The following is a 1,153,433-nucleotide window of genomic DNA, read 5'->3' on the forward strand; positions in this document are numbered from 1 at the left end:
TGCTACTTTAAATTGATTAATTCCTACAGCGACACCTTCGATTCTTAGACACGATTTCAATTTTACCTGGTCTTTGTTTTGGGATTTTGCAAAGCATTTAAGCATTAATCAATGCTTGTTGGTTCTGGAAGAACAATAAAGCTTTATTGAGGATATAACTCTTTGTTATAAATCTATGTCTTCGTGATTGTTTACGATATGACTACTATGATTCTTTACACGATGAAAATATGGGTCCATTATATTTTGTCTTTGACTATTAAGCTGTTTGTCGTATAAAATTAATACATAATAGTATACAAGAGTCCTTATATCCTATAATGATTCATTTTACTTGGATTCAATATTTAACATAATAAAGGAACAGGCACAAGAAAGCCGAGATTTAACATATATAAAATATTCAATAGAATATATTGGGTACACAGATGAACATCAACAAAACCACGCGCTTGTGAAAGCGCCCTAAAGAGAGTTTTCCACAACTCACTAACACCGACTCACGGTTGTAAGCACGCAACTTTTCACGCACACACGCAGCGGCAGCAAAATAAGCGCCTGAAACTAGAAGCAGCATCCCGAAATGTACCTACATCTCATTCCCGCACAGTATCCCGTCCTATTTCAACAGGTTTCGCCTTTCAGCAATTGCAGTGTGGAAAGCGTGCCTCTAGTAACCGAGCACAAACAGTACGAAGAACACACGTCGCATCGGAAAACTGAAAACACAGTTTCACTGACAGCTTCGAAATCACCTGACATTCACCGCTGTCCCACGTAGTGCACCACGTTTAATAGTAGTGAAATGGGCCGACACAGACACATATAGTTATTTATAAATACATAATCTGTAGCGGCGTGTGTTCAGTGAACGGCTCGGCGAGCTTGTTGAATTCTCGCGTCCCGCGTTTCAGTTACGAGTTCACGTGTTAAATATGAGATCCGTCAAACATTTGACTGTACCACAAACAATAAAATAAAACTTGTGCACGATGATCTTAGTACCATAGACGCTAGATTTAAGTGATGTAAGAGTGAATTGAGATGGAATTTTTAGTGTTTACTCCAAGAGACACAAAAGTTAACACGATGTAAATTTTATGTTATCAATGCTTACCTCTTCAGTGTTGTGACTTTTAATATAATTAATTAGATATACTATTGTAAGGGATGCAGCATGTAGGCTACGTATACAACAGAAAGGATAGCCTTTCTATGTAGAAGACTATTTAGAAAGATCAACAATGGTTGTGATAATATACAAACAAATATGCGGTTTGCGTTTAATTCTGTCCCAACTCAGCTCACATAAAAACTTATCAATAAAATCTGGTTGTAAATTTCTCATACGTTGTGATTAAATAATAGGATGCACTTATTTATCTATTGTCAATGGATAATTGTGTTAATCTAAATATTAAGTATCTGTTCCATGTTCACGTTTTCCATTATACTCGTTGACATAAATGTTGTCTCCGTTACGTTTGGAACTAACTTTGCCTCTATAATTTCCCTTGAGGTTGTGAATACTACAATAAAAGAACTGAAAGCAAAAACTTCGAGTTTCTATTATCATTGAGATGTGGATTCGCCACATAATGGTGGTTGTTTACATATAAAGTGATAGTGAATATATCTGGACACATTCGAATGGTGGTTAGTGTTTCAATGCGAAGAAGACTAGTTTCTGATTGGCAAGGTACGTAACAATCTATAAGAATATTTATACAGATATGTCTTGTCGTATATTTTATTAATGATCTTTGTTTGGACTTTATTTTTATTTTGAAATTGTTACTCAGTTCAAATTTAAAATATCTACTTGAATCATTCTAAACTTTTTACGAAAGTGTAAAAGTTTGTTGCAGGTATTTTATTACTGATGAAAATTTAGGAGAATTTATTCTATTAAATTAAAATTCTGTAGTTACTGATCTTTATAAAATTAATTATTATTATATATACAATTACACATAGCTTATAAACTCCTTTTTTTAGTTTCTCAAAGATGATATCTTGATAACAAAGAGATATACAGTCTTTACATCAGAGATTAGTTAATCTAAAAACAGATTATAAAATGTAACATATTGTTAGATACTATTAGTTAAGTAGAATAAGTAAGTACTTAGTCAACTTAACGTAAGTAAGTGTACTTAGTCTACTTAACTAATAGTATCTAACGATACGTTACTATAGATAATCTAGAAAAACATAACTAGATATCTACTCGGAACTAATATAGCTATATGAGCACGATTCCATTGTCTTTTTTATTGGGTAAATAGAACAAGAAAGAATAAAAGTAAAAGTCTCTAAAACTACATTCGCACCCAAAGCAATAAGAATGAAATTAATTGACAAATAATTAATTATCTTAATTTTTTATGAATTTAAATAATTATGTTGTAATAAAATATTTAGTAATTAAAGAATATTTGGGTAATTCAACATTAAGTAAGATCTATGAATTTATCTTCGGACATCAATTATTTTATTAATGAAAATTTCTAACTTACAAACTAAAACCTAAAAAACAATCTAACAGTTATAATTTCTATCAGTGTTTTATCACTATCTTTCATATAAAAAAAAACAGCTGAAAAAAGATAAAGTAGTTACCACTCTAATATTGAGAAATCAGATTTATTACACTATTGGTGCTTTAAAGACCTACTACAAACTAAATATAAGTAGGCAATATATGAATTTAATTATAATTATTTGAATAAATAAAAAAACAATATGATACAAACATTTACGAGAAGATAAATTATAAGAAAATAAATAATATAAGAAAATAAATTCCAATCCATTTTCTTTAACAAGATATTGTTTCACTGTTCATCTTGGTCACTTGTATAAAAGAATAATAGTTTTAACTCTATTCTAAATGCAAAGCTAAATTATTGTAGTTACTAGTTCTAGTCTAGATGATACTCACAATTGGCACAATTTAAACACTTTAAATACAGTTACAAACTCTATTATTGAAAATAATTTTGTTTATTTTTTACGATAGGTCAATGTCTATAATTTTTTATTAATGTATTGTATTGTATTCCTAATATTACAATTTTTGCATTATGATATAACGAAGTAGGTATGCAGTTTACAATTAATAAATTATCCAGTATTGCAATTTCAATAATTGTAATAACAAATTAAGTTAAATTAAGCGAGAAAAAAATACAAATAACAACATTTATTTTTGTTCTTTTCTCTGCTTTAAAACAGGTATTAGTATAGGAATCGACAGCAAAACTATTCCTAATATATAATAGTTTTACACTAATATAACAATTAATTGATATGACTAAAATACCATAGTATATTCGTAAGGAAGATCCCGTAGAGTTTCCGTCTACAGTCAGTGTGATTTTATATTAATTTTATTATATGAATATTTCATACTTAAGAAGTAACATTAATTTTATCTGTTGATATTATAGGTAGATGGAATCATAACACAAACGATATCAGATCTTCTCTTCTGTGTACTAACTCCCTAAACTAATTAGTCCCAACTCCCCTTTCTCTTTTATTAAGAGTACACTTCGTTTATGTGGCAGAGTTATTCAGATCAAAATGATAAAATCAAAAGAACTACCAGGTATTTAGTTCTAGATTATTTATTACTTCTTACCTAAGGCCGCGTCTACGCAGCCGTAGAACTTTTTTGTTTTTAAACCGATTCTAATATATGTAAAATTTATGGTGTAGCATACTGCAATATATTAGTAAAAACAGAATCTATATCGAAAAAAAAAAAAATTATTTACATACTAATATGCATAATAAACGCAGTTTGATATCTAGCAGGTACATATATATAGTTTTTACTAAAGATAACATTAATATACAAAATTTTCATTCATAACATTTTTTATGCTGTAATAATTCTAATAATAGAAAACCAAAGAATTATCTACACTTTGTATAACTGTTGCTCGATTGCCAAGTGGTAGGTGCTGGAATGTTAACGTAATTGTCAACAATGAATTATCTAAACATACTACCAAATATTATGTGCGTCGAAATTTTGCAATCATTGACCCTTATCCGATTTAGAAGTTATTTTTAAATCGGTTAATGTGTTTTTTTAAACAGTATAATGAGAACATTATACTGTTTAAAAAAACACATTAACCGAAATATATATTTAAAAGGATATAACTTCTCTCGTGCTTACGGGTTATGTCCCTCAGATGATATCGTGAGTCATAAGGCCCGTATAATTTCGTCCTATCTCTACATTTAAAATTTTACACAATTATTTTTCATCAAATTGAATATTCATTTCGTTGTGATTCCACCTATTATATTATCTCATATGTAATTTATGAGGGACTTAATAATTACTTATTATACTACTTTTATATTACTTTTTAATTATATAATATTGTAATTTATAATTAATAGTCGATTACGTATGTACCTATTTTGGTAATAAGAATAGAAGCTGACGTCACTTAATAATCTCTACTTGTCCTCCAAAATGCAGTGTATACACAAAGATTGAAAAGCCACAATGCCGTGAGAGTGAACGAAGTAAATCTAATTCTTTGTAATGGGCCAAGATAATATTTTGAATTGTTTAGCGTTTTTTATTCGAATTTAATTTTTAGAACGTATTTAATCTCTCCTAGTCCAGGAAACGTTGATTTTGGTAAAGTTATAATCAGTTTTTTATCTCCAATGTTGACTGATGTTTTTACCAAAATGATGACTATGTATCGCACATGTGCATTAAATAAATTCCTCTGCGATTATGCACGCTCTGCCTACGTAGATTTAACTAGTATAAAGTGTATAAACACAAAAAATATAAGGCATAGTTTTATTGAGGTATTCGCAAAAGCTTTTTTACCCTTCATCCATTTTGAAAACCAATTAAAATTCTGGTTTAAATTTTAGCAATTTGTTCGAGTTACAAACTTTTTCTCCATAAACACAATAGAACATAATAGAATCCTGATTGATTGACTGGTCTGTCAATGCCTAAATATAAAAAAGAAACCTATATTCAAATAGGTTAGTTTTTAACTGAATTAGTTAAAAATCAAACAATTCGAATATAGCTTTCTATGTATTAGTCAGGAATTCGTAAAGAAGGTTTGCCTGAAACTCCAGTGATCGCAGAGTATAACGCTTTGCGCAAATTAGTTATTACGACAATATCTGTAACATAATATTTATAAAATTTCATAAATAAAAGATATTTTTATGTTTGAAATAACAATTGAATCGTTTAAAACGATAACAAGATACATATGTATATTACAATATATTTATATATTCTAATACACAAATGTATTTTTATATCATGATTAGCTGAATGTATACATATAGTTGTAATAAAAAGTTAGAAATAGCAATTTTATTGAGTCAAAGCTCTTAATTTGGAGACCAACGATCCGTTAAGGCATTTTAAGATCTTGTAATGAGGAGCTCTATATTTTGTAAAACTATTTTTTTATACACTTGAGAATTAACGTTATTATGATCTAATTTGAAACAAAGATTGTCATAGTCTAGCGGTTTGTAATTTGGAATTAGACAGGAAGATTATGGGCTCATATCAGTCCGACATCAAAAGTTCTGTGTGTCAATTTATATTTCTGATTAATTTTCCGGTATTGGAAATATCGTTAATAAAGCAAAAATCTAAGAGACGGCGGTAGCCTCGACTTCGGCCAGGATGTTTTCGATATACCCAGAGAAATTACGGAATTTAAATATTGTGTTCATCACAATGGCAACAGTTGATGCCTCTGACTATACCAATGTGTAATAATACTAAGGGTATAGGTAATTATTTATGTGAAGTGAATCATGGAAATTAAACAATTTACATCACCTCTGATGTAATTATTTTGACCAACGAACTTTGTACTAGATATTCTGATCTGAAAATTGTAAGAGAGTCTAATAACAAAGCTTGTTACTATATATTTGTTCAATTCAGTACGAACAAACGATGAAACTAGACTTCGTACTAAATCATAACGAAATTTATGTAACACGGCAATAAGTTTAAATAATTGGTCTTAATTAATAGTTTCATGGGGACTTCGCGGTACAGGAGATGACGAACAGAAGAAGACGTTCTAAACTTAGATAGAATGAGCAATATTCCGTCTCAGTATTTGTGCGTACAACTGTGCGCGCTATGTTTGTCACTCACTACAAATAACGTCACTCTACTGACGTTTGCTGTGACGTAGACAGTCAGTTAACTTCTATTCCATGGGTTTACTTTCACGCACTATATGTGAGTTATAAATACCACTATGAATACAAAATGTATGTCATGATTAATGGACGTGGATGTTTTAAAATGTTTCCGAGAAGAAACGGCGTGGTATTTTAGGTAAATAATTGTTATTATGTATGTTTTATATTATGCGTCATTATGTCAGAACTACGAGTATATGTGGGAATTGTTACCAAATCTTCCTCATTGGTATTCGTGTGAGACCTTGATTATCGAATTGACGAACATTTGGTTCTCATGTTATTAAATGTTCCGTATTTTAAATGCCTTAAAAAATTATATGTATTACAATAATTTCTTGTGTGTATATTTTTTTGCGCAAGCGATCTGTTTATTAATTTTGTCGAGATCGGTAGCTTGCTTCAAAGATATTTGTGAACATTTATTGACATTATACTTACATAATATAAATATAAGTGTAATGATAAGTATTCCATTCATGATGAACTGGTCTGATGCTGTAGTATAAGTTGTGGAATAAAATAACAATTACTCATTCTTGGACACTACTATAATGCTCTTAGTTTTTAAGTCCAGTGTAGATGTTTTTACCAAAATGATGACTAATATCAGAAATAATAATATTATCATTTTTGAATTTAGACACATTTGTTTTTCTCGAAGATGAGTTAACCAATTATCATTCATCTGGCTCTGATATACACTGTAGACAATAAAGCTTTAAAAAAGTATTATAAAAAACAAAAGTAGTATCATTTGATAATATCACTTGTTTAAATAATGGGTTAACGCTGTCGTTAGTCAATATCATTGTGAATTACTAAACTGATTTGTGACCAGTGAATCGGTTAATTGTCGTGCATTCGGTTTGCATAATAGATTAAATTAGAAATATAGATCTATGATGTACAATATATCTTTCAGTACAGTTACGAGCTTCGTTTGTACTGATTATTCTTTTCGTGTATAATATTAACGGAAATATTAAATTAACTTTTGTAATGCCCATGGGCATACGTAATTTTAGGTTTAGGGAAGGGAAGATTTCTATAGGGAGGGGAGGGGGCCGTAACAGATTTTTATACCGGAAAGTATATTTTTTTCAAAAAGTTATGTATTACAACAATTTGGTGCGAAGGCAGCTACCCTGTCCTCTGCCCCTGGGTACACCCATGCCGACCTACCTACCTATAGGTAGTAATACTTTCTTCTATAGTCAGGTAAATTGCATACTGAAGTCATCAATAGACTTAATAAGTAAAGTACACACTACATGTAATTACACATATAGTCGCTACAGATTGTACATAGTTTCATTCCATTTAGTGAGTTCTTGACTATATTTTCCTCGTCTCTAACGAGGTCACGTAGGGTATGATTATTAAGATTGGACACAAAATCACAGAATGGAACATCCTCGGCTAAATATGAGGTAATTGCGGTAAGGATAAAGAAAGTTTTCTATTTAACTGCAAAATGATAACAACTGCAATACCAAAACATTTTAACGTGTAAAGTTAATATTAATATAAGTTATTAAATAGTTACGAATTATAAAATGTAATTATATTCTGACTATCAATAACTATCAACCATTAAAATGTTATGTCACATAGAAAAAAATAAATTGAATATTACTCCTTTTAAAAATAACCTTATCACCCCTGACTCACATTTACATTGTACATACATATAATGATAATACATAAAAATTGTTTAGTTTATAAATTATTCATAATATGGTGAATTCTTGGACTAAATAATCATCTGACATTTATTGCTTATAAATTTACAATTATACATTATTTCCTGTAATAAGTGTGTGTAGTAATAAATTAAAATGAAAAATGATTAAATTCAATGTAATATGACAAACCTTGTTATAATAACAACTTTTCAACAGTAGTAGGTAATCCAATAAAGAATTGTGTTACAGTATAATTTTACTCGTTTCTAATAATAAATTATTTATTATATTAAAACTTGAAATGAGTACAAAAACTTTACTAAGATTGAAGCATTTGAATACAGAATTTTACGAGTGTACAATTGATAATATTTAGTTAGTAATTTATTAAAATTTCAAGTATCTTATTTTCTTCAAATACAAAAAATATATATTTAATCACTAATTCAGTTATCAATGTAAACATTCTTTTATTTAATTTCTTTCCAAGATTTTTATAGTCACTTAGTTATTGATGGTCGTACACCTTGTTTCTCACATTCTTATTTATTTTTCATAATACTTTGTGTATAAGTAAAAACAAATAATATTAAAATACTTTTGTTATTTATATCTAGTATGTTAGTAACAACTGTTATTTGGACGGTTATTTGAGGACCAGTTAGTCATTGTAGTAAATATATCAGTTTGTCATCGGAAAGTAGTTTAATTGTCTCGAACTTTTGGCACATGGTCTGGTACGTTCATATAGAGTTGTTTCGGCATTGTTGTAGCGAATGTAAATAAGTAGTTTAGACTTGCTAATACCCGCGCATTGGTCTACTTTTTTGTGATAAAAGATAGCCTATGTCCGTCCTCGTGGTAGACTTTACTTTCATTTTCATATTTCATTGTGACTCATTCAGCAGTTTGGTTCTATAAATGGATATAACAGACAGACATATATAATTATGTTGATACTAGCCATTTCCTGCGACTTTGTCTGCTTTTTTATATATCTACGCATTATGTTTAATTAAGATTCGTTTAACCGTTTAGTTGTAATAAGGTAATATCTACATAAATATGCAGAAAGATAAAGTTTCATAATTACAATACTAGGTGATTCCCGCAACTGTTTTTTAAGATACATTTTATATTTAGTTCCGTCTTAATACTCATTATACTCGATTAAAATCGGTTTAAAAGTTAGGTTATGAAAATGTAACAGATGGACAGACAGACGCACTTTCATTTTTATTATATTATTATGCGGCTACTTTGTGTTGGAATGTAATGTAAGGATACAACGAGACCCATATGAGTTATCCCTTTACGCATCTATGACCCCTATGTAAGTGTAGTATTCTATTTATAACATCTATAAGCATCACCAAGGACGTAACACAACTTAATCATGTTACACATTAACATATAATAATATATTTGTATCTTCTAATATGAAGATTTAGTAGTTTCCTATTCATAAAGTGTATAATAAATATTATTGTTATATTCTGTATAGCACTGTTCAAACAGCCGCTTATTTACGTCGATTCTCGGCAGTCGATCGCTAGTTTTACTGTTGTCTCGGAGCCAAATCTCCGCAAAATAATGTACGACCAACTGCCAAGGCGAATTCTATCGCTATGATACAACGTGACCTTCTATTGTCTCTTACACTGGGATATTTCTCTAGTATAATTATGTATATGAAAAAATGTCTAGAAACTTTTTTGTTTGATAAATTTACCAAAAATCTATAGCGTTTATATATCTTTCAAATGATTTACTGGTTTCTATTATATGAAGATTTTGTAACCTTCATTTCAAAATAAATATGAATTTATTAATTTGTCAAAATTCTGAATAAAGTCATGATATATTATAACACAGTGTTTTAAAGATGGAGATTACAATTACTAACTATAATTTTATTTACTGATACAAGACTTAACGCAGACAAATAAAATTGCAGGATACAGCTGGTTTACTTAATAAAACTCTAACATTAACAGTCAGACAATGCACTCAAACGATGGATCACAGAGCATGTAATTTTACTCAGAATATGAGGTACTAATGATACTAATTATAACGGGATGAAAGACGTACGACATAATACGAATATAACGTGACGGATAAGACGAGACATTAAGAAATGATCTTTGCAATTTTTCCTCTGCGATGACAGCTTGTAATGTATATAATTATTGAATGATTTTATATATATTGAAATTTTTTTATTGATATAATAATGAAACATTTTATATATACAAAATGAATGATTTATATAGATTTCATATTTTTTGACATAATACTTTTTTAATTATTTTACAGTTTGTGTAAATCTGGGAAAAATCTAAATTGGTTTTTAAATAAATGTTGTACAACTTCACATTTATTAATTTTGTGTGCATAATACAAACATCCAAATAATATGAATTACTAATAATCAAATGTCTAAAAAATACTTAATATTTTGTTACTAAGGCTCTTCCTTAGTAACAAAATATTAAGTATTTTTTTTTATTAACAAAATTATTTGAAAAGAATACTAGCTCTTGAGGTTCTTGTCAGTTCTTCTCATCTCGATATCATTCGAACTGACGTTAGATTTGACATAGCATAGAAGTCTGTAATAGACCTATATGACTAAAGATATTTTGAAGTGAATTTGAATTGAATTGAACAAAATAAAAGTGTCACAGTGATCAGAGCAAGCAAATAGTTATAGATAATATTTGTCTTCTAGATTCGATCTTCGTGGCCACTACAATACCTTTTCTAAGTACCTACCAGTAACTGCCCAAATATTTTGTTTGTGGGTTTATCTCGAGTTAGAAGTTTAATCTTCAGCATCCATAATTTGAGTGTATAAATCACAATGATGACAAAGACTAATCACGAGACCAAAGCTTGTCGTAACTTTTATCTCCAAGGAAGTAATTAAGGAAACAAATTAATGATGTTTTAATCACTTTTTAATACTTTCATCTAAAATTATTTTTTTTCATCAAAGTAATGCATCTATATTAATTGCTTTTGTTGGATTTAGATATGTTTATAACAACAGTATTGAGTTATATTGAAATATTGTTTACATTCCGTGTAAACAACTATAGTAATACAGAGAAATTGAATATATTTTCGTATTTAGGTCAGACAGTATAAATCTTATATAAATTCGTAATCAAATAACATGATCTCTTATGTATACGAAAGATTGTATACCTTTATATTATGAAATTACTTTCGATACATGTATATGATTCTCATTCAATATTGTATAATACAAATAGTTCTATCTATATTTATAATACATGTAATATGTATTTTAGACGTATCTAATTATAATCTATTTATTTCTTGTCTAAGTATATACCTTACCGCTTATGTTAATAATTTACTTAACTTTAAACTAAGGAACTGAAAAATGTTCATAATTCTACTGTAGGTTACATATCTATGGTCCAGTTCTTCAAGCAACAATGGTCAAAACTATGGTACTGCGGTTGCCAGAGGAAAACTTTGAACAAATTCTGCATTACTACCTTTGTGTCATGTATTTGTATGTTCAAGGAGTTCTCTTTATTGTGTTCCACATCGAATATTAACCCATACTATAGAAATGCTGCCCTTAGAAACGTTAACGTATCCCTCATACGTTAACGTTTCTAAGGGCAGCAATAAATAAATATTTCTAAGGGCAGGCTATAAATTACAAATAATTATTGTACATATAATAGTTATATACCTAGTTATATATTTTCCTCTTTAAAGTCAGCTTAAATTTAAATATAAAACATTTTGTTAAATTTCTATTAAGGAGAAGCTTTAATTCTATATTAAGCATATAAGTCAAGGTCGGTATGTTAAAAAAACTGTTTCATATCGAAAATAGACCAGTGACAGTTCTATTCGTCACACACGCTTTGCAAATGTCATGCAGTCTCTTGTCACCTCGCACGCAGCGGAACAAATAAGGATTTCAGTTGCACGAAGTTACTAAATAATATTTAGAGTATTTTATACGATAGTTGTTGACAACGAAAAATTTAATTGATCTCCGTCATTATTTCGAAATAGATCGAATCTAAAAACACAGAGAAGATACAGGCTCTTTAATTTTTTTTTATACTACGATGGTGGCAATCCAATAGACCTGTTGAAATATTTGCATCTTTTTTCCTCAGCAAAAAGGATATTAATATCTCTTTTTCCAAAATATTGGTAAATGTATATGTATTTATAAAACAAGAGTGGATATATTGCTACAACCACAGATAACATAATATTACATACTACAATTGAGTGCTGTCTTTTTTTGAAGGAAGATTGAGACTAATGGCGAGACTCTTTAATAGTATCTAATGATGATTTACATATTATGTAACATAAGTCTAAAATATATCTTAAGGATATTAGCATTTTACTGTAAAGTATATAATGTTACGTTATTACTAAGTTATTACCTACAATAATACAGTACAACTGTGCACTTTAGATTTCACCAGGATTGTGAGGTCTATTGTGCTGTCTCAGGTTAAAGATGTTTGTTAACAGATTCATAACTTATATGTAGCAATGAAATCTCTTTATTGTTCCTCTAACAAAAATATGGGAAGAACAATCAATAAAAAGAAAACTATTTTTAGTTGAATACTCAATACTAGTTTCATATAGGATCTATCATAGGATATATCCCAACCTTTAATAATGTTCAAAGTATTTATCCATAGATTTTTTAAAATGAAAATTATCATCCTACGTATATTTAAACAAACGTTTGAAAAAGTAGCTTCGTATAATTACAATATCTTACAAAAAATATTTTATACATCAGTCACATAGATCATCATCATACAGCAATAAAATATCTACATCTATGCATTAGTTACGACTAAAACAAACACTTGTCTCAATTAGCTGAGCCTTTATTATTCAAGACATCAGCTAAGGGAGCCCCAATTTATTAACAGATACCTTTCATGTGCTTTAGGTAAAGCTAAACAAATTATGTTCGTATAATTTGCTTATAGCTGGGGTATGCAGTCTCAAAGTATGTTCGTAATTTGAATAGATATTTGTCGACATATATGCAGTTCTACGTTTCTATTGAAGCGCTAATTGGTGTGCTTGGTTTGCTTAGAAATTCGCGTCTCTTGGTTGCTTTTGTGAAGAAGGAGCTATAGTGATCTATTAATATATGCAGGAATGTTATTAGTATGTATGTATACATTTGTTACGATGTTAGGTTCTGTTGAAAAAAATAACTAATTTGTAAGTATTATGTTACGAAATCTTGTCGTGGTATATTTATATATATAATATTTAATGTATCTTTCATACTTGGTTTTTAATACATTCCTTACTATTACGTATTTTTATCGTGGACTAATAACAGTGTTGTTACTTTTCACTATAATACATAAACCCGAAAAATAAAGGTATTCACAATTCGGTTCCTTTTATTACTCTTCTCTCTCATTCAACTTTTCCAAAAATAGTTGATGTTGTTGAAATTATCGATGGACTACCAAAATAATGACGCGTATATTTTTGTGTACTTGGTGTATTTGCTTAGATAATCGTACAATATCTTCGTTACAAGTACATATTAGTTCTGTAATAGATAACTCTTATAGAAGGATTTATTTCCGCTTTGTTCATATGGTCTTATGATTGATATATTGTAATAAATATTTTGATACTTGCTCTATGCGTAGGATTTCCTTGAAAAGTAAACAATGAAAGTCTAGACAATGTGATATGTCACTTTGAGTGTTCCATGGCTTACCGCACTGCGGTATGAATAAAATTTAACATTTTCTTCCTCCTCGTATAAAGCGTGAGACGTTTGTAATACGTAACTAGATTTGAACCTCGTAAACTATTTTATAGCTTACGGTGGAAATTTGCGATGAGTTAGCGCGTTTTATTGCTTTTTCTAAATTATCTAAAGATTTTTAGTAACGTGATCAGTTTTGTAGTTCACTATTTGTAATCTATACTACAGGCCACACTGGAATATGTGTTTATTCTATAATTATCCACTGATAAGATTTTTCAATATTTCGATTTAACGCGTTCAATGCCACGACCAGCAGCTAGCAAGTATTTATAAAATAAATAGGTATTCCGTTCTATTTTAGTCTATTAAATACGTGTATTGGATTCTGAAAAAAAAAAATTTTAATATGTCATAAAGAGTAAAATTAAAATATGGTAGGTAAATAGTATAAATATTATAATATGTATTTTATTGCGACTCAGCTCAAATTCACACAGTTATATAGTGTTTGTGTCGGAGGTAGGTATAGTAATATATATGTACTTACATATTACATATTATAGCTGCTGTAAAACGTTAAACTTTATCAAAGATCCATAGAGTAGTTTGTAAGAAATACATGGAGAAACAAACGACGACTTGCTTTAGACTACTTATAGATTTTACTATGAGCTATTATTTATATGGCGTATATATTGAGATGTCTATAGTAAAAATTAGTTTTTCTCCATTGTAAAGGAGAACAGGCCACCGCAGTCAGCAACAGTAATTTATATCTCAGTTCGACGCAGTTTGACAAGCGTCTGATTTATCGACGTAAACTTTTGCTTCGTAAACTCAAGGGATTATATTAGCTATGTCCAACTATTTAAAGATGTATGTAGTCTACAATTTCACACTGGACTTTAGGTGATTTACTTTATAAGAATGATTTTGTCAATCATAATAAAACATAATTTTATAAATGTATATATATTATATTTTAAATCATCATTAAAAATATGTTTAATCTTAATAATATTATAAACGCGAAAGTATGGACTATGGATGGATATTTGTTACTCTTTCACCCAAATATTACTAAACAGATTGTGATGAAACTTTACAGTAATATAGCTTATATATCAGAATAATACATAGCTATAATTTTAAAAGATATTGTGTAAATTGGCAGACATATAATAAATGTCATGTAAGAGTGATGCAGACGAAGTTGCGCGGGTCAGCTCTAGCTGAACATTGAAAATTATGTTATCTATAACATAATTTTCAATTCAGTTTTTCTGTTCAGTTGAAACTTATTCTTTTCAGCAAAATTTTGATTTCAAATAAAGTATGTAATCCTCTAACTATTCTACCTACTTATAACATCATTGGATTTGAGTCGAGTTTATTATGTATAAAATCATTACAATTTAACTCTATCGTTGGGTTCAATTCCTGCACTATACAGACATTTGTATTCATGAGTATGTCGGGTTGTATTGGTGTGATTGTACTACCTATTATATGTTCTCATTTATAAGTTCAGTTATAGTTTTTAATGTATGTATGTATATACTAGTACTTGCGGTACTAATATTTATATATAGCTCATACCGAAATTTCATTGTTAATGCTATTTATGAGTTCTAGAAATATACTTTTAAGAAGTTGTAGTCTACCGAAACCGTAAATTCTAAACCATTTTATAAGAAAAATGATCACGAAAACATTTTCGCGTGTACTCTTAATCATGATCCAATCATAAATGAATCTGTGGAAAAAATATGACAAGTAAATTCTTTGTGCCCATATAACTTGAAACGTTGCGGAAGGTACAAAAAACACAACAATGGACTGAAGAGATTTTAAGGGAGATCCCTGTTGGCCCACTTTTCTCCGCTGCGCTTTCTTTCCCCGTCGCTTAATGACGCCATGGTCGGGGAAAGTTGGAAATATTAAAATGAGCAAGCACTTGTTTCGCCCGTAAAACGGCTATTGCTCAAGGCTTCGCGCCTCCGCTTCGTCCCGTCTTTTTAGGATTCCATATTTAAATGTGAAACACGGAATTGTGCCATGATGTTTCTAATGAAAAGAGTATTCCATTGAGGAGAGACGTTATAGGTAGTGATGTAATATTCTGTATAAAAAAGTCGGTCAATTGTAGATGCTTGTTATTGATTATTTATAGATGATTTTTGCTATGAAAATATTCAACTAAAAATCAATTATTTTGATTATTTATAACATAATATTATTTCGTCTCTTAGGTCTTGGACGTTTTTGTTTGGTATTGTTTTTTGTCAGGGATGAAAACTTGGATGACTAAAGTGGTCTGCAAAAAAGTTATTAACTAATTTATGTTTGGATATTTATTTTATTTGAATAAATTATGTAATAATATATCCTGACATTCCTTGTTTTGTTCTATTATGCTGATAAAGTTTCCCAATAATAGTTTTGTTTATATAATTACCGTTTATTTATGGATAAATGGCCAAAAAACTTTCAATCTTTCTATTGTATATGGTATTACATTTCATACAAGTTTTTATACCTTATTTTCTTTTTTTGTGGATATATGACACAATCAACTTTGTTGAGTATTTCAGACGCCATAATTGATAATGTAATGTAATTTCTAATGAAAGAGAATAGTTAATCCCGGTCAGAATGCGCCCTAATGCGACCCAATTAGGACTAATGAACTCTTTGGATTGATTGCGTGTCATTCTCTCTGTGGATCGGCATTTAGAAAAACAGATTGGTTCATCAATGATTTTCTATAGCGGGCAAAAATGCTTACATAGAAGATAATATTGTACGTTTCTTTTTGCAATTGAGTTATTTTCGGAAACTGTCTTAGTTCACAACAATTAACACTACATTTTATAAGTACCGGTATCGCTCCTATAGTGCCAATATAGTCGTATTCCATTCATACACACTAATGACAATTAAATGAAAATTTATTTACCCACCTGTAATAGTTTATAAAAAAGCCTGTATTGTTTCTTACTAAAATTATTATGTTATAATTGACGGGATCTTAAATCTTCGCATGTTAAATATAAAATTAAATTTATTGTTAATTTAACCACTGCCACAAATACTCAAAAAAATGAATAAGTATTATTCCTTTAAGATATATATATATAGTATATCCCTACAGCAGGTAATAAACGATAACTTTTGAAACTCCTAAATAAATCTTCAGAAATTGTAGGTAAGACCAATTTCGACCACGTCATCTTTCAAATAAAAAATACATCATAATCGGTCAATTCGTTTACGAAATATATATATGAAGTATGAAGTCACAGACAGGCAGATACACGGATACCCAGGAATAATTTATTGCAATGTGGTGTTATAAAGAATTGGTTACACAGTTTCATTCAACTTTATTTCGTTTTAAGTGCCGGAAGCCTGGTTCCTAGTATACGCGTTTACTTTTTAAATCAACGATTCGAACATTGGTTCATGAGTCACGTAGTTTTTTCATTAATCACAATGGTTTTATTCCTTTGAATGTTGAATGAAACGTTGAATTTTGCATTGTAAAATTCAGGTACGAATAACATTAAGGAAAAAGAAAGAACACAGGATCGTTCCGGGCATGTCCCCAATGAGTAATGCCTTTTGCGATTGAGTTGGCAGGCCAGATAGAAGACGTTCGGCACCAATGATTTATATTGGGTCACTGCATCGCTATAAGCACTTGAAGATATAATATCGTTTAAGTTTTTACTGGTATACAGTTTTAACTAAGCAAAGGCGTTAAAAAATATTTGGACTAATAACTTACCTACCAATAAAAAGGTATCTATAAAATTGACCAAAAATAGTTCTTGACTGTTTGTTCTATTATTTATGTGTAGTTGAAAATGATAATGAGACCGAAAAATGTAAACAAACAAACGTCATCGTCAAGGGACTTCGTAAGTTTAGTCAACATTTCCATATGTATTTCCATATGTTATTATTAACCCCATATTAAATCATTTAACTATAATAATACCAACTATGTCATACGCGTGCTAAGAATATTTATTGTATGTACTTCATTGTATTGCAATAAATTAATTGATTGTTGAATAGTAATCTTTCAATTTACCTTAACCTTATTTTTTCTATTAAATTTAATGTATTCAGGCATTTCTGTTCCTATATGTAAGTAACTTACAAGTTTATATGTGACTAAAATAGCAGAAATATAATATTATAGTAATTCGTATTTCCAAGAATTGTTCTTACAAGAAAATGAGACAGTGATTAGGATTTCCGATTTGGAAGGAACGAGACAATAAATCAGCGTTCATTTTATAACAGCTATTGTGTTAAAATTTTCAATAATGGAATGACAGTTGACGGCAGCAAGATAAATATGCAGCCGGGCTTGGGTCGGTCATAAGGACCGTTACTAAATCTTGCATGGGTATCGGTACCCTCATCACGAGAGACTGCGGATGATGCGGGCCAAACCTGAAAATACGGACTTTATGCTGATGAGCCATTATTGTGATGAAATACTGTTTGTAACCTTTAAAAAGCACTTTCTTAGCTTGAACGTATTTTTGAATGAACTCCAAAAAAGAGTAAATTATCAATGCGACTATTCTCCAATCACATATAGGTATTTTAATTTAGGTAACTTCGTACTGAATATATTTTTATGCGAAACTATTTAGTTCGTTTAAATTAATTTTCAGTTCTTTTTTATAAAGTATGTAATTTATGTACTAGTTCATATATATCATCGTGTCGATAAATTATATGTGACTGTAGGTATTTATCTTATTATGTTTTTTATTACGCATATTCTTTTGAATGATAATAGAATGATGCACCTGCTTACGTTGACGGGGCACCAGTGGAGGAAAATAAGTAGAGCATGAGGTCAGGTCAGTTAGTTCAACGCCGTAAATTCACCATGATTTTATCACAATAGTTTCCAGAGGGGAAACCCCACGTGGGGTTATTTAGTCCTTATTACTAACAATCCCCTTTCCCCTATCGCATACTATACGTCATTATCTTGCATAACATTCTCAACTAATTTAGTAACATCTTGTATAATAATATGCTTGAGTTGCGATTTATTTGGCAAAGAATTTAAAATAAGTATGACATTATTTTGTATAATATTATCTGTAAAACATCTGGAATAGTAGTTGCACAATATCAGCTTTTGTAATAGTCATGCGCTTCACTTTCTCGCTTGAACTCTATACGACCTGCCCAAAGGGCACCTTTATCAATTCGGATGTCGACCCTATAATTCACTTTTAAACAACTTCTATTAATTATTATTTAATATGACTTACTTATAACTTTGTATGCATTTATAAAATAGTATAAACAATATATGTATACACATAGTATTAACGATTATCAGCACTTAATGAAATCATTATAGTAATATGTATGCCGTAGAAACTTGAATGCAAATAAGGTGACATTCCAAAGTCGGTTACTGCCACAAATAAAATTTGGTCCGAATAGTCCGAAGTAGGTAGGTACCTAAGTTATTTAAATATCTTGTTATACCTAAGTGATAAAAATTCAGGCCAAATCTAATTCGGGCTGAACAACTCGACAACAATTTAAACGTAACTGTACTTTATTTTTTATTTATCGAAATACTTTTGGAATTGGAAGGGTTTTCTCGTATATAACAAAAATACGGTGCACTTAATTAATAGAACAAAATGAGCCTTTATCCTAAAAGAGAATTAATGTTACGTAAAACGGAACACATAATGCGTTGTTTTTTTAATGTCTGTTCCTAAATCGTTCGCCTGCGATGGGCTGATGAATCAGAGAGTGGTGGCGGGCGCGGCTGAATGCTAATGATTTATGTTGTAGCTCGGAGAGACGGTCGTTTCGTTTCATCCACCACCATGATAAATGTTTGTTACACAACTGTGCACGGCGCACGATTTAGATCAAGCTATTTCACGAAAGCCAACCTATGGTCAATGAGCAAACTTTACAGTGGGCTTTACTCACGAACACATAGGTACTAATGTAGAATGCTAATTGGTGCTATTTTTAAATGCATATACATTTTATAAACTGTTTCTCGAGTCATTTTAATATAAAATATAGTCTACGTCCATCTTCGTGGGACCATCTCACTTCAGGTTGAATATAATTAAGATCTACCGTTTAGTAATAAAAGGGTAACAAATTGCCAGATTTCGAATTCATAATATAAGTATGGATATGATAGTTACAAAGTCTGTCTGTTTGTTTTATACGACTAAACGGATCTTTAGTGTGGAAATAGTATGTATCGCGAGAACGATAAATTATCGCGTATTTTTTTTAAAGCAGACGATATTTGTAAATTTCTATTACTCCCATTGTGGCGTATTGAAACCTGTCATATATTTGTGTACTTTTTTCGTTTGGTGGATGTATGTATTTTAATCTTGTCTATGATAAATACATACATGTTAGCTATATTGTTACGTAAGTAATAATGTATTTGTATAAATAAGTTATTAATCTATAAATAATAATGTTAGGATTTCGCATTCGCAGATTTCATTTCGCAGATTAAACTCAACGTATTCTATTTAACACAAAATTTAATGTTTCTTCAGAATATCAGCGTTGTAGCACCGGCACGGTACCGCATCGTCATGGCATATTCTGAGCGTAGTCCTATGTATTTGAGACAATATATTAAAAAAAAATCATTAAAGTTGTTTTTAAATCAACATTAATTCTTTCTAGCAAATAAAAATAAGTAATAATATTAACTGTATTAGTTTATTTTTTCAAAAAACAATATGGAAGCAAGTGAAATCTGAGATAAACGTTTATTAAAGCAAACTGAGTCATGGTAAGTGTGCGTAGGTATATTCTATACTCGATTAAAATATGTATGAATTATGAGCCATTTTGCTAGTACTTATATTACATTTACTATTTGATATACGCATGGCATTATTCATATAAGAATTTTCGTAGCCATATCATGTAGGTAAGTTGATTTGACGCTTATATAGTTAATAGGTGGCTATTTACATATCAATAATTCTCATGCAATATACCTAATTGCTTTTCCATTATCCTTCTTAGATATTTTGTGCAAGAATATAATGCAATTGCGGTTAAACCATGATGTCTATTACCATATCGTCATTGTGAATGAATCATTCACGTCTACAGTGATATGTACATAATAATATAACATTTCAAAGGCACATAATTACTTGTATATTCTTATGTCATAATATGTACCTATTATTCATTCGATTCTTACTATAAAAGGAAATAAATATTCGTTGAATAAGATTCAATCGGGATGTATTTAACTAGTACGTAATTTAATTACCAATGTAAATTCCCCGTATTGCTAATTATATTTACATCATAATTCATCACATCGGCCTAGTATAATGTTTTTAGTTTCGCTCGCAATTATCAGCAGTATTATATTAAGGTTAGGAAGCTTAATTTTTGAATAGTTTTGCCTAAAACCTTTAAAGTGGTTAGGGGTAATAGCATTTACAAAGAAAAAATATGTATACATAATTAAATTATATTATTGGCTATTAAGGGAATTACGAATGATTGTATATTTATTAAAGTATGACACAGTTTTATTACACTTAATATTGCATAATATATGATGTGATACTGACAACTGAATATACAGAACCATTTTGGAGAAATATAAAAACAAATATTTTCTGTTGCCTACTGCTTATGCATTACATCTAACGTTATTCACGCCGCGTGACCAAGACATATTGATTGTTTATTGGATTGGATTGGGGTTAACTGTTTAGATAGAGTTTATAACATAATTATATTACATATAATAATACCTAGATAATCTTTTGTTCCATGGTATTAAAAAGAAAAAAAAAAAATGACTAGTAAGCAATTGAAACAATGAAATTAATGAAATTAAAGGTTTATCAAAAATTGACAACATGAAGATTTGTAAAGCTGTATATTTAAGGGACAGGTACCTACTTACATATTATTTTCTTGTTTCAGGTAAAAGGCAAAAACAACATAATATAGGAAAGGAATCGTAACAATACATTGGCTTCTATATCTATATTTATGTCTCTGCATTACGTAATATACAATGGAAAGAGATTAGTTTTTACAACATTTATAAGACCCTTTGTCGCGTTTATTTGACTTTAAAGCCCTCTTGGGTGATATTTTGTTGCGTCTGTTTCAACTTGATGTAAAGACATAAATATATGAAAGAACCAAATAAAAATAATGATAATAGAAGTTATAAAATATATTTGAACGTAAGTACAATAAAGATTATTATATATGTATGATATTTATTTACCTGTAGTTATTTGATTTTAAGTACATGATGTAATAGAATGAATATTTATATGAAAGCTATTATCTTTCGGAAGAAGTTTTCGCTGACAATTATAATGTATTGATATACCGGCGTATATTCTGTTTTTAACAGAAAAAGGTTTAGTCCATTTTTCTCAAGCAACGCAGCCGGCACGACATAGTTTCTTTCAAGTATTATTTCTCTCGGACGTCACTGCCGACACCTTTCAAATGAAATGAAAAATAATATTCTTTAAAAAATGTATTTGGTCACTTGAAAATTATCTTTTTTTACAACCGCTGTAAATGTACAGAAATACTGTAGACCGCAACTTTTAGTATTGAACTCGTTAACAATTTAATATCATAAAAGCGTAAACGTGCAATATTTATGGCGCATATAAAAATACGATTGTTAGTAACAGGCCCATTACGTTTTACCGTAAACCCGGTAAGCCGAAAGCGTGGCATCGACGTGAATGAATTATGAACACGTATAACACCGCATTAGGTGAACCAAATGCTATCAGGTGTATTGACTTGCGCGAGACGACACAATTGTCGGAAAGTCCCCGCCAGAAATGTTTAAACGCAAAATATTTACTTACATTTAATATATACTTATATATACCCACAAAAGTGCCATATCTATATAATGCAAATATGAATCTGTACATCGATACATCGGTATATTTACAGAACTCCCCATGACAGTGGCATCCCTTATATGTTTAATACTCCTGAGGACTAAACTGGTTTATTTAACGTACATAGAACTCATAAAAATACAAGTTCGTGCAGATATTTTATTAACTTTCATAACCATCCTTTTTTTAAATCGACGAAGATATTTATATCGTAGTAAACTTTGTATAAAGTCGTCTCTATAATACCTATATTTTAGCTGAACAGCTTACGTTGTAAGATATGGTTCAGAGTATAATAAATAAAAATATATAAACGGAGACAATTTTATACTCAGAAACCAACACTCGAGTGGTAGGAATGCCTATAGGCATTCCTGATGCTGTTCGTATGTATATAGGCGAGGATTAGTACTTACCATCAGACAGGCCGTCGCAGCTTGGCATTAAAGTTACGAAAAAAAAATTCTTGAAATTGCACGTTTTATTTCTATTATTGTATTTATACACAATAGGCTAATATGCTATCAGTCGCATACACATTTTCTTATGACAGCAGGTTTTTTTTTGTGAAAGAATCACATAAACTACAGATATAACGTGCTTTATATTTTTTGTCTGTCTTCAACATACCTTAACTGGTAACACTACAGTAACCACAACACGTTCGCTGGCTGGATTTACTAAAAAGAAATCGGTTATTATTGCTAGGAGAGATTTATTAGTTGCACGGGGCGGGCAGCTGGCGTTCATATCGGCAATTTTTTGCACAGTACTGTCAATAAAACGACGGATGCGGTCCTGGCAAAATCGCGAGCGATTACTCTTCCGGTCACGTGCGCTGTAGGTAAGGATTCGGTGTGCGATTTTCTTCCTTTAAGCAGTAATTACTACACTAAATAACGGAATATCTATGTATGAAGAATATTTTCTATTAATTAAACTAACTAATGGCATGTAGGATTTTAAAGAAAGAAATGCATATTGTAACACTTTGATAAAATATATGGGCTGTATTTTAAAAAGAAAGATATTAGTTTATTTATGTTAATCATAAAACTTGTTTTTGATATTTTAATTACAACTTGCACTGCTTTTATCCACAGACACTCCTATGCTATATTTATTAGGTATATTTATGCTAGGTTTACTGGAATACCACTCTTTTAGAGGTGTTATTGTATTTTTGAGTGCAATAAATAACATAAACAACGGAAGTAGGTAATTTATTTCAACAAAAACCTACAAAAGATTAAAATTTATAGTTTAATTTGGTTGTTTTCACGGGGAGATAATTTGCCTTATTTTCTATAATTCACTGTTTTAGTATAAAAACTAATTTTATATGAAGAATAAATTACTGTTGGGGCTATTCGTAGATTTAATATAATTCCGCCGTCGTTTTGATATAAAACAAATGTATATTTTTCCAAATACCCAACAAGTAGGCACTCTCATGGAGATTGGGTGGTTGACCACTCGTGCGTACGACATCACGCCGCCCAGCTCCCGTCAATATAATGCCAGTTACCCTTTATTACTTATATTATGTAAATATAATAATGGGTCTCTTGTATGGCCCAGGGTGAGGAAAATGTTATTCGAAAGTCGTAGAAAAAGTACTGCCTTGAGGCAACAGGGCTTTGTCGCTTGGGCCTTTCTGTAGTCGCCTACTTTCAACGGTCTAATGCAAAAAGACATGGGTACAATGATGTTTATTTGGAATTAATTTGTTCAAAGGAAATGAAACAACGCGTTCAGCCTTGGTGGTCTAGTTTAGTATACTGCCGGTGGTCATGGGTTCAATTCGGCTCATATGCACTATAGGCACACATACTTGTACGATTGTTCGTATTAGTTTGAGACCTTTCTATGTATGTTATGTATGTATTTATGTAAAAAAGTATACATGGTACAAGCTTAGCTTACTTCATCTCAGATAGCGCTATGTGAAATATTCTGGTTTATTTTTATATATCAGTGGTGAAAGAAGCGTTAACAATTTTATAAATGGGAGACAAGATCTCCGTTCAAGTATCGTTAAGGATACATATGACAACATTCAGTTCCATACTCAGGATATCGTTACAGGTAACTAGTAAACAAAGCAACAAGTCAGTGGCAGAGATTTTTTTAATATAATATACTATATTGGTAACAATAGAATCTTATCTTTCTCGTGAAAAACTGGTAGTGAAACGTTCATAACCTCTGGAATTCGTTTATAATTGTGGCTATAAACAAAATCTCTTGATTATGTAATAGAATTTACGAATTTCGATTCGAGCAGTCAACAATGATTATGAGATAATGTATGATTCACGTGGTTATATAAAGATATATAATTCCTTATATTAGTTGTAGATTATATTACTTATACATTTACTTATAGAGATGAAAACTCCGCAATATATTTTTTTCTTAGAAATACGATAACAAAAATATTTTTTTTTAAAGAGAGGACATACGTATTCTCTTAACTGTGAACGCAAAAGAACAGTGTTATAAGTTTGTCTATATGTGACATCGTAACTTCAAAACAAAAGGGCCGATTATGTCGCTACTTTTGTTTATAAGAAAGCTAACGTGATCTAGAAGGATCAAGCTACAATTTATTAGAAGTTTTTATTTGATTCGGATGTCACTTAAAATTTTTGCTTTGTAATAGTTTCGTTCTAGTATTCACAATATCTATATATTTTGATATTCAAATAAAGGAGCATACGGAAACTAGATCAGTTTACGATAATATATACTTATAATATACTTACTGTACCATTAATTTAACTTAAATACCTTTGTGCGTAATTGTAAAATTTAATTTTACTGGTCTTCACACGTGTCACGTTTATATTGTTTGGCAATTAAAGTATTTTAGTACCTAAAGCTAATGAAATCACATAACATGCACTGTATCTAAATTGAAAGTATAACTCGGCTAAAATGACCATAAGAATGTGGAAGCCGGCGAAATCTATAGCTCGGCCGCCCTTCGTGAAATTATTGCACGCCCGCCGAAAATGGGTCAATTGCGTCCTACGTGCGAGCGAGGAATCCCGTGCGAAAGAGATGGAAGTCTTAATTCGTTCAGGTGACGTCACGGCGGTTTTAACAGGATCGTTTGTTTTCCTTTTGTGAATTATTATTTTTTGAGTCTGAAACTCATGTGAAAGTGTACCACTCCTCCAGTGTACAACTCCATTTATACAATAATAACAATATAACTTCAAGCTTTTTACCCCATATAGGGTAGTTATTATTAATTGACTACATCGGGCTTAACATGTGCAATTTAACTTAGCAAGGTATAACTTAATGTCTCGAGTCTACTGCGGTCTGTTATGTTAATTGTCGTTTTTTATTCGTTTTTTTATTACTGGGAAGTCTACTCTTACTAGGAATTCATGTACAAAGTTTTTTGTTTTCAGCCCGATTAGAATTCACGACCTTTAACGTCTAAATCAGAATAGCAATCCACTAGGTCACGACGATCTTTATCTAAATAGATATTCAGTCACTGTGCTGAATCAGTAATGCGTCGCACCCATTACGTTTATCGGTCGGCGCTTTGTTTTTCATTTGTGTTTTTTTGTCGACGGGCCCGTTAAGGCTCGCGGGAGAACTTGCGAAGGAAATGGGAGAGATGAAACAAATGAGCCCACTTTGATCGCGGCGTTCCTGTTTATTTTGTTATAATCAGCGGAAGACGCTCTATGTGCCTGACGAGCTCTTTGTGTTACATTCGTCTTCATAGTGATTTGCGCACACAATAGTGCGCAGCTGTTTTCTATCAACCCACACATATTGGTTTAATTATCGCCCGTGTATTGTTTAGTTATATTCTAATGTCATTATTTTATAAGATTGTTTCAATAAAGCATTTTTTATACAATATAGATAAAATTATAGAGAGCGTCGTAGGCAAATAGATTACTAAATTAGACACTCCTATGGTTATAACTGTCTAGCAATAAACACTGAGAACTAACCAAATTAAACCGAAAAACAGCAGTTGACTCGCCACCTGTCATGTTAAATTAAAAAATACTAGTACTTAGCTAAATATGAAGTGTTGCGTATATGTTTAAAATGCACTAAATTGCAACGTTTTCGATACAGGTGGAAGGTTGTCTTTTACTCTATATTGTTATCCTAATAACCATAGAAATTTACTGAACACTATAATCTTATGTAGGTACAGTGTTTTGAAGTAATGTATTATTAACCAATACTTGTGTCCGAATTAATAACAGACTTTTCTGAATTAATTCAAGGGCTTGCGGCAAATAATTATTTGCTCTAATTAAACATTCGTAGACGGCGGTATCCGAGTTTTCTGGGTGCCTTTGCCTCTTTTGAGAGTCAACCGGGTGTGTGATTAGGGAGTGACGAAGGCTGGTTACACTAAAGCTATATAACAAGACGCTTGTTTAGTCGTTTGGCGTGTCTTGAATAATTTGGAGTAGGCAACTCGTTTTAGAACAATTACAACTAATGTTGTTGAATGTTGTCCGGAACGGTCGCTTAATTACACGCAGTTTGGTATTAAATCGGTTTTGTTAGACTCGGAGCAATGCACATTGTTACGTATGGTATGAGACTAATATCTTCCGTAATAACAAGACCCCACGGAAACGAACATGTTTAAGTTAAAGAGCTTTTAACAGGATTCTCTTGGAAAGTTTTATGGCATGGAATATTAACTCTGTTAAAACTCGTTATCTTCGCGACTTTAGATTAAAAGACTTGCGTTTATTTGGCTGCAAAATTCCTTAATCATTTGGTGTATGTTGTTTTGTTGTTACAAAACATAGAAATGTGATTATTACGTACAGTTAGTTGAAAAGCGACTAGATGTTATTTACGCTTATAGTGAGGAATTTGTAGTTTATGTAGAGTTTACATTATGAATATGGATGCATTATGTTTGACGTAGGTATTCTACTATATATAAAACGATTTCTGACTAATCTCATGAGAACCGAGAGTATGGGGCGGAAAAGGGGAAGCGTCGTAAAGGGTACTACAGCAGTCATCAAACAAAACTCCCAAAGTTTAATATGAAAAGTTCATTTTTTCAGACTTTAACTATGTTTTCTACGAAAGGTTATATAGGTATAGTCAGTTACGCTACTATATATTATGATATAAGTGTCAAGGTAATAAAGCAAATATAATTTTTCGTAAGTACTTACGGTGTCGATCACATTGTTTTAAATTGCACTAGTAAATTTGAATACCTTAGTGATCCATATTCCAATTACAAATAAGAAATTAATATTGTAATAAAGAAACTTATATTGCTTGTATGGACGATGCACCTTTTTTATAATTATGGTTTCGTGAATGCCTTCTCCATTTTTTTTGTTGTATCCTATTTATTAAAACCGTTTTATTATAACGACTAATTCAGTATCATATAGTTTGTTTGTATTATTTGTAATTTTTTTATAGAACATTTATTACTGCAGTTACTTTAGTCGGCCAAAATATGTTTGTCTATTCATTTAATATAAATGTAACTAATCGCTATCTGTATATGGAGAATATACGAGAAAAAATATTATTGGAAGAATATATCAACATAATTTGTAGAACCCAAAATAATATTTTTGACTGATTTATCTGTGCTTTTATGCGTGCTGCGGGTATAACGGCGGGTGCGGTATTCAGTAATGTATTGTGTTAAGATTTACTTAAAATTAATTGTTTTATTCCAATCAGTTTACAAATCAAAAAGTTGGTACAATATATACTGGCTTAGCCAGTTACTTCATCATCATCTGCTTCTTCCATATGCCATTTATTTGTGGTCGGCGTAATATGTCCAGTTACTAAATATACATATAAATATAAAACCGTATGTAACGTGATTCTGGATTACTTAATGTCTCGAGTCTACTGCGGTCTGTTATGTTAATTGTCGTTTTTTATTCGTTTTTTTATTACTGGGAAGTCTACTCTTACTAGGAATTCATGTACAAAGTTTTTTGTTTTCAGCCCGATTAGAATTCACGACCTTTAACGTCTAAATCAGAATAGCAATCCACTAGGTCACGACGATCTTTATCTAAATAGATATTCAGACTGTGCTGAATGTAATGCGTGCACCCATTACGTTTATCGGTCGGCGCTTTGTTTTTCATTTGTGTTTTTTTGTCGACGGGCCCGGTAAGGCTCGCGGGAGAACTTGCGAAGGAAATGGGAGAGATGAAACAAATGAGCCCACTTTGATCGCGGCGTTCCTGTTTATTTTGTTATAATCAGCGGAAGACGCTCTATGTGCCTGACGAGCTCTTTGTGTTACATTCGTCTTAAGTGATTTGCACACAATAGTCTGTTTTCTATCAACCCACACATATTGGTTTAATTATCGCCCGTGTATTGTTTAGTTATATTCTAATGTCATTATTTTATAAGATTGTTTCAATAAAGCATTTTTTATACAATATAGATAAAATTATAGCGAGCGTCGTAGGCAAATAGATTACTAAATTAGACACTCCTATGGTTATAACTGTCTAGCAATAAACACTGAGAACTAACCAAATTAAACCGAAAAACAGCAGTTGACTCGCCACCTGTCATGTTAAATTAAAAAATACTAGTACTTAGCTAAATATGAACTGTTGCGTATATGTTTAAAATTTGCAACGTTTTCGATTTATAAGCGTTACTGAACACTATAATCTTAAATGTATTATTAACCAATACTTGTGTCCGAATTAATAACAGACTTTTCTTAACGGCAAATAATTATTTGCTCTAATTAAACAGAGACGGCGGAATTTTGCCTCTTTTGAGAGTATAATGTAAAGCTATATAACAAGACGCTTGAGTCGTTTGGCGTGTCTTGAATAATTTTGATGATGCTTAATTACACGCAGTTTGGTATTAAATCGGTTTTGTTTCGGAGCAATACATTGTTACGTTTTGAGACTAATATCTTCCGTAATAACAAGACCCCACGGAAACGAACATGTTTAAGTTAAAGAGCTTTTAACAGGATTCTCTTGGAAAGTTTTATGGCATGGAATATTAACTCTGTTAAAACTCGTTATCTTCGCGACTTTAGATTAAAAGACTTGCGTTTATTTGGCTGCAAAATTCCTTAATCATTTGGTGTATGTTGTTTTGTTGTTACAAAACATAGAAATGTGATTATTACGTACAGTTAGTTGAAAAGCGACTAGATGTTATTTACGCTTATAGTGAGGAATTTGTAGTTTATGTAGAGTTTACATTATGAAATGGATGCATTATGTTTAATATTCTACTATATATAAAACGATTTCTGACTAATCTCATGAGAAAATATATACAGCAGTCATCAAACAAAAAAATAATTGTTATTTAGCTTTACTATGTTTTCTACAAATATATTATAGAACTACTATATATTATTTTTGTCAAGGTAATAAAGCAAATATAATTTTTCAAATAACAGATAAATAAAAGTTTTATTTGTTACAAACCTTCAAATATTTTTTTTACATTTACGGTGTCGATCACATTGTTTTAAATTGCACTAGTAAATTTGAATACCTTAGTGATCCATATTCCAATTACAAATAAGAAATTAATATTGTAATAAAGAAACTTATATTGCTTGTATGGACGATGCACCTTTTTTATAATTATGGTTTCGTGAATGCCTTCTCCATTTTTTTTGTTGTATCCTATTTATTAAAACCGTTTTATTATAACGAATTCAGTATCATATAGTTTGTTTGTGTAATTTTTTTATAGAACATTTATTACTGCAGTTACTTTAGTCGGCCAAAATATGTTTGTCTATTCATTTAATATAAATGTAACTAATCGCTATCTGTATATGGAGAATATACGAGAAAAAATAATAAAATATATCTAATTTGTCGAATTTATCAGATCATAATGTATTCATAATGTATTGTGTTAAGATTTACTTAAAATTAATTGTTTTATTCCAATCAGTTTACAAATCAAAAAGTGGTACAATATATACTGGCTTAGCCAGTTACTTCATCATCATCTGCTTCTTCCATATGCCATTTATTTGTGGTCGGCGTAATATGTCCAGTTACTAAATATACATATAAATATAAAACCGTATGTAACGTGATTCTGGATTATATTATCAATGACTGTAAATCTTAATCGGATCTCTAGAGGATGTTCAGTTAAGTCTCTTGATTGTTGCATTTTGTTTGATTGGAGATTAATGGAGACGTTACAATCTGTTTGCTATATAATATGTTATAACGCATGTTTAAGCAGTACAGTTTACGTAAATGGTTTTGTGATGCTCGAAACTACGTTTAATTACTTTATAAGCGTTATTCTATACAAATATTACCTTTTAACAGACAGAGAGCGAATTTTGTTGTATAATGTTTGATGTTTGATGATGGTAAGAATTTTATTTTTTGCTCTTGATAACAAAATACATTTAATATTACTTCATAAAAATATATAAAGGCTCAAAAATTTGTTATTTAGCTAATAAATTTCTGATCGAAGACGAATCGGGCTAGATACTTCAAAATTACGAATCCGAATGATATTCGACTCTAATATGCATTACTTTGTCAAATGAAATTTTTTTATCCAATCAAAACTGTTTGTCGGAGAGTGGCGATACACTTTTGTCGGATCGAATAAGTAATGAAAATAAAATAAAGTTCGTAGCAGAAAACGTCCAAATTCTCAAAACAAGTTTAGCCAAAAAGGCTAAACTTGATTTGTCATTTCATAGTATAGTTCCAGGATTCGAGGAATGGATTAATTCATTAAGTTTCGGATATTTTTTTAACGTGTATATTAGTTGACCGAAGAAGACAGAAGTCTTTTCATACTCGTAGGGCAGTTTAATTATTAATAATAGAAACCGATGATTTTTTAAAATTGGTTTTTTATAAAGTTATAAATCCTCGTTATGTCTCCGTTTAATTCAAATGATTGAGTGATTATCAACTAGTGAACACAACATTTGACATACGTTTTTCATTTTGCTTTGATTCATTTGGTTTGTTATCGGTATTTTCATCACTTAAAATTTAGTCTGAAATATAATTTGATACAAATATATATCATTTGGTTTAGATAATAGAAATTCATGTGGTTCAGATTTGAACTCAAAAACGATTCCATGACAGTTTTCATCATTAATTTATATTTGCATAAAATAAAATGTAATAAACGTATATCTATCGTATATATATCGTTGGGCATAGTTCCGCATAGGAGAAGATTTGGTACACGAATTATATTTTTATGTCCTGGTACTTCTCTTGCACTAGTATGATGTGCTATATTTAGCACAATACTTCTTTTTTAACATATATTTAAAAAAAATGATGCAAAAATAGAAGTAATGTTTGGAGATATTAACAAGTTGAGTCGAAAAAACTTCCTACTCGCAGTCCGTAAAATCGAAACAGATATTTTTCTCGCATGATACTTATTTATTATGTAATTGGATCTATCTCTATGGGTTTTCGTTTGTTGAATTCAAATAAGTACTTACCAAGGAAGTTGGAACCTCCCGGGGGTGAGTTCCCACGACACTGCAAAGGAAATGGAACTTTCAGCTTTGATAAAGTTTTAATATATTCTTCGGCAAGTTGTCCAACTTGTCTCGCCGGGGCAGGTTATGATGGATCCTGTGCCAGATTCTTTGCAAATATGCTTTTAACAGTTTTACCAACGTTTAATTGGACAGGCGTTCAAAAAGTCCACCTAATTGTAAAAATTTGAAAAGTATACATTTTTTCATATTTTTTCTACATTTTTTATTTTTTATTAAATTTACATATCCTACCTAAATTAGAAATAAAAAAAATATAAACCTTTTAACCTTTATATTGTAAAGTTTATAAATTACAGTTGTTAAAATATCTTTTTACAAAATGTCTAAGAAATAGTTACCCGAATATTTGTTGAGATTAAAAAGAAATTAATACAATTGAACATAAATACATACGGCTTGAAAAATACAATAATATTATACATATGCCATTCAAAATTCTCATTCATCATTCGTAGTCGAGCAAACCACACAAATATTCGAAATAAGTAAATTTACACTATGAAATGCTTTACGATAGCATGATAACCTAATACATTTGAGTGAATGTACTAGAAATAACTAGTATTATATTTAACTCTATAGCTATTGCATGAAGGTACAAAGTCAAATATCGACTGAATGCAAAAGCTTAGCCGCACTCGCTATATTTCTAACCTTGCCTATTCCGGTCCACATAAATTTTATTTCTATCTCAGATATAAATACCGTAACCCACCAAATATATACGACGGATATATTGTAGCTCTCGAAACTTTCATTTTTACGATTTAAAGCACGCCTGTGAAGTTTTCACGGTTGGGTGCAGAGTTATTTTAGAAAAGTCTTTTAGTATTTTTGAACAAGTCTCTCGATGTTGATGCTTTATAACTATGTAACTTAGGTATGAAGGGATTATACTATACTATACTGTACTATTATACTGTATGTGTTGGCCTATTGCCCTGATTATATTCAAGGGAGGCCAAAATCTGGCAATAAAACTTTGTGACAATCTATATTTCTGAATGACTCTCCGGAAAGAAAACAGCATATTTAATGAAAGGCAATACTTTCTTTTATTATTATAACGATTAAATAATGTTCTATGGTGACAACAATCGAACACAATGTTAATTTTTTAATTACATTGCTCCAATATAAATTATTACAAATGAAACCGACGAAAGTGTATAAAGTTGATTACGAATATTGCAACAATGGTAGGTCTGATTGCGACAGTTGGGATTTTATTATTTAAAATGTTCCATAAGTTGGTCGACAAGCGTTGGAAATCCATTCAAGAAAATAATTAACCTTTATCCCTGCTGCCAAACGCATTGAACTGTGAACGTGGCTTTACTTTTTGATTTTTGACGTCTGTCGGTTAGAATTCGGTTTCATTATTGCAGTGCTATTTTATGCTACATTTTGCTTTTATTCTGGAAGCTAATTCAATTAGCTCGATGTTTGTATTTTATTTGCTTTTCACACAGACAGGATAATTTTGCATTCGTTCTTCGGATTCAGTGTGTTGTTTGTATGCAATTAGATACTGTATTTGGCTTATTGTAGTAGTAATATTCAGATTTCATCTATTTTCAAATAGACATTATATAATTTTATTCACATTATGTATAATATAATATTTACGTTAAATACAGATATATTTTTTTGATAAAGCCGTTGTTCTGTTCATAAATCCAACGTCATCTAAGTGGTTTAAGTATGTTTTTGAATCATCCATGAACTTATATAAAATTTCATCCAAATCAACCTTTTCAAACATACAAAAGAATTATATGTAGTATCGGATATAATATATACCTTGATTATCTTAATATTAATCATATATTATCTATATATATTATGTATTTACATATGTATATTTATATGTATATTTAAGAAATTAAATATATAAATAAATAATAGAAGTAATTGAAAAAGTCTCAACTTGAGATGGGTCAAGTATTCGGGCTTCAAAGATGCGATGGAAACTGTTATGGACGTTATCAAATCCGAAAGCCTTTCTCATATTTATCCGTCTAACATTTCAAACCCGTAGAGCCTTCAGATTTTGTTGCTAGACACAAGTACCTATCCTGTTTACACATGTAAATCTTCAATTGAAACGCAATTTCCATAGTATTATTTACCTGCTAAAATTATAATGCTAAGATTAAAAAAAGTTAAACTTGATTTTATTTAGAGACTAGTCAAATTTTGTTTAACAAATCGTTACATATTTTACGTTTCCGACTTACTTTGTTCCGAAGATTCTTTGTATATATTTAATCATCAGATTAAGTATGTTTATAAGATTATAAATTTTGTTTCATGTTTGTAGATAATTGATAATTTTATACAAATATATATATATTTTTTTAAATACCGCTTAGAATCATATTTGTATGAGTCATCTATATTTATATCTACATGGCATAAGTGTTCGTAATTGCTTGCGTGACCAGAGTTACGATATAAGAATATATAAATATAGACATCCTTAATCCGTCCTTGGTCTGACCCTAATCAAATAGTGCAGGACGGAGGTATTCATAAAGTACCCCACTTTGAAATCAGTTGTTGATACACGGCAAAATAACGCTCCGATAAATAGGAAATTCGATGTTCGAAATATTAGATTTATAATATTTTCAAGCAATTATTTCTAAAAGTCGAGTTAAAACTCGAGGCATAACACATATTTTAAAATTTATCCTTTACATGTATTTAAAAGTTTTGTAAATTTTGTCTTTTAACGTTACACTATATTAAGTACTCCATTTTATTATTATTTGCCATTATTAAAGTATTTCTTTACTCATAAATTGAAAAATAGGACAGGGATATAATTTCCATAATTTTTCCTCTCAAAGCAATAATGAGAGCTTTGAGCCTTGTTAACAAAGTAAAAATAGCTGGCCTTCTGAGTGGGTGTAGTAAAAACATGTATATAAAAATTTTTGTATAGTAACAAATCATTTTTTGTCAAAATGTATATAAATACATGCACTACAGTAATTATACAAAATTTAGTTAGAATAGTTAGTCAATTCGAATCACACGTAACTATAACTGCGATAGTCATTTTTGTTAATGTCCCATCAATAAGTAAAAAGAAATATCCTACATGAATACTTAGTACTTAGTTTTATACCTACCTATATTGGATTTTATCGCGAGTATACTTATTATTATAGGTATGTTCCGCAATTTATTCGTGTGATGAGAATGTTAGATTTCTGACAAAATACTAATATTAACACTATCTATTTACCATTGAAGTAGAGTGCATTTCTATACTTGTAAAAATATTATTAACTTACAAAAAAGTATTTAATTATGTATATGTTGTCTAGTACTTAAAGTATAAACTCTGTTTAACCAAAGCATCCGGTATTATCTGTTGCGTTAAAACACGCAACGTGATACGGTGACAAACAATACTTTGACACCTTCAAAACGAGGGCAATCCCTACATCTGTCTCTGTCACTCTGTCGCAAAATAACCCCCCCTCTCATACTCACGCTCGACCTGCAATCACTCCCGACTGCTGTCCCAATGATATTTGGGTTCGATTATAATTAAACGCATGCCCTCTTTCTTTGAAATGTCAAGCTGTTTTTAATTAAAGACCGTCGTTTAATAATAGATCGGTCCCTTTCTGACGTCAAACTCTTAGAGTCAAAACGAAAACTTGAGATGTCCATTATAAATATTTATTCTATGGCTCAAGTATTAACCTTTTGTGTAATATTCATTTCCCGCCACTTTGGAAGATGTCGCCTTTATGTCTTCTAGAAGCTAACCAAACTTATATCTACATTGAAGAGTTAGATCCGTAAATAAAATTATGTATTTTTACATTATTAACATTTACTAAGTAACCAAATCTCAAGAATCTTTGTACAGAATTGTCTGCATTGGTGTATCTGACTTACTTATTTTGGCATAAGTACCTTACTTTGTTACTATTGTACCTACTATAGAGTGAATGAGTGGCATTACTGTGAAATTATTACATAGGTAATTGCCGTTATATGTGAATTTCTTTTACTTCAATAAACCTTCATCCCATATTTCACTTCCTTCCAGATAATTTTTGATAAAAAAATAGGCTATGACAGTTTTGTATTTATCATATTTATTTGCATCACGGAATAGCATACACATACACGAAAAGAATGAAATAAAATACAACACAATATAAACTACTAGGTAGAATAATGTATTACATTGCAGTGAAACAAGTCATTCCACAAGACAATATTTTGTTAAATATGTTGTTTTATATCAAACGTAAATATTTCTCTATGAAATTCTAAAATTCTCTAACTGCTCTATTAGATTTTAACCATTATGTAAATTCTGATAACTGCGTACTTTACGTGAGGATTATATTATGTGCATTGCCTTCTCAGAATTGGACAATGCATAAAGCACAAACTAATATATTGAAAGGATTGCTAATAAAATATTATATTTGAACCTCACATAAGGTTGCTTTGTTTCGAAATTATGTCGAAAATTTCTGAGTTTCGGCGAAATATTCGGCCAAGGAAGCAGGGCAACCCACAGATTAAATGAAACAATGTTCTTGTATAGGCGCGCGTGTGAAAGGTTATTTATGAAATTCATTACAGGCCCAAACACCAAACTTGTTCATGGAACATGACGTGAATAAAGTTACGTTTACATGTAACATCTAGACGATTATATGAAGTACCGGAAGATTTAGTATATTTTTTTATTTATATATAATTATTATAATAACCCACAAGAGGTGGATATGGAAAGGTATTGGGAATATAATAATACATACACAGGTACGATGTAGAATATCATATTGAGAGATTTGAGTTTCTTCTCATGTAAGGAGAAAATTAGCCTAGTGTTAACAAGTTTAAGTGCCTTGATTCTGTTTTTTAACTATTCTTTGTCCCACTATATAATGGCCTTGCGAGAAAAGGAATATGTAATATTCATTATTACAAGAACTTTAGTGTATATATACCTAGTGAATAATAATTTTATTGTTGTAAACAAAAATTATTATTAGAATATCTGTTCACATAATCTAAATTGAGATCTTTGATGTTTATTCCAGCAGAACTGTCATCAACATGTGACAAAGCGCTCACAAACAAAAGCCGGCGCGTATTGCTTGTTTGAACAACCCTGTTTTTACGTTAGCATCTATTTCTAATGGGCTTATTCAAAGGAAATCTAACCATGACCGCTGGAACAAACAACATTTGCTTGGCGAAAACAAAACAATTTATCAAGAGGATCAAGAGCAAAGATATCGGCAACTCTTTTCGGGAAACTCCGGCAATAAAACCAAAACCGCGCAGGGATTCCATATTCCAATATGGCGGATCGTCGTGTCGACGGCGGCCAATTCACTTATGCGAGACTCATGGTCGTGGAAAGTAGTGAACCGCAAGTTTTCAGACCAAGACAATATAACAAAACTTTGCAGCGATTTTTATCATAGTTAGTGGTGTTTCTCTCATGAGGGATTTAGGTATAATCAACAGTTTAAATTAAATATTATTTGTTTAAGTTGATTTCTGTGTATATAAGCACTTTTAAATCTTAAAAATTGTATCTAGTTACCGTTAGATATTAGTTTCATTTGACTGATCATAACATAATGCTATAAGTACAGTTGATGGTCACTACACGGTCTCTCGAAAACTTATAACCCTCATCATCATAACTTTTAAAACTTATATTGAAGAAAAGCATATAGACAAAGGTATAAATTATAACATCTCTCTTTTAATTTGACAGAGATTAATAATATTGTTTGGTGCTCATAAGATGCGTGTGTCATTCTTGAAATGTCAACAAAGACGTTTTATTTCCCAACTCTATTATTTTAGTGTAAGAGATTTAAGTCAAGTTCTGCTCGGAATATGGGACGATCTGGTTGATGGAATGTTCTTGGGATGTCTGAAGAATATAAAGAGACTTATTACCACGACTTTGTTGTGAGTGGCATATAACGTCGGATACAAACTTCTTAGTGGTGCTTCTCGTTTTTTCAATTAAATTTGTTTCACAGTAGTGATAATATCTGAATAAACTTGCACCTTCTAGGTTTTTTGAGATAAAATGTAGGTTATGTCTGTCCTCGTAATACCTGTCATATCAAATTTCATAAATGTCCATCAATTGTTTATTTGTAGAAAGATAAAAATAGACAGTCAGAACTTTTTCATACGTATAATATATTATCGAACAGTTATTTTCGGTACTTAGGTATAAAGCAATCATTCAAGTCACGCCATAGTCTTGTCTTGTTATACAAATAACATTATACAATACATTTGCATATAACGATAAAACAATCTCATTAATTTGTCATGATATTTTTAAGAATTAATTACATTAATATCAGACAAAATTTCCGATTAATTAAGCACTCAGAGAATCAGTTTAATTCAATTTGTTTAACAAATTAATTCACAAATTTCATTTTGATAGCCGAAGTGGCTGTAGATGATCAACTGAAGTGAATATGGAATTCAAATATACATCATGTTTGCAAATTTAAATCATGCGGTTCACAATATACCTCTCCAGCATATCACATGTAATGTAAACCACATTATTTAATTTGAAATTGAAACTGAACCCCACAGAAAGGTTAATATGTAAATAATATTTTAAATAACAGGTTGCAGAATTAATTTACAAGCGTTGCAAATAATTATTGCTCATACGTATTGTGGTTGTTATTGGTTGATTCAGTTGAACGGATTTCGCTTCATTCTGACTGACCAAGATTACACTTAACATATCAATTATTAAGGGATTCTGCCTAATCCATTGTGTATTCAATATTTTAATGTGTATATGTATTGCTAGATTCAATATTACAAGAAGTAACGATAAAAAAGTATACCAGTTTTAAATTCTAATTTTGTTAAATTGGTCTAAGAAAAGAACCCCTGAAACACCATCTCGAAATTGTATAAATTATTTATCTAACAAAGACAACTCAAATGTTTGGTATAAATATTGATGTAGATGGGTATCTACTAAACTTTTGAATACAACTTCTTTTGACAATTTTAATATTTTAGATCTGAATTAAATGAATCTAAACAAATGAATTATTTTTTGAATGAATTATTTTTTAATCGCCGTCGCTTTGTACTCATGGATTTTTGTAAATTTTCATCTATTAATGATAATCGTACTACAACTACATTGTACATCGATTTAAATACAGCATCTATATAACGGTATGTACTATATTTCAGTAAGTTAATTAATAACAAATTCTCCGTATGGTTTTATTATTTTAAATACGTATTTTCGTAATTTTATAGTATATATTAATTGGTACATTTGTATTGTATAATGACCTACTCGTAGTGCTAATTTATGTATATAGGCGACGGTTACCAATTAGGTGGACTGTCTGCTCGATTGTCATTCCAATTACATGAAAAAATAGGACTTTTCCTAGTGTACCTGGAACCTCTGTGCTATGTCTGCCAGTTCATGTCGCATAAACTGCCACATCGGAAAGGTCATTACCATAATTTTATCAAGAGAAAAGAACAAAAAGCTTGCAATGCTTGCTTATAATAAAAACAATGGGGTAACCGTCCCACGCGTGCGTGAATGTTTTAGTGGCCGGAACCCTTTCGCACGCGCCAAACATTTTTACTTTACTTTTTATACAAGTTGCGCTTTAAAAATTACCAAGCAAACTTCAGACACGTAGGGACGTTCCCACAAGTGCGGATCGCGGGTGTGTAAGTATTTATGTAATGGTTTTACATCTAACCTAGTACGTGGGCTTTATATTTTATTGTAATCTTTCTCGAGAATTAACGAGTATTTGCTAATCATATAAGTACTAGTTCTGTTTTGAAGTTAAAGAAAAGGAAGAATTGTGTACAAGTATTTCTGCTTAGTCCGTAAGGATCTAGTGTGAAGATAGATAGAGATATACCTATTTTTACCAAGTACCAAACGTTAAGTATTGGAAGTATTGGATGAATATTATTATTATTATTATTATTCCGTATTCTATTTACAAGAAAGCAAGTTCTTATCCAAAAATAAGCTTATGATCTATCGATCTATAATATATGAAAGTGATGGTCGTCGCCACGGATATCATAATGTTTGTGATTCATTATGTACCACCTCTGATTTTATTTATATCTTTAGGTACTATCTAATACAATGTGATAATATGTATATTGATACAGAAATGATCATTAAACCAAAACACAAAAATTGGTGGCAGAAATAAGCGAGAGAGAGGACCTTTTAGACGATCATATAAATTTTTAATTGTATGTAGACAGATTAAATGAACTTTAAATTTATTAAGTATATATTTCTCTGACAGCTTGTTACCAGACTCGTTAAAAGAAAAATATTAAATATGTAAATAACTCTGATGATATTAAATACTGCTTTTTTGAACAGAATAACCTATTTGCTGAGTTATAATTGAAATGAGTTTCCTTTAGTATTATTTTTATATAAATATCTAATTAAAAATTAAATGGTTTATGTTCCATTTATGAATATTTTCGATATTTTTTTATTACCTTCACATTGTATTCGTCACAAGTGGATGTCTGTGACTCTGCATGAGCGGTGTTGTTAAGTAGATATTTTTATTATTTCTTTATATCGGAATATAAAATAATCCCATATTGCAAATATCTAGACTTTATACTTTTGGCTATCCGTCGGTAGTCTGTACTACAAATATATTTATAAGTAGGTATGGATTAGCAACGTTTAGAGTCATGCATATTATGAATTTCGGCAATGTAATTTTTCTTTATATGCAAACGCTAGCTCTATATAAAAATAACGAATTACCAGAATAATTATTAATTTACTGACGAAAACTATTCAGCATATTCTAGAATATCCAAATATACGCTGTCTGTAATAACTATACAAAGAAGTATGATAAATGAGGTGCAATTAAAGTAAATGAATTGGAGTCGGTTACGTGTTTAAGTATTTGGGATAAAATTAGAAAATTACATCGCCGGCCATGCAATTACAGGTGGCTTAGAAGTTATGATCCCAGATCCAATGGGAGACGCGGATTTATCTCTTTTGGTTTCGATTAGTTATATTCTGTACGTACTCTAAATTGGATACATTAATTTAAGAAAGTTTGTCGTGACCTAATTACAAATGAGTGCTCATTCCGCGACGTAATTTGACTGGTAACGTCTCTCTCATTTGCTGGTAAATTAATCAATACAAATGTTTTGGTTTGTTCATATTAATTAACAAGAAGTCTGAGGGAAATAGTAAAAAAGGTAAAAATTCTTGTTATTATTTAATTGGCTTACAACGAAGAGTTGAACCAAAAGGTGGTTAAAATAATCGGTCAAGTACGAATCCGATTCTCAAATTGTGGACTTCAAATAAATAAAGTTAACAAACAAATCTGCGCAAACAATAGGTAAAATTTGTTTTACCATTCTTTTTTTAGATAAATGGAAAATGATAGACTTATAAAGTTTTATTTTTCTAAAACCTATTTTTCCCTGAAATTGACTCCTTATGCAATGTACTACACATACATATGATCATTGTTCATATAATAGCTCACTTAAGCTGAGTCGAATTACACGCAAAAGGGGGCCACCCTTTTGCGTGTAATTCGTCTACTGCAATGTGGTCCATTCAGGAACGTTCAAATTATCTTATTTTTATTATTATTAATCAGCACTAACTAATAATATTCTAAATTTTAAATCGATCACATCTCAGTAAATCTTCATCAATTTTCAGAAATTTACCGCTACAACTAATGGACATTGTTAGATCGAAAACTTGAAAATAATTTAAATTAAGAAATTATACTATATAAGAGACGAGATCATTAGTCCTCCGTAATGGATTAATCATGGATCAATAAATCAATGCATGAATCATGGGTAAAACATGACGACGTGTTGTTCATTTTATAGGTTACAACCACATGTTTTACAGGACACCTTAATATTTAGTCGTTACTTGTTTGCCATTCTAATTTTAAAAATATAATGTCACATATAATAATTTAGATATCTATTGTTCCTCACGACTGTACCAATGTAATATATGAATAATTTTCTTTTACTCTACTATTTACTGGCTCACGGCGCCATTTAACTGCGCTGTAGTAATTGGTCGAACATCCCTGGCTCTTTGCGTTACTAGCCCGCATTTGTAGCACAATCACGTGTGCGCTGTTACGTGACGTCACCGCGATTAGGGTTGGCACGTTTTTGTAAAATGTCGACTGGTTTATTTCAATGATTCTAGTGTAGAAAATCAGATAATGGAAAATATTGAACATATCTCCGTGGTAGAAAGTAAATTTTAAAAAGAATTTTTTTATCTAAATGTAAATTGGGACTTAATTTAAATACCTTTTAGGAACCGTATCTCTTCAGTGTAAATAATCTTTTCTGTAATATATATAAATGTAGAAATTATATAGCATAATTTGTTGTAAAACAAAGCTTTATGAATATTTCTTATACTTTTAATATTAAGTACATACTTAAATGTCAAAAAACTTCTGTCCTAAATGATTCAACTGATTGACGGCTCATTTCTATAATGGTGTAATCTTAAAGATATCTAAATATTTTTATTTCAACTTAAACTTTTTTATATAATGTGATCTGACATAATAAAAATTATATTAAGAACGTGTCCAATTATATTGAAAACTTTTTAATACATGAATAACACAGATAGGTGCAATCATAGCAAGCACAAAATACAACTCATATTGTTACAGACACAAGGCACAATCTAACGGTTTTAAAAAAATCTAAATAGGAACTGATGTTGAATTAAATAGGTATAATTTATTCTGTAATGTGAGAAATTGACTTTAGTTTGTGAGAATACAAGTAGTTAATAGAAAAAACAAACAAATAACTCTATTTAGAAATTATTTGCTTCATTGATTGAACATCATGTGCAGTTTTATTTTATGTAATTGGAATGACAAACTAGTTGACTGATCCTTGATGGTAAATGATAACCATCGCCTATATATAAACGTCGCCTACCGTCGTAATGTGATAACAACAGCACCCCTTATTTTTTCCCTCACCTCTTTAACCAATACATATCTTGTAACGCTAGTTGCTTAGCGGCAGAATTAGACGAGATAAAGGTACCCACTCAGCCGACATGTTTTATCCATCACTAATTAACTGCCTGAAGATATTCGAATACTTCCTACATAGTATAGTTTTGAAAAAAGAGGCAACACTTATCTTTTAAATCATCTCTCGTAGAACTGTAATAATGTTCATCATCGTCATCATCTTATTTATATGTATGTAGATTGTTTATAATATATATTTATATAAATGTATGTACTCTTATATGTATTTAATACATTAAATTCAAATTCAAAATATCTTTATTCATGTAATATAGGTCTATTACATACTCTTATGATATGTCAAATCTACCGTCAGTTCGGAATGATTTCGAGATGAGAAGAACTCACAAAAAACCCAGCTCGTATTTATTTAAATGTTGTACATATTTACAATAATACAGATTAATTTAAATTCAAATTTGGGGGAATAGAGTGACCACCAGCATATGCTATTAAAAAAAAAATCAAAAAATCTAATCAGTGTTCGCAACCTGGACAGACCAGTCCCCACAAGCAGCACATGTTCACGAGTATGACGGATGAGCCAGCCATCATTGCACTCAACTGTATTGAGGGAGCACATCGATTTGACCCACCAGGCCGCCACAAGTTTGAACTTTATAGCGAGCATGACTGTTTCAAGTTACTCCACTACGTCATTTATAGAAGATACTATAATATTCATTTATATGTTGTGTTTATATGCGTAATTATTCTATTTTTTTATAAACTAATGACCCTTCCCGGCTTCGTGAAGGTGGTTGTGAGTTTTGTAGAAATTGTCATAATATTGCTACTAATTTATCATAATAAGCCTAGTCCTCCGGAATAATGTATTTTTAAAATGTTAACAAATTTATTTTAGCCCTGGCTTTCGGTTTAAGTAAACCAGTACCATGAAAGCTAACTTCCTAAAACATACTACAAACATATTAATAACATTTGTAGATAGCTGAGTACATGTAAATACAAAAGAAACAAATGTATAAAAACACTCTATTCAACAACGTAATTAAACATTAAATGAAACTGTCTTTTCGGAATTTATCTATTTTAGTACATGAACTGTCAACCCTAGATGAACTACTTGGTTTGGCATGTCAAAATTCCAGTGATGCATTAGTATGTAAAAGAGATATTTCGGATCACGCGATCGCACTAAATTGGTGTTTATTTCCACCACAGTTGGATTGCTTTTATTTGTCAAATCACTGTAGCTTTTGAAGAATATTATTAAGTATGTAATTTAAGAACGAATTAGGACAAATTAACAAACGTTCTAATTCGTTCATATTACTAAAATTGCATACGAAGAATCTTGTTGTTAAGCAGGACAAACCAAGTAATTTTACGCAGTAACAGGAAAAATCAAAATATCACTGCAACGACCTATAAAAGGTAGGAAAAAATATTCTTGAGTGGGTAAAGGCAAAAAATGCGTCTTATTTGTTAAAAACGTATTAAAATAATGTTATTATATTATTATCAGAAGTTTTTAACTGAAGAATTACATTTTAGAATGAAATTAAGAATTATATTTTGAAGACTTATAATTAAAAGAGATAATAATAAATACAGATTGCCTGTTAGAATTTTGTAATACTTATGTTAATGTTTGATATACCAAAGCATCTATTTTGAGGTTTTCCTTATATTTCAAAGATATATTTTCGTAAGTTTCCTCTTGTAAGTAAGTTATTTATTTCTATTAAACATGTAGGTATTAGGTATAATAAAATGAACATTAATTAATTTAATACTATTTGTCTTATAAGCCGTGAACTGTACATATATACAGTATATACTCATATGAAGTACAATATAGAATTCTATTAAAGTAGAAGCCAGCATGCGCTTTTATCACTTTTTTTACAGCGAAATTTTTTCACACTTAACGTAATCTGAAGAATCGTTAAGTCAACTATTTATTGCTTTTGATATGTTTTGCAGAGATCTAATTTCGGAACGTAACGATGAAACAATATTCTAAACCTCAACTATAAATTGTCGACATTAAACAAAATAGGATCAATAATATTCTTATTCGAATTTGGAAGGATTAGCCTAGTAGCAATAGCTGTGTAGATCTCATTGAACATAATATATAATATATAAAAATATAATATCAAATTGTTTTATGTTTATGTGTTGTTTTTTTAAACGCAAATTTAAGAATTTTATTCTGTACCTATGGGTCTCTCATAAGTATTTGCTACATGGCCCACCCACCCATGCTGAAATTTCCACCTTCGGTAATGGAATATTAGGGTATCACTAAGCGTTTTACAGTGAAAATCTAGACAATTTAATATATTTTATTGTAATATAAATAGACGAAACTAAATCTTGTCCACAAGAATGGTTCAAATACATTCACACAAAAAATACTTTTGAAACAAGTGTTAACTTGTTTTTGCCTGTCTGGTTAGAAAGTTGTGTTTTATATATACCTGGTAGATCTTTATACCTTATTTGAAATGTTCGATAAAAATTTAATTCCTTTCATTTCAAGGAGTTTCGTAGAAGAAGTTCGTAACAGAACTTTCCCGTCTGTATTGGTATTTTTTATACCACTTATTTGTTCCACGAGGCGAAGCACCAATAGTTGAAACCCGACAATACACTCGTATTTATTGCCGGCTTTTATACCTTACTCGCGGACACTCTTGTATTGAATGTTAAAGAATTATTATATAGCGGATTCTATATCTATATTAATATTATAAAAAGCAAAGTTTCATATTATATTCATTAGTGTTTGTTTATTTCTTTTTATTTTTATTTATTAGAATGGCAACCAAGCTGACTATCCACCTGATTGTAAGAAGTAATCATCGCTTATATATACAAGTACATGAACAGCACTACGAACATCATGTCATAGCACTTGTACGTTTCTATTCCAGAGGATTAAGGTTGTCATGCCACTTATCCTGTCATTTTACTGCCTTATCTCACCTTACAACGGAATACAGTTTACAAATCAAGCTGCTAGGCGGCTGACACAGGAGACTGAGATACCTATATAAACGAGGTTTTACAAAGTCTGTATCAGGTGAAACTTCACTATATATAGCTACATTTTCAGCGTGTAACAGAAGCTGTATTCCACGTAGACAGAGCGACGGGATAAATATTGTATAATATAAACATACAAATATGTGTGAAATATTTTGAGTTAAGGTTGTGTCTTTTATTTTTGAAAGAATTCAAATCGCTGTTTATGTACATTTTTAATAGCGTCGTGGCCAAGTGGTTAACCCTACCCTACCCGACTAAAGGTCATGAGTTCAAATTTGGGTGACATAAAAATGAAAAAAAGTTCTTGACACTCGACTGACACTCCTGTGAAGTAACCAAAAATGTCTGTACTGACTACGGAGGAACGGCGGCGCTAAGCTCGCCACCTATCAGTTTATCACCATGATATCGACTATCGACAACTATTACTATGAGTTATGAGAAAAGCAAATTTATGAAACTATTGAATAAAATAATAATTTAATAACACACAAATAGACAGATTATTGGCAACAGATCGATGACGATGATTCATATTGTTGTTTACGTTGCTACTCTGTCATTATATTAATCGTATGTGTCAAGTTTTACATTTCATTTCGATTGCACAACCTTCGACGTATTGGGTTTATTAACCAGTGCATCTATTAAGGGGCAGAATACGCCTGATTAAATTATATGTTAATAATATTTTTCAACGAAATCAGTTCAGTTTTGTCGGAGAGGTCGAGTAATAAAAATACCGTTCAATTTAAAAACTTCCTTTTGACACTTAATTAAATGCAAAACAAAATCTTTTAGAATAATAGACTGTATTTTGCCTTATCTGGGGGTAGTTATTATTATATAAATTAAGTAATAAGAGATACGTTACTGTATGTTGGATTGAATTACATAATACAGTTTTTAAAACATGTGGTTTTTAAAGCATAAAGTGCTTGAAAGTGGAATCTGCAGTGACCCTTATAAGGTGCATCATAGTAGTGATAAATTTGCCATGTGTGATTGCCATGAAACTTATTGGTTATTTTGTTCGTATACAAATATCGCGCACACATAGTAGTGAAGCAGTTATAACAAAAATATTAAATAAAATTATGCCGGATACGCCACGATAATGCCAATATCCGAGTATAATTATGCTGCCATGATACGAGTTGATTTTAACTTTATAATGAAAGCAAAACAAAACTTTTTGATCTACCAAATATTATTATGTTTTCAATAGGATATGCCTCATTGATTTTGTGGCCAGTTCGGGATTGTGCGATCCATAACCCGTACGTAGTACATGGCCAACAGAATAGTCTTAAAACATATTTCTGTGTTTTTGTTCATAAATCTGCTTTATCAAGCATATGAGACTGCAAACATTTATAAAGACATAAAACAAATCCTTTTCATTCATTATAGTCTTAATATAATTAATGTAACAACCATGAAGCTAGAGTTGTTATTATATTTTATTATATTATTATTTGTTATTATGTTGTTAGACGTTGTATTTTACTTTTGATATTAGGATGTTTGTCAAGTTGATGGTTTATCCGGGCTTGGGAACGGTAACTTTGAAGCAGCTAATCGACACTAGTACTAGTATATTGCGGAGATAAAAATCATCGCTCCTAAGAATATCCTTCAATTCTTGTCTCCTGATGGGCCTAGGCAGCAAACTCTAAAAAAAGGGCGAATATACTAGATCTACGCATGTCACAGTGCTCGCAGTGCAGATTCTCTTTAGAACTGAATAATCGAATAATCTGTAGATAATTAATGATGGTGTATTCTGGGGTTATATAGGTTTAATTCCATCAGATAAGCCATCATCTTTTTGGCATCAAGCTAAATAAAAATGAAAGTTAGGTACTTGTAGGAATTACCAGATTTCAAGAGAAATGTCAATTATTCAAGATAGTCTTCAGGTCGCATTGGCTACACCCCAAGGTTGTTAAGGTCACTTGCATGTACAAACTTAAAAATACTTGGCGTGCTTCAAGCTACCTCTTAAGAGGATTGCTCATAGCTCCGCATTCGTTCTGGCACCCGTCCAGGGTAGGAGACACTACAAACGGAACACAATAGTTCGACGCCCACCGACTTTGCTGTCACGAATGTACAAGTTCGAATGTCGTGCAGTCTACGATAATACCAACGTGTGTAATTACCGCTTTTTAATGGTTGTTTTGTTGGCTAGTCTTGTGCAGACATTGAACTGTGATGCTCCGTCGGACTCGTTAACGTGAATTGTTATTTGTCATATCTACTTTCATGAATTGGGAATGACGCTGTTAACTTTATTATAAGTTTAATCCTCAAACTCTTATCGTCATATATCCAAACAAGCCACTGACGTCATCGGTTTCTCTATAATATTACCCCTCTCGGAGACTAAACGCGAAAGTTTTTTAAAAAGGATATAAATCATTGTAAATACTAGATAGAGGATTTATTTTCGAGTTTTCGTTCTCTTACGCCAGAATAATGTACTTTGTTCCCCTAATCGGGTCTTATATTATGGGTTTGAAAATTAATGGTGATACTAGTACTTATACTGCAGCCAACTGATGTATGAATATATTAATTGTCTATAAATCACTGATTAATGAGCTGTATGTTTTGTACATACATTGATTTTACGAAATTTTGTTTTACTGGAAAACTTTGTCCAGACTACTAAATCTTACGCACATTAAAAAAAACTATTAAATCTTGAACAAATCTCTGGGATTTAGTGATGCTTTGAAAAGAAAATATCCAATTAGAGTACTAATGATTTCGTTTAACGACTATTGACTACATCTGTAACGATAATAACGGAATCAGCGGCATAACTTATAATATTAAAATTGACAATTGTCAGCACGCCATAAAACCTTAATCAAAGAATTTGATATTAATGAAACCTTTTAAGAAACCTCGAATTCTATTTTACATCAACTTACACTACCGTATTTATCAGTCTAAGATTACTATATCATCGTAACTTCTAAATCCACCCAATCTATTCCAATTAAAGTTTCTGACTCTATACAAAATAAACTATTAACTAGTAACAGTAAAGCCAAGAAATAATTACTTTACCCTAGGTATTGGGTGGGTTTGGCCACACTCTACGTTATCACTATTAGCACTTAGGTCTCGTGATACCGAGACCAGGCCTGAATAGAAATGGGCTGAAAGGGGTCTGCCCGAGGGCAGGCTTCTACGTTCATGCATGTCACGATTCAACCCACCCAAAATAAACGGGGATTGGGCTGCATTTGTGTAAGTAATCGTTTGTTTTATTATTTCTCTTTGCCGAATTCTTATCTCTTCGTATTGGCTACGTCTCTATCTACTTGCTTATTTTACAACATGTGTATATATAAATATGTAAGCGCTATATGCGTGTGTATGTGTTGTATACATATTTAAATAGATAAAATGTTGGTTGTAAATGTAATAGTAGCTGAAATGTAGTATTTATATAATATTTACCTATGATAAATATTATATAAATACTACATTTCAATAATAGATGGCGCTGTATAAATTTATGAATTATTATTTACAACTAATCCTGACTTGACTTGACTCCTCTTTACCAAAATTATTGAATTAATTATTTTCCTAATTAAAGTACTTCTAATAAATTTCGTGCTATTCACGATTATCGTAAAGCCACAGACCCTTTTAAAATCGATTAGCATCGCTTTATAAGGTTGATTTAGAGCTAAAATGTGAAAGAAGAGTAATTAATAGACGCAATAAATACTATTCGCTAAATCTTCCGTTTGTTTTGAAATAAACTGATAATCATAAAAGATAACATTTAATTAATATTTATTTAATCTCTTTAGTGATGTAGTATGAAGAGGTTTGTCTAAACGTTACGTTACGTTCATGTACCTATTCAAGGATTCTTCTATGAATATTAAATGTAATTTGTTAGCTTCCTTATTTCATTATACTGCCTTAAAAGCAAAATACATATTGACCTCAACAACACTTCTGAAAATGAAGTTATTATACCTATGTATATAATTAATGAAACTCTCAAAGAAAGAAGTACCCACTTAAGATCTTTTAATTTGTCCAACAAACAGTACTTTTTGTAAACAACTTGTTTTTTTTTTCAGCCAAATAGCGAAGTATGTAATAGTTGGTCTATTTAGTAGTTACAAGATACATTCATATACTCAATTAAATTAATATGGTAAATAACATAAAAAATACTATGGTTAATACAATATCATTCTTTCTCTTCAACAAGTGAGGAACTTGTTTGTCAAATAATAATCTTAAAAAATTCTTCGATCTTTTGATAAATTTATATTTTTATCTAATTATTACATAAAATATTCCAGTTCTAAATCATGGCCAAATAGATTTTAATATTGAAAGGAAAATATAAAATACGCACAAGAAAATTATAATTCGAGTTTTTATTTCAATTTAATAATGCTCTGAGCTAAACAACTTAATTTATTTTGTATACAGCTTTATATTTCATGAATCAAATTTCGTCTGAAATAAGACGTGTCGTAAAATGCCGACTGTTTTAGGATTAATGTCATGCTGATTTCGCAATGTCACGTCGGGAGATGTATAAATCTAACAGCCTGACGTGAAATATAAAAAGTGATCCTACTAGGATTTGTATGACGTCTTATGATGTATAAGAAGAAAGGGCGTGAATGGCAACTAAAGTATGTTAGAAATATCTATAAGTGACGCGATTTGACTGTAGGGTCTATCGAAACCACCTGGTTTGTGATCAAACATACAACTCAACTTCAATTCAGTTATTTTGATTATTCTATTATTAGCTCGATACGGATATGTCAAGATATAATATGTAATTAAAAATATTTTTTAACTAAAAATGTCAATATTACTTATTTTATATATATATATATATTACTTTATCAGGGTGATACTCCTCTATTTGGCAACAATCCCTTGGAAAACAATATATACTGACTCGAAAAGTGCCCTAATTATATAACCTTGCTAAGGTTCTATATCTTTCACATTTAACTTTATGTACAGCGTTCTAAATAATTTTGAATTCATCTAATTAACAGGATGAAAAGGAGCAAAATAAACAAAAAACATTCAGATCCTTGACCTAGATACTGTAGCACGGCCTTTAAAAAATCACTTCTGCCGTATTAGGATCGACGGCTCACACAGTGACTTGCTCGGTGACACATTCTGTTATTTTCGTTTCTGTTTCAAATGCTATCGCATTATATTTTATTTTCAGTGCGTACCCGTGTTTATTCGTAGATGACGCGACCTAACGCTTCGAGTGACTCGGATATTTGGAACAATCCGCGACATGATTACATTTGCTCTATCTAAACGACAGTACATATGGTACAGTTACATTCGGTACTTCCTTGTCTTGAAATTATGTTTAGACATTTCTCCGCTATTACTTTGTTTTATTGTAGAGGCGATAGTGTATATATATTGTAATCTACATATTCATACCTGTTTAGAATTATATTATAATATATACTAATAAAATGTATTTTACTTTTTAGAAATATTATGGTCATATATAATATTTTTCTATTTTGTTTCAGGTAAAGCAATATTTCGGAAGAGATTTAATATCATCCGTAGCCTACTTAAATATTGAGTTAAGTAATATAAAACAAATTTAATAATTTACGCAAATCGATTCGGCTGTCGATTGTGAAACAAATTAATAAAAATTGTGAATTGAAAAGTTCACAACTGGCTGTAATTTTTAGTCAGTGAACGAAATGAAGCTATCGGAGTGTAGGAATTGAATCGACTCACGCTCAGCCGAGCGGAAAGACAAGGATGTATTTAAATTAATTTCGACGAGTCGGCCGCCGGTATCAACAAGGAAACGATGTAGCACTGTATAATGTGGGCCGCTCGATAAGAGAACAATGCGAGGAGAACAATGTAGCTGTTTCGCGATTTGTCCATCCCAATGGTCAATGTTAAAGGTGACGGGGCAGAAATGTAGACAATTGTAGAGAAATTCTAGACAGTCGTAATATTTATTATTACCAGTATTTTTATGTTTCTATTTTAATTTAATTTTATACTTCTGAAACATATACGATACGTTATGGACTACCTTACCTTCACAAGGTAGTAAATAATACCTTATTGCTGAATTGTGAATATATATATATATGTATAGAACAATATACTGTCACGACTGTTATCCCGTGTAATGCCGTGGTAAACTAAATATTTGACAGCCCATATTTCGCTCGATATATTTGAATTCAATATAGATGGGATAATTCAAATACCATGTCAACTGTCATTTCTTGCCTTAATTCGGTTTATTATAAGTGTTTTTAGTATTGGAGAGTCAGTCAGAAATATTCTTCTGCGTTTTTGTATTGGAAACTTATTATTAAAGTAGACAAGAAATTCAATTTATGACATCACCAACCTTTCTTGAAGCATTTAACGGAAAATAATTTCTTTGAAAACTATTAACTGCTTTTAAATTAGTAGTAAGACGGAGTTTGGAGAAGGAATAAAAATCTAATTTATAATACAACCAACGATGAGAATGCACCGTAATGAAGCCTTTCATATTCTCGTTAAAATGAATGAGTCTCTAGACCACCACAAAAATGCGGAAAAAACTACAAAAATCCCCGCGGCTACGAATGTGATTTGTCTTTGGACCTTTCGAATAATTCAATTTCTAGAAAAAATATTCATTCCAATGTTAAATAAATAAGTTATGTTTTGAAAAATTATTACTTTATACTATTTTAGCTACTAACACAAAACTAAATGAGATGTCTAGTTTTGTGTCCTCTTAAACTCCCATTATTTCTTTGCTTATTCTCTTTACTATATATAAAGAACAAAGTCTTAATGGAAATATTTGTTTCGTACAGAATATAATATACGACCATCCATTATTACATAATATAAAACAAAGTCGCTATCGCTGTCTGTCCCTGTGTATGCTTAAATCTTTAAAACTACGCAACGGATTTTTTGTGTGCTATAATATATTATAGCATACAATGTTAGATTATATTATATAAAAAAAAAATTAAAAAAGCTTTCAACATCTTTTAACCTTAGTCTTTAGCTTATGTAAGCACTTTTTTTAGTATTTTGGGATATTCCTACAGACAAGGATAAAATACTTATTATTATTCTCATAAGTATATTTCAATATTTATATTTATTCTCATAAGTATACTTCAAATATTTATACATATTTAATGTACCTAATTTTTAATAGAAATAATCTTTATTCAAATAATAAAAATTTAAAAATAATAAAAATTAAAAAGATTTCAATACGTTGACGTTATAAGATACCTAAGAAATATAAATTAACTTCGAGATTATATGAGCGTCTATTGAGACAAAGCAGTAAATTTTAACTATGTGTACGATACATTTTTTGGTTAAACTCAGACTTGAAGTTTCCGTTTCTAAATATTGTGTCTAGATGATGAACAAACAAAACAGACGGCTGAAATGTTTAAAACCCATAAGTTCGTAGATAAACGTCTATATATACAATATAAAAGTTCACGGGCAATATAGTCTCTCAGTTCAATTAGCTTTTTAATTAAGTTTTTCAAATTGAATAAACAATTTTAATTAAAGTATCCTTTTATTTTTATCTATAGTTTTGGGTTTATTTATATCTAATACGAACAGACATATAAGTATTTATTAGGTAACAACGTTTATTAACATCATTCAATTACATTATAATCTTGCCTGGAGTAGTCAATAAAGCTAGCAAAAAAATTCGAAAATTCGTTTAAATACAATAACTTTTTAGTTATAAGGATATATAATTCTGTTTTTAAATAGAATGTGATAATTATAACCATATCGACCTATTTCTATTATTAATGAAAATTGTTTCATTATTCTTTAAAATTTTACATACCTTTTATGTCAAAATGTATTTATACTAGACCTTGTAACACAATATTAAACACACTGTATTGTAAAAACTGTATTTATTTTGTTTCACATTTTTGTATTATGATGAAAGTGTTTCTCTTTTGTAACGTCTGTCAGATGTTATTGTCAAGATTACGTTGATAAATGCAAGGTCGTATGTTTAGTGTACTGAAACCGTAATACTTTATAAAAATACATCCACTATTTATTGGCTACACTGAGCTACTATGTACATGTCATGTATTTTTAAGAAAATGCGTTGACAAATAATGTACAAAACTTTTTTACGTTTACGCTAGTTCCCCGTAGTGATCCGTTTGGTTATGGAGTAAGACAACAGAATATAGGTACAATAAGAATACATAATATCATCATTAGAGCCACAAGTCTTCAATATTAATATCTTCCCCTCACGATACGTTCATACGTATTACCTCCCTCCGACTGATACACCTGAACTCAAAAACCAATATGTGAAATGTAAATTTATAGAAATCTATATAACAAGCGAAAGTTAAACGTAAATAAATCTGAACATGGAAGTGTTTGCTAGCTTCAATTAATAATTGCCAACGAAGTCAATAAATAACAATAACAATTATGTAAATCAAACGGTTTCCACGAGATAAATAAGTTCTTAGTGAATGAAATACGCACGCTTCGGAAGATATTTCAATTGAGATATAAAATATTCTGTCTAATACGGTTTGTTATCGGAATTGAAGTTTATAAATTTGATTTTAATTACCGATTCTTGTTCTTGTATTATTTATGGAAGATATTAGTGATATTTATGAACACCATTCTCAATCTAAGTCACTTGTATAAATAATTATAATGATTATCGCAACTAATTGTTAATCAAGAAATCAGTAACTTTTTACTGAAGAATCTTAAGTGGGAAAGATTTATGTTGTATGTAGGATGGGTTTGTAATGTTATATAAACAAACATTTCAAAGTTTCAGATGAAAGCTATACGTTTAGTATTGCAACTGTGTCTGCAACAAATAGTTACAAAATTGGACATTTTAATCCATTTGTAATGAGTATGTTTAATTCTAATTAGGCTTCTAAGCCGTTGAAAATAAAAAGAAAACTCAAATCAATATGTAGCATTTTGTAACAATGTTGTACAAGTCGAATGTGTATTATATTTCCTATTACTTGATAATACTTTTAATGTTATTGTATAATTCTAGAAACCGAGTTACATTTACAGCCGCAATGTAACTTACAAATGAGATATAGAAAATATATAAGGATACAAAATATAATGTAAATTAATAAAGATTAGGGTAAGGTGAGGTAATACGATCCCTGGAGGTTAAATGATCCCCCGCTGTAAATCAGAAACAGTTAGTGCCATCTATCCAAATTCGCAAAATAAAATATGTTACCAACGCCCCTTTTTTTTTTAATCTTTATTTTTTTGGTGTGTGGGACTCGTACCCACTAAAACCACACGATATACCGGGTGCCGTGGGCCGAAGTCCGGGGTTCGTACTTGGTTCGCACGCGCCTCCAGGGGCCTGGTTGTGGGGTGGTGCCTATGTTACCACCACCCCTGCCAGTTACCTATCCAAATATCATAGCGGTGAGAGCGTTTGGCGCGATCTTATTATACAATAATAAACAAATGCGACTTTGATCTAAAGTAAGCCTGTTTCTGAACTTTCATTACTTTTTACATGTTCGTGTTTATAGAAATGTTGTTTTATTTACGGGTATTAATAATAGTTAACTAATGTTTATGCATGTTCTATCACTGCACCCGATATTTGAAGATTAATATTTTGATCGATATCTTGGAGTTTAATGTTTGGGGTGAAATGATCCCTGGAATCATTTTATTCCATTAGTATTTGTTGTTTTTACCAATCATGCCGAGAATTTATATACGCAAAATGAGTGGATTAGGTGCATTGTATATCTTAAATGCTGACATGGGGAAGCTTGTGCGGGACTAGATAGTGACGATGAAGGCGACTTTACTTGCGATATCTGCCTTTCAAGTAATCAATTTATAGTATGAATAAAAAAATTAAGGCTTTTAGATCAGATTTCTTAGCAGGAACTTTCAAATAGATAGGTCTATTTCTAAATTCTTGATAAGAATTTTTTTTTTAATTAATTGTTGAAATTTCTATTGCGCTTTGACATTAATAATGACTAAAAAGATCTCTAATGAAATATGAAGACTGCAAAAGGTTTGTGTAACTTTCTTACATACTTAAATTGTTATGAACAATACATATGTTAAAAATAAAAAGCTGAGTGTTTTATTTCACAGCTATTTATTAACTTATGAAAAATAATCCCAGGTATCATTTTATACATAGGTGTGTATAAAATGATCCATTACTAAACTTTAATAAAAATCTCTAATACAAAAAAACTACATACATATCAAGAAAAATAAGTATGCCGTTACAAAGTTAAGTAAATTCACTACCTCTATCAACAGAAATCTTGCGATTTTGCCTTCAACTTTAGCCACAGTTAAGTTTTCCCCTTAAAGGGATCATTATACCTCACGTTCCACTACTATATATTAAAAAATATATATCAGATTTAGTTATGTTTATTCCGTACCTAAATGATATAAATATCAAAACCTGTTTAGCGTTCATTTTCAAATGTTTAATATTAATGTTTCTGTCTTCATTTGAATTCGTCATAGTTTAGATGTAATCGTGCAACATTGTAGCGGACACTAATTTGTTATATTTTGATGCAACTTCTATTTCAATCTGTTTATCGTCTATTTATATAATTTTATATCTGTTTATTTATAAGCCTTTCAGAATTTATTAAGAGCACGCACCTTGCGTGCTCTTAATAAAGTTTGTTTGGTTTGTGTGTGTGTGTGTTTTTGTTTGGTTGTCGTTAGACGTTTATAGATATAGTATGTTTGAATGTGGATTTGTTTATCTCTTTCTAATTTATAATTTGAAATTTCTTATTAGAAATATTTCATTCAGTTCTTATACCAAACTCTTTAGACACTGAGGAAGATTAAGGAAGTAAAACAAAAGATGTTCTCAAAAATAATTTACTGAATTTTGTAAACAAAACAATTGCTATCAAATATATACCTACATAAATAAAATAATTTCAAACAGTTATATTTACTGCAAAACTGTGAACAGACTTATTTTTCCATTGAAAATAGATAAACAGAATAAATTTAATTTGTTCATGAAATTGTCTCTAAAAATTAACGATTCCCTGTTTTCGTAAAAGCTGATACAGTGCAGTAGGAATGAAATCTTAATATATTTACCTTAATCCTAACCAAATATTAGATTCAGCGTACATACAAACGCCTACATTTTATTAGATTGCATCATGAGTTGCCATCCGCTTTAAATTTTCTATTCTTTAATCGCATATCATTTAATGAACTTATAAATAGTTGTCTCATCACAAGTCTAGCAAGGTGTTTTACAAATTTCAACTTTACGTTTGACGAAATAATGTATAGAATTGTAAAGATAATTTGACATAGTTCTTGTTGGCGCCTCTTCAAATACTTACGAATCATTAACAGGATAGTTGATTGATTGATACTATTAAATACTAAAATAAATAAATATTTTTTTTTAAAACATTAACCTAACTAAATTATTTCACACATTTTAATGTTTTTATACCTCTACTACTTACTACCTTTGCGCTTTAAATTGATATTAAGTACTATACACGGTAACTTATATATAAAAACACAAAACTTAGAATTAAATTGTTGGTGGAAGTTACTACATTGATTTTTGAAATTATCTATTGTTATATATACTATATATAACAATAGTCGTCTGTATCGATGTAAAAATATGACAGAAAGTAAAAACAATAGAGAACTTTATTATCTGTATATACACAAGAGATGTAAAAGTAATACACATCATTTAGAACGAAATTTCGACGTTTATTTTACTTATGCTATAATATATAACTAAAGCATATAGTAAAGTAACAAAAAGTAATTTAGGAAACATAATTATATTATCATAAATTAGTTACAATGGATAACATACAGGAGCACACAATGTAAATACTATTAACGAAACCACGTTATGACAATGTCCATCAAAAAGTTAATGGCATCGTTACTATGATCAATAAAGTTATTTAGAGTACCTACTGTGGGAGTGTGACTTTATGATCCCATAGGAATGAGAATGATGGTTGAGCAAACAAGCCATTACACCAGTAGGTCAGTTGTAGTAACATCAAAATAGCAGTAGTCTAAGATCACTGCCAAAATAGGTGCATATAAATATATTCTGTTATCTTTTGCTATTGGCCTTAATATTGGGTCAATGATTTGGGACTAATTAAGATACCATTTTACATACCATAGGTTTCATAACAATCTATTTTATCCTACACATATATAGGATAGAATTATACTTCTATGACATTTCCTATCTCTTCTTTTCAACTGATTACAAAATAAAGTTCCTGTTTTTCTATGTAGTTGGGTTAATATTATTCAAACCGAAAAGCCAATCGTATCTTACTACAAATTTTAATTCATTGCCAATTTATTTATAAAGGTAATCAATTAACGTTTCATTATATATATCTATAACTAGCTGACCCACGCAACTTCCTCTGCATCACACTTGACTTTTATATATATGAATAATTTTCATGTGGGCTGGTCATATCTGTCGCAGAACCGATGCTCGCTGGAGTAGGCGTGTTCTAGAGTGGAGACCGCGAATTGGCAAACGTAGTGTAGGACGCTCCGCAGCTAGGTGGAGCGACGACATACGTAGGGTTGCGGGTAGTAACTGGATGAGAAGGGCTGAAGATCGTGCCCAGTGGCGTGACTTGGGAGAGGCTTATGTCCAGCAGTGGACTGCAGTGGCCTGATGATGATGATGAATAATTTTCCTCGTTTTTGCAACATTTTTGATTGAGCTTCGCTTCTATTGGTTGTGACGTAATATTATATAGCTTAAAGCCTCGACAGATGGACTAACCAACACAAAACAAAATTTTCAATTCGAACCAGTAGTTGCTGCTATTAACTCTTTCAAACAAATAAACAGACATACTCTTCAGTTAATATTAGTATAATATTAGATTTGTCGATGATGATGGGCCTACTGGTATAGTAGGCCTATCATCATCATCCGCGTGTTCTGGATTGTTATTTTATTAGTTACAACAGTTTCTGGTAGCGAATATTCTTCTACTTTGCATACTTCATCATTATCATCACATCAGTATACATTTTAATATATAAGAAAGCAAAAAAAAGTTTGTTCTGTCATATTTTATGAGTTCTCTTCTAAATAGTTTCTTTTGCAATGGAAAATAGACGCTGAATATAAATTTAGATTAATATTCCTGTTTATGTGACTCAAGCTTTATTAAATTGATGTTAGTCTTAGATACGTGAAAAAAAGAGTGCAATGTCCCGTATATTAGCCGTCATTAACGATTGTTTTTTTTATGTTGAATCCGGGATATATGGCTAGTCTCTAGACATGAATTAGTGCGCGACAGATGTTTTCTGAACGCATACCAAATAGACGTTTCGTACCGGAATAGAAATCTGTTAAAATGATACTCACGCACTTTTTGTGACGTAATCGTAATATTAGGTAAATGGTCTGAACAGTTTATCAATGTCAGTCTTAATGATTAATATCAGAAAAAAATAGTCGCTTCATAAATTTTATAAATGGTTTACGTATCGAAATGAAACTTTCAGCTTTTAGAAATTCATATATTTTTATTTCGTTTAAAAACTTTATAGAAAATCAGCCTAAGAAGGAATATCGTATTTTCACGGTATATCTGTGTTCGCTAGTCCTTTTTTATAGACTCATAAATCACAAATGCGAATCAATACACACAAATTATAATAACTCAAGTACAAGAAAAGTAGAAATATATATAGAGGAATGTAAACATGGTGACCCTAAAACAACCTTATGAGGAAATAGAATTTTTTTTATGGAAAAAAAATAAGATACGAATCTTATCATATTTTAACAGAGTTCAAAAAGAAAGAAGTAGTACTGTGTTCGATTATAATTTTCTTTTCTATTAAAATATTATAGATATACATATATGTACGTGCCTACAGGTAACTAGGTATTTAAAAATCTTTAACTGAATTATTAAAAATATGTATGATCGCTCTTTTGCAATTTGCAGAGCTCCTGACAGGGTGTCACTCATCTTATGTACTGGGGTATACTTAGTATTGACAATAACTTAGTATTTACAGTCATAAATGTATGTACATAGTCATTTTAAAGGCACAGAGGTGTGATACCACCCAATCCTCTCAAATGGTGCGCATTGAGGGTACTACGGTTCACTTGACAGTCTGTTAGCCGTGGTGCTGTTCATATAACATTATATAGGCGATGGTTCCCACTTACCGAATAACCTTTTTGCCTTAAAAATATACATACTCACATATACTGTAATAACTATATGGAAATACACATGTATAAATAAAAAACACATTACGCTTGTAGAAATTTAAATTCATTCAGCAATAAATATAAATATTTTATTAATAAACGAAACGCTGATTATTTCTGAATATCCTACCAACTCTAAATACTTCCTCGCGGTCGCCATTTTTAACTCTCTAATAATAATGTGTAGTGTAGAATGTAACACTGACTGTACATATGACGACAATGTTTTAGTCACAGTTTGGCAGATCTCCCAATGTTTGACGGAAGAAACAGAGCTAGAAGCTATGTCGTGTAATTGGAGCAATAATGTTGTATCGTCACGGAATGTTTTATTATACTTTTATAACTTTGTTTACGTATGAGTGACATTACGCTGATAGCATTTATGGCGAAGGGTTAGAAATACATAGGTAAGTGTTTTGGGCCATTTATTTCAATTTTTTTTTATGTAATTGATATACAAACATGCTAAAGATCCACCTGATGGTAAGTGGCAACCATCACTCATATATATGTGAATAGCATTACCTATGTTACGGTATTATGTGACGCTCGTGATGCTTATAATTTGCAGAGATTTAGGATGTCATGTCTCTTATCCTGTAATTTGATTATCTAATCTTAGCTTTCAACTGAAACACATCTCATAAAGCTGCAATGGCGGTTATTTTAATGACACTGAGCTCCACTTTTTTCAAAGTTATAATGACCTTTTTACAATGTCTACCACTTTGATGCTACTGTTAGATATTAATTTTGAAGATATAAGAACCTGCGCTGAAATTTTATAATGATATTGAAATAAAACAAAATAGGGACTGTTAATAAGCGGTAATTATAATATATCATTAATAAAGTAAAGTTTTAACGTGATTTTTATAATCAAAATTTTAATTTAGTATATATAGTATAGTATATCCTAAAACTATTCTTGGAAAGAGATTTTATTTTTTATTTTTTATTAAACAGTAAGCCAACTCCATTACTCAGTTGGGTTTTCGTGTAGGATTACAAGACATAATACCTAGTAAATTCCTAATAAGAATAAAAGAATGTCAGTGCGCGACATCAGTGAAGATAACCTGTAAAACGATGAAAAGCAGTGAAAATGAGAAAGTACTTACTTACTACTTTTTTTGAAGTCAATTAAATATTAAAATATGGGTACTACAAAGAAAGATTATATCTAAGAGAATTTAGTATATTACCAACAAAATTATTTCTTTGAAGTTAAAGTATATATCTTAGGCAGTTTGTGTAATATTTATCGCTCTATCTTCTGAATAAAAAAATGCGTCTATTTGTATTTCAAAATAGACGTTCCAGAATAGAAATCAGAAATTATACACTCGCAAATTTTGTGTTGAATGAACTGGCAGTTTAATAATAGTTATTTATATTTAAATATACGCTTATGTGAGGTAATTGTTGAAGTAATTTTGTTCATTGCTACCGTAATGCTGACTGAAGTAACGATAGATGGTGATGATTAGAAGAAATTAATGAACCAAATAACAGACTTACCGAATTAAATCGCACTAGATGTACCGCGGAAGCTGAGAGTAGCGGAACGTCAGTAATGGGGACGACTCGTATTAACGCCATTGTTAGCAATGTATCGTGTCAGGGCGACCTCCATGGAAAACTTCAATACATTCGCCACGATTTATGACCTGACTAACCTGACTTCATCCTATCAGCCTTCACTGATACCCCGTTAGTACCATTAGCGCAACCTAGTAGCGCACTATTCCATCATTCCATCATACTATACATAAAAAGAAACTAAAGTTTTAAATTCTGATCATTGCTCTTTATAACATTTATTATAAATAATATATAGTCTTTATAATATTTAATATTATTCTTTATTGTACATAATAATTATTTTAAATGTTAATTTAATACTGATATCGACCTGAGTAAATTTGCTTGTAGCCACAGAACAGAGAATAGATACTTTTCTGTTCGATCTGACGCATAGCAGTGTAATTTTTCCAAACTTATTCTTGCCCATGTGTAAATATAGTTCTAGTATAATACCAAAATAAAACTAACTATTACAACACCAAAAATTCGCAATCTATAATTCACGCCTGGAAATAGTGAGATGTCGAGATTTCTTTGTAATTCTATATTTTCTTTATATTTCTCGAGAAAAAATAAGTAAACTGATATAATATAGCGTCGTAAATAATTCCAGAGAATAAAGACCGACAGGCCCGTGCACTCCGCTCTCAACAAATTCCAGTGCGGAACCCTTTATCCAATCACAAGCGTTACGGATCACTGGCTTTGCGTCCCTAACACCGAGCAAAAATCAAATGGAGAAAGCTTCTCTGCTGGAATGTGTATCGAATTTGTAGCTGACTTGTTTTAGGGATGCTTTAATTTACTCTCCTAAAATATTAATAAACTAGCTCTGCCCGCGACTGCGGCGAGTGTACAGAAAATAAAAAAAATGAAATGTCTGTATAACGTCATCCTATATTAGGTATATAAGTGGCGTATTAAGAGTATATACAAATATAATTATTTTATCATTTTATGGATTCGTTCTCTCAGTTTTTATTTAATATGCTGATCCATATTTTACAACATATTCTGTGAAAATTTCATTCCAATTCCAATGTACAGCAGTTGTAAAAATGAAACCTTATTGCTAGCTATTTATCATAACATATCAACGTTCACGCGGTCCTTTCTAAAAAGTACTCTCGTTAATTCTTGAACTTATCATCCTTTATAAGTGCTCCAACCAGCGTTTTCTCTTAGCCCAACGTTTGCCCAAAATTGGATGCGCTATTCTATTATTATTAAAAAAAACTCACACAATGAGACCATTTTAATATTGTCTCTATGTTATTATATATATAGATAGAGCCAGTTTCTCTCGTTATCATGTAAATGACAGTACGTAGCGTTCGTAAAACATAGTAATATTAAGTTTTATAACAAGTATTCAATTTATAAATATCACATTTTTTTCTGTTAGTTTGGTGGCAAGCATTGGTCACAGAATCGACAGGCTTTCAGGTTTCAATAGGTTAATTGCTTGATGAAGCCTCTTTTGAAGGCGATACACGTGTCGTGTTATGAAAGTCATGAATTGATTGGTAATAAGAAAAGTAGAAAGGACCTCAAATCTAGTGGTCAATTTATAACACATAACAGACAATATTTACAGTGTAAATAATTCCAATCATACTGATTTTTAATTATTTAGACCAGAATACTACTAGAACATAGCTATCTGTGTAAGTATTTATTAATTGTAACTTATTACACACACAGACAAGAAAAAATAGACGAAGTCTCTATTAATAATGTAATAATTGCCTAAATTATTACATTATTAATACAGAATATATTATTATTAATAATAATCTAATAATCTCAGGACAATTCATACAGCGCCATCTAGACCCAAGTTAAGCTAGCTAAAGCTTGTGTTATGAGTACTAGATTACTGATACAAGTACATAGATTTTTTTTCGTAAATACATACATATTATACATAGAAAATACCCAGACCGATACAAACAATCATACTCATGAATACAAATGTTTGTGCCGTGCGAGGAATCGAACCCGCGACTATCGGACGTAAAGCGGTGTGCTAAACCGCTTGATCACCGAGGTCGTCATTATTGTAATATTTACTTTATTATGTCTTTTTCAGATAAAAGATACCGATTTCGGTCCGTTATGACAGAATCTATTTTCATGTCAATTTTCATTCACATTATTTCAGACAATGTATCTTGAAAAAGTAATAAGCAGACAGTTAAGAGACATTTAGACTAGTTAGAGAGATCAACTGTAATTAGAACAGTCTATCTCCACTTCAAATCATATTAATCCATACATTAGTTTAGTAATGAAAAGGTAACAAATGGACGGACTGGTTGATATTTTCTTTTATAGATGATAATAGAATGGTGCACGCGTCTGCACTAAAGGTTTACGCTGGCGGGGCACCAATAGAGGATGATAAGATGAACATGAGGTCACGTTAGTCAGCCCATCGTGATCAATTCACTACGAATTTATCACGACAGTTTCCAGGGCGATCTGCGTGGAAGTCAACCTGACATAGTATATTGCTATGAGTCCACATTACTAATAATTACCTTCCTTCCCTACTGGATAGTTACACGTACGCTCGATATCGTCCGGTGAAACTGTAAGGACCAGCTGCGGCCAACAGCATTAGAGTAGTCCGGAAAAAAAACAGACGCATGTTAATTAGTATGGCTAACACATACGTCTATTATACATAATCTATTATTATTTCTATAAATATAGGCCAAAAATTCAAATTAAGGTTAAACAAAAAAAAATTCTCATTGCCAAAAGAAATGCGTCCTCAATCATGATGTACCCTGAAAATTTGCTGACGGCCGCCGCTTTGTAAGTTAGTCTTTGCTACCTTTTGTTTCTAACTAACTCGCCCCCGGGCTACTTCCCTGTTTGTTCTTCGTTTTGCTTAATTTGGATCATTGTACGAAGTAAGTTTTCTCTTCAAACTGCTTTTGTACTAAACTTCTGTAATGTTATGCCATCGTGGTTACAATAACGCGGTTTCCTTATATGCTAAATGAAATCATTATCTACGTTAACATTTTGTTTCAGAAAGTTTAATTAAAAGCAGGTACTAATTGATATAAATACTATTAACTAATCAAATTAATTTTAATAAATGATTAATGAAACAAAATGTAGCACAATTTAGTGCTACAGGATTGTCCACTATGAAGGCAAATGTAAATTGTTTAATATTCTTTACTCACTTAGTATAAGAAGATTGACGGCTTTTAATGAAATTTAATATACAGATGGAGCATGTCTTGTAGTGCACTAGATACACAGTTTTAGTACTGTTATTAGGAACCTCTGTATATAATAATGTATGTTTATAAAATGTTTCAATATTTGCAAGATTGTTACTCATTTACATTTAAATAGACTTGGTAGACACAGCACTACACAGTAGGCATCTAAATTAATAAAAAGCATACTATTAATTGTGTATGACCAAAATAAGTTTTAGATTTTACGAAAGTTAATGTTATTAAGCAAACTTTACATACACTATAAATAACATACATATACCATATTACATACATATATCAAAGGCCTGGGTGGGCTTGCGGTTTAACACACCGCTTTAGCTGATCCCCCAGTTGGTCCCGAGTTCGATTCCGCGCACGGTACAAACGTTTGTATTCATGATTATTATTGTTTGTTTTGGCCTGGGTATTGTCTATGTATTTTACGTATGTATTTACAGAAAAAAATGCATTTCAACATCCATCAGTTGTCCAGTGTCCATGACACGAGCTCTGGTTAGCTTGAATAGATTGTTCATTGTTATTATTATTATTATTACAATATTATATTACATCTTAATACACATTACTAGTTGTTACCTGTGGCTTCGTTTGATTTTTTAAGATAAAAGATTTCATTAAGATTTGTTCGAACACACATACTATCTCATTTACGTTATTAGTAATGTGTGTATTTTATCTATGTATAAATAAGTATGCTTGTCCAAGCCATTCATAGATTCACGTACAAGCGGTTCGGGTCGAAATCCTCTCGTGTATTCACTTAAATTATCTATTTTGTCCGTACTATTTGAAAGCCTCGGGGTTTATCTGCTCAGAGCTAACTTTATGAACATTTATTTCGCATTAAGTCCAGCCGGCGGCTCTGCTCGTGGACACAATCCATTTATGAAACATAGCATAAAGAAAAATAAACGTAATCTTATCTGGATCGTTTGCAAATGAAGTGTCCGAAGCATTGAAGCGCGACATTTTATTACAAGACAAGACAGTTTTTGTTGAATCTTTTGTTATTTCAGTAATTCATGAAAATATCATTAGTATAAAAAATAACCATTAAAATAGCACAAACATATAACCATATTGTAAAACATCTGTAATATTTATTCAAAACTATATAATATAAATTGGAGTTTGTTTTATAATCGACAATCTACAGATAACCGTAGACATCTGCGTCTTGATGGTTTGAAAACCTTTCATAACTTATGTTGATGACAACAATGTGAGTACGAGCACTTCTCACTCTACGCTTTCTTGGTTTGAATACTAGACATCCCTTTCAGAGAGAAGTCTATGTTTGCTGGTTTTCAATAGTATTTAATTTTTTTTCTATATATGTTTAGGTGTGTATTTATTTATAATCCACAATAACTTATTCTTAGTTGCTTCTTATTTTGGAATAATATAAATACAAATTTAATTTCCAATAATGTATTAATCAAATTCCGAACATAATACAACAATACTATCGTAATGATATAGAACTTAATATTCTTATATTATTTACTAGCTATTCCCCCGGGCTTCGCACGGGTGTACACGTATTATATATACCTATAAATCATCCTCTTGAATGAATCTATCTATTAAAAAAACTGCTTCAAAATCCGTTGCGTAGTTTAAAGACTTAAGCATACATAGGGACAGACGGGGACAGCGACTTTGTTTTATACTATGTAATGATGTCATAGTAAATTGTTTATGGCGTATACAAATCATTAACCTATATGTCGTTTTTCAGCAATATCCACAGATGATAAGTCACTCGTATAAAATTGTATTAATTGTTGCACACTCGTGAATATTCTATGTAAACGAATCAAGCTTGTCACTTGACAATAGTTGGTCCGATGCCAAACAAGCATTCGCGACATTGTCGCTTGTATTATCGCTTTTTGTGTAATAAAATTATTAGCGTGACATGGTAATAGCTGGCTATTTTTACTAACAAACTAGCAGAGCTCACGGCTTCGTACACTAGTTACTGGAAAACAATCTTTTATGTTTTTTTTTGTTTATAAGCAGATTGGAATAATACAAACACACAATGTGAAGTGAAGCTATTATACAAGGCATTAGTAGAACGTGAAACCCAAAATGGTTAGGGAAACCATTTTAAAAATTTGCGTGCACACACAGTCATACAATAATCTAATAATCATTGTTTTTGGTTCTGTTATGTTGACAAAGTCCTCTGATAATATTATACGTATATATAAACAGTACATATACATGTACTGTTTATATAATGAAATATGTTAAAAATTTATTAATTTTAGAAACGAGTTTAATTAGTGTAATGTAACACATATTAGTGTTTAAAAAATTGCAAAGTAAATACTTTTAATATTAAGCTATCACTATCTTGAAAATTACTGTAACTTTGCTTAGATATCATAAAGAGCTGACACTAAAAATCCTTTAATGAATTCAGTAATTGTAACATAAAATAGTACCCATTTTGTTTAGTACAAGCGGCGGCTCCTATTTCTAAAGGCTCTAAGCCGTGCCGTAATTTATGCGATACACATCTACATTACTCAAAGAGACAAGGAGGTCGCATGAAAAATTATTTATAATACAGGGTCTGTTTGGTGTAAAATGGTCGCCATGTTGGATTCAAGTGAGACAAGTGAATTGAAGTGAAGCGAAAGTTTTACACACCTTCAGGCGTTTGACTAGTCTATCTGAGATTGTAAACAGCACATTTTGATTTTATTTATGCATATCTTATTTTATTTTATACTTTACATTAGACTTAGTACAATATCGTCTGTGTATATATATCTATCTTATATATTTCAGCTACTAAGCAGCTTACTTTCTACAATGTGTTTGTTTATGAGATAGGTGTACAATGTAGGGAAGCAACATTTTAATTCTCCATAATGGCAACATATGAAAAGTAGCCACGGCTGTTGCTGATAATACTTATTATTAGGTGTTCCGACCATTTGTTTTGTTTCAGTTACATGAAAAAATCGATATAAAAATAATTTATTATATTTTGGAACACACATATATGTAAAGTATACTTTCGTATTAGCTCCGTCGCTACGTTCATACGAGTTAGGGATCCTTTTACAACTAAAACCGAACTCATGTATTACTGGCAGGTTGTAATGAAAACGGAACTTTTCCAGCGGATTAGTGGATTAGTTCAGTCATGTCCAATTTTTTTACATGCGGGTTGTGGTGTAAAATATTATATAATATTTATTTTTACCCGACTCGGAAACACGCACACGTGTTTCTCCCACATATCTTAAAGGAATTTAGTAGGAATATATTTAGTAGCTTTTATACATTGGCAATGAATAGATCGTATATCTACATGAACAACGATCCACACAACACCCTGACATAATAATAATGTTATTTAAAACAGGTGAATTTTTGTGCGACTTTGTTTATACTTTAACAGATAAAGCAACTGATCATTCAATTGATTTAAAGTTTCGAATGTTGTTAGCGAAATCTTAATGTTATAAAATGGGCTTTAAAATTCAAATCATATAAATAGTTACTTTTGTATAATCTATTTCGACTTTATCTTATTGTGTAATGTGAATTAATAATATTATGATATACAATTGTATAAATGAATAATTTTTCCAGTCCTTCGTGCAATAGGATGAAGTGGAAGATAACAACGTATTGAATATCTGTTGACATAGTTTATGAAATGTAAATTGTCGTTTAAGTATAGAGATTTTGCAATATCCCTTACCGCAGGCAACTAGGGAGACATTGATGCTGCGAACCGTTGGTTGAGCACGGCTGGATTAGTTGGCAGTTGGTCCGCAAGCCAGGTGATCCCGGTCAAGTCCTCGTTCCCAGTAGTTTCAGAACTTTCCACCCAAATAAACGAACCTTACATTAAACCATAGATTAAACGAGTTATTGACTATTAAAACTGCTTTTGACTTCGTTATACGAGTAGTAACTATACCTAATCTGTTATCTTTATTAATGAATGGTGATTACACAACTTACTATCTAATTAGAATAGATTTATAATTCTTTTTATATTAAGATAATAAATAGAAAGGTGGATAATGCTTTAAATATAACTGTAACTCAAATTGTTTTTTAAATCTCATGTAAACTTTTTTTAAATATAAAATAAATATCAATTTATCTTCCAATAGAAAATTGAGATCATGCACATTTTGAAAACGTAACAATACCGATTACATATTCAACTGAAAATTTTCAATACATACATACGTATTCATATTATTAGTGAGAAGAGTGTAAATGTACAAATACACACGATGAATATTAAACGATAGGTTTATAGAACGATAGTTTAACATAAACTCTACACTACAATACAAGCTTTACTTTACTAAAGCTACTCAAATATTGAATTTGTAACCGCGCTGCACTAAATACACAAGACATAACGGATGATATCAAAGCAGACCTAAAACATTGAAACCAACACGAATAGTACAGATCAGCTATCTGAAAGTTATTTGTCGGTATCGTGATTAAGAGCTTCTAAGCAAGAGAGCAAACTAAATGTCTAACATTAGAAATTCTATTTGCCAAGTTACAAATTAATGTATTGATAGTTTTTTTCTTTAATTTCTAATGTTATGAGCCGTAGTGGTGTTGACAATTTAACTGGACAAAATTGATTACAAGTCCAAAGGTGCAGAACGACTTATGGAGCGGTTAAGCCACTACTTGCCTATTCTTGGATACATCATTATTTATTCTGATGGCACTGCTAGAGATTCAAATCTTGACTTAGGGAGCCGTAATTTCCATCCCCATATGAATAGGACACCTTATCGATCAGAGAGAACTATTGACAGATGCACTATCCCACATATAAACAACAATTACGGACAAATTCCAATGCACGGACAAATTCCAATGCACGGTTGTATGAGTGCGTAATAATTATGTTACACCGTAAATAAAAGTATTACCTACAGAGTCCTTACCCTACGGCGTTTGGTCTTTATTTCATAAAATATAATGGAAAACGTATAAACTGCGCAAAATACGTGTACGAGTATATTCTATTTTAGTTCCTTTTTGTATCTTTCTGAATTGTTCGATGTAAATATTTACATTATTGTAGGTTGAGAGTTTCTCTTAGTATGGATACAATCCAGGGCTGGTAATATAATTATTCATTACTACTGATATAAAGTTTGTATTTAATATGTTGTATTAAATTTGTACCTATAAAATTATATGAATATCCCAATCTGTGTATGTTAGCCATATTAAATCATTCTTAAGTTTCTTCTATGTTGAACAATGAATTAAGGAATGTCGGAAAAAATTATCTCCCTCTCATATAATACTATCGTATGTATACGTAGATAGTAATATATTACATACCTATGTAGACGTCGCGGTACGGCGCCATTTCATCTTATATATTGTCAGAATATTATAATTCTAAGGAAAAATATGTACATATGTATAGTATTAGATAAGTTGGTTTTTTATATAGTTAGTTATAAATCACAGATACGTACTATAGATAATATTTCAATACTATAATTATTAAAAAAATATTGAATTTACTGTAAGGCTGTCCTTTGTGTCTTGAACCAATAGTTATTTACGATTAGGAGTTTTAGTAAATCCAAGATGTTCTGAAAATGACAGTCTAATTTCAATTTGAAACTAATTTAACAGATGGCGTCAGTGGGTGTAGTATGTAGGTACTTCGTTACTGTGTTGAATAATCTACTGCTATTTCCATAGCTTTCAGGATTTTATAATCAAAAACCGCTAGACGAGAAAACTTGAAAATTTACTGCTCTATAACTGTATTCATAGTAAAAAGGTTCCTTCAAAGATAAGACGGACAAATGAAAGAGTCGCTTCCAATTATCCGGCTTTGCTGGAAATATGAAATTATATCTAGTAAAAGACGGCCATATAATAGTGATAGATACCTCATATACAACGAGCCTATTATATTTAACTCTACTTATTCTGTTCGCCATTACACTTTTATTTTACCTATAAGTAGTTAAAATGGTAGAAAACCAAATAAATAATGGATAATCTAAATATTGACCTAATGATTTTGTATAGTATCTTTTTAAACAAGCATCCTAAAATTTGGTTGGCTCCTTGTAAGGCCATATGTATGTTCATAATTGGGCATGGAACGTCATGCTCCCTTGCATTGTCTTCCTTGATCTACTCACCTTATTTTTTAAAAATTGGCAGTAAAAAGAGCTTGATTTTGCATGGTCTACCCACTTAAAGTAGGATTTAAGTTGCAGAAGAATATGCACTACTTTTTACTCGGTCACTTGTGGTCACGCAGATTAAGTTTTGGTTAGATATTTGTTGACAATAGAAAACGTAAAAATTACCCATATGCCTAATTACTGATATATATAACAAATTGCCAAATGTTACATGATTAATCTCTTTTCAGTATATACGTTGGTTTATTTACAAGCACATATAATACCACCGTTCATGAATAATTAGAGCGGACAATAATTTGGCGAGTCGCGCCAACATAATGAGTGCCAATTTAGAGTAACGATACTTGAACAATGCATCGGTATAATTATTAACGACTTTATTGACAAATATAAACTACTGAATATACGCATAAGTGTATCGTAACGAAATAGTGGATTCCAATTCTGATGTTCAAAACTAGTTGTGCTCGCGACTGCTATCAATAGTTTACAAATTAATGTATCCGTATAATATACATTTGTAGACGTCATCACATGATAACGTGATGTCCGTAATGCTGGTCATATATATATAGGCGACAGGTTATCAGGTACCATCAAGTTGGCGGGCTGTCAGCTTAATTGCAATTCCAATGTTAAAAGAAATCACTGAAAAAAATTTCCCATTACAACCTGAAGAACTAAATTCCGCCCCTTTCAATCGAAAACTGTCACTGCAATATTGCTTTTGAATTATAACTTTAAACGTAATAGGTGTACTGGAAAATTTTAGCGTTAGTATCCAAAAAGCTCAATGAGCCTTTCACCTCCAGACATCACGTTTTGTAGGAGGTGGGGAGGTAAGGAGTAGCCGTCTCCACCCACTGTCATAGTAAACCTTCACCCGTCAACCTTATGAATTTTATAATAAACTTGTGAAGTTTTGATTATTTTTTTAACAGAAGACCTATTTACTACATATGATATCATATAATCGAATTATATATAATTTTTCTACGTACCTTCTATATAGACACGCACCGAGAATCTGTCTATAGGTTCTTCAAAGGATGGAAAAAAAGGACTACAAAATTAGTTTTAAGGAAACTTAATAATAATAACTAAGATCGAGATACCCATGTAATTGACGAATAGCTTTATATCGGAAGGTAGTTTTATTTCTGGATATATTCTGATTTATAATATGGATAAATAAGGATATTGTTTTTAATATATGCTCCTATTAAGATATCGGATTGCCTATTAACAGATTAATTGATGGTTGAATAATTCGTGAAAATGTCGCTTAATATTTTGTACGTTAAAAATACAAATGTACTGAAAGCCCTCAACATTATTATTTTCAGTACACACAAACATGACAAAATGTACCTACGTGGCTAATTAATTAAAATTAAATCTTTTACCAACATTTAATTAGCTCGACGTTCGTGCGATTCACGTATGCTCTTTGAACTAACTCGTAATAGTTACCTGAAGTTACACAAGTTGTAGACATTCATTCAGCTTGTTGTACGAGTTATACCTACTTCAAAATGCACGAGTATTTTGATTAAAATACTAATTCTATGGTCGTCTAATCATGTAGTATGGTTGTATATAGAACTAGTAGTTAAACGCGACGTTCGTTTGCTTTTTTGAGATAAAAGGTAGCATATCCTTTCTTATAATACAATTATATGCACATAAATGTTCATCAAGATTCATAAAGCCGTAATGAAGTAACAAACAGATAAAAAGACACACTTTCACATAATACTCGTAATATTAGTGCGTATACCCTTGCATCTTCCTGTATTGACAGCTTCTATACTAATAACACAAGCACTGCTTAGTTTGGGACTAGATGACGCTGCGTGAATTTTCCGCACATATTATTACTATTATTTTAGTATGCTCCTTTAATGGGATGGGTGATAGATTTATCCCAGCGGGTGAAAATGACCTAACAATTACACTCACAAAAAATTATGGTGATGAAAATTTTTATTACTATTTATTTTCGGGGCTTTTACTGTAACTACATTAGAAAATCACTATAAGCATATTGCTCTTGAAGGAATCAGCAACATGATTGCTGATTGCAAACAATATTATAACTAATGAAAACAATATTTTCATTATTTGTCTACCTACTGTATGTTATAAGTCTCATTTTTTAAGAGAAAATGTAGCTATATCCGTTTTCCTAGATGTCTTCAGATCAAATCAAATTAAGCTTCGTACAGCCATTTAGCCATGGAAAGTTAACAAACAAAAATACAGACATACTTCAAATTTATAAACCACTAAAATAATGGAGAGATGAAAATATCTTTGAGAGAGAAGGAATGCGTGACTTATAATTTTCAATTTAAATGAACAACTATTAATGTAACATTTTCATAGACATCCTGAAACGAAACTAATTTCGGGATTACCGTGTTGGGTAATTGAAAGCCTATTTACTGATGGTCTATTACAAACCCGTCTAAACACCAGCGCGATAATTAGAAACAACTCTATCTAGTTTGCTTAATTAAAAATTTATTCAGCAACCGTGCAGATACGAATTACAAATATAATATATATTTATGTATATAGGGCGAAATTTCTTATCTTACTTTACATATTAGTAAAATTTATACAATTATTAGTTTTATTTTTGGCACAATTACCCGAATTTACCAGGGGAACAGATTCAAGGTTGGGATACATGAATATTAACTTAAACATTTGCCAAATAATATTCTTTTATTGTATAAAGTAATTATTTATAGTATGCTATCATTTGAGTAAAATAAAGTAGTTTCAGTGCAGGAAATCAGCAAAATAACTAAGTACCTTCTTCTAGACATCATAAAGAGTTATCATAATGTTAAGATTAAGAAGAGGAGATGAAAAAGGAGATGAATAGTTAGACAGAGAATGAGCCTGCATGTAAAACGATGATGATAAAGAAGTGAATGAACGCGTGGTAGAAAATAATAGGAATAATTAACTAATTTATATTTTTCTTAGAAATTTGTGTATACAATCTTTTATAACTTTTCGAAGGTAAATACAAGAGTATCTCAAATCAAAGACTTTGTAACTTAATTATAATTCATTGTACATAAAGTAGACTGAAACTTTCAAGTGGAAGTACTTTATTATTACTCGAAAATTCACTTGTTAATGAATGGATAATAGAGAAACTTGTGTAAGTCGCTACCTATATTTTACGTATTGTAGACTGAATGTTTGTAATATTTACCAGTTTATTAAAAGCATTATTTTGTATTAAATAATGTTTTTAATAAACTGGTAAATATTGTTAATAAACTGGTTGTCACCTGCGACTTGTCTGTACAAATTTACCCACGTCTAAAGTAATCTTAGTTTTTGAGATAGAATATTGCTTATGCCAGTTCACAAGAGTCCAGAAGTCGTGAAAACGTTGCAAACAAAAAGGGTATGCCTTTTTATTTTAGAGAATTTGTCACATTTATAATATTAGTATAAATAAAGAATTCGATTGAACCATTGAATTTTCTATTGCAGCACCACATGTTGTTTTAAGAGCCCCGTACAGAGGAATTACGCATCCCGTACGCTACAGAATGGCGGAACGTTCCTCGTAAAACTGTTTTATTGTGAAATAAACAGTCCTCTAGTAGACTCCCATTGACGCGGCGTCGACGGCCGACCTTACGCCTCGTAATGAGAACTTTTATGCCGGTACCTACATATGAGTATGTAAAGTTACCATTTCAACCGTATTTTCCCGGACGTCCCATATTACTTTACCCTGAAACTGTAGTTATTTGGGACGATGCGGAGGCTAATTATTAACGTGTTATTAAGATGTAGGCTGTATAATTATTTAATGTACACATGTTATGTAGCAAATACACGTATAATTATATATTAGGTATGTTATATTGACGTTGATACATATAACTTCATACATTAAATACATAATCAAATATTTTTAAACGTGGTGCTTTCATGTGTGATTATATCGGCATCCAACAATTGTATGCGACTTTATTTTAGATGCTATGACCATTAATTAGTAATAGGAGTATAACCTACTGCAGGTTTTTTAAAATGGCTGTCCTATGTCTTTCTGCTCTCTCTCTCTCAACTTCGATTTAATTATAATATGTATGTTCTTCCACTGTGTTATTTCTACCTTATAATAAAGATACACTAGTATCTATTTGTCGTATACTGATATGCTTGCAAATAGGTTGCAACATAACAATGAGTAACAATATATACTTGAGATAAAAACATACAGAGACTTAATGTGTTCAATAGAGACTAATATTGAACATATTTGCGATTGAAAACAATAAAAATATTCAATATAATGATATATAATATCGTAATATTTACATTCTCACGTTGTCTTTAAAAGAGCTAAAAATGTAGCGACCCGAGTACAAAGTAAACCGAACGCCGCGCCGGCGGTACGCCGGAAAATTGGAAAACAATGTTTGCTTAAAAGAACATACATAAAAGTGGAGGTAATTTGTTACGTATTGTTATGAGAGCCTCTTTAAGCAAGGATGGAAGGTGAATATTATTAAAATTTCAGTAATGCACTGAAGAGACATTTTATTACACTTTTTATGTGAAATCAATTATATAATAATGGGCTCACCCCCTGTCACATCATCATTGCCTTGCCATTATCCCATTACTTGGAGTTGGCGCCGTATATCACCTTCTTCCACTGATATCTATTGGTCGTCATATTCGAGTATACTCTCCTTTTATACATATCATCTTTCACACAATCCATCTTTTTTTCGGTGGTCATCTCCCTTTGGATCCATAAAGGATGAGATGGTTCATGTTAAATACTTTCTTTTAAACTTGATCCTCGCTCATCCCCTTTCACATTAAATTAAAAATCTAAGCGAAATGTGGGCATGTTAAGTGTTGCGTTCACTACGACATCGACTACCTTATCTGGGCTAACAGTGATGGCATATTCGAGTAAATTAAATGTATTATAAAATAGGTCATTATTTTCGTGTTTTTATCTTACATAATACAAAAAAATATAAGCATAATTTAGTGTTAAAAGATGACATAAAAATCAGGGTTCGCATATCTCTGCCAATAATTGACATTATCTATGAATCGATTTAATAAATGTTTATTTATATTACTCTAAATTAATAGTAAATAATCGAATCTTTATTTATACAGTATATCGATCGTATAACAACACACGAAAAGAATAACCATTCTCTTTAAAATTCAATTAAAAATAAAGGCTTGTTTAGCAAAAAGGTATTTTCATCAGTTGTCAAAAGGCACTTAACAATACTGAAATTAAAATAGACAAGTAATCTTAGCACCGCATTCATTAGAAACAAAGTCTACGGCACCTGTAATGTTGAAATAGGTATTACAAATGAAAAAGGGGCCTCTCGCTCCTTTCTTTTTGTGGACATAAAGCTTTGTACGCTACTGAAGCGCTATTGTCATCCAATATCGTTCACTAAATCAATTTTATTAATGGCTGCCCATTTGCTTCAAAGCTCCTGTTTGGATGTCAGCCGTGTTTGTTTTCGAAGGTATTTTTTGGTATCTTACAACAGTTTGATACGCATACAGTACTTACTATTCGGTGCAGTTGACGGATCTAGTCAATAGGATGATATAAAGGAAGAGGGTATAGTAGTCTAATTTGTTTTGTGTGTGTAGACCACGTTGATCCGTATTACACTGCCTCACTATCTAAAGGTTATCTACTTCATTCTCGCTGAATACATACATTAGAATTTATTCTTATGTTTGTACCTATATTAACATTATATAGTAATATATAATTGTATTTAAGTATGTTTATCAGTTGTGTATAATTACAGAATAGTTCTGATATGTTTACAACCTCTCTAGTTCTCTTAGATTTGCTTGTTTCTAGCCTTGTTGCCTATTATTATTATGTATGTATGTGTGTGTACAGTATTATGTGCCCTTATTTTGTGTCATTTTGTGTGTATCCCATTATTAGTTATATTATTAACAACAATACTAAACATAAGCCTGAAACAATGACAACAGATTGAAATATCGCATGGGAATAGAGGCACAGAATTGCTTTTCATCGAATAAAATGAAGTTTTTCTCCTGGGAATGCACTTACATTATACTACCAGTTGTTTCTGTAATATAGTCATCAAGTAGGTACACTCGATGACTATATTACAGAAACAAACGAATGTTTTAGTATATACTGATTATAATAAATAAATAGAATATTATGAATATACACATCTATATACAGATAACAAAAAAAAAATAATTCCATGTTAAATAAACAAACCGTTTTATATTTAAATTACGTACAGCTTATTTAGATAATGGAAAAATTTGAATAAAAAATCGAAACGTTTTATAATTAGTCAGACCATTATATTATATCTATATCAAAAAATAGTAAAAATTTTCACTACTCTTAATACTGAATGATAAAACATAATAACAAAAATGTACATAGATATTTTTGAGACTTCTTATATTCTAGAAAATATAATTCTTAGTATTCCTACAAATATGAGAGAAAGGTTGTTAGTTTGTTTATTTTTAATACCTTTACAAAGATTCCAGCATCATAAATTTCCGGTCAGTCATATCCTTGAGACAAAGTCACAAGTAGAAGCTAGCCTTACATTCAAATAAGATGATTTATGGTTAGCGCCATTATTTCACCTTCAAAAAGAGGTATCGACTAAAGTGACGGCTTACCTCTACAAGCGCGAGGGTAGCTCTCGTTGGCACTTCAGCAAACTGAATTAAATCAAGTGCCTGAATTAATTCGGTCATGTCACGAGTTTTTCATACTAGCTGTTCCATATCACGTCTTCGTCTGCTTTTTTAGATAAAAAACGTAAACGTCAAATCGCGCCTTTAATATCTGTTCAGCCGTCATAAATTGGTGTGAGATAGACGGACTTTTGCATTTATAATATTATTAGTAGTTTGACAAATGACATAGTTTATAACCTAAAGTTGACTTTCATGCGCATAGTTCCATCTAGTTTATGGTTTTATATAGTCAACACTAATAATATTGCAATTAGGTTCCTATTTCTATACAATTTTGTGAAAGTAGCAGCTTAAAATGTAATAAAGAATGCGAGTACAATTTAATTTTGTCATACGAGAAAAATATGCTGTTACAGGATAAAAAGATTCAGTAATTTCTACTTCCCTATAAAAATCCTCTACAATATACTAGATGCAACTACCTCGCGTCATGACTAAATTAAAAAGCACCTGTGCATAAAAATGTAATATCTCACCTGGGCTGCTATGTCGCTGGGTTTATTAAAGTCTCCAAGAAAAGTGATAAAAATGATGAGCCCGCCGCCTCCGTTGAGATGCTTTGTCTTTATTTTGTTATCATTTTTAAAACAGCGACCTCGTTTTATTTACAGTAAAGCATCTTGAATACGTTTCGAAACTGGAGGGAGACAAGATTAAACTGTGTTCATTTGTTTCAATTTGTATTATGACGTTCAGGCGTGATAAGGGTGTCCAGAGATTGCAAGCCCCTTTGTTTTGTATATGGATTAGTTCAGCATTAACTCATATTTTACGTAGTAAACCTCAGTACGTACGATAAGCTCTTTTGATAAATATGGCCGCACTTAACTAAATTTGTCTATTTTAAATAAAGTTGTTCTAAGTTTGTTTTGCGCGAAATAAACATTTATTTTTCTATTCATATTTTAGGTATCCATTTTTTTAATAGTATTCAAACAATAAGTCATTAAGTAATCATGCTGGATAAAGATAATTAATAAAAGTAGGTAATACGTACGTTTAACTGTATATTAAAATCAATCTAATTATTGTATTTATTGCTTTAAACAATCTCAATATTAGGAAGAAACATGAATAATCAGTAAAATTATGAGTAAATAATTATTAAAGCACAATCTCTTTAGAAAAAAATATTTTAGATTAATATATGTATATAGAATTGTACTTCACAAATATTTACAACGTAATATACAACGTGACGTTTTATGTTACACAGAAAATATTTATTTATATAAGTATTATCATACCATACTTAGGTAGTATAAGCCACTTGGAATACCAAAAGAATACTGCATTGTTTAAATATATTTAAAGATGCAACACATTTTGATACATCCAACGTTTCTGGAGTATTTTGCGCAAATATCCATAAATACATATTTTAATGCGCAACATAAAAATAATATATAGTAATTTTATTTTTACAGTTATACATTATTTAAATAATTATACTAAACCTTCGTCAGGAATTACCCTAATGATGGATGAAAACAATATTAAATCCACTTACTAGTTTTTTAAAATCATTAGATTCGGCGGGGGACTTCTAAACTCTATAGATATTGACGTAATATACGTATTTATATGTAATAAAACTCTAAAAGAATATTACCTAATACTATCACCTGAAACATAATACAAAGTGTTATTTTTCTGAAGTTGTACCCTGCACTACATGACAGCCCATCAATCTTTCTTCACTCAGTCCTTGGCACCGGCTCTCGAGCTTATTATAAATGAATTTTTAACCCCACCACCCCGCTACCCACCAAACCTTTGTCAAAGCTTTTTTAAGCTAAAAACGGAATAAGAATTACAAAAAATGTAACATACAGCGTGATGGTGAAATTGTTAATTATGCTGAAAGGATAATATTTATTGATTATATTTTATTGATATTGGGGACTAGCGTTTCCCCCGGACCATCATAGTTAACACCTGGTAAATTTATAAGTTGTGTTTTGGTTGTTGGGTGCAGATTAAGAAATAAAATTACAGATAAAATGTATGACATCTCAGTCCTCCGTAACAGTAACGCATGAGTGGCATAACAGCGGTCACATGATAACGTGATTTCTGTATTACTATTCATGTATATAATTGTTGGTTTCTATTTACCTACTATTAGGTGGGTCGTCAGCTTGTATGCTATTAAATAAAAAAAGACAGATAATTTATATCATGCTCTTCTATCATTTTATTCAGGTCGTCGATTAAAACTATGTGTGAATAAAAAAATCAGACTAACTATCCGGCGATGGAAAACACAAAAACCGCATAGTTTATAATAATAATATAACCAGATAAAAGGAGAGTAAGCCTAAGTGCACATAAACTTTAAAATCAACACGACAAAACAACAACGAATTAAAAGTATCACATCCGTATAGATGAAAACATCAAAAGGACAAAAATCAAATCAGACACTTCTGCTTGGAAAAGCGTGGTAATTAGTAAGCTAATCCTCCCCTTATAGAGAGAGAATCATATGCATAAATACGATACCTACCTGAAGTAGAGGTATCGAGTTCGAAAGGTAAAATAGGGAGATAATTAAATAATAACTCTAATAGAGCAGCGATATATTACAGATTATAATAAAAGAGTATATCGAAAAATAAAATTAGAAATGTAATATGTATGTATGTAAATAGGAGTCTACCTTATTGTAAGATACAATTTTTTGTAATTGTAATGTTGAAAATTACGATTTTTAAGAGCGCATTAAAAGAGAATATCACGGGACACTGGAGCTGTTTCATTACTACAATATTAGAAATATGAAAGTGCATCTATGTGTGTTTATGAAAAGGTATTTCATGATTAAACGGCTTATGAGTAATAAAATAACGTGAGCATAGATTACATCATAACGACGGACATTTCTATTACAAAGTATTATAAATAATACGAATTCGGTAGGTAGGTATTTCTAAATAATACCTATCCTTTAAATTGTAGTGGGTACACGGTTCTAGAATATTATATGTATACGTTTTGTAGCAGCAAAGTAAACTGCTTAGCGTCTGAAATAGGTGAGACAGAGGTACTCATGTAGACAATTTCGTACAAAATATACCAAAACTGTGAAATTTTTGGGAAACAGAACTCGAATAACTAGAAATTGTATTTTTTTTTACAATCATATTTAAAGTACATTTTAAATGCTTTGCACACGTATGTACATTGTTTGCAATTTTATTTATATATTAGTATAGTACCTGCTATAGTAATATATTTATTAAGTTATTTTTACTCTGATTTTGTTTCGTTTACTCAAATCATCTTTCAACAGACTTCCTTTTTTCTATAGTATAGTTAAACTCTTGATTTTATTTATTCCCACACGTGTACATATTATGCTTTGGAATGTCCGCCTGATTCAATTTTATTAATGGACTTGGACGTTTGCCCTACTGACTGTGAACGCGGCTATTCTGTTTGTCGCAAGACGTATCTTATAGCAGCCTATGTTGATGAACTTTGTGACTTATCGCCTAGTCATTAGGTATTCATTTGTTTGACTTGAACGTTATTTTCTAAGATATTCTGTAAGGCGAAACGTCAAGTCGTGGTCGGAGACTGCATTGAGTCAGAATTCATACACGAGATGTCAACAAGGCCGACCCGCTTTCAGAGGCATTTACGATATTGCTTTTGGACTAATTTACTTTACGGTTGACATTAATATCCACGTTCGACGTATTTGACATTAAATGAACTAGCATTTTTCTGGAACACGACATTACAATATACATGTATATTTTGTGTGGCAATGAGAGTAATTAATTAACTGATTTATGTCACCATTTGTTTCAGAATGAGCTGGTAACCAGATTGGTGTAGAGGGAAAACGCCCATGTTGTGATGGCTGCAGTTAATTCGGTAAGCTTTACATTACAATACACATTGTGAAAAAGCATTACAAAATGTTTACCATAATTTTGTCAGGGTTGCGGAGCATTCATGAAATAATTTTATGCGAAATGAAACAGGCTCCGTATAAACTGGCTCGAACATTAATAGCGTATAATTCAATGTTATTAGGGGAAGCTACAGTCTCATTAGCAGAATTCAATCTTTCGTGAAAATCGGGTTCATTATGTACTGTGCTAATTGGCTTCATTTCTGCTTAGTCTTCTAAAGTGAGTTTGAACTAATAGTCGTGTATCACGCAACTATTAGACGCATTGGCGTGAATCTGCTAATGTTTATAAGAGAAGGATGCCGTATTATCTTTTGTAATCATTGCCTAAATAGTATTTTGAATACACTGTATTGAATAGAATATACTATGGAATATTTGACATTAAGGACTAACTTTTAGACATAAAATATGATTATATATTGAAAATAATTTATATACTAATATATTTTTTATAACTTTATTCCGCAAATTCATGTAAAAAAGTACCTTACTACCTATATACTTATATACCTAATTTAATTTGAATCTGTTCATTAGTTTTAATGTTAAACAATACCTCAGAAAGTTTGGATTCTTTCTTTTTTGCTATGACCTCAGCTTAAACATTACTAGTAGAAATTGTAGTTTAATGGGTCACGTCACGTCATCTGCCTTACTTTAATACTGTCAGAAGTTGAAAAACCAACCTCAAACTCAAACCTATTTCAGACAAAATAGAGCTTCAATGATCGCTGTGATCGAATCAGCTCAATTTTACTACTCTTCGAACTACCACTCGTTGTTTTATCTACTATACGCCTTTTTTCTCCGCCATAAGCCGCGTTTAGAACTTAACAGCCTCCCATTGAGGTACGTAACTGCGGGTTGGCTCATCACTGCTCTCAGGCAGGTAAAGTGCCCAGTTTACCTAGATCCATGTAGTTTTATCCACTTTCAGATTTTTTGAAGCTTTAACGGAGGCAATCGTGTCTACTTATATTGGTCGTAATATAATGGCGCTAGAGCGTATTGGACGTTCCACCATGGACGTCTTCCAAATCACATTGCATTTGAATAGTAACTGCAGCTAGGTAGTAGTCGGCTAATGACTAATATCAGTCTACTATTGTGAATTTTTTATTACTATAATAACATTTTGTTTTAAAATTGTTTTATAAAATCACGAAAGAAGTCATCAAATAGATATTTTACCATAGAAATAAAGTATCAGAGATTAGCGAGTGAGTAATTTGACTGTAATTTCCTTGAAATAAATACTTCTATAATGAAGGCTTTAATAATAACTATAGACAGAAATAATAAATTAATTGAACATAATTATTCTTTTCTAAATTTCTAAATCAGTAACTATCAGAAAAACACGAACAATAAGTCATCCATAGAACAAAATCGCGACTAATTTTAACTTTCCCATACCAGCTGTCTGGCCTTGTAACTTCTGAAGGTAAAGTCAAGAACTTTTTTCATGTTACCGAATTTGGACAGAAGTTCTTTTGTTTTGTGCTGTGACCATTAAGAGAATTAGGTGTAATTAGTTATATACAAGAATATAAGTGCATTATTAAGGTGATGCTACATTAACGATTACTATTAAATAACCTGGTTAGACATTGTAAAAAGTTGTTTGTGTGTCGGGCAACTTTATTAATTCCAGTCTCTAAGAAGTATGCTGAGTTGAATGTAGTAAAATTAAGGACAGGATAGGAGGCATGATATCTTAGTATTCTAGAATGGTAACATACAAGTGGTATCATGGGCATCACATGACAATGTGATGTCTGTACTCTTCGTAAGGCTATAGTTACCACTTACCATCAGGTGGATGATGAGCTATTCCGATACAAATATGTTATAATTACAAAAACAGAAACGAATTAGAAAATAGCCGCTGCCCACCTAAAAATGGGTTAACATCATTTACAAATCATTCAGCGTTTCACGTGCTAAGCTAATGTTTCATGTTCGGAAGCAATGATCATTAACGTCACTCAGATGGAATAGCTGGTATTCAACCGATTACTCTGGACATCCATCGTCTTGTGTCTCCAAAGATTAATTATATTGTCAGCATCAGTCACTGTAATTGATTTAATTATTATGTTAAACTAACACCAGTTTAACGATCTTTGAAAGTAGTTTTTAAATTTTGATATTTTAACACTATTGCAATAGTAGTTTTTTTATTATAAAATTATTTCAAATGGAAGTAAATAGTGTTGACTTTTATTATTTTATTCTATGTATAGTATTCATATTATTTATCTCAAAAGAAGTTTAGCTGGAATAGCCAAGTTTCTTATCTACTCTTCTCAGATGAAACTGAAAATCAAGCATTACGATCAAATAAAAAAAATCTATTTAAAAGTGATAAAAATAAGTTTATTTGTTAGTATGTACAAACTTAACTTTTATTTGCAATATTTCTTGAATTCAACATTTATTTATAACATTCAAGTGATTTTTATGTTAATAATCCCCTAATCTAAATAACATATTCTGATTACATACATGGATAACTCTAAAATAGAGAAACGGATCTGTATTAAAACTGCCAGACCGGATTTTGTTGACAACTGTACCGTAAATTTAAATTAGACTTAGAGACACCGACGCAAGTTTGTTTAAAAATCCCAAAATGAAATTGCTGTACTTTATATGTTTTAATTATATTAGACTAGTGTCCCTAGGATTTAGTCTGTTTTTTTTTCTTAATAAAGTGTAGGGTATGACCGTACGTAATCTGTCTTCGCATCTTTCATTAGGATTCGTTTGGTCGTTTTAGCAATTATGTTATCTGTGGTATTAGCATTGATGCTATATATCATATGTATACATATATAGAATCGATAATATATATCATATATATGACAATCACAAATTGCCTGCTCCTTTCATCTATTTTCCGCCACCAATTCACAGTTTTGACAGCATGTGACATTAACCCTATAAAGATTACGTCACGAATTCGCGCCGTGGCAACCCCACTGAGATCTCACGTAGCCCCGTTCCAATTTCGAGGAAATTCACTCTCTTGCTGTCTTTTATTGCATTAGTTTCCAGTCCAGACGTTCCGGAATCGATGACGTGTACGTTTAACGTTTCACGAAACGTTTAATTTTATCTCCCACTGTAGATATACCTAGTACGTATGTATATCTACTACGAAAGTAGAACAAATGTTAATGTTAGCACGAATAATAATATTTTGTAATATTTATTTTTACTTCTGTTAGTTAATGTGCAACTATTTAGTTCTTCGTCAATATTTACATAGATACCCATTTCCGCCAGCAAGTAGCTTGCTTTGTTAGCTGTATTTTGGTTGAATAGTGATATGGCAGTGAAATTACAGGCATCATCATTACGGCTACCACATGATGACATAATGTGTTGGTGTTGTTCATGTATATAGACGGCGGTTGTCACCTCTATCTCTTGGACCATTAGGATGTAAGCCATATAAGTTATATATTTAATTACATACTTAGAACGTTTACAAAAATTCATTACATTATTTAACGTAGCATCTTATAGGTTTTTGTTATAACAAAAATAATCTACGCCAAAAATAAAGTAATATATCCGATTAAAATAAAAATTACAGATACATAACAATAATTGTAATGTATTACAATGGAATGCTTTACTGTGACCTAATAAAGCGTTTAGTGGCTGTTCACGGGCGTTAGCAGGTCCCAAAATAACATTGTCGTGTGTAACAGCCTCGTTTGTCCGTAGATATTGCTTAACTCGCGCAATAAAACGAGCTTGCAAGATATCCTTACGAATCCGTGGCTGACATGAAAATAATAATGTCGAATTATTTCCAATTTAAGGAAGGTATCGAAATTAAGGTTGCATTACGTTTATTTTATTGTGTATTTTAGTGAATGAATATCAAAATTGTTTGTTTGTCCGTTGTTTCAACCATAGTCTATTAAAATTTAATTGAAAAGTATACCTCTGTAATTGTAATGATAATACAATAATATAATTAATACATTAATAAGACAAGTTATTATTTTTTTAGTTTAAGTAATGGTCATACATTTTTATATTTAACGTGTTATATCTGTATGATCACAAATATAAAAAAACTCCATGCATTTTAAACAAACATTATGAAAATTAAAGAAACGTATATTTTTTATATAGGTACAAAAATAATAAAATCATAGCAAATTGGATCAGTTGCAACAGTTTTTTTATTATTATATTTATTTTATATTATAATTTATAATATCATTTTATGATATTATAAATTTGCAGTGTACGTAAAAGTATAAACTTTTACGTTTTCATTTATTACGTAGTGGTAATTTATATATACATGTATATTACTGGATTACAGATCTAGTAATGTATATATGTATATATAAACTGCCTAAACTATTGAAAATCTATTGCAATTCTATTTGTACTCAGTTCTATTCAAGTCTCAGTATCCAAATAATATGAACTACATCCCCGCAAAGTAGACAAAATAAACCAAAAAGGAAATGAATGAGAGGGGATTCTATAATATTCTAGTTGTGGAGCATTGGAGCCTTTTGTAACGGGGTAATAAAGGGCATTCTAGGGCTGAAGTGGACCCGCCGGAAATTTAATCTGAAGCCCTTTGTACGCGGAATTTTGTCCTTAGACAAATGTCCGTAAGTAGACGTAAGAATGAATATTTCAATTTAATTAAAAAATGGCAGGGAAATGTTTGTTCGGTCGCCTTCAGCGGCTCTCTTGTTAAGTCTTAATAAATCATTAGGGATCGTGGCGACGAATAAAGATGTTGGAGACTTGGAGAATTTAATATTTTTTCTTTGCGCCTCCTGATACAGGTAACGTTTTCTTTTATATGTAATAATTAATTTATAATAATATAAATAATATTTATATGTACAGACTAGTGGTCATCCAGTGATCGAATTTAAAACACTGGACGACCACTAATATGTAACTAAAATAAAACTCTGAATAAAAAATACAAAAGGATATTTGAACTAGCAATATCAATTAAACAATAGAGTATATATGCTAATGCGTGTCCAATACATGGTCGTGTGTTATAATGTTTTTAATTCATTTAATGTACTTTTATGAATAATTTTCAAAATTATGAATAATTTTAAAAAAATTAGTATTCTGCAAAGAGTGCAGTATATAAACTATGTATACAAAAGAGCGGATTTCATACTACTCTGTCTCAGAAATTTTCATAAAAACGGGTACAAACTTTTTGCTTCACGTAGCAATATAATAATACTTCTTATATTATCAGTATTATTTCACATGACCATGGATTATTTAATATAAGTCCTTCCACTTATTAACACAGAATTTAGTACAGATATATGAGAAACAGTGAAACTTAGCTATGTCTTACTGTTATGAGATCAAGACACTAATCCTAACAAAATACGCTTGTAATTATTAATACGTAAAATACAAAATATACCTAATATGTAAATAAAATCAAAATTTACCTTTAACTCGTTTTATATATAAAATATTTTTTTTCATACTCGTACATTCTTTTCCTTGCCCATAAAATTATTGTAGTCTAGCTTCTGTTTACAACTACCTCATACTTATAATGAGGATGGACATAGCAACTTATGTCCTCTTTTTATCTCAAATGCTAACTTATATACACCTATGCCAAATTTCGTAAAGATCATCTAAGTCGTTAGAGACAAAATATAGTTTACCTACAAATATACTGTGGCATTTATAGTGTAAGGATAATCACTATTTTGTTCTTATTCGTTTGTCTATTCTTTTTATCTTTTCATTTTGTAGGAATTAATTTTTCAAGCATGTTCTGCTATCTGTCTGCATAACCACAGAAACTTCGGTGACAATACAATTGTTACTATGGAAATGTAACACTTAAATAGAAACATTAAGTTAAAATAAAACTATTTGTTAATATAAAAAAAATACAAATATCAATCCCGCTCTTTGAAATCTTGTATAAAAAAATCAATTCCTTTAACCATTAGGTCAATCGTCATAATTATAGTTATATTATGGGGTCTTAAATAAATTATTATAACTTAATATTTGACTTTTTTATTTGCACGTTTATTATAAATACAAACTTTGAACACTAAACGTATAAGTTGCATACAAAGTCGTTCTTGAAAGACGATTGTATATATACATATATATATGGTATACATATGTTAATTCTAATACATTATTCTTTCTGAAACCTAAGATATTGTTCCTGTAAATGCACTGCCATATCTCACCCTTCACTAACCTGCTTGCTGGTAGATATAGAGTCTATCACGTAGACGAAGCAGTACGAAGGAAAGCTCGTTTAAATAAATAAGAATAAGTAAGAATCTGTTATTATCCATCATAGTATAAATTTCTCGTGAATCAGTTTTAAATTAATACAGTCTATTTTAATAATTTTATTTTAAAACACGTCACAAAGGCTCTAAGTGCTTTTATAAGTGCTCTTTTGTATGACACAAAGTTGGCCGCAACAACGCTTAACCGCAAGGCTCCCCAAACTCCAGTTAGTCTATCAAACTACACACGCAATAGCGTCAGAAATCCACCACTAAAAGGCCCTTTATATTGCGAGCCAAGAACGTTTAGCCAAAGATAAAATGTATAGGTTTTATCGCTGCATCTTCGTCACGGAGAATGTCCAAAGAAGCACCACTGATAATGACCCAACTGGCCTCTAGAGTAAAGTGTGCTCGATTTGGACACTCTATCTAGATATATATAAATACATCTAGATATATACATCACATCAAACGAGCCAGTTTGTTTATATAAGAGTATTTCAACGCTTCAATTCAATCACATTTTTAAAGTAACACCTTTGGTTAAATTCTTATTCCAGAGTGTTGTAATGATATTATGTACGGTTAGTACATACAGTTTTATAAAATATTAAATTTTATTAGCTATTCGTAATTTAAATTATACTACTGTTGAAAATAGATTTTGTATGAGTAGTTCTGGAAAAGGTTATTTTTTAACCACATCTCTTTAAACCTAATAAAAGTATTTCTGTTTATTATGTTTTTAGTATTTAAAGATAATTCTAAAATTATGACATTTAAGCAAAACAAACAAATATTTTGGTAGGTTTACCTGTTAATTTAAAGATATGTTTCCGACTACACGCACACTACGTTTCCCCAAAGTAACTTTTAAAACCCGATTTAATATTCTATAACAAACCTAAAATAGACATGCCAACTATTTCGAGGGTCTCTTAAACCCTTCGTGTAGGCGTTGGGGTCCTTTTCACCCTTTTAGCGAGCGAGTGGATCGCAATCGCAGATCGACGCTCGACCGCCGGATTCAAAGCCTTGGAACACCGCCAGAGATGTGTTTGCCTAACTTTAAATGAGATTATCCTGTTTTCAAACGGTTTCAAATTCATACCGACATGTCAAAACTGATTATTATAATAATTTAATGAATGGTATGGATACTGGTGCAAAATTATTTCATCTATGCCTGCAGAGAAGAAATTAGAATTAAAGTGTTATACATAGACACTTTAGTTCTAATTTCTTCTAGGTTCTGTAATATCTCTTTTCTTGTCTTTAGATGATGCCTATGTTTTTGTACCAATTACTCCATTATCTTGTTTACCACTGCTAACAAATTCTCTCAATGTAATATGTATGAATCATATATTATAAAACTTTAAGTTTGTGACGTAATTAATATAAATGGGGGATAATTAATCTCTATATTAGTCTCTCTAAAGCGATTTTGAAATTTCTTTTAGTGTTGAATGGATTGTAACAAAAACGGCGGAAATGTAACCAAACGAAGTCGCGTAGTTCAGGTAGTATACAATAGTAATTTATGTTGTTACAGTATGTAAAAGTACCTACAATTGGCGATAGTTACCTGTAACACAAATATTTTGTTTTCTAAATATCACGCTTATCGAGTTTTATTTGGATGTTAATCCGATTAGCTTAATCGATTTTTTTAAATATCACGAAACTTTCGCAGAACAAACACACTCGACTTAAAAGCTTCCTCCTTTTAAAAGTTGTTTCAAATAGAACCAAGGATTGTAACATATTAACCTAATTGTCTTTCAACAATGTAAATTGGTCAGAAGGACGTCAGTAAACTAATCCCAAACATCTGTCATAAAAGTGGACCGCTTACTGCATCGATTTGGGTATACGACCGTTCCGCTCACTAAACTACGTTTGCAACAAAACAACAGACGTAAAGCTGACTGCCGCGTGCCGTCCAGCACTTTATAGCAAATTGAAGTCATACCAAGTTGACACGGAGACGGCATGGAATTGTCCCATGTGACGGGACAACAATATCCGACGGGATGTAGGCAATGCTGGGACAGCGGGCTACCGACAGGTTGGAATCGAGCCAGAATTGTGTCCGGTCGCATCATTTAACACGATTTAACGGGATACCTAGCTTATGTGTAGCTTATTCAGATAACTGAGTCACGCTTGAACCATATTCGCTTTAATGGATTGTTTGTTACGGTAAAAGTGTTATCATTTTTTTTCTATTAAAACAATTTTAATGTTTCACCTAATGTATGAATTTCTACTTAATATATCAGTACATACGTTATAATTATAGTAATACCGTGTTACTAAAGCCCTCATTAGGGTCTCTAAAGTGTAGAACTTGTTTTTCGTTTAGTTTTCGAGCGGAGTAATAAATATAAAAGAAAATTACCGTATCTAATATCAGATATTTCGTATTATTTAACTCTAAAACTTTCATATTTTCATTTCATTGGTATCAGATTCTTGAAACAAACAATTTTTTTTTAAATTATTCTTTAATCGTTACCAATAAGTAACTTAAAACCTAACTTAACCAGACAATCAGTACAATGAGATGGAATATTCTGCATATCATTGTAAACATCACCATTTTAGAGAAGACGGACTTTGCCTGCCTTTACAATATCAAGTGGAAACGAGTCGTAACAGCTACCTAAGGTAGGTAACTTTCTTTATTTTCTTTTCAACTTTTAGCTATTGAGATCAACAGCGGCGGCTACGTCAGCGCTGAAATGCAAATCTTTGTCCCATCTCCAGGGAAATCTTGCCTCGCTGAGAAATGTGAATTTAATTATAAGTACAGTTGAAATAACAGGTAACCAGTGCGAAAAGTATGAGACAGGCAAACTGGAGAATTACTGTAGGAAAAGTAAAAGGTAGATAGCAAAATAGCATAACAGAAATGACCTTATTACTGGTGTTGATACCAATTTCCAAATTATAGAAGTTTTAACGTGACTAAAAACTCTTGCTACTACAAAGCAATCAGATGTATAATTTACTATTATTCATATACTGCAAAACACGTGATACTAAAATTATACGTCCTTATGAAGAGAGAACAAGTATTTTGTCAATATAAAACTGTAGTAGACACTAACGAATTGAAGTCATTCCTATAGAAATAGTTACCAGACAACTCTTTGAAAAGTTGGTAACAAAGTAAATTCTCAATGGCGACCGTCCGTCCTGGAAACGAGATATGAAGTAACTGCAAACTGTAGGGACCATTGAAAACACTCGATATCTCGAAAAAGTTTGATTAAAGTAAACAATGAGATTCAAAGGCGTTCTAATCGATTTCATTACCTCCTTTCAATTTATGTTGCAATTTGTTACTAAAGAAAATAAATAATCGTAATACAACTTTAGTATATCTTTGCTTATGATCTAATTTCAAATAAGCCTCAGACTATTTCCCAATTCTGGATATATATTTGATGACATTTTCAGACTAATAAAATGCTAAAGAAGTAATATAGCTTAGTGTAAATACGTATATAGCTTAATATAAACAATTTGACATTAAAAAGTTCCTTAACAAACAAACACATTTAACAGAAATGGATGAGTATTATGTATAGATAAATCAGTGGTAACAAGAATCTTTAACCATTACATCTAATAACGATATATTTATACCATTGTTAATAAAACATCAAATATAAAAAACAATCCTCAGCTAACTTGATTTAATAGCTGACTAACCCAAAGCTAAATTATTTCTTTTTTTTCGCTAAATTATTTTCTCTCGTAGATTTATTTTCTGCCAATAATATTGTTAAATGTGAGATAATATGGTGAGAATGGGATTGTTAGTAATGTGGACTAAAAACTACATTGCTAGTAATGTACTATCACTATCACGTTGACTTCCACGTGATTCAGTCTGGATATCATCGTGATAAATTTCTGATGAATTTACCATTATGGGCTAACTGACCTGATCTCATCCTCTTCTGGTGCCCCGCTAGTGTAAACCGTTAGCGCAGTCGGGTGTACCATTCCATTATTAATACTAAAGAAAAAACTTGTTAAATGTGTAAAATACTGCATTAACTCGACAACCATCGATTGTCCTCCGAACGGTCCAAACCCCGTGAGCACGTCATATACATAAATTGAGCGCACGTGACATGGCCTCGAATCGAGATGTCACGTCAACGGTGTTAAACCACAGTGGGGTTATTCCATTAATAATATATTATAAATTGTTTGTGTAAGGCCACAGACCTTTTTCATTCAGTTCTTTTTCCTATCTATCCACCCAGTAGGAAAGGTATTTTATAGTAAAATTTATCGATAGTAGATCGTTTGTTATGGTACGCATATGTATAAAATCAGATAACTACGTTCTTTCTCTTAGTCTTTCGATTCACTAATGATAATTACGTTCGTCGCTAATAGTTACAGAAGGTAAATACACAATTACACAAATAGAGTTACACAATTTAAATCCATTTTATTTTAATTTATATATGCATATGTTAACATTGAACTTTGAACTCATTTGCATGCTCGAAATTTAGCTAGATTTGGAACTATAAACATAACAACATACATATTTATTATTATTAACTGTTAAATAAATGCTATAATAATTTATGAGTGAACTTTCATTGAGCAACAGATTTTATAAGAAATTTAATGATATTTTATTTGATATTATTATCAAATTTTAATTAAAAAAAAATATATTCACTTTGCTTAATTGGTTTATTGGAACACACAACGTCATTATGTAGCATCCCTAACTTTATCGGTAACTGTTTTACCATTATATCTAAATAGGATTAATTAATACTTTGATGATCGCTAAATATCAGCTCATAGCTTCTAGCTACTGCACAGCGCAGTACCAGAGTACTTTATGACTCCACGTGTATACGGGAATCGTTACAATTAAACGATTCATGAGAACGGTTACAGCTCAAAGGAACGAGCGCTCGTTCCGTATGATTCAAACAGATTTTTCTTTTATACATTTTTAATTTAAGTGAGGTATTTTGTAAAGAAAGTATTTTAAAAAGTATGAATGTTTCTACAACCAATTATAATACAATTTAATGTAACATAATTTTCAACTAGCAACCAACCCATAAACACAATACTCGGTCCTTGCTAGACATTTGCCTCGAGAAATGCAACTGATCTTGGTTGTACTTACAACTGTTATTAACTTTTTCTACAAGTTTTATTTATTCATAGAATTATTTTCAATATACAATTAAAGGTACAGGGTTTTTGACCTTGTGCGACCAATTCAATGTTAAAGGTTATCATAGTTCTGCTATGAGCATTAAGGGAATACTTTCATTGTAAAAGCTTACTAATCAAGCCGAAGTACCTATATCTAAATAATTGATAAAAATCCGGCCTAATTATATATTTAGGATGACACGTAAGTTTATTTTTACCAACTCAGGTAACATTAGCACTGATTGCCTATGAATAAGTTTAGTTGAGTCGCTCCAAATGCTTTAATTTCAATATATTTACTCTTCGTTTGTATGCACTTATCATCAAAATCACTTACGAGTATTGACTACCATACCAGAAGAGTATTTAGTAAAAGCCCCAACTTCATTTAGGTAAGGCACCGAAAACATAATATTACAGTACCTAAGTACGCTTCCCATAGTAGAGATTACCCACCGTTATTACGCATCGTTAATTAAAGTATATTCCTGAATATATTACAAGATAATTATGAAACAAGAAAACATACCCTATGTTTTATTTAGATTTAATATTGCCAACATGGCTGGAGGGAGTTTATCGAACAAATAATTAAAGATTTCTCGCATCATACTAATTGATTTTATCTATGTTTTTCTCATAACCAGACTATTCATATGTTTAGCTAAATGCTTATTAAATTCTTAGAATATCAAATTTAAAATATTTCATAGGATATCAATTTGTTGAAACACATTGAGGTAACAAAACCACAAAGCAATAAATCTGAATATATACACTACGTCTTAAATTGTATTGCTTTGCGTTCATATTGTTATTGATTCTATAACACTATTAATTTATAACTTTAGGAAAGACATTTTTCTCAGCCCTCCCGTCTCATATTTATAATTATATGTATGTATTACCTTTACATATATAAAGAAAAGATAAGACAATGTCGTATTATTGAGTTCAATTTAATCTATTAATATGCCTCGTATCTTCTGTAAGGAACCCCGTTTTCTAGATAAAAGGTGGTTTCAAATCTTAATGACAGAATTCAAGCTCAGCCTCACCATTAGCGAAATGGCTCAATGTCAAAATCTTTTATCATTACAACTCCAAAGAAAAATTCAATGATGAGCGTCTTGGAAAACTTTGATCCCTCTCGCCCAAATTAGTTATAGATAAGGCAGCTTAATTCTAACTTTAGTGTCTTTAAAATATAATGTTAAATATTATATAGTATACTATATTATATACTGCATCCTATTTTTGGTGCCTTTTTATATATTTGCCAACTGTTATTATTTGTCTTTAATTAAATGTTGTTCTATTTTAGTAACATGTTTTTAATTTAAATGTTATAATTTCAAATATGAGAGAATCGTTTCAATCACAAATTGAATCTGTATGTTGACATTATTTTATGTTATACTTATTTGGATGAACTTAACAAAAAGCTAGACCTGTTTTAACTTAAATACAGTCTGACGTCCAACTTAAATCTAGAATTAAAATTCATGCCATAGTAATTTAAATAACGAATTTTTAAAATTAGTCGAATAATTAATTTGAACTACAATCTAAAATTTATTGAATGTGCAATTTTTTGTATAAAAACTATATATAGCCAAAGTAGGTACTGTTGAAAATCATCGTTATTTGATGCTTTGTATAAAGAATTTAATTAGCGCCCTCAACTCCCGGAATCATGTGAAACGAGATATCTACTTATCAAGGGAACTCTGTAGTAATTAAATTGAGAAGGTGGATGAAACAGGTGGAAGCTACACAAAATGAATCAAAATTAATCTGGAGCAATTTGACAGCACCGTGTCGTCGGCTTCAGGATTAATTTCAACTTTAATTAAATAATATTTCTCAATACATACTGTTTATACGGTTAAAAGTTTTCGGGTTATCGGTTATCGTTCTATTATTAAGAGGTGTTAGGTGAAATTTTAGTTTAAAATTACAAACTACTAATATATATATTTATTAGTAGTTTGTAATGTATTTTATATATTTATTATATGAAATATTTTATTATATAAAATATTTTTTAAAATAGATCATATACTTTTTGGCCATATTCATTACATACATAAAATTCAATTATCCTTTCTTTTGCTGGGGGAAATATTAATATGCTTACTGATGGTTTTGCTTTTGTATTTTACTACGACTATATAAATCAAGATCGATTTTTTTTAATGACAGAATAATAGATAATTAATCTCTATATTTAAAAAAGATATTCTTTAAATATATTTTTTTTTTCTGTATGCTATAATTCTTCATATTTTGTAAAAATATTCTTACTAATACTTTTATTATGCAAAACAAAAACACGCATGTCAGCGTATACAGATGTCGTCATGCAGTCATAGACAGCTGTAACATAGGTATAAGCATCTATTACATAAAAAACCTTACACACTTCTACTTCATTTGAACTTTTTATAAAAAGACCAAGTGACACCATCAAGTACTAGAATCTAAAACTAAAACTACAATCTAACGTATACCTGGAAACGTGCGTGGAAATTTTCAAGATATTTTTGGAGCTATGCCAACCAAGTTAATATTATATAACATCGGAAAAACTGATTATAATAACTTAAGTCATTGCAATTTATTTTTCATTATTGTAGAGCATGCTCTTTTCAGGATTATTATGTGCCCAACTCCTAATTTTACTAATTTAACTTAGATTTAAAATTTGTAGTTTTATAAATAATAAAAAAAAATTGTATCAATATAAAAGATATTGTTACAATTTTTTTTTTCATTTCATATTATGAAATTAATCAAATAAATTCAAATAAATATGGTCACAATTGTCCCAGAGGAATTCTTTAGAGATATTTGTCAAGGCTACTGCTCTCTAGAGAGATAGACGTTTTCAATTCATTTAGTTTATAATGGGTAATTATACACAAGTCTATTAGTATTGTCCAGAATTGAATATGGGTTCAATTCTAGATAATTATTGTCTACAAAATTAAGTATAGACTCTTTCTGTTCATACAATGATGTAATTGTTTTTATTATATACTCTTTTCTGGCTTTCATAATTCAGTAGGTACTTACGTGGATTACATACAAAGTCGGGTACAGACGACCTTCGTACCTGGGTCAACCGAAGGACTTATCCTCTCATTATTATCTGTCCCTAGTATACCAATAAAATAGTTGTTAAGGTACGATAGAACTGAATGAACATTATTCAATTTTACCTCACTAGAGACAGACAGAACCAATATATGTACCTACTCGTTTGGTGAAAATATTTTGATAGTAGGAGCATCGGAAAAATGTAAGCAAATATTTCAATTTGGGCATTGTATTAACTCCAATAAAGTTAGTTATTATTTTCAAATTTTACTTTTTTTTAAACAATTTTACGGGAAAATATTTTGACAGAAGTTAAGCTTATCTTAAAAACGAACCAATTATCACTTTTAAACTTTTCAAAGAAGATACTCGTGTATTTCATAGTAACAGTGTAGTTTTTTAGCTTATTAAAGAAAGGTAGGCGTTCACTAGTGATGGTGCTTTTCTAATCATTATTATATAGTATAAAACACGAATTAAGATAATGATGATTCTCATTTAATTTTAATATAATAATTTTGAATAATTTATTACCAGATATTTTTGTAAAATTTTAGAAACAAATAGATCAAATAACACCATATAACATAACCTGGAATAATACAGGACGTTTAGACCTCAATTTATACAAGCAAACAATTAGTCAGTATATAAATAATGTCATAGTCTACTACACAGTGTGGTGCAGTGCCAACTAGAGAACGTTAAAAACAATCAACTAAACGATTTGAATTAATATAGAACGGTAATAAAGAAGTTTGCTATATACTCGTATATTCATTCTATTGAACACATGGCGTGGTAAGCAGAAATTTTTGGCACGCACCCAGCCACAGCGAGGGACAAACAAGTAGCACCCAATAGTCTTTATGGGCTTCCAAGGACGAAACTTTGCTTGTTATCGAAGAAATATCACAACACATCCCCCTACTCGTTTATGGAGTAAGTTTGGAGTACACACGCTCGAGTATTGAATCATTTACCCTACAGTTTTGATTCTAAACTTATCTTATGAAATGTTAATTATAAACATTTTAATCGAAGACTAGTTCCTGTTTTTCGGGCTCTGTATAGAAAGATATATAATAATAAAAACTTTATTAGCCAATAAAACACTTTGCAATTAAAAAATATTTCGGCGAACCACACACTAGACATGCAAGTCTGTATCGTGTGGTTCAGAGGATACCATCAGACATAATAGATACGTTAGGTGCTCGGCTGACTTTAATGAAACTACTTAACAATATCATGCATTTACAATTAGTATAATGAGGTAATTTTACAAAAGTATATTTATAATAAATAAATATCTATAATCTCTATAAATAAACAATAAACCTACAAAGATACAGAATATTTTTACAGACCGTGAAATCTCGTCGTTTTATAATTGTAGTGAAATTTTAAAAGATATGTACGTATACTACAATATAAACAATAATCTCAGGACAATACACACAGCGCCATCTAGATCCAATATAAGATAACTAAAGCTTGTGTTATAAGTACTGGATAACTGATACTAATACATGCATTTTTACATTTATTACGATACAATGTATATATCGGATGTAAGGCGGTGTGCTATACCACTAGACCACCGAGGATGTGAAACTATAAATCTATATATATAATAAAATGTAATTGATCGATGTCTGTACATGAAGGTATATGAGAAAACCTATAATTGCAGGAACATAACGGAAATTACCATTCCATTATTCCAATGATTATTGGAACTTTAGTCTGTAAGTTTGAATATAGTTTCCACAAATGTATTGTGGTAAGCTTCACTTAAAATTTCGTAATTATTATATTCCATTTCGTTTTATAAAAATAATTTGTTATAAACAATATTTATATTATTATACGAAGTCGCGAACTAGTGCATCACAATACTTAACAGTTTTAAAATACAAATCTTCGTATGTGTTTACTTAAATTATTTATTCAACGAGTCTCCAACCATCGTTATTATTTTATAATTAGAGCTAAACGGGTCATATTATACCAACAAGACGCGTATCTGCAGAGATAAAGTACCACACTGTAAACATTGTTAAATGTTGTAATACTGAAATACTATATGGCTTGTGCAATATTGGAACAGTACACTTAATAATAGCAGTGTACCATCCATTGGCATGATTATGCAACTATCCAACGAATCTTGTTACTTATTTGTAACAGCTTGGATCGAGCAGTTTTGTGAATAAGTAACAAGTATTAACATTTGTGTAACTATCATCTCGTGCGCAGTAAATAGCTGTGATGCGCCGTACTCACCATGAAAAAGTCTTTCGGATAAAATTTAGCACACCGCTTTACTTCCGATATTCCAACATTTGTATTCACGATATGATATGATTGTGTGTATCATTTTAGGCGTTTTTTATGTATATTATGTATGTATTTACAAAATAAAGTATCTATTTATTTATATCAGTTGTCTAGTACGTATAACATAAGCTCAGAACTAGATGGCGCTGTGTGAAATTGTAGGTATCATATTATTATTATTATAACGTAGCAAGTAAATAACAATTTCAAGTACAAACAGTGTTAAGCCACTGTCCAAACTGCTTGAACACTTGTAGCTCTTGTTCTGTTTTTAATATTTCTTTGAATCATACATTATTTTAAGTGTTTAATAGTATTAGTAGAAATAGTAGTTTATAGGTCTTCAAATATATTAAAGTAATATATTCAAAAAAATTGTATACCAAAATACCTCACGATTATCACAACTACCATAACTGTGACTGGCAAATATATAAAATCTAATAATTGAATAATATATAGCTAGATATAGGTAGGTAAAAGAAATATGCATTCAATATTATATGAAGTACATTATATAGATACACCTACAACATAAATAATAAAATATCTGTCTACCATATAATATAATAATAATAAAATAAAACTATCAGTTTAAATCTACGCTGAATTGTTACCAAACTAAAATATATACCGAATAACATTCAGGTAAACATTTAAATATATATACTACATATAGTATGTGCTCAGAAGTTACAATACTACGCTCGCCATATCTCCTTCAAACGTCTCCTGTATCTTGGCAACGAGTCAGAGATATGTGTAGTGTGAGATTTTGTAGGAGTGCTATACTGTCTACAAAGCTTTGGCGCCTTGGGTAATAACTTAGAATTGTTTTAGATAACGCTACAAGGAACTAACTCTAAAAACATTTCCCGGGAAACCAGATGGAACGTGGATTTGTTAAGCATTGATTTTCTTCTTTTATGGAAGATATTATTTGTTGATCATTCTCTGTTTTCGTATATGTAATACTTTTGGACAGATACATAATAAATAAAATCTCAAAATAGATAATTTACATGTAAAAATAAGAAAATCATACGATCTTACCACGTTTAAGATAAATAGATAGTATATACTCATATTTGCACTATATAGTTGAAAAGAAAAATTAAACTTAAATATACATTAATAAATACATCTGTATAAATACTACAAGGCGGCATTATTGCTAAAAGAATATTTTATCTATTAGGAAGGCAATTTTTTCAATAAATGTGAAACATATGAATGATATGCAAATAAAGAATTACTTTATATTTCTTCTATCAATAATAGCAACCAAAGAAATAAAATGTAGTAAGATTAATTTTACATGCAAATAATTACCGCGTCAAATTTAAAAAGATGTATTTCTAAACAGTGATATGATTATCTTTTAAACTATAGTAATCTTCTATCTGTTTATAAGAGGCACGATTTCTTTCTTTGTTTTCTAATTAATGTAGGATAATACTATACCGATCCTTAAAAAAATCTTCCTCCTATAATAAGTTACATTATTAACGAGTAACTAACAAGGACGATGGTACAAGCGGGCACCGTCGTGGGATATATGTTATATATAAAATTCTCGTGTCACAGTTTTCGTTCCCATACTCCTCCGAAACGGCTTGACCGATTCTCTTGAAATTTTGTGAGCGTATTGAGTAGGTCTGAGAATCGACCAACATCTATTTTTCATCCCCCTAAATGTTAGTCCACGCCCAAATATTTTTTTTTTATTTTAAGTTAAAACAACGTTTGCCGGGACAGCTAGTACCATATACAACTACAAATATTAGAAATTTAAACACACTTGAAATAGCAACACTTAACATAGACTTCATTATTGCAGTTAAAATTATTTAAACATTTTATACCAAAATATTTGGTCATAATTTTATTGAACTATTTTATATTGAGGTATTCCTCCATTATGTTTTATTACACAAATACATCTTACCATAAACAGTGCTACAAAAAATCAGCTTGATTGTTTAATGGTTTAGCCGCATTAAATTTAAAAAGCATTTTAAGTAACTAACGAGTCCCAAAAATAATTACACGAATTCGCCCATTAATTTTGGGGTAAAGTTTAGACAACTGCACTATATAATTTGAAGTTACCCCGCGAATTTCAAGCGTAGTCACTTAAAAAGGGATCGAGTTTAATTACGAGATTTGTCAAATAATAAATAAAGGAGTTGGTACTGTCGCGAGAGCCGGCCTGATTCAAAGCTGAAGCCAGATACGCTAAGATTTATACGCGACGGCAACTACGAGTTCCGTTCCCTCTTTTATTTAACTTATCCGGTACCTAAGACTGGCGCTCGCTGACAATGGCAATGCAAGATATTTTTAAGGTAAAATAATTTTAAACCTTCTTATTATACTTGTACATATTTGGCTATCTTTTATCCTTGTTTAACTGTTAACTTTAAATAAGGTGGTTCATTATTTTGATTCCAATTCCACTCTTATATAATAAATATAATAAACTAAAGCTGATGGACTCATTCAACAATGTGGCACTGTATCAATATGACAAAATTAATATTGCAGATACCTTATTAAATCATTCTAAAGGCAGACTATATATGTATAGAAAGTCATCTAGAATTGAAAGAACATATAGGATAATTAATATTTTTACATCATAAACTAATACATACCTGACAGTGTAATTATAAGCGTATAAATAAATAATCTTTAACAATTTATGTAACATATAATCTTCAATCTCAACAGGGCTTATTATGCCAGTACCAGCAAAGTGATAGACATATTTAAATATTACATTAGCTGTAGTAAACATCCAAAATCATATTAGTAGATTTATTCAATAATACAAGTATTTGTCAATACAAGTATTAAGTATTTGTTAGTAGTTAGTAGTTATTTTAAATAGTTGTATTTGTCAGCACAATTGCTGGAACTTAAAAATGGAACCCGCGACCATCAGAAGTAAAGGTTATATCTATAGACCACCGAAGTCTAACGAGTTAGAGTAGGCACACGTCAGACCTAACAGCACGTGCCAACAATGCCTTGTACTAACTAGTACTATGTAATATTATGTTATCTGTGCTTGTGCGAAAGCCCTGAGGGTTTTGTTAATCATATATTATGTTTTTCTTATATACTAACATCATTTTCGCTCAATCACGACTCACATTTTTCTTATCATATATCGCATCTGGTAATTGTAATCTTGGGTTCGCCTCATTTATTTGTTTGTTTCATTCAAATCTTCCGTTTGATGTTTCAAAGAAAATGTCTTCGAATATCATTGTATCATATGAGAATTATTTTTGAAGGAGTGTGGCACAACAATACGAAAAATACAGAAACTCGGGAAAAATATATATGATGAATTTGCGTCGTATAGGAAATGTACGAGTATGTGAATTTATTGTAATTTTTAGGATACCGTAGTCAAATGTTATCGGTATATTTATGCGTATATACAATATCAAAACTACTGAAGCTATAATTCGATATTCATGCAACTATTTATAAAAGACAAATCTATATGAAATCTTTGAAAAAAAAGCCATTTCAAATAAATATTTTCCATTCCAAAAAATGAAAGAGATTTGACAGTAATAACTGTTGACAATAGTAAATACTATTAATTTTAATGTATTTTAAATTAGTGAAGTCTCGCTAAATTCTGCGGTATTGTTTACGCGAATTAGAGTAAAAACTATCTTTGTATATCCGATTCCATCCAGTAGGTTTTTGTGTATAATTAACATACATCCATCCTCATATTTATATATCTTAGCAGGATTACAACTGTATTACATTACATAATGTAGCCGTTGGTTACAGAGATTTTCATGTCGAGTCTGTTTCATTGACGAGCTTCACTAATGAAGAGGCCGACACTGCAACCGCAATTACTGAATAAATTAAACATTCACGGCTCGGGAGCTGCACTTCAGCCAGTAATTATTGTCACAAATTTAACTGTGTCGATCGCAAAATAAATGTTTTATCACTATTGTGAACAATTACAATTTATTATTTTGTAAACATATAAATTGTACACTCTGTTCAGATAACACGACCTTACTAATATCATAAATGCCAAAATGAAAGTTGGCATAACTACAAGTGGCAAATGGAATAATAGCAATTATAAGTTTTATGTAACTTATAAGTTAAATATAAGTTACGGACAAAAGCTAGTATTTAACAAGAATTAAATACTGCATATCACACATTATTGGTTGTTACACATGTTACAATTTCTTTTATCGTCATAATATACATGATAATAATATTATTACATAAGTTTTTTAATATAAATGTTTTAATTTGCAAATACTACTTTAGTAAGAAACTCCTATTTTTTTTTATTTTATTTATAAATTCTTATCATGTACAAATAATCGTAAAGTACAAGTCTAATTTTGTATGCTCATCCTTTAGAAATAAGTAATCGGTTTAGTTAATCGGAATCAAAAATACGAAAGGAATAATCTAAAAGAATACAAATGCCCGCCAATAGGACATCATAGATTAATTAATAATAAATAAATCATACAATTAATAAATTTAAATTCTAATCTTTAAATTAAACCAGGATTATATTGTGTAAAATATTAACGATCCTACTATAGTTAACTAAAACTTATCGCGTAATGACCAAACTCGTATTTCACTTGTAAGTTTGATAGTATGAAACTTATAAGTGAAATACGAGTTTAGTATCAAGTTGATACTAGTTCTGGAATCTCAAATCAAGCTTCTATTTAATAGAGCCTATGAATTTTGAAGGGGTGACTACTGAATCTGAAATCCCTACGTGACTGAAACTAAATAGAGGCAATGATGACTATATCATTCACGTACGTACGTGCAACTTACATATTGTATGTAGGTATTTTTTGAATAGTGTTATCTTTAACTCTACATTTTTTATTAATAATGAAGTCGTAAAATCGGCACGATACGAAACTGTATGTTTTATCAGTATGCGTCTTAAAAAAAAATTCAATATAAGTTGATAAATCTGGTTCAACATACTATATACATGTTTAATAATATAAATAGTAATATAATAATGTAATCGCGTTGTGTAAATGCTTCATTTATCTTTATCGTTTGATTATCGTCAATAAATGGTATTTTCAAATGTACACAGGCGAAATCAAATTCTCCAGATTTATTTATATCACAAAAACTGGTTGCTTTATGTATATATGCCAATTTTGACTCTATTTCGATTAATTTTACAAATAGTTTTCCTTTTTTTGGAATAAATTATAAGATTTTAAATTATACCTACTCATTTACTGTGAAATATATATTTGTTTCGAACTCAGTCACAATACATGTTCTTTATATTCTCTTAGAAAGTATCACATCTCATGATCTTGTGCACGACCGCAACTCAATAATTGGATCAATAGAGCTTAAATTCTATAAGAACCCAACAGCGCGGGTTTTCTCACATAAGAGACGGATTATACCACGTTCACCAGGTGGCTTTGTATAGAATATGTATTGTGTTTTTTTACCCATAAAAATGGTGTTTTATTTAAATATTAGGAAAGTAATTCTGACAATTCAATACTCTTTATTCAGGCACAAAAAAAAATTGCGAGCATTGTTATTTTGAACTAAACTGAGAAACCGTTTTGATCGGTAGCATGTATGTTGGGTGCCCTTATTCACAGACATTCCATCCCTAATTTCAAAATCTAAAGTGGTTACCTTCTTTGTGAGTGAAATAAAAAGAATACAACATATGTATATATCCTTTACTAACGACTCTGCTTAAGTTTTCAAATGATAATAAATCAAATTCAATATTAACATTGATAAAGTCAAAACATACGATACTAAAATTACATAACAAACTACCTTCAACATGAAATTATGTTCAGTACAGAACTGATGCGAGAGTTGTACACGTATACATCAGCTCCGAGTAGATAAGTACATATATGAAGTTAGTTTATAATTTGAAACTAACAAACTGCGTCCTCATGAAATAGACTGCCAGTGAAGGGATTACAAGTACTTACATAGTCGAACCGGAGAATGTTGATCATTACTCATCTCGGTTATACGCGGCGCACATAGACATTAGATTTAAATAGACGCTACGTACACATATTTCATAGAAATGTTACCTAAATAGGTAGCAAAATTTTATGGAAACCAAGTGTAACATATTTAGGTACATTACAATTACAAGAGTTAGCTCTTACTAGTGGTATATTAGGTATTATAACTAGTTATAGTACCTAACATACTCGTACCACTAGTATGTGTAATTTATCAAACAAGACATATCGAATTACAAGTTATTATTTTAATATTACATTTAATTCTTAAACCTCATTTGGAATTGTTCAGAATTTGGTGACTGTCATATTCTGGGCTCTCTCTATTTATATTCTTCTTCGATCTTTTAATATTCTACGACTCGTCAGTTGAAATAAGGTAAATAATGTTTTTCTGACGTATATCCGGAGATGTTAAATCCGTCTTGATTATAACTAAACATAAACAATGCATAATAATAAATCCATATTAAATAAAACAATAATCGTAGCCAAAGAATAATAACTACTAGTTATTAGATGCTAGTAATAAACTGTCAAAAACTATATTTTAGGGTCGATTATTTTTTATTTTGACGTATCTATTTTAGTCTGTATCTATGGCGACTTCAGTACGTGTACGAAAACAAAGGGATACATTTTCACGTAACCAAGTAACTTGACGCTTGTAGCATACGGAATGAAGTAAAACCAACAAACCAAATTGGTGCCGGCGTACGTAACGTTAAGTGAAATTTTATGCCGCCTCGTAAAAACCACGTGGCAGAAGTGAAGCTCCGCGGCTCATAGAAGGTGGTACCAATAAAACTGAGGTTGTTTCGAGCCATTAACCACGCGAGTACCACCAAACCACCGACTTTTAGAGATATACCTACTTTGTTTCTATTAGTTACAATGCAATATTTTAAGGTACATTACTTTCTTTTTTGAAGTAATTGTAATTGCAAACAAGGTTGACCTATAATGGAAAATGAAAAAAAAAACGGTAGCCATCCCTTGCAGACTTAAACAGGTGTACGTATTTTTTTCCGAGACAAACTGTAAAAAGTCAGCTGCATCAGGTCTCCGCTAATACTGTTGCCATAGCGCAGGCGGGTGCACCATTCCATTATCATCCACAAAAATAAAATACTGTTGCCAAACAACTTGCAACACATATTACATATGTGTTTTGGTCGAGGGTGAGTTAAGGCAGTGAAATCACAAGACCCCGAGAACTAAGATCTCCTACATCTTAAGATTTTAGTCCTAGGTATCTTCAACACATATAAGTATTTCAACACATATAAGTAGTATCACGGATATCGCGTGATAACGTGATACCCCTAATTCTGCTCAAGTATATAGGCGATGTTTCACTTATAAAACTTGCCCATCTTTTATTTACCATCTTTACATACATAAAACTATGTATGTAAACATGGTAAATAAAATATCCCAGAAGTTAATGTCTGCGGTACCATTTATCTGGTAGACAATTTGTTATCTTTGCAAAATATATAACTAGCCGTTACTTGAATATTTGCTTGCTATTTTAAGATAGCCTATGTTCGTCCTCTTGATATCTGTGTGTAGGTGAAAATATATAATCCTTTCGACCGATAAGTCTGGAATAAGTAATAAATAATCAGGCAAACAAACTGAAAGACTTGCATTTATGTCAGTAGTATATTCTTAGAAGTTTTGTATTCTTTAATAAATTAATACGATAATTGAGAATTAAAAGCAGCGGTAATGTTACCTACATTCTTAACTTTTCTACAAAGAGATTTATTTATTAAACAACATGAATTCGATGTACATTTTTCAAGGTATATAGATAGGTATTATATGGAAACTGAAAGGCGATTTTCTAAAGCTACGGTCGAACTCGACTGGACAATGATGGATTAATGAATACAAGGCGTACCACTACGGCTACAATTTATACTGCTCGTGTAGATAGCAAAAACTTTTAAATGTACTGCATTCTCTCACCTGCATAGATTCACTTCTGTATAGTACTACCATAATAATGTGATATTCAGGATTTCTATTATAATTTATTATGCGCTCCACACAATATATTTACACAAAACCTTAACTTTTTATATATCTAAACCTTCTTAAAATCACTCTTTTAATCGATGAAAACCGTATTAAATTTCGTTTAGTAGTTTTTGAGATTATATCAAATATATAAGGCATTTAAATATTTATCTATACAATAGATACTCTTACTTTATGACAAATTTCGTTTATTTTTTTATTTATTTTTATTTCAGGATGTTGTTTATTTGAGAAAATGTAACGAACAGTTTTTTTTATATTGTACCTGTTGAGTTTCATGTCAGTTATTTTGTACTGAAGCAATTAGTAGAAATTATGACGTCTCTAAATGACAAAAAATATCCAAATTTATTTTGAATCGAAATGTCCTGAAAAATATTACTTGCCTGGCCGCTCTACATAAGGTACTTACGTACGCAAATGTAACATGGAGTTGGGGAAGTTTGTGTAAACGTTGTAACGTAATGGACTTTTTGGATTGTTTGTAGCTTTTGTGAACTCTGAGTACATTTATATTAAAATACTATGTAATTATAATTGGTGAATCTGCTGCTTTTAAAATATTATTCTTATTCTTATGCAGTTTTAAGTTCTAGTACACATCTTAGTAACAACACAAAGTTTGTATAAATACGTTTTTAACCTCTTTCACGAAAAAAGGACAAGACGGATTCGAATTTAGTACATGAGTGGACCATATGATTTACTTTTTTATACATACATACCATATGGTACATGCCGCAGAATAGCATGGCAGATTGTAGTTAACTAGAGTTTAGCTACATAGTATTACAGCATTTTCCAGTTTAACATTTTTATAGTTTTAAGTCCTGTACGTACTAACCTTACTTAATTAATTTAGTATAATTGTTATCATCGTATACTTAAATTTAAAATTTAATTAAATGAATAACAATTGACGAGTCATCTGCTGTTCCATTGTTTGTTTATTTGATTAAAAACATCGACCGGCAATAAAATCAGTACGCATGAAATTGCAAAATAAAATAATTTTACGAGTTTTGCAAATGAGGCGAGATTTTCAAGATTTTTCTTGAATAATTAATGGCCTAAATTCGTTCGCGTTTCTCTTTGAAATTGTAAAGTTTTATATAGAATGTACTTAAGCGTAAAATCGAATGAGAATCGAAGTAATTTTGTATAACTTTTGAAAGTCAAGAAAAATTATATTTTCCTCTTTGATTTAGTGCCTAATACTCCTTCCGCGATAATGGTTTTTGATGTCGTAGCTAAATTGAATTGCTTTTTTTTTCAGGTAAGTAAATTTCCGCATTCAACCATCGGAGCTTGATTTGGTTTGGTAAGTGGATTCCTTTTTAAAATGTAAATGGAAATAGTAATTACAACACAGAAACATTAGGTAAGTTAAAATTTTAAACGACGTTAATATTTCAAAATTGTTGCTGTTATTTAAAATTAGCAGTCGTTGTCAACCTACAATTAAAAAAAGGGAAATAAAACAATGTGTAATAAATATATTTAATAAAAATAAACTATTAAGTTACAGTTTATTTTATTAAATTCTAATAGTACTATAGCTTTATTAAATACTAAACATATTTAATTAAAAAATAATAATGAACCCTTTAATATCAATTTCTACTATTACTGTATAACGTTATAAAAAATCACCGGAGGCAGATAATAAAATTGTTAATGAAAACCTCTCCCACAATATGACTAACCGAAGTTGAAAAAGTGTACGCTGTAAAAACAGTATATATACATAAACTTTCTCGACCTATTTCCGTCTAGAGCAGAAACTCGTTGGAGAAATAATTTCCAACGACCGTTCGATAGCGGCCACCCTTCCGTGTGAATGGCGGGGAAATTTGTCGTCTTTGTAGTGGAGTCGAAGCCGGCTTTTGAGTTCTCCTTTCACTGATTTTCTGATTTCAAGATGTTTTTTAATCTAATATTATGTAGACGCTCCATTACTGCGTACTTTGTGTACAATTAATTATTATTTGTTTCTTCCTAATTTTCATTTCCGTTGACATAGGAAGTGGTAATGGTCAACTATTTATTATATCATCATGTGATGCCAGTGGTATCACGCGTTGTCATTTCATGGAACTGAGTCGTCACCCCTGCGAATCTTGTATTATAATTTTACTGCTTTATCTCTCTCTACACTCGTCGGAATAAATGTCTATAGAATAGAATGTAAGAAAATTAGATTTATTGTCATTATCTATCTATCCTAATTTATTTAATTTTGAACACCATTTTTTTATTATTTTAGGTTTATTTAGTGACTTTTATCATAATATGATAATGCCAGTCACAGTAATTTTAAATACTTTTGAGTAATCATTTTTCATTTCTATAGCCGATTCATTCATCTTTTATGACGTAGTGCTGGATTTAAGCAGTGAATGTCATGTAATAAATAACTTTAGTTTATCTTGTTGGTCTACATTCGTGACGTAACGTAGGAACCTGGCAGATTACCAATACTGCTGTGATATGTATCACGATTATATATGCTGGGACAGCCATCCATTGTCTTACAGATTAGTTGGAACCACAATTGTATCACAGTTATCACAGTTGGTATTATTTTATATACATGGCAAACTAACTATGTATCTTGCATATCTATCAGCACATATTCTAGTAAAAAATATCATATGTGTTAATCCATAATGTGATCAGTAAATGCAGATGGTTTTCCAAATTTAATTTATTCCTTCTAAGAACCTAACCTTTTGCGTCATAGAGTAGCTACCTTTTAGTATAACTTATTATATTAATAGGATATATACGTTTACATTTTATCGAGCTCCAAGTATTTTACACTGTTTATTAGTACACGGAATGCTTTTGAGTATCTATACCTACATATGTAAATAAAATTGGAGCGTCTGTTTATAATAATGAAATAACCGTTTTTTATTACATGCATATGAATATAAATACGGTACATATACAAATCTAACATTTTTTACAATTTTATCTGTCTGTCTGTCTGTCTGTTTGTTCCGGCTAATGTCTGAAATGACTGGACCTATTTTGACGGGACTTTTATACAGGTAGCTGATGTAATAAGGAGTAACTTAAGCTACCTTTATTTTAGAAAAATAAAGCTGCATTCCACACGGACGAAGTCGTGAGTACAGCTAATTTTATATATAACAGGTATTTTCGACTATACCGGAATAGTGATAAAGTTAAATTCCACGCGGACGAAGTCTCGTTTACAGCTAGTATTTAATATATATGTAGAAAGAATGTAACAGTGCAATAACTGTAAGGTCGGTTAACCGCAGTTTGTAGACATTGTCCTTACGTCGTATGCAATGCATTGTATCAAATACTCGTAGCAACAGCAAATAGCATGCCACTGTGTATAATATTATAGAATGAAGATAGTTTTATTATAGACCCTTGGTCCCTGGGGTCCTAGCGCTATAAGACTTTTCAAAGAAATAACGAAAAGGTTAGTCGACATCACAGAAGACCGAAGAGCTGGCAGCTACCTTGGACAAAGAATTAGTCTAGCTATTCAAAGAGGGAACGCTGCCAGTATCTTCGGAACGTTGCCTAAAGGGACCCCTATTAATAATATATTTTAGTCCTCATATATAATTATTTTTTCTCATATTATATATTTTTTTAAGCTTTTTAATTTTAGGTTCTTAGTTTTATTATTATATAATATTCAACAACTCGATAACACTAACTATTGACTATCTAATACTAACCAACTATTATATAGTTTGTAATTTTCTCATGTAAGTGATAAGTGTAAATTTAATGAGAAATATAGGTCTTAAACCGTATTTTGACATATTTAGCTGAACTAACGTTTTTTTCTATTTAAAGATTTAAATATCTACCAATTTACCTACCTATTAATAATTTAAATGCACCTCTTTTGAAGAAAGGCAGGTATTAAAACAGTAATGGATTGTTATACTAATAATGACGAACCTGCAAACATTTTTCAAATTGTAATATAAAAAGATTTGAAATAATCTTGATGTTCATCAATTATTCCATTAGTACTTAGAATTTACGCTGTTTGTTTTCCTTATCAATTTCCTTCAGTTATCATTATCGCGTTCAATCTTCATTCACATAAAGCCTCCTTCAGAAACCCCATCCCAGCTTTCTATAACTCCGTCTTCTATTAACTCGCTCAAGATTTTTCTTTCACAACGTTTCTAACAACACCTTCGTTTTATTTATAAAACCTTTGCCAATCCTAATAAAATACTCTAAATTATTTTACAACGATCTAAATTCTAGAATTTACTATTCAGATATATTTAATAGGTCCGAAATGTCCAACCCTTCATGAAGCGCTATCACACAGCAACACGCATAATTATCATAATACCAGTCTGAAATTATTACAGTCAGCTATTTGTTACTCGTCCAAAAATATTTAACACTAGTCGATTGTATTTTTCGATCAACATACATATATAATATACATATGAAACAGAAAACACTCGGACCAATGCAAACAATCATACTCATGAATACACATGTTTGTACCGTGCGAGGATTCGCACCCACGACTATAGGAAATAAGGCAGTGTGTAAACCGCTAGACCGCCGAGACAGTTACGTAGTTTAAAATAAGTAAATAGCGAAACAGATACGAACAGCAACTTTTTTATACTAAAAATATTTGTTATTTTCTAATAATAACAAATATTTTTAAGCATTGATTGCAAGATTTCTTCATTTCAATATATTTCTATGTGTACCTAGTTTAAATTAAAAGTTCCTCTAAAATACGTAAGATATGTATTTCGTTTTGGTAAACAATCGCTTTTTATTAATGTAAACAAACATGGACTATCGACTTTAATTAATTGACTTAAACATTGATTATCGAGACTTCTACCAAATATTTTTTTATATACTATAGTATAAAAAGCTTAATACTTTTATAACCTTATACTTTCGTTGTATAACGCTTTTTAAACTTAACCCTATAGGAGTAAACCCATATCAAACATAAATAGAATATTTGAGATTCACATTGATACATTCATTTTTGGTAAATATGTACTCGTATATTGCGCACATAAAAATATACTATGAAATTAATTGGCTTATTTTGCCACTTATTTGAACGAATTTTTACTTTCAATATTATATCATTAATTGTAGCTTATAAATGGTATTTTGCATATGTATATAATATATTAGAGCACATTTTGTATAACACAATTATAGCGTCAATCTCTTATTGCAAAACAAGTCTCTCAACCAAATAATCACAAGTCCACTCTAACCGTTAGTGTCCAAAACACGCATACTTACCTTAAAATTCCCTATAGGTCGGTACACCGATATTCCATCATCTATCCTCAATGATTCGGAGCTTGTCAACCGGGCGTGAAGGGTCTCCCTTTCATTCCCACGGGGCGTCTTAAAACCAGAGATCGCTATTCATTTGCGTATCTTCATAGGCTGTTGTAATTGAACGCATTGAGTGTACCCAGTCGTCTGGAATAGATAGCGTTGTGTATAGACATATTCAATTTGCGCTCCATAAAAATGTCAATACTTGGAACCATTAGGCAGAAAAGGTGTGAGCAAAAGTGTGTTTTATTGGTATTCTGTTACACACTAATACATACATACATGTGCGTGTGCGTATGACAAGTTTTATTTAAAATTTTACATATGACATTTGGCATTTTATTTTAAAAAATACATCTTTTAAATTCAAATTAATATATCGCTACAAATTAGTATACTAAATTTAGAAACTATAAATAACAAAATTTACAGTTTGTTTGTATTTGTGTATTTTTATTAAAATATGAAATAAAAATATTATTTGATCTCAAATACATGTTTCCCACGTTTATTCTTCATTCCCGAATGTCCCTTAAACCTTCAAATAAAAGTAGCGAGCTAAGTTACTTCCTTCAGAGTATCGTTTCGTGTGTTAAATGTAGCGTTACAAGCATGCTGGACCAGTTAACTTGAGTAACACACGCCAACTTGCCTCTTTAGCTAAGAAATAACGGAGTAAACTGCAATATTTATTGCGGACAAGTTAATAGAATACTTTAAAGAAAATATTTCTACCTATTATGTTTACACGCATATTACAGTTTACTCATATTAATATATGACTATTAAACGCTCTATTTTGTCTTTATGTATATAATAATATTAATAATAACCCTGCACAATGCACACATTCATCTATAATCCAAGCTAAGTTGTAGAAGAACTTGTAATACCTACTTAAATTCATTTTTAGAATTGTAAGTATATACAAACATAGTATAGGTACTTATACATAGAAAAACACCGCGTCTTGTTCTATATATAGAATTTTTCTATGTAAAAGTCTATATTTTAACGCAGACAATGCGAATATCAAATACGCGATCTTCGAAAATTTTCGTATTAGATGTTTCAACTTTATCATGTCATATAAACCTATACTTCAGTAGTTTATATTCGGTATCTTCATACAAATTCAAGTATTATTTTATTATTAACTTCAATACATTAACAATGTTTATATTATATAGTACACGCAAGCAAAGTTGCACTGGTCAGCTAGTAGCTGCTATGTACTTACCATCTCGCTAAGACTGACTTTTTCGACGCCTTCGCGATATGCCTTCATCGATACATAGTAAAATAGTTTTAAAAACAGAGAGAGTACCGGAGATTACCCCCTACATGGATGTTCAGATTAATCAACTCGCTAACCTCGTTATAATATTGTTATAGATTGACATGAACAATATCCGGCATGTATGTATATACATATAAATCCACGTATATTTGTAATTAATATCTACTTATATTATTAACTGTTTCGGTGGTCTAGCGGTTTAGCACACCGATTTACTTTCCGATGATCATAGGTGCGATTCCTCGCTCAGTACAAACATTGAATATTTGTATCTATTATTGAGTATGGTTGTTAACCCATACCCATAACACAAGCTCTGCTTACTGTAAGACTAGATGGCGCTGTGTTAATGTTCCAGGGTTATGTATTATTTATTTATTAGTAATATATGTTCCTCGTCACGTATATCGCAACGATCAAACTACAAATCCGATATGGTCAACATTTATATAGTCTGTATTTGTAAAAGTTATTTCGCAGTACTATTCTCGACAGAATCGTTGTATAAACATGCAAATTCCCTTTTGACGCATAATGTTTGCATTTGCAGATGGCAAATGCAAACTTTATATGTTTATAACACGAGAAATCCCACAAGTATGATGTAAAGTTAATCGAATGACACAAGTACATCTTTTATACAATGCAGTAAAATAGTACAATTGTCTAAAATAAAATATACATAACAATGTAATTTTTAGAATTATTAATGATGAAAACTATTTTTTTTTATTTTCTCACTTTTTGTCGAATTACGAAAATACGTTGATAGATGAGAAAACTCACCTGAAATTAACATGATTGTTTTAAAGAAGGACTATATATATCTAATTGGAAACAAAGTTATATATTTCATTTTGCATGTTAGACGGATGTGTCTTTTCTTATACCATTCTTTTCTCATAGCAAGAAGTTCATTGAACTTGATTTATCGAAAACACAAATATATTATAATGATATTAATAAAGTTAATAAGATTAAATAAAATTATAAGGAAGGATTTAGGATATTGTTAGATATTTCTTATTTATTAGTTATAGAATTACGAAGTGCTTTTATTTTGATAAATATATTACCATTGATATATATTTCCATCTATCTTCCGTGTAAGCCTTTCACAGAGAGCTGATTTTATAAAAGCTTTGAATCTTCTTTCAGGCATCTTCTTTCAGCGTAACTCTAATATAGATAGACATTTATATTAAACCTACGCTTGCTACGCTAGCACAATAAATTTTATGTAATCTCCTATACTTACGATGTAATATAGTTATTGTAAATAGTAAAGTATATTCACTACCAACATAAACCTCTTAAGCATGATTTTATCTCAGAGAAAATGTATGAAAGAAAACATTTCAATATACATAGAGATTTCATATACAATCAGTAAGATAACACGAGGGTAAGATAAATTGCTTCTTTAACGATAAGGGTTACAGGTTTCAATTTGAAACTTGTGAAAATCAGGATTATTAAATTTAGAGTTTTTTATTATTATTAGCTTCGTAACAATAATCGAAATTAGATTCTTATTCTGATAAATCTTTCAATTCAAGCTTTTAAAAGGTATCCTTCCATACCAATATTATATATTAAATACAAAAGAATAAGAAAGTATATAGGTCTGTCTGGCCAAAGTGTTTTAAGACCAAATGCTACAGCCATTATTTGGTCTTACAAAGAACAGACTAAAGACAGGATAAACGAATCCTAATAGAAGACATGCAATTTATTGCATGTAATAAAAGCATGCGACGTTGTGGCTAATCATTGATAAATCTAAAAATAAAATGTATACGAATATTATATTTATATCTTCATGTAATTTAATTATAGTATTATTTATTATATTATTATTAATGAAAACCTTTTTATATTTTCTGATTATGGCGTGAAAACTCTGCCTCGTACCCATAAAGGTTTACCTACATATAAATAGATTTTTCTCGAAAAATGTAAACACACCTCGCTCTCCCGGCGGGATGTAGGAGAAGAAACAGGGTAGTCATCGATCTTTTAGAGAGGAGTTTAATCGCTAAGCAACTGTGCCTCGTGCCCGACAAGATTAAACGCCACAAAAACATACAATTTTCCCTCACACTTTAATGGTTCTTTTGAAACAGAGTGAATTGGAAAAGTGTGCTAGTGTCATTTTCCGCTCGCCTCGCCTGTTTACTTGAGTAACGCCATTGCCTAATTGCTTTTGGTAAAATTAAACAATTCAACTAAGAACTTCCATGCGGCACCAGATGCATCATCTATATAGTATTATTATATTAGTGACCCGCCCCGACAACGCAGTGGTTAAATTATTATAACGATCTTTAGGAATTCAAAAAAGTCTACACACACACAGTCTGCGTATATTCTAACAAATGCAGTATTCTTAAAGATTTTTTAAATAGCTTATGTTACATTACGTTTTTCATTTATTTACAAATAAATATTATATTATAATATTATTTATTGTATTTAGATATCATTGAATGCTATGTATACATATTATACGTAAACTAATCTATTTACTTAAATTTGTAACACTAACGTAAATTACTCAAATTAATATGTTTGGATCATGAACAGAATTTGTTATGTGATACTACTGGTCAATATAATAATAATGATTGAAATTAAATAATTACAATATGAATAGAATACAATATAACATTACATTGTTAATCTTCCTAAAGTTTATTAGAAGCTTCATATATTCCCCTTAGTTTTAGAAAAAAACACACTAAAATATTCGACAGTGCGTTAGTTTCATACATTCTCTGTTGTAGAAAAAGCATTAAAAAATGTCCGCAGTTCAAATCGGCTTTGACCGTTCAATTTTTAGTGTTACGAAACAAAAAATAATCTCTATAGTCATACACACTACGTGTAAGAACTCTGAGATAATTTACAGTTAATAATAGCATATTATGTAGATACGAGTATTACATGAAAAAATATAATATGATTCCTATTAAGTACAATTTTAGAGAACTTCTTAAAATATTATACACAATCATATTTGACATGTCCTCTTGTTAAATAGTTCATCGAAATTGTATATTTATGTGAATCTTCTTGCATTGTTACTTATACAAATTTAAATAAACAATCATAATAAAATAAACATATTTAAAATATCTGGTCTGAACCCTTTGTGTATGATTCCGGTAGTCAATTTATTGGTATTTTTACTGTGTATCCATCAATACAAATACGGTCAGATAAATAAATATTCAGTGAAACAGTCTACCATTTTATGGAGGGATTCATTACATAGATGCGTATGTGCCTTTCAGTTATCATGGTCACATACACACATATTGATACATTGCAGTTCCGCTGCAAACAAGACATCCCTTTGACGTTTGTAATATGAATGTTTGTCGAAACGTTCATTTGTCTAGTTATTTAAACGAAACTTTCCACCGCTGTTTGAATACGAAAATCAAATAGCGAACATATTAATTTCATATCAAGCATATTTTACTTTATATTAATGCAAATATTTGATCAACTCATTCATTGTACGAGTGGAGTGTAGAGATATTACTTCGTATTTTATATACATGCATTATTATAGGTACCAACATAATTACTAGGTTTACCGAAACCACCAGTAGTCTAGGGGTTTAACATATCGCCTTACTTTTTACGGTTGCGGGTTAGATATTCCTCACACAATACAAGTATTTGTATTCATGAGTCTGTTTGTATTGGTTTGGATGCTGTCTATATATGTTATACATAAAATATTTACAAAAATATATTATTAACAAAATTTTTTAGGTGCTCTCTATCGGGTGTCTGTAGTAAAAGTTTTATGTAGTCACATAATCAACGAGTATACAGTTAGTTTAAAAATTATTTCATTATCTGCCCACTATAGTTTACTGTTCGACATACATCATATCGTCTGACTGCAGGGCCGGTCTAGCTTACCAGCAAGATTCTCCTTTCATGATGAGACTATTTGCTATAACATTTTATTTCAACTTACCCTGCTCCTTTACCGATGTCATTGGCGTGATCTCATTAGTCCTACGACACCCTTGGGAGGAAAAGGAGTAACAAATTGTATTGTTAAGTACTGTATCATTCATTTTACAGATAATCGAAATTATATAAAAATTATAGCAAAAATGTTGTATATAAATACAATATAATAACTAAAATATATTATTAAAAGGAGTCCCTTTATATTATATTATTATATATTCAACAAAAACCTAAAGATATATTATAGATAGATAGAGAGATAAGATATTAAAAGACCGGCAACGCAACACACTCGCAATTCCCCTGGTGTTGCAGTGCTCATGGGCGGCGGCAATCACTTCCCATCAGATGCGCCGCAAACTCGTTTGTCCCTGTACTATAAAAGAAAATACTTATAAATATACTACTAATAATACTAATAACTATAAACAGATTGTGAATAATGTAGTTGCGATACCGAGGAAATATATATATATATGTTTGTGCGTTTAAGTCCCGTTAATTTTATAAACATACCCCTTAATGAAACTATTATTATTTGTTTTATTATGATCAGTGTAGGAACAAACAAACAAAACAGTTACCTTTTATTATTCCGAATACCAATGAAATCACAGCCACAGTGAGTTTGTAATATAAATATAGTTGAAACATGAAAGACTAAGAAAGAATGCGAATAAAGCCATTTTTCCATTTCTGGGTCATCAATACGCCTGTTCTAGTCGATTCAGTATCAATGGCAAGAGGATATTAAAGTTCCTGTTGTCGTTACTCCGACGCGACGCCGGGGTTGATTTATTTACCAGTCAATATAGGGGTTATAAATAATACAAGTGGCTTAAAAATAAGCCCATTTGAAAGCACACTTGATTTTGCAATATCAACCTTATTGAACATTAAAGAAAATACATTTTAAAATGGAAGATGCAACCTACAACTGAACAGGATATAACAGAATTGAACATGAATAAAATTTTAATAATGATTTCGTTAACATAAAGGTTACCAAAAAGTATGCTATTATTTTTTTTATTATAGGTACTATTTAAAACATGGCATATTCATATGAACACGTAAATACATATATCAATAAATTTATGAAGTTTAAAAATCATTGTAGGTAAGTATATAAACTTATATTAATTCAAAAGTTATTTTTACTGGAATTCGCATTGTTTAGCTATTTTTTTTGGAATTACTAACTATTTTAAAATAAAATTATATATTAACTTACTTCATGTAACTTATTTATGCAAAGCAACAAAATGATAACAATTTTAAATTATTTTGCACAAAATTAAACCAATTTTACATTTAATAAAATTGCTTAATACTTGCAAAAGTATCATAATATTACTTGACAACTGTCTTGTCCTGATTATATATTATTAGAATATGTAGCTTTTTCCTGTATAAGATCGATTTATAAATTTAATAATCAATATCATATTTCGTACCACATACTGAAATTGAAAACTGTCTATCGAGTTTCCATTGAAACAAAACCATCCCATTCATAATATATTTTGGGCAACCGTCCCAAGGTTACAAAGTCGATTATAGACACTAATCCGTCTGAAATCCACTCTGATTTCGTAGACTGTAATTGGGTACTAACGCGGATTCCAACTGAGATATAAGGGGATATCAGGCGCATAATTCTGAGACTATAGTGGATTTTAGTTTATGCTATTATAGAATTTATATTTTAATTATGTATTGAATCTATTCGCAGTGTTTATTATGTGTTATTTTTTAAACGCAAGAGGAGTGAAGCACTCGCCTGCGATAATATCGATATAAGTTGGCGGAGGACCAGTGAAAGGATTAGCATAAAGTCAACTAGTCCACAGTAGCAAATTTATCAGGAATTAACCACGATGATTTTCAGGGAGACCACATGGATGTAGACCTGACATAGTACATTACTAGCAATAACGGTAGTAGTCCTCAACAGTAAAATCCTCTACCTCCAACGTTTATAATTATGTATGGCAACTGCGGTCATTATCTACATCTCTTCATCTGTATGAGATTTATTGTCTAGGATAAAAAGTAGACTATTCTTTAGCCCAAATGCTATAATACTATATCCCCGATTTCAGGATGATTGATTAAGATACCATATATATATAGATATTGGTATTATATAGTAAACTCTTTATAATATGTTGATAATATTTGCGAATACGAGTAAGTACATATTATAAATTCAAAACAATATGACTCCACTCAAAACACACATCACCTTTGGGATAACCTTGTTAGACCAAATACTGTTACACATAAATAGCTATTATGCAAATATAATTTACTTCGCATCAAAATAAATCAAATTTACGACTCAAATTTCAACCGTACAATATACTGATGCGTTGCTACGTTCCGTTGCCACCAATAAAGTTGATTGAATGATCACATCAATCTCTAAATGCTAGCTAATCAACCGAGAGCGATGTTTTGTCAGCCGTGCAAGCCCTGTGGTTTCAATAAGCTTCTAAGCCAATCTATTGTTGTATTGCCGTATACATAGTATCAACATGTCTATGTCGTTTGTCATTTCAAATCCGGATTATTAATTTGATGAACTCTTTGAGGTATATAGTGAACATATTATCTAATTCTATCCCGGTTTAGACAATTTAAGAAGCGCATTATGTCAATTGACATGGTTCGATTTTCTTCATCTTGTTTGGCAATAAGTATGATTTGGGCCTTTATTGCCTACATGTCATAGCTTTGTAGGCTAAAATTAAGAAAAAAAAATTGAATATCAATCATAAATTAATATTTATGCTGGATTTAATTTACACCATTTCCCTACATACATACATTCATATTTAATTACAATACAGTACTTTTCACACGAAAAATTTAGTTAAAAAGAACTTTTTTCCATTTAAAATCAATCTCCTAACAGTATTTCTCGTATAGCAATAGCTGATTTCAGATACCTAATGTTTATAGAATACATAGTAATCATTACAATTTACGTTGCTTCTTTTCATTTTTCCATTCATTATATTTCATACTATTTTCAAGCTCATTGTATAGGATTTTCCCATCGCTTACTTTGTGGCAATATTCCAATAAAAACTGGCCTAGAACATATCAGATATGAATGAAATACGTTCTGTAATATTAGCTTCAATATTTTGCAATGTTATATAAAACAAGTGAAAAATTAAACAAAATATATTGTCTAACACCTAGGTTCCTTACATCCGCTTCATTGGCCTTTATGTCTTTCAAAATGTAAATAAATTTCCAATTGTATTGTTTTTTAATAACTCGCTGACCTGGGAAACTGTATTTTCCATGTAAATTATTTCTGACGGCCACACTTTTCATCTCGGGGCTTAAAAAATAGAACAACACCTATTTTATAAATTCTTTATTGTATTTTTAAATACAAAATAAAAATAAATACCAAAACTTCATAAAAAATTATCATACCGTTTCGGAGAAATTCAGTAACAAATGAGTAATGCGCTCCAATTACCTGTTTCGTCGTTCATACATTAATAGGCATATATATGTATGTATGGATAAGTTCTCAGAAAGTAAAATTCGTCTAACGCTTCTTTATAGTATGTTATAAAAGCACGTGTGGTATTTGTAATATTATTTACAAATACCACACGTACGTTTCCATGAGTTAGTTTCATTTGGCCGCCTTAGACTTTGTTAAAAGTCGTCTGCGTAAGTATCTGTCTATCTATTTCAGCTTGCATTAGAAAAAAGCGACGTCCAAGCAAATAGCTTTTTATAAGATATGTTTTGGTTTAATAATGAGATCAGTGACTTTACGGGATATAATGGAATAACATCTTAGTCCTCAGGAATAGCAACACATGAGCCTTATCTTGGGCATTACGTGATGCCATGGTGTGTAGAGTAATATATGTTTGTTTTTTTTATTTTATAGATGACTGTTACTACTGATCCCCAGCTAGTTAACCTTTACAATTATAAATAATACTATGGAGCTCTAAATAATCGGTACAAAAATCACTTTACTTGAATGCAACGTTCATATATCGCATTTAGGGTGAGAAAGTCTCAACAAGCAAAACAAGACATTTTTCATTGTTGTAAGTGGATTGAAAAAGATATATACGTAGCTGAAGAGAAGTGCCAACGTGATATTTTCAGCTAAAAGAGAGGGGAGGATGAGTAATGGTGGAATAACATCATAATAATGATTGAAAGATATTTTACAACTTATAACTATGCTTCTTTTATTTGCCTTTTATAATTTTAATGGATAGTTACTAATTAAATGCAATGTTTGTACTATTATACTTTTAGTATTCCTATTGGTTTATTTTTCTTAATTCTCTCTTTATCTTCTTTCTAGATTTTTATTACTTCCGTATAATTTAATTAAACTTTTATCATATTTTTTGAAACATAACTACATATATAAGTACCTACTCCTATCTAAACTGCATTAAAATCAACAAGAAAAATATAAAAATCTTTCTAAAATGACTATTGTGTTATTAAAACCATACCACAGATTATTTACATACGATATACTTATATTCACAATACACATACGAAATCAAAGGAATCTGTCATATTATTATATTAGGTATATTTATTTTGTAACGTAAACATTAATCAAATTTCATTACATACTTAAACGAATAAATTACAAATTCAATAAAACTGTTCGACATTTTCTGATTTTTTTACTGATACTTCAGAGACTCCATTTGCCCAATATTAAAACCTTTATTTTCAATCCAAAGCGACCTTATATTCGTTGATTATGTAAAAAGTCCATTGGCTCAGCGCAACGATCCAATATAGCGCGAGGCTGTCTGTAGTCTCTAGTCTATAGGGGTCCCCATCCCTGCTTATGGCGTTTAAAGCCTGTCTCACCCCGTCCCAGTTCTAATTGCCTCGCTGGCTATTCACGGGCACTTTTGAAAGCGAATTGTATTGCCATTTCCGTGTTCCGAACAACAAGGTGACTTTGGAAAAGGCCCGTTGTACTTCTCTCGCATTTCTATTCACGTACAAGAGTATATTTCAATGGATGTTTGACTTTATGACTTGGGTACGAGTTTATTAGAGAGTATTGTGCTTTTCAAAATGTACAATCCAACCCTTTATGAGGAAAAAATAATTGTCCTTTACGTAAAGCTAAAAAACCAAAAATAAACCTTTAATCTCAGAATCCAACATAAATATTTTCCATGATTATGTAATCTAGAAAGAAAAGTAAAATCACAGTACACCTTAGATACTATTGTTTTTATTTAACTACATACAATCAAAGAGAAAATCTTCCATAACTTCTTACGATGTCAACATATTTTATTATTTTCCCAACCGTCCAATCCGAACCATAAATATTACGAAGTATACTAGTAACAGAAGTCATAAATCACAGCTAAAAAAATTAAGTAATGATTCTATACTTTTATTATGCGAATACCACAGGGATCAACAGTCAGTCGGCTTACTTTACCTTGAACTTTGTGCTGGACAAGGACAGGAATAAGAAAGAAATTGCGTGATATTAATCACAATAGCTTTTTACATTAGAATTTGTAAATATCTTGTATTTAGTAGCACACCGTCACTGCGCTGTAATTCATGGAATATATACTATATATGTACTGTGTTGCTTTGCTTTAGTTTCAGATTTTAGTAGTTCTTTTTATTTAAGAGCTACACAAAACATGATTCCGTTAGTAAAATAAATACGACAGTAAGATCTATCAATTGCAGAGTTATAAAAAAAATAATGTCTAATTGCAAACTTCCTTTAGGCGGTCGGTTAGACAGGAACTATTCGAAAACAAAACGGAGGTTCTAAATACAATAGTAATTAAGTAGGTACAAAAGACGGCAAGTTGATCTTTGCCTACTTCGACAGATAGATATATTAGGTTTGTGTAGGAAACGGAAGTCGGGACAGTCCCTTTGGCATGATTAATGGCGCCCTACGTTTAGCAAAGGACTGGGATATGCTGGTGATTACAAGAATAAATTATAGCTGTAATATATAACCATTGCCATGGCTGTATAGGTTTATTGAAATGATACACATAGCAAACAGGTTTTTATAAAGTTTCCATACTATATTAATCCAAACTATAGACTAACACATATGTATATAGACTAACATAGGAATAATTATATAATAAATAAATAGGAACAATTCACACGGCGCCATCTAGTCCCAAGTAAAGCAAAGCTTCTGTTATGGGTACTAACCAACTGATATAAATCAATATATTTATACATAATTTTATAAATACTTGCATAGAAAACACTACTCATGAATACAAACGTTTGGACTACAATACACACGATAAATAAAACCCGCAACCAGCAGAGATAAGACGGTATACTAAACCAGATTAATAATTATTTTAACCGATTATCATGAAGACGATATTTTCTATTTATGAACATTTCATGTATGTATAATATATAGTACTTATCGTCGCCAAAACTGAAAGAATTCCGATAATTCTTTTTACAATCGATGTCATTAACAATTGTTGGCAAACGAAGTTAGTACACTTTTCAATAAGTATATATATATGTTTTTATGTAGGTATTTATGTACCTGTATGTACACGAATTAGAATTTCGAAGAATATTATACATAAACATATTATTCACGGATAAACGGAATACGCATACTTGCAGTCGATAACGTTGATATCCTTTTACAGATTTACTTTATAATTATATATCACAGGTTTTGTTTTGTAAAATAATACATATAGCAAAAATAATAGATACTCGAAATGGATATAATAAAAAATATTGCAACTCGGTATCACAATTTTTCGTAAATCGCTCGAAGCGTTTCAATTTATTGCGTACAACCTGATTCTGTATTTCAAATATTTGTCTACTATTTTTCACATATCCATTATTTATTTAATCAATGTAAACTTGTTCATCTGTATCTACCCATACTCGCTTCCCCTAACCCATCCCCTTCTCTTTGTGTATACCTATTTGTTTAGTAAAAACATTGCGTAATTTTAAAAATATTGTTAGTAATTAAATCTGTCCGATAGAATCTATTCAAAATGGACGACATATACAAGTTATGATATACCACTCATTTTTATTAATTTTAAATATATATGTAATCCTAATAGGTATAAGCTATGTACCCTACGTTTTTACTTTCGCTACGACTTATAATTTAAAGAGATATCTGTAAATATAACTTTAATCGTCATTTATTTCCTAAATAATTTTAGACATAATAAACTGCCAGAGAGCACAAACTAGCTTTCGCTAATAATGTTAGTACAATTTCGTATTTATATTGGAAGAGTTTGATCAAGATGTTGATGTTTTGATCAGTAAATATAAATATAATTTTCAGTTATAGTGAGAATTTACGCTCCACAAAACAAGGGAATCCGTCTGCGCGCATTCGATAACTCGAAGCGTTCACAATTAAAGGGCAATTATATTGAGCCGAAGCTGAAATTCCTGAAGGTGACGAGATGATGAGACGCTCGTAATTAGTTAGATATTCACTGACTCTCGTATTATTTACCCTGCTTAGTTAGGGTTGCTTTTTGTTGTTAACCCACGACGCAAAAAGAGGGATGTTATAAGTTTGACGTGTCTCTGTGTTTGTCTGTAGCATCTAAACTCCTAAACGGACAGACCGGTTAAGATTAAAAATAGATTTTTCAAAGTTCACAACAAGTTATGCGGAGAAAAGTTTTGTAGAAGTGTTAGTTTTTTTTATTACGGAACACTATTTTAACATTGTAGTGTGTCCATTCTGTAATTTACAATGAAAATAACGTTAACGAATTATAGTGCTTAACAATTTATAAACCGTGCACATATTAAATGACAGTATGATTTTGAATTACACAGATCATTTTAACAACACAATTGTTTGTGTAGACATGAATGTACATAAGAAAATGACAGATCATACAATATTTATGTATGCATGGCTATAAATTTAGGGTGATTTTGAAATTAAAATAACGTAAATAAATTTATAATAACATTAATTTAATTTATTAAAAAAAAATAGTCTCCGCAATTACGTGAATAATTTTATTTTTAAAATAACTATTGCCAACCCTATTCACGTTATTACTGCCTGATTGACTTTGCAGATATTTGCAGGGAATTGCTAAGATGCCTCCACTGTATTAACTTTGATTATCGGAGGAATTTTATCTGTGATAAAGTCGACGTGTAGTTGGTATTCAATTAAGCATTTTCATAATCAAATACGCCAGTAATAAGGTTCACATAATATATTGACTTGCACATATTTTATATACATAATTATATTTGTGTAATATCATAAAGAGAGACAGCAGATTTTGTTATGGGATAGTAAACTCTGAAGCTACTACATTAATTTGGAAATACTTTTACTATTTGAAAGATACATTATTCTAGAATGATTATATACAAAACTTAGAATGTTATGGGCGCCTGAGCAAAACCGACGCGAGCTACTAGTCTGTTAAATGTTCGAATTCCATGTAAACAAAAATAAATGATGCCAGTCATCCACTGTAAGTCTTACATCAAAAACTTAGCGTCTTACTCCAAAATAGCATTTGATAAGTGGAAATCTTTAAAAAACAAACAGCAAAATACCCTTCTCGTATGGGGGGACTTACATCAAACTACCTACTTAGAGTGATATTTCAAAAGCTACTTACCTAAATACTTTTTATACCTACTTTGGCATGTTTTGACAATTTTTTTCTTATTATGAAGATTTTTATGCAGGATCTAATCAACTAAACAAAATAATCAAACTTTCAAATATGTGTCTTTTAATTTTTACTACCATAATATCTATTCTCAATTAGACGATAACTGATATTGAATAGTTAACGTCCCACCTGATGGAAATTTGTGACCTACATCTCTATGTGAACATCAACTAATAAGATATGACATCGATCAAGTAGCTACTACTAGCCTAATACTAATTAGAATTATTCTTCTATTAGAATAATTCTACTCTGCCTATGTATTAAAGATTGAATTCAATAATGTGCTTCACACATATACTGAGATGAATGATTAGTATTAAAAATAAATAACATTTACAGACATACATTAATATATATATATAGTCATAAACCTACGTCTTTATAGAACCTAAGGCAAAGGAAAGCTTTCAATGTAAAATGCAGGCGTGCTTCAAAGGGTATTTTGCTTAAAAAGATTTAACAGCAGTTTGCTTAAATCGTCGATTTGTTGCAATAAGTAGCTCCTATAGGAGCAAGAGGCGTGGTTGGGGCAAAACGATGTAATATTTATGAGTGAGTCTCTCAAGGGTAGGGCTGGAACATCAGGAAAGTGTTATGCAGAGTGAATCGCGCCCTCTACTCGACAAGATTGTGTAATTTATTTTTTCAACTCTCAGCTTAACTGACTAGCGTCTGGAATTTATGATGATGGAAAATGAAGCAAATATCGTTCTATGATTGTTTCTGCTATTTTTATGGTACGTCTGCTGTTTAGATTTACGAAAGTGGGTAAATACTTTGACGCTGTATATTATGCATGCAGCAGTCGCCTACTTCTGCATCAAAAAAGTGAAGCATAGTTTGTTTCGTTCGGATTTTTTATATTCTTGGCAACATTTTCTGCATTCCTACAAAGATAAAAAGAACATATTATTATGTAATAGTAGTATTATTATTAAACTTTGCATTGAAATTGGTAACTGTTGACTGTCATCTACTATACTAGGTTTGCCAGAATATACTGTACTTTCTACAATACGTTTTTTTACTACATTACGAGCAATACTGCTTTGAATATCTTGTAAATATTTTACAGAAATTCTGCAATTATTTGATTATTATTTTTGAAGTCAATAGCTACTATACTATTGATGTTACTCGCTCGCAACCGTACTATACTGAATATATTGTAAGTTATATACTATAATATTTAAATATTTATATATATTATTATAAATCTTTCACTCAAATTCATATTACGAGAGAATTTTTGGATTAGTTTTTTTTTTGACCGACTATACTATTGCCTGACGTCAACCGTACTTACTGAATATAGGATGTTATATATTATAATGCTATCTTTATATATATTATTATAAATATGAGTATATTTTTTATTTAAATAGTAAAAGGCTTGAAGCTTTGTCTAAAATGTCAGTTGTTGTAAATACAAGTCATATTCGTGTTTCGAGTTTTCAACACGTACTGAAAGTCGGAACGTGGCTGTACTATAAAGCTGTAAGCTGACATTACTCGTGCAAAGTTAGACAATGACTGTTCCCCATATTATTTGAACAATGAATTCTGTGGCAGATGACATAGCATGAAATTGCGGACAAATTGTTGCTGCAGGGAAAATTAACACCCCAATCACACACAAGGCCATTAGCCGCTTAAAACTTTTTTATATGTTATACAATGACAAACAAGCTGACAACGTACCTGATGCATGATAAATGATAGAATTGGTTCAGTTAAACATGAAATATACACACTTATACTTATATGACCATAACTGTTACTTTTAATTGTAAATTAAAATATATGATAGTAATATTATGTTGATAAAATTATGTTATTAGTATGAATACTTCACTGATATTAGGTCAGATTTAGGAGCGATTTCTTTCAAAAATTGGCGAGGGGTACTTTATTTACGGTTTACAACTGCACGTTATCATTTGAAGAGTTTTTGAAATTCATTTTAATTAGTTCAAATTACGCAATGATACATTTCTTACATTATTACTATACGCGTGTCACGTTATTTTATAATCGCAGTTGTGCGATAAATGCACAAAAAGTATAAGAACAAACAAAAAGAATGCATAGTCATTCTTTAATAAAATAAACCAACTTTACTTTCTTTACTTTTGGAAAAACAATAGGAGTCTTCTAGGTGAGCTGATTGTTAAAATAAGCAATAAATATAACTACATGTAAACAAAAAATATTATGAAAACTAAAAAGAAATATCTCCAATTAAAATTATTCGTACATTTATATTCTTTAGCGAAAATTGTTTTGATTTCATCCAGAAGTCTTACTCAGGGTGAGTACGGCGCGTCCGTTACAGCGTCTCGCCTCGCGTATATTCTCTTTATCGTAAATCGTTACGTCCAACAGGATTGCCCTCGTTATTATTATGCCTATTATGGAATGCAAAATAAAGGTAAGAAGATTACTCCAAAATATGTACAGGGTAAATTTATTTCAACGAATCTAATTTATAATGAAACACATGATTGGAGATTTTGTGAAGCAATCGTAAAACTAAGTCGGTTTCGATTGCGAAAACTTTGTAAGGCATAACGGAAGTCGTAAAAGTGAGATATTATTTACGAGCGGTACCCGTGCGTCGCGGTTGCCTACACCTGCAACTCCGTGTCGATACACACAAAGTAATATTTTTATATATGTTTACAATGGATTTAAAAAGTCTATATAAAAGCTATATATTACTACATACGATTTTTGTCTTGATTTATACAAGTCGAGTAATCAAATCAAACGTGGGCGACTCTAAACATCTTTGTGTCATTTTATATTTCTATCTGACACTCTGGCGAAGGAACCATAGATATTAAACTAAAAATTAATCCGTGAGGCGGCGGTAGCTCGCCTTAACACGTTGGATACCAATTATTATTCGTTGGAATATATCCAGCGAAATGTGGCATTATCCTGTGTGTGGACTGTTGGCAATGCCTCAGACCACCCCATCTTACATAATAGTCGTGATAGTATAGATACATACATTATACTATACTTTTACTTAACAATATGCATACATGTTTATTTTGCTTCCTCGATGTCAATAAACCTATTCATACTAATTCAACGGTTACGTGTTTTATTTGACTCTTTTGCAATACATCGCCAATCTGGTTAACGTAAATCCGTCTGCCGCGTCCCCTCCTGGAAATTTTCAACATTCAAACACGTTTCAATTAAGAACCAAAACAACTTAACGTGTATTATCAATATGTGATTATTTATTAGTTAATACAAATTGAAAATTGTAAAATATCAAAATAGGAACTTCACATCCCCTTCTCAACCAATCTGAATTACATTTATCTCAACTTTCTTACCAAACTTCTAAAGCAGCCGTCTCACAAACGGTACCTCAGTCTTAGCTATTTAAGCCGCCAAGCAGCTTGTTTTGTAAGCTGTATTTCGATTTAAGGCTGAAGATAAGGCAGTCAAATTACAGGATAAGAGGCGTAATAATCTTAGTCTTCCAGAATGGTAACATGATGGTCGCGCTGTAACATGTTTTATAATACTGTTCAATTGACCACATACCACGGTGTTGCTGTGGAAAGTGGTTTCCACAGCACAGCTGGGCCGCCAGCTTGTTTGCCATTCCAATTACAAAAATAAATTGTCTAGTGTATATTACACGCTCGTATTTTCACTTTACATGTACATGTAACTCTATCCTTACTAATATCATAAATTCCAAAGTATGTTTGTCTGCCTGTTTGTTACTTTACACTCCGAAACGACTGAAAGGATCGTAATGAAATTTAATATTAATATTGTTTCACGAGAGCATATATTTGAAAAAAACATCACGAAGTTGCGAATAACATATAGTACTGTATAGTCTTAACATTTTGTTATATTATACTGTATATAGTAGTACGATTGGTCCGCGTTTAATACTCCTATTTTTCTCTTTTCGTTCAACGTTCAATTTTATTCTCACAGCTAATGTCAGCCTTCATAACATCTACATTGATCGATTGAACTGAACGAAATAATATCATGTTGGAGAATAACATGTTTGCACGCCTCGAAGCGTGAATCTTTAGAATATTGACAACATAAACTGAAACTTTAATATATTACTTTTACAACTACGAATCCGAGAAAGAAATATATGTAGTTTTAATATATTTTGTATTTTAAATTATTATTGTTAGTAGTGCCATTAGTACACGAAAAAAATATGAACAAGCATGTTTTGCACATGTAATAATAATATTGTCATTATAAACTAACAGTGATCTGCAATTTATCACTTTATTTAAAATATAGTCCATTTTATTTTAATCTTTTTAGCCGTTTCGTATTCATTCAATTCAATCTTTATAATATTCAATAGGTGTACAAATGGTTAGATTAGATTATATAGATCTTTGGGGGAGGCCAGCAGTGGACGTCTTCCGGGCTGAGATAAGGATGATGATGATGTACACAGTGTAGTGTAGTGTTTAGTTAAAATAGCTTCAAGTCATAGATTCCTATATTTTAGATAGTTTGTGCTTTACAAATAATAGAAAAATAGAATTAACCTTGTAAATTTAGTTTATTTGTTACCATATATCATATACTGTATTTACATATTTAGTACAATTATTTATAAAGTAATACTGTAATCATAATGATTGTTGCTTCCCATAATAAAGAAATAACTAAATAATTACAAAACCCATTTCGTTTAAACTACGACAGTACGAGTATATAGTGTCCTATAATTCATACGAAGTCCCATTTTTCTGATTTATTCACCCAACAAACTCCACACATACGCCATAAAGTACAAAATTCAATTCCCACGCCGAAATTGTTGCCCATTTGCATGATGCTAGGTAGGAAACATAAAAACTCGTAGCGCTTTTTATCAGGCTCTAAAGCAAGTTGCTCGACTTTAGGGAGGAACTAGGGGCAACTTGCCTTAGTCATGATTAAATTTCCTGAGTTATGGTCAACTAAGTTGAACACTTTTTTGGTCGACTCCCACCAGCCGTACATTATTTATTGGGCCGATATGAAATATGAATTAATCATTTTGAAGGGCCCGTATAAACAAGTTTCTCAAGAAAGCCAATAAAGCGTTATGTTTTTTAAACATGTACCGTTTTTTGACACAACTTCGCAAATGTAAAAGTTGCTTCTAAAAGTATGTCGGAAGGGTGGCAGAATATGCACATATCTATCCCACAAATAAGCAAGATCTGGCACGAGGGGCTATGAAATAACATACGTACTTCTTTTATGTACCTATCTGTCTTTTCCCATTTCATTTATACACGCTTTCATGGCTCTAACTGTCAATCAAAATGTAATATAAAAATTGTGCTACTTTTCATACGACGTTCATTAAATATCTTGTAATATAAATTAAAATAATTGATGAAAAATACTGTTTCAAAGACACCTTGAGTTCAATTTACGTCAAATTTAAATCTCATCATTCAATTTGAATAATTAAAATCCGGACCATGAGGATGAATTCAAGAACAATTTAATAACAAAATAGTACTTGTAATAAGTATTAGGTTTTAATACTGATTCATTACTGTTTTGAAAGCAACAATATACATTTTACGTTATGACTATTTTATATAATAACATGCGATATATATTTATATATGTACATAACTAGTTTTATAACCATAATATATATTTTTATATGGATATATCTTGTTAAATAATTTATAAATAAAGATATTACAGAATATTTAATTGAAATCACTGTATGTTGTTGTTGTTCCGAATTTTGTATAAATAGGAATTTAAAACGATCTATTTATTATGTAGCGTTTAATTAATAATGTCAAATTATGTTCAATAGGTGTATGTATATCTGAACCTTACTTGTATGTATGGAAAATGGTGCTATAAATCATTAGACTAAGAGTAAATAGTTTGAGTTTAGGGTTCGCATGACGTTCCGAGGTCTACAATAGTGTCAAAATAGTTCTAAAGTTATGAGAGTCGCCCTTCACAAAATACTTCATGGTTCAGTTTTCATGACAGAATAAAAAGGCATTTTAAAATATACGAAACAATTTTTCAATTCAAATGTGTCTACATAATATAACATAATGTTACTATAACTATACCCATAGCCTATAGAAATATCACGTTCAAATCAGCATCTCGGAAACTTTAAGGTTTCGGGTATAACCAACGACCTTTTCTCACATTAGGTACATTCAAAACTACGGTCAACTAATCCGTCTTCACTGTCATATTATAAGGGACCTTGTAAACAGGAGACGTACAATCAATATCCAGTTTTGACCGGAAACATAACATACAATAGTTGTTACCCGCGACTTCGTCTGGAAGTAATACATTTACCTTCAGCGAATGTATTAAGTTCTGTTCAGCCGTTTAGTCAGACTAAACAGACTAACAGTTTCCACATATATAATATTATTGTTAAGACTAAAAAAACCTATAGAGTATACAAATATTTGTATAACAATCCCATTTTAATTGCAATATTACTGAATTGTCTGTAAGATCACAGTAAGATATAGCTTTTAACAATAAGACCGCCTTTTTGTAAGCATATTCATACAAAGTGTTCAATATGTATTTTTTTAAAAGAATGTATTTTTATATGATTTACTATTTCAACAAGACAAGATATCAGTAAGATAAGTTAAAGTCGGAAATAACCTACGACCTGTCAGTAAATAAATGGAATGATTAACTTTCCTCTTGGAAACATGTGCCAGAGTTGTAAAATGAAAATATTTTTTTTACCTTTCGTTACTAAGATGTAAGTACTTATGTAGGAAAGTTTCAAAAGATACTTTTATATTCGGTGCTTCCTACTCATATTTCTTGGAAAAATTATTCACGTTATTACTTTCAGTGAATTTGGGCTTGTTAAGCGTTTCCTTTATAATCTAGCATAGTAATTATAATTCAGCAACAAGTTCCAGCTATTTATATTACTGAACAATTATTCCTCGTATTCCAGAAATTGTTCACTTTCATGAAAACGTCTGAAGCAATGATTCGGCTGCTTAAGTACTACACAACAAATATTTTAATGAGAAAGAGCATGCATATCATATCATATTCTTTCTCATTAAATATTTAGATGTAGGCCAAAGTACAATACTGTTGTTATATTTAATAAAGAAATCTTGGTGTATTACGAGCAGGATCTATTCATAATATGATTAACAATCACTGTGTGGATTTTAAAAAGTCTCGTCTACAATATTTACCTGTAAAACTCCTTCTGTTCGGCCAATAACATCATTATGATTACAATCACTACCTATATATCTGAAAAAATCACAAAGATCTTTTATACCCGCAATTCTTTTATCTATGATAATTTATAATCTAACTCTACGCAGAAAAAGCGTCCTTAGCGAATAACTACCTGTAGTACATTACATGCAAGCGCTTTCTAAATAATGTATTGTAGACATACGGTAATGTTGCATCCATAACTAAGACAATTCTTTCCCTTCCAAAGGAAATCGGTAACGAATCACTCCATCGGGAGCCCTGATTGACAGATGGCCTGTCTGAGTAATTGAGACAAATGCGAATCTGCCTGTCTTGCTCGATAAATCTCCGACAGAGTTTTTTTAACGATATTTTACCGCCTTATTATATTCCGTAAGACTAAAATTGCCGACGCAGAAATATACTGGTTATTGAATGTTACGGGTTCATACGCTCTAAAGGTTATTTCTAACATTACTATTTTTAACAGTACTTCAAATTTTTATATATTTAACACTTACAGAATCATATTTTTTAAATTTATATTATTACAATATATAATGCTACTTACGGAAAGCTATAACCATCTGCTATATATTTGATTGTTAACTGATATACTACTAGATAGCATGATATATATATGTGCTTAACTTCCTACAACAAGTAATAATATTTCTGTAAGAAACAAACAAAAAATTACAATAGAATTTAGATTAATATACAAAAATTCTTATACATACATCACACTATAGATACGTAGTCTAGAGTCCTACACTGCTAAATTAAAGCTCTAGAATATACTATCATTTCTGGATGCTTAGCTTACTTTGAATAATACTATATTATTTGAACCAACTAAGTGTATATATTAAATACTGGCAGTATTCATTACATACATTACATTACACACAATTTTACAATTTGTTTATATTATCTAACCAGATATCGTTTACAAATCAAAATAACTGAATAATATTACGTATCTTCCAATCTCATTGTCTTCTATCTTACCTAAATCTTGATTACAAAGTAAATATATCCTATCAGGAAAACGTGAATCAGTCCCAGTTAATTATACATCAGGCTTATTAAACCCCTGAGGTTAAACAGATTATAAAATGAAGAAAATAACGAAATAGAGGAGCGGAAGTTGTGTTTTATGACTATTTGTACAAGCTTTTGTTTTGCATTATATATATTTCTTATATGTATATATATTTTGATCAATCACGCTCTTTCAATGCGACGCGCCACCATGAGACTTATCTTCAAATAACATCGAAAAAAATATATATTGCAAGTTACTTATCACATTTTCTTCTGGATATATAGTGACTGTGTTTGTTAAATAATGACCTGGTGATAATTCGTGTGATTGAAAATAAAATATCTATAAAAAGTAGGCATTGTGTTCTTTAAATATATATATTTTATTTATTTTTTTATATAAAGGGCTCTGCAGGCAAGATGGGGTACTATGAGAATAACGGTTCTAGTTTGTTTTCCAAAAAATGAGTTCGTACAAAATTTATTTAATTCTACGATTAACGTCGTCGGTCGTGATAAAAATAATAAGAATTCAAGCGGTTTTGGATGAAAAAATGGGTTATAGAGAGAAAAGTTAAGGCTTTAAGGAAATTCTCTAGGTTTGTTGCTAAAAAGTCAGTGGATACACAGAATTATAATTACAAAAAAAAATTAGAAGTCATATTTAACAAACCTGAACAGAAAAACTATAGAAAATAGAAACAAAAAAGAGAAAAGATGAATATAAAAAAAAAAAAAAAACAGAAGAACACTACTACAAAAGATAAAAGAAAAAATTAAATAGCCGATATGAAGAGTTTTCTTTGAATATGAAAGTGAAGATGGGGGAACACACCATGTATGTAAATGATGAAGTTTGTTCCGTTTCCATGAAGGGTGGATATATTCATTGTTGGACTCATAACGTCTTTATGAATAAGATGATGATGATGATGAAGTCATTTATGTCTACGTGTTCTGCCAGCTCGAATAATCATTGTTATACAGAGATCATAGGATCATTCTATCACCCCATCTTACCTCATGGGGGTACCCCATCTTACCAGCACCATGGGGCAAGACGGGGCAAAACACCTTTTTTTTATTTTATTTTTTTTCTCTCAAATGTGTTACCTAAAGTTCCTAATGACACCAAATATAAGAATAATAATAATTAGTTGTTATTTAAAAATATATGAACATGTAATTCTTTATATTACAGACCTTTACAGCTTAAGTACCCCATCTTGCCACCACCTCCCCTACATATATTTCTGCAGACTCCTGATTTTCCTTAAATAACATGAATTAATATATATGATGCATACATTTCTATTATTGGATATATAGTCATCTTGTCGGTAAAAGTAATGACTATAATTCGTTATTATAAGAAAATAAAAATATGTAAAAAGTTGACATACATATATATATTATTATTACGTACACTTATATTAAACCTAAAATGGTAGTTAACCAAATTACTACAAAATTTATTTAATTCATGATTATTATAAAAATGTGTAATAAGAATACTTTTTAAATTTTATTAGGTTTAGGGTGCTATACTCAGTCAGTAACATCAAGAAATAATTAGAATAAAATTATACATCTATTTAATTAGTTGGGCAATAACCTTCGAAGTAAAAGAAGGTGATAATTAAATATTTATGGGAAAATTTTCTTTGACTTTACTTAAATAGATCAGTACTAAATAAGAAATGAAGGATATTCAATGTTTTGTCGTAACGTCTTTATGTTCTAAGCTAGAGAGATTCTATTTAAATAATACGTTGAGGGCAAATAAATTCATTATATAATTTATTCGAAATTATAACCACATATATTTATTCAGGAAGACGATACAAATCTGTTGGTAATATTAAAAATAAAACATTAGCGTTAAAAAATTAATATTACAAAAGAAATGAATAAATGATATAAAAATTAGTTCGTAATATGATCTCATTAATGAATAACTTATGAAAATGCAATAGATAGATAGATAGATAGATAGATAGATAAAAATCTTTATTCGTATCCCGATAACAAAGATAGTATAAACAAAATTCAAATAACACATAAGAATAGTAAATAATTATAAAAAAAAAACAACACAATACTTTAACTTCCACATAAAATAAACATTAAAACACATATTAGGTGCCACAGCGATACGAAAGGGTTGAGCTACTCAGTGAACAATTTGCTCAGCGAGCAAAACACTGATTTTCAGTAGCAGCCCAGTGGTGGTGCGATCGCGTGCAGCGACATATTCACTCAACAATCTTAATGTTACCAAAATTTAATTAAACTCATTCTTAATAAAAATAATAGAAGAAAAAAAATAATAAAATAAATAAATCAAAATGTATATCAATATAAATTCAAATACAAATAACTGTTGACGCAGACTATCACCTAAGCGACCAAAGGCTATCAAAAAATAATAATAATATATAAATGCTAGGAATTGTCTAGGAATTATTTTCAGATTGGCTGTATATATTTAAAAATATTTATTGTACAGAAAAATGATGATAGATCAGTAACTTATTCTCTAAATTAAGCTCTTAGTAATACAATATTTTATAAAATATACTTCCATTACTGTTGAAATTTAATAAATAAAATATAATATTGGTATTATATTATAAAACAAAATCTCAAACTAGAATATATAACAACGAGTCAAAGAAATGTTAGAAAAATCATCACGTGTCAGTCTTTTAGCGTCATAAGCAATCTCTTAAAACTTATATTGAACTGTATTTTATCAAGGCAGACTTGTTACTAGCATTATATGAATATTAATATACATCTAGTATTAATCATGTAATTTTATTATATTACAAGTAATCGAAACATCGATCGATGCCTCCGGGCAATTGCTTAGTGTAGACTAATGAACAAGTAAGTGACTCATTGAAACTACTGACATTACACTTTAATATAACGTAGGCATCTTCATAATAATCGGTCGGGCACGGATATTAAGCCGCCTTTCCATTGATGTTCACGAACACAATTAATTCTACGAATAAAGAACGCTTGATGAACGATGACTGCGCAAATCTGTAATCAGATTTAATAAGTCCCGGCAGCTCTAGAGGTATAGGAGAGTCTGCAAGTAACTTTATTTAAAAGTAGGTGTAATCACTGATAGATATAGGTTTTTAAAATTTAGGCGATCTACGTAAGAAGAATAGTTCTTACTAATTCTGCCAACTTTTATTTATTTTGAAACAACACTAAGTAGGTAAAGAGCAAGTAGTAAGTTATGTTAATGCATAAAAATAGTTTAATTTTAATTTAAATGGATACATACAAATTGCTTCAATGTAAGTTTATTTGAATAAATGATTTTCTATTCTTTACTATTCTATTCTACAATAAACATAATTAAAGAAATTTTTCTTTACAAAAAGTATAAAAAACTCTTATAAAATACAATAGATCATTTTTTTAAGGATGTCCATTCCGTTGTCTACTGCGATCAATATACGCTGGCAGAGCACCAGTGAAGGATAGTAAGTTGGAATGGAAATCGACCTACGGCCACCTTGTGGAGATTACCACTTAGTAATCGTCGCCTATATACACGACATTATTATGTAGCGCCCATAAGACTGCACATGCAATACCACTCCCGAGGACTAAAATTTCATGATTTTTATCTTGTAATTTCACTGAACCTCATATATCTCATCAACCAAAACATAGTAAGCAAGTTGCTGAACAGTATTGATTATTTTTATAAAACAAATTCTTAATTTACGACACTTCGTAGTTTAAATATGTTTAATGTCTGTACCTATTTCATTACTCTGTTCGAAAAACTATAATATTCGGAAACTAATGTATAAGTCCCTTTACAGTTTCAAATGTTGCCAAACTTAGATTCGGATCTACACAAGTTTCAGTTGCGACTAGAAATAATAGCCCCCGGGAGATGTATCTCAATGGGGAATATGGTTGGATTGCTTTGAACAAAATAACGTTATGCACCTTGATATAACTACTCAACATGACCCAGTTTACCTAATATTACAAGTTACAATATATGAGAGCATATTATATTTCAAATGTTGTAATATTATTGTATATAATAGTATATGATAGCGGAACCAGATTAAGTTTCAGTTAAGTCAGAGTAGTTAGTGACCACATAGTAGTAAATCATTTCACATCTCTACTACATACAAAGTAATTTTAATTAAGTAAAAAGAAAATGTAAAGTAAATTTTGTTATTAAGATCACAGAAAATAGAAGTAAGAAAATTTACACTTTCCTTTGTATTAGTACATCACTATCTTTGTCGAAATTACACAGAAAAATAACACAATCTCAATAATCAATCACATCAGAATAACCTCCATTGATCCACATATTAGAATATTTCGTGTTTACATATTAGTTTACAAATAGTCTGATGTTATGATAAATTGGCAATATGATAGCATTAATAAGTAAAGCAAACACACCGAGATAGGACCAAAACCCTGCGGCGTTGCCTGTCAAAGTACGATATTACGATAACAAAGAGTCATTGATACAAATATTGTGTCGATCCCTAAACTACGAAATTAGCCAGTTGCTATTAGGAATAGCAAGAGAAGTTAGCAGTTTCTACTAAGTTATAAATATTATCGACACCAATAGCACCATACTGCCAGTTATGGCGTTTTGATTTATTAATATCACAATAAAGTAAAGAAACATCATTGCATTGCAATGTATTTTTCTATGCCGCGAATGTACTCGACTTTTTTTTTACATAGAACTTGATTTTTAGTTATATCACCTATATACTTAATTTGTACATATTAGTTATTTAATATTCTGCATAACTGGCATTATATAATACTGAAGCATGTTTTAAGGTTTGCAACAACTTTAAGCGTCAGAAGCACTTAAACTAATCGCATTGAAACTAACTTCGCCTGTGCATTTGGCGAATTATGGCCTATCGGCCTTTATTTGCTAAGTTTGCAAGTGACAGCGCCTTTGTCTTACTTTATGCCATTGTAACAAGATCGTGTGAATACTCGACATTTACGGGTTAACAAACACTAAAATAGCAATTGTCTTATTACCGTGTTACGTAATAGAAAACCGTCTATTTCAGGAATTGTATATTTGCACCATTTAATAGTCTCTACAATAGAGACTATTAGCTTAACTCTATTAGCAGCGTAAGAAGTCATATTGTTGATAAGTATGATTCCAAATTCATTAATTGTATTTTAGGAAAAGGTTAGAATTATATAAATCACGTTTGAGCTAAAGGTTTGACATCACGTAGACGCATATTTCTACAAAATATATCATTTATGGTTTAAAAAATTTTAGGTTTTATTAACTCTGTTAAAATTATTGAAATATTAAAATATTTTTACTCTACGCCAATTTTAATTATATATCTTATTGTAATAACTATAATCTTAGAGATATAAATGAAATGAAAATGCAATTACAGAAATAATTGAGAAATAAAGCAAAAAATATAAATAAATATAAAAAAATAAATAAATTGTAGCAGCGGTGATATACAATAAAATGTAATAAAACAGATCTGCTTTTGATGCGAGCGTGCAATATGAAATTTTAATATACAGCCTCGGATTGCATTTAAATGGAATTTTGATATTGGAAAGTGTAGGACAAATAGGCATGTTTGGTACGTACTTCTGGCAAAGTGAGATTGTTAATTAGTTGTGCATTATGAACATAAAATAAAACAGTTATTTTCATTTTTCATAAAGCGAACCAGCGCTATTTTAGTCTGATGGAAAAAAAAATCTATGGGCATTATCATACAACTAAAGGAGGAGGAGCTCGAGCTGATAAGATGATTATTACAGGCAGATTCTGAACCGACGATCTACGAGAAACAAAAAGTTAATTATAAGTATAAGTTTTAAAATTTAAAAACGTTTATTTATCTTAAAACACTTAAATTCACTAGATTCTAAAACAAAAGAAGTAATTAATACAAAATGTAAACTAAAAGTCTGTTTAAATTTTTTATTATGATCTAACTGATCTTAAACTAATTAAGCAACGGTATTTTGAAGTAACACAAGACAGGATATTGTTTACATCGGAGTACGCTATATCTGCTTTCAAAGTGTGCTCCAATCTCTGGGATTTGCCTTTAATAAAAATTTTATGTCGACACGAAGCCGTTATGGAGTTGCAAATTAATTTAGGCCGGTTTTAGAGACTCAATTTTCGGTATATTTTATCCGCCAATATTTACTGAATATCAATTATCTGGCGCCTACTCGTAGCTGGCCAGGATTTCGTACCTACGAGTATCAATCTATGTAATCTCCCATGTGCTATAAATATTAAACATTTTAATACGTTCATATTTTTCACTATTTGAGGCCGTGATTTCGTTCACGATTTACTTTTTTTTTATAAACCGATTAATATATTAGTAGTTTCTTTTTTTAATAATTCGCATTCCGTAAACGTAGCTTCGGAAGTATAGTGTTGTAGCAATGATTAGTATTGAAAGAGGAGTAAAATATAATACGCACGGTAGAGGTTAACTTAAAATGGCTCTGTTTGGATATCGTAACAAGTAAAGCAGTTTAACTAAAAGCACCCAAGTTAGAAAGTAAAACGAGTTACGGCTTGCATCCATAAATTAATCTAGTTTGACTGAATAAGGGTAATGTTTCCTTACAGAAAACTGACAACTTATACTTTATTCTTTGAAATTGTAAGAAGTTATAGTTGTAGTAGGTATTTATTTTTTTATTGATGACTGTTAGATATCTATAAAATCTTATAAAAGATTATCGGTTACTTATCATTCCGTAATTTTGATTCAGTGCATATCTAAAATCATTATAAAATTAACTAGAATCAGTTTTGTCAAAATGCTCCAGATATTGATAAAAGTTTTATTAATAAAAAAAACGTCAAACTGTATTCGTTATTTATTATTATATTAGTAAGCATTTTAAGTTTATATATATAACTCAAAGGTAAACTTTTACAGCATGACATATAAAATATATTATGATAGGCATAATAAAATAGGTATATTATTGCAAGACAAGATACAAATAAGATTATATAAGATTACTTACTCACAATATGATTAACTCGTGGTCCATTAATTGCCCATAGTATCTATATTAAGAATCATTAGTCGAACCACGAGGAACAAATAATAGATATAACACAGACAAAAATTACTTTAGGACAATGTACCGAACCCCAGCACTGGGAATTGACGTAATGCAATTATAATTAACTTAATATTCAAATTACTTTTGTTGCAAGTATTAGGTATACCGACCCTTTCCTAATTAATAAAGTTTGAATTTCAAATTTGTTTTTGTACCATCAACGAAATAAGGATGCTCTCAAATCGATTCTATTTGTATGATTTAAAATAGTTTGGGAGTTGTATGATACTTTCTGCAATGTAGATAGATTGATTATAGAGCAATTAACACTAGGCTTTATAAGAGTTAGCACCGCCCTCGTGAAAACTGATCCATAATTGAGTCTATGTACATATGTAAGTAATTGAAATTGTTCTAAAATGGAAAGTATTCAGACAAAATCAGATTTCTTTTAATTATAAAGAACTTGCATGTAATGAGAAAACCTAAATACATTTTTGCAAACAGTTATTTGCAAATATGTTGGCTAAAAAATTGCCCGAAATTTTCATACAATACTTATTTTGGTCCTAATACCGTAAGTCTTCATACCACATTCTTTTACGAGATTGTCAAGAATTTTTTTTTTTATTGCATGATGAAAGACACATGTGTATATACATATGTATATATATATCCTGTACTCTATCAGTATTACTATTTTTAGTCAACAATGTCTTTGAATTGATATGATTTAATCAATATTTATTTTAGTTGATTACTTATTTAAATATTTTTTTATGATCTTAACTAATGAAAATGATGTAGCCGAACAAAAAATTTGTTAAAAAGAATGAGTTTAATTTTCCGTTGCGCAATATTTAGCACAATATATAATTGATGTTTATTTTTTATTAATAAATTTTATTAAGGCCTCGAGGAAGTAAGCTTGCTCTCAATTAACGAGCTGCTGTAGGTTGTTTTACTAGATACAGAATATTATATCATTTATCTATGAATTGAAATAAATTTTATGTTTGTATTAGATATTAATATGTAAAATAAATAGTTATAAGTTTTATGCATGCCTTAAAAATATCTTACATATGTTACTATATATTGTTACATGCTACGTGGTACTTACTATTTACAAATTAATTTTATAAGTATCACATACTATACAATTTTACTACAACTTGAAATTATGCATTATAAAGATTTATATGCATTATAATGTACAATGCGAATAGCCAATTCGCATTGCACATTCAAATCTTAAATATGACAAAGATACACAACGTACTCTTAAAAGAATGAAACAAGTATCGACATTTTAAAAGTGGATTTTTACCATGTTAATATTGTTTAGGAATATTCGATATTACGACACTGTTACAAACGTCCCTGGTCTCGGAACTTTTGTATAATGTTTGTACAATTGTAAAATATGCAAGTGTGTACAATTTCTTTACAACAATGTGACTTTTACAGTAAAGGATATATATAGAGAATAAGGTGGTGGAATAAGAAGGCATTCTTCTTATTCCACCACCTTATTCTCTAAAAACTAGGGCTATTGTCCTGCTTTGCCTTTTTCTTTAAAGCTTTTTTACATTTAAATGTGTTAAGAGTTGTGATCTCCATCAAAAAGGAAACTGAGATAGTAGCTCAATAACCGTGATAAAATATAAGGTTATTTAAGAAATTATACATCAAATATCAAAGTCTCGTTTTATATATAGGTTTGACAGATAGATATATGTAATCTGTCAAACCTAGGTATTTTATTGAAAATTCTATGAATTTCATTGTTAATTAAAGACGTGCTAAATATCATCGAGTTGTTCAGGCATTTCAAAATACTCACATTTCGGCGAATCAAACCGTAGCATGCATTGAGGCGAAGTGCCTATTATGGAAGGATAATATTATTTATATACGTACTTATTCCGGAGTAGGAGAAATAAGCATCGTTTGTGGTTTTCGAACCCCACACTTGACGTCTTAAATGAGACAAGTGAAGCGAAATGCGTAAACCCGTCAACGTCGCCGTGTCACGGCTTGACGCGGAAATGATACGAGCGAGAACTCGCTGCCGGCACAAACTCCGGATATGAGATACAGAGAGATATTGAGATTTGGATGAACTCGCACAATTAATTTGTGTGGAACAATAGTGAATCAATGGAGCGTACACTTTGTGTAGCTTACAAACATTTTTAATGGGAAATGTTTAGTTTACAACAGTAAGTCAATGGTGAGTGCCAAATTTTATACATATATATATATTACAAATATTCCTGACGAGAAATGTTTAATTTATGTAGTGAGTTATTTTACGAATATTTACCTTTTTTACTTAAAACGACTAGTAATAAGAATATTACGAGACATACTCTTTGTGTTATTAATTTATACTTATTAAGACACGATAACAAGAGCCATTTAGTCATGAAAAGGTAACGTAAATACTTTCGGGATTTAACAGGAACAATTGGACATGTGCGCAGGGTGTTTATGTACCCACATAATTTACAAATATTCTTAATAGGAAATCTTTGGTTTACAATTCCAGGATAGGTTATATAAGCAATCATCACATAAACAAATACATTTTGATAAACAAATATACACAATGATTATCAGTACAAAAAATATATCTCGGACTATTTGTAATTGGTTTCAGTTAAACTCTATATTTAGAATACTTATATGTAATATACTTTCCTCCACTATATCGGTAGATATGGCCCACGTAAATACAACAAATTTCAATATATCTTTTACCTATCATAGACGACGTAAATTTGAAGAGAAACCATAGTTATTTCTATTATAGGATGCTTTCATGAATATTAAATATTTTTATAGAACATCACAGAAAATATGTCGCATAAACTACACAGGCTCAATAGATTGCTTGTGGTGCTTCATTTTAATCTCGATATACATAATAAAATGCAAGAAATAAATTATTCTAGAACATTCTAATAAATTTTGTACCTACTCGTAATCAATCAACATTGATTAAATTTATTTCTATCGAATCATCCAATCATAAGCCTAAATCAACATTTACCTAATCCTTCGTTCCATTAGATATTTGAGCGAAGACTATATACATATAGGTACTTATATTTTGTTGCAGTTTCATTAAAGCATCCTAATGTGGTTAACATTAAATCGCCAATATTGTAATAACTATAACGATCAGAAATATAAATGAACACGTTTAAATAATCAAATAGTTTTCATCGGAGTTGGGTAATATCGGCCGGGTCGGGCACTGAATCAACAATGGGCAAACTTTCGATATTAGTGGAACACCAACGAAACAAAGATGGACGGTAACAAGTTTGAAAACAATACACATCCATTAGAAATTATTAGACAACTGCCAGTTATTATTGTTGGTTCAAATCACTTCATAATAACTTCCCATCCATAATTTTCTATATACTTACATGTAGCTCCGCAGCCGATCTACATGGGTCTACATCTCTTGCATTGTCAGAAAAAAACACAAAAATATTTTGATTAAATAAAATGATACAATATTAAACAACCATATCATGTTTTACAAAAGAAGTATCATGGTGTGTGACAAATTACTCATAATAGGGGAACAATCTGGGAATAAAAGAGTAAAATATGAGAATAAAAACAAAACATGTCAGTACTAAATTATTTGTTTTCATAGTATAAAAACCATCTCATAATTGCGAATATCTTCTGTGCTTTTTATCCGTCTTCGAAACATCTAGTTTTATATAGTCAACGCACAAATTGAATTAGATTTTATCACTAGCACGTAACCCTACACTGTATTTTTAGCATCTATTGGCATTTGAAAAAAAATTATCTTGATTTATTGACTCAATAAAATAAAAGCACATATTGTATAAAATATCTACTAATAGCTCCTATCTAGATATGACTAAAACATACAACACGAATGAAATAAAAACGAACACTACACTTCCAATTTCTTAGAAGTTACCCTAATAATGGTACTCCAATATTAAGAAACCAGAATTTCAGAGTGAATTTCCGTGTTTCTTTCTGGCTGTCACTTAAAAAAATGACCTGTACCCCGCGAGGTGGGCGTAAAATATAAAAGTTGTGTCCTGATGCACTTAATTATTCATAAGGTTTGCCTGTAATCCCTCTTGCTGGGAACTTTTCACGCGGCCTGTCACGGTCCTAAGTGACAAATTATAGGCGAAAATCGAACCAATTTTTCATAAAAACGCGATTATGACAGCTGTGCTTTTCTTAAACTTTTTAACTTTTTTGCTCACATAAACGTTAATATTTGGAGATTTGATAGAAACGATTCAAAGTATATATACTAGATAAATACTGATACGAAAATTATTAAGTGGTATTAGTTTCAATAAAAACTGCTGCAACATTTTTTATTGAAACTAATACTACCCATATTCTAGTATTTTATAGATACATAGATAGTCGATAAATTTTATTTCATCTATCATCCTTTATTGTTTGGTGTCCAAAAAATATACTTACAGACTTGAAAAGAAAATAGTAATGAAAATAGAAATTTAGGTACGACTTAAATATTGTTTATGTTTATTGTCTCATTCACTGTGTTAGAAGAAAACACATGCCATTATTTATATGTATAAAGAATGGGAGTTATACATTGCAAATAAAATCTAACAAACAAGAAAAGCGTCATGGTTGCTGTAAATAAAAAAAAACAAATCGCAAAATAAAAAAGGCTTTGTGTTTGGAAAAGGGATTTAGCGTGACATGGCTCTGAGGCAGGCGGGCTTATCATCATATTGGCGAAGGTAGATACCACGTACACAATGACACGACAATCTATTCTTTACCCGTATTGTATACGGCCACCATATTTTTTAATATGAAAGATATTTTTCATCGAATCCAACACAATACACATGGAAAAAGGCTTAAATGTTTAGTTACGAAATTGAAAGTGTATACAGATTTTATACAAAGACTCTCAAACTTAGGTTAGGTACTATAGGTAGATATTATTAGATATACCTACATATGTAGGTAGATGGATATATTCGGCAACTGATATATCAAATGAACGTTCAATTTTTTACATAAATTTTATGATATTATATAAAGAATAGTGTACATAATGAATACTATTTCCAAAACTATACGCAACAATGGCACGAGTTTTATAACATAAACATTTGTAATTATAAAAAAACCGTAACTTAGCAATAATTACATAATTTTAATCATTCAAACTATTTGCTAAAACTACAATACAGAATAAGTCTAAATTGTTCATTACATATACATATCTAAAAGTTGGGCTTGGTTTTCTAATTTTCTGATGTCTTATTCGCTGTTTCTTAACACTCCAGCACTAGATTTGAAAGTTTTATTGGCCTGTGCAGTATCCTGTTTGCCATCTTTTCAATATCGCTTTACTATAATTTTGACACCCTTTAATATGTCATCTACATTATGTCTGGCTGCTTTACTTAACTTAAACGAATGTTTTAACAATTCTAAACGTCATTATAAAAAGAACCAAATGATATATAAAATAGTTTCCAATAATTGTATTGTACGTATCACTTTAATACTCTACGAGTAACAATTTTCTAATAATGGTACCTATTCCATGTAATGATATTCTACTACACCCAAATTTGCCTGTGGTCATACTTTAATGTTGTTTTCATCAGAAGTGCTGTGTCAGGGCAAAATCTTTTGTTGTCCCGATTTAACGTCCACTGGAAGGACGTTGTCATGTAACAAAGTTTCTTGGATACCCTCCAGTAACGCCTTCGGATAAAAGTGATTTGGAATTCAGCCACGGACATAAAATATTAAAAATACATGGCTTAGACACGACGATAGTAAATAGATATATAGAACTGTGTAATTAGGTCTGTTGATACCTTTATTATGTCGTTGGTGAAATCGAAATGTTTAAAAACGGAACGAAATGTATATATTAATTAGTATACTGAAATATTTCATATCCACGCAGGATATGAAATATTTATATATTATTATTTTATGAGATCATGTAAAAAGTCATTTGCGTGGGGTACCTTGGTCTAACTTGTTCCAGCCGCCAAGCAACTTGCTTGATAAGCTGTATGTTGGTTATAAGGTGAGATTAGGTAGTGAAATTACACGGTAAGAAACATGACAATTAAATCCTATGAAATTACAATACATGGGCGCTACAAGCTCGTCACATTGCACATCAATGTGTTTATGAATATTACTTACACAGCTGTATCTTGTTTGTCATTGTAATTACATAAAAAAGTCACAATGTAGCCTTTTTAAAAAACATCAATTTGTATAAAATAACAATTTTTGCCTGCAAAATCATTGCTTCAATTATCTATATTTAACTACATTGAATTTGTCCTTAGATTGATAAAATATATTATGTAGAAACTGGTATTTCGACAACATTAAATACACGGAGATGATATTGACATGTCTTCTCAGAAGTTGATTAAGCAGGATATTAAAGTTGCATCGTTTGACTGTGGCAGACTGCTGGAGCTTGAAACATGAAATCTGTATGATACTTATAGCACAGCTTTTTTTTAATTTATGGAATGAATGGAAATGTTGAGTTAAAATTTAATTAAACTCAGGTTATAGTCACCATGAAGCTCTTCAAAATTAAAGGTAATAATAAAAATGCAGCCGTTTATGGACAAAAACGTATATTTCTTGAACATCATAAGCTATGCTATTAGTTTATTTATTAACTGATAGCATAGCTTATGATTCCTGTAACAGCAATAATGTCACATGCCCAGCGCCATAGTTAAGTCCCATCCTAACTAAAAGTCCTAAGTACACATTGTAGTTATACAATGCACCGAAGTAACTTTATTCTGCTGGAATACAGTACTCTTTTAAATTAATATGTAATGCGGAATTACAAATTGATGTGATCGCATACAAAATATTAATAATAATAAAGTGTAACAAAAAACAATAGATTCTTCACTAATGTCTCATCACTTATCTTTTCGAATTCTATTAACACGATTAATTAAAAGTACAAACAGTGCATTTACTTTTACTATATTCCTTCTTTAGTCATTTTAATTATAAATCTATAATGAAGAAACATTACACATACATCTATGTAATGTTTGTATATTTTTTTCTGCAGTTTCATATTTTTCTTTCATATAATGAAAACATTTTAAAACATCTGCTTGGTTACCAGACGTACTTAGGGTCGGTTTAATCGACCAATTTATTATAATGAATGCGGTCTACTACCACTAGACATAGACGTCAGATGATGATAACCTTTGGATCCTCGTTAAAAAATGTGTCCTTAGATACAAATAGTAATATTTTTTAAATATTTTAATTAAATAAATATTTATAGAGAGGTATGCGTTATAATTTATATAAAATGAGTACTACGAATTATTACATTTATTAAGTAAAGTACTTAGAATTATTACATTTTGAAACCAGCAAAGAAATGAAAATAATCACGCTAATGTAAGTGTGAATGTGATGCTTAATTTCTCTTGGGAGTAGAGAATCCACATTAATTATATAAATAGTACAAGTTTTTATGTCTATCTGTATGTCTATTTGTTTGTTACCTTTACATAACTAAGTGGATCGACGGATTTTAAAAAGACATGATTATTTTTTGTGAAATTATGTCATAAGTATAGTTTGTCTTCCTACTATGTCCAAAACGCAGATGAAGTCGCGGGTAATAGGTAATAGGCAATAAAAAATTAATCATGCAAAGTAAGTCAGAGGCATAGCTAGTGCAACAGTACAGCAGACGCTTCCGTATTATACTTGTATATTAAATACAATATATTACAACAAAGACCGAACTGAAATAATGTCTAATGCTAATTTTTATGCGAACCATTTCTTTGCCCACTTTTTTGCATTTCCAACCAAAAAGCACATAATGGGGGAGAGTTTAAATCTGCGCTGGCCATAGCTCGCTTTAATCGTGCAATTTATAATGAGTAATATGGACCGTTATTTCCCTCTCGCCTCCACTCAGTATGCTCTACTACGCGCCATTCCAACAATTTCGGCTATAGTCCTAATGCAAGCGATTTACATTTTTTTCTCAACAGATGTTAAGTCTAAAATTAAAAATTTAGAATTTAGTATCCATTGGTTAATTGTATTGATCTACTAATCAGCTTTACTAACTTAACAAGCCTCTAATATCAGTAAATTTTATGTACTCGCCATTTTAATATTATCAATTATATCATAGTATTAACGTAAGCACTTTACTTTTTTTCTATGTAAATAATATAAAGCTAACATTTTTAAAGTTATATCCCAACATTTACAGCTGCTACTACTAGTACCCATTTTTGCTTTGAAATAATATGTATCAATAACTATAAACTATTTTCTCACTTTCACCTTTATTTTAATAAAATGAACTATTATTAGCAAAGTACCTAGTCAGGTTGATCTCCACGCTGTTCCCCCTGGAAACCATCATGATAAATTTCTGGGGAATTTGTCACGATGGTCTAACTGGCGTGACTTTATACTAATTTTATTATCCTCCACTGGGGGCACCAGTGGAGGATAATAAAATCACGTCAGCGTAAACAGCGCAGACGGGTGCATCATTTCATTAGGCTCGGGTGCGCACCATCATGCTGTCCACCTACATGAAGGAGGACTACTGGTCAAAGTGGGTGGTGTATCAGCGCTACCATGGCAGATTGCCGTTGTTAATGTCGTGACCACAGAGACGATATATATTTATAATAGTATTACACATATATGTTAGTCTATAAGTTATTTATAATATGGGTCATTAGTTGCCGGAGATAAATAAATAAATTATCACCCTCAAAAATATGAAATATAAATCTGCTAAATGCCACTTCTTGAGATCGCGCTCCGCAGTATGTTGCACCACGACCAAAGCCTCTTGTCGTTTTAAAGTAAATCATTTGAAATTATAATGGTCCCGTCCTGCACTTACCGTGATGGATACTACGCTCACCTCAGTTCCCCCGACGCCGACGCTAATGATAAATGGCCATGACCGAGCCTGTTCCAATATATTATAGACATAGAAACAAGCGTTATGTTCTACAATTTGTAATTTTTAGTGATTTCCTTAAAAAATAAAAGGTTTTCAGTTCGATTGTATTATTTTGTTTGTTTATAATTACTATGTTTCATACCATCTGAAATTAATTTTAGTATAAAGGTTGCCTTTATTTGTCTTTTTTATTTATAAAGCAGTAACATTTTATTACCTAATTTACCTGTTTCTTTTACCAAAGTTTATATTACTTTGTCAATGTGACATTACTAATTATAGTAGGCCACTTTCTTTAAACGTTAAAAATAGTTAGTTTAGTTTTTAAAATTATTAAAAGTAAAGTTCCTATTCGTAATATAAAGAGTAAGAACTTTCGACTTTAAAAACTTGGGACGAAACCCTAAATATCTTATCATAGTAGATCCCAGTTTCCTGCAATCTAAAGAAATATATGTGTTTATTTTAAAGATAAGGTGTTCAATACAATACTTGGGTATACATTACATAATACAGGAGAAAGTATTTACAGGAAAAAATGTAATGTCTTATCTATTATACATCTCGTAACTATGTATATACAATCAACTACCAGACGCATCACCTTAATTATGTCGACAAACAGATCAATTCACCATAAAATTTGTATAAGTTGGCAAGAGTTACGAGAAGGTAATATGCTCTCCAATGGCACATAGCTCAATATAACGAGGCTTTACTGCCCTCCCTGGCCCGTAAATTTAGGCACACTATTCTTTTCCCAATAGATTTTCGCAAATTTATTCGCTCCAATGGTGAATTCACTCGCATTTATTTCAGTTTCAAGTAATAAACCTGTTTAAATTGTAGTTTAAGTGTAGTGTAATGCACCAGGGTTTACTTTTTGTTTATCTTCAGTGTCATAGTTGTACAGTACACACAGAGTTACAGTTTGAAATACTGTAAAATATGACAACACACACGAAAAAGGTAATAAAAAAAATCTTGAATGTTAAGCTGCAAGAACAAAAGAGCAAAAATTCTTATCTTAGAGTCTTGGAGAGTCTGAAGTATAAATAAGTTTACTATTTATAGTCACTGTTTTACTTTATTCAGCGGCTTACGCGTGAATGAGTGACAAATTTTGAAACTACAATGTCTTTCAAACTTACATAATATATTTTCAAGTATTGTTCTATAAAATATACCTAAATAAGAACACACCCCTACACTATAGATAATCAGAGAATTAGTAGTAGAGCAGAGTATATATATATACATTTCAAATAAATATACGGAATCGCGGATAATTACTCAACTACGCTAAATCTAACTGCCAATAATTGTTTACATAAAAGCATCCAAGTCAATCAATCTAGCAGCCGATATATTTAAAATTATAATATGTTTAATTTTCAAACTAAAAATAACTTATTTTGACAGTTATATTGTTATTATAGAAAACATTAAAAGAAAACGTAATAACATGTTACAATATAACATGAATATTTGTTTGATCAACCAAATGGGAAACAGGAAACGAGTTTTTCAATATAGGAACAAAGATAACATACATCTTCCGTCTTTCCAATGTATGTACGAGTATATGGAATATTTTATTTGTCATTCACAATGTTACCTAAAATACAGTTAATATAAATATACTTGTATGATAACACATTTGTATTTTTAAAGGTTATTTTAGATCTCATTGTTTTACGTACCCTTGTTTACGAACAAAACCAATCCCTGTATTACTGCAAATATTTTATTAAAAATACAAAGTATTTTAATACAGTTGTTACATTTTCTGTCTTGTTTGTTTCAATACGATCCACCACAAATACTCAAAATATTGTAATAGGATATCACTAGTATTTAGAGCTCCGTTTTTTGTTTGTATCAGAGATAAAAATAATTGTTTCGTCAAAGCACTAAAATTTTGAAAGTTGTTAAGAGATTAAATTATAATTCCGCGTCAACTACGGTCAGCGTCAATTACCACATTATGTAATAAATGGCCGCATTGCCCATAGCATATTTAACCCTATAATATTATTATTAAAATATTCCTATTTTTTTTTAAACATAAACCAAAATTTTGTAATATTGACTAGATAACTTTATTTATATCATATCAACTACCAGCTACTCGGCGTCGCACGGCTGTACATGTATTATATATATAAACCTTCCTCTAGAATCACTCTATCTATTAAAAAACCTCTTCAATATCCATTGCATAGTTTTAAAGATTTAAGCACACATATGGACAGACAGCGACAGCGACTTTGTTTTATACTATGTAATATATAATAGTTAGAAATAACGGAAAAGTTACGGGTTCCCTGAGTAATAAATACCTCACTATTAATATTTAAATATAATTATATCACAAAATGATACATGTATAGTACAGGTTCATGAAATAATTATTGTTGGTGAGTACCAAGTTTTATATAAGTATACAATTTATAGCAAATTATGGTACGCATGTACCATACATACTTCTTTATTTATATTTTTCCTCAAATTAGAAACGTAAGTCAGTACAAAGTATGAAATGTAAGGCACAATTCTCTTTTGCTCGATAAACACAGTCTCTTCTTTGAACTTAATAAAGTTAACAAATAACGCGTTAATATTTGTTTTACTATGTCAATGGAAATTCTTCGGACAATAACGGAACATTGTAAAAGTTACAAAAGTCTTGTTCATGTTTTATTTGTAGGACCCGTAATAAATTTCGTTACTTCCTTTCACCGATTTTCTTTACTGAAATTCCATTCTACGCCATAGGAAACATTTCGTTTATGAAGATGTCTCATGTCAAGAGGGCAATCAGAGAAAATAGAATCATTTTAGGGTGTTTCCATACATACACATACGAACATTCTATCAAAATTAGCATAAATTTCGTATTATAGCAATTTATTGTGTGTATAATAGTTACAAAAATTAAGTATACACGTAAAAATTAAGGAGAACTATTGAATATTATTAGAACAATGACACCGGAAGTACCATTTGTGTATATATAAATATATACTGTATTCATAAACGTATTCGTTAATACAATTTATTTTTAGCAATACACACTTTAAAACTGTACAACAGTAGGGTCAAATTATTATTTTATTATTCTTTGTTTAATTAAAATGACTCATCAATTGTAAACGATATGGTATACATAAATAATCACACCGACAAACGGAGTACATGAAGTACTCTAAATCTCCATGAAGGCAACACGGGAAATGTGTTTAAAAACAATTAAATTAAAAATTCAGTAAGCCCCTGGCACCCGCGGTCGGATAATACAGACAATACGAGGTATAAATCGGGCATTATCACTGGTCTCCCGTCAGGAGAGCCGTTTGATTCAATTCCTGTCCTGGATTTACTGGCGACCGCCTTCCACCGTGCAATCGTGCCGTAAGTGTGCCCCAGCAGTTACCTTTACCGTGAAATACCTTTTACGAGGAAACAGCGGCTAAAATTGGGACCAGTAGCTGAAATTGCGAATATTTTTTTATTAATGTTATGAAATGAAATATAGTTTTCGGCTTTTATGTTATCCGTACATTTAAATATTGTTTCTATGTGTACATATTACATATAATGTAAATATTATGCATGTCCTTAAATCATACAATGTAATCAAATAGAGGTATAATATTGAATACATTCTAAACTAGTTTTGACTTAAAGTTTATGGTCAGTAAGTAGTTCAAGTCAATCTTATATACCTAGAGAGTTAGGTATTAATAAAAAAAAATATCAAAGCTTTCAAACATCAAAAATTTTTGATAAAATTTTAAATAAAAAGATTGTATTAATGAACAAAAAATGCACTCCATTTTAAGTAATTGAATTGATATGAGAAGTTTTTTTTTTATTTTATATTTTAAACGGTAATATTATATTTCACCATTAGCTTAATTACTTTTTAGTGAATTTCTTTCATTCCATATTAAAAGAAATGTCGTGCAAAATCGCAGTCAATTGTGATAGTCGGGACACCCTAGTCGGTCTTAGATTCAGTCTATTACGATCGGCAATATCAATAAAGAAGCGGACAAAAATAAGAACGTAATACGGCAACTGTTACTGTGTAATGTAGGTAGGTAGGTATCTTACAAAAATATCGTAAGAATGGCACGGCCAACGAGACTGTACAAAAACATCATATTACCGAATGCGTGAATCATCCGGACAATGTTTGCGACAGTTATGGCGACGTCCCCATGAGTTATTGTGTTCCAGGCTCAAATTTACTGTGATTTAGCGTTCGCCGGTCGTTATTTTTCTTACGATTTTCCTTGTGGTGCCACGGTCGTTTTATATAGGTTATAGGTTAGATACAGACCTGTGATGTATCTTAACGATGCAGAACCAGCTTGCAGCGTAGTCCATATAGAATACCCCACGTGTTCAATAGAATGAGAGTGTTGGGAAGAGTATTTCAATGAATGCATCCATACCAATGTTATAAATTCGAAAGACTGTCTGTTTATTACCTCTTCACATCTAAATAGCTGATTACATCTGAATATGAAGATGGATTATAGATAATATTATGACGGGCAATTGGCAATTCGAGTCTATTTCAAATGAGAACCAAGTATGATAGTACTACGTTATCAAGCTATAGATGTCTTTTAGAATATTCTCATACAAAATACAAATGACTAATATTCCTTCGGAACCTTTGAGAGAAGAGGAGTAGTAATTGTATTATCTCTTATCGAAGCATAGATCTTCATTTTACTTATCTCTGTACCTAAATATAAAAGATACTAAAGAGTAACATTTTTTAATCTTACACAGTAACTAAATTAATGCAACTTAGAATTGTTATCATAGCAGGTGAATGAGTTTTATTTAGTTAGTCTAGTACATATTTCCTATTTTAGGCGCTAAGTAGATTGCTTTGTAAGTATTTCGGTAGAAGGGTATAAGATAAGGCAGAATAATTACAGAATAGCAACTCATAACTAGTGACACATGATGGCATGATGTACGTTGTACTGTCCTGTTGTACGTCAATTTGGTTGATATTCCAATTCTATAATAAAGGTAACCAAAGTGAGCATTATTTTAATCTTTTATCTTTCTCTGAACTTTATTCTAATCATAAACGTAAACACACAGGCACCCGCGTTTATTACTAACAAGTTTCAATTGAAAATTACGCCAAATACTAACATTCAACACTACAAACACAATAAAAGACAATTACTTGAAACTTCAACTATGTCAAGCACTGAAACAATTGCAACAGGGCCATTAGGAATACGCTACCATGAAACCATTACACCAATGGCCGCGATTCCAAATGACATTTACGATTGACTTCTCAAACAAAACGTTGCATTAAAATTCTATCGCTAGCCAAATCCATGTTAGACATTCAGTCGGTGAAATGAAGCATCAAATCCACAAAAATTAGACAAGCGAACAATTTAGCTTGAATTCCGTTCGCACGAGCCATTTAACCCAATAAATTTAGACCATTATCCATGTCCGAACTGTGACGCAATAAAGAGTTTTGGCCTGTGCCGCTTTGAAAACTCGTTACATTTTTTTTTGTGAAGAAGCAATGAAATTCATTTTGTTTAATTGGGATATTAGACTCAATTGTGTCAAGGATTTAATAATCTGTTTATTATATTTAATTGCATAAATAAATGTGTTTTGTCATATACCTACACAGTACAGTACGTTTATAAGAAATTCTAGAATTACTATGATGCGAAAACTTAAATCTGGTTTCGCATCATAGTAATTCTAGAATACCTAATTAGCGCTTCTACTTCGTTTTAATATCTAGAGGAATTAGTAAATTTATAATGACAGCAGTACATACACATTGGAATGTCCCTTAATTAAAACAAAATAGAAATAAATTATGTAATCTAAACCTACAGAGATTTATCCTACCAAACAGACTTATTGATCTCGCAATGCAGAACCTAAAAAAAAGGAGCTTAAAAATTGAAGATTCAAATATAGCTCCGTTTATAACGTAGGCGGCACTAAGAAAGTGCTTTCTGAAAATCTCATAGAATAGAGTATCCATAATCTCGGATCATCGCAGGCAAAGTCGGTGTAAGGTACTAGTAAAGTAAAACTCGTTAATTAATACAAAAGATAATAATCTATCTACTTTAGTGTAATCAGTCAGTTATTTGTCGTACAAATCGTGTAAATTATACACAAGATAGTAAAAAAATTATTTATTTCATGTCTATATACTATTAAATATAGGTAGGTATAATAATAAATATAAAATAAAATTAAGGATAAATATGTAGCAAACAATATCATTTTCAAATACTAACACTGAATCAATGAAAACTAACAAGACAACGTGTTATAACAAAACCTCGAATCTATACTGCAAGCGTTGTAAAAATCAGAAATCCAGCACTACAATTGCTACGAATACTAAAATACTTATTTATTGCTATTGAGAAAATCAGAAGGATACATATGTAAATTTACTGCACAACAGTCGATATTATTCGAAGAGAGGAGCACTAGAACCTTCTATGTTAACATTAATTTAATTACCTATACTTATAAGGTATGTTTTACGTACGAAAGGGATTAAAACCCACCCCATGTACCATCCACAAAGTGCGGTAGAAACAATAAATAATCCATTCTCTCAAAATAGCCGGAAAAATTTTCCGCTGCTCAAATAATGGAAAATGGATTACGTGACGCGTACAAAGGTACAAAGCGCATAAATATCACATCAGACAGCATGTCGAATATTGGTCAGTATATATTCAAATACGAAAATAAACTAAATAATTGTATTCTATTTCTCATTATAAATTTCCAAATGATTCGAAACCACAACAAATTCACTGAATATTTGAATTATAAAGCACCGTAAATACTCATTATTTAATCATTTATATTTTTGGGAATAATGTTGGAATAATGCTTGTGCAGGCTAAAGTATTTTTGCATTAAATTTATGCACATAACACTACTTGTCGATGGAACATATTTTTCAACTAGCCTAAGTAGCCACATCACTTGCCAATTAGTCAGAATAGGACCGATCGTCTCAAACGATCGAGTGCGATTAATTTTAATACATGATAGCATTAAGGTTTTTAGTGCAGTCAATTTGTGATTGGCAACAATTGAACAACAAAATCAATTTATCCAAAAGTACTCAGTGCAACTAGCAATAAACTAAAATTTTAGCCTATTACTCTTTCTCTGCACTAGTTACAAAGTACTATAAATCCATAGTCATATAATGTAACATAGATAAATATATGACATGTCGCCGAGCGACATTACATTTGAAGGCTGTCTCCGTGATCAGTAGGTGAGTGGTCACGTACGAAACTTCCCTAGTCACTCCTATTGAGTGATAAATGTAACAATAGAGCGAAATTGCGAAGTGCATTGTCAAGTAGTGAGCATTTCAACTGACTTCAGAAATGTCGACGTTCTGAGTTCGATTGTATTTTTTGTTACGAGCTAGCTTCAATAATTTAAAGAGATATGATGTTTTTTTGTTTTATTTTTATTACTAATTAACGGAACCTCATTTTCCAGGGTATATACAAATATAGTAAATATTTCAGAAACCCATCGTTATCTTTTTGATTATTTTCGTTTATTTTGGTGATGGTAATCATCACTGGAGAGAGGTTTATAAATATAAATTGATCCAAAATTTTTATTATACCGACGAGATTCGCTCACATCTCGTTGGGATCTAAGTCGAGTTAGTAATCACTGGGACCTAGTGATTACCAACTCGGTCTCAAATTCAAAATAGATAAATTGCAATTTCAAATACAATTTAAAACAAAATGACATAAATAAATGCCAGCCAGTGCAACTATATCTAATGTCGGCAAGTTCTATAGGTTTAATGTAATACAAAATCAATACAGTAAGCCGCAATTAATCGCAACATAAAGCTCAGTCGAGTGTAGGTACTTACATCAATTCACTCGCCAGTCGCCACACACTGAAATAGGTTTTACTAGGTAATGGACGTTATTTATTCATAAATATCGAAGTATAGAGCGAAATCCGAACTGATGAAGGTACACGGCTTGCTTTGTTTATATTCAAATGTAACTTCCATTTGCAGTACTTTTCGCTGAAATAAAACTATGCATATTTTTGAAAAAGATACAATTCTTATATTACGTCTAATTCTTTAACAAAGGTAACATTTATACTTTGTAAATGGGTAATATTGTAAAAGTAGGTAATTTCAGTGTGAGTTAAATAACCGTATTTTTTGTATAAGTAACCTAGTTACTGACTAAATAAACTTACATATCGATTTAATAATAAACATTAAATTAAAAATTTATACCATATTAGTAGATTCAAAATATTCTTATAGTAGTAAATTGTAATGCAAGTAATAAGTAGCAATATAAAATTTCATAGTTATTTTTACAATTTCAAGAAAAAAAGAGTAACTAAAAACACATGAAATAAATGTTTAAGTGAAATTTTACAATATAGAATCTTACAGCTTTAGTTAGTATTAGAATATACTTTTTAGATTTTAGAGATTTTTTTTACCAACATGAATATTAGTTATAATATTTATAATTAAACTGGGGTTACCAAGATAAATTCTGTTAGACTTTGAGAATTAGGCTCAGTACTGTTTACCGTTCGTAGTTGCTTATGTAAATTGTGGATTATATAATTTCACAGTAATTAATTCATAATATATACATACATAAGCATGCGCCGACAGCTTCGCTTGTGCGGATTACGCTTACCAGTCTCAAATACATACATTCACCGGTTATAGTAGTTATTAACCATCTCGAAACAATTCAATTTCCCGTTACACTACTTTAGTTTGTATTGACTTGATAATAAGTATCAAGATATATTATGAATAATTTTGTTACTATGTTGTACGATACTTACCAAAAGCAAAACGATTTATATTTATATATACCGATTTGTATACCGATATACAGTAAAAAGTTATCATTATGTTTCCAATTCCTTTCGTTATAGAATATTTAAATAAAAATATTCAAATTTACCTTTTTTTATTCTACTATAAGAGGCATTTGTCAAGTAAAAAAAAATGTTATACTTATTCAAGCATTACAAGTTTTATTTAAAATTGAAATGAAAAACTAAAAAACAAATAATAAAGGAATCAAGTGTAGTCCCGTAGAATAAAATGTACCAAATGACTGGTATGAATGCAATACGACTTTAAACAACATTTTTTCCAAAAGAGCTAAAAGTAAGATTTTTAAATATCTCAACCACTTAAAGAAAAGAGGTTTTTAATTAAATAATCATTTTTATTTGCGCAACAAACACCATCTTAAATGAGGTTTTAGTTTTGATGAATATTTCATTCATAAGGACTATATGAACGAAATGTATATAAATATTTTGGTATATTACCTACTATTTATTACTGAAATTTTTGGAATCATTACGAGTGGTACCTGTGATATTAAAATATAATTGCAATTATTTCCCACATCAGACTACATGATGTTGATCGTCGAAAATACATGTGTACAATAATTTACTTATTTCATTTTAATGTGCATTGTTGAAAACTATATTGAAAACGAATGAAAATATATGGTTTCATCAACAAAGTTATATTCATAAATACACTGATACATAAAAAGTAAACGGCAAATTAAACCGCCACATTTTTTTATACGCTCACTATAGTTTATATTCAAAGTTTATTTAACAGACCGCTGGTAAGCTACTAAATACGATATTTCAATTTGAAAATATGTATATCTATTTGGTTAAAGATAGGATATGCGACAATATGCAACTGTCGTGTTTTTTTTTTGGAATCGAGGCATTCTGACATTTTTGGAAAAGTAGTAGTATTATTAATAATATTAATAAAAACATGTTGTTTGTAGTTGGTATAAACTACAAAAAACCTTTTTTTATATATATGTAATTATAAAACCTAACGTATGTAGGTGCTTTCAGCTCTTTGAAACTCACTAAAATAAAACTGATTCGAATCTTATTCCATCGAAAAACTGTTGTCTCTTAATACTAAAAATTATTCAATTTTAATTTTACTAGAATGTTATGACAATATACAAAATATATAATTTTATACACACACATGTTACGTTATTATTCAGTTGTCATAATAAATTATACCTCTCAAATAAAATACCCTTTATACCTCTGTTATAGGCAAACGGAAGTAATACAAAATCAATACTGCTGTAAGCTCCAATTAGTCGGAAATACTGGTTTTGCTTTTTCCATATAAACTACTGCAGGAAATATTTATTCAATGAATTCATTCAATAATTCCACTTTAATATTTGAATTATTTAATCCTTTTCGGTTATTATAAATATTTTGATTTCAGGATACAATGCAACAGAAAGGTGTGGAATTACGGAGAGGGAAAGATGAAACATTCCATTATTGAATAAATTTAACTGACAACAATGTAGTTGATTGATAAATAACAAATAACGCAAACAAAAATCCTATTTACAATAATTGAAAGTGAAAATATTGCATATATTTTAGATATAACAGTTAGCAACAGTATTAAGTTGTTATTTTACTCCTGTACCTACCTACTTACCTTCAAATAACTTTCTGGATCACATAGATATAAGAAATATTGTCATAAGAACTTATGACAACTTGTCGAGGTTATATTTAGTGGTGTTAACAATTTAAATTAACTTTAATTCAACTAATTACTACAACCGAAGTTGTACTAAAGTTTGTTAAAAATTTATTGCAGTTTTTTCTGGAAAAATGTATATGAATATTGTATTTCAGATTCGATGATGACCATGAAAAATGATAGAGTTGAATCATATATACAGTAATAAATAATGATTAATTCAAATGAATTATTTTTAGAGCTCCTGATACAACCAATCACTCAATCAATATTTGCTTAAAAATCACGATTCGTAGATGTTATACAAGATGTCAAAAATAAATCTTTTATATAGAACATGCAAAAAACGTCATCCCTAGAGAATTGTTCCGTCAACCCACCGACGGTACCATCGTCAGTTGATCGCGTATTCTCTTCGCTCACAGGGATGAAACGTTGTCACGCACAAAAACTAACGGGTACACATTCAAAATTTACTGCCCATAAAAATAACTGCGTCTCTTTTGCAATTCAAAGATTCTGTTTTAGAAGCCTCGGCTCCACCGCGTATGGCCATAAATCACAGTATCGCCACTACTTTTTTAAATGCAATAAATAAAATTTAATATAAAAATATATATGACTGGAAATTCAGTTCTGTAATTTAGGATAGTAAAACATATTGCAATAATACCTAATAGGCTAGAGAATATAACAACGAGAAAATATACGAGATCAATGAAAAATGTTTAAAAAAAAAAAATGTCACGCAGATGCAGGAATAAGTAAATTATACGTAAACCTAAATTTGTCTCAGAAATTTTACTGTATAAAAATTAGTTGTATGCATTTTAAGATTTTCCGCGAACAAACAGAGGCGGAGGAGGACTTTGTTATAAATATACTAAGTATAGATATTACATCGTATCTTTGTCTCCAAATACACCCATAGAAAACAATGGTAAACTATATTTATTTCATTTTATTTATAGACATGAGACTCGGTATGAATACAACAAATAGAGCACAAATAATTAAATAAAAACAACCATTCAATAACAATTTGAAAAACGAATACTAAAGAAAAAAGCATAACAAAAAGGTATCAGGTAAACGTACATATACAACGCATTGTCGAAAGCGCGTTGACTAGGGTTACCAATCTCCTGGAAAGTTATGTACATAATATTTATTTATTATTTACGTAACTTTAATGTACGTAATACAGAGATAAAAATTGACATATTGTAGTATTTATATTATCATTCATGTATTATTACTTGATATATTATTAAAATACAATTGAAAAATCTTTATTCAATTAAATTTAATTTAAATACTTTTTAATTGTCATAGTTCTTTCATTCATTCATAATTTTAGAGCCGTTCTCTTTTCGTTAGAACGATTGCCATTTTCCACAATCTTCCATCAATCTCTTCAGTCGTTGATACTCTTATGACGACCGACGCCGCGACGTGACTCTCCAATTTTTTTTTCTATCGCTAATTCGGAATTCTGTCTCATCACAAAAAGAACGAGCAAGAAACTTGTATGTTGCTGTTTTAAATAATTGACGTTATATTTTTTAATTGAAATGTGTGAATACAAACTTACACTTTAACTAAATTAATTTGATTTTTTTTGGTTTACTGAGAAAAAACTATTTATTTACCGAGATAAAGTATGTAAAATGATTCCACTGTCTCACCTAAAAAAGGCGAGAAAACAGTAAGTACACAGTAAATCTTAATAGAAATGTTAAAAAAAATGTACATTGAAAAGCGTATTTTTTGTTAGTCGCATCTATATCTTTCAGATGTGTTGGTAACCCTACTATTACCATTTATACACAATACAAGCCTTAATCACTCACGCGATGCCGTAATATCATGCCTTAACACGTAATATGAACAAATGAGCGAAGTCGTCTGTAATCATCGCAAGAACACGAATATCTGGAGAACTGGAGCGAGATTAGAACCCACTTTTGACCTGGTTCGAAGATAATTACTTTCTTTGAACGTTAGGGGAATGATTCCTTACATGCTTGCTTTTGATAATCACGATAGGTGATATAAGCCGTGCTCTTATAAATTAGCAACTACATCTAACTATTTTTATAGATATAATATTAGATAACACCGAGAGTCTATATATGTACATTGTACATATATGAAATATCTGATCTAAATTTATCGCAAGTTAATTAGGTAGGTTTAACTTACGTACTGAAATTTGCAAGGCTATACCAAACATCCTTTGTACATTCATAGATAATACATAAACAATATAATATAGAAACAAATAAAAGACAGCTATCTATTTATGATTCGTTTCTGAGAGCATATATAACTTTAGCAATATGGCCGGCTTGTTGTAACGATACCTGTGTCCTTTGTTATATTGTTTGTGCTTCTTCTTTGCTGTATGTTGCAAATAAAGTATATTCCATCTATCTTTACTTACGGTTTGCTTTTAACCGTCTTGGTTAAAAACAAAATGTACGTTAATTATATTTACAACGCACGTAAATATAATTTATATTTATTCGTATAATCGAATCATAAATACGAATACAAAACAATGCGATCTGCGTTCAAACAAACGAGTAGCATCAGTGTAAAATATCTACTCCGGGTGGCTATTACGTGCTTATTTGCCGGTCAACGGGGGATAATTGTGGTGTAATCAGCAACATGGCGAGCCCACGGGACGTAGCGTAATAGCTCCCCTCATCAACGCTCACCTAGCTTTATTTCTGTTCGTAATTTTATGTATCGAAACCATTGCTTTCCGAATGGGCCAATTTAGGATGAGCTGATTATATCTCCTTACCTATTCAACATTATCTAGTCAATAATTTTAATAATATATACATTATTATTATCTGAATATTACGAACTTCTATAACAGCATACTGCCTTGCATATAATATGATATCGTGTAACTAAAAAATTGAAATAAACAGATAGTTTTATAAAATAAGACTATCATTTTTTATTTAAAAGGACAAAGTCAAGGACTAGACGAATAATAAAATTATATTTTAAGGAGCTTTTTTTTCTTGTATTTACAACCGATTTAGATTTCAATATCCCTAACGTATATGTACTGCACCATTTATCTCTGCCTAAAACTACATCCGTATACAACTTTGTGTGTCATATAATAATTTCCTATTTTTCTTCCGTCTATTTTTTCTTGTAGGATATTTTTAAAAATATATCTATATTTTATAATTATTGTTCATTAATTAGTTATTCTCTATTAGTCACTTTCTTTTCTTAGTACCTCATATATTATTTTTTCTCTCCAACTTTACATTCTCCTCCATTCTCCCAAATATGATATGACTCAAACGAAATATTTTTTCTTTTTAAATTTCTGTCTGTGTTTCACACCCACATAATTCACTTCAAATACTTATGATCCTACAATATTTTTACAGAAAATATCAAAGACCGCCCCTTTTATATTTTTGATATGTAGTTTTTTGTTATTATACGCCTTTTTAAGATTATTATTTTTAATTTTAACTTAACCTATTATAATATAATATTAAACAAACTCATGGACGTGATATGGTCAGCCATACTTGTGCATTCCATCAGGAATGCAGAAGTATGGCTGACCATTCCATCATAATCGAATTAGGAATAAACTATGCTGGGATCCATAAAGGGCGTACTCTCCGCTGCAATTAAACTTTATCAAAGCTATTCAACTATCAAAGCTACTTGCTGCAGCATCAGCTGCAAACTTTAATGGCGTTGTCGCTAACTTTAGATAATCCATTTACGATATTTTTAATATAAATTACATATCAAATAAGCTCATGAACTCTCTGATGGTGAATGGTAACCGTCACCTATATACTAGTGTAGCACCATGAACTACGCGTTATCATATGACACATGTAGTTGCAAATCCGGATGACTAAGCCCTATAAAGTCATTGATAATTTCAAGTTCACAATTAGGAATACAATTCTATAGATTAGCTATATAATCTCATACCTACCATCTTAAGACAAACATAAAAACTCCTATTAGAACTGCCTTATAACCATAAACTTCGATGACGGCGGACTGGAAATCGGAACGTGAGAACCACCTACAAGGTGGACTGACGATCTGGTCAGGATTGCTAGCAAGCGTAGGATAGGAGCAGTGCGGAGCTGGCCGTCATGGAGATTTTTGGAGAAGGTGTTTGTTCCGCTATGGACGGCTTCCGAGATGAAATGATAATGATGATGTTAACCGTAAACTTGATCCTCCCACTACACATATAATTTTTTGTATAGGTCTCTCTAATATCCATTGTACATATTTACAAATACATTTTTAAAAGTGTCTGTCTGTAGTTTAGTGTTTACATATAATTCAAGATCTGTTTAATTTAGTATCAACCATATTGACATTTTCATATGTTCAGAAATATCACTCATAAAGAAATTGTTTCATACTCATATTATTTCTAATCCGTAAGTTTATAATTTTCCTAAAGACAAATACAGCTTTTAAATGTCATTCCAGTATATTAATAGATTAATTATAATATAAAACATATGTTTAGACATTATGCTTTTTACGGGCATTTTCCTACAGAAGTACTTAAAAACTCAAAGGTTGAGGGTGTTAAGGTTACAATATATAAAGCTGGCACAATATCTTGTTTACGTATAAATAGAATATTTAGTTTTCTGATAACATTCGCAATTTCAATTAACTCCAACTTCAATAGAAACTTAATTTAGAATAATTTACACAATATTTGATGAGAAATATTTCAATTTCAGTGAACGAAAATTGTAATGAATCATAAATGTTTAGAACAGCACTTGAGATTGTAAAGAGTTATCGTTTATACATAATATATAACATTGTAAACAAATATTAATTTAACATTTTACTCTTTTTCTAGTAATATTTCATAATGTTTTGATTAAGCTGTGAAGGTGTGAAACCGTAACAAAGTAATAACTTTGTTACTGTCTATAAATGGGAAAGTTCCTATTTATAAAAGTACTTATGATAGAAACTACATATATTAGCATATAGTTGAAGGTATATTGTACAAAGGCAGCTGCGTGGTTACCTTATTCTCGCCTACTCGCATTTCAGCTGCCAAGTACCTAGCTTTTTAGTTGTATTTCGTCGTAAAGTGCGATTAAGTCGTGAAATTACAGGATAAAAGGCAAAACATCTTACTCCTCTGAAATGGCATCATGGGTGTCCGTGATAACGTGATATCCATAGTACTGTTCATGTATATAGGGCAACGGTTACCGCTTGTCAGTCATCATCATTCCAAATAAATGCAAGCACAAACAGATACACCTTAACATACAAGTACCTAAAATATAATACATATATAGTTGTAAACCTCAAAACAAAACCCGAAACTTCTCATCTCAACGCAAGCAAACGTCGCAAATACATCAATGTGGTCGCAACTTTACCCCGCGATATTCCATTAACTCGGTTTTAATCGCGTTATAATCTACGTCCTCGTTACACGACGCCTACGAACAATGCTTGCCGATAATTACTCACAAGCAACTATTTATTTATGCTTCTCTCCAACTTGGCGTGTGTGTGACAACGTACCTTAATGGGCTCCAATTATGTGTTTTACATTATGACGGATAGTGCTGTTCGTAACGTAATTTATAAAGAGAATAGAATAACAATTTTGGATAGAAGATGTGAGCGTAACACTACTAACCATGGCACAAATAATCATATTTAACTTTCATAATTCAATAACTACATTACTATTTGTAAACCGTTCGCACTGCACATTACTGCTCAAGTCAATGACACGAGTGCCGCACAATGACGACATGAGGGTCGGTAAATACTTTTACAATATTTTTTAATGTTTTTTTGGCACAAACCGCCAATACAATGATAATTACAAGTTAGTATATGTATATATAGCAGATAGACAACGAGACAAAGATTTGTTACAATTATAAATAAAAATATTAATGTTGATATAATGTCAAGAATGCAATATGATTTAATATACAAAACCTTCCGACTTTGTACAAAGCTAATATATGTTGATACTAATAAAGCTAACAAATATAGACCAATAGTGCCGGTATTTACAATTCACATCTAACATTCAAAACATCAAAATAGGTTCTCTCAGTGAAACACCCACAACCCTAAGAAAGCTGAATTTAATATGTTAATAGCAAAGAATAATGTCAGTCAAATAAATATGGGTGAAAAAAATAGTATATATATATATATATATGAAATAGCACTATTTTAAGAGATCCATTATTGCTCCAGGTGCAGTCGACGCGGCTACCGCTGCCAACATTCTCACCGCGCGCGGTGCTGATGTACAGCGCAGCGGTGGGCGGCGAGGGCGCTGTTGCTCTACAGCTGCGTGAGGCAGCACCTGGAGAACTGGAAGCGGCTCGATTGCACGATGACCGGCTTGCTATCACCTGCACTGAGCCTGAACTACTCGCTGACTTGCTTCATGCCGCTGCTGAGATGGGTGAGTCTATTTTTTTTTTGTGTAACAGGAATAACAAACATGCTGACAGTCCATGTGATGGAAAGTTTCTAGGGCAGGTGAGATTCATCTGATAATGTGACACTCGTAGATTGCAATGCAGTTTCTCAGAATTAAGGGGACCATATCTTCTATATCCCAGTATATGATCCGAAAAACAACTTGAAAAGATAGCTTATTAGAAATACATTAGATAGTGATGGCGATCGCTTTTAATTTTAAAGCCATTTTATCAATAAAAGAAAAACTTGAGTTTATACTTAATTATCCAGGTTATATCTGTTATCTACGCTATCTGCTCTATCACATAGCGCGCTTGGTTTGCTACGTCCTGGTTTAAAACGTGATATATCATAGTTAAATTACTTGGGTATTTTCACAAACAACATAATAGGAATAAAAAAAGTTATATTCTTTAAATGTTTTCATATAATTATAGCATGAAATAGTTACGCTCTTTTTGTCCTTTTATATAGAACCACAAATAATAAAAATGCGAGAACGTCGTTGTCGTCGTGCCACGTCCAACATGAATTCAAATATTTTTTTTAAATAGAACAATGCGATCTTTTTTTAAACTGTTTTGGTAATTCTAAAATTTTTATTAGTGGCCAGACACATTAAGAATTTAGCTTAAGATTAATATTCAAAATAAAAAGAAACAATTCTTGATAATTTGCTATTTAAGCAAAAAAAACTTTAAAATACCTATATAAGTATTGTTTGATTACAAATAAGTCAAGTGCCGTTTAAATTATCATTCAAATAGAACTGTAGTATGTTCTCAGCTTATTTGACTATTAAGAGAAGAGTTAAGAGCAGAATATATACTGCGACTGTCAAGAAGGTATTTTGAAATTCAAATATCGAATTTTGCATTTCGAATCGAACAGCGCTCTTGTTTGACGGACATAATGTTACCCTACCGTTAAAGTTACCCTGTGAGTCATTTTGAATGTTAGTATTTATTACATTTGCTCTAAGCCATAAATAGTGGGCAGGCATATTAAAACATTTATAGTGTCTGTGGTTTTTTGTCACATTTGTTCACTTAGGTATTATTTAAATACAAAAATCTATTTGGTCTTATATTTTGCTAGTTTATCCGATTCTTTCGTGCCTAAATACAGTTGTTAGTGATAATAGCTGTAATATATGTTTATGTACTAGTGAAACACTTTCCTTATAATCATGACGTGATTTATATGATTTACAAAAATTGTCTGTTACTATCATAACTTTACTGAATTAATTAGACAAAATCTAAACAAAGCTTGAACTAAACAACTGATAGTAATACTTAAATACTATTTTTATGTACAAAACTTACTCATGTATACAAATATTAGTACAGTGAGAATCGAATCCGCGAACATCAGAAGTAAAAATTATCTGCTAACCTGCCAGACCGTGCTATCGACTTAAATTATTTTTATCTTTATCATTGTGCTAGAAGTAATTGAATATTACATTTACATATTATATATTTTGTACAAAGTTTAAAAACAAAAAGTTATTTTTATTTTAAGGTCGACCTTTCATCGAGTAATTGAACTCAAATACTAACATTACTAGACATGCAATTAAACAAAATTGGTAGTCCAGCCGGATAACAAAACTTCTTTTGTCCGCTTTCAAAGTCAACTTCCTCAAAAGATTATGAATATTAAAAATAAATTCACAAAGGCGTTGGTTGCTATGAAAAAAAAACACTCATTCTAACACAATACTTTAATCCGCTTTATAACAATGAAAATGATTTAACAGCTTACTTTTCTAGTTATATTGTTTTTATATTTGATTTTTATAAAGTAAAATATTTTATTTTATAAATAAAAATTAATAATCTCGTTATGAATCTATGACAATTTGAAGATTTTAACATAATATATAATAAAGATTTTTATTATTACAAATTACATACAAATGTTAATAACGGGACTAAATATATTATATTTTTCCTACATATACATTTATTGGAACTTTCTACAATATGGAAATCAATATCACGCAAATCATTTCGTATTTAACCAAATATATTCAAATTAATTCGGAATAAATTCAATTAAGTAATAAATATTTTTCTGATCTCGGGGGCTATCAATATAAACGTAAAAATATGATTCAGGTGCAATCGATAATAATGGAATGACGATATACACTGATAAGACCCTAGTGGGGAATGATGGAGTGAGAATGGAGTGAGGTCAGTTAGCCAATCGTGATTATTCACTTAGAATTAATTAGAGAGGCCGCGTGAATGTCGACCTGATATTTGGTATATTACTAGCTATTAAACTACTTTTCTATACAACCTCCTTGAACTAGGTCCTACCACAGATAACATAATATTACATAGTCCTATTTAGTAACGTAAAGGATTCAGACAAAATACAAGTGATGACGTAAATACAATCATACAGGAACTTAAAGTGCAAACAAGACCTTCTACTATATGAAAAATAAAAAAACAAACTAGTTCAATTTGATGATAATGGAATGGTGTACCAGCCTGCGCTAACGGTTTACGCGGGCGGGGCACCAGTGGAGGATGATAAAATGAGCATGAGGTCAGGTCACTTAGTCCATCATGACATACTCACCAGGAATTTATCACGATGGCATCCAGGGAGAAACGGGAGGAGGGCAACCTGACATGGTACATTGCTAGCAATAGTGTTTATTAGTCCACATAACTAACTCCTTCCCCCAATATACACTAGTTATTATCTTGCAACCTAAATAGCCAACCATACCCAAATATATAATAAATTGCTAATGATACGAGTAATTTATTAGATTACTGAAATATTGAAGATAAAAATTGTTTGACATATTTTAAGTTATAAAATATGTCAAACAATTTTTATTTTTCGAAATGTACGTATAAAACATGTTTTCTGAATAGCATTCTAAATTAATATAGTAACATTTTTTCCAAATTACAGTGCGCCGTTTAGTTAGTAAAAGTTGTACGTTAGCCCCCAGGGGTAGCAGAGTGTTGCAGGACATCAACTTGTCAAAATTTACTTGGAGCGCGGCTCGATTATGCTTAAAAATGCAAACTCATGCAAACGAGCTCTGAAGGCCCCTAATTGAATTAGATCTCCTTAGATGAACAATGAAAATTCCTCTTCTATTATTGGGTGCGTAGGTAATTGAAAAGATCCAACTGTTGTGCATTTCAATTACGAACTTTTCATTCAATTCCGAAACGAGAATATAATAATATTGACAAGTCAGGAAATATGAATATTGTTGTTGTCAAAATACTTTATTGCTTGCTAATCATTTTGACAACAAAAGCTTGGAGTGGATTTATTAATAATTTGTGTCGTTACAAAGGCAATGAGTTTTATATCACGTAACGCCTATAGACAGGTAATTACTGTAATCGAATTTCATGAAATTATTGGGGTCAATGGGTTATTTCTCAGAAATTTAGGTATAAAGTCATAAATATTCTGGCTACTATAATGCAAAACCCGCAGATCTACTAAATATGATACTTAGCATGCTAATATTTTACTAGGCAATTTAAATCCAACATGTCAGAAAGCGAACTCATCGCCTTTCACCAAACTTTCTCCTGTTAATTTAGTTTATTATCGATAATTTTCATTTACTAGTAAGTTAAATCAGAAATTTAAGTAGACGTATAATGTACCTACTTTGACCTTCATAAATTAGGGTACTAAGGTATAACGCTGAAATGGCTATAACACTGTTATGCCCTAACATTATGTCCCTCGGATTTGTGCTCATGAAAATATTCCAATCAAAAATCTAACCCTTATTTCTTCAATTTTATAAATGAATGAGAAGTATTTCTATTCTATATAAAGGCTATGAATATAATATGTTTTTACAATAATATGATAAATATAAAAAAATAATAACACGGATACTATTTTCAAAATATAGCTTGTTGTTAATATGACATTGATAAATTAAAATAATTTACGTCTAATAACTTGGAGGGAACAAAGTTGACTTTCCATTCATTCGATCATTTTCATTCACAAATTAAAAAATAATACAAATGTTTACACTGTTCGCCATACAACAGTACGGACTTGTAAACAGTCAACACCACGCTCAGACACCCGTGACTCGGGCGACCCGCCGTGTCTTTATAAATAAAATTTTACACACCCACAACTCATGTTGGCAAATATTCCAGAATTCCATTAACCAAAACCCTTCGGGAGTATTTAATTAACATATGCTAAACAAGTTCATTATCCCTTTTGTGCCAACTTTTCAGATGTCTGCAACTTTGCTCGGGTTGTAAATACACTACGAGTTAGTAACGTAATCCTAGGGTTTAGGAGTTCATAAATTCCTTTGATTATACTAGTTATCATTAATTCATAACTAGTTTCAACTGACTTTCAATTTTACTATATTTTATATACGCAATAATTTCAATTAATTTATTATGTCAAACATTAGCCGCCACTAAGTCTAATTTAAAGCTGAGAATTGACACACAAAGTATTCAAAATTACATACAATATTTCATGTGGCATATAAGGCTTGTGTAAAATATACTGATAAATATAGAGGAAATGAAAAAAGTCTATATGAACTGGAACACATTGTATTTCGTTTTTCTGCGAGTGGAAACGTGAAGTGTATCTATCTATCCGTGAAACTGGAACGCATTTTGGTGATTTTTTAATAAACGATCGTGTTGACGCTGGTCTCATTCTAATAATCTTTACAAAAATAGCGTTAACTTTTGAAATATAATATTAAAATATACACTTACTCGATATACAATTTCTATTGTTTATTTTAAAAATATAAACAGTAAGACTAAAGAAATATAAAGCTTTTTGATGTCTTTCAAATAAGATAAACAAGAGTTTTCATAAGTAGGGACACAATAAAACGGCTGAGTCACAGCAACGGTACACAATAACGGCTAGTTTTGCATATTTTATTCTGTATCAGAGAAACAAGCACTTAGAGAGATGAATTGTCACTTCTGCGATTGTATGGGCCGGAACCGAGCAGTCCCGGTGAAATATAGAAGCAGACACGGCAGGAGTGAAATGATAACTTTAAGCGCATTTTTATTTACTTCATACTCATATATGTTCTTCAAGTTAAACTTATAGTCAACTAACTGTTACCCGCAATATCGTCTGCTTTTTTGAGGTAGAACATAGAACAATCATTCTCCGTGTAAAATTTCAAACACTTTGTTACCTATTCATGGCAACACCGCTTAGTCATGAAAAGGTAACTATCAAATACTTAGCATTCAAATTCAAAGTAAAATATTTTATTACTTTTAAAACATCTTCAGTCAAGCAAACGTCAATATTTCAATACTATCTCTAGTATCTTGTTCGGCTAACTATAATCTTAGTATGGATATTTAAATAATAAATAATCACTGAAACTGAAATTATTAAAGATATGATACTATTGTAAACTGTTTCGGGTTCAGTAATAAAGTATTTAAAAATACTTTATATTATACTATAGTCCAATGCTTTAAGAATATTATAAGTTACATAGTAATACAGTGCAATAATAATTTCACTACACCGGTTAGAAGTCGAAAACAAATGACTAACTAACTAATAGCTAACCGAAAACGAAATATTAGTACGGTGGAGATATTATGTAAGGCGAAAGGGAGGGGAAAAAATATTCCAAATTCTTTTAAATTAGAGAACTGGTTAATTCCCCTGACGACAGATTTAGTTATATAATTCTTCATTAGGTTTCATAAAGTTACTTCTGTCTAACATAAAGAAAAACTAATACCTCGGCAACAAACTTCTTGTGTTTTAACATAGTTTTTTTAATCTGCACATACTCTATATGTAAACTAAATAATTGAATACTGAAAATAAAATCCAGTGTATAAACGATTCAGCCAAAATTGACTGCCAAATAATCATACTAGATAAAAGGTTTTATTCAGCGATGTTTTTTAATAAAACTTTTAAATTGATTTTTATATTTCATGTTATGGTTTGTTAAAGTTTGTGTAGAATAAAATACGAGTAATAGAAATGCAAAATTGATTTAATAAGATTTCTTTACAAGACTTGCGGTATAGTATTTTTTTAATTGAAGATGAGTATGAGGTCAGTTAGCCCATCATGAATTTATCACGAAATTTTCCAGGGGTACCGTATGGAGGTCAATCCGACATGGTACATGGCTGGCAATAGGTTCAATAGTCCACATTACTAACAATCCTTTTCATAGCAGAGCATAGATGAGTTGTAAATAGGTAATCATTCTTTAACACCGCATTTTCAGTTATCTTGTTCTTATTGGCCTAAACTAAGCAAAATCTCGCAAAATCTAAGTCGTGTTTCAATATTTCTCTGACCTAATAATCATTTGTACATGCGGCTCAGATATACTTCCGTAATCTTTGTTCATATATCAATCCTAGTCACTGAATATTATTTGTTACAACAGATCAGTAATGTAGGTAGTTCCTGTTGAAATTTGTTTTTGTATACCAACAATTTCTCTAGTGACATACGTAAACCTATCATTATGGCATGCTCGCACTGACATTACGTAATAAAAATTAAAGTCCTTTGAATTGAAATGTACACACACCAGGTGTGTCTAAAAATGTGAATATACTCTATGAACGTGTGTCAAGGCCATCGGAGCAACCAACGTACTTTATTTAAATCACATCATAGTATACTAGCTACGCCCGTGATTTCACCCGTGTGAAATTTATAGCCTATGTGTTATTCTGTATAAGCTATATTATTGCAAAGTTTCATTAAAATCCATATATGCGTTTATAATATTAGTAAGATTCCCTAAAATCGTCAATTTAAAAAAGGTAATAGTATAGTAATAATACCAGTATCTCAACACTACGAATACAGTATGCAGTTTTCATCACTACCTTTGCGGACAAGTGCTCAAATCCATATAGGATGGTAAATCATATGTATATCTTAGAAATTTTCCTTCAAAGTGAGTGGTGAGAACATTTATTAATATTATGCCATATTTCAAATATCCAATAAGATTAGTTGATGTATGCCACGCAATTACATCGACATAACTCACTGAACTTGTTTACTTCAAGCATAGTCCCTTGTATAACTTTGTTAATAACGAATACCATATGTTCGTGACAGACCTTAGCTCTACCAATAGGATTTGTACTATTTAATTTGATGATAGACTTGATACTTAACTTCAACTATAAGCTACGATTTGTAAGTATATAACAAAAGTAAGTACTAGAACAGTTAGTTATTAACTATACTAACTTATTTAAATAGTTAACGAGTTAGGTATCATAATATAAATAAAAATACCCCTTTTATACTGTAATTACGTGAGTTGCAATTTAATTCTAAAGAATTATATGAATTATATTATTACTGTTGGTCGCCCAGTAGTCGAAATTCAAATATTCTCAAGTATATATATAGTAAACTTAAAGCCAAATAATAATCCATTATCGTTTTGACCACAGACTTTAACAATAAACAAAAAAGTAGATGTATATGCAAATACTAATATGATAATTCATTATTATTTATTTATTCATCGCTATTAGAACGAATAAACAATACAATAAATATTACTAATACCGTAGTTACCGTATTACATTAAAAATATAAACATAATAAATAATTTTATATTTATGTAACACACTCGTAATTTGATCTCATAAATATTACCGCATATATGCTTAGTATTAGAATAATACAAAGTAGTTCAGAAACACTGTATTTAATATTTCTATTATATTCTAAATGCACGAATTGTAGGTGGTAAGGAGCGTGCATGTCGACCTTTCTGACATGTGACAGTCACATTATCTGAAGCATAGATCTACATGTAGATATTATTGGCCTCAATATATTTGATAGAAATAACAAAATGTTTCAATATTTATATTGGAATAGCTGCTATATCTGTACCGTTAAGAAAAATGTAATTGAAATTTCAGGTTCATATTTTTCTGAATTATCGATAATGCTTTTACAAATGTCAGTGCATTATAAATTATTCAAATTAAATAATCCGTACTAACATTATATACTATTTCTTATCTGTAATAAAGTATATCTATCTGTTTGTTATCTTGTCTCATGAGGACGAACACAGGCTATCTTTTAAATCAAAAAAGCAAACGATATTCCCGATAAACTTTACTATTATTATATCTGTACCTATTTTATTTAGGCATACTATCATAATACAAAACCACAAAATAAATACTGTACTAAAACTTAATGTAAAACATCGTAAGTGGACCGTCAGTAATTACTCTTATATAATAATAAAATAAACCTGGGGAGCACTCTCTTTATTAATCTATAAAATAATTATCTTAACGTGCCTACTTACCTTCCTACTTAAACTCCTGTAGGGACTTCAAAGCTATCAAATGTCATAATTGTCCCCGTGGATTACAAGGAAAAGCAGGGAGGGAAACATCCTACAGGGGCCAGAGGTCAACAACTCATTTGTTAAATTTTAATGTAAACGCAGCACCGTAATTACTTTCCGACTATTAATACGACTATAATAATTTTAGTGTAATACAGTTTCACTATAATTATATATTCGTATATGCTAATATCGCTAAGAACCTATTTTGTTTAATCTAATACATAAATTAAGGTGACATTGGTAAATTAGTGACATTTAAGTTAATCAATTATAGTTTATAATTCATTAATTTACTTTATATTTTATCAAAGTAACGAATAGACACAACACGAGACAAGAAGTTAGATTTTGGGGAAGTCCGTCATATTATTTATTGGATTTGTATTATTTTGTTTAATTCCGGTATCATTAGCATGTCACTGTCACGCTCACACATGAATAAACTGCGTATCCAAACCATATACGAACTCTTAGAACCTTTTACGAACCTTTAGTGCCTTTTACCATTTCCCATTCCAGTCACTTATAAAAGTAAAGAGTTAAGTTTATATATGTGATGAGTTATAGTAAAAAATGAAACAAAACTTAAAAGGTACCTTGTTACTCTCTGCTGATCTCGTAAGTAACTTAGGTTGTATAAATAAGACCATCGCTCTACTAGTTTAAACGTTCAATTAATCTTAATTAAGCTAGCAAGAAGACTGTTGGTCTATGCTACTTTATTGAAAAGTAAGCGAAAGAAGGAAATACCTGCAATTTCTCACGTTTAAAGCAAAGCTACTAAGGCTAACTACTAAAGTAAACTTAGATTTTCATAGAACAGCTGACGTTAAACAAGGTTTGGAAAGTTTGACGTAGCGGTGTACCCTTCGTGAACAGCTATGCTTGTTGGCTAATAAGTTGTTAGAAAACTGCAAGTAGTACATGTAGTACAATCTATATAACAACATAACGTACCCGCCCGACTTCGAACATAATAATTAATAGGTGTGAATACATTTTTTTTAATAATATAAACCAGTAACAAATCTTTGTTACTCATTGATGAAGCTTTTTTTATAGCTGGATCTGACCACGTCTTATTTATTATTAGGAAACAAAGTATCTTAAGGATCTTTTAATACTTAACTCTTTGTAACCTTTGATTTCAATCATTACTTCAAACAAATTTGCAACAATTACTAAACACTAATCTCTAAATTGGATCTAGTAAGTCTAAAGATTTTATAACAACGTCACTTTATCATCATTAGAATAAATTACGCCAAACGCCATTAGCGAGACTGTCTCGGAACAAAAACAAAGTTGACCTTTCTACAGCATAAAGCAAGAACTGAAGAAGCATCGCTAATTAAATATAACGTCAGCATTTAATTTGACGAAAGCATAACAGGGACCACTCATTCGTGAACGACCTATTTTTTCCCCACTATATCTGGAACAAAGGCCCGATGCCGCTTCTCGGTATAATAATTTTAAGAAAACTGCCTGAGAGTTTCTTTTTTCATAAAATAACGTAGCGAGGAGAGGAGGGTATGCCGACCGCCGAAGGGAAATGCGGGCCCATAAAGTTGCAAATGAAGTAATATCGTACTCGGCTTGACTCACCGAGTCAAAACTTAGTGGAAACAGCTCATACAGTCGCCACAATAAGTTGCCTACAATTTTCAGTCACTATTTACACAGCGTCATTTAATTACGCTGTGTAAATTGCAGGAGACTTCTCGCACCTCGCTTTAAACTATACTGTTGGCTTGCTCTTTAATTAATATTGACCATTCCCTCCAAAATATCGTGTCTGCGAGCCAGCTGGAGTCAGTCTTTGAATTTTAGTTAGTAAACTAAATTTGGAATTAAATCAACAGGATACCGCGTTGTTTATATACTCATACAAATTTAACTCAGTCTTCATTAAAGCGGCATAAAAATTATTTCAAGTCAACGAGATATGAAAAAATACACTTACAATATTATATAAAGTCTTTATTAAATGAATATAATATATTAAGACTTTATTTAATTTTAGACCTCTAAATGGAGTATGAGTGCTCCCATTTAAATAAAACACAATAACAAAATATAATGTTTTAATACTTTGTTTCTTATTTCGAGTTTTCTTTCTCTGTATAGTGCTGTACTCTAGTGTACTTCTGTATTTTATATATCGTTATTTGATACTGGATCACAATTAAACACCCGTATTAGCCATACAAATAAACCTATCCTAAATTAACACATACGATACTTATTACCCGAATTCGGGCGAACAAATCTGCCGAGTACCTACTACTAGTACTAACATATTTACTTGGTGAAGAATTATTAATAAATTAAAATTAAATCTACTGCTAACTACGAAGCATTCAATTAAACAAATTCCTGTTAATAGCAAGTCAAGGATCACATTGAGTGGGGCTACTCAAATCTTACATAATTAGGGAAGAGCGGCGGCGATGGGGAATAAGGAAATTGCTCAAATGCCATAAATAATTTATAGGGATTCGAAGCTGCACAAGTTTTGAGAGCTCTTTGGTATTTCTACAACGAGACTTTCCCCGAGCAGTCTCTGCAAAAGCAATTATGTTGTCAGATACTTTATTTGGGATAATTCTGCGTAACAAAAGTTACAAACCTTTATATAAGTAATAATGTTTTATGATAAATGCTCTGTTTATTAAGTAAATGGCTTGAAATATAAATCTTGTGTAATCATTAAACGTTCACAATAACATTCTGTATAATGGTCTGATTACGCCCAGTTGAAAAGTTTTATTCTTATAATATAAAACTTGAAACGAAAGAATGTCGTGTGTTGTCTGAGCTCTAAGTAAAATATTTGTTACAGTCTAAGTAAGTATTATTAATCAATAAATGAACGGATATTAATTAAAATAATTTCAATTTAAATTAAAAAATAGGACAATTTAATCGTTTATAACACTACATCTTGTGGCAGAGTAACCTATGCTCTTAGAAATAAATATAATATTATTTTTACAAGCTTTTTGTAATATAGTACCTAATGCTCATTGCCAAGTAGTATGCGATTAAGTACTTAGTTTTTATTGTAAAGTATAAAAATAAATACGATTTACACAAACACAAACTCATTATTTTCTAAAAAGTTTTCATACATTAATTTTCAACTCCAAGCTTTATAGATTAATATAATAGTAACATAAATTTAGTTCCCAAAGGACCAAAACAAATTGTGTTTGTAAACTGTACTTCAAAATCTCCAGTGTTTGCAGAAATGGGTTTATTTACTACAATTGTGTGGGTGTTTTATTTTGAAGTTCTAGTAAATAGGACGTAAATAATATTGTATTAGTGCCGCTATTCTCTATTCAATAATTTCCAAAGCAATTCTTGACTAATATTTATCCGCGACTTCGCCTACTAATTTATTGATATACTTAAAAACTAAATTAATTACTACGGGTACGGTATATGTATACTAAATTTATATAAATAAGTAAGCCGTTAAGCTGCCAAGAGATAAAAAAACTCACTATTTTAAAAACAGATCTACGAAATTAACAACATACAATTTATACCTAAAATTGAATAAGGGATACTATATCAAGTTAGGTGATACTATATACTACAATATACTGTGTTACCATACATGTGATGATTGCGGGATCAAACCCCACACAATACGAACAATTATAACATTGTATTGTAATTGCATTTACATACGTATGCAAAACTTCATCCCTACAGGACACCAGAAAAATGGCTTACTAATGAACCGTGCAAAATGACAATACACACACTTATTATAAAGCAATTTAAATAATTTGATGAGTAATTGTTTATTTAAATTTATTTAAGAACTATCATCTACCTAATATTAAAATATTAACCCTGTATAATTCATACAACGCCATCTAGTTCTAACCTGAGTAGAGTTTGTGTCATAGGAGCTAAACAACTGATAGAAATACTTCAATATAGTTTATTTCTAAATACATATTATACGAGTACATATAAAAGGCAACATATAAAACAAACTTGTGAGGAATCAAATCCGCGACTGTCGGAAGTAAGGCATTGCTAAACCGCTGTACCACCGAGCCCGTCATAGTATACATGATGCTTCATATTAATTATCTTGTCTCACTATATGTCTTTAATCTTTAATGAGCTAAACATTATTGGCAGATGGTGAACATGACGGGCTGACAGCACTGCTCGGGGCTGCCTCTCCGGATCTCGCGCTAGCGTCTGATGCTTCTGACAGCCTTTCAATGCCTGATCCTGATATTGGTTCGTAATAATTTACCTGTTAGAATTTAGTACTTTAATGTACAAGAATTTCACAGTTTAAATACATTAATAATTCTTCACATATCATACAGCATCTACTCACAAATTCAACTAAATTTTGCGTATTACATACATACTAAAAAAGTATCAGAAATATTGAATGTTTTTTTGGAAATATATTCACAAATGTAAAATATACTATGCAAAGATAGAACCCGCTACCATCGCAACTTGAGACAATGCTAAAACAACTTTATATACCCCTTGTATTTATATATCCCTTTGGTCCCTAATGAATCTTGATGGAGTCTGATTGATTTTGAATAAGTTTTTCAAAATGTATAAAAAATGTTTCAAATACTTTAGAAAAATTTACAAAAACAGTAAGTGATATTTTATTGTACGAGAGGAGTTGCTAATGAATGTAACCGTGGCACGTTTAATTTCTTATTAATTATAGCATTTACATTGTATGTATCTGTTGCGTATGGATAGATTCCTACTTTTAGCATAATGAAAAATAATAACCACAATTTCTTAGTATACTGTACCGGCCAAATGTACCATAAAATTAAATAAACGTAACATTCTATTGTCTTCTGAGCAAGATTTCAGGTTAGTCGAATATCGATGATTCGGTTGTCATGTTTCGCCTCCACATAATATAATAACAATATATGAGCATATACGTTAACCTAACATATATAAGATGTGTCGAATATCGTAGAAATCTGTAAGGTTATTAAATTATGCGTGATTAAATATCACTAAAATTATGTTACTAAGGATCATTATTTATATACATATAGTAACGTAATAAAGATAGATACCTAATTTTGGTATAAGGTAAGTGAAGTCCAGACCCACTGAATCGTTTTAAGACTTTTTTTGCAATACTCGAAAATTACTTAATTCGCGTATATTATATACGCGAATTAAGTAATTTTCAGTTAGTCTGTATACACAATACTCACAAGGTATATATATAAGTACCCGGGTGAAGCCGCGGCAGGCCACTAATAACAAATACTTAATTACAAAAATCGTATTCATAGTTTTTCATTACTATTTTCTTTATTATGTTTAATATCTGTGAATGTGAAATATGTTGTATGTTAGAGACACAGAGACATAGTCAGAAATTCAGTTATATTACGTCATCTATTAACTCAAAGTATTCTGCTTCAACGTATGTAAAGACCGAACCAAGTGTACATACTTGGACGGTATGTTCTCTTTGACTTATTTGGTTTGCGTACCTATACGAAATTAAACATACGAACTGAGAACGAGCTCGAACGCTGAATGTTTCTTTGACATTATACATAACTGAAATGAAATATAGTAATTTCGTTTCACATATACTTTTATTTGCTTTTAATATTTCTATAAAGTAACACACATCTAATAAATGTGCATTGGAATGTAAAGTAAAATAATATTAAGTACCTACTGACCGAATTACATAATAACAAGGTCTACGTAGACCCACGCAATGACATTTACTTGTTAATTTAGTATAATTTAATTATTTTCTCCAATAGTATACATATGAATTTACGCTATGTTTATCGGTTTCATATTTTGTTAAAAATATGACTGTTTACTTCTAGTTTATTATTAAATTATCATTATTAAAACTTGCATCTATCCCAATTATTGACAAACACTGATAAATGAACTACTAAATTATATATTATAGATTTGTCTCCTTGCCACTCAAATGTGTACGACGATTTCTTATATTTCTTTACTAAGGAAACTATTTACACTACTTTTTGCATATATTTTTTTATATTCAAGTTTAAGCTAAATCAATTTTGAGAGCATATTTCTTTAGAACATTTTGAGCCATCAGTTACCAGTAGCTAGCTGATTCAGTGATTAAGAAGAATTAGCAAGAACAGGATATTACAATTTGCATATTTCAATGTGCTTAAGTTGGTTTCAAAATATTAATGCGAATAGGTTATCCGTGTCAACTCACCCCACTCAAAGTTTAGAGATTGATGTATTTCGCGGAATGACATCTTCCCAAGTTCCCCGCTTTCTGAGATAAGGGTGAAACTTCACAGTTTTATGGCTGAGGAGACATGAAATATATAGAAATGTGTTACGTGAATCTTATGAAGTATGGCAAGCGCCGTGACATTGTTAGCGACACACGTTGAAGCGGTACATAACAACTTTTCGAAAATTTAAAACTCATTTCTAGTTGTTAATGGTTAATGTACAAATATTATTGCATACAGGAAATATTGTACATTAATACCAAATGGGGTAGACAGAGGTATTGTCGACTGTCGATGTTGTGGTGAATGCAAACATCCGACATGCCCGTATTTGTTTGGTGTATTATATTTTGAATCCAACGTGGAAGGTTGCAGCCTACCACCGTCTTTCGGATTATTTTGGTTCGATATCGGTATCTCCTTTATCGGAGAGATAATCTAAAATATAAATTGATACACAAAATTTCTTTTTAGTCTGTCGGATAAACTAACTATGTCTTTTTGGGCGTAATTTAGGATAAGTTTATTACGTCGTAGGCCAGCTAGTATTGTTCTAATCAATGATGTATATTAAACTTTATTCCAAACAAATTAAAATCATTTTACAATGTTGCCCATATTTTAACAACAACAGGAAAGGTGATTTATTTAAATAATATTACTGTGAACGGATTTCCCATTCTCTTTTCACGTTGTCTAGAAATTGAACTGATTTTAAATGATAGAAAAAGTATAATCACAAATTAGAACTCGTAATAGGAAAGTCAAGATTTAAATTTAATTGTTCATCTGAAGTTTTCAATTACAATATTGGACTTTGACATTTCCAGAGAATTTAATTTATTCTTGAAAACTTTTGCTTTACGCGTAGTAAATAATTATTATGGAATCTATACCTACTATAATTATACAGAGAAAAGTATTGTGACAGTTAGTCATAATACTTTTCTCTATATAATTAAATTATATCCATATTATTTAAAGTATATTGTTTTTTTACAAACAATTCCTATAAATAAGCGCAGTCCCGATATTTTACGTGAGGAGAAACGTTCAATGCCTGTCATCCGCCATATTTGTCACCTATATATCTCATGTCTTCGCGGAATTTATGTCCTAAAATGAAACATACATGTGAAACCCACACCGAGGTGTACAATCCGAAACTTTTCTAGTTATAAACGACGCCTATCAACAAGAACACGTTTTAAACATTACATTGTAAATCAATTTTAACCTACCAATTTTACATGCCTTTATTATTTTTCTTAATTAAAATATTGTTTAATACAGACTATTATCCGAAAATTAAAAATATAAATTCTATACATTAATCCTGGATTAGAATCATTTCGCGCTAAATCCTTTCCATAGTTTGAGCAATTAAATAGCAAATGTAGCCAGAATAAGAAAAAGTCAAAGTAAAGTATACTAATTTTAACAGGTGATTATGAATATATATGAAAATCTTTTATATATCACTATGTACAACAATTACCTTTTTGATTTTTTACTGTCTCTTAACGCTTTGAAAGCATTGAAATTAAATTGTAATTGTCAAGTAAGTGTACAAAGATGTAAAAAATATATTTTAAGTAGGTAAGATGAATAAAAAATCGATCACGTCATTTTCACACAAAAAACACATCAAAGTAGGTGCATTCGTTTAGAAGGTACGATGGCACAAACGTCATATATATATTAATATATATCTATTAGTAACTACATTAAATACCTCCAATACAAACACGATCAATTTTTATAACATAAAAAATTACACACTTACCCAGTTATAGGTACTATGAAGAAGAATGATAAAAAATACAACTTATTGTCAGTACGAAACAGTCTAGTATCTTGGAACCACAGTAAAAAAATTACTTACTTTATAATTATCAGATTTAACATTTATCTGAAAATAATATAACATCCTAAACAAAGAGGTTTTTAGCTTCGCTAACGTAATTAACAAAGTTACACGGTTTTATGCTTTAAATTATAAAGGAGGTTTCAATAAATGGAATTTTTAATTTTACCCAAGTTTATTTTTCTAAGCGTTATACAAGTTTACTCTATAGCGCTTTTCCGGTTCTGTTTACAGTCCGATTTTGATATTTTATGTAATAAAATTGATATAAACAGCGCTACGGACGTTATCATGTAATGCTCGTGATACGGCATACAAATGTAAGGAAAACCAGGGCAATAATATTTCTGCATGCGGCTTATTCTGTAATTTTACTGCCTAATTCACCCTGCAATCGAAACATAACACACATAGAACACATTTACCTGAAAATTCTTGGACAGCGCCAGAGAATAAAAAAGTCTCTTGTAGACAACCTGACAAACCTTTAAAATAATATATAATTTCTAAAATAATATCTTTTTAATGTCATTTTCAAAGTTACACGATCTAATATTCAGCGAACAATATATCTTGAACTTTCGGTATAACTGCAGACATATGTATGCCACATATAGAGACAATTTAAAAAGAAATGCTTGTTCAAAGCCTGTCAGAACACAATTTGTTATATCCCGATACTCACCTGGGAGCGTTCTGGTCAGACGTTATTTCTTATTGGCCGATGTAACTGACCGTTAAGACGGAAGACAAACGATACCGCAACTCGTGCACTTACTAACAAACAACCTATAATCCTTCGACATCTGAACCACCTAGTATTGAAAGCATTCAATTTCACAGTAACTATATATGTGTCTACGTAGGTGTGTTAGATAGGATATATATTTGCATGCTCGGTCGTCTCGGATAAATTTACGTTAGAATGTAACTGAAGAATAAAAACTGTATTCGAAACAGCTTAAATTAAATTTATTTATACAAATTTTATTTCTATATCACATAGTTGCTATGAGTATATACTACAAAAGAAAAATTAAAACTTTTAAAACAAGATACTTATCTTGTAGAAATTATGGCAATAAATTGGAAGTGATTGGGTTTATCTTTTGACTTTAAAAAATTGTTTACATTAAATCATCTTAACTAGAACGCATAAACAACTTTACAGTACAACTTTGTCTACGACATGTAATTCTAGAGTTTTCTTGCATTAAACAAGTATAAAGTATACTGTCAATTGAAGTTTTTTGTCTTTACGGGGCATTTTGAGAAAGTTTTGATGTGTAATAAGGGACGGCTTTTAGAACAACGCCTCGGGAACTTTTAATGTTTTATTGAAGATTGGTAGAAAAGTTGTGTCGGGGACGGCGCGGCGACGCAGCGACGGCTGTGAGATTGCGTCTAAATCGCTTTAATGCCGTACGCAACTCTTAGTTTTTTTTTTTACGAAAGAAGGTCGCATCTTTGGGATCGGCAAATTTACATATGTAATACTTTGGATACTACCCACGTAATATCGTTAAAGAAATCTTGAATTACTGAAATATTATTGCATTTTTATATTGCTAATCTTAAAAGGCAAAAAATTAAGAATACCGTAATTTTTCTCTATGAGTCTCATATTATAATTACATTTCATTAGGCTTGTACGTCGTATTTAGAGTTTTCAAGAAATTATTTATCTTTTTTTTTAAATATACTTTTACTTTGTTTTTGTGGTTTAGATATTTACATTTTATCTAATTTAAAGGAGATTTATCTGACTAACTGATCTGTACTGAAACACAATTTGAATTACATGTTTTGTATATATTTTAAATGAAAATTCCCTTACAATAGAACAATTTCCGAGCAAGTAAAATCACGGTATACAGCTTACGGTATAAAGATTACCATGATATGATAGGATTAGATGCTATTCTGTTCTACATAAAGAGAATTATTGCTGTAATTGCAAAAAGAAACAGAAATCTATGCACATATAACAAACACATACAATATCAGACTCAAAACTTCCTCTGTTTAAAGTTGCTTAGAAATATAGATTTTAAGAATTATTTTTGTATTGTTTGATTCACACTACACGTGACGTAGAGACACGTGTCGTGTCATAATCATTATGGCATGGCGTACGCTTAATAACAGATACACGCGAGTTTCAAAGTTAGAAAGTACGTAATTCGCTTAAAGACGTATAAAAAGTCCTCAAGTTATTTGCCGTAACAAACAGCCAAGTACCTAGTTATAACTTCGTTGTATTTTATTTCCCAGACATATCATTAGATATAATGTCAAAGTTGTTTACCAGACAGAAGTAAATAATGTTTATTTCCGTCTGCGGAAATAAACCAAAAATGTAATTGATATGTATTGTGTAGTAAATACTGATCTCTTTTAATAATATTGTACCTACATAGGGAATGAAAATATTTCTGACGTGCATGATTAGCTAAAAATATCGGTAGATTTATTGTATTCTAATACTTTATTTCTACACGCGATACCCGGCTATGCTGAGATACAATGAGCACAAAGTCTGATTAGTTGGCGAATAGGAACCAATTCATCAGGAATAACCACGATTGTTTCCAGGGAGAATGCAAGGTGAGGTTGGCCATTACGTGATATGACATATTGTTAGCACTGATCCCCGTCATTTATAATTCGTTACGTTGTTGTAACTATTATAGATTTTAGAATAAAATGTCAGAATAAGCGGTGAATACAATATAGCCCCTGAACATTGGTTATGTAACTTGATATTATCACACATATTTTTCTATACATTCACGGATTATTATCGCTAAAATATGCCCTACTCATCTTAACTGGTCCACTAAACATAAATAGAAAACGAAATTAAATTTATTTCAAAATACAAATGTTATTTTCCGCTATAAATCATAAAATTAAAGCTATAATATTCTGCAGTTGATATTTCGTTAACTTAGTGAATTTGCATAATACAGAATATAGCAACAATTTTTATCTCATCATACTTTACGAATAAACATGCACTTATGACTTTATCACTTAATAATGTGATCTGGCAGGGCCGACCTACGTAGTCATATTACTTGAACACCCTTGAGCCACGTAATCACTCTTCATCCTCCCCTGTGGCTCATTTTCGCTACGGATTAATGCAGAAAATACTACAAAGCCATACATTATTAGGTTAAAATAATGTATTTTCGCGATATCTACGTCTTAATATACATATTTATATTTTATCTGTGTACACACGCGTAAAGGAATTCAAGCGTAAACCATTTTCCGCGGAACGTGTCTGTTGGATCTGATGTGGTTTGTATCCTGAAAGGTATTAAGCCAATTGAATGTGTCACAATATTATATTACGTATATGTATATTTTAGAGATATTCATTTTGTTATAAACTACTAAGAAAATACTATAGCTAACTCATATTTTTTATCTCGTTACTACACAGGACTGGCATATCATGCCCCCGTAACCTGTCAGTACATTTCTCTGTCACAGGTCATGTAAAATGCCGGAACATAGCTTACATAGCAAGCTGTTTGACGATACAAAATTGTGAGACAGACCCACTCAGACAACTTTGTACAAAATCTTCCATTGGTATAAAAAAAAGTGTTGAATGTATTTTACAGTTCTACAGTCCTATTTGAACTGGTAATTCAGACCAGACTTTACCAAGTGACTACTAGCTATTGCCAATTCATATTTTGCACTGCACTTTAAAACATTTCTATATCAATATAAAAGTATAACATTGAAAGGGTTCAAAGTAGAAAGCTGTCCAGCATAACACAGCTTTGCTTTAGAATTCCCTTTTTGAAGTTTTGATATTCGGTTTTGGAGATAGAACCACAATTATAAATGTAAAATTTTATAGATTTGATATAGGTTAGGTACTTAGTCGTATTATTAATTCATGTAAGATTACTAAAACCCTAATGTCAAGGCATTATCTTTTTATGTTACCAACGAGTTTAGACACCAAATATTTACACGTAGGTTTAAGTATAAATTTAAAGTCAATTTAACTTAAATCTAATTAATAGATGTTTCATCGTCTGGCGTGGATATTCAAGTGTTTACTGCCTGGCAGAAATAAAATAAATACAATAATCAAATTAGATATTGAAATTCACTGTTCCAGTACTGCGTAAATAAGAAAATTTGAAAGAAGACACTATTAAAGTTAAAAATAATATACAAAACGTATTATACTACATCGTACTGAACTTCCCATATTACTATACAACGACATGTATATTGTAAGTAAAAATATTAAATATATTTTAAAATAACTGAAGACTGTTTCTCCTAATAAAACTATTTTATCTAAACAAAATTGATTGAATTTAATAATAATTAATTACAGACACATTTTTAAACAGCTCGAAAAAATATTAGCAATAACATTATAGTTATAACAATATATTTAGAAGTTTTTGTGATATTATTATATCACAAAACTTCTAAGTTTTAATTTTTAATTTTTATAAAACATATAAATTATATATGTCAATCATTACATAGTATAAAATAAAGTCGCTGTCGCTGTCTGTCCCTATGTATGCTTAAATCTTTAAAACTACGCAACGGATTTTGAAGCGGTTTTTTATAATAGACAGAGTGATTAAAGAGGAAAGTTAATATGTATAATACTTATATACCCGGGTAAAGACAGCGCTAGTAGCTAGTTATATATATAAATAATTGTATTAATGCAAGAAGGTGTTATATTAATTTGTAATTTTGACATGATATGTTACTTCTTTGTATTAATTGAAAAAAATAACAACAATAGCGGAACGGAAAACGATAGAGATATAAATACTTCCTTAAAATGTGCATTAATCACTACAATCGCTAGAATAAACCACTACCGTAAAAATAAACCACTGTTTACTCGGATTAACATAACTGAAAAGAGAAATAAACCAATTCCAGCCAACTCCGGTGATTTAGACCAGGCTTCTTACTGGCAAAATGGCCCATTTGTATTCATGCTAGCGTCTCCGCTAAGGTTTGGAGGTGCGTCGACATAGTCGATACGCAATTTTCCTTGATTCCCAGGTGAAAACCTTGATTTCGTGCGGTTATTATGATCTACTTGTCTTGATTTCGCCTATTTATCTACGATAATCGGCTATCTTTAACAATTAATGAAATAGCATTACAACAAATAGAGTTTAATGAAACAGAGGTAAATTCTATTCTGTTGTTGTAATGCATGAAAACTTTTTTAATTTGCCATATTTATCCAGGCTATTAAATACGGTAATTCTCTCTTAAGATTGAATTTTTGTGTGTGTCAATTTAATTAATAATAAATATCTTTGCCAAAATTGAAAGTAGTTTGAAGTTATTAAAATTATAAAAGTATAATGTGACTTTTAAAGACAGCAGCAATTATATGCCTCAAACAACATACTGTATATGTGTCGCTACTATACTTACCTACTTGTACTATATTACAAAAGAATTATTAATTATTAATAATAATACAGGCTGTGTTAAACCGGTCATTGACCCGTCTGTCTTCTACGGCAACATTAATTAAGATTACTGTATGTAGATAATCGTATTTAAATATGTAATGCTAAGTTTTAGACAATTACTCTGGGCTCAAACTTGAATTCCCCGAACGATAATTCAATCAAATTTCCACTTCAAGCAAAATTTTAAGGGCTTGTTTAATAACAATGTAATAGTTAGGATATCGTACTTACTAAAATTATTTCCACACAATACTTCAAAGTAAATAAAATACAATCATAACAGTTTAAATTTTGAATTACAGTTTCCAGGCAAAAAAAACATCACACATATGAGGTTGAAATATTTTTTAATTAAATTGAAGTGACGTGTTTTATTTATTTATTAAGTGATTTATTATATTAAGTGATTTATTTACGTTTCTTTCCTCCCCTATTTTAATTTACCCCCTTAAGGGTAAAATTTTTTCAAACTTTGTATGTCATATTTGTTTATAGTTAAACAATACACTAAATCATAAATTTCAAACTTCTAGCTTTAAAAATTACGATAGGTACTTCCATACAACCTTTCGTCTCCTTTTAACCTAACCCCTTAGAACTCTTATATTACTTAAAAAAGTAGTCCTTTCTCAGGGTCTAGACTATCTTTTGTTCCAAATTTCATTTAAATCGGTTCACTGTTTTTGGAGTTAAAGCGAGACAGACAGACAGAATTACTTTCGCATTTATATATTAGTAAGGATGAATTAAATAATACTAACTATGTTCTTCTAATTCGCAAAAACATATATACAAAAAGATAGCGAATACGTTTAACATGTCTACGTTCTAATTAAATTAGCAATTGTACGTATCCCATCATTCTACATAAAATCTGTTCCCGCGGCTTTTATATACCTACCATGAATCCTGTCTTGTTCCAGTCTGAACTTAACTTCCAGCGAAATGCGATAAATTTAACACAAACACACGTGACAAGCTTGATAAACGACCTGGCAAGGTTTAGCGCACATTTTCACCTACCGGTTATAATATTAGTAGTTATTATGTCACATACTGAAGTTACATTTCCGGTACAAATCTTACTTCTGACTAAATGTATATAAATGTGAGAATTCATAAAGTGTAGTCGCTTTCTCTATTACTGTTGAAGTGATGGGTTACTTCCTTACAAATATTGTAAATGCGAAAGTGTGTCTGTATAATTGTTACCTTTTGACGACTAAACGGCTGAATCTATCTTAATAATATTTTGTTTGAAGATAGATTGTGTTATAATGATTAGACATAAATAATACTTTACTTTCAAGTAAACTTGTAGTGTGGTCATTCAAGTAGTCTAATGTTTATATGCCTGAGTAAGCCATTTTTACATTTACACTAAGGAACTGGTTAAGTAACTATTGACGTCTCTGAGTGCGACGGTAAGTTTAAAAATATATTATTTATATAATTATTGAAGTATAGTTCTGCTCAGTGACATAGTTTGAAGTTGTTCCCTCAATATGTCAGAAGAACGAATTTCGAACTTTCCGTTCTACGATAGCACATTCATCATTTATATGAATATAAGCCGAGAACGTAGTACGTATTCATATCACAATATTTTACCTACATAAACACATTTCTTGTTAAATATTTGACTATTGTATTTTGCTTGAATATGTATCAAATTATCATAACAACTTTAAAAGGCTGTATTGTATAGTAACAATTTGAATACAAAATCACTTTAAGAATTATTATTATATTATCTACAGTAGAAAATACTGATTTATTTATTTATTTTTATTACTATATATACTTACATTTTATATATTATACACAAAACAGATTACAATCAGTATAAAAATGTTTATTAGGAGACAGACCAACACTATGTATACCTAAAAGCAAAGTTATATAAATGCATGCAATATACGCTAGATCAAGCTAGCGTATATTGCATGCATTTGTTTTAAATCACCGTAATATATTGTTTTATATAATAGCCTTAGCTAGCCTTATCCGTAATATATACATAGATTTTTTTTAATAAAATTTTTTGGTGTTAAAGTTGTTTTATCTTATTAAATTAGTCATTATCATTCTAATCATATCGTACATATAATTTAATAAATACACACACAAGTTTATATCTTAGTAATTCACTAATTTGCTTAAAGAATATATATTTTATATAACATGTTTGCCATGTTTTAATAGTTTCTTCCTGAATCCACAACATTGTCACGAAAGAACAAAAGAAACAAAACATATCAGGCACATATCATCGGGAAATTGGTTCAACGATCCGTAACGTACATGATGAAATATTACGTCTATTTCCGTTTTCGATCTAAGAAGAATTTCATTCTGTTAGCGAAATCATATATTTACAGTGTTTAGATACAAAATTAACAATAGGTGTGAGTGCGTGCTGATGATGAGTCGATTATGATATTAACAACGATCAAAAAAACTATTTTTAACCTGATTAACATGCAAAAAATATTAATTATATAGAATTAAAAAAAATAACGAAATTAATTAATAATTTAATAAACAAATGAAAAAAAACATTATAATCAATATATATATCTATAAATATTATAATCCTTTTAACTATCACATGCTGTTCTCCAAGATTTTCCCGAATAGGTTTTTTTTAAATAGCATTTAGATATATTTAAATTAGCGTAATTATCTAATATATTTAAAATGGCATTTATGCTTTCTATCATTAAAACTTATTTACATAAGACCGTAAATAGTTGTCATACTATGCCGCAATTAGTATACGCATGTATTTATTGTCAGATTTGCATCTATTAATAATGGATATATTATCCATGAATTATCCATTGTTATTCGTGGTCTACCAAATAAGTGACCCACTTAATGTTTTAAGCTTTTTCTCCTGGGAGTGTCAATATAGTAATATATTTTATTATTCGTTATATTGTATACTATCGTTATACGTATACCTTCAGTCATGTACACTGAGCTGTAAACTACGATTTTCACATCAACTATATCTATCGCACACATTCAATCCCTGTGGAATTCATTATCGTAGCACACCAGCACTAGAAACCCTCTTTTGTCATATACACCTTTGGCAAATGTTTCCTGGGAGTTGTCACGCCCAGGGTACACTTACGGTAACTTGCTAAAGCTTCCAACTCTCAACTGCTAATGTGATTAAAATTTCCCATTCCGCTAACTGACTTTCTGAAACTCATGATAGATGTTGTATACGTTTGTATGCGCACCATATTGAGGGTTGTTAATAATTAACCTTATTATTCACATACTTACATCCATATATATAATTGTACCTGCCTATTGTAATTATGTCAATAACTTTAGACTACAGAGTGAGCGCCCTAAGTACGCTCTCAAGGAGTGTTTTAATTAATCTAAATCTGAGACGATGTCTTCGAGTGAAACATATCCAATTTCCCAAGTTCTCTTCTCTAAATATATCTGTTTACATATTTGCACTGTCGAAATACAACTTAGCGTGTTTCTATTACACTCAGCCGTCGGCGTTTTATGTGTCAGAAAATGTTACTCTCGCACAACAATGACAGACTGCGCCGCTATATAAAAGTTGTTGTAAAGAGATCTAAGTGAGTACACTGTTTTCCAATACATTTGCGATATGTTGCCTTCTAAGAGAGCTTACAAACTAGTCAAAATGTCTAACATTGCAATGCAAACAAAGGAAATGTCTACTAGTTAAATGACTATAAATACGTTTATGTTTAAAGGTACAAAGATTTACATAGTAAATACACCAGAGACTGCACAGAATTTGTACCAAGTTATCTGTACTGTTACAAATTGTCTCTATCTAGTCCACTTATGTCTCGCTTATTTATAGCACTATGGAACTATTTACGAGTTGTATTTAATGGCTAAGGCAATAAACCAACAGGTTATAGATCTATAGTGCCTAACAGTTCTCAGGAATAGCACATACGTCAATATACGACAGTTACCACTTTCTACATACAATTGTAGAAATATCCATCAGTTTGCAAATGTACATAATAAGATGTCGATGCCGTAGAGGACCCGAAACGTGGGCTCGCGAACCGACGCGACCCGGTCACGAATATGAATAATTTTCCAATCCCACCGTTTATTCACTCCTTTGTCTGCCGTTTTTGGCTCAGAGACAATTTTATGACGACTCGTAAATGCCTTATTTGACGCAGCGTTTTCTCCTAACTCGTGATAATATGATCCGCAATAGGCTCGTGTCTGAATAAAAAAAAATTAAATACAATAGTAATACTTGACTAGACTACATGTCTGTTATACAAAAATAATCAGCACTGTTAATTATTACAAAACGACATTTAATTAATTGTTATTAAAAGTAATATTGCAATGTTTAATTTCAAATAAAGTTTTGGTCTACCAAATGGATAAGAAATTCGTGTTGTGGATTATCTACTATATGCTATTTAATTAGTTTAATCAGTTAAAACCATGAACACGTAAAAGATAAGCTAAAGAGAACGTTAAACGCACGGATTAACACTCTTTACAATGACTCATTATACAGCGTATTTTACGAACTAAGTATAAGCTAAGGAAAGACTCGTAACTTTCCAGGTACTTTATATTTTAATTTATTTACATACCGCGAGCTGAATCTTTATTACATACAAGAATCTAATGTTTTTAAGTACGTTTTTAACTAAGTTCCAAAGTAATATATTTCCGAATAAATTTCATCGAATAGTCCAAAACAAGTATAGACTCAACTTGGCTCGAAATACATCAAGTATTATCAGATACAGTCAAGATGGAAATAACGTACCATTTTCTATGTTATTACATACAGCTCACTCTTGCACAAGTGCAGCATTTTTCGTGACAAGTATACATTCTATCTTAAGGAAATATACAACATCTCTAATGTAAATATTTTTAAAACTTCTCTCGATAATATAGACGAATACAATAGATATTCGCTACGTTGGGCTGTTAGTTAGACCTGACTATATATTAGTGTAGACTTTTAGAGTAGGTGGGCCCCCGATACTATTGTCATCCACTAAAAAAATACACTAGATATCATAAGATCGTAGTGGTTGATCTAATATCATAAAAGGTGGATAAAATTCTTTATTATAACGATAAAATTCTTTATAAAAACGTAGGTATGATAACTGTACTGGCTATAAATGCCGTATCGCTGCCGACGGCTATATAAAAGCATCTAAATAACGAAAACAATTTTCAATATATCTATTCGTTGAAAAAGAAATAATAAGTAGTGTAATAATGTGGATTGAAAAGTAGGTCATGTCAATATTTATTTATTTATATAATATCAATGCATAAAACACCAAGGTACATATAGCGGACTTAACGCATTTCTTACCAGTGAACAACAGGTTTTGCAGAGAATAAGATATGCAAAAAAGATAATATAAAAAAAATAAAAGCTTTAGGCAATAAAAGATAAATTAGCAATATAATCAATTAGCCCTGATACTTCGACTGAAACACAGAGCAAGCTACTTGGGGCTGAAATAGGTTAAACTGACGCCTTTTCACAAAGTCTACGTCGGTAAAAATAGATGGATGGCACGCGATCGACAGCAGTCAATATGTAGTAGTCGTAGCACAGGCGCGTAGGCACGTAGCATGTAGCACTCGTAGCGTAGACGTGACGTGATACCGCGCCGACACGCGGCGAATGTGGTGAGTCAAATCACTATTCAAGGGGCACAATGTTATAGTTGAACTTACATATAGTAAGTAGTATTCAGAACTCATTACGACACTCAATAAAATATCTGCTACAATTCATGTCCTTGCATTCATACAAGAATCCACGAAGTTATCGTAATCTGTTTTACAGTACTATTATTATACTAAATTGTAATATACTGTCTTCAGTTTGACGCGGTCATTATTTATACGTATAGAATATAATAGAATAGAAAATCATTTATTCAAATAAACTTAATTTAAGCACTTTTGAATAGTCATAGGTATCATTCTTTTAATCTACCACTCATTCGGAAAGCTGTCTTATCACAAGAAGAACGAGCAAGACACTTGCGTGTTGCTCTTTTAAATCATAATCACCAACTAGCATTAATTTATTAACTTCAGATATTAAGTACAGAATAGGATTAAAACAGTCGTAGTGATTAGCGCAGATCAGTCCGTACAAGCAGCACTTGTTCACGAGTATAACGTATATAATTAGGAAAATCAAGGGATCTTACTACGTTTTATTTATTTTTATTGAGTTTCCGTGATTTTTCCTAGTATGTATAAATTATAATAAATGTACAAGTATTCATATCATATAGAAATTATTACCTATTCGCAAATATAATGATCTAAGTAGGCGTTCTGATTAATTATTAATTGCTTCGATATAAGATACCTTATAAGGTATATAATTAGAATACGTAAAAAGACTCCTGTTAGAAGTAGATATTTGTCTACTTAATGAAATGTATGTACTTTATGAAGAAATAATTAGTTGAATACATTTGGTAATTTATTACTGTTGCATGTTACTTATATATGCTATGTACGCGTAATTTATGGCCCTTGTATATATCAATAATAATAAGGAAATAAATATAAGTACCTATTACTGAATTAATGAACATATAACAAATGAGACATATAATGTAAATTCATAAGACACCAATGCCTTCTATAAACACTGATATATAATAGTAAAATCACCAAGTAAAACGAATACTGGAACGGAATAATTAAATATTGCAACATATTATGTAGGTACCTATAGCCTATATAATGCCTCACTGTTAATGTTGTCGTCCCGGGAACTCATCCGAGCAGTCTAAGCGGCGGTCTCCAGAGGGTCCTCTCATTAACTCATCCAACTTTAACAGCCTCATAAAATAACTGAAAAGGAAACTCCGCCAGGGAAGTAAGCTGACGGAATAAAATAAAGATACAAATGCCGACAAAGTTTCATTGTCACTATATTTTGTTATCAAACCACTGCGACAAGCAGGTTTTCAATTCAACTCATTTTTTTGTTGTGCGTTTGTTTTATGTTACGCAATGTATTTGCCAAAAGTTAGAGGAGTTTAGAATCTTTTAGTTCATAACGAACGAATTTTCTTTAATAAAATATAGAGCTGATTGGTAATCTATACATATAAATAACATTGGAGTGTCTGTTTGTAATATTGAAATAACCGTTTTAACTACATGCATACGAATGTAAATACGGTATACATACTCGTACACCAAAATAACATTTTTTACTATTTTTGTCTGTCTGTCTGTTTGTTCCGGCTAATCTCTGAAATGACTGGACCGATTTTGATAGGACTTTTTTTGGCAGGTACCTGATGTAATAAGGAGTAACATTACCTTTTTTTTTAAATAAATGAAGTTCAATACCACGCGGGCGAAGGAAAAATAAGGAAATGTACAGCTAGTATTTAAAAAAATTGAAGAGTAAGTAAACATGGTAGATAATTTTTATATACAACACTATATCACTATATATATTATGAATACCTACGAATTGTAGTTTAGTGATGTATAACGTTATTAAATTATGAAGTTAATACATCTAACATGATAATAAATTGTTGAGATTAATTGTTTCAAGTCATTAAGGTACATTTCTATTTATATAAACAAATAAATCTGTTTTCTAGCACAATATATCTTTAAATTTCTTTGCACATTACAATATAAAAAAATATAATACATTAATACGTTTCTTATATAACCTAAATGTCCATTGTCTATTCAGCTTAGGGTTCTAACCTTAAAACACTTATCCTGATATGAAGAAATTAAAAATCTCGTATAGTACACTAAATTGGCTGTTTATCGATCGTTACAATATTTCACCAATTTTTGTAAATCAAAACCCATAGAAACTTGTACCACCATGAAAATTTCCTAGAAAAAACACTAACTCGTATTTATACAGTGATCCTCGTAGGGTTGGCATTCCTCATTCAGCTGCCCTTCAATATTCTCCACAAGCACTTCGGTCCCTATAACACTAGACGTCAGTCGTAACTCAAGTCCCGAGGTTACGTAACGACTTTGGAATTCTAATGATGTAAACCTGACCACAAGCAATCCATCAAACCACAGACTAGGCCAGGAATTACATGAGTAGAATCCATCATCTTATCCAAGATAAGAAGTAACCGATGTTCTAGAGAATGTCTAACATATGCATATTAGACAATGTCTAAGACACATAACGTTCTCAATAATCCTAAATACACAATTTTAAATATTAAAAAATAATTATAGATTATTAATTAATTATTTCTTGTTGTATAGCTATAATTGAATTTTAACCATTTTTAAATCATACATACCCTTACAGAACAATGCCCAATAAGTGTTATTCTCTATAAATTAATATACTCAGACTTAACTTTGTGTGCTTTGTTTATTTAGAAAGCATCTCCTCAATATCTTCATTCAATAAATACATAAAAAACCGTTAAGATTAATTCAGAGATATTGACAAACAAACACACACAAATTTATAATAATAGTACAGATCCTCTGGGTTTACAATTTAGTATTTACTTATGTATTATAAGTATAAGAAATCTTATTACTATCTTTTGTCACAACTTTTTTTAATTAATTATAGTGGAAGGACTGCCATGTTACTACCATAAAACTTACCAAGTGCCGCCCACATCTTTTCTCCGTCTACGACATTACCTATTCATCACTACGCACGTTGAAAAGCATTCGCTACGTTCACATATATCTCCCTCTTCATAGGTCCCTCAAAGAGATCGGACATCATTTTTCTCCGGCGCCATTAGAAGCAATCGGTCAGCCGAGATAGATATGCGGTCCGCACAAACATAAACAAACTAATGGCTCCCATCTAGTGACAAAGAACTTTACATCACGGCCCAAAGCCGGCGAATCAATACAGATCGCTATGAACCGATCAGCCTTATCCCCTGTTTGATTTGCCGCCACCAATTCGGCCTACGTCATTGCAAGATAGTTATCTTAGGATTCATCTTCTGAAGTGTTCGCCATATATATGACTCCCTTTGTGAATTGGAGCAGATTGTTCTTAATGCATGCATTGAAACTAATCTCGTCAGAATGTATAATGCATGTCTATTGAGGAACCACAATTACTGCCTGTTACAATTACCTGTGATGTTAATTCACGCGACTAACAAGCATGCCGTGAATTGCGTGAAATTAGTTCAGGCACGCGTATATAGAGAAGGTATTCAAAATTAAAAAAAAATACATTAATTGCCTGCTGACTAATAGAGGAAATAAAACAATATGGAGCGAAAGTAATTTCATGATATATTGGACATAGAAAATTATAATACATATAATTTTGTTAAAATACTTCTCTATTTTAGGTCATATTTATGTATAATAAATGATTATAAGAACAACGCTATTATCGTGATTTGGTTTTGTAATAATCAAGTTATTGTGGCAAATATTGTTTTATTAAAAATGCATTGAAATTTTAAAATTTTCGCCATTTAAATAATAATTAACACGTCCATAACACAATAAAAGCCATCTCTTTTGAATGGTCGCTCGCGATTAATCTGTACCAAAATTCGTTTATAGCGCAATAACTGAACAATTTGAGTTTTCACAAAATTGATACATTATCCAAACAATCTTTACTTTCGCCTAATTCAACAGTTTTTCCTGAATCAAAAAAGGAAGTATAGACTCAGAATTCCGCTTTGCGTACACTTTCAACCTGCTCTTGTTTAAATTTGGTCTGTTCTAAATTAATATCGAACATCGGAAATTAAGGACAGAGAAATTATGTTCCAATAATGCTGATACTGGACGCCGGAACTGATGGTCCAATTTATTTCGGAAGGGTTCGGCCGGGCTATTTGCATAAAGCAAAACTTTATTAATACAATAGACTATGCGGTAATGCAATGCTCATTATATCAGTACTAGACGTACACAAATAGCTTTGATTTCATTCAATAAAATGTTCAGAATTTATAATAATGTTGCTTTGTAAACGTGCCCAATTAAATTCATTTGAAATATTATTTATACTAATATTGGAGTTCTCTTTCAATTCATTTTATAATATGTATAACATTGAGGAAGTGCATTGTTAGTAATGTGAATTAGTAACCAAAGGGGTTACTGCTAGCAATATCATGTCAGGTTTACTTGCTAGCGATCACTCTGGAAACCGTTCTGGTTAATTCCTGGTGAAATGACCATGAAAGGCTGACGGACCTGACTTCATACTCATCCTATCATCTTCAAATGGCCAGCGAATACCATTAGCGTAGATAGACGTACCATAGGATCTATCACAAGATAAACTATATAAAACTTATTGTTAATGATACTACAGTTATTTAGAATTCAAAGAAATTACTACAATGACGTTTTCGTGTAAAAAGCCTTGATTTAATCAAATTTATTACAATCAATGCAATCCATTTTTCACACGATTCTACTTATTACAACTATAATTATAATTACACATGGAAAGAAACATGATTTCACTATAAACAAAATGATAGTAGTAGTAACATTCTACCAAAAATACGAGTAGTAGTGGTCATGCCACTACATATTATAGTCGGTGATAAAATCAATGACATTTCTAGTAATCTATTTCCATTATTTTTTCACAGATTGCACAACATCATCATCGTCTAATGGCTTATTAAGCGGCATCACTCGAGTCTCGGTAGCTGTGACCGGTCTAGACACACGACCTGTGCTATCCGCCAAGAAAGTGAGGCCCAAACCTGCCTCTCCAAACCGACAGGGCCCGCAACAATGTCAAGTAAGTAATGGCTACAATCATCACATGACTCTCATTCGCAATACTTAGTGTATATATACATAGATCTCAACATCTATTAGTCTACTACTAGACGTATGCCTCTCGCATAATTTTCCACTTTGTTCGATCTGTGGCGCGTAGTATAAGTAACTATACTGCAATTAAAAGAAAGCAATATACAATTTTACTTTCCCTGTCAAATGGAAATCTGAACATCTTTTTCATTTGATTTGATAATCTTCATTGATATTGTTGTTGTCAATCATAAATATAGTAAACTAGACCAGGCAATCCAATTTTAATGAAGATAAAGAGTTTGGACTCACGATAGTAAGATTTAACTAGGAAACCGTTAAGTGTTGTATATTCAATATCGCGCAATATTAGTCGTAACTAAAAATAAATAAATAAAAACGAAAGCCTCCTACCATGATAATCGATTAATTTATTTATACTGTTTATTTATGAATCCAAGAAAACAAATTCGACAATAAAAGTTGCACTGTAAATACATTAATATGTATTGTTGTTGATGATATGACGTCACGTGGTACTAAGATTATGTACAATATATTTATTAGTCATGTCTATACTTACATCAGCTATAAATATACATACATATATAATACATACATATTATATATGTAGTCTATTTATTTCTTAGTATATTTTTTTTCTCCAAAAGGACAATCCGACACGATTTACACTGTTACAATCAAACATGTCAAATTAAGAAAAAAATATTCGTTTGTGTAGAACTAGTGCATGTATTAGCTATCTTGGTATTATACCCATTAAATTCTAGTATCTCATTGAATAAAATGAGATCGTTCGCACACAGTTACGTTAGCTTCGTAAATATTTACCAATGAGTGCTCCGTAAACAGCCTAATTGGCACTTACTGCGCCCTACGCGCAACTAATCACAACTACACACAACTACAACAGGTACATTCGCAACGTGTCCTTGCTCCTCTATATATGTTTATGTATATGAATGAAAATATATATAAATGAGAATGAAATCAGATATCATATCATTATATACTCAATATAATGATATGATATCTGATTTCCTTTTCGTTCATAAACTAACAAATAAATCCATACAAATGCTTTAAATACGAAAGCAATTAAAACTAAACGATAGATTTGAGTGCAACTAAATTTCACGAGGATGAATATAGGATATCTTTTATATAGCACATACGTTTAATTTGCTATTACATCAAAGAGACAGAAAATACCTTCCTTCTCGCAAAATAAGTTAAATAGATACGGTGGTTCATATTCGTCCAATATAACCAAAGGGAATTTTACATTATCCGTCTGGCCATATTCATTTTTGTCTTTTTTTAAAGTCATTAAAAGCTCTGCTAGGGTACGAGTAGAGACCACGCCGACTTGGTTTTCTCTTTTTGGTAGCATTTCCCTTTTCGGTTTGCCGACGGCGACAATTCGACCTCAGACCAATCTCATTTATAAATGTCAACCCCACTCTAAATATATACAATAGAAGTGCCCGATAGTTGAATTGACATTTCTACGTTAACATTTCTTTGAACATTAAACTTATTACTAGATGTATTAAAACTTTAAAATATTATTTTACCGATTTAATTCTTTCTTTCTTTTTTAAAGTACGATTTCATGCACACTAACAGCAGGAGATACTTATAGTAGCGTTGTCTCATGCTCTAAATGTTCTTCATAAAACTGCATACAATGCTGACATCTCATATGTCGGCGTCTACCGTCTCGTGTCGCAGTCGCGTTCTAAAGTTGTACTTTCAGTTCTAACATGTGTAATTTTACACAACTTATATTACTTTAGTTGGTGACAAAGATATAAACTTTATAAAGGCATAAAATAGCGATAATACTTATATGAAATGCATATGCACACGATTTTTTATAAATTACACCTCCAATGTGTACTTGAAGGCATTTTGGAAATAATTCTGACTTTACTCTAATCTTAACACCATAAGGGTTCTAATGACAGCCATCTTAGATACACAGTTGATTACGACCTCTCCCAAGGTAGTCCTGTCATTGTACTAATAATTAATATAGGTAGTTGATCGGGTCTTAACACATATAATTTTATAGTTTATAGTTATTTACCTCTCCCAACGTCTCGACAAGATCCCAGTAGTCATGGTCACTGGTTGACTAAGAGTATACTGACGTCGGTAGGATATAGAATTTTGTTCAAATACCGTCATTAGATTGTTCAATGAAAGATCGCGACATACAACACTCATGTAGTAACTATATTGATAATATGTATTTACAATAGTGTGTTACAAGAACGTTTAAAAATAGCTATTGTACTAATAAGTCAGCCAACAAAAGAATATTATAGGAAAACAAAATTGTGGGTGTTTCACACAATAATAGCTTGTATTACACATACAACCAATAAAACTATATCGAATGATAGGGGCACGGAGACTCGTAAAACTGGAGAAAGGTAATACAAATACTAAAAGGCTCTGAGTGTTTCATTTCCGATCTTTTTCGTATCGGGTCACGCGACTATGTGAATTTTGCTATGCCAATGGTAAAATAAATTGCCTATAGAATGCTTACTAAATATTTTCCTTTTTTGGCGCAAACCCAATCTTGAGAAGACGTACAGGCGTGTCCATCCATTTTTCTATAAGGGAAACATTTTAACGTCGTAGTGTAATTTATAATGCTTCGCAAAGTCGAAATAATAATAACAATAAATTTAATATCATTTTAATACAAAGAACTAATAGATAAGCCAGTTAAGATAACTAACAGAAAAAGCGTAATGTTTTATTGCACTAATTAACTTTAAACCTTACCTGAACATTATTATTAACCAACATATTAACATTTTGTGCATAGATCTCATAAGAAAACATTATTTTGCCATGTTGACCGAACAAAATAGCATATAAAATACAATATACTTTAAAATTTTCTATATCCTATCACTTATTTGTTATATTTTGTGTGTTTGTTTGCTCTTAGGTTGTCTTAGTTATAGAATTACTTAGCTTTTTATTCTTTACCGTTAACACAGTAATATTATATACACATAAAATTAATAATATTTTTCGTAAAAATTATGAATAAATATTCATAATAAATTAGGCTCAATCTGGAGTTTCCTTGGTTACGATCATCCACAACTCAGCAAAATATTTTGCGGCTTCAACTCGCTCGACTGTAAATAAGATTGTCATTCACTCATTTTATTCCTTATTTACCACAATATGCTTAGTCGTATTTCAGAAGCTGTCAGTTAATTCATATTCAAGCTCTCATGAATGAACATTAAATCTCACAAATCGTCGACCCAAAAATAATTAGAAATGTACTTTACAACCCTATTTTCTATATAAGTCTAAACATAACTAACAGAATCGTTAAATACGTACCCTCTTAAAGATGGGATCGGAAACTGTGTTTGTAGGTCAGCCGAATATCAACAAAGGGATAAGGGACATCCCGCAAAGGGCGCACCCCCTCCTATACGAAATACTTAATTGCCTTTCTTTGTGTTCCCATAAATGAACTAAATGTGGATGTTATAATAGCGTATATTTTTGGAAGCTTGTTTGTTGTTCAGGTATGTCCTAGGGCTACCGAATTAATGACTGTCTAAATGAATATAATAAAGAGATTTTTTTTATTATGCTTTTTTTTTATCAGCTAAATAAAATAACATTACGTCTACTTTTTGAAATGGAGATCACTATAACAGTAATGAAGCAAATAAATGAAACATTTTGTTAACTATTCATACTAAAGGTCAGTAAATAGTTTTAGACCATTTCATATATATCGCAAGATTATTATCAAAAGAACATTTTTTTTACCCAAATATGATTTTGATTTTGTTTCTTTATAATTATTATCAACTTCATTTACTGTCAACGTCATTTTAATGCAATACATTTAAATACATTGTGAGCAACTCACACTTTATGTACTCCGAATAAAATTTATTCAGATGTAATATGATAGATAAATAAAGGGATGAGGGTGTTTGTTACAATGCGAAAGGGGACACAGTAAGAGCATGATGTGCTTATATTGTTATGACCAAATGTCACTATTGATTTCTATTGTACACATAGATAATTTGTGAAATGTAATTTAATTAGTATTTAGGATATACATGATAAGAAATCAGATTCTATTGTTCTTTAGGCGATTTAGATGTCTTGACACCAACAAATATTATAGATGTAACCTTCCGTGAAATAATTAGATCACATACTTCACAAGTTTCTAAAGATATTTTTTGCAAATTATAACAAAAAAATCTAAATCTATGTATCGTTATTTATGTAGTTCTATGACCCTTATATCATATGTCAAATGTACCGTCAGTTCGGAGTACTTTCGATCTAAGGAGAACTAACAAGAAACTCAATTCTCAAAAATACAGATTCATTTTTAATTCAATTGTAGAGATTGTAGTGACCACCAAGATATGCTATTGTAGGAAAGTAGTAGAAAGTAGGAAATAACATAATCAGTGAAAATAGACCAATCTCTACAAAAAGCAATTATTTATAATACAAAATATAAAATGCTATTTAATATAAATGTATATGTAATGACATATAATGTATTGTATGATATGGGAATTTATATACTTGCAACTTCATATATATGTACATATAATAGCAATAATTATAATTGTTTCATTATAATCTGTTTTTTTTTTATTTTAAGAGACTATCGTTACACTAGTTAGTAATTACAAAAGAATTTCGGTAAATAATTGTTATTTACCTTAAGACACATTTTCGAATCATAAGTTGATTTTAACGAACGCGATTTCCACTGATATTACTAATTGGACCGAGCTAATAGCCTGATGGTCCTTGCCAATTAAAGCTTATTGATGTCGCTTGCCGTAGATCTTCGGGCGACCCTCGTCTCGTTTTAACCCCATCTCGGTTCGCTGCTAATAATTAATCAAGCAATTAAGATGATCCGCGAAACGTTACAGATATTTTCGTTACAATTCCTTAGAAGCGGGTCACATTTACTGTTAAGGTTGTACCATCTGATATAATTCAGGCCGAATAATACATACAAAATACAGTAAGTAAAGTAATTTTAATCTAGTTTCGAAACGGAAAGCGTTACACAGAAAATTGTCTATGCCAATTCGATAAAATAAAATAATTTGATGAATATTTCTTTGTTGTGAACTACTTTCCCTACATAATATGATTAAATGTTAAGAGATATAATACCACATGTATGAAACATGTGGTATTATGCATCCTAGAAATAGGAATTATTTTCCTCTAATTTAACATATGATGATGTCTACAAAATATTATAAAATACGTTGTAACAAATAAAGTTATCTGTTTTAGTATGATTCATAGTTTTCTAGTACAACATTTTTTAAATTCTATTATGTACCATACCAATACATAAATTTGCGATAATAACCTGCCAAAGGACTTATTTATTACAGAATGCGTGAACTTATACATACTTAATCAAATTAATATTATAAGTAGATAAAACAAAATCTAACTAAGATTTCTTAAAGACGTTAATTTGGAGATTTAACGCTGAGGAAAAATGAAAATAGTTTCAATGTTTAGTACGAATTGCCAACCTTACTAGTAACGAAGAGAACTTGCGACACCAGAGCCCACATTACTCCCGCCAGATGAACTTCAAGCACATCTAAATTAATTACATCTCCGAATAATATCCATTATGGCGTCAATCTCTTAAAATTTCATTCACTCTGCTACCCCCCATTTTATCGGAACAAATTATGACGGATTCTTATTTCATTTAACGATCCGTGACTTGAAAACTGAAAGCCCGAAACGCGCTGCGAATGCCTAATGTTATTTAACTTCTTACAACTTTATTGTTTACGATGTACTGGAGATGTTTGTTCGAGATGTTCCACGGGAGAGAGACGCGAATAATTTGAAAAGATCATTCATGTCGCGCATTCGAACTTTCGTTAAATTTTACATAAATTAAATTGCGACATGTACAGGCCGTTCACATTGCAATGCATTTTACAACAGATTTCAATCAAAACTTTAAACTTAGGAATTACTCGTAGTATAATTATGTTATCTGTGATTAGTACTGTACTATTATTGTCATTTTAAGATAGACTGGTGTAATGAGTTTTGTGGCCGTGTCATATTTATTATCCATTGTCAAAATTGATCTATTAATAGCAGTAGAATTTTTAGTAAATTATAACCATTTATTTAGTAATATGCGGTTTTATCTTATCAGCAGGATTCCTACTAGCTTTCATTCCACGATATGAAAGTTAAAAATAAGAAATTTGATTATGAAATGAAAATTAAAGATAAGATAAAGATAAGAAACTTGATTTAATGATAAGAAAGTTTTTCTAACTAGAGTAGTTAGAAAAAGCTAAAATATATGTTGATGAAAACCGTCGAATGTATGTTTTTATTTTCTGAATGCCTTATTACAACAAATTGTTGTTAATAAATATAAATTAATACACAAATTCTATTTACTGTGAAATAATATTGATTAAGATTTAAAATCAACACAATATTCTACGGGATTAAATATGTTGGAATCAATACTATTTACCACTAATTATACAAGCCAGCAAATTGAAATAGTTATTAGAATAAACTGATTGACTATTATAAAAATAAAATACGTAAAACATAATAACAATTCAATTCAAGAACATACTGATTCCACTATTTGTATGTGTACAATATAAAATTGCTCAAAATTGTAATTTTGTAGTGTATATAGAATATTTTAAATTATATTGTAAAAAGACAACAAAGACTTCAAATATTGTATTATATATTATATAATAATATATTACTTATATAGTACTTTGTTTCAAAGTACGATATTATATATAATATGAGTATTATGCAGATGAAAACTTACTAATATATGTAAGATTAAGATAAGATTGTCGATTGCTCTAATAATAAACAATAATTATATTATAATTACAAAGACCCACTCGTTATAGTAATTCATTTGCATTTATCTGTGGTAGAGATCAGGTAGTACTGTTATCAAATTAAAATCCGAAATATACCATACATATAGAATTATACTGCAGACAAAGACACAGACATATATTATGTAGTTAGCAAATAAATCTAAATTACCTCGATAGGAATTAATTTCAATTTACGTCCAGTAAAGTGATTTTGACAGAGCAGCGATAGATAATATCGCAATAATTGGAAATACGGTTTAATTATGTATTTAGTGGAGACCAAATCGATTATAGTGAAATGTAATAAACACAGATCACGTGTTATTTGCTGCAGAATCCCATTATAGTATTTACGTATACATAAGCTTTTATATATATAATATTAAATGTCATCATTTAACTGTTAAGTTTCGTAGAACATAATCCACAAAAAAAAACTACGATACTGCCACTGGACTAACACCTAGAAAAAATCATCTAAATGCGTTTAGATAACACCGTCAAACCTGAGAACCTCTTTAATTTTGTAGTCGATAAATTATTTTTCAATTTCGTATAATTCGTATATTTTTTGTAATACAACAATGAAACTGACTTATCAATTGGTACACAACCGACATCACAATGTCTAGGATTATATAATTATGCACTTACTTATAAACATAAGTGTGCACTTAATTTTTTTAAATTATAGGTATACCTAAAGGAACAAAATATACGAGTTTGTGCGGATCAGGCTACCGGACAGTTTATTAGGCATATATTATGATACCATGAAAGGCCAAATGACAACATACGTTATTATTATCTTTGGGCACAGTAGTAAAAGTATACTCAAATACAAAATGTAACTGTACCTTAGGGTATTAAACTTGAGCCACGGTAGAAGTGTAGCCGACGTGCGCCAGTGCTGTTGGGAGCCTGCCAGTCGCCGATAAGCCACCCTAAACATATATAATTTTGAATCTGTGTATCTATAGATATATCCATTTAACAGGTATACAGATTATTTGACTTTATGCTATTTCTAATTAATTGATTGTGGTAATTCTTAAGCAGTTAATTTTTGTAATAACTGCTTATGGATGGTATGGAATAGGTTTATATTTCTGAAGAAATTTCCTAAGGCATTCTTAAGAGTAAAATGTAGTTAATCGACTGTAAGTAGATTGTTAAAAAGGAAATTACTGCATATTACATTAAATATATCATTGGAGTGGCAACGAGTTGACGGCCCACTTTATCGTAAGCGATAACCGTCATCTATAGACATAAATGAAGGTGCCAGGTGATTTTTTACTGTCTACCTCTGGTTACTTACTTCCTCGAACCAAGAGGCAATTCAATTATATAATTTTACTAGCTACTCGCCTCGGCTTCGCACGGATGTACATATATTATATATATAAACTAGAACTTCCTCTAGAATCACTCTATCTATTAAAAAAAACCGCTTCAAAATCAGTTGCGTAGTTTTAAAGATTTAAGCATACATAGGGACAGACAGCGACAGCGACTTTATTTTATACTATGTAATGATGATGATTGTATGTCATGCAGGCATCTTTGTCGGGCAGTAAATTTCTATGATGATGTATAATATATTATATATATTGGCTAGCACACCTGACACCTTTTCAATACCTGAATAAGTATATGAATTAGACTAAAAATATTGAACTACGTATTAATCTAAAAAGATCGAATTCATCTAGCACTACATTTTTCATAATAGAGTAACAAAGTTTACTGAAAGAAATCCCAAATTTATAATATTTCATAAGATCATTGTCCTTTTAATAGCGATCATAATTTTAGATTAAAAAGTCGTGTCTTAAACAGTAATTACATTTGAAGTAGGTCTAATTAGTTTGCGAATTTACAAAATATTTTATGTAATTATCGTGGAAACCGAATCATGGTGTCATTAAAGAGCCATAATAGTTTGGATGGTTGCCAAACCACCGCAGGTAATCCTACCACGGACTGTGGCTATGTCCCCGAGCCCGATCGCTAGTTCTGTGGTAAAAACGTATAGTAGTAAAATACATATACGAATTGGTTAACCAATTTTGCCGGACAGTTCTTAAATTTAATATTTATCACATATACCATTTATAACAACTGAATGGCAAACTAGCTGATTATCTTATGGTAAGTGGTAACCGTCGCCTATGTCATGAAGATCACATGTGTCAGTGATCAAGTGTCGTGTATATCCATACACTGTAAATTCACTACCATATCTCAGCTTTCTATATATGTAACAATATGTTAACATAAAACTTTAAACTACCAAATTAAAATAGTGCTAATTTTATTTATTTTTTTACTATAACAGTGATTGAATATTGAATCCGGAATAGCATTAATCATAATTGTAAGAACTTGCAATGAAAACGAAAATGAACTCGAACTAGATCTTTAAATACTTATAACTCCCAGTGTGGAGTTTATATGCACGAAATATATCTAAACTATCTTATTACTAATATTTTTTGTACTTAATTAGACCTATATGGTTGGACAGATAAATTTGATACAAAGATAGCCTAAGTCACCATGTAGGATTAGTTTTATTCTAATTTACGCGTCCAAAACCATAGGATACAGTAGATTTTGGTTTTAAAATCAAATATAAGAGCATTTATATTTAGTGAGGTTTGCATTAGAATACAGCTACTTTATTGTGGTATTTTAGTTCTAAACTCAATCATAAGAGCATTTATATTTACTAAGATTTGTTTTAAAAATAAGTTGTCTTTTAGAATTCTCTTACGCTTGGATGCCAAATGTTTGGTCAAGTTTGCCCGTCAATCAATCAAGCACCGCTATCAAAGACAAGATATAAACGTCAATGTGGTAATTGCCGTGGCTTTGAGGAAGAAATAATCCTTTACGATACTGAAAATAATGTATCTACTTAATAAGATATAATCTTACAGTAGAAGATACAACAATAAAAAATGGACATATTTTGTGATTTCTTTTATCGTAAATATTATATATACTTATATGATTGGATAGTATATGATCTTGTGTTCAAGGTCAGACTGTCGGATAGGACCCAGACATCTATTTAACTTCTGCTCAATAAAATCCTAAATATAGATATATACTAAATCTGACAGAAACGCGCCGTTCTTGATTTTTTCTGGATAGTAGTATTATATAAAACATGATAAATATACCATACCATGAATATCGTGACTAAATTAATTCATTTGAATACGTCGGTGGTCTAGTGGTTAAGCATATGCCTTACGATGATCGCGAGTTTGATTCCTCGCACAGTTTTATTCATGAGGATGATTGTTTGTATTGGTCTGGGAATTTTCTATGCATAATAAGTATGTATTAACAAAAAAACAAGAAAGGTACTGGTATCAGTTGTCTATTACCCATAACGCAAGCTCTTAGCATAGGATAGGTGTGTAAATTGCCCTGAGATTCTATTCTCATTAACACTAATGTTATTAGTGCTAAAATGAACATTACAACTAACAATAGTGTTTATTTTATGTCCAGGCGTAGCTTTGAATGTTTCAAATGTCATTCTATATTATAGATTACTTGAATGGTTTTCTTTCTTAAATTTTTAAAATGATATCTTAGAAATAAACAGTATGTTGTCGCGAAGTACGATAATATTTACCTTATACGATATTCAATTATTGTATGCAAAATACCAAAAAAAACAAGATTAATAAATAAACACACGTTTGAAAGGACCTTCGTCACATTAACAATGCGTATTTATGGCTTGACATAGATGAAATCACCTGTTAACTCGACGCTCCGATCCCCACTCCCGTGTGATTGATGACGGTGAAAGAACAAATCCGAAAAAGATGGATGCCGAAAAGGACATCCAAGGTAAACTTTTTATATAGAGTGGAGTTTTATTGTAAAGCTTAGCATGGATCCCGTTTATCCTGCCAGAAGAGTAGAACACACGAACGTGGGCAGACTATGCGCCTACATGTAATCCCAACCCACCCTCGGGATATAGTTGTTTTCTTAAAAAGGTAAACTTGATCCAATACGCGAGGTGTTGGATTTTCTTGACAAATTCACATTATATTTCTCCGATTGTCCGTGCGACCGTAAAATAAAAAGGTCAGTTTTATTACACGGAGAAAGAAATGTGCTTCGGTTAGTTAAACAAAGAAAATTGACGTCTCGCTATAAAAATTATGCCCCTCTGTATCGGCTGTTTAATAAAAAACGAATTTCCCGGTGCAAGGGATGCGAAAAATAAACGATCGTCAGAGCGTACGGAATTCATTTGTTGAACGATTTTCTTTAAAATTTAAGAGTTATTTCCATTATCAGAATTCTTTTATAAAGCAATAATGACATTTTAATTGAATTAAAGTTAATAAGACAAGAGCTTTATTTAAAAATACGTTTCTATAGAAATGGAAAAGCAACGCTTCAATTTTTTATCGGCTAACATAAATATCGGAGAACTCTTTGCATCACTGAAGAATTTAGCAGGCGTGCAACGGCTGGGGTACACAGCTAACAATAACGCGGCTAAATAATGAACTGCTTTCAGTTTCCCCGAAGATAAATATCTGGGAAACGAAAAGACAAAAGCCGTAGCAGCAATGACAAATAGCGGGCCACCAATTTTCAAAAGCAACCCGAACAAAAACAACGCTGGAAAAGAGCCGCCACCCCTCGCATTGAAAAAAATGAGGTGTAAAATAATTACATTGTATAACATAATATAATATATATGCACTGTAGGAGGACTTGAATACTATAAATTAATACATAAAGGTTTTATTTTCATTATTTTCGTGTACTTTATTTTATAGTATATTTTGTTTAACATTACAAGATTTCATAATATATAAAAGAATGCAAAAAGTGGGTAATCGTTGTAAATGCAAATTAGTTTAGTTTATTAACAATTAAGTTTGTTACTAAACCATAGTCTCTATCGAGCACAAATAAATTTCTAATAAACAAATAAGTTTTTTATGAAACCAAACTATTACATTTAGCTCTGCTTATAAACAATTTGTGTTCGGTAGCTTATACAATAACAGGCCAAAAAGTATCGATGCAGCGCTTCGCATGAAACCCCTACGACAAAACGACAAAAACAGAATAGAACTACTACCCGGAAACAACAATAGACCGCCTCGTCAGAGGTTTTTCAAATGGAAACATAAAAGAAAATTCCGACATACGAATTCCCCGGATTATTTGGCGAGGACGGCCGACTGACCTGTAACTATTCTTTTTGTTGAGACTATCCAAATTCTGTTATTTTACAAATAGAATACGTCTTATTTTATTTTACTACTGTGTAAGGTTAACAAGAGATAAGTATATTATTAATAAAGAGTCATAAGTGGATATTCTGACATACATATTTTAAATAACTACGTTTAAAACTTGGTAAATTATGAGGATGAATAGATAAGAAATTAAGATTCACTAAAAACTCTTATGTCATATATATTACATACCTATTTGTACAATTCGAACCCCAACAATGTAATATATTGTTAGCATTATGTATAGAATATTAATTCAATAAGAATACAAATAAGAGTATTTAATAAGGACGTTTATATAATTGACAGAATAAAGCAACACCATCTCTTTTGTTCACAATGTAGAATATTATAAAAATAAATACGAAGTTAATCAAATGTTAATTATGAAAGAAATCAATGCAGTAACATTATGTTGCCACTAAATACGAGAACTTATTACTGTAGGACATATTTAAAAAGCAAATATTAAGCACCGCCACCGAAACACTGTTACGGTGGCGGTGTACGATTTCTTGTCATTTTTACACTAGCTGCGTACACCCGTACGATCCTCTGTACGTGACTGCTTTACCAGGTTAGAACACAAAGCTCCTGCACTCGTTGAATGAATTACTCTTAATCATTACGATTGAGCGATCTCATTCACATTCCGTCAGCGTCAAGCCTACGTTACCTCCACACCATATCGTGGATACAACTTACGTATCTACTCAATGACATAGAAATATTGCCAAAAAATATTATCAAACTTTAATTCCCAATTATTTACCTAATATTTACTATTCAACTATCTTTTGCCTCCATTTCTAAGTATATTATTGTGGAAGTCTCCAAGAACTGCACCTATTTGAATTTCTTTCAGCATGTAAAAGATACACTCATTAACAAAATTAAAAATGGTATTTTGTGTATTATTCTAATCAAGCATAATGGGGACTGGTCAATTGTGTGAAATAAAATTAAGTCAATTCTCGAAAAGTATTTTAAATTAAACTTTAAAAAAAACATCTATTCAATGACAATAACATTTAATGAAAGCATCGGTATTCAATACACATCATTGGCAACTCAGCCCTACCTCCAGATGTATCTGAACGTAACTGGTTTCCACCCCAAATTTACAGAAATTAGATTTGTTTTGCATCTACTTGCCCATTCAAAACAAAGTTACAAAAATGGGAGGGCGGTATCAATACCGCTTAATTGGCGAAGCGACCGTAGACCCTAGATAGAAGTCGGGACGTCATCCAATTAGCAACGTATCGGGGAAACTATGGAAACGTGAGTCGCACCGCGATGGTATAGATCGATATCGGAGGCTATTACTCGCATCACGCTGCTTCTAATGTTACATCGAATGATGCGATTTGACGAATACGTTTCACCAGACACATTATTTGTATATTTCATTTTCATATAGTCTCGTTACACAATACCAAGTTATTAGTTATTACAATTATACAATTAAATCATGTCACAATTGCAATTTACTATAATTAAACGAATTACTTATTGATATGTTATAAAAGTAAAAAATATATACTAGTCATATTAATTTATGTTATAAAAGACAATATATTAAAATATATAATCCATTGTAGTTATATATTTTGTTGAAAGCGCTAAAAGCAATAATTAAAAATATTTCTGAGGAAGTAATTATAAATTATAAATTTGGTTCATATATACACATTGTTTAAGTAAATGATTACTATATTCCTGAAACCTGTATGCAATTTTTTTTTGTAAAGCAGTAAAATTTTCGCACTTTATATTACTTTCGACGATTTATATCGAAGTGTAAAAACTTGGCAGCTAATTCATTTAGACTATTTCTATGATTAAATGAATACGCATTAGCAAAGATATATTCAATTTCTAGTAAACGTATAACTTCCAATTTTGTTAAAAAAACAGTTATACACTAACTGCTTTTTTTTTAATGCCTTCAAGGGGACGTATATGTCAGGATTAATTTGTGAACGAGTACGAAACAACATGTGTTCGTTCAACATCATTTTTATTTTTGATTCAAAACATATTACATACAAAGAAGAATAGTAATATTTATTTTCATTTCGAAAACAGAATCTATAAATAAAAAATGGGCTCATCCCGCCTTTCAATTCAATTCACGGAAAAGCAAAGCCGCCACGATCGGGACACGAAAACATTGGGAGATTACGCTAAGGACAAGTTGACCTACTTTGTTTAGCGGCATATTTTATTTTCTTCGTTTAAATATATTTTTCTGGTATTCACTGATTTGTAAGTGTAATAAAATTTATAATTTACTAAGTGGTGTAGTTCGCGATTTACGGGCGCCATATTTATTTAATAGGGATCTGTATCCACTATCATAGTATATGCAACAACATCTTTACGATAGGAATAACTTTTTTATTATATGCATTTCAACAAGAGTTTCTGCAATATAACCCTGGATATTCTAGTCTAATGATAGCAGAGAATACATCTGTCATCAATCACACTTTTGTCTATATTCACATACCTATGTCGTGAGAAGGGTGGGTGGGTATCAGTATGTCATCATTTGGTTTTTCTTTCTTAATCAAAGTTAATATGTTTTTTTTATAATATATTTATATTGTATAAAACTACGACGCTACCGCTGTCTGTACCCTGAGATATTTTAAATTACGGAACGAATTTTCATGTAGATTCAGATTTCAGTAATAGATGATTGAATCCAGAAGAAGGTGGGATATGTATATACATATAATATATTTAATAGATGCTTATTAGGAATAGTACAGAAAAGCTGAGTAATTCAGAGACTTGTCATGCCACTGTACGAAGCTTGGGCGGATTTATAAATCAATAAATCACACCCAAAAATATATTATAATAAGGTTTCTTAAGTGCTTTTCAAAAAGATAACCTTCTTACCGTATATAAATTTATATATCGGAAATGTTCTGCTTAATTAAAAAACTTATTACTCGGTAGTAATAAGTTTTTTAATTAAGCAGAACCTGAACATAAAACCTGCCACAAATACGTGTCAATTATGTTTCATTTATTAGGTAATATATATATTTTTTGTAATTTAATTAACCGTTTGAAATTAGATTCCATTGAAAATATTAATTACCAACAGCGTTGCCCACGTGAATTGAAATTAAAAGTATTGTGCGTTATTCCCAGATACTTTTTGTATAATAATTTATGCATTATGATTTTATTTTAATTATATACAGTTAATAGGGTAGACATTTCAATCTTACAAAAGACATTGATGTTCCTTGAATAAAACCAAGGGAAACAGCCAGTTACAGATGCTAATGTCCCTGTAACAAGAACACAATGCAGTACCTATTACTATAGAGATATGTATCACTGTAATTTATGTATAAATTATAGTAGTATATATCATATAGTGACAATTATCTTTTATAAATAAATAAATATTATAATCAAGAATATAATAGTTGAGACGATATAATTTTTATTATTAATAACGAAAACAATATACAAATGATGTAAACAATCATAATTAATCTTTGCCGTTAGAAAAATATGTACATTTAAAAAATAAACGACGTTCGAAATTTGAAATCATGAAATATTACTGCAGCGCTACATGGTATTATTGGAGACATATTGGGACGGAACATGTACACAAGACCCCGTAGTCAGAATTCAGCAGTGTTCATTAAGCCAACTAAACGATTTCCACATCACAAATTTTCCCTTTTACCATCCCTCATCTTCCCAAAACTAAATTTACTTTCTGTCGAAGGTCTTTCTCTTTCATTGAGAGGCGAGTCACGTTTAGGTATAGAACAAATCCAAAAGATTAAGTCATCGAAAAATTTGATGCGTGCATGTTACCCGCCCTAGAGGCTTTAGAGTTTAGCGTCAGAGTCCCACAGTAATACCTTCGCCAGTACATGTTGACAGCTTGCCGTTAAAAAAATGGATTTAACGTCGGCTTCTGTTGTAAATCTGCAATACAAATAAATATTATTAATGCGAAAGTGTGTATTCCTGGATATATATTTGTCTGGTTCTGATTCTAATTTTATAAAGACTAGACGGATGAACCGATCTTAATGAAGTTTTAAGACAGATTTATTTAAACTTTTTGACTCTTTTACAATTAGCAAATAAATGATAAATAGAACAAACAATGGAATAAAATTAATACCAATAATTGCACAGACTTGACCCGATTTTTTTTACACAAATTACAATCTAGGTCACGGTTCAAACGTAACGAGGTCGTCCCCAACAATTGCGAACTGAGAGTGTAGGTAAGGGCCATTGCTACGAATATGTATGATTTGCCACAATTTTATCATTAAGTTTGCACGAGTATATTAAATTAAAAGATTTCCTAAATCCATTCCATAAGGTCCAAAGGCACTGTCACACAGTCGTTTGCCTCATGAATTGTCATTTTGAGGGAGATAATTTTGCGTTTGTGTATTAGGTTTGCAATTGATACCATCAATTAATGCATACATAAATGTAACACTATTTTAATCAAATTGAAACTAAAAAAAATTGCACCTATCTTATTTTACTACTTGTAAAATAAGATAGGTGCATTTTTTTAATTGACACGATTTTTATTATTTCATAATTATTTTAAGAATTTATTTTCTGAAAACAATGAGCGTTTTGTAATAGTCACAGGGTTATTATTGGATAACACTCAACTATCTCTTGCTCTTAATTAAGTTAATCCGGTCATTAATCAAAAAAAATTTTATTATCAACAATTATGACTAAAATGGATTTTTTTTTTAGCTTTAATAGTCTCGTTCTATTTACTGTCTGTTATGCGTTGCAATGAGTAAAAATATAGGGTTATATTATTTATATTAATTTCTTTTGAATAAATATAACTATAATATATCTATAACTTTAATAAAAGCTTGCATATTGATTAATGTTTTACGCCATAGTGTATCCATAAAGTAGACAATCCAGACAATGCCAAATATCGCAGTCTGTCATAAAAATGCCATTAATTCTACCAATTTATATCGAAATCCCGATTCATATTGAGCAAAGTATCGATAGTCACAACAACCTCATAGGCCCCACTTTATTTCCCAATAAAAGCATAATATTCTATGCCATAAACATAGATCCGCCCAATAGATATCTGCACTACTTCAACCAAAATACATTACATATTTTTAGATGTCTTATAAATTCTGTGGATATCTGAAACAGTTTTAAATTTATGTAATATATGACTTTGATATTCAAAAAAATTAAACATGTAGCGAAGGTTTAAACTATATAGCGTTTTGCGGATTCTTTCTCTGTGTTTATAATCAATAATATACTGTGGCATCTATGACACCATTAATGCATTGCTTTTTTTGGAGACTAAAATTATTACACTTGTAATTTCACTGTCATTAGCTCCATAAAACAAATTATAACTTGCAAACTAAGCTACTTATCGGAATACATATTTGTATCTGTATATAACCCATTTAAACAAAATCTCCCTCTGGTATATCAGTTACTTCAATATTGTAACGAAATAACTAGACATAAAATTGATAATATCAAGTCATCACGCTTCAGAACTCTGTTAAGTTGAGGCTAATACAATATCGGGGTCCTGAAACAAATCCCTAGGGGAGCACCGTTGGCCGCTACAATGTTGGAGTTGGTTAAAGGACGATTGTATTACATTATGACCCTTCGACGGCAATCGATATAGTAATTTGCCTACTACTACATAGTGGAAGCAATATGCTTAACTAAGTAGATTATATCAGGCAGAATTTTTAATTTTTCGTTTTAAAGGCAATGCTGGACTCTTCGATCTTGTCAATTATATATATTATTAACATACCGCCAAAATGAAAAGTTTCTTGTTTCTATAGTTTTGTGTATAAAAAGAATGACAAAAAAATGATCCACCTGATGGGTACTGGATTTATAACGCAACCGACACCACTTAGTTGAGAATCATATTTGCTTGGAAACAAGTGAATGTAACGTGATCTTCGCTAAAAATCAATAAATTTACATAATACTTTTTACAATATGTCAAATAAACCACGCTGTTTTTATAGAATCTATTTAGTGTAATAGTTATTAAAAATGTATGTATTTTGTTTTTGAACTATGATTATATTATAGCTGTATGTTACCATATTATTTACGACTATACCTTAACGTACTGAAAAGTAAAAGGCCTTTCATTACATGTGCAATATACACACGAGTAGGCATAAACCCATGGGGCAGTCGTAAAATATTCAGACGTCCTCGGGATCAGGGTCAGCAGTATCGAACATGTACGAATATATATTACATCACCTATGTATTGTTAATTCGTACTAATCTTGTGTAGTTAGTATTAACACAGAGTCAATACGACACAATATACGAGGTCAGGGTCGTGATGAAATTATAGGGTACGTACACCTTTTTCTTTAGAAACAGCAAGGCATGAATATTATATGTAATGGGTATCACATGCGTCATACAGTATTTTAGATATTCGTGATGCTGATCATGTCTATAGAATACGATTACCACTTTCCATCATAATAGTTGATGATAAGTATACAGTAACTATTAAAAAGACCGTAATAATAATAAAAATTGTACCTTGTAAATAAAAAAATGCTCTATTTTTTTACATTTGCGAGAAGTTCATCTATGAACATATAGTAGTATACTCTAAAATCTAAAGAGAAGAAAATCATGAAGGCATCTTCTAGCGTATTACATGTATCTACTCTTTGTGAATATATTATTGTATATAACATATAAACTATGTGAGTTAGGAAACAATAGGCGCTCATCGATAAGTAGACCCGAGAGAGGGTCGCGTAGATCCGAAATAAAAACAGGATAAGGAGACGAAAAGGTCCCTAATTAGATGAGGAACAAACACAGGATTAGGGTCAACACCCGCCCAGGGACCCCTTCACTCCCATTGTTTCGTTATTACAGTTGAATATTGAGTTCGCCTCATTTTAATTATTACACAATTTAGCCACAACCCTTTGCCGATTGGACGGCAGGCCTGTTAAATCAAATTAACGTCAACGGATCATACCAAGGTCGCACATCCGTGTTTCAACTATTATAATTATTTACAATGCTATAAGATCATATATAACTATCTTATACAAATATTGGGGTTGTAGACGAATATTGTCTTCATGTACATAGTTTATAACTAGCTAAATATCAAAAAGGGTTTCAATATTTATTTTATTATTAATTTTCCAATGCCCCAAAATGTATAATATTGGTAAACTTAATACCGAATGTAGCATTCGTTACCAGTTAACCGAGTAGCTATGTAGGCAATAGGATGAAATAGATTTTAAGTAATAATAAGACTAATTTTTCTTAATTAATCATAATAATCCAAACAATATATTATATGTACTTAGTTCCTGAATATACATAAAAGCTATTATAGATATGAGTGTATAAGATATATGGTATGTGCCAACATGAAATTAAAATATATTGTTTGTAAAAAATGCAATCAAATACTTTTTTTTATAAATAAACTTATACTGTACGTACGTGTCTATAATAAATTATGTTTACTGATATTGTAGATATGGAATGAATTAAAATCCATGAAATTTTACAACATGTGAAGTCAATAACTGTTGTCCAATTATAGGAAATGACGTCGTGTGTAATATTATATCTTTGTGATTCGTCTCAGGTGTGCAACAAGATCTTCGGCAACGCGTCGGCACTGGCAAAACACAAGCTAACACACAGCGATGAACGCAAATATGTATGCATCACATGCGCCAAAGCGTTCAAGAGGCAGGACCATCTGTGAGTACCTACATAAATCTCTTTGCAAACAATTCCCAGTACATGATGTTTTGAGGAAAATGCTCCTCACTTGGAACATTGGAACTTTCTTTTGTCTCCGGAAGCACTTTGAATATTAACGTTTCTTATTAATTTTAGTCAACTTATTTGTTTATTTGAATGCGTTAATTAAACAAACTAATAGTTATATTTGAAAAACACTTTTTTATATCTAATAGCTTAAGGAGAGGTATGATGATTAACTCAACCTCAGTTATAGGTATTTATCATCACGCCACAATCTTTAGAACAAAAATATATAAAAAATGCTAAGGTAAATGAAATAATATAGCGGGCGACCAATGTGACGGACTCCAAGGTCAAACGCCATATCTTTCAAATTAGACCTTAGACTGGTGAAATAGCGACGCAAACCTAGTTATTCTGTACAAAATATAGACGTGAACAACCTGGATGCATAATTTTAACTAATAATAATAGGTACCTCAATAAGAAGAACAATAGAGGTCCGTGCCTGCAAAGTCCAGAGGTCAAACAGTTAATTTTAATGTGGTCGTAACTATGAAAGGGGTAGCGCTACTATCGCAGTCATTATTTAGTCTTTGCCATCACGACTACAACACACGTTCAGTGCACAAGGTGTCACTTTAATCGCTGTAGCTTACACTCCGCATGAATATTAATGAGACCATCGTGTTCATAATGCTTATATATTGACTTAACACCGGTCATGTAGCTCCACTGACCTACTTATGCCTCGATGTTGAACTTTACATTCTTTTAAAGGCGAAATTTTAATAAAAGAACACTTAGTAAAATGCAAATTTTAGTGACTGCCAGAATTTACTGCTTCATTCTATTAGGGCATAAAGTTTGCGGCGCGTCTGTGTGAAACTGCGAAAGCGGTGCCAACAGTAATGATATTAGACATATCTTTTGATAACAACAAATAAGTTATACGGTTATACCCACTTTATGTTACTTATTATGCTATTTACATTTACTAAACCTGGTTTTATAACCAATTTTATTTTAATAATAATATTTTCATAGATCCATATTTTAAGATAGATTTTAATGATAAAGATCTAAAAATTTTAAGATATTATTTAGCTATCTAAATTTCACTACAAATATACTTTAACCCCTATTGTAGCGTCACCTATTAGGTAAAAGAGTGAATTTAAATCATCTAGGATGAGTCATTAAATATAAACAAAAAAATCATTAGTATAAGTCCTAACTTTTATAAGTAGGTATGTATAAGTCACGTATATATACCAACAGAATAAATTTACAGATAAAATATATACCCTGTATATATATATCTATACATTGATAGATATGTATATTTAAATTCATGTTACATTTCAGAAACGGACACATGCTTACCCACCGCAATAAGAAACCATACGAGTGCAAAGCAGATGGTTGTGGCAAGTCGTACTGCGATGCGCGGTCACTGAGGCGGCATACTGAAAATCATCACCAACCCTCAGCAGACACTGGTAATAAATACTACATCCTAATAAAACTACAGGATTTAACTACAGACTTAGCTGTCAGGATGTGGATCAGGTGCTTTCCCATGAAGGAAACCACCAGCATCTAAGGATGATATGATGTTCATGAATAATATATATGTGACGGTTACCATTTACCATCAAGTGTGCCGTCAGTTTGGTTGCCATTCCAGTTATACAGTTAAAAAATACTCGAATGAATATTTTGGAAACATAGGTAATCTTTTATAATCAAGAGTGAATGGTAATATATAATTAATTTTACGTTAACATTATTTTGGTGTCAACTAAAATATGAGCCATCATTTAAAAAAAATGTCATATAAAGCAGTAGTGATTATTTTTGCTTAACAAAAAAAGAATAATAATACCAAGTCGTTTGACTATATCTACCTGCCATGAAACTTCTGCCCACTAGAAAAAAAAATATTAGTTGCTATTATAGGAACAATCTTGCTTCAAACTACTAACTAAAGACTACTTTTAATTATCGATATAAAATGCAAGATAAATTAAACATTCTTTTGATAGCCTATTTACTATTGGACATCACGATACAATCCTTGGGACCCGGCTAAAGATAGAAAATCGGATAAAACGCTAAGCGAATACAAAAAAAATGGAGCAAACGGGTAATATGATGAACTTAAATAATCATTAAACGCTTAAACTATTTGTTTTAAATTAAATAGCGGTAGAAACTGGGAGAAGCTAATATTGAATATTTGTAGAGCAAAGTTTGCTTTTAGAGTATAAACTACCACTAAATATTATTGTAGAATATCATAATTAATGATAAAGGAAGAGCGTAACTTATTTAAATTATTCGTTGTTCTTTTTAGATACCAATTAGTATCTAAGTGGAACAATCTACATATGTATATGATTATTTGAGTTGTTTGCTGTTAAATATTGATAGGCTATTGTTTATTTAAAAGCTGTAAAACGTTGTGTGACTACAATTACTGTATTCATACTAAAGGTTAAAATTTAATTAATTTAGCCGATGTTCGTTAAATTAGTATTAGTTATAGATATAATACTTCTTTTTATATAATATAAATCGCAAATTAACTAACCTCCTGATGGCCAATGGTAACCTTCGTCTATATACATGAATAACACCACAAATATAACCTCACTATTTGATGCTTGTGGTATCATGAATTGGCACTGCTTAGGACTAAGATATCATGTCTCCGTGCTTATTGCAGGCATTGTAATTTAACTGTCATTTCAACTGAAACACAGATACAGAGGTCCTAGACCTACGCTTTGTACTAACTCTACAGTAATAATGAATGTATGTACTAACGTAGACAGTATTAATCTTTGTCCTTGTAGTAAATGGAAGGTATAGATAATCGATATGCAAGCACCTGTAACGATGCTTTACACAAAAGCGAATGTACCATTAACGTTATCGGAGCGAGCCTTGGAGAGAGACCATTACCGTAACTACGTAGTAAACCAATTTAATCATAATATATCAGTTAAATTGCTTAAGTGACCAGTATTTTGTATAATATTTATGCAACTCCATCATTTATTATAATTATAATAATTTGTAATCCAACATTGATTCCGAATTCCTTATTTGATTAAAATTGATTACTAGAAACCCTAGTCGTAGAAAAACTAGTCGTTATATATAACATTTTAAGAGTGAATATAATGTAAGTACATAAAATGATGTGAGCTAGGAAACATAGGAATACTAGGAAACCACCAATACCATACACCTTACCTGATTAGGTGAGGTGTATGTCGGTGTCTGTGTATTCCAAACTGATAACTTGAAATAACTTCCATTTATAAACGTACCATTTACGAAACGCAGTATCTGTATCTGTAACTATCAAATGGTGCGTACATAATTGACATATATTTTATTTTATCTTTGTAAGCTGTGTTTCGGTTGGAGATCGGGATAAGTACGAATGCTTAAGGTCTTAGTTTTCCGGAATGACAACGCAGCAAAATAATAAGGGCGTTTGACCTGATTATATGATGTCTGTAGCTTATATGGATTTTAAATTACATAAAAGAAAAACTATTGTTTCAAGCTATCAACATTAAAAGTTCTTCTTTCTTAAGAGTTGTTACGCCAAGTAGCAGTCGTTCTACTGACTAGAGCGCTTTGAGAGTGTTTTAGCCACTAATCACATAATCCATCAATCAGTACTTAACTTACACGTTTACCCAGATTTTAGGAGATCATCCCAACAATAGAAATATATAGATGGGTTATTATAATTGATTAAACATTGCTATGTTTAGGTACAAACAACACTACAAATGGAGGTCCAAGCAGTAACGAACGCGACTCAAACTCACAACGCATCGCCTCGCCAATATCTCCCGCACGCAGCAACCCATCACATTCTGAAGTAAGTTTTTAATATGTATATATAAATTAGAAAATGTATGTGTGTATACATTTTGTGTCCTTTGCATTTTATATTGAATACAATCACATCATCAGCAGAAGTGGTAGGGCAAGATTTAAAACTAAGTTAGCCATTACTTACTATTTTAATACTGTCTTAGAACAGATAATATTTGCACATGTTGTACTTGATTCAGTTCATCTATACCCTACCGAATACTGTCAAGTAATTCCTATACAGACGCAGATCAGACCTATACGAAAAAATGCATTTACTGACTTTAACTTTAGTGGAAAGTGGTCCACATATCACAGATATGGACAGTAATTATAAAATACTTAAATAATATATCAGTACTCATTAAATTATTGTAAGGATACATGTGTCCTTTGTTATATATTTTTGCTTCTTCTTTACTGTATGTTGCAACTAAAGTATATTTAGTATATTTTATCTATCTATATTTAAAATGACTAATTATGAAAGAATATGAATATTAAACTACCAACGCTCTTTTGATATTGGATTTCATCAGCAATTTTTCTTAAACAAAGAATTTCCCATAATAATTACTTTAGCTCCATCAAATCAAATAAATTATTCGTGTTGTTCAAGTAACTTCCATGACATTCCGAAATCTCGAACATTTCTAAAGTGACTGTTTAAAATCGTAGGTACATTTTCACCCGCGCTGTAAAAGGAGAAATTAAGGTCTCAATTCGATTATATATTTATGTGTAATGTAAAAATAAATAACCAACATTTAGAAGAGAGAAAATAATTGTAAAAATAAATTATTATTCATCTGTACGCGCACATTACACCGTACACATTAATAATATTTATTATGAACTAGTACAAGACTGCTTGAAAAATTAGCTAACAAAAATGTCTATAACTGACGCGGACTACTTTATTTCTTACTCGTTCAAAATTATATACCCCGTTAAATTGAGAAAGGTCATGACCTATAATTAACTATTGTTATACTAAATTCAAAATATAACATCGTATTTCTAGTTTAATCTTGAACTGTAACATGAAAGAGATATAGGCATCTCCTATATCTACTCAGTTATTATCTATAGGATATCGACATGTTTTCGAAAGTATAAGTTTAATTTCCCAAGTATGTTAATAATATTATTAATATACCCTATACCTTAGTCAAAATTAAATTTATGACTATTATAAATTTCAGTATTCCGTAATAGTTTCTGAAACTGTTAAACTCATATTTTTTACACTTAAATGTAGTCTGGCATACTTCCAAAAGTACATGTATGTAATATCCATCACTCACCACGTCAACCTTATTAACTAACCAATTACCCCAAATCCTCTTTTCATTTCACGCCACCATTAAAGGTTTCGCCAAAAAGTTGGGAATGAGTAGGGGCCGTGTTTATCTCAATTCATTTTACTCAATCCCCCGCAAACATTGCTCAGACGAATCAACAGGGGATGTTTTTCGTCGGAGTTTTAATAGGGAATTCGTTTTAAGTTTTATTTTGTTTCAGCTCGGAATTAACTTTAAGTATTGTTATCTAACGTAACCGACGTTGTTTCATTCCGTTTTTATAAAAGGCGCCTTTTGTTCACAACATTGCTGAGATTTTTAAATAGGTTCCTACATGTAAATAGGTTACCTTTGTGGTGCTGTTTAATTTTACCTTCGAATTCCACTAAATAATCTAGTATTAACTCCAATTATATAGATTACTATAGATAGTTGTAAGTTGCGGCTATTACTGTTTTTTTGTTTTTGAGAGAAAATATAGCCTATATTCGTCCTCATTATAAATCAAACTGTATGTTCCGGTCAGCCATCTAATCATAAAAATGAAATATACAGATAGACTAACACAACTTAGTTATGTATTTATAATGTTATTATGGATAACATAACAAGATACAAAGAATACAAATCATATATTTTCTTACAGTCTAGCAACTCCGGCTCAGAGAAATCTAATGGTACAAGCACTAGCGCCAGTGGTAGTGGGAGCGGTGGAAGCGACAGCAGCCCTCCATGCACACCACCTGCACCAGCCACTCCACCATCACGGCCTAAATCAAGCAAAGCTAGCAAATCAAAGTCAAGCGCTTCGGTAAGTAACACAGTAAAATTCTATATTTTTTGTAATAGGAATCGGAATTATATAATATTACAATTTTGTTCATCATAACCGGCAGTGACGGTTCAGCACACTCCCTCACTTCGGATAGTACAAATATTTATATTCATAAGTATGATTGATGTTTGTATCGGTCTGGGTATTTTCTAAATATAGTAAGTAAGTAAATATATATTTACAAAATAAAAATATTTAAGTATTTATATCAGTTTTCTAGTATTTTAATAAGAATTTTCCATTTCTTACCATGATGTATTCTTAGATTAGTGTTAGAGTGCTTTGAAAGTATTCGTTTTAAATAGTAATTCGTGTGGTATGTAAAAATAATAATTTAAAAAATAACGGTCATATACTTTGTATAAAATAACTGTCATTTTCGCTGAAGTAAAACTTTAGATGTTGAGTTGTCGACTTTATTAAATTCAGCATGGCGGCGTATATAAACTTATAGGCGTCTCCCAAATAGACTTTGTTATGATATGTTATCGGTATTTTCCATCAAAAGAAGAATGAAAATTTTAAATTGTCTCCTAAATACTTTGTGGCAAGTTTAGGATCTTAGTGGATGTAACAATATAGAAGACCACACTGCTGTTTATATTTTAAAAGTTGAGTTCAATTCTTAATAAATATCTACTAACTAACATTAAAACTTTAAATGCTAATTATAAACAATAAGACTTGTAACATCTTATTGAAGAGCGGTCTACAACGTTGTTAATACAAATTTAATAAACTAGCAAACAATGATCCTTTAAAGAGTAGCATCTCAATTTACTAAGTGCTAAATAAACACCAATTTGGAAATGAACACTTCGATCTCGAGTAGAATTCCTTTACAACTAAAAACAATATCTTTTGTAGAGCATGTACTTGTAACATAGTAAACTTGGCTTTGTGCTATCCTTGATTGAAATTCAAATGCTCGCAAATTGTTATTCAACATTGTTAGTGCCCCGAAGGCTGTAATAGTACTCGATAAATCAACAGTTGAACACTACACTGCACTTTGTTTTTTAACACAAGGATACCGGTTAGTTCTACAGCGTAGCGGTAACAAACTTCTACGCTTTCGTAGCTAAAATCGTTGCCGCGCTCATGTTCTGTAATACAAAAACTACCATTAGAGGTGGAATGGGGTGGTAGAGTTTCTGTAGTAGTTAATCATAACTCATGAGATACTAGTAATATCTGAAAGTGATCTAATATCAAATCAATGAGTACAACTTTCAACACTAGGACTGATTTTATGAATAAAACTATTTATTAATTCTTTATGAATCAAAACGTTTTAAAAATTGTTATGTTACTGACAGTACCTACAACCAAATGAAATCTATATTTGACTATACGAATGTAAAAATATAAAGGTTTACAAATATGTATATTCGTTATAAATCTAAACGAATGGGAGGCAATTTAAATCTGCAAAATTAATTAAAAGTAATTTAACCCCCGTTATACTGACCCTTAATATGTTTTTTATTACCGCGGTGGTTTCACGAGACCATAGCGCCAACAAAAACACCCGTTCCAGTATAATATTTCAACAACATGCAACGGTGGTTATAACTTCGCCACGAAACTATTACGGCGAACTGTTTGCCTGCAATATAAGTCCGTAAATGGAAAGTTCTCCCAGCTAGACAATAATTGACTATTATTACGAGCCAGCACTCAATTCTGGGAAATTATTAATCCTAGTATAAAGCACTAGTACCGAAACAATATAAAGGGAGCGTGAGAACGAGGGCACAGAGGATTCTTATGTTAATGTCGATACATCGCAGATTGGGTCCAGTGCCCAGTGCGAAATGTCCAGTGAATTAAATCGGCCATTCATCAGCCATTGTAAGAGTTTAATAATTCAGATGCGGTCGCAATGCGACCCCTTACCCTGATACGCCGCCGAACTTTTTAAATAGGCGATACAAACGATCCAAGCTCAAAGAGACTATCATTACACAAATTTTATATTTCATATTTAATCGTTTGCAATAACTTGAAATGTTAGTAGTAATTGTATATGATATTGTAATTGTATACTTATTAATTGCACTCAATTATTATCTATTGTGTTGTGCTTTTCTAAAGAAAATAATACTGATAAGTTTTTGTTTTAATATAAAGTATTTTTTTCCACCCGTGGGAAGCTGTGCTTACATGTTTGTTTGCCAGAGTCTTTATAATTACTATTAAGAACTCTATGTAAACTATGTACAAAACGACAAACAACTTCGCTATAAATTTATAGTAAGGGGTCCGAACTTGCAAATCTGAACTAAACGTGGGAGCCGACCGTTTCACCTGTTTATCCTCGCCCTCCAAATAGATACGATTTGAAGGGAGCCTATTCGATCTCGTCCAACTTGTTCTGAATACAATTACTTATATTTAAAACCCGCAATATACAATTGATTTATTAATGAATGTGAAGGAATTTCTCACCAAGTTTACTGAGATAATTATTATTAGATATAATAGACATATGCATACATTACATTACATCAATATTAAACAATTAGTAAAATAAATATCAATTGGATATATTATACTATTACGAAAATTTTACATTGTGTATAGTATCATTTTACTATTTACGCTAATAATGTGTAATAAATAAGTATAACAATATATTTAGGACAGAAATAAATAGATTTTAAGATTTACTTACGTAGATAAGACTGCATTGTTTTTCCTTTCTACTATATATGTTTGTAATTAATGTTTCTTATAACATTCTAATTGAATAAGCTTATAAACACTTACATGGCGCAAAATCAACAACGTAGGATGGAATAGTCTTGAACTATCTACATGAATCCACATCTCTTAGTTTAGGTAAGTTTAAACAAGCATAAACCGTAATACCGAAATGCAAATATGCATGGGCCAACGAATTTAGAAATACCATCGCAATATTGATATAACAGGGAGACCATGGTCTATTGATATAACCAACCAAAGCTGGAAGAACCCTCTTAACACGGCCGACAAAGAGAAATCCGACGACGAGAATAAACTGCGAGGGTTCTACGTTAAATAGACAGCAATGTGCGGCGAGCTTTATTAAAAGCGCTCACTTTGATCGGGCTCCTGATTTGACGTCACCTGCAGGATGTAATAACGGCTCACACAAACACGGCCTCATAATTACAAGCGAGTTTTGTTTTGTTCAACATATTGACAGCGGTATGCCTTTGAGCATAAATCCGCTTTGTGCCACTTCATTATTGAATGAGAATTGGTGGATTTGGCGAACATAATTACGTGAGAATTGAATTACATTTATTTATGAAAGTTGTGTTTTCAGTGAGCACCAGTTAAATACCAGTTCGAATTACGAGTTCCAAATTGTAATGAGATACACTTGGTATTTAATTTAAAATAGACAGAAGTGGGGTATTCTCCTCTTAATACTATTGTTACTGTGTAAACGAATACAGTGAAATAGAATACAATTAAACTTTCATATTGCACTGGCTATGGGCCGCGATTTTCTTTACTTTTTACATTTTTTACTGCGATTTTCATCTTTATGTAATGATGCTGGTCATAAACATTTTTTGTTACTAATAGCAAATAAGCTATCGACATTGACATAGTTATATAGCTATCGTTAATTATAGTAAACGGCGTTTCGACTGCCATCATGATCAACACTACGAATACTACGTTACCATTTACCATTACCACGCCCTTGATACCAAACCGTAAAACTAAGGTTTCATGCCTTCATGCCATTTCACAGAAAAAATTGAGGTACACAGACAACCATTTATAAAATATTCCTCGGTTATACAGATATACCGAGTAGACATTATACATTGACATGCGCCAAATAAATATTTTTCTTTCTTTCTATCCATTTTTATATATGACTCCATTTGGCACAATAAGTAATATATGTACCTATTGTCGTAATCTGTGCCATGGACCAAGCTAATGACAGAAGTTACTACCAAATGTACGCTATCCATTTTTCAAAATGTAATACTAGCATAGTGTAGGCTAATATTTCCCAATTGGATGACCCAAATCACAGATACACATATGGGGAATCACGTACATATCAATACAAATAAATCTTCCACTAGTTTGATTGGTTGTTGCAGTAGCCTATAACTATAATTTTGTTGATTTACTATGCCTACCGATCCCTACTATGGTTGTAGCAAAGAGGAATACACAAATATAATTACTAGAGTGAAAGCTTTTCAGCCAGTGCAAAATTTTAACTATATAGAATTTATTTTCAAATAATGCATATATTTGAATAACGATATTGTCTTTTCTATAAATAAATATATATTACTTGTGAACGAATGAATACTTTGACTGAAACAGTTATAATTTGATAAATTTTTTTAGGAAATGTAAAGTATTCACTACAGTTTATTTAAATATAGAAAAAAACGCAATATTTCTTTATTTATTAAAATTGCAGTCTTAAATTTCATGAAAACTTTGATAACCTATACTATTAAAATCCAAAAAAATATATAATTATTGTATTTTTTCAGTAACACATTGTTGTAAAACTTGTCTAATTGCTCCCAGAATCTATCGTCATATATTTTCTTGTGGGTTAAAATATGTAACAACTCACACTAAAAATTAACACTTCTCCTTTTGACACATATTACGAGTATTAGTATTTATTCGTTATATTGCAATAAAATTTGGCACACAGACTGATCATTTCATAGATTATAACATAGTATACTTTAGACGTAAATTTACGTAAACTGAGCCGCGGGACACTACTAGTCTAAGAATATATTAAAGTAATAGTAGTAAGAGTAAGAGAATACAACACGAGTAGTATTCTCTTACTCTTACGATAATCTATAGCAAAATTTATCGTTTAACGCGCGCCTAAGATTTAATACAATTATATATTATGCAGATATAGTTGCTCTATGGCTGATCATATTGATCGTATTACAATTAGATAATTAAGCACAATATCGTGTCGAATAGAGCGCCTCAAGCGGTATATCTGATGTGGAACACTACGTTGTCTAATGGATGGGAAATCTGAGAGCCAGCTGTGATTTGCAACTTGGAATTATATCCACACCAGTATAGTATGTACTTGTTGGAATATACTCGTACATAATATACCGTTATTCACAAAGGGCATTCAAGCCACGAGCCAATTATAGTATTTATGAAACTAAACTTACCTCCACTGGTACAACACTTGCATGGCCCTTGCTCATATTTTTAAATCATAAAACTATCATATTTAAATTGAAATTAATAAATTAGTTCACACAAGGGATTATCGCTGTATTTAATTTATACTGATCTAAATGAACCTATTGAAGTCATTATATAGTATTAATTACATATAAGAATCAATCTCGAAGTGCTAGAATATTCTGGACCCAAAAGGTAACTAAATTGCTTAAATTATTAATATAGGTACACAACCTTCTCGTATGTTTAGGATTTCTTGTACACATATAAACACATAATAAGAATACCTAATAGTACATACTTGCTAGGCGTTATGCTTTTAGTAAAGAAGCTGTGAACTAGGTGTTAAATGTTTGGCTTCTTTTTATAAAATTCAATGTTGCTAATCTTAAAACATTTAGTATGACTAGTATAAAGGCTGGTACAAATTTGTATCTACCTAATAAAGCATTAAGTATTTTTTTGACTTACGACTGTGACTGCGCAATAAGATTATATATTATTACAGTTAATGCATGTTATAATGTCCTTCGTCCACTTAGAGAAAATAAGAAACATAAATAAAGAATAATTTTAATTTTAACAAAATAAACATTCCACTGTGTATTCGTGTTAATATAGAGAAGAGAGTTCATTCACCTGTAAAGACCAATCTAAAATTAAAACCACTTGCGTGTAATTCCACTGCAATCTGCACAATGTTCATTACGTATTACTTTGTAATAAAGGCGTTGTGAAATGTCATTTCATTTAGTCGCTGAAATGGAAAATGTATACAAAGACGACTCTCCACTATACAGTTATAAAGAATGATTGAATAATAAAAAATAAGCGTAGATATGTTTTAATATATATTTCTGAGAGATCTAAGTAGTTCTTTTTTTCCTGACATATTATAAATATTACTTTATCCCATCAAGATATAACTCCTAAGAGGTTTTCTATATTGAGATATCTCAATTGAGAGCGTCATCTCGTATGGATGACTATATCAGCATCCCAAAAGTCGTTAGTTTGAACCCACACTGACACTGAAAATTAATGTATCAATTTATATTTCTAATTGTGATCGAAAGCTAGATAAAAACTAAAGATAATCCAAGAAAATACATTAAGTTCACCCCCAGTCACACAGGATTCAAACAGGATTCAAACAGTACTCAATAAAACATGCATAAGTCAACTGTTGCTTTTTCTCACAGTCAATTAGCGATATCCCTAACAAATGCACTTAGAATTTTAATATACCTAATTCAATAACAACAACATATCTACAATTACCGAAATAGAAATAATAAAACTACCACCAATTCGCTACATAACAGCCATTCGGGGAATGTCGATACATATCTGGCACGGAAATTGGTTCGTCGGTTACGGGTCTTGAGACTGCAATCTGCAAGGGGCGTAAATTGCATTTGCTGCCTCCACGGACCCCCCGTCGACTTCACACCTCGTATCGTTAAGCTGAAGACACAATAACTGCCGCACAACGTTGTAGTAGTAGTAGTACAATGAAATACTATTTACTTACTAATAGAAATATACATGACCAAGTTACCAAGATAAACTTTTGACAATAAAGTAGTCTGCGTCTGAAACGCTGTCGTAAGTTTTTCAGACATCAAGCTGCTTGCTTTGTAAGTTGCTTTTCAGTAAAGGGTGATGTATATAATACAAGAATACAGAATACGGAGGCATGATATATTTGTCTCCATAAGGGCTATTCATGAGTGGTATCTCGGGCATCACATGATATCGTGATGTCTCTGTTACCCTTTGTAAGTTACCATCAGGTTAGCCATAAACCTGTTTCCCATTCCATATACATAAAAATATCGAAAAATTGCTGTTTGTTCATGTAATGATGGACTAAAAATATAATTTAGCAACACAACACAACATACTCGTAACAAATTTATTGAAGTATCAACACCTAATAGTAACCGCTAAAACCCTGAAGATTATGAATACAAGTTCTTACAGCGTTCTAAGAATTCTGGAAGATGAGTCCAGGGGCCTCAGAAGATAAACTAAAAAATAAAAAATTTAATGAAACGTCATTACCGCCTTAGACTTTACGATGTTAAACACTCGTTTAAAAAATTGAAAATAGGGATATCATTCGTGAAATATAATGGCATTCCAATAGAGACAGTGTAGCGCAACCCTAACGCCCACCTGACTCGCAAGAATTCGTTATATTTCTTCCTGCATCGAATTTTACGTCTCTTTGTATCTCTCGACCATGTGAGAACTCAAATCAACTCGCCAAATTCGATTCTTTTCAACTGTCAGCCCAGCGGTGAATATTTCATCCTTGTTTTGTACTTCGCCCTCCCAAAAGGAAATAAGTCAAAAGTTTTCGGAATGTAATCTTCTATTACTGAAAATAGAAAATGAAGTAACCATGGCAACCGGCGAGTTGAAGACTTTCAATGTAATACCCGTACAGTATTATTGTCGGGGAACGGAAATCATTTGAAGATAGGTGTAATGTGACGCACACAATTTTTTATACGGGATTCTGAGTTCGCTTATGTTTTTATACTTCTTTTTATAGTAGGTACAGAAATTCAGAATCCTATTAAATAGCCGCACAGTATTTTGTTTTTACTTTTACTCTTTTCTTTGTTTTATATGAGTCCATAAAACTGGAACGAGCAACAGGATACGGGGAACAAAAATATAAAAATAAAAAATAATAGACGTCCAATTTGTATGTCGGACATCGGGTATGTCAACCTAAGCGAGTTTACGGATCTAGCAATTATTAATAAATCTTTGGCTACATATATGGTCATGTTAAACAACATTAAGAAGCTCCCAAAATATTGGGTAGCATCTATAATAATATTATAAAACTTAAGAGTTTGTTTGTTTGAACATGCTAATATTAGGAACTCTAGTAGTTCCTAATACTAGCATGTTCGGTTTCGGTAAAAAAAAATGTGTTGATTAATATAACCCATTTGTGCAAAACATCACGCTATGACTATTGTATGTTCAGACAAAGTTACGTAGTACAGCTAGATATATATAAAAGTAAAGTTGAGATGGAATTAAGTGAAAGCTAAAATAATTACGGCGTAACTTAGAGCGCAACGTACTCCGTACTCGTATAAGGGTTATAAGTTATGAGCGCGTCATTGTTTTAACCTGTCGTGCATCGCTGTCTCGTTTTGTCTTCATACAAGTTACGCAGACCCCGTGTCCATTAATAATGTAGGGTGACAACGAGGCAGGTGCGCGCCGAGCCGCCGCGCGATAAACGTCTCGATGCATAATTGAAGACGTGTGCCTTACATCGCGCTTACGTGACTCCCTCTATCTACTAAGTGCGTGAAATCAACCTAAACAGGCTTAGTATGATGGATGATTTTCTAATAACACAAGAGGAGTATACGAGTATGAGTGCTTGTAGTGAATATTTTGTTTCTATTGAAAGCTGACAGTTTCAATAAAATATTCAAACAATATCGTAGGATGCCTCTTTACTCAGGGTTTTATTCGAAACAAAAGTTATCTTCGTTTTTATACTTACACCTGAAAATTGCAAATAAACTGATGGTGCATAATGGTCGCCTATAAACATGATCACAGCTATTGATATCATATTAACTCACCATAATGCTCATAGTCCATACACGAGATGGTCAAAAAACAGCTTTATATGAATTGCAATAGATTTCACTGTGTAACCTACATACATTTAAACACAGTAGGTATAGTTTGGTCCTTTCACGCTAAGTGCACAATGTTGTCAAGTTACTACAATTTCATGAGCGGGTTACACCAATATGATTCCTATTATGATTCGTGTAAAGTGGTTATTATAACCTCGCCTCAGGAATGAGTTGTGTCATTTTGTATCGAATATTATACTGACTATATTACCCTTCAAATCAAGTCTATTTTTTCGTTTTCGAGATATTATTGTTTGTTCACCCCATGTGCCTGTACTTCTTTGAATTTCATGGACCATGTGAATAAACTGAATATTAAAAATAAGAATAAAAATGTAATTTAATTTCGTTAAAGTACATTTTCTTAAAAACATTTTACTCTGAATAAATACATAAGCGATTCAAAATTTTCAATTAAAAAAAAGTAGCGAAAATGGGAAAAGCAGAATAAAGTAACTTGAGAGAAACGAGCAATTAAAAATCTTAATTGAAACCACTTGGGGCGGACACCCTATTTTTTTACAGTAAGGAGTCTCTTGACCTTTCTAACGCGTAACCTGTGACCTCGCCACGTGGCCCCTTTGCGTCTATTAACGAGGGTTGATGAGACGACCAGTCACCATAAAGTGTTGTCTATTACTGTGCTATGAAAGCACGTAATTTAATAGTGATATATTAAAACGACAATAGATATTAAAACAGATACACATTTCTACCAGTTTTGTTTATCAAATACAAAGAAATTCTCAATTTGGTTTCACATTTCCAACCAGTCTGAAACAAAGCAGAGATTACTATGGATACTAAACAGACAGAAATATTTAAATTCGTAACTAATCCATACTTATAGATAAAATTGAAGTGTCTGTTTGTAATATTCTAATAATCATTGTTTATTGCATGTACTTACATAAATATAAATATGTACGGTACATACACCAAAATAACATTTTTTACAATTTAGACAGACAATGTCTGTTTGTTCCGGCTAATCTCTGAAATGCCTTCACCGATTTTGACGGGACTTTAATTGGCAGGTAGCTGATGTAATAAGGAGTAACTTAGGCTACTTTTATTTTAGAAAAATAAAGTTATATTCCACGCGGACGAAGTCGCGGGTGCAGCTAGTTTATAAATACAAACGTTTGTGAACCCGCAACCAACGGAAGTAAAGCGGTGTGCCAAACTGCTAGATTACATGTCACTAAGATGATAACACCAAGCAATTAATTTATCATTATGATTTTTTCCCAATCCATATACCCAATTTACTATGTAGTAATATTTAAATAATTACTGGCATTTCTTTCTAACGAGTAATAGATAATAATAAAGAAAAGTAATAAGAAAAATTCTTTCTATCAGGAAAGGAATTTTCTTAAATTAACCAAAATATTTTAAAATGTATGCTATACGCATACTATTTGAAATATTTTGCTTTGCACTCGTAAATTAGGATAATCATTCTATATACTAATCTAGGATGTGGTTTATCAATGTACCAAATTTCATTAAAATCCATTAAGCGGTTTAAGCGTGACTCATCCAAAATATATTTGTAAATTTACACACATATAATATTGGTGAGATAATTCCATATCACATAAAAAAAACAATCATCTTTTCATAAAAATAGCATATGTAAATAAGCAGTCGAATGTTATTCGCATCTTTTGTTATTGGACATTTTATCTCACACATTTCGCGAGGTCACAATCTCACAAGCATAAAATCGAGGGGTCATCTCTCGGATAACTTCCATCCATTGTATCTGCATTCCATTCTGGAGAGTCGTGATATAAACACCATCGGACAGGTTACAGTAAAAAACGATTTATATGTACGTAAGTGAGTTGCAGTGAATGACGTGAAAAGTGAATGAAAATGGACAATTGGATAAATCAGCTTTTTCATACGCCCACGTTTAGTAAACCGAAGGTATGTGATTACTTTAAATCGTGCTCTAACTGAGATACTTAAGTTACCTGAATGAAATCTACATCACACATATGTCTAATGTTGTAATTATTCAATGTCAATGTAAGTACTTTTGCAGTTCAACTACCTGCAGTTAAACCCAATTGTGCTATAAAGTGTTGCAAAGTTCTTAATGGAACTTCAGTATACAGTTTATACTATACCATTCAAATAAATCCACTACAAACAGTATTCTATTATCTGTTTCTATATTAGGAAATGAATAATTTAATTATTTATAGATTTTCAATGTAAATATAATAATTGTTACACAAGCTTTAAAGATCTAGTTACTGTTATGAATTATTATTGCTTTTTACAAATACCACCGAAAGTTAGTCCAACGTATGCAAAGTCAGTGTAAGTTAGCAGAGCGGTTAGCAGTTATATATACGTATACGTTACCCCGGCTTCGCACGGGTCTATCTATTACAAAAACAAACCGCTTCAAAATCCGTTGCGTAGTTTTAAAGATTTAAGCATACATAGGGACAGACAGCGACAGCGACTTTGTTTTATACTATGTAATGATGTATTCGTGTTACAGAAAATAAATAAAAGTAAATAATATACAATAGCAACTTTTTTGCTTTTTTTAAGTTATAGACACAGTATTTAGACGTCCGGTCGTCGCTAACATAGATAATGTTAATTTGGGTACGAAATTATATTTGAGAAAATACAAGTTAAATAGTCTTTTATCTGATGTAATCATATATATACCAGAGGTAGACTTTGTACAAAGTTCTAATTACATAAAAAAAGTACACAATGTGCCGTATAAAGATGCTAGGGAAACCTAGGAAATACACTAATACATATCAGATTTATTGTATCTGAGTGGGATGTCAACTAGTCTCTGAAACCGGCGTGTATTTGACACTCTAATCTCCTTATCTATACCGTAAGGGGTCCGGGGTGAAGATCCATATACCTATATGGATTTTATACGAAATACTTGGTATAGTCATGTTATGCGGAGCAGCGAGAACCGTGTCTTAAAGAAAGTATATATACATAACAACAGCGTATATCCATTCAGGATGGAAAGGGAGAGGACAACAAAAAAAAAAGAGGATGGATTGCAGGAGATGATATGTATAAATGGAGAGTATGAGACCCAAATAATAGGATCAAGCAAGGTAATGATGATGACAAGGAAATTACAATTGGGCTACAACAAATAAACTCGTTTATATTGGCTGTAGTGAAAAATGTTTCCTATTCAGATTCGAATTCGAACAAAATACAAATAAATGGTATTAAACACATACACTACACTAACACAGTCATTAACAGCAACACAATCGCAAATAACAACAACAATAGTCATTTGTAACGGACATTGGCTTCTGTTACACCAAAAAAGCTGTACACTCAAGCTAACAGTGGTACATAGATGATATATGGCAAAAAGGCTACCACTGGCACACAGCTGCTCACACCTACCGCGCATTAAACTAACGAGCTGCCCTAATGGCAGACGTTAGGGCTGCGCCACGAAAAACCTTCAAATCAAATAAATTACACCCGACCCAGTTTTAACATGTGTCGTATTAGTCAACTGACAAAAGCGCTTATCTGTGTGAATGGAGGCATAATATACACGATGGTAATGCTTGTTTGTTACGGTTTCCACTCAGGTTGGCGTATGTATGCGAATAAGTGTAATTTAAGTGTCCCCATTATAAAATACATTAAATGGAATACTGATATAATCAGTAACTACCCATGAAATTATGAAAAGTAAATAATACAATAGAAATATAACTATAAAAAGTAATAAAATTTTCATAATATTTTCCCTAAGTATTGAACAAAGTCTTGTAATATGCAAATAATCATATTATAAGTTACTAACATAGTTTTATAAGTTTTTTACTGTTAGTAAAAAACTTATACACCAATACTACTATATACATCTATATATATATAAACTTATTAACAATATGGATGTAATCCGAATTAAAATTAAAATAAATAAATAGTATAAAACAAAGTCGCTGTCTGTTCCTATGTCCTTTAAAAAACGGATTTTGAAGCGATTTTTTTAATTGATAGAGTGATTCAAGAGGAAGTTTTATATATATAATACATGTACACCCGTGCTAAGCCGGAGCGAGTAGTTATGAATATAACTTGAAAAATACTATTTCTGATAAATACCATGTCTTTAACATCAAATAATAAAACACTAAATAGATATTGGATTAGGTACATTAAATGTTCCTACGTAACCATTGTAATCATTGGACATTTGATAGTTATTTAAATAATTATTGCTTACTATATATATATTTATATTTCCTTAATAGTTCTGCTATAAATGAGACTGTGGAAATGTAAAAAAGAGCTTTTATTACAAAATTAACAAAACAATTCTCAAATAAAGTAGTAATACACGTTTCAAACAATAATAATTACACTGGTATAGAAAATATGGGATACAAAGATTAAAAATATATAAAAATCGTTATTTTCAATAGACGGGCTGTAGGTTACCTACGTACTTTCGCAATATCTCTATACACAGAAAAAAATATGACGCCCCAAATGCCGTAAAACAGGGCCGTATGTGAAATATTGTCGACAGCTGACATTCAAAAAGCCGTCGTGTCAGGTTATTAAAACAGGCTTAAAAATAAGCACATGTAGTAACTGTGCTGAAATTTTTATAATGTTAAATACTATGAGCCTTTTATGGGCCTAAAATTGTACAATTATTATAGTTGGAATAAAGGCATAAAATATTGACAGCCCTGAACCTCCACTAACGATCTTAGGTATGCTTTATTCTTATTGAACAATTAGCACGTGTTTATGTTCCATTCGAACAATTAGGGAGCTACACAGCAAAGCGTACCTACTTACATTCTTATAAATATAAATTATAATATAATGTTTAATGTCAATACCTATCACATTGTATAAAACTATGGGTTTTATGTGTCACACGTTTCAAATGTTTATATTAATAAGTAACTTCATAATGTTATGGAGTGTTAGTTGAAGTTATAATTGATTTTTTTTAATATTTGTGTAAAATGCCAAAGTACATGAAGGTGTAATTGCTGACAGTTACATTTAAAAGCTTGACATCAAATTTTTTACTTATAATTATTTGTATATGCCTATATAATTTAAAACGAGAATTACAAATTTGAACAATAATTTGCACACACAAGTCTCACTGGTCGATTTAAAAAAATCGACCAGTGAGGCTTGTTTGCCTATATGCTATTTAAATTTAAAGTTTTTATTTACAATATATGATTGAATAAACTTTTATTAAAAATTCTTAATACCAGAGATAGAAGAGGATACCAAATAACAATAGTCAAGGATACGAAATTTTACATAAATAATTTTGTACTAAAAATAATTTTAATATTTCTAACCATTTTATCAGATACAATTTAGCAGTGGAAACGACAAAAACCGGTGCGCTGTGCCTCTGTGCTACGGAAATCCGTAACTAATTAAAATTCTTCGTGAATGAATAACTGCATTGCACCGCCGTTGCGTTGTGGAAAATTTTGTAAATAAATATTATCAGCATAGCAACTTTATTTTAAAAACTTCGTTTTACGAGGGTTGGTAACTCATAATTTACAAACATCTATGCTATGTTGGCTTATAATTTTCACGCCAAATCTATGAAGATTACGCAAAGTCCATCAAAATCCATTAATTAACTTGAAATATTAACGAGCTACTGAAAATCTAAAGTTCAAGCCTTAAAATTACGAAGTACGTAATAAGACTAATAGGTTTGGAAGTCTTTTGAACTTTTCTAGAGTTATCGTAAATTTCACAGGCGCAGCAGGGAAACCAAAAATGCGGGAGTGGTAGCAGAGCTAGCGGCGCGTCAAGCACAACTACGAGCGAATCTACTTCTACGGCCGCGCGGGCCAGTGATATCAAACCAGTTGAATGTAACCTATGTCACCGAAAATTTAAAAATATACCTGCTCTCAATGGGCATATGCGCCTGCACGGCGGATACTTTAAAAAGGTAAAGTAACACAGCCAAAAGATATCAAAATAACTTTCTTCTCTACAAATATAATAACCCTTAAGATAACCAATAAGCAAGTAGTATTAATGAAAAACTGTTTTTAGGATTCTGACAACAAAAAATTGGACAAAAAGGAATCAACTGGCCCACCTTTACAAACAGCTTCGGTATCCGTACGTGCCCTCATTGAAGAAAAAATCATTAGTCGCCGAGGAGCCACAGTAACCTCAACACCTACAAGTAAGCACAGATGGAATACAGTTATAAAAACGAGATTACAAAAATTAAATATATGTGACCGTACAATTTTTTCCATTTATTACAATTAATAAAAATATTTTTTCAATCAAGGTGGTTCTACGGATACAATAGCTTCCCGTGCCGGTTTCGTAGCTCCAGCTCCACCTCCACTATCAACAATTCGCTCCTCCACGGCATCACCAGCATCCCCTGCAACAACCACTCAATTTGTATCACCACGCGCACCGCCCGTTGTCACTGTTGCAACTAATGTCACTGCCAATATGACTATAGCTCAAAGAGACTCTACACTAATAGAATTATTAAAGAAAGGAAATACAAAGGTACATAATTTGATTATTTTGTCAAATAATTATGCAAGTTTGAACGAATGCTGTATCCATTACATTTGTTTACAGGTTGTCAAACGTTCAGCGTCAGATCCCGGCCAATCATCGCCACAACAAGAATTCACTTTCCGCCCAGAGCTATTTGGCGTATCGTTCAACTCTGATGATGGCTATTTCTCACCAGCTCTCAACGATGATACTTTTCAGTTTACCGCTACACCTGAGCAACTAGAAGAGCTTGCATCATTGGAAGATTATGCAACAGTAGCTGCCTCAATACGTGAACGCTCCCCAATCACATTTCCATCCAGTCGAAGACTCGCTGCAGTATTAAATTCGCCTCTACCCGAATCATTAGCAGATTTTGGTGCTTGTCACGGTGGATCCCCAGTACCATCTCCGGGCATTGCTTACTCAGCCACTTCTCCAGGATTATCATATACAACAGGCGATTCACCTGGCTTGGCATACGCAGCTGCATCGCCGGTCGGGAGTTACTCTACACAACCGGAATCTTCACCCGGGTTAGCATACCCAACGCCTCCTGCGTCTCATGATGCTCAGTCACCTGCGCATACAGTACCACGGGCATCATCGCCCTTATCAGCTGCCTTCTTCACCGCTACAATGTCTAGCCAAGAAGAGGTAACTTAAGTCATAAAATACATAGTCATATTATCGTACTAAATTTTTTTTATAATAAATACATATATCAAAAATTCAACAGGTCGAGGAAGCTTTAGAAGAGGTATTACCTGAGGAATGTCGATCACTAGACGCTTATGCCTTAGAGCCTTCGCCAACCCCACGACGTATCATGCTCAACTCGGAAGATCCTCTTTTATCAAGCAATCCACGCGACTTCTCACATCAGAGGCCTCCACGTCGCCATAATCGAATAACAACTTCTACAATATCCTCTGCCATGCATCAGTGGCAACACGATACGTCATCACTTCAAGTATAAAAACTTTATATTGTTTAAAAATTCATATATTAAACTTTAAAAAAAATATTTACAGATTAACTAATAAATATTTCAGGTGTGTGTTGAAGGTCGTGAAACAGTGCCTGCAGTTTTTCTGAGTCCAAGCAGTGTTCCTGCGTCTCCACAACGTCGTAAAAGAAGAGCATCACCAGCAGGGCCATATCGTTCGCGTATGCGTCGAACTGTCAACCATTTTACACCTCAACCTATTTTGCCACCGGAACGTGACGGTTCTGGTTTGTTGTCAGAACTGATTACTGGTAAATTGATCTTCACATTCTATCCATATTTTAATAGTAAATAGCTAGAATATATAAATAAAAATCACTAAACTATTACTTCACAGGTATACCAAACTCTGAATCTGAAGTATTGTCACATTTGAATGAGCAACGACATCCACAAATAAACATTGGGCGGGACCATCAAGCAGAAATACCTGAACTGTATAACGATCGTGTCGACCTCCATCGAGGTCCGGAACAACTACTCTGGGACCCGGGCATTAATGATTGCTTAGATGACAATGAGGGTGAGGCTTATAACATATTATACTATAATTATTAATATCTTTAAGTAATAATATTTTAAAATAAATATTTAATATATACATGAACTCTTCGTAAGAAATGGAACTTGTATGGGTACAAACACCCGGTTACGACAGCTGAAGTAATCCATTTAAAATATGCCGTGCTGACTCCAAATAATCAAAATCGCCAGAGCGATAGAAGAATATATGATATATTAAGTATATATATAGCAATATACTTGAAATAGGAGTACCCGTAGCATAGTAAACATGTGTGAAACTTTTGGTTTCAGTGCGCATGTTTATGGAGTTAGCAATGTGTGCCGCTATGCCCGTGGGGGGGCATACTCGGGAATTCGCTCTGCAAACATTGGGTGAATGCGGAGGCGATATTAGGGCAGCAACGCTTCGCCTGATGTCGCGTCCTGCAGCACCTACTCAACACGAATCCCGATGGGCACCCGATGAAGTCGAAGCCTTCTTAGCTGGTCTAAGTCACTATGATAAAGACTTTTACAGGATTGCGCAACTGGTAAGCTCCAGTAAACTTATTCAGTCAGTAAAAAAAGTGGGTATATAGTATAATATCACTATATAAAATTCCACTATGCAGCTATTGTATGTGCGTAACTTTTATTACTTGAAATGTAACAAATTTTTTTTAGACGTCTCAAATAAAATAAGTATCAAATATATTTATAGATATTGAATATATTAAATTCTTACCAATTAATTTTATCGTTTGTAATTTTTCAGGTACGGACAAAAGATTCTAAACAATGCATACAGTTTTATTACTTCTGGAAGAAGGTGACCAAAGACTACAAAACAGTGTATTTGCGTAGCTGGAACACGGAAGCACAGGCCGCCTCAACACAAGTAAGCAACGCTTCAAATTCTGGACTGCAGCATTTTGTCTTCAGACTTGCTGAAGAATAAATGGGAATGGTTTATAGATTCTTAATTTTCGCGACTTGTCTACATTCAGGGTACAGTAGGCCAAGTTTCGACGCACAGCACAGCTCCATGTACATCATCGCCGACATCGTACGAAGGCGAGGAGTTCCCTTGCAAAATCTGCGGGAAGTAAGTGACAAGACGCGGTGCACGTCAGCATACCGCTTCCAAATGTCGGCATCGACAGCAAACTCGCAAAAGCAATTTACGTGTAACACATTTACATGACCTATCAAAATAACGTATTTAAGTTTCACATAAATTGCCTTTCGTATATGCATTAAAATAAAAGATAATGGTATCTATATTTACAGCTTAGTAAAACTAACTGAAAAATAAACGAAACTATGTTATAAGTTAAAATAAGCGTACTGATCCAGTAAACTGTTATTTATACTGTTACTATAATTAATAACGTTAACATTTTCGAATTAAAGTGTTCAAAGTATTCGGCCGATTTTCTGGATCAGTACCCGGGATTCAGTGTTATTGATGTTGATTGCATGTCAAGTTAATATTTACATTACTTCAACTTATAGTAACTGTTTATTGGATATTATTATAATGTAATATTTATTCACTGTGACAAGGTCTAAGAGATAACTACCAGAGTTTTACTGTTAAAATACTACATTCATAAAAATAAAACAAAAGTTCAATATTTACATTATATAGAATTAAAATTGCCTCTATCATAGGTAGCTAGGTAGAGCCTACAAATGTTCGGTAGCCTCAAAAAGATTTTGTTATGTTGAATAAATTATAATTATATAACATTGATCATTGTAAATATAAATATAACGTATTTTTACTAAATTATATTAAGACAGTGAATTTATGTCCATTGCATAAGAATTTTATGGAATATCTATATTTTATTTATTGTACTTATTGTAAGGTAATTTGACATGGTTTTGTGGATTAATGTTGTATGTATATATATATATTTTATAGTACTAACGCTTAACGCTTTGCTTTGAAGCACTTCAGCCTATGTTTTCATTAATTTTAATTATGTTTTTTACGCTTACTTCTCCATTTTTCTTTTGCATATTCTAATAGTGTACCCTGTTATGTTTCAGAGTATTTAACAAAGTAAAAAGTCGTAGTGCGCACATGAAGTCGCATCGGCCAATAGACGCTGAGCCCAAACGGCCAAAACTCGAAAAGCCTTATGAAAAGGTCGAGAGATCTGATGAGAGGCCCTACGCGACAGCTGATTACCAAAGCAAACTACCCGCACAGTAACCGACTCCTCGCTCACTCATTCCACCCGCGCACCTCTGTGACCCTCTCACCACTCGACTAATCGACGTAAACAATAATCACGAATCTATTCGCGTGTTCAGTCAGTGTTCAGCTTTATAAGCGTTAGCGGAAGACTACGCGGTCGTCCCCGTCTACACTTGTGCCCCGCCCTCTCCCAAACATTTGCTTGGAATTGGACAAAATGCTGAATCGTTTAAGCATTTACTATGATTACAAAATAGATTTATAGATTAAAATTAAAGTGATCTAGAAGAGAGCGATGTAGTGACTAGTAGCTAGAAAAGTTAGCTTTGGGTATACTGACGGATATTAGACAAAAAGTACTAATTGTTTCGAAATTCTCGTAATGCTAAGCTTGAAGAGAGCGCATAAAGATATTTTGTATACCTAACGATTGATAGATAGATAGGTAGTTCTTCGTAAAGTTTTTATATGACAGACTTCTTAATGTGACTTGCAAGTGTGATGTTGTAAATAAAAATAAAAAAACAGTAGTTCGTTGTTAACGCTACGGTTCAGATGGGCGTGCTCTACTCCATATAATATTAATCTATAATAAGTATTACAACTATATAGTTATCTACGTGTGATACATATAACGTGTAGTAACTACACTACCTCGTTTCTAATTTATTGTGAGCTCAGCTCGCTATATACATTTGCTTGTTTGCTCATTAAAGTGTTCTTATTTTGTAGTTTTCTTTTTTTCTATTATTTCACACTTTTAGATAAAATTTTAATGCGCACTTCAAATTCTAGCGTGGAATCTGTTGTAAGTAGATAATGATATTATGTAAGCGGAAATCTATCTATTTTCCGTACCCACTAGTCACATATCGATGTTATTTGTATTGCACAGAAATTAGATAAATTTATTTGAAACTTCTGTGAGTTTGAAGGTTTCACTTAGGCCTTATAATAATAAAAATACTCATATACTGTTGTTTTATGTGAATAGATCATCTAAACACAATGCAAACTGAGCAATTCACGTTAAACAAGTAGTTATTAGTCAGAAATATTGTCCAATTTAATTTATGCAAATGACCCATACGCATGTTCATGTATTGGACAATAATTCTAATTACCTACTGACAGTCTTTTTTACAAACTCAAAGGGCAGCTCTTAGTATAAACTACTAATTTTAATAATATCAATGCATATGCAACGAAACCAATGCACTTAAAAATATAGATATACATTCTATTTAATCAGTCAAAAAAATATTAATATAGCGCTTAATATAATTAATTACTTATAATATATTGACATTTAGCTTCATGCATAAATAGATAATAAGTAAAAAATACTTATTTATCCGTCCGAATCAATATTATTAAGATACAAATTCTTATTGTAGTAAGAAAAGGTACAAAAATCCGTTATTTATAATTTTTACAAATATACTTAGTCTATTGCCTTAACCTTACGCCTATGCGTAAAAGTCTTAAAAGAGCTGCCTAAAACGTATAAAATATCCTAACATTTGAAACCGAAAACTTCACAGAAGTATACGAAATAACAAAACGGAGGGATGATATTTTTTTACACAAATATTATTGAAATGCTCAAATATTCTATATTTTATGTTGGTAATATTATTATGTAGTTCCTTGTTAATTGTTCTCAATATGCTATTATTTGATACTTAAATGTAGATTAATTTTTAATGTACATTTTTTTCTATATACGTACTTATTAAATGTGTACTAAATGTGTACCTACGTGTTGTGATATATGTACGGTTTATTAATTCAACCTAATCTGTCTATGATTTGAATGAAACGTACTCACTATCGAGCAATAAATGTGATTGCTCAAGCGTACCTTCTATTACAAATTGGTAAGTATTACCTACGTTAGCTCATTGCTACTAACATTCTTTAAAAGTTTTCTATCACGTTCGAACAATCGAATAGATATAAAATGTGATTTTCATAAGGACTCTGTTTAAAAGAATGTTCAGAAGCAATAGGCCCTCATGTATATATTCCACTGCTCCCAAAGTCATTCATCTCCCATTGTGACAAATTTTCACGGTTGTGATGTTTTAGATCCAACTCATTTATTGTCTTCCGACTTAGCTATGTGTGTACTTTATTAATTTTGGGGCAGTATTCCTTGAAAAAGACATGTTAAATGTTATTTAATTAACCCTTTATTGTTTAATGTTATTAACAAATCCCTTTTAAGATTAACGTTTAAATATCGATGTAAAAGCGTGTGACGCTGTCAGTATTATGATTGTATTAAACCAATGGTTTAATGAAGAAATTATTGTAAGTGTCATCAACATATTGAGAAAATACAACTATTATATATTGTGCCAAAACCACAATTATTACTTACGTGAAAAATTTGTAAATGAAATATGAATCTCTGAAATACGAGATAGTCGTGATTTTGTTTGTTATTTTGCCATTTGATCTATGTACAGTATGCCTAGCATATGTATTTTACATCGAGTTCTGTCGCGTAACAAATCTTACTTTTTTTATGTTTTTTACGAGTAATTTTACGGCCTAATGCATTTGCTATTTGTCCTACGATATATGTACAATTAGCTATTGTACATCGTTAAGCATACTGCATATACAGAAGTTTTTCAGCATATATATAGCACAATTTGAGTAATGTATGTACATGACGGATGTATATATATTACTAAAAGTATATATTAACGCATAATTTCCTTAAAATTAAATACTCAATATGTTGTGACATTATTTTTATCTTATAAAAAATGTAGTATATCTATATATTTATTCTTTTAAAATATGTTCTTACAACGTGATTCATTTTCCTTCCATGAGTACCTGAACAGACCTTTGACACTTGTATTTTCTTTAGTGTCACAAAACTGCTCTAGATTCTATTACGTGTAAGAATAATAAAGTTAAATGCTATGATACTATTCGTACATCACTAACTTGTGTGATTATTTGGTTGTGTTCTATCTTAACATTTAACATTTGTAGTAAAATTTTTCTAACGGTAAAAATATAAATTAATTTATCAACACGCCAGATATGTTGCCAAACCTGATGTAGGAATTACGACATTTAGATGAGAAATAATAATAATAAACTCATTAGGAAAATATAATCTTTCTTAGGATTAATTAAACAGTGTCTTCAAAAACAATTGTAAACCCCAGTTAAGTACACAAGCCAAATATTGCAATGGGGCGGTTATTTAGATCATAATAATGAAAAAACATCTTACAATTAGTCAAATATAGTTCTATCGTACAGATAAATCGTTTATATTATTTCGCAAGATCAGAGCAAACAAATTTATTTTCATAATAAATAAAATATACCAATAACTTACAATCATGTAAATATTAAATATATTTTCAAATTAAGTTTATTGTACCGGAGATAGTTCTATTTCAGAAATTACAATTTATTCCCTCCAGATAATTTGTAACAATACTCTAGCTATTAAGACTGAAAGGTACTCTCTAAATTCTTTAACTAAGTTGTCTTTGTAAATGTTACATCCTATTCTATGTTATTAATTTGTCGTTTATTATTGTTAGTATTTCATGGTGTCACTAACCCATTCCATGTGCCAAATCGTCATACTAGTCAGGGTATAGCTTTATAAATTATACCCTAATTATTTAACCAAATATAAATAGCGAGAGGTGAATGTGTAGTATACGCGCTCGGTCGTCGGGCGTGGTCCTTAGGATTCATTAGAAAATAACTATCTACTGTAACTTATATAAAAATCACAGAAACACTAAATTTTATTATAAATTGTAACTTAAGATCGAAAATTAAACAACTTTATTTCAACTTAAATATAGAAGTGCCTTACAATTTTAGTTTTTATACTATCTATTTCATTTATGTCGAGACATAAAGCTCTGGGAATCGCATTTATTTGAAATTCACTGTCTGCTCTGCCCGTTCAGAACCGATGAAAAGTGAATCGGATTATATTTCATTATACTTATATAAGAGATATTTTTCAGAGGTATATTAAAACTTGGCCTTCAACAGTTATTTCAAATATATCTTAAAATACTTATAAATATTTAAATAGATTTATTGAGGAATGTGTACCTATACCCTGTTTCAATATTTATCAATGATATATTAAACTGAGCGATAGTCGATCTACAAAATAAAATAATGTCAATTGTACGAAAATTCTATCATGTAAGAAGAGAAATCTACTTAATACAAATATTATAATGTAATTTAACAGCAAAAGGATAACAGTGATGTTTATGAATGTTATATCCCTTATGTTCGCTTGTAAAGTCTAATTTTCCGTAGTCCCGTTATGGCACATAGTGTATATGTAAGTACTTCTGTATTTGTGTCAACATTTAAGATGTGAAAATATGTTACTATAGTATTAATATTTTATAAGTCTAAATGGATATTATATTCTTCTAATTTTGTATCGAATAATGAGTGTAGGCACAAGCGAGCGACCCAGCGTCGTCGCACCTCCACTTCGATGTATTTGCGTACCTAATACGCATTGAACTTGTATGATACTGTAGATGGTAACATGCGTGCCAACCGCACGATAATTGATATTACACTCTGTGTTGTGATTTTGAACGTTCTGTAAATTACAAAAGTCTTTGAAATACTATGGAAACATTTGTAGACACCTTTTTAGATTAGCACAATTCTTCGCGTAGACACGTTAGATCAAGAAAATTGCTAAGGCATGTAGATTAAACATTATAATAGGTAATCAATGGAAGGTGTAAGTGTGCGTATGAATAGATTCATTGTTATATATTCGATCAATGTGATTCGTATGAACAACGAGTAACTCGAGCCTGTCCCCTCCCCCGCTGGGCGACTCTTCACAACTTCGCATATCCTTGAAACAATAAGTAATAAAATAAAACTCTATTATATATATTGATAAATTTATTAGGGTAACTAATTTTTTAAGACAATGACTATTACGTGATCTTTTAGATTGTCTTTATTAATAAATATATGGTGAAGGTTTTGTCAATTTGTTTTTATTTTTATACCCTTACCCCTACCCTTAAATTTAATAATTCCAATGTAATTATATTTTTTATTATGATGTGTCATTAGTCATTAGCTTAGTCGTAAACTTAGATCAATACTGAGGGATAAAGTTTACATTAGTTTATAACCACAATATGTGCATTTATAACAAGTGAGTGAATATAAAAGTGAAACAATTTTTTATAATTTCCATCCGTTTATTAAGAACATTGTAAATCACAATGAATACTTATCTACAGATCGATAAAACTCTGTTACTAACACGAAAACAAAATAGTGCTGGACAACAATAAAAATAAAATTAATAATATGAAAAATATTACAAACATCCGTCGAACAATATATTTACTTCAATTTAATTTATACTTCAAATAGTTGTGAAATATTGAAAGCAGTCAACTGACATTGCCGAAAATAACAAAACGTTACTGTTCCTAGGACACGAGAGAAAAATATTGCACTTTCTTTGGAGCATTCAACACTCGAGCGAGGAAGATGACTTACGCATTACTATCTCACCTAACCACACTAGCTACTCAAATCCACAGATAATAAAAATTTGCTGTCGTGCATTTAACAACTTCTTAACACAATAATCCACGAAAATATAATCGTGATAACTTTTGATTATAGTCAGTAACTCTTTTTTATATGTGTGGTAAATTTCAAAATCATTGCGGGGTCGTTATGAAGGATATAAATCATATCGAAATCATAAAGTATGGTTATCTTGAGACTTTTTATTAAAACCAGGAAAAGTAGAAACACTTTCTAAACCTATTATATAACGCTCACGTTATTATAATAAAATTTCAGACTTATGGAAATGTAAGCTATATTAATCTTTTTGAATATTAGAATAAATAAAACTGTCAATTTCACAGAATTAACAGTACAGTGTCCCGAATGCACCATAATTATTTGGGACATAATATTTTTTTTCGATAATAGTTTAGTAAAGGATATCTTCAAGATTGACAGCACAACAGTATTCGTCTCATACTCATATAGGAACAGTAAAGTATAGCTGAGTACAAATTAGAAGGCTATATCAAATGAATTATAAACTTTGGTAATTACATTTATATACATACAATAACAAAAAATATTTATTATTGCATTTATTTGACGACGAACAAAACATACTTTACATTAGTGATAACAAACTAAAATGTGAATAAGTACTGATGTGAAGCGTAGTGCGAACACATGGTGTAATTATTTTGCAGTTCAAATACTTCAATAGTGACCGACTAACGTCAATCTCGAATGTTGCAGCCGTTTTTAGATACACTTGAAAACCTAAATCTTCGCGTGGGTACATATAACCCCCATACGAATGGAAGTCTTGAATAAGTTAAAAAATTACTAACCTTGAACAATTTTAAATAACCTTCCGTTTTAATTGATTACATCGCTCTATTTTTGTATCCATAATTTTTCGAAATACTTGATATATTTAATACTCTATTTAACAGATGACGAATTTAATTTTTTAAAGAGTGATTGATTACTCTATCTATATATTAACTAGGTAACTTCAACTAAACTAGGCAACCAATTTATTACCAATTTATATTTTGTCTACTAGTTTATGATGAGATTATTTACATTCCGACCATACCTCAATCAGTCCTACAGGTCAGTGACCATAACAAAGTTGTTTATTATGCATTGTCAAAAATTGAGCTGTGTAATCAAACGTCTCGTTTACAGAATTTCTGAATTTGAAAAGTATGTGAGCGTAAATAGTGACGCTTCTAGTGCATTCTGCGAGTTTAAGGGAAAACAATTAGTTAAATAAATATATACGTGCTTAGCTCCTGCTACGTACACCAAAAAAATATGATATAACTTTGAAAGTGAGACCGATACCACGTAACTAGCTGTATAACGTACATATACAGTATTCATATGGCCCTACAGTATGCAACTTCTCTACTGAGACTTCATATATCTGTAAACGAAACCTAACACGAATTTAGTTTGAGGACGTTTTAACAAAATGTATATGTAAAAAAAAACCGATACTAATACATATAACAAACAATGTTAAAAATATTCAGTAAATGCTATTTATTATATAAATGGACGTAGCAATTATAAATTTACACTCATCAAACACTGTTTTGGAACGACATAACATGAGACGCGGCACAATTATTTTATTAGTGTGGCGTGAGAATTTGTCCATTGAATAATACAGATCTTTATAAAATTTATTTATCTGATGTTTCTATACAAACATTAGGCTGGATTAATTACATAAGAGGTGAAACTTTACTATATATAATCGGGACTAAGTTTTAAATAAGTAAATATACAATATGACAATTATATTCAAAATATTGTCTTAATATTATTTTATTTTATTGCATGACAATAATTTGACTATTGTATCACGTCTTACAAAATTACCACCGATACTCATTAAATTATTTACATATTACTTTTGGAAAAACTCTTATTTAAGTATCATTCAACTTCACATACTCTTATTAGCAATTATTATATATGACATGAATTGATTATTAAATTCCCTGTTTTCTCGATACGTCAACGTTAGAAATATCGGTGGCAATCTCATTGTGGGAACACACCAGCTGTATTTTACTCATGTCATGCACGCAGTGCAAACCAATTTGAACTAAACCACCTACGTAATAATAAACCATTTATCTAATGGACTAAATACAGAATTGGTGTCAGTCATTTATTATTTTCTACGAGTGGTAAAAGTGCAGTGTTTAAACAAACTTGTTCTCGTTTCATAAATCACACAATTATTTTAGGCTGCTATATTTCTTGCATATACAGACTTGTGAATATTGTAGGTTTTATTATTATTAACTCCATAGATTCTCGAACTAACTTTCGATTATTTTAGTTGAAAGTGAGTGAAATATATATACAAATACTATACAGTTCAAACACTTAAAATTGAGAACAAGAGTGACTTCTAAAACCCAATTGTGTGACGACTAATTCAGTCGACGAGACGATTACTAAAAAAAACGATGGCAGAGCCTCCAATATAACTATTATTTCGAACATGACTGAACACATATTTATTATATACTTTTTCAAAACATCAAAATTACTTACAGTCCAGTATTCTCATGGTATTAGTTGCAATGCAATATTACCACTCATAGACAAATATTATACGGTGTATCGACGAGACGGTCACTGTAGTCGCCCAACCTTCTTTCCTTTCACCACATTCGGCTTGTTCTTTAATAGGCCTTTTCTTCTCTTCGACGTCTGAAATAGTATTTAAAGAGAGTAGTGTAAAGTAATAACAATACTGAATGCAATTGTGTTATTAAGGATAATTCAAAAACTACAGGCTAGGTCATGTACAAAAATACGTGGCACGAGCACATGAAATTAAATAAACTAAAGATTTATCAAAATCTGTTCACGTAGAAAATATTTATAGGGTTACACACACAGAAAAAGGCATAACAATGGAAATGAAAATCTCCTGTTTTTTTAAAACGCGAATGAAAAATCTATTAATATAAATGTTATTTGCATGCACCGTTTATTTCGCCATTATTTTATTTTTTCACTGAGTTACTTCATTGTACATCACACACGCTGAGTGTATTTTTAAACCATTGCAGTAAAATTACAAATAAAAAATGTTTTGCTTACATCTGTCTATACTATACTATCTGTCTTAGTACCTAATTGAATGAAGGTAAAGTTAAGAAAATCATGCAAATATTTATATTTAAAGTGTACCACATATAAAGTACATCCATTTTTTTATAACAAAAATAAATAAAAAATACGTTAATTAAGAACAATTATGTATAAATTGGTTCATGGATGCAACATTTACTTAAGTAAACCCTATTTAATTTAAGTGTACTGTGGATCAGACAATTAATCTAATATTTCAATTATCAATAGCTTCTAGGTTTCAATAATAAATAAAGTAAAGCTCTGTTTAAAGAAGTGATTTCATTTAACGTATACAGATAGAACATACCCTATATATATATAGGATATGCATATTATTAAAAACATAGGATGCAACAAATAATAAATATAAAGTTAGAAAATAAAATAATAAACGTAATCACAGTAATAAATAAATTAACACAGAAATACAAATACATTACGGAACAACTCTATAACATGCTAATTTATCCCTAAATATAAATCTTCTATTTAATATTTTAGTTACTTATATTATATTAGGCATAATTAGGAATTATAATTATATAACGGGAAATAAAAATAAACAACTAGTAAACAATTTATTGTTTTAGTATTAATATATAAGTAAGAATCTTATAAAAAAATAATGATATACCGAGACTGTGGAATGCGTAAGCTTACAATAAAAACCATATTCTTGTCCAAGTTATAGTAAAATAGATACCGTTACAGCATGTGTTTATTAAAACAAATGTGTAAGGAATGCAGTCAATCTGATGTCTTCAATAAAGAATCATACAGTCAGCACAAAAATAAACCCATCTCGCGTACACATTCCGTGCAAGCGGCGTTGTAATCAGTCTACATAATTGGGATGTATAGATGACAGTGATTATGACATTTTGACAAACATGCATTGTAACAAGCTTGGCACGCTACCTACGTGTCTAACCACAGCACAATGTTACTATACCATTGTTCCAGCTCCCTGTGCCAGCTGTAAGACGATACAATTTTATATTCATTTTTGTATAGAAATAAAATTATAAAATAGTCATTTTGATTTATTTTTTTTTAATTGGAAATTTAAGTATAAAAATCTGTAAACATACATCTGTGACATATATAAAATATTACAACAGTGTACTATATACATTTATTTATACAGTAATATGTACATTTTTTAGTAATTAACTTGCTAGAAAAAAATTGTCTTGTTTGTGTGTGTAAAGTGTAAATGGACAGAATGAAAATACACAGATAATTCTCGTAAATAAATAATTATATGGAGATGACTAAAAATGTAGCTCACATTCTGCCTATGTTAATATTTTCAGACATTAACTATAACCTAAGCAAATTGCCATTAAATAATTATAGGATAAAATGCAAATATTCTTACCTTTTTCGTGATCATATTAGTAGTGGAGATTTTTCTCTTTGATAGTGGCAAACGTGGACGATTGAACTCATCAGGTTTTTTAACCCTACAACAAACCATCAGTCTTATTCTAGCGGTCCATCCCGACTTCGTCCGGATTGAACGAAACACATAAAATAATATAGGTTATGTCCATTCAGAATAAAAAAAATTTTTGAACATATGAATTTTTTTATATGCATTACGGGGGGAGGTTATTGAGATTGTTAAATGAGAACTAGTAATCTACTTCCACGCGATCCGGCTGGTAACCAACACAGGAACACTTGAAATTTACACTCTCTTTTTATAAATTCTGTAAACGGTCTCATTAACGGGTTCTAGTGGTATAATTTCGTTGCACAGAGTTTCGACTTGGTAGACATTTTTACTTAATACTTACACGTTATAGACATGTAAGCGAATAAAATACCTGTATATCCTAACGAGCCAGTGCTCGGTTGTATAGGCCTCCTCGAGGTAGGTAAGCTTGAACCCTCGGTTGCCAGGCAGCGCGCCGCGGGTGCGATCGTACCCCGGCGGACTTCCGCCACTGTCATACCTAAAAAATAAAAAATGAATTAAAAACCTATAACAAAAAGACAATCGCTGCTAGCATAGAAGTTGCGCATACAAACATTTTATATCCTGTAGACTGTAGACGTTTAAAAATTAATTGTAAATGTCAAGTATTTGTGGATTTTGAAAACTAAATCGTATTATTACCATCATTTAGTTTAAATTGAATTTACCAGTTAAATAGTTCATTCCAATACTTATAAATTACTGTATTAGTTACTTATAAGTAGTATAAACTTATAATGTTTATAATTATACTAAATTTAAATATAATAATTATATTAATTATTAAAAATGTATACTAACCTATAATATGATAGCTTATACATTAGACAATTTAACATTGTTTTAGATGCTTCTGAATCTACTCTGTATTCACCCCTCTCTGTGAAATAATCAGCTTCCTGTAAGAAATAAAGATAGTACTGCATTAAAAAGTATATATTTTTATCTTACTTATTATAAAACATTAAAAGATGATTTCTATAAGAATGTATAACATTTTTCTACAAGAGACTTTGTACATTAAAGAATTTTGAGGTAGATTTCCTAATAGGACGTAATATTATTGTCTTCCTTAGTTATTCAAATATTTCAAATAAACGTAACATAATTAATGTTAACTAATCACTTATTTATTCTACTGTCATTTGGAATATACATTTGTCCTAGAAGTATCAGCAAGAAACATGTCTGTTGCTTATTTAAAAATATCTTGTTGAAAACGTATAACATATAACTTACATGTATATCCTTGGGGTGCTCACCCTCCGCGATCCTGACCATCCATATAAACTTATTTATATCGTCTCCCGAATAGCCTATTGCGCCTCCAAATATCACTAGCACGTAATCAACGTCCAGCGCCGTCATAATCTGGTATGCGGCACTTTCGTTGCTTGCCATTGCTTTACCAACGAGAGCTATGTGAGAATTATTCCACGTATTGTTGTCCACTAGCGTTGTTCTGTTGCCCATGCCGGCGATCTGTTAATATGGTCATTTTTTAAGAGGAAAATTTTTGACAAACTCATGGAATGGCCTATTTCTAGCTAGCTTTATAAGCCCTGTTTTTTTAAACAAAATACATGGTAAAAAGAAATGAAACTAGTTTTATAATATAAATTGATCTTTTAGTGGTTGTTAGAAAGTGGCCACATGACTCCTATTTTTTATTTCCGTATATTATATGGTATCATGGCAAAACTAAACATATTTTGACGATTGTAACTTATAGAATTCACTCCCTTGTACTAGACTCCCATAAAACTATTGTCATGATTGATTGAGCCCTAGAGAATAGTAAAAGTCCAACTAACTAAAATGTTTAAGAAACTCACTTCAATATTTATAATATTAATTAAAACGAAATAATTTATTGTGACACTTTTTCTATTGAACCATACCTGATATCCGTAATCCCACCAGGACATAATTCTGGCATCCTCTGCTGTGTTCTGAGATAACCAACCATATGCTTCTCTAAAGTCGTCCAAAATTCTACGAGATCTATTAAGAATAATACAGGAATACATTACTTTTTAATATTACTTCATATATTTATTTATTTATTATGTCAACACAATTGTTAATTTTTAATAATACGTAATTTCTTTCTATAATTAAGGGTTCATTTATCTTTTTGCTCTTTCTATAATACTAGCGAAGATAATAAAATAAAATAATTAAGTATGAAACTTATTAATTTAATCTGTAAAGCCATTTTCCTTTGTTCAATAAATAGATTAATTATCCTGTTTATAACATGAGTATGTTAATAATATTTAAATTCCCTGGCACTTACCCGTCATTACCGTAACTTGCAAGTACAATACTAGGACTGGAGTATGCATTTGAAGTGGCCCAAGTGGAATGGACGGAGAACAGCATCAGCAAGATCATGAAAGCTATCAAAGTCCCCGAACGCACGTTCATACCAAGACCAATGTCGACTGGAGCAGCCGGATCGTATGTACGCTTCTTAAATTTACTGGCCTGTAAAGTTACGACTCAGTATAAACAAATTTTATGAATAATACTTAAAATTGACTAAATATTAATGGCAAACCGGCATCACCATACTCTTGGTAAATCTTAGGTTAAGATCGTAGCGAATTAACATACTAGGACAGGATACATTGCTAAAATATTTCCATTTATTGTATATACAATGTCAACAGTTACTTTCTTAAATTGGTTGCAAAATGATTTAGTCTACTTATCTTCAAACAACATAAAAAAAAAGAATCAATTTGGAATATTTCTAGCGTTCTACGTTACGATTTATCTTTTTATAATCTATAAGCGGTTTTTTGTGACAAAACCTTTAACTGTCCGTTTGAAAAAATCCATTAATAAAGTAGACTACATAATACAATACCTTGTCATACAAATTCTTAGGTTCCTCGGCTTCTACTGGCGGTGGGGGTATATCATCCTCTCGGAGCGCCAAGTCAAACAAGATGGAGAATGCAATTCCAGACAGGACGCAGACAACTGGCGTCAGTGTGAGCATCAAACGAACCATCACGCCGGCAAAGTATACAGCGCTTATTGCGTAGAGAGCGACTAGAATTATTTTGATTGATAAATTTACCTTAGAAGACAACACGTATCCTTGTAGGTCATATACGGAGGTATTAACAACCAATTTTAATATTTAAGTATCAAATATTATATCAGCTACAACAGCCCTTTTCATGTAGGTATATATATATACAGGTATATATAAATCGTCACACAAACTATTTTATGAAGACTATATATAGGCTCCTCTGTCTTCTAGCTGCCCAACAAGCTTTCTTTGCAAGTTGTGTTCCGGTCTGAAGAATGCACAATAGCAGTAATATTGACGAATAAAAAGGCTTTGCAGTCCTGATTATCAAGATGGGATAGCCATTACACATGATAGGCTATCACCTTGTTGATGGTTCAGACATATGAAAACAATTAAACAGTTCACGTTTACTCATGTAACGCTAAAATAAAAAAATATAGAAAGTTTGTTTTTAAATTGCTCTTACCAAGTTTATTGTTGCGAAATCAATGCCACTTTAAACCATACTATTGAAAGGAAATGTTTTAAATGGTATAAAAATAAAACGAGTTAAATGCACGAATTGTCTAACCTGTTTTTCAACAATATATCATATAGCAAAACAGAACTTATTTTAGCAATTTATATTCTTGTAACCTCTACGGCAGACTTAATAATTGCACTGATGTTCACTCCTTTAGTAAACCTATTAAGATCGACTCGATCCTTCCCGTCTGTCATGTTGACCTCGAAATCGCTTTTTTGCACTCAATACTAGAATTAATGCAAATAACTCAAATATAATAAGATGACCTAATATGTGTAAACATATTTTTTGTACTCACAAAATTTGATTGCAATATTGGTATATGCAATATATTTTAATTAGCTATAGATATGTCTGTAAGCATGGAGGTATAAATGCTGAATAAATAATTTAATCTATTATAATTTGCAGTCTATAAATTAAGTGGATTTTGTAAAGCGATTTAGCCATTAATTAGCGAGTAGCATGATTATTATATTAGTATCATAGATAGAATTACTTAATTCTATTGAAAAGACGGAGAATTGATTGTTATATGTACCTATTTTTATAAAAATTGTGGTTTCAAGATATATAAATAGAATAATTAAGTTAAGGATTATTATTAAACACATTGCACTATTTCAATTAATTAACTACGAACAATGTCTAAAACTAATAAATACTATTTAAACTGGAGCAGTCGTAATTAAAAAGTGTTATCATGAAGTCGGTTTTATGAGGTTTCTTTCCTCATAAAATCACCGTTTGTTTGAAAAAAAAAACAGTAATAATCCTATAATGTAAAGTATGTTTGAGAATTACGACATTGCTTACCGAAAACCCGTTCGTCGTTGATATTTTTGATGCAATACCACAAACCGACGGGGAATGTGCATACGAGGACATGGAGATCAAAAAAGAACGACGACCATGTTGTTGGTTGATGTTCCGACACGGACGCTATGATCGGAATATGGATTTTAGCGTATGCAGTGTCCCACAAGGAATAGAAACTGAAAGAAACAATTCCACTTTAAAGACCTGTCCACAATTCAAAATAAATTTAGTCGAATAGGATAAGTTAACTGATATCTAATTTATGTTGTTAGTAGTTACTCAAGGGCTAATTAAAAAATAATACTTCTTCAATTTATGATTAAAGGACCCCAATATGTAATGTTAGACATTTCACTCTCCTGTAGTCCAATGAATATTAATAGAAACTATCTATTTGAGATGAGAATTTAAGTTCGTATTTGTAATTTCAGAATCGTCCCATTATAATTTTAAAATGAGCTTTGATAATTATTTTTGCAATTTTAATGAACAAAACACCGACATCATTTATGATAAATATTTATAGAGTTGATGTCGATGTTTTCAACAAAAAAAAAGTTAATTTATTGGCACTTTATATCTCGCAAACTAGGGAATTCAGTGTTAAAATTTATATCATTCACTATTAAAATTTATACCAACCGTCCACTCCAAGGAGCAATAACCCCCATATATGTTAATAGCACGACTACAATGAAGACCAAAGCAGCAGCGATCAATCCACCCACTATGAGCAGCTGCTTCCATTGACCCTTAGGGTTCAAACTATGTAGGTACTTCAGAGCACCGACAGCCATTAATAATGCAAAAACACCTATGGGATAACAAATGTTTACATACCTTGAAGTAAAAAAAAAAGTTATTTCAACCCCTGGAATAAATATCGCTAAAAAATCTTTCACTACATCAGCTTTAATAGCAAGTCATTAAAGAACATATAATGTTTTTCATACTCCATACTAGAATATTCAAATCTTGACAATATTTGAATAATTTTCAATGAATCAAGTTAAATAACAGTTGCCTGGATTTTTGTATTTATTAGTTAAATATATTTATTAGTTATTAAGTAACAGAAAAAGAAAGTAAATTACACTTAGATGATGATAATAAAAAAGTAAGAAATATGACATTTTGAATAATAATAATATTACACTATATAAAAATAAAAAAGATGAGAAATATTAAGATTGAGATATAAAAAACCTTACCAGATGCAGCCATATGTTCACTGGTACGAATTGGTTGGAAGCCGACAAAAGGTATTTGCATGGAGAGCAATAAACCAACAATATAAAAGACATTGTAGCTGACAAACAATCGCTGTGAGAAACGTCCCATTATCAACAGCACAAAGACGTGAAGTGGTATTAAGTTGATAATGAACACATACCCACCCCATGCTGATACCTAAAAGAACAATGTTCATAGGTTTAAAATCAAAAATTGTTATTAAAGTACCCACATTTGCCTTCCACATGTGTACATTGACAGAGGTTATATAATATATGCAGATACATGTAAACCTTCCAACAGGGTTGATTGGTGGTAATAAGTGGCAGAGAATAGTGACAACATTTCCTTATGATGAGATGCAACCAAGTGACCCGACTTTATGCTCATCTTATTATCTTACACTATCAATGTACAAGCCCACCAACACCCTTACCATTAGCGCAGGCAGAAACACTGTTCATTTATCATTAATTAAAAAAAGAAAAATTATAAATGTAGGTGACATTAAAAAATAATTTTGCATGATATAGAAGTAATCAGAGAAACTAACAGAAAAAACTAAGAGATTATATTTTATTATTAGAGTAACAAGGATGTAATAAGATACATGATAGCATGAAATGATTAAACATTATGTAAAAAATATCTGAATCCAGTAGCATATTTTAATTACACACTCACCATGTAGAAATATGATAGTGCAGTACAAATGGACCAGAATATAGAACCACTTTTGACACTCTTCAGCCACAAGTAATATGTGAACTGCAGAGCAAATATTGCAATACCCTCATTGTCATAGCTTCCTGCTACAGATCTACTGCTGTAGCCCGGCACAACAGCTATGAAACATGCTGCAAATAACCCAGCACCACGAGACCACAGTTCAGATGTCAACAGATATGTGGCTATAGCTGTTAGCCCACTAAAATATAAAAAAGTAAAGCATTATTATTTTAACCTATTCATTCATTCATAATTTAAAAACCACACTCATTTTGGTGGAGCATATTCCGCAATCTTCCATCATGCTCTTTAAATGTTGATAGGATATGATTTAAACTGTTTTAACTAATACATTTAAATTCCTTAATGTAGACAAAATGAAAATGTTATTGAATGTGGTTTATGCATGAAGGATATATAAGAAAACCTCTTATAGGGATCTTCCATCAATATAGTAGTACTGAACACAATGATTGTTATATGTTTATGTGTGGTAATCTCAAAAAAGGTTTAAGCATTTTAGGTATTGTCATTATTATTACATTATTTAAACTTAAAGTATTCTATTTATATTATTCCAATTAGTTCTCTTTTAGTATGCCTCAAGAGCAACAAGGAGCCTGTTTTCCATAACAAGTTGTATTAATAGAGTGTAAATAGCCTGCCACATATTTGTTCCACCGATTGCAATTTACATTGTTATTAATATTTAAATACAAACATATTTGACAGATATCCATGTATCTGTCTAGTTCTAAAAAATACCCTTGTTATATTTCAATGTTAGTTAATATTATATTATGATATCATTTATTATTAGATAAGTAATTATATAATCAATAAAATAAAAAAAAACACTGATTCTGAGCTATTATAATTTTGTGCAATATCATAAATAAATTCTATAAAATCTACTAATTCCAATAATAATAAATAAGTAAAACATTATTATTCTTATATGTATGTAAGGCCATTTTCTCATAATAAACTATAATCATGGAGACCACACCCCCTAGTCCGCCATAACTGTGTTACACTTTGGCAAACAAATATAGATTACATTATAATAATCAACTAATCAATCACCCAGTGTAATTTATAACAATATAAAAAGTTTGTAGTTATTGGTTGCAATTTGTTGTTCTTTAATTTATTGTAAAGTATTGGATATGTATTGCTAAGTATTAGATATAGTATAGAACTACACAAACCTGAATACAGGTGCCAAAAATACACAAATATCACGAATATGAATTGGAATATTTAATGTGTGTAATATCCAATGTATTGTGCCAGAAGTAATCATCAATCCGGGGTATACAGTACCACCGACAATGCGTCCTAAAGGGTACCATGCCCTTTCATCGAACCAGTTCAGAAAATTGTAAAACCCATGTTGTACCATATACGCGGTAGAGCGATAGTTGAACCTGAAACACGTATGCAGTTAACACGCGCAATCTTCAAACTTGATGATTAATGGAGCTATTGCGTATTAAACACAAACAAAACTTACCATGGATCAAACTCATGGATAATACTTTCAAAACGTATAACAGCGAATAACCGGGACGCAAAGCCGGACAACCAAGCTAATGATAGCACGGTAACTGTGATAAGGGTGCTGAAGCCGGCAGTATTTTTGAATACTCCCTTACTACGGCCGTTAGCAGATTTAGCAACGGCGGCGGTTGGCATCTTGGTATCTGTTATCACTAAGAACTATCCTAAAAAATCACAATAATTGTATTTTCATACATTAGTTTCAGCAATTCGATTTTATGAAAATTAACTATATGAGGTGACTGACTGACGGACACGTCTCTGTTAAATTTAGTTGCCAGTATTGAAATCTGCGAGGTGAGGTTCAAGGAACAACAGAATATTAATAACGTAATAATTTTATTACACTAATTTATTACAGACTTAAGTTTAGATATGTATCTCTTGTTCTTGAGATTTTTTGGTGAATTTAAATATTTGCAGAAAAGGGTATTATATCAATCAGATAATCCATAAAAATTTGTTCCGATGGAACCAATGGTTCTCGTCGCATTATTTTTTGTCTTGTTTGCACTTCGATGAAACCTTAATTATAGTTTTCAAAAATTATTTTAATTGCATTTTGTCAATTGCATTAAATATTAATTTAATTTGTATTTGATTGAATAATAGGTAGTTACTAGTTAGTGAACATTACATTGTTATTAGAGATCGACTCGAAATATGATTTAGTCTATTTTCGTTTAGTTTTGTTTGACAGTTGACATTTTGTTGACGTTGACATTGTTGACAACATCCTATTGTATTGTATTGTAAATAAAATGAATTTCTCTTCTCGTCTAATATATATTTTCATTAAATATTAAATCTTAACGACTGGAATATTATATTTTTTTAGTATCTGAATAATAAATTAGTATAATGTCTGATTATCATGAAATTGTAAACTTAAACGTGGGTGGTACCAGGTACATAAATTAATCTTTTACTTTATAGTAGAAAGTATACATTTATACGAAGGATAGTTTCCTGTTTTTACCTTTTCACATAATAAAAATCTCGTCGGTACTTAGTTCTATGTAACAAATATTTTATACATTATATTACACCAATAATAGTTTACACTTTTCCAATAATACACTATAAATAAAATAGATTTAATGAATATGAAAGTTTGTAACAGTTATTGTCCTAAATTTCGTTTATGTGCATATTTACTAAACAATCTTGGTAAGTCTTTTTATTAAAATAATTCTGCATAACATTGCAAAACTAACACCTATGTAAAATAAAATTCTGATTTACGTAAAGTTTATTAAAATATTCCATTGATTAATAATTAAACAGTGCTTATTTACTCTAATTCTATTTGTCTGTTGTTTTATCTATATCATAAAAATCTTTCGATATATTTTATAGCATTATAATTAGTAATTTTATTAACTATTATATATAAATTTACAGATTTGCTACTTCCTGGCATACATTGACATGGGTGCCTGACACTTTTTTCTCAGCATTATTGAGTGGTCGAATACCCACTGTTAGAGATGAGACTGGAGCTATTTTTATAGACAGAGATCCAAAACTATTTGGACTTATTTTAAATTTTCTACGGACTAGGGATATAGATTTAAACAATGTTAACATAAGAGCACTTAGACATGAGTGTGATTATTTTGGTATAATGCCATTGAGTAGAAGGTTGGCTCTCTGCGATGAAATGAATCATTCTTCCTGTGGAGATGTGCTATTTTATGGATATTTGCCACCACCATGTAAGATTTAATTTTTATATATTAATAATTGTTAATAAATTATCATTCCACTTTTCAAACATATTCGTTTATTCATTATCATAATTATAAGTGCCTAATGATTTAAAAAAAAATATTTCTTTATGTACAAATTTCTAGTTCATTTAAATAACTTTACTGTACTCTAAAGGTACACATATTTATCCACACAAGATTTTGATAAAATCTGTATACTTATCACTCAAAACAGTTAGAGCGCCGTATTAGCCTAGTTTCGTTTATTGAAATATGAGGTCATATCTGGAAGATCGCGGAAAGTGGCAAGAGCTCCACCGACAAGAGCGTAGCTCTTAAATTATGAATGAATGAATCTCGGAAATGTCATGTGACATAGTGTTTTAGTGCGAATTTGAAACCAAAAGAAATAAAATTCATGTTTTCTCTATCAAATAAAGCTTATTTTAAAAATTAGATAATTATAGGGGGTTTTAAATTAGTCTACAAAAATTATAAAATATATTTAAAAAAATTGTCAAGTTGCAATTGTCTTAGTAAGGAAGTCTGAGTTATTGTAGAATTGGCATTCTACAATAACTCAGACTTCCTTTACTGTCCTTATTTGTTTCAACTATAACCATGATGGCTACAAATCCTAGACAATTATTTAAATATTATGTTTGCACTGTAGCCTACAACAGTGGTGCACAACCTTCAATTGTGGATCCCATTTTTTTTTATTTTCAGGACTGACCTGAGGTTTTTATTGAATAATCAACGCAGTTCAAATGAAACTATTTCTGAAATTTCCTTTTATTAGAGGTTTTTACACAACACACAACCCACGGATTATATATCTAACAATACATATATAGAATTTTTCATAGTTAAAAAAATATTAGTTGTTACTTCTTTTTTTTTATAGTAAACACACCATTACCAAACAACAGTAATAGTAGAAATGGTAATGGGTCAAGAAAAAATTCTACAGCATCAAGTTCAGAAGCACCAACCAACAGAACTCATTCTAGAAACTCATCTCTTGATCTGCGCGCTGTTGGGAGGATACCATCTCAAGATCAACTAAGGTGCAAACTATTTTTGCCTCATATTTTATTTCTGTTAATTGTAATTATCTAACAGAACTAATTAAAAAGTTCTTGACCTAGTAGAGAGGTGGACACCACCTAACTTGCAATTTAGTACTTTAATTTATAGAAGAAACAGATGGAAATATTCATAACTATTTATATTTACACCTATTTTTTTGTAATATTAAAGTGTTATTAACTATTTTTGTTACGTAGGACTCTGTTAGAATTTATGGCTTCTAAATAATAATAAAATTTGATAATAAATTTTATGGAACTATTGTAAATGTTTATTTTGATAATTATAAGTGTAATGTATTATGTAAAAAAAATAATCTCTAGACTAAAATAATTTTTCTTTGTAGCCGTTGTGGCAGAGGTCACTCTCGAGCCGCATCTTTAGGCAATGCAGATGGCCATAAAGGCCTACGGCCACCGGAAGGTAATTACAATATATTTATTATTATGTTACTCTTGGTAGCTCACTAGTTAAAATTGGACCATATTTTATTTTAAATAGTTTAGGTTTTAATTTATAATATATATATAAATTAAAATCTAAACCTATATTTATATCATCATATGTGTGTGCAAGGTGCATGATAGTGTGTGTAATATTTTCTTCCACTTTAATATAAATAATAACAATAAAAATCCAGGGCAATTCACACAGCACCGCCTAGTCCCACTCTAAGCAGAGCTTGTGTTATGGATACTAGACAATGATACTACTTAGATACTTTTTTTTGTAAATACATACATAATGAAAAAACACCCAGACCAATTCAAATAATCCTACTTATGAATACAAATGTTTGCATCATGTGATGAATAGAACCTGTGACCATCGGAAATAAAGTGGTTTTTTTTTTACTGGTAGACCACCGGCCGCATCCGATTATAAAACTTCAAGTATTAATTATATTACTATTAATTTTTTTCTGGTTGCTATTGATGTATTTTATTATTATTCTAGATTTAACATTCTTTGTATACTGATTTATATTAAATATTAAAATTTTCAGTCAACACTTGGGCGGACTCTATGAAAGTTCAAATTATTAAGGCACACCACAATTGGGTTGCTGTTGCATATACACATTTTGTTACAGGATATAGGTAAATAACCAATCATATGTAATATTAGTTCTGATTATAACAAAATCTGAGTGATCAGATTTTGTTATAATATATATGTTTGAAACATAATATGGGTGCTACACCCATGGGTTTCCACCCACGGTACTCCTCATGGTACACCCTAAATAAATTAAATATAATTTAAATAACATAATTAATAATAAAATTTCTAAGTTAGCTAGGTAATAACTCAATTTTCAGATTAACTGACTCGTGTGGGTGGTACGTTGTATTCCAATCGCCTGTTCAAGATTCTGTCATTGAGAGAATAGCACTAAACGCCAAAACAGGCGGTAGCGCTAACTCAAGCGGTAACAACTCCGCCGGAACTGACGTCATGCTCGGTATCACTAGCGGACCACTTGTAAAATTATGGGCGTTTTCAACACATACAGAACCTGTTAGAAGAACTTTGATTGGTTAGTACTGTACTCGATCAATTATATAGGACATTTTGTTTTATTTTCAACAGATTATATATCAACTACAACTTTCGAAACTCTTAATCAGCCTTTACTTTTCTTATTAATTTACTGGGTTTACTCTAAGTAAACAGTGGCTTCCACTGTCTGTACGCGTAAATATGTTTTAAATAACGTAACATATTGTAATCCAGTTTTCAGCAATAAATAAAGGTATTCATCAAGCTTTTTGTTTGTATTTGCCGGTTCTTTTATATATTATACATTATTATGTATGAAATCCAAGACGGTTGTCTGTTGACATTTGTGAATATATTTCAATTGTTTTTTATGATGTTTTTAAATATTTATGTACAAAACAGGTTGTAAACACTTTTCTTCTTTTAATATTTCATTTTTTTTCTAGAAAAGAAAAGAAATTAAAGTATATTGCAATCCTATTTGATATATCAAATAAAGGATGCTTATATATATAAGATATCTGATTTGTGTAGGTACATTCAATTTGGGAGTCCGAGTGGAGCACCTTCTGTTCGTGGGCCCGCAACTAGTGGCGCTGAGCGGCGCCGCGAGTCGCAGCAAAGCGGGCGTGTGGCACACCAGCACGCAGCACTGGCAGACGCAAGACGTCGCACATCTTACAACATACGACACCGCCGGCTCGTTCCTACTTCTGGGTACCGCCACTGGTGCCATCAACTATATTGGTATATATGCTTTTTTTTGTATCTATAACACAATTTTTATAATGTGTTCTACCAGGGAGAGTAGGCTTTAGACGTTGGGAACATTAAGTATTTTATTGCTTCATTCCAACATATATGTAAACTATTAGTGTCTATAAATCTACCTACCCCTTTCACTATGTCGGAAATTAACTATATTTTGTTACGTTTGTTATTTGATACATTTACTTAGTTTTAATATTTCTTTATTAATTGAATAATCAATAATATATACTTTTCGAAGAGAATGACATACTGCGCCGACCCCAAATAATGGGATAAAGGCAAGGCAATGATGATATACTTTTCGATTTATTTTCCATGAAGTTTCATTTTTAACTTAAAAAAATAGCGGTGCTTGCCGCCTACCATCATTTTCTATAAGTATTTAAAGCTAAACAATTTATAAATTTATTTCATCATTCTATAATGTTAAAAAAATATCCTTTTATTCCAGACATGCAAAAGTTTCCACTTCGGATGAAGGATAATGATTTACTTGTCACACAATTGTATAAGGATCCAAATCAAGAGCCTATTTCTGCTATATCTGTATATCTTACACCGAAAACAAGTAAGTCTCCTTACGATCTTTTTATTACTAATTTATTTATTTTGAATATTTAAGATCTGTATGATGTTAGTATTTGGTTAGTAAAATATGAACATAAAGAAATTTATTCATATGTCCATTCCCACTTCCAGTTGCACTGGGTCCATAGCAGTGACATGAAGTCAAATGACTCTGGAGTGGATAATCAGGCATTGCTCTGATGATTAGGCTTTTGACGCTCCTGCGGAACCTATGCAATATTTACTAGAAACCAAACATTCAATATAGCGGAGACAAGTTGTATTCTCATTCTATCGCCACGCGTAAATTTTCTTTTATATTATTATACTAGCTGACCCGGCAAATATTGTTTTAGCCCTTACTTACTTACCCTTACTTCTATAGATTAGAATATATACACGTAATGTATTAAATACTTATGGAACTCGTAAATTAATTACAACCCGTGAAATTAATTCAAAGAGAATAGCCATTTCATTCTCAATAAAAAAAATCGCGATGACACACCGCGATTGCTTAAGTAATTTCGGAGTTTGTCTCCACAATATCTATTCTCACTGTAATTAGCGTGTAATATATTTTTAATAGATTTATGCGGTAACTGGATCGAGATCGCATACGGTACTAGATACGGGTCAGTACGAGTGATCGTACAACACCCAGAGACAGTCGGCCACGGTCCGCAGTTATTCCAGACCTTCACTGTTCACCAGAGTCCTATTACTAAAGTATGTATAAAGTAAAATTGTACTTATAATACTTTACTTATGCTTATTTATACTTACAATATGAATATGGATAATCATTTTATGTACGTCGAATAGGAAACAAGCTGACAGCCCACCTAATAGTAAGATGTCCAGTCGCTCCAATTTGCATTTTGTGTACCTGTAAAGTTTTAGGATGAACATTATATCTAAGGATTATATATTAATTGTATATTGTGTATAGGTTTCCCTATCAGAGAAGTACTTGATCTCAGTATGCAGTGAGTACAACCATGTGAGATCGTGGCGAGTGACGCGTTTCCGCGGTATGATCTCCACGCAGCCGGGCACTACGCCCAAGGCTGCCTTCAAGGTGCTCGCGCTGGAGGCTCCCACTGCGCAGGCACACAATGACTGTGGTCAGTAATGTTACATATTACTAGAATTTCTCATATCAATGTTAAAATAATATTAGATATGTGAAAGTTTCTGTCTGTCTCTGTTTTATCTTCTTACGACTAAACGAATGAACGGTTCTTTATGAAATAGGTAGTGAAAGTTTATGCAGACGAAGTCGCGATTAATAACAATGAGAATAATAATACTTTGTGTCGTTTATGTAGGTAGCATTTAGCAAATAAAGTATTATTAAGATGTACTAGTAGGATGTTTAGAATATGTTGTCGAAATAAATATTATTTTTTAATTACTACACTACACTTTATAATATTAATTATATATAATTTTCAGGACCATATGGTGAACAAGACGAAGAACAAATATTCATACAGAAAATAGTTCCCGATAGTGACACATTATTTGTTAGACTAGCTTCCAATGGAAAAAGGTACAATATTATTTTTTTGCAATACTCTGTTTTTTATAATTTTAAGACAAATTTAACATTAACTATTATATTTGTTTGGGTGTTTTCTATTTAATATATTAAGTATGTACTCACTAGTATTTACTAAAAAATATATAAATTTTTCAGTTGCTTTGTACTATATCTTGTATGTATATATACAAGTTCTGTTTATTTTGTGATTAGGGCTATTCACACAGCGCTACTGTGTGATTTGCCCTAGTTTATTATGCGTAATGGTAACTATATCTGGTGCTCGCTTTAAATAACTAATATTGTTTGTTCAGGGTGTGCACGATCCAGTCGGTGGACGGGTCGGCGGTGTCGTGCTTCGTGGTGGCGGAGTGTGAGGGCGCGCTGCGGCCGCGACGGTTGCTGCTGGCAGGTCACCGCTCCGGAGCCACGCAGATGTGGGACCTCACTGCACCCATAGATCGTGCTGCGAAGCCTGCCGCTCCACATTCCGGTCAGTCACCAGAGATAAACTTTTTATCATTTCATATATTTACCGTGCGAAATCTGGATCCATCGTATGGCAGAGGGAAACTCAGAGCAGTTTTCAGGACTTGTGACCCGGATATAGGTTGAAGGGGCCCCTTGCCGACATACGTCTACACACACCTTCATCGCTCGCCAAATCTGGTAGGAGCCTGCTAGTACAGCTTTAGATACACGTTCTATTATAGAAGTTACTGCAGTTCATAAAACTTTTAAAGATATTACCGAAAAAAACTTATTCCGTAATTACCAAGATCGACTTTAAGTAAACCTCTCAGTGTGGGTAGCTTGATATGTAAGCTGTGTTTTGATTTGTAAGGATAGACATGACAGTTAAATTACTGATACAAAGTAAAGGTGTCGTCAGCAATGAAAACGCCTGGGAGATAAATGGGAAGCGATGTCTCACCTGTGTCTGCCCTCAAAAGTTTGATGTAAGCTGTGTTTTGTTTGAATTATGAGATATGAAAGTGAAATTACAAGATATGAATACATAATATCTTAGGCCCAAATATTAGCAACCCAAAAAAGGACTCACTATATATTGACATTCTACTTTGTAATGGTCATAGTGCTGTTTATACGTATATACGTCTTTCTATGTAGTGGTCTGGCTTGTTTGGTATTCTCACTAATATGTCAGTAGTAGTAGTAGTAGTATAGTTGTATAACATAAAAATAAACTACAGGTGAAGGCGAGGAGTCACCAGAAAAGGACGGAGGACCAAGCCCCGACGAGCTGGTCCGCCTGCTGTCAACATGTGATTTGGACGCGCAGCCTGCGCAGCCCGCGCCGCACTCGCCGAACAGACCGCTGGCGCCATGAACACCGCCCGCGCCCAACTGCGGCTCGTTGCTCTCTATATGCTCACTCCTCTTTTACTAAATATTGTTACTCCTGAAGCCTTAGAGTAACTACGTTTAGTATTTACTCCTGGATGGGTCTAGGAGTATTGATTCTATATTATCAACAGTATAAAAACCAGGCAAGTATAAATACATGCGGTCCTGTAAAGGAAGTAGAAGACTGGTCCTAATAAATTTATCGTAATAGGCTAATTGACCTGAGTTACATCCTATCATCGTCCACTGATGCCCCGCTAGCGCAGGCGGCATTACGTCTTTATCGATAAAAAGGAGATATGGCGTGGTTTTTTCTTTATTAATAAAAAATTTATGTATTTCCCGCCTTCTAATCCTTGACTTATGCACTTTTACAGTGCTGGGTGTATATTATACAAAAGTTAATTAGTAAAAAGAATCCCTTTTATGCACTTTTGTTTCTGCCCTATAGTTATTAAATAAACATTATTTAGAACAAGATATTGCCCGCTTGTTTGAACTTTTAATATGTGATGAGCATGATTTACTCTTATCATTCAGTATTGTAGTGCTAATAAAGACCATTCATAAACAGTATACAAAAAATATAGTCACAATAAAACCTGTGTCAAATTTTTTTTTTAATAGGTACTCTATACGATTATTCAATCTATACCAATATTATGTACTTATTCATTATATACCCGAAAAACAATAATACTCGCAAAGATCTTTCGTACTCGTTTGTTCTGGTCGGCTTTGTATTTTGTATAATCTTTATTTTATTATGTTCTATGTTTACATCGCCTTTTACGAATAATCGTGAAGATGATGATACATTTCTTTCATTCTTGATGGTATTACCAAACGAATGTTATTTTGTACGGCAATGGTCTCGCTACAAATGATGAAGGTATGTTGTTTCCGCCTATGATTTTTTTAAATTCATTATTTAGCACTATAATCGTGAACATGTGTGGATAACTGGCTTTTGTGTATAAGGCCGAATATAGAGTGCATACGGAGTATAAAGACTGATTTCATTTACAAGCTCAATCATTATTTTTAATATTGCTGAAATTCTCATGAAATCGCTTATTTTTTTAAATTTGTATTTACTATATAATTAATATTTGATGAATCTGCTATTTAAGGAAATTGTTCAGTTGGTGCGCTAGGATATATTATAAAAAAAATATTTAAATAGTCTAAAATATTTAACAGCAATATTACCAAGTGTTGCAACATCGACTACGTGTAGATTTATAGGCGTTCACACAGCACTGCAAATTTTCCCAAATGAAAGTCTCGTAAAAATTGTACGAGATTTTCATCCTATGAAATCTGTACTGGACCTTTAGAAGCGAATCTTGTCGAGGAAAAAAAATGTCATAAGTGCATACGATATTCTCGAACCGTCAACTCTATTTACAGATACGTACGTGTCGTGTAAAAATACGCGCACTGTTTGTAAATGATCCTATATATATGATTGTACCTATGTAAATCATAGTTGTTAATGTTTATAATATGTCATTTTTTGTTGTTGTTGTTATAGAAAAATATTGCATTGAAGTGTTATTAATTTCATCTAAATATAGAGAGCTAATTTTTAGATTTTACAAATTGTAATAAAAGGTATAAGGAATCATTTAAAAAAAAATAGTAATATTATTATAAACTTACACTGATACCTAATTGAAGTACTTGTATGATAGATTTCTGTTTGTCAAAGAGAGAAAATTGTTAAATTGGATATATTAAGAAATTATATATCTCCCTCTCTTTTTTATATAATAGACCTTAATAGAATTAAATTTCGAAACGGGCTTTTTATAATCTCTGTTATAATACACATATATTACAATTAATCACCTGGTAAATAGATTTTACATTTTATCTATACATACACTGCATTGCATTAGATCTGCTTTTCACAAATAAAGACTTAAATAATATGTTTCAGGAACCGAATTCTACTGCCTAGTAGCAAATAGGATTCGGCCTAATCAGGTCTAATTAGAAATTAAACTGTAAGTTATACATTGCTTGACACAATGTTTCATTTTGTTCAGTTTTCTCCAGAACCTACATATTAAACGCTTTTACATATTTATTTATTATTAGGGTAATGCTAACACTGCATGATTCTACAAACAATGTATTATAATACATTGTTTATAGCATTCTATATGCAAATGTTTAAAATGATTTAATGAAAATTCTGGGATTCGGACCTCTTGTCATTGAGAATACAAATTAAATAATGGATGTTGGGTAAGACAAGCATTTCCTTCTAAATTGTTTATAAAAAATATTATGTGGCATTTGATTTTGTGATACGAATCATTTGTTATAAAAGTATGTTAATAAATTAAGGTTCATACTACTTAAAATTTCCAGTTGTGGACATTACATTAGCCTAATCATTAAATATATCAACCAAATAACTCATACCTTTCGTAACGTACAGATAACATGAATAAATATTAATAAGAATTATTTTATTTTAAAATGTATAGTATTTCAAATTTCATTATTTGTAATCTCCTTATTTTTTATATGGAATACGTTCATGAATGTACTTTAACAATTGTTAATATACAAGAACCTTTATATTTTTTTGTAAACCTTTGTGTAAGTAAAGGTAGAGTCTAAATTTTGTATATACATATATTATAAAGCAAATAAATTATTTACATACTTTCATTTTTTATTTTATTTTGTAATTTGGAGTAATTCAAAGAATGTACATTTTTGAAGGTGACATTAACTATACAATCAGGAAAATATTTCTTATTGCAAATAAAGAAATTCATATCTCGACATAGCTATTATCTAATTATTGTTTTACAATATATTTTATGCAATAATTATATATTTTTTATAAACGTCTAGCTGAAATGGCAAACAATCGGACGGCTCATTCTGTGGTTAATGGCAACCATCACCAATATACATACATAAACAACACCATGGATTGGAAACACGTCGTCATATGATGCCCGAGGTATCCCTTTATTTGTATCCCGTTGTAGTAGGTGAGACAACAATAGTACCATAGACAACTTTGTACAAAGTCTATATCGGAAAAAGTTCCTAGTCGTATATTTTTTATTTAATTTTTATTACCTTAACTGTAGGATATAACCTTGTATTTTAAAATAAATAAACACCAATAATTATAAATTGTTTATTGTTAATACACTTACATCTATTAAACACAAAATCTTTTTTACTTATGACAATAGTAGTTATTAGTAAGTACTAAATTACTGGATAAAGAACCATGAAGTTAGAAATTTCTGTGTACCTATCATGATTCATCAATTGAATACAATTAAAGACATACTTTCATATAATATTATTGTTCTAGGACTATTGTAAATTTTCAGAGTGTTATACACTTGATTCTTACACAATAATATTTCGATTTTTTTCACCTACATAGTTCAATTATATTCGTCAAATTGTAGAAATCAGCTGGCAAATTAAGTATAAAATATTAATTCACGATCAATTATGATTAAACAAAAACATTCTCCGTTTGAATGTCTGGTAATTAATTAAATAAGGATACTTACTTTGTTATCAAAACAGCACCACTAGCGTTGAAACGGCAATACATAGAATAAATTTTTAGTTCCTAAATCGCTCCACAGCGACTAATATTTTGAAATTAAAGAAAATAATTTGCCATTTATTTACAAAAAAAATAAATTATGCTTGATTAATCTTCATTATTCTCGTAATTTCGTACCATATACTCTATAAACAAATTATTAGTAACTACTTATTATATGAGAAGTATACTACTAATTTATTAATAGAACATAACAAACAGTACATTTTGAGATCTTAGACTGGACATTTATCCACCAATGAAGCAATTATAAAATTGGCCCCTCCAATTAATTTTTAATTACAACCATTGTCAAGGGCTACATTATTTAACGCTGGTGAAAGAATTCTTTTTAAGTACTTGCGTTGAATTATTTGACAGTGGAAGATACCGAAATACCAAATGTTTGCAACAGCGTTACGTAATAAGCCCCAGATTAACACACAGTTCGCTGGTTGTGCTTCAACCTTCTCCATCGAATATTAATAATTAAATAAATTAATCTTAATAAATACCTAAAAACAAAATGATACATCAATTGACTAGTTAGGCATTCTTTACAATCTGCCTATTTGGACCCTGTCAAATAATATATATACGTACAATCTGTATGGCACAGAATAATTTAAGACTTATTTCAATTAAAGACAAGAATTATTTAAAAAAAATTAAGAATATATCCTACTGTTAGTTAAGAAACCCTCAGGTTTTATAAATTGAGTCTAACAAAAAACGTATGTTGTTTTAAGCCGTCATATGCTTGTGTAAAGAGTAGAGGCCGCGGCTTAAAATGGGACTTCAATAAGCTATTATATTTATATAGCCCATCAAAAAATTATGAAATTGTGTGACGTAATTTATATATAGCAAGTGTTTCGAGCACGAAATAATGGGCTGTTATAGTTACTTATAATAATGACGTACACAATATTTTCTACATAACTAAATAATACAGTATTATTTAAGTTATTTACGCCATCTATCCATTACACTTGACTCTTCTCTGATCAGAAGTATTCTATATTTACTATAAAGGAAGCCTTTAATTGTGTTATGCAATAAAATATCCAAATTCGTCCGTCCAAAAAAATGTCCGTGTGCGTGATAAATTATTTTTTATGTTCAGTCGTTTAGCACACAGTTTTACTTCCGATGATCGTAGGGATGTATAGCACTTTGCAAACATTATTCAGGAGTATGTTCTTTGTATCAGTTGGATATTTTCTATGTATATTATATATCTATTTACACAAAAATGTGTTTAAGTATATCTATCAATTATCTAGTAGCCATAACACAAATTCTGCTTACCTTGGGACTAGTTGGCTCTGTGTGAATTGTTCAGAGTTGTTTATTTATTAATAACTAAATAAATCTTTATTTTGGACATGTTTCAATGTACACGAAAATTTTTACCATATTATTAAACGAAGTATGCTAATTAATTTTTAATTAATGTAGAGAAGTTTCTTCTCTCATTATTACAAATCACAAACAGTTCCCTAATTGACCTCGCAAAGGATCTTTTACGTAGCAAAAGCTATGTAAAAACATACCATTATAATAATTTTATTTTTAGTAAACGAATAATGTCAAAGTTCCAAGTGCCAACCATGAGTAGTACTTATAAATACAAAATCCATAAGTTACGAGTATTTTAGTGACTATTAAAATCTCAAATTATACGAAAGATAGCACCAAAACTTTTAACTTGACAGGGAATTCATCCCTAGTCGCTGGAACGTAAGTGGTCTCGGACAGTGCGGTGGAAAACGTCCCTCCGCGTACACTTAGACGCTGGCATGAACTAACTGCCAAGGTTTTCTCGAAAGACTCGTATAGACATAGATCGGGGTATCGGGTTTACATAATGGCATCAGGAATGCTTGTTTGCCACAATCATAGAATTAAAAAAATAAATAGTAACATGTTTATTTATTCCCTTGTGTGCAATGGCACTGCTTCTCAATGTGAGATCATAATATCTACGAATGATACTATTATAGACAATGGGTGGAAAAATAGTAATAGAATTAATTTATCCGAATATAGTCATGCAATAGACGAGTTTACGAAACTTTGTTGTCAGTTATATACTTGTATGTAATGACAGAATGTTCATTCGTAGGCTGTGTTTATAAATTGCTACAAATTTTAAAAAATCTCCATCTTTCAAACCATACAAGATACGAGTATTTAAGTAAACTAGTATTAACAAGATACGAGTATTTAAGTAAACTAGTTAATACTTGCTACAAATTTAAAAAAATCTCCATCTTTCAAACCATACAAGATACGAGTATTTAAGTAAACTAGTTAATACTAGTTTACTTAAATACTCGTATCTTAATATATTGTGTATTAAGTATTAATAATACTAGAAATATATTCCCATAGAATACATAGAAGCAGATACCTTTCCGGAGTCTCTAATGTTAACACAACATACATACAGTCTCAATATTACTATATTTTAAAACAGCACAAAACATTTACGTAATCTATAATCATAAAATGTATTCTGACTTACTTAAAACGCTCGTCTTGAAAGCTGAACTTCGGAACACATTTTATTCTATGTAAGCTATGAGCCGTTTTTATATTTGTATTAAATATTATTACAAATGTTAGTGTTAATGTTATTGTTTAATACTTGTAAATACTTTTGCGATGATACCTATTAATATTGATACTCATTAATACTTCTTTCGGTAACAAAACTAGTGAATAGATCGACAGTATACTGACTGAGACAGCTGTATACTGGTAATTATACTGATTTATAAAAATATTATTAGAATATTAATTGTAATAGTTACATTTTAAATACTCATGGCAACTATAATACTTATAAGAATATTACATTTAAGAAAGTGTTTGTTTGTTTGTAACACTTTATTGCACAATAAATACATTTAAATTATGCTTAAAAAAAAAATATATATATATAAGATGTACAATACTTACATTTCTTCCAGTCAACCTTTGAATGACTGAAAGGAATTTTTACTATATATATAATGACAATAATACGCATTATATAACTATAATATATAACAACTAGAATATTAAATAAATATTTAAGTATAATATATAAATACATATACCTACATATATATAAAATATAAAATAATAATAATAAAATAACAAATGTATAAATAGTAACAGCAGAAATATATAAAAAACAATACATTATATTAATTTAATTATAGCATTCCAAAGTCGAGCAGACTGTAGAAAAAATACTCGTATGCAATTATATTCTGGTGGACGGTCATCAGTCCGAATAAAGAACGGCAAATGTTACGACGGTCGATAATTCATTCAATAGTAATACAAACAATTATCAGTAACTTGTTCCGATAACAGGTTCTTCACAGTAATGTGAGTCGTAGACAACGAATGTGAGACAAATATGCATATATTATTTATGCATTTTTAATCTACTACACAGCTCTCTTTACTTAAACTAGCATGATCACCGTTCTGACATTATATTAATTTAATTATACAGTAGAAAAAATATCTGCAATTATATTCGTGGTTGGAAGTGAATAAAGAACGTCATGCGATAATTCATTCAATAGTAATACAAACAATTATCAGTAACTTGTTCCGATAACGAGTAAAGTCGCGTGTGAGACAAATATGTTTTTTAAATACAACTACTATTACAAATAGGTCATATGTTTTTGTAATTAGTAGGCAGTTGGACTGGAAGAGAAAAACATATTACGCCGACCCGAAATGAAACAAGTTAGCTTTCATAAAGAGAGCTATAGACAAACAGTATAGCAAGATAGTCATGGCAAACAGAAGAGGCATTAACTCCGCCACTTAGACAGGTATAAAAGAAATACATTACGATAAATTATTAGATAACGAACTGCGTCTTATCGATAGATGTTCGTACATTAACTTTCATACTAATAAATATCACTCACAGATAAGCAATGACTGAATTCCTAGTTGCAGTCAAAAGCTTCTACATAATCATCAGCAACAAAAATTGTATAAAAACTTTACTAACTTACATTGTTGTGCAAAATATATTACGTATTTTGGATGTAAATTGGATTTCACTGCCTACATACCTCTTAAGGTCTAATACGCAATGTCGTAGGGTAGGTAGAACCGATCCATACAACCGGTAGAATTATTGGCGTATATATCTAGGTATAAAATAACTAAGATAATATCTATCACCAAGGACTAGTCGCCAGTACATAATGGCTTTTAAACAGACTGTAGTCTGATCAGTCAATTTATAATTAATTAGTAAAAAAGTTATCCTATCTTATACGAGTAGAATTTTATTCATAGTGCATTTGGGTTATATACCTAGTGCAAATAAAAAGAGGCGACTATACATAGAGAAAAGACAAAACCTAGACTAAATTTAATTCACCAAATGGCTTTTTGTTATTAATAATAATTAGCTTGTTTACTATTTCAATTACATAAAAAAAAGAAATTGTTTTATTGTTGGTTTCCTATAATCACAATGTAATTCCAAAATATTATCTACTTTATTTAAATAATTGGCATACGTTATTATGTATTACTTATACTTACTATTCAAGGACAGAATGACGCGGTCACGTCACACTTATCATAATTCCATCTGACAATGAGTGGTGTTAAAATAAATAAAAAAATTGGACAATGACATTAATTCAAGATTCCCAATATAACGTATTATCATATAGGTTAGGACTAGTAATAGGTATAAGCATGACACACCACAAGGCGAATCCTAAAAGAAAGCAGCAAACGATCAACACTCGCTGCAACGGCGGAAACATCATAACCGCTCCGAAATTGGGAAAACCCATATGGTTACAAAATATATGAGCAGTCAGCGGAGCGACGAAATGACCTGAAACAAATAATATACAGTGAAATTATTTAATGCACCTCATAATCTGACTATAGAGTATAGGATATTTGATTATTATTGTCAACCAACGCTAAAATGGACGTTCTCAATTCCACTAGAATATTAACAGACAGAATGCATGTCTATCTGTATACAAAATTTTATCCATAAACCCTTATGTACATACATATAATGTAAGCAAATAGTTGATCTATATTAACTACTATATCAAAATCTAACTAAACAAAAATATCATTAAAGACCAATACACCCATGTTTATGTTTTTGCTTTTTGTTAGAGAGTCGTGTGTTATTTCGTGTGACTGAAATGCTAATAAAATTACCAATGATTGAATTTGCCAAGAAAAATGTTAATTGTCATCTATAAACAACATCTTCACTACATCAACAACATTGTTGATGTAGTGAAATTGAAATAAAAATAATACTAAAACTGAACTCACCTGTTCTCAAAAATAGATACGAAGAATATGCACCAAACAGACTAGTATATGCAAACTGGAATGCTGTAAATAACAAACAATTTATGAAATTTATTAACCATATACATATAAATCTAGCTATTCAATGTTTGTCAGGAATAATCTCTGAAAGTGCTTAACCAATTAAATGTGTATGATCAAATTAAAAAATAGGTTTTATTGCCTTAATATTAGAACTATTGAGTCCCAGCAATGTATAACTAGGTCAGCTAGTATAATCATAATACTAGTTTTCAAACATAGCTTTGTACCTAGGACTTGGACATTTTTATTAACCAAATATATTTACCTTGGAAAAAATAAAAGATGGAACTAGAGACTGGAAAGGATTTAATGTCGCCAAAAGTAGACTATTGTAACAAAAGTAATAACAGGAGAGATAGAAAGAAGTGGAGTAGTTCTCACAGGTTGGGATGAAGTTACAACTCAGTGGAAATGGACATCACACACTAAGGGGAGATATGAGATCTAACTGATTCCCCGTCCCGAAAAAAGAAGACAGTACAAGAGATGGTCTGATGACCTTAGAAAGATTGCCGGCCCACTGTGGCTCCGATTGGCAAAAGATAGGAACACATGGAAAACGCTGGAGGAGGCCTTTGTGTCTAAAGGACACGTTGACTCAGAGACTGATGTGCAGAATTAGAAGTAACATAAAATGTATATATAAGTAACTAATATTTCTTCTATATTTTAAACTTGTAATCAAATATTATGATAGATTGTATTATTTTGTGTCAATTAATAAAGGCTTTGAATTTGAATTTGAATTTGAATTAACCAAAATAAAAAATAAGAGCTAAGACTAGATTTATGTCGAAGTAGACTTTGTAAAAAGTAATCAGTGAAAGTAGTAGTAGCTCAGGATCATCTATCTCTGCCCCCAAAGAGCTATTAGTTGTCCAGAATGAAAATGACAAAGTGGTATCACAGGCATCATATGATGACATGTGTATAATAATGTATACAGGCTACCATTGTTACTGAGCAACATTCTATGCATATAAGTAATCTGTCAGTATGTTTGCTACTTCAATTGCATAACAAATAATTAGTATATATAAAATCACATATACATATGTATTTAGTGTGTTACTATGGAAGTCAATTTATTTTAAAATACTTACATGATACCATAAGTGCCGCTTTAAATTCATATCCAGCCTTCATTTGCTCAAGCATGTGATGAAAATGAGCTGAAAGTATATTTATACATGTATACATAATATAATCTCATCTTTCAAATTCACCTCTCATGTAATTTATTGTATTACATACTTTCACAAGTCAAAAAATGAAAAGTTTGTTACCTAATTTGACACACAGGTAGGACACAAAAAGAAAATTGACCCTCATATAAATAAAATAACATACTACAACATTAGAATAAAAAAGAAATGCTCTTTATTGAAATTGCTTTTGAATAGTCATGTTTTTTATTCTTCCATTCATTCTGTAGGCAGATATAGCACAAGAAGAATAAGTGTAGAGTTGTTCAAGTTTTAATTTTTTTAAATTGTTTGATGCATTCAGACAATTGCTACTAAATAAGATCCAATTTACAAGAGTAAAGTAAATGAATCATAGTGATCAAAATTAAATAGTTCCTACATGTATCACAAGTACAAGTAACATGAACAGATGGCTAGAGACACATTATGATCTCCTGTGATTTTACACATATTACATTATTCTATAAAAATGTTATTAAATAGTTTTGATCATACCAATTCCGAAGAGCAGTGGTCCTACAAATACAGCAGTAATTGGTTCCAAACATTGCAACAGTATTGGCATCATACATGCTCGAAAGACCCACTCTTCACTCAATGGTGCCATTAAATGATTACGCACCCACAACAGATCTTGCCAGCTTGACAACCAATACACAGGTTCTGTAGAAGTAATATGATATTTATAATAACACATTTATGTAATGTAGTCTATTACTACGCTTGAAAATCACTGATAAATATTATTATTATTGTTATTATTAACATTTTTCAAAAATTAATGGTTATATATATGTTATATTAAGTTACCTGCATACAATGTCCACATTCCAGATAAATACTGCATACACAATGGACCCATGAATAAAACAATGGTTAACAACAGTGGAGCAAAAGATGCAGTGACTAATCCTGGTAATCTAAGCCCCAAATGATCATATATATCTCCCTTACTTAGTGTCTCTTTAGTAAGGAAATATCGTGTCAAGAACGGTGCCAGCAACATCATACAAAATACACTGAAGAATCTTCTTTTGATAGTTGAAGGATGATCTCTAATAAACAAATAAATTTAATTAAGTATATAACTAATATATATCAGTAATTAAATCAATATATAACTTTATACATCAAATGTCAAGAATCTAAATATTATACCTGCTCAATTTAGTCCTCCATACATACAAACTTGCAACATAGCACAATGTCATAAATACACAGGCAACTACTGTAACCTTACAGGCATTTTCTTCCATATAATTATTTAATAACATTATGAATCAATATCTGTAAAATTGTATTTATTTATTAATATTAAAACAACCACACCACGAGCCATAAAAATCAATTATAATTATGCATATGAATGCAGCAGTTCGATACACAATTTCATTTACTTTCAATTTCAATCATTTGTCATGAATAGTCAAAATAGAATTGCAGAAAATGTCAATGTCACATTTGGAATATGAGAATTTAAATATGAGAAAGATTGATTGTCAAAGTTATAAGTGTTTGCGTCAGTTGTTAAAGTGAGTGTTCTGTATTTGAAATACGTCTTAATCAAATGACAGTGACATTTACACTAAAGTTTGACAGATCTCCGTTAACATGTATGATTTACTGTATGAATGTTTGATAAATATAAATTACGCGGATTTTGCTGTTGCAGTAATTTAATCGTTTTTAAATTACAAAATATTTATAGTGGTCGTGCACGGTATGGTCATAAATTTTTTATAGAACTGTAACTTTTTTACCATCAATAAAAAAAAACTTTTAGTAGATGGCGTCACCGTCGCCGTCGCCATGTTAATCCGAAATCCGCCATATTTTACTGGAGAGTCGCCCATTCCTTTGGGCAGTCTGATATTTTGTTCTAATTTAATCAAATTATGATTTTTATGAGTTAACGGTTATAATTTTAGTGTCTCTGTGTAGTGATTTATTCCTAGAACTTTCTAACATTCTTCCAATATAAACTGATGTGGTTTATTCTCTTTCCTGTTCGTTTCCCCAATCTAATCTAAACAGAAAATGGCCGACGGTGTTGGTGCGGGTGTCTCCTTTGTTTAGGGCTGAATTCTAGTGAATATAAGTGTTTATAGAAATAATGCCTAGTGCCTCGTTTTCCTCTTCGCGTTCTTACGTCCGTAGATCGCGAAGAAAAGGCGGACATCGGATACCATTACCTTCAAGAACACAATCGAGTAAGTAATCCGGGTCGCCGATGTCGTCCCAATAATTTACCAATCACTAGATACGACATGTCCATAAATGTACAACCTCTGAATTAAACAATAGAATGTGTATGACAAATTATTCTTTAGATCTATACATAATTTATGTAGTCTGCGCACTAATAGGAGTGTTTGGAACCAAGAAATTCTTACAGCTATCTTACAATTTTTTATTATATATTCATTGTTCTCCATACTCACATCGATTATCACGTAAATTCTTTGAGATTCATCATATTATGTCTTTATTAGGATATTGAGCAGCGCATTTCAGTGACATTTTGCGCAATATGGGTATTGATTTGCTAGATGAAACTTATTTTACATAGCATGATGAAACAGCTGTTCTGAAACATGCCTCCATCGTATTGTGTACTTACAGGTAATTACGAAATATATATTTTCTCTTCAATACATATACACATAATATGTGAACTGTAATCATGATACTTTCTATTGAAATGCAAATGTGGCCGCCCTTAATTAGCTTATTGTTTTTTTTTAAATACTCATATGTTAGGTTATTCTATCAGTTTGTTCAAAGCTATTTGGTTTCAGTGTACATGTGATAAATATCATAATAAATATGACAACAAATACATATAAACAAATTTATATGACAAATAATATTTTTAATATGAATGAAACATTCCATAATCAATTGATTTTGTTTTTGTTTTTAAATCTTCACAAAGATATAGACAAACAAAAATTGAAGAGAGATTTCAATACATTAGTATTGTATATTTATTGCATTAGCTTTAATGATTATATTAGTATAGATAGTAATCAGGGTTTAATAAATAGAAATATTGATCAATATTTTTTTTAATGTATAACAACTTTGTTTACCAAACAATACAAAGTGCAAAAAAACATTATATTGTACTGTTTCAAATATTTATTATTTTAATAATTTGTACTTTAATAATTTAGTTGAAGTGTTTATTTTACCTGTTAAAATTATTGAAATTAAGAAAAAACAATAAATAAGTCTATGTTATGTATCTCAACTAATTCTGCATGTTTCAATGACAAAGAGACTCCATTTTAAACTACAAACTCTTTGATTAGGATTAAGTTTAATTAATTGTCTAACAAATTTGTCAGTTGTACTGGTATGATTCATATAACCATCTTCATATAATGTTAAACTGTTCTAGATCCACCTTTCAAATAGGTCATCTGTTTTGGCAGCAAATCAAAAATGTAATTACTTGGTGTAGAAATCACTTTAGGTAAAATGATTGTTTCTTAATATGATTGTGTTATTAAAATCAGTAAATGAGAAAAGCAAAATTTATTGTATTGGCTTTGTAGTCATATTACACATGTCTTCATATTCTCTGCCTTAATTCTAAGCTTTCTTCAAAATAAATAAGTGTAGGTGTTTTATAAATGAAGAATATTATAAAATTGAAAGAAGGTTGAATGTGATGAATCATTGGCAGGTTTGAAAGTAATGTGGTAATATATACTATAGATGTTCTATATTTTAATATTCATAATGATGGCAACAAAGAGTAATAGTCATATTATATTTAAATTTTATTGAGAAATATTGGTTAAATTATTAATATTATTGCTTTAACTTTGTCACAGTAAGCCATTAATATTTTTTTGTTGGTAAAAGTAATGACAAGTTCATTAATATTATTTGAAACACCTATCATTCTGGGAAATAGTGTTAATATGCTATGTGATTTCTTTTGGTGTTATTGACAGTAAGTAATTTAGGCAATATGAATATAATAAACATGTGAACCATATTGTTTGCTATTTAATATTATTTTTAAATGAATATTATGTTCAATCTCAGAGCAACAACAAAATACACATACAAATTTTATTAAAGCAAATGTCTTCCTTTAAATTTTATTTTCAAATTGAACATAGTCATTTCATATAAGGATTTAAGTAATGTCTTGAAAATAAATAAATGTGACTACTTTAATTAAAACCATAATTTTATCATAATTGTGCTCTATATTAGAAATATTTTGTTAAGTGTTCATTGTATTTTATTGCAAAGACTATTACCAGATTCCTATTTTTAGGAAAGTAATAGTTTTAGCTAGGCTAATTCATAACCCAAGATCAGACATCTTCTATGGTTGTAAAACTAAAACCTAACAGATATATGAACACATTTACTACAATTTATCCATTTTGACAATACTGACACTGAAACTAGGTAGTAATAAATCTAATGATACTATTTAATTTAGTGAATTAGTTACAGTTAGTTGATACACAATTATTTTATACATACATGTAAATAATGTGAGTCTCCTTTTGACTGGACTGTTAGACCCTATGTACATGTTATTTGATCAGTTTATTAAATGTATACTTTATATTTAATATTAAATGCAAATTAATACATTCTTTAATATTTAAAGTAAAAAGTCATGACTACAACCAGATTAGTAGGTTCCAAAAATGCAAAGTTAATCAAAATGCAAAATAATTTTCGTCACTTTGTGGTATATACATGTATATTTATATCACTTAGTATAGTTATTTTTATTTTATTATATTTTATTAATATGTATATAAAATATATATTTATTGATTATATTCTGCTATACTTATTCTATTTATATTGTCTGTTGAACTCACGTGCACTACATTACACTTTGTTTATATGGTTTCGCGCAATGTTTACCAAACAAGTAATGGTAGTAATTGCTGAAATGCAAATTACAGGTGAGCCATGTGAATCAGTCCCTTGCCCAAATAACGTGACAGGCGCAATGGCGGCTACGGCCGCATGCGCCGGTCCGAGCGGCAGCGGCGGCGGCGGTGGTTCCCCGCCTGTGCCGGCTGCGGCCGCTGCCACCACCGCCGGCCACCACAGCCCCTATGATCTGCGCCGCAAGTCTCCACCCGCCTACCACGAGCCCGGACCTTCGGGCGCTTGCTCTCTACCCGCTAGGAAGAGGCCCAGAACGTGAGTAATCAGTAGAATGTAATATAAATATAAACATTTGGAATTCAGCTATTTCGTAATGAAAATGTGGTCACAAAAATTGTGTGATGGTGGAGAGTCAAGTTTTTATAACCGCCGTGTATCGTAAATAGTCGTGTAAAATAAATAAGCAAATGTGTTGATTAACTCTATCTACCTCGTAAAAAAATTAGCGTGAAGAAAAACAAACTGGATTACATCATTATTTAAGTGTATTGATAACTATCAGCTTAAACCATGTGATATTTGTTTTTACCGCTGTTAGTCTGTAATCCTTTTGTTATTGTTTTCTAACACAGATAATATACGTTAATATTCTTATTCAATTGAAAATTCATATTCCATACATATGGATGATGTAATACACGTGTTTAGAGTAAATTTTTCAATTCTTAATAATTATTATATTTACAGGACTATACCTAAAGTGTAACAAAAATTTCAGCCTATTTTAAACCATATAAGCTTTTCGAAAAAGCAAATCAATATAGCATTTACCAATTTTCCAATGTATCGACTGCTAATATATTATGTTATGGGCGTAAATTATTAATATTTCAATAAATGTACTTCTCATGCACTATGTTAATGTAGGTATTTTGCTTTACGTAAGGTAAATGTTTGTTACTTTCACTTTCCAAGAATATTCAACTACATACTCCCTGTCTAGATAACGTATAAAACTGGAAAATTAGAGAAATTTACTAGTTTTGTTTTATTTGTACAGAAAATATTTTTTATCATATTTACATATAAACACTTAGGATAAACATCGCGAGTACCTCAATCGCTGTGAAAATTAAGCATGTTTATGTTTTTCTATTTGTTACGAATTGATTGTAATATTTTCACTATTTTGTGATACGTTTTTGTTTATATAAGGTTGTCAAATATGGGAGATATATATTCCGCCTTTTTATCTTTTGAATTTCGCGGCTATGTACAAAGCACTACAGAGCTCGTATCTGGCATTACTATGCATCATTTGAAAGGTCTTGACATAACCTACAAAACGACGCTATGCATGATTAGTTTGGATATTGCGTTCAACAGTTATAGACGTGTAAACATGGAGTTCACTAACGCCCAAATTCGCGCTATTTTAAAGTTTTCCTTCGTTAAAAGCAAGTCCGCTAGAGAAACGTTTCGTGAGATTAATGGTGTTTTGGGGGATGGTACTCTATCACTTCAAACCGTGGAGGAATGGTTTCGACGATTCAGAGCCGCTGAAAACGACACCGTGGATAAGCCAGCCGGCGGAAGACATGTGGCGACGGCAAAAAAACCTTCTGGACCGAATCAACGCCTGTGATATGCTGCTGAAACGGAACGAACTCGACCCATTTTTGAAGGGGATGGTGACTGGCGACGAAAAGTTGATCACATACGACAATATCAAGCGAAAACGGTCGTGGTCGAAGGCCGGTGAATCGTCCCAAACAGTGGCCAAGCCGGGATTGACGGCCAGGAAAGTTTTGCTGTGTGTTTGGTGGGATTGGAAGGGAATCATCCACTATGAGCTGCTCCCATATGGCCAGACGCTTAATTCTACCATCTACTGCGAACAACTGGACCGCTTGAGGCAGGCGATCGACCAGAAGCGTCCAGAATTGGCCAACAGGAAGGGTGTAGTATTCCAACGCTAAACCACACAGTTCGTTGATGACTCGTCAGAAGCTACGGGAGCTCGGATGGGAGGTTTTATCGCATCCACCATATAGCCCGGACATGGCGCCAAGTGATTACTACCTGTTCCTGTCCATGGCGAACGCCCTTGGTGATGTAAAGTTGAACTCAAAAGAGGCTTGTGAAAAGTGGCTGTCCGAGTTCTTCGCAAATAAGGAGGAGGGCTTCTACGAGGGCGGTATTATGAAGTTGCCGTCTAGATGGAAACAGATTATCGAACATAACGGCGCATATTTAAACTAAATCCGATCACTGTAACACTTTTTATAAACACATTGAATAAAGAGCAAAAAAGCGGAAGGGAGATATTTGACAACCGATATAATCTACCAGTACACATTATAATGGATCACGAAATATTTATACTATCTATTCCTACACAGCTCTCTGGCCCAGGGTGTGGATGTGTGCAATGTATCACAGTATCTGCAATATGAGCTCCCGGATGAAGTACTGCTGTGTATTCTGTCCCACCTCACCGAGCGAGACCTGTGCCGCGTCGCACAAGTCTGCAAGAGGTTCAACACAATTGCAAATGATACTGAACTATGGTAAACATCATTTTTTTAAATAAATATAAATACAATATGTATAATTAATTAATTTTCATTCTGGCACTGAGATATATATGAATGACACCGAAGGTCGACAACAATTGAAATTGTGACTTGTTTACATTTTTTTACGGACTGTATAAACTTATGTGATCAAAATTACTAAGGATTTTAATTTTTAAGTTTTGTAATGACAACTGTATTTAACTATAATTTTTGTTTCTTTTCGTTTTTGACAGGAAAAGTTTATATCAGTCAGTGTTTGAATATGATACACCCCTGATGCATCCCGCCTCGTGTCAGTTCGAGTTCGTCCCGGCCGATGAATGCGACGCCGATAATCCGTGGAAAGAGAGCTTCCGGCAGCTATACTACGGAATCCATGTTCGCCCCAACTATCGTCCTAAAAAAGAATCGCGTATCAAACATTTTAATACAATTAGGGTTAGTTTGATTTCTTATGTTAATATACTTCGTTTTGTTTTTGCTGGTGACTTCGTTCACTTTTAAGTTTAATAATAATAAGTGGTAATATTGCAACTAGACAACATCTAATTCATTCCTTATTACATATTCTATTAATTACTACGTTTCTGATGTTACTAGTATCAGTGAACATTTTTGAAGATACAATAATTAAGTCGAACATTGTTTTTTATTGAGTTTTCAATCGAATAGATGTAAGGAAACCTTACCGAGCGACTTTATTTATTAGAATATGTTGTTCTGAAGGCTGCCATTAGAAGCTTCACGGAACTTGATAAAAACATATGAAACCATGTAATATCGCTTTACAAATTCGAGAAAACTTTTATTGTAGTGAACCCCATTCATATATACATGTTGACTGCATATGATATTGAAATCATCTTAATCTTGCATTATCTTTATTTGACAAGAACATTTATACTATGCAGATGTCGGTTGCGTGGCTTTATAATTAACACTCTTAACGCAACTAATATTGGCCACCAGGCGGCTCTCGAGTATGTGGAGGAACGCGCCGGTGTGGGCGGCGTGAGTAGCGCGAGCAGTGCAAGTGGGGCGAGCAGCGCCAGCGGCAGCAGCAGCACGTTGAGTGCCACTTGCGGCGGCGTGTGCGCGGCCGGAGCTTCGGGCGCGACGGCCTGCTCGTGCCGGCGCGCGCAGCCTGCACTCGTGTTTGTGCACGCCGGACACTATCAGGAGGAGTGTCTCGCCATAGAGACCGACGTCCAACTCATTGGTAACTTCCGCTATTTTTTTTTTTTTTTTTGACAAAATTTACTAAGAACTTGCCATGAAGACAATAAAAGAGGAGCTCAACTCCAATACAAAAAGCGCCTTTGTAACTCACTCGAATCTACTAACTGCTTAACTATTAAAACGAGTAAAACAACACTACCTTACGACTAATTAGAAGCTATATTATTTAATGTTTCGCAGTATTCCTAAGGAGCAGATCATCCCACTGGGATGGTCGTTCCCAATCTGTTTACTCAAAAGATCAACTTATGAAAATGGAAAGAGCTTTACAGACAAGAATGCTGCTCTTAAATGATTGATGAATGAAATTTAATCATTTAATTTTTTAAGTAAGGTTGTTTGATCTTTAATATGTTTTAAAATGTATGTCGAAAAGAAAGATACTGACTCCAATTTAATTTAAATAAAAATATTAAAGGATGGCCACATTCATATTTAATCTCAATCAAATCAAACATCTATATAAATATTACCATAACATTTCTTTCAGGTTGTGCCCCAGGAAATGTAGCTGAGTCAGTTATCCTGGAACGTGAGGCGGAGTCAACATTGACGTTCGCCGAGGGTGCGATACGAGCGTATGCCGGACACATGACGCTCAAGTTCTCTCCAGATGCATCCAGTACAATGCAACATCATAAGCACTATTGTTTAGAAGTGTCAGACAATTGCTCGCCTACAGTAGATCATTGCATTATTAGGAGTGCCAGTGTTGGTGAGTCTCTCTTGTTTCTGCTTTAAAATTAAATTTTAATTGTAGTGTCCAATAAGGCATTATTCTATAACAAATATTCTTGGCTGCAGTTATTCTAGAAGAGGGAAGTAAAGTATCCCAATTGTAACCAGGGTAACAAACTGTCTATGACAACATATTTACATCTGTTTACCCATTACGTGAATAACAATGTAATATATAATATTGTTTAGAAGTGTCACACAATAGAATGGGTTTTTTATTGCATGACAATAGAATGGGTACATCATGCCAGTGCTAACGATTTACATGGGCAGAATATCATTGGAGGATAACAAAAAAAGAATGAACTGAGGTTATTAGGATGGTTTCCAGGGGGGAACCGCGTTGAGATCAACCTGACATAGTCCATTCCTAGAAATAATGTCTGTAGTCCACATTACTTACTATCCTCTTCACCCCCTGTGTGCTTGATTAAGCAAATGAAACTGCATGCACTCTGTGGGATAGCCATATATTTATGCCTAAGAGTGCCACATTAAGCATACGTATTCGTATGCCTAACGTGGCACTCTTAGACAAATATATATATAAAATAACATACAAAAAAAATACAATATACAGAACTAAAATGAAATATGCGTATTGAACAGTGGGTGCAGCGGTGTGTGTAAGCGGCGCAGGCGCAACGCCCATCATCAAGCACTGCGACATCAGCGACTGCGAGAATGTGGGACTCTATGTGACTGACTACGCACAGGGCGAGTACCTTGACAATGAGATCTCGCGGAACGCGCTTGCCGGCATCTGGGTCAAGAACTACGCCAGTCCCGTCATGCGTAGGAATCATATACATCACGGCAGAGATGTTGGAATATTCACATTTGAAAATGGGCTGGTAAGTAAATAGTATGTAAAAATATTAAGAAACTATATTTATCTATAATATAATAATTACAATCAGATCAATATTCTGTCTATTCTCTAAAATTGTAATTATAATATATTTTAAATAAATTAAAAAGCTACTTTAATCAATCAAGGGTTTTCGACACTAATTTTATGTAGTAACTGTGAATTGGAAAAAATCACCTGCCTACCTATTTAAAACCAAAAATTCACATATGTAATTTGAAGTATATAAATACAGACAATTTACATGCATGATTTGCTTTACAGGGTTACTTTGAAGCAAATGACATACACAACAACAGAATCGCTGGTTTCGAAGTAAAGGCTGGTGCAAACCCCACAGTAGTTCATTGCGAGATTCATCACGGACAGACTGGCGGTATATACGTCCACGAGTCTGGTATAGGGCAGTTTATAGACAACAAAATACACTCGAATAATTTCGCCGGTGTCTGGATCACATCTAATAGTAACCCGACCATTCGCCGGAATGAGATTTATAATGGTCACCAAGGTGGTGTGTACATATTTGGGGAGGGACGCGGGCTCATAGAGCACAATAATATTTATGGAAACGCTTTAGCTGGTATACAGGTAAGCTTATATATATTATTACTGTAACTTACTGTCTTTTATGTGTATAGAGCTCTGAAGGCCAAGCAAGTACAAGGCTCACGGCCGATATATAATGTTATAATTATTCTGAGTTTCCAGAATACATCACATATACTTACGTATTATTACAACTCAATACTAAACCTGTTCTTAACAGATTAATAATTTATACATAGTATACAGTATAGTTTTATTTGTCGTTTTAGATACGTACTAATAGTGATCCAATAGTAAGACACAATAAAATCCACCATGGACAACATGGCGGAATCTACGTCCATGAGAAGGGCCAAGGGCTCATCGAGGAGAATGAGGTGTACGCCAACACGCTCGCCGGTGTGTGGATCACTACCGGCTCCACGCCTGTACTTCGCCGCAATCGTATACATTCGGGAAAACAGGTAATATAAAATTTAGTGGTCTATCTTATCCCTTCACCTTCCGGAAATAGCGAGTGAAATTCTCGCATAATATGAACGTTTTTAGTTTATCTATGTGCTTTTTAATGGTTATACCTTAAGATGCAGTTAGCGTACCTACAGTATAAAGTTAAGCTTTATTTTTGTGTATATAGCGTTGTGTGAAATGTCGATATTTAATTACGTATGTAATGTGTTTTGTTAATAGAAAAAAGAGCTCAATTCTACTGTTGTTTCCATGTTTCCATTGTTATCTTCCGAGTTAAAAATTCTTTTTTATATAAATGAAATATTGATCTAAATTTTATTATTTCTAGGTTGGGGTATACTTCTATGATAATGGCCATGGTAAATTAGAAGACAACGACATATTCAATCACTTATACTCAGGCGTTCAAATTAGGACAGGTAGCAACCCTGTAATTAGAGGTAACAAAATATGGGGTGGCCAGAATGGGGGTGTACTAGTATACAATGGGGGCCTAGGCCTGTTGGAACAGAATGAGATATTTGATAATGCTATGGCTGGTGTATGGATTAAGACTGATTCCAATCCCACACTCAAAAGGAATAAAATTTTCGATGGCCGGGATGGAGGCATTTGTATCTTCAATGGGGGAAAGGTAAGTTTGTTTTAATGCAGTTACGTTAAATTATTATAAAAAAACATTAAATAACGTACAATTAACACCTACTACTATACAACTAATACCAATATTTAGTAAACATTTGACTTAAATCGTAAATTTGTGCAGGTCATTATTCTTTATTTGCATAGGAATTGAAAAAATGCTACCGGTTAATATATTTCATAAGTTCATTCAAAATTGGTACTATTTTCAATTTATAATTTTATCAACATAAATATTGAATAATGCTTACTATAATATGAAACTGAATGTTTTTAGAATAATGTTTACTTAATACTTGAATGGCCTAAAAACATAAAAACAGACACGAAGACGCAAAAATAAACCTCAAACTAAAAAAGGTCTCTCTCCCGTAATTTACGCGCTGAAAACAGCGTGATATAGCCAGTTTATAATTCTGTACATCTGTGTTAACAGGGTGTGTTGGAAGAAAATGATATATTTCGCAATGCACAAGCGGGCGTATTAATTTCAACCCAGAGTCATCCAGTGCTACGCAGAAATCGAATTTTCGATGGACTCGCCGCCGGCGTCGAGATCACCAATAATGCCACAGCTACTCTTGAGCACAATCAAATTTTTAACAACAGATTTGGAGGTAAAATATGCCTTTTTATTTCAGATGTTTTACTTACCAAGCTTATAGAAAAGTCTTATTTATATCATAGATCGTATTTGGTAGCCTCAACAGTTTTTGGGCAATATAGACCAAAGGTTCAGCATAGCAAAGTGACAATAAGTGAACTTCAATCAATAACTAATGGAGAAGGAATACTAGTGGGATTATAGGAACGTATTATATGGAGATGAAGATTTAGAAAGCATTGGAAGGGAAAATTTACAGGTTGACATTAAAACAATTACAACCAATACACAACTTCGTAAATATACTGAAAGAGCTGTTTTTGTACAGTAGGTATAATGAAAAAAAAATCTATATATCAGTGGCAAATAATATAAAAAATATATATTAAAAAATTGGCAAGTTTTAATATATAATTGATTGCACTCTTAATAAAATGTTGCCTACATTTGGACACATACATTCAAATAATGTATCACATCTTTATTATTAAATGCCTCTTTAATTTACAGGTTTGTGCCTAGCGTCGGGCGTCTCACCTCTTGTGCGTGGCAACAAAATCTTCAGCAACCAAGATGCAGTGGAGAAGGCAGTGGGCGGTGGACAGTGTTTATACAAAATCTCTTCCTACACATCCTTCCCAATGCACGACTTCTATAGGTGAGTCATTCTCTACAATTGGATTTAAATAGACTAGAGCACTACACGGTTATTACAGTGAAAACTTGATCAATTACAAATTGTTGTGGAGAAGCATTTGATTATGCAAAATCCGGATAAATAACTGTATGAGAAAACAATTTTTTGTACAGACATCCAGTCCAGAAAGATAATCTACTACCTTACCTATAAATGTTATGCAAATGCAGTAAAATACAGTATGTTGGTTTGTAGTTATTTATCTGGGGTTTATACATAATGCCACTTAGTTCCAAACAAAAAAATATTCGATTTGTTTTTACTGACAATCTATCTATATATAAGTTATATATAACTCAAAGGTGACTGACATAGTGATCTATCAAAGCACAGCATTGATGCAGGTAGATGTTATGACGTAGGCATCCGGTAAGAAAGGATTTTGATTAATTCTACACCCAAGGCGATAAAATAACGCGAGCGAAGCCGCGGGCAAAAGCTAGTCTAGATACACAACTATAACTGAAGCAATACTTGGGTCTCTGATCTCTGATGACTGTATTAAAATTCACCAATATCTCGAATATGATAGACATGTATTGTATATAACAATTTTATTATCTAATGATAAGTTGCACAACAGAGGTTGATACACATGAGTATGTTATTATAGTAGTAAAAATTTGATAACAATGTTTACATCGTGTTATGTTATCACAAGTTGGTCATCTCGGCAAAAAATGTTTCATTCAAATGACTAAGTTTTGTTATTAATTCTGTTATTTACTTCTACAAATGAAGTGTAGTTTGTACTGATTATTTTATAAATTTTAGCAAACTAACATTAATACAAAAATTAGTGTACAAGTTTTTTTAATATGTACATATTTTATTTTTTTCGTAGTCTGCAATTTTGTACCCGTATAAATTGTTTGTAAATTGATTGTAATAAAATTCTTAACTTTAAATAAAAGTAAAACCCGCCCTGTTTACGGATTCCATTACATACATAATAGCTATTTTTATTTTTTTTGTGTACAGACCGTGATCACTTATACTTTTGTTATATGTATATACATGTTTTTTAAATATCTATGACCACCATTTACTATCTGTTAAATAATTTATACTTTGGTTTTTTTTCTAGGTGCCAGACATGCAACACGACAGACCGTAATGCCATTTGCGTAAATTGCATTAAAACGTGCCATTCCGGACACGACGTAGAATTCATTCGCCATGATAGGTACTGTATCTAAACTAGTACAAAATTTAGACTAAAAAATAAGGTTTATCTAATCTAAAGTACTATCCTTCGTTTTTTAAACAGTGCAAGAATTCACTATATATATTTATTATAAATTTTTTTAGGAAATTTTTAACAAGCAAGCAATAATAAAATTATTAATTAAATGGTAACTAATATTTATTATATGTATATTTATTTGCAGGTTCTTCTGCGACTGCGGCGCGGGTACGCTGTCGAACCAGTGCCAGCTGCAGGGCGAGCCCACGCAGGACACGGACACGCTGTACGACTCGGCGGCGCCCATGGAGTCGCACACGCTGATGGTGAACTGAGCGGTGACCGCTCCACCGCCCCGCCATACCGCCCACCGCCACGCCACACGCCGCGCGTCGGAAATCAGTATTCGTCGGAAACTCCTAACTCGAGCTCAGTGCGCGGACAAAGTCAAGAGGTAACCAGTAACGGTAAAAGTGAAGCCGCAAAACAATGTAATCATACTCATACATTTTCACCAATTATAATTATCAAAAATGTTTTGATATCATTATATAAATAAATATTCTTCGTAATTTACACATTTAAAGCTTCACTTTGATTGTATGTACTGTTGTCTCTTGACTTGTTTCTTGCCTTGTCCAGTTCGAGTCTTTATTTATTTATAGCTTTACTGCCGGCCGACGGCCGCCCGCTGCCAGCCGGCTTTCCCTATGTACGTCGATTTTTAAATCGATAGACAAAAATTTTAAAGTTCATAATCGTATCGGCAGCTCTTTCTCTTAATCTTTTCTAAAAATCTATTCGATTCTTCTTTATTTCTACAATTATCAGGAACTGAAATAATCGAATCCAAGAAACTTATTTTTGTCTATCGGAATAAGAATGGCAACTTTACTTCTATAGTTCACTTATTTTTATTATCTAAAACCCCACATTGTTTAGCACTCGTCGTGATATCGGACGAGTGTTCGAGATTGTGCCGTTCCACATTTTTCATCTTTGTACTTTATATAGCTGAAGGAAAAGTATACATATTTCAGATATCGTAACACTGTTTGTATATGTAGAAGTTTTTTTAATCATTCATCGGTACTTAATAATTACGTATTTTGTCAAGTAGTATCATGCATTCCCAAATTGTAATCATATTATATAATATCGAGAGATCACATTGATATTTAGAATAATGTTATTCATTTTGTAAGATGTAGGAGCGTATAATTATAATATCCGCTATAGTTTCATGATCATGGGGAAGAATATAATTATGTTTATTTACTTTGAACGAAACATTATTTAGTTCGTAAATAGTTCACAATCCAACGGCTGTCGAAGTCAGGATGGCTATTTGTAATATAATTTCTTTTTATCTTTTTGACGACAAGATTACATTTTTATTTTGGGGCATTTATTCCTTAGCTCTCCTGACAATATAATTGATTGTTCAGACGTTTTAGTTAATAAAGATAATTGTCCAAATTAGTTTGTATTATTATGGGGTAGAGTGGCACGCATTGCGCGAGTCGTTGCTGGTATGTGAAGTTAGTGGACGCTAGGCGCGGCGCACTAATTAATCTCTTTTAGGAGTCTGCCTCGCCTAACTATTTTGGCGCTCCAAATGCGCTTTGTAAATATTTATGTCACACAATAATCGAAAATGTAGTAATTAATGTATTTGTATCATTATATTTTTATTATTGATCACATGTATGTTTAATTATGGAATACGTATTTTACGCTCATAAGGGTTGAACGCTGCGCTCTAGCGAGCGTTGCGTAGAGAGAGTGCTGCACGCAAATGCAGCTGTTTAGATAGTTCTGAGATATCAAGAGGCGCAAGTCGCGAGCCGCAAACGCGGCCTGCTAGTGTATATTAAGAGGAAAATTAAGAACGGATGTGCGTATTTAACTGGAAAAGATCTTAGGTACAATTGATATTTTATTATATTGTTAATTTAAATTTGGTATTGATATCGATCGAGAAGCAATGTTAGGAAACTGGGATGAGCCGCAAGTGAGTGGCCAGAGTGCTGATAGTGATAAGTTTAGCCAATAAGCTATGATGAAAGTCTAAATTACTCAGTAATCACTATTAAAAGTTTCGAATTGTTAAATCGTCTCTCCATAGCACGGTATGTTCTGAATCTGCTTTTTTATAATCCGTCTGTGATCATCACTAAGTGAAAATATTTTAGTTGAACGGGCTGAATTATTAGAATTTTATGACTTTATCAAGTAAATTGTCGTGGATCCGTTGCTTTATATATTTGAATGTGAAATTGTTATTTATTATGGAATTATCAATATGATCTTAATTTATTAAATTCAAATCTGATGTTTTGTTTATACATGAAAATACCATTGTAAAAGCCGTGATAATACATCATATAATATTATATATTTGATTTTTATTTACCTCGTTTTAACTTTAACGTGGTCAATTTAAGCTATCTGTGTTGCAGCAGTAGAATAGTGAATACTTTCAAATCAAGCAATTGTGTGCTTTATATATTAAGTAACTAGCTGTGCCCGCGGTTACACCCGCGTTAAATTAAGCCTATGTATTCTGATGCCTGAGCTATATTACTGCAAAGTTTCATCAAAATCCGTTCAGTAGTTGTTGTGTTAAAGTAACAAACATCCATTCAATGAGTTTAAAATATATCTCACAAGTAACGTAACATAAATAATTATATTCAATAATTAACGACGACATATACTGAGAAATTGCATCCTAAAAAGCAAAAAATATTCTCATCTCAATCTGTTATTGCCATATTAGGTCATAAGGCGCTTTATTGTATAGTGTGATGAACTTGTTTTCTTATTTAATTTCTTAAGTAGCAAAAGATGAGTTATGTATATATAACACTCCAGTACCTTATTATTCCATTAGTGTATACCCGTCGTGTATTTTATATTTCGAGCCGATCCAGATACTACAAAAAAAAAAACAAACTTAGCAGTATCGAATCTTATTAGATTAAAAGAATAGAATCGACATCATTATTTTACAGCAATGTTTGATACATAGCGGCTGTGAGGGCTGGACAAATACACAATAATGATTTTTAACGTTTAGTTATCGCAATGAACATAATTATTTATCATAACTTTCCTATATTATCTATATTTTAGATATATTCGCACACTGTGTAATTCATGTGTAAAAGATTGCAGGTATCTAACTGGAAAAATTAAAATTATAAAATTCATTTTAATTTTCCATTAAAACGAAATACGTTAATTAATATAATTTGCTAATGAAATCAACATGATTACAAATTAGATAATATTTACAATGGCCACTGGTTTCGTTTTAATCACATAAATCATACAATACTAAAACCCAAGTAATAGTAGTTTTTTTACTCATACAACAATATATTTGTCTAATGAGCATGATTATAAGGACGTAGTTTTTGTCGTGGAGACCGCCTTCTTGGCGATATATGAACAGCTTTCAAAGGTGTATTAACTTTTCTTGGATCACTGTTACCTAATGGAGTTTTTAAATTTCTTGCCGTGCATAAAGGCTTTTTCATAGTTGGAGTATGAGATAATTTCAATGTTGCATTTTGAGGCGAAACGACTCTTTTCGCAGGAGATATTACTTTCTTATTTGATCGCCAAGAATCTATATCCCCCTTGTTTGGCACACACGCGTTCTCTCGATATGTCCTCAAAGGTAGACTTGGAGCAACATCCATGTTTCTGTTCAATCTAATTGGAACACTTGGTGCTGTATTCAGACAAGTATTGGATTGCACTTTTGGCTTTACATGAGCTATTAATTTTTGGGCTTTTAATTGATGCTGGCCATTTATTCTCGGTCGTCTTGCAAACCCAGTATGTAACATTCTATCATTGTTTTCAGAAGATTTATCAGAACTAGATTCAAAAAGCTTTGCTTTAGCAAGAACAGCACCAGCATTTTGGTGTCGTAGTTTATTGACTGATGGTCTTCCAGTATGATTAGAGCTTTCTACTTCACCAGTTTTATCCATAAAAAAGACTGCAGCATTTTTCCACTTTTGATGCGTGTGACGTTGAGGACTGTGCCTAGTCAATTTCTTAGAAATTTTAGAAGTTATATTTTGGTAGTGCTGAATTTGATCAGAATTATTTGATTTTGAACTAGAGTCCATTGTATTATTCATTGAATTATCTGATACTGTATTATCCCGACTAGTATTCATAGTTATATTCAAAGATCTACGTGGTTGAAGTTTTCCAATAGTTTTATCAGGATTGTAATCACATGCAAAACTTGTTCTTTTACGTAAGTGATACTTCTGACGATTGATTTCAGAATTGTTTTGAGACTTTTCTAACATAGAACAATCCCAATCATTTATTGGTGATGACTTCACTTTTGATACTGCCAAGTCTGGCTTTGCTGTACTAGTTCTGTCTCTATGCTTCAATCCAATATATGGATAAAATCTGTCACTATTGTGACTAGTTTGTGACTGTGCTGATACATTCCATGACTTATGTCTTACAATTTTTGTAATATTTTCTTTTGAACGTCTTCTTATTGAGCCAATTTTCCTTGCACTGGGTGATCGGATTACTTTAGCATCTTCATTCGGTCTAATTTTCAGTTCTCTACTTAACCGTCTAGCAAGATGGTCAGAGTTTGAACAATTCAACATCGCCACTTCTTCCAAGGTTTGCTCATAGGCATTTTGTACATGTTCTAGAGGCTGAACTCTGGGAATTACTTCTGTAAATTCTCTTGATAACCTATTCTCTATGGCTGAAACCCTACTTTTTATTTCTTCATACTCTTGTTTAGAGATTCTAACATAATCCTTTTCCGCTTGCTTCATATCTGGAGATAAATCTATTGTGTCATGAGCACTAAACAAATGTTCCGAAGAAGTTAAAAAGTCTTCACTGCTAATGCTAGTCTCCGAATTTTTTTGAGAGCTAAAATCTGTGTTCATGTTTGGAGTACTTCTGGTATCCATCATACTCAATCGTAGTCTTTTCCGTTCCGTTATGCCCCTGTAAATATAAAGTCACTATATTTACTGAAACCAATTACAATAATATGTATAATGTTGCAATATTTAAAATGTTTGATATTATAGTGTACAATAACAGTTTTCTTACATTTTCATGGGTGTAAAGGTTAACTCTTTCTGAGGCAAGCCTTTTGTTACTTCTTTCCTGTAAACAGAAAAGTTTATTTAGTATTATGACATGATCTCGATGATCGCAGGCGAATCTGCGTCCATCGGAAAAAACATACGTTTGTATTGTGCAAGAAATCGACTTGCACTATACAGACATTTCTATTCATGAATATGATTGTTTATGTTGTTATATGCGTTTTCTATGTACCACCGGAGTCAGAATAGAAATGCTAACCCGAACCCTCGACTACGGCACAATGGCTTCGAGGTATATCGTGTGATTTAGTGGGCAAGAATTCCACACACCTCCTTGCCATACCTCCGGCGAAAAAGGGATAGTCCTCTTTGAACATTTTTCCTACGTAAATAAAAAAAAGGGCTAGTACTCATAACGTAATGTAAACTAAAACCATAATAAAACTGCTTAGATTAGACCCAGATAGCGCTGTGTGAATTGTCCTGGCTTGTTATTATTATTTATTCTATTGTTAATTTTCTTATAATTAGGGATAAAACTCTGTTGATAAGTTAATAATTATAGTGATAATTATTTGTCGAGTTTCAAACACGACAGTCATCAAATTAAATAATAATAAAAGAGCAACACGCAAGTGTCGAGCTCATTCTTCTTCTGATGAGTCTACGTTCTGAATGAGCAGTAGAATAAGAAATCACGACTATATAAAAGTGCATATATTAAGTTTATATGCATAATGATTATTTATATTTCTATTGAAAAAAAAAAAAACAAATATTACTTAATTTTCGCAGAAAATCCTTCGTGAGCGTCAAACTTCCGTTTGGCAGCAGACTTGCTTAGAACTGGAGTTTTGGTATTTTCGCGAACTGTTGCAGGAGTATTCACACTACCAGAGACCATTTTGCGTAAACCGCTCAGCACACCTGAAAATATATATTAGTTAATTATAAATATTTTATTAGTTTGCAAAAGTTTATATGGAAGTTATGGATATTATACAACTGTAGTGTATTCACTGTGGTACTATAGTTAAATATTATAATATGTGAATTCATTATTATAGAATCAAAATATAATATTGATCTAATAATATAAATAATTGGAAGGTAAGTCATGTGGTAATCATAAAAAAACCTATTACAATACTACTATAGCTTGCAGATAACGTATCTTTATGACATGAAAAATTAGTCAATAGGTTCATAAATAGAAAAAATATTCTACATATATTCAATACAATTTATAATTATGATTACATAATACAAACTTAACTACTGTTGAATTGACATTTGTGTATTAACCAAGATGTTAGTGTAATTTGTTAGTACTATAAAAACATTGTATTGAAGTAATCATAAATTTTCACATACGATTGAACGAACCACTTCTTCTTTTCTTTCGCCTTGCTTGATAAACATCGGAATCATCATCCAATTGTGTCATAAGATCCTCAGTTAATAAGCCAATATGTTGCGAGTTTTCGATGAATATCTGTAATAACATATACATATATTACACTAATGGTGCCCGCGACATTGTCTACACACGGAAAGTTTTCGCATCCTCACAATTTACAACAGTATAGCAATGAAGATTATAACAGAGTCGTAAAACTTTTGCTTTACTACCCCAATATACAACCAAGATGTGGTTTAGACAGATTCTACCGACATCAATTTGTTTTAATTTCTGGCTGAGTTTAAGTGAGTGGTAGACAAAAAAAAACTATTTAAAAGTTTTTACATTAAGTTTATTTGAATAAAGATTATTCCTATTTGAAACTAAAATTTTATTGATGGTGGTGGTAGGCTCGTGCGTGCTAACGGTTGGCTTACTCCCTGATACATTGGATTAGAATATAAATAGTGGAATGTGGGCATATCAACTGTTGTGTTCATGATGTCAACAGTTGACAACGCCTGTCACTACCCCATCTAAGATAACAGATCTTTGAAGTGATACATGTTAAACTCAATTATTATAAAAGTTTTGACACAGTGTCCACCATAATGAGCTGCTCAGAAGTTACTTAACAGCAACCATCCAAAATACTTTAAAAATGCACATATTTTGGAGTTTAATAAACAGTGTGTGTTTCTTTATTTTTAGCTATGTCAAATATTTTTGGCTAATTCAATATGGCTAATATTGAGTTGTACTTTCAATGGGCTGCAGATTTGCACTGTCATCTATCAAACAAATGAATTATAATATTGTTACTGATTATGGATAAGCAGACAACAAAAAAAAATAACAGTTGAAATATATATTATATATTTCATGGTTTTCAAAGAACTTTAAAATAAATAAGCTGGTGTACCTTAACAAGTGCAACATGGTGCTCCAGTCGTTGTGCTGATGCAGCAGCTGGCAATGGCATAATGCTGGGAGCCATAACAATTGCCAGATTTGAAGAATCCATTAAGTTCTCTTTGTGATTTGATGCAATGAAGTTTAGTAACTAAAATGTCATAAAACATAATATAAGTGGAAGTTCAAATAAGATGATGGTGGGTCCTACTCTCCGTCTAATTTTTGGAAGTAATTAATGAACATGGGCTCAAAATGTTTAAGACAGCCTTAATTGATGTAAGAATGTCAGCATGAGAGCACTACTGTTAAAAAAAATATTATTTAGTTGTAACCTCCTTATCATTGTATGACTTAATTATAAATTTTATTCATAACAAATTAGTATAGGTTCCACAGAAGACAAAAAACATGTTGATTGCAAAAATCATCTACCAAAATCAGTGCTATCATTGGTGACTACATTTAGATTATTGTTAAGCCTTGTTAAGTTGATTATTGTTATACTGTCCCTATATACATACCTCCATGATATAATGTAAAAGATGAACATGCAGTACAGGCAAAAGCAATAATGTATGCAACAGAGGTGTTAAACCGTCTTCCCCAGCTGAAAGTCGACACCGTAGGAGCAAATCTTGAACCTCAGCACTTATGAGGGGCTCTGGTAGACCCCGCAAATAAAGTTTAAGTACACTAGCTACATCTATAGGATGATGTCCGTCTGATACACAGCCACCAGCATCTAATAAACGCTGAAAAATCATTCCTCTATAAAACTTGGTGCATAAGAAAAATATTGTGCATAAGATAATTCCATAAACATACTGACAATAGATTATTAAAAAAAATTAATCTAGCAAGTTCTCTCAAGTCATGACCCACACTTGAGGGCCTTAATGCTATAAGTTTATTTTCTACCAAATGGAATGAAAACAGTTTATTTATAAATAAATGACATTGTATAGTTAGATACAAGCTGAAACTAGATTTCTCTATGCTATGAGTCTCATTAACTTAATGTGAGTGATATGTATATGGATATCATGGTAATGAGGGTCTGTCACCACCATTCTAGCAGAGCACCATTCTGGCAAGGAACAGTTGCAGGAAAACTTCCTCCATATTGACATCAATATCTATAAACTTACATGCTATTTGACACTGAAAATCAGCGCTGTGGTATACCTTATGCTACAGTAGAGTTTTAAGTTTTAATATAAAGATAATATTAAAATTTATTACAAACCCTAATGATACTAATGTAATGTGAGTTAATGTATTGTATTTTTTTCACCACTGAATAGTAGTGTATATGTTATTGTCATTACACACTCTACACCAGTCCTCTTAAGTTATTAAGTTGACCTATTCAGGTATCAAACAAGACTTGGCATTTACTTTATTCACACACACATAAACTGAAAAAAACTATAATGTTTATTTATGAGCAAAAAAATGCTCTTGATGACATTCTTATATTATATGTACCTATATAATTAAATAAGACATGCTTTATTTATTAACTGTAAGTGAACAATTACCAGTTTTCAGTAGTTAACAATATTTTGTAAACAGTATTGATAAAACCTGTTTTACTAGTTTAATGTAAATATTATATACATATAGAAAAGGCTTTTGTTTCATATTATTAACACAAGGGAGCTTTTGTAATTATTGTAGCAATGATTCCTTAGTACACTTAGGTGGCTAGTTATGTGATGTGAAGCTTAAGAAAATTTCAAAATTTACATTCAACTAACCTTTATATCTTTCTGGCGGTTTTGGGATCCCGCCTTTCGGAACAAACCCTCAATGTGGGCATTAGCTCGCAAGACCGAAGACATTTCCGTAACTACGATTGGCACACTTAATGTACTCCCACAACAAATCACACTACATGATGGCACTTTCACTAGCGGTGCACCAAACAATGTTTTGTGGTCCTAAATCAAATCACAATGCATTTCATTAGTTTATTTTAAATTTAAAACAATAAAAGACATAACCAGCTAGTATACTCACTTTAACATTTTTAAGTATAATTTTCTTCAAACGATGCTTCAATCCGGCCTTTTTTAATTCACCGACAATTATTGATTGCAATTTGCCATGATTTATCCCATCTGATATAAGCATTTTATATTTTTTTACAAATTACAAATAATTATAACACACTCAGTTTCCTCAATTCAAATTCTGCATTATTCGTTAACAACTGTAACGTTTCGTTTTCCCAAATTTCAATACAGTCCTCGAATTCGAAGGAATTAGTAGATATTTATAATACGTCACTTACTGTTTTTTTAAATAATGAAAAATTATATATGTAAAATATGCTCAAATATAATCATTGCATTTCGTGGTACTGAAAATAAAATTGATAAATCTAAGATTATTAATATTAATATATGAAATAAAATGAAACAGTAATGCCTAAAAATTCGTGCATATAACGAAATTTGCAGGGTGTCAATGTCAAGAAATGTCAATGACATTTTCAATTAAAATTTGTCAAGATTTCTTTCAAGACTTAAAAATTTTCAAATTGGATCAAATATTATTGTTATTATTTATTTGATCTGAAATTCAATTTAGAGATTTACTATTTAATTTATTAATGGTTATCATGACAGTATAATATTTATTTTTGCTGAGCTTGATTTCTATGGAAATTTGGATTAAATTACGTTATTAATATTTTATTTCTTATTTTGTGTAACGTCAGTTATCTGCTCTGAATATGATTGAACTCTCAGCAAAATTAACAACGGGGTCAGTTTATTTGGCTGGTGAGGCGTTAGAATGCTGTATTACATTTTGCCATACGACGCAGCCAGAACATAGGAACTCACAAAGTCATAGGTACGTAGTCAATTACTGTACTATGTATTTAATCTAAGATAGAATCTGAACAATCTGTAATCCAAATAACACGTCATCATTATTTAGTAGCATTTATATTATCCGCATTACATTCCGCTCCCCTTTTATGTACAGTTTATTTTAACAAACTTTTTATAGGTGAAAGAATAAATAATATCTGCCTGCTAATTATAATATATACTATATATATATTAATATCATTACATTACAGTAGTATATGTGTAGAATCTTTTACTGGAAAAAAATACTTATATACATACTAAGTTAAGTGCCTATGCACTTAATATTTTATAACATATTATTTTTTCTTTACAGTGATATTCTAGAAAGTTTAGCTTGGGTGTCAGCTCAAATACACTGTTTTTACTCCACATCAGGGAATAGTGGTGAAAAGACTCCAACTATAGGCAGGAAAACTGCTTTGGAGGTAACCTCATGTGATATTGGTGATGTTATATTCCACACAAAACCAAAAATATTATTTTGCGACCTGACCATACCCCTGGGTGAAAGTAAAACATGTAAGTTCAACATATTTGTATTTTTTGGTATGTAAATTACTATAGAAACCACTGTGGTTATATCACATTGTTAAAGGTGCATCAATGAGATATGTATACATCTGCCATGTTCGAATTTGCCACCCAGACCATGGCTCTGTGTTGCTCCCCTCAAGATCCATGGCTGGGGTTAAATAATATAGAAAAGAGGATATATGGATAAATATGAATTGCAAACAAAATCCTACTTATATTTATGAATAACATGTTTATGAATATTTATTTTTTACTTTCATAATATTTTAGTTATTTATGTTTATTTAACATTATGTATATTATAAGCTATTTTAAATTTTATGTGGTCATTATTTATACATGTATATAATAAAAATGATATGACCTTACCAATAGAAAATTTTTTTACTAATTATATATGTTATATATATTATATTCTATTAATTAAAGGCACTGAAAATTATCTGGTAATTATTTATATATATATATGTATAATTTATTTATAACTGGGATACACTTTTATCTAATATGAAATCTTTTTTAGTTTGGTATAGGGAATCAATACCAATTGAGGCACCACCATCATATAGAGGCACATCGGTTAAATATTCCTACAAAATAACAATAGCCACACAGAAAGTGGGCTCTCATATCAAAATGGTCAGAATACCATTTAGAGTCCTACCAATTAGTCCAATTATGAACATGCAGGATCTTGCAGCATTATGTGGCAATGAAACTACAGAAGAACTTCAGCCAACTAATCCATTCTCTGAAGAGAGAAAAGTTGAAACTACATTGTCTATGGCATTACAAGTATTACAGGTAACTGTTTATATTTTTTACTATTTTCAATTTTCTATGATAATAAAGTTTTAAAATTCAATTTGCAAGTAAAACATTAAATAATTATATATATGTTATATATACACAAACTATAATATATAATTATCTGGAGCTGAAAAACTTAATCTATATTTTATTATGCAACTGTTATAATATGTAGATATAAATTGATGAAGCTGATTTATAATTAGGTCTAAAATAAAAAATAATATAGCCATAGTTAAAAGTAACAGAAATCTCTGTTGTCTGTATTACAGTTGAACATATTTTTATATTAAATTATTAAAATCTTCCAATTTATTTACATAAATTAATAAATAGACTGAAAGTAGCAAAAACTCTAGAAAAGCTGTAGTTCTGTTCTCTTATACCTCTGTTATTTCAGAAAATTGTATTATTTATCAATGCACTATAAATAATGAATTTTGATTACAGAATCTTACAGCCAGACGAAGTCCAAACTCATATATGATAACAAATACCAGGGGTAAAGTGGGCAGATTTTGTTTATTTAAATCTGCTTATAAATTAGGAGAAGACATAGTTGGCACTTTTGATTTTTCTGTTGGCACTGTCACATGCATGCAGGTAAGAAATAAGTTAAAAATATTTTTTTAAGCTACTCATAGTGGTTTGCAATATATTTATATGGTTTCACAATCTTAGAAAAATTGCACTGAAGGTTTCCCAAAGTTATTTTTAATACAGGCATGCAATGATGAGTAATGCTTGGGGACAGAGCTATATGGTAAAACAAGTACAGTATGATGGGGGTCAATGTAATTTAAATAATATGAAAAAATGGACTCCACACACAATTATTAAGGCTATACAAAAACATTAGACATTAAATTTTTAGTATAATAATATGTTATAAAATAAATAAAACTCTATAGCTACTAAAGATGAAATAACAAAAATCTTTTTAGGTTTCAGTATCATTACAACCAGAAGAAATTGTGACATCAAAATCGCCATCTAAGAATGTAAATAAGGAAAATAGTAGCAGATCTATGACAGTGGCTCGGTATCATGAAGTCACTTTAGGGCTAACACATTCCCAACTTATATTACCAATACCACTGCACATAACTCCTGCATTTGAAGCAGATGAAGGTAAGTAATAAAAAACATAAACTTATAAATACTGTAGTATATATACATACACTTTTAAAGTGCTTGTTTTAAGATTTTTTTTATTGAAATTTAATTGCTCTTACCCTTTATCACCTACTTTTAAGACAAGTTAACTATCATGTCTCCTCTTAACAGTAAATATTACAAACATTTATGATAAGAATAACATCAATAAATTATATTGTTATTGTAAATAAGTTCTTTATTGATTTAGTTTCACTGAGATGGCGTCTACACTTCGAGTTTGTAACAACCAATGACAAACTATTACCAAACCCTGAGGACAAAGATTGGAATGCACCACTCAATGTACCTATTGAGACAATGGTCTGGAATCTCCCTGTTAAAATCTATTCCACATTACCCAAACAAATACAGCAACATTCTGTGGGAAATGATGCATACACTATGTATATAAAGTGATCTATGTTTGAGGATTTATATGAAACTGCGTGTTGCATGAGACCTAGCAGTGTGCTATTGCACAGGATGAGTGAAATATCAGATAACCCCTATTTGTACTATATTATGAGAGTAATCATGCATTAATACCAAATAGCATACCTTATTTCCTGTGATAAAGAATGAGTTATGCTTTGCAGGGACTTACTTCTCATTGTAATAAAACAGAAAATATAAAATGTAATGTATAAAATATTTAATTAAAATAGACTGCATTATTTGTACATTTGTAATAGAATTAATATAAGTTAGTTAAGTTTTTCATATTTATAACTTATGAAGTTATATATCTACATTAGGTTAGTTCACTCAACTAGTATTTATTTTAATATAAATACTATAATGTTGTATTACAAATGCTTGTACAAAATATGAGTATTATCACAGATAACGTAATATTACATACAGATACCCCATCCCATACAAGAAAATGGTTCCTTCCTAACTCGGGCTATTCTTCGGGCTATTTTATTTCGCCACCGTAGCCGCTAGATGTCGCTAGATCTGAAGCAGTTCGGATTACTAGTGGGTGCTTAGTAACAAAGCATGAAAATAGATGGCAGTCAATTCAGTCTACATGACATCTGTTTTGCAAAGATATGTATATAATATATATGTAGGTAACTGTATCGTGTACCTCATTAGGGACGATTCAAGATTCAATGTAAATGTGTAGGTATAATATCGTTAGCCGACACTCTGCAGATATGGCTTATGTGCCAATGTATATACCTATTATGTTATGGTTTATTTTACATTCCATGCCTATTTTTTTTGATATGTTGTAAACGCTAATATAGCCTGATTTTGATACGTTTATACTCGTACGTATCAAAATCGAGCTATACGATTTTTTATTTCAATCGTTATATGTATGAGACTGATTTTAGCTACAATTAATTTACTGGTATATACCTCATGTATTCTACGATGTACCCCTCTTTTACCTAATGAGAATTCCGCTATATCTTATATATAAATTTTGTATCACAGTGTTAGTTGCCATATTTCTCCAACATTTTGATGAAATTTGATATGTATACTTCCCAGGTCTGAGGTAGGGTTGTTATCTATTTTTTATACCCCTAAGTCATAGGGGTGGCCTACCCCGAAAAAATATTTTTTTGTATTATGGACAATTTTTTATTTATTTATAATGTTACATTGAAAATACATACACGCCTAAATTTTCACCCGTCTTTCACCAACCCCTATTTTTAATAGCGATATTCTTACAAATATTATAAATGCTAAAGTAACTCAGTCTGTCTGTTTGTCTCGCTTTCACGCCAAAACTACTGAACTGATTTAATTGAAATAGACAGATAATGTAGACCCTGAGAAAGGCTACTTTTTAATGCGAAAAAGTATTGAAAGGGGAAATGAAAGGCTATATGAGGATATCGTAATTTTTAAAGTCAGATCTTGTAAGATTAAGTGAACAGGGTCGGTCTAGGTTTTTCATTATTAGAAATGTGTAACGGGGTAACACGTTATTTAGTGCGAAATTGTGTATATTACAATAAAATTTAACGAGAAAATATAATGATATCACTGGGACACTCATTGCCTTACTACTATATCGTCCGTTAGTCGCGAACTTTCTGGAAACACGAGAGGCGCTATCCTATTGGTCGGTCGGCGCGGTTACCGCGCGTAGATGAGTAGATGAAGTACTTAGACGAGTCTCACGGCGCCGCAGCGTAAGTACTTACTATACATACGTAGTATACATATGGGTATTACAAATGTTTTTATTACTAGTAATATTACTCTGTTATCTAAGCAAGTAATGTGTGCTTATTTTGAACTTGATAACATTCTGAATTACTCGTATATCTTTCAATATCTTTAGCGGTATAAACCAGGTTATGTACTACTACTAGTATTGTTAGTGAGGGATAAAGTTGATGAACAAAAATAAAACAATATTCGTATTAAAAATATATTCATCTAATATTTTTGGCATTATTTTTAAGTTTCTTCCAAATATAAGGGGTCTGACATGGGGTGTTATGTACCTACATTAAAAAATACTTTTTGAAATGTATGAAAGAAACGTATTGTATGAAATTTTTGAAATGTGTGAAATGTATGCACCTACATTAAAAGATAATTTTTGAAATGTATGAAAGAAATGTATTGTATGAAATTTTTGAAATGTATGAAATGTAAGGACCTACATTAAAAGATAATTTTTGACATGTATGAAATGTATGAAAGAAATGTATGTACCTACATAAAAAGTTCATTTTTTAAATGTATGAAATGTATGAAAGAAATGTATGTACCTACATTAAAATATAATTTTTGAAATGTATGAGATGTATGAAAACAATGTATGTACCTACATAAAAAGTTCATTTTTGAAATGTATGAAATGTATGAAAGAAATGTATGTACCTACATTAAAAGATAATTTTTGACATGTATGAAATGTATGAAAGAAATGTATTCACCTACATTAAAAGATAATTTTTGACATGTATGAAATGTATGAAAGAAATGTATGTACCTACATTAAAATATAATTTTTGAAATGTATGAGATGTATGAAAGAAATGCATGTACCTACATAAAAAGTTCATTTTTGAAATGTATGAAAGAAATGTATGTACATTAAAATATAATTTTTGAAATGTATGAGATGTATGAAAACAATGTATGTACCTACATAAAAAGTTCATTTTTGAAATGTATGAAATGTATGAAATAAATGTATGTACCTACATTAAAAGATATTTTTGACATGTATGAAATGTATGAAAGAAATGTATGTACCTACATTAAAATATAATTTTTGAAATGTATGCACCGTACAATAACAATACACGTTAAACATCATACCACAGAGTCATACGCATGTTAAAAACAAACTGCTATGATATTAATGAGAAAGGAAAATAAACTTTATGGTATTCGAGTTAGGGTCGATTTCTCTCTTTTTTTAAAACTATTTTAATCTTACCAGTTGCCAGTATTCGAAGACAGCTACGATTCGTACTCGATATTTTAAATTATTATGTAATCGATTTTTCAGTACAAATGTAAATAACCAACGACACTAATAATGTACTACTATATTCCGTTCTTTGAAACGGAATACTGCTATACTTAATACAAAATAATGAAAATTTACTGTTCACAACGACTCATTAAAAGCATCATCGAATAATGCGCTGTAATAAAATCCTGTTATCGATTATTCAAAAAAATCGATAATACATGTATTTATTTTTAATATGACAACACTTCATACATAAGTATTATTGGAAATAGTATTATTTGCTTGTTCGGCTATTTTTAATTTACTTAAACTTTTTTTATATGTTTAATTTACAATAATAATATATTAAGTGCTTATTATTGGAAAATATAAAAAAGACATTTAATTAGGCCGATACAAATGACAACAATGCCATCTATGAAAGCATTTTGAAAACATTGAGCCCCGTATTAGCACTGATTAAAGTGTAATTAAGTACTGGAAAATAACAAAATGAGTAAATATATGAAAATTACTTTTCTAAACGCATTATTTCATTTTAACATGTATATATATTTTTTTAAAAATGGATTAAACTATTTTGAAAACACAGTTTTGTTTTTTAAAACGTTTGCAAAACTATGAAGAATTCCATCGATACCAATCACGCCATCTATATGCAACTTTTAGCAATAATAATGGCTATTTCCTCATTGAGTGCCACTGGTATTATACAATAATTCCTAATTAATACATTTTTCATTATAACAACTGCATTAACTGAATATTAACAAATTAATTATTGTAAATAAAAAGATTATGGTAATAATGAATAGGCACTTTTTTATATAAATAAAACAAGATTAATAATTTTACATTTATTTTTATTCTTCTACTGATTCTTTGTCCCAATCTTTCATTTTTGCCCCCATCATAAAATCATCCCTGCAATAAGATTTTTTTAAATTATTTATTAAAGATAGATTTTATAATCTGTATTAATGACAGATGTAAAAACATATATAACATATAGATTTTAAACTATACCTTAAAGCATTCCATTTAGGTTTATTATCCTCTTCTTTAACATCAGATGTTTTGGTTACCTCATCTACTACTATGGACTTTGTCTGGCCCATAAGAGTATCAAGGAATGCCCTTTTGTCAAACTTTTTTATAATTTTCTCCTTTTTTGTTTCTGGCAGGTCTTTCCTGTTCATTTCTTGATCTAATGATTTTTGCTGATTCCTCACAGCATTAAATAACTGTACCACTCCCTTTGTGGCAATTTTTGAAAGTAGCCGCTCTCTATCTTTCTCTAGTATATTTGGCTTTATTCTAATTGATGATTTTTCATGTTTCTGTAATAAAATTATCATATTTAGCTTTGGCATAAAAATAAGTTACCTAATATAACAATTATACGAAAACTTTTTTCTATAAATAACTACATAATACAACTGTCATCCAATGGTGTACCTAAACTGAGGATGGCTGTATGGGCATGGGTAAATTAAATGAATGGGTGCCTCCTTAATTATTATATTTAAAAATTAGCTAATGTGGTTAGAATCTGGAACTATCAAATTTTGCTCACTCTACTGTTATTATCAACACTAACCAACTTTTTTTCAGGGGGTTCTGATGGTAACACTTCTTTCTTAACTTCTTTTTCTGTCTCATTTCCTTCTCCAATTATTTCAAAAGCTGGTTTTTCCTCATTTGTGCTTTTTATTAATTGAGAATGTTTCTTTGCTCTTGATAGCACTAAAGTTTTTTTATTTTTCGGTTTCGTAGAACCCAGGATCTTTGTAATTGAGTCAGCCCAGCCTTCATTTGTTATTAAAGTTCCATTTTGTGAATTTTCTTCGTTGCTTTCATCTTCTACTTCTTCATTTTCCTCCGTGCTTGAAGAATCGTGATCTGATACTGAAACAATAATTTGATTCTGTAACACCTCTGAATAATGAAAAATTACTACCAAAACTATCAAACACTAACCTGATATTTTTAAAGATGGTTTATTCATGTTTTTAGAGATTACCATAGTTAATTGCTTGTTTTACTAAGTATGTAGGAACAAGTTTTAACTTTCACGAATTATGTTATATTAAAAAATAATATCCAATGTGAATAACAATATCGAAATATATTTTGCGAGCATCAGAAAGAAAACATGATACACAATACGCACATGTTATTATTTACAAAAGTACTCTATGATATGATGTCACGGATGTCAAAAAGTTGTCACTGTGTCCACAGATCTTTGAAAAACGTGACATTGATTCTCATAAATATGTTTTCATGTCTTAGTAAAGTAGTCCGCATTCTAATCCAGTCCTCTGAAGTTGTGTTGTTGTTTCCAGCCAGAGACGACGCGGGGTCAAAGAAGATCATCTCTGTACTTTACTTGCGAATGACCCAGTTAATTTAATTCTTTCAATAAATTATTTGTGAAACTGAAGAGCTATTCTCTGCAGTGAAGCGTGGCACCCGAACACTCCACTCTGGCTCTATCGGTCACACCACTGATTAATCCCCTGTCCCATTTAAATTAGGATTGAAATAACGATCATCTTAGTTGAGGTTCAAATCCCTAGCGGAGTTCTCAGACGTCATGCAAGAGTTGGTCTTCAGCTATTCCAAAGTCCTTAGGCGGGTTTGGTTTGCTTAAGGGTTCTCTGCACTCGCCTCCTTGGTCGTCGCCAGCTAAACAAACTAGTATTAAAAGTAAATCAACTAGGAAGTCAATTTAAATAACGCATCTATTGTCATAGTAGTAGAAAAACATTTCTTACATGATTACATTATAATTGAATGGCGCCATCTATTAATGTAAATTACAACTTGTTCCCCTTTCAACGTCAGTCTGTCATGTTTGTTTCAAGTCATTACGTAAAATGGAACTTGATGTTTTTAAAAATAAAAATACAGCTGATCGAAAGACAGCGACAAAAACTATCAAAAGTATTTGTTTCATTCTCAGTTGTCAGAAAATGGTGGTTTTGATTTAAACATGGCGAATATTGCAAACCCACTACCATATCTTACTAAAAGAGAATATGGAATTTTGCCGGACTTTAGATCTCATTTATTTAAAAACCGACTTAATGCTGCTAAAAACTTATATCGTCGGGATTTGGTGTGCCATTTTGGATGTGTAAACGCTATTGAATTTTCCAATAATGGCGAATTATTGGTATCAGGTATTTTTTTTGCATATTAAGTATATATTAATTTTGCCATAGACCCATAATTACTGATCTACTTGTATCATATATATTTAGGTGTATGTTAAAGAAGTAATTCCCAAAAATTTTGTTTTATGATAGGTATTTACTACATGCAATTCCTAGGATACCTAGAATAGGCGTGTTACCTATTTCCTCAATATTGATTGGTGACCTATTAAAACACTTACTTATAGTACATAGCGTATCGGATAAGTATGATATGTATGTCATGATACCTGCAAAATTATATTGTTTTCGTAAAATATGTATCAAAACAAATATTTACTTTATTTTATAATATGTTTAATAAACTTAATATTGAATTCAATTGCTATAAATATAGTGATTTTGCTAAACTTTATCTAAACTTAATACAGTATCCAATTTAACTTTGTAGCATTGTTTGTGTAGTGGTTGATAAATTACAGTATAATTTTAGATATAGAATCAACAAAAAAATGTCCAGAATACTCCCAGGTATTGCAGCTTTATAGTTTGTATAGTCTAACATTAGAGATTATTACATTAGACAAAATTACTAGTTCTGCAGAACTTTTGTGCTGAATATCTTAATTCTGAATATCTTCTTAAGTTTTCTTTGATATAAACCTCAGAATATGGTATCATTTAATATGGATTAAGAATCATAAATAAGCTTATTTTAATATATGTATTTAATAATATTTTCATACTATTGTAATGTTATAACTGACTTCTACAGATTCACTTCACTCTGACAGAAATATGTCTATAATATCTCTATTTATATGTCTATACCTATCATCCCATATGGATGCGATGTAAGAAGCGAATTCGGGAAACTCAGTATGTGAGACTAAGGTAAGCAAGTTGGAATGTAGGTATGATGACTGGAACAGGAAGAGAACTAGCAGATGTATTAAAAAGAAGACGAATAAATGTGGCATGTTTACAGGAAACTAAATGGAAAGGGTCAAAAGCTAGAGAAATAGGTGATGGATATAAGTTTTATTACTGTGGAGGTGATGGAAATGAAACGGAGTCGGAATTGTGTTAGATAGTAATTTAAAGCAAAGTGTGATGAATGTAAAAAGAGTGAATGATAGAGTAATAGCAATAAAAATAATGTTACAGAACATAATCGTTAATGTGGTTAGTGTATATGCTCCTCAGGCCGGTTGTGACGATAGAATGAAAGAAAAGTTTTGGGAGGAATTTGATACTGTAATGATGGACATTGCCAGTACAGAAGATATTTATATAGGGGGTGACTTTAATGGGCATGTGGGAAGATTGAATAAGCATTATTAGAGAGTGCATGGAAATTGGGGATTTGGAAATCACAACCACGAAGGAGAGGCATTACTAGAGGCAGCTTCTGCTTTTGACTAGGCCATCACCAATACATGGTTTAAAAAGAAACAGGATCATTTAATTACCTACACAAGTGGACACCATAAAACACAGATTGATTATTTCTTAGTCAGGAGAAATAAAATCAATTGTGTCAGAAACTGTAAGGTCCTACCGGGTGAGGATCTGATATCACAACATAGACTGCTAGTACTAGATACAAAAATTAGGATTCAGTATAATAAAAACAAAAACCGACCGCCCCCAAAAATAAGATGGCACATGCTCGAGAGGGATGAGAATGCAATGAAATTTAGAGAACAAGTAAATGATATGATGATGGAAATGAATAATATGGAAGGAAAATCTGTTAACGAATGTTTGAATGGAATGAGAGGTATAGCAAAACATATTGTTGGTGAAACAAAAGGGACTAGAATGATAGAGAAAGATACTTGGTGGTGGAATGAAAGTGTGCAACAAATACTGAAAGAGAAGAAAAGAGTGTTTAAAGAATGGCAAAAGGTCTGTAAAGAGAATGATAATACAAAAGACGAAAAAAAAGGAAGTGTATTTAGGATGCAAAAAGAGGGCAAAGAAAGCTGTTGCAACGGCAAGAGCTGAATTCCAAGATAAACTCTATGCCTCATTAGATACTTCAGAAGGCCAAAAGCAGCTCTTCTGACTAGCAAAAATGAGAGATAAGAATACAAACGATGGAGTATATGTAAAATATATAAAAGATGATAAAGGAAAGGTTCTAATGAAAGAAGATGATATAAAATATCGATGAAAAAATTACTTTGAAAACATAATGAATGAAGAAAATCCATGGAGTAAATCGATAGGAGAGGAAAGAGTGAATATGGGTTTAGTCAAAGAAGTAAGAATGGAAGAAGTAAGACAAGCTGTGCGAAGTATGAAAAGCAGTAAAGCCGTAGGACCTGATGGAATACCAGTGGAAGTATGGAAGTTATTGGGTGAAAATGGATGTAAATGGCTCACTTTATTCTTCAATAAGTTATTGCATGAAGAAACTATTCCTGAAGAATGGTGCCAAAGCGTATTGGCCTATCTGTAAGAATAAGGGTGATGTTCAAGACTGCAGCAATTATCGAGGAATAAAGCTTATGTCACATACTATGAAAGTGTGGGAGAAAATGATAGAGACGCTTGCGAGAGAAGTGTGATATTTCACAAAATCAATTCGGTTTTATGCCTGGTCGAGGCACCACGGATGCCACTTTTGCACTACGCCAGGTGTGCGAAAAATACCGGAGTGTAAATAAACATTTGCACATGGTATTTGTCGATCTCGAAAAGGCATACGACCGAATTCCCCGTCTAGTTTTGTGGTGGGCCCTAAAGAAGAAAGGTGTGCCGGGGAAGTATGTGGATCTAATACGTGCCATGTACATCCGGTCTAATACATACGTCCGATCGGCGGTAGGTGCCTCCGACAAGTTCAGTGTGGCGGTAGGCTTACACCAGGGTTCGGCTCTAAGTAGTACTCCAGAGTAGACTAGATAGATGGCAAGAAAAACTGGAGAGTATTGGCTTGAAGATCAGCAGAACTAAAACTGAATACCTATTCTGCGATTTCGGCGGTCTCTCCAGTTTCAAGCCTATCTGTCTTAACGGTGTAATGCTTTCGGTCTGCTCCGATTTTCGGTACCTCGGTTCAGTTATTCAGAACAATGCCGACATAGACCGCGATGTAAGGCACAAAATTAGTGCGGGATGGATGAACTGGCGACAGGTCTCGGGAACGATATGCGACCCCCGAATGCCCTTGAAACTAAAGGGTAAAGTATATAAATCTATCATAAGACCTGTCATTTTGTATGGATCTGAATGTTGGGCCGTAAAGGGGATGGACGAAAGGCGTGTGCATGTGGCAGAAATGCGAATGTTAAGATGGATGTGTGGGATTACCAGGAATGATAGAATAAAGAATGTGTATATACGAGGAAGTTTGAAAGTTGCGCCGGTTATAGAAAAGTTGCGAGGTAACAGATTGAGTTGGTATGGGCATGTTATGCGGAGGAACGAGGACCATGTCTTATGGAAAGTGTATAATATGAATGTGGATGGATGTAAAGGGAGGGGACGCCCGAAGAAAAGATGGATGGATTGTGTGAAAGATGATATGAATAAAAGAAGAGTATGTTCAGATATGACGACCGATAGAGAGCAGTGGAAGAGAATGACATACTGTGCCGACCCCAAATAATGGGATAAAGGCAAGGCAATGATGATATGTCTATACCTAATTATATAATGCAAAACATTAAAGGTATATATATATATATGTGTGTTGTTTAGGGATATATTTTTGTTTATCTATTGATCTTCTTCTATTCTGTTAAGATGAAAAGTTCGGAGGTAACTTCCCTCACATACTAGGTACTCACTACTATAATCCAAATTACATAAAATGTTTTGATTATAATTGTTTCAGAACTGACAAAAATATTAGGTATAGGATATATATACAAAGAATTGTGAGATATCCCTTACATTATTTTAAAGATGGTTTCTGAACTTCACTGAATTTCTGTAGTGTGTACAATAAATTATCCTTTTTTTTTTTAAAGTATTAAGAAATTTTGAAATTTTGCTAATATATTGATAGATTGCATCAATTGAGTATCTTAATTAGAACCATCATTTGATTATATTTTGTCAATATGTCATAACTTATTATGATTAAATTTGTACTTCATTTTGTTAATCAAAAGAAGAAAAGAAGATTTGTTAAACTTTTCTGGATATTTAATTATATAATAAACTTGAAAGTAAACACTATGGACATTTGTTACTCTTTGACGCAAAAAGTACTGAACTCATTTTGATGAAACTTTACAGTAATATAGCTTATGCAACCGAATAACATATATGTTATTCGCCCTATAGCCTATTTTTTTATTTTTTATTTAACATGGGTGAAACTGCAGGCACAGCTAGTGTATAATATTATTGCCAAATTGAAAAAAAAATAGTACACAGTACACAAATTTGTTTTCTGTGTGATGTCACTCATATCTCTGATAAAAAAACATGAAATTTTAGTCTGTTTATCAAATGTCATGATTTTTAATAATACACACATCAAAAAGTCTTAGCTACACATACAAATTTCAATTTTACTATGTGTTTCCATATTAAATCCTTAGTATTTTCTTGTTTCGATTTGGGTTCAAGTCAAGTTAGGAACTTGACTTGAACCCAAATCGAGACTCATCGCAAAATAAAAGTTTATCCCATTGTTCCCGGGTCCATGTAATGTGTTATACCATTCATTTCGACAGGCGCGATTCCCGTGACGTATCGGTAGGCACCTAATTGGCCGTCGTATTCATGTGTCATGCAGTCGATTTCGCACAGTTTGGCAGCTAACAATAACACCACTTGAATTTTGTAGCCTTACACCTATCTCTTGGGCGGTTAATGAGGTCTTGCAGTCAGTTGTACGAGTATATATCGATCTTGCCGTGTGGTTGTACACCTTCCTCGACCTGGGTGTTGCTCAACAGGGTCTCTCGTGTTAGTTTAACGCTGATGAAGAAGGCAAATAACGCTTCTGTTAACACAAAAATACCGAGATACCTGGGATTGACTTCTTCCCGCTTGTAACATCCCTACAGTTCTTTGCATTTCATCTGCGTTCAAATGACGTCGTTCCATGACTTAAAAAATGTCTCAAATCCAAATTTGTTCAAAACTTTTTCAAATTATTGTTTAAATCATATAATTTATAGGGAATACTAAATTTTAATAAGTATAGAAAACGCTATAAAATTCGAACAAATGCATTCGCTTTTGAATTTGTGAAAATATCTGAAATGATATGAGTATCATTTTTTTACAACCAGCCAGTCAATATCAAAAAAGTTTACATAGGTAGTACCTACTTGGTAAGAAAAGATATAATAATTTGAAATCGTATGTGTTACTTAGACTTTTTTGATGAGTGTATTGTATATACATTTTATGATTATTAGGGGGAGATGATCGGAGGATCATGCTCTGGCAATTTGGGCAGGCAATCCTGAATCGTGGCAAACCAGAGGCCATGAAAGCTATGCACCAGTCTAATATTTTTTGTCTTGGCATTACAAGTGATAGCCAGAAAATATATTCAGGCGGAAATGATGATATTGTAAGTAAACTATTTTGTTGTATATTTCTATAATCTATGAAGTTGAAAAAGTATCCTGTACTACGTATCTATTATAATTAATTACAAATCACAGGTGATAGTGCATGACCTGGAGAGTAAATGTCCTCTTGAAGTGCTTCAACATCAAAGGGCTGTATGCAGTTTAAGCATTGATCCATACAATGAGCGCGTAGTCACAACTGCTGGCAATGATGGCCGTCTTCTACTTTTTGACACCAGACAGTCTGTACATGGTAGGAACTTTTTGGTTTCTAGAATAAATTTATGTTTTTGATTGATATCATTCATCATTGTCTTACTAATATTATAATAGCGAAAGTTTGAGAATCGATGGATGATTTGTTTGTTACACCTTTCTGCAAAAACTACTGAACTGATGCTGATGAAAGTCCACAGTAATGTAGCTTATACATTAGAATAAGACATAGGCTATATATATAGGTGAAACTGCAAGCACAGCTAGTAAGGAACCTATTACTATAAATATTATTATAATAATACAGAGTAATAAATATTACTATTAACATAATATTTTTATGTTAATGTAATTTTAATACCAACTAGTCACACACCTGGACTCTGAAAAATTCGATGTGTATTATTTATATGGAGATTTTTAAATCAGAAATTTAGACTTAGTCATGTCATTTTTTGAAAAATTCTTGTCCTGACTATTTCAGACACCACAAAAAAGAATTAGCTTAAGTCTGAAGTTGCATACTTGGCAACTTCAGATTACTGCTATATGAAGTTTGTAATTTCTACAAATACATTACAAAATTCATATAGTAGTCATAATAACACATTGATAATACATATTCTTGAACTGAAAAATTGTATACCTACTGAATATAATTCAATTGAATTCAATCCTGTTGTAATTAAATTACCTATAAGATTACACATAGAATGTGACTTATGTTATGTATATTTTATTATATAATAAAAACGTTCTACTTTATATAAAGTTTATGTAACTGATTTTTGTCTTCATTAATAATCTAGGCACCCTTTGTTGCAGAGTCCCTTGTGATCTCTAAGAGCAGGAAGTCTTTCCATGGCGTAATGTTTCACCCACATCAAGTAGGCGTGCTGGTATCTGCTAATGCTCGCGATGGTGTCGCACTCTGGGATTTACGATCGCCAAAACAGTAAGTAAAATAAAATAAAAAAATATTAGAGAAGCCCTATGTCTTAGGACTAGCTGTTAAACAGAGGCAGATAAATAGAAATAAACAGGAACAAAATTAACTTGTCTATATAAAATAGTGTAGAGGTAAAATTTGTAAGGTTGTAGTGGGAAATCTCTGGATTAATTGAAAGTTCTTTTAGTGTTACATAGCTCAATTATTCAGGAATGTAATAGAATATAATAGTGAAAAATTAAATTGCGCGTGTCAGCTAGTATTCTATATAAATATTTATGTTTCAACAGTCCTGTACTCCGCTACGTCGGGAACAACGGAACCTGTCAGAACAGCATGAGTGTCCGTTTCAACTCATCCGGCACGCACATACTAGCTTTGCGTCGTCGGCTCGCGCCTGCACTGTATGCGGTACACTCTCCTGAACCGGTGGCAGAATTCTACCACCAGGACTATTACAACTCTTGCACTATGAAAAGCTGCTGCTTTGCTGGCGAGGGTGATCAGTTTGTGATGTCCGGGTCTGATGATTTCAACCTCTATATGTGGAAGATACCTGATGTTGGTACTGATACTAGTGGAAGTGGTTATGGTGAGTATTAATTTTTTTTTGGTAATTTGTTTAATCTTAAGAATATTTGTATATAACAAAGATTTTATATGCATTTCAGATGTAGAGCCACATATAGTTCTCTATGGACACAGGTCTATTGTAAATCAAGTGCGGTACAATCCGCATTATTGCCTCATCGCGTCTTCCGGTGTTGAGAAAATTATAAAGGTTTGTATTAACAAACCTTAAACAGATTACTGTTAATTTATTGAGTTGTTGTTTATGAACCTAAAGTCGTTTCACGTCAGAATGGGAGTCAAAAGTTTACATTGTTCGCAATTGTATTTTTCACAGATTCGAATTTGGAACCTTTACGGCCTTATTACAAAAAGATAAACCTGGTTTAGCACTAGTAATAAACCATTCACCAATGTATTCCTTATTACAAAATGAAGTTTATCTCTAAATCGTGATTCGTCTATGGTCTAAAGTTAGACCTGCGATGCCCCTAGTTTAACAGTGGTCTAAATGCAAAAAGTCAAACTCCATTTTAAAAATTCTATTGTAAGTTGTAGTTTTTGGAAAAATATTTTTACTAAATTAAAAATACATTAACTAAAAATATTTAAAGCAAATTTTACGACAATAAAAATATATAAAAGACGTTATTTGTTATTTTTTCACTCATTTGACTTTGAAATAGTCACCATTCGAACGATCCAATAAAAATATCTCGCCGTTCCTTTTCTCCGTATAGGATTCCTACTTGTAATTTAAAACTGATTTTCAGCCTAATAGTACATTAATAAATATTATATATTATTGAAATAGTTATAATGAAGACATAGATAAATAGAAATAAATTTATTTTTAGTTTATACATTTTTCTTTGAACTAATATTATTTTTGATCTTTTCAGTTTTCTGGTAAAATGGAACGTAATTGTACGGTGACAGACATGAGTGACTGATTTCTGTATGGAATACATAATGACCGATTTAACTGTAGTACTAAGTAGTCCTCTGTTAGATCTGGATCCGTAATAATGTTAGGTTTATTCCAAGTATTAACTTTAGGAACGGTTTAAACCACGACCATTTAGACCACGTTTCGTCCGAGTTTTAACAGATTTTTTGTAATAAGACCGTTAGGGTTTAGAAGTCGGGGTATTAAAAAACTACGCAACTATCATAAATGCTGACTACTATATATACAATGCTGACCCAAAATAATAAGTATTTTTGGGTCGGTATAGTATGCCACCTAGCACTGATCCCTATCGGCCGTCATATCTAAGCTTACTTTTCTACATAACGTCATTCACACAAAGATATTTTTATATATTTTTTGGTCGGCCTCTTTCTTTATAATGTGGTACATTATACAGATATATGAACATGATATATCTGTATAATCTACCACTGGCACAATAAACTCTCATCCTATATTATATATTTATTCTCTTTATTATTCATTGATCATGCCATGGAATATTTTTATAGGTGTGGTCAGCTTTGGAGTACCCAGAAATGCGAGGTACACTGCTGGAGGAAGCGCAGGGCTCCGATAATCCTCGTGAAATATACAGTCACGAAGATTATGTATCGCTCGTACATCACAGTGGACAAGTAAGTATGGTAGAAATGTTGTTGTCATTTCACAAACAATTTCGATAAATCATAAATATAGTTTTGTTATGTAAATATTTTTCTGTGCTTAATAAAGATTTTATAATAATAATACTGTAGATAATCATTTGGGTTCTATATAATTTATACATATTATTATTTAATTATATCATAAGACAGCCTGAAATAAGTGGCGCCAACTTATAAATAAGAACATCGCTCAAGTCATCATTTGGCAACATTACTAATTTGTCAATAATTTTTTTTTAAATATATATAGATATATTTGCATAACTTAGATATACTAGTAAGTAGTAGTAGTAGTAGTGCTACTACTACTACTACTTACTAGTATATCTGAGTTCATTCTATCATCTTCTACTGAAGCGTAACGTAAACCGTCGACGACGGCAGGAGCTTCATTCCTTTAAAAAAAGTGCGTAGACTGTCGTGTATGTACGATTTGTTTTTAAACTTCGTGAATGTTGACCAACAGCATATATCGCATAACTACGCGGAGCAGTCCACAAGCGAGGACCCGCGGATGATGGCGTTCTTTGATTCACTAGTGCAGCGCGAACTAGAGTGTCTTGCCGAGGAGACTGACTCACTTGACGGCTCCAGCTCTGGTGGCTCCGTGCACGACAATGATACTGTGGACTCGTCGGATAGCGATCAAATTGTAGCCGACTTTTTACAGTTACCAACCAAACGAGGTACTTTGGTCTTTTGTACTAACTGAAGCTTTAATTTATTATTTAAGTAGCAGCAGATCATTATATACTTAACCCCTTTATGGATAGTATCTAAAACCTTAATACAAAACATAAAATGATTGAATCTTAAATTACTGTATCGGGAAAAACAATGATCATTTCTTATATAAATAAAGTCAAAATATGAATAGAATAGAATAGAATAGAAAATCATTTATTCAAATAAACTTACATTGAAGCACTTTTGAATAGTCATTACATTTTTTAATCTACCGCTATGTAATGTATGTATGTAAACAACTTCCAGAGTTGAGGATGGTCTATCTTCTTTATGAATTCAAATTTCTTTCAGTATAATTGTATAATATTGATTGATCTACTATTGATTAAGATTTTGGTAATGCTCACATTTCTAAAATAAATTATGTGGTGGTTAGGTGGATCGCCACAAACTACCAGCTCATGAATAATGTGGCTAATATAACTGTTTACAGCCAACCCAAACGGGAGCCGGAGTCAGCGATGTTCAAATAGATTGGCCCGATTGGTTGCATCGCGGTTTTCAAAAAACTTGCGTTCTCAAAAAAGAGGTTCTTTAAGGTTTGTATCTAACCTGTCAGATTTGTACAATTTTAGTTCTCTAATAACTTTCCATGATGATGTTTATACTATAGTTATATTTACACATCTTATTACTGTAGAATCAATGAGCATTTGTGTGAGATATAAATTAATAATGAAACTGTACATTGTTATACTTTTTATGTAAATTTTGATATTTTATGAAAACAGTTGCATATCTTTTATTTTTCGATTTATTTTTTTAGCATCAGACATCGACAACATTTTATGTCACAACACCTGTGCATTTCAGCTGCCACAAAAATAAAATTATTTTGACAACTTGTGACATTATCACATACAAAAATAGTGTATACCATTCATATGCCATTCATAAATTAAGGTCACACGTTAAGGAGGGGGGAGCTGCTCTACAAAGTGTGACAAGGGCTAGGAGAACTCTGCACAGGTCGTATCATTTTAAATGTAATATATCTAAGTACTAATATACAAACTATTAACAAAATATTTCTATTGTTAGTAATTTTTAATAAAATTTTATAACATGGCACTTTACTGTATGGAATGACAATCACAAAAATGTGACTAGCTGTAATAAGGAGGGGGAAAAGATAATGGAATTTATGGGTGGCCCCTTCTGTACACATTTCACTCTCAGTGGAAATGCAGTCTAGTATTGATTGTTGTATGGTCAGGCGGTCATCGAAAGTAGCGATGTCTCGGCGCAGCAAGCAGTCGCGCAGCGGGCTGGGCAAGTCTGGGGGTGCGTGTGCGGGCGCGGGCCCCGCTCGTCGTCGCGCCGCGCCCCGCGCGTCCCCCGGCATCGCGCCCGCCGCCCGCGGGCCCCGCGGGCCCCGTGGGCCCCGCGCCTCCGCGCCCTCCAGCGAGCGCACCGACTCCGACGAGCCCACGCACTGTCTCTTCGGCCACTCCGGCAGGGTCAGTCCGCACACAGATTGATATTAAATTTTGTAACTAGAATGGTCTGGTTATCTATAAATTACGTCACACATTAAGGTTGAGGTGCATTAATTAATTGAATAGAACTAGTCAGATCATCAACAAAGTGTGACAACGGATAGGAGGACTCAGAAATTATGTGTTGCCTTAACATTATAGAATCCACATTTTATCAATATTTTAAATAGAAATGAAAATAATTCAACTGAAACTGTTATTTATTTTTTAATAATTGACTATGCACTAGGAAGAAGCTAGTCTCACAAACATGACCGTAATAAGGAGGTAGTATATGGATTACCCTTTATAACAGCAGAATTAAAGTATATCAAAGAAATAAAAAGTGATCACTATTTCTCCCTACCTTTATCTCGGACTGATTTATATCTTTTTACCCATGTTTAACCTTCATATCTTCACATTTGCATAAAAATGTATATGTGTTTAATTTCAGATAATAAGACCTATACGCCGACGGATGAATTTAACAAGAAGTAGTAAGAGGAAAAACAAAGTCACTAACTATAGAAAACCTATGAATTTACGAAGTAACGGTGAGTATTATTCAAATATTTTTATATAGATTATGTATAGTCTGTTTTTTTATAATGTACCATTCTTATTAACTTCGCAGGCGCAACCATAGCTCAAGACAGCAGCGATAATAATAACTTTAATACTTTCGATAATTTTGAAGAAAATTTATCTCTTCCTAGCACAAGTACAGGTAAGCATTAGGTCCAAGTATACATATGTTTTATCATTTCTTTATTTCTTTCGTTTGTGATAAGATTTATAAAATAATGTATGTTGTATAGGTTACAGGGGCCAAAGTACTTCGGCCCTATTTCGAATAGCGGAAGTCGACTCGGACGACGACCAGTCAGTCGACAGTCGACCTATATCACCTAGGAACCAAAACGGGAACCAAAGTATACCCACAAATCTAATCAGTATAATCCCAACACCAATAAACGGATCTCGAGACTCGTTGGGAGATTCCCTACGCGCCGAACCGGCGGAATCGGAGAGCAATAACTCCTCTCCACCGCCACCACCCGAGAACCGCCGCATAAATTTGAGGAGGGTCAGGCGAAACGGTAGGTTAAGTCTACACCGCTCAGACTCAAGCGAATCGCCGCCTCCCAAAGAGCTCGCAGATCGCGCGACTACATCGCTCGACGAGCGGCTGTCGCCAGGCGTCAGCTATAACAGGACAGTGGCGCGGCTAATGAACGAGACCAATGAGAGCGAGTTGGAAAGTAGTTGTAGTACGGAGGGCAGCGCGTGGCCGACTCCTGAGGCGACGCAGATGCAGCAAGCCACGTGCACGGCCGCGACCCCCGACAGTGGCATCGGTACGGCGGCTGGCAGCAGTTCCCGCGCTTCCCGACCAGCCGATGACGTGTCCGATGATCCAGACTATCAAGCTCTCAAATTCCGACGAGTAAAAAAGGCCCGGCGCAATTACAGGAACCATATGGATTCCGACTCGAACTGAACTGATTATATGTAGATAGATATATAAATTATGTTTGAATGGAGTTTCCTAGTTGTTCTGCCATGAGACTATTCGAACGACTGTAATCTTCTACTATTGTTAAAAAAATTGTTATGAGACTTGACACTTATAGATGTACCCTGAACCTTATGTGGGATCTCTACACCGAATGTATGTCTTTATACATCGTTTTTTTTTACTATATAATCGTATTATTATTAAATAGGTAAACTCCAACTAAAGGAATTAGGTACCTTAGTTACAACTGCGTTTATCAATAGAATAACCACGTGTGTAAATAGAAATATTTTAAACCTATGCCTACTACTACTTCCTTCATATATATGTACTTCATATGGATGTACTTAGTCATTATCATAGCATGGTGTAACAGGTAAGTAACGTGCAATAATTCCATTGAGGATTTAACAGAATTTGCATTTACCATACTATTTTAGTAGGTGTTTTAGATTATAGTGTTAAAGATTTCGTTACGGGATATACTATAGTATTAATATTTTATTTAAATCAAAAATATGTTTACTTAAATTATAATATATACATTTTTAATATAATACATGTAATATTTGGGAATTTTCAACTTGACAAACGTGACTTTCTTCTATGCTGCGTTTTAAGACATGGATATTGGTAGTAATGTAGTGCAAAACCTATTTCATATAGTGTTGAAACCTCTCGTCTTGGCACTTGATTTTTGTGTACAGAAAGCACAAAGAATCTCGATTTTTTTATTTATTTTTATCAATAGCAAGTAGAGATCCAACACTGTTTAGCTTTATGTATAGATATTATTATTATTCTATCAATATATGTGATCATTATTAATAAATAGATTATTATTAAATAAATAGATTTAAGGTAAATACATCAATGTTCCGTGGAGGGTTAGAATGACATGCATTACATTCACTTGAAAAATATATTTCTTTTATTATTCCATATATTATTTAGAGGCCAGTGTTTTAGTTTTTAACTTTATACATTTCTTTTTCTAAAGTCAGGCGCTAAAGCATATTTAAAGAGCTACTCAATATAGAATTGAATTTGAATCAACTTGAATCCTGAAAATCTATGCAGTACTAGGAGAGGAATGGGATTGTTACTAATGTGGACTGATGACCCCTTTGCTAGCAATACACCATGTCAGGTTGACCTCCACGCGGTTCCACTTGGAAACCATCGTGATAAGATACTGGTGAATTTGTCACGATGTGCTAATTGACCTGACCTCATGTTCATCTTATCACTCTTCACTGGTGCCCCGCCAGCCAGAAAACAAGAACTACGCAACTCCATGGACAAATGAGTTATGAAATTAAAATGTTGTGTGTAAGTATAGAAATAGTACGAGACTCCTGTCTACCTGTTCGTAAGAGACATGCCATGAACATACATGCCAAGATAAAACTAAATATGTGGCTATAACTATAACCAATATTAGGATGGTATTGTTTTATCACCAGACCTAACAACCTACCTACTTCCATTCGACTATGGTTTCCAGAAGGTAACACGTGAAGATCGACCTGATATGGTAAAGGTAGTCATAATTTCATTAGTTCCTATTTACTGATAATCTGCTTCCTTCCTACGATCGATACAATCGAATCGAACATAGTATATGTTTGTTATACAAATATTTTTTGCGCCCAGAAATACAGCAATAAAATTAATAATGCATATATTTTCTGATAAATATGTCATAATGGACTAAGTGTTCGACCTCATGATCATATCAATCTCTATTGGTACCTCACCAGCGTAATTTGCGCGTGTACCATGCCATTATCGCCCATTTAAAAAATCGTAGACAATGTAGTATTTAAAAGTGTGTGTGTAGCAAAGAATATACTACGCAAGAGTGTGGTGGTGTGTAGATTCGTAAGTGATATTAGTGTTATGATTGATCCCCCCGAGGTAAACTTCGCTTATTTTAAGACTTATTGCAAATATGTAAGGATTAAAGTCGTATGGCAAAATAATTTACGTATGGAATGTGGAGCCCTCTGGTAAGGAGTAGAATACTAAACTTGCCATTAAAAATAATATAGGACTGTATCTGACGGACTTGGGTCTTTTACATTTTGGGTGCAGGTTGGAATCTCGGGGCGAGCCTCTTTGTTCCGGTATATTGTCCGAAGACTGAGAGAGAAATCTCCTCACCCTCTAAGTACAGCACTTATAAGTACTCCCGCACGTTTATAAGTGCGTATCCCCCATTTAAGGAGATATGGGCAACAGAGGCGAGAGGAAAAGTAATTGGAAAAATTAATATTGGTTATTGTTACTACACTGGCAACTGTTTCCTTAACAGATCTCTTTTTTGATCTGTGGTTTTCTATTTTTTGTCATTCTAGGACTGTCAAATTGTGGTTATCTCCCTAAATTTGGGGAACAAGTTTTAATGGAAAACAGAGGAATTAAAATTGGGTATTGCTGGTGGTTCTGGGCCCGGTCAAGCTTAAAGGAGTCAAGTAAAGACTAGTTACGGCCAACAACATTAGAATAGGTCGAAATAAATGAGAGCGGGTTTGTCAAAAGTTTGCAGGCTAAATTGAGTAAGAACAGTTATGAAACGGGCATTTATTTTTACAATTTAGGTAGCTACCTCTATATATATTTTTTATATTCCTTAAAATGACTCAACTTTTCGGAATACCTAAATAGATTTTACAATAAAATTATACACATATTATTATTCAATGTTGAAATAATACTTTTTAAATTAATAAACAAGAAAGAAGAAACTGTTTAGAGATTCTATTAGTGACAGACGTTCAAAATATTGTTGGTTTTTGTGTGGAGTGTGAACTTGTCCAAATTTCGTTGGCAACACTGTTATTGCAAAATTTAGGGGAAATACCAGGCAGTAATCTGACAACACTGTTTGCATCGATTTTAAATTTCAGTTTGTGATCCATCCATTCAATTAGTATTGTCATTTTGGATTGATTTGATATGACTTAGTAGTGCTTTTAATAGAAAAAATGGATGGGATATCTGCATACAGTTACTTTTTGAGGGCACATTTGCCTCAATTAATGCTATCCAATGTTCCTGAACATTTTTGGGAAACGTTGTCGAAAAAGATTACTGATAATATCTTTGATTGCGGTTTGACTTTTCAATTATTAGAATTAGATTATGAAGATTCTGATTTTATGCCCTATGATCCTTTTTGGAGCGTAGTGCCAATATGTGACATTAAACGTTCAGATCCCAATCATATATATTTAATAGATCATGCTTGGACGTTTAAAGCAAACCGCATTAAAAATAACCTAAGGAGCATACCGGCTTTGTTGGATAGAATGTGCGCTCTCATGAAAGTGGTTAGTGGGAGTATTGAAGAAAAAATTGATAAGGTATCTCGTGGACTGTGGAGATATGCACATACTTATGCTGTTATTGGTGATCAGTTTTCTCCTGAGCAAAGGGTGCCAGTGTGGTATGTATTAGATGAACTGGGCTGTGGAATAACACATTCTGATAACCCAAACTTCAGAACCGTACCTTTTATTTATGTGCCCACACAAGTGACATATACAATCATCTTTCCAATTCGAGATGTAAAAGAGGGTGATGCCATCACAAGGAATTTTGTTGAAGGAAATTATCCCCATTACCGACAAAGAGATGCAATGCTTATACCATGGAAACATTATGACTATTTTGATGAAGACTTTACTCAGCAAGAACCAGAGTCAGATTATTTCCTAGAAGGTCATGTATATGAAGATTTACCTGATTTGGAAATATTGGACATTAGGCAAAATATTCCTAATAGGCTAAAAGTGTTCTCTCAATACAGTTTTATAAATGATCATTTAACATCACCACATTTCGAAATAGTTTACAATGAAAATCAAGCTGACATTATGTGGTATACAGAGCACTATAAAACCTTCAATGACCTTAGTATCAATTCACCAAATACATTCATTAACCAATTTCCTTATGAATATATTATAACTGTCAAAGACTTGTTGCCAATTGTGGCCAGAAGATGTTCAAGTGACTGTAAAAATCCAAATGATCCCTTTGAATCTAATCCTGCTTGGCTTCCAATAACATTTAATTTAAAGACTGAACTTTGTAAACTTGTATCATATTATGTACAAAGGAAAAAGGCTGGGTTGGACAACCTTTGGATTTGCAAGCCTTATAATCTTGCTCGAAGTTTAGACACCTATATCACAGATGATTTACAATTCATGTGCCGTTTGCCGGCTAGTGGACCTAAAATTGCACAAAAGTACATAGAGGACCCTGTTCTTTTTGATAGACCAGATGTTGGTCTGGTAAAGTTTGATATACGATATGTTATATTATTGAAGGGTGTTAATCCTACTGAAGTTTATATTTATAATAATTTCTTCCTTAGATTTTCAAATAAACCATTTGGTTTAGATAATCTGGAGGATTTTGAACAACATTTCACTGTAATGAATTATTTAGATGGAGTACCATTGTATAGAGTGCTTTGTGATGAATTTAAGGAGGCATGGGCCAGACAGTATGCCAATTATAATTGGTCTGAAGTTGAAAAATCAATCACTGAAATGTTTTCACAGTTATTCATAGCAGCCACTAGTAAAGAACCACCTTGTGGTATTGCTAAGAGTCCTCAATCTAGAGCTTTATATGCAGCAGATTTAATGTTAAGTTGGAACAAAAAAAATGGTGATACCACTATACAACCAAAGTTATTAGAAATTAATTGGATGCCTGATTGTCAGCGTGCCTGTGAATACTATCCTGATTTCTATAATGATATTTTCTCTGTGTTATTTTTGAATAGAGATGTTGGTTCATGTACAAAGATCTTGTAAAATGTAGGTAACCACAGTAATCATTAATATAATCAATATTTATGTCACAATTTGATTAAGACTGTAATCATGTTAAGACTGTCTTATTATTGTACTAGGATTTTTGGAAATCCAATTTTTATCCAAAGAAGTATTATTAAAAATATTTGATATATAAGTTGGACAAGTCTCTTTATATACTGGTGACCAGTCTTAGCTTGTAGTTTATACTTTACAATAACTTGTAATGTATTACTTTAAATTATAAGGACTATTAATATAATATTTATGAAATGCTTAAAGCAACTAACATTTTTTATAATATTACTATTGTGTACTACTGTATCGAGGGACTTTCAAGTACCTAACATATATGTAAACATTATTTATAAGATAAAACGGGTATAACAATCATTAAAATATCGACATATCCCATTGTGCCTTTTTTTGTAAACTTAAGACATTTCCACCATACTATGATTTTGCATGATAATCCTAGTCTTGATTGTTCCTAATAATTATCATCATATTTTAGACATTCCTTCAATTTTCACAAACATTCCCTAAAAAGGCTGTTGATAAATTAAAACTGCATGAAAATCCCATTAGTAGTTTTGAGATTATTGTGAACATAGAGGCTGAAGAAGACTCTCAGGTAATATGTAGTAGAGATGTTACGAATATTCAGCTTCTATTCTGTTTTCGACCGATTATCAAATCACAACAATATCAAATACTATTACACACCATAGATAGGTGTGTTATAGAATATAAATTACATTTCTAGTGTGGCGAATTTGTTTAATTACTTAATAGATTTATATATCGACCATTATTTAATCAATATTGCAATATGGGTGTAGGTTCAATAACAGTCTGAATTTGATTACTGATTGAGAAAGTCGTAATGCTTTCAGTAGCGGTAGTCAGATTTCCAAACTGAATATTTTTTGTTTCACGCATATTAAGGGGAGCGAAGTTAAACAAAATAATATAAATCCATTAATTAAATTAAACAAATACGCCACATCTGAAATGTGCCTACTTAGCGTTGCTGAATCTTTAGTAGTTGTACAATAATATGTAATATGAAGTGATTGTGTTTCAAAAGACTAGGAATATATTATTAATAAGATTTAAAGAAATTTTAAATTAATATATTCATTTATAGTACATGTAATAGCTTTACATTATCACTTTACAAATTGCTTCATTTTATAAATATTGTTATTAAGATTATTACATACATTAGTTTTTCTGCAATATCATTCGATCGTCATCCTGAATATATCCAAATGGGTTTTCTTCACTGACTTCCCTATGACTGAGCAACAATAGGATCACTACAATGGCTATTACTGCAAATAGTAAAATCCAATAGCGCCGGTAGATTCCACCCGCTCTTCTCACACGTGATGAAGGAAGTGTGTTTCTGAAACAATGTTAACAAAATTAATATTTACAAATACTATCAATTACCAAATAATTTAAAAAAGGTAAATAAAAGCTTTGGTGATCTCAGGTAAAAAAAGTGCGACCACAGACCAGCAATTAGATTGCCTTAATCATGATACTCTCGACCTGATTGCTTTTTGTTTATTATGCTATTGGTTTAGCAATGCAATGAAATGTGCCGATTGGAGTTCAATAAACTCATGGGTAACCATGTGTTTTTGTTTTTAATGGTGCAGGACTCCATTAAAAACAAAAATACAATATTTATTAGGAATGTTACCACTATTACAATAGGATTTTTTTAATGTAATTGGATTGGTATAGAGGCTGATGGCTCACCAGACAGTAAGAAGAACCATCACCTATATACATAAATAACAGCATTAGATACATCATGTTATCTTGTGATGTATGCTACACTCTTTCATGTGTGGCCATTCAGTAAGGCTAAAATGTTATTCCTCTTATTTAGTAATTTCACTGCCTTGTCTCACTCTTTAACCAAACAGCAAAGCAAGCTGCTTGACAGTTGATAAGGTACGCTTGCAGACTAATACATCAATATTAATTTCACAAATTTGTAATAATCTAATCACTTACTTCCACCAACGGCTGATCCATGCAAATGTAGATTTTTGTTTATACTTGTTTTCATCATGATCAAAGTTTGCTATTTGTTTCGAATTTTCTAATAATTTTGAAGATTTTCGTGAAGCCTGTCCTCCTGGAAGACAATTTTTATTTTATTAATTACACTCTCTTATTATGGATTTATTAAAAGTACCACACTGTTAGACACACACATTGTAGATATATGTACCTTGTAAGCTATCAGTCCTCTTTAGTGATGTGTTGTCATAGATATTGATGGAATCATCAGGCATTTGAACAATGGAATGTGGTGTGCCATTAGCTGCTCGACTAGTGGACTCATCATCACTAGCCCCTACTGGCGTCCCTCTTTGACTGTCTACTGTACTTGAATAATATTGACCTTGATCTGGAGACAAGCTACGTCGCCCTGCTGCACCTTTTAAATCTTGGTCCTCAGACAACTGAAAATCAAATAGTAAATACAAGATTGGGAAACATTTTAAGAATTTTCTATTTGAAGGATTATTTAGTTTTGTTAGTAAGTTTAGTTTAATATTAACTTAATTTGATACACTTATATACATTTTTTTTATAATAATTTCTTTTAGTTTCTATTTAATGTAATAGGAAGGGAACCCTACATGATGTAAAATGGTAACTATTACCTATATACATGAACCACACTATAGACATCTACAACATATGTCATAGCTATTTATTATAAATATGATATAAACCTTCAATTAACATTATTTTTCTTGAACAAGTGTGATAAAACCAATGTATGCTAAATATGTGACATTATAATGGTTGGTCTAAATACAACAGAAAACAGTGGTAGGAATGTAATGATATTCAATATCTACTTTAATAATTACTTTATTGAATTAAAATAACATAAAATGTAATACATACCAATGGTAACCCAAGACCAGCACGAGCCCAATTGACTCCAGCTAGTTTTTCTCTCAACACATCTGCAACCGGTGATACAAGGTTGGAGGGTGGGAATACAGGTGTGGCACAAGAAGGGCACTGGTAACCTGCAGGGGCTGTTGTTTCTGGTAAGGCACGGTAACGAGACTCTGCACATGCCCAATGAAAAACATCTGGGGAAGAAGAAATGATCAGACTTAGATTTCTTATTACAACAATGTTTCTGTAAGAAAATATTACATTCAGTAACAACAGGTTTTAATTTGAAGAAGTTTATTGATTTATATAAATTAATTTGACCATACATATATCATATTACATGGTGTTAGAAGACAAAATACTAATATACATATTCTCTACTAGCAACCTTTGGTGTGAACAGTAATTCAGGTGGTACTTAATAGAATAAGTGAATATAAAAATTATTAAATGAATCTGTTTTCAGAGTAATAATATGGTAGTTTCTAATGTGCATGCGGCTACTCTGGAAACGGAGAACTTCCTTTGGAGTGCCTTCTGCACTAGTCACCTTTTCTGTTATAAAAGCCTGCCGCATTGACAGCATTAAATTTTCTCCCAAATAAAATACTTATGACATTCTTGTTCATGCTGTATAAAACTGATGAAAACAAACACACTAAACACATTTGTTACATAAACCATACTTACGATAACAAGTGAGCCGAATACACTCTCCTTCACTTAGATTCTTCGTGCAGATTTCACAAATAGGATTGTAATCACTGTCTCGCAACCATTGTAAATAAGATTGGACGATACACTAGAATTGAGAGAAAACTTTATAATTCCGTTACAATATGTTACCATCTATAACTTAAGAGTTATTGACTTACTTTTGGGTGGTTCGTAACCATACAATATTCACAAACATTGACTCCATGTTCAAAACAAAATTGATTAGTTACTCTCCGTTTTGGGCATTTGCAAAGACCCATTTTGTACTTTTATACTACAGTACCTCTCTTAATCATATAAAACTATGTAACATTATTTGAATCGAATATTATGAATTGAATTTCAAGACAAACAAGAAATACAACTAAATAAACGTCGGCCACGTAAATGACAATGAATAAGAAGAGAGCAGAGCACTGCAAGTGTCAAGTCTATCAATGTCATCCTGGCATGCCTGACATTAACTTTGGTATTAGTCAATCCAATGTATAAAAAAACGACCGATTGCCATAGAAGAACTAGAAGAAAACAATCTATCAAAATTATGGTATAGGCATCCATTATTTTCAGACAAAATTGGAGATAACAGGCGTTAACATCAAACTACCAGAATATTATAACAATGTATTAATTTAAATTTAAATAAGATAATTATAATCTATTTGTTATTACGCACAAAAATATTATTGTACGATTATTATTTGTTGTAAAAGATATAAAAACATAGGGCGAACCAAAGGTGGAATGTTAGAGTTTTAGCTATAACTAGCTATTCGCCCCGGCTTCGCATGGGTGTACATGTATCATATATATATAAACCTTCCTCATGAATCACTCTATCTATTAAAAACCGCTTCAAAATTCGTTGCGCAGATTCAAAGATTTAAATGCTTAAATCTGCATACGTAAGGACGGACAGACAGCGACAGCGACTTTATTTTATACTATGTAATGATAATGATAAAAGGGTGCATTATTAAAATTTTGTGAATGATGTAGTTACCGTATTATTAAAATATATTTTTCAGAACGATCTGTAAAAGGGGAAACATGTGTAATATCTGTGTAATGGGCGAGCTGCGTTATACAAGGATTTTGCTTTTACTTAATTTTTACTAATTTTTCAATTGACGAGCCATTAGTTTTTAATTTTTGTGGCTAAACAACAGCCGATAATGAAAAATGAAAACTACCTAGTTTGTGTAGATTTTCATTCTCTACAACATTTACTTAAAACATTTTTTCATATTTTTTACTGTTAACGAGTTATTTTGAATACAAAAACATTTTTCAACCCTTTTTTTAAATTTTTTCATCCTTTTCTCGTCAACTCAAATCAAACTTTATTTTTAAATAATATTATTCATGTATTTTCGGACTTTTTTTTATATATGCGCTAAAATTGAAATTTTACTGGACTATACAATGTACGGTAATTTTTGAAGAAATGCCATATTTTAACAAGTTAACAATGACATTAGAATTTTGACAACTTTGACTTGAGAAGCAGACATTGAGTGAAACAGTTCAAATAGTATAAGAATGTTATTATAAATTAGAAGAATAAATTTATTTATTTAATTGGTTTGAATGTTTATTTTTGATAGTCCAGAAGAATAAAATATTCGTTTCAAAACGATGGCTTCGAAACTGTTAGCTATAAGAAATATAGGATATAAACCCTTGTCCTTGCTAGTTAAGCAAATTCCTATTCAACCTGTACCATATAACCTAAAGTTATTGAGCACTACTCCAGTGGTTTCTGTTAATTTTTTCAATAAATGTAAGTATTAACCTATTTTTTTAGTATAATCGGAATTTACTCATTGCAATAATTATACTCCTTTCCTTTTTTTGAAAATTGAATGTAAAAAATTCATGGTTCTATTTGTGACTAATGTATTATTTATTAACTTGATAGCCGGCACATAATATTTTCATATTCTTTCCCTTTATAGTACCAGCAGATAAGTTATGGAAATCGGTGACCTCAGTAAGTAATGCAGGTGCGAAAAAAGGTCGTGGTAAAGGTGCTGGGCGTATTAGAATACGCGATCTGAACAGAGGTCAGATTATTGGTGTGGGAAAAATTAATATGTTATGGCCAGGCCTGTCAGCACCTGTTATCAGAGGTAGAGAATTACTGAAGCAGCAAAGACTACCTGATGATCCAGAAAGGTTAGATCCTGTATTCTTCAGAAAATATTTTGTGTATTCACTTTGTAAATTGGTTTTAATAATAATAGATGGTTATAATTACAATTACTAAAATGATATGTAACAATAACAATTAAGGATATCAAATAATAGAGATATTTTAGAAAAATTGTATTTAAAATTCAATTCATATCTTTATGATTACTAAATAAGTAATTTAAGATTTTCTACAGAGATAAATCCAGCATGCAATATACACAATAATGTGCAGCTGGTAGTATTCAATACATGTTATTTTTTAGGATTGAGAAACTAATTAAGCTTAGAGACTCTATGACCAAGTTTCGACGTTTGAAGCTTAGTCCTATTGAAAGAGGATGGTCTGGATCACGAATGCCAGGCCGTAGTATTGGACCTCCAGATCCAGTGGGAGAAGGTAACATTGTGCTCAAAGACATAAAAAATATCTTACTTGGAATTAAAATCAATGAATTATAAAAAAAAATATTTATAACACATGAATACATTACTAATTATATACAACATGGTAATTTTTAGATAAGTAGTTAGTAAACCCTCAATATCCTTGGTGATCTAACAGTTTACCACATTGTTTTACTTCTGATGGTCATGGGTTGGATAAAAATATACTCTCGAATAGAAATATTTGTGCTATCCAAAGATGATAGTACCAATGTTTATAGTTTATTTATAGTATGTTTTTATTGGTCTATGTTATTATGTATGTATTTACAAAAATAATGTATTAAAGTAGTACTATTAGTTGTCTAAAACACATAACACAAGCCTTGCATAACTTGGGACTAGATGGAGATGTGTGAATTGTCTTGGGTTATTATTATTATAAACTCATCAGATAGATGAAAATATACAAATTCAGGCACTTCTGTCACCATGTATTTCAACTGCAAAGTAGCATGCTTCATAAATTGTGTTACAGATAATGGATTATGCCAAGAAAATTACAAGGTAGCAAGGTAGCAAGCATGACACTTTAGGCCCCTGGAATGAATGATGAAATCATATTTATGGTCTTGTTTATGTATATAGGTGACAGTTGCTCCCATAATAAAATTGAGTAATGAAGAAAATAAAATGAAGCAGAATAAATATGTTTTTATCATTCTTTAATACTGTGACATTTTTGTATTGCAGATGAATTTACTGGGTTTGATACAAAAGTTCTACAGCTCAGGTCTCTGCTAATCATGAAGGGAAGTTTGGGCCGTACTAGAAACTATCAGGCCATGGTAAGGTTCTCATTATATACCAACTAGATAGATAGAAGACATATGGAACATATTTTAAATTGTTAGGATGTATTTTATATAGTTAATTGATTTCATATTGTGAGTAAACATATAAGAGTACAATAAATATATGTAGAGTAATAATTGAGCATTGCAATATAAAAAAAAAACCATTACGACTAATCCTGTGTCCTTTATATTAAAATGTAACATTTTAGGTAGTCACTGGGAATGGGCAAGGTCTTGCTGGTTTTGGATTTGGAAGAGCTAAAGAAGCACCTGCCGCATTAAGAAAAGCCAAGAACAGAGCTGGACAAAAATTAATGCATTTTGAAATCTATAATGGCAATACAGGTAATAATTCTGCTCTAAACACAACATAAATTCTGATTGGGCCAGATTGCACAGCATTCATACATAAAACTGAATAGCTTTCCAAAGTCAGAAGTTACAAGTTTACCTATAAACCATATACATATATTTCATTGAGTAGTTAATTTAGTTTAACCAGACGGCCATTTTCAAAAGGTGCTGATTATGCAAAAAACATCCAGAACAATCTAAGGGGCCAAAATTGCGTCAGAAGTAATTTTGTCATTCTTAGTATGTGCGAGTAGGCATTATTGTATTCAAAGTAATTTATACTAAAGGAATTAATATATTAAAAAATATTTTTATCGGTTTTGCTACCGAAATAGATTAAGTTTGTCCTTAATTACTAACAAATAATAATAATTTATTAGCTTCTTTATGAGGTGCACCTTTACCTGATCAATTTAGTAAGAAAGTTCAATATATTGAATATTCAGATTTCCAATTGATCGGTGAAAATGATTGTTTTATGTGTATTCTGCCTGGCTTTAGCTTTCTGCAACCTTTATACCTAACCTTACATAACTTGTTTCTGTTTTAGTTTTCCATGATTTCTATACTGCATTTGGGAGAACAAAGATATTCGTACAAATGAAAAATGAAGGATATGGTTTGAACTGTCATAGAGCTATTAGAGAAATATGTCGAGCTATTGGTATTAAGGACTTGAGGGCTAAAGTTGAGGGATCGAACAATCTACAACATATTGTAAAGGCTTTTTTCATTGGATTGTTACAACAGGTAAGTGACACCTTATTTTTATATTAAAAAAAAGAGACCTACTTTGTGGGATTGAGTATAGGTTATGTGGTTGCATGATGATGAAAAAGAAAAAAGACGCAAATATAATATACTAGTGCTTATCTGGTTACGCATGGAATTTAAATTAAATTACACAATAAGTTAACCTTAAAATTTCATTAAGAAGGTCTATTCAGACGTAAGATAGTAGATAATAAATAGACTGATAAACTTTTACATTTATAATAGTAGTTTAAATAAGTATGTATAATAATACTTTTACAGAGAACGCATCAACAGCTGGCTGAAGAGAAAAAGCTTCATCTAGTAGAGTATAGAGCAGAGAATGAACGTTACCCAAAAGTGGTTGCCAGCCCAAGTGAGGTGAGAACCAAGGAACAGATACCACAAACAGAAACATTAGACTTTAATCAATATGTAATGAATGACAAAGTCATACTAAGGAAAAAGAAATTCCCTCGTTTCTACGAGACTATGCCACATTATGACATTTACCTGAAGAAATATGAAAGGTATAGAAACCACGAGAAAATTCGACTAAATCTCAAAATGGAATATGGTGAAATTAAGAGTTTTCTAACTGATAAGTATCCTGAAGAAAAAACACAAGATGCATAATTGTAATTATTTAGAATAGCGTAGTTGTAAATAAACATTATAGAAATTACACAGTTTTATTCTATATGGCTCTAGGTAGGTTGTTTCTAGTTTTATATTTAATTAGTCTCTTATAATACCTTGGCGTAAAAAATGTCTACCCATGAAAACAAAAGCCACCCTTCTCTTTAGATAGGGTTAAAGAGAAAGTAGTTTTAATTGCGATAATTGTAAGAGGCCCAATTTATGTTGATGAGGCTTAATTATCCATTAAACTTTTTTTTAATATGTGAGTATAGATTGGTGCACCTGCCTGCATTAATTGTTACAATATATGGTTGCTGGTCACCACAGAAAACTGAGAAGGGTATAAAGATAGGTTAAGGTATTGTGGCGAACTCATCAGGGATTACGGGTACAAATTTAAAATTAATTGATTTGACTTATCACTTTAACCGAGACAGGTTTTTATGTAGAATAAAGTAAAACATTGAGTTTGAATGATTTATTAATAGTTATTGATTCAAATATCAAAAAGGACTAATTTTCTTACTCCAGTTCCAGGAAAGACACAAATAATGGAATAGTTTCTTACTAATCTAGTAATATTTGAAAATAAAACACACAGAATAAAATGTATTTCACGTAAACAAAATAACCTTACTGTCAGTTATTATAGAAATAAAACATATAATTACCACAACTCTCTTACTACCTTCAAACAAGTCATTATTTGGTATAATAGAAAAGGAAAAATATATTTCAATAATTTTTACATTCATGTCATGGCACCCGAGTCATACCAAAATTTAAAAATATTTACATCATTATTACAGACTTAATAAGCCACTAAATGCTCTAAAATGCCAGACTGCTATTTAAATTAAGCACCACAGTCTTGTGTTGGAAAGCATTTTAGCCTGCGTGGCGTTACTGTCATCGTATACAATAAAGAAATTAAACTATACAATGCAAGCCTCCATAGAATTTGAGTATTATTGTTGAAGTATAGACAAGTTGTACAGTAGTTTTTATTGCTGGATTTCATGTCTAAAAATATAAAAATGACTTCTATGGCTTTTCATATGAATTCTAAAGTTGGTCATAGGTTTTTATCTTTAGCCTTTAACGACTCTCCACGGTTAGAATTTAAAACTGTATACCTTTATATACTGTTTTAAACTTAACGCGGTCATTATTTATACGTACAATTAGTAAAAATCACGGGTACACGGGTAAACTGTCAGTTTCATCATGGTGGTTGAAACACTGCCGAAATATCGGGAACTCAGCAAATAAATATAAAACGTGGTAAGATCCCGTGATTTTTACTAATTATATGTATACCTTTAGTAATATAATATTTAGGCATATCATTGTAAAATACCAGGTTCTACAATTAATAGGCGACGTTACCATTCTTATTGTAATTGGCTTTCTTCTGACTCTTATTTGTTCATATTTACGATGACAGTAACATGTTCCGTGTAACGTAAGTTGTGATCAACGGTAAAACCCGTACAGACAACATAGTGGCTGTATATAGTAGATATTGTAGCATGCATTGTATTATATATAATAATATGCTTATGTCGTCGTTATGTGTATAAATATATATTCCTTTTAGACCTGAGTGATGTGTTCCCAAACCAGTCAAAAAGAGATTTTCAAACGATTAGGTGATATAGTAATCACACGTATGCCTGGGCGATAGTTTTAGATAACCAAACTGTAATTAATAAAAAATACTCAGGTCTGAAACTGATTAGAATCTACTACGAAGGAGAATATTACCTTAAAACGCAATGAAGTAAACATAAAATATATAAATGTTCGTAATGTGTGAGATAAATAAAAGATAAGAATTTTCATTCTAAGAAAAGAACAACCATGTGCACACGGACTGAAATCGCTGGATCACAACTTACGTGCCAGGAAAAAAACACTATTATAGTGAATACACTAACCGAAAAACATTTTTTACACTATACTATATCACTATTAAATTAGTTACAAACATACAAGTTAATACCAGCATTGAATTATAAAAAATTGACATACAATATTGTAAGTAATATAAATACAAAAATTTGTAATATTTGACATATATAACAAAATAATTTTGTAATTCTTTTGCTAAATATATAATATTATCGCTGTAATGTTTGTAACTTTGTTTCTATAACTATACATCACATATAACCACTGTTCTACGTGGCTTTAAATAATTTTCAATAAAATTTTATATAATATCCATTATGACATTTAGCCGCCCTTTCCAAGAGTGCCTTACACCACATGCTAACTAAACAAGAGGAATATTTTTTTAATTCGACACATAGTTTTTGCGTGGATTGTAACACTTCTTGATGATTAGTGGTAGCTCATTAATAAGATTTATTACGAGATAATTAAGATTCATTTTTGTTCACAACAATAATGGTAAAGCATTCAGATACGAGTATAAAAGTATTTTTTATAAAAGTAATTTATATATTCTATCACTTCTATTAGAACCTTCACCGTTATAGCAAATAGATGATTGAGAGTTCATCGCACATACGCCGTAAAATAACGATAGAAGTTTAGTCGGTTCCATCTTCTGAAACAATAAAAAATAGTAAGTCACAGTGATGAAGCAATAGCAAAAAATAAATAATAAATTAGTAGTAGCGGTTTGCCTCATTTCCGATGGCCGCTAGTTCGATTCCTCGGATAATAAAGTAATAACAGTGGAATTCAGAAGTATGATTATGTGTATTTCTGCGTGTTTTCTATTTATACTATGTATGTATTACAGAAATATTTACATATTTACATCAGTTGCTTAGTATCCATAACACAACCTATGCTTAACTTGGGACTAAATGGCAGTGTTGGAATTGTTCCGGACTATGAATATATTATATCGCAAAATAAAAATAATTTAATTCATTATTTATTAGGGCTCAGGTTGAGACTTTGGGTTTTAGCCCCTTTATAGGAAATTAAAAGAAAAATAGAAATGATTTAGGATTAGCGTTGCGAGCACCTCGCTAACTCTGTGTAGAGTACACCAATAAAGAAGCGATCATTCTGTGAAGCGTGTACGACTAAAGAAGAAGAGAATTTAGGGTATTAGGACAACATACAATTAACTTAATTTAGAAACAATTACGACTAAAAAGAGAATTTAGCGTATTGGGACAACATATATGTAATTAACCTAACCTAGGCACTAGTGGTACATTAAAGTTTGTATTAGTGGGGTACCTCGTGCGCGTGGGGGGCGGCGCCACTTGTCGGCGAGGTCTCTGCGCTGGTGCGGCGCGAGGTGGGCGCGCACGCCGCCCAGCACGTCAGCCGCGCCCGCGGCCGCCAGCGCGAGCGGCGCCACCGCGCAGCCCGGCAGGTGCCGCAGCACGCCCGCGCCCGACGAGCTGCGCGCCGCCAGAGCCATCGTCTCCGCCGTCTCCGCGAACCCCTACCGCACCGCGCAACGAACACACACAACAACCTGATGAGTAACTAAATAAGAGTAAGCCGTGCGAATGGGGTAGGAAATATATAGATAGGGAAGGATATCAGAGGTACAGAAAGGACTAGCGCTTCTATTCCTTCCTGATATAGTTTACTATTTAAGAGTTAGTCCGAGCGGTACTAACTCTTATTTAGTTACTCAATCAACTATATATTTATTATTTTGACTCCAATGAACTCGTGCTACTTGATGCGTTTGTATTTCATCAATAAATCACATATTCATACAATAAAGGCACGCGCAATTGCGTATGAATGAGTGAAACAAAAAAAAACCGTCAGCATAATTGCCTGCATGGGCTTTCTTGCCCTAGCCGTATCCTTTGCAATCTATCAAAATAAACATTATGTCATTTCAGTATTCATTTTGTTCTAACTGAATGTTTTGAATATTGAAATACATATAATTTTAATTCAATGAGATGGGAGAACTCCCATTTTGGTTCCAAAGTACTTTTTAAAAGATTAAGTCAGCTTCTATGAAAATATAATGACTGAATTTAAATTACCTCCTTGACAGTCTGATAAGCGGTTGCAACGCCTTCCCGTATATCGGCTGGGTGTCGTGATGGATCCTGTTGCCTACGTCGGCGCCGTTGACGACGGTTATATGCGTCTTGTAGTTGCAGAGTAGGGCCCGGCGTTAACATATCGAAAGCAGTCTCTGCTGTAGCCTGTTTAAAAAAAAGTAAACGTATTAGACAACGTCATCTGTAGTCTATTTGGGATCTCAGAGACAATCAATTGACATTACTCATGTTGCCAGCATTTTGCAATTCTTATATAGCGTTGTTGCACTATCGAAATCTTCTCAACCTTCCCTCACGCCCTGCGTTAGAAATTAGCTAATACTCCCACTCTGAGGTTGAGCCCTCGCATTAATGTGGGGGCACGGCGCGATAAGGAACCTAGTAGCTTAAGTAGTTAATATGTGAGTGCCATACTAGGTCGACTAAAATAAAAAATAAATTAAAATAATACCTCAAGTATGGTACTACCACTTAAGATAGGATAAGTTAATTGTAATATATATATATTTTTTAGGTTATATTTTAGAATTTACGTTAGTTTTAGAATTCCGCTCCAAGTGGCTGGCAACTCAGTTACCCGTGGGTTGTTGCCTCGACAGTCAATGCCAGAGGCCCTAACCTTCACCCCCTAGGCGGGCGCAGAAGACCAATGTCACTTATTTACCGAATTTTATAATTATTCAGCCATAACTCGTGGGTATTTATTTAAAACGCTATTCAGAATGTATGAGGTGCAGCAGGTACGTGTATGTACCGCAGCAGGTACTTATATGTACCGCAGCAGGTACTTATATGTACTGCCGTAGGTACCTGTATGAGCTGCAGCAGGCGCGTGGTGATGTCGAGAGCGGCGACCGCAGTCCGCGCCGTGAAGGAGGCCGCGCCGCGTCGCAGGCCGTGCACGAGGCGCCCGTCGCGCCTCCACTGCTCCACCGGCAGCCACACCAGGTCGCGGATGCCAGTCACTGTTCCCGTATAAATGTCCATACTTTAATATTTACGTCGCTTCAGTATACGACGTCCCGACTTCACACGAGCGGGTGTACAATAAAAGTAATTAATTTTTAATTTCACTGTTACGATATCTGAGGCTATTAAAATTATGTGTGTATATAAAATAGAATATAAAAAAAGAAAGGAAAGGAAAAAGAAACATAGATACGATTTTGGTTTGTGATTTTTTCTAATATATTTATGTCAGTTTTATTTTCAACATAAAACCAGCAGTTTTTCTACCTACAATACACAGACATTTTTTGATAGATCTAGGTCGCTAAATCCAACAAGAATGCAGTTGTGCTTAGCGACCTATGGACAACATTCTGCGACAAAAATGCGTCAGGTACCAGCAATTTATTCTATCTATATAAAGCCGATAAATATATTAATAAATAAATAAGCATTATTTCGTGGCCTTAATAGGAATGGATTTCGAGCATCATGTTGTCAGCCTGTACTCACATAGTTGTAGTAGCGAGTGCATAGGTCCGATCCCGCTGAGCAGACCGGGTAACTGGTGAGCCTTGATATCCGTCAGCCATTCATGTAATGCCCACTGGACTAACTTCTCCAGGCCCAGTAGTCCAAGCCTGCATTAATTTAGAACACACAGATGAAAACTGTGGCTACTTTTATGGGAATTTCGAATAGTAGCAATAGGTGACTTATTCTCCTATAATATCTAAATAGTTCTAAATTGGTTTAATACTAATCTTCAAATATCAATTAAGTCTCGTATTATAAATCATTGCTTTATTAACAGATAAAAAATTATACATATATAATCTGAAACAGTGCCGTCATTCCGTTGTTATGTCATTGACATTGTGAATATTGTATATATGACGTGTATATTGAATAAAAATGCATTTCCAGTATTTGTCATAACCAATATCTATTCATAATTTAAAAGGTTAATTATTTCAGATGGACACTGGTTGAAAAATATCATTCGTTTTTTGTATATACAAATACCTGTAGTCGAGCCTTTTGAGTGTGAGTTCTGAGCAGTTAAGTTGCCCAAGTCCCATAAGCAAGCCGGCGACTGGCCCGGCCGACAGGTCCACTCGCTTGCCCACATAATCCAATCGCACTGGTACCTCAGGTGAAAACACCACCCGTCTGTCAATAAATTGGGAGCTCATAAACAATATTATAACGATAAATATCACGTTTATATAATATTTCTCATTTATTAATTGTAATAGTAAATAATGGTCAAAAAAGTTTAAAACAATATTTAATTAGCCAAAGTTATATAAAATCCTTACCAAGATTCAAGATTCTTTATTTTCAAAACATGCGTGATTACATAAGGAGATGATATACATATAGTAGGTAGGTAGGTAGGTATCTATATAAAACTAATAAAACATTTCGTCAAATTTATCATCCAAAAAATTCGATATATAATATTATATATATTCGATAGATAATAATATTTGTCAATCAACAACCTCTTTAATTTAAGATCCAGTAAATTCATTGAAGAATGTGATTTATACATAAATTCCTTTTAGGAGTGAGAACATTTTTTGATGAAGAAAAACTCGCGTCAACGTTATGTTTTGAAAGCAATAAGAAAGTATCTTTCACTTTTAGAATACGACAGACAAATTGTTTAATGGTTAACGTTATTTATTGAATTTAATTTAACATTAAGATGCCAAATACCTTCCAATTAATTTAAAACTGTAATTAAATTCACCAAGCACAGAGTATTGCACAAATTCACATAGTTTATAGCACAGTTCACAGTATTTACATTATGTACCTCCTTACATAAGATAAAACAATCGTACCTGAAATATATTGGTGAGTCATCAACCGGCTCTGTGTCAACGGGCAGTTTGGGTACGGGCTTTTCTTGACTGATGCCGAGGCGGTGGAAATCTTCTTCGAGTTGAATTAGATTGTCGGCGACCAGTCGCTCCGCTTCGTACGTCTCCATTAACGGTTCTTCATTGCGTATCACTATAAAATTAATAGTTCTATTCATTTATATATAACTAGCTGATCCCGCGACATAGTCCGCGTGGAATTATATTTTATTTTTCTAAAATAAAAGTAGCCTAAGTTACTCCTTATTACATCAGCTACCTGCCAAAAAAAGTCCCGTCAAAATCGGCCCAGAAATTTCAGAGATTAGTTGCAACAAACAGATCGACAGACAGACAGACAGACAAAAATAGTAAAAAATATTATTTTGGTGTATGTACCGTATTTATAGTCATATGCATGTAGTTTATTATATATTACGGTTATTTCAATATTACAAACAGACACTCCAATTTTCGGAATTCGGATTCGGAATTTACGAAAGTTGAGTCTTTAGACTACCGTGGCCGCAGTTTATTGTTGTAGATACAATTCCAATTACGTTTTGCAGAGTAACTTTCATTTTTATAAAAACATAACACGTATAATAAGCATATTATAGCTGTTGACCTGTGTTGTCCTTAATTCTAGGGTTATTTTTTTATTTAAGACAGAAAAAATACTAACGCTTATTGTTACAATGGGGTATTGTATATTTTTTAATATGAGAGCACACTTAATAATACCGCAATTCAGACAACTTCTTCTAATTCCATGGTAAGCTTATTTTATGGGTATTAGACAACTGATATAAATACTTAGATTTAAAAAAAAAAATACGTATATAATATACATAGTAAACACCCAGACCGATACAAACAATCATACTCATGAATACACATGTTTGTATCGTGCGAGGAATTGAACCGACAACCACTGTAAAGCAGTGTACTAAACCGCTAGACCACCGAGCAGTCCGTAATGGCATAGGAAGAGAGTAAAGGACTGAAGTTCACGGTGTCTGCTATAGGCTTGCTGTAAACTAGTGAATGTAGTAATCCATGAGTGACCAACCAGCTTCATTGAGGGAGAGTGAATCCGCGTCGCCGAGCGAGGTGGGCGTGGGCGGCGGGTCCCGCAGGTGGCTGGCGATGCTCATCACGGGCGGTCGGTGTGTGGGCGTCGTCTGCCGCGAGCCCTCCGCTACCGTCGCAGACAGTACGCCGCCAATATCCTCATCTGGATGAGAACACGCTCTAATGTTATAATACAACATACAATGAGATAAATTTAAAGAATGGTTGGTCTATTTCCATTCTTTTACCTATCAGCAAGTTATATAGCTCGTATTCCACATGGATAGGAGTGGGGGGGCGGAATGGGATAAATTCCTGGTGAATTCAACACGATGGGTTAACTGACCTGACCTCATGGTCATTTTATCAGCCTCCGCTGGTGCCGCGTCAGCGTAAGCCGTTATAGCGTAGACGGGTGCACTATTCCATAATCATCCATTATGAAATATATATATTCTGTACATATAAACAAGGTCGCCTCTGCTGAGATTGTATGTATATTTGCGATAATCTGAAAAAGTACTGAACGGATTTTCATACAGTTTTCTCCGTCAACCGAGTAATTTTCTTGAAGTTTCATATAAATTAATTGGAACACTATCGCGAAGCCGGCACTGGTTGCTTGTATAATATAAATAATATAACAGACAGAAAAAAACATCTTCAAAAGTAAGTGATTGCTGTAATCGTTTGATCTAGACTTTAAAAAAAAACTTATATAACGAGTTTGTTATTAATATTAAAATACTGTTTTATAAGATACCCACTTACCACCGGATTCGTCGGTGCCTAATTTAGAGAAGTACCCAACCAGAAAAGCTAGCGTATCTTGATCTAGGTTAAACCTGAGCGGCAACAGCGACACCTTGAGACAGCACTCCTGCGCAGACAGGGCCGGCTCCGGTCGGAGATGTACCGCTTTTACTATTAACTGCGGATACAATTAATTAATATTAATATCCTTCCATTATAACGTACAATGTACGACGGGGTTCTTATTTAGCGACTTGCGCTAGAGTGGAAAGATGGAGCCCGAGCTACTGCGGTTACTGTCCCAAACTAAGTAACAGCAACTCTCAATTGCAAGTCCTGTACAATGTAGATCTGTAAATCCAAGGTTGAATATAGAAAGACATTTGATATACTTTAAAAGAAATTGTTGTTGAGCCAACAATTTCTTTTAAAGTATATCAAATGTATCTAAGGCACTCAAAAACTAAATTACTTCTTATAATATTATTAAGGTGTAATGAATATACATACCATATGTGCATTTTTCCTCTCCGGTTCATCCTTTAGTTTGTATTGACTGAGCAGTTTGTTGATATGGCTGCACTCGAGTCTGTCCAGTATTTCTATTTTGCTAATGGCCAGTGTCTGCCGCGACGCGTGGATACCTCCCGTTGGATATATCTCGTGTTGGAACTTCACCTAGTAAATTTTATTTAAGTCGTACAGTACTCAATACTTCATTGATATTTTGGTTGTAAAGCATTAATTAATATAGAAAAATATTGAAATAGATTATTACGTAAATAATTACTTTATTGCTAAGAAGTCTATCTATATCCGTAATTATTTTTTATTACGTACAAATAGTTTAACATGCAGTATGCGTTTAAAATTTACGTTAAAAACTAATCCTACTTTGTCAAAGTGACATCACTGGTAATTCGTAACTATTTTAAAACTACCTTTGTTGATAATAATTGTGACAGGGTACTACAGTATTTAAACAAATATTAATAGAGTCGATTTTACCTTGGTGAGGCATAATTTGACACACGTAGAGAGGTCTCGGCCTGGTCCCCCACGCGTCTTCAGCTCTGTTCGGTTGGATCGCGCTGTCCGAACATGTGTTCGAACACGCTCGGTGCCCGTCGTCCAACTTATGCCTGTCGTGTTGGCCGCTGCACTTGATGTCCGTATACTGTCGTACGGCTCGTATTCTTTGTTGCGCCTATGCAAAATTAATGTTTTACCTATTGTACTGACCATTTTTACGAAACATCGCTGTTTAATCGAAATACATCGACGGTTCTAAATCATGTTAAATATCAACATCATCACATGTATCGATGCTAATACTCGAATAATAGATAAAAAACAAAAACAAAAAATTGAATAGATGCAAAAAGCATTGGTTATACAAAACGCAAAATCATACGAGTAGGACTTGAACATCAAAAAAACATCATTCCGATTTCATACGCATAATGATATGAAATCAGATAGGCTAAGGGGAAACATAGATGTTTGCCGGCATCTATGTTTATCATATATCAATGCTCATATGTCGATAAAAATTTTTTTTGCCACGCACAACCACACCGTAGAATCACCTTACAGCAATGGTATTTCAGAAACTATATAAGATAGGCAACGCACTTGTGCAATTATCCTGATGTTGCAGGTGTTCATAGGTGGCGGTAATCACTTACTATCAGGTGAGTTATGTGTGCCCTATGCTTTAAAAAAACCTATTGCTTTTTCTAATATAAATCATGCCTTCATTCTACACACGACAGCTACAAATCAACCGTTACATCAGAAGTTACCCAACTTACTTGACTGCTAAAGGTGACGTTTGTTTACGAGGATCAACCTCTATGGTCACTGTTTTCTTGTTTGAAGCCGGCTCGTTAGCCGACCGGAAGTCGTTCCCACCAAACATGTGCCACGTCACACTCATTTCGCACAAGCTGTATCTGTTCGTGGGATTATGTTTATTTATTAGATATTCAACTATATCTTATATATAACAAAAATTATGTGTGAACATTTAAAATAAAATCAATTAAATCAACAAATAACACTATTAGAGGTTACGAAAATATATAAACAAAACCATAAACAATAAAATGTATGCAGTATACACTTTTTTTTATACACTATGATATTTATATAATATAAAATGACAATTCTATTAAAAGTTTAAAAAAATCTGTCAATTATTGTTCAATATGTGTATTGATGTATATTACTACATAACCTACGTACTAACATTCATAGACAAAGAGAAAATAGATCGTTTTGGTCTATCTTGAATTTTTATTCTTCAAATACATACCGTGCAAATTTTAACATACCTATAAGTCGGAGGCGGGAAACTTTTGGGTGCCTTCAGTACATCAGTCCTCGCAGCCGGTACGGAGAAATGGTTATCGAACATGTGTGCCGGTCCATTTCCGAGCCAGTGTACGACGGGCTCAGCTAAGTCATTATCCTGCGCCGCTTGCGCTTCCACTATGCAGTACTCATCGTCCGTGTTGCTACCATCGCCGCCAGATTTAACCTGAGTTAAGATTATCTATATTAAAATCTATAAATTTTAAATGGAGAGCAATAGGACAAAGAGTTATTAGTTTGACCGTACACATGTTGCATCTAAATATCTAAGTATCGCGTAACGACGAGGTATCTTCACCTACATTAAATGTTTTTGTTTGTAATCAATGTGGTTTACGAGAGTTCAACACCAGGGGGAGGGGGTCTGAACGTAAATTTGTTACAAATGTTGTTATAGTTGTAAGTAAATAAGCTTGTTGATAAATATGTATTTCTTTTATCTATATCTTCACGCCAGATTTTCAACGGAGTGGGCAGATAAAACTTTTATTTGCCTACCCTGGTAGTCTGAAATTGGCGAGGTTACTATGATCATGACAGGATAATCGATAATCATCCGTAAAGATGACTAAATGATAATCAATTTTATTGTACGCTTTTTGACATATATCATATTTTAGATAAAAAAATAAGTTTCCTGTATGATTTTATCGATATATGAGCACATATATTTAAATAACCAGACTATTAAATAGGTAAATAAAGTTATTTCGTTCTCTCATCTTTTCGACTAGTTTGCACTAGCTGTGGTGGCGTTATTCGTGTTAAAACCCTTTTGACTATATTAATAATGACTAAACTAAACGCGAAAGTTTAAAAATAAGTATCAAATAGTTATCTGTATGAATGTCATTTGTAGTGACAATTGCAAGCTTCGACGTTTTATTTTATCTTTGTTACATCCACCCATTTTAAACAGTATCCAGTCCTATGTTAAGAGATCAATTATAAGTACCTTTTTCCGTTTTGGTTTCTTTGGCGTCGCTTTAGGTGTGGAAGTGGGATCGCCCAGTTCATTCGCAACTTGAACGTTTGTCGGCTTCATGTCTAGTTCATCTTGCGTTCCGCTGTGGAAGTCTTCATACTCTATTGATTTAGATTCTGAGTCTATATCTGTGAGTTCTATTTGCTTTTGTCTCATGTTTGACTCATCAGGGAAGAAGAATATTTCAACACCCTCTTTTTCCGTAGAACTATTCAGTTCGTCTTCATCAACTGGAAGGAAATATGATTTCCTATTTATATTCACAAGTAAAATGGGCTTAATTTATTTAAAAGATTAGTAAAAGCTACCTCTTATACTAATATTTCAAATACAATATTATGTAGTGTTTAAAAGTAATTATTATTAGTTACCAATAACATATGTTAGAGGTTGTCAATAAAATTATTTATTTCTTTTTCAAATATAAACGAAAGAAGTGTGTCGTGGGTAACCACCCACGACTTCTGCTTTTTGAGATAAAAGATAGCCTATGTCCGCCCTCGTTACACAATATATTTGTATATTTATTCATGAAAATGTAACAAACCAACAGACAAATAGACACACTTTCGTATGTATAAATAGTACGAACACACAAAGTGGTAAATCAATATTTAAACACGAGACTGGTTGTTCAATATAGTTAAAAGTGACATTCTGCCAGAGAAAAGTAGAATCTCACTTTTCTCAATTTTTATTAAGTATCCACTGTTAGTTAAGTAAATGTAAATTAAAAATATACTTACGTGTCGTATTGGGACTTTCTTTCAGCGCTTCGGCCATTAGATCGTTGACTTGCTGAATTTCATTGGGCGACAGTTCTCTTATTTCCTCTATGGGACGGTTTTCTAAACCTATAAATAGAATAGCATGTTGTATGACCAATAAAAATTTATGTACATTTAGTTAGTGAGTGGCAAATATCTTTTTATTATTATTAAAGTTAAAAAAAAGTGTTATCTTTACGATTATAATTGTATGTCTCAGTATATAATTCATAGAATGAACAACTAACGTCAGGACTAATTCACCAGCACTTACAACAGTAAAATAGTAAACATTTTGAAAAATAAGAATGGAAATCATTTGATTCTGTAAAGGCGGCGGTGGCGGGAATCTGGTAGCAATATATCCTAACACAATTCGTACCATAACCGCATAAAAATATAAGACTTCGTACTTTTGTTAAAGTTACATAGTTTTTTGGTAACTTTATTAATGTAGTAGTTATTGAAGTATGACTGTATACATAATAGATCGAATTTTCGTGAAAGCACAAATTGGAACAAATTTATGTATACTAAATAATTAAATACTTAAACTGTAAATAACTCTTAAAACAAATACAACTAGTGCATCATATCAAGACTGTAAGATTACGTTGCGTATTTTTACTAGTGTCTACGTACCGACTAGCTGCTCGATTGGCTGGTCCGAGCATATGCTGGTATGACGCGAGGAAGGATCGAACGGCGGTTGCGAGTCACCGTCGGCGGCGGCGTATGTCAGAAGTCGGCACAGCGCCGACGCGGAGTCCCAGCATGTATACAGGCTCACCATATTGTTAGATGCGCTTAGATCCACTTGCGGTTGCTCACTTCCCTGTAAAACCAACAAACAATATGATACAAGGCAACTACCTGTTACGATCTATCAATACTTTCAATCATTAGAAAGTTTGCTCAACGAAAATTTTCATAGACATCATTTCATGACATCTTTGTGAATCATCTATGGTTGTTAAAAAAATATGTTCCATTGTTTTGAGTAAAGTAAAGTATCAGTAATTACGATTGGGTCGAATCATGACATATTTAAAATAGTGATGCGTCTTTGTAAAAGGCAAACACATTTTTAATTATTTGTAGGAACTTGTTTTAGTTACTTAAATCATCTATCATCATCACTTAAATTAATAGTTGGGAATATAAATATAAAATACGTTTAACAAGGTAAGAAATAAGGAATAGTAATCTCATTATCTACACTAATAACAATGTACACAAGTGTGTGAGCGAGACAGTTAATATCCAATGTTTTATACCAGTAACAAATATATGAACACAAAATATTCCATATAAAATATAGGACTCACAGAATTGGTTTTATCATCCTTCCTTAAGGACAACTCGAATAAACCGACATCAATAACACAAACGTAATCTTTCATCACGTCGGGTAGTTTGTCGTCGTCTTGCGGCACCGCTACGTGGGGCTTCGTTCCGTGCAGATGCATCAAGAACAATGTACACTCTTGAGCGAGGAACCGGAGACATGACGTGTTTGTTTCAGCGATTAGGTTGCTAGATATAGCGAAGTTGCCGAGAGTAAGAACTGTCCTTATCGGCAGGTAGAGAGGTCTGTAAAATAAATAAAACGTTAAAATTATTGACTTGGCTTGAGTCTTCTCCTTCGCCAAAGGACACTTAGTACAAAGTCTTCCGAATGGCTATCTCTGTTTCATCTATTTATATTGTCAACAGAGATCTGAAGAGTGAGATACGAAAGACAGAGAGAGATAGTATCACTTTTTCACGGCTGTCACATATGAACGTGATGTCTTTGTAGTTGTTTACGTATATAGGCGACGGGTATAAGTATATACGTAATACATATATACGTAATACGTATACGTATATAGCGACAAAACATGTTAGCACTCAAGCATATAAATAATGGTTACACTTTCAATATGTATGTCATTCTAGTTTATTAAACTTAAGGGGGTCTTCCTATGTGACGGCCTGTTTTTTAGGGATATTTTAGGATTTTTTTTCTACGACCAGTAAATATTTAGAGCTTCAAGTTTTTTATCATTTATTAACACATATTTGGACAGTATAAATATAAAATTTCAGCTAAAAATATTCAGTCAAACTAGAGTTACAGCGCTCTGAACACCCCCGCCTCGAAAAAAAGAGCTCCCACTTCCTCCACGATTCCGGCTGATCGGCTTATCTGAAAAAAAAAAAAAAACGGCGTAAAACGCCGTTTTTTATTTGTAGGCTTAAAAGCACGGAATGACCTATAATCAAATGAATATAAAAAAAATTGGATTTTTGATAGACATTTGAAATAAAAGTTGCAAATTAGGCGTTTTTTTTTTGTTTTTTGCTATAAAAAAATCGAAGTTTTGAAAATTTTCGATTGATAATAGTTCATTCCATGCGTTTACATATATTGAGTGTGCCCTGTAAATTTCAAGTAATTCGGTCCAGCCGTTTCTGAGATACAATGGAGGAAAGTTTGAAAAACACAGTTTTGAGAAAAACGCGTTTAAAGTTTCAAGTCCGTTAAAAACTATTAAAATATCAACTTACTCTCAATCGGCGATGCCTGGTCCATAGAGTATCCTTCCTCTTCCTCGTGAAACTCTTTTAAAGCAGATTGTTCAGCTCTTGAGTCAATCCTGGCTTGTTTAACGACATCACTTACGCGCCGCTCAGAGCGTAAGATTCGCTTTTCATCCCGTTTCTCAACATACGCTTGGGCTTCACGACCAACAGGGCATCCCATAATCGACATAACTTTTAAAATACCTTGAAAACCTTCATTAAAGATAATAACTGCTAAGTAGCTAGCAATTTCAACAACTTTGGGACCAGAATGAAGATAATTTTAAAGCCTAGGCCTCGGAAACTTGATCGCGAAATAGACACGTCACTTTTACAAGTTTTACATATAACTATTTCAGAGATTGCAGCAAATACAGAAACAAACTCCAAAATGCAATATGCGAAATTCGAAGCGATGGGAACATTCATGTTCATGTTATTTTTAAGTTTTTTGGCCGAAGCTGATGTAAATACCGTATCATTTTGGTGGGTAAAACGGTTTCCACTAAACTTTCTTTTTTTACTACGACCAGGATGAACATTTCCACTCGTACTTCCTTTCCGTCCACTCATTATGAAAAAAAATAATTTGTAGCTGTTGCTCTCTTCGAAGTTCAACCAAGACTAAAATAACTTCGGTAAAATATTATAACAATAGAAATTTCTGTTTAAGTCTGTAGAAACGTGTCTAAACTTGTATAAACAAATATATTAATAAAAGGGAGGCCAGGTATAAAGCCGACGGTACACAATAGGCCCGGTCTCTAACTGCCAACTCACCGCTCCGAACCGCTCTTTCTTTTACCTGCTGTATCTTTAAAACGACTTCGAATTTTCTAAAATCGCTTTACTACCGTATTCTAGACATGTTAAGGGAGCAATTTATGAAAAAAAAAATCGATTTTTTCAACCCATCACATAGGAAGACCCCCTTAATAGATAAGTTACCTGTAGTCGACAGCGCAGTCCCACACGTGTACATGTAGTTCCGACAATACTATAGAGGGAGTGTATCCAGGAACAGGGTAGTCAAGCACATCTATTACGTCCATCAGTTGTGTCAACCACGCAATACTCTTGTCACCTCTGTGCCTCAACGTCGCTTGCTCTATGCCCAGCGCTATACAGATCGTCTGAAGTAAGAAACAGAAAAAAGCATTGTGCATGAGTTATGTAGGGTTTTCATGATTCATGATTCATATCTATATATGATTCATGATTCATATCTATATATATATGATATCGATTCTATACCTTTGGACAATTATTATAATAATATTAGCATACTTTACCTTCAAGTTTGGCGTTTCGGAGTCAGGGTCCACTTTAAGGGCTAGTGAGAACATATCCTTTGTTTTTATATTTTCCTTCACAATCACACCTTTTCCCGATGGGTAAATGGTAGTTTTTAAATGTAACGGCAATGTGGCTCCATACAATCGTAGGCCTGGCTTCTCAGATGGGATGGTTAGCAATGCTGCAAGCAATATACACTGTATTAACAGTTTTTAGGTATCAAGGTTAGTAAATGATTTATCTATTTATTACTCCATAAATATAACATTAAAAATATATACTTTATAAAATAAAACCTATATTTTTTTAATGTTTTATTTATTGATATACAGTATATTCAGCTACATGTTTATTTCAGTATAGTAAATTGATATTATTAATTCTTTTTGTTCAAATACGTATAAATAAGCTGCTTGGCGGCTGAAATAGGTGAGACCCAGAGACCGACGCACATAACTTTTTACAAAATTAGACTACAATCAATACATTGTTAATTACACTTACATTCGTGATACAGAGTTGTTTTGCCGGCACGTAGGCACATTTGGGCAGTTTTTGGTCGCCCATAGAGACCACTCACATGGCACATATTCAATTTGTGTGCTTCCAACACCAGTTCGCCCATCTGACCTGGCACTACACGTTTATTGCTGTCCTGCGTAACCATTAAAGACTTTATAGAAACAACATAATTCAATTTAATGGATACAACTAAAAATATATAATATTAATTTATTCAGATCATTATACACAAAAATGTGGCATAATATTACTTATATTATGCCACATTTTTGTGTATGAAGACGATTCGATAGTTATTAAAATATTTATTTTATTTTATTACTTAAGCAGTTTGCTGTGATAAAAAAATGTCAATTTTAGACTGCAATATATTTTGAGAATTAACCATAAAATGCTTTCTCGCAGTTCTTTGTGACATAGTTGCGATAAAAATGCTATTATTACGTATGATCAATTGTTGAAAAACTATATAATGGTTGTATACAGTGGTTATGGGTACATGTACATAACATGTCCTTCATACGGGCTATTATAGCCCGTATGAAGGACATGTTATAAGGACACCAGTAGGTCTACCACGAAGTGCAATTCCGAAATTTAGGATCGATATTTCGTGTGATTCGTACCATGAAAAACGTTCATTCCGAAATCGTGCCCGAAAACGGAGAATATCGTTTCGATCGTCCCACAGATATTTTTGTAATATTGGGACTTATGTAAAGAACATATCATAAATACATAATATAATAATAATATTCTTATAACCTGCTTGTTAAGTCATATGTAATTACTATCGGAAATATATATTTGCAATGTATTTGTTATAAGTATCAAATAAAAACATATTTATTACATTATAAATATTTATTATATTATATAAACTTATTTTGTAATAAACATTAATTTAATAAAGTATTAAAACGAACTTACCCGCACGGGGGCATATATAGTGAGTAGTCCACTGCCGATTTTTAGAGAAAAACAGAAGTTATGTGTGTCTTTCTCATGCACAATTTTTGGTGTACCAATTCCTTTCTTTAATTTATTATCATATGTTGAATAGTAGAGATTATCTTCTTCTGATGACGTGCTGTCTGTGTCTGAATCTATGTAAATGTTATTAATTTTAATACTGCATTCAATGATATATTTAAAAAAAATCCCAGGTAAATAAACAGAACTTCAATTTTTATATTAGAGTTTTACAATAAAAATCCTACATTGAAAGAGCTGTTTGTATATTACTTCTAAAGACGAGCCAACCAATCAAGCGTCATTGCCTTATGATATATTACCTCAACTTACTTCCAATGTTCAATGTGCATGACACAAAAAAAAACTTTGTGCCAATATACATTTTTTACTGTCTCCAGTGAATGAAATACCGAAAACAAGTCATAAATTAATCCGATAGAAGGCGGTAGATTCGCTGCTGTGTTCGATTCAAATATACCCAGCAAAATGTGGGTTGTTGTTGCGTTCATCGCGACATCGACAATTATAAATAAATGGCTCTCACTACCCAATCTGGCATAGGAGTTATGACGGTAAACTATTAGTTTTGTAACCCAAAAAAGTTATATATTCTTACCGTAACCAGAGTTTTTACAAGCGCCAAAGGCAGGATATATGGATGCGCACATGAGTGGGCTGATTTCGTACGGATCGTAACTCTGCGGCTCCCACAAGAGCAAGTCCGAATTGATACGGTTGTATATGATTTCGTATATTTGTTTTGATCTGTGGAATTATAATAACCAAAATTATTTGTTTTCCTGAAGAAAAGTCCCTGTTTTCTTCGTCCTTAAAATGTAGCATTAATCAATTACAAATTTGGAAACTACGCGTGTTTTTAAAAATTAACTTATTGTGGGTAAACCGGCAATGAATATATAGAGAGTTTTTTTTAATTAAAACCAGGAAACACTTGTTTTTAGTAAAGCTTGAAAAGTCTATTAGTCGCGATATCCAAGTAGTTACACATCCATTTACTTCCTGTTATCGCGGGTTTGATTCATCGCATGATCCAGGCATTTGTATTCCTGAGTATGATTTTTTGTATTGGTCTGGGCGGTGGTGTTTCTACGTCGACTAATATTGATGTGTTTGTGTGTGTTTTTCATATGTTTTCGGATTTTCTAGAGTACTGGGGCACAAGATGCCGGCTTATGAAGTGACTTGGCCAAAAAAGGCATTATACGAGCAACCGGCGAACGGAACGGACAGAACAGCATAAGTTCTGAGCAGGTTTCTAATACATATGTTATTATATTTGAAACTACTGGTTGAATTTTTCTTAAAATACTATTATAATTAGGGAAAATAATTCTTACTCGAGTTGCAAGCTTAGTACAGGCAAATTGAATTCTAAATGTATTGATGAATTCTCTATGGCGCTGGTAGTGAACTCGGCCATTTCTTCGTCGGTGCCGGGTACTATTAATTCTTCTTCACGACCTGTAATGAATGTTTTCATAATTAAATAGCTGTTATTATTAACAGGTGCCCGCAACTGTCCACGCGTATGCATTTGTAGATGGCTATTAATGATAATCAAACGACAATAATGAATAAAGATATACGAGGTTATCTATAATAGTTCCTCCTACCATTTTTATGTAAATCCTTCCACCACAATCAGGCAGATTTCGCTTCGTCATTATTTAGTATCACAGAAACATTTAATTACCTTCAAACAGTGATGTAACTATGAAAAAAGAACAGCTAACGATAGGGGTTTCATATTTTAACTTAAGCTAATAACATAAATGATCAAATAGCTAATCAGAGTCACAAACCCATAGACTATAATTATAGATTACCAATCTCAACGTCTGTCTGGCTATTTGATTTATGTTCAGTCAGATTTTTGCGCAATAGACTCAAAATAAACAGACATAGCTGTGTGCATACAGTTCCCTTTGCCTTTATTACTGACTAAGCAGAACTTGTACCTTGCGTGTTATCACTCTCGTGTTTTGTGAAGCTTTGATGCGCCATTTTCTTCCCGCTGAACGGACTTGGCTGTGCACTATGTAAATTGTGCATTATGTACATAGATGTGGTCATTGGGTTGGCAGTCGCCGGTTCAAAATGTGTGTCATCATCAAATGGACCTTTGTTAGTTTTGGTGGGTTTGAATGTTATAGATATTCTGAAAGATAATAATAATATTGAATGCTTTAAAAATACACTAATAATACATAGAGACTAATATAGGCTGCATTTTTTAAATTAGAGGTCCCTAGAATTATTGCTCCCAAGTGAAACTGAAACTGATCGGTATTGACAACTAAATAACAATGGACATAACATATAGTGTTATATAGTTTCAAGCTAAGTAAAGCTGTATAATTACTTACTAGAGAAGTGAAAGATCTTATACAAAAATATAAAAAAAATAATACGGTATAGAATGAAATCATACAAAAAAATGTATTAAAACGTAGAAAAACTTAACGCAAGAAGGTACATAACATAAGACGAGAATACAGTATATTCCTAAATAAAAAAGTAGCTTACGTCGGTAACATGGTTGTAGTGTTGCCGCTCAAAATATTGCCTTCAGAGGAATCGCTCATTGTTGTACGAGCTATATGAGTAGCTGGTAAACTGTCGTTTTCCTGAAATAAAAAGATTTTTTATGCCGTATTCAAATTTACCTGATGGTATATGACAATCGTCGCCTATGCATAAACAACTCTACGTACATTACCCCATCATGTACCCTCATGTAGCAGTTGATGGTGACTAGCAGGGTAGATGCCGTTCTAGAGAGCGTAGTCCCACAAGATAGTCTGACGAAATTCGCTAATTGATAGACACCATGTTGCATGATGCCCTCCATAACGAAAAGACCGACATAAATGAAGGGTGTAAATAGAGAGAAATTAATACTTCGGGGCTGTTACGCTCTTCAGGAATGAGAAAAATGAATTGAAGAGGAGTACTCCTCATGCGTTAATTTCCGGAAGAATAAGATGTCATGCTTCGTAACTCATATACTCACTGCAATATTGCGTTCCCAACATCGTGTAACTGAAGCTTTATGCAAGTGTGAATTTAAGCAAATAAAATTCTTATGCATCTATGGAAATTAATGAAAACTCACGTTGTAGTATAAGTCTAGCGTGGTAGCTTTTAGGGTGACGGTGGTTGGCAGAGGGCGGACGCTAGGTGACATTTGAGAACCTACTGTTACATTTTGGAATTTAAACATGAGGTAATCACTTCTCACACGACGCATTTCTCGGTTTACACTTGGCCGAAGGTCTGCTATAGGAAACCTGTTAAACAGAACAATATATGAAAAATATGATATGAATTCATTCTTTCATGATATATTGAAATCATAAAAGTAGTTTTAAATATAAAATATCGGTATATTTATATTTGTGTTTATGATATAATCTATACATATAAATAAAATTAGAGTGTCTGTAATATACTCTACTCTATATGTTGTAATATTGAAATAACATTTTTTACAATTTTTGTCTGTCTGTCTGTTTGTTCCGGCTAATCTCTGAAATGGCTGGACCGATTTTGACGGGACTTTTATTGGCAGGTATTTGATGTCATAAGGAGTAACTTAGGCTACTTTTATTTTAGAAAAATAAAGTTAAATTCCACGCGGATGAAGTCATCATCTGCTTCTTCCTTATCCCATTTATTTGGGGTCGGCGTAATATGTTTTTCGCTTCCATTCATCCCTGTTCGCAGTCATCGCGTTATTTACTTCCTTTCTTACCATATCATCTTTCACACAGTCCATCCATCTCTTTTTTGGCCTTCCTCTGCCCTTATAACCATCCACCATCTTTCTTAAAATATTATCCTCGTTCCTACGCATTACATGTCCATACCATGATAGACGATTACTCTTCAACCTCTCTGACACCGGTGCCACTTTCATACTTCCTCTAATGTATTCATTCTTTATATTATCCATTCTTGTCACACCACACATCCACCTCAACATTCTCATTTCAGTTGCATGCAGTCGTCTTTCATCCGTCGCCTTTACGGGCCAGCACTCTGATCCATACAAGACAGCAGGCCGGATCATGGTCTTGTAAATTTTGCTTAAGGGGTCACACGTCGTTGCCGTAACCTGCCGCCACTTCATCCATCCTGCGTGAATTCTATGCTTTATGGCCCTGTCTAATTCACCATTAGATACCGGAAATCGGAGCAAATCGGTAATGGAGCTCCATTTAGTGATATGGCTGCAGAGCCGGAAAGACCGCCAAAATCACAAAACATGTATTCCGTTTTGGAAACACTAATTTTTAAGCCCCCGCTTTCCAGCTTTTGCTTGTCCACGCGGATGAAGTCGCGGGAACAAATAGTTATATTATATAATAGCGCTGGCCGCGGTTTCACCCGCGTGAAATTTATAGCCTATCTGTTTTTCTTATATATTATTGTAGAGTTTAATTCAAATTTATTTAGTAGATTTTGCGTGAAATATTTATAAACATCCATTCATCCATCCACAATCACAAACTTGAACGTTTATAATATTAGTAAGATAATGAAACGGACAATGAAAAAAGATTCTGAAATAAGTTACAAGTTAATTTGAATCGACATTCCTTCACAAATTTACCTTAATGTTGCGTCTAGATTTGGACAGAGCAGTGAGAAGTTGAATTGGTTATTTGGGGAGGTGGCTGCGGGTGGCTTTTGAGAAGCCGAACCACCAAAGAAGGTCGCTGACATGCGTTCAATTACCGTTAACTCCACGTCTAAATGGCATGGCATACATTTTACACTGAAAAGAAGAAAAAAAATAGTACAATTGTAATTTTAATACTACTGTTACTAAACTAATAATTTCAAATTTACAAAGTAAAAATTTTAGTACCCTTTCAGTATACTGGAAGGGTGCTAAAATTGTTAGTTTGTGGATTTGTGAAGCATATTTATTTAAATGGTTGCCAACTACATTCAATATTTTATTATGATTTGTAAGGTACATTATTATGGACAGAGATACAGAATATATTATTCAACCCAAATATAAGTGATCAAGGGTTGGTAGGTACATATAACTAAATTGCCTAAAAAAAGTTATTACAAAGGAATACTCATGATTAATAAGTGTGTATATAGTAGTCGACGGGTATAATTGAGACAAGTATGATAGACACTGTAAAAGAATAACATATTACTCACACTACTTCAGTTGTTGGATACACTAGTTTCTTTTCTCCAGACACTCTCATATATTTGGAAGTCTGTTTGAAATTTATTTTTACATTTGCATTGGAAGAAACCGATGTTTTCTTGGCGCTATCTTCATCATCTTCTGACATTGACAAACAATAAATTAATTAATATAAAAATAGTAGTTATACAGTCTATAGGAAATCAAAATTTGTGATTATCATATTCCATTTTTTATTCAATACTAGTGAAATTACATGGTACATGGTAATATGGAAAAGTAATATCTTAGTGCTTTGGAAATCAACACATGTATGGGCAACGGGGATCATATGATGACCATGGCGCTTACATGATACATGTATATAGGCGTGGCTACAACATACCACCAGGCAGTTAGTTACTTTATTTGCCATTCCAATTACAGAAAACAAAATGCTCGCCTCGACTATCTATTTTTCATATACCTAAGTGATAAGGGTTGTCCACCCCTAACATTTTATTTTATTAAACACGTCATAATGTGGCATTAAAAAATACATACAATCCCAAATTTTAACCCCTCTACCATCAACGCCTATTTTTTAACAGCGATTATATGGCAAAATAACATTTGTGGGGTCAGCTAGTGCATCTATAAATTACATATCTGAAAATATTTAATGGATACCGGAAATCATTACAATTTTTTAAAGATTTCTATTTACCTATGTGATCAAATCGCAGCAAATCATAACTTTCTGGTTTGTGGTTATCACTTGGTGTGTAGAGACACTCTCTTACTAAAAGATGTCGTATCGATGCCTCACATAAGGTTTGATTGCCGTGTGATGTGGTTTTATCACTGCCGTCTAATGTCACCTCTGATGTTATTAGCCTGTCAAAATAAGGTATTAAATTTATTTACATAGCATAGCTTTTGCTCGCATTACTTTCCTCAAGTTACAGTCCTTCCTAATAACATTTACACATGTAACAAATACATATATAATTTTTTTTCTTTACAATTTCATACAATATGCTACTCTAACAATGACGCCGATTTATTATACACGTAAATACTCTTCAAGTACATTAAGAATATATCTATAAAAAGCAACTCCTTTACATCCATAGCAAACAAATAGTATAAGCGAGACCAGCCATTCTAAGGAACTGTTATAAATTTATGCAAATTTGGTAATTTGCTTCTAAATTTTTTAACATCCTATACGATTACTAAGCCAATAATTATGACCAAAAAATATCGCAACTGATGAAGTAATTTTTTCAATAGTATAATCTGGAGGCGTCACGGATCCATACTGTGCTCGACTTTTCAAACCATAATCAAATTGTCTAAATAAATATTTCTATTAAGTATCATTGGAAATGTCTATTTAATATTGTTTTCCAATACAAACTTCGAACTCCCGTATTACCCATCATAGTGAATGAAAATAAAAAATATTTTTTTCATTCTTTGTCAGTCTCAATAACATTTTGGGTGTTGATAAGTCAGGCTGAAAATGAAACGACTCCTAGTTACTTAATTATATAGAAAATTTGGTTGTACCTCAGGTGACTTCTTCTAGTCGCGTGATTGAGAGCTTCATTTGCCAGAGAAAACTCTTTTTTCCCACCATCTGTGATTTGGAACGGCTGCAGATGCTCGAAAAACGCTGTTGACACCTCATGTAACGTGTGTGCAGAGGCAGGCGATATACAGTCTCCCATTGGCAAAGTGGTTAATATATCCTTGAAATAAACATTTTTGTATACAATTACATATACGAATTTCGTGAATTCCGTACACCGAAGCACAGAAAAACCTTAATTGTATGTAAATATTATGTTATATCATTATGCAGTCTATACCAGAAAATATTATGTTCTTAATTGTAATAATTTAGGCTGTGCTAATTTAGATAGTAAAATATATTACTATTATATAGTAGTTTATTTTGTCTACTTTTAGGTGTAACTAAACCACCCTAAGGGTTGTTTATATATTGACAGACTCGGTGGTCTAGCAGTTTAGCACACCGCTATACGACCGATCATTACAAAAAATTGTATTTAAATGTTTAAAACAGTCGTTGAGTGCCTATAACTCAAGCTCTTCTTAGCTTGGGGATATATAACTACATATGAATTATTCAGGGTTATTATTATATGTATAAATAATTTGAAGACAATGAGAGTCAGTCATCATAATAAATATAATGAACTACTTACCTTATGTAGTAGAACACAGGATATTGAGGATATCCTTAGACTAATGTGTGATACTTCCGCTGTAGGATCACCATCGATTTGAGGAACTAGAAAAAAAAAAACTCTATTATATGTCAGAAGAGAATGCATACTACTAGGAAATATATTTGCTATGTTAAAACTTTAAGACTTTGTTGTAAAAAATACATTAAGACTGCACCTTTTTTATTTCGCTTAATACGTGGCTGCGACACCGGCATGTTAAGGCTAGACGTCATGCTGTTGTTCATAGAGCTGACTGATGAAGTAAAGCTCTCCATCATCTCCCCGCGTGACGTCATAGGGTGAAACCTCTCGCTATCCGTGTCGCTTTCTTCTGTGAAAGATATTATGTATGTAAATCACAGATAACATAATATTACATACAGATACCCCATCCCATACAAGAAAATGGTTCCTTCCTAACTCGGGCTATTCTTCGGGCTATTTTATTTCGCCACCGTAGCCGCTAGATGTCGCTAGATCTGAAGCAGTTCGGATTACTAGTGGGTGCTTAGTAACAAAGCATGAAAATAGATGGCAGTGAATTCAGTCTACATGACATCTGTTTTGCAAAGATATGTATATAATAGATATGTAGGTAACTGTATCGTGTACCTCATTAGGGACGATTCAAGATTCAATGTAAATGTGTAGGTATAATATCGTTAGCCGACACTCTGCAGATATGGCTTATGTGCCAATGTATATACCTATTGTTTTATGGTTTATTTTACATTCCATGCCTATTTTTTTTGATATGTTGTAACGCGTCTGCGCTATACGTATAGCCTGATTTTGATACATTTATACTCGTACGTATCAAAATCGGGCTATACGATTTTTTATTTCAATCGTTATATGTATGAGACTGATTTTAGCTACAATTAATTTACTGGTATATACCTCATGTATTCTACGATGTACCCCTCTTTTACCTAATGAGAATTCCGCTATATCTTATATATAAATTTTGTATCACAGTGTTAGTTGCCATATTTCTCCCACATTTTGATGAAATTTGATATGTATACTTCCCAGGTCTGAGGTAGGGTTGTTATCTATTTTTTATACCCCTAAGTCATAGGGGTGGCCTACCCCGAAAAATATTTTTTTGTATTATGGACAATTTTTTATTTATTTATAATGTTACATTGAAAATACATACACGCCTAAATTTTCACCCGTCTTTCACCAACCCCTATTTTTAATAGCGATATTCTTACAAATATTATAAATGCTAAAGTAACTCAGTCTGTCTGTTTGTCTCGCTTTCACGCCAAAACTATTGAACTGATTTAATTGAAATTTGGTAGACAGATAATGTAGACCCTGAGAAAGGCTACTTTTTAATGCGAAAAAGTATTGAAAGGGGAAATGAAAGGCTATATGAGGATATCGTAATTTTTAAAGTCAGATCTTGTAAGATTAAGTGAACAGGGTCGGTCTAGGTTTTTCATTATTAGAAATGTGTAACGGGGTAACACGTTATTTAGTGCGAAATTGTGTATATTACAATAAAATTTAACGAGAAAATATTATAATGATATCACTGGGACACTCATTGCCTTACTACTATATCGTCCGTTAGGAGCGAACTTTCTGGAAACACGAGAGGCGCTATCCTATTGGTCGGTCGGCGCGGTTACCGCGCGTAGATGAGTAGATGAAGTACTTAGACGAGTCTCACGGCGCCGCAGCGTAAGTACTTACTATACATACGTAGTATACATATGGGTATTACAAATGTTTTTATTACTAGTAATATTACTCTGTTATCTAAGCAAGTAATGTGTGCTTATTTTGAACTTGATAACATTCTGAATTACTCGTATATCTTTCAATATCTTTAGCGGTATAAACCAGGTTATGTACTACTACTAGTATTGTTAGTGAGGGATAAAGTTGATGAACAAAAATAAAACAATATTCGTATTAAAAATATATTCATCTAATATTTTTGGCATTATTTTTAAGTTTCTTCCAAATATAAGGGGTCTGACATGGGGTGTTATGTACCTACATTAAAAAATACTTTTTGAAATGTATGAAAGAAACGTATTGTATGAAATTTTTGAAATGTGTGAAATGTATGCACCTACATTAAAAGATAATTTTTGAAATGTATGAAAGAAATGTATTGTATGAAATTTTTGAAATGTATGAAAGAAATGTATGTACCTACATTAAAAGATAATTTTTGACATGTATGAAATGTATGAAAGAAATGTATGTACCTACATTAAAATATAATTTTTGAAATGTATGAAAGTAATGTATGTACCTACATTAAAATATAATTTTTGAAATGTATGAGATGTATGAAAGAAATGTATGTACCTACATAAAAAGTTCATTTTTGAAATGTATGAAATGTATGAAAGAAATGTATGTACAATAAAATATAATTTTTGAAATGTATGAGATGTATGAAAACAATGTATGTACCTACATAAAAAGTTCATTTTTGAAATGTATGAAATGTATGAAATAAATGTATGTACCTACATTAAAAGATATTTTTGACATGTATGAAATGTATGAAAGAAATGTTTGTACCTACATTAAAATATAATTTTTGAAATGTATGCACCGTACAATAACAATACACGTTAAACATCATACCACAGAGTCATACGCAAGTTAAAAACAAACTGCTATGATATTAATGAGAAAGGAAAATAAACTTTATGGTATTCGAGTTAGGGTCGATTTCTCTCTTTTTTTAAACTATTTTAATCTTACCAGTTGCCAGTATTCGAAGACAGCTACGATTCGTACTCGATATTTTAAATTATTATGTAATCGATTTTTCAGTACAAATGTAAATAACCAACGACACTAATAATGTACTACTATATTCCGTTCTTTGAAACGGAATACTGCTATACTTAATACAAAATAATGAAAATTTACTGTTCACAACGACTCATTAAAAGCATCATCGAATAATGCGCTGTAATAAAATCCTGTTATCGATTATTAAAAAAAATCGATAATACATGTATTTATTTTTAATATGACAACACTTCATACATAAGTATTATTGGAAATAGTATTATTTGCTTGTTCGGCTATTTTTAATTTACTTAAACTTTTTTTATATGTTTAATTTACAATAATAATATATTAAGTGCTTATTATTGGAAAATATAAAAAAGACATTTAATTAGGCCGATACAAATGACAACAATGCCATCTATGAAAGCATTTTGAAAACATTGAGCCCCGTATTAGCACTGATTAAAGTGTAATTAAGTACTGGAAAATAACAAAATGAGTAAATATATGAAAATTACTTTCCTAAACGCATTATTTCATTTTAACATGTATATATATTTTTTTATAAATGGATTAAACTATTTTGAAAACACAGTTTTGTTTTTTAAAACGTTTGCAAAACTATGAAGAATTCCATCGATACCAATCACGCCATCTATATGCAACTTTTAGCAATAATAATGGCTATTTCCTCATTGAGTGCCACTGATGTAAATATACTTAGTTCTAAAAAAATACAAGTTTATGAATCATTCAGTATCAATCGCAAATCATCACTATTTGTTCAGTTTCAATGAAGAGTTGAGTATTAGTAGTTGAGTATATTGTGTTATACCTATATTCTAAGAAATATCTTCGAATTAAGAATCCCTATTGTGGCTTTCGGTTGAAAGGAAGTGGTATAAGTCTTTTTATCACGGTAAATGCAGATTAGTTGAGAAACATAATACGTTGTAAACAATAGTACAAAGACAGGGCTATGATGATATTAATTAACAAATGTAATTAATTATACGTAATTAAACAATTATATCAAAGGCCAAATTATCATGCAAAGTTAGATCAGATAATGATATTTCGAATTTCAGCTATGCCTTGTTCTGAGCTGAACATATGGCAGACTGCCATAACATAACACACGCAGACAGTCCTACCTTCCTGTATATTAATTTCTAAGGAGTATTGACCTATTACATTTACCTGCATTCTTCCTCTTCAGTAATTTGCTAATATAGCTATCTTTAGAAATGTCTATATAGTAATGTAATGTGGACTCTATTCTTTGAAATTAGCCTCTCATTTAGGCCGATGTGCGTGTAGAGCCGAGACTACTAAAGTAGCCAGCAAGCTCCTCCTAATTTCTAAATAGATATCATTACAAAATATAAAAAGAGGTATAAAGGTTTTGCGTTTCCGATGAGGAATTTTTTCCAGGAATTTATCACTATGGTTTTGAGGGGGAAACCCGTGGAGATTAAACTAACATGGTACATAGATAGCAATGGGGTTGTTAATACATATTATTAACAATCCCCAATGTTCCCTTCCTCATCATTGTTTAAATACACTGTGTAGTTTTAGTACAATTAAATATTAATTCCATACCATAACTGGGTCCTGACCATCCACTCATTCCATGAGGTTTAGTGCTCTGCTTCTCCAAGTTGCCCAGTAATTGCGCCTCAATGAGTTGAAAATCAGCCCGCTTCATAGGTTTACATTGGACATTTACACCACTTGGTCGCATCGGTATGTTGCTGTAAATTGTATTATGTATGATTTTATTATAAAGCAGTTACGCTGCAATGACCTCAGCAGAATTTGTGTACTAGATAATTACTACTTACATATGTTCTTTTAGAAATACAAACACAACATAGACAAAAAATCCAGATCAATACAAATAATTATACTCATGAATACAAATGTTTTTACCGTGCATGGAATAGAACCCGTGACCATCAAAAGTAGAGCGGAGTGTTGGACCAACGAAGTAATAGTAATTATAAAAAAAAATAGTAAATATTATTAGGATAATAGCACAATTAATATTTTTACAAGTGATTAATAATTAATAAAAACTACCTTGTGTCTTCTAGTTGAGGTTCATTTACAGCTTCTATAAGCTCGATTAATGTGTGTAGTTGTCTTGGCGTTATGTATACTATGAATGAACCCAGCAGCATTTTGACTTCGACTTTTGGGCCCTCAGCCTCTTCTGTATGCTTGATTTTAAGCGCTAACTCTTGGTGTCCCGTAAGCTTAGCAAACAGTATAGGTTCCGGTTGATTAGTCTTCTCATCTGGCGTTGCGCCTCGTGTTTCAGTCTGTACATTATATTCCATATCAACTTCTTTGACAGGATCTGATTCTATAGTTGATATAACACTTCTAGTCTCATAGAATACATCAGATATAGTGCTCTGGAAGTTAATATCAGCTGAGTCAATTTGTGAAGACTCTGATTTGTCTAATTGCGACGAAGTCGATTTCTCCATTATAAGACTGCGAGCCATAGTGCGCAGTTTAGACGGGAACTCGTCTGTATAGAATGTGACACCATCAAATCTGATTTTTTTATTTGTATATGTAGCGACAATGTAAGTCTTAGGTTTTTCTGGATCTGTCACTTCTGGCGTGGGTTCCTCTCCAGCCTCATCAAAGTAGTCAACTCTAGAAATCATATTACATAACTCATTTGTTATAATTAAACTTTTAGAAATTTGAAGGGTAATATTGGGGTAGTAATGTCATATCAACGATTATGGGCCAAAGGCAATGAAGGGTGATTGTATTCCAAGAGTGATTCCTTCTCATTATTATTATTTAAATTACAATGGTTCTGTTCGCAGTTTTGCATGTGTGGAAAATATATCATAGTACCATCCCCTTAAAGGTCATTTTCAAATATTGACGAAAAGGAAGTGAGTGATTTCAGTGGCTAAATAATTTAAAAATAAAATTTATAACAATATTAGGACAGACTATACAATATATATGTAGCATAAAACGAAGTTACGAATTTGAATAATGATATGCAACATATATTCATAGTTTATTGACTATAAAATAGGCAATTAGCATAGTTTTCGCTACATATATTAAAATGACCTCCCTGACAAAATGTCAATTCAACTTGAATATTATACTAACCACTTAAAGTTGAATGACTAATTATTATAATTATCAATATGAGAACAAATGAGTAATATAGTTTGTTGAGTTCTTAACTTATATGTACTTTAAAACAATATAAAATTATTCCTGTAAAGGCATATTCTTCTTTTCCTACTGTTGTATTTAATTGTACAAATGTAAATACTTACTTTTGTATATGAATATCTAAGGCAATGCCTCTATCACCATTTTTAGGAACATGTTCAAGTCTTATTCTAGTGTCCACAAATTTAACTTTCACTCTGCTTAAAACTGAAAAGAGATTAGGCATTTTCTTAATGTATTTCATACTTCATAGATATAAAATATTCTGATATTTATATATTAATTTAAAAAGTATTATTCTTAATACTTTTTAAATTAATATGTTAAGAATACTCCATCAAAATTTCCACTTTAAGAAAACTTATTAATTATCATTAAGTACTAAATATACTTTTATTAGGTACATATATATTGCTGTTATTTATATATGATAATGGAGTTACAAAAGAATGTATCAGCACTCTTTTTCATCTTTAGGATAACTTTGCAAACAAAGTATCAGTTGTGTGATATTTTGTTTGCTAAGTTATCCTAAAGATGTATTAGTATTGAAAAATGAAAAGGTCTCTATCAAGACATTGGTGAACAGAATTAAATTTAAATGTGATAGCTTAGTAGGATCTCATAATAATTTATTGACACTTGTCATTGTCAGGAGCCTTACTTGAGTCAATAGCATGGGCAAACATTTCAATGCCCTCTACTGGATTTGTCTCTTGTGGTACATCTTCGTCACGGAGACAATCTGCAGCCAGCTGCATGGATGAGGACATAGAAGACCACATAGACTCCAACATTGATGATGCTGTTCCAAGAAAGATTTTCACATCAAGTAATATTTTAAGATTATATGTAGTGATAAGCTTAAGAAATATATGGAAGTAAAACATTATCAGACCATCTTGTTAAGAGTTCCAATATTGCAATTTTCTCCAACTTTTTTTATTATATTTAATGTTATAAATTAATGTAAATGAGACTAAATAAAATGTATTAATAATACCTACTAAATCTATTTTCTGTTTTAAATAAGGATATAAATATTAGTAAGCAAGCACATTTAATACATGGTTCAATTGATGATAATCAGCCTGTATGTCAAAGGTAGGATAAATATAGTAGATTCACCTATTTGGTAATATTTTCATTATGTAATAAATTATGCCAGTATACAGTATTGATAACATAGAAACTCCCATATTTTTACCTGGTTCTGTCCGTACTTTGGGTTGAACGGTGAGTGACAAGCCATGAACTTCCACAATGGAGTCATCTTTTAACAATGTAGACCATGGTATTGTGACTGTGATTTTTTGCATATGGCCATCAACTATTTCAAGTGGCCAGTTCTGAGAATCTCCAAGGTTATTTAGTGCCTAAAATTTTCAGTTATATAAAAATCCAAAGAATATTATTAATACCCATGTAATAATTAAAAAGAATAACTAACTAAAGTTATTAAAAGTTACAAAGTAGTTATGAAGCTATTTATTATATATAGCATATTTTTGTACTAAGTTTGATGCACATTACTAAAAAGACATATTTGATATAGAATTGTGTTGTACATTTAAAGGAATTCTAGAACTGAAAATTATTATTTCAGCAAGTAAGACCAATAAGCCTTTTTACCAACCAAACGAGTATAGTAAGTTTGCCTGAAAGTGAAGTGAATATTTTAGAAAATTTTATTTAAAAAGGGAAAATTTTATTTAAGATGTCTTTTGTCACAAGTAAATAAAAACATATTCATATCAGGTTGATTGTTTTTAATATACAATATATATTAATTGTTTATACACAAATATCTCTAAAGTTAATTATATTACTGCATAAAGTGGTAAATTTACTATTACTATCTGTGGTATTTACAACATCTGGAATAACTTTTTCGTGCGTGTACTAATAATTGAGAACATAACAACAATGAAAGTTGTGTTTTCTGTTTAATTTAAATTTTGATATTATTTATTATTACAACATAATATTAAAGTATGAATATTTTTAACTATGTTCCTTTGTTCTAGTGATTGATAAACGCACGTGTTATTTTATTTATTGCGCACATCGAATTGGCAAGTGTACGATACTTTGAAAGGACTAAATTAAGTTGCTACAATGTGGCTATGTTTATACATATGCTTAAGAAATATATTTAGGCATATTACTTACATCGCAATCAAGGCTAACATCGCAAACCGTGCCTGTTCCATTGTAGAGATCAACACTCAGCTGATCCAGTGTTAGCTTCTGTTCGAGAAAATTGCCCAGGTAACGCTGGAGAAGATACCTGCAAGCTCTCTTCTTGATGCTCTCGGACCATGGCAGATACCACAACATTTTCATAACTTTTTTAAGATCATCACACTGAAAATTTTTGCTTTGTGCGTATAATGACTATTGTGAATTTGTGATTGTGATTACGTTCAATTGACTCGCAACTGAGAACGTAAATAAACATGACGTTCCGTTCTACTTAATGTCAGTGTTGATTTTGACATATGTCGTTTTGTTTGGTCTTATGCTGTCACTGTCAAATTCTATTATATCGTAAAAAATTTGCATTTAGCGTAGACAGAATAAAATATAAAATTACTTTTAAACTTACGCGTTTAGTATACAACCGTATATATTTATATACTATATATAATTAATTCTAAGTATTAATAACTGATTAACTATATTCATAAAGAGTATATATTTTTGTCATTTATAAAATTTCATCTTAAATAAATATATATTTATTATATCCCCAAAACAAAATAATCGCTCTCTACCAATTTTATATATTGCTATTATATATTGCTCTCAGTATACCCGTACGTCAATTACTGCGTGTGTCGCAAAAAGTATATTAATAGATATACATATCTACAATTTCTGCCAATATTCTAGTGATTCTCAAAGAAAAAAATTTACATATTGTTAATCATACTACTTTGTTACAATGACGTTATTGACAAATATGGGATACTTTAATAGAAACAATTTCTTAATATGACAAGGTACTAAAACATGACTCAAAGACTAGTACCTAGTACTAACCAAAAGATAAATGTGTAAAGAGACAGAGCAGCTTTTTATATTGAAAAACTAAGAAATCAAAGATCACAGTCTATGTTTATATTAATAGTCGTTAGGAATGCTTATTTTTTATTAGACAATATTAATTTTATATATACCTACCTACCGACGTACGTGTCACGTGTTGTATTGTTGTGATGATGAGATTTAGCTAGTAATTCAGAACTCTACCTAAAATAATAGACAAAGTCTTAGAGATATTATTGTTTATTCATAATTTTAATACAATTTTTTTCTTTTAAACTCTATATATGTTACATCAGCCTTCATACGTATAATTAGTAAAAATCACGGGATCTTACCACGTTTTATATTTATTTGCTGAGTTCTCAATATTAAGTAAATACTCTGTAGATACTGTCTTAAAATAAAGCAAATGTTACGTTCACCTAAGGACAACTTTCCTCTACAACATCCTGGAGTCTATAAGGTGGACTGTAGTTGTGGGAGCTCATACATCGGACAGACAAAAAGAACAATAGCCCGTCGCATTGCTGAACATATAAACGCTATTAAAAACAACGATCCACGTAAATCAGACATAGCGGAACACTTGTTGGGATCGGGACCCAATCACTGGATTGAACTACACCGACCTGCTCGATAGTTAGTAGTTAATGAATTAAATATTATAGACTACTCGATGGATTTATATTATTTTGTTTAATTCCGCTACAATTATATTATAACTATTATATTGTAGGAATTAAACAAAATAATATAAATCCATCGAGTAGTGAAATGGACTTCCGCAAAATAACACCTAATTCGATTAAATAAATACTATAGACCCTCAACTAATAAATATGTATATTACAAAATATCTCTGTCAATTATGTGATTCCAAATAGGGTCGTCTAATTTCGTCATATTCTTCGTCAGCCTTACTTGAAGTTGAAGGTGCGTCCTTATTACAGGTAAAGATATTTAAATTGTAAAGAACAACTCCTGAATTTAAAGGTAAATATAATATTGCGGAAAATTCAGACGAACCAACTCCAGTTTCAGATTGTGCAAAGCAGTCAGTGTTGTTTAAAACTATCTTGATGTCCACTCTTGATACTTTGATAAAAGCTAGAAATGAGTAATTAATTGTTCATTATAAATAAAAAACATGCTTACAAATATAACCTCAGATGGATTAGTCTTTATATAGTGAACTGTGCCGGTATTTATTATCTACCAGTGGAAGGTCGATGTGATTTTTATGGATGGTAATGAAATAATGCACTCGCCTACGTTAATGGTTTAGGGGAAGGGAGGGCAAGATGGAAGGTGAGGGCACAATGGAAACTACCTACAAAACCAAATAAAGTAATCTATTTCAAGCATCGCCACGCACACAGAGACACTCGGCCGCGACGCCTTAACGGGCGAATTTTAGTCAGTTTCACAGCAGCCATTGATGTGTACGCGTCGTTTGTTTATTTAACCGTGAATTATTACAAAAACCACAGATTTTTGCAGTGACTTTGTTTGAAAAATGTAAGTAATATGATTTTTTTTGTTTTATCTGTAGTAATCTATTATAAATCAAGTATTTGAATCAATGCGTTTACTTAAATAAAACTAGTACTAGAAATTCGATATGTCAATATTATTATTACAGTTAGTGTAAAGGCAAGATGGAAATTCTGAATTTAGGGTAAGATGGAAATGTTTCCATCTTGCCTGCGTGATAGTGAATGTTATTTTTTATTTTAATTTCTATCTTTAATTGAGCATTTTTTTTTCAGATGGTCTACAAATATATAAGAAAGACTAGTAGAGGATCTTGGTCAGAAGAAACAATGCGGAAGGCCATGGATGAAGCACAAATTTCAACAATAAGTTCAGCTTCAAAGAAGTATAAAATTCCCATCGGTACTTTACATCGTCACATAAAAAAATGTGACGCTTCCAAAAAATTAGGTAGATTTCAGCCTGTTTTCTCAAAAGAGCTTGAGCAGAAGATCTGTGATCTTGCTATTGAACGTGACACACTGTTTTATGGGTTAACGAAAAATAGCCTGCAAGAATTAGCATACGAGGTGGCGAAATTAAATAATATTTCGCATGACGGCTTTATGAAAAGACACCCCCAATTAACGTACCGAACGCCAGAACCCACTGCTTTAGCTCGCTGCTCTGCTTTTAATCGTACTCAGGTAGAACACTTCTATGACAACCTATGGGACGTTATGTCACAACATCAATTTCTGACGAGACCTGACGACATATACAATATGGATGAGACCGGTGTCAAAACGAGCGCTTCTCGACCCCCACGAGTAATTTCTGTAAAAGGCAAAAGGCAAGTGGGGGTTATTGCTACAGCGGAAAAGGGACAACTTACTACTGTAATTTGCGCATGCAGTGCTACCGGTCGATTTATTCCGCCTTGTTTTATATTTGGACAAAGAAAAAGGATGAATGAGCGCCTTTTGGACGGTGCTCCTAACGGCTCTCAAGCATGGTGCTCTGACTCCGGCTGGATAAATAATAGCACTTTTAACAATTGGTTGCAAATGTTTATTGAGAAAACAAAACCAACAGCAGATAAACCAGTCTTATTGATTTTAGACAATCACACTACTCATCAGAACTTGGAAGCCTTAAACTTAGCAAGGGGAAAAAATGTGATTATGGTCAGCATTCCTCCACACACAAGCCACAAGCTCCAACCATTAGACGTGTCAGTCTATCGTTCATTAAAAATAGCTTTTGAACAGACGATTGACACTTTCCAAAAAAATCATCCTGGAAGAAGAGTAACCCAGTTTGATGTTGCCAGGTTGGTATGCACTGCTTATGAAAAAAGTGCCACCGTGCAAAATGCAACTAGCGGCTTTAAGAAGGCTGGAATTTTCCCATATGATAGAAATTTATTTTCTGATTTGGATTTTGCGCCTGCTTCCGTTTATGAAAATACCCCAGTTACCAAAACTATCGATTCAGACATTGCAGAAGACGATTCAGTCATGGTTAATGAGAACCCTGCAGTGACAGACGGTTGTGAATCAAAAGATGTATATATCGAGACCAACGACATTACAGTAAACACTACTACGCCAGAAATAAACAACGTTACCGAACAACTATGTAATGCAGAGATAGATAGCATAGAAGAGATAGATAAAAACGTTGGCATGACTGGACAAAAAGAAGTTACTTTCGAGAAGGAAGTAGATTGCATTATTTTTGAACAGCCATCCACATCTTGCCAAATTTTAATATCTCCAAAAAAAATACTGCCTTCTCCAAAAGTAACTTCTACTTTAAAAAAGCGTAGAAATAGATGTCAAAAGTCAGAGATTTTAACCAGTTCGCCCTTCAAAACATTGGTTGAAAAAAAGAATGAGCTGAAAAAGATACCAAAATTAGATTTAAAACAAGACATTAGGGGAAAAGAAAATAAATGTTCTAATAACAAACTAAAATCTGACAGTAAAAGCAAGGGGAAAGGGATAGGAAAAGGGAAGGGAAAACAAAAAAACACTAAAATAACCGAAGAAGCAAATAATAAGAATGAAACTGGAGAAGAAGATGTATTTTGTCTATTTTGTGGAGAAAAGTACGAGCATCCACCCATAGAAGACTGGTTACAATGTCCTTCGTGTTGTGGATGGGCGCATGAGATGTGCACTGATGCAGAAGATGGTTGTTTCTTATGTGTTAATTGCCAATCTTAATTTTATCTTATATATTCCATATTGCCCACATAAGCTTTCCATTTTGCCTACAACGTAAGGGCAAAATGGAAAATCTCAGGGTCTGTGTTTATGGATCGTAATTCATTTTCTACCAAATATTATTAATTAAAGTTTATAAGTTTATTTTTTACTAAATTGTATATCAAGACTGATAAAAATAAAAATTTCAATCTAAATACTTTTTTTACTATTTCCATTCAAAATTAGACCTTCCATTTTGCCCTCCCTTCCCCTATGTTGGCGGGACATCAGTGGAGGATGATAAAATGGGCATGAAGTTAGACTATGGATCAGTTAGCCCATCTCGGCTTATGACACTCTACTACGATGGTCTCCAGAGGGAACTGCGTGGAGGTCAATCTGACATGGTACATTGTCAGTAGTGGGGTTATTTGTCCACATTACTAAGAGTCTCCTTTGCATCGAAGAAGATCAGTTAATAATAACAATTGCAATGGTTTACGAAGGGAACTTGTGCTGGAAGTGATGAATTGTTAGCAATAAGGTATTTGTTGGGCTGACTTGATAATTTTATCTATCCCTAATACTTACAAACATATAAAAGATACATAAGCTCGTTCCTTCTTTGTTAACTTAAAAATACTTACGATCACTACTTTTGTAGTAAATATCAAATATGCGGTTTAATTTTACATTTCCCCACACTTTGTTATCGATAAATAGTAGTCGTTCTAAAAAAATAGAAATAATAATTAGAATATACGTTATAAAAATAAAATTGTTTGTTTCGTTATTCAAATAAATAAACTATTAAATTAGACAATGCAACGACGTTATTATTCTTAGCACAGATAATATTATGTTATCTGTGGCACAAATAACATAACATTATGTATTCTTAGTAAGGACGACCAGCAAATGGTAAGGTGGTACCTACTTAACTTACTTACATACCTTTACAACTTCCCAATGTCAACATCATCTTGTAGAAAGGAAATCCCACTGCTTGTATTGTCCGAGTGAATCTAATTTCATACGTGCTTCGAATTAATATTATTAGAACAATTATCGAAAGCGTTTTAATGCAGTTCATCATCTAACTAAGTACAATAGGTATTCACGGTGTTGGTATGACTAATAAACACTAGGTATACTTAACAATCGAGGTTCGGAAATTATATGCACTTTCAGTTTGTAGAGTTGGCATATTAAACGATTCTTAAATGGGTTTTTAAATTCTTATTAAAAGTTTGTAATAATTGTCCACATTGAAACTTCTCTTTGTGTCCAGTCTTATTTTTTGAAAACCAGTTAGATATATAAATATTTTTACCTAAAAAGCGGGCTAATGATGCCATGTAATACATAGTTTCAGGAATATCAGGGGATATCGTGAAAAGGTATTTAGTAAGAAAATCGAAGTGATATTTTTTTTTACTTATAAATTTATTTGTAACTAACACTACTATACGGGTTTACCTACTTATATTTATACGGCATTAGTTAATAGATACCAAAGTGACGCCAAGTATAATATTTATTTAATACACATGGATTGATAGATAAATAGATAGATATTTATTATTGAATTGAAAATTGTGAATATCCTGGTCCATTCTACTTTTCTCTTCTCTCTTTAGACGCTGTTATAGGTATGAATGAGTAGGTAATTTTTCATTCAGCCACTACACTAGGTATAATACTTCCAAATTACAGATGTATAATTTAAATCGTCATAGTATTTGTATTTGGTTTCATTTACCTACGATGCAGACATATCTTTGCAAAATATATTCTTTAGACATGAATATTTGTTTTGCTAATCATATGCAAACATGTATTGTATCAAGTATTCTAAACATAAAGTTAGCTACGTTGCGTCTACTGTCCGAATATAAGTACCAGTCAGTAATGTATATACTCAGTGTCCTAGTTCATTAAACAGTCAGTTTCATAAGAAACTAACTTTTTTAACTTTAAACCGCTAAACCAAAGCGGTCGTGAATAGTAACGAAATATTTAAAAAAAAGTATTATGTTATATTGCAGCTATATTAATACATTAGAATACATAATTATAAATCAGAGAGAATAAAATGACCACCGGCAGCTATTCCTTCCCAGGTTTCTGTCACGATTTGTTCAACGTACTCCGGTGGAACGAGGAAACCGTAACTGTAGCCGGGCAACTCTAAAGTGTATGTGAGCGGTATTCCAACAGAGCGAGTCCAGTCGCGGGATGTGCCGGTGGTGAAATACAACACGTTGGCAGCATTACCCACGATGTATCTTGGGGCTTCATTCAGGGCTAGTTCATCAATGGCCGTAGCCATGGTAACGCCGGCGAGATGAAGGTTTAAACCATTCGACGGCAGAGTACCTGTAAACACGTGTTTGTTAATTACGTAGGGTTTCCGTGTAATATAGATTCCAGTATCGAACTTGTAGTGCACAATTGATTGATAGTTGCAGAGTTACGTAACAATAGTCTAATGGAACTGCAGGGTAATTGAAAATGTTACCTAATTTATTGAAGAAATGCACATTAGTAATTATTTATCTGCTTATTCAGGGATATATATTTTATGAGTTTAGTTAAATTTATAATGATAATTTATTGATTTTTATCGGATTATCTCTGGATTTACTATGACTCATTCTCTTGCTTCCTGTTGGCACGATGTGTTACATTTATTGGAAGAGATCTTAATTAGAGGTAAGTCCACCTCTGCTCACTTTGTATCTAATTATAAAGTAAAATAAAGAGTAAAGTAAATAGAGAAGAATAACAATGATTTGTTAACGTAATATCTAGAACAACAATAAATGGAGTAAATAGAAACATTGTCAACTGTCGAAGTAGTTAGTACTTGACGTAATATTTGATAAGCCTATATTTCACTCGTTATATTTAAATGCAATGTGACAGGTGGTGAAGTAACCGCCGTCTCTGGAGAGTCTGCCATAAAAAACTGGAGAGTCAGCCATAAAATTGACAAACAAAATTTGTTGTACAGGTTTGAACTGACGAATACTCCATCTAACAATAAGTCGAGGTAAAACCACTGTACTAAAAAGTTCTTACTTATCATTGCACCTACCATTATTGCCCCAAGCATATAGGAACATGTTGCCAAAACTGTGCAGTGAAATATACAGTGAGGCCCGAGAGAGCTGTTGATAAACTACGTCTCTGATGATGCGGATTTCTGGTTCGGAAAATACGCTTGGTCCTTCGAATGTAATGGCGCAAGGGTTTGCTGCCGCGCTGTTCGTCCCCCAGTGGTGGTCGAAGTTGCGGTTGCCGTCAACGCCAGGACAGGCTTCAGTGTTCGGGGGGACCAATGACCTAGTCTTACGCCACATACGATCCTGAGAAAATTAGTTATTGAAAGTAGTTATTAATAAAATGAATATATATATATATCTCTATAGAAATTAAAAAAAAATTAAATGTCACAAAGAAATTTAAGTTCATAAATATAAATAAAATTGAAGTGTCTGTTTATAATATTGAAATGACCGTTTTTTACTACATTCATATGAATATAAATACGATACTATCTGTCTGTTTGTTTGTTCCGGCTAATGTCTGAAATGGCTGGACCGATTATGGACTTTTTTTAGCAGGTAGCTGATGTAATAAGGCATAACTTAGGCTACTTTAATTTTAGACAAAATCTTTTATTTACGAGATAGAAAAATAAAGTTAAATTCCACGCGGACGAAGTCGCGGGTAACAAGAAATGGTTACTACAGAGGAGAATAGCAAAATACATTAATAATATTAACAGGATTAATATTAACAGTTAATATCATTTAATTTCAGATAAGTTTAACGATAATCCTTACATTAATATTTTAATACATTAAGCCTGTTTATTTATCAGTGGCAAGTGAATTATTAGATAAAATGTATTCATATGACATAGACTATATGTTTATCTTATTATCCATCTGTTGCTTTATTCGCTTATGTAATATAACATCGTGATAATTCACTAATGCTACAATATTATTTGAACATAGTTTTCTATACAGTTTATAATGAAATTTAAAAACGGCACGGGATAATAGTGTTATATATGCGTCTAACACAAGCACGAAGTGTATTCCGCTGATGCATTTCTGTGAATTAAGAAGTTAAATTATCCGTATTGATTGATTTTTAAAATGCTAACTTGTGTTTTATCGGATTTATTTTAATCTGAGAATAAATCGGGGTTTAAGGCACGTATAATAATCTGTCATAAGAATGATTTTCCAAGATTTAGTACAAGGTTACATACAATACGAACATTATTATAGAATTTTATCCTTTTGACCCTTGTTTCTTCTTAATAAGTCACGTATAGAGGTAATCTATATTTAAAAATAATATAAAACTAGCAACTGTCTTATATAACATCTCGGTCGCTCTAACAAACAATATTGATGACACTTTCTCAAAAAACGTTACCGTTTTTTAGTTAAGCTACATATTTCTTGGTCTGTCATTTCATTGTTCTTTTTTTAACTAATGCGGTTGTCCGCAGCTGGGCTTTATCGCTGCACTAGAGAAGAATTGGTTCCAGTGTAGGAAGCACCACAAACCAAGGAAGGACTTGAACTCCAGCCTAATACGAATTTAGTCTGAGGGCACCACTAGGTTCGAATCTTGGCTCAGGTTGTCGTAATTTTATTCCCGTTGGAACAGGGAATAGAACAAAAGGAGGAAATGATAGTACAGAAGAAATAAAGACGTTGAATATAGGCCGTGGTACTAAACATAAAAACCGAATAACATCCTGTTTAACGAGTAAGAGGTCCAAGTAAAACCATAATCAATTATTGGACTAAATAAATTAAAAGGAATGTTTTTTAGGTATGGTATAATTTAAGAACAATACAATACACACACAAGTAAGAAAGCTACCGTCAAGATAATCGTGATGGTATGGTAACCAAATAAGTGTATCAGGGATATATATAAAGCGCTTGGTATCTATGTTTAATAAATAGTATAGTGCAACTGTTTACGCTAACGGCGTACATTGGCGAGGCACCAGGATCATAAAATGAGCTTTAAGTTAGGAATTAATTACGATGGTTTTCAGGGAACACCGCTTGAAAGTAGACATGAAACATTACAAATAGTCTCCTCCATGGTACTAGTGTAGAATAATTTTTATGTCTTAATAAATGCTAATATTACTTACTACTTCTATAGAGAACTCGTAGCCATCAGGGTTGGCCAAAGGAATGATAATCCAGTCGATCTCATTCGTGAGTTGTCTGTCAACGATATCAACTACCAGCTGGTTAATGATGTATAAAGCTACAGGTGTTGTGACCCATTCCCTGGCGTGAACGGCTGCATCGATGATGATTACGGGTTTTTGAAGATTTTCGAAACCTGTACTGGAAATTCTGACATATTTGATTTGGCGGCCTTCGTAACTCAAACCAGCGTTGATGACGGTCACTAACTCAGGATATTCAGCGCCCAATTCATCTATATACGCATTGATCTAAAATGTAAACAATATTTAAATAGTTTAATTTTTATATTTTCATGTACACATTATTAACATGTATTGACTTGGTGTTAACACAAATAATTTTATGGTGAATAACGGCTAGTGAGCCGTGATCAAGAGTTGTTTTTGTTCAACTACTAACATTAATAGGGGAGGTGTATGCTTTATTTACAAGAAACTATTAGAAGTATTAGTTATTATTATTTAGATGTAATAGGAAATCTCATTCTCTAAATAAATAGGTAAATATAGACTTCTAATTTTGATACGTACTTCTTCGTAGTTATAGTAGGTGTCCCAACTGATCGAACGTCCTTTTTGTTTTGCAGCTGCCTTTGCACTTTGAATCTTGGTTTCTTCGTCCCGAAGAATACTGAAAATGAATAATAATATTTTATTTTTTTGTATTAATTTGAATATTTAAAAAAATACTCAAATTCATTGAAATCGATTTAATATGATCATCAGATAAATATTTGCATTATGCGTATTTCTAATCCGCTAAAATAATGAATAAACTTACTCTGCAAGATTGTCAGCTATTTTCGTATACGGCATACTCCTTTCATCAAAATATTGTAGCCATTGTTCCTTTACTTCAGGAGAAAGTCTTACCAGAACTTCAAGTTTACCAGAAATAGAACGTTCTGCTGGGGTAATTGATATTAGATCTAAACTTGCTTCCAAATATGCTATTTCGTCAGCCGGGCCACCCACTCTATACAATTGGTGGCTGAAGAAAAAAATATTGTCATAATTTGTGTTAGAAATTTATAAATATAAATATATTACTAACTTTATTAATCAAGTTCAATGTAGTGACAACAGAGTAAAAAGAAATTAATCATCGATTTGCTTTTGATTATTATTTAATCTGGAATAATAATATGGTACGTGTAAATTACATAATATTCTTTAACAGTTTTAAAATAGTTAAATAATAGAACCACTAATTTCTTTAAAGAATTTAATAGATTATCTATTAAAAAAGTAAATAAGCAATATGTAATTAATTACAGTTGTAGAAACTTACCCTTCATATTGCTCATGGCGAGCATAAACTGCCGCTATTAGAAATAGGAGAGACCCCAGTAGTCGACCCATTTTCACTAATGAATGGCATATACAACTTCATTATAACTGAATCCTTTTCTGATACGTCGAATTATCAAAATGATAATTATATTTTTAGATAATCCGATTTAATATAATTAGCTGATGTTATTACAGTTAATGCTGATATATCATTATAGGGTGACACCAGCAGTAGTCATTAGGCATAAAATCAGAATAATGGTACTGTGATAAATTTGTAATTTCTATTTTAGTAGTAACCTTATAGGTATTATATTATTTATAAAGAGCCATATATTATGCCTCTTCATAAATAATATATTATATAGTTTGTAGTTTTGGATGTCTGATACTACTGATATGTAGAATAGGTAGAAAAACTATATACCATTATCTTAACGACTAATGAGCAGAGCTGCAATAAAAAATGTGAAAAAAAGGAAAAAAATGTGATGTAGATGAAGTTGCGTGTGTCAGCTAATGTAATATAAAATATCATAAAAGTGAATATTAGATAAGTAATATCAGTTCTTTTTTATGTTGGAGTTTCTAGTTCTACATTACAAATCACATAGAGAATAACAATTATTAAGAAAGGTAACAAAGTACCAGTAAAAAAAAACGAAGTTACCAAACATTACCACAGTTATGGCACTGCAATTGTTTGGTTCTTTTGCTGTAATTGTCATGTTTTCGCAATTCATCTTTGTAATGCATGCACTACTATTCCAAAATATTGTCTGTTCCGAGTAATTTGGTATGACTAGATGCTCAATTTGTTTTTATTATACATACACATACAATATGGGGTTTTCAGAGTCATTGTCAACTATCTACATCGTGACGATCACAACACTTGATATGCGGTGATTAACGGTGTTTCCTTCACCGGAGCGTCAGTTGTAGATATAAATTAACACACAGTTTGTTTAGTGTCAGGCTAGATTGTAACTCACTACTTTCTCTTCATTCTGTATGTATGACGGACCACTAGATTCTCAAGATTTTACTATAATTATTTTTATATTTCAATATTACTAGTTAGTAATTTACTAGTTACTAACTTTTTAGTAGATTATTTTTTTATGATTTTCTCACAAGATCAATTATGTCAAATTGTACCTATATTATGTCTTGTTCAATTTTTACTACATTTTTAATACTCATTTTGTGCATTTATTCTAGGAATGTCAGTGTTGTTATACGTTTCGAAACATTTTACATTTTTACTTCATACGAGTAATTTGTATTTATTCAAATCTTAGGACGATAAACGATTGATTTTTTACATCCATTCAACCAACTTCAAGTCAGGATCTTTGCGAAATTGGCAAACCAAATTTTTCTATCTCTATCAAAATTTATCTATTATCTCCTTTACCGCTTTTTCATAATTCACTTTAAGAGACATACTCAAAAGACTCAATACTCTTCCTTTAAAGAGTGTTTGACTGATTGATTCATTAAACTTATCGATTATTAAAGCTTATCGTTTTATGAAGTTGCTTTCTTCTATTCTACTACTTACTGTTTGAACATTCTTTTTTAACAACATACCTGAAATGGTTGAAATAACATGGTACTCTCTTTTTTGTTTATTGCATTATTTAATAGTATTACAATTATAATAACTTGTATTAGTTAACTAATATTCTACAATTTAATTTTACATATATATTTCCAATACATTCTACGGATAGAGTTTTTGAAACCAGAATGTCTCCAAGCATATATTAGCGGATCTAGCAGGCTGTTGCATACGCCTAATAGGTATAACGGTCCTAGAGTTAAAATCTCTAATGGAATACAATCATAGCCATGCACCATTATGTCACATTTTACATAAATAATGACAGCTACATAGTACGGTGCCCATGTACCAACGAAGGAGAAAGTCACCAGTAAAACAGTTTTCACTGCTTTCAATTTACTAGGATTGGAATTTAGAGCTTTTGCTTTGCAGTATGAACGGGATATGTTTGAAATTTTTTCTTTAAGTTTACTCTTAGTACGTTTCTGCTCTATATTGGTTTTACTAGTATTCCTCATCTCCATCGAGGTACCCGCCTCTTGTGTCACTGTTGAAACTGTGATTGTCACAGTGGTTTTCGATATTTGACCACAGTCGTCTTCAAATGCTCGATTCACGAACGCTATGCTGTTACTTTCTTTAAACTCTCGTATCTTATCCACAGTTTTTACTGCACTGTGTAATATAATAATATATAGAACACAAACTACTATGATTACTAGTAATACGACAATGGAAACTATGATAAGTAACGATGGAGGGAACACAGCAATGTACCAACATCGGTAGTCTCTGAATGTCTTTCCTGTCCATCCCATGGCTGGTAAGCATGAGATAAATATTCCTGCAAATAATAAAAGAGTGTCAAAATTATAGCACAAAGGGAAAAATATATACCTACCTTTAATTTAAAAAATATACAAACCTTCTAATGTTCTCTATCTATCTAAGCAGAGTAGGTATACATTGGAAAACTAAATACTCATATAAACAAAAAATTACCTTGGGTAGATAGAGAATTAAAATATAATAATTAAGTGTTACTTATTGCAGTAAAAAATTTAGAAATATTTCAACTTTTTAATTTATTTATCGTATACACAAAATTAAAGCGTAGTGGTGAATGTATTAATAAGAAGAAGGACTTGGTGATGGAGTGGTATTGTACCTATACGACCATGGACTGCAGCGACAGCGATTCTGTCGACAAGCAGTTGGACTGGTAAATACCAGTCCGACTGTATGTCGACAGGATCGCGTTTTAGGTATAGAAAAAATACGAATAAAAAAATTGAAAATAAGCTCTAACTATTATAGAAAATAATTTCAGTACATAGAGCAAAAAATATGAACTAGTTTAGTAAATATGTTACACTGTATGTAAAATTTGTTATTTACTTACGAATAAGAGCTAGGATTGGCAAGTTAGAGACAATTAAAACATTTAAGTATTCTATATTATCTTAATCTAAGTTATCTATTAGTAATGCCAAGAAATATACATACACAAAAAATACGAAGTCAGCCTAATATTCTTACATGTAATTTATTTTAGTTATAAATAATATTAATAAAGACGTAATAATATTAAAAAAGCTTAATTTACAACAGAGCCTTTTGGAAACGTTCTCTTCGGTAATTTTTTTATAAACTAATAAAGCATAAAGGAGACTTTCATTAGGTTCACAACTAAGCAGTCCGTTGTTCTACTTTCAATATAACAGGGACTTAGGTATGAGGAGGTACCTACTCTACCAGAGTAGGTACCTCCTCCTCCACCTTTACTTTAATGGCTTTTAATGAAATTAATCCTTTTTGTAATTAAACGGCGCACAAAATCTTCATTCATAAGTCTAGGTTTACATTATGTTCACGCCTTCTTTTTTAAATCATAAAAAATTACCAATAACACGTATGGCTCCATTTAATATGATCACGAGTGTATGATTAGCAGTACCATTAATTGTACATGAATATGAAGTTGTAAAGTCACAATTAGTATCAGACTTACACATATCCGTCTCAATTATTTTCGTACCTTACTGTACAAAAACATTATTGTTAACTTATTTGATTAATCTTACTAGTGTTTGTTTTTTTTGTCGCCTTACATTTATTTCTGTTGCAACATCTTTGTAAATAATTTATATAATAAGTCTTAAGTGATCTTTTAAATCCCTTATGCCACCATGCATATATCAAAGGATTCAATACACTGTTAAGAAAAGCTAGGGCTGCTACCGGACCATTGAGAAGTTTACGTAGTTTTAAACATTGAACATTAGTTGTTTTTTCTTCACAAAGAACGTACAATATCATAATTATAAAAAACGGCATCCACGTTGCTATGAAACTACATGAAGTTAACATCACTACAGTCACTGCTCTGCATTTATTTGGCTCCTTAGCTTTAGGGTTTGTAATTTTAAATCCATTCTTTTGTTTCAATGTAAGACTACTTAAAGACAAATTGCGGTCCGAAGAAGTTGATACGACCGTGTGTATACTAAATTCTGATTGGTTTAGATCACTCTCAATTTGCTTTGTCTTATCGCATTTGAGAGTTTCAGAAATATTTCCATTAGAAACAGTGAGATCATCGATGCTTTTGGCTTTTGAACATTCACTCTTTTGTACATTGTGTAAATTTTCATTGACATAGTTTGTATTAAATGAAACACTTCTTTCCAACTTGTTCATGTTACTCCTAAGTGGATAGTTAACTGAAACAGTATTAGTTAATTTGTTTTTGCCGCGATAAATTCTTAATTTAGGTTTTTCTTTTGTTTTTGTTATTGTCTTTACATTTTTCTCCGCGGTCTTTAAATTTGTTAAATTCTTTAAAGCTTTAATTAAAATGATTGTGTACAAGATCGCGACAAGTATTATAGGGATGACGCTAATGAAAGAATTAAATAGTATTAATGTGCTAGGGTACACAGCGATGTAGACACACGGAGCATTGTTTAGTTCTCTGGTTACCCATCCGGTAAGTGGCATGAAACCGAGGGTGATACCTGTAATAATACATTGTAAACGTACAAACAAAGCAACATTAAATAAAATTTATTATTGACAATTGCGATTAGTTACAGGTCTACTCACGACACAATTTGGGAGTTGATGTTTGGGCCGATATCAGACAGAGATTGTGCATTTTATCGAAATATCGGCTTAACTTACAAGAAGTTAGGGTAACTTATTAATCTGTCTAATTCGGTGTCAAATTATGTCATGCGTAGCAATTTATTGCAAAAGAAATAGATAGCACAATCTGAGCCCAGCTTCAGTCGCAATTTAAAACTAATTATAATTAAATTAACTAAACACAAATTTCTAAATAGTTAGAATTAAAGAAAAGCATTTAAGAATTATGAAAATAACAAATGAAATGTTTCGCAACTGTTTATGGCGTGATGTTAAATATTCATTACATACAACTTATTTACTATTCGTAATTGTTAGGGTTTACCTATGATCCATATGCACAGAATGCCGATTCTCACTCTGGTAGTGTTGAACCATCTCTGGTAATATAACCCATGTAGTATGTAAATGTATCGATCCACGGCTATGAAACCGACGCTAAAAATTGATACCATCGTAGGACACACTAGCAAACCTGTTAACATATTTTATAATTATATATAATACAAATATACTGTCGCCACTGTTCCTAGATATATAAAATATGGAATCGTTGTCAATCGATGTCTGTCGATGCTGACATGACATGAAACTGAATAGTCAGTCAGAAATTAATAATAATAATAATAATAATCTCAGGACAATTCACACAGCGCCATCTAGACCCAAGTTAAGCTAGCTAAAACTTGTGTTATGGGTACTAGATAACTGATACAAATACGTAGATATATATTTTTTTGTAAATACATACATATTACACATAGAAAACACCCAGACCGATACAAACAATCATACTCATGAATACAAAATGTTTGTACCGTGCGAGGAATCGAACCTGCGACCATCGGTCGTAAAGCAGTGTGCCCATATTTTTTTTATTAGTTGAACTAACAACCTTTTTGATGTAAGATGGGGTATACATATAAATGAAAAATGAATATAAAATTGTATGTAAGATACATATATACAAGAGAAATTGAAACTCTTGTTTGTTTAGTATCTTGCAAACTGACTTTCCTGTATTATTATGATTTGTTATATAGATTATGAAAAATGTTTATGATAGGTTTCCAGTTATTCTATACCCACCTAGTTGGAATATACACAGAGGATCAGAGTTTATATTATTGTCCATTGTGGCGCCAAAGATGATTGAGATACCAATAATAGTATCTGCAAGTGACACGTTACCAAGCAAGAGATATGTGCTCTTGTGTTGCTGACCTGAAAATATTGAAAATAAATGCACTAATTTGTCTTATCTATTAGTCTGAATATTCATAATAGTTTTCCACATTAAAAAAATATCTCTCATATATTTAAGCCCCGTCAGCAGTCACGAGGTGCTGTGCTTGTAACCCAATAAACTAATATTAATGAGAGTATATTTTATTAATTTAGGTTTTGTAATAAGTATAAATAAAATACGAAACTTAAAATGTAATATCTGGGGTGGTGACAGCACTTTATGTGAGTCATGGCGGGTTAATGGTGTGGTTTACACAATTTCTGATTGCAGAAATCACGGTATTCGCTACTACAAAGTATATAATTGATATAAAATAACATATTGTAATATCTAAACCAGGAGTGAGCAACCCTTTTAATTAACGAGCCAAATTTATATTTGCGGGCCGCACGTCAATTTACAAAACTTTATTTATAATAAACAAAATTCGAATTACTTTCTTAATTTGTAATTCTAATTTTGATTTGATGATTTAACTTTGAAAAAGTAAAATTGCATATACAAATTTTAATGCAAAATAAAAACAAACAAGGAAAGAACAGAAAAACATAGTATTTTATTATAATAATTTTATAATAATGTATTGATGCGAAAAAATCGAATAAATAAATATAATTTTTGCATTTACCGCATGTTGCTCATCCTTTATTTTAACTGTTATTGAAATTGTGTTAGAAATTTGAAGTATATAGTATACATATTAGCACCGGCATATTTGGAGAGACCTAATTCCATTATTGAACAGAGCTCATAAATGTTGACCACTACGAGTAAAAATGTAATATCCGAAAAAATCAAATGTAGAAAGACAAATTTGATCTCGTATTTTCAAAATGGCGTTGGTCACTTAATAATATCGAATAAATGCACATACCTACCTTTCTTTAATATCAGTCCACTGGATACGACTACAACCAAATTACTTAAAATTATTAATGTCCCCAGAACGTACGCTACGATCTGGTAAGTCAGTAATTGTTCCTTCTCTTTAGTACTATACGCCTCATATAAATCGAACAGGTGAATTTGTGACACGTCACTCTTATTCGTTATATTTGTTATACTCAAATTAAAGTACTCCATCACTTGGTCCAATGTTACGTTTGATTTGAAATCTGAATTATTTAAATTCATTTTTGCTACTTTATACATAAAGTAAATATAAAACAATGCTTTTTGAAGTTTTTGTTTCAAATACACGTCAATATGTTACTACTATTCCCCAATAATGGAAGAGATGACCATCACTGCGCATCTTGAGTTATCCTCAAAGCAAACATGAAGTTTTGTTTATTATAATGGAACTATTTATTGTTATGGTTCCTTCAGAAATAAACAAGTTCTCGAAGTACGTAGATTGTTTCTATTTCATTTTAATAAGTTAGCCCAGATAAGATAATATTACATACAAACAAGAGTTTGAAGGACAAAATATGTAAAAATTGGAAAAATTAAAGCTTTTTATGTATCTATTACCTAACAACTTGATACTTGACTTCAAATTATATATAGATTTTTTATAGAAACTATATTATGTATATACATTTCGAAGTTATGTGTTGCCTGAAACAGGCAAAGCCAAGTGAAACAGTTAGTTTAATTAATACATTTATATATATAAGTACAGATTAACATATGGAACCCAGCTATGAATTTTTAAGTTTTCATTATTTTGTTATTTTCGTGGGTTATGTATTTATTATAACAAGTGACTGTTATTGCCAATTACTCTTATGGCTCTCGCTTAGCGCTTTGAATACAAATGTGAACGTCCGTAATGAGGATGTGGTAAGTGTTCATTTTTATTGTACCTACATAGAAAAAAAAACTACAATTTACATAGAAATATGGTCCCGAACCAGTAATAATCACCGATTTGGTGCACTGCTAACAAATACTAATGCAAAGGAATGTTATAAATAGATAAGTTAAAAAGTTTGTCAACTGATTTAAAAAATTATTACCTTATTTTTTCAACGACCAACGTGGGACTGTATTTCAAATAAATATATCTATTATGCTTTTCCGACTGCCATCTCATATGAGGTGGTTTATTAATGTAACATTTAAATTAAATTTTATATAAATTTTAAATAAAAATTGAATCCCCTACAATAACTGGCCTCGCGCGAATCCGTAATTGTATTAATACATACCTATATGGGTATATCGGATTGTATTTTAGTATAAAAATATGATTTCTTGCTATCTGTAGTTTCCTTCCTAAAGTTAAACTTTAAAGATGAAAAATATTTCTAAGTCTATACAAATATTTTGTCTTGTAGATATCATGAAGATATACATTGATAACTATTATAATAGCTATATCCATAGGCTTGCAATATTCATAATGTAGTCCTTACCAAACAATGTATTGACGTGATAAAATATCGAAGATATGGTATACGTAAAGGACGGTATTTAGATACATATTTTTTTTAATGATTGATAATGAAATGGTGCACTCGCCTTCGCTAACAGTTTACGCTGGCGGGATACCAGTGGAGGATGATAGGATAGCGTATCGTGATAAATTTATCACAATGGTTTCCAGGGGGAACCGTGTACCATGTTAAAGTGACCTCCACACCCTAACATGGTACATTGTTAGCATAGAATCTTTTTTTATTTTTTTACTAGATGTCCCGGCAAACGTTGTTTTGCCTTAAAATAAAAAAAGAATTTTTGGGGTGGACTATCCCTAACATTTAGGGGGATGAAAAATAGATGTTGGCCGATTCTCAGACCTACTTAATACGCTCACAAAATTTCATGAGAATCGGTCAAGCCGTTTTGGAGGAGTATGGGAACGAAAACTGTGACTCGAGAATTTTATATATAAGATTTATATATTTATTTAAACCTTCATCAGTGTACAGTTTGATGCAGTCCTAACTCCCAAACTATGTTCCTTCCCAAAACAAGGATATCAGTTTTAATGAATTTACAAGTAGACATATCTAAACCTAATTAATATTTTATACAATATACGTGTATGTGTGTGTGTGTGTGTGTGTGACTGTACGTGTGTGTAGTATATTGCATATATACACATATACATATATATTATATACTGTATATACCCTTATATAAACGTATATTGATTTAGTGTAGTAGTTTATACTCTACTCTGCATATTAATGCTTCAGTCTCACTGTAATTTAATTTCTCTAGCCATATTTTAATTTTTTGTCGAATTTGATAGTAATTAGGCATACTACAATTAAAATCTGCGTTAAATACATTATATAACTTAGGAGCAAAAAATGTATACTGTTGTCGTTCAAAATTACTTCTAATATTAGGCAAAGGACACGGTCGTCTCCCAGTTCCTATTAATGGGAGTGCACCTTTATGATACCTACGTATACATATACAAAGAGTGTAAGAACTTTAAGCCTTTAAGTAAACCTCAAAAGTTGGGTGTCTCTATGGAAAACGCATCATTACTTTAAGTACTGCCCTTTGGGTACGTTCAAGTTTTAAAAGATGTGTTTTAGCTGCTGCTCCCCATGCGCAAATACAATAATCAATACACATTCCACCAAGGCTCTATAAACCTGTATCACGACCATATGTTCTAAGATTCAGCGTAATTCTTTAAATATATATATATATATAAATTTTGGCAGGCGCCCAGTAACTACTGTTATATGTTTATTCCAGTTCAGGTTGCCATCAATCGCTCGTTCCAAATATTTTGTATCATAGACCCTATCAAGTAATTGACAATTACATGGTTTAGCGTATACACACTGCCTATTACATGGAAAAGTATGCATCTTTATCGTATTTTCACTGGGTAATCTACTTCGTCTACGTCCGGCGAATATATATAAGAAGGGAAGGGTGATTAGTCCACATTACAGACATTACACATACTAAGAATTCCCTACCCTCCGAAATACTAATGTGATGTGGATTACAATAAGTCAACTGTTCCAAAATTAAATGCACATTCGCTAAATCGTTATTTTTTCAACTTTGGAATTGGAACAAAATTACAAAATGTAACCCAATTGATTATAGTACAAAGAATAAGGTAAGTATACCAGAAGCTATACAGTAGTAGTAATAGTAGTATATTTTATCCACAAGTGGATAGGCAAAGGTACAGCAGCAATACATATTACAAAATTTTGAATTATAGTATCACCACAGATAAAATAATATTACATAATCACAGTGTATTTTTTTTTGGTTGTGTTTATGCTTTATCGGAAAGGCAAAGGGTACTGCGCCCATACAGCCATGTCACAGAGTTTTTTATTTATACGTGACAGTTGACATGACATTTCTCAGCTGTTAATCTGTGTGCACTGTCAGTATTTGAAAGATTTGTATTGAATAGGTTATTTCTTAAAAATATATGAATAAAATACTTATTACATAAAAATATTATTAAGTGTTTAAATTAAAAAATAGATCATGCTTAATTTATCGTTACTACGGCAATTTTCCAGGTATTTTCTGTAATAGAGACATTCATACGTCTGAGTTTCAGAACCTACATAACCTAAGTATAAATATAATAAAATTAATCGAAAAAAATATATTTACAGATTATCAGTGTGTTCTGTTACGAAAATACCCATAAATACTCGAAATATAGTAACATCAAGTGCTCTACAATTCAAAATTTCTGATCAACTATGGTAAGTTGAAGAACATTAACATTCTTGTAGGATATACAATTTTTACCTAATAAATAGAGCATTTTAGTACATATGATTTCAATATATATTTTTTATAACTTGAATTAGGTATTTATTATACTATGCTTACTGATATTCATTATAGCCTATTACACTGTAAACAATTACCTAGGGTGATGCCCATCTATAGTTTAGTTTAAGTTGTTTAGTTATGAATTTTTTATTTATTATTACAGTGTTAAAAAGAATAGTAGAAAATGTTTCCGCAACCACTTCTTCTTGTTATGCTGTGTTACAAACAATTATTATAGCTTATTATTCTGTTTTTTATTTTAGAGATATTAGACATTTTCTATGTAGCTAGCTTTTTGTAATTTTTAAATAGTGATGTGGCACTTGTAAATTAATATTAATACCATGTTTATAGGTTTCTCAGTAATTTGTGTGTGTTTATTTAATACACAATAATACAAAATTAATTAAGTATACTCTCTATAAATATACTTTGGTTTTTGTATTTTCTTTAATCTCGACATCCATTTATAGGGCTGAACCAATGAAAAAAAAGAAGAAAATAGACCCTGCTATTGTTAAAGCCCGAGAAGAGCGCCGCCGTAAGAAGTTGGAGAAACAAATTAGGAGATTGGAAAAGAATGCTCAGCAATTAAAACCTATTGATGAAATGGAGGTGCCACTACATTTGTTGGATAATATGGAGTATGTAACATCTGTATTATGAAAATTCATATTTAAAAAATTTTCAAAAATTTAAAGGGAAAACATGAACAGTACTATTAGAAAAAGCATAAAAATGTTGTATACTTACTTTAAATTAGGCACTAGCAGTGAAAAAATTAACTTACTTTAATGATTAATTATGACATTTGATATGCCTTGTTTTGAGGAATGTATTGGACTCCATAATTATAAGGTTATTACCATTTCTCAAAATAATGATAATAAACAAAATGATAGCGATCATAATTTCTATTTCTAGACAGTTATCTGTTATATTAAAAATCAAAAATAGTGTCTTTAGTGTCTATTTAGTTGTATTTTAGTTGTTGTTTTAGAATAAATAATAATAATCTAGGTTTAAAAAGAAAGAAAATATCATTAAACTGAGACACTGTGTGTTGACTAGTAAATTGAAATATTTTCTAAAAATTGTCAAAAGGGATAGAAAATAAAATTTATGAATGTACAGTCTATGAAAAAACTTAATTAGAATAGTTTTGAGTAGTCTAATTTCATATTTTAATTATTAAAAATAATCTGTTTCAGAAAACGCAAAAGACCTCAGCCACAGTTATCAGCAGAAGTATTGGAGGCACGAGCATTGCTGCAGAAGGAGTGGGCTCGATACAAGCATAATGAATATGTAACACATGTGGCCCAAATTGACAGGATCATGGCAGCACAGCGAAGAGCTCTAGATAGACTATATGAGGAGTCCGAAGACTTGTACAATGAGGCTGTTATGGTAACATTCTTACTAATATAAAAATAACCTTTATGATTATTACCCCAAATGGAAAAGATATCTGAATATTTTTATTTGGACAAATATGGTACCCTCTTGCTGCGCTTATGGTACACATACGCTGAGTATTAGTGGATGATGGTAGAATGAGGATACAGGTCACCGTGGTGAATTCACCATGTGTGATGCGTAGAATTCATTGTTATTGTATTGTGAACTGTTGATGTCTGTTGGTCTCATCATTTGACATGCCTACATTTTACTCTGTATGTTTGTATCCAATATGGCAGGGGTATATATATCATAAAAACATAGCAGGAATAGACTGGATGTGAACTGCCATGGATGGAGAGGGATGGCGGAACATGGAGGAGGCTTTTACCCAAGGGGGGCCACATAAAAAGAAAAAATAATAAAAATAAACCAAAAGTATAATGTTTAAAAAATATTATGTGGAAGTTAAAGCTATAATAATAATAATAATAATGGCTGGGGTAAGGCATACCACTGTCTCTTAGAGTAATCTGGTTTGTATTCGGTGTTCTCAAAACTAGATAGTAGGTCCGAAGTATTAATAAATGTACTTTTTAAACAGAGAAATATTTTTTTTAATTGATCAAGTATTATTATTATTATATTCAGTTGAAGAATGTGATATTACAGTGAAATTACAGGATAAGAGGGATGACATCTGAGTCCTCTATAGTGGTATTGCATGTAGTAGGTATTATATCGAATACGTCTCATATTAACTTTGTGCCCATAGTGTTGTTCATATATAGGCGATAGAAAAATGTATCTTCTTTACTAAATTAGTGTAATTGTGCAGACTATAATTTAATTCTAATATTAACAAAAGCAATTTATATTTTTGATGTTTATGTACCATTTATTGTCTTGCAGCCAGATCTACAATTGTTACCTTTCTCAGTGTCTGGCCCAGTGGACACTCCACCTATCAAAGGGTATGACTCGCCCGATGGTGAATACATCGACATATCTAAAAAATGGGACCATTAAAGTGTATGAATTGTAAAATTTTATAGTTAGTAGTGTACATTAAATATTTAAGTTATTTCAAATGAATTTTTATTATCAATAACTTTAAATTAATAAAAGTATATGTATTTGTATAGCAACTCATTTCTACATTATTAATTACGTCAGTTTTAGTGTAAGATATTTATTGAATAAATAGTATTTTTCAGTACAGTATCGTACTGAGTACCTAAATACTAAAATCTCGTCAGAGTTGATAAGAAATTAATTAGAACTGAGCTTTTATAACTATTATTGTCTTTTCGTGAGTACTAGCTACTCGCCCCGACTTCGCCCGGGTGAACATGGATTATACATATAAACCTTTCTCTAGAATCCCTCTATCTATTAAAAAAACGCTTTAAAATCTGTTGCGTAGTTTTAATTTAAGCATACATAGGGACGGACAGAGAGCTACGGCGAATTTGTTTTATATTATTTGACTATGTAATAATGATAGTCGTTGAAGTATGAAATTAATTTTTATGCATGATTTATTACAAAAATGTATTTTGTTTTTGATGAAACAATCAATTCATGTAACCATAACAATAGATATTCTTAGAAATTCAAGCGATGTGACGCATTCAAATTTAACTTACAGAGCCATCAAATGTAAAAATGGTATTTTATCTGATTTCCTGAAAGTAAGTGCCAATACTAATATTATTAAAAAGAAAATTTTTCACTCTTAAACATCTGAATTAATCTTAATTAACGTATGTGAGTTTTATGGGTGTCAGAGTATTCTTTAATGTTTTATTTGTATTTTAAATATTATCTAGTGGTAAAAGTTTATGTCCATTAATGAAAAGTCATAGAAAAACTGTAATTATTATATGTATTATTTTAATTTCCAGTGCGCATATTTCATATACTATACATTTTAATGATTTTCTTTAAATTATATAAATGTACAAAATGGCCAGAGTCTTCAGAAGACGATCTTGCATTCATCAATAATCCCATAGAAGCTAATTTGCCCAGTCATTGGATGCCGATTAGTAGCATAAAGCGTATCATAGAAATGCGGGTACCTTATGCCACAGCGAACAAGCATAGAGAAAATAAAATTATTAAATTGAACATCAGTAAAATGAAATCTGTAACGCCAGGTATTTCTATAAATGAATACGCTAATCTGAAGAATATAACTAAATCCGTGGATACAGGTAATAATGTTCCAATAACAATGAATAACAATAACAAATCAGTTATCGTTTCTGATCGTTTCAATAACATTAAACACGTGCACAATGAAACTTTAAATAGCAAATATATTCAGCCACCAATTCACACGAAGCAATTAGAACTTATATCTACTATTGATGAAATAACTGCAAAAAAATACAAATCATATAATGTATTTAAAGATTCTATAACTTTTACATTATCTAATCCTCCTACGACTCAAATTACTTTTATTTCACATATTGGAACAACTAAAAAAACTGAACTAAAACAATCACTACTCACTGTAAAAGATATTACAACCTCATCATCTACATATGAAAAAGGGACGAGAAAAGTAACTTCAGGTCCTGTCACAACTCAAATACGTATGAGTTCTCATACTGAAAAGACAGAACAAGTTCAATCAAACATTTCCTACACTATTTCAGAAATGACAACTAAAACTTTATTTATAAAAAAGAGCGAAAACGACTCGACTAAAATTAACTATAAAGAAATTACTAATAAAAATACAATTGATAAAGATAATTTTACTAATTTAATTCAAAGTACAGAAGCAATTAAATTAAAAATGAATACTACATCGGTCAGTAAATTTGATGAGACGACAACTGGTCGTACACAAATGTCATCTGTTCTTGATTCAGTAGCCTTAACAAAAGTTGTTAATTTAAATACTATGCCAGCAACAGTGCGTATTGATCCTACAACAACTACTTCAACTACAGAAGCGGAATTAGATGGAAATCCATTTTATTGAACACTCAATATTTTATAAAAATGGATTTTGTGTAAGTTTGTAAAAAATTAGTAATATGAAATTTGAGTTTATTCACTTCTCTTTGCTTGTAAGTTATTTATTTATACAAATAAACACTTGTCATTATGCAGTCAATATCATTATATAGAAATTGCAATTGTTTTTAAATCCTTCGGAGCACCAGTGGTGGATAATAGAATGAGAATGAAATCAAATTAAATTTAGCATATCATGGCGACGAATTCACGAGACATTAAGCACGACTATTTCTAGGGGTAGTCGTGTGTAGACCTGACACCAATGTACCAGGTAGAAATAGCATCACAAGTCCCCAAAACTAACAATGCTCTAACATTCCCATATAGCTACTAATAGGTGCATAAGAATAAGAAGATTAAGTATGTATAATCCATTGCATTGAATTTCATACTGGTTTCTGTTTTATAGCCGAATAACCGGAAAGAACTACATTTAACCGGAAATCTAATCTTACTTCACTTAGGCCTGGTAGGCCACATCACTGGGGACAAACTATTTTTTATATGAATCTATGTAACACTTTTTTTTTCAGCACAGCGTATTTGCTAGTAATTCTCTGCATCTATTAATTTTGAAGGATTATTTCGTACATATAAACCAATTTTTCTGTGAAACTGTGCAAACTTTTCTTTTTTAGAAGCATTACGGGATGTTATAAAGATTCAATACTAATTAATAAGGACTGTGTCATTACACAGTATAAAACAAAGCCGCTGTCGCTGTTCGTCCTTATGTATGCTTAAATCTTTAAAACTACGCAAAGGATTTTGAAGCGGTTTTTTAAATCGATAGAGTGATTCAAGAGGACGGTTTATAGATATGTATAACTAACTATTCTTCCGATTTTGTCCGCGTTGAATTTAACTTTATTTTGTAAAATCTTTTTTTTAAATAGGAGTAACTTAGGCTAAGTTACTCCTTATCACGTCAGCTACTTGCCAAAAAAGTCCCGTCAATCGGTCCAGCCATTCCAGAGATTAGCCGGAACAAACAGACCGACAGACAGACAGACAAAAATTTTTAAATTTTATTCTGGTTTATGTACCGTATTTATATTCCTATGCATGTAGTAAATAACGATTATTTCAATATTACGAACAGACACTATATGTATAGAAGATATATGTACACCTGGGCGAAGCCGGGGCGAGTAGCTAGTAACTTGTATAACGTACATAGATAATGTTAATACTCTATGCAAACAATTTAATATGTAATGTGATCAACGTTAAAGATAAAAAAATGTATTTTCTGCTGTATCACGTCTATATCCCTATCAGATATTGTACAGATGTACTGACAAGAAAATATCAGTATCAATATTTAATATATTAATAAAGAAAGAGGGAAACTTTACCGCGTCATGTTGCGCACACAAAAAGTATATATGAACTTTTTTGTGCATCAAAAATATTCCTGATGGAAAGGTTCAAATGAAACGAGAGGGTGTTTTTTTGTTAGCGTTGCAGAGCAATTATGCTAACTTATTCAAACCGATGACGGTTGCATTTTAAAATGCCAGGTGGATGGTTCCTAAATATTCATTGAGGTAAGGAGTACCTATTCACGCTTTTATTCAATGTTTAGTAATGAATATTTAGAAACATCTTAATTTTTTTGTATTCCAATTCTAACATGTATGTATATAAATATTTATAAAAATAAAATTTGTATAAATGTTAAAGTTAATTTGTTTGTTACGGACTAAAGCTTAAACATCGTGAAAAGTAGTATATTTTCAATGGATAATAATCAAATGATGCACCCGCCTGTGCTAACGGTTCACTTTGGCTGGGCCCCAGTAGAGGATAATAAGATGAATATGAGATCAGGTCACTTGATATGGTACAATGCTAGAAATGGGATCATCACTTCATATTAACTATGTACAATTTCCTTTCCCCCCGAAAATAATTATTACCTATGTGGTATTTGGGATGAAAAAAACTAAGGCTACTTTTTATTCAGGTCGACCATGGTTCAGCGAGTGAAATCACGGGCGGAGGTAGAGCTAGAGCAGAATCGCATCATACAATAATCTGTCATAAATAAGTATATTTACTGACTTCCTCGATGGTAGGCTTTAGAACAGCGTTTTGCTTACGAATGTCACGAGTTCGATTTCAGGCACGATGCAAACATTTGTATTTTTGTTTGTATTGGTTTGGATGTTTTGTATTTCCAAAAAAATGCTTCTAAATAGATGTCTATGCTTTACAAGTTCTGTTTACTTTGGATTAGTTAAGCGTAATTATTATTTTTGCTATATCTATGTATGGTAATAACTTTCAAAAAAATGTTGTTTGCAATTCTTATCAAAAAAATTGTTGCTCAGAAACGTCAAGATATAGACCATATGGAGTGCTATTTGCACTTATATATATATGTAAGAATTGCGGAAGGAACACTTTAGTCTGAGGGCACCGCTAGGGTTTCGAACCTCGGCTCAGCTTGTCGTAATTTTGATTCTCGTTTGAATTCGTCGGGGGTTCAATCGGAACAGTGTACGTTCGTAGACAAATACTAATGAGTATAAATCTAACACGAAAGCCAAAAACATCACATACATTTTCTTTGAGGCAATCGGTTAAATAACTGTATCGTTAGTTTCTTGTGATGTCGATGCCTTTGTTTACTTAATGAGTTAACTTACTGTGATGGTTAAAGGTACTTTTTACCTTTAACCATCACAGTAAGTTAGCTTGGTCTACTAATTGTCAGCAATGAGTTTATATCAAGTCATTATGCTTAATGGTGCTAATACAAACCAAATAGTAAGTAGGTAATGTATACTAATATTGCGAAGAGAAACGATATGACTTTTTTATACAATTTTAATTGTAAACAAAGGGGAAAGGAGATTGTTAGTAATGTTGATTGATGATTTTATTGCTAGCAATGTACCATGTCAGGTTGACGTCCACGCGGTTCCCCCTGGAAACCATCGTGATAAATTCTTGGTGAATTTGTCACGATGGGGTAACTGATCTGACCTCATGTTCATCTCTTATCATCCTCCACTGGTGCTCCCGCCAGCACTATGCTGGCGGGAGCAACCATTTCATTATCATAAATAAAAAAAATATATACACATGAACAGTATCGCGGACGTACTGTTAACGTATGTGGTATGATGTGTTGTTATGTGATACGCGTGATACCACGTTGCAATTCAAGAGGACGAAAGATATCATTTCTCTATTGTCACAATCGAAACAGCATACAAAGGAAGCTATTTGGCGGCAGAAATGGATTGACTGAGGTAGGTAACTACCTCAGAAAAACTTAATGGTTTTGATATTGTATACAAAGTAAATTAACCTAATTAGGACATTTCATGTATAATAATTACATGAATATTTTATTTGTCAACTTAGTTATAGCGACATCAACATGCTCGTTCCGGAATTAGGCAATTAGGGTGCTATTATAATCGAGATTGCTGTATTTCTTTCAATAGATAACCGTACAATAGGACGGATTGTCTGTTGGGAATGAATAAAAATATTGGGCATTTTCTAGAAATAGATTAAGTACCTATTTATAACAATAGATTAGGTAGTACGTACGTAGTACATTAAGACTTAGAAATTTTGTGTCTCATAAAAGATCAGTCCGAATTTCGAATAGCTCAAAAAATACTGTTTCTTTATTTCCTAAGGGAAAGTGATTAGCGTCAATCAGCAGTATTGGTGTTAACCATGTCACGTTGCCAAGAAGTGTTCCCTGGATTTGTTAATTTGTCACGATAGCTTAAGTAATCTGACTCCTGCTACATTCTTCTCTGGTGCTCCGCAAGCGTAGGTATACCATTAGCGCAGGCGGTAGCCTTTCCATCATCGTCCATTATAAAAAAATATTGAAGGATAGCGATGATGCAAATCAAAATAATTTATGAGGCGGCTCATTCTTTGCTTTATTGGATTTAAATCTACTTCGTTCTATGAGCGTTGCGTTAGCACGGGTAGATTTAAAATATAAAAGTGTTGCGTTTACCAGAAAGTCGATAATTGCAAATACAATTTTGTAAGTATTATAGGTATTAGTATGTATTATTATGGTAAAAGTAATTTTATTAACTTATTTTTTTATTTACATGCTAAAACCTATTCTGTGTACATATAACATCTATGTCTAATATCCATAAATAAACGACTGAAGATTGTCAAAATGTCTATCTTTATGGAGGAGTACTTCATATAATATTAGTGTACGAAAACAGTGTAAAAATATCCACACGTTTAAGTACAGTCGGCTTACTAAAAATATATGTGGAAGAGTGGTCAACATACTTACGAAGATACTAAGTGATACAAATTAAATTTTATACTACTTACTTAAATCTTAGTTTTTGTATGTAATACTATGTTATCTGTGGTTTTTGTAACCTTTTATACCTGCGCTGTATGACCTATCCAACACCAGAGAAAGTTTCAATTTTAACCTATGATTTCTAAGATTAGCGTATTCACCCAAATAAAGAAACATGTCAGCTTATAATATTGGTTAAGAAAATATGACGATATTGTGGTAACCATTCAACTTTAAATAACTATGTGCTATAGTAAATATTTTTCTGGGCGTTTATAATAATTTAGAAAATAAGTAAAAGCGTCATCAATTTCTTTCCCGTCAGTATAATGTTGATGTTTTTTCCTTAAGGATGATATAAGAATCGTACTCCCGTCTGTGATTGAAGTATACGCTTGCGGAAAACCAGTGGAAGATGATAAGATGCGTTAATTTTAGTTCGGGTCTATATCTGTAAGGTAAATATAGAATGTGGCCGTTTACCTAACGTGGCGAATTTACCAGGAACTAAGTAAATATAAATTTAAAAATGTAAGCACAATGATTTCTATAGGCGAACTCTATTTTTAAGACTGTACCGACCTACGCTTTCCTATAATATTCTACAAACCTCGACGAGACAAAGTCAGGCAGGGTCAGGTGTACGTCAGATGTAGGTACTCATTATTTTCATGTCAACATAAAAGTGACATGTAAATAACAGAGCGGGGTAAACAAAGCTCCACTTGTTAGTGTATATTGAATTGAGACACCCTCGCGCGTCTTGTAGGTAAACGAATGAAAGACAAATCAAACAACTTGTAGAGTCGAGGTGACTCATACCTAGTATATTTCATAAAAGTCGGTTGTTTTCTGTATTTTATAAATACATATACGACTACAGTCAGGTTAAAGTAACCAATGCTGATTTGAGAAATAATCATTATAATAATAATAGTAATATCTCAGAACAATTCACACAGCGTCCTCTACTTCCAAGCTAAGAAGAGCTTGTGTTATGGGTACTAGAGATAGACAACTGATATGCCACATTTTTTTTATTGTTATTAATGGGTTAGCGCTTGATCTTACCTCATCTGATGGTCTATGTACCTACATAGAAAATACTCAGACCGATACAGGCAGTCATAGCTATGAATAAATGTTTGTATCGTGCGAGGTACTTCCGATGGTCGCTGGTTTGATTACCCGCGATCATCAATAGTAAGGCAGTATTCTATCCGCTAGATCACTAGACCGAGGCCATCCAAAATCGGATTGGACGGACCATTAAGCTATGTGAAGTTTTTAATACTATGGATATAAGTAAACATTAAGAACTCATTTTTTGGTACGTGGGTATATACCGGTATATTTGAAGTAAGCCGAAAACAACTTATTGCTCGTAGTTAAGAATTGTCGACCCTTTGATGTATACCCTTCGTTAACCATAGACATGAAGTTTCTAGGTAACCAAACAAACCTCAAAATAACGAGAAATAAATAAAATTAATGGTGTGTTTGTATTGAAAGAAATTATGGCGCCACATTATTTGTATACACTTATACACTTGACTACAGGTAGTATGTGCCACTTGTAACTACGAGTAGAAGTAAATTTAGTGATTTTGTTCAAATTTAGTCACAAAAAATAAATCTTATAGGATTCTGTTTCTCTCTCTTTGTATCCTACTCGTAACGCTTCTGTGGAGTATACTGCTTATTACCACCACAGTGACGACAGTATTCTATCAGGTAAAGGCATTTCATTATAGAAACATAATAGGTATTTAGACAAAAAATACTTTAATTACAATAAAACGCGTTTATTAAAATTATTATGAACAACTAAAATACATCATCGTTTAAACTCTACCTGCGTAAATGTTGAAAATATTAAATGAAATGAAATTACGACGACCGTTAGTTTCCATCCGCAATTATGAGACTGGAAATGATTACGTCACGGTCCTCCAAAAGAGCGTCGAATGTCTTCCGCTTTTCATCCCTATGATACATCAAAATGGCAAACTATACGTCTGTCTGGCCAGATAACTCAAACTGCATCCTCAACTCAATAATAAAAGTAATAAAGTTTACTTTCCCTTAATGAGTTTTAAGATTTATATCTTATTTGAATCAACGTGCCAAGAGTGACAAGTTTGCGGGGTTTTAAAAAGATATACGCTTCACCAATAGTCGGTTCATGAAATTTTTATGCTGTAAACCTTTGAAGCGAGTCTCGGAGTCTAAACGAGAAATGATGTGAATGTCCGTGGTTTACTAGGTCAAGAGAGGCCTATTGATGGCGAGGACACGGTGTAAGACGAGCTCTAGTTTTGAGTATAACATGTCCTAAGGAACGACCGTCATAGTTTTCGCTGGCCTATTTGTGTGGTACTAGTTAAAAATAAGGCTTTTATGTCACCATTTCACTGGCGTCTGAATAGAACTGTATCCCATTACAAAAACCCATTATAAAAACTTCTTTTTAACTATGAATAGCTACGTACTATTACCTACCCATTTGTTAACATTGAGTAAGTATAGGGAGATAGATACGGATTATAAGTAGGTATTTGCAGCGTGAGTACCTATTATAACTATATATATATACCTATTATAACAGATAAGATAATGTTACATACTATTATAATGCTTTGTTACTTTCGTAGAAATGAAGAAATTGTCTCGCAAGAAACGACAGAATTGTACAATAGCTAACATATATTTATAGGACTTACGACGTTTTATGAGTAAAATGAAAAGAGATAAAGGAGTAGGTAAAAGAAATATCTGGTACAATGAAGTGCTTGTTTATGGAATTAAAATTATGTTGGAAGTTATTTCATTAATTTGGAAAATAAACAAAATTACAAAGGTAATTGGCGTTCGTAGATTGTTAGGAACTGGAGGTATTGTTCTAAAATAGGAACGCTACAACCTATGTTACTTCTTAGTACAACACTATTTTAATTATTATAAATAATAAATATTTCAGTGATTACTTTATCTTGATGCCTTACTTGAGTTGTGATTTAGACAAATTTGGGTGTTTCATAAAATTAAATTCCAATAGTTTAGGTATCTTAGAACGACGTAGGTATAACCATTATGTTATCTGTGGTATAACTAATACCACAGAGAACTAAATATTACATACTAATACCTACACGCTCTCAACACTGTGTACATTTATTTTAAATAATAAATAATTTAACTAACAAGCTTATTCCAATAATTTAATGAAAAATAATAACTGAGGAAATTTTCCTATTTTATTTCATTAAAAAAAAGCAATCTAACATGCATCTCTATGCAATATAATATAAATAGAAAAATCTATAGATTTAACTAAAATTGATTCGTCTAGAAATTAGTCACGCCAGTTCTGCTCACGTGCCTGCCATATTGCATACCCTTTTAGTATACGGACTATAATTTATCTTTTTGATTCAAAACAAAATAGATTACATCCAAATTGCCAGTCATTTCATTATGGGGTAAAAAATAATTTCAAGCTTTTTTTTGCTAGGGAAATCATCTTAAATCATGCTTCGGTAATTTCTTTGTGATCAAAAGAAAAGTAACGGACAATTACGCCACCCTTTAGTGTCTACGCGTTCGTGCATAATGGTGTAGTGAAATTCTATTTGTCAGCCCCTTGTTATCTTGTGAACCCTAAGTATTGCAAACAGTTTCTTTGTATTATATTAATATTTCATGATTTTAAGAAAAAAATGCTCTTGTTGTACATGACGTGAACAAATTATAGCTGTTGTTTTTTAACTATGGAATTAATTACACTGCTTCAAATCATAAACATAAAATAGTATTGTTAATATTTATTTAATACGATTTAGACTGAAAGAATTGACTAAGACTGACATTTTGACTATTGTTCTTAGTTGAAAATACTTTTTAAATCGAGAGATACTACAATAAAAAAAAATTCAACTTGATCTGAATATGGAAATAATCTTATTTTATCTGTTTTCCGTGTTTGATGGCAAATAGCCATTAGGTATTAATTAAAAACAATAGTAATCATTTTAAATATGGAACGTGGAACAGAGCTTGATTGTTTCTTGTAAAGTTATATATCTATACACATTTCATTTATACAAGTAGGTATATCTCGGAGAGTCTTCAATACACAATCAAGTGCGCGAAACAATTTATCAATTATTATTGTTATTATGCAGTATTCCTTTTTTTTATTTATTTATAATACAGGGGACAAACGAGCATGCGGCTCACCTGATGGTAAGTGATTACCGCCGCCCATGAGCACCCGCAACACCAGGGAAATTGCATGTACGTTGTCGGCCTTTTAAAAAGGAATAAGCTCTTTTCTTGAAGGTTTCAATATCGTATCGGTTCGGAAATACCATTGCTGGAAGGTGATTCCACAATGTGGTTGTGGGAGGCAAAAAGTTTCTAGAAAACCGCACTGTGGAAGACCGCCGTTCATCCAGATGATCAGGATGGTATTTCAGTTTCTGGCGGGTGGTACGGTGGTGAAACTCAGCGGCTGGTATTATTCCGAACAATTCCTTAGAACACTTCCCGTGATATATGCGGTAGAAAATGCACAGAGATGCAATATCACGCCGCAAAGCCAATGGGTCGAGTCTGTCAGATAGACGTTGATTACCAATGATTCTGGCTGCTCGGTTCTGATTCCGTTCTGCATGAAATAATAAATATATGTAAAGTTTATAACGTATATTTAAGAGCAATAAGACAGTTTTTTTTTATTTATTTCTGGCTGAACCTGCGTTCCGAATTAAAGAAAGAAGGTCCTAAAAAGTAAGTTTATTTAAAGAAATAACATTTATATTCTATTCCATCACTACAAGAAATGCAAAAATAGATCCAAATGGTTAAAATATACTTACATATTGAAAAACTGAAAGTGAAACTTCGATGAACCATTAGTGTCTTCCAGTTGGGCCTGAAACATGTAGTGTGTGAGTTGCGTGTAAAATTCTAACTCTCGCTTATTAAAGGTTTCAGGCAGGGTTGCCAATGAATATTTGTCTTCGTACCTCGTACGAGGAATAAAATATTCTCGTGTAAGTTTGTACGAGAGATTTTGATGCGTAAATTTTGCTCTACAGGTTAAGTTATATATTTATTTCTAAGTTTCGTTTTTTATATTTAATTTTTAGTAAGTTTTACAAACAATAGCCCTAAAGTTTTCCACTCTCCGGCACCTTTCTGCTCCGTTGGTCAAAATATGACGATGTACGAAACTGATGAGTCAATGGGGCCTTTTTTTATATAATTGGAGTGGTAATCAAACTGGCGGTCTATTTGGTGGTAACTGGTAACCGTCGAGCAGGCAGATAAATAGAACTATATACATGTAAAGCAACACAGACAGAACAGCATTATGTGATGTCCACTATCATGTCATGCGTTGTCACTCCGAAGAACTGAGATATCATGTATCCGTGCCATGTAATTTCACTACCTTGCCTCAACCTTCGACTGAACATAATAATAAAACCGTCTGGACAATTTACAACGCCATCTAGTCCCAAGGTAAGCAGGGCTTGTGGTATGGGGACTAGACAACGGATACAAATACTTATTTTTTTTGTAAATACATCCATAATATACATAGAGAACACCCAGATCAATATAAACAATGAATACAAATCTTTGAACCTTGCTGGAATTAAACCAGCGACTATCAGAAGTAAAGCGGTGTGCTATACTGCAAGACCACCGAGACCGTGACCGTGACATCAAAAATAAGAAGCTGCTTGGCGACTGACAAGGTGGCACTATAGATTTCACGGACGCTTGGTAATTTTAAATCCCTTTTTCATGTATGAGGTATTTAATCTAATTTGCATTGGGGCAATTTTTTAAAGTTGGCAACCCTGGTTTCACGTGAGGTGGTAATAATGTTGGACATTGGTACACGTCGCCCACCCCGTGACCACTACGTGACCGGCTTATATAATAACATACCACCTTAGTGGTCAATGTCAGTCTCACTCGGGCATATCAGTCAAATTATAATTAAAATAATTTTCAAGCTTTCAGTTCAGTACATAGTATACTAGTTTATTAACATCCGCGGTTTCGCCTGCTTTATAAATAAAAAATAACCATTGTCCTCATAACCGGCAGTGTATTTAGTCAATAGTATTTGACATTTCATTTATGATTATATTTATTTTTTTGTATGTTTGTTTGCAAATAAAAACTGTTCATGAATTAGATTTTTTTAAGTTTTTAAAATTTCTATGCAACGCTTGAGTCGCGGTCGTCACATGTAAAAGTGATGCTGTTCATGCATATATAATGATATAGACGACGGTTACCACTTACCATTAGGTGGACCGTCACTTTGTTTGCCAATCCAATTAATTAAAAAAAATAGACAAATAAAGAAAGAAACTTGCTGAAAATTTAACAAAAATGTTTTGGTATTTATTGTGTTGATTAATCAATATTACAATATAACTAACTTTGATATAAGCTTTTACGTATTGGATTTTTAAAATAACAATTTCCTGTAGTTAAATGCTTATTTATGCTTAGTGAATTTATGATTAAGATCCAACAAGGAAATTAGTTGATTCGTTAAAACATTATTATTCAGGTTATATTTTATAAGCAAAGTCTGCAATTACATAAGATTATCTCGGCGCAGGATCTCCAGGGAGCGTGATCTGCAAGTTAATTATTTTCAAATTCGAGCCAACACTCGCTTAGTCCGCTTCCATAATGACTTCTGTCATTTCGGTGATATAGTAGTCCTTTGCTGTGAGAACCTCTGTTACAGTATGTTCCATTTTAAGTTCTCAAAATGAATGATAGTATTGTATTTCATCATGTAAATTGGTTTACACAATATAAGGTTTTCAATTATCATATCTTTGAGAAATAATATTAATACTAACTAAGGGCAGTTTACACAGCGACATATAGGTACTTTTAAACTAAACAGAGTCTACTATGGTTACTTTTGACTAAAGATAAAGTGGTAGGAACTCTAAAATATATTTTTGTGAGCAGATATAACAGCGTATAAAAATATATACTCATGAATACAAATGTTTACATAATGCGAGACTCGAACCGGAGACCATTGAAAGTAAAGTGAAGCCGTCAGAAACTTAAACGCTGGCTGCTCATCCACATCACCATTTAAACTGAAACATGGAAAAGTCGTCTATTTTGAAGGAATACAAAATAAACGACTTTGTATAAAATCCACCGCAATTACAATATAATGTAAGTATTACCTTATATTGTTATTGCGGATACTTTGCAGTTTTAAAGAACATGTTTACATGAAATCAATTTATTATTGGTTACCATTATATATATTATGTTGAACAAAATCACAGGCTCGCAAAACCGTAAAACGATCTCTTTAAAAATTGCAAAACACAAAACAAAATATGGGAAGAATACTTTTGGAGGTTCACAACGCTTCTATTGTACTTTTTAATGTGGTTCCCTGTTATAAAAGCCATTCAGCGATGGATGAAAGCGATTTTCATGGGCACTCCATTAAGTTGCCGCAACTTTTTGGCTGATTCCCTAAGTTTACTTTCAATATTTAACTTCAGGAAGAAGTTTTTAGACACAAGAAAAGGTTACATTTATTTTAATGTTTAGTACAAAAAAGGTTATAGGCGTATTTCTCCATTACAATGTGAACGACTTATTTTTCGCTGTCATAACAAATATGATGGCAACTGTTTTCTATATATAGATAAATACACAGGAATTTTTTTTAATGAACACGTTGCGTTATATTTTTTTTTTATATTATAGCGCGTGGTTGCTTTACGTTTGAATGAATTCATTATACAAAATTAATGCAAATCTGACAAATCCAACTTTTTAAAAATTCCAACAATATAATATTTGCAGAATTCGATAGTAAAAAAATTACGATTGACCTCGAATATTGAATATCGAATAAAATTATTTATTTCTACAATACAATATTAGTAGAATTTAATAAGAACAAAATTTTAATTTATTAATGTTCCTTGTCTCATTATTTCGAAATTGCATTGAAACTCCTATACCTACAATTTTACTAAACTACCCAATTATATATATATATATATATATATATATAGTTTCTGTTCAGCGTGAAGAGCCTTTGATTACTATTTAGTTGGTTTCCCGAACATGAGTAAACTAATTTAGGATTTATTTGTCGAAGGGAAAACATGTTTAACTTTCAGATGTTTGTATAAGAGAAAATTAGGCCCCACAGGAAAACTTAGCGGAACACACATTTTTACCGTATACTTATATAATGGGCAACATCAATACGAGTATGCTATTGTTCTATATAATTTGTATCTGTTCTGAGTGGTTATAGTTTATCACTATGAACACCAAACGTTTGCATATATACAAAAGTCTAAAGAAAATATACCTATTCAAAATACGTTTACCTGTTTCATCTGTTACATAACTCTCATATTAGTTCATTACGTTTATTGTCTAAATATTTCTTAGTAATAAAGGAGATATTATAGATATTATAGCCGGATACTGAATTAATTTCATAACTAAATTATTAATATATTTTTTATTGAGCTAATTTGTTAATTAAAATTTTGTACGATGCGGTACGAACTACTATGTAAACTCTGAACAAAGAATACAAAAAGAAAAACTCGAAGTAACCTCGAAACCTACCCGAAGAAAACTCCGGATAAAGTCGAAACCACAGATGAGATAATATTACATAGTCGAAACAATTGTCGCGAAAGACTAAAACGTAGAGTCATTAAATTTCCGTACATATAGTAGTTATAAAATATAGGTTTTAATTTGTCTTCTTTTTGTATATTACAGGTCTGTTAGATATTGTTTTAATCAATATTTTGTGAGTTTTAGAAAAACAAATAATGTTTATGATGGTATCGATTTGAAAGTAAACAAGGCTACAGTATCTAATTCATCTCAGAATTACTCGAATGCTAAGTTGAGCGTGAACCGTAAACTTTTTCGGCGATGTTGGGTTGTCCGATAAATAAATAGAGGAGAAATATTTGGTAAACAGTAAAGTTTCTTGTGTGTTCAACCCACGGATGTAACTTTTACTGTGCGGTCACCGCATCCTCCAAACTATTTGGCATCATGGCTAAAATAATTTGTTTTGATTGCGTAATACGAATTCATGTGTGCCTCGTTTCCCTCGCACATTGTTGAGCAGGGAAAATAATTAGAAATTTATTACATTATTAAATACTTTAGAATTTGAATTCCTTTTACTATACAGAAGTTTAATTTTAAAAGTATGTAATGCAATTTATCCTATCCTCATTTATAATATACAAGTGGCCCGCCACACTTCGGTCTCACATTATTATGTAATTATGTACCTGTCAAACAGATAAATAGTTTCGCAAATTGGTGTGCATTGCTTTCAGAGTTTTCTGTCTCTGGAACAAAATACGTTATAATATTTGTAGATAGTTATAGAGTTACGAATAAAGAGACTATGGAATTGTTACATAAGTTTTGTAGCGTACGTAATTTTATTTTTGTGGACCAAATAGTACACTCTACAAAACATATATATTACATCCAATGTTTGAAATTATTCATTTTAAAAAAGGATATATATTGTTAAAGGAAGGTATTGTTAAAGAATAGTTTATAAGCCAACCGGCTTCGCGCGGGTGCAATATAAATCTTGAATCACTCTATCTATTGCTGAAAAATATATTACATATCACCAACAATAGGAAAGAACGGTCTTTAACAAATAGCGATGTTTTATATTTAAAGTAGTGAACATTTAGAGCTGGGTTATGGTTATTTAATGTTTATCTCGCTCATCATTCGTTACTGTACCTTTCGAAACTTTTATAAGGGATTATATTACAATAATTTCTCGACCATAACTCCGCATGAGGTAATATATTGAATACCAGTCTCAGGGTGAGAAGCCCATAAATATCGCGCTCTGAAAGACCATATTGATTAGGAACATTATACTTGATGTGCCCATATATAATGTAGCATTTACGAATCTAACACGTGATGAAGCGAGAGTGCCGCCTATGCAATTTACTTATATTTCGATGATTTATTTTTTCTCTTATTATAATTTAAGAACTTGTTTTCTTATAAAAAAACACATCTTCCAGAATAGTCTATTAAATATGTCTAATATTAAACTTTCTAGAACGGTAATATGTTTTCAATACAAGTATAAACACGCCATTTGCCGCGAGGGTGATTTCGGGTAAGCTTTGAAATACGTGTACAATAATTTATTTTATTTGTTTTATTTACCTGTGTTTATAAACTTTTATATTATTATTTAATAGAGAAGTTCTATCTTTTTTTGCTACTAACTTTCTATTAGTTTGTCGGTTAAAGCAGTCAAGAGAGCATCGTGTCGGATAACTGCTTCAACTTATATAACCTCAAAGGTCGGCAGTTCGATCAACATGAACTAAGCATTGCTATGTTACATGCGAATTTATTGGGACTTATATTACTTTTATTGTAATTTCACTATACGGTTTCAAGGAGATCCATTAATGTGCCAAAGCACCAGTAAAATGAATACGTTTGATCAATTTGAGGAAATCCTTCGTGGTGGATATGTACTGGTCAAAAATCACCACGGTATTTCTATTCTCGCCATGGGATCGCAAGTGCATTACACAACAATCCCAGCGCAAGCTTTGAGATATCTACAAATGCACATTCAATATTATACAATGGAATGTACAATAATAATTTATAAAGTATTTTCAATACCGGAATCTTAAAAAGAGGTTGTGTGAATCTTATAACATAGATATAGTAGATGTAGCATTATAGTGATTATTTACTTAATGGTAAATCATTTGTATTAAATTTTGTTATTGCATCAAGTAACTTTTTATTTAAATATTTTCAGTCAGGTTTTGACGGCTTCAATTTTAATTTCTAGTGACGTATAGGTACGACATAGTAAGTAAGTATATTTACATTTACACAATGTTTTGCCGCGAGATATCGATGAAATATCAAATTTTACTGTTCAAATATTAAGACGGGAATTAATCTGTTCATTTTGGCAATCGTGATGTTATGAAGTATTATTCGTATGTTCCCATATACATATATTTTCGGTTATATTCTTGTTATTTTACACACCGATTCTTTTCATTTTATGTACTCAGGGAAGAATGGTAGGTAGGTATGTATGTACTAGAACTACTATGGATATACTAACTGTATATCCACAGTAGTTCTAGTACATAGGTATATCTTAGAATTCGACAGCTAATTAAAAATTCAGAAAAGAATTTACTCAATTCAATCTTTACACTTTACAAACTATAATAAAATTGTTCCGTTTTAAGGTTTGTTAATACAAAATTTAGTTCTATGCCAATACAGAATTATTTTTATTTAAGCTTTATTGAAAGTTCTAATAGTAGAATCTAATAGTAGATAATGTTATTATTAACCTCTATGGGTTAATAATACAACCCAACCTTTAGGAGTGCAGAGATACTCGAAGCTCTTTTAGTTAAGCAAATAAAATTATATATTAAATATCTATAAGTATAAGAGTATATATATATATTATACGTAATAAAATACTATTTACATACAAACATATACGCACTGTTGTTCTTAAATGTATTTTTGTACAATGGCAGTATTCTCAATATTGTATTGTAAACATCCCATCCTGATTATATATTAAGTTAAATGAGTTCCTCTCAGAACAACGGGAGCGTTATATTTGAATTTCTTTGAACTTTCATTTACAATCTCAACGACAAATTGTAAAGATAAACCAACTTCAATTTCTCTCAAAAGTTATACAGAGCTTATGTAAGCTGGAGTTTGTGGTGTGAAGCGTATTTGTACAATTGTGCGTATGAAGCAGCAAAATGATAATATTATTTATATAATCATTCTTGTTATCGTAGATGATATCGATGGTTTAGTGGTCTGGCACACCGCCTTACTCTCGATAGTTGCGGGTTTGATTCCTCATATGATGCAAACATTATTTATGAGTATGAGTATTTATATTGGTGTGGATGCTTCTTATGTATGTGTTTACAAAAAAATGTGATTAATTACGGAATTATGTAGCTTTCTTTTGTTTTCGTTTAGTGGTCTAGTACCCATAACACACTTTGTTTAGCTTGGGACGAGATGGCGCTATGTATATTGTACAGTGTTACTGTTATTAATATTTTTAAAAGTTTTCATTTAATTTCTTTCCTATCATTTTGTTTAGTGGACAATGTAACGAATCATTCGTTTATAGCTACCGGCAAAATTTATATATATCTATGGATTTTAATTTCTTTATAATAAAAAAACAGTAAAAATAGTTAAATGCATGCCGCATTTAACACAAATATAATTTAACCACAATTGTAAGCATAAATATTATCAGTTATACCTATAGGTTTTGGGAGGTTTATTATATATCTGCAAAAAATCTGTATTCACGTATTTGTATTTTTTTGTACAATACATATTATTACATATAACTATACGATAGTTATATGTATATGCGTTATATATGCGTCCTTATTTTTTTTAACAAATAAATGAAGTAAAAGCATTTGTATAAGTGTTTATGAAAAGAAATATGATAATGAAGAATGTGAAGAAACAAAAGAGACATCATCAGGCATGTTCCTGTCAACGCCATCCACATCACCTCATCATCATCATCAATCTGAACATTAAATAAACTATTTTCATGTTTATTGTGAATCAAATTATTTAAATTATTAAATTATTTTGTAATAAAATATTTTAAAAATATGACAATCATAAAATACAAATAAAATACGAAACATTTTTGAAACAATACATTTAATATTGTATTAAAATCAGTTGTGAGCGAAGTTTCTATATTGCGAACTAAATTAACAATATATGTGGTATTGTCGAATTGCTTTTTAAAACATTTTCATGGAGCAGTTCCGCATTTTTGTTGCGGACATAATAGCATAAAATTGTTGAGATGGTGTAGTTTAACGCCATAAAGTACAATAGCGGACGATATACGGCGTCATTGAAATAATCATAAAGATAAAACTAGCAAGTGCAATGCTGAGAGTTTTATTGAGGTGTAAATAAACGACGATGGACTTCTGTGAATTGACTTCATGCTTTTTGTCGCTGTTATAGTTTTCACACAATTGATATTGTAGCCCTTTGCAATCATATGAATTTGTTATTTACTTCACTCGAATGGTAAACGCCCGTCTAATGAATAACGAATAATAATAATATTTATTTCCACAAAAAAACATTGTATAAACTATATGTGGTGAATGGCAATTATAGTATTTAATTATGTGACGGTGGTATATATACCTAATGCGTTACCATTCCGAAAGACTAAGGTATTATGCCTCAATATCATTGCCATAACTCATACTTCAATTGAGAGCCAACTAACAGAGCAATCTGATAAGCTGTTAAAGTAACTGAGGCGGAGGATGCTGACAACTTGACGAAATTAGATAGGTATGTATTTAGAAAGAAGTGTATTAGAAAATTAATAAATATTGCGTATATAGTCTCGACTAAAAAGTTTATTTTAAACATACGTATAGTGAAATATTAAATTAGTGTATATTTTCCTCAATTTTACGTGGATGTTAATATTGATTTATTATTAGCATATAAAACCATCTTGATGTTACACTATTTTTTTAATATTGCAGACTTCTTGTGGAACTATCTTAATTTGCAAGAAGAAACCTATCCAAAACTTTTTTAGAGTGTTGATGTCAGAGTTTACATTTAAAAGGAAGTGATTAATGACTATGGTATCTAAAATCCATTATCAGATTAATGTATTCATGAAAGCGAATAGATAAAAATCGATTGACAGTATTTTAAGTGAACTGAACATCGGGAAAGGCTTAATCGCATGATCTTCGAAAGCGGAGGAGTAAAAATGTATATATACAATATATGCATGTATTTACTTGTAGGTGTATGGAATAGTAAAGTAGTAAATATGATGCTATATCGGCCGGAGATGATAATTTTAAAATACAATATAACTTTTAATGAAAGTAATAAACATTTCAGCATCAGTGTAAACACACTCGTTATGGCTGATTGAAAATTTTATGTTATATCCCCACACTTTAGACTATTGCATAAATGCCTGCCACTACAAACTAATATCGATATATATACATATATATGTGATTAAAGCTTCTATTGCATGCATCAACTACCATAATATTGTAAAGTAACTTCCGGCTTGTGACGTGACACTGCAGCAGGAGTCACTTTGATTGTTTAAGTTGCTGTCCGTCTACTTTGTACTTGTCAAACGATACATCCTTAATCATAAAGCTATTAGTGAAACTGTCATAATTAAATTGTTACCAACTAAGTGATCTTAGTAACTAATACTTTGATCTGAAAGAATCCAATCCCTGTATGAAACAAATTGGACCATCTGCTTGAACTCATTCAAGATTGCAATACAATTCCATCAGCTATTATTCTTTTATTACTATACATAAAGCATTACTCGATTAGTTTATCGGATTTCACCTTATTCAGTTCAGAACGACCGTTCCCGATCTGTACGGGTGTCCTTCGAAAAATCTATGGAAATCTTGCAAGTGACAGTCCATGACAGCACTAAAAAAGGACTATAATTTTCGCTTCAAGTGTCGGTGCGTCGAGTCGCGAATGCGGAAAGTGGCGGAAATCTTGCGTTAGGGGTAGTGTGGAGGGGTGGAGGGAAATTTCGCCCGTCATAGCTTGCTCTCATAGCGTTCAGCGTATCGCTGAAACTCGACTTCAGTACCCCGGCATTAGCCGTCGTTATTGGACGTGTGTTTTGTTGCAGGCTGTCCTAGAACGCGAGTGATGATTTTTACGATGTTGTGTGAAGAATATAATTTGAAGTGTGTTCAGTGAGTGGTTCAAAAAAGTGTTTCAGTTTGGCCGGCTCCTCATCATCACTGCACTAAAATGTAAGTTGTTTTTATTAAAAAAAGTTTATGTTTGTCCTCAAAGTATGGTTCATTTTAATTAGATTGTACTCGCCGGAAATTATCATACTTTGCGGTTTAGATAAGAAGAGAATTTAATTTAAAAGTTCTGAATTGTGTTAATAACTTGTTATTTTTACGACGCCGGTTATACTTTTTGAATTTGTAATTTTGCGATGTTCCGCGCAAATTGTGGAAAATAGGTTTCCTCTTTATCTTAATTACAGAACAATCAGTATTAGGCCCTATTATAAATGAAGTTTATACTTTTTTAAAGAACCTAAACTATTTCAAAAACTCATAAAAGTATACAAAATATCTCAATATTTGACTTTCAAAATATTATCATGAAGACTTGTTTTTGTAGTTACGTATGTACAAATTTATTTATATCGACAATGTGAAAACAAATGTTACCACAAAAGTTATATTGCAGTTTTGTCTTCTTACTCTTAATATGCTTCTTCTCTGCTCATAGAGATAGATATCCACTATTCATGAACTAACGATAAATTATTATTTATTTATGAACTATATTAATTTATATTTAAAAATACCAAGGAATATTATCATAGTACCTACGATATTTATATTTATGGGTTAGAATTTTTATAGTATATAAAGTTTTTACGTTCTATAAAGTTTATAAAGTTCTGATACCCTTTATGTGATAATATTTTTTTTATTAAGTTCTATTACTACCTAAGTTTGAATTGATGCAGCTGTATTATTTTGCAGTTGTGATTTATTCCCCAAATTTTACAGACAAATTTTTCAAAAAAGTTTAATAAACCGAAACAATGGTATCCTATGCAGATATATATAATATATAGATCAATCTATATAATATGCAGATCCTAATTATTTCTTTTCTAAGATATTGTTATATAAAAATGTTTCTACGTATTTTTAATACGTATATGTAATATAAATAAAATTGGAATGTCTGTTTGTAATATTCAAAATAACCGTTTTTTACTACATGCATATATGAATATAAATGCGGTATATACACCAAAATATTTTTTTACAATTTATGTCTGTCTGTTTGTTTCGACTAATTTCTGAAATGGATCGATTTTGATAGGACTTTTATTGGCAGGTAGCTGATGTAATACCTAAGTAGTACCTTAGACTACTTTTATTTTATAAGAATAAAGTTAAATTCCACGCGGACGAAGTCGCGGGTACAGCTAGTATAATATAATAATACCCTTCTATTTGAAGAGAGAAGAGGTTTTGGCGTGAGAATATAATCAGATAATACAAGTATTTTTTTAATATAATTGATATGCCAAATAGCTGATGGCCCACCAGACCTTTGGTGGAGGTAACCGTAGCCTATATATATGAACAGCAGTTCGCACATCACATTATCATGAAGGTACACGAACCAATCATGCGTTGCCTTGCTTTCCTGAGGACTAAGATGTCATGCCTCTTATCGTGTGAGGTAAAATAAGGCACTGTAGCCTTATTTTACCTTTACCTTCAACCAAAACTTGCTTGGTGACTGAGACTGAAATACTCACGCAGACGATTTTTTACATAGTTGACCGTGGTAAAATTAATAAATCAATATTTTCGATTAATTTGTAAAAACATGTAGATATCTGGCATTTATTCAAATGGATATAGACAAAGTAATAAATAAATTTAATGAAAGCGTTGTAATAAGACAGCATGATTTCTGCAAGCGAACTTGGATCGGTTGTATAGTATTTATAGCAAAATATGTGTCCTATTTAGCCGACGCATATCATAGATGATCAGATGGAACTTGGCACAAGGCGAGACTTTAGGCATACAATAACAAGTAACTAATAGCACATACATACAATGCGGATGTGGAATTATGCATTACAGATCATGAACGAACAGAACAAATGAATAAATACCAAGAATCTTGTGTGGGTATTGGTGAAACATGTTGAAAATGGAAGAAACTGGAGTTGCGTGTAATGTCATAATATCGCTGTCTATCCTATTTTACTTAGCGTTAAACTTATTCTAGAGGTTACTAAATAATTAATGTGTAAAGAGATACATACTAGGAAAAAAATAAAGTAAAACAATCGCTAATTCTCTGTACGTGAATAATTAGCTTTTGTCCGCGGCTTTGCTCGCGTTAATTTATCCCTTTAGGGGTGGAATTTATCAAAATCCTTTCTTAGGGGATGCCTACGTCATAGTAGCTTTATGCTTGCAAAGTCTCAGCCCGATCGGTTTAAAATTGACAAAGTTTCATACAAACTTTCAACCTCTATTTTATCCCTTTGGGGATAGAATTAATTAATATCCTTTCTTAGAGGATGCCTACGTCATAACATCTACCTGCACGCCAAATTTCAGCCCGATCCGTCCAGTGGTTTGGGCTGTGCGTTGATAGATCACTATGTCAGTCAGTCCACCTTTGAGTTATATATATTTAGATAGTCAAAAAAGAATTAAACCCGTAATGTGTAAAACTATGGGATAATAAAAAAATCATTTTCGATATAAAAAATAATATAATATTTATTTTTCCCACGATGTTTCTCCTACAAGTATTCTATTGTTATTGCCATTTTTTATGTAATATTTCATGGTTGAGGTAATAATTAAAAAAAATTGGCAAGTACCCCTTTTTTATATAATATACCTTTGAATACAAAGGCATAGCTTACTTAAATCATTATGGTATTAATGGTATTAGGCAAAATGCCTTCCGCCGCGAGTTTGCAATTTCTATAGATATAATGTCACCGTTTATGCAAATTTTTTTTAAGTTTTATCAGCCATGACAACTACAATCCAATGCTACTTCAAAGCAGTTTTAATGATGTGATGAAATAAGAAATCTTTACCCGCACTTATATTTGTGTATTATAAACCCTGAAAATATTACACTATATTTTTAGGCAGCCTTTTAGAAACTAGGCTAGGAGGGTTTCCATCTACTCATATTCCTGCTGAGATTAGGCTTTGTCCGTTGTACCTTATTTTCACTACCGTATATTACATACAGCGAGGTATTTCTGTTAGGTGAGGGTTAAAAGGTTTTATGTTGGGGCCTTCAAGGCCTGTTGGACCGTCAGCTTATTTTTATACACATCTATCTATATTCACGACAGGTACCTTATGGAGTGCGCTAAGATTGTAAAGATTTATAGTTACTAGCTATGTCCGGGGTTGATCCGCGTGAAATTTATAGCCTACGTACTGTAAAGTTTCATCAAAATGTGTTCAGTAGTTTTTCCGTGAAAGAGTTATCCTCGCAATTTAATCGTGTATGCTTCGGACTGAAGGTAATTTCTCGCGCTCCGCGTTGTTACTACCACTGAAGGGGATAAATTCCCTGCTGCTGCCGCTGTTGCGTGCACTATATATATATCGTATCTTCTTTACATACATCTATCTATACTTATAAACAGTCGCTTTTATAACTAGTCTCGTGTAATCACGTGAGTTCCAGTATTCTTGACTCATCACTGAGGTAGTATTTATAGGTACATTATAATATTTACGATAATAAGATAGTTATGGATAGAATATACTGTGGCTGTGACCCTTCTTAGAACTGAGATGTTACATTTCTTTAATAATTTTCGCATTTCTTAAACAGGTTTTTAAATATATACCTATATTATGATTCAGTAGGTCCGAAAATTCTAATGCATTTTTGGCTTTGTTAAAAATATTTTAATTAGAATAAAAAATAGTAAGAACTACTTTATTATTATTTTATTAACACATGTAAAAAGTTCACCAATTAGAAAGTTTTCCAATTTATTATATGAATTGCTATCAATATACATTTAACTTTTTTATTTATTTTCCACAACAACCTTGGCACGTTGTTACTGATGACAGAATATAACAAAGCTTGTTTGTTAACGAGCTTTTTGTTTTCAATAATTTTTTAAAATTTTATACCGGTGCTGTTTTTCAGTGAGCTTGTAACGAAATTAAAAAAGATATACAACGCACAAAACGCGTATTGTGTTCAATACCAAACAATGACTTTATATGCCCATATAAAGACTTTATAACACTGTGTATATTATATATTTTTAGTTGTCTATGCCAATTTTCTGCATACGAGTATAATATATTGTTTATTCTGTTGCTCTTCCTTTCATTCTCTTTGTAAGTTTATTATAATAAATCATCATCATCCTAATTCTTATACGATATTTTTTAGGTCTTTTATATACTTCTATATTCGTCTGTCTTCTATATACTTCTTGAAATTTTATTCTGCTTTGGGGAATAAAGTGCAGTTATATCTGGCCACTTTAACTATATCCGTATTTTACACTTCATGTGTGTCATTATAATAAATATGACAAATATATATGATACATTCCCATCCCTTTTGTTTATTTCCCCAGATGTCCAAAACTAGTGAAAGGCTGGTTAGTAAAAATTTTATATAACACACGCGTAAAAAGAATGTTAGGATATTTTTCATTTTACGTAATACTTCAACCAGCTGTTTCCGTTCGTATATGTATGAAAAAATAAATTACAAGTTTTACAAAATAACCGCTTTTAAATTTTATAATTCTGTATAAACTGGTTTATGTTTACTTTCGTTTTATTTTTTTATTATGGACAAGTTGAGCCACTTACGTTCATTCGTATGTCTTTGGGTTAATGGATTGAAAAGGCTTCTATATTGTTTATGGAAATTAAAAAAAGACGAAAATGCTAAAATACTCTATCTTTGTCTTCTCTATCTACAAAGATGCAATCACTTATTTGTATTCACCATTATAAATATTACATATATATAATTAAGACTATGCGACTACACACCTATAGCAGGTAATGCAGAAATATCGTAGCATCGTATATTTGAATAAACCATAACACATGCATGTTTCATTTCATTGATTATTAATGCAATAATCTAATTTTGCTGTGGTTATGTAACAACCTGAACTATTTAATTTAATTATTCTACGTCCCCTGCTAGCGGTCTGGAAAGATATCCTTGAGGAACGAAGTAAATATTCACAACACCCTCGCTTTCTCCAGTCAAGTCAACTGGAGAGATAAACAAAATATTTTTCTAACAATTTCTTTTTAACAGCCTATGTGTTCAGTGGAAAGTTTTGAAAGATGCCTGTATTGAATAAGAATGATATAATATTGCACATACTTATAAACAGCCAGCTGTACACCGTGGCTCTGGCGTGGTAGAGTGAATTCAGTTATAAAATAATATGATATATTTGTGTATCAAATTTTATTCGAGTGACATGAATTTGTTTCACTAGATTTTGGGTGTAACAGTATTAAAAAACTAACTAGAATTATTGATTTTTTAAATAAAACTTTTGAGTTTGTTTTATTAATAAAATTTATTTAACAATAAACAAATGGAGTAAGGAAGTGACTCTTTGGTATCCAAAAAGTATAGAAGAGGGAACTAGAAGACAGGCGTCCTATTAGTTTAGTATATACTAATTCTTCTAGTCTATACTAAGTCTTTACATATTGCTATTAGTATATACTCTTATATAAGAACATTGGGATAACACCGTAATAGAGTTGCAGAGGATAGAGTACAACCTGGATAGCTGGAACAGGTCTATACGTACGACTATATCTAAAAGGCAAACCGAGTTATATTGTAAATATATCTAAATGCTACACAATGTACCAGAACTTTGGAATAAAAAGGCTTTTATTACATTATATATGTACGTTAATTTATAATATTGTTAAAATGAGGACTGATGAAATGTAAATTGATCAAATGAATTGTTTTGAATGGTAAAGCGTTCTCTCAAATATCAATGGATTAAATTCGTCTTTTATTTGTACACAAGAAAACGTAACAAGCCAACAGACAGGCTCATTTTCACAGTAAAGTTTATATTGGTTACGAAACATTGTATATAAACTTCAACATCCCCGGCTTAACTTAAGGGATTCGGGATAACTTCCTATCAACATTTATAGGCGGGTAACTTTACCAGGCCGAGTACCAAGACATCATTTATCAGAAGTTTTTCTGGGACTAACCAAAATGATTGATAAATAATAGGCACTGTAGAAAAACGGCTGGCGCACCGACACACTGGGAAGTTTTTTAATCATCCATACTTTTTCCAATAAAGTTCACACAGTTCAATAATGTGACTGTGAAAATATTATGGCTAGCCTGAACAAGTTAAAGAAATATAACTCAAGCTATAAGATTTTTATAACTTCGGATTTTATGTCCGAATGACCTTCCGTATTTTTGGGATGGCGACGTCAGGGATGGCAACTGAACAAGCATCCTCGTACAGGCACAAGATTTATAGTCTTTGGTAAGAATAAATTTCTATCTTTGTACAATTATGTACATGATTTTGACAAACGAACATTCGATGATGTACTAGATTAGATAGCGAAATTGAGCCAATATACGAGATTTTTATCGTCTGAACGTATGAACGTCATACGAGGCTGAATGTTTTAAGGTTGGCAACCCTGGGAGACGCTATTGTATACGAGTATACGTCCGTGACTTTACAATCTAACCTCTTGACCTTTGACCACTCCATTTGGAATTAATCCAGATGGCAGAGACATTATGTTAACTGTTGATTTCATTCAGTTCTAAGAACAATATGCTTCGGTTATTGTTGTCAGGTTCAATTGATATCGTCGCAGTGGTATTTGAATTGACACTTGAATTTCTAATTGGTTTTTGGAATACTATACTACAAACATTATTACAGTATTACAGATTACTAAGGCCTTAGTTCTCTAAAATGTCAAAGTATGAGGGATACCACGCACTTAAATGATTTTTGTCACATATGTGATTTTTGGAGTTTATGCCACTTACCATCGCCGCGGAGCTGATGAGCCGTCAACTAATTGAACATTTTCGTTACAAAAAAAAATGTATATACTATAGTATCGCATATGTATATATAACTACCATTTATCACCATAATGTGTAATAGTTATAAGCTAAAATGATATTGTACAGGCGAGTTTCCTACTTCTACAAAACCCTAAGGGTTTGTAGGTATTGTTAAGTTAGTAGGGTTATATACGAAACTAAATCTCAAGAGAGCATTCCATTAGCTTAGTGGAAAATGTTAGATTAACCTCATTTACATGTTAGGATGCTAAATTTATTGGATTACTTACCGGAGAGCTGATATGCTATGTTAACGATCAATGGAATAAAACCGATTTCATACCTATGTTATACAATGTTCACAAGTTATTCAAACGATATTGCACATAATAAATTATTAAATATATAGAATAATATATAACATAACTAAATAAATTAGTGCTAGTTGGTAGTTTCTATTTAAAAATGTAAAGTTACTACAATTATTTAAAAGAGCAACACGCAAGTTTCTTGGTTACTCTTCTTGTGATGAGACAGCTTTCGGAATGAGCGGTAGATGAAACGAAGGATAACTATGACTATTCAAAAGTGCTAAAATATAATTAATAAATTAAGTTTCTTTGAATAATTGACTTTCTATTCTGTTTATTTCGATAAAAAATGTAGTATGTAACTATTCTAAAAGATGTCATTATTATTTAAATAAATAAAAAAAAATTATATCGCGATATTCCAGTGAATTAAGAACTTTTTTAAAGTGGGTTAAAAAATGGGAAAACTTTGATTAGAATCTTTGACTAATCTTAGTCTTAAGAAGTCTCCTTGACATTATGGCATATATTGTCAAGGAGCATTAACTATGTGACATAAAATATCGATGATGATAAAATGGTTATTTCAGTATTTATACATAGACTAATATCTGGAGATATATATATAGTCAATTATGTCGAACAAAGCGAATACACGATGTAGTTAATTATACAACAAAGAGTCTATCATGAATCCGTCACTAAAAATATTTTGTGTATTTTTGTGACAGATTTATAATTTCAATAACTTGAAACTGAATTTAATATTTTATTGTTAACTATGACTACGACTACTTGTGTACGTGTTCCTTTGTAAAAGCCATATATTGTCAGATAATCAGATGGACATGGAGACGCGCCATCTGTAATTTTATTAAAAAACGAATTACTAAATTAGTAGGAAAAATATTACCATATATTTTTAATTTTCGTTCTACCTATGTTGACCTAATTCTAATTGCTCTAGCCTGTTTTACATAAATCCTTAGTTCTTTGCTCGTAATTATACATCGTATATTTTTAACAAAAAATAAAGAGTTATATCAGTAAACGTATGCTTATGTACTTATATTTTAATAGAGTTTTGTATAATCACCGGTATATTGAATATAATTTAATATAATGCCAATAGATTCCAATCTGGCACTGGATAATGCCAGTTATATACTGACAATTATATACAAGATACCGACGTCGTGGATATAGTATCCGTATATTGGCCGCTGGTGCTCCATTTCATAATGAACGAAACAGTAGTAATTACAATTACAGTGCTAACATGTATCGACTAAACTCGTCACCTATTAGATACCAAAGCGATGGGCACTGATATCGAAGTAGATTAAAGGCGGACAATATTAACCACTTTGTTGTTAAAATATGGCCTGAAAAAACTCAGGATAGAGAGGTTTGGAGGCGTTTTAGATTAGTAATAAAATACGATGGGACTGGCATTATCATATTATGATAAAAACCCCTAAATAAATGTAAGAATTAAACAAAGCTCTTTGTCACTGGCATTAGTGACTAAATTTAAAAATTTATTTATTCACGATGGACAGATGAATAAATTATTTTTGCATTTGAATTTCTGTACTCTTCAACAGAGTACCAATATGGATTGTATTGACATCGATATTTAGGTTCAGAATAAAATTGCCGGTTGTTGAGATGCGTTTATGCGGTTGAATAAGAATGTTGACTTAAATCAGTAAGCTTCTATTGTATTACACGTATTCAGTTAAAAATATACATATTGAACGCGCCAACCTTGTATCAGAAAGGTACTAATCCTTCAGTAATGGAATTCCCGTTACCAATTCAAATAAGCTATTGTCTAGTGTGGTCTTGCCTGCTACGCTCTTACCACCGTCCTACAGGTGTACGTTAATAATTTCTATATGGACAGTATTGTATAGTTGGCTTATTAGCTGCAATCCGCGACCTTGTCTGTACAAACTTTTCATACTTGATTTCACCCTCTTTCAGAATAGTTTTTTGAGATAAAAGATAGCGTGCATACACCTGTCTTTGCGATATAACCTATCGTGGTATAACATTACTATGGACACAGATAAGATAATGTAAAAACGGATTTTTCGTATGGATGATAAAAGAATGGTGCTTCCGCCTGCTCTAATGGTAGCCGGAATTCAGATATACTAACGCCTTTGTGGCGAATTCGTCAGGAATTAATCACGATGGTTTTCAGGAGGAGTAGTATGGAAATCTAGCTGACATGGTGTACATTATTTTTGTTATTAGTATTCTTTTTAATCTATTTCTATACAATGTATATTATCTTATTATGATTAATATTATAAATGTGAAAGTTTGTGCCTATGGATGTATATTTTAAACTCTTTCACGCAAAAAGTACTGAACTCATATTGATGAAACTTTACAGTAATATAGCTTTCATCAGATTTCGGTTGAAACCGCGGGCACATCTAGTACATTACTAGTCCTCATTATTATCCCTTTCTATCAATGAAGGCGGATGCAAACAGATTAAGGAATAAGGTTCTGAAACGCAGTTATAAATGAAAGTACTCGTACTTACTATGACTGCGTTCCAGAATAAGATAATTTGTTCGAATTATCAACCGATTTAAAAAAAACTCATATAATTAAAATATGAATTCCATCTTTTAATAACCATTTTGACTGAACGCATCTTAATGAAAATCGTGAAGTGAAATTGTATCGGTATATTTGTTACGAGAAAACGCTTTTATCTAAAAAAGTAGACGAAGATAATAACTATTATTTCTATAATTTTGCAAGATCTGTTTTAGAATAATATTTATAACAAATTATATGTATGTTTTCTACTGTATATCATATCCTCTGGCCAGCGTTATAATGGTGGGTTTACTAGTTAGTAACTCTCAGTTTTATGTAAAGTTCCAAGCCACAAGACTAAAATGCTTTGGTTTTTTATAGGTTGATATAAAATAGGTATGACTTAAGTTTAAACAATGTTGTATTTTACTTGAAATACTCTTGACTCCATCTAGACAAATGGCGCGTTCTGAGTTCTAGCAACTATGTTGCGATGTTAGAATCTGTGTTCTTTTTAGCCAACCTAATCTACGAGAAAGAGTATAGAAAATTAATGTATTTATTTAATAAGGCTAAAAAACTACATTCAATGAATAAAAAGAAGACATTATACACGCTACCATTCACAAAGTTTGACACATACATATACAGTAATTTTTGTCGTTGTAGTTGTTTGGTTCCACTATTGAACCTTAATGTCGTTCAAACTTAAAATTAAAATTATTTAAGATCGAATTTCGTCCGGCAATCTTTAATATAGATTGTAATTTTATATATTACTGTATTGTTTTCAGCAATTACGTCAATACGTTATTCTCCTTAATAAAGACCACAAACTGTATACTGTTAAATGTAAAATAAAACTTAGGTTAGATGTGAAAATTATTCCTAAACTTATTATATTTTAACGACGTTAACACCCAATAATATACATCCTCATTTTCAATAATTAATAATAAAAGACAAGACGAATCTATAAAAAGTAACATATAATTATGTGCCAGTATCAAAGGAGGTAATAGTTGTTTCACCTTACACAGGATTTTTTTATGTCCAATTCATCGAATTCAGCGATTTAGCCAGTCATCATTGCCATGCCTTCATACCATAAATCTTGGCGAAGTATTTCATCTCCTTCTTTATCATATCTGAACTTCCTCTTTTTGAAATAATTATTCTTGTTCAAATCGAGAATATCCATCGCTTAGCCTGTATCAATCCACTTTGCTTGAGATGAGATTTCGTATTGTTTTGGGTGTTCTACTATATATAAAACTTAGATTATGGGGGTTTTCAAGAAAGATATATTAATTTTCTTTAAGAGTAGGTGACGCGCACTTGAGACCCCTAATATCAAGAAAAAACAAAGTAGAAAGGGTAACTATGAAAAAATAATTGAGACGTCTTTCCCTCAGAATAAAGTACGTGATGGCAAAGTGAGTGAGGCTAATGAAGTCATGAAGTATGTAAATATTGTATTATCTTATCCCGGCTGGGCTTAGGAAACAAACTTTCTTTCTAATTAGGTTAGTTTCTTGTGTTGTTACTATGCTTCAGTTATTTTGGTTTCCACATGCACAGGCTTCTTATTTGAAGGACAGACAAATGTGATTGAGGAAGAACTGTTTATACCTATATTAATAATAAGTATTTTTTTATTTTAGACAACAATATTCCATTTTGTTAGTAATTATTACTCGACCTACGTTACCAAAGAAATGTAGGACAATTCCTTAATATATTGCCTCTCCTACCCAGCCAGAATAGAACAGCCCATTTTACAATTGCTTTCACTATTAATATTGTTAATATTAACTGTAAGCAAACCATTGCTTCCAAAACCTGAATCACAATGCTGTTTTATTATATAGTGGTAATAATGAAGTAGTAGTCTCGCCTGTGCTATTGTATATGCCTACGTGCATCAATGAAGAATTATGAATGAAAAAATTTTGAGAGATTTTTTATAAAAATGCTTACAATGTCATGCTTTTTTTGGTTCTGTTTATCTACTAAGTCTGCGCTAAAATAGCATTGTGTTTAATCATTTTTTCGTAGTTTTCTAATTTATTATAAGATTTTAGAAATTCTTAATAGGTCCACGTTTTGTTAGTAATCTGTCAGCCACAATCTCATTACTTTTTGTACTTACAAAATATTTTGTAATTTCCTCAGATTATTATAAGAAATAAATATATAAATACGTTGTTATACAGGAAGGTCTATACTCAGTGGTGGGTAATGGATGGACGAAACGATGATGATAATGACCCCTATTTGTATTTCTAATTTTTATTTAGATGGCCTTCAAGTCGGCGCTAAGTAATCGCTGTACAAGAAAATTTCCCTTTAAAAAGTGCTCACTCTGTTAATTATATTGTTTGTAAACGTTTTGTTGTCTCAAGTTTGGGCGGCGCGGAAGGGTTTTAGGCGAAATTGTCTCCTATTTTACCCTTCATATCTTTCTAAATAGCTATAATTGTACTTTATTTCTGTATAATGTCAGTTCAATATTAAACCAGGATTATAAATATATAAAATTAAGTACATATATTTACTTATTTATAATTCAGTTGTTAGGGATAAGAATTTATTTATACCGCATTGAGAGTGGGAATTTTAAATATATATTAGAAAGACTATTTGTAAATAATTTATATAATATAAAGTATGTTGAATAAATTCTACTTGTTTATTTCTTGTCTAAATAAATTGACTTTAGATAGTTTGAATTCTGTATAATTTTTTAAAATGATGAAATTAATAAATATATGCTATAAAAATGTAAAGATGTTTATGTTACGTTTAATACTACGAAGCAAAACGGTGTAGTAAACCGCTAGATCACTGAGACCGTCGAATATAGGTATATTATATTATTGGTCTGAGATAAAAGATATATGTATTGCTATTTGACGCGGGGAAAAAGATCAGAGATTACGTGTCAAACAAAAAATGACAAAAGTATTGCTAGGCGAAAAACTCTGCCGAATACGTTTTATTAAAGACAACGTTTCATTTTATTGGAAATGTTCAAATACTTATATTTCTGGTGTCATATAAAAATAGGTCGATCGTGTCGATAAAGGTCTAAAATGCGTCATAAATAATATATATCCTATTTTGTTGTTTGATAATCACATTTTGTATGTTAGACAATATATACAAACAAAGAAGTTGACTAATAAAGATAATCTTATAATGGTCCCAAAAGAAACCATGTTTTTTAAATCCGTTGTGTAATATTCTGTCGACTAATGCTTGATCTTTATGAATAAAAAATGAGGGAAGATTAATCTTACAAGAATAATAATAAAGTGTATATTACATAACAATACAGAACCAGGAGCCAACCAACCTATCTGGGATTATTAAATCTACATATCATATTACATACAAACATTGTCATTATCAAATAATAAAAGAGACGACATAAGAAAGATCTTATGTCGTATCTAGTACTATAAAGTTTATTCCTGTGTAGATGTGGAGATTACATGGGTGGATAGTTTGAGAATTCTCCAGCAAAAACGTAAGCACTTTGAAGTACATGGTCATCAATAAAGCAAGCTCTCTTTGACATATTTATTATCACATTATTTCTTTGCTTGGTATCATAAAACTAAGTACCGGTGAGCTTGAATTTAACTAAGATTTTTTTTACACTAAATATGTATGTGTACCATGTCATGATGTAATCAGGTAAATAAAATTCATACAAGTTGATTTATTTACTACTTACGTTGGAATTGAAAATGATGAGTAAAATTGTTACCGAAAACTTAGGATTTGTCATTCTGTGGTTAAGACAAAACAGATTATTTATGTGAGATGAGATGTACTCAATATATTGTTTCAATACAGTTTTCCTTTTTTCTTATTTCCATCATCCAGATCGACCCCTTTCGGATCTTTACGTCGGGAGACGTTTGATCACAGTTTATTTGATGCTCCACATTCTGGACGAGTAATCAAAACAGATTGCTTATATTCATATTAAAATTGGTTTATAGATCTATTAGGCTAATCTAAATAACGAGTAAAACAAGTGCTCTTATTTTCTTCTGTATCTGTACTATTAAAATAGAAATATTTACTTACTTCTTTAAGCCTTAAACTAACTGTGTGCGTGAAAAGGCGAGAAATAATTACATCCCATATATTAATGTAAGTAGGTACCTACTCGTATTTGTAACTTCATCCCTTTACTCTAATGAGTAAAGTTTGTAAGTGCTATTGGTGTTATTGGATACTTTACTCACGCTGTATGTAATAAATATTCAGTAGTGCTGCTTATAATACACACCTACCTATTATGTGTTTATTCAATAATATTAACATAATATGTACGCATGGTCATGATTCCATCATTGTGATACAATTATAATTCTCACAAATTTCACACGTACTTTAGAAACAATGTTAATTCAAGTTTGTTTATTACCAAACGCTCACATAGATGTATATATTAATATTAGTTTAATAGTAATTACTCCATATGGTGTATAATAAATATGACAGAAATTTTAGAAAATGCATTTTTCTTATTATATTCATATATAATATATTTCGATTTCTTATTATATTCAGTTTTTGTTGCTTTTTTTGATATATAGCGTCTTGAGACGCTAGATAGCAAAAAAAGCAATACACATGAACGCGTAAAATTAGCATTCTTAATTCTAGTTACTAACAACCTCTATAATTAATATTTCAACAATTTATTATTGTGATTATATTTCTACGTATTGTGATTAGCATATAGCGTATTCCACAATTTTAATTTCCAAATAGATTTTATTTTATATTTAACTAGTAGCTCGAGCTTTATTTTCTTTACAGTTTATTTTAATTTTACTTCAAATGAATATCGGCACTCTGCGATTCTCATAATTTTGTGAGTTTTACATGTAGAATTATATATTATTAGCTTATGGTACTCTGGAATAATGTCCTTATCAAACTCGTGAAAAAACTTCTTAAGTCGGTGCAGAATACTGCATTGGTAATAACCAATGGAAGGATTGCTTTCCTTTGAGCAAAATCTGTTCAATATATGTTTTTAATATTACAGTTTAACACAGATTAGTATTTTTAATATTTGATTATTACGCAAAAATTTGATTTTAAGTACAGTAACATAGGTATTTAATATATCGAGTTTAAATATTGTGTGAAAGTCAGTAGAATGAAAATGCAATATTAGATATAGTGAATTAGTTAGTGCTGGTCTGGTAGATGTCTAGGGGAATCTATACATACCTATATATAAGAATAATGTAAATAATCGCTGTCTGTACATGTAAGATATGCAAGAAAAGCTATTATTGGGGGACTTTATAAATAAACTCAAAACAATGATTATCAGAATTCTTGTTTATTTGCCTTTGAGTTTACGGGCAATAATCTCAAATAAAATTAAACTGACTTAGGCGCAGGTTTCACTAACATATTGTGGTAAGATTTACTTAAAATTATTGTTTTATTTCCATATCTTCATAAAGAAAAAAGTTATAAACTATTATTATTACACAAGAATTATAGATGTACAAAACGCGGTCTTATCGCAAATAGGTGTTTTACTTACTATGGTCACGGACTTCCACGATACAATAATTTGTTTCATAAGTATAATATATGTATTTTTTCATGTGTTTTTCTATTTCTCTATTACATATAATGTATTTATTTAATCAAAAATACAGTTTAAAATATTTGTATTACTTGTTCAGTACCCATAACAACTACAAACCTTTGCTTGAATGAATTACCTTTATTATTATTACAAAAAACATTCAAACGTCACTACTGACAGAGTAATATTTTTTTTATTTAATATTTTACGGCTCTGGATACAAGTCCTTTTCAGCCCAACATAAAATACAAAACCTAAAAAAAAAATTATAATTTCTTCCCAGTGTTAGAAATAAATTTATATAAAGTTTTGAATAGTGCAGGCCTTGATAAGATCTCTTCTAGAGACTTCGGTACTTCATTAATATCCTCTTGAATCTCGTGAATGAGTAATAATCTGTCGAGTCCGTCAAATTGGTGATACAACACTTCACATGCTCCCATTTCGCCGGGTATATTTAAATAAAACGTGACCGACAGGTATTCTCTTTAATTATATATATATTTATTAAGTAGATAATGTAGTTTTTAACCCGAAAATGTATGAATGGAAAAGAACATTTCTGTACTTCTAAAATATTTTGCGGTAGAAACGCGCTTGGAACTAGCTGGTAATTGAATCGGCGAGAGCGTTACTGAACTTATTAAGCTCTGACTAACTGCCGTGAGTTTGGCTTGTCAATAAAAACTTTGAGTGTCAATTTAAATCTTCAACTAACTCTCTAGTGACTAGAATCACTGAATATGGATGCAGTTATACATACTATATATAATTAATTTTAAATATACCGACTTCTTTTAAAATATTTTTTATTTAAATGTTCCATTAGAATAATTCACGGTAGCGACTGAACGCGGTTTCTCTCGGGCTAATTACTATTGCATGGACTCTATTATTTTTAATTTTAACATTAATAGCTAGTTTGGTATGAGTGAAAGAATTTTTAAAATAAGTAAAGTAATTTATGAGGTATTTCATTACAAACAAAACAAAATAAAATAAACTCTTTTAGATATTAGTGCAGTTTTTTTTTATTCCTATTCAGAAAGTAAAACGGAAATGATTTCAATCAATAACTTAATTAATTGTAGGATACCTAATGAATGTTTTACTTTGCTCAGTGAAATAAACGGGGCCTAATGAAGATTGGATACTAACAAGGCCGTCTGCGTAATAAATGGAATAAATCAGATTACCTCGTTTCCAACGATTATTGAACTGTTTTTCTACGGGCTTCAAGGAAAATGCAATGAGAAGCCTTACAATTCAGTGAATATTTAACGTGATTCCAAAGGATTACTAGAGTTTAAATACAAATTACTTAAGCTATTGTTTAATAAACTAGCGAGTAAACTTTAAACGATGTTTAAAAGTATTTTCACTGTTATCGGAAGCTCATAAATAATACTAACGGTCGTCCAGAGCTCGAAGTTCGACCAGCAATCTATACATGTAAATAAAATTTTCGTGTCTGTTTGTAATATTCAAATAACCGTTTATGTACCGTATTTATTATATATAAACGAAGATAACATTTTTTACAATTCTTGTCTGTGTGTTTGTTCCGGCTAATCTCTGAAATGGCTGGACCTATTCTGATGGGTCTTTTATTGGCAGGTAGCTGATGTAATAAGTAATAACTTACGCTACCTCTATTTTAGAAAAATAATGTTAAATTCCACGGATGAAGTGCTAGTAACAAATATATCTATTATAACAATAAACAAAAGAGTATAATATGCGTGTGTGTAAAAATATTAGGAATATGCACTCATACTTCATATAAAATATAATATAAGTGTGTGAAATTTAATACTTCTCCGTCCGTACATTTTCATAAGAAGGGGTACAAAGATTTTGCTTCACGTATTAATATTATGGTCATGACGGTAAATATCCTGTTTATACATATAATAGGTACAATATACTTTAATGGCTGTAAATAGAAGATATTTTTTCTCAACAGTATTTGTGTATACCTATTATTATTAATAGATCAAGTATCTATTTGTAAACGTCAATGAATATTAATCAAATGGATTCATTGAAAAAGTACCAACAGTTTACAAAGGACGATGTTTTCCAATTGACATCATTAATTTATATTGTAGTGTCACACTACACTACACTACTAGTGTGTAGTGTAGTAGTGGTAGTTCTGGGTTGATGTAGAAGAGTATTCTCAAAACGTCAGGGTTTTCCCTTTTTAAAATAATATTAGAAAATATGACGTCCAAAGTAATATTATAATATTAATAAACCATATAATAAATATTTCGGTTGAAACGTTGAACAAATACTAGTTAGGGTTTCTGTATTATATTTAGGATGCCATAGTAAATACTGTAGAATACTAAAATAATACAAGAACCACTTCTGTTTGTAGAGGTATTGAATTATACAGTTCCCTTCCTATATTCGCTTCTCTATATATAGGGTTCCTTTAATTAACTGTAAATAATTCTACTACATTACTATCTATATTATTAATTAAGATAATCTAAGTCAGTAGTGAATTAGTTGGGAACCGAGTTTTAAATATTTATACTGTCTGTTACCCGCGCCTTCTTCTGCTTCTGCTTCTTTAGTGTCTAGTATTTATATAATTTATCTTGACATTTAAAATTCAATCAAAAACAAACACACGAATTTATAATATTGCTATGGAATATTGAAAGATTATTGATGATAAAAAGATTATGGATTTATAAATGAACCATATCTATATAAATTTAATTATGGTAAGGATCAATTTATAATTGGAATATATTGGGAATAAAAGCGTGTACACATATACTAGAACTATCGGGCTGATATGTCAGCTCCACTTGCCTCTGTTGTGCTACTTTGTTATAATTTTAATTTATTTTAATTTAAAAATATCCAAAGTCATCCTAATATGTGTAATGTGTGCTATATTGTGCCGTACGTAGACACTTATTGATTGTTTAGATATTATTGACAACATTGAACTAATATAGATATTTAGTATTGATCATTTTGTCCTTACCAAGTAGGTACACGTATGTTGGGAGTTGTTAGTACATATCTAATGCTAGTTACTCAAATTATTATAATGTCCGTGAAATGACCGATACTGAGTAATTTGTAGTTTATTGTCTACGATCATAACAATGCAGTCCAGTACAGTATTTATTAATGTAATCTACACTCGTATGTACGTACGCAGTATGTACGAGTATGTCCTGCCTACCTACCATGAAAATGTCTTTGAATATTAGAGCAAAAAACAACAAAATCTGAAAAAAAGTTTAAATCATTATTAATATTACTTATAAAGGTAAAAGTGATTTTGTTTTCACTCTTAAACCAGGAATAATGAAATTTCAAATAATAATAGATTGGACCTTGGCAAACGACAATGGCTATTATCTGAAAATAAAGTATGAAGGGGATGAAATAGGGATATAGCTGAGCATGGGAATCTTAGTAATAGAAGAACGGAATATTAGTAATAACAATAATATTACAAGACGATTCACACATCAGAACTATCTAGTCCCAAGCTAAGTAGAACTTGTATTATGGATAACTGATACAAATACATGGATTTTCTTTTGGAAATCATGATACAAACAATTAAATATAAAAGAAATAAAAATATTAATTTAAATAAAATAAAATATATTTTTATAGAATTACACAATTTTTAATGATGTCCTGTATTCGATAATTGTGTGCAATATGATTGTAGGTGAATAGGCCGCCTTACGAGTGTACTATGATACTATAGTAATTTCTGAATACGTATCATGGTAGATACTCTGTTATAACATGTGTTCTAGCTCTGAATGAGGTACCATTATGCAGTTAATCGATTCGAGAACTCGAGGCTAGTGTAATGAATACAGTCATCGTTTAGCGTCCAGATTACTAATGGTTTCCGTGGTCTGAATTATATTAGTTGAAACCCATGTCACAACTGCCGTAGTAATGGGGGCTAAATTTAACAAATTAATACTGTGATTCGATATATAATGAAATGTACTTCCGTGTAATAATATTGCATTTAGCGAATAACTACAAGTTCCCTTCAGTAGTACCTTGGTTATTTAATAATAATAATAATAATCTCAGGACCTTGGTTATTTGGATGATATTATGGTAAATTATCGCATGTTATTAGATTTAGTGTTCATTTTTAGACGGTAACTCAAGAGTATAATTATAAAAATATTTCTAATAATTTTAAGGTAATAACCATCTTGATCTCATTAGCATTAAAAAAAAACCGGATCACAATGAGTCCGTTCATTTATCAGCTATAACCCCACAGACAAAAATTTATAACATCCTTTTTTAGCGTCTGAGCTAAAAAGATGAAAATGATCGCAATTTTAAAGTCGATTGATTGAAATTCCGAGAGCTGACCGTCTGGGCTTATCATCAGATCTGTATTATCCATTTAGTGCTCATTTTCATGAAAACGCGCCGAAAAAGGTATTGATAAATTAGGTCACCCCGCTTTTTAAAACGGCTTTATTTTAAAATACGTATTGATTGATTTCGTTCTTTATAATACGGATTATTTGGGTTTATCCCTCGGTCCTTCAATTCACATAAAACTTAAACGTTTCCTCAAAATGCCGTTTTTCAATGCGTTCTTTTACATACATAATTAGGAATTTTATTGTCAAACCCACTTCATTCAATAAAATTAAGGCGAGGGAAATATAAATTAGATTGAATTTAACTTGGTTGGATAATCTAAATTGGTAGGTTATATTCACACTAGGGGTTTAAAACACCTAGTAAGAAGAAATGATAAATATAATAAACAATTGTACATTAGCTTAATTTCGCTCTCTTGTCACGGATATCATTATATTTTGACAGATTTTCGTAATTCAATATTACTTTATTAAACTATGATGAAAATATTCTCTTACTGAAGACCAAAAATGTCGCATTTATACGATCACTTCCGTACGTTTAGCATGCCTCGGTCACACTAAAAACTTTAATATTATAATTATATGTTATAATTATATTGATGATTTTTTATATAATAACAAAAGCTGGTGTGTGCGCGCATGCGTTCTTCTTCAAATATATATGTATATTATCCCATTTTTTATATACAGCTAAATATATAGATTAAACTTTACATACCCTTCGTGTAGTGTTGTCTTACCCTTATACAAATTGAAATTGAACTTTTTTGTAAACACAAACTTTGTGAGGTGTATGAATAAACGTTTTTTATTACTCTTTCACGCTAAAACTACATGCTATGAATATAATACTTAATATAGTTAATAATAATGATTTCTTACATGTGAACGAAGCCTTACTTATTTGTAGGCGAGTTTCCTCGGTTCACCGTTATGTGATTACCATTCCGTCTTGTTAAATCCGATCTTTTCCTCTTTAGATAATACCTGATAACTCCGCTCCTTGAGTCCCCCAGTTTATAAATCAGTTCATCTCTGTCAGTCATTTAAGCTGCTGAAGACGTGACGATAACGTGCATTTTTGTTTAAGCCTTTAAATAAAAATATGAAAGTTAAAATTTTTAAGACTTTTTAAATTTGTTTGTGCTATTGAAGTTCTAAAATACTTACAATTTATTAGAATATTACTGATTTTGTGTTTAATCCGCTGATACAATGGCGGTATGTAATGGTAGCTTTTACGTCATGTTGCTGATGTAGCCTAATATAATCCCCAGACTTTAACTATACAAATTAAGAGATACCTATTGTCTTTACGTTTGTAAGCCGCCTAATACAAAGCCATTCGAAGTTATTTACAAACATTATCTATTTAATAGGATTATTAATGTAAACTTTACCTGATTTAAATCGAGCAACATTATATAATATAATGTTTATATAGATTAAACACACCATAATTTGGTTTGGGTTGAAATTTGTATTATAATAATGTGTGTAGGTGTGGGTATTTTGACATCGGAATTAGGCTATTATGTCTGTCAATGTAAGACTGTAAACTTCGTTAGTTTATAATCTCTCTCGTTTATAGTAAACTGTCATAAATTATATACTGTACTGTCCTGCTTATAATATAACATATTTGTTTTTTTGGTACTTTATAATATTTTTATTTAGGACTAGCTGTTCTTTCGACTTCGTCTAAAATAAAAGTAGCCGTCACTCCTTATTATATCAACTACCTGCCAAAAAAGGTCCCGTTAAAATGGGTCCAGCCATTTCAGAGATTAGCCGGAACAAACAGACAGACAGACAGACAAAAATTGTAAACAATGTTATTTTGGTGTATGTACCGTATTTATATTCATATGTATGTAATAGAAAACGGTAATTTAATTGTTACTCACAGACACTCCAATTTTATTTATATGTATAGATTATTTGGTTGAAGAGAGTACATCTCAACTAAAATATTATTCAAAGTATTACGAAATGTAACTGTTATAAATTCATTTTGACAAACTGAGGCACACTTTGTTTAAAGCCGTCTGCATCCTTGTCTAGTCTATTTCAGTCACCAAGCAGCTTGTTTTGTAAGCTGTGTTTTGGTTGAATGAGTCGTAGAGTCTTGCTCTAGGAGTCTTGAAATACACGCAATGAAATTGCATGATATGGAGCAAGACTAGATAGTCCTCCAGAATGGCAACAGTTGTGTGTCGTCAGGGTGGGGGGAGGGGGTCACATGTTAACGTGTCCGTAGTGCTGTAGTGAAGGTCGCTTGATTAAATCAGCTTGATGTAGCTTTGTATTTTTTTCTTATCTTGTATAAGAAAATAAATACATAATACGTAAATAATTCTGGTATTATTATTTTTTAATTAAACGATACAATTCCAACTAAACAGGTCATTTTTTAAATCTTTATTTTCTTTCTTTTGGGTATATTATGATATCTTTTTAAATTATATATACATTGCATGATTTTTTTTATACTACGATGGTGGCAGTCAAGCATTTTGAGCTTAGGTATTTCTGCATTATAAAAAATTATGTCAAGGAGCATTGAATGTTGAAACACATAAATTCCAATTGAAGACGTTCTGCCCGATGTGAGTAAGCTTTGAATATATTATTTATACTCGATCACACACAAAACGACGCGTGATTTCTCAAAATAAATTTAACCTACACTATTCTTAAGGTTAAAAATAAATGTCATTAAATAGATGCGTGTTAGTGCGCCGTGTAGGTGGTTGTTAATAAAAAAAAGTTGTAAATTATATGTGTGCAAGAAAAAATATTTAAATAGATGTAGAGATGTTGTGATAATACGAGGCATTTAGGCTTTTCTGTTTCAAATAGATAATATCTGTGGATTTAATCGAAACCGATCAGACTGAATTGGGTGAGAAACATTCTAGTTTGATATAATCGTGTAAAGGCGGGTAAGATATGATTGTTATAGTAATACAAACCAGTGCTTCCATTCTCTAGTTATAGGGTTATTAAATATAAATATTATTTATATTAGTTATTAAATATTAAATTTTCTAAAATACGTGGGATATATATGGTTTGAAACTATAAATACAAGTCATATTATGTAAGCTTTATAATATAAAGTAAATGTTTAGAATGATATTAATCAATAGCCTCATTTATTGACATTTTATTTTAGCTGGGATCCTATATGTACATATTATATATTCATTCAACAATGTAACAACCTCTTAAGAAGCATATAGCACTAACAGAATTATTATCAATTTTACATAACATTAAGCTAGAATATACAACTATAATTGTTTGTATAATCCTAAAGATTTGACACTCACGTGTATAATCCCGAGACATTATCTCAGTCATATAGATGCAGCCGCCGCAATACTCAGCAAGTTAGTTGCTGCTACTTGCCACAGACTCGGGCGTTTAATTAGAATCTAAGCCACTATGTAGAAACTGTGACATTGTCGCAGTCACAATTTAAATTATGACATAGACGTAAAATTAAACGTATTGTCTATCGGTGCTTTTTGTTTCGAACTAAAATTATTTTCGTGTTTAACACATATTATTAATATAGTTCGAGTGTTAATAGTCGTGGACGTCGGGAGAGGCAAATACCTTTATTTGTCGTAAAATTATTCGTGTTAAGACCCGATTATAATGATAATATGTTTATTTTTGATATGAATATTGAATTGTATCTCAATAATAATAAATATATTTATTAATAGACTACCATTTAAATATTCTTTATAATTTATTTTGATTATTGATATAAATATATTTTTTACATGTATATATATTTGTATACATATTTAGTATACGTCTTTAATATTAAATTACTCCGCTTTATTATCTTTGTCCCGCCCGACTGTCTGGTAGAGAATGCATCAAATATACAGTCATCTATGTACCTATTTTCTGTGCAGAAGGATAAATAAATAATTTATTTAACAACCTTTCTCCAATCTAAAGTAGGACAGGCAGTTTTATTTATGTCTCTCCATGAAAGCGTTCAAGTTTAAAATATGGTGTAATCTTTTGAGGTTATTCGTCTGACTTATATATGTCTCTCCTGCGAGCAGAGAATTCAAAGATCAGCAGTAGTATTAGGTCCATTTGTGATCTGTGTCGAAGAGACAGTAGCATCTAAATCTTACTTTCTGTAAATATATTTGTTTCACAAAAAACAAACCGACTGTTAATAATATCATCACAAATATGGCATTTTTTATTCAATTACGCCTGTACTATTAAAGGAATTCATGGTTTTCTCTAGAGATTACAGCATGGGGTTTATCAAAACATTTTAGTACACACATAATAATATTAGTAAGTCATCTGTCTAATCTATAACTAAAAAGGTCATGAAAATTTAGTTCTCAAAAAAACTGTCACGGGTGCGTTGCTAACGCATAAGAACTGCCACGGGTGTCTCATATAAGTGACGGTTGCCACTTACCATCAGCATATATGCCATTCCAGTTAATATGTAATTATATGTTGAAAATCTGAATGTGAGTTTGTTTGTATGTTACAAATTGATACCCAACAATTTGTGTTGTATATTTGCCACGTAACATCGTTTAACAGTCAATGTTACTTACTTAAAATTGGGTAAAGTTATGATGTAACTAATAAATGTATCTTATAAATTAACATTATTGATACAGTTTGGTGTCTCCCAATAGACACTGATTCCCATCATTTGAATCGAATACAAATTGTCCTCATAAACAAAGCGACGAGTCCCTTTGATTAATCATTCTCGATATTGTCTCACGATTATGATTTATTACCTACTATTGTTATACAGCTACGTGGGAACTTTACGGAGAGAATAAAATTTTATGTTACCACATTTCACTGTTTGAATTAATAAAATAGCATAAAGTACTAACTATGTTATGCATATGTAATATATTACAAGCTGTTACTCGAAACTTGTCTGCTATTTGCGATAATAGGTAGATTACACTGAAAAAGTAATGAACTCGTTTACTAGTTTATTAGTTACCTTAGAAATAACGAAACTTTAGTAATAAACAACAATTGGTTATACTCACAAAATTGAGCTTAATGAAAAAACTATTTTATTTACCAGTATACTTGTTTGTCCCTCAATATTATTTAGTACTAGCTGCACCTGCGACTTCGTCCACGTTGAATTAAACTTTATTTTTCCAAAATAAAAGAATTTTTCTAAAATAAAATTAGCCTAAGTCCTACATCAGCTACCAGCTAAAAGTCCCGTCAAAATCCGTCCAGCCATTTCAGAGATTAGCTTGAACTGATAGACAAAAATGGTAAAAAATGTAATTTTGGTTTATGTAACTTATTTATATTCATAAGCATACGTAGTAAAAAATGGTTATTACAAGCAGATACTCCAATTTTATTTATATGTATAGATAAAGTAATTAATATTTTTGGTGCTTCGTACTATATATATATATATAGTAGTAATTTTTTCAAGTTACTGTTTAGTGTGTGCGTCTCGTGACTAATTCACATGTCTAACGTTATTAGAATCTTTTCACCCATACAAATAGATATACACAATTACACAAGTTCGAAATTCTAATTATAATTATTTAAAACAATATGTACCCCTGAGTCTATTTGGAATACAGCGATAAGCTGATAATATTTTGTTGACAAATATTAAAATCTCTTAAGTATTTATTGAGTTTGTTTTATAAACAACTAAGCAAATAACCCCACAGTAAATCAAAACTTTTCTCTTCGTTAGTATAAAAAATAAACTAATACAATGGGATATTAATGAAGCATAACAAGAAAATTCACATTACCACGCATAATCTATAGATAAGTATGTATTGTGGAAACTAATTATTGCAATTATAATCTATATTTGCAGTAATTATGAATTTTAATTTTTCTGTAATCCTTTGTTATATGTATTACGGTTGTACTACTGTTGTGTTACTTAGATTCATTCACTATATTTGACAATATTTATTCTTTATTTTCTTTTGTCACGGCGTAACAAATTACTTAACCAATTTCAGTCGTCTTTTTGTAGTAGGTTCAAAAGTTGATATATTATAATAATATCGCATGATATAATTATAATTCTAATCAGACTATTCTAATGCTTTTGGTAGCACTTGGAGCTCTGCAGCTCTTCATCAAACGAATGTGGGTGCAGACACTATCCCAGCGGAAGAACTTATACGAACTTACGACTTTAGTCTAAGCGCACCACTAGGGTTTCTACCTAATTTCAGGTCGTCGTAATTTAGATCTCCGTTTGAATGCGTATGGTATCCATCGGAGGGGATATTATTGTTGTACTTACAATAAAGAAGAAGATCGTATGTCGCGATGATAGCGGCCATATCACCAGTATCAAGAAAGCCATTCGTGGTAAACAGTAAGCTAATCTGTTTGTGTATTTTGTTACGTATAATTTGACGATTACGCCAGGTATGTTTGTGGTAAACAGGCTTTACGAGCCAAAATATCCTATTCATTATTCAAAGAATACATTATAATAATTTATCTCACGCCTATAGGTGTGGGATACAAAGAAATCGTAAAGGGGAATATTTCTCTCGTGTTCTAAAGTAATCGCTTTTGTTTATGATATTTCCTTTACCTTTCTGTTTTTATAATTTTATTATATATGTTCTTATTCTGAATACATCGGAATGAAACGTTTTAATATTTGTTTAAAAACATATTAGTCAATGTAAAGTATGTATTGTTACATACATTGATCTGCAAAAGTGTTCTTGTTAGGAATGGAAGAATTGAGTTTATGTTGCAATGAATAAACTCAAAATATTTAAATAATATTAAATTAAATTATAACTACACTGTTAACGAGTTAACCGACCTTATTTTATTCAAATTATATTTTTAGAATAGAGACCACTACAATAATAGCACTTGTGACCTAAAACGGGTTAAATTGGTGGATGATATTAATATAATTAGTACAAATAAAACAAACGTTAGTAGATACATAACATAATAAAATAGAGTCTGAATAAGGAAATATTGCAATTTACGTCGTATGAAGTTGCTATTTGGAATATATTAAAAATATAATTCCGAATTATATTTTTGTGTTTGTTTAAGACAGTCAATCGAAATCGAAAGTCAGGTAAATTCTTTCTCACAAAGAAAAACCGGAAAGTAAATTTATCATGTGTGTGTGTGGCTTTTGAAAATTATTTTTTATTTATCACTTCACTTCTTTGGAGTTCAGTTATATTCATATCAGTACTGGCTTTTAGCTTAGTGTAATATCTTTTACATCTAATCTTATAAATTAACTAACTATTTATTGTCTAATATAAAAACCAAATTAGAATATAGTTTTACTAACCGTACTATACAGAAAAAACATTCCATTACCGTACATGCAAAAATGTGAGTTCTAAAGTCTACAAAGGGAATATGAAATGAGCACTTGAACACGTAACAGTAGTTATTAAGAATAGTGGATAGGCTGTTTTATCACCGAATATGGCCCCCTTGGGCGGTGCCTTGTTCCGGCCCTGGATTTCGGTAGAACATTTAATATTTATACGGGCCTGCCTTTAGTCATAGATCAAAATAAGCGAATAGACAATCCATTCTCGTTATATTGCAACATTTTTCGTTATATTTTATCCATTAGGTACATATGAATAATTTAGAATATGTAAATAACTGTAGTATAAAAGATTATTTAAATTTGAATGACTGACTCTTCAACTTAGACTTTTGTGTATATACTATTAATTCTCTTATCTGTTTTATTATAAAATATGTAAACTAGAGAATATACTATATGGTTTGTAAACGTAGTAGAACTCTTTGGTGAACACTTTGTAATAATTACAGAAAACAAAAGATGATTGAATTATTCGCTTTTGTTTCTATTTATACAATACATCTTTCCTTGGAAATATAGACTTAAGAGTTCTCTCTGTCCTTATTCTTATTATACCTATCACATATATACATATCTTATGTTTAAAAGTCCGCATACATTAGGTTCACCCTGGACGTACTGTCCCGACAACGCAGTTCGACTGACGCATTGCTTGATACGCGTCACCCTATTTGAAAATGCCGATCGAACGTCGTCGTCGACACGGGTCGTCCGGGCTCAACCTGATAATATGAGCATAGTTTAACAGAGTTTAGTATAGGTATACTCTGTATTTCATAATAATAATAATAATGAAATTGCAACTTCACAAGACGCGATTTTAGAAAAAAAAATATGATTAACGGACTCGGTAGTCTAGTTGTTTAGTACACCGCCTTACTTCCGATGGTCGTGGGTTGGATTCCTCGCACAGCACAAACATTTGTATTCACGAGTATGATCGTTTATATCGGTCTGGGTATTTACATTTACATAGATATATATATTTTAAAAATATTTATATCTATGTATTTAGGACCCATAACATAAGCTTTAGTTAGCTTAACTTGGGTACAGATGGCGCTATGTGAATTGTCCTGAGATTATTATTATTATTATTAAGTTATATATTAAAATAAGCATGCTGAACTGAGAAACCGTCATAAAACTCAGTCATGTCATATCAGTACTCGCATGCAGTCTAACGAGGAGTTAATCACATATTCATTACGAGTTTATATTATGTTTTAACGGCGCTAGCACCTTAATATATCATCTTTAGGGCACCCAGTTATCGTTTAAGAGATCATTAACAAATTTGTGTCAGCTCTGTTGTTGTCTTATACATTTTTATGTGTTGATAAAGGACAGTTGACATTGTGTCTACCTACCCTAAATATACGAGGGAACATAATAATGGTGTTAGACGTGGTTGTTAAGCTTGGTTCAGATGAGTCGATTAATTATAATATAACAATTTCATGGACAGTAATAGAAAAATATCAGACTATATTAATAATGCTAATAATGGATGCGCTAGCCAGACACCAGTGTAGGATGATTGTATGATCATGATGTCAGGCCAGTTATTCATTGTGGTTAATTCACAAATTATCCACAATAATGTTCAGGGTGAACTGGGTGAATTACTAACAATATCTTCACACCAGGAACTATATTAAAACCACGTAGATTGCACTGAATAGACCATATTATTGATATGTAAAACAAATACTTGACTTGAGTGTAAATGCTGTTAAAACACCAAGCATAAATAACAATTGTTAAATTGTTTAACGTAATTTATAATATCACATAGAGGATCTAGGTGTTAATTATTGTGTAAACAATTTAATAAATCACGTTGTGTAGATTTGTACCTGTTACCGATTCAGTATTAAGTACGTTTGTTATCATTACGAACTTTAATGGAGCCATGTCAGTGCGACTTATAATGTACTCTGCGCTTTAGTTGTATAAACTTCGTTAATAGTGTAAACCTGCTATTTTGCTAGTTGAAATTAATGTTTAATGTCGTTAACTGGTTATTGTGTGATAATGAGATAACTTGAGCTATTAATTTGACACATTACCGCTGTTGTGATAGTTTAGGGTTTAGCTGATACCGTTTGATGTCGGCTTCTAATCCGTTGTTGGGATGTTGTGCGGTGACCGTCGATTGGTTCTTCGATTGATAGATTGAATTAATGAATTTTTGTATTATACTAATATATAGTTTTTTAGATCGATTTCTTAGATTCAAAATTGTAAAAAAATATATAAAATAAACGCACAGAATACGGATTTAGTTTTTCCTTACTGCTGTATAAGGAAAATATATACAAATAGTTCATTTAGTAAGTACAGAGTGACGAATTTTGATGCAGAAGTAAAACCTTTTCTAAGATATTTGTGTAGTGTAAAATTGGCCTATTATATTTCATAAGCGATAATAATTAATAACTAGGAAACCATTACAACCGATAAGAAGATACTGATTAACATCGAACAAGAGCCTACTGATTACATTGCTTGTTTTTCGTATTGCATTATTATGGTTTCAATTCGGTTCTTATGGAGGGTAACGAAGAGCATGATTGAGCTAATAAATTGTAGATCTTATTATTTTCACCAGATGGTAAAAATATTTTCATGTCTACTGTCAATTTTTTTTATTTTAATTATTTTAGAGCCTATTGTCTTATATAACAACTAACGCCAACAATTCATAGTCAACTTGTTATTTTTTTAACTGTAGCATTTCTTGTCGGGTCGTCCTTTTGTTTCGGAATTATTAATCATATTACATCGTTAATTTTAAGCCTGTTTAATACTAGTGGCAGAATGCGGAAGGCAACCCGTAATTACAATATGTTACGGTAAAGATTCGCTGTTGTATACTAATGTTAAATTGTAGCAGGGATGTCAACCGTACAGGGATCCTCGTGCAGGTACCAGGTTTTTGGTATTGGTACAACAGGGTTGTCGTCTTTAAATCTGATAACCAGGACAAAAAGTGTATAAACTCCAAATTTCAAAGTTTAGTCAGAGTTGTTTACAGTATTTCTTTAAGTTACGTAATAAAGTAAGCTGTGGATTTGGTTACTATAAATCTACTTTTTATTTATTTTAACGAGCAACTCTAGCCATTGCATATAGTGCCGCGCTAACTAACTTGAGAACTTTTAAATCTGTACTACAAATAAAACTCTGTCCCGACGCTCACTAGACGCCCTCTAAACTAGGACAAATACAAAGAAACCCAGACTAATGTCAACCCTAGTACGAATATACTAAGCTAATTTATTAAAATATGATAAAGTATACTAAATTGGACTAATATATGAGATACTTATTTTTTTATGTACAAGGTATATTGTTTTACAGGTTGGCAACCCTGTATCATAGCAATATATTATGTACAACTAAGTTCGTACATGACACCAACCCACTAGTTATGTAAATTTAAGTCCAGACCAAAGGTTTGTGGTCGTGCAATAAATTATGCATTGAACATTAAGCCCTCGGTTATAACCTATTATACTTCCTTGCAAACTTATTAATTTCCTCTAAATGTAAACAAAAATTATGTTCTAAGGTTGTGTATTGGTAAAATGTATTTATGGGATCGAAACTGATGCTTGATTCATTGGGGTTTGCTAGATAAATATAATCATAAAAAAATCGCCTGTAGTAGGTACAGTCAGTCAGTCCAGTCCGTACATTCCGACCATATTTTAACTTTCAATATTTTGTGAACATTACCTACTTATCATAAATTACTGGTTACTGTACTAATATCGGTGAGCGGCGCAGCATCCTGTTCAATATTTCAGGATAATCCTCGTCCTTATCTCGCAGGAATTTCTAAAAATAACCTTCCACAATGTTTACTCACGTCTTATATATTTTGCATCAAATTTTAAGCTTCCACGCACAGAGATTTATGTTGAGTTTGTTTTCAAATTAATGCGCTTATTTCGAAGTAGTGAAATGGTGAATATTTTAAGCTACTGATTAAATATAAGCCTAGAAAATCCTCGAGATTTGAGACTGCTTACTCGACTGTTTATAAGTCTTAATTGACTCAGATTCACTATGAATGCTTAGAAATTCAACTATCTCGTAATAAATATACATAACTCATATCGTATCTTCATTTTCATGTCGCCTTAATTATATATAATACTTGAATAGAGATAATTAAGTACAAAGGTTTAAAGGATAGCGATAGAAATGTACATTATGCATGTATAAAATATATTTTTTATTTCTTTAAGTATAAAGTCAAGTCAAGTTACCTATGTAAGTAAGTGTAAAAAATAATAAGATGCCAATATAATTAAATTTTAGACAGCAAACTTTATTGTATCTTGATTAAAACACAATATTACCCGGAAATATGCAGCACAAAAAGTTCAGATACATTTGAAATTAATTTTATTCTTGATGGAATTTTTATTTTCCTTTTGCTGAGTAATTGTTTACGAGGTGCTTAGAGATTAAGAAGTTTAAAATGTAAATCTCTGTTGGCAAGCTTCTATAAGTATAATGTTGATTCTAAATATTTATAATTACATGTTTTGAATTTTTATAAGAAAATAAAAGTTTTACTTTAGGTAGTTACAGCTTTTAGTATGAAGTTGTATTGGTATAGTAGTTTCTAATATTCTTTACGGTTGACACTTAAAACAAATGAATAAATTTAACAATGGTTATTGACTGCATCGTGTGATCAGAAAGGCAATTATAATTGATTCATGAGAAGCAACTAGTTTCCAGCAGCGAGATGTTTTGTTATTATGATTGAAAATTGTTGAAAGATATAGCTTGTCGGTATATGGATGTATCTAACACATGTTTGTGTATTCTAAGTAATGTAAGTACATTAGAACTGATCGTTATCATTCACTCGTAGAAAGCTAAACATACCCAAAAGGTGTTTACTTCAGATCCACTGTCATTACCATATCTGCCTCGTATTCAACTCACGCCGTTGAGATATCTGTGACTGCGTACGTATCTCCGCTCGTTCCGTAACAAACATGCTAATTTGAAATTTAAGCTTTACGATGCAAAATACAGAGTTTGCATTGCGTTGTCGGAAAATTATACATGTAAACGCTATTGTTTTTCGCACACTGTGCGGGAACATGGCGTAAACAATGCGTAGTAAATATTTTCAACTTTGAAATAATCTTTATAACAACAAACATAATAAGAAGAAATATATTTATTTTAGTAGAAGAAAATTCGGAATAAAACCCCATATCATGTCGTCTAACCAAAACGACAATAGTAGTTTTTAGGAGAGCAGGCGCATAATTACGCAACGCTGTTACTATATTATTAATACTATACTACTCATATAAAACAGATTAAAATATGTATACATATAAGTTTAAAATTATGTAGATATATACGATTACTAATCAACGATTACAATTGTAACCATAGCACTTAGCTTGATTTGGAGAATTGGGGAGTGTAGAAGTTGCAAAGGTTTCGCATTTAGAACTTCTGTTCGAAAGTTTTGTGTGAATATATATAAACTTTTTGTTTAATCGTATTTTACTATGGGCAACTGCAACTGTCATATAAAAATATTAAATAAGGAATGTTTACGTAATAATTTCCACCATCGCAACGGTAATGGTCTGGTTATGGATTTACAGTTTGTCTAAAAGTTTAAATGTAGGTGTAATTATAATTTAGTTTAGTCTAGTGTAGTATAATGTATTATACCTACTCAGTAATATAAATTAAAGCAATTATTAGAGAAAATTTCTTGATGATCGTCGTAGCGAAATTTAATGTCACACATGTTGTAGAATAATGTACGAAGAGCCAATTGCTGAGAGAGCATTCAGTTTAAATTAGATCAAGACAGTGATAGGGTTAATTAACAATAGCGGCGTTGTGAGAGCTATGCTTTTTCTCTTCATTAGGTTGTTTTTGTTGTACGTACACACATACCTTATTCCCTTTATGTAATATACATTGCATAAAAAATAGTCGTAGCTGTCTGTAGGGAAAGATCTTTTAAATATCTCATTAAGGGGATTTTAATACAGTTTTAGATAGAATGATGAAATGAGCAATATAGTAGGAAGGATTATATATGTTATATATACTTATATTATATGTAGTACAGTAGAAGCCAAGAAGTTCAAAAATTTGTAATACGTGCGAAGTCGGGGCGGGTCGCTATTATATAATAAACAATACAATTCCATTAAGTTTGACGTATTTTTCGCGGTAATTTTTAGTTGATATCATCAATGTCAGTAGTTAAAAACATATGTACTTAAATAATATATTTATATCGTAGTAAGATATCGTTTTCATCTTCCCAAACATAGGCAAAGACAGACTATGTGTATACATATATGTACTGCAAGAATTGTATATATTTTTTATGAAACTGGAGTAACAAGAATGTTGTTGGAACACCCTATAGCAAGAACCTATAGTGGTAACCATCTCTTGTGTACGTGAGCAGGATAGTGCATATATACGTGATACCTTTCATATGTTGCCATTCTAAAGACCACACATAAGAATAATACTAATACATACTAAGGACTAAGTTTATCATGCCTTCGTACTATCAAATCTCCTACCTGTAGGTATATATACATGTACTCGTGTGAAAAGATCCAAGTTTAATAATATTTTCATTCTCTATATTGTTATAACAATTTGAGTAGATTCGTTTTTACAGAAACACGTAGTTTTTCGTTGTAAAAACAACGTTTTGTTTGAACAGACCGCGTTGTTTCCTTCACTGAGTCAATTAAAGCGGGCGTTTTTACGGCAGCCCGTCGAGAACTTTAAAACTTTTACTAAGCTGCCATTTTTAGTGGCAGCCAGAGAGTTAAATGGGCAGTTTAATCGAGTTCGATGAGAATATTCCAGTTAAATATAACCTGCACATAAATTTATTAGTTCCTTAACGACTTGTTAAATTAATATTGATTAGAATTACGGAAGATCGCGGAAAGTGGCAAGAGCTCCACTGACAAGAGCATAGCTCTTAATTTATGAATGAAATGAAATGAAAGAATTACGGACTGTAGAATGATGATATCATTATCTTTAGTTAAGTATGTGTTTTGTTTTATTACGTAACTGTAATGGTAAATAACCTGACGGTCCACTTGATGGTAAATAGTAATCAATAGCAACACAGACACAACATCGTCATGTAATGTCCGTAAAACCCACTTATGCGTTGCCATTCTAAAGGACAATAGAGTCATAACTTACCTCTGTACTCTTTAATTTTACTGCCTTATTTATATATATAGTTACTTAACTTCAATTCACGAAAGTAACACCTAGACCGATACAAACAATGAATACAAATATTTACAAACAAACCTGTGACCATCGGAAATATGTGTGACTGTCTATTTGTTACATTTTTACGGTTAAACGGCTGGACGAATTTGACTTAAATTTAATATAAAGATGTAATGTATCATGGGGAGGCTATTTATTGTCATAAAAAAACAGACGAATCATAGGCAACAGCTTGTCTTATTATAAAATTTCAATCGATAAGTAAGTTATTATATACCAATAATTATTATATATATAAAGCGATCATGTATCACTAAATTCTAAGTATAGCGATGGGTCAAGAATTTAAAGGCCAGTACAAAAGGGTGCTGATGATTTAAATTTATGGGGCAATGTTATAAATATGAAGTGCGGGTAGATTATCATGGTTAGTAGTTTTGGTCAAATATTTTGTAAATATGATACACTTTATTGGGATCTCCGCTTCGATGAATCTTTTCTTGGAGTGGAAATATTTACTTTATTTACATAAAATCATCTTTTTTTAGATAAACGATACTTTCTCTCCATCCTCGAGTTACAATTCATCAGGTAACAAACTGACAAATAGTCAGACAGACGTAATTTCAAAGTTATCAGAAGTTTTTTAGGCTTTTTTTAGAACAATTTACATTCATATCAAGTTAGTTTTCGTACTGTAGTAACGATAACTGTCAGTTGTCATGTAGCTATTATCAGGCATATATTTTGGCATAAACTACCTACTAAGGTTTCTCACGAGACTACAGCGTGGAGTTTTTCAAGGAGTACATGAAGGTTTCTTAAGAGTCGGCAACTCACAAGTGACATCCCTGGTGCCTCAGGTGCCCATTGGCTACGGTGCCTATTTACCATCAGATGTGCCGTATTTGTTGCCACCATCTAGTTCCTTGTTTGCCACCATCCTAGCGTAAAAAATATATATTCATGGCATACAAAACATATATTAATCCAATATGAAACTATAATTACTTAAGACGATATTGTTTGAACACAAACTGAAAATCTCTGATAAATATTTTCCAATTAACAAGATTAAACATGCCTAACATGTACAAACATATCCTTAATTGTCACAATTAAACTCCGAAAATGTAAACAAATCAGCATCGTGCGGTAATTCAATCGTATGGAATTAATGTTAAATAAATTATGAAAACCATCAACCATCAGAATAGTCCGTTGTAATTAAATAATGTGAAACGTTTCAATATTTAATATTATTGTTCTTACAATTATTATACATTAAAATACTTTCTTATGGGAATTTATAGTTACACTACAGATTGCTTTGAGCGATAAGGCCGCCTTTTGTTCGCTTAATTTTTTACTTTCTTTTTTGTAATTATTTGTTCTTTTTTTATGCACACTAAAGAGTTTTTATTAGTATTATTATTATTACACTTAATATTTGTACGCGATGTCGTAGCGGGACTGGGATGTATTATTAGATAAATCACTAAATAAATTTTGCCTATAGCCTACTCCTTCCTAGATAAGATATACAAAATTTAATGACAATTTGATTGAACTATTGCTGCACTAAAAGGTAGGCAAGAAACACACCTTTGAAACATATAAATCTTATGATATAAATTTATACACATAACTTTAATCAATGAAGGTTCTGTATTTCTGTAAAATGCTATACACGTTTCGTCATACCACATATAAGGTAATATTACAAAGTCATACTTAGCCAATATTCATATACATTCATAATTTTAAATACGTTTTATTTTTTGTTGCAACAAGCAAAAGCGTGTTGTCTTTCGGGATTGTATGACTATCTTGGGTATGCTACTTCAGTATGTGTAAATTTTAAAACTGTTTGACCCATGAATTTGCCTGCTTTTTAAAAAAGAATATCGTATATGTTTTAAGATTCGTTTATGGACTAAACGGATCTTAAAAATAACATACAGATAGACATATACATTTTCGCATTAATAATATTAGTAACTATGGATACAAAAGGACCTATCACATGTTATTTCCGTTTTGAACAGAATTACACGATATACAAAAAATCAGGGAAACAAAAGCTCCGAAAGAAACCTTCCAGTCAGGAGGATATAAAAAACAAATTACTGGTCGGCCTGTATAGAAAAACTTTTCCTTGTCTGTTTCTCAACAGATAAAATAACAATTCGGAAAGAAATAGTATATGGTACCTTACGACGAAAATATGACCTTCGAGAAGGTTGAAATGCTATTTGATCTTCTGAAAGTTCTAGTATTATTTAAATAGCAATACGTTTTATGTTGGTATTTCATATTATCTTCTATATACATAGTAAAACAGTAAGTGATCACTGTCTGTACGTAGAAGATATATGAGAATAAATATTATTGGAGAATTTTATCAACATAACATAACTCGGAATGTTAGTTTTTTTTTCTTTGTGCTTATATCCGAAATGGTTTCAATGTGGGTACGGATTAATTAATTTTTCTCCATTCATAAATGTAAATATAACTAAATATATAACTACACTGAACCGTAAAACTTTGATGAAATTTCTAACATACCAACATTAAAGTACATAAAATCCTTTCAAATGATAAAAATAGTTTATAAATGTCAGAATTGAATGAATGAAAGTAGCAATGAAGAATTAAAACCGATCTGGGAACCTATTGTTATGAAGTTGCTTAAAAATTACATCTACTTATGGTATTAATGTGTGAATCAGCGAACTTAAAATGGTAACAAGTATGCTTAATTCATATTTCGTACTCTTTATTTGTTTTTTTTTTTAATATTTGAACCAATGACTGGGTGATTTAATATTATTTATGAATTGCTCGTGTTTATAAATGACAGTTATTATTTTTCATCAGGCGGGCCGTTAGCCTCTGTAATTTCTGTATAGAAATAAATATCAGCAATTACATACATATATTATTACTCCCTCCTGCACTATGCACGTTATTTGGAATAACTTTTTTCTTTGTCAATCAATTGGAATATAACAACTACTAAATATACTATTGTACAATTTTGTTACATTCATATTAGTTAAACCGTATCTTAGATTAGCATATCTTGAACAAACAGACAAAAATTACAATAACTATTTCTGAGATAAGTACAGCGTGTATATATAATGTTATTGAAAAAAAAATATACACAAACAGCTTGCTTATGATGTGTATGTTTTTCATGTGGGATAGCGATTGGATTGATTTAAAATTTATTCATTACATCACAATAAGTAATATTGATTAAATAGTTCTTAGAAATTCTTTTGTTAATTAAATATTAATTCTTAATCATATTTTTGATTATTAACCAAATTACGTGACACCACCAGCATTAATTTAAGCGATAGTCACCTTACGTAAATAATATTAATTATTTGTAGGTATATGTTTATACTCGTCGCGCTATACAGAAATGCTAAGTTAAAATTGTTTACTGTATTTTCAGAGAAAATTAAAATCGCTTAGAAGTTGTTCTATTTTAATTAATATGAACTCATTGCCACTAAATGTGTGAACGGTCAAACACTAGAAGTTGCAATAGTTGTTAAGTTAAAAATATGCAATTATCTTCGTCAAACGTTCACAAAGTATTAGAAAACAATACAAAAAGATGAATGAAATCGTTTAAGTCGTTATGTCGCGATCTCAAGCGAATCTCAAGTTATGCCGCGACCAAAAGAAATATTGATTCATTTATATGTACACTACACTACACTACACTACACACTACACTACACCCTGGCTTCTTACGGCTATACATGCCTAAATGTATAAACCTAAATTTCGAATCATTCCATCTATTGTCTAAAATTTTATTAAAATCCATTGCGTAGTTTAAAATGTCTAAGTAAATATACTATATAAATATATACTATGTAAATATATGTCCTAATTTTCCCCGAACGGTAAAAAATGTCGTCCGATATTTATTATATTCAAGACCGTTATGCAATATTGTTTTTCTACGATGACGGATCGTTTGTACATTGCCGGCCGACCACTGCAATGTCTCGTTTGGACTAGTGCCAAGTGTATCACATATTTATAGCTGCGATGTAGGCATATTTCTTAAGTCACTACGCTTATACGAGCCAATATCGACCATTGTTTCCTTGAGTCTTGGGGTGTGAATCGACTGATTGATGTTCCTTGGTGATTATGTTTTTTCGTTACTCGACTATCATTTTCGTTCTCAATTTTACACAATATATTGTATTGTAGATTGTACACTTTAAGCATGATTTATAATTATTTAAGAATAAGAGATTAGCATTTCTTTTGTTTATCCTCCATGTGATGAATTTATTGACTTAGATAAATGTATATTTTTGGAATTTTAATTAGGTATTATTTTTTTATATTTTTTAGTAAATAAAAGAGGAATTGAAAGGATAACAGTTCAATAACCAAAGAAGTCTTAATTAGATATATTTCGATGATATAGACATACCGTAATTATAGTCTAAACTCTTTTTGCATTACTATACACATAAATATGATAATTTAATTGCTTTAGTTTGATTTCTGCGTATTTGGTTGATACTGTTTCTGCAATGTTATTGACGATCGTAAATTATCTCGATGATATTCACAAATAATAAATACAGCACAGTATATTTTTTTTTATTTATTTGCAATGGATAAAAGCTGATAGCCCACATGATGGTAAGTAGTAACTAAAGACATCATTTGACGCCCGTGATACTACTCAGGTATTACCATTCAGGAGGACTGAGATATCATACCTCTTATTCTGTAATTTCACTGTCTTTACTCACCCTTAAACACCAAACAGTGCAAGCGGCTTGTCGAATGATAGAGGTACCCACGCAAACTTGTTTCAAATTAGGAGAATTAAAACAGTAATATATTATCTTCTTTATGGTTTATCATACTACATTACGGTTGGACATTATCAATAAATCTGAGCGTGAATTTTTAACAATATGTAAATTGCAACGTAACCTCACGCGACCATTAGCACAATCCGCGGCTGGTGAACACGGGCCAAACTAAATAAATGCAACCTTTATGTAAATGCTGCTTTATTGCCAAACGAAGCCCACAAAATGCAACGAGTTCAGTTTTGTATGTATTTGTATTTTGTATATTTGAACTGTATCCGCAGAAAGAGCAGCTAACGATAATAAAATATTTATCTCTTAAAATTAGAATAACAACAGTAGCCTTTATTGACTGAGTAGTAATAGGGCGATATAAATAAAATGAATCTACAAGATAAGGGATATGACATCTCCTGTGGAATGATAACGTATGAGTTGTATCCCAGACGTCACATGATAACGTGATCATATGATAAAACAATCGAAATATTATTTGATAGTATCAATTGTGATCGAAATGTTTAATTACTCATATTTATTCTACAAAGTTTTTACTTCTCTTTTATGCTCTTTCTATTCATCACGAAACTGTATTGTTAATTACATTTTAAGTTTAAACAACAAGGAAAGTATACAGGTATAACTGACTGACACGGAAAACTTCGTACCATCTCAGAATTAAATAATATTTCTACGCCTTAACCAGGTCGTCGTCTCCTTGGCTGCTCCTTTATAAAAAGTAAATAAACATTTATCACACTCCAACTACTAAGCTATTGCAGCAAAACACTAAATTAGTATACATATACATTATTAAAAAATGTATGACTTATACTTAGTACTACCAAATAGGTATATAGCAAAATATTTAATAAAAACAGGCTAGCATAGCCTATTTTAATAAATTTTTGCACTTTCGGAAGAGTTCGATGACAGACACTGTGATACAAGATTTTGGTATATTAGATATATGTAGATTAATTTCAAAAAGACTCATATTTTTAAGCTCAGTGTATTTGAGTATATTTGTTAATTTGTTACGGTAGCGCAATTTTTGGGCTCTTTGATAAATCTTCCCGTTTCCTTAGTTAATTAGTTCCGATCTGTTGGGAATGTAACCTTTATTTAGCGGATTCGTTGCTTTGCTTCGTGAATAAAAAAGGTAATGTACCAAATTTACGGCTCGTTTGAAAAGGAAGTTAATTGAGATACAAATTGACGAATCCAATCTTGAATTTTTCTTCACGTTTGATTCAGGTTATTACTGACTAGTAGTCTGCCCCGGTTTCGTGCGGTTGATATTACATATTGCATCTATGTCTAAATAAAAAATTACTACTACATAGGTACTAAATATCTGATAGAAATCCATAAATACATTTATTTTGTAAATACGTACATAATATACATAACATAATGAAAACGCCTATATCAATACAAACATTAATACTCATGAAAACAAAGGTGCAAAGGAATCGAATCCGTGAGGATGGGAAGCATACCCGCTAGACTACTGTGGCCCATAATATTACAATATATACTGGAAGATGTTGATAGAGTCATTATGGATATGTCATATCTTTCCCATCTTCTTTTGTTATAACCAAAAAGGATTTACCAAGTTCTGAAAAACAACGTTAGTGAAAAGTTGCCCCCGTTAAACTGTTATATGTCTACCTTAAAAATATACATATGGAATAACTTTTTACATTCATGGTGTCGTGTTTGGTTATATATTCTTAAAAATCCTACTCATTTTTATTTTTTACTTTATATTTATATATATATATATATATATATATATATATATCATGTTTTGTCATAAAGTAAGTATATACTTTATAACATAGTTTAGTTTATGCTATGTACACAATACAATCTCAACCTGTTATTTCCATTTATAATTTTTTTGTATATTAGATATTGTTACCATTAAACAACTGAAGCCGTTATAAATATTAGCATATATAATATTAGCGTTATAGATATAAGCAAATAAATAAATAATAATTATTATTATATTATTATAATATAAGCAACGATAATGTACTTATAAGGTTATTGGTCCCTCTACATGAATGGTAGTAGCCTGTTACGTATATAAAGCTATACTATACTAGTATACTAATCTCTGGAATCAGTCAGATAGCACAATTCTCAAGGAAGGCTATTTGACATCTAGCTACAACCTTAAGGAGCCAAGAGAGTCAGAAGAAATGCTAAGCGAAAACGAAGTGGGAGACCATCTGATGATCAGAATATGAACGAGGCCACTATTTTTTTTAAATAGCTTACAACATCAGATTCAGTCCGTACGGCCCATGCCGATGGCGCCGGTCCAGTAGTACAATCGAAAAGAGGCCGTAATAGCCAATGCGTTAATCAAACGGCGTGGCCGACACGAGCCGTCCTATTCCTATTGTGGTGGAAGTGGATCCTTAAATTACAGTGAAACCACAACGCACAGCTAGTTTTAGTATAAATATGAATGAAAGAATGAAAAACTCTTTATTCCCCCATAATCCTGTTCCTCTCACAGAATGAAAATAACAATTACATAAATTAATATGAGCACCAAATATAAAAACAACATAATTACAATACAGAGGTAACAATGGGCGGCGTTATTGCTAAATAGCGTTTTCTTCAGGCAACCTCAGGATGGGGAGGAGTGATTAGACTGAATGCGGTCGATATATATCTGATGGGTATATTTTTATACCTACATAGTAATAATGAATTCAATTTCGCTCTGTATTTATAGCCGTGTATGAAGAGCAAACACAACGAATCCCAAATAGGATGCTGGATTTGACACGAATGCGCCTCGTATCCCGCCCGACGTAAGGGATCGCGGCATTGTTTACAATTGGATTACAACCGCGAATTTGGACTCACTACAACAATTTCGTTGTGTACTCTAGAATTATGTATAACATTGTAATATATTCCATATATATTATATTAGCAGTTAGTACATAGATATCTATGTACTAACTGCTACCCGGGACTTGGTTCAAGTGGTATTTTTTTACATATACATATAAGTAAAAGTAGCCTAAGCTATTTGCCTGTGAAAAATATTAACACAAGTTCTGCTTACCTTAGGACTAGATAGCGCTGTCTATTTAAATTATTCACAGTTGTTGTTGTTATTATAATTATTATTTAATGAATTACATAGTGAGAGAATATGTCTACGTTGTAAGCGAAGGAACAATTTATAGTCAACATGAGAATAGTTAGAATAAATTGGTGAAATTTTGCACAAAGTCCACTGATTACTAAATTCAATTAATAACTATGAAAATATACTTACTTATTTATCGATTAGTAGACGACTCCATGAATTGTGTAATCTCTAATTTAGTTTTATGAAAAATTGTACATTTTTACAAGTATTTTATAAAAAAAAAAATCTTCATAAGATCCTTATCCGAAGTCCAAGATATATTTCAAAAATAAAATAGCTAAAGTAATCCGTCTATTCTTGATTTTCGCGGTTAGCAACACATTTAGCAATTCATTTCTATTTATGTAACGAAATAGATAGTATTTCGTTACATATTTAAAATTAACGTTTTCTCTCTTTTATATTATGATTATATGACCTACTACTTGTTTTCAACGCCTAAGCCAGATTTTATGAGTAAAACATAGTTCGAACCCTTTTCGTAATACGGATCTTCATGTTAAAATTAATTTCTATTTACTCATTCAAATTCATATTTATTCATTCAAAAGAATTAGTGATTGCACTAATAAAAGCTTACGTAACAATAACAAACTGATTTTACCTAAATGTCGTTTGGATAGTAATTCGTTTTATGGCAATTGCGTAAGGTTTTACAATAAAATACCAGAGTCTGTTATAAATCTGCCAGAAAAAAAGATAATAATAAAACACTTCCTTTGCAAAAAAGCTTACTATAAAATTGAAGAATTCGTTAACGATAATAATGTTTTTGTAGAAAAATTTTAAATACATAGCACTGACAATATTATCTGATTACACTAATAATGAGTGCGTAGCGATTTCTATGTTGATTGTCGCATGCCTCTTACTGTTTTTTTTTATATAAAAAAAAAGACATCTATTAAAAAGAGCAACACACAAGTTTCTTGCTCATTCTTCTTGTGATGAATCTGCATTCCGAATGAGTTGTAGAATCAAAATATGACTATTCAAAAGTGCTTGTAATGAGTTTATTTGAATAAAGATTATTTCTATTTCTATTTCTATTTCTATATATTTCATATATTAACTCATGATAAGTAACAACTACTTGATATACACTATTTGTTTTTTATATTTCACTAACTGACCTGAGCGACTTCGTTTTCATCACACTTACTTGACATTTATCATATTTTGCCCAATTTACATAATATCTTTTCAAATTGATAGGTTACAATTTGAAAAGATATTATGTAAATTATTTATTGTAATGTATAAACTATATTACTGTAACTAGTTCAATTAAACTCTAGTGTTAGGTCTGCTTGATATTTCATTAATGTAGTATTTATAGTAGGTACTTGGCGCTAGCATAGACTGGCTCGTTATATTTAGCTATTCTACAAATATATTAATTGGTTCTGATCACTACGTCACCGCCGCAAATTTATTTTTAACTTGTTGAACTACGCTAACTTGTCGACTATTGTCATTAACGTTTCGCTACTAGGACTAGCTATTCAGCTACACTTAAACATCACATTATCAATAGGATTAAAAAGATATACGAAAGCTATAAGCATAAAAATAAGCTATCCAACGTTAAAATGATTTTTCAATTCGAACTAGTAGTTCCAGAGTTAGCACGTTCTACCAAACAAATTCTTTGGCATGAGTATTGAATAAAAAAAACACATTTTCTCACTGGTCACCTTCTAGGCCTATAAATGTATGTAATTATCTATTTAGCCCACAATAAGTGCTCTTCAAAACATATATAACTACTAATTTACGGAACAGACTAAAGAGCTATGTATCTGCGAACTAGATCGTGTCGTTTGTAATCGAATTGTTTTTTAATAATTCGCTCAAGTCACAGAAGACTTGTCTTGTCTAGTATGTAATATCTTGTATATCAACTTTGTTACGTAAAAAATAAGGTATGTTGTATAAAAGTATATACTGTTGAGTTGGGAGGAACAAAGACATTAGTTAAGATGGTGATAATAGGGAGGTTCGGCTTAATCATAAAATCCTTTTGGTCTGTTCTTATCCACAGCCTACTTGTTCTGTTTGTATACGGATTAATCCCCTTGATACTTGTACAAATAAGTTTTTCTTTAGGATAATGTGGTGGACCAACCTACACCTATTGTTATTACAAAATAAACTTTGTTATTTATGAAATATTATAGGAACAAGATTTTATAGTTTATATAAATATTATATTATATAATATATAGTTTATATAGATATTATATGAATATATGGTTACCTTAAACATTCAAGTTTGGTATACACTATGGTTTAAATATTGTAAATCGGCTCTTAACTCGTAACTTAGGTCAGGTAGTGCAACCGACGAGAGAGTCGTCAAGTGTCGAGAGAGGAATACTTAATTTACAATAAAGTATATATGACTAACTCATATATATAGATTACTACCAGATGAATTATATTAATAATAACATAATTGTAATAAATAACTTACAAGGCAAATGTTATTCATTCATTCATCCATAATATTAAAAAATATATAGGTATAAAAGATCAAACATTTCTTATATTAATTTTATTTGAATAAAGTTTATTTCTAAACCTATTCTATTTAACACGTTATAAAGTGCACTACAGTAAAATTGGAGCGATTTAAAAGCAAATATCAAAATTACGTGGGCGATGTGTGTGCAAACGAATCTAATTACATTGTAACAAAATGGTGGCGGACGGTGGATACTATTTTCGCGGCTTAAAATAATTTCTCTGGTTGGTTACCTACCACCGTAATGAATAAATGAAATTTATTCGCCCCGCGTCGCCGCCGATCATAAAAGTTATGTCGTCCTATTTATTTGAGGAAGTCGACGCAAGGAAGATGCTTTATCGAGACTGTGATACGAATTGTATTTGGCGAATAATACAAAAGTTATTGTCATCTCTGATACCTACACCAATATAGATGTGTTATGTAGAAGATTCACTATTGATATTAATGTGCAGACTGGTCTGAAAAGATTGAATGTGGTCATATTGCAGGATTTTTTGTTTTATGTTAGTAATCAAAATACTGCCATACCATGACAACAGGTGAAATTAAAAATATAGTATGACAAAAAGAAAATGCTATCAAATGACTGGTAGATAACGCCGCTAGGTGTTAAGTATCCTCCGCCTCTATATATGCATTTTATTTGTACGCATTGAAGTTAAATAAATACAAAAAATGAGTATTGATTTTGAAAGCCTTAGTGATCTACACATCAGCGCCTTATTTTCAATCGAAGCGGGATTGATTCTCGAATAAAACAAAAAAATATATACAAATGTAGATCTGAGTATTATGTACACATTATGCATGTATTTAAAAGAAATATGTATGCATTTCTATCATTTCAATTACTATAGTACAAACTCTGTGAAGTTTATTATAAACCAATATTTATTACAGTAATACTAAGTTATTTATATTATAACATTTGCTCATATTGTTACTAATTTACTTATATTATTGCAGTATTATCTGTGACATAAAGAATATATGAATTATATATGCACATGCCTGATTGAGAAGATGTCGCGTAATTAACAAAAAAACAAAAATACACGCCGCCGCGCCGCGCCGTCTCTTATTAAAGCTTTATTAAAGCTTTTACAGTTTGTCGTACATTACCATTATGTGACTTAGACACCCGGTATGAAATATTTTGCTGGAAATACTGACGGTAATGGGAGATATCGGGTTACGTAACGTATACTAAAATTGTTAAATAAGTCACGTCCATCGTATTGAGTTTCTGTTCCTGCAGGTTTACCACACAGAATAATAGATACCTTAAATATATTTTAACTGTGTCAAACTCCGTCGTTATTTAATTATGTAACCCCATTGCAATGGAGACAACACAGATAATATAACTCAAAGCTGTTTAGGTAGGCCATAGACAAATCCAGGGCGCACATTGCGAAAAGTTTGCGTCGCAATGAATGCAAATTCCGGTGCGGGGCGAGTTGCGGGCTGCGGGATTTCGAAATGAGAACGCCTGATATTCGAGTTGGCGGCGTAGGGCTGGCGTGAAATGACGAAGGTCACACGAGTTCGCGATGCAAGTCGGGAATGAGAAAAGACGAGAACATATTTTTTTATATATTAAAATTGACATCGTTATTTGATATATCTTATTCTACAGATCAATTTTTATGACTTTTGATTTTATAATAACAATTATAATTATCTGTGGATAATTCACACAGTGCCAACTAGTGCCAAGCTAAGCTGAGCTTGTGTTATGTAGATAGATAGATATATAGACTTAGATACATTTCTTTTAAATACATACATAATATACAAATAAAACACCCAAAACCAATACAAACGTGTAACAGCTTAGACCACATCATCACTTAACATCAGGTGAGATTGCGGTCAAACACGCTCAAATTTTAATATAAAAAAAAAATAGGTATACTTACAAATGTATGTTATACAAATGTTTGTACTGTCTGAGGAATAGATTGCGGTGTGCTAAACTGTCAGACCGCCAGAGGTCAAAGTCAGTAGATATTCATTTTATTAGGATTGAAGCGATTTGTTATACAAAATTTTCTATTTCTCTGTTGACATTGAATTTTGGTTCGTATTCACCCCAAACAGCAAGGTAACTATAATATTAAAATATCGTATAAGATTACGTAAAGAACGAAGTTTACATAAAAATACACAAATATATCGAGAACAAATAACAGTTTGAGTCTCAAATGGATTCCAGATCAGTCGGTGTCAATCAATATTTAGGTCCCGAAAATGTGACATTCAATGCCTGTTAGAAGGTACGAAGTTCGTCATGTAGACTAGCTAGTCTAATATATAAAATTATCGTGTCACAATGTTAGTTACCATACTCCGCCGAAACGGATTGGCAAAAATCTTATGAAATTATATGAATATTCAGTAGGTCTGAGAATAGGCTATTATCTATTTTTCATAATATGGCATTAAAAATACACACAACCCTAAATTTTCACCCTTTTACCATCAACCTTTATTTTATAATAGTGACTTTAATTTATATAGCAAAATAACGTTTGCGGGTCAGCTAGTAATATATAAAATTTAATATTACATTACACCAAGTTTCGTATTTATAATATTAGTTAGGATTTAAAATGCAAATACTTTGAGTTGAGAGTATAAAAGTTTTATTATGTAGTAGGAAATTCCTATTACTAACAGAAATGAAACCGCAATCTTCCCAATTAGTATCTTCCTGTCAGTTACAATTAACAGAATAGAAATATATATAGCGGCGGAGTAGATTATTTCGGTCACGGCTCTAGTGTGTATACGTCACGGTAATATTTCAAACACTAGTGTAAGTGTATTTGTTCAAAGATCATTAGTGGTGTTGTTAAACTAAGCTTAGTTATTAGCGCCGAGGGTATCCGACAATGGTTTAATTAAAACCGGGTCAAACACTCAAATCCCACCCATATTATTTGAGATTCGCCACGCATTCGCCGTGCATATGATTATTTGAAAGTAGCAAAATATTTGAAAATGGAATATTTGTGTATACAAAACTAGTTATTAGTTTCGACTTTAACTTTTATTAAAAATGTGGATTTTCGAATCGCTTAGTCTTGAATAGGTGACGAACTTACCGAGAGATATATTATCGCATTAATAATATTAATAATGTGAATAAACAAGAACACATATAGACGTACATACAAGTGCAGATATACATTTAACTGTAAAATGTCCAGTTTACAAATAAATGTATATCAATAACAGATATCAGTATTTGTATCATATTTTAAAATGCAAAAATACTAGTATCCTGTGCTTAATACGTTAAAAATCTTTTATGTGACCTTGATAAATCAATGACAAATAAATTTTAATGGAGAATCGAAGTCTATACTAGATATGAAGAGCCTATATATGAGTAATCTGAAATAACGGATATATGCTTGTTCGCCACCATCGAGTATAAAAAAAAACCTATTAATCCTATTATTTAATGTGTCAACCCTAGCTATATGTATGGTGTGTATATTGTATAATTGCACACGATACAACAACGTTAATACAACAAGACACAAATCACAGTGGCCAGCTTTGGCTTAGTTTATTATTAAAAAAAAATATAGTATGACTGTTCCAAAAAGCTTAAATATAAGTCTATTTGAATAAAGATTATTTCTATTCTATTCCAAACCATGGACAATAAGGCGACCGCTAGTAGTAATTAGCATAAATGTTTCATGAATTTTGTGTAATGTATGTAACATTCTATAAGCAAAAAATAATAAAGTATTTTCACAAAAATAAAACCAAATCCATCATCTTTATATTATTATTTTAAACTTAATATTTAAGACTAAATGTTAAATTATATTATAATAAATAAACTAATATATTAAATAATATATATTCTAGTATATAACTAAGTGCCAACCCTAGCTAAATCTGGATGTGCTGTGTGTATTGTACAATTGCACATCATGCGTTAATACAACAAGTCACAAATTACAGTTTCAAACTTTGGCTTAGTTTGTCAGTAAACCACGGCTAACAATAAAACATCCTGTAGTACCAGTTACCAGCATAAATGTTTCATAAATTAAGCGTTCTTAAAGTTTTAATGATGACTGTCACAGCTGACGGGATAATCAGAGTTATTGTTACCTGTCGAACTTGTGGTGAATGTAGTATTGAATATTTCGTTCACGTATTTGTTAGTTTAAATAATGATATAATTACTTGTATTAAGTATTTAGTACCTTACCATCAGGTGGGCCATCTGTTTGCCATTTTAATTGCACACATAAAATATGTTCACTAATTTTAATAAACCAAAACTGATTACCAATCGTTTGAATTCGAATTATAATAGTTTCTAAATATGCATATTGGTAAGATTATTCTTTCTCTTCTCTACTCTTCTTTTTAAATCCACTACACCTCACTACATTACAGAAAGATTCTTATTTCTCGGTGAGGCATGAAGTCGTGGGCTACGCAGTTACAAACCTCAGTTTAAAAACCTCTACCCATACATCCTCGTTCTATACTAAATCCTTTTCTGCACTAGTTGTTCGTTTATGGAACTCACTTCCATTCTCTATTCGTAGCGCACCATCGCTGGCCATTTTCATGAACTCTGTTAAATGTTACTATCTCTCCAACTAAACTTTTCTTGTTCTGTCATTCGTCATCCAGTTAGCTTATTCGAAGTTGCGTGTAACATAATTACTTACTTAACACTCCTGTGTATTTTGTATATATATATATATATATATATGTATATGTTAATTATTATTATTGATATTTAATATTACTATGCCTTTTTTATTTCTCTAGTCCATTCTTGCGCCATCTACCACTTTCTGTCTTCTCTCCTCTACCCAAAGGTTGTCTGGAAGAGATTGTTTAAGCGATAAGGCCACCTTTTGTACCTTATTGCTTATTATTTGTTTAATTATTTGTATTTCTAGTGCAATAAAGTGTTAATAAATAAAGGAAAAAAGGTTTTGAAGCAAAATTGAAGGGTTTTTTCATATCATTGTGGTAAGAAGTTCGACTCTGTAATAACATGTAAATTAAAAACAAAAATGTTTTAAACCCTGCTTCCGGAGGATAGATATTCTGTTGTATGAATATTATGTCTAGGTTTTAGCTTCTCTTTACTACTGACCCTATATACATATACATAGATAACAAAGTGGAGGGGATAATTTTTTTTTTTTAATTATTTCTGTTTAATGTACTCTATGCTTTAGCGTTTGCGCTTGCGGTTTACGCTCGCTTCAGCAGAGTTGGAATGGATTTTTTAAATTATGTTTTTATTGGGTGTAAAATTGAATTGAGTTATTATAATATATACATTTTTATAGATAATTAGTAATAGGAATTGTCGGGTGAACCTCCATGCGGTCCTCAAGGTTCTCGCAGTTAATTTCTATTGGAGTCGCCGCGACGGGCTAACTGTTCTCCGTTGTCATCTCGGTGGTCATACAGGTGCCCTGTGAGGTATATACCTTTAGCACAGGTAGGACCACCATCCATTATCAAGTACAAAGATCACAGATAATAAAAAATCAAGTCAGGTACTTACAACCTATGAGTTGAGAATTTCAAATGGTAAACGCTTTATTTAAAATACCAGCAGGTCCCGTATCCCCCAGGTGAAATGTCAGTTCCGGATATAACCGGAATAATGCTCGGGATAAGAGGTTCTATTATGACCCTAAAATTCAGTGTAGGCGCGCCATAATAATATTACAGGAAACATTCAGTATGTGAATACCATTCGAATTATAACGTATTTTTCTTAAATTTATTAATTATAGATATTCAGCTTATATACTCTGGTACATATTTTTTATATATATTTTTTTATTGATGACATGCAGAATGACATGCAGAAGCAAATGTAGACTACATTTGCTTCTGCATGTCATCAATATATTAATAGAAAATAAACACAATGTAAACTATCCATCTGTGTACCAAAATTTCATTAACAATTTGTCAAGTTCAAGAAAAGAACTAATTCTTTCTCCTACTCAAAAGCGGCAAAACACTTTCCTCACCTTAGTTTTGCCGGTGCTCATGGGCGGCGGTAATGACTTACCATCAGGTGAGCCGCTAGCTCGTTTGTCCCCTATGCCTAAATTAAAATGATTTAAGTATTTTTTTAAACGTTAAAAAATCTGTATACGCTTGTGGTACACAAGTTAATACAGATTTTTACATCGGTAGGAAATAGAGTTATTTAATTATTATTAGATACAAATGCATGTAATACGCGTAATATTATGTGTTAACATTTTGTTATTATTATAGCAATTAATTAAATGTTAAATATATTGAGCCCAATCTACTATTGATATATAAGCCACCATCATCACGGTGTCAACTTGATGGAAGTATTGGCAATTTGCCCACAATGCGGCGATTTTTGCACGACTGCGCAAAAAGGTGTATTGTATATTATTTGTCTGGCTCATGTATGTTTATTATATACATGAGGTTCTTGTGTATCATATGAATATATGACTTAGTATTATGCACTGCTGGGAGCCAGTAAACGACTTGGCGGTTTTGATGAATGAGGTATTACGATCGCATTGCTGAATATGTTGATTTAATATTGTGCTTCCAAAGTAAACTATTAAAAATTAACATGGCACCAACAAGAGAGTAAACTGTATCATTTGTAAAAAGTAATTGGCGATTAGGTTTATACATTTTGCGTATAACAACCATTTCATCATATTATAAAGGTTGTACCTTTAGTACCTTGTTTTACAATAAATTACAAAAATGTATCGATAAATTACTTATTTATATACTCTTATTTGTATACATATATAGACGGCGACAAAGTGTAGTTATATCGCTATATATGTCTGTATGTTTCTGTACTGTATGTGTTCTTTGATCTAAGTAATTTTTATTATTTTATATGTGTTTTACTACCATAGATAGAGAGCGCGCGTTCTAGTGGTTCATAATCCTGACTTGCGGCCGTTTGGTTGTGCAGTGAAATCTTGTTGAGACAAAAACAATTTTATTTCTGACTTATTCTTCGGTGAAGGAAATACCATCAAAAAGCAAAAATTAATACGAGAGACAGCGGTAAGCTCCTGCTACACTGAACAAGTTATAGAATTGTGCAAACATTTAATTGTATCCTAATTATTATTGCTCTATAGACATTTATTAGGCGTATAAGCCTTTTTCCTTTTTTATGTTTATATATATTTTTGTGGAGGTGTTTCTTTTCTCTTTCTTTCTGACATCATTCTAGCCCCAAATATTCAATTCTTACAAGAAGGGCAGGTAATTTAAATGTACAGTTCACAGGATCCCCTCAGGTATTTAAATATTCTGTTATGTATTGACTTAATTGTACGCCAGTAAAATCGGCCACATATTTTATTAACATCTTTAACTCCTGAAATTTACATCTTCAATATTATCTACCTCAATGTTTGTTTATGTATATGCATTTGCATATTCTATTTGTTTTGTATTTCACTAACTTCTTCTGCATCAGTCTTACTTGATATGTATCATTATTTTGTGATATGTATTATATTTTCCCCAATTTACATAGTATTTTATAAATTTATTTATTGAAGAAAAAAAATTGAGGTGTCTAATCTTTAAAGCAATTATTTGTATAAAATCTACAATTGAATTTCCCAGCTTGTTAAGCAAACAACTAAGTGTAAATTTTGTATTAACTACGGTTAACTTTGATTACTGCAAACTGCATTAAACTTGAGTTTGTTGGCCGTAGCATTAATAATATTGAGTTTACAAGCGTAATTTGAGACTATTAATTCTCAAAGTATTATTACTATCTAGATGATGAGTGAGAGGTTAGTAACTACATTGGAAGTAGAATGAACTTTCAACTTAATTTAATGAACTATAAATAAAATTGAGAGCGCGGTTTTCTAGTGGCCCCTACCATGATTAACCCGTAAGATCATGAGATTCAATTTGGTCGACACCAAAAAGTATTTGTGTGTATTAATATATATATTATAGACCACATAAATTTATATATATTTATATAGTTTATATTCTGACTAACTCTCTGGTGATGAAAACACGGATAACAAACCAATTTATTGCTAGGAACAGCGGTAGGCTCGCCCTCTGTCACGTCTGATTCCAATATAACCAGCGAAATGTGGTCATGTGTTACGTTTAACACGATGTCTACATTTCACAATGCCTCTTAGGGTATATTTTTTATAATGTATATTTAAATAATTTAGGCACTGATAGGTTTTACTGCTATACAGTTTAAAAATATGTTTGGCCTACGCTTTATTTTCATTTACTGATTTTCTTCTGCATACTTTTTTTCAAAAAACAAAAAGTAAGAAGAACTTTCTTTTTATTGTAATCGAAGATATCATGTGTGTTTATCTATATAGGATGCTATCAAATTATCTGACAATCTTTTCTATAGAGTATTCAGTGTACATGTTTAATATAATGATTGAATTGAATTCCAACATAAGCAGAGTTTGTGTTAGAGGTATTAATCAACAGATTAAAAAAAATGTTTTTATATACCTAGGAAATATATATGAGAAACATTCAGCTAAACACACAACCATATTCATAATTACAAATGTTTTGTACATTTGTAATTATGAATATGGTTGTGTGTTGCATTTGCCAGGAATCGAACCCGTGACCATCGGAAGGAAGGCGGTGTACTAAACCGCTAGGTCACAGAGGTCTTCAATAAGCTCAAATATGTTTATAGAAGACGCGAAAACATGTTTATAGAATGTAAATGTACAAATCAAACAGACTAAACATTTTCTCATATACATAACGTCACTGCACGGAATTCATTCAGTATTCCGAATAAACAAAAGATAATTGTTTTTCAAAGACAAAGTAAAGTGAATATATTATACTCTGTTTGATATAAATAATTTTACAAGTCTATAAATAAATTGCTCACCCTTAAAATTTTACCTTTTTACTTTTAATATTTCATTAATGCTATTTAAATGATAGGTGAAATATACATCAGGTCCTCTTATTGGATGATTGTTGAAGAATCGCATAATTAAGGTTAGATTCCAACCATCAGATTGAAGTAGAATATTCTTAATTCAAATGATTTTTATGTATGGTCTTCGCCAAAACTAAATGAAAAGTGAAAGTATCATAAAAATACAATAAAATAACAATTAGTACTCGGTTTGACGCGTAGAACAAAAAGGTACTCGATTGTTTAAAAATCTTAAATAATAGTGTAGAAACTTTAAATAAAATAGTGGGTTATCAACACAAAAGGAATGCAAATGAAAAGCTGTTCTCGTTAGCGTGGTTTCAGGGTGAAACCTCGAGGGCCCTGTGCGGAAATTGAAAGCAATGAGTGAAAATTGGAAACTGACGCCGACAACCTTCGGCTTTAATATCAGTGGCATGAAAAATGCGGAATGTTTCTCGTTTTCTACGACTTTAATTGCAACATTTTGTGTATTGTTGAACTAACAATTCCGGTTTTAAACTGGGGTTTGTTCATTGAAATATAACAATATTAGCTTGTAATATTATAATAACATGTTAAACTCAGTTGACAGTTAGATTTTAATACTTAGGTACTTACCGCTTAAAAAAGTAAGTTTTAGATTCAATTATAATTTTATTTATATACATATATGCTATCCTCGCTAATTTGGAACCGAAAACTAAAACCAAAACCAATTGTTGTTGGTTGTTATTGTGTGGAATACAATCCTAATTATCTTCTAAAACTATCTTTACTCAACCTCTTCAATCCAAAATCCTACAGCGTTATAAACATATTTGATTTCGCTTCAAGAATATATATAATCAGTCGATCACCTCTTGAAACCCTTTTTTATGGATAGATGTTGGAATTCCCAACTCCTATCGAATTCGCATATTGCGTACTTTTCAGTTCATATTTTAGTTATAAATTCAATAAATTGGAGTTTACTTATATTAGTCATATCCATAAAACGTCTATCTCACACATGTAAGTGTATTTCTACCATCAATGTTTAAATATAAATACATATTTAAGAATGTTATATTATAGATTACATACGAAGAATTACAAATATTATAAACTCGTATTTGTTCGTGGGTAGGGATGGTTGGATATGATGTGATGTTATGATATTTGTTACTAAACGCAAAAACTACTGAATGGATTTTAATGAAATTTTACAATAATATGTATCTTATACATCAGAATAACACATAGGCTATATCTATCACATACGGGTGAAACCGCGGGGACACCTAGTCAAATATATATTTAATATTTATAAACGTTATTGTATTTTGAATAAAATTTATCTCATATACAGCCACCAACTCTCCCGTATCCACTTCATATATTAAGTTCGCCCGCTACCAGGCGTTTCCTTTCAAAAGATGGGCCCTTACCGAGTTCAAGTATTTTAATTACTGAAGCATTTTCTTTCCACACTAAGCCCAGCCTCGTGGCTCCGCATAACTTTATAAGATTTATTAGTTCTCGTTACAACGTTAGTAAGGGTCGGACTTTTTGGGATCCCTGTCAATAATTAATAGTCGATAAAATATGACGTACTCTTTATTGGCTGCTTTATATTGTATTAATAATAAGTATTATAAAGGAAAAGTAGATATTTGAGAATATTATTAAATATGTACCTACTTATCGCCGTCGCCGTATATGTATTCGTAAATTCATACTTTGGTCTCGAAGTTTATACTACTTTTAGACCAAAGATCATGAGTTAAAATTTAGCCCATACTGAACATATTAGTTTGTTATTTATGTTACTGACTGCTTCCGGAATGAAAACACCACTAACAAACCTAATTATTCAAGGTACGCTCGACCGTACGTTGAATACAAATATACACAATGTCGACTTGTCAAATTGTATGTTCATTAAGAAGTTAGTTGATATATCAGTATCAACAACCTAGTTGGGAATTATAATAGTAAAGGAGCATAAGGACTTCAGAGGCATATTCTACGCCCATTTAGATTGTGAAATATACTACTTGCTGATGTTTTTTTTAGAGACCACAGCATGGGTGAGTCCTCTAGTATTCTAGGCTACCATAGATTATGTAACCGTTTACCATTAGATTACTACACTACACAATATGCAGTATATTTACTATTATATTTTATTTACCTCTCTTTCCATTACTTTACTAAACATATTACATATATATATTTATTAATGATATATACAGGGAAGAGAAGTATTCAATTAGTTCTGTCTTTAATATTCAAAGTTCAATATCGTCATATCGATTTGATTCTTATAGATTTCGAAAATATAGATAATAATAGATCTACATTTTATATTTCTTTATATATTACTTACACAAAAAACATCACCGTCCTTTCGTCGGCAGTCGGATAATGAATAAATCAATTTCCTCGTCACCATCGATTTGTCGTTTCCACAACACTGACGCTGGTCATATTTCACAGCGGCACAAATTTTCTGCATCATTATATACAGCTTTATCATTAGGAGGCCAATGACCAGCATTGTCTCAGATTATTCATAATCCCAAGTCAGTAATGAGTTTTCGCTGTGCTGCTGTAACTTTAATAATAAATATTTATGATACTGTCCAGACTGATTGGATAGCACAATCATGTTTATGTTAGTAAACGATCAACGTAGACAAACGTAGGAAATGGTAATTGGTAGTTGCACAGTGATTACCACTATACAGCACCACGGACAGCATGTCATAATTTGTTGGGAGTGCTAACCCAAATATAGCTTATAAAGCCATGCAGACGATTTGTAAACGGGGATGGATTTTACGACGGCCTGAGCCGAGGTTCAAACCCGTAGTGGTGCCCTCAGACTAAAGTCGTATCCATCAGGCGGGAGTTGGCCTTAGGCTGCTCCATAACTCCTTCCGCGGGTTTGGAGTGCCTTCTGCACTCACCCCTAACGTCTGCTGAAGCTGTTAAGGTGGGCAGCGGCCAACATCATAAAAGTAGTAAAAAGAACCTCAGAGATTTATATAATTATATATTTCAAAACTTCTACATTTCCTGTATAAAACACCGATGCTATCTATTTTTTAGATTATTCTATTAAATAAATAACATATCTAACTATCTTGACTTTATTGGCTAGTTTCACAAATGATATTACCTGTCTATTACAAATAAAATTTGCAGGAAAAATATGAAACATAAAAGTAGTTTTTTTAATTAAAATTAATTATTTACTTGCACGGAATGGGACAAGTTAATATGAATTTTATCAGTAACCTATGAAACTAAATGTGATCATAGTTAAGATAATATTACATATTATGATCAATTGATTTCTCTTCTTACTTCGCAAATATTCTGTTTTATGGCTGCTGCGTAAGCTTTGTAGCTTTTATGTCGCAATTTAATATTACCATCAAAGTGTATTATAAAATTGTGAATAGTGACTCGCCTTTTAACATTTAATGTTGTAAGAAATAAAACGAAAATGATATCGTAAAATCTTATTAAATTGTTCAATATACTTTTACTGTTAATCTATAAGTGTCATATATACTTGAGTATATGCTGAACTTTAGAATGAAATGTGATTATAATGTCGACCTAATATGGTACATTACCAGCAAATGGAATCACTATTCCTCATGACAATCCTCTCCCACGCTGTTATTTTACTCATATCTGTGTAAATATAATAAAAAAATCTGTCTAAAGATTAAAAAACACTAATGAGTTCCATTGAATAGGGGAAAAATTATGGATACACCTGCATATCTATAATTAAGTTCAACGTACAATTTAGTTAACAAGAAGCGAGCCTGCTGCTGCTTTTGGGTTAATCTAATTTATTATCAGTGTATCTTTTACCAGTCAATAAGACTATATATAAATTGACATACAGAGTTTTTAATTTATTAAAACATACAAATAGGTGCTATTTTCTAATATTATAACAGACTGAACACATTTTCTCTCAGTGAACCATAAGACAAAACTTATTAGTGTTAGGTATTCGAAAGTATGTTGTCAGGAGCCTAAGTCGGATTAGACAACCAACTATGCTCCGGCGCTGTACAAGGAACTAAACGCTCATCTAAACTTTTCTATAAAAATAATACTATGTTAACTAAGTAAAAGAAGGAAATAAATATACGTAAGTTTATCCTTTGATACAAGTTTGCGGAGAAATCTTATTCTGCATTATGTACATTATACGCGAACGCCCTTTGAAGGAAACGCAATACTTTATGCGGAATTGGGGGCTCTTTAACTTGCTCCCACTACGAAATTGAGTTATATGAGGCAACTTTTTTATTGTTTCCAAGTGAACGCTGTACTAAAACCACTTAATACATATGAAAATGTAACGCTATTTTTTGCTATATACTCGTGTATACATATATTCTAATACATATTCAGTAGCAAAAATGTATATTATATTGTATTTTTATATTTTCATTACAATTTTTTCGGAATATACACTAAATAGTTTAAGTAAATTACATATTTCACGGCTTTACCTGAGTGGAACGGTTAAAATTAAAGTCAATAGTATTTATTCGATTAGGACATTATCATCCACTAGAAAGTATTTTTTTTATTACTGTATTAGTAATGTTACCGAATTAACTTTTCTCTAAGTATATGGTATCTAACATGTCAGGGAACAAGTCTACCGTCGTTTTTCTTATTAATTTACTTTGTTATTGATTAATTAATTAATTAAAAAATATAAATTTGCTACATATATTGTTTTTATTTACGCCCAGATTTCAACTCTCGATTTCTTGAGAGTAAGTCGGCACTAGGCCACGTCGATGTATACTTACTTATTAATAATTATGAAACATTATTCTAAAATGAACTGTACTGTTTTCTTTCATAATTGATATAAACAGAAATAATAGGCGAAAGACATGAAAAAAGTGCGCTCATTGCGAACGTATTTCTGGAAAAAATACTAAACATTATATCTGGATACAATGTAGGCTATATTTCAAGTAATGAGGATATACGGCCATGTTATCAACTCACATGGAAACGTCTAGAGAGTTGCTCTTTTGTCTGTGGCTCATTCATGAATGTAATGATGTCTCTGCCGCTCTACATTGTCTATGCCTCATATACATATTTTAATTAAAATAAGGATCTTATACGTTGATTGCATATTTTGTTTTATGCATAGTAAGTATGCTACGTTGTTATTATAATAATAATAACCCAGGACAATTCACACTGCGTCATCTAGTCCTAAACTAAGTAGACCTTGTACTAAAGGTATTAAACAACGTATAGATGACGAAATACTTAAATACATATTTTTAAATATGTGTAATTATGTATATATATACTTAAAACAGACAGATCAATGCAAACAATCAGACTTATGAATATAAATGTTTCTATCGTTCTAGAATAGAACTTGAGAGTATCGGGTGTAATGTAAGGCGTAGGCTAAAAAAGGTAAAGCTAAACTACCCAGAACGTCAAATTAAATAACCTTTTTTTCTTAAACTTTATCTCCAGAGTCTATTCGTATTATACAAAAGGTTAATATAGAATATAAAAAAAAAAATTACATTAAATTATAATTATTAGGTAAATTGTATCTTTCTATGAAATTTCCAACAATTTTTATAAGAACGTGTAACAAACATTCATTCATCACCACAAACTTTTGCATTAATAGCATTAGTAGGAACTACATGTATATTATAATATAATACACTATCCGTGTTTTAACATCACATAACTAAATAGATTTTAATTAAATTCGACGTGAAGATATATATTTGACATCACAAAATAATGCGGAAGTTGATGAAATAGGCAGCCAAAGTCGCGGGTAATGGTTACTGTTACCTGTAACATATAAGTTAAACGACAGCAATATATTAGCAAAATACAATAATGAAATCACGGCTGTACTCAAATATTCTTCATTACACCAATTGCCAGAGTGTACGCATTTACGTCTATATTGAAAATAATGAAATGTACTCAGTCTTTCGAGAATTTGTCTCTGTACGAACAGCTTCTGTCGTCTTGTTATTATTAATGGCTCGAGAGACCTCTCTCATCGTTTCAGATAATAAAAGAACATTGTAAATGAGTCCTTTTTGGGTTCCGTACAAAAAAAATGAACTATTGCCAAGCGATTTGTGTCTGTCTTTTGCAGGCGCTGACTTAAAAAATGAATTCGGCTACTAGAAGGGTTTTGTTATGGATGTCGAGATAAGGTGTTGAAGGGTTAGAAATCTGTCATCAATACTGGGGCCTTATATCATTATATTGAGGAATTTGTTGGAAGAAGCGGAGTTCGATAGTTTTTATACCTATGTTATAAATATGAGCAAAAATTGTTAATCTTGGTTCGGTAGATTACTTTATAAAAGTTGGCTGAGACTACTATTAAATATTCTATATTACAGTTAGGTTTATTTAGATACGTAGGTTAGGCAAGTGGAATAATAAACTTCCTTAAGTGGTTATAGTCAGTTATGTACTTATACATGAGTAGGAACTTGTATGTCAAGTTATTATTATAGATTTGTGGTGCTCCTTACTCAGTAAAATTATAACTTTAGGCACTGAATAAGTACCTCATAGTAACAAAGTTAATAGTAACTAAAAATAGAATATATTTTTTAACGTTAAACAATACAAGAGTAAATTTATCGACAGCAAAAGGAATATTTAAAAACAGTTTAAAATTCAGAAATTACAAGAACACCAATCATATTGAGTACCACTCGAGAGTTTTAGTAGTATGTAGGTTTGAAAATAAAATAAATATGTTCATGGCCGTGATCCCAGACGGGGTAGCCTCTTAATTTTGCTACTTCGTTGTGGTGAACGTGACAGTGGACTCGTTATAAATTATTGTTATAAATTTTCTTAATATTCCTCCGTTGGGAAAAGAAACATATTTTTAATGAAAAGCCTGTTTTAATTATTTATAGTGCCTAATCCGGTGATTGTTTATTTTAATGAACATCTAGGGAGTTGGTAATCAGTAAACATCTTGAATTAAAATTTAGAAAATTTCCTTTTTCTTCTTCCCTAAAGCCTAATGGCCACAAATGGACTAATGGTTCTCTGCAATGTAAAAGTTGATTTTATAAAAATATAGAAATTATTATGCTTATGTAAAGACCAGGGTTAGTTAGCACTGTGATAACACCATAAGTAAGAACATTTTAGTTTTACGAGTATGCTATCTGTTTCTTTTTTGGTTTGGTGTTGTAATAATAGTAACTTGACAGTTTACAGATCAAAAATAATATTAACCCAAGACAAATCGCATAGCACCATCTGGATCTGAATTAAGAGCTGCTTATAGATTAGTGGGTACCTAGTAAGGTAATAAATAAACAACTGATACAAATATTTGACAACATTTTTACGTACTGTACACTGATGTAAAACTGAATAATATTATTTTATTTATGAACGGTAACGAAAACAGTTATCTACCACTTAAAAACCTAAATTGGGATGAAATTTACTTATTATCAAATCTAAGATAAATTTACCAAATCTATGCTGTCTCACTCAAATTACATTAACCCATGGCTCAGTTTCAATAACTTTAAATGTTAATTACAGTAAGGATCACCATAAAGGACAAATTATTCAGCGGAAGCAGTTAAAACTTATTTCATAAGAGCACTTTAAGGGCATCAATTAAATTTCATCTGAAGAGCATATTCGTTTTTGTGCACTTATCAACAAAAACGGAATTCAAGTTATAAAATAGGGCGTCGTTCACAATGGCCCGGTGGTAGCGACCGCGACGGCCCTCTGACATTCCGACTCTTCATTAGTCACCGTTACTCTGCGCCCTTTGTTCTGCGCGGCCAATATAAACTCGTTTTTTGCGCCGTTGGATTACGTACAGCCGCCGTTTTCAGTGGAATCGACGCTGTTACGTCACAATGCTACTGTTTTTTTTATAAAACTTTTTAACATTTGTTTCAATAATACTAATACCATAGATGGGACAATTGGACGCATTGTCAACGGTCGACGTCGTGTGAAACGCAATAGGCCTACGTTTCACTTGGTATTTTCTCTTCAGTTATGTAAAAACTCTCTGTCAATACAAGGTTGTCTGTAAGAAATTGCTGATAGCGATAAGACTGCCTTTTGTAAAACATTTATTTTCATTGTTTGTTCCTATGTTTATCTATACGCAATAAAGAGTTTTTTTTAATTTAACGTAGCGACATAGGAAGAGAGGAGAAGGAGGGATGCTCCTCTTTAACCTGAAGTTCATTGCATTCATTTGAAACGAACTCTTAATGTATTTTCCTACTATTATAAATGAGCAACTTGTTGTGTGTGTTATACATACGAAAATAAAAAAAATTACAATTGTTATGCTATTTATTGAGAAAGGGTTGATGCAAAGCTAAATAAAAGATAATTAATATAAAATTAAGTAAAATAGATGTAAAGTACATTTTATATACTGTATATAAATATGTAAATGTATAATGTAAGTGTATATTCTTTAAATGTATAATGTAAATAAAAATATATTTTATAATTTACAACAGTTTATATAACTGTTATACTTCTACGCATGTTTAGAATATGATCCAGTAATATGATAAAACTACGGAAGCTAGCTAGTTGTAAATAAAAAAAGAAATCCCATTAATGTATCTTAACGGATAACATTTCTTAGTAATTCGTTTATCTTATAATTTGTGTGACTAATTACTTAACACAATTGATGTGTAGCGTGTAGTTCACAAACGAACAAAAAACAAAGTTCAAAGGCAAGTCGTAAATTGTATAGTTTGTCCCTAAATCCAAACGTCCTGTCTGAGATCCAACATTAATTCGGACAAAAAGCAAATAAACTAAGGAGCCTTGTAATAAGTTGGAATTAAATTTGAAAGTTATAACTTTTATTTAGGAATATTATATTTAAAATATTAATATTGCCTTATCTTATATAAAAGCTACCAGTTCTATCCTCGCATAAAACATTTTATTAATAGACTAATGGTCCACCCCGACTTGTTCGGATGCTCATAACTTTATGACTTTTGTATATATTAATATAAAAGATTGTCTATATTACTCTCGACATTAATAGAATTTCTCAAATTTGTGCGGCTTTCCTCATAACGAAATCCGCTCTCATTCTCACTTTATAATATTATAAAGTGGATACTGTATTAGATCAACAGTAATAATATAAATATATATATCAACAGCACAAATTTCATCAAATCATATCAATTAAATAAATATCTTTATTCATCTATAGTCTATAACATAACTCTTATAATAGGCCAAATCTACCAAAGTGTTTTCGAGCTAAGAAGAACTGATGAGAATCTCAGCCAATGAGCTTGTACATGATATAAGACTATTTCTTCTATTCATTTTTCAATTAAATTAGAAAGCATATTTTGACTGCCACATAGGCTATTGCATATTTGTCAAACGAAAATAATCTAAGTCTAAGTAATAAAATAGTCTAAGTCTCAATGGCCGCGAACGAACAGACAGCACTCGTTCACGAGTATAACGGATGATAGTACATGTTTTACATAATTTACAATATTTCACAATACAATATTTTATTAGGCATAGATTTTTTTATTATTATTTGTACCACAAATTACTATATGAAAGACATAACGTGACGTGTAAGTTTAGTGATCTAGTAAGTTAATATTAATTATTATTCTATTTGTTTCAGGTAAGACCTCACTAATCATTCTCTTCTGTAATCCCCGTGTAACGTTATAGACTAGTTTGGTGATTAACATAACATATACTTACACCATAATCCAAATAAACACAGAATCATTCTATTGAATTTCACACAAGGAGAGTCGTAGCTGAAAAACCTATCTGTCTTCCACAGATATGTTTTGATCTGGTAATATAACTAACTAATTAATTAAGTATCGCACGTTTAATAATTATATACATTTTAAGTATCAATGTTTTTTTCAACAGACTTGCTCGTACGGTGGACATTCCATAATCGCACTATTTACTATTTTTTTTATCTAATGTTATATGTTATTTCATTGCCTCATCTTATCCTTCAAGTGTAACATAGATTACAAAGCAATCTGTTTGGTGTCTGAAATAGGTAACGCAGAGAACATCTTACAATGTCTATCTCGGTAATTAATAAGATTCTAATAATTTATTTATTTAAAACTTTATTGACCAAAAATTAGGGTACAAAAGGCGGACTTAATGCATAGGCATTATCTACAATCAAGTGTAGAAATACTCGATGGTGGCTTTACAATAACTATTGTAAAAGACTACAAAAGAAGAGTTCACATTTGTATAAATACTTGTTTGAATGTGTATCAAATGCATGGTAGTGTGTATACCTAATGTTATCTACGTCACTTCTTTTTAAAGTATTTAACAATAGACGAATAAGCTCCGTTTAATTTAATTCCTTAATTAGATAACCCACTGTTAATCGCAATGGGTTAGAATAAGAAATGACCGCTGGTACGTGTCACACAGACCGTTTAGAATTTCATCTAAATTGTATCCATATAAGCCACTGTTCACAACAAAAAAATATTCTGTACCCTCTTATACATAAATTATACTCTTTATAACCCTTTATTGTAACATATTTCATTTATTACATATATAAAAAATACTTTTTGAATTATACTTTGAGTGTATGCAGTTTGTGCTCAATATACTCAAATTTATTTGTGTTTTTATACTGTAGTTTTAATTACACTTTTTCTTTATTAATATTAATCACTAAAATGATGAAAATATTTTTTAAATAATAAATTAAAACAGTAAATCCAAGCAAATTCTAATACTGTGTAAGAATAATATTATAGGTAGGTACAGACATAAAATACCTGGCTTTGAAGTGAGAAATTTTCAAAGACTTTATCCGCCATGTGAAACTAGCCAACAAGTTCCTTAGGTTTAACTTCTCTGAAATAAATTGTTTGATCGTGACGTTGAAGAAAATAAAATCAAATCTTGTAAGATTAAGAGGTAGTGATTGAGTGTAGTAAGGAAAATGCATAATTTAAAATGTAGGTATTAGTATAAAGAAGGACCAGATAAAAAATCATAATTGACTTCGAATCTGGTTGATAGCGTATATAGTATTATATTGTATTGTATGGATTTAAATTATTATCAAAATCAGGATAAAGAAGTTTTATAAATGGCGATCTTGATGCCTTAAGCCTAAGTTAACCCTTACCTGTTATACCCAAATAAATATAAATATATTTGTTGTAACTGAGTATATTATTGGTATGTATATAGGCCATGACATCTGTTACATATTATTTCAAAAAGTACCCGGATATATTTTTTATTGTGACCGGTTCCTCTGACCCAAATTGTATCAACCCTTTGCGGGACAAGCAGGACACACACGCGTCTGTTAACCGAAATCCGGTTCAATTTAATTTTTAATGAACCCAGTGGAAATTCGGCAGCTATTGGAATCTGAAAAAGGATATATACAAAAAAATAAAACGCTCCCGGCTGAGTCTTATCGCTCGGATTTCAAACGAATTATAAATAGGTAAATAATTTCTAATAAAGTTTATTTGATAAGGAATTTAAACCAATGCAATTCCCAGAAAAATTTTGTAAAAAGTAGATTGCTTGGTATGTGTGTATCTCTGTCTACTTGTTAAGGCCACTTAACAGCTTCCTTTTTACCTGTATCTCGATTGAAGATTTGGATACCCTAGTCAATAAAATCTTGTAATACAAGTGAATATTGTTATGAAACACTACACGTGAAAGTTAATAATTAAACAAAAATATTTAGGTATCGTATATCTGATTAATGTAGAATTTGATCATAATATGTAAGGTTCAAGCAAAACATTTGTACCTACCCCTTTTTATGTAAATAACGCGAATAACGGAGTAGTAAATTTGAAACAATTAAAGTTTGATTTTCAAATTTAATAATAAAATGAATGAATAAATTAAATACACTCCCGTACGTTTAACACATTTACCTACATACAAACACGGGTACACTAAATTATACTCTTTTTTTAACCGTCTTTCGGCATCCGAACCTTATTAACGTTCAAACTTGAAATTTAAATGCATTTATGGACGAATTTTGATGACACTAAATTGACGATTACTTATATATATACTTCCAACATCAATCCCTTCTTATGGAGTTCTATGTTATACTTTGTTAAAGTATGCGGCAGAGATATGTAGGTATATGTAAGTTGTTGTAACTTTGTTGCTTTGTGTTTTATATATTATTTATCGACAGTTTGACAATTTTTGTCTTTATCTTCTACTTTATGATTATAGAACATGTTCGCGCCGTCGCTGGCATCCGATACTGGACCCGCTCCAAGGATCGTAAACTTTGCACATTTGAGGGCCTTTTTTGACCCGCCATAGATTGCGCTAGAAAAATTCTATTTTTGGCAACTTAAGTGTCATCGGCAGATCAGAACTGCGTGTTATGTATATAAGAAGGACAATTTATAAAATGACAAACTTTTAGTTTGGTCATAAATTAGTATTATTAATGTTATTTAAGAATTCATTTAATATAATAATATCAAATATAAATCTAAATAAAGTCAAAATAATTTACATTACTCATTGGCCAATTAGGTAGGGATATTTTTTATTGCATATTGATTTAATAACGTTCGGCTAGCTTCAGTTAAGAAGAACTGGTAATAAACTCGATATTTTATAAATATATATACATATATAATATCAAATTAAACATAAAATAACTGCATTAAATAATATACCTATTTATTATTATATAATAATGTAACTGTTAATAACGTAACCGTTATCATTGCACTTTTCAAATACATATCCAATTTATCAATTAAAAAGTGGTGTCATGGCCAGTGTATGTAGTATTGAAGTGTATGTCGTATAATAGAAGCTTTGCTTAATTTTGTTCCAGACGGAACAATTTCTATAAAAAAACAGAAAAAGGACACCGCTTACATTTTCTTGAATTCGAAGGAACCTTTCAGGCCGATTAGTTTTATAAGGAGTGTAGTAAAATTTGGAATGGTGCTCTTAGTGGCTGGCGGTGGCGTCTGGACCGCGGCCAAGACAATCCAAGATCACTCCGAATTGTAAATAATGTATGTGTACTATTGACTTACTGGCTGTATATTTTGACGAATGGCCGACATTACTGGTGTCATTCGATAGACAATTGATTTCATGGAAGTAATATACTATAGGAACTGTGCTTAGAGTAGTACTTATTATTTTATTTATAAGTGGAACGACAAAAATATAAAATTATACAGCCTAACATTTTCTAACATACCTGTTTTTTTTTTTATCGAAGTGCAGTCGTCTTATGTTTGAATTTATTAATATTTACAATATATTTCTAGTTTCTTTATCACTATGCAATTAATTGGCATATTTATAAGTTCAATTCAAATCAAATGTTTTTATGAAATATGATGAAGTAATTTAAAAGTTTATTTGTAGCAGTCAATTTAAATAGTAGTAGTTTTTGAAGATGAGATAATCTAATACATTCCTTAAAACTTTCTACCTCTTAATTGAGAAAAACATGGAAACATTATTGATCTCCTCACAGAAAAAAACAAATATATAATATATTATATGAAACAGATATAATAACATGTCAATATAGTTAGCAAAAGAATAAAGTATTAAAATATAATAATTTTACAGAAATATGATTTATTATCATGCACAAACTGTCATAATCTGTAGGTATTCGTAATTTTTTATATTTATATTTTTATACTATAAACGAAAGTGATCGTTATCGGGTCGTCTCTGTTATATATATTGCTTTCAGAAATAAATAAATGCTCTTTCTTTATGTTTTTACTTTTTTCTTATTTCATGGTAAGACTGTTTTTATGGATTTGCAAACTTTAAACTCACCTCATTGTCCCTCTCCATCAGGTGAAATTGAGGTTAATGTGACCCATTAAAACTCGCCTCCCGCAAGAACAACAAAAAAAAATAACAAGTAAGATTGAAGCAAGCCCTTCCAATTTTTAATTCTCTAAGGATAATATTGCGTTACTCTTGATGTGACAGTTTATTTTTTTATATTCAGAAGATATTTCTATGAAATAGAGTTATTCGCGTGTTTTTAAGTTGAAATATTTTTGTCTGCAATGTCTTTGCTGTGCAAAAATATTTGTTTTTAATGTAAAATATGTAAGTCTCTAAATAATTTAAATATATTATCCCTTTACTACGTTTTCGTCTGTTTTTTAAGATAGAAAAGATATCAGAGAAGAAAGTTAAGACCTCAGGGTCATGAGGAGACAAAATTATAAATTATATAAATTCTTCAATTTAAATACCTCAAATTTTATTAAGATCAGAGATAGCAGTCAGACTGTGAATTCACGTTTATTATAGTAACATTTTATTTACTGTACAAAAAAGAAACTATTTAATTATATTCTGCCAATATTAATTGAAATCTGTTGAGCCTTGATTAAACAATAACTTGAAATGTCTTGTTAAAGTTTCATATGTATATGACACATTGAGTTAGATATGCAAACATACTACACAAATATACCTCTTTTTCATCCTATAAAATCCAGCAAGGATTTAATTTCTTGGACCAAAAAAATATTCCAAAATAAAAGGAGGAAAAGTTAGGCTTAGCGGTATTTCGCACACAGCTGCAGATTCCCTAAAATTGTCAGGAAAAAGTATCGTTGAATTAATTAATTAAACAACATCCATTATGAAATGTAAGACCTTTTTGTATTTTTTTTCAAACTTCGTTAAAGCAATTCAATGTCGAAAAAAACGTGTAAATCTCTAAGGGTAGTAAGGTTTAAGAATCCTTTACAACGAAAAAGGGCCTTGAAAGAAGTAATTCAGGGAGTACCTTAGTTGTGTACGTTAACACCTCACCATTAGGGCTAAGCCGAGTACTTTATCAGACCTTACATGAACACTGAATTCAATTTACTTCGCTTGGGTTGGTTTAGCTTTTGTTATTCCCTGATATGAGTGAGTAAGAGGAGTATAACTAGTATTATAAGATGAAGATGTTATTCCAAATTCTTAATGTAACTATTCTACTGAAATACTCTATTATATCTTTACTAATATTATCACAACGAGAGCTAGTTTTGCTATGAGAAAAGTAAAGTTTTGAAGAAAGAATTACACAAAATAATGCAGCAATTTGTGAAATTCTTTCATTGTTTGAAAAGTCACTAATTTATTTTATTCTTCGTTGTTTTTGTATTCCTTAGGTATATTACATATTTTTACCACATATCATTATCTCAAAATATTTGTTACCTGACAATAGTTAATAGAGTACATATGTGGCAAGCTAGTTTATTTTTATAGGAATTCGGAAACGATTAAGTTCAACTATTGCAGGTATTCGTTTCTCCATTGTATCAAAAGTATAGTGAATTAGACTACAAATTCCATTAACCTATTGGATTTATGTACATAATCGCTTTAAAATAGCGTGAATAGTAATTTAATTCTGTTTTATTTGTTAATTCTGTATGTTTATTCGTAATGTTACGAATTTAAATTGTAATTATATATAATACTAAAATGATCTAAAAACACCTGTATCATAGGACACTGCCTGTATGTAATACGATCTAGGTGACTCGTGTCAATATAGTTCTAAATATATGAAACAACTAGGTGTGCTCGCGGTTTCACCCGCATGAAATTTATAGCCTTCGTGTTATTCTGATGTATATAACTGTAAAGTTTCAACAAAATCTGTTCAGTAGTTTTGCGTGGAAGAGTAACAAACATTCACACTCACAAACTTTTGCGTTTATAATATTATATTAAGATTAAAAATCCACAAAGTTGATTTAATTGCATTGAAACACATAAAAAATAATGTATCTTTTTATAATAGTGGCATAGGTAAGCGAACTTTATTACATACTATTCGTATGTACTATACATAGATATATGTACTATATATGTAACAGGGCAACTTCGAACTGCCACTCATAGACTGGAATATGAAAAATGTCCTTTCCCATAAATTAGGATATCTAAACTGAGATCAACAATCCAACAGAGATTTACGTATGTGTATATAATAAACAGTAGTGTTCCTTTCATAAAATAATGAATATTGTAATTTAATTACTTTTTATGTTGTTTGCTTTCTTTACAGAATTGAGTGGTCATTATTATTAGATGTATCTATTACAGCATACCATTAGCAGAAAAGGTAGAGAAATTCACATTCTAAATAAAGCCATAAGGTCTAAAATAAACGAACTTATTCAGTTATTATGAAATTACAGTTTATCACCCCCATTCCTCTGATGGCCCATTTCCACAAGAATATTTTATTATCCATTGATGCCCTCAGTGGTAAGTATTTATATCAGTTATCTAGTACCCGCAACACTGGCTCTGGTTAGCTTGGGTCTAGATGGCGCTCTGTGAGTGGTCCTAAGATATAATTATTATAAAAAAAGTACTACTATATAAACTTGGCTTGTTTTGGTAACATTATAAATCGGCTTCAACATGACAAGTTTTTCAGCCAATCCTTTATTTAAAATTAGCTGTTATACTAAGGTTTTGCTTAAAATAAAATTGTAAGTTGTGTTAACATATTATGTAAAATAATCAAAGTGAAAATATTTTCATATTTTGCATCCCTCATGTCAATTTACCTTATCCTTAGAAGACTGCACGTTTAAATAAATCTACGCAGGGTGGATTAAGTTCTATTTTGTCCCAGGTGACTGAACTTTTGGGACTTCTCTTATTATTAGACCAGGCATACTTTGTATTATTAAAAATATCTAACCTTGGATATAAAGAACGAAATAAGTTCATTATTCCCAATGCCCCCTAAGTGCCTTTACGAATTTGATCCGGTATGAATCCAGGTATTGTCGATCAGAAATTATTCAAGTAATAATATTAGGTTTACTTACTATGTCTGAAATTCGATTTTCAAAACTGAGAATATCTATTCTCATGCACTTCGGAGAATTGCTAATGAACCCAAGTAACCAACCATAATATTGAGAATTAGATTCGTACAAATTTGAGAGAGGTCCCTAGTTGTTAATACACGTCGAAGTAAAGACACGACTGTAGTCTCAAATCAACATCCATTCAGTTCAAGAGCCGGGGTTTTCTCGGATTCGAATCAAATGCAGTACGCAAACGCCCTAAAGACCCTTAGTTGGGTTATTCTAATTAATGGATTCAGTCTCTAATTTGCAGATAGCAATCTCGTAAAACTATTCGTTTTAAAGGGGGCCCATTAACAGAGCATTCCGGGCAAATTATTTGCATACTCCATAATCTATTTGAACATGCCGCCAGTAGAGTAATTTTCAAATCGGTGAAATAATACAAGTTACTGGGAATTTACGCTTCGACGACTCCAAATCTTTAGTTATAGGAGTGCTTGCGTGCTTCGCTTTTCGACGCTAGTGATCCGTGAAAATCTTCTAAATGGAATTTTCGCCAATACGACGACGTTACGGACCGTTTCATAAAATGAACAACATCAATTGGTTAATCATTTAGAGCCTGTTGTTGGTCAACTAGATTGTTTTATCACTATGACACTATTATGTCAATAGGACAATATATTTATTATTCTACTCAGAACAGGAGCCCATTCAGATATATATATACGAGTAAATTGATGACGGTTGCCACTTTCTATAAGGTGATTAGTCAGTTTTTCGTTATACTTTAAAAGAAAGACAAGTTAACGGCCCACCTTATGATAAGTGGTAAATATCTCTTATATACATATGTAAACAGCACTCCGAATGGCACATGCATATCTCCATTAATGCTTTGCCATTGCGGAGGACTAAGATGTCACATCTTTGTACTCTGTTATTTCACTGCGCTCAGACGGTTTTGTACAGTTTATAGTAAAAAGCTTATGTCTGTTATGTCCAGTGTAAAATTGTGGATGTTATTTGATGCTTATTATTTGTTATCATATATACTAACAAAAATTTGTATTAGCTGTGGTTAATACCACATATGGTTAAAAATATCTAATTTACTAATGTAAAATAGATATTTTTAATACAACTGGTCTCTCACTTAAGTAAACTTCCAGTTATTTTTTCCATTTCCGTAGCTGATAGTTGTGATAAGCGTTTGCGGTTTGCTAGGCGCAACGGAAATCGAGGAGATCAACATAAAAGGAAAATGAAAAGATATATAGAGGTATCTGTTATATGTAATTACTGAGAGGAAATCTCCCCGAGCGTAGATGTGAAACCTGTTAGTAGATCCTACCTACGGGATATTAATTTTTCTATAGAATCTATATATATTACAGTTTTATATATATATATGAAACGACAATCCATCTGTTGGTAAGTGGTAACTATCGTTTATATACATACACAGTATCTTATCATGTTTCGACTCGTTGGTTATACCGCAGTACTAAGACGTCATATATTCGTATTTTGAATATAGAGTATTTGCGTATTGACTAATAAGCAAATAGCTTTTCGATCTCTTTAAATTTCTACTCGTATTAATAAAAATGTAAAATATTCAATAAGATTAAATATTATATAGCTTCTCAACGTTTCTTCATTTGAAAGAAAAGTAACTTAAAGTCGTGGAGATCTTTGGGCGAGGCCTTTGTCCAGCAGTGGACGTCTTCCGGGCCGAGATAATGAACACTGAAATTTTATTTTAATGTGTTATAAAGCAAGCTTTAAATTTTCGTATTAATAAAAATGTAAAATATTCAATAAGATTAAATATTATATAGCTTCTCAACGTTTCTTCATTTGAAAGAAAAGTAACTTAAAGATCATTTCATTTTAATGTGTTGTTTTGATGATCCCACACAACAGGCCAAATGAAGGGCGAAATGCGGAAACATATTTCAATATACATTACAATGTATATTGTGGGATACCTGTGAACGATGATACGAACGAGCATGAAGTCAAGTTAGTTAAGTGCATCATGGTAATTTCATCATAAATTAACCACAATTCCTCCAGATTCCAGAGGAGACTGTATGAGGGACAACCTGACACGGCATAATATTTAATGAGGTTAGGTCCTTTCTGCTTCTTAATTTTCGTCACATAAAGTATTCTATTTAAATTAACAAAGTCAGGAATATTGGTACAAGATATCTTGTTTTTACATCTAGAAGTTTTAGTAGTGTGTTGATTAATCAAAAAAGTTTTGTAATACAATTAACAAAGACTGTCTGACTTTTACCTTTAATTGTTTACTGAATGAGATCTATTTGAAGCACACAGTATACGTTTAACCTACCATTAGGCCAAGAGGTAATAATTTCAAATATGGTTGATTACAGTTTAGTTTTTTATATAACACCTTAAATATAAAAACATGTATATGTTGTGTCGATCATAAATATATTTCAGTGATGTTCAATAACACTTTTTGGTTGGCTATAGAAGCACTTTATTATGGTATATTCAAAATCGTCTATTAAGTTGTCAAACATACGTATGATAGTAGAATTTTATTGTCTTGTATCGGATTGTTAATTCCAATTTATTTTTGTATATAAATGTCTGTCATTACACACCAAATTCTTATTTAATAAATTTTAGGAGTTGTTAAGTATTTTTATAAAAAAATAGTAAATTGCCTTCATATAAAAATGTGACCGTCATATATATATATAGACGACGGTTACTATTAGGTCGGCTATCAGCTTGTTTGCTATTCAAATTACATAAAGAAGTCTGCGTAATTTTAGAGGTAAAAAGAGATACAAAGTTTTTTTTTCAAGTATTAATATTATGATTAGTATGAATATTAAAAAAATATCCGACTTTTCCGAGACGTAACGATTCGCAAAACAAAACCAAGCGCAAAAAAAGACATCAAGTACGTATCCATATTAAAATTTATATCACAGTAGCAGTATAAACAGCAATTTTTAACCGCAAACACCTCGGTCCACCATATTTCCTTTTTATGAAGACGTAAAGTATCCTCGGCACTGCATGGCCCAACGTTTGTGATCTATCGCCGGTGGTATATTACATATGTGGCAATTTAGAACTAACAGAAGTGAATTATTATGGTGATGTTATTGAATTGTGAATTCTATTTTGTGCGGTGTGATATTTATTTTACATTATTTGTTGACAACCAATCATTGTTACATAGTTCTTCCTTCAATTATACATTACGCAATGTAATATTACTATTGTTTTTTTTATAATGTAGTACCTATTTAGTATCTTTAGCATAGTATGACATAATGTTTGCGATCTATCCTCAGTGTTATTTTACAATATAACAATTTACGACTGATAGAAGTGAATTACTACAGTGATGTTATAAAATTATTTTCCATTACTTTTATGGTTATAATAATATAGTGATTATTGATTACAGAATTCTTAAACTAGCTCATTATTATAATACTTATGTAATATTTTATGTGATTATGTTGTATAAATTAATTTGATTTCTATTTCAATAACATTTAATTTGTAAAAGCAGTAAAAAATCTTGTAGAAGTTTTTCTATTAGACTGCACTGTGGCGTGTTTGTTACATGACCCAAATTTAATTCAATTCAGATAATCGTTTTAAAATCGATATTAATATGGTTCATCCGGATGGTGGTTCATACTAATTATATCAAAATTAAATTCTGGTATGTTTTTGGTAAGAAATTACTTTTGTTAAACAAAAGGGCAACTATTATACTTTGATAAAATACGAGAGTAAATGTTATCTGTGACAACCACATTTATCTCTATACGCTTAATTGGCGACGTTTAGCCGGCGTTTCGCTATATGTCATAAAATGTTCAAAACGCCCATTAAAATGTCGTAACTTTCTTATAGGCGGGGAGAAGTCGTACATGAGACGAAAAGCAATGGTAAGATTTACGCTGATTACTTGTTTTCGTATATAAAATACTAACAACTTTTCCCCGCCTCCTACCAAAAAGGTTTTATAATAAAAACTGTTTTTGTTTTTGTAGTTTAATTAAGCAAATCCGAGCAATATAGTTACCAGTATATTTGTTACGTTAGACGTAATTTTACTAGTTCTTATTTCATTAAAATAAGTCTGTAAACAAAATATACGATTATGTATACTATTGTAGTCAATTTTACATATTTTATACAGAAGTAATATACCATTAGCCGAGGATATTATTTCCATTTGAAGCACATTGAATATTACGAAATAATTTTTATTATATACCGGTATGTTCCCTTCAAATTGAAACGGTACGGACCTTTTTCCATCTTATCAATAGTAGGTATCTACTTTCAAACAAGACATTTTGCGTATCTTTCACTGGCGATTCGTTCGAGCGGAGTCACTCCAGATATTGCGTATAGGACGCTTTCTATGTCATCGAGTTTTATTTTAGAAGACGGTCTGAATTTCGACCCTATCAATGTGAATGTTCACTTACTTGGTTATTGCTAAAAGCAGAGCGGTTTTGCATTTAAATTGGAATAGTTATTGGCTTCTTATTCATCTGGAAAACCACTACCAACAAAATGTTTAATTCTCTTTTTAATGTTTTCCGAGAATTTTAATATTGCATTATATCGAGAGGAAGCTAAAGGAAAATGGCTTTTTACTAGATCGATCCAAGTGGGAGAGGTAATGCAATAACTTTAAGAAAATGTTGAAGATTCATCTACCATTTAGCTAGCTATTTCATATCCACTTTTTATATATAGTGCTAAAGGTTAATTAGCGATGTGTAAGTACAAATTTGTGCTTTAAATCTTAATAATACTATATATGCTAAAGTTTGTGAGTATTTATGGATAGATGGTTGTATATTTGTTACTCTTTCATGCTAAAACTATTAAACGTAGATGAAACTTTAAAGTAATACAGCTTATAAATACATCAGAATAATACGTAGGCTATAAATTTTATAGTTTCATTCAGTTAAAACCGCGGACACATCTAAAATTACATAGTACAACATCGGGCTTTATTTTTTATGTAAGAATAGGAAAATGTTGAAAACTGTCATGAAATCTATTATATATTATATTTATATATATTACCTGAAAGAGAAATCTGAAAAATATCGAAAAGTGACCGCAACTTATATAAATAAGAAAGGATATCGCTGCAATGTTCGTTATTTAAAAAGATTTAAGGTCAAAATCTTTTAAGGTACCTATAGTTTTTTTCCGATATATCGTATACAAATAGATCTCTCGTCTACAACAATAGTGATAGTAGCTGACTAATACAGAATATGCTGTTTCTGATAGTAATAGTATATTTCAGATGCATATATGTATTCGCCACTGAAAAAACTGTTAACGCTCTTTTAGACGAAGAGTTTTGACTGTTTAGGTTTCACAATAGTTGAATGTGGACCAGTTTACGTTTATTTTTTAACGTTCAATATTATGGAAAGAAATATCGCATATTGGTATGTACAGTAGAAGACCACCATTCTTCATACGTTGCCACTTCAGAGAACTGATGTGTCTTATGTCTAAGATTATTATATTATTAGATATCTTACACTTCTTGAATTAAAATATAATAACTTTCTTTGCTACCTACAACAGAAATATATAAACTGTATAAGTGAGTTATAGAAAATAATAGTATTGAAGTTAGTTCTTCAAAAACCTGTAATAATGCCTATTAAATTTCTCCCTATTGCGTCAAGTTACTCTCGAGGTGTTCCGGTTGATACAGTTAGAATTTATAAATAGTATAATTAAGGAAAAAAACATGTCTATACTAATATTGTAAAGAGAAATGGTTTAATGTTTTTTTGTATTAAATAGTCTCCGAAAATACTGGACCGATTTTAAAAATTCTTTATCATTAGAATCAAAATTATCCTTGATGAACATTGGCGATTACAACAATATCAAAAATGTTTGGAATCTATAATATATATATATATATATATTGGATAATGTAACCCAAAGTGTGAAAACTAAATCTTATATCACGTCTGCAGCGGAAAATAATCGCAATAGAGCAGGTATTGTACTACATTTTTATATCGGAAATCAATATCTACAAAACAGTCTGCGAATCCTTATTGTCTAACTATTACTGTTATGTTACAATAACTACTTTTTCATGTTAAAATATGCAATAGTAAGGATGGTACATACTAGGCCACATTATTATTCGTACCCTTATACTTTTTTTATTTTTTGTTAAATACATGTGCGAAATCGGGGCGAACCACTAGTATACTTATAAATGCGCTATGTATTCGATAACCTTACAATGCTTTCAATAAATTACTAAACTGTATGTGTTCGTTAAATTAAAATCGTTCCAAAAATAATCAGAATTTATTGTAAAAACAATCTGATATAAAATAAATTCTAACAAGACAGCAAAATTTTGTAAAAATACATTCAGAGTCGGAGATGACAAAACAAATAATTGTCTACACAGAAGTTTACATCTTTATGAAATTATTTACGCAGTTTCGAGAGATTAGATCGTTGGATATATTTTTTTTGTTCCCAGTGAGCCGCTTAATTACAGGATTTGTGCAAATTTGTTAAAACCATTTTGTCTTTCTTGAGATTCTCTGTAGCTGTATATTCAATTATACCTATAGGTATAATATTGTCGTTTATGTGCGAAGTTTTAATGAATTGTATTGTTCATTACAATATATTAAGAAATATTTAATAGCAAGGTGATATATTGTTATGATGTTTATTGAAATACGTCCTCAAATATCCTGTCTTAAATTTGTATTTGTGGGGACGTTTGTGCTTATCCTCTTGCATTTCTAAAGTTTTTTGTTAGGTAAAAAGAACTTACATAAGATACTAAAATCAGGGCCAATATCATAAAAGTAGTGGGTGAATAGCCTTATAGTGTGCATGCCGAACCAATATCACCCCATCACAACTGCTCCAATTTTGCCCCTAAATTTGTGCCATATATAAGATTTTAATTCATCAAATATATAACATCTAATTGTGGTAGTCTCTGGTTTCAGGTATCTTGTCCCCACTAGTCCCATACGTGAGTTATAAATGCACATCATCATGCATGCATGTTGTTCCATTAACTAACTGAAATCCTGTATAAATTACGCCGATTTTGAATAGTTCGTACTTTACAGGAAAGGGTGCCGTCAATGTTTTCATAACAAGTCTAACCTGTTGTCATCTTCTGATGTAATTTTTTTTATAATCGAGGTTTATCTTTAGTAAACATTTTTTAATGTTGGATAACTTTTAATTCTCTATAATATTTTTATTGTCATGTGTTCGCATATTTCTCTAGGGCGTTGTTATTTATCGCAAACGCTGTAATGGGTTCTGAAACTATTGATTTTATTTACAATATCTTTCTGATCAATGCATTAGAGTTTTCAATACTTTAATTTTTATATGGTCTCATCAGGTAAAAACTGGATTTTATTGATTCACATAAAGAAAAATTGTGTACGATATAGCACAAAAATTATCCAATATGATAGAAAGAAAGAACTTTCTTTCTCTCTTTAAATATCCATTTTTTAAGACAACTATATTTATTTTCTGGTAAATCATGGAACTATTTAAGAAAATTGTAATCCAAAGCTTGTTGTACCTATACATGAGTATCCACAACTTTTATATTCCCTTACATCGTATGCGTGACTGCTCAAATGTTGCATTCCTTCAACCCCCCCCCCTTTTTTTTTAATAAAAATGCTTACCAAATTTAATCAGCGGAGAATGTTTTTGCTGTTTTCTCCGCGTACTGAAGATATCTCCCTAAGGTGTCGTCGACTTACAATATTATATGTATACGCAGATAACTTTCTACAAAGCATTGAGCTGCTTTAGCGGGGCCGCTAAATCAAGATGCTGTTTATTAAACAAGTATCATACCTCTATTCTAATATATAAATATATTACAGAGTTTACGTTCAAAGCTTTAATTTTGTAATAAGATATAAGGTATTTATTTATATATCCAATATGTATTTTAGATAAATGTTATAAATAAATAATAAAATAAATCAGTAAACATTTCATAAATCCATTTAGGATGAAACTATTTATTTCCCGATTGATTGTAGTGTCTTTTAGACCCTTAATAAATACAGAAATTTCTATACGAACTTACATAACAAATTTTATTTTTATATTTTTTCTTTCGGGCTATAATATACCATTTGGTATTAACCTAACTGATTACTTGGCTTAACAAAAAGTACCGGTAAATTGAAATAACGTAGAGCATTTCAATTTTTCCATTTCTGCATTTCAAATTCAACCTCTGTCTGTTAGTTTATACACATAAGCTTTTAAAGATTTGTTATTCAGGGACGCAGTACTTGTTTATCTAGCAATCCCATATATGAGACACATCTGCGCTGCGCATTTTTCCTCAACACATTGAATTTGTTATGTCACTCGCAACTCTTGTAAATTGCACATGAAATTTTGCTGAAACAATTTTCCGATCGTAAAAATGGATTTTGCGTAAATAAATATACATTTTATAATATTATGTATTATTTATTAAAATATGAATTCAGATATAATGTTTTCTTGCGTTTTAAAAAATACAAGGAAACACCGACACATAGAAACTAAAAAATCAATATACATTATACGTCTATGATCCCTACCGTATTTAATAAAAAGTCCTTATAACGTACAAACAGATCTTCGTAAATTGTAGCTAAAATCACGCCAGTTTTCTATCACCACAAATCGCATCATTATCGGTCCAATTGTTTAGAAGCTACTATGTCACAGACAAACACACAGACGCGTTAAATATATCGATTTAGATTCTGGTTTCAAAATAATCATCTATCTAATCTCAACTATGTACCAAGTGATAATAATTAAAACAAAAACGCATGTTTGTTAAACTTAATTATAAACATTAATTAATATCTGTATCCGTTGCTTCACAATCACCCATCAATCTTTTTAGCACAGTTAAATTGATTACCGGTCGAGTAAATTTAGGAAAGCAACTTTTTTAAATTTTGTATCCAGCTGTTCGTTAACCGGTTCCGGTAGCCGAAATTATCTCTTAATTTAATACCCATTAGATTGCTTTTGCAACTCTTTTAATGAGTAATATATGAGGAGAATGAGAGACCTTTTTCATTTGTGTAAATTGATATAAAGTGGTTTCTGTCACCTATGAATATTAGTTATAAGTACAAGAGTAGGTTGCATGTCTGTGTTAGGTTTTTTTTATAAACTCTACTGCATATGACAAAACAGGGCGACACATAAGCAATAACAATTATATAATATTAGTAGAGAAAATATATTTTTATTTTATCCGACCTATAAATTCTAATAATATTATAAATGCGAAAGTTTATGAGTTTGTTTGTTTGTTTGTTAATACTGAACGGATTTTGATGAAACTTTACAGTATATAGCTTATGCATCAGAATATCATATAGGCGATATATTTTTTTTAATTTAACGCAGGTGCAACCTCGAGTACAACTAGTATTATATATATTTGTGGCACAAACTTTAAAGAGGCTGTTTGTTTTGCTAATTATTCGTACTAATTAGTTATCAATGAGAAATATATAATATAAGCTAAAATATATCTAAAGAATATAAAATAAGACGCGCTTGTCAAACGCACTATTGCCCTCTTAACGGGGTCAGTCTTGTTTCTGCTCCAATAATATATTTTTTTGGGCATTCTTTCGCTGTCAAACATAGGTCAGGGTTAGGCCAAAGGACATCGGAAGACGAGTCCGCCCTAAGCAATAAATAAACAAAGTCGTTCAGCGACATTAGGATTTTCAGGATTTATGGAGGAATGTGCGACCCTAAAAATGGTTTCTTGTATTTATATACAACACCAAATTTGTACATCCTTGTACAGTCGCGCAGAAAAGTTTAACAGTTTATTAAAAGTAATTAATTAAATAAAAATAACGTTCTCTTTCTGTGTAACACAAACAGTAAATGCGTGCGGTGTATTTTTCGGTTGTCTGTGTATCAGCATTTTGTTCGTGTATGCACATAATTCACATAACTCGCACCCCAGAAAAAAACATGACACATTTGTTAAGCGGACGACTGGGATAGAAATTGGACTTGTTTGTGTGGGAGATTAATATAAAACAAATATTAATTTTGACATGAATATTAATACACGGTTGCGTAGGCAGATTGTTGACGCGATTGTTTTTAAAAAGTATAGTAAGCAGTATTTTTAAGGGTTTAATTTCTAATATTCCGATAACACCGTTATTTATGATTAGTAGCCTCAGTGATGAATGAAAACTCTATATTTAATTTACTAGAGAAACTTGAGTTTTTTTAAGAAAAAAAGTGTTATTGAATAAAATAAAAATTCTAATTATTATTTTGTTTTACAAATAAGAGCGAAGACTTCTGTTCAATGAATATTTATTATTACGAAACGGTAGGGCGAATAACAAAGTAGACCAGTTCTTCTTTGTTATTCGTTATACATCTTAATTTAGGGAAGTTTATGTTTTAATTTAATTCGATCTTTTTACACCTGTCGAGCTCTCAACACAGGAATCTCAAAAAAATTTGACATCGTAAAATATGTACGTAATATTTTTGCTGACACGTTTCGAAATTACTCAAGAAAATTACCTATTCCTCAGCAGTCAAACTCTTAAGGGGTGCTACTTTGAAGGAAGCAAAGTGTATTATACTAAGCCTGGTTTATGTGACCATAAACGGCCGTTATTTCTCGTTGACACGGCGTACGGCCTTTAGGATTATTTGATTGCTATACTTACTCCAATATTTTGTTCTTTTGATTTATAAAGATACTAGAATCATAATACCACTGATTCTTTATTTAAGGCTCACTGAGTATGATATGTTGTCTATCTATCTATCCTTCTTAAATAAATATCCTGAAAGGGAAGGATATTTTCAAAATTGAATGTATTTTTGTAAGTAAGTACATGTTATAAGAGATTCGATAAGGTTTATTTCAACAATGATTATTCTCAAACTATTTAATAAGGTATCTTCCTTTCAAAGTATGAAATATATACTTACGGTAGTAAGAAAAATATTTTTATTACTTTTTTAATTTATTACAGAATTATTTCTTTAAGTCGTCAAATTTAAAACAATTGTAATCAACAATACTATTTACACATATAATTGATATAACAATATATCAAATATATATTTCTCTCTTGTTCACTCATGTATCTACAATATTATTACTTTTTATTTTTGTGTTACAGAATAATGGCGCCAAAGTTATTTTAGTTTTTTTATTTCGGACTAAAGGCAACGAAACGACATTAAAGAGTTATATACATATTATATTACATATCTTAATGTAGTAGTTTATTTGTGATTCAAAATGTAACTCGCTTTAACTGTAAACGTGAATATTCTCACGATTAACGTGAGCATTTTATGTATGTCAGTCACCGTCACATCGACAGGCGACGTTTCGCATGCCACCAATCACACCATCTTTGTTTGTTGTCGTTATATTGTTGTAGTCAAAATAAATAGAATTACTACAGTTGAATTAAACTATCGAGATAGACTTTTAATTCGTTTTCATAGGTTTCTCTTTCTACCTATCTCAACCGCCAAGTAGACTTTATAGGCCCGGGTTTCGGTTGCAGGGTGCCACCCTGCACTGCTGGCCCTGCGGGCCTATAAAAAAAAGGGCCTGTAAAATTACACAATAAGAGGTATGATAGATATATAAATTCCATATTCCTTTGGGAAGTCTATAAATGAGTTTTTTCTGTAGTAATAACTGAAGTAATTTGATAATGTGATATCTGTTAAGCTTTTCATACAGGTATATATAAGTGAAAGCTACCAAGTACTGTTTGTTTGCCATTTCTAATGTATAAAAAATAAACTGAACAGAGATTCAGATAGAAATCACACAAATAATTTCAATATGATTCCTGCATTTTGAGTACTGATAACTGGAGATGAGATCACTTTTAATTAAAAATGTAATTTAAAAGGATAAGACAGGGGTTGAAGGGTCTCTTTGCCGTCATTTCAATTTATTAATATTAATGAACCTGAGGCTGCGTGTTGCGAAGATGTCGGCGGTGGATTTATAGCTTAATTGCTATTAATAGTCGTCGTTGTGGTAGAGCAACGATTTGTTGGTGAATTCCAAGAAGATTGGCGTAGATTTTAAACGAGACTCCGAAACCCCTTCACTAATTGCTAATAATCATAAGTAAGTAGCGAAGAAATTACTTATTAAATATTTGCAGCGTCAGGAAATAAATTATTAATATGAAGTAAGACTTGCTATCTTTTTAAGTCCGCCTGCTTTGGTAGTAACAAAATTAGTGGCGCGTTTTGGCTTTGCCTCTGTAGTCTAGCGGTTTAGCACAGGGCGATGGAAGATCGATTCCTCGCACGGTCAAACATTTGTATTCGTGACTATGATCGTTTGACGGTCTGGATTTTTTTATGTATATTATTATGTATGTATTCACAAAACTATGATCAGTTGTCTAGTATATATACCTATAACTCAAGCTCTGCTTAGATTAGGACTAGTTTATATTTAATTTTTGTGATTATTTATATAATTTGTTAGTATTTTATAATAAACTCTTGTTATTATAAAATAAATTAAATTATAAAAATTAAACATGGACGTTTGATATTATGATGTAAACCGTATGAAAACAAAGCGTTCTGTTAAAAGTCCGCAAATTTTCCATCTCACGTATTTTGATACAATTGGTAGAGAAAATTTCAAACAAACAAACAGATTTCATTTCAAACTTTCAGCTAGGTAACGAGTTCCAATCATCGTAATATCTTAAATTGGAGAATGTTAGTATCTGCAATCTTGGATTGTTTATTAGAACGTAAACCATTTCTCCGCTATATTGATTTGTGGTGAGCGATATATGCGGATTGTCGTGATAAACTGTTCATAGCTGGCATCTTTATTATTAAAGAGCCAACTTATATATTTATAAATTTAAATAACAACAAAATCTACTTTGTAGTGTTATTATTAAGTAATTAAATAAAAAGCATAATAAGTAAAAATCCTTTAATATCGATATTTTTTTGGGGTTTAGGATTATTGTTCCAGGACCCAATGAAATATTTATTGAAAATTTTGTTTTTATACCTTAATCGTTAATGTTCTTTTAAAAATTATTACATTGTTGTTTATGCTACTATGTTACGGAATTTTCATTTGCAATTTCTACATCAAACATGTTCTAAAGCACTTTTCGAATTCAGTGGCTCGATACTAGATAGCATAGTAAACAAATAGAGTACCTATAAACTCGCTATTAAAGTTTTGGAGCGTGATAAATATCTAATATAGATCACGCTTGCAAAGTTTAATGCAAGTGTTAGAATATTAGTTAAAGAGAGAAAAAATATTGGTAAAATAACTATATTGATTACTAAAATAGTATAGAAAATGAAATACAACATATATTACTGGTTGCTAATGAAACCTTCTATAAATGATAGATTTAAAATAAAAGTTTTGTTTAGATTTTTTTTAAAAGCAACATATTCATTGCGCTTACGCTCCTAGGGTCGTCGAGTAATATTATAAAGCTTGTAGACTATCCAGCACTAAAATAATTGTCATAATCTTCCGATTTATCAGTAGTACTGAAATTTACCCCGAACATTCAAACTCACAAACTTTACCATTTTATAATATTAGTATAGATTTAGATTATTTTAATAAATATATTCATAGCAAGACATTCTTGCGTCCTGCTTCAAAGCTAGTTATAGTATAAACTTGGAAATAATCGTCTATAGTAATTCTCTAGAGTGGAGACGTATGTTGCGCATTTTCATCTGATTTTGTGTGATGACGTCAGTAACAAAGACAATCCAGAGTAGAGATACCTCTGGGAGTTATTAGGTATGAACAGCGTCCGAAGGTGGAGCACGAGAATCAAATCACGTCTCACAGGAGCATCAAGTCCGTAATGTTATTACTTACAGATAAATTGCCAAAAGCTTCTCTGGAGCATGTTTAGTATGAAAAGTTATAGTATGTTTATTTTTTCAATTGAAATGGGAAACAAGCTAACGACTCACCTGATGGTTTGTTGCACCACTGATGTCACGTTAGTGTGTGATAGATTACTAACACGTAGTATACTCGAGATTACCACTTATGTGTTGCCATTCTGGAGGACTAAGATATTATGACTTCTTGTCCAGTGATTTCACTGTTTTATCGCAGCATTCAGCTGAAACACGTTACATAGCTGAAATAGATGAGGTACCTCAGTACCTGCGTAAATGGCTTTTTATAAAATCTATCTCTCTTAATATTAGTTCTTTTAGAAGGAGAAAATTGTTAAAAAATGTATATGTCTTTCATTTACTTGTCCAACCAATATTATAAAGTTTGGGCGTTTGTTTGTAACGGATAAACTAAAAATTTATGTGATTTAAATAAAATTGCTTGAAATTTATTTAATAAAAAAATGGAGATATTTACATGAAGGGTCGTTAGTTTTTATACTGTCCTAGGTCATATACTTATATATTTTTTGTTAAACAATAATACAAATGATGAAAGGGTGCAGTGAAATGTAACAAGTGCCAAATAAACCATTCCCTGTAAATTTAATTAAACAATATACTTTTTGTAAATGTACATAAATTACACTAAAGAGTCTATTCAAATTTGTCGGAGACTTTTTAAAGATACTCATTTTTTTACCGTTTCATTGAAATACAACTACTCGTATATAATAAACACTGTGTTAATAGAGTAGAATATATTTATTAAAACAAAGATACAAAATGGTGCGTCTTTTGTTAAAACTTATTAAGTATATATAAAATTACTTGGGTTTATAATGTTTAGGACAGACGGTATATTTTAAAATATATAATCTTTCATGCAAGGTAATTAACTGTATTACGACAACGTTACGAGTTCGTTAGCTAGTTATTAATATAAACTCTGTTTAATACAAACTATAATGAATTTACATACAGATATTTTTACAATTATCTAATTTTTACCATTAAAACGAAATCTATTTCTTATTAAGTACAGCTAATACACGCATGTAATATCATTATAAACTGACTTGAATATAACTATTTAAATTCTAAATCTAATTTTTCCTATTTATGTTGAGTTGAGTTTCATTATTAGTTAGTTTAATTCTAATGTAACTCCTAGTGTACAAAATACCCATGTTACTTTGTATAATAACATTTCCGTATTCTATTATGTAGATAACAATCGCTGCCCTTTATCAATGTCAAAACAATTTCGAGCGCAATTTGACTTAGACGGAAAAAAGAGAACTGATTAGACGCCTTCAAATTTCCAAGGATGATGGTAATGTGAGCCTTTAGGCAAAGTAAATAAACGAAGCCATCAGCTTCTATAGAATCACGATTTTTTTTAAACACAAAATAAAGAAACTTGCGTGTCTGATGAATCAATCAAAAAATGAAAAATCATATTTAATGTACAAAACACGAAAATTTGAGTACCCATATGACAAGTATAGGAAAGATTTATGGTATTGTAGAAAAAAAGTACGTTGAATAAAATATCCACTTTTTATTTATTATATACTTTACTTTATATATTGGTTAATTATATACCTTAATTATCTTTTAATTATATATCTAACCCTCGTTAATTTTTAACGAGGGTTAGATATACAATTAAAAGATCATATTAAAAATATATTCATCTTTTCTAGACATACCCTATATATAGGTGATTTTTATTATTTCATACAAAAGTGTAATAGGCACGAATTAGAATTAAATATACACAGATAGATCAAATCCCAGATTAATATACAGAATACTGTTTAACTGAATTTACACGGGTAGGTAGTACTTTGGAATACAATTTCCTATATTTGTTTATTATCTTTTCTACGTTTCTCTGTGTTCTTTTTAAATAGTTTAAAGTATGTGATACAGTAATATTAATTAGTTATTTATAGATCATAGTCATCGTGACATATCAACGTTTAAAGAGTATGATGAAAGATCATAAAATGCAAGAGCTCCACCGACAAAAGTGTCGCTCTTAAGTTATGAATGAATGAGACAATAGCGATTTATCAATCTTGGTCAACTTAGACGAAGAAGGGCATATTAAGGAACGGCATAGTGCAGTGATATCCCTAATACATTAAGGCCATAGCCTTAACAATTTTACCATCACATGGGGTGTGTTTATAGAGATATATACATGAGTATGTACTGTCAATTCGTTTTACATATTTCGTATATTTTAAATTGTAACAGAATCCTTTTATATATGAATTTTGTAATTATATTTAAAAACTGATTTTAAACAAATTTCAAACTATTTTTCGTCGACATGTAATACTTTTTTCACTTTACTTAACTTCTCAGTAAAATGCTAATAGGCGATACAAGGCGGCACATTCGTTCAATCTGTACATTAAAAATGATGGAGTATGTAGCTTCGCTGACCATTTTAATTTCAAACACATGCGCTCATATTTTACTTCTAAAGTGTCCATTTGACACGATTATTACCAACTCGTTTATTTTAGAAGCTTGCGCGGTTTTGAACTATTTTTGGGTGTATTTTTTTCCCAAAAAATGTCGATTTTAAGCTTTGAAAACTTATCTTAAATATGACTTTGAAAAAAATATCTAAGTCATTTTCTTTTCTTATTTTTGGCATGTGTATAATATTTTATAATATTCTGAATATTGTACTATATTCAGAATACAAAAATACTTTTCATATAAAGCTAGCGCTCACGTGACCGCTTTGGATGACGTGATCGGATTTTTAAATTCGAACTGCTGGAAATAGCAACATATATAATTATGGAGAAGTAAGCTTAGACATTAAAAGATGTCTGATAGAAAAGTAAAATATGAAATTAATAAAAAACGCTTTATCAATTTCATATTTTACTTTTTTTAAAGCGTATTTAAATAAAATTGTCTAAATTAATATTAGGTATAAGAATGTTGTTTAAATATAAATATATTAACTTGAAGAATACTTCATCTATTAAAAATGTTTTCTGAGTAAAAATACAATTATAATAATAACTTTTTATTGCGCATTGAGAACAAATGCAAGTATATAGTATGGTAAAAAATAAATAACAGAACTGTATTATCTCTATTTAGTCTGTCTGTAACGCATACTGTTTTATATTAAAAAAATAATAGGAAAATCTGTATTAATTGCACCCGTGTGAAACCGGGATGGGGCGCTAGTATTCTTCATATTTAAATAAAGTTTACAATCATTTTAATCAAATTATAAAAGAACTCAGTTGCCACTTGGTACCTAAGTATATTTTTAGAGGAACGCACCTTATATAATAATAATCCCTTGATTTTGTTTGCCGCTGCCACGCTAACGAGACTTTGCTAATGGGAAGGGCGGGGAACACTCGTAAATAACTGAATAACACTTAGTGTTGGAATAGCAGGAGTTTTAGGGCATCCCTGCGGCCTATACGAGCAATTACGGAAGTAATTCCCATGGCGTGGTCAACTAGTTTGCCGGTTTTATAGTTGTGGTGACATTAATGTTAATGACATATATATACGAAACTGCTAAATGTCGGTTTTCTTGTCATAAATTTTTATGACACACTTTTTTATGTGTTCAGATTTTGATTTTGCGTTGAGTTTCAATGACCAAAGATGACAATTGACGATCTAATCAGGCGTCATATGATGATGTGACATTCGTGGTGCTCTTCGGTACTTCTCTGTTCTGAGTATAAAGACGTCCGATGTTTGTCACTCAATTAGCTTGTTTGCCATTGTAACCAGATCACTTTTGACATAATAATAATAATAATAAAAACTCTTTATTGTGTACACATAAAATAATGAGAAAATACAGTAAATAGTAAAAAATAACAAAAGGCGGTCTTATCGCTAAATGCAATCACTAATAACATAATAGATACAATAGAAACTTTGTCCCCAATACAGTGGTAAGAGATAAGAAAAACACACTGGAATTAAACAAAAAAGTAACAATGAAATTATTTGCTTTCTATTGATTTTGTAGATTCGTAATGAATTTTCGTGCACATATTAGATCAAGAATTAAGGAAGAACCTTTCTTTTTTAATCTCCGGCATATATTGATAAAAAGAATTTTATCAATATTGCCCAGATGAAACATGACTTTTTACTAGTTTTCAATAAAAAATAATCCGTGGTAGTTATTTAATATAATAAGAGAAAAATAAAAGTTAATTTTCCGGTTTTAATTTCCTCCTCAACCACATTAACGTCAGGGCGACGTGATAATGCCTGCCGTTGAATTTTATCCTAATGTATTCTATTTATAAATATTTCTTATTTTAAATTCCACAATTTATAATTAAATTTCAGTCACTTTCAGTCAGTGTGAGTGGACAGTAATCTGGCATTTTGCATTTCATAACCTTACTTATTGTTCTTAGATTTCATAATTCGAATTCTTTGAAATAATAAATTCATTTCCATTACTTTGGATGTTTACTTGCATTTAATTAATTGTTTCTTACTATTTTTCAAGGTTATTTTGTAATATTAACTCGAGTTTATTTTAGTAGCCATGAGTAAGCTATTTTTTTTTATTATTCAGTACTACTAGGAAGTGAATGTATTTTTTATATTCACTTTAAATGCTTTACAGTCTATAGCGGCTTACACACTGCACTAATTCTGGGCAATATCGGGTATCCGTAGTAGTGGCGGTACATGGACAAACTGTGTGAAATCTACATTAAACATTTTACAACGATGCGATCCATGGAACTCCCCACCCCTGCTCCAATATTGTCCATGATTTTATTTCGTTAACCTAGAGTAGCCTATTCCCTTATCTAAATTTGGTATATAGATAGCATTTTTAGCAAATTTCAAGACGATTAATTAAGACGTTGTGGCGTAGCACAAATAAACAAACTCACATTTTTGTTTATAATACTAGTTTTTATAATCTGACAAATATATGATTAAATTAAAATTGATAAATAAAAACTTAATTTTATTGCTGAGTTAATTTTATAAACTAGATTTTTTACTAACATTGTTTGGAGTATTATTTTCAATAATAACATCTCCGCTAAGGAACCTGTTTTTCCGCAAATTGGATAGCTGAGCTTTGCATAATTAATCAAAGGCGGTTTAGCTTATCAGCAGACGTTGCGCTTTTCTGTTTTTAGAATTAAGCCAGCGTTAAGACCATAAAACTAATTAATTAGTCAATTATTTTGAAATGTCTATGAAGGAGGAAATATAATACATATATGTGTGTATTTAGATAGATAGATAGTATCTTTATCAATATGATATATGATTAAAAAAATCTAAACAAATTTACCCAACCCGTGGCAACCAGTAATTAACACAAAGTATCAACATTTTATTCATGAACTACACATTTGTAAGTGATAATAATTTTAAACATTGGTTGCTCAAATATAACTATACAAAACTATGGAAGGACTTCTAAAAACAGTGCTTCAATCAATCAATGGTTTAATTTTTTTCAAAATAAAATACGCTCTTTTGTCCTTAAGAATATTGCTAATCTATTAGTATTAAAAGTAATAGTCTACAACCAATAGGAAATTGAAAGTACACTCTGTACATGACACGGTAAATAGAGGTTAGACAATTTCTCCCTACATAATCTACATATTATAATATAATCACAAAAGCAATAATCATATGACAGAAGCATTCTATTTTGCTATTATTGGATACTTAATAATATATGTCTATATTTATTTATTACAAAATTACGAGAATTGAATTTCTATTCAGTAGGAAAATTAGTTTTTCTTAGTATTGTTTTATGTCTGTGCTAGATAATAGATAACATTTCTTATGATTTGCTATTGATCAGTGGTTTTCCGGTTTAACATATCGTCCATTTTCCAATGACTGCGAGTTTTTTGTTTCTAAACAAATTCACGTCACATCCTCAATGACATTGTTTTTAATCGAAAGATAAGTAAAATAACATTATCTATTCTTATTGGATATTTTTTAATCATATTTGTTTCTCCAAATTAGTCTTTTATTAATCAAAAGAACAGAGTAAAATTTTATTATTATTTACCAATTATATTTAAATGAAAATTATACTATGTAATAATAAAATGAACTAAGTATCAATTTCGACAAATTTGTATGAAATCAATACAAGAATAAACCCTATCAATTGCAAAAAGAATTATCTAAATCCGTTCAGCTTTAGCGGAGATATAGTGTAACGTAAACATAAAATAAAAATGCTTTCGAATTCAATCTAACCTACTTTTGGCTGTCCGATAAAATAGCTTTATTAAAATATTTTTCAATTGAATGAAAGTGAGCTCGTCGCCTAATTGTTTTCTATAACTGCTGCTATAACTTATAAATTCGAAAGTAAAGAAAAAATTATGGTTGTCAATCATATTTCCGAATCTCTGGTGACATAAACACCTTACAAATCAAATTAATTTGATACGGGGATACGTTTATTTCTTTGTCATATTTTATGTTTTTCTTACTACGTTCACAACCATGCGACATCTAAATCCACATAACCTCATCTCATGATAATACTCGTGGAAATATTTAGTACTAGCTGTGGCCGCGGTTTCACCCGCGTTAAGTTTCATGAAAAATACAGCCTATGTATTATTCTGATGCATAAGCTGTATTACTATAAAGTTTCATTAAAATCCTTTCAGTAGTGTGCATACATGTATCATTTATACATATAAATTTTCCTCTAGAATCACTCTAGCTATTAAATGAACCGCTTCAAAATCCGTTGCGTAGTTTAAAGATTTAAGCATACATAGGGACAGACAGCAACAGCGACTTTATTTTATACTATGTAATGATTAGGATATGTGAAGATAAATATTTTTTTCATTTATAAAGAATATGTTTAGATTTTTGCATTTTGGTTATAATCAACCAGTCAATTAATGGACTATGGTACATACTTTATAGCCATCAATTTCTTTGTTAGAATATTTATAGCTGTTGCCATATAAATTCTATCGTAATATTGTACGTATAACTTTATTATGAATTTTGATTAGAGTAAAGTGTTCTTATGTTATCCTGTAGGATATAAGTGATAAAATATAGTCCAAGATGGTTATGCCTGAGAAGAAAATTTCGATATAACGAAATTAATATACAACGACATGAATTAGGAGTGTACTTACTATTTTTCTTAGAAATTGAAAATTTTATATAAAATATCTTAATACTCTTGACCTATTTTGTTAAATTATATACGATTTGGGTTGCTGGGTCCTTTAAATTAATAATATAATTCTTTATTGGATACTCGGTGCATAAAGTTATAATATAATATATACCTTCACAATTGATACTGAGATGAGGTAGTTTAGACTTTGACATACTCGCAAATGCTGGTTATATTTGTATTTTGAATGCAATGCAGCAAACTTCTTAACTACTGTTCTCTATCTAATTCTTGTGGGTTTTATCGGTATACTCATCACCGGAGAGTCAGTCGGAAATAAATATTGCTAAACATGTTTTTATGTTGTTCTGATTAGAACCTTTAACTTCTTGACGTACATCAGATAATAGTCGCAAAGATATAAAAATTTTATATGTCGAAGTATAGCAAACAGTGATACATATTACGTATATTAAAAATATTTTTGATTAATTGTAATATACATCGTCTCAAACGACAACCTCGGATTATTACCCGCAACAATAATTTTGATAGAAAAACGTCGTTTATATAATACTAGGTGCGCCCAAGGTTTCATCCGCGTTAACTTTAAATTATGTAATATTATGTTATCTGTGCTTTCAATAAAAATACATCCTATTCTGATGCATAAGCTATATTACTGTAAAATTCATTCAGTAGTTTTAAAGTAAAAGATCAACAAACACATACTTACAAATTTTCGCATTTATTATATTATATTAAGAATTATCATATATGATGTTTATTCATCACTTCGTAACATTAAATGATTTCCAAAAAACTTATGCAGTAATAATGAGAATAAAAATGTGATAAAGTCTCAATATAGAACTCTCATATATATTCTATGGTCTTCTGAAGAAGCTAGAAAATTAGCAATTGAGTTTTAAAACCCGACAACATTTCACGAAGTATGAGTATGTTATTTAATCGTATGATTCCCGAGCCGTTATCACGGTGTAGCAAGCGGTAGTAAAAGTCTCCCGACGAAATTATAGCGTTATACCTTTATATTTGCCAGTCGTAAAATAAACTTGCTCAATAAAATTGTTTGTCTTTTATTTGCCCTGCTGGACACACAGGAACTAGAAATACTGTAATAATTATTATTTCTCTACTTATATCTTCATACTGGATCTGTTTAACGGTAGCCTATATACATGAATAACAAGATAAACATTTCTTCGTCATGGGATGCTCGTGGCACCACTCATTCTGGAGAACTGTGATGACATGTATGAGAGATCATAATGGTAACCAGTACTGCTTGTAGGGACATGTCTGCTGTACTACTATTTAGTTACGCAACCAGTTGGTTGTGTATTTAATATTTTGGCTCTAATCATCTAGTGCTATTTGTTATTATGTTAGATATGACATATCATAAGAGTCTGTAATAGATCATAAATAAAGATATTTTGAATTTGAATTTGAATTATTCTGTATTCACACATTCTAACTTAAAAATGTAAAGTTACCACAATTATTTTCAAAGGTAACACGCACGTTCCATGCTCATTCTTCCTGTGATAAGACAGCTTTCTGAAATAGCGATAGATTAAAAAAAAGGGGAGAAGAAGACACGAGACATATTATATCTAGTTGATAAGGGAAAAATTTGGAGTCCTGTCTTATCAACAACTAAAGAGAGTGATGGAAAATGGCAAGAGCTCAACCGACAAGAATGCGGCACATAAACTTAAAATAATTGGCTCATTCATAAATGAATGAGCCAATGGTGCTTACATTTTCAAATTTATTTTTTTAATTTTCTATTGTATTCTATTTATGTTTCCATATTCTGGTAATTTCATTGCCTTATCTCCCTGTCCAACTGAAACACATATTACAAAGCAAGCTTCTTGACGCTGAGACAGAGGGACTTACGTAGACGACTTTATACATAGTTACCTCGGCAAACTATTGTTGCAGAGTAGTAGTATACCAAGATAAACTATGTACTGTTTGATACTACAGAGAAATAATTTACTATCTACTGCTTTTTTGTAACTGGTATGACTAACATGCATATTAATAATAATCCAGAATAATTCAAACAACGCTATAGATAGCGTTGTACCCATAATAAGTACCCATAACACAAACTCTAATCTTAGGTAGACCTAAGATAAGAGTTTGTGTTATGGGTACTAGACAAATAGTAGAAATACTTAAATATTTTTTTATAAATATATATGGAAAACACTCAGTCCTATACAAACAACCAAATGGGAAGTAAGACAAGGGTCTTCTTCCCATCCGTACGAACAGCGTACGCATTGGTGAGGAAGCTAAAGCCTACCTACTACCAGACTCAAATGCTGACAGGACACGGGGGAATGGGGGAATACCTGCATAGGTTCCGTTTAAGGAGCAGCTCGGAGTGTGAATGTGACCCCAATAAAACCGAATCGGTCTGGCACCTCCTCTTCGAATGCCCGCACTTCGGAGCTGCCCGGCAGGACTTAGAAGCGAAGATCAAACTGCTGTCTGCAGAAAATCTGAGACTCATCATGGAGAACGGCGAGCACGGAAGACACCTTATGGACTTTATGGAGGCGGTGGCAAAATCAGCTGCAAAAGTAAACAGCAGACCGCAGGAACTGGTGGGGCCGCGTGACTCATCGAGAGAAGGTGAACGGAGCTCTCCCTATGACTCGTTTCTGAATGCCAAAATAATCGAAACCATCCCTCCACAAGAACTTCTAAAAATAGGATGCATAGGTATTCCATCTATAGTAGAAAAGCAAGCGTCACAGTATATGAGGGATCTGAGAGAGAGGCTAGGTTTTGGCTTCAGCAACGAAGGGAACTCAAGATCGGTTATCCTGTCCGCGGGACTATCGCAATTGCTGCATGGAGCGACTACCAGAACAGCAATGGAAAGAAAAAATTACGAAGAACTGGCAGCAGTCCAAATATGTGAATACAATGCAAAGTGGCACGCACCCAGAACAAAATGATCATAATATTAAATAATGAGAATGGAAGAGCATTCAAAAACCTCATGACAGTTCTGGAGGCATTAAAAACAAACGAAAATACTACTTCAAAAATTGTAAGTATAGATAGGATGGAAGTTGGTAGTGACAGAGCTGAAACTGAGGATAGGGAAGGTTGCAGGATGGCCCTGGTAAAACACGAAGTAGTAAATTACACCTTATAGTTGCCATGTATATATTCACTCACACCAAAAACAGTATAATTTAGTATTTATTTTAATTATAATTGTAAATTAATTTAACATTTATTTTAATTGTAATTTAATTTATTATATGACTATTTTATTATTTTATTGTTAAATTTGATTAGTTAGTCAATTCCACTTGACTTAGTTTTGGTAAAATTGTATTATTATTTTATTTTTATATTAGATTTTATATTATATTGACATCTATAAAATTGTTATATGGGGCCTGACCAAAATAGATTTACTTAAATAAATCAATTTAAGTCAAACAAAAATGTAAAATTTAACTTAATAAGAGCACGGACTTTGTGTCTGTGGTTAATAATAATAAAATCATAAAAAAAAACAACCAAATGAATACAAATGTTTATTGTTTGTTTGGTGCGAGGAATCGAACCTGCGACCATCGGAAGTAAAACGGTGTGTTAAATCGCTAGATGGCCAAGGTCGTCTATATGATTATATAACATACTTCAATCCATTATTACAGAAGTGTTGTTGTTGTGAATTACTAACTACTTTACAACAATGAACTAACGTAGCCTAACTAAGAGGAGAATGGATTATTATTAATAGAACATAGTGACCTCTTTGATAGCAATAGAATACTGCAAGCAATAATGGCAGAAATTTGCTATGTATATACATAGCAACTTTCTGCCATTTCATTACCTAGTTAACTAACTTCAATTCATATGTACTCTCCTTTTTAATTTTGTAACCTTGTGGTTGTAAAAATAATGCATTATTATTATTATAGCATACACCATTGACGCAGACGTGATTACTAGTATTATCAATTCAATAAATTGGCAGAAAGAAGCGAAAGAGATATCGGGCAGATTAGGACGTATCATATTAACATGTAAATAGAATTCCCGAAAAGCGTATTGAATGGTGAGAGCTCAACCGATGAGGGAGGCTCTTAAATTATAAACGAATTAATGAAAAGCCAGACAGTTTGTACTTACACATAAACCGAGTACAATGTGGTCTGCGTGGGTATTTTTGTCCCACAAATTCCGTCAAAAACTTGGTTTAAAATCTGTAACTGCATGATGAAGTGTGAAATTTGGTAGGAACAGTTTCTGCTGGTGGAGCTGGTGCTCTTACTAAATGATCATTCTTCACTAGTGTGGAAGATGATGATAGGTGAAGTCAAAAATTAAGACTATCCTGTCAAAATAAAGAATTGCCAGCAATGGTTTCCAGGGAGGAACTAGTGGAAATAGACCAGAGTACATTATGAGACCAATATCCCTATTACTATTGTTACATAGTAATAGGGATTTCCATTCATCCCTGATTGCTATATTATCATCGAGTAACATCAGTGGTATTGTTTTTGAAAAAAAATAAAGTTCATTTTAATAGTATCAGTGCGAACTCATGGTAGGTTAGCGAACTAGTTGTCGAGCTAAGTAGAAACAGTAAAATGGCAAATGATTCGGCTCAAACAAAATCTTTTTAGCTGCTTCCATATTCATCAATCTAGTCATACAAGCCCGTCAGTTACGAGTACTTTTTACGTGGCCCTTTTTTCAACACGTCACCTATTTGGTCGACGTACATCCATTCAAAACGACCCCTACCAAGATTTTCGTTCATTCATTCTCGCTCGATTGTAATTTTTTCTCCATTTCGCGATATACAATAAACTATAGCTTTTCCAGTTCAAGTAAGAGTACTAAGACTAGAGAACGAGATTTTTACTATAATTTTTTATTTCTGTTGTTTCATTTTGTATTTAAATTTATATGTACTTAAATTTTGTCTTGTCAATAGTTTCTCAACATCACCAGGTTTATTTCTATAGTTTCCTTTTACCCATATACATAAAATAAAAGTACAACAATTTCATATACATTTTCGTGTTGTCACAACCAAGTACTGCCGCCAGAAACAAGCGTTCACGCGATGTTTCAATTAACGTTAACAATATAAGAAAACCTAATAGTACATGTATTTGGATAATGATCGTGTTTATTTTGATTTATTATATGATTCCATCATTATGGATATTATTACTAAGGAGAGGCGTGATTCAATCATTTGATATATTTGTTATGAATATTAAATAGCAAGCAATTTCGTCCGCTTGATTACGATGGACCGTAGTAAAAAGTATGTCGTTTTTTACTATATTCTAAATGTATGTGCTTGGTTTTTTCTATTGCAATTAATATGACACATTTCTAGATTATTGGGTTAGGCGAAAAGATGGACAATTTATGTACGTACTAGTTACACGCCCTGCTTCGCACGGGAGTACGCATTATACTCACTCACTCTATCTATTGCTAAAAACTGTAATAAATCTGTTGCGTAGTTTAAAAGATCTAGTCGAATAGACAGCGGAAACAACTTCATTTTATATTATGTAAAGATAATACCTACATAGGCGCCCCTGCGACATCGCTGGTTGTGTTTTTAGGTAAAAGATAGCCTATTTCCGTCTTAGTGATATAATCTATTTACATGTATTTTATTTTAAAAGTACATTCCGACGTTTTGTTGTAAAAAGGCGACCAAAATATTTTTTTTATACAACGATGTGAGAATCTTATCACAGTATTTAATATACAATAAAAAAATCCCATAAACCTAAAAGGTATATTAAAAAACATAGTTAATGAAGGCTTTGTATAAAACCATCTGCATAAATAATTCTTCTTACCTATTTCTGTTTCCAAGAATCCTTTGTAGATTGTATTGCGATTTGATGGGGAAGGGCGGAATTGCATAACGCCAGGAATTGACTACTTGATAATTTTCTGAAATATATTTTATAATTTTTGTAGACTTATTTAAAACTCCCTACAGTTATCTAATTTTCAAAATAGGCTTTATTTGATAGAGAAAATATGAATTTTATTTCTCTTGGTTTGAAATATGCGCTAGAACATTATGTCACGTGACATTTCCGAGCGTCATATTTCAATAAACGAAACAAGGGTAGTAACGCGCCTTATTCTAACTAACTGTCTAGTCTAACTGTTTTGAGTGATAAGTATACAGATTTTATTGGAATTGTGAAAGTAACAAGCTACAAAACGTATGCGGTGCTTATGTGTCGAAGTACGACAATTAAATGTCCCAAAAATTGTTTATACACGTTCCTAAATGCCCAAAACGTCAAAAGCAATGGTTCTATTGGTAAAATAAACATTAAATAATAAACTTGGTAGAACAAAAATCAGGATTACAGGCAAACAGATTTGCGATCATAAACCAATCTATTCTGGGCAGATTTGCATTATCCGTTTTAATATAGCCTAACACCTTTTCATGAAACTTTAGACAAAAAAAATTGAAATATTTGAGCGATTTCTCTCAGCAAACTATAGAACAAATGACATGAGATTACTTAACAACGTTTTGTTTATTGAATTATGACGTCATACGATGATCAATCATGGCCGCTCCATGTCAACCACAGATAAAAAATCAGATTATCTCTCAGATTTATTTTCCAAAAATAAAATATTAACAATGTTTTTTAATGCAAAAAACATATTGTATGATTACAGTTTACTAAGAAACTACCATAAAAATGGTTTTCATATTTTATTTCTACAACTGTCAAATAGCCAATTGCGACAAATAAAATGTGTTAGTTAATTTCAGATTCAATTATTATTATTTGGTTCTATTGTTGTTATTTTTTTTTAAATCTGAATGGCAAATAATCTGACGGCCCGCCTGCTTAAAAGCAGATATATATTTTTATTTTTCAGTATACAGTCGCCTATATACTGAAAAACACTACGGACATTAATTTATCATTTGGCACCTACAATATCACTCATGCGTTTTTATTTCAGAGGACTAAGATATTGTATGCCCCTTATCTTATAATTTCACTGATACTCTATAACCAAAACACATCATACTAAAGCAAGCTGCTTGGCTACTACAGTAGATTACAATGAAGTACCCACATTTCGGTGATTCTAGTAGAGTTATAACTATGTGATGTAGTTTATATTTTATAGTATACTAGCTACCCGCCCCGACTTCGCACGGGTGTACTTGTATTATATATATAATAAACATATAAACCTTCTTCTTAAATTACTCTATTTATTAAAGAAAACCGCTTCAAAATCCGTTGCGTAGTTTTAAAGATTTAAGCATACATAGGGACAGATAGCGACAGCGACTTTGTTTTATACTATGTAATGAAGAAATTTTTATAAGAAGATATTTTAGACAGGAGCTTGTTAAGGAATCACACTTTTGAATTTATAATTTTACTATGGATGTTGTTTCTCTTTAAACTATATATGATTTAATAATGTTTACTTACAATATCATCATTGTACAATTACGTAAGAGTCAAAATGGTATCATATTATATGAAATGATTAAAACAGGTTGATTGACTTAAACAATTAAATTATTTTAATTTAAAACTGAATGACTAAAAATAAACAATAACAAATTAGTTATTTTCTTTATTATGAAGCAGTTTTCTTTTCAAACAAGAATCGTAAAGCTCCTACGCATGATTCAGGTCGTTTCCGTTACCGGTAATTATCCTTTAAAAAATCATTTATACCTACAATTTTGTTTCCATTTTATGTTGAAGTTGTCTGATCATATGCATCGATGACAACTAACTAATAAAGAGTGACTTATCATACACGAAACTGCTTACCTACATGAGTACATACATGAAATGTTACAACCAATTATTTTTTCAGGCCTAATTGGAATGTTCCTCGTTATTTAACGTACCTACGTTATTTAACGTAGCTACGAGTACAGTTATTTCAATTACATAGACAGGTATAGGAACATGTTATTTCATTAACTGCAATATTCACTTATAATTTAGTTTTCTATACGGCATTGAAATATTCAATTGAATAGGTGTTGCAAAGCAAATTTATACAAATAAATAACTAAACCGTCGGTTTGTAATTTCAAATGAACAGCTTGATAAGCTGTTAACTTGAAATTAAGCTGTTAACTTGAAGTTACAAACATGGAAATTTGTTTAGAAATAGAGTATATCAAATCTCTTACCATACGTCCTCATTCTAAACTACCGAAGCCAGACAAAAAGACATATTGTCGCATTTATAATATTAGTATGGAAGTATCACGATTATTTCGAAATATTAATTTCATATTTCTGGTTATTAATTGCATTGGAGTGAAGTATATAAGTGCATGCTACATTACAGTACATCCTACTTTAGATTAATTTAGATTATTAAAGTGTGTGAAATGATGATGAACAATAATTGTATGTTATTTAGACATTCATGGGCTTCACAGCGCAAGATATTTCAAGAGCTGCTCATGTATATAGCGATTGTTGGCACTTCAGATGGGCCGTAAGCTGTCTTGCTATTTGCCAATTACATGAAAATGTATAATCTAGCGTTAGTTATTTTCAACATATCCATTGATCTACTGCATGTTAATTTATATTCTGTGGATTGAGTTTTCACTCAAACACTTACACGATTTATTAGTATTCCAACCACTTACTGAATACGATCAAAACCACAGCTTATAACGAGCATACAAATGTTCTCAGTCAAGGCTGCCGCTTATTAAATGTTCTTTTATTTAAATACTTCTCAATTCCCGTGTCAGTCGGTTGGTATTCAGAGAAATGCCCGCGCAATTTGTCCCGGCAAGTAATTCGTGCATTTTTCACGAGATTTGGACGACTTAGGAATTATGGGTTTATTTGCTGTAGGTACAGCCGGTTTGCGATTACTGCTGTCCCTAGGGTGGTCCGTTGTATTCCATTTACTTGAAAATGTATAAAGATTTTATAATACTTAACATAAAATACTTATGGTAGCAACTTTATATTTGTATAGTGTTAGGGTATTTGTGAATGTTGTACCTTTACATTCACAAATACCCTATATTCATTGTATATACCCTAGGTTCATTTTTATATAACATTAAAAACTATTCATATTAACATTATAAAAGCGAATATATATCTGTTTATTACATTTTATAATGTGAAATGGCTAAATAGTTTTTAATAAAATTTTACGTGATGATAGATTATATTTCGAGGAAGGAAGTAGGATAATTGTTACCCATAGCTGTGGGCCCAACTGAAAATCAGCGCTGGAAACTATATTTCCAGCATTATCCTGAGTTGTGTTCAACATTGACTCTGTTTTGTAATGTGTGTAAATTGTTGCTTGTATTTTTTATGCCATTATTGTTGCGTCAAGACGAGTCAATAAAATTCCATTCTATTCTATATTATTCGCATGAATAAGTATTAATTTTTAAGATTAATATTATAAATTTATTTATAAATTTATTCTCATTCAAACTTAAAGAATTGTACACCTGTAGATGGATCTCGCACTACATACTACGATCTCCAGTTACACTCTTTAAATATTGTTATGTATTATATTAACTATAACTTTTCTTGAATTTGCTTGATATAAGTAAAATATAAATAACAAATTATTATACATCAAAACTAAGGTTTATGTGTTGATAGAGGATTGAAATTGTTTCATACGGGAATCAATAAGTTCTTATACATATCATCACTATAATATAATGTATAATATAAATCTAATATAAGTTGCCTGTTTCAAGATCTTATTGCTTTTTTTCTTAAACAAAAAGTAATGTAAATACAGTTCGTAATATCTTTATTTTTTTCAGTATTAGTGATGTAAGTTTCGAAGTAATTTTCCCTGTAGGTAGAGTCAACAGCTGAATCGCTGTTACAATAGTTTAATCTTAATAATACTTTTAAAGTTACTTGAGTTTATTTCGATCTCTTTAATCTACTTATATTGTATGAAAAGGGAACTCAATTGAGATTTTAATTTCTATGAGTATGGTCATTTCAGTCAATACATTTTATTTTAGATATTAATTTATATTTATAACAGTTAATTAGTAAATTAGTAATATATATATAAAAATAACAAAAATATGGTTAACATAGTACAATATTCTATTATACTTTAATTTGAACGAATAAATTAAACTAAACGCGTTTAATTAAATTAAACGCATCAAGCATCAAGAGTAATTCTTGATATAACATTGGTATTTCTTATTGAATTATTGTATGCATGGGCACCATACATCTTGTATTTATTTACAACAAATCTTTAGTTAGATTAATTAGAAAGAAAGACGTTTATGATTACTCAGATCTGCCTCTGTCTATGGTCAGTTCAAAATATATTTTGACCCAGAAAAATTGTTTTGATTCCAAAATATTTGATATATTATTGAACAAATTTCAAATAATACAGATGAATTCAGTTTGAGTTAAATACGGTGACCACTACCGTAATAAATGCTATTATTTTAATGTTGCTATTTTTTATGCAGTCTGTAGTTTGAGCAGTATCTGTTAATATGTAAGTTTTGCGATAAGGAAGTGCATGACGATGGCAAAGTTCTCTACAACAATTATTATCCTGCTGTTTTGAATTTCTATGGCTATGGTTATAAAAGTTAAGTATTTTCGGAAGTAATCATGTCTTGTGTATATAAAGAATGTAAAAAAATGCTTAGAGTACCAACTGTTATGTTTATCGTTTATTAAAAAACTAATAAAGCAGAGAGGCAGTTTTAAAAAAACTGACGATTATGAATCTTAAATGCGAAAGTATTTATCTATGTCTTTGTTAAGTTTTCACAATTATACAGCAAAATGGATCTTAAAGTTTGACTTGAGGATAGATAGTATCATGGGGAAGGATATATGTTATTGAGTATCTCAATAAATGTAGTATACTGCCGTAAGGTGTAACTGTTATGGAGGAATTAATTTATACCGTATTTCTCATGCAAATAAACTGATATAGATGTATCACTATATTTGCATAAGAAAAACACGTATAACAAAGTATAATAATATAAGAATATCGAAAAGGAAAAATACGAAATAAAATTTAGTTATACTCGTATATGAATGAATAACCAGCTCATTCATATAAATAACCAGCGAAAAGTAAGTATAGAAGTCTAGTCATTTAGCCCATCGTTTCCAATTTACCAGGATTTATTAAAAACATATCAGCGTTCTGCACTCCTTTTCTGAATAAAGTGTGCGAAATTTCATATTCGTCCGTCCGCGCATATTTCGTAAATAGGGGTATACAAAATATTTGCTTCACGGTACATATATTTAAATTATACTTATTCTTATTTTTCCTTAATCATTGACCATGATGGTTTCCAGGAGTGAAAACGTGGAGGTTGAACTGACATGGTACGTTGCTAGTAATGACTACTAATAATACATTCCACCCTTGAGAGTTTTATTTCGCCATGGGTATCTCATTCACATCTCTACCCGCTCCACACCTCTTCTTTTCTAGTCACAAAGTGTAGGGCTGGTCTTGCATTTGGTTTGTTGTGATATTTGTTAAAGTAAAATAAGGGTAGAGTATAATTTTCGGACAACAAATGATGACTGGTTACTTATACTTATTGATGATTTTGAACCTTATTGTGTTATGTAATTTGCATTTTATTGCACTTTCTTGGTTTGAATAATTAAACTAGGAGCTGAGATGTCAGCGGAATTCCTTTATACAACGGAATTCAAGCATTTCTCATAAAGTCACTTTAATGAAGAATAATGGTTTTATTATAATTTTCCTTATAATATAATATTTAAATGACATTTAGATAAGTCAATTTAGCTGAAACTGTTGGTATTAAAAATAAGCCGATTATTTTTACTAGGGTAGTCTTTGTACAAAGTCACTTTCGTGGGAGGCTCAATCTCTCAGATTTCAGCAGATAACCAGCTTGCTTTGTTCAATATATTTCAGTTAAAGGGAGAGATAAGGCAGTGAAATTATAGGGTTTGACGCTAAGTAACTTTACTCCTTCGGAATGGCATTGGATGACTTGTATCACCAAAGTTGTTGTTGGGCATTATGTGAAATAGTTCCTCTGAAATACAATCTGTTGTATATTCGATAGTGTACACAAAGCGTTTCAACAGGTATTTTTTATTTTTAAAACAGATGATCCGTTCTGATAATACCTTTTACAGTCCATAGGATTTCTCCACATGTTGATCCCATATAAATGGTGGTCGACCTGCTCTTACTTTATAAATGTACTACTAATTTTTTCACAAAAATAGCCTAGTAAGTAATTAGTATAGTTTTTAGTAGATTTATATTAATATAGTTAATTAATTGCAGTAATAATAATATACTAAAGAATCGTGATGGCTATTAGCTATTTATTCTCTCTGCACAACTTGTAAGGAACGTAGTGTAAAGATATATAGACATTATTAGCACTCAACCATTGTTGCAATCACACATATAAATCAAAGTGACAACAGGATTTCTCCGCTGAAATTCAAATGTAATTTGATTCGTATGTCACTTGAAATAGATAATACAATTTCCTTGTAATCAGCTTACACAAACACATCATTCTGGGAGGTTTTGGGTTGCTAGGCACAGTGATTAATGTTTTAGTTGTTTGATGGGCATGTAAGTCCTATAATTTAGTATTGAATTAGACTCAGAATAAGCTGTTCAACATTACCATTTAGGTATATCATTAGATTCCTGCTATTATGTCTTAATCTATAGATTATAATACAGCTTACGTATACAGTATAATACACAGTGTGAATATTGCGAATATGTGAAGCCTGAGTACTGTAGTTTGAAATATCTTTGCCAATATTACAGGCCCATTATTTTACACAGCATCAAGCTTCTTAATATTGTGCTTGCTAGTAGGTCCTTAATAAAGATAGTAGGTAGAATCCTTCTACATCTTCATGAAGACAGTATTATAATACTGTCTTCATGAATATTCCTTTTTTCACATACCTATTTATAAATAGGTATGTGAAAAAAGGTAATTTTTAAATAGTAACGTTAAAATTAAAAAAATGTTGGTATATAAACAAACTGTATATATCTGAAATAAAACTTCGATAACCATAAAATGACAAATGCCATCTAATATTTAGATTCGTTCACGTATAAAGTCTGCCTGCAGATTCGACCTTCATGAATCGTTACAAAAAGAAGTAAAAGATCTCCTTATAAAGAGTCATAAAAGTTTTTATGACGAAGCTTTCCATATATCAAACGTTTGCATGTCTTTTTCTTTTTAATTAATGCTGTCGAACATTACTGAGTTGAATGTAAATCCTTTACATAGAATTTGATTATATAAATAATAATAATATACTTTCACGTCTTAGATATTATGGTAGATGGGGTAGTCAGAGGCATTTATTTGTAGTGGATGACGATGGATTGGTGCACCTGCCTGCGCTGTACGCTAGCGGGGTATCAGTGTTTGTTAATCTTAATAATTTCATAAATGCTAAAGTTTGTAAATATAGATGTTTGTTACTCTTTCACGCGAAAACCACTGAACGGATTTTAATGAATCTTTACAGTAATATAGCTTATACATCAAAATTATACATAAAAATATATTTAATATTTGAAATGTAGCGCGGGTGAAATGTCGGGAACAGCTAGTAGAAATATAAGACTAAAACCGGGTAGCAAACTACTAGGCTATAAAGACTTCTTATTTATACATAGTATATAATATTGTGAACAAATTGTAACTGTAAACGGCCGATTGAAGTGAAATGATAAATTACTAGCAACTCGAAAATCCAGTAACTCTCATTGTCATTTCGTTGTTACTGATAACTGTAAAGGGATTCCATTCTTAACGAGATAATAATAATTCACAGTAATCTCATTCAGGACCATTACAAAGTGTCATGCTTCAGTAGATCCATATCACAGAGACACTCTTGTTAGGGACGGAGTTGAATTTATCAAATTTGACAAAGGAAGAACGTTCATTGTTTTGCATTTCATGTACTGCTTTGATCAATAATACCAGTTAGATGACATGCTACGAACTAAACTAGTGCCCAAATACTATTATCTATCCAAGAGCAAAATGGTAATATAAAAATATTTTTACAATAAGCAATACTTTTTTTTCTTACTGGTAAGTCCACCAGTAATGGCACGCCTGATGATAAATTGTAACCATTGACATATATAGTAAATACATAAACAGCGCTGCGAATATCACGTCATGTTCCGATAAAAATAATAATAACATTAATTTCGATATTTTGAATTACTTCTTTTCAATTTGTTCCATTGAACACCGGATCCTTAAAATCAGCGGTAATATTATTTGGAAACTGGTCGGATTATAATCTGGCAAAATGGGAATGGATAATATCGGACAATATTGAAAATGAACCGTCGCTATTTATTGAGGTAAATATCCAAAACGTATCGACGTTGGAGAGAAACGGCAAAGAGGAAAAACCAATTTGGCTTTGCATATCCAACGAATCTATCTGTAAAAGATGAATAAACCACGAAATTCTATAATTTGACGGCAATCTATAATGTTTCTTCAATCCGGCGTTAATGAGGTACGTTACGCTTGAGAATAATTAGCTATTGTTGAATGTAATTAGATACTTTCAATATGTGAAATATTCTTGTTTATATAATATATTCATATAGACGATTTATTAAAATGGATAATAAATAATAATGAGTATCTATTAGATTTTATACAAAGACATCTGTACGAAAATCTCTGTCTAAAGTATTCGCCATCCGCCAACCAGCACGTATTGTAAGCTGTTTCGGTTTAAAGAATGAAATTTGGTGTAAAATTACGCACACGTATGTAATCAACGGTGATCCCTTGGTGGTAGGTGGGTCGTATAATATTATTCCCATTTCTGTAATACATATATAAATATGATATATGATATCTATGTTCAACAAATTTCCATCGAACCTACTTATAAACTCGTTTGTTCTGATTATCTACACACAGCTAAAAATACTAAGTTTAAAAAACTGTTTCATTGCTTTATAAGTAAAAAATTTGCTAAGGAATTTTAAATATCCATTTTATAACATCAGGCGTGTCGTACGTTCCATTATTGTTAGTTAGTTTATTTTAAAGTTTATTAACGTTAGCGTTGGTGTAATATATGTGTCACATCTGTTATTCATTGTATGCGTGGCTCTCTACTTAACATTAAAAATGTAATGATTATATTACATTATCAGATTATTATTAAAAAAATTAAATAATATGTGTAAAAGATAATTGTCAATATATTACTATATATACATATAAGTAGACAAAACAGCAATCAATTAGTTTCGCAAATTGTAGCTTGCAGTGAATACGTCATCAAGGATATTGCATATATTGTGAATTGGGTCATTTCTAATTAACATCTTAGAATTTTACGTAAGGAGCTGTATAATTCTATGATGGCTCCGTCTTGCATATTAATTGCTATATTGTGCATATTACAGCGTCATCCAGTTAATTCTAAAATTCAAAATTACACGGTAACATTTTAAGCTGGAGTAAATGAATGAACTTAAATATATACTGAGAAGCTACAAGTGTTGTTAAAAATACTTTAATTGAAAATTATATATAAATATAAACATTTAGATGAATTTTAAATAATAATACTATATGATAACTACTTAATCGGATATAAGACTTTAAAGACGTGGAATTTTACTAATGTATACGAAATATTTTCATTCGTGTATATAAATCCTATATCATAACGAATTAAATAGTTTGTTTTTATTATATGGTAGTATGTAATGGGGTTTTCGGAACATTTAATGTTTCATAAAATACAGGTGTGTTTCTTATCACATCCTCTTACAATTAGATTAAATAAATATCATTCGATGTTTTAAATATCGTAAAAGTTATAGTCTTGTGTAATTTATTCGCCAATTTTATTTTGATTGGTTTGAAGTTCTATTAAAAATACAGCTAAAACAGTGTCAATTATTGGCAAGATAACGCAAAAACAAAGTAAATTAAAGAAACTTGTTTTTAAAACTAAAACTTGTATTAACCTTTTGAATGTTAGAGATTTCACTCCGACATTCAAAAGTTTACAAACTCCCTATACAATCAATTGATTTCCATATTATTATCTAAGTTTCAGTTTAATTTGTTACCAGGCAAATGATTTATTCGAGATAAGGATCGAGTTTCGAACAGAAATACAAACTTAATGACTCACTAGTGTAACCTATTAGGAACTTTGTCGGGAAGTAATGTACGTATATGCGTATACGACTCTGATATAACTTTTCAATTACTAAAACTATATCAGAACTAAGTACGTACATTCGCTTTAATTACGGTGTAACTTAATTGTTAAACTTTGGTGATTTTAGAAGTCATATACTATAGGACAATGTCCAATAAACAATCGTTAAAAGAAACAGATAACGGATAATGATTGCTTCTCACTTTATAATTTTGCCTCAAACAAACCGCATCACATAAAACCACATGAAATTTAAAAGTAACGTTGAGCTATTCCAATTTGCGGGAACTGCAACTAGTATGTTCGGATAATAATTTTCTGAACCGGTATTTTCGAAATATAAAAATAATTTATTGTCGCAATTGTTAAGTATGTACTTAAATCATTTGTATATTTTAATGTATATGTATTTATTTATTATTATTAATATGACAGGTTATGGTGTCTTAACTTTATCTTACAGATAAACATGAAATATGGATATATATTCAGTTATATGTCTAAATTTTGTGACGGGCAAAATTACTTTTCGTCTTATAATGTGAATAATGCCGTTGGTTATGATATTGTTATGATACTGTTGTATATTAAGTAAACTTTACAAGCAAAACATGAAATTGGTATCCTTGCAGAAGATTGAGCAGTATTTTGTATGGAGAAGGACTCAATAATTAGCTTATAGTGACTCATATCGAGTTACATTTGGGGAACTGTATGCTACTTTTTCTCTCGATCAAGCAATCTTTTTTTATGTAATTTGGCGGCCTACCTGATAGTAAACAGTAACTGTTGTCAATATTGTGAACAGTACTGCGGACATCATGTTATCGTGTAACATCCGTGAAACAACTCATGAGTTGCTTTCTGGAGAACTAATCTCTTTGATTTATCAAAGATTAAATCTGCTTTGATTCTAGAGAACTAAGATGTCATGCTTCTTATCCTGTTCACTCCATAATCATCTTTCAAAGAAACACAGCTTATAAACCAAGGTGCTTGGTGCTGAAATATGTACCATTGAGGTACCCGGATACCTATTTCAGCTAGTCTACGATAGTCCAAATACGTAGACGATTTTTTACACTATATCTATGGTAAATGTATACTTGGACTTAATAAAAGTCAAGTGTACAACTAGCTACATACAGCTATTTTAAGTATTATCTTCAAAATGCAAAGTATCGATGACTTTTAAACTTACTGCACTCGATATATCATGTCTGGTCCACGGAAAGCCATAGAGATTATCCACGGAAACTTACAATGAAGTGCTGTAACTTTTATAGTGAAACTTTCAGACTAAAAGTTCTAAACAGAGATGAACTTGTAGTATCTATTGGTTTTCAAAGCACGAGAAAGTATTCAATCAGTTCAAGATAGTTTATATAGTCGTAGAGATAAGAAGTCGAAAGTCAGTATTTGAATATTTTTAGGAAAATAGTCGTTTTATTTTATATATACGTTATATATCAGTCGATTCGATAGTGTGGAGAGCTTTTACCGTAAGCTTTGTACTACATCACCTGCGTCACCTATTTCAGCCAATAGGCAGGTTGTAAAGTATTTGAAGGTACTGGAGGTTTGAGATACTGTAGTAAAATTGCAAGATATGAAGGACATCTTAGTGACCTGTTAATTTCTTTACTATTATCTTATATATAAAATTCTTGTGTCACAATGTTAGTTACCATACTACTCGGAAAAGGCTTGAAATTTTGAAGATATGCATATTCAGGAGGTCTGAGATCGGTTACCTTTTATCGTTAACCCTTATTTTTTAAGTAATTTAATTTATATGGCAAAACAACGTTTGCGGGATCAGCTAGTAGAAACATAAAAATAGCGAGGGAATGCATAGCTAGTTGTGAGTGTATGTATATCATATAAACATTAAAAATTACGACAGATGCGGAATAAATCTGGCTTAGTCCGTTTTTGATGTTTTGCTTAACGAAATATTGTTATAACTGGAGTAAAAAACATTCCACGTTTCTGCTGACTACTCGCGTGTTACGTTTTTTTCGGTGGCTTACTAACAGTACACAAAATTCCGTTTCGAGAGAAGCGCGGCGCGCATACATTTCCATTTATATAAAATGTACGATACTATGTGTGCTGTATGCAAACATTGATGTAATATGTTGATACTAACCACAAAGTACTGGAGACCACACTCGACGCCGTAGTTCTAATTGACTGTGGCGATATCACCATACTTCACGTATTCTAGGCGCTCGCTGGTAGTATTAATTCTAATAATATAAATATAATGAAGTTTAAGTCTCATATGAGTTTATTAAATTCATTTTATGCAAAAATATAATTGTTACAGTTTAAATATTATTATTATTATTATATAATAAACTATTATAGTTAATCGCCCTGGGCTCGCCCGGGTGTATTATTTAAATTTTAAGCATACATAGGGACTGACTGACAAAAAGTATATCTTGTTTGACAAGATATTTTGATTGACTGCGTGCGTAAAGGCTAAGACGGGTAGTTGTTAGGCCAATTATTAAAAAGTCGCCGTTTTATGAATTAGTCTTACATAGTCAACCCACCTTGTATGCTTACAAATACTATTTGTTACTATTTGCTTCAAAAAATATTTGATTAATTGACACATAACACAAAATAAAAAGCTGTTTTCGCAGACATATATCTACAAATATATGTAACCTTATTTAAACCTTTTTTCGTGTCTGCTTAATTATCATTATTACATAGTATAAAATAAAGTCGTTGTTGCAGTCTGTCCCTATGTATGCTTAAATCTTTAAAATTACGTAACGGATTTTTACGCTATCTTTTTTAATAGATAGAGTGATTCTAGAGAAAGGTTTATATATATAATACATGTACACCCGTGCGAAGCCAGGGCGAGTAGCTAGTATTTGTATATTGTGCTACGTCTAGATGGTCGTTATACATAATATATCAATGTATTTATGCAAATATTTTTTACCCAAAGTGTGTAAATAGCTGTGGGAGGTTCATATTACATAATGTTCATATCAGTTACTAAAATATCAACGCACCAATACTTACACCACTCATACAATAACATATTCTAGAATTAGATGTTTTTTTAAAACTCCAACTGTTCTAAATTCAATTAGAAAAAATGACATAATAGAACACTACCACTACCAACTGATCGATTTGAAAATTTCTTTCATTGTTTAAAAGGTTATTTATTATGTTAATATTATATATACACAACTGACAAAGTTACAGACAGTCTAGCGAAGCCGGGGCAGGACATAAGTATGTAATATTATGTTATCTGTGGCATAAGTAAATATTTCATCATATACCTACTGTTAAAACAAGCTACCACAATTATTCGTTATAAATAATGCTCGTAATATGGAGTTTTTCACGCAAATTCGCTGCCTGTTAGCCGTCGGTCCGGCTTAATTACTACTTATGTTTAAGTATACAGTGACATGTGTCCCTCATCGCTGTTTCACAGCTTTAGATTAGGCCTTACTACACATCTGTGAATAGTATAAAATAATATTTACTGTAGAAAAACTTTACCACTTCTAAAACTACTTTTGTTAAATTTAATTTGGTGATGATTCGAATAAGACTTAGTCTACATTATTTAGATATTAATATTATTAAATTGCTTTATAAACAGCTATTCTCTTTCTTACATATAATCTTAAGTACTGTCATAGATATTAACTTGCATAAAAGTATTAGAACATGGCCTGCCACAAAAGTACATACTTTAATGTTATGAATACTATTCATTGATAGCATAACATACAAAGTAATCATTTACCACCAGAAGGAATTACACTAATAATATCATTATTAGAAATATTTGTTTTTATCAATCCATTAATATTTTTAACATACATTTTAAGTAGTAATTTTCTATTAAAATTCAGTTAAAATTTCTTAAGTTGTAATATTATTTCATTCAAATTAAAATAAAATAAATATTATTAAACCTTGGTTAATCAGTGTTATATGATCATATTAACGAAGATTCGGACATGGATAATATCTAATAATTAGAGCTAGCAATAATACCATCTTATTACTGCCGGCCACTTCTTATGTTGAGGAGGACATTTCTTTATCCCAGAATGCAGGCTGTACGGATTTGTGAATTATAATAGAACACCCAATTATACGGCCAGGGCTTTTAAGTTGCTCAAAAGCATTCGACTTGAATTACGTGCTATTATCTACTAACAGTCCGGCTCATCGTTTATTCGTTCCTTTTATTTTTATATAATACTATTCATAGGGATTGTTTAAGATCTGTTACACTTATGCTTAAGAAGAAGAGAAGACTATTTTGTGAGCTAAGAGCTGTTTTATTTTTGAACTTTAAAAAAATAAAGCTAATATATATTTTGTTTATTAATTAGTTTTATTTTTTTTATAGTCCAAAAATAAAAAAAAATAGGTTAACAGTGCAGTAAAATTATCGTTGGACTATGAAATAATTTAATTTTAAATGAATATATTTACAATAATTATTTGCCGCTTATTTCAAATATTCCTGAATATTCTATAAGCACATAATGTAATAAAACAGATAACAAACGATTATATGCATATGAAATGTAAATATAATCATCATCTGCTTCTTTCCTTATCCCATTTATTTGGGGTCGGCGTAATATGTTTTAAATAAATGTAAATATAATAATATACAAAAAAGTCTATGTCTTATCTATATCTATTCCTAAGGAGCTTGCTTTGTATCTAAGTAAAGAAAAGTGACATAAGGCAGTGAAATTACAGGATAAGAGGTATGACAGTCCATTGAAAATTCAACATATGAGTGATACCACCGATCCGATAAGTATCAATTCGATAATATTTTTCAAGTATGTAAAATATTCAGCATTGTGATTTTTTTAATTTATTTTTGATTTTGTTCCATATTGTATCGTTCTGTGACCGTTGAACGTTGACCGTGAAGTCGTTTGTGAAAAAAATCAGTTTTAAACTAACCAACTGTTTTGTAACACTGCACTGCGAATATATTATTGCATATTGGTTGATTTGTCCTTATTATGATATGGATGTTATGAAACCACAAAATTCGATGAGAAATCACAATGTGCAGTCATTTGTAGAGACTGCAGTTTAAATACAAATTGGATATGCATATAACCAAATTCAACAAAATAACGTTTTATATAAAATTGACAGTTAAGTAATATTAAAATTTAATTACGCAATCGAAATGGTGTCAATCTTGATAATTTTGATATGAATGCATAGCATGTCGGACGTCACATAATATGTACATTCTGACTCTAGTAGCCACTCTCATGCGTTCTCATTCCTGTAGATTAAGTGATTATAATATAATGACTATTAGGTAATTAATGCTCCACTACTGCTGCTGTGTAATTTTAGTATCCTTATTATAATATTAACCGGAATACAGCTTCTAGCGACAAACGGAGACTACTTTGTATAAAGTCTGTTTTGGTAAACTAATTGTATCTTGTGTGTATTAACCTATTATTAATGTTGTGGTAGCATACGATTCATGCATGCTTTCAGTTTTGTGAACTAGTGAAGTGATATAAGAACGTGGCGACTGTGAAAAACTATGTTAATATCAAAATATGAGTACGTAGCTTACTTGGTCCCAGTTGTCTAATGAAACGATCATCGTCTAGTGTACGACGTGCTTTATTTTCCCCTCAATTGTTCCCGGTCCAATCCTATCCCGCATTTTACGACTGCCCGCAACTTCTCGACAATTACCAGCACCGGAAATTAAACAAAGGCTTGACCGCTCTCCGGGTTTTATTAATACGAACACCCTGAATTAAGAGGCGGACGTATCTTTGTGAACTTTTATCAGATTTATCAGTGGACGATCCGAACCCGTGACATTTTGATTAAATTCTTAAATTATCGTGTGATATTTTTAGGAACAGAAGGTACTGCGACTATTTTTAAAAGTAGTTTATTTGTGTGTATGGAAAAATTAAACCAAACTTACCTATTTCAGCATTTAGTATCGATATTAGTTATATAGTTTTAACAGAACTACGCTAACAGAATTGTGTGCAGTCAATAAAAACAAATCGTTCTATATCAAAATTAACGTTAATAGTAACGAACGAATTTTATAAAAATAACGATTGGTAGCGAACTAAAGTGGCGCCATCTACTATGCTAATAACAAAATGAGGTACAAAGCAATTTCTCTTTGATATAGCCGTACAATTGGTTTGAGTTTAAGAACTTGTTCCCTAGGCAATATTTAAACGAATGTTCCTTTCTAAGTAGTCATACTAAATAGATACTTTTATAAATTGATCTACATATTTATGTACTCATAATTGTTATTATTATAAAATGATTTCTAAAACAATAATTTAAATGGATATTACGAGGAGCGGATAATTATGTATTTTGTGATCTCAAGTTTTCTTTTCTTTTCGGCAGTCAATTTTTTAAGTTAGTTTTTCTTTGGTTAGTTATTCTGTTAGTTTTTATCAGGTGAATCGTCAGTCTATTCAAAGCTAGGTACACAAAATATATTAAAATTAGTTAAATAAAGCTAAGTATGTACATACTCTGGACATACATAGCTTTATTTAACATTTAAAAGACAAGAATACTTAAACAACATTATGAAAGCACAGATTTAACAGTTCTTGAATTTCCATTTCAAAGCACTTCTCTACTGACTCTTTTGATATCAACTTATTAATTCTATAAAAAGCTTGAAGAAATCAACAAGCATTACAATATACTATACAATAGCGCGAAATTAATGAAAATAATAAATTGCATTGATATATGTATATTTCTTTCTTTATATGTCCAAAATATTATATTATATTTTCTAACAGATCAGTTCTGAAATTTAAATGCTCACGCACTGTCTTATGTTTTATTTTGTATTCTTAAGATACTTTGTAACAAAAACTCTTAATTTTTTTATACGAAGGCATGATATTGTAGTCCTCTGGAATGTTAATGGAAAGCATGGAAGTTCTACGGTTTTCACATAATGACGTGATGTTTGGTAATATTGGTGTTATTCATGGTCAAGGTGATGGTAAATATTATCAGATAGGCCGACAGCTTTTTAGGTACGGTTCATAAGAATAATTGAATCATATATTACTATTTAACACAGGCTATCTAATACTTATTTATTTATTATCTATAAATAAAAAAGTACCAGACCGCTCTTTACAATGATGATATCGTTTCAGTAATTTTATTTTAGTTACTACTGTAATACTGAGGGACTGGATGAGGGTTTGGATGGAATTGACTGAAATCCTAAATATCCTGAATTAAGAAAGTACACTTTGTATCCAAAACCATTGCTACGCTTCGGGATACTTCTACTTAAACGGATAAATACAATAAAACATTTTATACAAAACTGTTTTGTGTTTCTTACTCACTCGAACCTGTCTAGTATTGAGTGCAATTTACTACACATCCTTACTATTATTTTGAATACGAATATGTGCCAATCCGGATGGCTAGTCTGTCTGTTTGTTACCTTTTAACCATTAAACGGCTGAAGAAGAATAGGCTTTTTTTATTTATCTCAAAATATCTGGAGGATGAAAGTTTGTGCAGACGAAGTTATGACTTATAATTAATCTGCGATCATATTTTCGGTTTTACTTTCTGACTATTTTCGGCTAAAACTCAAATTTCTGCTTCAGATACAATATAGCCCAAACTATGACCGACTCACGATAATAATGTTATAATGCAATCTTCACCCAAATGTCACTTGACAGTGTTGGATTGTCATGACTCAAATTAACAATACATCTGTAAACAATAGTGTAATTGCTTTGTACTTGTAAACGTCCTAATCCAACAAAATTAACATGTACATAATTAATATTTCGACCAACTTACCTTTGATGCGGTTTGATTAAATTGTTTACAATTATGATTTATTTAGGGGAATACATACGTTATACACAATCATTGAGATTCCCAGAATTCTGTGTAGGTGTGTATCTATGAAAATAACATTATACGTACTTGGTAATTAATGTGTATAACCTACTTTCAAAGGAATCTAATCAGTTAGATTTAATTGAATAATTATAAATCGAAAATGTGTCTGTATATATCGACGTGACGACCTCGGTGGTCTAGTGGCTTAGTTAGACGTTGGTTCGTACGATTCCTCGAATAGTAGAAACATTTGTATTACTGAGTATGATATATCTGAGTTGGTTAGATAGATGGTTGGACAGATACTTTAATTAGTGTGAAAACACTTACGTTAAAGTGAGATATTGCAAACTTTAATGCATATAAGTTTATATTATATATAAGTTCTGTTTTATTAGATGCGTGAGACATACAATCTTTATGTCAAAGTTTATTAGTAACAAACATACTTTGATGACACTTTCGAATTTATAATATTAGTATAGAAGTACTTCTATATATGTATGCTAACATTATAAAATCAAAAGTTAATATAATTTTATAATAAAGGAATGTTTACATTAAGGATGTAATTAGCAAATGCGCTTTTACTAATTATATCCTAAAGTCCTTATTTCTTACTACGAATAGAAATGTTTCAGTCGATAATTTTGGTGTTAGCATAGGTATTTCACAGCTGAATTAGCTCACTAAGTTAGGTAGTTTGTGACTAATCAACAGATCCTGCAGGGTTGTCAACCTTAAACTTGTGCGAGGAAGTAAAAAATCTCGTACATATACGAGTTAGCTTAATTTGACCTTAAGAATAACATTAATTATTGTAATTTTACAATAATTAAAACATTATACAAACTTACAAGTATACAACAAACAGGATAGAAAATGTTGAAACCGAAGTCATAGCAAAAATATCTCACCTCTTTACGTGGCAGAGCGACTGTATGACCCCGCTTGGTTTTGCAATACTAATGGGCTCACTGGAACCGGAAAATACTACACCTCTTCAGAGAATACCGGGTTTAAGTGTTATACCGATTAGCATGGTGAGTTGAAGTACCGGACGCATATGCAAACAAGTATACATCCTATCTGATGGTAAATGGTTGCCGTAGCCTATGGACGCCTGAAACACCAAGGGTGTTTCGTGCGCGATGCCGACCCTTAAGAAACTTTAATATACACTTCACCCTATGCGGTAGTCTCGTGAGAAAAACTCGGCAGGTAGTTGATTTCAGAGTCTAAGTGTACGCGTGAGGAAGCTCCTCTGAAACCGCACTGTCCGAGACCGCCTCTTCTTAAATAGTTAACAATATACCTGATATTCTCCTGGTGTATCATCATCATCCTGATCAGGATCATCTCCTGTCTAGCATTCATGAGCGGTAGTAATAAATTAGTTAATGCTATGCTAAAAACTTCCTAGTTACCCATACAGTTAGCATCCCTGAGAACTGGTTGATTACACCTAGACCAAAAGTCATGTAACATCAAAGGCGAGTTTCAATGGTTAAAGCGTGGCGAGTAACTGACTCAGTCATTGGTCTGTGTTACTGTATATATTTCTTAGGGAATATAGTTCTCTATATTTGTGTTTTTTTTAATACTATTTGTTATTTATTTATTAATTTATTGCATTGAATTACGTCACATATATTTATATATACATATATTCTTCTCTCTAGTCTTTATGCATATAACAAATACAGATGAACATCTAGTATTTTTGTTACTACATGTTTATCTGTAATAAATGTATCGTAACAATTTTAACTATTTAAATAAATATTGTTAATACAACTACTATGTAAGCCATAAAAGTATTTTAAACTATTCACTTATATTTATTCTACAATGTTTTATTTTATTTATCCCCACAGAATGGAAAATCGATGACAGCCTGGAATTTACGGATATATGGATTGAAGACTAGAAACTGTTACTTAAAAATATAAATAGACCTATAGTTTAAATAAAATGATAAAGTTATAAAAAATAGTCAGATTCAAACTCACGACTTTCAGATCTATGTGGGGTCCTACTTGTGAGTACATTTGTATAAAAATTTAATGTTAAAAATTGTCTGGCTCAAGAATCGTCTAATATTTTATTACATACATGGGTCATTATTCTTGTCAATATTTAGTTTATTTCTATAAAGAGACGAGTAAAATACTTCCAAGATATATAAATTGAACATGAAAAGTTATTTATTAAATAGATAGAGCAAATATATCATTTGCGCTGAAAACCTTACGGTATTATTACAAAATTAAACTATTCAAATGAGATCCGGTATTGACCACTTCTGTTCAAATATTGGCAAATTGTTATGGCGTTCATCGGAAGATTCTTTCAGATAGAATAGAGTAAAAACATAGAACTGAAAAGTTAACGTAATATTAACTTAACAATTTGTTGATAACGATTGTTTTTAAAGCCCAATTCACTGTGCTGTTTTGAATTTTTATAAATAATAAATAGTAACAGAGTATAATATACACAACGCCATCTATATAGTCGTAAACAGGGACGAGCTGGTAATTGACAATTACTATAGAAATACTGATTTTTCTGTAAATATGTACATAATATTAGTACACAGGAAACACGTAACATCCTGCGAGAATCGAACTCGCGACTATCAGCAATAAGGTGGTGTGCCAAAATGCTAGACTACATTATGTTTATAAAAGAAAAAGGCTGCCATAAAATTGTCATGTTGATCCCATTCGTAGTCATGTCAATATCGAAACCCTTTGCGAGAGCGTAGTAAATTACTTTAGGTTTCTCCACTCAGCGCTAGATCCTGCAACTATAAGTACTACAAATCTGAAATACTGTCAATATGTCAATTTGATTTTTCGTCTATTTACGGTTTTATTTCATGTTTAGTGTGATCAAACGGAAAAGCAAATGTGTCAAGCGAGGCACTTTTGCGCAAACAACAAAGTAAATCACTTTGATAGTATGGTAGAAGGTATGTTTGCGACAAGGTTGTCACTTTTCATATTTACTTTGTATTATTACCATAATAGTCAACAAGTATAGTAGATTTTATTATAGTAGATTACATATATTTTTTGTATAAAAACAATATTGTTCATCATTTCATGTTTGGTTTAACTCTCCGATGATGGAAATACCAATAACAAGTAAATATAATTCGAAAGATAACGTAGTAGTTACGCTCTCGTTTTTTTTTGATTCAACTATTCACAGCGTTCGAATACAGGAGTATTAGAAGTTCGACTAGACAGTTGACCACATTTCTGACGTCACTGGAACTTGGCTTGGCTCTACATGACCAAATAAAGATATATCAGCAAATAAAAAAAAAGCATCCAGCCTTCATTTGCTTGTTGCCAACCCTTTCCTTTTTTTATAAATGTAAAGTTTTTACCAGATGTATGATGTGGATACATCTGTATCCACATCATACATCTGGAATCTGGAATCTACAATACAACCTAATGTGTGAATTTCTTACCTTCTAAAAACCATATAGTGTACTTCCGAGCCACCGTTGGAATCGCGGGGTCGCATTAGCATTATACCGCGGCTCCGGTTACGTTGACCCGTCCTGCAGATGGTATGGTAGCTCACTTCCCTATGTGCCATCCCTAACTGAAACAGCATTTCTATATAATAGATGTCAGGTATGATAAAAGCCTGATAGAGCATTAGAGGATTTATGATTTCTCATTTAAATTTTATTTAACATCAGGATAATCTGAAACTGATTTTAAATAAAATTTAGCCCTTAATAACGAGGTTAATGTTATTATAGTTTTTAGTCCGAAATTTTAGATGTATATAAATAGAGAGCTTTAAATAAATCTTCCAATTAGTATAACCACTTAAGTTAAAGTAGGTAATCTTAGTCAAAGGCAACTTTGTATTCTTTATTATTAAATCAAAATTATTTATTTTCTAGGAAATATATATCTAGTATCCTATGAACTAAATCCAGGCGTACTTAATTATATATATTTTAAATATGAGTTAATATACAAAAATGTTTATGATATTTACATTTATATATTAAGTGCTTTTAATTTTATTTATCCATATTACGAGAATCGTCTACACTAACCTAATTATTCAACATACGGTTACCCTCGCAAAAATATAATTTAACCCAAAATAATTAAAATAAATTTATAGAGCTAATAAAACATGGTAGGCATTTTCTATCAACATTTGGGATGAATTTGTAACTCACGAATCTAAAGTTATTGAATTAAATCACTATGGATAATAAACACATAAAATATTACATATTTATTTATTTATTTTAGTGACGTCACACACTCGACGTCGAAATAGTACCTAAATGTATATAAAGTTTGTCTGGATGCGATTGCTTTCAGCGATAAGACCGTCAGTCGTTTCACTTTCACTGCGTGATCTATTACATGTAATATTGATTTCTGTATAAAGTAAAGCGATATTATAAGAGAATATTATTTAGAGCGTGAATACATAACGTACCAATATCAATGTTTATGGTTTATCAAGTTTTCTTAAGATATAAATTAATTTTATAAATACGTTTAGTGAATACAAAAGGTAATTTTTCTTATTTGTATTATGATTAAAAATGAACAATCCTTGTTTTGAATATTTTGGTAGATACAATGTGATTTACATTATAAAATAACAGAAGATACATTTAATTGGTAAACTAAACATATATATTCTTAGATAGAACGATGAGTCGTTAATGTTTGTATCGGAATAATTAATTTCAGAATAAAAAAATCATTAGTTTGCATTTAATTTGATTGCCTCCGTCGTCCGTCCATACTCAGGACATATACTCAAGGCAAATCACACACCATCTAGTTTCAAACTAAGTAAAGCTATGGATATTACACCACTGATTCAAATTGTACTTAATAATTTAAAATTGAACCAGGAACTGTAACTGAACTGTAGTAAAGCGGTGTGTAAAATTGGTACACCACCGAGTCATTAAGGCAGTTGCTTGTTGTTTTTTAATTGGGTTGTGTTACGTTACGGCTTCATTTTAATTACTGTACGTCGAATAAACTCTATTAATGCAGAAACCACGGGTTATAATCGAATGCCCTTCAAGCGTTAATGGCTATCCTTATGAACACCTAAATCAAATGGCATGAATTGAATTTGTTCCAGTGACGTCACACTGCACAAGTGGTTTTATTGTGATCCGGGATTCGATTTCTGGGTGAAATAAATTAATATTCAATGCCTTTTAAGGATGTTTTCGCAAACAAAGGCCTCTTAACGTTATTTAAATCGCTACCGAATATTTATTGCAGTTTAAATCGTATACCATTGTGCTAATACAAAACATTACCTAAAGATCTCTCAGACAAAGTGAAAAAGAAGAAAAGACGTAATTGGCCAGTTTTTTTCCAAATATAACATTTTTATTTTCATGTGGATGGGAAAATTACCTACAGCCTTGGGGCTGCTAAGTATTGTAAGATAACTCGTTGTATTCGGTCGGGGTGGCCGAGTGTCTTTTGCATTCTACAAAAATCCTCTCAATGGCTCATCAGAGTTAATCAGCACATATCTGCGAAAAATATAGTTTTTTTTTGTAATTGGAATAACATACGAGCTGATTGTCTTGCACGGTACGATATGATATCCAAAATACCACTCAAGTGTTACCATTCCGGAGGACTAAGACGTAATGCTTCTTATATTGTAACTTATTGAAGTTACAGCCTAATTTGACACTGCAACTAATACAGCTTACAAAGCAAGCTGTTTAGCGGATCAAATAGGTGAGACAGTATTACGCGTGCAGATGATTTTCTACAAAGTTTCGGTAAAATATCTGTGTGCAACACACATCAGTTTTTGAAAATTAATCAACATGTTATCTAGTGCCTGTAAATGACCCCGAAATGTTTCCTTATAATCGCTTAATTAGGGTCGTGTATTGAATTCCCGTTATAATGTAATTAATTTACCTATAATTATGTTAATTAGAGTAATTACAACCAATTATCTACAATCGGTTTGATTGTGAAAACATGAGTGCTTAATTAAATTATCGGTTTATTCGTTTTTTTTATATTGGTAAAGTTAAACGAGAGTTTCTTTTATTATCACTACTTAAATCCAATTTTCTTAATTTTCCTAAAATATATTATATATATTCATAGTATTTGGTACGGAGAACATACCTTATGTTTGAACCGTTTGAAAATTATATGATTTTTTTGAGTTTTGAATCAATTAACGCATAGTCCAGATAGGCACACGAAATTGTGGATATAATGATAATTGCCATGTAGTTATATTGAAATTTTTATGGAATACCGACGCGTAAATAAGTAAACCATGTCGATTGTTAAAAGAATAATAATCAATGTATCGTGAATTCTAAGTACAACAACAACACAGTCAAATTAAATAATAGTCTTTTATAAATTTCATCCTTGAGAAGTCGGTTTCTATAGAGTAAACACGGTATCTCTAATGTAGGTACACGTGCAGTAACACTAAATTGTATAGATACTGCTTGTTAATGATATTAGTAAAATAAAGGATTTTACAGGTGTTTGTTTTTAAATTATTTAGTTCAAAATGAGATATATTTTCAATAATCCTTGTTAATGTATATTTACTTAGAATGACATCTACATCTACGTTCCGAATGAGTGGTAGAATAAAAAATGTAACTATTCAAAAGTGTTTTTATAAAGAAATAGAAATAATCTTTATTCTAATAATACTTATATATAATAATATAATATTGTCACACGGTTGAAAGAAAGTTTCAACCGTGTGACATATTAGAAATAGAAAACATATTTATCAGTATTCAATGACAAGAGAAAAAGAATTTTTATTACACAACTTATGCCTGAATCTTTTTAACAAGTTTATAAGAATCTGCTAGCTTTCATATTAGCATTTTAATATAACTCAAGCCCTTGTTATCTCGCAAGTTATGTTACTAGCCTCATCTAATTAATCTTTGAAATGAATACATTTTTAATATTCTCGTACACCCCAGTGTTGTTGTATGTGTATGTGTCTATATCAAGGCTTTGAGGTCTTCTACAGATAGACAAGTGGGAAATGTTTCCAGTCCTGAATACATTTGCGACTTAACGCCAGTAGTAAGTAAAATTATTTTACAAACTAAATATCAAACTTACTACACCTGTACTCTGTACATCAAATATATATAAATCTGCTTGACGTATATATTTGTGATGGTTGTAAATTGCAGATATGGAGTCATAACATCTTAATCCCCCGCAAAGTCAAAATAAACATTTCGTATGGGAATATACCAAAAATATACTCTGACCTAGTTTGTACCAGCATTGTTAATGCATATTTTAACATAAAAAAAGTAATTATAGTAACTAAAATGTTTAGATATATGGTATGAATATAGACGTGCTTTATAAAATTGTGGTACATCGCTTGTATTGCTTTGCAATATTTAATATTTAAAAATATGCTTATATCGGGTACCCGATGTCATTTTTTTTTATTATCTATCAGTCTAGTTAAGATTGTCTATTATCTTCTGTCACGATAGATCTTTCTAAATAATTAAATATTTCGATAAATAATTAATAATTATTCAAACAATTTGTAATTTAATTAAAATAAATAAATAAAAAGTTATTGTATGTTGACATTTTCGAGTACTTCCTCATGTATTTTAGTTACTAAATATTTTAATTAGTGAATACAGAAGAACTCTAATAAATCAGAGTTGCACATCGACAAATATATACTCATACTATATATTAGAAAGCTAAATCCAATTCCAAGTGTGGTCAACGGGAGCTATCTCAGTTCGTTTACCACAAACTATTGGGCAACTGCGCTTAACTTCGACTGAAATGAACTAATCGACTGTATAAGTTAGATAGTGTGGTTATTTATTATTTGTGTTCAGTGTTATGTGTAACCACGTATGTAATTTTGCAACTCAATAATTTACCTCCTGTTCTAGGAATATATTAGCTATAAATTTATTATTAGTAAGGACTCTACCAGTACATTTTTAACATTGTTTAGCAACACTGAAGTTTCTTGCTCGTGCATCTCGTGCTAAATCTACTTTCTGAATAAGTAGTGGAATAAAAAAGGTCTTTTCAAAAGTTTTTGTATTACGTTTTACAAATTTAAATATAAAAGAATAAAAATAATCTAGCTTTATTCTTTTTTATTTATTTTGGAGTTTTGTTTCCACTTACGTGCATACCACCACATACGTTGTATACCAACACAAACAAGAGCAAATGAATGTAAATGTTATCATATTGTATGCAACATATAAAAACGTTAAATGACGATTAACAGTGTATGCTATGCAATTGATATATTTTCTCTATATAACAATTTAGACAATTAAAAATTTTGTTTTGATTATATAGTCTATGCTACTAGAAATAAGATCACAATCAGAGTAACTTATTAGACAACAGTGAAAAAAGTATATAGCTCATTTATTACGGCCACTTAGTTTTATTTACCCAAACTGAAATAAAGTGTAAGTCATTGTCCCGAATTATGGCTTCAAGCGAATAAAGTGGTACGTAGGTTCACTAACGGGCAAAATTCCCTTGTTTGACTTAAACAGCATATTTGTTAAGATTACCAGCCCACATCCCGCAGGACTGTTCCAGCCCATCGACGGGATTACAGCCTTTTGCCTATTTGTGTTGCTACTAGGGCCACCATCTATGAAATCGTAATCCTAAATGTAGACCCAATAACTTTGAACTATATTGGAATGCAATAGATTCTCATTTTGCTTATATCACCACATTCACGAGAATATTTAATAGATATTTTAAACATGAAATATTTATTTAGAAGAAGTATATATAGTAAAAATAGTTGCATTATTATTTTAAATGCTATGTTATTTTACCGCCTTATTAGCAAAGCCAAATGGCATGAAAAAATTTTTAGCTAACCATAGTGTCCTTTTTATCGAGCTATTATCTTAAATTAAAAGAAAGTGACAAAGCATTCTACCTTTAAGTTTAAATATTATGAACAAAAATAATAAAATTCTGCATTTGATATCAACATTTCATAATACAATAAAATACATTTGGCGTGTCAATGACAGCCCTAGTTTAATGAAGGGCCTTTACAAATGTGTGGGTATTACTAGTGATAAGCCTGGTCAGTTGTTGTTTTTCTTATTGGCAAGATAATGAGAGACAAAAGGCGTTATTTTGGAAAGGTTAACGTTGTTTTTATGGCTCAATTTCAGAAACGGAAAAGGATTAAATCTGTTCATTTTAACAATAACAGGGTAAAGCAAATGTAGCATTAATTATTATCATAATCATAACACTCTTCACACAGATATCTCCATGCCAATAAGAGGAAAGATGTTAGTGGATTATTACGTTGTATTAGTAGTCTGTGTCATGATTTCGTACATTTGTAGACAACTAATAATAATTATTAACTAATCTTTTGTTAAAAAAAATAATTGTAAATGGTCTTTTGCAATTTTTTTCCCATGGGAGCTTTATCTTATTAACAAATAATACAATAATGGCTTCATGATTATCATTTATAATAGCTATTAGAACGACTATAATTAAGTCTAGATATTAAAAATCCTTATTCAATTCAATTCATTGAAATAAAAATAAATAGCAATCTTTTGTGACATTTTTCTTCCATTGGAGCTTCATTCTCATTATCGAAATAATACAAGCATCGCTTTCATTAACTGCAACAAATAAAACGGTAGGTACCTGATCATTCCACTGAATTATTACAATGGAAAACTTTGTTACTATTACTATTTAATTTATAGAGCGCGCAGTACCATTGTCCGCTTTTTATTTTGAAAAGAAATATACGGAACTCAGTAGGTACGCCTGCTGGAGACCTAATTAAAGAATGAAATAACTTGTTCTGAAGTTTATTTTGTTTTGAGTCGACCTGTCTGAATTCAATATCTGAATTGTTTACTGAGTTCTGCATAACAAATAGGATTATATTGAAGGTTTTTTATATTTCATAAATATAAATATACACTAAAAATATATTATTATTTGACGGCTTCAGTCGTTTAGCGGTTTAGCACACCGCTTTATTACTGATTGTCGCGGGTTCGATTCCTCGTGCGGTGAAAAATATGTATTCATGTGTTGTGTATGATTATTTGGGCGTTTTCTATATATATTATGTATCTATATATTTCTATATTCTGTATATTTATATCCGTTGTCTAGCACTCATAACACAAGCTCTGCTTACCGTGGGACTAGATGGCGATGTGTTAATTGTCCAGACTTATGTATTTATTTATTATATTAGACTAAGCCTATATATTGCATATAAAAAATATGATATTAACTTTTAGTGATAATATTATATAATTTTTACTTCAACGATATACTCGCATATGGAAGAATCTTCTTCATTTACTGCTCGGTTAATAAATATTATTGTGGTATTAAAAAAATTAGTAAGTGGATTATTATAATTAATGGTATAAATTACATTCTGTTTCAAAAAATAATGTTACGATATCTTTTTAAACAGAATGTAATTTAAACCATTCATTACAATTAAAAGCTATAAAATTGCTGTCAATAATATTTTAATTATATGTATTTTGTTATTGTTATTTGGACAATGGACATGCATACATAATTTCGATACAAAATATATTTCAACCAAAGTTCATTACTTCTTAAAATGTCATAATAAGAGAAGATCTTTATGCTGAATGGTCTTATGTCATTTTTTACAGGTCTAATAGGCATTTTTTTATGCAATAAATTATATGTTATTGTCATGCAATATAATTATATGCATTATCATCTTTAAGAAAATCTCTCGAAGTCTAACAAAATTGAACAGTCTTAAAATTGTGACTGCCGAATGAACATTCCGAAGCGATTTAAATTTATAACGAGCTCCGGTTTCAATTCCTAATGGAACCTCTTTGTTATTCAAACAATCGAAGAGATTATAACTGAGACTAAACTTCATCATATTTTCATTATAGTTGTTAGCTCAAAGCAAATTGATCATAGAACATTGAATCGAGTTTTGGCAGTGCATAAACTAGTTTCCGGAATGTTCTTTCTCTATAGATTTATCTTAGACTATTTACAACGATGAGTCAATATTAGTAGATGCTCTGTTCTGCCAGAGTACTAATCTATCTAATATTGTGAAGTTTGCGAGAATGGGTGTTTGAGTCTTTGTTTCAGTCAAAGATGAATTCGAATTCGGTACACAAATAGATCATACTGTGGATTAACATATAGGATATGTTTTACGCGATTTTACTTGGGCAGCAGGCAGTAAGTATATATACTGGTAATATGATATAATATATAGTAATATAAAACGATAATTATCTATATAATACTGTACTATATGTATTTTTATTATAATTACGTCAAATATCATATACCGACTACCTCTTCCATTTATTTATAGCCAATATGAAAATATTATATTGATACATTAAACCAGTGTTTCAGTGTGTAGAGCTCACGCCCCACAAAGGGGCAATTTGATTTTTAAAAGGGACAATTCTAAAATGGACCCGTCAAGAGCTTAATCCTTTTGCTTCGGGCCATTTAAATGCAATACTAGAATTCGGTGATTTTGGAAAAAGCAAATTCTTAAATAACTGTTATATCACTACATTAAAATAATATATTAATAAATAACACTGCAGTAAACTGGTGTCATGCTTGTTAGGTATCTCTTATTGAAATGGAATATATAATATATATGCTGCATTTACCGCTGTGATTTTATTTTATGCAACAGTTTTCCGCTGTTATCTATAAAAATCTAGTGTCACAATGTTTGTTTGGTCACAATATTTGGTGTATATTTGATATGTCTGAGTATATTATAGGTCGTAGGCTACTTTTATGCCTTTACATATTAAGAGTGTTCCTATCCAAAAATAATACCGATTCAGTATCATAACATAGTATAAAATAAAGTTGCAACCGCTGTCTGTCCGTCTCTATGTATGCTTAAATCTTTAAAACAACGCACCGGATTTTGATGCGGTTTTTGTAGTAGATAGAGTAAAGCAAAAATGTTGTAGCCCTTTTTACGAAAATTACCTTACAAAAATCCTTTTATTAGAATCATGTTTAAAAATACATTAAACGATTAAAATTAACATTACACACATGGTACCTACATGACTCAAATATATATCTTCAACAATATAGTACAACTTTTCAAAATTATTATAAAATTTCGATGAATGGTCATGGTGTAAATAAAAAATTATAATATTTATTAATGTATTTTCAAATAATACAAAAATTAAATAAGAAAGAGAAAATAAAGAAACGAGAATATAGAAAGAGAGAGAAAATAAATAAATAGAAATAGATCGGGAGAAATCCTTACAGAATAATTCTCTAACCTCGTTTCCATTTTTCGTACAAGAGCAATTTTAACATGTCTATATGTAGTTAATTGACCGGAATTTCTGCTCAATTGGTTTAGCTATTAACACGAAATACCAAATATGAGCAGAGGGGTTAAAAATCCTGCTTTGCTTATATCGTTATACTCGTACGTTCTGTACAATCCAAGGAATCCAATGTGCTGAGCATGTATCATCAACGGACTAGTATACTTATATCATTCGTAATACTAAGTATAATTATATATAGTCTAACTATAATAGATAGTTTATGTAATGTTTGCTTTTCACACTCTACATTTTATATGTAATGTGAACATAATCATTGAGTTTCTCATATAAACTAACTAGATGCTAATGAACTTGCCCTAAATATTTTTTACTTGACTTCCGAGAACCTAAATGTTGCTTTTTTCATGAATAAATTGTATATATATTATTGTAAAACACTGAACCTCAGTAAATCTGAACTGTTTTCAAAAAAACTAAGATGTATCACTTCTTAATGATAAGTCGAATAATATCATGTTATTGTTTATATGAAATTTTAAACACCAGTAGATAGATTGCTATATGATTGGCTATATTTTAGTAAGGTTTAGATTTAAATAAACAATACAAATTTACGAATCTTAAGATTTACTGGTAAAATCTAACATATACTAAGGTAGAGACTTTTAATTACATAATATATACAGACAATTTGCGTATTTTATCATAGGTACTGGGTTTATCAATAATTATATATATATTTATATAACTCTACATACTATACAACTATTTGTATTGTACGTAGAGTCACATAAATACATATAAATACGTTGTACTATTACAATCCTACGACTTACTAATAAAATATAATACAAATTTAAAACTTTTCGAAATACTAAAGACTTTTTATTTTTATTTTTGTTATTATAATTATTATAATGTTTGTATTGTAAAAATATAATTCATTTTCTTCGTATTTGTATTGTTTTGTTTTTATTTTAGTCCACTAGGCTCACTAAAAATAAAATTTAAAAAATTTTCGGCACTCAATGTCTATCATAAAAATATATATATATATATACTGTTTGTTGACAAAATAAAGAAAAAAAAAAAAAAATTTTACCAATATATATATATATATAGACAATTTTACCTATTTTATATATTGATATATGATAGATATTGGGTCTACGAATATATTTATGTGACTGCAATTAGAGTGTAGATCGCTGTACACATTGAAAATGCAAATACCGACTGACGACGGTTCAAAGGACGTCTGTCGACCAATGATAGGTATTTGAATTAGTACCCGATTGTAAATCAATTATTTCTTCATTTCTACTACACTTGTTATATTTATCAAAGTGAATGTTAGTATATTTAAAATATTATAAAAAGACATCGCAGTCTCTTATATCGGAACGTTATTTATAGATAAAACTAGAATTTTGTAATTAGAAAGACAGTGAAATTTGTATCTCTTTGTTCGTTGAATGTTGCTGTTGATTCGTTGTGAGCCTTTTACCAAATATATATATTTACTTTTGTAATTAAATGCCTCTGAACTTCTTAAATAATATTATTATAAATAATATATTTCGTTAAACAAAATATTTAATATTTACAAATATTCTCTTCTGCAGTTGGAAATTATAATTTGATTTGTTTATTTATATCATACATTATTATAATAACTTTTATTAATCTTTATTACTGTTTGGAAGTTCATAGTATGATTGTAGCAATAGTGATGGGGATGTTGGCATGATGATGATTGCACATATTTTTTAGGTGAATAGCAAACAAAATTCGAACGTCTCTTTTGGAATGACAACTGTCGCCTATATCGTTGAATAGCAACACGGATATCACGTCATCACTTGACACCCGTGGAATCTCTCACGTGTGTAAGGACTAAGGTGTCATGCCTCAGTACTATGTCATTTAAATCTTGCCGTTCAAATGACTCACAGCTGACAAAGGAAATTGCTTCTTTCTTCTTTTTTTCTTTTCCTGGACAATTCACAAAGCACCATCTAGTTACAAGCTAAGTAGAGCTTGTGTATGTATACTAAACAGCTGATAGGAATACTTATATACATTTTGGTAAATACATATATAATATACATAGAAAACACCCAGAGTCAATAGAAATATTCATACTTATGAATACGAATGTTTGTATCGTGCGAGGAATCTATTAATTATTCAAATCGACTATCAGAAGTAAAGCGATGTGCTAATCTGCTATACCATCAGTGGCGTCTAATTCTTCATGACAGAATTACACCAGACAGAGGTCGTTGATGGCGTCATATCATCATCATAATCATTCTCAGTAAAATATACCTCTGTAATAACGATACAATATCAGTATATTATAGAGAGAATTATAATTATAATACTATTTTCCAAGAAATAAATCAGTATTAAATTGCCATGACTCTGGATTATATTATTTTTCAGTAGAATTGTATTGTGGCGTATGCGTAATGTAAAGTAAAGAGGTTGGTTCCCTACAGACATGTTGTATATTTCAGCAAATTTCAAAACAGCAGCATTTTATGGCTACAAAATAACAATTCTTTTTTATTCGTGTTTGCATTTATAGGCGTCGCTTATATTAACTTTTTACAGCTTTTGTTATTTTTGATATGAAATTTACAGATAGGTAACGCGTAAATTTCATCATCGTGTCAAGACAGACAATCGCTATGGATATAATGGAATATCGGTGACATATTAAAATAATAACATTTATTTTATCTTTTTGTACTATGAATATCCCTTTTATTATTTTTGTTATTTATATTTTATCCAGATGCATAGTATGTTTGACAGCCAGATAAAAGATAATCCTAAAGTCGGAGTAATACCTAGCGATTGTTAATATTCTATTTTTTAAACAGATATAAAATTTATTTAATGTTGTACTATGAATCCTTTAATTTCTTACTAGTTCTTTTCCAAAGAATCTAGCCGAGCTGGATAATAAAGAGAGGATAGAGGATTTTTACTAATAGACATGGATGACCTCGGTTAGTACTCTAGTGTTTGATCACACTGCTTTACATGCAATGATCGCCGATTCGATTACTCGCACGGTTCAAGCATTTGTATTCATGAGTATGATTGTTTATATTAATCTGGGCGTTTTTATATATACCCATTTATATTAGCTGTGTAGTGTCCATAACACAGGCTCCCCTTAATTTGAACTAGATGGCGACGATTTTGTAATTAGGCCTGGGATATTATTATTACAAGTACAAAAAAAGTCCTATGTATGTAATATTATCTTATCTGTAATTAAACTAAGGTAAAGGACATGATCTTGGCTTTGTTATAATACAAAAAACTTACTATCCAAAATGACGACAAAATAAAATTTATAGGAATAAAGAATATTTATGTTTTCTTTACGATATCTTATTGCATTAATTATATTGAAAAACAATACAATAAATGTTGCATATACAATTTTAAAATACCAGTACAAATGTATATTATATACAACTATAATACTATAAATATTGTTTAAATTTCCGTATTATGTTCAAAATAATGCATCCAATAAAATACGTGGCAAGGGGCAAAGTGAATAAATATTTGATATCGGTTCCTGTCAAGTTGTAATATGTTTCAAAACAAACCCGTGTTCACATAATACTTTATTTAACAGTCATGATTTACGTCAGCGTTAAGAGAATGATAAAACTTTTGTTCGAAATGAAACTGTTTCTCTGAAAATGTAATTTTTCGGATAGAGATTAAAGTGCTTTAGGCGTCTTGGAACTTCGGGAAAGTTGAGTCATTACCTATTTCAGCAAAAATATTTGGTTGATGTCGTTGAAAGTGTGACAAGTTTCTAATAAATGGAATTAATGAAACGTTAATAATAATGATTTAACTTTATTATTATAATTTCAAATGGGTTGTCAAAGATATGTACAGAGATAGAGAAATTGATGATGGAAATAGTGATGAACACATGTCTTCGCTTGTAGGATTTTGCTAAGTTTTCTTGAATATGTAGAAACAGATATCTAGGACTTTACCACTGACTATGGGATCAATTTTGTATGTTCTTTTATTTATTTTAAGGAATCGAACCTACGACCATTGGAAGTAAAGTAGTGTGCTAAACCGCTAGACCATCTCGGAGGTCACGTAATGCATATTGTAAGCCGAGAAGTTTAAATTTGTAATGTATCGGAAGAAGAAGCCGGGGCGGGTCGCTAGTACTGTTATAAGTATTTCTTTTTTATTATATCAATTTCTTTTAAATTTCTGTATAAACGATAGAAGAAATAAGTGATATGACATGTGTTCCCAATATTCCAATTTATGAAAATTAGGACCAGCAAAGCTTTTATATTCTTAAAATATTTTTCTTCATATTAATAGCCTTCCTTTCATATTATCTTGTTCAGCGTCTCGAGTTATGAGTTTGATCTGTTACATTGTTTGATATGATATAGAAAACAGTTTTATTAAAACGAGGATATGAAGGAAGGAACATATTAATGTTTTGTTTGCATAAAATACATATATATTATACTTACTTGAACATAAGCGAGAAAAGTCCTAACGCCCACCAGTGGAGTGCTTTCTAACATTTACGTAATGATTATTTAAACTTGAAGAATAGAAACCTAAATATAACGTATTAGAAATATCAATTGTTGTCTAGTATGTTGTATGGATTTAGACATTCTGTAAGAATTATAAGTACACACTTAACTACACAGTTATGAAATCTTTTGTATGTACTATAAGTATAATGTGTCAGGTTATTAAATTACATAATATTACTGATTTTATCAATGTGATGAGTTGTTTTGGTTGAGCGTGTTTATCTTAACAAAGGATGGTATGTAATACTAAAATAACTCTTTAATTCAATTAAAGAGTTATTTTAGTATTACATACCTCATTTATATATATACATAGTTTATATGCTTTACTAGTATAATTTAGTAGAAATGGAGTAAAAATTAAAAATTTTAAGGACGAAAAAACAGGATTAATTTCTTTTGAGAGATTTCGGAACGCAAACGAATTTGCGCGAGTTCACTAGTTTAATATTATAAATTATTGAACCACAATACTTTCCAGTACTTTGTTGGAAATTGAGTAAAATATCACAAAGAGACAGATACAAACTGAGATTACATTGCACTTTCTTTATAGAAACTTTTTAAACAGTAATTTTCCTCGAAGCTTTCTTAATATCTGTTTTAATTAATCTTCCGTTACCTCGACTGTTGAATTAGTGTCAAATTATCATGGATTCCGTATAATTGAGTTTGCTTTTAGCTTTAGTTAGAGTAGACGTGTCTATAGGTGGAGACCCCGAATCAGCAAATATAGTGTATGAAGGCGGCATGTGGCTGATTAAAGCAATTATATTTTCATTAATATTCTGTATTTATAACTTAAAATATTTTATAAAACTGCTTCTAAAATCCAATTCTCTTTTTTTTAACATGTATAGATTGTTGTACAGATTATATTATTTATTATAGTCATAAAAGATATGTCGCTCCAATCACAAAGCGCCTCGGATATTGCATTTCGTTTAATCACTAAAACGTTTAATCATATACATGTACCTATATAATCCTTTTTATTCATGTAGTATTAGAACTAATTTTCACTATATATACTACTACGACTATCATTAAATATATACATATGATAGAATATGTGACAATATTTGTAATTATATATACATATTATTATATTTATATATTGTTTTTCTTTACATACTTTAATTACATATCATGCCAAATTTTTTTTATTTAGACGATTCATATTCTACCATTATTTAATTTGTATGTTAGTATATAAGGTATTTATAATACGGGTCATGTAACCTGAATTAAATACATAAATAAAATATTTACGAGATAATAAGTAAATACACTGATTAATAAGCTCGAACTTTAATATATACTCGTATTTTAGTATAGGAGCCAACAGAATATCAGCGCTGCTGATTTATCTGTAGCTTTATGATTGGTCGCCTATTTTTGCGACGCATAAAGCCACCTCCTTTTCTTTTATTTGAATATTTATTGCAGAATTTAGTAATAAAATCTGCTTCGCAACTGAAATACAGGTCTTCTGTGAAGTCTACTTCGGTAAAATAATAATAATTATGTACTGGAAATAAGATACTCTATGAAATAGAGATTGTTTCCGGTTGTCATCATAATTGTCTGTATACTTGATAATTAATATTAAACAGTGTAATTAGCTGTAACATAAGAGCATAAATAATTAGTTATTATATGACATTTAGTTCAAAAGGCTTCTGTGAATAATTTACTAAACAATATAATTAATTAGCAATAAACCACCTTAGTTGGTATAAATAATTGAACGGTACTCACAACAAGTTACGAATAATTTTATAAACAACAAAACTTGTTTTTCCTAAATAATTTTTATAATATTTATATATGTTTATACTACCGATTTCAAACAAATTTTGATGTGTTTTCGTCAATTTAATGGATTGAGTTCTTTGTTCATTTTCTTTCATCTATGTTTACCAAAGTTATTTATTAGTTACACCTATTAGAGACCCAACGTGATAGTAAACATACAATATTCATGAATATCGGTTCTTAATTGTCGAGGATTTCAATTGGACCTTGTCTTTTTTAATTCGAAATTTGAAAACTCAAGTAAACTCGTAGATATCGCCGAAGTTAACTAAAACAAAACAATTTGGGACTGAATTTGAATTTAATAAGGGGATACAAGTTCTTTCCGCTCCGATGCAAATGTGAGGGACCTTTCTTGAATTTTCTTTCAGCCGGAAACACGTTTTAATAGTCGCTTTAATTTTCTCCACGAATTCCTTTTGGGCCGTTAAGCGATGTGCAAGGTTTTTGGATTAACATTGGATTAAAATGGTTGTTTGCTCAAACAATTCTTTTAGAAAATATTTCATGGCGCATAAATTGTTTACAAAGAAATTCTGGACAACATTAGAATTCTAAATGTCAATTTCTTACAAATATAAATAATAACGTTAGAGATACTATTACTTAAATCATACCTAATTAAGTTTTTATCATATAATGCAGATAACCTATTTTATTTTATAGTACAGCCAAACAAGCTCTCATCCCACGTGACCACAAGTAACAGCATAACTAATTAACAACAACATTAAAAAAGAAAGTTGAAAATTAAAATTTTATTTATAGCTTTACACACAAGTTTGATGTACAAGAGTAAGAATGTTTTAAAAAATATTTTTATTGTTTTTTCCTAACGTTGTTTGGGAATGTTCTTCAGTTTGCTAAATACTGTAGAACATCCAAATAAGGTTATAACTGGTTTTCTGATTGAAATATCTCTGTTATGATCTTGTATATACAAGAACCGTTAACAAAAAACTGTATTAACTAAGCAAATACAATTTTTGGAAAACGATCCTACGGTTTCGACATTAAAGCAGATTTTTAAAAATGTTATTTAAGCGTTAATGTGCTTTATCATCTGACACCCCTAAGACAAGAGAACGGATGCTGCTTGTCGAGAGTGATTTCTTTAAGTTTTGTCTGCTTATTGAAATAACATTATTTAATGCAATTTATAGCATGTACTGATGATACTTTTAATAATTATGAATTATAATAATGTACAATAGCATTTGAAAAGAGACTTTCAGAATGTTAGATTTAATTTATTGTAAGAATCTGCAATAACTATATGAATGAATAATATATATTTATTTGATTGCTCTTGGATAGTAATCCAATAGGTAAAATCCAAATAGATATCGATAATAAATTATACGTATTGATCAAGATTAAAGTGAAATATCGGTTTTAGATTTTTAAGCTTTCTTTTCCATATAATTTAACCTCCGTATAATGAAGGGATGTTACTACTTAAATTTGGGTTGGGGCGCGAGGGTTAAATCGCTTGGAATGTGATTTATTTGTTTATTTTTCTACAGAATAAAAATGAATCTCATTGTTAAAAAATACATACAGTAATAAATTATTACCTGAAGTAATATGTCGTTGAAAAAAACAAAAAAATTGTTGTAAGGTGGGCCTACATCAATTTTTTTGTTTTTTTTATTCATATTTATATTTTTTATCATAGTTAAATAAATTAATAAAAATGTGTGCCTTAACATATATTTTTAATACTCGTAGCGTCAATTTCTGTTCAGTAGTGGGTATCAAATCATTAAAAAAGATGAATATACTCTTTTAAGCGTATAAGAGAATAATGATTTACAATTATTGTTTCTTAAAATTTAATTATTATCACTAAAAACAAATGTAACTACATTAATCCTATAATAATTCCACCATATCTGCACAAAAGTATTGTAGCTTAAAGTACTGCATAATCGTTTAATTACTGTCAAATAGAAAATTAAACTTCTACTTTGAATACCTATAAATAATTACTACATTTCAGTTCGGGGAGATGTCATTAATTACAACGCTGAACTCCAACTGAAAGTCAATTTAATTGGGACGCCATCTGGGCACTTCTTAAATAGGAACCGTTACCTAACTAAAAGGTATTGTATTTCTTATTACTTAATCCGTGATCAATCGGGATTTTTAGCCTCTTGAATACTTGCTGGTATCCTGGTGATTACTTGCATAAACCTGTTATATATACCTATATGGTTATTTTGGAATACTATTTTCCCCTCCGATCGATCCCCCGTCCAATACAATTACGATCAATTACGACGGCCTAAACCGAGGTTTGAACCTCTAGTGGTGCCCTCAGACTTATGTCGTATCTATCTGGCTGGAGTTGGCCTTCAGCAGCTCCATATGTCCTTCCGTGGGTTTGAGGTGCCATCTACACTCGCCCCCTATCTCTTAAATTATCAATATATGAATTAACAACCCACAATACTGAATAATAATATGACCTTTTATATATGAAATGACAGAATGGTTAACATGGGAAAAGAATATCCTAAGTAAATCTATTTAAAAGTAATAAGAGAGTAAAAGTAATATAAGAGTTATTGTTACATTTTCTTGTTGTCAAATTTGTGTTGCTTTAGAAATTTAGAATTATGTATCTATGTATTTAATTACAAAAATATATTAGCTTTAGCTTTTTTTAATTTTTTTTATACATATTTAAAATACTTTTTTTTATTAATTGCAGGTACGTATTTGTCAAATGAAAATCAACATAACCTAACAAAAGGACTGTGGTATGTACAGTACATATTTAAGTTGCTTGTATAAATTCAAATATTATGAGAAATAAAATTACATAAAATATGTAAATGAAGAAATACGTGTGTATTACTTTCTTGCTTCAATTATTCCGTTTATTGAATTTTTATGAACTTATTACTGAATTGATTCTTTATTCAATAATTGAGGACCCGCTCTGGTGTTGAATAAAATTTACTAATAAAGAAATTGATGTCATGCATACATTACATACATGTTACCATATGTAGTCTTTGTACTTGACTTAAAAAATCATGTAAAATTTGTTTCATTTTTAACAACACACAACACAATACAACAAATTAATAATATCAGTCAAGCAGTAATGATTTAATTTTCAACTATTTTTTACATACTGTAATTGATTTTTAGATACAAAATAACTGTTAGATAAACGATGGTTTATCTTCGTCCGTGTAATATAATAGATATTTTTACGAGAAATTTAATTAAGAAACGTTTAGATGTTTAGTTGTGAAAAAGAAAGAAACAGCCACAATACCGACTTACAATAGTAGTGATATGTTATGATAATACATCATCTGCTTTTTTGAAAATATAGCCTTAATATAAAATTCGATAATTTAAAGTATTAAAAGAAGGTATTACTCTGTATCGTCTAACTAGTTGCGAAAACATTCTATATAAAATGCATGACAAGTAAATGTCTTTCAGGTGCAAGGCATAAAGTCACAATGATTAGCTGAGATGAGATTGATTAGGTGCTATGTATCTGTTTGAAAGATTAAACATAGATTAGGTAGAGACGTTACAGGAAGCAGTATATTATTCTCTGGAATGTTACATTTCCAGAGAATATACTGCTTCCTGTAACGTCTCTACCTAGTCTATGAATGTATTTTGTGAGGGTTGTACTCGTCTACGGATTTCACTTTCTATCACATGACTCATCAGCTTGTTTGCCGGAGCAGCTTAGTAAGCAAAATGGACCGCATAAATACATATAGTCTGATGGATTCCTAGTAATGCGGTGTCAGAATACTTCATTACGTTTGCTAAAATAATGAAAATTTTTTTCGTGTTAAGAAGTGAATAAAGTATTTATTAAGAAATTACTCGTGAGAAATATAATATTATAATATTGTTTACGTTTACGATTACTGTAATGTACGAAATTACGTCTACTTCAATTTGAATATATGCATAAAAAGTTATTCTACCACTTTCCAACTGCAGTCCATGATTTAGAATCGTACAGATAAATAGTTGTATGACTTACCAAACATTTACTCCGAGTTTAGGAACAAATTAAAATCCACTCAGCGTTTCAGAAAGCACGTTCAGTTGCCTGATCCGCCATCACAGCTGTAGAAATATTAGTTCAGTTAGTTAAAATAACTGAGCTCAATTATGCAGTGCGGACAAAGTTTATAATTATATTGGAACCTGATACAGAGTTACGTTTTCGTGTCAATAGGTCTGTCATTGTAAATCAGTATATTTATAAGCTAATAAGTCACCTGAAAAAATGAAATCTTATTTTTATGTCTGGTGTTATGTAATTAGAATGGCAAAGAAGCTCATAAGGTTGTTACTTATTGTTACCTAATATGGTGGTCCGTGGTACTTTGGTACTACAAGTTGGTTTCAACTGCGGCATTTACATAAAGATTGCTACGGAAATCTCGTTATTATGTGACGTACGTAAATAATGCCTACATTTTCTATATTATTCCCAATTTCACTGCTTAATCTGACTCTACAATTGAAACAGAGCCTTACAAATCAAGATCTAAAATCGGTGAGATTAATGTACCCTCGCATAGGAGTTTAGTTTTTTCACAGCCTACCACTAGTACATGATACGTAGGTATAATCCTCGGAGACGACTTTTTATAGCCTACCTCTGTCATGTATAATGAATATTAATATATGTATATCTCATTACGTATATTAATGTCCAGTAGTAACGCGACACTAAAATTCTACGCGTTAAATAGTTGCGCACCAATCCGACTAATCTCAGATTGCATAATGATAGTTGAAATTTGCATAATGTTAAAATGTGCGCCCATTTTAAATGTTTGTTTATATTGAAATTAATCTATACTAATATTATACAGAGGTAAAGTTGGTATGTTTGTTCGGTATAATCTCCGGTTCTATCGATATGATTTTAAAAATTATTTCACTTTTAGAAAGGTATATTATCCTTAATTGCTACAGGCTATATAACATCACGTTACGACTAATAGGCAATTACAAAAAATTGCGACAGGAAATATTATTTTATATATTTTGAGTGCTTCCTCTGCGTGTACTTCGTATACTGTTAAAGTTACGCAAAAAATATGTATGACGGCATTGTTTACCTAAAAAAGTTCTAAAAATAATTTCACGACAGTATATGTCTATCTTTTAAGATTAACTCACTATAACCTTTTTTATGGCAATCAAATTTCGCATAAAATACTATATTATTTTATAAGATGTTTTTACTTACATATTTTAATTACATATAATATGTAGAACAGTTCAACAGTTTAAATATTAAGCATATATTGGGCCCGTGCGAAGTTGATGCGGGTTGCTAGTCATATGTTCCTATATATAATTATTCATTACAACTGTTACAATTATTTACGCATATGAATAAAATTCATATAAGAGTTTATATGTAAAGGTAAATAAAGGTGGAGCAAAGGTATGAAAATTTTTAATATAAATGAATACATCTAAAAGATAAATATAGATATAGAAAGCTAAGGTTCGTTGATAAATTTACATATGTATTTAGGACTTTGAATTTACATTCAGGTTTGCGTCACTACGAACAGCATATACGAGTATGAATATGTTTTACGTTTTTTAAAAAACTTTATTTATCTAACAGTAAGTATATAAATTACTAATTTCTAAGAATATAAATTCAATATAAAGATACTCAGAAATATGAAAGAACCAAATTAACCATTAGATTCGTTTATCATAAGAAATCGTAGATATTACTGTTAGTCGTAATAGAAAATTATTCAAATACCAATATTCCGTTTTTAACAGTTTTGGAGTAGAAAAACAAAAGAGTGGCACGATGGGAGCAATTCCGTGCACCCGTGCCGAAGTCACTGAAAATGTGCAACTTTCTCAACTGTTTACGTAGTCATTCGTATGCGAACTGTACCGCGCCTCCGGCTGCCTTCCTTTTATTGTTTTCCTACGGCCATCATTTATACACGACCAGGGATGTCAGCAATAAGTAAATACTAGATCAGGTACGAGTCATATAGAGTAGTGTACGAGGTACGAGTATATAATCATTCTCGTACAATATTATACTAGATTTTGATGTACGAAAATTAATGACTAAAAATTTTACTATAATTACGAAGTGTCTATTTTTGTGTAACTTTTTTAATTGATTTATTTATAGTAACTAGAGTTAAATTTACTACAATTTAAGTATTTCTAATAGAAGACTTGTATCCATAACAATGTCAGTATAACGTAATGAAGCTCAGCTTAATTTGAACTATATGCCATGGTGTGAATTGTCGAGGGATGTTATTATTGTGTCATTATTAGATAATAGTATATGAGATTTTAACTACTTGTTTCACGGCTAGACATTTTTAAGACGACAACCCTATGGAACTTGTATCACGCTACATTTTTATAATTTCAGAACACAGCTGACTTATTGAATTTTTTATTACGCTTGATTGGCGGCGTTTACCGGAGTTATTAACTTTAATATGTCTGTTCTATATTAATAGAGGACTATAGTAATAATTAGCATAATAATACTTAAATTATTTATTATATATTATAAAATATTTGTTACCTATTTGAAGTCGGTAATTTTCAATTGTAGACATAAAGCAAGATCACGAACATTACACAAAATGTGCCCCTTATTATTATATTATGTTATTACGTAAGCCACAATAATTTAAGAAATAATAAAATGTTCATCATATTTTTTTAACTGTTTCATTGTGTATAAGATGACTTCGTCTGTATCACACTCACCGGTTTCTGCTACATTTTTCATTGCAGGTCAGGTCCTAGGTAATATTATATAGCTTATATATTTCCTGATAAATGAGCTATCCAACACTAAAACCATTTTGAGAATCCAGAGATTACCACCTACGTGAAGTTGTAGGTGTTAATCTCCATTCTTTTACTTCTCACTTCACTTCAAACTTCATCTTTTTAAATTTTTCGTATATATTGATTTGGGTCATGTCAGTCATGGGAATCCTATAACTCAGATATCAAAACTTCTAACAATATTAGATATAAATGCAACCTTCTGAATATTTTTCACACGTGCATAGATTTATAGACATATTATTAAGTATTTGTACGTTTCTAATATTATTATTCATTTCTTTTACGTAATATAATAACAATAAACTATGTTGCTACTCCGTCCTAAAGTACAGCACATTGAATGGCACCGAAATTGGCCAATCCGATAGTTATTGAGGCAGACGTCTTTGTAGCCATACAATAGGATATTGCTCTGTCGCTGAGAGCATTTTGATAGGAATTGTACGGCTTTGAAAATAGACGTAAATACGACAGTTTCTTGGCAAATTCACGCGATAAATATGTCAGTTGACATGTGGAAATAGTGTTTGGAAGACATGTCAGTCCATTTATATCGAGGTTGATAATAAATAATGTTTGGATTGAGTGATTGGAGGCGTATTGACGCTCGGAAACGAAACTGCCACCACCCACGGAAGTTTATTTTATATAAAAGTTAAATGTTAAAAAGATAAAGTTAGATTCACATTCACAAGAATAATAAAGGGCTAAATAAACATATAAAATTACTCTTTTTAACGGTTACTCTATTTGTAAATCTATTCTAATATTATAAAAAGGTAAAGTTTGTAAATATGAGAGGTTGTAAAGGATAATCTTACTGTACCGATTATGAAAATTCTTTATCGTTATATTCATATCAGTAATGGACAGCTCATTTTTATTTAACATCATACTACGTCTAATAGGAGCGGAGTTGAATTAAAAATGTACTAATAAGGACGAACGACGAATATGACGGAGACAAGATCATCTAATAGACTTTAAAGCAAGTAAAAAAATATTATATATTTCATTCATTCTTATGTTATAGTATATAATGGATTACTTAAAGGTTAATTAACAATGCGGTTAAGATCAAAATGAACATACATTTTTTTCAACCCTGATATACAAAAACTGTTTAAATTTTTTGAACTAGGTTGTTGTCGTCTTAAACAATGTCATCCTGTTATTACATATAGGTACACACTACAATGTACTTTTTCTACCAGAACTGAAGCAAAGATCACGGTATCATATTCTTTAAAAGTATGAGTTTTATTACACTTTACAACAAGGATTTGCTTCATACTTTACGTAACAGGCCAGTAATTTTTTCGACAATACTCCTAACAATTAAAAAATCGAAGTAAACTAAAGTTTTAAAAATGCGGTGTCTGGTGCAAGCTGGTATACAACAGCTGGCATAGCAGAGTTTTTGAGGAACCATTTTACTTTCCAGCTCGCAAATACCGTTAAGTTCTAAGATTACCATTTCAAAAGCCGCATTGCCCACTGGTGCAAAGACAAAGAACTTAAACGGAAAAAACAGGCTGTGACGTCAAACGAGAAGAGATCTCGCGGAGTAGGCACCGAACCGCCTTTGAGATGAGCCTAGTTCAGAAATAGACAACGTGTGGCAACTTTGTGTAAAATTTTAAATGAATAATTTTTATTAGTTACAGATATAAAGACAGTAACGAAAGTGATAAAGAATTAAAGTTATTTGCTGTTATTATCGAAATAATAAGTAATTTTCTAACATTTCTTCGGTTAAACTTGCTTCTTTTAAAATAACAAATTTATTTTAAAAATAAAAATGACTGTACGAACACTACAGTACTTTCAAGACAATATTTTTTTTCAGAATGATTAATGGTATAAAAACCTACCTAACTAATGGTATAAAAAGTGTAAACAATACATAAAATATATTAGTTATTATAATATATGCTTAACTTTTTAATAAGAGATTATTCAAAAAACAGCTTGTATCGATTAACAGTAAGTAAGTAATACAGACGGAATTAAGCTGAGCTCTTCCTTTTTAAAATATTTGAAAATGCACGGGGATGAAAGCAAATATCCAATGAAAGCAAATAGACTAATGTATGTATAATATTACATTGAGACACATCTAAAGTCATTACCTGTAGATGGAGTGAAATAAAATAAAATAAGGAATCGTCCTCAGCAGGAGAAAATATTATTGTAGTTTAATTACTAAATAGAACATTCCAATCGTTTTTATATTCAAAATCATCATAAGACGTATATGAAATCTATTTATATTATTCTTATAATTGCATTATATTAGTAAATCTTTAACAATATTTATGTATTGCTAAAAACTATAAATAACAAAAAAGGTTTGCTATACCTGTTTCTGCCAAGAGTACGAAAAACGTAGCGAGAAGCGTCAATTTGAATCATTAAAGATAATTCATGTTCAGAGAGGACTGTTTTCTGGTAGATTTTTTTAATAATCTTTTTTATGTTGTAAAGATTTATTAATGGAAATGTTGAATATAGGGTCTATTTAGTATCTCATTAGTATATTGGAATATCTATATTATATCGATATCACATTATATAAATACACAGAGGGTATCCTAGTGATTTACTACCCACAAGGACGTCACTTCAAATCTCGACAGTAAAGAAAGTGTCTCAATTAATATTTTTGACTGATATTCCTTTGATCGAAACACTGTTAACAAATTAAAAACCTTAGCTCTAAGTTAGCTCGTTCTTGTCACTTAGGATAATATAGAAAAAGAATGTGGGCATGACGATTGTGTTGGGATTTATTATTCCTATTACTATTTATTATTATTATACAGATACAATTTTCCCATTTAATTACAGCAAATAGACAAAAAGATCTTATAATAATATTACGTACTTTAATGAATTGATGTCTAGACAGCGAATGTCCTGCTTATAAAGTCTAGACTAGAGTGGGTCGTTATTAATAGAAAATGTTTTATATGTAGGACTGTGTCATTCTATGTATGTACTACACTTGTGAATGTATTCATAGTCTTTACAAAAAATATTTAATAGCTACATCTTCATTATGTTAAGAACGGCGAAAAAATGTTGCTTTTATTTTTGTAGTATCAAAAGTAAAAACAAAATTTATAAATATATTACAGATAAAAAAGAGATAATCTAAATATATATAACTCAAAGGTGACTGACGTAGTGATCTATCAACGCACAGCCCAAACCACCGGACGGATCGGGCTGAAATTTGGCATGCAGGTAGATGTTATGACGTAGACATCCGCTAAGAAAGTATTTTAATTAATTCTACCCCCAAAGAGATTTTATATGAAACTTTGTCAATTTTAAACCGATCGGAATGAGACTTTGCTTGCATAAACCTACTATGACGTAGGCATACCCTAAGAAAGGATTTTCATAAATTCCACCTCTAAGGGGATAAATTAACGCGAACGAAGCCGCGGGGAAAAGCTAGTATCATATAAAAATAATGTGTAATTTTTATAACATTGTAAAATCACAAATGAACAAGAATTTAGTCATTGTGCGAAATCACAATAAAATTGCGCATTTCGTATTTACCCCAATAATATGATACACCACAATGGACGTTGAAAAGGAAACGATTAAAAGTTCGCTGGATAACTTTTCACCTAAAAAGTTTTATATCCTTCGTCATAGTGGAATGACAGAGAGTACGCGCCCAGAATCTTATTTTTGTCTATTCTGAGAATAGGTACAAGTAAATATAATTCTTATATTCCTAGTATTGGTTTTATCTGATTTTGTAATCTTACTTACACTATAAATGCGAAATTTTGTGAGATTTTGACGATTAAAATATAGTATAAGTAAAGTTAGATTTAAACTTAAACTTTTTCTTGGTATATCTGAATCAAGTTCGGTAATCCAGCTACAGCAACCAACTGAACTGCTGAACCTGCCGTTATCTATTCCTGGTTTTCGCATTATTTTTCCGTTTGTTATCGGCATTTCCATCAGCGGATGGTCAGTCAGAAATATAAATTGATATACATTTTTTTTTGTAGTCAGCCAAATTTGTACTCATGATCTTTTAATCTAAGTTCGAGTAGTAAACCATTTGGTCACGATACTCGGTCTCTCAGCGTTTATACTTGTACTAATATGGTTAATATTTAAGTAGGTAAGTAATAAACCGCTGAACTTAATGAAAAATTTATTAAAATATTTCAATTCAGCACTAACTAACGAATCTTGGCATAATTTACTTCATTAATTCAAATAACCATAAATTTTCTGTAAATTTACTTCGAAGCTCTCGTGTTTCTAGTGATATAGCTTAGTAATAGCTACTTTAGCAAATTAAATTAATATTGCAGCGTCTTCACACTCTCTTGCGAGGTAGATATATAGATAGAAGAATCTACAGTATAACTTAACATACGTTTTGTGTATACAACTCCGTAATTCTAGATGCACAGAACAGATAGTACAATTAGTAATGTAGTTGTTTATGTAAACGGGGTATTAGTTTTATTCAGTAATTTTTCAGATGTAAACTTTGTGTAATGGCGCTAAGTGTGCTTACTTTGTTAGCTATGTTTCGATACAACTTACTATCAGCTTATTTGTCACCCCAGAAAAAAAATTAAAGAAACAAAAATATATCTAATTGGATTAAATGTATAGTATCAAATTATAACAGCTAAAGTGTATGCATATATACTATACTTCCTATTCACGACATCAAATTTTATTAAGATCCATTCATATGTTTATGAATGGATCTTAATAAAATTTGGTGTGCAAAAACATTGTATCACGATCACAAATGACGAAGTCGCTGGGGAACACCTAGTGTATACTAAGTTGTAATATAAAGTCTTTAATAAGGTAATAGATAAACCGTTCGGCCCTTACGATTTTAGTATAGTACAAATAATGGAAATGCTGCGTGCTCGGCACTATGAGAATGAGAATGAGAATGCAATTACGCGAGATTGCGTCCCGTGCACGAACGACGTGCACTAGTCTGAACAGGTAGGACGTGAAGATCTACAATTCGTTGAGAAGAACTTACTATGTAAGTAACGAGTACATTCGTTTCTGTGTATATTTACTGCTAAATCTTAGTCGCCTTTGCGTCTGTTTTTAAAAAAGCTTATTATATCTGTATTTTCCATTGAATGTATTTTCACTTAAAATTTGATTAAGATACGTTTAGCTGGTTTTTCTTGATGCAAAACAAAGGTTTCTGTATATACATACACTTTCGTCTTTATAACATAAACACGAATTTCTTTGTTACATAATCAAGGATTTGTTAGTGTTAGGTGGTACATTACTACTTATTAAGAACACCACTAGTGACGCGTTGCCGCTCGCCCTTTTCCGTTGCAAAATGTCATATTGTGCAGTCATATTAAATATAATTCTGAGTTTATATCGTCTCATAAGGGATCTATTTCTTAATAAACTGGATTATCCTTACAAATATTATGAATAAAAATGTATGTATTATTAGATTTTTACTGCAACATCGTCTGCCATTTTTTTATATCTAAGATAGCCTATATCCGTCCACTTGATATAATTTATCTTCATTTCCATCTCAGTTAAGATCTATTCATCAGTGTTCGTACTACTACTACTACTACATACGTATTATTTCACGACTGCGTGAAAATATACGGAATAGATAGGCAGATACTTTCGCATTTATATTATTACTTTGAATGTATTATAGAGAGACAACAGAAGAATGAGTCAAAATTTAGTTTTCAATAATGTAGCTGTAGATACATATATGTCTATATTAGATCTATAATGCATAGATATGGAAAATGCATTCATGCAATCTGTTTAATATTTTGTTCCCCTGCCTAACATTAGTGGTTTACGTAATATATATTAATAGATAAATGGTTCGAGATCCTGGTTGAACTAATACGTTTATACAAAATTCCAGGACGTACAATTGCGGCCTCTAAAACCTTTAATTTTGAATCTCATCAAAATTCTGAGTACCTTAAGAGTGGATCGCTAACAGCCATTCCAAAATGATTACCAAATTTAATCTAAACTTGGTCCCGACGGTGCTCAACAACAATAAAACTAGCTATTCGCAAGTGATAATCAAATCAAAGGGGTTGCCGTTCAATTCTCTTTGAATGGAGTGAGAGTGAAGGGGGTAGGTGTGGTCAGAGTCTAAACTTTGAGTCTTTGAGTTGAAGTTTTGGTACAGAAGGATTAAAAGGACTAAAGTTGGACCCTCGTGGATTTACATGTTTTGTTTGAGGTCCCTGCCATATCAAAGACGTAGTAAATCTTTCGTAAATTTAAAGCTTTACACAAAATTAGAACTAATCTGCATTTTAAGAGATATATTTGAATTAATGGTTTATGATACGCATTAATCTAAGTCTATTAAAAAGCTGGATAGAATTAGATAAGATATCTATGTTTTATAATTCAAAACAAATTCAGTTACTAAAATCTTATTGATAAATACAACCATCTAAATATCAACACATCTTTACAAACATTCTTAGTTAAATAAAATAACAAAAAATTAATGTTGGGAACTAAAATAATCATGATGCTTATGTATGGCAGGGTTAGTGATAAAATATTATTAAAATATGTATAAGCGGCTGAAAGTGTTTTATATTAGTAAATGATTTTTGTATTTGAATTAAAATGTAAAGTTTTAGGCAACTTATGAAGTAGAAAATACCATATTATAATAAAATTCATAAGATTCCTTTGTAGATTTTATGTTACAAGTCAGTTTAGTAATGAAATTTGTTTTTATTTGGTCGTATACTTTTATAATAGTCTCAATGGATATATACTGTAATATTACTTAAAAGATGTCAACAGTATTAATTATTGTATATTGTAAAAACAAATACTTAATATCAATAATCCTTAGAAAACTGGTCGCTACTTAATAAATTTAAGATACTGTCGTAGATAATCTTTCTTTTAAACAATAATATAAAGGATTTGGAAACTGAAATGCAGCGTGTCTAATAACCACAAAGTAACTCTCCCTCCATTTCCGCCCTCACAAACAGAAACAGTTCAATAATTAATTTGGAAGTATTAATTAAACGCCTGTCACGGCGTTTACTAATGTTAGAAATATCGAATTTGTATTAAAATTGCTTCATATTTACTTGGGAAGATTTTCATTTGCGATTAGATACTTGAAAAGGCGAAGCTTTTCGAGGCAATTACTTGTCAGAGTTGTAAACAAGTTGCATGCCAACAAAGATTTTGTGATTTGGGCTGGATTATATAACTCAGTTGCAAATAATTCCCTTTCGATACAGATTGAGTGTGAAGTACGTTTAATTTTTATTGTTTGAAAATATTTACACATAATGCAAAACCGTTTTAAATTCTTACTATTTAATATTAATTTTTGTTTGTAATTTACAGTGTAAAATGTTTAAATTTAATACTATTTAATACTAATTTTTGAATTGTAATTTACAGGATTTTTTCAAATCTCCATAGTACCTAACTAATATGTAATTAAATTAGTGTGAGGAGATATTTTTTTATTAACACTTTGTTTTTGATTAATTATTAATAATCAATGTTAATCTGTTATATATGAAAACTTATAAAAAACTATTTTAATAATCTAATTTGTTTTAGACAATTTCTTTAAAAAAAAGCTTGAAAAAAATATAGTAAAACATTTGTTGAACAATAGAATAAGCTATAATATTGTTATTGTAAATTTTTAGAATTGGTAAAATTGTTGTTTAGCGTAATATAAAAAACTGTCATTTACAAAATCAGAAATATTTTTGTGTTATTACTATATTTACGAATATTTTATATTGACGCTTAAAAAAGGTCGCAGATTGCAAATTATATTCTGCCACTCATTTCATTTCTTTTCTGACAACTTGATTTGCTCAAGGGAATGTAACGAAACAAAAAACTTGTTAAATGAAGAAAAAAATAAAAGGAACGCTATTGTTGCGTTATTTCTTATAAATAAAGAGACTAAGAAAATGTTTCATTTACAAGTAGGGAATATTTGCCTTTATTTAAAATTTCTCGTATTATATTATTTACTTTCTATATTTCAAATTAAGGAATGTTTAATAGAATATTATTATGAAATAGTTTCAAATCGGCGAAATTATATTAAATGGCAGGCATTCTAGTGAGAATTATGTTTTTTTTAGGTACTCATATTGCTGAGTAAAATCTTACGACTGTAACATACACCACACACCACATATTATATTTTTAATGCAGTAATTAATTGTATACAAGGCTGTAGTTTCTTTTATTAAACAGATTGAAATTGAAAGTACGTCGATTATATATAAAAATGTAATAGTTACGAATTACACAAATTGGTTTGTACGGTTCGCTACTACGATGATCTATCGTGAAAAAAATTAATAGTACTAAAGTTTTCCTACAAATAAAGTTTTATAATCATGCTTATATAAACAAACTCTCAGATACATCCATGCAGCTGTTGTAGTTTTGTTTTTTAGCTTTAGCATATGAAAAACTGTGTTCTTTGCAACGATATTCTTATTTGTTTATTACTAAATGTATACCTTGTTCTGGAGATGAAAAATCGGTGTGCTAAACCATTAGATCACCGAGGATGTTAATACATACTAAAATACACTGAGTATATTAAGTGACTCTACGCAAAGTGCACGTGACGTAGCGCAATGCATTATAACTGCAGCAGTTTGATTACCCCAAAAGTGTAAAATATAAGACCGGAACAATAAGAAAGTATAAAATTATAAGATGACTCTCAAAGTATGTTATCTCCAAAGAATAGAGCCTGCAGTGAATGACGTCTAGATGACTCACTTAATGGTGCCACCCTTATATAATGGAGATAGCGAAAGATTATTACTTTGGAGTATACCCGGGTCGACTGTTGAGAACAGTTGCTCCACTCGAATTCCCTGTCACTAATAAAATATACATGGTCTACTGTTCAAGTAATAATAATAATCTCAATAATAAATTCACGCTGCGTCATCTAGATTCAAGTTAAGCTAGCTAAAGCTTGTGTTATGGGTATAACTGATACAAATACATAGATATTTTTTGTAAATACATACATATTATACATAGAAAACACCCAGGCCGATACAAACAATCTTACTCATGAATGCAAAATGTTTGAGCCGTGCGAGGAATCGAACCAGCGACCACCGGAAGTAACTTGGTGTGTTAAACCGCTTGACCACTGAGGCCGTCAAAATAATTATAAACTGACGCTATTGCTATATGAATTCGATAATATTGCCCTTAATAATGATCAAGAAATGATAAATAAAAATATGAGTAATTTTAAATAGTTTCAAAATTGTAACATATATATAATATAATTTTAATAATTGATATTTATTTTCTTAATAATAATCAATATATTTCTTTTTATAACATATATTAGTTACAGAAGATCTTGCAACAAAATGTTTTCGTCTTGTGAAATATAGGCCACTATTACGCTACGTCTCACCTTTTATTCTTTATTATATAAATTATGCTTTTAGTGGCTAGTTTTTTATGATAATATTATTTTTCCTACCTTTTATAATATTAAAGCGTCTGCTTCGTTTACTACACTCAGTGTGAACAAAGTAAGAAGAACTTTTCATAACTTTGAGGTATTGTTGATAGAAAAATACCGCCTGTGAACAAAGTTCCGATGGAAACACATTATTGGGTTCGGACGTGACGCTTATAACGATTTTTTAAAAGGTATTTTATTTATTTGACTCATGCTAACACTCTGAAATGATAAAGAGGAGTTGATATAAAATAATGATACCCTTGAGAGCACTAAGGCTAAGAGTTCAACGAAAATGTGATACCTCAAAAAGCTACAAATGTAAAAATAATCATATTTGTAATTATAGGTTTATTCAGTTACTAATTTCTATGTGTGTATGTATAATGTATTCGGAAAGTAATTTCGTTTTTTCCTAACTTAGGATTGAATTGTATTTTTTTTTCTAGATATGTTTTACATATCTTGTGTGTGAAAAAATGTTTTACTACAGAAAGGGCAAAAATGCTGTTCAAGCCAGAAAGAAATTGACCGATGTGTGTGGAGAAGATGTGTTAACAGTAAAATTAACGGCAATTTATTTATTTATATATATATGTATATGTATATAATATTAGCTATATCAATGATTATATGAGAAAATTATTAATTATGTATTAAAGTACGCAATAGATTATTAGTCTGGAAGTATGGAGTCAGTAATTTATGTACTAATACATATTTTAAACTTGTCTCCTACAATAATGGTGTCCATACTCAACTCTATAAAACTGAAGCTGACTGTACCTTTAATATAAAAGTATCCACCGTTACGAAGGTGGCTAAGGGTGATAAGCCACAATAAATAACCCATAGATGGAGACATTACGCATTATCGGCTCCGGAGAAAAACAGCAGACATCAATTCGATGGAAAAACACCTCGTCGCGTATCTAGTATAAAGCTACTTATCGAAAAAACACAAAGAAAATTTTCCAATAGAAAGGGGCATATTCCTTTCTTAATGTTTCTTTTATGAACGCTTGTGCGACACCGTTAACACCGGGGTATGTGAACATTTGCTGTTATTCTTTGGATATACGAATCAGAATAGACTTAGGGGAGGCGAGGGATTTCTCTAGGGATTTCATCTATAAACAATTACTATCTACTCTATCTTAGATGCAGATGAAATAATACTCCGTTTATATAATATACATATATTTTCACAGCAATGGAAATGGTTTAGGTCTACCACAGACGTAAATGTAAATATTAGTGTTAATAATGATCTTTATGTCTATAAGTAACACTGACAATTTTTCAAAAAAGAGCACTTTCTGAAATGAATCTCCAACTTAATCCAGACTTCTTCAGTGACTTGTTTATAAGTGAGAAAGACAAACGTAGATGACATTTGTCTTTGTCAACAATATCTAAAAAATCATAGACATACCAAGAGTACTCACAATTTATGTTATATTGATAATGTAGCACAATGTCGTAGTCCAGTATTTTTCAATCTGTGAGTCACGCAAGACCATCAGATTAGCAAAAAATATCGTCGATTGTGGGTAGATAAAAGAGATACAAAACTTTTTGCTCGAAAAAAATTTAATAAAGTACTTTTTTTAAACCATTGATTATATCGTAGTTTGAAACTAGGAGTTGCATACGCAAAGTTTGAATAACACTGTCCCAGTCAATAATGTCAAAAGGGGATTGTGAGTGCAGAACAAGACACATTAAGCCGTATTTTCTATCTATTTATGACATTCAGGTAATAATGTTACTTGCTTCAACAATGTTTCAACTTTATTTAACACAGACATTTCTCAATTCAATTCTAAATTTTTATTCAAATTTTAAGATAAAATCTACAGTTGACTGGAGTTAGTAGTCTGAACAGAGTGAGCTCAATACGTATTCGAGTGCCACAAATCTATAACAATTGACATTAGTCCAAAATATTTAATAAAAAAAAGTTTATCGAATCAATTATGAGTTATTAAGTAAAAATTAGTCAAATATTTATCTAAACATAAAAAAACCCTTTGCTTATTTTACATTTATAATATATTTATATTAGTTTAGGATCTACATTTGTTTCAATTTACCAAGAATTCTTATTATAATTACATCAAAAGTTGGTATGTGGTGATTTAAATTTACATTAACATAATTTGTTTCTAAATTAAACCATTGTTGAATAACATTGTACGACTGTTCTATGGAATGAAACTTTTTTTAACAAAAATATATTTTCTTTTAATATGTTTAGCAATGTATGTAATTTAGTAGGTACCTTATACATGATTAACGGAAAGTTTTTAAATGTTGGAATATTTTTGTGTATATCTCATTTGGTTTTTCTTTTTATACTTAAATAGAATTTGAATATTAATTATAAAATATTAAATACGTACTAATTTAGCGGTGCGTAAATATTCCCTACACGTGGGATCTTAGTCACACCTACAGGGCGTCCTTCCAAACTTGTATAGTCTCTAACTAACGCGGTAACAAATACCCATAAAATAACGGTACTCACTGACCTGCAATTCAATCCAGAGCATTGTTAAAGAACAAAGCGCACACCGGGTTCTGACAGAAGAAGACGTCCTGATGGCAGGAAAACGGGGACACTTTCTGGTAGAATAGGACGAATACGGTAAATATACATGATATCCACGTCTATAGGCCACGTGTGTGTATACAATATATAATTATGTATAAAAAGCGGAGCACAATGTTTCTTATGACAATTTTGTTAATAAAAAACAAAAGACGACGCCCGCGTCGTCTTTTAGATAGAATATATGTAGATGTAGATTTGAAAAAATGTTGACTATTCAAAAGTGCTTAAATTAAGTTTATTTGAATAAATGATTTTCTATTCTATTCTATTCTATTTTGTTTCAATTTATTTCCTTTCTTATTTTTATTTAAAATAATAATCGCTTTATTAGCGGCCTCTTGCATATTTAAGAACTCTGCGAGTACGTATCTCGACCAGAATGTAGCCAATAGATTGTTGTTAGTTTACCTAATTTTACATAAAAAGGTATGTTTATAATTTTCTATTTATTTTTTTATTTCCAGTTTACTTTTGCTTGGGTGTCCAGAGTAGGTGTGACGAAAGACTATGTAAACATGTAGGTAAAGATATCCGAGTTCATATCTACTCGTTTTTTTTCGGACTACTATAATGCTATTGACTACAGCTTCACCGGACAATTATATCTATACATATAGATAACGGCTACTTATATTACAGTTGGTTGTAGGATTTATTTTTCCTTTTTAGATGGTACTTAATTTATCAGTATACCTGCGCAGTGTCGGACTAGCTTCTAGGTTTTCTAACATGATTCTAACTATAAAAATAAAAATTCGTGTATTCGCCCATTATGCCAAGTATACAATTGTAAACCGTTTCAATTGATAGTAATTAATAACAACAAGAAATAAAATATTTATACTACGCCATCTAATATTAAAAATGATTAATGATTAAATCAAAATAACATACGTTTTCACAAAAGTAATTATTGTTCCGTATTTTCCCAACTTTCTTTAGCCATGTTTAACAATGTATACTATGAAATTTTCAACGTAATTCCTTCAATATTAACACACAAAAAGTTTTCGCCGAGTCGTTTTATAGCATACAATATAAATATAAATAAAAACTCTGGAACAATTAACACAGCGCCATCTACTCCCACGGTAAGCAGATCTTGTGTTATGGGTATACAACAAGTAATATAAATGCTTATTAGTATATATATGCTCCATTTATAGCATGGGTTCCAGGGAGTCTTTGCGAGAGTGCTTTAGGGAATTTATTCACCGTTGCTTCTCAATATATTTATGAAATTTATGTATGCCAGGAAGAATATAGATATTAAAAATGATTAGTGATTGATAATAAATCAACAATAACAAACTGATTTTACCTAAATGTCGTTTGGCAAAGTTAGTAACTCGTTTTATGGTTGCGTATTTTACAATAAAATACCAGAGTCTGTTATAAATCTGCCAGAAAAAAGATTTAAACAAATAAAAACTTCCTTTGCAAAAAGGCTTACTATAAAATTGAAGAATTCGTTAACGATAATAATGTTTCTGTAGAAAAATATTAAATACACACTGACAATATTATCTGATTACACTAATAATGAGTCGATTTCTATGTTGATTGTCGCATGCTTACTTGTTACACTGTAATTATTTATATATAAAAAAAAAAAAAACATCTATTGAAAAGAGCAACACACAGTTTCTTGCTCATTCTTCTTGTGATGAATCTGCATTCCGAATGAGTGGTAGAATCAAAATATGACTATTGTGCTTGTAATGAGTTTATTTGAATAAAGATTATTTCTATATATTTCTATTTCTTAGATATTTTTTTTATATATACGTAATATATAGTACGTAGAAAATACCCAGACCGATACAAACAATCATACTCATGAATACAAATGTTTACACCGTGCGAGGAACCGAACCCGCAATCATTGGAAGTGGAGCGGTGGTGTGCTAAACCGCTAGGACACCTTCTTTTCAACTTCTTGACGGCCTCGGTGTCATAGCGGTTTAGCACACCGAGGCCGTCAAGAATGAAAGCCGATGAATATGTTATTTTATTATTAAATATGTATATAGAAGATTATTATGATTAAAATGTGTATTGGATATAATTTTTTAATGTATTTTATTCATGCTCCTAACCCCATAGGACATATAGAGAATTGTTAACGATGTGGAACCACGATTTGTCTTCTGTTGGTTTCAGTTTAGTAACGCTGATGAATCACTATTGTTTCGATGCATTGCAGCATCCAATTGCAGCGTGAGTAAATCCTCCGGACGAGATAAAACTAGAAATTTATGCGTGTCATCGAGATAACTAGAATGTATCGACGACGTATTGTAATTAATAGTTATGAAAACAAATTTAGGGATATAACCAATTTCTAATCTGATTAAATGTATTTTTATATTGTGAATAGTTAAAAACTAACTATTTTGTGTTTAGAATTTATACAAAGTGATGGTTCACCTAATCTAATGACAAGTACATACTCTTTAACATAAATAGTGTCATGAACATCGCTGAGTATTCCACAACCTTGTAAAGTTTCGAATAAAATCAAATTAAAATATCGTAATTCATAACGGTTTATTATAGACACAGATGATAAATCATTAGTTATATCTGAATCTATTACTTGTTCAATTATTATTTAATTACAACTTAGCTGCATTATTCCTGTTATACCTACCGTACGAAGTTCCTCGTTCAAATACACGAATCTGAACTTTATTACAAGGTTATTTTCATTGTACGATATTTTGACCTAAGAAAATCGGTCAAAATTGAGCTAATCTACGAGATTTTATTTGGTTTTCAATTTCTTCGTATGCGACTAGACGTTTTAAGGTTGGCAACCTTGGTTATTACTTATATTATTACACTTTAAAGGTGCAGCACCACTGCTCAGTCACGTAGTCGCAAGCGGGCGGGCGAATCCGTGACTGTATTATTTCGTAGCACACAACAAAATGTTGTTGTTTGTTTATCGCTAGACACGATGAGCTTCGCAGAAGCATCCCATGGGGAACTAGCTTATCATGGGTTTGAATGCATAATTAGAAAGTAACCTATAATATTTAATTGTTAATATGCGGCTAATTAAAAAATGCTAAATTAGTTACTTTGTTAGTATAATTTTCAAAAATAATCGACACATAATATACATGTGACAATTTATTAATTTAATTGCGAATAATAGCTGTATATACATCGCAGTAATTTTTTATTAAATTGGTTTACAATTTTCTTGTTTTCATAATAATCATTTTAAATTAAGTTTCATCCAAATTCATCTCAAATAAGTTGAATTGAGTGGACATAACAAGGAACAAAGCCTTTTGATTTTAAATAATGTTCTTTATTTATAACAAAATCTCAAACTGGGGAATAGAAAATACATGTCACTAAGATGAAAATGCTGCACTGGGTAGAGACTGTAAACAAAGTTGACAAAGTCCATGACGAATAGATCCGTTGGACGTTTAAAGTTTACTAAATAGAAAAGAAAATGCGTTGGTATAGTCACGTGATGCGCCATAATGACTGATGATCGGAAGAAATAAGGAATTTATCCATGCAAGTGATGAGCTTTGTAGACGTCAAACAAAAGAGATGGACAGGATCTTCACACTATGGATCTGAAATAACGCAAAAGTGCTAACAGTGGCGTATATCCATTTCAAGTGGTAAAAGACCCTAAATATGGATGAACAAAATCTTAAAATATTGAGAGCACATAAGATAACGAATATGTTAAGATCTATAATACTATTAAGCGTCTTTCATACACCCTATAAGCCAACTTGCGAAAACCACAAATGGTCGAACTGAGGCAATAAAAGCTGATAAATAGCGTTTCGAACTTAGCAAATGCACCTAGTATGCAATCGATCTTTTGCTTCATAGTGCAATAAAGTAAATGGGTTATTTGTCTGCTCATATATGTGTATTTACCCTTACACTGCAATATGGACATAAAAATTATGACCAATAAACAGTAGATTTATGACTTCCAACAATAAAGCACTTTAAATATCGCTTTCACACTTGTAACTTTTTCTTTACCTTAGACATATGTATCTATATATTTTTTTATAGAATTGGAATGATAGATAAGCTGCTACATACTTGATGGTAAGTAGGCGTCGTCTATATACATGAACAGCACTACTACCACCATATATAATTATATAATACTACTGCTATCATATGACACCCGTGATTCAACCACTCATGCATTGCCATTCCAGAGACTTGTAAATCGATTTCTATTAATTTAGTGATATAATATTTTACTACTGCCCTACATTTATTACGATCGAAGTCAACATTTATAGAACAAAATCTTATCGGCATGATAATTTTAATATTATTATTTTAGCACTAATATTATAATTGAAAAAATGCACGTGTCTGTCGGTTTATTATCATACAACTGCTAAAAAAAATATTTGTAAAATTTTATATGAAGATACATTGTATGATGAGGACAGACAGAGGCTATTTTTTATCTCATATAATAATGTAGAATTTGGTTAAATAAGGATAAAAAGTCCAATATACCAACCAGTAATACAATAAATGTACATTAGTTAAATAAATCGGAATATACGATTACATATGTATTTGATTCATAATTTTACATTTAATACCCAGACGTGTATGTTGTTAAACTCATTCCGAAATTACAGCAGTAACGCCCAACTTTTAAGGGTCCTATAATGGATTTATAATGTGATTCAATGGGTAACAACTACGACATTGCATTACGTACAAGCTTGAATTTCTACCCTTTCAAATTGCTTATTTAATGGGCCCTCTCAAGCAATGTAGGCGTTATTCAACAAATTACCTCATAAAATATTGCCCAATATAATATGTCTGATGTTAGCTTAATTTCATCGAGAAAGGCAAGTCACGGCTACGCAATACGACACATCTGTCGTCGGCAGACACTTATTTAATCTTCTAGTGATTTATGGAATAATTATTCAGGAATCATAATACAGGATAGAAGACGTTATAGTAGTGTTAATAAGAGCGCGAATGCAGTGTTCTATTTTATTACACCGGTTATGGACATCACTATAACACCGGCTTGATTAGAAGATTCTACTATATTCGTATGAACAGAATAGCGTAGTTCCCTAAATGCTCTATTTATATAATACACAAAGGCTATTTAATATAAAGGTAGTTATATACATACAAATACAGTACGAGATGCTAGCCCGGCAGACTCATTGTCTGGTATTGGGATAAACGCTAACAATAATTGAAACCGCAACACAGTGTGAGCCTACTGCCGTCTTTTTAATTAGTTTGATAAAATATCGATATTTTTCATAACCTCTGCTGATGAATAACGGGCTTATGGCCGTTTATGACTTTACAGTCAGAATACAAATTTTTCTAAAAACGAACTTATCGAGAAAAAACAATTCACAATATTTCTTTATAATAAATGCGCCATGCTCTTCCCTACTAAGACTTCCACATGAAGTTAAAATACTAAGTTAATTAAATACCCGTACATACTTATAAAATATGAGCGCAAAATTAATATAACTTGGAAAGTAATATATAAAAAAGTATTGAATATTTATTATTATTTAGTTTCATGGTCCTTATTTGACATTCGTAATTAGTTTCGCAACTTTTGATGATAAAGTCCATATATAAAATATCAGACTTTCATTTCATTGTTTCTGCTATAAGTAATTGTTTGCAAAACACTTTGAGAACATTCATGCGGAATGTTATACCGTTTTCGTTTCGTCTTTGTAAAGATGTCTTCTATTATGTATCTGAGCATACTAATGATGTTACTACAAACAATATTAGGTATATGTAAATATTTCATATATATAATAATTTTTTTCAGTCTAAAAATAATAATAGAAAATATAATAAAAATAATAGAAATGAAAAGAGTAGTCATTTAAATAAATAAAAAAATATTATATGTTAACCGTCGATGCGGGCAGGTTTGTACTCACCACCAATTTTAGGCGTAATTCAGGGTATTAAAACTAGTGTTTTAGGGCCTAGTGGCCACGACTCCCCTTACACGGTCATTCATAGTCTTTCTTCTTCACTCTCCTCTCTAAACTGAGAAGAGTAATGAAAAGGAACTGAAATTAAAAAAAAAAATTTAATACCACCATCATACTTTTGCTGAAAGAAAGCTCTAAAAGCAAAATATGTTTTATGTCACCAAAAATTATTAATTGCCAATTTATAATTTCCAAATAATCTACTGAAAACTTCGTTACGAAGTTTCAGTTTTGATCGCCTTGACTTATAACTTAACTCATTTTTATTTTAATCAAAGAGTTTTTTGATGTTACTGATTTTAATTAATTTCTTCTATATCAATATAATACTGATCTTCTTAAAAATATTTTAAGGTAAAAATAGGGTATTGGTAAAATTAAATTTGTTTAGACTTAATAGTTACTTTGATTTGTATTTGTAGTATTAGTCATTGATGGAGAGATATACAATAGATAACCAATGAGAGTGAATATAATTTAATTTTTAATGATATTCACATCACAATCACAACCTTACATATGAGTTATTGTATTAATCCTGCTTAGGTACAGTACTCATTTAAAATTTGAAGGCTACATACATACATATATACATTTTACATTTTATTTCCACCAACATGTCTAATAGTTACAAGGGGTTTTGAGATTCTAAATCTGAGTCTGTTCATAAAACTGTACATGTGTTACGATAAAGCGTAGTAAAATAATGAAAGTAATTTTACAACCTTTAATTGCGCGTGATCAATTTAGTAAGAAAAGTTAAAAGAAATATTTTTTTATTATATTGATTCAGATTCACGTTCAGTATAATCCTGTAGATACTAAGCACAGTAAGGGAGTAATGTGAAGTCTATTCGTTTTTATCAATGTTATGTATGTTTTCGTTTTAATAGAATTCTATAAGCAGTGAGTTTATGTTCTGTTCATATTTAATATTTCCGCGAAAACAATTTTATTCATAACGAGTTTATGAATGCAATAGGAGTTGCTTTTTGTTTTAGGAATACGATCACAAAAGACCGTTTTCTGGGAATTATTTAATAAAATCTGCTCAGCTTGTGATAGTAATAATAATAATAATAATTTCAGGACAATTCACACAGCGCCATCTAAGACCCACGTTAAGCTAGCTAAAGCTTGTGTTATGGGTACTAGACAACTGATACAAAAACATAAATATAATTTTTTTGTAAGTACATACATATTATACATAGAAAACACCGAGACCGATACAAACAATCATACTCATGAATACAAATGTTTGTGCCGTGCGAGGAATCGAACCCGCGACCATCGGTCGTAAAGCGGTGTGCTAGACCGCTAGACCACCGAGGTCGTCGATATAGTCGTCGATAGTAATCGAACATAAGACATAGGACATAAAGAATCATCAACATAAGAACATAGAAAATGATTATTTCTCTTCTAATTATTATTTATTTACAAGCAAAATAATACATATTCTATTAGCTTTTTCTTAAATTTAAAGTATTACCAATCAAATACATTTATATCAGGAAATTTGGTATAAATATCATAGTTCAACTCGTAAAACTGTATCCAATTCACGCACAATCAGAACAGTCCTTTTGATGCTCTATATATCTTGTAGAGTCAACGACTTTGCAGATAGCCCAGGAATATATGCATTACTCAGCTTATTAAATATTGACAGTGTGAAGGAGCGATAGCGGAACAGAAATATACGATGAACATAAAAGTATTCGGAACGAGCGATCCAGCTTTGTGCATAGCAAAACAGCGCAGAGTGATTGAACTACCTGACAACATACGACGTAATGCCACTCTAATGCTACATACTGTGACACGAAAAACACAAAAATGATATAAACATTTATTAGATTTAAGTGGTTATTAGCGCAAAAAAAGATTGACAAATAGAAAATAATATTTACATATTTTTCGTAATTTAATTTCATTAGTGAGAGCGTCACTGAGGAAGAGTTGGTAAAAATATTTTTGCGTGGATACCCCAACCTTATTTAACTATTCGAAGCTTGCTTTGTTAAATATGTTTCGATTGAAGAGAGAGTGGAAAGAGAGAATGGAACAAAACAATGAATACCAAGGATGTCGCTGTAAATATTATTATAAGTAAATATAATTAACGTTGTGATTTTCTGCTTAAATAAACGTTGTGGGTTCCAATCTGACCGTCATCACTTTTTTGTATACATGTAATAATAACCCTATATAATTTACACAGCACTATCTAGTCTCAAGTTAAGCAGAGCTTGTGTTCCAGATTACTAATATTAATTCTTAGATATTATTTTTGTAAATAAATACATGTAGAAAATACTCAGACCAATATAAACAATTATACTCATGTCTAAAAATGTAGGAATAAACCCCTAGACCATCAAAAATAAGGCGGTAGCTATTCAGCGCTAGATCACCGAGGCCGTCGAATATAGCGAAATGGGGATATGTAATGCGTTTACCATCATTTTATACAATAATTTTATTCAGTACCTCTAAACTATGCAATATTACATATTAGAATGTAAAAACTATTACTATTTGAAATAAGTAATTTTGTTATAATATAAAAGTGGTTCCAACTGCAGTCTTCCGTCCATAACAATTACAATAACACTAAACTGTTTCACTGCAGCCAACTGCTAAATGGAATTCACTTTGTAATATCTAGAATTACTTCTGTGGGTTACTAGCCATTTACATTCATAACTGTAATAAATAAATATATTGTCGTATACAACTCATACAACGCCATCTCCGTATAGCTAAGGGATTAACTATACCACAGATAACATAATATTACATAGCTATACGGAGCATGTTAAGAACATATAGTGCATAGTGCTACACATGTACTATATGTTCAACTGAAAGAAAGACTCAATTCTGAAATATCCTTCTTGACCTGGAGAAGAGAATTAATTATATTGTTAAGAATATGGGTGGAAGAAAAATAAGGAGTAATTAAAGTATTGAAGTAAGTCACTAAAACTGCGAACCTTATGTGTAAACTTGGTTGAGTATAGCAGAGATTAAATTAAATGAGACTCTCAAAAAGTATGTTTACAGTAGAAAATATTCTAACACAAAGTGCTATCAATTCGGCTACATGGCTATTGTCTATTGTATTTGCATAATTAAAACCTTTTACACTTTACATAATATTTTAAAGCAAGGGAACAATACGAATCCTTTTAAACGGAAACCGAGAAGGGATCTATTGTTTTAAGGTCGTAATGGAATTTTATTTCCAATTTGTATCAAAGGCAGACGTGGAAAGTGAATCAAAGGTATACCATACTACACTGAAATCCTGTAATCCAATTTCATTGTTGGTGCCGTATTTTCGAACCGGGACTGATACTTTTTCCCAAATGTTTGATTTGCGTTCGTGTGTTTGAAATACGAAAAATAGATATGTGATACGCTAGAGGGAAAATATTTGTAAATGGAAATCGTATGTCCCTAAAGTTTTGTTGACATTGTCATGTTTGCGAAAAATTTTATTTGTTACAATCAAATTTGCATACACATTGTCGACTCAGATTGTCACGAGAACAGAATGATTTTAAAATAGATCCAATAGCGGCGGGGACGCTTTTTTAAAATATCGGACCGTCATATTTTTTAATGAAAATAATACTTAATTTTTGAAGACTGGATAGCAAAACAATCGTAACCACATTTTTCACGAGAGTTATAATATTAATAGCAGTATTTTTTATTAAGTATATATAAACATATTATGTAGTTATTGGTACTAAAATCATATACCTTTTACAGAAAGAATTTCTCAAATCAGCGTAGTGGTTCCAGAGTTTACTTTGAGTATAGTATACATATAATTAAAACACAATGCACAATTCACCCACATGCCGTCATGAAGAAGGAACTGGCAGAAGGGGGTGGTGGATCGACGCTACAGTGGTAGATTGCAGTTGTCAGTTCAGTGACCACAGAATGAATTTCAATAATAAAATATCAATGTATTAGTTTTATTATATTTATGTTAGTATGTAGTAGTTATAATATGGGCCTAGTAGCCTAAATAAAAATGAAATAAAATAATAAGTACCATAGTACTGTCCATTATCACTTTATAGATAGACTTACTTTATAACAAAGATATTTTTAATGATTCTGTTGTTATAACGAAGAGTAAAAATATGTGAAAGTCAGGACTCAGTAATAAGTACGTTGGCGGTACAGCATACAAATGGGGCAGGAAGGATTCACCGAGACCACAGATCGCCACGTCATCCGGCCCACCGTAACCGACTACGTCCAGTGGCGCCGCATATTTATGCTATTCATAGTTACACTACATTTTTGTATCTCACAAAATAATGGGCTTTGCTAATGTGGTAAGAATGATAATAACAATAATAATAACCCTGTATTATTCACACAGCTTATCATAATCTAAAAACTAAGCAGAAGCCCCCTTCTGCTTAGTTTTAGATGGACCAATGGATTAACTATAAGGGGGGAAGGAATTGTCAATAATTGGGAATAGGTATCACAATTCTGAGTAATTTCTGGTGTACAGTCATGGCCACCAACTAACCTGACTTCATGCTTATTCTATAATTCTTCTACGTGCTAGCGCCAGCGTTAAACAAGAACTAAGCAGAATATGTAGCCACTAATTTTGCCATCACAATTAAATTTAATATTACCGAAAAAAAATCTTGTGTAAAGTCTTATTTTAGTATTCATAGTGATAGCTACACTATGAATACTAAAATAAGTGATAGAAATACTTAAATGCATAATATTAATAACAATAAACTGTAGAAAAATAATACACATCCGCTGGTTGTTATCCCTAGAGTCTCACAGACTATTAATTTTAAAACAAATGGCACTCACTCATTCCACTACCGTTGGTATTGCATCGCATTACCTGCCGTCCAGGGTTGCTATCTTTGAAAGTTTTACAATTAATTAAAAATCGAAAAATGGTATATTTAAAGACTTTACACAAGATTTTTTTTCGGTAATATTAAATTTAATTGTGATGGCATAATAAGTGGCTACTTATATTAATTAGTAGAAATAGAAATAGAAATAGAAATAATCTTTATTCAAATAAACTCATTACAAGCACTTTTGAATAGTCATATTTTGATTCTACCACTCATTCGGAATGCAGATTCATCACAAGAAGAATGAGCAAGAAACTTGTGTGTTGCTCTTTTTAATAGATGCATAATAACAAGTGGCTACTTATATTAATTAGTATAACGATTAATAAGACATTAAATCTAAAGAAAAAAATTATAAGTAATTTTCCTATATGATACGCCGTCTTTGCCACCTACTTGGTATAAAAAATACATATATATATAACAGACTTACAACCCGTTAAATAATTAACCATTTGACGGTATTACAATAACTATTACTCTTCGTTCCTCAATTGTGTCTATAATGAAAAATCGTATTATAAATTTCCAATCTTGATTAAATTTGTATAGGGATGAATATGTACCTCGTACACAGACAAAAAATCTTGCTTTTGTATGATGATCCTCGCACGGTTGCCATCCCTGCTGCCATCTCACTTCTTTTCCTTTATAGCTTATTTAATTTTCTCATAACGGCGTTCACTATATATATATTTAGTTGGCGTCAATGGTCTAGTGGTAGCAACCCGCTTTACTTCCGATGTTACGATTTCTATACGGTACAAAAATTTAATTTATTTTCTATCTATAAATGAAATATAATATTAGTTATCTAGTACTCTTAAACACAAACACTGCTTGGTTTGGAATTAGATGGCATTATGTGAATTGTACTTTAATAGTATTATTATTATTTATACAATAGGTATATGGTACATCTTTTATAATATATTACAAATTACTCAGATTTATGTCAGAAGTAAGTATGTACAGTTGAAATAAACGATAAATAAGGTAATAACGATTACATAAATGATAACAGGGTTTGAACAGCTGTAACTTCGAAACTTTGCACAGTTCATTTTAACAGATGTTCCAAAATTATCGTCCTATACCAATTCAGAAATTTTACGACACAAAGTCTGTCTTAGTCTTATAATAAAAATAGGTGTAAATATAATAATATTTTTAAGAGGTAGATAAACGACAATAAAATGCTAACTGTCTACATAGTGGTAAACGTAATAGTTGTATGCCTGAAGTGGAAGTAGCAGATGTACCTGACGAGTGTCGGTATTCAGGGTTTTATGAGGAAAATATTTAAGATTAAAGAATATGCGACTAATACGACAGCGATATATAATAGAATGTTTAAAAAAATATGATAATTAATTTTAAAAATTATATAAAATTCATCAAGAAGTTCACTATAATGCCCATTTCCAAATCCTAATTTGCAAGTGGGAACTTAACTTTATGTCTCAGTATTATTTATATTAAAAACTTTTTGATCAATACTAGAGGGATAATAGATTACTTCTTAAATATCTTTGCCTCATCATGCCTAATTTTTCTGTGTTGTATTTTAACTCGAATGGTTGCAATAAATATAATGGATATAAATGTTTTCTTTCTTTTTTTTTAGAACAGAGTAGTGGCGAACAAGCATACCATCCGATATTAAACAATTACCTTGACAAGATTGAAATACCAAGGGTGTAACATTCGCGTTGGCTTCCTGATAAATCTCGTATTGAAATTGCCCACTTCGTTCGGTGAAGCTGCAAGGGCCAGTTACGGTCATTAGAATAGTTTTACAGAAATATAGTTGTATGGTTTTTTATACCTCTCAATAATGTCTGAATGGATGTGAATGTGTATCGTGGCTTAGTGTTTTACTACCCTTAATGACGCCCTGAAAGTGGTAAGATTAAATTTGATCGAATCTATTTGAAAATACTTTTATCTTAAAAATACCCAGCGAAATGTAAGAATGACGTGTAGAGTATTTATAACGACATCTACATACATTCAATAGTGACTATCCTGTTTGGGATAATATGATAATGAGCAAGTAATGTTCCTCAAAATATTAGAATCCTATGATATCCGTGAACTGCCAGTTCATGTCACATATGTCATACCGTCAAAATGTTTGCCTGTTATAAAGAAAGAAAAGGTCATTGAAGTAAATGAGGAAGCATGATTCAAACATTTTCTATAGTAGGTGTCTATTTTTGTGTATCATTAGAGATGAAACCTGCCCACCTGACATCACTGTAAAGGACGTTGTTACGTAAATTTAATTGAACATCAAGTATTGCAATTTTATTACGTAATACGTTCAACTGTTGCGTAGAAAAGTAAGCAATTTTATAGGTTGTGCAGGTAAGAGCATTGTGTAATCAAGCTTATGTACAGTCAACTTCACAAATGTTAAATTTCAGAGACAAAATTGTTTATATAATTGAAACGAAGAAAATATTTAATGTACAATGTTTATCTTGTATATAAATTTATAATCAGCATATTAAACGGACACCACAATATTACAAGCACTATTAAAATAAACAAAGGTGACCTGTTCTACAATTCAGTTTCTAGTATTTGTGTTTTATTACTGTTAATCGAATTTGTCTGACCGCTGACCGTTAAATGTCGGAATTGAAGTCTGTACTTATTTAACTAAATTACGGTAGGCGCTGTACTACATATACGTTTTTTATGGATGATAATGGGGCACCCGCCTGCGCTAACGGTTTACCCTGAAGGGGCAACAGTGGAGAACAATAAGATGAGCATGAGGTCAGGCCAGTTAGCCCATCGTGATAAATTCACCAAGAATTTACCACGATCGTTTCCAGGGACCTGTGTGGAGGTCAATCTGACATGATACATTGCTCCACACAGATATATAGATACTAACAAAACTTTACCGATGATGTACGCTTATAGGTGTAAGAGATAGAATAATTAAGGGAGATAGTAGACAAACGAGCTAAAATTTCAAATTAAAAAAAAGATAATATTTCGGGAAACTAGAAAGTACTAATAAAATCCATTACATAAAATGGAAAAAGTTACATATTGTAGCCCTTTTAAAAATAGGAATAGTACTTAATGTTTATATTTTACTTCTTAACTTTGATATTGTATCTACAAAGATATGATTGCCCAATTTTTAAATAATTAAAATGATAATCAAGCTAGCGTCCCACTAGAAGGTAAGCGGTCTCTATAGACATAAATATCACTACGGGCATCACGTTATGATGTGACACATGTGACACTACTCATTCCTTGCCATTCCAAAAGACAGTAATCTAATCGCACCCTACAACCGAAACAACTTAGAAAGCAAGTTACTTGGCAGCTGATATAGTGACGTGAGAGACCGACGCAGACGACTTTCTAGAGTATTCTGATAAATTACTAAGTCTGCAGTCGCTGAAACTGATTGTACCATAGAGAATATACCTCTTTTCTAGTATTGCAAGCAGGTACATTGTATGTAATAGTAACACAATGTAGCTCGTTCCTTTATTAAATAACTATCTACGGGGACCGACTTTTTAATTGAATGAGTTACATAAGTGGACAGTGACTGTCTCGCACTTTTAATATGTAAACACTTTGTAATATGTCCAGTGTATATACAATGGACTTCTTATTAATAAAGTGCAGTTGAAAAAAAAAAATTGGAATGGTTTTACCAAATTTTACTGATACCAAAATATTAGCGTTTGCTGAAAAAAATTTAATATCTGTAGGAGTTAGCAGTTTGAGCAACTGCCATCACTGTCCTACAAAAGATCACAACACTCTCACATACATTACATACAGGTACATTTATTGTCCAATATTACCTAACTTCGTTTAAACTCAATTATCTCAACATTCCATACAGTAAGTTTTATCTATGTATTGTTGTTTTATTTATGTAAGTACCAGCCAATTGTATCTGGACAGATTTTTTGTTGGATTTTTTTTTTATTTTATCTACCTACACATTGTTTCCTGAAGGGCGAATTTGTTCCCTGCAAACCGTACTTGAGGTTGAGAATGCCACCCGTTAGTTCTTTACGTCTATTTTTAGTGCGCTCGAGAGGTAAACGAGCTCGTGAGACCATCCCTTATCTAATTTTTGCACTCATGTTGTAAACATATATTTTCATTCTAACTGTATTCATTTCAAAATATGATTTACTGCAGTTTTTTATTTTATTATGAGTAACTCTGCATATTTATTATTACATATACATCGTATATTTTAATATTTATAGTAAAATAATGTAAACTATATTCAATACTTGTTTAACCCTACAGACTGCCGGATGTGCAATTTGGATATTTCCCAATAAATTTCGATATCATATTTAGTGCGGAAGATCCAAAGATGGTAACGATGGGTGTAAATAAAAAACAATTAAATAAAAAAAAACTCTTAAATAGCGTTATTTTTTTACATAATGAAACAAACCTTTGCTTTCTTACTTTAATAATTTATTTAAAGAACGTTTCTTTCTTAATTGCATAACTAAATATAACCAATTGACTAAAATGCATTTTCATTATATCAATAAGGTGCTTTGTTAGTTGGTAATATATGGAACCACCAGTACCACAAAACCCATGCCTGGGAAATTTATGTTAATAGACTAACCATATAAAAACAATTTTAGTACATAGGTAGTGGCGTGAGTACCAACTGTTTACCTATTTAAGCCTCGAAGCAGTTTGCTTTGTACGCTTTCTGTTAAAAAGTGAGATAATGCAATGAAATCACAGACTAAGAGGAATAACATCTTAGTCGTCCGGAATGGCGACGCATGAGTGGTATTACGGACGTGACATGATAACGTAAATTCCGTAGTGCTGTTCATGTATATACGCGTCTTAACTGTGACCTGACGGGCCCGTCAGTTTATTTGCTATTCTAATTACATTAAAAAAATGGACTGGATTGAAGGGATAATAAAACTATATGTACAGAAGTAGAAAAAACTTCTACACCTATAAATATTTTCATGTTTAAATTTTCTGATGTATATTATCCATTGCTACCGAAATTTCGATGCTAATATTCGCAGAAGTCACAATGAAAGATTATTATTTTACGACTTAAATATTTTATATCAGTTTCCGCTTTATGTCTCCGATAATAAAGTTCAGACAAAAGATTAGGTAGAAATTGGATAAATTAAATAATTTATTTAAATTTCCATTGTAAATGTCTTGTTCCGCTAAGAGGTGAAATCGATAATTAAAAAGTTATTTGAATCAAGACATTGTAATCCAATTTTCATTAGGAAGTTAAAACTAACTGTTCTAGTATGTACTTATAAATGTAAGCTTTTGTTGAATTCAATCCAATTTTCCCAAGTAAAAGTTATTGAATGGGTATATAGAATATTATTACTAAAATGACGCAAATATGTTTTCGTTTTATAATAACTTTATTAATTCTATAGATTTTATTAAAAGCTATAATATAGTATAAAAGTTATATAAAGCAGAGCTATGTCCAATAAATAATACTCGTGAAAAATATATCAGTTTTGTACATACATATATCTATACTAACTTGCCCGCGCAATATTGTCTGTCACATTTTCTCTGTTTTTTTTCAACATTTTTCACTCCAAATTGCTTGTATAGGTACATAGCATAAAGTGATAGGCTATAATTAACTTCAAATAAAATTTAAATAGACTTATTTAATTAATTGGATTATCCAAAACTAAATTAAGTTTAAAAATTGGATGAGTAGTACCACAGATTACATAAAACTACTTCTTTATACAGAATATTTGTGTAGATTAGTATAGATTTCTTCTGACTTGTAGGTATGTGCCTGAATTTGGCCTAACTAACAGTTGGACCGATTTTAATGAAAAATAAAAAGGGTTTTTGTACATACATAGATGGTGTAGTGGATCTTCGAGCAGGACAATGGTTGTGTCTGCTAGTACATATATACGTACATATATATAGCTGAAAAACACATATTTATTTATATTTTTTTGAGATCTAGATATTTCTGATATCTAGGATAAAGGGTTTATTACATCCTTTATCCTAGATTAGCTTTTGCCCGCGGTTTCGCTCGCGTTAATTTATCCCCTTGGGGGTAGAATTAATCAAAATCCTTTCTTAGCGGATGCCTACGTCATAACATCTACCTGCATGCCAAATTTCTGCTCGATCCGTCCAGTGGTTTGGGCTGTGCGTTGATAAATCACTATGTCAGTCAGCTTTGAGTTATATATATATAGATTATTGTATTCTCTATACATATTGGATGTTGAAGTCATACACGCTACACCATTTCTGAAAATACCATACAGAAACTATGCGACACCGTAATATTCTAGCTACTAGTCTTAACAATGTAGTGAACTTAACGGCCATAGCACAGATGCCGCGTTCACATAACGAAGTGAGATGAGATTGCGTGCAAGTCAAATTACCTATCTCAGTCGTTGACTGGAACCTAATATAGGCCTTATTACAATTATTTCTCTGCTAATGCTAGCAGCTGGCCTTTACAGCTTCTTCGGTAAGTTGACGAATACTAATTTAGTCTAAGGAATCTAAACTCGACTCAGGCCGTAGTTATCGAGTCACTTATGATTAGATAGAGCTCGATCATAGGGTAGCGAATCTGACTGAATTCTCAAAAATATGAGCATCGTAAGATAACGGTATTAAAACTAAGCAGCAGTTACGTCGATTTTAAAATGAATTTTAATAGAAAATAGTATTATAATTCTTATATGTAATTCATGTATTAGCTGTGTAGGTTATTTCAAATAGAGCTATTATTTTTACTTATTTACCTATTCAAATAATATAATCCCGTATAACAGGATACTTATGGTTACCATAACGCTATTAATTGATATTGTCGCTGACTATCCTTTCTAGGGTTACAGTCTTGGAGATGACTATTATTATTCTGTATTTTATTACTAAAAATCTTCTAACAAATATTTAATATTCATTTGTCATATATTTCTTGACGTAAATCGCTGCTGTTTCCTGACTGGAAGTGGTATTTGGCTTTAAAAGATAGATTGTGAATTCTTAACATACGAATAATATGTTACGTCCGTAAATAAAATACCTATACCTCCTTTGAAACTCTCGCCGGTTCGTATAATGGGATTCCTGTGGGATTCAGATATGTCCGAGGAGCTCGTAACATAAAAGCCGCCTTTGCGGGTTGTAACAACAGCATCTTTGGCTTTCCGAAATCTTTTATTTAATTCTAAAGGATAGTGCACTTTACGTTGTACATTGTTGAAAAGAGAAAAAAAACTCTTGGGGATATTAAATATACTTTTTATTGTATTGTAGATTTAAAAAAATATTCAATCCAGTGTATGGAATAGTTACTATAATTGCACGGAGTACAAGTTGAGCATAATTGTAAAAATTGACTGAATTTTCGAATCTGAGAGTTTGCTTGACCGATTAGAATATTTAACTGAAAAAAAAAAGTTCAGCTTTATTTTAAGAAAATATCCATGAATTTTTAAATTTTACTCTAACGATAAAAAAACAAATAAAAGATTTATGAAAATAGCAACTTTTTAACGTAGCGCGGAAGTCATTAATTTCACAAAAAGAAAATCTTCTCAGTTGCGTCCTGAAAAGGAAAAGGGCGAAGTGAAAATTTGTTTCTGTACTCAGCTCTCTGGAGAGGCAACCCTGAGTAGGGACCGCACTATTTTCTTAGTAAACTCGGATAGTCCGTGTCGTAATCAGTGGTGGTTTGTGTGGCGTGTAAAGTGGTTTGTCTAGCACCACGTACTTTGAAAGAGCCAAATATTTTCAACTATTCGCGTATCTCCCTGGGTGATACCTCAAAACCGATGGTTTACTGCTTCAGCAAACAATAATCTGAGGTGCTGCGTTTTTTGCGTATGGCCGTTGCACACACACTAAGCTACTCACTCGTTTTTTGTACCTACATTGTATTTCGTTAACTGACCAATGTACCTAATTGTGTGTAATACTGTATCCACTTTTTATTATATTACTGTGCCTTTAACGCAAATAAAAATTTTAACTATCTATCTATTTAGGTTCTTTAACGGCGTCGGCGGTCTAGCGCTATGCCACACCGCCTTACTTCCGATGGTCGCGGGTTCGATTCCTCGCAGAGCACTATTATTTGAACATGATTGTTTGTATCGGTATGGGTATTTTCTATACATAATATGTATGTATTTACGTAAAGAAATATCTATGTATTTGTGTCAGTTATTTAGTGCCCATTACAAAGCTTTAGCTTAACTTGGGTCTAGATGGTGCTGTGTAAATTGTCCTAAAATGATTATTATTATTAAGCAATAATAGACTATAACTCTATAACTTACCTAAGACTTGCAAGCAAAACTACTTACGCTGGTATTGGGTTACTTACTTACACTTAGACAATGTTACGACAATTACGGAATCTAATCTGCAATTAAATACGAAACTTCGACCGCTTATATATTTCAATAGGTTCTAATATCGTATAGAAAGTTGGGCAAAGCAATTAATAAATTTACCATCGGAATATATAACTTTTTGTTCTTTATATCCATTATTCTTAATTTAACGCTAAATTCTTTCATTATATTATTATATATAAATAATTAAGAAATATTATTTTATTATTATTATTATTATTCACAATATTATATAATTATCAATCAACTTAAGATTCTTAATCCAACGAATTCTCTTCTTGTATTCAAAAGTTATTGATTTTATTAATAAATTTCAAATATACCGCGGTTCTATGCTTTATTATTAATATATCTCACTTCAATAGCTTTAACTTTGTATACTATTATTCAATATTAAAAAAAGATATATCGTAAACAAGTTTCATATATTGATATCTACAAAGTTATATTAGTTAATTGTTTGTTAATATAGAATAGAATAGAACGATATTTATTACAATCAAATCATTACCTTAACAATACAAGATACTAAAACAAAAGAAAATAAAAAAATATACCAAAACAATAGTAACAAAGCAAAAAAAATACGTACAGGTAGTAAAGCAGTGTGCTAAACCGTCAGACAATCGAGGACGTCTTTATTATTATTATTAAAGTTAAATAAATATTATTATAGCATATGTAATAAAAGCTTAACATAATCATATTCGAATTCAGTGTAAAACTAAAGACTTTAATTATCAAGCATAACTTTATTAGTGTATAAATATTTAACATGTGTGTCTTAGCGTATGCGTTGTATAACATCTGAGACGTTGTAAAAATGACTAATAATTATTCATTTTTAATCTAATACATGAATTTATGAAAGGGAGATAGTTCCATATTGTGATAGGTAATGCCGGTATAAATATAGTAGATAGATTATTAATTAATATAAATGTAAATTAATTCATCTTTTATTATTAATCAATAGACTATTAATCAATAGTCCGCCAACTAAAATAAATAAAATAAAGACAGCGTCCTATTTAACATTCAAGGTTTTTTTAATGAAAATTCTTTTTATGTTTGTTAATATTTACTTCATATTAATATTACATGTCTGTACAGTTTTATATAATACGGTAACCCTACAAAACAAGGTGTGAAAGTAGAATGGATAACTCTTGTGATCCCACGGGAAGATACCGTGACGTGAACGCGTGGTGATCAAGTTATCCATATGTAACCTTTATGTATGAACGACGAGATTAATACGGAGAATACAATGGGCAAAATACACACGGATTGAAACATGTGTTTTTATTGGTAGCATATTCTGTTAAAGTTATTTATTTGTCCCTTTCCTTTGATTTTAACTACCGAGGAAGTGAGAAAGACGTTACAAGTTTTTATCTATATAGTATTTACATATTATATGCCTATAATATCATAGCTCCCATCTGTACTCATATTAATGAATCCCATTGCTATCATTGTACCCTATTAGATCTGCCTTTACTTATCCGTAAGCTAGCGGGGCATTCCATATCCATCAATAAAAAAGCTACCAAAAGGATTGACTGATTTTGATGTGATATTTTTTTAAAGCTGACGTGATAACGATTGTTATGTAGTTTGGTAGCTTTATGAATATCTGTTCAGACAGTTGAAATCTAACAGTCATTTGGTAGTAGACGGAGCGATTTCACAAACTTTTATACCAAAGTTTTTTAATTTTTGATTTAATTATATTTTTCACTTTAATATTATATATTTTTTCTTTTTCATAAAACCGAGGTAAATTACAAGTAAACTGAAGAAATCAAATCACGCTACTAGAATTTTCAAGGCCGTAAAACCTTGTCAAAGGAATTTACTTTAATATTAATTTCGATTTTAGGAGAAACCGGTGAGTTTTATAACTAAAAACATAATTAAAATGAATACTTTATTATGCTTTTCAAAAGTATTTTCGATGAAATCATATAACAGCTTCCGTGAGTTAGCCGACGCCATATTCATTTTTTGTCGACTCATACGAAAAATCCGGTCACGTAGAGCGCTCTTCATTTTCATAAAAATATGGTTTTTGATCCATATATTAGATTTCGTTGTTATAATATTATTCTAAAGTGCTTAATTATAAATTATGTAGTTTGCTTAATTCATTGTATGTTGTAAATTCTTGATGGAACTTTGTTTAGTCAGTATTAATATAATAAAAAGAGGACGGATTTTGTTACGAGGAAAGTAAACTCTGAAATTACTAAACCGATTTGAGAAATTCTTTCCTTGTTTTAACCGAAAACTTTATTTCAGAGAAACATAACCGGTGTATCTACAGGTTAAACTTAAAGTACATCCGAATTATATTATAAATACAGTAATACTTTGTGGTTACATCCGCTATAATTTAAAAGAAATGACCACATTCCTCTTCTGAACCGCCTTGCCGTTTTCACGTACCATATATTCTAACTTAATTTCTTTGCTCCAAAGGATTATGATGAGTTAATAACCTACTATATATGCCTTACTCTAGAACCTGGTTAACATATACACAAGTTTTTCTCAAGTTTCAAAGGTACTCGCCTGTTTCGCTCCATACATCTTTCTGTTTATGTATTAATATATAAATAAATGAATTATGCAGTTTACACAGAATATATTAAATATGGGTCAACACAAGATTTAAGAAAGGAAAAATACCACCCAAATTGGGTAACAATTAACGTTATTCGCCACCTACGTATTATTATCTTATATCGCTGCTTTATTTAGTGTTGTCATTGGATCACCATCAATATATGTAGATGCAAATGTACACGGAGTCGCGGGTATCACTATGTATTAATAAAATGTATAATTCAAATCAGACTAACCGAAACGGGCCGCTAGTTCGCTAAAATATAAAATATTCTATTTCATAATTTCTAGAAAGAACGTTCGCGCAGTGAATCTAGATTTGCCGACTTTTCATTTTATATAGAATATATTTATGAGCTCTTCCTTCCTTGCACAGGAAATTAATAACATTTGTATATTGCTTCTTGGAAAATCAACAACCTGCGAGTGGGGTATGTCGACCTTTCTTCATTAAATCGCACAAGACAAAAGAGTAACATTTACTTATCGCGTCACCTGCAATTTCGTTGTGACGGCAAAGAAAAACAAATGGTAACTGACAAGCATGACGTATGGGGTCATGAGTTTAAATGTTTCCTTTACGGGCGTATCACTCGGCATTACGTTGTATATACACACCCTAATGATGAGAGTATGGTCACAGACATATCAGTATTATTATTATTATTTATACCAGTATTATTTACTAGATTTAACTTGTGTATACAATATATATTTTAGAAACATACTGTAATTACTAATAAATATAATTACTCAGGACAATTTACGCAACATCAACATCGCTAAACCTAAGCTAAGTAGAGCTTGTGTTTTGGGTACTAGACAACTGATACAAATACATAGATATATATAAAATATCGAGACCGATACAAATAATTATAGTCATTAATAGAAATATCTGTATTGTGCGAGGAATCGGACCTACAACCGTCGAAAGTAAGGCGGTGTGCTAAACCGCTAGACTACCGAGGCTAGCCATCAGGACTGATATCGCGGATAGGGTACCACAATTTTTTCGAGTATTTGTTTGAATACATTATATAAACGATAACGTAATATCGTGATGTTGTTCATGTGTATAGACGGCAGTCACCACTTGCCATCAGATGTACCATAATTTGATTATCAGCCTAAATACATATAAAAATAAGTCTTATATTAACATGTACAAAGGTTATATATACAAAACATGATAAAAGATACACATCTATATTGAATTTGGTTCTATTGCTTAGTCAGCCGAAACAAAACTTAATTATATTAATTCGAATCCATTGACCACGTCACGTGCAACCTCATCCTGTGTAATAATACGATTAAGTTTATTTTTATCATATCGTGTTAGTAATAAAAATGTACTAACTGTATCTCAAAGTTTTGTATGCATTGATTTCTATGATCTATATTCTGTATATAAATCTACATATACGAGGATATGACAGGTCACCCATTCTATATGGATAGGTTTCGGCTGCTTTTTATGTATAATGTAGTATGTGTGTGATAGAACCTATAATACAAAAAAAAATCTTGTCTATCTATATACCCTCCTGATACAATATATCTTATTGTTAATTTCATTATTAGGTAAAAAACAGACGGATAGATATTAACACGTATTTTTTATATTATTGTAGTATGGTATTAGTTTCCTACTAGTTCTTCTTAACTAAAATATCTAGGCGAACTGGACGGTAGGGATAGCGATGGCAAATATGACGTATACAAGAGGCTGAAAGATCTTATATTAGTTTAGAAGTTTATGTTAATTTACAACATCTGTTATATCATATTTATTAAGCAAAGCCTATTTCTCACTGTTTCGAGAGATATAGGCTTTGTTAATACTGCTAATTACTTAAATGACAAACGTGCAAGGCAATAATTGTTCATGCACGAATTTAGATTTAATGTTAGGCATAGAAACCTATATAAAAATACAATAAAAATAAATGTGAATAAAGTAGCTTTAAACAAAAAAAAGCTGAGTTTCTTGGCAGTTCTTCTTAATTGAATCTGTATATCTACTAATCTGGACGGTACGGAAAAAAATAATTACAAAAAAGTTGACGTTCATAAGCTGCTAAAAGAGTACGTGAATAAATGAATTTTGAATTTAAATTTGAGTTTTGTAAATAATATTGAGTATATTACTTCTACGTCTCAACTAACTGACGGTTAAAGTAGTTCAAATGTGTATTTAACTTTATGAAGTGTCCGTCATAGATCTACACAAATAAAGATATTTTACTTAATTGATTGAATATTTCACTGTTACCGAAAATAAAAAAAACAAGTGATTCTGAGAACAAACTTGCAGTGTAAAACTGTCACTGTGTAAGTCTATCAATCAGCTTTGAGCGATGATAGGCTTAAGTAAAAAGGACCACGACGTCCTTTCCTTAACCGTCTGACGTACCCGATAAGGTAATGGCTACTAAAGGAAGTTCACGGAAATTTATATACAGAACGTTAAATTATGAAATGTATCTTTCTATAAATAGTGTTGGATTACGAATTCTTATCAAGTAATAAATAAAAATAGAGAGTGGACTGTATATTTCGAAAAGAAAGTGATTAATGGAAAGGGCAGGAGAAATGGGATATCACTCGGGAAGAACGTCTTCCACACTCCGAACACCACAAATTCAAATTCAAATTCAAAGAAAAGCAAAGAACAGCAAACTTACTCACCTTTGCTCAGGAACATCCCGATGTGTAGTACAGTTTAGTGGCCACGATTCTAGAGTATACCTATATTTTAATAAAAACAATTATATCAATTATTCTTGATTTATATAGTTAAAAATACAGAGCGTCCTTTTTATTCCAGTTCTTATTTTCAATTGTTTTTTTTTTATTCTATATTCGAAATTTAAGTGGCCACCGGTTTTTGTTTGTGGCCAGTATTACCAAGCGTCCTTTGTGCCAGTCAGCAAGCCGGTGATAAAACCTGCTTAGACTAAGGAAGTTTGGAATACGGAACAAATAATGTATGCCAAAATCGCAATTTTCGTCTGTTTGCTATTATAATAAGGTTTTTACTATAATTTCGAGATTATTTTCCGGTAAGTTTATTTATATAATGTACGGATTATACGACGTCCGTCATACTATGTCTATACACTTAAGCCGAGATTCCAAGTTATAATAAATATTATAATTTAATTTAGCTTATTATTAATATAGTTACACTTTCACTTCTTTAGGTTACAACTTATTTATTATGTACTTTGACTTGACTTGACTGATCGGCATAATATTTGATATGAAAAGATATGGGCGTTAGGATATCAGGGTTGATAGTGTGAGTTAAATACTTATGGAAAGCTATTGTATCCGGAAAAACAAAACCGAACAGTCACTCTATGGTGACAAAATTGCGTGTCTCTTTACAAGCTGCAGTGAACATAGTGTTCTACAGACCGATTTATATTTACAAATAACGAGCAGGTGGGGACTTGGATTGGTCGGCCTATAGTGGTAACCTTATTTGTTAGCCATAGAACTCAATTTTATGCATTTCATGCAAGTCTAAAATGTAGAGATAAGTCACTAATAATTAACCTAACTAATATTTTAGATACGGATATTTTTGAATATACTCCAATATATATTGCTTAATAACGCTGACAATACCCTGATCAAAACCTAAGATACTTTGTTTTAAGGTTTTAGCCACATGTGGCTAAAACCACAGGCCATAGCCAGTAAATGTTCCTAATATTATAAAGGCGAAAGTTTGTGAGTTTGGATGGATAAAATTTTATAGTAATACAGCTCATATATTATAATAATACATAGGCTATGAATTTCATTCGAGTGAAACCGCGGGCACAGCTAGTATAATATAAATAAGTATCTGTTTATACATTCATAGTAAGGAACAATGCAGTATCTGTTCGCTACTTCCTCAACATTGAAAACTGACTATTTACATGCAAATAAACCGGGATGGCTGTAATTTCATTTCTATACGAGTTTGTGCAAACCTAGAGACAGTTTCAATAAGATATATGAATATATTACTTTATGACAGCGTAAATAATCGATTTACTAAGTCAACACAAGTGATATTTGGATAGGTTACGTTAAATCGGATTATTCAAATTGAGAAGAAAAGTTTATACTTTATTGAATATATGTTATGTATGTATATCGTATTTAATATACTATGTTACGTAGTATTATCAATGTCTACTAGCTGTGCCTACCAGAGGGGGTCTGCTTATTATTTATTCACACCTATTATACACATAAAATCTAGCAAAATTTTATAATGTATTTGACACACACACACACAGCTGTACTTCCAATGGTCAATCAATTCCAACGTACAATAATAATTACTATATGACAAGTATACTTACATAGAATACACAAATGTATATTCAGATACATATATAACAATAAAGTCAGGCATCAGTCAGATAGTATATAATTATTTCGTGTTTGAATCCACTGAAAAAAATGTTAGACTAGAGAAAATGCGTAACATAAAGAAACTGTATATTTGAAAGCAGTTCCTATTTATGGCAAAAAGTTTTGTTTACAATATGTACAATAGCAGCTCATCCCAATTTCGCTCTGGTTGAACAATATACCTACATACAATATACATAGTCCATCGACAATAATGTACCCTTCAAATGGTGAAAGAATAATTCAGATAGATGTAATCATACATTTCAGGAGACAGAGAGGTTAGTATAAATGTCATGGGGACTAGTATAGCATTGCCAGTAACATAGGATATTACTCCATATGGTTCTTCCTGGAAAACATGACTATTGGAAACTGTTTTATAAACCTTTTTCATTGTCTATATTTCTTATAAACACTATATTGTTTTTACATGTGACATAAGTACGTCATTACAATATTCTACTATACCGGTGCCGTTTTCTTTGCTCGTTGTCTTGATCTCCTTTCTTTCCAATGACTTAATATTATCCTGTCATCTTCTACTAGTACCCCAATGACATTTAAAATTAATAGTTATATATACTTTATGCACGTAAATATATTTATTACCTTTATAAAAAAAAACCTCGTTCAAATATTATGTGTATCTTATATCAAAAGCAAAGTAACATTATCCTCCAATATTTGCTAACATTTTGGACTGTAGAGAATGTCCGAAACCCAATTGGCGATGTGGACACAGTAGTTTTATTTGTAGGTTCAATTTACAGTGTATCCGTATATCTGTTACGTTTTCCTTTGTTCACTTCCTTGTTCATTTAGTCGGATTATACGTAGTACAATCGTCCGTAAAGCTGCTTTTATACCTGCAAGATTAACTTACATAACGATCGAGTTACGAGAAATTTTGAATGTAAATAAACACTCGTTATGGTTATTTTTTGTGCAGACGTATCGTATCCTATCGTCAGTTACTTAAGTATAAATTTGACTTATGTACTTATAAAAGTAAAACTCACCATGTAGTGGCTGTTATATGAAACTTTGAATTGTAAATAAATACTCGTAATTCGTAATTTTTGAATAGAAGTTACAATAAAACTTATCGTAAGTGCATAGTAAGTTTTACTTTCATAAATGGTTTGTAGTATTTAGAATTTTCTGATAAAGTAACTGGTTACGCCAAACGCGATGCGTACCTGGTTTGTTGATGTGCATTGACACCCCTCCCGGCTAATTCAATAATCAGTGATGTCATAGCTTTCGCCGCGCGCGCACGTCGCACGCATATCGCACGCATGTCTTAATAGTTGTAATCAACCTGAGTGAATTCCTGAGATTCCCGTAACCGTGTGGGCCCACTGAAGAACAAGCACATTGAAGTAGGGTAAGTCATTCATATACGACCAGCCAGTTTCCTATACAACAATATAGTCCATCGAAGAAGGCTAGATCATAGCCACCGCCGCACCATTTATTGGCCTTCCGTCGCCGGATCACAATAGGAATCGCAATTTATTTATTTAAAATTTGTTTTAATTTTTCCTATTGTGAAAGTCGAGTGAATGACTCGCATGTAATATTGAACCTTATTGCGCATGTAATAGGATCTATTCAAATTGCATACCACGGTTGCACAAATATAACGATACATTGGTATTTTCGTTAATAAATAAGTTTATATTTATGTCGCTTATGAATTGTTCATAACTCGCAGCTCAATTCTTCAATTTCGCTTTATATCTGTTTGCGTTGTTTCGTTCATTTAATTTCACATTCACCCGCATTATATCGATATTGTTCGATCGATCGAAGCTTCTAGAAATATTATAGTTGTCGTTATACTATTTGACGAAACAATATTACCTGTCGAATATTATGTATGATGATTGTAGTGTTTGAATGTTAAGATTGTTAGTGTTGGTTACCGTAGTCTTTACACAAGAAAGTGAGCAGGGAAAGCACACTATTTAATCTGAATAATTATTGATAAGCAGCGATTTTATTTCCTTGCAGTACTCGCCGTATAATACGCTGGTTATTGTAAATTGTTTGGGTATTTAGTTCGCATAGCTGTTTTATACAATACATGTCGGTTAAAGATCGTGCCCTACGTACCTATGATTAAGTTATACGTGGTGTATCGACACAGTGACTAACAACAACGCTTTAGACTACTCCCGCGTAAAATAATAGTTGTGAACATAGTTATTTTATATCTTTTTAGTTATAGTTATAGATATATTATCTGATTTTCTATGACATCACTCACTTCGATTTCGCTTTATGTATAGTTTATGTTTCGCTCGCATATTTTTTTTTGTAGATGTATGGTCGATACCTACATTCCGTATTGTCGCACTTATGTACCTACATACTACCGCTTATGAGTAGGTATATATAAATTTATTTGTCACGCGCTTTAGTGTTTAAAACGTTATTGTGATTTACTTCTCGCACCGCATATTTAAAATATTGCTTTTATGCATTATTTTATTTTTCTCGCATATAGGTATATATAGATAATAGTTGTACCTATTTTTCGCATTATTAATTAGTAGTTTTATAGCATAGTAAGCATATATTTTTTATGTATGCTAGTTTATATCGCGCATCATTTCTCGCATTTGTGTACTTATTTTCGCTACAAGTACATCTGTCTGTCTTGTAGGTATTTAGTACATTAAATACCTATTATACGTTATTATTGTTTATCGCTCGCACTTTTACGGTAGTACAGGTATAGTTGTACGTTATTACCGCACATAGTTTTATATATCGCATTTATTGGTTTTCCTTTGTTATTTTTTAAGAAGTATATATATAAATAATAATAATGGCTAACACAAACGCAAAATTAAAAATGTATGAAGCAAAACGTGCACAATATTTTTCGCAACTTCAGTCTATTTATGAATTATCTTCGAAAACTAAAATGGAGAAACATCGTAATGTTTTTATTGCAAAAGTTAGCCTGATCGATCAAATGCGCACCGAGTATGTTAAAATTGTCGATGAAATTATTCTCCTTAATTTGGAACTAAACCCTGATTATGTAGTTAATTATCAATCTCTCACCGCTTTTGACGAAATGTTTTATTCTATAAAGATGATGGCGGTCTCGTTACAACCTCAATCTTCGCGAACTCCAGCTCCCGCTTGTCAGTCTGCTTTACCAGACAACAAACAGGGATCAGTAAGGATCCCCCAAATTGTGTTACCAGTCTTCTCAGGTGATATTTTAGAATTTCCTTTCTTTTACGAAACATTCAAACAGGTTATTCATGACAATGAATCCTTTTCGGACTCAGAACGTTTTCATTATCTTATGAGTCACCTATCAGGAAAGGCTAGAAATCTGTGTGCTGGCTTAGTACCAGCAGCCGAAAATTATCCTATATTGTGGCAAGCTTTAATCGACAAGTATCAAGATAAACGCTCTCTTGCAACGTCATATTTAGATAAATTATTTTCTTTAAAATCAATTAACGGTCCTTCGGCAATAAACTTAGAAAAATTTATTGATACTTTCTCGTCGACTATCGCAGCATTAAAGCAACTTAAAATTGAAAAGCTGGATGATTTTATATTTATTTATATGGGATTAAAGGCATTAGATCAGGCTACCGCGCAGTCGTATGAGTCATCAATTAGAGGAGAAGATGACATACCGCAGTTTGAAAATTTTATAAAATTTATACGTCAACACGTAAAAATATTACAACGCACGTGTAACCGCACCGCCGGCGCCGCTGCCGCCACCAAGTTGGACGGTCCCGCCGCCGCGTCCGCCAGTGGTCGTGCACAGTCGCATCAACGATCGATCGCTCGATCGCCACGTACATTTTTAGGTACTAATCCTACGCAACGCATTTATTGTTCCTTATGTAAAGGTGATTCACATTCTCAATTATATAAATGCAAACAATTTTCAACTTTCACAATTAATGATCGATTTAATTATATTAAAACTAACCGTATGTGTACTAGATGTCTAAGTAGTCAACATAACTCTTTCAGTTGTCAATCAACTTCCGCCTGTCGAAATTGTAACAATCCGAGACATCATACGTTGCTTTGTTTTAAAAATAATAATTCCGCACCTACGCAAGTATCTCAGGGTACGAAAAACGCACAGACATCTTCTACGCACGGTCGCCAATTACCACCATCTTCTTCGTCGCAATTGCCTCCGCTTGCGCACACACAACCCACACAACAGACACGATTAGAACCAACTCCCGTTCCTATTGGAACCACCACTGGTGGAGACAAGGAGTCGTTATGCACGCTTTCATCGTCCATTCATGAGCAGCCGTATGTGACTGAAGTACTTGCTACTGCCAAGGTATTTGCTACTGCTCGTAATGGGAGTGATGTTGTCATTCGCTGCTTATTGGACCCCGGGTCACAAAAGCATTATATTACTTCTAAGTGTTGTTTAAAATTGGGTTTAACCATGCAGCCGGACGCACATACCACCGTTAAGGGTATCAGGAACGAGGTGGCGCCACTGAACCAGTTAAGGGTGCAGTTGATCTCTCTTTCCGATCGAGATTTAATCATGAGCAATATTATAATATTCGCGCTTTAGTTTTGAATAAAATAACAGGTAACTTACCAACATGTCAAATTGATGTTGGCGCGCTCAGTTACTTAACTAATATTCCGCTCGCAGATGATACGTGGGGAACACCATCAGAAATTGACCTTTTGATTGGTGTCAACCTATTCGCGAGCCTTTTGTCAGGAGGTAAAATTATAAATTCACTTGGTACTCCAAACGCGTTGGAGACTGTTCTCGGTTATCTTATTTTAGGTGAAGCTCCCACCTTAACTTCTACGTCTTCTTCATTCTCGTTCTGTTCCACCACTTCGTGCGAGGTTTCAGTATTAATTCGCAAATTTTGGGAGATTGAAGAAGTAGATCGCAAACCAATAACAAGTATAGACGATAAATACTGTGAAGATTTTTATACCACAACGACCACTCGTAACGAATCAGGTCACTACGAAGTCGCTTTACCATTTAAGTATAGTTCTAAGTCTTTAGGGAACTCTTTCGATATCGCTAAACGCAGATTTTATCATTTGGAACGTAAATTCGCATCAAAACCGCAACTGAAATACCTTTATGATGAGGTAATTCACGAATATATAGAAAAACAATATATTTCTCCCGTAGACGTAATTGAAAATAACAGCCCTAGTTATTTTATACCGCATCACGCAGTCTTACGTGAGGACAAAGTGTCCACGAAAATAAGGCCGGTACTAGACGCAAGCGCGAAGTCTAGTACTGGATTTTCGCTTAATGATATTCTACATACAGGTCCTTCCTTACAACAGGATTTATTTATTATTCTCTTGAATATGAGATTGTTCGCAGTCGCCATCTCAGCTGATGTGCGACAAATGTATTTACGAATAAAAGTTCGCCCGCAAGATCGTTGTTTTCAACGTATTGTATATAGATTTAGTCCTAATAAACCGCTCCAAGTCTTTGAATTTAATAAAGTTGCATTTGGCTTACGTTGCAGCCCGTACTTAGCGTTACGTACTGTAGCTCAGTTAGCTTCCGATGAAGGAAATAAAAACCCTATCGCACTGGTTACCATTGAAGATTCTATGGAACCTTATTTATATTCGCTCGCTCGCAAATTTTCGTCATGGATGAAATTACTTCGTGTAATTTGTTATATTTATAAGTTCGCTAACATTCTTCCACGCGGCGTCATATCCAGTTCCGATTTGGATTTCGCCGAACGTATAATTATTCGCGCTGTGCAGGGGTTTCATTTTAAAAACGATATTAGCAAGTTAAATAATAAAAAACCTTGTACCGCATCAATAATTAAATTAAATCCATTTTTATCAGACAATCTCTTAAGAGTTGGTGGTCGTCTGACTCATTCTGATGAAGATTTCGATTATAAACACCCTATATTACTTCCGGGCAGAGATCATATAGTTCAATTAATTGTAACACACTTTCATCGTAAAACCTGCATACAGGCCCAGAATTGTTAATGTCAATACTACGTACTAAATATTGGATTCTCGCAGCTCGACGTATGATTCGCACGATCGTAGCTAATTGTAATATTTGTTTCCGCAATAAACCGCGTCCTACATTCCCACCGATGGGTGATCTGCCTGCACTAAGGGTGAAGGAAGTTCCTAAAGCCTTTGTCCATTGTGGCTGTGATTTCGCAGGTCCGTTTTTTGTAACCCCTTATCGCGGTCGTGGTATAACCACTCGCAAAGCATACGTTTGCTTATTCACGTGCTTAACCACTCGGGCTGTTCATATTGAGCTCGCAAGTGAATTGAGTACAGTTTGTTTTCTCGCCGCGTTAAAACGTTTTCTCGCTCGCCGCGGTCCTATTCAATGCATGTATACGGATCATGGTACTAATTTTATAGGGGCACGATCCTACCTACGTGAACTTTATTTGTTTTTATCGCAAGAATGTAGATCTGTTTGGGATAGGGAATTAGCTAACAATGGAATTAAATGGACCCTTATCCCTCCTAACGCACCGCATTTTGGAGGATGCTGGGAAAGTAATATAAAATGTGTCAAAAGCCATCTAAGTAAAGTCATTGGGCTACAAATTTTAACCTTTGAAGAACTTACGACTGTTCTTACACAAATAGAATCGCTATTAAACTCTCGCCCATTGACCGTCTTAAGTTCAGATCCGTCGGACCTGGAAGCATTGACACCTGCTCATTTTCTTAACACTATACCGCTAAAACACTTCCCAGCACATGACGTAAGTGACGCTATTCCTCATCTTTTGAAACGACACGAGCTTTTAGACCAACTCGTTCAATCGTTTTGGAAGAGGTGGCATCGGGAATATTTGCATACGTTGCAATTGAGACGCAAATGGAACACGCCGGCCTTTCCTATCCAGGAAGGCACGATAGTAGTTGTTATGCAGGAGAATTTAACTCCATTACATTGGCCTCTTGGTCTTATAACACGAGTTTATAAGGGTAAGGATGGCATTATTCGCGTTGCCTCAGTCAAAACAAAGGCTGGTATTTTTCAAAGGCCAGTGGTAAAATTATGTCCATTGCCTTTGCAATAATATGTATTCTATAAGATAAGTAGTACGCATTTATAATAGGTTAATAAGTTAAGTTAAAATCCTTTGCATTTTTCTTATTTAGTAAATTCCGCATTTGATATTTTTTGTATTTTTTCTTTCTTGTTTTTTGTATTTGTCGCATTCGCAATAAGGTTCAATTGTGTAGTTCCTTTATTTTTTTTTTTCTTTTGTTAATTTTACTTTGACATTATGTCAAGGCGGGGGGCATGGTTACGCCAAACGCGATGCGTACCTGGTTTGTTGATGTGCATTGACACCCCTCCCGGCTAATTCAATAATCAGTGATGTCATAGCTTTCGCCGCGCGCGCACGTCGCACTCATATCGCACGCATGTCTTAATAGTTGTAATCAACCTGAGTGAATTCCTGAGATTCCCGTAACCGTGTGGGCCCACTGAAGAACAAGCACATTGAAGTAGGGTAAGTCATTCATATACGACCAGCCAGTTTCCTATACAACAATATAGTCCATCGAAGAAGGCTAGATCATAGCCACCGCCGCACCAGTAACCGTGATATCGTTGTTTGAGCTATAGCGTTACTTGGTATATCTCTATACGTACTTGGTAAAAAATAAGAGGTATACGCAGATACCTTTTATAGGGCACTAATTTCTGATCACCTGTTATTTCTATTTAGTTTATCTATATTATTTATTATTTTCGTTGTCTTTAGTGTAAAATATTATATAACATTTATTTTATATTCTCCCTTAAACTCGATCTTTCAACGACTTTTGTAATAACTATGTCATTTAAATGCAAATCACATTTGTTGTCCTGACCTATAAATCTAGTAAAGGAAATGTAAATTTCAAAAAATAAAATTTAAAGACTATCTCCTTGGTTTCTAAGCAAGGCTTTGTATTATATATTCGTGTTATCTTATATACAGAACTACATTTTATTACTAAAATAGTGATATGGTAAGAATATAATAAAATCCGCTTCCTTTTCGTCTTTAAAATGAAAGCAACTAACTCACGAGAAAGTAAAATTAAAGCTAGCCTAGTAATAGTAGGATAGATACATTTTTTATGAATCGGCAGTACTGTATATCATCCATACACCACCACCTCCCATAATTGATGTCATGCCAAAGATGATTATAGAAATAATTAATGACAGTAGTTAAGATACTCATCCTGTTGCATCGTTAAATATTATAAAAAGACAAAGTTTCATCCCTAAAATGTGTTTCAATAACCTTTCTAAGAATTGATTCGTTTACCGTTTGAAGACCTCACGAATCCCTGTTACAGTAGCCTCATTATTTTCTGATCCGTGTTTTTTCTGGACAAAAGTTGATTTTGTCTATAATGATTATATCTTTTTCAACAATTTAATAATGTGTTCTTATTTTATGTGTGTTTATAAGATGCTACAACTGAAAGATTTCGCATTAAATGATTTATGGTTTTTAAGGGATAGTAATTAATTAATAATACTAAAGTATTGAAGCTATTTCAGTATGAAGGACGAGATCAGGGCACTGAATTATTGATACTAAGGCTTATATAATTAACTCAGACAAGGATAAAGAAAAATAATATAAGACCGTACGTTATAGGACAAGTTTGGGTTTAATTTTTCCTTTTTTTTGTTTCAGGTTAACGATGCAACACCTCCTCAGCATCACACTTATCACCATCGCAGCGGACCGCGCCTACTCCCAAGAGGAACACCAAGGGCCCCAAACCTGTGGGGGCCATTTAAAAGGCCCCTTTGGGGTCATCCAGACTCCGAATTTCCCCAACCCATTCCCCGTACCGATAAAGTGCCGATGGATTATAGAACACGATATTATGAATGGTACTATATCTGTATATTTCACGCAGCAGTATACAACAAGTGGTTTAACGTTCACGGAATACATGTATTACGATGAATTCTACAAGCTTGGGGAACGACGAGCTTTGACAGTAACAGAAGAAAACATAACGAAGATCAAATGGCTTCAGGTAAGTACTTGATTCTTGAAAGAACCCAACTAATAAATATTATAAGTTTAATAAAAAAAATTGAACTTATTTTTATAATAATAATGAAATACAAATCATTGGTAGGTACATCAAATATAACATAAAGAATTTTATTCACAACCTAACTAGATTTTGTGTATAGAAAACTAAACAATTTCCCCATGGAAAATGGAAATAAATCATTCACGTGACCACATGTGACGTATGAAAATTATAAGAATTTTTATTCTTGAGATTTTAGAATTTCATGAATACTAACGATTTTTGATATTTAAGATTCTTAAAGGGAAATTGAAGGACCATTAAGACTTATAAAATATCTCAAATTAATAAAATATATTTCAAATAATTATTCCTATACTTAATATTTTTATACCTTTACATCAATACTATCTCTTCATCAATGTATGTGATAAGGTATGTTATGGTATGTTAAGGTATATATAATGATTAATGAATTAGAATGATAATTTCGCGGGTACAACATGTGTCGAAACAAATCTGTAATACACATAAATACACATATGTATATAAAATAGCTACATCAGCAAGTCTTTAATTAAAATACACAGATAGATAGATTAGATTTAAATACACAGATATGGAAATTCTTTTGCATTTATAATGTTAGTATGGATTTATCAAAACGAATTACATAGCCACTGCGTTATTTTTGACTCCGAAAGAGAAACATATCATTAAAAGTTTTTATTTTGACAAAAAGAAGTACCTACGTTAATTTCACGAGCGAAGCAGCCTGTGGGAAAGGGGTTAATAATGTACAGCATTCCTGTAATTATTCAACATAACGAGTTTGTCGTCAAGTGTACCCGTGCTCTCACTGAAATGTTGACTTTTAACTTGGGCAAAGAGAATGCGGTCGGAGGTTCTATTTAATCGAGTACACATTATTAACTCTATTTTTAACCGACTTAAAAAGAACGAGGTTCATGTTAGTCAAGTTTTTTTTTATAGGTGTGCTATGCAATTTCTATATGTACTTTGTTTTAAGATATATATAATACTAACTCAGTCATTCATTCATTCATTCATTCCTCTTGTGATGAATCTGCATTCCGAATGAGTGGTAGAATCAAAAAATCAGTTATAATTTAGTCTTTGTTGAAATTCATCTACCCATTTTTTCACAATTTCGTTAAAGAACAAGAGGAAAATAGAAGTCCATCAATTTTAGAATAGTTGATTTTGTGTCTACATATTATTTATCTATATCGAGAACATTTCTGATAGAATCAAATATACAAGTGTTGTATCCATTTCTTTATTTATATACCCAGTTCTTTTTCCGGGTGGTAGCGACTAACAGCAGCATATTAATATTTTTTGCCATTCCAAATGATAACTGTATGCGAAATTGCATAATTATTTGTTAACCCATTGAATCAACAATGTACCTCGAAGCATTTATAATACTGTTCAAGATTATTTTACAGAATAAATGCATTATAATACCATGTCAGAAGCAGATTTCACCCTCTTTTAACATTTTTAATTAAAATGCATAATTTTATTAAGTATCGCTTTTTTCACAATATTGCTATTAAAACGTATACGGAATCTGTTACATACCTAACTGAAACATACAAAGGCAGGTGAACATATTACGGTCCATTTAATTTGATACAAAAACAGCAATATTATATGTAAAAAAAGCGTCCTTGATTTTTATAATAGTTCCTTTCATGTCGAAATTGTAAAATAGAGAATGAACCTCGTAAGTTAAAGGAATCTATATACATGCCCGCATATTTCAAAATGTTCCTTATTACCTTTGGCAGTAGCTATAGCTTTACAATAATTGTTTACTAGAAAGTATTTTACTGGAATATATTTCATCTATTAAAAAAAATATTGTATAGATTATAGTATTTTTATTTGACATAAGTTTTCAAACCTATAATAGAACAGAATAAAACAGACAAACAGAACAGATTTAACAATATTTTGTTAAATCTGTAGGAATAATTTTAATCAGTCACACCCATTTTAGCCGCCAAACAGCTTGCCTTATAAGATTGAAGGGTGCAGAGCAGTAAAATTACTGCATTAGAGGCGAGACATCTTAGTGCTCTGAAATAGCAACGCATTAGTGATATCGCTGTTTACATGATAAAGTAATGTTCATAATATCGTTCCTGTATATAGATGACGCTTACCGTCGAGTCATCAGCTTGTTTGCTATTCCAATTATATAAAATAAATGGCTGATAATTTTTTGACAACATGCAAGGCGTTGTAAAATATAATAGTATCCACAAATGCAAACTTTCTTCGTATTCTAAATATATTCACCCCTTGTCTTTGTCCGAATAGAAAATTACGTTATATGCTGTACCATTTATTGGACTTCCAGTTGATATTACAAGGCACCGACAGCAAAGTAAACCTATTACAGAAATAATTGAGAACTGTACGCGGCATTGGCTGGTGGCCGCAAAATGGCCATTTCTCGTTGCGGGAACAATAACGTAGGTGGATATAACGGAAATAATCTTGGCTGAAATGTTTTTAGTGTGACTATAGCACTGCTAACAGAAATAACAAAAGAATGGTGATTTATATTAAATTCTTAATAGATTTTATATTGCGTAAACCTATTATATTCCCGTTATATTTCTATTATATAATAAAGTTTAAATAATGATTATATTGAATTGTGGAGAACATAGGTTTTTTATAACGTTAATAAAAGGAAGGATTTAAAAAAAGTTCCGATATAACAAAAGCATACGTGCAAATCGTCGGGAATAGCTAGTGTAATCTTTATTTTTATATTACATAATATATCACAAAATCTTGATTAGGCGAAAAGTTATTTAAATATTTATGTCTTTCATATAAATACTGCTGACGATTCATGTATAATAAAAACGATGATTTTTTTAACAGAAAATGTTGTAGGTAAACATATAGACTAAAGATAGTTCGCCCAAAAGAGATAATAATAAATGTAGTAAAGTTATATAATACGCCACCTATCTTATAATTAATTCTTTTATCAAATAATAATAATAATACCTCAGGATAATTCACACAACGCCATCGAGTCCCAAGCTAAGCAGAACTTGTGTTATGGGTACTAGACAACTGATATAAATATATGGATGCATTTTTTTTTGTAAATAAATACATATTATACATAGGAAACACCCAGACCGATACAAACAATCATACTCATAAATACAGAATATTTGTACCGTGCGAGGAATCGAACCCGCGACCATCGGATAGTAAAGCGTTATGCTAAACTAGATCACCGAGGCACAAGCCACGCTAGCAATTCTCCCACTATGAGAGCATTGCAATTATTAAATTTATTTTTAGGTAAGGTCCAAGATGCTGACGTTTATACAGAAGCCTTGCCTTCCATAATTAATAAAATAAGAATATTTTATCATCGTATAATTAGTTTTAAAATATAAACGTATTTGCAATTAGCTGTAAGTTTATATTGTGTTAATTAAATAAATAAAAATAAATAAACGATACCGTATAGATGCTTTATTTATTGTTGTTAATACTTGGTTATGTACAAAAGTAAATACGTATGAAATGACGTGCACTACTGGTAAAGGAATATACAAAATCAGGTCAGATTAAATTCAAAAACCCCGAATGTTTGATGTTAGCCAAAAATCACCGATTTGCACCAACGTTTTTGAATGGCCGATTCACGGTTGGATGGGTGTACAACGGATTCTTGTTCGCTGTAGAGGTTTTGATTGCCAAAATTGCGGTTCAAAGCTAAACCACTATGTAGGTATAAGTACGATACCTAATGCCACTATTTATCCGAATTTTAATATTATAGATAGAGTATCGATTAATCGTTCCTACTTCGCCATTCTTGAGCAATATCTACAATATATACATGTAATAAATATATACATAAAAGCTCTGTATTAGAACCCGAGAATAATATAGAACAATTATTAGAATTATTGTCACTGCACGAATTTTCATACAAACTGTCATCCCCTATTTAATTTTACCCCCTTAAGGTTTTTTTTGTCACAAATTTTGATAGTCATACTTATTTATATTCAATCAACAGCCAAAAAATAGGCTTTATAAAATACGATACCTCTATACAACTTTAATGTCTCCTTTTACCACCTTACAATCCTTTATTCGCATTAGAAATGTTCTTTCTTAGGGTCTAGACCAGAGGTTACAATTTTTTTGTGTCGTAGACACCTTGCCTTATTTTTCGGTTTTGGTTAGACCCCCCATTATTACTGGTTTTATTTTTTTGTAAATTTCTCACTGTAGTAAAGTTTAGTGTTAAAAACAACAAAATGACCGCTGTCGTAGACCCCTTGCAGTTTGTCATAGACCCCTGGGGGTCGATATAGACCACTTTGGGAATCACTGATTTATACATTAAATTTAATTTAAATCGGTCAGCGTGACAGATAGACACATAGAGTAACTTTCGCATTTATAATATTAGTAAGAATGATTGGTATACAGTACACCTTTAGTACAAGGTCTTTATTATGGATTATAATATTACTAATATTTGACATCAAAATAGATATATTTAACAGAAATCTATGTATTTCAAAGTAAAAGCATGCGAAGTCGCGGAAATATCTTGTACTTATATTATTTTCTAGAATACATTTCACTTTAAATCACATATCAAGATTGTACCTTTACATCTATTGAAAGTTCGAATATGAAATTATGCATTCTATTAGCATCTTTCCGAGGCGGTTTTTACCTCGAATACTGCTCTTGGTCCTTCATTGGACGTGACAAGAATTGCGATTTCTTTTCTGAGATGATTTCAAGATAACTAAATTCTATATGTCATATTTGTTTTAATTGTTAGCGAAATTTAATGTGACACGGTATTTTTAGAACTTATATTCATTTGGCACCAATATTGCATAACTCCATATATAGACGGCCTCGGTAGTCTAGTGGTAGGCACCGCCTTACTTCCGATAGTCACGGATTCGATTCTTCATACGATGCAAGCTTTTGTATTTAAGAGTCTTGTCTATTATGGATTATTTTCAAAAAAAGTTAGTATTTATATCAGTTATCTAGTATCCATGACACAAGTTCGGCTTAGGTTGCGACTAAATGGCGCTGTGTGTATTGTCCTGTGATATTATTATATATGTCTATTTAATGAAATTACTGTAATCGGTATGAAGTGGAAATAATTAAAGCAAAAGATGAAGTAAAATATTAGATTTAAAAATAGTAAACGTGACAAGATCATAAAAATAACTTAAGTAAATTTATATCGAGTGGTCTACGTAAGTACAATGTAATCTCTCTTCTATGTATATGTATATATGCGTGAGATATATATCAAACTATATAAGTCGCATATATATATATATATTTATATTTATATTATATACGTTGCATAAATTTTGGTTACCATTTTTTTACTTTGATTTACAAATCTTACATACCTTCACAACTGTTATCCCAGTCAGAGAGAGATTTCATTCGTTATTTTATCTTACATTCACAAAAATAGAGTCCTAAATGAATATTTACAAGTAATATTTTTTCTTTAAAATATCTGTTTTTAAATTCTAGTATAGGCATGTTTGTATGCATTTATAAAGTTTATTTAATGTAAATCACAGCTTTGAATACAGTGTACTAGAAAATTCCTGTTCTATCTATCGTTATGATCCAGTTCAATATTCTGACACGTACTGCATTTTATTGCATCATATGAGGCATTGCCTCGAACCTCGTACAACTTTTATAGCGCTCCAGATGATGATTTTCTTTTACGACTTCATTTATTTTGTACATCAACTACAATAACATAGTATCTGAAATTTGTTTATATTTACATATCGAGGATTCCGTAGGTTATATTTAAAACTCTAATATAGTACTACTCATGCTAATATGACGCCCTGTGGTGATTGAGTGAGGCTTTCATAGTCTCTTATAGTATAAAACAAAGTCACAGTTATCGTGTAGAGACAGATGTATTACTAAACCACTCAAAATATTTCGATACTAATTTTGAACGAATTTTATCATAATATTAAAAATATCGATACAGGTTTGTAGTTATAAATCCTCTGCTACTGCAGTCACATAATGTTGTGTATGTATATATAATAATATGTTATAACAGCTGTCTATAAAATGTATATACAATGACAGGAAATATAACGTTACAAAGAAATATTTAAATTTAAATGGATTCGGTGTGGTTGAGTTTACGTTGGTCTGCGTAACACGTAATAACTATTAAATCGACCCTAAGGAGGTCTCCAACAACTTTGAAGTCCGAGGAATGTGAAAGAACAAAGTTTCTGGAAATATAGTTTGCAGAAAGATTTCAATTATAAACATAGATTTATTGGAAATAAGAGTTTGATTCGGTTTTTACCAATGACTAGATTAATGTTTAAACTATTTATAATGTATATATATTTTTTAAGTAGTTTTAACCGCAAATAACCTGACAAAACATGGATATTAAGGAGTAACCGTCACTTACTCGTATTATTATTATTATTATTTATCCTTTATTGCACTATTTAAAATAATGTACAATTGGCGAGCTTAATGCCATATGGCATTCTCTACCAGCTAACCATTAGGTAGAAACAGAAAGCGGTTGAAGGGCAGTATTGGGAAAAGGCATACTATTTGTATTTACCTAACTTAGGTATATATATCGATAGTATTAAGCTTACATACCTATATATATATATATACAAAAACACAAAAATATATATAATAATAATAATAATAATAAATAAATATATAAATATATATACAAGAAATTACTACTATATATTTTATACGACAACGGAATGCAGTCAACACTCATCTTGTTGCTTCAACATATAATTGTAAAGTTTCCTTTTGAACGTTACCTTACATTGTGTTTTACGCAGGTCCACAGGCACTCTGTTCCAAAGACCAATAGCGGTGACAGTAAAGGAATTAGATAAAAAACCTGAGTGATGTGAAGGAGTTGTGAGAAGAAGGGATTGGGTCGAACGAAGATTAAGGGAATACCCATTCCCGTAATCTTCGTGTCGGAGATGAACTGGAACCTGTTTTTAAGATATGAAGGAGAGGATGGGTCATTAATGATAGTGAAAAGTGTACATAAGATACGCCAGTTTCTGCGGCTACGAATATTTAACCAGTTTAATTGTGAGCGAAATTTAGACACGTGGTCATACTTACGCAATCCAAAGATGAACCGGATGCAGTTATTGAGTAAGCGATTTAACTTATTCAACTGTTCCTGGGTAAGATTGGTGAGACATACGTCAGCATAGTCGATATGCGGAAGTATTAGAGACCGTACAAGAAGTAATTTAGTGGAAGAAGGGAGAAAGAATTTAAATCGATAAAGAGCACGCAGAATGCCTGTAACCCTGCGACAAACCTCAGCCACATGGAAATGCCAATTAAGTGTTGAATCAATTGACAGGCCCAGATCCTTTCGTATATTCGTTATCAGCACGACTAATGCCATATGACACCCGCAATACCACTCAAGCGGGGGAAAGTGGATTGTTAGTAATGTGGATTGATGACCCTATTGGTAGCAATGTACCATGTCAGGTTGACCTCCACGCGAACCACGCTTCTCCTGGAAACCATTATGAAATTCCTGGTGAATTTGTCATGATGGGCTAACCATACCTCATGCTCATCTTGTCATTCACCACTGGTGCCCCGCCAGCGTAGGCGGGGGCAATATGGAATATTGCATCAATAACCAAAAAATAACAATCACGCGTTCCCATTCCAGAGAACTAAGCTGTCACGCCTCACATCATATAATATCAAAGCCTTATTGGTTCAACCCCTAAAACCGAATAGCTTATAAATCAAGCTGATTGACGAATAAAATAAAGTACGCAGGCAGATCATTTTTTAGAAAGTTGACCTCGACTATAAAAAGATATAGATAATTTTGTCGATTCCTGACAAAAGTTTAGACATAAAATTAACTGTATGTAGGTAGAAAGATAGTGTAACAATCTTTTTATACATGTATATAATTTAAACTGACAATTATTATTTGCAAAGCAACATTATCAGAATGTTGAAAATCACGGATAAATAGATATTTATTTTATTTCTTTCTCCTGTTTGTTTGGAGATATTCTCCGTTTGACATGTAAATTTACATTTTCTATTAAGTTTGCATACAGCCTTGTGAAACAAAATACCTATCTCAAATTGGACTGGCATTTAACAGGCATATATATATAGTCATATACATATTATATAGCAAGAGACCAACCCACCAACTCACAGTACTCTCTTGAATTAGTTGGGTTTGTTACCAGCGTTTCCATCAATGCAGAGTCAGTAAGCAAATATATTATAATATATATATTTGTTACAATATCGGACAGATTTGTTATAGAACTCACGACCTTTTCGTGTAATTTGGGAGTAAACTACTTCACCACGACGCTCTCATGTGCTCTCAGAGAGAATACAATACCTACCTATTTTATTTATGTATTCGTAGTAATGTAACGTATATTTCTAATTCACAAACAGCTTAATGGTATAATACCCTCGAAATGGACTGTAATTTTATAGTACTTGAGAATTTTGTGACCAAAATTATTTTACAGAGGACATCTTTCAAGTGTAATTTAGACTTTGAAATTATATTATAATGAAATATTATTGTATATAGTAGTAACAGTATTTATATTGCCTTGAAATAATATTACTGTAAGATATGGACAAAATAAGATTAAAATTGTGGGGATCATTTCTCAAAATGTTATCAGAAGTAACAGTAACTTATCAGTCCAAAATAATACTTTTTCCTAGACATGATACTATAGCAAGAGAAGGTCAAAAGCTTCTTTCACAAAAATAAACCCGAAAATTAAAAAAAAAACAATGTGTAAAAACCTCTGTGTGCTCAATAGGACTTAGAAATATATGTATACATATTTCTAAGTAATATTATAGGAATATACCTAGGTATATAATGTATATTATAATACAACAGTATTTGACTTGGTTGAATTATTATCTATTTTATATATCTATTTTATATGGCTACTTCTGGGTGACAGCATCTGTATACACTGAGTAACCTGGAACTCCAACATGATTCTACAGCGTGTTATGACTTATGGAAATTGTTAATAATAACCAACTCACAAGTAGCAGTAGCGTCAAGGTACTTTACTAGTGTTTTGCTTCCATCTCATCTCATTTCTTATACTGTAGATTCTACGCAATATTACGCTTTAATATCTACGTTCCGTTTTAGTCTAATATGTAACTGTACAGCCCAATTGGTTGCACAGTTTGGAAAAATAAGGAAAGTTAAAAGTGGCAATATTTAATAACTGAGTCCGTACAAAGGCAAACACGACTGCCGACCCTCACTGAATATTTGATGTGCTCATTCGTTAACTATGCCTTAAATGGGGATTATAAGGTTTGTTTTGGAAGATTTTAGCCTAACAGCTTCCAACGGAAGCGATGCTTTTAAAGTTAATTATTTTGTAAGTAGACAAAATCTGTTGATGCTGGTAATTGCTGGCACTTGACGAAATTTAAGACTCATCCATAATAATTGAGATACTGACTTGTATTTTATGCTGATTTATTTTATCACCTACATATCACGTAATGATTCCTACGAGGAACACAATATTTCATATTTTACCTGAATAGAATGTGTTTTATCTACAGGTAGATTGCTTTGATAGCCATCTAAAATAAATTCTAAAGTATGTTATATATTTTTTTTAGATATTCATTTTTATGCGTTTTCATTTGTAATGAAAACGCATAAATATACATTGGTATAGAGAACCTCCTTCTTTGTTAGGTGATTATTTATTAGTACTTTAAAATAAAAATAATATGTATTGTTTAAATAAAATGTATGCGGAACTTAAATATGTACCTTAATTCTTTACTTCTAAAATTTAGATTTGTACATACATTAAAGAATACACTTTAAAACATTACAGAAATTGTCACAAACCGAACTGTAATGTTTCTTTGTGCTGAATTGGCCAGATTCTGTTCTTGTTTACTGCATTTTATACCCTCAAACATACAACGCTTACGCCTTTTCACCTGTTTTGCTTTTATTTTCGCCTGCATCTGATGTTTTATTTTCTTCGATTTTTACGACTTTGGAACTTAGAAGGTAAATATTGTCGTTGGTACGCTTTCTAGTTCTACGTTGGCTTTGTTTTCAAGTAAATAGATTATTGTAATAATCGAAATGTAGAGCAGAATAGGAATATGAAAAGGATTTTTAATAGAATATGGTAGAGTCGATAGTAGCCGTGAATACTCGTATTCAATTCATCACTTGTTATTTAATAAATATTAATTTGTTGAAATGATGTTTTGCACACAATAATATGGGATGTAAAAGTCGTAGGGAGATCGGTTAGGCTTATTTGCCATTCAAATTTCATAAAAAAATCCATTTATCTAGAAAAAGTTATTAGGTAACACATATGAAAAAAGAATCGGTTGAGAACCACCGCCTTTTTAAGTCGGTTAGAAATAGGAAGGATAATATTTATTTACCAAAGAGTGACACAGATTATAATAATTTGGTGTTAATAATGGAGATATCATACTGATGCTACATAATGCACTATTGTAGTTCACAATGTGGTTACAAAGCGAATTACAATAGTATTTGTATTAGGCTAGTTTAATACGTTATATTAACAGTGCAAGTATCAATAATGCTAAGTGCTTACATAATTGAACCAACAAAGATTCAAGATAAGTAGAGATTATTAGAACAGAAAGATGGTTGCCCATTCCACTTTCAATTAATTTATCCCTAAACCTTGTTAGATAAGTAATTTCCATTAAAGTTTTCAAGAATATGATTGTTATCTATTCTTAAAATACTATAAATACAGAATCTTTTCAAAAAAAATCTAGGACTGTAATACCGAAATTTCAGTTAAGATTTGTAATGAATTAGACGTTCTAAATTTAAATATTTATACATACATATACATATTGTTCCGTATTCCAAACCTCCTTAGTCTAAACAGGTTGTATCACTGGCTTGTTTACTGAAACAAAGGGCATTTGATAATACTGGCCACAAATAAAAACATACGGCCACTTAAATTTCGAATATAGAATAATAAAAACAATTGAAAATAAGAACTGGAAGAAAAAGGACGCTCCGTATTTTTAGCTATATAAAACAAACAAATTATTGTTTTAATTAATACAATATAATTGTTTTTATTAAAATATATACTCTACAACGCGTAAACTAAACAGTACTAAACATCGGGACGTTCCTGTGCAAAGGTGAGTAAGTTTTGTGTTACATTGCTTACTTTGGGATGTTCGGAGTGTGGATCCTATTCCATTAATTATTATAATAATACTGTAATAATAATAATAATTTATTATATTTATTGAAAAGAATTCAATAAATACAGTCTATTCTCTATTTTTATTTATTACTTTATAAGGATTTCTAATCCAACACACTATTAGATAGAGTATATAGTCTACATTTTCGTTTATTGTAAGTATTTATTGTTTATAGTAAGTAGAGAGTAGTGGGCTACAAAATGAAGGCATATGATCAGTGTATCAGACAAATTAGGCATTATACGAGTAGCCCGCGATCGCACGGGTTGTGCGTTTATATCTAACATACTATGACACTAAATAACTGACAAAAATACTTAAATAAATATTGTCTGTACCTATACCCAGACGAAAACAAACATTCATATGCATGAATAAGCGCGTGTATGTACATACATATATCACGCTTAATAAACTTCATTAACTAAAAATAACATTTTCTTGTTATTCCAGTTATGTTATAGTTTTTCTAGATTAGGTGGTAACGTAGTCAGGAAAAAGGGTTAAGAAGAGAATTGTAATTTATTCATGCTTACTCTAATGTCTCGACATAAGTTACATGGTAAGCCTGATTGGAATCCCTTCATTGTAAACACGATGGCTGGTTCATTCTACATGCAGATGACCAGTTTACTTATATAGATAGTATACATACATGCATTAGCAAACTCTGAGTAGGACATTTTTTTAAATTTACATTGTGGAGTTTGTTAAGTAACCTTTAGACGAACTTGAGTGCGTCGTATGTGTTCAGATATTATAACTATAACTTAATTCATTCTGATAGCATTGTTCACTTTTATTATTTCGCATTTTTAGAAGTTTTGGGACACAATTACCCTAGATACTTGCAAATAATTAAGCCAAAGCTAAATATTATTTACTAAATCGTTTTACCTCACCTTACATTTTACTATTGTTATTTAATATATAAGATCAATATTTTAATATCAATTTTGTCAGTTGACTCTCATCCGTTAATATTGTCTCAACCGATTTTTTTTTATGCGCAAAAACATTGTATTATTCCGCAATAACAACCAAATTATCTTGTAATTTATTTAGACGGGATGTTTACATAGTTATGTATACATTACGATATTCATATCGTCAATATTTTCATACAAAAGAAATTTGAATTCTCTGTTATGGAAAAAACTATTTGACAGACCCGACCGGGTTTAGATAGTTTATATATGTATGTATACAGTACATACTTTAGTAAGTATTATGATTCGATACCGTTTAAAAAACAAATGATCTTGATTTCCACTGTAATCCGTTTCATTTTTCTGGACTCGTATGGCGGCGACAGGGGTTGGGTTGACCGTTGTCAGAGTTGCCAACGCCGTCCGCGGTTGCAAGTTGAAGCCTCAAGCGATTAACCATAACTCACAACCGGCATAAAAACTAGAATCTGTTCTCATATCAGAGGTATGATTTTCTGTTTGCATTAATAAAAACTCTTGTTACAATCTATAGAATTTTGACCCTTTGGTCCAATTATAAAGAATGATTACTTGAGATTTATATGCATTTGTTTTGTTGTGATTGTGATTACTTCATTGACAGAGATGTGCTGATCAGTTTTTTCTTTGAACTATTAAGTATTAATCAACCTAAACAAAAATAAATTATTATTATACATTTTCACTTTAATACATATTGTCACATTACTAATATTGGCAAGTATCCAAAAAATTAATAATAAATAAAATCATTTATTACATATATACGTGGTATATATAATATTAAAATCTTTTAAAATATTATATAGGTATTTAAATAATTTGCAAGTTGAAGTGGCAGTGGGCTGGTCATATCTCTCGTAGAACCGATGCTCGCTGGAGTAGGCGTGTTCTAGAGTGGAGACCACGAATTGGCAAACGTAGTGTAGGACGCCCCGCAGCTAGGTGGAGCGACGACATGCGTAGAGTTGCGGGTAAAAAATGGAAGAGAAGGGCTGAAGATCGTGCCCAGTGGCGTGCCTTGGGAGAGGCCTATGTCCAGCAGTGGACTGCAGTGGGCTGATGATGATGATTTAAATAATTATATACAATACTCATCTAATATGTCTATTTAGATATTTATATGCGACAACTTCTAACTTACACCATTACATAAGTACAAAAGTAAACATATTCAGGCTGTTTCTTGCCAAACAGACGGCTATTCGCTTTTTTTCAATTAAAGTTTACGACTCTCTTTGTGATGTAAATTGTTTCGTCTCAATATCAAAGATATCTATGTCTGATAAATATGTCTATAAAAAATATCAAAAACACGTCAATAACATTTACAAAGTAAATATAAATAAGTAAATTAACAATATAGCAACAATAACAATAATAACTCTTTATTAAAATATAACTGCCTCGGTGGTCTAGCTGTTTTGAACACAGCTTTACTTCCGATGGCTGCGGATTCGATTCCTCGCACGGTGCAAACATTTGTATTCATGAGTACGATTGTTTGTACCGAATTGGGAGTTTTCTATGCATATATTTATGCATGTATTTACAAAAAAATATCTATGCATTTTTATCAGTTGTCTAGTAGGTATCTATGACACAAGCTTTACCGTGAGTTTAGATGACGTGGTGTCATAGTCCATGATTATTTATTACTAGCTTTTGCCCGAGGCTTCGCTCGTGATAATTTAGCCCCTTAGGGGTGGAATTTATCAAAATCCTTTCTTAGGGGATGCCTACGTCATAGTAGCTTTATGCATGCAAAGCCTCAGACCAATCGGTTTAAAGGTGACAAAGTTTCATACAAACTTTCATCCCCTATTTTATCCCCTTGGGGGTACAATTAATCAAAATCCTTTCTTAGCGGATGCCTACGTCATAACATCTACCTGCATGCCAATTTCAGCCCGATTCGACCAGTGGTTTGGACTGTGCGTTGATAGATCACTATGTCAGTCACCTTTGAGTTGTTTGTATTTAGAATATTATTAATTTATAACAAGTAAAAAACGAACAGTATGTTTAAAAATACATAACAAAAGACTGTCTTTTTGCTATTTGTCTATAATTAATCTCTTACAGACAACCTGCCAGTTTACTCGGGAAGTTAATTCCAATCCAATGACTTTGCCACACTATTTATATTTTTAAGTTTTACACCAGCATCATTATAACACTATATTTTATGGTTACTGAAAGGATCAACATATGTTGTTTTACTCGTATATATGTGTATGTAATTCAATAAACAGTTTGTTTGTTGTAATACTTTATTGTATAATAAAATTATAAATAAAAGGACACAATTGACTTAAAGAATAATAATAATAAGTGGGTGAATATTCTCTTCTTTTAAATTTATAAAAGAAGAGGGACAAAATATAAAAATGAAATAATAATAATCTTTATTCATAAATGTACGGTACAATTAAATACAGTTATGTGAACCTGTGCGACGAAAGCCAGTTCCCTCCAATATTCTGTGAACATTTTAGGTACATTTACAGTTGTGTACATAAAGGAATAAAAAAACTTAAATATTTCTGTTATATTTAATACAAAATAAAAAAAATGTATAAAAGACACGCTATTCTTTCTGACATACTAGATTGACCAGAACATTAATTTAACACAATGTAAAGAGAAAAAAAATCGTAGTATAAATGCGTACAATGGCGGACTTATCCCAAAAGGGGAATTTCTTCCAGTTAACCTTAGAGTGACTGAGAGAAATTGTGGAGTAGTGGAAATAAGGCAACAGTACAACAAGTTTTTCTCATAAGAAGTGTAATTTGCCTTCTATCTATATGTCAGAAGGCCAGGTACTGTAATAAGATAATAAGCAAATTTCATTAACGCGATGTCATCTGAAATATCTGTCTAATAAATTGTTTTAGGCTGCGAATATTGAACATAAAAATGGGCCTTTTTATATTAAAACTTAAGAGCCCTCTAACATCGAAAACCTGAACTTCACATCAAGGGAATAAATCCATTGAACGTTTTATTCAATAGTTCCATTTAGCTGAACCAACCGTTAGAGGGCAAAATGGACAATTTCTCCGCACATAAAATTTTACAACCACACTCGTCGACATTTTAGTAGAATATTCTATGATGTGAATAGGGGATTTTATTGTGATTACAAAAAAAAAAAAAAAAGATTTCGCCTCTATATTTGTGGGGGGGTAGACCGAGATAGAGAGTGTAGGTGACAATTTGCCCATTTGAAGGAAAAATAAGACCCTACCAATCTCAGGATAGAGAAATTTGTATGTAAAATTCCTTAACTTGGGAACGAATACGGGTTAGGCTTAAAAATAGATAATTTTTCTACGTTAGTCTATTAAACGATATCGCAGTCGGGCAAACTGAAGACTTGGCATCCTAACTATCTGCAGTACTTTATTTTTTTTATAATTTTAATAAAAAAATAGTTTCTGTATCGTAATATATATATCCATCCATCTACAAGTAAACGTCATGCATTATTTTTAAAAATTAGATTCTATATATAATAAATATTCAGAATTTCATCGGTGAATGTAGTTAGAGTAATTTTATTCGTTTAATTAATAAAAAAACATTTATTTGTATACTTTTACACAGTAAGAAATGAAGTCCCTTCCGCTGTGTGTTCACTTCGATCTTTTAAACTACGCAACGTATTTTAATACAGTTTTTAGCAATAGATAGAGTGATTCTAGAGAAATCTTTATATGAATAATAAGTACACCTGTGCGAAGCCGGAGCGGATAGCTAGTGAAGAATAAATTAATGTTTATATACCAAATCAAATAATCTTTGCGACTGCAAAAACCCGTCAGATATTTCTCTATAAACAGGGAAGTACTAAAGTCATCCGTCAGGAACAATTGAATTGAATGCAATAAAAACGTCTGTCAACGGCCGAATACGTGTACGTGTATACAGCATTTCCGTAAAACCACTCTACGTATGCAGTCTCAGAGACAATACACCTACAGCCATTTCGTTTTATTCTGTTATATTTATTATTAGTTATTTACTGTGACTTTTGCTTTTGTAAAAACATATGAACGTACTAATAAAAAATACATATTTGTCATGAAAGAATATCAAACAGACATTCAGACACTTTCACTTTTTAAAACTTGCATGAAACGAACTTTAAAGTTATGGTGATTGTAACTCTGTTTGAATAAGTCTAGTGTGACCTACCACTATACCTATTATTATTTCAAAATTTTAAATTTTTGAAGTTTCGTAATAAATTTTATATTGTGAAGATTACAATTTATTATATCAATACTTTTATTTGCTGACTAATTTTATAGAGGCGTATATGTGTCTATTTGGCACACATTAAATATTACTTTTTTATAGCTAAACAGCTGAACTAATTTTACAGGAATGTGAGGTTAGCATAAATGCCGTTTTACAGGCTAAACAGTCCTTATCTTTTATTACAAAATAAAACATACAAAGTCGGGATAACAGCTAGTTTCATATAAATCAGTGACTTCTACACAATATCTTATATTGTACGTAACCAGGGATTAGACAGAATAATTTATGATACACGCTTTTGTCTCATGATAAATAACGTTATTCGCAGAAACTAGACAATACTGAATTCTTTTTTGGTCAACTTGTGGCGCAATGTGAAATAAACATACTTGTATATCTATTTAAATATTTATATTTGCAATTCTTAGAATAGTTTATAATGTAATACATGTATATATTATGTATTTGACTGCTTTCAATTCTAATATAATAAATGTCAAAATTACTTAAATGTATAAGAAAAACTTAAATAAATTTTCATGATATTGACATGGAGGTAGATTAATTACATCATAAGAACTGATAAGGCTATCTGTTATGAAAAGCAGACAATCACAGGTAATAGCTAATATTTAATGGTTGACAGGATTTTTTTAGTTTAATTTATGTGATATATTCAGGCAAACATGCAAGATGGACCATCGACATCACGAAGGTGGTCCGGATTGGAAAGGGAAATCGAGGCGGAAATTCGTACATGGTGGAAGGTATACAAGTATATACAACAGTGGGTAGATATTGGTACTATTGGTTGTCATAGCAGTTATACAGTGGTCTGGGTGTACTATTTCTATTCTATATCTATTTTTTGTAAAACGGCCCACCTGATGATAACAATACTACAACATTACATTATCATGTGACGCATGTGATATTAATCATTGGTTGCATTTCGGGAGGACAAAGATGTTATGCCTCTTATTATATAATTTCACTGTCTTGTCCATCCCTTCAACCATAACACACATTTTACAGTCTACAACTGTCTATTACAAACAATCATTATGTTTCCCATTTTAATTTAAAAAAAAAACGTAATCGAGAGACTGAAACAATTAAAAGCTTTTTCACAAAAATACGTTACTCTTTATAACACCGGAAACGATTTAAACGTCCTCGTCGCTTATAAAGGGTGGATATGGCAACCCAAGTATTTAATAAAGCACTGACCCATAGATAAACCTGGTTAATCCCCACTCCGTATCTTGTAATCTTTATTAAATATGGACCACATCACGTCGAGAATTGCCTGCTCTCATACAAAATGTATTATTCCCTCCTTATGTTGGATACCCTTTCACGTGTTCCACTTAAGTTATTGTAACACATTTGCATTTTAAAATTAATATTAATTCTTTAGCAAATTTAAATATTCGATTCACAGAAATTTAAAATGTTCACCAATTAATAAAATCTATGCTGAAAAGTTTAGAACAAGCAATAAAATGTTATTTATGATTTTTGTATGAGTGTTATATATTTTTTTACATGTCACTGTAATTCAACAGTTATTTATCTCAAAGTCATATATTAACACTTTTATCGAGTATTTTAAGTTACAAATTGATAACCAAGACTGATTATTATGAGTATCGATATTGAAACATGCTTTAAAAATACCTGAATTAAAAAATATATAATCTTATACATATAGACATCGGCTTCGCTTATAAAGTAGATCTACTTATTTGCCATTCCAATTATATAAAACAATCTTATAAATATATATTTATTTAAATCTTAAAAACTTATACAACTCCAATGGCATAGGTTTTGCAAATACATAAATAATCCATCCATTTTATTACCCTGAGGTAATTTGTCATAAACTTCGCTCCCTATTACAAACTTTATGTTCACTTCGCAATATTGTACCGAATGTAGCAACTCTAAGCTGCCATTATTGAGTTCTGTATCCGATTGTTTTGGCTGAATGACATGTGTGAACTATTATATATGCTCTTAGTCGATATTGTAAAGCACTAGTTACATTAACACGGTTACACAAGAAGAATACGTAAAATAAAGGAACTCAACAATACGGTACTTCTCTGATCGTTGATTATTTTATATAAATGGAATGCAAACAACATTATTTCTCATCTGACAGTAAGTAACTGTCGCTTATACTCATGAAGAGTACCATAGATATGACATCATCATGTGACCCCCGTCATACCACTCATGCATTAATTCGGAGAACTAAGATACATCCGTGTTCTGTAATTTCATTGAATTTTGATAACAACCGAAACAAAGCCGGCTGCTTAACGTCTGTAATTGGAGAAAGAATATGTATCCAAGTAGTCAAATTTCTTCAATTATCTGAAATTGATTGATTGTTTTGAATGATTAAATTACGTTTAGACTAATATAACCTCAACCTTTATTTTAAACAAAATTTGAGTGCACCTAAATCTGGATTCTTTATTGATTCTCCATATAAGATCTTTATCATACGTATTGCTAAGCGATGTCGAGGTGAGTTCAAGGCATATAATTCAGCTAAAACCCTAACTAAATTTATTTATCATACATATAAACTCTGTTTCCACCTTACTTTATAAACCTACAAACTAGTGATGCGCACCGCTTTCGAAGGGTGCATTATAAATAATTTAATTTATTGCTGAAATCTATAATAAAATTCTTTGTGTAATGAAAACATTGCGCCTAGGCGTAAAGGAAGCGCGGCCAACTTTGTTTTATACTATATAAAGGTACATTGATAATTTAAAATAAGGAAAGTATTGTATTAAAAGAGTACCTATTATTTTTCTTAAATTAATCTCCAGAGTAATACTCATCGTTACTAGTAACGACTATAATACAGAGTAAACAGGTCCAATTAATAAGTTGGTAGAGTCCTGCGAAAGACATTTTAGAAACTTTTTAACGAGGATAATTACAGTAGGTACATTAGTTGACTTGTTCATAGCGATGGTAGGTGTATGTAAAAAATAAATAATACAAAAAAACATCAGTACATTTTTTGAAATTTGAACCGGTACAAAAGAAGTTTTTCATTCTTCTTGTTTATACATATACATATTACACTAACATAACCATCTTGCTTATAACTTTGTAAGCTTTGCTTAGATTTTTATATATTTTATTGTATTTAGATGTAGTTTAGTATGATAATTACTACGCTGGCCTACTGGTATAAAGATATACTTATTCTTCTCTTGCACTAGTATATTATGCTGTCGTCCCTTATTAGCGCATTACTACAACCTAGAAATATAAAAAGAATCATTACATGATATTTACACTATACTCACTGAGAGTTATCACATTAATTATGATTCATAAACAATTATCAAATCAACTAGCGTATGTGAGTAATTGTTAGATCAAACATAAATTAATTTGCGAGAATTGGGTAGCAAAACTAGATCTCATTAGCGTATAGAATCAACGTTTGTTAGACTAATAACAATGAAATGCAATTACGCGATATCTCTATCTATTTATTTTAGACCATCGACCATCGGTTTATTTTAGTTCAGGTATTTTCGCGCGAAAAGTCATTCGATTCGAATTGTAATCGAATTCAAATTACATCAATTAGATAATACGCATATATTCAATGGTATTTTTTCATTAATGAGACTATCAATTTTGTATGCCTATAATTAATTATATTTATATGTATATATATATATAAATTTTATAACATTTTAATGTATATAGGCAAATACAAAAATGAAGTATATTTGAATTATTTTGACTATGACTTTGAATAAACGTTACCAGACAAAAGATTGTAATAATTATCTTACTTTTAAACTATACTTATTCGGTATATTATCTATAAATGTAGATCTTAATTATATAGGATTCCCAACCCAAAGTTAAATACATTCGAGTCCTAAATTAGATCGACTCAAAATCGTGGACCTTATTTTCTCAAACGTTTTTGTTGTTTACATCCATCGCAATTTTATATGTAAAGTAAAATAACTATAATACTAATATCGATCATTACATGGATAGAACCGCTCGCTTCACAAGATCTTAATTTAGATATTCCCACATATTACAAGATTAAGTAATATCGAGCCAAAACTAGCGCATCGAACCCTAAACTCGGACTTAAAACCAACAAATTTATTTCAATTAGTTTCGGAAATATCGCAAACATTTACAGTCTACCCCCAAACGTAATTGGCAAAGTTTACATATTTACCGTGCCTTCAAAATTTCTTCCAATTAAATTAAATGCGGGCTTCGAGACCGCCGGAAGCACATAGAAACCGTTCCACAATTCGTTGAATTTGGCGCTAATGTGTTAATAGGTTTAGACTCCTGGACAAACTTTTAATGAATGGGAACTCTAAATCTAATTAGATAACTTAGAACTCTGTAATTATGTTTATACGACAATAAGTGTGGATAATAATTATTAACTTCCTCAGTCTTATCAATTAATTGTAATGCCTTCTTTCAACAGGGATTTTAAAATGGAGACCTATATACGCTGCAATGATATATGTATATAAATACAATTTTACTTTCATCTAAATATTTTTTACGTTACGGTTACAACTTCCATCTAGTTAGTCCGCCTGTTTACAATTCATTGTTGTATAGAATAAATTCAGATTTATATAATTCATAGTAACTATTATTTTACCAAAAAAGATAGATGAAATTCTATTTAATCTAATTCACAAGAAAGTTATTCAGTAGGTAAAATAAACCTATATTGTATTCGCATACTTTTAAGTCCAGGATGACGTCATAAAGCCAAAAGAAATGTAGGCCAAATTTAAAATAACAATTCTCTCCCCCACTTAAATATATAATAATTAAATACACTTAAATATAATAATATACAGATGTTCTTAGTTGGGATTAGTCAACGGATCTGTAAAGGGGAAGATCTGATCGAGGTCACATTATATATGGACACACCCGCTTGTAGGGTAAAGGTTGAATTATTAATCACTGCCTTATAATTTCTGCTCTCATAAATAAATGACGCGTAACTGGACCGTTTAAACCTGTAATTTATGACGTCGAGTCATCGAGGTTATTTGTATACCATAAATCCATGATATTTTATAAATATCATAGTGTAGTTACCCATTGCTTTGTTACCTCTACTCGTGGGGAAATCTGTTTTGTTCTGGTTAGGATATTACCTACAAAAGTAAGTGTATATATTATAGTACTATTTCTAATAATCGCGAGATATACAAACATTTGTATTAATGAATAGTGTTTGTATCTGCCTGAGTGTTTTCTGTGTATGTTTTAATAATTTTTAAAGAGGAAGCAATTAGGTGTGGACGGTAGAGATCTGATTTCTTTAGGTTTTTAATATTTTTTTCATATACACATATAAAATATCCACTGCGTATTGACTGACTATGAACACTTGATAAATATCGGAATTTACTGTAAAAGTTATTTTGATTTTACAAACTCTTATTTAACTTGAAAAGTAAGTATATGACTATGTTTATTCGGTTGGAATCTGGAAGTCTGGAATGCAAATATTTTATGTTTAATTATTCCAGTGTAAATAGTCTGTAAACAAAATGTCACGTACTTTATACTGATATGCATGTTTTTTGTATGAGAAAATAATCAAGTAAGACTCATTATGTATGATGTGTATTTTGATCTATGTCTTATAAATATAAGCGATAGTATCATATTAAAATGTAATTCCTTATTATTACCACAGTTTCAGTAAGGATACTAGCATTTAACCTTTCATTTTCGATACTAAAATTACCACCATGCTTGCGCTATATTTCATTCACGATAGTATAGGCTGCTACGTAATGCTACGGCTGTATAGTACACTTACCATACTGTATGCAATCCTTGAACAATAGGCCGTTAAATCAAATTGACTGCCATCAGCGCAAATTTATATGCTGCCATAAAAAGTATTATTTTCGCACAATCTGATTACATAGCCATGTATAATATATGTCATTTTAATTTGAATTTGGAATTTAGATACATACATGATAAAATTTAACGTAATCACAAAATTCATAGGTCATTAAATATGTACAACCAAAAAGGTATAACTGCCTCGTTTGTAAATAGGCTTTATTTATTATGTATTCAAACTCATATTACGGTGGCAAATAATGAATGTAGGTGTAACCAACATGTTTTATATCAAACGGTAATAAATGCCTCAATATTATTTCTTAGCATATTTTGTCATTACGTAAGTTACAAATATGATTTCAATTCCATTTATGTCTCCATTTATCTACTTTTCGCTAGGTCTCTTACCAATTAAGCTGATTATTATTTATTTAAAGTCTGCTTTTTACATTCGGTTCTACGTTTTCTATAAATAACTATATTTATAGAAAACGTAGAGCCGATAATTAAAAAAATATTCATAGCTTGTGTGTATTGTGGAACTTTATCAACGCAATATAATCTAAATACAATTGTTAGAATTTTTAACATGTATTTGTTTATATGTGTTTGTACGCGGTATTCTCAGAATTCCCTCTGGTCTAACAAATTTGGCTGTGTTTTTTTAATAATATTTTGTTGTAAACTCCACTTATAATTTAGTATTTGTTGTTATTCGAATAGGTTTACAAACAAAAAAGTTGTAAAATATTATTACGCCGAATACCACAGAAATGCACGGTACGATATATGCATGTACTAGGCTCAGCACAATTTTGTATAAAACATTGAAGATTAAAAGACTAAGCATTCGTTCTGCTAAACTGCCTCCATAACAAGATCAACCAAATTATTCCATAAACTTTGAGTCATTATGTTATTATGAAGTAGATCTATAATCAACTATGTACGAGCTATAGGTAAACCACTTCTCAAAACCACTTACACATTAAAATCGAAATTCCACTGAAGGGCCCGGCTTAATCCTCAAAGGTCACCCGATCTCACATTTCGGACCTCCATTACGCAGAAACTCTAAAGTCAAAAGTTCTCAGAAGTCGTTAAACAGCAAATGGATATTCTATAAAACTTTGCGGTTGAAAATGTAGCTGTTTAGCCTGCCATATTAGTTGCGCCTACGTGTCTCTACAACTGAGTCACATGATTGTATCTTAAATTTTTTTTTTTTTTAATTTAAAATATATATTAACACTGACTATTTTCTCAATACACTATGAAAGTGAAAGAATCGTAATATTAGGTGAGACTATGACACAATTACTATTCGAGAAAGAAGTTGATAGAAAGAAGTAAATTTAGGCAGTATATGCAATATTTTAAGTGAAAAATTCACTTCAAATCGCGATAAAAGGAGAATAAATGGACCCATATTGTTCATTGAGTTTATATATTACACAGAGGTGGCGGGGATCCGATGGCATAGCGCGATAGCGTGGTCAAAGTGCACGGTAACTATAACTTTTCCAGATATAGATACCTTCCTTTCCATTCAACGGCCTAGTGATTTTGCGCACTGCTTTACTTCCGATGTTCACAGGTTCGATTCCTTGCGTGTATAAACATTTGTATTCATGAGCAACTGTTTGTATCGGTCTCGATATTTATTATGTATATTATTTATGTAGTTACAAAAATATTTAAGTATTTATATCAGTTTAATCATAATACATATTCTGCTTAGCATTTAGATTTCTGCTTATTAATGACTATTATTATTCAAAGTAGTGTACCTATAATATTATAGAAACAATTCTATCGACCTAGCTGACCACCCAACGGTTAGTGGTACCAGTCACTTATATCCATACTTGAATGGATACATACATCCGTACTATTCAATTACTGTATAATGTTCACCTGCATTACTGTTCAGGGGTTGTCATTCTGGAGGCCTAACATGTAGAATAGAATAGAATAGAAAATCATTTATTCAAATAAACTTAATTTAAGCACTTTTGAATAGTCATAACAATTTGTTTTTTATCTACCACTCGTTCGGAAAGCTCATCACAAGAAGAACGAGCAAGAAACTTGTGTGTTGCTCTTTTAAATAATCCTTGAAAGTTTACATTTACAAGTCGAAACGTGTGAATACAAACTACCAACAAGCACTAATTTTTGGGTCAAATATAAATATGCAATAAGATTAAATCAGTCGTAGTGATAAGAGCAGACCAGTCCCTACAAGCAGCACTCATTTCACGAGTATGACGGATGAGCCAGCCATCACTGCGCTCGACCATATTTTAGGGAGCCCAATGACCCGGCCCACCACGCCGCCACATGTCTGGACATTTTAGTGAGCATGACTACTCATTCCACACGACCACGTCACAGCTACAAAAATTACTATATGTCATTTATCTTATCCTGTATTTGCTTATAAAGCATTGTACTTGGCGGCTTATGACTTTTTATAGTCTAGTTTGGTCTCATCCTATCATAAATAATATCGAAATAGATAAATATCTTGTTAGTAAATAAATAGATTTTTCAGTCTTAAAGTTCATTACACATTCATGTTGAATGTGTAATGAATGTAATGTGTTTATGCATATGCGAATTTGTTAGAGATGATTTTGATTAAAATCATAATATTGTCTATATTTATAATATTTCAGCCCGAGTTAATTCATAATATTACCCAGTTTTCATTTCACTTTCATTTCATGGACGGTTGGTACTTCCATTCAAAACGGAGCCACTGATATTAATCCGATGAAGGCAATCGATGCAGCTTTTGTTTCAATAATCTCAATATATTAATATTAATCATGATTGTTCATGATTATTAATTGGAATATTGCAATATACTCATCCATAATATCATATAGGTACGTATAGAATTCTTTCGCAATACAATAATTTATGATAAAAAACGAAATGAAACTTGATGGATTTGCCAAAAAATTCAAATAAAGAAGTACAAAAAATGAAAATACTACAATACTCGTTTTCAATTTTTAATATCACAATATTCTATTAAATGGAACCAGTTTTACTTTGAAAAATATACCTCTGTCATTTTGAATATTGAAAGAGGAAAATGCGTACCAGCTGGTAAAACAGTATGAATTTATAAAATATTGCACCTTTGCTACTGAAATCGCTGCTTTGCAGTTTATTACTAATCTTTTACTGGAGATTGTTCTTCTATTATGTCTTTTAGCTAATGAGGTAATAAATAATTAATTCATTACATTCATTTATGCATATATTGTCGCCCTGATCGATACCAGACCTACATTTCAACGGGAATCGAAATTACTCCTAGGTGAGCCAAGGTTCGAACCCCTAGCGATTTCCTAAGACGAAAGTTATATACATATGTTAGGCAGGAGTTGACCTTCAATAACTCTATAAGTCAATGCCCTCTACACTCGCCCCCGCTTTTGTACCGTGATAATATATATATACTAGCTGTCCCGGCAAACGTTGTTTGGCCTTAAAATAAAAATAAAAATTTAGGGGTGGACTACCCCTAACATTTAGAGGGATGAAAAATAGATGTTGGCCGATTCTCAATTCTTGATTTGGAATTTGTAATTATTCAAAATTCGTAATCTTCTCTCATATCTCTTTCTAGATTTTCAGTAGTTTTTCGGTCGCTAACTTATAAATCTTTCACAAAGAAAGATAAATTTATTTTCATTCCGCTTTTGGTATATCTACGAAAATACAATTCGTCGAGTTTCATTTAAGATTAATTCAGATAAGATATCCTTAAATGAAGCTTGTCGACTGAAAGAGAAGTGAAAATGAATTAATCTTTCTTTGTGCTAAGTTTATGAGGGACTAGTTACAACAACCGAGCGAGACGAGTCCCTGATGCTCTTCATATTTGAAAGTCATATGAAACTTTGTGTTATTATTTATTTAATGAGTTATATAAAGCTTTGCCATTTACTAATTCTTTTTTATATAACGGAAATCCGAATGAAAGGTCTTGAAGGTCTTGTTTAGTTCTTTGTCTTAAAGGTTAATTTACGTTACGAAACAAGATAAAAATAATTTATAGATCATATATCGTTAACTTTGTATGTAAAGGTCTACTTTCATAATGCAAATGTTTCTTACACATATAAACATTGTGTAAATAATATTGTAGATTTTACTAAAAAAAAACATTTTTTTTTCATTGTTGATACTGGAATGGAGCACCCACCTGCGTTAACGGTTTACACTGGTAGGTCACCAGTGGAGGATGAAAAGATGAGCAAGAGGTCAGGTCGGCCCATCGTGGTAAATCTCACAATTTTCGTTCCCATACTCCTCCGAAACGGCTTGACCGATTCTCATTATTTTAAGGCAAAACAACGTTTGCCGGGACAGCTATTTCACTATGTATTTATCACGATGGTTTCCAGAGGAAGCCGCATGGAGGTCAACTTGACCAAGAAGCAGCTACATTAGTCCACATTAATAAAAATTCGTCTGAAAAATAATCTAGATGCAAACAGTATAATGCGATGAAATGCGATAACTTTTTTTACTAATATTAAGAGTAGGTATATTACTGTTGTTAACTACGCATCACAAGATTACACTCAGATCGTTGATGCTATCATACTGACCAAAAAATAACTTTACACATTTGTGTAATGCTTTGTGTTATACAGTCCTGTTATTAAGTATTATTGACAACTGACATGTCGTAATTACGAATCCTCTCATTTGTCAATCAACGTGATAAGGGTAGGCAGGAGATTTTAAAATGCCTAGCAGTGATATGATGTACCTAATCCGCAAAGAAAATCATAATATATTTATATATAGACGTTTATTGTAATGACACCACAACATCAATAAACACAGAATTAAAATATATAAAAACATATTCCATTTAACATCTGATTTTATCCTACACTGTAAGCGACTAACCACTAGGAACCTCTTTTATTTTTCAAGAAATTTATAATTTCTTAAACCTAAACGGTATCTTATATTTATTTTACTTTTCTTTACTTCTATAAGTCCGTAACTGCTACGGCTTATATGTATATTTTTATTTATTTATAATCTTTATTGTACCAATTACAGAACAAAAAAAAAAACATTAAAATAGAAAATATGCATTAAATGATACAAAAGGCGGTCTTATCGCTAACTAATCTCTTCTAGGCTACCTTTGGGTGGAAAGAGAAATAAAAATCAGAAATATTGATGTATCAACCACATGTGTCTTCACGTCATCATTGTGAGAGCCATGAACAGTCCAGCAATCCGTTACATCCATCACTCTCATGATTACAATCCCAATGGAGAATCTCGACGACATTTTATAAAATCAACGTCGCGTTAAACACATAAACAAAAATATATAAAAAGTTAAAAGTGATAAGAAACAAAACTGAAGTCATGTGTAACGCTGTAAAACAAAACGGGGCATAACTCAGTTTATTGCTTTGCCCTCGAAATAGCAACACAGACATTCTGCCATAACATAACCAAAAGCTAAAAATAACAAGTAAATTAAGAAAAATATAAAAAACGTAGAAAAAAGTAATAAATAAATAAATTCCTTATATGTAGGCACAGGAGAGCATGGCGGTCTTAAGCACGCGATCTCTTCCAACTGACTAGACAACTTGGACAGTTGTCTAGTCAGTTGGATACGTAATGAAAGTGCATGAACATTTGCACAGTGGACACCCTAGCAGGTGCAGCTCGAAGCCGAGCGGACAATGCGGCATGTGTGAGGTGCGCGTGACCAGCGTGCAGTTGACGAGGCTGGCGACATGCAACATAGAAATGGCAGTGAAAAAATAAAAATATGCGTCATTAAGATTATGATTAATTTATATTAATAATAATATAATATCTAAGGATAATTCGCACAGTGCAATCTATTCCGAAGATAAGCATAACTTGTGGTATAAGTACTAGACAACTGATATATGTGTAAATACATATAGATCGATACCAACAATCATGAATACAAATGATCATGAAAACATGAATACAAATGTTTGTACCGTACGAGGAAAGGAACCTGCAACCATCGGATATAAAGCGGTGTGCTAAACCGTTATACCACCGAGGTCGTCGTTCGTATTAGTATATTCCTTACCTTGCCTTATTAAGCACCTTATATAAAAAAGAGACAAATATTTTAAAAAGTATTCAAACCACGTTATTACGTGTCAATGCCGTCTGCAGATAACCTGCTACCTCCCTGGAGCATTTTAAAGGTTATCAAGACCGGAAACGTTTTTGCCAATTCAAAGGATTTCCCTAAGGAAGCCGCGTGGTAAGTTGTGTGGAATACCTAATACAAGTCGATCTATAGCGTAGGCTGAGATTTAATTCAAAGAAATTTCACATTGAATATTCAAGAGTTCCATTGAGCTAATGAATCTCTAACTTAATAAAAGTAAAACTCGTGATAAATTTGGTCCGTGACAAGTAATGAATTATTTTATGTCGATTAAAATTGCAAAATAATAATTATTAGGGTGAAATTATTTAATTTTTATTCGCGTTCATTGATCGAAGTTTCGATTCGCACTTAATACAAACAACTGTATTCATGATTTCCATTTTACTTTTAGTAAAGTGAAATAATATAATTTAGGGAAAGATACACTTTGATGCATGCGTATGCTAGTCACTCTCTAAATATTGCCTAATGAAATTTCATTCAAAATTACAACCTAATTTCTCTATTATCCTTTTTTTTAATATATTAACAAGAGAAATATTGTGTAGCGGTCTCCGGCTTCGTGGGGTAGGTGCCTGTAATAAATAATAGGTAATTTAGACATACCACCGTCTATGATAAATAAAAATGAATACAACATAAAATATATTAATAATAATTTCAGTTTATTAAAATATACTAAAAGAAATAAGTTCATAGTAATAAATGTGATATTAAATTTATTTATAAAATTCAGCTCGTACCATCGTTTTTCATTTATAACAGAATTTAAAAATATCCAGTTGCATTTTAGATTAGAGTCAGATAGATTTCAAATTAAAGAATTATAAGGAAATATTTTTAATTATTTTCAAAATACAGCATTATCGTTACCTTAATTCCATGAATTACCTACTATATTAAACTATACTATACTATTTAATATTAAATGGTATAAATAGATACTAATTTGAGAAATAAATTAATCTTTTATCACAATTGCATTGATATATTTTTATTTCATCAACATTTTTGCAGTTCACTCACTTTCTTTTCAGACATTCTTCTATTTCGTAGTGCGTGCGTGGACCGAAAATAAATCTTCGGCCAACTTTCACCTCATTATTGAGCCGTGTCCTTACTTGGCTTTAGTCCGTTTAGTTTTCATAGCACGCACTACCAAAGGCTATGGGAATTATTATTCCTTCCGCGTCCTTTTGGATCCAATTAGAAACTAATCGACTTGTCCGGACGATAAGTTGTGTGTTTACCGTACTGATTTTGGTGAAGGGAATTGTATGGAGTAACCTAGACAAATGGCTTTTTTGAGAATTTAAAATGACCCATGTTAATACATGTTTTTAATATTACAGCGACGTAGTTAGAATGATTGATGAATCAAATATAGATATAATGAAAAACTGGAATGATACAGATACCGAAAGAGACCAAGACTGACCAACATAATTATATATGTATGTGGGAATGAAAACGTCTTATCTTACTTATTATAATTCTAGTTTCTCTTGAAGGCTATGTGTCTGTTTCAAACTAGGTGAAATATGGCACTAAAGGTACAGACTAAGGAGGTATGTCAACACAATCCTCAAGAATCAACGCGTTCGAAACTCTACTTGCGTGCAAAATTTATTTTGTGATATTTATATCCATATTTAAAGATTGCCACTTTAAATCGTATGAGTCAACAGCTTATTTGCTATTACAGTTAGGTACAAGAAAATATTAAAGAAAAAATTATAATTTTGCCATATGATTTCCTCTATTCCTATTGTGAAATTTGAAGGAGGTAAAATACACTGCCGTTTTATATAGTAATGACACGTATTCTTACAAACAGCATCCCTTGAGAGCAGTATAGCTACAATCTACGTTGTCCCTTGAAAAACCTATGTAGTTTATGGTCGCGGTGTCATTACTAGCGGATAGGCGATTAAAATATATTATACCCACCGTGACACTATGATAATGCACCTGCATTACATTTACATGTACTTATCACTATATCAACGGATAATGTTCGAATACTGATCTATTTGAAGTTTTTACTTTAATAACTAAATTGTGTTTTTTCTTTGTACTTACCCAATTTTATACAAAGTTATAAGTATTTTTTCGTATAAGATAAAAAAAAACATATCTTAAACATATATACATCAATGCTCAGAAACTTTGTTGTTTCTAGAATTGGTCATTCGAAAATATTTTATGATACGTTCTGTATGATTACCATTTACAACATGCAACATTTTTTAATGATCATCCCATCTCATGTAGTCTCGCCATATGTATAATGTGAAAGGATTGTATTAGTTGCATTTGTGTTTTATTCCATTAAAATGAAACGTAGTACTCCGTACTCACAGCGGGAGAAAATCGGCAAAATGTATATTAACAAAGAACAATAAGTACATATATTGAAAAGAATAATAAATAAACGAAAAAGAAAGGTACAATGATATCCACATCGGTAGGCGTCAGTAGTTTGTTCAGTTACCGTCACCAGATTATCAAAAAATCGAACAAATAACACTACCGGGATACCATTAATATTATACTTTAAGCCATTTTCCCCATTGAAATTGGGATATTTTTTACTTTATTTTAATTTTAGTCTCTGTTACTACTACTAGTCCCTAAATTAATAAGGTTTATTTACTAAACGCGAAAGTTTAAAAATAACTACGTATAGAGTAGCAGTTAAGAACGATTGAATCGCCAGCAGCGACACCCCAACTATAAAGAGTTTTAACTCTAACAGAGCTCTTTGGAGATAAAGGACGATTCACGAGTGAGCCGTTTTTACGTCCACAAAGACCTTTTTTCAAGAGTCCATTCCTTTAGGAAGGAGGTAATATGCGGTTAACACATTTCCCTAAGGATATGGTCGAGAAACGAATTTATGATATTTCCTTGTACTTCCACGAAAAAGACCGACATTCATATTTAAATCAAAGGACCGCAGCCAAAATTAAATTAAACATTGATTATGAATGACAGATTAATGCAAATAAGAAGCTTCCAACAAGAGTTTAATCAAGTCACTTGCAGCAGGTACCAAAAACGAGTTTTACGAATCAAGCATGTAAATTAAAATTGATTTATATTTATATCTACTCTTCTTTCGTTCACTTCATTACTCTATAGAATGAATATTCTGGGAAAAGTTTCTCAAAGAAAAAATTAAAATTTAATATCTTATTTATTATTTTATTCGACAACGAAGGAATGATAAGGTAAATTTTGACACATTAAAGGATAAATCATCTATTAAATAACCTTTATCGTTTAAGAAAAGACTGATTAAAATATGTTTATTATAAAATTAATAGTGTAATTGTAGTTGTTTTTTATTCTACTACCATAATTATTCGAAATACAGATTTAACAGAGAAGAATAGACAAGAAATTTACATGTTAATGCTTTAGTATAATTTTAAACTATGACAAATATGTCGTAAAAATAAACAACTAATAAAAGAAAATGTAATAATAGAGAGATTGATAAAATCGATCAACCCTTTATAGAGACCTGCACACCCGCTGCAAGAGGTGCCGGGACACGACGACTTTGACGCCTGTACTTCACGAACTTTTACTACGCTGCGAATCTACAAGTGTAGCCAATGCAATTATGAATGAATTACTGATACCTAGATGGTATTGTCGTGCTCTCAATCAAAGCGAGAGAGATAGCATTAGTTATTTGTACAGAAATTCGAGGTTCTTTCATACATTATACTATGTTGAGTAATATACTCACTAATATACTGATTAACATTTTATAATAAGTCGGCAATGTGCACGTGACACCCCTGGTGTTTCAGCCGTCCATAGGCTACGGTAACCGTTTACCGTCAGATGGGTATGTTTGTTTGCCGATACCATATGTAGCCGACGTGCCTCGCGACTGCGAACCGGGCCTGTAAAATAAAACTAAAATATTAATAAAAATAAAAACACATAAAACATATAGAAATAACCATAATGTATATATAAATCCATACTTACCTTTTACTATATATATGTATAAATTGATGCTCCACTGGTAAAATATATTGTTCGTTTGTAGGGTGTATCTGTAAAATTTAATGTTACATACCTGTATACCTACTTATTTGATAATTAAATTGATCCCACCGCTTGTGCGTAGATAGCGACACCTATAGCAGTTATCACTTCCCTCGCACCGCACTTCCCTCGCACCGCACGCGAACGCGTCCACTATCCTCACGCTATATATGCGCAAGCGACACGGACAGCTGTAAACTTCTATCGATTTTCATTACTGAATATTTCACCACTCCACGCTTAACTGTATCGGCTTCACCATAGTATAAAAAAAATCGAATTAATATTGCCAAATTTAACTATACTTAATTGCCTAAACCACCCCGTCTATACCTACATTCATTAACGTAATTAATAAAAACTCTAGAATATTTCTGCAAACTAGTGACGGGTCGAATAATTATAATTAAGATTAATTTAATTATTTTGGGTTCACAATTATAATACAAAGCATACAGCAATTGCTGTAATTAAAGTATAAACAGTTCAGTATGAGAAAATTCGTTAACGAATTTAATTTACTCGTTAACAAAGGTCTGAGCAACATTAATTCATTAGACTTCACTTTAGAATTCAATAATATAACATTTACCATAATCATACTAATAGTATAAATCTGAAAATAAGTGATGTTAGAATGTTTCCTTTTTTATATCCTATCAATTTAAAAAAAAACACACTTATAATACACATTTATCATGTTACAACAATGTCACATATGTCACATATTTATGAATATATATATATATATACATATATGTAACCAAGACATTCAGTATGATCTTAAAATTTCAGTAAAAACACAGCAATGCTTAGCATCTTATTCTTCAGAAAAAATGGCTACTGAGAAGTATAGTGCGCATTACGGACCATTTTGGTGTTAACTATGGTAATATTTATTCTTATATAGTTCATAGGGTTTGCTTGCCAATTTATTTATAATAAAATGGGCTCATTAAAAACGTTAAAGTTTACGAAGTGCTCTATATAAATTTAATCTCTTTTATATTTCTGAGGATCTAAGTGGTAATACAAGTGTATCTTTTGGTTCCCCCTTTTCCCTGCCCATCATAACGCTTATGTCAGTCCAAATACAGAAACACTTGCAAAATCCACTACGTGCTTCTGATAGCATGTTAGGGAGTTAGTCGTGTCTGACAATTTTCCTTTAGTTGTGTTTATGAAACTTTACATGTAGCATGACAGATGAGGCAAGACTCGTACTGGAACTTAGTTCGCGTTGAAATTCAAGAAAAAGTTTATTCAAAGAATTGTTCACAGAAATGAGGATAGAAAAACTTTAAATGACTTTTATTTGTCAGTTCAAAAGGCTTATTTGTTCCGTTTGTAGTTAGTCCCGAACTGTAGTGCTCTTGTCTGTTTTGACATTTAAATTAATCGCTGCGGTTCGTAATTTGTTAGGCTGTACGACTCTTGTTGAGCATTTTAATTAATAAAATGATTTTAAACAGTTTTATGTAGCTAATAAGACAGTTTTGTATGCTATGGAAAGGGACATATACCGTTATGACTGTTGTCCCAGATGGGGTAAACAGAGACATTTTCAACTGATAATGTTGTCGCGAAGGCAACTTTACGTGCCCACATTTCGCTAAGTATATTAGAATCCAAAACGTCACAGGAGGCGTATATACAGCAGTCTCTCGGATTCATTTTTAGTTTGACATTGGTATGTATTTGATATTGGAATATCTTTCACCGGAAAGTTGTTCAGAAATATAAATTGATAAACAATTTTTTTTATGTCCGCTAGATTTGAAATCATAAACTGATGTAATTGAAGGTTCATTAGGACCCGACGCTCTCAGGAAGGAGAAGTATATCATTAGATTATATACGCATTATACGCATTATATAAAATAAAAATTTGTATAAACACCAAAAACCGTTTGTATATAATTTTGGTAGTTTTTTCTCGCATTTGTCATTTTTTTTCCAATAAAATACCCTTAAAAGGTTCGCGTCATGGGTTATTTAAGATGGCAATTTATCAGAAAACGTAAGTACCCATGACGTAACCCGATGATGGATTCAGGCATCTCGTTGGAACGTCATCCATCAAGAACAAGGAAATATGAGTGAATTTAAGTGAAATAACGAACGTTTCAATTTTATAAAGACCTTAACCAATTGTTTAAAAATGAAATAAAATTATTTGTGGAGAAACTTATTCAATGCATTTTGATAAGCTTTTCTAATTTGTAAATACTCTTATGGGTTCCAGTACCATATTTGGTAACGATTCCAAGTAGCTGTTTTCTTCTTATACAATTGTATTATTTCAGTTTCAGAAATATTACATCTTTCATCACCTTTTGGTAAGTAAAATAATTATTTTGATTATAAACAAAAACCGTCATAATAAGATAGAAAAAAATCAATTGTAAAATATCGCGACAACAGACTTTTTTTAATTTGCTTATTAAAAAATAAATAACGTAAATATGTTAAGTCTACTGGAATACTTTAAATCTCCTTTTGACAGCATAGTCTTCTTCAAGTTAGTTCAGTTACTGAAAATAGAATTTATTTTTTATGCTAAAAAATAATTATGCAATGTATTTTCCGCTATTTTCTAATTAATCACTGGTCTTCAAATTCAACGAGCGAACGGTTATGCAAACCTCTAATGATGGGGCTTACGTAGAAATTATGAAGGCGCTAGGTTTTCTCAACCTAGAGTATAAATCACGACGTAACAAATTTCATAGAAACGTTATACAACTCGTAGCACCGTAAAATGGTATATAATTTACAGCTTTAAAGACATTTTACGTAGACTTAGTTATAAGAGAAATAGAGGATTATTAAATTTTGCAAGGACTGAAGAGCTGAGAGTAAAGAGGTTGGATTAATTCCTGGAAATTACAAATTGCGTATTTTTCTCAATTTTGGATTGCGAATTATTCTGTTTATTAATACATTTTTATTGTAAATACATGTATAATATATGTAAAAAAACACCCAGACCAATACAAATCATACTCATAGATATTAATGTTTGAGTCGTACGAGGAATATCTTGACAAGGCTCTAGAAATTTTAAAACCACATAAGGTCTTTTATTTCAACCAAAATTCAATTACAAATTAAAATGTGACACAGATATGTCAAAAACAGACTCATAACTTATAAAATTGAACTTGTAGATTCAGTTTAGCTCTTAACACTAGGTCATATTAATTGCACTACTCGACGTGAGAAGTACTGCTGGTAGACAGATTGCAACTCGCGCCGATTAATTTGAATGTCAAAACAGTATCTGGCGATCTGCATGGTACAAGTGTGCAATGTGAGTGTTGTTTCATCAACGAACCAAATTGTATGTAAATTTTCGCAGGACCTTTAAATTCCGGTATTTCGGCAAACTATTAGGTACTTTGAATTAGTTTTCAAATACAAACAGAATTAAATTCGTCCAATGTATTTTAAGTCTGTATTACCCAATGACTTTGTAAACTTGTTTAACTGATTACTATTACTGATATCATAGTATACTGTCCATATCACTATTCATGCATTGTTTACAGTCAACATCATGTAGATTGTAACATCAAAGCTGATGAATATTAACTTACTGAACACGTATTGAATAGTACATGTTCTTGTATATACTATAAGAATAATCATACTTCTACTTACTATCAATGTCTATTGAAGTTGTAAGGAATTATATTTTTTGTTATAATAATTAAAATAATACATAACTTTTACGAAAGAAAATGCTGACGGAAGAATGTGGCAACTACGTCCATGTGACGACTAACGTCCATATACATATTAACAGCACTATGTACATTATGTCAACATGTTAATGCCCATAATACCTACCTCTCATATGTTATATATTCGAGGACTAGGTTAGTATCACAGAATACTAACACATGACACGTTTTAGTATTCTGTGATAACATTCAGCAGCAATGTAAACATACATAAACTAAAGTAAAACTAGATCCTACATACTCACTCCATTGTTTAGCACTATATTGATGAATAAAACTTACCCGTACAAGTTTTATTAATAAAAAAAAACTCTTAAAAAATACTCCATGCTTGCGTCTATTACTATAGATAGAGGATCTAAATATATCTATTCTGAATACGTTACCTAAAATAGCCTTAGAGTAGCGTAATTTAGCGACATATATCAACATCAGCGGGCACGTGCTCACAGATGTAGGATATAGCAAACAGTCATTTTTTCCCTTATGATTAGACTGAGAAGACTAACTTGCCAATGCAATTTTTTTTTATTATTTATTTAGGTCAACAAACAGTTTATTGTTGTAAAACGACTTAAGGCTATTTTATAATATTTTTTAGCGTATATGTAACCCACTACGTTAATCACAAGTTTTTTTTTATACCACAATGGTGGTAAATAAACATACGGCACTATCAGATGTGCCGTTTGCCTCCACCACCTTTGTTTGTAAATGGTTACCGTGGCCTGTGGACGCCTGAAACAACCGGGATGTGACGAGCGCGTTGCCGACCCTTAAGAAACCTTAATATGTAGGTATATATATATATATATATAAAAACATACTATAATATGCTTCCTACCCAGCCTTCTAAGGTATGTTGCAGAACTCATGTATTGTTAACTTCTACTACTACGACTACTATTTTAATTTTTGCAAGTTTTGATAGTAACGACTATATCGTTACTATTCAATTGTGTCTTATATAATTAGAATTGCAAACAACTCGCGATTCACCTGATGGTAAATTTTAACCGTCACCTACATACTTACATGGATAACCTAACATACATCTTATCGTCATGTAATGCCCATTATACCCCTTAATATTGCGGGCAACGGCAATATCTTATTAAGTTAAAATAAGTATTGACTCACCAATCTTTAGAATTCCAAATGAAAAAATATAGAAGTCAAAACAGTAGTTCAAAAACACCCCTCATTCGTTGCTATTGTGGACGGCTAAGATTTTATATCTCTGTATCTTGTAATTTCACTACCTTATCTCAATCTTCCACCTTCAACTTGTTTCCCACTGTAGTAATGTAAAAGAGCCGCTACTTTTGTTCCATTCCATTCCACACGACATCTACGTCACATCCGTAATATTCGGATGCTGTATTTGTTTATTTGGCGTCCGTGCCTGTTATTCCAAATGCGCATCGCTCCCTGATAACAATACAGAGAAGTTATTTACATATACGTACATACAGTTCCAATCATTACTTCATTTTACAATGACTTGAACACAGTCCTGTCCCGGTTCATGTTTACTGATATCCTTTATTTTGTAATTTTGTTCCTATTCATAAAGCCATATTACTTTGTAATAGTTGAGCTTAGTTACTTGCGGTTTACACAAATGAAGTAACAAATGAATCTTTATATTGTTATATGTAGAAGAGATTATAGTGAAATTAAAGCGTGCGCGAAAACAATTTTCTTAGCGTTAGTTTACGAAAAACAATGTCATTAAATATGACATAGACTGTACTAGATGGCATCGGAGCGTCGCAAACATTGTACATATGACGTTATTATTATATATATATATATATAGAATCTATTTTAAAATATATATCTATATGTTCAAGTCCCATAAAAAGTTTAGCCAAATACAAGAAACCTATATTATATAAAAATAGTTGCAATTTAAAAGAAATAACAGATTTTATCAAGAGATTAAAATTGGTAAAAATCAATACTTTATATTACATAGTTATTAAATAAAGTTTATTCTTGATCCTGAAATTGAGAAATGACAAATACATATAACAGTGGGTAAATTTGTTCAATACAAAATAATGTGAAAGTCAATACATTTATAAATAGTAAAATTTGCTCTTACTAACTCACCTAAGTAATTCAAGAGCTTAGATTATCATACAAATGATTTCAATAAAGTGAAAAAAAGTGAACTCTCTGTAAGATAAGTATAAAGTACTCAAACTTGATGTATTTCATATTCTCGTCGAATCTTCGCCGAATTCCATCAGCACATCCAAGCCACGTAATTCTACTTAGGAAACTCTAAGTAATCACTTAGGAGCACTTTCATCATTGCATTTCTTTGGTGTAGAGAATTCTTGACAAAAGTTTCGTGCGATCTTTACATAGTCAATACGAAATGCAGAAACGCCAGGAATGTTTAGAAAATTAAGAGACCTTTTCTCTTATTGCATACTAACTTTTCATGTGTTTTACCCACGCACAATTATAGAATTCTAAATCTGTGTAACTCTACCTTTAATATCAATAAAATGGAATACTCAAAATGATATTGTGGTAACAAGTAAATATTCTGTTAGGCTCCAAAATCTAGGGAAAGAGATGCGTAGTGTTCTATTTGGAGATCTGATAATGATATTAAATCTATACTAATACTACAATAATCTTAAATAATTGCTGACGTGCTAGTAGTATAGTCTCAAAGGTTTATATTTGTTGAAATTTATAATAATTTGTACATAGAACATTCCATATCTTTATGTATAAATGTAAACATTGGCATGGCATGTAAAATGTGGCATAAAATGAAGTCGCTTTCGCTGTCTGTTAGCTTATATGTTTTAGACGCAGTTTTCAGTAACAAATAGAGTAATTGAAAAGAAAGAGTAATATGTATAATAATACATGTACACCCATGCGAAACTAGGCGGAAGTATTTAATAAGGAAGATTTGAATTTATATATTCTTTCAGTTATATGTACCTGTATTTAGATTTAGTTCGTGTTATTAGCGTGTAACATATGTATTTTATTTTTAAAATCTTAGATACCTACAATAATTACGTGCATAAAATAACAGTATCAAGAAAGAAATTATAATAAGTGTACCGTGTTATATTATTAGCTAATAATAGTTAACTCCATAGCCGGAACAAATGGCAACGAACAACACTGATACGCGATAACAGGAACATAAAGGAAACAAACAAAACTCACAATTCCGCAGGGCTGCTCCTAAAACTCATATTATTAGCAATCCCACAAAACGAGGGACGTTTGTTGGACGTTGTATACTTTTGCTTGGTATTCTTTATTTTCTCCTCCAACTCCAAGAATGTGGTTTCCATTTCTATACAGTTATTTGTATGATATGTGATATCTTTGCAAATTGCATATTATCCGTATTTGTATTATTTACCATGTAAATATGATTTGTTTATGTTAATTTAGAATATTTTAATCACTTATACAATTACAAGTAAAAATTTTTTGTATAATTGTTTCCCTGTCCAGTTTAGGGCACAGTTTCAGTTGAAAAGAACTTGAAAGAAGCTCAACTGTTGTTTGTTTTGGTATATGATATTTCTTTTTAATTTATTAGCGTTTACTCCTGCTTTCTAAATTTTATAATTAGAACCCGTTGATACCTGTACAATATCTTTTTTACCATATTGCATCACTTTGCAATCTGCTTATTGACAGAATTACGTGAGAAGTGGCACCCACCCAAAAGACTTTGCATAAAGTATCCCTTAGAAACAATGACTGCATTAGACCGGTATGAAAGCTATATATATATATATATATATATATATATATATATTTATGCAAAAAGAAATAACTTCAAGTATTTTTCTACTCTCCCCTAACTTGTCGCTAACAAATCGGTTGAGGTCATCACGGCCCATCAGCTCCGTTATTTGTAGACCTCAGTAGATTTTCTACTAATACGTTTTAGCCTCGAGTTCATAAGTTTTTAGCCAGAATAAATTAAACCAATATTTTTAGTGATTTATTGTTCAAAGAATTCACTTAAATTGGGTTATTTTTTATGCCTCAAATCTTTAATAAATCCGATCTATCAAACTGATTAGAAATAGAAATCATTTTTAGAAAAACATTCAAGTAAACTTAATTTTGAATATTTACGAAAGGTATTTTTTTATTTAATTCCTGCTATTATAATGTAAATTGAACAGAAGAAAATATATATACTAAATTAGGATATATTAGTTATTATTCATCGTGTATAAAATTTTGCAACACATGGACAAATTAAATCAATAGATAAATAAAGAATAATATTAACATAAAAATAATAATATATATAAATAAAACAGAAATAATGTGATGAATGTTATGTGTTAAAAGATTGGTTTTAATCCAATTTCAAATCCAGCCGGGACAGTTTTCAGAGTTTAACAAAAGCTAGGAAATTAAGCTTTCGTTTACGGAACAATGTGTTCTTATTTTTATTTCTAAACACTACAAACTCTTGTTCAAATTGAATAAACTCGATTGCCAATAGGTGCGCGCGCAGACTCCTAATTGCATTCTAAATTTTAGGAGCTTGAAACCAATTAGGAAACGTTTTCGAAGTTTAACCCGCTTATCCGTTTCGTAATCGGTAAACTTCGATGCCGGTAAAACCAATATCGTGTAAACAAAACAAATAAAATTGAAAGTCTATAAAAACAAAAAATAAGTGGCTGGCAAACAAATAATTGCACCCCTTCAAAGTCCATAATTCACGGGAACACTAATTGAAAACGGAAAATATCGTGCGTGCGAGTGAAAAATGATGATCCCTTAGATTTGAGAAGGGCCGCTCGACGACGAAGCCTACGCCACGCTATGTGGCCTGGCTGGATGCCTGATGGAGATATTTAGGTATACCACTACATAAATAACGTTACGAAAAAATGAGGGGCTTTGCTTGAGTAATTAGAAAATGAATGGTACATAAAAGTGTAACAATAGTGAATTTATATATTTAATTCTTTGAGAATTTGAAATCTGGAAATATATTTGACTAAAATATTAACCTAGCTTAATTTATTTACAGTTATAAAAATATCACTACTAAAGAACTTCATAATTTATCTAAACTATCAGAACTAATATTTGACAAAAGTATGACCATTTGTCTGTTTATATTTTATCTTTTTACTGCTAAATGACTGAACGAATCTTAATGAAATTTGGATAGAAAATTACTTGTATCAAATGGACAGACATAGGCTATATATATAAATATCCCCTTGGGCACTTTGTGGCTCAGACGTGCCGTATAGGTAGTTTTTTGTTGATCCTTTTTCACTTGTTGATCCGGAGGCCTTTTGTTGATCTAATGCCAGATGACCATATATAAATGTTGATCCGTTTTGAGCCACAACTGTCACGACGAGTAATAATAATAATTAAGCGATTTATACACGATTTTATACAAATCCACCTTTTTGGCATACGAGCAGTTCTTGATCCAATTCAAACGGGCCAATCAGGGTGCAGCATTTGCCAAGGGCTTCCTCATTGGCACGTTTGGGCTACTACATTATGGCTACAGTAACTTAATAATGTCTAGCTAGTATTTCAAAAATAATAGTCTACCTAATCTAAATATTTATAGAAATCAGTCTGGAGTAACGTGACTCCAGATCAAACCTCAATACTTGTTATTTTTTGGACGGGAATTTTTCCTTTTGTAACAACGTTACTGAGCGAATGAAGAGAAGACGTAACGGCGGATCCAGGGGGGAGCATCATGGAGGTCTTGGGAGTCATGGGGGGTTATGACTCTCCCCCCCCTTAGCCCAGGACTTAGGTAGACCACTAATTGAACTAAAAAATAATGAAACAGCTAAATTTTTTGCACGATCGGAGTGTTGGTGCAGTAGTATTAATTATAATTAAACATTGTTACTTAAAACATAACAGTTAAAGTACTATAACACTAAAAGCAAAATAGGTATTTTCAAAATACTTTTTCAAAATAAATTACCCTTTGAGTTTTTGTTCAAACCTCAGATATTATATTTATTTTAGGTATATCAATCAATACATAGTATAGTATAGTATAAAACAAAGTCGCTGTCGCATCTAACAAGTACATAAATAAAGAAAGAAGACTTTTTGGCTCTGAATATATTTCAAAAATCAATTACTTGTGTTAATCAATTTATATACTCTTTCTTATTTCATAGTACTTGTTTTGATCCGAGTATATACAGATACCGTAACGGTCTATTAATTATGAATTTATTATACCTAACCTAGATATTTTATTTTGACGAAACTCCGTGTAGTAGTAGTATCCGATAAGGGTATGCGAACCCTAAGTATTATTTCAAAATGACCAGTAACTTTGAATTTTGAATTTTGATTTTAATAAGCCTTTGAATCAACTTACCAAACGGACGCTCAAGGTTCGATTCCCGCCACCGATTTTTTTTGTTATTTTTTTTTTGTCTTTATTCTAATTTTAAATTAACTATTTTAATAATTAAATGAATTTAATCGAACAAAACGTTGTTAAGTATTCAATTAATTTTAATTTACATTACCTATTGTACTTTCTAAATTGTAAAGCAGCTAACAATTATAGTAAGATCTTATAAATAACTAACACAACAAGTAAAATATTTTAAATGTATTTTCTTTATTATTACAAATATTTTTTATGCATAATATAATAGTTAATATCACTTACAATTAATTTAATACTTAACAACGATTTTATCGATTAAATTCATTTAAATATAACCCATAAATGTATAAATATTATATATAAATAAATACATAATAATCTGATAATCAAATTATAAGTACAGTCTCAAATTGAAAGTAAGAAAAACAGAAAATATAGAGAGAACTATAGGGATATAACAGAAAGATGTGAAAAATGGAGAAGGACAGTAAAAAAGTTACAAATTTAAATAATGTTGCCGCAATTTCTGTTTAAATGAATTTATTACATTATTATATATATTAGGCATACGACTAGCCTTATGACTGTTACTTTTTTTTTAATCTATACATCTATACATGTAAATAAAATTGGAGTGTCTGTTTGCAATATTGACATAACCGTTTTTACTACTTGCATATGAATATAAATACGGTACATACACCAAAATAACATATTTTACAAGTTTTGTCTGTCTGTCTGTCTGTTTGTTCCGGCTAATCTCTGAAATAGCTGGACCGATTTTGACGGGACTTTTTTTTGGCAAGTAGCTGATGTAATAAGGATTAACTTACGCTACTGTTATTTTAGAAAAATAAAATAAAATTTCACGCGGACGAAGTCGCTGGGGCCAGCTAGTCTATAGATATACCGAGATTTAATATTTAAGTTGCTATTATGTTGTTGACAAAATTTTACTGTAATGTTACTATTACGTTATCCTACACAATTTGTATTATTTTGGATGAAAAAATAAATAAATAAATAATAATCTATACATATAAATAAAATTGGAGTGTCTGTTTGTAATATTGAAATAACCGTTTTTTACTACATGCATATGAATATATATAAGGTACATATACCAAAATAACAATTTTTATAATTTTTGTCCGTCTGTCTGTTTGTTCCAGCTAATCTCTGAAATGGCTGGACCGATTTTGACGGGACTTTTTTTGGCAGGTAGCTGATGTAATAAGGAGTAACTTAGGCTACTTTTATTTTAGAAAAATAAAGTTAAAAACCACGTGGACGAAGTCGCGGGAACAGCTACTGTATAATATATTAGAGATACCAACGTGTTTTTTTATTGATGACTAGCTGTACACGGGATTTCGTCCGTGTGGAATTTCACTTTATTTTTATAAAATATAAGAAGTTAAATTCCACGCGGACGAAGTCGCGTGTACAGCTAGTTGTCGGTAGTCTAGCGATTTAGCTAGCACACCGCTTTGATTCCTGCTTGGTGGTCGAGGGTTCGATTCCTCGCACGCTGCAAACATTTGTATTCATGAGTATGATTGTTTGTAACGGTCTGGGTGTTTTCTATGTATAGATAATATATATGTATTTACGACAAAAAATCTTTGTATTTATATCAGTTGTCTAGTACCCATAACATAATCTTCAGCTAGCTTAACTTGGGTCTAGACGAAGCTGTGTGAATTGTCTTGAGATTACTATTATTACTATAATAAATCTTTTCAAATCAGCCGATGTTTATTTTTGCCATAATACGTGCTGTTACCATGTGATAATATTACGTACTTACTGTTTGAAAATGTGATAATATTACGTACTTATTACTGTTTTAAATGTGATGCGTTCATTATTTGTATTTCCTTTGAATTAAAGACAAATGTATATATATATATATATATACATTTATATAAACTTGCACACTTAGTTGATCCAGCCACGATCCGTAGATATTGCTGATTCCACTGTCTCTCTCTTTCTACCACTATAACGGTAGCGTGGCGGAACGGCAACATGTTGCCGTTCCGCGTTCTACCACTATCTTTGTATTCTAGTATGCGATGTTGCCGTTCCGGCCGAGACCATGCGTTGTTGCCAAATGTATTCGTCGATAGTAGTAGATACTCGATATATATTTTTTCAACAATTTCTTGCAATAGTGAATCCGTATCGGCAAAATTTTTTAAATGCACAAAGATTTTTTGGCTCTGAATATATTTAAAAATCATTTACTTGTGTGTTGATGAATTTATATACTAGTAAATGAAGTACCTAATACTTGTTTTGATTTGAATAGGTAGCGATATTATGAATTTATTATACGTAATCTAAAGATTTTGACGAAATAAAAGTAATTAGTTATCTGTTAACCTTGACTTCATGCTGGCACCAGTATTATCAGATGATGAACATACTCTTCGAAAACTTACAGCAGAAATATCGTGTTTGGACTCATTAGATAGGTCTCGATGAATAGAGTTTAAAAAACTTAAAATAAATGGTAAATTAGAAATAATGTATAAATACCACTTACGTAAAATTCAACCACTTTAAACTTAATAATAATAATAATTAGGAAAAGAGAAAAGCTATACATGCACTGAAAGTAATTGATGCCTTCCACACAATATTTTCAGTATTAAACAACTCTGTTTGTTCAGTAAAAGTGTAAATACACTGGTAACCTTTAATCATATTTTATATGCAAACATTACATATACAAACCCTAAAGTTTTATTTCAGAATAGGCAGCAGTTTTCAAGAAATAAGTCTTTGAAATTGTACGTGTAACTTATATATATACTAGTTTTTTCACCATAACAAACAACACCAATATGGCCTAGTTAGTAGTTTACCTGTGTACCAATTAATAATAATAGTAATCTCAGGACAATTCACACAGCTTCATCTAGACCCAAGTTAAGCTAGCTGAAGATTATGTTATGGGTACCAGACAACTGATATAAATACAAAGATTTTTTTTCGTAAATACATACATATTATCTATACATAGAAAACACCCAGACCGTTACAAACAATCCTACTCATGAATACAAATGTTTGCAGCGTGCGAGGAATCGAACCCTCGACCACCAAGCAGGAATCAAAGCAGTGTGCTAAATCGCTAGACTACCGACAACTAGCTGTACACGCGACTTCGTCCGCGTGGAATTTAACTTCTTATATTTTAGAAAAATAAAGTGAAATTCCACACGGACGAAATCCCGTGTACAGCTAGTCATCAATAAAAAAACACGTTGGTATCTCTAATATATTATACAGTAGCTGTTCCCGCGACTTCGTCCACGTGGTTTTTAACTTTATTTTTCTAAAATAAAAGTAGCCTAAGTTACTCCTTATTACATCAGCTACCTGCCAAAAAAAGTCCCGTCAAAATCGGTCCAGCCATTACAGAGATTAGCTGGAACAAACAGACAGACGGACAAAAATTGTAAAATATGTTATTTTGGTGTATGTACCGTATTTATATTCATATGCAAGTAGTAAAAAACGGTTATTTCAATATTACAAACAACAGGCTTCAACATTCTCAAGTACCACAAAAAAGATGTTTTTTCTATCAAATAAACCGTTTTTATTAAAAACAAGCTGTTCCCGCGACTTCGTCCGCGTGGAATTTAACTTTATTTTTCTAAAATAAAAGTAACCTAAGTTACTCCTTATAAATCAGCTACCTGCCAAAAAAAGTACCGTCAAAATCGGTCCAGCCATTTCAGAGATTAGCCGGAACAAACAGACCGACAGACAGACAGACAAAAATTATAAAAATTGTTATTTTGGTATATGTACCTTATATATATTCATATGCATGTAGTAAAAAACGGTTATTTCAGTATTACAAACAGACACTCCAATTTTATTTATATGTATAGATGTATAGATTATTATTTATTTATTTATTTATTCATCCAAAATAATACAAATTGTGTAGGATAACGTAATAGTAACATTACAGTAAAATTTTGTCAACAACATAATAGCAACTTAAATATTAAATCTCGGTATATCTATAGACTAGCTGGCCCCAGCGACTTCGTCCGCGTGAAATTTTATTTTATTTTTCTAAAATAACAGTAGCGTAAGTTACTCCTTATTACATCAGCTACTTGCCAAAAAAAGTCCCGTCAAAATCGGTCCAGCTATTTCAGAGATTAGCCGGAACAAACAGACGGACAGACAAAACTTGTAAAATATGTTATTTTGGTGTATGTACCGTATTTATATTCATATGCAGGTAGTAAAAAACGGTTATTTCAATATTACAAACAGACACTCCAATTTTATTTACATGTATAGATGTATAGATTAAAAAAAAGTAACAGCATAAGGCTAGTCGTATGCCTAATATATATAATAATGTAATAAATTCATTTAAACAGAAATTGCGGGAACATTATTTAAATTTGTAACTTTTTTACTGTCCTCCTTTTTTCACATCTTTCTGTTATATCCCTATAGTTCTCTCTATATTTTCTGTTTTTCTTACTTTCAATTTGAGACTGTACTTATAATTTGATTATCGGATCATTATGTATTTATTTATACATTTATGGGTTATATATTTATGTATGTATATTGTTATTTTTTTATAGAAATGTATATTTTGCTTATCTTTATTATCTTTATAAATCTTTTTTTGACATTTCTTATTTATATTAGTGCACCGCCAATAATCTTTCGCTGCACCACTCATGGTTGCCTGGTAAATAACGCGGCAAGATATTAAGTCCGCCACATGTACAATTTTTTTGTGCATTAAAGTTAAATAAATAAAAAAAATACAATACTGTTTAATGAAAATGCGTATTGTCTAGTGCTTTGAGATGTATCAAAATAAGGTCAACAAAAAAGTCCGTGATGGTATATGTCTATCTCTCAAGGATAACCAACAATAACCATTTTTTATCTTTTACATTTTACGGGATTTTTTTTTATCGTATGTTTCCCTTAAAATCATGTAAACTATGCTATTATGTCATAATCTAAAGAAATAATAATATTTTATAGTGAAATATCCACTATAAAATACCAAAAAGTAGCAATGTAATTCGTTACGCGCGAATCAGGTGTTATAAGGTCAAAGGTCGGTGCACCCCGCGTATTTGATAAATCTAAAGCTTCTCTGGATGTCTTTAAGAGAAAATGGCAGTATGTACGTGTATATGTCACACAAGTCCTTAAGTGATAAGTTTTTCAAATGTACAATATAGAATAAATATTTTTAAGTACAGTACTTACGTACATTAATATAATACCTACTTTTTACTTGTATCTATTGTTATCAAAATTAAATTATAAGTTCTTAACTTGACCACGACTATGTGACCCTCTCTTGGCGCCAAAACGAGTGAAAAAATGAACAACATACGACGACGACGCAGTACCTATAGAGTGGAGCAACTGCTTATTCAGTTTTATTCAACTATTTAGTCCCTCCACCGTTACAATGAATGGAGGCGGATATTACAATGTACGTAGCATTGCGAATATAAAATATCTAGATTAGGTATAATAAATTCATAATTCATAGGCCGTTACGGTATCAGAGCCAAAAAGTCTTCTTTCTTTGTTTATGTACTGTTAGATGCGACAGCGACTTTGTTTTTATATTACTATGTAATGATTGATATACCTAAAATAAATAAAATATCTGAGGTTTGGACAAAAATTCAAAAGGTACTTTATTTTGAAAATACCTATTTTGCATTTAGTATTTGAAATACAAAAACAAAACTATTATTGCTTTTAGAGTGACATTTCTATGAATTCACTGTCGATAGCGAGCGGTGGGATGGAAAAAGATAACCGTTTATAAATATATAATAAATAGCCCTGGACAATTAACACAGACTGATACTGAACTGATATAGATATTTTTATTTTGTAAATACATATATAATATACATATAAAACACCCAGACCGATGAAAACAATCGATGACCGATGAGTACAATTGTTTGCACCGTGCGAGAAATCGAACCCGCGACCATCGGATGTAAAGCGGTGTGACCACCGAGGCAGTCGAAATATATAAATAATCTTATGAATTTAATTTATTCTAATTTGTTTGTGTGCGCGGGGTGCGGTGTACGGTGCTCTACCCTGCCTCCACCGTTGCTGGAGCTTGCATGTATGGAGCTTTGCGAATATAAAATATCTAGATTAGTAAATTCATAATTGATAGACCGTTACGGTATCTATATATATTCGGATTAAAATAAGTATCGCAGTAAGGACCAGTATATAAAGTGATCAACATATATATATATATATATATATATATATAAATATCCCCTTGGGCACTTTGTGGCTCAGACGTGCCGTATAGGTAGTTTTTTGTTGATCCTTTTTCACTTGTTGATCCGGAGGCCTTTTGTTGATCTAATGCCAGATGACCATATGTAAATGTTGCTCCGTTTTGAGCCACAACTGTCACGACGAGTAATAATAATAATTAAGTGATTTATACACGATTTTATACAAATCCACCTTTTTGGCATACGAGCACTTCTTGATCCAATTCAAACGGGCCAATCAGGGTGCAGCATTTGCCAAGGGCTTCCTCATTGGCACGTTTGGGCTACTACATTATGGCTACAGTAACTTAATAATGTCTAGCTAGTATTTCAAGAATAATAGTCTATCTAATCTAAATATTTATAGAAATCAGTCTGGAGTAACGTGACTCCAGATCAAACCTCAATACTTGTTATTTTTTGGACGGGAATCTTTTCTTTTGTAACAACGTTACTGAGCGAATAAAGAGAAGACGCAACGGCGGATCCAGGGGGAGCGTCATCATGGAGGTCATGGGAGTCATGGGGGCGTCATGACTCCCATGACGGTTTGTTCCGGCTAATCTCTGAAATAGCTGGACCGATTTTGACGGGACTTTTTTTGGCAAGTAGTTGATGTAATAAGGAGTAACTTACGCTACTGTTATTTTAGAAAAATAAAATAAAATTTCACGCGGACGAAGTCGCTGGGGCCAGCTAGTCTATAGATATACCGAGATTTAATGTTTAAGTTGCTATTATGTTATTGACAAAATTTTACTGTAATGTTTACTACATGCATATGAATATATATAAGGTACATATACCAAAATAACTATTTTTATAATTTTAGTCTGTCTGTCTGTCGGTCTGTTTGTTCCGGCTAATCTCTGAAATGGCTGGACCGATTTTGACGGTACTTTTTTTGGCAGGTAGCTGATTTATAAGGAGTAACTTAGGTTACTTTTATTTTAGAAAAATAAAGTTAAATTCCACGCGGACGAAGTCGCGGGAACACCTTGTTTTTAATAAAAACATCTTTTTTGTGGTACTTGAGAATGTTGAAGCCTGTTGTTTGTAATATTGAAATAACCGTTTTTTACTACTTGCATATGAATATAAATACGGTACATACACCAAAATAACATATTTTACAATTTTTGTCTGTCTGTCTGTTTGTTCCGGCTAATCTCTGAAATGGCTGGACTGATTTTGACGGGACTTTTTTTGGCAGGTAGCTGATGTAATAAGGAGTAACTTAGGCTACTTTTATTTTAGAAAAATAAAGTTAAAAACCACGTGGACGAAGTCGCGGGAACAGCTAGTGTATAATATATTAGAGATACCTACGTGTTTTTTTTATTGATGACTAGCTGTACACGGGATTTCGTCCGTGTTGAATTTAACTTTATTTTTCTAAAATATAAGAAGTTAAATTCCACGCGGACGAAGTCGCGTGTACAGCTAGTTGTCGGTAGTCTAGCGATTTAGCTAGCACACTGCTTTGATTCCTGCTTGGTGGTCGAGGGTTCGATTCCTCGCACGCTGCAAACATTTGTATTCATGAGTATGATTGTTTGTAACGGTCTGGGTGTTTTCTATGTATAGATAATATATATGTATTTACGAAAAAAAATCTTTGTATTTATATCAGTTGTCTAGTACCCATAACATAATCTTCAGCTAGCTTAACTTGGGTCTAGATGAAGCTGTGTGAATTGTCCTGAGATTACTATTATTACTATAATAAATCTTTTCAAATCAGCCGATGTTTATTTTTGCCATAATACGTGCTGTTACCATGTGATAATATTACGTACGTACTAATTAAACTATTAACTTATTATTAAATTATTAACTATTTATACTGTTTTAAATGTGATGCGTTCATTATTTATATTTCCTTTGAATTAAAGACAAATGTATATATATATATATATATTTATATACACTTGCACACTTAGTTGATCCAGCCACGATCCGTAGATATTGCTGATCCACTGTCTCTCTCTTTCTATCACTATCTTTGTATTCTAATATGCGATGTTGCCGTTCCGGCCGAGACCATGCGTTGTTGCCAAATGTATTCGTCGATAGTAGTAGATACTTATACTCGATATATATTTTTTCAACAATTTCCTGCAATAGTGAATCCGTATCGGCATTTTTTTTAAATGCACAAAGATTTTTTGGCTCTGAATATATTTAAAAATCATTTACTTGTGTGTTGATGAATTTATATACTAGTACATGAAGTACCTAATACTTGTTTTGATTTGAATAGGTAGCGATATTATGAATTTATTATACGTAATCTAAAGATTTTGACGAAATAAAAGTAATTAGTTATCTGTTAACCTTGACTTCATGCTGGCACCAGTATTATCAGATGATGAACATACTCTTCGAAAACTTACAGCAGAAATATCGTGTTTGGACTCATTAGATAGGTCTCGATGAATAGAGTTTAAAAAACTTAAAATAAATGGTAAATTAGAAATAATGTATAAAAACCCCTTACGTAAAATTCAACCACTTTAAACTTAATAATAATAATAATTAGGAAAAGAGAAAAGCTATACATGCACTGAAAGTAATTGATGCCTTCCACACAATATTTTCAGTATTAAACAACTCTGTTTGTTCAGTAAAAGTGTAAATACACTGGTAACCTTTAATCATATTTTATATGCAAACATTACATATACAAACACTAAAGTTTTATTTCAGAATAGCCAGTAGTTTTCAAGAAATAAGTCTTTGAAATTGTACGTGTAACTTATATATATACCTACTAGTTTTTTCACCATAACAAACAACACCAATATGACCTAGTTAGTAGTTTACCTGTGTACCAATTAATAATAATAGTAATCTCAGGACAATTCATACAGCTTCATCTAGACCCAAGTTAAGCTAGCTGAAGATTATGTTATGGGTACTGATATAAATACAAAGATTTTTTTCGTAAATACATATATATTATCTATACATAGAAAACACCCAGACCGTTACAAACAATTTAATAATAGGTTAATAGTTTAATAAGTACGTACGTAATATTATCACATGGTAACAGCACGTATTATGGCAAAAATAAACATCGGCTGATTTGAAAAGATTTATTATAGTAATAATAGTAATCTCAGGACAATTCACACAGCTTCATCTAGACCCAAGTTAAGCTAGCTGAAGATTATGTTATGGGTACTAGACAACTGATATAAATACAAAGATTTTTTTTCGTAAATACATATATATTATCTATACATAGAAAACACCCAGACCGTTACAAACAATCATACTCATGAATACAAATGTTTGCAGCGTGCGAGGAATCGAACCCTCGACCACCAAGCAGGAATCAAAGCAGTGTGCTAGCTAAATCGCTAGACTACCGACAACTAGCTGTACACGCGACTTCGTCCGCGTGGAATTTAACTTCTTATATTTTAGAAAAATAAAGTTAAATTCAACACGGACGAAATCCCGTGTACAGCTAGTCATCAATAAAAAAACACGTAGGTATCTCTAATATATTATACACTAGCTGTTCCCGCGACTTCGTCCACGTGGTTTTTAACTTTATTTTTCTAAAATAAAAGTAGCCTAAGTTACTCCTTATTACATCAGCTACCTGCCAAAAAAAGTCCCGTCAAAATCGGTCCAGCCATTTCAGAGATTAGCCGGAACAAACAGACCGACGGACAAAAATTGTAAAATATGTTATTTTGGTGTATGTACCGTATTTATATTCATATGCAAGTAGTAAAAAACGGTTATTTCAATATTACAAACAACAGGCTTCAACATTCTCAAGTACCACAAAAAAGATGTTTTTTTATCAAATAAACAGTTTTTATTAAAAACAAGCTGTTCCCGCGACTTCGTCCACGTGGAATTAACTTAATTTCTAAAATAAAAGTAGCCTAAGTTACTCCTTATAAATCAGCTACCTGCCAAAAAAAGTACCGTCAAAATCGGTCCAGCCATTTCAGAGATTAGCCGGAACAAACAGACCGACAGACAGACAGACAAAAATTATAAAAATTGTTATTTTGGTATATGTACCTTATATATATTCATATGCATGTAGTAAAAAACGGTTTTTTCTATATTACAAACAGACACTCCAATTTTTATTAAATGTATAGATGTATAGATTATTATTTATTTATTTATTTATTCATCCAAAATAATACAAATTGTGTAGGATAACGTAATAGTAACATTACAGTAAAATTTTGTCAACAACATAATAGCAACTTAAACATTAAATCTCGGTATATCTATAGACTACTGGCCCCAGCGACTTCGTCCGCGTGAAATTTTATTTTATTTTTCTAAAATAACAGTAGCGTAAGTTACTCCTTATTACATCAGCTACTTGCCAAAAAAAGTCCCGTCAAAATCGGTCCAGCTATTTCAGAGATTAGCCGGAACAGACAGACAGACAGACAAAACTTGTAAAATATGTTATTTTGGTGTATGTACCGTATTTATATTCATATGCAAGTAGTAAAAAACGGTTATTTCAATATTACAAACAGAAACTCCAATTTTATTTACATGTATAGATGTATAGATTAAAAAAAAGTAACAGTCATAAGGCTAGTCGTATGCCTAATATATATAATAATGTAATAAATTCATTTAAACAGAAATTGCGGGAACATTATTTAAATTTGTAACTTTTTTACTGTCCTTCTCCTTTTTTCACATCTTTCTGTTATATCCATATAGTTCTCTCTATATTTTCTGTTTTTCTTACTTTCAATTTGAGACTGTACTTATAATTTGATTATCGGATCATTATGTATTTACTTATATATAACATTTATACATTTATGGGTTATATTTACATATATATTTATGTATGTATACTGTTATCTTTTTATAGAAATGTATATTTTGCTTATCTTTATTATCTTTATAAATCTTTTTTTGACATTTCTTATTTATATTAGTGCACCGCCAATAATCTTTCTCTGCACCACTCATGGTTGCCTGGTAAATAACGCGGCAAAATATTAAGTCCGCCACATGTACAAATTTTTTTGTGCATTAAAGTTAAAGAAATAAAAAAATACAATACTGTTTAATGAAAATGCGTGTTGTCTAGTGCTTTGAGATGTATCAAAATAAGGTCAACAAAAAAGTCCGTGATGGTATATGTCTATCTCTTAAGGATAACCAACAATAACCATTTTTTATCTTTTACATTTTACGGGATTTTTTTTTATCGTATGTTTCCCTTAAAATCATGTAAACTATGTTATTATGTCATAATCTAAAGAAATAATAATATTTTATAGTGACATATCCACTATAAAATACCAAAAAGTAGCAATGTAATTCGTTACGCGCGAATCAGGTGTTATAAGGTCAAAGGTCGGTGCACCCCGCGTATTTGATAAATAGTGCTTCTCTGGATGTCTTTAAGAGAAAATGGCAGTATGTACGTGTATATGTACAAGTCCTTAAGTGTTAAGTTTTTCAAATGTACAATAAAGAATAAATATTTTTAAGTACAGTACTTACGTACATTAATATAATACCTACTTTTTACTTGTATCTATTGTTATCAAAATTAAATTATAAGTTCTTAACTTGACCACGACTATGTGACCCTCTCTTGGCGCCAAAACGAGTGAAAAAATGAACAGCATACGACGACGACGCAGTACCTATAGAGTGGAGCAACTGCTTATTCAGTTTTATTCAACTATTTAGTCCCTCCACCGTTACAATGAATGGAGGCGGATATTACAATGTACGTAGCATTGCGAATATAAAATATCTAGATTAGGTATAATAAATTCATAATTCATAGGCCGTTACGGTATCAGAGCCAAAGTCTTCTTTCTTTGTTTATGTACTGTTAGATGCGACAGCGACTTTGTTTTTATATTACTATGTAATGATTGATATACCTAAAATAAATAAAATATCTGAGGTTTGGACAAAAATTCAAAAGGTACTTAATTTTTAAAAAGTATTTTGAAAATACCTATTTTGCATTTAGTATTTGAAATACAAAACACAAAACTATTTTTGTTTTTAGAGTGACATTTCTATGAATTCACTGTCGATAGCGAGCGGTGCGATGGAAAAAGATAACCGTTTATAAAAATATAATAAATAACCCTGGACAATTAACACAGACTGATACTGAACTGATATAAATAGATATTTTTATTTTGTAAATACATATATAATATACATATAAAACACCCAGACCGATGAAAACAATCGATGACCGATGAGTACAAATGTTTGCATCGTGCGAGAAATCGAACCCGCGACCATCGGATGTAAAGCGGTGTGACCACCGAGGCAGTCGAAATATATAAATAATCTTATGAATTTAATTTATTCTAATTTGTTTATGTGCGCGGGGTGTGGTGTACGGTGCTCCCCCCTGCCTCCACCGTTGCTGGAGCTTGCATGTATGGAGCATTGCGAATATAAAATATCTAGATTAGTAAATGAATAAATTCATAATTGATAGACCGTTACGGTATCTATATATATTCGGATGAAAATAAGTATCGCAGTAAGGACCAGTATATAAAGTGATCAACACAATTAACTGATTTTTGAAATATATATACAGAGCCAAAAAGTCTTTGTGTATTCAAAAAATATCTAATTTGTTTGTGTGCGCGGGGTGCGGTGTACGGTGCAGGGGGGACCCTGCCTCCACCGTTGCTGGAGCTTGCATGTATGGAGCATTGCGAATATAAAATATCTACATTAGTAAATTAATAAATTCATAATTGATAGACCGTTACGGTATCTATATATATTCGGATGAAAGTAAGTATCGCAGTAACGACGAGTATATAAAGTGATCAACATAATTAATTGATTTTTGGAATATATTCAGAGCCAAAAAGTCTTTGTGTATACCAAAAATTTAGCCGTTCGGAGCCATTCAGTCACGAATTATTAGTAAAAAAAGTGTCGAGTATATCGTACTATCGACGAATATATATGGCCACATCGCAAAATAGAATGCGACGTTGCCATACCGCCTGAGATATACGCGATAGGAGTCAAGTTATTCAGTGCAAAAGGTGGAATCAGCAAGTGTGTAGGTTGTGGCGTGATCAACAAAGTGCCCAAAGAGGTGTTTATATATATATATATATATATATATATATATATATATATATATATATAGATAGCTTTCATCTCATATAAATCAGACGAAGCGTCGGAGAAAAACTTGTGTTATTCTATATATTTCACAGTTTAATAACCACCTGTGAAAGTAATGATTCCTAATCAGAAGCTCAATATTAATACATCTAGAGCGTGGTAAAACGGGCAGCATTTTTTATAACTGCTGCAGATATTTTTGGATGTCTAATATTATCTATCAAATTTGCATTAAAATTTAGGATCTTATATTATTATAAGAAATAATATTATTTTTAGACGTTTGATTATATGAATATAGTACAATAGTAGCGGTGCACTGTACGTAGAAAAAGGTCTAAGAAAGCAGGTAGTAGATTTCTCTGTTCGTAATAAATGGTCACATCCTCTGTCATCTCCAGGCGACCTGTAACTTGGACGTTTCTGAAAGCATCGAAATATCGGGAACTCTTAAATAATATTATCACGGTTTTCTGATTTATATAATGTTTCAATTGTAAACAAGCGTGAAAATAGTTTAAAATAGTGTTCATATCAAAATATTTTATCGTTCTCCTTATAGACAAGAATGAAACGAATTGTTTTCATAAGAGGTGGCGATGTTAAACTTTTGGTGGCGGTTCATACTAATCATTAATCACATTTCTGTCACTGTCAAGAGAAAAACATGAATTTTCACACAATTGCCGCATTTGTCTTGTTACATCGCAAATCATCTCTGGGTATGATTTTATCTTTTATTGTAACCGACAGTGTATTACGATGATTGAAAACATGTAATTACAAATTTAAAGGTTTTAAAAGAACTGGACAATATTTTAGTCTACTTTATCGTTCATATTTTTAACACAGGAGCAAACTCTTATGAACTTCTAATGTTTTTTGGCTGTTTGCGCCAATTTGTTTCGACTTTTCCTACGTAATATTATTATCTTATCTGTGATAATATATTGTGTGTGTACCGTTACCAACAATGCATTAGGAACTCGTCGTGGTGGTCTAACAACCAATACTGCTCGCATTTGGATGCGCAGTTTCCCAAGACGACTTCCAGACAATACATACTACACACAATACGAGTATATTACAATCAAAGTCGTCTTAAGTGCGGTGCATTCGGCACGAAGTCTCGCAAAGAACTGCATGTCGATTTGAATTGTAGGAAGGTGAAATAAGTGTCACAAATGACGGAAAAATAGTAAGTTAATTAAATTTCCATATATAGTTACATAATTATAGATTTATGAATACAAAAATTAACATAAGTTTTATAAATGTACTTTTACATACGTTATCGAATATGTCGAATCTATTAAATGAAAGAAACTCACGGTAAATTTTTATTTTACATTACATTGAAGATACAGGATTGAAAAAAATGCGTTATTTTTATAAATGATTAAAATATTACGTATTTTTAAATGTAGGATTAATGAAACTTAATATAAACAAGAATGTTTCAGTCGGTAAAATTTATACTAAATATTGAATCTTTCTTTATAATTCATTCGCCTAAATACCCGTTACCCACCCACGGAGGGTCCGACCGCAGTAATTGTTAACGTCGACCCGTGGTCAGATAGCTTATTTATTAAAATAATTTCCAGAGAAGTTACACAGAACAAATTCATTGTTTTTATTCCTTTAGACGAAATGAATGTTAAATGACGAATTAAAAATACCTCAGGTATATTGTTATGTACCGTAATTACAGTATTTTTTACTTTGGCAACATATTACACATTACTTTTTTATTTTAAATAAATTACATACACGAATAAGTCCTTAAAACTTCAAGATATAATAATTGACTAATCTGCCTTTGACTACAAAGGTTTTCAACTTATCAAAATTTCATATTTGCTGCGGTTCTAATCCATAAAATCTTTAGCGATTGCTTTTTTTATTTCTAAACTAACAATGAGATTTTTTTCTAGGCTACAAGTTTTTATTACTTGAGTCATTTTCTCTAGACCTTTGACATGTCTTGCCCATTTACGTTGATTGTAAATCTTTAATGTGCGTGACTAACAAGAGATATGGTTCTGTTTTCTTCTTCAGTAGATTAGAAAATAGTGTTCATCATTGCTAGCCTAAGTATATATTACTACATCCAAGAAATTTCATCTAATATTATAAACATGAAAGTTTGTGAGTATGGATGCATGGATGGATGTTTATTAGTATTTCACCCGAAAACTACGTAACGTATTGTGATTTAAGTTTACTTTATGTCTGAGATATATACTAGAATAACACATAGGCTATAATTTAAAAACACATCATACAAATTGCGCGAAATATAATGATAAATATCAAGTAAGTGCGAGGTCAGCTAGTTGTTATATAAATGAGCATATTACAATTACTATAACTGTTAATCATCTTATACTTTCACAATCTCTCAGATTCAACAGCTGCGGTTCATATTTTGAATGCCATTAACAATACTGAATTGTAAATTCCACAAAGAAGTGGCACACATACAAATGTCTGCAGAATAGGAAAGGGCTCGTTCAGAATAAGAATGGGCGATTTACACCGATGGTGGCAGGAAATGGAAACAAATGGTAGACCGGAGTGAAGTATGAGGCAAGCTGGTCGCGGCCCGTTGATGGACGGCCAAGTATTTTTAATATACCGACGTGGATTCTCGCAAATTTGCCATTTCAGACTTTAGTGAATAGACCCGTCCAACTTAACGATATTACGTGGTGTAATTAGGGCCTTCTGTATCTATGGTATCTATGGTAGTTTAATTTTATATAGACGATATGTACTATAAATAGTACAATACAATTATTTAAATAAAGATGTATATATTATTAATATATTGTCAAATAACACTTTTAAGTTCTATTTTAAAACTTAAAATACATACAATTATTTTTACAAACCTTAAATTGATTTATATGTAAAACTCCACGACCTATATAATTTTAAATTAATAAAATTTTGTATAATTTTCAATAATTTTGTCCTATTTTTTATTTGTAATGCGTAGAAGATAATAAAAACCATAGACATAAAGTTAAGTAGTTGCAACTATAATTTGCAGACCATAATTATACTCTGTAGAGCTAATTGGCTCCTTGTGCATTAAGATTACAAGCTATTACTTAATGTTTATATCAGTAAAAGCTCAGATATTTTATTTTTCTTAGTCTTAGTCCTGAGATTATTATATTATTATTGATAGTAATCTCCCACTATTAATAACAATAATCTCAGGACAATTCACACAGCGCCATCTAGACCCAAGGTAAGCTAGCTAAAGCTCGTGTTATGGGTATTAAATAACATACAAATACATAGTAATATTCTGTTTTCGTATATACATACTTGTTATATATAGAAAATACCCAGACCAACACACACAATCATACTCATGAATACAAATGTTTGCAAGGAATCGAACCAGGGACCATCGAAATTAAAGCGGTGTGATAAACCGCTAGACCTCCGAGGCTTCAACTCAAACTAATTACTAGTATATATTCATATATATATATATATATATACCCTTGCGGCCGATATCCTGTATGGGGTAGTTAGTCTTTGTAAACTGTCGTCTGCATGCTGTGGTAAACGCAATACTTGAAATGCCCACATTTCGATGGGTAAATATATTTGGCTCCAACGTGGCAAACAGCGAAAACTCTCAGATTTATTTCAGTTTGATATCTTATATTTATATATATAATGTTTCCGTAACCAGAAAGTCAGTTAGAAAGTTAAATGGCCCATATTGTTTTAGATGTCGACTAGATTCATAATTTTATGCCTAAGTTGGGGTCTATAATCCCAACTAGAGCCTACTATTAATATAAATGTGAATAATATAAAGACACGATACTCTTTCTCCTAATAATTTTTTAACACCAAAAAAAGTACATGCCTCGTTTCTCTGTGCCAAAGCTAAAAGCAAGCATTTTATTCGCATACATAAATCAAATAATCCTAAGTACATTTGTATGTGTCAATGACAAAATCAATCGGATACGTTCCAAAAGATTACTCCCCTGTGTTTAGGCAAATAAAATGTTTCTGTTGACAGGAACGAGACAAGGAAAACGAGGAACATCGATTGGCACTCCACCGGCGGGATTGTTATAGGATTACTTTAATTTAGCTAGGTACGCTAAAGCTTTTAAGTTAATCCCGTAAAAATATACATACAACAGAAGTTGCGTAAGAGATTTATTGTACTATATACGGGTATATGCCATACTATTCCTTACCATATATTACTTTCACCAAGTCGTCAATTATTAACGACGCCTCTTCTGATATAAAGAACAGCCTTGAAGGTATATTATTCATTATTTGTATATATACTATAACACAGACATAATATGTACTACAACACAGACTTCAAGTTTTAAAAAAATAATTGTCAATTATTTATTTCGTTGGTTTATATATTCTATAATATATATACATATAAAAGAAAAAGGCCGAAGGAATGATGATGAAATATTCAGTTTTTTCCATTATTTTGGGTCGGATATAGTTTTATGTCCTAGTTATGAAAGTACTTATACTAATTAAATACAGCTCACAATTTATGTCTAGCTGGTTCAAGTCCGACTTAAATCCTCAAACACCGACTTCTGAGTGCGGCTGTGGCTGTCAGGTTTTAGCCAGACATATCCGGCTTTTTATAGTTGTGTTAAACCTACATTTACAAGGTCAGTCCGACCTTTGTTAGGGATATTTTAGGTTGATCTCACAAAAACCTGACTGTGATTGATTATAATTAAACGATTAATAATACCCACCTACCTTTGTTATTTGAAAACCCAGCTTTTAGTGTAATATGAATACCTTTTCTTCATTTTTAACAAACCTTTTTATTTAAAAACTTGTATAAGAGCAATAAAATTTTATATATTTCATACTAGCGGCCCGCCCCGACTTTACGCGGGTAATTAACAAATAATCGAAAACTTATAGAAATAGAAATAATCCTTATTCAAATGAACCTAATAAACTTTCGAATAGTCACTTTTTTTATATTTTACCACTCATTCGAAACGCAGATACATCACAAGAAGAACGAGCGAACAAACGAGAAAAACTTACATGTTGGTCTTTTAAACAAATGTTGTTCTAAGTATATACACATTAATAAGGATTAGGCATGTGACAATCAACATAGAAACCACTACGCACTCAATCTTTGTGCAATCATATAACATCGTCAGAGCTATAAATTTTAAGTGAGATTTCTTCAACAATTTTTGTCGTTTGTAAACTTTACTCAAATGTTTTATAAACTTTGACAAACTCACATACACCCTTTTATTTATTATTCAGTTATATATTTACAATATTTACACAGATCTACTTGTATCTTGTATTTTATTTATTTTAGTTTTCTGACTATAATTTCTCTTTTGCCAAGTTTCACTAAAATTATCTTCCGTAGTTTTTTGTGTGAAAGAGTAACAAACATCCATCCATCCATAATCACAAACATTCGCGTTTCTAATATTATGTTACATTTAAAATATATCTACTTTACTATTTTGTCTTAAAAATTTTAAAAATGTACTGCAAATAATTAATTAAACAGCCGCGTATCGAGTCACGTGTAAGGTAGAAACTTGTAATTCCAACAAAGAAAACTCTTCGTCGTAAATCAAAGTCATGGATTACGAGGGCCAAAGTGGTTTTTGCTGTTGATTTCTGTCTCCTACTGTGGTTTGTTCAGACAATCAACTATGGATTAACTTGGTTGGATATAATTCGTTATCAGTCGGCCTTAGATAGCCATGATATATTGTGTTAGTAGTTTTGAATTAATGTTCTTAATATATAAATAAATAATATTGTTAATAAATGTTATTGTATGATATATAATGTATTTCTTTCTGTCGAAGTCGAAGCTAAATGGAGTACAGCGATAGCAATGTCGGCATGTGTTAATAGTTTATTCAACTACCGTCACTAGATTGTCTAAAGAAAGATTGTGACACACAACACTCATGGTATCTGTACAATTTGATATAGTGGCATCGGTTAATAACTTTCGAATACCGTCGTTTTTTATTCTTCACTGGATACTACTGCTGGTATTTTATATAGAACTAGCTGTGCCCGCGATTTCATCTCCATGCAATGTATATCCTATGTGTTATTCCAATGTATAAACCTGTAATTTTTGCGGAAAGAGTGACAAACATCCATCTATCCAACTACCAATTCATACTCACAATTTTTTTGCGTTTATAATAGTAGTAAGTTATAGAGGTTTTGAGATTGAATTACTTAAAAATCAACTTTTATAAAATACTAATGAAAAAAGTTGTACTAAACTGAAGCAACAAACCGATCTGCATGGTGGGAATAGTGATAAGAAAAAATTACATAACAAAAAGTGTTCTATTAAAAAAATCCCTTTTACCAAAAATTAATAATTCCAAGAATGAATAATTCATTAATAAAATGTATTTTACATGTTCCAATAAACTTCAGTGCATTAATGCACTTAATAGGTAAACTGAAATCCAATTACAAAATTGTATTGCATCATATTAATAAGCCGAATCTGTTTCTGCATGGAAAATAATTAACCAACTGTAGTGTAAAATGCGATGTTTCACACAAAATAGTATTCGGAAAATTATTTAGAGCAGCGCGAAACCGCGCAATCTACATACATTTAGAGCAATGCAATGCAACCATGCCGCAATTTTGAAATATATTGTTAGTAAATATGGAGATAACGCGTTTGTGAGCTGCGTTGCTAAATATTTGCTAACACATTTGTCCTAGCAATTTATTAATAACCAGACGTACCTAATTAGCAGTTGTATCCCCGTGAATTAATATAAATTGCAGTCAAATTATATCCTAATAATTAATTTCATGTTTACTGGAACGTAGTTTGGACTACGGATGGATATTATTATATTCTTCATCAATATTGAAGTATATTTAGTCGGTTAAGTGTGATATTGTCAAATATTTGCATATGTATACTAATATATATTACCAACGTAAACTTTGTAAAAAGTATTTATTTATTTGCATAACTATCAGGCAACATTGCATTTGCATTTGCATATACCCAAAACAATATAACATAACATATAACGTACAATGTTGTTCTTGCGAATTCACACAGACACACGGACAAAGAAAATTCGTTCTTTCTGCTATTTGATTGCGAGTGGCCAGTGCGAGCGTCAGCGGTACCTTATTTAGCAAGTTAGTTCTGCTGAGGGGTGTCGCAAGCAACTGTGGCATTTGTCGCCGCCCCAGGTAGTTAGTTATCTGGTAACCTAAAACTCAGTAAACCAAGCACCAGAGAATTGCTAATTTGGCCTCGGAAAACATTAGATGTGTATGAGAGCCTGCGTACCCGTAATTCATTATATCCCACCATTCCCAATACGAATAAAGGATAAAAGGGATATACGCTATATTGCCTCATATATAGATACCTAATAAATTTATTATGCATTTTTCCAATATTAGTCTATAGACTTCACTGTCTCATATGTCTTCTACGCACATAACGCTATCATGTGACGCTCGTGATACTATTCATGTGTTGCAATTCCTGATGTCTAAGACATCATGCCTCTTATCCTATACTTATACTGTTAAATTGTATTTGCTTATATTTGACTAGTTTATTGATGTTTATAACATAAATACACATTCGTAAACAAACATTTATAACATACTAAAAAAATACTAGCAAAAAATCGTCCCTATATGATTGTTGTCTAAACAAATATATGAATATTAGAAATGGTATACAATTCCTTAATATTATCTTTATGTGAACTAATTATGCAAAACAATGTATTATAACAACAATAACAGAACCCTATTTATCGTATACCCCTAAATATTAACTTAACTTCATTTTAATAAATATGAATATATTGGGAATATATTAGTATATTGGGTTATAACACAATTAGTTATGGCATATTACATAAACAAACATAATATCGTTACGACTGTTTAACCAGACGGGATAGCCAGAAACATTCTCAACTATCCAGTTTGTTGTAAATGCAGCACTTGACATTTTGTGGGTTAGATTTTCATACAACGTAGCAGTGGCCAGCCTATCGCAGACGTATCAATGTATCCTTCACCAGAGAGATAATCAGAAAAAGAAATTGATGCAATTTGTTTTTAATGTGGTTAAATTTGAAGTGACACTATCTTAGATATAATTCTGATGGTTTGGTAAATAAAGTGTTGACATTTTAATCAGATTACTGCACTCGTCGAGTTCAGTCAAGACATAAAGCCGAGTTTGTTAATACAAAAATCATGTTGATGTTATAATTAGTACATACAACAGTTTAACGGTAACACGAATGGATTATAGATAGGTACATAGTACAATAAATACATTTTTAATATTACTAGAAATGTGAGAAATCTTATAGCCCACCTAACGATGTGTGACAACCTGTGTCTCTATACATAATCAGCATAACAGACATCACGGCGTCGTAATGACTCCTGTGGTATCAAAGAAGAAAGAACCTCTGTACTCTGTAACTTCACTGCCATATCTTGCCTTTTTAGCTGAAATGATGTTTACATAGAAATAGAAATAGAAATAATCTTTATTCAAATAAACTCATTACAAACACTTTTGAACAGTCATATTTTGATTCTACCACTCATTCGGAATGCAGATTCATCACAAGAAGAATGAGCAAGAAACTTGTGTGTTGCTCTTTTTAATAGATGTTTTTTTATATAAATAATTACAGTATAACAAGTAAGAGGCATGCGAAAATCAACATAGAAGTACCACTCGCTAGAAACTGAAATACCATCCTGATCATCTGGATGAATGGCGGTCTTCCACAGTGCGGTATTCTAGAAACTTTTTGCCTCGCACAACCACATTGTGGAATCACCTTCCAGCAATAGTATTTCCGAACCGATACGATATTGAAACCTTCAAGAAAAGAGCTTATTCCTTTTTAAAAGGCCGACAACGTACTTGCAATACTCCTGGTGTTGCGGGTGCTCATGGGCGGCGGTAATCACTTACCATCAGGTGAGCCGCATGCTCGTTTGTCCCCTTTGTTATAAAAAAAAAAAAGTCGCTACGCACTCATTATTAATGTAATCAGATAATATAAGTATATAAGTCAGTGCTATAGATTTAAAGTTTTTCTATAAAAACATTATTATCGAAACGAATTCTTCAATTTAATATATATCGTTAGCAAAGCCGCTTGGCGGCTGCAATCAGCGACACAAGTTACTCATCAGATTTATAGTGAAGTCTGTCTCATTAGAAAAAAGAAAGAGGCAAACATTGACACAATTGCCAGGTCTTTATTATACAATCAATATATATATATATATAATTAATGAATTACAATACTTTACTGTCGATTCCATACAAAAAATGTAACACATAACAATCAAATCTAAAAGCTCACTTATTTTCAGCTTGGCAGTTCCCCAATTCCTTTGCTAGGTACCTAAGTACCTCCATTTGTCTCCAAACTTCGAACATTCGTGTTATATATTTGCAAGGGAAAAGATCTGAATTGGACAAAAAATCGCCTGTTGCTACTGACACTAAATGTTAATTGATTAGGATGAAATAGACTAGTTAATATTCAATTAGTAATTCAAAAACTGCAAGGACTTTTGAATGTGTACCATACACATTTTTAAACTTAGTAAGTATTACACATGTTTATTATTTATGTCAATAATATTTAGTACTAACAAAATACAAAATTATTAAAGTCTACTGTTATATATATTCTAATAAAAGAAAAATCAGTTTAAGAGGCAAATAAAATCCAAAAAACTTTGTTCGCACAATTGTTTTTTTAACTTTTATATCTTCCAAAGTTTATTCATATATACTAAAAGGCCTTATATGTTATATATGTGTGTGACTTTATTTCAAATTGAAAAAATAGCACTAAATACAGACAAAACTGTCAATTGCTTATTGCAGACAAAAAATGTAATTTTTATATATAAGAAGGTAACTGTTTAGAAGCCAGAAGATAATGTCGAAGAGAAATTAGAAGAGAGTTTATAACAGTAATTTATTTATACTGCTAAATATTTCATATTCATTCACAAAATTATCTAAAAAGTAAAAACGACCTTCCTTTAGAAAATGCTTCAAATAAATTTTTATCACATTAAAAATATTTTCTTCAAGCATTTCAATTTGAGCTCAGCGAACCAAGTAAGATCTTGTCGTCTGATTTAAGAGCTATCTCTTTTATCTCTGTCATGGGAACAAGTTTAGGGAATCTTCTAAAATGGAGGGAATTCCAAAAAATCGAAACTGTAATGGTTTAATTATGTCCAACCGAGTAAATAATGCTTTAAAAGCTACTTTATAACAAGATGTTACTTTAGTTGTAGTTCAATTATAAAAGAAACTCTATAGTGAATTATTCACAACAACTTTGTACTTTGAAAATTATATAGATGAATGAAGAATTTAAATAGTGAGAATTGTAAGTAATCAGTAGATATAAAATAATAAGTATCATTTCTAATTAATTCTGTGTTCTCAGTGAAGCTATACAACATTACAACAGCTCAAAAAGAACTAAAACCATCTGTTCTATATGCACCCTAGATATATACATGTTTTTATTTCTACATTAAGAAACCCAAAACTTGAGGTTAACTAACGGGTCACAACTGTAGTTGTGTGTTTTTTCCATAAATACGTAAAGTTGAATAGTCCTTCCTTTATTTTTCTAGATATTCTCACATTTTTCGTTTTATCTCATTTTTATTCTCGGATATAAATTTTGAAATAAAATATATGTACGACAAAGCGCGCAAAGGTTTTACAAAGGGTAGGCTTTATATGCCATAACAATATTTTTTGTATCAAAATATCTTTATTTAATGTTCTAAATGCGAACAATCTAATCTTGTCTGTTTTTAAAATATTACGATTACACTTCTGCACGAATTTTAATAAAAATTATATAAATGAGAAATCCAATAAGATTTGGTTTTATAAAAAAATTTAAAGTATAATGATGTTAAATTAATATATAATAATAAAGTCGAAAAACTCATTACAAAAAAAATTTTAATCCTTCCGGAAAATGCTTAGTCTAGGTTATAAACTAAGTTAAGAACATTACTTCTATTAAAATTAATTTTAAAGAAGTATATACGTCAAATATTTTCTTTTAACTCGTATAAAATAAGTTTCATATATAGTGTTTTGTTACGACAATAAACTGTGAAACATGTATCTAATACTTACAAATCTATAGTTAAAAAAAATATTGCGAAATATATAATATCACAAAAAAGAGTAATGCGCACATTACTCTTTTTTGTGATGGAGTAACATGGACTTTAAATATTTTACACTATGCTCTATTATTACAAGTACGAGTAGCTTTGTATGTGTGAATTATTTTTGGTACTATGATGTTGATATGTATGCAACGATAGAAAATGTCAAGTGAATACAGAATAAATCAATATCTATGGGTATATGTGAACATAATAACACTTATTAAATTTATATAATAGACAGGTATGACCATACGTTCAATAAATATTAAACTTTATGTAAATGCAATAGGAAAGTTTAACTGAATTATAGTGAAGATAGTGATTTCATAGCGCAGTTTCTTATACATCATTTACCTTTATCATTTTCATTTTCAATAGTTATTATATCCTTATTAAATATATTAATTTAGCTTTGCATCGTTATAGTGAAAATCTTACCAGAATTTATGACACGACGTCTTTTATTTATAAATCTCTTAGTAGTATTTACATTTCAATTCCGACTTTTTCCAGGTAGAACAATATAAATAATATATAGCCTGAGTCCATCTGGAATAATGTACCTTTCAAGTGGCGAAAGTATTTTTCAAATACGTGCAGTGGTTCGTAAATTGCCCTCTCCATAAACACACGCTCACAAACGTCGCAATCTCTCTTTATAATAATAGAGTGACTGCAAAATATATGTTCAAATACAAGATATATTTACACAAAGAATATTTCTGAGCCACTAGTTTATGTTATATCCGCAATAACACAGCTGTAATATCATTATGAGTGGCTAAGTCATAAAATGTGTTCTTGTTGAACAGGGCAGTAATTTAAGTGCAATTGCTACGCTATACCGCAGCTCGTCCATCATTGAGCCGTTAACAGAACTCAACTATAGTGTTTGACTGCACTACACAAAGAGATAACTGGGACATCAATATTGGGAACGATATGTTAGTTGTTGTATATTTTTTTCAGACTAGCTGGCCGGGAGATTGAAATTTCCATTTACAATAAAAAAATAATAAAATAATATAACCAAATACTGTCGATACATTTTTTTTACATTTTAACCTATATTATTTTCCGGATGATATTCTTGTATACAAAACTTTTACTACCACACAAAAAAACATATTAAAAAGAACCATTTCGATCCCGTTAACTTTCAAGTAAAAATACCGCTTCTTAATCAGTCTTTTTTTTTACTTTACACATTTACCTATACTTTTTTTATTACTTTACTCGAATGTAAACATTTATTTTAATGAACTTTAATACGGATATTATCGATATATATCATCATCGACCTAATTAGAAGTACGTTAAATTTTATGTGAAAGGTTAATTCTATATCAAGATATTAATAACTGTATTACGAATAAATAAAGTCGATTTTCTGAATATAATAAATTATAGAAATTATATTATCACTGCCTGTCCTATGAAGCGCTAAGCTTGACAATATTGTTGAATAGTAGCCACGGTATTATTAAACGCAATACACATTATTGGCTCAAGTACTAGTTGCTAGCTACGGCCACTGATTAATGTCTCACCGAGCAATTAGCCCTGTGATTGGATTGATAGGTAGAAGACCCATGAGATCGGCTGAAATAGGGAGAGCAAGAGTTATTACTACAGTTTCCCGTCGTCGTATTTACGTCCCACATAAGACAATAGTAATTTTCCCCGCCCTCGCTGTTAGTGGAGTCATATGAAGAAGTTGATAAATTGTTACCCCTAATCATTTCCTCTGAGTTTTTGTGTTAGCGTAGCCATTTGGCTAAGAAAACACACGATTTGTTAATTCTACATAAAATTATAGTAAAAATGGATTGATTTTTTATTTATTTTCTAAATGTTAATTATTTTTGTTTACCGGTGTTATCTATTTCTAGCTATATTCCAGTATTATTATTTTTTTATTACTATTTTTGAGCGCGTTTAACCGTAATCTCACCTGATGTTAAGTGATGATGCGGTCTAAGCTGTTACACGTAAGATATAATAAATTTTGTGAATATTTCCAGTACACCCTCCAGTATATAATTAATTATTTTTTTATTAAACTGACATATAACTATGTATATATGCTTTAATTATTATTGTCGTTTGGTCACCATTAATAAAGGATGATTCACAAATGTACTTGAAGTCGCGGGCACCACTATTGTGGGAATAATATGTCAATATTGATTCAACAGTAACTAATTAATGTCTGAGGTGCAATTAGCCTGGTAACTAGATTGATTTGCACACGCTTGTGGTCAGCTTATATTCACACTAAAATGTCCAGTACAATTGGTAGGTATTCTAACCGCGCCATTATCATGATTGTTACCCAAATAGGTTTGAATTGATTTATTTGCTTTTTTGTTCTATAACGAACTGGGTGATAGTTTAAAGTGAAGTCGTTTCCGCTGTTTGTTCCCTTAGATCGTATCGGGTTTTAATGTAGTTTTATCAATATATAGAGTGATTCAAGAGGTAGGTTTATATATATAATACATATACACCTACAACCTACAATGTACGAAGCTGGGTTGGGTAGCTAGTAATTCATGATTTAAAAATACAGATAAATAATCAGTACATAAACTAAAAGAGCAATACTGAAAATTTTACGGATAAATACGTAGTAATATAATCTTTATTAGTAACAAGACCAAAATTTTACAAGAAAATGACTTAAAACTATTTATACTTCGGTTCTAATTATAAATACAATAGAAATAGAAATATCTTTCTATTTTATAATATCCTTCTATTTTTACAGGGCCTGCCCCACTAATTATCATAATTTTCATATTACGTTATTTTAGCCTTTATTTAATATGTAACTTTATATTTTATTTATTTTGTATTATATTATATGGAAAGAACAGAGCGACATCATGTTACAAGCGCGTTTCATGTAGTTTAGGTTGGTAGTAACTGAAAACCAGTGGTTTTTCCTTCAAAGCAAACAATGCACTGAGTAACTATACTTTTTGTATCTCTGTGGTACACATATAAAGAAAAAGGAAATATTATTTTTTATATACACTGCTTTTTTGTGATTTATACCGTGTGTAATATGGGTAAGTGTTGATGTGAATGAAGTAAATTATAAAATGAAATAATAAATATCTATTTATCTATCTAAAATTATCTTTATTCATACAAAATTGTTTATAGACTCCTTTATAAATAATCATTATTTATTCTACTGTTAGATTCTCAATGCAGATTCAGCTAAAAAGGATGGGCAAGAAATTTGGCTGGTGCTCTTTTGAATAAAAGTCATAAAACTTTACATGTTTATGTCTTTCTGTGGATACAAACTACCAAACAATGTAATATGAATATACGAGGATAAATAAAATTAAGTAACAAAATAAGAAAGAATATAAAAATGTATGAAATATTTGTTACTCACAAATCAACTATGTTTAGTAGGTATGGTTATAATAGAATTATTTATTTAGTATGTGATAATGACAGAAGTTATTTACAAGTAAGATTTGTACACAATAATAAATTTAAAGATAATGTTTAGATATACATTTTTGTCCTAATTAATATTTCTAACGATATGTTCTAAGTAAGATTCCTACGATGTGTATTTTAACACGGACAAAGTAGCGAGTTAAACAATTTACTCTAATAATGCCGAAATAATATTCTTAGTATTATCACATTCAATTTTATGAAGTATTACGTGTACCATGAAATTACTCAGACACATTTTGACATCACAGTTCAATGAAAAACCGAATAGCACTTTAAGCCGAGATGGAATTCGGTCGCTGAATATGTCTACTCGTTTTGCTTTATAAAATGCTCTGCACTGGGGAGAGAAATAAATCTTCGTATTTTACGGAAATTCTTGTGTAAGACAAATGTATTACCGGATTTTATTACATTTTTAGCAAATATTTCACTCGCGTTCACGGCTTCATTTAATTTATTTTTGAAAGGATTCATTTAATTTATTTTTGCTTTATGCTTGCTTAAGTTGCTGATATAAGAATTTTCATAATATTTTTAATAAGAAATGAACAAACATTTAGTTATTGAACATAATAAACTTAATGTATTAAATTTTGACAAAAGATTCCATGGCCCCGTATATATTTATTATACGAATTGAAATGATGAAAAATTTATAATTAATTAGAGAAAACTCTCTATATTATGTTAGCGTTTGTAAGAAGCAAATACCTTACGCGATATCTTCGCCGAAACTCGACGATTATTCTATTTGATATCAATCGTTACTCCCAGATATTATTCTTTCATTTATCTTCAAAATTTCAACCCGCCAAAAAAAACTTGATAACACATCATTTTTATAATTACTTTGTTCCCTTAGGTGTCTACTTTATTACTTATATGAATGATGAATTATAATGTTAAACCATCTAACGATAAGTCAGTCATGTCTGAACTTAGGAATCGTCGCTCGATAACACGGAGATGTTGACTTTGCTCCTATTCAATCATTAGTTAGATAGTTTCGTCGGAAGTGCTAATATCATGAAAGATTTAGACGTAAATGTCAGTAAGAATCTAGATAAAATATCTCACTGTGGATTAATGACCGATTTATATAACACGTACAATTCATAACCATCAATCAAATCAGTGCCTCAAAAAAGCAGAACACACTTTATAACTTTATTGCTACGGCGTTCACATCATTACATTTTTTAGTCTTGTTGGCTTTTGAGTATTATTGTTATACGTATGCTGTAGATATAAATGTACGTATGTCTATGTACAATTTTATGGAAGTTCCTTTGTAGGTACTTGTTTACCACTAAGTAAATAATTAGGACTTATTCATCGTTTCATCAAAATTACCATCACTGGTTGTCTCGAAATATAAATTATTTTAATAAAGAGGAAAAATTTGCGCTCCTTAATTTCTGCCTCATAATATATATTGACAACAATAATTATATGAAAATAATATTATCTTCACGATTCCCAAGAATCTTAAGAAATAAATCTCTAAAAAACGGTTTACTGGTACAATAATAGTTGGATAAATAAATATACTCATAAATTATTTTTAATAAGTTATATTTTGTTTGCACTTTTTTGGTGTTACATTACGTATTCTTTTTTAAATGGTTGATACACATGACACTCGTTTAACAAAGATTCTGTATAAATATATAAATAAAATGTGTCTTATTAATTTCTCTAACTTATATTTTTTATGTAATAAGTATTTTCCATTTAATTTATTTTTCCTTGTCATCTGCTGTTATTAGAATTTATTTATTAATATTTTAAATGATAAAGAAAGTGACAGAGCACTTCATATAAAGTGATGTAAACAACGTAATGCCACTCACTTCCGATGCATTCATGAAGACTAAGACTTTCGAATTTCACTGTCTCTCACATCACGCACTTACTAATGCCACTGTTAGGGGTTGCTTTTACTCACATTGTCTCAAAATTGTTTTATTACTATATTTTCTGATTGCAATAAAGAATATGCTATAGCATATAACAAGCGCCCTAAACTCACCACTAAGTTGCTAGCCCAATATCGCGAGTTCCGGTGGCAGTAGCATACTTCCGGTATTTATTTTTAGTTACACACTTGAGCTAGCTCTGCCATCTTATTAGTATCATAAATGCGGAAGTTTGTCAGTATGGATGGATAAATGGACACGAATATTTCTTACTCTTTCACGTAAAAACTACTGAACGGATTTTTTATGAAACTTTACAGTTCTATAGCCTATATATCAGAATAATACACATAGGCTACAAATTTTATGCCACGGTGAAACCACGGGCACAGCATGTAATATATCTACATTCAAGTAACTTGTAATACAAAGGCTTAGCAGAAAATAGAAATTGTAAATAAATATACTTGTATTTGTTATCACAAAGCTGAATTAATTATTATAGTTCATGCTATTCAGAAATTGTTCTTTTATATTTTTAATTCATTTGTATATCTTTAACCGTACAATCCTTAAGATTACATAATTTAAAACATTTGAAATAAAAGAAATAATACATGGAGACCATCAACTGGAAAATATTTTTTTTGTAGTGGTATTAAAAATGAAAAGAAATATATAAGTTTACTCTTTATTTCTGTAATACGACTAGTCAACCAGTGCACTGCTAGTATTAAAACTTCATACAAACAGGATGAAAACATTGTCCGTAGTTCACGTAACTCATAAAAGTAATGGGTACGAACTTGGAGTTTCACTTTCATTGGTTGAAAACTGTCCGGGGTGAGGACGCGAGCCGAATAAATGTGAAATTTATTCAAGAGACCAAGTGGTGCAACAAAATTCAGCGATTTATCGCCTGGATACGTGGCCATGGTCGACTTTTTGTAACAAGGATATTTGTAAGTGAGACCTACTGAGACTATTACCACTAACGTGTTGAATACAGATTTATTTGTAGCCTTTTGGTCATACATTTTTTACCAAGAATTTTTATTTGTATCGATGTACCCATATAGGCTTAATTACAAATAGTGCACAATACAGTCTATTTCGACCAATGCAATACATATAGAATATGGACAAACCTGCATGTTTGTAGCAATCCAAAATGACTCGTAGCTCAAAGTGGAGAATTACTAAAGGAGCAATACACTGATTTTCAGCTATTTCCGCTAGGTTGAATGTACTATTTAAAAATAAATCCAAATTAAAAAATACAAAATAAATAAATATTAAATGTCCCCATGAACAGCACAACGGACATCATGTCATCATATGATGCCCGTAATACTACTCAAACCCTACTATTTCAGAGGACCTAGACGTCATGCCACTGCATATATATATATACTGAACTGGACGGTGAAAAATTAACATTCGTAAGCGGCTAAAATGTCCTACATGAATAAATGAATTTTGAATTTGAATTTGAAATTATTTATTTCAGTCAGCATGGACTTGATACAAAATCTACTTCAGTATCAGATACGAGTATACTTCTTCCTTGCCTATTTATTACTAAATAGCGTACTTTGTAAACTATGTATGCATGTCTGTCTACCTATTAATATTTAATAATATTTGCTTATCTTCACTAATTATGTTCTTTAAATACTATCATTATTTATTTATTTAGTGGTCTTGTATACTTATTCATTTTTAAAGGGTTCTTTATTCTGCTATATTAGTTTTTTTAACTACAAACTATACTAGTAGTGATAAATATAACATAGAAAAGTCGTTTATCCCAGAATCCCACGGGACTGTACAAATATCGTACAGCAACAATTTCGGACTGAAACCAGTGTCATAAATCTAAAGTTAGTAGTGTGGGCACAGCTGACCGCGGTCACAAAACAGATCAATCATCGAAATATAAAACAATCGCTTGAATCATCTATACGAGAATATATAATAAAACTGTAAATGATCGCTATCTGACAAAATATTACTGGTGTTTACGTAATAGAACCGAAAATATTATTGTAAGATTTTTGTCTGCTTGTGTTAGTCTCAGAAACGGCAGTAGAAACTGATTTAGATGCGGTTTTCAGTAATATTGGTTTAGAAATAATAAAATTATAGAGGTACAAAGTCACTGGCTTAACTAGTCTAAAATATAATCTGTATGTGGTAATCTTGCCAGTATAGTAGTTAAGCAAACTGCTGTAACTTTCAATAATCCCGTACTGGATTCCTATCAAGTATCACTTGCATGCATTATAATGACTGTTTAATAGTCGGAGTGTACTTTAAAATATTACATATATTTACATTTACATTTTAAATAGAAAAAAGAAACTTAATATTTTAATTTCTGTACTCAAGTATTATTAGTATTATTATTATTTATGAAATATGGAATTAGAATCCTTTTTTGATTACAGAAAAAATATTAGTAAGTCATATTGTATAGTGTTACTGACTTTAATTTATTGCAACATACGTTTCTCAAACATTCCCTATGTGTGTAGTACTTCAATTTATGTGTATTTTCCAAAATGTATTTTAGAGGAAATAGTTATTGGTCCCATGCTTAAAAAAATTACATATTTAAAACTCTACGAATAAAAAAAACATTGTATAAACGTTTCTCAACATGTATATTTTAAACATATTTTATGTATCAGTATCATATGTGTGTATTTTCGTAGATACTCGATCAAACAGTTAGTTCAATAAATATTGAAAAGTAAAACAGTACATACGAATTTATTGGATTGTATAAAATGGTACATATCACGAAATGCCAATAATAAACCGTATCAAACATAAATACAACGCATTTCTCATGAAAGGCAACCCTTTCGGATGTTTGCGTTTAACGACAGCTAACGAACTTGTTTGGATCAAAGAAAACTCAAATATTTGTCCCCATCACACTTATGTACTTTAAATCCTTCTTTCTAAGTTTATATTTATGTTAGCTATTTATGTATAAAATTAAATTGTTCTCATGGAAATTTAAATAATCTGGAAATTATCTCAGTAAAAGATTCAGATCAGTATAAATAATAATAGATTAATAACTACTTAAAAGATTTTCATTATTTTGTTTAATTCCGCTACAATGACTTTGTGAAATGGATTTTCGCAAAATAACCTAATTCGATTAAATATAACAGATGTTTTATAGATAATGTTTGAAACCTAAGAATTTTATTTCTTTGCTAATTAATTAACTAGCTACGCTCCCTTGTGTTACAATATATATGATAGACGTGTTATTAACACATATAAACCTTTCGTAAAAAATAAATAAATGGTTGTTTTATTGATATTTATTAGAAAAGACAATATTAATATCAATATACCCTTAAATACGTGAAAATGTTTAAAAATTATTCTATGGTATATTTCTTGCACATTTACTATTTTTTATTAAAATATAGTAAACATAGCTTTTAAAAAAATCGTGGCTCAACTACGTATATATTTTCATATTATCATCGCTAACAATACCAAATTGGCGCCATTTAACGACAAATCAAATGGTCGCCGCGGACGATATTTATGCGTTTCCTTTTATTTATTTTCGATTCTGTTTATTATCGTTTGACAGCCATTTAGTGGGTAGTCGGGTCCTGCAGTAAACCCGCTTTATGTCTCAGCAGCGAAGTGATAAACCAACAATGTAATATTTACAGATGTCCAAATCTATTTTCTACGACCTTGGAATGATTTTAAACCTTATTCGAATCGGATAAGGTTGTCTAATTTTAGTGACAGTAAGTTGCTGGATAGTGTATTGTTTTTGCCATATCCTACCAACCCATGCGATACAGTAAAACTGCTATCCCACAGAATCCCGACGTTGTTGGTATTAACGAGTTCTATAGTATTAAAGAATGACCTTTGATCAAATTACTACAGTAATTATTATCTCTTGGGTTCTCCACGTACCTAATTATTTTGAATGTGTACATTTATTTATTGTGTATGTGTGTATTTGTATATGTATATATTTATTTAATGATAAATGAAGATGAAGTTATAGACAAGTAGCCCATCGTGGCCAATTCACTATGAATTAACAACAACGACTTTCTGAAGGGACCTGTGGAAGTCGACCCCATTTCTAACAATCCTGTCACCCTCAAGATGTTAGCTTTATATATACAAGATATTTATAATTACATACCTACTTAACATATAAACTATTTTCAACAAGGCAATAACTAAAAGTGTAAAATAATCTTCATCATTAAATAAAGGATTAGCTTAAAAATAGTGTTGTTAATTCCATATTTTAATTAATTTACTTAATCTATGCAAAACGAAATCCTAGTTTATATGAACAACATGAAGGAACAAAGTAAAGCCTATTAAGCTGGAATTAATTATACTAATAAATTACTCTACATAATGTTAAGCATCAGGTTAAGGGCGTTTCACTATACATACTTAAGTAGTATAAATATTACTGTAAGTATACCTAGGCAACATCATATATTTATATATAACTATATGACCCGCATATCTTCGTATATTCATAATATTCTTTTAAATCATAACCTATATGTTATTCTGTATAAGCTATATTACTGTAAAGTTTCATCAAATAGTTTTTTCGTGAAAAAGTAACAAACATCCATCCATACTCACAAACTGTCGCGTTTATAATGTTAATAAGAGATATATATTATATTATTATCTGGAAACTATCGTGGTTAATTTCTTGAGAATTCGCTATAGTAGGCCAAAAAAACTGACGCGCATCATTACCGGAAACATGTTCCTTCATACATTAAAAAAACACGCGCATCACAGAATATATTAAGTTATGCATGAATTGTAAAATAAATAAATACTTTTTCTACTGTACTAATTTCTAAAGCATCGTTGTCGATAGAGGTTACCTGATATTATCTGAGATTTTTAAAACATTTCAGAAACTTATAATTCTCAACAAGCTATAAATTGTGCCGTTGCTCGCATTTATTCTGGATAAAAATGTACTTTGTGTTAACCTAAGAAATTATCTGTCTCTATACCTTTCATTAAAATCCGTCCATAGATTTTGTTTAAAATTTATTTATTAGACATAGATAACAATTGGTAATACATATACAGCTAATAAATTCCTTCATGATCAACTTAGTAGCTATACAATTTTAGATTAGTGAGATGTTATATATTAATTTGAATTATTCAATTTGACTTGACTTGAATTAAATACTTAATAATAACTTCGTAATTATTATACATATTTATATTTCCTTTTACATTATGGAATATATCTTTGGAAAATTCATCCATTCTCAGAAACTTTTGCGTTTATAATATTAGTAAGATTTGGTATTGAATTTTGTATTTTATTTCCTCCGCAGACCAACAAAGTTACCAACAATCCTGTACATTAAAGAACATTTTGTGAAACAAAACCACCGCGGTACTGACGTCCAGTAAGTTATGAGGTCGTAAATTTGTCACTTGTCAGCATCGCACCGTGTCTGCCATATTTGAGTTTCTGCCTCAAGTATATATTTAGTATTATCACTATATCCTTATGACAGGAAATATATCACATTATTGGAAATTTCTTTTTGATCTTAAATGGGCACATTTAAATTTTGTCTTAAATTTCGTCAGATATCGGTATAAAAACATGGCCGTTCAGGATTCCATGAATTGGGACCGCTGCGTGACATATTTGGATTTTTGTTAGTATCATTCTTCATAATACAAACAACTCAAAAGCTACTAGTCAAATCTTGATCGATGTTATATGGGACCACGTTGGAAGCATCGACTTTTGAAGAAAATAATAATAAAAAAGTTTACAACACACAAAAATATACAGTCAGATAAAGCAGCTTATTTGTTTATTGTCGCTTAAAAAAGGGAATGTTATGGAATGAAAATATATGTTTATACCTACTTGATTTATGGCAAAATGTCTACCACATTAGTAATATCACCGTATGTAGGTGTGTACACGTTGTAAAATTAATATTAATTAACTAACTCGAGCACACTTATTTCTCAGTTGCTAACACTCTGACATTTTAAATGTTAAATTCAACGCTCTGTAGAGAATAACTACAGTCTTGAACTTTGTTTTGGTAGCTGCTCTGAATTTCTGAATTATCATTTTGAGCATCCATGTAATTTAGCGTTGTAAGTAATAGTCTGAATTCTTAACTGTTCATTTATATTCTACTACGACTTACATTTAAACGGTGTACAAATAATTCTAAATAATTATTTTACATGATAATAATATTAATATTACCCTGGACAATTTATATAGTGCCATCTAGTTTCAAGCTAAGTAGAGCTTATGTTATGGGTATTAGACAACTGATATAATAAGTATTTATATACATTTTTTACTTACTTGACATTTATTTTTATATTTCGCCCAATTAACATGCTATCTTTGTAAATTATAGCCTATGGTTTATTCTGTTACATAAGCTATTATATATATTACTGTAAAGTTTCGTTCAAATCCGAGAAACAGTAACAAATATCCATCCATCCAATCATGGCGGTGGAAATATACAGCATGGGGACGTGGCACCTCATTTCTCACGTCCTAATGTTTAATAATTAAGTCTTTGGAGCTGTTCATGTCTATAGGGAACGGTTGCACTTTTCCTCAGGTAGCTCATGATTCCATTTATATACGAGTTTAATATTTGAATGCGGATTTATTAAAAAATAAAATATTAATTTTTAATTTTTAATTCAGCTTCATGTACCAAATCCTATTTATTTCTACACGAATAATAAAATTAATGTACATATATTAGTAAATTAAACTGTACACAGTTAATACTGGTAATATATACTGATTAACGTTCGTAGCCTTCATGAGGTCTATTCTAAACTATAAAGGTGAACATTCCGATACGAACGTTAGATACATACAACACCTCAGATATTACTACTTATAACACGGTCCAAACTAGCTACAGGATTACCGAAGTACATACCAGGAATTACAGACAATACAATGAACGGACCAGTGATCTAAGCAATTCCTTATATATTGTTACCTCTATCTCCTTACCTTTATTGTAGATGTACAATTAAATGGATGTGGTAATTTTGTTAACCTTACCTTTTATTACTATACAATGTATTTTAATTATATTTTTCAAAATGTCAACAATCCGCAGAATACCGAGATAGAAGCCGGGGCGTGTAACTAGTGATCAATATAACATTTTGTATCAATAAATTTTCGATTAGGTACCTAGTCACGAGGAAAATAGCTGCATGTTATTTTTTGTTGCTCATGGCACCACCTCAATCACGCATTTAACATCGATGGCACATGTTCATTCCAAAGTGATTGCAAATCGTAACTATGACGGCTTACACACCCTTCTCACAGAAATACATCTAGAACATTCCTTTACTTACGTACACACGCACTCGTAACATGCATACATGTATGTGTATATCGTTATATATACATATACATGTACGAGTATATTTAATTATCATATCTATAAAAATATATATAATTAGCAAATTGTACACACAATTATATTTTCGAAAGGTCTCTTTTTATTAATATTAATAATCTTACTACCAAATACTACTTTAAAACATACATACATATACACTGTTTTTTTTAACAACAAAAATCTCTGTTCGCCCCATGGTTGATTGAGAGAAAATGTCGAAAGGTGTTAAGTGTACACCTTTATTTGTGTATTAGTGCAATAAAGTTTTAAAAACTAAAGAGAATAAACAGAAAGTGGTCAGAATTGCCGTTTTAGAGAATATGTATATATGGGCATTATGGATAAAGAACTATAATGAACAGGATCTCATAGAATACATTGTAAGGTAACGGCCGCAGTACCCATCATAAATTGCTATTCCTGCAGCCTGCAGCTTTTATGCCTCAAACATAAGTGATTCAATCTGTATAGTTTTCGATAAATATTACAATGTAAATATATGATATATTACGAGAGTAACCATGCATGAATGTTCATCAGTTTTGATTCACTATTGATTTTTCCATTACAAGTGAATGAAACGAAAATCTAAGTTGTCACATAAAGTTTTTGGTGTCGTGCAGATTGGAAACGACGACCGTAGATTTGGGGTAGTAAACCTCTTACGAGTATAGTGCTCATACACACCTGCTATAGTGGCCACGCTCTTAGTTTGTAATTTCTCTTAACTTAGAAAATATTTTATATTAGCCATCCGCCCAGGTTAGCAACACAAGTTTATAACAAAAAATTCAATATCATAAAAGTACGAATGACATGACGAAGTTTATGCAGGCGTTACCATTGCATATTTTAACTTGAAAGTAATTATTATGACATGACCACGACTATTAAGTCAGACATACACAGTAATGTCGCAGTATTTTGTAGATATTTAAGTTGTCCTTTTTAAAGCAGTATTGTCAATAATTTTCGCAGTGTACGCAATAAAGTTTTTTGGTATTTTTTTACACGTTACATTATTGAAGTGTTCGTACAGCCCGTATGAAAACTTCAATAATGTAACCTAACGTTCTTAAAAGTATTCTACTCCATGTGTTTATCAGAGTTAATATGAAAAAATGTAAGATTGCAATGGTAAAAGATTTTTTCCAATAGGTCCAATAGTTTTGGAGCCATTATATGCAATGCAAACAAACAATCAAATATTTCCTCTTCATAATATTAATATAGATTTATTTCTTTTTAACTACACCACTATTCATAATAACTGCACTAACACAACCATCACCAATACTCATTTGAAGCCCGTTCAAGCTCTATTAAGTCCAGACCATAATTCTTCAAATTGACTTATTATAAGTTCGCGAAAGCCACCCAATTCCAACACATTTGCCGTCACTGCGGTCGCAAGTAATTCAACTTCTAATATAGGTTGCGACCGCATCGAACAAGACACGTCACTTCGGCCAGAAATAAATTACAGAACTTTGTACCTCTCCCTTTCCGTTAAATAAATTCCACATTTATTCATCCCTCGTCCAATCTTCAGTAACTGTTCATAAAATGTAGCCAAAACACGAACGCCTTTCGCATTCAACTCTACCACGCACCATCTAACAACCGAGTTATTTGGATGTTATTAACTTTGGTTTAGATTATTTCTAAGCCAAGAACAATTATAGAATATAAAAATATAGATACAATTAACATATATTATTGTATATGTGTGTACATGTGAATTTACATACATTGTTTATATATAAATATATGTATATTTGTTTTAATGTAATTGTTTTTAATTTTTAAACTGTTTATTAAAATAGTACTTCTCTACTCGTATATGCCGCTGCTAAAATTCTTTTTCATACCACTGTCTCTCAATCGACACACTTATGCCACAACTAATGTATGTATATACACCAGCCTATATTGTTTAAGAAGAAAAAGGAATTTAAATAATAATAATAACCCTAAGGTATTCACACATCGCCATCTGGTCCCAAGCTAAGCAGAGCTTGTATTATCGTTACTAGATAACTGATAGAAATACTTTTTTTAAATACCTACATACATAATATATATACATAGAAAATACTCCTATCTATAGAACCATCTATAGAACTCAGGAATACAAATGTTTATAATAGTAGTACTGATGTGTTTTTCTTATATACTCATATATATATATATATGATATTTTCAGGGTTTCTTTATAAAATAAACTAAAATTTGTTTCTCTGTAAACAAAGAAACGACATTTAAAGTTTATAATATATTTTATATAACCTTATTCACGCACACTTGTTTTTGCACGATCCATTTTTATTTTATTTCTATTGACAGCTCCCTTTGACACACCTTGCAATCAACAGCGCGGAACGCGCCAAAATTTGAATTGTTGAAATATTTATTTAGTTATTATATTATTATAAAGAATTTCTTTATATATATACTTATTATAGCAGTATTTTAAGTGAAAACCTAAGAACTTTACGAGCAAAACAAGATAAAAGCGATTAGAAAAGTATGAAACAGCCCGTAGTATAATAATATGATGTTAAAATTAAAAAACAGCTACAGAGAAAATGTTCCAATTTAATCATAATGAGATTGTGAGCGTCATAACATAAAAATTACTTCATCCAAGTTAGTAAAGAAAAAGTTCTGTTAATATTAAAATTGTTACGAACACTTCAAAGATTTCACGTTACGGAGAATATTTGTCGTTGGCTGTTTTACGGCTAGAAAACGATTTGACGGTGTTATGTATGGTCGTTAAAGTGTATTTTATATCTATTCTATGAATAAAAGTATTGAATTTAGATATTTTGATTACATTCGATGCTTTTAATATTGTATAGTATAAAACAAATTTTCAACCCACTTGCTCGTAAAATGGATCAATTTCACCTGTTTTTGATAATATAAAGCCGCTCATAAAACCAGAGTGCATTATATACGCAAATAGTAAAGTTATATTCCATAACCGCACTATTATTTTTTCAAATTTCGAACTGACAACCTTGCGACACAATCCAGTAGGCAGCGCGCTGATTTATAAAAGTAAAACGACGGGAAAACAACACTGTACATCACAATTTTATGCTTGAGTTTATTTAATATCAAGTTTTTCAGATATTTATTTTTATAATTGTTGTGTTTCGACTTATTAAACAGCATCACGAATATCAAAGCAACGCTCGTCACTAGATCTCATGGTATCTTGGCATACAGGGTGCCAACCCTGTAACTCGACTTTTAAAATAGATGAGTTAGATGAGGACACTTTATTATTAAAAATTCATTTTTAATAAATTTAGGTACTACTGTAATAATAATAATTATGTTTTATTTAATTACAAAGTGTTAAAAATAACATATTTCTCTTCTTTTTACAGGTAAGCAATGATGATTTATTAAATGGTAAGACAGCAAAATATTTTAAATAATTTAAGAAATAAAGCTAATTGACATCAAGATTTCAAGAACAAGCGGGTTTTCTTTTTTGTGTATAATTACAAACAAGCTGACGACCTATCTGATAATTCATTTTTTATTAATGCATATAATTAACTTACCATCAGCTTGTTGTAATTAAATACTATACATATATATATTATAATATAACTTCTGTATACAAAAATTCGTTTGAAAATTATTACAAAAATAAGATACCCCCGTCTTACTGTTATGTTTCTTCTTTTCTCACAGCAGTAAATCAAAATAAAAGCCCGTGTGAGAAAATTGCAGCAAGTTTCAATGGGGGTAGCGGCATATAAATAAGACTTTATACACATATCTCTGAGACCCAGGACCTTGGTTGCTGTTTGATTTATTGCAAAAGGGAGCTATGTAAGGTCCCGCGAATGGATAAAAACTAATACACATTCATCTACATAATTATTGTATAAAAAGTTCTCAAAAATATTTTGTACATGTTTTCGAGGAATTTCATAAAAAAAATATTTCATGTTTACTTTTGAAAAACAATATAGATCATAAATAATTTCCCCTATATAATAATCGACCATGTTCTTTAAAACATCTTTCAAATGTTGCAAATTCGATTAGAATAAATTATACTTAATAAATTAAAGTAATTATTTGAAATACAAATAATATGCGTTATTTAAATATTCACTGTATTACCAGAGAAAATCTAAGGTAAAAATCTAATATTACTCTAGAGCAAAGTAAACATAATTAAGTTCAAAAAGTTATATAAAGGAAATTTTAAACACAAAACGCAAAAACCCCTTGATATTTGCAACAATGTTCCTACAGAAATGAAGTATAGCAATAAAATTTAACACGGCTTCCAGAGAGTACGAACTGAATGTTAATTTGCGGTATTACTAGATATTCCGCAAACTTTAAATCTCACGTGAATATTTCTAAATATAGACTAAGCCTTGAACACATTTTATTTTAATAAAATGTCATGAGGACTTCAGATTTATAACGTAAGATTACTTTTAAAAAATTTATATTAAAGTTTTATAAAACACTAGCTGTCCCTACCAAACGTTATTTTGTCATATAAATATAAGTGCCAATATCGCTAATAAAAAATTAGGGGTTGGTGGTAGAATGGTGAAAATTTAGGGTTGTATATTTTTTAATGCCACATTAAAAAATGTTAGGAGTGGATAACCCTGGGGTATAAAAATAGATAGTAGATAGCCGATTCCCAGGCTTATTGAATATGTATACAAAATCCCACGTTGTCTATTAGAGATTGCTAATAGCAATAAGACTATGTAAAACATTTATTGTTTTGGACAAATTTTTATTTGCTCTATTTATGATTTCTTCATACATAACGAATTATTATTGTTATTATAAATTTTCATAAAAATAGGTCAAGCCTTTTCGGAGGAGTATGATAACTAACATTGTGACACGGGAATTTTATATACACATATCTCTATCTCAAAGAGGTGTGTGGATGTGATCGTTGAAACCAAAACACACAATAAAAAGCACCAAAATTGTGTAGGGAACAATAAACAAAAGACAATCGTATTCTTGACAACACAGTTTTCTGTTTAAAACATTATAAAATAGAATACTAAAAAGGTATTTATAATTATTTTTGTCGGAGCTTCCAACAGTATCTTCGCGTCTTTCGTTAAAATACGTTCAACCGTTTTATATTTTTTTAGATATTTACAATATTGTTATTAATGTAGTAGTATGTAGTATATTTATTTATAAAATTATCTATAAATATTTTCTATCTGCATATTAAAATTTTATATTTAATAATACACAAACGTAATCATTCATTCGTGTATTATTATAATGAACTAAAAATTTTCAAAACATGGAAATTGATGTTAACTTTATATCTATTTATTTTTAAAACGAAATGGTATCCTTTAACCTAAAACTCCTACAATGCAATTCCCTTGTTAAATATGCCAAATGACAGGTTTTTTTCTACTAAATTAAAATATCAAATTGTTTTTAAATCGATATGTATTGCTATAAGTTAAGTATTCGTAATAATTAATTAAGATGCTTTTAAAAACATAGCTTATTATATTATATAGGATTACAAGGAGTTAAGAGCCCTTAAAAGAGTCGTAGCCACAATGACTGGCGACGCGTGAAATTAGATATCTAAATGCAGATTGAATGAACTTTATTACTTAACAACTGTTGTGAATATTGACAACACGATTATTACACGGATATATAACGTACTTTTTTTAAGTTTCTTTCAAAAGCAGGATGATTATATAAAGTTCTAATTTCAACTGTACTAATTCACAATATTCTGTTATTTCATGCTGATTGGTAAACAAAATACAAACTATTTGATATATATTATTTATACGGAATAAACAGTAGTTGAATTTATGTAAAGCATCTATATTTTCTCTATAGTTTATCAGAGCCGGCGTAATAACATCATTAATACAGATAGATTCTATTAATATTTATGACAAAGGATAATTCGTGAGTATTTCTATGATAGGTTATATCATCATTAAATCGTCAGCGCAGTGTAAATAATTTAAATGAATTAATTGTATTAGAATTATTTATTTTCTAAGATAACTGTAGGGTAAATAACGATAACATAAAATAGGTTATAAAAAACTCGACCTTCTGTACTTCGTCGACTTCGCTAAAGATAGAAATTTTCTTTATTTAAATAAACTTTAATTATAAGCAGTTTTGAAAAAATATAAATTTTTTATTCTACAACTCATTGTGAAAACTGCGTTTTGTTCTTTTAAGTAAATATTGTCCAACATTAGACATTTAAGGTTTTTGGTGAAAACAAACTGCCAGATAGCAAAATTGACAAAAGTAAATAAATAGAATCACTTGAATAATAAAATAAATCAATCATAGTTATCAGAGTAGACGAGTCCCTACAAGCAGCACCCGTTCACGAGTATAACGGGTGAGTCAGTTAACACTGCGCTGCACTATATTTTAGGAAACTCAATGACCTGTTCCACCACGCCACATATTTAAGTGATATTACTATACTATGTGAAAGTTATAGTATTTGCACAATAGATATTACTATGTTTGTTGATACAGGTCATCATAAACCAGTCTTCCAATTAATTAATTTATTTATTTATTTTAGTAAGTAGGTATAATTTTACATTTTAGTGATCATATTGAATTGTCCTATCTATGTCAATTAATAATCTTTAGCAATTTTATTACTAAGTAAAATTTGCTCATCCAAATATAATAAATCAAAGTAATTAAGTAACCATTTTATGAAATCGTTTCTATTAAAATTGTAAAGCTAAAACAATGTGATCCAAACTGGATGTTTATTACTATTTTATTCAAAACTACTAAACTCATATAGATATTGGTATACGGATAGATCACAATCTAAACACATTGTATAATTTTTACTCAAAATTCAGGCAAACAGCGCCGAGGGATAAAATATATTATTTTAACGGGCAATTTTATTTTATTAAACCAATTCGCCTTAAATCCACCATCGTAACACGTTTTACGCTTCCGTGGTACTTACACGTTGGCACTAGTTCTTATCATTCAATTGAAATGACTGTCGTTAAAATGGACTAGTTTTGAGATGAGTCTGGCAAAGTCTACAGTCGGCGAAGGTTCGATAGCCATCGCTCTGTATAAAACAACAATTCCCTCAGATAATCAAACAAACCCTAAGATTACTGGGAAGAAAATTTCGGATAAAATAAAAGTTTGGAACTTTTAATAAAGTACATGAAATATTGTGTTATATAACTATATATAATAAAGGTGGACCTTTTTACCATTCAGAATAAGGTAGAGTAGGCTATATATAGTACTTATACTTTAGTATGTATATACTAAAGTATAAGTACTATACTATACTATATAGTCAACTTGAATTTCAATCAATGTTCAGCGATTAAAGAATATACGAAATTAAAATCGCAGTACAGTATTGATTCGCATTTTAATAGAAATTCCGTTCTGTGTAGCGAATTGTATATAGTACGAAATGTTTATTATCGCGAGTGGTATGACGATGGTTTGAACCTATCGAGGCATAAGGGAAAATATTATATTATAATTGTTATTAATATTAACTGTATTATTTGATAAATTGTACAAAAATATTGTAATCTCATTTATAGTATATTTCAATTCCTTTTACAAAAGCTAATTCTATGAACTGTCTAAATAATAAAATGACAATAAAAAAATTTTAAACAATTTAATCCCAATATTTTGACTTCTAGTAGTTCAGTTACTTGCAGGGCCAGTCGAAATATACATATAAGCAAACTGGAAGCTGTACTTACATTTGTATTCACAAAAAATAGATTTATCCCCCTACACGAAAACATATGAGTGACTTTTTGCGGTAACGTGTGTTTCAACTGGTACTCGTATATAGAATGTATACACGAACAAAAAGAGTGCCTAGCGACATGGAAAATTGAACGAGCATTTGTCGCACTCTCAGTCAATAGGAAATCGGCTCGTTTGAAAAAACTAAATTGTTCGAACTAGGCAGCGCGAACCGACTAACTTTAGTTGCTTTTGTGTTAATTTTATTAATTTCCAATTTACTAACCATCAATCAACTTTGAAGTACTATTCTCTATCTCTAATACTACCTAGGTAGACTTTGACGAAGGCTTTGAATACACGTATGTGGGCGACGGCTACTACTTGTCGTCTGATTGGTTGTAGGCTAGGTTGCAATTATACTAAGTTGCAAACATACTCTATGTATTTGTTATTTTACATTATATTTTATTTCGACCAACGAACAGCCAATCAAGATCTTTTTGTACAGTTAGTTACTTCTACAAAATTGTTGTAAATCTCATCAGTCATTTTATAACGTATGCTAACAAAAAGATGATAAAATCTGAGTGTGTTTCACTCTTTACTTCGCTGTAGATGCCTTATGTGCAGTGCGCTCCTCGATTTCGCACTGATGGTTCCTACCCTCATCCTTTTTTATGTCTCCCGCGCGCTGTTACGAAGTCGTATGTTATCTTCGTGCTAGCTGTATATATTTTTTTCTGGTTAAATTAATTGCCGAACCCAAGGCGAACTTATATCCCGCCTGGGACGTCGTAGGTTTTTTGTGGATGTGTAGTTAGCGATTTTTATTCCGCTCGTAAGAATTATTTTTATAGCTGTTGAAAGAAGGACATTTTGTTTTGGTAAAACATGCAATTCATGTTGTAATTGTATACCTCTATAGAACAGAATTAATTCTTTCAGTTCATTGTCGTAAGATCTCTTTGAATCTTTGTACAATCAATAAATAACTATGCAACAGGATGAATGTAAATTTACAAAGCCTACCCGAACATCGGGTACACAATTAAGTGAAATCTAAATATATATATTTATATGTAAAAGTGAAAATCCTGAAGAAGATATAAATATTTCTCGTACCATGTTGATAAACACACGTATGTTATACCTACATTTTATTGGGTTATGTTGAAATAAAAATGCTCAACACTCCAAGTTAGACAAACCTCTTTCGCCTCTTCGTTCTTGTAATCCCAGATGGATTTGTCAAATGTCGCAGTTGTAGGGAACGTGATACTTGACATTCTCACATTTCACACAGAGTATCTTTATAATAATAGCTATCTACCAACGTACTGCAAGCGTGAATTCTTTAAAAAAGTTAGTTATTCTATATATTAATTTTATAACAATAATTATAACTCTTTATTGAGCAAAGTTGTACTTAGCCATGGATGTCTTGCTTCTGTATTTATTATCTAATTGCCTACGAAATCTTAGTCTAATCCTTCTATATTTTAATAATAATAATAATCACCCAAGGCACAGCGCAATCTAGTCCCATCCTGGGTACTAGATAAGTGATAGAAATACTTAAAAATTTATTTGGAAATACATACTCAATTTACATAGAATAAACCCGATACAAACTAGCATTCTAATGCATCATTAGTGAGGTGATGTAGAAATAAGGGTACAATGACATGAATAGAAAAAAAAATTGTATACATCGAGGAAGGGAACCCACAACCATCGGAAGTGAAATGGTGTACTCAACTGCTAGATTACCGAAGCCGTCTAATAATTAGTAGTATACGATTTAATTGTTTACCAAATTTCATTCTAATCATGTAATTGTTTAACAAACATTCAATACGATTATTAATAATGGGAATTAGTAATATTATTATTATCAAGGAATCATGTTAGTTTTATTGCCATGCAGTCTCCCTGAAAATCATCACGGTTCATCCTGACTCTACGATGAGCTAACTGACCGGACTATCTTCATCCTATCATCCTTCAGTGTAAACAGGAAGTCAGGTACACTATTCCATCACCATCCATACAAAAATATACTTTAATAATATTAGATATTAGTCAGGTATTCACAAACATTATCAATAAAATTTTAAGAATAGGCTTTTAATAAAATATTTATTTACGTTTTATGTCGACCAATAAAAAAATATCATAACCCGAAAATCATCTAGAAACGTCAACTAGCTCAATACTAATGAGATTATTTTAATTAGTTGTTTTCCCTAGTTTGAAACAAATTGAAACTGACATTTTGTCGATATAGTTGCTGCAGTATTTGATAGTTTCACTTTCTAGTTGGAAAGTTTGTAGCTGAAATTACTAATATTAAGTTCAGCTATAAACAAAACTAAGCATAACTATTAATTGTTATGAAACCGATGCTCAATTACTACATAATTTATACCTATATTTTATTACAGACTAACTTAGATTGCGACTTCGTACCAGTGATATTTGTAATAATTATAATTTTAAGTAAAATTTACCGCAGAGACAATTGCACTTAAAATGTTAAGACGCTCTTGAGATTAGCAAAATAAATAGAAATGTTCTAACATAATTATTTTAATTTCTATTCTATTGCATTAATAAAGTTCCCTAATTAAAATAATTCTCATATATTAAAACAGCACATACATGAAGAAGTAAAAATATAAATAATCTTTATTTAAATTTAATATAAGCACTTTTGAAAAGTCATATTTTTTTATTCTACCACTCATCCAAAACGTAGATTCGTCATAAGAATAATGAGCAAGAGATTTACGTGTTGCAGTTTAAACAATATGTGATATAAACATAGAAACCGCTACGCACTCATTCTTTGTTCGGTCTACTTCAGTTATATTTTGATTAAATTTATAGAACAGATGTCGTCTGACACAACTATCTATTATAATAATGTTTCTATTCATTTTGTGCTTCCAATACAACATACACAGGAAATCAGATTGAACATAACATAATTCTAACAAAAATAACAATGTTGAACATTGAAAAATACAACCACATTTTTCTTCCAAAAATAGCCAAATTTTATATCCCGTCAACGGCTTGACGGTAAAAGTAGTGCCAAAATCGGCAAACGGCCAATTTATTTTGTCTGTTCTTGAATATCAAGTCTATAAAAAAAACTTTGTAAGATTTATAATGGATTCAATTTGTTATATATACTTTTTTGTGGTACATGCCAGACAGAAAAATATAGTATATGTATAAAAATAAACTTTACTTTTACTAACGAATATATGCTTTACAAAATAATTAACGACTAAGTTATACAACGACATTCAGATTATTGAAGAACAAGGTTAGAATGTGAAACATAATTTGTATTAAAAAAGTATTTAGCTATTGTAGTTCAAGAAGAGCCGTCATAATAGAGCTCCTTGTGACCTCACGTCCGTTATAAGGTCTATTTTAGGAAACCACCTGAAAGGCATAGCTTATAGTATTACGTTGGTAGAAAATAGAATAAAGGGACTTACCTAAAAGATTAAAAGTGATAAGAATTTCAATTAACCAAGTACACACAGTGTATACATAGAATACAGAAAGTATTATAAATATACCTTCACGACTTCAAACCTAAATGGGATAGACAAAGATTATGCTCACGACGACTGTACTTTCTGCTTAGGAAAAATAGCTTACAAAGCAAGCTATTTTTCGGTTGAAGGACAGTAAGGAAGGACGATAAGGTAGTGCAATTGGAGATAGCATGACATCTTACACCTGAATGGTATTCCATAACTGGTATCACGGACGTCGCATCTTGACGTGATGTCCACGATACTGTGCTTAAGTACTCGTAAATACGCAATGGTTGGCATTTAGCTGTCAGACGGGATTTCAGCTTGTTTTCTATTCCAGTTACTTTAGTAACAAGTACCAAGTACTTATGTAGTAATAAACAAATACATGATACAAAATCTCTTATATTTATGTAATTATGTTACGCCACTAACCATAATCAAAGAGAGTTAGAGAGAAAGAGTTCTCGTTATTTGATAGATATATAATAACTTACATAAAAACCTTATCATAAAAAAGGCAATAATTATATTCTAAACTAGCTATTCTCGCGACTTTTGTCCGCGTGGAATTTAAATTTATTTTTCTAAATTAAAAGTAAGCTAAGTTACTCCTTATACGTAGCTACCACCCAAAAATGTCCCGTTAAAATGGGTCCAGCCATTTCAAAGATTAGCCGGACCACACAAGCTGATAGACAAAAATTATAAAAAATGTTATTTTGGTGTATGTACCGTAATTATATTCATATGCATGTAGTACAAAACGGTTATTTGAATATTACAAACAGACACTCTAATTTTATTTATATGTATAGATAAATAGTTTATATACGAGCATCATTTTGTAATTAAAATAACAAACAAGCAACTTGATCTACATATTTTTTATTTTCTAAATGGCAACAGTCACATAACAGTCCCAATACATATATGAATAGCACAACACATGCCATATCATACATTTCCATTTCCGATGTTTAATATGTCATGCTTATTATCCTGTAATTAAAAAAAAATAACTTAAAATTGCACCTCAATAAAATTTAACGAAATATCTATATTATAATAGATTTTGTAAGAAGTTAAAATATTAACTTTTCATAGCATTCGATGAAATACAGAGTATTAGAATAAAAGTAGAGCATATTTTAAATGCAAGATACAAACCTCTGTGTAAATCTGGCATTTCAAAATATACCAGGATATTCATTGCCCGCTAGCAAGGATACCAACCTTAAGTTTCTCAACATCGCCTTGGGATATAACATCATTTTCTCTGAATTAGATGTCCATTTATTTACTCTCCTTCATAAAGGACGCTCCGTCCCATGCCCAAGGGTTGGTCAACAAAGAGAGCATATTTTATAATTATTATCAACTAAACATAAGTTTTAACCGCTTACAAATATAATAAACGAACCCCGATGCATTTAGAAGAATATTATTTTAAGATATAGACACAGTATTTTGGCATGTTAATTCATATTTGATACGGTTCAAGAGACGCCGATATTTGTTAACTAACAAGCTGACATTTCTCCATGTAGTACTATACTCATATGAAATTCACTACTATATAGGACCGACAAAATACATACATGTTTTGTATACGCCCCTACGGACCTATCAAGTGTTACCATTTCTGAAGATTAAAATATATGCCCCTGTACCGTTTCGGCCAGCTGTAGGAATAGAAAAGACGACTTACTAAGATTATCAACATTATTACGTTTCTCAATAACTAATAAATTTGCGTTACCGATGGAGGTCAGATTCTGATACTAAACTTACTAAACTCACCCATCGAAACAATTTAAAACTTATTCCTTCTACTTTAAAAATTAACGGCTACATAAGAAGTAACCTTTAGTCCCAGTTACGCAGACGAGGTTGTGATTCAAAAGTAGTTCTCAATAACATACACAATTCAAACCTCTACAATATTACAGAACCTACTCATTATATTAGCATTCAAAACTAACTTCTTGAAACCAGTTGCCCTTAGTTTGTTGAAATTAAATAGAAGTTACTATCGATTAATCGGAACGGAGTATGTAAGTAATATGATACGTAGAGTTAGATTAGACACAGTTAACTTTGTTATGAGTTAAATCAAATTTAAGTTAAGCCATATATGTAGGCAGATTAAACGGACCGTCAGGCGCGCTATAATAGTTACCATGTTGAAGTTGACAGTAGTCACGTGCAATGATATGAATCCTCGGAGTATTCTACTGAAACTAATTTATTGAAACTAGAAGCGGACTAAAATAATTAAAAATAATAAATTTGTTTAACTTTCCCATAATATTAATCGATGGCCTCAGTGGTCTACCGGTTTAGCACACCGCCTTACTTCCGATTGTCGCAGGTTCGATTCCTCGCATGGCACCAACATTTGTATTCATAAGTATTATTATTTGTATCGGACTGGGTATTTCTATCTTATCTAGTACCCATAATACCAGCTTTAACTAGTTTAACTTAGATTTAGATGGTGTCACATTAAATTATAGTTACTATTAATAATCCTATACCAAAAAAAAATTTATATAAGAACCTATACAAAGCCCTAAGTCTTAGAGAGTAATAATATAAAAGTTTTATTTAAATATACGTATAAACACATTTTATTGTAATGGTAAACAAAAGTTACAATAAAACATAATATAACAGTTTCATAACTCGAAATATCCAGATCTATCCACTATAAACCGGTCAACACTTTAACCGCTTCTATTGCATTCCAAGGTTTCCTTTCAGCGCCAAATCTATTGATATTGTATCTGGCTACAATGCCTTTTGTGGACGATTGGCACAAACCTTTATAAAAGGCATTCTACCTACTGAATTGTAAAAATAATATTGTAAAGAATCTTCACTGTATCGTATAAATACTGTTGAATGTTGGATACAGGTTAACGCTACTCAGATATCTTTCTTTCAATTATTGTGGATTTAGTTCTTCTTTATCTTCACTTTATAGTTTCAAATATGCGTAAGTCATGAATGATCGAAAGAAAATCGATAGAAAAAAAAACATATTTTTACATCAACATTAATAAACATTTTCTTCAAAATACATGCGAACAAAAATATGTTTTTTTCTATTGATAGAAAAAAAACATATTATTTCTATCATAAAAAAATGTAATTTTAATTCTACTGTAATTTGTAATGAAAGTTCTACATTTTACATATCGCCAATTCCAAAACCGATTACGATGTTTCAATCATCCATCAATCAAATTCCAAACTTTCGCCTAAAAGTATTTTACCACATTTCGTAAATGAAAATTATTACAATTTTAGATATCATATTTGAAATTAAATTATATCATTATACGAAATCATAAAACAGAACATTTTGAGCGTTCGCTAAATATCACATCTATCAAATATGTTAAAACGTCCCGGCCTCAAACATTTCCATTATTATTCTTGACTTCCCTCGAACATCTCGCTGAGTACACTGAATCGTGAATCGTGACGAGCAAAAGATAATATTGACATTGATATTGAAACCGTTTCAATATACACATCCCGACATTACGCACACGCTAAGCGATTCGTTAGCCGGCACAGTTGTTACAACGAAAACCGTTTCCCGGACTACTCGTTCAGCGAAATCCGCTTTGTTTCTTTTCTGTAGTCGTTTGTTGGGAAATGAAGAAGTCCCCATTTTCTTCAATTTCTAATAAACGGCCAAAAAAAAAGAAAGATTAAAATACTTATTCAGCTTTGGGGATGAATAGGTTCTTTCATGCTCTTGTTGACTAATAACCTGATGGTATACTTCCCTACTCACAATGCTGAGGCGTGTACAGACTAACTTAAGCCTCAAGGGAATTATTAATAGACAATTTCTACAAAATACATGCAAGAATGAAAACATTCGCAGTCTTGCTTTTTCTCATGCGTATCTACCATACGCATCTTACCTACTAAAAAAACCGCACGGCCACCACAAGCGCCATTGCCGGCATTGCCGGAGGCGCGATGTTATGTTCCTGCGTGATGGATTTCCTATAACAGTTTTATTTTAAAAAATCTTACACAAGTACCAACAGCTGTTTGAATGGCTCGGTGAACCGTACCGGCTATGTCTGAATGATCGTTTACAATCACCGCATACCCAAGACTACGATCATGGAATTAACATAAACCGTCTGTAATGTTCAGGATAAAAGCCCGTGTATTCACTATCGCCGGGAACAAAGAAATTCAGTGTATACTACGTATTTGTAATGTCTATTGGATTACGGTAACAATTCCTTTTATCTACTTTCCAGGTTTGTTATTCAATTTAATATAATCTAAGACATTTTGAAATAGAAGCTTTTAAAGAATAATAAACAGGTAATTAACGGATAAATAAATTCATGAACCTATTTGTGGTTTTGTGTACTACATACTACACAATATATAGGTCAGTATTCGAATATTTCTTATTTACTGTCTCATTTTTCCTGAGAAGATGAAAAAGTATATGAAAAATTATTTAAAGCAGAACAATATCAAGTACAAATTTTCATACAAATTATTAGAGTTTTTTCTCTTATAGTTTATGTACACTTTCATACATTTTGTTGTTAAGTAGAACCATTATGTATCTTTGAAGTTCAAAATTCCAATGAAATTAAGTAAGTCACCTTAAACCTATATCCAAACCAACACAAATATAATAATTAAAATCTTTACACAATCGAAATATCCGTAAATATATATTATATAACATACAGTTTTACGGACCTCATTTAGCATGCCGCCTTACCTCCGGTGGTCGCTTTTTCTATGTATAGTGTTGTATGCAATTACAAAAAAAATGTAACTAAGTATTTATATCAGTTGTCACTCGCACAGCACGATCTCTGCATAGCTTAGAACTAGATGGTGCTGTCTGGATTGTCCGGGGTTATTATTATTGCCTGTGTAGAGAATCTCCTTTTCTAAATTGTTTACAAATTTAATTAATAAATAGTAAGGTTTCTTATGAAGTTAAAGAGATTGTGACGTGACGTTTTGTAACATTGGCACTCCAGTAAATGTAGTACTCGTGAAATTTAATTACCATACTAAACAGTCTTGTAATTAACGTCTATGATATTATGTGGAAATCTTAGTAAGTCAAAATAAAGGCGTGGGTGTTCTCGGTAATTAAGTCAACACCATTACTCTACTCATAACAGGCATAGAAACTAAATATTAATAAGAAATGGGTCCAAATATATGTATTTCTAATATGAGACTAATCCATTACAAAATGAATAAATAAAATCCATGTCTGGCGAAGACTGCTTGGTAACATAGTTTTTTTTCTTTTCCGTAATTAGTTACTCAAGTCTGCCAAGAATTTCGGAAAAGTCGTAGTTCTCCGTAGGTCGTTACTTTAGCCTTTAATGATATCATTATGTAGGTATTAGGTATAACTCCATTAATTTTTTATATAGAAAAGAACATTTATTTTCTTTGCATATCAGACCAGCCGCCACCACACATGATAGCAAGTGGTAACCGACGCCTACATTAATGATTAGTATCATGATGTAATATTATCTTATCTGTGGTATTATTATATGCCGCGTGTGTCGCCCTTGGGACTATATTGTATTATATTTCACTCCCATACCAATTAGAAAGTCGGGAGACGACTTTGTATAAAGTCCTTAATTCTATGCAATAAAAATAATTCAAAATTGTGTATAGAACATACACAGACAAAACAATACAGGTACTTTATTTTTTATGAATCACTGTTCTTGTTTTAGCATTACGTGCACACGAATTTTGAAATACATAAAAACTATACAAAGTAACTTTTACTTTAACTAAGTATACAATCATTATGTATTTCTCTTTGCATTAATTGCAGAGATCTAGATATTTCTTGACTTGCTTAATTAAAACTAAGTTAAAAGAGGACTTGCACGCCGGAAGTTCAAAACTTATATTTTACGTTTTAAAGTCTTATAAAGTATTAAATGCATTTATCGAGTTTCGTAACTCAACTAACTAGTTTCTATCGGTGACTCCATTTGCGTGACTATACTAGAACGTGGACTATGTCCTTCTGTCTCCAATATGAAACATATACCAACTACCTACCCACCTATATAGGTAGGTATATACATACCTTTATTATTATATAATTAAACGTAAACAATTCACAAAGCCCCACTTACATTTATCACCTCGGGTTAGACTTTAAAAAACCTTAGTCACTATTATTACAGGCTTAGAAGCTGTGTTTCTGTTATGGGATAAGAAAAGGCATTAAAATTATAGAATAAGAGACATGAAAATTTTGAGTCAATAGGAATGGCAATACTTGTCACCGTCGTAATATAAAAACGTAATGTCCGTGATGTCAGTTGTTCATGCATACATAGTTTGTATTGTAAGGGGATCGAACCCACAACTCAAATTAAGACCGATAACACAGATTGATACGATTATCTACTAAGCTACTGGTCACTTAATTAAATTACGTGCTAGAATAATCTGAACTATGCTTCAGTATTAATTCTATATCAATTAGTCTTTGGAATGTACAATATTAATACGATATGTTTTCTAACGAACTCAGTAGTCCAAATATTTAACACACCGCTTTACTCTTCATCATCATCATCATCATCATTGCTGCTTCAATTCTAGCACGATACAAACTTTTATATACTTCAATATAATTGTTTATTTTTGTCTGAATTTCTCTATTCATTACTTGTTTATAAAAAATATGCGTTTAAATATTTCTGTCACTTGTTCAGTACCCATAGTATAAACTCTGCTTAGTTTAAACAAGGTGGCATTTGATAATGTTCATTTACTATTATTTAATTGTTATCAATAAAAATTCAAGACTTCTTCTGGTGAATATGTCACAGGCCAGATGGTTAAGCAACTGCAACTAAACAACAATTATTTCAGTCATATTCCTATACATAACCGCTGTTACACTTAACACAAACTTTGTTTAAACTTTGAGGAACACCTATTCACTATGAATCACTGAAACCCAAACATATCTGTAACAGTGTTTACTCGTAGTAAAGTGAAAGATCCTATCGTTTATACATATGTACAGGTACAATAATAGTAACGCGCCTCGACTTAGGTCAAATACAGTCCGAATTAGTGAATGAACATCATCATAATTTTGTGAATTGCATAGATAATAACATATTTAACTAGCTATATACGCGACTTCGTCCGCTTGGAATAAATAAAACAATTTTTCTAAGATAAAAGTAGCCTAAATTACTCCTTATTACATCAGTTACCTGCCAAAAATAGTCCCGTCAAAATCGGTCCAACCATTTCAGAGATTAGCTGGAACAAACAGACAGACAGACTCACAGACAAAAATTATAAAAAATATTATTTTGGTGTATGTTTATATGCATATAGTGAAAAACGGTTATTTCAATATTACAAGCACTCCAATTTTATTTATATATTTATAAAATATTTTTAAATATGCACATAACAGTTGTCCGGTATACACTAATACAAATTCTGCTTAATTTGGAACAAAATGGTGTAGTACTCTGTGTGCTAATGAGTGGCATGTCGGCCCATATAATGTTGAACCGTTTAAATATAACGTGTTGAGGACAAATGTGCCCCTATCTCTCAGAATAAACAGAAAAAAGCAAATTAACATTTACATTTAGTAAGTACACTGCCATTTTTTGTACTTAAATCATTAAATAACATTCGAAATTGTGTCATTTTAGTCTAATATTTATTGTGTAATTTTAGTCTAATATTCATTAGTATTCATAAAAGTATCTGTTTAAGCCGTTCTGCAGTTATAACGTTGCCGTAACACTTATGAAAAATTCCGTCTTAGCAAGAAGGTACCTTTGTGAAAATATGTTTATTGCCATTTCGGCTTTCCGTTGATCATATTAGGCACATTGATTGAAGTAGAAAAAGTATAATCCATCACATTTAAAATAAGTATTGTTGCTAAGTTACAGTTTGTATGTAACGTGCAACTGCAATCGGAACGAAATAAATTATATTTGCTACTATATATGTAATCCACTGAATATCTCTATCAGGTTATGGACTAGCACTAAAGTGAATATAATTTAGTGAATTCTAGAATATATGTGTATAGGTCCAACAGAAATTATTAGTATTTTAACAGATTTAATTTTGGATATGTTTTTTGCTAGTAGTTCTATTGTTTACTCTTCTGTATATTGTTTTATATTATGTATGTTATTTAAATGTAGAGATGTAGAATGTCTTAAATGTAATGGATTCTTTGATTTAGAAAAAATAATCCATCACATTTAAAATAATATTAAGTTACAGTTTGTATGTAACGTGCAACTGCAATCGGAACGAAATAAATTATATTTGCTACTATATATTTGAAATCTCTTAATATAATTCTTTATTTATATTGGTAATAGTTGTTATCCGATACTCTGCTGTCAATTTGTATTCTTTATTTAACATATAATCATCCTTGATACAAATTGTATCAAGGAATAGCGTATGATAAAACAACAAATAGATAGACATACTTTCGCATCTATAATAAAAATATATATAGAGATTAAAAGATGAATTGTAATATAACAATCATTATAGAGTAAGAGAAACAAGATTCAGAGAATTTAACGTAAACTATAAAGACCCCTTATTCTATAGAAGTTTCAATAAAAAGAACAGTTCATGAATTAAAGTAACGATTATTTTTATAGGACTATTTTGTTCTTTTACTGACCATGCAATAAACTTAACGTGTTAACCTTATGAAGTATTTTATTCACTTCTAATTCATAATACTAGGTATATCACTGCCCCATAATATCTTTATTTTATGACGATAGAATAAAAATCTACAACTTAGCAAAAGTATTTAAATCAAACATTAACACATTATTTACAAACTTAGGTTTGGCATTAAAGCGATCTAATCTATTACTGAGCACGGGTTACGTTCAGTGTTTATAAAAAATATTTATTAAAAAGTAATCAGAATATTCTTTAGTATTTTTCGAAGGGCTCGGTGGTCTAGCGATTTAGGACACCGCCTTTATTCAGATGGCCGTGGGTTCATTTCCTCGCCCAATGCAAACATTTGTATTCATAAATATGATTGTTTGTATTGGTCTTGATGTTTCCTATGTATATTATGTATGTATTTACAAACAAATGTATTTGTATATTTATATCAGTTGTCTACATTATATGAGTACTACGTAATACATATTACACGTATTATATTTATATGAGTACTACTCATTAATACATCTGCTTATGACATTACTACATATGACATGTTGATTTTTATAAACATATGTGTAAAGAAATAGTGTACATTATATTACTTTAATCTTAGAGCAATGATCAATGAGGAATGTCTCAATCTAAGAGTGAACGTAAAATGAAATTGTCATAAATGACAACATTAAAAGCACTTCTTTAAAACATTAAAAGTGTCCAGAGTTCTTAACTTGAGTCTAAAATACTGAAAGCTAAATCTCCACGCTGTGATTATTCAAAAATGTTTACTATTCTATTATATTTTACCTCTCAAACTCATTTGAAACGCTAGAAGTTTGCGTAAGCCGTTTGGACTTATTGAACATAAATGATTTCAAGATTAACAAAATGAGAAAAGCAGAGTGTCGGCTTATTAATACTGTTCTGATGTCTCTACTGTATCGTTAAGTTGTAGCCTAATAAATGCTTTAGTGTTCGTTTAGTTACATTTAGATACCTATATAAAATTGTCTTCTTTTAATTACTTTTCTATAATTTTATTCGTGACTTTCATGCCCTATATTTTTGCCTTACAAATTAATTGTGGGATTGTGTCAAATTTTCATAGATTGCCTTTTTACCCCGAAAATATAACGGATAGATACAATTTCGAATTTTTATTAATAATAAAAATTCTACTATAAAAGTTTGGATGGATTATTAAAAAATATACAGTCGTTTTTCTGACGCTTTATTAGAATATGAAACAAAATTTAATGACTCAGAGATGAATGCGAAACCAGGACTAAATGCGATATTATTTATATTGTCCATTATGAAGTAACCCCGAACGTTACAAAAGTCAAGAATAGCCCAAAAATATTTTAACCAAAGGGCCCAAATTATATCTCCTATTTGCATAAGTATGGCACAGAGAATAGTCCGTTACGTCATGGTTGACATCCATCTCACTCTCTCCCTAATAAATATCATTTACGTAAGAAAGAGAGTTGTAATTGGGTCAATATGCGGTATAATCTGAATGATGCGGAATGATATTAGGGTGGTCACTGTCTCTATATTAGGAAGTGGGTTAATCATCGTCTTTTGAGAGATATCTCCCATCTGTGGACGATGTTATGAAATATCGATGAGATTTTATGAAGCAACATGCTCTCCTTTAATAATAATAATAAGAAAAGTATTAAAGTGAACTATTGTAAATTATCTACATTTTAATTATTTTTATACTTGTTACATGCACTATAATGCGTAGAAATAGCTAACTGCTTTACAAAATTGAAAAACAGACAAAATACAGAATACGATTATGAAATATCATCTTTTTAAGTCACGTACAGCCGAATTCATAAATTTTCAAAGCATTGTCAACCCTAGTCTCATTTCCGTTAAGTTCGTGTTCTGCTAAGCAATCTGTCAAATCAACTGATCGAAATTCCTGCTAAATATCAGAAAGACCACAAAGGTCAGAGACTGCAATCTCAATGGAACTTTATATCATAGTGTATTGTAAAAGTAATGCAGACTTAAGTGGCCAACCATACTAAGAAATACATTTTTATTATCTATATCTAATAATTAAGTTATAATATGCTTTATTTTTTATTTTGTTGTTGTCATCCCTTATAATAGGTATAAAACATCAATGTTTCAATTTGACTTTGGAAATGATTAGTATAAGACGATGATTTATACAAAAAAAAATATTAAAACTTTTATATGTATACATTTTATTGTAGAAATATATATTTATAATAACTGTTGTATCTGCATCAATAGTGTAAGTATTAAACAGTATTAATAACATTTTATTATATTAGAAAAAGTATAGAAAGAGACTTGGAATACAGAGATATACATTAGGAAACTGTAGACAAGACATAATGATCTTATATATACAAGAATATACTATAAAAAATCTATAAATTTAAATACAAATTTAGAATAAAAAATAAATTATCAGATTAGCCAGATACAACAAAGACTGACAGAACCGCAAAATTGCACAGAATATTGTGATCTTAGTAAGGTTGTCCTCTTAACTTGGAGACTGTATTCGTACATTTCGCACAATGACAAGATATTTGTTCATAAAACAAGAGTTGTGTAGTTGGCTTAATGGCCGTTGCCATTTGCAACTTCGTACTAACTTATCTCTTCTGATTTATGTTACGTTAACTTTTACTACATACCCTGTCCCGTCGTATTTTTAACCAAATTCAAAACGAGAAGAGTACTTAAACTCTTACATGTCTTTGTTTTTCTGTCCACTTTTAAAATCTAAATCTGTAAATAAACACAAAAAGGAAAATAATTTATTTTTTTCAATAATGAAAAAATATCGAATCCGGTTAGTGAAAATTTTTCTTCTATAAATATCTATCTCTTTTATAAAGGTTTAATTATAAAGTATAAGAAATTTAGCGTCTCTTTTTATCTGCGACAAGTATTTCTAAAGATAGCATTACTCAGAAATATAAATACAAAGAGTATGTTTGTGATAAATAGGAGATAACAAGAAATACAATTTTTACCTTTACTTTACGTTTCCTCTTTTATACATTTGAATTACCATATTAACGATTTAGTCAAGCATAAATACCTCTAAATAAATTTATAATAAAACAACCCCAATCATATACAGTGAAGTGATCTTGAGACTTTAGGCTCTCTGCCTGCCTGCTAAAATAAACTGGCATGAAGATTATTAAATAGAACGTTACGCAAGCTGACACAAAGTCAAAGTAAATACGCAAAATAAAGATTATCTTCCCAATTCGGTAAATTAAGAAAGCTGTTTCGAAAATTTATCTTACTATTACAAACCCCATTACGAATTCCTGTTCTTTCATTACCAACAGTTACAGTCACTGGACTTTTTAACTTTCTAAACGTTTCAAAACTTCAGTGAAATCCGTCTAAAGGAGTGGAAACGTTGAATTGCCCAAATTAAATTAACAAATCTAAGATCTGTTGTGTTACAATTCATTTAGTGAAATCCTCGTCTGATAAAGATTCCTTTCTTCCTATTTGTTCTTAAATTACGCAGTCTACACTGTTAAGAAATTCCAATCTAATCATAATGGATCACGCTGTTTCGCATCTTTTAAATAATTTTTAATCAAGATTAGTATTAATTCCATTTATCATATTCAATGAAAAACTAGCTGATAATAAGAGAATTGTACTCCCGCCTGTACTAACAGTACATATTGGCAGAGCACTATTGGAGAATGATAATATGAGGTCAGTAAGCCCATCGTGATGATTTCCAGGGTACACCGCGTGGATGTTGCTAGGGTTGATATACCTCATCAGGTCACTAGACTCCAGAATTGGTACAATAATGGTAATCCCCATCTAACAAATTTGTTTATTGTAATCCATTACACCGGGTCCAACCATTTCTTGTCACTGTCAATGGGGCATATCATTGGTGCCTATTACTAGCAATCCCCATACCTATGAACCAAATTTCGTATATTGTAATGGAGCTCTGACTTGATAAAGCTCTCTCTAGTGACAAGTGAGAGCTCCAGCTTGTTATCGTTTTTGTATATATTCATACCTGTATATGCATAGTAAAATTTTTATTAAGGTTTATTTTTAATACCTACAACCTAAAGAGACCAACTGCAACTTGTATTGTTTTTATCCAGGCATAATCCCAGATCTCAGGGGATTGCAGACGTTGAATTTTAAACGGAAAACTTAAATACGGGTTTCGGAAACTTCTTTAACAATAAGTAATGGATAGTATTTTACTTCGATAAAGTTGGCGGGCGTGCGTTGGGCACTTTTGTTGTTTGAACTCTATTGTTTTCTTAATAGCACCGGAGTCGCATTTATATAAATCAATATATTTACTGTTATAGCATCGCATTGGAATATGCACACACATTTTTTATATTTTCTTATCGTGCCAAAGTAAGTTTATTGTTCTGCTATTGTGCGATGTATCTGTAATTTATTTCTTTATTCGTATGGCAATCAATATTTCATTTTTATTTTTGTATCCTCTGTAAATAGCAGTGAAAACAAGTTTGCTCCCTTTTCTATAGCGCAGCGATTAGTCACCTTCAAAACTTTGTAGATATGTAATATTTATAATGTAACCTATATGTTAATTTATTGGAGCGGTTTTTTTTTATAAATCGTCATTGCAACCTATAATAAAACATAGAATACTTTATCCAATTTCGATAGGCAATTCTGCAGGATACAGTCACCAACAACAAAAAAAATAAGGAAAGGGAGTATATAAAATTAAATCAAATACACGTTTAAGTGTATTGCAATATTTCTTTTTATCTGAAATAGAATATATAAATATTGAATTTACTATAACAGATAACGGAATTTCAATAATTGGCATACATATAAGTACCATCCCTAACTCACGTAACAGGTATCATATAAATCGCAGGCAAAGCAAATCATTCGAAAACACACTCAAACTGAACCCCCAAGGCAGATACGCAATCAATCACAACTCTCTCATACATACAAATCACTTACATCAACGGAATACACATTTGTCATAAAGGCACGCGAATTGCCCCCGGCGCGGCGCCTTACTCTCTAAAATTACTTACTCCCTTTGACGTGTCAAAATAAAATGCAAATATATTATTTTGCCCTTTGAGCCTTCTTTTTTTGATTACTATTATATTGTTGTCTGTTAGTGAATAGACATAGTTAGTTATATAGGTCAGACAAAGACAAAGGTCAGGTATAACACTCAAGTCGGGTAAAATACCAAAACCAACTTCACTAGTAAATAAAATGACTATGAGAAAATTAATTTCGAACGTTTCATACTAAATTGACCATAAATCGTCACTTCGAACGAAGGTGTTTAAAATTATTTTCAAGCAAACACTAGTTTTTTTATTAAAGACACAAATATAATGGTTTTATATCAGTTATTTACCTATTTCAATACATCCATGACGATGAAACTATGATAGTGTGTTTATATTATGTCCTCAGCTGGATATAACTCTTAAACTCAGCTGGATATGATTGGACATAAGATTATCATGATCATGATACCCACGGGTAGTTATTTTAATCTGCCTGGTCTTCTTTATATTACAAAAAATAAATTTTATTATAGCTAATAATATCAACTACCTTATACTCAAGCTGTTTGCTATACAATGGTACCGGTCGGGATGCATAAATAAATAGTACAAAAATAGTTCAAAAATGTGAAGTCTTATATACAATATATTATTTTATATAATATAATATATTGTCTTATATATAATATATTATCAGTCTTATATACAAATATATGTCTATAAAGCGACGTATTACGAGTATAATTTACATATTATTCAAACATCTAATTGATTACTAATATACAACTTAAATTCGTAGAAAATCATTTTGTGTGAGTTGTCAGATGTTATTTATTTGTATTAATATATTTTTAAGTATTTCATTATTGTAAATATAGTAAAGGGTTTGACCATAACTCCTTGTTGTGGTTTCTAAACAAGCCCATAAAACTCGAGCAGAAAATATACCTTTATGTTAAATACCATTGCACTTAGATGCCCAGCCCGTTGTAACATGATAACTCCATCCACTTCCATGGCTATAAATTGTTTTTAGGAAGGCATAAATTAGCCCGCTAAGAGTTTAGGGGTTTCTTCCTTGTAAAATTCACTTCCCATCCAAGTATAACTTTGTTTCGGAGTTTATTTATTTCGTGCAACATAAAAGGACAGAGAATATTGGATGAAAACGTTGTGGATATTTATAGAGCGCTCACAAGTTAATTGTTTAAGTTTTTGAAACCTTATTATAGTTATTGGATAAAGATCAACAGCAAGTCATTTGCTCTGTCTTTTTGGCTGAATCTGCTTTCAGAATATATTGGTAAAGTCGAAACAATATAAGTCAAAAGTACTTATATTAGGTTTATTTGAATCAAGATATTTCTATGATATGATAGATTTCTTTATGAATATATATACGAGCGTGCTGCATGGTTATGACACTTTTTTATTAACATAAAATAATTCGAATTTTTTAATGAATACCGATCAAATGAATATGACTAGACAACAAAACAAAGAAATCAAATGATAAACTTCTTTTTATAATACGTATATGTTTTATACATAAGTTTCAGGTTGTTTGATTACACTGCAATTGGATAAGGATAAACCTGCAGTGCCTGCCAAATTTAAAGTCATACTTTTCAAAATATCCTTTATTTTAAATAGCGAGCAAAGAATTGAAATTCTTCTATATCCAGTTACGAACAAGTTACCAACATGTTGACAACTAAGAACCCAAAAACACATTTACTCAAACTAACAAGCAAACCAATTCATCAGAGCGGTCAAATAAAAGTTAATTGTTTAAAAATTGGAATAAACGGATCTGGAGACGCAATCTTGATAACGTGACACCATCTCAAAGTTTTCAAACTTCTTTCTTTCGACTCTTTACCAATTTAACAGACAATTTGATGAAAAAGTTGGGAGTATAATATCAAGTTGAAGGTACAAGGCTTAAAGGAATTTGGACCCTCTCCTGATATAGGTGCCTTACAAGACTTAACTCTTACAAATTAGTTTGGAAACGGTGTACAAACTTTGCCTTTTAAAAGATCGCTTTGTTAAGCCATCGATATTATTATATCGATGGCCTAAAAAGTCGATACTACTGTACACTATAATACTTTCCATATACAATTTATTATATAATTTTGTTAATAAGTAGTAAGTAGTATACATAGCAGTTATTTAATATGAATGCATGTTTAGAATGTTAGAAACCTAGATGAATTGAAATAGAACAACGAATCTATGTATCTCCTAAATACATTTCGTATACGTTTATATAAGATAGTGAGACAAAGGAAAGTACTATTATTATAGAGACTTTTACTTTTATTTCTGTATAATAAAAATTTAAAAAGTGCTTAGAAAATTGTTTGAAAAAATACTTGCACCTTCAAAGTCATTATGAAATATACTAACACATCTATTTAAATAAGAACTCTTTAATTTCTTTGTATTTCTTATATACTGTGACCAAGTTATATTTTTTAATAACGTATATTAAAAAATATAACTTGTGTTGAAAATTCCAATAAATTTGTAAAAATGAATCATGTATTGTAAATTGTATTTAAGTATACAGGAATACAGGAAATACTTGTGTCTCCCTATTACATATCTTACAGACCTTTATGATCTTTCTCTTGAATACACAACAAAGCTAGAGTGATGGAAATTTCCAAGTCACCGAGTAAAGTCGGCACGCCTCCGCTCAAAGACGCTATGAACTCACTAAAGTACAATATGTACCTAAACATATCCTATTCTCTAAGTTATGTACATTAGTTAAACAAATGCTCATAGAAGTTTTAATCGTTACTTATATTACGAATACAAAAGTAGTAGTCAGTTTGTTTATAACTTTTCCACGACAGAACGGCTCCTAATGAAATTCGACGTAAACATATATTGTATTACAATGATGAACACATGCCAGCTTTTATTCCAAAAGTATCTGTAAAGAAGTGAAACTTAAGATGATACTATGTATAAACAACAGACCAATCACAGGTAATTTCTAGCAAATAATTAAATCTCAGAAAATAAATGTAAGTCGGTAGGTAGGTATATAGGTATAGTAGGTACTTGTAGGTAGGTATTAAATTTTCATTTTTTATTATTATTATTATAATAAAATAAAATTTATGTGCTTCACATCTAAATATTATTTTATTCGGTGGATTTAAATGCAGGGCAAAAGCTCTTCGATTTTGAACTTTAATCGTTACTTTTCAATTATTTAATGCGATTTTTAAATTGTATTTCTACTTGAATTTTTTATATGAAGGATTAAACTCAGCATTACCCATTATAGATATTGTTATAAACGTACACACATTATACATATATATATATTGAATCCAATGTAGATACATCTACCGCTGCCTCAAATTTTATATGATTTTTATTATTGTTTTCAGCGACATTTTCAGAGAATCATTCAGAAATATAAATTCACACGTGACATTTTTGCGTTTACCAGTCATACTCATGTATAAAATATCAAAATGTGCAAAGTCTACAATATCAAGTCTTTTTTTAAACTTACGAAATACAATTGAACAAATTTGACTATGTAATGAACACAAATTTAAATTTTAAGTATAAAGTTCGTATAAAATGTACCTATTCTTTCTAAAGGTGTAAAACGTTGTTTTGTTAAAACCGGGTCCCGTTGCATAATGCATGTCTGAGATGCTGTAAGTTTCAGCCGGCTTCCACGATGGACAGTGCTTTAGCTCTAAGAATAAGGAAGAGCTACGACAAAGCTGACATACGAATAAGTGCATTGTAAGGCTACTTACCAACTACTCCGCGTAGAATTGTACACACGTAACATTTATATTTCTAGACCGACTAATATTTTAAATGTGTTATGCACGCTGCTACGTTCGCAATAGAATAGAATAGAATAGAATAGAAAATCATTTATTCAAATAAACTTAATTTAAGCACTTTTGAATAGTCATAACAATTTGTTTTTTTATCTACCACTCGTTCGGAAAGCTGTCTCATCACAAGAAGAACGAGCAAGAAACTTGTGTGTTGCTCTTTTAAATAATCCTTGTAAGTTTACATTTACAAGTCGAAACGTGTGAATACAAACTACCAACAAGCACTAATTTTTGGGTCAAATATAAATATGCAATAAGATTAAATCAGTCGTAGTGATAAGAGCAGACCAGTCCCTACAAGCAGCACTCGTTCACGAGTATGACGGATGAGCCAGCCATCACTGCGCTCGACCATATTTTAGGGAGCCCATTGACCCGGCCCACCACGCCGCCACATGTCTGGACATTTTAGTGAGCATGACTACTCATTCCACACGACCACGTCACAGCTATAAAAATTACTATATGGTAGTTACAGTCTTCGCACTTTACATAAGGATGCATGCGGCAATCAATACAAAAGCCGCTACGCTATCATATATCAAGAAAGCAGTATGAAGATTAAAATTATAACGTTGTCCGCAAATAAACTTATTCTTGCTATATATTGCTATCATCTATAAATTCATCTATCTTATAATAGGCTTTTTTACATAACATTTGTTTAATATAAGATTTGAATTGCCTCTCTGTAAGATTTAGCGTAGACTCTGGCAGTTTATTATAGAATCTTACGCAATTACCATAAAATGAATTACTAACTTTGTGTAGACGGCATTTAGGTAAAATTAGCTTATTTTTATTGCGTAAGTTTCTACTTGTACAGTCTTTAAGTTTCTTGAAACTATCTAAGTTTTTCCTTGTATACATAATATTTTCATAAATGTACTGTGAGGCAACGGTGAGGATATTTGATTGTTTAAAGCATTGACGTAATGACTCTCTAGAACCCATACCATAAATAGAACGTATGGCTCTCTTTTGTAAAATAAATATAGTATTTATATCGGCAGCTTTACCCCATAGCAGTATGCCATATGACATAATGCTATGGAAATAACTAAAATATACAAGTTTTGCCGTCGCCACGTCTGTTAATTGCCTTATCCTTCTAATTGCATAAGCAGCAGAACTAAGTCTACTGGCTAATTTTGAAATATGGGGCCCCCATTGTAACTTCGCGTCCACTGTTATTCCTAAAAAAACTGTATCATTAACAAAATTTACTATTTCATCATTAAGCAATAGCTGCGTATTTACTTGTTTTACATTAGGCAGCGTGAATTTAATGCACTTAGTTTTGTTGGAGTTCAATAATAGATTATTACATGTGAACCAATTTAGTATAGCAGAGATAGCATAATTTACATCGTCTAATTGATTACATTGGCGACCAATTTTAAACACTAACGAAGTATCATCCGCAAATAACACTATATCTGCAACTTTCTCTACCATGTAGGGAAGGTCATTTATATAAATTAAAAAGAGAAACGGGCCTAATATTGAACCTTGAGGAACGCCCATTTTTATATTAGTTCCCTTTGACTTTACACCATCAATATCTACAGTTTGCACCCTATCCTCTAGATAAGTTTTCATTAGACTTAGGTCATTATCTCTAATACCATAATATTTGAGCTTGTACAAAAGTGTTTCATGATCTACGCAATCAAACGCCTTCGACAAGTCACAAAAACGCCGAGAGCATCCTGTGAGTTTTCCCATGATTCGAATATATGTGTAATAAGCGCTACGCCTGCATCAGTAGTAGACTTGCCGGCAGTGAAACCATATTACTGACTGTGAAGCAGTCCGTTATCCCTGAAGTATTTTAACATTTGGTTAAACATAATCTTTTCAAATACTTTACTTAGAACTGGCAAAATAGAAATTGGTCTATAGTTGCCTAGCTCAAATCTATCTCCAGATTTAAAGAGTGGAATTAATTTGCTAAATTTCATTAATTGAGGAAACACGCCATTATCAACACATTTATTGAAAATAGTAGCTAGATAAGGAGCAACAATATCTATGAATGTACTAACTACTTTAACTGACATGTCCCAGAGATCTTCCGTATTTTTTAAATTTAACTGTTTGAATATTTTTATGACATGAAAAGGGCTGACATGTGAAAATTTAAATGTTAAAGAGCAAGGGCTGACATTAGCCTCCAGTAATGTTTTTGCTCGAATTGGAGATGAGTCTAGAGAAGATGTAATATCAATCGGAATATTAGCAAAAAAATCTTGAAAAATATGAACTATATCTTTTGTTGCTGTTATTAACTTATTGTCATAATTTAATGAGAATTGATTGCAGGCTTTTTCAGACCGTCCAGTTTCTTTGTTTATAATTCCCCAGATGGTCTTAATTTTGTCAGAGGACTGATTAATTTGTTTATTTATAAAATTAGATTTAGCTGCAATACAAACTTGTTTGAAAATTTTAGAGTAATTTCTCACATAAGTTGTAAATTTGTCATCAAATCTATATTTTTTTTGATCATATAAATCAAATAAAATGTTTCTACTTTTAAGTATTCCTACTGTTGCCCATTCTGTAAATTTAGATTTAACACAATATTCTCTTTTCTTGAAAATATTCTGGTATTCTTTTGACAAAAGACTAATTAACTTGGTGTAAAGAATATCAGGATTATTAAGACTGACAGATTGTAACTCTAAGTCTAATTTATATTTAACCGTGGTTTTGTATTTATTAATATTGTAAGCATTTATTTGTCTTTTTGATCTTTTATTATTGGTATTTTTTTTAGTCTGATTACTAAACTTAACAACTTGACCACAGTGATCCGAAGGAAGTTTATTTATTATTAATTTTTCAATATACTCACAGTTACAAAAAACATTGTCAAGACAAGTAGCAGTCGTAGCGGTTACACGAGTGGGTTCCTGAAAGACATTACTCAAATTAAAAGACTGAAATAAACTAATAATTTTTGTACATGTGGGTGTATCACAAAGAATATCAACGTTAAAATCACCACACACAATGATTTTTTTACTGCTATTAAATACTTTTTTTAATATATCCTCCATCACCTCTTCAAATACATTATAATCACTATTAGGAGGCCTATAAACACATATAAGTATATAATTATCTAGTTCTATACATGAGATTTCTGTACAACACTCAATAGAAAGTCTAACAATGTCAGCACGTTCCTTTACTTTAATATTATTTCTTGCAATTATCATAGACCCACCTCTGTTAACTGACTTTCTATTGAAGCAGCTGACAACATTATAATTATTTAAACTGAACATCATATTGCTTTCTTTAAGCCAATGTTCAGTGAAACAGATAATGTCAATATTGTATTTTTCCAAAAATAATTGTATAATTAATTCACTGCCGGGAAAACTTTGTATGTTCTGATGAACAATTACCAATTCTAATTGCTTTCCCTTTGTCTTTGTTAGCAGTTTAAATCTGCAGTCAAATTACTTATATCACTATTTAAACAAAAATTAATAGAATCATTTGTTATGTCACAATTTTTATATTGAAGTTTACCATGTAAACTGTTCATGAAGTCAATATTATAAGCCACTAAAGTGGCTATTTTATTCTTAGAAGATTTAGAAAGATACATTGTATCTTTTGTCAAATAAAAATCACTAATAAAACTATTAGTGTCAAAAAATGTAAAAACGTCACTATGACGACATGTCAATGTATGTAATAAATTATTAAGGTAATGTACCTTATTGTTAATTTTTTTATGATAATGGCTACTTGTATAAGGAAGAGCGCACAATACAATCTTATATACATTCAATTGTAACAAATATTGAATACCTTTAATTATATCCTGTCTATTTAATTTAATACTATTACCAAAAAATAACACAACTGTGGTCATTTTATTCATTTTAGTAGATTTAATTTTGTTAATAATTTGTGCAAATGATGCCCCTGGCATACAGTAATTTAATACATCACCCTTAAGATGATACTTCAATATAGACCCAAAATTACAGCCTATTCTGTCAGAAAACACCATTGTGCTACTTTTAGGAGTATAGTCACTGACACAAATCCCCTGAACTTCATTTATCTGCACAGTTGAAACTGAATTATTATTTGGCAAAGTTGAATGATCACATGTACAATGTTTAGTTAATGACTCAAAACGGTCAGCATTGTATTTACTGACATCAATCAAATCATCCATTGCTAAAATATGCTCCTGGATTTGTTTTTGTGAGATAGTATACTTGTTATTTAAATCATGAAGCGATGATTCTAAACTCTTTATTTTTGAAGTTAGGTAACTTGTATCCATGTCATATAACTTTTGGCTTTCCACTAGTTTATTATTATACTTATTAATATAATCATGCAATTTTAAATTGTTTAAACTAGTTTTTTTTAGCAACTGACCATTTTTGGAATGTTTATATAATATACTCCGAGTCTTAGTTATAAACTTTTTTAATTTTAAATATTTTTTTAATTTATTATGACTCAACATACATATGTTATTATTATAGTTGCCCTGTGATGTGTCGCTAGTAAGGTCAATCACAACTGGCTGGCTGCATGGAACTGAAGTAGAATAATAGAGTAGAATAGCAATATTAAATTAATACAAGAATAAGATTTTTCCCTAGTGCAATAGTATAAAACTAACATTTAGTTAAACTTAATAGACTTAATAGAATACTTTTGTAATGTAAACAAACATATAATTTTTATATTGTATGACGTAAATAAATTTGTATTTTCAACTTTATTTCCACACTTCAAACATCTAATAAACCTATTAAATATAAACTATATTATTATCACTATTAAAGCTATTTTAGTACTTATGAAGATTAATAATAATATATCTTAAAAGATAGTTTATGTCATACACACACCACAGATAATATAATATTACATACACACACACAAAGATATTGTAAAAATATTGGTTAATATTAAATTGACGGAGAGATCCGGTTGGTAACGGAGTAAGAATCTTCTCTGCGGGGTGTAAGAGCAGACTTGGAAAATTTGAAATATACAAGGAAAATAAAAAATACATATTTTCTAGGTTTGTTTTATGGAGTTGCTTAGCCCACATTTATAATACTATTAATCTACTCCTATGAGGGTAGGTAGGAGCAGGGTAGGGGTAGGAGCCATTATTGCCAGTAGGAGGGCGTCCCTACTCGTAGATTGCTTTGATATGAAAATAGTAATTGTTTTGACAAATTAAATAACAGTAAGTCACTGAATCTCGTTGAACAAGACAAGAATTATGAATTTACTGTTACATTATCGTTTGCATCTCTGTAAGCTATTTCCTTTATTTATATACAACAATTTCCTGTGAATCCAACTATGTATTTATATTGTACCTTTAATGTATTGTTATCTCACACACTAATTATTGTGATGTCTTTGTTTTCATCTTGAATAGATTTTACTCCCGTATTGGTTGTACCTATCTATTCCATTCAAGCATCAATAAAGATACACAAATCTAATAACCAAAAAGTTTATTATGATTTTATTAAGTCCTTTTGTGAATAAATCTTAAAATGAATATGGAATTGCTCATCAATTTCTTTTAATAAATCAATAAAAAAAAGTAAAGTTCCGGAAAGAGTACTTATTCAATAATGTTTTCACAAAGAGGCTTTCAAAGAAAATGTTCCAACTATTGTCACATCGCAATATCAGGCAAGAATGAAAGCTACATAAAAAGTAAGAGGTATAATTTTCCTTCAAGTTTTAAGTTCGCTGCAAAACGGTTCTTACTTTAAAACAGCTAGTTATGGAACCCATTATACGTTGAGTGCAGTTTTCTTTGATGTCCGTAGTAACCGCGTCGCCTACGGCGTTCGCCGCAAATCACACAGGATGATGTTTGAGCGAAAGACGACACCTGTCGCATACAAAGCGGGGTATCTCGTGCCAAATTTGCCGGAATTCTAGTATTAGATGGTTCAGGAGCGCTGAATTGGAGGTGATATTTGAAAAACTCAATTTTGTATGGCCGTAGATAACATCTGGGCGCCCCTGATTATGATCGTTCGATGTTAGGTTATTTAAAGACAGGGAAAAAGTAAGAATTATTGTATAAAGTAATTAAAAAAAGTAAAGTATATATTCTTTTACTGATAAATATATTAACTAATTGATAAATTCATATTTATTTAGGGATATAGACTATTCCTACATTGTTGAACTCGGGTGAATTGTTATAGAATCATAAAAAATCGTATTTTTGACAGGATTAAAGAGAAACCTATCTCATAGTTAGAAGTAGGTAATTTTATATGCGATATCCTAACTTCTAGAATTCCCAACACCATTGCCAGCATTGTTGCTATATTAGGTCGACGTCGTCTCCCAAGAAACCATCGTGATTAATTCTTCGTGAATTCATTGATATTTCAATGATGTCCAGTTTGGCGTATGGTATCAACAGTACATCATAGTCTATATACTATAACATAAACTTAAATGACTATAATAAAATTAAATGACTTTAAAATAAATGCTGTAACATTGGGCTACGGTGGATAAGGATGTTAAAGAGCCTGTTCAATCAGGGTGGGAAATAGTTACTATTTCTCACCCTGATTGATCCCCTGTTCTATTCCAACACGAATTACTATAAAGGCCTGCCTTACAACTATTAGAAAAATAATATTAACTCTCTATGTTTTATAGTCTAGGTTTATATTTTTAAACTACGAGTAGGTGCACGTAAAAGTTAAATCTATCACGGATAAGTGTAATGAAGCTGCGGCATGTAATATTCAACAAGTTTTCCGTGAGTGTATAACCGTCATAAAATTTTATACCAAATAGTTAGTCCGAGACCACTAGACCGCTAGTCATACTAGCGGTAAGTGTATATGATAACAAAAAAAGGCAAACTGAATATACAAAATATTTAATTAGGTGATAGTTAATTAGGAACGGACAAAAGAATCGAAATATCTCTATTGCTAAAATTGATCAAACCTGTATTTGTTCTACAATACAGAGCACCTTCTTTTACTATTGGAACACTATAAAGGACTCTCGGCTGTGGAAACGTCATATGTTATCATCAGTTAAGAAAATCTATTACAGTAGAGACTGTGTGGAATATAACCTGACATTGCTAGCAATGCAACCCCAAATCCTCATTGCTCACAGTCCCTTCAAAACTCCAAAAACAGCATCTTCCCAATTTATATAAGAGTGAGAGAGAGACATATGAATTCCAAAAAGACAACGATTTAAAAAATAACACTTGATAACTGCTAAGTTTATACCTCTGAATGCTATGAAGTGTACACTGAAGTTTATCCTGTCCGAAAGCAAGTCGAACTGAATTGCAACATGCATTATTCACCTGGTTGCCTTCATCTGTACCCTCTTAAGCCCGTTTACAAAGTACCTAAAGCACGTCGCATCTCTTATTCCTTCTCGGGCGTTATATTGTATACGTTCCGTATTGCGATTTAAATCTGAAACCGTTTGAATCTGGGATTATTGTCTGTAGATATCTTCGTATACGGAGAATATTATTATTAAATACTAGCTGAAAGGACTAGGAACTGAATTCAGTTCTCCTCTTTTAGAAATCATTCCGAACTGACGATAGGTTTGACATATCGTAAAAATCTGTAATAGATCTACATTAATAACAATATTTTTAATTTGTATTTGAATTGAACAAAACTGTAGCATATCGTAAAAAACTAACAAATCTTCAGCTTTTTTTTGTAACACCACCATATACCTAATTTTGTAGAAGCACTTGTATCATTTTTATAATATAAAAATTGAGTTTTAGGTATGTACATATTTCGATACATCTTTTAGCAAATTCATTCTTCCATATTTTATGAGCAGAGCAAAGTATGTAACTTTGTATTCACTTAACTTGTTTATAAACTTATTGAAATAACGATGAGATTTTGAACAATATATAGTTGAAAATCGGACCAAAATTGGTTAAACCATTTAGTTTAGTGCGGCAAACTCATAATAATTGTTTTTCTCATATATCTTTGATGTACAGACAGAGATCAGTTACATATGTATTATATGTATAAAAGATATCGGGAACACGATAAGAAATAGATATCGTACCTATAACAAGCATGCCGAAACACTATTCGGTTGGAATCCGGCCAACGGAGAACAAGTATTAAACTTGCATACAACCGCGACTGATAGTCCTATTATAGGGACAACCCTCGTTCCAACCCCGACATCTCTATAAACTTAGCGATCACGTATTACTTATCGGTTTTATTGTCAGTTTGTCAACTGACTTCAAGGAGATGGGGTTTCCATTCGTATAGATTTATACTGACTCATAATCCTTTCGTGTGTCACACAAGAACTAGGTTATGTTTTTTTGACATGTAGAAAAATTCTTACCAGGACTATTCATCTGCCAAGGAAGTCGAACATAGTATGATTTATTGTTTACAAAGTCTACCTCTGGTTTTTTAGTAAGAATACTGAAAAGTAACAAAGTTTTGTAAAAAATCGAAAAGTAGCTTATAATAATCTAATAATAAAAACCCTGCACAAATTCACACAGCGCCTCACATAACACAAGCTCTGGTTAGCATAGAACTAGATCTACCCTAACTAGAGCTTGTGTTATAGATAATAAGCAATTCATAGAAATATTGAAATATATATTAGTACAAATATATTTTAATACATACAAAATACACAAGCAAAACGCCCAGGCCAATACGAAGAATCATACTCATGAATACAAATATTTGTATGCTCAAATTGAGCCAGTAACCATCTGAAGTCGGTGTTATAAAGCGGTAGGTTTCTGACGAATTTTCAAACGAATAATATACCCTAATATACGTGTGTAGGCACAGGTATAAGATATTATTAGTATGAATAGTGGGATAGTAATGGGTTATTATTAGAGCTGGCAGTATACCCTGTCTGCTTTACATACCTGAAGCACAAATACTATATATACGCCATTTCCACTATCAACGTGCGGCTATCTCTCTCGCCAGGCGACCTCACCTAAGCTGACCTTAATAACTATGAGCATCTACTATTTAAGCATTATTCAAAGGTTCATTTTGTGTTCATAATTTAATTTGTGAAATTAAATTACTGGATAATTAAATTAGTAATATGTTACTTTAATATACCGATTTACTTATTATATACAGTCACAATACAAACATTCGTATTCATGAACCTGGTTGCCTGGAAGAAATCGCTTTTCGGCAACAAAGGCCATTATTGCATCTTTCTCTTACTCATTGTTGTAAATTTATACATATTATTTATACATAATAGTGTATCTAAATGTTTGTTTTTATCCTGTGAGTTATTCATTCATGAACGGGTCTTGCACATTCTGTTACTTGTTTAGTATAATCTCTATGTATGTTTTGGTTTCATCTAGTGATGGTACTGTATAATATTTTCATACAAACAGAGAAACAATGTATTAATTTTAGTCAAATATTTTAAATAAAAATGACATAATAATATCTAGTATATTAAAAATAATGTAGGTATAGTAATATGAGCAAACCTTGTAAAATACTCATTCTAAATGATAAAGATTTAAAATTATATTATCTATGTAATATAGAAGGGCTCTAAAATTTACATTACCATCTAAAACAGGGCGATATTCTTCGCATTAAACTTAAACAAAAATACTCCAGTCTGAACTCATTTATGTTTGTATCAAGTACTTTTCACTTTTTACAGTTCCAACGAATAATTTGTTAAATGAATGATCCTCAAAATACTGGAATTCAATAGAACATTTGACGTATAAATGAGCATAAAAAAGTAAAACAAAGACGATTTGCCGATTTTCAATCAGTCTCTTATATTCATTCATTACCTAATGCCCGCTTTCAAGCTGCTATTTTTTTTAAATTATTAAATGTTTTATGTAAAGAATTTTTTTCTTGATTAATACACACTTTTTGCTGATTAGTGCTATTAAATAATACAACTCTGTTTAAAAAAGGAGCCAGGCTCGTAATACGATCATATTTATGTACGTATTATGTATACCTTAACTAATTCTTCTTCAATTTTAAGGATTTTCCAAAATGGATGTTAGCACCTACCATAGATATCGTTATTTTTTTTAATTAATCATCTATGTGACGATTAAACTAACAACGTTACAAAGAAACGTTTTAACATATAAATGCTCTAGAGTTTAGATATACAAATATGTTTTTGTACAGTAACAAAGTAAGCGACGACTTCTTTTCGTGGAGAAGAAGAAGAAGGGGATAAAGTGAGTGAAAAAAAAAGTCCGAAGTAAAATCCTATCCCATGTTACATCCGGTTACATTTAAATACTTTTAATAATGTAATACTAAAATTAAAATATGATGTTACAATATCCCTACAATACCCTTCTTAAGATGGTAAACTAGATGTAGATTTCATGATTTTTGCACGAAGCCCTTGTTATACAATGTTATAGTTTGTCCCCTGCACCTTTGCATGTGCCGAAAGACCCCCTATACTTTGTTTGAATATAAATCTGTCTAATCGCTTACTAAAACCTTTGAAAGTAAAATCTGAAAGTATCCACCTGGGGCCCCGTACTCAACCGATTCCGTCACTATTTACCCTTTAATCGAGAATATAAACAGCAAACTTCAAATTACTCTTGAGACTTGAACTTCTTTCGATTGAAAGCGATTACTGTGAACAACGATTTCACATTAAATAGACGATCGCTGTAATATAAAATCGCAATTTCCGAATAATTTCGTTGTCATTTTATTATATCTGATATAACAATTTTCATTCTCTTTTCTTTTAAGAAGGTTTAGTGGGTAAATTGTCTGTGTGTGTGAATGTTGTTACAACATCGTGGCAATTTGACATACTGCATCACTTTATCATGGTCGTGAGTTCGATCCATGATACAATGAGCAACTTTTCATTAATGAGACGAATTCGTAACAATCTTATTTATTTTGTGACAAATATTACCTATATTTGTCGCAAAATAAATAAGATTATGTGATCTTGACTTGGGTTATGATTGTAAAATTGATATTATATTATGTTTTGCCTCATTCTCATTAGGCATTCAAAATTTTATATAATTCTACAACAATATCATTCACGATCAACAGATGGATTATAAAATCGTTATCACATTATTAAGTACTTAAAAATTAGTTTAGAGTAGAAACATTGTGGAGTAACAAATCATTTAATTTATTATATCATATAATTATACATGAATTTGTCTGGGTGTTTTCTATGAATATTATTTATGTATGTTCAAGTAATTAAATATTTTTCTGTCTTTAATAATATTATATTATCTGTGGTAATAACATAGTTCAAGAAAAGAAACATCATAAAAGCTCGGCTTAGTTTATAGATATATAACAAAGAATTAATTCTGCACCAAATATTATTGACAAATTTAGTAAAATGAAGAAATAGCCACTATTTTTAATTTATACCTTTATATACTTAGTGAATTGACAGGCACTTGGTTAACGACAATAATAAGAGTTTAATAATATCTGGAACTAAATTAATATTATATACTGTATTTTAGAGTGAAATAATGAATATAAATTCGTGATTGTATTTAGCTAATTGTAAAAACTCATTACGCGCAGGATTCTTGAATTTTTTTAAAATTGTAAACGTCATTGTTTGACATAAACTCAAACATCTTTTATTTGTAAGATATGGTTTAATATTGTACACCGACAATGGACTATTAATGTCTATAGATACACTCAGTCAATATTAATTTTATTAATCTCGACGCACCAACCCTCTAGTATTTCCAACCAGCTGCCTTATCAAGAATTGACAGGCGTCTGCTTATTGGCCCCTTAGCCTGTAAAGGTTGATTGAGTTCATATGGCTGTGCAATTGTTATCGTTGAATAGAAAAGATTAGTAAAGCATGATTGGTCTAGCAATAATAATACTTCTATCGTTTCTGTAGATACCTACTTTATTAAATCGGTAACAATCAAATTAATATCTATCTACGTTCTATGTAACTTCATATCATTGAAAAGCAATATTGAATTGATTTTCGTTCATTTATCAATACTAAAAATAAAATAATTAAATTACTTTTAAATATTGTCAGAAAGAACTCTCAATGCGCTCTTGGATATTTCAAATACCTACAGATGTCACTACTTGCCCTTATCCAAAAACTAATAGATTTAGTTATTACGCTCTTTCTTTTAAATACATGTTCTATGTTAAAATTTACTGCATATTATTATAATTATATAATAATGTTAAACATTGAATTAACTTATGTAAGTTATAATAATATAATAATTAGTTATATAACTTGTTAGTTAAGTAATCATTACATTCTTTTGTTTCCAATTACTTTAGTTATAAAAAATGATCAGATGCTTTCATATGAAAGAATTCATATTTTTTGTATGTATGATGTTAAATCAAATTTAGAAAAGTATTAAAAAAACAATAATTAGGTTATTAAGTGAAAGGATTATGTATCTAAAATTAAATGTCTTTAAATAATTATGTTAATAATCTTTTGAAGGTTCAGTACTACGTCTTATCAAAGCACGTGTGGGCCGATCAAAGGGCGGTAGAACGTGATAAGATGGAATATTTAGTAATTTCGTATGGTTATAGGACTATAAATTAGTAGTCCCAATTCCCATTACTATACCTTTATTGGATCTAAGATTAAGGTATGTAGATAGGCTTCTGTGTTGAGTTAGATCAGATTGTCCTTATGTGTATCAAATTGACATTTTGTACAAAGTCGTGTGGCAATCTTTGTCTCAATTCCTGTTACCAATTTGCATTGTAAGCTATATTCAACCTTGATATCAATTTAAGAATGAACATTAAAAAGTAAACAAGCAGGATAGGTACCAACTATACAGTCTATTATAACCAGTAGCTCACCCTGACTTCGCTGGATGGTACTCAGAACTTTATAATCTATTTAACACTAACCTATGTCAACGAATGTCAACGCACACTACCATTACAATATATTAACATAAAACATTAACATAAAAGAATTTCTCAGATCCGTGCAACAGTGTCGGAGTTTACTTTCCTTATAACCAAATCTGTATTGATATCAATGGTCATTTACATAATTATAAGTGTTATAATAAGGTCTTAATTATAGCTTAACCTTTTTCAACTCATTTTACTACCTGGCTAACCGAGTTTTCTTTGGCGTCAATATTTACTAACCATATTATACATATATGTACTAAAAACATGTAAATATTATAAGCAATGTAAATATATATGTATGCGTTTATAATAAAGTATATAGTAAAGGACCACAGACAATGGCTATGACATTATGAATAAAGAGAGACAGTTTGGTCTTAATGACCCCAAATGGGTCTGGATTAGCCTTGAATATATACACAGGTATAAGAACACTTAAGCACCTAATTGTAGTAATGTTGAAACTGAAAGCAGCGAGGTAGCTGCTTTTGTTTATTATTAATATAGGGAAGATCTATATTACCCAGTTTTATTTATTGTCATAAATAAAACACACACAAATAATTTCCCTATATTAATATAGAATACTTATATACTGGTTAAAGTAAGGAAAACCAGGTAACAACAGTTGTAGAAGCATCTTTACAAACTATCACATCACATACATGTATAAGTCTGTAAGAGATTGCTTAGTGATAAGACCGCATCTTCTACTAGTTTTTAGGTATCTAGTGCAATAAACTATATAAATAAATAAGAAATAGATAAAATATGTTGTAGTAGTAATCCATAGTAGGTACTGATCGTATGCCTGTTGCCTTATCATGAAATTTGGCATGACGATCGATTGATATCACGAGGCATATATAAACTATCTTGAAAAAACCTGACAGACAGAAATGTAACTCGGTACATGTTCAATTCTCCCTAGGTTGTACTTTTTTAGGCTATCTATATTAATAATATTGAACCAAAACATTTTATGAGTTTGTTTATATGTGTGTGTATGTGTGTATTTTCGGAACCACTGCATATATCCGTTCACGATTTGCGAGACACTATTTGAGATGAACATAGGGTTATTCAACCCGATCGAAGTCGGGCCATTTTTAATAAAATAGTCCTGTGTCAATATGATGGGGTAGCCTCTTACGTCCCTATGAAAGTAAAGAAGTAATGAGCAATATTGTATATACCTATATATAATTTAGATGTTAGAATGACATCTTTGATAAATATTTCTAGATATATATAAATCTTTATGTTAACTACCGACTGGCCATTGCTTTATACAATTGTGTATATATATTGTATGTATGTGACGGAGGGCGTATTTACATGTTGGACATATAAAACATCCAGAATAAATATTCTAAATAATATTGAAAATGTATTCTAATCCTTTACATCAGTTAGAATGAATGAAATAGAACATATACCTAGACGAAAACAACGACTTTGGTCTATAATATAATATTAAAATTGAAACTGCTTAAACCTGGATACACATTGCACAATAAGTATATAGCATATTGGTATGGTGTACCGTTGTTACACCATGTTAATTAACAAATACTGTACATATTCTCATATTCTCAAAGTGCAGGCACGTTCCAATGTCAACTACTAATTTACGTACCAGAGCTGGCATCGTGGTGAATATTCTGAATTTCCATATGAACTCTGTTATACCAGACCACCGCACCGGAGGCTATTTTTCAGTAATTAATACGCATAAAATAACCTTACTTACGAACTGTAATTAAATCTTTACTCACTAGAAAGGAAATAATAATGGTATACATTCGTACACATCAAAAGTAATTATTATTAATCATTTTCGACGACCTCGGTGGTCTAGCGGTGTGCTACCGCTTTAGTTTCGGTGGTCACGAGTTCGTATTGTTTGCACTGTACAACATTTGTAATCATGAGTATGATGTTTTGTAGTTCTGGGTATTTTGTATATATACATGTATGTTTTTACACAAAAATATTTAATTAATCTAAGGATTTAAATCGGTTGTCTAGTACCTATAAAGGAAACTCTACATACATTGGGACTACATGACGTTGTGTGAATTGTTCAGGAGTATTATTATACTTTTAAGTTAGATTTTATACACATTATAGATTTGAAGACTGGTAATAATTTACCGATTATAGAATTCAACATGTTTAAGATAAATTATTGAACATATACAATATACTGTATTTGTAACATATAATTAAGAAAATACATAAACAATACATTAAAGAACACATATATAATTTCAATAAGGCGGTACTACAATAATATTTACAATATAATTACAGTTTATCAATATTTTATAATTATTAATACACTTATCTATAAAATAATTTTCTAAAAATTCAGGTTTTTCTGAATATTTACAAATATACTTTGTTGTGTGTGGTCCCAAATATAAATTTGTCTGTAGTCCTTAATAGATTATTGTAATGGCCCTTATGAAGGATAATGTTTAATAATTGTAATAAAATATATTTCGTACAATAAATACATTTTTATTTTGTACTCTTATAGAATAGAAAATCCTTTATTCAAATAAACTTAATTTCAGCACATTTGAATAGTCATAGTTATCCTTTTTTTAATCTACCGTACATTCGGAAAGTTATCTCATCATAAGAAGAATGAGCAAAAACTTGCATGTTGCTCTTTTAAATTATTTAAACGTTATAACTTTACATTTTTAAGTCGTTCGTAACTAATTAATGAGTGTCAAATATTAACAAATATATCAAAAATAAAAATAACTCATACCACTTTGATATCAGTTTATATCATCAAATAAAAATAATACAAAATATATTATGCCCAATTCGTCCATTTATCATTATTCAGCATTGAAAATGTAATAGGATCGTCTTCATTATTCACGAAAAAATTATTAACATTTCGATTCTACGATTTCGATTTCCCACGTGACCACTGTAATTGAACCTCATTCTATACTTTTTTTTTATAAAGCGACTTGTAAATTTTAGGCAAAGAAATTTACTTTCGAAGTTTCATACCATTTGTGTAATGATCTGTTTCTGCGTTAACAATTTTTATTTTACGTTCTAATATAATGCAATAAGTGAGTTTGTTTGTTAAGCTTTCAAAATTTTAGATAAGTCACTATGAATGCAGCATGTAACTACTATTATATATTATATATACATAGTATATTTTATGCTAAGTTTATAGTTCTTTGTATTCCTGTGAGTCATGATCAGAGAGGGAAGTGAGATTTTTTGTAATGAGGACTATTGGCCCCATTGCTAGCAATGCAGTTATGTTAGGTCGATTAGCACGCGATCTCTCCTGGAAAACATCGTGGTTAATTCCTGATAAACTCAACGCGATAGTATACCTGACCTAAACCATCGCTCCTAAGAATATAGCTCTTGTTCCTGACGGGTTTAGGTAGCGAACTCTGAAAAAGGGCGAGCACAATAGATCTATGTAGGTCGTAGTGCTACAGGCCCGAGCACCTGACAATAGCCCAAACAACCCAATAAAAAAAATACCTGAATACATCATAAAAATCATAATCACATGAACGGGTGTAGAAAGCAGTATATTATATATAGTATACAAGGAATGAGAAAAGCGAGCACAGCTAGTAAAAGTTTCATATTAAAAAGTATAAATCGTAATCAAAAAGTAGAATTTGAATACACGCGTGCAAACCTCACCTTGCATAAACTTCGTATGCTCGTACCACCGAAACAAACAATATGTACGTAATTAAAGTTCACATTCGCCACATGTCTCGTTAATCTGGCGCTAATGATCAAACTACTCGAAACTAGGAACAGGTGCACTTTCATAAAAGTTTCGCACTGACTAAAGCCGACAACACTTAAAAGAGTGTCAGGCGTGGAGTTTTCTTAATCTTATCTTCTTTTAAATTGGAGGGAGGAAGCCGAGTTGTAGGCATGTCAAGTGCTGAGTTTTATAATGATACATCCATCTGCACTACTGGTATACGCTAGCGGGGCACCAGTTGAGAATGATAACATGAGCATGAGATCAGGTCAGCTAGCCCATCGGGACAAATTGACCGGGAATATATCATGATGATTTCCAGGGGTAACCGCGTGGAGGTCAACCTGACATAGTTCATTGCTAGCAATAGGATTGTTAGTCCATATTACTAACAATCCGGGATGTTCCTTCCCTCAAACTCCCCTCCAAAGTAATGGGTTCACCACAACATAGACAGTTGACAATGCTTCGGATGTTTTTATATATATTATTTACTATTAGAGAAATTATTTACTATATAAAGTTTAATTTAGTAAGCGATGTAGTTGGCGCTGGATGAAACTCTTAGTTAATAATGCTTTTCCAAAATCAAAACACATATATACATATGATATACTATATAATGCATAAAATTAGTTTTCAAGCCATCCAAAAACCCATTGTGTATAGCCACAAAATTTAATCAAAATAGGTTCAGCTGTTTAGCTGTTAATTAGTTAGTAGAGGGCTATCTCAAAATTGTACCGAAAGAACTTTTCAATTGTACAGTTATTCCGAAAATGCAAATGTACATTCTCCCTTTATTATATCAATGTATGTAAGTATTATTCATTTCATACTTTTTAGAGTATTATCTCTATAAAGCTAAATGGCTTTTACCCAACTACAATAGCAATTGTTTCAAGTAAATTCTAGGGGAATGAATTCGCGGGTATTGTAGCTTGTGAATAAATAAATAGCGTTGCATTCTCCCCTAACACTAAGTGTTACCATAACGCAATGTTGGGGGAAATGCAGCACTAAGTTAACACCCGGCTTAATGCTCGAATTTCCGTTTTGTAGGTGGGAGTTTTATAGACTGACATTCAATGTTATGGGAGTATAACGTTATCAAATATTATAATATTTAGTTTGAATATATTTAAAGATTTTTTTTGTGAAATGTGTGACCATCTGATGTTAAGTAGCAACCATCGTCTATATTAGAATCATGGATGTGACTTTATTAAATAATGCCCCTGATGCTTCTATGTTGGCGTAAAACTAAAATGTCATCATACCTTCGTGGTCTGTAATTTCTCTGTAATATCAAACGAATTTGAACAAAGCTTGTTTGTTACTTGTTTGCCAACATCGTAGTATATAATAAAAAGGCTACTTCGGTCAAATCTTCTAGAATTTATCTACTCATAAAGGTACTGATGCACTTTTGCAACCATTGTAATATTTTTAAGAACAACAACAATAGAAGCGTATTATGCAAACAAAAGCACTACAGTATTTAATCACATTCCGTTATACCCGTACTTACAAATATAGTACTCAATTAATAAAATTACAAAGTCTTTCTGACAAATATCCGCAATAATTTGGAAATGTTAGCTAATTTTTGTATTCTCACAAATTGTGTCCACAAAGCGCCCGGAGAGAGACCTCTTGTACTGTAAATATTTGAGGCAAATCTACCCTGTCGGTTGGGCTCTCAAGAAATTACCTCTTTACAAAGTGTTGTTCGTATACATTGACCCTGTGGGTCAGTAATTTGCAAATAATTCGTTGGGGTACTCTCCGCATCCAATATTCAGGAGAGTCGTTTGTAGGGGACAAACATTGTCTTTAATGTATTAAAGGCATTAAATGGAACCATGCCCCATATGAGGAGATATGCGGACGATGTTCCCGATATGAATTACATATCTGTATATGTAACTTGTATCTGTATACCTTTATGGAAATAAATGAAATACATATAATATTTTTTTATTAGTCAAGTTTCAATTTTAGTATCACATTCATAATGCAGATTTAGTCGAGAATCTGCATTATGAATGTATCAAGAATGAGCATGAAATTCGGTTAATACTCTTTTTAGATAATGTTGTACCATTTTACATGTTTAATATTATTTAAGTGACAAAGTACTAAATAGCACAAGCATAAGGGTCAAAATATACAATAAATCTGAGTAACAAAATTAATTTGTCCTAGTGATATTAGAGCACACCCTACAACCGTACCTGTTGTACTGTAAAATTATACCCTAAAATTTAAAAGCCATCTTTATATTGAACCATATTGTGCACGAATCTCATGATATTTTTTTTAACTAGACTTAACACTGACTTTAGATATTCTATTTCAGTGTTCGAATTTTTCACTTTCACCCGAAAATTAACGTTTGGTTGAATGAATAATAATGTAATAAGGTCGTGGTTCACATAAACTTATTAATCTTTTATCTAACTGCCTAATCAACTCGTCGTATGACCTGGCACTGTTCGCTGGCACGTTCCTCCAACATCGTCTGTAAGCTTGGCTATATAGCATGATAAAACTGACATTTTAGACACAGCTAGCTTGGGCTAATTTATATGTATTACTTTATAGATACACAAAATACATGGATTTATTTATTTTTATCTATCTATAAAATACGTGTATGGCCTGAATTACACCTAAGATTTCTAATCTGGCTGGTGGATAGTCGTTGTAAAATTATCCAAAACAAATAAAACTGGACACCGTAGCTCCGTAGCTTTCGTAGCCATAACTGCCGTAGCCGCCGCCCCGTAGCACTAGCTCCGTAGCGATAACTACTTTGCTTGTAAGCGTAACCGCTAATTATGCAATGAGTGGCCTCTCTCCACTGCACTCGAATTAACCAATACATAATATATTACTATGTTCGTGTGGAATAATGTAGCTAGAAAATGGTTTTTTTTTTTCAAACAATTGCAGTGTTTCTTTAAAAGTACATCAAGGTAAACCTTGTAAAAACTCGTCTGTATGAGTACCTCAATCTGTTCTATATCAACCACCAATCAGCAGCTTTAGAAATTGTTTCGATTTAAGGATTAGTTAAAATGGTAAATTAGTTGAAGGAATTAAATCTCGGTTCTCCGCAATGACCTGATATACGTAATGTCAAATGATAACATAATGTTCGTGGTGCTATTCGAAAGTATATAAGCGACACGATTATCATTTACAATTATCGTGGTCGTCGGTGGCCTAGCGATTTAACACACCGCCTTATTTCCGATGGTCTCGGTTCGTTTTTTCCATTTCTCGAATTCGATTCCTCGTATTTCCAAACAAAAAATATTTCTATGTATTTATATCAGTTATGTATTTATAGCTCAATCTTGTGTTATGAGTACTAGACCCATAACACAAGCTTGAGCTAGCTTATCATATTATTATTTTTATAATTAGACCGTCAGCTTATTTTCCAGGCCAATTAGTATAGTGTTATTAATAAACAAATCCATGTGCTAAGTGAAAATTATATTCTTGATATAAACATTACATAGGATTCTTCTATAAACAATATCTTATGTATCTATTCCACCAAATTATCTACCATGCCAGGGGTTTCAAACAAAGTTATGGTACATGTTGTTTTGACAGCTGCCAGAAAGATAGGGTTAAAGGGTACATACCAGCCCCAGGTAAATCAATAAGGGTAAGAAAATTATAATTGGATACTAATATTATAATAGAAAAATACGGGAGGTTGTAAAGATATCCTTATACAGATATGTAGCAGTGTGAAATGAATTTCAATATTTGGCTTAAAAATAAACTCATTTACTATTTACTATTATATTAAAAGATACTAATATATTTATAACCATTTGTGTGAGAAAGATTTTTATTATATTATTACCTTATTTGCATTACATACCCAAAGTAGACTTTTTAAGAAGTTCTCTATGTGGATATATCAGTCTCGCATATTCCAGCCGTCAAAATGCTTGCTTTTTAAGATGTGTTTCGGTTGTAGCATCAGATTAGGCAGTGAAATTACAAGATTACAAACATAATGTCTTTGTCCTCTGGAATGACAACGCATGTGTGGTATCACGAGTGTAAACTTATAATGTGATGTCCGTAATGATGTTCATTTATATGTATATGGGCGACGGTTACCGCGTACTATAAGGTGAGCCGTCAACTAATTTGCTATTCCAATTATATAAAAAACAACAAATACAAATGCATATTTTTGCATTAATCACAGGAAATAACGTCAACAAAACGATAATCCACCTGTTCGGACATCTTCGATATACCGACATATCATTCTCTGTATTTTATATTTAAACTATTACATCGAATTTACAGTCCACAAATCAATCTTTTAATTTGGAAGTCCTTAGTTTAGGACTCTACACATCGATAAACAATTAAGCTTAGGCAATGATGCTTTGTATATGTCTTCTTGAGATGTCAAGTCAAATTAATACCGTAATAGAAATAGTAATTTATATTAACACACACTCAAAAGGTGCAAGGTGTTCAAACTCTACCATGTCATAAACGTAAAATGTTAGTAATTAAATTGCAACATTGTTTATCGCTGCCATTACTTCTAGTGCCATCAAACTTCAAGCTTTAAGTAAATCACACTTAATATTTTTCTTGGCCGTAACTTCTATTCCACAGAAGACACTAATCCAGAACTCAAACTGGAAACTAAATTAATCGGAAAGTTCTGTCTCATGAACGGAAACCGCTGAAGTTCTTACAAAACAAATAGTTATTTAATTTATCAATTTTACATTAGTAGTAATTGTTGTTATTGTAGATAGGTTTGTAATAGACAGGTGGCTATCCTCGGCTTCGTTTGCAGAACCCATTATCTCGCGATTCTGTGAAAAGTTTCGAGAATATCTACGTGGTGACCTTACATTATAATTGTTATTACATAACATTTATTGATTTTTACTTAGAGAAAAGATTTGGTTCTATATATACAAGTTGAATGGCACACAATCAAACGGCTCACCTAATGGGAAGTAAAATATAATCTGATGATACTAGTAATTTCACGTTAATATAATAACTTCTCATACCTGAACATAATTTGCTAGACAAGCTTCTACGGAGACCTTATGTAGGCGTCCAAATGCACAAATGAGAGAAAAATAATGCTTCTAACTGATTAAGACATATATCCAGGTATATACGAGTACAATATTAGTATTTCTATTTAGTATGAATAAATGTTATAAAAGTACATCGACCGTGAGACTTAAGGGAAGATTTGTATAATATCTAGTAATACGTAGCATAAAACTGAACGAAATATGAATACAAACGTAGTTTCACCCATTTCGTAGAAAGACTCTATTCCTATTTCACATGAATTTATAACGGTAAGTATGTCCTTATCCCATTTCGTTTAGAAATTAGAGCCCTGTCACAAACGAGGAGAGGGACAGATGCCACCAAAGTAGGTCCCTTTGAATCCTTTAGGACCAAAGCTCGGATAAATGTTATCAATAACGAATGGGTATGTAATGAATATGCCGAATACGCTATATCAGATATCGCAGTCAAATCTACTTTATCAATTCCCAATAAAGAATTGCCACCTATTTATTCTTTATTTTTTGAAATACTGCATCGCATTTTGCAAATGGACGGAGAATTTGTGAAAGTGGAGATTCAGTTTTAATCAGAGCGATTTGTATAAACTCCGACACTGCTACCGGGCGGACAGCTTCGCCATTTCAATTCATTCACTGGACCATTCAGTTAAATAATTTCATCACAATTTATTGAGTCCTGTTGTGGGATGGGAAACAATGAAAAAAATCTTTTCCATCAATTCGCCGTAATGAAATCTCTCCGGTTCCATTTTTTCCGGTCCCAAATCACTCTTTTGGAAGATTTCGCATTCCGGTTTGATTATTTTCATTATATTTATTTTGTTACTGAATTTTGTTATGTCCAGACTAAATTATCGAGGTAACTCACCACAGCCTACATTATTACGTATTTGTATGACTAGGTATATTAACAAATTAATAATACTATCTGAAACAACAACAATAATAATAGTAATAATTTCACTTATTTGCTTATTAATTGGTAGGTACAGTTTTCGGTTTTACTGAATAGCAAAAAAAACTCATATTATAATTATCGAGGTTTGTAATGGCATATATAGTAAATCAATTGATACTTAGTTACGAATGTTTTAAATAAAGCTACATTGACTAAGTTAAACTGCTAGCTAGGTAGAACTATATTATACAAAAATAGTAAAATGCACCAGTGAGTAAATAGAATAAAATATTATTCTTTTAAATTAACCACCAATATTAAAGAAAATACTGGTAAATATTTGTCGCAATGTGTATAGCATCAAAAAAATATGGAGTAAAAAAATAAAGTGTAGAAAATATGCAACGAGCGAAACTCTTCTGTTTTTTTTTAATATACTATATTTATCCTTTATTTTTTTATGAAAATAATTGACTGGCTATCTTTTATTTGGTGGTATTCATTGCCTACGATAAATGGCACCTACTATATATATATATATATATATATATATATATATATATATATATATATATATATTCATTCATATATAAACAACAGCTCGGACACAAAGTCATCATGTGATGTCACCGTGGCTACTCATGCGTTGCCTTTTCGAAGAACAACAATGTACTCTGTAAATTGTAATGTATGTAATAACTCAGGATAAATTACACAACACCATTCAAACTAAGCAGAATTGTACTATGGGCACTAAATTACTGATACAAATACTTTTTTTCTGTATATACATATATTACAATGATGAATACAAATGTTTGTAATGTACAAGAATTTGAACCCGTGATCATCGGAAGTAAGGTGATATATTAAACCACCACCGGGGGACGGCCCGTAGACTGGAATCTTACTCGTATTTATAACAACATATTTGTACGATCTGAAGATTTGCCTTAAGTATGTTGTAGTTGTACAATAGTAATTATAATTAAAACTGAATATATCTGCTTTATACAGATATGTGAAATAATCAGACCGCAACTAATGCGGCTTAAGAAGTGCCTAGTCTACGGTCAATTGTTTGGAATAGTTATATCTTACAACACAACATTAAACATGAAACGTAAATTCTATTCGCAACGTAGCAAAACTAGAGAGCCGTTAGCAAATGCTATTTCAAATTCTGCTCACTGTGCGTTATGACGGTTTAGCTGAGATAATAAAAACTAAACTTATCACAATTCGACCATACTAATATCATAAATGCGACAATCCGTCTGCCGGACTGTTTGTTTTTTCACGACTAAATAATTTTATGATTCGGAATTAAATTTTAGTCGAAGATGGATTCTATTATGAGTTAGGACATAAGTTATTTTTTATAAAAAAAAAGCAAAAGGAGTTATATAATATAACTAACTATTTCGTAGAAATCAACTATGAAATTTTTGATTATTGAAAATACAAGTAAAAATAAAAATTACAAAATTCTATAGCGTATGTACATACCGTACCATATTCATGTATTTAAAAATTATATTCCAGCGCTCGTTGAATTCTAAAATTATTATACAGATTTGAAAAATCCAAACACAATCAACCAGCGTAAAATTGTTCCTGCTATTAAGTAAAGGAATCTTCAATACTGGAATAAACTGTGTAAATACAATTGAACGTTCAGGGTCGTTAAAACGACAGACAAGTGTATACGCGGCTAAGACCAGTTCATAGTGCTGGCTACAAGCCAAACTACCCTTTTATACAATCAGCATCTCAACGCCGCAGTCGAGAGCTCGTGACAGAACTGAGAATGCACTCGATCATAACTACCGCTTGTACTGTTTCATTTAGAGCTTTTTATGGCGCGGCAAAGGTTTAAAGTCATAAATTTACAAGGCATGTCCCTTGGTAAAAGTATTCTACTATAAATCTAAGACGTGATCTACGATCTCTAAACTACGATCGAACCCATTCAATAAGTATTGCTTGAAAGAGTTACAAATACTCATCCAACCATACGACCTCATAAACTAGCGCGTTTATAATATTAGAAAGATGAATTACTTTAAATATGTATATATCTACAAAGATATACTATAATACTTAAGTATGTAGTTAGAGTAATGTATAATAATTAACATATTGTTTAGTTGCTAACATTTTTAAGTTGAATACTTTTTTAGTCAATTAATATGAATTTTATTTAAATCAAATGTTAAAAAGACGAGTTGTTAATTCGCCGGAATTTGTTATTGTTTTTTTTCGACTGATTTTATTCTCATGGTCATATACAAATTTTGTTAGGTTTACGTTTTTCTTGTGAAACAAAATATATTAGTTTAAATTATTAAATGTTACTACATGCACATAAAATATGTTTCCACTCTTATGTATATAAGTTTAAATTCAACAAAAAGAACTAGCAACGCATATGTGCATACGCGATCCTTATTGTATAAAAAAATAAGGCACTCCTCACAGTCGAGTAAAAAGAGAAGTTGCCATATTACATTTGTTTACTCGGCTGTGTGTGACAATACGGGGGTAAAAGGGGAAGATAACATTGAGGTACTATCTACTAGAGAGGACACACCATTTTTATCTATCTACAGTATCTGCAAGGCAAAAATTAGTTAATAAGTTAAAAATCAGTTAAATTAATGGTGCTTATTATACATTTCTTGAAAGATTTGTTTTGTCAATAGTGATTTCGGTAAAAATATAAACTGGTAAGGCAAAATTAATGTGAAAAATACATGATGTTTGTTTGATTACAACATTGCATTTTGTATAATTCTTCTTTTCACAATAGCGTCATTGCTATATTATCGTTTAGTTTGTATTCTGACATTAACGTCTAGTAATTGAGGATGGGGATAAAATTATAATAGGTTACATAATACCTGAAATGAACTGAACCTCAGTTTTTAGTATCGAGTTGCCAGAAACGATATGAAAGGATGACGTAGTTGTAATAAACTGTCACTACAGACTAAAAAACGTTTATCAAAAAAGTGAAGTGCGACTGTATTACCGCAAATAATTAGAATTTAGAACGATGCAAGTACGTTCTAGAGCTTAATACATCAGTGGTAAGTACTACTACACAGTAGCGCTGCAGGCATGTTGTTTCCGTTAAACTATATAAAACGACTACGTATAAAAATATACTGTTTTTTGTTCATAGTTGTTAATTATATTCTATCTAATAGCAGCAGATTTGTTTGTTACGCTTTTATGACTTAACAAACCTTCATGAAATTTGGCGCAGACATTTAGTTTGATACGTGTATACGTATTTTACGTTATTATTTAAAGTGTAGAAGGACACAACTGTGCCACTTTTTATCTCATTCAATAAGGGTCACGCGAGATATTAAACGAGTAATAAACTATATAATAATATTAATTCAAAGATCAAAAATAATTCCACAGATTGCAATAGTATCGTATAAATTAACTCTTTTAAATTCTACCTTAATAAATCTGTAGCGATAAGAATGATGATGCTGTTGAAGATACTCTTTTCGTTCTAATATTCGCAACAACGATACTAAAACATCCGGTATTGAAATTATACAGCAATTGTTGTAAAGCTATTATATTAAACCCAAATTAAGTAACGCCGATAATGGCCCAAAGCATTCTGACGCGAAATTGCGGCGCCTCTTTGCATTTATAGCACCAAAAATGAAAGATCGCAAATGAAAAATAGAATGGAAGGTGGTTACCACCTTCCGGTGGAAATAGAATTTGTAAATCGCAAGAGCTGGCTTCGGGCGGCATACAAATAATCAGAGATTTATTATGTGCTAACGTTATTGCTTCGAGCTGCGCCTTCGTGCACTGCATTGATCTGTGCTACCTGAACTTGTACAGCAAAATTAGATTTAAATTGGAATAAACTCTAAACTGTTTTTTCAATCCTTTTTAAGGAAACGATTTTAGATTAAACAGAATTAGAAATAATTTTATAGTTCATCGGAACTTAACATGAATAATTTTATGGTAAATAAAGTACCTCTTCTTTTATCACAATAATTACTTATTATTCTTATACATCATTATCTCTGCATCTTTTCATATGTCTAAAGTCTATTGATCGTCACTATTATCCACGAATGCTACATGAGAGGATAGAATTGAAAATATACCCCAATTTCATTTGGAAGATGATCATACCATATATGAGCGGAATACAGTGATAAATAAGTTTAAACATAGTAGTATCAAGTGTATGGATACCGTTAGTACTGTAGTGTTAGTGTCGCGATTTCATTCGACATTCCAATTACGGTAGTTAAATAAACTGCTGATACCTACCGACCATCGCTGTACTCCACTCATGTTGTGATCAGGGCTAGTGCAATTTAGTTGAAACGTTGAGCGTTGAAATACTCTATACTTATAAATAAAATTGGAGTGTCATTTTGTAATATTGAAATAGCCGTTATTTACATATTTTTTACAAATTTTGTCTGTCTGTCTACAGTGGCTTGACCGATGTTAACGGTACATTTTTTGACAGGTAACTGATGTAATAAGGAGTAACTTAGGCTACTTTTGTTTTAGTAAAATTCTTTTGTGTAAGAAAAATAAAGTGAAACTCCACGCTGACGAAGTCGCGGGAACAACTAGTTTATCATAAAATTGTTCGTGTTAAGACCCGAATAACTAAATAACAATGTTTATTAAACCCGTAAGTTTAAAACTATGTAGAATAATCTTCATTGAAGTAAACTTAATATTAATTTTTTCGACTACTCCTTCGGAATACAATTCATTCAGGTGAGTAACTTGTCTGGTGCTCTTTTAAACAAATATTGTTCGACGTCACTTTTTTTAAATTAAGTGGTTTGTATTCATCAGCAAACTACCAAATAGAATCAAGTCACAAAAGTCGTTTAGTAATAAAGTTGTAGTAATCGGAGCAAACGATTCCCTACAAGCAGCAACCGTTCATGAACCTTACCGGATCAGCCAGCCACCATTGCACTCAACCATATTATTTCAGAAAGTCCAATGACTCCGACCACGACGCCACTGCCTTTATTAATATTTCAGTGAGCATGACTGCTCGACTATTTCCCAACTAATGATATTTATTGGACAACAGGTGTTTTTCTACATTAGATTTTCAAGTATATATTATCTTGCAAATATGACTGAGTTTTCGACCTTATACAAAATAATTTTTCGAAATTGTCTAATTAATCGCGTAACAAAATCATAAATTCTAATGTGTGCAGAAAGAAATATAATAACATATGTTTATGGCACGGTTCGTTAAGCACTTTGCTTTATGTACCTAAATATATTCATAATGCATTTTATTTCCATTCTATTTAATAATTTTTCATCTTCATCTTTCATCATCTGTTTTTTAACCATCGCTTCCAAAAATGTTATCAAATTCCTGTCCATAGCAGGTATTAGTAGCCAATTTTAAAACGGATGTTGCAGTGTTATAAGTCTTTGTTCGCCTGCAAATAACCTAAATATTGATTTTATTGAATATAAATTCCAATAAAAACAACAATTTTCCAAAATGGAAAATTAGTACTGAGAGAAAAACTTTCAAACATCACGAAATTACAAAATTCACTGGTGAAAGTTGCTAGCAAAAATAGAAGCATTTGTTTCAACCTACGGTTTTAATGTGTAGAAATAAAAAGTGCAAAACATACTACTCTGTTTTGTTCATCATCTGGCCACTATGTGGAATTATATTCGCTACAAGTGTGCTGTATTTTTTGAGTTTGACCATTATATTATTCATTCTGTGAAGCCAGACTGTGGGTGCTGACGACCTCTAGGTAATTTATAAATAAGTGAACATTTTATTTTATTACCACATTACATGAAGTATGTTCATTATATGAACTTTTTCGGTCAGGCTGTCTATCCGTACATAGAGAGGTAGAAGGATAAGTTCATATATGATGGACTTAAGTGGAGGAATGACATATGAGTGCGTCGACCCCTAATAATCCGTGGGGTGAAGGCAATTCAATGACCTTATTGAAATGTCTAATTTTTTTTAATAATAAGAATGCAAATATACTCTGATGTTTCAATATGTCGGAAAAATACAACCGTTTTCTACTATTAAAATAAATATGTAACAATTTACGTCCGCGACAGCGACTATGCGATGTCAGCTTTGTAGCAATAAAGATCGTGCATACAGTTATAACTCGTATATGATTCCCAGCAAAAACTACTAAATCTTGGAAACATAGTGGGAAAATAATTTGGTATATTTTATACTATGAAAAAATTAACAATACATAACAAAATTAACATATGTCCAATACGATTATAAATTTTCCAATACGAAAATAAATTTATAAATTTGAGTGTTGGCGAAAATATCGCATTGAGGATACCACAATGTGTTTTTTTTTTTGTAGACCAGAAAGAAGTAGCTTTCTGGTCTACAAAAAAAAAACACGAAAACAATTGTGACATTATTTTTATATGACCAACAGGGGAGCGATTCAAGACATCCGTTATATACCTACACACATAGTCAAGGATATTGCATAATAATAAACGTTTCGTTTCAAGTAATATTTACTTTCTTATTAGTAAAAATGTGAAAGAGTGGTCGTTTGTTATTCTTGATGCTTTAAAGACTTAACCAATCGTTCATCAAAATGTAATATTTGGCATGAAGATGACATCATAGCCTATCTACTTCTCTCTCTGCGGTGGCCTTAGTGGTTTAGTGGTTTAGTACACTGGTTTATTTCCGCTAGTCGCGGGTTCGATACCTCGGTGTTTTCTATGTATATTATGTATATATTTACAAAAAAATGTAATTATTTATGTCAGTTGTTTAGTATCTATAACACAAGCTCTGCTTATCTTGGAACTAGATGGCATTGTGTGAATTGTCCAGAAGTGCTTGTTTTGGTAATCATCATCACGGTCATCGTATAGTAAAATAATAACCGGACTACTTCAATGAACTACATTACTTCGGTTAGAAGAAACGGATGTAACTTTTTTATACTGAATACAAAAAATGTTCGTTCCTTCTAATTAAAGTCTGAATAAAAATTCCTTAACAGAATATGTGTATGCCTGCTTAACCTCGACTCACATCATGAAATATGAACCTAAACTCTCGCAATAAATACGCATACGATATTACAAAAGCAAATTGAGCTAAGTGCTTTTAGCTCAAACAGCTAACCCTTTACAAGTGCTATTACTCCTATAATGTTAATTCGTACCGCCGACCGACTAGAACTGCAAATAAAACTTAAGCGTCCCGTTCCTACGCTATTTCGAACGCTTACAGATTCAAAATGGCGATGAATATTGCTCACTCCCGCGGGACGAAAACTACGTATTTATTTTGTTTCCTATTTATGTAATGGCATGCCATCCGGTATCAAATGTAGAAAATATTTTTGTTAACAATAGTGTGGGTGATTTTTTCTAATATATTTTCCTACTTACGAAAATATCACAGTACAAAACTCCTATACCTCATTAAGCATAACATGACCGCAATATATTACACTCTTTCCATTAATAATTTCACTAAATCATAAAATATTTTCCAATAAACCATTTTATGTTAACGCTTCATTTGCCAGCAAGAAAATAATAGTCTCCATTCAGCCAGGGATGCAAAGCCCTCTCTACTCAGCAACAAAGATATTTATTACGGCAAAGAGCAAAATTTATATAAATTATTTCGCGTACCCACACAGCGCTCATTATTCATCGCAGAACGACTTGAATAGAACTTTCGTAATTAGGTACCTACTTTTAGCGACTTTGAGAGAATATGTGAGTAAGGGGACGTCATGCTGTGACATTTAATTCCAATTTCTTACCAAATATAACGTTTAATTCAACAATTAAGTATTATATTATAATATGCTTTTGCTGTTAGATAATGTAATAACAATTGTTTATTTATGGTTGCCATTATAAACGATTAAAAAACTATATATCATATCGAGTCAAGAGTTTAACATCATTGAACATAGATAGATTAAACTTCAAATTCAGACCTTCAACAGAGAAATTGTTCATGTAAAGAAAATAATAAAAATAAAATAAATATAATATTAATAATATCCAAAAATGTCGTGAAGATAAAAAAATAGACGGTCCGGATTTTTTAATTGGGCTCTTTTAATTAACTAAGTTATTTATATAGTTTGGCTTAAATTAATTATTTAAGGCCAGTATTATCATGGATAATTTAAATGACATTTTTCTTATTCTGTATGTAAAATATAAATATTTATATTTATTACCATGTTTTCATTGTATAATTTAGTATAGTTTATTAAACATATGTAAAGCTATAGTAATACAAATTTTCATATGTAGGTACTTGACTCAAATAGTGTTAAAATACGATACTTGTAAGTATTCACATAGGTACTTTTTTAATCTTTTTTACAATTTAAAAACGAGTGTGCATAATAACATAAAAACAGATTAAACAACATCTGCCCTAGCACAGATAAAATAAGATTACATAGTCCTAACATTATGTCGATTGCGTTTCACAAAATTAACAAACGAAGAATTACTAATGCTTTGTTCCACAATAAACTGAATATTAATATAGCACAATATTACTGCCAAAATGTACAAACACTCCTCAATAAGTTCAACCCACCACAAACACGTTTTGAGAATATTCAATTTTAGCTCTAACAATATTTAATATTTTATTCCTCAAAAAAAAACGAGGATTAAAACAAAAAAACATGTCGATTAAAATAAATCAAACATAAAGATCCATTCAGAAAATATGTAACGTTAAATATAAACGTGATTTTTATAAAATGCTAACGACCAGACATAGCTTTACACGAGTATTTCATTAATAAACACGAAAAAATTTACAAAATATGAGAAAATTTTCGTGAGAAGATTTTCGAGAAGAAATCACGTCTTGCATGCTGTTTTCGTCCATCAACAAATTGATGGATGGAAACCGCATGAGTAGTTCTTCAGGTTATTGCGATAGGTAGACGAGCCGAAGGAATGCAATTTGTTTTATAATGTGCATAGACATACAATAGTACACTTTTTATTGACGATTTTATTAGCTGCCATCTTCTGGTTATTTTCTTGGAAATGACTTTTACAAAAGGCCATCTAAAGAAAGAACTTGTAATTACAATTGTTTTAACTTAATCGTAGTAACGTTAACAAGGGGTAATAAGTTTTCTCTGTATGTTACTCAACAATAATATTATATTATAATATATTGTTTTAAAGTTTCACTACAATTTTAGTTTTTATTTACTTTCAACTTATTTTAGAAAATGAAAAATCTCAACATATCTGTTTGTCTATATGTGTACTGATTTTACATTTGATTTTCCATAAATCAGATGATTTCTTCCCCAATTTGATGTACGTATCAAATAATATACCTATTTATTTCATTAATAACTGGAATTACGATATATTTAACTGCTACTCACACGTAATGTAATAAAAAATGGAAACTAAATATATAATAAACCTAATATATTAATTCAATTATATTGAAATAAATACGTCTGATCAACAACAAAAAAGTATCAGAATTATTCTTAAAAAAATTGCTCCCTACCATGCAATGGAGCCTCTTTATATTATTTTGCTAACTGTCCTACTTTAAGAGCCAACAAAAAATTCGACCGCCTGGAGAATTGCCAGATACCATTTCCTGCCAGCGAGTAATTCTTACTGAAAAAACCACGAGGCAGCTGACGTATAACTTCATAAATAATTCGACAGGGGGCGTGTCTCCGAGTTACCCTTGATGTCTGTACAGATTTTTAAACGCCGACTTATTTTTAGGGTTTCGGTATTTGCATACTAAATGGAGCTTTCTTATTGTGTTAACATTAAGAAGGGCTTTAGTCGTCAGACTCGGATTACAATTTATTAAACGACAAAAAAATTATTAACCGTCATAAAAAGTAAATTCTACCCAATACTACGTTATTAATACAACTAATGCGTGAGTTCCTTATTGCTTAACGCCGTAACAGATACACCATTCTTAATAAATTTTTTGGCATAAATGTAACGTTTGTGATGTAAGACATATCCTACTTTTCATCCCATATCTGAGTCAGTTATGAGATTACTCTCATTTTATGCATATCATCATTCAAAGGAAAGAACGCCGAAAAAAAGATGAATGCACTTCATCTTTTTTGGGCGTTCTCCTCGTTCATATGGAGTATTGTTCTATAAGAACAGACTTATAAGGAAAGATATGTCCGAAACCACGCCCTGATTTAAAAAATTCTTCTATCTTTTGACACAGGAAGACAAGTATGTATATTTTAACTTATGTATGTGTGCCCGGAGAAAACCGAGGCGGGGTTACTACTGATTAATTAAGCCTTTGTATAGCAAACAACGAAATGACCTCATCTTGTAAATAATCGAAACTTCGATTTCTTTTGACATAAACCCAAAAATACAATTGAAGCGAAGAATTTCTCTTTGAATATTCATATAAGTGTTTGTCTTATTCTTTTTGAGCTGCTATGTCACTTTTTCCTTAGTTAAATCACAGGACTACATTTCTACAGAATATAAGCTTGGTTTAAGCAATACGCTCACTCCGGAAATGAATATTAGTAAAAACAAGTATGAACAATATAAATACTATTTGAACTATCAATGAAACGTGGGTTTCAAGGGTCTGGTGACTGCTTATAGGTTTTATTTAATAGTTCAAGATATAATTGTACCTATATAGGTATTTGCAGAATTTTATGGTTATCTGTGAAACCGGTGTTGTAAAATATATATTGTAACTAACATAAAAACAAGTCGGGTACATTTTAGCATTGCTCAAACAGAATTTATAATTCTGGGTCGTGTTTCTCTTTTGCTTTAATTTTTTAATTATTTATATTATATGTCAAAGGAATTTTAAGAGATCAGCTCAAGGATAAAGTGAAAGCTTCTGGTTACAGGTGCAAAGCCCGGTGTTGGTGGTCGAACTGACACTGAATAGATTAGAGGGGACCCAGCTGAGGGCTTTAGGGCTCCTGTCAGTGTTCGGATTCAACGTGACGTTCGCAGTCAGGGCTCCGAGTGAAGGGCCCGGGCCGATTTCGTGTAGCGCTATTGAGTGCCGTTTATTGGGCCACTGCTACGCTCAGCATAATTATCAGTAAGTAATTAATACACAACATATCTTAGTTTTACAGATATATATTTAACGCAATTTCAGATTGCAATAAATTATTATTATATTATAATAGAATTTACAGTAGTTCATCCTTGAATGTGTGTATTAAATATTTTTCTGCTAAACCATTTATTATACATACTGACTATGATAAAGAGGTCAAAAATTGTTATTAGTCTGTTTATCTTTGCACGCTAATCTCAGAAATAGCTGAATAGATAAATTATTTTCGCAAATGTAATAGTACCCTTCCCGTAATATTCATTAATAAAAAATGTAATCTATTATTACTCCACGCATACGAAATCATGGATACAGCTACTAAACTAAAATATATTGCCAAGACTCACAGACTCATAAGGCTTTTATTGTTAAAAACTATCCTTATCCTTTATTACCCACACTTGCTCACATCATTTTCATATGCATGCAGTATATTAAATTACATTAGTTATAGAATATAGAAGAAAAACAACAAAGAATATTTATAACATTTTCCAATAACATTAAGAGCCAAACCACTAACTAACAGTAACAGGCACTAACATTAAAAACTCTACAGTGGTCAATAAATATGGCTTAACCGTATTACATAGAAGAACTTTAAAAACTAGTGACTTTAATTCCATTCCACGAGACCTGGAGAGTAACTCTAAGAAGTTACTTTTTACATTATAAACGCTAAGTATTCATAGATTTTAAAATAATAAATGATGATGTCGAAAAGAATTTTATATTATTACCGCTGCCCAAGTCTTAATTAAAATAATCTGAATTTTCCGTAGCTATTCTGACCATAATTGATCATTTTATAAAGAGCTGCAAATTTAAATTCTCTTTAGGCAGAATCAAAATTTAATTTAGAGTTAATCCCGCCTAAAATTACGGATAATATACATTATAAGTCAGAAGCAAATTTGTCCATTGAAAATGCATTTACATAGAAAATTTTCGAATATTTCGTGTTTTAATGGAAAGGATTTATCGACGAAAAATCTCTGTCGCAACGAACCCATTAACGAAGTCAATAGAGCGCGAAAATTTAGTGCAAAGCTGAACAAAGTGGGCGCGATGGAATCTGGTGACAAGCGGACCACTCGCGGCAATATAGTATCATCATTCACTGTTTACAAATTGCAAAAACTAGCCATCATGCAACATGGTATCACACAGGCTCCACGCGGTTATTTTGTGAAATTTATTGCTTGTAGCCCAATATTTTCCGCTTTGCAGAGAGTTTTACTGCTCCTGTTTCGAGGGTTACTCCGGACCGGACTGCGGAGTGGGCCCGCTGTGCCCGAGGACCTCCAATATGTGCAAAAATGGCGGCACCTGCAGGTAAGTAAATACATGAACAACCTTCACTATTTTGTTTCGCTCCCACGCTATGTTTAGTAGGCAGCGGTCGCTCGCTGCGCAATTTACTTGGTATAACGAATTTTCACAACGGAATTCCTCCTTGATATTTGTTGAGATAAACTTTGGCTCGTTACAAGTTAAATGCACATTACTCTGAAGCGGTCCCGTCTTATTTAACTTGTGTGCGGAATGGTTCGGGCGCTGTCTTTGTATTTTCTGTGAGGGCGCCGTACATGATTTTCACTGCACGTTATTTAACTTGACAACTCCTTAATTCAGTACAAAGCTTCTAACACCTGACACCATGAATAATACAACAGCGTGTGTTGTCAGTGTTTTGTGTGTGCTATTTTTATACAATATACATATATTACGTATAGTATCTATCATATAAGTATATTTGTATACAAAATATTTTTTATACGCAGCAGAGAATAAAAAAATATTTGTGTATTATATCGATATTTTTGTTACTGTAATTGAAATGGTAATCACTCTGACGACCTACACAATACCATGGACTTCTTGAGACGCTCAGACCTTGATATTCCTAAGGAATAAAGTATCATACCTTCTATACTGAAATTTCGCTAACAAATGTCACCTCTCAAACGAAAGACTACTAATAAAATAAACTGTTTAGCGGCAGAAATATGTGTGAGAGAGATACCTAAGCAGACAACTTTGCACAAAGTGGCTGACTTTCAGCAGAAATTATGATAAGAATAAAAATATACGCGCTACTACATTTGATAAGTAAAGCGAATGCCTGATTAAGGGTTTCATCGTTATAACTTCAACTTTTGAAACGAAGCGCTGAATCTGGAGATTTATCACATAACTTCTGTGAGCTGACCTAAAATCAGAGTAGAGAATAACACACAAATACCCCTAGGTTCTTTATCGTGACATCGCTAAAGTTAGAACCAGTACTGCAGTTCATCCAACAAAGATGAAATTATAAAGTTAAACTGACTGCTGGCTGCATCCACAGAGACGAATAAGTTTGCAGCCTGTATATATATGAGTACGTTGATTCTCTCTGTAGGTATACTATATTGCAAATTTTCACTAGTATACAGTAACAACAAATTATAGTAATATTACTCAAACTCAACTCAAAAATAAACATGTTCCTTGGTAAAGAAACTGGCACCCGCCTAATAGGAAGGGATTACCGTCAGCTACAGATATTACAGCATTACGGATATTACAAAATGAGTAGTGAGCCTTATTGTTTTTTTGTATATTAAGAAAACAATACTGTTATAATACTTATGTGATAATCGAAGTACATAAATATATACACATACACATTGTTTTCGCATATAAATATCATTACCATTCCTGGAATAAGTCTTATGTCTCCCGTACCTAACCTTACCGTCAACTGTTTGATCTCACTTCAAACCGGAATACAACTTGCGAACGTTGCATCGTAACTGACGATATAGTTGATATTGATGACTTTAAGCAAAGACTATTTTGACAAAAAACAATTTGACAAATCTTTAAAACTCTTCGATTATTATGTATGTGTATTTCAAAGGTATATTAGATTTTTATTTGTTACATAGTACACACATACAGGTTTAATTACAAACAGTATATATTACAGTACAAAATATCTCATAGATCAGTGTGGAGAATGACTTAAGGAGCAAAACACTGGTTATCTTTTGCGAAGATAAATATACTATTTTAATAAAACATATATAGTTATATACTTATATTATTTGTAAGCAATTAACTTAACATTTTGTACAGACAGATGGGTCCGGCGGCTGTAAGCTGTATTTGCGCTCCCGGCTACACCGGTGATTTGTGCGAATCACAAATAGCAGAACCAGGTTAGTACATTAATTCTATTATTACATTTATCAAAATCCACGACTTAGGACAAGGTCTCTAATTGATAGTATTTTTTTTGTCTAAAATCTGTTTAGCTTTATGGAAGATGTCCTCGGATGTAAACAGATTTTAATTATATGGAATCAATAGGATTTATACTGGTATTAGAATTACATTAAAAATAAAAGAAATTAACACGATTGTTCACTCGTTTGTTTTCGCGGCATGGAATTAAAGTACAATTACACTGCCGCAAGAGACCTCGACATAAAATCGCTGTCCAGGCGGTTTAATAATAAAAAGGTAAATTATCCACTTATGACGGGAAAGCCGTGCCTTGTAGTGGAACAATGAAATATTTGTTTTTATGATGTTGAATGACAGCCTATTCATAAAAATCTGTGAAACCGTTTATTATAACCAGTATTATTCATCATAAGGCTTCGAATTATATAACAGTATTATAAATAACACAACTATGTTCAACTTACTGTTTCTGTGCGCTATAATTTTCTCTAGAGATTCCACAAAGAGCAATTACAATCGGGAAGCGTTAAGAATCGCAACGGGAATTGGCTAGCTACAGCCCTCCAATTAACTTCACTGGCAAATAGTTAGCTATTTGTAACAATACGAGTCAAAAAACCTACCTCTGAATCGAAGTATCGAAGTTGTTTCCTGACCGATCCAAATAATTTTCCTTTTGTTGTAGAAATGCAATATACAGTAGGTAATTTTAGACTTATATATTGCAGTTTATTTTACTACTGAAAAAGAGATAGATGGACTGTGTGAAATATGATATAGTAAGAACTGCGAAGAGGAATGAATGGAAGAGAAAAACCTATTTATTACGCCGACCCCAAATAAATGGGATAAGGAAGAAGCAGATGGTGATTTTACTACTCATATGTATAGCGATATGTGAGAAACTTTCTTTTAAAAAATTAACCTATCCTGACATAATTTGTGTAATATTAATAAGATTATATATGTAATTAGAAATAAATGTATTTATTCCTATTGATATTATCTATGAATCGTTTATCGTATTCATAGTACAAATACAACATATAGTAGTGTTTAATTTGGAACTTAAACTGTCCAGTATCCAGGCTTTTTTAATATTTTTAAATCTCATTGATTACAACAAAGTTCATTTTGTCTTTATACTATAATTCTATCAGGTGCATTGTAAAAGGTATATGATATTATAAATGTAAAATTTTAATATTAAAGACATATTGTGTGTAAAGTCTAGACCGCCACACCACTCTGTCAAATAAATGTTTCTGTACCATGTTTGTTCCAAGTGCAAATTGCTTGTATAATATCACAAATGTAACTCGTTAGAACATACATTTGTCCAAGTTGGTTAGGGTTGCCAACTATTTATATATACACGGTTTTGTTGAACAAATCCCATTTATTATTATAAAATGTATATGTATATATATAAAATAGATTTTTTATTGCGACTGGTAAGAGAGTAATATTTAAATTTGAAAAACATCAACACTATCGTTATATAATATGAGTATATAGAATATATAAAACTTTTTTATAGAAATAAAATTCTAGGCTCTGTTTCTTATCAAATTCATAACTTCCTTAGACATAAGTTGCTTTCTATAATTATTATTTTGTATAAAACTCACTCCGACTTGTCACACAATATACTATATAGGTATATCATGTATTACTACAACAGTCAGTGTTCCAGTCTCAGTTGAATTGGTTTCAATGAGCGCTTAAACCAATTTCGGAACAGTACTTTTATTGAATAAATAGTGATTACTATCTTATATATCATTATTATTATTTTGTTTCCGAGAATTTTCACTTAAATAAGTTTATAATTTAAAAAAATATTTTATGATAACGATGAAATAATACAACAATTTCCAACCCTAAATTGTTGAAAACTACTGTTTGAAATTCTCCGCTTTCTCTTGAATAGTTTTGTTGATACAACAGGTGTTTGGTACACATGTACTGATTAACAACCAGTTTACGTGTTTATGATATGTTATTAAAGAGTTCATTATAATATAACAAACCCAAAGTTTCAAAAGTATGTTGTATACGTACTTTCATTTTATTATCTTTCCATTATCGGTGCCAACTTTTTTCCTCGGTCATATATTTTGACGTTAAATGTGTCACTCTCTATGCGATGAATTACAAAGAAACATAAAATTTATTTGTGTACCCTTCCAGATCGAACATTCAGATTTATCATTTTAAAATAGGTCCCTAATATCTGTATATAGTATACAAAGTGTTTAGGATTGTCTAATTATACGAATGATTTCATGAGCATTCTAATACTCAAAAATTTTGTAAATTTCCTTTATATAAATTGCATTTTTGTAAATTAATTTAATATATGGTTTTGTAATTAGTAAGGTAAATACCTTTAGATATTATTCAGATCGAAAATAACTTTTTGTATGTATATCTAATTGTGTATACAGTTATCTATATTAAAAGTAAGTTCATTAATATTTAAGGGGATGAATATAAGTCAATTGATCTTTATTAAAAATATACAAAGACAATAAACTATTCTTATGTCTAAAGTCATTTTAATATATTGTATAAAGTTTGAAATGTTATTAGAAGAACAAAGTTCGACCTACCGTCTAGACTAATATCAAAGAAAATCTATTAGTTGTTTAGTTTCTTTTTTATTAAATTTATTTCAATTGTATTTTGGTAAGTTCAATGAACCAACTAAATATTCATGTAAGACCAGCAATATGTTTATTTTATTAAGAATTAAAAAATAATATAACACAAAATTTATTTATTATAAATAAATAATTTTTTTATAAATAAATAAATTTTATGTTATATTATTTTTCTCTGTCTGTTTGTCTATTACATCTGTCTGTCTAAAAAGACACAAGAGCGATGTATTAGTAGATATAGGTATATTTAGATATTTACGTACGTACGTACGTATGTATTACTATGTATGGATTGTTTTATTCACAAATACGGTTTAGGAGCGAATTGATTATATGGATATAATAATGGCCCCCTTGTTAGCAATTTATAATATCAGGTTGACCTCCACGTAATTCTTACTGAATACCGTTTTGATTAACAATTAGTATTACATTAGTTAACCATCATAGCAAATTCACCTGCAACTTTGCTATAATGGTTAACTAACCTAACTGTATGCTCATCCTAGCATTCTCTACTGGTGCCTAATTAAAATACCATTCCATATCCACCCATAAAAAAACCTATACCTCCACTGTTAAGAGCATACAGTCAAAGCAGATGAAGCACAATTCAATGTTCATCCATAAAAGAACTGTGTTATTTAAATAAAAGTTAACAATCTTTAAATGTTGTGTTGTTTCAGAGTGTGGTATTGAGGAATGCTCCGATGGCTGCAAACAAGGAAGCACGTGCGACTGTAACCCGAAAGATTCTGATTTCAGTAAGTATCAAACATATTTATATCATCATCTTTCTGTACACCTCCCGTCATTTGAATCACTATGATTGATATATTGTGTTTTGTTTACTCAAGTATCTATTTATTTAGCATTTTACTCTTGTGCATAATAGTTTGTATTTGCACAAAATTTTAAATATACAATATCATATTATTATTTTTTTCTTTCTTTCTTTCTTTTTAAATCACACTATATGGACGTTAAATAGTGTCCATAAACGTTTTACAGAACAGAATGGCTTGATTTTTCCCATTTGTATGCAATACTGCATTCTCCAACATCTTTGTAGATGTCAAGCGAGATTAGGGCAATATCATGTCATAAGACAAGCTTACCCATGATAGATCGCGGTTTTATAAAGATTTGTCGGGACATATTTTCTTAAAATTCAAATAAGAATACCTAAAATTATTATAGTCTCTTCATATTCCATGCGATGAAAAATTATATATATATATAAATATATGTTAAGTTAAATCTAATCCTCCTTATCATTAATTACTTAAACACATACATTATTAAAAATCTAAAAGATAGTAAAAGGAAAGATAAACCTTTCCTTTTTCTACGTTCGTAGAACACGTTCCTATACTGGAACCTTTCTCATTAATAAGTAATATTAAAAAAACGAAGGAATTACAGTTTTGTAGGCGAAACAAACTTACAATTTATCACAAGAATCAATTCCAAGGAATGTTTCATTTCGTCTAATTAACAAGTAAATAAGACGAGTAATCAAACTTGGTAACAAATTTCTAATGAATATGTTGATGACTATAATCAAACCTTATTGATGTTAGAACTTGATAATTTCAATATCTCCCTTAGTAGTAGGTAATAGTAATTATTATTATAATTTATGTATATTACAATTCAATGTTTCATATAGCGTAATTAGTGAAAGTAATTTATTATATTTAACATAAATTATATATAATCGAGTGTTACTTGATAACATGGTAACAATGTCGTGTTTCTAATCTCGACTTAAATATAAGAACAACTTACTTTTTATATAATAATATTGTTCACTCGCTTCTAATAATATTCGTGAGTAGAATGTATAATCTTATCATATATCATCTTACTAAAATTATAAACGCGAAAGTTTCTGAATATGGATAGTTGAACGGATTTTGTTGAAACTGTACAATAATATAGCTTATGCATCAGAATAATACGCTAATATTATGTAAATTGATAAATATAAAGATAAATATCAAGTAAGTTTGATGCAGACGAAGCGCGCATCAGCTAGTATTTTATAAATCACCTCATTCTTTTTTATTATTAGTTTTCATGTAACATAATTTGCCCGTCCTAATACAATATAATTATAAAAATATATCTTTTTTATATTTACAATAATTATATTAAAGACCTTATATGTACACGTTAATATAATAGTTAATATACCATTCGGATGAAAACCATACCGTCCCAATTGTATAAAAAAATGAAAAAATAAATTTAACGTAACATTAAACGGGCAATATTTTAATTGACAGCATCAGCACGCTATGAAACAAGACTGCAGATAGTGGACCAAGCCAACATCAACATATCGCAAGAAATTGTAAAACAAGTAAGTATTGTCGTTGAAATGGTATTAAAGATAATCAATGTTAATATATGCATTATTCTAATAGGTGACGAATTCCAGACCTCAAATCATTACTTATTACAAAATTTTAACTAAACAGAACGTTTGTGTTAAATTTTGCTACCAACATGGAAGCTGATTGTTTGATTTGGGTACAGGTTAATTTTGCTAATTTCCTTGTTGATTGAAAACAAAAAGATATTCTTTACTCACTTCATTTAACCTTTTTTTTTCAGATTACAATCTTTTTAAAAGCATCGAATATTACATTAGAAGATGAAACTGAAGTTTTAAATATAAGGTATGTATCTTTACTATCTTTAGTCTATACTTCTAATATTGCCTCTAACTTTAGACATGTCTAAATAAAAACATGCCCCTAATAAAATTTTACAAAACAGAAACCAAATAATAAAACTTTCTATTAATAAACCAATACAGTTCTTCCAGATAGAATTTTACAATGATTAATTATTTATTTTTTTAGATATCGTAACTGTGTCTTCACATAAGTAATAAGCAGGAATTGAGTTTTACATGATGTACATAACTAGATTTTCTGTATGGGATGGACTAACTATGTATAATGTCGTAGGCGTTAGTCCTTTTCATCCCCAGGATGTCGGTTTAACTAAACTTATTAGAAGAACGAAGCATGAATTGCAAATGCATGCGCACACTCGAAACAAAATCATATTAAGCAACATGGCGCTAATATAATTATCTTATAAGGAAACACATTTTGTGTTATAACTATAATAATGTCTTTCGAAATATACATTTGGTGGGGTAATTGGTACATATCTTGTATTTATACTATGTAACAAATTTATGGAGTGGTATTTCGAATTACAATAAAAGGAAAAGTTTGAGTGTTCAAAATTCAGATCGTAACTCGTATTTTCTATAAATATAAAATAATTACTAAACCTAATACGCTAAACAAGAAATAATTCAAATAACCCAAAATTAGAAAAAGTTAACTTGATTTTCCTTATTATAGTTCGCCAGATGGTAACGGTTCTAGAACGGTCTGGCTGCGTCTGTGGGGAGCCCGACGAGACGCAGGCCCGTTACGAGCGGCGTTAGTCCGACTCGCGGCTACGAGAGCTCGTTCAGAACGTTTGAGGATATTACCTGCTAAACAGCACTTCTATATGCAACCAGCTCTTAGCTTACAGGTAGGATTACGAATTATAAACATAATTTTTTATTAATACTACTAAGATTAGTACTTTACTAATCATGATATACAGAAGTAACTATATAATATTATGTCTCACTCGTGTTTCTATCATCAACATTCATCATTCGTTCATCTCTGTTCAGTTCCGTTTAAGGTTAATATGATAAATTTTAGTTTTCAATCAGTTCATATTTATCTTCACAGATTGTTCTGAGGTCTATGTTATGTAATATTATATATGTTACAGTGATTGTGTAATATCAAATGGTTATTTGGCTAAGATAATGGCTATTCCAAATCGAATAAAAAATTATTGAGCTTTCTTATCTTTTTTTTAGTTCGATTTAAAGTGTCAAATGGCTAATATAATCTCTAAGAGTAATCGTGCAGGAAGCTACGAACGCTAGTCTGTTCACGTCTACGTCTGTTTTTTAATAGAATTAGTAACTGCCTTTATAAGAATATTTAAAAGCTAATCGTATAAAATTTGTATTTTAATTAATGATACAAACATGTTGTGTTAAATATAATAGATACATATGAAATATCTCCACACAATCGCAGGTATTAAACAGATTTATTTGAGAGCAGATGAAGTTAAAATAGATAACTATCTCTATCAATAACACTGAACTTTATCCGGACCGAGTCGACTGGATAAAGAATTGCCTCATTTTTCCTATGTCTACAACTCCACGCTTGTTCTACGGCGTTTAATTGTTTGAAATGTGATTTTACCAATGCTTGCGAACGTTAAAGGAGGAGATTTTAACCTTTTCTTTTCAAATACAGAGCTAACATTCTTCAGTGACTTGAACGTGTTTCTAATACTCATTTGCTATTGTAAGTTAATGTTAATTTGTATACATTTGTCGTTTTTCAATTAGCAACTTCGGTATTGAATATACATAACGCAATTGAATTTTTGGTCGCAATTCCGAAACTACTTAATACATATTATAAGCTTATTATTAAAATAATAATCGGACCTCTTTAAATATTCTACAGAGAAAAATTAATTCTGAACAAAGAAAGTTTTCATTACACCGTAGGTACCCGAAAGTGCCAATTCCAGTTTATTCGTACCGAGTTAAATTTGTCTTTTATTAGGTATAAGTAATATTACTGTTTAGTAACACACTTGCCCACACTATTAGATTCATTTAGTACAATCAAGCATACGGCCCATCTGATGGTAAACGGTTAACGTAGCCTATGAACGCCTGTATACCTGATAGAAACAAATCACTAACCATAAGGTATTCAGTCACCATCAGTTTACCATCAGATGGGCCGTATGCTTGATTGTCATCATTATAGTATAAAAAGGGGTTACTGGAATACTGTATATTATATATACAGTATATTGTGGAGCAGAATTTATAAGTAAATGATTTTGATTTGGATCTGCTGCTATCCACCCAAAAAATACATAAAAATACCAAGAAATGGAACGTGTCCAAAAAGTTAGTATCTACGCGGTGAAAAGTTTTTAAGACCTATAAATTATAACTCAATTACTTCGTATTTGACTCAAGAAAACAAAGTTATGAATATTGTGAAATCGACAAGAGTTTGTATTCAAGCAGTAAAATGTTTATGCGAGCATAAAAATAAATTAACACTCTGTTCTTTTCTTTGTTTTGTGATTTCTAGATAAATTTATTTTATTCTCAAACGTTTAGTTTTTAATATTATAACACCTGGTGACAGTATAGCGCCCTCGACATGATTAAGCATTTAGATTAAACGTGCGTGACATACGAAGCCTGAATCATAGGTTACTGACTTATACATAATAACCAAAATACGTACCAATTAATATCTGCTTATTTTAATCATACGTACCAATATCAACTTATCTTGACTATTATTTAATGAGTATATTAATTAACTAACGACCTACTTTCGCTGTTACGGGCTTGAAAGTACCAATTGCTTTTCGACTGATGTGTAAAGTTATTCCTTTCGTGCTTTAAAAGTGTTGAGAAAGTTCAATTTGATTTGAATATGTTATTCACCAGTTCCCAATTGTACTGTTGTATTGTTGTTGTTGTCTTACAATCTCAAAACATTTATAAAATATAAATTTATAGAAAATTATAATACAATAAAAACATGGCCTGTGGCATAGTATTTCCAAAAATTGAATACTTACACCCGTTACAACAATAATTACATCCGTTCAAAACCTCGACTGGAGACTAGAGTTTAATAAAATATTTCACTTATCTGTTTATTATTTGTTATAACGAGTTACTTAGTTATTTATTATGTCTAAGACGGCTTATAGTTACACCAGTGAATTTAATGAAAATTTATTTATTTACACAACGTCAAATGATTATTACGCGCTGAATGAAAAATATTATTAATAGATCTTTTGTTAGAAATACAGCATTGAGAGGTACGAAAATAGGTTTCCCATTCAATTACAAATATTCGATTTGTGCTTTCACACAAAACGAATTAATTTTTCATTGTAAAAACCTTGTCACTTCAATTTTGTTCACGTACCAACTACAATATTAAATATTTATAGTAATAAAAATACGGCAATTTTAAGGTCTTTGAGGTGTCAAAGCAGTTTAAATTTAATGCTTAAGTCACTCTGGAATAATGTACATTCCATTAAGTATTCTTTCTGCATCAAAATCTGTGTGTATTTTGTTTATAATTGATTATTACGTAATAGTTCTTTTCAATACAAAATGATAATTGTAATTTAAATTTTTATATTCACATTTCTAAACTTGTGTGGCCAAATATATAAAAAGGCACGTAGGTACTAATGTTGCCATGCATAAGATGGTCGCGAGAAAGTTTTAATTATTTGAAATGTGCATTTTAGCACTAGTCGGAAGCGCTTGGCATTCAGCCAGTAACAGATATTTCTCGTTAACCTGACTTAGCCGCTTCTTTATTGCACTAATAGCGGCGGTCTCATCTGCTGTTCTTAAGCTTCTAAACCAATTTAAACACAGGCATTAATTAACTTTCTAAACTAGCAAGTAGAGTGGGATATGAGCTGACAATGAACTTTGATAACTAAATACGAGACTATGCCTTATTATTTTAATATTAGGTAGTCATAATGGATCTTATACCATTATGATAAGAGCGTTACGTGTTCTTAATACTCTTATATATTTACTACTCTACTCGATTTCGACTTTAGTCTAATTTAAAGTTAGTTTTTGTTATAGCCAAGCGTCCGGAGAAGTTCTCTATTTATTTTCTTTCATAGTATTATGTACAGAGTAGTTTAGACAAAAGCGACACTACACTGTGATCCCGCAGTGTACTTTTTCAACATATACATACATATTTGCATTTCAGGGTTTAACAGTGAACCAACGTCCGGAAGTATGGGAAGGTTCAGAGTTCATATTAAGCTGTATGGCATATGGATCCCCAGATATTGTGTTCACATGGTACAAGGACGGAGTGAGGGTCAACTTTAACGGTACCACGAGGTGAGTGGTACATTTATAGACATTCAATTTTGCCTGGGGTCTGAGACCAATCAGTATATGTGTAGTACTTTACAGCGTCATCATCATCATCATCCTCATTTTGACTACCAATCTTCCATATATAATATAAATAATTAGATTACACTACCTTAAAACGAAGAGTTAATTGTTACATGAAGTAGGTAACTTTCCAATCTGTCAAAGTCTTATCTACTTACTATTACCACAATTGCTATGTAATATTATCTTATCTGAGTTATTACCGAGCAATAACAAATTAGTAAAGGCCTTAACAGCTATGCTTAAACTATATTTTTTCTTAAATATTATTTTTTTTATCTTCACAGTAAGGAGTGGATAATATTGTTAGTAACCAAATTTTCGGTGTTAAATTAGAAATATTTGTAAAATAGTAATGCTTTTTATAAAAATACAATGAAAGTCATACAAGTCTTTAATATTTTATTTTATGATATAACTAATGTAATATACTTAAATTATGAATACAACTATAATTTTATATACAAAATTCCCCCATTATCTCTAAATGTTGATATGATGCAACTTTACTTTTTCTATAATCTGGTATATCTATGTATTAATTAATTTCTATTTATCCTTCAATAACAATTCATTTATAAGTACATCTTGCCATATCTATTATTTCATAATTTCCCAGTTATTTCATATGCTCCACCATATTTTCAGAGACATGTGGACTCGAACAGTAGTAGAAGATGCTCTGGGTCGTCGCATGTCAGTATTGGGGATATCAGAGGCGCAACGGCCCGATAGTGGTAAATGGTCATGTTCAGCCGACGACGCCGGTAGACGACGCTGTCGTGCTTTGAGACTGACGATACTACGACCACCTGACATTCGGCTTATGCCGTCCACACTCACCGTCAATAAGTAAGTTTATCTCGATAGTAACCCAGGACAAATTACACAGCGTCATCTAGTCTGAAGCTATAAACAAGGTTTGAGTTAAGGATACTAAACAACTAATAGAACTACTTAAATACATTTTTTTGAAAATACACACGTAGAAGACCGCTGAGACTAATACCAGCTATCATTCTCATGAATACATGTTTGTATCAAGTGAGAAATCGAACCCGCAATCATCAAAAATAGGGTATTACCCTCCTTACTTCCGCTATACCACCGAGGCCATCAAAAGTCGTAGAAACTTAATAAATATTAGTCATTCTCACCTTAAAAAATATCTATGTGTTGTATGTTAATATTAAGAATCGGTAACGCAAATCTAATATGAATATTAATTTCATAACTATTCAGTTTTATAATGTTTTTTGGAAATGTAATGAAGACTAAACCAAATAGATCGATAATAATGTCGGTTAGTTGTCATAGACTGCGAAATATGGGCTCGTAAATAGGGAAATGAGTTTCACCACCATGTGGTTATATGTGGCAATAATAATTATCTATATAGTTGGAACAAACAAAGCTTAAAAGCTTACAAATTGACAACTTCTGACGCTATTACAGAATTAATATTTTTTTTATAATATTCTTAATCCTTACTTCCAGGGTGATAACGTAAGCATTACGTGCTTGGCTGGTGCTGGACGGATCCACGGCGCTCTAGGGTTCAGTTGGGCTCGAGAACGTACTTTACTACCACTCGCTCCAGGACGCGAGGTCTGGGAGGATCTATACCCAGCTGGCAGCGTCTTGAAGCTTTATAATATACAGGTAATACTTTGTACAGTGCAATTCTAAATTTGAAGGTAGAAAATCCGGCTTAAAGAAAACATTATTATTTAATAACACTTACAAGAAACAAAAATAAAAAGGTAATCAGTCAACTTAGAGTACTAATGGGTTGTATCAAATAGGTCCATAGCATACTTCTTTATATTTATACACAATATATAAACAAGGATTTATAAAAAAGGACTATTATCTCATGTGACATACACATTTTGGATGCAATTACTGAAATATAATACCTATGTACACTTGTATTGGTCCTTTGTAACATAGAAGTTCCAAAACTTCTATGGCTGTGTCAGCTCAGTATCCTCAGTGCAGAACGACCGGCATAATTATTTTTTCTAAATTTCAAATTTATATTGGACAGAAATCAGGCGAGTACCGCTGCCAGGTGTCATCGGTGGCGGGCACGAGTTCGAAACGCGTGACGGTGTGGGCGCTGGGCACAGAAGACGCAGCGTGCGGTGCAGATGCCGCACTAGGCCTGCGCTGGCCACGGACCGCACCCGGAGCTGTTGCCGCCGCCGCTTGCCCGCCCGGGCATACTGGCGATACTACCAGGTTATACAACTTGCATTTATCTCAATATAATAATTTTCCAGATAAATAATCTACACACACTGCACCCAAATTAGACTTTGTGTACAAAGTCGTCTACGTGTGTATCTGTCTCGCAAAACATTCACAAAACTTTGTAAAATTTGTTTCGGTTGGAAGACGCAAGTCATAAGCTTTCCGGAATGTTACATAAAAAAAAATTAACGGATTATATTATTGATCCTGAAAATATATAAATCTTTATTAGACCCACAGATTTCAAAATACCAATTCGTAGAAGTTTTGCCTGTCTAACGTGTCTAATCTTGTACATGCATCCCGCTACTTCATAAAAATAAATCCAGTTTTACCAATGTATTGCTAGACGTTTAACTTAAATAATAGGCTTAACTTTTTGCGAAGTTTGCTTGCTTCTTGGGACGACAATGAAAATAAATGGTACTTTACGTTGCTGGCCTCTACGTTTATGTTTTTCTATAGATATCTTTTGGTCTTCTTTTCCAGATTTTGTGAACCAAAAACTGGTCAACACGGTGTAGAATGGATGATGCCAGATTTCTCCGACTGTATCGCAGACTCACTCAGAGATATTTACGAACAGGTATCAATTTCTGTGATATTACACATATTTTTGATTACATATAAATTTTCGTTTACATTATCGACTTAAATCATATCAATGCATACAATAAAGGCATCTACTCCTATGTCATGGTTCTGTATCCAGACCTATCAGAGAGCGTATACGGATATTGGACTCCGGATTCTAGAGCCTCTACAATACTTCCTTAATCCAACTGGTTTAAAGAAGTACTGCAGTCAGCCATATACTAATCGAAATTCCTGTCCTCACCTCACTTACTTTCATACGTTTCCCAGCATCCTAGATGCGTAGATGACTATTTATTCACTAACAAATGCATTCTCAAGCAGGATTGATATCATAAAGGCTCCTGGTCATAAAAGTAGCTTAACCACCAGTAATATGGGAGAACCATTTGTTTTGTAATAGTAATGAAATGTTCCACCTGCCAGCACAAGTGGCTGATTCTACAAAAATATACATTCATTACTCGATGGTCAGCATTATACTTTCAACAATCAGAACAGGACAATGATGGCGCTACAGCTCATGTACGATGGTACTCAATCCCTCCAGTTTAGCCGCATCTGGTACGGATACTCGTGGGGCAACGTGTCCGACGTGGCACGGCAGTACGGCGCGGTGGTGCGGTCGCTGCCCGCGCGGCCGGGCGACGCGGCGCGGCCACTGCAGCACGCGCGCGCCATGCTGCACTACCTGCGCTCAGCCGCCGCCACGCCGGCCGACCGCGCCGCCACCGCCGAACACCTGCTCAGGATATTTGACGCACTCCTTAGACATCCTGATGCGTTTTTGGATGAGGAGGTTAGTTTCTTTACTTTTAAGGTGCTATTTTTATTTTTTAATGGATGTTAATCGAATGGTACATCCGCCTGAGTTAATGGTATACGCTGGCGGGGCACCAGTGGAGGATGATAAGATGAGCATGAGGTCAATTCAGTTAACCCATCGTGACAAATTCATCAGGAATATAAAACTATGCTTTCCACGGGGAACCGTGTGGAGGTCAACTAGACATGGTACTTTGCTAGCAATTGGGCGATTAGTTCACATTACTAACAATCCCTTTCCCCAATGGCTACGTATTAAGAGGTATTAATATTAATCAGCATAGAGTAATGAATAACGTGACATGTTTTTTTATAAATAATTATATAACGGTTGTTGAATCTGTAGAAAATTGCAACAAGATAAGACAGGCTGGATGCTTGTCTTATTTTTTTGCAAGACTGAAATAATAATAATAAATTTATTTTTGCATTAACATAGATCTTTTACAAAATGTGATTGTTGATATTATAAATTTGATAAGGACACGTCGAGGCTTCACCACTAGAGTTAACCACTAGACCTGAATTTCACCAAAGAGGTCATGAGTTTGAAACTGATCGACACCAGAAACAAATTTGTGACAATTTATATATGTCACTGATCTTCTGGTGAAAGCAATACTGATACAAAACCAAAAAGTCTATCCGAAAGGTGGCGATAGGCTCGCATCCTAACACGTTGGATTTAAAATATACAAAGCGAATTGTGTGCAAATCATTACAGTTAGTTCTTACAGTCTCTTTTTTATATACCTGTTACAGAAAATCTATGAACTTCAAAATGCAATAGCCGACACTGCCGCCATGAAAGACCATTTAGATTTACGGCTTCACGAGTTCACAGTCAAAACTATACCAGTGCGTGACGACAATGCAGCACATTTCGACCTTCAACCAAACACAGGATCCGAGGACTGGCAACTAACTTCGGTCGGAGTGGAACTTGTCGGGAGAACAGGCAATGCTTCAGTGATAGCAATACAATATCACAATTTGGCAGCAAGATTGCCATCTTTGAGAAGATCCATTGAGTTCAGGTGACTGCGCACGTATTGATAATTTTTGTGGTTACAGCGCAAAAGAAACGAAAATGGAAAAAAAATAAAGTAAATTTAAAACTGAAAGATATATGTAACAAAGAAAAAATATTTTCAATCTCATCAAATCTATAGGTATAGTGTGAAACTAATCGCATTATATAGATTTGATTTGCACGTGATAATGGCGAATACTCATAGAATAAAAAAAACCTTGTAACCTTCAGCTAATCAACGGCTTCGTCCATTCAATCTATTGAAGAAATAAGAGAAAATACTTTATTATTTTTATTGAAATTATGTGTTGCCATTCCAGAGGACTAACATGTCATGCCTCTTATCCTGTAAATCCACTGTTGTAGAAGTAAATCATGGGTCGCCGCTACTGTCTGTTCGCTTATATCTTATAAATTACGCAACGGATTTTAATGTACCTAGTTGTCAGCCGTTAATAGCGTAATGCAAGGTTTATATGTATAATACATGCGTATTATATAGAACAAGTCAACAAATGAATAGATTTGTAATGCACCTGTGCGAAGCCGGGACGAGTCGCTATTGTCTAATAAACTATTTCATTCACTAATTAATTCTATGTTGTTAATTATTTTTGTGTCTACTTCTTTCACTTTCTGTATTACTGTCACTTTCAAGTATTTAATATACTTAGTAACTGATTTATTATTTTATTTTAGCAAGGGGTCTTCGAGGAATGGACGAGAGCTTGAGTACGAGGTAACGTCCCAACAGCTACAGCTGGGTGCGAGCGGCGCTGTCGATCCAACTATGCAACACACAGTCACCTTACTGTTCACACATATCAAGAATCATACTGCTGTCGGTATGTAATCTATTGAAAAGGAAGCCTAATAACAGCAGAAGTAGAAAAACAGTTTCTTTTACATCATTATAGGTAACTATAATAATATTAGTAAAATCACGAGGCCATCTAGCCCCAAATTAAGAAATGGTTGTACTATAAAAATATATTGACAGAAATACTTCAATATTTTTTAAAGAACCCAAATCAATGTAAAGTATCATACTTATAAATACAAATGTTTGTAACGTACGAGAGTCGTACCCTCGACAATACCTAATGTCTATGTTTTTTTTAATACGATTCTCATAAGTAGAACCATACAAACTGTTCTGCCTAATATTAAGTCATTGTCATCATTATGATTTATGAGCTATGACCTCACTGCAGAAAAAACCTTTCGATAATAAAGTCACTGACTAACACAAAACCTATAATACATTAAAACATATTTTATTAACAAATATACATATAAAATATATAAGGTCTTTACATTCACCCCCTTAAAATATAATAAACGCAAAATTGTGTCTGTCTAGCAGTTTATTACCTTTTCACAATAAGTGGTTGAATGGATCATAAATGAATGTAGATCTATTACAGACTCTTATGATATGTCAAAAATACGAACGAACTGACGCCGGTTCGGGATGATTTCGAGATGAGAAGAGTTCTTGTCAGTTTAAAAACTCATCTCGTATTCTTTTCGAATAAATATTGTACATGTTTACAATAATACAGATTCATTACAAATTTGGGAGAATAGAGTGACCACCGGCATATGCTATTGTAAAAGCAAAAAGTCTAATCAGTGTTCGTAACCCGAAAAGACCAGTCCTCACATGCAGGCTATCTTCTATATCATAAACAGTAGATTATAGTCGCATGTAACAAGTAGCACGTTGTATGCAGGGTCGGAACTGTCATGCGGCGTGCGCAGCCCGCGGCAGCCGCGAGCGTGGAGCGCGGAGCGGTGCGAAGCGCGAGCGCCCGAGCCTGCATTGCTTGCATGCCGCTGCCGTGGACTCGGTACTCTCGCGCTCTTCACCGTCGCCCGCGCTGCGCTGGTCAGTTGACATTTGCCACCTAACGACCACTCATATACTAACCCTAATTACCTAACATATACCTGCAAGATTCGTATACACGAAACTAAACAGCTTTTCCTAAGAAGCAAAGTCCAAAACTGTAAACAATTTGTTATATATATATTTGTATACTTACATACTCTTTTGTACTGAAATCTATTTTCGACTTACTTATTTATAAAAATGGTAAAACTTCAGTAAAACCTATTACTACTATTACCAGACTTTGCCATAGGTAAATGATACTCTTGGTAACATGTACTAACATTGGTTCATCCAGTTATTAAGTTCGGTGTTATTTATGTTAGCGCTAATACCCACTCATATTAGTACATAACAATCTCAAACTCGCACTCTTCACCATCATATAATAAAAGAGCAATACGCAAGTTTCTTACTGATTCTTGTGATGACTCTGCATTCCGAATGAGTGGTAGAATAAAAAAATATACATTTTAAAATAATAAAATGTCATATGAACCCTGCCTCTCAACCCCATTCTATGAAACTTGCAGAGCCAATTGGTTTCCCTATAGTCATTGTAATAATTTTTAAAATATCCAGACAGATACAGAGAAAGATCTTCGTGGAATTGTCAAGATCACAGCTAGTTTGGGAGGTGCCATGTGCTTGGCAGCAGCGGCGTTGCAGCTTTTAGGTTTAGTTCCTGGGAGGAGAGTGAAATTGCCGGTGCTGCTGAAGGCCGCAACGGCCGGTACACATTCTGCAGCGATTTTGACATTGCTGGAGTGTGATACTAGGCAGGTACATATCATTCAGAGAAATCAATGTAAATTAAAGCCCTTGTGTCACACAATAGAATTTGATGTACAACTTTTCGTATCATACACAATATAAAAAGAAACTCTATGAATAATACGGTTAATAGTCCATAAAATATGGGTGCACTTCCTGAAAGTCGACTATCGTGAATTTGCTACGATGGGCTAACTAAACTGACGTCATGCTCATCCTATCATCCTCCACTGATGCCTCTCCAGCGTATACCGTTAGCGCAGGCGAATGCACTATTCCATTACCATCTTTTAAAATATTATTAGATTATTATTGTTACTACTAGTCCCCGGTAGCAGTCTCCTCATTTTAAAGCTGTACCCTGTAGAGTGAGTGAATACGCAGGAGGAAGCGTGTCCGGGCGCGCTGGGCTGGGTGTGCGCAGCGTGCTGGTGCGCGGGGTGCGCGGCGCTGTGCGCGCAGCCGCTACTGCTGCAGGCAGAGCTGGCCGCGCGCGCTCAGCGGGCACCCTCCGTCGCTCTGCTTGCCGGTACGGATTATCTCCATACCGATAACCATACACCAATAGCAGTCTACGCACTAAGTCAAATTCTTATAACACACTAAAAATCTTGCTATATTAATTATGCTATTTACATTATTATTAGTTATTTATTTTATACCAGTTTGTGCATCTGCAAGAAGTTGAGTATTTGAGGGCCTTGGTGGTTAGAACAATTGCGGGTTCGGTTTCTCACACGTCCATTTTTTTTATATTTATGTTATTTCCACTTCTGAAAACGAAGTACATGTTAAAAATGTGTAACGGTGCGCGTACGCAGGGGTGTGCACGCTAGCGTGGCTGTCGGCGCGGCTATGGGGCGGGGCGCCGCTGCAGGTGGGCGCAGCAGCAGCGGCGGTGTGCGCAGCCGGCTGCGCGCTGCTCGCCGCGCTCTGCCTCGCACTCGCGCTCTGCGCCGCCGCACGCTTGCGTGCACTCGCGCACAAGGTCCCGCCCGAGCGCAGGACCTACCTTCGAGACAGGTAAGCCACATCCCATACGAGTCATGTACCGACATATCATTAGAAACGAACTTTTGTTATAATTATTAAATGTTTCAATACCTCTTTGATGACGGTTACTGGCATATCGCTATAACAATTCCTGTGTATTAATGTTAATCGAACGTCGCTATTTGTTAGACATCGATGAGATCATCACTGATATTTAAAATTGTGAAATTGTATTGAGACAATATAGTAGAGTAAATACAAAGGCTGAAGTTATGATGGTGATAATGTTGACATACAATTGCTGTCTTCTCCTGACACATCCTTTCACGCGGGATCAGTAACGCGCGATTTAGTGCGGTAAGCAAGCGCCGCAATCGTGAGGGATTGCATCTAACTATTTTTTGGTTCACTCCATCTCATTTGGTCCACTCATTGTGCGCACCTATAAATCATGTCGAATCACTCCCTTTTAAAAATTTTAATACACACGTTTAATATTTATAATTTATCAATAACTCTATAATTATGTACTATGGGGCAAACTCCGCCGCCGTCCGCCATTTTACAATGAGAGTTAGATAATAATAATAAAAAATCGCTAAAGTAGGCACAATTGAAGACCCAGGGAATGCGTGAGCTGTCATCGCGCGCGGTCTTTCTCGTTTTATTTCTACATGCAAATTCTTTCCTGCCTGAAAACCTATTTGTCAGTGAAAGAGCGTACATGTAAAGGCAGTAATACGAGTCACGCACCGAAATGAAGATCATGAGAAACGAACTGTTGGTAAAATTATTAAATGTAACAATTCGGCCTTTACTGGCTCTACGTTATTGGTTAGAATTCGATAAGGTCAACATCTTTAAAATTATTAAATTGTATCGAGACAATATAGTAGATACATATAGGCTGATATAATCATGGCGATAATGTAGACAATATAAAATAGTGTTGAATATAATATAACTACTGATACTATTCAGGGGCCGAGTGATTCGTCACACGCTAGTGCTATTGCTGACGACGTCGGCGACGCAGGCGGCGGGCGTAGCGTACGCGCAGCCCGGCCCGCGGCGCCTCGCACTTGTCGCCGCCCTTTCGGCCGCTGCACTCGCCAATGTAAATATAGCCTTAATCTTGTATATAGATTATGCTTTAATTCGTCGCAAAAATAGAAAAGCTTTTTTTATTCGTATAAATTCTATAATAATAATATTTTTATTGCCATTTAATTTACAAATTTACAGCCATCCTCATAATCTATTTCATTGTATTTAACGTAGCATACATTTACAGAGAATTTACTACTGTATCTAAACTAGGACAAGCTTGAACGATAGATACCATTTTCTTCCAGCTACAATTAATTAAATAATCAGTTTTATAATTATTATCTTTTTATTAGTCTTATAATTCAATTTATCACGATCATGTACATACATAGGTAGAATATGTTAAATATTACACTTTAACATTTATTATATTATATACAAATGTAAATACAAAAAGGCAGCTTTATTGCTAAAAGCATCATCACGTTTTTATTGAATTGGAATATGTTGGGATGCTGGTGCGGTATAATTATGTTAAGGTTAATATTTGTCGATTTTCATGCCATCGATAATGCACGGTAACAAAAGAGCCGGCTAACGGCCGGTATTGACTTGCTAAATGAAAAGTATCTGTATACAGATTCCAACCCCTAAAATTTCATTATTTCGTCCATCAGGGAATAGCGATGATGGTGTGCTACGTGATCCGCGACGACGAATGCGTGCGGGCAGCAAGGCGCGTATTATCACTGCCCGCGCGCGACTGGCATCACCACGACTCGCCCGCGGGTGACACCTCGCTCAGCTGTTAGTGCTACTTACTCCCATATTATTTAGCATGAACTTAAAAGCACAAAAAATACATATTTCTATTTTTTGTGCCTTTATTAATAAGACCATGAGCTCATGGTAAATATAGATCTTTACCATCATTACACTAGTCATAATAGAATAGAATAGAAAATCACTTATTCAAATAAACTTAATTTAAGCACTTTTGAATAGTCAGAACAATTTGTTTTTCATCTACCACTCGTTCGGAAAGCTGTCTCATCACAAGAAGAACGAGCAAGAAACTTGTGTGTTGCTCTTTTAAATAATCTTTTTAAGTTTACATTTACAAGTCGAAACGTGTGAATACAAACTACCAACCAGCACTAATTTTTTGGGTCAAATATAAATATACAATAAGATTAAATCAGTCGTAGTGATAAGAGCAGACCAGTCCCTACAAGCAGCACTCGTTCACGAGTATGACGGATGAGCCAGCCATCACTGCACTCGACCATATTTTAGGGAGCCCAATGACCCGGCCCACCACGCCGCCACATGTCTGGACATTTTAGTGAGCATGACTACTAATTCCACTCGATACGTCACAGCTACAAAAATTACTTTATGGTAGTTACAGTATTCGCACTTTACATGAGGATGCATACGGCAATCAAAACAAAAGCCGCTACGCTATCATATATCAAGAAAGCAGTATGAAAAATAAATTATAACGTTGTCCGCAAAATAAACTTATTCTTGCTATATATTGCTATCATCTATAAATTCATCTATCTTATAATAGGCTTTTTTACATAACATTGCCTCTCTGTAAGATTTAGCGTAGATTCTGGAAGTTTATTATAGAATCTTACGCAATTACCATAAAATGAATTACTAACTTTGTGTAGACGGCATTTAGGTAAAATTAGCTTATTTTTATTGCGTAAGTTTCTACTTGTACAGTTTTTAAGTTTCTTGAAACTATCTAAGTTTTTCCTTGTATACATAATATTTTCATAAATGTACTGTGCGGCAACGGTGAGGATATTGGATTCTTTAAAGCATTGACGTAATGACTCTCTAGAACCCATACCATAAATAGAACGTAGGGCTCTCTTTTGTAAAATAAATATAGTATTTACATCGGCAGCTTTACCCCATAGCAGTATGACATATGATATAATGCTATGGAAATAACTAAAATATACAAGTTTTGCCGTCGCCACGTCTGTTAATTGCCTTATCCTTCTAATTGCATAAGCAACAGAACTAAGTCTACTGGCTAATTTTGAAATATTTTTGATATATGGCCCATTGTAACTTCGAGTCCACTGTTATTCCTAAAAAAAAACTGTATCGTTAATAAAGTTTACTATTTCATCATTAAGCAATAGCTGCGTATTTACTTGTCTTACATTAGGAAGCGTTAATTTCATACACTTAGTTTTATTGGAGTTTAACAATAGATTATTACATGTGAACCAATTTAATATAGCAGAGATAGCATAATTTACATCGTCTAATTGATTACATTGGCGACCAATTTTAAACACCAACGAAGTATCATCCGCAAATAACACTATATCTGCAATTTTCTCTACCATGTAGGGAAGGTCATTTATATAAATTAAATTATGTGTATACTGTTACCATAGAGATACCTAATCGCTGTATATCTTTAATATTATATTAATAGAAAAATAATCCCAGGTACGTAAAGGTTAAGCGAGCACAACTTCTGCGATTTAGAAGGTATATAAAGTTTTATAGTTGGTTTCATTATATATCAATTATTATATAAACTAGTAACGGAGGAGGGAGTCCTCTGCGAGACATGAAGATTTGATGTACACATTACGACTAGCGTAATGTTACAGAATAAAGGAGCTGATTTCTGAGTATTTTACCTATTTCCCCGTACTGTTACAGTGTACATAAAACAAGGCGGCGAGGTAGAGAGCCGCGGCGGCGTGGGCGTTTTGGAGTCGTCCTCATCGCCTGTCTCTCCTGCTTCGTCCTACTGGCGCGCACCCGGACTAGAGACTCCCACGCACGCTAGAGTACACAGGTAAATCCAACGACTGCCATGTCTTCAAATGCAAATACCTACGTAGTCGCGATATATGGCATGTATTTTGAATGAGTGTTTTAAAAATTTAAACAAATATTTACACATTGCTATTAAAGACACGCACCCATTAACTGCACTATTTACTTTTTACAGAAGACAATCAACCCCAGACAGTAGAGCGGATATAGTACGCTGCGTAGAATACAAGGACTCCATGCTGAGCCCACATCGGTACGAGGACCGACACGTAGGCACCACCCACGCAGTTTGCGACCTCATACCACGCGTACCCTCGCAGCCCGAGTACATGGCCCGTGTGTGCCTCGAGCTGGGCGTACTCAACACTCCACCACGGGAAGCCCCCCACCTCCTCACCTGCTCCGTCAATTTCGAGCCCTACGAAAACCCCACCAAGGACACGTGCACAATGTGCGTCCAATCCAACCCAGATATATCCAAAATACCCTCTCCACCAATCAAGAGCTGCCTTAAGAAATCCAAGCAGTTTACTTCGAGTACATCCCTCCCGTCCATGGAAATCAAGGACGACAAAATTAAGTCGGACATCGAACAAGTGAACAGAGAGTGGAATAAAGCATACAATTCTCCAGATACGGATAAAGTGCTCCACAAAATAACGAGCGATTTAGACTTTCTACTTAATAGGACTCAGGACGCGAGTAAAAGTGTACTCGACCAAATTGAGGAGGCACCTACTTAGGGATGTGAGGATAGCGTAATTAAGTGATAGAAATTAGCTGAGTAAGCAAAACGAATAACATGGAAACAGGGGTGCAACATGCCAAAGTTAGTTAATAATTGTATATAATTAAGAGCCTACTGTAACAATAAATGTATTAAAACAATTTTGCTGTGAAAACTTTATACAAGATTAAATTAACTCTGTGTGATAATTTATTTCAATTGCGAATCAGTACAAATAGAACAATTTTTAGTATACCTATATTAATGATTGATTTTGCTACCGAAACATAAGGGCAGTTCCAACCTTTAATCTAATTTGAAGATTTGTTTCTACACAATCCAAGTATGGACCATAGTTAGAAGTAAATGCAATTACAATACCCATTACTTTATTGTATGTCCAAACACATTTGGAACTATTACAATGATGTGTGATTCAAGAGTAAGAAGAGAAACTTTATATTTCCAACATCTATTGTCTTCATTAAAATTTGTCTTAATAATAAATCGGCAGCATCATAAACATCATTATAGGTCTATAAATGGGGCAATTATTCATATCTTAGAATATAATTACGTAACCAAAAGTACCTTATTGATTTTATGAAAAAAAATCATAAATCTCCTAAGAGCTGCTTTTTGTTATTATTGTTCTATACTTACTATTTCAAATTATAACAATAACATATGCCACGATCATATTGTAAAAGCCATAAAGTGAATGTAATCTAAAACAAGAACACGAAAATAAATTTAATGGAATATGAAGTATTCTTTCAACTGTACTATTAATTACTTGGAAATTCAGGACTTAGTTACAAACAAGTTGGTTGTTTTTTTCCGTCACATGTACGTTCACATTCATCGTGATGATTCTTTGAAAAATCACAATTATTTACAACTAGGTAGTAAAATTCGTAGATATTAAAAGTAATGTTACGGCCGCTAGTATATTATACATATTTGTAAATAAATCCTTGTAAATATGTTTAAGATTATTCTAAACGAATTATATTTTATGTTATATCGGGTACAATATATTTTTATTTACAAATACATTTTTTACAATTGAATTTTGAATTTTATTTAATTTATTTCCGAAATTTACATTAAAATAGTGGAGTTTATTTATTTATTTATTTATTTATTCATGAACAATGTACATTGTATTTGAATGTTGATACGATGATTGATAAAATTAATAAATTTACATGTTGTCATTTTACAGAATGTCATTCAGTCATTGTTGTCATTAATAACAAAAAAAAACATCATAAATCGTCAACTGAGTACAGGCATTTATCTATTAGTAGTGACTTCAATGTTTTTGTAAAGCAACTCAAACTATTCAATAATTTAAGATCCTTCGGTAACTTATTATAGAGTATCACCGCTTGATTTCTTGGGCAGTGTGTTACTACGTTTAGTGTAGGAATTATTACCTTCTGTATATTCATTCTCCTTGTTATTAAACGTTGTTTCATGTTCTCTTCAGATTCATACAGATGTTTGTTTTTGATTAAGTCTGTCAACAAAACCTGTATATAAAGACTGTGTATTGTAAGAATTTTTAATCTTTTAAAAGTAACAATTTAAAGCCGAGTTGACCAAATACAAAACATTTTTAATAATCATATATTTACTATTGCTCTCTTATGGGCTCTACTAGCTCGTGCAGAGGCTCCTGCTGGTAAGGAATTATTCGTACATTCATCTAACTCCGGACTCTCGATTAGCGTATCCTAATAATCTAAACTTCCATCCGATTTCTCTTCAACTTCTAATTGTTCATCGCGCTTACCAGCAGTAACCTCCGACCGGCCTTCCCCTCCCCTTCAGCGTCACTAGACCTATCTCATTGAATGGTTCTGAACTCGCATGAGATAAAGAATATGGTATCGAGGTGGTACCTCGATCGTATAAAGTTACATTATGTGATGGTACATCACATAATATAACTTTATACGATACCGGTCCAGTAACCACTGAAATCTAACCTTCCGTCCATTTATCTCCCTTTTTGGAGTAATCCCGTGCAAGTATAGTTTCATCCACACAAGGCCGGCTGCTGCGCTTGTCTTGCGCGGCGGCTACAACGGCAGCGGTGTATGGACGCAGGGCATCAAGCCGTCCGCGTCACCTACGCCCGAACAAAGCGACCGCAGGTGAAACACTCGTTATTGCGAGCTCTGTATTTCTGTACATAAATAAAAACCTATATAAGGAGGTCGAAACGCCCTCGCTCTCAAATAATGCAGGTTTGATTACTTTCTTAACTGACTTTACAGTTTTTAGGTTCTCCCTTCTCTTGAGGTCTGTACGGCGCAGAAGTAGTATGTTTTACAATATAAACTAAATTCTTCAGACAAAAAAAGGGGCCATTATCAGTGATCAGCTGTGACGTGAGTCCAAATCTAGAAAATACCGAACGAATCGCATTTATTTTTGTACTAACCGTCGTACTTGAGAATTGGAATTGTTTCAATCCACTTGGAATGTGCATCTAGTATCAAATAACGCTTGCCCGCGCAATCAAAACAATCAGCATGCACCCGCCACCATGGATTCAAAAGAAATTCCCAGGAAAGGAGGGGGGCACGTGCTGGCGCGTCCAGTACTCTCTGACAGACAGTGCACACCCGCGCTACCTGCTCAATATCATTATCTATATTTGGTAATTACGTGCAATATTTTCATTTTATTCATGCCCAAAAAACCCTTCGTGAATTTCTTTCAATATATAATAATAGTAATTTTACTGGGACAACAATTCAATATTTATAGATTATACAATAATCTGTGTATAAATCGTTTTTACGAATAAAATACGGTTTCTCCTCTTTCCAGCTAACCGCCGACCCGCCACCCGAAATTGATATATCCCATATTTCTATTTAATAATAAATTTCGCTTTGTTTCTGTAGCTATAGTGTTCACTTATTTGTTATTTATGTCTTCTTGTATGTAAGTTGTTATCGACGTAATATCGGCTCGTTAGCCATAGCTCCACGTCTTTACTCCGCGGCGCTTGCACAGGGAAATCCCTTCCCTCTTGCGCACGGCGGTCCGTGTACGCTCGGCTCGAGACGATAGATAATAACTGCTAGTGTTTCCACATACACTACAGTAGCGATATCTTTAAAATTAATTGGCACCGTTTCTACTACATAACTAAAATAATGCACCTCAAAGGTGGGACGCCCGCTTAGTAGTGGTGGCAGCTCTGGCAGCTGTTTGAGGGATACCTCTCTTTTCACCAACCCAAAAATTTTTCGAATTTAACTGTCAAACCGATTTATCGTAGGCGCTCTAAAACAGTACGAAGATTGCGAAGGTGAGCGTGACGACTCTTACCTGTGACACAAATGTCATGTAAAAAAACAACCGTGTCTGCAACACTAGATAAAGCGTAAGGCGTCTAGTTATACGCGAAACTCCCTAAGTGTGTAGCAATGGCGGTATAGTGTGACGCCTCATCTAATTAATCAATCAATCACAAAATCAATTTTTGTATATTCTTAACCGATGCTTATATTCGCAAACGATTCCTCTATACGTGGTAGAGGATAAAAATCGCGTTTCAGTTTGGGATTAATTGTAATTTTGTCATCTCTACACAGCCTTAGATCGCCATTACTTTACACCACGAGTACAATTGGGGTTCCAAAATCCGTAAACGCAGAAAATAAATGACCGGTTAACACTCCAACTACTCAGAACTACATTAGTGGGACAGTTCGAATTAGATCTAACGAAGTAACCATTGTCATTCATAGACATGCTGACACAATAAAATACATAAAATAAAATCGGTAAACAATAGCTACGAAATCTACGCAGACCTTATTCAAATGGGACATCATTTCGGATAAAATGCAGAATGACGTCAAGAGGATTCTCGGATTTGCTGCGAATTCAACGGCTACGTATGTGTTAGCTATACCACAGATAAGATAATGTTACATATATATAGTTACATTACTAAAATATCTACACATATTTATCACGAAAATGCAATAGGATGATTTTAGTTCCATTGCTTATTCTCAATAAACCGTGGAACTCAAAACATGCATTCGTATAGTACAATTACATTAACAAACATAATTTACACACGTACCTACATACTGATAGATACTATATAGTTGACCAATCAAAACTATTTTTAATTTATAATGAAGCTTCTTATGCAATTTTCAAAAAATTATTCCTTGCGAATTAGGGATGGTTTATTCTTCCATTGCCTAGTGACGCAGCAACTGATCTATTTCCATTGGGATACTACAACTCCAGTTATATTTTCCTTATAAAATTGAGTTTAACTAAAATAGTGGGCTCTGTAATTATTCATATGTGATCCGAAAATGCAGTGCGCTATTTTACCACAATACTGATAACGATATATATGTATATATATATATTATACTATACATATTCATACTAATAATTTAGACCGGCAATAAATACATAATATTATATAGAAATATACTAAATATTCTATTTTATAGGCCGGTATATAGGTTACAATATTAGACAACGCCTTCTTTTTGCCTTACGTGGTAGTTCGAAGTGATTGATCTGAAATGATTGATCCCATTGAGGATTTTCATATTCAATGCGGTCGATCATCTCATCCTCGCTTTGGACGAGCATCATCGTGTCCAATAACAAATCATATACCTCACGGATGGATGTCTCCGATATGCAGCAATCCAACATTTCCTCCAGCTCATCTTCTGTGGGTGCCCTCCCGATTATCTCCAACTGACGTTGTAACCTGTTCTTGAATGGATCTATGAAGTCGAGTTGCATCCAGTTGTAATCCGTCATTATTGTTACGAAATTATGAGTCAACATGCAATGTTGTATAGTTCTTATCCTGACTTCAGTCCTTAATTTGTTCGAATATTCTTGCACGATATTTTGTTTCATGTGCTTTAATTTGGCTATAATTTCGTTGGCGTTTTTCAAAAGATCCGCTACAAAATATTTTATTTCCTGGCTATTGTTCTCTTCTATCGAATGTGCTAATAAGATGGCCTTGTACTTCTTATTAAACACTGCCAAAATCCCTTGAATCTTTTTTATCATCTCTCTTATCTCTTCCACTTCACTGAAGAAAGCATCCAGGAACCTGCCTTTAACGACATTGACATCTTCAGATTCGTCAACATCTTTCGACGAATCCGTTGACGTATCTATGTCATCAAACTTCACATATCTTTGCATTGCCCGTAACTCGTCTAACCTATCTTTCGTCATCCTTTACAGAAGAACACAGGTAAAATAAATATTATATCTTATTAAAAAGGCTCAATCACTGATCACTAAAAAATACTCTAGGAACGACACCGTATTGAGACTTACTGAATCATCAAGTTTAGGGATGTTACATTCTGCACAAAACAATCGATTTTTCTTAAAATAATCGATTTAATAGAATATTTTTTTCGCCTGTGTTTATTATTTTGGGTCGCCACTAAATAAAAATAATTACCTGTTTTTAATCCTCTTGGTCATATAATAAAAAATAATAAATGTTGTCCATTAATAGATTCACTAAAATATTAAATTAGACCAACAATTGAACTACAGGGCATTCCTAGAAAACACGTTCCGTATGTGTGCGTTCACAATTGTACTAGCCACTGGCATGTAAGCTGTTACAAAAGAAGCCAGGAAGTGTCATTTTCGAGGATACCCTTTGTTTTGAAAATAATATGTTGCAGACAGTGCGTAATTGTTTTTATAGATTAAAAGTGCTATATCATGTACGTAACTTTCTATCTGTAGACCTGTGTAAGGCCCTCTGCGATTCTTTGATATTATCTAAATTCAATTAACCTGACACTATTTATGGACAATGTACAGTGGTCCGTACTAAAAATCTGATACAGAGAGTATAGAATGATTGTGTTAGGTTTTGTTTTTCCATACCATATATATATATATATATATTATAAATCAAAATGGATAGACGGTACAAACTACACTTGGCTATGTTAATATTTGAAATATTCAAACATCAAAAGCCTTTTTACTTAATATATAAACTTCAATTTTCAAGTCGTATGATGGACAGACTTGTCACCAATCGATATATGCCCAATTTAACATCACAGCTTTTCATGGTTTTAAATACTCTGGCAAGAAATGCTAGAATAATGACTCATTCTATCTTGAATTCAGTAACAGTTGGTTCTTTCAAATATAAATTACTTACTCACAATCTTAAAGAAAAAAATCATTGTAGCTGGCAACTCAATACAAAATAAAATGTCCATCTAAAACATATACTAATTACATCATTCATGTACATTATATATTAAAAAAATATTTATTAAATAAACTTAATCTATATCTCCTAATTTACATAATAATTTACCTACATAAAAGATATTAAAAAAATTACTACATAGATTCACGAAATTACTACATAGGTTCACGAAATTGCATTTATCTGTACATTAATTGGCACATCTATTTATAAAATATTCTTAATATTAACGTAAAACGTACGTAAAGTAAAACGTATTCTTTTGTCATCTGTAGATACGTACGCTATCTGCACGTACGCTGTAATGTTACATAATAAAAGAGTTGATTACTGGCCATCTTACCTATTTCTCCTACTGTTACAGTGAATATAAAACAAGGCGCCGAGGTAGAGAGCCGCGGCGGCGTGGGTGTTCTGGAGTCGTCCTCGTCGCCTGTCTCTCCCGCCTCGTCCTACTGGCGCGCACCCGGACAAGAGACTCCCACGCACACTAAAGTGTACAGGTAATTAGGCAAAAGGCAAAAAGGCATTGGCCTGCCATGCCTTCAATGTAAGTTTTTACAGAAAACAATCAACCCCAGACAGTAGAGCGAATATAGTACGCTGCGTAGAATATAAGGACTCCATACGGAGCCCACATCGGTACGAGGACCGGCACGTAGGCACCACCCACGCAGTTTGCGACCTCATACCACGCGTACCCTCGCAGCCCGAGTACATGACACGTGTGTGCCTCGAGCTGGGCGTACTCACCACTCCACCACGGGAAGCCCCCCACCTCCTCACCTGCTCCGTCAATTTCGAGCCCTACGAAAACCCCACCAAGGACACGTGCACAATGTGCGGCCAATCCAACCCGGATATACCCAAAATAACCTCTCCATCGATCAAGAGCTGCCTTAAGAAATCCAAGCAGTTTACTTCGAGTACATCCCTCCCGTCCATGGAAATCAAGGACGACCAAATTAAGTCGGACATCGAACAAGTGAACAAAGAGTGGAATAAAGCGTACGATTCTCCAGATACGGATAAAGTGCTGCAAAATAACGAGCGATTTAGACTTTCTACTTAATAGGACCAAATTGAGGAGGCACTTACTTAGGGATGTGAGGATAGCGTAATTAAATGATAGAAATTAGCTGAATAAGCAAAACGAATAACATGGAAACAGGGGTGCAACATGCCAAAGTTTTTTATAATTGTACATAGTTAAGAGCCTACTGTAACAATAAATGTATTAAAACAATTTTGCTGTGAAAACTTTATACAAGATTAAATTAACTCTGAGTGATAATTTATTTCAATTGCGAATCAGTACAAATAGAACAATTTTAAGTATACCTATATTAATGATTGATTTTAATACCGAAACATAAGGGCGGGTCCAACCTTTAATCTAATTTGAAGATTTGTTTCTACACAATCCAAGTATGAACCATAGTTAAAAGTAAATGCAATTACAATACCCATTACTTTATTGTATGTCCAAACACATTTGGAACTATTACAATGATGTGTGATTAAAGAGTAAGAAGCGAGAAACTTTATAATTCCAAGATCTTTTGTCTTCATTAAAATTTGTCCTAATAATAAATCGGCAGCAACATAAACATCACTATAGATCTATAAATGGGGCTAATTATTCATATCTTAGTATAATTACATAACCAAAAGTACCTTATTGATTTAATGAAAAAAAATCATTGATCTCCCAAGAGCTGCTTCTTGTTATTATTGTTTTATACTTACTATTACAAATTATAACAATAACATATGCCACGGGCATATTGTAAACGCCATAAAGTGAATGTAATCTAAAACAAGAACACGAAAATAAATTTAATGGAATATGAAGTAATCTTTCAACTGTACTATTAATTACTTGGAAATTCAGGACTTAGTTACAAACAAGTTGGTTGTTTTATTGCGTCACATGTACGTTCACATTCATCGTGATGATTCTTTGAAAAATCACAATTATTTACAACTCGGTAGTAAAATTCGTAGATATTAAAAGTAATGTTACGGCCGCTAGTATATTATACATATTTGTAAATAAATCCTTGTAAATATGTTTAAGATTATTCTAAACGAATTATATTTTATGTTATATCGGGTACAATATAATTTTATTTACAAATACATTATTACAATTGAATTTTGAATTTTATTTAATTTATTTCCCAAATTTACATTAAAATAGAAATAGAAATAGAAATAGAAATAATCTTTATTCAAATAAACTCATTACAAGCACTTTTGAATAGTCATATTTTGATTCTACCACTCATTCGGAATGCAGATTCATCACAAGAAGAATGAGCAAGAAACTTGTGTGTTGCTCTTTTTAATAGATGTTTTTTTTTTATATAAATAATTACAGTATAACAAGTAAGAGGCATGCGATAATCAACATAGAAGTCGCTACGCACTCATTATTAATGTAATCAGATAATATTGTCAGTGCTATAGATTTAAATAAAAACATTATTATCGTTAACGAATTCTTCAATTTTATAGTAAGCTTTTTTGCAAAGGAACTGTTTTATTTGACATTTAAATCTTTTTTCTGGCAGATTTATAACAGACTCTGGTATTTTATTGTAAAACCTTACGCAATTGCCATAAAACGAATTACTAACTTTAGCCAAACGACATTTAGGTAAAATCAGTTTGTTATTGTTACGTAAGCTTTTATTAGTGCAATCACTAACTCTTTTGAAACTGTCTATATTCCTTCTGGCATAGATGATATTTTCATAAATGTATTGAGAAATAGTGGAGTAACAATGAAAGGCCGAGTTGTCATATCCCACCACCAAATACAAAAATCACAGATAATGACTTAACTCTAGCAACAATATAGTCTAATAATTAATTCACGTTTTTAATAAACGTGAGTTAATTATTAGACTATTATATACATACTTTTTTTTATAACACAGGGGACAAACGAGGTGAGCCGCATTCACCTGATGGTAAGTGAATACCGCCGCCCATGAGCACCCCCAACATCAGGGGAATTGCAAGTACGTTGTCGACCTTTTAAAAAGGAATAAGCTCTTTTCTTGAAGGTTTCAATATCGTATCGGTTCGGAAATACCATTGCTGGAAGGTGATTCCACAATGTGGTTGTGCGTGGCAAAATGTTTCTAGAAAACCGCACTTTGGAGGACCGCCATTCATCCAGATGATCAGGATGGTATTTTAGTTTCTGACGGGTGGTACGGTGGTGAAACTCAGCAGCTGGTATTAATCCGAACAATTCCTCAGAACACTCTCCGTGATATATGCAGTAGAAAATGCACAGAGGTGCAATATCTCGCCGCAAAGCCAATGGGTCGAGTCTGTCTCATAGACGTTACATTATCAATGATTCTGGCTGCTCGGTTCTGAATGCGGTCAAGTAGAAGTAGCTGGTATTGTGGTGCTTCCGCCCAGAGATGAGAACAATATTCCATATGCGGCCGGATTTGCTCCTTGTATAATTGCAAGCGATGGGCCGCCGTGAAATACCGTCTCACTCTGCTGAGCACACCAAGCTTTTTTGAGGCTATTTTAGCCTAGTTAGCTGGATCTGAGCGATCTCCCTTCCTAGGGATCGGATGAACCAAAGCCGTCTTCCAAAGTTTCGGGACTACACCTGTAGAGTAGCAGTACCGGAAAAGACGCGTTAGTACCGGAGTCAACTCAGGAGCACGTCCTGAGCACAATAGCAGGAATACCGTCAGGCCCACTCGACTTTTGGATATCTAGGGAGAAAAGAGACTTACATACCAGCTTTTGGGTAAATTTTACCTCTGGCATAAAAATGTCACACCGCGAGATGACCAGCGGTGATTGCTCCCTATCGTCCAGTGCCTATCGGTAACTCTCGATTACCGCATCCTAATAATCTTAAATTCCATTTGACTTTTTACTTACTAACTTCTAACTTCCACTCTTATTTTATTTGCGTTTTTGTCTTGTGTATTCTTCGGGAATTGTCAAGAAATTTAGCAGAATACTATTTAAAGGAAAAAATAGACAAAGTTTTCATTATTCCGAGAAAATCTCATGACGCCCATATAATGAAAAATAAAATTAGAATCGCGCTTTGAAGTGTTTCAAGAGCGATTTCAAGAAAAAATGGACAGTTGCAAGTTGTATAGAAAAACCTTTCTTGAAAACGAATGTATCTGAATAATGAAAAATGATTTAGTGATGGGATCATTTCGATCATAATCGATTAATATTTGATATAGATTGTAGCAAGTTCTTAAAAATTTATAAGATATATCTGAATATTGAATAGTTTACCGGTAGCTAAAGGTTGGCATTATTGGTGTATCCTATTAAAAGTTTTTTTTTATCTTAGTCGTCGTAATCGTTACACCTGTTCTTTTGATTCAGTTTTTAGTGCTCCTTTATCTCTCATTATTTCTATAAACAATGTAACTGAAATATATAATAATATATAAAATAAAAATGTTACAGTAGGTGTCAATGTAAAGGTCAATAAAGTAGATATAACTGTCCATAAAATATATTGCGAGTGTTTGTATTAAATATCAGTGCCTTGTGATCGTTCATGTTACTTCCATATTTATATGTTTGCAGCTATTTGTGTATTTAAATTATATCAACGAAGCATAAGGTTCATTTTTCAACAAACTTTTATTATGGTATATTATATATTTATATACATAGCAAAGTTACTTTCTATATTCTATATCTATTTAAAAATCGCTGTGTATAACATAATAACGTATCATATATACGTTTATTATTATAAAAAATACAAATATTATTGAACTTATATGTACAGTACAGCTTCTTAGCGGTTTACAGGTTGGTTTGGAATCAATAAATATATCTACACACAAGAAATACATGGGCATTGAGAACTGCCTCTAATATTTAAATCCGTTTTATTAGACAAGATATCATGTTGTTTTAGCATACTTTTTAATATATATCATGATTATACATGACATTACATGTTACATGCCTAAAATCTCAGAGACTTGATAGAGTTGGGGGGTATGTTTATACACAGCGAATTTTAATTAACACATAATATTTATTACAGCTAATATTTTTAATAGCAGCCGGAGTTCACACCCCCTCCTATGGTGCCGCGCAGCCGTCAAATAGAGGAAGACGGCGGCGGCACCCAAAGGGAAGTTGGGGTTCCGTCGATCACGGCGGAAGAGTTCTCCGCGGCCGTGGACAAGCTCCGGGGCAAGAAAACTGCCCCAGGGCCAGATGGTGTTCCCGGCCGGACTCTGTATTTGGCCCTTGGTGCCCCAGTCGGTCCCCAAGACTCCTAAGCTTCTTCGATGAGTGCATGTAGTCGGGGCGATTTCCCAAGAAGTGGAAGACGGGCAGAGTAGTCCTGCTCCGCAAGGAGGGGCGCCCTGCGGATTCCATATCCCCCTCGGCGTTCCGCCTGATAGTCCTTCTTGACGAGGTCGCCAAACTATTCGAGAGGATCATAGTACGCCGCCTCGTCAAGCACCTGGTCCGGGTGGGTCCCGACCTATCTATCGACGAAGTAGTCTCCCGGGGAGGGGTGTTGTTGGCGGTGTCTCTCGACATCAAAAATGCTCTCAACACCCTTCCCTTTGAGTGTGTTAGGGAGGCACTCAAATTCCACCAAGTGCCTCCCTACCTTCGTGAGGTGATCGGGGCATACTTCCAGGACAGGAAAGTGATGTATATCGGGCGGAACGGCGCGGTGATTGAGAGGGAGATGCAACGCGGTGTTCCACAGGGATCGGTTCTGGGTCCGGTCCTGTGGAACATCGGGTATGACTGGAATCTGCGGGGCACCTTGCTCGACGGGACCAGTCTGCTATGCGGACGACACGCTGGTAACGTCCCGCGGGCGGGACTACAGGGAGGCTGCCCGTTTCGCTACTGACAGTGTGGCACTTGTTGTCGGCAGGATTAGGAGGTTAGGGCTCCAAGTGGCGCTCGAGAAGTCGGAGGTCCTTTGTTTCCATGGACCCCGACGAGCGCCGCCACCAGGAGCCCATATCGTGGTCAGCGGTCATAGGCTCGAAGTCAAGCCACATATTAGATATTTAGGGCTTGACCTTGATAGTCGCTGGGGTTTCCGGTTCCACTTCAAGAACCTGACTCCTCGTCTAATGGCGGCGGTCGGCGCTTTAAGCTGGCTGCTGCCTAACATCGGGGGGCCGGGGGATAATTGTCGCCGCCTCTACATGGGTGTGGTACAATCGATGGCCCTATACGGGGCCCCTATATGGTATGGGGCCCTGTCCAGGGGGAATATGGCCTTGCTCCTGCGTCCGCAGCGAGCAATGGCCATAAGGGTCATCAGAGGGTACCGCACCGTTTCGAGTGAGGCGGCGTGCTTGCTCGCGGGCTCCCCACCTTGGGATCTCGTAGCGGATTCCCGCGCGTCCTTGTACAAGTGGCGCGCGGACGAAAGGGCCCAAGGAAGGGAGCCCTCTGGAGTGGAACTAGGGGAACGGAAATCCCACCTCCGACGTGCCTTCATGGAGAAGTGGGAAGAAAGGCTGGCCAACCCTACGGCCGGTCTGAGGACCGTCGAGGCTGTCCGTCCAGTTCTCAAAGAATGGATGGGCAGGCGACGATGGCCGCTGACTTATCGACTTACGCAGGTGCTGTCCGGACATGGGTGTTTCGGGCGGTACCTGTGTAACATCGCACGGAGGGAGCCGACAACAATGTGCCACCAGTGCGGATGCGACCAAGATACGGCGCAGCACGTTCTGGAGGAGTGCTCCTCTCGCTGCCGAATTTAATGGTTAGGGGTCGTGGCTGGCAGTGCTCACCTTCTGCGAAGAAGTTATTTCGCAGAAGGAAGCGGCGGAGAGGGACCGCGAGTACGATCCTTTCGCCCCAATGATCCGCCGGAGGACCAGGCGCAGACGTCGGGACGAGCCCAACTCCGTCCCGAGTCTACCCCCCACGGGGGCCGGGGTGCATGCCTTGAGGGAGGCACCACCCCACAACCAGGTCCCTGGAGGCGCGCGCGTGTACCCACGAGCCTCTACGAGAAGGTAGGGTGCAAGCTATAGCACCCTAACCACAGAGAGGGGGCCTGTCCTACAACATCTACAGGATAGGCCAAGCCGCCGAAGTCTGGGTTGAGTGCAAAGAGCGAACCCCGGACTTCGGCCCGCGGCACCTCGAGGTATACCGTGTGGTTTTTTAGTGGGTACGAGTCCCACACACCACCTCGCCATCCCTCCGGCGGGGTGACGGTCTTGTTGAAGATTTTTCCACACGATAAAAAAAAAAGGTAACAGGTAACAAAGGTGTAAAAAATTTCATATCATATTGGTAATCTTATAGATTTCGCTCTTATAGATGTGCTCTTTGCGAATTTCAACTTTGCCACCTTGTATCTTTGCCGCTCGCGACTCCATATTGAAAAAATGTCGTCTAAAAATGTTTTTTGACAATATCTCCTTTCCAACTCATTTTACGATCAAAATAGCTGTATAATAAATTAAACTAGAGAATATTTATGTAATAACCTTTTTTCTTATAAAATTAATAGTTATAGCACACGGGCGCCGCAATCTACTTCAACATTCGGTAGCGCGTTTTTTTATCGTGGTATCCCCAGTAGACCTAATCCACATGCACTATTCCAAAAATTTAACAATGTTTCGGGAGCTGGGTGCTCAAATGTGGTGACAGGAATTAGCCCATTCTTGCTTGTTTTCCATCCCCATTGGTCTGCATTTAGTTAATTCCCATACCACTGCTGAACTTGGTCATAGGTTCGGAATGAATGTTGTCTTGTCTGTGCTTGCTGCCTCTGTTGGTAATAGCGATGCAATATTAAATTTATTTTTGTATGCTGATTTTGTGAAACTTGCATATCTATAGAATAGAATAAGAATAGAAAATCATTTATTCAAATAAACTTACATTGAAGCACTTTTGAATAGTCATTACATTTTTTTAATCTACCGCTCGAACGGAAAGCTGTCTCATCACAAGAAGAACGGGCAAGAAACTTGCGTGTTGCTCTTTTAAATAATTTTATTATTACTTTACATTTTTAAGTTTAAGTGTGTGAATACAAACCACCAATTAGCACTAATTCAATTAAATACTCAAATAGAAAAAATATTGAATATACATATAACCAACTGGTTAAATAATTAATAAGAGGAAATCAGTCATAGTGATTAGAGCAGACCAGTCCCTACAAGCAGCACCCGTTCACGAGTATGACGGATGAGCCAACCATCACTGCGCTCGACTATATTTTAGGGAGCCCAATGACCCGACCCACCACGCCCGCCACAAGTCTGGACATTTTAGTGAGTATGACTACTCAAAACACAAGACCACGTCAAAGTTAGTTACTACTTAGATGTTTAAAGACATATTTTTCATAGTTTTCACATCACTGTAACTGTATATTTCAAGAAAGAAGCGGATAATGCGCAAATGATTATAAAAATATTTTACTCTACGTTGAGAAATCGGCTTGCTATGAATTGTAGGATTCAAACGTACGCTAAAACTATTGATTTGACAAAAAAAAAGGTTATTACATAAATTATAGCAAATTTTCTTGTTGAATTTATTATATAACTATTTTGATCGTAAAACGCCATTTTACCAATAGGCGGCGCGAGCGGCAAAAATAGGAAAATACGACAAAAATACGACGTGGCAATGTTGAAATTCGCAAAGAGCACATTGTCTATGTCAAAATCTATAAAATTACCAATTTTATAGATTTATATAGATTACCTAACTCCCGGGAAAACTTTCCAGGTAACCTCTTTTTTTAGCACCAAATGACTGTACTAATAGGACAATTACATTCACAAACATAATTTACACACGTACCTACATACTGATAGATACTAAATGTTATAGTTGACCAATCAAAACTATTTTAAATTTATAATGAAGCTTATTGTATAATTTTCAAACAATTCCTTGCGGATTAGGGTTGATTTATTTAGTTTTCCATTACCTATTGACGCAGCAACTGATCTATTTCCATTAGAATACTACGACTCCAGTTATATTTTCCTTATAAAATTGAGGTTATACTAAAATAGTGGCTCTGTGGTAATTATTGATCCGAAAATGCAGTGCGCTATTTTACCACGATACTGATAACGAGTTATATATATAATAATTTGGACAGGCAATAAAACGAACAATATTATACAGAAATTGTTAATATCCTGAATAATGTTACATAAGTAAATTGATAGAAATATAATTGGTACAAAAATATAATTGATAATATAAAACAAACATAAATTTATAACGTTTTTGAAAAGGCCGGTGTAGGTATAGGTACTGTTACAATATTAGACAACACCATCTTTTTGTCTTACGTACTTGTTTCAAATGTATTTTCTGAAATGATTGATCCCATTGAGTAACGGGCACGCACTTAATGGGCATCTCATCCACGCTTAAGACGAGCATCATCATGTCATACAACATATTAGAACATAGCTTCTTGGTTGATGGGTCCGATTTGTAGCCATTAAACATTTCCTCCAGCTCTTCTGTGACTGCCCTCCCGACTTTCTCTAGCTGAAATTGTAACATGTCCTCGAACCGATCCATGAGGTCTAACTGCATCCGGCTATACTCCCTCATTACTTCCTTGAAATTACGGATCAACAAGCAATATTGTTGAATTCTTATCCTGACTTCAGCCAATAATTTGTTCGAATATTCTTGCTCGATATTTAGTTTCATGTGTTTCAATTTGCTTATGATTTCGTTGGCATTTTTTAAAAACTTCGCTCTAAAGTCTTCGAGTTCCTGTATATTGTTCTTTTGTATAGAGGATGACAATAAAATGGCCATGTATTTCTTATTAAACTTTTCCAAAATACCTTGAATCTTTTTTATAATCTCTCCTATCTCTTCCACCTCACCGAAGAATGCATCCATGAACGTGCCTTTAAGGACATTGACAACGCCGGATTCGTCACCAGTTTCTTCATCAGACCTACCCTTCGTCATTCTTTACCGAAGAACACAGGCAAAATAAATGTTATATTTTATTAAAAATGCTCAATCACTGATTTTATCTATCAAACGTTACTAAAGGAACGACACTGTATTTATACTTACTGAATCGTCAAGTTTAGGTGTTACATTCTGCACAAAACAATCGAGTTTTCTTAAAATAATCGATGTAATACAATAATATTTTTTTTGTCTGTGTGTATTATTTTGGATCATCACATTATTTATCCTCTAGGTCATATAATAAGAAATAATAAATTTAATCATTAATAGATTCATTAGAATATTAAATTAGATCAACAATTGAACTACAGAGTATTCCTAGAAAACACGTACCGTATGTGTGCGCTCACAATTGTACTGGCCACTGGCATGTAAGCTGTTACGAACGAAGGAAGCCAGGAAGCGACTTAAAAGAATAACTCTCTTTTATTATTGATCTAATAGCAGTAGACAGTGTTAAATAAAACTCTAATACAACATGTAATAAAATATTGTTTATTAAAGCTCAACTAGCATAAATGAATTGGGGTGACATATAAAAATACAAGCATACACACTAACTGGCAACTTAAAAAACAAACTTGATCAATACAATATAAATTATTTACATAATAATAGCTAACTATGTGTAAATATATACAGGAATTAATTTAGAACATATTGTACAACAATCAAAATTGTGCCCACAAACATTTTCCTAGTTAAATCCCTTTCGCAACTAACTGCAGAAAAAATTAGAATGAAAACAGTTTCCAACAGTAATAAATAATAGCTTGACAAAGCACTGTAATATAATAAAAATAGCACCAAAATATACTTAACAAAATATTAGCTGTAATAAATATTATGTGTTAATTAAAATTCGCTGTGTATAAACATACCCCCCAACTCTATCAAGTCTCTGAGATTTTAGGCATGTAACATGTAATAATCATGATATATATTAAAAAGTTTGCTAAAACAACATGATATCTTGTCTAATAAAACGGATTTAAATATTAGAGGCAGTTCTCAATGCCCATGTATTTCTTGTGTGTAGATATATTTATTGATTCCAAACCAACCTGTAAACCGCTAAGAAGCTGTACTGTACATATAAGTTCAATAATATTTGTATTTTTTATAATAATAAACGTATATATGATACGTTATTATGTTATACACAGCGATTTTTAAATATATATAGAATATAGAAAGTAACTTTGCTATGTATATAAATATATAATATACTATAATAAAAGTTTGTTGAAAAATGAACCTTATGCTTCGTTGATATAATTTAAATACACAAATAGCTGCAAACATATAAATATGGAAGTAACATGAACGATCACAAGGCACTGATATTTAATACAAACACTCGCAATATATTTTATGGACAGTTATATCTACTTTATTGACTTTTACATTGACACCTACTGTAACATTTTTATTTTATATATTATTATATATTTCAGTTACACTGTTTATAAAAATAATGAGAGATAAAGGAGCACTAAAAACTGAATCAAAAGAACAGGTGTAACGATTACGACGACTAAGATAAAAAAAAACTTTTAATAGGATACACCAATAATGCCAACCTTTAGCTACCGGTAAACTATTCAATATTCAGATATATCTTATAAATTTTTAAGAACTTGCTACAATCTATATCAAATTTTAATCGATTATGATCGAAATGATCCCATCACTAAATCATTTTTTTTTTAATTATTTTATGTGGGACTGCAGATTTTTCGTCACACATGAGCTAGTTCCGCTCGTCATTCGCATGAGTGCAAGATTTATAAGGTTGTCTTTTTTTAAATAAAATAACGCTCCTCTTTTTTATAATATAGTTTCTTTTGCTTTTAAAGATGCTATCTATAGTGACAGACTTTTATATTATGTATGTTTTGAGTTTATCCACTACAATCTATAAATTTATTCTTTGTTTATATTAGATCAGGTAACGTTATTACTTTTTCATATAATTGATATGCAAACAACGATGTTTGCAGATTGAATTTGTGATATATTAAAGTATCTAAATTACATGTCAGTTCTCGGCCTAATTGCCTACATTCCAAATTGATGGAGTTGACTTATCAGAAGAGTGTGTATAAGACGTACAAGAGTAGATTTTGATTTGATGCAGATTATAACATTGGCAACAAAATTGGTAATATCAACAAATGTCATTTGTTGCGACTTCGATACTTTAAACCATTTTATACATCTTACCCAATCCATATTTAGACTAAGATGTTAAAGCCTCTGATTAAAAATGTTAATATTGGACTATTCATGATTACATTATACACATTAACTAATACTAATTTTTAAGAATATACAAGATAGATATTAAGTTGAAAGATACCAAAGTTTATTTTAATTTTCCAAGGATTTGGTCTTATTGGCAAGTGTGCTAAAAGGAGGAAGGCAGCTTAATAAAATTGGTGTTATATTTAATTAAAAACTAATATAAATTAAAAACAAAGAAAAATATCTATCTATGTTCGATATAGGTTCCTAGGTTTCATAATTTTTAACCTCTTCAGAAGGTAGTGTTATTCGCAAATTTTTGGGACTATACTGTGTATACTCTTTAACATTTATTAGCAACATCAGACATTGAAGTTGTTATAGAGAAATTATAAAAGTTTAAGATTCTATTAGCATTCGATATCTATTCAACTGAATATCTATAAAACACTGATACATGATGTATATTTAATAGTTATATTAATACTAAATACATGTTAATATATAAATACATAGTACATGTATGTTATATTAACGGACATTATACATAAATGTATCTACAAATTATGTTTTGTTACAACATAACAGGACTAGAGTCGCTTGTGATATATAACAATAAATCCGTGCACAAAATAACTCAACAATTAAATAATATATATAATTAATAAAATTTAGAACAATATTTACTATTTATTATACATGCATTTTTTTCGCAGAAAGAGGTCGTGCTACATAAATACAGCGTAACTATCTATCACGTTATGTTATCCTTTAAAAAAAATTTGATATTTCGAGGCGTTTTTTAGTAATGTTTAATTAGAAAAATAATTCGTTGGACATGTTTCTCATACCAACATGCATTAAAATTGTCCAGATTTCTAGAAATATTTTTTTTTTAATTAAGGAATTGTTATAGACTATTAAATACAGTGTTTGGTGAAACATGATTTTGAAAATATTTTTTATATAATGTTAAAAGAAATATAATAATGAAAAATAGCAGAATTCGACGGGAGGTAATGACCTCAAGCCTCTTAACTTGAGACCCGTGCGGAACACACCCTTCCCTCCAGATCTTGCTGTACCCCACTCACATCCAACATAGGAACCTGTCTACAAACGTCACGTTACTGCCCATAATCGGTAGGATTCACTCATTTGGCCTGAATTTTACTGAACTTGTCAATTAGGCCCACTGTAGATAGTGTAGATCGTAAACATACCAAATAGTATTCAAGAAACTTAAGAATATTTATTCTTTCCAAGACTAAATCTATACGCAACAAAGAGGTATGCTCTTCGTGACAAGAAAAGAGTATACGCTCTAAAGATAATTATGCTCTTAACATGATTAACTAACCTTGAAAGTAAAAAAGTAGTACAAGAAAGAATGTCCTCGTACAAAAGACAAATTTTGTAATTGACATGATTGTCAATTACGAAATTTGTCTTTTGTACGAGGACAGATGAGGAGGAGAGAAGGAGGACTGAGAGGAGGGATGATTCCCTCAGTTTGGTAAAATTTCGCGTTGAAAGCGGCTTATTCGTAGTACCAACAAATTAATTGTATGCCAAATCGTGATGTATGTAACAGATTCCTAAAATAGAAGGGCCTCTAGACAGAATCGCATTATCGCACGACCAAAAACCAAAGACTATTCGAAATGTCTTTTACGGGCTCATTCTTTTATGTTTACCATTATTACTCGTTTTTCCTTACCTTATCCGAGCTGAATCCCAGGTATTTTTTTTTTAATTTTAAATATAGAATAAACATAATTTTTACTACTGCTTCATGAGTCGTTTACAAATAACGAATGTGATAAATTTAAGTCCTTATACAGATATATGAAATTACAGCAGCAGAAAACGGTCAGATTTATAATATTCAGATATGAGCACTATTTATATACTAATTTTGACGAAAATAAAAAACCAGTTAATTGGAATATAAACAAAATGGATTCTTTACTATATAAAAAAATGTGACTGTTAAGTATTTAGTAAATAATTATTATTATTATTCATTACCGGTATTAAAAAATCTATAATGTCAATAGGACATTATTTATAAGCAATTATATAATTATAAGAGCAATTACATAGTTCATAACATCTCTTGATCAATAAATGTTATAGAAAACATAATTCATATACAATAATAATATATACAGGTCACATTTATATTACAAAACTTTTGTATTCTTCAATTAACTTAACAATTACTATTGATACAACACCAATACCGTACATCGGAATTAAAAATCATACCAACAATGTACACTAGGTTATCAAAACAGATAACTTCATATATCTGAACAGGCCTTAATTTTCAGTAAAGAACCCAATTAACTTGGAGGTCGTTTTAATCCGCTATTGTAACAAGCGACGCTATGTATACAATTTAACACATTTACTATCTAATATCACCATGTGGCTCACATATACACCATGTACTTGATTATATCAGTTCTTTGCCTCGACGTCCGCACTGCGAACGCGTGCGATGACTCCGGGCGCTGTGACGTCACAGGGCAGGACCATCGCGCTCACTGGAACCGCGCATATCTGAAAAATTACAAAGAGTACTTGTAGAGATAAGACCGCTTATTGATGTGTTCAAAGCTTATAATAAACCGTATCATATGACATATCTAACTATTATTACAAACGCGAAAGTTTGTTAGTGTGGATGTATGGATGTTTGTTACACTTTCACGCAAAAACTACGGAATGGATTTTAATGAAATTTTACAGTAATATAACTTATACATCAAAATAATACATAGGCTAAATTTCATGCGGGTAAAACCGCAGGCACAGTTAGTTATATATAAAAATGAAATGACGTTTATTAGTCTCACTAAAATTTGAGAACAGATCTCGGCTGAACCGATTTGGCTGATTTTTGTTTTGAAATATTTAGGGAATAAAAGGTGTAAAATATGAACGAAATACGTGAAAAATAATAAGACCAAATTTATTATCTCATACAAACAATTCGTACCTGTCAAACATTTGACACATTTAATTCTAAGGCGGAACAAGTTCGCCGTAGTAGTACGGTATAAAATTTCGACGCACATTTGTCTCATTTTCGACGTATTTTTTACAAAGTCTACCACGATGGAATTATTTCATTATTGCATCATTATTCTCCCCCTCCCCCGTCTGTTTTATTGGTGGCCTCGATCGTAATATACCCGCTATTACTTCGAGAAAATGATGTTTAACGACAGACGTGTTTACATTTTATATTAGCTGTCATATGATATTTGGGTTCACACGAAAAATACGACACATTACTAATTACCCATCCATTTGTGTTATATACATCATCATACATCAAATTGAAGCAGTACAGATATTCCATCATTCAGACATTCCATCATCGCTAAAAAAATATATAAGAAATACCTTGATATAAACACAAATTGCTACTTTAATAGTTTAAGTTTAAAGTCGATTTTCCAAAATTCGTCATTTTTGAGTTAATACAGTTTTGTATTAACGCGCGCTATATCAGGCTAAACACTATTATAACATAGGACCACAGATTAATATAACCTTAACACGTGAGTAAACAGTGTGGTATTTGAAGCGGAAATGACGTTCAAACGGTGATGTCAATTAAAAATACTGATATCAGGCGAAATATTCTTAAATATTGACTAATTATTAAGTACCACTAACAAGAAACCCAACGTACGATAGCGAATTAGTGTCAACACAATCTATTAAATTAATTTTATATCGCTGTGTCATTAGTCATCATGGTTATGGTTTAGACCAGTGTTTCTCAACGTGGGGCCCACGCCCCATTAGAGGGCTATTCGAAATTGAACTCGACACAAATAACTCTTTCGCTCAGGGCCCTAAAAACAATAATTGTTTTATTACTAACTGAAAATAATAAATGAATACAGAAAAATCTTTATTATAATTATTTGTAATTAGAATTTCAGTTTTACATTATACCTTTTGAAGCATTACTTCCAGTGTTTCCGTGTAATATTAATAATCACTTTCAGTGTAAAACCTATCATTTAAATTTTTAAACTGAACAATGCAATGTTTTAATATTAAAAATTATGTATATTATATAGGCGGGCCATAAGAATTTTAAAAAGGCTAATGATGGGTATCTCTTTAAAAAGATTGGGAAACACTGGTTCAGACGGTGACAATTTAGAGCACCAATATCTAGACGCCAGCGGTGACATGAAAAGATTAACAATTTTTTGGGGCATTTTATTGCTATACTTGTTTTGTGCCAATGTATTTTATGAAGATCTAGCATCTTCATAAAATTCATTGGCACAAAACAAGTGCTAGAAAATCTAGCATCTTCATAAAATTCATTGGCACAAAACAAGCTCCGCAACATCGTCCATGAGGAATAATTTTTATTTATTATACTTGTTTTGTGCCAATGTATTTTATGAAGATCTAGCATCTTCATAAAATTCATTGGCACAAAACAAGCTCCGCAACATAGTCCATGTGGAACTTAACTGGATGTTTAATTAAATACAATTTTTAAAAAAGGTAGCTTAAATTACTCCTGAAAATGTTATACATTAGCTATCTGCAAGTGAAAGTCCTGTTAAAATCGGTCCAGCCGTCGTCTAGATAACTTTTTTATCACATCTTCAACGAACAATCTGCAGACAATACTGGGTAATATTGGTATAAGTCCGATTCCATTTTTGAATTGTGTATCTCAGAATTTCATAGTCAAAGTGAAAGATACGTAGTATTCCGGAATATATTAAAAAAATAAAATACTCTCCGGCTTCACATGGATGTATTTTTTTTCTCCTCCATCTTTGGCTTTGCCTTCGCATTTAGCCAATATCAAAGTTAGGGAAATATACACAGAAATATACGGAATAGAACGGAATTTTGTAGGATAAAGGATTTTATTTATAGAAAATATCTTTTATTAAAATAATTAAATAAAATACTGGCCACTAAAAACTAAAAATCAATATAACCTTTCTTTGGACTTTCTTACATTAAACTTCATATTTGTACACCAAATGGTTGATAAAACAATTATCGCCATTAAGACACATCATATGGCTAACTAAACCATCATCAGCAGCTGATATATTATCAATTAACAATATTGTTTATAAACATAATGAACGCGGTATTCTTTCATGATTTAACGCAAGACGGCAAGAATGATCACCAATGTGTTGATGCCATAAAAAAATGTAGAACTATATATATACTAGCTGACCCGCGCAACTTCGTCTGCATTACACTATATTTCGCACAATTTACATAATATCTTTTAAAATAATAGCCCATGTGCTATTCTTATGTTAAAGCTACAGTACTGTAAAGTTTCATTAAAATCCGTTCAGTAGTTTTTGCGTGAAAAAGTAACAAACATCCATACTCACAAACTTTGACGTTTATAATATTACTAAGATATACGCATCAATCTATATGTTTTTTATTACCTTTATTTATTCGACGGAAAACTTCTATTAATTAAAGAGTAACAACAAACGGATTGACCCTTGACGCTGTGATTTCAAAGTCCGTTCGTAGAGTTCGGGTAGAAAACCGGCCGAGACTGAGCGATTGACTCAAACTCAGTCGGGTTCATACCCTATTGTACGAGAAATGATATTCATGTCTACCTGTACAAAAAGTTTAGTTATCGATTTCCGCTCGCCATCGATAGGGAATTCATCCACACACGCTCGAAGCTAAGTGGTCTTAAGGAAGTTCATTCCACAATCTAAGTGTAAAGGTAAGGTTCTCTCACGAGACTACAGCATGGGGTTTTTACGATAACCATTTACCAACCATTTGCTAGTTTACCTCCGTAGTAGTATAAAAAGAAAATGATGCTGACCTGCGCTGCCTCGGCCGCTACAACTGAAACAGATCGTCGTGTGCCCTTTCGAGGCGCTTGAGCGAGTTGTCGACGCGGCGGCCTTGGGTTAGCACCGACGATGGCGGCGGTAGAGGCGGCGGTATCACCTCGTTATACGACGTAGACGCACCGAGGGAGGCCGACTGCCGGAGCCTCGCGGTCGGACGATGCCTGACATAGTCTCCCTCGAGGTCTTTTACAAATCTGTAAGATGAAACATGTACACTTAATTGAAGAATCAACATGGCTTCATTCTTTAACTTAGATAATTTGTTAGTCTTGAGGCCTTGTTGTTTACTGCTCTGACTTGGATCAACAAAGGTCAAGAGTTCGAATCTAGCTGACACTAAAAACCACTCAATGTTTTTAGTGTCAGCTCTATTACTGATCCAAATTTCTATTATTGAAATACTGGTATCAAACCAAATTAATCCGAACCCAAATCCGAAATTAAACAGTACATTAAACAGTAGGATCTCTGCCACGTTGTATTAAAATATAACTGGAGAAATATTAAATATAAATGATATCGGTTCATGTATTCACCACATATGCAGTTGACAATTTCTCATCTGGTATAACACTCTACTTTCCAGTACGCCTAGCTACTTTAGGTAAGAATATGCAAGAAACTCAACAATCGCATTTATTTTGTTTTTTATTTGCTACCCGAGACTTCCAAATTCTCGTCATATTAGTCTACATATTTATCAGCGATTGAATGATAAAATTCACAAACTATCACATCTACAATATTCATTATGGTAGTATACAGATAAGCAATAATTTGTATGCGTACTATAGATATATATTATTACATATCATGGCTCGGGAACATGCCATATGTTCAGATCATTATCATCTGAAATTGTTTCTGTGATATAAACGAAAATTGCCACTTACAGAGAACTGGCTGTACATAAAGTACGAGCTCGTGAAAAGAACTAAGTAACATGTCATTAGACTAAACCAAATAAAAAAATACTACTACTGTATGTTTCTAAAGCACGTTAGACTATATGTATTATATTTCAGTATGTAGTTTTTCATCCTGAATTCAAGTAAAACAAATCTTACTACTGTCATTCATAATATTAAAAACGAGCTGCCCGTCCTAGCTATGCATGGGTATATACTTTTATTTCTCACATATGAAATAAAAATTATTAACCACATAGGTACCCATCGAGAGCCATTCCGAAGTTCCATAAAATTAATAAACATAAATAAATTATTTATTTTCATATAATTTCTCTGCATACTATATTATAAGTGATATTGTAATAACTACTTTATAAATAGCATTAATATTCCTACCTATACACGCGCTTATAAAAGGAAATACAGGACATAAAACAGCCCACATATTTTTAGCTGGATCTCATAAGTATCGTACCAATTGGCTATTCAAGACTTCCGTCACAGTCTTTCATTGCAATCACCGCTTTATTACAATCACATAAAGTGTCATTTGCAGTAGGAAAATGTGGGAAAACAATTGTGTCAACGTGATGATGTAGTGAAAACAAAAGTGGTCTAATAACACGTTATTATAATACTTTCTGTATGCTATGATGGATTTTTCCAACCATCATTTTTGTTAAATAGTAAGAAGCTATTTTGTCTTTATGGTATCATGCAGTCTCCCGGAGTATAAATAGATTTGTTGATAATAGGTATTATCTAAAGGTTAGACAATACAAATACAAGAGAAAGTTTTCAAAATTTGTAAGATATTAAAAACAAACGTGTTTGTTAGTGTTTATGTCACTCTTCCATTTCTAGATTAGAAGGGTCGAAGAAACTACTGTTGATAAACTCTGTCTACATATAAAGTTGAATACTACATTAAATTTACTGATTAATTTTAACAACCAACAAGTATCTTACATTGCTTTTTTCTTAGTGCAAAAATCAGATGGCGGATGAAATAGTTGAGATTTTTTACAAGGTCCACCTCGGTAGATAAAATGAGAATGTATTCTGTAGTCCCTTTCAGGGACTAATTTCGTACCTATTACTTTCAAGAAAACCAAAACTGTATCGTATTCCGTATGCTGTTATAGTTTGCGTGTTATAGTATGGTTCAGGTGACGCCCAAATTACTAATAGCAAATGCATTTATAGTATTGTATATAATAATATGTCATTTTACAAGAGCCCAAAAACATTTGTAGTGCGTATTCTATGTATGATTGTAGATGATTATAAGGGCAGAGGAAGGCCAAAAAAGAGATGGATGGATTGTGTGAAAGATGATATGGTAAGAAAGGGAGCAAATAACAAGATGACTGTCAACAGAGATGAATGGAAGAGAAAAACATATTACGCCGACCCCAATAAATGGAATAAGGATGAAGCAGATGACGAATCTGCGTACTCTTAATCTATAAATGTATCAACATGTAGTTCTCTTACAGAAAAATGTACTAAAACATTGGTTCATCTGCACCAACCTACAACAATGTGGACTAATGCATCTTCTAATTGGAAATAGGAATTGTATTCGAAAAAGTTAAAAATTTCGGTGCTAATATTTAACAATACAGTTTCATGAAATTTTACATTATTACACTAAGTAAAAATCTCATTGACACTAATAAAGTGAGCTTTCACAAAAAATAAAAGTAAGATAACATCTAATGTCGAAATTCAAATAACTATGCTGAAAAGAGAACGAAATTCGGTCAGCGGCTTCTATGTTATTGATAACAATATTATGTTGATGTAAACGGGGTCATTGACCTCGATACGCTTGTGTACACTGGCCATTAAGCGTCACATGAGTCATGACATTTAACACGGCCACATATAGAAAAGTTAAGAAACACTTTCTGTTATTTTTTTGACAAGTATGAAAAATCAAGGCTAATAAAGCAATACTTTCATGCATCCAACGAAAAAACATAAATATTCAAATGAATTCATGTTACACAAATGTATATTACGTTGATTTAACAATATCAATATGTCAATGACGATCGTCATAAATATTTCAGAGGGGAACCAGGAGTCTCCAAAACCAAAATGTATGCGTGATACGATTTATGAAATTGAATAAAAGAAAATTTATATGACAGAATAAAAGTCTACAGCATAAGGTCAATTAGAGAATTATGCATACTCCATAAAAGACTCAACGTGAAGATAGATACAATCAGTATAATGCCATAAGAAAAACCCACACACCAATGTTATTTTTAATAAACATTTGATCACCAATCAATAATCAAATCAAACACTAAAGAGAAATAATTACATTAATGCAGATCAAGGTTGCCAATATATACATTTATAATTCAGAGTACACCTCTGAAACAGATAGTCTAGGAAGATATCCCTGAAAACCTCGTCATCATTCCGCATTCCGCACAGTTCATTATAGTTAAGAAACTTAATGTCATCGCCGGCTTTCGTTATGTATAAATATAAAATTTAATGTGATGAAAGAGTAATATGTGAATCTATATATGATTCACCAGTGATTGTGTAACAATCTTTAATTTAACATCTTCACAAACTTTCACTACATTAATATAACATAACGGACATTTTTCAAAGGACTTTGTACATTTCCACAAATGACTAACATTTATGGAAAAATACAAGCTGTGCACTATGTCAATTTAGTAGGAATATCTGTAAATAGATAAAACGGAATGATAGCGTACAGTGCCGGCACCAGGTTACACGGCACAAAGACGACGCCATAATACCTACGTCACGTGAACAGCGTGAAAGTAACAACACAACCTTGGAGGAAACCACAATCACGAGACGTGCAAAAACTCAATACAGTCTATATTACAGGCGGTTAGAGGAATAGATTAGAATGCTGAAACGTGACAGCTTACTGATGGTGGTAAGAATTGTTGTGATTCATGTGAATCAGACCAAAGAAAAGAGACCAGTCCAAAGCAATTAATTCAGTAATTGTGATGTAAAGCAGCTACATATTGAAAAGACAAACGTAATTCTTTCTAATGAATTGTCACAAAATTAGAATCAGACACCACGGGAGATCAACAGCAGTCTAGTCTTTCCTTTTTAATAATATAATGTATTTTATGTATACAATATATTTAAAATTATTTATACTTTTAAGTAACAGAAGCATTTAGCGATTTAAAGACAGGCCTGAGACAAAGCTGTAGGACCAAATTAAAACAAATAATATAAAAATTAAATTGATCATTCAACTAGATACTGTATAAGGCTCGTGGAACAAAGTACAAGACAGAACTGCAAGATAACAAAAAAAAAATTAACCCAAGTAATAGTAGGTCAATATTCTGTTATCGATATAGATCCGTGCCCAGCAGTAACAGCTCACATTGTCAGTTGAGATACTATGCTGTATTGAATTGAACTTCTACACAGGCAACAATGCAGCGGGTTTTTATTCAAATTACTTAATTTATAATGTGATGTTATTTTATATAGAGACCGCTGTTCAACCTAAGGAAAGACGGGCGGATAGAATATTTAATAATAACAATTATTCATTTGTTACATCATTCAATGTAAATTGAATAGTATTGATTCATAAATATAGTCCTTATACCTATGACAATTATAAATGACCACGTAATACCTACTGTATTGTAACAATAATTTACTGTTTATATAAATTTATAATGTTTTACTAAATTACAATTAGGCTGAATCCCGCATTTGTTTGTACAGTCAAACATACGATACTAAATTTAAATAAAATAGCAGACAATTTCTTATTCAAAATAAATAAAGAATGCCAGATGTCTTTACAAATTATAAAACTATTTTACGCAAATTGTAGTAAAATAATTATCATTAACATTGATAGCATTATATAGTAATAAATGATTACCCCACATACCTACATAGATATACAGATAATATTCATTCATACCAGATTATATAATGTCATACATACTAGAGAAAATAATGCGTAATTTTAAAAAGCAATCACAAATGGTCAATGATATATCACCTAATCTATAAATACTTTATCGTAATATCTCATAAAGTGAGAGATAACGTTGCAGTTTAAGTGGTGATTTTATAGGGAATTGAATTAAAATGTTATCACTAATATTACATGTCAAAATGAAATTTTACAATGATGTTTGTTATACAGACATGCTTAGACAGGTTTAAATAGAATTTGATACAAAAGACCATAACTTGGTGTAAAAGTTTATGGTTATTACAATGCTCCTGCATTGTAATACAGAACACTTTTACACCTAATTCAGCACAGGATCCGTTGATGGATAATATTTCTTTTCATCGGTAAGAGAAGTCATCTGTGAGTATACTTTGCCATAAAGCAGTGGAGTAGTAGTCTTTTGTAAAGCATGATCATTAAGTAGGTACCACACCTTCAAATGACGGTACTCCTCATGTATGTAGGCAACGATTACCATTTATTATAACAATAATAATAATAATAATAATTACTTACTTCCGCCTTACTTCCGATGGTCGCGGGTTCGATTCCTCGCACGGCACAAACATTTATATTCATGAGTACGATTATTTGAATCGGTCTGGGTATTTTCTATGTATAATATGTATGTATTTACGAAAAAATATATATCTATGTATTTGTATCAGTTATCCAGTATCCATAACACAAGCTTTAGCTAGCTTGGGTCTAGATGGCGCTGTGTGATTTGTCCTGAGATTATTATGTTATATTAAACAAAAACTAAGATGGTGGATTAACGACACGATTCTCTGATGATTTTGGATAGTTTATCTATCAAAAACAGTAGGTATAATTCTATTCATAATCAATAACATAGTTTCAGTCACTAGGAACTAATTTATTACTGTTGACTTTTTATATCATACTACAAAACAATTAGGTACCTACTTAGTAAGTAGTTAAAACAAACTGCGCATTACTTTCAATAGTGAAGGTTATTAACAAAGTTATCAGGAATGATAAGAAGCGTCAAATCTGCATCACAATTGTTATTTCATGGTCAAGTTTTAACATGTTGATTGAATGTTATGTAGCAGTCAATAGATTATATCTACAAAATACTGTCATCTTATTATTTGTTATTTATTTCGGAAGGATAGATGATAATGATATGGTGCCCTCGCCTGCTCTAACGATATACGGCGACGGTGCACCAATGAAGGATGATAATATGATTGATCCAAAATTAACCATTATGGTTTCCAGGGTCGACCTGATAAGTTACATCGCTACCAATGAGGACAAATTACTAACAATCCCACTATTATTTGTTATAAACTGAGACCGCGACTCGTGGTGTTCGGAATAAAAACTATTAATAACATTTTTGTTAGTAGATAAATCGATTGGAACAAAACAAACACTAACTTTAATGAAGCTTACCACAATACAGTAGTGAAAATCCGAAACAAATCGGTTATGCCGTTTCTGAAATTAGCGTGCACAAACGCACAGACAAACAGATAGAAAACCTAACAATCATTGTTTTAGGGTCTGTTACATTGATAAAGTCCAGCAATAACAGTCCCTCATATATCTTCCATGTACAGACAGTCATTAGTTTAATTTTTATTATTATAAAAATGAAAAGATGAATGTATAAAAAACATAGTTTAAAACAATTGGTTATATCACAGATAAGAGAATTACTTTATATACTTGCTCGTATAAACCAAGTAATATACTTGGTTTATACGAGCAAGTAGATTATTTACACCTTGGAACGATCTTCTTGCTGTTTCCCTAATGTATGATGAAATATTCCGGCGGAAAAAATAAGAAGATGTATTATGAAATAAATGACGGACAAATAGTAAACATTCCACAATCTCGTCTTATTTCACTAATATGAACAAAGTAATAACATTTCACAAGTCAACATTTAATATAGTAAATAAAAGTTTCTAATCTAATACTAATGTCTACACGAAAATTTCCACAACAGCAGCATTTAATAACAACAGTGTAAAGTTTAATTAAATAAAATATTATATTTTAGTCCATACTCATATTACAAATGCGGAAGTATTTTTGTCTGTTTGTTACCCGGTTACCTTATAAATAGATGAATGGACCTTAATGAATAAGATTAATTGTATCGTGATAGGGGTATTCCCCCCTATCATGATAGGGGCATGATAGGGGGGAATACCCCTATCATGATATAGGGATCGTTAGTAATGTAGATTAACAACCACATTGCTAGCAATGTACCATATTAGGTTGAGCACCATGTGGAAACCATTGTGAATTTACCATAATGGGCTAACTGACCCGACCCTCATGCCCATCTTACTATTGTCCACTGGTGTAAATTGTAAATCAATAGCGCAGGTGGGTGCACCATTCCATTATCATCCATAAGATTGTATCATGAGAATGTCCATGCTCATACACTTGTACATTATACACACATAGCTTTTTTTAAGAAAAGACAAACAAAGTCATGATTAACTACTAGTGTAATATAGGCATATACATATCACATACAATGCCTTCTAAAACCCATTATTACAAATGTAATAAGGGGCTCCTTTCAAATCTTAGTATAGAAATGTCAATCTTCATACCCTTATCAATTCTGTATACATATCAATGTGTACCTAATATCAGTTGAGAACATCAACAATGGAGCCAACATAGTGTATGTTAAAGGCTTAATTAAATGTCAGTAACAGGGAATATTCACTATATTGCTAGCAATGTACTCTCTATCAGGTTGATCACCATACAGTTCCCTTAGATATCACAATATTGCACATATTATGATTTCCAAGAAAACACACAGATATACAAATGTTTGCACTGTATGAAGAATCGAGTCCACTGACCATCTTATGATGGTAAGTGGACTCAATTCTTCATAGACAACTCAATTCTTCGTAAGGTGGTGTATTAAATGGCTAGACCACTGAGGGTCTCCACCACTGTACACTAAAATTATTGGGGAAAGATACTGTTAATAGTGACCCCGATGCTAATAATGCACCATGTTAGGTATACCTTAATGTAATCCCCCTGAAAACTGTTGCAGTTAATTTCTGCTTATTGCAGGTAATTTCTGATTATTACTATAGGCTATGTAACAATGTGAACATATGAACTCTATTCTCCTCATTTACCCTCTCATCTGAGCCATAGTGAGAATAAAACACATGTGTTATACATATATGTGTACATGGGCCCTGCCAGTATTTATCATTAACATAGATGAGTTCTCCATTGAATTATCATCCACAAACAACAAATATTATGATTAGTGACTATATCAATATCATATGAATTAATTGAAGCCATTACCACTATGGAATAAAGCAGTGACTGAGTTGTTGAAAGGCTAAACTCATAATACTGATCACTTATATTCAGGTCAGATGCATATCAAATAATGTTTGGAAAATAATATATAACTAAGTAAGTAAATTATAACTAACAATTTACTTTAACAATTGGGTACATTTACAGAATTAAAGATACTAATATGATAATAATTCTCTGTGGTAAACTACTATATACTAAATGTACATTAGCCTGAATATCAAATGTGCTGTTATCAAATATACAAATAAACTTATCAGAAGGAGCCACAATTTACTCTCAATTTCTAGCACCTACACATATTTATTTAATGTCTGAATTCCACAAATAATTAAATATTTGACTATACATTGTCAAAAAGTAAATCCTATTGATTTATGAGAAAAATAATGAGATGTGATTGAGGATGTTTCACTAGAGCAAACATACATTAATGTCTACTGTAAGACCACAATTCTAGAGAATAATTTCTATGTTTATTGTTAGCAAGGCAAACAGTTAACCTGATAAAGTCTAAAGTAACATGTGCATCATATTATTTCTTTTTAATTAATACTTTTTCATAAAACATTAAATAACGAAATAAAATACATGCTATTCATTTAATTTGTGAGTAAATTGTTGGAAGTAGTAAGTCTACAGAATGTATAAGACTAGCTGGTTTTATGTATAATCAAATATTTAAGATGTAAGAATACTCACTCGCTATTTTCCTTCGTTTTCTCGACATGTTTTTTTATATCAGCAAGTGAAGAGTCCAATCTGCTTAAAAAGTCGTCAAAAGTCTTTTTCTCGTCCGGGCTACCAGGAGAGAAATCTCTGGTGGGCATACCCCCAATCGAAGCACGATGGCTCGGTGGGGGCGGTTCCGTAACTCGGTCACCATTCTCATAAAAAGGAGAATCCATAGTCACAGGAATCAATAGGTACTCTCTTAAAAACAAACTGTCCGATGCAAACAATCGATTTGCTCTTCTTATTTTCTCCATCTGCAACCAATGTCAACACAAATGACAAACTATTCTGGATTCATAAAGCTTGTAATTAAGGACTTCCACTTTTATTTTTGTGTATTCACTTACAGTTACTCCATACTTCAAAGCGATTCCTTGAAGCGTATCGCCTTTAGACAGCATATGCTTAATATATTCATCGTTCCTCTTCATGTGATTGCATGTACTCCCATATTTTTTGAGAGGTCTTGCGGATTCTCTTATTGATACTCTCTCATCGAAGAGACGTTCTTCCTCCATTTTTGACGTACGTATACAAAAATGACAGCGTAGCGTATTCCACTAACCTGAAATAATGCGAACTGAAATTAGTTACAAATGATAAGCTGTCATTTGCAGATGTCAGCTTCTTGAAATTGTACGCTATTTACCAATAGATAGCGCTTGTAGTATTCAATAATTCTAAGTACTGCTAGTACTAATAGATGGCGTAAAATAGGTTTCCGCTGCTTTACCCGGGCGTTGCTTTGAGAGTTCCATCTCCTTTCATTCAAATTCATTCATTCAAGTCTTCACTTCAGTATGACAATACTTGTGGTAGTATTCGGTGTTTTGTTGATTAATCCAACATAATTTTATTAAATTGTTGATAATAACTGAAAAATTTTGTGATTTGTGTATGTAGTTCTATGAATTAATATATCTTACTTTTTGTATAATATTTACTCGTAATATTGCAAAGTTGAGTGCAGTAAATCTTTAAAAAAAATAGATTTTTGTGTGGTGTTAAGTGTACACATGTGATCAATACAAGAAAATATTGCAATTTTCTTCGTTTTCAAGGTATGTATGAATTAAAACGATATAAATTTGAAAGGACGAGTAGCATTACAATAATTTATAGTTCATGCAGCTCCCTGGATATTATGCCCGGTCGAGTCGAGCACACCCGCCCCATGACGGAGTAGCGAAATATTGCAGGGGTTGGTGGTCGGAGTAGCGAAACAATTTTATTACTAGTATGGGGCTGCACTTTTTGTAGTTTACTTCATTTAACATTTGAGAGAAAACTTACTTTTGTGAAACACAAGTAAAATATTTAACGATATTTTCGTAAGATATTTGCCGTACTTACTAACTAATATTGTGAATTTATTGAGTTACCTTGGGGTACCTTCAATTATTTTATGTTATATCGATGGTAGAGACATATTTATTACGGTCTAGAGTCGGTCTTGGTACTGTAATATTTCTGCATATAATAGGTACCTACTTTGATTATTTACCTAGTATCTGACTAGGCAACTAATTAAAGTACCCCTAATGAAAATGCGTTATACATATTTAGAGTTTAATTTGAGTATTAATTTTCTTCTATTTAATCTAGGTAGCTTTATTTTATATATATCTATCACCACTCGCGCGTTGTTGAATCACAAAGCTGGTGAAGATTATTACCAGGTTTGTGATTCAACATATTAGCTGCTGTTGCTTCTGTAGGAACCCAATAATATCATCGTCATAACATAACTCAATCTTCCTACAAGAATAATGAAAATAACTTATAAGAAAAAAAACAATCGAATTGAGTTAGTTTTCTTTCCAGAAGTAAACAGCAGGCTACAAGCATAAATTTCTTCGTTATACACAAGCTTCGTTATGCACTAGTAGAGGATGATAGGGTGAGCATGAAGTCAAGTGAGGCGTTAGCGAATTCACCAGAAATTACCCATGATGGTTTCCACAGGAGACAGCCTAGAGATCAATCTGACATGGTACATTGCTAACAATAATGCCGATTACAATAATATATATTTTATAGTTAAAAACTAGCATCTGTTGCAAAAAAAAAGATCCCGTTACGAAGTCCCAATCTGTGCTCAGTTACAGAATTCCCTGATTGTAAAAAAAAACATTACGAATTCCCATATACATACGTTATATTCATTTTTTAACATTACTTAAAACCTTTATTCGTATATAGCGCACAAGCTTTCGACGTCGAACTTCCATTAGGGTAGGTAGGTATACTCTAAAATTTCTAACCCTTCTGTTTTACACGTTAACTAATAGGTTCATTAATAATTATTTATAATTTACTTAAATACAACCGACCTTTTAAATTAATTATAGTTAAATAGGTATTTTATTAGTTACTTTCTATTAGTATTGTTATTATGTTAGACATTTATGGTTATAAGGTAAAAGCACTAATGCCCGACACTGAACTAAAAGATGACACTTTCGAAAAAAATCTTTTCTATTAAGAAAACTAATCATTTAAGTAACACCACTATAGATATTAAAGATACCTATGGTCATTTATGATACGTGGTCAAAAGCTTGCATACATTGTCAAGCAAATTTCAAAACGGCGTCAGTTGACAACAGACAATATGAGCAGGTTGATAATAAGTGCGTAATTCTTAGCGTTTTTCTTAAGGCGACTGACTTTTAATAGGTATAAATTTATCTTATATATATATGATTGTTAGCTATTGTTGGTTTCGATATTATAAATATATGAAATTATTGATCTATTAGAACTATTTCCTTGTTATTTTCGCTTGTTTTTTTATGAATTTTAAGTGGTGTTTACTATTAGTACCACAAATCAAACAAAACCTAAAAGATGACATGTGTGTCTTCTATTAGGGTTACATCGAACTGATTTTGTTAGCTTATTTTAATGCAAATTTAGCCTTTACGTTTTAAAACTAATGTTTATATCCGAGTTTCGTTTATTTTACACTAGTCTAACTATAAGTAGACAGTGTCAACTATTAGGGTATACTAGGTGTCAACTATTAGGTATCCATTAATTTAAAATTAAAGTTCGAGTACGATGCCTCCAGTAAAGGGTCTGATGTTTCGATACTCCGATGACAATATGGAAGCAGCTATATAAGAATGCAGGCGGGACGTTCCGACAGCGGAGAAGAAATTCGGAGTCCCCGAGTAACTTTGATAAACAAAGTCAAGGGAAAGACCTATTAGATGTAAAATGGGAAGAAGGTGTTACGTGACCGAAGCGGTGAAAGAATATTCGTAACATGGGCAAAAGCTATGGTCAAACAAGGGTACCCAATACGAAAAGATAACTTACAAGATAGTGCTAAGAAAATAGTTCAAGACCTTAAGATGGTAAGATAGAATCCAAGAACGGTAGACCAGGGAAGAGATAGTACAACAGCTGTTTAAAGCATCACCCTGACTTTATAACAAGGTAAATTTGACAGCCTCCAGAGCATCTGTAATGATATCTCAAATAAAAAATTGGTTTCAAGAAATTGGCACTTGCCTAAACAGTAATAATCATAGAGATATTCTTAATGAATCTCAGCGAATTTATAACATGGACGAGACTACTTTCTTCGTGAACCCCAAAGGAATTTGGGCCTAGTATCAATAGTTTAGGTTTTGAATAGTTTAAAGTACTTAATATCATCATCATCATCATCATCATCCCAGCCTGGAAGACGTCCACTCTGGGCAAAGACCTCCCCCAAAATGCCAAAATGTAATTACTTTTGACAAGCAATATGGCTAAATATTGATTTTCTGATACATATTTTTATGTTAATTGATTTGATTATATTTTGTTACTAATTTAATAATTTTAAAGCATAGGCTGTGCTTGGTATTCATTTTAAAGTATTTTTATTGATTTGTTTTGATGAAACACATAATATTAGAGTGATCTTATATATGTCTACTATTAGTGCCAATTGATGTCTATTTTTGGTGGATTTGATTTTTGATGGTGTCATCTTTTAGTGTCTACGACAAACCTAAGAAGAATATTATTCTTAGTTAAAAATATGTCAGTTTTAAAACATCTTACATGAAAAAGTTAATTTGTAAAAGTTGCTCTAACAGTAAAAAAAATTGTAACTGTAGTTTTTTGATAAATACATCTGCATTTTTGAGAATGAAGTTTGGTTTGTCCTTAATGTGTCTAGCATTAGTGCTTTTACCTTAGTTATAAACTCAAGCTATTGACTCACTACACAAATAAACGGACACCTGTCCCTAATCGCTCTATTCATCCCTAACCGGTTGACTTCTATTATGATAATAAAAAGAAAAAATGCGCGTGAGTCACTAACACCAGTCGTTCAAGATCATTCATTTTCATGAGTCATCTGTGGACTCCCCATAGTTATCTTCTAATCGCTCATCAGATTACTCAGATTACGTTGTATTAACTTTTATTTAAAATTAATAAGCTTTGACATATCACACCGTCCATGTGAGCAACTACGCATCATGTTTAATAGAGTAGTTAGATTATTATGAGTATTTTTTATTTATATCGGTATATTGAAGTTGCCAATGTGTTTTGAAAACAAAGTATTATACCTAAGAGTATAAAATAATGGGATATATCAACAATATTCGGTCAAATAATTGCATACACGATTTTAAAATCTTAAATTTTATTTATTTATATCATCCTATAGAAGTACTTTTAAATTGAAACTTAAACTTTTAAATTAATCCTTTAGTTATAGTTCATTACATAGCGTAGGTGCTCGTTTGAAAGTATGGTGAATTAAGTTAATAATGATGACTACAATCGTCTCGGTTACTAATAAATAAATCATTATTCCGGCTTGTCCTTTAATATGACCATGAAATGGAACGCAATTCGATCCTGTTAAAGACAGTGAAATTCCTATTAAACCGGTAATGCGATACCCGAGGAGTGTAAACATAAGAGGCGGAGACAAAGCGGTTTAATATGTTGTTATATCGCTTTATAGTGGTTCCCATATTTGACTGTGCCGCATCTCACCTACTAAAAACTTCCCAACTCATTCTTACGCAGTCTTAAAGTAAGTAAGTCGTTTATTTGCATTACAGACAGATAAAAATGTGGTATAAAGTACTAATAATTTTCAGTTTCTTAGTGACAACTTAGACAACACTAATTTGAATGAAGATATGTATATATATATATGTTGTTTTATCGCTTTATAATCTGGAACAATGACTTCCCATAACTGACTGCACCGCATCTCACTTAAATAAAAACTTTCCAACTCGCGATTCATCCTTTCGCAGTTTTAGAAAATTGGTCATAAAGAATACTTAAACGACACCAATTTGAATGAAGATCTTTTCACATATAATACATGATATTATATGAATTAAATATTTTAATACAATACAAAAAGTCAATCCAGCTATTTATTGTGCCCATCGATCGGTCCATGTATGGTCCATTTATCAGTGCTCGTAATATTGTTATTAAGTCTCAACTCAAAAGTGCCATAGTTTGAGAACTACTGGTCGAAGGCCAGCACAAGGAGTGAACGTGGAATGTTCAGTAATGATGCGTCAATTCATTCAGTTCCGACAGACCCAGTTCACTTTCTGAGAGCCATGCGCTTTACTCAGAAACATCGCTGAGTAATCGAACGGTATAACGGTGTCGGAACCAATATGGTGTAAGATTACCTAGTTACGTAATATCGAATGAAGGTAAGTCGAAAGACATCCTATAGTAACATGCGTTTCGACAAAAAGTACGTTATTATAACGTTACCACTTCGATGGTTTAGCTGTTTGCACTCTGCCTTCTTCGGATAGGTGCGACTCGCGGGTTAATATCATGAGCATAATTGGTTGTCTGGGTGTTTTCTTTGTTATTATATATATATATATAATAAAAGTATTTGAGTATTAATCAGTTGTTTAATCACATAAATTGCGCTTAAATTGAATTGTGCATTGATGTCAAGTGTGTGAATTGTCCAGGGTTAGGTAGTTAGTTTACCTTCCGATAGTTGAGAATAATTAGGATCGTTTGTTTTGAAACACTTTTAATGGATAATAATTATATGACCCGACTGCGCTAATGGTTTAACGCTAGCGAGGTACAAGTGGAGAAAGATAAGATGAACATGACGTCGGATCGGTTTAGTTAGCCCATAGTTGCAAATTCAGTACGAATTTATCACGATGATTTTCATGGTATACCGCCTGGATGTCAATTTGGTAAGGTACATGATTAGGAATAGGGTAATTAGTTCATATTACCGACAATCACCTTAACGCCCTGTGGTAACATCGTCAGAAAATACCCTAATTACCTGACAAAAATTAATAGAGGGTAACGATCAATTTCTCCGAAGTTCAGGCAAGGTCGAAGCAAGCAGACCTACAGGATTATAGAGAAGTCTATTTCTTAATTACTTTTAAATATTTTACTCTCTACAAGTACCTTGTCTTATTAATAACTTCCATTTATTTTAATAGCTATCTCCCGTTTACAAAGTTTTACAAAGGGTAATCTAATTATATAAAGGTCAGTGAAAGTGCTACATGGGCTTCTCCAGACAAGAAACAATCTCTGACAAATTATGTCCGTCAAATTATAAAACAGAAATGCTTTGCAACAGCATGAGGACGAAAAATCCCTCGTCTATACAGTTCATAATAGACCAGACTTCAAACGTAGCCGCGGGCATTTTGTGAACAATAGGTTCACCATAATGTGCTGGCCAAGGGCCTATAAAGAACAAGCGAGTTACAAAATGGATGTCAGAGTAGATAAAATCGCAGTTTTGTGCCCATAATTGGCACGCAGGGTTGCCTTTTTGGAAAATAAAAAACTATACTACATACATGTTGGAATTTTAAGGTGGGAACCTTCAATAGTAATGAAGTTTGTATGATATGGTACCACTACAAACACGGCAGTCAACTGATGAGAATTGACAAAATAACTCGCGTACCTGGCAAACGGCGTCCTGCCCTGAAAAGCAACGCCATTGAATCCAAATCAGTATATAACTATTTAGGAGAAGTTAGGTAACAAACAAAAGGATTATAGATTTTGGCAAATATCCAAATATATGCCGTACATGCAAAAAATACAAACAATTGAGGTCTTCCTAATTATGAAAACGTTGGAAAAATACGTATCAACGATACCAACAGTCGTAACACCCCTGAGTAGGAGAATGGGCACGACACTGACCCGGCCAGAGGCGATCGCCCTCACTATCACGATGTGGAAGTTGCTTCGTGTCACATCTCGTTTATATTTAGCTTTTACCCATAAGATCTGTCCTTGTACTTGTCCAATTCTCAACAGACTTCCGAAAGGAGAATATCCTCCATTAAACTGTATTTTTTTCAGTAAACTAGACCTACTTTTGCCAACTTCTAACCTACTAATACTTTTTTTAATAGATTTCATCTTTACTATCCTTTTAGGCCCATATATATTCAACAATTTTATCGAATCATAAAAAAAATATCTTTTATTTTTATAGTCAAATAAGATTTTGCATACTAAATATATTTATTACTAAATTAATACAATAATTAGAGAATTCATTATTATCAGCGGTAGCTTAGACTCGTACTTAAATATATGTAATAAACAATTGTTCTGAAACCATTTGAAATTATTGCCGCACTATTCTGTACAATATGTGTTTTATATACAATATAATATACTGTATTATTATATTGTATATAAAACACATATTGTATATATTATATTGTATGTAAGTACATAAAAAAACTACAGTCCAATTTTTAATATTTGATTAGACTATATATGTCCCTAACAGTTAAATCCTCTTTTGGACATCATATCACCTGACATGAGTCGTCATATTGTATATTACCTATAGTTAATTAAATCGAAATAATAAGCCAAGCGTTTCGTTATCTGTCAAATTTTATACGTATGTACATAAGTAGTTCCAGTAGTCAAGAATATGGGGTTTGCATTTGAAATTTGTTTGTGGAAATGAAAACATTTCTCTCATATTGATGATGTTTGGTGAAAAAATTTCCATAGTGTCTCTAATTGACATACAATCTGATTCTTTTTATATATTTTTTTTATATGAAAGCTCGTCTGCGCAGGCCCTTAAATTGCTACAAAGACACTTTAATTTGATACTATGGAAGAATTCTCGCAATTTTATTTTCTTAATTATAAGAACACAAACATGGCCTCTAATAATGGCGTAATACCTACTATTAGATATTTAGTTGTGAAATATTCTACAAAAAATATATAAATATGTAAGTATATGTATCGTCACTTGACATGAGTTGCAATGAAATAATTCCTCCAAGTATGTATACGGAATACGGAAAATACGTGAGATTTAATTAGTTTAATAATTGAATTTGTTACAATTCTGTTATCATACACTCGTTGACTCTACACAATTTATAGTGCAATAATAATTAATATATGTATGCGCATGTAATGGTACCTACCATATTGCAACATTCCTGGATGATAAACCTAGACCCAGCATTGATTTATAGAATTTTGTCCGAAGCATTTATTTACTTAACAAATGTATGGAAATAAATATAATTGAAGTGTCTGTTTGTAATTTCAAATTAACTGCTTTTCACTAAATACATATATATGAAAGGATATACGACGGTAATTATATCAAAAAATTAATTTTACAATTGTGTTATTGTTAATCTTTGAAACGGTTGGACCGATTTTGACGGCTAATGTTATAAAGAGTAACTTGGCTACTGTCATTTAAAAATAAATATTTATATTAATTTTAAAAAAAAGTTAAATTCCATGTGGACGAAGTTGCGGGTAACGGCTAGTAATCTCATCCATAATATTTGGTGACTACACTAACTTCGTCTTTCTTCATTGATATTGTGCGCGGAACATTGTAGGTAGTTAAAAATGTAAACAAATTCTACTAGTATTGTTATAGTAATTCAAATTTTCACTTATGTAGTAACACAGTAACGGGACCATGTGTGATAAAACGTACGGACATGATTCACAATTTCCGATCTTTGTTCTAATTTTTTGTGTGAAAATTTTATGAAGCGATACAATATTGTTTATGGTTCGTCGCACTTTTTTTTTATAGCCTCTAATGATGCTGAAGAGTGTTGATTAAACAGTATTATACATAGCTTTTATATTTTTACATTAATAGGATTCATGAGATCCTTTGTCCGGTCACCCACGCTCTGAGGATAGAATAGATCAATTTACGGGAAATTTTCAAGACGAGAGTAGAATATCAAATAAGGTACTAGGTACAACAAAACCTTTGTTCAAGTTCTTAAGCATAAATTTTTGTATGTAGGTATGCCGTAGTTAATTTTTCATTTCCACTTTTACATATTAAAATTTTATTGTTAGTATTTTACCTAAAATCGCTTTGCGATAAGACCTAACAATAAAATTTAAATATCTGATTCATTAATTATTCTTATTATGATTTTTTTATTTACTACATAAATTTATTGTTAGCACTTAATCTGATTTTATTACATTTATGCAAAATGTTCACATTAATTTTAATTTTGTGTAGGTGTGACCCGCAATTTTCATATAAAATCACATTTGTACTTATTTTACAATGACGTATCTATCTCTATGCCCTACGGGTTCGAAGTACATATTTTATCTGTTGTTAATTTATCTATATCAAATTGCTACGTTCAGTTAATAAACAATTATTACCTGTCGAATAAACCAAACTCCATGTTCATCCTATCATCTTTCACAGGTGCACCACAATCACATATACTAGTAGAACAGGCGGAGGCATCATTCCATTCATCCATTATAAAAAACCACTCATTACTGACAATCTCCTCCCACCATCTTTAAATTATAATATTCCAGAAATATATTTTCAATGTGCCAAGTAACTAGTCTTAACTGCAAATAAAAATGTACTTGAAATAAAAACATGCTGCCGCAATATTTTATTTGTGTCTAAAGCCACAATTCCCATACGAGTAAGCATTAAGAAACTTCAATTCTTTATTACAACTGCATTGCAGTATACTATAATTTACTCCGGCTACCAAATAACAGCTGTCCGGGTCGGGTCCAACACGTCAACAGGTGTACACGAGCCTTGATTTTTTGTTGTATTTATATGGTTGTCTCTTTCTTTCTTTAGATAACGAATTTTGCATCTCTACCGTAGAGAGGTGACTCGGTTCCTTTTACGATAAAGTAGCATATTAACTAGTTGCACATAACAAGTTATCTGTTTTTAACGCTATTATCTAGTTTAAATTATAATTACTTCCTTTCTAGAATATGACGTATTTTTTTATTGTATTATTTTTATCAACATCGACGGCAATTAGTAATAATTAATGTAAAATATTAATCATTGTCACAGATACCCCCATTTACAAGCAATTGATTTATATAGGAAGGTATTCATTAGGTTTTATTCCACTTTTCTTAAAGCTTGTTTACAGTAAAAAAAATATGTAAGTAATTATTGATATTCACCCTCACTAATTTTTGTTGATGACTTTCTAACGTGAAAATGAAGAGGAATCGGGAGTGAAAACGAAAAGTGACAAAACTGACAAGTGACTGGCCAACCCCTCTGGCCCATCACTGCCGCAGAATTATTAATACGTAATCGATACATCGAAATCATCGATATGTTGAGCCGATTATACCGGAATGGCAGCTGCTAAGGACTCTTTTTATATTTTTTGCACGAACGCCCCCCTGACATCAATTTGCAATTTTCGAACAAGTCTCGGCACTTATACAACCTTAATAAAAGTAGCAACCTGACATAAATCGATAAAATATTTTATTTAGTTTATTTTTTCATTTAATTTTGCATATGATTTAATTTTGTAATACAATAGCTATAAAATGTTCTATATATACATACATATTAAATAACAGCATCCAAGCTGGTATAACTTTTGACATTTTTAAACCAAAAATATCACGTGTACATTTTATTCTACAAAATAACATTCAAAATATAATAAGGAAAAATACGGGTGTAAACTCAATACAAATGAAACAATATTTATTGAGTTAGATTAAATTAATATATTATATTAATATTATGTATTGGCATATTATTTATACGTTTCGTCGGCTTATCCATAAGTAATACACAAAATGTTTGTGTATAATATAATAATTTGGTACACTAAGGTGGTACACATACTAATGGACAAGGAATACAATTCTCAAACTAACATCATAAATAGATCGTTGACTTTAGAAATAAGCATGTGAACTATTCGAATAGTGATATGAAATGATCTTCAATTACATCTGTTACGAAGGTTGTATCCTGATCCTGAAGTGGGTCTGTTTTGGACTCTAGCAATCTATCGAAATGTCTTCATACACAATACAGTGATTTGTTGAAAATTCCAGTAGTAATACAAAAGTAAGCTGAGAGTCCGTTTGACTATTTATTATATAAGGTTTATTTTATTACGTAAACATCCGCTAATAAAGGATTTGATTTTTAATATTTTTACTTAACAACATTACCCGCGCTAGGCACTCAGTAGTTATAGTCTTACATATCGACTTTTCTCTATCGTACATTAAAAAACGAACTTACTTGGTTTATGTTCGGTTCGGTTCGGTTATTAAATTAACAATTCTTCAACTTGCGTTAGTAACTGATACGAAAAAGATATAAATTATAAATCAACATCTAAATACGGACAACACGAGTGTTCCCATTTATATAAGTAAACAAGCCAGTCGCCGGATCAAAAGCAATCACCATCGACTTAATTTACAATACTACAGAATCAATAATCAATTATGTCTTATTTAAAACAAAAAGACGATTGTTTAGAGTTGTTTCGAAATGGATACTCTGATACCAATATTCAAATTCGATATTATTTGTACTGGGTCGGTGGTCCCTATTCTGTCGATTCAAAGACCTCCTTTCTATTCTATCTACTATTATATCTTAGACAATGATACCTACTTCATTAAAGTAATATTGTGAATAGCATTAACTATCATTTATTGTTAAAATAGATCTTAGAATCTTGTATTGTGGACTGATACAATACAAGATTATTGTGCCGCCGTACCTAGATTTGCTTTCTCATGAAATTACGATAATATTGGAAACAATCAAAGAAACATCACGATTCACGAGATCACGACTAAACAGAAGATATTCTGAGAAATTTGTCAAAAGAAACATCTCGTCATAATTATATATACTTAATGTAACCTACTGGAATGTTTTTATCTATATTATCTGTACTTACGAAAATATTTACGTATCTACAGGTACTTCCGTACTGCTTAATTGACTATTCTACCTAGCTATCAACTGCCTAATCAACAATCTAGATCTAGAACTGTTCTGAATTACGCGTAATGAGAGCCCATTAAAAAGTATTTGCCGAATTTCCGGAGATAACAGCGTGAGTTATTAAAAACAAATCCCTTGGTTATACGCTTTTTATATGATTATTATTTTACTATAATTACTGCGTATGCTATCATATTCATACATACCCGGGGCACCGGGAGACTTCGTCCTTACCGGAAAAACAGTGCCACCTAGTGCTTCCATTTGTGTTTTTTAAAGCCATTCGGTAATCCATTAAAATGTACACAAAACGACATCCAAATTGATCCAGCCTTTTAGAGAGGGTTAGGTGACAAGCACTAACAAATAAAACACTGCATAATACTCAAAACTTTTATATCATTATCATCAGTTCAGCCTGGAAGACGTCCACTGCTGAACAAAGGCCAAAGATCTACACGGCGATCGAATTTTATGTACATTAACGCAACTATTATTAAATATGTTACAGTTTTATTTTTATATTTGTATATAAACTTTTAAATAAGTAATTAATCCTATCCTTCTTAATTAACTTTCTATTCGTTGCTTGTCTATCGTATTTGTTATATGGCAGTTTCCTAACCCTTTAATTACGGTTTACCCTTTTATTGTCGCGGTGCAGATGTATTGATCGACTATCACAGAGGTTACACAACATTGTGTGCGGCCATCCCATGCACACAAATATCGATACTAACGTTTGCCTTTTTTCTATATATTTTTTAAATTAGAGTATATACTTCGTATTTCAGTGGATACAATAAACTGTCGTTCGTAAATCTTATCAGAGACTTACTTCGTCTATAACGTAGGCTGCTTAGAAAATCTTGATGCCCAAGGATTTGTAGTTGTATACGTATACCAGCTATATCTACAGAAAATCTTTCAAATAATTTATCGTGAATAAATTATTTAAGAGATTTTCAGAATAAGAATGATAATTGTTTTATTATTATTATTTATTCTTATTATATTTAATAAGTATAAGTAATAAATATAAAAAATAATAAAAGGGTATATGTTCCCTTTATTACAACTATATATTATGTGTAAGGAAAAAATACTTATTTTCATACATTTATTCAGTCTAAAACTTGTTTATTGACTTTAATCGAAGCAAAGTTAGTGTGTGATGACTATGAAAATTTTATCAATTTTGATAATTATTTTGATGTCTCCTAATATATAAACAGAAAAATTAGTAAAACTGAGAAGGTTTCTCTTTTTGAAAACAGTTTAACATAAGTACAACATTACAATCAACTTTTCAAAAAGGTACTTGCGACATAACCAATTATCTCTAAAAGGTCCGCTCATTTAAGCTGGATTGTACAAATCTTTTCTTGTTAATTGCCTCATTTTTCCCAAATCCGGTGTACTTTTAAATAATCTCCAAATGCCGCTGTCACGCCGGACGTCCACCGTTATCGCGCGGCTTATCACCAGCTACCGTATTGTTTAGTTTAAACAAGGATAATGTCAAATGCTCCTGGAAGCACTTGTAAACATTATATTGATAGAGTCAAAGAGAACAGATAAATGCTGTAGAATTTTGCTTTTTTTATTTAAGTGATTTAAAGTTGTCTATAGAAAGTTTTTTTTAGCATTTATTATAAAATTATGAAAATTTATAGCGTTCGCAGAGCCCTAAATGTACTCTATATAGGAACTAGAGTATTACCTAATCACTTGTGTGTAATATCATCAATATATATTTAACTACGTAAGAAATAGATGAAACGTAATTCATTACAGTTTCAGTCGCTCTATTCATTCACATTGGCGCCTTGTGTAATCTCATTTATACAAACAAGATTCCCTATAAGTCCAGAGCGGACGGTGTCAATATGACCTTTATACGACAGTACGACGCTGCCAGGATTCCAGACTACGCAAATATTTATCTACATACAAATAACTATTAGATTCGTATTGGATATGTTTCGAGTGTTGTAATAAATTCCGTTACGTTTGATTAAATGAATTTCTAACAAATATGATGTTTAATCATATTTATGTTTGTCAAATCACTGGATGGCGCTGTGTGAATGATCCTATGCTATTACATAGCACTCTTTAGTTTTACACTAATCAGAACGTGCCATGTACTAACTACTGACAGGAATAATTATATATACTTAGATTTTTTTATAAATATATACGCATAATGTATCCACATAGAAAACACCCAGAGCAATACAAACAAACATACTCATAAATACTGACGTTTATAAATATTGTGCTATAATTTTATGTCTAAATTTATTCATGGGTATATTTTAGATTTATGGCTTTTTCTTTAATTTGTGATTATTTTTAACGTTAGATTCATAAGATGTAGCGGTGTCGCTGTCGTTGAAATTTGAAATATGAGGTATTAAGTTTTACATAGTCGAAATACGAGATCAACCAGTAACAAATTCATTTACTTTTATATTATTATTATGCATGATAATCAAGTAATTTTTCTACAATATTATCATCATAGTTGTTATGTAAACAAATAATAAAAATGTAACTGATCGCTGTCTGTACATGGACGATATATAAGAAAAGCTATTGTTGGGATACTTCATCAACACAAAAACAAAACAATGATTGTTACATTTTTATCTGTTTATTTTGGGCGTTGTTAAAATCGATTTGGTTTATGGTAAATAAAGGTAACTAAAAATTTTGTTTTTGTTTTATTCCAATAGATTTACAAATAAAACAAAATGCGGCCTCACCTAATCCCGAAATTAACTTTCACGCACCTTAATGTAGGTACATTTTTGTTTATTTAGCAACATGTTATACGTATAAGGACAAACATAATCATATATTTATACAATTGAAATGGCGAACAAGCTGTCAACGTACCTGATCAGAAGTGGTAACAGTCGTCTATAAACGTGAACGGCAGCAAGGCCACAAAATACACTGTCATTATATCTGCTCAGTTGCATTACAAAGTATAATTAAACCTATGGTTATGTTGTTGGGTGATATTCCAATCGTATACAATCCGACAGAAGTACGTTCCGTATTTGTCAAACGTAGTTTGAATTTATGGTCACCGCATTTGGCAAGTGGTACTTGTCTCAACATGGTTTATTCGTCTGAGCTTCGATGCCACAGGCATCTAAAACCTTATTATAAGACTCTTTTGCGTAAGGAAAAAGTAATCAAATACGACTGTATCACCACGAAGAATAATTAAGTGACATTGCTTGTACGACAACTAAGTGTAAAACTCAATTATAATCTGTATCCGTCACTAAAAGTGATACACCGTAAGCTAATATTCCTAATTCTTAATAACAAACGCAATAGGATAAATAGTGATGATAGTAATAAGTACATTATGTAATAACTAGTGTTACCTACGAAATCGTATAGTGTGCTGTTTGACCTAAATAAAATGTATAATAACCTATATCCTCCGTACTCGTAATAGGGTTGAACTTTTCATGAAATAAACTTTGTTATATACCTACTCTGTAGGGTTTATTTTCGTTTAATAGAAATACTTTTCTTATATGAAATGAACGCATGATATAGACAATATATACCGTGCATAATACAATTCTATATGTGTAGGCTTTCACAATTTTAAATATGAAAACTCGTAGTAGAGCCTCCATCCACCGTCATATCCAATCAAGTTTCGAACAATCACTCGAAAGATTATAGAACCTGTATCTGCCTATAGAAATGAGAAATGGATTTATAATAAGCGTATAACCTTAATATCAAAGCAGAATTAGCATTGTTATAAATAAGGTGTAATGACCTCAACACAAATATTGCCCTTTTAACAAAACATGGGCGTTAAAAACTGCCTTTATAGCTTCTAAAAGCTATAAAAGCTTCTTGGTTCTTGCTCTGAATTATAAATAAACAAAGAAAGTTCTACGAAACTACGAGACGAGGCAGTGTGTTGAGTACTCTGTATTGTACAGACTCTGGGTACCATTATAATATTTCATTCTACGTCATTGTATCAGCTGTTTACCGTCTACCGAATACGTCTTTCCATCATTACAATGAAACCGCTAGCAAATTACGCTAGATAAACATCGAAATCATAGACATCTCTTTAAAATTTCTAAATAAAGTAATATTCTAAACTTCCTTGTTATCTTCGTCATAACTAGTCCGATTTTGAAAATTATTTTAGTATTGGATAGCCTATTTATGCGAGGTAGGCCATATGCTATATATATTAACAAATGCTGCCCACCTTCATGAAGGAGGACTACTGGCCAAAGTATCTGTATCGGCGGTTTTTTGGCGGATTCAGTGCCTTCTATTCTAACATATATATGATTGACCATAAGCTATTTATAATATGAGCCATTAGTAGCCTGAAATAATTAAAAATACAATATATATTACAGCTAATAGGAGCGAAGCTGCAATAGAAAATATTACAATAACAGGATAATGTGACACAGACGAAGTACATCTTAGTTCATTATGATGGTAGTAATAATATTTCATTATCATGACAGTAATCTTACTTCATTAAATTTTCACTTATTATCTCATTGATCTGCTGGCGTAGTCGAATTGGAATCAAATTGAAATAACATCAAGTGGACGACACTTAGTCAGAGATGTTTACCCTTTTACGGCATCATCAAAGATTTATATAACTCGATTTCTACATAAATGCAAATAGAATATATAACTTTATACATACATTTCTGTAGTATTTGATCTACTATAAACCTATACTTGAGTAAGTGCCACTTTACATTTATTCGTTTCGATTTTCCTTTCGATTCAGTCGCGTCATTTCAAGACAAAATTTAACCTGCTCCAAAATCGTATGATGCTGCTATTCGTTTACCCCTCTATTAAAAATGTTCAAAACAATTAATGCTTAAACCGAAAAATAAATCGATTATTATCCCAACTTTCCAACACGTGGTACGGTCATCGACCCCGCCGAAAATGTGGCCCCCAACCGCGGACACGTGCGTTTAATTAAACTATGTTCGCAAAAATAACAAATAGATATGTATTGAGTACATAGATAGAGATTGAAATATACAAACACTAATTAGGCCAGTAGATAGATACCCAACAGGTATGCTAATGACTGAGTTGTATGCGTCTTCCTTACTGTGCATGATACATATTTTTAATGAAAAAGGAAAATAATAATGGAGTCATCATTACCAGTAAAAATAATAACCTGACAATTATTGCTCCTATACAATTATATATATAATATATAAACAAATATACAATAACAAAGTACAAACATTGTTACAATATTAATTCTTTGGTAATATAATAATGACCTAGTAAGGACAGCAGTGACATAATGTTATGTTGAGACTTAAATATTATATCTGTTTCTTCTTTTTTAATATACTCTGTTTTTTTTTTGTAATTTACATTGTCTTATAAAATGTGTATACGTGTATATCCGTTGATGTAAATAAATTTATTATTTATTATTAAAAAAAACGTTGAAACTCTTATTATCGTACTCGTGATTGTACAATAAAATCGAAAAACCTAGTAATCACAGATATTTCGCGAAAATTACCTAGGAAGACCAAAAAACCCAAGCGTTTATGTTGACTAGCTAATAGAGTAACAGTGAAGAATGAAATGATGGAAAAGAAATCAAATCGGTAAATACATCAGAAATTTACCACTAGGAAGATTTAATAACGTAGATTACTATGGGTGTGTACGTACCATTATAAACGATGCCCCCGTCAGCTTCCACTTTCATTGAATAGGCAACAATCAGCATCTACCACATACATTAGTAAATTAGAAACAAAATGTTTCGAAAGTTAGTTTAATTTAAATTTTTATCAATTACAAGCATAAGGTGTCATTGCCACATCACATGTAATCTCTTCATCAACACCGTCATCTATTTTTATGTACCCGTAAAGCGAGCTTTTTACATCCTGCGTAAACAGATTGCATGTATCAAGCACACCAGGTGCAGAGTCTTTGCTATTGGTTTGAGATGCCATTTGCAGATATCATATCTATTATATGCCTTTGATTGCCAAAAAAACTTGGTTTCACTCTCTGGCTCCTTCTTTGTGCGAACATGAATGTGGTACTAACAAGAATGTTTTCAATAATCTAAATTCATTCAATTTTTACAATTTCATTTGTGGGCACATATTTCATTGTTGGATTATATTGGAAAATGGAAATTAAATTTTGGTGAGGTAATGTTTTACATTGGCCTCATAAAGGTTAAAATGATGGGGAGAAAATGGAACAGGTCATTTATTAGTGCATCGTAGTGAATTCAACGTAGATATTAACCACAATAGTCTGGTTAATAATCACGAGGTGACCTGACAGAATATATGAGACACAATCCTTACAACTAACAATAAATTTCCAATGTACAGTGTTTATAAAGAATTCTAACAATACTCAATTGGTGAAGTTTCATAATTGACATAGGAGAATTCAATATGATTAGTTGCATATAAAACTATACCGTTATCTTCCCATGTAAATTTGCTACAAATTCAGGACGTTAATGAGTTCCCGAGGATATCCCAGGAGCCGGGTTGGTTTAAATTGTTGTGAATATTTCAAAGGATCTCATAGAATATTTCATAACCACTTATCACATTTTGTTGAATCTGTGACCTTGTTATCTTAGCTAAATATGTGTTATCAACATGAAACTACTTGGTGAAAAATCAAAACATTTTAAATATGTTTTTTAATATAAAATGTATATTCTTTATTACTCTAACTCTACTGTGTATAGTCTCATATTGCGATGAATGTAAATAACGATAAATGGATGACCAAAATATTTGTGTATTAACCTCATATATGGCGACTTTGTTTTCGCATATTTAAAACTATGACCTTCTTTTAATGCACATTATGTTTAATAGAATTAATCCATACTTTCAAGCATTTCGACATAAATATTGAATTAATATCAGTTAGTCCAATAATATTGTTTATTTTAGTAATTAATGAACGCTATGTAACGTGAAACTCTTATTATCCACTGTTTTCGAATTCAAGAGGAGTAATCCCATGCAAACAGGATTCGAGTGTCTGTCACTCGTGCCCTTTGTGAGTCGCTTATACCCCGGTCCCGTTCCGTTTGCGCAACCATTTACAGGCTCGATTCATTACTGAGCCAAGTGTTTACTAAAATGGGATGCTTGACCTGATTTTTGTAGTCCTTGAGAACGTATACAATAAATTAGATGTGTAATAGAAAAAAACGTTGTCTATCGCATGTTTTCGGTAAGCTTTATAATCGATTTTCAAAATAAACTGTATTTTCATGCATGGCACCGCTGAGTTTTTTATTTTTATATTACCCGACCTTTTTGGTATTAGAGAAAGATTTTATTTCATAACAGTATATTAATGTATGTATGGTACAAAAACATAACTAATATCTTCTGAGCGACTGACTCGCATTTACATTGAATAATTCTATTGAATATAATATATAAGTAGTCAGACATAATTATAATGCAATATTATCCGGATACCGTAACAAATATCTCTAATTAATCATTTACACACCGACGTAACCTGTCGCAGGTATCAGAGAAGTCAATTAATTTCGCATCCCATCAGGTCGCGTTAAAAGCTTTTGACGTACAGGTGTTTACAAAAACATATTATCATACTACAAAAAAAATAATAATTTATTTGAATTAACGGATATCTTGACTGCTATGTTTACGGCCCATATTACTATTTGACTAGACAATCTTGTATATCCAGTTATTCGGCTCTAGACAGATAAACCTTTAAAATTGCATAAAATAATTAAATCCTGACTATAAACTATAAAATGTGAAGAATATATTACAGTAAATAAGCAAAAACATAGCAACCACTAATAGCGTCTATTATATCAATCACCAGACGTAAACAGACAATGCTAAATCGACACACTGAAAAAGCACAATTGTGTATTTTTTACTGCTATCATGTCTTAATAACCGTTCACTTCTAATGGTTAAATGATTGGAAGCTATGCCGGTTTGATGATAATTCAACTAGTTTTTTGTCGATTGTTAATTAGAGCGGCTCGAACTAAATATTGTAATAAAATTATATTGATTTAATATAAATCATATATATCATAGCGTAATTAATAAAAGCTATCCGTGTAACGATATAGTTATATGAACTATACCACATTATGGTGCCAGAATTTAACTTTTACTGTCTACTGTATCAGATCAAACGTTGCATGTCAGTTTTGACGCAAATTTCGAGTTTTGGTTTCGGCAGAAATGAAAGCAAAAATATGTATTAGTGGTAGTCTTTGATATCAGTCCATAAATCAGCACACTTTCTCAGATTTATTTATCATTGATGAAACTTCGCAATGAAATACGAGTAGACCAATCATTTGTGGTAATGAAATGTGTTATAAGAACGCCACAAAACTACTAACTATTATAACGCCACATAATAGAGTCTGGAGAATCTTGTAACAATCGATATGTGCTTTGGTCGGTCGGTAGGTGGTTAAATGGTAACCACTTAAGAGCCTTCACAAAAATCATTACTATCAATCATTAGATTACTTGAATATGCTTATCATATTAACAACATAACAACCGCTATAATGTGATCGTTACATCAAAGAATCGTTTGTATCGCATGCCTGTATTGTATAGAGTTATATTACGTACCTGTGACCGTACTATGAGCAATCATTGTGACTATAATAAGCGCAATGACTGGGGTACCTATTTTTGCATTTTTTTTATATTTAAATACATTTTTCCACAGACATATTCGTCCGTGCCTTTTTTAATTTACTTTAATATTATTATATTTATTTTATTTCCATTTTTGTACAACTCCAGCCGAGATGTTACAATTTGCCTAACAATGACACCGAGGCAGACCTTATCCGTCTGGCCCAGAACCACCGCTGGCCGGCCGGGTGAGTTGACAACATGCAGTGTCACCCATCTTTATTTGGAAGATTAGATTTATCAATATGCATATACAATTATATAAATCTTACACTACTACTAATTTCACAGTTTTCATTACATTGTGCAATGTAAGAATTCATAATATAACAATACACATTATGAATTCTTACACTGCATATACAATTATATGAAATCTTATTCTAACACTATTTTCAAAGTTCACTATTTGTTATAGTCCAGGTTTTGTTTAATTATTGATTGTTTAATTTCACAGTTCACATTTTGTCGTAATTCGGCAATTTTTTTTTTTTCCCTTTTTCACTTCCCTTTCCCCTTTTTTCTTTCTTTTTTTTTTTTTTTTTTCTTTTTCCTTTTTTTTTTTTTTTTTTATTAACTTAACTATAACTTAACTATTTTTGCATTGTCACAAAAAGTATACACATTACTATGTAATATTATGTTATCTATGGCATTACTAAGAAATCCGCAAGGACACCATATAGATGTCTATTAGTACAAATACGAGGTCATTGATTTTTTTTTAAGATTCCTTTAAAAATCTCTGTGAGCCAACATAATATCAAATTTGTAATTATTATGTAAAATATATGTTTTTATATGATCTACAATCTTATCCTATATCCCACCCGTTGTAAACCATAATATATTGTATAAAAGCAATTCCACCCTCGCGACTACTCTCCGACTACACCCTCGTGGAATTTTTTTCGTAGTTTATTGACCAATAAATAGTGTTTTCTTATTTAATGTTTGAGCTGCACCTCCAATCAGTGAACCTCCCAGATACTAATCTGACCTAACAATATTATTGCCGTAATAAAACGAATAGTTACAGAATCGTTTACGCTGCGTGTTTGTACCGTATCTGTAGATACAATAGACACGCTACTGATCACAAATTGTTCCTTGCTTCAATTAGTGAGTACCTACGATAGTTAATAGTTACGTCAATTATATTATCTCCATGCTTTTATCTACAAATAACAACTGTGTTAGATATATTCATAGGCTTTTATGAATAAGCTTCACCGCCTATTCACCGTTACTATTGGTACCGTTACTATTTTTCCATGCGATTTCGCGTGACGGGGACATTTTCAATTTCATTTAATTGTACAGAAAATATTATTTGAAATGTCCAAAAATATAATATAATTATATAATTTCCATACTATGTATTCTAAATTTCATCAAGATTTTGAGTTATAAAGGCACTAATTAGTAAAAAATAAACGAGCAAACAAACAAATGAAGTAATTTCACATAACACAATAAGGTTACTAAATATTAAATATCCAACAAAAGTTCATTATGTATGATCCTATTAGGAAACAGAATTATCATACAATACAAAATACTCAGTCCAATTGGGAATCTCCGTCTATTTGTATTCAGTTGATAATTTAATAACCTACCTTTACAACATTTTACAGAATTCCTATTTCGTAAATTTTGTCATTCATCAACTTATGAATGGCAGTCACCATAAAAGAGACCACATCTATTATTGCGTTTGAAAATAACATCTATTATATAATTCGAGTAGAAGGTAAAAGCTACTACTACTCTGTACATAGAAACTGACGTCCTCCTGACCCATTCTAAAAAGGAACTAGTGAAGAATGTTTTAAACTAGGAATGAATAGAGTTGTTTTCGTATTTATAATTTTAATATCGGTGCTCCGTTTACCAAAATATTTACTTAAAGGAAAATTTCCTAATTATCGCTTACATATATCTAATTATAAAATCAGTAAATGGTGGAAAATATCAGAGCTAATGTGCTCATTGATCCGTTATGATGTTGACGTCAAGTAATGTACCTACCTACGACGCGGTCGTAATTAGATCCCTAATATTTCACAAGCTACGCCACATTTTTCTCTATGTCAACAAGTATTTTCTTATTCACTTTACCTACTAGAAAATTGACAGTTTTGCCATTGAGAAAACGATATTTGTTACCTCTCTATAATGACTGATTTACGAAATTGTCATACGGCACAAAAATAAGTTATTAAAAATCCCCAAATTTATTTAAAGATAAAGTCCTCCAGATTAGCCTTCACTTTGATTTACGAATGTATTTTTTTTTATTCAGTTGTATTCTGAAGCTACTCCTTTAAATCTGTAAAGAAAAGCTTAATGTCCATCGTTTTATGAAAAACAAATTAAATTCTTATTTCGTTTTGGTTGGTTTATATAATAATCCTTTGTTACAGGTTCTTAAAATGTAAAAAAATTATGTTGTTATTCTAAAATTCCATCAATTATCACTTCTGTCTTGTCTATGTATCTCAATCCTTGTCCATGTTTTCTTTGAGAAACGTGAAAATGGAAAAATATATTTAGAAAACGTATTGTAACTTGATGAAAGATGGTCATAAATTACACAGTTTTAACATAAAAAAACCAAACTAAGAATAAAAAGATAAAACATGTTTGCCTATCTCTCTCTGTCTGGAGCCAGTATGAATTATTCATTCTTTTAAGGTTACCAAGTCACAGGTTCGGACAGCGGATTAGGATGCTTTATTTTATCCCCTCTGAAATGTGCTCAAGTACCTACTTTTACACAAAGCTCAATATTCCCCTTACAGCCTTTTTTCTGAGCTTAGAATATGAATATTCCAATCATGATTATTGTGGTTAAAAAAATAAGTAGAACAGTTCGATTGAGCATAGGTCATATCTTATATGACCTATCGATGATTTAACTAGATAAAATATTATGATTATGGTTTAGATATTTTCCCCAAATATTTAGTATGTACAAAGCCAAAAATGTTCAGTAAAAATGAACTTGCAACATCGTTCATGTATTTCACTATAGGTAAATGAATAAGGAAGAGCTTGGTTCGCGTGATATCACGCTATGCATAAGCCAAGCGTTCCTAGTTCCACCCTATCTTGACAGCACAATATATAATGAGATGTTATACGTATAGATAACTTTGAAATATCTTATGTAATACCTTATCGTCGATATACGCATATAGATATGTTATTTCTGACGTGATATGAATATTCCTAGTTGTATTGAAAAATATCATTAGTAATAAATCATAATGGATGGAATGTAAGGACTGAGTCTGATTTGTGTGATCCCACTATTTCGTTCTAAACTTTCTTAGGCCGAAATAGCATAGTACCTTGCCTATTTGATGCTATCTCTTCATAGTATTCAAATAATCAAAGACCTCCTTTAAATAAACATATTCATTACTTGTGGCACAGATATTTGAGCATTTAACATGTTTTAAGTATGTACAAACATTTGCACTTTTCACAGTCCTGTGTCGATTTTTGAGGACACGTCAAAGCGTTCAAAGGTCCAACGCAATGACGAAATATCTTCTAGTACCACTTCTTCACAGCTATTTGGACCCATAATAGCATAAAACACGACACCATTCACTCTTTACGTACTAGTTAAAGTGTAAACAACTTCCAAAACTAGTGAACTATTTATTTACTAACACTTGAAGACTACCACCTAAGAACTTTGCTGTGATAAAGTTCAAACTCACCCTTGAAGCTAAATTGAGATAAATACTTCTAGTTGACCTTTGTCAAAGTCACACCCATTTACAATCTGCTTTTCAACTTAAATTACTTGTCTTTCACTCACAGCGTATTTCCCATAATTTAGGCAACAAAAAGTATAGAAATATATTTTCATATAAAATATATTTCTATACTTTTTGTTATAAAATATTTTTATGAGTCGTGTGTTGTATTACTCTCTGCTATGTGTATGTAATTTTAAGTCTTTATATATGTACTAGCTGTACCCGCGACTTCGTCCGCGTAAAATAGTGACCTTGAGCAAATAATAAAAAATATATATTAATAATCTAACCCAATAAAAAAGTTTCATCGTTCTAGCTTCAAAAATGAAATTTCCATACATAATTCCATACAATTCAATCAACAGCCAAAAACTAAGTTTCAAACTACTATCTTTAAAATGAAGATACTTCCATACATACCATACATACATTACATCTCCCCTTTCAACCCCTTATAACCCTTTTTCTTGTTTTTTTTTTAATGCTACTTATATTAGTGTCATCATGTACCAATGATAAGATGTCGCTATACTGTAACCATTTATGGCTGAGTCCTGTGGCGGTAGGTACTGATATTTTCTCAACAGCCTAAAAAATGGGTTTCAAGTTTCTAGCTTTAAAAAATGACAATACATGCATACAACATTTTAACTCCCCTTTTGACCCTTACAACCCATTTTCGTTAATTATATTTAATCAATACGCAAAAAAATAAGATTGAAGCTTAAACTTTAAAAAAATTCCTCTTTCAGTCTCTTATAACCCTTTTTAGCATTAAAAAGTAACCTATGTCCTATCTCAAGATCTAGACTTTAAATTTCATTTAAATCAGTTCAGAAGTTTTGGCTTTTAAGACAGACAGACAGAGTCACTTTCACTTTCATAATATTAGTAAGGTATTTATTAAATAAACTGACCCAAAAAAGCGTAAGAAAAAAGCTTCATCGTTCTAGCTTCAAATATGACGAATTTCCATAAAAACTTTTATCTGCTGTTTTATTTTACCCCTTGAATGGTGACAATGTGATATTTACAAATTTAAATGTCATATTTATTTATATTTAATAAACAGTTTAAACATTTCTTTAAATTCTTTTGAAAATTGGTGGTCCAGTTGGCCAATAACATAATAAAATTTTGTTAAATCAAAATGACTCTACTGGCCAGAATGGAGAAACGCGTATTCCGAACCTGAATAGCTCGGATGGAACGGTAGATGTTGTTTCTTCCAAGGAAATGTTGTTCATATGTATTGACAACATTTTTAATATTATATGTTGTTTTATTCTTCAAAAATATTAATAATATGTTCTTACGCTCTTGTCCAAGAGCAGGGTCATCAGTTATAGGCTATACCAGGATTATATTTATGTATTTATAAAATAAAATTGCAGAGCAAACGTTTATTCATTTAAATTCTTAAGGAGACAACGGATTGACAATAATCAGTTGCGCGCGCAACGCGCTCTGCTTATACAAATGACATATATGTTTATTTATGACATATGAGCGTTAATAAGTCGCATATCTAGTACAATACTGGTGTAATTCAGAAATTAAAAATTTTTGAAAATAGACTTAATGACACAATTATAAAGTAGACTTTCCAAAATATCTAATTTTTTAGTTAAGCCATTATTGTAATAAGTGTGTATTCAACCGCATAAAGATAACCTTGCATTACCATTTTTAACCCCTTACAACCCTTTTTTCACATTAAAAAGTAGCCTATGTCCTTCCTCGGCGTCTAGACTATATGGGTACCAAATTTCATTTAAATCAGTTCAGTAGTTTTGGCGTGAAAGCGAGACAGACAGACAGACAGACAGACAGACAGACAGAGTTACTTTCGCATTTATAATATTAGTAAGGATTTTTGCAATCCCAAATAGCAAATATATTCTAACGACTTACATTTAAATTTAATTTAATCTTTTTTGTGTGGTTATTAGGTATGTATGGTGGTCATGCCACCACTCTCTGCTACCAGGGCCGAAAGTTAAATATTACATACAGCTAGAACATGAAGTTCAGACTTAAATAGAAATTCCATATTTCATATGTCCATTATTGTATGAAAAATTATTAGAATCTAAAATTTGACGTACGAATATACCTATAAATTTATTTTGTATCTACATGTCTTACAAGTTTTATATATTATACAAATAACTATATATTTAATACGCTTGAAATAACTATCTGGAATGGAAAAGCACACCTTTCCTCCATAATATTAAACGCGTGTGCACATCGTCCAAAATAACCCGCCAGCTGCCGCTATATTAAATGCAAATGAGTTTACATTACAGTGGTATCGAATATTCCTGCCAATACAATATTGTGTGTTTATTATATTATGGATGTAATTGGATAAGATCGAGATACGTGAATCTACTGTATCTCGCATTACATCATTCATCATCATCATTTCATTATAACATCTAAAAACCCACGCCAACTTTGCACAGATGCATCTATTATAAAAAGCAAAATAAAATAAAGCCAACGTTACACGCTAATATTTCGCTCATTATAGGTGAACCATTTTATTTAATTATTGAAGTATTTCTTTTTGTTATTTTAACAAAAAGTAAAATATCTGCTCATATATCATTTAAATCTTAACATTAGTAAACTATGCATAGATTTCTTCTTAGAATTATAAATATCCATTTATTAATTTTTCCCATTAATTGTAAAACATTTGAGAGGTTAAAATTTTGAATGTATGTTGACATGTTTATATATGAAGCTCGTCTTACTTAAGTAATTCGATATTTTGTATTCATGCTCTTCCTTGAATATTACACGGATAATTTGCATAGATATTTTAAAAGGGCTCAAGAAATTTAACATAAGAGTGTATCACTTCAGAGCTTCCTTAAAAAGTTTAAGTATGTTATATATTATTCTATACAGTGAGACCTGCGGTGACGTAAATAAATAACCAATAACACCCTCTTTTCCCCTTCGTTTCTTCGTGTCGAAAGGGAACGCACCCTAAAAGTTTTTTCTTTTATATTACCTTAATTATAAATGCTTTTGTTATATGAATCCGAAAATAAATTTGTAACTTTGTCACACTCATGTTTTATTTGTTATAAATTTGGCATTTACTATGTAGCTTATGAGATGTAGAAGAACATCATATAGGGTACTTTTTAGTCCTGTCAATAACGATCTCGTGGACAAAGTTGTCGGCAAAAGCTAATCAATGAATAAAAGCTAAAAATATTTTGTAGTATGTACATATATATGTATATATACATTTGTTCCACGAAATATAAAAGATATTTCAATCCAGACATAATTTATATCCGGAAAATAACTTGTAGCAATCATGCACGCAATTATTGATTGAATGAACTAAAATATTACTGTAGTATTTATTTACTTATCTTACAAAGAAAACTTTTTGTTCCTACCGTAGTGCTTTTAACAAAGATTTAATCTTTCACTTTTAACACATTTCTAGAGATGCTTAGGAAGTAGAACAATGCCAATTAACAGGAACAAATCAAGATGCTTTTGTCGGAAACTAACGTCTGTTTTTTGTTAATGCTTGCGTGTAGTGTTTACGTTTCAGAGGAAAATGCTTTGCCATAAATCAAAGGGTCGACGACCTATGATGGTAGGCCTGTTGGATTTGTTCCAAATAATACCTTCTGCTGCAAAAAACTTTTTAATATTTATGTTAATATTGTTTAAACTGTTGCAATTGTATTCAAAGATAATACTTATGTATATTTTGTTAAAAATAACAATACAATTTAAAGTAATAAAATTTATACAATATCAGACAGTCTTAATAAAAAAATCATATTTATACAATAGGTTTTCAAGCTTTTTCCTGAATCAGATATAAAGAATTTATTCGAATGAAACTATTTTCTATTCTATGCCAAGGAATAAACCATATTTGTTAAAAAAATAATTATAAAAAATATAATTGAAAAAGTGAAACTTTCTCCTTTTCCTGACAGTATATATAATGAAAATCAAATAAAATTATTCTCCATTTTATATAATAAACGTCCAATTGAAGTTGATATTTTTATAATAGAATAGTGTAATCAAATTTCACGCTATTTTAGGCAATCTTGTATTTATAGTCGCTACAAATGTTGATCGCGTGTGGTCAACACATTATGGCTGTTTTTATAAATTAATACGCTTGTTCGCTACCCAACCCTTTTCATTTGTTTATTTACATATTATCTACTAATGTGACATTTTGATATTGCAAATATTCTTAGAATGTCAACACAACATGCGTCATCTCTGAATAATTATTTTTTGGACTTTTTTTAATGATTTCCATAGTGGTCAGCATTAATTCGTAACGAAGGTAAGTATCGTCAATAATATCCACGTAGTGTAGCCATTTTCCGAATTTAAAAAAGTATATTCGTAGGTAGTAGATTACGCCTTTTTTAACTTAAGCTTAACAACAAAGATTTTTTTAACAAGCAAAAAGCCTCTGCAATTAGGTGATTTCCAAAAAATACTCCAATCGTGACGAAACTAATGTAGTATAATAGATAAAATAATATTCTTTGTCTTTTTTTATTATTTAAAGTAAGTAATAATAATTACAAGTCAGTAGTACTTTAGTTTGATCTAATGTCAATAATTTCTGTATAACGAGTTTTCGCAATTTTTTTCACGCACGGGGTTAAATCATTGAAGTTTTCATACAGATCCCTAACGTTTTTAAAAATGTTCTATCGCCTGCGTTCATTCTAATGGTAAACTATTTTTTTCTAATCGGTCCCATAGTTTCGGAGCATTTCATTCAAATCAAACAAACAATCAAATCTTTCTTCTTTAAAATATTATGAAATTTAGATGTATTTATATAACAAAGACAAACATCTTTGTCTGACATTCTATTACGGCCTCGAATGTGAGATCAGTGGATCCAGCGGAAATTACTCATTGCTCCACACTTTTTAATGAACACTTTCCTAATGAAAACTTAATGAGTGCATTTGGAAGTAGGATATTTCGGTATAAATACGGGTATAAACTAAATTCTAAAACAAAGTCGTATGGATAATAAATAGTGGATGATATGGATTGAATAAAAGGCAAACTCTATATATTTATTTTAAATGATACTCTGTTTTGCCATATTCTTTAAAATTAAGAAAGTAGTTTGAATTTACCATACCAATATTATCACTATTTTGCAATATTCATTCCTACATTATTTGTCTTTCACTATATTTAAACAAATGCGTGTAACATATTACTTACTCAATATTATTTTAGTAAGACATTATAAAATTATTACAGGCAGTTAAAAATGTGAATAAATTTGTCTTATCTTCAAGTAGGCACAGATCCATCAACCAACCAATTACAAATATAAATCAAGTTCTAGATACACGTATCAACATTTAAAATAACTGCTGATACAAAACAATAATTGCCTATGAAACAGATCTAACCAGTTTTTACTGCTAGCGTCATAAATATTATTGAATCGTATTACAAAGTAAAAAATACATGTATTTAATAATAGGTGCATAGTTGCGACCGGTAAATATGAATTTATGATTCGGTAATGGCACCATGATTTAGAAATGCACTACACGCAAGAACAAATTAATTCAATTTAAATCATTTTAGTCGAAGACTAATTAAAAGCGGTAATTCTATTACTGTTCGATCCCGACTGACTGTAAAATGTTGCGTCTTTTTATTCTATCGAGTATTTTTCTTGTAATAAACAACGAAAAAAATGTCTAATCTTACGAAAAAATCTCGAAAATTAAAAGTATGTAGGAAAAACATAGGTGTTGGTGGTATGTGGTGTTCAATAAAAAAGTCTATATACAATTCTATATTTTACTAAAAATATTCAAATTTTTCTAAAATGTAAAATATAATTAATTCACTAGAAAATTATAAAATAGAGTAGAAGTGTTTTCCATAGCTAAATTGTTTTGAAAAGGTTTTTAATATAATATTGGACTTGTCTGTAAATTTCTTTTTTACAATTTCAATAGGAAAATCAAAGCTATTCGCCGAAGCTCCCCACAATAAAAAATAGCCACAGTTTAACCTATAAATCGTAATTCAACTCACGCGATCTATAAATTTCATTGTTCCTGGCTTATCCCGGCCTGATTCTTTTGGATTTGCGATTCACACATTTGTTTCAATTACTTGAAATTGTGAATCATGTTGTATAATAGTTTCTTTATTGTAAGAAAAGCAAATGCCCAAAAATTCTTAAAATTATGTATTATAAGTTTTGTATTATAATTTAATTGGTGTATTAATGGTGGAAACGATGGTGGAAAACAATCGTAATACAAGGTAGCATACGATGTAGTACATGTCATGTGCGTGTGTACGACGTTTAAGAATCCTTATCTTTAGTATACTCTAGCACAGTGATTCTAATGTGGTCTATATCGACCCCCAGGGATCTATGACAAACTGCAAGGGGTCCACGTCAACGGTCATATTGTTGTTTTTGCATTGTTTATAACACAAAACTTTCCTACAGTTAGAAATTTACAAAAAATCAATACCAGGTAAGAATAGGGGGTCTACCCAAAACCGAAAAATATGGCAAGGGGTCTACGATACAATAAAGTTTGGGAACCTCTGTTCTACCGATTTGGGTTACCATTGTGGTGAGAGGATTGATCAACCTAGACACTGCGTTACCATGACTAGCTGTTTCTAGGTCAGTCTGGGAGGCTCCTATCATATCCAATGCATATAATGTCCTTCATGTACAGCATCTTCCATTAAGTAAGATATGAAAAAGACGACCGATAGTGACATTGGCGAAGTTGTGGTCTGAATATATTTAGGATTACGATTAACACGACCGAAAGAAGAAAAATATATTCGAACTACCACTACTACGATAATATAATAAATATCTACCCGTACAGAAAAGTGAACCACTTTTAAAATGTGAATCATGTTTAGTACTTGACTCTTCTAAGTTTTTGTAATGTCAAGAATGTTATAGAATAGTTTCTTTATTGTAAGAAAAACGAGTATACAAAAAAAAATATTTTTATTTGCTACACTGTATTTTTATAGCTTAGTATATAATTTTAGTTACAGTCAGTAACATTAGTACTTATATAATATACTAATGTTACTAACTGTACTCTATTGATTGAATAAACCCAATTTCCATAGACGATTATGGTGAATTTGTAAATGTCATCGATGTGCTATATCGATAAATGAAATACATATGTATGTGAAGTTCGATATAGTAATCACCGTAATTATAATCAGCTTTGCATGAAATTATCGTACATCATACCCAAACTTCCGCACAATATTAACATTTAAATTCGTGTCATGATGCAAAGTTCGAGAACCTTTTCGACTCCTATCGAAATTGTTTCGATAATGATTCCGTACGTTTCCCCGCTATTTTCCGGTGCGTTTGACTGTACTAAAAAGGAACTGATGATTTCATTGCAATATTTTCGCATTATTTATTTATAAATAATAGGTACACATTTATTTTATATCGCGCACGTCATTACTATATACAGTATAATAACAAGAATTTATAGCATTCAAATTATTTGTTTATGAATTACATTTGTATCTAATTAAGTTACAATTAAAATTACTTCAATGCGTAATTGTTTTGGCAGAACTTTAAAGAATATTCGTTTGTAACGCTTTATAATTTTAATTAATGGATACAATAAGCATCATGAAATCAAAATGAATCAATTTTGCGCTAACAACATATGACTCTCGATTTCGATAAGTGTGTAGAATTATATATACATATATATTAATCGGATAATATTATTTTGAAATATACAGTTGGTATTTAATCGCTCAATGGCAAAACCCCGGAAATTACACTCTCAATGATAACTTGACATCTGAAGCGGGAACATTTAAAATTCAATTTTTGTTTTTTCTGTTATCTTTTCCATCGTTCTCAAAAATTATTCCCATGAATATGTTAATGTTTCAATTTATTTGATAAAAATAATATATATGAAGAAATAATAAGTAAATATAGAATTTGGTTTACTTTTATCGATAATTTCATTGTATTAAAAACGTTAATAAAATATATAGTATAGAATGTAAAATAGTTAATAAAATACCCAAGTAGTACCGAAATATACTATACAATACTTCCCAAAGAAAGCCAAAATATAAAAGTAACGTGTTTATCTAATAAAATCATATTTTTGTTACAGATTTTCAAACGATGAGGAAGCCATAAAACTAAATTCCACATCTATACGCATCAGAAAACAAGTAAGTTTCGGTTTTATTTCTTGTTGTGTATATATTGGCAATATGTTTTGTAAAGTTTCAATAGCGCCCAATAAAGTAAAAAAAAAATTGAATACGGATATCTCGGTGATAGATGTCAACATATTATGCCATTACTCTAATACTACGTTAAATTTGTCTGTTTTATGTACTTTTACTAAAGCAAACTCTGCACGAAGTTATCTAATTGGGTACCGTCTCACCTAATTTAGCTTCCAAGGAGCTTGTTTTGCAGGATATGTTTCAGTTGAAGGGCGAGATTACGCAGTGTAATTGCAAAGTAGATACAAATGTGTGACATGTTATATTATCTTAGTTCTCCTGAATACAAAACATGAGTAGTACTACCGGCATCACATAATAGCTTGATGTCCGCGGTACTCTTTGTGTTTAAGTCCTACTTAGATTAAATATTTAATTATAGTATAATTTTTGTTTTAAAGTATTCTACGTTAAAGTAAAGAATGCATTTCGTAGAAAAGACATGCTACTTTCATTCCGGTCAATACTGACCAGGCAGCAGTGAACGATATCGCCGGCAAAAGCTAGTTGTTTAATACAAGTGTAAGATTTCAACGACGCTGACTCACCAACTTACAAACATGCGCATGGGTACGCCCATAAATGAAACTATGGAATCTCTATTCTATAGAACTAAGGCCATGCATGTATCCCTTAAAAGCTTACGTGCTCACCGTGATACTTTATGGGAACTAAAGATGCATACAACATGACAATAGACAATACCTGTTTATCATTCCATGTGACGTGCAGCAAGGAAGTGTAGGTGTCGCGAGCCGCCGATGACGACAGAATATGTTTAGTGGTGCTTTAAAAAAACTGGAAGTCTACGAAACACACGCTCATTAGTAATATAGCGGTCTTTTTGAACAAAATCGACACATTTTTATATTCTACGTATCTAAAGGTGAACCCGTCTGTACTACCGGTTTATGCCTGCATCTCACCAGCAGATGGTATGAAGATGAAGTCAGTTCAGTTAGCCTGTTAGGGTGCTAGCAATCGGACTACTAATATCCTATTCTATTCGTTTGTTAAATCTGTACCCACCTACCCCTTTTAACGATGATCAATGTTCATGTCTTTATATCTTTATATAGAAACATATTTTTTCACGTAATTAAAATCGTTATGTCACGCATATTATTATCCATACAATTTTTCCCATTTATAACGGTTATATATATATATGTATGTACATGTGTGTGTGTTAGTATCGAGATTCGAAAAATAAATATTATAACTGGTCAGCTGTATATTTACTTAACTTCAATTTTCAACACGTGTAAGTGTTATCTAAACTCATTTCATGTTATTGTTATAATTCACATGGGATTCAGTTTGTATCCTTACATTGTCTTGTGTCATAAAAATTAACTTAGTAAATTAATCAGGATCCTTAGGAATTGATTTTATGTATATTTTATTTAACATCTTGTAACATCGTTTTCTAATTATCAACAACTTCCTACTCAATCATAAAACAGCTTAATAACATTCGTTACAAATTGTTACAATCATTGTAACTTTGCCTTTATAAAATAATAGTTTGGTTTGTAAGTAAAATTCTTTGTGAGGTGATGCAGTAAGAATGCAATTCATTAATATATAGCATTCTCAGGACGTCATAAAAGCCGATTATGGGTATAAAGTACAAATACATAGTGGTAGGAAGGCCTAGCCATGGTAATAGTAGTCTAAATACTTAGACGAAGACCTTGTGAACTCGTAATGACAAAATATTCCCACGATACGATCTTAAAAGGAAGTATTTCCATATTATTCTTTACAACTAAGGACATCCACGTGCTTAGAATTTCCAAGATTAATTGATTTATAGGTTTTATAGACTACTATTACCATGTATATAGTAAATAGTATTAATAAAAATTATATTAAGAACATCCTTATGGCAGTTGAAAAAATACAAACAATGTTGAAACTTTAAGAAATTAGTTATTAGTAGACGATTTTCAACCATAAGGTATAGATAAATACTTACCTAACATCTAGTCAATCAAATTACCAGATTTGCAAGCAATTTGAGGATTTGTTGTAATCGTCGCTATTGAAGTAGTAATAAATTTTATGACAAGATGATATATGGTAATTTCTGTCGATGTCTTTTATAATTTAATATTATTATTATGATGCATGTTGAAGTCCTGTCAGAGGTCAAAATCATCACTTTAATTCTTATTAAATTTATTCTCATTATTTAATCATATTTTTTTATCCCCCTGTCATAATGCCCACTAGTTCCCTTTATTGCACCGTCACTATAATCCATCTTGCTTGACGGAACGGGCGTCGTTAATGACTCTCTGTCACAGTTAAAGCAATAAGCTCTGTTTAAATATCCAGACATAATCTACTGTACAGCAGAAGAATGGGGACAAAGTTTGTACCATACAATGGTAGACCGCGTTTTCTCCAATATGTACATATATGGTCTATACTGTATAAGGACCACACAATTAATTTATAATGATCGGGGAGAATGAATAACGAAAAACAAATCAGCTCATGTGATTAATTATTATTTAAACTTATTTATTTACCACAATGTGTGGTCTTAATGAATTGCGACGTGACACATGTGTAACACGTTTAAATGTAATATTGCGAGTGTTTACACAAGTTTTCAGGCATGTTGTGATCGTAGAACATCAAATTATATCCTAGCTATGATGGAATAATTAAAATTTTTCTTGCAATTAATTCAATGAAAACATTTTACTATAGTGCCTCATCGCTAGCAATGTCTGTCGGGTGGATTTGAATTCCATTATAACATTAGTAATGGTTTTCATTTCGATACTCAATAACCCTTTTTCTTTTCATAAGTATGTACCACGTTGTATAAAGTGGTTTCGTCTATTAACCCTCAGCTGGCCACTTAAGTCCAGGGAGACCGAACACTTGAACATTCACGACCTAATTGTTGAGCTAACTCGCGTCCCAACTAGTTAGTTGATTAATCGAACAATCGCAGCTGTTCTATACCGCGACTCGATTTATCTCCTTTATTTTAGATTTCATTCTATTTCAACCACCGTCGTTCAAAGGAATTGAAATTAACTTTTTGTGGCGGTAACGAAGCATCTATAAGTGGATTTACTAAAAGTGAACTTCATTTTCATGTTAATGTGGGCTGAATAAATTCATCGTTTTCATTTAAACATTTACGTGACTACCGGATCTAGTTATTCGCATTTATTTAAGGTAAGAATTATTTTTTTGATCAAAACTATTGTTTTAGGATTTGCTAATAAAGCCAGTCAATAAGTATTATTTTGTGTTATGACAGTAAAGATTAAGAAATATTGATATTAGATGTTTCATGTTTTATTTTTTTGGAGTTTTTGTTTTTTATAATTTTGTAACAATATTGTTCTTAGATTTTATTAGATTCAATTGTTGATTACTATAAGGTTTATTTATGTTACGTACCATATCATTATTGTTTAGTTTAAATTCATCAACATATGGTAAAGTATAACTTACATCAAAACAAATAGAATAGAAATGCGAACCTGTTCTTTTTGGAATACACCTGTATTTTACGTTATATGTGTGTTTGTACGTTTTTATTTATCCTAAAACATTTCATTTTATTATCCGAACTATAAGAAATTGACAAAACAAAAAATAATAAATATACTAAAATATTCATTGCGTAATGTATTATACATAAAAACGTAATATAATTATGCACGTGTTGTTATTCGCGGATTGACGAGTTGAATAATGTTTTGTGTATTTGTATTATCACAGTTCCAGACCAGTAAACTAAACAAATCTACCAACTTGTCTACAAACAAGTTGTTCTTAGGCTTTGATATCAACTAGGACACGCTTTGACGAAGAGCGAAATTGTAAGCTCAAACTCAAATGACGTCCCGTCTTTGATGGCTTTTCCCAACGGAATATCATACCTTGCCTTGCCTCCAGTTATTTATCCTTCGCCTCTATAATACACGGATCATGTATTACACCAAAATTTAAATCTAACTTTTAGCTTGGAATAATTAGAAAATTCATAAGCATTTACTTACGAAGAAAAGTATTACGAAGTGGGTAATCTTCAAATGGGTAGTCTTGCTCTAATGACTATTGTATCGATAAATAAAATTCACGTAGCACAGTGCGTAACATATTACCACCTACTTTACAGATATCTCAAGGATTAAAAGTTCAAGTGGTATCACAATTATTCTGTACTCAGTAATGGTCCTAACTTTGCCCCTAGAGAGAAACCGAAAATGTCTGTAAGTCTGATGAATGAAAATGAATTGGTAGTTTTTACGGAAATGTAAAATAATTGTATAACTGATTTATAATTTATTTATAGTTTCATTGTAAGTTACAAATCTCAATGTGATGACTGTATGAAAAATATAATGCGTAGCCATTCCTTTTCATCTTCACAATGTCATAGAGCCGTTTTAGCGGACGAGGAAAAATTACATTAATATACGAGAAGAAAAAGTCGAAATAAAACCCAATGTTCAGCCGCCCGGCTGACGTAGTAATGAATGACAGTAAGAAGCAAAACCCTCCTAATAATATATACTCAGTAGCAATATGATGATTTGATTTCTGTATGATCTGCTTCAGGCTATGCAATGATACGGCATCAGTCAGGTCAAGTCTTTTTTATGTAGAATACAATGAAGAATGTTTCAACACATTATTTAATTGTGCGAATGGGTATTGAAGCATTAGGCGTTCCATTATTTCTGGCTATTCCCAATAGTATTGTGATGACCTATATCATCATCATCATCATCATCATCGCAGCCTGGAAGACGTCCACTGCTGGACATAGGCCTCCCCCAAAGATCTCCACGACGATCGGTCCTGCGCTGCTCGCATCCAATGCCTTCCCGCGATCTTGACCAGATCGTCGGTCCACCTTGCTGGAGGCCTTCCCACGCTGCGTCTTCCGGTCCGTGGTCGCCACTCGAGGACTTTACTGCCCCAACGGCCATCTGTCCTACGAGCTATGTGCCCTGCCCATTGCCACTTCAGAGTCGCAATTCTTCGGGCTATGTCGGTCACTCTGGTTCTTCTGCGGATCTCCTCATTTCTGATTCGATCACGCAGAGAAGCTCCGAGCATAGCCCTCTCCATTGCCCTCTGAGTGACTCTGAGCTTGTTGATGGGGCCCATAGTTAGCGACCACGTCTCTGTTCCGTAAGTCATCACTGGCAACACACATTGGTCGTAAACCTTCGTCTTGAGACACTGCGGAAATTTGGACGAAAAGATATATCGGAGCTTCCCGAACGCTGCCCATCCGAGTTGGATTCGACGATTGACCTCTTTCTCGAAATTGGATCTACCTAGCTGGATAGTTTGCCCTACGTATACGTAGTGATCGACAATTTCGAGTGTAGAATCTCCGATTTTTACGGGAGCAGGTACGACATGGACGTTTGACATAATTTTCGTCTTGTCCATGTTCATTTTAAGACCTACTCCTTGTGAGACTCTACTGAGAGGTCTTCTAGAGAGCATTTTGCTAAGGTCTTCCAGGGTCTCAGCCATGACCACGATATCGTCGGCAAATCGAAGGTGATTGATGTACTCGCCGTTAATGTTGATGCCCAGCGGACCGCTCCAGTCCAGAAGCTTGAAGACATCTTCCAACGCAGCGGTAAACAGCTTTGGCGATATGACATCGCCTTGTCTGACACCTCGCTGCAGTTGGATAGGCTTCGAATTCTGGTCGTGGAGGCGAACTGACATAGTGGCGTTTTCATACAAACATTTCAACGCTGACCTATATATACCTTTGGTATTAGGTACTACAGTAGTATATTGCGCCATCGAACCAATTATCATTATATTATTGTAAAATACGTGTTTACACTTCAACCTAATAGTGCCACACATGATAGGTACGGTTGGAAAAAAACATAAAGTATTCACGCCCTACTGTCTGACTAACGGTATATAGCTGACATACTTAATGGCAGCCTTTAAAGAAATATTTTTTTACATTTTTACGTTTAATAGTCTATGTCCATTCTCGTGATTTATCTTCACGTCAAAGACTAACTTCCTTTCAAACGTTTAGTGAAAAGGATAACAACCATATAGGCAGACTAATAGACAAGCTTCCGTTTATATAATTATATTTCTGACTTACTCAGTCAGAAATAAAGTAAGATTATTTTTCGCTGAAAGAAACACTGACAACAAACCAAAAATAAATCCGAAAAACCGCGGTACAGACTCGCTCCAAGCTACGTTGGTTTCCAATAAATCCAATGAAATGTGAAGTATAGCATGCACTATGCCGTCCATAATTGACAGTGTCTAATGACTACACTATTGGTGATAACAGTCATGTTGATGGCTTTTATGTCTTTATATTATACTAATTTCTACTACTTTTGTTGTTGTCCATACAATAATTTAATGTCCAGTCAGTTTCGTGCGATGCACGGGTGTGGATCACATATAACTTGTGCGTTAAATGTTGACCTAATTATTTTTTTCGCGAAAAGATGACATCATAATGACAGTACTAGTGATAGATTAAGTCACGAAATACGAGTAATATTGCTCATATAATCAGGACTATGATTCTAAAAAGGGTAGTCAGAGACATTATAACAACTTGTTCCGTAATCCCATTGTGGTAGATATAAAGGCTCCTTCCCGAGTAGCGTGTAATTTAATAAACAAAATTGCTGCACTATAATTGTTTACACATTTAGCTACTGAACCTGTATTTTCCATTACTAGATTAATTGACCCAAAATTACAAACTAATGTTGAAGTTCAAACAAATTCTTATACTAAGTTTAGTATTTTTAACAATAAAAAATATATATGAATATCAAAATCTAAACACGCTCTATACCGATGCGATACAATAACAAATACTACGACATATACTTCGAATACACTTTTGAGACCTCACAAAAGGATATGTATCAATTTTGCTGTGTATATTTTTATTATGATATTTTCCTCAATTTTGTTGATCACATATAAGTATTCCGAAACTATTAATATAAGAACTCCGAATCGGATGTTCAATCGAATTCTAGGCGGCTGCTTAGAGCCAAAATACACTTGCTAAGTAGAAGCAGCTGCGAAACCTATTTAAATTCAATGTCTGTCTCAAGTCACTACTGTTTTATAGCAGAAATACGTACGTAGGATAGTGGTAGCAGCAAGTATAGATTTAAATTTATATTATAATTGCATATACTTAGTCGATAGAACTAAATTTACTCTGACTATATCCATTAAATGTGTTGACAAATATATATTAGTAACATATTTTTTTTTTATTATATTACCAATTCACTTTATCTATCTATAGCCGCCTTTTTGTAACGATACATGTGTCCTTTATTATATTGTTTGTGCTTCTTCTTTACTGTATGTTGCAAATAAAGTATATTCTATCTGTCTATTTATCTATCTATATAGATGGTACTCTTCTATTACCGGCTCTATTACATACTCTTGTCTTATTAATATTTTATGTTATTTAGTAATATTTTTTTATTGTATTCTTAGTAATTATATTTTCTATAAAAATGATTACTATATCTGTAATACTAAAGATTTATACCTATACATATACATAGATTTGTGGAAATTCGGATTATTTATAGCTGTATATGGTTATTGTTATAACTGCACCAGGTCACAGGTCATTGGTCACCAGGTTTCTGGGGCGTCTACTGCGCGGTCTATTCTGACCTAATTTCAAATAGGGAGAAATAGAATACACTCCGCACGTTTTATTTCGAGAGCTTTCCAACTTTATATTTTATGTATACAGAAACGCATCTGTGAAAATCTATACCTTTAAAATAATTTTATATAGTTCTGGAGGTGGAAGTTATTTGCAAATCTGTATGCGAATCTAATTTGTATGCTACACATTGTACTGCCATTTAATATTAAAATCTTATCCTCCAAAATCCTTAGGTATTCATAGAAAAATACTAATGAAAAAAATCCTCTTTGTAACTTTTATATATTTTCTATTAAACCCGAGTACAACAGAAATAACATTATAGGTCTCATGGAATTAATATAATTCCATACTTTGTAACAAGTTCACATGCGCCTTCAATTATATCCAAGTCATAAATAAAACTGCAATTTAACAAAGCCAAAATTAGTACTATTTTCCGTTACCAATTTCTGTGTTTATACGAAAATTAAATTGAGAACATCCGTCTTTTTGAAGTTTGTTGATAAAGTGTCTGTATTATGTACACTCATCATTTGCTATAAACAAATTCAGTCTGCTTGCTTATAATGGAATCATTAAAGATAAGAGCATTTTGTAACTAAGTATACTCTAAATAAAGCAATAATATATTTATAGCCACTAAAACCATTTAAACTGTCATTATTATCCACTATATTTAATAACCATCATAAATCACGTAGGTATACCCAACAACTAAATTGTAGATACATTTTCTGCAATAAAAGTTTAATTGGTAGCTTTTACTTTAATAAATGCACATTAAATATATGGTATATAATTACCGATATAATTATTAAATTATATAAGTGTTACTATTTATAAAATATTGCCATAATTATAGCCAGAGTTTTTACTGATTTGGTTGTTTACATTTATGTAATTTATGTATTATTTGTAGTAAATATCCTGCCTGAATTAGGTCTATTATTCAGACGGATATAGGAATGATTCGTATAACTATTTATACAACAACTTGTTATTGTAGTTATTTATTAGACAGATACAACTCTGTTTGTTTATCTATACATCTAAATAAAATTGGAGTCTGTTCGTAATATTGAAATAACCGTTTTTTACTACATGCATTGAATATAAATACGGTACATACACCAAAATAACATTGTTACAATTTTTGACTGTCTGTTTGTTCCGGCTATCTCTGAAATGGCTGGACCGATTTTGACGGGAATTTTTTTGGCAGGTAGCTGATGTAATAAGATGTAACTTAAGATACTTTTATTTTAGAAAATAAAGTTAAATGTCATGCCGACGAAGTCGCGGGGATAACTAGTTTACCAATATAATTAGACTAGATTTTATCCACGATGTCGCCCGCGTGAGTTGTATATTGATTGACCGAGTTAAACCTTACCTACACTGTAATATATCTCACGTCAACTGAAGTGAGACTACATCTTATAAAGCCAGTTGCTTGGCGTCTGAAATAGGTACCTCTGAATATTAATTTTTACAAAGTATACCTTCTCCATACGGCAAATATAAATTGCTTTTTGTCATACATGTACCCAACATTTAATTTTTTTCATTACTGTTTATGCCGTTAATTGCCTAAAGGTTTCAAAGTCAAATGCAATGGAAAAGTTAAGACCAATATCAACCATTACTGCAATTTCGTTTGTACCACACGGTTTCAGACTTATGGTCAACACTGTTGCATTATTTTAAAATATAATAATATAATCACACATCAATAACTATTCTTTAAAACTTGTTTCACTGTTTTATTTTTACAATTGTTTTACAAACATTTTATATACGGTATATTTTACATGTACCTGTGGCCAAGACTTTTGTAACAGCGTCCGTATATTGGGAGCTCACAAATAATATTGTCATGGTAAATATACCTAATACCATATAAATAGTATGTAACAATCAATATCCATATTAATATTATAAATGCCAAAGAATATCTGTCTATTTGTTATCTTTTCACAACTATAACTGCCTAATAACATTTCACGCGAAGATTGTAATATAGACTCTCATATTAGAATAGCAGACGAAGTCGCAGTAAACAGTTAGTACTCCATAAATTTGTGGAGTCTACGTAAAAATAATTATTACGACGATCCTCAGCGTAAACCCGTCTCAGTTACATTGTCTTTTGAGTCTAGCAAGTCAGTGTAGCTCCCATACCTAGACTTTAGCCACGAACTACCACCCTACACCCCAACATCCCCCTTTTATCTACCGACATGCAACTTTAAGCAATATTTTTTATCAAAAACATTAGTATTATAATTTATACTCCCAAAGACATATTCTATAAATGAATATATTAAGTATAATTAAAATATTAATAACTTAATAATGAAATGGCTGTCATAAAGTGTTTATAATTAGATTATTTCTATTTCTAATATTACTCAATAAATATTTATGTAGTAAAATGTATTCAAAGTTTTCTGTATAATGTATATAATAATGTAATCTGTACATAATAAATGTAGTACTAAATTCCACGCAATCTATTCTTAACATATATTATATATATTGGGAATAGATTCATATTATTTGTCTTACTGAATGTAAAACATAACTGTAGTTTAAATAAATTGTGGTCGAATATAGACCATTTGGCAACCACCAGTAAAATTAAAAAGTTATTGTCAAAATCAGTAAAAAATATAGATAATGCAGCATTGTACAGATCTTGGAAGGATCTAATACCTAGATCTAAACATACGTACTGAAACTAGGCACGTGCTGATATTTATCGAAGGTAGGTATATATAACTTTTGATACACAGCCATCCTCATCTAGAAATATATTGCAGTCTGGAAGCAAGGAGCCTCTTTTGTATTACAAACGCAGCTCATTCACACCCATTTTTCCCTATTCATCCCACCGATGCAACCATAGGGTTTTAACTGTTGTCATTTCAACATATAGACATTTCCTTTACCTGCTGTACTTACAGTTACAGACAATCATAGTTAAATGCCTTTTGTACGTGTAATTTAATCTTAATGAAATTTCATGTCAAATTTCATTAAGATGTTTTCAGTTCTTGAGGTGTTAAAATGTAAGAAATAATCAGTTAGCCAGAGTAATTTTGTATTTATAATATTAGTATGAATAAGTACTACAAAGTAAATTAAATTTAGTAATTAAAATTAAAGTAAATTGTTTTTCTTTTCCTTTCTGGTGTGTGTATGTGTATGTGTTTAAGTATGTATATATATATATATATATTTTTTTTTTTTGTGTATTTTCGGTATATATTAGTGTCTATATATGTCATTGTGACGCGTATTATTTATTGTACATATTTCCACCACTCCGCAATTCCTCTCAGTAACTCAAAGGTTGACTGGAAGATATCCCTCTTCTGGGATAAGTCCGCCATTGTACGCATGTTTTTTTCTAAGTCAATTATGTCCTTTTATTTATAATATTATTGTACAATAAAGTATTACAAACAAACTAAGTTTCTTGCGTAGGAAATGTTTGATACTTTTTTATTCGTGTCCGAAAACGTCTAATCCCGATTTCACGTTCAAATGAAACACATTTTACGGAAATTACCTGTCTCTTAGGTACGTGACATATATTCATATAGTTCTGTATCCTTAATTACACAACCGAGATGTGCCAAATTAGCCACCACTAACTTATGACCGAGCACGGGTTAAACGCTTTATTCAATCTGCAGACACCAACGCAATTGTTTCTATTCGTTTATTACATCCCCACAAAGCCAATTTATATTTATAGTATTCCGACTTAGACTTTATGGCATTGAAATAAAGGTCAAATAAAATGCAAACAGTTATAATCATTTACCAACAAGCTGGACGGACAGGCAGAAGGATGTGGGAACATACACTTACAGCAAATATGTAGGCACGTTTTTATATGTTGAATATTATTTGCTCTATTTCGTTTTTAGGTCAAGTGATAATTCCCTTGGTTAGTGGGTGGTAGATATTATACTAGTAAAGCCCTATTGCTTTATTTATAGAAAACGAACAGTTACCAACGGTTTCGACTACTTTCTTTGAGATAAATGATAGCCTATGTACGGCGTGATTTCATCTGTCTACACATCAAATTTAATTAGAAATAGTATTAGATTAACCGTTATGTATTGAAAAAGTAGCAAATTAAGCGACACACTCAATTTAATTTGTAACATTGGTATAGAAAACTTATTTTTTTTTTACATGGAGTAAGAACTAAATTTCATTTCCTTTCATCTCATTTGAATCTATATTTTAAATGACGGCAAAAAGATATAAAAAATAAAACAAAGCTTCTTAAAATTAACTGTATTTGAATAAATATTATTAATATTATTATCCGTATCAAAACTATATTCACGCACACATAAAACAACATTTTGTGACATCTTTCTTAACAAAATTAATTTTTCATTTAATTATAAACTGAAAATATTAATATCTTGTTTCAGAACAATTGTATAATTTTGCAATTACATCACTTCCAACTATTATCTGAAAGTGGAAACTCATTTTCGGGGATTTGTCATCATAAGATTGTACCGGTATAATAAAAGTTACAAAATAATATATAATTTCTGTTACTATCTCTTAATATGAATATGCGGTATATTAACGTTTCACTTCAAGTATCTAATTAGATTATTTTGAATACCTAGTAATAATTTCACCACCTTCAATTTGGGCAATGTTTTCGATAATACCGCAAGAGTTCATAAGGCCAATCCAACCACAATCAATTATAGGCTATAAAAGTAAGTTTAAACAAAATACTTGTACGGTTTCTCAGGGTTGTCAGCAACGAAAATTGTATTCGGCTTAATGGTGCTATAAAACGTATCAAGACCAATATATTGCGGAGCGTATTAAAATCCCATTAAAGCATGCACTATTAGTATCCAATACTTTTTAAACGTAATTCTCATAACCAAAAAACTAAATCTGAAATTGCTTGACATAGGTAATTCGGGTTCTTAATATAGTTCCATGACACTGATAGAATTTAATGTCTGGGATAGAGTAAAAATCACAACGATCTAACTGTTTTTAATGTTTGTTACTTCAAATTTAATAACAAACTAGTTGTTTAGTCTGGCATTTTACACCCGGGCTCGTTTCGTTCATTGGTGTTTATCTAAGTGGCAACCTTATCGGTTGACACGCGTCTCAGATTTTTTACAACGGCGCACGCGCACCAACCGCTACGAGACCGACCACAAAATAATAAAAAAAAGCGTGAAAAAGTGTCTAGTTAACGCTTGCTTTTCAAATTTTACCCGCTCAAATATAAATGGTGTTGTCATACAATAAAGCACACTAAACTTTAACGTAAATACAATTGCTTAAACAGTCAAGGTATATATTATACAAAAGATTTTTTTCACTATTTATAGTGAAACAATTTTTATAGGATTGATTGCAAAAAAGAATTATCAAATTCGCCCTCAAGTTGCAAAAATATCCAATAACCACACACAAAAATACCATGGAATTGATAACATCCTGCTTTATGAAGGCGGTGAGAAAATAATAGCGATCCTTATATGAAATTACGGTGCAGCCTCCTTGACTCAATTTGATACTAGATTATCTTGTAGTGCGATGTCCTCTGATATATCAGATAAATGGATGAATATTATGAGACTATATAGTACAGAACAGAATGTTATTTTAGGTGCCCAGTTAGCAACATTAAAATTATTAATGCTGAAAATTGAAATGTAATGCCTAAGTTTTTAGTCCTAAAATCCAAACAATAAATTTTAAAATATTTAACCATCTACTCTGCTACTAATCATTAACTGTTCTCTGACCCAGGGTTATCGACTATTTATTGAAATGCTGTCGACTTAAGTTACTGTACTGTAGAATATTGTGATATCCACAAAATGAAATTAGTTTAATTCCTTCAGACTTACTATTGAATAAAACCACATTTTATTCATTTGTGGGTATAGTAAATATGCAAAGTCTATAATCGGCTTAAATCGGACCCTTAACTTAGCTATTACTAAAGTAGTATTTCATCAGGCAGGCTTTCAGCCACTTTTCAACTCTCTGCGAATTTGTACCACCCTCTGCTCTCGCTCCTTTATCATCCGGTGCAAATGTAAAGGACACCTGCGGCCTGAGGCATTAGAATAGTTTGAAAAAATGGTGTTTTCTTACAGGATAGACCCTGCTAAAAAGGTACTTTTATCCGCAGAGGACAAATTCGTATGGGACTTTACATTGCTTCGTCCGCATTATGCAACTCTGCATATTATATTAAATATTATGTTTGAAGATACAAACAAACAAACAAACAAGAAGGTACACCGGCAAGATTGGTTGTAGCTACGCAGACTCGAAACCTCATCTGGGAGTATAGTCGTAAAAATTTTATTTATTTTTATTACAAATCTATTTGTGTACTTACGTAACTTTCTACACTTTATCGCTGAGAACATCAGAACACCCACGTAAGGTTGTACAAAAAGTACTAGTAGTAGTATCTCATAGTACATTTCTTTCTATTTGCTTATACTCGCAGTAAATATCGTAGTGACTATAATATAATATTTATTACTCCCAGTACTTTTTCCCACCCACGTTATCATACAGAACAGAAATGTGCTGCCAAGCAATAGTAGCATAAGTTCGATATTTCAAGTAATTCAAAGATTAAATTTGGTTGACAATAATTAAGAACATAATGTATATAATGAATTTAGAAGTCATTACCCTGCACTGGATCTCTACGATTTTTTAAATGCGATATGATTGTAATTTTTATAAATCAGTTTCTAACATAAGGCCAACCTATTTGTATTTTATTTTATGGAAAGAATTATTTCCGATGCTCTATAGAAAAATCGCTGAAATTTGTTTAGTAATTTTATAGTGTCATTGTTTTCGTATCTTAGTATTGTATGTAACTTACCCTTATTAACAATCGAAGTCGGTTTTAGTGTGACAATTAAAAACAGGAATGTTGTTATTTTGATAAATACCTAAAAGTCAGTACGTATCATAATTTTACAGAATTAAACATACTTTTAACAGGAGTACTTCCGTATATTTTTGTATCAAAGTGTTTAGTTGGCGTAACAGCTTGCAATATGGAAGTAATGTGTTGTGTTAACACCACATATTCAGTGAACTGTAAGTCTGCGATATATTATAAGTTAATAGAAAGTTCTAGAAACTAGTAAATCCATTTTTCTGATTAGTTTTGGTACAATAATTTTAAATTAAAAAGTATGTACTAAGGCTTGTCAGACCTCTGGAAAAGTATGGTGATCCCTATGGAAGGCTATCTCAGGATGAAATGTATTCCTTGGCGCTATCCCTATACATATGTATATATAGAGAATGATTGATTCATGATACCATCAGGCCGTAGGTACGTTTTCAATTACAGTTACATAAGAAAAGGCGTTACGTTCGTAAAATTATAGTTAATTTGTATATAATAAAGCGGATAGGTTGTTTGGTGGTGTTGCAGGCTATTATAATTTATGAAACCAGCCACATTTCATTTTATAAAAAAGCTCTTCAAAGTCTTTTACATTTTATAGCTCAGTCTATGCTGAATCGAAACTGAGGCTATTTATCAATGCGCTATAACATTCGAGCAGTAAACAGTCAGAATAAATACTAAGAGAAAACGTGGTAGTATCGCAATTGAGAGATCCCCATTTTGTTTAATTAAATTTTGTCCTCCTTTTTATGGAGTGACAAACAAGCTGAAGCTCAGCTGACGGTAAGGGGCAACTGTCATGAACTTGCTTTGCCATTCTACAAACTTTGGCCATTGGTCCTTACCCTGTAATTTAAAATTGAACTGCTAATGAAGCCACTAGTACTTAACACAATATTTAGAAAGGTAAATAGTAAATAACTTCTTATATTTGGTCCTGTGAGTACATTTGGTCTTATTGTTATGCTGAAAGCGCTCAGAACTTGAGCATTGTGGATCGTGATATGAATAATTATTTGAACATAGTAATGTTTATTTACCAATGACATCTATACCTAGAAGTGTATGCGTTGGATAGGCTTCAAATATATTATATCCAATAAAAAATCTACGTCCAGTTGTGAAACAAAATACCTAGAGTACTGGAGTAAACCGTGTAATCGATATATTTCAATATAATAAATGAAATCTGTAAGAAAGTATTGTCACATCGAAAATCTAATCCTTTTCGTGTTCAACTGAAATTTGAATCTAATATCGTCAGATTTTGATTGTCTCCTATACAAAAATTACTTCTTATATTATTATGATATGAAAAAGTAATTAACAAATCTAAAATAATGGTAACCTATCTGAGGTGACTGTCATGGATATTATTATTACGATATAGATATTACTTAAATAAGCTTCTATATTACAAAATAGCGTTAAAGGATTTGATAAACGAGCCGACGGAAATGATATTTATGTTCGTCACGACAAACATGAGGGTGTCACGGTGCTGTAACTTCGTTTTTTTATTTCTGCCTCATTTCTAGCGAAAGATGATGGTGTAGCAACTATTTTTCTAATAGTCAAGTTTGTTTCTTGCCTTATTATTTCTCAGAATTTGATAAACATATACCACGCGTATAGATGTATATTTTTAATGTCCGTGATGCTTTCATGTCTATAGACGTTAATTATCACTCTCCATTAGTCGAGGTAGATGGTAAGTTATACGATTATAAAAATGTGTTATTTTCTCATGACTTGATGAATTTCAGTGTTTGTTCAGAGGAAGCGAAAGATCTCTATTTGAATGCATTTGGAGCTTCATAGTTTAAAAGCAGACGTACTATAACCATATCAATATGTACGTTATATGTGTACATGTATTTGTTTTTACCACTAGATCATAGTATTATTTTTCTTTTTTAAGATTCTGCAAAACATATATAAAAAACTGAAATACATTGTAATGTTGAAGAATTAATAGCTCTAAGAAAGTATTTAACCGGCCGGATACTCTAAATTGCCACATAAACAAAAACTAATCTTTCTTGATTAGGGCTGTCCTCACAGTTAGACATCTGTCAATTATGTATAAATTCGATTGTAAAATAATATTTCAGTTTTAATAAAATTATTAAATAAATATAGAACTCTTAACTTATTTTATTATCAACTCCAACTCCAAAACTAAGTACATGTATATAACATTAAATAGGACCCTAATCGGAACTTCAACCTCCTCTTTTCCATTATCAAACATATTCCATTTTATAAAATCTTTAATGAAACAACCATACCATTTGTATTGAATTTCATTCAGATATGGATTTCAAATTTCTATTTTAAATTCCAACCAGCTACCCGTTTTTTGTGATTAAAAACGCAAATATAGTAGACAACCCTAGCCTTAACAGGATAATGATGTTTGAGAACTTGTAGTGTGTCGCTCGTATAGATTTATTTTAGAACAATTTTCTTCAATAGTTATTCACACACTTCACACAGTCACATTGTTCAAAAACAATACAATGTAAGCTAAAGAGAATTCAGTTTATTACAGGACGTGCTGTGAAGCATACAAAATGGGTAATGGTTTAAAAAATATATAGTCCATGTACTACTCCAATAGAACAGTATTTTCACACAATCTATTCAAGAGCAAAATTTTTTATATGTGTCTGACATATAGTTTTATGCCAAATAAATAATCTTACTAATATTCTATTTATTTTTTCTCCAAAGCAGAACAGAATTTAGATATTTTTAACTGATTCCTAAAAAATGTAGGTTCTCAACTAGAGATGTACTTTATTTGTATATTACTTGATATCTTCGTCAATGAGTCTACCCCCATGTATATTTCTTTAAACGAACATATTCTACGACTATTATCGACTGGGACGACGACTGGGAAAGTCATGTCATATTATTAGCCAAAATTTGTTACGTGTTCACTGTAGGTTCTGTAAAAATGTAATGTTACATATTTATTATGTTTATATGATATATGTATCTACAATACTACAATACCTTCATTGTATCGCCTTACCACATTGAAACCGGATCAACCTCAAAATAAAACAACGATCTCTTAAAGAATTTTATTCTCTACAGCCCCTATTATTAAAGCAAAAGACTCGATCCGAAATTTGCTAAAGAAATAATCAGATGATTAAAATGATGGCGACAAAGGGCCAGCGCAAGTTCTCAAAATAACTTTCACATGGTCCTTGAGGTCCGCATTGTTTCCCGCATTTGGTAAGGTATGCCTAATATGACCGTTTTTCCTGCTTGGTGCGGGACAGTCCCGCTTTCAAGCTGATTGTCCTGTTGTTTTCAGCCAGCAACAATTACTACTTTTGATAACAGGCAAATTTGTGATACGTAACCCTACTTATCTATTTCTTTTTAACTATTTTCTGAAATAGTGGAATGAGGACAAGAAAATTATGATATTAGTTGCAGCCTTTAGAGCTTCACCGGACGAAAATGAGGATGCGAGCAGAAGGCACTCTAAACTTAGAAGCAGCTGAAGCGCAACTCTATACTGACCTGACTATAGACTAGAATTTCGATCGTCATAATAATAGTACAGGGGATCTAACGTAGTCCCATGTATTAATTACCTTCGAAAAGTTCAGTGCTTCATCGGGCGAAAATGAAGACGAGTGCAGAAGGCACTCCAAATTCGGAAATAATCTGAAATGCAACTCCAAACAGTAAATAAAAAAAAATCAAGGACAACAATATATTAAAGATAAATTAATTACTTTAATGTCCTCATGTTCTCGTTTTTTTTATAAACCACGTCCCAATCTCATAAAAAAATTGGTCACGTTAGTATGCCCTCTCTGCGACCCTCGGGCTTCGAAGCCGCCAGCCGCTAGCCGCCTCATTTTGCAAACTCACGCCTCTCCCGTTCCTCTACTAAACGTGACACTATAAATTCACAGTATCTTTTCTTCATGTACGAGAGTACTCCTACGTAAACATAATTAACAGAAGTAAATGTTGGCATAAAATATTGATGTAAAACGAATACTTTATTCTGTAGATTTACAGTCCCATTTGAAGTTTTGGAAATAGTAAATAGTCATATCATTAAAGGAATATTATTCATAGATTCTATCGTCAGTGACTTAAGATAGTTATTAGCCATTTTTGGTTCACTAGTCAGTTAAAAATTCTAGACAATATATTTCCACGCTTTTTATTAATTTGTCAAAAACGATTACAAAATAATTGCTACCTTCTCCATTTTCTTCTTTCTGATCAATGGTAATTTAAATATATAATTGCCCTCTGAGAAGTGGCACGTAGTACTTGATCCTCACATATATTAATACGAACTCTATATAAAAGCGAGATGAAATCGATGTACAGATGGAATTCTGACTACTACAATTATAATTTCACATCGAATTCCCAGTCCATCGTATCGTGGCATCATTGTAGCTCTCTGTACTAAAAGACGGGAAATTTCTTCCATTTCTTACAATGTACGATAAATATACACAATGGACTTCACCCTGTAGAAAATTACATGTGATAACCTTCTATTCTTGAGTACTGATCGAAAGTTGTGATTTAAATACCTCACTCAACTCTCAAGGGACCGGCGAAGTGTCGATACGGTTTATGACGGCCGTGTGAACAAACCGTGTTTACTATATCTACTTAGACCCTTGTCACACATAGTAATCGTAAAATCATCGTTTCATGGTATTCTAAGCATGCATGCATATGTAACAGTTGAAGAATTTACTCCACGAAAATAACTTTAATATCTACAGTATTTATTTATACACATGGCTTATTTAACACTATAAAGATAAAATGCCTTACCAGTGAATCAGCGGCCAAACGGAGAAATAAGTTTATTTGTCAGTTTAAAAAAATATCTGTACTAATATGATAAATTACTGCTGTCCTGGTTTTAAAAATTATTTTAGTGTTGGATAGGATTGATACTGCAATAATAATGTTGCAAAAACGAGGAAAATGTGACGCAGACAATATTGCGCGGGTCAGTTATTCTGTATTATTATCCTTAATGATATTACAAATGCGTAAGGGTGTTTATTTACTAGCTTTTCACGACTAAAGGCTCAATTTCTATTCTAATGGATCTCAATTAAATTTGAGTAGAAAATAAACGGTCGCATATAGGCACCTCTTATCTCAAAAAAAAAGTGAACGAAATCGCGGGTAATAACTAGTAAAGAATAATTAATGAATTTACAATAATTCCTATTATAATTCAATTATTATAAATATAGGGAGTACTTAAACGTTTTCGAATATAAAAACGAGTAGATAGTTAAATCTATTCGGAAATAAAGTATATTCATGTAGTACATAAAACACAATAAAATTAAAAATACAAAGTGTTATTTATGAAATTGGTTGACATCTCAAGTAAAATGAGATGAATAGCGTATGTTTTTTATTTGTTTATGCAAAGTTTTAATTTGTACAGACGCGCAGACGTCCCTAATGATTGAAATGAAATGGCAAACTTGGACGATTGCTTTCTTTAGGGAAATAAAAAATGTGAAATGTGTTTCATTAGTCCCGGGGGTGTGAGTGGGAGAATTGCAAAATTTAAATGTTACTGTAACCTTTCTGATTTTGCCTATATGCCTATACCGTTGAGGATTATTTATCGTGCTTTTAAAAATAACTGGAACCTAGTTTCTTACGGGAAATTATAATAAAATTAAGAATAAAGCTCAATATTTTCTCTTTAAAATATTTATTTAGACAAAAGTAATTATTGCAATTGAATAAATAAAAAAAAAATTAACAAAGATTATTTCACGGAATAAGATGCTTTATCAATAATTTTATTGCTATATTTGTAGTTTCAAAATGAGGAACAGATAAATAACTAAAGCTCATGCTTTCCGTTGCACAATAATATTGAGTAAAGAATTCCGTCTATAAATGCGAAATACGGCCTAGCTACATTTTAGCTGTCAATATAACAACATAGTTCCAGTTTGATTAACGAGTTAAGGAAAGCATTATATATTTTTTTATATATAGTGTAGAAGCCTAGCAATCCCGTGGTCACTATTCATTATACTCGTCCACTGTTTCTGTCGCCAAGTAGAGATATATTTTTCCCGTAATCCTAGATTTTGTGATGGCACACGAAGCTTTGTCCGCCCACTGTAAAGTTTATTTTTACCACAAGTAACGTTTTACTCTCTTTGCTTAACTTGAACTGTTTGTTTATAACCACAGACCGAGACATTTAAAACGTGTGAAATTTACAAATGGGTGCGAATAGCGAGACGCTCGTAATTATGGAGACATTATTACATACTAGCTTCTGCCGTCGACTTCGTTCGCAAGACCATGATCGACTGGTATAAAAGTAAAGCACGTACTTCTGGAATGAATGCCGAATTTCATAAATGTTAAAGCAATCATTGCTTTAACATTTATTACAAAAAATCGTAATAAAGAAACTTATTATGGCAATTATAATAAAGATTACTTAGATTCATGCTCTGTATATAGTAATATTTTTAGCGTGATAACAAAGATTTTAATACTTTTTAACCAACTGCCAGAAATAGAAGATCTTTAATAATACTTTTACAGTAAATTTTTTGTCTCTAAGTATACCGTTTGGCGTTTATTATCCTCGGTAAAACAGAACCGTTTTTTTTTATAAACTTGCAATCAATGGAATTATTACCGTTATGGTGTCATAAATATTATAGTTTGTCACTATATCATTATTCACATTATAGTATCAAGTTTCTTTGTGAAATAAAATATTTTTATAATGGATAATCAACATTAGGTTATGTCTATTTGTCACATAATGTCTTAGCCCAAATTGAACAGATACGAATCATATTATATCTGTCACCCATACCATTCTTAAATGCGCGTAGTATCGTTTGATGGTCGTTGTGTTCACATAAGCATAGTGACTAATACAAGGGTATAGTTAACTGCATCATGGTAACGGTAACTAAAAGCTGTCATTAGGTAGGATTTAGGATGGTACTCACTTAAACGAACGCTTAATGACTTATAAATATTTTATCATAATTCAAACTTCTTTTGAACTGCCAACAAGAACTTTCTAAATACAATGTTATTTTTTTAAATTAAGCAATATATATTACTGAAATAATCAGATTTCAATGCTTTTTTTTGTAATAATTCCCGTGCCATATCTCTTGCTGATACCAGTTAAGTAGTGTATGAAAACATCGTCATTTTCTTTTTGTAGAACAAAATTCGAATACAAACATAATCTTATTGTGGTCGATAAAGGAAAAGCTTTAATCCCAGCGAAATATTTATATCCTCTTTATATATTTACGTTACAGACATTAAAAAGAAATACAGTAATCCATTGTCCTTTCTTAAAGGAAATGAAAATGTGTAGGACTGTACATAGTTGCTAGCATTGACATGAGCTGGCGACGATGGCTTGGTAGGCGAGGCGCACGCCCGGCGCCACGTACCGGATACCATAAAATCTACAAGGGACAAGCTTTGGCGATATTAATTTACTATATTACACACCCTATGTCTCATTTTTTACCTTTACCTTTACCTTCACTAACCAGAATGTAGTTTGAGAACGATTGCTTACGATAACATTGCCTTTTGTGGAGTATTTTTTTTTATTTTATTGTTTTCTATATTTGATGCATCAGAGTGTATAAATAAATAGTACCGTTTACTTGAGCTCATTTATATTTATTCAAATTGAAAATACACGCTATAGATTAGTGATATTGTAGGTACGAACATATATATAATTTGTTTATAACCTACTTCTGGCACTAACAGATTTTTTACTCAATTGTATTCAAATTATGGATTTTATTGTTCCATAAACTTCAGTATTAAACTTTTAAAAACTTATAGCCTATTTATTATATAAGAAATTCAAAGCTTTCTAAGAAAATATCTTTATTTAGTGAAATAAACGTTTTTATAATTAAAAATATAAAACAATTGACTGAAATATCAATAATATTTCCCCATTCACCCATAAAAAAGTGTAAAAGTGTGTGTGTAAGGCTATAAGTATCGCTAGATTATCACACCCTAAAGCCAATAAAGCCATCAATATTACTTCATTTGTTGATTATCGACAATGCATAATCGATAAATTCTATATATCATGTATTTGTAATCCTGGTAATAATAGGCTCTCTGGGATCGATGAATGAATGCACGTCACTACTCTAACATACCATACTAGTGCGTGACAATAGCAATTTAATAGGGAGAGTTTCATTCATCTTTGTTTACCATGCTGTAATCGATAAGCGTGGCGCCGCACTGCAGCCGTTCAATAAATTCGGTATTAAATATGATTGAATTAACTTTCTGATAATTCAATTTGTATGTTGTTATTTCTAGTTATCTATATGTGATTTAATCTTTTGGTGTTAGATGTTGTATAAAAAAAGTTTATCATAAGTCTTCATTTAATAAGTTTATGATTTGTACTGGACCCAACTGTAGACTAACTACAGGTTAGATGCCTACATAAATGTACATCCATTAGGTGTAAAAGAGAAACTCTAATTGCAAAGTTTGTTTAAAACCTAATTAATGAGTTTTCAAACAAAGTTTATCAACTTGGTCAGACGGTTTTTTATACCGCATTTTCTCTCGTAATATTTTTATAATACTAGAACTGTATTCATATACTTACTGCCTTATTATTATTATTGACATCACAACTTTTTCCAGTAGAAAGAGACTGAGTGATTTATCCCTCTTCTGTCTTTGCACGTGTAGATGCATAAATATTTGTGTTTAGCAATCTAATGCAAAAACAATGGCATACATCATACATTGTATGACATAAAAATAGTAACTCTTGCTTTTTGTCATAAACAGTACCAAGATCACAAATTACGCTGTTTCCATTTCTAAGTACTAAGGATCTGTGTGCTTCCGTTCCCAGTAATTTAATAGCATTGGTCCGAATTTCATACTAAAACACCATGAACGGAACTGCGTCACGATAGACGAATGAAATGAGACAATGTTCTCATGCAGACGACTTTGAACAAAGTGTACTTCTTGTGTACTATAATAATAACATAATCCATAATTAACGTCGCATGGCGCAAACATAGTAGGTTAATTAAATTCCCGTACGTAGATCACAATCCGTTTAATATTATCGCTAATATATCGTACGCACAGTCTAACTGTTTATGCTAGCAAAAGATCATTGGAAGTTGGAATGAAGTCAAATATATTCGCTCAAATTTATCTTACTTTATGAGATGCTACTACTAACAATTTCGTTCCCCTCGCAACTTGTGATGCTTCCGTAATTATAGCTAATCCAATAAGTAAGGATTACACAGATTCCTAAGGAAACAGAAATATCCTGAGTTCCGTAATACACAACAGAATTTAAATAGAGATTCCTGTTTTCTGAAGTTACTTTACATTATATTCGAATAACAACCAGCCAATATAACTTCTAAAGAAATTCTCTATGGACGGATTCTGCGAATAAGTAAGTGCTATTGGCTCGTCCTGTGCAGATAGTAAATATGCCAATTATGTTGTAATATTGATACACGACAACTGGGAGGGTGATATGACGTAGCCACAAGTGACATATCCGCCAGATAACTTGAGGATGGGAGCGTCCTGCGTCAAGGACTGCCATATTGTGCTTGTGCACTGAAGTTGTTGCTTATCTGCGCACACTACAGTGGTTTCAATTCTAATAATAGTATTGATGATATTTCATCTACAATATACCGTCGACAGTCTTGTCGCAACATTGTTGTTTTACTTGGTAATCTTTGTAGGTATGTTTTAAACTTCTTTTTTCGAAAAAAGAGATTTTTTCTGAATTTTTGTTTGTGAACTGAACGGATTAGTTTGTTCTGTTCAGTTTGGAACTTGATATGGTCATATTTTCGTCATCGTGTGTTTATTTAATTACTTTAATAGAATCGGTTTTTTGTTTTAGACACCATGGAGGAACGAGAGAGCGAGGAGGGCCCCGGCGTGCCGGACATGACCATGATGCCGCACATCACGGAAGATGCCATCAATGATAATCTCAAGAGGCGGTACAAATACGATCTGATCTATGTATCCTTTTGACGAAGTAATTCATATACTAACGGAAAATTTTTTTTTGTAATCTCAAGACAATTGTCTTCTTCTTGACAATTCACATGTCGCCACTTCACTCACACAACCCAGACCTATACAAACGACTCATGATTAAACAGGTTTAAAAGTGTCTATATCCTTTTTTAATTTCCACGCATTCATATCCGATTTTAAAAATCTGAATGATGCAATAAGTCTTTTAGAAAAAAAAATTTTCTTTTCATTTCAAAATTTCATTATTATTTTCATGCTAATGTTATTAATTACTTTCCTGAATAATTTGTACAGACATACACAGGCTCTATTTTAGTTGCAGTAAATCCGTACAAGGAACTAGGATGTTATACAACGGTAAGTGAGATTTATAAAATTTACTAAAAATGTAATTCATAATGATGGGGCTCTTTCATACGGAACTGAGTCGACAGTTTTGTGTGAAAATGCCATTACTTCCCTACTATCAATACCTTCGCCAACGATATATAGAATAGTCCGGATATTGCAGTTATGAATATATAAATAACTTAAGAGCAGCAAATAAAATGACTGAGATTTTGTCATGTATCAAATCTTTTTATGTGTGTTCCGAACATTAATGTAATTGCAATGTTCTCACTTCAAAGCAGTTTTTATATCGCATCTCCGCCTTAAGAACTGCCGATTACTTTTTCCCCGTTCTATCAGCATACAATAGATTGACACTTTCCATTACGCAGTTTCCAACGACAAAGGAAATATAAATTCCGCATATACACTCTTCTTTAGTGGGGAAACAATTATCTATATAAATTATTATACATGTATATAGTATATTGTGTTACTTTAAATGCTACGTATATATACAATAGTCGATGGAAAGTTTACTTTCAAAAATGAAAGCTTTCAGTATATTTAGCAGCTAAATAACAATAACAACCAACAGTACTAAAAATAAAACGTAATGAGTTTTGTTAATAAACTTAAGTCATATGAATCTACCCAAAACCCATTAAGTTGTAACTAACAGTCATGCTGCTATAGAAATAATTCTAACACATTTATGAATGGTAGGAAACAATTTGTCAGAAATGATTCACATAGATGCACAATGGACTACGCATTTACAGTAACGGAGTGTAGCCGTGAGCACTGGCTCGATCAGGATAATTATTTTAAAAAATATTTTAGTATTTGACAGCCCATTTATAGAGGAAGGCTATAACCTATATAACATAACGTCACAAATAGGAGTACAGATGCAAATTTGGGGAAAATGTGACGCAGTCGAAGTTGCGCGGGACAGTTAGTTTATACAGACAAATAAAAAAGAATTGTCTGTTTGTAATTTCAAATTAACAGCTTTTTAAATGCATGTGAAAGTATGTATGGTACGGTACATACATCATAAAATATTTTTTATGTCTGTTTATTTTTGCAAATTTCTTAAACGGCTGTACTGATTTTGATAAGACTTTCACTCGCAGATAGCTAAAGTTGTAAGAAGTAAAGAAAGCTTTAATTTTATATATTTTAATAAAAAAATAAAAGTTTAATTCTACACGGATGAAGTCGCGGGTAACAACTAGTTGACTAATTAAACAAAAATGTGAATAATAGAAAAACATTGTCAACATCACTAGTCTAGTCATAAATACTTAAACAGTGACATCGACAATATTCTGTACAGTTTTCTTGTGTCTATATGTAAAGCTTACTTATAACTACTCAGGATGAGCACCGACTCAAAAGCTATAGCTGTGTATGTAATCTCTGTGGGGACAAGATCAAAAGGAAATATGATATAATATTTAAAGATATTTTGATTTATGTTTTCCCAAAAGATATCGTATTGCATTTAAAAATTTATATTCCATTTGTACTTTTGTGACAGGAACACATGCAAAATTATCGAGGGAAATCTTTCGGCACCCTCCCACCGCATGTTTTCACGCTTGCCGAATCGGCGTACAGCTCGCTACAGGTAAACCTTTATTGTACATAAATATCTATTAATAGTAATAAAAACAGATATAAACATTGTATATTAAAATGTACGTCTACATTTTTATTACGTTAAACAAGAATACGATAATATATAGATAATAAGAACAAAAAGTGCAAGTATCAGCATATGAATTAGAAAATTAATATTCAATATGAAATAAAAGATTCCATAAAAGTAATATTTGCTAAAAAATAAATACCCAAGTAAATAAATAACCGTGATTATCAATTTATAGTTTAAGTTATTAGAGTTTGGGAATATTGTATATGTAGGTATGACTTTTATCTTATGTTACGATACACGAGATATATACTGTGTCTAATACTATAAAAATAGGTAAAATGTGTTAGATTTACTAAAACATGATCTTCTTTACAAATACTATATATGTATATACACTTGCGCTAACACAGTTAACACTGGCGGGGCACCAGTAGAGGACGAATAATAACAATTATCAAAAGGTTGTTTCGTAGCACACTATTAAAATTATCCTTATCAAATTTCTACTTTTAATTTATAGAACGGTGAAAAGAACCAATCAGTGGTCATATCTGGAGAGAGTGGTGCGGGTAAAACGGAGACCACCAAGCTGATACTTCAGTACTTGTGTGCGGCGGGTGGACAGGCATCTTGGGCTGAACAGCAGATCCTGGAGGCCAACACTGTACTAGAGGCGTTTGGTAAGTTCATCATCTATTAGAGAGTATATGAACATTACAATAAAAAAACAGGATAAAACGCATGCATTTTAATATTATGAAGTAATAACTATTGGTTGGTTTCACGGATATCAGGTAATATTGTGATATCCATGGTGACGTATATGTATATAAACGACGGTTACCGTTTACCATCAGACGGGTGATCCACTTCTTTACATAAACAAATAATGACATTACACTCTTCTTTCGCAAACTATATTGATTTTTATGTAACAACTTGAGTGTGATACGAATTTAGTTATAATACGTCGTGCGGTAATACCGTTGTACTAGTTACGATGCTGAGAAAAATCGCCTTGTCATTCGGAACCATATGATCTGCTTGTAATATATGCTTGTAAATATATTTCTCAAGTACATATCTATCTACAATATACATATGTAAATAGCTGCAACTGGTTTCATCTTTTTACCTGCCGCTGCCTGTATCAGACGAGCACAATATAAAAATAAGCGGTACTATCATAACAGCCAAAAATATATACCAGATTGTGCCTAATCTTGCCGTTAACCAGAATACCTTCGTTGGTCTTTTTTTTGGGTCATATTGAACTCAATATATTGTTCATTACACGCCTCGAGATGAGCATCATTAGCCGTACAGCATATTCATTATCTTCACGCCTGAGGTGTTAAAAAGCCTGATTTACATGAATCATAATAGGATTTGCTTTGTAAAGCCCTACAAGTTTAATAAGTCTTTAAGTGACTGGTATATTTTCATCCTCGATTTCTACAAAACAAATACAAAGGCCTATTGTGATTTGTATAATTTTAACACATTTCTAAATCTGAGTTTGAAACAGAATATTTGTAACCCGAGAGAGAACATCATAGGCCAGTATATTACTACTCCGCCGTATAACGCAAAGGTCGTGAATCTGGCCGACACTAAACATCTTTATGTTAATTAATGTGTCTGTTGTACTCTCCGGTAACAAGAATATCAAAAGAAATTAATTGATGGTGAAAGATGGCGTTAAGACGCCTCCGACACCTGTCAAGTTAAATTCAAATATACTTAACAAAATAGTATTGCGTTCACCATATTGACATTTGAAAGTGCCCCTAACTATATCATCTACGATTATAATACTGAATACAATTATATTGATCTTCCAAAATGTAATGTTTGTATGACCATCACCATCACAGCTATATTCTAAGTGAATGAACACTATCGGGCCACCGCCACAATATAACAGTACCCTGCGTACTATTAATATACATTGCACAATCGTGTAATAAGAACATTTCATTTCAAACACTACGTTGTTTATATTTATTCCAGGTAATGCAAAAACCGTACGCAACGACAACTCCTCCCGCTTCGGTAAATTCGTGGAGGTCCGCCTGGACCATCGCGGCGGTATCCGTGGTGCGGTGCTACGCGACTTTCTCTTGGAGCGCGCCCGTATCACCGGACCTTCGCCACGTGAGACCAACTATCACGTGTTCTATCAGCTGGTTGAAGGGGCTAAGGTATTGTTGTTGTATTTATTTTTATTTATAATTTGAAGATTTATAAATAGGTCTTATAATCATATTTTTTATTGATTAATTATATATGTATATATGTCATTAACTGTATATCACCACACTGCCCATTTAAAATACACCTATATTATTCACTGATCAAAAACAAAATTATTTTGAAATTCATACGCTATTTTATTACAAACATCAAATCTTTCCACTTTACAGTTACTACTTTAACTTAGATATTATTAGACTAATTAAATCTGAATTATATGAGAATACATAAATTAAAATAAGTAATAATATAAATTGTAGTACATATAAAAGTTTACTGATCTAATCTATAGTCGAGTTTCTAGTAGTGTTTATTAGAAATACAAAATTATCATTTAAAATCTTCATAATTTTATTTAAAAGGAATTTACAATATGAAGTTGGTATGTTGAAATGATAAACACATAGAATGTATATGAATAGATATAAAGTTTAAATAAAAACCATACCATGTAAATACCATTGTTATTGAAGAAAGACCATGTAGTTACAAAATCTTTAAACCACTTTCAGCACAATGCTGAACTGCGAAGCACTCTACGTCTCCGTGACGATGTCCAATACAAGTATCTCAGGCCAGAGGATGAGGAAGCTAGAAAGGGCCGCGGCGGGGAACAAGGCAAATTGGAAGCGCTACAGTTAGCGTTGACAGTGCTGCAGGTCCCACCTCACATGTGTGAGGGTCTGTTCAAAGTGCTGGCTGCGGTACTATGGCTCGGAAATATACAGTTCCAGGTAATTATTTTTGTTTCAATAATAATTTATTTAAATGTGTTTTTAATTTAAATGTATTTATTAAATATTGTTATTTTCTGGAAACTTGTAATGCACTTTAAGAATAAAAAGTGTAGCTAAAATGGATTTCGTAATCTTCTTATAATGGTTTTACAAATAAAAGAAAGCAGATGTGTTAAACATATTCTGTAAATAATGTCTCTTTCGTATTACAATAAGAAAATATTTATATTATATTTATTATATAGGCAAGGCAAAGAAAATTGTCATATATTAATACTTTGTATCAGATTGTCTGTAAGAGATTCCTTATGGCAGTATTTCATATACATACTGCTTTTTTTCTTTTTATATTCCTTCTTGTTGCATATTAGGGAGGTATTACATTGTTTTTAAATATCCGTAGGACGTAGACGGAGAGCGCACAACCCTAGCGCCGGAAGATACAGAAGCAGTGGATGCAGTCGCCAACTTGCTAGGGCTGGCACCGCCCACCGCGCAACGTGTATTGTTAGAACGACAGATAAACGTACGGGGAAATGTTACAGACATACCATTGCGGTTACCTGAGGTATGTGACATGATTTTCCTGCATATTTCTATTAGACAGAAATAGTCATATACAGTCATCTCATCATCATCATCGTATCAGTATCATCGTATTTATATATGTGTCTGGGTAATTGGTTGAATTATGAATATGTTGTTACAATAATAATAAATAATGGCCCTGAACAATTACCATACCGCCATCTAGTCTCACGGTAAGCAGAGCTTATGTTATGGGTACTAGACAACTGATATAAATACTTAGATTTTTTTTCAAATACATACATAATATATATAGAAAACACTGTGAATAGTGAATATAAATATTAGCACTGTGCGAGGAATCGAACATTTCGGAACATTTGAACATTTTTTATCAATCTTTCAATTAAAAGAAAACGGATCTTTATCAGTTTTCTTTTAATTGATCTTCTCTTTTGATTTTCTTTAATTTACACATTGTGTGCATGATATCGTGATCTCCTGTGTGCCACTTTACATCAGGTGGGCCGTCAGCTTGTTTATCACTCCGTTAGTTACGTAAAACGACGTTCGTCCATGGCCCCGTTAAACTTGCACCCGGGTCTTAAGTCCCGGGAACTTCACGGAGTTTCTCTCAGTGCCAGACGATGGACCCGACACTCGGACGGTGAATCCATGGAACGCTAAGAAGTTCCTCACATAACCTTTTTTTCTATACGACAGGCCCGAGAGAATCGTCACGCAATGGCACGAGCGCTATATTCCCGGACGTTTGCGTGGTTGGTCCGCCACGTCAACAGCTGTTCGGCTCCAGGCCGAGAGGCACCACGTGCACTTGGAGTCCTGGATATCTTCGGCTTCGAGAACTTCGCCTCCAACTCGCTCGAGCAGCTCTGTATTAACTACGCCAACGAGAAACTGCACATGTTTTTTAATAACTACGTATTCGCTTTGGAACAGGAAATTGTAAGTACAAACTGATTTGTTAACGATGATTTTTTTGTAGTTATATATGATTATTAATATTATTTTATTATATATTCCGTGCCTTAATTTTATTTTTTGATGCTTTATTTAAATATAACTAATAATAATAAAAAAAATATGATGATATACGTATACTATATTTATACTAAGTCATTTATTTTCAAAGATAATTGTATTAATAAAACAATAAATATTAAAAGTTTACTTTCTTTTATTCTGACAATTATTTCTTAGAGTACACAAAACAATTCAATTTTAAGTTTAAATTAAATAGTATAATGCAATTTATGCTAAAACTTAATATTTTCGAAGTAATAAGACTTGTTAATAATATAGTTGATCGGGTCTTAACCAGAATATTTTTACGGTAATTGTGGTATATTCCTATCTAAATTACAGTCATATTTCATCTAAAATGGCCACGTGTCTTTTTTGTTTTAGTACCGTCAAGAAGGCATAGTCTACAATCAAATCCCATTTACGGACAATGCTTCATGTTTAGAACTGTTAGAGAAACCTCCAAGAAGCTTACTCAAACTGCTTAGCGAACAGTGCCATATGCCAAAGGTAAGTTTTTATAATTAAAAATTAGAGACAACTGCAAATTATATGTCATAAATAAAGCATCAGGTCGAAAATATTATCTTATATATAAAATTCTCGTGTCACAATGTTGATCTTGTTGGATTGATCGATTTTTATGAAATTTTATATGATATTAGTAGGTCTGAGAGTCGGCTACTATCTATTTTTCAAATCCCTAAGTGGTATCCACCCTTAAATATATTTTTTTATTTTTTCGACATAATATTTTATTTTCATTTTATTATTATTTAGGATTGAATACATACAACCCTAAATTTTCACCCTTTTAGCATCAACCCCTATTTTGTAATAGCGATTTTAATTTATATGGCAAACGTTTGTCGGGACAGCTAGTCATATATAAAGATATCATCGTTACAACTCGACTTAGACCCAAAAGTTGTTTCTGTATAAATTTAATTTTCTTACTAATTCTACGATCATAATGACGAAAATCGACGGTGATGAGAATATCTAGAACAAATTAAATTAATCCTAGCAGAATTATATTAGTATGAATATATTTTTTTTAACTACTCTTGAAGGGTTAAAATGGGGTTGTAAAAATAATATTAATGCTGGCGAAGCTGTGTAATAGAGTAACATTTTCGTATTATAGGGTTCAGATGGCGCGTACCTAACCAACATCCAGGGAGAATTTGGCGAACACCAGAGTTTCGTGAAGGGTTCTCGCCGAAAGTGGGAAGAAGAGTTCGGCGTGCAACACTACGCCGGCGCGGTTACGTATAGCGTGCACGGATTCGTCGACAAAAACAGGGACACACAGCAGGACGCGTTCATCGACCATCTGAGTCGATCGGCCAACCCGTTTGTCAGGGAGTTGGCTGACTATGTACAGGAGCTGGCGCCGCCTGGACATGTAAGTAGTTAATTTTAATCCAGTCTTCTTTGATTACTACAACATGTAGCAGCATCGACCGTCTTAGTAAATCGGCTAACAAGTTTGTCAAGGAGTTGGATGATTTGTGTAGTGAAGGTAATGACGCCTATGTATGCGAGTTTTTATTAATTTTAAATATGTAGTTATATCTATATACTGTATGATAAAGCTACAAAGGCAAAAATTGTTTACTTAATTAAAAACAAACAAATTATATTATTCAGATTAAAAGAATGAACAATATTTTATGCACCATGTTTCAACAAATCCTACTTTGTGAAAGTTTCTAAATAAGTTTTAATATTTAGTACTCAATCATACTCAAATGTCTATTTTAATTTCGGGCAATATTGATTAACACATACATGATACTTTATATCCTAATTCTATTCCGTTGTACTTAGAACAATATATAATCGGGTATAATATTCAATTACATAATATTTATCACGTCCGTATAATGGTTACATTACTTTTTAGGACATGACATTATCAAGTCCAAATTCTACTGGCACCACACAACGAGGCACTTCTAAGGGGCGGCCAACAGTGGTTGATACGTTCAGAGCACAACTGCAATCGCTTGTTGATATGTTACAAGTCACTGATGTATGGTACGTATATTGAAGATGAAATCATTATTTTGGTTTAATATTTATGTATATGAAGACGGTAGAATAATCGTGGGTAGATACGTAAGCGCTAATATGTGGCTAGTTCACTTAAGCGTTCTGTGATTATAGTTCTATTCTTTTCGTACTTGTTTGTCTCCCTAACATCTCAGTCCTTTTTCGTAACCTCGCAACGATCATTATTTTCCGTGACAGATTGCCGTCATCAGTGCCGTGCCCACAGAGCCAATTTATATTTTCTCATTATTTCATATGTATATAAATCTATAAGATATTTATAATATGGACCATTAGTAGCTTGAAATAAATAAATAATAATAAATATCATTTTTCTTGCGTGGGATCAGAAAATCCCCTTTCTATGTAAATATAATAAGTTAATATAGTCTCCAAATCATTTTTAAAATAATAAGCCGGCAGCTAATTTAACATTTCAATTACATAAAAAAAACATTGTGTAGACTAACAAACTACTTTGGATAAACAATAAGTAAAATGTAAAATAAATTAAACAGGTACGTTCGCTGCATAAAGCCGAACGAGAACAAAGAGGCAGGGAAGTATAACGACCAGCTGGTGCTGGAACAGCTGCGATACCTGGGCATGAACGAGATAGTACGCATCCGCCGCGATGGGTACCCGATACATTTGCCGGCGCCGCAGTTCAGCGCGCGTTATCGCTGCCTGTTACCGCATCCGCGCCCGCAAAATCCCGATGCCACGTTAGTACATATACCTGTGTGTGATTTACTAATATACTACCATTGTACTGTTACAATGTAATGTTGTATGTGTAAGTCTTATTTAAAAATATTTCCGTAAGTTATAAAAGTCTATAAACTTCAATGATTTTTATTTTTGACTTCATTCAAAAGTGTTCATCTAATACGCCTTTAATCTGCTTGACAACATATTGTCAACTAATTAAATGAATACGAAAAAATTACTTGCTTCCCTCCAAGGTAAATAAGTTCTATAAGAAATTGTATACGAACTTTTTTTAATTCTCTGTACTTCTCTTAACTTCCATTACATACATTTAATTTCGGTTTTGTACTTATGAAAACAGTAAGTATATCTTATCGTTTATTTGTTCAAAGCACAGTACAAGTAAACAACTTGACATGATATAACAAATCTGTTTATTTATTATAAAGTCGGTTAGTAAAACTACTAAGTCACACTTATATTTTTTTATTTGTAGCACAGATTACAAATATATAATATAAAATAACGAATTATGTTTTAATTTATTCATTTCTCTTTCTTACAGAGCTATAACCGAAATAGTAAAAGCTCCTAAAGATGACTGGCAAATTGGACATACCAAAATATTTTTAAGAACATCAGTTCATGGGCCATTGGAGTCTAAGCGAACAGCATTGCTGCAGTCTTCAGCGTTGCTTATACAGAAAGTAAGTCATCAATCTTCATTAATCATATTTTTCATTTTCGATTGTTTTATATATTAAAAAATTAATATTAGGTTGCTGATAGCAGACAACCGTAGTTTATCATAAGTTTTGTCATAATTCTACCGAATTACTGTTTTGTGGAAAATTTAAATACAACAGAATAATTAAAAACTGTATAAAGAACTTTTACATAAAATTATTTTAGCATACGTCTAAACAAAAAGCGAAATCATGTAATCTGTGCAACGCCATCTAACATAAAAGAAGTGAATTCCGACATTCTATGCTCTCGTCACTTGTTTATTATTAAGAAAATATATTTTATTGGAGATTCTCAAAAATAAAGAACAAATTGCAAAAATGACATTATAACATTACTAAATTAGAGCATTAATATATATTTTAAAAACATAAGATAAACTGAATTTTCAGTCATTTTTCAAAACGTATAATGAAAAATTGTAATTGACATTCCATATAATTTTAAATTTCGAATTGCCCTCCTTAACGATCGAATCGCCTCGCTGTGGAGTGCGGAGACACTGATCTATATGATCGGAAGTTAACCTCGGTGTGCGGTCGTCGGTTCATCAGTGGTACAAGGGCACGTTGAGCCGGCGGCAGTACGTGCAGTGGCGGAGCGCGGCGGTGGTGCTGCAGGCGGCGTGGCGCGGCTGGAAGGAGCGCGCGGCCTTCCTGCGGCTGCGGCGCGCCGCGCTCACGCTGCAGCGACACCTGCGGGGCGCCTTCGCCAGGGAGGTCGCCGCCGCGCTGCGGGAGATGCGCCGCGTCAACCAGGAGATACGCCTGCGGGAGGAGAGGAACAGGTGCCTTGATACCGTCTATGTTGTTCACTCTTCTTTTATCACTTAATATTTCTCAAATAAAAAAGGAAAACACGTAGCAATGTTCGGGGCCAAACCAAAGTTTGCAATATCCAATAACCAACCCCTGCTATGCTTTGGTATACATACTACTGCTGCTTAGATTAAATTTCAAAATTTAATGTCATTAAATACTGTTACTCCGTTTGGACATTTTGATAAATTAATTAGGTATCTGTTATTGAACAGTATTGTGTAATTAGTAAAGCCAATGCTTTCCTAATTATGTAATATTTAGATCTTATATCTAACGAATATTTATTTCCCAGTCTCGCAGAAAAAGCGAATCAGGAACGAGCAGAATTGGAAACAATGGCAGACCAACTACGAGGTATATCGTGTGCCACAGCTAGAGCGGATTCCGTAAATCTGGATAACTTATTTGACTTCTTGGCCGATGTCCCGAGTCAACGTGGAGCACCTGATGGCCAACCTGACCATCACCAGCCCACAATTGCCGAAATCGGCGACTCTATGGAGCGACTTGCGGACGATCTGCATCAAGAGGTATGGTTCATAATATCTGTAAAATTTTGTGTCAATTTATTTACAATAGTATCAAAAATGTCTGTCATGAATGAAATTCCTGCGCAGACGGGCAACTCTTTTAAGAGTATTTTTATCTATAAAAAAATCTCTTAGCCATTTATATATATGTAATAGATTTAATATTTTCTCTAAGACACCTCGCCTTAATTAGGGTGATGTGTTTTAGAGTTAAATAATTAAATAATATTATTTTATATTAAATAATTCTATACTAGTGTTTTCTATACTACAAAGTACAATAAAGAATGCAATAAGAATTACTTTAAAAATTTTCATCCATGTATATACGAAATAATTAAAGATTTTGAATACTGCATTCAGAAGCATACTCTTGGAAATTCTGTGTGATAAGGATGTTATCAATAATGTACATTTAGCTTTAAAATTCCATTAGAATAAGGAACTGACAAATTTCGTTAAAAGTCGTACTGAGATTATATACTAAATATATCAGTTAAAACTACATAATATAGATCTCAATTTTCCTTGCATTATCAGTTGGAGCACGTCTTAGCCTCTGAAATGAACGAGCTGAGTAAATCGCACACAGAAGCGCAAAGGAAACCCGACGGAGCACCTTCCGAAGCAATCCCACCACCACCCCCGACATCTCTGCCGCTCCACACTATTATACAACCGTCGTTACCGATACCGCCGCCGATGACGTCATCAATCAATGGCATGACGTCATCAATGAACGGAAGCGCGTCGCCGATGTCGAACGGTGACTCGATGACGTCCTCGCTGATAATGCCGCCGCCGCCCCCGGAGCCATCGACAGAGCAATCACCAGAGTTCCCATCACCACCCGCGCCCTGCTTGCTACCGGAGCCAGCTCATCCGCCACCACCGCCGCCTGCTACCAAAGGTATTTACCATACTCATATTTATTTCGTTATGCACATAACATTAATTAGAACCTCCGATCGGTCCCCAATTCCAAGTCAACCGGGGTCGAAATTAATTAATCGTTTAAGTCAAGTCAAATATCTACAAAAGTACTTGACTGTTAATTCAATAAAATTTCTACAGATATCACTCCTCCTGAATTAACAAATGGTATCATACCGAACGGCAAATTAACGGTATTGAATGGCAAAGAGCCTATCTACGAGGCAGTGATACCGCGTATCGCCGAGCAGACCACTAAGGATATGTCTCCCCCACCGCCACCGCAGTTAATTTCGGACAATAACGGGTAAGACAATTTCAATATTGAACTGCTAATCTATTACATCATTATGATATACAGTCACTTAATCATTATACTAGTGGCCACTAATATTATATTAAATTGAATTGTATTGTGCGAAAACTCATAAAAATTATCGTTAAGTATAAATATAACATGTATACAAATATAACTATTTTTTTCTTATTGGATTATTTTTATGAGTATGGTTGTATCGGTCTGTTTTCTATGTATATTATGTATGTCTTTACAAAAAAAAAATTATTCAAAAAAATTTATCTACGTACTCTTACAATTGTCTAGTACCCATAACACAAGCTCCATTTAGCTTAGAGCTAGTTGGCGTTGTGTGATTATTTCTGTGATTTTATAGTATTATCTTCAAACCGGCCGTGCATCCAGGGGTATGCATATATTCTATTTTTGGTTTCTACCACAGAATATCAACTAAAGAAGCAGAGCCAGAACCAGAGCCGGACGCACCTTTACCCCCTCCCCCTGCGAGTGCACTGAGAAAAACTACCCCCACACCGCCGCCGCCCGTATCCATGGATACCTGTATCAGCCCACCACCGCTTCTCAACGGCGACTCCAACGTAAGTACATCTCACGTATAATAAATACAATAATCATTAGCATCTAATAAACAAAAAAGACTCAAATATTCAGTTTATTATTCTTGACTTTCATACATCATCAATGTAGCATATTATAGCTATAACCAAATAAACGGTAACCCACATGTGTTACCACAACAATTCTCAATAATTTGGCTATAAATAATTTAAAATTGTATTACTATACAAATAGAATACAGAACGCAATGCTCGTCGCAAAGAGCGCGTGGAGCGTCGTCTGCACCAGCTAGAGGTTTCGTCTCCGCCGGCGAGTGCAGTGCCGCCAATCACACCGCCACCGGATGCCACTAACGATCTCGCGGAGTTTGCCAAACTCTACTTTAATGATCACCCGAGATCGCCTGAAGGTAAGACACATCATGTATTTTATATTTATTTAATTCAGACTACAGTAAGGACATACATATGAAATAATAATAAAATTCTTGAGATTGCGTATACAAATACAATAATCAAAAGAATTTAGTTGCTGTTAATGTCAACCAAATTAAGTTAAGAATAAAAGAGATAGTACCACATGTTTCTCTCTCTCTCGCTCTCTGTATATCTCTCTTTTCATTTTTATGGAGTAATAATTCTGCTTCTGCTAATATTAATGATATAAGCTGCTATAATAATGATATAAGGTGGCAAATTATTAGTGAAGGATGAGGACGATTGCATACTCATCATGTATTCGCTATGGTTTCCAACCACATACACCATGATACCGTACATTACTCGGTGTAGTCTCCATTACTCCACCAATTCTGTTTTGTATCAGAGTTAATTAGATATGTTAGTGTTACAATATAAGTATTCAATTTTACAACAGGTACTATAATGGCAACACTCACACGCAAAAGCAAGTCGATGGAGGTACTGACCAAAGAGGAGATGATTACCTATCATAAAGGGAACAATATCCCCACCTCACACATACAGCTACATGATCCGGATAGCATCACTGCTGCGGTGAACATATTCCGGGTATGAATGTTACTAACATCTTATTTAAAACTAACTAAGCTCGCGGTTTCACTTGCGTGTAGTTTAGAGTGTTATTCTGATGTATAAGCTGTGTTATTGTAAAGTTTTATTAAAATCCATTTAGTAGTTTTGCGTATCAAAATTTTATCATTCATCTATCCAAAATTTAAAAAACCCGCGTTTGTAACGTTAATATGGTAATAACTATTTATTTGTCACTTGGTTATTTTTGTCTAGATCTATGTAATTGTTAAGATGAAAATATATATTTTAGTGAAATGTATAGGCCAAAATTTCATCCCAACGTACCAATGCATAATGACGACTGTATGGTTAAACTATGAGGTTCGCCGAGTATATAACAATGCAATAAGATGTATATATATATACTTGTAGTAGAAAATTATATATAGTATCAGTCCATAAGCACTACCATTTTAATCTAACATTATCTTACCTTTGTATTTCATCAATACGCAAATTACTTTTCTATTTACATTTATTCTCAACACTATTTTAACTGTTTAGTATACCACAATATTTTATTTTTATAGGATTTGTGTCGGTATATGCGCGGGGAACTGACTACCGAAAAAGAAACTCAAGTGATACAGTCTATAATAGGCAAAGGATTGGAACGCGAAGAATTGAGAGATGAAATTCTAGTTCAGTGCGTAAGACAGGTAAGCGACTTTATTCTACCGCTCAGCGCAGATAGATAATGAAGATGAGTATTAGATATATAAACCTAATTCATGACTAAAAAATATATTTGCCATTATATAAGGAAAGCCCGACAGTGAAATAATAGATTCCAAAAACAAGTATTTGACTGAACTATTTTAATGGACACATGAAAGAGGATATAGTTGTTTAATCATCTAGACCAGATATATTCCTATATTGAAAAAAAAACTACACATAATATAAACTCAGATTTTTACTCTTTTTCTTTGTTGCAGTCGAATAACTAACCGTTAATAACCACATTTTATCTAACTTTGTAGCTAACTATAAATTTGGTTAAATAAAGCTAACAGGTTTTTTCTTATATACTTGTGCAATAAAGTATATAAGAACATTAATAACTAAAGATGTTACATTAATAAATAAAGACAATTATAAAAAAATGTGAGCAAGGGCTTATCTCTGCAAAAGATCTCTTCCAGCCAATCTAACGCTGTGATAGTGGTAGTTAGCGGGCAACGATAGTGCTTAAGTTTTTGTAATAACAATATTCTTATGTTTACTAAGTATAGTTGTCAGCAAATGAGATGAATATAAAATGAATGTCAGATAACGGAGTGTCCGGTGGAGGAGTGGGCGGAGCGGTTGTGGCTGGTGCTGTGCCTGTGCGCGGTGGCGTGGCAGCCGAGCCGCGGGCTGGCGCGCTACTACTGCGCGTGGCTGCGCACGCACGCGCGCCTGCCCGCCGCCGAGCCCGCGCCCGGCGCCGCCACGCCGCCCGCGCGCGCCGCGCACTGCGCCCAGTGGTGCCTCGACAACTGCCGCGGGGCCGCGCCGCGCCTGCTGCCGCCCAGCACCGTCGAGATCGCGGTCAGTACACGCGTTATATAACATACTGCAGATCGGACGAAATAACGCTAGGGATTTATGAGCTACAGAATATGTATATGTATAATAATGACTTTGAATCTTTTTGTTGAAGATATAACCCAGCAAAAAGACTAAAAAAAGCGAATGTCGTGGATGAAAGATTTCTAGCGAGCTGAAATATGGGGACTTCGCCAAAGAATAGAGATCCTGACACGCCAACTACCATTAACTCCTCTGCTAATGGGGCCGGAACTGATGGCAGATAGCCAACTTAAAAAAAAAAAAAATGTATATATAAGTATGTATGTATATAGTAATGTATATAATTCAAACGGGGATCGAAATTACGACGACCTGAGTCGATATCCCAACCCCTAGCGGTACCACAAACTAAAGTCGTATCCATCAGGCAAGAGCTGCCTTCAGCCGCGCCATAAGTCCTTCCGCGGATTACCAAACTTACATAATATGTGAGTTATAAAGATACATGGTTATATGTATGTAGAGAATAAAAGTGAAGAAAAAGTTCCACTTTTCAAATTACGGCAATGCTCAAGTTTACATTATACTATATCTGTTACAACACTATAGGCGATGCGACGGCTGGGCACGATAGTGTGCCGGTTCTTCTTCCTGGACGGGCGCACGAAGGCGATCGACGTGCACCCGGCGGACACGGCGGCGGCGGCGGCGGCGCGGCTCGCCGACAAGCTGGGGCTGGGCGCGGCCGCACGCGCCGGGTGGGCCGTCTACCAGCAGCGAGCCTCGCGAGAGGAGCACGTGCGCGCCACGCACTATCTGTATGACGTCATCGCCGCCTGGGAGATGTACGTAGCTTCTCTATGTTTCGTAAAGTTTTCGCCCGTAAATTGCTGCCTTTACACGAGACGTTCTTTCATGCGCGTTCAGGAGCGCGTGGGAGCCAGCGCACACAATCGTGACTGATTGCATTTTACTATTTTATTCTGTTCACTTTTTCGCGCGCGATGGCGCCTATGTTTCATTTCACTTACTTTTAAAATTTTATTTTTTATCATTTAAGATTTATAAATTATAAAGCACGCAAAATTAAAGGACGCGGGAATACTCGAGATCGGGAAATACTCGGCTATTATCTCTTTGCGGGCAAGAATATTGTGGATTGATACTGATATGTTATGCCATAGTTTATTATGTATATTTCTGTTTTGATAGGCAACAAGGACCGGGCGGCGGGTCGGCTGACAATCGCTTTGTATTCAAGCGACGATTGTTCCGCGGCGGTCGTGAACTACCACATGATCCTGTTGAAGTCGCACTACTATACGCTCAAGCTGTACATAGCGTCGTCAAGGTAACTTTAGTAGTAAAAACTATTTAATGTTGCACATCTCAATCTTCATTGCCTTCATTGGCGCTGTCAGTTGATATTGAAGTAGCGTAATTCCTAAGCATCGTGCTCTGACGCAACACGCAGTCAATCACGCAGGTTGTTCTTCCTCAGGTAACGTTTTGTGAAGATTTCTCTTTCGAAATCAATTTAATGTTTGTTCTAATTACATGTATGTATTTATAGAATGAGTAGGACTCCCAAAATCACGTCATTCATTCCTTATTTACTAATTGTATTAGTGTATGTAGCCAGCTAATCATCTGACAAAACTCCACTAACTTGTGTAACCTTGCTTCCTTAAGTCATCTCTTAATGGTTTTGTTCTCTAGTCTCCTTTCGGTTCAATGACATCTAAATGTATTTATTTACCCCAGAATGATGCGAAGACTTTAGCGCATTCGAATTTTGTTAGATCATCCTTTCTGCGGGATGATGTAAGTTCGTGTAACTGAAGGTTTCGTTGATGGTATGTTCAGATGGACGAGTTCCCTGTGTCGGAGAAGGTGGCGCTGCAGCTGGCGGGGCTGCAGGCGCAGGTGTCGCTGGGCGAGCCGCCGCCGTCGCCGCCGCCGCCGCACACGCGCGCCTACTACGCGCAGCCCGACCAGTTCCTGCCGCAGCGCATCGCGCGCGCCCGCCCCGCACACCAGTGGGTACGTACTCTTGTCTCAATTATTACACATCTTTCTTCCATACCCGTAGCTGCCGCTCCGTATCTTTATCTATGTCTCTAATACTCCACGTGTCTGAATTATTACAGATATTTCTTCCTTACCCGTCCTTGCTGTTCCGTATCTCTTTATCCATTTCTCTCATGCTTCATGCCTCTTCAATGTGCTCTCTACCGATTTGTTTCTTCATGCCTCTCTCTACTTCTTTTTTCACTTTTTATCCCAAGAGGAATCTATTCAACGTTTGCAGACAATGAAATATTCATGTTATTAATAAACCAGTTTTTAACAAATGAATTAAAATGTATTTTGCAGGCCACAATCCTCGCTCAAGCCCACCGGCAATATGGAGCAGGTCGTGCCGAATTGACCGCTAAAGCGCTATACCTGTCTTGCGTTATGCAGTATCCACTATACGGAGTGACACTCTTCCCTGTCACTTATAAAGGATACTGGGCACATGGTAAGATGTAGTTTGTTTTTGTTATTATGTTCTATTTTGTTTTGCTTATTTCAATTCAGACTATATTAAGTTATTATATAAGTAACGTCTTAATACCGAAGAAATTTTAGATATACCAATTTTGCTGATTACATACTACAAAATAAAATCACTAAGTATGAATATTATTGCGGGGTAATAATACGATGTTGTTGGTAGAGACGATGTATATTACAGATAATCAACTGACAATGGTACTTAAAAATATTGGTCTTATATAATAAATGACAATAGAAAATGTAAGGTTGACACAGTTTAGACACGGCAGTGCAGTATTTAGGTGACTGTGTCCCATAAATATTAATCCATTAAACCTGATTAATGCCACGTCGTTCACCATGACCTTTAAAGCTTGAAAGACCACAGTTAAATGGACAAATATACACTATATTAAAGACACTTTATTTCCTATGCATCAGGTCCCAACGTTCTCCTAGGAGTGGGTTCAGAAGGTGTTGTACTGGTCCGACCAGCAGATAAAGTGGTACTAGCCGAGTACCCATATAATAACATCGCGGCGTTACTAATGGACCCGGTGGACAATGGTCTGACTATCAGTTTGACGCACCATGGACAGCACGATGGATTAAGGTGAATACAAATAATAATAATTTTATTTGCTTACAATTAATGCCGTTATACTTTCTTATAAAATAAAAAATCGAGTACAATTTAGAACTCAGAGGGGGCAGTGAGCCACCACCGTCTTTGATATTATATTTAGTCTTTATCACTAAATAAATAATTGCAATAAAAAGTTTTCAGCAATAGATGGAGTGATTCAAGAGGAAGAGTTATATGTATAATACATGCGTGTTATAGTATAGAACAAGCTGTGAAATTCAAAAACTAGTAATGCATCCTTGCGAAGCCATAATCTTGTATGGTGACAGCTGAACAAGTTATGTATTGGGCTGCAGGTGCATAGTGCTAGAGTCGGCTCAGAAGAACGAAGCGGCGTGGCTGATGGCCGCGTACAGTCCCACTCTAGGCAACGGGCTGGCTGAAGAACCTCCGCGACGGGCGGCTCCCGCGGCAGAACGATCGCGTCTCGCAGCCGCGCTGCGTGCCGCGCGGCGGGCGCTCGTTGACTGCGGATTGTTACGTCGTGCACCTGATCCTACTGCCGGCGGCTTCCTCCGCAACACACTGCGCAGGTATGTCGACTCTTTCATCTCCAGACTCATTAACACCCATACCAACTTGCATTCTTCCATGCCTGTATACAACAGGTTCCCTCCGCAACACGTTGTGTGGGGAACTCACACACCGCAAACAGCAGCAGCTAGAACTGCTGCAACACGCTGCGTAGGTACATGCACACTACCAACCTCGTACACAAACACCTATTCCAATGTGCACTCTTCCATCCCCGCACAAGCAAATCGAGGTAATAAAGCGCTGGAACACCGAGGGTATAATTAATAACTGATAATTATTTTCATAGGCTGAGCAAACATAGACTAGAGAGAGTCCGATTGGACATGACTGCCGAGACTCAGGGCGAGTGTTACAAGGGCTTCCCGGCCGGCTACTGGTGCTGGTCCCGCACGCTGCCGCACAGCCTCACCAAGCTCAACGAGGCTGAGGAGGTGGCCGCAATGCAAATATTCAAGGTATGGTATCTATAATTATATTCAAGACTAGTTGTATCTCGCGACGATATCCGCTTAAGTTATTGCCTGTGATTAACACGGACTTACTACTACGGGCTTATTACTATTACCACAGATAATATAATATTACATACAGATACCCCATCCCATACAAGAAAATGGTTCCTTCCTAACTCGGGCTATTCTTCGGGCTATTTTATTTCGCCGCCGTAGGCGCTAGATGTCGCTATATCTGAAGCAGTTCGGATTACTAGTGGGTGATTAGTAATAAAGCATGAAAATAGATGGCAGAGAATTCGGTCTACATGACATCTGTTTTGCAAAGATATGTACATAATAGATATATAACTGTATCGAACTCCAGATTGGGTACAATCGAAAATTCAATGTAGGTATAATATTGTTCGCTGACAGTCTACAGACACGGCTAATGTACCTATGTATCTATGTACTATGTTACAGTTACTTTTTTACATTAGGCATGTGTGTTTTTTCTCCCGACGAAGATATGTCGTAACGCGTCTGCACTAAAATCGGGCTATCGGTTAAGGAGCAATAGCTCCTTAACGAATAGCCCGATTTTAATACGGTTTTTTTTATTTAAATTGTTATGTGATAGTGATAGATTTTAGCTATAATCAATTGATGTGCATATGGGTACCTCATATAATTTTCAGTGTATAATTATTTCTCAATATGTAGTTAATTATGGTAAACTGGCAATTTGTAAAACTGAAAATAATATCTGCAAACCATCAATCTGTTATATGTAGGTTCTTTCAGGGATACTACATCGGTGCTAATGACATGTAGGTTATTTTGATGTTATACCTATTTGTAGAACCTTCGATATCTACAAACTACGCCTTTACTGCTAGTTTTTTGGTATTCATGTAAGTTGTTATTCAGTTGAAATTAAGCTGCGAAATTACAGGATATTTGGACATAACATCTATGTTCTCCGGAATGATAACGTATGCGGGATATAGCGGGCACGACATGATGACGTAATGCTGTTTAATAATATATGTGTATGTATGTACGTCGGATAGCGTCGTGGTTGGATGGATCGTCAGCTTATTTACCATTTCAGTTAATAATAGTAGGTAGTAACTTTTGACAATATGGATGAAGGAGGGTAACGGTGATGATGATGAGATCAATAATGACTGTTGACGATAGTGACGATCGTATTTATTTATGACCACCATAAAATTCATCATTGGCAGTATTCTCAACATTATCATCATTGTTCATCATGATGATTGAGATCAAGTTTATTAATTGATTAAAAAAGTAGCAAGTATTAGGTAGGTACTAAGTCCTTATATGACTTAAATACAAGGTTCTGGGATGCTCTGATATACTACAGTCTCTAGATTTTGTTTCTTATTAGTATTCCACGACCAAAGTCTATAGACAGAGAAATATAGATTTACACAAAGTTTTTTGATGTAACTGGGAATTATTATACATTGCATTAAAAAATATATATGATTACCATCTAATACAAAATCATTATGTAGTAAATAATTCCTGACATTTTAAATCGAATGAGGTGAAACTAACATTGCATGAACACAACACTTGAAGATCATAACATTTTTATTTCAGGTAATAAAACACTTTTTAATAATTTATTAATCACAGAATAAACAATTGTTAATAATTTACAATAATATTTCTTTCACTGCTTGTCTGTTATACCACTAAAACTTCAAACACTTCTGTTATTTTTATATTATATTCCAAATAAATCAATATCAAGACATAATATTTCATCAAAATCATTTCATAATTAATTCCTGGTACACAAAATATTCCTGGATTTGTTGATGAAGCAATATAATAATAATCATGAGCTTAAATCATAAACTTATTTGTAGTCGGTTACACATAATATAATTACTTGGAATTTCTTCTCATCACTAGTCCGTTGCTTTCTTACTTATTTAATTATATTATTAATTGCATTGTGATTAATAATTTACAGATTTTTCTTCTGCTTTTTTCTCTTATTTTTACTTGCATTATTATTTTATACAGTAAAATGTTCATATATATATATATATATTTCTTATTCTTTTGAACTCCTGTTCTTTACAGTAAAAATGTTATTTATCTTCATCTGAATGACTAGGAGATTTAGAATATCATCTCTTATTTGTTTAAACTTTGTTCAGTATTAAGTTGTTGTCAGGAAAATCTGAAAACAATATCATATACCATGTTACATTTTCATGAACTTACATGAATGAATTTACATGAAAGTAACTAAACTGTAACCTTATTAGCACAATAAACATATTATTCATACATCATATTCATTCAGTTCTAATAAAATATAAAAATAATACTACTGTTTAGTACTTTATTTTGATTAATAATTTTCAGTATTTTCTCAATCAATCAAAAATTATAAAATCAGTGTTAGTTTTTTGAAGTTACATTCATAACAATAATAAAAACATAATAATACCACATTAAAGCGGTCACCAAGTACCTATGTTTATTATATTTTAATATGAAAGATACACACGCATACATATGCAAGTTTTTAACAACTTATAGTTATACCTGGTATGAGATAATCCTCAAAGACACGATAGTTTACTAAATATTTGTAGTAGTCCTTAGACACATTTAAATTATTGAGTTTGACAAAAAAATAAGAAGTTCAATGAACTCTGAACAGGAACAATTCAAAAGTTGAAGTACCTACTTAACTTAAATGATGAAAAAGTCTTAAAAAATCCAATGCTAGTGAAAATATGTTTTAAGCATTTGACTTAAAGTCGTTTATCCTATTCTTTTATTCCTATATTTTATATTTTTAACATTTCATGTATGTTGCCAGTACTCGTTGTCATTTCGATATAATAAAAAAATATGGACCAACCTACGATTTAAAATCGATATTTTTATTTGTGATGAAATCTAATAATATAAATTATGAATAACCTACCCTCGAATGGAGATATTACCCGGTGGACAATGGTCTGACTATCAGTTTGACGCACCATGGGACGAAAACTAATTATCATGAATAGTAGGTACTAGGATCAGTAATATATCATAGTATTATGAATGATTATCGTTTCAAAACCTTGTACAATTTAGTAAGGTTGAAAATATCCTTCTACAAAAGCAAAATTCGAGTATTTGTAAAGTTTCTTATGAGTATTTTAAAAAATTCGAGGATCCTCATATTTAGCTATCAATGTCAGTAATTTAGATACCATATAACACTTGTTTATTGAGGTTTCATAAAGGTATAGCTGACCTTATATACTCTATACCACATTCAATTCTCATTCATTAAATTACAATAAGTAGGTATTTATTTTTTTTAATAGAAGAACTATGTCACTAATGTCATTAATTGCTATAATTACCAGGGTGACCGCGTGGAGGTTGATATAATAGAGTACACTTATATCAGATCAATCTAATTAATATTTCCCTCTTCAAGTTTCGAAGTTATGAGCGAACAGATAAATGTATAGTACTTGCATACCTGTCAAAATCTCTCTATTTTACCGTCGTCGAGTAAAAATTATGCATTGCAATTCGTTCCAAATAAGAGTATAATACAAAATGATGAAATTTTACTGTTTGCAAAGACTAATTAAAAGCACCATCGAATAATGCGTTGTAATATCCTATTATCGATTATTCGAAAAAATCGATAAATCTATGCATTTATTTTTAATATGGCAACACTTTCTAAATAAGTATTACTGGAATAATATGGTTTTCTTGTTTAGCTGTTTTATATTTACTTAAACTTTTTTTATGTTTAATTTATCATAATAATATAGTAAGTACTTATTATTTGAAAATATAAAATAAACTTTAAAATACGGTGATACAAATGAAAACAGCGCCATCTATGAAAGTATTTTGGAAACAATAAGCCCCAATTAGCAATGATTAAATTGTAAACAAATACAGGGCAACAACAAAATGAGTAAATATATGAAAATTACTTTTCAAAACGCATTATTTCATTTTAACATCTATATATGACTTTTTAAAAATAGATTAAACCTTTTTAAAAACATAGTTTTGGGTTTTAAACGATTACAAAACAATGTTGAATTCCATTCGATACCAATGACGCCATCTAAATCCGTTTTTCGAACTAAAAATGGCTACCATGCCATTGATCCCCACTGCTATTACTGTACTTTGTTAATGTGAATAAAAATCTTGTTGACAAGGATATTGTAGCTTGCTATACATAGGCTGTATTGCGATACGACTGATGTATTGAAATCATTTGATCCGCTATTTATAAATTACATATAGCTATAAATCTATACATAATACATATGTACCCATTAATCCTAGGATATAATGAGTCACGCGGGTCTGAACGTGAACGAGGGTAGTACTACCAATCTGGCGAACAACAACAGTATCAGCAGCCAGGAGAGTGAGAGCGACGACCGCGTTGCGCTCGCGCAGTCTTTACTGCAGCGCTGCCTGCAGAAGGACACGCTGCTGTGCGAGTTGTACGTGCAACTCATTAAACAGGTAATGTATCATAGTCTATGACTTCTAACCTCGAACAAATAGTACTATCGTTGCAGCTGGTCTTCAGATTCACCGGTTGACTCTAATAATTTTTCAAATATATAGAAGGGGGAAAATGTTGATCATTTGATACGGCGCGATCAATTTGTAAATTTTGTTGGGGATGAGGGGGAAGGGGAAGACCAAGACACAATCTACCAAGTAGATTAAGGAAATAGTAGGAGTGAACTTAACCAAAGAGAAAGATAAATGTTACTTATCGTCACTATAATAGAACGTTCTAAAGTAAGTGATAATTTAGTAAAATTGTCTTTCTGTAGAACGAATAGATGCCTATGGACGCCTGAAACACCAGGCGTGTTACCTGCATATTGCTTGCCCATTTTTGGGTAGTTGTATGTATTGTACATGTATTGTACGTGTGGTGTCCCAGACTACGGATCACCCGGAGCCGCAGTCGCTGGCGGCGTCGCGGCACTGGGCGCTGGTGTGCGCGGCGGTGGGCGCGGCGCTGCCGCCGGCCAAGCCGCTGCGCAGACTGCTGCTCGCGCACCTGCGGTACCGCCAGGCCGCGCTCCACCACCCCGAGGAGGGCAAGTTCGCGCGCCGCGCGGAGCAGGTACCTACCTACTCACTACTACACCAACATTCCAGACAGGCCACTCACCGATGTCCGGGGATCTTGGACTCTTTTATAACAGTTCACACTGTCGAGGCCCTGTGTACTTTGCACTATCTATACTTTTTATAAGAGTTCTCACTGTCCTTATGCGAACGCGACTGAAATTCAACCTATATGGTTTCAGTGACATACCTATATGTGAGACACTTCCATATTCTTATCTAAAAAGCTGAATGACTTGGGAGTGATTAACAAAAACTAGACTACCGCGAACATATAAGCGCAATAGTAACTAGAGGTATTAAACTTACAGGTTTTATAGTACGACAAAATAAATTTTTCAAATGCTCTGAAATAGCCATTCTGCTTTATAATAGTTTTGTACGGAGTATTCTTGAATATTGTAGCCCCGTTTGGAATCCTAAGTACCAGGTTCACAATATGAGATTAGAGAAAGTACAAAAAAGAATTCTTTACCATCTTGCTTTTTCGGATAATCAATGTAAACATCTTACCTCGTATAATTCTAGACTCAAATATTATGGAATTATATCCCTTTCAAGACGTCGGGAAACATCTGAATTGGTACTTTAATATAAAATCATACACGAGATAGTCGATTGCCCTGATATTCTAGAAAATATTGGTATATTAGTTCCACGATCATGTAGCAGACTGTTAGAAAAACTTTTAACCTAAGTGTAGAACTAACTAGCAAATACTCCCCGGTATATCGTGTGTGTTTTAATGTCAGACACATATTTGATATTTTCGGTGCATCAGTGTAATATTAAACGGACATTAAATTGTAATTCTCTTGACAGACCAGAAAGCTTTATAAAATAATTCTCTATTAATGCAAATTATTATTGTATAGTGTCATTTTGTGTGTGTAAAAATTAAGTTATGCATGCTGTGTCTACATCTAGAAGGATGTGTTACTTAAATAGTTTGTTTTATGTTTTGTATTTGTGTCGATCCGATTTGAACGAAAGAATATTCGGTCTATTTTAATAGAACTTACGGTTTAGTGGAATCTCGATTACAATACAATTATAATTCTTGTTTCAATCATTAAAACATCATTATCGATATAGTTTTACTACATTAATATTGTGTATATCAAGAAGTATATAATATTTTGACTTTATTAATGACGTTGTGACTGTCAGATCGCGCTGAGCATTGCGCAAGTGCCGCGGCGTCTAGCAGCGCCGTCGAAGGAGGAGCTGCTATGCGCTGCGGCGCGGCGTCCGCTGCACGTGCGCGTGCTGTTACTGGACGGCAAGCAGCACGGGCTCGTGTTCGGGCCCGCCGCCACCGCAGACTTGCTCGTCGGCATGTTGCGCGAGAAGATCGGACTCAGCGACGCGGCCACCGGTAAGTACGCACTACCAGACACGGATTGCAGTATAAACGTACACAATACACATTTATTTTTATAGTACAGGGGACAAACGAGCTTACGGCTCACCTGGAGGTAAGTGATTACTGTCGCCCTTTAGAAACCGCAACACAACACCTTCACGTACTTAAAAATGACACTAGGTATTTGCAATGTTCTTTTACATGCAAGTTCCCGTATATCCGTAGCACTGTTTGAACTGGCCTTTTTTACTTGGAGAAAATAGTAACGGAGACTCATGACCCACCTAAACCTAACGTGTACTCACGCCTAAACGCCTACTTATTAAAACGGAGCTACTATCCTGAAAATCAGTGGTTTGCTTATTTAAGCAAGTACATTATAGCAAATAATATTTTGTCTTTGTTATAAATTACTATGAGTATATTCGTGTAAGATAAAATCTATTAAGTTTACGAACGCGTATGATGACAATTCCGTAACGAGGTCTACGAGCGCTATCTACTGTATCTATTAAATAAACTCGTTTTAAACCTAGTAATTCCGTAATGATTTAGTTTACCAACATCTCAACTAACTTCTAAATTTACATCGTAAAAAATCGATCGAATCGATTAATACAAAGATCTTTAACCTTATTTCGATTATTCATTTATTAGTAGAATTATTCTGTATACTAACAGTTTTTTTCTAATGTTCATCAGGTTATGCTCTGTACGAAGTGTGCGCAAATTCCACACCTGCGGGTACCGGCGAGCGTGCACTCAGCGGATCCGAGCGCGTCGGCGACGTGCTCGCACGTTGGGAGAAAGCCGGCGCCACCGCCGCCGCCTGCAGGTACATGCTGAACACGTCAATTAATTTGATTATGATAATGCTGTCGTACATATATACATACATAAATTCGACAACAAGTCATGTGAAACCAGGCTTCCTTGTTAATACTTTAAAAAATTAAAACCATTTCATAGGTAAAATTAGAAACAAATTAAAAACATTTGACACTGACGTTAACTTTGTATACATAGATCACATTGAGTGCAATATAATCGACCAGGTTCATAATATGTATGACTCGCTCATACAAATTTCTATACAACTGCACTTATACAATATTTTTACATGGATACAGCTGCACGCAATTTCAGGCAAAACATGTTGACAGCATAGAAACTGCAATTCATAAGTTGACAGGTGTCTACAGGGTGTAATAAGTTAATTAGTGTTTTTATAATAAACCATTTCACCCCAGGCTCGTATTCAAGAAGCGTCTATTCCTTGGCGAGCGACCCCTACACACAGCGTGCGTCGCTGAAATGGAGCTATTATATTACCAAGTGCTGCACTCAGTACGACACGACCGGCTTCCTATTGAAACCGATGAGGCTGTAAGTATTTATCTCTATATATCATATATCTTACAATAAAAATTGGCTAGATATTTAATATGAAGTTTATTCGTCACAATTGAGCTGACTTTGGAATGTGTATATAGTTTTATTCTTGTATTTGTTTTAAGATTTTTTTATTTAATCTCAAAAGGTGATAAACACCCCGCCTGTACGCCTAATTGTCACCGTTTTACACCGCTCCACATCTATATAATGTCTAGAAATACCATTTTTTTCTGTCTTGTGCTCAATAAACCAAGTTAGTTAAATAATAAAGTAGTCAATATTATTACAAAAAAATATAAATTAATTATGCCGATGGTCGTAGGTCCGATTCCTCCCACGGTACATGACTGTGTATTTAAGAGTATGATTGTTTGTAGTGATTGGTCGTGGTGTATTCAATGTATATTATGTATGTATTTGGTAAATGTAGTCATAACTATATCTATTAGTTATCTAATACCTCATAATACAAGCTGTGCTTAGCTCGGGCCCGGTAGCGGACTAAGGATAATGCGGACCTCAGGCAACATGGCCTATTTTTCAGACATGACCCTTACTTTGCTTTTAGTATGTTTCTTATTTAATTACGGACCTATAATAATATTTTTTTTAAAGTCAGATAGTGAGTGTGGCCGCTTGTGCGTGTGCAGGTGATGCTGGCGGCGCTGCACGCGCAGGTGGTGAGCGGCGAGTGCCGCGGCGGCGGCGAGGAGTGCGCGGCGGCGGCGGGCGCGGTGCTGCCGGCGCGGCTGCGGCCCGCGCTGCCCGCGCCCGCCGTGCGGCTGCACCACCTCGCGCTGCGCGGCACCGCGCCGCACGCCGCCATGCAGCGCGCGCTCACCCTCGCAGCCTCCTGCCCGCTCACCAGGGCCACCATCTTCGACGTCATGGTACCGACCCACCGTCTTTATTTACTCACACTTACATCTCTCGCTCACGCATCTATTACGCCCGGTGCCGTTCGCCGCCTCCGCAGGGCCACCAAGATGGTGACGTCATAGTGCACTCTTACATTTCGCTATCGCATCTATTGCGTGAAGTGTTTATACACCTGTTGTGATGCGCCCCTGGTGCGCGCTCACGCTCGTCCACTGACTACCATATGTACTCACATGCCTCGCTAACGCATCATTTAGGGGGAAAGAAATTGTTAGTGATATGAACTAATGAACCCATTGTTCAGTCAGCCAGTTTGACCTCATGCGGTTCCCCCTGGTAAACATTGTGATAAATTCCGCCTGAATTTGCTAGGAGTGTCTAACTGACCTGACCTATTTAAAAAAAACGCATTTATTGCGCCAAGTGCATTATTTGCTATTTGTCTATTTGTGTGATGTTCACACAATTAAACAAATAGCAAATAGACTTCCGATAATTATTACCAAAATACAAATATTTGTAGGCGTTTATGAATATGTTGCATTTATTGCTTGTATTATTCAAGATATTTTCTAGTGTCCATAGTGCCTAGTAACCTTACTTCATTTATAACTTATTTAGTTGCAAATTAAGTAAGGTGTGTATTGTGGACATACATGTACATGCGCTGCTATTGTCCAAGATCGTTCTTGGTATTACCAATGTTTTCAATAAATACTGTATTTCAGCAATCGTTCACGTCGAACTGGCCACGCGCGCTGTGGTTAGCTGTGGACGCGCGTGGACTAACATTGCTGCGGCGTGGATCGCGTGCGGCGCTCGTGTCGCACGACCACGACCAGTTGCTGGCCGTGTCGCCCGCGCCACGTGCGTTGCTGCTCGTCACGCGCGCCGAGCGCAAGCACGCTAAGCTCGTGCTCTCTACCGATCAGGTGTGTATAATACTTACACGTGACGTACGACCAAATCTAAATGTTTAACTTCATCTTTATCGAAACATTCCGTATAACATGAGTCATGCTGATCGTTTTGCTTTATGGATTCCGAAACATTATCAAAGAGTAACGTGGATTGTTATTTACGAGAGCATCATGTCACGAGTCAGACTTTTTCACTATAATGTCCAGATAGGTGCTACAGTAAGGGGTAGGGTAAATGGTTTCTCTAAAATGATTGCTCAACTCACTAATTCTAATCATTATATGAATGTTATTTGGTAGTTTGTATCTAGCATAATCTTAATAATGTAAAGTTGTATAGAAGATCTACAGCTAAGTTTCTTTCTTATTCTTCTTTTCCTCTTGGTTTGACTATTGATTCAGAAGTGTTTATATTAAATATATTATAAAAATAATGTTCTATTCATCTCAGTGGGATACAACTGATTTGTAAATTATAAATGTGATTTGTGGAGCATTGCGAGACCGGTATGTACGGTCTTAATCATAATCGACGTATATAAGGTTGTGTCGTCCGACAGGCGTACCAGATAGCGACTCTGATCAAGGACTACATTGAGGCGGTGCGCGGGCCGGTGTCGCCGGCGGTGGCGCCGCCCGCGGACCCGTGCGGCGCGGCCGCCGGCGGAGCGCCCGCCTCGTGACACCCGGCCGCATAGTGCCAGTGCTTCCACGTCAGGCAGTGAGCGGACCGCGGGCTGCGGCCAGCGGATAGCGGGCTACGGACTACGCACAGGGGCCGACCGACATGTCTCACTCATCTTCACTGATTCCCTTGTACTAGATAAGTAATACCCCTTTTGGGCGGTATCAAATCGTATCAGTGTATACCGGCGATATTTGTGTCTACGAAAGCCTAATAAACCATAGCGATATATGGATATCAAATGGCATCACCTAATATCACTGTGACATTAATATATGTGCAGACGGTCTCTGAACGATATATTAAGGATATTAGATGATTTGTGTATCGCTCAGTATTAGTATTTCTGGTATTGGTCTGGTACGAAAATGTCGTAATTGTATACGATTTGATCCCCACGCCACGTATTTCATTGTACATGAAATCTTCGGGATACCGATATAATTATTAATCTGTTTTTGAATTGTCTCTCGTCAGCCGAAGCGTTTAGATGTGCCAAAGGCTCAATTTACTTTTATATTATATAAATAAACCATGAAAATTCAATTTAACATATTGTCAACGAGGGTACCAGTGAGTTAACGACTAAATAACTTCTAAAATTAGTTAATAAATATTGGATGTAGAACATGGAAGTTGTCTAGTCGAACGCAATACGGATTGTCGTGTCGGAAGTGTTATAATCGAGTCGGTGAAGTAAATGCCGATATAAAATATAAATCTCTGGTAAAGAATTTGCATATTTATGCTTGCATACAAACTAATTTGCTGTATTATTTTCTTAACAATTTGGATGCATATCAAAACATTTCGCATTTACTTCAACATGCAAACAGGTCAAGTTCAAGTGGTTTGGTTTCGAGTGTAAAGGATGGACGATTTTAGTTGCCAGAAGACGGGGAAGCAAAAATGATTACCTATATTAATAAGCTCAGCATTTTATCCCATTATACAAAATAGAAATTATATTCCAATTTTAATACCCATAAAATTATGTCAGTATTAATATAATTGTTAAAGTGTTGTAAGTAATAATGTTGCAGTTTAGTCTTGTTCAGCGTTAAGAATGTTGCTAGAGTTCAATAGAATTATAATGTTAATCAACCCTACTCCCCTCTAGGTTAACTGTAATAATCAACTATCTAGTTAGACAATTGAAAAAGTAGTCCATTTTGGAATACGAATACATTACTACACGTATGAGAAAGAATAAGACGGATACATGTGTCGGTATTTCTTACACGTGTGTACCTACTTTAGGACAGAAATTTACTTTTTTGCAACTTCTTTAAAGGCCCTATATTGCATCAACATTTTCATTGGTATCGTCACAAATGAACAAGTCATATCATTTGTAAAAAGTTTGTAATATAAATATTGATGCAATATAATAAACTAAGCTATTGATACTGGCAAATAACTTGAACACAGTTTTGATATCATGTTATCTTTACTTAGAAAATCTTACTACTGTATGATTTGGTATCATACTATAGTAATCCGCATACTTCTATTTTAATTAAATTTTGTTCAAGTTGATTGTCCTAAATTGTAATTCCAACTAAAACTTTGTACACATAAATTATATATTTGTATCATGCACAAACGTCCTAGTATTAAATATACTATTGACGCTTTACTTGTAATAAATATAATCCCTTGAATTATGACTTGTCCTAATTATAATAGTTTAATGTTATTATGTGTCTACATTTGCTCAATAGAAATCTTCCTATTTATATTACTTTTCGTGAACTTCCTATAATCTTGTTTTGTGCCTTGTAAACAGCTGTAATAATGATGCTGATTTAATATAATTGCCTCAGGATGTACCCTGTTATAGAAATTATGAGCACATTATATTCAGCACGTTGATATTCGTGCAAATTTATTATGACTGCAAAATAATTACTGATTGTTTCAAATGTATTTATAATTATATCTTCTATGATACATATTACATTATATTGCACAATGTTATGTCTCAATATTTTATAATATATAGTATATTTGATATTGTAAACTTAGTAGTAAATATAGCAATGCTAGTATAAAGCGCCAGTATTATCTGCTTGTCATCATCATGACACAATGCAGTTTAATCTTGCGCGAGCGCATATTACAGGTATGGATGTAATATGAAATAGTTCATAAGAATCACTCTCATGTGAGATATTATTACAATGGTTTAATTATGTATCTTTGGTTAATTCCTTCTAAAATATATTTTTATTTTAGACATTTTTGGTGCTTAGATATTATTCACTATTCGCTAAGCTTTTGTTTCTGATCTCATCAAGTATTATGTATTATTTATTTAGATGCCATATTTTGTTTAGTAGTTCAAGCAATATTCAATTAGGTTCTATTTATTTAGATTTTTTTATAAGGTGACTGTATATAATTGGTGAACCAAAGACTTATCATCCCTTTGGATAATTTTGTATTACTTTATTTTAGTTTACGACTTATTTAACTTTTGGAAATTTGTACATACATATATGAATGTAGTAAATAATATTGTAGGATACTCATTGACGTGAAAATCTTTTAAATATATTAGAGCTGAAATACTATTATAAATATATGCAAATTTGGCATTCTTCTTCCAATTATTCGTGAATTCTTCACATTTTTTGATATTTCATACAATTTTAATGTGTCGACAACAGACATTAATGAAGTAATTACCTCAGGCCACTATTGTGTCGAACTATACATGTAGACAATATTTTTTAGTGAATCGTTTCTTATAGTTATAAGATTAATGTATAGGTTAATAAATGTCAATCATGAATCGAAAGGTCATTATATGAACCACCCCAATATACTGCCCAAATAGACTGAAAATGTCCAAATATTTTATTTCTTTTTGATGCATTGTTTTTTTGTTACATTGTGTATCGATTTTTACCCTATAATTTGAATGCCAAATAAATAATAACAAATTAATGATAAATAAACGTGTTATTTATTTTACATTTCCTTTTGTACATTTATATTTACTTATTTCATAAATTATTAATATTATTACTGAGTAACTAATCCTAAGTAGTCGTCCATCAAAGTTCCAATCGCGAACTGAAAAAGAATTAAAAAATATTATTATCCAAGAATATTTATTTTATAAAATTATTTATTTCCCATAGGAACATATATTCTTATTTTTTCACACTTTATACAAGGTTGCCTACATGGGTACCTATATCACTTATTACAGCCGCCAAGCAGCCAGTTTTTTATAATGTGTTTCGATTATGGGACAAGACAACGCACAGTGGATGATCGGTATTCATCGAGATGATAAGGATGTTATTTTAATTTCTGGCGAGCAGTGCGATGGTGAATCGCACTGTGAAATTATCATCCAGATTCGTTTTTTTTATCTTTTAAGAATTATAGTCTTCATATAGCATTTTAATTTTCATTTTTGGAGGTGCTAAAAATTACGGTCCTACCTACATAAGTAACTAAAAATATTACAGGGGCGTAACCCGTATGCCAATACTACGCCTAATAACACACTTCGATCTGCGTACCAGTTTGCGCGCGGGTCAGTTATACTTTGTACTACTTAATTTCGTTTAAAAAGAAACAAATATTCAGCATGTAAGTCATGAATTTTGTAAGGAATATCATACTTTACTGCGTACGTTATATTTTCATTTTAAAACAATTAAAGAAGGTCATAAGTAAACAATTCAAACAAACGAATATCAAATCTGTTTCATGACACTATTAGATATATTCGGTTGACTACGTAGGCAATTTATTACATTTGTATGTGTTAAGAGAGTATGTGTGTGTGTTGGCTATAGTGGGTTTCTAAGTAATTTCTTATCACTATCTTTCTATCTACATTTGTATTCTGTGGTCCTAACTAATAACTATATCGAGTTATCTAATTCTCACTCCAGGACCAACTAACTCCCCCATATTTTGAATGTTATTGAAGAAAACGAATTATCTAGAATATAGAAATATTAATATCACACAAATACATTGTTTTCATTGTATGTTGGCGTTATGTGGTCTACAAATAAAAGCTATTTATGATTAATGTTGAGGAAAATACTTACAATTCCAGTGGCATCGACCCTAGTACCAACTATTTTTAACCTAATGACATCTTCTTCCTGGATAACATTATCTTCCTGTTTACTCTTATAGCACGGGGGATTTACGTTGGGGCAAAACTCCATATCGGCAGGTATTGACTGTAAATTTACTTACTATTTATACTCTTATCAACACAAAATAAGTGTGAGTGTAAGATATTTTTTATATATTACTTCTAATATTGCTGTCAACACTCGAGGCCCTTCCATTGGTATACCTCTCCAGATAAAATAGATTTAAGTTCAGTGTGAAGTCAAACCACGTCTCGACGCCGCGTCAAATGTACGCGTTAATAATAAGTCATGTAGCACAGGATTAAATAAACTTACTAATCTATACTCTATACATATAAATAAAATTGGAGTGTCTGTTTGTAATATTGAAATAACCGTTTTTTACTTTATTCATTTGAATATAAATACGGTACTTACACCAAAATAACATTTTTTACATTTTTTGTCTGTTGTCTCTGAAATGGCTGGACCGATTTTGACGGGACTTTTTTGGACAGGTAGCTGATTTAATGAGGAGTAACTTAGGCTTCTTTTATTTTGAACAAGATAAAGTTAAATTCAACGCAGACAAAGTCACGGGAACAGCTAGTATACAATAAATAGGACAATTACTCCACCTGTATATTCACTACCTACTAATTATGTAGCGACACATCACATCATATATAACGCTAGAGTGATGAGGTGATAACCACTGCACTACAATGGCAACATAATGGATTATCCATGTTATTGTTAAGTCCAAACTTGATAAAATTACATTGTTTTATTACAGAGCTGTTGGTCTCTCCATCAAATTGAACATTGTTACCATAATATTCATCTGCCACATATTGGTTGTGGAGTGATGTTACATAATACATAATCCTCAATAAATGGGATATTTTATACTAAAAGAATGTATTTAATTTGAAACAGTAGTTTCTGAGAAATATAGAAACAAAACCTTTAGTTTTATAATATTATTTTTTTATAATATTGATTCTGATTTTTATTTAGTTACTGGGAAGCAATATAAATTAGAACTACAATATTATTCTGAATGTTACTAGTGTTTACTGAATGTACTTTTACACTTTGTTTAAATATATCCTGCTTTTAAATGTTACTATCATATAAAATTTTCTCTAGTTGATGTCAGCCTGTATATTACACAGAAGTTACAACTATTTCTGACACATTCCAAAAATATACAGATAACTGTTTATTGGGGAATATTCATTTTACAAAACATAATATTACATTTAAACAAGGAAGTAGCTAAAATATTTAGATTTAGACATTATTATTGAAATTTCCTTGAAGTTACTATGACAAAAATTTCCTCTATACCACACTATCAATACACATACGGGACTACAACAGTAAAATAATCATCAAGAAGTTTCTACTTACATGATGTGAAATAAAACAACTCAGAGGTCCAATCTGAGCAAACATTCCCACCTAAAAACAAAATACCAAGTTATTAAAATCATTCACTAAGGTGATGTAAGGTCTCACCAATTTCAGCAGTCAAGCAGCTCACTTTCAAAGCTGTGTTTTGGTTGATGGGTGAGATAAGGCAATAAAATTACAGAATAAGAGGCATGACATCTTAGTCCTTGATAATGTAATGTACATAGTGCTGTAATGCAAAGCTACAAAGGTTTGGTGTAAGAAAGGGTAATGTGTAATGTGTGACCCCATTGCTAGAAATGTTCCATATCAGGTTGTCCTCCATGCGGTTCCCCCTGGAAACCATAATGATAAATTCGTAATAAATTTGCCACTATGGGCTATCTGACCTGACCTCATGTGCATCTCATCACTATCCACTGGTGCCCTGCATGTGGAAACCGTCAGCACAGTTTGGTGCACCAATTTATTTATATATTTAACTTTTATGTTCCAAACAATTTCAATTTTAAGCATATAGGTATGTCAAATTGAATTAATTTAGCTTCTTTGTGGTCCCATGTTGGTGAAAGCCTCCATCAACTTGCTCCATAATTTTCTTCTACTTGTACTTATTCAACTTTTCCTTACTATTTATTTTATGTCATGGGATCATCTATTTCTCTGTCTACCTACTCGCCTAGCCATTTTGTTAATTGGTAAATTCACTTTCTGTCTCTATACCTGGCTACGAGACCAGCTCATATGTACTATTATATCATTAAAAATAAGTGTAAACTGTTACTATAGATTACATAATTTAAAAAATAATTTTGGTGGACACAATTTACACTATGCTAATATCAAAATAAAAATAAAACATACCTTGTTTACTTGAGTCACAATAGCATCAAGCACTTCACCCTTAAATGGCCTGAATACTATTGCCTTATACTTGACGGGATACACCACAAACCCCTGTCCAGGTTGTATAAGCCCTGCACCAATACTATCTATTGTTGTTACTGCTATAACAAATCCATATCTGGAACATTTAAAACCAATTTAAGAACTTTAAGGTATATATATTTGTAGCAATTCATTAGGGTACATGAAAAATGTAATACATATTTCTCTCATACTAATTAATATGGCATACTTAGTTTTTAAAAAGTTATTTTGTAATATCATTAGATTTGATTTTATTATTAAACAAGATTGAGATAAGGAATGTCTGGTGTAATTATGCTTTCTGCCAACTACCACCCTGTATAACAATGTGCAACTAATAGAATTTCAGTGATAAATAATTACAATAATACAATGAAATATGTTTGTAAACAATTTTTATAACCTCAAACCAGTAACAGAAATGTACATTTTATTTACTTACTTGCCTGTACAAGTGCCCTCAACTTCAGTATACAGTTTTTGTTTCACAGTATCTAACAATTGTGGTCCAAAATATCGAGGGTGAAGAAGTATTTCATGTTCTAATGATATCTGTAAATGCATCCAGTGTAGTATTAGTTTATAAATGTTTATTCAAATCGGTTCAAATTAAAACCTGACTTACGTGATAGAACATTGTTATAGCTTGTAATTACAGTATATACTTCATAACATTCAGTGATAAATATAATTTTAATCGACATACAAACTATAATAAAAAGTTATTAAAATTGATAGCTCAAACAAAAATTTAAATTCAAAATAATGCCATGGTGAATTGATGATGTCAGTCATTGTCAGTCAGCAGCGTTCCATGTTTTACTACAGACAAACATTATATTAGAAACATGAAACACAGTGTAAGGAATATATATTTATCTTTAATACTTTAAAAAGTATTGGTATTTATTGCTTGTACAAATTTATTCAAACATGTGCAATTACTACTAAGGGAAATTTAAATTTAACTTTTATTTTTATTATATGTATTGTAAGCTTGATTTAAGGAACTTGACTAATCAGCCCAAATAATTTTTGGTGACATCACTATTACAAGTTTACAAGTGATGTGATTACTCACAAAAGTCAAAAATGCCAAATGAATGGCTTATGTATTCTTTAATCAGTTTGTTGTAAAAAATGGCAAAAACTTACGATTATTTATTTAAATTACTCCTTATAGGAGATTCCGGTGTGGGAAAAACATCTATATTATTTAGATTTTCAGAGGATGCTTTCAATATTTCTTTTATATCCACAATTGGTAAGTGCTTTTAATATTACCTATCAAAGGTTATTGTCTGGTAAATCATTTTACATACCATTTGTCATAGGATCAGTTTTTTTTAGTTTCCCATTTGTCTTTGTTTTTCTGATTGTGATACTTTTATATATAGTAAAGGGCGCGGCCGGAGGATAAATGAAGCCCTTATCGAATTATATGAATGTAGAACTTATGACATCATAGACACTAATTTGTAATTACTGGCGTTGAATTTTAGCAACTGATTATTATTCCAGGTATTGACTTTAAAATTCGGACAATAGACCTCGACGGAAAAAAAGTTAAATTACAAATATGGTAAGTGTTTTTGTTTTATAATAATTATATGGTTTCTACCATTATTAAAACTAGTACAATAGTTGAGTTCATGGGATTTAACCTTCGTAAATGTCTTGAAACAGTTTAATTTCATGTATTTATCCTACTTATTGTTACTATTTTTTATGTACAAGAAAAGATACATGTTGTATTTGGCTATTTTCTATTTTAGGGATACCGCAGGCCAAGAAAGGTTCCGTACAATAACAACAGCATATTACCGAGGTTCAATGGGTATCATGCTTGTGTATGATGTTACAAATGAGAAGAGTTTTGAAAATATAAAGAATTGGATAAGAAATATTGAAGAGAATGCTAGTGCTGATGTGGAGAAGATGATTCTTGGAAATAAGTGTGATTTAGATGCTAAAAGACAGGTGATTTATTACTATTATTTTCTTACTAATAAAAGAGTTATTTTGTGATATTATGTATAAGAAGGTTTTCTTTTAATGGATATAATTATGTTCTAAATTCTGCTACTATTTGATGAAAGTGAATCTAAAAGGACACAATATATCAATATAAATATAGATGAACATTAAAGCTATTATTTGTTATTTAATCACAGAACATTAAAATTCAAATTTCAGGTATCAAAAGAGAGAGGTGAACAATTAGCCATAGAATATCAGATTAAATTTGTAGAGACATCAGCAAAAGACTCTCTAAATGTTGAATATGCATTCTACACACTAGCAAGAGACATAAAGGCTAAAATGGAGAAGAAACAGGTAAGAATATTACAATACTCTATCATAGTATCAATCAATTATTAAGAAAATGATAATAAGTGTTAAGATATATTATCGGTTTAATAAGAATATACAGAAAAAACCTAAGATTCATTCCATATATATGGTATTTGGACTAAATCTTAGTTTTTTTTTCCTGAAAGAGTAAGAGTAGAGTTGCTTTCATTAGATCAAAAATTTCAATTGTGAGTGAGTTAGATACATGCAATTTATCTCAAGGTCTTATTCATAAATGTGACCTAAATTAAATAAGTAGCTATGTGATATATTATCAGTCTGATTACTATGAGTATTGTTACTGTTCTAATAGACTCAAAAATTAAAAAGAAGTACCTACCTATATGTACAATACCATAAGTGTAATATATTAAAAAAAATTATAAATAGAAAGTATTGTATTTCAATTGTAATATCTAGCCAAATTCTTTGTGTGATGAGGGCTGGAATGATTTGATAGTAATTTTCCTTTTTTAAATATGATATATTGGTTATTGTCTTGTGTTAGTCCCATATTCGCTTTGATTTCAAATTGTATGCCCTAGTCTTTATATATTTATTTCTACTAACATATTGGGTCAGTACTTGATATACTTTATATTATTTTAGAAATAATTATTGTTAATGTATATTTCACTAATCTAAATTTGTCTTGTTTCATGGCTCTCATGAAAACAGAAGGTAAATATTTATGTTTTTGCATTGATATTGGTGTTTATCTGAAAATATTCATTGTTTTTTCAAACAGACCCTTAAAATATACCTATATAATTAGTAACAACATTTATATCACTTTGAGGTATTTATTCCCACGTTGTTATCAGCTTTAAGCTTATGCATGTTAATCACACTTACTGATAAGATGACTAATAAATATCTGTTTTATTTATCCATGACAAGCTTCTTATGGCATTACAAAAGAGAGCGAGTACCACTACACAACAATTATGATATTCTGTAGGTTACAATATCTGTTGTTACTAATGCACTTGACATTTTGAGGGTCCCATCAAAAATGACTCATGCTTTCCAGCTAGTTTTATTAATTACAGTAGAGTTCATTGCCTTAATTACATTTCGTCTAATAGCTATTGAAAGAGGAATAAAATATTGGTACATTGCATGCATACAATATCCAAGTTTTTAATCTTGCTAATATTATAATTGTTTTTGATGAAGTTTAATTTTTATTTATTTATTCATTTATTTCAGGCAACTAGGCCCATATTATAAATACCTTATAGACTAACATACATACAATATAATATTTAAAAACTAATGTTTGTTACTCAAATCTTGAATGATTATAATAATATTTAAAGTTTGGTATACAGACAACCTATATATTTACAAGAGCTTAGATTAACCTAGAATGTTTTGTATTATTTAATTTTTTTAGGTATACTTTATACAAAGTTCCTGTTTGGTTTCTGTCTCGCAACAGTGAGATATACATAGTAGTGAAATTACAGGACACAGAACTTTGTTCTCTGGATTGGCAACACATGATGGGTACCACAGGCATTATAATGATGTAATGGTTGTTATTTATATATATACTTACTGTCATGATGGACTTCAGCATTTTGCCATTCTAGTTACAGTGATGTTTGTTACTGTTGATAGGGATATATATAGGCGAAGGTTAAATATAGACATACGATTAACCACTAAACATATTGATACATATAAAGAATATAGTGTCTTCTCAAAATATTGTATTCATGCAAACTAATCTGTTCACGACAACACAATATACCGCATATCTAATAGTAAATTGCAAAAATGGACTTTAAGATTTTATCTTGAAAGTCGAATTTTATTAATGAGCATGTACGTTCTATGCATTGATATACAGTGGGAGAGTCAATTGTAATTATGCATAATGTTTTAATGTACCTAATAGATTTATCGAGATTTTTTTTAAGCCAGAGTCAAACATACAGACATCAATTCTATAATCTCTATATTTGTATATCTAAAATATCGAACTTGAATTGCTGATATTTTAATTAAACTTTCTAAATTCTTGAATGTCTCGAAAAGAATTCAAACTGATAGGTTTTTTATATAAATAATTCTATATAATATTATTGGCAAATTAATACGCATAATTGTATTACTAAAATTCACGAACGATATTCATTCGTTTATTTATGTAGATTAGCAATTTGATTATTTACTTTAGATTTTAATATTAGATTAGCTAACGTATTTAGCTACATTTTCCGTGTTATATTTCCGCCATTAAAACCACTCTACCTACAGAATATAAAACAGGAAACCATAATACAGCACTACAACAGAATATTAAGTTATGGTTGATTTGTAGTTCATTCTCTATAAAATATATCAAAGGCTTTTTAAATATAACTGGACAAGCAAACATGTATATAACACAGTGTATACATGAAAATCTGCTAAAGCTGCTTGGACCTTACGCCATCATGTGACGTCGGTGCTCCTCATGCGTTGTCATTTCCGACTACGGTGTCATGTCAGATACATAATTTCAAAAAAAGCTGCTTTACATCTGAAATAAATGCAATACCAGAGATTTTGACTTGGTAAATCTGAAATTTATGTTAAAGATACTTCTTGTATTTTATTGTTGTGTACACTGTTGCTAACAATAGTCATCGAAACACATTAAAATCTATGAAATTGTGAGTATATATACCATTTGTTGTAATTACAAGGATTTTACGGTTCTAAATTACTTCTGTGAAATGGGCTATACATAACAGTAAAGCAGTAGATTTTAATGTGATGCAAATGACAATTGTTATCAATTGCAATACATAACTAAGCTCCCGTACATCTTGTTTTCTACATTTTGTCACTGTTCTTTTGAGATCTCTAGAATCTATTATGCTGTCTTTACAGTCCGTAAATAAATATAGGCATGGTTGAAGTATTTGTTTGGGATACAGGAGGCGAGTAATCCGCCGGCACGCAGTGGCGCCCATCAGATCAAGCCGAACGACCCGATGCGCAAGCCGACGTCCTGGCTATCGCGCTGCAGCCTGCTCTGACAGCATCCCGCTGCCCCCCCGCCCCGCGCCATCGCACTCGCTACTCAATAAAGTGGACAATTTTAACGTACCCACCTCAACTATATTTTTCGACCTATATTTTATAACTGGTGCGTAAATTCCACGCGGGAGGCGACTCGCTTTTTGTATTTTTATATCCGCGACATTACCTAATAATTTGTCATTTAGTTAATTTTAAACAGTATTCGTCATAAATAACTTGTACATTATATTTCTTTTTAAAATGACAATTATTTTGTAGAATAAATATTTCTTGGTGTTACATTTTCTTAAGTAATGGTTTCAATGGATATTATTTCAATAGATTATTTAGCTGTACTTTTTCAGTTCTATTTTAATTAAGATTTATATATATTTTAATGTAATATATTCTATTTAATTTGAATAAACTGTGCTTTTATACATATATTTTAGTTTGATATACAGTATTTATTATTATCATATCATAAGCATTATCATAAATTGCTTTGACATTGTATGCAAAATTTAAATATATCACAGTATACATTTATTTTTCGATCTACATGCTGAATCACTCACAATGTAGGCAGAGAAAACCAAATGCTATTTCTGTCCTTATATATAAATTCATCTTCTATTTTTATGACAATTAAAAACAAAATGACCACTTTTTATTTTAGTTAGATCTAACTAATAGAACTCAAATAATACTACAATAATTAAAATTTAACTTGTTTTATTTTCCAACATATTTAAATCAACATGAAACAAAAGTCTAGTATGCCACCATCACCAAATAATTACAGCTTACATAACACATTTGGTAATTCAACAAGCTAGAATTTATAACAACTGTACAGAGCAATTATATCAATAAAAAAATAAATGCTTTTATGCAGCTTGGACCTGTTTAGGAGTGGTCCTGAACGGCCGGAGGGCTAAATATTTCACCCCCAGTAAGGCACCTTTTGAAGTAGTAGCAAGTAATTGTAATAGTTTCCTTGCGGTTAGAGCAACAAGCTCTATACTAATTTGTGACCCTTTTCGCCAATATACAATATATAATGGAATTGGTGGAAGTTTGTCAGACCAAATACCATTGCGGTAGTTCTTAGCATGAGCCTCAGCCGACAGGATAGCTGGTGCCAACTGTGACTCTATGGTATTTTTCTTAATTGCTTGTGGAACAGATGCTGTGGCAAAACCCAGTTCTACCAATTTTTGTCCAATATCCAATGTTTCCACTGTTTTAGACTGTAAATTAAAAATAACTTTTGTAAATATTTTTTTTATAATTATTACAAACTAGATCTTTAGTGTAATGTTTCAGCCTTATTTGATATATGAATAGTCTTAATATATATGAATACCTTACATTAAAAGCTATGATGTGACATGCATACATGTGAATAATACAAGGGGTATTTGTGTTTGTCTATGACATCATAGTATTAATTAATTCTGTTTAAAAAGTGTTTTAATTGAATATGGAATTGATTATGAGGCAACATAATGCAGAATGAAACTCTTCATGTCTTCTTCAGGTCATTGTGAGTACCTTGGGCTGTGGTAAATGCAGGAGTACAGTAGATACTAGATCCTCTTTATCTCTTCCAATAGGCTTCAAAGTGATTTGTTGGCCTTTAGCTACACATTCAAGCCAGTTAACAGCATTTCCACTCACAATATCAACACCCCATAACTGAAATAATATGAAACATATTTCATTATTGATCTTAACAAGAGATCCGATTATTAATAGTTGAAAATTAAAAACAAACCTTGACTGGCAATGGAGGTTTACTGGAATGCCATAGTGGTAAGTACACTGGTGCTTTGTGGTCTATCAAGAGACGTACAGGAGAATGCTGCACACCACTGTATACTCCCCTCAACGGTTCATGCTGCCTTATGAAGTGTTCTGGTACTTTGGTGGCCTTCGAAAACTTGCTAACCTAATTACATATATTTCCATCAAAAATTATGTAATGACGATAATGATAAAAATAATCACTGAATATTTACCGGACGTATTTTATGTATAGATATAGCCAGTCCAGCAGTAGCAAGAGCATATACGGCTATCTGTAAAAAAAAACAATTGGAAGATAAACAACTACAACTCGTGATAACATTCAAAGTGTAGTATACGTACATTTACACCACGATAATCCTGTTCAAGCAAATTAGTTACATTATAAAAGATACCACCGTCTTTTTCAGACATTTTGTTATTTAACTTTGGACCAAAATAACATAATTCTCTATTTATTAGCTCATCAATATTTTCAGATTTTACCAGCTAAATCTGAAATTCTTTCACATACACAAAATTTGACGTACAGTTGAGTGATTATGACATATATTTTTTTATATTTAGTGATCATGGATACTATCAGTGAACAAATTACAATCGATATTATCTTTGAATTCTTACTAAATATATGCTAATAATTTTTTTTATTACAATGAAATAGGGTATAAAGGACACAAAGCAACATACAACTTTGAATACTATCACTTATCACCCGATTTTTGTTTTCATTATTAAGTAAGTATTTACTTGACATTGATATATGAATAACATGGTAGACAGTATGGTAACATTATCTTCCACGTCAACTCATTTTGACACAAATTTGTGTAATTTTGACTTTTCTTCAGTTGACGTCAGTTCTACTTCCTAACATATTTTCCAAATTTTTATTTTAAATATTTTGTAAATTATTATACAAAATGATTACTGTTCTTAATACAATTGATACGGGCCATGAAGATATGATACATGATGCTGAAATGGATTACTACGGATTAAGGCTTGCCACATGTTCTTCAGATAATTCTGTTAAAATTTACGACTTAAAAAATGGTACTCAAACTTTAGCGGCTGATTTGAAGGGGCATTTTGGACCAGTATGGCAAGTCGCCTGGGCTCATCCTAAGTTCGGGAACCTCCTAGCCTCCTGTTCTTACGACAGGAAAGTGATTATATGGAAGGAAGCCGGGGAATGGACGAAACTGTATGAATATACCGGACAAGAGAGTTCTGTGAACTCGGTGGCGTGGGCGCCGTCTGATTATGGATTGATTCTCGCCTGCTGCAGCTCCGACGGCACTATTTCGGTCATCACATATTCACAAGACAGTGGCAATTGGGATGTAAAGAAGATATCTGGCGCGCATGCTATTGGCGTGAACTCTATCAGTTGGTGTCCGGCTATATCTGCAGATATAAATCTCGACCCTCTTAGCAACAAAGATGCTCCCAAAAGAATAGTATCTGGTGGATGTGACAATTTAATTAAGGTAAGTACTATCTATATACAGCCATTTCAGAAATTAGCTGGAAAAATAGACCAACAGACACACAGACAACAATATTGGTGTATATACCATATTTATATTCATATCCATGTTACAAACAGACACTCCAATTTTATTTATATGTATAGGTAAAGCAACTTGTACAAAAGATATTGTCCTTATATAGAAATCCAGCGGTGTAGTATGATGTTGCTCTCAGTCTATTGTAGCATGGTGCAAGTGATATTTTCAGGCTTATTACAGTAAAATTGTGCTTATATACTTAAATCTATCTGAGTACTAATAGATTTTCTTATCTTAAATTAATTTATTAAAAATGGCGATTCTTACTAACTGTTCTGACCCTTATATCATTAGGTCAGTCTCAACACAGGTTTGTGGGCTCACTTTATATGAGGTATGTTCAGCTAAGGAAATGTGCACCAATTCACTGTTTGTCAACAGTCTTGAACTTGGTAGAAATTATTAAGATGAAAGAAAACTTGACAAATACTCCCCTACTTCTATTTGTTGAAAAAATCTAATGACCTTTATATTATATTTTTGTAAATAACTTAGTTATTATACTACTTTTTATCTATTTTTATTTGTAAAATTTTTTAATTGTATAAACAAATGTATTTACAGATATGGCGGGAACAAGGTGATCAATGGGTTGAAGAGAATCGTCTTGAAATGCACATGGATTGGGTTCGAGATGTGGCATGGGCACCATCACTTGGTCTCCAACGATCCATGATTGCCAGCTGTTCTCAGGACAAGAGAGTAGTAATCTGGTCTAGTGATGACAATATATCCTGGACCCCAACAATCCTCAACACATTTGATGATGTTGTGTGGAGTGTAAGCTGGTCTTTAACAGGCAATATCTTGGCAGTCTCAGGAGGAGATAACAAAGTGAGCCTTTGGAAGGAGGGTACTGATGGTCAATGGTTATGCATAAGTGAAGTTGCCAAAGGATTGGGACAGACTCCAAATGAAGAAAGAAGTACACTTTAAAACCATACTATTGTTTTTTGTCAATAATTTATGTAACTCCTTATCTTTCTTTTTTTGCCAATGTTAGACTATTTGGCAGTGGCACATGTTTTCTGCTACTGAATTTACTGAACTCCATGAATAACATTTGTATATTGTAACAAACTACTGTTGATTTAATAATATTGAGTATGATTCATAAAATTTTTAAAATGTAACAAATAGGTCAAATTTGTTCGACATTATAATAAAAATGTGAACAGTAAAAAGCAAAATAACAGTATAAAAATATATTTTCATGTACATTTAGAACTACTACTACAATACTTATCACATATTATTCAAATTAAATTTAATAAGTTCTAATAGAAGTGGCATTTTATAATATTCAGCTATTGTTTTGAATGTTGCAAGCTGTGAGTGGATCTCCTTTACAGGGACCATGAGGGTGAAGTCGCCAGCACAATCACATACCATTGAAAGGTTTTCACGTTTTACCTGAGAAATATATAAATATTTAATATTTTCATTAAAGAGCAGAAAACAAAAGAAACACGCATACAAGACGTCAACAAGATATAATTAACACAGTGTAGTAATAATATATAATAGGAATGGATAGACGAATTGTATTTTGTAATTTTTAAGCCCTTCAATAAAAAATATATTTAGTTTACAAAATCAGTCAACAATTTTATAGAATTGTCACATGATTTAAAATAATTATTGTAATTAATAAAGCATATAAAATAAAAAATAATTATTATTTTTGTTTTAAAGTACTTTAGAGGATTTTAATCACAAATGACATTACGTTTCCTATCTTTTGTCTATTATTCATTAACTTACAATACGAAGCATATTGTAAAAATTAAAATTAATAAAAATAACAAATAACTAATCCTATATAATATCCTAATTTTGTAGCGGTAGAAGTTTGTTTTTAGAAGTCTATAGTAAAGAGATATGTATAAGGATAAGAGTTTTAGTTCCTACTTCCAGGGACAAAATTTTAGTAACTAAAATTTATGACACAAACCTGGTGACATCTGGCACATTTGAGATCTTGTAGCGTGTAGGTCATTGCTCGCCTATTCATAATTTCTATGAGTCGCCATTCCAACTCTTGGTTGTCATAAGGCGTGTTACATGTTGGGCACACACAGACAGGTCTGAAACAGATGCAGATTTATTATTATCCTGAAAATTGTAAACAACCTAACAGCCCACTTGATTCAGTCACTGCAATTATTAAATATGCTTTTATAGTAAACATTGTAACATCAATGATTTCATTAAGAGCCGCGTCATGTCAGTTCAATACTCGTAAGAATTTTCCTAACTTTTCCCTTTAATATTTTGTAGGATTTTTTAATATCTTACTCTATCTTGCCAACTAATTCATCTTGTCTTGAAGGATGGACCTTTACAACGATAAAGATGGTATCAATTATGAAGAATGAGTCATTCTTAAATACTTATCACCATAAATTTGGTTTAGTAACGGTAGCTAACCGTTTTTTACTACTATAAGAATTATGGCCCCCTACAAGGGGGCCACATATGTATGTAGGTATCAAAAAGTGAGACAGCATGTACTAACACATCGTCAATCATATGGAGACCAGGGTCCCGGCAGAGGTCGAGGTCGCGGCATCGGTTGCAAACCTTGCAGATAACTTCGCCGACTACGCAGCTAGCGCATGGGTCCGTCCACTCAGCCGCGCTACTGAACTCGCCCACGCCAACTAACCTCAGCAGGTTGCGCCGTAACACCGTTAACTATGAGTATAGTAATACAAAATATCACCACACAAAATATAGTTTTATTATGGGTGATAATGGATAGATACAACCTACTCCTCTCATCTTCAAGCCAAGTGGTTCACTTGCGCTAACAGTAATCGCTGGCGGGGCACCAATGGAGAATGGAGGAGTAGGATGAGAATAAAATAAGGTCAGTTAGCCCATAGTGACGAATTGGGAATTAACTACGATGGTCTACAGGAATGGGTACATTAGTTTCCATTACTAATTATAAGCAACGTCGAGTATAAGACTTGACTTATACTCGAGTAGGTAATTGCAGGTATTGTCTGACTGAAACTAGGTTTTATACTAAATATAAACAGAATTTTGGGATAATTCTTTTGTTCTATTTTTTAGTTTTCTTTATAATATATACTATATTTGATAATAACAAATAATTGTTTACTAGATCAAAATGAGTCAAATGAATACTTGCAAATTCGCAAAGCGTTTCTAATAGGCACACAGGTTTTTGCAGCAACGTGTGTTCAGGGTTTCACTTTCACGGTATTAAAAACAACGTAAGACTAAGTACCTCGTCCTCGACGTGGGTATCGAGAGAGAAGACCTTGCAGATGGCATTAATGTAGAGTAGGGCGGGCGTAGCGCCGGGCGGCAGTGCAGCGGGCCGATGCCCCGGTCGCGCCGACATATCTGCCTCGCGTAGAGATGGGGTTCGACTCTTAATCTTCTCTGTCATCCTGGATTCATGCAATTACATGTCATTACGAATAATTTATAATCCTTAAGTCTTAGAGAAGGAATTGATTTCTAAATTGAAATTGAATATTTTTGACATGTCTCTGTCCAAACACTAATATTATAAATGGAAAAGTGTGTGTCTGTTTGTTTGATTTTTAGATAGATAGATAATGTTTTATTTGCATTATACAGTGATAGAAGATAGGTACAATTAACTAGTAAACTAAACATAAGTGTATATATACAACAAGGCGACTATATGGCTGTCGTTTAACTTAAACGGCTAAATGGAATGTAATTTTTGTCGTGAAGATAAATTGTAAAAGTTGAGACCCATAAGGCTTTCTCATCTTTTATCTAATAAAAGACAAAGTCATGGGTAGAAGGTAATAACTTATAAAATATAATATAAAAAATGGTGATTATTATGTTTTATCAATCGTTTGGTTTGAGTTAATTTGCTGTAAGCTACATGCTTACTTGAATTTAGCAATACAAATATACTAATAAAAACATTATATGCCATGATAATGATGGCAGACATAGGAATTTCTGCATGCATAATATTACATATGCTAGAAATAAGTATGTTTGATATATGTACTGGAACAATTTCTGCGAAATCTCGCCGCGTAGGAGAGAGCCCAACTGGTCGGGCTGACTGTAGGCAGCGCTAAGGAATCCCGCAACCGCCGCAGCGAACTGCTCCCGCACTGAATTCGGCAAGAAGTTCGCCAAATTCCATTGCATTGTTATTGAACATTCCTGCAATAATATTAATACCATATTCCTATCTAGTCTAGTCCCAAGTTAAGCTTGTGTTGGCAGTACTAGACTTCAGATAAAAAACATAGATTTTTTTTGTAAATACATATGTATTTACAAAAGAAATCTACACAATATACGTAGAAAACACCCACACCAGTACAAACAATCGACAAAACAAATAAATACAAATGTTTGTTCCGTGCGAAGAATCGAACCCGCGATTATCGGAAGTAAACCACTAAACCACCGATGCTGTCCTATTTATTTGTGCTTATACTACAATGTTGAAGACTGGATGAATGGGCATATCAAAAAAAAAATTATAATATGATCACATACTGAAAAATTATTTTAGGGTTGGAGGTAGCATCACGTTCTGAACAATACGATGAGCAACAATTTCAAATGTTGCAAAAACAATGTAATTCCTAATAATTTAGTGTGTAATCAGCATAATCATATTTCATAACAACATCAATAGTTTAGCAAAATAGAACTGATACCTACAATAATATAAAAAATGGGTCTAATTATTTGGCATTTTGTACTCACTGAATTATATATATAACTAGCTACCCGCCCCGACTTCGCACGGGTGTACAAGTATTATATATTTAAACCTTCCTCTAGAATCACACTATCTATTAAAAAAAAAACCGCTATAATCGTTGCGTAGTTTTAAAGATTTAAGCATACATAGGGACAGACAGCGACAGTGACTTTCTGTAATACTATGTAATGATATAATACATACTTCGTTTTCAGCGTCTTCTTCGGCGGGTGGAAGTTGCGATGACCCGACTTCGACTAATCCTTGTGGCAATTTACCCTGTCAATAAACAAATAGTATTAATAATTAATATTTTCTAATGTATGTGGCTGAACAATTTATATAAAGTTATTTATATTTATATAAATTATGAATATAATAAATCGGGTCTTAACTAATTGGATAAATTCTCACTGGATTCTTTCTCTTTCTGAACATAACAAGTAGAGGTGAGATTTTCGGTAAATAATGATATCGGCACAGTTAGAATCAGTTATTAAGTTCTTCAAAACAACGTTTAAAGTGCAATTTAACCATTCCATGATTTACTTTTTTATGATATTTCAAAATTCAAAATTTCGAAGCATTCTGGTTATAGTCTACGTGGAAAAGAGAAGGAAGCATTATGTTATCTCTAGCGCACCCTGTTGGTGTCATCGAGCCATTAAACTGCGAACGGTGAGTGCGGACACATTACACGGGTGACCAGTAGTAGAAAGCGTCGCATCGTCATAAATATTTAATGTGCATATTGTAATTTTTTTCAATCTATGTATATCATAATTTCTTTGTTTTTACTTATGCTTACCTGCACGCCAGCGTAGTTAGCCTCATCCAGCCATAGTAGATAGGCCCAGCACTGCTTGTACCGAATGTCGATTCCGTGGAAGAGCTCCTTATTCCTTATACTTTGTACCACAAACTCCACATAGCCTATAAATATAATAATAGACTGTATAGATATTTTAATGATTACAAAATAAAATCTTGGTATTATTTATTAAATTAGGTTATTGAACGTCTGAGTTGGATCACATACTAATCAACTCAACGAGTCAATAACTCAATCACCATTGAACATATTATTGTATTCAAAGATTAATATATTACAGATTTTGAATGTGGCCGTGGATTCTAATCAACCTAAGGCTTGAAACCAGAGCCTAAAGCGCCCATACCTGAGCAAATTTTGAAAAGTGAATATCTAACAATGTAAGTATGAACACTTATTATCGTTACTCAAAGGTTGAATAATTCTAATGCACCAATTTACAAAATGTGAAGAATAAATAATGAATGCTCACCTATACCGTCCAAAATGGAGTTCTTTTTCGTACATAGTATTATTTTGTTAAAGTCAGCATACACTATGACGGAACCAAGACGCTTGAACTCCGCCACCAGCATAAGGAACAGCTTCTTCATCAGGTTGTATAGTGTGCGCCGGAGAGCCGGGTCGTATAGTAGTGATGTGGGAGTTTTTAGCCAACTAGACATTTTTAAAAACAAATATTCTTTTATTTACAAATAACAAAACACTTAGTGAACATTCGTTTTCTTATGGTCCTTTAATATTAAATGTGAATGCGCTCAAACTACATCATATATTTTTTTTTATACTACTAATATAAGGAACATAATATTGCAACTAAAGTGGTCTATTCCTTTAAGAGCTACTATGGCTCAGACGTTAAAATTATAACACCCCTTTTTTTGTGTCGAGGGTAAAACACTAATGTAATGAAAAATAGATCATATAAAAATCTATTTACAGTGACTGTCGACTACTCAGTTGAGACATATCAATATCAGAACAAAATTAGAATTTTGTTGCTAATGTATTAGTATGTAATTAAATTACCGATAGAAATGCGATATCTGAAAATCAGCGAACACATTCTTGTACTGCGTGACGTCACGTAGCCACGAGGCAATCATAGTCCGTAATATCTTGAACGCCGCGCTACACTGCGCCGTCTCATCGTAGTTAACCGAAGCATTAGGACCTAGAAATTATTGTACTAATTAAGATTGTTTGTAACATTCAGTTTCCTTTAAGATACATTAACTATTGAATCCGCCTGCAGCGAGTAGTGTGCCTGCGGCAGCTAGTGTACAATGACCTTACCGATGTTGGCCATGACGTCCTGTATGGTGGCGTGTGAGGCCCCGAATGAGGTGGCGACGCTGGTGCCCTCCGCCTGCAGCACGTGGTGCGCCTGCAGCAGCGCACACACTCCCAGTGCGTCGCTCTCCAGCTCCACGCACACACCGCTGTATGCGCCGCTCGCGTTGTGCGTACACCCAGACAGCTCCTCCACTTCACTCACCAGTCTATAAGAATTAGTAACTGTTTATTCCAATTATTAGGCGCAATCACAAGATCGGTAGTATATGTATCCATCCAATTGACTTTGTGACAAGGTGTCGAACCGTATTCAATTTTGTGACGTCATATTTCAAAATCTATTATATATAGGTATTAAATAAAAGTAAAAAATAATGAAATTGTCTAATAATTAAACCTCTCTATTATATCCTTTAAATACCTGTTGTCGTCTGTTTCTCTTCCGCCGAGGTCGGGTCGCTCGAGGCTGGAGCACCAGAGTACGAAGTTATGCTTGAGCAGATGGCGCGCATAGAACAAGTCGGCGCCGAACAACGTCGGGTCAGCAGGCATATTACCGAGAGGCACGTGAAAGTACCTGTCCAAATACAATTGATTGAAACGCATACCTGATCACTTCTAGTATTTATAACACACACATCAAGTAGAAATCTGAGGAATATAATATTGCAACTGAAGTAACCAGTAAAACTTAATGATAGGCTTAATTAATTATAAAATTTCAATTTTGTATTCACGTTACTATACAAATATAAAAAACGCATGATAATTGCTCTATTCCTTTAAGAGCTACGATGGCACAGGTGTTAAACTTACAACACCCCTTTTTTATGTCGAGGGTAAAACAATAATATAATGAAAAATAGATAAATAGCTAAAGATGTTTTATATGAATGCTTTGTATATGAATACCTGCACTGTTCGATGGTGAGATCAAGCACGGCTTGTAGATTGAGGTAGTGCCGTACTATGGCCCGGGCGCCCAGCCGCTGCCACTCCAACGAACTGTACAGTGCCTCTGCGTCACGCACTTGAAGTGGCACCAGCGGAAACTCCGACAAACCTGCAGTGGAAGGCAATATTATTTTATTTGTATAATTATCTATTTTCTTTAATTCCAAGTCAGGCATTTTGTTATCTATTGCGATTTTATGGGGACAATATTCGATATATATAAACTATAGCTTAATTTTGATGTTAAATGGTATTTTCCAACAACAGAGGATAAATAAAAAATTTGAATAGCAGATTTTTAATTCAAACATATTAAGATTCAAACGTCTTAGATTTATGCACATAGGATTATGGTAAATAAGGACAATACATAACTAGTAATCGGCTCTTCAGTATGGATACAAGGATCTATGAGTAATTTTTGCAAAGTAATTCATAAATTTTGTACTGTGTCTGCATCACACTTACTTGACATACATAATTATATTTCGCCCACTTTTATATATCTTTTTAAATAATGGGCTTTGTGTTATTCTGAAGAATAGCTATATTATTGTGAAGTTTCAATAAAATCCGGTCACCTGTACAAGAGTAGCAAACATCTAGCCATCCAGACTCAGAAACATAAAGATATAATATTAGTAAGATTCGTAGTAATTGTCTGCAGCACCAAGAATGCTGGCCGGTAAATCAGCACCAATAGAGCGGGCACGTACCCGGCATGAGAGCGAGTAGCGCGGCCGCAGAGAGGTCGGCCTGCAGCGCCAGCAGCGTGGGCCCGCAGCGCTCGTCGCGGTACCGCTGCAGTGCGCGCTGGACGCCGCGGTACACCGCGCGACCCTCCGACTCTACCGACACCTCCCACGATAACTCCGCACCCGGTAGTGTACTTTCGACAGTTCCTAGGTTGATCCTGATTCATAAAGTAAAACTGTTTCATTTTAAATTCACCGTTACCCACGCCCAATCATAATAATTCACTCCTTATTTTAGTCCCTTCCAAATATTTTGTTAGGGATAATAGATATATCAAATTACATTAAGCAACACCAGTTCACGTGTATAACGGATAAGATACCCATTGCACTCAACCATATTAAAAAGTGCACATTGACCTCACCACCCAAGAACCACAAGTTTGAACTTTATAGCGAGAATGACTGTCTAAAGTTACTCCACTATGTCATTTAGAGGGAAGGTTGTAACAATCACAATAGTCAACTATTGTAATATTTAACACTATAGAGTCCTATGGTGGCTCTTGAGTTGCTATTCCTGATTAGAAATCACCACGCCATGACGTACCTCAGACGTCTAACGACGTGATGTATTTGGTGCATATTATTCACATATATATGTATATAAACAATAGTTATCACTTTACATGGAGTAAGTTGTAGGATTGTTTGCTCTTTCAGTTCCATTAATGTAATATTATGTTTATCTTTTAATAATATTTATATTATGTACTATATAAAAAAAATACATACTTGGCTGTGCGTTCTGTGGAATAAAGCGTGTTCATATTGGGCATTTGGTTGGTCTTTACAGTATCCAGCACGAAGATAAAACCTTTCTTGATAGGTGGCAACACCAGCGCCCACATGCTACGACTAGAGTTTATAGCTGAATGTTGGTACAGGTATATATGTTTTATCGGGGCCGCGCCATCCTACAAGAGAAATAAATATTCTAATATTCTGTAAATCTTTATGATTAATTTTAACACGCCATTCTCTAAACACATTCCTAAAACAAACCACACCTACACATTCTAATGTAATAAAAAAAAAAATTTAAACTCTAACAAAACTATAGTTCAAAATATAAGGTGACCTAAAAAAGTATTCAAAGTAGTGATTAACTTTTCATATCCTTCAATATGAAAAGTTAATCATGAGATATTTTACCTGTTTTTGCAAGTATGGTTGATGTGCCACACTCTTAAACTGAAGCTGGCTGAGAGTAAATGAATCCATATTAGTGGATCCAAATTGTATCAGCCTGAAATAGAAATATTTTCATGAAAACTACCGTACAAATAACATTTTTTTTATTATCAAAGTAAAGATTATGTTCATACTTCCTTGCTTCTGTTTGATCTACGGTACAAATGCAGCCAAGTTGCACCAACACTCTAAATTCCAGGCTCATTTGCGTTTCATATATTCCCTCGATTTCGGGTGTTGACAGTTCTCCCATTAATTCTCTGTAACACAATTATAACTCTTCAATTACACTTGTTGCTTCCAATAATAGTTATAAAAATGTGAGCAAGTTTGGGCTCATCATTAAAAGGTTTTCCAAACTGGAAACCTGACCTACTTTACCTTAATGCAGATATTAGATCTTAAAATATTATATATTGGGCATTTAGCATTCTTGTTTGGGGTGTCTCATGTACATATCAAAACATTATAATTTACGATACTATACCATTTATATCATTTACCATTTTTCACAATCAAATTAATGCTATAAAGAATTCATGTTTAATTTCCATCAATTTGTCTAATTATAAAAATATTTAGTTTACATTTTTTATAAGTGCGACGTAATAACTAAAATTAAACTAACTTACTCCTGATGTTCCCTGTAGAGTTGTTCGGGCACAGAATACTGGTAGAGATGTAGTACGGGATGCGCGCGCGGTAGGATGCGGTTACAGCGGCGCCAGTGCGGGCCGCAGTCGGTAGTGCGAGCCACACGCTGGTTCACGTAGAAGATACGCGGTACAGTCAGCTTGATCTGGTGCAGCTCGGTGCCCACTAGCGCCCACAGTCGAAACAGACCTGGCTCAGCTGTTTCCGCCACCTTATATTAGGTACACGACATTTAAAATAAAGCACAGGCAAAATGGGGAAACACAGGCGAAGTTTATGCCACACATTAATGTAATTAAGATTACCTGATTTAGATGTTTAAAAATTAAAATATAACATACATAGGCTGAAGAATGACAATACATTATATACTACTTTATATCCATATATCGTATATAAGAAGCATGTAAGCAGAATATACATATAAAAAATAATCGAAGATGGAAGCACGTAAACTGTGTATGCTGTGGAGAACATAACACTTGACTTGCGTACATTTCACTCGGTATATTTAAATCTAACTTGGTAAGGGGAACCAACCGCCGTTTCTTTGATTATTTTTTGGATATCAGTGTTACCGGAGAGTCGGTCAAAAACTGTTAATAACTAGTTATAAATTAATGAATAAACCGAAATCTGTTTAACCTGTATTATCTGCCAAGCCGTATTCAAAAGGGTCCGTTGCGCCCTTCTGATGAATCCTCCCAGTGTAGTGGCCGGGCCACTCTTAGCCGGTACTACAGGACCATCGTCTATTTTACCTGTGGAACAAATAAAAAAAAAATTGTTTTGAAATAAGTCTTGAGCTCTTTAACAAATAAAAATCAATATCAAACAACGCCATCTGAAAACTAATAATGCCTAAATATATACGATTTTGTGACTATTTAACACTGTAACAGACATAAAAAAACTAATATATACCTCGTTTATTCCGATTCCTTAGACCACGCTGTTCCATCTGCCACATCCATTTCCTCTTTTGAAACAGTATCCATTGTTTGCGTTCTCCCTGTAATTAAATCTCAATTTATCTATTCTTACCTAATAATGTTTGGTCATAACATTAGATTTTCTTATTACAAGTGGTATGTAAAACAACCGCATATAAAAGTTAGTATAGTATCCGTTTGAAAAGCAAGATTACTTTGTACAAATTACTCTCTGTCTGTAATAGATTTATCACATGAATAAAAATTTATCTTTCGGTCTGCTACTGTTATCTTAGCGCTCAATTGTTCAAAATCCAGAGTTACGATTTTAAATATTGTAACATTCTATGGTCGTTGTTGTCAAATTGTTTGCTACAACTATACCTTAGTAGTGCCGAAAGGTGGTGGCGATCCTAGCGCCTCTTTCCATGTAGAGGGCGGCGGTGGAGACTCTGCACGTTTCCTCTTCACTGTGTGTACAACGGGCCTTATCTCGTTGCGCTCTGTGTTTTCTTTCCCTATATCTTCTATATCGATTTCTGTGACCTACAAAATTACATATCATATATTCAATATTAGTATATATTGTTATTGAAATAAGTTATAAATTACAATTAGAAATATGTGGTAGACAGATAAATAGCTAATAAATTACCATCGATTGTTCTGTCTCATTACTACCAGTAGCGTCATCTTCACCAAACTGCTTCAACTCCTTTGGTTTCGCTGTGAACATATCTGTTATCTTTCTGGTTTTGTACTTGTCAGTCTTGGCGAGCATTTTCTTGTGTAGCCAGTCTGGATATTGTACCCGGGGGACAGGGTTGTCCAACTAGTAAGAAATGTCATATTTGTAACATTAAAGTAGTAGGTAAGTATTAAAAGAAATATACAGTAAGATATATAAGTAATATTATTACTTATATATACTTTCTAATCAAGTTAAGCGAGTACTTCGGCTTATCAATATGCCCACTTAGAACAACTATTTACAATACATAGTATAAAAAAAGTCGCTGTCGCTGTCTGTCTATCCCTATGAATTTCAATATTTAAAACTACGCAACGGATCGCAAATCGGTTTTTAAATAAATAGAGTGATTAAAGAGGAAGATTTATATATATAATACATGTACACCAGTGCGAAGCAGGGGTGGGTAGCTAGTTTAAAATAAAACAAACAAAAACCTCACATTTCAACCGAAAAGGAGTTTACACAGCAAGCTGTTTGGGAGTGGATATACAGGTAGAGATGACACAGAGGTTGAATTTAAAATCCAACCTCTGTCTCACCTCTACCTAGAATTCAAAATTTAAATTTCTTTATATACTACATAGGGTTACTACATCTTCTCTGGCTTGGTTTCATCTTATTGTGTGGAACATGTATATGTAACTTATAAAGACCTGACAATATTACAGAGATAGTATCATAGTATTTTTGTATACAGCGGACTCAAACTCAAATTTCGATAACGCAAAGTGCTCTTACTATTGAAATTTATCTGATCAGGTATAATTTGTATATTAATAAATAGATATTCATATTCACCCCCTGCATGGCGGCCGGTATGGTAATGATCTTTTGTATGGCACCACTGAGTCGCTCGATGTAATAGGACCAGTCGAGTACGTCGCGAATGTCCACGTCCTCGCTAATACTTGTATCTTTGAGCCAGCGACGCAAGTGGTGTCGCTTCACGCTGGCCGGCGACTGGAAGATGGCCAGCGGAATCGCGCGCTCAGTCACGGGCGCGCCTTCCGGTTTGCGGGATATTATAAATCTGAATTGTCAATTAGAAACGAGATTTTTTATATATTGTGAAAATTGGTGACTTGCTTTTGTTCGGTGATCTAACGGCTCAGCACACCGCTTCACTTCTACGGGTCGTGTGTTCGATTCCTCGCATAAGTATAATTGTTTGTACTGGTCTGGATGTTTTGTATGTTATAAATGTATTTACAAAAAAAATATCTAAGTATTTATATCAGTTGTCTAGTAGATACTCATAACACAAGATCTGCTTACCGTGGTACTTACATTATAACGCCTGCGATACCCCACTTGTGTCGTTATTAGGGAGGCCGTTTTATTATATGTAGCCTGTAATTTAACTTCCATATCTGACGCTACGAATCACAGCTTACAAAGTAAGCTGTTTAGTAGCAGAACTGAATGTTATATTTTATTTGTATCAATGAATTTGAACAGTCTCATTCTGGTATATTTTTATGAAGGAATTTTTTTAGTATAATTCATAATGAAATACAAATCTATTTGTACTATAATATACATTCAATTTGTGTTAATAAAAAAAATAAATTTATACATACTTGCACGCTAACCCGGCGTCTTTCACCATCTGATCACCTAAAAACTCAGCAAGCCTCTTTGCAGTTGATATGGAAGTTGACTTCTGTCCACCATAGTCTTCCAGTTTCTTAGACATTGATCTATTTTCAGATATAAGTTCAAACAGCTCTGAATCTGGCATATTGGACCCTTTACTATACAACACGTCGAGCCAGTAATCGGCTACCTTAGCCACTGCACCATAACAGGACTTCAGGTCATTCCCTTTAAGGAACGCTTCAAATACGGATGATTGGAAAATTTTTATAAGTTGCAGTTCGCCACGGCGTTTCACTTCAAACCCTTTAAAAAATAAACAAATAGTGTAAGACAAAACAATATATTAAAGAATTGTATGAATAAATGCTATATCGCATAAATATATTGTGCTTGTAAAATCCGCAGACATTAGAAGAGTCAAAACTCAATGTGGTATGACGTATCAGCAATAAAACAAAGACTTCAGTAAGGAAAGTTTGATATATCGTAAGCTCTTCTGCATTAAAACTGTTTGCATGAAACACAGGTGTTTTATTATAGAGCTTTAAAAACATGTCTATACTTATTAAGTCTTAAATTTAAACATACCTTTTAATTCAGCCAACGATCCATCGAAATTGAACACAGCATATCTTTTCTTGAGCTTCTTCCCTTCCTCCTTAGACGCTGGTAATACCATAGCGAGATAGGGTCCATCGACTTCAAAGAATATAGAGTTCTCGGAGCGTTGTTCATATTTCTTAGTCTCGGGATCAGTCAGTTCGAAATATTGGTCATTCGTGAAGTAGTCCTAAAAAAATATTTACTAGATAGCATACACAAGGCTTTTGTTTATGAGGATATAATGCTTTTAGATCATTTTATGTGAACGAATGTAATATAAGAAGTGTGGTAAGGAGAGTAGGTACTCTCATAATATTAGTAGATTAAATTGGGTAACGAAATTATGTTACTTGTGAAATGGAAAGAAGAGTATGGTTTATAAATATGATGATAGACGAATTAAATAGCGAAATGGTATATTAGACCAGAAATGATCCTATACATATAGTGATAAATATTCAGATTACACTAGAAATATGTTTATAAATAAAATAAATAGACACTTTTTGAATTACCTTAACCATAGCGTTGAGTACCGCATTAGGAAATGATACATTAATCTTTTTCTTTTTGGCATGGGTAGTGTGGACGGTCACGTTCTCCGGAAATGATGACGGGAGCACGCACCAAATACCTACCAACATTGGTATAAATTATAGTAAATGTGTTGAAGAATATTTATTTTTAATTTGCTACGATACTACTCGTAAATTACTTATGTTTAAACATTCGTGTTTAGTACATATTATTAATATAATCATGATCTAGATGAAACGTTGCTAGTCGAGAGTAAAATACCTTCATTTACCATAAAACTATACTCGTAAATTGTCAATCAAATTGCTGAGCAATATTGTATAAATCACGCCATTTGACATTACCATATTATAGAGCATTACCGTCAGTATCCAACTCCAGCGGCCTGCCGACTTGTTCGATGATCTCCCGAGCACGCATTATAATATTAGCGCCCGTGTAGCAAACGATGCCCGCCATTTCCATACTATGCCAGCGAGCTCTAAGATATATAAAATCAATATGCTGAATTACAGTTGTACTGAATTTTTAACATAATAAAACGTACCATCACTACTATCATGCACTGTCGATGATATCGTGATGAATGCAGCACTTGGCATGCTCACATTTCGCAAAAGTACAAGTAAAGCGGTATCTGGGATTTTGTTTTGGTATTGGTGTTTTCATCATCTAAATGTCAGTTAGAAAATTCACTAATTGCCGCACAACGCTTTTTAGGTGTAGGTCATATTTCAATATTCAACTTTAAGACTACTATATGACGCATTGAGCGCAACACGCAATTTTCTTTAAGTAAGTTAAGTATGACTATTCAAAAATTTATTTAAATAAAGATTACTTCTATTTCTGTACTCTACAGTTCGTCACAAAGTTATAATAAATAATATTTGGACTTCTGCCTCATTTTCTGTTTATATATAATATGTACCTTGGTATTTACTCACCCTCTCCTCATGACGTAGCCGTAGAAAGAGTTAAGGATGCACTTGTGCGCAAGTTGCAACGAATCGTACAGAACCTCTCTGCTTTTAGCGAGTTTGATTTCGGCCGCATCGCCGCTTGCTACAGCTTCATTTACCTTCGCCTTAGCCTGCTTGTTCAGCGCTTTGTACTCATAGCGGCGATCCCTAGATTATGATAATAAAATAAATATATCATCAGTTTGTTATAAAACCCACCCAATACAAGAAGAACTACCTATGAATACAGATGAGAATTTTTGTTGGATGTTATGTATAGACTAAATTAATAGAAGTCGAGTTCATTTTCAGGAACATACTTCTCGTTTATTTATGTATTAGCAAACTGACTTGATGGAAAAGTTAAGTAGTGCTGCTTATGTACTACCTATGTACATAAGCAACACCACAGATTTCATAAAATACTTTAGTTGTGTCTGGAGATTCAGTATTATAAGTAACCTATAATTTTATTGCTATATTCCATCCTTAAATAGAAATATAGTTTGTAAAGGAAGCTACTTGCAGAAGATTTAAGAGAACACAGAGTAAAACAAGTGAGAGGCAAAATTTACTAAACGTGTAGGGGTCACCCATAAATGTGTCACATCTGGCCACATATGATTAGTTTTATGTATTAAGCTCTTCTGGTGATGTATAGCTATACCTAAAAGCACGAACAGTGTCCACATAGAACGAGTTTTCCTTCTGACAAATAGTTGTGGCGCGCACTTCCGTTCTGGTTACTTTCGTCTTTTTGTACGCCACTTTACAATAATCAGCCAAACGTTTCTTTTCGTAGGCTGCCTGCATTCACAAAAAAGTATACATTTAATTATTATGTGGTAAAAATGTTCGAAAACCGCACATTGTCCATTTTTAAGCACGAAACTGAAAAAACATTATTATGAGTACCTAAAATAATAAATTAAATATACCTATATAAAGTTGTAAATCACGCTCGTATCATTTAGACTAGAAAAGGCAATGTATGATTCGTGTTGTCTATTTTTTTTTCTAAAAAGTATATTTTATAGGGATTTAATTTAAGTACTAAGTTTGGAAACATGGTGTTATAGGTACAATTATAACATCTAATGAAAACAATGAACACCTAATTAGGTGTAATCTAAAAAAAGAAAAACTCACTACTCTCGCTACACTCGGTTACTAATACAAAATGTTTGTAATACACAGTGTTTGAACTTGTAGCGTTGCAGCTATTGAAAAGTTAAGACCATACGAAACGACACCACCAAATTAAGATAATATTCATAACACCTTAATTGAACATATTTAAGTAGAACAATATGTATTCAATACTTTCGAATTTATCAGTCGAATTTTTCAATGTAATATGTTTTTAAAATACAAACAAAATTTATTCTCATGATCCTTTACGATAATTCGTACCTGATCTTCTTTGGGTAAGGCGTGGAAAGCCCTTTGAGGTCCTCCAGGATGAAGTGGCGGGAATTTCTCAGTCTCCAGCTGTTGCTGTATACGCTGATATTCGCTGCGCGATGCTGGTACTGGGAATGTTTAGTAGATATCATCATTGATGCCAATAAGGATCAGGATAAACAATACAGAGAATAAACCAAACAAACCTGTCATATCATCTGATTTTTTTTTAAATAGATGCTAATTAAATTAATATTCAGCCTGCGATAATGGTATACAAAATTGATAAATTAGTGGATACGATGTGATCAGGTAATTTAGCATGTAATAGGCAGCTAATCTGGAATAAACAATGGTTTCAGGGGGAGAAGTGTGGAAGTATAGCGGAAGCCCTTCCATTTGTCGTCCGATTGGCGTATTGGCTGCTAAGCACCGCACTTTTGGAAATGCGAAAAAGGAACGGCATAATAGGTATAGTTTGTCCGGACTAATGGAAATAGTAGTCCGTAGATATAGAGATATAGACAAAGATAGATAATAGTCTAAACGGGATTTACATTTCTCACTTAGACAAGATAACTGTGTATTCCAAAGTCAATCAGTATTCAGAAGAAAAGTATTGACGCGTCATTAATCGTTGATAATAATAATAATCTCAGGACAATTCACACAGCGCCATCTAGACCCAAGTTAAGCTCGCTAATGCTTGTGTTATGGGTACTAGATAACTTGTACGAATACATAGATATTTTTTTCATAAATACATGCATATTATATATTCAGAACATCCAGACCCATACAAACAATTATACTCATGAATACAAATGTTTGTGGCGTGCGAGGAATCGAACCCACGACCATCAGAAGGAAGACGGTGTGTTAAACCGCTAGACCACCTATTTGGCTAGTTAGGACTTTAAAATATGACTTACGGTAATCTCCACGCCACATCCATTCCATGGATCGCTGGCAGGTGGCGCCGGGCCGGTTGTAGTCACACACTGCGCACGTACTGGCCGTCACCATCGCCGACGGCTGCAGCCTGACCAACGTGTACAAAGTCTTACATTAATATAATATTACTAATATATGTAATGTGAAAGTTTCTGATGCCTTGTACATATTAGAGGCATATCCAATCTAATTTACTAAAATAAATTTGTATAAAGAACTGCGGTGCGAGGCATTGAACTCGCGACCATCAAAAGCAAACTGGGCATGCAAAACTGCTAAACCGCCGAGGCCGTCAAGTACTACTACTACTAGTAGTACTAGCAACCAGCAATAATTTCAGTAGTGGGTAAATGGGTATGGGTAGCACTCTACCTGTTAGTCAATATAATATTGGGATACATAGCACCAACATCCAAATGATAAATCAATGGATTCTCGTCCCTCCGAGGATGGTCGTGCATATGTTGTAATTTCTCTTTAATTTCTGCGCACACCTCTTCAAAATTTGTGACCAATTCTAACGGGATACCTTCCTCCACTTCAATGGCATGTTTCATTGTTTTCTCCGTGTTATCCATTAACTTCTGGATACCAGATGGCACTATTTTGAATTTGCATTTTATGTCTGCACGGAATACACCTAAAAGTATAATTTTAAATATTAAAACAGTATAATTAAATTTTAAATATTAAATCTTGCGCTTATATTTTATTAAGAAGTAAGCCTAATTGATATTGCTTTAGTCATTTCATTGAAGGGTAAATATAAATATTTACAGTCAATACTGTAAATATTATTTCTTGCAATTATCATAGACCCGCCTCTGTTAACTGACTTTCTATTGAAGCAGCTGACAACGTTATAATTATTTAAATTGAACATCATATTGCTCTCTTTAAGCCAATGTTCTGTGAAACAGACAATATCAATATTATACTTTTCTAAAAATAATTGTATAATTAATGCAGAAAACTTTGTATGTTCTGATGAACAATTATTAATTCTGATTGCTTTCCCTTTGTCTTTGTGAGCAGTTTAAATCTGCAGTCATAGTATTTATGTCACAAATATTAATAGAATTATTTGTTATGTCAGTATTTTTATGTTTAAGTTTACCATGTAAACTGTTCATGTAGTCAATATTATAAGCCACTAAAGTGGCTATTTTATTTTTAGATGATTTAGAGAGATACATTGTATCTTTTGTCAAATAAAAATCACTAATAAAACTATTAGTATCAAAAAATGTAAAAATGTCACTATGACGACATGTCAACATATGTAATAAGTTATTCAGGTAATGTACCTTACTGTTAATTTTTTTATGAAGATGTCTATTTGTGTAAGGAAAAGCGCACAATACAATCTTATACACATTTAATTGTAATAAATATTCAATTCCTTTAATTACATCCTGCCTATTTAATTGAATACTATTACCAAAAAATAACACAATTGTGGTCATATTGTTCATTTTTATAGATTTAATTTTATTTATTATTTGTGTAAATGATGCTTCTGGCATACAGTAGTTTAATAAATCACCCTTAAGATGATACTTCAAAATAGATCCAAAGTTACAGCCTATTCTGTCAGAGAACACCATTGTGCTACTCTTAGGGTTACAGTCACTGGCACAAACACCCTGAACTTCATTTTCCAGCACAGTTATAACTGAATTATTATTTGATATATTTGTGTGATTACATGTACAATGCTTAGTCAACGACTCAAAACGGTCAGCATTGTATTTACTGACATCAATCAGATCATCCATTGCTAAAATATGCTCCTGGATTTGTTTCTGAGAGATAATATACTTTGTATTTAAATCATGAAGTGAAGATTCTAAACTATTGATTTTTGAAGTTAGGTAGTCTGTATCAATGTCATATAACTTTTGGCTTTCCAATAACTTATTCTTATCATGCAATTTTAAATTATTTAAAGTATTTCTTTTCAATAACTGACCCTTTTTACAACGCTTATTTAATATATTCCGAGTCCTAATAATAAACTTTTTTAGTTTTAAATATTTTTTTAATTTATTATGACTCAACATACAAATGTTATTGTTATAGTTGCCTAATTTAGGAGATGTATCACTAGTATGGTCAATCACAACAGGATGAGTGTATGGAACTGTAGTCGAAGGAGGCACACAGTCAACACTAATAAGTTCCTCATATAAATTACTAATCTCATTACTTCGCTGAGATTCCAATCTTGTGTCTAGATCATTAATTTTAGAATAGGCCTGCTTTAACTCAAGCTCCAATTCAGTGATACGCCTCAAGGCTTGCTCATGGGTGTCACTACACTGATGAAAGCTACTTATTAGTTCTTGAAGCTGATCCCGCTGCTCAATAACTTCCTGATGACTATTATGAAGTTCTGACAGTTCAGATTTTAATAGTGTATTTTTATTTATAATTTTTAAAATTTCATCTTCACTCTCTTCTCTCTCCCTGATCAACTTGTCACTAAGATCTTTGGATGCCTGAAGTTCTTGTAGGGCTACTTTAAGCTTCATCTCTGTCTGCCGTGCAGTTGTGGAACGGGTAGATAGTGACATTATTGAATATATGAATAGTTACTAGGGAGAGTGAAGTGAGTTATTTCTAAAAGAAACAAAGTATCACAACGAGAACAGCAACTGAACCTTACTTATTTTAAGTCTTAAAATTTTTAATTATTTCTGTTAGATATATTATATACAACCTATATTTTATAAGATTAAGTAAATGGAATTAGATTGTGCTCCTTTCCTTCAAATTATATTAATACAAAACATAAAATTACTTACAATATATTTTGTGGGTATTTTTTTTCCTTCGACGTACGCAACAACTGAACTTCACAATTATTAATATTAATTTAACTTGATATGAATATTTTGTATAAAACTTGTATATATTATGAAATTCTTTGAATAACTCCAACAAATAGTTATAGAATAGTTTTAAATATTTAGTTGTTTACCAACGAAAGAAGTTTGACAGATGGCCGGTACACTATTTTTTAATGTCGATTTTTGCAAATAATACACCTCCAATTTGTACACAAACAATAATCGACACTTATTGCACTATTAAATCACTAATAATGATATCGGAACTATAATATTCGTGTGATAAACTATTAAAAATTATTTATTTATTACGGCCAGCTGATAAAGACAACTGTCGTTGGTGTTGCCAGTCAAAGAAAAAAAAAAAAAAAAGATATGACTAGCAGCTAAATATTTCTGAATGATACGCACGCACAATAGCCAAATGAGAGGCTATATGCAGAAAACAGAGTCGAACATACAATACGACCAAACAACGTATTTTAGATCAAATAAACATCCATTTCCAATCTTAAAAACGTAATATGCATTCTCAAACTTTCATTGCAAGTTTCCTTTATTTTAACAGGCACAAGTATGCTGAGACAATACATTCTAATAAATTTCAATATCGCACATCGGGTTTAAATAAATCATACTGTAATAGTAACACACCAGACTCAAGTGCCTCCACATGACCACCAACGTACGTCTCCGTTTCGAGCACGTGTCCATCATTGGTCAGCTTATTTAGCTCCTCCACTTGTTTGTTAGGGAATACAATGTTGGCGTGGAACGCCTCCACCATCAGCAGTGACTCGCAGAGAGTGCCGGAGCCTTTCCGGAGCACCTACAATCATTATCAGGTTACACTTAGACTTATAGGTACGGAACAGCATATAAAGTCTAAATATAAAGCATATAAATTAACATTTTTGTGACTAAACTTCGTTCCTTTTTTATTATTTCTTTCTTAACTGAAGTAACTAGTAAACTGGACAGTAAGGATAGTGATAAAAAAATATGACGTGCATAAGAGCAATATTTGAAACGTACTTAAGATTTGGATAGATTTATTATTAATATATGTAATAGACTGATCAAATAGTATTCCACTGAATTCAGATTGACCCAGATGATTGAGGCGACTCCGTGTAGTGACTGTCTGTCTGCCTGCAGTGAGTGTCATAAACTTCAGTTTCTGTTAGTGACAAATATTTAATTAAACTGGCTACATACCTCATCAGGTTCCAATGGAATGATTGTACAGAGCGCAAATATGAATGGATGAACATATTTCATGTACAAGTAATATGTTGCTACGGCATCTGACACTGAATAATTTGAAAGTACCTGAAAATATATTTCTTGCCATTAAAGAATTCATAATAAACTAAAAATAGTAATACATGACTATTCAGTATTTATTTATTAACTACCTGTGGCTGTTCTGCCGCCATCCTGCACATATCTTCCGGATCTAACTCTACAGGGTCATATCTCAATTTTGCTTTGGCAACTGCTTTCAAACCTTGAGACCCAACTGGTAGATATGAATCTCTTTTCACCCAACTTAAACAATATCATGTTATACTTGTCAATATATTTATTTATTGTAATTCTATAATATCTAATATGACTAATATAATGATGATATTAATTAAATTATATATTATAGAATCTTTATATCAATACATGAAGCAAAAACAGAGGAATATGAAATTTTGCATACTTATAGTTTATATTAAAAATACATTAAATCCATAAAAAATCATTACATACAATACCATTTACTTGACACAGACGCCTAAAAGTTTTATCTAAAGAATAATATAATTAATTAATTAAGGTTCTATTGTTTTAATAATTAATATTCAAACTTATAAGTTTATGAATTATAGGTAAATTCTATCCATTCTGCATAGCATGTTGATGATTTTAATCAAATTAGATATTGTAGAATTATTTTAATATATTAATAACCAAATTCAGAGGAAGAGAAATATTATAAAAATATTACCATAAGCAATCCATATGCATAGCTGGACGACAGGCATAGGTATTATCTCTAGCTGCTATCTTACTAAAACCTATTTCTTGTTTCATGTCTAGTCCTAAAATAGCCGCGCGCGCCTCTACGAAAGGCCAATCGAAAAAATCGCCTGAAATTAATATATTTGACATTTTAAACCAAAGTTTTGTTCTTGTACTACATATATACACATATACATCCATCAATCTCTCTACTTCCAACATTTTACTAGTGAAGTTTCAAAGTGTGTATTACCGTACATATAAGTTACATATTATATATAATTACCTTATATAAATACAAATATATGTGGTTTAACATCCATGATGTGATCAAAAAATTTCTGTATCAGTGCCAGTTCATTTGGTTCATTGAATATAATGAATTGTCTGCAAAAAAAAACTTATTTAAAGTATATTGTTTGGAACAATTTTAGGTACACACAACATAAATAATCATCATCAATGCTACCCATTTTAAGTACGCTAACATGATGGCACGTAGTAACCGTCGCTTAACAGCACCACAGATATCTCATCATGTAAATATAAATTGGACTCTATTCCCCGCATTTACACTTTCATCTGGGACAATGTGCGTGTAGAGCCGAAAGTACTCAAGTACCCGGCCAAGGTCTTCTCAGTAGCCTCCTGGGAAATCTTGTGATACCTCTGATACCACATTCCATAGGACTAATAAGTCTTCACAGGAAATATTTAAATTATAATTTTGTCCTCATAAATTGTACCATTTTAAAAGCAATAACTATTTACTACTTACCCTTCAAATTCTGGCTTTGGTGTATACTCAAAGTCCTCAACATCTACCGATATGATTTCTCTATTGGTAATCAAATAACCCTGTGCATCAATCATGTATGATATCATCATGATCTGATCAGTTTGAGAGTCAGGGAACTTTAAAGGAAGCTTTGTTGTCTCTATATCGAAAGCCAATACTATTGGATCAGGCCTCTCAATGATGTCATCCCTTTTAGTGAATATAGGTGTCTCTGTTCCTCTACCTTTCACTGTGTACCATGTACCACAGAAGATTTTCATATCAATTGATACTCTAACATGGTAAGGGACATCATGCTCTCTATAAGGACAATTAATACTAATTAATTTGAATTACACATTACAACATTTTGTGAAGTACATTAGCATTGTATTGTAAATATATATATGTATGCAATGCCCTATAATAAACTATTTGTAATAAAGGAAGCAGTAACTGATCAAAAAATAATCAGCAACATTTGAATCTTATTTTGACTTACAAAATACATTAATATAAATGTTTAAAGTCAGATCAAATGTAATGATTAAACATCAGTACAGGCTATGTTAATCTCAGATACATAATATATTCCATATTGAATTAATACAATTAGTGCAAGTTTTCACAGTAGCTCCAATACAGTATACAGTAGAATAAATTGATATATAGCCACCTAATATCCAAAATATTTTCCATATGGTCTGTAGTTTTCTTAGCATGTTCTATAGCTGCTGCACTGGTCAATGCATTTGTTAACATTTCAGCATAGATGGCATCCTTTTTCTCCCTTTCTTTGTTTTTATTTACAGCTGTCAGCAGTTCCCTTCTGACTTTCATCATTTCATTTTGAGACATGAATGACAATTTTATGTAGCGTTGCCTTATGCCTGACAAGTGGTTTAACTGAAATATTTACACATAAAAATATATACTAAAATAAATCTTCCCACATGTTATTAATATTGAATATCTTGTAATTAAGTTCACCACCCAGTAATAAAGTTTTCATTAAAGTTAATTTTAAATGTTTAATATATACTGAGCCATCAACTGGACAGTCATAAACAACAGAATAATCTTACCAGATCCAAATCCTCCTTTTCTACAACAATTATTTTATGTATACTCCCCGCAAACTTTTTAGACAAGTACTGTATAACTTCTTGTTCACACTCCCTTCTAGCTAATACCATAAAATAGGGTTGAAATGTCAGTGACACTTTGAACCTTGTTCCATCCATCTCAATAAAGTAATAATCCATGGCTGCCACAAGTCTTTTATCTTCATCCAGAATTTCCGCCTGGAAGTCGAGAGTAAGTTCATTATCATGTAAAATCAGATAACTATGTAGCTATCGAGCATTAAAACAATGTAAAACTATTAAATATGTACAACCGGTAAGGATACTTTCATTACCAGTAGTGTATATTTAAATATAGAACATATTTACTTGTATTAGAAACTGAAAGCTTAACATAATCAATAGATTATAATTGTATTGTATATATATGAATTTGACTTAGAAGAGATTATTAAATTATACTATATATCAATTATTATACAGCAAAGAAGACTTTTTATAATTGAAATAGCCAATGCTGACAGACCATCTGCAAGTGGTAGTCATCACCTTTATATAATTTTATAGCCTATAATATGGGTCTCTTTTCTCCTCAGTTAACCTCATATTGGGACTCCTGTGTATGGAAATGCACTGCCACATCTCATTTTACAAGTGAACACACAGCTTACAAAGCAAAATGATTGGCAGCTGTTATAGGTGACACTGAGGTACCCACACAGCAACTTCTTGCAAAGCATACATTGCTAGGTAAAGTAACACCTGTGTATCACATATAAATGCTAAAAGCAATCTATTAATATAGAATATATCAATGAAATAGATTTGACTTGACCTTTCATGTGGTTCATAGGCATTTAATTAGTACATTAATAGTAAGTACACAAACTTTTTCAATTATTACAATACTGTCTTAAACACTTAGACATTATTTTTCAACACTTAAAAAAGTTTCTGTCTACTTGTCTGAATAATAGTTTCTATAGTAATAGTTTAGAAAGTAATGAAAAATATAAATAAATAAATACTTACTGTATGCATATTGATAAGGTAACCTGTTCTTTCCTTCGTATCTCGCATTCTTTCGAATCCATATTTAGAGTCTATTCTATCATTTTCTAATGCCACACGAATACGTGATTCCGAAGACTCCTCTCTAAAAAATATTTTATATCACAAGACGTTTTTAAAGAATAAAAAGAGCAGTAATTATTCGCGAAATAAACTTCAAACCTGGATGCTGACGATGATCCAGGATCTCGTTTGATATTGTCATCTCTATCAGCTCTATATTTTCCTGTATTTTGTAAAACCATTTTAAACAATAAAATAAACTAACTAATTATTGGTGCTGTAAGCTAAAATTATGGTTTAAAAAATAAATAAATAATAGTCTCCTGCAAAACATGTCTCCTGTCATAAATTGGCGCCAATTTTTTTTTTTTCTCTTTTTAATGGCTTAGCACGTTCATGCATTTGCCAAAATCAAAAATTTGGGAAAGTATAGTAATTAAGGAAAATATTGGAATTTAGGATAAGGATCAGAAGAGGTGAAGCATTGGATCATTCAGATGATTATAATAATATTTAGGATACGAATTACGATAGATACTAATACTAATACAGAATATAAATAATAATGTTTACGTAAAAGTAGGTATCAAATAAAATTTACTAACATTTATCATAATATTTACAGCTTACTATTGTTACTACTTATGAAATATGAAAATGACATTGTATATTTGTAATTCATCTAGGGACACTAATATATTTACCACCAGCACGATCATCTTCGCTATATAATATTATGTTATCTGTGTGTTCGCTAAATATATTAACATTGCATCAACAGGTAAGAGAGGGTGAACATAAGACAGTGCCTATTTAGATATTTTTGTTGAAGTATATACAAGTGGTAAACATGTATATCTTATTAATTAATATTATATACGCGTTAAAGAGCGTAAAAAGTTTATGCGTATGAATGGATGTTTGTTACTCTTGCACGCAAAAAATTCGGAACGGATTTTGATGAAAATTTACAGTAATATAGCTTATATGTCAGAATAACATATAGGCTATAAATTTTACGCTAAACCGCGGGCTCAACTAGTAAGAAATATATTTACAGAAGTCCGAAGTACGTGTTCGGTCCGGAGAATTATTTAATGTCACATAGGCAGTATAGCAACGGTGTTGTCGCGTGATATAAATAATTTCACCTCATCTAGGCATGGAAGTAGGCAAAGGAATCTGGAGGTAATTGAGGTATTGAAAAAGGACAGAATGATCATAGGTATAAGGGGCAACTTAACATTCAACTTAAGATCGTGATTCAAATCACACATTTCTGAAAAATACCTATATTTTTTGTCCGAGATATTTACGTCTTACATTTAGCTAAACTAAAAAGAGCTAGCACATAGAATTGTCCTAGATTTTTAGTGTATCTAAATGTATTGGTAAAACGAACAAGACATATTCTTTTAAAAAGAGGTTTACAAAAAGGCTATAATCATTAATATTAAAGAAGTGCTATGATAGGGAGCATTATTTCAAAATGTCAAAGTAATGACACTTACAAAGAGTCATTGTCAAAAAAATATCGTTGCGACCGTCAAATTTTTTATTGTAAATTCAATAATTTAATAATTGTTTTTGTATTTATAGTAATTAATTAATACATTATTTATATTACTGACTATCGTTATTTACTTGAATAATATAAATAAATTATAATAATAGTCTTTCTAAACGATTAAATAACAGAGCTCTTTAAATTTTGGTGCCCAGTGAATATGGAAGACGTATATAATGTTGATAGAAATTCTAGAAGTAATAGTCATAAAAAGAGCGAATTTAGTATTACTAATCAGTTAGCGAACTTCGAAAAGTTACGTATTTCGGCTCTGACAAAAGCTGCTGAAATTAGTCCTCTTGTAACCGAAGTCACTATTGGACCCAATACTCCGAACAAAAGGCAGGAATTTCAAGATCAAAAACCATTGATAACTGCTACCAAAGAAGGTGAAAATCTAATAGAAGACAGAATCCGCGAAGATCTACGTTACACGCTTATAATGAAAGAGTATGAGACGAAGTTACAGAAAACGACAGAAGATTCATTTATAGAGTTGATTGAGAAAATGATTTCGAAAAGAATAGAGTTTATGGGAAAATATTGGGAAGCTCAGAGCGAGCAATGTGAACGCCGAGCACTTGACCGTAGGAATCGTAAACTACAGATGTTAAAGCAACAACAGGAAAATGACAATCTATCACTGTTAGAAAGAGCAAAGCTGGATGAGCAGAATACTCAAGTGGTAAATAAACAAACAATTGAGAATATGAATAAAATATTAGAAGAACAAAACAAAGCAACTGCTCGGTTTGCTGCAATAATGGATAGTCATACAAAAATATGCATATGCTACAATGAAATATCAAATCTAATACAGACAGAACAAATGGGAAAAACAATATGTGATAAATATATAAATACAATTAACACAGTTGTAGGAAATATCAATGTTTTATTGGAACTGTGTAAGTCTAATGCTATTACTGAGAAGGAAGTGAAACAAGCTGATATTCTATCCTTAAATATAGACAATGTTAGAAATAAGATAATTGAAGATTTACAAGAAATGAAACGGCAGGAGTTATTAAGAAAACAGAAGGAATTAGAGCAAGAGGCAAGAAAAAAGAAAGAATTAGAAGAGAAGGAAGCTGAAAAAGCTAAAATAAAGAATACTGATACTATTCTTACTCACAACACAGTAATACAACATACTAAAAAGGTTAAACCAACATTTTATTCCCCTGTGAATTATAGTTACTATGAAGAACTTAGAACATTTTTAGAACAATATGAAGCTCAATATAAAGAATTGTTAGAAAATATTAACTTAAAGAAATTCAGATTTGATTGTCAAAAGGCTGTCAATACACCAGTTAATGCATTGTCATCTGTTAGTGGACATCATATGAAAGATAAGTATGAAAAACTGTTCAAGCTATTAAAGGGTGACAGAGTACAAGTGTTTGACACTTATGTGACAGCAACTCAACATCCGCAGGGACTATTCTACTGCACAGCACTTTTAGCAAAGAAAATTGTACAACAGGGAGATCGATTGGTCTCCAGTAATCCAGAGGCAGCCTTTCCTCTTGCTGCTATTGCTGTAGCTTTGTGGTCACAATTTCCAATTTTTGGAAAATTATTAGAAGCAAACTTTCATAAACAGTGCCCATATTTGGTACCAATGTTTTTGCCTCAGAAAGAAGGGCAGACTGACAAAGAGTTCTATCTCTCCAGAGGTTACACATACAATGAAGATGGTGTAGTAGAGAAGCAAGATAAGTTTTTGAAGAGAATTTCTGGGATTTTCCAACTCCATTGTGCCATCTGGATAGCAAAAACACCAAAGTTTTTGAATACGCAAAATCCTCACAGCTTAAGATTTGGGTGGCAGTGGTTAGCTTCTTTTGTAAATTTAAAACCTGAACCTGATATTAGTGCCACATTACTCCATGATTTCTTTACCATTTGTGGAAATGATTTTTTTAAATATTATAGTGAACAATTTAGAAAAATTATTAAGTTAGTAAGTACTGACTATCTTGCTATATTGCAAAACATTGACGAAGGTGGCCCTAAAACTAGATTAGAAGTTTTCCTTCAAGATGTACTAAAATCTGGTCACATTGCACCACCAAGTGGGCTATTACAACTCAGTAGTTGGTAACACATAGTTTTAAATTGTTGTTTCTGTATGATTCATTTTCTATGTTTTTTTTGTAATAAGTAAAATGTTTTTGTATTGTATGTAATTAAAATAAATATCAAATTAAGTGTAAAATGCAATGCAGTCTATAGTTTTATGAAATGTTTTGAATATAATTTGTCAATGTGACATATGCATCTTATTTACTACATATACATTAATTTTAGGAATAAGTATGATTGCTTCATGATGGTATTGTTAAATAATCAATTACTGTTATCAACCCTAATACTAGTCTCTAGATAATTTCCTTAGTTATTTAAATATTATATGTCTTATCTCCAAGCAAGGTCCTTTAAGGGCTAAGTGGAGAGAAATGAGTGTCATTGGCTTTACTTTCATTGACATAAATCTATAGGAAGAAAAATAGTGTGATACTACTTTTATATTTATACTACGTTACTACTTTCAAAGCACATTATGCTTTGAGAGTAGTAAATAATTTTCGACAATTGCTCTAAACCTATTGTGGCATGACAGTAAAAAAATGTTAAGACTAAGAACGTATATTACAGATGACAGTGAACTGACAAATGTACTTAAAAATATTGCTCTTATATACACATGATTCCTATGTAGATACAGCAGTGCTTAGTAGACATCATTTAGTTTGTCTTACTAGCCATAATTTATAGAAAATGTTACATTGATGTAGGTAACTGTGCCCCATACCTATTGTCAGATATATAGAATATATTATTCTTTGCTCAGATTACTGGGGCATTGCTTCGTTATACAATTGTTATGTACTGTAAATAATAAATTAAAATAAATATCTTTCTAATTTATATGAATTATTTGAGAATTGTAGTTGGAACTTATATGGTCCATACGGCCTTCTATAGTTTGGTGAAGATGTAAAAGTCAGCTGCGACAAACAGCAATAGAATAATTTTAAAAAGAACGAGCTTCAAGTACTATAGTTCTAGTCAAACCGTGCACTGAGCAAGTAATCACTACGATAACGACAGTGATGCTTGATACCGTATGTGCAGCACAGAGTACGCTGTCAGTAACAAAACAGCATGTAATCTGTATTGCTATCATTGAATTACTTTTGGTTTGTTTAAATTAAATATATTAAAGTTGCCCATGAATAGTTTAATATAGTAGAATTAATCACAAGAAATATGTATCAATAAAATTAGTAATAGATTAATTTCATTACGTTTTGTTGATATGCCGTGTACTTAAATACAACAGTGTGTGTGTTCGGCTGCCCTATTTTAAGGTTTTTTATACTATAATGACCAACGCAGAAAGTATGAAGTTTTTGGCGAAAAATTCCGCATTCAGCCCGTACCGGCTGATGCGGAGGGAGACAGGATTCGGTACACCTATCGGCGCTGGAGACGCTATGGCACGAAGTCTGTACTGTGGCATGAAGCCGATAGCATCTTGGGATTGTGAACAGGCCAATGCAGTTCCCACAGGAGGAGTTTTCAACCTTGAATTTTCTCCGGAAGGGTGAGCACAATCTTTTTCTACAATTAATAACAATCTTTTATAAATAGGTACGCATATATACAATTTCCTTTACTTCATTGAACAGCTGATCCTACTTATAGTAATATCAAAATGTCTAAATTTCAGCATTTATTTCTTATATTTATTATCTGAAAATATTAAAATTTTGTATATTTTGTATTGGTACATGCCTTCAATAATTATAAATATAAATTTGTAGATAAGAGTCATCATTATTAATTTTAATGTTCAAGTAATAAATTCTAAGTACCTTTCTGCTTTGTGCTATTTTTATCTAAATAGGACATTACATTCAAAAGATTAATTAAATTAGAAATTACTTAGTACTACAATTTTCTAATAACTAAAATAATTATCCATACATGGGGATCTACTGCTAATATTTTACATGAACACTAGGATTTTCTTTGTATAATTGAATACAATTGAGATGTCAAGCTGAAAACATAATGTTAATGAAGTAGTTAATTTTCATTGGTGGTATAATCATAGCCCTTAAACAATTCTGTTCCAAAATAATGTCTACAGAATGTAGTAATAAACTTGAATTAATATTTACAGGACTCTACTTGTTGCTGCTTGCGAGAAGAAATCCATACAAATATTTGACCCATTGACTCATAAAAGAATTCATTCTGTGAATTCAGCCCACTCCGATTGTGTTAATTGTGTTAAGTAAGTATTTATTGTGTTGTACAAATTAACAAATGGTTATTATATGTAGGATATTTTATCCTCTTATGCAGTTATTATCTTTACATTATTCTTACCATCTAGTGCAAGCAATAATAATATTCCTGATCAATTTACACAGTGCTATCTAATAACATCTAGTTTTAGGTAAGCAGAACTAGTGGTATGGGTACTAGATACTTTGTAAGGGATCTGAAGTGACTGGAGTGAGTTAACCCTATTGTTCATGAAAGAAACAGGAAATTATACATGTATATTGATCTGCAGTGGGCTCACATAGAAAGAGTAAAGAGATGATATTTAAAAAAGGGGTATCAAAATAATATAAAAATTTATAAAAACAATTACTTGACCGGGTAAACATTGTTTTGCCATATAAATTATTTTAGTGCATATTTTACTAGTCAAATATAAAATTGGGGTTGAAGGTAGAAGAGTGAAAATATGGGGTTATATGTATTTTTAATACATAATCATAAAAAAATGTATTCTAAAGTTTAAAATAAAAATTTGTGGTGTCCCTCTCTCATTACCTAGAGGTATGAAAAATAGATTACATGCTATTCTCAGACCAACTGAATATACATACAAAATACCATAAGAATCAGTCAAGCCGCCTCAGAAGAGTTTTGCTACAAACACTGTGACATATGAACTCTATTTATTATACGATGGCCAAGCTGCCACCAAGAGAAGGAAAGATTGATATACAGTTAAAGTAATTTAAGGATATAAATTTCGTCCTTATCCTTAATGACATGTGTATAAATAATGTTGACATTAACTCACCTAAGTATTGTTTGTAATATTCTCTTTATCTGTGGTAATATGTAACTGTGGTAACATCATGTTCTTTTTAGATTTCTTGATGGCAGAATGTTTGCGACATGCTCGGATGATACCACAATAGCGTTATGGGATATAAGAAATATGAAAAAAACAATACGCTCATTGTGCGGCCACACATCCTGGGTGAAAAATATAGAATTTTCATTCAAAGACAAACTCCTAGTCACTTCTGAACTGAACGGCAGTATTTACACTTGGGATATTAATTCTTACACAGAATGTAATTTGGTGTACCAAAGAGTATTTCACGCTTCTGGTCTGATGAGGTGCCGCCTCTCACCGGACGCTCGACAAATGGTCATGTGTACGACGGGCGGGCTTCTCGTCATTATACATAACTTGAATCTCTCAACTTTAGCACAAGATTTGCATGGATTTAAGGTAATAATCATTTTAAATTATAATATTTTATTAATTATTTCACCTATAGAAAACTACTTTATCAGTGAGTAACATAACTGGGGCTGCTAGTAATATTTATTATATAGAATATAACTGCGCCAATTTGATACCGATCTTTAATTTCATGAAAGGCACATTATTCCAGTTTGACAGGCTATATATTATATATAGCTAACAAAATAAAGCAAGGAAAAATATGGGGCTATCCACAAATATTTTTGTATAATGTTAACATTATACAAATTCTACTCAAAAATTGTTTACAAGAACAACGGCAACAAGAGTTTCAAAATGTTTTTTAAAGTTGTAACCATCACCTATATGCGTTAACTGAACTATGGGCATCACTTTATTATGTAACACCAGCGAAACAACTCATGCGTTGATATTCTTAATTTATAGACTATATATATATATATACTATGTAACTTTATTATATTATAGACTATGATGTTATTTCTCTTATCTTGTATTATCACTGCCCTATTTTATGCTACAAACAAAAATAACAGTTTAAAAAGCAACTTGTTCGGCGGTTAAAATGGGGGGACAGAGGTAACAAGTCCACCTCAGTAAAATACATATAATACATATATTCTATCTTATTGCAGCCAAATTTATATCGGCTGATGCAAACGAGTCACCAGCTTATTCCAATAGCGGCTTTGTATGACCATTTGTTTGATGACAAGCGAGAGGAGAACCGCATCGAGTTCGTGTCGGATTTCCCTGATGGGAACGATGCCAAAGTCGTCAGTTCTTTGCAGGTGAGAGTTGCATTGAAATCTACAATTTCTATGTAATAAAAAACTAATATATCTATATATATAATATTATAAATCCGAAATTGTATTTGTCTGTGTTTGTATGAAAGGTTCAACTGTGAAAAGGTATTTCACGTCTGACAGACCTTTATGGAATTTAATTAGCAATAGTTTGTATAATGGAGGAAAATACGCTATTTTTACCTCCAAGATAAGTAAAGAACGTTGGTTATTGAACAGTATGTGTAGTATAACTTAAGAGTATCATTTAAATATATAAACTGGATAATTAACACAGTACCGCCTAGCCCCAAAGCAGAGCTTTTATATATACTTTTTTTAGTACTATTTTTTGTAAATACTTAATAAAATATACAGGCCAATACAAATGGAAATTCGAACCCTCGACCTACGGGAATTAAGGCAACTTGCTAAATCCCAATATTATTATTTTATCATTTCAAATGACTCATTAACCTTGACTTTTCCTAGGGAGTATGTAGCCCTTGTTCTGCTAGTATCAATGTATGTCTGTAGGTTTATATACGACAGACAATGTGTTGTGATAAACTATATTGTTTGGCCGGAACTGATATGGTATATAAATATTAATGCATATCCAGATAATGATAATGCATTGACAAGTTGATTATATCCTAGATATAAATAAAAGATAAAAAGACACAAAAACTGACGATGAAATAATAGCGAACTAAGAAATGCTACTATTTATTCTTTCTTTCAGATACATCCTCTAGGCTGGAGTGCATTAAGTAGAAATATTAGCCATGATGACAGGTCTGAGGTGAGTAATAAGAATTTCTGAATTATATTTAATCCACATTAATCCGTCTGTTGAAACCGATGTTTTCAGAATATGCTTATTAGTGGAACAAAATAAGATCAAAAACTACCAGACTACTAAAACATTACTTCCTAGAAAGTAAAGAATCAAGAAATATTTATTTTTAACATTTTTAGTCATGGTAGTTATTACTGATTTTCGTATTCATTGCTAGGTATTTGACGTCTGAAAATAAAGTCCACCTATTCTGATATTGTTTCTAAAATATTTTATTGCTATCTTTTCTGAGTACATTAAAGAACATACAGAATATTGACCACTGACAAATAATATTATACTATTCAACCAAAAGGTTGAATAGTATAATATTATTTGTACATTGTGTTGGAAATGTAAGAAACTTAGTCTCTGGTATGACAGCGCTTGAGTTATCATGGGTATCACATGGTAACGCGATGTACAGATGCTATTCATATATGTATATAGTAGACAGTTACCTCATATCGTTGGCATGTTTGCCATTTCAAATCATAATAATATCTCAGGATAATTCACACATCGCCATCCAGTCTCCAAGCTAAGCAGAGCTTGTTTTATGAGTACTAGTCAACAAATATATTTTTTTTTTCGTAAATACATACATAATGTAAATACGAAATACCCAGATCGATACAAACAATAATTCTCATCAATATAAATGTTTGATATCGAGGCCGTCAAAAGATGTAAGCGAGACGTTTGTGTGCATTCAATGTGCAGTGGTCATGCATACACGACATCCAAGCGAGCACGGAGACTCCAGACAAGTCGACGCGCGACTGCACGCGTGTTAGGCCTCCGCCCCCGCCGCGTAGGCCGCCGCCTCGCCGCTCGCTGCGGCGCCCGAGACCGCGGCTCGCGCGTCCCCTGCGCCCGCAGAATTCGGTCACGCCCGCCGGCGAAGCACCGTGAGTATACACTAGTAAACTTCCATAAAATAGCATAATTGATTATTTATTCAATGTTCTATCATTCATTTGACGTTTTTATAATTATATATTTCGAATAATCAAAGACCTTAAGTTGAACTTTTACTATTACCTGCTTTTACTACGCCTAATAATGAATTGTATATTATTGTTATACCGCGGTTTCGCCCGCATTTATTGCCTATGTGTTATTCTGATGTATAAGCTATATTACTATAAAGTTTCATCAAAATCCGTTCAGTAGTATTTGTGTGAAAGAGTAAGAAACATCCATCTATACTCACAAAATTTCGCTTTCACAATATTAGTAAAATTTACATGAATATTTATTTAATTAATTTATTTTTTATAATATATTTTCTTATTTTACGACAATTGGTTCTACTTAATCTGAAAGTCATCAAGGTGATATACACCACTTATTCGCTTGAGCAGCTCAGTGCGAAACAAGTCGCTTTATATTCATGAAATTCTCCTAATTAAAAATATAATTTTGGGAAAATAGAGAGAAGTTCAAATTTTAAAAAGGATTTTTCTAAATTTGTGATACTTAACTCAGTTTACTATTAGGCGTCGAAAAAGATTATAAAGAATCGATCCATTACGATTTTTAAGATTTGATACACTTGACCCTAAAGCGGAACATAATTATAATAGTAATAATCTAGAATATGATCCATCTGTGTACGAAATCTCATTGCTTTTAGTACATTGTCGTGATGATTTCTTTGTAGTGAAAAGTAACTTGACATAAATAAGTTTCTGATATAGCTAGTTGTAATTCTGTGACTTAAGACTTAAATGTTCGCGTAAACTGTATAAAAACATCGAAACGTCAGAACAAAATAAATATAAGTAATAATAAAGATGACAAAATAAATAATACGTTTAAACCGCAGGTTTAAAAACATACCCCAATTAATCTCGAAACTTGATAACATTCCCAACATTATCATAAACGTACTGACTTGCCCGATATTTAATGAACGTCAGCAAACTCAGAGGCTTTATTGAATTAATAATGATAGAATGTAGATTTAGTTATGCTGCTTAGCGCGACACCTATATTTAATGAATTGAGGAGCGTATCTATCGTAGCTGGTCTTTTTGACCAGACTTTTGAGAGTGATTGCTTAGGAGTTAACCATTGAATTAGGAATTAACCAATTAATCATTGATTTTCAGCGGGACCGCGTATTAATCAGTCTGACTACGTATTTAATAAGGGCAATAATTGCTGTTACAAATTACGTATACGCGTTATACCCTAAGCTAATTATATAGAACCTCATATTGTTGTTTCGGAAATTAACGTAATGTTTGGCTTAAACCCAGATCGTCGTCAATTCGCCGTATAGACAGAGATAGCGACAGAGAGGATGAGCCCGAAGCTGGTCCCAGTACGTCACGCATAGAACCGTCCAGCCATAGTAACGGGTCTTCGTCCTCCGCGACTTCATCGAGGCTCGATGTAAGTGACATGTTATAAAATGAAATTACCATGTAAATAACGTTTTATTACGAACACTAGACTTTTTTTTATTAAATTCTGTATTTTCAACTACGGTTTCAATATCTCTTCAAAACTAATTTTGTTCGTCTGTTAACGTTTTAAAATGAACTCTATTATTTAGTAAAATTATGTCGAATTTGATTATAGTCAATTGGGGCTTCAACTTTAGAATTGGTTACATCTTTCGCCAACCGTTAATTTTGCAATCCTATAATTTTCATAATATAAAAAAACCTATAGAACCTATTTTTCGAATTGAATTTTTCCTTCGTCCTATATCAAACAAATTTAGTAAACTGATAATATTTATAATGAAACTGATTTCTTTTTCTCTTCTAACAGGGATTATCAAGTATTCAAAATGATGTATGGGAGGCTTCAATAACTATCAAACAACATAGGGTATTACAAGAATTATATAGCAGGTTAGTGAGATAATTATTATTTCACTGTTATTTGTTTTTATTCGCCTCATGAATTTCTTTTGGATATTTAACGCCAATCAAAAGAAATGCCAAATAGTATAAAACTCTCTGATAATTTTATTTGTATTATAATACACATAGTGATAATTTCACGTCTATCGTAGATATACAAATATATATGTTTATTTACACATCCCAGCAAAAACACAGGTGGATCATACTGTATTACAATTATAACATACTTGAGGCATAGGTAGCTCATTATCATATTTTACTACAACTTTAAAGCTATTTATGTCGTCTAATTTATAGTACCTAATCTAGTTTCTTTTGAAACAACCGTCAAATGAATATAGATCTAATTCAAGTAAAACCATTACATTAAAAAAAATCATATACGTACACAAATATAACTGTCTTGTATATTAATTAATAGTATTCACAAATTGTTATGATCATTTGATTGTTATTATTCGCATGCTTTAATAATATATATTTTTTTCTTATTCCGGCGCTTTGGGTTGCCATTTTCTAGTTTAATTAAATAATAATATTAAATCAACAAATAAAATGGGAAATCGATATTTAATTGTATTCTTAAGTGAGTTTTATTATAAAGGGTACAATGTATGGTTTACAAATCTTGTTTTGTCATATACCAGGGGTGTGGGCCGCAACTTTAACATGCAACGCATCATGGGCATCAACACAGGCATCTCACCGCCGAGTGCGTTACGTCCTCGTGCCCTCAGGGGAGCCGTCGCAAGACTTCTGCCGCACGCGCAACACGCACAGCTCGCGTCGCATGCTGAGCTCAGGTAATTTTTGTGTTTGTCTGCTACTAGCACTCACAATTCGAACGAATTACACGTCCAACATTAAGAGTTTTCTATAATCATTTAAGAAATTTGTTATCAGGCAATTCGCACGCAAGGCATAAATAATAAAAATGGTTCTGTGATGTAAGTCACTGAAATGACTACAATATATAGACTTGACTATGGTTGCTGGTTCCTCGCAGGCTGCGAATATTTGTATTCATGAGTATGACTGTTTGTATCGATCTGTTGTATATTATGTATATACATAGAAAACACCCATTTGTATTTATAAAAAAAACATCTAAATATTTATATCATTTGTACACAAGTTCTACTTAGTTTTGAACTAGGTGACGTTGTCTTAGACTATTCATACGCCTGGCATAAATAGTAATATAAATGTCTATTCTATAAGCTACGCCTACACTTGTAACATTTCAATTCAATTGTGAAATTTTTGTGGAGATAATAAACAGGCTTCAAGAGACAACCATTAGTTTGAAACCATATCATCGTATAGTCCACTGTTAGTCCTAAGTGTTGGTCCTATATATTTATGTATTTCTATCGATTATTTAGTTCCAATATTATCTATTTTGTTTAGGACTGGATGTATGCTTTATCCTTAGTTAATATTACATTTTCATCACAGCCCCGTGTCATTGCCGTCAACGTCGAGGGATCCATCGCCCGCAGACCATGGAGACTCGTGTGACGAGGATCGCGAGACACGACACTACATTAGACAAAATAGAGACAGACTTCTGTACTATATAGAGGAAACTAATGAAGGAAAAGGATTTATCAAGGTATTATAATAAGGATCAAGGCAACTTACCTACTACATTTAATTTCAAATTGTTCAATACACTAAGGTTTTCATTCCCTTTGTGTACAGAAGGCTAGGCCCACATCAACTAGTGTTTGTGTAATAGTATGCCTAACCAATTCTTGCAGAGGGGTAGGGGGTTATTAATAATAGTACTGATAGGTCTTATTGTTAAGAATGTACAATGTCAGATTGACTTCCTTGCGGTCTCTCCTGGAAACCATTGTGGTCAATTCTTGGATTCTTAATAATGGGTTAACCAATTTGATTTTATGCTCTTTTGATCATTTATAAGTGTGATCTCTAATAAGTGCCTTATCGACGTATACCATTAGTAAACATAGTGAATCATACTATCACCATGCATTAAAAAAAACTGTTACCTGTGACAACAAGAAAGGAAAGGACAAATCCATATAGTTTCGCGACATGGACAATTTGTGTGAATGTACTTTTTGTTTACAGGAATTATGTTACTCGGCTGATGGTCGACTCGTTTGCTCTCCGTTTGGTCGAGGGATGAGGCTCCTAGCTCTCAACGAAAATTGTAGCGAACTGTCGCAGTGCGTTCAATACGTCAAAACTCCTAAACCAATGGTGGATGTAGGACAAAGTCTAGGAATACATCAAGACTTAGTTGTGAGTTCGAAATTCAACCCGAGGTATCATATGCTTGTCACTGGCTGTCTTGAAGGCAAAATAGTCTGGTATGAGCCCTACAGCGGAGAATCGTTATATTAGTTACTTAATAAATTTAGTTATCATGTAAATATTATTTTATTCATGGAATCCAAAGTAATTAAAATATTGTAGACCAAAATTTTTGTTTATTTAACAATCTATGAAAAATATTTGAGTAATTTTAAAGGAATTTCGAAATACTACTTTTTGGTACAAGTATGAAGAATCCGCTCGAAATAGACTGACGTTCCTGTAAGAGTATTTAATAGTATTTATGTATACGAATGTAAATAATATAAAACATTTAATTTCTATGATCTCGGTAGGCACTATTTTTAAAGCATAGAAATTCTTAAAACTCCACCCGCCGCGTCAGAGGGCAGCAGAAGGACTTTATGGAATCTTTACCCATAAAAAAATAATAATTCGTCTCGTAATGTTTGGCTTTGCTCAATAAATATTATTAGCCAATTGTGAACCGATATTAGATATTATTCGAGGACTTTCTAGCAGCTTAATTGGGCATCGAAATTAAAAAATATTGTTCATTTGAAAAGTTTATAACCATATCAATGTATATAATGCATTGAACAAATGCATTTATATAGTATCTTTGTTAATATAATATTATTTCTACCATAGTACAAGCGCATAAGTAATAAAAAAGAAATAACATGGTAAAATTGTATATTCAACACAAATAGACTACATAATTCACATTACTCCACAAAATCTCATGTACAAAGTTCTATTGATATATGAATTTATACAGGGAAATTCAACTTTGTTACTATAAAGGGCAGTTGGTTTTCAAATGTGCCCACCCTCCTTTAGTTTGGCAATGAGTGTGTCAACATCGGGCACGACTGAGCCCGCCTGTCTTACCGGTGGGTCTTCAACGGAAACCACCTTTATTCGCGGTGTGAGATCGACGCCAAGATCTTTTGCAGTTACCTTCTTCAGTGGCTTCTTTTTAGCTTTCTGGAATGGATTTGAGAAATATTAATTAGAATTCAGTAAAATATATGTCTGAGGACCGTGGCAAATTTGTCGAATCGGATTCTTTATACGTAAAAAATATTCTAGATTCATAAATTTATTAAATAAATTATGTAATTAGTGTTAGAATTTTCCTGTGCTCACTGTCTCTTGAACCAGGGACGGACGCAAGTGGTACTTTGCTAGGCTATTTAACATTAAATCTCTTTTGAGAGCACTAATTACAATTGCCTTTTATCCTTACAACATTACTCTCATTCACTTTCATCATATATGCAGGTTACAGATACACAAGAATCTAGGGAGACCGGTGGGTTCCTCTGAATAACTGATTACCAGTCCTGACAATATTGATATGGAACTGACAAGTGAAATCTGAGTATGTTAAAATACCCACTTTAAACGAGTCATGATCAAGCGAATCATAAACATCTTACACTAAGGTCCCAATATTAGTGAAACAGTTCAGTTTCATGGCCCAGGTTATACAAGAAATATTCGTGCAGATATTTCATAAGTGGATATGTTGTTTTAAATTTATGAGCTTTTATTCCATTAACTTAACTTCATATTAGGTACTGATCAAATATTGATAGTTAATCCAGAGAAAAACAGAATGCAATGATTGAGTATTATATTATAATACTGTACCATTATATTCGGGAGGGTCGCGTATCTGGGCTCATTAAGCCTGAGGTCTGCGCTAATAACGGCCGGTAGCTTTGTCTTCACCACCTCCAAGCCTCCATCTATCTCACGCGTCACTGTCAAGCCGGAGTCGGTCTTTTCAATCTGCAATATTTAAAAAAATTAACAAAGCTGAAAAAACAAAGATTTGTATTTAAATTGGTAAGATTATCAGCAGTCTAGTGGTTTCGTCTACCTTAATTTACGGCCGATAATCGTAAGTTAAAATCTGGCTAATTAAACAAAACCTTTCTGTTATTTTATATTTCTGAACGCCGCTCTAGCTACTGGCATACCATGATATCAAACAAAAAAAATACCAAGCAAAGACGGTAGGATCACCCTTTGCCACAATGAATTTAAAACAATCCGAGAGAAATGTAAGTATGTATGTCAACTGTTGCATTCACCACAACAATATCAGTTGAGAATGCCTCTGATTACCCCGTCTGCAATAATAGTCGTGACGGTATGTTTGTTCTGGCATAGTGACATGTTTTTTTTTCTTCTGAATATTATAGGTATAATAAAAAAAGCATGTCTACCTAGAATCCACGACGACACAGTCTTCTACACCTCCATTCAACGGTAGAATCAATAGTACATTCATATTATTCCAAGGTACTATATATTCATGGGCATTTATTTTATGCACTGTGTTTGAATGGAAAAGTTGTTTTAACATTAATTTAATTTTGGTACAAATAAGTATTTCTTTGAATCATTAATACTTGTAAGCACTACGCTTTTAATCATATAAAATATTTTTTCTGCTTTTTAACAACATTCTAACATTTTTTTTTACATAATATTAACTATTATATTTACTATATTTTTATAGCATCAACTAAGTCTACTCAAAGACCAAAGATAAACACTTATAATTTTTGCAATTATCAATACATGGGATTATTTCGTAGTTAAAATGTTTGATAAAAAGTCATAAAAGGTTATAACTGTAATCTCAAGCATAGATAACAATATACTTCTATATGTATGATTATGATTTGAGACAACTCAATACCAAATAAATAAATAAAGAATTGAATGTTATTTATTTTAAAAGCAGAATAACATTAAATTTCAGTTGTAGATATTACATATTATGAAAAGAAAATGGTTTCTTATAATTAACATACCTTTGAAGCAAATGCTCCTTGGGGCCAGTCTAGGAATGCTGCAGTCATTTGTGCAGTCTGATTCGAGTCATCATCAATTGCCTAAGAAAGTAAATTATTTTAGCTATATTATCAAATTGTTGATCACGTCAGTAGAATCAGAGATTAAATTTAATGTGTGAATAATTATATTTGATAGGAGTGAATATATTTATGTATAATAGCATTGTGAATTTGTCTTGTGAAATAGGAACATTATAACACTAATATAAAGCTAAAACACTGACACAATATTCTGAAGGAAAACTACAAAATCTTTTCTAAACAATATAGTCTTTTTTTTATTTAGCATATATAAAGGTATTGCTAAAACAAAAAAAGGGTATAAACTTATAGTATAAGTATTTATAATCAGTGGCATAGGTATGTCATATGTAGCCCTGGCAAATTCAAACATGTTTGAGAGCTATGGTATTTCAAGCCAGAGATCTGCCCAAACCATTACCAAAAACAAAAACCATTTTAATTTCTGAGCTGTGGTACTTAGTACATTTTCAATGTGCCATTAATTATAGACAACTTCAAAAAAAAGTGGAACTTCGTACCTGTTTGCCTACAATAACAAGATCAACTTTCTCATCCTGTGTCAGCTTGGCAAGTATTTTAGCCACATGGATTGGCTGCAAGCCTTCATACTCTGCTCCAGCTACTTCAACATGTATAGCTCTATCCACACCCATGGCCAGGGCTGTTCTAAGAGTTTCCTGCACCACAATAAGCACTTTATTAATAGTCAAGTCACAAACAATATGAATTATGGATAATTATGTATGTTTATTTCTTATCTAGATATTACCTTAAGTGTTACTAATAAATATATAGTTAGGATTTATCAGTTGGACTTTTACAGTAATATAAGTTTTCTCTGCCTATGCATCAAGTGATATGCTATAAGGATAGATATATAAAAACTATTGCAATAAAGGCCATTTCAAATTGTGTTAAATTGTATGTTTATGTATATATTAGAAACATTGCAGTCAGCTAAACTAAGCATAATTTTCTTACAAAACCTACATGTATACATACACTTACATAATAATAGATAAAAAAGGTTATAATTTGGTAGAAATCTATTTATATTGATGTCAATATTGATATTTACAAATTTTTATGAGTGAGTAACATACTACCAGAGATTATTAACTTATTAGAACTTGAATGAGTCGAGGCTATGATGCATTACTGTGTTTGTCAATTTATTTATATTATATTCGCTTATATTATATTGTTAGCATTTATGTATAAAGTTTGTGTGTGCAGTGTAAGTTTATGTGTACCCACACAGCACCACTTACACACTAGTATAATTCTGAATCCATACATATAGCATGAGTTATCAGCATTTATGCAGCTGAATTCACTAACATCTTACAAAGAAACTTTATTTATAAATCCTTAACTATATTCTTATAAACAGATATTGAATAAATGAGGAGTAATAAAATACATTAACACCTACTTGTGCTTGTGTTGGGCCACATGATACTGCGATGACCTCGCTGGCTAATTTTTTCTCTTTCAATCTGACGGCCTCCTCTACTGCAATCTCATCGAATGGGTTCATAGAGTGCTTAACGCCATCAGTCACCACGCCGCTTTTATCAGGCTTGACGCGAATCTAGAAGTATTTCGTTATTGGAACGTCAAATATAATGCGACGATGTAATTATGTAGGGGTTCGAGAACAAAATTATCACATTGTTACAGGTGAATAATAGTTAATCATTTTTAATTACTAAAGTATGGTAAAAAAGTTTTAAACATAGAAATTCAGTAGCTAAAGAAAAGCAACCTTTGAACTTGAGAATTATAACTCACTTTAACGGCATAATCAATAACTCGCTTAACACCAACTAAGACACGAGCCATTATACTTATTTTTAAATAAATTTACTATTAAAACAACTTAATAACTAGAAAATTAATAAAAAACAAATTAAAATATAAGAAAGGTACGAAGTCCGTCCGTCAAAAAAGTGGACTCAGGAACACAGCATAGAGTAACTTTTTGACAGCTTCCATGACATTTTCCATCACATTCTTGTGTGTTCGTATACTCTGTGTTTTTTTTTTTTTTTATTTAATATTTTACGGCTCTGGATACAAGTCCTTTTTAGCCCAACATAAGATACAAAACCTAAAAAAAAAATATATGTTAGAAATAAATTTATATAAAATCTTGTATATAGCTTGCTAATCTTTAGAGTTCGGTACTTCATTAATATGTATATATGAATGGTAATAATGTCGAGTCCGTATTTTCTACATTTGAATATAATATGATTCAAATCTTCGTCTTCATTGTACATTTTGGGTTGTGAACCATTTTATTTAAAAACATTATAAAAAACATTTGATAAATATATTCACATACGTCTTTAACAGACAACAGTCTTTGATTTGGCATACCACATCGTTAGCAATATTTATGTAATAGTTAAATAATAAAAGAACCGGCAAATACGGTGAATGAAACTTTAAACATATTAAGTGGTCTTCATTATGAACATTCGAGCAGCTTGATCCGCTATTTCATTTCCAGCAATCCTTTATGACCAGGTACGTCACAAGAATGTTATCGACCGTTGTTTTTCAGATCATAAATATTTTGTCTGATATTATACAATAAATAGTTTAAATTATATCTAAGAGATATATTTTGTAGAGCTTTTAAAGCACTTTGCGAATCCGTTATTATCATAAAATTTACATCATTTATATTATTTATATGCTGTAATGGTGCATATATAAGCAGTAAATATACTACAATTGTTATCTATTTTAAAACATTTTGTTAATTTAAGTTGTGGGTCATAATATGCTGATTTAACATTATCAGAAGTTTTTGAACCATCTGTGTATATTCTATTCATATTTTCATTTATCTTATATATAAGCGTCACCATTATTATCTATATATATTGATATGAATATGCATCCAAAGGGCAAATTTTACTTTTATATATATTTACAGTTTGAGAATGAATAGCCTGTTATTCAGTCCACAAATGAACATACAATGTCGGGTAATATAGAGACATTATTATTATTCTTTAAACAACATTTCTCTGCTATTTGTCGCTTAATATTAAAGGGGGGCCTACTCAATATCCAGGTGAACACACGGTAATTATTCTTAATGCTTTACCGCAATAGTTAGTAAAGTTGTTTGTATTCATATATGCTAGGGAGCTGTAGTCAAAATGGATAAACTATACTCTTATATAACATAGATTCAGGTAGCGAGCCAGGGTAAATATTATAACATGCAGATTTTAAAAACTTAACGGATAAATTAAATTCAAAATTGATCCACACATGTTGCCATTAATACAAGGCATTGGTAATTCTCCTTTTTTTGAAAAGATTACACAACATTATACTACATTAAAAATATATTCAAAATTCTCTAATACTATTTATATACAAATTGCAACGTTACTGATAAAATTCAGCAAACTGTTTTATATCCTCATATGGATATTAATATTGCTAGGTACAACAAAGGAGAATATACCTTGCATAGTGAGTTTATATTAGTCCTGATCCACAGTTTTTTATAAAGTAAAGATATTGATATGCCAATATCATCAAGAATGTGAATCAGATTGAAGTTATTCTGGATTTCATATTGTAAATGGATGGATTTTTTATATCTTTAGGCTCTAGGCGTCCATCTATGATAATCTTTAATAAGCTTTTCTACATTTAAAACTACAATATAAAAAGTTTATCAATGAATACATTGATTTGGTGGCTTGTCCTGTTTTAATTGGTATTACATTGTGTTTTCCTATATGTTGACAATGTTATAAAAATATCAAGGAAGAATTTTTTTGCATTTATTGTAAATATCTAACCACTTTATATGTAAATCAGTAATACACGCCGACTGTAGTTTTTACAAAGAGAAAGAAACTGAGTAATTTCAATTTTTTTAAATAATGCAAGTGATATATTGCAATTTGTCATTTAATGACGTTCAATAAATGATTGTCATTCATCAGGAACGCTACTACATCTAAACTTTAATATAAGTTGATAATATAACAGCGTATATCTATTAAAAGAACACAGTTTTTTCCAAAATTAACATTTTTTTCTTCAAAACTACTTTTTTATAATTAATGTAATTTTTTTTGTAATACTATTTTTAATGTCTTTACCAAAGAATATATTTACCGTTTTTTATATATATAATAGGTTATTATAAATTTAATTTTTTCTAATTAAAAAATATCTATGTTCTATATATTTTTGAATGCCTTTTAGTTATCTTAATTTTTAGTTCTTAAAACATTTTCTATGTTTGGATATCAATAGACTACAAGGAATAATTGTATATTGCTACAGATGCACTAATAAAAAATATATTACGGTTGAGATTATTTATCTGGTGTCTAAATAACAAGAAAGGTCACGATTTTATTTTTAAGGCTATACAGGCATTTGAGTGCTATAGATTATTTTTTGATAAAAGGCCTCTACCACTTTTTGATGGATATGTACATAATATAGAACCTACCATGATGCATATTCATATGTAAAGTATAATTTAAAATCGTTTTTTATTAATATCGAACCTCCATTACAAGTAACCATTTTGCTCCATGTTATAACCTCGACAATTCTCTCTCCATGTTTCGAAATATAACAGAATATAATTAAATCGGTTTTTTATTATCTCTATATTCTAATAAATGCTTAATCACTTTTGAAAATATCCTTAATAACTGAGGATGTCACATTTCTGTTGCGCTGTTGTCGATCACTTTTAAGAATTTTTTTCAATTAGTTCTTTATTTTCATCTTTGCTTGGTAATGGGGATTTTTCCCAGAACTTATTTTGTCAATTATTAGTTTCTAGAACTAGAACAAATATCAGTTTTTTGTAATAGAGCAAATTTTTAAAACACAGCTTGAGCATATTTAATTTTATTATTTTTTCCTCCATTTTATACTTTTTAACAAGACAACCAGATATAAGCCATAATAATGTCGATTTAATCATAGATGGACTGCACATATTGAACACTAAAGATATAGTTTCGCCATGGTTAAATATGAAACATTTATAGCATTGTAAAAATGAGCATATATTCATATATCTTTATCTTATAAATAAACTGTGGATCAGACTAATATAAACTGAACCGAAGGTATATTCCACGTCTACTTTTTTTGCAATATTAATATCCATATGAGGAAGCTTTTTAAAACAGCTTAATTTTATCAGTAACGTTGCAATTAATGTATATAAGTTAGTATTAGATAATGTTCAAAAAATATATTTTTAATGTTTAGTATAATATTGTGTAATCTTAGGAGACAATTACCAATGCCTTGTATTTGTGATAAATACTGTGTGGGATCACCATTTTGAATTTAATCTATAACCAGGTTTTATGTAAGTTTTTAGTAATCATCTGAAAAGTTTTTCGGCCCGGAGGCGGGACGTACCGTCCCCCTCAGGCATGATTCTAAGATAGGTATTTAACAACTATATACGACGTAATTATTATCTATATAAGGAAAAATAAACTATTTGCAGTGAAACTAGCAATAAATATAAATATTTTTTGAGAACTATTCAATTCGCGCCTATTTCTTCGAAAAGCCCGCCAATCGTATACTCTGTGGAAGAAGTGGTGTTACTAGTTCTAAAAATAAATGTGTTTTCTATGTATATAGCGCTAATTTTGAGTTCGTACTCGTATGTATATATGATGGATAATGTACCGAACTACTTCCTATAAACGAGAAATAACTTAACTAAGTAATATTATTTAAAAATAATACAAACTATGACGTCACACTGTTTGAGGATAAGCCACAATAGAGATACTATAATAGGATACTACATATATATTACTGATATTATCCCATTGTAAATTAAAATATAACATTGAACGACATTGGTATTGATACGGATATAGCTATAGACCAAAAAACATAATCTAAAAAGCTTAGCAAACAAATTTACATGTAAGTCAACCAAATCATGACTATGGTATGTAAGTTAGGAAATAATAATCAATAAAATATTACCAGTTATTATTCGTGTTTTCGTCTGCATGCAGGTAAAAAATAAAACTAAGATTGTTGTTAATTCTTTTATTATTAGGAGTTCATTAAATCTTCTACTTACACAACTAAAGAATGCTCAGAACATTTCTTATTATAGAAAAATGCAGATGAAGAATATTTTCATTTCACCACAGTGCTCTTAAAATGTGTAAGTTAAGTTTTATCAGTATCTACCATTATTATTATATTAAAACAGATAGATAAACAATTCATATTCTTGTAGAATAATAGTTTACGCAATATGCTGCATTTCAATAATAATAATTTGAGTATGTGTAATAGAAAATGTTTTTTGGTGGTGCAAACATTATTTTACATTCACATTGATTCTTAGAATTAACAAATTAAGATCTATTATTATAACATTTGCAGTTACATCAGAATTATACATAGCTAACTATAAAACAATAGAACCATTCTATATTTGTATTTCATAACATCTCTTCCCGAGGGGGCAGAAGATGGTCATTAGAAATGGGGCTAGTGCTAGCAATATACAACGTCAGGTGGACTTCCACTCACCATTCTTTTATAATCAATGAAAAAGAAACTATCTCTTGTCCTTCATGACAATAATATTTTTGTTGATTGTAGAAAATTATATAATAAGGATACTAGCCTTTCTAGGTCGGGATTGTGTTATCTCTTGTTACACATCATTATTGAAGTAATTATTATAGCAAACAATAATATAATTATACAAATACTTGTATCACAATTAAAATTTAAATTCTTTGTATTTCTTGGCCTGTTTTGAATCTGTATTCTGCTGTCGTTTCCTCTTATTCTGCAACAAAAGTAAGCATTTCAGAATATTTGTATTATTAAATCTATTTGTGAGGGGGGAAGGGGATTGTTTGTAATGTGGACTAATGACCTCATTGCTAGCAATGTACCATGTCAGATCGACCTCCACGCGGTTCCCCCTGGAAACCATCGTGTTACATTCCCGGTGAATTTGTCACATTGGGCTAACTGATCTGACTTCATGTTCATCCTATCATCCTCCACTGATGCCCGCCAGCGTAAACCGTTAGCGCAGATGGGTACACCATTCCACTATCATCCTTTAAAAAAAACCTAGTTTGTGAGATAAATTACTTTGAGATTCATGCATACTTGCTATAATGTATATGTATGCGTGCAATTTATGCATAAAAATACATAGTAAAGAAAATAATCTAGCACTAGTAGAAAATAGTAGTAGATTTGTGTATAATGGTGATTTTATCGTCACCTTCTGCCTGGCGACGTGGTCAGCCAACATGTCGGAGAGGTCCTCGCGGCCGCGCGGGCGGTGTTCACGCAGGTGCCGCTCGTAGCGCGCCGCCACCGCCTCGGGCTCCAGCTCCAGCTCGGACGGGTCGAGAGCCACGTCTACGCCGGCCGCACCCGCGCCGCCGGCTATTGGGCCCTCGCTGGCAGTGCCGGCCGTCGGACCCGCACCGGCGCCCGCAGCCGACCGCTTGCCTTATATTGTGTTCATATTATTAGTATTGCAAATGCCTAGAGAGGTGTTACACATTTATTTATATTTATTTATTTACTTACACAACTATTATTACAGGCCTAAGCCCAATACAATAGTGTATCTAATTCTATATTATACATATTCGTTAACATAACATATAACATACAATGTTGTTTTTGTGAATTCACACAGACTACACACAAACAAATCCGTTGTTTCTGCTATTTTATTGAGAGTGGCCAGTGCGAGTGTCATGGGCGCCTTGTTTAATAAATTAGTTCTGCCGCGATATACTTTTATAATAACTGGGGCCTACGTCGCCGCCCCAGGTAATTATCTGGTACCCTAAAACTTATCAAACCAAGAACCAGAGAATTGGTGATTTGACCCCGAAACACTTTAAATATGTATAAGACAATAGCCAATATATGCGTACTGTTATATAATTCATTATATCCCACCATGCCCAATACGAACAGAGTGGGATACATCAAAGGATACAAGGGATATACTCCATATTGCCTCATATATATATACCTAATAAACTTATTTTGAATTTTTTCCAACATTAGTCTATATTTTATTTCATATGGATCCTATATTACAGCGTTGCACTCAAGATGGCTCCTTACTAATGTGTTGTACAATGCGATTATTACAGTAATACTTGAAAAATTAACAGTACGAAATATGAATCCTAACATCTTATTGTTTTTTTGATATATCTATTATATGTTTCTTAAAAGACAAATCAACTGTAAAAGTCACTCCCAAATCTTTCATCTCTGTGACTCTCTTCATCGATTTAGCTTCGATTGTATAGTTACAATGGATCGGGTTATGCGACCTAGTAAAACTAATACTCATACATTTAGAAGTATTAAATTGCAATTTATTTTTATTGCTCCAGCTACTACTCTGTCTATGTCTCTTTGCAACATTTCACAATCAGCAGCAGATCCAACTGTGAGAAAGAGCTTTAAATCATCAGCGAACAGGAGACATCCGGAATGATGAACAACCTTCGGCAGATCATTGATCATAATAGTGAATTCGAGGGGACCCAACGTCTCTCCTTGACTCACTCCTGATCTGACCAAATAGGGATCTGACGTAAAATTATATATATATTCGACGTATTGATATCGATCTCTCATGTAACTATATAAAAAAAACTTAATAAATTTTGGCGTACAACCTATACTCGCTAGCTTCCCAAGTAATATGTCGTTATCAACGACATCAAAAGCTTTTCGAAATCAAAATAGACAGCATTTACCTGCCTACCCCCATCCACAGCTGGTATAAGTTCAGCCATATAGTTCACTAGATTACTTGTGGTACTGTAATCGAAACCCATGCTGCGCCTCTGAGATACAGAACTCAATTGACTGAACATTTTTTTTGCTGACTCAAAAGTTAAAGAGTAGAAAGAACTGCTACTGGTCTATAAAATTTCTACACTTCCACTACCCATATATAGGAACTGGATTACACTATATATTTCCATATCGCAGGAAAAACCGCTGTTTATATAAACACAGATTGTAGATGTGTAGTAAAGGCTATACTAAGTTACAATTACATTAAAAATGTACGCAGGGATACCATATTGCCCTGAGGATCGTTATATATATGAGTTTCGATAGTGCTTGCCGAACGTCGGCTAGATTTAGTGCCTCCAAATGCACTCGTGCCGATTCATTCGCACCTTCTGCCTGTGCCATCGCATCGCTCACATTCATTTCTATTGTTTAACAATACTTTTTTATACACGGAATGAAAATAATGGTGCAAATTCTTTAGCGCATTTGTGTTAACACAACACCATTTTTCAATATTTTTGAGACCGGCTTACTTTTCGATTGTACGTATTTGTGTGTTAATCTTTTAAATGATTTTGAATACGTTCCCTATATCGTTCGTAAGTTTGTTGTATCATTTTTTTTATATATACACAGCGAAAATGCAACATAATCAATACGCGATTTACTCTGACTTATATCGTTCTAAAGTGACGCCTTATATTTTATATTATTAATTAATTAGATACCGTTGGGATAGATATCCGAATTTGATCATGTTTTTGGTGTTTTATTGGGATATAGCTATTCATAATATTATTAATGACATAAAGATAAAAATTTTTACTAGTTTTATCGTCTCTTAATTCAATTTTATATAATGGACTCCAGTCGAATGACACTTTAATGAGTATATAATATTTGATAATCAAGTTTAAAGTTTTTCCATTGTGGTGGTGAATAATATTAAGTAGGTAACACAGCCACAATTTCCATTTTCATATTGGGAACAAAGTAAAATCAAGGCTTAGGTTGATTAGTGAAAAAGTTAAATATTTAGTCTTACTTAGATTTAATGTTAGAATATTTTTGTCAAGCCAATTTATTACAACACAACATAAAAATAAAAATATCGCAAATTAGACGCACAAACCAGTTCAAACGGACAGTTGCTGATGTTGACGATCGGTATATCATCCGTAGTTCACAATTTTTGTATTTGATAGGTTTTTTTAGAGAGACTACATAAATTAAAGAGGGTCGGTGCAAGGACCGAACCCTTTCTTTCCAAAAGTGACGGTTCGATTGCTCTATATCTGTTCTCAATCCTTACGATTTGGGATCTATCGCAGAGGTAACTCTTTTAACGGTAATCCCCTATTATGGATACCTTACACATTTTTCTTGGGATGGACACAGTGTCAAACGTCCTTGCCAAATCTAAGAAAACTCCAACACATTTTCGTTTATTGTAAAGTTTCATTATTGGGATAATTCATTTGTAGACAATTTTTCTCTAAACCCGAACTGATTGTTTGACAAAATGTTGTTTGTTCCAGAAAGCTTTTTTGCGATTTTGGTTTTTCTAGGATCTTAGCCAAAACGCTGATAATGTTATGCGTTTTATGGCCACACCTTGATTTGTTTGATTTACCTGTGGTTGGTTTTGTGTCAGTACACTTGCATATGATATCGAGTTCTTATTTATATTAGACGTTTTAATTGACGCATTTTCGTTCCTCTTGGTGTTATGTAAACCCGTTTCCAGACATTCGTTATTCTTTTTTAATAATAATATCTGTTCTTCTAATACCTCAACTTTGTTAGCTTTTTCTTGAACTACCGCCATACTTTTTCTTAATTCTTGCAATTCCATTTCTGTTTTACAAAACCGATCTTGAAGTTGATTATATGCTTTCATTTGATTATCTAAGCGAGATAAGATTTGTATGCTGTACTCACGTAGTTCTTCTAATATTTTAGTGTCATTAACCATCATGGATACCTCACTCAGTCGCACACGATTACCGCGTTCTGTGTTTATATAATTGTTTGCTGGTGTAAATGTTTTGTTCAGCAATAAATTACTCCGGACAGGCGTATCTGAGTTATCTCGTTTAGGGTTAGTGCAAACACATTCAGGACATACCCACTGCTTCTTGTATTCTTCTGTAAGAGCTTCAAACGACTCCACTGTCATGGCCAAACATTTCAGGTGATACAATTTTTTGCACTCGTCCACTGAACACTCCATAAAAGATATGTCGTATATGACGGCTTCACAGCCGTTACATTTTGTCCCCATCTAAGGTAACTTAAAATAGATAGGACACCTTAAACTATTTTTAAAAAATATTTGTAATTCTATATCTCCAATACACGTCTTTCCAACAATGTGGCAACTACCCTTCTTTGATTATGGTGTACAAATACTTGAATAAACAATTCAGTAGCTTCATTTGGATCCCTAGACATATAAATATCATTTCAATTGTGTGCATGGTATGTTATTACCAGTCAATTAACATAATTTATCCTTTTTTTCGATTTTAGTGTTCGAATATTGTGAGTATGAGATGTCAAGTTATGTCAACTTCAAACAATTTGTGGTTGCATAAAAAAAGTTACGTAGTTAAAACCTTGTTTTCAAATATTTTTGTAAAACTGTGATCGAGACATTTTGTCTCTCTAGTAGGTATTGATGTGTGACTGGGGATCAGTCCATGGGAGGCAGACAGGCCCAAGTACTCATCTGATCTGGGATCGCCAGTGTACTATTACTTATGTAAAAATATATAAGTCTCCAATTATATATAAATGTTTAAAACTGCTTTGTTAGTAATGAGTCCAAGGAGCTTTAAAAAATTTGCTGTATAATCAAATGAAGGTGATCGATAGAACAAATGACAATCATAATTTGCATTATTATTTTATATAGAATATATTCAGACAAAGATGGTTAATATGAGGATTAAAATATAAAATATTATTGCGGACAAGACCACTATCTACATTTTTGTTTAATTAGTCTAGATATATCATGAATCAACAAATGACAGCAAATGCTAATTGGCAAGATCTATATGACGTCAACACTCTGACAATATTATTAAGTGTCCATGATTACATCTTGACAAGAATATGTTCAGATCGTTATTTTTATTTACACTTCGAATATTTAGGGAAACAATTTTCAGAGAGTGTTTAGATAAAGAAAAAAGTTCCCATGAAGACATTTTACAAAATCTACCTCTGCAAAAGTAGAGAACTTACCCCTCAATATCTGTGTCCACTTTCTTCTTCCTGAGCTCGATAATGTCATTAGCCATTTTCAAAATAATTTATACGGTTATTTACTAAAGCTTTGGTATTCGGTTGATGACTTTTAGAGAAGGTACTGAGTGTGTGATAATAGAATATATATACTCCATATTTGATAAACATCATCCAGGGATCATATTGGGAACGATATATACTTTCATCAATTAAAACAATCTATCATACCACACATTTTATGCAATATACCCACAGATATAGTATTTGGTTGATTTTTATTAGCATATTTAGAATTCCGATAATTTATGTATGGAAATAATAAAAGCCTACCTAGACAAAACCAGTGGTCTCGAATATAGAGCGTAGGCTGCTCACAAGTCGTAAGTGACCTATGTGCTATGGTTGGAAATTATTGTGATCTCCATCTAATACCGAACTTGGCATTTAAACGTCGTGTTTACGTATACGTTTGGTTTTTATTTTGGAGTATTGCAGTAAAAACTTCCGAGTTATAGCGCATTCCAACAACAAATTGATTTAACAAAGTAAGTAGACAAACTCCGGCATATTATTTACTGACGTGAGCATACCTTCCTCTGATTCCTCTTCAGATTCAGACTCCAATTCTCCCCACATCGACCTGTCGATATCTTGGTCTTCTGCATCCTGGAATATTTTATAAGGATTGTAATTAAACGGCTCAATTCAAGATTCAAGTAATTTGCCCTTGTTTTTAGTTATCATCAAAGTAGAAAATGTATCCATATAGCACACATTTTACCTGTGCCCTTATTTAACTAGCAAACACAAACTTATTTACAAAAGTTCGCACACATATTGGCGTGATAAGATACTGTTATATATATCATACATTATAATAGACCTACTATACTATTACTATTATATAATATAATAAAACTACACTAACATCTTGACCGCTATTCTGGTGACCAAATACATCCCCATATAGCGGTTTTCCAGTTTCATCCACAGGTGGCTTGCCCCAACCACCAGCGTGGTATCCGAATGCACAGCCTTCAGGTATTGGCGCGTTCAGACCGGGAATCTTCAGGTTAGGGTACGACGGCGGAGGGCCGTATCTTTGTTGAGCGATCAACCATGGCGGTGGAACCTATTTATGAAAAAAGTTTTTAACTTATTATTAATGATATTTTAAAAAATGTGTATGCAATGAGTACATAGAATAAAATCTATACAAGATCAGCCCATTTTATTCATATTACAACTTACCTTATGAGAGCCAGGGCCGACGGGCATACCAAGTGCAGTCCTTAATTCCTCAGATAGATCTCCGGGTTTCTTCTCTCGCAGTCGAGTTTCGAACTCCTTACCCTCGTAGTAAAGGTCGCCGTGAATGGTCATACGAGGTTTGGTTTGCCATCTATATATAAATAAAAGTTACGTTTTTATACAATATTGTTTCTATTAATAACTAATTGTAAGTTAAAAAATTACGCTAACTGAAAATTATAACAAAAAGCACAGTTTGTACTAGAAAAGTACTACATACGTAGTAGTAGAAATTGCTTTTTTCTTATTTCGATTTGTTGTTGCGAATTAAACTAATATCAATAATAATGTATATTTTTTATACTTTACAATACAGCTGTGACTTTGTTATCTTAAATGAGCAAGATGGAGACAATATTCCTGACTTTTTGGTGAGTGGAAAAAACGACTTTAAAAGATAACGAAAATTTGTTTTTATTAAATGATAAATGTCTAAATTTATGTCTGTAAGTATTATATTATGTATATTAAATATAGAATATATTTACCATTGGTTCTTCCTGCTTGGATTGCATTAGCTATTGATATAGGTACTTCAGTTCAGTACTGTTGGGGAAATGGTACCAGTTGTCACACTGGTTCAAGTGAGATCAAAATATGAGTTAAAACAACTCCTTTTTGCGGTCTCATTTGTTATAAACATGTGGAATTATAGTTACCAGAGAAGGAACAATCTGATTTATCGTAATCTGATCAGTAATTAATGTGATTAGACTGGTAAACAATTTGACTATCTGCTGATGAGCAGTGAACAGCACTACGACATCAAGTTATCATGTAACACCCGTAATACCATTCTCGTTGGCATTCTAGAGGATTAAGATGTTAAGCCTCTTATTCTTAATGAGAGTCAGATAAGGCAGCGAATTGCCTAATCTGACTCTTCAGCAGGAACCCAGTTCAACAGGCAAACTGCTGATGGAATAGGTATCTACATATTTCATCCGATGTGTAGCAGATGTACCAACGCAGATGATATTTACAAAGTCTATCTCTGAAAAGTCCCTATTCTATAGTAGTACCTATATTTAATACAGAATAGATAAATTAATTAATAAAAAAGTATTAAATCAGTATAAATATTTCATCAATGAAGTTTCACTTACTTGAAGAATGCATCATGCAGCTTCTGGTAATCAATATCGATCTTGCCAAGCTTGGGCCGTGAACGTTCGCGCATTTTTGCTTTTAGTGTCTTTGTTTCCTCTTTGTCTTGTAGCGATGCTCGCATTTCCATAATACCCGTCTTCTTAATGAAGTCTGGTAGGTCAAACGGAGGCTTTTCTATACCACGCTTTCCTTGCAGATACTGTTACGGAATTACATTAGTTTAGATGTTAAATAAGTTAAGAGCGTCACATTACTACGCCAACTTGAATCCAAAGGTAGTGAGTTCGAACCTGACCAATACCTAACATTTTGTTTGCCAATTTATACTTCATTCACTCACTCATGATGAAAGATCAACTTGAAAACAAATTATTCGAAGAGTCAGCGGTTGTAAAGTAATGTGGCCACATCATGTCTCGCATTCAGTATTATTATTTATTATTAGATAGATATTGATATTATTAGGTGTTCCTGATGTTACAGACAGGCGCACCTTGATAATAGCAGCAAGTAACAACAAAAAGTGACGACTACTGTAGTACTTAAACATCCTGGGTTCAATATAGCTGATACACATCAATCAAATTGTTTATCAGAATTATAAGTTAAGTACTAACCTTCCGTTTGTAGCACCAATGTCGAGGTACTTGGACAGTATTCCTGTGGGCCTTCAGCTGGACAAGTAACTTGGGATCTCGTGCTGTTACGTCATACATCTCTACAACGTCTGGCCGTGACACCAGCTGCTTCAATTCCGCAACTGACAGCCGCGATAACTTCTTTAGTTTGCGTTTTGACATGCGTTCTTTTTCATCTGCAGCATTTTTCTGTTAACATTGAAAATACAGTAATTTGCTGGCTGTGGCAAGTAATTAATCTGAAGTTACTCCTTACTAGTTCCAGCACCTAATTGTTAAATAAACATTTATAAACAATTAGGTACTGGAATAGTCAGAAATGTACTATATCTATAATACATTATGTATTATAGATATAGTACATTTTAAAGGTGAAAAATATGTTACTTTGTCTCTCTGTTTCTTACACTTTCATGACTAAATAGTTGAGCGGATTTCAAAGAAATTTAATGCGTTAGTCGCCCATGGTAACAGCTAGAATTTTGCAAATCTGTACAAATTTAGATTAATATTGCATTATTGACTATATCACAAAGTTTAAGTTTCAGGGATAGTTTAATTTATATTTTCGTAAATTCATTAATTTAACTAATTCTTACCTCTACAGCTTCTTCGTCTACAGCAAACTGATCTTGAACTTTCTCCTGGGGCTTAGTTGATGGTTTTGGTGCATCTTTTTCTTCTTTTATTTCTTCCTTCTTCTCTGTTATTTTGAAAGCTTCAAGGATTCGATGGAATTGACGGTACATTGGCTCTAGTTCATGGAACTGAATATTTTCTTGTACATATCTGAATTAAATAAACATATTAATTATATATGTATATTAATTGTATTAGTAGATAATTATGAGTATATTAAGCATAAGATTTCCATAAAGATATCGGATGGCCTCCAAGATATAAATAAGTAACTAACTACTATGAATCTAGCATGGTATTCATAACTATGATTGTTTGTATCTCTCTGGATGTATTTTATGTTTATTAAGTATGTATTTACAAAAAAAACGTATCGAAGTATTTACATCAGTTTTCTTGTACCCATGACACAAGATCTGTTTAGCTTTGGAATAGATGGCACTCTGTGAATTATCCAGGCTCATTACTATTATTCTTATATTCCCATTAACTAAAGCACAGGCTACAAAGCAAGTTACTTGGCAGCTGAAATAGGTGAGACAAAGTGTAAATAAGTATTATTGTTATAGAGCAATGTGGTATAGTAAAAGCTTTCAAAATTAAATTGTAACTACTTACTCAATATCAGCTTCTTTATTATTTTCTTTGTCACTACTCTTCTTGGCCTCATCTTGGCTTGTTGTACCACTGTCAGCATCTTTCTTTTTAGCATCTTCTTTTCTTTTCAGCTTAGCCGCCTTCTTCTTTTTCTTCTTTCTCTTATTTTTATTTGCTTTGTTCAATTGTGTCTACGAGAAAATTAAATGATTTATAGAAATCAATTTTGTTAATTAAGAATTAAAATAGTTTAATATTATGATGAAAACTGATATGTTGGGTTCATGTAAACCATAAGAAACTAATTTAGTTTTTGAGGTTGTTTTACTTAAGCAAATATGTATTGCTAGTATAATGTTATATTTTTAATAACATTATACTAGCAATATAATTCATTATGCTAGTTACCTCCTGTTTTGAAATAATTGGTGGCTGTGGGGCAGCAGGTACATTATCATCATCAGAGTCTGCATCATCTTCCTCTGCATCATACTCCCTGCTGATTACCGGTGCTGGTGGGGCTTCTGGTTGGGTGTCTTCATCTGGAAAATATTATGAAGTAATATAAAAAATGGTGATCAACCCTTACATAATAAGTTAATACAGTTCCTAACCCTTTTTTTATGGTGTAAAAAATCTTCAAAAGACCATTCCCCGCCAGGACGACAGTGAGGTGGTGTGTTGGATTCTTACCCACTAAAATCCACATAGTGTGCCCAAGAGCACACCATTGACGGAGTCCCAAGGTACCGTTAATAACAAGAAGATAACTTATAAATATCCCCTACACAAAAACAGTATTGTATGCTCAATTATAAATTCTTCTACTACTGATGTAACCCATAGCATTGTCCACATGAATTAGAGTAAAATATTATTGCAAATTATGGAGTCAACCATACACAAAACTTTATACAAAAGTAGAAAATACAATCCTAAATAATGTTTCTTTTGAAACTTTCCATTAAGGAACAAATATTTAGAAATCCCTTTTTATATAGCAAACTAGTGCATTTCCTCTTTTAGGACAATAAATAGTAACAAATGTTGTACCAAATCTATGGATTATCACTGTATGGTTCTAAGAAACATTAAGTGATTCAATTTAAATTGTATAAACATTTTAATTCTAGTTTTTTTAACTATTCTTATGCAGTTGGCTATAGATGGCCTTTACAGCTTCAACCAACAATATTGAAGATCACTGAATGATAATAATACCTTCATCTTGAGGTTGGCTCTCATCCCCTAGAGCAGCTTGTCTTTGATCTTTATATGCAAGGGCTTCTTCTAAAGCTTTAGGCAATACAACTCCTCCTGGGGGAGCTGGCTTATTTCGAAATTCTTCTGGTGTGTCAATTTTCATAGTCAGTAATGAAGGAAGAGACGAGGGTGGTCCTTGTGCCGGTCCAACATCTTCGTTATCTCCTTCATCCTCCTCAGGCTCTTCTCCATGATCGTCCCAACCTGGAGGTCCATCATGACCCTGTCTGCCCCATCCAGGTGGACCTTGGCCTTCCCATGGACCCATAGGCATATTTGGTGGAGGGCCCATACCAGGGGGACCCATATCCATTCCTTGGTTGCTAAAATTTCCTTTTAAATTAGGCCCACCACGCATCATATTCGGTGGCATTCTCTGTCCCATGCCAGGTGGACCCATTGGTGGCCCCATACCCATGCCTGGAGGTGGGGGACCCATTCCGGGAGGTGGCGGTCCCATACCAGGAGGTGGGGGACCCATACCGGGAGGTGGTGGACCCATGCCAGGAGGGGGAGGTCCCATACCGGGAGGTGGCGGACCCATACCAGGTGGACCCATTCCCATCATCCCTGGCGGTGGACCCATACCCGGAGGTGGCATATTAGGCGGCCCACCAGAGGTTGTGGCCGGTGGCATTGCACCCGGTGGACCCATTGGTGGCGGTGGCATGCCCCCCGGTCCCATAGCTCCCGGAGGAGGCGGCATCGGTGGAAAGTTAGGCATACCCGGCGGGGGTCCCATAGATCCATTATTATTGGGCGGCCCTGTTCCTGGCGGACCTTCCATTTTATTTTTTAAGTAAACACTATATTAGACTATCACCATGAATCAGTTATGATAATAGAAGTCTGTTTTGTATATCCAGAATACATACGTAAGAAAACAAACGAAAAGGTTAATTTTGGAAGATAGCACAGAATAATTATTTTAAGCGTATGTTGCATAGATTAATATGTAAGTTCATAGATAGTACCTCTATGGTACACTTTTCCGACAAAAGTAAATTTTATGAAAGAATCGTGTAAAAAGGAGATTTAATAAGGAACTCTATTAAGTCTCTGTTGTTTATAAATTTGTCTACTCAGTTCAAAGAGTAAAGTATAAAAAATACCCTATTCGTTGAATTAGGATTGTTTGATAATCCATCGAGATTCAAGGCACAGAGAACTATGATAAATCATGATAGACATTTTTGCTTTTTATGACACTGACAGTGACAGTTATGACATCATATTACTTTATTTTTATATCTCCTGTTTGATTTCTTTGAGAAAAATTGTTATCGAATTTTCTTGTATGACTTTGCTAAACTGTCGTCAGTGTATTTTATCGTGAATAAAATTAGCTTACGTGTTATTCTGTAGTCGGTACAGATCTGCTTTTGTCGTGTTCCAGTCCTAGTATAGATCGAGGCACTGCAATATGGCAGAAATGGGAGAGAAATATAATACAAAGTGTCCAGGAGTGAAACGCCTTATGAGAGAAGCTTTGGAATTAGCAGAAGCTACTGAGGAGTATTGTGCTCGACCCTTGGAAGACAACCTTTTTGAGTGGCATTTCACAGTACAAGGACCAAAAGGTACTGATTTCGAAGGTGGCATTTACCATGGAAGGATTTTATTGCCTAAAGAATATCCTATGCATCCACCTCACATTATTCTCCTGACTCCTAATGGTAGGTTCGAAGTACAGAAGAAGATTTGTTTATCCATTTCTGGCCACCACCCAGAAACATGGCAGCCATCATGGTCTATCAGGACTGCTTTGTTGGCTTTAATTGCATTTATGCCTACTCCAGCTGAAGGCACAATTGGCTCATTGGATTATACACCAGCAGAACGTAAGATGTTAGCAAAGAAATCTACAACTTGGTCCTGTCCACAGTGTGGTGATATATCAAATCTGTTGTCCTGTACTGCAGCCAAGCCTTTAACTGAGGAAGAGCAGTCTGCACTGAACCAAATTGCATTCAAAGCAGAAGAAGAACCACAAGCCCCAAAGCCTCCAGAAGAACCAGTACAAGAAGCAGAGCCCCAGATATTAGAGTCATCAGAGCCTAGTACAAGCTTTTTAGATCAATTAACTGAGGTTCTAGTGGCTCTTCTTGTGGGAGCTATAGCTATATTTGTGTACCGACGCTGGAGTTCTTTGTACACAATGGCAGAAGCCGAAATGTAAATTTTAATGTCACATTAGATTCTAAGTAAAGTTTACTATAATATGCATTGTTTTCAGTATAGAATGTCAAGATAATACATATTAAATAATATACTAATGACCTACTACCTAATGAATGATATTATTCCATATAGTAAAACTCATAATATAACAATAAATATAGACTCATGAAACTTCATAATTCTAAAGTTGGTAAACATTAAGATTTATTACACCAAAATATGTAATATGGTGTAATAGTATAAAATATCTGTATTGTTTATATTACCTACTTTTTATATTTATTTAAATGACATTGTTATATGAAGTTTGCATATAATTTTCAACTTGTGCCTTAACAACCATCATGTTTACTGTAAGGCCGCCACTGTACCATCTTAAAGAGGGCAACTGCGATGTGATTATTTACATCACACTAAAATATTAATTATTTTCTAATTATAGTAATTTAATTTAAACTATTTATGATGTATAGAGAAATCTTTATGAAGAGTATGTTCTTTTATGTTTTATAAATATTAATATAAATAAAAAGTAAATTGACTGTACCTTTGGATACAGTCACAATAAATACTTCGGACTTGTATCTTTGTATGATTGCAGCAAATACATTAAATTGTAAATATCTATATATAGGCTTGGAAAAAACTTAGCTTCAGTCAATTTAGTGGAATATATGGTTTTGAAACCCTTTAAAATTGTAATAAATTCAATTGAGGATCCATTTGTCGGGTGGAGCTGTATTCACTGACACTGTGACTAGAACTTCTCCTAAGGCTGTCTCACTACCATAAATTTTTATCATGAAACATGCAATAAGACACTATGTATTTAATTCATTGGATTATAAAAAGTGTTTTAGGGGAAAAAAGATTTGTTGGAAACAATCATAATGTCAGGACCACATTTAAAATGTAGTCAGACAATTGAGTGAGATCTTGTATTTTGAAAATATAAATTGATGTAATCTTATTTTTTAGAGAATTAATCTTGATTCTTAATTATTATTTATTTCTGAATGATTATTTTGAATTTTAGAGACCAAAGATAATAATGAAAATATGAATTGGCCATTTGTTATAGTAAACCATACAGAAGTAGCTTTAAACAATGTTCTCAATATTGGTGTAACTAATAATTGTTATATAGAAAGAAAGAAATTGTGGAGGAAACTATAATTAGTAATAAATTTCTGTAATTCAGACAGACTTGGAAATCTGAATTTCTGAGATATTTTCTAGAGTGGACAATTATTTCCTTCTCCTTCTTCTCCAGCATGTAATGGTGCCCACAATTGATGAAGGTGGGGTAGTAATTTAGTCAAACACAACAGTAACTATGTTATAAACACTTAACATAATCACACATATATTTATGACTACTTACAATTACTTTAAGTATATGTTAATCAAAATTATAAAAGAATTAAGTCAGTTGAATTTGTTTTTTGGTATTGCAAAGTTTATGATTAGAAGTTTTTTTTGTAAGTATACGTATATTATATTACTGAATGATATTGCAGCATTTATTACTGAACTGTATTAAGCAACATATAAACTGAATACTTTCTAAAACTGTTCCAAATTCATTAATTTAAAAACATGATTTAGTTTTAAATATGTGTCAATTAAAATTATCAGTAATTTTAATTGCTATTCATAATTTAAAATAAATACGTAACATTCCATATACATGTTATTTTAGTTTCAAATTTCCAATAGTTTGTATGTTTAAATGACTAAAGCCAACTTTTAATAATGTTTTATTTTTAATTATTCAGTTATTTTAGATTTTATGAAACCACCGTAATCATCTGTAGCATCAAAGTTTTATTAATACATCTATAAAGGTTTATCTGTTCTTTTATATTAATACTAAGTCCAGTATTTTTTTTTCTTATTAATCTGCCATACACACTTAATCTAACATGTGACCATATGCACACTATGTGCATAAGAATAAATAATATGCTATTTGGAGAAAGACACAGAATGGCTTTCTCCAAATAGCATATTATTTGTATAACATAACAACATGAAGTCCCATAGATTTAATTCAGCATTAATCTAATAGAATTCGACAGTAAATTTGTAAGTAATCAGTAGTTGTATGTTTTGCTTTGAGATTGTATTGCACTTGTAATTTCGACTATAATAAATTTGTTATTATGCTAAGTAAATATTGTTGTTGAATTATTTACATAATACCACAAATATAAACATGATCTTGATTTTATTTTAGGCTGTATAAAATATCTCAATACTGATCTACGCTTTTTTAATACTCCACTTATTCACATTATTTTATTTTCCTTTCTAGTATGTGTATATACATATTTATGTATTTTTTATTTTACTTATTACTTATATTTCTTATTTTTTATACTATATTATATATTGTAAGTAGAGTAAAAACTTCACATTCATGATGTGGAATGAGAAAATTTTAAATTTAGTATGTAGCCATTGCTACATATAAAATGAAGAGTAAAGTAAAAGATGGATGGCGCACTTGAGTTGTAGTAGAAATCGGGTCATTGGGCTCCCTAAAATATGGTCGAGCGCAGTGATAGCTGGTGTCATACTCGTGAACGAGTGCTGCTTGTAGGGACTGGTCTGCTCTAATCACTACGACTGTTTTAATCCCATTGTGTACTTAATATCTGAACCTAATAACTTAATTCTATATGGTGGTTTGTATTCGCACGTTTCAAATTGGAAATGTAAAATCACAATGATTATTTAAAAGAGCAACACACGAGTTTCTATCTCGTTCTTCTTGACGAAACAGCTTTCCGAATGAGCGGTAGATTAAAAGAATAATAACTATGACTATTCAAAGTTTGTTTAAATAAATTATTTTCTATTCTATTCTAAATGATCTTCCACTAGGCCATAGAGTACATTTTAGTATACCACGTGGCAAAATTGTCTTTCTGTACCTGTTCTATATACATAGATATCAGCAGCAACTTTTATTTCTGAATATATGTTACTAGCTTCCCCGTCCGGCTTAGCAAGATTGTACATGTATTACACATATAAACTTTCCTCTTAAATCACTCTATATATTGCGTATTTTAAAAAATCGAAGCGAAGACAGCGGAAGCGATTTAATTGCATAGTAATCGCTATTAAAAAATAGGGTTTGGCGATAGAAGGGTGAAAATTTAGGGCTGTATGTATTTTTAATGACACAATAAAAAATATGAATAGAAAGTTTTACCCAAAACATAAAAAAATAATGTTAGGGGTGGACAACCTTTATCACTTAGGGGTATGAAAAATAGATAGTAGCCGATTCTCAGACCTACTGAATATGCATATAAAATTTCATAAAAATCGGTCAAGCCGTTTCAGAGGACCATGGTTAGTTACATTGTAGCAAGAGAATTTTATATATAAGACAAATAAAGACAGAAATAAAAGTTGTAACATAGATTACGAACAATAAAATAAAACAATTTATTATCAATTATTATATAATAAGACATTTCAATGAAATTGGCTTAATATAACAGATATTTGCTGCATGATGTGGAAAATTTACAGAAAGAATGTTACACTGATCCATCCACCGATAGAGTTCTTAGTTAAGTATTGAGTAATGTGTGGTTCTAAGGAATTATATCAAATCTGCTACGTTCATTGGCATTTCATCTATCTGGGTAGAATAGTACTGTTCAATGTCTCTCAAAATCCTGATGTCATCTGACTTGACGAAGTTAATGGCGACACCTTTGCGTCCGAAGCGGCCAGAACGGCCAATTCTGTGGATGTACAGCTCACGATTATTTGGCAAGTCATAGTTGATGACTAGAGACACTTGTTGCACATCTATACCTCTGGCCCATACATCAGTTGTGATGAGGACACGGCTGAAAATAAACGAAATCTATATTAGCCTAAGAACTTGTAAAGCAATTAATTCACCAAGGAGGTACTTATCTGAATAATTTTTAAATGTTATTTTTCAACACTGGAAATCAACAATAATATTATTTTTGTCTATCCCTATTTATTCTTTGAATGAAATCACTAAAATAAGAACTTTTGACAGATCTTACCTCTGACCAGATCTGAATTCCTTCATGATGTTATCTCTTTCTTTCTGAGGCATGTCACCATGCATAGAGCTGACTGTGAAGTTGGCTTCCTGCATTTTTTGAGTCAACCAATCTACCTTCCGCTTTGTGTTACAGAAGATAACAGCTTGTGTGATGGTCAATGTATCATACAGATCACAAAGTGTATCAAATTTCCACTCTTCACGTTCCACTGCCACAAAGAACTGTTTGATGCCTTCCAATGTCAACTCATCACTGTGAATATAAATAGTGATAAAATTAACACAGAAAAATATATAATAAAATTGACAACTATAAATATGTTGCAAGTTGTTTATTAGCTGTTACTTATTCCTGAATTACATATAAATAAATTCAAGTAAGAAATAAGAAAAAAAAACAAGAAATAAGAAACTAAAATCAATTTCTCTTATATTCAAGGGAAATTATTTATGCATAGTAGTCATGTTCTCATGAAACATCACACAACAATAGACTTTGATATTAAAAGAATATTTGGATACATTCAAAGGAAAATATGAAGTGGATGTTTGACTGTAGGCAGTTAATTCCAAGCACAATACAGACATTTGTATTCATGAGCTTGAGTTTATTATTATTAATATATGTAGATTTATGAAAACAAATTTATTTATGTCTACGAGTTGTCTAGAATATATACCAACTTTATAAATATCATACTACATATATTGAAACTAGAATTTGCAATAGTATAGAACAATGCACATACCGCTTTACCAAGATCCTAATGGGATCAGTCATGAATTTTGATGTCATTTCAAGTATTTCATGGGGCAATGTGGCTGAGATTAGTACTACTTGTGTAGCTGGGGGCAAGTAACGGTAGACATCATATATCTGCTCCTTGAAACCTTTGTTCAACATTTCATCTGCCTCATCCAATACTAGCATCTTGATTGATCTAGTCCGCAGGACACGTCTCTTTATCATATCTGTAAGTTTTGGTATTAATAAGATGAATAAATAGTGAATGTACTGTCTGTCTGTCTGTCTGGAGGGATGCTGATGCTTGACTGTTGCCAGTCTCAAATGTAAAAAATAAATTTATTTAATTATCTATTATTTCTTATATATTAGTATCATAGGTTTCTTTTCATTATACTTTATTTTTAATAATAAGAATTAGAAAATTATATTAGGCATTTTAAAATAGCTATCAATATATAGGTTGTTATAGTTTGGATGGAAAGGCAATTTATAGGCAACTATCACATATTATTTAATTTACTCAGAAATACAAAAGTAATATATATTTTCTGTTCTTTGTATATCCACATTCAGTAATTGTATTATAATTGGATTGGTTGGTAATTACTATACAAGTCTGCAGTCCAGTGAGTGCACATATTTTTATTTAAAAGATGCCTCCAGTACTTTGATTAGATTTCAAGACCCTCAGAGTACACTTTATCCAACTCAGGTATTTGTATCCTTTTCAAGCATTTTGGGGGTTGTTAATGAGTAAAAACTAATAAGTAATCATATAATCATTAATTGAGATAATAATTAAATATAATAAGATTTATTAATGCCAAATATAAAGTCTAACGTAACTATATTTGTGTTCTATTTTTTTTTTTTTTTTAATGTCGGAAAAAAAAAGAGTATGCAGCATTTCTGGTTTTTTGCCAAAACATATTATAGTTCTCATCCAATAAGGTAGAGGACACCAGGATTAAATAGCAATACAATTCATAAGAGGCTGTGTTTTATATTTATATACCAGTAGAGTCATAGTTTAATAAAGGTCTTCTTTAAATTTGTCATATAATTTATGCAACAAAAATTAAATTACTTAGTTCTAACATTCAAGTTATTATATTGTTACTTACCAAACACTCTCCCTGGGGTTCCAGAAACAACATGTTGACCATAATCCAACTTCCTAATATCTTCACCAAGATTGGTGCCACCAATGCAAGCATGACACTGTACATTCATAAAATCTCCTAAAGCAAGGATAACTTTCTGAATTTGTGTTGCCAATTCACGTGTAGGTGACAATACCAGGACTTGGGTCTCGCGTAATGTTGTATCCAGTGACTGAAGAATAGAAATTGAAAATGTGGCAGTTTTGCCTGTGCCTGATTGAGCCTGTGCTATTACATCCCTCCCCTTAACGATAGGTAAAATGCTACGCTGTTGAATGGCTGAGGGCTTTTCGAATCCTGAAAATAATGGTTTAACAATGTAAATGCAATGCCTTATTCCATAAATAATACAGTTATATTTGAGTAATTATTGTGAAATCAACTTACCGTAAGTGTATATCCCTCGTAATAATTCGTCCCGCAATCCCATTGAATCAAACGTTGGAATAACTTCCACATCTTCGCTTGTGTCGAACTCGACATTCGACAAATCTTCTGATATAATTTTACGATTAAACGATACCTCAGAAGCAGTCATCTTAGCTGGAATATTTTTTAAACTGATCAGATATTACAATTATTTTACCTTACCTACTTTGAAAATTAGAAATTAATGGACACGCTACAAACAAAATATACAACATGTAATGAATGACATTAGGGAAACTGAGTGAATGAAATTACTAAGTCATAGATCAGAGACTGGAAATAATGAAAACGAATGAACTATTTTTATAATAAAAAAAAACTAAATTGAATAAACTTTACTTAATTATAGTTCCAATTTTCCATTACTTTACAACCATAAGTAATAAATTTTATTATACAAGTGACATAATAATTTGCATTTACAAAATATTTACTATCATACGAGTTGAAGCTGAAAGAAAGAGTAAGTTAGTAGCATTCCCATTTTCACTATGGTATCTCAAATAATATTTTTCGTTAAAGATAAATATATCAATCAGATATAATAAATCAGATATCAGAAATATTGTTTATTGCCTATATTACTTTATTTAACTGTGAAAGACTAAACAATGAATCAATAACAATCCTAATACAAGTATTTTTCACTTGAACGCAACCAAAGGCGTTTAATTATTTGATTTCGGACTTTACAACTTCAATAACTTTCTAAAAAGTATAGTATAATTGCAGTTTATAGCTAAATTGATATTTCATATCTAATTAATTTTCAAATATTTAAAATATTAAAAATAATAATTTATTGAGAATATAATATTTTTTTTATTTTCTATAATCTTCCATGAAGAATTTTCTATATTTAAACTTGAGTGATATCTAAACGCATTTAACAACGCATTCAGATTTCACAAAAAGAACGATCATATTTGATTTTGAACGAATCAAAATGGATGCTGGGCATTGCTGGGTGTGAATGAACTATGTACTGAAAACGAACACCTTTTATTGAACTGTGTCGTGAGCCCAATTAATATAGAAAATCTGATATCGCCGTACATTTTTTACTTATATAAATAGTGATAAAAGTGCCATTGGAAACGTGATCAATCAGTTTATAGAGCACTGGCTCAATTCAGTAGTCACCGTGTCGATAATGTGTTTATACGAAACTTTTGGTTTGGCATTTAATCCGCAGGTGGCCTTAGGATGAGGCCTGTGACGGAAATATTGAATGTCGATCAAAATCCGCGACTGTTTTACGAGCCACCATTCTCCTTGGTCGGTGCGACATGGCGAGAGTGTACGGACTAAAGTGTTGGTCGTTTGCTGTATGAGCGGTCAGAAATGAAATGCATATACAGGAAGGAACTAACACAACTCTGACAACATGTTCCAAAATGACAGAAGAAGTAGACAGAAGACATGGCGTAAATGGTAACAGTAGTGGCAAGGGTGCTAGTGAAGATGCTGCTGTGCACAATTCTGCTTTCACTGGAACTGGTGGGCGGCTCAAATTCTTCAAAGGTCAGTTGATTAAGGTTCAATATACATATATAACTTATTTATACACCTTTATAAGTTATTTGGTCTGTGAAGTGTAAGAAAAACGAGAAAGTCATTCATGCTCTGATAAGCATACATAAGCATATTTGAGCCATTGCCAATTGTCTGAGTACAGCCTCTGTGCTATTGTTTGTGTTTCGTAAGGAGCTTGTGCACTGCAGTGGAACCAATCATATTTTTAACATTCAGTACTTGTCTTTATTTCCATATTTTTTTATTAGAAATAAACAGATTTTGTGTTTTGTAAATATTTTCATATCACTATTATTAAATTAATTAGAATAGTTGTAATCTTTAACAAAACAGTTTGTTATTTGTAAAAGAACTGGGGATTTATGGCATATAAATTGGATTAAGTGCAATTTAGAATTCTGATTACATATAATTCTCATTGCTATTTGCAGATAAACATTGAAAACCAGATATTGTTTTGTAAACATGTGAAATATTGTATGATATTTCCAAAACAACTTTATTATTACTTATAAAGATGTTTAAGATTATAAATAGGCATGGAAATATAAGTTTAATGTATATGGTTCCTATTATTTATTTTGACTGACTACACTACATTCATAAATGACTGACTACATTTATAACTAAAATGTTTTATATGTTTTTTTATTATATTATAATTAATGTACTTGTAATTATTTGAACTGTCAGATATTTATTTATTATTATAATAGAAAAAATATGTTATACATATTCACATCATTATACTGTGTTTGTGTTTATTAGTAGGGTAAAAATAGTGATAATAATCATAGAATCGTATAATTATAAAAAATATGATTAATGTATCAATCTCATACAATGATAAATGGTTCATATACAAGCATGCAAGACATCATTTAACATAATATCCTATTGTAGGATAACTTTGTGATTTTTTATAACACAGAGGTTACTTGAGGAACAAGAAATTGTTATGTTACACTATTATATAGTATCACTATTATTCTATTCAAGTCTTTAGAAGATGGTTAACACTTTCATCAGATGGGCCATTAAACTGTTTATCATTCCAAGTCATAATAAATACTATTACTGCAGTTTAGATATTAGAATCCTATTTTGTTTTCTTTTAAATTACTTTCTCACAAAGAAAGACATAACACTTTGATAGAATACATTAATTTGAAAGGTGTATTTCTTACATTTTAGTTTTAACAATAAATGGAGACTGTTATTATTGAAGTGGCATCATGACATGTTATAGTATGTAATGATTTAAACAAACTCTTATTCTTTTACAAACAAACAGGTCATTTGTAAATTTGATATTGAATTGATAAGTTGCCATTTACTATTAACTGTTGTAATGTCGCTTAGTATTATTTCTTTAGCAACTAGATATATGGCATTAGAATTCAAAATCTATCTATGTACCGATTTAATTATTAGTTTAGTGATTTTGTGTGAAAAGGAAACAAACATTCATACTCACGAATTTTCTCATCTATAATATAGGTCTTTATTCACAAATCCAATATTGATTTTACTATATAATCTATTGACATTTTACATTTTATTATACTAAGAAGTTATTAAATTTATTACAAAGTTCTTTTTTATTTTTATAATTATAATTTTTGTACTGGTACATAAAATATAGAACAAATGACAGGTTATTAAATAGCATATAATTTTTATAAAGAGGTAATGTATAAGTAATAGAGAAGTATAGGGAGATGTTTGTATGACCTATTTACCAGAGGTACGACTGTAAAACGATTCTGCCTGAGTATATTAGGTAAGCTGTGTTTCTGTTATAGGATGAAATTAGGTAGTGAAATTACAGGATAGGGCATGATATGTTTGTCCTCTGGAGTGCGAATGATTTGGATCATGGGTGTCACATCTTATTGTGATATTTGGAGTGCTGTAAGTAAAAAAAATCAATCACACACACAATATCAAACACTCTGTTTTAAATTTATATAATTAGAACAAAACTGCCAATGAATATCATTGTAGGTCTAATAGTATATTACAAAACAATATAATCATAGTACATGCTTACAGGTGTACCTATTGTAACAAATATATATTAAAAATGACTAACTGGTTAATTTATATGCACATTGAAGTGGTAGTGAGAGGTATACCAGCAAAAGCACTACAGTCTTCTAAAAGATCTTGTGCATAAATCAGTAATAAGGGTTACAAGTTCCAGGAACTGCTATGAATTTCCGTCTCTGCCACATAATGGACCATGCTTCTGCACTGTGAATCAATAGATTGCTAAGAAATTTGTCTCTCTATTTACATGTCATAATGAATACATAAATGTATTACACATATATACATTACATGTGTGGCACTGAATGTATCATAATGTATTTGTAATTTCTACTTTCCAGATGGCAAATTTATCCTGGAGCTGGTTCGGGGATGTGCTCGTGAGGGTGAACGCGCGGGGTGGGTGTCAGTGCCACGCAAGACATTCTGGCCACCGGCTGCCGCGCCGCCTACGCCGCCAGCCGGCGCCCACCCGCCTTCCGCCTCGCTCAGTGTCTCAGACGATAATAGTTCCGTGCAATCCTCGCCGTGGCAGCGTGATCACTGCTGGAAGCAAACTGCTCCACGTAAAAATGTTTCCAAAGAACTGGCTATGTACTATTGCAGGCCTAGTACGCTGCACAATACTGCCATCGATGCAGTTAGTCGCGTCAAAAGAAGGAGACCTTACGACATAAGTCACCTGGATGCACTAGTCAACGGTAGCAACTCTAGGAAGAATTTGAGTAATGGAATATGCAACAAAAAACGGAATGGCGACGTTGGTTCGCCGGAAGCCAAAAGTAAAAGCGAGGATGCAGTTGATGGGGTTGCAGTAAAGCCACGCACGACCTCAGATGATGATCGATGGACAGATTTTGATCGTGAGAAATATTATCATATGAAACTTAAGAAACCGTATCAGTATCGTAAATTAAGAGCGTATAAAAAGACTAGACCGCTTATACGGCGTAAACTGCTCACACGAATAGTCGATAAACTACGCGAGAAGATTGCGTCACTTCCGGCACCAGTTAATGTAAAGTTAGCGAACTGTCGACAGGAGCATATGATGGTCTCTCCGAGAAAACGAATTCTTAGAGAATTGGAGAGAGTCAGTCTGGAAGATCAAGGAACGAAACGGCGGGCTAAGACCGTACCTGCATTGAGCACTGCATCATACCCTCCTTCGCCGGGGCCCAGCCATACGTCGCATAAACCACCAGTGGAGTCGCCAGCACGCTCCCACAATGGTACGGTATCGCGACGCGAAACCCCTGTTTCGAAGAATGTCAGTAGTTACAGCATACATTCGTTGCTTAGTATGCCAGATGAGAGTCCGACACGGCGATCACCCGAGGCGAAACGATCGCCACACTCCTATCCGCCGTCATTAAAGACAGAGTCGCCATCGAGCGTTAACTCCCCAGATTTGAGCCCGAGCCCTGACAACTACCGGTATCGGTATTCAGCTTTGGTCGGATCGCCCGGACAGGGGCCGATGTCTCGCGATTCACCAACACCGCCGCCTCCAGAATTGGCACGATTTCGGGGGTCGTATGCCGCTCCAACGTCCCCATACGGGAGCGCGGCAAGTACGAGTTCAAGTTCGCGGCAGTGGGGAGGAGTGGGAGTGGGCCCAAGCGGGCCTTACCGTGGCGGTGCGCGCGACGACTGGCGCGAGATGGGCTACGTCTACCCGTACGGCTACGTGCCACCACTGTACCGGCCGCTGTGGGTGCACTACCCGATGTCGCCAGCGGTGCCTCCGGGTCCATGGGCGCCGCAGCCACACCCGCTCCTTACTAACCACATACCTAAGGATGAGCCCACTTCAGGTTAGTTGAGATTTTATGTATTTTGTTCACTCAATTTATTATTTTAATTACCTTAAGGATGGCTTATGCTTTTTATATTAGCCATTCATCTCTTTAATTATAGAAATGTCTTGTTTATTATCTTTGTCACTATAAAGATAAAGACATTACAGGTTAATTTTATTAATAAAATATATTTCTACATAGCTTTTCATAGATACATATATTGACAGTGTTGTATTATGAGATTGTGAGTATCAGATGACATGTATTATTCCTTGTCAAGGAGGTTTCTATTTTCTATTATTACTATTTCTACAATTACTTCTGTTAACGCTTGTATTTATTACTAGCTGTACTCGCGACTTCGTCCCCGTGGAAGTTAACTTTATTTTTATTTTAATAAAAAAATATCTAAAATAAAAGTAACCTAAGTTACTCCTTATTACATCAGCTACCTGACAATAAAAACCCCATCGAAATCGGTCCAACCATTTCAGAGATCAGCCGGAACAAACAGACAGACAGACAAAACTTGTAAAAAATGTTATGTTATGTTTCAATACTACAAACAGTCCATTTTTATTTATATGTATAGATATATAATACACTACTGTAATAGCTTTATAAAGATGAATAAATTTTAACATTTCAGATTTGCCACTGAACTTGTCGAAGCATTGAAGAAGAGGCCGAGATTGGCGCAAATCTGACACGTGAGACTGAGCACACAAACAAAGATTGTTCTTTATTAATGAGTTTGATCTACTTTGCTGGACAAGCGAATGAGATTCCATACACGAACTACAAATTATATTTTGTAGCCGTAATTTTTGAAGGGTGATCAAAGATTTAGAGTAATGCAATATAATATTAAATTATTAATATACATAACAAATTTTGGCGAACAAGTTCGAACAGTAAACTTGTGGTGTCATGCTAAAATGTCTTATTAACATTCCATTGTCATTGTCACTAAACGATTGGCGCGTGTAGAAGTCCAAAAATTACATCCCACCTAACCCATATTTATCGTAGTTATACGATCTAAATGTACTGTGACAAATGTCTCTATTGCAAACGAGCAAAAAATATTTTTGTATAAATTGTGGTTTTCGGACGACTGTTCGTTCGATAATCTATTTACAAATTAATGTATATTACACTGAGAAGTTATATTTTAGTATAGATGTATGTATGCAGAGTCTTGTGTGTATTTTCATACGACATATTTGTACTGCTGAAATATTTTAATATTGGCTATTACTTTAGGATAAGAGATTAAGACAATCTAAATACAAAAATAAACAGTTTATCAATTGTTAATAATCAGTGCCTTGAGAGAAATAAAGATATTATAAACATATTTATGATCTAAAATATAATCATAAAGGAATTCGTGGGTTCGTCCAAATTTACTAAAATAGTTCATAATTTGTGTAGCTAGTGCTCTACTCTTTATGCAATATTACTATTATATTTAAAATCGAACCTGTTCCTTACTCATTTGCAAAATTCCATATTGTTTATGTTCGATCTCATTATTTAATTTAGAAAATAAAAACGAGATAAAGACTACAGTTTTGGGATCAAATTTGGATGTGTGTTTACGTAACATGTATATTAAAATAAGTGACATTGTATATAATTTGTGAATGGTGTATTATTGATGGAGGCGCGGCGTAGTTTTTATCAGAGCAATTAATCGCTTACGATATATCAGTAAGAATTTATTACCTTCAAATAATAATTATTGTAATTGTACAGTATTTTTGTAATGAGTATTTTATTACATAGGGAGACGGAGGGTGATATATATAGTAGGTTTTGTGAAGCCAACGCGCGATGTAAAGTGCTTTAGGCAACGTGTGTGATCGCGGGCGGAGTGTGAGTTACGCCGTCGCTTGACGTTGCCTCGCGTCACGTCGCGTAACGCCACTGCAGAGGATAACTAAAAACAATTATATTGTTCTTAGATGGATAACGTCCATATTCATGGATACTGGAATATTTTAGCCGTTACATAGTAATACAATAATTATAAACAATGCTGTGTAACAGTGACATCGTTTTGATCTGTGGTGGGGTGAAGGTAATTGTATTTTTTCCTTATACTTCACGTATTTGTTTGTAATGTCTAATACACTTTCCAGATTGAGCTACTGTTTAAATTATGTATGTAGTCCTGTGTGGTGCCACTTCGCTTTGCTACGCACATACGTTCCTTAAGGACCTCGTATAGGCTTTGAGATTAAATCATAGAGGTAGTTTACTGCAATTTAGTTGAAGTATGGGGTTATGTATTATAAGGAAAGTTAAACGATGGTAAGGGACTGACTTCTGATGTAATATTATCATTAATGGAATTGTATAAAATAGTTGAGTAATCGGAGGCCTACTGTAACAATCTGTCTGCCAACAAAGTTGACTTAGTGTAAAGTGTAGCTGTAATAGATGATGCTCAATTTAATTCTGAGTACAGTTAGATAACAACAATATTCCAATGTTGTAATGTTTTCGGGAGGGAACCTTATTTATTAATTTGCATATTATTTTTACTTCCTACGAAGCATATACAATTTTTTTAATTTGTAATAGATTGTGTAAATTGCGTTAGCTTTAAAGTATTTTTCAAAAATACTGTAAACATGCTAATCAAGAATCTGAGTAAATGTCAATGTATTTTTCAATACTTTATATAATATATATTATACCATTAATTATACTATATATATATAACATAATTTCATTCCGGTTTTCTTTCAATAATAATTCCATGCAAAGAATTGTTAAAGTTAAATGTTAAAAACTTGTGAACTGGCCAAATGTTTACAGTATCTTTACTGCAGTTGATAATGGTCTCAAGTTTGGAAGTAATATTATTATTTAAGTCGCATTCATTAAATATAAAATTTAATTTAACTGTATTAAAATGCTTGATATCTATTCAGATTCCAATATCGTATTCATCTTTGTTATTTAATATTTTATTTTTATTATAACGATGAAATATTTCTTGTTTATGCTTCGGGATTTCTTATATTTTAATAAATTAATAGATGATAGAAGTACTAAGTGTATAAAGCAAAGGCCCAGTATTTGTGTTGGGCCTTAGTCGTTGCATATATTAATTATGTTGTTTAATTGGAGAATAAGTATAGTAACTGCAATCTCCTAGTACGACTCTTTACGTAAGAGGCGAAACGTCCACCAAAACGGTAGTATCTGAATCATAGAAAAATATCAGTAACAGAAATAATACTTTTATTATCATATGTACTGTATATGGCAAGATTTTTCCGCAAATGCGTGTAACTATGTATTACATGTATAACTGAGGAATCTCAGTACTCCATTAGCCATACACCATGACGCTTATCGATGCTTTGGCGGCTGTCTTGCCTCTACGATTCAAGTACATTACAGTGCCATTAGTATTTTTCTACGAGGGTTTGTTATACCATATAAAATAAGCATCATTGTTATATACAAATTTTTATATAGTGACGTATATCAGTAAAATGATTTGTAATCTAGTACAAGATTGAGAGATCACTTATTTTTTCACCTGTTTTTGCCTTGTAAATATATATAATAGAAGCAATATATTTGATATTGTAGCAACCCTCAGTATATTTGTTTCGACTGTAGTGAGTTGGAGTGATGCACTAATATTGATCAAATATTTCACCTTACATATACAGTTGAACAAAACGTGTTTCAATTTAATGTTATTTTAGGAATACATATCTAACTCGGGTTCCTCTCAGCAACAACGTTGTTTTACTGTTGTTAAAGAAATATATTTTCCTATGCAATTACCACACGTCGAAGCATGTGATAGAGCTTTCGATTGAAATGAGACGCGACGTAAGTGTCTTAAAATCAACTTAAAACATATTTCATTTGGAAAATAGTTATTATTCAATTAAAATAAGATGTAGTTATGTACTCGAATAAATATAACTTTTTCAAATGTTCTTTTTTTTAGTATTTATAAAATTTATCACGGACTTCCCTACCTTTCAGTTTTTTCCTTCGGAATTGGATCATCTTTTAATTTAATAACAATAATAACCCAAGATAATCCACATAGCGCCATCTAGTCTTAAGCCTGGCTGAGCTTTTGGTACAGGTAGCTGACAACTGATATAATGACTTAGATTTTTTTGTGATTGCATACATAATATACATTACATAACATAGAAAATAAACCAAGAGACCTACGACGCTGTCGAAATAATTTTTATATAAGGTAACAGGGTTGACAAATATTAAAAAATAATATCGTAATTACAGTACGTCTACAACTATGTAATAAACCCATGACATTAAGTCATCAAACAGAAGAGAACAGTTATTTTAGTTTAAACCTTTAAATCACGATGGTGCTCTTGGGTAGACAGAGATGTATATATATTTTATGATAGCAAGCACTCATTGTGCTATATACATATGTTGATTTGTTTTGATGTCTGTGAATATTTTATAATTTTCACGTACTATAAATAACAAATTTTGATGACACGAATATAAATTTTTTATCGCCTAGTAAACGTGAACATTTTTATTCAGTGTTTGTTATAGATCTTCAAACAAAAAAACATTCCATACAAGGTGTAATAGGTGAACACAGGAAAAATCAAACCAAACAATATTTCAATTTGTGCTTTATTTATGAAAAAAATTGTAAATTATCCTACAATGAATCTCCGAATGAAATAGACTTACATATCGTTTTATGTATCAAATACATTATTTTGCTCGACGCCAGATCAAACCACATAAGAACAATATAGTTTAAAATATTATCTACAGAATCCATTCTCGGCGATTCGATTACCAAAAATACAATCTTCGTTTAATCTTTACCGTCTCGCGATCGGCCGGGCGGCGGCGGTGGCGGCGCGGCGAGAGATTATTTACATCACGAATATACAACAGAGCGTTCGGCGCGGGCGGCTCGTGCGGCACCGGCGCGGGCTCAGCCGAGCAGCGCCTCCATGGTGTAGGGGTGCGGCGGGGGCGGCGGGGGCGGCGGGCGCGGCGGCTCCTGTCAGTCGAGGATCACCAGCTGCAGCGGCGGCGCCGCGCCCGCGCCCGCGCCCGCGCCCGCGGCCTTGCCGCCCGCGGCCGCGCCCGTCGTCGCCGCGGACGGCGCCGCGGGCTGCCCGCGCATCGCTCGCCACGGGGCCCGCGCGCCGCGTCTCAGCTCGCCGCAGCTCAGCGTTCGCCGGGCCGACCTGAGATACCATCCATCGATATTAGAACCACATCACGTAATAGCTTATTAATATTATGAACGCGAAAGTTTGTGACTATGGATGGATGTTAGTCTTTCACGCAAAAACTACTGAACGGATTTTAATGGCATTGTACGGTAAATGGTAATACAGTTTATACATCAGAATAACACAGGCTATAATTTAAAAAGATGTTATGTAAATTGTGCGAAATATAAATGTCAAGTAACTGTAAGTGCAGACGGATTGCGCGGGTCAGCTAGCATTTTATATAAAATTCTCGTGTTAGAATGTTAGTTACCAAACTCCTGCGAAACGGCATGACCGATTTTTATGAATTTTTAAATGGCAAAACAATGTTTGTGGGGTCAGCTAGTAATGAATAAACATTAGCCAGTAGGCATAGTATTCTTCAAAGAAATTATTTTATTCGGTCACTCAATACCTTGGGCTACTATGTGGCACATTCACAATATTATGGAGCTGGCACCATAGTTCAGCATGCCGTAAGGATTACGCAGTGTCGATTTTATAGTGTAGCGTAGTCGTAGCATGTAATCTATTGCTTGCCAGTACAGCGTGCACCAATTGCTTTTTTGTGCCAGTGCTGTGCTAATGGTGAAATTCAATGTATGTATGGTAATGTCCTTATGTAAAAGAGCTAATGGTACTTACTTGGCGGTTTCTGTGGCTCTAAAATAGAGGTCATCCGGGGCGTCCATCCACGATATGACATGGCGGCGCCCACCGCGGCCGGTTATATTTGTTGGTTTGCCGTTCACCTGTAATTTTTCTTCTAATAAATTTCAATGGCCTTCCAAAATTAACACACAATAACGTTTAAATACAATTAATATGATTATCAGATCATCATACAAATTTTAGTCCTAAAATTTTCCTTTAAACTAAACATAGAACAGTTATAAACTTGTATATAGGCGACAGCCGCCACGTACCATCAGATGGCCCGTCAGCTTTTTGCCGTTAGAATTATATTAAACGTAGAGTGCCGAGAAGTGTGATAGCGCTCCCAAAATCAGCTGTCGTAGCCCCCCGCAGAGAAGTATTGATTAGAATCGTACAAGTTTTTGAATAGACAAAGCTTTTTTTCAGGAAATGCTGTATGACATCAAAATCCACTACTTGCTTGTCATTTTCAGTCACACATGAGTAAGACTCGGATCGGTTAAACAAGGCTAGTGCGTGCGGTGTGCAGACGTACGTGTGCGAAGACGTGCGCGGGCAGCGGCTGCCCCGTGGCCTGCGCGCGCGCGCACATGGCGGCGTACTGCTCGCGCGAGGGCCGCTGCATGGGCGCGGGGTGCTTGTTGGGCCGCTTGGCCGGCGGCGGCGCGGGCACCGCCTCGCGCGGACCTCCCACTCCTGCCACACACCAACCTCCACATCACACTACCGTTTATAATCGGCCGGAAATCTTTAGTACTAAAGGGCGGCCTCGGCAGTCTTCCGATGGTCGCGGGATCGATTTCTCGCACTGTGCGAACGTTCGTATTCTTGAGTGTGATTGTTTGCATCGGTCTAGGTATTTTCTATGTTTATGTATGTATTTATAAAAAAAAATCTTAAGTGTTATCCCAGTTGTCTAGTACACACCCCACAGGGAAAATGCAGACCTCTCGCGTCGGAGCAAAGGGGATTGGTTAATAACGTGGACTGATGAACCTATTGCTAGCAAATTAACATTCCAGGTTGACGTCTATCCTTGGAAACCATCATGACAAATTCGGGGTATATTGGTCATGATGGGTTAACTGACCTGACCTCATGTTCATCTTATCATCCTCCACTGGTGCGCCACCACCGTAAACTGTTAGCGCAGGCGGGTGCAATATTCCAAATTAAAGTGTTCATTTATGGAAACTTCGTTTTAGTACTTAAAATAGATACATTACTATATTGATAGAAAATACAAACCCGTTGCTACAATCCAAGAGAAGCCAGAAGAAAACAAACAAGTTTAACATTAGATCCTTGGTCATGTTCCTCTATTCAACTATATATATAGTAATACCATTTACTGCACAAGTTACTTTATGGATTTGTATTATTTTGTTTGATTTTACTACCATTAGCATGTGTTATATCATAAATATTCAGTGTGAAATCCTGACTACTTTTTTATTCACTCTTCGCGCGTGTTTTAGCGACTACGTATCATGACTGTTAAATTTTTAGGTTTTATTTCATATATTTTATTTTCCAGAGTTTAAAATATATATTTTTTTAATAAGATATTATAATTATTTTTATTTCATAGTAAGATATCAGCCATTTTCAACTGAAAATTAATTATAAACATAAAGCACGATTGGAAAACGTGCATATACGCGAGCTGGTGCGTTCTTTCTCGTTTCTTTGTCTACATGCACCCTCTATCCTGCGTGATAGCCTATTCACGGATGTAAGAGCGTAAGTGTAAAGGAATCTATTAATCAGAGTGGTGGTGTAGTGTTGGTATCATTATTGCGTGCGTGTACGTACTGTCGAGTCCGTTGATGTCGTCGTACGCTCGTCGTTTGAGCGGCGGCGCGGCTGCGGGTGCGGGCGCCGTCTCCGCACGTCGCGCTTCCAACTCTCCGCGCGACACCACGCGCTCGTACATCAGGCTGCCGTCTTCACATACAACCCACACACACAGTTAGCGCAACACGCAAACATTATTATATTATAAAGATTTTAAGTAAGTAATACGAGAGTTGAGATTGTATATTAACGGAAGAAAGTGAACTGACCAAATAGACATTAAAATATTGCTGAAGAATAATAGTTAAATGTAAGGAGGGGTGATACAATTTTTGCAGTGTTTAGTAGACAATATTTATATTTGTCTTACTGGCTGTAATTAAACGAATTGTTTTATATACTGACAAGTGTTCGTCTTCGAGACTTGCAAACAAGCTTTTCGTCTGCTTAATGTAAAATAGTACCCATAAACAAAAAGTCATGTGATGTCTGTTGTAACCCTCGGGAACTGGACTAAAGGGTCACCCTGTAATTTTATTGATTTATCATACCCTTCAAACAACATAACTAAGTGGTAAAACAGAGGTCACCCAACGGTTGAATAAATGACTTGGTACAGTCTAGCAATACGTATAACTACAGCACTTGGGAGGGACAGTCTATATACTGAGCGTCAGCTATTGCTAATAATGTACCATATTAGATTGACCTCCACACAATTTGAAAAACCATCTGAAAACCAGCCTAATAAATTCTTAGTGATATTGTCAAGTCGGGCAAACTGACTCGAACTCATTCTCATTTTATCATCCTCCACTAATATCATTTTAGCGTAAACCATTAGCACAAGCACACAACACATCATGATTGTAAAAACTATAGCACAATTTTTTTTTATTTATGAGCATACAAAACAGATTACAATCAATACAATAATATAATTAGGAGCGTGTAGTTCGATACAAAACTGAATTGTAAATCAAAACTATGTATGCCCAAAAGCTAAATTATATAGACGCATTCAATATACGCTAGATAAGGTTATATAATGAGTAACTAATGATATATAAAGAGTGGAGAAGTATCGACCTGGCGCCTTGGGTGGTTTGGGGAAGGCGACGTGCGCGGGCGCCGGCATGCGGTCCTTGGGCGTGAGCAGCAGCCAGTCGTGCGCGCGCGCCGACACGGCGGGGGCCGCGCCGCGCGCCGCCGCCAGCCGCGTGGCCACCGCGCCCACCGCGCCGCGCGCCCGCGCCGTGCCGCCGCCGCCCCCGCCCGCGCCCGCGCCCCCGCCCGCGCGCATCTCCGCGCCGCCCCCGCCAGCCATCGCCATCGAACCTGCACACGCACACGCCTCGTCAACTACCGTCTTCTTATCGCTTTATTAAATTACAATAGCCAGTTTACTTTTTTAAACTATCCAATTTCAATTGCTTATTCTACCCGTAGTATTTCAAGTAAAAATAATTTTAATTTATATAATTAAAAAGATTGGAATAAAACATACATTAAATTGTAAGCGATGTTTAACACAAAACATTTGTAAATTACATACAAATCGGCGAAATGAAATGAATTTTTATTTGCATAAAACAGTTTGATTATGGTAATACCGTTGCTAAAAGATTAGCATTCTCAAACCCACAAATAAACAGGCAAAATTGAGAACAATCAATGTTCCATTACGTTGATATTTATCACCTATAATTTTTGTTATGCATAGTCCATATACCGATATATGCTACGTGGAAAAGATTGCAGTGTAGCAATACTCAATTATAATATAATTGCATATCTTAAACTAATTTTTTTCATTTCAGTCAATACAACCGGAAGCCATCTATCAAATGACATATAAAATTCAACACAACATTAAGTACAACCACGATAGTCTCTCCAGTGTCTACGATACAGGCCTGCGAGCCTAGTGTATATAAATGGTGTATTAATAAATTATTAAGAGCGTCAATATATAATGTGTAGGTACTCACACTCGTGTTTGACTTGCGCGAGATTTATGGGCGAAAACGGCGAGCGAGCGTAGTGTCGCGGACGGCGGAGCGCGCGCGACAAACGGCGCGCGAGGCGCGTGAACGGAGACGCGCGCAGGTAGAACGCGGCGCGCGTCTTCATCACCGGCCGCGCGCCCTCGCCGCTGCCGTGCGCCGTCGCGACGTGTCGCGCCAGGTGCGCGCGCAGCTTGAACTCCTGCGCAACCAGTCGGGACTACGTGTACAGGCTTTATACGCTTACAAAATTCAATCGGGAAACTGCAATTGGTATTAGACTGTCAGACCGGTCGTTTCATGGAGGGTGAGTTCTGGGTTTTAACTATGTATGGTGATAATTACATTCATCTAGTGATGACGATTTAATAGCAAGGTAAAGATTGCGCTTTTTACAATTCATCTTACGATATTTACGCCTTTTTACAGAAAAAAACTTTATAAAAAAATTATAAGGTACATAGAACTATTCAAATACTGTACACCTAGTTAATCTATTGTACTAGTATGTACGCTGGGTAATATGCATTATATGGAGGGAGCTGGTTACCTAATTTTGACGACAAACTCTGGATTTGCAGGGGACTAATTATTACAATAATCATAAGTCATCTCTAATTTTATTAAAAAAATAACACCTAATTCACTGACAATGTAGCTGTTTATACGTAAAAAACTTACAAATATTTGTTAAGTTAAGAAACAAAAAAAAATCAAATATTTCCTCTTTCTAATATTAATTATGTGCCTTAATTTCAAGTCGTTAATAGCAGGGTACACGAAATGTAATAGCAAATATTGGTTCTCACTATATTTTCTCTAATTATAATATAAAACTTGAATATGTATTTCTAACTTGGTGTAGGTTAGAAATACATATTCAAAAGGAAGAGGAGATTCTCAATTTGTATTTATTTAATTTTTTAATGTTTGTTATTTCATAACTCCGTCATTTATAAATAAATTTGAGAAAAATCTTTCTTATTTGAAAGACTATACTTTCAGATTCATATTGGTGCCATTATTCTTTGAGTGTTTAAAGTTGGTTTTTTAAGAATATTAATGTAATCATGTACCAGCTCATTTGAAAAGAATAAGCGCTGAGTTTCTTGTCAGTTCTTAACTCGATAGCACTATGAACTGTTGATATATTTGATATACCATAACTCTGTAATAGACCTATATTAAGAAAGATATTTTGACAGTACCTTCGCGCAGTTGAGTACGGTGCAGCGATGGGGACGGTGCGATACGGAGAGTGCAGCGTCTTCGCCCTCCCCGCGCGGACCCTTCGCCGCTTCCACATCGCTCTCGCCGAACACTGTCGCCGTCTGGAAAACAATCAAGTTTTAGAAGACTAGAAATAAACCTCGTGTAAATAAATTTCACTGTCACTGTGAATGAAACAATGATTCCAACACATTCAGAGTGTAGATTCAGTTAAGAAAAATGGACAAGAAACTTGGCTGTTGCTTTCGAAAAAAGTCATAAAACTTTACTTATTTTGATTTTGTGTATATACAAACTATCCGATATGCATGTCATAAAATTTCGCAAAGACATTATTAGATACTAAATATTAAATACTTAAGGAACTCGTTTAAATTAATGGGAAACAAATCTATTTAATATTACTAAGAGAAACTATATTCGGTGGTTAATTGTATTACTGATATTGATTTATAATTATAATTTTGATTTCAAATAAATATTGACAATAATTGAGATAAACTCACCTTAAGTCCACCATATTTCTTCCAATAATTCCAGCATGAGCCACACAATCTGTATTGTAAATGTTCTGGACCCCATGCATACCACTGGTTTGCATTTGTCACTAAAAACAAACAATTCAAATTGTTAATAACGAAAAAAATCAATTCTGATTAAAAGTCACGTTTAGAAGAATCCAGAGATATCTCTAAGAGGTAAACTTAGCCTGATAGGTTGTTTAAAAAGGTTGATTTCAAACCTCAGAGACGAAACTCAATAGGAATAATCTCCAATCATAATAATCTTATATATAAAATTCTCGTGACACTTATATATATATTATATGCATATTTAGTAGATCTCAGAATTGGCTGTCTGATCTCAGAATTACTGTCTATTTTTCATACCCCTAAGTGATAAGGGTTGTCCACCCCTAATATTCATTTTTTATTTTTTTATAATTGAAAATAATTACAACCCAAAACTTTCACCCTCCTACCATTAATCCGGCATCATCATCATCATCAAACAGCTTGACCAAATTTTATGAAATTTTATATGCATATTCAGTAGGTCTCAGAATCCGCTACTATCTATTTTTCATACGTCAGAGTAATAGGATTGTTCACCACTAAATTATTTTTAGCACTAAACTGCCAGTTACTTTTGTTTGTGCAAACCTTTGTTCTATGAAGATATCTATGAAGAATAGAATAGAATAGAATTCTTTGTTGAATATTTGATATGAATATTTCGCATGGTGCGGTGGTTAATACCTTGACATGAGGCGCAGAGTTGCGCTGCGGCCATGGCGGCGGTACCGTTGGTGCCGCCATTGAGCACCGCACCGGCCTTGCCTCCACCAGTGTTGCTGTTACTTGTGATTAACGCCTGATTTGGCTTGTTACTGTAAAGTTAAAGAAATGAAAATTGAGAGATATAATAAAACTTCTTAATATTATAAACGCGGAAGTTTGTGAGTATGGATGGATGACTGTTACTCTTTCATGCAAAAATTACCGAAATGATTTCGTGAAACTTTACAATAATATCACTTATATCAGCAGAGTAATACATGGCTATAAATTTCACGCGGCTGAAACCGGCATCAGAGCTAGTATGTAAATAAACTCACTGAGTTATATTTAGTACTAAACAACTGATAGAAATATAAATTAAGTAGTGACGATGCACAAGTGTTTGGATTAGTATCCATGTTGTCCTCTTTTATAATTATTGATTCTCATTTTCCAGTTATCAGGGTGGTTCATGATGCCTGTTTGCCTATTCTGGTAATGAGATTATTTCAGCTTGCTATGAATAAAAACTTCAGTGACTATGTTGAAACGATGTCTATTATTGTAAATGTCAATATATATAGATACAATAATAATTTGACTATAAAAAATGTTTAAAAAACATAACTTTTTAAGAAGCAAACTTAATAATTTCAAAGAAATTTGTAGATAGTTCAATCTACTAAGACATGACACTTTTTATCACAATATATCTATCATGAACTTTATTCTAAATAGTGTCATAACGAAAGTTAATCCTATTATAGACTGAACCCTCTATACAGTAATTAAAATCAAAGGTAAAACGGGCATAACATAAAAATAACTATAGATGATGTTATGATTGGTACAAACACTCACTAGTTGGGAATGTACACTTGTTTCAGCTTGGACTCCGCTTCGACCGCCTTGACGCGCTTCTGTTGCACGTAGCGGTCTGTCGTCTTCCACATGTAGTAGTACTCCACGAGGTTCTTTAGCGTCTTCCATGGCAACTGTTGAACATATGGGATATGTTAATTATACAAGATATTATCAACGATATATTTAATCAAAATATGTCATATTGAAATATTTTAAAAATAACACGGGTCTAAATATAAGGCTTAATCCGATTCTCTGACATAATAATAGTTCGAATAGCATTCAATAGAATATAACAAGGAACTTTCTTTAACCACCTAATTACGCTACGACTTGGCGAAACGCCTACTCGATGGAAACTGGTAATGGTAATATAATGAACACTCTTGGTTCCTATCAGGACTGCTCGTGCATTGTCAATTCTAGAGATTAAATATAGTACTTTTATACTCTGTAATTTCACTGCCTTATCCAGTTTCTCAGACCAGAATACTGCTTGCAAAGCTGTATTTCAATTCAAATTGAAATAAATAAGAGACAGGTAACCTTGCAGATGAGTACACTGAGTCAGTTACTGCTAGTACCTGAGTTTAAAGTGATAGGAAGGATATTGTTTCGTATAATAATATCGAATTCATATACTCACAAAGTCCTGCCGTATGTCGGCAAAATCCTTGCCGTATTTATCGAGTGCTTCCTCGAAAAGGTTGGCTTCGGAGGCGGACCACTCTTCCATCTCATCTCGGCAAAGAACTGGCCCCGATGCGGGCACCAGCGATGACAGTGCCGACTCTATGCTGTATCCGGACTTGTGTAGTGTGTCCATTGCGTGGAACTGTAATTATATATTAGTATTTAAGAAAAAGACAACATTAATGTACATTAAAATACGCATATATATATGTAAGTGCATGTAAGGGCTACTGCGTTGTAGGCGCGTTGAGGCCACATGGTTTACAAAAAGCAAGAGTTCTTTTTTGTGTGATTTCAACGATGTCTCAAAGCGTATCGCTTTCGAGATATATCATAGCTAAAATGTTACATTTTGTCATACATTCCGTGATCGCACCTGTCAAACTGCACTACAAAAAATACCTGATCCCTATGATCTGGATGTTATCTTTTTAAACAGGAACATATTACAAGTATTATTATATCAACATTATCTATCACTGATATATTTTTTAATTTTTCTGGTTAGGTAACAAAAATATTGACTGTCTTTAACCTTCAAATAAAGATTAGAACGACAAATTTTGTCGTTTCTACTACTTTTACTAACATCGATACAGAAAATAGAAAGTTATCGTGCATTAATCTTCACTCATTATAAAACAGAATTACTAAAATACTTTTTAATGAAGAGGGTACGTAATTCTATACCAATTATATGAAAATGCAGTTGATTTAAATAATTTAAAATTATATAAGGAAAACTTATAATATATAAAAAAAATACTGAAGAATTCGTAAAGAATACTAACAAGTGTGATATCGCGGCTGGCGGCGGCGGCGGACATATGCAACGAGGGCTGTTTAACACTGGAGGAGCAATCGAGTGCGCGCGCGAACGTGCCCACCGAACGGGATACCACTAGGAATTGGTCGATTTGTCGGTCTGTCAGACCATGTTCTGGCGTCCACACTAGTGTTTCTAAATCTTCACTGTTGCGCGGATCGTCCTCGCCTGGAACAATCAGTCGATTATTTTAATTAACTATTACGAGTACACAGCATCCAAATTGGAGATATATTATTATAATAGTTACAATGGCTTAATTAAATGCTTATAATTGAAGTCTAAAATAACAACATAGTTTTCTATTTTTTTTTAGACTGTATGACGTGACACGTGTATTTAATCCAGCAGGTGTTTAGTATAAAATTGTTTTTAGAGTTTTTATGATAACAATTTAACAAAGAAACACATCATTTTCCTTCTATTGGAGTAATTAATTTTCTTTCTATGGATTCTTCTTCCGACAGGTAAGATAATAAAACTTGAATTTTTAATTTATTAAATGAAATCAGAATGCTTTTGATAAAGTTGAATAAATATCTCTATTTGTGAAGTACGTACCTTCTTTTAATAAATTAGTTACTTCAGTCTGATATCTACTTCCGACTCTGATTTCTCCCTTATCTGCTAATAAAGTCTTTTGTGAAGGATCAAATACTAAACAATAAAAAAATGCGTCCTGAAACAAAAGAGAAGTCAATATTATATTACATTAATATATGAGTTTCCTGACATTATAGACTAAATGGTGACTTTAGAAATAGTCCTAATTAAATCATATTTAATTTTAGTATAAATCTCAATAAACTTAACTTATAATAGTACCTCTATATTTATTACATTTAGTCATATAAAATTTCATGAAACTAAGAAATAAGTTATTATAAATCTCCCTACAACTACTCCATAATCGTGAATACAATTCAAATGTAATTGTTTAACAGGAAACAGGAAACGCCGTCATGACGAAGAGATATCACTTACAAAAGATTTTCGCTTTATTGGAATCTACGCCAATAATGACTAATATGATTGACGACAGATATTATTAACATATATACAAGCTATTAGTCGTAATTTCGAAGTTTTTTTTAGATAAAAGATACCCCATTCCTAATGGCACGATCTATCGTCTTAGCTAATCATTAAGATCCCTTCAGCCGTTTAATCGAAAAGGTAATAAACAGACTGACTGACACAATTTCGAATTTACAATATTAGTAAATAGTATAGAAGTAAGATAATACAGATAAATAATTGATATATTGACTTAGGTCATGTCTTTATTCGCTGTTTCTGGGAACTCTTGGTTCGTCTATTACAAACAGGAGATCTACTTGTACCTGAACATGATAAGTCAGGTAAGGTTCGATTCTGTATAACTAATCTGTTTTATCAATCTTATATATATAAATATAGATACGTGATTCTCTTTCTAATCTGTAAGGGTCCATGTAAGAAGTTCCAAGTTGGACCTAAAACGTATCTAGGCCACTGACTACCCTACTTGTGTTAACAGTTGTGAAGGTATATCAATATTAAAAAATGAAGCTTTTGGTCTTTGACACCTGGTTGATTTCACGATTCGACGATTTAATTCCCTATATATACAGAAGTCTCAAAGAGAAGATTATATTGTAATTTTTATTGTCTTCATTCAGTTAAAATTTTAGTAACATTTTATTTTTGCGTTTATCTGTTTCTACGTGAACGAAATTAGTCGATTTAACATATAAATGTGGTAGTGATGTACGGTTTGCTGTATAATGAATAGATAAATACGTAATGTACGATCTTCTAAATATATAATTGATTATATAATTTACATTATTTCGTTATGTGATTTTTCGAATTGTGTTTATTACACTTGAAAGCTTTTTCATAGTATTGATTAAATTAGCATGTGATTGCAACCAACAGGATAGAAAGTGGTAATCGTGATTTTGTGTTGATAATGTAAATTGTATTCTTCAACACGAGTGATTAAAATGTTTGTTAACCAGATATAATAGTCAGAGACTGTATTTAAGTGCGAACATGCTCTTATTTCCCCGATCGTATTGAAAAATTCAAATTGAATAAGTTTGCTTGATGAAGTTTTTAAATAAAAAAAACTAGTCATAAATTGCTTGAGATATTTGGTGCAACATACTTTAATCTAACTTAGGAATTCATAAAAGGGTCGGGTAACAATTACACCACGCCGTTCTAATCATACTATCATTCTAAGCAGTTTAAAAACAAAAACAAAAATCAGTTGCGCCCTCATCCGGTACATACTCACATCCTTATTGAGATAGCTGAGCAGTGACTCCGTCTCGTTGAGTAGCGTGACGGTGCACTTGCCGCGTATGTGCGTCGCCGGCAACGTTTCCACGTGCCGCGACAGGAACAGCTCGCGGTGTTTCGCCTGGTGCCGCTGCTTCGGCGCCAGGCCGTCCGTGCCTGGCAGTTCGGTAGATTCCTCCTCCATCGCCACTGGAATATAACAAACGAATTGGTTAAGTTAATTAACTTATAAGTCAGTAACGACGACGGTTAATAGTTAGATACGATTGGTCTTTAAAATATTATGATATAATAATTAATAAATAAAAGGAAAATATACAGAGCCCAATGAAATCGTTACTGTATTTAGAATTCGATTCATTAAATATTTAAGGTTTCCTTTCAAATCATTAAAAAAAATCAAATATGAATAGGTATCAGCTCTGACGTTGACAGTGAGAATGCAGTGTGTATTCTCTATAAATAAAATTTATTTATTATAGAATTATTCTAAAAAGGCTGTCTTTCTGATTTGTTAACCATACTGTGTGTACTGTGATTACATTATTTGGACTCTCTCTCTCTCTAACTAAACTAGCTCTTCTATAAATTAGCTTTTAGCTAAATACCTTGAGGAACGAAGAAAATGTCTTCCAATCAAATGTACGTAATACAACACATATTAATTAATACAAGATATGAATGTCAGTTATGCGTTGTGTTTGCGTGTTTTAAACAGTTTTAAATATACCGACGCTAAACCATAACATAACTTATGGAAGCTGTACCTTTTATGGGTAGGTTGTTAACTCATAATTTACAATCGTAAAAAGCAGACGAATTGTTACATTATACAAAAAGAAAAATACAGTTCACCGTAATGGCAAAATGGCGGCTAAAATCTCAGTGAAGCATTCCATTATGTGCGTGCTACATTATTTTATTAAACGTGTGACACAATGTCACAAAACGTCTAGCGTTGTTTGCGCTAGTATCAAATATATATTACCTGTGAATCACCAAATCAACTAAATTAAGATCAGTGAAGCGAGTCGGTTTAATCATTTGCGTAAGAGCGGAAACGTGGTTGGCTTGTGCGGAGTGCTGCGCTTCGGGCATTAGATGAGAGGGCACCGCATTCTTACTTAACTTAACTTTATTTTTTCGTAATATTTATGGGAAGAGTTTAGTACCATTAATATTGAAGAGAATTGTATTCCCTTCTTAGAAGAGAATACAATTCTCTTTACGTAGTTTGTTGATATAAAATTTTCTAATAAAATCGACAATCAACATAATTGGTATGTAGGTAGGTATACCAATTATGTTGATTGTCGAGTAACACATAGAGAGTCTCTCTATGTGTTGTTTAATACATACAATAGGAATTTTCTTGGTTTGGGAGTAGATGGTGTTGTATGATATGTCCAGGGTTATTTATATCCTTATCTTATCATGGGAAATGACGCAGCGGATTTCAATGAAATTTTACATTTTATTAGGTATTGGATCAACATAACTGTTTAAGAGAGAATACTCCAAGTAAATGATGGGATATAGCTTTTCTTGAAGTATCGTAAAAGTAGAGGTCTTTGCCGACACAGATAGGATACAATTAGTATAGATAATGGACATAGACTTAATATTATACTAATATGTTTGTTTGCCAATGATAATGGGCACAAACAAATTTTTACAGCGACGCTTTTGCCGTCAGCGTCCACCATAGCAAACAATAATAGCAGTGCACGGATTTTAACCACATACCTAGCGTCGTCGAAAATTAGAAAGTGTCTTCATATACGTAATATACTGCTTTCCTGTATTGTTATGCTATAATGCTTATATCGTGTGGTGCGATAGTAAATTATCAAAGCTATTAATGAGAGAAAATAACAGTCCGAATGTCATTTCAATGTTGCCATGTATTAAGTCTGATATAGGCCCGCAGTTTCATCTGCCGCCTACCTAAAATGTGGTCACCATTTTTTTTGCGTTTTCGTTTAGCGTCCATTCTAACTTTTTTCATTTCAATCGGCTACAAAGGGCCGCAACGTGATAATTATAAGTCTATAATATTCTTCATGCATTAGACATCAAATACAAAAAGGCAACAAAAGATTGCATTTTTACGGATTGTCTTTGGAATGTGTCTTTCGGTGTTGTCTAGGGCGCGGCGCGGTGGCGCGGCACAACAGCCACGGCAGGTGCGTTGTTGTGAAACGTGTCCATGTCAACTTATGATTTTTATCCTATGTACAGACAGCCGCCATTACGACACGCGTTATTACTCACTCGAATCGCAGACAACATGTCCGCCATTTACCTTTTTTTTATTTTATGTATGTAATAATATATGTGTGCTTCATACTTCTTACTAGCTCAAGTTACGATCACAGAAGGATAGTGTAATATATATAGTGAAAGACATAATTGTTATGACGGATTACATTTTCCTATGGTTCGTTTTGTATTGTATCCTTAGATAATCGCAGTTTGGTTGCTAATAAATCAAAATGAGGATTCTTAGTTTGAGATTAAATGAACACAACAAACAGAAAAACATCCGAATATCACGTAGGGCCATCTAGTTTTAAAGTGAGTAGGTCTTGTATAATGAAACAAATTTTAGTCGAAAATAGCTATCTTTTAGATAAAAAAGCAACTATAGTTAAAATTACAACGGTTTCTTTCAGTGGTTTTCCAGACTTGACAAACAGATTTGTCTGTCAAACAGATAACATATCTACGTGTAAAAAAAAAAATATACCTACATAGGTAATACAGAATACGTAGCAGGTCACTGTATGTTTTTAGCAAAAAAGTACCTACGCTTGAAATCTTTATCAAACAACTAGTGTGGGTCTGAAAAGATGTCTTGTACACTATTTCAGTCCTTCAGAGAATGAATTTTTAAAAATTCTTAGTGCAGCCTTACGTTACACCAGGAGTTGTTGTGCATAAACAAATAGCTCTAGACGTACTTTATTCTGTCATTGTATAATTTTATTAAGGAACAGATATATGATATCTACCATGAACACAAACAAAATATTTCGCTCATTCACTATCAAAATTGTTTAACCACGATAATTATAGTTTTCTTTAAAAAGCTACTGCATTAGATAAGTATTGAAATTTCAATTGTGTCTTGTAATTTTTAATCTCAAGTAAGTTATATGTTTTAACTAAGTTTATTTCGGATGCAAATCGATGACGTTTGCTAGTCTTGGATATTTAAAATAAAAAATAAGCAAGAACAAGCGATCAGCGGCACGGAAAATACGAGATTTTAAAATTACAATTTTTTAGTATATATATCCCATGTTAATAATGGCTGATAACGTAGCTTTCTGTAAGTGAAAGTATTGATAAAAACGATGAATATTTTTCAGTATATATCCATTATGAAAAACTAAATCTATTTCGTATAATATTTGTAATAGATTATCATACAGATATATCACTCTACCCATTTTAAATCTCAATTTCTGGAGCAGTCGTTACAAAAGTAATCAATGGAGTTGTGTTATGCCGTTGTGAAGTCAAACGGGGCGTTGTCGTAGAATAGGTAAACATAAGGGACGCGGGTCCCCGCTGGCTGACAAAAGTACGACCGACCCCTACCGAGCACGTTGTAGCGGGTTTGCGTCACGCGCCAGCTCGCCAAGACACTGCTACCACAAATACATATCCGATGACCTCTCTTACTTATTTGCCCTTACAGACTGTCTTCGTGCCCTATTATCGAATAGTAGTAATTCAAAATGGGTCGACGTCAAAAAATCAGTCTATTTATACTTCTTACTCTCCGGGGATGGAAACACTGATATCAAAACAAAATTAATCCGAGAGACGGAGAAAGGATCGTCCCACGCCACATGGGATTCAAAAATACCTATCGAATTTGGGCGTGTTAAGTTAGCGTTCACCGCAACGTCGACAGTTGACAATGTCATAGACTCCATGTGTGATAACAGTCGTGAAAGTATATTATTATTATCCCTCTTACCAGTCAACCACGGGCATCAACCGACTGACCAATAGTCATGTAAATAATCATTAAAAGTCAAGTTAATTATATGGAGCTTTTAAGACGGCATGGCATACGAATGGGACGCCAGTGGCGCGTGCGGTCGGCGGGGGCCGAGGTAATCAGGGGTGGGTAGAGGTACGGGCTACTTATTATTACCACGCAGGCTCACACAGACACCTCACTAATCACACGAGTAATAACAAAAGCTTGGTTTAGTGAACCAGACGATTTTGGTGTGAATAGGGAGCGGACGCGGCAGATGTCACGAGACAATTAAAACTATTCATGTATTATATGATACGATACATTCTTGATTTGAATAGACATAAAAATTTACTATGATTGTCACTAGGTAAATAGGACCAATACGGAAGTAAATCCAAAAAGGGTTATAAACAATATAATCAAACATGTACCGTTATGGCAAGGTATTGGGTATTATTTATAATGATTTAAAACATTGTTGAAATCAAAACCTTTATTTGATAGCCTGTTAAAAATAATTTGCCAGGAATACCAAACAGATAAGTCTGAGATATTTCTTATTGATATGTCAACATTTAACCAATCATAAAATAAAATCCGTAAGATTAAAGTGAAAAAGAAGTCGAGTCTACCATTGTCAATTTTAACATTTGATTTTTTTAAAAACGTTACGTATAATATAAAAGTTACTGTTTGTATTGAAATATGGAACTTAATCCTAGTAACAAATTTGTATACCATTTCATAGTTTTAATTAACGAATACACTATATAGATAGATTACAATACAATACAACATTATAACAAAAAAATACTTCTATTTCAAAGAGTAATTGTTAGTGACTTCAGTTGCGAGAAGCTATGTAGCTATTTCATACAAACATAACCCATTATTGATATTAGTAGGGATGGAGGGTAAAAAGGGAAAGACGTTAAAACAAGTGGGCGAATTTAATTCCATCGGCAGTGCCGAGATGAGACCAGTTCGAAGCAAAAACTGAAAACGCGATTGTTCGTTTCTGCTCGTGAAATAAATATTGTTGTACTGTTTGTGTTTATCATCGATATCGCTATTTCAATTGAGTACAAATATTCATTGAAAATAATTATAAAGTATTATTTTGTCATAATACAAGTTCATGTTCATGAAGTACGGTATTCACAAAAGGACGGATCTAATTATATAGGTAAATGAAATTGAATAAAGATTATTGAATTACAACCACTTTTGATAGCAATATTTTTTCTTCTATTACTCTTCAGAACACAGACTCATCATAAGAATAATGAGCAAGAAATTTGCGTGATGCTCTTTTAAATAAATGTTCAATTAATACATTTGAATGAATTGTGAATATAAACTGCTAAATCGCAAAGTTGATATGTATATGTTTACATTCTTTCAGAAAGAATCAAGACTTGAAACAAGTCTAAGATCCATATCATACAATAAAATAGACAGTTCATAACATTGCTATAAAGTAAGTCGTCGATTCGATACAGGCTGTTTCCGATAGCCATCACTAGAGCGACGGCGTCGGCGAGGGCCCGCCATTTACCGCGACGCCCCGTCCCGGGGGCGGCCGCCGAATTGTGGGGGATTTACTTTATGATAATTATTTCGATTGCCATCGCGAGAAAGGAGCCCGGGCGTACTCGACGAGATCTCGACACTCGAGACGACCGACGCGAAGTGCCCGTAAAAATCACAGCTTTTACACTGCACCACTTTTTAACATCCCGGTGTAATTTACAGAGATTGGCCAAATTAGGAGATAATCTAAATATGCCAATTAGCCAAGTCCAAAAGGTCGTTTTGGTTCAATTTAATGTCAGCGTAGTCATAGCCGTATATCGCGCTCCATAAGAACGTACGTTACAGTCGCTACGAAATCGATACTAATATAACTAATTACTGTTAGTTAGTCTTCCTGGAGCTGATATAATAATCACTTTTATTCCATGTGTGCGGTTTGATGTATATGCATGATAATAATATTATTTATTAATATTAGTAATTAAAATATTAATAACCTCATTATTGTTGGTCATTATCAGACAAAACCCGAAATTGAAATTACAGGATAAGTGGTATGATATTTTTATCTTCTGGATCCCTATGGTATTGTTAATGTATATAGGAGACGGTTATCACTTATCATCAGCTTGCTTGCCATTCCAAATACATACGTAAAGACCCGTAACAATATAGAGTTCCAGATATTCTAAACCAAAAATCAATATGTACTCTTATTTTTAAGAAGTAGAAGGTATATTATTAGTTTAGTGGAAGCATCGTAAGCAATTCCTATAAGTATTATTTTAAGATGGGTATATGGTTATGAGGTACGGAGTTTGTTTCAGTTAACGCTATTGTCTGGACTCTAGACACGTTACGCACATTCTGTCATAACTAATAACATTCCTAGAAGCAACTGGAATGCGGAATTACGACAGACGTAATGCGACGCGTATGAATACAAAGCAGTTGCTATCGCCACGAGAGAGGCTCTTACTAAGAAAACATCTTTTTTAACATAAAAACAACTATAACTCTACATTAATCAGAATTAGCAGTTGTGGGAATTCACTACAACTACATACAACGTAACATTACCCATAGCTAAGCGATTAAAAAAAAAGAGTTGGGGTCTTTCAATTCCGTAGAACTCTTTTTTTTATATATTTTAGTTTGTTTTGTAGTGACAATAATCCTTGTTTTTAAAAGAAGATTTTACAGGGTGAATAAATATCATTATCAATTTCTTCCAATTTAGAAGAGAAAATCATTTATAGGATGTGATTTGCGATTAAAAATAATTTAGTACGAGTATAAGAAAATTATAATACAGTAACAAAACATTATTACTGGACTACAAGTTTCTAATTAAGTAGCGGGATATTATCACGTATGTGTAGATATCCGAAATTACTTTAGTTATGAGACGAACATTTTGACGTGATAACATTGGAAACTTTTCATATCAAATCCAAGCAAATATATTACGATACAAACCATATAGATATACCTACACTAAAAACAGGGTAAGTTATGAGGATCATTTTATCGATAAAAACATTACATGTGTGGGGTTAAACCTCACCCTATCTAAAATGGTGCTATTTTTAATTTTGTTAATCTCACTAACGGTTGCCTGCTGGTTTGCTCGCGTGTATTTAAATAGTATACCATAAGCACAACCATCTATTGGGCGAAGGTTACTCCTTATAAGAGGAGGATGTTGGTCTATTACGACAATCCTACCATTTTTATAATAGGTGTGTGAACGAAGGACTATATATATTGGCAATATATATTATGTAAACACGGGTTTTAGGAAGAAATAATATAATATTATGTACAAAAGTATAACAATTAGCAGAACAAGAATGACAATGACATACATATGTTTCTATATAAAATAATAGACAAAATACATAAATAATATACAAAGAGGTGCGTCGTGCACATGATAATGACATGGTGCATGGCCTACTGGGAAGTCCAGAATTTAACATTTCCAGGCACCACATAGAGGTAGACCTGACATGGTATATTGCTAGCAATATAACACACATTATAGGCTAATAAAGAATTTAATTTCAGTTTTGATGTGCTTGCACTGATATGATGTGCTTTGATTTCATTCATCTTCCATAGGGACTGCACAACGAGAGAGAGGATATATACATTGCTACAAATGAGTACTATAAAGTTACTATTGACTATTATCCCAGTTTGAGGCATTGTCACTTGACGACGTTGGGACCGTAACATTTGACAAGCCCAATTGCCCACATTTCGGTAGATATATTTGAAATAATCGCCACAGGAGGTGAGCCTACCGTCGTCTCTTGGATTAATTGGGTTTCATATCGGTGTTTACCACTGGAGAGTCAGTTAGAAATATAAATTTAGACATAATGTTTAATTTTGGCTAGTTTAACAACTAAGCTAGTAAAATACCCTACCCTATAAGAAGTAATCGTGTGTTCCTTTTCTCGACTATAATTTAGCGATTTTTTGTAATGTAATTGAAATGACATACAAGGTCCTGACGATAAGTGGTAAACGTGGCCTGTATACATGAACAGCACCATGGACATCACATTATCATGTGACGCCGTGCATATTATTCATTCGTTACCATTTCAGATGGTTATGATGTCAGAACTCTCATACTGTAAATTCACTGTCTAATCTCACCCTTTAAAAGAAATATTAATAGAAATATATTTTTACGAAGTCTATCACGGGTGAATCTGTAAGAACTAATAGTGTGTAGTTGTTTTTAATGGTTAAAATTCTCCTATTTATTGAGTACGGATATTGCCTTTAGGTCAATTCTACTTTCGTGCGGAGTGAGTAGCATAGAGAAGACAAAAAGATAGCATATGGTACAGTGCTCCACAATAACATAACATGCCTTCCTGGAAATGGTACCCCTCCTCACCAAGTTATGCTTACAGCGCCCCACTGAATGCACATAGGTAGTATAGATAAGAATCTCATTTTCTGAGAAGCATATTATGCAATCAAATGTATATTTGTATATTTGAACCAACTGATAAAAGGAGATCATGACCCGTTTCCATTGTATTTTATTTATTTTTAATAACATTAACTTCAGTGTTAATTTCTTACTAAATTATAATAATAATATCATGGTTGATAGAGAATACCGTTCTGTACTTGTAGATGAATATCCATTATTTAATTATGCCATTAAACTTACACAAAATAATATTAAACTAACTAGAATATGTACAATTATTATTACAATAAAGTAACATGTATTAATAGTTTCATAAATAGATGGATTGTATCGATCTGGTTATTATTCTATACTAGATATGCCCGCAGGTTTAACCCGCATGAAATTTATAACCTATAGTTATTCTGATGTATAATCTAGCTATATTAAAATCCTTTCAGTAGTTTTTGCGTGAAAGAGTAATAAACATCCATCCATCCATACTCACAAACTTTCGCATAATATTAGTAAGATATTGACACACTGAGTCAATATCTTACTAATACTATGCTCCTTAATAATTTAGCCGACAATTTTATATTATGAACTTTATTTGAATTTTTAGTCTCTTTGAAGTAGGTTTTTTTCTATAATTCATTGAATTAACGTGACATATCGTTGTACCACGCTGAAGACGTTGACTCTTGTATGAATATGTATAAGTAGAGATCTAGTATGCAATGCACACAAAGAAAGCTATGTTAAAAGTATTTCATACGATGTGTGCTTTTGTCATGAATTATCTATGTACCTACCTATCTAATCTTGCTTGCATGGTGGTACTGCCGGCATTTAGTTATAGTAAACATATTGAAGACACGGGAAGCTAACGCCGTTGTTTAGTTTTACAAGGGAATTAAAAAATATCAACTTAAATAACATTTTGATTTCAAATGAAATACCCTTTGATATGTATTTTATATTTCGATGGGATCGTATCAAAAGTCAACCTGCTAGTTGCATATTTGCGATGAAAATTTAGTCACCAATATGCATATAGGATATCATAATCTATATAGGTAAAGCTTTCATACAGGACTTTACCGAGATTTTTATAGTAGCGGCTGGCGTTTAGAATATATCTGTTATTTCAATGTTATTGCAAATAAGTACTTTTATGTTGTAAGGAATCGTTGTCGAGTTTTACAAAATGAGACGTCCACTTTCATTTGGTTGGCTTGTTCGGCAATTTAATAATACAGGATTATGGATCCACACGCGTCACTACGCAACTAATTAAAGCGTAGGCAAAGAGAAAATGGCAATCTGTGGAGTCCTCCCTGCTAGTGGGGGGAGGGGGGTGTCGGTTACGTGTGCCCCCTTGGGGTGGTCGGGTGTATGGTTTTTCTGCTCGGGCATCCTTTGCTTACTTATTGATCCAGTCAAATGTGTGGAGGTGGCGCGGTGGGTGGCACGCCCGGCCCCGCGCCTCCCCGAAGGGGGTACGTCCAAATAAATCTGCCCGCCCGCGAAACACCGCAGTGACAACAGCGGCCGCCGGTAAGATGCGGCCGCAATGTCTCAGTCCACATTATCAGCGATAGAACTGACCGACCCCGGGGATTGAAATCGCGGGGTCGTTTCGTTCCTACATAAAAGTAGCCGAGTGCCATTTTAATTGGAATGATTTCCATCAGGAGGCAACGGTGCGACCTTAGAAACAGGCATGCGCGCGACCGTTGTACGTAGGTACCTACTGGCTAAACCGCGACGACTCTGCTCTTCATAGGGGTCAATGACGTTCTACTATCAAACAAAAGATATCACACGTAATCTGTAATTGAAATACTTTTTTGTCCTGATCGTATCTGAGGTACATATAAATCTGTTGTTCATCGAGAAATGAAAACACATCTTGGACTATCCTAGACTAGACACAAAAAATATATATAGCTCTGACGACTCCGTTTGGTATTACAATCATAAGCATAGAACTATTAATTGCAAATGTAGTAAAAATAGAATTAAAATTACCCGAGGTCATAGACTTCGAATATAGTATCTTCAATTGTTACTTATACAGCGTTATGCATAAAGCATATAACCAATCCGAAAGCAGGATGGAATGGAATAATCATGACACTGAATCGCTTACACCGAGAAACAAAATGGAAATCTGATAATAAATATTAACTGCGTGGTGAACTAATCAAACACCGTCATACAAATGATTTAGAAATTGTTTTCAAATTTTCACTTTACTTTTTTGGGAAGTAGAACCTTCCCAAAAAAGCCTTCAAAAACCATCCCTAATCTTTGGCTTGATATTACTGCAGACTCAATATAACTTATACGTGGTGAAGGCGCGAAAATTCCACCAAGTCATGAAATTAAAAAATCCAATGTAGTACATTCGAGTGATGAGAAATTTTAATAAACAACTAGAATGTCTGCCTTTCAAATTAGTATCCATCATAACGAACAAAGTCACAGGTGTTAATAGTATAGACAAATGACTAGAGCTGATGTTTAAAAATGAGATATATTGTACCGTTATGTCTGAACGTAAAAGGTCAAGTCAAGCGTTACCAATTCTAAGTAGGTTTACATTATTATACATGGTCGTAGAACAAAACAACATAAAGCTCAACCAACTGACATTAAATATTAATACTGTTAATAGAAAGTTTACATATATACTTGTGATAACAAGTCGTAAGGAAAGCCTGCTTTTTGCTTGAATGAAACCAAAAAACTGGTTCGTCGCCAGCCGGGGACAATTCATTTCACTTAATAAGGCAGTATAATTATAGAAGTATAGTAAGCATAAATATACCTGTATATAATTTAAAGACATTTTATCAGTGAAACTGCACATCTAGATGTATATAAAATATATATAAAATGTCATGTATGTCAACGTATGGAGGAGGCATAGGATCGCTAATTTTAAAGTGTCTACATATTTATGTTGCACGATATCTTTGTCAGTTATGAAATTGTTTCATCATTGTCATCTGTGTCAACACAGGGCTAAAATAATTATGAGAATAATTCTCATAGCGATCTATACCACTCGTCTCAATATTGTAACAGATCTTTGTTACCAACTGAAAAGATGCATAATTTTTCAAATAATGGTTCTTTATCTTACTCGATAATAATAAAGGTAATATAGTAGAGTTACTACCCGAATACGAGTACATTAACTAACTGTTACTCGCGATTTAGTCTATATTTTTTGAGCTAAAACATAGCCTATCTCCTTCATCGTAATTCAATCTATCTTTAAGCCAAATGTTTTGTTCAGCCATTTGGTCATGAATACTTAATATACAGACACAGTATCGCAATAATATTAATTGTATAGATATTTTTAAGGCTGTTTATTTGCCACGGCAATATATATGTAGCAACTTGCGAGAAGATCGATTCATTTTTTTAAGCATCCAAGTCGAATACGCCTCTCGCGCGGAGGGCATAATATTAAAATTGTATCTAGTAGTTTCATCGACGGGTTATACGAAACAAAATCTATTGATATTTGTATAATAATATGTGTGTACTGATTTTAACCTCCTAGGATTGTATTATTATTTCTAATGATGTCTTGCGTACACATCCATGAGAAGAAAAACGGAATAACACTATACCATGCCGCTTGGCCAGCCTGCTGTGCACGTACACTGCAGTACGGTTTCTATAGGTTGTCGTAAAGTATATAACATACATTTACTGAAGTATAATGCTGGACGATAGGTTAGTGACAAAAAAATGTACGTGCATAAGTGGCAAAAAATATCCTGTCATATGAATAAATGATTTTGACTCTGACTAATGTTCTGCAATTATGTTCATTATATGATTTTTATTGCATAGGATATTCTTGTTTGAGAACCAGGGTAGGGTATCGCCACGATAGAGTGGTTCGGATTTCGCCAACAGAACGTAAATAGATACTCAATTATATTATTTTCTAAATATTACTTAGGTTCATATTGGTTTTTGTTGTAGTTTATTCATGTAGTAATAAGAAAAAAGACTAGGTAAACGGAGAAAAATATATATTAATATAGACTACTGACATAACAGAATAGAAAGAAGAAATTGAAGTATCAAAAACAAGAATGTAATATAAAAGACCTATAAATTCAAATACAAATTTAATTTAAAATATAAAATACATATCTGATTAGCCAGTTACAACAGTTTTGTCTGTATTTTTATCTGTATTGTCTCGTCTACGAAGTCGAAGTCAATTCTTTAACAAAGTATTTTTCCCAACAAAAGTGAATATTCTAACATATTTCGACCTACCTTTGCATTGTTTGGGTAAGCATTCGGCGGCTTTCAGACTTGTTGCGCAGTTCCGCTACCCAATCCCCGGAGTATTATTGTCACAATCTTATGTCTAAATACAAACTTTCTGGTCGTAAAAGACATATCCCAAACCAACTATTTTTATGACAATAAAATAAACACTTGGTACACAATCTACTAAAATATTTACCAACTCTAATTATTGCCACGTAACATCCAACTATTAAGTATCAATTGATTGTTGTACAACATTGAAATCGGTAATGGATTGGATTAAAATCAATATTGTGATTATAGTGAAAGCAGTATGCGGAATTATAATAATAATAATAGTCTCAGGACAATTCACACAGCACCATCTAGACCGAGTTATGCTAGGTAAAGCTTGTGTTATGGGTATTAGATAACTGATACATATACATAGATTTTTTTTGTAAATACATACATGTTATACATAGAAAACACCCAGACCGATACAAACAATCAGACTCATGAATACAAATGTTTGTGCCGTGCAAGGAATCGAACCCGCGACCATCGGTCGTAAAGCAGTGTGCTAGACCGCTAGACCACCGAGGTCGTCATAATTAATTATTCTGTTTAGTACAATTGTTAAAATTTGTAGTTATGTATACTACAAATTATTGAGTTGCCCACTTCTTGCTGAGTGAATTTTGAATTATAGATAAAAAGTAATTTAGGATTCCATCAGTCTCTTAATCAATAGTTAATGAGAATTCTCCTAAAAGAAAAGGATATTCTAAACTAATAAAAATAATAATAACTATTACTGTATCGGTCGGAATGAAACTCGCAACCTCAGCCTCTAAGTCACCTAATTGGATCGTAACGCTGTATTTACCAACTGATAATTATACGTATTAATTTGTTTTATTATTAGCTTTACGATGGATACCATTGTTCTCATTGTAGTGGTTGGGATATTTGGCCTAAATCCTTCGCTAGAATAAGGTTTGGTCACGGATTCAGGATGAAGGAAAACAAAGTCAGAGCGGGAGAAAATACCACTGACTCGGATTATTTGTTGGATTAGAAACGTGGACAGTTATGTATTCATATTTAGCCACTATTAAGATTAACAATTCCGGCTAATGAGACGAAACTACTAGTGATAAATTAATCTGACTAGAAGGCTCGGTGAAATAGCCGGACCGGTGCAATGGGACTGAGGGCCTGAAGCAAAATTAATGATAACTTTAACTCATTTACCAACAAACAATAAGTTTTTAATCTTTGACTACTAAGTACCATTTATCTTCAGTTGGGCTGTATGCTTGGCTTGTCTTGTCAATTGCCAACATTGTTATATATAAAAATACAGACTTTATTATCTGTCTTTATTACAACAGTGTTTAAACAAAATATATTGAATTAAAAGCTACAGCTTCAATAGATAAATCTGAAGCTGAGAATGGTAAGGATTGTCAACAGCCATCAGTTTGACGCGGCCGACACCGGCGTGGTAATGTGGTAAAAGTGTAATGAGAGGGTCGTTCGGTCCTGTGTGGCGCCGCGCGATGCGGTGTACGGTGTGGTGCGGCTGGCCGGGGAGGGGTGCGGCGGGCGGGCGCGCGGAAGGAATGCGTCGTTTTCGCATCGGGAGAAACGAATGCGTTTAAGCGTCGCGGGTACACAATGGCGGCGTGACGAGATCCGGTTCGCGGGCGGCACGGGGGCAGGGGACGGGGGCTCTAATCGATAGCCGGCGAGCGACGGCCGGGCCACTGCGGCGCATAGGTGACAGCTCGGGCCCAATCAAATTACCGGCCATCCAGGAGAACTGCAGTACCACGCACGCCGGAGAAATACATGCGGCCACCGACGCCGACGCCGCCACCCGTCGACCCCGCGTACCGCCGTCGAAATTGCACCGAGCAGCTTCTATTGTCCGATACATCAACACCTCACATACGCTTACCTATGCAACACACTGACGAATAGTCGACACTTATCAAACCACCCGATACACGAGAGTAACCCCCCTTAACTCCCTCTTTGCTTGATTCCAATTTGCTCTATGTTGCATATATATATATATATATCCATATGGAGCATCGCTTTAATAATAGTAAACATACAAATTTAGTCTAAACTTCAGCCATATTACAAGCCAATAAAATTTAGCAAAAAAAGTCAGTCATCATTGGTTATAAATACTTCAGTTGCAGACTCAATAAGAAATTTGATGTTTCTAATTACCTAACGTTAATAACACATTATTGTTATTAATAATCATGAGACTTCAGCATCTACTACCTTAAACTACGAATACGCGTAATTGTACAAGTGCAACATCCAAAGATAAGGTTTAGTAATTAAAAGAAACCGATAGCATTACGAAAGATATTAAGACAAATTCGGGGGAAGAGTCATGATCATTTCAATTACCACATCTACTAAAAGTAACAGCTACGAAAAACGTCAGAAACTTTTGCCGCATAACTCTCGTAAACGAATCGAATGTGTTTTATATTGCTGTAATGCTATAAAAAATAAATCACTAATAAATTGCACCATATGAAATATCCAGCGGATATCGAGTGCACGAGACATCTACGAGTTCTACCGCTGAGTATTGGTGTACGCGTATCTAATTATAGGTTATTCCACCCGCGTACCACAGAACAGATCCACGTTGAACCATTAACGACCTGCACACGAATATATGTACATGCATAGAACTACCAATGGGATACAGAGAAATGATGTAACAACGTCACTCGTCATGCCGCGTGATTCCCGGTCAACCACATGTGCCACTATTGAAACATTGAAGAGGCGACCATAAAAATGAATCTTGACATTGAAATCGTAATGAAACCAACGATATTGCATAAAAAGATAACGACGCCGTAAAGTTGCCACAAATCGATCGAACGTGTGTCGGACTCGCTGAAGTTTACTTCGATGGAAGACTGAAAATAAATGTCGCTTTTATAGGTAGGTAATGAAGTGGTCGCCACAATTAAATCGATGACATCATAGCGTCCATACGTGGCGTGATGGGAAATAAAAGCACGATTCAATCAACAGAACGATGACATGCTGAACGTACCCAATAAATTAAAATATTCAAAATGTTATATCTAAGCGACTTTTGGGGTCTAATGCAGATAAATAATTTCTACTGTTAATAGTATAATTTGTAATTAATCCAATATTTCGTTCCTCCTCAGTATTAGCGCGACATTAATTTGAAGAACGCAATAAAATTTATAAAAAATAGAATAGAATAGAAAATCATTTATTCAAATAAACTTAATTTAAGCACTTGTGAATAGTCATAACAATTTGTTTTTTATCTACCACTCGTTCGGAAAGCTGTCTCATCACAAGAAGAACGAGCAAGAAACTTGTGTGTTGCTCTTTTAAATAATCCTTGTAAGTTTACATTTACAAGTCGAAACGTGTGAATACAAACTACCAACAAGCACTAATTTTTTGGGTCAAATATAACTACGAGTGATAAGAGCAGACCAGTCCCTACAAGCAGCACTCGTTTCACGAGTATGACGGATGAGCCAGCCATCACTGCGCTCGACCATATTTTAGGGAGCCCAATGACCCAGCCCACTACGCCGCCACATGTCTGGACATTTTAGTGAGCATGACTACTCATTCCACACGACCACGTCACAGCTACAAAAATGACTATATGGTAGTTACAGTATTCGCACTTTACATAAGGATGCATGCGGCAATCAATACAAAAGCCGCTACGCTATCGTATATCAAGAAAGCAGTATGAAAAGTAAAATTATAACGTTGTCCGCAAATAAACTTATTCTTGCTATATATTGCTATCATCTATAAATTCATCTATCTTATAATAGGCTTTTTTACATAACATTTGTTTAATATAAGATTTGAATTGCCTCTCTGTAAGATTTAGCGTAGACTCTGGCAGTTTATTATAGAATCTTACGCAATTACCATAAAATGAATTACTAACTTTGTGTAGACGACATTTAGGTAAAATTAGCTTATTTTTATAAAATTACAACTCATAATAACATTAGGTCTGAATACGGAACTTGGAAATTAGGAATGGATGTGTGCGTGTAAGCCGAGCTTTACAAGGGCGAATGTTTGCTCTGGCTATTGAAACGAGAACGGGTGAAACAGAGGCGAGAAAGTGGTATGCTGAGCGTTCAGGGCCCACACAAACGCAACCTTTGTTATGCAGATGCACTTTTTAAAGTAAGACATTTAAATAATTTGTTGTAGTAAATCATTTACTAAAACGTACCTAATTATTAATGTAAATGTTTATAGGTTAAGTTCTTCAGCAACAAATTTAAGAAGAAAATGGAATTCTTACCTAGCGCAGGGTCAAGGACTGCTTGTGCCGCCTGTTCCTCGCCTATCGGCGTCTTAAGGCATATTTTTTTGAGTTTCATCGCGACCGGTGAGTCTTCTGACTGGGCCACTGTAACATAGAAAACATGTTAATAATGAATCGCAATGCAATCAAATCGACAATTTATAAAAAAAGTATCTTTAGTGATCCTCCAGGTAGATGGAGCAACAACCTCCAATATGTCGTAAGGAGTCATCAATTCAGGGGATAAAGAACCGTTGTGAATTTATGGCTACATAATATGATTGAAGCGGTTGTTTAACGAGTTGGTTAATATTTGTTTGCCATGGTGCCAATAAAATAGGACTAGCCTTAAAAGCCAATTAGTTGTTTGGTGAACCATGATAAATTACTACGTATTATTTTTTAAATATTTATTTAGACCTTGATATGAAGACAACAGCAATACAATAACAAGTTTCCAAACCATAATATACGTATGTATATGTAGGGGTTTATAGAAAAGACCTGCTATGCATGTTGCTCTGCCAAAAGTTTGATTAATATTTGTTTAAAGGTCTTCGTAGTCTTAGTTTTTAGTAAATACATTTTGATTGATTACTTTCATTTCCTTATTCAGTAAGAGAGTTCAATATTATATCAATTAAAAATATATTTATTAATGTTCGGCTATAACAGATTCTTATGATAAGTCAAAACTACCGCAAATATGTCAAGTCAATAAAAATAAATAATTGTATATAAACAATGTCGTATCAAATTATTTATAAAAGCTTCCAATTTTATGGATAATTCCATGTCAGGATATAAATCATGAATCTGTAAGTGGTAATCTCACTGTGCTATACAGCCGCAGGTGTGACAATCGCGCCTATGTGAGTCTATAAATCGTAATTTATATCTAAAAATGAAATAATAATAATATTTTAGGACAGCGACAGCTCTATCTGGTCCCAATCCAAGCAGAACTTGTGCTATGGGTACTAGACAAGTATTATAAATACATAGATACATTTTTGTACATATATAATGCAATACAAAAACAATCAAACTTTCGAGCGAGGAATTGAACCCATTGGAATTAAGGCGGTGTGCTAAATCACCGAGACCGTTAAATGTTTCAAGGCTAATTCTTATAATGTATAACTACCCTAAGTAATTTTTTCATTATTTATTAATCTACTTAATAAATAAATAAATGGCTACCGATGTGTGTCAAGTATTCTACATAATCACATGAAATTTTTGGAGTTCATTTAAAAATTGATAATTCAATCTACTTTTGCAGACAATCTTTAAAAACTCCAAAAACTTACAAATTTGGTTTAAGTAGAGTAGTAACAGAGAAAACATTAAAAATCAGATCAAATAAAAATCTTTACCGAGTAAAGAAAATTCGTAATAAAAAACGTAGAATCTTACGGATGTCATTTCTTAGTAAATTAGAATTTGAAACTATCACTAATATTTTTAAATAGATAGGATGTATTTGGTAAGGCTTACCAATTGTAAATTGGAAATTATCGGCTGGTGTTAAAGCTTCTTACATCGACGGAAAAAATACTATTAAAACAGAACTGTTATTGATCTGGTATTGTATGGCGCAGTTTATTATCGTCATTATAAACCACGTTACGTTTTCCTTGGAGATAATGGCGCTATTAATCTACGTCTGGACGTGGACACTTGTTGTCAGGACGGGCTTTTTAATTATTTTATTTATACTGTTAATTAATACAATACATATTTTTACATAAAAAATAATATACCTCTTATACATACAAGGTGCATGGTTTTAGACTCTATGTTAAATAATGTTTAAGAAAAGAACTTTTATTTGTCCACGTGATACCATGACGCGGTTTGACAGCAGGGCCTAAAAAGTGTAATAATAATTTAAGCGGCGATAGCGGTGTCATAATAATGGTCATAAAAACTTCTTATTGTACCTCAAATAGTTCTGTACTCTACATATTAAGAGGAATACTCTATAAATACTGCTCTCTTATAACATCAGATGTGTATAACTACTATAATTTAACATGACATTAGCAACCTACCCCGGCTTTGCATAGGTGTATAGGTGTAGGTGTACATTGTGTGATTAAATTTAATAATTTTTTGTTTAAACCGCCTGGCCTTCTTTGTAGTATTAGGAAACGCTTTTCTTAAGTAGAAAATAGTTTTATTAATATTTATTATAATATTACTTATAAAGAAATACTTATATTAATTAAAAAATTACACAAACATATATTATTTCCAACGGGTATAACTGTGCCAGAAGTCTTTGCAACCTTGAAGGGCAAAGCGCCGGCGATTATCGGAGTCTGGGGCACGTCGGTCGCAGTCGTCAAGGGTGCGACTTCAAGACCCCATTCACGGTGAGTGTACACTGTCGCCGTACTATTTACTACAAACCGTAGCCTCGTGGGTTAGATTTCAACATTTTCAACAGGAATTTTAGTCATTGACTACAAAAGTACTCCTGTTTGAAAAGTAGTTATATAGAGCATATATTAAAATTTTATAAGGATTTAAATTACATTGTAATTTTGAAAGTAATTTTTTGTTTAGTATTATCTAAAGTTATTTAATATAATTTTATATATCTTCAAATCTGCACTGTGCTCTCGCTTCGCAACAATTTGAATAAAATTTAGTAGAGCGATTGTTTTTTCGGTGGATGCCTAAGCCGCATGGATGGAGTAGTTGTAGTATGCAAAATAATAAACTTTTGGATATTAAACCCGACACTTAGTACTTTTAAGAATACGGAATGAATGCATTGTCTAATGAACATGTATATTATTCTGAAAATATACACAATCACCAGCACAAAAGTTAAGCGGTAAACTAAAAGAAACCTTCTACTATTAAGTCCGCGATTGTGTACACATCTATGTACACATGCTTTAAACTATGTAAATTTTGTATAAAGAAATCGAGGAAAGGGGCAAGAGCCCCAGCGACATGAGCTTTTAAATTATGAATGAATGAATATAAATATATAAAACTGGATAAGTGTACTAGAATTTGACTTGTCGGAACCAGAAATTGAATGAATATGCAAGTCGTCGGACACCGACGGTTTGCCGTATCGACAGTCCCGACCTACGATACTGCGCTGCGGTATTTTGACAATGTCTCAATTTTTAAGATGAATATGATACATGTAATATTAATTTTGTGAAATTTTCGTTTCTCATATATTTGAGTTCATCACGTATAAATTTGAGTAGTTAAAAAGTTAAAGATATGTGGTTGGTTAATTCTGGCCGTGATAATGACAAGTCCACGGTCACACATGCGTTGCATTGGGCGCGGGCTTGTGCCACACGGTGTCGCTACTGTGCCGGTGGTCGGCTCGGGCTCAGGCAGGTGCAAGCGAGGTTGCACGCTGCGCGCGGAGGCTGCGGCCACCCTCGCCCCGTCACCCCGACCACCTCCCGCGTACGCCATCTTAACAAATCGATAGGATATGACTGTTCTCTACTTCGCGGGTGCGACTTTTGGGCGCGGACAGAATGACCCCCCTTGATTGCGTAACGGGAACCGTATGAACAATGAATTCGAGAAATACGACATAAAATTAAATAAGACACTAAAGAAGACATCGACATACACGGAGGCACAATATGATCATTGAACACTCGAGTCATGTATCTGCAACATCACAATATGCTTGTAGTCTTAATAAGTAACGTTGATTAAAATAAGATCTTTAAATACTTTGTATAACAAATACTTATTTCTGATTAACATATTCGACTGTGTAAAATTGTTAATATATTAAATTCAGACTGCTATGAAAAAGAGATTAAGAAAATATTGTAAATAATAGGAATGTAAATAGGTGCGTTTTCGAAAAAAAAATACTGACAAAAGAAATGTAATGTAAAAAGAAAGACTATTTGGAAGTAACAAATACGCCCACTACTAAGTAAGCTGCGAAAGTATTTTCGTTAAGAATTGTTATTCGGCAGGGCCTTTTTCATCAGCAAACAGAATTAATTCAATGAGAAGGTAATCCCAGAAGTCCTATAACCCAAGCAGGAACGGGAGTAGGATCGCGGTCCGCTCCCGCCGTCTCTACTTAAATATTCACGCCCTCTAATGACACGATGGCGGCTCACTTTAAGAAGGTTCTACGCGGTCAGTCGGCTATTACAAAATAGAACCTTAGCGGAAAGACAAAAAGGAGAGTAACTGGGATGGTAATAAAATACCTGTTAGGGTGATAGTTGGCTGCAATACGAAGCTGTGGCAGAAGCCAATAGTTGTTTTTATTAAGTAAGTTTTATCAGCGAGTGACGATGTATCTCAGCCCTGAAGCTTTCTGTCACTTTTATAAAATAAGATCGGTTTATTTAAAACTTGTCGAGAAGAAGAAGAAATTGAAATATTAAATCATTTTGTGCAATCAATTTCAAAGTATATTCATGCAAATGACTTGGGTGTATGAAGCACGAGGACTGTATGTATTTTAATTTAGTTTACTTTCTTCTTATAATCTTTAGGCTACCTTTTGCTGAGTTGGAAAACGAAATATAATAAAGTACCATTAAGTATAGTGTTTTACGTAACATTTGTGGTAGCAACCTAGACGTCAAGCAATTCTGTTAAATCAATTTGCTAGCTTAAACAAAGCAAAGGAATTACCATGAGCTCCTCTTCATTTAGTCTACACGCTACAAATCGTAAACAGTAATACAATATAGAATAAGCTAATTGAACCTCTAGAACACGCCTGTCATTGGAGAACATTAGAATTAAACAACATGTGAAATGGGAATATGAAATTAGTATTATTATGTATACCTTAGTTCCTAGTAATGGATTATAGGATAACATAACTAATGGACTCCATATTAATAAACAATAATATCTATACCTTCACAACAATTATTTCAGATAGTCAAATGTAGACATCGTGGTGATCGCAATACTTTACATGTCCAGTTTGGTGGTTATACTTGAAATCCTACGTAGAATTTCAAATTTTCAATCTCTCCCGAGAACCTACAGTCGTCGTCATATTGATTTGATTTCTTATTGGTGTTTCGATCAATATCGAGAATTTTTATATAATTGACACAAAGATTTTTGGGTTTCGGTCACATTCGCAGCTTTTCCGTGAATTGAAGTTATTAATCACTAGCCATAAGAATTTTTAAAGACAACACTAGTTATTTTGATGATTGATACATAAAATTTAATAAATGTAACATATTATACAATTGAAATCATAATTACACGTTCAAGTCAAACACTGCATTATACACACAAACGTAACTATAAAATCAATATAAATATTACATTCTGGACATTACTATATACAACCGAAGAATAACCCTCCTTACTTCGACAGTCGGGTAATAACAAATATGACAACCACAATAGTACTACTGTAATAAATATCACATTAAAATAGTTTTATGTAGCCGCAAAAAGCATTCGTGAACTTGAACTCGAAGAAAGGTCGTGGCGAGTAACAGTTTGCCAATAATATATGTGCATTTGCCATGATAGAAAGGTGCTATTGTACACAGTATGCGTTGCCATTTTTGAGGGAGGATACGGCTAAGTTATGCTTAATAATGGCAATGCATAATCTTAGACTCACTTGTCAGAATTCAGTCTAAGATTGTTTTGTTTCAGGAGATATATCGAGTTCACCCGTTATACGTATAGGATTGAGAAGAATGAATGAAGTAACAGACGTTATATACAGGTCTTTCCTACTATATATGTCTCGTCTAGTTTTCCTTATCTCATAAGAGATTTGGTAAGAAGATTTACAATAGGCAGGTAAGTTAATTTGACAGATAAAACATCAAAACAATACCGACGAACAGTTGGAAACTATGATAATATTATAGATAGAGAATCTACACATGAAAACCAATACTTTACGTTTAAGCAAATTATTGCATTATTGAATATTACTGCGGTAGTCATTATAAAGTACTATGCATGGACCCTTTTACACCTATTTCAGCCGCCAAGCTTGTTTTGTGGCTGTTTCGGTTTGACAGTTGAAATAATCATAGGTTGTGGAGCCTTAGTCTTCTAGACTAGGAGTCCATGAGAGATAGAACTTCTATATCGTCACACGAAGACGTTTGCTGTTCATACAAATTGGCGACGGCCATTTACGATCACATGAATCGTCAACTTGTTTGTCAATTGCATTCAAAAATGAGAATTACACACAAAAATGGGATAATGAAGCCGTCTCGACGCAAATATTTGTGCGGTCGCAAATCGATGATGCGCGGATTAAATTTTTACTATTTGTATGAATAAGCGAATTTATGATCGTAGAAGTTTGTACATAGGAATATTGTTATATCAGTTATTATAACAGTTAAAAATGGGATAATAAAGAAAGGAAAAAATTTTGTTTGCAATATAAGCTAATGAAGGAGCCATCAACGTCTGAATCCAACGAATCGGAACGCCAATTAAAATATACAGTTATGATTTGAAGGATACAGCCATCACAGATCAACTTAACAAACTTACATTAGCCAAGTCTAAGAATACTTAGTAGATCAAGATTATTCGTTAAGAAACACAGGTGTGTAATGTGGCAATCTGTGGCATGTATATATATACAATATATCAATATGTTTCCGGTCGGGAAATGTTCTGGCACGTGTTAATGAGAAATTTAGTACCATATGGTTTGGGTTACATGGAATATATAACTACATGCTAGAATTAGAATGGAAAAATATACTTATATCTTCATGTTTTTAACAAGCTTCTATTTAATTTCATCTCTCGTTACGTATAAGATTTTGACTCACTTACTGGCAATTAATTCAGTTGAAATTGTGCATGCATAAGTGAGACGTGTGTTTTGCCATATCTTTTATAAATATATAGAACATAAACGACCGACGTCTTTTTAAAGTGATTTTTATGAAAAGCATCTGCTTAGGCAAACTTCTAAATTAGCTTATAATAGCGAAATTCCTAAAACAAATTCTTAGAGCCATGTCCCATATTGGTATGAAGTATGAAATATTAAAATTAAAGATCAATATTCTACCACTGTTGCTTTAATCTGAATATAGTAAATATGTATTTATTAACGATCAGCTACGGAAACGTAAAACACGATGTTTGAAAACATTTTAAAATGCACCCTGTTCGATCAAACTGTCGGAAGGTTAAATTCAAATGAAACATTTATGTAAACATAAATTTTATACTACGAGGTTGAGATCCAAGTGAGTTGTTATTTTCAAGGTAAATTTTTGGCGCGTCCGTCTATCACGGTGAAAAATATTAGAAACTAATTGTCCATACTGGGCTGATTAGGAATAATATATTCTTGGCTAAATAGGAAATACTAATTATTCTACAATTGTTATAGTATACACTTATATAGTATCCATATCTTATATTTTAATTATTATATATTATTTAGTATCTTAGCTATCATTGAATAAACAAAATTAAATTAAAACATTTTGTTCTGTTCTGGTGCTTATTCGTATTAGCTAAGTTTCTTGTATTCTTATCGACAGGATCTGCATTCAGAATGTAGCAGGAGAATAAAAAATTTCTTATTTTAAGAAACAAATTTCCTTTCTATTCCAGATTCCTGTATACGATTTGTATACAACAACTCCGTTTTTACAAGTATTTTATACAATTATGGTCATGCGTTTAATAAAATACTTGTACACAGATCGTATACTAAGTATGAGATGGTACACGTCACACCCACGCTACTAAGTGTTGTCGTCGGGCGAGAGCGAGTACTCGTCTTTGTGTATATTCGATTACCACTCGACTCGATATATGGAGCGGTTAGCGGGGCACCTGCAGAGCCTCAGACCGTACGACCTTGGGACTCTCAATACCTACTTAAACGGTCAACGTTCATATGAAATAATTAAATAGACCTATTATTAAAATAACACAAAAAATATTAACATTACGTCTGCTATTAAAAGCCGTCTCGACGCAAATATTTGTGCGGTCGCAAATCGATGATGCTGCGGATTAAATTCTTACTATTTGTATGAATAAGCGAATTTATGATCGTATAAGTGTGTATATAGAAATATTGTTATATCAGTTTTCAGGTATTATGTTTAATTAAAATAATTAAAGTTTTAATTGATTCTGAGCACTCTAAACATTTCATGAGATAGAATTCTTTGTATTCATTGCTTTAATATGTTATTTCAAGTGTCTTTATATTAATCAATTTTTGCATGCAACATGCTCATATTGTAATGCCACATCAGAAACATTGTTTTATGTAACTGGCACTGTAAACAAGCTGACAGTCCACCTGATAGTATGTGATAACCATTGCCTTCCATTCCGGACATACTAAGATGTCTTGTCACCATACTCTATAACCATCACTAAGCCTTTTTGCATGAAGTCAGTGTTCTTGTAAGAGGAGTTGACAAGAGAGGGCGTCACTCCCATACTATGAGTGGTGGTGTTAACATCATTAAAAATACCATTACACTACGATTACAGTGGAAGCGAGTATATCATAGTACCTGTGACGTGAGTGTATTACCCAGCTTATCGGAACATCGGAGGCGTGCCCCGTTTATAGACAAGTAATTAAGTATTATGTTGATTATAAACAGCATAACAACCTATTAAAGAGCAAAAGTGTATTAAAATTATTTTTGCAAACAAGCTGACCATTTGACAGACAGACAGTGGTAATCGTCATGTCACTTATGGATTTACCATAGGTTTTCCGTTGCCACTGCTATTTCTGAAGACCAAGTAACATATTGTTTCCATGCAGTAAAATTATTTATTGATATTTACGGTTATAGTTCAATCATATAATCATAACAGCTGGACAAATAAGGCAACCGTAAAGCAACGTCTGAAGTAGGTGCTAAATGTGTACCCATGAAGACGATTTTATACCTACAAAGTTCTGGTATAATAATAGGTTCCTATAATAATCATGCTTGCTGAAATGTTTAATAAAGTTTCTCTTTCTCTGCAGTTTAATTCTCTAGTCACATTTTACATTTTGGGAATATATGCATATCCTTATTCGGCCACAACATATACAAGTTCCTATGACGAATATTTTCTTTCAACAGTATAAATGAGAAGATCTCGACACGACATTATTTTAATGTTACGCGATATCTTCACCAAGTTTCTTTGTAATCGAAAGAACTTAACTCTCATAGTAGCACTTCTGTTTAAAATAGGTTTTATTTTATGGAACGAAGCTTTAAATAAAATTATTAAACAATTTAATGTAAAGTAAATGGAGGTCTCATAAAATTTCAATGAACATTACGTTAACCGTAAACCGTAACGTGCGACTATAGGTAGAGCCAAAGAGCAGAGCAGCTAAACGGATACTCGCTTCACCTGTTCGCTTCCGCTGGATAATTGCAAGAAAAAACTTCATATTTGTTATCATTTTCTAGACCTGTTTTTCTATTATCTTCACTAATGACGTGCGATTGTGAATATATTGACACAGATGGTACTTGGTTAAGACGACTGTTTTACTTTACTTGTCATTTTAGTATTTATACAACTATTGGTATTATACATTATAATTATATAATAAAAGTTATGTATAAAATAATGTATAATAATTCAAATAAAACTTAAGTAAACAAATAAAAAATTTAGAACCTTATTCTTATGTTATTCTTAAATCACTAATTTCTTGCTTAAGAAGATACATATATCAAGTATTTTTATATAACTAACACCCAGTATTTAATTAAAGATATGTAGAGTCAACAAAGCTATGGAGTTCGTTATGCGACGCAGACTACAGCGGGCCGGTGTGTGTTATGAAATATGTACAAAATACCTCTAGTAAAAAAACAATAATGGAAAAAAATGTTGAGCTTCTCATACTAAGTTAGTCATTTGACCACATAGTTTCTATGAAGGTTTTATTTATTATTTTCTATTTACACTCTACTTATTGGGGAAATTCATTGAGTGTCATGAACATAGTATTCATGAAACTCAATGAATTTCCCCAATACAGGCTTTCGGATTGGTACACCATTTACAACTAACCCTCTAAATAAATGCAATCAGAGAAAAGTTAAAATAATGAATGTTAGTGTAAGTCACGGGTTAAAACAATGCGGCGGTGTTATATCAAGTGAGGATTGGTTGGATGCGTTGAAGTTCACTGACCCTGGTAGCGGTCCTCCCCGCTCCTTCACCACCCCGCTTACGATCTCACTTTCGATGCGCCCGAGGCCTCCACGAGTCCACGTGCCCGCGCGCAGCCACTGACGCTGTGGCTATGACGTCACCGGCTTCAGGACCACGCGCAACGCGGCAACGGGGCTACTCTGCCGAGCGTGAAGCTATTTGTGCTGTTCTAATAATGTAGTTTTTACGGGAACTGTATTAAAGTACTGTGCTGACGGAGTACTAAGTCTAGGCGACCTGTAGCCCTAAAAGTCTATGCTGCTAGAACAGTCTACGGCGAATTATTTTGTCTTATAATTCGCCGAAGAATCTATGCTAGAACGGGAACCTCTCGTACTCAGCGTAGCCCCTAGGCCGGAGATGTGTGAATAACGCTTTATTCCGATTCTCTTGGGGATGCCCACAAATCACAAAAGAAGGTCTTGCAATAGAATGCGAATTGCTGAATTTTTTATTTATATAGCAAGTTAATACATTTTGTAGTTGCATTAGTTACAAGTACGGTATTACAGTACAGAAGGAACATTTATTGTATAAAATTTACATACCCCTTATTATTTAGGGACGAATTAGGGACCCATTAGGGACGAATATGAAAATACATTTATTATTACGAATGTAGAACATAAGACACGAGGACCATACGATATACATTTTTTGTAATTATAAACCTATTCATTAAAAATAATAAGAATAATCATTTATAGAGAACATTATATACTACGCAGTACTGTAATCAGATTTTTTTCGATTAATTAATGAACAAATTGCTTATTCATTATCCTCATATGCCGTTTAATTAATGCTAAAAATAGGTTTATTGGAAATCCACGAATGGCTGACACTTCGTAACCAAGGCATTTAACTAAATGATATGTAGATTTATAACATCAGTTTCATAATCGAGTAATTGTATTTAATACCATATTTTTGTTCGTAGTTTTAAAATAACGTAATTTTTTTAAATATATATTATTCCAATCATGAATTTTGTTATATTATATTATAGTAACAAAATTGGTATAGAGACGATATGAGAGTAAATTAATTAGTAAATAAAAGTAAAAGCATTATGAAAATAATCGTTGAAATCCATGGATATTACAAAAAAAAAACAACAGTACAAGCAGTGTATCAGTCTTGATGTAACACGTTTGCGATCGGATGAGTGTATATAGAAACGGAATAATTGACGATTATGATGGAATTATTTGGCAGTTGTACATACAGAACGAGTTGTACAATTCGCATTAGTGACTGTCAATTGGTTCATACATAACGAAATAATTACTAATTTCAATCTTAAGAATGGATACACATTAATGAATGAACTATCCAATCACTTGATTAGTAAACCAAATTTAACTGACTACTACAGTACCATATGACCGTGACTGAAACTAAAACTAGTAAGAGTAAAGTCGAAGAAAGTGCGAAATGTCACAAGCAGGTGCGAATGCAAGACACACATAAAACTTGTAGAATTTTACGTAAGCTAAGTTAGTAGAACCGACACAGCGAACATGTGTATACAAAGTTCCTAAACGGAATCGTATTGTATGTTCATTGGCCATTTTAGGAATCGATGCGACATTTAACACACATTATTTATTTATAATATATACCAATTTATTTTAAGTTATTGTTCCATAACGTATTATACGATTAAACACCGGGTTTCGCATATAATACTTTCCGGGTAGTAACTTAACTGTTCAATTAATTTCCTGACATTTATATTTTTTAACTTAACGGATACGTCTACCTAAATAAATTTAATTAATATTTGATACTCTTCTAATAATACAAATTTTATCAAAATTAAAGAAAGGTTTTCAATACTTGGACTAGAAATACAAATATTTCTCTTCAACTGTTTTTTATGCTGTTTTATAATTGTTTGTGTAGTTGATGTGATACAAATTGACCTCTGAACTTTCGACACGAAGATGAAGATTGTGCAAGAACAAATAATTTACTTGCTATTTGGATCAACTAGAAAATTATTGACAAAACTTTATAAAATGTATGGTTGAAAAGCAAAGTCGGTATTCCATGGCACTGAATCGGGTCGGCAAATATAAACCAACAATAAAGTTGAGGTAGAGTACATTCGAAATGTATTATGGCATGAACAACTTTTCGCTTAACAATTTGGTGCTTTACGATCGACAGTGAGCGGAAAATCATGTAACATACTAAAACAATAAACGCAACTAACATTAACCTATGAATCTTTCATTGTAGTTGATCTATTATTCATTTTAGTGCCAATCACTAAACCGCCTATAACAAGTTCGTGTACCTGCACTCTGTGTGTTTCGATCGTTTTCTATTTTTACAATATATATAAAAGTTGGGGTAACAGTGTGATTACATGTGGCTCTTTGAGGGTTCAGTATTATGCAGTAAATAATAAATACACTTTTATATAATAATAATGGATGATAGAGTAATAGGAGTTATGGAAATGGAAGTGTTGTTTCACAAACCACATCATAATAATTTATTGAATGATTTTACCCTACAAATAATCAATAAAGGTTTTTTATTTATGTGATTACATTTAAAAGTTAATAAGTGTTTATGATTGCGTCTGTAACTTATTAAATTCAAGTTGCACCTTCATATATGTAAAAAAGTAAATTTCGGTATTATATAGACAAATAAATATACATATTACTTTCTTATTATTCATAAAATCAAGTGTGTATGTATTAAACTCATTTTAATTTTTTTTTAATGAAACTACATAAAACATTTTGAGCATTTTAACTTAAGCTTTTTATCTCAATAGTCAAACGTTCTGACTAGGCGCGGTTTGAACATAATATATGATACTATTAAATAAAAACAGGATATACAGATATTCCATAAAATGCATCGTGCTTGAGAAAGTGGTGGATATGGAGAAACAAACTCATTTAAATATGGTTAGGGTATTTATTTCAAAAATCTGTAAAACTACTACTTCAATCTCGTTCGCTAAAAACAGCTCTGTATTGGTAGTCGGGACTACTTATTATATCCATAATGCATTTTATTATAAAAAAAAAACACGTAAGTTACCGTAATATGCACTTGCGGTTTGCCCAAAATCTTGGCGTAACGTACAATAACCATGTAAGCCATCGAGCCTCTCATTTAGAGTAATAAAAGTAGCTTTATTTAATGTTACACGACGCAAAAAATATGAATATAATTTTAAACCAAAAAGAGGTAATTTCAATTCCAAAGGCGATATTACGCGACGTTTTCTACACAATTCTACGATTTTTAATGATTTTTCAATCAATACTTCAAAAAGAGCTTTAGTCTTATAAAATTGTCAGTAACATTTTTTTTTAATATATCTTATTAAGTTGGTTTCATTAATTAACTTTTTCCTGTTCTTATTCAAATAGCATTGTACTACAATGAATTTATAAAATATATAATATGTATATATTTTAATTTTTAATATTATAAATACATAGATATACTACTTAAAGTAATCTGTTAAAAAAGGTCATAAAAACATAAAATAAGCCCGTAGACGAAAATAGAGTAGCAATAACGAATATTGAATTTTTTATGTTAAATTTGAATTAAGAATGTTATTCAAAAAACTTGTTAACTAATCATTTATAAACAGAAAATGCTGTCTTTACAGTAAAATTAATTAAAAACTGGTTGTGTGTTCAAGGAATTATATTTGGATTCTGGTGACTATTTAATTTTTAGCTATATTGAGAACCTATGAGTAAAATATAAAAATACTGAAATATATACTTATTCCACATAATAAAATTATATTAGTATAAGTCAGACGTATTTTTTTCAAACTTAGGTAGAAAGTCCAAACAATTGATTCAGAATTTTTGTCGGTCAGTCTTCTTGTTATATCATCAAGAAAAATTGCGTTGCAGAACTGTTTGAAGAAGATTTTATATGAATATGCAGATTAAACATCCGAATCAGTATCAATGTTAGTTCGTAGTAATCTAGCTCATGAAACAATATCATTTCAGAAATGGCAAAGATAATTTTAGAAATTGGTAAATTATAATAAAAAAATACAGTCATACAGTGGAAAGAATGGGAAGCATAGAACTATATTCATATAAATAAAAAATTGTGAACTGTTTATCATAAGTATGTCGAATATACTGAACTAAATTTTTTTTATTGTTAACCCGTACCCTATAACCTCTTTATATTAAGAGGTAAACTTTCTAAATTTGGATGTTCGGATGGTGATATTGGTAATAATATTATTTATTGATGACATCTTTATGTTATTTTTTGACGGCCTCGGTGGTCTAACGGTTATAAGCATACCGCTTTATTTAAAAAAAAAATATCTAGGTATTTATATCAGTTGTCTAGTACCTATATAACACAAGCTCAGCTTACCGTGGGACTATAGGACGTGGGACGTGGGACTATTATACTCTGTGTTAAATGTTCAGGGTTATATATTTAACATTTGCCTATAACCAAAAGCCTCGGTAAGTAAGCTATCTAACACAATTTATTTAAGTTTTTTGTTATTATTTCAAAATATATGTACCGGATATTATGAACAATCTCGGGTACATTCGACTTTGAAAATAATTAATAACAAAAATTGGAAATAAATCCTGTTACAACCAATAGTAAAGGAGCTCTATTGAAACATGTTGCAAAAAAACGGGGAAAATGTAGTATAAAACGTATTAGTAGTTTCGACGCAATACTAGGTCTATAATAATATTGGGGCTAATACGTGATAAATAAGCTTTTACTTTCAGTTCATTGCCTTAACAATGTTGTTAGTAATCAACAGAACCAGTATTAGTACCCAACTATTATACAATCGATGGCTATAGAAAGTAATAGCAATACCTAGTCTTTTACCTATAATCCTCCTCTCCATAAACGCAAACTAAATCTACTCACTAATTAAAGTGTAAAAGAAATAAAATATCACAATCAGTTTCCATATAGTATAACATACTTTAGTATTTTTCGGTGTATCATGTAATTATTGTATTTACACTCATATAATATTATGTATGTGTTCCTTAGATGCTTTTGTAATTTTATTCATTTTAATAATTGAATATTTATATTTATTCATAAAAATGTTTATTGGCAGATGCAATTTATATAAAACTTTGTCTATTGTAGCATTATAAATTACAAAGTGTAATTAATTGGTAAGTGAAAATTGCATTTTGTAATCGTTTATTTACTGACGAAAATATCATGATAGTGAAATTGGTGGTGGACATTCCACCTTTTTGAATTGGTTGCAGAATAAACATTAACAACTGTCAATGACGTCTGAAGCGAACTACTTTTTATACTATTTTTAAGTTTTATAATAATAATTCTTTGACATATTCTTTATTGTTACTTTCTATTATATATCGCTGTCATATTAGTCGCATTTTATTTTATCTCTGTATTTTCTTTATTAAAATCCTCAACACCTACCTCCTCTTTCAACGTCATACGGGCATAAGATAGAAAATATGTTTCTGTTCTAAGAAGAACGAAATGTTACCATAGAATCCCCATGCTTCCAAGGTATAATATTTTATATTATAGGTAAAATTAGTAATTATAATAATGACCGCGTCAAATTCAAAACAGTATATATACTATAAGATTCAATTCTAGGTTAAATTCTAAAATTTCCTTCTTATGCCATGGGGGCAAAATATCTTACCCCGTCATTTCATTAAGAAAAATGAACTGTTAGTAAAATATACTAAGAGCATCTAATTTTAAATTTTAAAGCGATAAACGTTTTGAATTTCGCACGTCCCACAGAGTAGTTTTGACCGGTTCTAGATAACGATCTATTTAGGGTTCCGTACAAAAGGATATAAAATCTTGAATACAGTGTTTGTCACAAAACGATATATTCAAGGAATTATTTTTATTATTACAGTAATAATACTATCATTTTGATATTTTAATCAAATACATTTTGACATGGTAACTATAGTATGTAAAGAAAAAAACTAGATTATGTAAAATATTATATATATGTTACACAATCTAATTTAAGTTATAAGAATAATATTTATAGAATTTCATTATCAACACTGGACAAACCAATGAATATATACCAGTTTATATTAATCATTAAGCAATCACTATATCTTTCTAAAGCAATTATCATACAAAGAATAATACGTATTATTATTGATTAAAAGAATGAAATAGCATCTTTCGCTAGGTCAACCCTAACAGGGTTTTAATGTTACTAATTTGAATAAGCACTGAATAAATACATTTTCTTTTTTTTTCTGTTATCTGTACGGAAGTTCCGGTGTGCGACTTGCACTTGGCTGGTTTTTGTCTACCGCTTCTCTATATGACTACTATAAAATGGCGATAAAAATAATATTAACGTTATATAAATGAAACTGTTTAAACACTAGAAACTCATGGACGATTTCGAACTACAATAGGTATATAGATATTAAAACTAACTACAATAGGAATAGGTATTAAATTCAAATTTTTAATATTGTTGTTTGAATATGTGGGGTGATCACAGACCCCGTGTTGGGCACAGAGTGAAAAAACCCGTGATCGCTAATTTACAAAAGTGTTCTGTGGTTTAAATAATGTTAATGAATAAATAAATTATCTTTAATGTGATGTGCTGTAATGTGCTTTCGAGAGAAATTTAAATTTCAAGAATTGAACACAAATACATTTTTATTCGTCTTTGAAATAAGAAAAAGGTTCTGAAGTCGAATACTTAATTATTTCTATTTTAAAAATAAGACAAAATATTAAACCCAACAACTACATATATATTATATAAAAAAAAGTCGAAGATTTATGTCTATATCTCTCTCTATATATGTAAAAGGAACCACAAACGGAACATACAATCAATTTTTAAACTTGACCAGGCCCATCCTCGGTACTAATCACCAGCTGCAAAAACTATGACATGAGGGAAATAATAACACATTTATGTAACTTAAATCATTACATATTATTCCATTATTTTTTAAGCAAGGACTGAGATTTCTTTGTAATTATAACTAAATAGTGTGTTAGGAGTAGTTTCTTAAGTGCAATTTTATTTCTAAGTTGACTGTAAACTGAGGTGATATGTTTAGGTAATGCTACAATAATCTAATGCAATTTTATACAACTAGAAGTCGTTGGGCACACTCACCACACGAGACCTACGCATATAAGGGACACGTTAGCGGAGGACACAAAATGATCATTTGCATTAGCCGCGTAAATGCGCAGGACAGGTTCGTTGTATTGTAACTAATGTGTAACACTATGACGGACAAAACATACGCCGAGAATAAAAACTAGGTTGTTTTACGATGGTCATCTAAATCAAGCCATAATAGACACTTAATTGGATAACAACCGCTTAATAAAGAGTCCCAGTGAATATTTATTTGATACCCACACTCGAGGCAAATATTTGTCCCCATAAAGGAATGAAATCTTTTAGACCCACCGCACGATATTTACGACTCCATAATCACTTGATGATAAGCGACTTTGATATACACTTAAACATATTACACGATTTAAACGTGAAATATTCTCCAGTATTTATTAGTGGTTGAAAATCCATAATTAATTTAACATTCAATAAGACTATATTAAATATAATATATAGGTAATATTAAAGACAAACAATATTCTCTATTTGACTACATACTTTAAAAATAAACAAAAGAGTATATAAGTGCGTATATGTCAAATAAATGATCATGTGTGTGTGTTTTTTTATTGATTTAATAATATATTTGTTATAAATAAATAATAATAAAAAAGATTAGTATTTTCCACTCTTTCTCTACTTTATATACTTAGAGTATAATGTGCGAAATTTCATACTCTTCAGTCTGCATAATATGTAAAAAAGGGTACAAAGATTTTGCTTCACGTATTAATAAGTAAATAATCTATGTATTTGTTAAGAAGTTTAAGGGTAGGTAGATATTACGGACCGCTAGATCAGTCTACTTCGAGTTGAGATATATAATTTACTTACATATATATTTGGCTATCCCAATGTTAATTTGAACTGAAGTGGCAAATAAACGTACAGTCGCCTACAATTACATGTAAAACACTTACAATTTGTCACAATGTACTCTAATGTTTAAAGTTTTTGGGATTGTTAATAATGTCTCTACGACAATATTAACCACCAAGTTTACATTTGTTTGAAACTGTATTATAGTTGTACAGTTTTCCTGCTGGTAATCCCACAATATGGTCGCTTACAATATTACGGGCTTTGGCATTATAATAATTATAAGGAACCATAGACAATCATAAACACTAAATTATCTTATTAATATTTTATTCTTGGATGTCTTTTTAATACTTAGAGTCAGAAAATTTTTAAAATAAAAAAATTTATGTTCATAAGGGGCTAAAATGTCCTACATGAAGAAATGATTTTTGACTTTGAATTAATGGAGTCAAATAGACCTTAAATCTTTTAAATAAAACTACTTAATAATATAATTATGTACAATAAAATTTAAAGCATATATTAACTTGAAAGTTATTCTAACAATTTATATAGAAAATAAAATTAAAATAAACCTCCGATAAAGTCGTGCTTACTTAATATTCGAAGGAGACTAACATTATTAAATGGTGATAATTACAATTTACAAACATGGCATATAATTATCTCAATGTGAACAATACTGCGATATATATTAATTACACCTTAAAATGCGTTATATAGTTGCTTATAAGTTGCGAGTCTATCATGGTAGATACAGCATTAGGTCATTATTTCCTGCACCATTTATTTATTTATTTTTTGCATTTTTTACTTAGCAGAGGTCATCGGTGCTTGGCGACAATTAAAACCGGGATAAGTGTTGTGTATACCTGCGAGATGAGAGCGCCACGGTCGATAAGGGGGGAGTTGTACGGGGGAGGGTCGGGCAGCAAAGGAATTTAGAATACAAGTCACGAAGTATTGATGTCTCAGCAGCTATTTTTATACCGTAAAGTAAATACTAATTAAGATGATGATGATATGGAGCTGTTAGAAAGCTACGTAATTTCTCGACAAAGGTAAGAAGTTAAAATGAAAAAGATTATTATGAAACCCTATTAATTAAATCGGCCAGGCAGGGTGATGGGAATCCGTGTCTGTAGTTAATATTTGTTAGGTGTTTTAAAAAATTTAATACACTATACCCCCTCATAAAATACGAGTTTTTATATCACTCCTTTTTCCGTCTCAGTAGATCTGATCCTTCATTAAATAATTGCAAATAGGCAGATGAATTTAAAATCAATCGATGATAAAATGAAATAGCTGTAGCGATACAGTTAAGAGTTATATTTGTTTCTTTTTTCAACAACTTCAACGGCGTACGTTGTACGTCACAAGATATGTGGGTGTCGAGGCGGCAGACAGACACACTAGGGTGTGAGGGGTTCGAGGCGGTGCGAGAGAGGTAACTCTTCATTCCCATTTAGCTACTGAATTGTAGAGCGGGAGGAGGCCATGATTATGTTTACTAACCCCGACCGCCGCCCCTTGGTCTACGCGGTCCGAATTAACACACGATCTTTGTCCCGATCGGGCTTCACGTAGCAACCCTCCGACTGTACAGATATTTCGATATTCTTAATCCGTAATTGAATTTAATATAGTTTACTATGTTTTCTCTAACAATAACGTTTAAAAACTAAAACAGATATTGATTCATTTCAATATTTTCAAGTGAAGAATAAATATTTTCAGATAAGCGAATTTGGGTTTTATTCACCATTGTAAGAATTAATGGATTTACCGAACGGAATAAACCGGCAACATAAAAGATACAAAAAATAACGGAATTAATTTTTGTTTTTACAAGTGTCGCTTAAACTAGTTCGTACTACTTTCTTCTGGCAAGTAACATTGATAACAGCAATAATCTCTTAAATCAAACTATATAGTAGTAATAGTAAGTTAAATACTTTTTAGCGAGATTTTATCCCCAGTGGGATAAGGAATTGTTCTGATAGTAAAAAAAAAAACAAATTAATAAATAAAACACGCGGTCTGATGTCGTCTGTAATCGCAAAGTAATAAAAGAAATAAAAAACCAGTTGAGTATTTTAATCGATAGGTTTGATCATCAAAAAATAAATTACTCAATTTATTTTTTATAATATGATAAGAAAATAAAATTTGTATTCATGTAATATGATAGAATTTCTATATATTATAAGCATTCATAACGGATTGTTAAGGTGTGTTCCAATAAACAACCATAATTCGATATTGGGCCAACAATTTCAACAGTATTTAAAATATTTGTGCGATAATATGCGACTACAAATGTAATTTTGGCCTATAGCTATTTTATACTGTGACCCAGCGCTACCACTGTACTCTACAACAATATAAAAACTCGTCCGCCTCTGACCAACGGCCGCAGATTTGTAAGTAGCCGACAGGTTGTCTGTTAATAATTTGCCATTTTATTTTAGGAAGTTTTATGATAGCAGCAGTAAAATTTAATAAATTGTGTACAGTTTTTGTTGTTGTTTAGTTCATTAACAAAAACTAAAATGTGAGAAAAAATTACGAGTTTTACGAGATCTACAGGGGATATATATATCGGATATATATCGTAGCTACAACTGATGTTTTCTCTCGTTAAAATAGATAAAATTGTCATTCCATGATTTTAAGTTAACAGCTACAATCCACAGTGCTTCCAGGGTCATTACCAAGCAGTCGAGGACGCACCAACACTCCCGAACTTTTACGTAACATACATTTTCATCCAGTTAAGTCAAGTCCACGTTTTCTACTTGTTACTTACTATATAATAATTAGGCAAAAAGTAAAAAGATGTGCACGATACAATTCGATAACGGTCTTTTCTAATCTGCAAATTTGGATTTATACTATGTACCTTCTATTGTCAAATTTCAATTGAGTGTAATCAAAATTGTTTACAGTACTATATATATATGCCTTAATCGTAATAAACAGTTCTGATAAACCACATAAAAAGTAGAAAGTTAATAAAAGAAATGTTTAATTCACCTAGCCGGTTGATGATAATATTTTATTTAAGTGATAAGCTCGCCATTATTGGCTCGTTTTTTATGTTTTTTTATCTATTTGTACATAGTGTATTTTCTATTAGAGAAACAATAAAGGATTTTGCATTCATTCATTCGTCATTCATTTTATAAAAACAATACTATATTAGATTAAAATACATCAAAAATAAAATTCAAAACTACGAAACGTTCTATAAAAACAGATTTCAATTCCACAAAATTAGTATAGGATCTGTAAGAGGATAAACACTTTAGATTGAAAAAGCATTATAGGAATAAGTGAAGTTATCGTCTACTTACGTATACATTAATATTTCGATTCAAGCAACACAGATTTGTTGCTAGTTAACCCTACTACAAAAATTGTACATGCGCTCAGTACGTATTCCGATTCGGAGGAAGGGTCGTCTAATGAAAATCGGTGCAATGAATGTTTTTAGCTTAATAAAGAATTAATTAAAGTATCCATTGCACTGAATGTAAAGGAAAGGTATTGGGGGAGGATTCTTTTCAAAGCATCACTTTTTTCTAACATCAACCATTGGTAAGGCTTGGGGTATTTGCCATAGCTGATTTTCAAGAATGATTATCTGGCGTAATTCGATTCAAATAACAAATAAAGCGCAGAGGGCAGTAATGCAAGAAAATAAAACTAAGTAGATTAAGAAGAACAGTCCAAGAGTAAGGTAGTAACGTGTTTGCGAGTATATACAATAAAACATTAGATTATTTATATATAACGTTACAGATAAAAACGACTTATTTAATTCATGCTACCTCATAATATATGATATACCTATAGATAAATAGTTCCTGTAGCTCAGAATGCTATAGTTTCAATAACATATTCCTTTATTAAAAAGTAAATATATCATACGATTATTACGTATCGTTGCGTTTCTAAAATATCATAACTCAAAAAAATAAGTCCATTTTGTTTAAATTGGAATAATAAAATAAAATAAAATTTCAAATAAAAGAAAGACATATATGTTTTCGTCTCGTTCTGTTCGTTTGTGTTTCGTGTTCGTTCTCGTTTACTGTAAATGAATTTTGTTCATGAATATGAAAACAGATATTATTTGTCAATAGGTTTAGATCCGGTTATCTGTAAGAAACGGGACGATCAATGGCCGATAGGGTATGTAACCCATAACAACGAGGAGGTTCATAGGTTATTATGTATGATAATAAAGATTTAACAATTTTAATAGTTAACGACTGCCAAGACCAAACTCAAATACTTGAAAATTCGATCTTGAAATTCCGAGCCGTAGTCTCAGCTACCTCCTAATCTGTCACTGCTTTTAACTTTATATACATATATATTTATAGACACTGCGCGACCGACTAGGTCGACTTGCGTGATCTCTACACAGTGAAGCAACCTATCGATTTCAAAGTGAGTTACAAACTCGTTATCGCGATAAACAATTCGATGGCCGACATGGAAAATTGTGTTGTAGTTATCAACAATAAGCAACATAATAGAAAGTAAGCCCTTAATTTTTAAGCGACACGAAACCAAATAGCGGTACGTAATTCAATGCTTGCTATTAAATTAATTGATTTTTAGAAAATGGTTACTTTAGTTTGTCTTTTATGACCTGATACACAACGAACTCAAGTTATGAAGTTCGCTTTATTTGTTCATGTTGTAGCGAACCTATTCATTTTTTACGGCCTCCCGCCATCTTAACAGTTTCAACAGTCGTTATTAAATTTCACTTCAATTCGTGGAATTTGGTAAAGAAAATTATATATACCATCTAATATCCATATATACCGGCCACGTGTAGAGGCAGTCGGGGGAAAATCGTACTGTTACAATTGTTGACTAGTAAAATATCATAATGGAAGTATTCTTAATAAAGAGAACTAGTGGCCCTATACTGTTAGCGAATGTACCCATATGTCAGATCAACTTAAATGTAAGGCTATTGGAAAGTAATTTTGCGACCCACTGATCTGACTTCATTCTGATTCTACATTTTTGTGCATTTAGAGCGTATACTGCTCGTATATACTGATAGGACCATAGAAACATAATAAGCAAAAGAACGATTTTAAAGTTAACCCTTTATGATTGTAAGAATACGTTTGGTAACATTGGTTAACAATAAATAAATATATTGATTCCCTTCGATCAGGCAGTATGAAGATATGGAATTGACACATGTAATGATCGTGTATTCCAGACACCCGCTGAGCAAACCTAGTAACAAGTCTCATGGATAATCGACCTATTTATAGAAAAGAATCAAACACGCGTTAAGCCACATGGGCACACGTGATCAGGGGGCGATTGCAGAAGTATTATTAATATGGTATTTGGGAGCTTGCGTCTTCCTCATACGAGTTACAGATTATGAAATATTTTATTGTCATTCGAATTTTTGTTTTCCCTACATAATTGTAATTACTTCTATTCCATATCAGCAACAAAATACATTATTCAATTAATAAATCTTACTAAATACTTCAGTATCTCCTTTAAAAACAATATCGTCCGCTATTAATATATTTCATATATTTTTTAACAATCATCAATAATATAAGAAATAAAAAAATAATATAAAAATGATAAAATAAGCATTGAAACTAATTTCATATATACGTGGTTTAATTCGATTGTAATACGCCTCATTTTTTTATTACAGATACGCTACACCTGGTAATAATAGACGAGGGGATGAGGGCATGTGGTTGGAATAATATTCACAAGTAAATCGGTGTCGCCTCAGTCATAGTGCCGTGCGTGACTAGCCAGTTACTAAAATCAATAGAAAAACTGTCTAATTATAAACTTCATTTTTAAAGGACACTACACATCGGGTTCTTATAGTATCTTAAGAATAATTTTTAAATATACTGCAATTTTGTGTTGTACGTTTTATTTTGGTGAAGATACAGTTCATATGTTATAGGTATAGCCAACAAGCTGACGAACCACATAATGGTAAGCGTATACTATCGCCTATGTCCATTAACAACACTACAGACATCACGTTATCATGTTACTTTTACAGTCTATCTCTACCTACTTCTGGTATTAATGCATTTCTATACAAACTCAATGATTCTATTATTTAAATTATCTATCTAAAATAAAAGTAGCCTAAGTTACTCGTTATTACATCAGCGACCTGCCAAAAAAAGTCTCGGTAAAATCGGTCCAGCCATTTCAGAGATTAGCCGGAACAAACAGACCGACAGACAAAAATTTTAAAAAGTGTTTTTTTGGTATATGTACCGTATTTATATTCATATGTATGCAGTAAATAACGGTTATTTCAATATTACAAACAGACACTCCAATTTTACTTATATGTATAGATTAAACTGACCACAAAAAGTTGACATAGGACAATTCTCTATTCACTAGACATACTGATTTTGGTATATAGCCCAGACAGAATCTTTGATATAATATTAGATTTAGTACAAAAAACATAACTACTACTAGATACAAGAACATACTATAACTAGATTTAATTTATACAATATTAGTAGGTACACGAGGAATCACGTTGCAATGCATTGCGTGTAAAATCAAATTAATTCAGAATCAATAAAATTTAATACTGAATTTCTCAATAATTTTAAAGACCAAGTGAACCACGTGAACTTAAAAGATAATAATATAGCTAGATCAATATTGCCATATTCTAAGAAACCAACGTGTCTACTAATCGGGTTAAAAGAAAATCGATTAGATAACTATATTGTTACGTTCATGTTTGGATATTTCTAAGGCGATACGTGTTTGTAGCATATTTAAACATGTTACTAAAATTTTTTAACTTAAACGGTTGAAGACAGAGTCTCGGGAAAAGCTAGTCTTTTATAAAGATGATTTTTTTAGATGTAGTTATATGCACTTGAATCGAGTCAGAATCTGAATGGTTGCTCTTTTCACGAGAAAATTATTTATAGAATTATGTCAAACACAGAAATTAAATAAAAAACAAAGAGCTTCATTATTTCACGAAAAGAGCAATTGCCGATTTGTCCAATATTAGGCTTGGCGTATGGGCTTGGCCAATGACGCAAAAATCAAAATTAGATCGTACAATACGGGCAGGTATGCAAACGACGTATGTACATATTTGTTTAGATTTGGTGTTACAGAAATTAGAAAATATTCTTTTTATTATTTCGCTTAAGATCAGTCTCATTAAAAAAACAATTAATATTTAAAGCATATATTTTGATAAATAGGAACCATACTAGTAATAAATACTAGTATAAATACCACTTTCTTTAACAATAAACTCTAAGTGAAAAAAACATGAGATATACAACAGACGTGATGTGACATTATAAACAAATTAAATTAAAATCAAATTAATGAAAAAATACACAGCATTCATTATTCTACAGCATTCGCGGTAACAGTAATATATCCTGCTTGTAAAATATTTGATGTACTCACTTTGATGCTTATCAGCTAATTGTATAAGAGGGTTCGGCAGGTCCCGCCGCCTGTAGAAGCACATGACTTTTGCTTCAACGTTTCCAGACGCCGTCTTGTTCAGTTCCTCTATCCGCCGGATTTGGTACGGAGATTTCGGCGACGTCTCGAAATAGACGCAGTCTGTTGACAAACAAATACACATTGTTTACATGACTCTGACTATGTGATTGTCAGGTATTTATCAATAATTGAAGTTAGGACAAGGGCATATAAATCATAGTTTTTAACCTCTCATTGATTATCAGTCAGAGACTATCTATTCCTTAAGTTAGTTAAGATGAAAGCAGATACATTTTTAGCTAATAGTGTTATAAAGAACTACTGCTTCAATCACTTTCATAATTTACTCATGCATATAACAGACTGATTCAAAATCATTCGAAACACCAGATATTGAGAAAAATATCCGTTTTATAGAGAAAATTATATAGAATATACAAACAATTTGCCAGTGACGATTCATAGTACCATGTTGGAAAAATAAGTATATAGCCATCTATATACTTATTTATTCCAAAAGAATCATTGCAAAATCGCAAAATATCTATTATTAAAGGTCAAGTTTTATAAGACTAAAAACATCCATGCGAGTTACAACGCTTGAGAAGGATTACTCGAAAACAGCTAGTCACTATAAAATAGGTTTTTAGCCTATTTTAACGAATAGAAGTAACGATTAAATGTCAGACAGAAATTCATATATTAATTTAATTGTTTATTAAATAGAGACTAATGTGGTAATATATCAATATGTACAAATATATTTTATTAACAATAACAAAAGCAATAAAACTTTACATTATACAAATACTGAGTTAAATATAAAAAGGAAAATCAATGTCTAAAATTATTGTAATACCTAGTAGTATTATTCAAAAAGGTTATATATATTGATTCGAGTTGAACCTTTTATATTTTATGTTTAGTTATCGTATCACCAAGATACTATTATATATTCCGTAATTTTTATCTATTGACTGTAAGTATCTCATAGCTCAGAAATAACCAATCGTTAAACATGAATACTATACTATATTATATTTGTTAGATGGAATTTATCCAATATAAGTAACGCCCCATTTAAATTTTTGTTTATCTGCTTGGAGTGTGTTGTGGTCCTCGGAGCGGAACAGATACTCTGTGGAGTTACTTACCAGTCCACTAAGGCTTGTAACATGTAGTAAATGGTGCTGTTTACCGTTAAGCACAACAGCTAAATAACGCGCACACATAATGACATGCTTCGAACCTTTTATTCTAAACTACTTAATACGAGCGCGTAGGGTAACCGTGTTAGTTTTGGACGATTAATCTTATGACAAAGTTAGGTTGAGGTTGAGGCACTTTTACTCCTCATCTTGAATAACGAAATGTCGATTTGGCCTTTCATTGTATGTGTCGAGTAGATTTTTTCCCCGCCTTTAATAGTAGTTAATTTATGCAATAGAAAATAATATACAGTATGATGAAGAATATACTTTTATATTTTTACGTACACTTTCTACATTATAATAAATACAAATTTTGTCCCTAAGTCTTATTCTGAAGTTTTTAAGCAGGACGTGAAAAGACATAAGTTGTTAAGATAACAATCGTCACTACATCACTGGATAGCATGATGTCGATTTTCATATGTGGTCCCTTGCCATCAATCAAGATAGGGCCATTCTGGTTAGCTATTATAAAAAAAACATAAGATTTTCCCGTTGCTTGAATTGTAGTTTTAAAAAGGACGAAACGAGACGAAATTATGTAGGTACAATAATGTGGCTACGGCATTTCTAACTTTTTTCAGCATTTTAAATAATTATATTTTAACTGAAAATATACGGATTCTTTTAGAACTAAGAGAGCAGATGAAGTAAGCTGAGCGGGGCTACGCGGGGCATTCTGTACTACTCTTTTCCTACCATAGATTAGTACTGGTGTATAAATAGACATATAATACCGTTTTAAAAGAATATAATGAATTATAGATACATGTAAAATAATTACTCAATTAACATGATCATCTCTCGCGGTAATCACGTGGATTTTTAATATCGTATTTCAGGCGGAACTTTCCATTATAGTGCGATCACAAGGTGAGCTAAAATTAACTTACGATGAGACACGAATCCACGTGTTATAACTGCAAAGAACCGCTCGTTTTTGTCTGTTGGACACAATGGTTTATAATGATATGTTCCAAAAACTGATGTAAATAAAGCATGCAATAAATACAGATTTTTTTAAAACAACAGTTAGATAGAACCCTTATAACACAAATATGAAGTTGTTTCCGAAATAAATAATGTATTCAGAACTGGCGATCATCATTTGTCAACATCATGGGGCATGACTAAATTATTCATAAATTCGCAATCTCGGCTACTGGTCGCTCCGACTTTTTATAAAAACAATACAAAAGTCTAAAAAATGTCTTTTATATAAAATATCCTATAAACATTTGCAATAGATAACAAAATGGACTAAGTATATAATTCCTGGGTAAAATGTAGAGTGCAGAGTTGCAGACGCGCGGCAATCTAGCGGCCGTAAGAACGACTCACGATTATAAGCATTTATATGTATGGCGTATGGCGTACTTATATTGATAGGTATAAAGTAGCTATACACTCTGACGTATTTGTTCATCTACATAGATACATAATAGGGCAATGTGAGTGTGGCGGATACGTATACCTATCTGTGGCTATGTATGCGTAAGTTGGGGCATTATGCGGCTGATAGCGATGTTAACGCCCGTTCAGTTTTGCCAAGACTTTGGTGTATTTTTGGAACGTGTCAATAAGTAAGTGTATAAGTAAATTTAGAATGGACACGTCATCGCAAGAGGGCGGGAATGATTGAATTATCTCGCTTAAAAATCACGTACCTAGTACCTATTAGTTTTATCTACGTATGTTCAATACACGGTATCTTATCTAAATTGTGTAGCTAATAGTCAGATTGTGTATATTTCTAATAAAACATTCACGAATTAAATTTAAGGCATACTTGCCAAAAACAGCTCTGTAACTCGCAAGCACATCAATATGTGTTTGGATTAATAATTAAGGGCCACCACCCTTTAATCGATTGCTGATTAAACTATATGTGGTATTGTATTTTATTTCATAATCGTTTCTCTGTGACTACATCTTATCGGATCAAGCATGACTACGCTTTTAAATATACGCGAACTAATAAAATAGACCAATTTTAAAAACTAAATAAAAATATTATTAAGATCGTTGCTTTAGAATAGTCCTGGGGACAGTTAGTTAAAATATAATAATAGTAATAACAATAATTTTAGCAAATACTAATAGGATCTACGTTATATTTACAATTAACACATTTAAACCAATTGACAAATTTAGAATAAAATTTGATGGACTTATTTAATTTAATACGTAAGTCACACGATATCTTCGCCAATACTTTTTTGTTAAAATATTACGATTATCCGTACAATTACAAAATATATTTCTAAAATAACACCATGTCATTTACTATTTCATTAAGGCGCTGGTTCAGATATTTACGAATTTGTTATTTGTAATACTAGCCGTAGCGTTAGGTAAATAAAAAAAGAATATGTGAGCATTTCGGTTCGTTGACCATACAACTTGTATCGTGATGTCATAAGTGATTACTTTGTTCCAGTTGTGTCAATATTATTAGGTCTAAATTGTAAATACGAAACTGTCCATCTGGGACCACAGGGATAAATACTATTATCGTAGATATTTCGTCATATTACAAACGTATTAAAAAGAATGGTGATGTAGGATATGATTTATCTGTGTTCTACATTTAATTAGAATCCATCCAGTAATTTTTGCGTATAAGACTAACAAACAGCAATCTATCTATACTTTATTTGTGAATTCCATTGGTATGACATACCGAAAATTTATATTTTTCAATGAATGCACAGTTTTTAGTGACCTCGATATATTCTCTGAACTTATGTGAGAGGCCACAGCAAAGGACACTTCAACTTTTGTTCGAGTAGATCCTGACTACTGTACCAAGGGCAATGTCAAGGGCCTTCGACATCATTGCTACCTATTTGTAATTCTAGTTAACTCCTGCTGCTCCTATATGTGTTCAATCGATCATAAGGTAATTTACGACATATCCGATATATGCCTGGATATGTCAGATCTAGTTAAGTTAGAGTATGTACATTACATAAACTGCCTGCCCAGACTAGGGAGACTTTCTCTGCGGAGGGCCAAACGTTCCTCGGTGTGAGCCAAGTATTTGTACGAACACGTGTGCGTTGTAGCAATCAATTTGGTAAATAACTAGCAGAGAAGTAAATTCTGTCGATAAAAATAAATAAAATATATTATTATTGTTTAATGCAACATTTTTAGATTTTGAGTTGTCATATGACATGTTTATTTTTTTTTAATGTAGATAGTGCTTGCAGGTCATTGTTCTGTATATAGAGCACATTGTGTCTTGAGTATTATAGATGTCTATGTTATTAATATAATATACATAATTTGTAATCGTCGAATATGCGTGTATGTCATTAAGTATGTATATTGACATTAAGAGGAAAATCAATACAATAATCAGTGTTCAAATGTATGAATTGGTAATAAATATTTCTTAAAAGTATCACATTGTTATACAGTACTAATATTGTAAAGGCGAGAGTTCATTAGTACGGATGCTCATTGTCTTTTTTAAAAAACTACTGGACGGATTCAAGATATAGTACACAGCTAGATCATATTCTAGACTAATTGGTTTTAGCTGACTTCAAGTGGGACATAACAATTTTTTAGCGCGCTTGACCGCTGTAATAGATGTGACTGAGGTCCACGGAGACGACTTATTACAATATTAACCTCGGTTAATACAAAATAAATATTGGTTGTTAGCTACTCGTTTGTTGGTAATTTTTTACGATACCTAATATTTTTAACTTAGAACACAGCCATATTATAAATTCTGATAATAATTGCAAGAACGAATTTCTCTGAGCTGATTAAGCGTCATAATAAACGCAATTTTTACATAAGAATGAAGTTAAAATTTGATAGTGTTAGATTCTGCGAAAAAGAATTTGTATTGATATACAAAACAACTATTAATTAATATTATCATTAAAGAGTCGTCACTGTTTGCCGGAACTAAAAAAAAAAAACAATATACCGAAATTTGTGCAAATATTGTGGTTTGCAACTTATTTTGATATTCACTAAATACATTTGTGAAGTCAGTTAAAATAATGCAGAATACGGCACCAGATTTATTGCCGATGCCTTTATTGTAAATTTATACATATTGGCGCAATAGAAAAGATACCTAATTGTTATATTAGGGTCTGTAGAATTCTCCACTCGTATCTTTAATTAGATATACGATATTCGTAAGAGTGTACAAGATTATTGCTAGGATATGAATTTTACAGCTTGAGATAATACAAATAAGGTACGGATGTATGTCTTGACAGGTTTGCTACAGAGGTCGAAAGACAGTCTATAAGGAAGTTTGTGGAGTGGCGACCTATTATAGAAAAACACTTTATAATTGTAAATAGAGATCTAATCTTTAAAGGATAAGAATGATGTGACTTTTTTATGGCGAAACATTATGAATTTTAGAAATTATATTGAGTTGAAGTTTAGGTCGAGAATGAAACGACGATCTCAATCTTGATTTGGAATAGTAAACTACTAAACCACCAAAACGACTAATTACGTAAATATTGTCTGTAATTAATAATTAAAATTTTAACACCGAAAACATCAAAGATAACAAACTTATCTAACCATATAGAATGACTTACTGATATTTCACACTTTATTTGTATCAAAGTGTCATACATTTATAAATATCTCCTTTAATTATCTACAACTACTATGGTAGCATTCCATGATGATGTAACATTTCTGTAGTTGTAAATTTAAGGCAACAACTTGCAATCTAGTCTTATATACCGGACAGGTCAGTGACCTTTTACTTTCACATAACTGAAGGCCATGTACAAATATCCAGATGCTCATTATAGAGAACACATTGTATATTACACATAATTAAAAAAATAAACTTGTCAGTTGTTAGTGTGAAATAATATATGTACCCAAGTAGAAATGAATACAATATAATGTATCACACAATATGTACTAAACTGTTATGATAATTCTATGGCAGAGAACATTTCTTAATTCTAATTATTTAGACTAGCTGTTATCCGCGGTTTTGTTCGCGCAACTAATTATTTCCTGTTTTAATAACAATATTTAGGAAGTAACGTTTTTATTAGCTCATGAAAGGCACCACGGTGCAATGTTTCGTAAGTATTTGCATGTTAATAATTAATCAACGTCATTCATAACTTCCATATAACAATGACCTCTGCATTCTAAAAAGTATCATACAATAGAGGGCTCAATCTGTATCACATTGTCTAGACTATATACCATATATATATGCTACATTAGACCAATCTGATTACATGTTTTTTATTAATACATTACAACTATTTTTTATTTTGAGATTTGTTTTTATATTTGGCCCATTTTTAAACAGTTCATTAAAAATTTACCTCATGTAAATTTTGAGAAAATTATATTAAGTATTTTCTATACACTGTACTGTACTTGGTTAGGTCTTTTACCCTTGAATCTCTTTTACTGTATCTACTCTATAAAAGATCTGATATCAAGATACATAGATAAAGTAGATATCAACACCAAGTATAAACATATTGGTAAAATAATATTATTTATCTATTTATTAAAAAATATTCAAATTGGAAAACATATTTTTTAATTTACTACAATATCAAAACAAAAGGTTTTACATTTAAAAAATATTTATAAATATATGGCAAAATGTTTTTTTATTATAATTACAGATACCATAAACCTTGCTTGACCTTACTTGCTTACTACACTAGAAGTATTTTCTAATTCTCTGTGTTGTGTAATGGACATTTTTTTAACTTTTTAGTTTGTTCTCAGTCATCGACCAAAATTTTATATTTCATAACAAAAAATACACAATTACGTATATGTACTTGATAATGATAATGATATGTAATTCCCTACACTTTATCATCACATTATTATTATAGTAGCAAAATGTAATAATAATTAAATAAATATTGTGATGAATATCACATTATTTTTATAATTTATTATGAAAGACAGTGATTAGAAATTAATATACCTACATTAGTTGTTGTGCATTTAGTGTATTAATAGTTAAGTATTATTATAATATATAAATATTTAATTAATGTTATCTTGTATCAATTATACTAATTTATGATAAGTGATAATTTTATTCATTACTGAAATGTGTAACTGTGTATAATGTTATCAAAGTTTTTCATTGTGATGATGTATTATTTACATAATTCTATCATATGAAGAGAATAAACAAATTATAAAGTCAATACATTTCACACTCATTTATAGAGTTAAGTGTATTTCATGATTTTTTAATACTGTAATAATGAAATAGTGATATTTCAAAAAGTTTTAATATTTGCAACATAAACAACTACTTCCAATACAATATTATTAGTTTAGTATATAAGTCATGACTTTCAGTATTCATAATTTAATTTGTAAACACACACTTTAGGTGCTTACACAAATGTATATATTGCAAATATTACATAAATACCTATTGGTGGCATATTATCTTTCCATAGCTCTTATCAATACATAGATGGACTACCTACTTTGCACCTACAAATATAAAAATAAATATGTAATGTTACACATTTTTATTATTTACATAGATAATTTAGTTACCCAACTTAATAAAATGTGGTAATGTGTTATATTTTAATAATGTTTTATAGTTGTATCTTGTTATTAATAAATGGTAGTGTAATGTTTCAAGATAGTACAGCTTTATGTCAATGAAAGTTCATTGCTAAAGAAAACCTCAAGGTAGTGAATGTAGGTCAAGATACTCTTTGTTGGAGATATAAGTGTATTACATATGCAAGCACTTTGAGGCCACAAGAAAAATATAAAATTCTTTTATTTAAGTATGAGTATAATTATTAAAACAGATTATTTTCATAATCAAATTATAATAGACACCTATTTGAAACTATCATAGACAACACAACAAAGCACATATATCGAATGACATTAAATATGATAGGAAGTAACGTAAAAGGAAGACTTAATTAACATTCGACGCGGCGATCGCGGTCCGCGGAGCGCGGCACAAGTACATGAGGCAGTTAGGTTTCTCGCGACAATACTCTCAACGACTAGCAGGTTAAAGACACCGGTGCATTAACTAATTAAATCAACACATGCAATGAAAAGCCTCAATACTACCACCAGGCCCTTTCGATTCCCAAGAAAAGCCAAATTAACCCACCACCGCCACCACCAAACGTCTCAATCCCACACAAAAATGTTTTGACAACATCAATTATAACCTAAAATCTCATGTCAAACCCATCTAAACATCACCAAATAAGTCTGAAAATGCATAATCATTAATGGGAAACTGAAAGAAATTCATGTCTAAGCACCCGCACGCAGATACGCAAGCCGATACAATGATACCTAGATGCAAATGCTAATGTCCTATTTGACGAAATTTGGTAAAATAAAAGTAACTTTCCGGCAAAAGAAGTTGAACTGCGATACGAAATGGACAAAATGTTATTAATAACAAAAAGAGTAAGAGAAAATAAATGAATTTACGTTACTGAACTAATTAATGTGAACAATTAATGAAGGTACGACAATCAAAGCAAAGCACCGCTAGTCGGCTGGCGGTGAACCGGCGAAGCTACAACAAAAATAACCAATTATTGCTACTTACCGCCGACTCTGTACATATTCGCAGCCATTTTTATACACAATCACTATTCATTAACACTTAATTAATCTACATCTGACACAATTAATAACTATAACACTATGTAATTGAGCTTTTAACAATGTTTTTCATCACGTTAACTCCGGACGCCTTTCGCTGATCGCCATTTTCTTTCACACTACTAATTTGGCCAGTGCGCAGTCGCACTTTTTGGCGTAAAGTTCCTGCTCTTGTAACAAAGCAATGTCATGTCTTTAATTTCATATGCACTAATTGTATCAAAAAGATTGTTGATTTAAATTACAATGTGAGTTATTTTATAAATAATGTCCATAATAGAAATTTAATTTACTATACCATAAAAATAAAAAAAAAACTTCATTCACGAACGTTTTGTTTTCACGCAGAAACGTATTGATACGGTTTTTAAAAAAAAAATTGACCATTGCTATATTTACATATCAAATACACAGAAAGTATTTTATGTAAAGAAAATAAATAACAGATTTTAAGAACTAATATTGAGTAAATATTAGTTTAATTTTATGAGATTTATAATTTACATAAAGATTTAATACAAACTTTGTAAGCTTATAATGGAATAGCGTTAGTTAGTACCATAGACATGGACGCCGAACAACCTTATGGATCTTCTACTTTTGTCGATGTCAAGACTACAGATAATGTTTGGATAATAAAATACACATTTATTTAAAATATAAAATAATTCGACGTTTAATTTGACAGTTCATCTTAAAATATTGATAAAATCATATTAAATATTTAAATATATATAAAATATTCCAGTTGTAATATCCAATAGATAAGTAACGTTTCAAAAATGACGTGGCTATCATGACAGCGGTTTGTCTACGGTTTGAACTTTTGATTTGACAATTGCCAAATCAGCCAGGTACTTTCGACTCCTGGATTTTTTTAATTACCTAGAAATATAAAATATTCTGAATGAACACCTAATTAGAGCGCGATACTTTGCATAACTGGCCTATTTATAGTACCCGAATGTACTCTTGGTATGTATAATTTCTATAAATGTTATGTTTTCATAAGTCATCTCAGTAGTGTTTTTATAGGCGATACTTTTGCAGACCAGCAATATGTCGACATATGAAGAATTTATACAGAACAATGAGGATAGGGACGGCATTCGGTTCACATGGAATGTGTGGCCGTCCAGCAGAATCGAGGCAACTAGACTTGTTGTACCTTTAGCATGTCTTTACCAGCCGTTAAAGGAGCGCCCAGACTTACCACCTATTCAGTATGAACCTGTGCTGTGTACCCGTAATACATGCCGGGCCATCTTAAACCCTATGTGTCAGGTTGATTACAGAGCCAAATTATGGGTATGCAACTTCTGCTTTCAAAGAAACCCTGTAAGTATATATTCATTATTTTGGTATGGGAATATTTTTTAACATATTGTATCTTCAAAGGTAAATCAGTTGACTTTTACTTTGTTCCTGTTTCAAAGACTGACTAAATGTTTATTTATACATGTTTTTATGTATGTTTGACATCTGGATATATATAATTTTTCATAATGGCATATTTATGCTCTTTGGGGATATTGAAATTTATAATTTCATTGTAATAATGTGGTGTTATTGAAGTATTACTATGGTGTTGGCATTGTAATTCTTAAGTTTAAGATGATTTTAGTGTATATTTAGATAGAGTAAAAGGTTGATACAGAGTTCACTTTCTAAAATTTTAAAACACTGATTATAGTCTACTACAATAACCAATAACTTTCATTAATGCCTATTATGGCATTATCTATTTCAATCATATTCTTATAATATATTATTATTAAAATATTTATGTTGTATGAAGTTAAAGATCATTTATTATGATCATAGTACCTTTTTAATAATACAACTAAAGATAATGAAGAATATAAATGTTTATTTTTTTTTCAGTTTCCCCCACAATATGCTGCTATATCAGAACAGCATCAACCAGCTGAACTAATACCTAATTTCTCCACCATTGAATATACAATTACTCGAGCTCAAACTATGCCACCAATCTTCTTACTGGTGGTTGACACATGTCTTGATGAGGAGGAGCTGAGTGCATTAAAGGATTCTCTACAGACATCATTGAGTCTTATGCCACAGAATGCTCTAGTTGGCTTAATTACATTTGGCCGAATGGTGCAGATTCATGAACTAGGTATGTGGTATAATATGCTGTGTATATCTTAAAATGCACATAGTTTAAAATATACTACTCAAAATAAAATAAGGGCCACTAATAAACAAACACTACTATTGTTTCGATCCATTGTTTTTTCTTAATGTTCTCATTATTTTGCAAAAATGCAAATTTTTAACAAATGATAATCAATCCAACATTATTTAAAGAACCCATTTCAAATATTTGAATCAAAATTTATTGAAATACACAGCTTATGTTACAAAAATACAAGAAAATTTAAGTTATTTTGTTTTGAGTAGTATATATTGTAATTTAACTACTTTACTCTCAGGTTATATAGTTTTGTATTGTTTTATATATATGTATATATATTGGTTTATTTTGTGTTTTAAAATTTGCAGTAATGGTAATAAAGTTCTACTTAAAATAGTACAATATGGATACATTATATAAGTACCTTATTGATGACTTGAAGATTGGAAAAGTTTTGCATCTCTATTTATACTTTTGTTTCAGTTATTTTTTAATATATGTGTGTTAGTGATAAATTACTCAATACAGACTGGTGTCACAATCACTAAGTCATCAACCATTCAATGATATGGCAATTGAGTAATACTCTTCGACTTTGTTTTTAAATATGTTGCCTGAATTGTTAAACAGTTTTTTTTTTTTATACTTTATTGTACAAAAAACACGTGTACAAAAGGCGTTGTATGGAAACCGCGCTACAAGAGACTTAATGCCATATGGCATTCTCTACCATTGCTAACCTTTAGGTACAAATAGAAAGCGTTGTAGGGCAGTAGTGGCGAAAAACTGTGACAATAAAAACTATATAGTAGATATATAAATATAATATACAACTAAAATATACATAAATAAAATAATATATACAGGATATAAATATATAAACAGTTGTGTTCAATACAACTATATGATAATTGAGCAATGCCTCTAATTACTCCACCACCTGTGATTGCATTTATAAATGTCCTATTCTTCCTTTTTTTACAGGTACTGAAGGCATATCTAAATGTTATGTCTTTAAAGGAACAAAAGACTTGACTGCCAAACAGATACAAGAACAATTAGCTATTGGTCGTGTTAACATACCAAATCCACAGCAGCAGCGTCCTGGAGCTCCACCAGCCCAGCCACCTGCTCACCGTTTCCTGCAGCCAGTCAAACAATGTGACATGGCTCTTACAGACTTGCTTGGCGAACTTGGTCGTGACCCATGGCCCCTTGGTGTAGGGAAACGGCCCTTACGAAGCAGCGGAGTGGCATTATCACTTGCTGTTGGTTTATTAGAAGTGACTTACCCAAATACAGGTGGAAGGATTATGCTGTTCCTAGGTGGGCCTTGCTCTCAAGGCCCAGGTCAGGTTGTGAATGATGAGTTGAAACAGCCGATTCGTTCTCATCATGATATTCATAAAGACAATGCAAAATACATGAAGAAGGCAATTAAGCATTATGAGGCACTGTCATTGAGGTCGGCCACAAATGGCCACTCTATTGATATCTACTCTTGTGCTCTGGATCAAACTGGTCTGATGGAGATGAAACAATGTTGTAATTCAACAGGGTAAGGATATATATCTTTTTAGACCAATATTAATAGATCTTTAATATGTAGTATTATTTTAAAATGCAATCTACAATGCAAAAACTTATGGAAACTAATAGAATAAAAATGTTTATTCTATTCAAGTCATATTTCCATTAATTTTATGGAAAAATTTGGTATCAAACTTATGAGATACACAATTTTCCCTCATTAGCGATATTTGCATGTATGTATCTGTATGGAATACAGACAGATTTATAATATATATCTCAGTTGTTTGTTGACTAATACATTTTTACTTTCTCACTCAGTGGTCACATGGTCATGGGTGATTCATTCAACTCATCACTATTCAAGCAAACATTCCAGAGAGTATTTGCCAAAGATCAGAAATCTGAGTACAAGATGGCATTTAATGGAACTCTAGAAGTTAAATGTAGCCGAGAATTGAAAAGTAAGATAAATCTTTACTAGGTTTTGTACAAAGTTTATTTACATAGTATTATGCGTTTGGTGATTGACCTATACATAATGTTATTCTAGTCTCTAAAATTATGCTGCCGGAGTCGCGCTAAATTGCTACTGCGACCGACTGACTCTGACAATGGCGCTCGTTGGTACATCCTGGATTTTTTTAATGGTTAAGAATCCCATACACCGTATCATCATTCGTCTGATTGGAGACTGTTTATTAGATTTTTTCCACACGATAAAAAAGTAACTAATTTTATGATATTACAATTGACTATAAGTAAAATACAGTATTTTCATCTTATAGTTTCTGGTGCGATTGGTTCCTGTGTATCTCTAAATGTGAAAGGCCCATGTGTCTCGGACCAGGAAGTTGGCATGGGTAACACATGCCAATGGAAGATGTGCACATTTACACCAAGCACCACTATGGGCATATTCTTTGAGGTGATATAATATTTTTTAATTTTGATGTAGATGGTAAATATTTTTAGTGCGGTATTAAACAGCACTAAAAATATTTATTGCTAGTTAATTTTACTGTTGATTATAATTACCGACAGTAAAATCAGGAATTAATTACAACTGAAATTTGAAAAAACAACAGTCAATTTTAACTATCTCAAACTAAAAAAATGTATTTATTCGCCATCTACAACATTCATGTCGCTGAAAGATAGTTATTTTGAACTATTTTCTAGTTCTTATGTTGAAAGTTACACATACAAGAGATTATTTGGATTACTTATGCGGTTAGTATGGTTGATTGTGATCATCATGGTATAAAAAAAATTGTGTGCAGGTGGTGAATCAGCATGCAGCGGTGCCCCAAGGTGGACGCGGCTGCGTGCAACTCATCACGCAGTACCAACACTCCAGCGGACAGCGTCGCGTTCGAGTCACCACTATTGCACGCAAGTCAGTCTCACTTTAATTTTGTTCATTTTCTATAATGATATCCAGTCACTGATATAATAAATATATTTAAGCTGTAATAAATTTTGATACAATAAAGGGTTAATAAGACAGATTAATATAAAGAGAAATAGTCTTTATTCAAACAAATAAATGTAAGCATTTTTGAATAGTCATATTTTATTTAATCTACTAATCATTGGGATTGCATACTCATTACAAGAAAAATGAGCAAGAAAGTTTAATGTTTCACTCTGGTTGGAACATCTAACACCTATTACACACTACAATTATAAGCATAATGCCTAGCATATAACATACAATGCTGTTCTTGTGATATCATACAGAGGACATACATATAAATAAATCAGTTTCTTTGGCAATACAAAATTACATAGAGGAATACTGTCAAATAACCGAATATTTTATTAATATATTGATCAACCATGGCGATAACAGGACAGACTCTTAGATATATTTGATAAGTTAATAGCCCCATTGTACATTAGACTCTTCTTCAGGCATTCACTCTTGGCAGAGTGGTTGTGGCTTTTATGATGGGTATCTCTTCGTTGTACTCCTTGGCGACAGAGTTCCACGCAATTTGCTTCCATCTGGTACAGTTTTTGGCTGTATAAGAGCAATGGACTACTCTGTAGCCGTTTTTATAATGTCATTAGACTACATATTGGAACCAGTATATGGAGCGAGGTAATCAATTTTCGACAGTTGGGGAGATGCTGCAGTGAACTTGCCCCACATCGCGGCTGGTTTCGACCAAGAAGCGGCAGCTGTAGTTATGGCACGTCTGGTGGTCTACCGTGCTGAGTTAGAAGATGGACCCGATGTATTGCGCTGGCTTGATAGGATGCTAATTAGACTGGTAAGTGAATTCTTATTATGTATTTATAACGGAAATCGAACTGTATTTAATAATATAGAAATAGCCAATTAAGTATAACTATAATATATAATTGATCATAAAGTGGTTGATAATATAGTATAATAGTAGTATATTACATTTGACTAAAATAAATTCTCCGACTAGAACTTTATTGACCTAAAAGTTGTAATAGTTTCTTATTTCATAAAATATTGAAATTATGACTATATAACTATATGCATCTGAATTCTAGTTTGCATCTGCAAACTGTAGAATTCAGATTAGAACTTTCAAATGGATTTGTTTTAAAACACTTATGTTATACCTTGACCATAGGGAATAGGGATTCATTTTTATATACATTTTTTTATATTTATTACAGTGTCAGAAATTTGGCGAGTACGGCAAGGATGACGCGAACAGCTTCCGTTTATCAGAGAACTTTAGTTTGTACCCGCAGTTCATGTATCATCTACGTCGCTCACAGTTCTTACAAGTGTTCAACAACTCACCAGATGAGACCACTTTCTACAGGTACAACATATAGAATTAAAGAATATCGCAATTTGCTTTAAAAAAATTTGAAAGAAATATGAATAAGATTTCAGTAAAATTATATTATTAAAATCAAAAAGGCTTCATATGTTCTGGTAAATACAACCTCGCAAACAAACTGCAATTGCACTTTTAGCAACTTTTTCCAATTGATTGTATCACATGACAACCTGATAACTCCATGTGTATAGGCGACGATTACAACTTACCATCAGATGAGCTGTCAATTTATATGCCATTTCAATTACATTACACAATCGCTTTTTATAGAACCTGAATTTTGTTATTAAATTTATATTTGTGTAATTAAAACATTACTTTTTGTAGACATATGCTGATGCGTGAGGACCTGACTCAGTCGCTGATCATGATTCAGCCGATCCTGTACTCATACAGTTTCGAGGGTCCACCGGAGCCGGTGCTGCTTGACACCTCTTCCATACAACCAGATCGCATTCTCCTTATGGACACATTCTTCCAAATACTGATCTACCATGGAGAGGTTCGTTGCTATACTAGATATATATGATTCATTAATAGGTAATAATGTATCTAGCCTGATTATTTATATATATAAATAAATAATTTCAATATTACAAACAGACACTCCATGTTTGTTTGTAATATTGAAGTAACTGTTTTTTACTACCTGCATATGAATATAAATATGGTACATACCCCAAAATAACATTTTTTACATTTTTTGTCTGTCTGTCTGTCTGTTCCGGCTAATCTCTGAAATGGCTGGACCGATTTTGACGGGACTTTTTTTGGCAGGTAGCTGATGTAATAAGGATTAACTTAGGCTACTTTTATTTTTGAAAAATATAGTTAAATTCCACGCGGACGAAGTCCGCGCGTGTACAGCTAGCGTATAATTAAAACTGGGCTGTAATAAATAACTAATAAAACTTATTTTTTTTCTGTCTGAAGAAGACTCTGTCTGGAACATTATGAACAACAATATCAACCAAAAATTAATCTGAGAGACGGCGGCCTTTTGTCACGTTTCGTTTAAATTATATCGAGTGAAATGTGGGCAAATGCCTCTGACTCATTTTTCATTACAGTTTAATTTACTGCTATTCATGTCTGTCTATTAGATAGGGCTTGGGTAATTCTTTTAATAAGGTCCCTTATAGTTCTGTAGGCTTACTTTATTCTAAATATATAAATAATAAAAAATATTGGTAGAAAATAAATATTAAAGTCTTTTTCGTATAAAAGTATTTCTTTACTTTCGTGGTAGTGGTTTCACATGTTGAATAAACGTAAGATGGAAGGGAGTAAAATCCTGGCTAAGTACACAAGTTTATATAAACAAGTATATATATATAACTCTGTAGATTAGTATCGGAATTTTCTATATATATTATGTATATTATTACAAAAAAAAGTATTTCAATATTACTTGTTTAGTACCCATAGTACAAGCATCTTCGTTTACTTCGTATGTAGTCATTACAGTTATTAGCCCATTAATCATGAATACTATTCTTGTGGTTACCAATGACCTTGTTATTTCATTTATTATTATACATTTGTTATTGGTATTAACAGACAATAGCACAATGGCGTGCTCTCCGTTACCAAGATATGCCGGAATATGAGAGCTTTGCGCAATTACTACGGGCGCCAATAGACGACGCACAAGAGATTCTGCAGAGCCGGTTCCCAGTACCGAGATACATCGACACAGAACATGGAGGCTCTCAGGTCAGATTTAATTTTAACTTTTTATTACACTATCACTATGGCAGCATATGAACGCCTGAAACACAACACGTGCGCGTTGCCGACCCTTGATATACCTTAATATACCCTTTTTGAGAAACCCTATGCATTAGTCTCTCTAGAAAACCTCGGCAGGTAGACACAATCTAAGTGTAAGCGGGACGAAGTTCCTCTGAAACCGCACTTCCAGCGAGTGGAAATGAATTCTCTGTCGATAGCAAGAGGTGAGAATGTAAAAGGTGGCCCTAGTTAATTACCTTCTTCCAGCAACTGTATCTGCTTGTGACTATGATGAATCGGGATAACGGTAACCTGTCCTATGTGAAACGCTGATTGCTTCGATTCATGCAGATGTTTATTTATTCATCTCCATGCATCAGGATAATAATACAGCCTCGGTCTAGCGGTTTAGCACACCGCTTTACTTTCAATGTTCGTGGGTTCGATTTCTCGTACGAGGCAAACATTTGTACTCAAGAATGAGTATGATTTTTATTTATGAGTTTGTATCGATCTGGCTTTACAATAAAAAAGTATTTATATAAGTTGTTAAGTAAGTACCCATAACATAAGCTCTACTTAGCTTAGGACTAGATGGCGCTGTGTGAATTGATCTAGGTTAATACAAATGCATATATAAAAAATATATATTTTAAGACCAAGATTTTATGTACATGTATAAAATCATAAAGCAATTATTTAATAATTTTATTGACATTACAATATCTTTGAGATACAATTTATGTGGGAGTCTCGACACTGCGAGGACCATCAGATTGGGTCTTGGTAGCTAAAATTCTTTCAAGCATATCATTAACCTTTTGTTGTGTTTTTAGAAATTTTTTAAAATGTATATCGTCGTATTTAGATTGCTTGTTTGCGCCATTCAAAGGCAGCTGTTGTCTTGAAGCTACCTTCATTGTGCAAAAGTTCTCCCCGTTTCCATCTTTAAATTTGTTGTCGTTATAATTAGAAAACAAATCATCACCTTTTTCTAGCTTTTCATAAAATCTTTCACCATTGTGTATCCTAGTAAATCGTTCATTGTTATTAGATTCATAGTCTGGTCTGTAGTTCATTGGTAGATTATTATGCGTCCCTTTATAATTCACATTGGAATTTACATCATCATTATCTATTTTGTATGTGTGTCTATTATTATCAAATTGACTATGATCATATCTTTGACTATCATATATTGGATTGTTATTATATGTGGTTTTAAATTCCTGATACGGAATAGATCTGTCTCGTTTATTAAATTTTACTGTTGAATATTGGGATCTCTCTTTGTTATATTTAAAATTGTCTGCATCTACATTTCTTTGAATTTTTAATCTACTGTTCCAATATGGACGATTAATAAGTGTTTGATAAGGTTCTTTAGTGGTCACTATGATATTTTGATTAATCAGTTCAAAAGGTTTTGAAATAGGAAGAACTAGTGGAGGAATCTCATTTAAATTTGTCTGTATTGTTAATGGTGTTGAGCCACTTCTATCTATTGGGGTAGGATTAATTATAGGTATATTAAGGTAATGCAGTTCTTGTGGCGTCAAGTTTGAAAATTTTGGATTTAAGATTGAATTAATTTGGTCAACACGAAAAGTTGTATCCTTTTTTATCTGTTTAGTATGATCTAAACGTAAATAGGGATAAATTAATTCTGGCGATGGATTACGGAATTCATGCTTAATTTGTTCCTTTTTAGTCAATTTATATTTTGTATTAGCCGTTACAATTTCACCTTCTTTTATTGTTTTGTATTGCTCGAATAATTCCAAAAACTTTGCAATAACTTGACTCACTTCATGTGGTTTATTTTCCTCAATATTGGCTGTAGTTGTTAGTTTTTCTAAAAAAAATAACGCTCTTAATTATATCTTATAATTTCATATGGAAATATTTGTCAAATAATATGTATTAATTAAATTTAATACCATAAAGCTATTGAAATAACATGACTATGTACCTGTTGTAAAATATTCTGGCTTTTGTGAAGTAGACGTAAATTTTACCAGATCAATCAAGACAATTTCTTTAACTTTTTCGGCTATTTCTTGTATTAGATCTTTAGGTAGTATGTTAATCTGAGGTTTAGTAAATTTATCATGAACTCCTAACTCCATTTGCGGAAATTTGGTAGGGTTTAAACTTTGAACTTGTGTACGTGTATCAAATTCACGCTTTGAGCAATTAAATTTGACATCTGTGTCCTGGGTAAATTCATTTTTAATAGATGTGATTGAAGAAAACAATTTTAGTTGCTCTTTTAACTTTAAAATGTCTTCAATAACAGTGATAGGACCATGGTTACCTTGGGTTTTCTTATCGTTTACTAAACGAGGCCTATTATGGAAATATGCAATATCTTGTGAATTGGAGTAGTGCCTTGGAGTCAGAGTGGTGTCGCTTTTTGAAATTGATACATCATTAGTTCCATACTTAATTTGTATATTATCAAGATTTTCAGTAGTTTCATATTGTGATTCATCTTTAAAATCAGGAAGTCTACTATTGTGTGTTTTTTCAATGATATATTTTAATTGTTCGGAAATATTGTTCAAATCAATGATGGGTGTATTTGTAGTAGTTAGAGCAGTAGTACTTCGTGTTTTAGATATATATTCTGCTATTAGTTTACTGATGAGGTCAGCTTCTTTTGGCTGTTTAGTACGTACATCTGCAATTTGTTGTGTCACAGGTAAGCCTGCTATTTTAGTTGTATGTTCAATACTTTGTTTGATTGTAAGATTATTTTTACTTTTATTTGCAATCGTATTCCAAAATTTTATAATATTTTCAATATTAGGATTATTGTTATTTAATATTATTTTATCTGTAACTGTTGCTTCATCCTGTGGATTTAACATATTTTCGTTATTTTTCTTTCTATTTATTGTATACGAAATGTTTTGATTGTCTGCTTTTGGTTTAATTATCTGGTTAATTCCTTTCTCCCCATTTTCGTTGTTATATTTGTGCTTTAATTTGTCCGTATTAGTAAAATACTGTGCCATTTTAAACAAATCGTCATTACGTAAATTATTTATACCTGTAATTCATAAATACAATATTTATATGATGTTTTTTTTAATATAACACGAATTAATTACATCTCTATGTCTGCAATGGCAATATATTTAGATTCTAGGTACATAAAATATGACCAGGTAATTACAATAATCAAGCCTGACTATAAATTTGGTTGCATATTTTAAAAATAAACTTATTACTTGTGCAACATACATATTTAGTGTTCGTATATTTATTATGATATTATTGCTATTGTTATTGTTGTGTGTTCACTACACACAACAATAACAATGCAATGCTATTTTATATACGTATTTGTTACAATATAAGTATTGTCGTACACACTTACATAGTAATTGCTTTTCTGTAATATTATTTTGTAATATGACTAACATTATCAACTTACTTTCATTTAAATTGGGTGTATTTATCGTTGCTTTCGATGGCTCGTTTTCATTTTTATTCTCCGTAACATTTGTTGCTTCTGAAGTCTTCCTAGTAATACATTCTTGACGAAGTGTACTATTGTAACAAATAAAATTATTAGTAAAATATTTAGACCAATGGAACAAAAAACTCTCTCTACTATTATGACTATATAACTTATTATTAATAAAGATAAAGAACAGCGAGGGATACAATTATAATAAAGTACTGTATATATATTAGTACTTACTCGTCATCCGTATCGTCTATGTTTAGTTTGTGCCGCTGTAGTTTTCTCAGCAAGTTTACATCCAAATCTTCCTTCTGCAGACCATTTAACCACAGCACGCATATTAAGTCTGGTAAAATAAGCAACATCGATATAACATTTCTTCATATTTCATTTTACAAAGAATCAATGATGTTCAGCATACACAAAACCACAAATTATTAAAAAAATAATAATATAACTGTACTTGTGATTCGTTAACAATTAGTGAAGATATCACGTAGTATACGCGTATGAATAAGGCGATTTAAAACCTTTGATTTCGATTGAATATATGTCTACTACGCGTTAATGTGTTAATATTTTGGTAATCCGTTGTGTTCTATTTACAATATACATTTATATTCGGAACCTTTTATCTGGATTTTACGCTGATCGTCCAGAGGGTTTGGTAGCGCAATTAGTTCACGATAGAACGTACATGTGATGACCACCGTAGTTAGTACCGCCCGACACAACATGGTGCCTTATCAGAGACCGTGAAATTCATTGTTATGTACACGCATTGGCAATGGTGCTTTATACTTCGTTTTGTATAACTTTCCCTGTATTGTACTGAGAAGAGCGGTTACATTGGAATTGTTCGAATAAATGGCGTACGTAGCGTTGTCATTTATAGAGTTGATTCATATGAACGCAGATTTTAGTTCTATTCTCCGTTAATCCGTTAATTCATTTTATGTATAGTACTTTCTGTTTTAGTTTTATTGTTGTACTGTCTTATATGTAGTATGTATTATATTATTTTCTGGAATTTATAATTAATATAGAAGTAATCTACTCTGACATAAAGTGATGTATTTTATGAGTTTGTGTGTACACATGTAGGGAAATAGTAGACAACCGCAGTATCTATTATATTTGATAAATTGTTTCATTACTCGAAGCTTTATCGCAGATGCACATAGGCAATGTATCTTTATATTCTGTATATAAAATTCACATGACGTAGTGTGTTCGAAATATACTCCGGAAGGTTTATGTTATAAATAATTTGGTCCACTTAAAAGTTAATGTTATAAATTGAACCAACTTCATGTTTATTTAATAAATTAATTGTATAATAGCAATATAAAATCGCAAACCTTGTACAATACTGGTTCAACTCAAAAAATACTAATTGTGGAAAATCCACTCTTTATTATTAATCCAAGTTATTAACCAAAAAAGTAGTCTTTATTTAATCCAATATTCTGCTAGCCTATATGGTCTTTATACACCTCAATATCAGAACTTATGCCACAGCAACATGTGGTCGTATCAGCTAGTGTGAAGATAGAGCAACACACAAGTTTCTTGCTTATTCTTCTTGTGATGAATCTGCATTCCGAATAAGCGGTAGAATAAAAAAAACTTGACTATTCAAAAGTGCTTATATTAAGTTTATTTCAATAAAGATTATTTCTATTTCTATTAGTTTTTAAACAAAATACATATTTGTTACAGGCCCGATTTCTACTGTCAAAAGTGAATCCGTCCCAGACGCACAACAACATGTACGCGTATGGTGGGGTGAGTACCACAAATATAATTAACAAAAGATAACGTATCCAAATGTATTAATCTAAAAAAATCAATTTTCAAGTGAGCATTCTATTTAGTCATTTAAATTTATTAACTGAATTAAAAAAACAACAAATTAATACTCGAAAGTATACGTCATAGGTAGGAAGAGTTACTGCATTAATATCGATAGTTTGTATTTTGCCCGTGTCTGCACTATCAAATTGTAACAATGTTATCGCTGTAATAATTCTTTGTTTAGTCACTAAATATCTTATTAATCATCACAAGTACCTACTTACTTACTTTTGTTACTAGGATAATAATAACCATATTTTAAAATCACTAGGAAAACTACGTACTCAATTCAAGCTTGTCAATCAATATCTGATTATTGTACAATAATAATACTTGCTTAGTATTTTAAATTCAATATATCACAAAAATTAGTTGCAACTCTAATGGCATTACATATATTCTTAATTATTATTCTTAAACTCATTCTATTATTATATTCTTAAAGAAATATTTATATTAAAAATATTTGCGAAATTAATTGCATAATGGCAAAATTTCGTTAACGCACATTTACTCATAATTTTATTTTGTAAATTTTCTTCACAGACATAACATTTTTCTAAAGCATGGCAATTCCTTGCTTTGAGATTTTGAATGAACACATGTATTAATTTTGCATGGTGTGATTTTTTTTAAGTTCGAAATTGCGCACCATTGCATGATTTGATTTGTATTTTTTTTGTTTCATCATTGTAATGGCGAATCCAGGCGATGCCGATACCATCAGCGGTAGTGTTTTTTTTTTTAATTTTTTATTAACTAAATCAGGGTTTTTGGTTTCTGCTTTAGTTACTACCACAATATTGTTTTTCTTTTTATGCGTTATCTATGTCAATGTTATTATATGACTAATACAACCTCACTATCTACTTCCTTTTACATTATTGCTTCCTTATGCATGATACTATTATAACTTCATTACTGCCTTCTACTAAGTTGTACATTTCTTTCAATATTTGCAAGCCTTATAAAATAAGTTTTTTGTAGTTATAATATCACATCCAGTGGTCGTCAACCGTTATTTGTAGTATATTAAAACAATTTTTTTATTAAATAGAGGCGAAAATTGTCATGTTCCTGTACCGGTTCCAGAGGGAGTTCCTACTTTAGAAGAGTCAGCTTATAAATACGATCGTCGATTCGTTAGAAATGGTAACACACGCTGGCGCTAGTGTACATATCATCCGTGGTGCATATATGTATACAAAATAGTTACCATTTTTTGGTTCTGGTTACCACCAGTTGGTGAACCGTCAATTGTTTATTTCAGGTGTAGATACAACCTACTTGAAAACGGATACATACATTTTATTATAAATAAATATAACACTAATTTTATGGTATACTAATACGCTTAAACCTTTGTGTATAAATTACGATTTTTTTCTATATTACATTAATAAATACTATTAACAAATATAGATATAATATTTTGGTTGACGACCCCATCGAACTATCAAGTAATTGTGTTGCTAAATTGACTATTTTCATAATTATAGGACGGTGGAGCTCCTGTACTAACAGACGATGTATCGTTGCAAGTCTTTATGGAACATCTGAAAAAGTTGGCAGTTTCCTCAAATGCCTAATTATAATATTCAAACAAACGTGTCAGCAGAACTGATGTTTGCCCAGGAAATAGGAAACTCAACGGGAATGGTTTGCAACTTCCAACTTATGTGTTAGATGAGACGTGTAGCGTAACTAAATGCAGTTTGTATTATGAAAACATAGTTAATTACAATAAATTTGACTTTGGGAATGTATATTGCATTTTCACCACTTCACTTGTAATGTATATCAGTTATGTAAATACTATGATTCATCAAGTTTAGTGTAATTGTTAAAGTTGGGCTTAAAAGGATCTGTATCCAGAGCCGTAAAACATGAAAAAAGAAGTAAAACGACCTGTTATGGTCGTATGAATTCAAATTTATTGACTTAACATTATTCTCAAATGCAATCTTAATTTAGTTAAGGTGGATTTAGATTTAAGAGACATACCTCGTTCTTTCCTACAACTCTTATAAATTGCAGCATTGAGTAATAAAAGATTGTAGTAATGTATATTATAAACAGTAATAAAATTGTTTAGTATCTTTTCGATGTGCATGATCATCTGTTGTATATGTCACTTGGTGCTAAAAAAAGTTTGAAGTTGTTTTCCAATATCTATACTTTTATTGTTAACTCACTTGATTCTGTTCTGTGTTATTCTGTGCTCTTGCTTCTTTAAATCTAATTCCATCTTTACAACGCAGTTTGTTATTTATCCACTATAAGGCGAGCGCGGATATTACCGAAGAGTGATATCGATTTTTTTTAAGATTTAGAATTTCGAGTTCCATATCTTTGAATTAAATTCTTTTTTTTGCAATAACTTGTAAAATATTTTATAGTAATATATTATATTGGATGAAAGATGTTAATGGTATTAAATTATATTTCTGTGAATGAAAGGCAGATATTAGAACTGCAGACATATTTCCATAGTTTTTTTTTTATTTAAGTTTAAATATATTTTCTACAAATATGAATGTAAATTAATTAACGGCATTAAATGTATATGAATTAATAACATTATTTTTTACTAGATGTACTCTTGCTGGCGTGTATTCCAATTTCAGCAGCGTATTTATAATCATTTATGTGCACAAAAATTCATTTAACGTCCAATAGATTTTGCATTACAAACTAACGAGAATCCTTTGTGAGAATTTATAATATTCGCAACTGATCGTCCGTCGTCGACACTGACCGTAAAATTTGAATCTTATAATGTGAGTCCTCTTTTGAACGCACTTCCTATCTGTTTTGGACCTGAGATACACTATTCTTCAGCTTTCGATTGTCACTCATATCTAGTAACGATTGAGTATATACTACTATGGCTATCTACTATACTACTACAGTGTAATAACACTGTAGAGTCGTTCACAAATTATAAAAGGAAACCGAGTTTTATATATATTGGACCGGCCGCCATAAGTATATTTTTAATACTATATTCACTTCAAGGATAGGGATGATTGTATCACAAACAATGTATTGATAAAATATGTTTTTTATTTATCTACACAGCAATACAATATTAGTTCTAAATAATAAATACAGCTGGGCACTCGTAAATTTTTGACACTGATCTAATCTATATTGGTAACAGCCTAAACTAATACAGTTAGTAAAAACCTACTCACGTTTATGTTACACAAATTTAGCCTCTGATCATTTTTAAAAAATATATATATATCCCAATCTTTTAGATATATAACATTTTAATGCAATTTACCACCACGTATTGAGTGAATGGTCTTGATCATTCGTGCCTCGTCGACCTTAATACAGACCGGGTCACAATCTACCTACATACAAACAAATATACAAAATGTAGAGTGTATTTCTCCCTAATTGTGATGTATGTATTTAAATCAATTGGTACAATAACTACAATATGTAGGGTAGTAGTTTCTTTAAAAAAAAATGCACCTATATCTGCCTCGTTTTTCAGTGACAATAATAATATTATTAGCCAGATAATTTGGTATAGGTCAGAGTTTAATTTCAACTATTGTAAATTTAATGTAAATTCTTATAGACTGATTACTAATTAGAAGAAAAACCCCAATATATATATTTTTAAGATGAATTGTATTTTCATAAGTATTTCCAATCGTCTGTACTATTCGCAAATACAGCTACTTCAGATAAATAAATAAAATCGTTATTCACTATAAAAAGAAACGAACATAATTACAAAACTTGTACAACACTTATGTTAAAAGAGACAAATATTTAATAATTTAATAAAAAATAGCCCTCTTTTTAGTGGTGGCGTTTTTGTCATTTATATTATAAACTTGCAAATAATTTATATTACAAAAAAAATTCATAATTAATTAAAAAATATATATGGCTGCATATTGTAACATAGGCATAGGCCTAATCATCATCGATCTTACCTCTTTAAATGTTTGGTAAATATGCTGTTTAAATACACAAAATAATTTTTATAAAAAAAAAATTAAATGCCGCTCAATTAACATTATTGGAATGAAAGTTAGGATAAGAATGACGAAAACAGTGCCCACTGTTGTAATGGCTACCCGCTTAGTATACATTAGTGTTTTATTTAGACGATATACATGTATACAGGGCCATCCATGAATTATGCGTCCCAACGTTTTTTTTTAACGCCGCCCGAACTTGTCACAGCTAGTCACATGTGTGATACTCAGGATACCCTCCTTCCCTCAAAAAAATATAAACATTTAAGTCACGAAATCTAGGATAACTTGTCACACTTTGTCTGCCTAAATAAGTTGTGACATAAACATTTGCCGTATCAAATCGCGGCTGAAGGAGTTAATAACATCATAAAAAAAAAAGAAATTAAACACAACAGAGAAACAAATAAAATAAAAGTTGTGACGTAATTTACAGACGGCCCCTATGAGTAATCACATGTCAACAAAAAGACTACAATTTTATTGATTAACGTTAAAATTAAAAACATCCCTGTTCCGATTACAGTACTAAAACAATTAACAAAGAACGAAAAAAACTATCTCTGACGTATACTTAAAATTTTAATGTCATAGAGCATTGTGGTTATTTTTTTGTAAGAAGCCCATAGATAAGCACCACCAGTACTATGGTCAAAATATACTTGATGTATATGGTTCAGGAGTTTGGAGGTCAATTAAGAAAACGTATTGACATCTTCTGTTCGACGTCTGTCCTCTCGAGAGCATGGCAGAACTCCTCGAAACATATCATTTGGTCATTGTTGGTGTCGGCTTCTAATATGGTGCGCTCAGCAATGCTTGTAAGTTGCTCTTCACTGAAAAAGAATGTTAATTTTTGAATATAGCATAGAGCACTGGAAGCTCAGTAAATGGGGAAGTAAATGCGACTATAAACATGAAATATCCCGAAAACCAAGAATTTGTATTAGGGCAAATATTTCAGACCAGACAAAGAAGATCAATATATTAATTTTACAATATTATTTCATATGTATGTTAATCTATAAGTTATATGTGATATGGGCCTAGTTGCCTGAAATAAATAAAATAATAATAATACATTTATTCCACGCTCAAATATATGCCTTATTAAAATTTATATATTTCTTCTTCCTGGTGAATGTAACACTTGAAATACATATTTTTTCCACATTTCCACACATATTCACATTCAAACCCGACATGACAGAGGAGAGTCTACAATCACTTATTGGGTAGTTTGGTTTATTAACCAGAACAATTATGTTTCCATAAGTTTTTTATATTTAATGTGGGTTGTTATTTATGTTTTAATCAACGAAAAGTTAGAAATGCAAATTAATTTGAATATCCATTCATTGTTTTTAAGTATTAACTACTTTTTAGTTAAATCTGGCAGGCTTTCTCAGTATTATATTAACATGATGTCATATTTTTTGGCATTGAACTACAATATGAGGGTAAGTATATATTATAGGTATGATTATGATTAGAGATAACAATGAATGAGGCAATACCACCGATATCTTGAGGACACTGCTACTTCCATTTATTGATCATGTCTGATTATTTTTAATACTGTAATATTTTTTATTTTTGTAGTCTAAACATATATAATACATCAGAAATATATAAGAAAAACTTTATCAACAAAATAAAAGACAAAACAATATATATTAGAATTTTTATTCATTTGTGTGCACATGTCTCAGAAAAACCTTCACGAATTGGGTGAGGTTGTCAGTACTGCATTGTGATAAAAATGTTGCTTGTAAACCAAGTGATCAACAAACAAAATCTATAAATTAATGTTAACAACTTAATAATGCAATATTATTGTAAAATGATTTGTAGTCATTGTTCTTCATGAGTAATATATAATTTATATCCTCAAGCACCCTTGGCATCAAAGAATTGTTTTACGTTATCAATATTATCAGGAATGTACAGCTATAAACACTGTGATATCAATATAAATTAACGTAACATTATTACAAAATATGAATATGTTGATTACTGCTATATCAGACCAATAAGCACATACTTTAGGTTTACACATATTATATTATTACAACTGGGATGGTTCAAGGTGCCATTTCTCAGTTTTTGGTCCTCCTCGAAAAATAATTAGAAGGCTGCGTTATAGAAGTGTGTGCATCTTTATGCATAGATAGATAATGATATATTTATTAAAACCCTTACCTTATGTTTGCACCAACCATCATATGGAGAATAGCCAATAGTTCATCCCTAGATATTTTTCCATCATTGTCCAGGTCATACATGGAAAATGCAACTAAAAACAAAAGTTTCAAATGTACTAATTTACTTTTTATGTAGTAAATAACTCTTTATTTGAATTTGAATATGTATGAGAAGAATGAGCAATATAAATACATAAATACACAGTAACAAGTAGGAGGAATGTGACAAAATTGGAATTTCTATTTATCTATATAGGCTAATTAACATAATACTTACATCTCAGTTTCTCTTCCCTGCTATTCAATTTATTCTCCCTATTTTTCCTGATTGGTCTAAAATGTGACAACACTCTCATGAACTGTAGGAAGTTCACTCTGTCATCATGGCTCTCGGCAAAGAATGAATGGACAATCCTCTCACTTAGAGGGTTTATGGCTAGCTCTGGAATCCTTAGAAAGTCATCCCTGGAGAGAGTGCCACAATCATTTTTGTCTAATGATGTGAACCGTGAGTATAAACGCTCAATTTGGTTTGGAGTAACTGTGAAGACATAATAATTAAACCTTATTTTTATATGTTAAAGGCAGGATGAGGGAGACATTACTTTTTATGCTAACTTATATGTTGTGAAAGTGGAAAAAACTACTATGGAAGAATTGTTATTTAACTTTTTCAATAAGAAAAGTGAAGCAAAATAAGTAATTGAATAAAGTAGTATCTAATAAGTTGAAATACATTTGACAAAACTGCAACTTACAATGTAAACAGCAGTATATAGAAGCATTGGCTAGTAGGATAGATTAGTATAGGAAGCAAGGTCAGGTGACAACATTGTTTGTTTTAGGAGCATGGGTGCAAGATCACAAATAATATACACAAATGAATTACATCAATAAAAATAATTCGTAATGTTATGTAGTGTATATAATGGAAGTCCTGCTTAGATTAGGGCTGGATGTATGTATGTGTTAAGGGTATTTATTTTATTTTTAACTCCAGAAATACTGCCTAAATTAAGTCACAGTGAACTGTGAAAATAATTGATACTGTCTGCTTTACATGTTTTATAATGTAGTTTCTACATAATAAACTATATTTATAGGTTTAAACATGCAGTGTAATAATAATATTAAATATAACAATTTTATGCATTTAATTGTTTATGACTCATACTTATTTCTTCTAGTTAATGTGTGTAATACTTCGTGTAATCAAAGGTTACATGAGAATTTATTACTATACACTAATTTAAGGCTAAGAAAATAAAGAACTACTTACATCCGGTTTCTTCCTGGATTTGCGCAATTTCCTCCTCTCTTAATAATAACGATGATTTATTACCCATGTTTCTTTTTATGCTAACCTTGACACAACACGACTCGATCTTAGGATCTTAGCGAATGATACAAAACAAACGTGCAATATAAAACTGATTTTCTATAACAAAATAATGTCACTTAATGCTTTAGGTTATATTATGATTTGCAAATGATTACAAAGGTCGTAAAATGGTTTTTGAAGATTAAGTTAGATAAAGAACGGATTAACAGTGTAGTAAATAATATGATATCTTTTATGTAATTTTTAAATTGTATTGTTTATAAGTAGAAAAATAATAAAGTATCTGGAATTGTCACAATATGACATTGACAACAATAATGTTTTTTTTTTGGTTCGGTTTTTCCCTTTTTTAGGGAAAGGCAAAAGGACTCAGCCTATACAGCCATTGTCTTCAGTAAGAACAATAATGAATTAAATTATAGAGTTTGACATTGACATTTCATTGCCAGTAGACATTTTTATTAGTTTGGTTTTTACGGTCTTAGGGAAAGGCAAAAGCAGTTAGTTCCTACAGCCAGCTAATAGAAACCTCGAGAGCAACCTTGTGGTATCACGTAAGCATCACGATCAACTATCAAATAATAATATTAAAAAAATGATACATTAAAATTATTAAAAAAACCCTTCAAATAATACGACACTTTTAAGGCTAATATTAAGTTCATTTATGTGTAAATTATTTATCTTCCGAATTATTTATTTTGTTATTATGTGCCATAATTAATGTCAATCAAGAGGCTATCCATCTGGACCCCGGGGTTTAGTGTCCCCGGAGTTGAAGCCGGGGCAAAGAGGTTGCACCCACCGAACAAAGAAGTACTCTTTTGTTCTACTTAGGAGGATCTGGAAGACCAGGCATCATCAACGACTACCAATCTGTAGCGGTTGTGCGTGTTACGGTGTAAACCTCTATTACTGTTATAAATAATAATACCTACGTACTCGTGACATTTTTCAGTGAAGCATTTTTTCGAGAGCGCTACGTCGCGTCTCCCTGAACAAACAGTTTTGCTTACTAACGCTATTTGATTAAGATTGTAACCTGAGAATTTCAGTGTGTTGTATTATTTAATTATTCATTTAGTTCTCAATATATTGTTCTTAGCTTAGGTGCCTGCGCATTAAACTCACATACTGAGTGTAAAGGGTACTAGTGGCTTAACTCATTCCTCCATTGCCGCTTTTAGCGAGCCCTTATGTACGAATGACTTTCCATTTGAACATGTTTTTCAGCAGTTCGTTATTGTGGTTGCTAAGTGACTGAAACTGAATAATATAATCGGCATACGATAGAATATTATTTACAAATGTGTTTAAATAAATTACACTCATAATGAGTGTCCTAAAATTATCGTCAGAAACTATTTCCGCTCAAAAAAATTCAGACATGGGGCCAATGGATACGTTGTTAGAAGTTAATGAAAACGTGACTAGTGAAATATTCGATCGACCTTTTGAAGAAGGTCAAATTGAAGAAATATCTCCTAGAATTTTCAGTTTAAAAGATGTTAGAGATTCTTTGACTATACCATCTTTAAACAATGCTATTTATGAACTGGGAGTTGTTAATTTGTGTTGGCCAGAAATATCTGAGCCCGTATTTGAGAATCGTACGTGTTTTCCCAAAAGTTATTATACGAATTCACCTAAAGAACGCCTTCTTTTGGGTTACGCAGAAAATTTTAGACAACAGTTCCAATTTCATTATCAAGCTCGGAAACCATTATTGCTTCAGGCTCCCAATGAATGTGGTTTACAGGTACATACATATTTTTCAATTAATGTTTCCAGTACTTCATATTAGATAGTTTATAATTACTTGGCATTTAATAATTCGCTGTGTATTTTAAGTAATTTAATTGAATATTATCACAGAAAATGGTGTGCACAACGATAAGACCGACCAAATTATGCTATGCTGATACAAATACATGGCAAGGGATCGCTGCTTTGGTGGCAGATTACTTCGACTACGAACCCCTGACGAAACCTATGTTACATGTGAGTAAACTTTTTATCATTAGCCACTTGCTTTCTACTTGTGCTACTGTTTTGTACACTATGTAACAGATGGCGCTACATGGTCGTATCGTGGAATGGCCTTTCAGATTTTTTTATTAATTTTTGGTCAAAAGTTTGCTTCAGATAATATTTGTTGATAGGTATAGGTTACACAATTGATGTAACACACAAATGTAATATATTAAATATTCATCTACCTTTATACTATACCAAGTTAGCAGAACCAATCTCAACGCCAACGGGGGTCGTATAGTTATTTTTATCGAAATTGTATTTTTCCTTAGAACATTTCTTATTAAGCGGAGATAAATAAAACACGTTTTCCATTTAAGGTTCAATCAAATTTAATCATTCAACATTTTTGAGATCACAAACTCTGTGATAAGAGAATCATTTTATAATCCAATTTTCAATTTTGTACAAAATATCATCTCTCGAATAATTTCAAGTAAGTAGATTTAATATAATTAACACGAAATGCAAATCAATAATTTTATCTTCAGTGAAAGGAGATACAATTTTTGAACTTTCAACTATATTTAATTATATTAGTTGCGCCACGGTGTTGTCGCAACACATCTACAACATTGGACATCTCTTATAACATTATCATAATACGCTCTATTAATTAGGAATGTACTTACAGTATTAATAATCTCTCAATAATTTATAATTTTGATCACAGTGTCCTTAACTGTTAACTTTAACGTATAATACAATTCCGAGTCGAGACATATACATGTCTACCATATAAAATACTGAGCAATAGAAAACAATTACACAACGAATGCCTAGCGCTAACGCAATAGAGTTATCTATATATCTTAACAATAGTACCTTGTTCGTACGATTGGCACAATACGACCGCATCCTTTCAATATTTGGTATCTTTTATATACGCCGCCAACTCTGGCCGGCACCTTGCGACGTGGGCGCAATGCTCTTATTATGAAAAGTTGAAAGGACGCTGTGACTTAGTATTAGTTTTGACTTGAGGTAGAACATAGGGGATCCAACTATAAACTATATAGTAAGGGTACAACTAGGAATGTAATCGTCAAATGGCAACATACAGCTGATCTACTTAATCTAACCACGTAACAAACAGTTCTGTGCATCAAGAAAGTAATATCGATTGCATATAACATTTATTTTTACAGCTTTAATAACTATTAAATTTGTTAGACTCGGAGACGGGTTAGCTGGCGCGCACATCGACGGAACTCGTCGAGGTGGCGCCGGATCTCACACTTACACCTAGTTAAGTCTTAGGACTAAAGAAAAATAATGCATAGCTTTCTTTTTAGAACAAAGAAATTACGCAAATTTGGCTACACATATCACAAGTGAACGCTTACTGGCGACGTCGTAACTATGTACATAATTGAAATATTCCCTGTAGCGAGCGCGGAGCGTTCCCGGCGGTTCATTTGCGACGGGCGGCATGGTCGGAGGGCTCGGCGGGCACAGCGGCGGCCGATCGCCTTGCTCGCAGGTTTTGTAGAAGTGCCCTCAGCTGATGCACGTGCATGCGCGTCACACTTGGGTCGCCGCTGGCTTCCAGCCAAGCCAAAAACTTGTCGCCGTGTTCCAATGCTTCAGCGGTGCCTGTATCCCATTCACCATTTGGCAAGTCTACACTTTTCATTTCCTTACTTGCCGTCTGGTTTGTATTGTTAAATAAAAGATTATCGAGCACAGTGCGAGCTTTGATCTGATTCTTGCCTGATTCGTGGTTCCTCTCTGATAATGGCTCTTTATTCTCCGTACTGATCTCCGGGCTAGTAGCCGGCTGAGCCACACGTGGTTCCTTATGATTAGTTTCCCTGACATTTTCGTTACGGAGTTGCTGTTGAATAGGGCTCATCATAGCAATGTGCTCCTCATCCTTGCTTTTCGTTAGATGTGAATAAAGTATATTTTCCGAAGTTTTATCTTTTGGTACTTGAGACGCAGATTTGTGTTTGTCTTCTGGTAGTGGCATCGCTCCACCAAACTGTTTGTAGTATTGCCACAGCCATGAATTTCTGTTATAGTCAAGGTGCGAGGTGACCGGTGGAGCAGGGGCGACAGGTTTCGGAGCAGTAGTCGGATCTGGTTTTCCGAGCTGAAGTTGATGAGCTGTTGAGCTCTGTGCAGTTAAATCTAACATGGCTTGTTGTGTTTTCAGCCAATACCACAATGTGTCATCTACTGGTTGATTTGCAGTGGAGGATGACGTACTGTGGTGGCTAGATTTTGACCCGCTTGATCTATACGGATCAGAATGGTGGTGTGGTTTGCTGCGATGTTTGCTCTCGTTCAAATTCAGGACTCCGTTATGTGCAGGCTTAGGTGACCGAACAGAACGTAAAGCTCGACTAGCTGGTTGAGCAGATAGGGCGGACAGTCCCGGATTGAGTTGAGCCAGCAGGGTCAAGTTGGTGGCAATTTCGTTGAAGCTCAGACCTAGATGGGAATGTGTGAGTCCGGGTAAATGCGCAAGGCCCGATAAAGGGCTGATGGCACTCATAGATACACTGGCACCTGGATCTGGTCGACGGTCACGTGGGAGATGAGGTGTTGGTGATGGTTGGGAACGCTTAGTGGTGAGTTCAACTGGAGCGTCGATAGGAGTTGTACTGTGCTGAGTTGTATGTACAGTACTAGTTGGTGTGGTGAGATCGAGACCAGCGGCGATCGGTGACGGTGGTGCGGCCGGTGACTCGGTGCGTGCTCGCTTGTCCTGCGGTTCGCCATCATTGCTCTTATCAGTGTCGGGTGACGACAGTCGTGAGGTCATGTAGCGTAACTTGTCCTCGTTCTTACACCACCCACGAAGCGTGGACTCAGGGACACCTATGTCCCGAGCGACAGAGGCCTTAGACTCTCCATCATTAACGCGTTGTATCGCTTCGATCTTGTCACCAGGCGTAAGGGCTCGCATCGGCCGCTTGCCCTTGGTCGCCATTTTCACGTCTCGCGGTCTGTAACAATTAAACTGTAACTTAGTTATGTTTATAACATTAACTTATATTTATCGTTTTTCTATCATTACAGTTAGATAAGTATTGAATATCCAAAGCATAATTTGTTCGGAACGTAAAACAAACAGCAATGCTTAATAATCTAACATTGCTTGATCATGCAACCATATTATGAATAAAAAAACTAAATATAAATTATGCATACTAAACGTTGAAATTGATAAACTAATAACAAATTTATTAAGTCACTATTCAAATGGGTAATTAATTATTAACGAATCTCCTAAAGTTTTCAAATCCACGAAATCGTAATTCAATTTCGATATCCAAATTGAGTAAGATTCTCAGGAACTCTCGGGAATCGGACGGGAGTGCGGCGGTAGTTAGAAACCTAATCTTCTTTATGTTCCTAAATGTTCAGCACATACATTCATAAACAAACCAAACTGCTATCTATTTAGTGGATCGTTGATATGTATTGATTAAATTTATGAAGGTAAAGTAAGTTTGAAGATATATTACTTGTTATCTAACTAAAAGTTTTTCTGTTACAATAATTAATAAAAATAAACGTACGGTTGTGTAAAAAATATACAGCGATAATCTAACATGGTAAATGTGATAGCACACGACGTGAATAAATCAAATTGCACAAAACAAGCGAACGGTTATTGCACTTATCACTTATCGCGACTAATCACAAGCGAACTGAAACAATCAAACAAAGTCATACGTTGCACAATACCTAATGTCACTTGAATACGATCATAGTCATAATAATATACATCTGCCCGCATTTGCAGTGGTTATAAAATAAATGCGTTTACGCGGCAAGCTATAAAGTTACGAAAAGATAAACAAAAAGAAGACATAAAATTATGACCTACGACAACAGTAGGCGGCAAAAGTTGTCGGGTCGTTGACACGCTGACCTTGCAAGCGGTGACGTATATCTCTCTCGGTCACCGATAGATGGCGATGCACTACCGTTTAGGTATTCGCAATTTTGTTTTATTGTAATTGTAACAAACTAATGCAAGTTTTTTTGTTGTTATGTGAAGTTTGGTAAACTTAACAGGTTTAGTAGTAAATTATTTTACAAACGAAATTCTTTACTGACTATTGTTATTCATATTTTATTTACCTGCTTATCACCCTTATAAAAATATATTTATTAGAAAAGAATTATTATTTATGCTATACATACAATATTTAATTAAGAAATTATTTTATTACCACGATAATAACTAACAACTAGGTAGTCACTATCTCGCTAAACAATTTTACATACTTTCATAGTCTTTTTATATTTCTTTCCCTTTTTTCTTTTAGTAAATTCTTTGGGTAGATTCTCCTTTTGAATTAAAACCACGGATTGTAAATCTATTCCTAGACTAACTGATCTAACCGTATTTCCAATTTTGTCTCTATAATATATTTAGTTTTTATATCTAAATTAGATTCGGCAATTTGGCAATGGCAATTTTTTAATACCATTAAATATTCCTAATTTTATCCATACTCTTTAATGCTTTCTTATGTTTTTACTCAGAATTTTATAATATGGATAAACAAGTAGAAATGATTGAAATCTAGACAACACAACATACTTTACAGCTCTAATTGTAAGTCTCTGTAGGTATTGAGAACGAAACAAATTATACTTTTTAAGAAAACTTATACAGTCGATTCTAATGAAAAACGAGATTAATTTCTAAGTCAAATTTATTTTCGAATACAACAGTCACAAAGTATACGGTGAGCAACGATAATTAAAATAATTCCGCAGAATCCGCACCTGGATTTATAGGTATTTCTAATAGCTAGGTATTTGTAGGTATAGTGCCTAAATAACCTTGCGTATAAGTTGGTGTCAGTTTTAGAACAAATATTGATATCAGCGTCTTAGATAGTCAAGGGAATGTAAATATATTTACTAAAAGAACTAACAGTAAAGGGCTAATGTGTTACTAATAACCTAGATTCCAAGCATTCAGAAAAGTTTTTCTACACAATTAATTTTAATAAAAGTACGGAAATCGATTATGAAAATATGAAAACTTACTTGCGAGCCGGCGGCACGTGTGCAGTGTTTACAATATTTGACAGGCCAGCAGTTGTATGATATTATAACTCCCGTGAATGGGACACACGGTCCAATAAAAATATAGATAGAACGGGTGCGCAATGCGCGGCACGTGTACACACAAGTTTCAGTTCGGGTTTCACTGATCCGTCGATCACAAGTCACAGAGCGTAGAGTTCGCGGGGAGAGTTCGCGCGCGGAGACGTGTTAGCCGCGAGGCGCGCGAAGCGACTGTGTGGCCGACGGTGATAAGGCCACCCGGCCCGCGGCTCGCGTCCGCGGCCGGCCGCTCCTCTCCTTTGTGTCCGTCCTGCGCCCCCCGCCCCGCACGCGCGCGCCTCACCCCTGCCGCGCCAGCCGCCCCGCTATCTCGCCACCTCCGCTCGAGCGAAGTCGTAAACATACCTATCCCCGCACAACACAATTAATTATGTACTAATTTCTTGGGCGCATCGACTTTCCACCGTCAGAAAAATCCGGCTTATTTAGAATTTTCGCTCGTTCGCAAGTCGCCAACTAAAGTTTTCGCTCACGCACGATCGCTGTTCCGCAACTTTTCTAAGTGCGCAACTCCGTCTCATAATATCGTCTCGTGGCTGTCTACAAAGTACCTAAATAGTTAGCTACTAATTACACCAATTCAGCGCCCTTGTATCTTGTTATTTTTCTGCCAAACTACTACGTGAACAACGTTTTTATTATTTGTATCATATTAATCTGCTACGAAGTCACGTAGCACTTGCTACGCATGGTTATAGCACTCCTACACATTCTTTACGACTATGAATCCTGTTATTGTAAAATCTAAATCATATTTGCATTTATTAAATGATATCTGTCTGTATTAATTAATGTACTATGCAATATTACACCTACATATTTGCATGATTTATAAAATTTACGTAAAACACTTTATGTTGGAAAGTACATATGTTGATTGTGGGTCAGTTTGTACTGTATTTATATGAATTAACTGAAATTCCACCAGGAAACACAACGGAGTCTCACGGGAACAATATCGAGTATATAATGATAGAATAATAGACTATATTTATTACCAATGTAGACTATTTATTGTATACCACAGATAACTAAATAGTGTCCGTAGACTCAGTAGAACTTCGTAGCCGTTGCTACAAATTATGAATACAATGTTTAGCTAACGTTAATTATCGTAGGCTGTAGTAAGTGTGGAAAGTTGTATTTACAGTTTTTATCAAATATTTGTTTTTGTAGCATCGTTAACTGTGCTACCAAAATACTCGTATATATATCTACTATATAGTTCTGAGATCTCTATATATATAATATTATATGGTTCTGAGAGAGAGAGAGAGAGAGAGAGCGACAAAAAGAAAGAGTATGCTTTATTTGCAACACAAAAAGTAACGAAACACGGAATATTGTTCATTTACATTTCTTGTTTGCTCTGAATATTTTGAATGAAATAAAAAGTCATCGCTGTAAACCACGTTCTACTTACAACAAGACATGTAGATGTAGGTAGAAGACTTTGAGGTATTTAGATAATATCGTGTAAGCTACGAAAAAACTGCCTTGAGTTGTATCATTTAAGAGAAAACCCAATACGAATTAGGTATTCACCAAATGGGCCATACCAGAAGTATCAGCTAATAAATGAAGAATAATTAATATATTTTTTTTTAATTCTGAGGAATACACCAGTCGAATTGAACAACTCCTTTTTGTAGTAACTTGATAAGTAATAATAAAGATTATTCAGTAACTAATAGTATACACAGAGAAAAGTGAAAGAAATAAGGGATGGGACGTTATGTTACGTCTTATAAATCATAGGCTAATAAAACAATACTTAGAGTGTACTGATATGTACATAAATTAATTCTTTCTTACTTTCTGTGAGTTCGTTTATTACTTGTTGCTAGTTACTATACTATTTTTATTTTTAAGTTTAATGTCTATCTATATGTTTGTCTATGGCATTATAAATGGATGAACCGGTTTTGATGTTTGTTTTATTCGTAGACTAGATAGAGATGGTTCTTAGCTATTTATGCAGATATGTTCAGATTGCAGTCTATCTTTTCATTTTTAGTTGAAGAACAGATTTATAGAGCTATTTTGTTGGACTTTTTAAAGTTTCCGTTTTATGCTATTTTATTTTATTGTTTTTATTATTGGATACGGTATAAATTACTATGTTGATGTAAGAAAGAAATACCATCTATACACATAGTTATTAACATATGACTATAACTAGCTGTTACTTGCGAGTGCATCCACTTGGAGCTGAACTTTTAATTTAATTAAAATAAATAATTTTTCTAAAATAAAAATACCCTAAATTACACCACATCAGGTATCTGTTAGTGAAAGTTCCGACAAAATCGGTAGAGCCGTTTCAGAGATTAGCAAGAACAAACATACAGACAAAAAAAAATATTACAAGTATCGTACGTACATTCATATGCATTTATTATTATCAAAAGCTGTAAATATGAAATTATAAACAGACAAGTTATATTTATTTGTATAGATATATACTCAAATTCCTTGAACTTGAAGGATAGATCGTGTCACCTAGATAACCTTTAATGCATGCGATATTAGTAAACACAATCATTAGGGAGACTGACTTGTTCCTAACGACTATGGACTTGTTTCTAAAAATAATTTCGGTATTGATCGATCCACTAATATTGACGAAATTCATCTCGGCTGTGAATATCGTATCTATACATAAAAAATGAAATTGGAGTGTGTTTGTAATATTGAAATAACTGTTTTTTACTACATGCATATGAAGATAAATACGGTATATACACCTAAATAATTTTTTTTACAATTTTTCTATGTCTGTCTGTTTGTTCCAGCTAATCTCTGAACTGACTTTTTTATGGATGATAATGGAATGGTGCACCCGCCTGCGCTAACGGTTTACGCTGGCGGGGTACCAGTGGAGGATGATAAGGTGAACATGAGGACAGGTTAGTTAGCCCATCGTGACAACCTCACCACGAACTTATCACGATGGTTTCCAGGGGGAACCGCGTGGAGGTTAACCTGACATGGTACATTGCTAGTAATGGGGCCATGAGTCCACATTGCTAACAATCTCCCTTCCCTCCAAGTAGCTAGTAGTTTTTTTTTGTGGATGATAATGGAATGATGTTCCCGCCTGCGTTAACGGTTTACGCTGGCGGGGCACCAGTGGGGGATGATAGGATGAGCATGAGTTCAGGTTAGTTAGCTATCTACCATCATGATAAATTCACCAGGAATTTATCAGGATGGTTTCCAGGGGGAACCGCGTGGAGTAGATAGTAGTTTTTTAAAGGATGGTAATGGAATGTTGCACTCGCCTGCGCTAACGGTTTACGCTGGCGGGGCACCAGTGGAGGATGATAAGATGAACATGACGTCAGGTTAGTTAGCCCAACGTGACAAATTTACCGGAATGTATCACGATGGTTTCCAGGGGGAACCGCGTGGAGGTCGATCTGACATGGTACATCCCCTTCCCCCCAGTAGCTAGTAGTTTTTTTTTTTGTGGGTGACAATGGAATGGTGCTCCCGCCTGCGCTAACGGTTTACGCTGGCGGGGCAACAGTGGAGGATGATAAGATGAGCATGAGGTCACAGTTAGCCCATCGTGACAAATTCACCAGGAATTTAACACGATGGTTTCCAGGGGGAACCGCGTGGAGGTCGACCCGACATGGCACCATTGCTAGCAATGGGGTTATCAATCCACATTACTAACAATCCCCTTCCCCCCAGTAGCTAGTAGTATGATATAATAGTCTACTGGGGGTAAAGGGATTTTTAGTAATATGGACTGTTGACCCTTTTGCTACATTGCCAGCATTAGGGTCAACAGTGTCAACTATGTCGGTTTATCTCCATGCGGTTCCCCTTTGAAACCATCGCGATAAATTCCTAGTGGATATGTCAGGATGGGCTAACGAACCTGACCTCATGCTCATCTTATCATCCTCCACTGGTGTCCCGCCAGCGTAAACCGTTAGTGCAGAAGGGAGCACAATTCCATTGTCATAAAAAGAAGAATCAGATTGTATCCACTTTCGTTAAATCAAATCAAAGCAAAATTTTCATGTCTTCATTTATATAGGTCATTATCTTTTTAATTTTTGTATATACATAAAATATTACTACTAATGTTAGTAAGTACTTAAATCCAGTGTCTAGTACCCATAACACAACCTCTGCTTAGCTTTTTACTAGATGGCGTTGTGTGAATTGTCCAGGGGTATTGTTATTATTGTAATAGAGAGAGGATATAACGTGGTTTGCCTGACCCATCCTGGGTATATTTGGTGAGTCTACTAGTGTTTAGTATAACCAGAGTGAAGAAATAATAATACATAGTTTTTGATTTATAAATCTCAATCTTCCAAATAAAATATCCATATAAATCGAACCCTTGATGTCCGTACGTAGAGAATGCATAGGTACATAAAAAATAGAATGCTTTTTTCTGAAAACATCACTGAATAGCTTCGCAGAGATTGTAAATATATTTACCATATACCTACTCTTTTTAAAGTCGGTTAATTAATGCAAGTGATTTCGTTGACGTTTTCATATAGATATTTCATATAACCTGTACTAGTCTGATGTATAATCCATATTATTGTGAAGCTTCATTAAATCCTTAGTAAGAGCACAGATAACATACACTATTACATATTAAAAGTAACATCCATCCATCCATACTCACAAGCTTCCGCGTTTATAATCTGACTAAAATTTCAGACATTACACGTGGAGTGAAGTGAACTGCGGGTAGGCGGCCACTTTCTCATACTCGTATCTAGATCTATTGGACGCTTCGGGCGAGTATCAGCGGTTTGTTTAGTAAGCAAGTAGGTAGACTGTAGGCAGTTGGTAGGTAGGTAGGTATGTTTTTGCTTGCCGAGGCCACACAAAGGCCCTCGCCGAACCGCGCCGCGATTTACGACGCGTCGCCCGCACTGTATTTCGGGCATTGGCGATGTCACTTGTGTATTCATAAGAATGGATATGCCTTTATATTCATTATACTATAATATATTTTATATGATCTTACTATAATTTAATATAGCATTGGATCATATTTAATTTTAAAAGAATAGGAATTTGTATGGTGTTGTGTAACTAAGATTACATCTTAGAAAATATAATATAAGATAATAGAATAAAATGTGTTCTCTTAGATCTTTTAATCTACGTAACAGATTTTAATGCAGTTTTAGCAATGGATGGAGTGATTTAAGAGGAAGGTTTATATGTATACTACATGTACACCCGTAAGAAACTGGGGTGGTGAAAGCTTGTTTATAAATATGTTGAGAGCGTCGTGGTTGAATAGTTTACTATCTTAAATTATACCTAAGTGGTAGTGAGTTAGAATTTAGTCGGCACTAATAAATTGTTTTTATACATTTGTATTTCTGGCTACATGTTAAATGTTGCGTTCGCTATTGGCAGTTGAGATTGTCTCTGACTACCTCTATGGAATAACAGACGTGAAAGTATGTTTATAAACATGTAAATTTATATTTAATTGTAAGTTATGTCAGAGTTACGAGTACAATAAATATTGTCAAGTGCTTTTTGTCAATACATACTATAATTAATTTACGTGAATATTCTTATCAATTGGAGAATTCTGACTCATATGACCTTACCTGACTCATTATTCAGACTCTGTGACTAGACCATATTAATATCCTCGTCGACGTCCAGGAAAATAATAATTGTTATTAAATGACTTGTAAGTAATAGATAACAATGGTAATATTCAATTGTGTAGTAGTCATTGAAATTTGCAATTCTATGTAAGTAGAGAAAGGATATAGAGTATGATTTAACCACTAAAATTTCTTAAAAGATAATTTGATTTTTAATTATTACTACAGGTTATCGTGAGACAGAATGTAAAAAGTACATATGTATTATACATATTTATGTACCAAAGATAGATTATATGCATATTTGTATTTAATTGACATAAGGTTTGGTCACTTGTTCTATCATTAGATATTAGAAAATTTGAACATTGAACATAATTTTTTTTTATTATTCTATATCCCTTATAGAAATAGATAAAGATTCATAATTTCAATTTCATTGCATACATTTTGTGTGTGCACCTAACCTTTGTCAAAAATTAACTAATTTTTGTAATGATTTTTACGATTGATAAAGTTTGCTTCCGTGTTGAGTTGTGACAATTGAAATAGGTATGTTTTCTATATTTGTAGTAAGTAGGCATGTCAAATGTCACATTCGGGTAGTGGGTTGTTTGTGTAATACTTAGGTCTAATGACACCATTGCTATCAATGTATCATGTCGGGTTGACCTACACGCGGTTCTGGAAATCATTATGAAAAATTCCTGGTGAATTAGTCACAACGGGCAAACTAACCTCACCTCTTGTTCCATCAACAACATCAACCTCCACTCGTGCCGCGCGCTAGCGTAAACCATTTGCGTCTCTGCCTGCATCATTATATTATCATTAAAAAAAGTCACATCCATATTTCTCGGATCGTGTCCGCACCGTTCTCTAGTGATTTTGTTATCGGCGACGCGGCGCGCGGCACCCCCCAGCGACATCCGACGCCGCGCGCCATTACCGCGCCCCGCCGCCGCCACCGCGCCCCCGCCCCCGCGCGCCTCCCCTCCCCCCGCCACACTCATTAGCCCGATGGCGCGAGACCGGCTGCACCCGGTGCCGCGACTTGAATTTTTAGACGACATAAGCATGTGTGTGTAGTGGTCGCCATACAGCCATCGGTCGATGTGTTCCTTAATTATTTTTTTAATGGATGATAATGGAATGTTGCTATTGCCTCCGCTAACGGTTTACGCTGGCGGGGCACCAGTGTAGGATGAGGTCAGGTCAGGTAGCCGATTATGACAAATTCACCAGGAATATATCATGATGGTTTCTACGAGGACCTCCAAGCGGTATAGCGGCCAGCTATGCGGTTATCAGTCCACATTACTACCAATCTCCTTGCCCCCTGCGTTCCTTAATTACTCGTAGGCCTGCCTATACGTCCCAAATAGGATAAGACCTGTCAAACGTACTGCCATACCGTAAACAACCCTAGAAACGGCACAGACTATATTGCTTGAATCTTATCGACGACCTCAGTGGTTTAGCGGCTGCACACTAATGACTTTCAAATGGTCGTTGGTTCGATTCTTATTCGTAAGTAGTCTACATAGTAATATATACAAACATTTGTATTCTTGTATTGTAGGTATTAGGGGCTTGTATCACCTAAGTTTTTGACAATTTATCTACATTTATTAGTTGATTTCATGTAAGTGTATGGATGACATTTTGCTTATTAAATGTTATTCAATTAGATATCATTCAGATTTATTTGTAGTGTATTCAAACTGTTTGGTGGGTTGTATTACAAACACCGTAACTTATTTCACATCAAAATTGTGTGCAGGTGGGAGAAGACCAAATTTTAGAATCTAATGTAATATCTAAGTATTGAAATACGAAAATGAAACACACTTTATTTTTCCTTTCACAGAAAGATATAACAATTACATAAATTAATATGTTACATTAAAAATAAAAAGAAAAACAACATACTTATAATATACAGGTAAGAATGGGTGGCCTTATCGCTAAATAGCGAAATTTGAACTGTTAATGAATAACTTAAAATATTTCTATATTTAATAAAATTGCGATATATGTGATGTCATACTAGGAGTTACCAGCTGTGACAAGGGCGGGACAGGGTTAAAAAAATCATGACGTCAGTGATTGTGGTTCATAGGTGGCCCCTTGTCCATATCTTATCTTAATAATATTATAAACGCTTTGAGTTTGACAGTTTGTGAGTATGGAAGTTAGTTACTCTTTTACTCAAAAACTTAAAAAATTACTGAACGGATTTTGATGAAACTTTACGGTAATATAGCTTATAATTCAGAATAACATATAGGCTGTAAATGTAACCCGGGTGAAAGAACAGGCACAGTTAGTCTTATATAAATACATATATTTAAGTCTGTCCATCTGCACAAGCTATGGTTTGTTTACAAAGTGTGCGATAAAGTGTATGGTCAAGGTTATTTTTATATATTACATATTTATACAAGTACACAAGTTCTTCTGTATTAGCTTCTACGAAACATAGTTCGACTAATAGCTAATGCACCTTATCCATGTGTACTTATGTTGACAAGGGCACGGCGTATGGCGACTTACTAGTGCCTATTTGACAGTACCTAGTCAATGCAGTAAAGACCTTCAAGCATAAATAATGAAGTTATATGAAAATAAAATAAAAAGATTGTGTGTATTTTGTAAACATGTAAGTTCATTTGAAAAGAATAAGAGCTGAGTTACTTGACATTTCTTTGAAGCTCGAAAGCATTACAAACTGACGGTAGATTTGACAGTACACATGAATCTGTAATAGACTTAATTTAATAAAAATATCTTCATTTGATTTGATATAATTATAGCCGATTAGGCAATTTGTTTAGAGAGATAAGAGGAGATTATTATGACATTGGATGACAATGGATTGGTGCTGCGTCTGCGCTATGTGTAGATAGTATGAGGATGAAGTCAGTGAGGTCAGCTAAACGGTTTACAGGTGCAAACTGTCACCGCATAGAAGTTGACATCACTGGAAAGAATACGATACACATAGTATCCGTTCGGGGTGATTACAAAAGAGTAGGAGAAGAATGGTAATATTATGTGATGGATATCTTCGTAATATAGAAAAAGGAATAATTATAAATAACTATTTATATATTAGGTCTTTGGTAACATTCAATAGGGTCAGTTTTCCCCATTATTAACAATCACTACACTATACAGCAATGTAGCCTCCATTGCTGTATTAGCTACGTGGCTTGCGTGCTTCGGTTAAAATCTCACGGTTAACTGACCTGATTTCAACCCTTACATCTTCGCTGGTATCCCGTCAGCGTGACCATTAGTGTAGGCAGGAAATACATTTCATCATCCATAAAAATGTAAGCATTACGTAATTTCCGAAGTTGAGTCTTATTGAAGAGAATTTATTATTCTTCTATATTCTATGTTTTTCCATAAAGTGCGTGCCACAATATAATACGCAGGCACTGAGGCCGTGTTTTTCCCCTTTTATCAATAAAACAAAAAATAAACGTCAATATGAGCGCGCGATAAATGTCGTCATAGTAGCTAAAGACAGCAGGCAAATGCTAACAACAAAACGCATATAAATTTCATTACTGATGTTTTGCCTTTTGAAATTTTATTATCTTCAAATTACACGCTCTGGAGATTTCTAAATCACAAATTCTAATGTGCGCTTCTGAACAATATTCGACCGAAGTTTGCATTGCTTTGTCCAATACAAATTATCGGAGGGTGATTATTGGCAATGGGGACTAAGAGTCCAATTGCTACGATAGAATTTAGGTTTACTACTATTAGTTTTGCCTTTTTTTTCATTCTCCACTACGTGCTACGAAAATCAGACAAGTGATTACCTCTCATGCTTGTTGTTATTCCAAAAAATTAAGATACTTCCGTATTCTGTAGTTTCGCTGCACATATTGCTCACATTTACGTAGAGTCGCAATAGCACTCTTCAACAGAAACAAAACAAGCAAAATTGCTGGAGGCAGAAATTTGTACGTGAAACAGATGTACCCAGGTATGACGTACACAGGTACTTTGTACAAAAATCTACTTCTTTGTAACCTCTGTGTTAGGAGTGTAGGTAGTACTTTAGTAGTATATGAATAAAAACTCCTAATATAATGATCTAAACTAAGTTGTTAATAAAAAAACATCCAAACCTTTTTCTTATTTGTCATTTCTTAGACCTCTGATTTCAATTGGGTATTGGTACCTTTAGAAAATATAAAAAAATGTTATTTTCATCGTTATTTTAAAAGTCGGTTACATTAAAAACCTATTTACAGTCTATATAAAATGTATGTTACACATAAAAGCTTCCTCGAGGAAGGAATTATCTCTGTGATGGACCACAATGAAATCCATCACGTAGCTTTAAAGCCTTTGGTAAACACTTAGGTGGACTGGATGTAGGATTTTGTTTATTTGTCCCACTTATGTGCGGGTATACGTACGTATCTGTGTTTGTCAAAAGATACCGTGTAAAAATACTTACAATCACCTATAAACATGATGTCCTTACATAATCTTTATATTAAAGGAAAAATCGCGGACTTTATCTGTAACGTACGAGTACAAACGTATGCCATTCAGTTGTTTTTAATATGTAAGTGGATGGATGTAAGCGGACGACTAAAGGAAAGATGGATAGACTTTGTGAAAGATAATATGCATAAGAAGAGAGTAAGCTTAGATATGACGACTGATTTGATTAGATATGGCCTCTGGAAGAATATGACATATTGCTCCAACATCAATTTATGGGATATAAGCAAGGCAATGACGTTTTGTTACATTAAAATACGTAGGTAAGTAATTTAATCCTTGCTAGAGATTGTATTCATAACATACGTTACTTTAAAATATAAATACTTTTTAAGGACAAATCCTTAGTGATATATATATTGATTTCATATATTAAAGATTCTCTAATATAAATATGTACTATTTATAAAATTTGTGAATAGTAATGTTAGTTCTAAATAAACTATTATGTATATGACTATTATATTATGTACTTTAATTTTAAACCGCATTCAACACATGGAGTCTACTATTTTATGAAATTATTTCAGCTATTGAACAATTTTGCCCATATGTTAGGAGTGACTTATAGGAAGCAATCAGTATGTAAAATAATTTTGCGATTTTTTTTCGGATTCAGCGTTGCTATACCCTTATTAATGAATAAAGAGGTAACTTATAATATATATATTATAGAGGTATATTTGTGAGATTTTCTCAAGTGGCTACGTCTTTAAACCTGAATTAGATCGTATGTTCGTGGTGTCTGTCATTGGTAATAAATAAAAGGTAATTATCGAGATAGGATGCAGGGCCGACGCGAGGCCGCGGAACCGGCGCGGACGATAACATTACTCTGCAATCAGAGTAACCAACTATCCGATTTTGCTCCGGATTTCCCGATTTAAAACACCTCTGTCTCATGTACCGAGGGACATACTGGCGGGACACCAATTATCCCGAATTTCAACATATATATATATGTTTCATCTATTCGCTATATTCGTTTTTGGCTGCGCTCCCATCGCGACGCGTGTTGGTAGGAGACAGTGCGGACGTAGAACGCACGAATAGAAATAAAATCGAGATGGGTGGAAGAGGTAACGCGAGTTAGGTAGTGTTAAAATGATTGAAAACATTTTCCTAGAATAACGATGTTTACTATACTTCCTGTATTCTCATTTTAAATTCCCGTTTTTATGTATTAATTAAAAAAAATATTGATAGAAGATTGTGGAAGGTGGCGAGAGCTTCGTCGACAAAAGCACAGGTCTTAAATTATGAATGAAGGAATCTATTAAATTCCGGAATATTCATTATCAGAATTGGCCAGCCTAGTTGCAACCTTCAGCTGTCGCGACCGGCGACATCCACCGCAAATAAATATTATCTAATTATCGAGTCCAATTTAATTAATGATTACTTAAATGATGATAACGGGCTGTCGTGAGTTACGGTTATTCGTACAATTTAATTTACGTTACTAGGTATCTACTTCGAATTAAACGTAGTGTTGCGACTTTTTGGTAAAACTCGCTTCATATGTGAGGTCGGATTGTTATTCATATTTACCATAATTTGTATTATAATTTAAATATTTGTTTAACGAAGTAGTTAACTTATATTTTAAAAGTCAGATTTATTTTATTTACATTTTCACACGTAACTTACATACAACTTATTTAGGATTTTTGCTTCCTGACTTCTCTAGTCAAAAATTGGCAGTTGACATGAACACTTGAATAAACTTGAACCGTTCAGGTAGAAGAAATGCTCTGCCGACGCGAAGGACACGCCACATTATGGCCAATTATCATTCATTTGTAATATATAGCAAGTTAACAACTGTTTAACGGCTTTGTCGAGCCACGTTTTATTACAGCTGTAAAATTGGCCATATTTTTGACATTCAGCAAATTTATTTAGGTGGGAAATTATTTATTCACTGGACTCGCTAGTTTACTAGCGCCATTTATTTCAAGTTTTTTTCTTAACATAAATATAATTTTAAGCAATTTCTATCACCAAATTAGCGACGCAGATTTAAAAGGCAGGAATGGAAATAAAGTCAGTGATTACGCTTACAAATTTAAATTGAAAGTAGATGTATATTGGCAATAGCATAAGATTTTAAGTCATCATAGGTATGTTAAACATACAAATACTGTTAGTAACATAATGAATGGATCTCAAATTACACCATTTCCTTCATCGAACTTAGATTCTATCTTCTATATAAAATTAGATTTTTAATAAATAAATCAATGTTCAGTAGGTATTTGTCTGCTATGATTTGCCATTTTTTTTGCTTGTCAACCGCAGTCCTTTTATTTTCCTAGCTAGCATAAATATGTCTGAGAACACCAGGCCTTTTGTAGAACTGAATTGACAATTACTTTCTTATACTTTTATTTTCGTTTACTTATTTTCTGTGTTATAACAGAGAGTTACGGCGTCCAAAAACTCCGCGCCTCGGTGGCATTAATTTAGAAATTGCACCCCATTGTCGCGAGCATGACGGGACACATGGATGTTTTTACGAGCGGCCGACTCGCTTGATGCTCTCCTGACATTTCCTGATAATAAACAATGGACCAGGGGTCATTCAGGAAATGGTGCTAACGCGATTGCTCCTTGAATGGGTTCTCATAAAAACATGTTAAGACCAAGACAGTTGCAGACAGACAATAAGTATGCATTCAGTTGAATTTTTTACCTTATCTACCCGTCTATTTTTTGATGGTGTCGCGTTACACATTCAAATAGTTTTAACCGTTTGTGTTCGTTGCTTTGATTTGAAATAATGCGTATGTAGATTAGTCTCCCTTAGTCCTATATATTTTGTATTAAAGTACCACGTGCACTTACTGTTTTGAGCATCTATAGAACGAGATATGAGTGGTCGAAGTTTTTATTGTTCCGCTAAGTTAACACTTTATATTTTTTAATGATGCATAAGAAAAAATATAAGATTCCATTAAAAGAACACTTCGAAAAATATAATATTATAATACGACTGTTTTTGATAAATGGATACCTACATATTTTTATGTCGCTATGAACCCATTTCATTTCTGTTTAGTATTAACTAACTATTTTTTATAGACTTATTTTTTTTATTTATCTATAACTTCTATACTAATGTTATAAAATGAAAGATTAGATTTTTAATAAGTTTGTTTAAAATAGATAAACTCAAAAATTCTTTATCTATTTATATAATCTAAATCTACTACTACATTATCAGTAACATAATACATGTAGGCTGTATTCAACGCGGCCACCGCTGAGGGTTTACAACACTAGTGTCATATAAAATGATTTGTTGATTGATGACTATAAAACAACAACGTAGATCAAATCACTGCTATCCGACTACTATATAAATGCTTATAATATATTAGCGTGTTTAATATGGAGTGCGGTGGGACCTGTTGCTCACCCCTCTTTATTGTGTCTACATTTATGAGGATCGTTCGGACTAATTAAAGCATTTTATGAGCTTTTGTTATTATGTTTGCGATTTTGGGCGAGTTCAGTTTGAATTTACCGGTGATATTTTATGAGTTATATTTAACACGTTTGCGGCTTTTCGTACGTTTGCTGCGTAACACGATTTTCATAAACACATTTATTGTGATCATTTTAAGTATATGTAAATGATATTTGTGTGGTAACGGAGTAGGATAATGGTGTGCCACTACTTCTTTATATTATTAAGAAGATAAGATGTCTTATGAACATACTGTGGGAAGGAGACATAGGTACCTGTGTATGTGAAAGATAAGGGAAACATGAAATAAAATTCTATACTAACACGGTAGTTTTGCGTGAATGCCTAGGAGGTCATCCTATGGGTCAGTGAGAAAATAATGGGATGTTTTGATCACGATGATAATAGTTCTATAGACAGTTTTGAGTTAACTTAACTTTTCTTATTCTATTGTTTTTTAACACTAGGTTAGTCATAAAGAGCTTATATCAATCAGCGATTATGAAACTAGAAGTGAAGTGGAAAATTGAAATAATTATAAAATACGAATTGAGCAGTTACGTGATCAATATAGATAGGTGTTTATAGATAGATACATGTTTACTTCTACTTGCCTTTGGCTGGTATATTCTTTATATCTATTATTACTGACCCTGCGTACTGTGATCTTGAAATTGTTCTATTTATTGTTTTTTAATAATATTGATTTCTTACTAATGATGTTCAAACAGAATATTTTGCATTTAATCAAAGTTTAAAATGTTTGATTTTTCTGACAACCAAAGTGTAACTGTGTAAAAGGATATGGCACATTAAAATTTCAACTTAACTGCGACCGGATGGCGATTATTAATAAAATGTTACCCCCGGCCGCGATGGGTTCACGGAATTTTACAAGTCGAAATCTTTTGTCTACGGCGCGCTTGTCTCCCATAAAGTGCGCCCGTATCTTAACCGTAATACTGCAACAATGGGCCGTGCGTTCCTTTCAATTAGTTTTTACGCGGAGATAATGAAGGGACCAGCGACGCGAGGCGCAGTTTGCTTGGTCATTGTCAAAATGATTCATTCGGTAGGTAGTCATGTTGCCTACTTACAAATAAAATTAGAGATGGAGTTTGTAATATTTTAAAATATTTATCACGTTTTAATAAAATTATTAATTCAGATACCTATCTAAACTATTTAGTATTCCTACGGACGTTTGGAACATCCATAGATATTTCTAAATTTTATGTTCCGAAGTAACAAAAATCACTAAACCCCCTAATTGTTTCATATCAATCATGATACTTGAAATTGACCTACACTTGACGCTAATGGACTAATGCAGTTTACCTGGCCTGGCCTGGGCTGGCCTTGGATTTGTTTGTGTTTTTTTTTTATTTTAATCGTGGGGATGGGGCTGGCTATACCCCGTGACTGGTTTCCGGGAAATGGTCATGTCACATACACCGTGGTTCGATTTTGTTTGTAAAATATAATATCCGCGTTAATATAAGTACGGGCATATTAACTAACATTAATTTGAAAGAAAGAATGTTGGATCAAAGCTGTGATAGGTAGCAGGTACTACTAATTGGATAGACTTGTGCTATTTGAAGAATGAGTCGAAAGTCTTTAGAACCAAAGCATATGCTTCTCTTTTGTCTCTGTTCATTGCATATAAAGAGTCTAATAAAACTACATTATTATGTATATCAGAATCTATTTATATTACAATGGATTTCTTATAGGTACCAATATTACATTTACTACTTAGTATATCATATTCTTGGATAATATTGTAGCCGGGAGGCTACACTACTATTTATGTAACATCTGTATCTCTGTTATTTCTTGTTCTCTTTTTTTTGATGCTCATGCGGCACGTGTATGTTTATGCATCGTTGCAATATTTATGAAACCTGTAAAATATTTCGCTACTTGTGGAAATAAATTCAACGAAACCGCTTCAAATTGATTTCTTCGTACTTTCGTACCACTTCACTTCTGCTATGCTATCATATTCTAGTTTGTTACTTGTGTTTTTGTGAGTCACTCTACTTCCTTACAATTCATATTGAATGCTTTAGTATTTTGGGTCTAATTACGATCGTTGGAGCCGTGTCTTATCTGGAGTGGATTTACCGCTTTTGTTATTTTTACCGTGGAGCAGGCGATAGGCGACTGTGATGGCAGCCGCGGTGCGTGGCTTCCGGGAAACGGACACAATTGATGCGTACTGGCCGCGGTTCGATTTTTGTTTGCAGTTACGTACTACCTATGTATATACGCGTACTTACTTACTTGGCTATTGTGCCGTGTTTAGTGTGAGCCACTTTACTGTTGTCGCTTACGATTCTATTGAATCCTAAGTTGTTTATTGTGAAATCATTTCTATTAAGTTTAGAGGGACCTTTTTCATTTTAGTATTTTTTTAAACCAACGGCGATACAATTTGCATTTACAATAATGTTTGTGACAATATTAAAGCTAATTATATTAAATTAGGTTTCACCTTATTTACATATGGTATTATATTTTCTTTCGAAAAACAAAAAGAATTAAATATTACATTATGTGGGTATGTTAAATTTTTATTGCATCGTTGTATTGGTTTGCCACTATATAACTATAATCACAGTAAATATATGGAATATTTATTATGGTTATAGTATAAGAGATGGATAGAAAGGAAGGATATATGATATTGTGACGACAGTCAAACCACGATCCACCCAGTCATGTCGCCTCGATTCTCTCATCTGTGCTGTTTCTTTTTTAGTCGACTCCTTAGGATCGTGCCGTTTGAGTTTAATAAAGATAACATGTGGACTAAGTGCAGAAAGATTTGAGTGGTGGTTTCAGAGATTAGAGCATTTTAAACAAACAAAGTTTTCTGTTTTACTATTGGTATTGACATAAATTTTCATTCTCTATTCTAAACTCTTAACTTATCGCACGGTTTATAAAGCAAGATTCTTGGTGGCAGTAATAGGTGACACAGAGGTACCCAAACAAAATAGTTTGTGCAATCTACTTGGAAACTTTTGCATATTAATATTATTACATATTTAAAAGAACTTGAGATTGATATGAATTAAATTACTGTTATATGTATGAAACTAAGGCACTTAAAGCTGGAAAATCTCAGTAGCGTTAGTAGGTATCATACTTCTCGCAATATTCGTGCGTCGAAATGACGCTAAAATTATGTTTGACGAACATGCTCTGATCGTCTTTGAATGGTCAATGTGTATGTTTCTGTGTATGACGTAGTACATAGATCTGTACTTCACTTATATGTAACAATATACATTCACTATATACTGTTAAATCGGATATGGTAGCTACTAATGTGCCGGTGAGGTTTCGATAATAAAAAAACATACAATATGTTCTTAGAATGTATTAACAGTGTCACAAGATAATGTGATATCCGTAATGCTGTTCATGTAGATATATGGGCGATGGTTTCCACTTAACATAAGGTTTGTTTGTTTACCAGTCGAATTGTATAAAAATAATTATATATATATATGTATATAATTTAATTGATTTGTAAGGTCAAAATCAGGTAAACTTTAATCATTATCGATTGGATTACACTTGGATTGTTTCTAATTAATTGAAGCTAATTACTGCTGTCATAATCAGGTTGAACTATGGTTGGTTATTTAATTAAATGAAAATGTACTTTGTATGATAGACGTTAACAACAGTTGTTTTAAATGTATTGTACTTTAGAGTATAGGTTGCATGATATGTTTAATAATTAGAAACCGATTTAAATGATTCTTTTTTGATTGAAAATTTTATGGAACAATATCATGAATTATGCCTAACATCATCCAACATGAACTAAAATATGAAAATATTTTCTATAATGTCAAGAATATAAAAGGGAAATAGTAGTCAAATAAGCAAAAATACGACATGCTGTGTTAGATATTTTGTACACAAAACAGCGAATACATGACATAAAATAGTTCATTGATCCTAAATCCAATACATCGACTCCAGTATTACTATATCTGTAGGTACTACAGGTACATGTAGCTGGCGCTAGTTTTTCGTCACGTCTTCCGAAAAGCATCGAGTAAGGATAAAAAAGGAGGGAAACAGTAAAAATGGTGTTCGCGGAAAAAAACGCGTGGCAGGTAGATAATGAGCTCGCAGGTACGTGCCGCGGAAACAATGCTCGATGGGTCATACGGACTCGGAGATTTTTAAATGAAGGCACCAAGGATGGCCCCCGTACGAGGATTCTCGTACAAATACAAGATTCTTGCCCTTTATACACGGATATTTTCACTGTCATATAAGTTTGAAATACGAAAATAGGCCAAAATAGTATGATGTACTTACATACGTTGCAGATGTACGTTATAGAAATGCTAAATAGCTAATATAAGTGTTTATTACGAGCCTAAGTGTTTTAAGGTTGGCAACCCTGGAAGGCACTTTTGCGCCGGAACGCGGACAGCGAACGATGAACGCATAATGTCATTATTTACGCATGAATAGGCTCCGGGAGGCTACCTCGAAATTACAAATCCAAATATTCGGATATTCAATTGAATTGTGCATTTATGTCACGTTGATCAAAGTTATTTATTAGTTCCATCAAAGTCGTTAGAGTAGTAACACATTAATTGTTAATTAGTTAAACATTTTGAATAAAAAAATTCGTTTGTAATAAAAAACATTCGAATTTTCGAGTCTAAACTTCTGATTTGTCATTTCGTAGTAGACCCTCTGTATTTACGAACGGTTTAATAATCAGACGCTTTTGTTGTCGCTCTTTTGGTATTTTGTTACCTGAGTAAAGAAAGCGTGCAGTATGTAGGTATCCATTGACAGTGCTGTCGCGACTTGAGCGCTTTACTTTTAACACCCTGTCCCATTTTTAACCGGTTTGTCAAAATACAGGTTAGGTATTATTGTTTCTTTCGTTTACGATGTAACTAGGGAGAAAGAAAGTAGTTATATCCATTTATTTATTGTAAAATAAAAGTAACAGCATTTGCCCATATTACTTATACCTTACAAACTATGTACCACACATATAAAATATATTTAAATAAATAAAATCTGTCTAACTTAATGAATATGTAAATATTATATTTGTGGTCACGACTTTCATGACGGCTGTTTGCCATGGTAGCGCCGATAAGTTCTATTAATGTCTTCTAATTTAAATTAAATTTATTTTTTTTATTTAAAGAGTATTGCCTTGAATGAAGGAAAACCCTGTTAAGTCGTCCCATAAGACTACTCAGACATTTATTGTATGACACCGTACGTGGTTTTCTTCAAATTTCTTTCCTAAAGTTCTCCTACAATAAAATTTGGCCCATCTTACTCACTGAAGGACCAACTTTTTGAGAGTAGTGAAACTTGGCTGTGGTTGTGTGTAAAGTGGAATTTTGTTAAAACTTGGAAGTGTACGATAGAGTCGATTTGCAGAAAGACAAAAAATCTTTTAAAATATAAACATTAAAGAGTAGAATAACATAAAAGGTAACGAACTATCAGACCAAGCCTGTAATATTCTATATTCATTACTCGTAGTCCTAGAAGGTAAGACCACAATCCTTCAAAGAAGGTAGCAAGATGGTTGCAATCTGCATAGGATATCGCTATAATGCGAAATTGAAATTGGTATTTATTGACCGTAACGGTTGTTAATAAATGAAAGATCCGATAATTTGATTTATAAATTAAATTTAATCAGTTGCGATGTCGCGACGAAAACGGATGGACATGTCTAACAGGAATTTATTTTACCGTTGTGCTGTAACGTAAACTTGTTATTCAGTTAGAGCATTCTAGAAGCTAGTCTTCACGGGATTTACTTTCAAAGATTCTTTGATGACAATGGAATGATGATCTCGCTCGCGCTTTTATGGCGACTATCAAAGAATGTAGGGATTAGTATGAATTATAGTGATACATAATCGGCCGAGTGTCCTATATGATTAAACGATTTTGGCTTTGACTTTATTTAATTTGTCTATATAATGTTAATTAATTTTTCTGGCAAAGCAATGTGAGAGAATATGAGTTATTTTTATACGCGTACCAAGCCAAAAGTCATAGGTATTATTCATGAGGCTGAACAAATTTCTTCAAGAAGTAAAATGAGAAATCTGCAGAAAATACTGCGGCCATCACTTGATCAATCCAGTTCAATGAAAAGTTCGAAATTTGAATTCATATTTCTATTTTGAATCTTGGTGATAGTGGTTCAGTTTCTACAATTAGGATGGTTCGGGAATTACAGTTTGAAGAGCATTTGTAGTAAATCTTCGGCTTTGTTCCTATTTAGGAAACATTTTTGAAAAAATATATCTCAGACTTTGAGGAAACATGTCATTAGAGAGTGTGTTACTCTGAAGTTTTTAAGAGCAAACGCGATTAGAAACGTCGCAACGTATACGCAGCGTGTCTTCTGTCGGTCGACCGTCGCCGCGACGATTGATGGCTGTAATTCTCGCGGCCAAGCCCCTCAGTGGGTACCTATAGCATACACACACGTATTTGTGTCGCGGTAATGGCGGCGCGGCGCGGAGGCGGCTGGCGGGCGTTGACGGCCAAGTAAAATGCGCAAATGTAAATGTACGCTTATGGTGAGCTAGGGGTGACAGGCGGAAGCAGATATTTTTTGTCAGTCCGTACATATATCTAACTGACAACATAACCCGTGTCACTATAGGCGATCATATGCTCTAGCTTATATTTTATGAATGAATCTAGTTCGGATTCAGAGAGGCAAATCTGACATTATAAGTCTTAATGTTCAGATCTGAGTGACACCTGGGAAAATTTTGCTTGTATTGTCGAAATCGATTAATGTAATGTAATAAAATTATATTAAGCTAAAATTAGTATAGTTTTTATACGATTAACAATTAAGAATGAATTGTTTCCGACTTGTTTTAATTTGCTAGTGTAAATTTTCGAACAGTCTGCGAAAGTATTTCTGTACACACCATGTGTTGGCGACCCTATTTATCTGTACAACAGTGCGTTATAATTTCGCTCTAAGATGCACTTACTAGGCCTTCGCTAGTAAAAATACCTTACGTAAAAACTTGCGCGTCTTCTCCTCCGTCGTCTTCAGGTAAGTACGTTAATAAAGGACTCGTAGACCAGTTGAGAGACTCTTGTATAAAATACTAGTTTATTGATAACTGCATACGTAAATGGACACAAGCTTTAAGTGGGCAGCCCTGAATTTGTCGCGCGATAATAGAAGATCGCGTCGCCACTGCCTCGGTCTGAGACCCTTACACTATCAATATTTGTCGTAGTTCAGGTTGTATCAGGACATATATTATCAATAACAAGGTTAAAAGCAAAGGATTTCAAATGGTAAATGGATTTTGGTATAGTGTGGTAGTTAAATTCATGTAGGTTAGTTTCCTCAAGACGTGGGTGTGGTAAAATGTATTCTCTTAGATTCTCTTTTAAGTTTATGACGCTGCGGCTGCTTTTAAACAATTGCCATATTACCACATAATGACATTGTATTTAAAATTAACGGAACCTGGATCTACCCTTACCTTTCCTATACGTTTTCAATATCCTTTTACGTCGTATGCTTGATACGATTCGATGACCTCATCATCTTTATGATAAGGCTACATGGTTGGGTTGAAAAAGGAAGATCTACAAATATTACGAATCTTTCTTATAGATTTCCGAAAGAGAGTCGTATCGAATTAAACTGTAGTAGAAAGACTTGTTGAAGATTGCTAAGAAAGCGAGTAGCGTCGAATTAAGTTGTAGAGTGACTTACTGAAGATTGTAGTAGGTGGTTAGCCCGGCTGACAGCAGCTTTCAAATGACGGATGGCTGTCTGTAACAATGTAGTATAAAAACTTTTCTGGTGATGTCGAGTTACATTTTACATGTCTCTTACTACCGAATGGTTTGGAAGTCGAGTGTTTTTTTACACAAAAATAATAAGTAGATAATGTGTGAATATCACATAAAACAAAATATCTGTATATTACATATATACAGATATTTTGTTTTATGTGATCCATTACTTATGATGTATAAGTTAATTATAATACTATTTTTGATGATAATGGAATGGTGCACACGAATGCGCGAACTGTTTACGTTGGCGGGGCACCAGTGGAGGATGATAAGATCATCATGAGATCAGGTCGATTAGCCCATTGTGACAAATTCACCAGGATTTTATAACTATGGTTTCCAGGAGGAACCGCGTGGAGGTCAACCTGACATGGTCATTAGTCCCCATCACTAACAGCAATACTATATTGATAACACATGGATAATAAAAGTATGGAATAAATAAACTATGCTTTGCTCTCTCCTTGAAATTATATGATACGTAAATAGGTCTGTGGTGGTGTTCATGTATATATAAACTACGGTTACCACGTTACATCCGGTAGGTAGTTAGCGTGTTCGCGTTTTCAGTTACATGCCTAATCCTTGTAGTTAATTAAATATAAGTAAATCAATATTTATTTTAAAAGAGCAACACACAAGTTTCTTACTCATTCTTCTTGTGATGAGTCTGCATTCCGAATGACCGGTAGAATAAAAAAACTCGACTGTTCAAAAGTGCTTATATTAAGTTTATTTGAATAAAGATTATTTCTATTTCTATTTCATGGTAAGATGCATAAACGCATATGCTTATTACGTGTTCAGATTTATATTTGTCTATTTTTCTAGATTTATCGATACGATATCGATATGTCATCTGACGAATAACATATTATAGCAGATACTTCATGGTGCAACAATCACGCACCGTGTGTAATTTATTTATTATCACGAGCGTTATCACAACGCGGTCGATGACTTATGCAAACCTGACAATGAATCTTTTAATAGCCAGTCGATTTTGGCTGCGTTCTACATGTCTGCTCGTTGTCGCGAAATCATGTACAAGTCTATGTACTTACTGGCACCGTCTTGGTAGGGATGACATTTTTTTTATTTATACTCTACATTACACCAGATACAGAAATTATAGTAAATATACATGAATTGATACAGAGGGCGGTCTTAACGCTTAGCGATCTTTTTCAGACCACCTTTCGGTAAAGAAAGTAAATATAAGAAAAGGGTAGGTGGCTAATATAACAAACATAAATATATGTATAATAAAATAACAACATAGGTACACAATTGTATGTATGTATAAAATCATATTATAAATTTCGGTTTTCTTCATCTTGTCCATACTAATATTACGAATGTATGAGTGATGTATGTCTTTGTGTAAGATTGTATATTTTCATATAATATGAATGACTTGTTAGTTACACTAATATAATAATATCAAATATGTATGTTAATATTTTACGTAGTACAACGGTATTGAAGCTGGGCTGCTTTTAGAGAGGTAAGCAGAGAACGGATAGAGCCAGGTTTCCTCAAAGTAATTATTTTAGATATTTATATTTCATTATTTTTCACACTGGAAATACTGTTGATTCGTGTAGGTTAACGTCAGTGCCAGTATCTTATGTATGTCGATGTAGATTTTGTATTGTTATAAGTAAAACAAAGGTAGAAATAACTAAATGCAAAGAATACGTATAGGCATGACATATATTGTTATTTTTATAATTTTTTACATACTGTTGATGATATTGAATAAATATTGCTCTGAAATCACTTTTAAAATTCAGTAGTATAGTCAATAGGTAGGTATTAGATACCTATACTATTAAAATTGTTATTGTTCTTAATCTATGTTCAAATTCAAAACACAAAATAATTTACTTGCTTTGTTCATGTAGTAAGTGTTGAACGCAATCGATGACGCCACTGTAGTGCGCTATTCTTATCTGTCACCATATCGCAAAATTGAAAATAATCAGTTATTTAGAGATAAACTCCGTTGTCGATTGCGTATTGCGACGGACGAGTCGCCTGCATTGCTCAAGATATCCGGGGACGTGCTCTATCTAAAGGGACGAGATTTTTTGCTGAGGACGCGACCAGCATTTACCCAAGTTACCCGTCGCGTCGCGTCAGCCACACAAAGAACAAATTCTATTAGAATAAAGACGGTTACACACAGATATTCGTGAGAAGCGCGAAGGGTTGGCGACGCGACACGATCGCTGCGCCAAAAAAAACTTAATAAACTATTTGTCGACGTGCTCGCGTGAGACCGACCACTTTGACATTCATGTTAATTGGACCCCTTTATGGAATAAGGTCCGATTGTTATGTATGAGAAGCGAATACAGATTTTTTGTTTCGCAAACAAAATGATAACGTCGCAAAGATACATTGGTAGTTACGTAAGTAAACGCGATACACTCGTACAGTTGATCGCCCGCTATCTGGTGGCTGGTAGTACCTACTTTATGCGGCTGTTCATGATCTCTTATCAGTCGGCGCACGTTTACCTTGCGACACTATCCATAACTCACGCGGTCGCATTCATGTGGTAATTATCCTGTATTATAGCAACCTTTACAGTCGGTTCTACTCATAAGTTGCCTATTCCTGTAAAACGTAGAGACTTATACTGGAATATCCCATATCTACGTGTAATCAGGTTTACGTAGTTAATGTTGTTGTAAACTTTGTTACACCGTAACGTTTTCGTATTTGCTTTAAACTCATCAGCATGTTGCGAAAGTGCAGCGGGCGCGGCGCAGTTTACGAGCGCGCCAACAGTGTTTCTGAACGATTATCTCCGCGACTAATTATTTCCCGCCGCCGCCGCCGGCCCTGACTCACTCGCGGCCGTGCACGTCGCCGCCGACACCGACGCGTTCCATTATCGAACACGGTTTCCTTTTAAAATTGTACATCTGCGCGGTCAATAGACGGCGCATGCATTTCACGCGCGGCTGCCTGGAGCCGCCTATCTATACCTGACGTTGACGCTCGCGATCTTATTACCCGCGCCGCCGAAAAAAAAACAAAGGAAGCGGCGGCAGAGAGCGGAGCGGCCTCGGAGATTTATGGAGGCGCGGCGCCGCCGGGGGCCGGTGTGTCCCCGAATTGCCGCGGCCGCGAGTTCCAGGAAGCGCGATGCGGGCGAGGGTTGGCTTGCACGGCGAATATTGATTACCCACTGGTCGTACTATTAATAGGAGGTCGCCTCGTGTTTCCCGGTGGGAGTTCGCCCGCTCTGTCCGCACTCCGCACTCGACCTACGCGAGTACATTCGCCTTTCCGGCGTCCATTTCGCTAATTGCCCGGAGCCACACCGGACAGAACTGTTCTTGAATAGTTATCTTGTATAAACTTGGCAGCTATCAAGTAAATTAATAATTTACTAGTAGTAAAATGTTTTGTGTAGGTATGTATACATAGCTGTGTGAATATAGTCCAATGCTTTGATAGTAAATTGCTGGACTGGAATACTGGTCTTTAAGCAATCAAAGCAGGTAGTCGGGTAGTAATTTTCATTTGTGAGAGGTACCTAATTAAATTGAGATTGTAGATTTATAGCGCGTTCGCTGTTGCGAAGGGAAAGTGTACAAGCGTCTATGTGTCTATGTTACAGAGCTTCTAGAAAGTTCCGAAGCGTTAATCATCCAGAGTGGCAGACAGTGACCTGTGAGCGGTAGGTACCGTCACGCGGGTGACGCGTGCGTGCGCGGCGCGGGGCCGCGGGCCGCGGGGGCGCGGGCGCGGTGACCTCGCGCCGCCGCGGGCGCAGGTATACTACACGCGCTGCAAAACACTGCAACCTAATTCCCTGATAATGTCCATCATTAAGAAACCTAGGAACAATTTTAAAGACTTGACTTGTACCCTGACTGTAAATCATGGCGATTTAACGTAGTGTTTTATCCATATCAATTAAATTATCCGTAAATGGGTGTAACATTAGTTGCAAACTCACCAGCAAACAGAAGTTGCAAAAAACCGTCGTTACATTCGTCTACCTTTTAACAGTATTCGTGTACATTGACAGATATAGTTATGCTTTAACATTTTTTCGATTTTGCAAGTTGGATCATCATGACTGACAGTCAAAGAACTATCAAAAGAAACAAAAGAACAAAGCTTAAATTAAGAACCAAGTGCAGGTAACATCAAAAATACTATTGTTTTAATTTCCATCAAACAAGTGCATAGTGGCCACCGTCAAAGAAGTCTGGATGTTCAATATCGAGGTTAAGTAATCACTTGGAATCCGCAGTGCGCCAGTATAATAGACCAAGTCAAATCTTGAATCATGCATGAGAGATCGTATCTCAGCGACGTATACCTCCTACCACGTTCGGAGACAGTAAAATCTAGTAAAGCCACAATATATACGAAGTTTTAAAACAAAATGACACGTCACTGGTTGACGACCGAGAAGTTTGTTTTGTTTGTGAAATTGGTAGTTGCGAGAAACAAAACGTGTCCATTGTTCACTTGAGCGTAGTGTAGACAGTCGGCGGTGCAGTGTTGCGTCACCGCATCGAACGGATATAGCCGCGATCGATCACTGTTTTCCTTTATTTTTGCGCGACACCGCCGCGCCGCGCCGCGCCGTTTGATCGCTACTTTGAGCTGCTCGCGATCCGGCTTTCTGCACTCAGCTTGTATTTTAATTATCTATAATACATGACAAATATATAGAGTAATCGTACTAACTAATGGTATGGCTAAGAATGTGCCATGTCAGGTTGACCTCCACGCGGTTCCCCTTGAATTTTAATTGTTATCATGATAAATTCTAGGAGAATTTGTCAAGATGGGCTACCTGATCTCACGCTCATTTTATCACTTCCTTCCACTTCCACTGGTGCCCCAGCGTAAACCGTTAGTGCAAGCGGATGCATCATTCCATTATCATCCATTTAAAAAAACAAAATTATATTTTTTTTAAACACAAAGATGGAATGGTCCAGCGTTTTACTCTTTACGCGCGGGACACCAGTCGTGATCCTATATTATAAAAGAAATATAGAATTAAATAGTTTAGGCAAGATATTTGAATCTCTTTGGAGATGTAACTAATACAACGTAGCTGAAGTCCCGGGCATCAGTTATGATCTACATTCTCATCAATATGTAATTCTTGCATATATTTTTACCCTACCTTTCATCATTCGATTGAAACAGAAATATGAAAAAAAAGTAAATAAAACTGATTTTTTTTCAAGTATCAAAGTCTGCTCGTAACTATTCAAATAAAATTGACGAATGATAGGATTCAGCATTTTTCCAACTGTGTGATATTGCGATCGTTGCCGCTGTGGACCCAGAATTTTATCGGGTATTTTTGATTCTAACATGTTGGCCTGTCAGCTTATATACCGCATCGACAACTAGATTTTAAACTATACAGATGTATAAAGCTCAAGCGTATTTGTTTGTTTAAACGCGCTTATATCTGGAACTACCAGTCGAGATTGAAAAATTGTTAAATCCAATGTATATAAAAGTTATATATAAGATATAAATGTTATGCTACGACCCTTAGGAGGAGAACAACATAAATAAAGTCAGAGTGATTAAAAAAGCGCTAATTGAAAAAGAAACAGTAGTGCGGATTGCTGATGTAATGCGATTATATGGAAGAAAGGCCATCATATATTTTAAATTAAGCGGCGGGTAAACCCGAGGGGCAGAGCTATTGTTAAATAATAGGCGGCAAGTACCTACCTAGTTCGTGATGATAAGCAATGAAATGAGAAGCACATCACGTGCGATTGCCGCGTCAGTTGCCATAACGCACTCTAATTGCCTTTAAATAAAGCTCAGACGAATTATTTCGTCGCGTTAGCGAGTTCCGCGTGGGTGCATCATTGCACTTCTGTTATTACTCGAAAAGTTTCTATTGAAACTAATTACGACTTCTTCCCTCTACATTGACGGCTTTAGTATTAAAACATTGGAGTGAACGCCAATCGGAAGTTCAATGGATGAAGTGGTATGCAATCGAGTCGGAACATGTGGTTGGAGGAAGTGATGTAGCAGCGGGGAGTTGGCATCACCGACCGATAAGTTTGGAAGTTTTATTTTATGTCGGCGTGTCCACGTGCACCACTTGGCCTGTCTCCGTGGCAGTCGTTAACTGCACACAATGTGTGTCTGGCCCCGCTGCGTGCGTCGGTAACCGTTTCTCCTCATCACTAATAGCTCTACACGCGTGGGTTTCCGCAAGTTGTTCATGTTAGCGATCGTGGGATTGGGAACATGTCTTTTTTAGTTATCTATACGTATAAACGACCTAAATAAGGATTCGGGTATAAATTCTGTTTCGGTGATTCAAGTAAAGAATTTGTCTAAATTGATTTAGTTCCACAGTATGCTGGATTGGCTTCCCCTGATGTTTGTTTCTGATTATAGCAAATGACCAATATGCTGTTTGACTAAAGAAAGTTAGAATTTTGTATTATTGCAATAATTAGGATATTAATAACTAAAGGGTTACTCCCATGTTTGTCAATTGATAAGTAATGTTGTCAAGATAAGTTATATCTTTATTTTATTCATAGTTAATAACCCAACTATCACCAGCCCCCGTACCTTCTTGTAAACATGACTTAATTCACATTTAGGAGATTAGACTTTAACTTCAATAGTTATGACGCTGTCATATATTCAGAAATAACGTAAAAAAATATGAAATTTAACATAAGTAGTCAGACTTTCGAATGTATATATTAATTTTATATTATTTTCCTATCGACAATACATACTTTATAACACATGAACTTACATTAATTTTGGCATAAATTATACTCTGTGGTCTAAGTTATTGAACCATAAGAGATCACAAACAGCTGTAATGTTTTTATTTAATTTTAAATTCGCTTGAAATGTTTTGAGGTTTTTACCGATGACGTCAAATTGTGTATTAATTTACTATAACGTATTACTACGAAATGTTTCTCTCCACTCAAGGCACATTACTATTCTGTTCTCAAGTAAAACAACCTACAATCGGATTCGAACCTCGGTCTTTCCCCTGGGTCGATTCCCAGAAGTAGTATTATGTGTGTAGCAATTTGCCGACAGGGGCGATACGGAAATTATCCCCTAATCTTGGAATACCTATTAAATGAATACCCAGTACGCCGCATGTTAATATGTGTAGTTATTGCGTCTTAATGTTAATTGTAAACTATATATTCCACGCGGCTTTACTAGGCCGTGGGCCGGACTTTCTGTGATCTGTGTCGAATTTTTGTAATAAACTTAAATTGGTAAAAAAATTATCATGACAATATAGAAAATGTACAGATTGTATTATTTATAAAAAGGAAACGTTCAGCGTCTTATAAGTAAATAACTTTGAGTTTTTGAACCTTTTATACTTTTATTAGCTATGAGAGGTTAAATAAGGCAAATGGAGTATTGTTATATGTAATGTAATTACGTCAAATATACGTAGACGCCACAACTCCAGCGCGTGTTTTCAGGAGTGCAAAACTGTTTGTTCTTTTTACACAATTAAATGAATGGATCTTAATCAAAGATGTGAAGATAGATTGTATCACTAGGACGAACATGGTTATCCATCTCAAGTCGCGGATAAAAGCTAATAACTGTATAAAGGTGGCAATAGCGGTAAACACAACAATATTTTGAGCTCTGGTAATTCAAGCATTTGCCACCGACGTCGCAGCAGTGGACAGGAAACATCAAACGAGTCGCAATTAAAAGTTCTCAGCGAACAATGGGCCCGATCGCGGTGCGTGGGAGTGGGTGATTCACGAGTCACACCGGTCGAATGCTCATGCCTCAGCTCACCGGCCATCGGCCGTTAGAATGCGGGCTGCGGGTAAAACATATAAATTGTAAATAGCTAGGTACATTTTACGACCTTCGTGGCGCGGTGACAGCTACATTTACGTTGCGCAAATGAGGTACCAGGTAGGAGCAGCTACTTCATAATTGTAAATCTGAAAGGTTGAAGCCGAATGATACTCGACTTTAAGATTTTTATCGTTCTGCCGCAGAATATCTGTACAACTTTTTTAAAAGTAGAACAACATTAAATATAGTATTTATGATGTCAGAATGATGTTGTTGATAATGCTGATGTATGGTTGCTAGTGTACGTAAACTGCAGTGAAGATAATCAGATGACAATAAAGTCAGGCCAGTTAGCACAATACGAGAATTCATCAGAAATTAATCATGACTGTTTCCGTGTGGAGGAAGACATAACTTGAATGGAATATTGCTAGCAATAGGTCCAGTAGTTCCCAATTATTCCATTCCTTCGGAAATTTAGAGCTTGTTATTTCGTATTAGACCCCCAAGTTGCATTTTTAGAACAAAGTTTCAACTTCTTTTTTTAATTGAGATAAGTATGCTATTTGGATTGTGTCAGGTATTAGGATGTTGTTACTAATTTTTGATAAAATAAAAAAATAAAAATATATTACACTAATTAGATACCTGATTAATGATTTTAATAAATATAGTGGAGCAGTAATTAAATGAAACTGAGATGATCGAAGTAGTGAATTTGATTTATCTTGGCGACTTAAGTGTTCAATCTGTGGTTATAAATTTGGCAAACACGTCACTGCTGTTCTATCATTAAATAAAAATATATACGTACCTAGTATTTCTGAAGCAGAAGGACGAACGAAGAATCTAACTTTTGTCTCGGTCATTAAATACACTTCGGTCCCGCGGACGCAGTCGCAGTTAAAAACTAGTTCAATGTATAATTTAGGGCTTTGTTTGTTTTCGTCAGTTTTCTAATTGTTACATGGATCACGTTGTCATCACAGATCTGGCACAAATGATCATATACTGTCCCGCTTTCCTTGTACAACGGCAAAACATATTTGGCATACGCCTACAGAATTGAAATGGTGATTTCTGTATAAATCTGTTGTTTGTTTACTTGCTTACAATGATGTCTTTTTTTCATTATTTACTGATTACTATTAGCCGCAACTGCGTCTGTTTTTTTTTGGCGAAACAAGATAGTCCATACATCTAGTGATAGAATCTGTAATATAGAAATCATTAGCTACCTTAATGATTTTTCTACTACAAATTACAGTACAGATAGAATTACATTAGCTACTTTTAAGACATATTATTTTTTGTGATTAGTTCGGAATATGCGGAATATACGCTTGACGAATAAACATGTATTACTAACACCCCCACATTAATACATTACAGAATAATTTCGTTTAGCAATTTAGTCGTATAAAGATAAGAAGCAGACTGGGAAACTTTCACAATTATAGTACTGGTATGTATACATCTCTAGAGAAAACTTACTGATTTAGACAATTTTTACTCTTCCAAATTAATTCGAATGTATTAATTACGTGGAACTAACAATAACCAAAATGTAGGTTTTGAACTTTATAGGATTACGTATTTTAAGATTGGCAAGACTTTCAAACATTTAATGATATTAGATAATATATTGATATCGAATTTGAATGAATATTACATGAGGTGGGATTGTAGACATGTCGGTAGGTATCAACAAAACAAATCCGCTACATTTTAATGTCAAGAATTATTGTCTTCGATTTTGTTTACACAATAATAATTCACACATTCGTTGACATAGTAATGTTAATTACTAATATTAATGTTCGTTGATGACATAATTATTACGCCGATATAAGTGCTCTGACGTAGTAAAGGGGTTATTTCACGGTAGCATAGTTACATAATTTTATTAAATGAAGCTGATGTGAGTAATATTAATATAATAATAAACAATCTTTTCATTGTATTCTTATCTACACAGTGTAGATATTTATTGATTCACCTATGAATAGAATCACATGTGTTAGGTGAGAAAAACGCTGTAGAGGAAAATTGACCATAATGTAACTGATTTCCAAAAGGTTTCAGGTGCTTGGTTTTCGTGCTTATTTACATAATACCAGTTTGTTCTCTAAACGATAAAATTAGTCACTAATCAACTGAGTTTAATTTCATTCCGTACAAATATGCTCATTTATCTGTTTTTTTTTATGAAATAAAGCATATTATGTGTAATGAACAGTAGCGGAAATGCTTAATAAATTGATAGATTGATTTAGATATGGTTCTATATATGGCAGTGGTAATAACCCCCCTAGACATCTGCGTGTTTGCCGCATGTTGTGCGTAACTACGGGACCTATTATGTGTTTGTTGGTTGCGCACTGCCTGCGCTGCGCGAGACGCGAAGCGCGCGGTACGTACGTCGTGCTGCGTCCGCGCAGCTGCGTGGTGTTTTTACTGCGAAAACAACAGTGACGGGTGTGAGGATACATCGCTAAAGCCGCGGTCATGTTGCACCAGCGACGCGATGGATGTTTATAAAGAATTAGCTGGATATTTTCGTATTCATTATTAACAAATTATAGCCACCAATATTGATAATAATTGTGAAATTTCTACCTTTTGTTTTACGATAAGGTTTAAATTAAGGTTTGCCGATACTATAAGTTTACTGTATAGAATGGCGTTGCAGTTGAAGGATGGATGCTAGAATGAAGTAATATATAACAGGAATACGAATTAGTGAGATAGATTTTAGAAAGTCATATTTAATTTTTCTCTTTGACTGTCTTACGTATTTTATTTGATTGTAGTATTGAAAAATGATAAATGTTACAATTCTTTTCGATATATGTATAAACTAATCATAAAGTTAGCAGAATTGATCTAGGTATTTACTATGCTTTTTCGATATTAAAAAAAGTTTCAGAAACTGGGCCACCACAAATAACAATTTATATATAGTTGCATCCGCCAATGTTATTAAATTCTTAGCTAATTCCGCCTTCGAGTATCTCTGCACTCCCTAATGTTGGCTGGTAGATAATGCTATTAGCATTAAGCCCGCCTATTGTACTAAATCAATAAAGTTTTAAATAAATAAATAAAATAAATAATTCTCAGTTTCGATGTCTATGAAATGGTATAGCAAAGCACTAAGCGTACGTTGACTGTCATAATATACTTTTTTATATGCTTGTGCTACCATTATTTCTGTTGATGCCGTTTGGTGGTTTGTGATTCCAGTAAATGATGATTATGTTATAATAACGTTATCTGATATGGAATAAAGTCATAGTCAACAGTCGACGTTGTAGTTAACGCACTTTATATGGCCACTTTGTGTTTCTAAAATGGTAGGACGAGCTTACCGCTGTCTGTCAGATTAAGTTTTAGTTTGTAACTAGTGAATTCCATCACTGAGGCAACTAGAAATTGAAATTGACAAAATGTTTGTGTCTGCAGATTGTAAATCACGAGCTCTGACACGGTCACGAATGCTCCTTAACTAATAATATAAGAATAAAAATCGCTGCCGCTCCTCTCATCACTTTGTCCCCGCCACACGAGCCGTCGTCACTTGCGCGCGCGCTCTTATCGCGGCATTTGTTGACCGGTGAGTCATTACGCGGATGTGGTCGTTTGAATTCAAAGCAGCTACGTGTTTCGTTTGGTACATAGTTATCTCTTGTTAGGTATGCTTAGAAGTTCGCGTTCAGGCAAATGGACGCGATGATATAGAATTGTTAATTGCGACATGCTCAGGCTCGATCCGGTTAGGTAGTGTGTTCGATGCTCATACAGTTTAAATTGATTGGGCGATTACTTCGAGTATCTAAATGGCTTGAGTATGTATTATTATTTTATCCGTAGAATATCTTTAAGTTTGTAGTAGATGTCATATCAATTTATATCAAAATGGCTAGCAGACTGCGTGCAATTTAATGGGTGATAGCGACTGATAGCTTTGTATCGTTCGTCTTAATAGGCGATGCGATTGCTTTATCTGTATTGTGATTTTGTGTTTTCAAGGTAACATCACTGTTATCAACATTTCAGCGTGTTTGACTTTGAGTGTAGGTACTTAGATATTTGAATGCGTAATATTTTTGGTACGATGGGTTGATACGATGGTTTTATCCATATTGCTTCCTCATAATTCAGGACTTGTGTGTGCAAATCTATACATATAAATAAAATTAGAGTGTCTATTTGTAATATTGAAATAACCGTTTTACTACATGCATATGAATAATATAATAAATACGGTACATACACCAAAATACCGTTTTTTACAATTTTTGTCTGTCTGTCTGTTTGTTCCGGCTAATATCTGAAATGGCTGGACCGATTTTGATGGGACCATTTTGGCAGGTAACTGATGTAATACGGAGTAACTTAGGCTACTTTTATTTTTTAAAAATAATGTTAAATTCCACGCGGACTCGGATTCCACACAAAATCGCGGGTACAGGGTAGTTATAAAACAATAAAGCCCTTTAGGCTGATTGTTTAAATTTTAAATTTGTAATATAAGAGTAGACTAGCTTTGCAACAGCAAATGACCATATATTACGTGACCCTATGCTGTATGTATACCTACTCTACTAAATACAACGTGCCAAATTTCATAATGTACCTTCAGGACTGTAACCCTAAGTGGGATAGTCAGAGGTAGTGTTAATTCTTGACATTAAAGAGAACACAACACGTGATATCCACTCATATTCACTAGATATATTTGAAACCAACGCGACAAGTCTCTTTGAGTAATTAGGTTTCTCATCAGTGTTTCCATTACTGAACAGTCATTTAAATGTAAATTGACACTCAATTTAGCGCAATAAGCCTTATATATAGACTTGTAAATATAAAATATTTTTTTAATGTGGAAAGGACTTTATTGGATGGTAATCTTGTAATCTTAGTTCGCGGGAATAGAATTATATCACAGGATTATTTTCATTTGGAAGATGGACTAATTGAAATAAATCTTTTACCATACAAACAACGTGTGTTCTCTGGTGGAGAAGTTAGCGAAACTTCGGAACCTAGCCTGCTTGCATGAGGAGAGTGTCTTTTATTTGTTTTTTTTTCAGACTACTTTAATGGTGTGAGCTACAGTTGGCCTTTACAGCTTCGTCTGATGATAGGGAGGGAGGGATGAGTGCAGATATCACTACAAACACGCGGAAGGTCTTATGGAGGTGTTGAAGACCAACTCCTGCCTGACGGATACGACTTTATTCTGATGACACTGCTAGGGGTGTGAACTATGGCTCTGGCCGTCGTAATTTCGATCCCCGTTTGAATTGGATGGGGGTTCGATCGGAGGGTGATGAGGCGAGTAATGAATGTAAATATACTAAGAATTGTAAGAAGAGAAGCCGATGGCAGTCCATTTTCTCTACATAACCCGTAAGAGGTCTAGCGTGAAGAATATATAAAGAACATATACACTTGAAATACTGTAGAAATCGCTGTAGATAATTCGAAGTTATTTATGTCTTGTCGCGGGAATGGAACCCGCGGTCTTTATCTCTGTAACCGTTCTAATCTACACAACAATCGGACGCATTTGTTCTCTAGCTGAGTCATTGCGAAGATTCCGAGCTTTGTTAACTAAATTACCTCTAATGTATGTTATAGGTCTTGAAAGATAAACGGTAAATGCAACACTCAGGCAATTACTGTAAAGGATGAGTCTATTGGACCCAAAGAGTTGGACGTACGAGTATGTATATTCATATATTGGATGCTGCAACTGCATCTAAACTTTTCTTTCCTTCTTCTACAATTGGAGTTGTTAAATGTTTTAAAATATGTCAAAATGAGAACGTCATTGGAAAATATTTATATTAACAAAACAAAATGTAAGTACCTAAGTAATTGTATCGCGCGATGGTATGTAGCTGGATATCATTGTCAATCACTATACTGCCGTTTAAGGGACGCATGAAGAATTGTTCGAATTGCTCCTATATACACCTGCGTGGTGAGCTGATTATAATTAAAGTTTAATTATATGGTTTAAAAACAACAAACAAACAGGTGTACTATATTATAAAATGAATTCTATTTATTGATAAATAGAATTCGAATGAACAGTACCTATAGAAAAAAAATACTATAAAAAGTTTACAATTAAAAGTTTCTTTGCATAACATCTACTGTAATGATAGAATAGAATATGGTTTAATATTACTTGAATATTGTATAAGTTATATAACACCAGCATAGTCAGCAGATTATGACGTATAATTAAATTAATGTTAAGCCACCATCAAGTATTTCTGCACTTCCTGAAGGTTGACTGGTAGAGAATGCCTATAGCATTAAGTCCGCCGTTTGTACCATAATTTATTGGTCAATAAAGTTTAAATAAATAAATAAATAATAAATAAATTTATAATATATGTATTTTGAATTATAATTTATATATTTTCATGTACAAATATATAAAAATAATATCCGTAATAAAAAAGGATAAAGATAACGGATATGGTCTCATAAATAAATATAGAATGATGTTCGATAAAAGATAACGGAAGATCGATAAGATAATATTTACAACGGAGAATATTTATTTAGATTCTCGAATCGTAGATTCTGTCAGAAAGCGCTAAGTTAGACATAAGTATTATAACAACAGACACGTTAATTACATTAATGTTAGTGGGTGTTGTGTAACTTAAGTAGATTAGTTAGGCTTAACGACTTTCATCTCGGTGCATATTAAATTTTTTGTAAAGTAAATGGGGAAGTTATGAAGGCAAGATTTAAAAAAAGAAATAGAAATCCCAAATCTATGGTTTTTGCAGCCAATGCCCCGGGTTTACATAAATTTGGTGTACGAGTACGATACGAGTACCTACATAATGTTCCATTCGGAAATTGTGTTTGACAATAATAGTATCATCTTCAGAACCACCTGTAGGACATTTATACATGTTCTGATTTATACATAATTATATATATATATATATATATATTAGCTTATTCTTCTTTTTATTAGCTTATTCTTCTTGTGATGAATCTGCATTCCGAATAAGCGGTAGAATAAAAAAACTTGACCATTCAAAAGTGCTTATATTAAGTTTATTTGAATAAAGATTATTTCTATTTCTATATAATTTTAGGCAATCTTTCTTGTTTCTTTTAGTCAAAGTTAGACAGTCAGCAATTTTGCCGGTTTATAATAATAAGTGTTAACGTTCCTTCATGTTACTTGTATAATGTGCAATAAAGTTACATAAATTAATTATTTAATTCAAATGTCCAATGTCTAATGATTTGACTATGATAGATAGTATTATTCTGCAGTTTAGCGCGTCAAATTATTTATCACTATCCCTATCCCTACAGTTCTGTTTGGATAGCTACTTCAGTTGAGAAGAACTACTAAGGTAATTGTTTTAATTAGTATCATAATATAGGTTTTAGAAAATGTAGAACATATTTATATTTTCAAAATTCTGTGCCTTTACTACCTACTAATACGATACGCGGTTGTCTCCTAAATAGCTTACAGTGTAAATAGAGTTTACTCACTAAGTATTCCTTTATATAAATGTTGAATTTATTGAAAGATATATTAATATTATCTATAGAAAAAAGTAAGCAAATAAATCACATCATTACAAACAGCTGATCCTAAAGGCCACTAACGTGCCCATAAAACCTTTTAAATATAAACGTCTTACTAAACTCCCAAATACAACGAATGTCACAACCACTTGAAACAACTTTTAACACGACAAGACAAAGTTCAAATTCGAATGAATGTTAAGGGCAATGATAATAACAACACAGTAAAGAAAGTCCAACATATTTAGAACTGTGCCTCCCTCTTTTGTTTTTGAAAATCGGACGCAAAGAGAGGATTGTCGATGTATTGTACAGGTCGTATTAAAATGGTCGATTTATTGAGTTGCGTCGGAAAGTTTTGTAGATATTGAAACGAATGGTACCACCTGTTGATCTCGGTTTGCAACTTTGTTAATGGCCCTTTCTAGATATTCGCAGAATGAAGTTGTAACTTGCTGCCACTGAATTAAATGTTGCCAGTTATTAATTTTAAGCTTCTGTCTTGAACTTCTGTAGAACTTTGATCTACATTCTTGTTTAAGATTATTTCTAATATATAACTGCGTGGGTATATACTTATTCATTGTTATGTATAAAGCAATTATATAAAATAAAAGCGAAAACTGTTTATTCAGTCTGTGTGTTAAATTCATGTAAAAACACCTTTAGGAATTATATGAGAATTAGATGAAATTTTCACAGAATTTGTAGTTAAATATTATATAGTATATATATCACTTAATTTTAAGCTTCACTGCTTACAACAATACATAGAGGATACCGCATCCAAATCAGTTAAGCCATTTCTGAAATGAGCGCGCACAAACGCAGAGACAAACAGACAAAAATACTATTACCTCTATGAAATCCCTTATGTTTTTTCTCATAAATCTTCCACGGAGACTGGTACGGGGATCAGATACATTTTTATATTTTCACATTTATTATTATATATATGAATGTGTAGAAATCCACTTTGGCCTTGGAGAAAGTTAATATTAGTTCAGTTGAATGTGTATCCTACCTAGCTTTTGACTCTACAACTAATTCTGTATATACCTAAATAAGTATGATCCGTAAGACAAGAACATCAAAGAACAAGAGCGAGCGACAAGTACTTAAAATAATAAAGGGTTGAAGTAAATTAGTCGAACGCTATTAAAGGGGTGATTAGGGAATTTGGATATCGTATTACGCGGAACTTCTCCGGTTTCGGTCAAAATTATTTTAGTAGATAAATTAAAGGTCTATTTTTTGTCTGATAAAAATAAGATAATATAATCTCGGCAATGGTAAGTTTATGTAGTGGATACAGCAGCGTATAGAACAATGAATAAATTGTAGCTATTACAAAGCCTGGGCTAAATGTATGACATTTTACTGATTTACTTGTGAATAAAGTTTATTATTATAATCAATGGTAAAAATAAGTAATCGATATTTTTATTATTGTGGTGGCGTGGTGGATCAATAGTTAAAGTTAAAATATGTACTTAATAGATTTTACTTATTGTTAATAACTGAGTAAATTGGAACCGTTGTTTTGTTCTAATCAACATAATGTTATAAAGTCGAAACTGTAAAGTCTGTAACAAATCCGTCTGTTTCTTAACGTTTTACGCCTAAATGGTAGAACGGAAATTGATGCAATATGATACGAAGGTAGATTTGTATTATGAAGTCGGACGTAGGTTATGTTTTATCTCAAAGTCGCCTGTAACAGCTAGTATATGTATAATATAATACAGCCGATATGCCTAACGCTGAACTGTGCTCATATCCACGTACACGATTCAGCCGACAAACGGTCAGTCGGCACGAAAATTAGAACGCGCGAACGTGCGTTCCTTTGAGCGCCATTACCGACGCAACAGAAAGCAAGCGAAGCAAAGGGGAGCTTATTACGCTCGCCGGCTCTTTATGACGGCCGGACCCGGGTCAGCGTTGGGTTTTTTGTCGCGGCACGTTCTGGGAACCCACCCCGGCCCCCGTCGCCCTTCGCCGGCCGCCCGCCCGCTACCCCCGCGAGTAACACGCGCGACTCGAGATAGGGGTGGTTGTTGAGCGCTGTTGACGCGTGTGGGGTGGCGTGTCGGTTCAGGATTTTTGTAAAATTTATTATATTATTTCGTATACCAGAGGTAGACTTTCTAAAAAGTCGTCAATTTGGATGTCTTTTTATAAAGTGTACCACTAGTATCTCACCTATATCAGCCGCCAAGTAGTATGAATAGTAAGCTGTGTTCCGGTTGTAGACAGCGGTTGGAATGAAAAGGAATTATAAAGATAAGCTACACGACATCATAGTCCTCTGGAATTGCAACGCATATGTTATCACGGGTGTCACATGATAACACGATATCCGTTGTACTGTTCATTTATGTAGTCGACGGTTACTGCTATAATCAGGTGACTGGTCAGCTTGTTTCATTCCTATTAAATAATAAAAAAACTTTCTAATTTGTTATATTTACATACATATAACTACTTTAGCCTTGTGGCATATGCATACAAGCTTACGGAGATATAGAATCAAGATAATCTGACATTGAAAGTGATGTAGGAATAATCTTAAAGCGCACTACGTAGTGTTTCTGCCACTTTGTAGACGTGAACTATATATTATCGTGGTTTTTTGCATGTCATAATATATTTGGCATTTTATGTAAAAATTCTCAAATATTTATACGTGACTAAACTAGTTACTTAATATATTAAATGTTGCATGGATTTGTATCAGCAAAGATATGCCTATATTTCCTTCCTAATTTTATTGTTTTTAACCATATTTTTTGCACTCGTTCATATAGTGTTTTTTTATATTTTATTCAAACCATTAACACAATATAAGCAAAAGAACATTTTCGAAATCATCAATTATATGCCATAATAAAGATAAAATAAATAGATATTTAACAATTGAACCACAACGCGGCCCACAGCCCTGATCCACGAGTATCCCAGCCTTCATTGTAATACCGCGCCCGAGGCCGCGTCGCGTTGCCATAACAACCCCACCCCCTACCAACCCCAACGCCCAGCTACCTGCCTTCATTAATATGTACCCGGCTGGACATCGTCTTCGCAGATAACACCGGCATCTGTATTGACACTTGAAAATTTTATACATTTCGGGACAGTTTCAGTAAAGTGAGTAAAGGGGGGTTACCCTCAAACGGTCTCGTCAAAGAGTTGAAACTGAAACGTCTTTTCACACGGGGCTTTATGTGTTTATACTAGTGTTGAAACAACATATGTTTTATTCAGGGTTCCGTATAAATTAAATAAATATATTATTTTTTTGTAAAATCATTGTCTCCTTATTCCCCCTCTATTATATTTAGGAACCTCTAACAAATATATAAAAATACTAATACACGAAAAACCTTACTTCACAAGATTACGATGACTAGAATTAATAGGACAGTGGGTATATTGTGGTGCAACAGGTGAACGGTCAGTTTTGTTTGTCAATCCTAATAACAGAAATATATAAATGTAGATTCGTCATCAGATTATTCGAATAATAGCATTTACAGATTGTGTTGTGTAAATGGGATGTAATTAAGATAATTTGTTTACAACAGTACCTACATCTGTGCCATTTAACTAATATATGGCCATAATTAACTAATATATAATTATTAATATACTGTTACACCATGATCATAATACTTGAACATAAAAACACCTATAGATAATCGAAATTATTATTTTTTACCTCTAAATCGAATTTTTGACCGCATTTACGTAAAGCAGCGTGTTTCCAAATGCGGGAAATTTCTAGAAGCGTCTACTTGTGCCCCTAAAAGTGGTGGCGACATCAACGAAACGATGGGTAGCCCTCTAAATCACTAGCTTTGTCGCGTTTTGTGTAGACAAGCTGGACAATAACTATTACAGTTATTGTTATTATTCTTTCTAACAATTTTCTTATACTGGATTCGATGTAGGAAACCTACATGCGCTCACCACCAGTGCTCTGATATATTCACCGATTTTGGGATCGTTCATATATGTAGCCTGTATATCCAGCCCCCATCCAGTCATATACATATAATTTCCAATATGTACAATAAATAGAAAAATGCGAAATTTAACATTACTGTTTTGATATTGCACTTGAATTTACATATAAATATATATATATTTAAACCATATCTAATAAAACTGTAATAATACTTATAATTGTGAGTTTGGAAGAAGAGATTAACGTTCCGAGAGACTTTCCTATTAACAAAGAGGTGGGCCTTAAATATATAAATATGAAATATAATATTTTTATGAAATAATAAAATGTTATAATGCGAAGGCCGCCAATTAAGCCGGGCTCGGGGCGCCGTTGATGTCTTTTACAAAAGGAACACGCAGGCTTCCGTTTTTTACCTGACCCGCTATAAGTATTATTTGTCATATTATCATTTTTAATAACTGCTATGATTATTATTATTTGTTGACATCTTTTCGTATTAACAAATTAGGAGGGAATTGCGTTTATATAGAGTATTTGCATACCCTTCTATAGGGGATGTAAGCTCCATTTTTTTATACAAATAATATTCTTAATAAATTTTCTGTAAATTGTCTTTAAAAACCGCTGTTACCGCATCGGTTGCAGTATGCTTTGGTAGGTACAATAAGAGATCAATGAACTGCTTTGTTACCCATAAAAGATCTACAGATTCTATGATTTTTTTGACATTACGTTTAAAAAACAAATAGAATGCGACGCTCTCAATTGTTAATGTATATTCTTTTCTTTTTTGTACTATAATATTGTAGGTACACTTCATATGTATACAATCAGTATAAAATAACAATTTTATTTGATACTAGCTTCGCCTGCAGTTTCATCCATGTGTTTATTTCTTTTGCGTTATTCTGATGAATAAGCTATTTTATTGTAAAGTTTCATTAAAATCCATTCAGTGGTTTGCGTGAAAAAGTAAGAAACATCCATCTATTAACCACACTCCAAACTTCCTAGTTTATAATATTAGTAAGACAAAATTAAGTCAGAATAATTTAATAGGGGGTCTACATAATGACCACACAGATTCTCAATAGGCGTGATATATAGATATCGCAGTGCGTACGCGCCGCGATCCGGCGCATCTGTGCAGTATTATAAGGGGGATTGCACGTTCGAACTTTTTTGAGACTTTTATACTTACTTATTTTTTTGCTTATCTTGTGCTTATCAGCTAGATACCTGCGACTCTGTCTGCGTAGTATTAGCGCTTGATAATAATTACGATGAGTTTTTTTGAAATATTAATAATTACTCAATAAATATTCTTTATAATAGTGAAATCGTAACAAAGATACAAAGAAATTCACTTTCTCATTTATAGTGTATATTACCAAGTATAAGTTATATTTGATATATTTTAAATGAAATTTTCTCCATCATTCTGAAATTTATCGGGGAAAGATATAATTTTATATTAATGGTAAGGATATTTTTAACCATTTATAAATTTGCAGCCTCTATCTTTGAGACATATGTGTCCCATGTTTTTACACAACTATCTGGTGACCCTGCTGGTACGTGCCGCATCTGGCGCTGCCTGCGCACACGCATGTGCACCGAGAAAGCGATGCACTCGTTAACGTTTAGAAAATGGTCGTGTCAACGGATCGGTCACGCCGTATAGTATGAGATTGGCGACAGATAAAATGAAATTGTCTATTGATAATCTTATATTATTACTTATTGTTTAATAATTTGCTAGCATAATTTCCGCACTTATCTAGACGGACATGAGTATCTATTTTTGAAATTTATGAAGTTAATTAGAGGAATAGTGATAACCAAGTTTTGACGCACTATGTATATAAGTGCGAAAGAAGTTCTTATATAAATAAAAGGCTCTTTAATTTTTGCACGCCCACGTGTGGCAGTACATTATTGTAACAATTATATACATAAAAGTAAAGCAAGCTTTAAACCGTATTAACTCAAAAATTACAAATTTTGGAATTATATTATACTTTTAGAGTGTACAGATTTTTCATATTTGTTTTAATGTAATTTCTTATTGAAACCAAATCAATTCAAATTTATTTTGAGATCATCATAGGTTATAATAGAATCATATAAATCTATATGAATTGTGATTGGGAAATAATGTCCTATTACGTTTTGACTTTGACATGCAAAATTATTAAGAATACGATATGACATATGTACTTTATTTTTGTCAATAAATTATTTTTTATTGAAGCGATTACAAAATACAATATCGAAAGGGCCTGCTTGGTATGTCATTGTGTTAATGAACAAAACATTACTATAAATGTTTCGCTGACCGTACACCCGTTTTATTACATTTCTATTTGTCTAAAGTTAATTACATCGTATAATATGACAACGGACATAAGTGGACATGTGAATTTTATTGTTGTATAGTAAATTTAGTTATTTTATACACACACCGGGGCACACAAAGACCCTCAGTCATAATATTGATAGTGTGATACTTATGTTTACTTGTACAAACGCAGATGAAACTACATGATAAACATTTTTAACTGTTACTCGTTACTTCATCTACATTTCTTGAGGTAAAAGACGCCCTATGTCCATCCTTGTGATACATTTTATTTTCACGTCATATAGACGTAATAAATCTTAATTAAATTTGTTCTTTAAGATTAATTACATCATTATAATAAACAGACACATAGAAATAATAACATAGGTAATAATACTAATACTATACCTAAACATCTGGATGAAAAGCGGTCCTCCAACATGTGTTTTTCCAAAAACTTTTTTCACGCATCCATATTTTGGAATCTTAATTTAGCAATGGTATTTCCGAACCTATGCGCTATTGAAACCTTCAAGCAAAGAGCTTATTGTTTCTTAAAATGCCGACAACGCAATTGCAAATCTCCTAGTGTAGCGGGAGCTCATGGGCAACGGTAATCATTTACCATTAGATGAGCCGCAAGCTTGTTTATCCCTTCATTGCATAGCATAAAACAAAGTCGCTGTCGCTGTCTGTCCCTATATATGCTTAAATCTTTAAAACTACGCAACGGATTTTGAAGCGGTTTTTTTAATAGATCAAGAGGAAGGTTTATATATATAATATATGTATATCCGTGCGAAGCCGAGGCGAGTACCTAGTATACTATAAAAAGACTAACGTTTTTACATTTACCCAATTTCCAGCGAAAAGAACAAGATTCTTTGTGACGAATGAGTATAATTTAATTTTATAGGTATGGACTACAGAAAATTGTCATCATAGCAAAGCAACTTTAAAAGCTAATTATCTGGGCTTGTTATATACATATTTTTATTTAATATACACTAGAGACCTTCGTTTCTTTTTTAACAATAACTTGGTATACAACGACAACAAACTTCATGACATGACGTGGGCTTTGTTGGCCTATAAAAACTTTTTCCACCCATTTTAGAATGACAACCCACAATGTAATCTCTTAGGAATACTTCAAATTTTATTTATTTACAAGAGGATGAAATATTTTAACAGGCTACTGTAGATCAGCGAGTTCACTTGCGCAAAATTCTATTGAATTTGTTCTTGAATATCATTAGTTTAGTAATTTCAAGTCATTACCTGCAACTTGGACTATTTTTTTAGATAAGAGTGTGTCTTCTCAGTTCTCGTGTGCCTCTACCTTCATGACAAAGATTAAGATTTGTTGAGCCTAATGACTGTTATGATATGGTACAAAATATAGAGATAGTCAGTTTTGCGTTCATAATATTAACTTGGAGCCTCGGTGGTCTAGTAGTTTTACACATGGCCTAACTTCCTACGGGCGCGGATTCGATTCGTAGAAAAATACAAAGATTTATATGAATGAGTATAATTATTTGTTTTGGTCGGCGGATTCTATATATATTATGTATGTATTTACAAAGTTATGTACCTATATGAGTGTTTCTTTGAGATGTCTAGTACATAATCCACAAGCTGTGTGAATTGTCTAAGTTTATTATTCGCACAAAATTATTCTTATTATAAAGCTGAATAGTTTGTTAATTTCTTAAAGGCGCTAATATCAGGATCTGCTGCTGAAATATTCTTCTAGAGTTGGGTAGCACATTTATCGAGTTAGTTTATAAGTCCATTTAACGTCATGCTACGATCAATAGGAGTGGAGTATCAACGAAAATTTGGACATGATATTGGATTGGATAAACGGGAAAATGTGATGCTGACGCAGTTACGCAATTGGGAATTAATATCTTGATATCTTCAAATAAGAACAGTAGTACGACATAGCATAGCAGGCATATGTCATAAGGTTTGAACAAGGTTCATAGGAATAGCAAACACTAGTCGGGCTGCTCCAGGGGATCAGTGTAGCACGTAGGTACCAGAATTGGGACAAAGATCTGATTTTGTCAGCACTCATGTGCATTACTACCGCTGCAAGCGTTCATTGTCGTTCAAGCAAAACGTTTCTCTTACATGCCAGATTTTAGTGATTTTCATTTCATATTTTACTCCAAACCTAGCTAAGTTATGAACTTTACTATAGTTGCCTTGAAGATATATCTTTAAGCAATAAGCCGCCTTATTGTATCTGCCGCCTATTCGAAATTATGTACCTAATATTTAATCAGCCAGATTTTGATGTTTGCTTGATAAAATTAGGATAAAAAAATATATGTACCTACTTTAATGTATATTAAGTAAAATGAGAAGAAGAAGATGTCACGTACATCTTCTAAGTTGTGGATTATAAATTAGTAGTTCTATATTTCTTTGATCTCTACTACTTCTTATATATTCGATAATTAAGAGAAAATCTTATTATCTATTAAGACATTTCTTTTAAACTAAAAGCGCATACTTGTCTGTTGATTTAGATCCCGACAAAGTCGATAGTTGGAATTTAGCTAAAATTATATATAGAATATTTGTGTTAATTTATATTTCTCACTGACTCCCCGATGATAAAAACACCGATAAGGACTATTTAACTATGACAACATCAAGAATTATTGTCAAGGAAAAATACCTTCTTACATGCTTTTTATATCGTCATGGTCAATTTGGCCATATTTGAAATCGTGAAAATCGGATAATAAGATTAATTATTGGAAATTTTCATTGCGTTCGTAGGGTTTTACTGAGTTCAATAGCAACATATCTATTGAACTCAGTGAAACCCTAATTCGGTCGAGAAACTAGTCTGTGATATCTATGTGCGAGTAGGTATAGTTGAGTCCAGTAGGTGCGCTGCGGGCAAGAGGCTTGCGAGATTCGGCGGCAATTATTGTCCGTCAGCGAGGCGGTGAGGGGGTGGTGTGGTGGGCGAGGGGGGGATAAGATGGCCACCGTAATTAATTGGCGCGACGCGAGGGGCCGACCGCGGCGCGTCTCACTGCGCGGTATTGCGCCCGCGTGTACTGTGACCACCACGACTGTAGAAATACGGACTATCTTGTTTACCATCTACCGTTCTAACTGTTGACCAAGATGAGGTAGTCGAGAGACATTGTCGGCAGTTGGCGTGACACTTCTATACACTTGGCATGCCCATAATTCGCAGGCTAGATTTGATTTCAAAGCGGAATTTTTGGTTTGTCATCAAGACGTTCCATTACTGGAGAGTCAAACAATGTAAATTGACATAAAAATTTGATGAAATGAAATGAATTAATGAATTGCATTACGTGATAGAAGTAGTAATATACAAAACTGATAATATTATATAAAGTACCTAATGGGTAGATTTTTGACTGTAAATGATTCTAGAGAACATAAATGAATAATTATTTAATTTATATTACATTAAAATATTTATTACCATATTAAAATATCTATTAGGACATCCGCTTCAAATAAAAGCAATTGGTCACCTCGCCATCGTCGACCAGCGATCCGACCGTAAACGTCTCACCCACACGCCGCGAGCACCCGCTCGCCACTCGCCATACATACCCACCGTAATATACTGCCCCGAATCACCAGCCAATCCAGACCCCTGGCTCTGCATCCACAATCCTCCACAAACACAGTTCATCATGACATAAAGAGCGGCGGGTGGTGTCAACACAGAATGGGCAGCTTCCAATACCGCACTATACAACAGTTTGTCACATCGAGACCTCTGACCGCTTCTGGGTTAAGCCCCTCGGTCGTCTGTTTCGTGAGGACGCGCGGGGGACGGGGCAGCACGTGCTCCACCGGACGAGTGGCTCATACAAATTGCATGGGTGTGAGTGAGTAACGTTAGTGCTTGGACCTCGCTTCGCTTAAGCGTAAATTCTGTTGCGTAAGTCGGAAAAGACGTCTGGTTTTCGAGATAGGTCGCAGTGAAAAGATATTGGGAAAACGGCGGGTTAAATGAGATAATAGATTTTCGTAGGATCTTCTCTAAGATAAAACAGTTACCTATTCGTACCTTTAGAAAGGTAAAGGCAGATTATTTGTTAAGAGTACCTGTAGTTTTTTACGAGCTGAACATAGTTTGTTAGACACTAAAGACACTAAAAAAGAACTTCTCATTTGTATTAATTGTTTCTCTATGCATATTTTTTTTCATTCTAATATTTAATGAAATAATTATAAGTATATTTTTTGTATTTATATATACACTAATGTAAGAAACTAATAAAAGTAAATAATCTTTTCTTACTAACGACGATCATAGATCATAGATCAAAATTCTTTTGACGTTGAAATTACTTTGGATCGTCTTTAGTTTACTTAAAATGGCTGTCAGACGTTGATGAACCCGAGGTAGGGCCTACATTTTGTTATTCTTGTGTCCTTACTTCGGTAACTATAATTTAGATTAGTTTAGTTCGGTTCTTATCTGAGGATATATATTTCGATGACCGCATGGAAATTTCGCTCTAGTTTCTATTCCATGTTGGAAAGTGTTTTGTAACACGCTGGACTCAAAATCAGGAATTATTCTAATACATAAAGTATTAGAATAATTCCTGATTCCTGATTTTGAGTCCGAGAAGAACTTTCTACTTTTCTTATATTCAAGTTTAAAATATTAGGGTTGTCATTGGCTCAATGTTTTGTATATCAAGTGGGCGAGCTTTCAATCTTGAGGTATTTTCTGTTATAGATTCCCGTATCTTGTCTACCGTTGAATTTCGTTGCTTGTAAAATCTACGAAGATTTGTTTTATTTATTCAAATATATTCATGCCGTATTTGCCAAATGAAATCTTCACAAGCAACTTGTTTTAAATTTGTCTCAGCTTGTTCCAATTGGTCTACTGTCTCCTACCAATACTCCAGTGAATTTTTACCTGTTTGTTATTTTAAAGATGTACATTGTATTGTGGGTATAACAAATAATTCTCATATTCATTATTATTCAGTTTTTCATTCATCAGTTTATTATCATTGTTAATTTATGTAGGTGTCTGTATGTCTAATATTAAATGAAAACCCCGTACATGAACAACTATTGCCATGCATGTTTGTCATTTAAGTAATCATTAGTGAGTAATCGGCTTTGCAAGAATGTACCTCGATATCTTACCACGTATACACTGCTTTCAGTGAGTGCTACTTACTGGTATGGTGCGGCAGTCGCCGAAATATTAGCCAGGCATCGCCTGTCGCCGCATACCGCGACTCGCTGCAGCTCTGAGCTCAGCATTCTACGACGTCGGAATGCCCTGGCACGTTCACCTAAACTATCTACGTATCCATAGTACCCACCTAATGGTGATATCATAGGGCTGTCAATTATCATTGCATATTTTTTTTATAAACTAACACGTTCCTCAGATTTCTGTGCAAATGCTCTATCTATATTTATTATTGGGATTAAATTTCCTTTCAGCACTGTTCAACATTTGCTAGTTCTGCTGTTTGTCGTGCTTTTGTTGCTAATCCTGGTACATAAAGTTCCCCAACATTGAAATGAAATACCATTGACAACTCGTGAACGTTGTCAGTTGTCAAGCAAGGCGCAATTTTATTTTATTGTCCTAACATGGAATTGAAAACTTATTCGGATAGATTGACATTCGACAATATTTTTACCGTGAACCATAAAACACGTTATATTCACAGTCTTTATGCAATGTTTGCTTACTACTCAAATACTTTTGCCGCGATTGTACATAGTAGAAATTACGTTGTAGAATTGTGGAATACAGGTATATAGCAAGTCAGGAATTGTCAACCCTATGGTAGAAGCTCAGATATCGTGTGGGGGCGAAGCGCCGCCGAAGCGTTATTCGAGCGATTCGAGCGGTGTAATATGTATGCGAGCCGTTTGACGTGTGCTCCCACTCGGTACGTGTGTTACTTAACTAAACTATCGTGTCTGTTTGCTAAATGATACATTTTGAATATGTGAAGGAGAAATCTTTGTTATATTTTCATATCAATGTTACACGAAAGGAACATCAACTGTCTTCCTTTCGTGTAACATATGGGCTTATAGGTTTCGCGAGCCGGCACAAATCACTGGAACGTTATTTGGGTGATTCGAGGTATAAGGTATATTTACCATTGTACCCATTGGATGATGATAAGATGAGCATGAGGTCAGGCCAGTTAGCCCATCGTGACATATTCACAAGGAATTTATCATGACGGTTTCCGGGGGGAACCGTGTGGAGGTCATACTAACGTGATACATTGGTAACTATGTGGTCACAGTCTACATTACTGGCAATCCCCTTCCCCCCATTCGAAGGTAGGTAAGGTAAGCGATCTATTCTTTAATGACAGCTCCTACGTCGTTGATTAAAATTCGACTATCATAGTCTAATTTTAATCAACGACGGAAGATGATGAAGTCAGGTCAGGCCATGAAAATTGATATTACTACCTCAGTAACAATAAAGAAGAAAAGCTTATCATCATAATTATATGTGTATCTTATTTTTTGAAAGAATAAATATGGAAACGCGCTCTCGCCTGCATTAAATGTATACTAAACGGGGCACTGGAAAAGTTAATATTGTGGTGGTAACTAGTGAATTCAACAAGAATTAATCTCGGCGTCTCCAGATTGAGTAATTACACATAATTTAAGTCGTCGAAGTATATTTTCGTGTATATACCAGTACATATAAGACTTAAGTATCTACAACTCATTGTTTAATGATTATTGGCTAATAATGTTTGCCCAGCAGTCTGGCTGTTTTGCATACGTGACCTAAGCATTACAAATGTGGTCAAGAAAGCTGCAGGCACCTAACCGGTTTCAACTAGTTCGCTAATGGTGCATTAGGATGCATTTAATGCTTACGCTTAGAATGTGGTTCGAATTGAAACTGTTTGGGTTGTTATTTTATGTTAGTCACAGCCGACAGTTAATCAATGGATATAATGTGAAACTGCAATATCAGGGATGTCCAGATGGAGCTGAAGAGTTCATAGATTTCAGTAAAAATGTGCAATGATTTGTTGCCTCTGTCACTCTGCTAAATTACTCAAACGTTTACGTTAAAACTATATTCGCAGCAGAAACGGTCGTAATGAATGACGGAAAAAAATAATCAAGTTTAATTTAATTTGGATTCTCTTCTTATTTAATTTAAACTGAAGATTTGACTCTGCGGCGAGATATAGCATCTCTGTGCATTTTCTACTACATATATCACGGTGAGTGTTCTGAGGAATTGTTCGGAATAATACTAGCTGCTGAGTTTTACTGGCGGTGACCTGCCAGAAACTAAAATACCTTCCTAATCATCAGGATGAATGGCGGTCCTCCAAAGTGCGATTTTCTAGACACTTTTTTGCCATGCACAACCGCATTCTGGAATAACTTTCCAGCAATGTTGTTTCCGAACCTATACGATATTGAAACTTTCAAGAAAAGAGCTTATTCCTTCTTAAAAGGTCGACAACACACTTGCAATTCCCTTGGTGTTGCCGGTGCTTATGGGCGGTGGTAATCATGTGAGCCGTAAACTCGTTTTTTCCCTGTGCTATATAAAAATAACATATATTAGGAAAATATATCTTCAGTTCAATTCGAATAAGTAATGATAATAAATATATAATAATAATTAATTACCCTGGACCATACAACAAATCGTTACCTAGTCCCAAGATAAGCAGAGCTCATTATGAGTACTAGACAACTCATATAAATACTTCTTTTTTATAAATACACACATAATACATATGAGAAAAACCCAGACCAATTGTTGGTATTGGTTATCATACCGAGCTGAGAGACAGGCATAATCTATACCTTAAAATACCTTTGCAACGTATTTTTATAATATGATAATTATTGTACACCTCGTGCCATACAGTAATATCGACTATAATTACTTAATTAGTAGTAAAGTTCAATAAAACAGTAAACTCTATCAATTTGCATTAAGATACAAAAATATTCATAAATATTGCAGTAGAATTGTATATTTTTTTAACTTGGTTCTAGTAATATAATCTATGGTAAGGATCTACTATTATACTGAAAGCTATTGGACGCTAGATTTACTGTGACGATGTCACATTCGGCGGCAGTTTGGCGCCTGAACGCCGAACAAGCGGGAGCAGGGACATACTGCGCTTGTAGATTTAATTAAATTGCGAGAGGTCGCGACCCAGGCCTTCGCACAGATTAACTTAAACATATATCCCCTTTAATATTTATAAAAACTAAAACCAATTATAACTATTTTAGTGTTACATGTTAAGAAAATATTTAATTTTATTAATAAAAAACATCGGACGTATTTGGTTAGTATTATAATTGCTTTTAATAAACAAAATAATACGTGTATGTATATATAATATTACTATATTTCAGTCATGTCCTCAAGTAAACGTCAACAAATGCGACGCACAAATTGGAAATACTAGAGCGTTAACAATCAATTATTTAGAATTCGCAATGTTTATATCTTAGATCTAGGAATTTGTGTTCACGTAAATGCAAGTATTTTCGAAATAGCCACAAGTTAGGGATATAACGAGTAGTAGACGCGTTTTTTATATCTGTGTAATATTGTGATGATACTATGGGGGAAACACTTAGAATCTTTGTTTTTTTTAAATAATCTAATGCTGTTGGCCGCAACTGGCCTTTACAGCTTCACTGGACTATAAGGGCGAGTGCAAATGGGACTCCAAACCCGCGGAAGGACTTATGGAGCTGAAGGCCAACTCCCGCCTGACGGATACGACTTTAGTCTAGGGCACCGCTCGGCTCAGGCCGTCGTAATATCGAAACCCGTTGTGAATTGGACGGGGGATCGATCAGAGGGGAGTTAAAATCTTATATCGAAAATACCTACCTACTAATAAAAGTTTCAAAAGATGTGATACCGTTTGATATTAGGGAATTTAACGATTACTGACAGAAACTACTTGTTGTTCTCTTTTCTTTATTTGTTTGAAATGGCAAATAAGCTGACCCCATCTGGTGTTAAGTGGCATCCTTTGACTATATAGGTTCACCATGTGACGGCTGTGGTACCGCTTGTTGCCGTAGTATGCGTGGACAATTTGTAGCGCTAAGATGTTATGCCTCTGTATCCTCTACATCCTGTTTCAACTGAATCACAGATTACAAAAAAACATGCATTGCGATTGGTTGAAATGTCTGAGACTGTGTATCCACTAAGTGACTTTATACAAAGTCTACTTTTGGAAACTGTTATTTATTCTACAAGACAAAAACAGTCATTTTACAATTTCAAACAATTTACCTTCACATTCGCTTTTCCCTGGCCAGGCGTGCTAAAGTAACATGTTGGAGTCTCTGACCGGCCCGGTGATAGGTAGTGCAGACGAGTTGTAACGAGTTACGTTCTCTCTGATAACATCTTGTGCTACGATATTAGCGCAAATTAACTGCGAGACCTGTTCGTGTACTGCCCCCACTAGACTTGTCGTTTAGACGTAACTTACATATTCACAAAGAGAGTTTGACTTCACTGCATTATTATTTGTGACGTCTAGTGACTCGCCCCGGATTTGTACGGGTTCAATTATAGTAGGATCTCCATTTTTTTTGGAAGTAATATTATAGTCTGTCGTATTATTTCAAGAGATACATTTTTAAATCGTTTAAGTATTTATTCAGTATATTCATTGCAAATAAAATACAAATCTTTTCTCCAAATAATATTTATTAATATTAATTAACGTGGTGGTTTGGTTTGTTTGATATATATGAATCAATTTTTCTTCATGCAGGAGAAGAAATTGTTTAAATAAGATGATAACTTTAAGTATACATATGCTTGTTAATATACCGAAGATTACCTCTGACAAAAGTTTGTTGTCTCTTTTATATTACAGTGTAATTAGTACTTTACAATAACAAAACGCATGAGTAGTATCACGGGTGACACATGAGATCTTCAAGTCATAAAACATTATATGTACTAACTGTCCTGGTACACATTGTTTTAGCATACATTCATACTGTTAATAAATAGAGGTAGGGTCAACATGTATTTTTAAAGCATAAATATAATATAAAAAATAAAGTTTATGGGGTGGGCCACACTTATCACTTAAGGATATAAAAATAGATAACCTATTCCCAGACCTACCAATAATACATATAGAATTTTAACGAAATCGGTACAGTAGTTTAGGATTCCATCACGGACAAACAACGTGAACACGTTTTTTTATATGTTGAGTGTATATACATATATATATATATATATAAGAGGGAAGTATTTAAAAACATCTAAACCTCAAAATGTAATAACACACCTGGTGTGCAAACCTTGTGTGTAGTTACAAAGTTCGACCTCAGATAAACATTTTATTTGCCCGCCTAGCTCACGTTTCGTATAGGATTTTTACTACCAATCGTGAGACGTGGGTCCGTACAAAGACTCTGGTTACAAAACATTAAATCTATGGCCCTGTTCCTTCAATTCTAAATGTTGTGCCATAATCGTCATAATGCGAAATACAGGGACTATTATTGCACGTGTTATATAAACGGGATTTCAAGTGTTTTCCAATATTAGTGATGACGGTGAACGTTGAAAATGATTAAAGAAACACGTTTTTCTCCTCAATCAGATCTACTCTGGAAACTAATACTAACTAATCTACTAACATAGGACTGCGTCGTTTTTGGATCTCTTTATAATTTTGAGTTATATAGCAAAGATACATAAAAGAGAATACAAAAGGTAAGTAGTGTATAAATTTCCAATACTTGTATCACAGATACAAGGTAAGATAAAAAAGGTAAGATAATATATACTTGTATTAATTATAAATTCCGTGGTCAATAGTAGTGTAACTGACAGTGTTATCGATTTATTCGATGTAGTTTTAACTACGTTTCAAAAGGACAGTACATAAATGGATTGGTTTGCAACTGACATTGAGTCTCCAGATTAGACCTGCAGGACGCTTGTAACTGTGTCGAAATATCGGTAACCGATAAATAATATCGACGACGACCTCGGTGGTATAGCGGTCTAGTACACCGCTTTACATCCAATGGTCGCGGGTTCGATTCCTCGCACGGCACAAACATTTGTATTCATGAGTATGATTGTTTGTATCGGTCTGGGTGTTTTCTATGTATAATATGTATGTATTACGAAAAAAAAATCTATGTAATTGTATCAGTTATCTAGTACCCATAACACAAGCTTCAGCTAGCATAACTTGGGTCTAGATGGCGCTGTGTGAATTGTCCGGAGATTATTATTATTATTATATTATCATGGTAAATATCACGTTTATATACCGTGCATATGGTATTTGTAAATAATAGTGAGAAAAGGTTAAAATTGTGTCCAGCGCTGTTCTGAACTTTAAATGGGTCTGTAGAATATAGAAACAGCTCTACTTTTGTCTCATCTATTATCCATTCACATCCATACCAATATCATAAATGAAAATGTCTGTCAGTATACTTTTTTACAACTAAACGGTTAAACGGATTTTAATATTCATACATACGTATATATATGGCAACATGAAGAAAATATACAAAAAAAGCAAACGAAATCGCGGGTAATAGTTAGTCTTACTAATAGTACAGATAACATAATATTACATACTAATAGTATAAATGCGAATGTTTGTGAGTATGGATGGATGTTTTTTAATGTTTCATGCAAAAATGATTTTGATGAAACTTTACAATAATACAGCTTATACACGAGACAAGGCATAGGCTATAATTTTAAAAGATAGTATTAAATAGGCCGTAATATAATGGTAAATGTCAAGTAAGTGTGATACAGACGAAGTTGCACGGGAAAGCTACTTTGAAATAAAAATTTATTTTGAGGTACTGGAAAATACAGGATATAAAATATATTTCGTTATTTTAAAATCTGAATAGCGAGTGAAACGACTGCATATAGTTTACTAAGCATCATTTACACGAGCAAGTTTTGCGCGCTCCCCAGCGAGCTGTGCTCGTTCTGTGGCAAGAAATCATATGATATTTTCTCAAAGGCTCCTGCAGAATTTTCTCTGCGTAGCGACACGTCTTGTAATGTAATGAGACGTAACTTACAAGGCGGGATGTGAGAAAATCTGCGCGTGTCAGCGGGCTTTATATTGTCGATGGTATCTATGATTCACACTCCAATTTTAAATAATGGCGGGAAATAGCCTATTCTCTTATACCTATTAGCTAAGTTTGTCTAATAGAAATAGAAATAATCTTTATTCAAATAATTCGCGTCTTCAGCCGTTGTTTAATATAAATAATCTTTATTCAAATAAACACAACTAAAAGCACTTTTCTATAGTAATATTTTTTTATTCTACCACTCGTTCGGAACGCACCTCTTTTGAATAAATTTTATTTTACATAAATAATTGCACAATAACAAGTAAGAGGCATGCGATAATCAACATAAAAACTGCTACGCACTTATTCTATGCTTTTAATTTAAAATCCTCCGACTCGCCATATCGCAGTGACCCGCATGAGCTATGTATTCATTTTGCTAAACGACACTCAAACTTTATTTTTAGTGTGGTGGTTTTTTAACTGTTGTGTGATTTTTAATAATTTAAAAATTTATCCTAGTCTAGATTTTGGGTATGAATAAAAAATATGTTTCTTTAAATCCACCGTGTACCTAGTTTTTTATTTTAGAAATTGGTAAACAACGCAGCTCACCAATATTTCGATACTAATGCGTTCAAGCAATCAGTATTTAGCTTAACATATAAGCATAGTTCTAATAATATATAATAAGCATAGATAATAATAATGCTGGTTAAGCATAGACGTAATGAGTATCTGAGTTCATTATTTTCTCTGTGAAAAATTGCGTTTTTCCAAGGCCTGTGGCCTAAATTTCCTGGGCAAATGCCTTTACAAATAAACTTGAAAAGAAAAGATCTTTTTTATAAATATGTAATTGTACATACTTATAATATTTGCCGATTTCATGTATATATATTTAATGGATTCGGTGCTCCAGCGCTTTGGCACACCACCTTTCTTCCGATGGTCACCGGTTCGATACCTCTTGAATACCAATGACAACATTGATATTCATGAGTATAATTGTTATTATGGGTCTGAAAAACTATAGAAGTATGACTATCAGTAACACAGGCTCTGCTTGGCTTGGGACTAGATGGTACTGTATTAGTTTTATAAGGTTATTATTATATACATAAGTCCTTCCGCGGGTTTGGAGTGCCATCTGCACTCGCCCCTAACGTCCGGTGAAGCTGTAAAGGCCAGCTACGGCCAACAGCATTAGAGTAGTCCGAAAAAAAAAAAGTTTTAGGTATAAACTTTTATATAAGATGTGTCTAACGAGCAATTACTGCCAGTCTAAAAGTATGGTCAATATGAAATTAAGAACATTTAGGTAGAACATCATGATTTTATGTTATAACTTAGAATAAATTCTATTAGCATTTATTGTTAGATACGTTGTAGGTGGTCCTAGTTATTTTATATCAGCAAGTCCTCATGATAGCAGAGACCAGTTGGCTCGTAGTTTGCTGAGTTTAGACGCACACCTTTGACGCAGATAAGGTGCCAAGAGCCAAAATAACCGTTCGTTGTTGCCCCTACCATGAGTCGAATAGAATTACTTGAATAAATAACTTTGGAAATTATCTTTTTAGAGTGTATTTTAAAATGATACTGTTATTGTATAAAATTCAATGATAATGTAGGATCTAACAACGCACAGGCGAAATTCACGTGTTCCTGGTGAAGCTGTAACGGCCAACAGCATTAGAACAATTCGAAAAAAAAAATGGTAACTGTGGAATAGTCCGTTGTGCCATGTTTTTATTTACCGGCGTTTTGTGGTGTAGAAATAACAATATACCATTTATTATTCGCGTGTTCTTAGAAAACTATGTGAATTTTACTTAGGAAACTTCTAGAATCTTAAATCTACTCAAAAGTTACAATGTTCGAACTAGGTCTGTATATATCTATAGGTATAATTCACTGTATATAGATATAATTTCATTCGTCTCTCACTTTAGTAATATTGTAGAATATATATCAAAATAACTATATTTATTATATTTCACATATAAGACTTTGAAATTACTACGGAAGTATCGTAAAACAGAAAAAAAAAATTTAAAATAATTTATTACGAATATATTTTTATAGACGCGTAAAATAAAGGTATATGTAGTTAATAAAAGTAACCTTCTCCTTAACAAGTGTTTTCAACTTAGGAAGAATTTCTAATTTTCGTTAAAAGCCAGTAAAATTAGAACAAGTTATGTATTATTATGTAAGTATACATATAGAAACAATATAATGTAATACTGTAGCAATTGTTTTCATAAACCAAAACAAATCTCGCGCGCGAATATCGTTCGAGAACACCTTGGTACTGGCCCAGTTTCCTCATTACGTACAGAATTCCTACCGGTCCGCTATAAACCGGGGTCCTAGCGAGCCGAATGTAAAATGGGACTCGTTTTATGTAGACGGCTCTTTGATGGCCTTTTAAACAGCGCCGACGACGCTCGGCCGCTGGTCTGTAGTAGGTACCTACCATATATACGCGCTTGCAATTTGCCCCGCGGGGCGTTCGACGTTTTTCAAGCTTTTTACGACACGGTCATGTGATGGAACCTTTTTGGAAATTCGTATCTATTAATGAATACATTCGGAATTAATGTAACGGGGTTATTTATGGCGAGGAGTGGGAGTTGCTGTACATTGATAAAATTTTTAACTTCGCGTTTCCACCAAGTCTTGATATTTATAATATTATTTTTCCATTATAGGTAGGTAACTTAAGGTAATTGTACGTACACACAAGCCCAGAGAATGTGGACTCTCTGTTTTTGATATTAGGTAATACTTTCTTTTTTTTCTTCAGTTTTTTCAGTTCTCTATATTTCGCATATAAATATATTATTTATAAAGTTTTAAAATACTCTGCAAATTTAGATTATTCTGCAAAAAAACTTTATCAGAATTAGTATGAGCCAATAATCATGAAACCAAAGCTATAAATTCTGATATGAGAACATTATCTTATGAAGTCAATTAAAACTATTTTAGGTACAAATAAACTCGAACTGCAGAAAACAAAACGTTTCATATATATAGTTCGGAGATGACTGTTATGTATTCGGTAACTAGGGAGTAGAACGAGCAGTTTTCCTGCAGACTTCAATTATTCGCGGAGCGTCGCGTCAGGCGAGCGATCACTCCCACGCGTCACGTTCACGTCCCGTCGACCCTTGTTGTGCTTTACCTGCCTGCCAAACTAAACAAACGCCGTTGCCGATCCAGCCGGGCCCCGGGGCTGGGGTTCGGTGGCGCCGGGGCCACACGCGGCCCCCCGCCGCTCTTATCGAGCTGCGACCCGCGGAAACCGCAGCCGGCCCTGGCGACGTCCCCGATACTTGTCCGCGCGTCTCTATCCATTCCACGGAACCTGCCCAAAGTTTCCGACCCGCGTCAATAGCGGATCTACCGGGAACCGCCAGTCATAACGCCCGGCTAAACTTTTACGATAGTTCGGTTTTTACGGCCCGCACCGTGGGAATTTGCAAGCGGGGGCAACTTGTCAAAACTCCGCGTAATAGATAACGCTGACGCTCGCTCCCAAGTCGCGGTTATAGTTTTGTTTTTCGTTACATAACCACCGATTAGATCTAGCAAATAGATGTGACAAATATGACAAAATACGTCGGTGAAATTTTGCGAGCTTTTATAAGTTACGGCGCCGCGGCGGAGCTAAAAAGGTGAATAAGCTCAGATATGATGGCTGATAGGAATCAGTGGATAAGAGGACATAATGCATCGATTACAAATAATGGGATGAAGGTAGGGCAATAACGCTGATATGCCATTATAATCTAAAAAGCTATAGGTTTGAATTTGTGGCAAATATTTAGATATACCTACGTTATACAGAAGTGAACACTATTTCTCCTTTACTTACTTTCTCCGGCAATCGGTTAGAAAGGAGTTGCAACTATATAACCCGAGCGTCGCCTGTCGGGCACTGTCCGGCGATAACAAACAGAGTTCTGTAAAAAACCTCTCGACACGACCGAATCGATGACCGAAGCTTTATTTCAACTTTATCGTTTTTGCGTCGTCCATAACTTGGCACCCTCTACGTTCGCCGAAAGCCAGTAAGTATGTAAATTACGGTCGCGGGCGCCGGTCCTCGGGTGCCCACTTATCTATTCAAATTCGGCCCCGGGTGCGGGGTTGCGTCGCCGGCCCACGCTAATCAAAATCCGATCAGCCATTAAGTCCTCTCGCTATCTGCGCTTAGTTTACGAGCGGGGGTGTTTGTGGGGTCGGAGGGGGTGTGCGGTGATCACTTATTTATGTGGTGGGGGCTCGCTGGCTGAAAAACTACGCTCGCGTCGTGCAACTCGCGTGGCACGACCATAAACTCGCGCGAGGCGGCGCTGCTTTGTAATCAACCCGCCGCGCTTTTATGAGACCCACTTTCCAGTGCTCGGGTTTTTAATCCCCTCTCTGATATTGAACTACGGGTATTGGGTTTACGTATTCAACCGATCTACGTTATCAGGTTCTGTATCGGCTTGTTAACTTAACTGAAAAATGTAAGGCTTTTGTTTATACTCTTTCAGATTATCCAATTTATTCACACCGAGTAATACGTTTTCCTACTACCTACTAATATTAACGTCAAAGTTTGTAAATATTTTTAAATTGAATGTTTGTCATCCATCGTTAATGAAACTTAAACAGCTCACCAGATATAAATAAAATTTGGTACGTCTGTATCGTAATTCACATAACCATCCTGATCATCATTATGAATGGCGGATCTCCACCAATTGTTTAAGGAACTTTTTACCACGCACAATCATATTGTGACTTTCCATCAACGGGACTGGTACGATATTGACATTTATCAAGAAAAGAGCTTATTACTGTGTACTAAGTGTGGTGGGTGCTCATGGGCGGCGATAATCACTTACCATCAGGTTAGCCGGAAGCTCGTGTGGCCCTTATACTACACAAATTACATAATGATAGATGAGAGACAACAAAGTATAAATATGAAAATTTGTAACAATGTTCAGACGCTTTTTACTCAGACGCCTGAACGGATTTGAATGAGATTCGGTACGCAAATCTGGATAAAAACATAGATGGATAGGTTTTATAAGTTCATTTGGACAGAACCGCAAGTAAGTAGGTATGTAAATACAAAATGAAAGTATATTTTTCAGAGCTGAACTTGAAACTTTGTCCTCATAGTATCGAGACTTGTCAGATCAGATCGAATTGTCTGATTTTGTTCAGATCGAATTGTCAAAAACATACAATTTGTGTTTCTCTCTTTAATTCGATTATATTATTAATTATCTAGGGAATTTTATTTTTCATTTTCGTAAACCATTACCATGACTTCATAGTGTTACCATGCTCTATTATGTATCTCGTGCTACGCTCAATCGATGCTGGGAAAACTTCGCCAACGTACTAAAATCTGTCTAGTAATTTTCTCGCCGATGATTGTCTAAATCATCAGACAATGTCAGATAGCAAACTTTAATTTTCACTTCTTAGTAGTTAATATGGACAAATATAAATATATTTGATACTGCTGACCACTTTAACATGTTTGTAGCAACCAGACAATGTTAGGCAATACCCTATTAAGGAGGCAATAGATATAATCCTCTTATACGAACATCCCTTATATTGAACTGAGATAAATTGGTCAGATTTGGACAGAAATAGTAAGAAACCTTCTATTTTTGTTATTATTTGTTATTTAATATTTATATTATAGATGTCATTTTTATGTAACTAGAATTGCAAGCAAACTGGCGGTCATCTGAAGCTGTGGTAGTCGTAATGAGTTGCTAGTAAGGACTAACTAAGGTCACTTTAGTATACTTTGATTTCACTGCCTTATTTACTCTTCAACTGAAATACAGTTTATATAGCGAGCAGTTTATTAGTCGACTGAAATAGGTGCGACTGATGTTTGGGTATCTCAATCTCACCTATTTCAGCACACCACTAAGTAATTTTTAAATCAATGAATAGCTATATTATATTTGCAACTTCTGTCGTATGAGTGGCATAAAAAATAGAAAAAAAAAACTATACATTACTTATGTTGTTCTCCATCTACTACTATATACTAACCTTTGTTACATACAAATTCCAAGACAAATTGTAAGAAAATGACTCAACTTTCAAATGACTTTAATAAAGAGGAGTAACTATTTAGACTGCATTGTTTTTGTATGACACCTTCTTTTGAATAGATATACGATTTTGGTAACTTCTGTCATTCGTCGTCACAGAATAGTCGATATAACTTGATTAACCAACTTCAAAAGGAAGCACATACTCTATCTGATTTATCTAACTATTCCAGTTTAAAGAAACTGCCGTCTTGTAAAGCGTACGTTTAGTTGCAGCACAGTACAAATTTATGGCCACATTATACGGCAACGATTTGAAAGTGAGTCGAGTACGCCTTATACGGCCATCAACAGATTCAACACGGCCGTGCTTGTTTCCCATCATTTTAAATTCTAAATACGAGGACACTGGTGTTAATACTCAAACGCCGATACC

At 32.1% G+C, this 1,153,433-nt stretch overlaps 37 protein-coding genes, 1 long non-coding RNA gene and 2 pseudogenes across 46 annotated transcripts in view; 20 read left to right on the forward strand and 20 right to left on the reverse strand.

The window, feature by feature from the left end:
• Positions 1 to 850: 850 nt before the first annotated feature.
• On the forward strand, positions 851 to 247,975 carry LOC131847714 (uncharacterized). Its single transcript, XM_059197349.1, has 20 exons — positions 851 to 1,699; positions 82,469 to 82,534; positions 168,444 to 168,657; positions 181,255 to 181,359; positions 201,395 to 201,549; positions 221,531 to 221,649; positions 223,024 to 223,157; positions 225,453 to 225,562; positions 227,509 to 227,673; positions 242,386 to 242,583; positions 242,691 to 242,826; positions 242,938 to 243,170; positions 243,246 to 243,821; positions 243,904 to 244,137; positions 244,220 to 244,424; positions 244,511 to 244,696; positions 244,990 to 245,228; positions 245,453 to 245,575; positions 245,685 to 245,782; positions 246,736 to 247,975. The coding sequence occupies exons 2-20, from the start codon at positions 82,517 to 82,519 to the stop codon at positions 246,899 to 246,901; spliced, it is 3,414 nt and encodes a 1,137-aa protein (XP_059053332.1). The 5' UTR covers positions 851 to 1,699; positions 82,469 to 82,516; the 3' UTR covers positions 246,902 to 247,975.
• A 5,552-nt stretch (positions 247,976 to 253,527) lies between these two features.
• On the reverse strand, positions 253,528 to 265,288 carry LOC131847715 (dolichyl-diphosphooligosaccharide--protein glycosyltransferase subunit STT3B). Of its 4 annotated transcripts, none has more exons than XM_059197350.1 (15): positions 264,993 to 265,288; positions 264,688 to 264,906; positions 263,432 to 263,675; positions 262,726 to 262,924; positions 262,157 to 262,328; positions 261,512 to 261,690; positions 259,993 to 260,180; positions 259,417 to 259,607; positions 259,019 to 259,121; positions 258,357 to 258,599; positions 257,919 to 258,016; positions 257,467 to 257,595; positions 257,016 to 257,100; positions 256,587 to 256,610; positions 253,528 to 255,205 (listed from the first exon to the last, which is right to left on the reverse strand). In XM_059197350.1, the coding sequence occupies exons 1-15, from the start codon at positions 265,172 to 265,174 to the stop codon at positions 255,128 to 255,130; spliced, it is 2,334 nt and encodes a 777-aa protein (XP_059053333.1). In that variant the 5' UTR covers positions 265,175 to 265,288; the 3' UTR covers positions 253,528 to 255,127. The 4 variants fall into 4 exon arrangements, with proteins under 4 accessions (XP_059053333.1, XP_059053335.1, XP_059053334.1 ...); XM_059197352.1 differs by having other exon boundaries at positions 256,557 to 256,610; XM_059197353.1 differs by having other exon boundaries at positions 255,117 to 255,205; positions 256,553 to 256,610.
• Positions 265,289 to 265,794: 506 nt separating this feature from the next.
• Positions 265,795 to 274,369, forward strand: LOC131847716 (BTB/POZ domain-containing protein KCTD3). The gene is made up of 13 exons (XM_059197354.1): positions 265,795 to 265,947; positions 266,444 to 266,757; positions 267,659 to 267,821; positions 268,190 to 268,266; positions 268,850 to 268,943; positions 269,166 to 269,383; positions 269,881 to 270,093; positions 270,569 to 270,685; positions 271,274 to 271,413; positions 271,637 to 271,811; positions 272,143 to 272,239; positions 272,545 to 272,723; positions 273,445 to 274,369. The coding sequence occupies exons 1-13, from the start codon at positions 265,901 to 265,903 to the stop codon at positions 273,579 to 273,581; spliced, it is 1,971 nt and encodes a 656-aa protein (XP_059053337.1). The 5' UTR covers positions 265,795 to 265,900; the 3' UTR covers positions 273,582 to 274,369.
• A 6,578-nt stretch (positions 274,370 to 280,947) lies between these two features.
• LOC131847661 (CAAX prenyl protease 2) lies at positions 280,948 to 285,233 on the reverse strand. Its single transcript, XM_059197281.1, has 6 exons — positions 284,972 to 285,233; positions 284,624 to 284,868; positions 284,309 to 284,476; positions 283,709 to 283,777; positions 282,543 to 282,605; positions 280,948 to 282,078 (listed from the first exon to the last, which is right to left on the reverse strand). Exons 1-6 carry the CDS (start codon positions 285,085 to 285,087, stop codon positions 281,876 to 281,878), a joined length of 864 nt encoding a protein of 287 aa, XP_059053264.1. The 5' UTR covers positions 285,088 to 285,233; the 3' UTR covers positions 280,948 to 281,875.
• Positions 285,234 to 285,627: 394 nt separating this feature from the next.
• LOC131847656 (F-box only protein 11) lies at positions 285,628 to 300,664 on the forward strand. Its single transcript, XM_059197277.1, has 14 exons — positions 285,628 to 286,023; positions 288,763 to 289,006; positions 291,094 to 291,261; positions 291,504 to 291,708; positions 292,240 to 292,489; positions 293,000 to 293,224; positions 293,857 to 294,101; positions 294,383 to 294,709; positions 294,937 to 295,131; positions 295,467 to 295,772; positions 296,217 to 296,397; positions 296,895 to 297,042; positions 298,169 to 298,267; positions 298,473 to 300,664. Exons 1-14 carry the CDS (start codon positions 285,927 to 285,929, stop codon positions 298,600 to 298,602), a joined length of 2,820 nt encoding a protein of 939 aa, XP_059053260.1. The 5' UTR covers positions 285,628 to 285,926; the 3' UTR covers positions 298,603 to 300,664.
• A 751-nt stretch (positions 300,665 to 301,415) lies between these two features.
• Positions 301,416 to 307,897, reverse strand: LOC131847644 (uncharacterized). Its single transcript, XM_059197264.1, has 8 exons — positions 307,727 to 307,897; positions 307,465 to 307,647; positions 306,226 to 306,456; positions 305,712 to 305,852; positions 304,762 to 304,882; positions 304,170 to 304,314; positions 303,389 to 303,445; positions 301,416 to 303,280 (listed from the first exon to the last, which is right to left on the reverse strand). The coding sequence occupies exons 1-8, from the start codon at positions 307,838 to 307,840 to the stop codon at positions 301,660 to 301,662; spliced, it is 2,613 nt and encodes an 870-aa protein (XP_059053247.1). The 5' UTR covers positions 307,841 to 307,897; the 3' UTR covers positions 301,416 to 301,659.
• A 347-nt stretch (positions 307,898 to 308,244) lies between these two features.
• LOC131847687 (RAB6A-GEF complex partner protein 2) lies at positions 308,245 to 311,852 on the forward strand. Its single transcript, XM_059197316.1, has 6 exons — positions 308,245 to 308,566; positions 308,903 to 309,108; positions 309,647 to 309,927; positions 310,384 to 310,536; positions 310,878 to 311,064; positions 311,300 to 311,852. Exons 1-6 carry the CDS (start codon positions 308,445 to 308,447, stop codon positions 311,506 to 311,508), a joined length of 1,158 nt encoding a protein of 385 aa, XP_059053299.1. The 5' UTR covers positions 308,245 to 308,444; the 3' UTR covers positions 311,509 to 311,852.
• A 3,442-nt stretch (positions 311,853 to 315,294) lies between these two features.
• On the reverse strand, positions 315,295 to 316,736 carry LOC131847720 (RRP15-like protein). The gene is made up of 4 exons (XM_059197358.1): positions 316,535 to 316,736; positions 316,155 to 316,462; positions 315,581 to 315,894; positions 315,295 to 315,478 (listed from the first exon to the last, which is right to left on the reverse strand). The coding sequence occupies exons 1-4, from the start codon at positions 316,578 to 316,580 to the stop codon at positions 315,418 to 315,420; spliced, it is 729 nt and encodes a 242-aa protein (XP_059053341.1). The 5' UTR covers positions 316,581 to 316,736; the 3' UTR covers positions 315,295 to 315,417.
• A 728-nt stretch (positions 316,737 to 317,464) lies between these two features.
• On the forward strand, positions 317,465 to 331,298 carry LOC131847638 (uncharacterized). Of its 2 annotated transcripts, XM_059197254.1 has the most exons (14): positions 317,465 to 317,742; positions 323,106 to 323,263; positions 323,358 to 323,517; positions 324,306 to 324,435; positions 324,720 to 325,021; positions 325,101 to 325,210; positions 326,485 to 326,610; positions 327,107 to 327,326; positions 327,821 to 327,926; positions 328,291 to 328,356; positions 328,604 to 328,847; positions 329,323 to 329,422; positions 329,503 to 329,595; positions 329,687 to 331,298. In XM_059197254.1, the coding sequence occupies exons 1-14, from the start codon at positions 317,553 to 317,555 to the stop codon at positions 330,367 to 330,369; spliced, it is 2,688 nt and encodes an 895-aa protein (XP_059053237.1). In that variant the 5' UTR covers positions 317,465 to 317,552; the 3' UTR covers positions 330,370 to 331,298. The 2 variants fall into 2 exon arrangements, with proteins under 2 accessions (XP_059053237.1, XP_059053238.1); XM_059197255.1 differs by lacking the exon at positions 328,291 to 328,356.
• A 1,790-nt stretch (positions 331,299 to 333,088) lies between these two features.
• On the forward strand, positions 333,089 to 335,636 carry LOC131847660 (tubulin--tyrosine ligase-like protein 12). Its single transcript, XM_059197280.1, has one exon. The coding sequence runs from the start codon at positions 333,378 to 333,380 to the stop codon at positions 335,220 to 335,222; it is 1,845 nt and encodes a 614-aa protein (XP_059053263.1). The 5' UTR covers positions 333,089 to 333,377; the 3' UTR covers positions 335,223 to 335,636.
• A 730-nt stretch (positions 335,637 to 336,366) lies between these two features.
• On the reverse strand, positions 336,367 to 339,291 carry LOC131847703 (zinc finger protein-like 1 homolog). Its single transcript, XM_059197338.1, has 6 exons — positions 339,041 to 339,291; positions 338,856 to 338,967; positions 338,166 to 338,359; positions 337,477 to 337,711; positions 337,257 to 337,380; positions 336,367 to 336,633 (listed from the first exon to the last, which is right to left on the reverse strand). The coding sequence occupies exons 1-6, from the start codon at positions 339,140 to 339,142 to the stop codon at positions 336,450 to 336,452; spliced, it is 951 nt and encodes a 316-aa protein (XP_059053321.1). The 5' UTR covers positions 339,143 to 339,291; the 3' UTR covers positions 336,367 to 336,449.
• A 1,092-nt stretch (positions 339,292 to 340,383) lies between these two features.
• LOC131847582 (small ribosomal subunit protein uS5m) lies at positions 340,384 to 344,111 on the forward strand. The gene is made up of 7 exons (XM_059197176.1): positions 340,384 to 340,665; positions 340,841 to 341,060; positions 341,342 to 341,475; positions 342,216 to 342,310; positions 342,529 to 342,664; positions 343,224 to 343,423; positions 343,709 to 344,111. The coding sequence occupies exons 1-7, from the start codon at positions 340,521 to 340,523 to the stop codon at positions 344,060 to 344,062; spliced, it is 1,284 nt and encodes a 427-aa protein (XP_059053159.1). The 5' UTR covers positions 340,384 to 340,520; the 3' UTR covers positions 344,063 to 344,111.
• Positions 344,112 to 346,141: 2,030 nt separating this feature from the next.
• Positions 346,142 to 378,089, reverse strand: LOC131847619 (autophagy-related protein 2 homolog A). 3 transcript variants are annotated; one of them, XM_059197227.1, is made up of 38 exons: positions 377,832 to 378,089; positions 376,867 to 377,035; positions 376,324 to 376,464; positions 375,764 to 375,866; positions 374,523 to 375,110; positions 374,043 to 374,194; positions 369,838 to 369,990; positions 369,639 to 369,724; positions 368,977 to 369,158; positions 368,129 to 368,298; positions 367,431 to 367,563; positions 366,862 to 367,026; positions 365,362 to 365,536; positions 364,773 to 364,873; positions 364,205 to 364,404; positions 363,584 to 363,707; positions 362,842 to 362,990; positions 362,181 to 362,356; positions 361,233 to 361,383; positions 360,725 to 360,909; positions 360,381 to 360,565; positions 358,193 to 358,457; positions 357,507 to 357,699; positions 356,844 to 356,951; positions 356,068 to 356,327; positions 355,073 to 355,278; positions 354,551 to 354,691; positions 353,745 to 353,943; positions 353,247 to 353,414; positions 352,755 to 352,914; positions 351,982 to 352,146; positions 350,892 to 351,063; positions 350,065 to 350,211; positions 349,552 to 349,679; positions 348,901 to 349,055; positions 348,070 to 348,234; positions 347,294 to 347,504; positions 346,142 to 346,643 (listed from the first exon to the last, which is right to left on the reverse strand). In XM_059197227.1, exons 1-38 carry the CDS (start codon positions 378,003 to 378,005, stop codon positions 346,627 to 346,629), a joined length of 6,522 nt encoding a protein of 2,173 aa, XP_059053210.1. In that variant the 5' UTR covers positions 378,006 to 378,089; the 3' UTR covers positions 346,142 to 346,626. The 3 variants fall into 3 exon arrangements, with proteins under 3 accessions (XP_059053210.1, XP_059053209.1, XP_059053208.1); XM_059197226.1 differs by having other exon boundaries at positions 346,142 to 346,640; positions 369,838 to 369,993; XM_059197225.1 differs by having other exon boundaries at positions 369,838 to 369,993.
• Positions 378,090 to 379,572: 1,483 nt separating this feature from the next.
• Positions 379,573 to 384,173, reverse strand: LOC131847759 (uncharacterized; annotated as a pseudogene).
• A 297-nt stretch (positions 384,174 to 384,470) lies between these two features.
• LOC131847760 (uncharacterized) lies at positions 384,471 to 396,049 on the reverse strand. Its single transcript, XM_059197407.1, has 10 exons — positions 395,794 to 396,049; positions 394,756 to 394,890; positions 393,992 to 394,141; positions 392,831 to 393,536; positions 388,948 to 389,043; positions 388,438 to 388,647; positions 388,188 to 388,287; positions 387,594 to 387,905; positions 385,497 to 385,767; positions 384,471 to 384,775 (listed from the first exon to the last, which is right to left on the reverse strand). Exons 1-10 carry the CDS (start codon positions 396,047 to 396,049, stop codon positions 384,471 to 384,473), a joined length of 2,541 nt encoding a protein of 846 aa, XP_059053390.1.
• A 3,195-nt stretch (positions 396,050 to 399,244) lies between these two features.
• LOC131847711 (large ribosomal subunit protein mL40) lies at positions 399,245 to 402,107 on the forward strand. Its single transcript, XM_059197345.1, has 5 exons — positions 399,245 to 399,378; positions 399,478 to 399,570; positions 400,117 to 400,287; positions 400,855 to 401,053; positions 401,957 to 402,107. The coding sequence occupies exons 1-5, from the start codon at positions 399,344 to 399,346 to the stop codon at positions 402,071 to 402,073; spliced, it is 615 nt and encodes a 204-aa protein (XP_059053328.1). The 5' UTR covers positions 399,245 to 399,343; the 3' UTR covers positions 402,074 to 402,107.
• A 21,147-nt stretch (positions 402,108 to 423,254) lies between these two features.
• LOC131847576 (uncharacterized) lies at positions 423,255 to 783,500 on the forward strand. Its single transcript, XM_059197169.1, is given in 25 exon segments — positions 423,255 to 423,361; positions 612,980 to 613,331; positions 756,860 to 757,059; positions 758,311 to 758,415; positions 760,204 to 760,286; positions 763,667 to 763,744; positions 765,272 to 765,348; positions 765,603 to 765,667; positions 766,370 to 766,547; positions 769,892 to 770,028; positions 770,737 to 770,944; positions 771,586 to 771,750; positions 772,139 to 772,332; positions 772,834 to 772,930; positions 773,489 to 773,737; positions 774,526 to 774,800; positions 775,496 to 775,641; positions 776,533 to 776,687; positions 777,273 to 777,473; positions 777,849 to 777,993; positions 778,286 to 778,487; positions 779,439 to 779,574; positions 780,185 to 780,314; positions 782,211 to 782,349; positions 782,506 to 783,500. Coding segments are annotated over 25 exon segments (4,287 nt in total). The 5' UTR covers positions 423,255 to 423,359; the 3' UTR covers positions 783,074 to 783,500.
• On the forward strand, positions 696,550 to 698,005 carry LOC131847577 (uncharacterized). Its single transcript, XR_009357718.1, has 3 exons — positions 696,550 to 696,671; positions 697,424 to 697,448; positions 697,737 to 698,005. It is a non-coding gene; the product is annotated as an uncharacterized LOC131847577 (long non-coding RNA).
• Positions 783,501 to 787,578: 4,078 nt separating the features above from the next.
• Positions 787,579 to 788,328, reverse strand: LOC131847761 (syntaxin-1A-like). Its single transcript, XM_059197408.1, has one exon. The coding sequence runs from the start codon at positions 788,317 to 788,319 to the stop codon at positions 787,579 to 787,581; it is 741 nt and encodes a 246-aa protein (XP_059053391.1). The 5' UTR covers positions 788,320 to 788,328.
• A 592-nt stretch (positions 788,329 to 788,920) lies between these two features.
• On the forward strand, positions 788,921 to 790,455 carry LOC131847762 (uncharacterized; annotated as a pseudogene).
• Positions 790,456 to 796,113: 5,658 nt separating this feature from the next.
• LOC131847763 (syntaxin-1A-like) lies at positions 796,114 to 799,330 on the reverse strand. The gene is made up of 2 exons (XM_059197409.1): positions 798,692 to 799,330; positions 796,114 to 796,380 (listed from the first exon to the last, which is right to left on the reverse strand). Exons 1-2 carry the CDS (start codon positions 799,328 to 799,330, stop codon positions 796,114 to 796,116), a joined length of 906 nt encoding a protein of 301 aa, XP_059053392.1.
• Positions 799,331 to 803,363: 4,033 nt separating this feature from the next.
• Positions 803,364 to 817,064, reverse strand: LOC131847652 (lysM and putative peptidoglycan-binding domain-containing protein 2). Its single transcript, XM_059197272.1, has 4 exons — positions 816,855 to 817,064; positions 816,475 to 816,761; positions 807,462 to 807,686; positions 803,364 to 804,154 (listed from the first exon to the last, which is right to left on the reverse strand). The coding sequence occupies exons 1-3, from the start codon at positions 817,023 to 817,025 to the stop codon at positions 807,479 to 807,481; spliced, it is 666 nt and encodes a 221-aa protein (XP_059053255.1). The 5' UTR covers positions 817,026 to 817,064; the 3' UTR covers positions 803,364 to 804,154; positions 807,462 to 807,478.
• A 258-nt stretch (positions 817,065 to 817,322) lies between these two features.
• Positions 817,323 to 906,220, forward strand: LOC131847774 (myosin-I heavy chain). The gene is made up of 39 exons (XM_059197421.1): positions 817,323 to 817,568; positions 849,593 to 849,653; positions 874,377 to 874,501; positions 874,814 to 874,876; positions 876,396 to 876,485; positions 877,033 to 877,192; positions 878,526 to 878,716; positions 879,281 to 879,502; positions 879,909 to 880,073; positions 880,757 to 880,999; positions 881,462 to 881,587; positions 882,225 to 882,485; positions 882,987 to 883,120; positions 883,654 to 883,860; positions 884,412 to 884,553; positions 885,148 to 885,380; positions 885,707 to 885,944; positions 886,485 to 886,854; positions 887,019 to 887,184; positions 887,618 to 887,774; positions 887,989 to 888,163; positions 888,631 to 888,785; positions 889,340 to 889,468; positions 890,082 to 890,342; positions 890,934 to 891,169; positions 891,537 to 891,675; positions 892,191 to 892,367; positions 892,701 to 892,848; positions 893,307 to 893,478; positions 893,808 to 894,044; positions 894,335 to 894,503; positions 898,857 to 899,042; positions 899,476 to 899,661; positions 900,837 to 901,044; positions 901,735 to 901,867; positions 902,283 to 902,418; positions 903,078 to 903,317; positions 904,035 to 904,238; positions 904,787 to 906,220. The coding sequence occupies exons 3-39, from the start codon at positions 874,382 to 874,384 to the stop codon at positions 904,907 to 904,909; spliced, it is 6,702 nt and encodes a 2,233-aa protein (XP_059053404.1). The 5' UTR covers positions 817,323 to 817,568; positions 849,593 to 849,653; positions 874,377 to 874,381; the 3' UTR covers positions 904,910 to 906,220.
• Positions 906,221 to 907,868: 1,648 nt separating this feature from the next.
• On the reverse strand, positions 907,869 to 912,160 carry LOC131847775 (DNA-directed RNA polymerase II subunit RPB7). The gene is made up of 6 exons (XM_059197422.1): positions 911,998 to 912,160; positions 911,815 to 911,924; positions 911,307 to 911,466; positions 910,440 to 910,490; positions 908,991 to 909,128; positions 907,869 to 907,992 (listed from the first exon to the last, which is right to left on the reverse strand). The coding sequence occupies exons 1-6, from the start codon at positions 912,007 to 912,009 to the stop codon at positions 907,942 to 907,944; spliced, it is 522 nt and encodes a 173-aa protein (XP_059053405.1). The 5' UTR covers positions 912,010 to 912,160; the 3' UTR covers positions 907,869 to 907,941.
• Positions 912,161 to 912,430: 270 nt separating this feature from the next.
• On the forward strand, positions 912,431 to 917,060 carry LOC131847614 (ras-related protein Rab-8A). The gene is made up of 5 exons (XM_059197219.1): positions 912,431 to 912,636; positions 912,894 to 912,954; positions 913,148 to 913,352; positions 913,569 to 913,709; positions 916,661 to 917,060. The coding sequence occupies exons 1-5, from the start codon at positions 912,513 to 912,515 to the stop codon at positions 916,760 to 916,762; spliced, it is 633 nt and encodes a 210-aa protein (XP_059053202.1). The 5' UTR covers positions 912,431 to 912,512; the 3' UTR covers positions 916,763 to 917,060.
• Positions 917,061 to 917,493: 433 nt separating this feature from the next.
• LOC131847613 (uncharacterized) lies at positions 917,494 to 919,103 on the reverse strand. Its single transcript, XM_059197218.1, has 5 exons — positions 918,900 to 919,103; positions 918,770 to 918,829; positions 918,526 to 918,699; positions 918,303 to 918,446; positions 917,494 to 917,998 (listed from the first exon to the last, which is right to left on the reverse strand). Exons 1-5 carry the CDS (start codon positions 918,969 to 918,971, stop codon positions 917,636 to 917,638), a joined length of 813 nt encoding a protein of 270 aa, XP_059053201.1. The 5' UTR covers positions 918,972 to 919,103; the 3' UTR covers positions 917,494 to 917,635.
• Positions 919,104 to 919,397: 294 nt separating this feature from the next.
• LOC131847792 (protein SEC13 homolog) lies at positions 919,398 to 921,364 on the forward strand. The gene is made up of 2 exons (XM_059197441.1): positions 919,398 to 920,050; positions 920,696 to 921,364. Exons 1-2 carry the CDS (start codon positions 919,481 to 919,483, stop codon positions 921,065 to 921,067), a joined length of 942 nt encoding a protein of 313 aa, XP_059053424.1. The 5' UTR covers positions 919,398 to 919,480; the 3' UTR covers positions 921,068 to 921,364.
• A 6-nt stretch (positions 921,365 to 921,370) lies between these two features.
• Positions 921,371 to 946,438, reverse strand: LOC131847793 (DNA polymerase epsilon catalytic subunit 1). The gene is given in 41 exon segments (XM_059197442.1): positions 921,371 to 921,544; positions 922,086 to 922,218; positions 922,650 to 922,828; positions 923,391 to 923,556; positions 924,162 to 924,322; positions 925,080 to 925,154; positions 925,684 to 925,808; positions 926,180 to 926,364; positions 926,737 to 926,881; positions 927,004 to 927,209; positions 927,425 to 927,580; positions 927,916 to 928,066; positions 928,674 to 928,870; positions 929,448 to 929,629; positions 929,868 to 929,961; positions 930,041 to 930,166; positions 930,539 to 930,771; positions 931,206 to 931,321; positions 931,485 to 931,572; positions 931,877 to 932,038; positions 932,148 to 932,324; positions 933,045 to 933,276; positions 933,827 to 934,148; positions 934,434 to 934,635; positions 934,964 to 935,082; positions 935,348 to 935,466; positions 935,933 to 936,115; positions 936,615 to 936,754; positions 937,361 to 937,479; positions 938,284 to 938,393; positions 938,678 to 938,945; positions 941,812 to 941,986; positions 942,376 to 942,489; positions 942,576 to 942,708; positions 943,157 to 943,298; positions 943,457 to 943,557; positions 943,949 to 944,269; positions 944,625 to 944,854; positions 945,034 to 945,252; positions 946,066 to 946,189; positions 946,267 to 946,438. Coding segments are annotated over 41 exon segments (6,681 nt in total). The 5' UTR covers positions 946,350 to 946,438; the 3' UTR covers positions 921,371 to 921,376.
• Positions 946,439 to 947,660: 1,222 nt separating this feature from the next.
• LOC131847664 (mRNA export factor Gle1) lies at positions 947,661 to 950,939 on the forward strand. Its single transcript, XM_059197285.1, has one exon. It carries the CDS (start codon positions 947,835 to 947,837, stop codon positions 949,782 to 949,784), a length of 1,950 nt encoding a protein of 649 aa, XP_059053268.1. The 5' UTR covers positions 947,661 to 947,834; the 3' UTR covers positions 949,785 to 950,939.
• Positions 950,940 to 950,942: 3 nt separating this feature from the next.
• On the forward strand, positions 950,943 to 960,187 carry LOC131847665 (DDB1- and CUL4-associated factor 10 homolog). Of its 2 annotated transcripts, XM_059197286.1 has the most exons (11): positions 950,943 to 951,290; positions 951,873 to 951,986; positions 952,865 to 953,234; positions 953,867 to 954,022; positions 954,765 to 954,824; positions 955,584 to 955,771; positions 957,128 to 957,263; positions 957,648 to 957,730; positions 958,393 to 958,548; positions 959,204 to 959,360; positions 959,846 to 960,187. In XM_059197286.1, the coding sequence occupies exons 1-11, from the start codon at positions 951,070 to 951,072 to the stop codon at positions 960,119 to 960,121; spliced, it is 1,917 nt and encodes a 638-aa protein (XP_059053269.1). In that variant the 5' UTR covers positions 950,943 to 951,069; the 3' UTR covers positions 960,122 to 960,187. The 2 variants fall into 2 exon arrangements, with proteins under 2 accessions (XP_059053269.1, XP_059053270.1); XM_059197287.1 differs by lacking the exons at positions 957,128 to 957,263; positions 957,648 to 957,730.
• Positions 960,188 to 960,731: 544 nt separating this feature from the next.
• LOC131847673 (electron transfer flavoprotein subunit beta) lies at positions 960,732 to 964,909 on the reverse strand. The gene is made up of 6 exons (XM_059197299.1): positions 964,747 to 964,909; positions 964,388 to 964,546; positions 963,471 to 963,629; positions 962,887 to 962,967; positions 961,712 to 961,852; positions 960,732 to 961,042 (listed from the first exon to the last, which is right to left on the reverse strand). Exons 1-6 carry the CDS (start codon positions 964,795 to 964,797, stop codon positions 960,872 to 960,874), a joined length of 762 nt encoding a protein of 253 aa, XP_059053282.1. The 5' UTR covers positions 964,798 to 964,909; the 3' UTR covers positions 960,732 to 960,871.
• A 4,125-nt stretch (positions 964,910 to 969,034) lies between these two features.
• LOC131847765 (splicing factor 3B subunit 2-like) lies at positions 969,035 to 981,590 on the reverse strand. The gene is made up of 14 exons (XM_059197410.1): positions 980,583 to 981,590; positions 979,770 to 979,903; positions 979,383 to 979,552; positions 978,725 to 978,914; positions 978,105 to 978,314; positions 977,484 to 977,686; positions 976,318 to 976,468; positions 975,995 to 976,198; positions 975,622 to 975,732; positions 973,445 to 974,095; positions 972,143 to 972,204; positions 971,433 to 971,578; positions 970,253 to 970,485; positions 969,035 to 969,802 (listed from the first exon to the last, which is right to left on the reverse strand). Exons 1-14 carry the CDS (start codon positions 981,409 to 981,411, stop codon positions 969,734 to 969,736), a joined length of 3,363 nt encoding a protein of 1,120 aa, XP_059053393.1. The 5' UTR covers positions 981,412 to 981,590; the 3' UTR covers positions 969,035 to 969,733.
• A 271-nt stretch (positions 981,591 to 981,861) lies between these two features.
• On the forward strand, positions 981,862 to 982,900 carry LOC131847645 (ubiquitin-conjugating enzyme E2 J1-like). Its single transcript, XM_059197265.1, has one exon. The coding sequence runs from the start codon at positions 982,048 to 982,050 to the stop codon at positions 982,801 to 982,803; it is 756 nt and encodes a 251-aa protein (XP_059053248.1). The 5' UTR covers positions 981,862 to 982,047; the 3' UTR covers positions 982,804 to 982,900.
• A 3,374-nt stretch (positions 982,901 to 986,274) lies between these two features.
• Positions 986,275 to 989,443, reverse strand: LOC131847571 (eukaryotic initiation factor 4A-III). The gene is made up of 5 exons (XM_059197162.1): positions 989,170 to 989,443; positions 988,744 to 989,079; positions 987,621 to 987,843; positions 986,870 to 987,124; positions 986,275 to 986,680 (listed from the first exon to the last, which is right to left on the reverse strand). Exons 1-5 carry the CDS (start codon positions 989,318 to 989,320, stop codon positions 986,428 to 986,430), a joined length of 1,218 nt encoding a protein of 405 aa, XP_059053145.1. The 5' UTR covers positions 989,321 to 989,443; the 3' UTR covers positions 986,275 to 986,427.
• Positions 989,444 to 990,155: 712 nt separating this feature from the next.
• Positions 990,156 to 997,306, forward strand: LOC131847710 (protein hairless). The gene is made up of 3 exons (XM_059197344.1): positions 990,156 to 990,735; positions 993,141 to 994,616; positions 995,251 to 997,306. The coding sequence occupies exons 1-3, from the start codon at positions 990,561 to 990,563 to the stop codon at positions 995,277 to 995,279; spliced, it is 1,680 nt and encodes a 559-aa protein (XP_059053327.1). The 5' UTR covers positions 990,156 to 990,560; the 3' UTR covers positions 995,280 to 997,306.
• A 2,345-nt stretch (positions 997,307 to 999,651) lies between these two features.
• Positions 999,652 to 1,063,602, reverse strand: LOC131847637 (metastasis-associated protein MTA3). The gene is made up of 17 exons (XM_059197253.1): positions 1,063,205 to 1,063,602; positions 1,054,349 to 1,054,510; positions 1,028,647 to 1,028,754; positions 1,011,506 to 1,011,699; positions 1,009,783 to 1,009,900; positions 1,009,187 to 1,009,389; positions 1,008,349 to 1,008,537; positions 1,007,700 to 1,007,833; positions 1,006,818 to 1,006,948; positions 1,006,065 to 1,006,165; positions 1,005,537 to 1,005,659; positions 1,004,314 to 1,004,530; positions 1,003,412 to 1,003,660; positions 1,002,341 to 1,002,472; positions 1,001,061 to 1,001,221; positions 1,000,514 to 1,000,620; positions 999,652 to 999,838 (listed from the first exon to the last, which is right to left on the reverse strand). Exons 1-17 carry the CDS (start codon positions 1,063,230 to 1,063,232, stop codon positions 999,652 to 999,654), a joined length of 2,544 nt encoding a protein of 847 aa, XP_059053236.1. The 5' UTR covers positions 1,063,233 to 1,063,602.
• A 475-nt stretch (positions 1,063,603 to 1,064,077) lies between these two features.
• LOC131847560 (protein transport protein Sec23A) lies at positions 1,064,078 to 1,079,422 on the forward strand. Of its 2 annotated transcripts, XM_059197143.1 has the most exons (14): positions 1,064,078 to 1,064,235; positions 1,064,311 to 1,064,598; positions 1,065,145 to 1,065,400; positions 1,066,403 to 1,066,976; positions 1,067,270 to 1,067,412; positions 1,067,737 to 1,067,876; positions 1,068,232 to 1,068,347; positions 1,069,074 to 1,069,227; positions 1,069,610 to 1,069,761; positions 1,070,110 to 1,070,284; positions 1,071,343 to 1,071,498; positions 1,076,714 to 1,076,779; positions 1,077,557 to 1,077,577; positions 1,078,348 to 1,079,422. In XM_059197143.1, the coding sequence occupies exons 2-14, from the start codon at positions 1,064,320 to 1,064,322 to the stop codon at positions 1,078,435 to 1,078,437; spliced, it is 2,322 nt and encodes a 773-aa protein (XP_059053126.1). In that variant the 5' UTR covers positions 1,064,078 to 1,064,235; positions 1,064,311 to 1,064,319; the 3' UTR covers positions 1,078,438 to 1,079,422. The 2 variants fall into 2 exon arrangements, with proteins under 2 accessions (XP_059053126.1, XP_059053128.1); XM_059197145.1 differs by lacking the exon at positions 1,077,557 to 1,077,577.
• Positions 1,079,423 to 1,080,996: 1,574 nt separating this feature from the next.
• On the reverse strand, positions 1,080,997 to 1,084,702 carry LOC131847561 (calcineurin B homologous protein 1). The gene is made up of 4 exons (XM_059197146.1): positions 1,084,336 to 1,084,702; positions 1,083,334 to 1,083,597; positions 1,083,055 to 1,083,148; positions 1,080,997 to 1,081,688 (listed from the first exon to the last, which is right to left on the reverse strand). Exons 1-4 carry the CDS (start codon positions 1,084,400 to 1,084,402, stop codon positions 1,081,544 to 1,081,546), a joined length of 570 nt encoding a protein of 189 aa, XP_059053129.1. The 5' UTR covers positions 1,084,403 to 1,084,702; the 3' UTR covers positions 1,080,997 to 1,081,543.
• Positions 1,084,703 to 1,085,718: 1,016 nt separating this feature from the next.
• LOC131847555 (dynein regulatory complex subunit 7-like) overlaps positions 1,085,719 to 1,153,433 on the forward strand; it is a 157,859-nt gene continuing 90,144 nt past the window's right edge. Inside the window, exons 1-2 of the mRNA XM_059197138.1 lie at positions 1,085,719 to 1,086,157; positions 1,086,274 to 1,086,399. Of these exons, the coding sequence (XP_059053121.1) occupies positions 1,085,732 to 1,086,157; positions 1,086,274 to 1,086,399 (552 nt within the window). The 5' untranslated portion in view covers positions 1,085,719 to 1,085,731. The remainder of the gene's footprint in view (positions 1,086,158 to 1,086,273; positions 1,086,400 to 1,153,433) is intronic.
• Positions 1,086,752 to 1,091,756, reverse strand: LOC131847554 (protein distal antenna-like). Its single transcript, XM_059197137.1, has 2 exons — positions 1,091,452 to 1,091,756; positions 1,086,752 to 1,089,386 (listed from the first exon to the last, which is right to left on the reverse strand). The coding sequence occupies exon 2, from the start codon at positions 1,089,368 to 1,089,370 to the stop codon at positions 1,087,847 to 1,087,849; it is 1,524 nt and encodes a 507-aa protein (XP_059053120.1). The 5' UTR covers positions 1,089,371 to 1,089,386; positions 1,091,452 to 1,091,756; the 3' UTR covers positions 1,086,752 to 1,087,846.

Source organism: Achroia grisella, unplaced genomic scaffold, assembly GCF_030625045.1.
Source record: "Achroia grisella isolate CSIRO2021 unplaced genomic scaffold, CSIRO_AGI_Agris_v1 utg540, whole genome shotgun sequence".
In the NCBI taxonomy this organism is placed as follows: domain Eukaryota; kingdom Metazoa; phylum Arthropoda; class Insecta; order Lepidoptera; family Pyralidae; genus Achroia; species Achroia grisella.

Bases quoted from the DNA above. Each gene is read 5' to 3' on its own strand.
- LOC131847761 (XM_059197408.1), bottom strand. From the start codon at position 788,319: ATGACGAAAGATAGGTTAGACGAGTTACGGGCAATGCAAAGATATGTG.
- LOC131847638 (XM_059197254.1), top strand. From the start codon at position 317,553: ATGGCGAATATTGCAAACCCACTACCATATCTTACTAAAAGAGAATAT. The intron at 326,611-327,106 runs GTAAGTATGGTA...GTTGACCAACAG, and splicing joins TCGTACATCACAGTGGACAA to CATATATCGCATAACTACGC. The intron at 329,423-329,502 runs GTGAGTATTATT...TTAACTTCGCAG, and splicing joins TATGAATTTACGAAGTAACG to GCGCAACCATAGCTCAAGAC.
- LOC131847582 (XM_059197176.1), top strand. From the start codon at position 340,521: ATGGCTTCGAAACTGTTAGCTATAAGAAATATAGGATATAAACCCTTG. The intron at 341,476-342,215 runs GTAACATTGTGC...TTTGTATTGCAG, and splicing joins TCCAGATCCAGTGGGAGAAG to ATGAATTTACTGGGTTTGAT. The intron at 342,311-342,528 runs GTAAGGTTCTCA...GTAACATTTTAG, and splicing joins CTAGAAACTATCAGGCCATG to GTAGTCACTGGGAATGGGCA.
- LOC131847703 (XM_059197338.1), bottom strand. From the start codon at position 339,142: ATGGGTCTTTGCAAATGCCCAAAACGGAGAGTAACTAATCAATTTTGT. The intron at 338,360-338,855 runs GTAAGTATGGTT...CTTCTTCCCCAG, and splicing joins TATTCGGCTCACTTGTTATC to ATGTTTTTCATTGGGCATGT. The intron at 337,381-337,476 runs GTACATATATCT...ATTGTCTTCCAG, and splicing joins GAGGACTGATAGCTTACAAG to GAGGACAGGCTTCACGAAAA.
- LOC131847687 (XM_059197316.1), top strand. From the start codon at position 308,445: ATGATTGAACTCTCAGCAAAATTAACAACGGGGTCAGTTTATTTGGCT. The intron at 309,109-309,646 runs GTAAGTTCAACA...AATCTTTTTTAG, and splicing joins CCTGGGTGAAAGTAAAACAT to TTTGGTATAGGGAATCAATA. The intron at 310,537-310,877 runs GTAAGAAATAAG...AAATCTTTTTAG, and splicing joins GCACTGTCACATGCATGCAG to GTTTCAGTATCATTACAACC.
- LOC131847710 (XM_059197344.1), top strand. From the start codon at position 990,561: ATGCATATACAGGAAGGAACTAACACAACTCTGACAACATGTTCCAAA. The intron at 990,736-993,140 runs GTCAGTTGATTA...TCTACTTTCCAG, and splicing joins GCGGCTCAAATTCTTCAAAG to ATGGCAAATTTATCCTGGAG. The intron at 994,617-995,250 runs GTTAGTTGAGAT...TTAACATTTCAG, and splicing joins TAAGGATGAGCCCACTTCAG to ATTTGCCACTGAACTTGTCG.
- LOC131847716 (XM_059197354.1), top strand. From the start codon at position 265,901: ATGTCTGATTATCATGAAATTGTAAACTTAAACGTGGGTGGTACCAG. The intron at 269,384-269,880 runs GTTAGTACTGTA...TGATTTGTGTAG, and splicing joins TGTTAGAAGAACTTTGATTG to GTACATTCAATTTGGGAGTC. The intron at 271,414-271,636 runs GTATGTATAAAG...TATTGTGTATAG, and splicing joins ACCAGAGTCCTATTACTAAA to GTTTCCCTATCAGAGAAGTA.
- LOC131847561 (XM_059197146.1), bottom strand. From the start codon at position 1,084,402: ATGGGTAATAAATCATCGTTATTATTAAGAGAGGAGGAAATTGCGCAA. The intron at 1,083,149-1,083,333 runs GTAAGTATTATG...TTTTGTTTTTAG, and splicing joins CAGGGAAGAGAAACTGAGAT to TTGCATTTTCCATGTATGAC. The intron at 1,081,689-1,083,054 runs GTAAGGGTTTTA...ATTCTTTTTCAG, and splicing joins ATGGTTGGTGCAAACATAAG to TGAAGAGCAACTTACAAGCA.
- LOC131847645 (XM_059197265.1), top strand. From the start codon at position 982,048: ATGGCAGAAATGGGAGAGAAATATAATACAAAGTGTCCAGGAGTGAAA.
- LOC131847644 (XM_059197264.1), bottom strand. From the start codon at position 307,840: ATGCTTATATCAGATGGGATAAATCATGGCAAATTGCAATCAATAATT. The intron at 305,853-306,225 runs GTATGTATATAG...ATGACATTTTAG, and splicing joins TTTTACATTATATCATGGAG to TTACTAAACTTCATTGCATC. The intron at 304,315-304,761 runs GTATGTGAAAAT...ATATATTTTCAG, and splicing joins AAGAAGTGGTTCGTTCAATC to GTGTGCTGAGCGGTTTACGC.
- LOC131847660 (XM_059197280.1), top strand. From the start codon at position 333,378: ATGGATGGGATATCTGCATACAGTTACTTTTTGAGGGCACATTTGCCT.
- LOC131847571 (XM_059197162.1), bottom strand. From the start codon at position 989,320: ATGACTGCTTCTGAGGTATCGTTTAATCGTAAAATTATATCAGAAGAT. The intron at 989,080-989,169 runs GTAAGTTGATTT...CATTATTTTCAG, and splicing joins ACGAGGGATATACACTTACG to GATTCGAAAAGCCCTCAGCC. The intron at 987,125-987,620 runs GTATGTGCATTG...TTATATTCACAG, and splicing joins ATTAGGATCTTGGTAAAGCG to TGATGAGTTGACATTGGAAG.
- LOC131847714 (XM_059197349.1), top strand. The intron at 221,650-223,023 runs GTGAGTACCTAC...GTTACATTTCAG, and splicing joins TTCAAGAGGCAGGACCATCT to AAACGGACACATGCTTACCC. The intron at 244,697-244,989 runs GTGAGGCTTATA...TTTTGGTTTCAG, and splicing joins TTGCTTAGATGACAATGAGG to TGCGCATGTTTATGGAGTTA.
- LOC131847656 (XM_059197277.1), top strand. From the start codon at position 285,927: ATGCCTAGTGCCTCGTTTTCCTCTTCGCGTTCTTACGTCCGTAGATCG. The intron at 294,102-294,382 runs GTAAGTAAATAG...TTTGCTTTACAG, and splicing joins TCACATTTGAAAATGGGCTG to GGTTACTTTGAAGCAAATGA. The intron at 294,710-294,936 runs GTAAGCTTATAT...TTGTCGTTTTAG, and splicing joins ACGCTTTAGCTGGTATACAG to ATACGTACTAATAGTGATCC.
- LOC131847652 (XM_059197272.1), bottom strand. From the start codon at position 817,025: ATGGAGGAAGAACGTCTCTTCGATGAGAGAGTATCAATAAGAGAATCC. The intron at 816,762-816,854 runs GTAAGTGAATAC...CATTGGTTGCAG, and splicing joins CTTTGAAGTATGGAGTAACT to ATGGAGAAAATAAGAAGAGC. The intron at 807,687-816,474 runs GTGAGTATTCTT...TTCATCTTACAG, and splicing joins AAAACGAAGGAAAATAGCGA to ATTTGTAAAAGACCTCGAGG.
- LOC131847637 (XM_059197253.1), bottom strand. From the start codon at position 1,063,232: ATGGCTGCGAATATGTACAGAGTCGGCG. The intron at 1,006,166-1,006,817 runs GTATTAACCACC...GTTTGTTTTTAG, and splicing joins ACTCTGCGCCTCATGTCAAG to TGACAAATGCAAACCAGTGG. The intron at 1,005,660-1,006,064 runs GTGAGTTTATCT...ATTGTTTTCCAG, and splicing joins AGAAATATGGTGGACTTAAG to ACGGCGACAGTGTTCGGCGA.
- LOC131847661 (XM_059197281.1), bottom strand. From the start codon at position 285,087: ATGTTATTAAATAATTATATGGAAGAAAATGCCTGTAAGGTTACAGTA. The intron at 284,869-284,971 runs GTATAATATTTA...TTTGTTTATTAG, and splicing joins TGGAGGACTAAATTGAGCAG to AGATCATCCTTCAACTATCA. The intron at 284,477-284,623 runs GTAACTTAATAT...TTACTTCTACAG, and splicing joins AATGTGGACATTGTATGCAG to AACCTGTGTATTGGTTGTCA.
- LOC131847560 (XM_059197143.1), top strand. From the start codon at position 1,064,320: ATGTCGACATATGAAGAATTTATACAGAACAATGAGGATAGGGACGGC. The intron at 1,066,977-1,067,269 runs GTAAGGATATAT...TTTCTCACTCAG, and splicing joins CAATGTTGTAATTCAACAGG to TGGTCACATGGTCATGGGTG. The intron at 1,067,413-1,067,736 runs GTAAGATAAATC...TTCATCTTATAG, and splicing joins ATGTAGCCGAGAATTGAAAA to TTTCTGGTGCGATTGGTTCC.
- LOC131847763 (XM_059197409.1), bottom strand. From the start codon at position 799,330: ATGACGAAGGGTAGGTCTGATGAAGAAACTGGTGACGAATCCGGCGTT. The intron at 796,381-798,691 runs GTACGTAAGACA...AGGGTGCTATAG, and splicing joins AGAAAATACATTTGAAACAA to CTTGCACCCTACCTTCTCGT.
- LOC131847715 (XM_059197350.1), bottom strand. From the start codon at position 265,174: ATGCCAACCGCCGCCGTTGCTAAATCTGCTAACGGCCGTAGTAAGGGA. The intron at 261,691-262,156 runs GTTGGTATAAAT...TGTTTCTTTCAG, and splicing joins ATTGCTCCTTGGAGTGGACG to TTTCTATTCCTTGTGGGACA. The intron at 258,017-258,356 runs GTAAGTTATATG...TATTTCTTACAG, and splicing joins AGCACCCCAAGGATATACAT to GAAGCTGATTATTTCACAGA.
- LOC131847774 (XM_059197421.1), top strand. From the start codon at position 874,382: ATGGAGGAACGAGAGAGCGAGGAGGGCCCCGGCGTGCCGGACATGACC. The intron at 880,074-880,756 runs GTATGTGACATG...TCTATACGACAG, and splicing joins TACCATTGCGGTTACCTGAG to GCCCGAGAGAATCGTCACGC. The intron at 883,861-884,411 runs GTTAGTACATAT...TCTTTCTTACAG, and splicing joins CCGCAAAATCCCGATGCCAC to AGCTATAACCGAAATAGTAA.
- LOC131847664 (XM_059197285.1), top strand. From the start codon at position 947,835: ATGGAAGACGTATATAATGTTGATAGAAATTCTAGAAGTAATAGTCAT.
- LOC131847720 (XM_059197358.1), bottom strand. From the start codon at position 316,580: ATGGTAATCTCTAAAAACATGAATAAACCATCTTTAAAAATATCAG. The intron at 316,463-316,534 runs GTTAGTGTTTGA...TTATTGTTTCAG, and splicing joins ACCATCTTTAAAAATATCAG to TATCAGATCACGATTCTTCA. The intron at 315,895-316,154 runs GTTAGTGTTGAT...ATTTTATTACAG, and splicing joins AACCCCCTGAAAAAAAGTTG to AAACATGAAAAATCATCAAT.
- LOC131847613 (XM_059197218.1), bottom strand. From the start codon at position 918,971: ATGTCTGAAAAAGACGGTGGTATCTTTTATAATGTAACTAATTTGCTT. The intron at 918,447-918,525 runs GTTTGTTTTTAA...ATATTATTTCAG, and splicing joins AACCTCCATTGCCAGTCAAG to TTATGGGGTGTTGATATTGT. The intron at 917,999-918,302 runs GTACTCACAATG...TTTAATTTACAG, and splicing joins TGCATTTACCACAGCCCAAG to TCTAAAACAGTGGAAACATT.
- LOC131847792 (XM_059197441.1), top strand. From the start codon at position 919,481: ATGATTACTGTTCTTAATACAATTGATACGGGCCATGAAGATATGATA. The intron at 920,051-920,695 runs GTAAGTACTATC...ATGTATTTACAG, and splicing joins GATGTGACAATTTAATTAAG to ATATGGCGGGAACAAGGTGA.
- LOC131847665 (XM_059197286.1), top strand. From the start codon at position 951,070: ATGACCAACGCAGAAAGTATGAAGTTTTTGGCGAAAAATTCCGCATTC. The intron at 954,825-955,583 runs GTGAGTAATAAG...TTCAATGTGCAG, and splicing joins GCCATGATGACAGGTCTGAG to TGGTCATGCATACACGACAT. The intron at 957,264-957,647 runs GTAAGTGACATG...CTCTTCTAACAG, and splicing joins CGACTTCATCGAGGCTCGAT to GGATTATCAAGTATTCAAAA.
- LOC131847554 (XM_059197137.1), bottom strand. From the start codon at position 1,089,370: ATGGCGACCAAGGGCAAGCGGCCGATGCGAGCCCTTACGCCTGGTGAC.
- LOC131847614 (XM_059197219.1), top strand. From the start codon at position 912,513: ATGGCAAAAACTTACGATTATTTATTTAAATTACTCCTTATAGGAGAT. The intron at 912,955-913,147 runs GTAAGTGTTTTT...TTTCTATTTTAG, and splicing joins AAAGTTAAATTACAAATATG to GGATACCGCAGGCCAAGAAA. The intron at 913,710-916,660 runs GTAAGAATATTA...TTTGGGATACAG, and splicing joins CTAAAATGGAGAAGAAACAG to GAGGCGAGTAATCCGCCGGC.
- LOC131847775 (XM_059197422.1), bottom strand. The intron at 910,491-911,306 runs GTATGTTTTATT...TTTTGTTTTTAG, and splicing joins TTGTGACTCAAGTAAACAAG to GTGGGAATGTTTGCTCAGAT. The intron at 909,129-910,439 runs GTAAGTAGAAAC...GTAAATTTACAG, and splicing joins GTTGTTTTATTTCACATCAT to TCAATACCTGCCGATATGGA.
- LOC131847711 (XM_059197345.1), top strand. From the start codon at position 399,344: ATGCTTAATTTATCGTTACTACGGCAATTTTCCAG. The intron at 399,379-399,477 runs GTATTTTCTGTA...ATATATTTACAG, and splicing joins TTACTACGGCAATTTTCCAG to ATTATCAGTGTGTTCTGTTA. The intron at 399,571-400,116 runs GTAAGTTGAAGA...ATCCATTTATAG, and splicing joins AAAATTTCTGATCAACTATG to GGCTGAACCAATGAAAAAAA.
- LOC131847760 (XM_059197407.1), bottom strand. From the start codon at position 396,049: ATGAATTTAAATAATTCAGATTTCAAATCAAACGTAACATTGGACCAA. The intron at 389,044-392,830 runs GTACGTTCTTTG...GTTATAATGAAG, and splicing joins TTTTTTATAATTATGATATT to TTGTATATGCCATTCATTAG. The intron at 388,288-388,437 runs GTAAGTTTATTC...ATTCATTTTCAG, and splicing joins ATAGCTGACAATCTTGCAGA to TATTCTTCGGGACGAAGAAA.
- LOC131847673 (XM_059197299.1), bottom strand. From the start codon at position 964,797: ATGGCTCGTGTCTTAGTTGGTGTTAAGCGAGTTATTGATTATGCCGTT. The intron at 964,547-964,746 runs GTGAGTTATAAT...AAATACTTCTAG, and splicing joins TTATTGATTATGCCGTTAAA to ATTCGCGTCAAGCCTGATAA. The intron at 963,630-964,387 runs GTAGGTGTTAAT...ATTGTGGTGCAG, and splicing joins GTGGCCCAACACAAGCACAA to GAAACTCTTAGAACAGCCCT.
- LOC131847619 (XM_059197225.1), bottom strand. From the start codon at position 378,005: ATGAAAATGTTGTGGTATCTGCCATGGTCCGAGAGCATCAAGAAGAGA. The intron at 363,708-364,204 runs GTACAAGTTCTG...CATTCATTACAG, and splicing joins CGAGAGTGATAACACGCAAG to GTCGTGAAGAAGAATTAATA. The intron at 348,235-348,900 runs GTACCTACGGCA...TTTTTTAAACAG, and splicing joins GCCTGCTGCAGCTCATACAG to GCTACAGCAGAGACTGCTTT.
- LOC131847765 (XM_059197410.1), bottom strand. From the start codon at position 981,411: ATGGAAGGTCCGCCAGGAACAGGGCCGCCCAATAATAATGGATCTATG. The intron at 979,904-980,582 runs GTATTATTATCA...AATATTTTCCAG, and splicing joins GAGCCAACCTCAAGATGAAG to ATGAAGACACCCAACCAGAA. The intron at 972,205-973,444 runs GTAAATCAAACA...GCGATGGCACAG, and splicing joins TGACACAAAACCAACCACAG to GCAGAAGGTGCGAATGAATC.